At 40.6% G+C, this 1,153,433-nt stretch overlaps 7 protein-coding genes and 2 non-coding genes across 22 annotated transcripts; 5 read left to right on the forward strand and 4 right to left on the reverse strand.

Annotated features, from left to right (window-relative positions):
* Positions 1-5,532: 5,532 nt before the first annotated feature.
* On the forward strand, positions 5,533-210,504 carry PPP2R3A (protein phosphatase 2 regulatory subunit B''alpha). Of its 4 annotated transcripts, none has more exons than XM_010364830.2 (14): positions 5,533-5,705; positions 41,219-43,654; positions 73,012-73,278; positions 92,998-93,101; positions 101,335-101,437; positions 126,870-126,944; positions 134,316-134,402; positions 138,219-138,375; positions 143,884-143,932; positions 146,545-146,634; positions 158,109-158,284; positions 159,356-159,474; positions 162,326-162,432; positions 207,690-210,504. In XM_010364830.2, exons 2-14 carry the CDS (start codon positions 41,660-41,662, stop codon positions 207,811-207,813), a joined length of 3,453 nt encoding a protein of 1,150 aa, XP_010363132.1. In that variant the 5' UTR covers positions 5,533-5,705; positions 41,219-41,659; the 3' UTR covers positions 207,814-210,504. The 4 variants fall into 4 exon arrangements, with proteins under 4 accessions (XP_010363132.1, XP_030790203.1, XP_030790200.1 ...); XM_030934340.1 differs by lacking the exon at positions 5,533-5,705 and adding an exon at positions 5,897-6,263; XM_030934343.1 differs by lacking the exon at positions 207,690-210,504 and having other exon boundaries at positions 162,326-162,563.
* Positions 210,505-211,540: 1,036 nt separating this feature from the next.
* Positions 211,541-258,690, reverse strand: MSL2 (MSL complex subunit 2). 3 transcript variants are annotated; one of them, XM_030934365.1, is made up of 2 exons: positions 258,615-258,690; positions 211,541-215,374 (listed from the first exon to the last, which is right to left on the reverse strand). In XM_030934365.1, exon 2 carries the CDS (start codon positions 215,292-215,294, stop codon positions 213,783-213,785), a length of 1,512 nt encoding a protein of 503 aa, XP_030790225.1. In that variant the 5' UTR covers positions 215,295-215,374; positions 258,615-258,690; the 3' UTR covers positions 211,541-213,782. The 3 variants fall into 3 exon arrangements, with proteins under 3 accessions (XP_030790225.1, XP_030790221.1, XP_010363130.1); XM_030934361.1 differs by lacking the exon at positions 258,615-258,690 and adding an exon at positions 227,780-227,800; XM_010364828.2 differs by lacking the exon at positions 258,615-258,690 and adding an exon at positions 256,432-257,799 and having other exon boundaries at positions 211,547-215,374.
* A 49,662-nt stretch (positions 258,691-308,352) lies between these two features.
* PCCB (propionyl-CoA carboxylase subunit beta) lies at positions 308,353-394,338 on the forward strand. Its single transcript, XM_010364823.1, has 15 exons — positions 308,353-308,600; positions 311,855-311,974; positions 312,554-312,622; positions 316,522-316,578; positions 317,995-318,108; positions 350,168-350,278; positions 360,206-360,314; positions 364,383-364,503; positions 365,631-365,712; positions 381,605-381,728; positions 390,663-390,770; positions 391,011-391,111; positions 391,781-391,879; positions 392,929-393,028; positions 394,072-394,338. The coding sequence occupies exons 1-15, from the start codon at positions 308,418-308,420 to the stop codon at positions 394,191-394,193; spliced, it is 1,620 nt and encodes a 539-aa protein (XP_010363125.1). The 5' UTR covers positions 308,353-308,417; the 3' UTR covers positions 394,194-394,338.
* A 6,221-nt stretch (positions 394,339-400,559) lies between these two features.
* On the reverse strand, positions 400,560-819,027 carry STAG1 (stromal antigen 1). Of its 3 annotated transcripts, XM_010364825.2 has the most exons (34): positions 818,769-819,027; positions 692,692-692,804; positions 685,176-685,278; positions 664,772-664,936; positions 627,541-627,637; positions 600,029-600,105; positions 580,750-580,954; positions 561,824-561,975; positions 559,356-559,429; positions 542,491-542,614; positions 538,482-538,580; positions 537,358-537,437; positions 532,473-532,580; positions 519,091-519,205; positions 509,941-510,058; positions 499,807-499,910; positions 487,305-487,397; positions 487,118-487,207; positions 486,760-486,963; positions 485,428-485,498; positions 481,576-481,663; positions 462,387-462,467; positions 440,624-440,716; positions 434,547-434,721; positions 432,418-432,557; positions 428,473-428,574; positions 424,246-424,394; positions 422,811-422,939; positions 414,405-414,610; positions 408,509-408,683; positions 405,779-405,889; positions 404,824-404,938; positions 402,682-402,762; positions 401,702-402,589 (listed from the first exon to the last, which is right to left on the reverse strand). In XM_010364825.2, the coding sequence occupies exons 2-34, from the start codon at positions 692,718-692,720 to the stop codon at positions 402,566-402,568; spliced, it is 3,777 nt and encodes a 1,258-aa protein (XP_010363127.1). In that variant the 5' UTR covers positions 692,721-692,804; positions 818,769-819,027; the 3' UTR covers positions 401,702-402,565. The 3 variants fall into 3 exon arrangements, with proteins under 3 accessions (XP_030790253.1, XP_030790245.1, XP_010363127.1); XM_030934385.1 differs by lacking the exon at positions 405,779-405,889 and having other exon boundaries at positions 400,561-402,589; positions 818,769-818,952; XM_030934393.1 differs by lacking the exons at positions 580,750-580,954; positions 600,029-600,105; positions 627,541-627,637; ... (2 more) ...; positions 692,692-692,804; positions 818,769-819,027 and adding an exon at positions 577,808-577,950 and having other exon boundaries at positions 400,560-402,589.
* LOC115900831 lies at positions 495,339-495,445 on the reverse strand. Its single transcript, XR_004060482.1, has one exon. It is a non-coding gene; the product is annotated as a U6 spliceosomal RNA (small nuclear RNA).
* Positions 819,028-891,003: 71,976 nt separating the features above from the next.
* Positions 891,004-927,791, forward strand: SLC35G2 (solute carrier family 35 member G2). 3 transcript variants are annotated; one of them, XM_010364819.1, is made up of 2 exons: positions 891,004-891,618; positions 926,347-927,791. In XM_010364819.1, exon 2 carries the CDS (start codon positions 926,365-926,367, stop codon positions 927,601-927,603), a length of 1,239 nt encoding a protein of 412 aa, XP_010363121.1. In that variant the 5' UTR covers positions 891,004-891,618; positions 926,347-926,364; the 3' UTR covers positions 927,604-927,791. The 3 variants fall into 3 exon arrangements, with proteins under 3 accessions (XP_010363121.1, XP_010363123.1, XP_010363122.1); XM_010364821.1 differs by having other exon boundaries at positions 891,004-891,353; XM_010364820.1 differs by having other exon boundaries at positions 891,004-891,204.
* Positions 927,792-934,780: 6,989 nt separating this feature from the next.
* NCK1 (NCK adaptor protein 1) lies at positions 934,781-1,030,762 on the forward strand. Of its 5 annotated transcripts, none has more exons than XM_010364817.2 (4): positions 934,781-934,931; positions 1,009,222-1,009,465; positions 1,027,117-1,027,829; positions 1,029,786-1,030,762. In XM_010364817.2, the coding sequence occupies exons 2-4, from the start codon at positions 1,009,240-1,009,242 to the stop codon at positions 1,029,978-1,029,980; spliced, it is 1,134 nt and encodes a 377-aa protein (XP_010363119.2). In that variant the 5' UTR covers positions 934,781-934,931; positions 1,009,222-1,009,239; the 3' UTR covers positions 1,029,981-1,030,762. The 5 variants fall into 5 exon arrangements, with proteins under 5 accessions (XP_010363119.2, XP_010363118.2, XP_030790284.1 ...); XM_010364816.2 differs by having other exon boundaries at positions 934,784-934,897; XM_030934424.1 differs by lacking the exon at positions 934,781-934,931 and adding an exon at positions 935,078-935,328.
* On the reverse strand, positions 950,746-950,852 carry LOC115892059. Its single transcript, XR_004051952.1, has one exon. It is a non-coding gene; the product is annotated as a U6 spliceosomal RNA (small nuclear RNA).
* A 7,857-nt stretch (positions 1,030,763-1,038,619) lies between the features above and the next one.
* IL20RB (interleukin 20 receptor subunit beta) lies at positions 1,038,620-1,086,558 on the forward strand. The gene is made up of 7 exons (XM_010364814.2): positions 1,038,620-1,038,956; positions 1,056,493-1,056,619; positions 1,058,181-1,058,371; positions 1,064,346-1,064,470; positions 1,066,829-1,066,979; positions 1,070,349-1,070,491; positions 1,085,581-1,086,558. The coding sequence occupies exons 1-7, from the start codon at positions 1,038,869-1,038,871 to the stop codon at positions 1,085,689-1,085,691; spliced, it is 936 nt and encodes a 311-aa protein (XP_010363116.1). The 5' UTR covers positions 1,038,620-1,038,868; the 3' UTR covers positions 1,085,692-1,086,558.
* The last annotated feature ends 66,875 nt before the right edge of the window (positions 1,086,559-1,153,433 follow it).

The raw sequence follows: 1,153,433 nt of genomic DNA on the forward strand, positions 1-1,153,433 counted from the left end.
TTTGGAAAGTTTTCTATTATTATTTCTTTGGATAAGCTTTCTACCACTTGCTCTTGGTCAACTCTCTTTTGAACACCAGTAATTTTTAGATTTCGTCTTTTGAGGTAAACTTCTGTATCTTGTAGATGGTCTACATTTCTTTTCATTCTTTTTTCTCTTCTGATTGCATATGTTCACATAGCCTGTCTTCAAGCTCACTGATTCTTCCCCTGCTTGATCTGTTCTGCTCTTGACGGCCTCTAATGAAATTTTTAGTATAGCAAGTGTATTTCTCACTTCCAAAACATCTATTGCATTGTTTTAATTACTTCAATATTTTTGTTAAATTTCTCTGATAAATTTCTGAAATGGTTTTCTGTGTTATCTTGGAGATCACCGAGTTTCCTTAAAAGCACTATTTTGGAGGGTTTTTTTCTATTTTTGCTTTTTTTTTTATTTTTGAGACAAGGTCTCACTCTGTCACCCAGGCTGGAGTGCAGTGGCGCCAGCATAGTTCACTGCAGCCTCCAACTCCTGGACTCAAATGATCCTCCCACCCCAGTCTCCTGAGTAGCTGGAACTAGAGATGTGCACCACTATACCCAGCCATCGCTTTTTTAAATTTTTTATTCGTAGAGATGGAATCTTGCTATGTTGCCCAGGCTGGTCTCAAACTCCTGGCCTCAAGTGAACCTCCTGCTTCAGCCTCACAATATGCTGAGATTATAGGCATGAGCCACCATGCTCAGCCAAAATTGCTGTTTTGAACTATTAGTCATAGAGGTCACATACTGCCATCTCATTAAAGTCAGTTACTGGTCCCTTGCTTTGTCCATTTGGGGAATTTGTGGTTCCCTGTTTCTATTGTTTCTTGTGATGTATATCCATGTCTTTGCACTAAAGGGTAATTTATTCCAGTCTTCTCTGTCTGACTTGTTTTGGGTTTTATTGAATGTATTTGCTTAAAGATTCTTCACTGCTACGTTGCTGCCTCCTTTTCAGCTCTAGGTGGTGCCTTAAGCCCAGGTCCACCTCAGCTCTAGTAGATGGAAGGTATCCTGGGATATCCCAGCAATGTGGGAAGGCTGGCTAGGGGTTTGTGCCCAAACTATCTGCAGAATGTACCTCCCATATCATGTTGCTGCTGAACAGACACTCTAATTTGATGTCTCCTTTGGCTGAGTTACAGAGCAGAGTTTCCACTTCTGGGGATGGTAGTCCTGCCTCCCGACTTTGCCTTTGCCCATCCTCAGGGATATTTCTCCCTGAAGGGACTTGCAACATTTCTGTGGGCTAAAACAGGGACAAGTCTCCTGCCAAGGAACCCAAGATGGTGGGGAGCTGGTTGTCCACCTTGATCTCACTTTTTCCAGTGTATAAACTGTGATTTGGGAGGAAACTTTTTGAATGCTTGGTGCTGGACAGAATAGGGGGGAGGGGCACCCTGAACATGGAAGTTCTATTCTCTTACCACCTGCTTGGAGCTTTTGCACTTCTTTGTGACCCTGCAAACTGTCTCATCCTCATATTTCAGTTCTGCGATATTGTTGATAGTAATTTTGGTGTTGTGTATTTGGGTTTGGTCTTCTTTTTCTGGGGAAAAGGGGGAGCCAGCTTGCTTCTATGCTGCCATTTTGGAACCAGAAGTCTCACATTTAATATGACTATTGATATGCTTGGATTTAAGTCTATCATCTGTTGCACTGGAAATTGGAAGTCTGTTGCACTTCTTAGATCTGTGAGTACTATAGTTTTCATAAATTTTGGAAACTTTTGGCTAGTATTTCTTCAAATATATTTTGTCTTCACTCCTCTCCTTTGGAGATTCTACATATTAGGTCATCTGTGGTTGTTCTTTAGCTCACTGATGCTCTTTTCATTAACATTTTTTTTTCTGTGTGTTTCATTTTGGATAATTTCTATTGATGTGACGAATCTTTTCTTTGGTAATGTCTAATTTGCCATTAATCCAACCTAATGTATTTTTATTCCAGACATTATAGTCTTCAGCTATAGAAATACAAATTGTGTCTTTTTTTGCATCCTCCCTTTTTAATATGTACTTAACTTTTTTGACACTTGGAATATAGTTGCAGTAATTTTTTGTTTGTTTGTTTTTGTTTTTGTTTTGTTTTGAGACGGAGCCACTCTGTTGCCCAGGCTGGAGTACAGTGGCGTGATCTCAGCTCACCACAACCTCTGCCTCCAGAGTTCAAGTGATTCTCCTGCCTCAGCCTCCTGAGTAGCTGGGATTACAGGCACCTGCCACCACGGCTGGCTAATTTTTTTGTATTTTTTAGTAGAGACAGGGTGTCACCATGTTGGTCAAGCTGGTCTCAAACTCCTGACCTCAGGTAATCCACCCACCTCAGCCTCCCAAAGTGCTGGGCTTACAGGTGTGAGCCACCACGCCCAGCCATAGTAATTGTTTTAATGTATTTGTCTGCTAATTCTAACATCTGTGACAGTTTTGGTCTATTTTTGATTTGTTGATTTTTCTCTTCATTATGGGTTATAGTTTTCTAAATTGATCAAGCCTCTAGTAACTATCCTTTATGAGAAATACAAGTGTAGAGGAACATGTTGAACAACATCACAGCAATCAACAAAATGCAGAATGTGGGAAACTCCTTATAACAAACAATCTATTTATTCAACATAAAAGTACAAGGAAAGAAAAAGGTGTAAGACATTTTAACCAAATGCAAAGTGAGGACCTTGTTTGGATCATGACTGAAAGAAATAAACTACATAAAGCATTTATGAGAAAATTGGGAAATTTTGAACACTGTCTAATGTTAATAAATTATTACTTTAAAAGACAATTTAATGATTTTGTGGTTGTTTTTAAAAACAGACCTAGGCCGGGCACGGTGGCTCAAGCCTGTAATCCCAGCACTTTGGGAGGCCGAGACAGGCGGATCACGAGGTCAGGAGATCGAGACCATCCTGGCTAACACGGTGAAACCTCGTCTCTACTAAAAAATACAAAAAACTAGCCGGGCGAGGTGGTGGGCGTCTGTAGTCCCAGCTACTCGGGAGGCTGAGGCAGGAGAATGGCGTAAACCCGGGAGGCGGAGCTTGCAGTGAGCTGAGATCCGGCCACTGCACTCCAGCCCGGGCGACAGAGCGAGACTCCGTCTCAAAAAATAAATAAATAAATAAATAAATAAATAAATAAATAAAAATTAAAAAAAACAGACCTTATCATTTAGAGATGCATAGTGAAATATTTATGGATGAAAAAATAATGCTCCATGTGATTTGCCTCAAAATAACACAAGGAGGGAAAAAGAAGACGAGGGTACAGATGGAACAAATTGGTCATGGGATAATTGTTGAAGTCAAGTAATGGGCACATAGTAGTTCATTACATTATTCTGTTTCTGTTTTCAATATTTGATGTTTTTATGCTAAAAAAATTTCAGATGTTTTCTTGTCTGATAAGACTTGCCCCTACTCTCGTCCTACAACTCGTAGAATTAATTGTGCTCATGACTGTTCCCCTACCATCATATAACTTAAACATTTATTTTCAAATCTTTCTCCCTTACTTGGCCATAAGCTCCTTGAGAACAAAGATTGACGGGAGTTTCACTCTCATCACCCAGGCTAGAGTGCAATGGAGTGATCTTGGCTCACTGCAACCTCCACCTCCCAGGTTCAAATGATTCTCCTGCCTCAGCCTTCCGAGTAGCTGGGATTACAGAAGCGTGCCACCATGCCCAGCTACTTTTTGTATTTTTAGTAGAGATGGGTTTTCACCATGTTTGCCAGGCTGGTCTCAAACTCCTGACTTCAGGTGATCTGCCTGCCTAGGCCTCCCAAAGTGCTGGGATTACAGGCGTGAGCCACCATGCCCAGCCCCTGTATCTTCTTTATTTTATATAATTTGTATTCCTACCACCTAGTACAGTCTGGGTACTCAATACATTGTGGTGAATTGGCAAATCTCTAGCCCCAATTCACCATGGTCCTCATGACAGAGGGACTGACTCTATTGTATTGAATCAAATTTCCAGTCAGGTATTGTGTCCTTTATAAATTCAAGTTATAATGTGTATAAACATATGGCAAAAGGGCCAAAGGAGCCCTAATGTAAAAACACTGGCAATAAAACTGTCGAGACAAACCAAGAATCCAGGTTGGCAGAGTCAGCAGTTTTAACATTGTTTTATGGTACATTGTGTACTTCCCCTTCTTACAGATATGCATTGCACTGTGACCTTTGCAGAGTCCTGTCCTGCCCTGCCCTGCCTTTTTCACAGAATTGCTCTCAGTCTCAAATAAGATACCATATGCATGTGCAAGTGCTTTTGAAATGGAAAAACAGTAGAAAGTTGAAAGTAAAATGGTCTTTTTCTCTCTAGGGCATCAAGGCATCTCATAGAGCACATTTTAGCTACTGGGATGATTGACCTTGGGTGAAATTTCAGTATGTAAAGCTTGTTTAGGGTTATCTTATGTAATTTTTTCTTTCCTTGTGCTATATACATACACACACATATATATGTGCATATATGTACAATGCACATATACACACACACTCATATGGCACCTAGTATATGCCTGGTGCTATGCTAAGTGCTAGGGAGAAAGTGAGAACAACCCAGGTGCCCAGGACCTGTCCTCACAGCCCACCTAATTCTTTTAAATCTTTACATACCTCCCATCCCCCACCCCCATGCTCCTTACTCATGGTATTCAATTTCCCAGTTCATTGACTTATTTATTGTTATTTACATGCTTATATATTTATAAATTTATCTTTTTATCAAGATTTTTACGAAGCTACTCAATTGGAGGTTCCTAATTCTGGAGAAATTTCCATTTTACAAATATATTCTTGAAGAGGGCATGATTATGGACCTGTCACCTTTGAGTACTGTGGCAGTTAGAAGAAGGGCAATTTTGGGAGGCCCTTCCAGGCTGTGTCCTTCCAGCTATTAATGAGGTTCTGTTTCAGAGCAGGCTATATTACATGGTGTTATTAATAAATCTGGCGAGTGGTTATAAGGGTGTGTGTATTGGAATAATCCATTAAGTTGTACATTGGTTTTATATGGCTGTCTATATTTGTATTTTATTTAACAATAACAGTTAACAGTAAGTTAAAAATAAATATCACTTCTTTCAAAATTCACACAACTTCTTGGGCTGAGTGAAATGTGGCGCAGGTGCAGGACTCTGGGAAGACAGGAGTGCCAGGGAGTGTCTGGTCAGCAGCGCGCTGCCCTCAAGGGGCCTCCTTGAAGGCCCCTTGAAGAGGGCAACACAACTGATGACGATAACAATAACAACGATGACAATATTGACAATGATAATAACAGTAATAAATCCGAGCAAGAGACTCGAATCTGTCAAATAGCAGCGACCACTACGAATCGCTTCGGAGACTGCCCTGGCCGAGGCCACAGCGGCTCTCGCGGCGCCCCTGGAGGCCCCCTTCCTGCCTTGGCCAGAGGGGCGGGGCGGAGGTTGGGGGCGCGGCCGGACCGTGGGCGGGGCCTGCCGCGCGGGCGGGGCTCCGGGCCGGCCGCAGAGGGTGGGGCAGAGGAGGAGGAGGGGTAGGTGGGGGCCTGCGGGTGGCTGGGAGGGGCGGGCTCGGGCCTCCTCTTTTCACGCGCCGCATTCGCAGCCCGAGAGTCCGCGCCGCGGGGACGCTTGGAGGCAAGCGCTGCCCGCGAGCCGAGACAGCCGCCGGAGGAGGAGCTGCGGGCAACGAGGTAGGCGCGGGGACACCGCCGCGCGGCCTGGAACCTTCAGCCTCCTCGTCCCGGGCAGAGGGGGTGGCGAGGCTGGGGGGCGGCGCGCGGCGGCCGGGGCGGGCGGGGCCGGGACCTGGGGGCGGGGACCGGCCTGGCCAGAGGGGCCACACGGAGCTGACTGGGCTGTGGAAGTCGGAATTCCAGGCTGTGCGGTGCCTCTGCGCAGCCGGCTGGTCCCGGGACACGGCAGCCCGGGAGGTGTGGAAACTGCCTGCCCCTGGGGCGCCCGCGGAGGAGGGTAGGCGGGGGCGGCCTGGGCCCTCCCACTTTTCAGGGCTCCTGGGCCAGTTCGCCCGCACAGCCCTCGGGAACTTGTTAACAGGAAAGCCTGGCAGAGAAACAAATGCCAGCGTTTTGGAAGAACTGAGAGTCACGTCGTTAGGCGCTGAGGCTTTCTTTTCCTTCCCCGCCCCCTGCCCAACCTCGGCCCGACTTGGCCAAAGAAGGATGTGTCACCAGCTCCGGGCCGCGGGCGGGATTCCCGGCCCGCCAGCAGCTGGGGTACCTGAAACAAAGGTAAACGGAGGCCGGGCGGTCCCTGGCCCTGCACCGCGACCGCGCTGGAGCGCCTCGGTGGGTCTTTCCCGCGCCAACCCGGCTGCCGCCGCGGAGGGGCGTTCTCCTGGGGGACCTCTCGATGGGAACCAGCTGGCCAGGCTTGGAGTTGATGTTGCATCCGAACTCTGTTGTGCTCACGTTATCCCAGTCCTCCTACTCTGGTAGAGCTTAAGGAAATTTTATCCAGTCTTGGTGGTCAGCAAATGTAGGGGAAGACAAATTATTGTTTGTGAATTATAAGGTATTTTCTAATTAGGAAATGACCTGAAAAACATTAAATTCTTAACACGTAAGCAAAAAAAGAGTAATTCCTTCCAACATCTGAGGAGGTGTTCCTCCTCAAATCTTCATTTATGTACAAAACATCCCCCACACCTTTGGTGCCAGGCATTTGTCTTTGTTCTTCCTTAGTCTCAGGCCTTAGTTTCTTGTAAACAGAGAACCCAGCGCCTAGACCCTAAGAATTGCCATACTAGGTCAGAGCATGGGCGTCCAGTTCAGTAGGCAGCCGGCTTGTGTTGTAGTAAAACAGTTTTGTTTTGTTTTTTTCTTGGTGATTTTGTTAAAAATTATCTCAATTTCTTTCAGTAGTATCCATGAAAGCCTTTTAAAAAATTTCTAAGCCACTGCTAATTTACACACACAATTTATTTACTTTTATTGCATCCAAATGGCCCTTGTATCACCTCTGGCAGAAGAACTTAATGGCATGAGATACTTGTGGAAAAAAAACTTAAATCTTTTATACAATCTAGGAGCTCAGAAATCTAGGAGATTTCTAGGAGAACGGGGAAACAGATCAAAAAGGTGTTTTAAAAACAAAGCTTTGGGAAAGTGTTACTGGGGCCAATCTGGCTGTTGAGTTCAAAAATCTTTATCCACTGACAACCTGAACATTGAGCAGTTAAAGATTTATTTGTACTCATAAGTATTTGCATGTTTTAAAATGTAGCTTAACATTCTGGAGAGTGAAAGGCCTGAGTTTATCTTGGGCTGAATTAATTTGGCTTTAATGTTCAGCTGAAACCAGCTACTCTGAGAGAATGGAAGTTTTGTTTCAGCGAGAAAGGAGAAAAGGAGGTGAATAATTTTGGTGTATGGGGTACTTGAGGGGGGCACATGTTCAAATCATAACTTTGCTTTTAAACTCTTCAGAGACTCCTCATTGCCTCTGACAAACATAGTCCCCACTGATCTGTCCCTTGTTACCTTTCAACACACAGCTGAAGCTTTACCTCTGGCCTGAAGCTTTGCTTGACACCCCCCATCCCCCCAAAGTCACCATTTTAAAAAATCACCACCCTCAGAAGTGCAGTTGACAGCTGTTTTGAGTGTTATCGTCCTCTGAGTCACAGATTCTCATTTGTAGTTCTGTTGACATTTTAGGCCAGGTAATTTCTAGTTGTGGAGGGCTATCATGTGCAGCATAGGATGTTTAGCAGCATTTCTAACCTCTGCTGAGGAATGGATACCAGTAGCACTCTACACACAGTTGTGAAAATCAAAAATGCTTCCAGACATCACAAATGTCCCCCAGGACGACCAAAATCACCCTTAGTTGAGAACTACTGTTGTGTGCAGACTGCTGCCTTAGCACTAGTGACGCAGCATTGTCCTCTTTTGCTTAGGTGTTTACTATACTAAGCTTGAGGGCGGGAACAGTTACTCATTTATTTAACAGATTTCTGAAGGCCTGTTTTGCCAACTGGACACTAGGTTAGGTATGGAAATAAATTAGTAAAAGCAACTCTGCATGCCTGGACCTTATAGTCTAAAGAGGGTGACAGATGTATACATGTATAAATATACATTTATCTCATTACGATAGTGTTAATTTCTGGGAGAAGTACAGGCAGCTCTGAGTGCATAAAACAGATGTCCTGATGTAGTTTGGAAACTGGGGAGAGTTTCCATGGGGAAGTGACCTTTGAGGTGGACGGTGAAGGATAAATAGGAGTTACTAGGTGAAGCGCACAGGAACAATATTCCAGGCAGAAGAAACAGATGTGAATACCTTGAGGAAGAAAGGAACAGGGCCGCTTTTGGGAACCTAGAAGCCAGAAACACGGAGAGTGATGACACAAAATGAAGCTAGGAAAATAGGCAAAGGCAAAGTCCACTAGCAGTGGTTCTCAGTCCAACCCTCTCATCAGAACCACTAGAACTTAAACAAGATGGATGCCTGGGCCCTTCTCCATGCCTATTAAATCAGAGCATTTTTGGTGGGTTCTGCTCCCTCCCCCAGCCACCATTTTCCCTGTCTTCCAAAGGAATAACCACTGATACTAGTTTTGTATATCATTATAGACATTTTTTGTGGGCATTCAAGGAAATGCATATCTTTCCTCTTAGTGTTTTACACAAATGGTAGCATACTGTACACTCTGTTTTCTTAATGTCTTGGGAATCTTTCCACTTCAGTATGTTTCCTTATTTTTTTTTGAATGACTGTACAGTATTTCACTGTATGGATATACCACAGATTATTTAACCATTCCCCCACTGACAGACATTTAGATTGTTTCCAGTAATTTACCATGAATAGTACTGTGAATATGCCATTTCATTATGTGTATAAATATATTTATAGGCTAATTCCTAGAAATGAAATTGTTGGGTCAAATACACAAACACATATATTTACAAAAGTATATATTTATGTAATGTGTGTATATGTGTATATATTTGTAATTATTGGTGATTATAAAAGATCATTCTGGTCATATTAGAATGGTTTGGAAGGAAACAAGATTGAGTGTGGGAGACAGCTGCCCCTAATTAAGGTTACTGTGGATAACATTGGAGAGAAAATGTGGTGGCTGAGAGAAAAGAATGGTTGTATTGGAGATGAAGAGAAGTACATGTATTCATGAGATATATTTAGGAGGCATAATTGATAGGATTTGGTGGTTGATATGGTACAAGGGTTGAGAGGGAGAAATGAAATCCTAAGATGACTCCCAGGGTTCTAGCTTGCCCAACCAGTGAATGGTGGTGGTGTTACCTGAAATAAAGAACATTTAAGGATAAATAGTTTTGAGATGAGTTTAAATCACAGTTTACATTGGGACTGCTGAGATTTTTCAAGTGAGAAGTCACGTAAGCATTTGACAATTCTAATTCAGAGCCACGAGCAAAGGGCTAAACTGGAGGCACAAATTTTTAGGTGTAAATTAAAGGCTGTGGACGAAATTATCTAGGGCAGTGGTTGCAAAGCAGTAGTCCACAGCTGAATCTGACTCACAGATGTTTTGCCCATACAGTGGTTTTGTTATTGTTTAATGTTGAATTAGTTGCCAATATTTTAAAATTTGAAGATTTCTCATGAAGAAAATCCAGATTTGGGGTTTCTCTTTAAAAATGAGAAAATGTAGCACTACCGAGTTGGTTTTCCAATATGGCAGCAATAGTTGGAGCTAAGTCACAGATGATCACAGCTCTTCTATTTCACTACAGAGCCCACCACTCCCTAAAATTATGCCTGGCCCACTTTGCTCATTTGTTTCTCTGACTGTAGGCTTTTGAGCATGTGATCCCTGGTGTGGGAAGAGAGCATAGAACAGTGTTCTCATCTTGGTTGCACGTTGGAATCACTGAATGATTAAAAAATACTAATGCTGTGGTCAACCTAAGAAATTTCTTTTTCTGTTTACTTGATCTGATTTGCAGCCTTGGACGAATCTGAGGTGATTCCACTTAGCAGTGGAAGTTGAGAACCACTGACAGAAATTAAGAAAAGAGGGCTCAGGTCCAGCATTTTGAAGTTTAGTAGAGGAGGGTAGCCCAGGAAGAGGATGAGAAGTGGCCACAGAGGTACAGTGGAATGACACCTTGCTCAGAATTAAAGTGTGCAAACTTAACTGAATGCACTTTACCATGTTTTTGATTAAATGAGAGAGAGAGACAAGTCTTCTTTACTTGTATACAGGTGTGCAGTATTTAACGGGCCATTTAAAGAATTTTCAAGAGTAAGCAATATTTGGTTGTTGTCTTAGCTGTTTCCTTCACAATCTAATTCTAGTTTAAGATGCATCATAAAAGGTAGGAGAAGAATGTTTCAGATAGAGAGGTGTCATCAAGTAAAGATGTGGACCAAAAATGATCTGTTGAATTTAGCAAGATGGAGCCTTTGACCTCAGATTTAGATTGGAAGAGGCAGAAACCAAAATGAAGTGGGTAAAAAGTAAGGAAATGGGAGTGTCAAGTGTTGGAAATTCCTTTGAGAAGCTTGCCCAAAAAAAGGAAGTGGTGAGGGAGGATGATGTGTCTTACATGTCTGCATGGTAGGTGTTAGTCTGTTGGTTACTCAGACATTTCTCCTAACTTTTTAGGGATGCAGGTCAATGGTGTCTGATTACCCCTCTCCCACATTCTTAGGGGGTCTTGTTTTGGAGACTACTTTTTACTGAGAAGAAATTTTGCCGGGACTCTTGAGGCTTCTGAAGGGGCTGACTCAGATGTTGGTGATTAGGCCACAAGTTTCTTTCTCAACTGGAAAGCGGTAGAGCTCCTAAAGGCCAGCAGTGATCTGGGCTTCAGTGACCCTGACATCATCCTCCCATTGAACTGATGAACAAAGACTATATTGTTGGTATGCTGAAAATGGAATACTTGGCTATGTTAGGGAATGTGTATCTAACTGTGAGATTCCCAGGAATAGTTTTTGCAGCTGTATTTTTTCCAATTAACTTGATATTGTAGCTTGATTTTCCAGTTGCAGGCATGTAAAAACTCTCATACTTTGAAGTATTTATCATTGATGGTACCTGAGGGATATGGATGTAAATTGGAGATGTAGGCCCTCATTGAGCTCAGAAAGAAGAAAGCACTGAGCAGACTGGTTTCCAAAAAGTTATGTGAAGGCTTCTACCTTTAAGACTTGGGGTTAGAGTGACTGTTTAGGATGGATTGTAATGCAAATGGTCACAACCAGTTTGTCTTTTATCCATTTCTGCCATATTGGCAACCTTAACCTGGCAGAGAGGCTTTTAAGGTCAATTTTGTGCTTCATATTTCTAAGAGTTGTAGCCTGCCAACAGAACAGAAAATATAAGGGGTGGAAACGCCAAGAATTACCGGTAAAGAATGGTTTTGATTAATTGAAGGCATAAACCCCATTGCTATACTCTTTTGAAAACAGGAATATCATCTTGTGAGGGAGCAGACTTCATAGCTGTCATTGGTTTATCAGTTAGGTGGATGATGGTTAACTTCTATTTAAAGGATGACTTTGTGACATGGAGGCAGACCTTGGTCCAAGATGGTTTGTAATGGGAGTCCATTATAAGAAAGTTTTATTTAGAAACTTGTATATGCTTGGACAGCTGTGGAAATTCCATCATCACAAATATGGTTAGGTACTATGCCTGGATGGCAGTATATAGAGGCAAAGTCCATTACCAAGATGGTCCAGAGCTCCTTTGGTTTGTGGAGGAAACAGGATGGCTGAGTGGGGAGAGGACTTGGAGTCAGTTCCTTAGTACAGTGCCTGGATTTGTCAAGGGTGAACTGTGTGATTTTTTTTTTAATTGAGGTAAAATTAACCATTTTAAAGTGTACAAATCAGTTACTTCAATATGTACATTCACAATGTTGCACAACCATCACCGCTATCTAATTCTGGAACATTCTCATCACCCCAAAAGGAAACCCTGTACCCATTAAGCAGTCACTCGCCATTTCCCTTTACCGCTACCATCTGGCACCCACCAATTTGCTTTCTGTCTGTATGGATTTGCCTACTCCGAAGATTTCATGTAAATGGAATCGTGCAATATGTAACTTTTTGTGCCTGGCTTCTTTCATTCAGCACAATGTATATGAGGTTCACTCAGGTTGTAGCATGTATCAGTACTTCATTCCTTTCTTTGGCTGAATAATAATCTATTGTATGGATATACTACGTTTTGTTTATCAGGTGACGTTTAGGTTGTTTACACCTTTTGGCTCTTATAAATAGTACTGCTAAGAGCATTCTTTTACAAGTTTTTGTTTAAATACCTGTTTTCAATTCTTTTGTGCATCTGTCTAGGAATAGAATTGCTGGATTATGCAGTAATTCTATGTTTAAAAAGTTTTTGAGGAACTCCCAGACTGTTTTCCACAGATGCTGCACACTTTTACATTTCTTCCAGCAATTTCTGAGAATTCTAGTTTCTCCACATCCTCACCAACACTTGTTGTTTTCTGGTTATAGCCATCCTAGTGGGTGTGAAGTGGTGCCTCATTGTGGTTTTTATTTGTATTTCCCTAACGACTAGTGACGTTGAGTGTCTTTTCATGTGTTGGCCATTTGTGTATCTTTGGAGAAATGTCTGTTAAAGTCTTTTATCCATGTTTTAATTGGATTGTCTTTTGTTGTTGAGTTTAAGAGTTCTTTACATATTCTGGATACAAATCAGGTTTATGATTTCCAAATATTTTCTCTCTTACTGTGTGCTGTTTTTTCACTTTCTTGTTAGTGTTCTTTGCACAGAAATTTTTAATTCTTGTGAAGTTGAATTTGTTTTTTCTTTGATTGTATATGCTTTTGGCATCATATCTGAGAATCTATCACCAAATCCAAGGTCCTGCCAGTTTACGCCTGTGTTTTCTTCTGGGAATATATAGTTTTAGTTTTTAACATTCAGCTATTTGATGGATTTTGAGTTAATTATTGTATGTGAGGTAAGGATTCAACTTCATTCTTTTGCATGTGAATATCCAGTTATCCCAGCATAATTTGGTGAAAGAGCTGTGTGATTTTATGCAAGTCTGAGACTCTTATTTGTAAAATGAAAGTGATAAAAACACTTGCGTCACAAAGTTGTTGTAAGATTAAATAGGAGAGGATATATGTGTTACCGCTTTGAAAAGTATGTATCATTAAACAAATACTCATGATTATTATTGACATGCCACATAGAGCTTTCATTTGGTCAAGGCCCCATAGATTGACGTCCTTCAGAGACCACCAGGTGTCTTCCCTCTTAGTGCATAGTGAATCACGATGTGACTAAAGGACTGATATCCCTGTTGTATCCCTAGGTCCAAAGTCACAGGGTCCTAGATGCAAGAGGTAGTTGGAGAGATTGCAGCTGTCCAGAATTGAAAGTATATTTTCTTGTAGGGGATGTATTTGTTGAATTCTGTTGCTATTCCTCTGAAATTGAGGAATGTCTATTCTAGGTGTTTAAAGGCCCTAAAGAGTTTTCAGGCGTAGTAGGAAACTAAAAGGCAGTTTCTTATTGGACCAAGAATCCTCATGTTTCGCTCTATCAGCTTTTAAACTTCCAGAACTAAGACTGTTTCAATGGCTAGTGATCTCACTTAGTTCAGTCAACAAATATTTATTAATTTATCACTATGTGCCAGGCACTGTTGTAGATACTGGAGATACAGTGCCTTTTAATACAAGACCAAACTCTCTTGACTTTGCATTCCTCTCTTAATGTTTTCTACAATTATCTAACTCACTGACTCCAGTTCCTTTTCTACCAGTCTCTCGAGTCCACATTAATCAGGCCCCTTCCCCCACTGAAGCACTCTTATCAAGATCACCACTGCCCTTCACGTTACTAGCTCTAGTGAATCAGTTCTCAGTCTTCCTCTTACTTGACCTTTCAGCAGCATTTTACACAGTTGATTATTCCTGTTTCTTTGAAACGCTTCCTTCACTTAGCTTTGTTGCATTCTCTGCATTTCCCTCTCACCTTTTTGGAGGTTTAGTCTTTTTGCTAGTTCCTTATGATCTTCCTGACCCCTGAAAGTTGGAGCAATGCAAGGCTCATTAATACTCCATTCTTCCTTATTGACTCTTACTTCCTTGGCATTTCAGTCAGTCTCATGAGTTTAAATACCGTCTATACAATGACAACTACATCCTGACTACCAAATGGATATCTCCAAGTTAGGAAATAACTTGCAGTAACGTCTTTTCCTTGCTTATGTCCTTCTCTGACTGCCTTTTCCCAACACAGCAGCCAAGAGGAATCTTGTTAAAAGTAAGTTATCCACTTACAGGCTTTACGCTTTCCTACAAGGCCCTTTTATAATCCAAACTCCTCTTTGTCTTTCTGACCTCATCTCTTACTACTCTTCCCTGTGCTTGCTTCGTCCCAGTCAAAAAGGGGACTTTTTTCTTCTTCCAATAAGCCAAGTATGTTCCTTCCACAGGACCTTTGTTTCCCCTTATAAAGCCTCCTCCCTCATTCTCTGTCTCCCTTCCCTATCAAACTCAGCTTCTCAGCACTTTGGGATAAAAGGGAGGAGTATTCCTCTCACCCCAACCCCCTAGACTGAGCACTAAGGCTATCCCCTTCCTCTTGTTTGTTTATTCATCTTACACTTTCATTTGAACAGAGTTCCTCCAGTTGAAAAAGCAGCTTGAAAACTGCTTCTCTGTGAGATTAGAAATAAAAAGCAGAGATTAGTGGTTGTGAATGGAGATGTCACTGAGGGCTTAGGAATCCTAACAAGGGCCACTTATCCCTTCCATTTTGTAGATCATAGGCGTATTTCGTATTTTACAGCCTTGGGGATTGGGCCCTAGAATACTGCTGTTGTGAGTACTGATGTGCTTCTACCAATGCTGAGTCTTCCATCAAGCACTGTGGCCCAGTTGTTAGCATTTTGTCTTCTCATCTTGGCAATCTTGGTATTCTTCTAGTAGAAGGTAGAGACCCCTTTCCCATGGTGGGCCCTCCTCAATGAGAGAGGGCTCACTGGGTGCTGGCAGCAGTATTGAGATCCAAGTATTAAAGGCAATTGAGGGTTCTTTGTAATGAAGAGAGTGTGTTGATTCTACTGAGAAATGCCCCAGGCCTTAAAAGGGCAAACAGGCCACAGCTAGTGACAGTCTATCTAGATAGCAAGTTCAGACACTTCATCAGGGGCAGTGTTTCTCAGCTTGTCTGCAAACCTATAGGCCTTTATGTGGGCCCTCTGGTGGGTTCGTGTTATTAAAATCTAGAATGGTGTCTGTTCTGATTTGTTGTTTTAGAAGAAAAGGTATTATTTCTAAGAATTTTTAGCCAAACAAGTATTATGTAAATAATACAGTCTCTTTGCTTTCCTTTTCCTAGATGAGCTGATTTCCTAGATGATAAGTAGATAATATAATTTCAGATAGTAGTAATAGTGCTATGAAGAAAATAAAGTGGAGGGCTTTTCCCCTAATGATAAACACTTGGGTTGTTTCCAATTTTTCCTTGTTTTAAACATTACTGCAATGAACATCCTGGTACTTGTGCAAATGTGTGAATGTTTATATTGCATAGATTCTGAAAGGTGGAATTGCTGAGTCATATAATCATATAGCTAAAATTTTAATGAAAAACTGCCAAATTGGTCCCCAAGATATCTGTGCTAATATTACATATATAAGATATATGATATGTAATCTAATTAAAAGCACTAATAATATTGAATATATTCTCTTTGTAAGAGTAATTAACATACTGTTAGGCTAAAAATCTTCATACCCTCACCAATTTGTGAATTTTTGCCTCTCTTAAAAGTTGTACAAAGTAGTATTTCCTTGTTTTAATTTTTGTCTCCCTGGGGCTGAATGTCTTCTTTAAAGTTTTTGATTATTTGTATTTATTTTTCTGTCTGTTGGGTTGCATAGCAGAGACTGCTGGTTACATCCTATGATCCATTCTTTCTTCATCTTTGGTAATAGGAACCCCAGCTTTTAGCCAGGCCCATTGTTGCCCATCTAGAACACTTGACCTCCTTGGAGCTAAGTATAACCATATAAGTTTTAGCTAGTGATATATAAGCAGCAAGGGTTAGGTGTGAAGTCTCCTTAATATGAGAAAGCACTCCTTTCTTCATCCCTTTATGTGTCTTATGTGTTGGAACACAGATGTAATGACTGAAGCACTAATGGCCATCCTAGACCATCAGGACCATCATGGTAGGTCATTGAGCCAAAAAGGCTTGAGCATTTGGCAGAGTTGCTGCACTAAGAGGGAAGACTTTCTTTTGCATGAGAGGGAAATTTAACTTGTATTTTGTGTAAGCACTCTTACATTGCGTTTTTCTAGAACATACAATATAACAGGTGCTTGCCTTTTCTTGTTTATTTATGTTGTAGATAAATAAACTTAGATAAATAAACTCTAGATAAACTTAAATAAATAAACTCTACGTACTCATTCTTTATTATAAAAATGGTATATTTCCTCCACTCTGTTGGAGTCGTCTCCCTTTGTGGTATCTTTTGTTAAATAATCGTTTTTAATTTTGATGGCAAATTTCACTATCTTTGCCTTATAAGGCATTTGATTTTACTTACTTTTTTAATACTTCTTTTCTGCCCCAAAGATACACATAGAATCTTACTTTTTAATACTATTTTTAAGATTTAGATATTTAAGTGCATCTGGAATTTATTTCTGTGAATAGTGTAAGGGAAGAATCTTGTTCAGTTGGCCATTCATTTGGAATAATAATTTTAATAGGTGGCATGTCAAATTATCAGTTACTACATTCTTATATGTGAGTAATTGGTTTTAGGACTCTGATCCCATTGATCTTTGTTTCTACACCGTTAATACATTTTAAATTGCAATAGTTTTATAATATTTTTTCTTGGTAAGGCAAGATCCTCCTCCATTCTATTTAAAAAGTTAAATGTATTTAAAATTAAATATTAAATAGGTATAGCAGAATATTTGTAAAACATATGTATAAGGTGTAAAGCGTAGCAATACAATGAACTCTTGTTACCACTCAGTGTAAGGAAAAAACATTACCATTCCCTTTGTCCTCCCACTCCAAAGTTGTCTTGACTCTTCTGGCACGTTTTCTAATTGATGTGAAATTTTCTAATTAGATTATAAATTGCTCTTAGAATCAATTTATATCATTGATATTAATAGTTCTGTGTCAATAAAATATTTAAATATTTTTCCACTTAAAGATAACAATTTGAGTGGTGTGATGCAAACATACAGTCATTAGAAGATACTGGTTGAATGTAGTCACGATCTCTAATCATTGTTTATTGCCTGCTTTGGTAGTTTTTAACCATTACACTGTTTTTAATTGTTCTTAGTTGCATTTGTGGTTTAATTTGTACTCGTAATGGACTGTTGGTTAAAGATGGAGCATGTGTGCAACACATGTCAAAATACAAGTTAGAGCATAAAAATATAATTCTGCTAAATTATTTTAAGATGCTCTTTATTAAATACATAAGTTGCATTCATCTGATCAGAATTCTTTTTTTTTTTTTTTTTTTTTTTGAGAGAAAGTCTCACTGTCTTGTCCAGGCTGGAGTACAGTGGTGCAATCTCAGCTCACTGCAACCTTCGCCTCCCGGGCTCAAGCGATTCTCCCCAGCCTTGGCCTCCTGAGTAGCTGTGACTATAAGTGTGAGCCACCAGTGCCTGGCTAATGTTTGTATTTTTGTAGAGACAGGGTTTCGCCATGTTGCCCAGGCTGGTCTTGAATTCCTAAGCTAAAAGCTATCCACCTGCCTCAGCCTCCCAAAGTGCTGGGATTACAGGTGTGAGCCACAACACCTGGCTGATTAGCATTCTTATAAAACATCAAGATATATCTAATATTTTGAAAACTGTATGATTAAAAGAAGCCAGGCAAAGGGTGTTTCTGTACTATCTTTGCAACTTTTCTGGAAACTTAGTTATTTTACAATAAAAAGTTTTTAAAAATCATTATAAAATAGAAACATCAGCCAGGCATGCCTTATATTTCAAGTTATATGTTTATTTACATATGCTTGTAATTGGCAATTACTTCTTCCTATTCTTAAGCCTGTTCTAGAGAAAATAATTTCAGATTGGTGCACCAAATACAAATAGTAAGGTAAAGGTACTCTGTTGAATCTCCTGAAAGATAACATAGGCCTAATCAAATTAAGAGACTTTAATTTCTAAAATGAATTGCCAAATGAAAGACCCCATGTGGTATTAAATAATTAGGAAGTGGTTTTCTTGAAAAATAATTCATTTTTACCTTTCTATATGATTGGTGTTGTGAACAACTGGATTTTTTTTTTTTTTTTTTGGTAACTAATTGTACTCTTTAGGTAGTTAAAATTCTGAAAAAAAAATTTAAACACTTGAAAATGTGAAGAAAACATATGGGTGATTCTGTCCAATTTGACTTTTCATTTATTGGTAATAAAAATCTACAATGTGTTACAAAGAAATTCTCTCAAAGAACAGTATGAAACCATTTCTCCTACCTTGACATTTAAAAACTAAACCCCCAAATTATCAAAATAAGCAGCTGATCTTTAGAAGCTCAAAAATGTAAGTATGAGGTTATAGATGCAGTTTGTTATTTTGGATGCTATAATACAAACTAATTTTTAATCTACATTTCAATATACATTTGGAGCTTATCTTCTCATCAACCTGATTTTATTTACATGACAAAATAGTTCATCTACTGTAATAGAAGTCAGAATTTGTCCTTAAATATTATCAGTATTATTAAAGATTATGCCACATAAACTTTATAATACAATCTTTAATGATATACTGATTTAAGATAAAATATTTTTACCTGAAATTGTTTTATCATATGTCATAAAATTTTTTTAATGATTTAAAAAATTCCTAAGGAAGTTTGCAGTATTACTTTTAAAATATTTATTTGGCCCGGCACGGTGGCTCATGCCTGTAATCCCAACACTTTGGGAGGCTGAGTCAAGTGGGTCACCTGAGGTCCAGAGTTCAAGACCAGCCTGGCCAACATGGTGAAACCCTATCTCTACTAAAAATACAAAAATTAGCCGGGTGTGATGGCACTCACCTGCAATCCCAGCTACTCAGGAGGCTGAGGTAGGAGGATCACTTGAATCCAAGAGGCGGAGGTTGCAGTGAACCGAGATCGCACCATTGCACTCCAGTGACAGAAGGAGACTCCATCTCAAAAAAAAAAAAAAAAGATTTATTTGTCAAATAAAAGGTTGAGAAACATTGATCTGCATTAAAGGCCTGACCACTGAAATTGTACTGATTGACGTTTGATTGGATCTGGATCCAGATTGGCCAGCCTGGAAAAGACATACCATTATCAGAGTGTGAGAACACGATGTGTCATATGATGGGTCCCTTTGAAGTACACAGCATTGCTGCTTATTTTAAAAGGGTAACAAGTTTCCCCTCTCAATCCATGTTGTTGCTTTGGTTGTAAAAGTGGGCACATGGGCACATATATTGCTCATCCTGCCATCATTATAATAAAAGATTAGAATGTCCAAAACATACTGGGCAGACAAAAAAAATATGGTCAGTGTCCATTACATATGGTAAGCGTTTTTTAGCTGCAGATGAAATGAAGAGAGACACCAAGAGAGGGAAGGGGGTAGAGTATTATGATAGCAAGAGCTGAAAGAAAAATAGAGTATCAATGAAGATATATATTTGCATGTTGTAGAAATTGATTGGTTTTAAGGAATAAACATCCACTTAAGTAAATCCACTATAAGTAAAATATTGTTTATAGTTAAAATACACAGGGAACACGTTAGTTCATTCCAATTTTATTAAGTACAGCCATCATGGAAAATGAACATGCTTCTCTTTCTCTCTGTGTTATATCTGCTCTGTTTTCTTAACACCAGTGTCTCCTGCCATGTTGCTCCTCATGAATGCCCCAAAACAGTGGCCTCAGGCACAAAATGATAGGACCTTTAAGACTCAGAACTCTCACCTAATTGACAGTGTTTCAGTGCTTCAATTCCAAGTTCCCAGGACAGAAAATATAACTGGTCTGCCTTGAGTTAGTGTCCCAACCAAATTTTCCAGAGATTGGAAAGCATGTGACAGATAGTTTCGCCATCTTGCCTGTGGACAAGGCAGGTCTCTAAGAAGTGGGTATAAGTCAAGAGGAAATGAATGAAATATCTTGTTTAGTACATAAGACAGAAGACTTGTTTGAAAAGAAGTTAATTGCTGCCCCAAGCCTTGGGGGATAAAAAAGCATAAAATGTGCACATACCCCTTCCAAAAAAAAAAAAGTTGGTAAGTATATAATAGGAAAGGAAGGTTAAATTAGTTTATAACATGAACTACTTTTGCCCTGGGCAGCTTTATTGCCCCAGTAAAATTTATAGATAATTCTCACCCAATAGGAATGAGGGATTTTAGGAGGTGAGATGAAGTAGATGACTGGAACTTTAAGTATATAACCAAAAATTTCCATAAGATAGACTCCTATACATTGGTATAGACTATCTTGGGCCAAAATCTGTTTCCCCTTAAGAGCCAGTCGCCATCATGATAAAGCCTGTTTAGGCTGATGCCAAATCAACCTGGTGATTTCCATGAAGTTCCAGTCAGGTCAACTAGCTTGGTAACCACTGATGTTCAGGTGTCTTAGTTTTCCCACACCCACGTAGTGGAGTTTGGTTTGTCTTGAGCCATTCCTGCATAGCACAGGTGAGTGGTAGCAGGGCATTTACAAGGAGGAGCACCACCAGGTGTAGGTGTACTGAATGACAGTGGTAACATCAGAGGCTCTTAATGGTTTCCAGTCAAATGTGTGTCACTTTGCCTAAAGGACCAAGGCCTGGTTGACAGAATGTTCTAAAATGTTTGGATAACCAGATGCCTATACAGGAATGTGTTCTCTGGGGATTTGGACATAGGCTCTTTAAGTTTGGTGATCATGGTGATGTGGGTCCACCTTACTGGTGAGCCAGATGACTATTCAATAAGTAGACTTTTGTAAAGTAACTTGCTTAGCTGTAGTAGATTCATAATTGAGCATCTTGTTGGCAGTCTTTCTCGGTTTGTATGTTGGGGAGTTGTGCTGGGTCTTGGAGCTGTAGCGGATTGTCTTGTGTACTTTGCCTCTCAGTATTAGAGGATTTGGGATGGGGGCCAGGGTTGCTGGTCTTAGGTTCAAAGCAAATGCTATATTTTTTCATCAGGTAAAATGCCAAATGAAGCTGAGTAACTCTCAGAAATGGCCAGAAAGGCCACTTTATCCTAGATGGAGCCAGTTAGCCCTTCCTTAAAACTGATTACAAAAAATGACCTTTTTTTCTAGTCTAGGTCTTGACCAAGGAAACAGAAATGGTGGTATATTAGCAATTTGCCTTCCTCCTTTCTTCCTTCTCTTCCTTCATTGAGTGCTTATATATGCTAGGTACTGTTTTAGTGTTAGGATGCAGTGGTGACCACTGGCAAACAAAATCCTTGCCTTTGGAGTGTACGTTCTATTGCAGGGATAAAGTGTGTAAACAGTAAACGTGTAAACAGTAAATAAATCCAAAAAACTCATAAGTTTTATAAAGACATTAAACTACATAATAGGGCAGAGAGTAATGAGAAGGGGCCGGGGTCAAGGGAGAGGAAGAGGCCATTTGAAGAACTGAAAGAAGGCCAAGGGAGAATAGTACAAGATGAGATCAGGGAGGTGGTTAGCAGACTGAGCTATTACAGGCCATGGGAGAGGAGTTTAGACTTTGTTCAAAATCCTTTCAAACAGGAAAGCAATTCACTCTGATTTGTATTACTCTGGTTGTGCTGCTTGCAGAATGACTGGAGTTTGAAGAGGCAAGAGAGGAAGCAGGGACACCAGTTACAAGTCTATGACAGTACTTCAGGTGAGAGAGGATGATGGTTGGGATCATGATTCCCACAGTGGAAATTAGAAGTGGTCAAAATTAAAAGATATTTTTGAGATAGGGTTGACAGGTCTTACTGAATGAGTTTATATCCTGAGTCTGGGCTGCAAATATGGCAGTTGGCCGTTCCACTTTTATGAACTTGCAAACAAGTTCACAGCAAGACACCTGTAAAAAGTTCTGTTTCGCAGTAATGTACTCCAGTTGTGCATCTACTGGGTCATCGGGTTCTTTGTCTGTATAATGGGTAATTAATAACAAATTCTTGGGCCTCATCTGCAAAATACAGGGATTCCTGCAGTCCCACATGTAGGATGTCAGCTGAATGAAGAACTTTGAAAGTGTCTCAGGTTCTCATTATACCCTTCAGGGCACTTGAGGCTGAATGGCAGTCAAAGGTTGGTGAAGCAGGGTAGGTTCCTGTCCTGACCCTAGAGTTGGACCTGTCAGCTCAGCCTGACATACCACATATATGACCAGGAAATAAAAAGCAAATAATGAACAACCTTGCTGGCTCTCTTATAGCAGATGACTCTATTTATTCTCAACCCTCCCACTCTCAAATTACTGACTCTGAGGTCAACCTCTGTACCCCTTCTGGTCTTTTGGTTTGGACTCCCCTTTGGATTCTTGAAGTTGAACCTTGCTGTTAGTTCTGCTTTCCCATCTGATCTCAGTATCATCTTCCCCAACTCCAGCCACCCCTGCAACGCATACATACACACACCCCTTTCATAATATTGAATGAAAAATGTCCTGCTGAAATTGCGACCACAGAACTCCACTAGAGGTGGTAATTCAGACTTTGTGTCCTATGGGTGGTTTTGCTTAGTTACGTGGTACTATTGAGCCCACAGAATCATAACTTTTTACCTGCGTTTGTCTTATAGATGGATACGTACCTCATGCACTCTTTCAATTGGCAAGCTCAGTACAAAAATGAACTAATAACGTTAGATGTGATAAGATTTTATAGTCTTGGTTGGTTAAATACAGGGCATCAGTGGGGTCAAGAAATAAGATACCAAAGCCATATCCAGGGCAGGAGCTAAGCAATGGGTTCTGTCAAGGGACAGGTGAGGACTGTGAAGGCTCAGCTCAAAGTAATCTGCGTTTTCTTCTTACAGATACTTCCACAGGGCTTTTGTCCCATTTCTCTATCCCAGTTTAGTTTTGGGGTGTACTTCACAGAATCTGACCATTTATCCATTAAGAAAATATTATTGAATTTATATTTTATGCTATGTCTTGGCTATATGTTGGGGATATGAGGATGAGTAAATTGTGATGGTTTTCTGACTCATCTGTGTCTGCTTCACTGATTCATCACACTGCCACCTGAATCCCATCATCCCCCTTCCTGAAAAACTAAAACTAAAACCAAAGTGTTACAAATGCTTAATACTAAAAAGACAAGACTTTGCAAATAAATGGAAATTATTTCAGAAAGTTTCTTCTTTTCAGGGCATTTTTGCTTTTCTATTTATGTGTTTCCTCTAAATCAAATCCTATGTTTTACTCTTCTGTTAAGTTTCTTTAAATTGCTTTGTCTTGCCCTGATATTTGTGTTCTTCCACATTTAGAGCCTTCTGCGTCTTCCTGTTTGCCTCTTGTTGATTTATCTCACAGGTCATTTTTTTTTTTTAAGTCAAGTTTTATGCTTAGCCTTATGGCATGTTTTGTATGTAATTCTATTTCTGGATATGATGCCATTTGTGAACATGCTTTTAATTATGTCCCAGTCAGTTATATTGTTGAACAAGCTCATTGTTTTAATTTTACTTACAAAGTCTGACAATATACTTATAGCCCGAAGTTCAGAGAGAGGTAGCACTTAACATTATTCATTGGTTTTTAAGAGTCACCTGTAAATTTTACTCCATTGACTTTATCTGTTATGACTTTCTTTTTATAGCTATTTTATGTGTCACAGTTTATTAGTTTTCAAACTTTTTGAAAAACAAAATTGGAGTTTAACAGAAATCTACCTTTTTGTTCATCCTATCCAGGTTACTATAACAACTTCAGTATTCTATAGATTTTCCCTCCCTCCTTCCCCTTCTAACTACCCTTCCTTTCCCTTCCATCTCTTTCCTTCTTTTCTTTCCTATTTTGAGAGTTCCTTCCCTAGAAGTTGAGAAATCTGGAATTGTAGCAGGGATTTAGGAACTTACTACCCCAGCTCCTTTAGCCTTAATATAGACATAGTATAGGACATAGTATAGGACAAAAGAGCTTTGATCTTACAGAAACCTGGACTCAAATCACAGTTCTACTTTCTGAGTATGTAACATGAGTAAATTCTTTTTAACTTCTATAAGCCTCAGTTTCCTCATCTGTGAAATAGAGATGACACTTCATTGTTGACATAAGAATTAAATTAGATGATGCTTTTAAATACTCAGCACAATCCTAGTAGTATAGTTTGGCTTTGTGTCCCAACCAAATCTCACCTCGAATTGTAATCCCCAAGTGTTGAGGGAGGTACCTGCTGTAAGGTAGTTGGATCATGGGGGCAGTGTCCCCCATGCTGTTCTCACAATGGTGCGTCCTCATGAGATCTGATGGTTTTATAAGGGGCTCTTCCCACTTTGCTTCCTCTGTCTCGTGCTGCCATGTAAGATGTGCCTGTTTCCCCTTCCATCATGATTGTAAGTTTCCTGAGGCCTTCCCAACCATGCAGAACTGTGAGTCAGTTAAACCTCTGTGTTAGTCCATTTTCACGCTGCTGATAAAAACATATCCAAGACTGGGCAATATACAAAAGAAAGAGGTTTCATTGGACTTACAGTTCCACCTGGCTGGGGAGGCCTCACAATCATGGCAGAAGGCAAGGAGGAGCAAGTCACATCTTACGTGGATGGTGGCAGGCAAAGAGAGTTTGTGCAGAGAAACTCCCATTTTTAAAACCATCAGATCTCATGAGACCCATTCACTGTCATGAGAACAGGACGGGAAGGACCTGTCCCCATGATTCAATCATCTTCCACCATCTCCCTCCCACAACATGTGGGAATTATGGGAGCTACAAGATGAGATGTGGGTGGTAACACAAAGCCAAACCATATCAACCTCTCTGCTTTATAAATTACCCAGTCTCAGGTATTTCTTTATAGCAGTGTGAAAATGGACGAATACACCTACCATATATAAGTACTTTAAAATGATGATGTAATAATATTAATCTTCTCTTTCAGAGCCCAGTACAAGAAGGGTCAGCATAGCAGCACACCTCTGTCTCTAAGCCAGTCCTTCCCACTTTGTCTCTCTCTCTCTCTCCCCCTCTCTCCGTCTCTGTCTCTCCCTCTCTTTTCCTCCCTCCCTCCCTCTCTCTCACACACACATACTCTTCCCTACCTAAGGAATACAAGCCCAAGATCAGAGAATGCATGCCAAGTTCCCTACTCCTTGCTGTTTATCTGTTGATGAAGGTAGCATGAATTTCTGCAGAGAGTAGTCTTACACCTAATGTATACCCATTCCTTTGACCCTGCCAGTGGAGGCATACAGACGGATTGTCTTACTTGGAACTCACCAGTAAACTTTTTGGTAAATGATGCGTCTCCAGATGTGTGGTTATTAAGATGTACTCTTAGATGTTCTAAAGGCTTAGGATGTGACCATGGGATAAAGTGACTGAGACAGGGTAGAGAACAAGATCAGCATTATTATTGTTGTGGGAAAAAAGGTCAAGAAACTAAGAGGACAGAATATCACATGAATTATTTGTTTGGATGCTAAAATCAATAAGACTTATGACAGAAATAGTGTTGGAGTGACAGCCAGGAACTAAAATCAAGGAATGAAAGGGAGTGACCTTGGGGAGCCATAAATGACTGCAATAAGGAAGGATAGTAGGCAGTAGAGTCTGATGGCATGTGACTGAGAGCAGAGGATTTTTGGAGAGCACAAAGGGAGAATGATCTGGAAGCAGCGGTGAGAAACAAGAAGGGCAGTTACCAGGTCTCATGTTTTGAGGCATATGGAAGAGAAAACGAGTCATCATCTGAAAGGGATACAGGGAAGCAGCATTCTCAGGGGAGAGTTCAGTTTCCATTTAAATATGAAGGTAAAGGAAGTTGAAGAAAGCTGCAGAGATCAAGAATATGAGGATTTTGCTGATAAGCTGCTCATGAGTCCTACGGGGCTCAGTGGAAGGGTTGAGTTTTCAGGAGGTAGAAGGCGTAGAGGCTTAGATTTCATCATCAGTCACTGTCATCTCTCCCTTGCGTACATCCTCAATTCTTTTGACCCCTTTCACTTCAGCAACCTTGCCTGGCTAACCCCCAGAGCCAGTTAAATCCAGTTCTTTGCCTATTCCATGCCTGTAAAACCATGCTGCTGAACTTGCCTTATATTATCATATCCTCAAGTGGACCGTTAATGTTACCTGGCTATTATACTAGATTTCTCCAGCCATTTTCTCTCCTCTTTGGTGACTGTTTATTCAGTCTCCTTCATGTTGGATATCTCCTCCCTACTCTTCACTCTCAACTGATGGCCTTCCTATTTCACTAAGAAACTGAGTCAGGAAAGAGCTTTATCATCACAGCTACCCACTACCTACAGTAGTATCCATATACTCTGCTTTCTTTCCTGTTAGTGTGAAAGAACTACCCTAAGTGCTTTGTGATTCTTTCTCTTGTATCATCAGCTTTCCTTTCTACTGAACCATTCTCCTGTGCATGAACATATGCTTTTATTTCTTCCATGTTAAAAATAATCCTTCTTGACTCCACTTTCCCCTCTAACTTTTGCCTTATTTAACGTAAACATTGTAGTAAAAAAGAATTTTCTGTGTTCTGTTGCTTATTTTTCACTTCCTTTTCTTTTTTTAACTAAAGCCAGTCAGACTTCTTCCCCCTTAATTCCAATAAAACTGCTCTTTTCAGTTATCAGTGATGTCCACATCTGTCATTTCTCAACACCTATCTGACTTAACATTCAGGAACAGAGTTGATAGCTCACTTTTTCCTCCTTGAGACACCTTCACTTGGCTTCTGAGATACTTGTCAAGAACTATGAAGGATCTAAGAGTTTCCTGTATTTGTATACTAACAAGTTAGTATGCCACTGTTTCATGTATAATGGTAGAAGACACAAGACTTCTGGATCAGAGACAGAAGACAGTTTATTACTCACAGCAGTAACATAACCAGAGTATCAGTATTTTTGTGCTGGTTTCCTGATCCCCAGTTCTCCAAAGGCAGTATGAAGAGGCCAGATGACACCTGCACACACAGTAAGGCTGTGTTATTGGAAAGGAAACTTGATCTTAGGTGGAACCCAAATATTTTATAATGGGCCATAAGCATGCCTGCTCTTTGTTCCAGAGGGAAACATTATCTTTATTATGCTGAACAGTAACGTGTTGCTCTGGAGGGAGACATTACCAAGTCTTCCAAGGCTATTCAGTGTAAAAACGTCCTTGAAAGTATAGTCTGGAACTGTCATGTGTCACATCACCGACTATCAAGATAGTGCCTCACTTACAATAATTGCAGAAACATGAGACACCGATGGAGAATTGACTCACAGTAATTCTTCCCTCTCTGGCCATTTTTTTTCGTTCTCCTTTGCTGGTTCTTCTTCAGTTCCCCCATACCCTAGATCTACAGTGTCTGGTACTGTAGCCACTAGCTACATGTAGTTATTTCAGTTGACTGTATTTCAAGTGCTCAATAGCCATATGTAGGAAGTGGCTGCTGTTGCATGGTACAGATATAAAAATATTTCATCATCACAGAAAGTTCCATTGGACAGTGCCACTCTGCATGTTTGAAGTGCCCCATGGCTCAGCCTTTGGATATCTCCTCTTTACTTTCTGTATTCCATCCCTTGGTGATCTCATCTAGTTTCATGACTTTAAAATATGACTCCCAAATTTGTATCAACCCAGATCTGTCCCCTAAACTCCAGGCTTAGTTCTCTAGCAGCCATCTGGACACCAGTACCTGAATGTCTTAATAGGCATCTTAAAGTTAACATGTCCAAAACTGAACTACAGATCCTCCTTGCAACCACTCCTTCCTCTCCCACAAACAAATCTTTTCTTTCTGCAGTCTTTCCAGTCTCAATTAATGTGAGTTCTCATCTTCAGTTGTTCAAGGATTAAAAAAAAACAAAAAACAAAAAACCAGTTTTTTAAACCCTTAGATTTATTATTGACCTCCCTCTTTTCTATGAAACCCACTCGTGTATCCCATTGGCTCTACTTTCAAAATATATCCAGAATCTGACCACTTTTCACCCTGCTCCTGCTACCACCTAGTCCAAGCAGCATCATCTTTTGCCTGGATTGTTCTAATAGCCCTCCTTCTGGTCTCCCTCTTCTACTCCTGTCCCCTGTAGTCTGTTCTCATCCTAACAGCCAGATGATTTTGTGAAGAACATCAGGTCATGTCATTTCTCTGCTTAAAACTCCTCAGTAGCTTTCCATCTCACTTAGGTAAGAGCAAAGTCTAGTCATACTGGCATTCTCACTCTTGCTAAAACATTCAAGCCATGCTGCCACCTCAGAGCCTTTATATCTAGTGTTCCTTTTGCTTCCTTTTCCCCTAACCCACTGAAGACACCAGGCCAGTTGTCTTACAGAATGATCCATATCATGAATTTCTCTGCTTCTTCATGGTATTAACTTATTTCTCTGTAGCCTGTATTTTCTGGAATTGAACATTAGATCTAAAGGATTGATTAATTAAATATTTTTGGTGAGGAAATTCCATCAGTGTTGCTGCAGTCTTCACACTGAATCATTTTGGGAGGCACATATTAAGTGATTTTCCCACCATTAGTGATGCCAGGTTTGTCTGACGTGTTAAGGTGGGAATGTTCAGGTCTTTCCATTATATATTTACATTTTTCCCTTTGTGGTTAACAAATAAGCTGAAGGGTGAATGTTATTTTTCTTTTAACGCTGTTATTTTAAGAACACTTTTTAGCTGTTCTTAAAATAAAACCTTTTTGGAGATCCAGTATCTAAAACAGATAAAAGCAGAGCTGTTTTGTTGCAGTAGGAAATGCAGCTTCCAAGGGGACTTTGACAAGCACAGTTTTTAACCCACAGAGCCCACCCAAACACTTGAGAAAGAGGAGACCCAGAGGACACATGAAGTCTTAAAGCCACCTAGCATCTCATGAGAAAGGCTCAGTACACCTTCTATTAGAGCATAGTTTGGGAGCTCTGCCACTTCCTTGGAAAGCTGTGGTTGTGAATGATCATTAGAATGAGACTTGGTTTTTCCCTGGCAGTCCACCCACTGTTTTTAGTTGTCTCAGTGCTTTCTTGACATTCTATCTATCTGTTCTGCAGATGTGAAGATTTGAAATTACTTCACTTATAGTGTGTGTTGGGTTGCAGTCCCTTTTTGTTTCCCTTTTGGAAATTCTTCTTCATCCACAAAGAATTCCAGATTCAGACATTATTCATCTATGTCTGGAACACAAAAATCTCCTGAGCTTCCATATGTCTTACCTTCTTTCTACCTTTAAAATAGTCAGAATGCTGCCACAGCTGAAGTCAGTTCTCTCATTTGCTTGTTGCTTGCTTCCTTTCTGTACCTTTCTTACCATACAGCCTAACGTGCCTTACTAGAGAGTTAAATGAGTAAATTTACTGTGCCCATACAATGTGTGTAAGGTGTATACTATAGATTTTTATTTTCAGGGAAAGGAGTTTCTCTATATTAAGTGGAAAAAAACAGGCAATAAACTATAATCTCACTTTTGTTTAAAAAGTTATATGCACAAAAATCTCCATGACTATTTATGTGTATATGTATATTTAAAGCCGAAAAGGATATTTACAAAAATGTTCACATTGATACTACCTCTAGCTCTGATCTTTGCTTTCCTCTTTGTAATTTCTCTGGTATCACTCTCACTTTTGTTTACAGTGTGTCTAATTTCTGCAGTCGTTACTTTTATAAAGATTAGAACTATTGTTTAAAAAGACAAAAACAGTAACTTTGGTTTGTCAGATCCAAACTGCCTTGAAGGCAGGTCCAGGCTCCACCCCAGCTTACTGCCACCCATACCATTCCTTGGGATTCTTATCCCAAATGAGCAGCTTTTCCCTGATACCATTATTCTATTGCTTTTACAATAGGTTCTTGGCCATCATCTAGAATCCACTAGGCTCTGAAGACCCTCTCTGCTCACTTGTATCAAAATGAACTTGTCAGGGAAGGGAAGGAGGATGTAAAAATGATGTTCTAAAAGGAATTGTCACTAGAATGTGATCTCCATCAGGACCCAGGAGGAGCTCAATAAATACCTCTTAAATGAATTGACCTATTATTTTTTGTCTCATTTATTTTATCTCACAAATTCCTATAAACAAGCCTTGTTTGTTTTCTATAATGCCCTGAACATTTGGAGCACTTATAAATTAATGAATAAAGTCCTTTTAAAAATATATCCATACTCAATAAAAATAAATTTCAGATTTCTTGTTATCTTTAACCAGAATTCGTGCTTGTACAGGAAATTAGAAAGGGACAGGACTTAAAGATAAAAGTGTTATGTGCAGATCCTGCTCATAGTTTTGTGATCATGATTAGTCAACTTAAGCCCCTGAGCTGCCTTCATTTATAGCCTCACTGATGCTCTTCTAGACTCTTTTGAGGCCTTCTGCCTGGCCTACCTAGCTTCGTCTTGTGTCCTCAAGTCTGCCCTCCACAATGCTACAAAGAGTAATATCCCACAGTACACATTTGATCTTGTCTCTTTCCCTAACCACAATTTGTAACCTCTCAGGGGCTTTGTAGTGCTGTGTTGCCTTTGCCCCCACTCCTTCAACTTTGGCTCCTGGAAGCCTGTCTTCAAGCTTGACACTCAGATAATACCAAGTTCCTGCTAGCTCCCACACATCCCATGCTGCTTTCTGCTTTGCTCCCTTTTCTCACAGGACATTTTCCCTTCAGCCAACTACACTACTGTATTCCAGGACTGGGTTTGTCAGATCCCCTCTCTGGTATGTCTTCTTTTGCCTAAAGGTTGTGTATCCACTTTCCTGCCCACTCAGACTGTGAGCTGCTTGAGGCAAAACCATAGAGTTCATAGTTCTTTATGTTGAAGGGTACCTGGCCTGTAGTGGGACTCAAATGTTTATTAAACTGTGTTATAAAGTGCATGTGTTCTTCTAAATTGTCTAAATGATTTTTACCTATAGATCATTACCTGATTTTTATATGTTCTCCTGCAAAATAAGAACAATACTTAGAAAAGGAAATTGTGTGAACTAAAATAACTTATAATATAGCTAGACAGAGACAAAAACTAGTGGTGATATTTTGGAGTATATAATAAAGAATTTTTTAAAATTAGAAAATGGTAAAAGTTTAACCCCAAATATTCCTTTTGGAGATAGTTCTCAGAGAAATCAATAACTTTGCAGATTACATGCATTAAAAATTAATAGCCTATTCATCATACTTCCCGCATCAAATAATACAAAATAGTTCTCTGGTAAAATGTAGCCCTTTCCTAATTCAAACCAAGAAAAAACAAATTTTGTTTTTCTCGTGTTCCCTAGATCCCAGAGCCATCTTTCATCCTGTTTTTCCTGAAGAGAAGGTGAAATCCCTGTGAGGGAAGTGACTTGACCAAGTTACCGAGTTAGTCAGTGCAGAAGCTGAGACCAGGAGCTTCTGACTGCCCACCTGGTGCTTTTTACCTTCAGCCACATTTCCTGTTTCTCCACTGCGCTAAAAATAAAAGTAAATTTTTCCTAATTCCCATATGCGGTAAAAATAAAAGTAAGTGCTTCCTAGTTCCCATATGTTCAAATCAGGTCCACTGCTGAATGTTTTTATATTACCCTTAGCCTCATTCAGACATTAGCCCTAAACCTAAAGCATTAATTGTTCTTTCATACCCATGTAAACAGTTTCTTTGAGCATCAGAAAATCTTTTCTATAAGAGGTGTTTTATTTTCTCAACTATATTAATTTTATTTATTGTATTTTTTAAATTTCTCAACTATTTTTGAAGTGGACACAATAAAATATTCCAGGTCTCCTTTTTTATTCCACAAATAGGCCTTACTATATACTTTTGGTATTCTTTTAAACTGTTCTTTGGAAGCAGTTTCCACACTGAGTCATCCACCCAAGATTGCCTGTGTTTTCCAGGCAAAGTAATAGTTTTATTATTTCTAAATGACTCATTATTTCTGAATCATTACACCTTGTGTACTCTGTTAAATAAAAAGTTTTCAAGACAATTTTCTAGTTTTTTTCTACTCTTAGTCTTCAAGTGATCTACCTAGGTGTCATGGACATTCAGTCAACTCTGTCTTTTCTTTATGATTGATGTTGATCCTTTCTTCTTGAACCCTTTCATCAGCTGAGATAAGCAGTGGAATTTCTTTACCTCATACTCTGCTCCAGATGTTTCCTGAAGTGGAACAAATAAATAGCAACATAGTATGTGTAACACCATTCAATAATTTACATCATTACATTAATATTTAAGAATATATTAACTTCCCAAATTTCTCCGTGAAATCAGGGAGAGACATCCCAAAAAATGTAACTCTAATATTTGCAGGGAGATGAATTCAGCTTCAGGCATGGATTTCAATACACATTCAGGAGAAAATATTCCCCATGTAGTTAAATATACTTGGCAGTGAAGAGACCAGATTTAAAGATAAATATTTGAGAGGAAGTGCCAGATAAAGATTTTAAAGCCACAAAAGTAGACAAGATTTGAGCATACAAAGGACAAAACTCTAAGGAAGGCTGGCACATAAGGGACAAGAAGAGAGATGCAAGGAAGGAGACAGTGAATTTTCAAAGGGCAGGTGGAGAACCAGCCAAATATGTCCCAGGAGTCAAGTGAGAAAAGTGTTTCATTCTTTTCAACTATAAAACCATTGAAAATCCTTATGACCTTAGGATAAGCAAAGATCTTAAGGTAGTATATATAAATGTATTAACTATAAAAGAAAAAATGATTAATTGGATTGATGAAAATTAATTTACAGGATTAAAACCTCCTACTCTTCAAAAGCTACTGCTAAGAAAATGGAAAGAGAAGCCACAGACTAGGAGATAATATCTGTATTTAAAATATATATATAATGAACTCAGAATTTAGTAATAAAAGACCCAAAAGGTTCTGAATAGACACTTCACAAAAGAAGATATATATGGATTTTTAATAAGCATATGAAAAAATACTCAACATCATTAGTCAGCAGGAAAATGCAAATTAAAGCCACAGTGGGATGCCACTTAACACTCACTAAGATGGCTAAAATTCACAAGTATCTGAAAGGATGTAGAGCTACTAGAGCTCTCAAGTGCTGCTAAGGGTATAAAATGGTAGAACCACTTTGGAAAACAGTTTTGCAGGTTCTTATAAAGTAAAATGTACATTTATCATGACACAGTAATTCCATTGCTAATTACCTAAATGAACACATGTCCACAAAAAGACTTTTACTTGTTTAGTCATAATAACTTTAAATCATAATAGCCCAAACTAGAAACAGCTCAAATGTCCATCAGCTGTATGAATATACCAGAATTTGTTTTATCTGTTTGTTGAATAGCATCAGAACATTTGAATGGATAAAACAAATTCTGGTATATTCATACAGTGGAATACTACTCAGCAGTGTAAAGGAATGTACAATTGACAACATACAGTAAAATGGATAAATCTCAAAACTAAGTGCTAAATGAGAGAAGACAGAGAGAAAAGTACATATGTAATTATGCTAATATGAAGATCTAGAACTGGCGACACTTATCTACAGTATTAGAAATCAGATCAGTGGTTGTTGGATATTGTGGGTAAGGGAAATTGAGAGAAGGCCTAGGGATAATTTTTTGCGTTGATAAAAATGTTCCGTCTTTTTTAAGGCAATGGTTACTTGATTCTTGTCAAATCTCACTGGACTACACACTTAATATGTTTTTTATTGTATGTAAATTATCAATGAAGTTGATTTCAAAGTAAAAGTGAAGCTCTAAAAGCTGAAGGGAAGCTCTGTGTTTGTGGGCAGCATTTGTCAATTAGTGGGCTTCACTGTAAGGTGATCATGTAGCTAGATGAGATTTCTATTTCTCTAGAAAAAGATTCTTTAATCCACAGTGGAGACTAGGAGTTGGAGGTAGTAAGCCTGGTTTTTGGTGACCCGGGCCTCCTTTATTTTCAATCCTTTACCACCATCTTTGTTTGACGCGCCTTATGTTGGTACTTTTCCGTTTCAGCTTTTTCCTCCCAGCACGTCAACTTTCTGTCTTCAGCAGGATGAAAGAGGGATGATTTCTGAGTTTGTGGAGTGGGTGTAGGAAGACCTAATTATTCTCTTACAGACTTTCAAACAATCCCCCTATGTTCATTCCTCTTACCTTACTCCATTTTCTGTGGTATCAGCTACCGACAAACCTCGGCTTTCTTTGGGTTGTGCAGGGTGAATTGGTTTGCTTGTCATCAGTAAGCTAAGTCATTTACCATGCCTACTTCTCTTTTCTATCTTCATCTGGAGTTACAAGTATCTCTTAGGTTTTTGAAGATGCAGTTCGCGTTCCTGTTTCTCATTATTATTTGGAGGAGACCTTAAAACTGTGAAACCCATACTGCATGTTTTCAACGTTACCAATACCAGACTCCTTATACCTCTCCAAACACACAAGCTTTTCCTATCTCCGTGCCTTCATAGAATTCCTTTTTGCTTACAAGGCGCAGTCCAACCTGTTTTTACCTGATAAGGCTCTTATCTTTCAAAATCCAGTTCCTCTCCGTCCTAACTTTTCTTATCTGGTGCTTCTAAACCTTTGTTTCACAGCAGATCTTCTTCATTAGGAATTGTCATATAGCAGTTTATTGTGGAGCTTTCCAGAGGCACTGGAAAGTACATGTTAGAGTAATCGTAATCTGCTTAAAGTGATGGTAATAGTAAGTGCTTGATAACTGTTTGTTGAATGAACTCTAAACATGCATGTGAACCACTTGCCCAGAAATTAGGAAAACAGACTCTGCCCTTCGTGGAGATGAAAGGCCCAGCAGAGACCAAAAGCCTGGGGAGTGGGGCTGGCAGCATGCCACAGAACTGAGGTGGCATAAATGTACACATTTAGAACAATTATGAGTTCCCAAGTAATCTATTGTGTTAGGAGTATAGAGCAGACTATTACAGATGTTTAGACTGAAAATTTTTCTTGTATTTTAACTCATCTAAGATTATAAAACACTCATTTAATGTGCCATTAAGAAAGAAAAAAATCCTATTGATTACGATAGAATGCTTATCATCTAGAACTTTTTTAACTTACTGAAAGAGTTCTATGAGACTTGTGTTGACAGAGTTTTTCTTTTTTTCTTTTTTTCTTTGTTTTTGAGATGGAGTCTCGCTCTGTGGCCCAGACTGGAGTGCAGTGGCGCAATTTCGGCTCACTGCAGCCTTCGACTCACTGCAGCCTCTGCCTCCCGGGTTCCATTAATTCTCCTGCCTCAGCCTTCCGAGTTAGCTGGGATTACAGGCACACACCACCATGCCCAGCTAATTTTTGTATTTTTAGTAGAGATGGGGTCTCACCATGTTGGCCAGGCTGATTGTAAACTCCTGACCTCTGGCAGTCTGCCCACCCTGGCCTCCCAAAGTGCTAGGATTATAGGCATGAGCCACCGCACCAGGCCTGACAGATATTTTTAATTATATATCACACTTGTGCATATATAAATAAAATACAATGGAAATAATTGGCTAAAATATTTCTAGAATTTCTTCCATTCAGATTCAAACTCTTTAAAATCACTTTTCAGTTTAGAGCCACCTATATTTATACTTTCTTTCTCTGCCATCCAGAGTGTTTGCTGATGACGCATTTCTTAAAAGAGTGTTCTGCTATGATCTATGATCTTTGGGAATTTTCTGCCAAGTCATTCTGCATGTTTTTTTACAATAGTGTTTTCTTGACCTTACTGGAGTGTGTTCAATAAATGACAACCATGTCACAGTTCTGCCTAGCCAATAGGGATTTTAAGATGCTACCAACTGTAAGATGTATTTCCATTTCAGTGATGTTAAAATGTCCAAAAAAAAATGTATTTTAGAATTGAAAAATACTGTAGCTCAATAATTAATGTGATTCTGGCACCAGAAACTTTCTCTTTATTCCTATTATTTAAAGGCTGCTGCTTTTTAAAAATGTATTGATAACCAAACGTTTCTTCTAAACTGCCATTTTTGTGAAAATTTTTAAGGTTTTCTTTTCTACTTCGAAGTTTTCTTGTCTTCACATTTTTTTTGCTTAAAGTTAGCAGAGGCACATTTCTACCAACTTTAAAAGAAGCCTGATGAAAAAATAGACCTTCTACATCTCAAATGATTTAATGAAGTCTTCACTAATATGCAGAGAGAAATATTTGTTGGTTAATGTAACGGAGTCAAAGCTTATTGCAAAAACAGATGTCATCCTAGTGGAAGATTTTTAGTAAATTACTAAGAAACTTTTTCTCTCCTTTGCTCCTTCTTGATCAACATTATTTAATCAATAAACATATTACTTCATACTTCTTATGTGAGTGCTTACACCTACTTGAATCTCTTGCTGCTATTCTTTTTGTATTCTGGCCTTCATGAGAAGCCCTGAATCAATCCAGTCATTTGTACCATCTCTCCTTCTACATCAGTCCTGCTGAATGTTTCAGGATCTATCCTTACTTTTGCCTGTTGCTAATCAGATACCTCCTTATTTTCATTAACAGCTATTTCAGATTTTCACTATCTTCTCCAATTCCTCAGTACCTCTCCTTTCCCGTAAATTATTTAATCAATAATTTTGCTTTCGGTTTCACTGAGAAAAATTGAAGCTGTCATAGAAAAAAAATTCCTTATATTTTTCTTCTTCCATATATAAATTGGTTTATTTCCCCCTGCCTCACTAGGAAAGGTTTCCACCTTCCTCTGAGACTAATCCCCTCACCAGGGCTTTGGCTACTAGTTCCTGGGTCCCCAAAGCTGCTTCTGGATCTTTCCCTTCAGCCTGTACACAAGCTCAAATATTTTCTATCATTTAAGAAAAAATTCGTATCTTCATTCTCTTCTAGCTGTCATTTTATAGCCCTCCTTTTCTTAGCAAAAAAAAAAAAAAGGAAAATCTAGTCTACCTGCACCACTTTTTTTGACACCAAATCCCTGCAATTGCACATGATAAGGGTACCGGCAACCTTCATATTGGCAAATCCAGTTTTTTGTTTTTCCTGGACTGCTTAGTAGCATCCAGTGCTAGTGACCTCCATTTGGAAAGTCCCTTCTTCAGCCTCCATAAAACTACTTTCTCCTAGTTTTCTAGTTATCTTTTTCTCTTTCTTCTTAGACCCCCTCTAAGAATTCTGTCCCTCTCTTCAACCCGCAACTGTCATTGATCCTCAACTTTTCCTCAGTCTAGAGCTCTCCTCACTTTATGCACTCACCCTAAGTAACTTCTCAGAGCTGCATCTCCAACCCAGATCTTTCTGCTGACCTCCAGGTTTTTATGTTCACATTTCATTCAGTCATCTACCATTTAGATATTCCACAGGTACCTCCTCAAACAACACATTCAGAAAATAACTTTATCTGTCCTGTGGCCACCCCCTGTAAAACAAAAACAGAAAGTCTGTCTTGGGAGTAGCAAGACAAGTCTCCCAGTACTTAAGCCGGAAACCTAAGATTCTTCCCTGTCACTTTCCCCTCCTGCTGTTCTATGGATTCTTCCTCTTGGGCTGATCAGTGCCCTCCTCTTTGTTATTACTGTCACCTACTTGGTTTAGATTCTCATCACTTCTTGCATAGATTATTATCATAACCTCCTAATTGATTTCTAGGTCTTCAGTCTAGTTCCTATCTATCCTCCACTCAGGTGCTGCAGTAATCTTCCTAAAACAAATTTAATCATGTTACTTTGTAGCCTAGAAGTCTTTGTTTTTCTCATAGCTTTCAGAATAAAGTTCAGAATCGTTAGTTTAGCACACAAAGGCCAACTGTGGTTGGCTTTTGCTGCTGCTGCTCTTTTTTCCTGCCCTCTTGGTTGTTTCTATACGCCCCCCAGTGAAACTAGCTGGAACTACTTGTGCTTCAGGACTCACTGTGCAGTGTTCTGCCTCTCTGCCTTCACATATGTGTTTCCCTCTACCTGGAGTATTCTTCCCTTTCTTTTTGTCTAAGTAGCTTTCATTAATCCTTCAAAATTATGTACCTACATCTCTATAGTTTGGGAAGCTTTTCCTGACTCCTCAGTCTGATTCAGATGCTCCCTCTCAAAACAGACAAAGGACATGAAGAAAGGCTTCACAAGTGAACAATGACAGAATGTCTAATAGGTAAATGAAAAGATATTCAGACTTACCAGCCATCAAGGAAATGAAGATTAAAACAATGTACTTCCATTTTTTTCATCGATCAAATTACCAAAAATTTAAAGAAAGGAATCAGTCCAAGAAAACATGGAGAAACAGGCCCTTTTCTAGATTGGCCCTGTGTATCTAATGACCTTTTTTGAAAAAGTATATGTACACACACACACACACACACATCTTTTTTTTTTTTTTTTTTTTTTTGAGACGGAGTCTCGCTCTGTCACCCAGGCTGGAGTGCTGTGGCCGGATCTCAGCTCACTGCAAGCTCCACCTCCCGGGTTCATGCCAGCCTCCTGTCTCAGCCTCCCGGGTAGCTGGGACTACAGGCGCCGCCACCTCGCCCGGCTAGTTTTTTGTATTTTTTAGTAGAGACGGGGTTTCACCGTGTTAGCCAGGATGGTCTCGATCTCCTGACCTCGTGATCCGCCCGTCTCGGCCTCCCAAAGTGCTGGGATTACAGGCTTGAGCCACCACGCCCGGCCAACACACATCTTTTGACTCAACATTTTACTATTTGGAATATATTATACGCAAATAACTGAAGAGCTACGTAAAGTATATGTAAAAGAATGTTTATCACTGCTCATTTGAAAACAATTAGTAAATAACCTAAATGCTCAGCAATAACAAATGACTAATTTTATTTATATGATAGAATATTCATTAAAATGATCTGTGTCTGTTTTGACATGGAAGTACATTTATGAGATATTGTCAAAGTAAGTTATAGTATGGTCCAAATTTTATAAAAAATATATACATTTATAAATTTTCATAAGAGAAAGTTAAAGTATATCCATAAGAATATCAATAGTGTTTATTTCTGCTTGTGAATATTGTCCAACTTTTTTGAAAAGAACATTTATTAATTGTGGGAGCAAAATGGGAGAAACTTGATCTCACTCCTGATAGCTGCTGTGCTTGCTTGCTTCTGTCCCTGCCCTCATTAAACATTGAGCACTCTGAAGACCATCACTATATGTCATTTGGCAACATTCTCCCAGGGTCTGGCACAGAGTAGGGAATGTTTGATAAGTGAATTAGAGCAATAACAGCAATAACATTTATTGTGCATTTCCTGAGTCTCAGGTATTGTTGTAAGCATCTAACATATGTTAACTTAATCTTCATGAGATGGATGTTATTATTCTCTCCATTTTGCTGTTGAAACAGATTGACAGGGTTAACCAGCTTATATTAGGCCACACTGGCAGGATTGGGAATCAGCAGCCTAACTGTCTCTTAGATGCAGGATAGCATGGTGCTTCTGAGTTAGGTTGGATCTCTGATTGAAAATAGTGGATTAGATTCCATGTCTAAGATTCCATCCGGTTAACTGGGCATCAGTTGAATTATGGTCTGAATAAAAAGGCAGAATTTGACACCCATAGGTCTGAAATAAATAGCAGGGAAAGTAATCTTTGATGCTTTGGCATTTTTTTTTAACTCAAATTATTTTAGACTGTAAATTTCTCATTGGTAGTTGGTGCCACCCCTTGAGGTTTGATTTTCTGCTGTTGATGTCCTTTCAAAACATACTCAAAAACCTAAATTTGTGATTCGTTCTTTTAAGTCTTGCCCTATCCCCTTTTTCTTTCTCAGTAAGATGACTCATGAAAGGTTCATTAGATTTTTATTTATTTACTTATTTTTATGTATGTATGTATGTATGTATTTATTTTTTGACATGGAGTCTTGCTCTGTCACCCAGGCTGGAGTACAGTGGCATGATCTCAGCTCACTGCAACCTCCACCTCCTGGGTTCAAGAAATTCTCCTGCCCCAGCCTCCCGAGTAGCTGGGACTGCAGGCCATGTCATCTCCCATTGTCCCCTTGCTTTCTCTGCTCCACCCACTTTGGTCTCTTTGCCATTCTTTTAGTGAATCACGCATGCTCCACTCTAGGGCCTTTGTACTTGCCGTTATTCTGCCCTGGAGGATTTACCTCATAATACCTTCTTGGCCTGCTTCCTCTAGTCTTTCAGGTCTCTGCTCTTCAGATGTCAGTGAGGTCTTCTCTGACAACCCTTCATAAAACAGAACCCTCCCAACATTTCTAAACCCTTGCCCTGCATTGTTTTTCTCCCCAACACATGCCACCATGTAAGTTTATATGTTTAACTGGTATATTGGGTTTTTCCCCCGTGTTTTATTTCCTGCTTTATCCCTAGTGTATACAAAGAGCCTGGTACACACAGTAGGTAGCCAGTATTTGTTGACTGAATAAATACATTGACAGAACCTTCTTGGAAAGCAACTATAGTATATTTTAAAAGCCTTTTTTTTTTTTTTTTTTTTTTTAAGAGAATGATTAAGTCAATTCTGTCCACTTGATGCAGAGAGAGAGATATCCGCATGGGGCAGGATCTGGGAGATGGGATCAAGATCAGTAATGAAACTTGTTTTTTCTCTCAGTAAGCAAAGAGAAGATGATGGGAGAATAATTTCTAAGGATAGAGGAAATTTGAGACTCAAGAACAGGTACTAGTTGTTGGTAGTCTTTGAGAAGACTAGGTTGATGGAAGCGAAAGGTTGGTGCGGGGACATAGTAGAAAATATGATTATAGATGGATGGGAACAGATGTTGAGGGACTTAAAAGTGAGTCAAAAAGAGGTAGACTTGCTGTGATCCATGAGAAGATCAGAAATGTGAATTCTTAAGCTGTGAGGGATGACAATGCCATGTAAATCTAAGCTTAGTATCATATAAGGTGGCAAGGAGCGTGCAATAAGAAATTCATCTCAGAGGTAGATGTGACAAGGTACAGTTGAGGTAATATTACTCTAGGCAATAAGGAGTATAAGGTGTGATGAAACAAAGGCATGAGTTGAATATCAGCTGTAAGGGATATTGCAGATAATAAGGCTTGGTGGTTAACTGCATATGTGATGCAAAGAAAGAGGAAATTAAAAGTTCCAGCGTTAAAAATAATATTTCTTTTTAATTATTTTCTTTTTTATTACAGGTTTCTCTGTCATTCACAGAAAAATGGATCATTTAAACCCTTGGAGGACTCAGTTATCACAATACTTCTCCGCTACCAACTAAGATTTGATAGTAAATTTATGACAGCAAACTTCCATGTTATGGAACTGTTGAACTAAAAGAGGATATTCTTTCATCAAAATAATTCTGCAGTATCATATTACTAAATAAAATTTAAAAACACAATTATTAAAGTATTAAATTTGCCAGTACAAGCACACATGTGCAGCAGCTACTGTATCCTGATAGTTACCAAACCTCAAATATAAATGATTTCCCTTCATGGGAAAAGCCATTATATTTGGAAGAAACCACTGATCATTGTTATTAAATATATTTTCAGCTAATTGTCATTTAGGAGAATTTTCATGAAACAAGTTCTAGAAAGTTCCAAGTCCCACCAGTAAGTGGATTTGATATTATGGCAGCAACTTACAGACTTGTGGTTAGTACTGTGAACCACTACAGCAGTGTGGTGATAGACCGGCGTTTTGAACAAGCTATACATTATTGCACTGGAACCTGCCACACCTTCACACATGGAGTTGACTGCATTGTGGTACACCATAGTGTTTGTGCAGACCTCTTGCACATCCCTGTGTCTCAGTTCAAAAATGCAGATCTGAACTCTATGTTTCTACCCCACGAAAATGGGCTTTGCTCGACTGAAGGAGACTATCCCCAACAGGCCTTCACAGGCATACCCAGGGTCAAGAGAGGATCTACATTTCAGAATACCTGCAACTTAAAGGACATTGCAGGAGAAGCAATCAGTTTTGCCAGCGGGAAAATAAAAGAATTTTCCCTTGAAAAACTCAAAAACTCTAACCATGCAGCTTACAGAAAAGGAAGGAAAGTTAAGTCTGACTCATTTAATAGGAGGTCAGTTGATTTGGACTTGCTTTGTGGCCATTATAACAATGATGGGAACGCCCCATCCTTTGGTTTACTAAGGAGTTCTTCAGTTGAGGAAAAACCTTTATCTCATAGAAACTCACTTGATACGAACCTGACTTCCATGTTTCTTCAAAACTTCTCTGAAGAAGACTTGGTTACTCAGATTTTGGAAAAACATAAAATAGATAATTTTTCTTCTGGGACAGACATAAAGATGTGCTTGGACATCTTATTGAAATGCTCTGAGGATTTAAAAAAATGCACAGACATCATAAAACAATGCATAAAGAAAAAGTCAGGGAGTAGCATCAATGAAGGAAGTGGTAATGATACATTTTCTAGTTCTGAAACTGTCTATATGAATGTAATGACCAGGTTAGCATCCTATCTGAAGAAGTTACCATTTGAATTCATGCAGTCTGGGAATAATGAGGCTCTAGATTTAACAGAACTGATCAGTAATATGCCTAGCTTACAACTGACTCCCTTCTCTCCAGTGTTTGGCACTGAACAACCCCCTAAATATGAAGATGTTGTCCAGCTCTCAGCTTCTGACTGTGGACAATTTCAAACTATTGAATTGCAAGATGACAAGCCTAATTCTAGGAAGATGGACACTGTACAATCCATTCCAAACAACTCCACAAATTCCTTATATAACTTAGAGGTAAATGATCCTAGAACTCTAAAAGCTGTCCGGGTTCAAGCACAGTCATTAACCATGAACCCTTTAGAAAATGTTTCTTCTAGTGACTTAATGGAAACTCTTTATATCGAAGAAGAGTCAGATGGAAAGAAAGCATTAGATAAAGGACAAAAGACAGAGAATGGACCTAGTCATGAGTTATTAAAGATACATGAACATAGAGCAGAATTTCCAGAACATGCTACTCATCTTAAAAAATGCCCCGCCTCAATGCAAAATGAAATTGGTAAGATATTTGAGAAATCATTTGTTCATCTACCTAAGGAAGGCTGTAAATCAAAAGTTTCTAAAGTTGAAGAGGGAGACCAGAGAGATTTTACAAATTCCAGTAGCCAAGAAGAGATAGATAAATTGTTAATGGATTTGGAATCTTTTTCACAGAAGATGGAGACCTCTCTAAGAGAGCCACTTGCAAAGGGTAAAAACTCTAATTCTTTAAATAGTCACAGTCAGTTGACTGGTCAGACCCTTGTAGATGTTGAGCCTAAATCTAAAGTCTCTTCACCCATAGAAAAAGTCTCGCCTTCCTGTCTAACAAGGATTATTGAAACCAATGGACACAAAATAGAGGAAGAGGATCGAGCCCTCTTACTGCGAATTCTGGAAAGCATTGAAGATTTTGCTCAAGAACTAGTTGAATGCAAATCAAGCAGAGGGAGCCTATCACAAGAGAAGGAAATGATGCAAATTCTACAGGAAACCTTGACAACTTCCTCCCAGGCCAATTTATCAGTCTGTAGAAGTCCTGTTGGTGATAAAGCCAAAGATACTACTTCAGCAGTTTTGATTCAGCAGACTCCAGAGGTGATCAAGGTAAGCCCCAACAATTTTGAGTCCTAGGAACTCTTTAAAAAATGTTTTGGTGTTTGAAAATTTTATAAAGAAAAACTTTTTTATTAGCCATTTTTTGTTCTACTAAAGCTCCTGCCCTGCTCTAGGAATGATCTCACTCAGCTCAGAGTCAGTAAAAAGCAAAGATTATACAGGATAATATATAAAAAAAGAAAAAAGCAGACTTTAGACTCAGACTGGTTTCTACTACCCTCCCCATACCGTTCATCTTCTTTCCGGCTCTGTGACCAAAGGAAAATTACTTACCTTTAATATCCTCATCTTTATGGTGGAAATAAGGATCAAAATAGCTGGTGTAAAACATAAGCAAGGTTCCTTACACAAAGTAGGCATTTAATATTAGTCCTCACCCTCCCCAGCCAACCAAGAGACCGGTTGTTACATGCCTGTGTAGACCTGTGTAAGGTTAGTGTAGAGTACAAAAGAAGAGAAGACATGATTCTTAGAGATCTTAAAATCTACTTGTAGGGACAAAACTGACAGACAATTTTTGAAACAGTTTATAAACATGTGAACACCATTCTGAAAGCATTATCATAACAGTAGGCCTTCAAAGAAGGTAAAGACTAAAGGATAAGATTTGATTCTCTAGGCACCTGAGAATAAATATCAATCTAGAATCATAGAAGTATTTTCAAAAGTTTTTAATCCATCCCCCTACTGAAAGTACTGCTTTTGAATACTCCCAGAAAGGCTGTTATCTTCCCATTTTATTTACATATGTGTGTCGTAGCGCACCAAGATTATTCCTTGTTCATTTTGTAAGTCCAACATGGGTTAGCAAGAGGCTCTGCTCTACTTCACTCAAGGACCCAGTCTGATGGAGGCTCCATGTTCTCACTGCTGCCTATTGACTCATCTGGAATATGTGGCTTTTGAGTTCACTGAAGGAGGGGAACAAGGGGTGATGCTTTTAACTGCCTTGTCCCAAACTTAGACACACTTCATTTCTGCTCACAGTCCAGTGATTCCCAACCTAAAATCTGAGAAACATAGAAAAGCACATGGAATATTTGTTAAGCACTGCCCCTACTACATGAATGAGCTGTATGTATCAACATGTATGAATTCAGACATAAAGCCAAATCGACAAAAGCAAGTGGTAAAATAAGGATATGAATAATTTTGAGATATATACATTTTTACAAAAAGTATGAAGAAATACATGGATACACAAAATCCAGTGTTAATTGTTAATCCTGGAGGAAGGGAAATGCAACTGAGGAAGGGCATACAGGGGACCTGAATAGTATTAGTCATATTTTACTTCATAATCTGGGTAGTAGATCCATAAGTATTTTGTCATGTTATTCTTTATGCTTTTTATATTCTTAAATATTACATAGTAATTTTTTAAAAAACTAATTGGATATTTGACATGCCATTTATGTGACCAAGTTAAAATACAAGTTACTTATTAGGCTTCTCATTACAAGTTTCCTTTGAGCAGGGGAAAAACTAGGAAAAAAATCAGATGAATCTTTCTTTCCGTGGTACAGGTTGAGCATCCAAAATCCAAAGTGCTCTAAAATTTGAAACTTTTTGGGCACCAACATGATTCCACAAGTGGAAAATTCTGCACCTGACCTTGTGATAGGTCACAGTCAAAATGCTGTCAAAACCTTGTTTCACGTACAAAATTCTTTAAAATACTGTGTAAAATTACCTTCAAGCTATGTGTATATATGAAACAAATAAATTTCATGTTTAGACTTGGGCCCCATCCCCAAGGTATCTCATTATGTATATGCAGATATTCCAAAATCCAAAAAAAATTCTAAATCTAAACTAGTCCTGAGCATTTTGAATAAGGGATACTTAATCTGTATGTTTTGTGGCTGCTGTTCTTCTGTGGACTTTTTTAGTTACTAGCAACACTAAAGTTTAAAACAATACATACTTAATAAGGTTACTAAGTGATTATTTGGTTCTAAATATTGCAGATGTTCCCTGAGCATTTCTGTGAAATTACTTTGTGTGAATCTCCTCATTTGTTGGGTTCACAGGTGGTAATATCTTTAGTTTTGGGTCCACACTAGGGGAGAAACTTGGAATCAATCACAAAAGTAAGAAAAATCCCTTCATGTGGTTTTTTTCCCACATGACACATTGCAGGACACAGGCAATACTGTTGTGCTTAATAGTTTGTTATAAAGGAAAGAAAATACCTACATAGCAACTTCAAAATGATAATAATGTCGTAAAAGTGACTAGTTATTGTGAACTAAGGCATACTAAGATATTTAAAGGTATTATCTCGCTATTTTCCCTCACAATAACCTGTCTGCCCATTGAAGAACATCTCCTTTCTCTGATGACCTATTCCAATGTCTTAAAACCATTATAACCAGAAACTCTCACTGTGATACGGTGTTCTGAATTTTACTCAACCCTCTTCCCCCATTATCTTCTGTGACAAAAAGGAGACAAATTCTCTAAAAAGAGATGGACTGCATAAAGTAGAAAATGTCTGAGTATCACCTGTCCTGTGTCCCTGGCTAACACCCATGACCCACAATCTAGGTACAACTACCTTAAAATGTCACACTGGGCTCTAAATGTGCTCCCCAGTTTTTCGGCAAGTAATGGACTGAAATCAAAATCTTATTAAAAGACTGTCTCCTGCCATTCTTTTAAATAAGTTTCAATATCACAGAATATAAAATTTGATGAGATTTCTTCTTGATAGAAGTTGAAAAAGTAATTAATGAAAAGCTAATTTAAAGAGACAGATAATATAAAATGTTTAATTCAGGAAGATGCTTAATGCAAGAAGACAAACCATTCTTCCTTGACTCAGTTCCCTTCCTACTTGTCTTTTTTTTTAATCTTATGAAAAATTTAAGTGAGGAATTGGCAAACATTTCTGTGAAGGGCAAGATAGTAAATATTTTAGGCTTTATGGGTCAGAGTCTCTGTCATGTAGTCTTATTTGCTCTTTACAAGACAAACCAACAGCCAAACAACCCAATGCTTTAAAAATGTAAACCATTCTTAGCTCTAAGACTTAAAAAAACAGGCAGTGGGCCAGATTTGGTCAATAGACTGAAGTTTGTCAACCCATTTTAAGCAAATAGAAAAGTATGGTGAATGATATAAAAGCACTGTTATCACTCATCACTTAGCTTTGTCAAATCTTAACATTTTATTGTTTGCTTCAAAACTCCACCTTTTGTCCCAGGGGAATTCAGCAAGAGACTAAATAGATATGTCATGAATCCATTATTTCTCTCAAACCTAAGCTCTGTGATAGTTTTATCTTGATAATAAAGGGCAACAAAAATTGTTCTAACAGAACTTTCCTTCCTAGAGAATATAAAGGGAAATTTCAGGCTGCTGTGCTTGTATTGTTATGAATTCCAAGTTAGTAGAATCCACACCAATAAGGGATAGAGAGTAAGAAGCCTACCTGTCTTTCGGATGGTAACCTTTTCCCATCGGTTTTCTGGAGTTTCAAGTCAGAATTTAAGCAGGCAGTCTCCCTGACAACCTAATTCACATCTAATCTTCTCTTTTTCCATTCAGCCTCCAAAAATGTTATCTCAAGCTCTCAAATGTACCCGAGGTAAAAATGAAATATTGAAATAAGAATATGGAAGAAGATGTGTGAATCTCTCTTAAGTTTCCACATCTGGGCTACTAGCCTCTGTTGGCCTCTATTTAGCATTAAGTAGCTATTTTTTGAATGAATAAACGAATAAGTGGAGGAATAACCAAGTGAGGGGATTTTCACTCTCCTGCTTTGTCTCCTTCTCAAATGGAAACTGCTCCCTTGCCTGAGGACTGTCTCTTTCCCTGCTTTTTGCTTCTCAAGGATGGGTACAAGAAGACCTGAACTCAGGGTGCCCTTCACGGACTTCAGGGTAGTGCCTCAGCAAGACTCAAGTATCTTACCTAGACCTCTAAGTCTTTTAATTCCTCTAGCTTTTAACACCTAAAAAATGACAGCACCCTAGGAAGGGTCCGGTCACCTTTCCTGGCAAGAGGGGAAGACATCATGAGAGTGTAGATTGTTTTACTTTATTGCGGGGCAGAAATCCCTCGATAATACGCTGTAGCTATTTCGAGCAAGAGGGTGCTTTCTTGATCACCATTGTTCCCACAGACTTTCTTACAGTACACCATATATGAGCTCTTTGTTTACATTTTGAAAATTTTGTAACCATTTATTTTCTCTTTAAGGAATACCTATATATTGTCCTTTTGCCCATTCTTAGAAGTTGCCATCTTCCTCATGGATTTGGGTTGGAAAAGGATATTTCTGGCCATTTAATGTTGTACAATTGTTTGTTTTTTATTTATTTTTGGATGCCCGAGAGAGAAATCTTTGAAGGTGGGCGTGATTTCTGTTGTTACTGGAACTTACTTTGCTTTCTTCTAACCCTGAGCAGGAATATGTATTTGAAATTTCATTCCAGAGTAAATAAAGGATCTTCCTAGGTTAATGATCTAACATTTAGGTTTCCTCAATGTTTAGATAGTATAGTGTATAGTTTTGTATGCATATTTGAATGCAGAATAATTAGGAAAATACATTTAACATTTTAGCAAAGCACATTTTAGGAACTTTGTTAAACGTTCCTTCTGGAACATTAATAGACACTTTTCTCTCTTTACTTTCTAGGTTTATATCCATGCCTTCATTAACATTAGCCAGTCATGTCACTGAGGGAAAATGTTTGTTCTTCCCTAGCTTTGTAGGTATTCATGGTGCCTGGGTTCAGTGCTGGGAATACTTGAGTAGAAATCAAGACACTTAGCAATGAAATAGGAAACCATTCTCTCCTCCTCTCAATTACCACCAAGCTGATTAATAAAAGTAAACAGATCTGCCTGGTGGCAAATAGGAATTTGTGGAATGAGCCCAACCTGAATATCCCCCTCCACCTTTGGTGGCTTCTGACATCACGTCCCTTTGCATTAATACCTCCATTCTTTCTGATTAACATCAGGTATCTCAAATATGTCCCCACCTATATTCACAAGAGCCTGGTAGATACATGTGTACTGATGTAGAAAGGTCAAGATAAAGTTAAAAATGTAAATTGCAAGATGTACCATTATGATTCCTTTTTGTTATTAATATATTTTTATGCACACAGAAAGTTTGGGCTTCATATGCTCCATATTATTCATGTTCCTCCAGAAGTAGAAAGTGAATCTCATATCTAGGTGTTCCTGATAAGTCTGCCCTCTCCCAGCCTCCACTCCACCCTTGGCAGGAGTGAAGAGGAGCTCCCAGAACTCAACTTGCTCCATTAAGCCCACAGACCTGTCCAACCCTCACAGCTTCACCACCACTCTCTGAGTTAAGGTCATCAGGACTGATCTAATATATCCTTCATCCCTGTTTACATTAGTCACCACCAGAAGTCAAGGAATCCAGATCACCCCCCATCCCCCACCCGACTTTCCTTCTCACACTGCTCTTATGTATCTCCTAAGTCCACTTCCAACCCTCTCAACTCCTGAAATCCTTTCACCATGTCCTCTTGCACTGTGAACTCATGATCATTCACCAGCAAAGTTTCCTATGTCATCTCTCTTCTCTAAACATTTCCCTTCCTATTATAACTGAAACTCGTCTCTTCCTAAGGATACTGTAGCCAGTGAAATGGTGGCTCTGTTCTTTCTCATTCCCACCTGCTATCCCACTGGGCCTGGAGGGCAGTAAGTGTTCTTGCATTTCATTGCTGCTCTAGAATATTCTCCTGGCCGCCTCCCTGAAACCAGCCCCGCCCCACCTTTGAACTAATATCATTAGACTCTGCTATCCACTACCTCTTCTGATTGTAGTCATCTACCACCCCAGGTCACTTATTTCTTAGAGGTTTTATCTACTGGCTTTATGACACACTTTTCAGTATTACTGTTGCCACTGTTCAAGTGTTCAATAAATAAGGTATCCAGTACAGGAGCTTCTCAATTCCTTGATCTCTACTGAGTTTCTCCTTTGTCCTTCTTCGTTCATTTTCTGGCCTTATGTTTATGTCGGTGGTTTTAAGAATATGATTCCCAACTAATAGTGTTAGCATCACCTGGGCACTTGATAGAAGTGCATATTCTCATGCCCCAACCCAGACCTAGTAAATCAGAAACTCTGGGGGTAGGGCTCAACACTTTTTGGTTTAACAAGCCCTCCAGGTGATTCTGATGCATGATTATGCTTGAGAATCACTGCCATAATTTGTCACTAAAATCATTTCCTTGAATATACTCTCAGCTTCCTTGTTATCCCCTCATTTCTTGGTACCCACCTGGAACAGCTCCAACTCAGATTAAATTGTGTTCTCTGTCTACTCTGAGCTTTTATTTGTGCAGCTGAACTTGGCTAGAGAAGATCACACAACCATGCTGAGTGGTCTTGCTTTAAATTCATGACCACCGAAGTCCAGTGGGTCTTTAGTACTGTCTGGCAGTCCTACTGTGTTTCCTTAGTCCATTCACTTCCCCCCTCTGCAGGTGCCTTATTCCCTGTCCTCTAACTTCCAGCATCTTTCCCATCCTCACCCTCAGCTAATAATCTTGTTTCCTATTTTACTGAGAAAACTAAAGCAATCAGAAGAGACCTTTACCCATCTCCCACCCATATCAGTACTAAATATCTTCTCCCTTTCCTTCTATTTCTATTATTTCTATACATGAACCATCCAAACTCCTTTTTTTTTTTTTTTTTTTTTTTTTTTTTTGAGATAGAGTCTCACTCTGTCGCCCAGGCTGGTGTGCAGTGACATGATCTCAGCTCACTGCAACCTCTGCCTCCTGCGATTCTCCTGCCTCAGCCTCCCGAGCAGCTGGGACTACAGGCATATGCCACAACGCCTGGCTCATTTTTGTATTTTTAGTAGAGACGGAGTTTCACCATGTTGGTCAGGCTGGTCTTGAACTCCTGACCTCGTGATCTGCCCACCTCAGCCTCCCAAAGTGCTAGGATTACAGGCGTGAGCCACCGCGCCCATCCCCAACCTCCTATCTAAGGCCAGGCCTACACTGGGCTTTATTAATAGATCCCATCCCCTCCCATCAACTCACAAACACTCCTGCAGAGATTGACCCATTTCTCCCCTGCAGTCATCAGTTTTTCTCCTCTGCTCAATCACTCCTTCAGCAGATAAACATGCTGCAGTTCTCCCAGCTTTAAAACAAACAGACCCCTAGTGCTCCAGCATACCATTTGAGTTAACACTCATTTGTCTGCTCTTCTTCACTCCAGGACTCTTTGAAAGAGCTGTCTGTTATTATTGTTTCCAGTTCCTCCTCTAGCCCTCCTCTTTCTAAATATACCAGACATAATCCCATTTGCTGTTCCCTCTTCCTACGACGCCCTCATCCCATACCTGCAGGACTCATTCCATCACCACATCTGTCTTCTTAAAAATATCACTTCACTGAGGCCTTTTTGCCCTAAAAATTGCATGCACACATACAGTCTTTGGTATTCCCTTTCCCCCTTTATTTTTTTTTCCCTCTAACACCACCCCCTGATATATTATTTCAATTACTGTTTGTTTTTCTCCCCTGACTCCTACCACTAGAATGAAACCTCTATGAGAACAGGGAATTTTATCTGTTACATTCACTGCTATATCCCTGGTAGCTGGCACTCAGTTCGTGCTCAGTTGATATTTGTTAGTAATTGTCACTTTGTATAGGGACTTTTGTTTCTATGTTATATTTCTGTAGTATTTAAATTTTTCCTTACAACTAACCTTATCCTTTTGTAAGAAGAAAAAGATAATAAAGGTAATTTTTCTAAATTCTCTTAGATACCCTAAGAGATTCCACTATTTTAGCCAGGCTTGAGCCCCTGAAACCAGGCTTCCCAATATGATCATCTTCAGAAGTTGGATAAAATTACCTGTGTAAACTGATCACTTCAGAAGCTCTATTATACCATATCTTGCAGTCTACCTCCTTCATAAGAACTGAGAATTACATAGAGATCTTTGAATCAGAGTCATCTCCCTTGAGATTTGCCAGCAAACTGTAACTAATCTAGACTAGGTCTGAGGGGTTATTCTGTCATCCCCTCTCATGAATCTACTTTTGGAGACTACAGTTAAGGTGTTTACCCTGGGAAGTGCTTTGGCATCCAAGAGACATATTTGTTGTACTTCCAGCGTAATGCTCATTGTCACCGGGGTCCTTGACTGTCAGTTCCAAGCTTCTGTTTTGACATCTGTGAGTTCAACTGTCACCCACAATTACTGAGAAACCATACACACACACACACACACACAGTCTCTCTCTCTCTGTCTCTCTCCCCCTCTCCCCCTCCCTCTCCCTCTCTCCCCCCTCCCCCCTCCCCCCAAGGAAGACACTGGGGCAGAGTATTTTATAGCACCAGTCACCAGGCATTTATTTAACGTGGCAGTGTCAGTGAAATGGAATCCCTTCATTTCTTTTTTCTCCAACATATTTATAGGCCAAAAATGAATTATTATGGGTCTGTATTGAGCAATCTCTAATTGAATTAATTCCTCAAGGAGAAAGGGAAGAAAAAAGGCAGACTAAGAAGTACAGAGAACTTTAGACACTAGAAATTCTAGGGATCCCAGAATTATTATTCCTGATCATTTTAGACTCTAATTCTTTCTTGCTGTCCCAGATCCTAGAACAACATCTACCCCAAGTATTAAGAACACTGAAAAGCAAAAGTATCAGATTTTGTGGATTCTTTCTGTTATGAGTCATAGAATGTGTTCCCATAATTTGGAGGCAATTGAAGCAAGACACAAAAATGCTTATTAGGTCTCCTCTGTCATATACATGCCTTCCTATTTTGCTGCAGCCAGAGAAGTCAAGGCTAGAGAATGAGGCTGGGAACAAATAAACTATAGATAACTACCACTACCTGTCCTCCTTCCCCCAACCAGTGTTTCATTATTTAAGAGTTAAAAAAAAAAAGTTACACAGAATAAGCCACTAAACAATGAAGAAAACACCAAGTTAGAGCAGAAAGGTCATGAAATCTTAGTATTAACTAATTAGCTTATAACCAGTTGGCTCTCATAAAGCCTATTTACAGGGATATTTTAAGGAAAATCTGTGATTCCAAGCTGTTACCCCTTTTAATTTATTTTTTATTTATTTTTATTTCACTAGGTTTTGGGGGGATAGATGGTATTTTATTACATAGAAAAGTTTGTTAGTGGTGATTTCTGAGATTTTGGTGCACCCATCACCTGAGCAGTGTACACTGTGCCTAATGTATAATCTTTTATCCCTCACTCCCTTCCCACCTTTCCTCCCAAGTCCCCAGAGTCCGTTCTATCATTCTTATGCCTTTGCATCCTCATAGCTTAGCTCCAACTTATAAGTGAGAACATGTGAGTTTGGCTTTCCATTCCTGAGTTACTTCACCTACAGTAATAGTCTCCAGTTCCATCCAGGTTGCTGCAAATGCCATTATTTCGTTACTTTTTATGGCTAAGTAGTATTCCATGGTTGTGTGTGTGTGTGTGTGTGTGTGCGTGCGCGCACACGTATGTGTATGTATCACATCTTGTTTATCCATTCATTGATGACTGAGTGTTTGGGCTGGTTCCATAGTTTTGCTATTGCAAATTGTGCTGCTGTCAACATGAGTGTGCAAGCATCTTTTTTGTATAATGACTTCTTTTCCTCTGGGTAGATACCCAGTAGTGGGATTGCTGGATCAAATGGTAGATCTGCTTTCTGTTCTTTAAGGAATTTTCATACTGTTTTCGAGAGTGATTGTACTAGTTTACATTCCCACCAGCAGTGTAAAAGTGTTCCCTTTTCACCACCATGCCAATATCTACTCATTTTCGATTTTTTAAATTATGGCCATTCTTGCAGGAGTAAGGTGGTATCGCATTGTGGTGTTAATTTGCATTTCGCTGATCATTAGTGATGTTGAGCATTTTTTCATATATTTGTTGGCCATTTGTATGTCTTCTCTTAAGACTTGTTTTATTTATGTCCTTAGCCCACTTTCTGATGGGATTGTTTTTTTCTTGCTGATTTGTTTGAGTTCTGTGTAGATTCTGGATATTAGCCCTTTGTCAGATGCATAGTTTACAAAGATTTTCTCCCATGCTGTGGGTTGTCTGTTTACTCTGCTGATTATTTCTTTTGCTATGCAGAAGCTTTTTAGTTTAATTAAGTCCCATCTGTTTATCTCTTTTTCTGTTGCATTTGCTTTTGGGTCCTTGGTCATGAAGTCTTCACCTAAGCAAATGTCTGGAAGGCTTTTTCCAATGTTATCTTCTAGAGTTTTTATGGTTTCAGGTCTTAGATTTAAGTCCTTGATCCATCTTGAGTTGATTTTTGTGTAAGATGAGAAATGAGGATCCAGTTTCATTCTTCTACATGTAGTTTGCCAATTATTCCAGCACTATTTGTTGAATAGGGTGTCCTTTCTCCACTTTATATTTTTATTTGGCTTGTCAAAGATCAGTTGGTTGTAAGTATTTGGCTTTATTTCTGGGGTTCTCTATTCTGTTCCGTTGGTCTATGTGCCTATTTTTGTGACTATGGCAATATAGTGTAGTTTGAACTCAGGTAATGTGATGCCTCCAGATTTGTTCTTTTGCTTAGTCTTACTTTGGCTATGTGGGCTCTTTTTTGGTTCCATATAAATTTCAGGATTGTTTTTTCTAATTTTGTGAAGAGTGATGATGGTATTTTGATGGGGATTGCATTGAATATGTAGATTGCTTTTGGCAGAATGGTCATTTTCACAATATTGATCCTATCCATCCGTGAACATGGGATATGTTTTCATTTGTTTATGTCATCTGTGATTTCTTCAGCAGTGTTTTGTGGTTTTCCTTGCAGAGGTCTTTCACCTCCTTGATTAGGTATATTCCTATGTATTTTATTTATTTTATTTTTTTGCAGCTATTGTAAAAGGGATTGAGTTCTTGATTTGATTCTCAGCTTGGACTCGGTTGGTGTATAGGAGTGCTACTGATTTGTGTACTTTAATTTTATATCCTGAAACTTGACTGAATTCATTTATCAGATCTAGGACCTTTTGGATCAGTCTTTAGGGTTTTCCAGGTGTATGATCTATCATCAGCAAACAGCGACAGTTTGACTTCCTCCCTTTATTTCTTTCTCTTGCCTGATTGCTCTGACTAGGACTTCTAGTACTACGTTGAATAGAAGTGGTGAAAGTGGGCATCCTTATCTTGTTCCACTTCTCAGGGGCAGTCCTTTCAGCTTTTCCCTGTTCAGTATAATGTTGGCTGTGGGTTTGTCGTAGATAGCTTTTATTACCTTAAGGTATGTCCCTTCTATGCCAATTTTGCTGAGGTTTTAATCATAAGGGGATGCTGGATTTTGTCAAATACTTTTTCCGCATCTATTTGAAATGATCATGTGATTTTTGTTTTTAATTCTCTTTATGTGGTGTATCACATTTATTGAGTTGTGTATATTAAGTCATCCCTGCATCCCTGGTATGAAACCCACTTGATCATGGTGGATTATCTTTTTAATAGGCTGTTGGATTCAGTTAGCTAGTATTTTGTTGAAGATTTTTGCATTCAGACCAGAGATGTTGGTCTGTAGTTTTTTTATGTCCTTTCCTGGTTTTGATACTAGGGTGATATTGGCTTCATAGAATGATTTAGGGAGGATTCCCTCTTTCTCTGTTTTTTGGAATAGTTTCAATAGTATTGATACCAATTCTTTGAATGTCTGATAGAATTCAACTGTGAATCCATCTGGTCCTGGACTTTTTTTTGTTGGCAATTTTTTAAATTACTACTCTCTCTGCTTGTTATTGGTCTGTTGAGTTTGTTTCTTCGTAGTTTAATCTAGGAGGGTTGTATATTTCCAGGAATTTATCCATCTCTTCCGGGTTTTCCAGTTTGTGTGCATGAAGGTGTTCATAGTAGCCTTGAATGATCTTTTGTATTTTTGTGATATCGGTTGTAATATTTCCTGTTTCATTTCTAATTGAGCTTATTTGGATCGTCTCTCCTTTTCTCGTTTAATCTCTCTAATGGTCTGTCAATTTTCTTTATCTTTTCAAAGAACCAGCTTTTTGTTTCATTTGTCTTTTGTATTTTTTGTTGTTGTTTGAATTTCATTTAGTTCTGCTTTGATCTTTGTTATTTCTTTTCTTTTGCTAGGTTTGGGTTTGGTTTGTTCTTGTTTCTCTAGTTTCTTGTGGTATGACCTTAGATTGTCTGTTTGTCGTCTTTCAGACTTTTTGACGCAGGCATTTAATGCCATGAACTTTCCTCTTAGCACCACTTTTGCTGTATCCCAGAAGTTTTGATAGGTTGTGTCACTATTATTGTCCGGTTCAAAGAATTTTTTAATTTCCATCTTGATTTCATTGTTGACACAACAATCATTCAGAAACTGATTATTTAATTTCCATGTATTTGCATGGTTTTGAGGGTTCCTTTTGGAGTCGATTTCCAATTTTCTTCCACTTTGGTCTGAGACAGTACTTGATATAATTTCAGTTTTCTTAAGTTTACTGAGACTTGTTTTGTGGCCTATCATATGGTCTCTCTTGGAGAATGTTCCATGTGCTGATGAATGGAATGTATATTCTGCAGTTGTTGGGTAGACTGTTCTATAAATATCTGTTAAGTCCATTTGTTCTAGGGTATAGTTTAAGTCCACTGTTTCTTTGTTGACCTCCTGATGTGATGACCTGTCTAGTGCGTTCAGTGGAGTATTAAAGTCCCCACTATTATTGTGTTGCTGTCTGTCTCCTTTCTTAGGTCTAGTAGTAATTGTTTTATAAATTTGGGAGTCCCAGTGTTAGGTGCATATATATTTAGGATTGCGATATTTTCCACTAGTCCTTTTATCATTATATAATGTCCCTCTTTGTCTTTTTTGACTCTTGTTGCTTTGAAGTGTGTTTTATGTGATATAAGAATAGCTACTCCTCCTCACTTCTAGTGTCCGTTTGCGTGGAATATCTTTTTCCACCCCTTTACCTTAAGTTTATGTGAGTCCTTATACATAAGGTGAGTCTCTTAAAGACAGCAGATACTTGGTTGGTAAATTCTTATCCATTCTGCCATTCTGCATCTTTTAAGTGGAGCATTTAGGCCATTTAATATTGCCATATGAGGTACTCTTCTATTCATCATATTAGTTATTGCCTGAATACCTTGGGGGTTTTTTGTTGTGTTATTATTTTATATGCCCTGTGAAATGTATGCTTTAAGGAGGTTCTATTTTGGTGTATTTCGAGGTTTTGTTTCAAGATTTAGAACTCCTTTTAGCAGTTCTTGTATTGCTGGCTTGGTAGTGGTGAATTATCTCAGCACTGGTTTGTCTGAAAAAGACTTTATCTTTCCTTCATTTATGAGGCCTAGTTTAGTTGGATACAAAATTCTTGGTTGGTAATTGTTTGTTTAAGGAGGCTAAAGATATGACCCCAATCCCTTCTAGCTTGTAGGGTTTCTGCTGAGAAATCTGCTGTTAATCTGAGAGGTTTTCCTCTTAAAGTTATCTAATGCTTTTACTTCACAGCTCTTAAGATTTTTTCCTTCATTTTGACTTTAGATAACTTGATGACTATGTGCCTAGGTGATGATCTTTTTGCAATAAATTTCCCAGGTGATTTGGATATCTAGATCTCTAGCAATGCCAGGGAAGTTTTCCTTGATTATTCACTCTGTTACTACCTTTCTACGCTACTCAGCCTGTTAGAACTACAACATGAGAAGGCTTTTTAAAAATTGAGATAAAATTCATTTTCTGGACATTTGGGTTGTTTCCACTTTTTGGCTATTATGAATGATGCAGCTATGAACATATGTGTATAAGTTTTTGTGTGGACAAAGACAGGCTGTTAACATATTTAGATTTTTCCAAACAGCTGGCTGGCTTTTGTTAATCAGAAGCACCCTCATGATGTACCAGGACCTCCACTTCAATATGTAACTTTTTTTTTTTTTTTTTTTTGTAGCATCTTCTGAGCAAAATCCCTTGGTGTCACTTCAGAGTGACTCTCTATCTTTGGTGTCACTTCAGAGTGACTGTGCTGTCTTTCTGGACCTGCTTCTAACACTCACCTCAATACAGGTCCTCACTTAGCTGAGCTGATTTCCCAGCCTCACTGTGCTATGTGTTTCTGTCACTTAGATTTTTATGGTTTTGCTGCCTGCGTTATCCCAACTGCCCTTCCTACTCTAAGGCCTTAGCCGATGCTATCATCTGAGTCTCCATAACTACATTCAACTGAGGCTGTTGAATGATTTTACATGTTTATATATAAAATAAAGGGCTAGGCCAGGCACAGTGGCTCACACCTGTAATCCCAGCACTTTGAGAGGCTGAGGTGGGCAGATTGCTTGAGCCCAGGAGTTCAGGACCAGCCTGGGCAACATGGCGAAACCCTGTCTCTACTAAAAATACAAAAATTAGCTGGGCACAGTGCCATGCGCCTGTAGTCCCAGCTACTCAGGAGGCTGATGTGGGAGAATAGTTTGAGCCAGGGAGGCGGAGGTTGTGGTGAGCCAAGATCATGCCACTGCACTCCAGCCTGGACAACAGAGGAAGACCCTATCTCAAAAAAATAAAATAAAGGGCTAGACTTATTTTGGTACAACACATTGCATATATAATACTGTTTTTTAGCAGTTATACACAAATCAGAATAAGAGACTTCTTCAGACTAATGTTCAAAATTATTTTCTTTATCCTGTGTATTCAACCCATTTTTTCCTAAAACATCCCATGTAGCTGATTTCCCCAGAAAGAATTAATATTATAAATCACTATTGTCTTCGTTTTCAAAGGGGGAAGGGCAAGGAATAGTAAGGGGATTCAGAAAGTTCTAAGAAATCTGTCCTAAATTTCAAACTAAGCCTAACAGAATGAATTCTATAAATATAGAATGTGTCGTGTCTCACAGTTTTGTTCTCCTCTGTCTCCTACCCAATCTCACTTTCCTTCAGGGTACAGGCTCATTTTAAACTTATTCCTCAGTTTTGTAGGTCCTTTTAGTATAGGGTAAAGGAGCATCTTTTCTCGCTTGGGATGTTAGAGGTTATCCTAAAAAAGAAAAAAAAAAATTTAGTTTTTAGGGTCATAGTGGAGAGGCCAGCTTCTCTTCCATATAACTCTGCCAGAGGGAACCTGTAAAACTCATTCCTAGCAGCCTACCCTACCTGGTTCTTTTTGAGAAAGACTGTCTCCCTTGCCCAAGCATGCTTGTTCTGGAGAAAGATATGTGGAATGGTAAGGCAGGAAAGGAACCCCAGACCAAGACAGCTGGATCTCGAATTAACAACTGATGTGTTCCAGGCCCCCACAGCAGAGAGCACCAGTCTCTTGCCTACTGAAGCTCTCTTATCGTTGTCATCCTGAAGACTCAGATGGAGCACATGGTCCAGATAGGACTGCCTGTGTCTTCAGACAGGGAAAGTTCATGAGTGATCTGCAGGCCAAGAAGAGATGCAGACAGCTGTGCAGGAAGTGCCTACTGGTGGTAATCAGCTAGCTTGTTAGGACGGACTTAATTATATGCTGCAGGGAGCAGGAGAAAAGATTTTTTAGTTTATTCCAGAAAGACATTCAGAAAACTTTTACAATGGCTCTTTCCATTGTAACTGCACACAGCTCCTAATTTTCCATGTGCGCAAACAATTTATAACCTAAGTGTTTACGGGTCTCTATTTTTCCTCAATTCTGGTTAGTTCCTGCAGGAGAAACCTCTCACCCCAAAACAACTTTTCTCTTACAATTCCCAGCACCATGGATTGTACATTCCTTTGTGATCAAAGCGGAGAGAGAAGAGAGTAGATCACAGATCATTTATTTCTCTGTAGTGAAATTCCCCTATATTTGATCTTTTCCTAGAAAAGGTCACTCTAAAAACCATGTTCTTTGGTGCTATATTCCAGTTGTCATGAACTTCTTGAAACTAATTCGTGTTCTCAGATCCTTTCAAAAACCAAGCACATATATTAATACTTCCATTCAAACACAAGTAAATAAGTAAAAAGCAAATAAACCAACTTCATGCTAGTCTTCCTCTGTCAGTAACTCATTGCCACAGACCAGTCTTTTCTAAGCCCTTTAGTAGTCCTGGTCTTTTTGCCTCTCTGAATTTTTTGGAAAACATTTCGATATATCAAAACTTACAAATTATTTCTTCATCAAAAGACGTGAAGAAATGTTTTCTTGCTTAAGAGTATAATAACAGGGCAGGCTTTTAACCACTATTCTGACTTTGAAACTTAGCAGATTTATAGGAAGTCAATTAAATGAAAGTATTTCTTGTCCTTTGCTCCAAACCAACATTGTACTAGAAAGTGCAGTAAGAAAAAGAAGAGGCCACATCTTTATCATCTCTCTAGCTTCATATCCAGCAAAGTGTCTGGCATATACGTGATTATATATAAAAATATTTGTTGAGTAATTGAATGACTATAAAATTAAAATCTAAACTCTTGTCCTCAAGAGTTTAGACACTACTGGAAAATAATGATCAAGTTATAAAATATTACAGTAGAAGCCCCTTTACCTGAACATGATTGAGTTTGCTAGTAGGGAATCATAAACTATATGTATGTGTACTATAAAACGTGTATAGAAACATTTGAACTCAGGCATTAATTTATTCTGATGTCTTTTGATACAGGGTCAAAGCCTTTTCTCTGAGAATGAGTCTCATACATAATTAGAGTTCTGTGACATATTTCTTTGATAAATCACACTCATAATATGTTTGTTGTCTGATTTGTGGCTTTAGTTTCTTTAGAGAGAGAACGTAATAGTAAAGCAGTTTGAATGTAGACACCTTCTAAACTTTAGTGAGCTTTCTCTTTCATCCCACCCTTACCTAATTTTAACAGCAAAATCTTTTTAGTAGTTTACTTCTATTAAAACTTAGGATTTGGGGGCGGAGCAAGATGGCCAGGATTTGGGGGCGGAGCAAGATGGCCAAATAGGAACAGCTCCAGTCTCCAACTCCCAGTGCGAGCGACACAGAAGACCAGTGATTTCTGCATTTTCAACTGAGGTACTGGGGTCATCTCACTACGGAGTGCCGGACAATCGGTGCTGGTCAGCTGCTGCAGCCCGACCAGCGAGAGCTGAAGCAGGGTGAGGCATCGCCTCACCTGGGAAACTCAAGGGGGAAGGGAATCCCTTTTCCTAGCCAGGGGAACTGAGACACACAACACCTGGAAAATCGGGTAACTCCCACCTCAATACTGTGCTTTACGCAAACGGGCACACCAGGAGAATATATCCCACACCTGGCCAGGAGGGTCCCACGCCCACGGAGCCTCCCTCATTGCTAACACAGCAGTCTGTGATCTAACTGCAAGGCAGCAGCGAGGCTGGGGGAGGGGCGCCCGCCATTGCTGAGGCTTAAGTAGGTAAACAAAGCCGCTGGGAAGCTCGAACTGGGTGGAGCTCACAGCAGCTCAAGGAAACCTGCCTGTCTCTGTAGACTCCACCTCTGGGGACAGGGCACAGCTAAAGAACAACAAAAAAAAAGCAACAGAACCTCTGCAGACACAAACGACTGTGTCTGACAGCTTTGAAGAGAGCAGTGGATCTCCCAACACGGAGGTTGAGATCTGAGAAGGGACAGACTGCCTGCCTGAGTAGCCTAACTGGGAGACATCCCCCACTAGGGGCAGCTGACCAGTCTGACACTCCACACCTCACAGGGTGGAGTACACCCCTGAGAGGAAGCTTCCAAAGTAAGAATCAGACAGGTACACTCGCTGTTGAGCAATATTCTATCTTCCGCAACCTCTGCTGCTGATACCCAGGCAAACAGGGTCTGGAGTGGACCTCAAGCAATCTCCAGCAGACCTACAGCTCAGGGTCCTGACTGTCAGAAGGAAAACTATCAAACAGGAAGAACACCTATACCAAAACCCCATCAGTACGTCACCATCATCAAAGACCAGGGACAGATAAAACCACAAAGATGGGGAAGAAGCAGGGCAGAAAAGCTGGAAATTCAAAAAATAAGAGCGCATCTCCCCCTGCAAAGGAGCGCAGCCCATCGCCAGCAACGGATCAAAGCTGGTCAGAGAATGACTTTGACGAGATGAGAGAAGAAGGCTTCAGTCCATCAAACTTCTCAGAGCTAAAGGAGGAATTACGTACCCAGCGCAAAGAAACTAAAAATCTTGAAAAAAGAGTGGAAGAATTGACAGCTAGACTAATTAATGCAGAGAAGGTCATAAACGAAATGACAGAGATGAAAACCATGACACGAGAAATACGTGACAAATGCACAAGCTTCAGTAACCGACTCGATCAACTGGAAGAAAGAGTATCAGCGATTGAGGATCAAATGAATGAAATGAAGCGAGAAGAGAAACCAAAAGAAAAAAGAAGAAAAAGAAATGAACAAAGCCTGCAAGAAGTATGGGATTATGTAAAAAGACCAAATCTACATCTGATTGGGGTGCCTGAAAGTGAGGGGGAAAATGGAACCAAGTTGGCAAACACTCTTCAGGATATCATCCAGGAGAACTTCCCCAACCTAGTAGGGCAGGCCAACATTCAAATTCAGGAAATACAGAGAACACCACAAAGATACTCCTCGAGAAGAGCAACTCCAAGACACATAATTGCCAGATTCACCAAAGTTGAAATGAAGGAAAAAATCTTAAGGGCAGCCAGAGAGAAAGGTCGGGTTACCCACAAAGGGAAGCCCATCAGACTAACAACAGATCTCTCGGCAGAAACTCTACAAGCCAGAAGAGAGTGGGGGCCAATATTCAACGTTCTTAAAGAAAAGAATTTTCAACCCAGAATTTCATATCCAGCCAAACTAAGTTTCATAAGTGAAGGAGAAATAAAATCCTTTACAGATAAACAAATGCTTAGAGATTTTGTCACCACCAGGCCTGCCTTACAAGAGACCCTGAAGGAAGCCCTAAACATAGAAAGGAACAACCGGTACCAGCCATTGCAAAAACATGCCAAAATGTAAAGACCATCGAGGCTAGGAAGAAAGTGCATCAACTAACGAGCAAAATAACCAGTTAATATCATAATGGCAGGATCAGGTTCACACATAACAATATTAACCTTAAATGTAAATGGACTAAATGCTCCAATTAAAAGACACAGACTGGCAAAATGGATCAAGAGTCAAGACCCATCAGTCTGCTGTATTCAGGAGACCCATCTCACATGCAGAGACATACATAGGCTCAAAATAAAGGGATGGAGGAAGATCTACCAAGCAAATGGAGAACACAAAAAAGCAGGGGTTGCAATCCTAGTCTCTGATAAAACAGACTTTAAACCATCAAAGATCAAAAGAGACAAAGAAGGCCATTACATAATGGTAAAGGGATCAATTCAACAGGAAGAGCTAACTCTCCTAAATATATATGCACCCAATACAGGACCACCCAGATTCATAAAGCAAGTCCTTAGAGACTTACAAAGAGACTTAGACTCTCATACAATAATAATGGGAGACTTCAACACTCCACTGTCGACATTAGACAGATCAACGAGACAGAAAGTTAACAAGGATATCCAGGAATTGAACTCATCTCTGCACCAAGCGGACCTAATAGATATCTATAGAACTCTCCACCCCAAATCAACAGAATATACATTCTTCTCAGCACCACATCGCACTTATTCCAAAATTGACCACATAATTGGAAGTAAAGCACTCCTCAGCAAATGTAAAAGAACAGAAATTATAACAAACTGTCTCTCAGACCACAGTGCAATCAAACTAGAACTCAGGACTAAGAAACGCAATCAAAACCGCTCAACTACATGGAAACTGAACAACCTGCTCCTGAATGACTACTGGGTACATAACGAAATGAAAGCAGAAATAAAGATGTTCTTTGAAACCAATGAGAACAAAGATACAACATACCAGAATCTCTGGGACACATTTAAAGCAGTGTGTAGAGGGAAATTTATAGCACTAAAGGCCCACAAGAGAAAGCAGGAAAGATCTAAAATTGACACTCTAACATCACAATTAAAAGAACTAGAGAGGCAAGAGCAAACACATTCAAAAGCTAGCAGAAGGCAAGAAATAACTAAGATCAGAGCCGAACTGAAGGAGATAGAGACACAAAAAACCCTCCAAAAAATCAATGAATCCAGGAGTTGGTTTTTTGAAAAGATCAACAAAATTGACAGACCGCTAGCAAGACTAGTAAAGAAGAAAAGAGAGAGGAATCAAATAGATGCAATAAAAAATGATAAAGGGGATATCACCACCGACCCCACAGAAATACAAACTACCATCAGAGAATACTATAAACACCTCTACGCAAATCAACTAGAAAATCTAGAAGAAATGGATAATTTCCTGGACACTTACACTCTTCCAAGACTAAACCAGGAAGAAGTTGAATCCCTGAATAGACCAATAGCAGGCTCTGAAACTGAGGCAATAATTAATAGCCTACCCACCAAAAAAAGTCCAGGACCAGATGGATTCACAGCTGAATTCTACCAGAGGTACAAGGAGGAGCTGGTACCATTCCTTCTGAAACTATTCCAATCAATAGAAAAAGAGGGAATCCTCCCTAACTCATTTTATGAGGCCAACATCATCCTGATACCAAAGCCTGGCAGAGACACAACAAAAAAAGGGAATTTTAGACCAATATCCCTGATGAACATCGATGCAAAAGTCCTCAATAAAATACTGGCAAACCGGATTCAGCAGCACATCAAAAAGCTTATCCACCATGATCAAGTGGGCTTCATCCCTGGGATGCAGGGCTGGTTCAACATTCGCAAATCAATAAACGTAATCCAGCATATAAACAGAACCAAAGACAAGAACCACATGATTATCTCAATAGATGCAGAAAAGGCTTTTGACAAAATTCAACAGCCCTTCATGCTAAAAACTCTCAATAAATTCAGTATTGATGGAACGTACCTCAAAATAATAAGAGCTATTTATGACAAACCCACAGCTAATATCATACTGAATGGGCAAAAACTGGAAAAATTCCCTTTGAAAACTGGCACAAGACAGGGATGCCCTCTCTCACCACTCCTATTCAACATAGTGTTGGAAGTTCTGGCTAGGGCAATCAGGCAAGAGAAAGAAATCAAGGGTATTCAGTTAGGAAAAGAAGAAGTCAAATTGTCCCTGTTTGCAGATGACATGATTGTATATTTAGAAAACCCCATTGTCTCAGCCCAAAATCTCCTTAAGCTGATAAGCAACTTCAGCAAAGTCTCAGGATACAAAATTAATGTGCAAAAATCACAAGCATTCTTATACACCAGTAACAGACAAACAGAGCCAAATCATGAATGAACTTCCATTCACAATTGATTCAAAGAGAATAAAATACCTAGGAATCCAGCTTACAAGGGATGTAAAGGACCTCTTCAAGGAGAACTACAAACCACTGCTCAGTGAAATAAAAGAGGACACAAAACAAATGGAAGAACATACCATGCTCATGGATAGGAAGAATCAATATCATGAAAATGGCCATACTGCCCAAGGTTATTTATAGATTCATTGCCATCCCCATCAAGCTACCAATGACTTTCTTCACAGAATTGGAAAAAACTGCTTTAAAGTTCATATGGAACCAAAAAAGAGCCCGCATTGCCAAGACAATCCTAAGTCAAAAGGACAAAGCTGGAGGCGTCACGCTACCTGACTTCAAACTATACTACAAGGCTACAGTAACCAAAACAGCGTGGTACTGGTACCAAAACAGAGATATAGACCAATGGAACAGAACAGAGTCCTCAGAAATAATACCACACATCTACAGCCATCTGATCTTTGACAAACCTGAGGGAAACAAGAAATGGGGAAAGGATTCCCTATTTAATAAATGGTGCTGGGAAAATTGGCTAGCCATAAGTAGAAAGCTGAAACTGGATCCTTTCCTTACTCCTTATACGAAGATTAATTCAAGATGGATTAGAGACTTAAATGTTAGACCTAATACCATAAAAACCCTAGAAGAAAACCTAGGTAGTACCATTCAGGACATAGGCATGGGCAAGGACTTCATGTCTAAAACACCAAAAGCAACGGAAGCAAAAGCCAAAATTGACAAATGGGATCTAATTAAACTAAAGAGCTTCTGCACAGCAAAAGAAACTACCATCAGAGTGAACAGGCAACCTACAGAATGGGAGAACATTTTTGCAATTTACTCATCTGACAAAGGGCTAATATCCAGAATCTACAAAGAACTCACACAAATATACAAGAAAAAAACAACCCCATCAAAAAGTGGGGAAAGGATATGAACAGACATTTCTCAAAAGAAGACATTCATACAGCCAACAGACACATGAAAAAATGCTCATCATCACTCGCCATCAGAGAAATGCAAATCAAAACCACAATGAGATACCATCTCACACCAGTTAGAATGGCAATCATTAAAAAGTCAGGAAACAACAGGTGCTGGAGAGGATGTGGAGAAATAGGAACACTTTTACACTGTTGGTGGGATTGTAAACTAGTTCAACCATTATGGAAAACAGTATGGCAATTCCTCAAGGATCTAGAACTAGATGTACCATATGACCCAGCCATCCCACTACTGGGTATATACCCAAAGGATTATAAATCACGCTGCCATAAAGAGACATGTACACGTATGTTTATTGCGGCACTATTCACAATAGCAAAGACTTGGAATCAACCCAAATGTCCATCTGTGACAGACTGGATTAAGAAAATGTGGCACATATACACCATGGAATACTATGCAGCCATAAAAAAGGATGAGTTTGTGTCCTTTGTAGGGACATGGATGCAGCTGGAAACCATCATTCTTAGCAAACTATCACAAGAAGAGAAAACCAAACACCGCATGTTCTCACTCATAGGTGGGAACTGAGCAATGAGATCATTTGGACTCGGGAGGGGGAACATCACACACCGGGGCCTATCGGGGGGAGGGGGGAGGGATTACATTGGGAGTTATACATGATATAAATGATGAATTGATGGGTGCTGATGAGTTGATGGGTGCAGCACACCAACATGGCACAAGTATACATATGTAACAAACCTGCACGTTATGCACATGTACCCTAGAACTTAAAGTATAATAAAAAATAAAAATAAAAACTTAGGGTTTTTTTACATTTTAGAACAACTTTTCTTTTCCACACTTACATTTTGTTAGTTTATGTAATTGAATTGAGTAGTTACTGTGAAAAGTACAACCAGCATAAACAGACTGAGGACAAATGCAGCTGACTCTTAGCACACAACCCAACTAGTAAGGTAAGAAATATGAGAGTGTAAGAGAAGCTGTTAGCCACAAATCCATGTGTGATGGGCATTAGTTGCTCTGTTTCACAGGAGAAATGGAGAGCATTGGCTGAATACGATAATATGTTAAGTGGAGGTCATTTGAGAGAGGTTATATAGTATTTCACTAAGTGCTGTATATATAAAGTTAAGAATTACAGTAAGGGGACTTAAATAATCAGGAAGTCTTCATGAAATAGTTAAATTTTGAGTTGGATCTTGAAAGATGATTAGAATGTATAATTTGAGGAAAGGGAGCATTCTCAGGAAAGGAATGAACCTGCTCACCTAAAGCCACAGGTTGGTGTTGGGAAGGAGAGGAAATATAACTTAAAGTGTGGTTTAATAGAATAAGCATTAAATTGTAAGTCTAAAGGCCTAGTTGCATTCCTACATACCTTTTTGACATTTTATTTAGGAGATAAATAATGAGGGAGAAAAAGAGTATTCTAGTCGGGAGTGTAAGGGAAAAATTTGGGAAAGCCACCCGCCTCAAAGAATTAACATGGAAGCCCAGTGAGAGAGAAAATTGAGAAAATAAGGAAAGGCTCAGGATGAAGCATAAGACCAGTGGTTTTCAGTTGTAATCCTCTTTCAATCATAGTACATATCAAAAGCTTTCAGATAAAATTTGATGTGAACAGAAGACTCTGCCACTTAAAAGAAATTCTTGAAAACACAGCTTTAGACGTATAAGCCTAATGTATACATTATAAAGAGTTGTCAGTGTCTTGAAAAGAAATCAGTGGGAAAAAGCAGACTTATATTTGTAGGAAACAGTGGAAAACCAAATAATTTAATTTCCACTAAATTAGGCAAAGGTTCAGTAAAAAGAGGGTTGTAAGCTGTTTTTTTTTTGTTTTAATAATCTTTGGTGTATATTTTCTAGACATAGAAAATAAATGCTGATTGATGTGGTTGATTGAAAATAAATAATGAAATCTAAATATTAAATGTGAGAGAAAACAGTCAGCCCTCTGTATCAATGGGGTTTGCATCTAGTTGGAAAATATTTGGGGAAACAATATGGTTGCATTTGTATTGGATATGTATAGACTTTTTTTTCTTGTCATTATTTCCTAAACAATGGAGTATAACAGCTATTTACGTAAGACTTATATTGTATTAGGTATTACAAGTAATCTAGAGATGCTTTAAAGTATATGGGAGAATGTGAGTAGGTTGTATGCAAATATTACACGTTTTATATAAGAGACTTGAGCAGCCGTGGATTTTGGTCCATGGGGGGTCCTGGAACCAATCCCCCACAGATACCAAAGGATGACTTTATGATTCACTTACAAATAACTATATGAGGCAGATATTTAATATATGATAAAATAATAGATATTTTAAAAATCTTAACTGATTTCTTTAAAGCTTCTCAAAGGAAGAAATCTTACAAATTCAGTATGTACTATGTCATTGCTGTTTGATCATCTTTTCTGTCCTTTTTGTTTTAGCCACGTTTGACTTGCTTATATGTATCTAAAACTTATTTTCTATGGCATTCAGTTGTTCTACTTTCTTAACCAATACTTCTGAGAACAGATTTTCAGATATGTTCATAATCATAATCAGTTCAAGAAAATGTTTGATAACTAAGATAGTCTTTTGCTTTAAAAAATGTTAAATCTGAGATCAACAGATCTTTTTGTAAATTCCCATTTGAGAATGAAAGTTTCTGTTTTTCCTCTTATTTTGACTGGGAGAGATCTGGAGAGTTTTGGATATTTACTTTGCTTCAAATAAAAAATAAGAAACTATTCTTAAAATAATAGTTTTAAATTCAAAGTTCAGCATCCCGTTCTTTTTTTTTATAAAATATTAAAGAGAAGAAGCTGAAAATGTTCTACATGTTCTTTTTCTTCTAGTTTGAAAAGAAACTGCTTTATGCGGATTGACACCTTACATACTCTGAGTTTAAGAAGTTAGCATTATCTGAGAAGGTACTATTTTTAGGTCCAGCTGTAATGTTTCTAACTTTGGTACACAGAGTAGTGGGTGCTTCCTTTCCCAGAAGGCTCCATATTCTCAACATGTGCAGGTCAATTTGACATAAAGCTACCAACAAGGAGCAACAGGCCGGTTGCAGGCTGTGTTTATAACTTGAAAATTATGAACAGGTATTGGGAGCCACAGACTGTATTTGGGAACCAGCTGCATGTCAGGACAAGCATAGATTGTGGTCCGTGGAGGCTGGGAGAGCACAATGCTTGAATTTCATTTCTTTGGGAGATAAGAAGAAAAAAATCTTCCTACCTGACAAGATTGACAACTTGCTAAATCTGATTATCTTCAGAAGTGTGCTGGACAGTTGCGAAGTAAACATTCACTTTTCAAAGATGATGATCAAGGAAACATCTCTACGAAGGGACCCGGATTTAAGGGGAGAGCTAGCTTTCCTGGCAAGGGGCTGTGATTTTGTTCTCCCTTCACGGTTTAAGAAGCGGCTGAAGTCATTTCAGCAGACACAGGTTTGAAATTTGGGTGTTTGTTTTTTTTTTTAATATTTTTATTACTAATAAAACCATCCAGTGAACTAACTCACAAATAATTTTACAGCTCCCTTGTATCTTGATATTAGATCAAGGAATTAATGTGTGTCCTCTATTCAGCTATTTGCAGAAAGCTATTTGCAGAGGGATTCCAACAGGTTTAAAAATAGACCTTTTGGACCTGGAGTACAGTACTCACATTTTTCTCTTGTGGAGAAGGAATCCAGTTTTAGAGACAACAAATACAACTTAACGAACATTTTACAATTTAGCTAGAAAATTACTGGAATTTTTAATAGAAATATCCTTGAGAAACTAGAATTTCTGTATTAAAAGCCTTGTTTGCACTTTGAATCAATAGATTATATATTAGCATGCATACACATCTGTAACAAATGTTTGTTTAAAAAGTATGTTAATCCTGGTAATCTTTTTTAAAAACAAGACATTTGTGTCGATATAGACAATTGTGTATGTGTGTGTTGTAATGTATGTAGATAACAAAGAATGGTGGTTACTTCTAGATTGTGAAAAAATGTCTTCCCTGAGCAGGCTATGCAATTGAGTCATTTCTGCCTATGATGAGTACTTTGCAGAGTACCTACTTGCTTGCTTAAAATCTATGGCAGTGTTTCACCAAACAAGTGCCTAACGTTGACTACAATATAAATCAAGGACTGTACAAATGCTGGCCATCCAAAATCCGGCAAGAAACCATAGTTTTATGGTTAGTCTGACCCAGAATAATCTCAAATTGTTTGGGTAAATATGAAATTCCTTTTTTTGTAGGTCAAAAATGATCAAATATTGGAAATGCTACAGTGACATAATAGCACAAGGAAACTATTCTGAATGAAAATCTAAGTGATACTGTGTTTATAGCGAAAGACTGAAATGGAGAATTGAAATACTTTACCCAGCTAATTATACTCTAATGCTGCTCCTAGACTGGACTGAAACCACTGTATCCAAAGTGAGCAGATGCTAAACTTGCCAGTAAATTTGGCAGAATTTATATTACTAGGTTTTCTTCCATAATGTTTGTAAACAATCAGTTTTATTCAGCTACTTTAAGGTTTAAATTATATGTCTCCTGTAGAACTCAATGGAAAGTAAATTGAGTACCCAAAAGCTCAAAATAAATGCATTATTTTAGTGTTATTTTCCTTTTAAATATTAACATCAGTTTTATTAAATACGGAATTGACCAGTGAATTAATAGTTGCCTATCAGTGAATTGCTCTGTGTTAAGTACACTAAGAAAAGCAGAACAGAATATTTTATAATGAGATATTTTCCCGTTCAAATAAAATCTTTGGCAGCCAGTGTTCTGAGTATCACTTATTTCTGTCAAAGCAAAAACAGAGAGTTAACATTGAAGACCTTGCTCTAAACCTTTCCCACTAGTGTGTATTCATGAGACTCTCAGGTTTCATCCCTACTGGCACCAGTGGTCTTAATTCTATGGGCATAACTGCCCTAGATATCACACCACAGAAAACATTGGTGATTGTACACCTGAACCTCACAAATCTCTTTCAGCATAGAATAATGGAAAGGGATGACACTAATATAAATGGTCTAGGTAAAGCCCCTGAAGAATTCTGTGCCTTACTTTAGAATTTTAAGAACACTCTGAACAATAATAATAACTTATTGACTTCTGGGACTATGTAATATTTACAGATTTAGCATTGAGGCAGAGAGAAATGTTGACTTAAAATGGATTGTCAATTTGTTAACTCAAACCTGGTTTATAAACTTCAAATTGCTTTACATATGTAAATGATTATTTTATTTATTATTGAATCTGAAGGATTATGCCAAATTATGCTTCATCTCATTTTTTTGAGAATCTCATCCGTTGGTATTGTCATTCATTTTCTTACATGATAGATAGATCTCTGCCCAGCACTGTTCTGAACCTTTTACCTATATTACATCTTACAATTTGCTTTAATCCTCACAACAACCTTCTAAGAAGTAGACATTGTAATTTCTGTTTTATTATTGAAATTCCAAAAGGTTAAGTAACCATTTTGAGGTCACAGACTAGTAAGCCATCAGTGTTTTAAGTTTTTCATGTTTCATTGGCATCACTTCCCTTTGTTCTGTTTCTTCTTTGACTATTGCTTTATACGGGTAACATCCTGATAACTGTAGCAAAGACATGGTGTGACAACTGGCCTTCATATCCCTAATAGTCTTAAATATATGAGCAGACTCCATTCTGTGTATTAATGTCAGATATTAATACAGGGAAATTGGGCTATTATGACAAAAATAGGAGATTTAACCATTTTCATATATTTATATGAATAAATCTTATCTCTTTATAAAACTCACATTTTTAAGAGTAGCTAAGATTTTTATCCTGCAGTTTAAAATTATATTATAAACCTATATGTTAAGAAATATGATAGATCTACTTCTTACAGATATATCATTGTTCAAACTTTAGAGATGGCATTAGAGTAATTTAAGGAAGAACATTTGAATAATACTTTGTGTTCGTAATACCTATAAAATATATTTAGCTCGTCAACAGTTATATTCATCTTTCATACTTTATGTAACATCTAATACAGTACCATGCTCATGAGCCTTGATAGTCTGGCCATTAATTAAGAGTAGAAATTAGAACTATGAAAATTCTAATGGAATCTTTTTTGCTTTTTCTGATAAGAATCTCAGAAGTAAATTTAGTCTTTATTGGTAAGATAAATTTCTACCTGAATAATGATGTACCTCCCCTCCCTTTTTCCTACATCGTGGGCAATCTCAGTTGCCTCATTGCCTCCCCGCCACTCTTTACTGACCTTTCTAATGTCTTTTTATAGTATGCCACCTCAAATCATTTTTTTAAAAGAAGAAGAATATAAACTAAATGAGTTATTAAACTGTAAAGGGAGTTTGGTTGTGATGAAATTAATGAACATGGTTTTTGCCTATTGGAGCAAACCACAAATAAGATAAATGTGTATCTTGCAGAAAATGGCATGGCCCTAGTGGCAAATAAATCAGCCAGGTAGGGGACATTTCAGAACTAAAATGCTTTAATTTTCTTAACAGAGATTTTCTCAGCATCAGGGGCTGGCAGTGATTCTGCCTCAGCAAAGTCAAACTAGAGAAGGTAAAAGGAGCTCCTTCCCCAAATACTTTTTAGATATATATATTTAAAAGGAACTTGTTTTTGCCTGTTAAAGGAGAGGTAAAAGTCACAGAAAGACCAAGAACTGTCTTCAGAAAGAATGTATTAATCCAGTTCCAACAGAGTGAGAATACACCTCGAGATTCTTAATATATCATCTAACATTGCTCTTTGATTCTTTTGAAATGTCTGCCAAATAGCTGATGGAGAAACCTATGTATTTTTTAAACATAAATCTATGTAAACTTGAGTACTGGCAGATATTAATTAATTTATTTATTTAGTGCAGATAAGCATTCCCTAGAAACATGCTTACCACCCTGTAGAGTACATGAAGCCCTTAATCTCTCCTGTCTCTGATTGTGGTTTCTTACATTGCTCGTGAGGATTTTCAGTCAATGAATGCTGTTTAAATTTTTTGTGTCTCATAATCTTATTTTTCTTTTAGATTCAAAATAAACCAGAAAAGAAACCTGGAACACCACTCCCACCTCCGGCCACCTCTCCAAGTAGTCCCCAACCTCTCTCCCCGGTTCCCCATGTGAATAATGTTGTGAGTGCACCATTGTCCATAAACATTCCACGATTCTACTTCCCTGAAGGACTCCCAGATACCTGCAGTAATCATGAACAGACTCTAAGCAGAATTGAAACTGCTTTCATGGATATTGAAGATCAGAAAGCAGACATTTATGAAATGGGGAAAATTGCAAAGGTAATGTAACTTTATAATCTCCCCTTCTCTAGAAACCCTGATCTTCCACTCTTCACTGCCTCTTTGCCCTGTTTTGAAGCATGCATGGAGTTGTTTTTTTTTTTTCTTCTTCCATAGTGGTCTTCCATTTCAACCTCCTATTTAATATAAGAATCCCTTCCAAGACACCACCAATTCATAAATTCATTCTCTGCTTGAATGCTTTCAGACACTAAAAGCTCTACCTTGCCAGACAGCCTGGTCCATTGTTAAATACTTGGTTGTTAGAAAAGTTTTCCTTGTGCTGAATGGGAATCTGATTTTTAGTCCCACCCATTGATCATAACTGCCCTAATGCCAGACAAGGAAGCGGTAGACTATCTCAATACAGTCATTTTACCCAGAAATAAATGGATTTGACAACAGGAAGCAAGTCTTTGGAACTTTCAAATATATCCAACTGCTTCTGAGTTAAAATCTTACCCCTCTAATGTCAGGACTACTATGACTTGATTCTATGCCTCCAGCCAGAACAGTTAATACTTAGCATAACCATCAGATTATATTTGATTATACCATTTCCCAATTTAGCAATATTCAGGAATTCCCACCCTCTATAGCAGTGCTTTGTTTTGTTTGGGCTTTATTTTTATTATGCATGAATATTGAAGAGTCAGGTCACACTTCAGGCTTTAGCAGTAGTTTTAGGCTGTGCTTCAATAGGCAGAGGGGTTTAGTAGGCTAAGGGCTGCATGGAGGCAAGTAGGAGACCAAGTAGGAAAACCTAAGAGCCCATGCACACTTCCACTGAGAAGGGTTCCCCTGCTTTCAGGAGTAATGTTAAAAAGTTGGAAAACTATCATTCTTCAGAGTAAACCTCAAACTTCTCTTCTGGCATTCCATGGCTTCCACAGCCTGGCCCCAGAGTTTTTTTTTTTCCAAACCTGCCTAAAACTTTCCTGTATAATCGTGACCCTCTTGCTCTCTTATAGGCATTTGGGCTCTCAGAGTTCTCCCTCCAGAGTGGGCTTCCCCTCTTGCCAACCTCCTCAGCATCCACTTTGTTGAAGACCTATCTTCCATTGTGTATTATTGGAGAAGTCCCTGAACCCTCACTTATCATGCCCTGCCCTACCTCTGACCTCACAAAACATTTGTCATTGCTGTTAAATGACATGTAACTAGAGTGATTTTAAAGGAAATGAAAAGGAATTCTTTCTTCTCTTTCTTCGTCCCTCCTTAAAAATTGCTTGTTGACCCCCTAGATGCTTTTAATGAAAAACAAACTCATTCCAGAAATAAGAGCTTATCTGTTTCCATTCCATTTTACTTGTGAGAGAACTGCAGTTCTACAAATACTTATCTGAAGTCACAGAGCTAGTTCATGCCAGGAGGCAAGTTGTCTAACTTCTAGGGTGGTGCTGTTTCTACATATATCATCTCCCTGGACATGTGGTAACAGTAACTAATTTCCAGTTAATAGCCACACAAATATATTACAAGTTCTTTAAGGGCATTCAGGATTTTCTTACCCAATTCTTTTAGAGGTGGCTATTACGTTAGATGACAGAACCCTGATGATAAAATTTCTGAATGGGCTGGAACTATGGCTGTAAGTCCAAAAGATAAAATTTAGCAAGGGTGAATGAAATTTGCATTTGGAGGTAATATGGTAACTACATAAATGCCAACAGGGTATTTCTTTTTTTTTTTTTTTTTTTTTTTGAGACAGAGTTTCGCTCTTGTTGCCCAGGCTGGAGTGCAATGGCGCTATCTTGGCACACCACAACCTCTGCCTCCCAGGTTCAAGTGATTCTGCTGCCTCAACCTCCCGAGTAGCTGGGATTCCACAGGCATGCGCCACCACACCTGGCTAGTTTTTGTATTTTTAGTAGAGACAGGGTTTCTCCATGTTGGTCGGGCTGGTCCGAACTCCCGACCTCAGGTGATCCACCCACCTCGGCCTCCCAAAGTGCTGAGATTACACCAACAGGGTGTTTCTAACATGAGAGCAATTTGTGTGAAAGAGACAGAAAGTTTCATGGATTGCTTCAGGTAAACAGACAAAGAGAAACTTTCCAGATTAGAGCATAGTAATTCCCTGGTACAGTGCTGAGGTCACCATGTCTGGAGAGCCGTTCTTCCTCTGAATGTTCCCAACTACTGACTGAGGAGCCCATTCTCCTGTGTCTTTGTACTGACTGCTCTGTCTCCACATCCTTTATGGTCTGGCCTCCCATTCCTGTGCCATGGTAGCCCTGCCTTGCTCTGTGGCTCAGGGCCCCGCTAACACTCCACAGATTCAGTGAGAGGATAGCAGAAAGCCTAAAGACTCCACAGTACTCAAGGGAGGTGTCGAAAAGAATATAGTCAAGGCAGGGTAGAAGTCTCTGGAAGGTGGGGAGCCAGAGGAACAACTTTGCCATTTATGTGCAGTGAGAATCAGTCTGTATGTGGTATCAGAAAAAAACAGCAGTGTTGAAACTGACAGATAACATGGAGGAGTTTAAAAAGATAGAAAACTAATTTATTTAGCCATAGTAACAGTCGTTTACATAACAATTTGCTTCTTATACCTAATAATCATGTGGTGCAATAGCGATTATATATATATATGTCTGATTAACTTGTCTGAATTATACTTAATTATAGCCCTAAATTCTATTCATGGGCACCAAGCCTTTTTGTTCATTGCTGTTAGATCTTAATTGTCAGCTCAGGTAGCAAAGTAAACTGCACATACCTTTAAAAAGTTAAAATCAACGTTGCATTTTTATAAAATGAGGATGCGTGGGCAGGCACAGTAACTCATGCCTGTAATCCCAGGACTTTGGGAGGTCGAGGCAGGAGGATCGCTTGAGCCTGGGAGTTCAAGACCAGCCTGGGCAACATAGTGAGACCCCATCTCTACAGATAATAATTTTTTAAAATTACCTGGGTGTAGTGACATGTGCATGTGGTCCTAGCTGCTCAGGAGACTGAGGCAGGAGGATCGGAGACTGAGCCCAGGAGGTTGAGGCTGCAGTGAGCCATGATCACGCCACCACACTCCAGCCTGGGTGACAGAGTGAGACCCTGTCTCAATAAAAAGTTGGGGGCAGTGTTGTGTATATAATTACCTGGGAAGTTGAGGGGGATGCGTATATAATTACCTGAAAAGATAATCGTGTGTGTCAGTTTGTATATTTTTTTTGCCTCTTTATTCTTAAAACTTTATTTAAAAGTTGATTTAATCATGTCTTCTAGTTAGCTAATTCTCTTTTTTTCTAATGTTATTTCCATGGTTTGTTGGGAAACAGGTGGTGTTTGGTTACATGAGTAAGTTATTTAGTGATGATTTGTGAGATTATGGTGCACTCATCACCCAGGCAGTATACAATGCACCCTATTTGTAGTGTTTTATCCCTCACCCCTTCCTACCATTTCCCCCTTAGTCCCCAAGGTCCACTGTGTCATTCTTACGCCTTTGCATCCTCATAGCTTCACTCCCACTTTTGAGTGAGAACATATAATGTTTGGTTTTCCATTCCTGAGTTACTCCACATGAAATAGTCTCCAATCTCATCCTGGTCACTGTGAGTGCCATTAATTCATTCCTTTTTATGGCTGAGTAGTATTCCATCATACACACACACACACACACACACACACACACACACACACCACAGTTTGTTTATCCATTTGTTGATTGATGGGCATTGGATTGGTTCCACGTTTTTGCAATTGCGAATTGTGCTGCTATAAACATGCATGTACAAATATCTTTTTTTACAGTGACTTCTTTTCCTCTGAGTAGATACCCAGTAGTGGGATTGCTGGATCAAATGGTAGTTCTACTTTTAGTTCTTTAAAGAATCTCCACACTGTTTTCCGTTGTGGTTGTACTAGTTTACATTCCCACCAACAGTGTGGAAGTGTTCCCTTTTCACTGCAGCCGTGCCAACATCTACTGGTTTTTTTGTTTGTTTTTGGGTTTTTTTTTGTTTGTTTTTTTGGCAGGGGTAAGGTGGTATCGCATTGTGGTTTTGATTTGTGTTTCCCTGATCGTTAGTGACATTGAGCATTTTTTATATGTTTGTTGGCCGTTTGTATATCTTCCTTTGTGAATTGTCTATTCATGTCATTAGCCCACTTTTTGATGGGATTTTTTTTTCTTGTTGATATGAGTTCATTGTAGATTCTGGATATTAGTCCTTTGTCAGATGTATAGATCATGAAGACTTTTTCCCACTCTGTGGGTTGTCTGTTTACTTGCTGACTGTTCCTTTCACCATGCAAAACCTCTTTAAGTCCTAGCAGTTTTCTTTGTTTTTATTACATTTGCTTTTGGGTTCTTCGTCATGAAATCTTTGCCCAAGCCAATGTCTAGAAGGGTTTTCCCAGTGTTATCTTCTAGAATTTTTATAGTTTCAGGTCTTAGATTTAAGTCCTTAATCCATCCTGAGTTGATTTTTGTAAAAGGTGACAGATGAGGATCCAGTTTCATTCTCCTACATGTGACTAGCCAATTATCCCAGCACCATTTGGTGAAAAGGGTATGCTTTCCCTACTTTGTGTTTTTGTTTACTTTGTCAAAGATCAGTTGGCTGTATTTGGCTTTATCTCTGGGTTCTCTATTCTGTTCCATTGGTCTATGTGCCTATTTTTATAACAGTACCATACTGTTTTGATGACTGTGGCCTTATAGTATAGTTTGAAATCAGGTAATGTGATGCCTCCAGATTTATTCTTTTTTCCTAGTCTTGCATTGGCCATGCAGGCTCTTTTTTGGTTCCATATGAATTTTAGAATAGTTTTTTCTAATTCTGTGAAGAATGTTGGTGGTATTTTGATAGGAATTGTGATGTGAATTGCATTGAGTCTGTAGATTGCTTTTGGCAGAATGGTCATTTTCACAATATTGATTCTACCCATCCATGAGCATGGTATGTGTTTCCATTTGTTTGTGTCATCTGTGATTTCTTTCAGCAGTGGTTTGTAGTTATCCTTGTAGAGGTCTTTCACCCCCTTGGTTAGGTGTATTGCTAAGTATGTTTTTTTTGTTTGGTTGGTTGGTTTTTGTTTTTTTTGCAGCTGTTGTAAAAGGGGTCGAGTTTTTGATTTGATACTCAGCTTGCTCACTGTTGTTGTATAGAAGAGCTACTGATTTGTGTACATTAATTGTGTATTCGAAAACTTTGCTGAATTATTTTATCAGTTTCAGGAGTTTTCTGGAGGAGTTTTTAGGATCTTCTGGGTAAATAATCATATCATCAGCAAACAGCGAGAAATTGACTTCCTTTTTATTTTTGTTTTTTGTTGTTGTTGTTGTTGTTGTTTTATTTTTGAGACGGAGTCTTGCCCAGGCTGGAGTGCAGTGGCTCGCTCTCGGCTCACTGCAAACTGCAAGCTCCGCCTCCAGGGTTCACGCCATCTCCTGCCTCCGCCTCCCGAGTAGCTGGGACTACAGGCGCCTGCCACCATGCCAGCTAATTTTTTGTATTTTTGGTAGAGACAGGGTTTCACCGTGTTAGCCAGGATGGTCTTGATCTCCTGACCTCATGATCCACCTGCCTCATCCTCCCAAAGTGCTGGGGTTACAGGCGTGAACCACCACGCCCGGCCAACTTCCTCTTTATTGATATGGGTGCCCTTTATATCTTTCTCTTGATTGCTCTGACTAGGACTTCATAAAGGGATGCTGGATTTTGTCAAATGCTTTTTCTCCATTTATCGAGATGATCATGTGATTTTGGTTTTTAATTCTGTTTATGTGGTATATCACATTTATCGACTTGCATATGTTAAGTTATCCCTGCATCCCTGATATGAAACCCACTTGATCATGGTGGATTATCTTTTTGATATGTTGTTAGATTCAGTTAGCTAGTATTTAGTTAAGGATTTTAGCATGTATGTTCATCAGGGATATTGGTCTGTAAGTTTTGTTTGTTTGGTTGGTTGGTTATATCCTTTCCTGGTTTTGATATTAGGGTGATGCCGGCTTCATAGAATGAATTAGGGAGGGTTCCCTGTTTCTCTGTCTTGTGGAATAGTGTCAATAGGATTGGTACCAATTCTTCTTTGAATATCTGGTAGAATTCTGCTGTGAATCCGTCTGTCCTGGACTTCTTTTTGTTGGTAATTTTTAAGTTACCATTTCAGTATCACTGCTTGTTACTGGTCTGTTCACGGTATCTGATTCTTCCTGATTTCAGCTAGAAGGGTTGTATCTTTCCAGGAATTTATCCATGTCTTCTAGGTTTTCCAGTTTATGTGCATAAAGGTGTGTTCATAGTAACCTTGAATGATCTTTTGTATTTCTGTGGTGTCAGTTGTAATATCTCCTGTTTTGTTTCTTATTGAGATTATTTGGATTTTCTCTCTTCTTTTCTTGGTTAATCTTGCTAATGGTCTATCAATTTTATTTATCTTTTCAAAGAACTAGCTTTTTGTTTCATTTATCTTTTCTATTATTTTTTTCTTTTGTATTATTTTTTTCAATCTCATTTAGTTCTGCTCCGATCCTGGTCATTTTCTTTCTTCTGCTGGGTTTGGGTTTGGTTTCTTCCGTTCTTGTTTCTCTAATTCCTTGAGGTGTGACCTTGGATTGTCTGTTTGTGCTCTTTCAGGCTTTTTTTTTTTTTTTTTTTTTGAGACAGAATCTCTCTCTATCACCAGACGGGAGTGCAGTGGCGCAATCTTGGCTCACTGCAGCCACCACCTCCTGGGTTCAAGTGATTCTCCTGTGTCAGCCTCCTGAGTAGCTGGGACTACAGGTGCGCACCACCAAACCCAGCTAATTTTTGTATTTTTTAATAGAGACGGGGTTTCATCATGTTGGCCAGGATGGTCTCAATCTCTTGACCTCATGAACCGCCCACCTCGGCCTCCCAAAGTGCCGGGATGATGGGCGTGAGCCACTGTGCCCAGCCCAGACTTTTTGATGTAGGCATTTAGGGCTATGAACTTCTCTCTTAGCATTGCCTTTGCTGTGTCCCAGAGGGTTTGATAGGTTGTGTCACTGTTGTCATTCAGTTTGAATAATTTTTTAAATTTCCATCTTGATTTCACTTTTGACCCAGTGATCATTCAGAAGCAGGTTATTTAATTTCCATGTATTTGCATGGTTTTGAGGGTTCCTTTTGGAGTTGATTTCAGGTTTTATTCCACTGTGGTCTGAGAGAGTGCTTGATATAATTTCAGTTTTCTTAAATGTATTGAGGCTCGTTTTGTGGCCTCTTCTGTGGTCTATCTTGGAGAAAGTTCCATGTGCTGTTGAATAGAATGCATATTCTACAGTTGTTGGATGGAATGTTCTGTATATATCTATTAAGTCCATTTGTTCCAGGGTATAGTTTAAATCCATTGTTTCTTTATTGACTTTCTGTCTTGATGACCTGTCTAGTGCTGTCAGTGGAGTATTGAAGTCCCCCACTCTTGTTGTGTTACTGTCTATCTCATTTGTTAGGTCTATTAGTAATTGTTTTATAAACTTGGGAGCTCCAGTGTTAGTGCATATATGTTTAGGATTGTGATATTTTCCTGTTGGAAAAGGCCTTTTATCATTATATAATGTTCCTGTTTGTCTTTTTTAGCTGTTGTTGCTTTAAAGTTTGTTTTGTCTAAGAAGAGCTACTCCTGCTCACTTTTGGTGTCCATTTGCCTGAAATGTCTTTTTCCACCCTTAAGTTTGTGCAAGTCCTTATGTGTTAGGTGAGTCTCTTGAAGGCAGCAGGTAATTGGTTGGTGAATTCTTATCAATTCTACAATTCTTTATCTTTTAAGTGGAGTATTTAGGCCATTTATATTCAGTGTTAATATTGAGATATGAGGTACCATTCCATTCATCATGCTGTTTGTTTCCTGTATACCTTGGTTTTTTGATTTTGTTTTTTAAATTGCATTTTTGTTTTATAGGTCCTCTGGGATTTATGCTTTAAAGAGGTTCTGTGTTGATGTGTTTCCAGGATTTGTTTCAAGATTTAGAGCTCCTTTTAGCAGTTCTTGTAGTGGTGGTTTGGTAGTGGCAAATTCTCTTAGCATTTCTTTTTCTGAAAAAGACTCTTTTCTTCATATATGAAGTTTAGTTTCGCTGGATACAAAATTCTTGGCCTTTTTTTTTTTTTTTGATAACTGATAATTGTTTTGTTTGAGGAGGCTGAAGATAGGGCCGTAGTTCCTTCTAGCTTGTAGGGTTCTGCTGAGAAATCTGCTGTTAACCTGGTAGGTTTTCCTTTATAGGTTACCTGGTACTTCTGTGTCACCACTCTGAAGATTCTTTCCTTTATCTTAACTTTAGATTACCTGATGACAGTGTGCCTAGGCAGTGATCTTTTTGTGATTAATTTCCCAGGTGTTCTTTGTGCTTCTTGTATTTGGATGTCTAGGTCTCTAGCAAGACCAGGGAAGTTTTCCTCAATTATTCTCCCAAGTATGTTTTCCAAACTTAGATTTCTCTTCTTCCTCAGGAACACCAGTCAATCTTAGGTTTGGTCATTTAACATAATCCTTGACTCCTTGGAGGCTTTGTTCATATTTTCTTTTTTTTCTTTGTCTTTGTTGGATTGGGTTAATTTGAAGACCTTGTCTTTGAGCTCTGAATTTCTTCTTCTGCTTGTTCAATTCTATTGCTGAGACTTTCCAGAGCATTTTGCATTTCTGTAAGTGTGTCCATTGTTTCCTGAAGTTTTGGTTGTTTTTTATTTATGCTGTTTCCTTGAATATTTCTCCCTTCACTTTTATCGTTTTTTGGATTTCCTTACATTGGGCTTCGCCTTTCTCTGGTGCCTCCCTGATAAGCTTAATAACTAACCTCCTAAATTCTTTTTCAGGTAAATCAGGGATTTATTCTTGGTTTGGGTCTGTTGCTGGTGAGCTAGTGTGATTTTTGGAGGTATTAAAGAACCTTGTTTTGTCATATAACCAGAGTTGGTTTTCTGGTTCCTTCTCATATGGGTAGGCTCTGTCAGAGGGAAGGTCTAGGACTGAAGGCTGTTGGTCAGATTCGTTTGTCCCACGGGGTGTTCCCTTGATGTACTACTACTCTCCCTCTTTTCCTATGGATGTGGCTTCCTGAGAGCCAAGATGTAGTGATTGTTATCTCTCTTCTGGATCTAGCCACCCAGCAAGTCCAGGCTCTGGGCTGGTACTGGGGGTTGCCTGCACAGCGTCCTGTGTTGTGAACCCTCTGTGGGTCTCTCAGCCGTGGATACCAGCACAGTATTTGGAGTGTCTCTTGGGTCCTGCAGGAGCAGTCCACTTCCTTCAGGGGGTCTGTGGGTCCTCTCAGGTTTCCTGATTTGTTCCTGCAGTTGTTCTGGAGCAAAAATTCACAATGCAATCTTCCACACACTGCTCTCTCTGTCCCAAGTTGGAGCTGCAGTCTAGTCCTGCGTCCAGTCCACCATGGTCACCTCAGTCCTCAGAGACTTTTTGTTACTCCTAATTGTCTTTTTATTTAGCTTTTACTTGGCTATTGCAGTCTGTTAGTACTCACTAAGTCATCCTTATTTTCGACAGTTCTTTACTATGCATGCAAGTCTTTTTTGGTACCGGGCAGTGAGCTCTGTGTCTCCAGCACTTACTGTTCATATTCTTATGATAGGTTGGCATAGGAAAAGGAGAAGAGAGGCAACCTTTAAGGAGTAAGGAAGAGAGAGTTTGTTAGAGCAATAAATGAATGTTCTTATGGATTCTTGTAGTTTATAAAGTTATTTGGAAGACCAGCTTGAGTTTGCCGCCTACTTTTAGTGGCACTCAAGTGTAGCTATAAAGACTGGGATCTGTTTTAAAGTGCCTAGAAAACTCTGTTTATGAAATCTGCATCTGTTGGTGAAGTTTAGCTCATTCATCTTAGACCTCAAACAGCCCTGAAAAACTTAATGCTCACATCTGGTTAAATTCTCAGTGTGTAGTTTGTACGTTTTTCCACAGCTTTAAGTAATGATAGAGAAGAAGTGAATAGGGAATGAATCTCAGAGAAATGAAAGCAACATAGGAACAGAAACAGAGAAACAGTAAGAAATGCATTTTTCAGAGACTGGGCCAAAGGATTCATCATGGCGTTTTAAAAAGTTGAAAGTTGAGAAAGAAGAATAAGACTATTTTCTGAACCATACAAAGCCCTGCAGCTCCTGTCTTCTGGCTGACATAGCACCATTTTTACCCGTCACACCTATAGCCTGGAAGGTAGCCTCTCTGTGTCTGAATGTCTTCATCTGCAAAATGGGATTAAAAAAATAGGTCGGCGGAGCAAGATGGCTGAATAGGAACAGCTCCAGTCTCCAACTCCCAGCGCGAGCAACACAGAAGACCGGTGATTTCTGCATTTTCAACTGAGGTACTGGGGTCATCTCACTAGGGAGTGCCAGACAATTGGTGCTGGTCAGCTGCTGCAGCCCGACCAGTGAGAGCTGAAGCAGGGCGAGGCATCGCCTCACCTGGGAAGCGCAAGGGGGAAGGGAATCCCTTTTCCTAGCCAGGGGAACTGAGACACACAACACCTGGAAAATCGGGTAACTCCCACCCCAATACTGCGCTTTAAGCAAACGGGCACACCAGGAGAATATATCCCACACCTGGCCAGGAGGGTCCCACGCCCACGGAGCCTCCCTCGTTGCTAACACAGCAGTCTGCGATACAACCGCAAGGCAGCCGCGAGGCTAGGGGAGGGGCGCCCGCCATTGCTGAGGCTTAAGTAGGTAAACAAAGCCGCTGGGAAGCTCGAACTGGGTGGAGCTCACAGCAGCTCAAGGAAACCTGCCTGTCTCTGTAGACTCCACCTCTGGGGACAGGGCACAGCTAAAAAAAAACAACAACAAAAAGGCAGCAGAACCTCTGCAGACACAAACGACTGTGTCTGACAGCTTTGAAGAGAGCAGTGGATCTCCCAACACGGAGGTTGAGATCTGAGAAGGGACAGACTGCCTGCTCAAGTGGGTCCCTGACCTCTGAGTAGCCCAACTGGGAGACATCCCCCACTAGGGGCAGTCTGACACCCCACACCTCACAGGGTGGAGTACACCCCTGAGAGGAAGCTTCCAAAGTAAGAATCACACGGGTACACTCGCTGTTCAGCAATATTCTATCTTCTGCAACCTCTGCTGCTGATACCCAGGCAAACAGGGTCTGGAGTGGACCTCAAGCAATCCCCAACAGACCTACAGCGGAGGGTCCTGACTGTCAGAAGGAAAACTATCAAACAGGAAGAACACCTATACCAAAACCCCATCAGTACGTCACCATCATCAAAGACCAGGGACAGATAAAACCACAAAGATGGGGAAGAAGCAGGGCAGAAAAGCTGGAAATTCAAAAAATAAGAGCACATCTCCCCCTGCAAAGGAGCACAGCCCATCGCCAGCAACGGATCAAATCTGGTCAGAGAATGACTTTGACGAGATGAGAGAAGAAGGCTTCAGTCCATCAAACTTCTCAGAGCTAAAGGAGGAATTACGTACCCAGCGCAAAGAAACTAAAAATCTTGAAGAAAGAGTGGAAGAATTGACAGCTAGACTAATTAATAGCAGAGAAGGTCATAAACGAAATGACAGAGATGAAAACCATGACACGAGAAATACGTGACAAATGCACAAGCTTCAGTAACCAACTCGATCAACTGGAAGAAAGAGTATCAGCGATTGAGGATCAAATGAATGAAATGAAGCGAGAAGAGAAACCAAAAGAAAAAAGAAGAAAAAGAAATGAACAAAGCCTGCAAGAAGTATGGGATTATGTAAAAAGACCAAATCTACGTCTGATTGGGGTGCCTGAAAGTGAGGGGGAAAATGGAACCAAGTTGGCAAACACTCTTCAGGATATCATCCAGGAGAACTTCCCCAACCTAGTAGGGCAGGACAACATTCATATTCAGGAAATACAGAGAACGCCACAAAGATGCTCCTCGAGAAGAGCAACTCCAAGACACATAATTGCCAGATTCACCAAAGTTGAAATGAAGGAAAAAATCTTAAGGGCAGCCAGAGAGAAAGGTCGGGTTACCCACAAAGGGAAGCCCATCAGACTAACAGCAGATCTCTCGGCAGAAACTCTACAAGCCAGAAGAGAGTGGGGGCCAATATTCAACGTTCTTAAAGAAAAGAATTTTCAACCCAGAATTTCATATCCAGCCAAACTAAGTTTCATAAGTGAAGGAGAAATAAAATCCTTTACAGATAAGCAAATGCTTAGAGATTTTGTCACCACCAGGCCTGAAGGAAGCCCTAAACATGGAAAGGAACAACCGGTACCAGCCATTGCAAAAACATGCCAAAATGTAAAGACCATCGAGGCTAGGAAGAAAGTGCATCAACTAACGAGCAAAATAACCAGTTAATATCATAATGGCAGGATCAAGTTCACACATAACAATATTAACCTTAAATGTAAATGGACTAAATGCTCCAATTAAAAGACACAGACTGGCAAAATGGATCAAGAGTCAAGACCCATCAGTCTGCTGTATTCAGGAGATCCATCTCACATGCAGAGACATACATAGGCTCAAAATAAAGGGATGGAGGAAGATCTACCAAGCAAATGGAGAACACAAAAAAGCAGGGGTTGCAATCCTAGTCTCTGATAAAACAGACTTTAAACCATCAAAGATCAAAAGAGACAAAGAAGGCCATTACATAATGGTAAAGGGATCAATTCAACAGGAAGAGCTAACTCTCCTAAATATATATGCACCCAATACAGGAGCACCCAGATTCATAAAGCAAGTCCTTAGAGACTTACAAAGAGACTTAGACTCTCATACAATAATAATGGGAGACTTCAACACTCCACTGTCAACATTAGACAGATCAACGAGACAGAAAGTTAATAAGGATATCCAGGAATTGAACTCATCTCTGCACCAAGTGGACCTAATAGACATCTATAGAACTCTCCACCCCAAATGAACAGAATATACATTCTTCTCAACACCACATCGCACTTATTCCAAAATTGACCACATAATTGGAAGTAAAGCACTCCTCAGCAAATGTAAAAGAACAGAAATTATAACAAACTGTCTCTCAGACCACAGTGCAATCAAACTAGAACTCAGGACTAAGAAACGCAATCAAAACCGCTCAACTACATGGAAACTGAACAACCTGCTCCTGAATGACTACTGGGTACATAACGAAATGAAAGCAGAAATAAAGATGTTCTTTGAAACCAATGAGAACAAAGATACAACATACCAGAATCTCTGGGACACATTTAAAGCAGTGTGTAGAGGGAAATTTATAGCACTAAATGACCACAAGAGAAAGCAGGAAAGATCTAAAATTGACATTCTAACATCACAATTAAAAGAACTAGAGAGGCAAGAGCAAACACATTCAAAAGCTAGCAGAAGGCAAGAAATAACTAAGATCAGAGCCGAACTGAAGGAGATAGAGACACAAAAAACCCTCCAAAAAATCAATGAATCCAGGAGTTGGTTTTTTGAAAAGATCAACAAAATTGACAGACCACTAGCAAGACTAATAAAGAAGAAAAGAGAGAGGAATCAAATAGATGCAATAAAAAATGATAAAGGGGATATCACCACCGACCCCACAGAAATACAAACTACCATCAGAGAATACTATAAACACCTCTACGCAAATCAACTAGAAAATCTAGAAGAAATGGATAATTTCCTGGACACTTACACTCTACCAAGACTAAACCAGGAAGAAGTTGAATCCCTGAATAGACCAATAGCAGGCTCTGAAATTGAGGCAATAATTAATAGCCTACCCACCAAAAAAAGTCCAGGACCAAATGGATTCACAGCTGAATTCTACCAGAGGTACAAGGAGGAGCTGGTACCATTCCTTCTGAAACTATTCCAATCAATAGAAAAAGAGGGAATCCTCCCTATCTCATTTTATGAGGCCAACATCATCCTGATACCAAAGCCTGGCAGAGACACAACAAAAAAAGGGAATTTTAGACCAATATCCCTGATGAACATCGATGCAAAAATCCTCAATAAAATACTGGCAAACCGGATTCAGCAGCACATCAAAAAGCTTATCCACCATGATCAAGTGGGCTTCATCCCTGGGATGCAGGGCTGGTTCAACATTCGCAAATCAATAAACGTAATCCAGCATATAAACAGAACCAAAGACAAGAACCACATGATTATCTCAATAGATGCAGAAAAGGCTTTTGACAAAATTCAACAGCCCTTCATGCTAAAAACTCTCAATAAATTCAGTATTGATGGAACGTACCTCAAAATAATAAGAGCTATTTATGACAAACCCACAGCTAATATCATACTGAATGGGCAAAAACTGGAAAAATTCCCTTTGAAAACTGGCACAAGACAGGGATGCCCTCTCTCACCACTCCTATTCAACATAGTGTTGGAAGTTCTGGCTAGGGCAATCAGGCAAGAGAAAGAAATCAAGGGTATTCAGTTAGGAAAAGAAGAAGTCAAATTGTCCCTGTTTGCAGATGACATGATTGTATATTTAGAAAACCCCATTGTCTCAGCCCAAAATCTCCTTAAGCTGATAAGCAACTTCAGCAAAGTCTCAGGATACAAAATTAATGTGCAAAAATCACAAGCATTCTTATACACCAGTAACAGACAAACAGAGCCAAATCATGAGTGAACTTCCATTCACAATTGATTCAAAGAGAATAAAATACCTAGGAATCCAACTTACAAGGGATGTAAAGGACCTCTTCAAGGAGAACTACAAACCACTGCTCAGTGAAATAAAAGAGGACACAAAACAAATGGAAGAACATACCATGCTCATGGATAGGAAGAATCAATATCGTGAAAATGGCCATACTGCCCAAGGTTATTTATAGATTCATTGCCATCCCCATCAAGCTACCAATGACTTTCTTCACAGAATTGGAAAAAACTGCTTTAAAGTTCATATGGAACCAAAAAGCCTGCATTGCCAAGACAATCCTAAGTCAAAAGGACAAAGCTGGAGGCATCACGCTACCTGACTTCAAACTATACTACAAGGCTACAGTAACCAAAACAGCATGGTACTGGTACCAAAACAGAGATATAGACCAATGGAACAAAACAGAGTACTCAGAAATAATACCACACATCTACAGCCATCTGATCTTTGACAAACCTGAGAGAAACAAGAAATGGGGAAAGGATTCCCTATTTAATAAATGGTGCTGGGAAAATTGGCTAGCCATAAGTAGAAAGCTGAAACTGGATCCTTTCCTTACTCCTTATACGAAGATTAATTCAAGATGGATTAGAGACTTAAATGTTAGACCTAATACCATAAAAACCCTAGAAGAAAATCTAGATAGTACCATTCAGGACATAGGCATGGGCAAGGACTTCATGTCTAAAACACCAAAAGCAACGGCAGCAAAAGCAAAAATTGATAAACGGTATCTAATTAAACTAAAGAGCTTCTGCACAGCAAAAGAAACTACCACCAGAGTGAACAGGCAACCTACAGAATGGGAGAACATTTTTGCAATCTACTCATCTGACAAAGGGCTAATATCCAGAATCTACAAAGAACTCAAACAAATATACAAGAAAAAAACAACCCCATCAAAAAGTGGGCAAAGGATATGAACAGACATTTCTCAAAAGAAGACATTCATACAGCCAACAGACACATGAAAAAATGCTCATCATCACTCGCCATCAGAGAAATGCAAATCAAAACCACAATGAGATACCATCTCACACCAGTTAGAATGGTAATCATTAAAAAGTCAGGAAACAACAGATGTTGGAGAGGATGTGGAAAAATAGGAACACTTTTACACTGTTGGTGGGATTGTAAACTAGTTCAACCATTATGGAAAACAGTATGGCAATTCCTCAAGGATCTAGAACTAGATGTACCATATGACCCAGCCATCCCACTACTGGGTATATACCCAAAGGATTATAAATCACGCTGCCATAAAGAGACATGTACACGTATGTTTATTGCGGCACTATTCACAATAGCAAAGACTTGGAATCAACCCAAATGTCCATCTGTGACAGACTGGATTAAGAAAATGTGGCACATATACACCATGGAATACTATGCAGCCATAAAAAAGGATGAGTTTGCGTCCTTTGTAGGGACATGGATGCAGCTGGAAACCATCATTCTTAGCAAACTATCACAAGAAGAGAAAACCAAACACCGCATGTTCTCACTCATAGGTGGGAACTGAACAATGAGATCACTTGGACTCGGGAAGGGGAACATCACACACTGGGGCCTATCATGGGGAGGGGGGAGGAGGGAGGGATTGCATTGGGGAGTTATACATGACATAAATGATGAATTGATGGGTGCTGACGAGTTGATGGGTGCAGCACACCAACATGGCACAAGTATACATATGTAACCTGCACGTTATGCACATGTACCCTAGAACTTAAAGTATAATAAAAAAATTTAAAAAATAAAAAATAAAGAAGGTCAGAGAAGTAAAATAAATGAGGCCAGGGAAAAAAAATCAACATACCCTAGGGGATGTATCAGACTTAAAGAACAAATAATAAAAGCATTCTTTGAGAAAAAATAAATAAATAAAAAATAAAAATAAATAAAAATAAACTGCCCTCGTCTACATGAGGATCACGTGAGGGCCAGATGAAATTATAAACCTGAGACATCTTTAATTGTTAAAAGAAGATTACAGATACTGGGTAATGATCCTCTCCTGTGTGTATCATTAGACAACCTTGCTTTGGATTATTTGTTTTGTTGGCCATTCTTAGATCAAACCGTAGGAGTTAATCAAGTTTTCTTTGCTCCAGCAACTTTGATTACCACATATTGACTCTCACCTCCTCCTCTTAAAATAAGTTTCCTAAATCCATTTTCTGTATTTCTGTGTGTACCCACTTGCTATCCACGCTCTTTCTTTGTTTAAAAAAAAAAAGCTTGTTCTCTCTTCTGTTAATAAAAGTGCCATTCTCTTGCCTTCAGATTAATGCCATTTACTGTTTAAGTTCTTATTGATCTCTTGGCTTCTTTGATCTTAAATCTTTGATTTTTAAGCAGATGCAGGCTAGCGTAGTTTTTTTAATAGTCAGAGTGTAATGTCCACAGCCCTTACCATTCTGCCTTTCCCATTTTTTCCCTTTGTCATTTTTCCAAGGGCGTAATACCCTCCTGCTGTTTAACACTTGGCTACTCATTGTACCCCAGTATAAGAACAATAGGCTGACCTTTTCCAATCTACTTCAGAACATCTTTGTTCTGTACCCTGTCTCTGAGGATTTTGTGTTTGGGTCATAATAAGTTTATTAATCTTCGGAGACTTACTCCTCCTTTTGAGCTGATATATATCCATTTTAACAGGAGTCTTCTGGAGAAAAGACCATAAGAGAATGAAATTTGCTTAGTTAGTGGAAGTTACCCCACAGAAGATAGTAAGCACACAGCCCCTGGAAGTGTTTCTGATCAGGAAGTTAGAAGATTCCTGATCCCTCCAATTCTGAAAAATTCATGAGTGGCTCTAATGGTGGGAGTTTGAAGCACTTTGGTAAGCCGGTTCCAGCGTCTCCACACACCTTCTGTTTGTGGCTCGTTCACCCTGCCTCCATGATACAGATGATTCTTTCTCAGTGGTTGCCACTAGCCTATCACTGAGACTATCTAAGAGCATTTTCTTGGCAAACCACCATTCTGCATGAAAGGAGAGTCTGGGATTGGGGAAAGTGGATTCAACAGCTTATACAGCCAAAATACATTGTGAGCTTTGTACCTTGGCAATCATTATTTATACAATAAACAAAAATCACATGGTTGCTAAGCAACACCTTTCCCTCGTTCTTGACCCCAGTGGAGGTATGAGGTATTCGACCTCTGGACTTAAAAAGTCTTAAATTCTACTCTGTTTGCAGACATGCTTTAGTGGCCCTGGCAGCAGCAACCTCTTATTTCTGCCCTGTCCTTACCTCCTTTGTCTTGAATCTTGCCTTCCATATCTCCATGAACCCAGCAGCCTAGGTGTTCTTTCAGGGTAACTAATGTCAGACTAGGTACTCTTCAGGCTCCTGTGGGGGTCCCCTGTGCACTGAGGCCTCACACCAGGAGCGGCTTCACCTAAGCCTAATGTGGATGCACATCTAGTCTTCCTCCAGAGGAGAGGCTTTTCCTCTGTATAATGATGAGGGTGCAACAGATCCTGGGTCTAATGTGAATAATGATATATTTATCTCATAACAAAATGTGACTTGTTGAAGAGTTCCACATTTGGGAATATGTTTTCTGTGTATGTAGAAATTGAGATGATTTGGAGACTATCTTTGCTAGTAGTAAGGATAATATTGTTGCTTATAGGAGTGGTCCCCAACCTTTTTGGCACCAGGGACTAGTTTTGTGGAAGACAGTTTCTCCATGGATGCGGGTAGAGTGGGGGATAGTTTCAGGATGAAACTGTTCTGCCTCAGATCGTCAAGCGTGTCTTAGAGTGCACAACCTAGATCCCTTGCATGCACAGTTCACAATAGGGTTCACTCTCCTATAAGAATCTGATGCTGCCACTGATCTGACAGGTGATGGAGCTCAGGTGGTACTGCTCACTCATCCGCCCTTCACCTCCTGCTATCTGGCCCAGTTCCTAACAGGTCACGGACTGGTACCTGTCCATGTGTCCATGGCCTGGGGGATGGGGACCTCTTCCTTTCAATTAAAAAGAAATTGTCATTTTACTCTCATAAGAAAGAGAGTTCTTACTAAATTTACCTCCCTTTTTCCTAGAGAATTTTTTCTCCTTCAGTTTTTTTTAATTGAAAGGAAGAGCTTTATGTGGAGAAAAATCAATACCTTTTAGGGTACTAAATTGTTTTATATTCATTCCCATTCTTTCCTAAGGCTTTGTAATCATTTGTGGTAGCCTCTAATAAATAAATGATAGCATTTTACCTTTCATCTTTTACCTGAATTAGAACCGTTTAAATAGATATGATAGCTGTTTTCTTGAGCAGTCTAGGATTTTCTGGTTCTTCTTGAACCTAGGACTTAATAACATAATAGGCAAAGGAGAGAAAAGGAGATAGGTAGTGGAATATTAACACCAAGTGACCAAGTAATAAAGGTGGCTGTGTTTTTCTGCTTAAGGAATGAATGAAAGACATATATACAACTATGATATTCAGTCATTTCTTTTTCTTTCTAGAAGGTAGTAAATTTCTAAGAGTGATAAGCCAAGTGTGGTGGCTCATGCCTGTAATCCCAGCACTTTGGGAGGCTGAGGCAGGTGGATCATTTGAGATCAGAAGTTCAAGACCAGCCTGGCCAACATGGTGAAATTCCATCTGTACTAAAAATACGAAAATTTGCCAGGTGTGGTGGTGGGCACTTGTAATCCCAGCTATTCAGGAGGCTGAGGCAGGAGAATTGCTTAAACCTAGGAGGCGGAGGTTGCAGTGAGCTGAGATTGTGTTAACTGCACTCCAGCCTGGGCAACAGAGGCGTGACTCCGTCTCAAAAAAGAAAAAAAAATGGTGGGAAGGGATGCTGGTTGCTTTAACTGTCAGGTTGGAGGAAGGAATCACTTTAAATGAACTTGGAGAAAACGTAAATGGATTTCCATTTTCTTCATTAAATATGTTCTCTCCTCTTATTTTGTTTCCCCTCAGCCTCTCTCTGAATCTACCCTAGTTGATGTATTTGCCTATGCTCCAGTTTTGTTCTCCTGAGGGCTCTTCCATCCACTGTGGCATGAAGGGTAAAAGCCACAAAGACCTTTTCTTTGGCCATGTCATCTCTTCATTCCCTCTTGGCTTACCCTGTATGTGTTTTATATTTGCAGGTCTGTGGCTGTCCTCTCTATTGGAAAGCCCCCATGTTCAGGGCTGCAGGGGGAGAGAAGACAGGATTTGTGACATCACAGTCATTCATTGCCATGTGGAGAAAGTAAGTATGTGAACAGTCACTCTGCAGCTAGGCAAAGAATTGTGTGACCGTCATGACATGCTTTCTAAAGTCACTTATTTTACTCATTTATTCATTTTCCCTTTACCCTTTATATCAACAAAGAAAATTCAATGATTTATAACCATTTATACCCACACACAAGTTATTTGCCACAAGCTTTTATCTAACCTGTTTAAAAAACAGTAAAGCAGATCTGCAGAAATCTTTCTTTAAAAACTATTTGATAAGTTTTACTTGGGTTTTCTTGTTGTTTTTTATTTTTGTTTTTTTGAGACAGAGTGTCACTCTTTTGCCCAGGCTAGTGTGCAGAGACCCAGTCATAGCTCACTGCAGCCTCAAACTCCTGGACTCAAGTGATCATCCTACCTCAGCCTCCTAAGTAGCTGGGACTACAGGCATGTACCGCCACACCTGGCTAATTTTTTATAGCGACTGGATCTCACTCTGTTGCCCAGACTGGTCAGAAACTCCTGGCCTTGAGGAATCCTCCGAGCTCGGCTGCCCAAAGTGCTGAGATAACAGGTGTGAACCCCACACCCAGCCAATTTTACTTGTTAAATTTGGGTCTCGGGATTTGAATCCGGCAGCAGTGAAATAGAAGCAAATAAGAACTCCCCTTTAAGGTAGGGGCAAATCAGATGTGTCACATGAGAAATACATTTTCATTCCCATATGATCCAATTTAGAATTATATCTAGTTGATTTATTAGAAATACTGAATTCTAATAGATTTTAATCATTACTTTTTGAAAGCCCCAGTTAAGTAAACAAAGGACTAGTATATTTATCAAGCTTTTCCTGGATTCTAACATTCTGACAAATTTTCTTGAACTCAAACCCAACATCTTTCTTCTTTATCTCTTTTTTCTCCCTTCTTTCTTCTTTAGGAGTTATTTCTTGGTATATTTATACATCTTAGCTAAGTATCACAGCTTGCCCCTTCTGCCTCTTTTAACTGATCAGCACCCTTGTTATGCGTGTTCTTCTCGCCTTTTCTGAGCTAAATATCCTTCCTGGTAAACTATTGGGAAATGCTACTCACCTATTGTTATTATTATTTAACGTCAACCTACAATAGCAGCAGATTGAACAGACAGATTCTTTCTGATTTCTTCATTTCAGCTAAAAGCCCTTAATAGGGTAATGTTTGAGAATATAGTAGGTGATTAATAAATGTATTCTTTTTTTTTTTTTTTTTTTTTGAGACGGGGTCTCACTCTGTCGCCCAGGCTGGAGTGCAGTGGACGGATCTCAGCTCACTGCAAGCTCCGCCTCCCGGGTTTACGCCATTCTCCTGCCTCAGCCTCCCAAGTAGCTGGGACTACAGGCACCCGCCACCTCGCCCGGCTAGTTTTTTGTATTTTTTAGTAGAGACGGGGTTTCACCGTGTTAGCCAGGATGGTCTCGATCTCCTGACCTCATGATCCGCCCGTCTCAGTGTATTCTTATTTTTAAAAATCTAGCAGCAGGTCAAGTTCACCAAGTTCTTCATACATTACATTAGAACTAAAGAGTGTGTTGGTGGAACATGTTCTCGTAAATGAGAACTGAACAGTGAGAACACATGGACACAGGGAGGGGAACAGCACACACTGGGGCCTGTCAGGAGGTGGGGTGAGGGAAGGGAGAGCATTAGGAAAAATAACTGGTGCATACTGGGCTTAATACCTAGGTGATGGGTTGATAGGTGCAGCACACCACCACGACACATGTTTATGTAACAGATGTGCACATCCTGCACATGTACCTTGGAACTTAAAAATTTTTTTTAGATTTTAAAAAGAGTATATGTTGGTGGATAGATCAGCAGCCGCCACCACAACAGTTGTATTCTTTTATTCAGATGAATTGTTTAAATTTTATCTGTAAGGAAGACATTTCTGCAAAAAGCGGGGGAAAGACATGAAGTACAAGTCTCCATTTTGGTTAACTGCAGGAAAATTGCTTATGAAGTTATATAGCGCGAGCAACTATCCCTATCTTTTTTTTTTTCATCAGAAAAATTCTATGAATAGTTAAGTGTGTCTCTAAATTAAAGTGTTATTTTACAGTCAGATATTAAAATGGTTTGAGTGCCCTCTAGTGGAAACTCCTCTTTGAGTTATTAAAATGTCTTTTAAAAGCCAGGGTGCTTTAAGGGAGCCCCGAGTGTGGCTATTTTGGGAGACTAAGCAGCTAAGCGTGGTGGTGTGGGTTACCACATTGACCTTGGAGAAGACGTGTTTAGTTTTGAAATTTTTTTTTTCTACAAATTGCACCCTTTGTGTAAAGTAATGTGGGCTCAAGTATAGTGTATTATAATTTTTAAATACAAAAAAATCGCTAACAGGTAATGATACAGAATTAAAACATTTTGGAGAATACATATATATGCTGATGTGCTCCAGTAGCTCTCCATAATCTTTAAAAAAAAAGTCAAATATGGAAGTCATAAGAATATAGGGAAATAATTTCCCTCATGTCAGACTGCTCATGGGATGGAGGCCTCAGTATCTCTCCTCCAAAGGGTTCTATCCCACTTCCTTTCCCTGTGCCACTGCCCATTTCACGTGTATACTCTGACATACATTTTTTGTCAGGACATTTTTAGGAGAAAGACATTGCTCCATAGCATTTCTTTTTGAGGTCCTAGAATATCAGCTTTTGGACAGAACTCATCTCAAATGGAATCAATAATGTTGCTTCAGTTTTATTATGCTTTTCTTTCTTTTACCTTTTCATATAAATGTGTCATTTGTCCATTAACAAAATAATATTTTGTGCTAAAAGTTCTGAAAGATACTAGTTTAGAATAGCTATGCTTACATTCATTCTTTAGCTTTCATGACTTTTATCTTTTCTCCTGCCATAGAGTTGACCAGCCAATAACATTGATAGAAAATTATAATTCACCTTTTCTTTCTATTTCATAGCAAAAGACCATTTCTGATTTTACTTTGTCCTCTCAGAGTAGCTGTCATCTATCATGCTATTTCTGTATCTTACTATTCTGTTTTATATGTAAAAGTAGTTCTTTTGAAAGACCTCACTGTTTTTCTACTGTGATCATCCCACCCATTTTCTAATCCTGAGAGGTGTTCCTATTAGCATCTATTTCGGGAATCTTTTTCTGAAACACGTATTTATTTAACTTCAGGAGCCGTAAGCATGTTGAGGAATGGTAAGGAGAATAAGTATAAAAGTCATACTGTAGCTCTAATAAGCACAAATGAAGTATACATCTGTTTGATCAAAAACATTTTCTTACTTTTCTTCCTTAATCACTTGTTGAATGCTAACTATATGCCAGGTATTGTGTTCTGGCCTTGAGGGTGGTTGGGATACAAAGAAAGTAAGACACAGTTTTATACCCTGTAGAGAGCTTACAGTCTAGTGAAAGAGTTACACCAAGCCATGTGTGCTGGCTTGCACCTGTAATCCTAGCTACTTAGGAGGCTAAGGTGGGAGGATTGCTTGAGCCCAGGAGTTTGAGGCTGCAGTGAGCTATGATCATGAGACTGCACCGCAGCCTTGACAACAGAATGATACCCTGTCTCCAAAAAAAGAAAAAAAAAGACAAAGATGTGAAGATGGCCAAGAAGACACAGCCAGGAAGAGCTTCCCTTTCCTACCAAGAGAAACCAAAATATCGAGTAAACCAGCATACTTTGAACAGATTTTTTAATAGAAAGCACTGACAATCAGTGGAGAGATGATGCAGTCACTGGGGCTGAAGAGGGAGGAAACTGAGAACCCTGCATGGGTTCTGAATGGCTCCTAAGGAAGGGGTAAAAGAAGTAACTGCAGAGCAGGCCACCCTCACTGTGGACCTCTGGGATCCTAGCTGCAAGAGATCCCACAGCCACCATTGACATTTGAGTTGGCAGGGAAAACAGATTGGAGAGCTGGCAGAGACAGAGCTCAAGGCTGTACAGAGCCCACGGGGTGTTGCATGGGAATAGCTGCAACAAAACACAACCGTAGGCATCTATTCCCCAAGGCTCTCCATATTCCTCTAAGGTTCTAACCTTTGTTGACTACCAGTCCTGGAGAGCAGGGCTGTCTTTCCCACAGGACTAGGGCACATCTGATCCGTTCACTCCCATGTCCACCAGCCCCTCCCAGGGCCCCTGTCTGACTGCTCCCATAGGAGTGGGCACACAGCACAGCCTCCACTGCCCTGCAAGAGCGCTTTTGCCAGTGGCCCCCAATGGAGCGCTTTTGCTGGTGGCCTGGGAGCACCTTGGCTCACCCAGCACAGCTGGCGCTCCACCTCAAGGAGCCAGAGAACGAAGCTACAGGCCTGGTCCCAGGCCCCCAGGGTTAGAGCACACAGTCCAGAAGTGCCAAGCTGAGACTTGTGGTTGGAACTCAAGTGGAGGAAGAACCCTCACTCTCAGAATACTGGGAAGAGTGAGGCATGGGTTCATGGGCTGGCACAGGAACTGGGCCGCAGCCTCTCCCCAAGGGAACCTGACAGTCTGAAACACCTAATAGCCCAGTGATCTGGGTGCAGAAGTCTTGTGACAAACTAGCTGGTTGGGCCAAATTCTGGGCAGTAACCAGGAGACCCTGTCAAGGAAGTGCAAGCTGGGCAGTTCTCACTGCTGTCTGCTGGCCAAAAAAACCTAGGCTGTGGGCACCACACCAGTTGCACAGCCAAGGTAGCATCGCCCTACCCAGGGATCCCTCGCCATTGACCTACTGCATGAACAGACCACCCACAGACATACCCCTAACCTGCAGTCTACCTGGCAGCCCTTACTATTAAACGCTATCTCCTGGGTTACAGCTTGAATTACATCACCAAAAAATTCCAGCATGAATTGCCTGAGAAAACCCAGTATAGAATTCTGGCCACAAATAAAGATCCCATATAGGCCAGGCACAGTGACTCATACCTGTAATCCCAGCACTTTGGGAGGCCGAGGCAGTAAGATTGCATGAGCCTAGGAGTTCAAGACCAGCCTAGGCAACATGGCGAGACTCTGTCTCTACAAAAAAAATAGCCAGGCATGATGGTATGCACCTCTGGTCCCAGCTGCTTGGGAGGCTGAGGCAGGAGGATCACTTGAACCCAGAAGGTTGAGGCTGCAATGAGCTGTGTTCATGCCATTGTACTCCAGCCTTGGTGACAGAGCCAGACTCTGTCTCAAGAAAGAGAAAACTATAATCCCAGCACATTGGGAGGCCAAGGTGGGTGAATCACCTGAGGTCAAAGTTCAAGACCAGCCTGGCCAATATGGCAAACCCATCTCTACTAAAAATACTAAAAATTAGCCGGGAATGGTGGCAGGCACCTATAATCCCACCTACTCCAGAGGCTGAGGTGGGAAAATCGTTTGAGCCCGGGAGGCGAAAGTTGCAGTGAGCCAAGGTCATGCCATTGCACTCCAGCCTAGGCAACAAGAGCGAAACTCCGTCTCAAAAAAAAAAAAAAAAACAGAAAAGATCCCATACAGAGCCTTGGCCCTCTGAAAGCATCCAGAAATAAAGCCAATTGGCTGTACTCAGCTTACACCACAGTCAAACCCTCAAAGGAAATAAAGTAAAAAAAAAAAAAAAAAACTTCCATCCAAAGGACAGCAACATCAAAAGATAAAGGAATGCCTACCCTCACAGATGAGAAAGAACCAGCACAAGAACTCTGGCAATTCTAAAAACCAGAGTGTGTTATTACCTCCAAATGATCTCACTAACTCCCCAGCAATGGTTGTTAACCAAATTAAAGCAGCTGAAGTGACAGAATTCAGAATCTGAATGGTAAAAAAGCTCAATGAAATACAGGAGAAAGTTGAAACTCAACCCAGGGAAAACAGTAAAATGATCCAAGAGTTGAAAGATGACAGAGCCATTTTAAGAAAGAACCAAATTGAACTTCTAGAATTGAAAAATTTACTACGGGAATTCCATAATACAACTAGAAGCATTAATAATGGAGCAGATCAATCTGAGGAAAGAGTCTCAGAACTCAAAGACCACTCCTTTGAATCAGTGCAGCAGACAAAAATGAAAAAGAATTTTAAAAAATGAAAACTCTTAGAAATATGGGATTATGTAAAGAGACTAAACCTGTAACTCATTGGCATTCCTGAGAGAGAAGGAACAAGAGTATGCAACTTGGAAAACATACAAGGATATAATCCACAGAAATTTCCCCAGTCTCGCTAAAGAGGTGGACATGGCTGAACTCCATGGAGCAATGTGGAGATTTCTCAAAGAACTAAAAGTTTACCTTTCAATCCAATAGTTCCATTACTGGGTATATACCCAAAGAAAAATAAGTCATTCTACCAAAAAGACTTATGCACCCATATGTTCATGGAAGCACTGTTCACAATTGCAAAGACATGGAATGAACATACATGCCATGCCCATCAATGGTAGACTGGATAAAGAAATTGTGATACAGGTACACCATGGACTACTAAGCAGCCATAAAAAAGAATGAAATCATGTTCTTTGTAAGCAACACGGATGCAGCTGGAGACCATTATCCTAAGCAAATTCACAGAAACAGAAAACCAAATACCACATGTTCTCACTTATAAGTGGGAGCTAAACATCAAGTACACGTGGACGTAAAGATGAGAACAGGCCGGGCACGGTGGCTCACGCCTGTAGTCCCAGCACTTTGGGAGACTGAGGCAGGCAGATCACGAGGTCAGGAGATCTGGCTAACACAGTGAAACCCCATCTCTACTAAAAATACAAAAACAAAATTAGCTGAGCATGGTGGCAGGCGCCTGTAGTCCCAGCTACTGGGGAGGCTGAGGCAGGAGAATGGCGTGAACCCAGATGGCAGAGCTTGCAGTGAGCCAAGATCGTGCCACTGCACTCCAACCTAGGCAACAGAGCGAGACTCTGTCTCAAATTTAAAAAAAAAAAAAAAATGAGAACAGTAGACACTGGGGAATACAAGAAAGGGCAGTGATGGAGGGAGCAAGGGCTGAAAAACTACCTATTGGTATGTGCTCACTACCTGAGAGATGGATTCATTCATACTCCAAACCTCTACATCACTCAGTATACCTTCGTAACAAACCCTTACATGTACCCCTGAACCTATAATAAAAGTTGAAAAAAAAAAGAATTATTCTGATAAGGTTATGTTACTGTGGAACAGCCATGACAGAAATAGTAAGGACGTGGAAGGACACAGGAGGCTAGTGATATTTCCTGGAAAGTGAAGTAAGGGAAAAGGGTATTGTGATAGGACGGTAGCATTTACAAATACCTGGTGTGAGAAGGCATGGAACATTTGTGCAACCACAAGTGCAGGAATGGTTAAGAGAAGGGGACATGAGCAGGTAGGATCAGATTCTGGAGGCCCTTCTATGTCAGGTCAAGAAGCTGGGACTTTGGGCCAGACGCTATGGCTCACACCTATAATCCCAGCACTTTGGGAGGCCGAGGTGGGTGGATCACGAGGTCAGGAGATCAAGAACATCCTGGCCAACATGGTGAAACCCCCATCTCTACTAAAAATACAAAAACTAGCCAGGCGTGATGGCATGCACCTATAGTCCCAGCTACTCTGGAGGCTGAGGCAGGAGAATTGGTTGAACCCAGGAGGCGGAGGCTGCAGTGAGCTGAGATTGTGCCACTGCACTCCAGCCTGGGCGACGAACAAAAACTCCGTCTCAAAAAAAAAAAAATGCTGGGACTTTAGCCTACTTGACAGACGAATTTTAACTTGGACAGTGACGTGATCAAATGTGTGATTCAGAAATATCAAGCAACAAACAAGAGCCTAAGCATGGATATTGGCAGTGGGAGACAGAAAGGGGCAAATATGGTATAAATGAAACAACATGGTAGTTGATAGATGTGGGGGTAAAAGGAAGGGAGAAGTTCATGACGACTCCCAAGTTTCTAGCTTGAACCATTGGGATGCTTGGAATACTAGATGAGGTAACTGGAGTCCTGAGGAATGTTTCCTGAAAATGTTTTAGACAGCTGTTCCTTCCTTTCTCTTTCCATTGTACCATCAAGGTCAAGGCCTTATTACTTCATGCTGAGACCACTGGAAGGGAAGAGGGTCTGATAGGCTTCAGTACTCATCCAGCCTTATGTCATAGACAGCTCATCATTCTAAAACATCCTTTGATTATATAAATTCCTTACTTGATTATTGATCTAAGTGGCCTTCAGATCAAACTGAAATTACCTATTGATGTTATCGTCATTGTTCAGAGGAGCTAATCTTCCTAAGCAGTCGTTTCTTTTATAGGTTGCTGAATAACCATCATGATGATGCCTCTAAATTCATCTGTCTTCTAGCAAAACCCAACTGCAGCTCTCTAGAACAGGAGGATTTCATCCCTCTACTTCAGGTAATTTTCATTTCCTTTTGAAAATAGGTTCTAATTTTGGAGTTTCAGCAGTTTTGTTTAAAATTTACAACTATAACATGTCAATTGAGCTACACAAATCTAGAGATCAGATTTCTAAAAGAGTGGTTTTCAAACTTGTTTCAGCAGTAAGATCCTCTCGTTCAATGACATCTAAAACAGAACCCATGGTAGTAGAAGAGCTACTCCTTCAGGGCTACTCCCACTGAAGCAGAGGAGAGGGGTTACTCAGCCACCCCCTTGCCCACCCACAGCAATCACTGAGGCACCTTCTGAAATGATAGAATGCAAGAAGATAACTTCTCTGTTAGTGTAGAACATAGCTAAGAACCTGATAGAAAGAAAGAAAAGGTCATGATGTAACCACAATCACTCTCACAAACGCTGGGGTCTTCACTCACTGCCTCTTGACTCTTTATTTAAGTACAGTTTTTAAATGCTTGGTTTCCTGATTCTTCAACCCAAGATATATTTGAAACAGAAAATTAGAATAGGAGAAGGGAGAGAGGATAACTAGAATCAAGTGCACGGAGAGCTGCAAAGACATTTGCCACCAGACTACAAAGGTAGTGAGGAGAGTAAGAAACACACACACACACAAAAAAAGACACAAAAGCTCTAAATGTACTCTAGTCTGGGAGTAATTTAGGATAATGGCAGTAGTCCCAATCCCATTACCAGATTTCAGCTGACATTAGTAATTTATTTTAGTAGCATAGACTCTATATGTACTTACCTAGAAAACGCACAGGGAGCAGCTTTCACTGATGGAACCAGATAAAACAATAGCACTGTACTTCTCATTTTTCCTTTTCTGTGTATGAATTTTTAAACTCTGTGTGTTGTATATCCATATATTATACATGTAAAAAAAAGGATAAGTCTCAAGCCTGAATAAACCTCAGATCTATCAGAAGTGTAAGTTTCTGGATTTGAATTTCTCACATTAGCCCTCATTTACCAGGTTGGTGGATATTTTTAACCGCAGACCTTCCTGAGGTTTCTCAGCCTGGAGCTGTGCCACAGTTCTGAGGTATTACACGGTACCAAAGCGTTAGGGTTGGGAGTTACTGCTGAGACATCAGCCATCTTTGGCTAGAAGATTCCCTTCAGATCCAGAGATCTTTGCTGCTTCTGTGCCATGTGTCAAGCCCCAGAACCCTTTGGTGAAGATACCTATGGCCTGTCTGACTAGATGCACACACAGCTGTTTTCTTTTGAGGTTTTAGCCGCCTCCCTAGGGTGTTGCCAAACAGCAGGGTCCCTCTGCTCGTGTCACCCACAGACTTCTTTCTTTTTACAGACACTAAGAGGTCTTCTACTCTGCAGAAATCTCCTGCTGCCGTGTTCTTTTATGCTTCCCTATCTCTGCCTTCAATTCTCCTTTCTTGTGTTGTCTTCTTCCCTTTCAGGTAGGGGTGGGCTCCCTACTCACTACTTCAGGGCAGAGAAGAGAAGTGACCTCAAAATCTTCATGGCTTTTATGGCACTGTGTGTATTGTAGGCTTAAATGCAAGGTCCACAGTCATTTGGCCTAGTTGACCTTTGTTAAGGTTTTAGAGAGAAAGAGATGTCCAACAGAAAGAGCCCACTTGGGGAGTGTTTCTATCTAGGCCTTCCCATGGGAATCAGTTACATATCAGTATTGCACCTGTTTCTACTATAGCATTCTTCATAGCCTGAGATATTGCTTGTTAATATTCTTGTTTTCATATCTACATATTTGGTTTTTCTAAGCAGATTACAAATTCTTTGAAGCTAAGATAAGCTTTTCCTGCCTGTTGAATATGCATCATTGTTTTAGGTGTTACAGTAAATCCTTGTTAGTTCTTAGTATGTATACTAAAGAAGGGCATAAAATACATGGAAATAGTTGAGGTTTTTTTAAAGTTGTATTCATGGCTGCCATGTTTTTTTTGTTTTGTTTTGTTTTTTGTTTTTTTGGAGACAGAGTCTCGCTCTTGTCACCCAGGTTGGAGTGCATTGGTACAATCTCGGCTCACTGCAACCTCCACCTCCCGGGTTCAAGGGATTCTCCTGCCTCAGTCTCCCAAGTAGCTGGGATTACAGGCACCTGCCACCACACCCGGCTAATTTTTGTGTTTTTAGTAGAGACGGGATTTCACCATGTTGACCAGTCTGGCCTGGAACTCCTGACCTCCAGTGATCCGCCCACCTTGGCCTCCCAAACTGCTGGGATTACAGGCATGAGTCACAGCGCCTCACCACACCATGATTTTTTAAAAAGATTTTTGCTGAAATATACTCACACAAAACACCCAAATCACAAGTGTACTAGTCAATGAATTTTCACAACGTGGGCATATCCATATAACTAGCACACAGATCCAAAAATAGTATTAGCAGCACGTGCAAAGCCCATCATGCTCCATCTCAGTCACTGCCACCCAACAATAACCACTACCCTGACTAATAACACCATAGTACATAGATTTTTAATTATAGTAACAATTTTCCATGTTTAAAATACAAAGTTTGGTTCTGATTTTATTTTATGTTCAGGGCCCTTGGGCTTGTCTAATTTGCATCATGGCTTTGATTATCCTTAGACTCATCTGCTACATGGTTTTGTTCCCCTCAAAAAAATACTCATGAGAACGAAGATTCTTAATAGTTTTTGGCATTTAATTAACACCATTTTACCTGATAATATCCAACATTAAATATTCCTATGTTTTGTGAAATCTCAAATCTTCAATATTTGAACTACATTGTAATAAAACATTAGGTTTTATTACCAGTTCTTTATTTGCTCTCCATCCTCACTCTCTCAATCCATTCTTGGCCTTGCTGACCCTACAGACTGCGTCTGTGGGGCTCTCTTGCTGACTAGCTTCTGGTTGGATCTGGGCAATGGGAAGCATTGCCAGTAATTGGGAGGACAGAGGAAAGGAGAGCTGGCATTTCTTCCCTGCTGTCTGCCTTGGCACAGTAACTGTATTTCTCTGTAATACAGCTTCTGCTGGACAGCCCCTTGTCCATGGTCCTAGTGCCTACTAGGCATTCCTCCTTCCCTTGTTACTTTGGCGCTCAGGACTATAACAGTATCCTCCTATCAGTAGTCTCTGGGTGCCTCGTTATTCCCTTGTTTGCTCCCTTCATTCTGTCCACAACTCTACATGTAGTCTTTTCATGAAAGCTTCATACAGTGAATTCTTCTTCCTGTGGGGACCCTACCTTGACGATGCAATTCTGAATTTTATGAGAGCTTTAATAAAAGCTTTGACAGGAATGTAAATTAAGTTTAGACTAAGAAAATTAGAAACGGACAACAACAAAATCATAATTATGTGTTAATAGACATTTACTACTTAAATCTAAGAATAAATCTTATTTTCATTTAAGAAATGGACTTGTGGAGTCTTCTGGTAAAAGAGACAAACTAAATAGAGATATTACCCTCCCATTCTTTCCCAAGCCCTTCTGAAGTTAAAGTATACAAATTAAAAAAAGGATAGGCCGGGCGCGGTGGCTCAAGCCTGTAATCCCAGCACTTTGGGAGGCCGAGTCGGGCGGATCACGAGGTCAGGAGATCGAGACCATCCTGGCTAACACGGTGAAACCCCGTCTCTACTAAAAACTATAAAAAACTAGCCGGGCGACGTGGCGGCGCCTGTAGCTACCCGGGAGGCTGAGACAGGAGAATGGCGTGAACCCGGGAGGCGGAGCTTGCAGTGAGCTGAGATCCGGCCACAGCACTCCAGCCTGGGTGACAGAGCGAGACTCCGTCTCAAAAAAAAAAAAAAAAAAAAAAGGATAAACCCATGGAAGCCAATGGAATGGTAGAGAAAGTCAGTGTACAAGAAATCTTAACATATTTAAGGTAGAAAGTGACTGCATGTCTTTTGCGGGACTGTGGATGGAGCTGGAGGCCATTAACCTTAGCAAACTAATGCAGGAACAGAAAACCAAATACCACATGTTCTCACTTATAAGTGGAAGCTAAATGGTGAGAACCTACGAACACAAACAAGGAAACAACAGACACTGTGGTCTATTTGAGGGTGGAGGGTGGGAAGAGAGAGAGGAGCAGAAAAGATAACTATTGGGTACTGGGCTTAATACCTGTACCTGTGGTGAAATAATCTGTACCACAAAGTCCTGTGATACGAGTTTACCTATGTAACAGACCTTCACATTTACTCCCAAACCTAAAATAAAAGTTTAAAAAAGATTCTGTGATCTTAAAATTGTAAATAAATAGTTCAATAATAAGTGGATTTATATGGACTAAAAAAAAAGAAAAAAAAAAAGAAGTGACCAGAAGTAGGCTAAGAAAACCACAACTCAGAATCAGGAGCCATCTGTGGGCTCCAGTGGAGAAGTGAGCTCCTGTTCTCATCAAGGCCCAGAGCAGCTGTAAATTCAGGGCTGGCTGACCCAATGAGAGACATTGGAAATGGGGATTCACTGAAGGTCAATCACTAGTTGACTCCTTTCCTGGTTCACAAATGTAAAGGGCAGCCTGACATTTATTCGCAAGCATAAACATACTAACGAGACAATAAAGCATGGTAAGGCTTCTAATGTGACAGCCACAGTTTAAAGTTCTCCTTATTTCTCTTTATTCTAGCAGTTGGGGATCCAGGGAGATCTCACCAGTTTACTCTAAAATAATGCCTGTCAGTCAACACACCCACCCTAAATGCACAGAACTCTGAGGCAGATTTGGTACTCAAGAAAGATACCTGTTGAAAAATAGACCTACTTATATTTCCACAAAGGAAAATTATATCAACTACCTTGTCCTTCTTAAACATGAATGGACAACCAGGTATATGAGGAAAATGATCATCATTAAAGAAAAATAAAGGTTAAAAAAAACACATACACAGAAAAAGCAGCCCAGAAAAGAAACAAAACTAATTCAGGAAACAGAAGAACTGAGAATTTTTTTGGGGGGTGGGGGGAATAAACGTGGTGTTTTATTTTCTGGATTATAAAGTGAACAAATACTTAGATGCTATTATTTCTTTACCCAATGCTTTTGATTTCTAAGCACTTTTATTTTAAAAATGTGAATTATATAATTCCCCATACACACACACACACACATACACCTATAAGCACATTAAATACTACTTTGCCATGACAGCTCAGCATACTTGACAAATTTTTTTTTTTTTTTTTTTTTTTTTTGAGTTGGAGTCTCCCTCTGTCGCTAGGTTGGAGTGCAGTGGCACAGTCTTGGCTCACTGCAACCTCCGCATCCCGGGCTCAAGCAATTCTCCTGCCTCAGCCTCCCGAGTAGCTGGGATTACAGGCATGCGCCACCACGCCCAGCTAATTTTTGTATTTTTAGTAGAGATGGGGTTTCATCATGTTGGCCAGAATAGTCTGGATCTCTTGACCTCGTGATCCGCCCGCCTCGGCCTCCCAGAATGCTGGGAGTACAGGCATGAGCTACTGCGCCCAGCCTACTTCACAATTCTTAACACTATTCTATGTGGAATACAGAATGCCTTTTTATCTGAATTAACATGCATTTAAACAAATTTAGTATGTGTGAAAATAAAGGAATTATAAATCAGTAGGAAAGATATTTAGGTAAAGGCATCATCAGTCAGCTCAGTAGATGTTGTCTACATTTATTTTCTATCTTTATAAAACAAGAACCTGCCACAGTCTTAGGTAAAGGGTAAAGTAACACATTTTTGCCCTGATGCCATCAGTCACATTGCCATGAGATAACTGCTGTGTGTTTAGTCTCAATTTCCTGTTTGCAAAGAAATGCATTAATTCAGTTTTCTACTCACTATACAGTTAAGTTGTAGGGCTATAGATATCTCATTTGAGTTATTTGAGTTTTTTATCTTTATATCTAAAAATTTAATCCAAAAATAGTAAAAGTAGAAAACACTGATTTAAAACTTTAAATGCTACTGCTCAGTGCATGTTATAAAAGTTAATGTTTATAAACATTTCAGTATTTTAAAGTATATTTCTTTAACTTCAAGAATCTTGACTTTCCTTGCTACAAGGCTTTTTTTCTCAAAGATTCCTTTTAGGCTTACTTTGGTGTTCAGGATCTCCAGTTATAAATGTAGAAGAGATGAGTGTGCAAGATAAAATTAAAAAGCCAGACATACTTTCTATCAAGCTGCGTAAAGAGAAACATGAAGTACAAATGGATCACAGACCTGAGTCTGTTGTGTTGGTGAAAGGAATCAATATATTTACATTGCTTAATTTTTTGATCAACTAAGAGTTTAGTTGCTACCTCAGGTCCACAGGCAGGACTTCCTCCAACCCTCTTATCCCCTGTTGCTCTCCGAGGTGCCATAATGCAAATCTTAAGGCACAAAGTGTAAATGTGAAGACGCAGCTCTTTCTGGATACAGAGACCAGTTTAGTTTGGAGATTACAGGTCCTACCATGCCTCATTCTCGGTATTCACTGACCATGCTGCTCAAATCTTCACAGAGTGGGTCTTTCTCTGCAGTACTATATCCACACGAGCCAAATGCTGTATTTAACACCTGCCTGCCAATGGACAAAGTACTTGATAGAGAGGTTGTTCATAAGGAGCTTACTAACTGTGGTTTTTACCCTAAGACTCTGGAGCAACTTAGAGAAATACCACTACTTGGGAAATCATCTTTACGGAATGTGGTGATGAGAATGTTTTTAAAACAAATTACGCATACTGATATAAATAAATGATTGGGGAGGAGAAACAAATCTGTGCAGAAGAATTGCAAATAGTTTAGTAGACACTGCAGTCTTAAAGAGGGGAGCGTGAATCACCATTCCTTAAGAGTGGGTTATGCATACTGATTTCATGGTGTGGGGAGTAACTGCAGTGGAGGAGCCTGGCAGATACTACCTCAGCCTGATGATCAAGGCCAACATCAGCAGTCATCAATCATGTTGATAGTGTGTACCTTTGACAAGATATGCTGCAAAGGGCATGTTACTTCTGTGGCATTTCTCCCAAAAATCCATAAACCCAGTCTAATCGTGAGGAAAACATCAGGTAGATTCCAGTAATGAAACATCCTGTATAATACCTGACCAGTACTGATCAGAACCGTCAAGGTCATCAAAAGTAAGGAAAGTCTAAGAAACTGTCACAGCCAAAAGAAGTCTAAGGAGACATAACTAAATAGAATGTGATGCTCTGGATAGAACACTGGAACAGAAAGAAGACATCAGGTAAAAATTAAGGAAATGTGAATAAAGTATGGACTTCAATAATAATGTGTCAGTATCAGTTTATTAATTTTAACAAGTGGACCATATAGTAAATGTAAGGTGTTAATTATTGGGGAATCTGGGCGCAGGGTATATGGGAACTCTCAGTGCTGTTTTAATTTTTTTTATAAACCTAAAACTATTCTTAAAAAAAAATAGTTGGCGGGGGCGGAGCAAGATGGCCGAATAGGAACAGCTCCAGTCTCCAACTCCCAGCGCAAGCGACACAGAAGACCGGTGATTTCTGCATTTTCAACTGAGGTACTGGGGTCGTCTCACTAGGGAGTGCCGGACAATCGGTGCTGGTCAGCTGCTGCAGCCTGACCAGCGAGAGCTGAAGCAGGGCGAGGCATCGCCTCACCTGGAAGCGCAAGGGGGAAGGGGATCCGTTTTCCTAGCCAGGGGAACTGAGACACACAACACCTGGAAAATCGGGTAACTCCCACCCCAATACTGCGCTGTAAGCATACAGGCACACCAGGAGAATATATCCCAATCCTAGCCGGGAGGGTCCCACGCCCACGAAGCCTCCCTCACTGCTAACACAGCAGTCTGCCGCGATCTATCCGCAAGGCAGCAGCGAGGCTGGGGGAGGGGCGCCCGCCATTGCTGAGGCTTAAGTAGGTAAACAAAGCCGCTGGGAAGCTCGAACTGGGTGGAGCTCACAGCAGCTCAAGGAAGCCTGCCTGTCTCTGTAGTCTCCACCTCTGGGGACAGCGCACAGCTGAAGACCAACAGGGGAAGTAGCGGGAGCCGGTGCAGACGCGAACGACTCTGTCTGACAGCTTTGGGGAGAGCCGTGGATCTCCCAACGCTGAGGTTGAGATCTGAGAACGGACAGACTGCCTGCTCAGGTGTGTCTCTGACCCCTGAGTAGCCTAGCTGGGAGAAATCCCCCACTAGGGGCAGTCTGACACCCCACACCTCACAGGGTGGAGTACACCCCTGAGAGGAAACTTCCAAAGGAAGAATCAGACAGGTACACTCGCTGTTCAGCAATATTCTATCTTCGGCAACCTCTGCTGCTGTTACCCAGGCAAACAGGGTCTGGAGTGGACCTCAAGCAATCTCCAACAGACCAACAGACAGTCCTTCTGACTGTCAGAAGGAAAACTATCAAACAGGAAGGACACCTATACCAAAACCCCATCAGTACGTCACCACCATCAAAGACCAGAGACAGATAAAACCACAAAGATGGGGAAGAAGCAGGGCAGAAAAGCTGGAAATTCAAAAAATAAGAGCGCATCACCCCCTGCGAAGGAGCGCAGCCCATCGCCAGCAACGGATCAAAGCTGGTCAGAGAATGACTTGGATGAGAGGAGAGAAGAAGGCTTCAGTCCATCAAACTTCTCAGAGCTAAAGGAGGAATTACGTACCCAGCGCAAAGAAACTAAAAATCTTGAAAAAAGAGTGGAAGAATTGACAGCTAGACTCATTAATGCAGAGAAGATCATAAACGAAATGACAGAGATGAAAACCATGACACGAGAAATACGTGACAAATGCACAAGCTTCAGTAACCGACTCGATCAACTGGAAGAAAGAGTATCAGCGATTGAAGATCAAATGAATGAAATGAAGCGAGAAGAGAAACCAAAAGAAAAAAGAAGAAAAAGAAATGAACAAAGCCTGCAAGAAGTATGGGATTACGTAAAAAGACCAAATCTACGTCTGATTGGGGTGCCTGAAAGTGAGGGGGAAAATGGAACAAAGTTGGAAAACACTCTTCAGGATATCATCCAGGAGAACTTCCCCAACCTAGTAGGGCAGGACAACATTCAAATTCAGGAAATACAGAGAACGCCACAAAGATACTCCTCCAGAAGAGCAACTCCAAGACACATCATTGCCAGATTCACCAAAGTTGAAATGAAGGAAAAAATCTTAAGGGCAGCCAGAGAGAAAGGTCGGGTAACCCACAAAGGGAAGCCCATCAGAATAACAGCAGATCTCTCGGCAGAAACTCTACAAGCCAGAAGAGAGTGGGGGCCAATATTCAACGTTCTTAAAGAAAAGAATTTTAAACCTAGAATTTCATATCCAGCCAAACTAAGTTTCATAAGTGAAGGAGAAATAAAATCCTTTACAGATAAGCAAATGCTTAGAGATTTTGTCACCACCAGGCCTGCCTTACAAGAGACCCTGAAAGAAGCCCTAAACATGGAAACGAACAACCGGTACCAGCCATCACAAAAACATGCCAAAATGTAAAGACCATCGAGGCTAGGAAGAAACTGCATCGACTAACGAGCAAAATAACCAGTTAATATCATAATGGCAGGATCAAGTTCACACATAACAATATTAACCTTAAATGTTAATGGACTCAATGCTCCAATTAAAAGACACAGACTGGCAAACTGGATCAAGAGTCAAGACCCATCAGTCTGCTGTATTCAGGAGACCCATCTCACATGCAGAGACATACATAGGCTCAAAATAAAGGGATGGAGGAAGATCTACCAAGCAAATGGAGAACAAAAAAAAGCAGGGGTTGCAATCCTTGTCTCTGATAAAACAGACTTTAAACCATCAAAGATCAAAAGAGACAAAGAAGGCCATTACATAATGGTAAAGGGATCAATTCAACAGGAAGAGCTAACTCTCCTAAATATATATGCACCCAATACAGGACCACCCAGATTCATAAAGCAAGTCCTTAGAGACTTACAAAGAGACTTAGACTCCCATACAATAATAATGGGAGACTTCAACACTCCGCTGTCAACATTAGACAGATCAACGAGACAGAAAGTTAACAAGGATATCCAGGAATTGAACTCATCTCTGCACCAAGCGGACCTAATAGACATCTATAGAACTCTCCACCCCAAATCAACAGAATATACATTCTTCTCAGCACCACATCGCACTTATTCCAAAATTGACCACATAATTGGAAGTAAAGCACTCCTCAGCAAATGTAAAAGAACAGAAATTATAACAAACTGTCTCTCAGACCACAGTGCAATCAAACTAGAACTCAGGACTAAGAAACGCAATCAAAACCGCTCAACTACATGGAAACTGAACAACCTGCTCCTGAATGACTACTGGGTACATAACGAAATGAAAGCAGAAATAAAGATATTCTTTGAAACCAATGAGAACAAAGATACAACATACCAGAATCTCTGGGACACATTTAAAGCAGTGTGTAGAGGGAAATTTATAGCACTAAATGCCCACAAGAGAAAGCAGGAAAGATCTAAAATTGACACTCTAACATCACAATTAAAAGAACTAGAGAGGCAAGAGCAAACACATTCAAAAGCTAGCAGAAGGCAAGAAATAACTAAGATCAGAGCCGAACTGAAGGAGATAGAGACACAAAAAACCCTCCAAAAAATCAATGAATCCAGGAGTTGGTTTTTTGAAAAGATCAACAAAATTGACAGACCGCTAGCAAGGCTAATAAAGAAGAAAAGAGAGAGGAATCAAATAGATGCAATAAAAAATGATAAAGGGGATATCACCACTGACCCCACAGAAATACAAACTACCATCAGAGAATACTATAAACACCTCTACGCAAATCAACTAGAAAATCTAGAAGAAATGGATAATTTCCTGGACACTTACACTCTCCCAAGGCTAAACCAGGAAGAAGTTGAATCCCTGAATAGACCAATAGCAGGCTCTGAAATTGAGGCAACAATTAATAGCCTACCCACCAAAAAAAGTCCAGGACCAGATGGATTCACAGCTGAATTCTACCAGAGGTACAAGGAGGAGCTGGTACCATTCCTTCTGAAACTATTCCAATCAATAGAAAAAGAGGGAATCCTCCCTAACTCATTTTATGAGGCCAACATCATCCTGATACCAAAGCCTGGCAGAGACACATCAAAAAAAGAGAATTTTAGACCAATATCCCTGATGAACATTGATGCAAAAATTCTCAATAAAATACTGGCAAACCGGATTCAGCAGCACATCAAAAAGCTTATCCACCATGATCAAGTGGGCTTCATCCCTGGGATGCAAGGCTGGTTCAACATTCGCAAATCAATAAACGTAATCCAGCATATAAACAGAACCAAAGACAAGAACCACATGATTGTCTCAATAGATGCAGAAAAGGCTTTTGACAAAATTCAACAGCCCTTCATGCTAAAAACGCTCAATAAATTCGGTATTGATGGAACGTACCTCAAAATAATAAGAGCTATTTATGACAAACCCACAGCTAATATCATACTGAATGGGCAGAAACTGGAAAAATTCCCTTTGAAAACTGGCACAAGACAGGGATGCCCTCTCTCACCACTCCTATTCAACATAGTGTTGGAAGTTCTGGCTAGGGCAATCAGGCAAGAGAAAGAAATCAAGGGTATTCAGTTAGGAAAAGAAGAAGTCAAATTGTCCCTGTTTGCAGATGACATGATTGTATATTTAGACAACCCCATCGTCTCAGCCCAAAATCTCCTTAAGCTGATAAGCAACTTCAGCAAAGTCTCAGGATACAAAATTAATGTGCAAAAATCACAAGCATTCTTATACACCAGTAACAGACAAGCAGAGAGCCAAATCAGGAATGAACTTCCATTCACAGTTGCTTCAAAGAGAATAAAATACCTAGGAATCCAGCTTACAAGGGATGTAAAGGACCTCTTCAAGGAGAACTACAAACCACTGCTCAGTGAAATAAAAGAGGACACAAACAAATGGAAGAACATACCATGCTCATGGATAGGAAGAATCAATATCATGAAAATGGCCATACTGCCCAAGGTTATTTATAGATTCAATGCCATCCCCATCAAGCTACCAATGAGTTTCTTCACAGAATTGGAAAAAACTGCTTTAAAGTTCATATGGAACCAAAAAAGAGCCCACATTGCCAAGACAATCCTAAGTCAAAAGGACAAAGCTGGAGGCGTCACGCTACCTGACTTCAAACTATACTACAAGGCTACAGTCACCAAAACAGCATGGTACTGGTACCAAAACAGAGATATAGATCAATGGAACAGAACAGAGTCCTCAGAAATAATACCACACATCTACAGCCATCTGATCTTTGACAAACCTGAGAGAAACAAGAAATGGGGAAAGGATTCCCTATTTAATAAATGGTGCTGGGAAAATTGGCTAGCCATAAGTAGAAAGCTGAAACTGGATCCTTTCCTTACCCCTTATACGAAGATTAATTCAAGATGGATTAGAGACTTAAATGTTAGACCTAATACCATAAAAACCCTAGAAGAAAATCTAGGTAGTACCATTCAGGACATAGGCATGGGTAAGGACTTCATGTCTAAAACACCAAAAGCAACGGCAGCAAAAGCAAAAATTGACAAATGGGATCTAATTAAACTAAAGAGCTTTTGCACAGCAAAAGAAACTACCATCAGAGTGAACAGGCAACCTACAGAATGGGAGAAAATTTTTGCAACCTACTCATCTGACAAAGGGCTAATATCCAGAATCTACAAAGAACTCAAACAAATATACGAGAAAAAAACAAACAACCCCATCAAAAAGTGGGGAAAGGATATGAACAGACATTTCTCAAAAGAAGATATTCATACAGCCAACAGACACATGAAAAAATGCTCATCATCACTCGCCATCAGAGAAATGCAAATCAAAACCACAATGAGATACCATCTCACACCAGTTAGAATGGCAATCATTAAGAAGTCAGGAAACAACAGGTGTTGGAGAGGATGTGGAGAAATAGGAACACTTTTACACTGTTGGTGGGATTGTAAACTAGTTCAACCATTATGGAAAACAGTATGGCAATTCCTCAAGGATCTAGAACTAGATGTACCATATGACCCAGCCATCCCACTACTGGGTATATACCCAAAGGATTATAAATTATTCTACTACAAAGACACATGTACACGTATGTTTATTGCGGCACTATTCACAATAGCAAAGACTTGGAATCAACCCAAATGTCCATCTGTGACAGACTGGATTAAGAAAATGTGGCACATATACACCATGGAATACTATGCAGCCATAAAAAAGGATGAGTTTGCGTCCTTTGTAGGGACATGGATGCAGCTGGAAACCATCATTCTTAGCAAACTATCACAAGAAGAGAAAACCAAACACCGCATGTTCTCACTCATAGGTGGGAACTGAACAATGAGATCACTTGGACTCGGGAAGGGGAACATCACGCACAGGGGCCTATCATGGGGAGGGGGGAGGGGGGAGGAGGGAGGGCTTGCATTGGGGAGTTATACAAGATATAAATGATGAATTGATGGGTGCTGACGAGTTGATGGGTGCAGCACACCAACATGGCATAAGTATACATATGTAACAAACCTGCACGTTATGCACATGTACCCTAGAACTTAAAGTATAATAAAAAAAAAAAAAAAAAGAAACTCAGAAATTCTGAAGAAATACAAAAAAAAAAAAAATAGTTATTTTAAAAAGTACTATATTAAGGAAGGTTATATAAAATAAGAACCATAAAACAAAAATAACCTTTATCTTACACCATATATAAAAATCAACTGAAAATGGGTTAAAGACTTAAATGTAAGACCTGAAACTGTAAAGAAAACTTAGGGGTTTTCTTTGTGACACTGGTATTGGCATTGATTTTTTTTGTTTGTTTGATATGAACCCAAAAGCACAGGCAGTAAAAGAAAAAACAGACAAATGGAATTGCATCAAAGTAAAAAACTTCTGCACAGTCAAGGACATAATCAACAGAGTGAAAAGAAAACCTACAGAATGGTAGAAAATATTTGCAAACCATATATCTGGCAAGGTGTTAATATCCAAAATTTGTAAGGAACTCAAAACAACTCAATAGCAAGAAAATAACCTTATTTAAAAATGAGCAAAGGCAACAGGTATATGAAAAAACGCTCAGCATCACTAATCTTCAGAGAAATGCAAATTAAAGCCACAAAGTGATATCATTTCACCTTCTCCCTGGTTAAAATGGCTTGTATCAAAAAGACAGAAAATAACATGCTGGTGAGGATGCAGAGAAAGAGGACCTCTCCGTACACTGTTGTTGGGAGTGTAAATTAATACAGCTACTATGGAGAACAATGTGAAGGTTCCTCAAAAAAACTAAAACTAGAACTTCCATATGATCCAGAAATATCCAAAAGAAAGGAAATTAGTATATCTGCACTCTGTTTATTGCAGCACTGTTCACAATAGCCAAAATATGGAATCACCCTAAGTGCCAATCAGTGGAAGAAGAAAATATGGTGTATATATACACAATGGAATATTAGTCATAAAAAAGAATGAAATCCTGTCATTTGCAGCAATATGGTTGGAATGGGAGGCCATTATGTTAAATGAAATAAAGCACAGAAAGATAAATATCACACTTCTCATTCATATGCAGGAGCTTAAAAAGTGGATCTTGTGAAGATAGAAAGTAGATTGGTGGTTACCAGAGACCAGAAAGGGGAAAGGGGAGGGAGAAGATGAAGGGAAAAAGAGAATATAAATGTATTTATTACCACTGAACCTTACACTTAAAATGGTAAATATGGTAAATTTTATATTTATATTTTATCTCAATACATTTTTTAAATAGCAAAGAATCTGAATAGACATTGCATAAAAGGAGACAAACGATGGCCAACAGGTATATGAAAAATGCTCAAAATCACTATTAGAGAAAAGTAAATTAAAACCGCAATGAGAGATCATGTTACACCTGTTAGAATGGTTGTTATCAAAAAGACGAAAGATAACAAGTGTTGGAGAGGATATAGAGAAAAGGGAATCCTTGCACACCAATGGTGAGAATGTAAATTGGTATAGCCATTATGGAAAACAGTTTGGAGGTCCCTCAAAAAATTAAAAATAGAACTTCCATATGATCCTACAGTCCTACTGCTGGGTGTATATCCAAAGGAAATGAAATCAGTATGTAGAAGAGATATCTACCCTGCCAGGTTCATTGCAGCATTATTCACAGTAGTCAAGATACGGAATCAGCCTAAGTATCAGTGAATGGAGGCATAATGAAAATGTGAACTAGGTATTGAAGGATACCTCGAAATAATAAGAGCCATATATGACAAACATCGCACTGAATGAGCAACTACAGGTATGGTATTGGAAGTTCTAGTCAGGGCAGTCAGGCAAGAGAAAGAAATAAAGGGCATCAGGAAGTCAAGCTGTCCCTGTTGGGAGACGACATGATCCTAGATCTCAAAAACCTGCTAGTCTCAGCCCAAAAGCTTCTTAAGCTGATAAACAATGTCAGCAAAGTCTCAGGATACAAAATCAGTGTGTAGAAATCACTAGCATTCCTATATACCAAAAACAAGCCAAGAGCCAAATCAGGAATGAACTCCCATTCACAATTACCACAAAAAGAATAAAATGCCTAGGAATAGCTAACTAGGGAGGTAAAAGATCTCTACAAGGAGAACTACAAACCACTGCTCAAATAAATCAGAGATGATACAGACAAATGGAAAAACATTCCCTGCTCATGGATAGCAAGAATTAATATCGTTAAAATGGCCATATTGTCCAAAGCAAATTATAGATTCAGTGCTGTGCCTGTTAAACTACCATTGACATTCTTTACAGAAATAGGAAAGAAACTACTTTAAAATTAATATGGAACCAAAAAAGAGCCCTAATAGCCAAGGCAATCCTAAGCAAAAAGAACAAAGCTGGAGGCATCATGCTACCCATCTTCAAACTATACTACCAGGCTACGCAGTATAGTACCGGTACAAAAACAGATACATAGGCCAATGGAACAGAATAGAGAACCCAGAAATAAGACTGCACACTTTGACAAACCTGACAAAAGCAACTGGGAAAGGATTCCCTATTCAATAAATGGTGCTGGGATAACTAGCTGGCCACATGCAGATTAAAACTAGATGCCTTTCTTATATCATATATAAAAATTAACCCAAGATGGATTAAAATGTAAATGTAAAGCCCACAACTATAAAATCCCTGGAATACAACCTAGGAAATACTGTTCAGGACGTAGGCACAGGCAGAGCTTTCCTGACAAAGACACCAAGAACAATTGTAACAAGAGCAAAAATTGACAAATGGGATCTAATTAAACTAAAGAGCTTCTGCACAGCAAAAGAAACTATCAACAGAGTAAATAGCCTACAGAATGGGAGAAAAATTTTAGAAACGATGTATCCGACAAAGGTCTGATATCCAGCATCTATAAGGAACTTAAATACATTTACAGAAAAAAACCACCCCATAAAAAAGTGAGCAAAATACATGAAAAAATACTTTTCAAAAGAAGACACATGCATGTAGCCAGCAATCATATGAAAAAAAAACTCAGCATCACTGATCATTAGAGAAATGCAAGTCAAAATCACAATGAGATACCACCTCACACCAGTCAGAATGTCTGTTAGTAAAAAGTCAAAAAATAACAGATACTGGCAAGGTTGTGAACAAAAAGGAATGCTTATACATTGTTGGTGGGAGTGTAAGTTAGTTCAACCATTATGGAAGACAGTGTGGCAATTCCTCAGAGATCTAAAGATAGAAATACTGTTTGACCCAGCAGTCTCATTACTGGGTATGTATACAAAGGAATGTAAATCATTCTCTTATGAAGAGACATGCCACGTATGTTTATTGCAACACTGTTCACGATAGCAAAGACATGAAATCAACCTAAATGCCCATCAATGATAGACCAGATAAAGAAAATGTGATATATGTACCCAATGGAATACTATACAGCCATAAAAAAGAATGAGCTCATGCCCTTTGCAGGTACCTGGATGGAGCTGGAGGCTGTTACCCTTAGCAAACCTAACACAAAAACAGAAAACCAAATACCACATGTTCTCACTTATAAGTGGGAGCTGAATGATGAGAACACAGGGATACATAGAGGGAAGCAACAGACACTGGGTCCTATTGAAGGTTGGGCGGGGGTAGGAGGAGGGAGAGGATCAGCAAAAATAACTAATGGGTAATGGGCTTAATACCTGGGTGATGAAATAATCTCTACAACCAAACCCTCTTGATGCAAGTTTACCTATGTAACAAGTCAGCACATGAGCACCTGAACTTAAAACGTAAAAGGATAATATGGTATGTGTACGCAATGAAATACTAGTCAGCTTTAAACAAAGAAGGAAACTCTGTTATTTGCAACAACGTGGATGAATATGGAGGACATTATGTTAAGTAAAGGAAGCCAGGCACAGAAAGACAAATACTACGTGATCTCAGTTATAGGTAAACCTAAAAATGGTAAAGTCATAGAAGTAAAGAATATAATGGTAATTACCAAATAATATGGTTTAGCTCTGTGTCCCTACCCAAATCTCATGTTGAATTGTAATTCCCAGTGTTCAAGGTGGGGCCTGGTGGGAGGTGATTGGATTATGGGGGTGATTTCTAACAGTTTAGCACCATCCCCCTAGTGCTGTCTCATATAGTTCTCATGAGATCTGATTGTTTGAAAGAGTGTAGCACCTCCCCCTTGCTCTCTGTCTCTCCCCTGCTCACCATATGAAGACGCACTTGCTTCCCCTTTGCCTTTCACCATGATTGTAAGTTTCCCGAGGCCTCCCCAGGCATGCCTCCTGTACAGTCTGCAGAACTGTGGGTCAGTTGAACCTGTTTTCTTCATAAATTACCCAGTCTCAGGTAGTTCTTTATAGCAGTGTGAGAACGAACTAATAACCAAGGCTGGGAGGATGTTGGTCAAAGGACACAAAATTTCAGCTAAATAGGAATAATTTCAAGAGATCTATTATACAACATGGTTACTATTGTTAATAACAGTGTATCCTATTCTTGAAAATTGCTAAGACAGTAGATTTTGTGTTTTCACTACAAAATAGTGAGGTAATACATATGTTAATAATTCCATTTAGCCGTTCCACAATAAATACATATTTTGAAACAACACACTGTACATGATAAATATGTACAATTTTATTTGTCAATTTAAATAAATGTAAAAAAGAACAAAAAAAAAAAACAAGAATAAACTGTATGAAAACAATGCTGATACAAGAAAAAGCTGTTAGAATTTTAAAATGTAAGTACCAAAAGTGCAGCATAAGACCTGGAAACTAAAGTTGAGGATATCTTTTAGAGAGAAAGAGAGAGAAAAAGAAAAGGAACATAGAGGACCACTTCAGGAATTTTAATATCTAATTAATTGGAGTCTGGAGAAGAAAAAAAGGGGAAAAGTGGAGAGAAAAAATTCATCGAATAAAATAATACATAATTATTTTGCAGCGCTAAAATATATGATTCTTTGGTTAAAAAGAACCACTGAGGCCAGGCACAGTGGCTCACGCCTGTATTCCCAACACTTTGGGAGGCCAAGGCGGGCAGATCAGTTGAGGTCAGGAGTTTGAGACCAACCTGGCCAACATGGTGAAACCCCGTCTCTACGAAAAGTCCAAAAATTAGCTGGGCATGGTGGCATGCCGCTACAATCCCAGCTTATCAGGAGGCTGAGGCAGAAGAATTGCTTGAACTTGGGAGACAGAGGTTGCAGTGAGCTGAAATTGCACCACTGCACTCCACCCTGGGTGACAGAGCAAGACTGTCTCAAAAAACCACTGAGTACTGACAATTATGATTTTTTTTAAGACACATGCATAAACATGTCCTTAAAGTTTTAGAAAAATGTAGATGAAGAGTCTAGGATGGTATTAGATCCTCATTGGGATCCCTCAGGAAATGGATTTGAACTTAGATTTCTATATCTTGCCGACCTACTAGTTAGGAATGAGGTTCACATAAACCTGATTCCTGGACATTCATGAACTCAGAAAGTTTATCTCCTTTATAAGTTACCTCTGTATTTCTTAAACAGTTACTTGCATATACATTGCAGCAAAGTAAGTAAACCAAGAAAGAGGAATGCGTGAGATTTAAGACACAGTGGATTCAATCCAGAGAAGTAATGAAGGGCAGTGTCAGGATGATAACTGAAGAGCAGCCAGTTCAGAAGAGAGAAGGTAAAATTCCCCCAACCAGGTCTTGTCCATGATGTGGGAGAGGGAGGTGAGGAGCAACTCCACGCAATACAGTTACATTTGAGTAAAAGGAGGTTGGGTGCGGTGGCTCACGCCTGTAATCCCAACACTGTGGAAGGCCAAGGTGGGCGGATCACGAGGAGATTGAGACCATCCTGGCTAACACGGTGAAACCCCGTCTCCACTAAAAATACAAAAAATTAGCCGGGCGTGGTGGCAGGCACCTGTAGTCGCAGCTACACAGGAGGCTAAGGCAGGAGAATGTGTGAACCCAGGTGGAGGTGGAGCTTGCAGTGAGCCAAGATCACGCCACTGCGCTCCAGCCTGGGCGACAGAGTGAGACTCCCTCTCAAAAAAAAAAAAAGAGAGAGAATAAGGAAACAAGGCTATGATGAAGCCTGTGTCAATAAGTTAAACAATTAGAAACGCCAGGAAAAATGAAAAAACTATGTAAGACAGCCACGATCTAAACAAGAAGCAGACTAAAATATGGCATAATTATGAACAGCTGATGCAGTTAGAAAAGACAGTTTAACCTCAATGTCAGAAACAGTCTCCTTTGAACATTCCAAGACCCTGATGCTGGACCTATACACAATGAAATACGTTCCTCATAGATTGCCTGACCTAACATTCAACCATATTTATATAGTCAAAATATCACAAAAACGTTTTAGTTTATAGCATCTAAAAATCACTGTGTGGATAACCTATAGAAAATTTTATCGTGGTTGTGGAAAAGTATGAAAAAAACCTGCACAACATAAAAGTCAAAATATTGCCAATAAAATGTGAAGGTAAAACAGGGAGAAGAAGAGAAAATAAGGATGGAGTGCTATTATCCTATGTAAAAGGAAAGTAAGGAACTAAGATGAATGAAAATTAGATGGATAAATACAAGTTTTGCACCTTACAAAGATAGTCAACCGAAGATAGGGGAGTAAAGTAGGACAGTATAAATGAGCTAAATCCACATATTTCCCAGCAAAGAATAATTATTTTCTAAAGTTGATAAAGTAATAAAATAATTATTTATGGTTTTTAATTACATTTTTGTTAAATATATGTTTAGTTAGAGAGGTAACCAGCAAAAGACCTAAAAGTATAAATGATTGGAAAGAAGTGGGGCTAAAGAAGGTGGGAAGTTTAGTAGAATGTTTATTTATATAAATGCTTGTATATGCCTTGATTTTATACTATGTGTATATATATAAACTTTTTTAAGTTTTTAATATGGAGAATTTTGAAATGTATACATACTGGTATAGCAGAGCCTTATGTACCCCTCAGCTAGTCCCAGTAATGATCAGAAATTAAGAAGGCAGAGAATAAAAAACCAATAGCACTTTTAACAAATTGAAATTGTGGTTATGGGAAAATATTAATAAAAAACTAATTTGATTAAGAAAAAAGGGAGAATACACTAATATACAAAATAAGAAATAACAAGGAGGATCTCGCTCTATTGCCCAGACTGGAGTGCAGTAGCACCATCACAGCTCAGTGCAGCCTCAACTATGTGGGCTCAAGCAATTCTCCCACCTTAGCCTCCCGCATAGTTGGGATGACAGATGTGCACCACCACACCCAGCTAATTTTTTAATTTTTTATAGAGACAAGGTCTCGATGTGTTGTCCAGGCTGGTCTTGAACTCCTGGGCTCAAGTGACCCTCCTGCCTTGGCCTTGTAAGTGTTGGAATTACAGGTGAATCACTGTACCCAGCCAGAAGAAAGTTTTTTAAAATCAGAAAAGACTACTTTGCAGACGTCTAGGGAGATAAATTTGAAAATCTAGATGAAATGGACAGTTTTCTAGGAAAATACTTCTGACCCAAATTGACTCCATTTGATTTAGAAAGGTAAACAGACTTTTATAGAATAAATACAGATATTTATTACAAAACTGCACAAAAAAGCACAAGGCCCAGGTAGTTTTACAGGGGAATTCTACCAAACCTTCAGCAACTAGATAGTTCAAATGCTCCATAAATTATTTCAGGGTATTGAAAAGGAAGGAAAATTTCAAACACCTTTTATGAAGCAGGTAAAACACTGATACCTAAATCAGGAAAAGACAATCCAGAGAATAAAACTGCAAACAAATATAGCTTCAAGATTAATGATAAAAGATAATAAAATACTACCAAACAATATACCATGACCAAGTGGGATTTATTCCAGGAAGGCAAGATTGTTTTAATATTAGGATATTTATTGTGTTAAGCTGTTCTTGCATTGCTATAAAGAAATAACAGAGACTAGGTAATTTATAAAGAGAAGAGGTTTAATTGGCTCACAGTTCTGCAGGCTTTACAGGAAGTATGGTGCTGGCATCTGCTCAGCCTATGGTGAAGCCTCAGGGAGTTTTCAGTCATGGCAGAAGGACAAGGGGGAAGCCAGAATCTCACTTGGCAAGAGCAGGAGCAAGGTGTGGGGGAGTTGCTGCACACTTTTAAACAACCAGATCTCACGAGAACTCACTATCTCGAGGACTGCACCAAGAGGACGATGCTAGATCATTCAAGAGAAATCCACCCTATGATCCAGTCATCTCCCACCAGGCCCCCATTTGCAACACTGGGGATTACAATTCAACATAAGATTTGGCAGGGAAATAGATCCAAACCATATCGTTTATTAATGTCATATGTTATATCTAAGGAAAAAAAATTATCCATATTTTAGATACTTTCTTAACATGATGAAATACCTATACCTTAGTGTTAAAGCCAATATCTTATTTAATGGGAAAACACTAGAGGCACTTCAACAAAGATCAGGAACACGGCAAGGATGCCCACTGTCTCCACTACTATTCAGCATTTTACTGTAGTAATTGTATAAGAGAAAACAGAAGCATAAGATTGGTTAAAGAAGTAAAAGTATCTTGTTGCAGATGACAGTAAAGTTTGAAAATTCAGAAGAATTAGTAATAAAACTAACTCAATAAAATAGTAAAGTAGGAGGAAATAAAATTAACATAGAAAAATCAATAGATTTGCCACTTCTGACCAAGAAGGAGTAACAGGGACTGGATGTACCTTCCCACTTGAAACAACAGAAAATAACAGACAGGAAATATAAAACAATGGTTTTTCAAGATGCTGCACATCAGGCCACAAACGAGTGATTCATTCCTGAGAGACAGAAACAAGGTGAGTCTTATGATTGAGAGAGCGTACCACCTTGAGAGAGTTTTCAAGTCATAGTGCAAGAATGGGAAACCCAGGCTGAGGTAAGTGGACTCCTTGAGTTTAGGAGACAGAGCCTGAGGGTCTAAGAGAACCAAGATGACTAGAATTCTCAGGACAGAGTACCAAAGAAGAGAGAACTGCATGGAGAACAATCCTCAGAGATCTTCAGAAGTTCCTCCATGAGTATTCAGCAGAGTACTGATCAGCAAATAGATGAGGAAACTAACCAAAGCTGAACAATATATGGTATCAACCTTAGTATTAGTGAACGAAGGCATAAAGAAAATGTAGTGATGTACACAATGAAATACTATTCTAGTAGTAATGGACACCTTTCACACTCAGATTTGGTTTCAAATACCATTCTCCAGTGAAAGGAACCAGGGCTTCTTAGACAAAAGGTTGGTATACCAGAGCTACGGCAAGGAAGATACAAGATAAACATGGGTCATCTTATGCCAGAAAATATGAAAGTCCCCATAAAAACACAGGGGCTTATCAAGAGAACACAAGTGGCCGGGTGCAGTGGCTCACGCCTGTGATCCCAGCATTTTGGGAGGCCAAGGCAGGCAGATCGCTTGAGACCAGCCTGGGCAACATGGTGAAACCCCATCTCTACTAAAAAACAAAAGTTCGTCATGGTGGCGCATGCCTGTAATTCCAGCTCCTTGGGGCTGAGAAAGGAGGATCACTTAAACCTGGAAGGCAGAGGTTACAGTGAGCCAAGATCGAGCCACTACACTCCAGTCTGGGTGACAGAGCGAGACCCTGTCTCATTTATAAAAATAAAAAGAGAACACAGGAGCCAACCTGAAGGAGCTCCTAGTGGCCAAAGCTAGATCAATTTGAGCAACAAAATGATGATAGTATAGGATTATAACAGACAGAATGAAATAAATACCAGTGAGTCTGTGCTGTTCAAAAAAATTAATAGGCCGGGCATGGTGGCACACGCCTGTAATCCCAGCTACTCGGGAGGCTGAGGCAGGAGAATTGAATGAACCCAGGAGGTGGAGGTTGTAGTGAGCTGAGATCGCACCACTGCTCCCCTCCAGCTTGGATGACAGAGGAAGACTCTGTCTCAAAAAAATAGAGAAGAGACAGCTCTTCCTTGTAGAAGATTTCCAATTAAGAAATGTAGACAGAGTATAGACAAAATCACTGTTAAGTAAACACTACAGTGTAAATGTTGCAGGCATAATCTAACAATAGATGCTAAAATGAATGAGAGAAATTCTGGGGAGAAATAGGATATTGACACTCTCAAAAGTATCTGCCCCCATGATATTTATCAATTATGAAGGGAAAATTGCAATTTTACAGTGGAGAATGCAGCAGACACACTTGAACTAAGTGTGATCAAAGTTAACATCACCAAACAAAGACATACCAACATCACATACCCTCTGTATTATGTGTGCCCAGTGATGCACTGAAAAGGACGCATGACTTCCGTGGTTCTCCTGCCAAAAATGTGTAACCTTAATCTTGACCAGACATCAGACAAAACCAAATGGAGAGACATTCTACAGAATAACTGACCAGAACTCATTAAAAGCATCAAAATCATAAGGAAAGACTAACGAACTTTCACAGATTGGAAGAGACCAGTGAGACACAAAAGCTAAATGCAGTGTAAGATCCTGGAACAGAAAAAGACATTAAGGGAAAAACTAGTGAGATGTGATTAGTTTAATATCTTACCCATGTTCATTTTCTGGTTTTGATCATTATACTATTGTCTGTGACTTGTTACCATTAAGGGAAGCTGAGAGAGGAGCATAGGAAATTTTTCTATAATAATTTTTGTAAGTATAAGATTATTTCCAAATAAAAAGTTAGCCAGGTGCGGTGGCTCATGCCTGTAATCCCAGCATTTCGGGAGGCTGAGGCGGATGGATCACTTGAGGCCAGTAGTTCAAGACCAGCCTGGCCAACATGGTGAAACCCTGTCTCTACTAAAAATACAAAAATTAACCTGGTGTGGTACTACATACCTGTAGTCCCAGCTACTCAAGAGGCTAAGGCCTGAGACTCACTTGAACTCGGAGAGGCAGAGGTTGTCATAAGCCAAGATTGTAGCACAGTACTCCAGCCTGGGAAGCAGAGCAAGACTGTCTCAAAAAATGAAAATTATGTAATATGTATTATAATAAGTCTTTTAAAAGTTAAAGAAATAAGTTGATTTGTTTGAGACTATATATTGGTAAGTATTATAGCTAACTGCTCTGAAGAAACAAAGAAAAGAGATATACTTGATGTCTGTCTGTTGATGACAAGCCAATTAATAGATTATATCTGTAATGGCATAGCTGTTTCCTCTGGTTAATTAATACTGTGATTATCTCTATTAGATCCTCTGGGCTCATTCCAAATGCTTTAAAAATCTAATTAGGAAATAAAAACAGTATTTTAAGGTTTTAATATTCTAATAGTCTTCAATGAGAACAAGGTTAAAGATTTAAAAATAAATAAAATTCTAATTTGAGAAATTATTTATCCACACAATTATGATAAAATCTGATGGGCATTAACTGGCTTGCACAGCTTAACAAAGACACATTCAAACTACTTGACTACATGGCTGCTTTTTTTTTCCAAAAAGAATTTCCCATGTTTTTAGATTATGAAAGAGGATCATTTTCATTGGCTTGCATCTGCTGTCCACCACATCCTTTCTGTGTAAATACACTTTACATAATACCTCTACAATAATCTGTGGCATCAGATGAATTGCCTTGATGTGCTGTTGATGTGTTAGAATTACAGTACATACCTCGGAGACATTTGATTCACAAATTACCTAACATAGCTAAAATCAAACTTTAACTTTTTTGAAGTATACTGTGTATACAGAAAAGCATGCGTAAATATGCTTATAATGAAACCTTGAATTTAATAAAGAATGAAATTTTAAGTGCATTATTAATTATTCTAAAATAGCAAGTTTGCTCAACTTGCAACATATACGGAAAGGAAAAACTTCTATGGGCGTAATTTTTGTATGTTTGTTAATTTAGTTTTGGTTTTGATCTTTTTCAGGATGTGGTGGATACCCACCCTGGTCTCACGTTCCTGAAAGATGCTCCAGAATTCCACTCCCGCTACATCACCACGGTAGGCTGAGTCATCTTTTTGCTTAATATAACTCCATAAGTCACCTTTTTATTACCATCTGCTATCCAGAATTTCAAGTATCTATGCAAGAGGTAACATGGGTTATAATGATTATTTTAAGTGGAAGGAAGGTAAAATAAAAGTGAATTCATAATTTCTTCATTTTTATCTATTTTCCTTCTTGTTTGTGCCCAATACTTACAAAATTCAAGTAATATATTCCTTCTGTCTGGTCTTATGAGGCATATCTTTTTCTGTGTTATGAATATGATATTCATTTGATCTTTAGCATTTCCAAATAAGACTGAAAAGAATTTTCAACAGCCTGTCCCTGTTCCAGAAAAAGATTGATCTCTAGTACCTCAAACTTAGAACTGGAAATGATAATGAGAAAATAGCTTGTGTGTCATCAGAAAACAAACGATGTAAGAATTTAAAACAACATGATCACAATTTCATTTTGTGAGGAGCTCGCACTCCCTGTTTCTCAGGCACAGCCTCATTTGGTTAGTCCCAGATAGGTCAGGAATTATGAGTGAGCGCACACAGGCCCACAGGGCATGGAGTAGCCATTTCATGCACTCTGCCCTAGCTTCCACGTTATCTTTGGGGACATTCCACAGACCAGCCCCAGGGCCATTCACTGACACATTCTCAAGTGAGATGGCCCTGGCCTGTAGCTCAGATTCCTCAGCTAAACAGGGCAGTCTCCTCTGAGGACCACCCTCCTATGCTTAGGGTACAGTTTGTTAGCCAAAGATGTGTTAGGTCCTGCCGAGTTACAAAATACTACTGTTTTCTTTTCCTCCTATAGGAACCTTATTTTTCATTCAGTGCTTTTGCATTGGCTCTCATGTCAGTATAAAACTCTGTAAGATTTTATTTGAGCCAGAAGGTGTCACTGTTATCTAAGACAATCTGAGAAGTTTTTTTTTTTCCTGTTAACTGTGACACTCTACTAAATTACCTCTACCACAATTAACCTAGCCTGTCGCTCTCATTTCAAACTTGGTTTATTTTTAATTGGTCTCCCTGTTACCACCCTGATTGCCCTGTAGTCTAGCCTCCACAAAGCTAACAATTGTCCTTTTAAAAAGTCAGCCAGATCATATCACTCCTCTGCTCAAACCCTGCAGTAGTTTCCCAGCTTACGTAGAATAAAAGCCAAGTCCTTGCCAAGACTCTCCATAATCCTCCCATATCCTGGCAACCCCTATTCTCTCATCTTATCTCCTACCTCCCACTCCTTTGCTTACTCTGCTTCAGCCATCGTGAGCAAACCAAACCCATTTCTGCCTCACATGCTTTGTTCTTCCTCTTTGCTTGGAATGTTCTTCCTACAGATTTCCACATTGTCACTCCCTCACTTCATCCAGATGTCTGCTCGGTTCCCTTATTTAGTGAGGCCCTCCCTGATCACTCTCTGTTTTTGTAGCCCTTCTTCGTCTGCCCCCTCCCCCTACACTCTATTCCTTTGTCCTGCTTTATTTTTCTTCTTAGCTCCTATCATCTGATATTTAATTTTTTGTTTGTTTATTGTCCATCTCCGTCTCTATAATATAAGCTCCACACAAGCAGGAACTTTGTCTGTATCCTCAGTACCTAGAATACTATCTGGCATATAATAGACACACAGTCAATATGTACTGAGTGAATACATGAAATTATCCCTGTTTAAGAATTCTAGGCCAGGCACAGTGGTTCAGCCTGTAATCCCAGCACTTTGGGAGCCCGAGGCAGGCAGACCACTGGAGGCCAGACATTCAACACCAGCTTGGCCAACATGGTGAAACCCTGTCTCTACTAAAAATATAAAAATTAGCCATGTGTGGTGGTGCACACCTGTAGTTCCAGCTACTCACGAGGCTGAGGCACGGGAATCACTTGAACCCAAGAGGTGGAGGTTGCAGTGAGCCGAGATTCTCGCCTCTGCACTCCAGCCTGGGATGCAAAGCAAGACTCTGTCTCAAAAAAAAGAATTCTACACTAGCTCTGGCTGCAATCGCAAAAAGAATTATTGAGTTCTAAATATTGACTGTTCTGAAAACTCAGGGCATATTAACAGCATAATTTAGACTCTTAAGAGTTAGAAAAGATCTTAGAAATAAACTAGTCCAAACTGTTGGCATGTATTAGAGATATTAAAGAACAAAAGAGTGGAATGGAAATAAATTTTCTTTATGGTTTCCAGTTTGATATCTCTTTTTTTTCTTTCATGATCTTAATGAACACATAGTTTGATATTTTTTGAAGTAATTGGACATTCGATGGTATTTGGTCATCTACCAAGTAGTCCCCAGGAAATTTTTTGGTTTTTGTTTGTTTTTGAGATGGAGTCTCACTCTGTCGCCCAGGCTGGATTGCAGTGGTGCAATCTCGGCTCACTGTAAGCTCTGCCTCCCGGGTTCACGCCATTCTTCTGCCTCAGCCTCCTGAGAAGCTGGGACTACAGGCACCCACCAGCACGGCCGGCTAATTTTTTGTATTTTTAGTAGAGACAGGGTTTCACCGTGTTAGCTAGAATGGTCTCGATCTCCTGACCTCGTGATCCACCCACCACAGCCTCCAAAGTGCTGGGATTACAGGCATGAACCACCGCACTCAGCCATCACCAGGAATTTTTATGATTTTAGAGTGAAAAGCCATGAAACCATTTTGTTCACGTATAATTCACATTTTCTAAGAAATAGTGTCGTGTTAATAATAGTTGAATAAAATGAACTACACTGGTGAATTAATAGAGTACAATTAATTATCTCTGCTGTAATATTTTCATGGCATTTGTATATAACTTTACATTTGTTAAATTTCACTTTGTTGTTAGCATTATGCCGCTTTATCTCCAATGCACAAAAGTGAATCCATTACTCAGAACTAGTCATTTAAGTGTAAAATACTTGTGATAAAATAATATGGCAACTCAAAACAGCACCATAAATAAATAGTAAACAAGACCTAATTGGGAACATTTCATGTGAATATGTACTGAGATAAGTGAATAACTGCCATTGTGATAAACTCACAAAGAGGGCAAATAAAAATTTTAAAAATGATTATCTGGAAATGGAATTTTGTTAGACTGATTATCTGTTCTCCTCAGTGCCTTTTCTGTTATGAAACTTGGTCAAATAATGGCATGAAGTCATTGAAACCATTGCATTATTTCAGAGTACAGTGAGTTTTTCTAGAACAAATGTAAAATAAGGCCTTCTAGTATGAAGTTAATTTTGTTGTTAGACATATAAGTGACCAAACTAAAAAGGCATCATCCTCTACCCTGCTCACAGCAAAAACAGTTAAGATCACACTATTTCTAAGAAACATATAAAGATCAGCCTCAGAATTAATGACAGATATCTCAGAAAAAGCAAAATCAGTTATGTGACTTGAATGTTATATAATCTTCGGGGCATACAGTATAGAAAGAACAATTAATACGTTTGCATGCTAGTGTTAGTTATTTCGGTTTGCGTTTGGAAGAAACCACTGACATAGAGTATGATTCAAATATTAGCTTGTGTGTGGTACATATATGATGAAGGAAAGTTAGAAAACTTTTATTTTCTATGTATCATTGAAAATCTGTTACAGGAAAAGGCTATTTGTTTAGTTAATTATTTTGTTAGCTGTTTTTAGACTAGAAAGATAGACCACCAGCTATGTGTACAGCAAAGGACATCATTACCCAAAAAAAAGATTGAACCTATAGTCAGTCTGTCTTCTTGTTTATTTCCAAAAAGAGTTAGCAGTTGAGAAATAAGCCTTTGATGATAGTGAATGAAAATGAAAATTAGAAATACCAGCAAATGATAGCCCTTGAGTGCAGTTTTGCATGCTGTGCAAAAATTGCCAGTGAATGAAAGGTTTTGTTTATCCAAACCAACATATGCCAACTTTTGAGGAAAGAAGTGCTCTCTTGAGTTTTTAAAATTAGCGATGAGATTTAAAATACTTCTTTATGACACTGGTGCTGGCAGTAGAGATATTTCTGTGGCTTGCTTCGATGGTGTGTCTTAGTGATATATTCAGTATCTTGATTGGCCGGAATCCACCACTGTAGGCTGAAATGCCAGGATTTTCCTTGCGGAGGACAAGGTACTGATTTTCCCAAGATGACTAAGGTATAGTGGAGACTGCTCACACTAAGAGCTTACCAACTCTTCCCTCTTGAAAACTTTTCCTTTTCAGAGAAAAAAAATATATATTTTTATTAGATATATTTTTTAAAGTCCTAACTCTACAGAAGACCATGAAGAAATACTTTTCTGAGCCATGTTAACCAAAGAGTGAATTAGAAATCTGTTCACCACTCCTGCCAAGTAAGAGCCAGGCTTCCAGCATTGGAATTTGTTCTTCTGTACACATACATAGTAAAAATTATTTGCAACTTCTGTGTCTGTATTTAATTCATTTGTCAAAAACTATGTGACAGAGCCATCAAACATTTCCGTTCCTGGTGACCTATACTTGTGAATTAGAGGTTTTAATTCAATAGATACCAAGAGGAAAGGAAACTGACTTATGATTTAACTTATATGTCAAGTTGACTAAAGATCCTTTGGTGAAAAATGGCCAAATTTCATTTATTTCACTAGTAGCAAACAGTTATTCTAATTATGATTTATTTTAAAATTTTATTTGATATTTTAAATGATGATGAATTTTATTTACCTAGAAGACAGAGGTTACAAAAACAGTAACAATTAATGTAGAGTCGGCAGCTACATGCTTCACCACTAGATGGTGCTCCTACCTCAGCCATGTAAAGTGCTGAATCAGTGATGTGGAAACCAACAAATGTGCTGATAAGTGTGGCCACTGAATAAGGAGATTTAGGCTATGGAAAAATGGAATACAAATACATTGTTTTATAGTATTAGATACGTAGGTTAGCACAGGCTAAAAATAGGAAATGCCTAACAGTCAAACTGTTTGCAGATTTTAAAAATTCTGTCCAAAAGAAGAGGAGAAAAATAAAATAAGCATGAATGGGTACAGATTATAAAGTTTTATAATTTTTAACACAGTAATTTCATAAATAATATAAAGTATTTGAGTATATAAATATAAATTTTAGATAAAAACTCATACTTTAAGATAAATTTACATTCAGAATCAAGAAATAAGGACACAAATCTTCAACAAAAAAATGTGGTTTAATAATATGTATTGAAATTGACTTTAACTTGAGAGAGGGGCATGGAATTATGATAAATGAAATTCTTAATGTTTATTTTCATACATAAAATTTCTGAGCTAAATATCCTCCATCGTTTTTACATGAACTTCCGCCAAGCTGGTGCTAAGAATACAGTATTGAGTAAGACACGTTCTCTGTCCTCAGTGACCTCAGAGTCTGAGTGGTTGGGGCCAGTAGAGAAATTAGGCACTGGCTAGTCCTAGCTCCCACCTAATTCAGGAATCCTGTCAACTTCTTCCTAAATACTTGTGGTGAAAAGAAACCCAGTCACTTTATACAAACTCGTTGCTTTACAGGGCTAATTTTAGGAAAGTCTTCCTTATATTGAAGCATTTCAGTATAAATGCATTTCTGTCTCGCAGTTGTAATTCTTCCCTTTGGTGCAACACAGAGCAAGTCAGCTTCTTCTTCTACCCAATAGCCACTCAAATCTTGATCACATCTACACTCTAGTCTTATTTTTTTCTCAAGATTAAACATTACTACATTAGTAGCATCTTTCACAATTATTTTGAATATAGTTACACTTACCTGTTTTGTGGTTTTTGTGCATTATATGTGAGTCTATCTATAAATAATAGACAAAAATACTGATATACATGAAATACTAATTAGAGACCTTTCTTGGGTTGACATCCATCTGCTATGCAAAACTCTGAGTAGAGTTCTTCAAATACTTATGAAGCCAACCCATCTTTCTCTAACACAAAGATAATACAAAAATCTTTGTTATGAAACTTTCAAACCTCATTATTTTATCAAGCAGTTATAGACCACGTGATATATAGAAAGTACCATATAAGTTACTGGAATACAAGTCGAGAAAGACCTGGTCTCTTAGTGTTTAGAGGTGATGATGGTCAGGTGCACCAGTGTTTAGAATGTAACCACGGGGACAGCTAAAGGAGGCTCAGGTGGCAGTGGGAGCACAGAAGGCAGGGCTCTAGTCAGTCCCTGTTCTGGGGCCTCCCATGGAGTGTGACACTTGAGCTCAATTCTGTAGGATCAGAGGGGTTAGCACTGATAGCAGGGGTGGAGTGGTGAGTGCTGAACAGCTGAAATCTAGACGTTCATCCTGATGCTAGTTTTTCCATGTTCAGTTGAAGAATCACTCTCTGCTGAAGAATCCAGAAAGAAAGGTGGTTTAGTGTCTCATTAGGCCTGCTATTGAGAAAAATGTCCAAATATCTTGCCTTATTCGTCTTGCACCAAAATAGCTTGAAAAAGAGATCTAATCTCTTCCATGATAAAAACCACCAAAGATACAGGATTTCTGTATTATTAGGCTATCAAAATAAAAGCAGAATGCACCCCCTGCCCAAAAAAAATAAAGCTGCTTAAATTGCTCTTTTTACCACTGCCTTCTTTGGGAGAAGAAAAATAATCGGTGAAAAGGAAATGAAGTGGGTAGGAATTACTGCAGGTAAAATTGTTAAGAATGCACTGTGACCTCCTACGTCCAGGATTGCAGCTTCCGTCTTCCTTCTCTGATCCTCTCCTACACCACAGCACACACATTCTCAATTTAGACATATTTCTTATCTCCTCTTCTGCCATTCTATCCAAGGTTTTCTTCAGAGATACAATTCTGCTAAACCCATTAAAACACCAGCTAATAACAAAGATGTTCATGCCTAAATTAAAGTTAGGACATAAATTATCCCAGATGTATTTGAATGTCCATAGAGTCTAGAAGACCAAGAGTCTTCAAGACTCAAGTGAATAAGACTATGATAACCAGAATAAGACCCTCTTGAATCATACCACCTTGATAGCCATCCTTCTGACCAGTTAATCAGTCATTAGGCCAACCCAGCAGATACTTCTCACCTCATATGCCTTCCCAAAACATTGAGCCCAATAAGCATTACTTGAATCAGGCATCACTATATAACTTAGAGGTAAACAAAAGAAGTGATGTGAAGGCAGCTGGGAAGTGAAGACTTGTGAGCAGAGAATTTTTTTTATTCTTCTTGGAAGTACAGAGGCAAATTCAAAATATATGGATGTATATTTAAAAATATAGTGCTGATTTTTACTAGGAATTACACTTAACATAATCAAAAAGCTAAAAGTTAAATTGATCCCAAGTATGTTCATAAGATGGCCTTTGAGAAAGTAGTGGATATCTTTAATGTTTTTATTTGGTTTTATTTTCCTTTTGGAACCAGGTTATTCAGAGAATATTCTACACAGTCAACAGATCTTGGAGTGGAAAAATTACTTCAACAGAGATAAGAAAAAGCAACTTTTTGCAAGTATGCCTTTCATTAGAATTCATGTGTACTGAGCAATTTAAATAGTTTTCTTACCCTATTTAACAAATATTTGAATGCTTACTGTATTCAGAGCACTGTCACTACTTTCATTCATTAAGCATTTATCAAATACCTGTCGTGGGATGCTGGAATGTTTTGGGTGAGGGGGTAAAAATGAAGAGAATAATAAGGGATCTCTGCCTGAAAGCATTCACTCTGGAGCAAAAAAGTGAAGTGTACACACACTAAACCTGACTTGATAATTTCCATAGACATGGATAAAATGTACAGAGAAAGCTTCACAATAGATAAGCCTGGAGGGGTGGGCTGGGGCTAGGTTGGGAAGGGTCTTGGAAAGTCCTTGGAAGATTTTAAACTTGATCCTTTCAGCAGTGACTCTGTATCCAGCACCTGCTAGAGAAAAGTACTAAAAATTCCTTTTAAGAAAGAATACATTTCATTCAATTATTTTATTCATTTTACCAAATGAGAGAGAAAGTATTGACCACTAGTGGGAGCCTTTCACCGAAGTAATCTTCATGCCTGATTGTTTAAGCTTCTGTAAACATAAAGAAAGTGAAATTGTTCACACTTGGAAGAAAATTAAAGGTTTTATTTTTAAGAATCATACTAAATGGAATTTAGGCTAATAATACAACCTTATTTACTCTTTATTTTTTCCTATCTTCATCTGAGACAGAGTAATGAAGACTTGGCAAAATTAGCAGTCCATCATGGATATACAAACATTTTTTTATTCTAAAATGAACAATCATCATCACAGTCAGTGTTGATATTTATTGAACACCTGATGCCTGCCTGGGCTCTCAGTAGGTAATATGGGATGGGTTAAAATGGCAGTAATTCCATAATACCACAAGAGTAATTATAATAATCCCCCACTTTCCTGAAGCACATTATAGGTTGTAGTTTCTGAATCATTTTTATAGTCCATAGATTTATTTATTTTTTGTTTTTGAGACAAGGGTCTCACTCTGTTGCCCAGGCTGGAGTGCAGTGGTGTGATCTTGGTTCACCACAATGTCTACCTCCCGGATTCAAGCGATTCTTCTGCCTCAGTCTCCTGAGTAGCTGGGACTACAGGCGTGCGCCACCATGCCCAGCTCATTTTTGTATTTTTAGTAGAAATGGGATTTCACTGTGTTGGCCAGGCTGGTCTCGAACTCCCGACCTCGTGATCCATCTGCCTCGGCCTCCCAAAGTCCTGGGATTACAGGCGTGAGCCACCGTGCTTGGCCTAATCCATATTTTTTCTTTTTTGGCTTTTAAAATTAATCCATTTTTTTTTTTTAACCAGTGATAAAATTTGAGGCCCAAATATACTTAAATGATTTGTATAAGATCACACACAAGTAAGTTGCTGAACTGGAAAAAGAACTCAAGTGTTCTGCTTCTTAGAGCATGATTTATTTTCTCCTGCCTTTTCTTCCCTGCCCCTCTCCTTAGTCTTCCTCTTCGTACTTAAACAATACTCACAAAGCATTCAAATAATATGAGCACATCTAGAGTAATAAATAGAAGTCACTGTTCTTCACTCTACCATTTTACTCCCTTTCCCCAGTGGGGGACCCATATCATATGTGGTTTTATTCTCTTATAAATATATCTATGTAGTATACAGTTTTGTTTTGTATGGCTGCTATTTTGAGGGTTTTCAAAAAATAATGGGTTCACACTATTCTGTTAACTTTGTTTTTTCACTTAACAGTGTCTCAGGGTTTTGTTCATATGCGTTCATATAAGTCTATCTCATTCTTTCAACTACTGCACAATCGCATGGCTAAACTGTAATTAATTACATATTCCTCTATTGATATCCAAATCATTTTCACATTTCCTCTATTACAATGATGCAGTGAACATCCTTGTACCCTCCTCTTGTATGTGGTATGAGTAAGAATGTCTGTAGAATAGACCACTGGAGGGAAAATTCTGGATCAAATACTGTGCGCATTTTTAATTTGGTGGATTCTGTCAAGTTACCCTCCAAAAAGCCTGCACTACTTTCACTTACATGCTCACCAACAAAAGTTGCTGTCGTCTTCACTTTATGCCAATCCAGTCGGTAAAAATGATAGCTCTTTGCTTCTAAAATGTGCTTTATTGAAAGTGTTCTGCTTCTTACATATCAAAGGGCATTTTATAAAACAAAATATTATGAGCAAGTTTGGAAAACAGAAGAAAAACCATTATTTTATCACCCTTATACAACTAGTATCATTTTTGTCTGTATTCATTTAGTCTTACTCATATGTACATATGCATTTTTAGGATTTTACATAGTTCTTAGTGGGTACAATCTTGTATCCGGTATTTTGTACTTACTATATCATGGTTTTCAGTGTAAACTTTATAATTCTTACTGGCTGCATACTTTTCTATTGAGCAGATTTACCATAACTTAATAATAATTTATGTTGTTTTTAGTTTGCCAGAGCACTTTGGTTTTCCAGTGTTTATATTTTAAAAAATAATTTTTTGTCGAAATACTAACATTTGCCTTATGAAGTAGTCCTCTTTGTCCCTCATGTTTTTCTTTTTTTTTTTTTTTTTTTTTTTGAGACAGAATCTTGCTCTATCACCCGGGTTAGAGTGCCGTGGTGCAATCTCGGCTCACTGCAACCTCCACCTCCCGGTTTCAAGCAATTCTCTGCCTCAGCCTCCCAAGTAGCTGGGATTACAGGTGCCTGCCACCACACCCAGCTAATATTTGTATTTATAGTAGAGATGGGGTTTCACCATCTTGAGCTGGTCTTGAACTCCTGACCTCATGATCCACCTGCCTTGGCCTCCCAAAGTGCTGGATTATAGGCGTGAGCAACCGCACCCTGCCCCCTTATGTTTTTCACTTTGCAGTCCATATTAATATTGATACATGTTTATTTTAACGTTTAACCGTGTATATTTGTCCATCTTTTTTTTAACCTTCCATATTTTTTTAGATGTATCCCTTATAGATGCATACAGGTAGATCTATTTGGGGGGCATGGTTTTGATACTTAATCAAAAAAATTTTAATAGGGAGATATAATTCACTTATCTTTATTGTGACTATTCATATACCTGATTTTATTTCTGGCATTTCTTTTTTTATATATTTCTTACATTTTTTGTGCTTTAATTTTCTTTCTGAATCTTTCACTTCTGAAAATGTCTTTATTTATCTGCCCACTTATATAATAATTTGGCTGACAGTAGAATTGTGGGTTCAGTATCATTGATTCTGGAGTTTGCCGTAGGGGAGTACAGTGAGTCAGGGAAGACCCAGGTTTACTTCCACCTCAGGTCCCTGCATCTCTATCGGCCATGCCTATGCCAGGCCACCATGTATCATCACTATTGTATGAGTCACCTTTGTGATATAAACTTAATTTTTATTACAAAACCAAACCCTATATGTAGATGCCTACCCCTCTTAATATTGCTCACATAACTTTGAAAATTAAAAGCAGTATTTGTTTCTGGCAGAGTAATGAAGGCTATGATCTAATTGTTCTCTTTGTGCCAGTCTCTGACCTCTGACCAATTATACTCCCCAAGGTAATGGTACTTCCCTTTGCCTGCTTTTACATCCTCCACAGTATCCAACCCTTCACTGAGCATGTTATAGAGCTCAGTAAATGCTTATAGATTGATTGGTTGATTAAAGGTAGGATGAGGTTGCCTATTAAAGGGTTTCTTATTTGGTACCAGAAACAAAATTTTAAATTCAGTTTAAAACAGAAATTCACTAAACCTGCACAGTGGCCAAAGCTGCTTTTTCATAATGTTTAAATTCTTCTCATATCATTTCAGACCCTAGCACTTTTGGAAGAAGAGGAAGATATAAACCAAATTACAGATTACTTCTCCTATGAACATTTCTATGTTATTTATTGTAAATTCTGGGAACTAGATACTGATCACGACCTCTATATCAGCCAGGCCGATCTGTCTCGATACAATGACCAGGGTAAGTGATTCTGTAGATGCTAAGACTTAACCATTTTGAAGAGTTATATAAATCATCACTACTCATTATGAGAAATTCCCATTTGCTGAATTCTAAACCTAATCAAGTCCTCTTTACAGGCCAAGAATTTTTAAGAGGGGATGAGTGAAGATAATATAATTTTTTATTAAAATTAATAAAAGCCTTGATGTAGGAGAAGGAGTTTGGAAGTAAGTAACCAATCACAGTCTTAGTTTTGATAAAGCGATGAGTCTTTATGCTGGTATTTTCTGATGATGAATTGAATAAGATCCACACCTGTGTAAATCTATTTGAAAGAGAATATGTATACACCTTTATAAACCTTCCCACTTAACAATATTTCTATAAGAAACCAAGGATGAAAATAATGTTTCTAACTTGCCAAGTTTTCTTTTCAAGGATTCACAGAAATTTACTTTTGGAAATTTAGTTCCAGAAAGATATGTCTCTGCAGATGAATTTCGTGTGCTTTCTTTTGTCAGAAAACAAAAAATTACATATCACATGATAATACCCTTTTTGCTTCATTTTTGCCAGCGGTAAATCTAGAACCTATTGCCTACTAATTTAATATCCTTGTTTTTTTTTTTTTTTTTTGAGACAGTATCTCAAAAAAAAATACTGTTTTTTTTTTTGAGACAGTATCTCAAAAAAAATAGTATGTCACCTAGGCTGGAGTGCAGTAGCATGAACACGGCTCACTGTAGCCTCGACCTCCTGGGCTCAAGGCATCCTACCGTCTCAGCCCCTAAGTAGCTCGGACTACAGGCACATGCCACCACATCTGGCTAATTTTTTTTTGTAAGGACGGTGATACGGTTTGGCTATGTTCCCATCCAAATCTCATCTTGAACTGTAGCTCCCATAATCCCCACCTGTTGTGGCAGGGACCTGGTGGCTAGGTAATTAAATCATGGGGGCGGGTCTTTCCCATGTAGTTCTCATGATAGTGAATAAGTCTCATGAGATCTGACGGTTTTATAAAGGGGAGTTCCCCTGCACATGCTGTCTTGTCTGCCACCATGTAAGATGTACTGTTGCTTCTCATTTGCCTTCTGCCATGATTGTGAGGCCTTCTCAGCCATGTGGAACTGTGAGTCCATTAAATCTCTTTCCATTATAAATTACCCAGTCTCATGTATGTCTTTACTAGCAGCATGAGAGCAGACTAATACAGTAAATTGATACCAGTAGCATGGGGCACTGCTGTAAAGATACCCGAAAATGTGGAAGGGACTTTGGAACTAGGTAATAGGCAGAGGTTGGAACGGTTTGGAGGGCTCAGATAAAGACAGGAACATGTGGGAAAGTTTGGAACTTCCTAGAGACTTGAATGGCTTTTACTAAAATGCTGATAGTGATATGGACAATAAAATCCAGGCTGAAGTGGTCTCAGGTGGAGATGAGGAACTTGTTGGGAACTGGAGTAAAGGTCACTCTTGCTATGCAAAGAGACTTGGCATTTTGCCCCTGCCCTAGAGATCTGTGGAACTTTGAACTTAAGAGAGATGATTTGGGGTATGTGGTGGAAAAAATTCCTAAGCAGCAGAGCATTCAAGAGGTGACAGTGCATAAAAGTTTAGAAAATTTGCAGCCTGATAATGCAGTGGAAAGTAAAAACCCGTTTTCTGGGGAGAATTCAAGCCCACTACAGTAATTTGCATAAGTGATGGGGAGTCAAATGCTAATCACCAAAACAATGGGTAAAATGTCTCCAGGGCATGTCAGAGACCATCATGACAGCCCCTCCCATCACAGGCCTGGAGGCCTAGGAGGAAAAAATGGTTTTCTGGGCCAGGCCCAGGGCCCCCCTGCTCTGAACATGGTGCCCTGCATCCCAGCTGTTTCAGCTCCAGCCGTGGCTTAAAGGGGCCAAAATACAGCTCAGGCCATTGCTTCAGAGAATGCAAACCCCAAGTCTTGGTGGCTTCCATGTGGTGTTGGTTCTGTGGGTACACAGAAGTCAAGTACTGAGATTTGGGAACCTCCACCTAGATTTCAGAGGATATATAAAAACACCTGGATGTCCAGGCAGAAATTTGCTGCAGGGGCAGAGCCCTAATGGAGAACCTCTGCTAGCGCAGTGTGGCAGGGAAATGTGGGGTTGAAGCCCCCATACAGAGTCCCTGCTGGGACAATGCCTAGTGAAGCTGTGAGAAGAGGGCCACCATGCTCCAGGCTCCAGAATGGTAGATCCACCAATAGTTTGCACCATGCACCTGGAAAAGCCACAGATACTCAATGCCAGCCCATGAAAGCAGCAAGGAGCTATACCATGCAAAGCCACAGGGGTGGAGCTGCCCAAGGCCATGGGAACCTGCCTCTTGCATCAGTGTGCCCTGGATGTGAGACCAAGTCAGAGGAGATCATTTTGGAACTTTAAGGTTTAATGACTGCAGTATTGGATTTTGGATTGCATGGGGCCTGTAGCCCCTTTGTTTTGGCTGATTTCTCATTTGGAACAGGTGTATTTACCCAATGCCTGTATCCCCATTGTATCTAGGAAGTAACTACCTTGCTTTTGATTTTACAGGCTCATAGGTGGAAGGAACTTGGGTTGTCTCAGATGAGACTTTGGACTGTGGACTTTTGAGTTGATGCTGAAATGAGTTAAGACTGGAGGGACTGTTGCAAAGGCATGATTGGTTTTGAAATGTGGGGGACCTGAGATTTGGGAGGAGCCATGGTTGGAACAATATGGTTTGGCTGTGTCCCCACCCAAATCTCATATTGAATTGTAGCTCCCATAATCCCCATGTGTCATGGGAGGGACCCGGTAAGAGTTAACTGAGTCATGGGGGCGGGTCTTTCCTGTGCTGCTCTCGTGATAGTAAGTCTCATGAGAGCTCATGGTTTTATAAAGGGGAGTTCCCCCACACACACCCCTGCTGCCATGTAAGATGTGCCTTTGCTTCTCCTTTGCCTTCCACCATGATTGTGAGGCCTCCCCAGCCATGTGGAACTGTGAGTCCATTGAACCTCTTTCCTTTTTAAATTACCCAGTCTTGGGTATATCTTTATTAGCAGTGTGAGAACAGACTAATACAGGTGGGGTTTCGCCTTGTTGCCCAGGCTGGTCTCCAACTCCTGAGCTCAAGCAGTCCATCTACCTTGGCCTCCCAAAGTGCTAAGATTACAGGCATGATTCACCACGCCCGGCCTGGTTTAGTATTAACTAAGCACCAAGATACATTGATTCATTCTTCTCTCATAAGATTGTCCCTGTTCTGTCCTTTAATGCCTTCTCAGGCACTGTTGGTTTTTAAACAATACTTTAGCTTATTAGATATAACAGAGTATAAATCTTAAATAAATGCATTGAATTTTGTTTTTGTTTTTTGGTATGGCTGTTACTAATGTGTGCCTCTTAAGAAAAGGCTCATCAGGCCGGGGTCAGTGGCTCATGCCTGCAATACCAGCACTTTTGGAGGCCAAGGCGAGTGGATCGCTTGAACCCAAGAGTTCAAGACCAGCCTGGGCAACATGGTGAAACCCTGACTCTACAAAAAAAATACAAAAATTAAAAATTAAAAAATAATCTTTTAAATGACAAAGTAAATACAAAAATTAGTTGGGTGTGGTGGCATATGCCTGTAGTCCCAGCTACTCAGGAGGCTGAGATGGGAGGATCTCCTGAACCTGGGGAAGTTGAGGATGCAGTGAGCCATGATGCTGCTGCTACACTCCAGCCTGAGCAACAGGGAGACCCTGTCTCAAAGGAGAAAAAAAAAAAAAGGCTTGTTGTATATGGTGTCAGGTTTCATAGAGCTTTGCATATTTAAGAAATAAAGTTGGCCGGGCGCAGTGGCTCATGCCTGTAACCCCAGCACTTTGGGAAGCCGAGGCAGGTGGATCACGAGGTCAGGAGTTCAAGACCAGCCTGACCAACATGGTGAAACCCCATCTCTAGTAAAAATACAAAAATTAGCCGGGTGTGGTTGTGCATGCCTGTAATCCCAGCTACTCGGGAGGCTGAGGCAGGATAACCACTTGAACCCGGGAGGCGGAGGTTGTGGTGAGCCAAGATCATGCCACCGTACTGCAGCCTGGGCGATAGAGCAAGAAGGGGCCCCTGACTATAATTATCCACTCACCAGATTGTCCTTAATGAGACAACATGGAATAACATGATCTTCAATTTTAGGAAGCTCAACCTTCCCAAGCTAAAAAATGCCTTTAAAAAAAGATTTTGGCTTTGCAATTAAATATCCTTGCCTTTCCTATATAGGCCTCTTTTTTTTCTATTTAGTACAGATTAACCCCATAAACCAATGTTCAGCAGAATATGGAAGGTCTTTATATAAGCTTTGGTGTGTGACCAGGCGTGGCTGTACCAATACACGTATTCCCAGCTTTCTTTGGCCAAACCAATTTACCTTTATGCTAACTGTACCTAACTGTGTGCAGAAGAATTCGATGCTGATAGCTGCTATGTCCCTAATGACCTTCTTGCTGGTCCTGAAATTTTAGTGTGCGTGCCATTGCCTGAGGCACCTGTTAAAAGAAAGAACCGGCTAGGCATGGTGGCTCATGCCTATATTCCCAGCACTTTGTGAGGCTGAGGCGGGCAGATCACCTGAGGTTGGGAGTTCGAGACCAGCCTGACCAACCTGGAGAAACCCCATCTCTACTGAAAATACAAAAAAATTAGCCAGGTGTGGTGGCGCATGCCTGTAATCCCAGCTATTTGGGAAGCTGAGGCAGGAGAATCACTTGAATCTGGGAGATGGAGGTTGCAGTGAGCCGAGATTGCACCATTGCACTCCAGCCTGGGCAGCAAGAGCAAAATTCCGTCTCAAAAATAAATTAAATAAATAAATAAAAGAAAGAACAGGTCTCTAGTCGTGTGTGTGTGTCTCTCTCTCTCTCTCTCTTTTTCTCTCTTTCTCTCTCTCTCTCTCTCTCTCTCACTCACCAACATGCTAACTTAAGGTATGATTGTCTCTGTGAATAAAACTTCCTGATGGAATTTCTAAAAATCTTATATCATGTTAAACCCTGGACTTTTATAAAATGGGAATATAAGAAAAGTATGTTTGTAGTGTGTTTGAGGAGCTTTTAAGAAACTACTTGAAAGCATTCTCCATTGTTTTTAAGTTTGTTTTATTTTACGTTGTTTTAGGAGCTTACACAATCAGTTCCCCCTTGAATTTATTTAAGGATAAAATTTGTCTTGTTTATAGGAAAATTGGTCTCATTGGATAAAATCAATACAAATCCTATATATTTTTGTCTTAGTTGTCAGGATGTTCAGACCTAACTTAGCATTGAGCTATATTAATACTTCCCAGATGTCAGCCACATTCATTTGCCTGTTATTTTTTAAAATTATTTTAAAATTATGCATAAATAAAAATGTACTCACATTCTCATCATGGACGATGGTTATGGTTTAGCTTGTAGCTAATGAAAAATAAATTTGTAAAAAGTATTGCCTTTATGGAGCATATTTCTAACTAGCTTTGTAATTTTTTTATCTACATTTAGCTTCATCAAACAGGATTATTGAAAGGATATTCTCTGGGGCAGTAACAAGGTAAGAAAACGTTTAATGCTGCATTTAAAAATGAACAAGTAATACCATAACGATCTCATTTTAGCAAAGCTTCCTGAATAATTTGGCAGTGCTGTTGGAGCAAATAATATCCTATAAAACAGTTATGGCTTAATACAAGACAGTAATTCTTTTTTTAAAAAATAATTTCAACTTTTCTGATTCAGGGGGTACACCTGCAGGTCTGTCACATGGGAACTCAGTGTGATGATGAGGTTTGGTGTTTGGAGGATCCTGTCACACAGGCAGTGAGCACAACACCCAACAGGCAGTCCCTCAGCCCTCACTCTGCTCACTCCCTACCCTCTTCAGCAGTCCCCAGTGTCCATTGTGCCCATCTTTATGTCCATGTGTACTCAATATTAGCTTCCACTTACAAATGAGAACATAATGATGTTTGGTTTTCTGTTCCTGTGTTAATTAGCTTAGGATGATGGCCTTCAGCTGCCTCCATGTTGCTGCAGGGACATGATTTCATAATTTTTATGGCTGCATAGTATTCAATGGTATATATGTACCACATTTTCTTTATCCAGTCTACTGTTGGTAGGCATCTAGGTTGATTCCATGTCTCTGCTATTGTGAATAGTGCTGGATAAACATACAAGTACATGTATCTTTGTGGTAGAATGACTTATTTTCCTTTTGGTATATACCCAGTAATGGGATTGCTGGGTCGGACAGTAGTAGAAATCACCTGCTGTCCACCACAACTGAACCCATTTACATTCCCACTAACAGTATATAATCATTCCCTTTTCTCCACAGCCTCACCAGCATGTGTTATATTTTGACTTTTTAGTAGTTGACATTCTGACTGTTGTGAGATGGTATCTCATTGTGGTTTTGATTTGCATTTCTCTGATGATGAATAATGTTGAGGTTGTTTCATGTTTGTTGGCTGCCTGTATGTCTTCTTTTGAGAAGTGTCCGTTCATGTCCTTTGCCCATTTTTAAATGGGGTTGTTTTATGCTGGTTGATTTAAATTCGCTATAGAGTCTGGATATTAGACCTCTGTTGAATATATAGTTTGAGAATATTTTCTCCTATTCTGTAGGTAGTCTGTTAAGTCTGTCGATAGTTTCTTTTGCTGTGCAAAAGCTCTTTAGTTTCATTAGGTCCCAGTCATCAATTTTTGGTTGTGTTGCAATTGCTTTTGAGGACTTAGCCATAAATTATTTTGAGGACTTAGGCTGATGTCAAGAAGGGTATTTCCTAGGTTTTTTTCTAGGATTGTTATAGTTTGAGGTCTGACATTTAAGTCTTTAATCCATTGTGAATTAATTTTTTTATATGGTGAAAAGTAAGGGTCTGGTTTCATTCTTCTGCATATAGCTAATCAGTTATCCCAGCACTGTTTATTGAATAGGGAGTCTTTTTCCCATTGTTTGTTTTTATCGACTTTGTCAAATATCAGATGGTTGTAGGTGTGCAGCTTTATTTCTGGGCTCCCTATTCTGCTCCATTGGTCTATGTGTTGGTTTTTGTACCACTACCATGCTGTTTTGGTTACAGTAGCCTTATAGTGTAATTTGAAGTCAGGTACTATGATACCTCTGGCTTGGTTGTTTTTGCTTAAGATTGCTTTAGCTATTTGGGCTTTGTTTTTGGTTCCATATGAATTTTAGAATTTTTTTTTCTTAAAACTTGTCTGTGAGAAATGACGTTAGTTTAATAAGAATAACATTGAATCTGTAGATAGCTTTGGGGAGTATGGCTATTTTAACAATATTGATTCTCCTATCCATAACCATGGAATGTTTTTCCATTGGTTTGTGTTATCTCTGATTTCTTTCAGCAGAGTGTTGTAGTCCTCCCTGTAGAGATTTTTCACCTCCTTGGTTAGCTGTATTCCTAGGTATTTTATTTTGTGTGTGTGTGTGTGGCTCTTGTAAATGGGATTGCATTCTTGATTTGACTTTCAGCTTGAATGCTATTGGTGTATAGAAATGTTACTGATTTTTCTACATTGATTTTGTATCCTGAAACTTTAATGAAATTATTAGTTCTGAAAGCCTTTTGGCATACTTTTCAGGCTTTTCTATGTATAGAATCATGTTGTCAGCAAAGAGAGATAATTTGACTTTTCCTGTTTGGATGCATTTTATTTCTTTCTCTTGCCTGATTGCTCTGGCTAAGACTTCCAGTACTATGTTGAGTAGAGTGGTGAGAGTGGGCATCTTTGTCTTGTTCTTGTTCTTAAAGGGATTGCTTCTAGCTTTTGTCCATTCAGTGTAATGCTAGCTGTGTTTGTCATAGACGGCTCTTACTATTTTGAGGTGTCTTCCATTGATGCCTAACATGAGTATTAATCCTGTATGTAAATACAGGTAACAGTATTTTATCCCAGTGATTATTTGCATTCATGTGAAAAGCCAGATTTCTTTTCTTCATATTTGCAAATGCCTTCTGGTTTCATGCTCTAGGCCTTTGAAAATAAGATAGGCTGTGGAAGGGTTGCCCTTTATGAGGTATTTAGCATTATAAGTTTAAAAAATTTAACTGGCATATTACTTTATTTCTTAGCCTATCATCCTGATAAATGGTTATGAGTAATTGCTTAGGAAATTTTGTAACCATGTGTTTTCTTCAGGGGAAAAACAATACAGAAAGAGGGAAGAATGAGCTATGCAGATTTTGTTTGGTTTTTGATCTCTGAAGAAGACAAAAGGAATCCTACCAGGTATGATTTCTAAGTTTCCTTTGCCAAGATGTTAAACACATGCACAAAGCTTGAAAAAGTCATGGTGCATATTATACCTAGTGAAACCAACTCAACCTGGCCATACTAAGATGAATTAGACTTAGTTTCTGCCATCTCGGAGCTCTCCGTCTCAGGGGATTGGCACTGAATCCATGTTCATGGCATATCAAGAGAAGTGCTGTTACCCACAGAAACAAAGATTAAGTGACATGTAAGCTGATGACAAGTAGGGCTAGTAAGCATTCATGTGGAGTATGGGAATAGATGCTGTGAATTATTTGTTTTATCATCTTACTGGGTAAGTGGTAAACCATTACTATTAGAGAGGGAAAGCAAATTGTGGATGACTAGTGTATAAGAACACATCCTCATTCTGCCAGTTGAAATCATCTATGCTTTCCCTTTGCACTCTCAGACATACCTTGATTGGAGTTATTAATTTACACATTTCTTTTTTTCCATCTCTTGTTCAGGCAAAAAATCCAGATGGCTCACTTTTTATCCCTACTTTGTGTAACACAACGCACTGTAGTTTGTGCTCAGTACCAAGGGAGGGAGGGGTTATAGTCCTTGATGGTACCTGCAGGTATAACTAACTCAACTATCTTAATATTGGGTCGAAAAGTTATCTAATTGTTGAATATGTCCAGATGTGGTGGCTCACATCTGTAATGCCAGAACTTTGGTAGGTCAAGGCAGGAGGGATCGCTTGAAGCCTGGAATTTGAAACCAGCCTGTGCAACATAGCAAGACTCCATCTCTACAGATAAATTTTTTAAATAGCTGGGAATAGTGATGCACACCTGTAGTCCTAGCTGCTTGAGAGACTGAGGCAGGAGGATCGCTTGAGGGCAGGAGTTTGAGGCTGTAGTGAGCTAGGATCATGCCATTATACTCCATCCTGGGTATAATGAGCAGGACACCAACTCTAAAAATATAAATGTTGAATATATTGTTTAGAAGATGTTGAAATAAAAATAAGCCATTTCTTGGAGAGCTTGTTATTTTTAAATAACTTTGTTTTCCATTTCAAAAGTAATCATTTATTTAGAAAACATGAATGAGCAGAAGAAAAGTACATTTTAATACCAGTAATTTTAATACCCAGAAAAAAAAAATTAAAAGTTCGTATATATGCTACTCTTTTTCATATACAGGCAGAGTAGAGTATCTCTTACCTGAAATTCTTGAGATCAGAAGTGTTTCAGATTTTGGATTTTTTTCAGATTTTGAACTGTTTGTTATACTTACCAGTGAGCATCCCAAATCTGAAATCCAAAATGCTCCAGTGAGAATTTCCTATGAGTATGAGTTTTGAGTGTCTTGTTGGTACTCGAAAAGTTTTGGATTTTTAGCTGGGTTTCAGTGGCTCGTACCTGTAATTTCACACTTTGGGAGGCCAAGGTGGGCAGATCACCTGAGATCAGGAGTTCGAGACCAGCCTGGCCAACATGATGAAACCCCGTCTCTACTAAAAATATAAAAAATTAGCAAGGCGTGGTGATACATGCCTATAATCCCAGCTACATGGGAGGCTGAGGCAGGAGAATTGCTTGAACCCAGGAGGTGGAGGTAGCAGTGAGCTGAGATTGCACCATTGCACTCCAGCCTGGGTGACAAGAGCAAAACTCCATCACAAAAAAAAAAAAGAAGACATCCCATGTTCATGGATCATTGTTAAGATGGCAGTAGTTCCCAAACTGATCTACAGATTCCTAACAAAATGCTAATTACTTTGAGTCAAAAACTTTTTTTTTTGATGGTTTTTTTTTTCCAGAAATGGAAAAGCCAAATATTGAATTCCTATGGAAATACAAAGGGACCACAGTAACCCAAACAATGCTGAAAAAGTACAGAAAAAAGTAGGATTCACACTTTCCTATTCCAAAATATTTCACTACAAAGTGAAATTAAACAGGACTGTGTGGTACTTGTATCGTGATAGACATAAAAATAAAATTGAATTGAGAGTTCAGAAATATACCCTCACATTTATGGCTAATTAATTTTCAACAAGGATGCTGGATGCCAAGACAATCCAATGGGGGAAAAAACAGTTTTTAATAAATAGTGCCAGAACAACTGGGTATCATACAAAATAATATTAGATTGGTGCAAAAGTAATTGTGGTTTTTGCAATTTCTTTCGATGGCAAAAACTGCAGTTACTCTTGCACCAACCTTAATTTGGACCCCTAGTTCACATACTACAAAAATTCAGTCAAATGGATCACAGCACAAAATGTAAGAGCTAATACTATAAAAAATTTAGAAGAAAATAGAGGAGTCAATTTTCACGACCTTGGTTAGGCAGTTTCTTAGATGTGACACCAAAAGCATAAGTATCAAAAGAAAAAATTGATGAATTGGACTTCAAAATTTTAAACTTTTGGCTGGGTGCGGTGACTCACACCAGTATTCCCAGCACTTTGGAAGGCCAAGGCAGGTGGATTGCCTGAGCTCAGGAATTCAATACCAGCCTGGGCAACATGGTAAAACTCCATCTCTACCAGAAATAATGAAATTTAGCCAGGCACAGTGGCATGCGCCTGTCGTCCCAGCTACTTGGGAGGCTGAGGCGGGAGGATCTCTTAGGCCTGAGAGGCAGAGGTTGCAGTGAGTTGAGATGACGTCACTGTAGTCCAACCTGGGTGACAGAGTAAGACCCCATCTCAAAAAAAAGAAAAAATGCTTTTATGCTTCAAAAGATATGATCAAGAAAGTAAAAAGACAACCCACAGCATGGAAGAAGATACTTGCAGATGATATATCTGATAAGGAACTTGTATCTAGAATGTATAAACAACACTCACAACTCAATAATAGAAAGCCTGCCCAATTTAAAAAATGGACAAAGGATCTGAAATGACATTTCTCCAAAGAAGATATATGCATGGCCAATAAGCACGTGAAAAGATGCTTGACATCATTAGTCATCAGAGAAGTGCAAATCAAAACCACAATGAGATACCACTTCACACTAAGATAGTTACCAAAGAGTCAGATAATAACAGGTGCTGCCAAGCATGTGGAGAAATCGGAACACTCATACATTACAGTAGGAGTGTAAAATGGTGCAGCCGTTACCGAAAAGTCTGACATTTCCTCAAATGGTTAAATAATAGAGTTATCATATGGCCTAGCAATTCCACTCCTAGGTATATACCCAAGATATATGAAAACAGGTCCACACAAAAACTTGTACACCCATTTTCATAGCAGCATCATTCATAATAGCCAAAAGTTGGGATCAGCCCAAGATAAACAAATGTGATCTATTCATATAATCAAGTATTATACAGCAGTAAAGAAAAATGAAGTACTGATACATACTACACGTGATTGGATCTTGAAAACCTTTGGTGAAGTAAAAGATACCAGTCACAAAACACAACATATGAGTTGTCCAGAATAGACAAATGTATAGAAACAGGAAATAGGTTAATGGTTGCGTAATCTTTGGAGAGCCTGTGGTAAAATGAGGAATGAGTACTAACGGGTATGGAGTCTTTTTTAGGTAATGAAAGTGTCCCTATATTAATTGTAGTGATGGTTATACAACTCTATGTTAAAAACCCTTGAATTGTACATTTTTAAAGGAACAATCATATGATATGTGAAATATATTTCAGTAAGCCTGTTTAAAAAAAAAAAAGACTTAAAATACTACAAAGTATGTTCTGTAAACAAAATGGAATTAATGTAGAAATCAATACAAGGAAGACAACTGGAAAATCTCCACACACTTGGGTATTAAACAACACACTTCTAAATAATCAATGGATTAAAAAGGGTGACTCAAGGGGCATTAGATATTCACGAAGTAATAAAGGAATGCTACAGATAACATATACACACACAAATATGGTGACCTCAATGAAATGGACCAATTTCCTTTAAAGTCACAAATTAATAAAACTCACCTAAGAAGAAATACATAACCTGAATAGTCAGATGTCTATTAAAGAAAATTGAATTCACAGTTCAAAACCTCCTGAAAAAGAAATCTCCCAGCCCAGATAATTTAACTGTATTCTTGTAGTCATTTGAAGAAGAAATAATACCAAATTCTGCACCACCTTTTCCAGAAAACAGAAAGGGGAGGAATAATTCCCAACTCATTTTATAAACAAAACCAGACAAACACATACAAGAAAATAAAACTACAGACCTCCCACTTGATATAGACCCAAAATCAGTAACAAAATACTAGTAAGTCAAGGCTTAGTTCCTCAAACTTTCAGGTCCCTCTTCCAGAATCTGCACATGCCCCAAGGGAAAGATGGTCCCAAATGCTAGGTGCCCGTCTCTGGATTTTCTTCTTCTAGATCTGGATACCATAATTTTTCACTGCCCTGTTAATTCTCCAGCATCTTTGAACCGTTTTTTTTCTATGGCGGGGGGGTCCCCTCAGTTTCCTCAGTGGAAGGCTTGATCCCACTTAGGTAATCATTAGCAGAAGTGGAGCTCTTCAGATCAGTTTTTCACATCATGAGATCCATAACTGGATTCTCATAGAATATTACCAACAGGTTTTTTGAGTCAAAAGCTTTCTTAGACCTCCTTCTTTGGTGCTCCTTTTCTACCTTGCATGTTACCTTTCTCCTAACTAACGCTCACATATTGAGATTCCATTCTTTGCCGGTGACTAGTATTTTCTATGCAATGGCTTATTTAATCCTCGTATCACTATGAGTTGAGGTATCAGTGGTCCCATTTTTCAGTTGATGAAACAGAAGCTCTAAGAGACTGTGCACCTAGTAAGTGTCCTAGCTTGGATTCAAACTCAGGTTTGTATCTCTCCCAAACCTGGACTCTTTACCACTGTAATATATGGCCTGTCATACAGATGCCATTCGTTTGCATGTCTACCTTCTTTCCAACTAGGCTGTAGACTCCCTAAAAGAGAGTTCTTTTGGTGTCATGAAATTGCTTATTGCTTAAGAGAATCAATGTTAGGCCAATTATATAAGAAAGTAACTACTGATTTTGCCCATTGATACTTGTTTCCTTGGTTTCTAGTGGCACTTACTAGGTACCCTGTGTGTTATTCTCAGTGGTTCACATTGCTTTACTAAAGCAGAGTGTGAGCAGAAAATAGTGCCCACCATTTTGACAAAAATATCTGTACAGATGCTTCTCCACTCACAGTAGGGTTACATCCTGGTAAACCCAACATCACTTGAAAATAGAAGTCAAAAATTATTTAATACACCTAACCTACTGAACATTATAGCTTAGTCTAGCCAGCCTTAAATGTGCTCAGAACACATCTTAGCCTACATTTGGGCAAAATCATCCAGCACAAAGCCTACTTTATAATAAAGTATTAAATATCTCATATAATTTATTGAATACTGAAAGTGAAAACAGAATGATTGTATTGGTACTTAAAGTGCGGTTTCTAATGTATGCGGCTTTCACACCATTGTAAAGTCAAAAAATTCTAAGTCAAACCATCATAAGTAGGGACTGTCTATAGAACTAAAATCAAACTCTTATTTAAGAAAATGGAATAGGCATCACTTTGCAGAAATCAGGTTTCTGGCTTATGAATTACGTGGGTAGAAAAAATGAATTGTGTAAAAAAAGTAATACATTCACTAAGGTGTGATTAATCCTGTGTGAAACACTGCATACGAAATTAGGATCTAGAGTCTTTCCTATGCCTGGTAACAGAGGTATATATGGAAAGTATCTGGGTAGATTGTTTTCTGTGGACAAACTCTTGCAAACCCTCTTTCGGTATGTCTTTTAATCTCTCTGTCCTGGTTTTATCATATTCTGCTTCTACCCTAGTCATCTGGCTAGGTATCATCTCCAGGAGTTATTTCATTCACCTTTGTTATGCCTAAGGGCATTAGGCCAGTGCCTTTCACAGTATGTATATGTATACTGAATATGCAACAGAATATACATTTAGTTACTGCCTAAGCAATAATGGAGTTTCCAATAACTTTCTTCTTGAATAGCATACAGGAGTTTATATTAGGGGCAAGAATTCACTGGCTCAGCACTTAATTTCATTCAGTCCAAGGAAAGGACAAGAAGTAATCTTAGCTCATGTCTATAGTCCCATCTACTTGGGAGGCTGAGGCACGAGAATCACTTGAACTCAGGGTTTGCGGAGGAGGTGAGGAAGGTTGCAGTGAGCTGAGATCGTGCCACTACACTCCAGCCTGGGCAACAGAGCGAGACTTTTGTCTCACAAAAAATAAAAAATAAAAAAAAAGTAATTTTGTTTATGTCTACAATTTTAGAAATATAATTTGTCATTAATATCATTATGCTTTGAAAAAACAAATATTGGTGGTAAATATAGCAGATATTTAACACTAGTGCTCTCTGGTCAGTTATTCCTTCTGTGTTTTCTGTTTTCTAATTTTCCTACAATAAATAGTCAACACTTTATCAGGCTCCGAGAAGATCAGTTACCTTTGGTAAGAAGGAAAAAAAAAAAAAAAAACAGAAAATCTGCATTGAAAGAAACTTCAGAGAGTATCCAGTACTTTCAGTAGGAAAATACCCTCTGACCATGTCCTGCATGTATTATCCATCCAGCCCCTGCTGCTAAGCTTTTCAGGGACAGGTAACTATCCACTGAGGCAGCCTATTCATTTTTTCTCTTTCGTTCATCAATCCTTATGCTCTCCAATATTCAGAGAATTATATCTGATTAATCTACCACATCTTTCAGATATTTAAAAGCAGTTATGTGCCTTTGGCAAATATTCAGGCAGTATATCTATCTTTGCATTCTAGCTTTCTTTCTCTCTTATGGGTTATTAGCAAAGAACCGAAGGGTATGCTTTAGCTTTATTTATTGTAAAGAGAAGATTGTCTTAGTTCTTAATTGAAAATGCAAGTAACTAAAGTATTTTAGTTTCTATTTCACAGTAAAATAAGTTGCCTTTCATTTCAGTCCTATTACATCCTTGGTCAAAATCAAGATTTACTTTATTCCGTTTTGCCTGATTTTTGTTCTCTTAAGATAAGTAATGAGGAATTTCAAGACACCAAGAGATCTTAGAGGCCAGTCAGAGGACAGTCCCCTGCCCCCCTGCCCCTTTTGTACTAAAACCATTATTACTTTAAAAAAAAAAAAAAAAAAAAAAAAAAAAGGCTGGGCACAGAGGCTCACTCACGGCTGTAATCCCAGCACTTTGGGAGGCCAAGGTGGGCAGATCTTGCAGTCAGGAGATCAAGACCATCCTGGCTAACACGGTGAAACCCCGTCTCTACTAAAAAATAGAAAAAATTAGCCGGGCATGGTGGCAGGCACCTGTAGTCCCAGCTACTCGGGAGGCTGAGGCAAGAGAATGACGTGAACCCGGGAGGCGGAGCTTGCAGTGACACAACAGTGTAACAACCAGATATTATTACATGTATCGAAGCCCTCTACTTATGAGATGTAACTCTTCAAGGCTTTCCCCACAATCAGGAATAGTTTCACAGTGGGACAACATTCTGCCCCTTTTATATTCTAAGAGTAGATATGATATGACTGAACCTCACCATAACCATCCTGTTATCTCACATTCATTAGGTTCAATGAATGTCCCCTTTGTTCTTTAATAACATTGTTAAACATCAGGTTGGTACGATTTTTAAAATATATTTCTCAAAAAGACTTTGCCCAATCTAGGCAACATAGGAAAACCCAATCTCTGCAAAAAGTTTTTTAAACATTAGCCAAGTGTGGTGGTACATGCCTCTTGTCCCAGCTACTCTGGAGGCTGAGGCAAGAGTCTCACTTGAGCCCAAGACATTGAGGCTGCAGTGAGCCATGATTGCAGTACTGCACTCCAGCCTGGGTAACAGAATGAGAGCCTATCTCAAAAACAAAAAGTAAAAAACGTTTTCAAGTATTACATGTTCAGTTTTTTGCAATAATGTAAACTGTATCTTTCTCAAAAGGTACACACAGGTCTTAATGTGACTCACTTGAAAACAGTCAACAGTTACAACGTAGTTATTTTCACTTTTCTCTCCCCAAAGGAGATTTTGTTTAACCATTACAGGTGTGGTTCTTAATATGGTTTCAGGCCTACAAGTGGGAATTTGAACAGCGGTCTCCTAGAACCTTCTCTTGAAAAGTTTTACTTTGCTGTGAATTTGTGGTTCTTCAGAAAAATATTGTTCCCTATTACCAATTAATGTTGTTGGCTTCATAAAGGAAATAAGAGATAATAGCAAAGTGTTGGAAACTGGAAAGCAAATAAACATAGCAGACTGCCTGAATCCTAAGCCAGAGGGAAAAACCAAGAAGCAACCAGATATACCCAGCAAAACCTGCAGACATTCAGGATTTGGAGATGCTAGGAACCTTGCAAGGGGGGGTGAGGTAAAGGTAAGCCAAAAACAGGAGAGTTTATAGAAAGTTTGTTTAAATGAACAGTTGATCTTCAAGTCATGTCCTCTACCCTAGCATAAAACTGGTGCTTTATTCCCTGAAGAGTACAAAACAGAGGGGCTTCCGGACTGGGGAGCATTGAGCACAGTTGAGATGTGAATGTGATCTTGGAAACAGATAAAACGAGTGTATGCAAACTGAATGCTGAGATGCCCAGTCTTCATTCCTCACTCAGCTAACAGAATGCTGCCTACCTGCCCTGAATAAAGACCTGAAGATTTGACACTGGGTCATCCCCAAGGAAAAAACCCAGCCCATTCATTTTACAGTAAAGCCCAGAGTCAACAAACCCACAGATCAGAACCTCCGATCAGCTTTTTAGCACCTACTCTCAAATATGAGCAGAGAACAGAGGATCACTAGATACCTGAGTAAAGCCTCTTGCACAAAAGATAAAGGCCAGACAAATAGTGGGGGAAAGATAGCTTGGATGAAACAGAGACTTTCAGAGAAAATAAAACTTTAACAACAAGAAAAAAAACACAGTGATTTTATCCTCAGAGAGATATGAGAAGAAATTACAATCACAGGACATGAACAGAATGATACGTTTTATGAAAGGAACGTTCAGGAAACCGAAAAGCTCTGAGCAATCAAAACTATAATAGCAGAAATAAAAAGACAATGTTTAGAAGATAAAGCTGTGTAACCCTCCCAGAAAGAAACCCCTTCCCTCAAAAAAGATGAAGCAATAGGAAATAGAGACAAGATACAAAAATTGGAGAACCCGGTCAAAAAAATTTTAATGGAACTGGAAATTGAAATGTGGTACAGGCCTCATAAATAATTTTAAAATTTAGCCACAATGGAAAAATTTAAAAATAGGTAAAATTAATTTTGTTGTGTATCTGTTTTGTATTTGTACTGAGAAAACATCTCAAATTTGATTAGCCACATTCAGAGGCTCAAAAGGCCACATGTGGCTAGTAGCTGTACCATGCTGGGCTATGTAGATGTCAATAACTGTTCTTAAGAAAAAAAAAAAAAAGAAGGAGGAGGGAAAGGGCAGGGAAGAGAGATACAAACATTTTCAAGATCTGAAGGATTCAGTTTCTAAACTGAATAGGCTCTCAGAAAAGCCTAGCCAAATAGATGAGTTAGATCTCAACCAAGGCCATCATGATATTTCAAACTACTAAGGACTCAGAGAAACCTCTGCAGGCTTCTAAGGAAAAACACAAAATGAGTTACAGTCAAAGGAATAGATACCAATAAAGCTTTAGACTTCTTATCAATACTGGATAGACAATGGATCAATACTTTTTAAAGTATGAAGGAAAAGGCCAGGCACAGTAGCTCGCACCTAAAATTCCAGCACTTAGGGAGGTCAAGACAGGAGGATCCCTTGAGGCCAGGAGTTCGAGACCAGTGTGGGCAATATAGTGAGACCCTGACTCTACAAAAAAAAAAAAAAACTTTATTAGCCAGGCTGAATGCCGTGGCTCATGCCTGTAATCCCAGCACTTCAGGAGGCCTAGGCGGGCGGATCACCTGAGGTCAGAAATTTGAGACCAGCCTGGTCAATATGGTGAAACCCCGTCTCTCCTTAAAAAAAGTGGTTGGACGTGGCAGCAGGCATCAGTCATCCCAGCTACTTTGGAGGGTGAGGCAGGAGAATCACTTGAACCCGGGAGGCAGAGGTTGCAGTGCCGAGATCGGACCACTGCACTCCAGCCTGGGCAATAGAGTGATAGAGTAAGATGCCATCTGAAAAAAAAATAAAAATTTAGCCAGGCATGGTGGTGTGCACCTGTAGTTCCAGCTACTTGGGAAGATTGCTTGAGGCCAGGAGTTCAAGGCTGCAATGAGCCATGTTGTGCCTCTACTCCAGCCTGGGCAGCAGAGTGAGACCCCATCTCTAAAGTTAAAAAAAAAAAAAAATCTGAAGGCAAAACACCGCAAACCTCTAATTCTATAACTAGCCAAAATATCAACCATATTAGAGGGTAGAGGCATTTTCAAAGATCCAAGATCTCAAAAAATATACCTGCCATGCTCCTTCATTCAGGAAGCTGCTAGAGAATGCGCAGAGTAACAAAATAATGAAGAAACAAAATAAAGAATGAGGAAAATGCGAGAAACAAGAAATAGGAGAAAGGCGAAAGGAATCCCTGGATGAAACTGAGCAAGGCCTAGCAACCAAGCAGCCCAGATTAGAGTAGGTCAGAAGGAACCAAGGAAGACTTCATCAAGAACATGCCATTGACAGAGTACCTCATGGGACTAAGTGTGGATTTAGACAACTGACAGAGATTTGGGGTTGAATTAGTAGCAAGTACACAGAAAACTAAGCAAATAAGAGATTAAAGAAAAATATAAAATTATAAATTCTGAATGTTGAGTAAGTTAACTGTATTAAGAGGATGAGAAGGACATGTAGATAAAGTGGTGACAAATTATAAAAGAACTAAAGTTCAACTTTCACAGTGTGAAATCAATACTTTTTGTTTGTTTGGTTGGTTGGTTTTTTTTCTTGAGGCGGGCATCTCATTCTTTCACCCAGACTGGAGTGCAGTGGCGCAATCTTGGCTCACTGCACCCTCGACCTCCCAGGCTCAAACAATCCTCCCACCTCAGCCTCCCAAGTAGCTGGCACTACAGGCATGCACCACCATGCCCAGCTAGTTTTTTGTATTTTTAGTAGAGATGGGGTTTCACCATGTTGGCCAGGCTGATCTTGAACTCCTGACCTCAAGTGATCTGCCCGCCTCGGTCTCCCACAGTGCTGGAATTACAGGCATGAGCCACCGCACCCAGCCTCTAATAATAGTTCTGAAAAGAAATACAAGAAAGCGATATAGGCATGTTATCTGAAAATAGGAAGGTAAAAAGCAAAATAATCAGGGTTGAACATGGTTGGTTCTGGGTGGAAAAATAAAGGGAAGAAGGGGTCTGCCATTTTCTCTAGCAAACTTTGTAAAACTATATCTAAGCCTGAAGTGTGCGTAATATGTAACTTTTATTTTAAAAGAAACATTCTAAATCTGGATAAATAAAAGGCATTTACCAGGCCCATGATAATGATTGTCCTTATCGCCTAGCATTGAGTATTGGTTCCGCTGCATGGATGTGGATGGAGATGGTATACTCTCCATGTATGAGCTGGAGTACTTCTATGAGGAGCAGTGTGAGCGGATGGAAGCCATGGGAATTGAGCCCTTGCCATTCCATGATTTACTGTGCCAGATGCTTGACCTAGTGAAGCCAGCCGCTGATGGTGAGACCAAGCAATGGGACATTTGCACTGTTCACCTATGTATCAGAGGGGGGCACAGAATCCTAGATTGTCCTAAATTGTTTAACATATCAGAGTCTTGATAGAAGACTTCCCAGTACAGAAGTGTTTAAAGTTGCTCCTTGACTATTAGTGTAGCAACTTTTTTTTTTTTTTTTTGAGCTGCGGTCTCGCTTTGTCTGCCAGGCTGGAGTACAGTGGCGTAGTCTCGGCTCACTACAACCTCCACCTCCTTGATTCAAGCGATCCTCCTGCCTCAGCCTCCCAAGTAGCTGGGATTATAGGCGACCACCACCACGCCCAGCTATTTTTGTATTTTTAGTAGAGATGGGGTTATACCATGTTGGCCAGGCTGGTCTCAAACTCCTGACCTCAGGTGATCCACCCACCTTGGTCTCCCAAAGTGCTGGGGTTACAGGCGTGAGCCACCATGCCCAATCTTGGTGTAGCAATTGATGGCAAGTCTACTATTTAAGAAACAGGATTTTACACCAGGCACAGTGGTGTGTGCCTATAGTCCTGGCTACTAAGGAGGCTGAGGTGGGAGTATTGCAATATGATTGTTCCTGTGAGTAACCATTGCACTCCAGCCTGGGCAACACAGCGAGACCCTATCTCTTTTTTAAAAAGAAAATGAAAGCAGGGTTTGGGGGATGAAAGAAGATTTTTCCTTAGACACAGAAAGCACATGAGGAGAGATGGGGAAGGACTGCTTGATGGGCACAGAATTTCCTTTTGGGGTGATATTATTACAGAACTAGATAGTGGTAATGGTGGTGCAACATTGTGAGTGTACTAAAACACTGAATTGTGCACTTTAAAATTATTTAAATGGTGAACTTTGTTAGTGAATTTTACCTCAATTTAAAAAAAGAAATGGGTTTGAGAAATTGATACTCTTGAAAAAAGAAATGGGATTTAAATTTTTTTTATTCTGAAAATAGGACTTTTATAATAAACATATACCTATACTTTTAGATGTCAGTGAAAGTTTTTTTCTCTTGCCAAAACAGCTCTTCATGAGATTTACCAGATTTGTTTATTTTTATGTAGGCAAAATAACTCTAAGAGATCTGAAGAGGTGCAGAATGGCTCACATCTTCTACGACACTTTCTTTAATCTGGAGAAATACTTAGACCATGAACAGAGAGATCCCTTTGCAGTCCAGAAGGTACCAGTATAATTTTAACTTTTATTTGAGAGCTGCAGTATCAGGGGCTATGTGTGCTACATATTAAAATGGTCTCTGCATGCTGGAATTTCAGTAAAGAGGTAATATTTATAGCATTTCATTAAAGAGTAAAAAGAGACAATAAAGGACCTGTAGAGCACATGTCTCTCCACAGCTGATCGTCAGGTCTAGGTAACCTGCATCTGCGTAAGCACTTTCCACTGAGCAGACTCTATAGCTCATCTACTGATACACACACTGGAAACTAGTTACAAAAGAGTAGTTTTGAAAAAAAAAATTTTCCTTCTAACTTTTAAAAATGTATCAATAGGCACATCTGTATTAGAAACTATATTGGCCTTGATTCAGTTGTACCATTCATTTCCAGGATTCCATGGTAATTAGCTTTCCCTATCATGGTGAAAACTAAAGTTCTCCATGATAGAAAACCTTCAAATAATATAACGCTTTTTCACATGTTAATGATTGCTATACATGGCTATCAGTTTTGAATGCATTCTACATCTGAATAAAGATGAATACCCTTCCCCAGACACACAAACCTGTGAACCCTCAGAAAACCCTATACATACTGTCCATGTTAAAAACAATGTCACCTTTTGTTCTTACCATTCCTCTAAGAAGTAAAAATGATGTTAAGAACAGACTGTTGCAGTTGTGTAACAATAAACTATAAGAAGCTTTTGCAGTCTTTTTTCGTCTACATGTTCCATGACTGTTTGAGTTATGGAATAGTAATAAGAATATGATCAACTTCTAAATAAGATAAATAAGAATTTATCGCCTTCCAGAAACAAATATTCTGCAGCTGATCTCAGCATATCAAGTTGCGTTATTGCTGGTTTAAAGTCTGTTATATTTCATTGAATTTAACATGCTCCATAATTTTATATTTGTTTCTTTCTTTGTGTGTGTGTGTGTGTGTGTGCGCGCATGTGTGTGTGTGAGACGGAGTTTCACTCTTGTTGCCCAGGCTGGAGTGCAATGGTGTGATGTCAGCTCACCACAGCCTCCGCCTCCCGGATTCAAGTGATTCTCCTGCCTCAATCTCTCGAGTACTGGGATTACAGGCATGCACCACCACACCCAGCTAATTTTGAATCTTTAGTAGAGACAAGAGTTCTCCATATTGGTCAGGCTGGTCTCGAACTCCCCACCTTGGGTGATCTGCACACCTCAGCCTCCCAAAGTGCTGGGATTACAGGCGTGAGCTGCTGCGCCCGGCCTATTATATTTCTCTAAGCAAAAACAAAACCCCAGACATTGCCATTTGTAAGCCTATAATGCATTGCAATTTCATAAATGTTAGAAAGATAGCTATGGGTCTTAAAATGAATTAAATATAGTAATTAATAGTGGTCATTGTTTAGGAACTTAACATTATTCTTGGCATAACTAACTGTAGACCCTAGGGCAATACTGACTCATGTTCAGCTTGGAAAGACATTTTATCTGAAACATAAAATTTCAAGAAAATTCACAAAAGTGTGTGGTCTTTTCCCTCTTTACTTATTTTCTGTGTGTTACCATTTTTACTCTAAAAATTTTACCTTTAAATTTTACTTTTCTTTATAAATGGTATAATTATTGATATTTGTTCTGATCTACAAAGAACATGATCAGTCAGAAAGTGCTTAATAAATTCTGGGCACTGCATTGAAGAGATACTGGATATTTGGAGATGGCAGAGATACAAGAGCAAAAGGTGTCAACCAAAGTATCTACATTAGAAAAAAGGAAGTGATACGGAGAGAAGGACTGTTTCCAGGAAGATATCACAGACAACATGGTATCTGAGTTGGCTTTTAAAGAACAAAAATTTGCCAGCGAATGGGGGCTTGGGGAAGGTACATTTCAGGCGGGCCTGTGGCAAAACACAAGTCACTCCAGGTGACTGCTGTGCAAAGTGCCAGAGGAGAGGGGACCAGAGAAGTGTCTCTGATTACAAGGCTAAAGAATCTAGACTTACCAGGTGCTATGGCTTGTGCTTGTAATCCCAGCTACTTAGGAAGCTAAGATAGGAGGATCACTTGAGGCCAGGGGTTTGAGACCAGCCTGGGCAACATAGTGAGACCCTGTGTCTACAAAAAAACTTTAAAATTAGCAGGGCATGGTGGCATGCCTGCAGTCTCAGCTACTTAGTAGGTGGAATGCCTGTAGTCTGAGCTACTCAGTAGGCTGAGGTAGGAGAATCACTTCAGCCCAGATTTTGAGGCTGGCAGTAAGCTCTTATTGTACCACTGCACTCCAGACTGGGCAACAGAGTGGGACCCTGTCTCTCTAAAAAAAAAAGAGTTGGAATCAGCCAGGCATGGTGGCTCATGCCTGTAATCCCAGCACTTTGGGAGGCTGAGGCAGGCAGATCGCCTGAGGTCAGGAGTTCGAGACCAGCCTGGCCAACATGGCGAAACCCTGTCTCTACAAAATACAAAAATTAGCTGGACGTGGTGGCACTTGCCTGTAGTCCCAGCTACTTGGGAGCCTGAGGCCGATCTCCAGACATTGCTTGAACCCAGGAGACAGAGGCTGCAGTGAGCTGAGATCGTGCCACTGTACTCCAGCCTAGGTGACAGAATGAGACGCCATCTCAAAAAAAAAAAAAAAAAAAGAAAAAGAAAAAAATGGAATCTATACCTAAAAAACCTAGCTTCTAAACAGTTAAATTTTGCCATTTGAGGTGTAGAAAATTACCGTAGGACCTCTTTTAAACCTGTTGAAATGAAACATTTCAGGTAGGATTTTTTCACAGTATACATTTGTGTGATGATCTATCTCCAATTCTTTGTCTTTGATTATTTTTGTTTCTTGTGGCTGTCTTCTTTCCAATCAGGATGTTGAGAACGAGGGGCCTGAGCCCTCAGACTGGGACCGGTTTGCCGCTGAGGAGTATGAGACTCTTGTTGCAGAGGAATCTGCCCAAGCACAATTCCAGGAAGGGTGAGTGAGTTTCCCTGTGTCTTATAGAACTTTTTAACAGGAATGCGCATGTCCAGAATATTCAAACCCCCTTACAAAATCCTTTTCTATTTTTTCCATTTTTGAATAGCATAAAAATGTGATTTAACCAACTTTAGTTAAATGATTACTTTTTCCAGCAATCTTCACTCATTTCCTGATAGTCTTCTCATGTCCATTTCCTTTAACAAGTCTCATCTTTTCACTGGAAACCAAGATCAGTGAACAATCAAACTACTATTTTGCTGATATTGATAAACCCTGTACATAAAGGAGGAGGCTAAAAGAACTAAAGCTGTGGCCAGGCACGGTGGCTCATGCCTGTAATCCCAGCACTTTGGGAGGCCAAGGCGGGCGGATAACCGGAGGTCGGGAGTTTGAAACCAGCCTGACCAACATGGAGAAACCCTGTCTCTACTAAAAATACAAAATATTAGCCAGGCGTGGTGGCACAAGCCTGTAATCCCAGCTACTTGGAAGGCTGAGGCAGGAGAATCGCTTTAACCTGGGAGGCATGCCATTGCACTCCAGCTTGGGCAACAAGAGCAAAACTCCGTCTCCAAAAAAAAATACTAAACTAAAGCTCCTTCAATAATAAAGATGATCATGTTTAGAACAAATTATTATACATGGTTTTGTGCAGGAAGTAACTTCTACATGTATTTCTACTAGTCAGAGCATAATTCCATAAAGGGACCATGTTAAGAAATTTAATTATCCAAGAATTTGACTCCTTGGATCATTTCAGCAGCTTTAAAATTCGCTGGTTTTTTCCATCATCTTCTAGTAACTCCTTCTGTAATTCTTCTAATTCTTCCTTATTAAGTCATAGCTTCTGTAAAGGCCTCAATTAATCTTTCTCACTAATGTAGTGTACTTTTTGAACAGGCACTATTCATATGATATAATATTCAAAGAAACAAAAGAAATAGTAAGAAGTTTCCTCCTACTCAGTTCTCCTCCCCAGAAGCAACAAGTGCCATCATGTTCTTGCTTACCCTTCCAAAGAGCCTCTCTCTCCATCTATCTAAGTATATATAGAAAGATAGATGAATTCTTTTTTTTTTTTTTTTTTTTTTTTTTTTGAGACAGAGTCTCAAATGTGGTCTCTGATGTGGTCCATTCAGGTCAGCCACCTAAGGCATAGAGATCGGGGAAGAGCAGGTTTAGAGGGATAAACAGAAACTGTCCAGCCCCACAGATAAAGTCAAATAGTCCTCAATATAGATTGTACTATCTTATACCTCTACCATTAAATATTAGCTTTTTTGAGGGTGCTGAACCAAGCCATCACCAAAGCACTTGCTTTCGTTGAGAGATTTCTTTAACCTGCTTAGCCACACTAGGATTTCATTTTTATGGCGATGACCTGGAAACCCTTAAAATCATTCATTGTGCACTCAGTATCTTAAGCCTGACTGCATGAGAATATAGAGAAATGGATTCACAAGCATGATTTAAAGGTTTTTTTGGCATTGAGCTTCCATACTAGGAATTACGGTTAGCGTACCAATCTTAAGAGGCAACATTGCTGCAGTTAAGAATATGTGTGGATTAGACAGGCGCAGTCACTCATGCCTGTAATCCCAGCACTTTGGGAGACTGAGGCAAAGAGATCGCTTGAGCCTAGGAGTTTGAGACCAGCCTGGGCAATGTGATGAAACCCTATCTCTACAAAAAATACAAAAATTAGCCTGGTGTAGTGGTGTGTGCCTGTAGTCCCAGCTACTCAGGAGGCTGAGGTGGGAGGATCACTTGAGCATGGGAGGCAGAGGCTGCAGTGAGCTGAGATTGCACAGCTGCACTCCAGCCTGGCAGACAGAGCTAGACCCTGACACACACACACACACACACACACACCCCACCAAGTGTGGATGTTTATAATAGTGAAAATTTGGAGGCAATTTAGGTATCTAATGGGAAGATTAATAAAATTATACTGCATGTACCCAGTACAGTTCCATTAAGCATTAAAATCATTTTGTGGATGTGTACTTCTGGACTTTAATTAGGAAAAACTGGGGATGAGGAAGAAGACTATGAAAGATCAAGTAAAATGTAATAGAAAAGAACAAAAAAGTATCCAAAAGAAAATTAGGTATATGTAAGGAGAGCAAATGGGATCTTACTTATGTATTTTAGACAAAAGAATATATAAAATAGCAAAATATAGTAAAAGACAATAGAAAAGCTTTTTTGAAATAAAACCTGAATAGGAAAGGTCAGAAATCACGCCATATCCAGGAAATACTGATATTGAATAGTGATGGACCCGAGATTTGCATTGTGAATTTACTAGAACTCAAGGATGAATAAAGGTTTATCACTGGGTTTTTTTGTTTTTTTTTTTCCAATTTTAAAAATGCAAGTCACCAGACAACTGGTTAAAAAAAAAAAATCAGCATGCCTCTATAAAATTGAATACTGAAAGACCATGAAACAGTGTTTGCAACTTCCTCACAGAAAGAAACTCTATATCCAAGAATTTTATACCAAGCCAAGATGGTATTCAAGCATAAAGACACAGATAGATATTGTCAAACATAGGAGAACTAGAGATTATATAATACCCAGGAGCTCTTCCTTAAAAAGTACATAGTCTTAAAACCAAGAGACAAGCCAAAATAAAAGGCTCAGAAATGAGCAGCCATGGTAGAAAAGAAATAATAGTGAGCATTCAATCCATTTAAATGTAGAAATGAGGCTAAACAACTAAGGACATTAAAAGAGAGCAGAACATAATATTCCATAAAAAAAAATAGTGTAACTGAAGATGTAAAAAGGAGGAAGTGAATATATGTGTAAGTTTCATTAGCAGGGTCTCAACAGACGCTCTCAAAAGCTGATAATTTAGGGGTTTAAGAAAATTAAACTGTTACAAAACTAAAGCCAGACTAAATATTCTAATTAAATCAGAAAACATGTACACACAAAACAAAAACACAGACCATGCAGCATAAACTAAAGATGCCAGAACTTATGCAAATATTTCTAGAACATTGAATGTAAAAGGAATAAAGTCACTTACCAAAATAAAAAGATTCAATTATTGCATGACAACAAAGGTTGAATGTAAAAATAATTAAAACCCCCAAAAAACTATCTTGATAACATCAGATTTTTATTTTTTATTTTTTTTATTATACTTTAAGTTCTAGGGTACATGTGCACAACGTCAGGTTTGTTACATATGTATACATATGCCATGTTGGTGTGCTGCACCCATTAACTCATCATTTACATTAGATATATCTCCTAATGCTATCCCTCCCCTGTCCCCCAATCCCACAACAGGCCCCGGTGTGTGATGTTCCCCTTCGTGTGTCCAAGTGTTCTCATTGTTCAATTCCAACCTATGAGTGAGAACAAGCGGTGTTTGGTTTTCTGTTCTTGCAATATTTGCTGAGAATTATGGTTTCCAACTCCATCCACGTCCCTACAAAGGACATGAACTCATCCTGACTTTTTAATGATCACCATTCTAACTGGTGTGAGATGGTATCACATTGTGGTTTTGGTTTGCATTTCTCTGATGGTGAGTGGTGATGAGCATTTTTTCATGTGTCTGTTGGCTGTATGAATGTCTTCTTTTGAGAAGTGTCTGTTTATATCCTTTGTCCACTTTTTGATGGGGTTGTTAGTTTTTTTCTTGTAAATTTGATTGAGTTTTTTATAGGATCTGGATATTAGCGCTTTGTCGGATGAGTAGATTGCAAAAATTTTCTCCCATTCTGTAGGTTGCCTGTTCACTCTGATGGTAGTTTCTTTTGCTGTGCAGAAGCTCTTTAGTTTAATTAGATCCCATTTGTCAGTTTTGGCTTTTGTTGCCATTGCTGTTGGTGTTTTAGACATGAAGTCGTTGCCCATGCCTATGTCCTGAATGGTATTGCCTAGGATTTCTTCTAGGGTTTTTATGGTTTTATGTCTAACATTTAAGTCTCTAATCCATCTTGAATTAATTTTTGTATAAGGTATAAGGAAGGGATCCAGTTTCAGCTTTCTACATATGGCTAGCCAGTTTTCCCAACACCATTTATTAAATAGGGAATCCTTTCCCCATTTCTTCTTTTTGTCAGGTTTGTCAAAGATCAGATGGTTGTAGATGTGTGGTATTATTTCTGAGGGCTGTGTTCTGTTCCATTGGTCTGTATCTCTGTTTTGGTACCAGTACCATGCTGTTTTGGTTAGTGTAGTTTTTGTTAGTGTAGTACAGTTTGAAGTCAGGTAGCCGGATGCCTCCAACTTTGTTCTTTTGGCTTAGGACTGTCTTGGCAATGCAGGCTCTTTTTTGATTCCATATGAACTTTAAAGTAGTTTTTTCCAGTTCTGTGAAGAAAGTCATTGGTAGCTTAATGGAGATGGCATTGAATCTATAAATTACCTTGGGCAGTATGGCCATTTTCACGATGTTGATTCTTCCTATCCGTGAGCATGGAATGTTCTTCCATTTGTTAGTGTCCTCTCTTATTTCCTTGAGCAGTGGTTTGTAGTTCTCCTTGAAGAGGTCCTTCACATCCCTTGTAAGTTGGATTCTTAGGTATTTTATTCTCTTTGAATCAATTGTGAATGGGAGTTCATTCATGATTTGGCTCTCTGTTTATCTGTTATTAGTATATAAGAATGCTAGTGATTTTTGCACATTGGTTTGTATCCTGGGACTTTGCTGAAGTTGCTTATCAGCTTAAGGAGATTTTGGGCTGATACAATGGGGTTTTCTAACTATACAATCATGTCATCTGCAAACAGGGATAATTTGACTTTCTCTTTTCCTAATTGAATACCCTTTATTACTTTCTCTTGCCTGATTGCCCTGGCCAGAACTTCCAACACTATGTTGAATAGGAGTGGTGAGAGAGGACATCCCTGTCTTGTGCCAGTTTTCAAGGGGAATGCTTCCAGTTTTTGCCCATTCAGTATGATATTGGCTGTGGGTTTGTCATAAATAGCTCTTATTATTTTGAGATATACTCCATCAATACCGAATTTATTGAGAGTTTTTAGTATGAAGGGCTATTGAATTTTGTCAAAGGCCTTTTCTGCATCTATTGAGATAATCATGTGGTTTTTGTCTTTGGTTCTGTTTATATGCTGGATTATGTTTATTGATTTGTGCATGTTGAACCAGACTTGCATCCCAGGGATGAAGCCCATTTGATCATGGTGGATAAGCTTTTTGACATGCTGCTGGATTCGGTTTGTCAGTATTTTATTGAGGTTTTTTGCATCAATGTTCATGAGGGATATTGGTCTAAAATTCTTTTTTTGTTGTGTCTCTGCCAGGCTTTGGTATCAGGATGATGTTGGCCTCATAAAATAAGTTAGGGAGGATTCTCTCTTTTTCTATTCATTGGAATAGTTTCTGAAGGAATGGTACCATCTCCTCCTTGTACCTCTGGTAGAATTCGGCTGTGAATCTGTCTGGTCCTGGACTTTTTTTGGTTGGTAGGCTATTAATTATTGCCTCAATTTCAGAGCCCGTTATTGGTCTATTCAGGGATTCAACTTCTTCCTGGTTTAGTCTTGGGAGAGTGTAAGTGTCCAGGAATTTATCAGTTTCTTCTAGATTTTCTAGTTTATTTGCATAAAGTGTTTATAATATTCTGTGATGATAGTTTGTTTTTCTGTGGGGTCGGTGGTGATATCCCCTTTATCATTTTTTATTGCATCTATTTGATTCCTCTCTCTTAGTCTTGCTAGTGGTCTATCAGTTTTGTTGATCTTTTCAAAAAACCAGCTCCTGGATTCATTGATTTTTTTGAAGGGTTTTTTGTGTCTCTATCTCCTTTAGTTCTGCTCTGATCTTAGTTATTTCTTGCCTTCTGCTAGCTTTTGAATGTGTTTGCTCTTGCTTCTCTAGTTCTTTTAATTGTGATGTTAGGGTGTCAATTTTAGATCATTCCTGCTTTCTCTTGTTGGCATTTAGTGCTATAAATTTCCCCCCACACACTGCTTTAAATGTGTCCCAGAGATTCTGGTATGTTGTATCTTTGTTCTCATTGGTTTCAAATAACATCTTTATTTCTGCCTTCATTTCGTTATGTACCCAGTAGTCATTCAGGAGCAGATTGTTCAGTTTCCATGCAGTTGAGCGGTTTTGATTGAGTTTCTTAATCCTGAGTTCTAGTTTGATTGCACTGTGGTCTGAGAGACAGTTTGTTATAATTTCTGTTCTTTCACATTTGCTGAGGAGTGCTTTACTTCCAACTATGTGGTCAATTTTGGAATAAGTGTGATATGGTGCTGAGAAGAATGTATATTCTGTTGATTTGGGGTAGAGATTTCTGTAGATGTCTATTAGGTCCGCTTGGTGCAGAGATGAGTTCAATTCCTGGATATCCTTGTTAACTTTCTGTCTCATTGATCTGTCTAATGTTGACAGTAGGGTGTTAAAATCTCCCGTTATTATTTTTTGGGAGTTTAAGTCTCTTTGTAAGTCTCTAAGGACTTGCTTTATGAATCTGGGTGCTCCTGTATTGGGTGCATATATATTTAGGATAGTTAGCTCTTCCTGTTGAATTGATACCTTTACCATTATGTAATGGCCTTCTTTGTCTCTTTTGATCTTTGTTGGTTTAAAGTCTGTTTTATCAGAGACTAGGATTGCAACCCCTGCCTTTTTTTGTTTTCCATTTGCTTTGTAGATCTTCCTCCATCCCTTTATTTTGAGCCTATGTGTGTCTCTGCATGTGAGATGGGTCTCCTGAATATAGCAAACTAATGGTTCTTGACTCTTTATCCAATTTGCCAGTCTGTGTCTTTTAATTGGAGCATTTAGCCCATTTACATTTAAGGTTAATATTGTTATGTGTGAACTTGATCCTGTCATTATGATGTTAGCTGGTTATTTTGCTCGTTAGTTGATGCACTTTCTTCCTAGCATCAATAGTCTTTACATTTTGGCATGTTTTTGCAGTGGCTGGTACCGGTTGTTCCTTTCCATGTTTAGTGCTTCCTTCAGGAGCTCTTGTAGGGTAGGCCTCGTGGTAACAAGATCTCTCAGCATTTGCTTGTCTGTAAAGGATTTTTTTTCTCCTTCACTTATGAAACTTAGTTTGACTGGGTATGAAATTCTGGTTTGAAAATTCTTTAAGAATGTTGAATATTGGCCCCCACTCTCTTCTGGCTTGTTGAGTTTCTGCCAAGAGATCCACTGTTTAATCTGATGGGCCTCCCCTTTGTGGGTAACCCGACCTTTCTCTCTGGCTGCCCTTAACATTTTTTCGTTCATTTCAGCTTTGGTGAATCTGACAATTATGTGTCTCAGGGTTGCTCTTCTCGAGGAATATCTTTGTGGTGTTCTCTGTATTTCCTGAATTTGAACGTTGGCCTGCCTTGCTAGGTTGGGGAAGTTCTCCTGGATAATATCCTGCAGAGTGTTTTCCAGCTTGGTTCCATTCTCCCCATTACTTTCAGGTACACCAATCAGATGTAGATTTGGTCTTTTCACATAGTCCCATATTTCTTGGAGGCTTTGTTCATTTCTTTTTACTCTTTTTTCTCTAAACTTCTCTTCTTGTTCATTTCATTCATTTGATCTTCAATCACTGATACCCTTTCTTCCACTTGATTGAGTCGGTTACTGAAGCTTGTGCATTTGTCACATAGTTCTCGTGTCATGGTTTTCATCTCTATCAGGTCGTTTAAGGACTTCTCTACATTGGTTATTCTAGTTAGCCATTCGTCAAATCTTTTTTCAAGGTTTTTAGGTTCTTTGCCTTGGGTTTGTAATTCCTCCTTTAGCTCGGAGAAGTTTGATTGTCTGAAGTCTTCTTCTCTCACCTCGTCAAAGTTATTCTCCATCCAGCTTTGTTCCATTGCTGGCGAGGAGCTGCATTCCTTTGGAGGGGGAGAGGCGCTCTGATTTTTAGAATTTCCAGCTTTTCTGCACTGCTTTTTCCCCATCTTTGTGATTTTATCTCCCTTTGGTCTTTGATGATGGTGATGTACAGATGGGGTTTTGGTGTGGATGTCCTTTCTGTTTGTTATGTTTCCTTCTAACAGTCAGGACCCTCAGGTGCAGGTCTGTTGGAGTTTGCTCGAGGTCCACTCCAGACCCTGTTTGCCTGGATATCAGCAGCGGAGGCTGAAGAAGAGTGAATATTGCTGAACAGCAAATGTTGCTGTCTGATCATTCCTCTAGAAGCTTCGTCTCAGAGGGTTACCCGGCCGTGTGAGGTGTCAGTCTGCCCCTAGTTGGGGATGTCTCCCAGTTAGGCTACTTGGGAGTCAGGGACCCACTTGAGCAGGCAGTCTGTCCGTTCTCAGATCTCAGACTCTGTGCTGGGAGAACCACTACTCTCTTCAAAGCTGTCAGACAGGGACATTTACATCTGCAGAGGTTTCTGCTGCCTTTTGTTTGGCTATGCCCTGTCCGCATAAGTGGAGTCTACAGAGGCAGGCAAGCCTCCTTGAGCTGCGGTGGGCTCCCCCCAGTTCCAGCTTCCCAGCTGCTTTGTTTACCTACTTTGTTTACCTCAGCAATGGTGGACGTCCCTCCCCCAGCCTCGCTGCTGCCTTGCAGTTAGATCTCAGACTGCTGTGCTAGCAATGAGGGAGGCTCCATAGGCGTGGGACCCTCCGAGCCAGACGCTGGTATGCCGTTAGCTAAGACCCTTGGTAAAGCGCAGTATTAGTGGGGAGTGCCTGATTTCCCAGGTGTTGTGTGTCACAGTTTCCCTTGGCTAGGAAAGGGAATTCCCTTCCCCCTTGCACTTACCAGGTGAGGCAGTGCCTTGCCCTGCTTCAGCTCTCGCTCGTTAGGCTGTACCCACTCTTCTGCACACACTGTCCGACACACCACAGTGAGATGAACCTGGTATCTCAGTTGAAAATGCAGAAATCACCCGTCTTCTGTGTCAATCACACTGGGAGCTGGAGGCTGGAGCTGTTCCTATTCAGCCATCTTGGTGCCACCCCCTCAACATCAGATTTTTAAAGCAAAAACAAAAAAGGAAAAATTGAAACCTACTACTTGAAGACACAGTAAAGTATTACCTTAAAACAGATAAAAATATCTTTGTGGTTTATGTTCATAAACCATTTATAAAATACATATTAGACCACAAATAACACTTCAGTGGACTTCTAAAAACTAGCATTAATATAGTAATATAGACCAGCATTAGACTCAGCATCTGAGTTAAACTGAAAGCATGCTATAGTTTTCAGTCTCAAACCACATAAAAGATATACAGAACATCAGTTAAAGTAAGAAGAGAAACTTTCAGCGGGCCACTAAAAGGAGGAAAGCAGATGGGATCAGAACGAAGGAGCCGGCAGCTTAAGAGTCTTCGTAGTAGAACATATAAAACAATTAGACAGGTAATGGGAGTGGCACTTAATGATCCCCACCTGAATTTGACTGAAACCAATAGCAAGAATACCAGAAGATGCATCTAGTGAGGTCAACTCCTGTATATCCCACCCTACCCCTAAAGGAAAGACAAAAACCCTGACTATGGAGCTTGGAACAGAGAAAGCCCAGTCACTTAAATAGGTACACCTCAGCAACACATCCATACCCATCTCATTCTGTCCCCTACTCTTATCCCTGTTCTCATTAAAAAACCCCAACAACCCCACTGCCCCTTCCTAAGCAGCCAGTGAGAACAGAGGCAGCAGTCTGTTCTCAACTACTTAAAAGGTGCACAAATATCAAACAGTTAAGAAATATCAATGAAATACTCAACAGATGGAAGAACTTACACCCTTGGAAGGAGACACAATCAGAACAAGACATCAAAATGAACATATTTACTATTTTCAAAGGAATAAGAGAGAATATCACCCTCCTCAACCAAGAGTAGAACCAGTTTCTTAGAAATGAAAGTTTTTTAAATTGGAAAAATGCAGCCATTGAACTGAATAATAGAATGGAAAAAACTGAGAAGTTTTTGATTTGGGATACTGGCATAAGAAATCCTCTTTGTAAGCAATAGAAATAACAGCTTAATAATTCCCAGAGTTTTAGCTGTTTAAGCAAATAAAAAGATACATAGGAGAAGGAATCAGCAATTTTTTTCTAACCAGTTATAAATACTTTAGACTTTGTGGGTCTCTGCCACAATTAAGCAACCATTGATAATATGTAAGCAAGTGTATTTGGCTGTGTTCCAATAAAACTTTAATAATAGACACTGAGCTATTCATTTCTTATTATTTTCATGTCACGATATTCTTTTGTTTTTCAAATTTAAAAATGTAAAACTATTTTTAGCTCTCAGGCTGCACCAAAGCAAATGGCAAAATAGGTTTGGCCCACAGACTACAGTTGTCAGCCTCTGTACTAGAGTGAAATTTCAGAACACAAACGATAGGGAAGGTCTGAAGATCTACCAGAAAGAAAAAACTTTATCCATAAAGTGCACACAAAAAGAAATGGAACAAAATTATTCAAGTACTGCAAAGAAAATAACTATGAACCTAAAATTCTGTTCCTACTCAAATGTGAGGGACAAATAAAGACATTTTCAGACTTGTAAAAAGAGGTGCAAAAAGTATACCCACAGGCTATCTCTGAAACAAATATTAAATGATATTCTTCAGCAAGAAGGTAAATGGATCCTAGAGGAAACAGTGGGATGCAAGAAGCAATTGTGAGTAGTAAAAATTATTCTTAGGACTAAATAAGTATTGATCACAGATATATAAGAGAGAAAAAGGAATTGGAGTAATATACTATGATTCTTATCTGTATAAGAGTAGAGAAATATAGAGACTGATAAACTTGTGTTTCTCTAACAATGGTTAAAGTATATCTGTTAAAAATTTAAGATCTTTTCACTAGAAAAATAAAAATAAAATGGAAAACTTTCACATCAGTTTCAGAAAAAGGTTATTAACTGAAAAAAATTAAGTAAAAATTCAAACTACTTGAAAGTATGTTAATCAGCATTCTTCTGGTGGCAAGTGACCTAAACTTAGCTCAAATTAACAATAAGCCAAACTTCTTCTTACATACAAACTAGAAAACAGAAGAAATTAATAAATTCCTGAAAACATACAACCTCCTAAGACTGGAATAACCAGGAATAAACTGAAACACTGAACAGACCAATAATGAGTTCTGAACTTGATGAGTAATTACAAAAAAAAGAAAACTACCAACCAGATAAAGCCCTGGACTAGACGGATTCACAGCCAGATTCTTCCAGATGTATAAAGAAGAGCTGGTACCAATCCTGCTAAAATTATTTCAATAAATCAAGGAGGGACTCCTCCCTAACTCATTCTGTGAGGATAGCGTTGTTTTGATACCAAAACCTGGCAGACATAATAAAAAAAAACTGGAGGCCAATATCATTGATGAACATACACATAGAAACCCACAGCAAAATGCTAGCAAATTAAATTCAGCAGCACATCAAAAAGCTAATCCACCACAATTATGTAGGCTTTATTCCTGGGATACAAGGTTGGTTCAACATATGCAAACCAGCAAATGCAATCCATCACATGAATAGAACTAAGAACAAAATCCACATGATCATCTTAATGGACACAGAAAAGGCTTTTGATAAAATTCAACATCCCTTCATGTTAACCCTCAGCAAACTGGCATCTAAGGAACATACCTCAAAATAGTAAGGGCCATCTATGACAACCCTACAGCCAACGTCACACTGAATGGGCAAAAGCTGGAAGCATTTCCCCTGAGACCCAGAAGAAGATAAATATGCCCGTTCTCACCACTGCTATTCAACATAGTGATGGAAGTCCTATCCAGAGCAGTCAGGGAACAGAAAGAAATAAAAGGCATCAAAATGGGAAGAGAGGAAGTCAAGCTATCTCTCTTTGCAGACAATATGATTCTATTATACCTAGAAAACCCATAGTATCTACCCAAAGGCTCCTAGATCTGATAAACGACTTCAGTAAGGTTTCAGGATGCAAAATCAGTGTACAAAAATCAGCAACATTTCTGTACACCAACAGCATTCAAGCTGAGAGCCAAATGAAGAGCACAATCCCATTTTCAATAGCCACAAAAAGAATAAAATACCTGGGAATAAGGGACGTGAAAGATGTCTACAAGGGCCGGACGCGGTGGCTCAAGCCTGTAATCCCAGCACTTTGGGAGGCCGAGACGGGCGGCTCACGAGGTCAGGAGATCAAGACCATCCTGGCTAATACGGTGAAACCCCGTCTCTACTAAAAAATACAAAAAACTAGCCGGGCGAGGTGGCGGGCGCCTGTAGTCCCAGCTACTCGGGAGGCTGAGGCAGGAGAATGGCGTAAACCCGGGAGGCAGAGCTTGCAGTGAGCTGAGATCCGGCCACTGCACTCCAGCCTGGGCGACAGTGCGAGACTCCGTCTCAAAAAAAAAAAAAAAAAAAAAAAAAGATGTCTACAACAGTAATTACAAATCACTGCCAAAAGAAATCACAGACAACATTTAAAAATGGAAAACCAATCTATGCTCATGGATAGGAAGAATCAATACTGTTAAAATGACCATGCTGCCCATTGTGCTCATGGACAGGAAGAATCAATATTGTTAACATGGGCATACTACCCAAAGCAATCTACAGACTCAGTGCTATTCCTATCATACTACCAACATCATTTTTCACAGAATTTGAAAAAAACTTCCAAAATTCATATGAGGCCAGGCACAGTGGCTCATGCCTGTAATCCCAGCACTTTGGGAGGCTGAGGCAGGTGGATCACCTGAGGTCGGGAGTTCAAGGCCAGCCTGGCCAACATGGTAAAACCCCGTCTCTACTAAAAATACAAAAATTAGCCAGGGGTGGCAGGCACCTGTAATCCCAGCTACTTGGGAGGCTCAGGCAGGAGAATCGCTTGAGTGAGCCCAGGAGGTGGAGGTTGCAGTGAGCTGAGATCACACCACTGCACTCCAGCCTGGGCGACAGAGTGAGACTCCATCTCAAAAAAAAAAAAAAAAAAATCGTATGAAACAAAAAAGCCTGAATAGCCAAAGCAATCCTAAGCAAAGCCAGGAGCATCACACTACGCAACTTCAAACTATACTACAAGGCTGCAGTAACCAAAACAGCATGGTGCTGGTACAAAAACAGACACATAGACTGTGTGGAACAGGTTTGGGTGGAACACCAGTGGAACAGGTTAGAGAACCCAAAAATAAAGCACACCTACAACCATGTTTTTTGACAAAGTTGAATAAGCAATGAGGAAAGAACTCCCTATTCAATAAATGGTGCTGGCTAATCATACGCATTAGATTGAAACTGGACCCCCCCTTCCTTTCACCATATACAAAAGTCAGCTCAAGATAGAATAAAGACTTAAATGTAAGTCTGGCCATGGTGAGTCATGCCTGTAATCCCAGCACTTTGGGAGGCCGAGGCGGGAGGATCACTTGCGGCTAGGAATTCGAGACTAGCCTGACCAACATGGCAAAACCACGTCTCTGCTAAAAATACCAAACAAAAACAAAACAAAACAGTGTGGTAGCACTTGCCTGTAATCTCAGCTACTCGGGAGGCTGAGGCACAAAAAGCACCTGAACCTGGGAAGTGGAGGTTGCAGTGAGTCGAGATTACACCACTGCACTCCAGCCTGGGTGACAGAGCAAGACCCTGTGTCAGGAAAAAGAGGGAAAAAAAAAAAAAAGATTTAAATGTAAGACCTAAAACTAGAAGAAAACCTGGGAAATAACATTCTGGTCATAGGCCTTGGCAAAGATTTCATGATGAAGTCTCCAAAAGCATCTGCAACAAAAACAAAAATAGACAAGTAGGGCCTAATTAAAGAGCTTCTGGGATTGCTGGCAAGATGGCCGAATAGGAATAACTCCAGTCTGCAGCTCCCAGCCAGATCGACACAGAAGGTGGGTGATTTCTGCATTCCCAGCTGAGGTACCCTGTTGATCTCATTGGGACTGGTTGGACAGTGGGTGCAGCCCACAGAGAGTGACCCAAAGCAGGGTGGGGCATTGCCTCACCTTGGAAGCAGAAGGGGTCAGAGAATTCTCTCCCCTACCCAAGGGAAGCCGTGAGAGATTGTGCCTGAGGAATGGTACATTCCGGCCCAGATACTGTGCTTTTCCCACAGTCTTCGCAACCCACAGACCAGAAGATTCCCTCCGGTGCCTACGCCACCAGGGCCCTGAGTTTCAAGCACAAAACTGAGCAGCCATTCACGCAGACACTGATCTTCAGGAGGATTTTGTGTGTGTGTGTGTTTTTCTGCACCCCAGTGGCACTTGGAACGCCAGCGAGACAGAACCCTTCACTCCCCTGGAAAGGGGGCTCAACCCAGGGAGCCACGTGGTCTGGCTCGGCGGGTCCCACCCCCACGGAGCCCAGCAAACTAAGATCCACTGGCTTGAAATTCTCGCTGCAAGCACAACAGTCTGAGGTGGACCTGGAACACTCCAGCTTGATGCAAGGAGGGGTGTCCAGCATTGCTGAGGCTTGAGTATGCGGTTTTACCCTCACAGTGTAAAGAAAGCTGCTGGGAAGTTCAAATGGCACGGAGCCCACCACAGCTCACCAAGGCTGCTGTAGCCAGACTGCCTCTCTAGATTCCTCCTCTCTGGGCAGGGCATCTCTAGTAAAAAAGGCAGCAGCCACAGTCAGGGACTTATAGATAAAACTGCCATCTCCCTGGGACAGAGCATGTGGGGGAAGGGGCAGCTGTGGGCGCAGCTTCAGAAGACTTAAACGTCCCTTCCTGATGGCTCTGAAGAGAGCAGGGGACCTCCCAGCACAGCGTTTGAGCTCTGCTAAGGGTCAGACTGCCTCCTGAAGTGGGTCCCTGACCCCCGGGTATCCTGACTGGCAGACACCTCCCAGTAGGGGCCAACAGACACCTCATACAGGAGAGCTCTGGCTGGCATCTGGTGGGTGCCCATCTGGGATGAAGCTTCCAGAGGAAAGAACAGGCAGCAATCTTTGCTGTTCTACAGCCTTCGCTGGTGATACCCAGGCAAACAGTCTGGAGTAGACCTCCAGCAAACTCCAGCAGACCTACAGCAGAGGAGCCTGACTGTTAGAAGGAAAACTAAAACAGAAAAGAATAGCACATCCACTCAGAGATCCCATCCAAAGGTGACCAACATCAAAGACCAAAGGTAGATAAATTCACAAAGATGGGGGAGAAACCAGCACAAAAAAGCTGAGAATTCCAAAAACCAGAAGGCCTTTTCTCCACCAAAGGATGACAACAACTTGCCACCAAGGCAACAAAACTGGACAGAGAATGAGTTTGATGAACTGACAAAAGTAGGCTTCAGAAGGTGGTAATAACAAACTGCTCCAAACTAAAGGAGCATGTTCTAATCCAATGCAAGGAAGCTAAGAACCTTTAAAAAAGGGTAGACGAGGCCGGGCGCGGTGGCTCAAGCCTGTAATCCCAGCACTTTGGGAGGCCGAGACGGGTGGATCACGAGGTCAGGAGATCGAGACCATCCTGGCCTACACGGTGAAACCCCGTCTCTACTAAAAAATACAAAAAAAAAAACTAGCCGGGTGAGATGGTGGGCGCCTGTAGTCCCAGCTACTCGGGAGGCTGAGGCAGGAGAATGGCGTAAACCCGGGAGGCGGAGCTTGCAGTGAGCCGAGATTGCACCACTGCACTCCAGCCTGGGTGACAGAGCGAGACTCCGTCTCAAAAAAAAAAGGGGGTAGACGAATTGCTAACTAGAATAACCAGTTTAAAGAAGAACATAAATGACCTGATGGAGCTGAGAAACAGCATGAGAACTTCGTGAAGCATACACAAGTATCGATAGCCAAATCGACCAAGTGGAAGAAAGGGTATCAGACATTGAAAATCAACTTAATGTAAAACGAGAAGACAAGATTAGAGAAAAAAGAATGAAAAGGAATGAACAAAGCCTCCAAGAAATATGGGACTATGTGAAAAGACCAAATCTACGTTTGATTGCTGTACCTGACAGTGGCAGAGAGAATGGAACCAAGTTGGAAAACATTCTTCAGGATATTATCCAGGAGAACTTTACCAACCTAGCATGACAGGCCAACATTCAAATTGAAGGAATACAGAGAACACCACAAAGATAGCCCTCGAGAAGAGCAACCCCGAGACATGTAATTATCAGATTTACCAAAGTTGAAATGAAGGAAAAAATGTTAAGGGCAGCCAGAGAGAAAGGGCGAGTTACCCACAAAGGGAAGCCCATCAAACCAACAGCAGATCTCTCTGCAGAAACCCCACAAGCCAGAAGAAAGTGGGGACCGATATTCAACATTCTTAAAGAATTTTCAACCCAGAATTTCATATCCAGCAAAACTGAGCTTCATAAGCGAAGGAGAAATAAAATACAGACAAGCAAATGCTGAGAGATTGTGTCACCACCAGGCCTGCTTTACAAGAGCTCCTAAAAGAAGAACTAAACATGGAAAGGAATAACCGGTACCAGCCACTGCAAAAAACATACCAAATTGTAAAGACCATCAACACTGTGAAGAAACTGCATCAACTAACAGGCAAAATAATCAGCTAGCATCATAATGACAGGATCAGCTTCACACATAACAATATTAACGTTAAATGTAAACGGGCTAAATGCCCCAATTAAAAGACACAGACTGGCAAATTAACCTTAAAGGTAAATGGGCTAAATGCCCCAATTAAAAGACACAGACTGGCAAATTAGATGAAGAGTCAAGACCCATTGGTGTGCTATATTCAGGAGATCCATCTCATGTGCAAAGACACACATAGGCTCAAAGTAAAAGGATGGAGTAATATGTACCAAGCAAATGGAAACCAAAAAAAAAAACAAGAGTTCCAATCCTAGTCTCTGATAAAACAGACTTTAAACCAACAAAGATCAAAAGAGACAAAGAAGGTCATTACATGATGGTAAAGGGATCAGTGCAACAAGAAGAGCTAACTATCCTAAATATATATGCACCCAATACAGGAGCACCCACATTCATAAAGCAAGTTCTCAGAGACCTACAAAGAGACTTAGACTCCCACACAATAATAGTGGGACACTTTAATACCCCACTGTCAATATTAGATCAACGAGACCGAAAATTAACAAGGATATTCAGGACTTAAACTCAGCTCTGGACCAAGCAGACCTAATAGACATCTACAGAACTCTCCACCCCAAATCAACAGAATATACATCTTCTCAGCACTACATCGCACTTATTACAAAATTGACCACGTAATTGGAAGTAAAGCACTCCTGACCAAATGTAAAAGAACAGAAATCACAACAAACTGTCTCTCAAACCACAGTGCAAACAAATTAGAACTCAGGATTAAGAAACTCACTCAAAACCACACAAGTACATGCAAACTGGACAACTTGCTCCTGAATGACTGCTGGGTAGATAACAAAATGAAGACAGAAATAAAGATGTACTTTGAAACCAATGAGAACAAAGACACAACGTACCAAAATCTCTGGGACACATTTAAAGCAGTGTGTCTCAGAGGGAAATTTATAGCGCTAAATGCTCACAAGAGAAAGCAGGAAAGATCTAAAATTGACACCCTAACATCACAACTAAAAGAACTAGAGAAGCAAGAGCAAATACATTCAAAAGCTAGCAGAAGACAAGAAATAACTAAGATGAGAGCAGAAATGAAGGAGATAGAGACATGAAAAACCCTTCGAAAAATCAATGAATTCAGGAGCTGGTTTTTTGAAAACATCAACAAAATAGACCTCTAGCCAGACTAATACAGAAAAAAAGAGAAGAATCAAATAGACACAATAAAAAAATGATACAGGGGATATCACTACTGATCCCACAGAAATACAAACTACCATCAGAGAATACTATAAACACCTCTATGCAAATAAACTAGAAAATCTAGAAGAAATGAATAAATTCCTGGACACATACACCCTCCCAAGACTAAACCAGGAAGAAGCTGAATCCCTGAATAGACCAATAACAAGTTCTGAAATTGAGGCAGTAATTAATAGCCTACAAACCAAAAATAGTCCAGGACCAGACAGATTCACAGCCGAATTCTACCAGAGGTACAAAGAGGAGATGGTACCATTCCTTCTGAAACTATTCCAATCAATAGAAAAAGAGGGAATCCTCCCTAACTCATGTTATGAGCCCAGCATCATCCTGATACCAAAGCCTGGCAGAGACACAACAAAAAAAGAGAATTTCAGGCCAGTATTCCTGATGAACATCAATGCGAAAATCCTCAATAAAATGCTGGCAAACCGAATCCAGCAGCACATCAAAAAGCTTATCTACCACGATCAACTCGGCTTCATCCCTGTGATGCAAGGCTGGTTCGACATATGTAAATCAGTAAATGTAATCCATCACATAAAACCAATGACAAAAAACACATGATTATCTCAATAGATGCAGAAAAGTCCTTCAACAAAATTCAACACCCCTTCATGCTAAACACTCTCAATAAACTAGGTATTGATGGAACATAATCTCAAAATAATAAGAGCTATTTATGACAAACCCACAGCCAGTATCATACTGACTGGGCAAAAACTGGAAGCATTCCCTTTGAAAACTGGCATGAGACAAGGATGCCCTCTCTCACCACTCCTATTCAACATAGTATTGGAAGCTCTGGCCAGGGCAGTTAGGCGAGAGAAAGAAATAAAGGGTATTCAACTAGGAAAAGAGGAAGTCAAACTGTGTTTGCAGATGTCATGATTGTATATTTAGAAAAGCCCATCATCTCAGCCCAAAATCTCCTTAAGCTGATGAGCAACTTCAGCAAAGTCTCAGGATACAAAATCAGTGTGCAGAAATCACAAGCATTCCTAGACACCAATAACAGACAGAGAGCCAAATCATCAGTGAACTCCTATTCACAATTGCTTCAGAGAATAAAATTCCTAGGAATCCAACTTACCAGGGATGTGAAGGACCTCTTCAAGGAGAACTACAAGCCACTGCTCAAGGAAATAAGAGAGAACACAAATAAATGGAAAAACATTCCATGCCCATGGATACGAAGAATCAATATTGTGAAAATGGCCGTACTGCCCAAAGTAATTTATAGATTCAATGCTATCCCTATCAAGCTACCATTGACTTTCTTCACAGAATTGGAAAAAACTACTTTAAAATTCATATGGAATCAAAAAAGAGCCTGCATTGCCAAGACAGTCCTAAGCTAAAAGAACAAAGCTGTGGAGGCATCATGTTACCTGACTTCAAGCTATACTACAAGGCTACACTAACAAAAACAGCATGGTACTGGTACCAAAACAGCTATGTAAGCCAATGGAACAGAACAGAGGCCTCAGAAATAACACCACACATCTACAACCATCTATCTTTGACAAACCTGACAAAAACAAGCAATGGGGAAAGGATTCCCTATTTAATAAATGGTGTTGGGAAAACTGGCTAGCCATATGCAGAAAACTGAAAGTGGATCCCTTCCTTAGACCTTATACAAAAATTAAGACAGATTAAAGACTTAAACGTAAGACCTAAAACGTAAAAATCCTAGAAGAAAACCTAGACAATACCATTCAAGACATAGGCATGGGCAAAGACTTCATGTCTAAAACACCCAAAGCAATGGCAACAAAAGCCAAAATTGACAAATGGGATCTAATTAAACTAAAGCTTCTGCACAGCAAAAGAAACTATCAGAGTGAACAGGCAGTCTACAGAATGGGAGAAAATTATTGCAATCTATCCATCTGACAGAGGGCTAATATCCAAAATCTACAAAGAACTTAAATTAACAAGAAAAAAACCTCATCAAAAAGTGGGCAAAGGATATGAACAGACACTTCTCAAAAGAAGACATTTATGCAGCCAACAAACATATGAAAAAAAGCTCATCATCACTGGTCATTAGAAAAATGCAAATCAAAACCACAATGAGATACCATCTCATGCCAGTTAGAATGGCAATCATTAAAAAGTCAGGAAACAACAGATGCTGGAGAGGGTGTGGAGAATAGGAACACTTTTACACTGTTGGTGGGAGTGTAAGTTAGTTCAACCATTGTGGAAGACAGTGTGACAATTCCTCAAGGATCTAGAACTAGAAATACCATTTGACCCAGCCGTCCCATTACTGGGTATATACCCAAAAGATCATAAATCATTCTAAAAGACACATGCACACATACGTTTATTGCAGCACTATTCACAATAGCGAAGACTTGGAACCAACCCAAATGTCCATCAGTGACAGACTGGATAAAGAAAATGTGGCATATATATGCCGTGGAATACTATGCAGCCATAAAAAAGATGAGTTCATGTCCTTTGCAGGGACATGGAGGAAGCTGAAAACGATCATTCTCAGCAAACTAACATAGGAACAGAAAACCAAACCCCACATGTTCTCACTCAAGTGGGAATTGAACAATGAGAACACATGGACACAGGGAGGGGAACATCACATATTGGGACCTGTTGGTGGGGGGAAAGGGGCTAGGGGAGGGTTAGCATTGGGAGAAATACCTAATGTAGGTGACGGGTTGATGGGTGTAACAAACCGCCATGGCACATGTATAGCTATGTAACAAAACTGTACATTCTGTACATGTACCCCAGAACTTCAATTTAAAAAAAAAAAAAAAAGCCTCCAGTTGGGTGCAGTGGCTCACACTTGTAATCTCAGCACTTTGGGAGGCCGAGGCAGACGGATCACTTGAGGTCAGGGGTTCGAGACCAGCCTGAACAACATGGTAAAACCTCCTCTCTACTAAAAACACAAAAATTAGCCAGGCAGGGTGGTGTGTGCCAATAGTCCCAGCTATTCGGGAGGCTGAGGCAGGAGAATCACTTGAGCTTGAGAGGCGGAGGTTGCAGTGAGCCGATACCGTGCCACTGCACTCCAGCCTGGGAGACAGAGTGAGACTCTTGTCTCAAAAAAAAAGTGCTTCTGCACAATAGAAGAAATTATTAACAGGGTAAACAGATAACCTACAGAATGGGAGAAAATATTCTCAAACTGTGCATTTCACAGAGGGCTAATATCCTGTATCTGTAAGGAACTTAAAAAAATCAACAAGGGAAAAACAACCCCATTAAAAAATGCCCATAGGACATGAACAGACACTTCTCAAAAGTGAGACATACAAGCAGGCAACAAGTATATGAAAAAATGTTTAACATCACTAATCCTTAGAGAAGTGCAAATCAAAACCACAGTGAGATACTATCCCACACCAGTCAGAATGGCTTTTCTTAAAAAGTCAAAAAAATCACAGATGTTGGCAGGGTTCCAGAGAAAAGGGAATGTGCATACACTGCTGGTGGATGGGAATGTAAATTAGTTCAGCCACTGTGGGGAACAGTTTGGATATTTTTCAAGGAACTTAGAACTACCATTCAACCCAGCAGTCCCACTGCTGGGTATATATACCCAAAGGAAAATAAATCATTCTACCAAAAAGACACGTGCACTCATATGTCCATCATATTCACAATAGCAAAGACATGCAATCAATCTAGATGCCTATCAGTGGTGGACTGAATAAAGAAAACATGGTACATATACACCATGGAACACTATGCAGTCACTAAAAAAAAGAATGAAATCATGTCCTTTGCAGCAACATGGATGCAGCTGGAGGCCATTTTCCTAAGCAAATTAAAGCAGGAACAGAAAACCAAATACCATATGTTCTCACTTATAGGGGGGAGCTTAACATTGAGTACACATGCACACAAAGAAGGGAACAGTAGACACCAGGGCTTACTTGAAGGTACAGGATAGGAGGAGGGTGATAGTCAAAAAGCTACCTATCAAGTACTGTGCTACTACCTGGGTGGCGAAATCATTTGTACACCAAAAGCCAGCAACGTGCAATTTACCCATGTAACAAACCTGCATAGGTACCCCTTGAATCTAAAATAAAAGTTGAAAAAGAAAAAAGAGCTTCTTAGGAAAGAAAAAGAATTTCTAAGAGAAGAAAGCTTTAATAACTGAATTGTAACTGATACTCTCAGAAAGAGAAGAGATTATATTGTATTAATAAATTTTGAATGGTTTTTTTAATGAAAAGTCAGGGAATGAGAGCTTCTGAAAATTAAAAATATGTTAGTAAAAATGGAAACTCAGTGGAAGGGCTGAAAGATGAAATTGAGAATATTTTCAGTAAACTGTAATTCTAAATCTCAACGTGCTAGGTTTTCACTTGATTATCTAACAGAAGTCTAGTTGATTTTTTTGCCAATGTTCCCTTCCAATGCAATACCTGAGAATTCTCAAAACATAAAATTCTGAAAGTTTAAAAATATATTTTAAGATAGCTTTAAGCAAAAAAGGAAATCTTTTGCTTAAAAATAAAAAAATACAAATTACGATCTTTTTAGAACCAATGAAAGTGTTATATTTATTACAACCTGTGAGATATGGACAGATAGAAATTTGTAGCCTATATGCTGAAATAAATGAATTAGGCAGTCCATTCAAGATGCATGAAAAAGGATGACACAGCTGGGCACTGTGACTCACACCTGTAATCCCAACACTCTGGGAAGCCAAGGCGGAAGGATCACTTGAGCCCAGGAGTTTTTAAGGTTACAATGAACTATGATCACACCACTGCACTCCATCCTGGGTGACAAAGTGAGCCTCAGACTCTTGAAAAGAAAAAGGATGACAAAATAAAGTACAACTCTCCCTCCATATATGTGAAGGATTGGTTCCAGGACTGCCTGTGTATACCAAAATTTGCATATAGTCAAGTCCCACAGTCAGCCTTGCAAAACCCACCTATATATATATGAAAGTTTATTCTCCTGCAGTTAAATATATATGAGTTTTGCATCCTTTGAATACTGTATTTTTACCTGCATTTTATTGGAAATCCATGTATGTAAGAAGACCCATGAAGTTCAGACCCATATTATTCAATGGTCAACTGTATATATTAGGAAGACATTAAACACTTCTACATAAACAACAACAAAAAAATCTATTTATACATACACACAAAGAGCATACTATGTAACAAGCAGTGTTCTACATATTTTAATTCATTGTGCTCACAGAGTCCTACATATTGGATACTGTTATCTTACAGTTATGAAAACTGAACCACAGAAGATTATGTAAATTGTCAAATCTCCCAGTGTATAAAAGAATACATCAGAAGTAAATGGGTCTTATCCCAGGACTGCAACATTAGTTTATCCTTACAAAATCTGTCATTAACAATTAGACAAAATTATAAAAATTTAAATTGATTCTTTGAAGGCATCTCATAAAATTTAATATATTTTGTAGTTTGGGGGAAAAAATCTTAAAACTAAGTAAACTAAGATAAGTAACTCTTTAACGGATAGAGTGTTTTAATTCCATATCCCAGAAATAACCACTTAAAAATGACCAGTTGCTGTGTTAATTTATTAATTTAATATAATGTATCCCCCAAAATATGTTGTGGAACTTAGTAAGCTAGTTTGAAAGCTCCCATGGCATAATAAGGACACAGAATAGCAATGAGTTATGAAAAGAAACAAAGGTATGGTGGGGTACAGGGGAGGTGGACTATATAAAACCATAGTAATTAAAGCAAGTATATTATTCATGTCAAAACAGAAAAATTATACATAGCAATGGGTAGCATATGATAAAGATAGCATGTTAAATGTGTCAGGAAAAGGCTAGTCAGTAAAATGTTGGTTCTCCACAGTGGGGCGAAATAAATGCGTATTAAACTAATGTCTGCATGCAAATAAAGACTATAAAAGCATAAAAGTAATGGAAGAAATGTATAAGGAAATTATTTGTAGATTTGAGTAAATTTTAAAAGTAACCCAAAAAAGTGACAAAATTCTGTATCAGAATCAAAGGGCAAACTGGGTTGCATCATATGACCAATTTTTTTTTTACAAATAGGGTTCTTCAGAATCAATAGTAAGAACATAAATATTATCCAGTTCTAAAACAGTCAAAAGACAGAAATTTTACCCAGGAAACAAAACATAAATATTTCTGCTTCACCAATGTTAAAATGCAGTAGCCAGATGTAATCATTTTAAATGTGTATGTATCAAACAGCACAGCCACAAAATACATTAAATAAAAATTTCCAGACTTGAAAGGAGAAATAGACAACTCAACAATTACAGTTGGAGATTTCAGCACTTCTCATTCAGTAATTGATAGAACGATTGCAGACACTCAAGGATACAGAAGACTTAATAGTCAACACGTTTGATTTAATCATTATTAGGGCACACTCCACAAAACAACAAAAATACATATGCACTCTTTCATCCAGGTTCACACAGAACTTTTCCAGACCGTATCTTAGGCAGATAAAATAAGACTTGATAAATTCAAATGATTACAATAATATAAATATGTTTGATAAAAAGTTGAATCAGAAAACAGAAATCTGGGAACCCCAAAATATTTGGAAATTAAATGACACACTCTTAGATGCATAGGTCAAAGAAAAAAAAACAGGGAAATTCAAAATTATCTTTAAATGAATGAAAAGAACATGTGAAAATATACGGGATGGACTGGGCACAGTGGTTCATGCCAGTAATCTGAGCAGTCTGGGAGGCCAAGTTGGGAAGATTGCTTGGGACCAGGAGTTCAAGATGAGGCTGGGCAGCACAGTGAGACCCCATTTCTACAGAATTAGTCGGGCATGGGGATGGCACACACCTATAGTTCTAGCTGCATGAGAGGCTGAGGCAAGAGGATTGCTTGAGCCCTGAAGTTTGAGGTTACATTTGAGCTATGATCCTCTCCACTGCACTCCAAGCCCAAGTGACAAACTAAGACTTTGTCTCAAAAAAAGAAAGAAAACGTATGCAGTTAAAGCAGTGCTTAGAGGGGCAATTATCACTTAGAAAGATTTAATATCAATAATACAAGCTTCCACCTTCAGCTAGAAAAAAAAGAGCAAACAAGACCAAAGATAGAAGAAAGGATATGGTAACGATCAGAGTAGAAATCAATGAAATAGAAAACAGGAAAACAATATAAAAGTATCATTAATTAAACCAAAAGCTGGTTCCTTAGAAAGTTTTTTTAAAAGATGAATGTTCAGCTAAACCAACAAAAAAAGAGAAAAGGTATAAATTAACAGTATCAGGAATGAAAGAGGAGGCATCACAGTAGGAACTATAGAAGTTAAAAGAATTCTAAGGGAATATTATGAACAATTTTGTCCCAATAAATTTCACACCTTGGATGAAATGGGGGGGAAATGCTAGAAAAACTCAAATTACCAAAACTGACTCAAGAAGAAATGAAAAATCAGAATAGGCCTATATCAAATAAAGATACTGAATTCATTATTAAAAGTCTTCCCCATAAGAAAAGTCCAAGTCCAGGCCAGGCACAGTGGCTTATGCCTGTAATCCCAGCACTTTGGGAGGCCAAGGTGGGCAGATCACCAGAGGTCAGGAGTTCGAGACCAGCCTGACCAACATGGAGAAACCCTGTCTCTACTAAAAATACAAAATTAGCCGGGCATGGTGGCACATGCCTGTAGTCCCAACTACTTGGGAGGCTGAGGCAGGAGAGTCACTTGAACCCGAGAGACAGGAGGTTGTGGTGAGCCAAGATCGTGCCATTGCACTCCAGCCTGGGCAACAAAAGTAAAACTCTGTCTCAAAAAATAAAAAATTTAAAAAAGAAAAGTCTAAGTACAGATGACTTCACTGGTGAATTCTGTCCAATATTTAAGGGAAAAAAATACCAATCTTTCACAAGTACTTCCAGAAAATAATAGTAGGAGGGAATACTTCCAAAATCACTTTATAAAGCCAGTATCACCCTAATATCAAAGCCAGACAAAGACATCTTGTCTTATGCATTGAATATCATAAAGAATTAAAACTACAAATCAGTACCCCAGCTAGCTATGGTGGCCCACACCTGTAATCCTGGCACTTTGGGAGGCCAAGGTGGGAGGATCACTTGAACCCAGGAGTTTGAGACCACCCCGGGTAACATAGTGAGACCATATCCCTATTTAAAAAAGAAAGAAAACAAAGCAATGTCCCTTATGAACATCAATACAAAACTTCTTATAAAATATTAGCATTTCAAATCCAGTGACATAAAAAAGATTACCATAACTAAGTGCAGTTTATTCCAGAAATGTAAGGTTGGCTTATTCAAAAATCAATTAATGTAATACATCATATTAATAGAAGAAATGACAAAAAGCACATTATCATTGACAAAACCCAACATCCACTGACAATAATTCTCACCCAAGTAAGGATAAAAGGGAAATTGCTCAGCCTGATAAAGGACATCTATAGTTAACATCATAGTTATGGTTAAAAGAAAAAAAAAGAGAGGCGTTCCAAGATGGCCAAATAGGAACAGCTCTGTTCTGCAGTTCCCAGCATAATAGACGCAGAAGAAGGGTGATTTCTCCATTTCCAACTGAGGTACCTGGTTCATCTCACTGGGACTGGTTGGACAGTGGGTACAACCCATGGAGGGTGAGCTGAAGCAGGGCGGGGCATCGCCTCACCCAGGAAGCACAAGGGGTTGGGGGATTTCCATTTCCTAACCAAGGGAAGCCCTGACAGACTACCTGGAAAAATGGGACACACTCATCCAAATACTGTGCTTTTCCCAAGGTCTTAGCAACTGGCAGACAAGGAGATTCTCTCCCGTGCCTGGCTCACCGGGTCCCACGCCCACAGAGCCTTGCTCACTGCTAGCGCAGCAGTTTGAGATCAAACTGCGAGGAGGCAGCCTGGCTCGAGGAGGGGCATCCACCATTGCTGAGGCTTGACTAGGTAAAACAAAGCAGCCAGGAAGCTCGAACTGGGCAGAGCCCACTGCAGCTCAACAATGCCTACTGCCTCTAGACTCCACCTCTGTGGGCAGGGCATAGCTGAACAAAAGGCAGCAGACAACTTCTGCAGACTTAAACATCCGTGTCTGACAGCTCTGAAGAGAGCAGTGGTTCTCCCAGCACGGCATTTGAGCTCTGAGAACAGACAGACTGCTTCCTCAAGTGGGTCCCTGACCCCTGTGTAGCCTCACGGGGAGACACCTCACAGTAGGGGCCAACAAACACCTCATATAGGTAGGTGCCCCTCTTGGAATGAAGCTTTCAGAGAAAGGATCAGGCAGCAATATTTGCCGATCTGTAATACTTGCTGTTGTGCAGCCTCCGCTGGTGATATCCAGGCAAACAGGGTCTGGAGTGGACCTCCAGCAAACTCCAACAGATCTGCACCTGAGGGACCTGACTGTTAGAAGGAAAACTAACAAACAGAAAGGAATAGCATCAACATCAACAAAAAGGTCATCTACACCAAAACCCCATCTGTAGGTCACCAACATCAAAGACCAAAGGTAGATAAAACCACAAAGATGGGGAGAAACCAGAGCAGAAAAGCTGCAAATTCTAAAAACCAGAGTGCCTCTTCTCCTCCAAAGGATTGCAGCTCCTCGCCAGCAATGGAACAAAGCTGGACAGAGAATGACTTTGACAAGTTGACAGAAGTAGGCTTCAGAAGGTCGGTAATAACAAACTTCTCCAGGCTAAAGGAGGATGTTCGAACCCATTGCAAGGAAGCTAAAAACCTTGAAAAAAGATTAGACAAATGACTAGAATAAGGCCGGGCGTGGTGGCTCAAGCCTGTAATCCCAGCACTTTGGGAGGCCGAGACCATCCTGGCTAACCCGGTGAAACCCCGTCTCTACTAAAAAATACAAAAAATGAGCTGGGCGAGGTGGCGAGCGCCTGTAGTCCCAGCTACTCGGGAGGCTGAGGCAAGGAGAATGGCGTGAACCCAGGAGGCGGAGCTTGCAGTGAGCTGAGATCCGGCCACTGCACTCCAGCCTGGGCAACAGAGCAAGACTCTGTCTCAAAAAAAAAAAAAAAAAAAAATGACTAGAATAAACAATGTGGGGAAGACCTTAAATGACCTGATGGTGCTGAAAACCATGGCACAAGAACTTTGTGACGCACATGCTTCAACAGCCGATTCGATCAGGTGGAAGAAAGGATATCAGTGATTGAAGATCAAATTAATGAAATGAAGCGAGAAGACAAGGTTAGAGAAAAAAGGGTAAAAAGAAACGAACAAAGCCTCCAAGAAATATGGGACTATGTGAAAATACTAAATTGACGTCTGATTGGTGCACCTGAAAGTGATGGGGAGAATGGAGCCAAGTTGGAAAATACTCTTCAGGATATTATCCAAGAGAACTTCCCCAACCTAGCAAGGCAGGCCAACATTCAAATTCAGGAAATATAGAGAACACTACAAAGATACTCCTCAAGAAATATTACCCCAAGACATATAATTGTCAGATTAACCAAGGTCGAAATGAAGGAAATAAATGTTAAGGGCAGCCAGAGAGAAAGGTCAGGTTACCCACAAAGGGAAGCCCATCAAACTAAAAGCAGATCTCTTGGCAGAAACCCTACAAGCCAGAAGAGAGTGGGGGCCAATATTCAGCATTCTTAAAGAAAAGAATTTTCAACCCAGAATTTCATATCCAGCCAAACTGAGCTTCATAAGTGAAGGAGAAAGAAAATCCTTTACACACAAGCAAATGCTGAGAGATTTTGTCACCACCAGGCTTGCCTTACAAGAGCTCCTGAAGGAAGCACTAAACCTGGAAAGAAACCACCAGTACCATCCACTGCAAAAACATACCAAATGGTAAAGACCATGAAGAAACTGCATCAATTAACAGGCAAAATAACTAGCGAACATCATAATGACAGGATCAAATTCACACGTAACAGTATTAACCTTTAATATAAATGGGCTAAATGCCCCAATTAAAAGACACAGACTGGCAAATTGGATAAAGAGTCAAGACCCATTGGTATGCTGTATTCAGGAGACCCATATCATGTGCAAAGACACACATAGGCTCAAAATAAAGGGATGGAGGAAGATCTACCAAGCAAATGGAAAGCCAAAAACAACAACAACAACAAAAAAAACAGAGGTTGCATCCTAGTCTCTGATAAAACAGACTTTAAACCGGCAAAGATCAAAAGAGACAAAGAAGGCATAATGGTAAAGGGATCAATTCAACAAGAAGAGCTAACTGTTCTAAATGTATATGTACCCAATACAGGAGCACGCAGATTCTTGAAACAAGTTCTTAGAGACCTACAAAGAAACTTAGACTCCCACACAATAATAGTGGGATACTTTACACCCCACTGTCACTATTAGATCAACGAGACAGAAGGTTAACATGAATATCCAGGACTTGAACTCAGCTCTGCAACAGGCAGACCTAGTAGACATCTACAGAACTGTCCACCCAAAATCAACAGAATATACCTTCTTCTCAGCACCACATTGCACTTATTCTAAAATTGGCCACATAATTAGAAGTAAAGCACTCCTTACCAAATGTAAAAGAACAGAAATCACAACAAACTGTCTCTCAGACCACACTGCAAACAAATTGGAACTCGAGATTAAGAAACTCACTCAACTCTGCACAAGTACATGGAAACTGAACAACTTGCTCCTGAATGACTACTGGGTAAATAACAAAATGAAGGCAGAAATAAAGATGTTCTTTGAAACCAATGAGAACAAAGACACAACTTACCAGAATCTCGGGGACACATTTAAAGCGTGTGTGGAGAGAAATATATAGCACTAAATGCCCACAAGAGAAAGCAGGAAAGATCTAAAATCAATACCCTAACATCACAATTAAAAGAACTAGAGAAGCAAGAGCAAACACATTCAAAAGCTAGCAGAAGGCAAGAAATAAGATCAGAACAGAACTGAGAGAGATAAAAACACAAAAAAACTCTTCAAAAAATCAATGAATCCAGGAGCTGGTTTTTTGAAAAGATCAACAAAATTGATAGACCGCTAGCCAGACTAATAAAGAAGAAAGGAGAGAAGAATCAAACAGATGCAATAAAAAATGATAAAGCAGATATCACCACCGACCCCACAGAAATACAAACTACCATCACAGAATACTATGAACACCTCTACGCAAATAAACTAGAAAATCTAGAAGAAACTGATAAATTCCTGGACATATACACCCTCCCAAGACTAAACCAGGAAGAAGTTTAATCTCTGAATAGACCAATAACAGGCTCTGAAATTGAGGCAATAATTAATAGCCTACCAACCAAAAAAAGTCCAGGACCAGACAGATTCACAGCCGAATTCTACCAGAGGTACAAAGAGGAGCTGGTACCATTCCTTCTGAAACTATTCCAATCAATAGAAAAAGAGCGAATCCTCCCTAACTCATGTTATGAAGCCAACATCATTCTGATACAAAAGCCTGGCAGAGACACAACAATAAAGGAGAATTTCAGGCCAGTATCCCTGATGAACATCAGTGCAAAAATCCTCAGTAAAACACTAGCAAACCGAATCCAGCAGCACATCAAAAAGCTTATCCACCACGATGCAAGGCTGGTTCAACATATGCAAACCAATAAATGTAATCCATCACATAAACAGAACCAATGACAAAAACCACATGATTATCGCAATAGATGCAGAAAAGGCCCTTGACAAAATTCAACAGCCCTTCATGCTAAAAACTTTCAATAAAGTAGGTATTGATGGAATGTATCTCAAAATAATAAGAGCTGTTTATGACAAAACCACAGCCAATATACTGAATGGGGAAAACTGGAAGCATTCCCTTTGAAAACCGGCACGAGACAAGGATGCCCTCTCTCACCACTCCTATTCAACATAGTATTGGAAGTTCTGGCCAGGGCAATCCAGCAGGAGAAAGAAATAAAGGGTATTCAGATAGGAAAAGAGGAAGTCAAATTGTGTTTGCAGATGCCATGAAAACCCCATCGTCTCAGCCCAAAGTCTCCTTAAGCTCATAAGCAACTTAAGCAAAGTCTCAGGATACAAAATCAATGTGCAAAAATCACAAGCATTCCTATATACCAGTAACAGACAAACAGCCAAATCATGAGTGAACTCCCATTCACTGTTGCTACAAAGAGAATAAAATTCCTAGAAATCCAGCTTACAAGGGATGTGAAGGACCTCTTCAAGGAGAACGACAAACCACTGCTGAATAAAATAAAAGAAGACACAAACAAATGGAAGAATAGTCCATGCTCATGGATAGGAAGAATCAATATCATGGAAATGGCCATACTGCCCAAGGTGATTTATAGATTCAGTGCCATCCCCATCAAGCTACCAATGACTTTCTTCACAGAATTGGAAAAAAACTATTTTAAAGTTCATGTGGAACCAAAAAAGAGCCCGCATAGCCAAGACAATCCTAAGAAAAAAGAACAAAGCTGGAGGCATCCTGCTGCCTGACTTCAAACTATACTACAAGGCTACAGTATCAAAAACAGCATAGTACTAGTATCAAAACAGATATATAAGCCAATAGAACAGAACAGAGGCCTCAGAAATAACACCACACATCTACAACCATCTGATGTTTGACAAACCTGACAAAATCAAAAAATGGGGAAAGGATTCCCTATTTAATAAATGGTGCTGGGAAAACTGGCTAGCCATATGTAGAAAGCTGAAACTGGATCCCTTCCTTACACCTTATACAAAAGTTAATTCAAGATGGATTAAAGACTTAATTAAGTTAGACCTAAAACCATAAACACCCTAGAAGAAAACCTAGGCTATACCATTCAGGACATAGGCATGGGCAAGGACTTCATGATTAAAACATCAAAAGCAATGGCAACAAAAGCCAAAATTGACAAATGGGATCTAATTAAACTAAAGAGCTTCTGCATGGCAAAAGAAACTACCATCACCATTAGAGTGAACAGGCAACCTACAGAATGGGAGAAAATTTTTGCAATCTACCCATCTGACAAAGGGCTAATATCCGGAATCTACAAAGAACTCAAACAAATTTACAAGAAAAAAACAACCCCATCAAAAAGTGGGCAAAGGATATGAACAGACACTTCTCAAAAGAAGACATCTATGCACCCAACAGACACATGATAAAGTGGTCATCATCACTGTTCATCAGAGAAATGCAAATCAAAACCACAATGAGATACCATCTCATGCCAGTTAGAATGGCGATCATTAAAAAGTCAGGAAACAACAGATGCTGGAGAGGATGTGGAGAAATAGGAACACTTTTATGCTGTTGGTGGGAGCATAAATTAGTTGAACCACTGTTGGAGACAGTGTGGCAATTCCTCAACGATGTAGAACTAGAATTACCATTTGACCCAACAATCCCATTACTGGGTATATACCCAAAGGATTATAAATCATGCTACAATAAAGACACATACACACATACACATGTATGTTTATTGTGGCACTATTCATAATAGCAAAGACTTGGAACCAACCCAAATGTCCATCAATGATAGACTGGATTAAGAAAATGGAATACTATGCAGCCATAAAAAAGGATGAGTTCACGTCCTTTGCAGGGACATGGATGAAGCTGGAAACCATCATTCTCAGCATACTGCCACAAGGACAGAAAACCAAACACTGCATGTTCTCACTCATAGGTGGGAATTGAACAATGAGATCACTTGGACACAGGGCAGGGAACATCACACACAGGGCCTGTCAGGGGGTCGGGGGCTAGGGGAGGGATAGCATTAGGAGAAATACCTAATGTAAATGATGAGTTGATGGGTGTGGCAAACCAACATGGCACATGTATACCTATGTATCAGATCTGCACATTGTGCACATGTACCCTAGAACTTAAAGTATAATTTTAAAAAATGAATGCCTTTTCCCTAAGATCAAGAACCAGGCAGGGATGTTTCTATTCCTCACTGTTTCTACTCAACCATTGTAACTGGGGGGTCCTACCCAGTGCAGTAAGGCAAGAAAAAAACTTTAAAGGCATTCAGATTGGAAAGGAAGATGTAAAACTGTATATTCACAGATGATGTGACCTACAAATTGAAGACTAAGGAATCTACATAAAAGATACCAGCACTATTAAGTGAATTAGCACAATCTCAGAATACAAGCTCAGTATACAAAAAATCAGTAGTACAATATTTCCATATACTAGCAATGAGCACTCCAGTGATGAAATTGAAATAAAAGGTAATTCTATTCACAATCATATCAAAAAGAATATGAAAAACAGGAATAAAATATGAATAAATACAATAAAATAATACTTGTACAATGAAACTAAAAAAACAATGCTGAGAGAAATTAAAGAAGATCTAAATAAATGGAAAGATTAGAAAGCTCAGCATTGTTAAAATGTCAGTTATCCCCAAATCAGTGTATGGATTTAACCTAATGCCTGTCAAAATCCCAGCTGACTTTTGTTGTAGAAATTAGTAAATTCTAAAACTTATATGGAAAATGAAAAATATCTAGAATAGCCAAAACACTTTTTTAAAAGAACAAAGTTGAAGGATTAGATGTAATATACATCTAAGAAGGATATATATATATATACACACACACACACACATATCAATGTAACACTCCAACTAATTAACCAAAAGAGAAAAGATGGTCTTTTCAAAAATGATGCTAAAATAATTGGATATCCATGTGCCGAAAGGAACTCCAATCTATATACCTTGTGCTAAATATAAAAATAATTTAAAAAGGAATCATAGAACTAACTCTAAGAGCTAAAACTACAAAGCTCTGGAATAAAACATAGGAAAAACCTTTGTGACCTTGGGTTAGGCAAGATTAATTCTTAAAAATTGATACATTAGACTTCCTTCAAAATTAAAAACGATTGCTCTTCAGAAGACACCATTAAGAAAATGAAAACACAGACCAGGAGAAAATATTTCCAAAACATTCTGATAAAGAACTCATACCCAGAATATGTAAAGAACTCTAAATAACAAAAACACTAATAACCCAATTTTTAAAATAGACAAAACGTCTGAATACATACTAAAAAGGAGGTACAAATAGTAAATAGGTATATGAAAAGATGTTCAGTATTATTAGACATTAGGAGATTGCAAATTAAAACCTCAGTGAGATATACTGCATAGCCACTGGAACAACTAAAATCACCAGTTGGCAGTGATGTGGAGAAACCAGAACTCTCATACATTGGGCTGATGAGGATGTAAAACTATACAACTTCTTTAGAAAAGTTTGGCAGTTTCTTAAAAAGTTAAACATACATTTGGCATATGAATCAATAACTTCACTCCTAGAAATCTACCCAAGAGAAAAGCTCGCCCAGTGTTCATAACAGCATTATTCCCTAGTAGCTCCAAACTGGAAATAATCCACATGTCCATCAAACTGGTGAACTGATAAGCAAAATATATCTTTTCATGAGAGACTTTCAAGCAAGGACAAAAATATATATTTTAAATATATGTATTTTTATAACATTCCACCATATGATACATATGAGATATGTTATCTGTATACATATATACATCATATATATCAATCATATATATATGATATATATAAGATTTTACTATATATATATAAAATAAAGGAATGAACTATTGATAATCACAACATGGATGAATCTCAAAATAATCAAGCCAAGTGAAAGCAACCAGACCAGAAAAAAAGTATATGTAATGTATGATTCCCTTTACATAAAATTCTAAGAAATACATATTAACCTATAGTGACAGAAAGCAGATCAGTGGTTGCCTGGGAAGGGGAAATTATTATAAAAGAGCATGAGAAAATGTTTGAGGGGTGGGAGGTGATGGATATTTTCATTAGCTTGATTGTTGTAATTTCACAGGTATATACAACACCAAAAGTTGTTCATTACACATTCAATATGAGTAGTTTATTGTATATCAATTATACCTTGAGAATGAAAGAAAAAAATAAAAAGATAGAACTACTAATAGTTGTAACAACATGGATGAATCTTTCATAAATATTCTATATGAAAGAAGCCAGACACTAAAGACTACATATTATGATTCCATATATCTGAAACTTCTAGAAAAGGCAGACTTACAGCACCAGAAAGCAGATCAGTGGCTGCCTTTTTCTAGGAATGAGAGTGGAGACTATATGCCAACAAGCACCAGGAAGATAGGGAAATAACTGTTCTAAAATTGGATTGTGGTGATCATTACACAATTGTAAAAATTTACTAATTGTAAAATAAAGTTAGCAATTTTTAAAACATAATTTTTAAGGATAATATTAATTCAGTGTATGGTGGCTCATACCTGTAATCCCAGCACTTTGGGAGACTGAGGTGGGTGGATCACCTGAGGTCAAGAGTTCAAGACCAGCCTGGCCAAGATGGTGAAACCCCATCTCTACTGAAAATACAAAAATTAGCCGGGTGTGGTGGCAGATGCCTGCAATTCCAGCTACTAGGGAGGCTGAGGCAGGAAAATCACTTGAACCTGGGAGGCAGAGGTTGCAGTGAGCTGAGATTGCACCATTGCACTTCAGCCTGGGCAACAAGAGTGAAACTCCATCTCAAAAAAAAAAAAAAAAAAAATTTACTAAAATGCACTGAACACTTAAAATTGGTAAAATCTATGGTATGTAAATTATACCTAAATAAAGCTGTTTTTAAAAAAGCAAGAGCCAAAAAATTTTAGCTTATTAAATTGGCAACAATTTTTAAAACATAAATGTTAAGGATAATATTCAATAAATGTTTGCATTCCTACTGTATGTTAAGCATTATTGGATACTGGCGAATGCAAGACAGGATAGGAAGACATACAGACACAGTTAAAATATAGTGTCTTCACTGCTGTCTCACAGGAGAAGCAAATTGCAGAAATACTTCACTCTAGGCTTACTGCAGGAAGACACGCATTTTCAAACATTACTGGTAAAAGCATATTGCCCCAATGTCCCTGGAAAGTAATTTGACAATATAAAGCAACAACTTGAATTTATGCCCTTTGACTCCCTAATGATAATTCTGAGTATCTATTGTAAATAATCAGAAATTTGGATAGAATTGTGTCATCTAAACAGTTGGCATTGGTCACAGGTAATTCTAAAATAAATTCAAAGCAACACAGATGTTCAATAATAGAATGGTTAAATAAGTCATGGTATCTATGTGTCATAACATGCAGCTATTGAAATGTACTTGAAAATTTTTAATTTCATAGAAAAATCAAGATTACAAAATTGTGATATAATCTTTGTACTTAAAATGTGTGTATGTATATACACAAGCTAAAAGATAACACCCCAAAATATTAACAGTCATTAACTCTGGGCTGTGGGATTACAAGTAATTTGGTTTTTTATACTGTTCTATAATTTATAAAGGTTCATGTAACGAGCATGTACTGTATTACTTTAACAAACGGGAAAAAATTATTTTTCTCCTTTATGTTTATATAGGTAATACATGTTCATTGCAGAAGAGTTAGAATGTAAACAAAATCATCTACACCTAAAATTCACCACCCAGAGACAGGCTATCTTATCACTTTGGAGTATATTCTTCTAGACATTTCTGTGCAACTAGATCATTTATTTTACAAAAAATGTTACTATTGTTTTATAACCTGCTTTAAAGGAAGAAGAAATAGCAGATCTAAACAAATAGACATATGTTCATCTGAAAAGAAGAGAAACTAATGGCATCTAAAGAGAATAAATAACGGGCTCAAGCAAAAGTATTTTCAAGTTATGGTAGCACTGAGAGAACGTGCCAGTGTGCCTGGAAGGAAGAAAGAAGAGGCAGGGGGGTTGCAGACAGAAGCACAGGTGAAGGAGGGGTCACAAGAGGAGACGCAGAGACCAGCTGTAGTGAAATTCGACCTTTGTATATGAGAGACTCTTGCTGCTTGCTGGATACCCCACTTCTCATGTTGTGGGAGATGAGATAAGGCCTACACAGAACACATGTGGGTTATGAGGTCCCAAGGGGCAAGGAGGCTTACAGAAGCCACAGTCTATAGAGCAAGCACTAGAATGTGAACAAAGGGAAGGAAAAGGCCCGTTTACAGGAATAACAACTGACCAACTGGTGCAAAAGCAAGGCCAGACCTAAATTCCCAAGGCTAAATCAACTAGGGTTTCATCTCAAGAAAGAATCACAAATATGTTAGGGTGAGTCTAACTGTCAAACAGAAATTGCCAGACTCTGGTATCAGAAAGGGAAGAATGTTGGTACCACAGAAAGACCAGAGGCTTAGGAGCCAGACAGATCTAGTCCACTCACCAGCTGAGCAGGTTACTTGACTCCTGAGGCTCAGTTTCAGAAGGCATCAGCATCAGCTTCCTGAGGTGACTGTGAGAATCTAAGTTACTATATGTAAACACCTGGCACATGGCTCATGATAAATAGTAGCTATTACTACTCCATATAGGAGAAATACAATATAACATCATGGGCCTGGTGCAGTGGCTCAGGCCTGTGATCCCAACACTTTGGGAGGCTGAGGCAGGCAGATGAGGCCAGGAGTTCGAGATCTGCCTGGCCAACATGCAAAACCCCATCTTTACTAAAAATATAAAAGTTAGATGGGCGTGGTGATGTGTGCCTATAATCCCAGCTACTTGGGAGGCTGGGGTGGGAGGATCATTTCAATGAACCTAGGAAGGAGGTGGAGGTTGCAGTGAGCTGTGATCACACCATTGCACTTCAGCCTGGACAACAGAGCAAGACTCCGTCTCAAGAAAAAGATAGATAGATAGATAGATAGATAGATAGATAGATAGATAGATAGATAGATAGATAGATAGATAGATAGATAGATGGATGTAAAACATCGTGGTTAATAGCATGAAATTTGAAGTTAGACAAACCTAACTTCAAATCCTTGCTTTATCACAGAAGCTGTGGAATCTCAGGCATCCAAGCTTCAGCATCCCCTTTAAAAATAAGGGTACCACTTGCCACACTGAGCTGTTTTAAGGATTAAATAAGACAGTGTATATAATGCAAGGCCCTTAGGCATAGTGTCCGTGTAATCAATAAACAATGGCTGTTTATTACTACCACTTTTGTGATCACATTACCTAACCTCTCTGAAGTAGTTTATTCAGCTGTAACATTAGCATTCTATCACTTATCTTGCTCCCTTCACTCCTAGGGCACATTTTACTGCTTGACACAGTAAATATCTGTTGCATGAACAGCAAGATTGTACTGAGAATTAAGAGATAATATATATAATGAATCTAACAATGTCTGGTATATAAATGCTAAAAAAAAAAAAATGGAGCTATTTGTTTTACCATTAGATGGTGAGCTCCTCAGGGGGCAAGAACATTTTCTTAGTCTTGTAGTCCCAGCATCTGGCAGACTGTTAGATAGGAGGTCCTCAGCAAATGTTTACTGAAAGACACAGACCACAGCAATACAGCAGCCACCCTCACTACAAGGATATCTACAGTAGTCCAGACGATTTAGCCCTCCAAAAACAACTTAAAATCCTCCATCTAACAACAATCACAGGTAGCCATTGTGCTAAGCATCTGTACATCCTGATTTCAAGACTGGCAGTTATGTAATGTCTTCAGTAAGTAACCTAGTAATCACTACAGATCTCAGTGAGGTGAAGTAAGACCAAAGTTTCCATAAGTATGAGGCTGTAAACATTGCAAATTAACATGTCTAGCACACAAAGTGATCACAACATACAACAGCATTTATATAAATTCAACCCTCGTAAGAGAAGCCAGAAAGACAGGGTACCAGTTACTTAATCCAAGTCAACTAAATGTGTTACCTATATGAAGATAACAGGTTATGATACCATATTTATAATTAACATTCTTACAGTTTATGCAATGGAATACATTAAAAACGCCACAGAAATTATGTAAAGCAGGCTAAAGGGTCTTCCATGTTACTATCCTAAGAAACCAAGACCCTCAATAATCTGAAACAAGCTTTTCTGCCAATTTGACTAATACTTGAAAAAAATGGAAAATATAGAGATTAAAATCACTCTTGGTTCAGTGATCCAGGGATAACCATTATTTTATACTTGGTATATTTCTTTTTGACACTTGTTACTAATGTGTTGAAAAACAGGACTTGGAATGCTTCAGTGTTCTCTCAAGCAATAACTCACATCCATTTCCCTGTTATTAGACATTTGGGCAGTTTAGAACTGTTTCCTACTGAATGTTTTTAAAGGCAGCTTTTTCCTTTGTATTAAAAATATATGAATTACTCTGTCAGAGATCTACATGTACATCCATCAGCACTGGACATTAAGGCACTGTAGGTAAAGGAGGCCAGCCAGAAACCCATCAGAGCAATCGTCCAGGAATGTAACTAGTGAGAAGTATGAAGCCAAAGTGTCCTCAGTGAGACGGAAGAATGTAGGAGAGGAACAGGGAAACAGGGATAATGGAGGGTTGTGTGTATATATTAGGGTATAGAGAAAGAAAAAGAAGGAATGACATGAATTAATATTCCAAAACATGAGTTATAATATTACAGATATACTAGTTTAGAATTACTTTTTAATGCTTAATAAATGGAGCCTCTACATGGGCCTGAGATTAATGTTTTATTTTTTTCCACATTGAACAAACCATATCAAAGCCAATTTTAATTTATTTGAACAGATATTTACTGGTACCTACTCTGTGCCAGGCACTGTGCTTGGTAATAAACATGATTTGAGACCCTGTCCTTCCAGTTCATAATTACAATATATTTAGCCCACATTTTTATGCTGTCTACATCCACAGTGAGTAAGAATTAACAATTGATAGCTTATGATTCTGGGGAACTGCAAGAGTTCCTTTAACCATCAAAAATGAAGTGAAATCTACTTCCTGGGGCAGGAAAGCAAGTGGTACGTATTAGGAAACTTCAGCAAGAGTTGAAACTAAAGGTTTTCTGGTCACTGGATGGGTTAAGGAAAATCAGTGAACCAAATATCCAACTTCCAAATATTTCAGCTAGTCCATTTTATGTAAGTGGCTTAGGATATCTATTTTTAACTTAAAAGTATAAAGATAAATCACACACTTCTATTCCTGAAGCATTATCGACTTCAAACTAGAGAAATATGGAACTTTTATTTTATTTTTTGTTTGTTTGTTTTCAGATGGAGTTTCACTCTTGTCACCCAGGCTGGAGTACAGTGGCACGATCTCAGCTCACTGCAACCTCTGCCTCCTGAGTTCAAGCGATTCTCCGACCTCAGCCTCCCGAGTAGCTGGGATTACAGGGATGTGCCACCACGCCCAGCTAATTTTGTATTTTTAGTAGAGACAGGGTTTCTCCATGTTGGTCAGGCTGGTCTCGAACTCCCAGCCTCAGGTAATCTGCCCACATTGGCCTCCCCCAAAGTGCTGGGATTACAGGTGTGAGCCACCGCACCAGGCCAAAATATTGAACATTTTATTCTATGCCTATAGGTACCATATGTCTTAGATTTGCCCAGATAATCCCTGAATCAAATACTCTATTCCTTTGTCCCTGTAAATAGTCAGAATCCTGGAAATTGGAATCAAAACATAACTCCCAGACAACACTCTGAAACTGTATGCAATCCTTTGTCAAACCATGTATGTCCCAGTCATTATCTCTGCTCATTCCAGCTTTTCTGTTTCCATGCCAGGAATCTGCAGAGCCCGCCTGAATACTTTTGCCCAGAAACTGCTCATCTGAAAGGGAAAACTTACTTAGGGAAATAAGTTTCTAAAGACAGTGGTGTTGCTGGCCAAATTACATGAACCATCATATCCCCTCATGCTAACAATACTATGTTAAAGAATTTGTCCTCAGGCTGGGCACGGTGGCTCACACCTGTAATCCCAGCACTTTAGGAGGCCGGGGGGTGATCACGAGGTCAGGAGATTGAGGCCATCCTAGCCAACATGGTGAAACCCCGTCTCTACTAAAAATACAAAAATTAGCTGGCGTGGTGGCACGTGTCTGTAATCCCAACTACTCGGGAGGCTGAGGCAGGAGAATGGCTTGACCCTGGGAGGCGGAGGTTGCAGTGAGCCAAGATCACGCCATTGCCCTCCTGAGCGACAGAGCGAGATTCTATTTCAAAATGAATGAATGAATGAATGAAAATGAATGAATGAATTCTGCACTCTCACCATTTTACTGATTCCAATCCTGTCCCAGCAGCTCTACACACTGTTTCACAAGAGCATTAGGACATCACTTTTCATTCAGCCATTCATTTTGAGCACTTAGTGCCAATCACTGTACTATAGCCCAAGGAAATTAGTGAGCTACAAAACGGACACTTTACAGTCAAGTGGGGAACAGATTTAATTATGTAAATATGAAGGAGACAAATAAGATGAACCAATAATGGACAAGGAGTTGCAACTTACGGTGCTGAGGGAAGAACTTTTCTGAGTAGGTGACAAGACCTAAAAGGTTGAAAAACAGCAAAAATGTCCCAGGCAGGGAGTAAAATATGTGACTGTGTGCAGTGATTTTGAGGCAGGAAACAGTATGTTGGGGAGATTTTTAAAGCCTAGTGTGGCCAGAATATAGTGAGCAACAGAGGGAGATGTGATTACAAAGTCTAACGGGCCAGATCATGCAGGGCCTAGGAAAGCCACTGAAAATTGTTAAGCAAGGGAGTGATATAATCCCTACCCCTTAGGTTTTCTGAAGACCATTCTACCAGAGTAGTGGAAGTGCAAGAATAGAAGTAGGGAGACAAATAAGGAAGCCATTACATACATCTGAGTCAGATGTATGTGGTTAATTCAGGAGTCAAGAATCAGGAAACCTGCACGTGACATCTGATTAAAAGATGAACACAAGCTAGCCAAAGAGGAAAGGGCATTTCAGGCAATTGAAAAACATGTACAGTAGCATTAGGTCCCAAGACCATAACCTATTCCAACACCATAAACAGCCTGGTATGGCAGTAGCAAAGGATATGTGGCAAGAGTGTAATCCAGACAAGAAAGTATGGTACCCTGAACTGAAGCCGGTGGTGGTGGTAGGGAGGAAGAGGCAGGCTTGTATCCATATGGTCAACTGTAATGAGGTGAGGAAAGAGGAACTTGGGCTAACTGAGTTTCTGGCTTTGAGTGGGCAGGTGACAGTGCCATTGACTAAAATAGGGAGAACCAGGGCAGTGGGAAGCATGAGTTCAACAGCATGCTGCTGTTCTGAAAGAGCCATCTATATAGTAGGCAGCTGGATACATGGAGTTCTCCAGCTTAGAAAGAGGCTGAGGCTGGACATAGTTTAGAAACCATAGGTGAGTAAGTGGTGAGTAAAGCCATGGGAAAGACTAAGCTTACCAGGGAAGTACAAAATGACAAGAGCTTATTAGTCCAGAGCCTGGGACACACTAGCATTGAAGGAGCAAGAGTTCTAAGATGGGTAATTTTATTGTGAGATGTATGGCACATTGTAGGATGTTTAGCACCATCCCTGCACGCTACCCACTAGATGCCAGTAGGACCCACTCAGTTGTGACAAGCAAGATACAGACATGTCTCCAGACATTCCTAAATGTCCCCTGGTGGGGGAGAATCACCCTAGTTGAGAACCAGCAAAATTAAGAGGAGTCTCCAGGATGCTGACAAAGGAGGGTTATTGAATGAACTTCCTTTTGCAAATGTTTTCTTCAGAAATGACACACACAAAAATGTATAACCCCTCCCGCAATATAGGATTAGGTGTCACTCACCAACATGCCCAAAGTCACATTAAGTGATCAAACCAAGATTGGAACCTGACTTTTACAATCTGACTCCAAAGCCTATGCTTTAAGGCTAAATCACTTAATCCCTAACTCCATAAGGTCTCCATTAGGCTACAAGAGATGTGAGGAGAGGGCTGCTTCAGTCTTTTTCATCATTGTGATCCTAGCATTTGGCTCTTACACTTAGCAATAGGAGTTCAAATATTTACTGAATGAGTCTCACTTCACACTTAACTGAAAATATGCCTTATTCATAAACCTACATTGAGGTATTTAACACTGATAGCTTACAAACAGCAAGTTAGGGCACCAAGGGGAAGAAAATGCTCCCATCCTGACAAGAAATCAGCAGCAGTGGTTTTGAGAATTTTGTTCCCCCTAACAGAGGCTCTGCCATCAACCATTTCACTTGCGTTAGCGGAAAGTTCCTCTCCTGTTGCCTCCTTATCCAGCACATCCCATGCCACATTGAGGCCTCAAGGAGATGGGGGAAGAGGAGTGGAAACAAGAATAGAATGCAGTAGTTTTATTAAATGAACAAACTATAACTTTTGATAGTATCACAAACTGGTAGTGATAGGGAACAATTTTCTATCAAGTAAGCTTTTTAAAAAGTTTAAACCTCTAACCTCTATTCAAAAATGTTGGCTTAGGCTAGGCACAGTGGCTCACACCTGTAATCCCAGTACTTTGGGAGGCTTAGGGGGGTGGATCACCCGAGGTCAGGAGTTCAAGATCAGCCTGGCCAACGTGGTGAAACCCTGTCGCTACTGAAAAAATACGAAAACTAGCCAGGTGTGGTGGTATACATCCATAATCCCTGCTTCTTGGGAGGCTGAGGCAGGAGAATTGCTTGAACCCAGAAGGCAGAGGTTGCAGTGAACCAAGATCGTGCCACTGCACTCCAGCCTGGGCAACAGAGGGAGACTCCATCTCAAAAACAAAAAGATGTTGACTGGGCACAGTGGCTCATGCCTGTAATCCCAGCATTTTGGGAGGCCGAGACAGGTGGATCACTTGAGGTTAGGAGTTCAAGACCAGTCTGGTAAGCATGATGAAACCCCATCTCTACTAAATATACAAAAATTAGCCAGACATGGTGGCACATGCCTGTAAATCCCAGCTACTCGGGAGGCTGAGGCAGGAGAAATCGAACTTGGGAGGCAGAGGTTGCAGTGAGCCAAGATGGCCCCACTGCACTCCAGCCTGGGTGACAGAGCGATACTCCATCTCAGAAAAAAAACTTCACACACACACACACACACACACAGAATGCTTTAGGAACTTGAATAGGTGCCCCCTACTGTATATACCTTCCTCAGCAATTTTCCCTCACTAACTTGGCCTTGGTACCTTTTTGATGAAGGGACTGTATGTCCACAGATCCCTGCAAGGGCTAAGCCAGTGATGTCAAATACTATAATAAACATTGCTAACTGATGTACATTTTTCTGATGTACATATCTGCATATGAGGCTCAGAGAGAGAGCCTCAGAATATTTATCAGTATTTCAGGCAGCCACATCATTTCCAAGAGAAAGTATTTCATCTCTGCCTAAAGCCAACCTTAGGGGTAGCCTGGAGGATACAGTATTCAGGGGATACCAGCAACACCTAAAAGGTTTGGCAAGAGGACATCTTCCCAGGATGAATATCTAGGTCTAGGTATGCTGTAGAGGTCTACAAAGCAGAAAGATGGGAAATCTATAAACGGGCTTTAGTCAGTTCGACCTACACACTTGAACATCTATTTGTGTTACTTGGAAGCCACGGAGGGAAGCTATAAAGCAATCTGAGAGTTGAGAAAGTTGCCACTCTGACCGACCAGTGGCGCAAGCCTGTAATCCCAGCACTTTGGGAGGCCAAAGTGGGCAGATCACCTGAGGTCCGGAGTTCCAGACCAGCATGGCCAACATGGTGAAACCCCATCTCTACTAAAAATACAACACTTAGCCAGGTGTGGTGGCGCATGGATGTAGTCCCAGCTACTGGGGAGGCTGAGGCAGGAAAATCACTTGAACCCGGGAAGCAGAGGTTGCAGTGAGCCAAGATCGTGCCACTCCACTCCAGACTGGGTGACAGAGCAAGGCTCTGTCTCAAAAAAAAAAAAAAAAAGATTTGCCACTTTGAGTGGAAACCACTTTAATAAGGTCATGTAAAGCTCATACTTTATGGACCTCAAATTTTTCTTAACCTTGCACCATCTGTAATTCTCTCACTCCCACCAACAACCATAGGGAAAGCTTGATACGGAACATTTTCTTTTTTTTTTTTTTTTTGAGATGGAGTCTCGCTCTGTCGCCCGGGCTGGAGTGCAGTGGCCGGATCTCAGCTCACTGCAAGCTCCGCCTCCCGGGTTTACGCCATTCTCCTGCCTCAGCCTCCCGAGTAGCTGGGACTACAGACGCCCGCCACCTCGCCCAGCTAGCTTTTTTTTGTATTTTTTAGTAGAGACGGGGTTTCACCGTGTTAACCAGGATGGTCTCGATCTCCTGACCTCGTGATCTGCCCGTCTCGGCCTCCCAGAGTGCTGGGATTACAGGCTTGAGCCACCGCGCCCGGCCAGATATGGAACATTTTCAACAAATTCTGACATGGACTTAAGCTTTAAGGAACAGGGAGAAGAATGTGTTTTCTGCTCTGGAGTGTTGTCTCCTTCAGGGCAGTTCAGTTGCTCACAGCCTCCATTTAGCAACTAAAGATACCTTTGCGGGCTGGTCTTGAGGCTCGTGTTTGCCATATTGATTTCTACCCAACCATTAAAACTTTAATCAGTTAATTCATTTTTGCTTTATTTCAGTTTTGAAGATTATGAAACAGATGAACCTGCCTCTCCCTCTGAATTTGGAAACAAAGGCAGTAAAATACTAAGTGCAAGCCTTCCAGAGAAATGTGGAAAGCTTCAATCAGTGGATGAAGAATAGCTCCCAGTGTCTACAATGAAACGAAGATGTGTATTTTAAATGTTTCTTTCTTGTGAAGAGATGTTCTCGTTTGCATACTGCTTTTTAAAAGACTGATTTCTCCAAGTGTGTATCTGCACTAGGAACTTTGTTTTTAAGCAGTAGGTCTGGATACACATTTAACTTAGGAGACTCCTCCAATTTGCCTCAAACCTCTTACGGAGCTTTTCCTCAGAAGTGGTACCATCGCCTTCCAAAGTCAGCACTCTACACCCTTGAATGTACCAAGGATCTCTTGGGGACAGTGCCAAGCACAGTTCTCTACACAGGTGACTGAAGTTGCCTCTGTGTTGGCTGGCATCCGAGTCCCCTCCGGGCTCCTATGGAGCCTAGAAGAAACCTTCACTTGCAGAAAACTTGAGTCAAAAAATTCTGGAACTTGAAAAAGTAGTAAGGGCCTCCAGAATTGACTTAGCCCTAGTAATAAAAGCACTGCCAAAACATCTCAGAGACTTCTTTTAATTATATGTATACTGGAGTTCAAAGATCTTGAACTTACCTGGCTTAATGTAATTTCACAGTTACCTGCCAAACTACTAGTCACTTTACATCCTCAGGTATTATAACCACTGGGCCTTCCAACTTTGCTGGCAAGCTCTGGTAACCTCCCTGACTGTGGATCTTATATAAGATCTCAAGAAAAAAAAAAAAAAACTTCTTAAATGAAGTACAGAATTTGACTCATACTTGGAAAAATCCCTTTTAACTTATCTTTTATTCATTGAACTATTGAATGATGTATTTAATCTCCAAATTAGTTAATACTGTTTTCACTTCCTATCAGAAGGCCTGCTTGAAGACATAAAGGAGTAATGATACATTAAAATTCTTACCAGATATATTCCTTTCTCCCAGGAATATTAGACTAGCTAATAAAGTTAAGGCCTCAATGTTATTCCTTACTTCATGTTCAAAAAAATTACTACAGATACTTCATCCACCTCAATATCAAGGAAATGGAAAATGATACACCTGTAAAAGAAAGCTATTATTTACCATAAATGTGTTCACTACAGAATCCTACATTTTTCATCAGGCCACAGTCCAGCCAAATCCTGTAACATCCTTGAAAAGAAACTATTAAAAAGAATAGACATTTCTGATGTAAGAAAACCCCCAAGCAACTTAATATCCATCTGTCAGTCATCAGCTTTTCCCCTAGATTTTTTTTTTTTTTTAAACTAGTTCCTGAAAGTGTCAAGAATAGCTTCCCTTTCCACCCTACCTTGGTTCCCTCCTTGCTGGCATAAAAGCCAAACAGTGAAATGAACCTTGGGTTAGGGTTATGGTAGGCAAAAAGAAAAGGAGAATTTAGGAAATATGCCATAAACCAGGTACAGTACAGTAAGTTAACAATCCTAGGACTCCTGCCTGTCACAAGCTCCCAGTTTCCTGTCATTTTATCTTCATTAGAACTGATCTTCCATTTAACTGTTACAGAAAGCAGTAACTACTGCAGCTATTTAATAGTTCACACAAAATAATTAAAAGCTTAAAAATAATTTTTAGGAAACAATATTCAATAACCTAAACACACTGATTATTAAGATTATTTATGTGATAAATGAAATGTCCTACCAATCCCATCCAGCCTTTACCAGGGAAGAAATCATTTTACTTCAGATAGAAATACAAAAAAAAAAAAAATACTTTTCTTAGAAGCCAGATACGGTTTAAATGTTTTATTATCCATAATGATCTAAACTACTAGTAAGATTCACCAAAAAGTAAAAATAAAATTCAATTTTACAATATACTATTTGGCTTTTTTACCTTGGTTCTCCTTACTGAAGTCCTCCTGCTTTCACTTTCATCTGGTTTTTGAAGTCTCTAATTATTGGCTGGGCATGGTGACTCATGCCTATAATCCCAACACTTTGGGAGGCCAAAGGTGGTGATCACTTGAGCCCAGGAGTAAAGACCAGCCTGGGCGACACAGACTCCGTCTCTACAAAAAAATAAGCTTAGCTGGGCATGGTGATGCACACCTGTAGTCCTACCAACTTGGGAGGCTGAGGCAGGAGAATCGCTTGAACCCAGGGCTTCGAGGCTGCAGTGAGCTATGATTATGACACTGCACTCCAGCCTAGGCGACAGAGCAAGACCCCATTCTCTTACAAAGTCTATTATAAAAGTATATCTATCAATACCATTCCATTTAAGATGGGCTGTTGTAATAGTTTACCCACATTATTACATTTTCAGGAATTTTAAGAATGTGTTTGTTTTATTGTACTCCTTTCTTGGAGCTGAATGCAAGGAATATGAATTCTGAGGAATTAAGGTAGAATATATTTGACTTTCTGGTAAGAAAGTCAAATATAATCATTACTGCCAAACTGGAATTTTCAAGTTACAATATTCCAGGCCCCTTGATAAAAGCTGAGGGTTATTATCATGACCTTAATGCTAATTCAGTGAGAAATGAGTTTAATAACATCACATTACCAAGGTAATCAAACTAATAAAATTCCATATATCTTCCCTGCATCTTATCTATGTCACTGTATACCATTCAAAGTGTTTATAAAACTCTAGATTGATCAAATGAGATTTGCTCAGCTTTTTGAAATGTTAAGATGTGTTTGGAGAAGGCTGCATGACTTTTGTTTTTCCCTTTTAGCAAAACTAAATAAAGTTGTCAAATATGAATCATGTTCATTAAGGTAATTACTACACACTCGTGCTTTTAATCATACCTGCACCTCATTTTTATGTCTGTAACACTGTAAACAAGCTTGAATGTCAGAATAACTCTGAGCCCATGTGAAAACTACAAAGAAAGGTCTTTGTAGTAATGATAATATACTGAGAAATGATTTCCTCAGGGGATAGGGAAGAGGACCAGAGTTTGTGAATGAGGCGGAGTTCACAGGAATCAAGGTAGACTTTAGCCTCATCTATAATGCATTATTTTAAAAGAATATGTAACTGCGTGTTTTGGGGTACCTAAATTTTATTTAAGAGGCAAGGTCTCACTATGTTGCCCAGGCTGGATTCGAACTCCTGAGCTTAAGTGATTCTCCCACCTCAGCCTCCTAAGCAGCTGGGATTACAGGCACACACCACTATGCCCAGCTTTTAATTTTTTTTAAGTATAAAATACCATCCAAGTATTAGATTTGGTCAAAATACTATACTTTGAACTTAGTATTTTCTAAAGCACTTCTATTTGTTATCTATGATATGGTTATGGACAATTTATTTTTCATCTGATTGCCGTAAAACTTTTACTCTTCTTCAACAAGGTCACCATGAAATTGTTTTAACTAAGAATACAATGAAATAAAAGGAAATCTTTATCCCTAGGACCATACTACAACTCCTCATGGAAATGCAGACCTAATTAACCAAAAAGATAAAATGGTCAGCTCTAGAACTATTACCTAAGGTAAAAGATCATTTGATCATTTATATTAATAACAAGGACTCAACAATTCAGGATGTGTCATATTAAATGCTGCTATTCTTTGGTGGTTTCAAATCCTGTTGAATTCGTAAATCCAGTTACTTCAGTAATAATCTCTCAATCATCCCTCATTAGCCATTTGTCAGCATTCCTAAATAACTAGTGGTATAAAGAAAAATAATATAAAAATCAAGGCACTGTGATTACTCTTCCCCAGATGTATATAATACAGACCATTCAGAGCATGCTATCCCAAACTCCTCAGTATTCTACAACATAGAATTAGAAAACTATCATTTATTGATAGATTCAAGGTGTAATACAGGTTTCCAAAAATGTGGCAGTGAGAATACCAGCATAAAAAAGAGAAACTTGTGCTAAAAACAACCTGAATTCATCATTGGCAATATTACATAACAATCAAGTCCCTCACATACTAATGATTTCCACTTTGTCTATATTGCCAACCTCCCATGCATCAAAAAAAACACAAGATTATCAAACTTGGGAAGCAATAAAGTACTCTATGAATTTTTTAAGATCATAATATTAGGAAAGTTTGGTCAATTTGCAAAATATATCCTCATCCATGTGTACAATCTCATTTCTAATCATTTTTGCAGTGATCATTAGTGAATAAAGAACAGATTTACAACTTTATATAGCAGGGCATCTGGGTTCAACACAAAACTGTTACAAACGTTAGGTAAATACATGTTTCATAAGACACTGCTAATACTTAAAGCAATTAAATAAAATTCCAAATCTTGGAAAGCAAATAAAGACAAGACAACTAAGAAGCATTTTCCACCATTTACTCTTGTTATCAAAAATAGTTCAACTCTTCTTGCAAAACAAAAACAAAATAGTACATACTGGACACATACATCACATTTTTCTTCCTATGGCTTTAGCCCACCCCCACCCCACCAAAAAAAAAAAAACAAAAAACAAAACAAAACAAAAAAAAACCCAACAACAACAACAAAAACAACTCTACCTGACCACATTCACAGAAAATGACACCAGGATACACTACAAAACAGAAGGAGGTGTCATCTGCTCTGTGTCCAAAGGTTTCTTCTCCATGTCTTGTACTAGACGAGTAACCATCATTGAACATGCTGTGTGCCAAATCAAAACATAACTTCAACATATATCGGATCTTACTAGAGATGGTGAACGTAGTAGAAATTGGAAATTTTCCAGCAGTATTTTTCTTTAAGCACTGTCAAAGCTGCAGCTCTTCTTTTAAATCATAGATTATTTCATTACACCTCGTCAGTCCTTGTTTTATTTGGGCTGTGCTCTTTGAAGCAACTGACTAGATTTCCCTTCCACAGAATGTGTGTGACTCGTCTTCCCCATAAAAATTAACGGGAAGAAGTGCATTTAAACTGAAACATACTTTGTGCTTTATATGCAAGAGAGCATTCTAAAGAAAATCCTCCTAGCTTCAACCTACCTAAATGCACAGGTTTCATAAAAAGGCATTCTTATTAGGCCTCTATAAAAGACGCCTTCATAATGAACAGCACCCTTAAAAAAAAAAAAAAAAAAAAAAAACCTAGGAGCATATTCAAAATAAAGACTGTAGCAAATAAACTATTATAGAAAACAAAAGTCAAAGTGGCGGCCAGTAGCAATAAGTACAACACATAAATCTGGGCAAGTCTGGGGGCATTATTCCGATATTATTTTAAGTAAATCCCAATTACTAAATAAAATTTTTATAATTTTTAAAAAATTCTGTCACATACTAGTCTAAATTTAATTACCTTCAGAATAAAACTACTCTCCTTCACTTCATTTATCCAATTAGAACACTGCTCAAAATGGAGGGATTTAGAATTTTTTCCCTAGAAATGAGTGAGAAACAGCTAAACATTTGTAGTCTGACAGAATTTACTTTTTAAAAAGATTTCTTAAACATTCTAATGAGGGGGAATTTTTTATTTTCATAATACTGCTGATTTAAGAACTGCTACATACACCAGTAGCCAATATTTCATGATCAGAAATGGTATGATGTCAGCACAAAGGTTGAGCTGGACACATCGGCTTTCCAACAGGAGAAACGTCAATGGCATCTGAAGGCAGCACTGAGTTTCCTGAACTAATGGCTACTTTTCCACAAAAAAATTAGCACAATCTTTATGGACTGACTAGATACCACTTCCTTACATTTAATCATAAACTTTGATTATGCACAAAGCATGGCCATAAACAATGAGGTTAATGTTATTTTTCTTGCCAAAGTTCATTTTGTATAAATCAGTTGCATCAGCTTTGTTCTCAAACTATGAGGTTCTGTAAGAACTAAGGAAATATAGTTGTAGGGTTACTCCTCCATTATCTGCAAACTATTTCCCCGACACTAACACATATAACTTAGCAATGAAAACACTTGATACAAGTGATCTATATGCAGGAGCTCCGGCAAGTTAAACCAACAGAACCATAGCTGCCGTGAAACTGTAGCTATTTCCCTACCAGGAGTAGGTTTAAAAGACCCACTGATTTAACAGTCGAATCTCATGTCTATAGCTTCATCCAAACTTTTATCATCATGTGTACTGGCAGCTAAAAACGTCGTTACTGGGGACCCTGTGACATTTATTACACTGGTGCTGGTACTAGCGTTACGCACAGCAATGCTAGTCACGTTAATGCCCAAAGTGAGCCTGGTCTGCTCCAAGGCCTTTTCTGGCACGGCAAATGCCTCCAGCTTCTTCTCCCCATTGGCCATATAGGAGTTTTGGCAGCCACGACATATACAATCTAAGCAGGCTTTGCGGTTAGAGTAGCAAGGGCAGCGTTGGCCTCGGCATGTAAGAACACTTGGATTTTGAGTAGCACGCCCACATTTACACCCTTTCTTTTCCTGGGGTTTTTTGTACACAGTCTTGGTAGGACTTCCTGGCATAAAATGATGACTAGGAATCTTTTCCTTTACTGCTTTGTCTTTTTTAAGAATACCTGGCTTGGTTTTAGAGTGAGATTTCTTGGATCCATGTTCATGACTCTTTTTCATGCTTTTAGTAGATAAAAGTACAGTCTTGCTGATTTTAGGCGTTGTGCCTCCATTAGGAACAGTTGCTATAGGTTGAAGAGAAATTTTGCTCTCCCGTTTCACCGTCACAGGAGCAGATGCCCCCAGTGTTGGGCCTCGAATAATGGTAGAAATTGGAAGTGGCTGAACTTTCTCACTGTCGCTCTCTGATCTGGATCGTTTTCTATTCAATTTTGCTATCTTCGGAGTTGCTGCTGTACATGATAACCCATGAAGTGCAGGACTGGTGGACATAAAAACATTATGGCTAAGAGACTGGGAAGAAAGCTGCAGAAAAGGTCCATTGGATACAGTGGCTTCCAAGTTCGGCTGCAAATTAGGGCAACAGACCTCTGTATTTGAAACAGTTTCTAAGCTGCGGAGTACTTCCTCAACACTCAGTAACAGAGAGTCTCCAGGTTTTATATCTTCACTGAAACTGCAGATATCAATGCCTGTGGAACATAAGTCAGTGGCTACCGTGTCACAAACGGGTGGCAGGCTGTCAGACAGATCCTCAGTTTTTATGTCAACAGTGTTACATACGTCAATCGTATTTGAATGTTCAGGTGAAGGAATATTTATACCAAATCTATCTATTGAAAGCCCATTATAAGTAGGCAAACCATTGATAACAGAACTGCCAATAGCAATGCTGAGGGTGCTTTCAGACATTGGAGATAAACTAGCTTGAGGATCAGTTGTGGGTTCTGAGGTTGAAGGTAAAGGGGAATGTGTCAAACACAAAGTAAAGGATGAATCTGAGGGTTTTTCTGTCTCCTCACAAAACAATGATCCATCATTAAGCAAAGCCAAAATATCAGAAGAACAGTCAACTGCTTCTATTATATCCCGTGCCAGTGTAGTCTGTGTTATATACTCGCATAGTTTTTTGTAGCAGTTCACTAGGATGCTTAACTGCTTGTTTTCCTCAAACTGCTCATAGTCTTTGCACCAGCTACAGGAAGGTTTCATCATCATTTTCTTGCCTTTACAAGTTTTGCAGACATAATGTTGGCAGGTGGAGTTGGTGGGTGCAATAGGATCTTGTAGCAAATGTCCTAAGGGGGAGAAGGAGGAAAGCAAAGATTTTAGTAAAATAAATTTACCATTTCATAAACTGAAGTTTAGATGACATAAGTAATCTATCAAAATCGAGATGAATTAAACTCACTAGGCCAGATAACAAAAAATCTATCTTAGAAGAAACAGAAGAATCCTCAATTAGCTCGCTTTATTTCATGCCATATTCCCCATTCAGTTATCTCAAACCAAAATCATCCTTGATTCTGTCTCTCTCTCCCCAAGCAATATGTTCTGGTCCATCTTCTTATCCTCTTCCTCCAAAGGCTATAAAGTTAAAGATGTGAAGATCAGACACCAGAAGCACAAACTAGGGTTAAAACCCTTTGGATAGCCAGGTGTGGTGGCATGTGCCTGTAATCCCAGCTATTCAGGAGGCTGAGGTGATGGCTTCAGCCCTAGAGTTGAGGCTACGGTGAACTATGATCCTGCCACTGCATTCCAGCCTGGGTGACAAAGCGAGACCCTGTCTCAAAAACAAAACAAAACAAAACCCTTTGGACCTCAACCTAACAACATGGCAATGCTACAACATTCTGAACAAAATCATAATGATTATTTTGTGCTGGACACTGGGGAAAAATATATGAGTAAGAGAGATTTAGTCCCTGCCCTCATAAAAGATAGTCTTGAGGGCATTAATCAGTAGAAAAGCACCTTCACAAAAAAAAAAAAAAAAAAATTTTTTTCAACCAGTTTTTACCGCATGTATACTAATCATAAACTTTACAGAAAAAAGATCAAAATTAGTTTCAGGGCACAGAGGCTCATGCCTATAAGCCCAGCACTTTGGAAGGTTGAGGCGGGCGGATCACCTGAGGTCAGGAGTTCAAGGCCAGCCTGGCCAATATGGTGACACCCCATTTCTATTAAAAATACAAAAAAACTAACCGGGCATGGTGGTATGCACCTGTCGTCCTAGCTGCTAGGGAGCTGAGGCAGAAGCATCATCTGAACCCAGGAAACTGAGGTAGCATGAGCTGAGATCACACCACTGCACTTCAGCCTAACCAATAGAGCGAGACTTAGTCTCAAAAAAAGAAAAAAGAAAAAAAAGGCTAGGCATGGTGGCTCATGCCTGTAACCCCAGCACTTTGGGAGGCTGAGGTGGGCAGATCACCTGAGGTCAGGATTTTGAGACCAGCCTAGCCAACATGGCGAAACCCTGTCTCTACTAAAAATGCAAAAATTAGCCAGGCAGGGTGGTGGGCACCTGTAATCCCAGCTGTTCAGGAAGCTGAGGCAGGAGAATCCCTTGAACCCAGGCGACGAGGTTGCATTGAGCCGCGATTGTGTCACTGCACTCCAGCCTGGGCGACAAGAGCAAAACTCTGTCTCATTTTTTAAAAAAAAAGGAGTTACAGTAGGAAAGAACTATGTTCAACTACATTAAAACAAACAGAAAGGAGTACTACTCAACTCAAATTCTTCTAGAAAAAAATACAATAGGGAAAAAATTATATTTAAACTTATTAAAGAAAAAAAAATTAGGGTATAATACTGGGCTCAAATTCTTTTGACAGAATTCAAAACGACCATGGTTTAATTACAAACCACAGGTATCCTAACTGCGACAATACAGTAAATGAAGTAGTCCCCCGACTTGACGCAACTGTCAAATTATAAATAACATATACATATGAACCAAGAAGGGAAAGGAACTAGATCCAGTTCCTATCTCCACCCTTATTCTCCAAAGCTGCAACTGCTCCTTGGTTCCTAATTCAGACAAATAGTCAGCAACTACCCAAAGTAGTACCTCTTCTCATAAATCACACAAAGAGTACGTTCAACCACAAAAGAAATTAGAAATTACAGGGAAAAAAAAATCAGAAAAATCCCCAAGTATCTGGAAATTAAACATATACCAAAATAATTTATAAGCCAAAAAATCACAAGAGAAACTGAGGAAACATTTACCAAATGAAAACACCACATATCAAAATTTGGAGAATGCAACTAAAGCAGTGTTTCGTGGGAAACTTAATAGCTTTGAAAATCTGAATCAGAAAATAAGGTCTTGAGCTAGGCACAGTGGCACATGCCTGTTGTTCTAGCTCTCTGAGAGGCGGAGGTGGGACAATCATTTAAGCCCAGGAGTTCAAGACCAGCTTGGGCAAGACAGCAAGTCCCTGTCTCTAAAAAAATAATAATAAATTTTAAGAAAGAGGCTGGGCGGGGCGCGGTGGCTCACAACTGCAAATCCCAGCACTTTGGGAGGCCGAGGCGGGCAGATCACAAGGTCAAGAGATTGAGACCATCCTGGCCAACATGGTGAAACTCCGTCTCTACTAAAAATACAAAAATTAGCTGGGAGTGGTAACATGCACCTGTAGTCCCAGCTACTCGGGGGGCTGAGGCAGGACAAGTGCTTGAACCCGGGAGGCGGAGGTTGCAGTGAGCCAAGATGGTGCCTCTGCACTCCAGCCTGGTGAAAGAGCGAGACTCTGGAAAAAAAAAAAAAAAAGAAGAGGCTGGACGCAGTGGCTCACGCTTGTAATCCCAGCACCCCGGGAGGCCAAGGCAGATGGACCACCTGACATCAGGAGTTCAAGACCAGCCTGACCCACATGATGAAACCCTGTCTCTACTAAAATAACAAAATTAGCTGGGCGTGGTGGTGCATGCCTGTAATCCCAGCTACTTGGTAGACTGAGGCACAAGAATCATTTGAACCTGGGAGGCAGAGATTGCAGTGAGCCGAGATTGTGCCATTACACTCCAAGCCTGGGCAACAAGAGCGAAACTCCGTCTCAAAATAAATAAATAAATAAATTTTAAAAAAGAAGGGGGCATCCATCTCAGGGAGACCTGGCCTTCAGAAATGACAACATTGGACCCCAGGAGGAGCCTGCAATTTCCACTGCTTTCCTCAGGCATTTCTACCTGGCTGTGATGGATGAGCAGCTCATGGCTTCCAAGACTCCAGAACTACTACTGTCTACATGTACCACTCTTACACTTTAAAATAATGAATACATTTCCATAATGGTCTCTAACATTTCCTTACAGTACCAACTACTTCTTACCTCTTTGCCCTACCCTCCCCCAAAAAACTACCTTTTTCAAAAGAAAGCCATATTTCCATTGTGCTGGAGTCCAGTATTTCTTGATACATGTAATTCTACCTAGGTCTTCTTAATATGTTCTTTTAAACAACTGAATTATATCTTCAGATTATGAAAGATTAATCCTAATGTGAAACTTAGGATACAGTTTTGAGTACAGCTGATCAAAATCAAAGAAGTTTCTTTAAAAGGAAAAAAAGCCTCTTTAAGGGGAGGAACCGAAGTGCTGAAGTAATGGAAGTCCGTCTGCATGTGGAAGGAAATGGGAAGCAAATGGGAGAGAGAGACTAGAAAACATAAAATGGGTTACTTGACTGGTGATTAGGTGGGTGTAAAGAAGCAAGTTAAAAGGCTAAAGGGAAAGGCAACTTTCCATCATCTATAGAAAGCTATGTAAGACAAGGACTCCCCTTTTTTCCAAAAGCATTGTAAAAAGAATGAAGTCTCCTTGGAAAAAAAAAATTATACCTCAATGTCCCCAATAAGATTGCTTAATAAATTATGTTTCCGGCCAGGTGCAGTGGCTCACTACCTGTAATCCAGCACTTTGGGAGGCCAAGGTGGGCGGATCACAAGGTCAAGAGATTGAGACCATCCTGGCTAACACGGTGAAACCCCATCAACACAAAAAAGGAGCCAGACATGGTGGTGGGCGCCTGTAGTCCCAGCTACGTGGGAGGCTGAGGCAGGAGAATGGCGTGAACCCAGGAGGCAGAGCTTGCAGTGAGCCAAGATCGCACCACTGCACTCCAGCCTGGGCGACAGAGCCAGACTCCGTCTCAAAAGCAAACAAACAAAATAAATAAATAAATAATGTTTCCTCCAAGCTACGCAATTCTTTTAACTGTTGAAGAAGAGAAAATGTTCACAATATATTTAGTTGTAAACTGAGTGATAAAACTACATATTGTAAGGCCCATTTTAAAAATACACTGTCTATGTGTGTATGCACGTAAAAATAGAAAATATAAAAAATAAAAAAGCAAAGACTCAAGTCAATAACCAAAGCTTTCTTTCACCTTAATAGGAATCCCAAACTAAGCAGGTTAAAGCAAATAATGAAGATTAGAGCAGGCCACAGTGGCTCACACCTGTTATCCCATCATTTCGGGAGGCTGAGGCAGGCCGATCACCTGAGGTTAAGAGTTCAACACCAGTCTGGCCAACATGGTAAAACCTTGTCTCTACTAAAAATATAAAAATTATCCAAGGGTGGTGAACACCTGTAATCCCAGCAACTCAAGAGACTGAGGCAGGAGAACTGCTTGAACCTGGGAGGAGGTTGCAATGAGCCAAGATAGTGCCACTGAACTCCAGCCTGGGCGAGAAAGCCAGACTCCATCTCAAAAAAATGAAAATAAAGAAATGAATACAGATTAGGGCAGAAACCAATACAAGAGAAAGCAGAAAAACCAAAGAGAAAAAAAAAAAAAACACCAAAAGTTGGTCACTGTAAAAGATCAAAGAAAAAAAGAAAATACAAATTACCAAAATCAGGAATGAAAGGAGTCAGAGTATCACCAGTGCCCTACAAAACGTGAAGAATTAAGGAAGTCCTATGAACAACTTTATGCCAACAATTTTAGACTACTTCAATGAAATGGACACGTATCTCTAAAGACACAAATGACCAAAATTGACTGGAGAAAAAGTTTTAAAACGGAATAGACCTGTAATAAAAGTTTTAAATAGTTACTGAAGATTTTCCTCAAAAGGAGACTCCAGGGCTAAATGTCTTCACTGGTAAATGCTAACAAATAATTAAAAAGAAAAAACACTCAAACACAGAGGAGGAGAAAACACTTCCCAACTCATATTTAAAGGCCAGTAACTACCATTAAAGAAAACAAGGCCACCAGACTAAAGAAAATACAAACCGCCAGGCACAGTGGCTCACGCCTGTAATCCCAGCACTTTGGGAGGCCAAGGTGGGCGGATCACCTGAGGTGGGGAGTTCTAGGCGAGCCTGACCAATATGCAGAAACCCCATCTCTATTAAAAATACAAAAATCAGCCGGGCGTGGTGGCGCATGCCTGTAAATCCCAGCTACTTGGGAGACTGAGGCAGGAGAATCACTTCAACCCAGGAGGCGGAGGTTGCAGTGAGGCGAAATCGTGCCACTGCACTCCAGCCTGGGGAACAAAATCATCTCAAAAAAACTAAAAAGGAAAAAAAGAAAAGACAAACCAAAATCTCCCATAAATACGACAAAATCCTTAACAAAACATTCAAGAGAATCCCACAACATATAATACAATACCTATTCAAACACACACACACACAAATTCACAAACGAGAAATTGAACATCTTTAACTTGACGGTCGTGGGCATCAATAAAAAATCTAAGGCCAACTTTACTTAAAGGTAAAAACACTTTCCTTCCAAAGATCAGGATCAAAGAAAGGATAACTGCTTTTGCCACTGCTTTTCAAAATTGTACTTGTTCTAGCTGGTGCGGTAAGGTTCAAAAGAAAAAGAAAAAAAAAAAGGCATCACGACTAAAAAGAAACAAGTAAAATTGTTTTAGTAATGAATTACACAATTCTGCTTACAGAAAATCTCAAAAAACGCATACACACAAACTACTAGTACCAGTAAGCAAATTTAGCAAGGTCACAGCACAAACAATATATGCTAAAGTCCACTGTATTTTCCATTTCTATATGCTAGGAATGGACAAATTAATTTTTTAAAATTCCATTCACAATAGCATCAAGAATATACTTAAAATCCTTAGAAAAACTTTAACAAAGACTTCTACACGCAGCACTACAAAACACAGCTGAAAGAAATTAAAGAGGCCGGGCGCGGTGGCTCAAGCCTGTAATCCCAGCACTTTGGGAGGCCGAGACGGGCGGATCACGAGGTCAGGAGATCGAGACCATCCTGGCTAACATGGTGAAACCCCGTCTCTACTAAAAAAATACAAAAAACTAGCCGGGCGAGGTGGCGGGCGCCTGTAGTCCCAGCTACTCGGGAGGCTGAGGCAGGAGAATGGCGTAAACCCAGGAGGCGGAGTTTGCAGTGAGCTGAGATCTGGCCACTGCACTCCAGCCTGGGTGACAGAGCAAGACTCCTTCTCAAAAAAAAAAAAAAAAAAAAAGAAATTAAAGAGTATCTAAACAGACATTTCATGTTCACGGATTAGAAGACTATCAATATATTGTCAAGATGGCAATTTTCCCCAAAATTGATCTATCTCTAAGTTCAATGCAATCTTTATTCCCAGGCGGCTTTTTTTTCTTAAAGAAATTGACTGGGCCGGGCGCGGTGGCTCAAGCCTGTAATCCCAGCACTTTGGGAGGCCGAGACGGGCGGATCACGAGGTCAGGAGATCGAGACCATCCTGGCTAACACGGTGAAACCCCGTCTCTACTAAAAAGACAAAATCTAGCCGGGCGAGGTGGCGGCGCCTGTAGTCCCAGCTACTCGGGAGGCTGAGGCAGGAGAATGGCGTGAACCCGGGAGGCGGAGCTTGCAGTGAGCTGAGATCTGGCCACTGCACTCCAGTCTGGGTGACAGAGCGAGACTCCGTCTCAAAAAAAAAAAAAAAAAAAAAAAAAAAAAGAAATTGACTGGCTGATCCTAAAATTCATATAGAATCACAGAGGACTGGCAAAACAACTTTGAAAAACAACAAAATTACAGGACTTACACTACCAAATTCTGAATTTGACTATAAAGCCATAGTAATCAAGACAGCGCGGTAATGACAAAAGTATAGACACATGCATCAATGGAACAGAATTCAGAGTCCAGAAACAAATTATTACATTTATAGTCAACCAATTTGTGTGACAGGGGTACCCAGATGATTCAATGGGGAAAGGAGAGTATTTTCAACATACCATGTGAAACAATTTGATATCCAAATGCCAAAAGCAAAAAAAAAAACTTACACCCTTACCTCACAACATACACAAAAATTAAAATGATCACAAACCTAAATGTAAGAGCTAAAATATAGAAATTCTAGAAGAAAACAGAGGAGAAAATCTTTTTTCCTCCTTTCCTCCTACAAATACACTTTGTATTGGCCAAAGTGTTCTTAGATGTGACATCAAATGCACAATTCACAAAAAGGAAAAAAAAATAGTAACATGGATTTTCTCAAAATTAAAAACTTACTGTGCTTCAAAAGACACCATTAAGAAAATGAAAAAACAGTCAGGAGTGGTGGCTCACCCCTGTAATCCCAGCACTTTGGGAGGCTAAAGTGGGCAGATCACCTGAGGTCAGGAGTTCAAGACCAGCCTGGCCAATGTGGCAAAACCCCGTCTCTACTAAAAGTATAAAATAAAACTAGCCAGGCGTGGTGGTACACGCCTGTAGTCCTGGCTACTCAGGAGGCTGGGGCAGGAGAATCGCTTGAATCCGAGAAGCAGAGGTTGCAGTGAGCCAAGATCGTGCCAATGCACTCCAGGCCTGGGAGACAGAGAAAGACTCTGTCAAGAAAGAAAAGAAGAAAAGAAAGAGGAGAGTCAGAGGAGAGACAGAGGCCGAGTTGGAGGCAGAGGGGGAGGAGGAGGGGGAGGAGAGAAAGAGAATTAAAAATAAACCACAGACTGGGAGAAAATATTTGCAAATCACATTTTTTAAAAAAACTTAATGTAAACTGCCCATGGTAGTTCACACCTGTAATCCCAGCACTTTGGGAGGCTGTGACGGGCAGTTCAGGAGTTCAAGACCAGCCTGGCCAACACAGTGAAACCCCATCTCTACTAAAAATACAAAACTTAGCTGGCTGTGGTGGCACACGCCTGTAGTCCCAGCTACTCGGGAGGCTGAGGCAGGAGAATCACTTGAACCCAGGAGGCGGAGGTTGCAGCGAGCCGAGACCATGCCCTTGCACTCCAGCCTGGGAGACAGAGCAAGCCTCGGTCTCGATTAAAAAAAAAAAAATTCAGGCCGGGCGCGGTGGCTCAAGCCTGTAATCCCAGCACTTTGGGGGGCCGAGACGGGAGGATCACGAGGTCAGGAGATCGTGAAACCCCGTCTCTACTAAAAAATACAAAAAACTAGCCGGGCGAGGTGGGGGGCGCCTGTAGTCCCAGCTACTTGGGAGGCTGAGGCAGGAGAATGGCGTAAACTCGGGAGGCGGAGCTTGCAGTGAGCTGAGATCCGGCCACTGCACTCCAGCCCGGGCGGCAGAGCGAGACTCCGTCTCAAAAAAAAAATTCAAATGAGTAAAATGACAATATAATTTTAAAAGCAAAAATTTGAATAAACATTTCACCAAAGAAAATATATGAATGACTTGGCGGGCGCGGTGCCTCACACCCATAATCCCAGCACTTTAAGAGGACAAGGTGGGCGGATTATGAGGTCAGGAGATCGAGACCATTCTGGCCAACATGGTGAAACCACATCTCTACTAGAATACAAAAAACTAGCCAGGCATGGTAGTGCATGCCTGTAGTACCAGCTACTCGGGAGGCTGAGGCTGGAGAATGGCGGGAACCCGGGAAGCGGAGCTTGCAGTGAGCCGAGATGGCGCCACTGCGCTCCAGCCTGGGCGACAGAGGGAGACTCCGTCTCAAAAAAAAAAAAAAAAAAAAAAAAAAAAAAAATAGAATGGCTAAATTCAAAACGACAATGCCAAAAGTTGACAAAGATGTGAAGAAACTGGAATCCTTGTATACTGCTGGAAAAATGTAAAATGGTACAATCACATTGAAATAGTTTGGTGGTTTCTTAAAAAGTTAAAACCCAAATTTACCATAGAAATCAGTAAAATTCTACTCCTAGGAACCTACCTAAAGAGAAATAAAAACAAATCCACACAGAAAAATGTATGTGAATGTGCAAAGCAGCATGATTCCTAATGGCCAAAAATTAGACACAATCCAAATGTCCATTAAATTGGTGAGTAAACAAAATATATATTCATGAACTTCCAAAACATTTGCTAAGTGAAAGAAGCACATACAAAAGAGTACATTATTGCATAATCCCATTTATATAAAATGCCCAGAAATGACAGAAAAGCAGAAAATCAGTGGTTGCCTAGGGCTGAGAGTATGGAGCAGACATTAACTGTAAATGGGCAAAGTGGAACTTTTTAGGGGAATGAAAGTGTTCTAAAATCAGATAGTGGTGATGGTTACACAACTCTAAAATTTTAAAATAACACTTTAAGACAAGGCACCAATAGTTAGAGAATCCAACCTTCTACCTAATGCCTATGCAAGGATCCCTTAAAGAGTGCCCTTAACTTCATCTAAGGAAGGACACAAGGGATAGAAAGGGAAAAAAATACATATATATGCATTTTTTTTTCCAAGAAAGAGTCTTGCTCTGTTGCCCAGGCTAGAGTACAGTGGTGCGATCTCAGCTCACTACAACCTCTGCCTCCTGGGTTCAAGCAATTCTCCTGCCTCAGTATCCCGAGTAGCTGGGATTTACAAGTGTCCACCACCACACCCAGGTAATGTTTGTATTTTTAGTATAGACGGGGTTTCACCATGTTGGCCAGGCTGGTCTCGAACTCCTGGCCTCATGATCTACATGTCTAGGCCTCCCAAAGTGCTGGGATTACAGGCGTGAGCCACAGCACCCGGCCCTATATATACATTTGAAAGGATAAACCATAAGTTTAAAAAAAGAGAACTACCAGGCCAGGTGTGGTGGCTCACACCTGTAATCCCAGCAGTTTGAGAAGCTAACATAGGCAGATAGCTTGAGCTCAGGAGCTTGAAACCAGCCTGGGCAACACGGCAAAATCCCATCTCCACAAAAAAAAAAAAATATATATATATATATATATAGCCGTGGCATGCACCTGTAGTCCCAGCTACTCAGGAGGCTAAGTTGAGAGGATGGCTTGAGCCTGGACCAGAGGTTGCAGTGAGGAGAGATTGCACCACTGTGGTCCAGCCTGAGTGACAGAGCCTGCACCTGTCTCAAAAACAAAATAAAAGGGCTACCAATTGGGAGGGAGAGACAGAACAAAGTGAAATAGGAAAACATTACTCTGAGTTTAATCTGTCTTATAGATTTTATTTTCAAACCATGTAAATATTTTATATAATAGTATAACAAAACGAAAATGTTACACAAAATCTCTAAAAACCAAACTAAAACAACCTTAATTTTATATCAAATTGGTGGCATACAATCCAAAGAGTGACTATTTCAAATGACTATAACACACAAAATTGCCTCAATCCTTGGGATCCTCATTTTTCTTACTTTCAGTAACCACACTGTTGGCGGCAGTGCTGATAATAATTATAATAAAAGTGTTAGTGCATACCGTGGGATAAAAAGTCAATGTTAATGCCTTGAGGACTTGGTTTTTTTTTTTTTTTTTTTTTTTGTTTTGTTTTTTTTTTTCCAGTAGGAAGAAGGAGGAAAGTTGTAAAAGAGAAAAGGTTACATTAAAAATCCTGTAGCCCTAGAGTTCAAGACTAGCCTGGCAAACATCATGAAACCGTTGCTACTAAAAATACAAAAAATTAGCCAGGCATGGTGGTGGGCACCAGTAATCCCAGCTACTCGGAAGGCTGAGGCAGGAAAATTGCTTGAATCCAGGAGGTGGAGGTTGCAGTGTGCTGAGATTGCACCATTGCACTCCAGCCTGGGAAACAGAGCGAGACTCCGTCTCAAATAAATATAAATATAAACATAAATTATAAATATAAATCCTATGGCCCTAAAATGAAGTTCAACTGGACTTACCACTATGAACTCATGTTTTAATCTTATATGTGTATGTGCTTATTTCCCAGCACTATGTGTGTGTGTGTTTCCTAGCACTATCCATTGAAAAGGCCTGGAAACAAGAAACAACCCCAGCAGCAATGAATACAGACGACAGGATTGAAAAACAATTTCCTTTTGAAAAGAATCAGAGCTTCTTGGACAAATGGCTAATTTCAAGTGTGTGCCATGAATTGTACAAGAGGAGTTTTGATCACCTTGTTATGCCAGAAAGCATAGCAACTATCAAAATCAAGACTCAGGGGCAAACCTGAAGAGGTTCCCACTGACCAAAGACGAGAGAATCTAAACATGCATGATATAGTTAGGCTTTGTGTCCCCACCCAAATCTCATCTTGAATTGTAATCCCTATAATTCCCATGTGCCAAGGGACAGACCAGGTGGAGATAACTGAATCACGGGAGCAGTTTCCCTTGCTGTTCTTGTGAAAATCAGTTCTCACGAGATCTGATGGTTTTACAAGGGGCTCTTCCCCACTTCACTGGGCACTTCTCCTTCCTGCCACCATGTGAAAAAGGTGCCTTGCTTCCTCTCTTTGCCTTCCACCAAGATTGTAAGTTTCCTGAGGCCTCCCCAGCCATGCTGAACTGTGAGTCAATTAAGCCCCTTTCCTTTGTAAATTACCCAGTTTCAGGAAGTTCTTTATAGCAGTATGAAAACAGACTAATACAATACATAAACGCAATGAAATGAAGCATATCTAAAATGTTCAAATCTGAGTTTTTTTAAAAAAGAAAACAAAATCAGTTTCAGGATACTAGTGAAGCAGCTCATGAGTCTGAAAACTAGTAAATAAGAGCAAGAATCAAGTATTTGTCCTAATTTAACTTTAGGAAATATACCACCAAATAACCAAATCATGGAGAAGTTTCTCTTCACAGGAATAATCCAGCTAATATGTTAATCAAAACCTCCCCAAACCATGGAGTACCTTAAAGGACTCATACTCCACATGTCTTTAGTCTTCCATGAGGTTTTAGAAAAGTAACCATGCCAACTGTTGAGAAATGAAAATAAGTTAGAAGACACCAAAACTCACTTATTAGCTCCACAGATTGCCCACCATTCCCCACCACAAATATCTGAAACTTAAATATTAAAGATGCCCATTGGCAAACTTTCTTTATGCACTCAGATAACCATCCTAACTCTTAAAAGTTTCCCCAAGAGTTCTCTATACACCTCACAATGAAGGCAACTCCAATGATGTGAGAAATAGAAAAGAGTCATTCAGGGGTTTCTTAGCTGCGATCACGGTTAACCAAATATCTAACTATATGTCTCTAAGGAACCCCCCACCTCCAATTTAAGAAATACCAGACAACATACTTAAATTTGTTAACATACTTAAATTTGTTGAAAGAAAGAAATAAAAGGAAGGAAGGAAGGGAGGGAGGGAGGGAGGAAGGAAGGAAAGAAAGAATGCATCTTATCCTAGAAAATAAAATGGATGGGCAATATGCACCAAGGGGAAATACATCAGTCACTGGTAGATTCTCCTATAAAAACCATGAAGCGTTTAAGGAAAGGTTTGATTTAGCATAGATTGTGTTCCACAAGTACAAAAAAAGACTCGCTCAAAATACACACCTTCAGACTTCGTTCTGTTGCCCACTCTGGAGTGTAGTGGCATGATCTCGGCTCACCACAACCTCCATCTCCCAGGTTCAAGCAATTCTCCTGCCTCAGCCTCCCAAGCAGCTGGGACCACAGATGCGCACCACTGTGTCTGGCTAATTTTTTGTGTTTTTAGTAGAGACGGGGTTTCACCATGTTGGCCAGGCTGGTCTTGAACTCCTGGTCCTCAGGTGATCCGCCCGCCTTGGCCTCCCAAAGTGCTGGGATTACAGGCATGAGCCACCGCGCAAGTCCAGACTTCAAAAAAAAAAAAAAAAAAAAGTAAAGTCCATGACAAAAAAAAAAAAAAAAGTAAAGTCCATGACAAAAAAAAAAGTCTCACTGCATTGCCTTGAAACCTTATCTGCAATACTTCACAACTACCTTATCTGCAATACTTCACGATTACCTTCTTTTTCATCACATATAACTAAATGAATACTTATGTGCTCTGTCTAAACAAATAATGTGATATTGACCCTAAAAATACTCATTTTTGTGCCTCAACATTTTCATTTTTGTTTAGTTACCGATTTACTCTCCCTCTTCTTAACTGCTTTTCCCCAAGTCAGTCAATTTTAAATTTAAAGCTAAGACATAAGTTTTAGGATACCACAATGCTAATTTTTGTAATTTCTGGGAAAATATAACTGTTCGTAATTAATTTACTAAGATACTTAATATCAGATTTTTTTAAAGCTCTTAATAAGTGAATCTTTTTATTATGGAGACTTTCAAACAAAAGCAGAACACAAGCAACCTCCATATAACTCATAACCCAGAATAATTATCATGATTATGCCACATTTAATTCACCTACTCATCTTCTGTTATTTCAAAAAGCAAATCCAGACATCATAAATTTTTAAACCAGATTAAGATTTGTTAATGACTACAAAATAAATAGAAAAAATGAATAAGATCTAGTATTTGATAGCATAACAGGGTGACTATAGTCACTAATAACTGTACATTTAAAATTAAAAGAGTATATGGGATAACTAAAAAGAGTATAATTGTTCGTAACACAAACGATAAATACTCGAGGGGGTTTTACATGATTACGCATTGCATGCCTGTATCAAAACATTTCATGTACCCCACAAATACATACACCTACTATGTACCTATAAAAATTAAAATAAAATATTTAAATGTACATGCCAGCAAAAAAAAAAAAAAGAAGAAGAAGAAAAAAAAAAATTTACAAGAAAAACTGGGCCAGGCACAATGGCTCACACCTGTAATCCTGTAATCCCAGTACTTTGGGAGGCTGAGGTGGGCGGATCACTTGAGGTCAGGCGTTCGAAACCAGTCTGGACAACATGGTCCAGGCTGTCTCTACCAAAAATACAAAAATTAGCTGGGCATGGTGGCGGGCACCTATAATCCCAGCTACTCAGGAGGCAAGAGAACTGTCTGAGCCCAGGGCAGTGAGATGGTGAGGGCAGTGAGACAAGATCGCGCCATTGCACTCCAGCCTGGGCGACAGAGCAAGGCTCCATCTTAAAAAAAAGTAAGTTTTAAGGCCCCAGAAGGGGCTTTAATTCAGTCACCAAAAAAAAAAAAAAAAAAAAAAACACACACACATTTTAAGTAATTTTTTTTGAATCAACATGCTTTTTAGAGCAATAAACCTTCCCTCTTATTAAAACACATTTAACACAGATCATTCAAATAATTACAGCATTAACATGCCAAAACTAGAACCTGGATTGACTGGCATTTATCCTCATGCACACCCCTGACAAGAATCACTGCCAGCCAGCATCAAGATTTACAGAGCAGCGTAAAAGTTTGAAGCAACATAAGTTTAAGAGGCAAATAGCGCTAAAATAAATAAACCGTAACTAAGTCTCAGACTTATTGCCCCTGTCTCTACACAAGAGATGGGCACTCCTCCTTAGCATAGATAAACAAGGTTAATAGTACTCTTGGAAAATTCTTCTAAATACACAGTTGATCCCAATTTTCAATAAAGCAACTAGTAATTCACTCACTTCAAAATACTACTGGTAAAGGTGGCTGTACTACAAATTTTATGCTGATGTAGAGACCACCAAGTAAATTATGTCTTAATCACTTCTGAAGCAAGATTTTTTTTATTCTCCATTCTAACTGAACTATTTACTGTCACAAATATTTTGACCAGATTATGAGAGAAATTAAGTTTATGGAAATGAGGGAAAGGGGCACAAGAAAAAATAAAATTGATAATGGCTAATACTTAGCAAAATTTGTTAACAACTAAAAATAAACCTGTGAACACTGGACCTGGCAATAATAATGATCATAAAATGGCAAAAATTATCATAAAATGTAACATGGACAAATTAAACATGAGTAACAAGAGACTTTATCAATCAAATCCTCATTTTAAAGGTCACAAGCAAAAGAATTCCCAATGAAAATTTCAGTAAAATAAAAACTTGGTAAAAGTGAAAAATGGTTTAGTTGTTCTACAGAAAAAAAATTATCAAGGAATTAAACTACCTCAATGGCTTAACTTTGGCCTTTGACAAAAATGCATCATATAATTCTAATTTAAATGTCATATGCACAAAAAAATTTCTCAGAATCAAAACATTCTGTATTTACCACCAGCCTCTCTCCACAATTCTTTTTCATCTGGCCATGCTTCTATGACAGCAAGGACTAACTAATCAATAACCTCAAATAATGCAAATAATTTTACATAAACCTTTTGTTTAAGATTCATGAGGATGAAGGAAAATGAAGACTCACATGAACATCATGAAATGCCACTAACAGAAAGCAAAAAATGGACACATGCAGGCGATGATTTATAATTAAAACCATCATATCATTTGTCCAAGATGCATTCTCAGAAACCAGAATTTTAAATGGTCAAGGTATCCACAAGAAGACTCAAATCTTATAATACTTAAATATATGGGAAAATTTGAAATGGTAAAAAACCAGTTTTTGTAATACCCTCCACCAACTTTTCCAAACTAATGAAAGAGAAAATTAACAGTACAAACTCCAACAGCTATAAAATATGTGGCAACCTACAAAAAACAGGAAACAGTTTTCTGCTTTTGTTGATGAGAACCACATCACACATCAAACAGAAGAGATATCTACACAGTAACTCAATAAAATATGCTTTCCATCAGAGCCTAAATTTGCTTCCCAACAAATTGACCCACACCAAAAACAGGAATAAAAAGCAGCCAGAGAAACTCAATATTAAGTTCTCAAGAGGGCTGGGAGTGGTGGCTCACACCTGTAATCCCAGCACTTTGGGAGGCCAAGGCAGGAGTATCGCTTGAAGCCAGGAGGAATTCAAGATCAGCCTGGGTAACAAAATGAGTGAGACCCTGACTCTACCAAAAAAACAAACAAGCAAGCTCTTAAGGCAAAAGAAAAAGAATTAAAGGTGACAAAACTTCACTTGCTAAAATGGAATAATAACATTCATAAGACTTTAAAATTATTACTAAAGAAACAAGAATAAGAACACTAACCAGTTATCTTAAAATACTCAAAAAATTACTGGATAAAGAAAATGTGGCACACATAAACCATAGAATACTATGCAGTCATAAAAAAGGATGAGTTCAGGTCCTTTGCAGGGACATGGATGAAATTGGAAACCATCATTCTCAGCAAAAGAACAGAAAACCATGAAATTGGAAACCATCATTCTCAGCAAACTAACACAAGAACAGAAAACCAAACACCGCATGTTCTCACTCATAAGTGGGAGTTGAATAATGACAACACATGGACACAGGAAGGGGAACATCACACATCTGAGCCTGTCGGGAGGGTGGGGGGCTAAGGGAGGGACAGCACTAGGAAAAATACCTAGATGACTGGTTGATGGGTGCAGCAAACCACCATGGCATGTGTACACCTATGTAACAAACCTGCACGTTCTGCACATGTATCCCAGAACTTAAAGTGTAATAATGAAAAAAAAAAAAAACCTCAAAAAAGTTTTTAAATAGAAAGTTTTCTAAGTTCACTGATTCTACAACCAACTTCCTCAGCAATTACTACTAAATGAGATAACATCCTTTTCAACAGCAACTGCTTTCCAAATGGCCCAGATAACTTTACTGATCATCTAAGTATAGCTACAATCATATATACAGAAGAAAATACAGAAGAAAAAAAAGAAAACCTTTATTAACAGCAAAAAGAATTTTGTTGCCAGCCGAATCACACTGCTGTGAAGCTCTTGAACAAAAGACAACATGGTAACTTAGGCAATGACAAAACATTTGAATGGATGACAAGAGGCACACTTAATCTTGGAAAGGCACTCTGAAATGCTGCAAACAGAAAAATCTTCCACTATTTTGCACAGGAATGTAGTCTTGGATTCTGCCAGGCAAATCTTTCCTGCACCATGAGGGCATGGCTTGCTTTTTTGTTGTTGTTATTGTTGCTTGTGAGGGGTTGCTTATTTTATAAATGGTTATGGGTATATAATTTGTGCGCATATGTATGGGGTTACATGTGATATTCTCTTAAGCATATGACACGTAACAATCAAATGAGGCTAACTGGAATATCCATCACCTCAAACATTTATCATTTCTTTGTGTTGGGAACATTCCAAATCCACTCCTCTAGATATTATGGGTTTTGTTTTTGTTTTGTTTTCTGAGACGTAGTCTCACTCTGTCGCCTAGGCTGCAGTGCAGTGGCATAATCACTGCAACCTCTGCCTCCCTGGTTCAAGCGATTCTCCTGCCTCAGCCTCCTGAGTAATTGGGATTACAAGCGCGCACCACCACGCCCAGCTAATTTTTATATTTTTAGTAGAGATGGGGTTTCACCACGTTGGCCAGGGTGGTCTTGAACTCCTCCTGACCTCAGGTGATCCACCTGCCTCAGCCTCCCAAAGTGCTCGGATTACAGGCGTGAGCCACCGCGCCCAGCCTCTAGATGTTTTGAAACATACAATAAATCATGGTTAACTGGCCAGGCGCGGTCCAGCACTTTGGGAGGCCGAGGTGGGTAGATCACTTGAGGTCAGAAGTTCAAGACCAGCCTGGCCAACATGGTGAAACCTCATCTCTACTAAAATACAAAAAGTAGCCGGGTGTGGTGGTGGGTGCCTGTAATCCCAGTTACTCAGGCTGAGGCACGAATCATTTGAGCCCAGGAGACGGAAGATGCAGTGAGCCAGAATCACACCACCGCACTCCAGCCTGGGTGACAGAGCGAGACTCCACTAAAAAAAAAAAAAAAAAAAAAAAAAAAAAAAAAACAGTGGGGTGGTGGCTCTTGTCTATAATCCCAGCACTTTGGGAGGCTGAGGCAGGCGGGTCACCTGAGGTCAGAGGTTCAAGACCAGCCTGGCCAACATGGTGAAACCCAGTCTCTACTTAAAAATATACATATACAAAAGTTAGCTGGGTGTGGTGGCTGCCGCATGCCTGTAATCCCATCTACTCAGGAGGCTGAGGCAGGAGAATCATTTGAGCCCAGGAGGCAGAGGCTGCAGTGAGCCGACATCACAACACTGCACTCCGGCAGTGTTGGGAGACACTTGGGAGACAAGAGCGAAAAATCCCTCTCCAAAAAAAAAAAAATTGCTAACTATAGTCACTCTACTGTGTGACTGAAGTGCAAGGCCTTTCCATAAAGACTCAATCCAACCATATTTGTTTCAGATACACTTCACAGCTTTCCATTTTCTACAGGATGACCAAAAAGAAAAAAACGTCTCTTTTTTTTTTTTTTTTTTTTTGAGACGGGAGTCTCGCTCTGTTGAGTGCAGTGGCGTGATCTTGGCTCACCGCAACCTCGGCCTCCTGGGTTCAATCGATTCTCCTGCCTCAGCCTCCAGAGTAGCTGGGACTACAGGCGTGCACCACCACGCCCAGTTAAGTTTTGTATTTTTAGTAGAGACGGGGTTTCACCATCTTGGCCAAGATGGTCTCGATCTCTTGACCTCATGATCCGCCCACCTCGACCTCCCAAAGTGCTGGGATTACAGGAGTGAGCCACCGTGCCCAGCCTGTCCATATTTTTAAATAACCCAAATCAGGCCAAAAAAGAGTATAAGTCTGATCTCAAACTGGCAAGGGGATACCCTTTTAATTTATAAAAGGAGGTAAAATGAGACAACAGAACCCTAACAATGATGGGAGGGAAAAGAGGCCAATTATATGCCAAGATTTGTTCAATATGTTTGAGAAAGTATTCTACTTTTTGTTCCATCCCAAAACATGTCCTAATGATGAATGTTTTCTGTATGTTTGGCATTGTACAAAGTAATCATTTTCTTTCACTATATTATTACTCAACATTTACCTGGATATGTCTCACAAACATGAGAAAATGAGACATGCTAAATCTTCGAAAGTTTAGCAAGTCATTCCTCTGTCTCAAATCAAAAGAAGTCTAAGTTAGACACTGTTAGAAGTCAGATTCCTAGGCATGCAAACCTTAAGGACAGGTTAGTGTGCACAAAGCTCATCAAGGCTTTCTCTCAGGATTATCACTTGTAAAGGAAGGAAGGAAGGAAGGGGCTGGGATGTACTCACAAAAAAGACCTCAGATGACCCAACAGAAACTCTAAAGCTGAATGACTCCTTAGGGTTGTCCTATGCTGGGCCCAAGGAGCCAGGTACTTTAATGAACCAAAACCTGAATGCACGCTACTCACAGCAAAACCATGTGACCATGAATGAGTTGCTCTCTTCAGCCAAGGATGATTCCCAGACAGGTCTCACAGCCTCAGCAGCACACCCACTACCTAAGAGAATCAACTTCTTTAATCCTTAAGTGGGAATCTGGGTATTGCATCATGGTATCCACTACAATCAGTAATTCTATAACTGTCCAAGTCTGACAAATTTTGAGTAAAACAATGTCATATATAATAATAGTGTGCTTCTAAGTGATTTGGCTCTCAGTTTCTTAAAGCTATTAATGTCTACATTCTTTTCAAGCTGTAAAATTTGATGATTCCAAGACATATGGCTAGGTCTATAAAGGGTGTATCAAAAGCCTTGCATTTGGGTATCATTAATTTTCATTAGGTATCATGTAGAGGTGATAGGTATGTGAGAGTTTTATTCTACTTTTGTATGTTGAAATTTTTTCTTTTTTTTTTTCTTTTTTTGGAGACAGGGTCTCACTCTGTTGCCCAGTCGCTTAGGATGAAGTGCAGTGTCATGATCATGGCTCACTGCAGCCTCAACCTCCTGGGGCTCAAGCAATCCTCCTAACTCAGCCTTCGAGTAGTTGGGACCACAACTCCTGGCTCAAGTGATCCACGCTTCTTGGCCTCCCAAAGGGCTGGGATTACAGGCGTAAGTCACCACACCTGGCCTGTATGTTAAAATTTTCTATAAACATGATGAAATAAAGTCCAATGAAAGCTTGAATATTTCTATTTATGTCAATTTTTTCACGCTTCCAATTTTACCAGGAGGTTTACATATTTAAGTATTCTCCCTCTCTCCATCTCTCATCCTACTCATACTCACTCCCCCACAACACATACACACATACAATACCCTTTTCTTCTTCCCTCCTACGTAAACCCTCCTCTCCCTCCAATGCTTTGGCTCACATACCTCCCATACTCCCCACCCAGTTACCTATACCTAATGTTATTTATTCCTTTATTCCCTCCCTCCCTTCCTCCCTTCCTAGAGCAACTCCCCATCCAGTCATTCCTACATGGAAGCTTCTCACCAGAATCAGTCTTCCAACAAAAGGCAAAAATTGTTAATCCTAAATCTAGTGAGCACTTTGGTTCATTATTCTTCCTTGAAATGCTCTCCTCCCTTCTCCCCTAACACTGTCTCCCTCATCTCCTCTACATCCTCTTCTGTCCCCTCATTAATTTTAGTATTTCCCATGTTTCCTTAATAGGATCTACTCTCCTTATTCCCTTTCAGTAATCCTTAGTAATCCTTACTGACACAGACCCCTTTGAGAATCTGACTATACAAATGTGTACATCTTCAGTTCAAGCGCTAATAAAAAAAATGTACAAATTGCTGTTCAGAATCTTATGAGGATCATTAATCTTTCCCCTTTTGAAACACAGACATGACGCCATTCAAACTTTAAAACTGACCTACGGGGCCAGGCACAGTGGCTCACACCTGTAACCCCAGTACTTTGGGAGGCTGAGGCAGGAGGATCACTTGAGGTCAGGAGTTTGAGACCTGCCTGTCCAACATGGCAAAAAACTACCTCTACTAAAAATACAAAATCAGCCAGGTATGGTGGCGTGTGCCTGTAATCCCCCAGCTACTTGTGAGGCTGAGGCACAAAAATTGCTTGAACCCAGAAGGCAGAGGTTGCAGTGAGCTAAGATAACACCACTGCACTCCAGCCCGGGCGACAGAGTGAGACTCTGTCTAAAAAACACCTGACCTACATACTCCTTTCTAGAGTGATTGCCCATAAAGCTGTTTTAACTACTGTTCATAAACTGATGACTTCTGAATCTGCATCTCCAACTCAAATCTTTCTCTCCTGAACTTCAGACCCAATATCTAAGTGCCTACTAGGACTCTCATCTCTCTTTTGCCAACCCACAGATAACTCGAGCTTAACATAAGCAAATATAAATTTTATTTCCCATAAATCCCCACCTAAGAGTCTGGTCTTCCTCCTGCATCCCGTATTCTCTTGGTACTGACACTATCATTCATTCACAAACTAAATACCTTGAAACCACCCGGACTCTTCACCTCCATTCCATATCCAATTGTTCTCCCTGTATGTAGTCTATAAAAATCTGCTAATTCCACCCCTTCAGGTTTTATTTGCATGACTACTCCTGCCTTAGTTCAACCTTCATCATTGTTCATCCCGAATTCCGAATTTTCTAGCTTATCTCCATCCTTACCTAATCAATTAATCTTCCACGCTGCCACCATGTGATCTTTCTAAAACACAAGTCTGATTATATGCCTTTCTCTTGAAAACCCTTGAAGCAGGTTTAAAGTCCAAAGACTTTGGAATGACACATAAGGCCTTCCAGAATCTAGCCCCTACCTACCTGTCTCCCACCCCAAATCTCATTTCACTAAGCTTTCTCCAAGAACTCCATACTCCATTCTCATCCACCACTGACCATTCCCAAACATGCAATGCTTACTCATCCTCCATGATTTGCTGTTCCTAGAATGTCCTTCTTCCTGCCTTGCATGGTCAATTATTCTTCAAGAATCAATTCAAATATGACCTCCAAAAGGAAGCCTTTCTTAATTATCCTCCCTTAATCTGTTGAAAAAGCACTTTACACATTCTCCTATTATAGCACTTAATCACATTATATTGTCATTGTTCACTGGGTCTCAGTCAAGGCCAGAAACCTATTTATCTCTACATCTTCAAACTAGATGTTATGCTGGCACATAAGCCAGCACCTACTAAATGTAAAATGAATTAATCATAAAAAGAACATTAAATCTGGGAATGACTTTGGTAATCACTTGTTCTGTGACCTCATTTTAACCAAGATGGACTTTCATGGATTACACAGCTGGTTACTAGCAATGAAAAATAGAGGCTTAGTCTACTGATTCCCAGTCTAGAATTATTTTCACTTATCCAGCACTATCTTTACTTCTATTAAAATACTCCATGGCATACACAGAGACAGTTTTAGCTTCTTGCCCCTTCCCAAAAACAATGATTACAGAAACTGAGCTATAGGCAGAATAATAAGCCACAAGATATACAACCTTTTATTGGAAAGAAGAAACAGAACAGGTACTGACAATAATGGATAGTTACTAAGGCAGGAAGAGTGAAAGGAAAGGGATGATGGATTCTCAATAACAGGTTTGTGAGGGTCAGGAAATCCTTACTGCACAAAAACTGGACCAGCAAGAGCCCTGCCTAAATTCTCTACACACTAAAAAACTTCAATTTTTAAAGTTAGCCTTAAATGCTTCAAGTGGACATATATGCTACAAAGCATTTGTACCATCTTCTGTGCAAGAGAGATTCCAACAAAAACAAAGCTCAGCCTATATACCAGTCTAAAACTTACAGCATCAGAAACCTTAAATATGTATGTGTATATTAAATTTGTACGTATAATGTATTCATATGTAATATATATGTATAAAATAAGTAAATACATATATACTAAACTCATGATTAAACTAAGCTGGTTTTCATTCATTTATAAAATTTTCTGGGAATGTAATAGCAATAAACTGATGCTGATCAACCCAAATAAACACGTACACTCTATTTCTCTTGTGGTGTGAGAGTAACTATGCTGAATCTGAGTCACGGCTGGGCAAGGTGGCTCACGTCTGTAATCCCAGCACTTTAGGAGGCCAAGGCAGGTGGATCACAAGGTCAGGAGTTCGAGACCAGCCTGACCAACATGGTGAAACCCCGTCTCTACTAAAAATACAAAAAGTAGCCGGACGTGGTGGCACACGCCTGTAATCTCAGCTACTCAGGAGGATGAGGCAGAAGAATCGCTTCAACCCAGGAGGCGGAGGCTGCAGTGAGCTGAGATCACGCCACTGCACTCCAGCCTGGGTGACAGAGCGAGATTCCGTCTAAAAAAAAAAAAAAAAAGTGGGAGAATACACTTCCCTCACTGATGTCAAAAGTGTGAGATAGGCCAGGTTCAGTGGCTCACACATAATCTCAGCATTTTGGGAGGCTGGGGCAGGAGGACCACTCGAGCCCAGCAGTTCGAGACCAGCCTGAGCAGCATAGTGAGACCCTATCTCTATTAAAAAAAAAAAAAAAAAAAAATTAGCCAGGCATGGTGGCACATGCCTGTTGTCCCAGCTACTAAGGAGGCTGAAGTGGGAGGATCATTAAAGTCGAGGAGTTCGAAGCTGCAAGTGAGCCATGATTGGACCACTGCACCCTAGCCTGGGCGACAGAGGCCCCATCTCAAAAAACAACAACAACAACAACAACAACAACAACAAAGGTCCAGAACAATAATAGTTTCATAATCAATTTATCTAAATTTCCCCATTTTTCACCTTTTCCAAATGAAGAGTGAATTGTTTAGGCTATGTTCATTGAATAAAACATTTTTCCTTCCTCCATTACATATGTAAATAATCCCTGGGACCCAGCTATATGCCAAACACTGTGCTAAGCCTGCCACTCTGCTAAGCCTGCCATCACTTAGCAAGGCATTCTCAAACCTTTTTTAAATCTCTGAATTATAGCACCAAAATTAAACCCCAAAATTAAAGATGTCGAGTATGTTTCCAAACATTAACTAGGACATATTCTAGATACATATACATGCAAATAATCTCTGAATTCAGCCAAACAAAAATGACTATACCATAAAAAGATAGTATTTATCATTTCTAAATTGGCGCGAATTAATCAACTGTTCTTGGACAAGTAAAACTATATTCTTTGCCCAATATAGTTGTGTGCAGGCATATTTTAAAGTCTAAACTTCTTTCAAAACTTTTCAGCGGCTGGCCGGGTGTGGTGGCTCACGCCTGTAATCCCAACATTATGGGAGGCCACAGCAGGTGGACTGCTTGAGTCCAGGAGTTCAAGACCAGCCTGGGCAACACAGTGAAACCCTGTCTCTACTAAAAATACAAAAAATTAGCAGGACATGGGGGCGTGCACCTGCAATCCCAGCTACTCAGGAGGGTGAGGTGGGACAATCATCTGAGCCCAGGAGACTGAGGCTGTATTGAGCCGAGATCGTGTCACTGCACTTCAGCCTGGGCAACCAGATTGAGACCCTGTCTCAAAAAAAAAAAAAAAAAAAAAAAAAAAAACTTTTCGGCTGGGCACAATGGTTCATGCCTATCATCTCAGCATTGGGAGGCTGAGGCAGGAGGATCACTTGAGCCCAGGAATCTAAGACCAGCCTGGGCAACTGAGTGAGACCCTGTTACTACAAAAAAAAATTAAAAATTAACCAGGTGTGGTGGCACACACCTGGGGTCCCAGCTACTTAAAAGGCTGAGTTGGGAGAACTGCTTGAACCCTGAAGACAGAGTATCCAGTGAGCCATGATTGTACCACTACACTCCAACATGAGCAACAAAGTGACACTGTCTCAAAAAAAATTTATTTTTCCATCAGACAAAATTCATGTGTCATGAATGCTGCTTGATTTGGTTTTGATGTTTGTTCCTTCCAAACCTCATGTTGAAATGTAATCCTCAACATTACAAGTGAGGCCTGGTGGGAGGTGCTGGGTCACGGGTAGGTCCCACATGAATAGCTTGGCACCATCCCCTTGGTAATGAATGAGTATGAGTTCTCCCTCAGTTCACATGAGATCTGTTTAAGTCTGGGACCTCTCCCTTCTCTCTCTTGCTGCTTCTTTGACCATGTGATAGGCTTGCTCCTTCTGCCACAATTGGAAGCTTCTTGAGGCACTCACCAGAAGCAGATGCCAGCACCATACTTCCTGTACAGCCTGCAGAACCATGAACCAAAATAAGTATCTTTTCTTTATAAATTACCCAGTCTCAGGTATTCCTTAACAGGAACACAAATGGATTTACACACTGTCATAAAGAATAATAAGCTCAAGTCAAAGAGAAATTAATTTGAGAGCAGAAAACTCTCCTAAGACAGCACAAGTTTACTCTTTGTGAGGCTTCCTAACCCAGGTCTGTTTTTCTTCTTTAAATTTTTTATTGAGCAGCACTTAAAACCTGTTACTGTAAACCTCCATCCACTTTATTTTAGTATTAAACCAAAAAGCAAATACATGCCTCAAAAAAATCAGCAAATCTAAATAACTAAGGTTTTGAAGAAATTAGTTCTCTAATTAAATATTCAAGCAGCTATGCCCAAATCAGCATTAGCCCCTTTAAACATCCCTGATCAGCTGGATTCCAAAGACCAATAAACTACTTCTTTAAAATATCTAGCACAAATAATCATATGCCAGAAAAATACATATTTTAATTAAAAGCAAGAAATAATAATACGGCAGATGTGCCTTAGTCACTAAAAATGATGCTACAGAATGGGCGCGGTGGTTCACGCCTGTAATCCCAGCACTCTGGGAGGCCGAGGCAGGCGGATCATGAGGTCAGGAGATCGAGACCATCCTGGCTAACACGGTGAAACCCCGTCTCTACTAAAAATACAAAAAAACAAAATTAGCTGGGCATGGTGGCGGGCACCTGTAGTCCCAGCTACTCGGGAGGCTGAGGCAGGAGAATGGTGTGAACCCAGGAGGCAGAGCTTGCAGTGAGCCAAGATCGTGCCACTGCACTCCAGCCTGGGCAACAGAGCAAGACTCCGTCTCAAAAAAAGAAAAAAGAAAAAAAAAAACACAACGCTACAAAGTGGAATATTTTGACCACCTGACTGAGTAATTACTTTAAAGTTCACTATAGCACCTAAAATAACTAAATACCACTATACTGAGAGACCAGTGACAGCTAAACATATACTGCCAATTTTACAGGGAGTGGAGGTGAAGAAAAAGAACAGTTAAACACTGTAATTTTAAAAATATAAATGTTACTCAAGCCAAGCTGTTCACTGAAAACCTGAATGGTTAAACTTCAGAGTGTTTTTAATTTTGTATTGGATCATCTTTAGGTAAGTCAGTACTTTATACAAGCACTTTTGACTAGTAAGTTTCACTAGTCAACTACCATTAAACAAAGACTCATCATAGGTTATTAAATGGATGATGTATATGTACAACCACTCAGACCCACAACATATTCATATACTCAAGCCATGCCTCATTTCATATTCTAGTAAGAACTAAAAAAGAATGCCAGACATCGTTTATCTTAATAACTAAGTAGGGGAGGCTTTTATAGAATGTTTGTGGTTACAGAGCACTTTTATAATATTCCATTATTTTCCTATTTTGGCAAAGCAAGGATGCCCACTCACAAAATTATTACCGATAAGATAATGTAGGCTGATGAATTAGGCAAAATTAAGTTGATTCATACCCGAACAAACACTAATCAATAAACCAATATAAATCAAGATCCAAATTTCCCAAATTGGTGTTCCCTGGAACCAGAAGGTTTGCTTTATTACCCTCTTACAGAGTCATCCCAAAATACATTAGCATCTTAAAACTGAATATTCTATATTCAGTTCACCAACACAGTGAAACGTCTCTATTAAATAGAAAAAAAAAATTAGTCAGGCGTAGTGGCTCATGCCTGTAGTCCCAGCTACTTAAGAGTCTGAGGCAGGAGAATTGCTTGAACCCAGGAAGTGGTGGTTGCAGTGAGCTGAGATTGCGCCACTGCGCTCCAGCCTGGGAGACAGAGTGAAACTCCGTCTCAAAAAAAAAAAAAAGACAAAAGAGTAACAAAAATCATGAACCAAATATTTAGAATCATTTACATTTTTATGCTCATCATCTAGTATTCCATTATCAACTTAACCCTCTTAACGGTTCTTGTTTCTAACCGTTGATCTATTAAATGAATTATTGAAACAATATGAATAAGAGTTAACAAAACACATGACTAAGATTAAAACAAAATGAAACCTTCATGAATGGAAGGATTAAGCTGAATCATTAACTGGTTATGGTACCACTATTTGTCTCATGCTCATTTGACATCTCTTCAAATTACCTCAATTAAAATGTTTTCTCTTCTTCTAAAATAACAGAAGCCTTTTTACTACATGAACACCGTGGAACACCTTCTTGAGTCCAATTACTAAGGTGAAGAAATTGTTCTAGAGGTCTGTAAATGGTAAGCTCCAAAAATTTGTTCACAACCCCATCCAGCTCAATGTTTTAAAATCAAAACTTGGCGGGGTAAGGTGGCTCACACCTGTAATCCCAGCACTTTGGGAGGCTGAGGCAGGTGGATCACCTGAGATCAAGAGTTGAAGACTCCTGACCAACATGGTGAAACCCCGTATCTACTAAAAATATAAAAACTAGCTGGGCGTGGTGGTGGATACCTGTAACCCCAGCTACCTGGGTGGCTGAGGCAGGACAATCGCTTGAACCCAGGAGACAGAGGTTGCAGTGAGCTGATACAGTGCCATTGCACTCCAGTCTCAGCAACAGAGTAAGACTGTCTCAAAAAAATTAAATAAAAAAATAAAAATAAAATCAAAACTTATGTGATCTGAAGTAAAAGAAAAAAGTTCTAAATATAATTTTTTTAAAAAAATCAAAACTTAAAAAACAAGATGAGGCCGGGCACGGTGGCTCAAGCCTGTAATCCCAGCACTTTGGGAGGCCGAGGCGGGCAGATCACAAGGTCAGGAGATCGAGACCATCCTGGCTAACACGGTGAAACCCCGTCTCTACTAAAAAATACAAAAAACTAGCCGGGCGAGGTGGCGGGCACCTGTAGTCCCAGCTACTCGGGAGGCTGAGGCAGGAGAATGGCGTGAACCCGGGAGGCGGAGCTTGCAGTGAGCTGAGATCTGGCCAGTGCACTCCAGCTTGGGTGACAGAGCGAGACTCCGTCTCAAAAAAAAAAAAAAAAAAAAAAAAATGTTGCAACAAAAAACAAGATGAAACACTGAAGGTAAATTTCTCACACAGCTTTCAAGAACAAATCTAAGTTCTTTAAATGTTATAACACTGTCCAGTAGAACTTCATGCAACAATGGCAATGTTCTATATCTGCAATGTCCAATAAGGAAGCCATTACACTCACATGTGGCTACTGACCATTTACAATGTTAAGGATAAAAGAAGAACTGGATTTTAAATTGCATTTACTTTTAATTAAATAAAATTTACATTGTCACATATGGCCAGTAGCTTTGTATAAAACATAGGTTTAGAATGTGATATTACTCTGCTTCCAGACAAAAATGGAATAATCAGATTTACTCTCCTAACTGAAATAACTAAAAAACAGACTAGAACAATAGGTTTTCAAATACTGACCAACAGGCAGCACAGGACAGTAATCCCTGAAAGGGGGAACAAATATAAACCCTACAACCGTCCCAGCTTATTGCCTGGGGATACTTTTCAGGCCAAAAAGCACAGGGAGGGAGAATCCAAAGCCTGGATTAAGCAGGGGGAAAAAAAAGAAAAAAAAGCTCCCCTGAGTTGAGAAGACAGAGCTGGAAGCCAAGGCAGCTGAACTTCTCAGAGAGAAGCACAGAGATGACAGAGCTGCACAGAGAAAGAGGCCCAGAGTGGTATACCAGGTCCCTCTGAAGTCTTCAGCTGAGTACCGATTAATTAGCACATGTGTGTAAACTACCAGAGAAGCCCCAGAAAGAAGCAGTGGAAACAATCCCCATAACTCACAGAAGTAGCAGAGTAATTCCTCCTTCCACTACCCAAAGTGAGAAATCTCACAAGGCATCAGATGAGCAGTCAAAAGGTTCCTGCCCTCAGTAGCATGGAAAAACTAGTCTCTAAAGGCTGCTGTGACTCTGCTGAACAAAAGCTTAAAAACAAGGCTTGAAAGAATCAAACAATCTCCAAGTAACTTAGCCTCGTCCCAGAACAAAATTCAAGAATATTTGTAGTACAAAAATATCCAGCAACAAGGTAAAACTCACAATAGCTGGAATCCAATCAAAATTAACCAGCCCTAGAGAGAAGCAAGAAAATATAACCCATGATAAGAAGAAAAACCAGTGCGAACAACAAACCCAGAAAATGAAACAGATGATAGAATTAGTAAACAAAAACATTAAAAATGAAAATCATATTAAGCCAAATGTGGTGGCTCACTCCTGTAACCCCAGTACTTTCGGAGGCCAAGGTAGGAGGATTACTTGAGGCCAAGAGTTCAAGACCAGTCTGGGCAACACAGGGAGACCCCCCATCTCTACGAAAAATTTTTTAAATGAAATTTTTTTTTTTTTTTTTTTTTTGAGACAAGGTCTCAAGTCTGCCACCCAGGCTGGAGTGCAGTGGCATTACCTCAGATCACTGCAACCTCTGCCTCCTGGGCTCAAGCAATCCTCCCACCTCAGCCTCCCACCTCAGCCTCCCAAGTAGCTGTGACTACAGGCAAGTGCCAACCACGTCCAGATAATTTTTGTATTTTTTGTAGAGGCAGGGTTTTGCCATGATGCTCAGGCTAGAAAAATTAAAGTTATTGAAATGGTAGTTATTTTAACTATATCCTGTAAGTTCAGAAAGGTTTCATAAACCTACCAACAGAGCTTCAAAATACATGAAGCAAAAACTGATAAAACTGAAGAGAAACTGAAAACACATACAGTTGAGATTTCAACTCAATAATTGACAAAACTACTAAAAGTCTGTAAGGATAGAGAAAATAATGAACAATACTATCGACTAACCTGTGAAAATGTTTTAACTGACCAGAAACATTGTGAACCAACAACTGTTCTCTAACTGCCAAACAAGATAAGTAATCCTGACTCTTATCCAGGTAATAAGATTTCACAAAATAACTGAAGATCACAACATCATTAGAATTCTATGGTTCTGGCCAGGCATGGTGGCTCATGCCTGTAATCCCAGCACTTTGGGAGGCCAAGGCGGGCAGATCACGAAGTCAGGAGATCGAGACCATCCTAGCTAACACAGTGAAACCCCATCTCTACTAAAAATACAAAAAATTAGCCAGGCGTGATGGTGGGCACTTGTAGTCCCAGCTACTCGGGAGGCTGAGGCAGAAGAATCAGTCGAACCCAGGAGGCGGAGGGTGCAGTGAGCGGAGATGGTGCTACTGCACTTTAGCCTGGGCGACGGAACGAGACTCCGTCTGAAAAAAAGAATTCTATGGTTCTGGGCCGGGCGGGGTAGTTTACATCTGTAATCCCAGCACTTTGGGAGGCCAAGGCAGGCAGATCACCTCAGGTCAGGAGTTCCAAGACCAGCCTGGCCAACATGGTGAAATCCGTCTCTACAAAAACACACACAAAAAATTAGCTGGGCAAGATGGCAGGAGCCTGTAATCCCAGCTACTCCAGAGGCTGAGGCGGGAGAACCCCTTGAACCCAGGAGGCGGAGATTGCAGTGAGCCAAGATCGCACCATTGCACTCCAGCCTGGACGACAGAGTGAAACTGTCTCAAAAAAAGTAAGAATTCCATGGTTCTGAACAACCTCCAGCGTACAAGAAGGGGCCTTCATTCCTGAGAATTACAAACCCAAATTCTTACAAGAGGCAAGTAGATAAAGCTCTAAAAAAAAAAAAAAGAAAAGAAAAACAGTGGCAAAGGTTAGGTGTGACCAAGGGCAAACTGAAGAGGACATACTCCTACCACCAAAGAAAAAAGCCAATCTCTCAAGTCTAGCCAATGATGCTATGTCATAAGGGAATGCTTCCAATTCAGTGCTTCCACTGTTGCAAAACCTCATACTTTTCCAGGAAGTGCCTAAAATTTGGATTTTTATGTGAGGTCTAGGTTTGGAAACAGTAACCACCAATTCAGTTTTTTTTTTTTTTTTTTTTTGAGACTGAGTCTTGCTCTGTCGCCCAGGCTGGAATGCAGTGGCACGATCTCAGTTCACTGCAACCTCTGCCTCCCAGGTTCAAGCAATTCTCCCACCTCAGCTTCCCAAGTAGCTAAGTAGCTGGGACTACAGGCATGTGCCACCACACCCGACAAATTTTTTTGTATTTTTATTAGAGACAAGGTTTCAGCATGTTGGCCGGGATGATCTCAAACTCCTGACCTCAAAGGATCCGCCCGCCTTGGCCTCCCAAAGTGCTGGGATTACAGGTGTGAGCCACTGCGCTCGGCACTATTCAGTACATTTTTAACAAAACTAAAAAAAAAAAGGTCTGGAAACCAAATTCACAACCAAATTTAGGCTCTAATCCAACAACCTCATCTTACAAACGAAACAGAAAAATTATTCAAGTCATCAAAGAAGAGAACTTCATCTAACCATATCTAAAATACTATAGATATGGACACAAAAATCACCCTTTTAGAGGAAACTAAAACAAGGATGCTACCAGAATAACTTAGGACACGACTCTTTTTTTTTTTTTTTTGGCAGGGCGGAGGGAAGGGGAGGGGGAGACAGAGTCTCACTGTCGCCCAGGCTGGAGTGCAGTGGCGCAATCTTGGCTCAATGCAACCTTTGCCTCCTGGGTTCAAGCAATTCTGTGCGCACCACCACGCCAGGCTAATTGTTGTATTTTTAGTAGAGACAGTGTTTCGCCATGCTGGCCTCAAACTCCTGACCTCAGATGATCCACCTGCCTCAGCCTCCCAAAGTGCTGGGATCACAAGCGTGAGCCACCACGCCCGGCCAGGACACAACTTCTCAGGAATGCAAAGCTGTATTCCAACATCGAAGGGCAAAATTTTATCAAAGGCTTTCTGAATTATTCCAGAAGACAAAAATAAAATCAATGAAGACAATTACATACAGAGAAGGTGACTTGGGCAAAATGGAAGCAAAAAAAAAAAAAAAAAAAAAGTTGTTCTAAAAGAGGTTATCAAAACAATGGCAAGGCTATTTTGCTGAATATTCAGCTCAATTACCACAACCATATTGCTAAAATCCCCAAAGAATTCTTTAACTAGGCTATCCTTACATTACTTCAAACCTAAACTGCCCCAACTCTTCAGGTTCCCCAAAAATCAACATCCTTCCTTACTTCATTTCTGATATGAACTAAATCACCTTTCGACTCCTTCAATTTTTCCCATGTGTCTGTATCAAACTGCCAGGTTTTGTCAGTTCTTCAACGCCATTGTATAATTGTCCCTAGATATCCATGGGTGATTGGTTCCAGCATCTCGCTTGAATACCAAAATCTGCCGATACTCAAGTCCTTGATATAACATGACATAGTATTTGCACATAACCTAAGTATAGCCTCCTCTATTCTTCTAATCAGGGGTCCCCAAGCCTCCAGGCCATGGACAGGCACCGGTCCTTGGCCTGTTAGGAACCAGGCTGCACAGTAGAAAGTGAGCAGGGGCCGGGCGCGGTGGCTCAAGCCTGTAATCCCAGCACTTTGGGAGGCCGAGACGGGCGGATCACGAGGTCAGGAGATCGAGACCATCCTGGCTAACACGGTGAAACCCCGTCTCTACTAAAAATACAAAAACTAGCCGGGCGAGGTGGCAGGCGCCTGTAGTCCCAGCTACTCGGGAGGCTGAGGCAGGAGAATGGCGTAAACCCGGGAGGCGGAGCTTGCAGTGAGCTGAGATCAGGCCACTGCACTCCAGCCTGGGCGACAGAGCGAGACTCCGCCTCAAAAAAAAAAAAAAAAAAAAAAGAAAGTGAGCAGGAAGTGAACTGGGTCCAGCAAGCAAAGCTTCACGGCCACTCCCCACTGCTCACTAATATTACCACCTGAGCTCTGTCAGATCTGCAGCAGCATTAGATTCTCATAGGAGCACAAACCCTATTGTGAATTGTGCATGCAAGGGATCTAGGCTGCACTCTCATTACGAGAATAATGCTTGATGATCTGTCACTGTCTCCCACCACCCCTAGATGGGACCCTCGCAGGAAACAAGCTCAGGGCTCCCACTAATCCTACATTATAGTGAATTGTATAATTATTTCATTATATGTTACAATATAATAATAATAGAAATAAAGTGCACAATAAGTGTAACGTGCTTGAATCATCCTGAAACCATCCCCCGAACCTGTGGAAAAATAGTCTTCCATGAAATCAGTTCCTAGTGCCAAAAAGGTAGGGAACTGCTGCTTTAAATCATCTCCAGATTACTCATAATACCTAACAATGTAGTACTATGCAAGTAGTTGTTATACTGTAATGCTTAGGGAATCATGACCAAAAAAAAAGTCCATACATGTTCAGTACAGTCACAATTTTTTCTCAAATATTTTAGATTCAAGGTTGCTTGAATCCACAAATTCAGAACCCACAGATATGGAGGATTAGCTGTACATTTTATCAAGTATATGTTATGTGAAAGCACTGTGCTAGACATACGCACCAATGTAAGACTAGAAAACATCTTATTTAATCAATTCACAATGAGACAAGCCCAGCTATGACAAAGATGACATAACATATTTCAAATTAAAATGTTATGATAACCATAAGAATGATCAAATGTTCCCTTTTCATTTTATGTTGTTCCCTTTCTTTTCACTCCCACCACTCTATTCAGGCCTCATTAAAGAATCCTCTTATTAGAGACTCCAAACAAACCACATTTGGCCAGGCGCAGTGGCTCACGCCTGTAATCCTAGCACTTTGGGAGGTGGAGGTGGGAGGATGACCTGGGGTCAGGACTTCAAGACCAGCCTGGCCAACATGGTGAAACCCTGTCTCTACTAAAAATACAAAAAAAAAAAAAATTAGCCGGGTGTGGCAGGCGACTGTAGTCCCAGCTACTCGGGAGACTAAAGCAGGAGAATCGCTTGAACCAGGAGATGGAGGTTGCAGTGAGCCAACATCACACCATTGCACTCCAGCCTGGGTGACGGGGCAAGACTCCATCTCAAAAAAAAAAAAAAATTCACCTCTAAATTAATATTTTCTAAAACAATTTCAATCGTATCACTATCCTACTTAAATACTGTTTTTCAAATGCTTATAACAATGGTTTGCAAATCCTCATCCCAATCAAGATGGGCAGTTAAAATGCAGATTACAAGGGCCTGTCCACAGAGACTTCTAATTCAATCAGTCTGGTGTGATGATTAGGATATCTGGATTTTAATAAGCTTTTAAGTGATTTTGATTCAGGTGGCCTGTAGAATATATTTTTAAAAAAAGAAAGAAAGAAATAGGTCTACAGGGTGAATGTCACATTCCTTAGCCTGGGATCAAAACGCTCCACACAAAAGGCTCCTGAATAACCACTATAGGGCAAGGGCTCTCCTACAAGGGCTCTTCATTCCAGATAAACCCAATTTACTGCTGTTCACACAAGACAAAGGTTTTCTCCTTCAGGACTTACTTAAAACTGTCCACTAGGCCAGGTGCGGTGGCTCATGCCTGTAATCCCAGCACTTTGGGAGGCCAAGCTAGGGGATCAAGAGGTAGAGAGATCGAGACATCCTGCCCAACATGGTGAAACCCCGTGTTTACTAAAACTACAGTAATTAGCTAGGCATGGTGGGGCATGCCTGTAGTCCCAGTTACGCAGGAGAATCGCTTGAACCCATGAGGCGGAGGTTGCAGTGAGCCGAGATCGCACCACTGTAGTCCGGCCTGGCTACGGAGTAAGACTCCGTCTCAAAAAAAAAAAAAAATATCCACTAACAGGCTGGGTTCAGTGGCTCATGCTTATAATCCCAGTATTTTGGGAGGCGAAAGCGGAAGGACTGCCTGAGGTCAGGAATTCAAGACCAGCCTGGGCAATACAGCAAAACCCCATCTCTACAGAATATTTGAAAATTAGCAGGGCATTGATGGCATATGCCTGTAGTCTCAGCTACTCAGGACACTGAGGTGGGAGGATTGCTGGAGCCCACATCAAGCCACTGCACTCCAGCCTGGGCGACAGAGCAAGACTCTGTCTCAAAAAAAAAAAAAAAAAAAAAGGTATCCATTACACCATTTCTCTTGGCCCAACTCAAGTCCCACACCTACCAGATCTTAACAGAATGAAACAATCTCATCTGCCTAATTCTACAGTACCATACTGCCTGCCTTGAGCCATCATTTAAACTATTATTACCTTTTCAACTTATCGTAAGATGAAGGGCTGTGAATCAAACCTCTTTTCATCTCAGCACTAGGAACAATGCATTTAGGGAGTCCTTTCCCTAAGACAATGTCATCTTGCATAAACATACCCAAGTAGAAGCAAATATTTTAGAACTTTTATAGATTTTTCTTAGGAAAAGAGATCATACAAGCCTGGGCAACATGGCAAAACCGTCTCTACAAAAAAAAAAAAAACACAAAAATAAGGTGGGCATGGTGGCGCACACCTATAGTCCCAGCTAACTGGGAGGCTGAGGCAGGAGGACAGCTTAAGTCCAAGAGATCGAGCTGCAGTAAGCCATGATCATGCCACCACACTCCAGCCTGGGCAACAGAACAAGACCCTGTTCTCAAGAAAATTAAAAAAAAAAAAAAATCAAACAGTTAAAAAAAAAATAGATCTGATACATCTGCTATCTATAGCTGAATTGTACCTCCCAAGAAAATTACTAACTACACATAGTTCTTCCTTACCTGCATACTAGATGAATGTGCTCTAAAGAACTCTTCCCAGATCAGAAAAACAGGTAAACTAAGAAAAAAACTGTTAAAATAGACTTTGTTTTAACACCAATGATTAACCTCTGACCAAAGAGCTATTCAAAAACAAATTCTACAGAAATAAATACACTTTTATGGTTAATTTCTGAAACTTTACACGTACAAAAACGTTAATTGGTAAGTTTTCTACAAATATCAACCAGGAGCGGGGGTGCACTCCTGTAGTTCCTGCTACTTGGGAGGCTGAGGTGGGAGGATCACCTGGACTCGGGAGACAAAGGTTGCAGTAAGCCAAGATCATGCCACTGCACTCCAGCCTGGGCAACATAGCAAGACTCTGTCTCAAAAATAAAAAATTACCAACTTTTCTATCATGACACATGAGGTTTATTATAGCTTACATGCCTCTACTCAGTAGTTGGCCAATAATTGTTGGTTTACTTAAATGTCTTCCCTGTAACACTGACCAATATATATGGGCCTGTGCCATGTGTCTTATTCATCTTTCTATCCTAGCATCTAGAACATCACAGGTAACCAATAAAGATATGGTACAGGTTACTGGGACTCATGCCTGTAATCCCAGCATTTTGGGAGACCCAGGCCAGGTGAGTTCAAGACCAATCTAGACAATACAGCAAGGCCACATCTCTACAAAAAAAAATTTTTTTTTAAATTAGCCAACCACGTATGGTGGCGCACACCTGTAGTGTTAGCTACTCTGGAGGCTAAGGCCAGAGGACTGGAGTTTGAGGCTGCAGTGAGCTATGACTGCACCACTGCACTCCAGCCTGGGTGACAAAACAAGATCGTCTCCAAAAAAAAAAGGGAAATATTCATGTTCCTGGGTTTGACCATGATAATTTCCAAATATCTCCAAGAGTAATATTTTTCCATTTAACATGACCCTCCAATCCTAACACGATTTTTGATTGTATACATCAGACTTGTTACATCATTTGAAGAGTTACAAGTTTAATGAAAACCTAAAATCCTTAGGCCAAAATTTATCAAGTCTCATGTTATCAAAAGAAAAAAACAATTCTACTTTCTGATAAAGCAACTCCAACATTTAGAAGAGGAGCAAGAAATCGACACTTAAAAATAGTACCCATAGTGATTTTGTCTTGGTCACTTTCTGTGGCCTAGAAAGTACAGTAATTCTCTACAGCAAGGCTATCCCATTCACTAGAAGCTTCAGAAGGTTTAAAAATACAAACCAATTGAAAAACAAGCCGTGATAACTGGCTAATTAACATATCAAAGAACAATAATATCAAAACTGTAACTGCAATGAATAATCTATGTTTGACAATAATTGACCTGATAGTTTATAGTTTCTTCCCTCACCTCCTCCCACCTTTCTCTACTGTGCAAAGCTGGGATATTAAGTACCTAATACGTGCCAGACACTGAATCTGTAGACTTGTTCTCATGGGTTCAAAAACTTTTTTCAGGCCGAGCAGGGGTGGCTCCCACCTGTAATCCCAGCACTTTGGGAGGCCAAGGCGGGTGGATCACGAGGTCAGGAGTTCAAGACCAGCCTAGCCAACATGGGGAAACCCCATCTCTACAAAAAATACAAAAATTAACTGGGCGTGGTGGCGGGCGTCTGTAATCCCAAGCTACTCGGGAAGCTGAGGTAGGAGAATCGCTTGAACCCAGGAGGCGGAGGTTGCAGTGAGCCAAGATTGCGCCACTGCACTCCAGCCTGGAGGACAGAGCAAGACTCTGTCTCAAAAAAAAAATTTTTTTTTTTCAGGCCAGGAGCCACAGCGGCTTACATCTGTAATCCCTGCACTTTGGGAGGCCAAGGCGTGAGGACAGCCTGAGCCTAGGAGTTCAAGACCCCCCCAGGCAACATGGCAAGACCCTATCACCACAAAAACTTTAGCTGGGCATGATGGTGCATGCCTGCAGTTCTACCTAATGAGGAGGCTGAGGTGGAAGGATTGCATGAATCCAGGAGTTTAAGGCTGCAGTGAGCTAGGATCACACCAGGAGTTTAAGGCTGCAGTGAGCAAGGATTGCACCACTGCACTCCAACCTGAGCAACACAGCAAGATCCTGTCTCAATAAAAAGTTTTTTCAAACCACTTAAAAATAAGCCCACACATAACACAAATTTGGAGAAACAAACTTGAAGGAGATAAAGGAAACTGGCAAAAAGTTAAAGCAATGCGCCTACACAATAAGTAAAAGCCAAATTTCAACCTAATTGCAAAGTTTGAAGGGCTTTTTCCCTCCCTCACCTCTTCCTCTGAGGCTGTCATAAACACCTACATGTAAGTCACTAGGCAGGAGAGAGTGTGAAGCAGAAGAAATACAAAACTGTATAAGAAAAAAGTGTCGGCCGGGCGTGGTGGCTCAAGCCTGTAATCCCAGCACTTTGGGAGGCCGAGACGGGCGGATCACGAGGTCAGAAGATCAAGACCATCCTGGCTAACACGGTGAAACCCCGTCTCTACTAAAAAACACAAAAAAACTAGCCGGGCGACATGGCGGGCGCCTGTAGTCCCAGCTACTCGGGAGGCTGAGGCAGGAGAATGGCGTAAACCCAGGAGGCGGAGCTTGCAGTGAGTTGAGATCCGGCCACTGCACTCCAGCCTGGGCGACAGAGCAAGACTCCATCTCAAAAAAAAAAAAAAAGTGTCTTCCCTAAGAAGTTTACTATATATATCAGGAGAATCAGACTGATATAAAAACTGCACTGAAAGGAGTTGTAAGTATCTTACGAATGGAACAAGAGAACAAAGATAACTGTTTAATTTTTGAGCCAGAGTTTCACTCTGTGGGCCAGCCTGGAGTGCAGTGGCACGATCTCCACTCACTGCAACCTCTCTGCCTCCCAGGTTCAAGCAATGTCTGGCAATGGGCCTCAGCCTCCCGAGTAACTGGGATTACAGGCACCCGCCACCACACACAGCTAATTTTTGTATTTCTAGTAGAGATGGGGTTTCACTATGTTGGCCAGGCTGGTCTCCAACTCCTGACCTCAAGCGATCCGCCCACCTTGGCCTCCCAAAGTGCTGGGATTACAGGCACCTGACCAGAGGAAACTTTCCGCTGCAGTGAGCAAGGAAGACTTCACCAAGGAGGCAGAGTTGAGTTAGGCCTTTAGAAAAAAGGAGTGTATTAGGCAGAAGAAACTTAAGAAAGCAAAGATTTAAAAAAAAAAAAAAAAAAGGAAGATACAAAGCATGTCTGAAAGGGCAAAAACATCAATCCAGTTAAAACAGAAATTATGTAAAACCACAGTTGAATAAAAGAATGAAAAGGTAGTAGCGGGTCAAATCTACAGGACGTGTTGAAACAAATTCCCTAATTAAGCATTACGACAGAATTAAACTTCATTTTTACATGTGTATTGTCTTCATGAAATAAGACTGCATGCACATCCACATATTTATTTGAATGCACGTATGCTTTTCATCTAAGGAAAAAAAGTCTAGTACGCACCTGGTACAAAGGATATGTAAATGCTGGAGGTAAATTCAAATAACTGATTTTTTTTTTTCTCTCTCTTGATAACCACAGACTTATGTCCAAAGAGATGGGAAGGAAAAAACCTGAATCTACATCCCTATTACTGAAACCATGCCAGCTACTCAATTATAGGGAGAAGCAGACCTCACAGATATTTTCCACAGGATGATGTGAAATAAGAAAGCCCTGTCAGAAAAATTCCCCTTAGGATGATGTGAAATAAGAAAGCCCTGTCAGAAAAATTCCCCTTGTGTTGCCAAGACTGACAAAAAACAAAAATAAAAAAGGCTACAGTTGGACTTTTAAATGTAGTTTTATCTTTAATGCCATTATTTAAAGTCCAGGTTAGAACCTGGGAAAATGTTCAATTAGACCACCACTACTATCCGAAAGCTATTAATAAGAACTTAAAAACCTCTGAGGTTCTTAATAGTTTTAGGATAGTGGTGGTCTACACAACTCAAAACTACCATTTCCCCCTTAAATTAGAGAGCTAAGTCTCACCCATCTAGTAAACAGGGGACCTACCAGATTCTGCAAATGTTAACTGATAATGACATCACTCTCAAATGCTGTTTCAGCAGGACAGAGTGGGCCCTTCCTCTTCTCCCTACCTCACCATAGTAGCACCCAACGGCCGCCACCAAAGGAAAAGAAAAAAAAAGTGTATGGAGAAGGAAGTATTGCAGCTCCATTTCCTCAGTCCTCAAACCATCAAAATACGTGAGGACATTAAAAAAAAGCACTCCAAAAAAGCGGGAGTAGAGTGAGAGGTTACCAAGAAATCAAGCAAATTTTTTATACACCTATATTTGCAAAACTTAAACTGAAAGGAAACTCAATCTAGCAGAAAATTCTCATTTTACACATCAAGAAACTGAGGCCCAGGGCAGGTAGGTGATTTGCCCGGGGCGACTATTCTTCTATATAGGTGTTAAGTGTCTGTTGCCAGTCAGAGTAGCACTTAATGACTTACTCAGTTACTTAAATGTTTATGACATTAAGTACCTGTGTTGCAAAAAACCACCACCACCTCTTCTGCACCCATTCAGTGTCTTGCTTCAGGATCTATATAGAAAACGCTGGATAAACCTCAAATGAATATTATTTCTCCCTTCAGCCACAACTGTCCCAAATTACTCTTCTTCCTTTATCTAATAAAGCGGAAGCCTTAACGTGCCTGAATTTCCCAGGTTCCGACTAAACAAGTGGATCATCAAAACTTCAAAATTTGGGATAGAATATTAAGTAGAGCATACATATTACTGCTTTGCCAGTTGCCCTTTCCTTTGTATTAACGTTTCAGTCCAGGTTTTTCGAAAAGCAAGTAATTATTATACCTGCACAGTTAACACTCAAATTATCACTTTTGAGATATTTTCCTTAGACAATTTAGCATATCTCTTCTATCTTAAAAATAATTTAAAAGTATCCTACCTACCACGAGTTAATATTTTTTGAACAAAAACATCTAAAATAACCCTCGACAAAGCCAAAGTATGTTAAACCACAAAATGAAAACGTGGTAAGTAAAAATCCCACCAGCTAAAAAACACTTCGAGTACCACCAGCCTTCCCCGGCTTGCTGTTAACCGTCAAACCGTCAAAGCATTTGTGGAGGAACCCGGGGGAAAGTTCCGCGCCGGGTTCTCCAGCTGTGGGGCTCATCAGCTAAGCCCACCACTCCCACGTAACACCAGCTTGGGGAAATGCAAACACGCCACATGTGCCCACATGTGCATGTTTTCATCATGTTTAACCACTTTTAACCGCTGTAGGTACGGAATCTGCTCCCGTGGCAAAGTATTGTGCATGCATGTTACCCCCACTTAAACCACTACCATCAGATGAACCGAGGCGAATTAAACCATTTTGAACGTTAACGCCACTGCACAAAGCGATCTGAAAGGGTTCTCTGCCTTTCTGAAATGCCGGGCAAAAGTCCCTCGGCGAGTTTCAAAACTAATGACCGTACAGCGCGGCACAAATAACAAAAGCTTAATACCAACCACCAGGCCGTCGACCCGCTCACGTCACCACTGCCCAGAAGGCTTTTTAAAAACAAGCATTGAAAAGGGAACAATAAAAAGCGTCTCACCGCAAACACAGCACGAAAGGGACTGTCGGAAGTAAGGCAAGAGCCTGTTAATCTCAGTAAACGCCTTGGGGTCTCCGGGGTCGTAGTTGAGCACTAGGCGGCTCGCGGAAATGTAGAGAGCAGTAGCATTCACGGGGTTCATTGCAGACACTTCGACACCAATGGCTCCCGGTTGAAAAGAAATTCCGGATCCAACTTTGTAAGCAGCCAGGGAACGATGGCGAATTTGCAACAATTCGGAAGAAATCAGAGCCGAACCACTGGCCAAACAAGTAACCAAAATCCGTGCAAGTTTGTGGAGCTGAAGCAATCCTCCCACACATGGGGCCTTGGCGCCCCTCCGTCCCTGAGACTTCCAAAAATATGAGAGAGAAAAAAAAACCAGCGTTCGAGTTCGTCCGGAGCGACCACAGAGCGCAGAACGCGGCGGCTTGGGCGCTCGGGGCGGGACTCGGCGCTCAGTCTAGCCCCGCGGCTCGGCGGGCGGCCTGCACTCGAGCTCCATCTCCGGACACGGAGGCGCCTCCTCAGGTCGAGCTGGCGGGCGCGGGAGCAGGCCCCGGGCCCGTCTGAGGCGCGGCACGCTTCTCCCGGGCTGCAGAGCCTCTTACTCCATCCCAGTGCAGGGCGCGGAGGCGGCGGCGAAGGCAAGGACGACGGTCAGGCGGCGGATTCCCGGATCTAATGCAAGACACCGCGGCGGCGACGAAGGTTGCTGTTGCGGCTGGCGGACGCCGCCGCCGCACTCTCCATATCGGACGCGGGGCCCAGACTGCGCCCTGGCTCTCCGCCCCGTAGGTTGCAGCCCGCAGTTCCCCGAGGTGGCGAGGCGGGCGAGAGTCCTCAACCCGGAGGGGAGGGCCGGGGAGGAAGTGCGCGGGCCGCCGCCGGCGGGCGAGAGGGGGCGGGGAGCAGGCCCGGCCGGGCCGCGGCGGCGCCCCTCGCTCCTCAGTCGCACACTCCGGGGTCACCACACGCAAGCGCCGCCCCCTCACTGCCCGGCCATCTTTTCGGCGCCGCACACACAGACGACTCCTCCACCGAGCACGACGGCCGCCGCCGCCCTCAGCGCCTTCCCGGACGCGGGAGGCAAGCGCTCACACCGCCAGGCCCCGCCGCCGCCGCCCAGCGCACACAGCAAGGCCCCGCCGCAGGCCCCTCCCCCGTGCCTCGCCGCCCTCACCCCGACTCCACGCGCCACCCCAGCTCGGTAGGGCCCGGCTGCTGCGGCCTTAATGGATCCCGCGGGCTGTGCGGCGCCTCAGGCCTCTGCTGGCGGCGACGACGACCGTTACCCCAACGGGCAAAGCCACTGTCATCCCCGAGACTCCCCCGCCGCCGTCGTCGCTAGCGCTCGCACGCATGCGCAGAGCACACTCTCACCCCTCCCCCCTTTCCTCCCTTCGCTTCCCTTTTCCCTTGCTTCTCCTCTGACAACCCCCTCCACAGCCTCCCAGAGCTACCGGATCACTCCACGCATGCGCAAGCCGCTACCTAGCTCCGCCGCCTTTCGCCCTTACGCGTGCGCTTTGACCGCCCACCCAGAAAACCGGATAAACACATCAGCTCGCTCGCGCCAGTCCCTCACCGCTGCCAACCCACCCTGGGCTCACTGCGCATGCCTGGCTCTCCACTTCGGCTCTCAGAACGGAGCATGCTCTCTGCGAGCCGACAGCTCTCGCCGCCCCTCCCCCACGTGCTCTCAAATTCCCTCTCCCAGGCATGTGGGCTGTGGTGAAACATTCGTTAGCTGGCACATCCTTCCCCAGTGTGGGCTGCAGGCTTCCCGCATTACACTGCTTCTGTACCCGCCAACGCCGGGGCCCGACTTGGTAGCGCCATGTGGCGCTCTGCACCGGCCTGAATGCGGCCTCTCGTCCTGACTGACCGCGGTGTGAGGAAATAGCCTCGCCAGGCCCCAAGCCCCGCCCTCGCGGCCTTTCTCCTGGAACGGTTCATCCCGACCGCGGAAAGGGCGCAGCCTCGGCCGGTTGGCTGGCTCTCACGGAGCCGGAAAGGTTGCTGCAGTTAACGTGGCTGCGCGCCCAGCAGGCGTGCAGACGGTTTTTGCCGGGTCGGGGCCGCGGTCCGCGCCTCTCTGCGGTGGTTCGCCGTCGGAGGTCTCTAAGGCCCTGGCTGACGGTGTGTAAGCGTGGAGGCTCGAACCCACCCCCCGCGCGTACCCGTCGGACCCGGGCTGTTCCCACGGCCTCTGGTCCTTGGACTCGAGCAGCCTCGCCTTTGTGGGCGCCGATCAGGACTTCACTGAGCTCTCACCGGAAGAGTCGTGTTTTAAAAACAAAACGAACTGCTTTTTTTTTTTTTTTGAAAGATTTAGCTTTTTTAAAAGACCTAGCTCTTCTATGTGAACAGATGTCTTGAAGAATGCATGATCTTGCTCTAGAACAAACCCAAATCCTTGCGAATTTTTTTTAAAACAAGCTTTTGCCTTTTGTTTTTGCAGGAGATCAAGGGCACTGGGATATAAATAAACAAAAGCCTAACTTAATGGATGACTTCCCTCCCTTCTCAAAGTACAAAACCTTTTTGGAGTAGCACAAATAGTAACAGGCCATAGGAAGCATTTCTTATCTCTGTACACACCAAAGCTCCTCAGCACAATTTTTCATGCACAGTACTCTACACGTTTGCAAAGTGAAAATTATAATGTGTGTAAATCTTTTGTGGCACATGTTACATATGTACACAGACACGTATGACACATGTTAATGTGGTACATGTTAGTTACAAGCTGCCACTTGAGGTAAGTAGAAATAATTAAAGTATCAAGGGAACCCATGCAATCTCGATTTATAATTTCTATTACTGTTTGAAGGCAGGTTTTTTTTTTTACAAGACCTACCATATTATCAACACTTAAATATTAAGCAGTAAGAATCCAACTTCCTAATTTTGATTAGCTGTGCAAACTGTATTTGGTAGCCTTATACCTGGAAAATGACAAATACTCTAAAAGCCACTCTCATTTTTAAAAGCTCTTTTTTTTTTTCATAAGAGATCTTTTCTAAGCTCTCCTTCAAATAAAACTGTTACATGGTTCTATTTTTTACTCCAGATTCTAAGGTCTTCTCCCACAACACACAGGTTGTTCTCCCCAAGAGGAGCAACACAGAGAGTAAAATAATCAGCAGTGTTTTCCGTTAAGGCAGAATAAATTAGCAGTCACCCTAGGCAAGTGATTATTTGCAGGGCATTAACCTTGCTAATTTTCTCATAACTGGATTTTTACAAATCTCTTGAGATGTGTACATCCAAATTAAGATTAATTCTGTTTATCATTTGTGTGCATGTACGTGAGTGAGAAAGAGACAAAACGTGTGTTAAACCAGTTGTTTTTTAGCTTCTGAAATTGGTCGCAACTGGTAATAGACTATGGTAGCTGGAGGTAAAGAATCTTGACGTATATTCTCTTCTAATATTTATTGGCTTGATTGGGCCTTGCCTAAAAAGGAAACAAATGAATTGTTTATAGAAAATGAAGTGCTTCAGCAAAAGAAACTATCAACAGGGTAAACAGACAACCTACAGAATAGGAGAAAAAATCTGCAAATTACGCATTCAACAAAGGTCTAATACTCAGAATCTATAAGGAACTTTTTAAAAATGACCATCAAAAAACAACCCCATTAGGCCGGGCGCGGTGGCTCAAGCCTGTAATCCCAGCACTTTGGGAGGCCGAGACGGGCAGATCACGAGGTCAGGAGATCGAGACCATCCTGCCTAACCCAGTGAAACCCGGTTTCTACTAAAAAATACAAAAAACTAGCCGGGCGAGGTGACGGGTGCCTGTAGTCCCAGCTACTCCGTAGGCTGAGGCAGGAGAATGGCGTAAACCTAGGAGGCAGAGCTTGCAGTGAAGTGAGATCGGGTCACTGCACTCCAGCCTGGGGGACAGAGCGAGACTCCGTCTCAAAAAAAAAAAAGAAAGAAACCTCATTAAAAAATGGGCATAGGACATGAACAGACACTTCTCAAACGAAGACATAGGCCAGGTGAGGTGGCTTATGCCTGTAATCCCAACACTTTGGGAGGCCTAGAGGGGCGGATCACCTGAGGTCAAGAGGGCAAGACCAGCCTGATCAACATGGTGAAACCCCATCTCTACTAAAAATACAAAAAAATTAGCTGAGAGTGGTGGCAGGTGCCTGTAATCCCAGCTACTCCAGAGGCTGAGGCAAGAGAATTGCTTGAACCCATGAGGCAGAGGTTGCAGCCAGCCGGGATCCAGCCACTGCACTCTAGCGTGGGCAACAGAGCAAATGCCAAAAAAAAAAAAAAAAAAAAGGAGAGAGAGAGACATACAAGCAGCCAATTAATGTATTTTAAAAAATGCTTGGCTGGGCATGGTGGCTCACTCCTGTAATCACATCAATTTGGGAGGCTGAGGTGGGCGGATCACAAGGTCAGGAGATTCAGACCATCCTGGCTTACACGGTGAAACCCTTTCTCTACTAAAAAATACAAAAAAAAAAAAAAAATTAGCCGGGGGTGGTAGCATGTGCCTTCAGCTACTCAGGAGGCTAGGAGGCTGAAGCAGGAGAATCGCTTGAACCCCAGAGGCGGAGGTTTCAGTGAGCTGAGATCGTGCCATTGCACTCCAGCCTGGTGACAAAGCAATAATCCATCTCAAAATAAAAAGGGAAAGAAAGAAGAAGAAAAGAAAAAAAAAAAATGCTCAACATCACTAATCATCAGAGAAATTCAAATCCAAACCACAATGATATACCTTCTCACCACACAGTCATAATGCCAATTATTAAGTCAAAAAATAACAGATGTTGAGCATGTTCCAGAGACAAGGGAATGTTTATACACTGCCAGTAGGACTGTAAATTAGTTCAGCCACTGTGGAAAGCAGTTTGGAGAATTCTCAAAGAACTTAGAACTACCATTTGACCCAGCGATCTCATACTGGGTATACACCCAAAGGAATATAAGTCATTCTACCAAAAAGACATGCACTCATCTGCTCATCGCAGCACTGTTTACATAGCAAAGAAATGGAATCAACCTAAATGCCCATTGGCAATGGGCTGAATAAAGAAAATGTGGTACATATACATGACGGAATACTACACAGCCATAAAAAATTATGTCCTGGCCGGGCACTGTGGCTCACACCTGTAATCCCAACACTTTGGGAGGCTGAGGTGGGCAAATCACCTGTGATTGGAAGTTCGAGACCAGTCTGACCAACATGGAGAAACCCCGTCTCTACTAAAAATAAAAAATTAGCTGGACATGGTGGCACATGCCTGTAATCACAGCTACTTGGGAGGCTGAGGCAGGAGAATTGCTTGAACCTGAGAGGTGGAGGTTGCAGTGAGCTGAGATCACAGCGTTGCACTCCAGCCTGGGCAACAAGAGAGAAACTCCGTCTAAAAAAGAAAAATTATGTCCTTTGCAGCAACATGGATGCAACTGGAGGCCATTGTCCGAATTAACACAGGAACAGAAAACCAAATGCTGCATGTTCTCATTTATAAGTGGGAGCTAAACATTGAGTACACATGGACATAAAGATGGGAACAATAGACACTAGAGCCTACTTTCTGGGGAAGGGCGAGAGGAGGGTGAAAGTCAAAACCTACCAGGGTTGGGCACAGTGGCTCACACCTGTAATCCCAGCACTTTGGGAGGCAGAGGCAGGGGAATCATTTGAGGTCAGGAGTTCAAGACCAGCATGGCCAACATGGCGAAACCCCATCTCTAATAGTCTCTAATAGTAATACCAAAAATTAGCCAGGCCTGGTGGTGCATGCCTATAGTCCCAGCTACTGGGGAGGCTGAGGCAGGAGACTCACTTGAACCCAGGAGGCAGAGGTTGCAGTGAGTCGAGATTGCAACACTGCACTCCAACCTGGCCAACATAGTGAAACTCTGTCTCTACTAAAAATACAAAAATTAGCCAGGTGTGATGGCGCATGCCTATAATCCCAGCTACTCCAGCCTGGGCTACACAGCCAGACTCCCTCTCAAAAAACTTTTCAAATAAAAAGTTGAAAACAATGGTAAAGGTGGTAAATTATATATGCATATTTTACCTAAATAAAAAAATCACCGAAGGGAGGCTGAGGCAGGAGAATCGCTTGAACCTGGGAGGCAGAGGTTGTGGTGAGCCGTGATTGCGCTATTGCACTGCAGCCTGGGCAACAAGAGTGAAACTCCGACTCAAAAAAAAAAATTAAAATTAAAATTAAAAAACCACTGGAATAAATGCAGTTTGATTTTTTTAAAAAAATACATTAAAGTGCTTTATTTAGGAAAAATCATATATAACTCAAATTTCTTTTTTCTTTTTTCTTTTTTTGAGATAGTTTCACCTAGGCTGGAGTGCAGTACTTACTGCAGCCTCAGCCTCCTGGGCTCAAGCAATCTTCCCACTTCAACCTCCTGAGTAGGTGGAACTACAGGTGCACACCACCATGCCTGGTTAATTTTTTTTTTTTTTTTTTTGTATTTTTTGTAGAGACAGGAGTCTAGCCATGTGGCCTAAGCTAGAGGGATCTGACTCCAGCCTCAGCCTCCCAAAGTGCTGAGATTACAGGCATGAGCCACAGTGCCCGACCTATAACTCAAATTGCTTTTTATTTTTATTCTTTTATGTTTAGTTCTGGGGTACATGTGCAGCATCTGCAGGTTTGTTACGTAGGTAAATGTGTGCTATGGTGGTTTGCCACACCTGTCAACCCATCACCTAGGTCTTAAGTCCAGTATACATTAGCTATTTTTCCTAATACTCTCCCTTTCCCCACCCCCCCATCTGCGACATGCTCCATCCAGTGTGTGTTGTTCCCCTCCCTGTGTCCATGTGTTCTCATTGTTCAGCTCCCACTTATAAGTGAGAACATGTGGTGTTTGGTTTTGTGTACCTGTGTTAGTTTGCTGAGGATAATGGCTTCCAGTTTCATCCATGTCCCTGCAAAGGACATGACCTCATTCTTTTTTATGGCTGTCTAGTATTTCATAGTATATATGTACCACATTTTCTTTGTCTAGTCTGTGGGCATTTGATGGGCTTTTGGGTTGATTCCATGCCCTTGCTATTGTAAATAGAGCTGCAATGAACATACACATGCATGTATATTTGTAATAGAATGATTTATATTCCTTTGGGTATATACCCAGTAATGAGATTGCTGGGTCAAATGGTATTTCTGGTTCTAGATCTTTGAGGAATCACCACACGGTCTTCCACAATGGTTGAACTAATTTACATTCCCACCAACAGTGTAAAAGCACTCCTATTTCTCTGCAACCTTGCCAGCATCTATTGTTTCTTTACCTTTTAATAATGGTATTCTGACTGGTGTGAGATGGTGTCTCATTATGGTTTTGATTTGCATTTCTTTAATCAGTGATGCTGAGCTTTTCTTCATATGTTTGTCGGCTGCATGAATGTCTTCTTTTGAGAAGTGTGTTCATATCCTTTGACCACTTTTTAATTGGCTATTTTCTGGTAGATTTGTTTGAATTCCTTGTAGACTCTGGATATTAGAGCTTTGTCAGATGGATAGATTGTAAAAATATTCTCCCACTCTGTAGGGTGCCTGTAATTTTTTTTTTTTTTTTTTTTTTTTGTAGAGATGGGAGTCTAGCCATGTTGCCTAAGCTGAAGCTATCCGCCCCCAGCCTCAGCCTCCCGAAGTGCTGGGACATCAGGCATGAGCCACAAATTTCTTAAACTATCAATTTAAGACAATGTCTTCCTGTTTTTGGAGGGGGGGAGACAGGGTCTTGCTCTGTCACCCAGGCGGGAGTGTAGTGGCAAGATCTGTGCTCACTGCAGCCTCTACCTCCTGGGCTCAGGTAGCTCAGCCTCCCAAGTAGCTGGGACTACAGGCACACACCACCACAAATTTTTAGTACAGACGGGGTTTTGCTATGTTGCCCAGGCTGGTCTGAACTCCTTGTCTCAAGCTATCTGCCTGCCTCAGCCTCCCAGAGTTCTGGGATTACAGGCGTGAACCACTGTACCCAGCCTGAAATTTAAATTTAACAGCGTTCTGTATTCTATCTGGTAATCTGAAGTGTGTTTGCTTTCACTATAACCTTATGTTGTTTTCAGTCTTGCCTTGGAGACTCTTGTGAATGGAGTTCTTTTCATTTCATCAACATGTGTTCACTGAGCCCCTGCTCTAGCAAAGCCCTGTACCAGAGTCTAGGAAGGTAAAACAGGCTCTGCCTTTAAGGTCAGAGGTCCTTTCTAACTCCTTTTTGTATCAATTAGAGAACTCAGCAAAATTTTTCAGTCATGGTTTCTCATTCAAGTCAACCCCCCTGGACTCATTTAGTTCAAGGGTCACCATATGAAGTAAAAGAAAATTAACCTGCTACTGGGTGTATAAATTGATGGAATATTTCTGAAGGACAACTGGCAATATTAAAAGGTTGTAAAGTTTGCAGAGCCTCAAAGCTACCAGTTCCACATAAGTCTCTAATTGACCCTAAGTTACAGATTCCCAAACTTTCTTGGTTCATGGTGCCTTTAGCATCTCAGTAGTTTTTCACCACACTCTTAGGCCAAAAGAAATATGAAATATTTTGTGTTTTGTTTTGGGGTTTTTTACTTGTTTGTTTGTTTGTTTGTTTGTTTTTGAGATGGAGGCTAGTTCTGTCGCCTAGCCTGGAGTGCGATGGCGCGATCTCGGCTCACTGCAACCTCCACCTCTCGAGTTCAAGCGATTCTCCTGCCTCAGCCTCCCGATAGCTGGGATCACAAGCACCCGCCACCACACCCAGCTAATTTTGTATTTTTAGTACAGACGGGGTTTCATGTTGGCCAGGCTGGTCTCAAACTCCTGACCTCAGGTGATCTGCCCGCCTCGGCCTCCCAAAGTGCTGGGATTACAACCGTGAGCTACCATGCCTGGCCTGAAAGAGTTTTTTAAGTAGTTAGGTCCAAACAACTTAATGAGTATTTATGCCCTAACTTGGTAGCTATTTGAAAAAGTAGGCCAGGCACGGTGGCTCAAACCTGTAAAACAAACACCTAAAAATCTCTTCACAATCCTAGATTATTGTCTTAGATCTCTGGTTCTCAAAGAGTGCACCAGCGTGCCCCCAGGTGCCACAAAGAACTCATAGAGAAGCCGCAGGATATTTCAACCTTGTGAGGAAAATATTTGACATTTGTTGGGTACTGTAAAAATTACAGTTTCAACATTAGATCACCTTACATTCCTTTCAATGAGGTTATATCTTTGCAAAACTGGGTTTTTGCTGGTGCTGTGACAAAAATAAAGCATTCCACAAAAATCCATGTGATCTGGGAAATGAGGGTGATGATGTCCAATCTGATTTTTTTTTTTTTTTTTTTTTTTTTTGAGACAGAGTCTCGCTCTGTCACCAGGCTGGAGTGCAGCGGAGTGATCTATGCTCTCTGCGACCTTTGCCTCCCAGGTTCAAGCAATTCTGTCTCAGCCTCCCAAGTAGCTGTGACTACAGACGCCTGCCACCACGCCCGGCTAATTTTTTGTGTTTTTGGTAGAGACGGGGTTTCACAGTGTTAGCCAGGATGGTCTCGATCTGCTGACCTCGTGATCCGTCCATATTGGCCTCCCAAAGTGCTGGGATTATAGGCGTGAGCCACAGCGCCCGGTCAGAGATTTTTATATAATAGTCATTGCAGTTGTTTATACTGTTTTAAAAAGTAGACCCGATCCAAATTTCCAGATTGAAAACAACCTATGTTATGGATATATCTATGTAGTAGAATATTATATAGCTATTAGGAATGATGTAAAAAATTAAAATGATATAAAAATGTATTTATTGACAGGAGAAGATATTCATAATATATTAATTTTTTTAAACCCTGATTAACAGAACCATTTTGGAAAAACTAAATATCCATGTGTTATAAAAAGATGACTATTGCCGGGCGCGGTGGCTCAAGCTTGTAATCCCAGCACTTTGGGAGGCCGAGACGGGTGGATCACGAGGTCAGGAGATCAAGACCATCCTGGCTAACATGGTGAAACCCCGTCTCTACTAAAAAATACAAAAAACTAGCCAGTACCAGCTACTCGGGAGGCTGAGGCAGGAGAATGGCGTAAACCCGGGAGGCGGAGCTTGCAGTGAGCCCAGATCGCGCCACTGCACTCCAGCCTGGGCGACCGAGCAAGACTCCGTCTCAAAATAAATAAATAAATTAATTAATTAATTAAAAGATGACTATAAAGACATACACCAAAATATTTTTTTCTGTATAGTGGGATTGTAGAAAATACTTGTTTTTCTTATTGTCTGTATATCCATTTTGAATTAAAGCTTCCCTCTTCTGTTCTCCAATATTGCCAAATGCTTACCTTTTTTTCTTTTTTGAAGGCAGTTTTATAACTTTATTTGATGTATTTGACGATCAGCGATTAGTTCTCATCCACGTTGACAGTCTATAGATTTTTGAAGGTGGTAACAGGTACATAGGTAACCAAAGTATAGAAATTATTTGGTAAATCTTCACCCTCATTACGTTTTCTGGACAACAGCACACAGATTCAGTATGGGACATTCCTTGTTCCTTTGGCCCAGACAGCTTTGTTGAGCCTGGTATCAATGCACACATCTGGAGTTCCCGTCTCCTTCATGGCAAATTTCTGAATCTCTTTGAGTGCCCTAGGGGCACACTTCTGGAAGCCCACTCCATAGATGCGGTTGTGAATGTCGATGGTGTATGCTCAGGTCGTTACCACTTTGATGGCAGAACGGCCCTTTTTCTTCTCGCCACCCTTCTTTGCGGAAGCCATTCTGCCGGGTCCAAGTTGATAAAAGCGTGCTTACCTCTTTTGTTGCACTACCACACTATGTTGCAGTTGTTGGTTTAGCCCTGTTTCCTCCCCGTTATATTTCTATAACTCTTAGAAGGTCCGAGTTTTCTCCCTCTTTGCCTCTTATCCTCATTGCTAAGCATAAGGTCTGACATATAATAGGAATTCAATAATTGTTAAAATGATGATTAATGTGACAATATAAGTAAAGTCACTAGTATAGTGTGTGGTGCACAATAGGCATGGAGAAATGTTTGTGGTCCCAGCTACCTAGAAGGCTGAGGTGGGAGGATTGCTTGAGCCTGGGAGGAGGAGGTTGCGGTGAGCTGACATAGCACCACTACATTCCAACCCCGGTGAGAGTGAGACCCTACCTCAAAAGCAAAACAAAAGCCACAAATGCTTAATCTACTGTCATTGTGGAAACCATTAAATCTAATTAACCACGATCTATGGGAAAGTGAAAATAGCATAATCTAAACTCATGAAATATCTTCAGAGATTGGCCAGAGTAGTACTTCTTTATAGGGAGCAATAAACCAGATGAAATTAAACTGGGATCTAATTCAGACTGATACTTCTGTTCTTTCCTGATCATTCCTTTCTGACCATTACCAAACTTCCTCTTCCATCCTCTGCTCTTAGCTGTGGTCAGATTATTTTTTTCTGTATAGTGGGATTGTAGAAAATATATAGCTCTCCCCTCCTCAGTCCTAGAGCTCCCAAGAACCACTTCCCTTTCCCCTCCAAGCAATTCCTGCTGATATATTTTCCATAACATTTTCCAAATCAATGTATCTCTCCATTGATTTAATCCAAAAACATGTATTTAGCAAGTCAAGCACTCATTTATTTTACACCTCAAATATTAAAATTGTTTTTATCTTCTTCATCTCTAACTCCAGCCTTAACAAAGCAGCTTGCTTTATTGGTCATCTACCTAAGATAGCACCAAACACATTAAGGGACCTACTAAATGTTACTGTTTTTATTCCCCAAGACACTTTCAACACTATTCAAATGCCTATTAAGTTTGTCCATTCATTTATGCAACCAACGTTTATTGCCAGTTATATGCCAGGCATTCAGGATACAAAAATGAATAATTCAACAGTTTCTAGCCCTCAAAGAGTTCACAGTCTAGTTGGGGTGGCAGCTATGTACACGGCTAATTTATAATTCAGAATAGTAAGGATTTGGGGATCTACTTGACGCAAATCTAAAATGTCTTAGCAGATATTTCTGTTACATTATGAGTTAAACAAGCTTGTGTGGACTTTCTTGAGAAAAATAACTGCAATTATTCATGGCATTGTTTCTAAGAGAAAATGTGTTCTGCATTCCAAACAGTCAATTTAAAATTGAATTTTTGGAATATAGCCTATTTTCCCCTGGGGGTTGTCTATTTCTCCATTATCTAAGAATCCCTCTCTGTCTTAGGACAGTTTTCATACACAACTCCCACCTGTTTTACATAGCCTATGGTACTACCTGCAGGTTGCATAGTTTCATTGTCATCACCTTCCTCACCAGGGCTCTGCACTACATGTTTAAGATAGTCCTCTGGTCAAGCAGGTTGAGTTAAGCAGGTAGGACTAAAGAAGCCCTAAATTTGACTGTTTTAACATTTCACTATTAGAGAAGGTAGTGAGGAAGAGTCCGTGAAGTGAGTGATGAAAAGTTTGGAATTGCTGCTATGTCAAAGGAGAGAGGGAGTTGATTAAGGACATTAAAAAAGATAACTCATGCCTGTAATCCCAGCACTTTGGGAGGCCAAGGCGGGTGGATCATGAGGTCAGGAGATCGAGACCATCCTGGCTAACACAGTGAAACCCCGTCTCTACTAAAAATACAAAAAAAAAATTAGCCGGACGTGGTGGCAGGCGCCTGTAGTCCCAGCTACTCGGGAGGTTGAGGCAGAAGAATGGCGTGAACCCGGGAGCCAAGATTGTGCCACTGCACTCCACCCTGGATGACAGAGCGAGACTCCCTCTCAGGAAAAAAAAAAAAATGATCGCAGGAGTGTTTTCAAAAGGGTACATCTCTAAGATAAAACAGGATTTCCAAAGATATCTAACTATAGGGTCTTAGACAATAGAGGTTTAAAAATGGTCTTTGCAATTCCAAGACAGACTAAGCTAGGAATGAGGTGTTTGTTTGTTTGTTTTTGAGACAGGGTCTTGCTCTGTTTGTTTGTTTGTTTTTGAGACAGGGTCTTGTTTGTTTGTTTTTGAGACAGGGTCACCCAGGCTGGAGTGCAGTGGCACGATCAGTCTCACTGCAGCCTCAATCTCCCAGGTTCAATGGATCTTCCCCGCCTCAGCCTCTCAAGTAGCTGAGAACACAGGCACATGCCACCGTGACTAATTTTTGTATTTTTGGTAGACACAGAGTTTTGCCATGTTGCCCAGGCTGGTCTTGAAATCCTAGGCTCAAGCAATCTGCCCACTTTGGGCTCCCAAAGGGCTGGGATTATAGGTGTGAGCCACTGTGCCCAGCCAGAATGAAGATTTCTAACCTGAAGTTGAACAAGCTAGACTTTTTGAGCCCTTGTTATTCCTGAGCTTTAAGAGGTAGCATGGAGCAGTGGAATAGCATGAACAAAGCTTTATTTCGATATTTACTGTGTAGATTTGGGAAAAATTATTCAAGTTCTCTGAGCCTTAGTTTTCTTATCTATAAAATGGAGATAATAATACCTTGAAGCCAGGCACAGTGACTCATGCCTGTAATACTAGTACTTTGGGAAGCCGAGGTGAGCAGATCACTTGAGTCCAGGAGTTCAAGACCAGCCTGGGCAACATGGTGAAACCCTATCTCTACAAAAAAATACAAAAAAATTAGCCGGGGACTGGGCATAGTGGCTCATCCCTGTAATCCCAGCACTCTGGGAGGCCAAAGTGGGTGATCACTTGAGGTCAGAAGTTCGAGACCAGCCTGGCCAACATAGTGAAAACACATTTCTACTAAAAATAAAAAAATTGGCGAGGTGTGGTGGTGGGCACCTGTAATCCCAGCTACTTGGGAGGCTGAGGCAGGAAAATTGCTTGAACCTGGGAGGTGGAGGCTGCAGTGAGTTGAGATTGTGCCATTGCACTGACTCCAGCCTGGGCAACAAGAGCAAAACTCAGTCTCAAAAAAAAAAAAAATTATCTGGGCATAGTGGCACAAACTGGTAGTCCCAACTACTTAGGAGGCTGAGGTGGGAGGATCACCTAAGCCTGAAAGCTCAAGGCTGCAGTGAGCCATGATCATGCCACTGAGCTTCAGCCTGGGCAACAGAGTGAGATCCTGTCTAAAAAAAATTTATTAACTCATTTAATATGCTCAACAACCCTATGAAATAGGTACTATTATTATTATCCCCATTTCACACATGAGGAAACTGAGGCACATGGGTCTAATAATTTGTTCAAGTTCACACAGCTAATGTAAGAATTGAATCCAGGCAATGTGGTTTCAGAATCCCTACTCTTAACGCTATCCTATAAATTCACAAAGGGAGGGAATTCATTAGGAAAAATAGATTTGGAGGGAAATTATGAATATAGGTTTTGGACATGTACAGTCTGAAGTGGCTATGGGACATCCAAATTAAATGTCCAGTAGGCACTTGGATAAATGAATCTGGCACCCTCGGTATAGGGGAGAGGCATCTGGTTTGAAGGGATAGATATGGGAGTCAGCAGCATATGGCAATAGAAACTATGAGAGTGATAGAAATTACCCAGGAGGAGTAAGAAGATAAGAATGCTAAGAATGAAGTTTTGATGACCACCAATATTTAAACAAAGTACAGAGGGAAAGGATTCCACAAAAGAAAATCCGGAGAGGTAGACAGCAAACTGGAAAGATGTTTCATTTTCAGTGAGGTAATGTGTGTAAATAATTTAGCGTAATAACCAGCAGACAATAGGCATCCCAAATGGTTACTTCTTTTACCATTAAAGTCTCATTTGAAGATTATAGTCCTTAACTGTGCTGTGGGGCTTTCCTGAACCTTTTCCACATCCCCACATTTTTTTTTTTTTTTTTTTTTTTTAGATGAAGTCTTGCTCTATTGCCAGGCTGGAGTGAAGGGGCACAATCTCGGCTCACTCCAACCTCTACATCCCGGGCTCAAGCAATTCTCCTGCCTCAGCCTCCAGAGTAGCTGGGATTACAGGCACATGCCACCATGCTCAGCTAACTTTTGTATTTTTAGTAGAGACAGGGTTTCACCATGCTGGCCAGGATGGTCTTGATCTCCTGACCTCGTGATCCGCCCACCTTGGCCTCCCAAAGTGCTGGTGTGGTGCACTTTGGGAGTGGTGGCTTAGCCACCGCGCCTGGCCCATCCCCACGTCTTTGAACTCCCACCTCACCTTGTCTTCCAATTCTTTTTTTTTTTTTTTTTTTTTGAGACAGAGTCTTGGTCTGTCACCCAGGTTGGAGTACAGTGACACAATCTCGGCTTACTGCGCCTCTGCCTCCTGGGTTCCAGCAATTCTCCTACCTCAGCCTCCTGGGTAGCTGGGATTACAGGCACACGCCACCACCCCTGGCTAATTTTTTTGTAATTTTAGTAGAGATGGGGTTTCACCATGTTGGCCAGGCTGGTCTTGAGCTCCTGACCTCAGGTGATCTGCCCACCTTGGCCTCCCAAAGTGTTGGGATTACAGGGGTGAGCCACTGCACCCAGCTGCCTTCCAATTCTTAGCAGAGGACTTTACCTCTATCTTTACCTCCAAGGAGAAAATAAAGATCTTCTTTTCTACATCAAAATATTCCATAATTCCCCATCCTGTCATTCTTCTCTCTGTTTCTGGTTTCCTCCAGGAATTTGCTCCATGGTTTTCCCAAGTCCTACTTCTTCAGCATCGGTGGTGTAGTGGTGAGCATAGACACTTTCCAGGTCTTACTTCTTCAGGCTTCTGCCCCCCACTGCTATCATACCCAGTTCTGCCCAGCTATCCTGTATGCTTCCAAATCCATCTTTCAGTCCACATCTCTCTCGTTTTTTAATCTGTCAATCTTTTGGAAGAATTAAACCTTATTTTGATTTTTAATTAACTATTAGTCTCTTAAAATCAGATTTCTCTCCCCACAACTGTACTGAAACTATATTCTTCCACACTGCAGAGGAACTGGGATCAGTGGAGCTTGGCGAGTGGGTGACACAACCTCCCAGCACTTTGGGAGGTCTACATGGGTGGATCCCTTAAGCCCAGGAGTTCGAGATCAGATTGGGCCACATGGCAAAACCCCACCTCAGTCAAAAAAAAAAAAATACAAATAAACCACAGAGAGTCCCTAATGCTTGACTTTTTAAAATTATCCAATCACTATTTTCAACATTGCTATATGAAATTGCCCTTTCTTGTCCCTATGTTATATCTTGGGCAGATTCCATAACTTTGGTTATTTTTAGTTAATAAAATGTAGTCTAATTTAAAACTTTGAATCAGGATTGGATTTAGCTGAATTCAGAGAGAACCTAAAATAACAATGCTAAAGCAAAATAGAAATTGGCTTATTCTATGTAAAAAAGAAAGTCTGGAAGAAAGCCATGCACAGTTAGTATGGCAGTTCCACTGTCATCAGGGATCCAGGCTCTGTCTTCATACTCTACCATCCAAATATATACCTCCTACCTTCAAGGTTATCTAGTCCAAGATGGCTCCTGAAGCTTCAGTATTTCACATTTCAGCTAACAGCAAGGCAAAAGGGGAACACAAGGGCCCACCTCCCAACTGAGTCAGCACCTTCTAACCAGCCTCCAGTTTTAAACAGCCCACATAACACTTTTCTTACATTTCTTTGGCCACAATTTAGTCACATTGCCATGCCCAGTTGGAAGGGAATCAGAAAAGTAATCTTTTAGTGGATTTGTGAACATGACAAATTCACGTTTTGTTGTTGTTGTTTTGTTTTGTTTTTGAGACAGAGTCTTGCTCTGTTGCCCAGGCTGGAGTGCAGTGGCATGATCTGAGCTCACTGAAACCTCTGCCTCCCAGGTTCAAGCAATTCTCTCCCTCAGCCTCCCGAGTAGCTGGGACTACAGATGTCCGCCATGACGCCCGGCTAATTTTTGTGTTTTTAGTAGAGACAGGGTTTCATCATGTTGGCCAGGCTGGTCTCGAACTCCTGACCTCGTGATCGACCCACCTCGGCCTCCCAAAGTGCTGGGATTACAGGCGTGAGCCACCACACCCAGTCAGAAGTTCTGTTATTAAGGAACAAGAAGAGAATAGACTTTGGGTGGCAACTTGCAATTTCTGCCACAAACTAAATACTTTAAAATATTTAAAAATCTCGGCCGGGCGCAGTGGCTCAAGCCTGTAATCCCAGCACTTTGGGAGGCCGAGACGGGCAGATCACGAGGTCAGGAGATCAAGACCATCCTGGCTAACACTGTAAAACCCCGTCTCTACTAAAAAATACAAAAAACTAGCCGGGCGAGGTGGCGGGCACCTGTAGTCCCAGCTACTCGGGAGGCTGAGGCAGGAGAATGGCATAAACCCGGGAGGCGGAGCTTGCAGTGAGCTGAGATCTGGCCACTGCACTCCAGCCTGGGGGACAGAGCCAGACTCCGTCTCAAAAAAAAAAAAAAAAAAAAAAATCTCAACTCTTCCTTTCCCCTACACTCTTCAAGATCTAGCTTCTCTGGTGTGCTGGTGAAACAGAAGAGAAAACAGGAGAAGGGCAGTGGTGCTCTCAGACCCAGACTAGAAGAGGCAACTCTGGCCATGCTTCCCCATCTGCCAGGTAGAGGGGTTCACAGAGCTAAGGAAATTTGCCCCAGAGCCTAAGAAGGAACAGCACTGGTAATAGAGATTATATGTTTGGGTTGGGATGTACATGTTAGGATCCTTAACATATGAGAAAGAGCCAAGGGTAGGAAGAGAAAGGAGGTGGGCCAGCAGCCATGGTTGGGGGACCAATTCTACCTGTGCTGCTGCATTCTGGTGTGAAACTCCAAGAATCAGGCTGGGTGCGATGGTTCACGCCTATAATCCCAGCACTTTGGGAGGCCGAGGCAGGCGGATCATGAAGTCAGGAGTTCGAAACCAGCCTGGCCAACATGGTGAAACCTCTACTAAAAATACAAAATACTAAAAATACAAAAATTAGCCGGACATTGTGGCATGCACCTGTAGTCCCAGCTACTTGGGAGGCTGAGGCAGGGTTCTCTTGAACCCGGGAGGCAGAGGTTGCAGTGAGCTGAGATCTCACCACTGCACTCCAGCCCCTGGGGCAGCAGAGTGAGACACCATCAAAAAAAAAAGAAGGAAAGAAGGAAGGAGGGAAGGGAGGGAGGGAGGCAGGGAAGAAGAAAGAAAGAAAAGAAAGAAAAGAAAGAAAGAAGGAAAAGAAAGGAAGAAAGGAAGAAGAAAGAAAGAAAGAAAGAAAGAAAGAAAGAAAGAGAGAGAGAGAGAGAGAGAGAGAGAGAAGGAAGGAAGGAAGGAAGGAAGGAAGGAAGGAAGGAAGGAAGGAAGGAAGGAAGGAAGGAAAAAGGGAAAGAAGAAAAGAAAAGAGGGAAGGAGGGAAGGGAGGGAGGGAGGGAGGGAAAGAAACTCCAAGGATTTCTAAAATTCTAAATTCAAACTTGGCCTTCCATATTGTTTTGAAACTATATTTATTTGTTTGTGTTTTTTTGTTTTTGTTTTTGAGGCAGAGTCTTGCTCTGTCACCCTGGCTGGAGTGCAGTGGTGAAATCTCAGCTCACTGCAACCTCCGCCTCTGAGGCTCAAGCAAGTCTCCTGCCTCAGCCTCCCGAGTAGCTGGGATTACAGCTGTGCGCCACCATGCCCAACTAATTTTCACATTTTCAGTAGAGATGGGGGTTTCACCATATTGGCCAGGCTGGTCTCTAACTCTTGACCTCAAATGATCCATCCACCTCAGCCTCCAAAAGGGCTGGGATTACAGGCATGAGCCACCGTGCCTGGCCTTGAAAATATATTTGTCAAAGCAGGAGGATAAACCTATTTTATTTAAAAGTGTGTTAGTTTGATCAATAATGTGCAAATATTTAGACATATGGTATGTAGGTCACCATTTGTACTCATGCCCTGGGCCCTGCAAATGTTCAGAGTGGACCTGGACATGCATCTGTCCAACTGGGAAGGACTGCAGTTTTGTTTCTGATGGTTGCTACTGTTTGTCTGATCAACTGTCAACTGAAGTTCTGAGTAGAAGGCAACCAAGTGCAGGATCTCTCTCGGGGTGCATGTTTGCATTTTTCTAGACCACTTCCATGTGTCCACTCCACTGCAGTCCCATGATATGGAAGAATATCTCTGCCTTAACCACTTACAGAGACTCTTTCATTCATACTCCCAGCATTCAATCACAGCTTCTTGCTTCTAGAACCTCCTTGCCTGGTGATACCTCCCTATGAGGAGTATTGCCAAGATGGCTCAAATCCCAGCTATTTTTCTCAGGGCCCCCAGAACAGGACACACTCATCCTTGCTACAGTGGGAGTTTAGTTTTCTCCACAGCCCACCTCCAACCCCCATCTGCCATCTCCGGTTCCTTTTCCTTTGCTCAGATCAAGTTCTCAGCCCAATAATACATTCAATCAGAAAATCAGTTTTCCCTTCCTGCTCTCCTGCACCTCCAATCCCACTTGGCATTGGAAATAGAGGAAAAGCACAGTGTCCTTGGGAGGGGAACAGGAAGCCTCTGGTCATAAATGCACAACCAGAAGGCTGGACTCTGACGCTCCATTTCTCTGTTTTTCTATGAACGAGGAAGTGTGTTGAGGTGGTGGCAGGTAACGGCAGGGCTGGTTTTGTTGCCTCTTAGTCCTGAAGAAGGTGTCTGCAACAGTTGAGGATTCTTAGAGCTTAATTGTCTGCAGTTATAGGCCCAAAGCACCAATTGTGGAACAGAGGAAAGGTACCATTCAACAATATCAACTTACTTTACCAAATCTTAACCCTCATTCTTAACTGTTCTAAAAAAAACTTCCTATCATTCATCACATCTTTCTTTCTAAAATGTTCTTCCATTACAGGGTATGGTGGCTCATACCTGTAATCACAGTACTTTGGAAAGCCAAGGTGGGTGAATCACTTGAGGCCAGGAGTTTGAGACTACCCTGGCCAATGTGGCAAAATGCCGTATCTACAAAAAATACAAAAATTGGCTGGGTGCGGTGGCTCACGCCTGTAATCCCAACACTTTGGGAGACTGAGGCAGGCGGATCACGAAGTCAGGAGATCGAGACCATCCTGGCTAACACGGTGAAACCCCGTCTCTACTAAAAATGCAAAAAATTTAGCCAGGCATGATGGTGGGCGCCTGTAATCCCAGCTACTCAAGAGGCTGAGGCAGAAGGGCGTGAACCCAGGAGGTGGAGCTTGCAGTGAGCCAAGATTGCGCCACTGCACTCCTGTGAGACAGTGCAAGACTCCGTCTCAAAAAAAAAAAAAAAAGAAAGAAAGAAAATTAGGCCGAGCACGGTGGCTCACGTCTGTAATCCCAACACTTTGGGAGGCCGAGGCTGGGGAATCACTTGAGGTCAGGAGTTCGAGACCAGCCATGTTGAAATCCCATCTCTACTAAAAATACAAAAATTAGGCCAGGTGAGGTGGCTCACTCCTGTAATCCCAGCACTTTGGGAGGCCCAGGCGGGCGGGTCACGAGGTCAGCAGATCAAGGCCATCCTGGCTAACACGGTGAAACCTCGTCTCTACTAAAAATACAAAAAATTAGCCGGGCGAGGTGTCCGGCACCTGTAGTCCCAGCTACTCGGAGGCTGAGGCAGGAGAATGGCCTGAACCCGGGAGGCAGAGCTTGCAGTGAGTGGAGATCACGCCACTGCACTCCAGCCTGGGTGACAGAGTGAGACTCCGTCTCAAAAACAACAACAACAACAACAACAAATAAGCCGAGTGTGGTGGCACTGAGACAGGACTAGCTGAATTTCCTAGGCCGACTAAGATACCCTAAGCCTAGCTAGGATGGTGACTGCTTCCACCTTTAAACACAGGGCTTGCAACTTAGCTCACATCCGACCAATCAGATAGTAAAGAGAGCTCACTAAAATGCTAATTAGGCAAAAACAGGAGGTAAAGAAATAGCCAATGATCTGTTGCCTGAGAGCACAGCAGGAGGGACAATGATCGGGATATAAACCCAGGCATTGGACCCGACAAGGCAACCCCCTTTGGGTCCCCTCCCCTCATATGGGAGCTCTGTTTTCACACTATTAAATCTTGCAACTGCACTCTCTTCTGCTCCGTGTTTTGTTACGGCTTGCTGTTTGCCACCGTTGCAGACCCTCTGCTGATTTCCATCCCTCCGGATCCAGCAGGGTGTCCGCTGTGCTCCTGATCCAGTGAGGCGCCCATTACCACTCTCGATTGGGGTAAAGGTTTGCCATTGTTCCTGCACAGCTAAGTGTCCGGGTTCATCCTAATCGAGCTGAACACTAGTCACTGGGTTCCACAGTTCTCTTCCGTGACCCACAGCTTCTGATAGAGCTATAACACTCACTGCATGGCCCAAGATTCCATTCCTTGGAATCTGTGAGGCCAAGAACCCCAGGTCAGAGAACACGAGGCTTGCCACCATCTTGGAAGTGGCCCACCACAATTTTGGAAGCAGCCCCCCACCATCTTGGGAGCTCTGGGAGCAAGGACCCCCGGTAACAGCACAGGCCTGTAGTCCCAGCTACTCAGGAGGCTGAGGCAAGAGAATTTCTTGAACCCTGGAGGTAGAGGTTGCAGTGAACCGAGATCACGCCACTGCACTCCAACCTGGGTGACAGAGCGAGACTGCATCTAAAAAATAATAAAAATAAAACGTTCTTCCCCATTGTTCTGTGATTCTGTACCGTTCAAGTTATCCTATTTCTGTGTATTCTCTATCTCTCTTTCATTTGCTGCTTATTCCCTTTCATATCAATTTGATATTATTTTTAGTAGACAGGGGTCTCCCTGTGTTACCCACACTGGTCTCAAACTCCTGGGCTAAAATGATCCCCCAACCTTGGCCTCCCAAAGTCCTGAGATTACAGGCGTGAATCAACATGCCCAGACTTCAATTTGATTTTTTTTTTTTTTTTTTTTTGAGACGGAGTCTCCCTCTGCTGCCCAGGCTGGAATGTAGTGGCGAGATCTCAGCTTACTGCAACCTCTGCCTCCCAGGTTCAAGTGATTCTCCTGCCTCAGCCTCCCGAGTAGCTGGGACTATAGGCACACACCACCACGCCCGGCAAATTTTTGTATTTTTAGTAGAGACGGCATTTTGCCATGTTGGCCAGGCTGGTCTCAAACTCCTGACCTCAAGTGATCCATCTGCCCCCGCCTCCCAAAGTGCTGGGATTACAGGCGTGAACCAATGCGCCCAGCCTTCAATTTGATATTAATACTCCTAAATTGAAATCAGCTATTTACATCTGTCTGACTTATTAAGCTGTTAGTTTTTTTCGAAGGTCTGATATATTCATTCATTTAGTTTTGAAGGAATGAATGAGTGATTGTATGAATTCAGGCCACAGGGTTTTTTTGTTCATTTGTTTGTTTGTTTTTGAGACATAGTCTAGCTCTATCACCCAGGCTGGAGTGCAGTAGCATGATCTCGGCTCACTGCAATCTCCATCTCACGAGTTCAAGTGATTCTCCTGCCTCAGCCTCCTGAGTAACTGGGATTACAGGCACATGCCACCAAGCCTTGCTAATTTTTGTATTTTTATTTTATTTTATTTTATTTTGAGATAGAGTCTCACTCTGTCGCCTAGGCTGGAGTGCAGTGGCGTGATATCGGCTCACTGCAACCTCCACCTCCAGGGTTCAAACGATTCTCCTGCCTCAGCCTCATGAGTAGCTGGGACTATAGGCCCACACCACCACACTCAGCTAATTTTGTATTTTTAGTAGAGATGGGGTTTCACCGTGTTGGCCAGGCTGGTCTTGAACTCCTGACCTCAAGTGATCCACCCACCTCAGCCACCCAAAGTGCTGGGATTACAGTTGTGAGCCACCCTGCCCATCCCTGGCCACAGTTTTTAGCCTATCTGATTTCATATCTCCACTCTGGTAACTCCTACACTCTCATTAATGGCTTAAATTATCCCTTCTTGAAAAACGATTATATCAACTTCTCTACTTGATGCCTCTTCTGAGCTTCAAATTTGCATCTCAAGCTTCTTGCTTCTATCTTCAGCTAGATGTCCTCAAGTCACCTTAAAATTTATACATCTAAAGCCAAACTCATCATCTTTTCCCCAATATTCAAATCTCGCTTTCCTATTACTCTATTCTATCATTACATCATCATCTACCTTTCTCTCAAGTTTATAACCTTAGAGTTACTCTTTGACCATTCCTCCTCAATGTCTTGTCAATTCTTTTTCTTGAAAAGAGCAACAAATCACTTTATTACAAATGTTCACTGTAAACAACTTAAACAAGTACAAACAAAAAGACCACCTATAAATCTACCTGTTAATACAGTTGACCCTTGAACAACATGGGTTTGAACTGTAAGGGTCCACATGGATCTTTTCCAACCAAATGAAGATTAAAAATACAGTGTTCCAGCCGGGCATGATGGCTCACGCCTGTAATCCCAGCACTTTGGGAGGCCGAGGTGGGCAGATCACGAGGTCAGGAGATCAAGACCATCCTGGCTAACACAGTGAAACCCTGTCTCTACTACAAATACAAAAAGTTAGCCAGGCGTGGTGGTGGGCGCCTGTAGTCCCAACTACTAGGGAGGCTGAGGCAGGAGAACGGCATGAACCTGGGAGGCAGAGCTTGCAGTGAGCTGAGACCGGGCCACTGCATTGCAGCCTGGGTGATAGAGTGAGACTCCATCTTGGAAAAAAAAGAAAATACAGTGTTCCCGGGATGCAAAACCGGCATATACAGAGGAGGGAAGATTTTTGTACATGCAGTTCCACAAGACTAAATGCAGAACTTGAGCTTGCAGGAATTTTGGTACAGTCGGGTGTTCTGGAAACAACCCCCTGCATATACTGAGGGACGACTGTAATTTGTGGTCTTTACAGGCTTTGATTTATGTGTACACAAATATATGGGTTTTTTTCTATCAAAATGAGATCATGAATATAATTAATTTTAGAGCTTTTTTTTTCACTTGGCAACATGCCATAAACAGTTTCCCATGTCATTAAATTTTCTTCTACAATGATAGTGTCATGCAGATAGTGTCATGAAGAGACCACCAAACAGGCTTTGTGTGAGCAACAAGGTTGTTTATTTCACCTGGGTGCAGGTGGGCTGAGTCTGAAAAGAGAGTCAGCAAAAGGTGGTGGGATTATCATTAGTTCGTATAGGTTTTGGGATAGGCAGTGGAGTTAGGAGCAATGTTTCATGGGCAGGGGGTGGATCTCACAAAGTATATTCTCAAGGGTGGGGAGAGTTACAAAGAACCTTCTTAAGGGTGGGGGAGATTACAAAGAACCTTCTTAAGGGTGGGGGAGATTACAAAGTACATTGATCAGTTAGGGTGAGGCAGAAACAAATCACAGTGGTGGAATGTCATCAGTTAAGGCTATTTTCACTTCTTTTGTGGATCTTCAGTTGCTTTAGACCATCTGGATGTATACATGCAGGTCACGGCCAATATGATGGCTTAGCTTGGGCTCAGAGGCCTGACATTCCTGTCTTCTTATATTAATAAGAAAAGCAAAATAAAATAGTGGTGAAGTGTTGGAGCAGTGAAAAATTTTGGGGGTGGTATGGAGAGATAATGGGTGATGTTTCTCAGGGCTGCTTCGAGTGGGATTGGGGTGGTGTGGGAACCTACAGTGGGAGAGATTCAACTGAAGAAAGATTTTGGGTTAAGGGATGATATTGAGGGGTTGTTAGGAGCAATTGTCATATAGAATTATTGGTGATGGCCTGGATGTGGTTTTGTATGAATTGAGAAACTGAACAAAAGACACAAGGTCCGAATAAGAGAAGGAGAAAAACAGGTATTGAAGGACTAAGAATTGGGAGGACCCAGGACATCCAATTAGAGAGTGTCCAAGGGGGTTCAGTGTAATTACTCTTTGGTTGGTGAGTTTTTGGGCTCTATTCTTGACAGAGTCCTTTTTTTTTTTTTTTTTAAGTTGGAGGCTGAGCTTGGTGACATGTGTTTTTATTTATTTTTATTTATGTTAATTAATTTATTTTTTTTTGAGACAGAGTCTCGCTCTGTTGCCCAGGCTGGAGCGCAGTAGCATGATCTCGGCTCACTGCAAGCTCCGCCTCCCAGGTTCATGCCATTCTCCTGCCTCAGCCTCCCAAGTAGCTGGGATTACAGGCGCCCGCCACCACGCCTGGCTAATTTTTTGTATTTTTAGTAGCGACGAGGTTTCACCGTGTTAGCCAGGATGGTCTCAATCTCCTGATCTCGTGATCCGCCTGCCTCGGCCTCCCAAAGTGCTGGGATTACAGGCATGAGCCACTGCGCCTGGCCAAGGTGTGTTTTTAAAAGACCATTAGTCTGTTCTACCTTTCCTGAAGAATGAGTATGGTAAGGGGTATGATGCTTAACTGCTTGGTTGATTTGACTAGTAAAGGTCAATCCGTTATCAGACTGTATAGAGGTGGGAAGGTCAAACGGAGGAATTATGTCTGACAGAAGGGAAGAAATGACCGCAGTGGCCTTTTCAGACCCTGTGGAAAAGGCCTCTACCCATCCAGTGAAAGTGTCTACCCAGACCAAGAGGTATTTTAGTTTCCTGACTCGGGGCATGTGAGTAAAGTCAATTTGCCAGTCCTGGGCGGGGGGGCAAATCCCCAAGCTTGATGTGTAGGGAAGGGAGGGGGCCTGAACAATCCCTGAGGAGTAGTAGAATAGTAGATGGAACACTAAGAAGTGATTTCCTTGAGGATAGATTTCCACGATGGTAAAGGAAATGAGAGATTCTAAGAGGCGGGCTAGGGTCTTGCAACCTACATGGAAGCAGTTGTGAAATGACGACAGAATAGAATGGGCCTGTGAGGCTGGAAGGAGATGTTTTCTTTGGTCCAAGAACCATTTGCCTTGTATGGGAAGAGATTGATACGTGGAAGTTTCAGTGGGAGAGTAGGTGGAAGTGACCAATGAGAAGGAGAAAAACTGGCCGTGAGGGACAGAAGTTGGAATGCTAGCTGCTTCTTTAGATAACTTATCAGCATAAGCGTTGCCCTGAGTGATGGGATCTGATGCCTTTTGGTGGCCCCTGCAGTGTATGACTCCAGCTTCCTTTAATGATGGAGGATGCTTGCATAGTAAGGAAACCTCTTTCAGCCCATATAACAGCATGGTGGTGCAGGATATGGAAGGCATATTTAGAGTCCATATAAATATTGACATGTAATTCCTTTGCAAGAGTGAGGGCTCGAGTCAAGGCAATGAGTTCAGCTTGCTGAGAGGTAGTGGAGGGGGGCAGAGCAGTAGCCTCAATGATAGATGTGGAAGATACTATAGCATAGCCTGCCTTTTGCTGGTATATAGCAATTAGGCCTGGTGGAACTGCCATCAATAAACCAGGTGTGATCAGGGTGAGGAACAGGAAAGAAGGAAATATGAGGAAATGGAGTGAATGTATGGTGATCACAGAGATACAGTCATGCAGGTCAGGTGTGGTATCAGGAATAATGTGGGAGGCCGGATTGAAGTCCGGGCCAGGAACAATGGTAACTGTGGGAGACTCAACAGAGTGAGTACAGCTGAAGGAGCTGAGGAGCAGAAAGTATGTGTCAGATGTGAGGAAGAAAGTAGATTTTGGAAGTTATGAGAACTGTAGAGAGTGAGTTGAGCATAGTTTGTGATCTTGAGGGCCTCTAAAATTATTAAACCAGCAGCAGCCACCACACACAGACATGAGTGCTATGCTAAAACAGTAAGGTCAAGTTGTTTGGACAGAAAGGCTACAGGGCGCGGTCCCGGCTCTTGTGTAAGAATTCTGACCGCACAGCCCTGTACTTTGGCTGTGTGTAATGAAAAGTGTTGGGATGAGTTAGGGAGAGCCAGTGTGGGAGTAGCTTTTAGGGCTGTTTTTTGAGGAATGGAAAGGGGAGTGGGGAAAGGATTTAGGATTTATCGGGTCAGCTAGGTTTATCTAGAACAGAATGGGTTGCGGAGGGAAGTATTGAGGATAGGAGAGTATATGGGTTTGGCACCACAGGATGGATAGGCAAAACGATTTGGTTGATAAGGTCAGATCCTGAACTAACCTGTAAGACTTGTCTGGTTTTTGGACAGGTGAAATGGGGGAATTGTAAGAACAGTTTATAGGCTTTAAAAGGCCATGCTGTAAAAGGCAAGTGATAACAGGCTTTAATCCTTTAAAAGTGTGCTGTGGGATGGGATATTGGCGTTGAGCGGGGTAAGGGTGATTAGGTTTTAATGAGATGGTAAGGGGTGCATCATCTGTCACCAAGGAGGGAGTAGAGGTATCCTATACTTATGGATTAAGGTGGGGAGATACAAGGAGTGGATATGAAGGAGGCTTTGAACTGGGGGAAAAGGCAGCAATGAGGTGTGGCTATAGCCCAGGAATAGTCAGGGAAGCAGATAATTTAGTTAAAATGTCTTGACCTAATAAGGAAGCTGGGCAGGTGGGGATAACTAAAAAGAAATGCATTAAAGAATGTTGTGCAGCCGGGTGTGGTGGCTCACGCCTGTAATCCCAGCACTTTGGGAGGCCAAGGCAGGCGGATCACGAGGTCAGGAGATCAAGACCGTCCTGGCTAACATAGTGAAACCTCATCTCTACTAAAAATACAAAAAATTAGCCAGGCATGGTGGCAGGCACCTGTAGTCCCAGATATTCGGGAGGCTGAGGCAGGAGAACGGTGTGAACCCGGGAGGCAGAGCTTGCAGTGAGCTGAGATTGCACCACTGCACTCCAGCCTGTGTGACAGTGGGAGACTGTCTAAAAAAAAAAAAAAAAAAAAAAAAAAAGAAGGTTGTCCAAGTTGGCACCGGAGTTGGGGAGTTTTAAGAGGTTTAGCAGCCTGGCCGTCAATACCCACACGATTATGGAGGCAAGGAAAACAGGTCCTTGAAAAGAAGGTAATGAGGAGTGGGTAGCCTCCGTACTGATTAAGAAGGGGATGGACTTACCCTCCACTGTAAGGGTTACCCGAAGTTCTGCGTCCGTGATGGTCCAGGGGGCTTCCGAGGGGATTGGGCAGCATCAGTTTTTGCTGAGGAGATCTGGGAAGGAGTCGGCCAAAGAACGTTGGATTTGGGCTCCAGCGGCTTTAGGAGCGGCAGCAATGTGAGTCGGACAATCTGACCCCCAGTGGGGGCCCACACAGACAGGGCATGGCTTGGGAGGAATCCCGGGCTACAGGCATTCTGAGGCCCAGTGACCAGGCTTTTGGCATTTGAAGCAAGGCCCTCAAGGATGTTTTGAAGGAGTCCCTGGGGGCTGTGGCTTTGATGTTCTGAAGTTCTTGTATGCTGGAGATGTGGTTGTGGGTTGTCTTACAGTGGAGGCAAGTAGCTGTAATTCAGAAATGCGTTGTTGTCTGGTTACCTCCTCTCCACTATTGTACACCTTGAAGGCGAGGTTGATTAATTCCTGTTGTGGGGTTTGAGGGCTGGATTCCAATTTTTGAAGCTTTTTTCTAATGTCGGGAGCTGACTGGGTGAAAAAATGCATGTTAAGAATAAGGTGGCCGGGCACGGTGGCTCAAGCCTATAATCCCAGCACTTTGGGAGGCCGAGACGGGCGGATCACGAGGTCAGGAGATCAAGACCATCCTGGCTAACACTGTAAAACCCCGTCTCTACTGAAAAATACAAAAAACTAGCCGGGCGAGGTGGCGGGCGCCTGTAGTCCCAGCTACTCGGGAGGCTGAGGCAGGAGAATGGCATAAACCCGGGAGGCGGAGCTTGCAGTGAGCTGAGATCCGGCCACTGCACAGCCAGGGCGACAGAGCGAGACTCCGTCTCAAAAAAAAAAAAAAAAAAAAAAAGAATAAGGTGGCCTTCTCACCCCTCTGGGTCTAGGGCGGTAAAGTGTCTAAGGGTTGCTGCTAAGCGGGTCATGAACTGGGCTGGATTTTCATCTTTACCTTGGGTAGTTTCTTTAAGTTTGTCATAACAGCTTTGTAAGCTGCCTTTTTAAGCCCTCCAACTAGGCAGGAAACCATGTAATCTCACCTAGTTATACCTGGGGAATCTGCCTAATAGTTCCATTGGGGATCTTCTTGGGGAACTGCTCTAATGCCTTCCTGGAGGTCTGACTCATGAAGCCGGCGGTTATCAGCGTGAGATTGGGCTAGAGAAAAAACTCTTTCCCATTCATCTGGGGAGAGGATAGAAGTTAGGATGACATTTAAGTCACTCCAGGTTAAATTGTAGGACAGAGTTCGATATTGGAATTCCTGCATATACGTAGTGGGGTCTGATGAGAAAGAGCCTAAATGCTGGCTGATTTGGGAAAGGTCTGATAGAGAAAAAGGTATACGTACGCTGACTATGCCTTCAGCTCCAGCCATCTTTCTAAGAGGAAATTGTTGGGCAGATTCGGGAGAGCTAGTCGCAGAATGAAACTGTAAACCAGACCAGGTGTGGGGAGGGGAGGTAATAGAAGGGTTATAGGATGGGGGAGCAGAGGCCGAAGAAAAGTTGGAGACTGATTCAGCCTGGCAGGGAGCGACCTGAGGAAGAGCAATCTGGGGAGGAGGTGAGAGGTCAGATGTGTCAGTAGAAAAGGAATATTCACAAGACTCAGCGATGCTTGGGGTTGGGACTGAAGGGACAGATGGGAGGGAAAGAAGGAGGATTTGGGACGAGTCACATTGGGAACAGAGACTAGGGAGGGAATGAAGTGTGAAAAATGCCTGAATGTAAGGCACCTCAGACCATTTGCCCATTTTTCGACAAAAATTATCTAGGTCTTGTAGGATGGAGAAATCAAAAGTGCCGTTTTCTGGCCATTTAGAACCATTGTTGAGTTTGTACTGGGGCCAAGCGGTGTTGCAGAATAAAATAAGATGCTTAGATTTTAGGTCAGGCGAGAGTTGAAGAGGTTTTAAGTTCTTGAGAACACAGGCTAAGGGAGAAGAAGGAGGAATGGAGGGTGGAAGTTTGCCCATAGTGAAGGAGGCAAGTTTAAAGAGAAGGGTAGAGATATGGAGAAGGTGGGTGGGAAGCAGCCCCGGGCTGTAATGTGGGTGAGCAGCCAAAGCAGGCGTCCCTGCAATTGACTTGCCACCAAGCGAATGTGGGTGAATGACCAAGGCAGGCGTCCCTGCAGTGATCAGACACCAATGGAATGTGAGTGAATAATCAGGCAGGCATCCCCACAGTGATTAAACATCAAAGGAAGACTGTCTTCCTGAGTCCATGACCGGCGCTGGAGTTTTAGGTCCATAGATAAAATGTGTCTCCTTTGTCTCTACTAGAGAGGAAAAAGAACTGGAATTGGAAGGGCAGGGAGATTGAAAGGTAGCGAGAGAGGCTGGAGAAGAAAGTGAAAAGACCGCTTACCCAATTTGAAATTGGTGAGATGTTCCTTGGGCTGGTTGGTCTGGGGACCCGAGGTTGTAGGTGGATATCTTCATGGACTGAGGGTGAGGACAGGGGACCAGTCTTCCGAAGGAGTCCTCCTGTCCCGGGTCTTCAGCACCAAATGTCACACATGTCCGTGTGAAGAGAGGCCACCAACAGGCTTTGTGTGAGCAACAAGGCTGTTCATTTCACCTGGGTGCAGGTGAGCTGAGTCCAAAAAGAGAGTCAGCAAAGGGTGGTGGGATTATCATTAGTTCTTATAGGTTTTGGGATAGGCGGTGGAGTTAGGAGAAGTGTTTTGCAGGCAGGGGGTGGATCTCTTTTTTTTTTTTTTTTTTTTTTTTTTTGAGACGGAGTCTCGCTCTGTTGCCCAGGCTGGATGGAGTACAGTGGCTGGATCTCAGCTCACTGCAAGCTCCGCCTCCCGGGTTTACGCCCATTACTCCTGGCCTCAGCCTCCCGAGTAGCTGGGACTAACGGCGCCTGGCCACCTCGCCCGGCTTTAGTTTTTTGTATTTTTTAGTAGAGACGGGGTTTCCACCGTTGTAGCCAGGATCGGTCTCGAATCTCCTGAACCTCGTGATCCGCCCCGTCTCGGCCTTCCCAAGTGCTGGATTAACAGGCTTGAGCCACCGCGCCGGCCAGGGGGTGATCTCACAAAGCACATTCTCAAGAGTGGGGAGAGAGTTACAAGAACCTTCTTAAGGGTGGGGGAGATTACAAGTACATTGATCCAGTTAGGGTGAGGCAGAAACAAATCACAATGGTGGAATGTCATCAGTTAAGGCTATTTTCACTTCTTTTGTGGATCTTCAGTTGCTTCAGGCCATCTGGATGTACACATGCAGGTCACAGGGGGTATGATGGCTTAGCTTCAGCTCAGAGGCCTGACAGTTCTCAAATTGTGGTTCCAGTGGCATCAGCATCACCTAGGAGCTTGTAAATGCAAATTCCTGGACATCACCCAGACCCACTGAATCAGAAACACTGGAAGTGAGCCCAGCAAATTGTGCTTTAACAAGCCCTCTAGGTAATTCTGATGTACACAGAAGTTTGAGAACCACTGTTCTACCATATTTTGTTGTTGTTGCTGTTGTTGTTTTTGAGACAGAGTCTCACTCTGTTGCGCAGGCTGGGGTGCAGTGGCGCAATCTCGGCTCTTGCAGGCTCCACCTGCCAGGTTCATGCCATTCTCCTGCCTCAGCCTCTCGAGCAGCTGGGACTACAAGCGCCTGCCACCATGCCCAGCTAATTTTTTCTTTTTTTTGTATTTTTAGTAGAGACGGGGTTTCACTGTGTTAACCAGGATGGTCTCAATCTCCTGACATTGTGATCCGCCCGCCTCAGCCTCCCAAAGTGCTGGGATTACAGGCGTGAGCCACCACGCCGGGTCTACCATATGACTTTTTAACAGCTGATGCTATTCCATTGAATAGCAGTATCACAATCTACTTAACTACACTGCTACTGTTGGACACTGAGGCTATTACTTTTTCACTCTTTAAAAACACTACAGTGAAGTCGGGTGTGGTGGCTCATGCCTGTAATCCCAGCACTTTAGGAGGCCAAGACAGGCAGATCACCTGAGGTTGGGAGTTTGAGACCACCCTGACCAACATGGAGAAACCCCATCTCTACTAAAAATACAAAAAAATTAGCGGGGCCTGGTGGCACATGCCTATAATCCCTGCTACTCGGGAGGCTAAGGCAGGAGAATCACTTGAATCCAGGAGGTGGAGGTTGTGGTGAGCCGAGATCATGCCATTGCACTCCAGCCTGGGCAACAAGAGTGAAACTTCGTTTCAAAAAAAAAAAAAAAAAAAAAAAAACCAAGAAAAACAAAAAAAAAACAGTATGGTGAATACTATTGCACTTAAACTTTGATGACATCCATGGGAGGAAATAAACTTCTGTTTTATTTAGACTACTGTATTTATGTATTTTTATTTATTTTTTTGAGACAGAGTCTCTCTCTGTCACCCAGGCTGGAGAGCAGTGGCATGATCTTGCCTCACTCCAACCTCTGTCTCCTGGGTTCAAGTGATTCTTGTGCCTCAGCCTCCCGAGTAGCTGGGATTACAGGTGTGTGCCACCATGCCCAGATAATTTTTGTATTTTTAGTAGAGATGGTGTTTCACCATGTTGGTCAGTGTGGTCTTGAACTCCTGGCCTCAAGTGATCTGACTGCCTTTGCCTCCCACAATGCTGGGATTACAGGTGTGAGCCATTGTGTCTGGCCAGGCCATTGTATTTAGCCATTCTTTTATACAGCAACTTAATTTTTTTCCTAATATACCTTCTTCACCTCAGACTTACAGTAGACTTTTTGTTTTGTTTTTTAGACTAAATGCTGCAGTAAACTTTTAAAGCAGATCTCCTAATATATCTCCCAGACCTGTAATTTATCTTATTCAGTATTGACTTATTAAACTAAGAATCATTTTGCACAGACATCACCACCATCCTCTGCTCAAGAGCTACTGTTCATTCATTCATTCATGCAGTAGTTATTTCAGCTACTATGATAAGTATGTTTCAGTCACTGACCTAAGTGCTAGAAGCTAGAGATCCAACGTGATACAAGAAAAATGAAAATAATACTTATTTTGGAGTCCTTGCCATCATGTACCTTACAGTCTAATTGAAGACAATGACAAGATTGACCATCAAATATTCACACAAATAAATATAAAGTTACAACTTTGATAACTGTTACTAATAAAAGGAGAATGGTGCTAGGACACTTAGAAAGATTTGATTTAGTTGAAGAAGTCAGGGAAGGCTTCTCTAAGTAAGTATAAGGCTGAGACTGAAGGATGAGTAGACATTCTGAAGAGTAGACATTACTGAGAGATGAACCTTCCACCCAATGAAGGCAAAGACCCTGCAGAAGTAGAGAACATGTGCATTTGAAGAGTTGACAGGAGACAGAAGACCAGTGTGACTGGAGCAGAGAGACTGAGGGATAATACTGGATGAATTATAGAGATAGGTAGGGTCTAGGCCATGTAGGGTCTTATGGGCTATGTTAAGAATCTTGGCTGTGCGTGGTGGCTCAGGCCTATAATCCCAGCACTTTGGGAGGCTGAGGTGGGTGGATTACCTGAGGTCAGGAGTTTGAGACCTGCCTAACCAATATAGTGAAACCCCATCTCTACTAAAAATGCAAAGATTAGCCGGGTGTGGCAGCTTGTTCCTGTAGTCCCAGCTACTTGGGAGGTTGAGAAGGGAGAATTGCTTGAACCCGGGCGGCGGAGGTTGCAGTGAGCTGAGATTGTGCTGCAGCACTCTAGCTTGGGAGACAGAGCAAGACTCCGTCTCAAAAAAAAAAAAAAAAAAAAAAAAAAAACTTTGTCTTTGTCATATGAACATTGAGAAGTGGCTAAAGAGTTTCTATTTGAAAATCAGAGAAATTAGCTTGGCATGGTGTTGCACGGCTGTGGTTCTAGCTACTCCAGAGGTTAAGGCAGGAAGATCCCTTAAGCCCAGTAGGTCAAGACTGCAGTGAGCCATGTTCATGCCACTGTACTCCACCCTGGGTAACAGAGGGAGACCTTGTCTCAAAAAAAGTTTTAAAAAGGGGTTTAGGTTTGTGAGTGACATAATCATGAAATATTTGCCTGGACGGATTAATTAGTTTATTATTTATTTCTGCTCTTCTTTGTTTATAATCTCCACTGGGCAAGTCATCTACTTTCAAGTCATGAGGAACTGAACAAAGGAGACTAAGAATGAGTAGCCAAAGATATAGGAGGAAAAGTTGGAGTGTGAAAAGTTGAAGTGTGTTATGTCAAAGAAGCCAAGATAATGTTTTACGAAGGAGGAACCGAAAAAGAAGCCAGGTGTGGGGGCTCACATCTATAATCCCAGCACTTTGGGAGGCCAAGGTGGCAGGATTACTTGAGCCCAGAAGTTTGAGACTAGCCTGGGCAACACAGCAAGACCCTGTCTCTACCAAAAAAAATAAATAAATAAAAATAAAAAATTTAGCAGGGCATGGTGGCACAAACCTGTGGTCCCAGCTACTTGGGAGCCTGAAGTGGGAGGATCACTTGAGCCTGGGAGGTCGAGGCTGCAGTAGGCCATGATCATGCCACTACACTCCAGCCTGGGCAACACAGCAAGACCCTGTCTCTAAAAATAAAAATAAAAATAGAAAAGGAGAGAGTAGTCAATAGTATTCAATGCCACTGAGAGATTAGGTTAAATGTAGACTTAATATGTCCATGGCTTCCCAATGCCTACAGGATAGAGTCTAAATTTCTCATACTGGCATTCAAGTCCCACAATTCTATCTTTACCTACTTTTCTAACATATTTTCCCATCTCACTTCTAAAATTAGCCCTTTAATAAGGTGCCCTTTAGATAAGGTGCCCTGTTTATTTTACCTAGAACACATATTGCACTCTGCCTACATATCATCATTGGATATATTTTCTGTCCATCACCACTTATCTAAATTCTACTGATTTTCTAGGTCCTGTCCCTCTTTCACTTCTTCCATGCCTCATCCGTGAAGATTGCTGTGGTGGCCTTGAGAATGTACCTCTCAGATCTCTAATTGTAAAGAACATTATTGACTGAGAGCTCCAGCTACTGGCCTCTGAAATTGATCACTGTGTTTGCACCAAGTCTCTGCTTCTCACAGGATGTTTCCAGTCAATGACTGCACATGGCAGAGATACTAAGGCACCCATTCCAGAGAGATGCCAGGTTCCTCTGACAGGCAACTGACTTCAGAAATCCCAAACTGCCTTTTCAAACTTTCCTTAGAACTGCAATGGGGTATAAAATTCTTCAATCCAATCTTTCTTCCTTCACTCTGGGTCAGACTTGCATTGCAGTGTGATGGCTTTCCTTGCCTCCCCTATTTGCCTATTTGTCCCCCCATTTTATCTTTTTTTTTTTTTTTTTTTGAGATGGAGTCTTGCTCTGTCGCCCAGGCTGGAATGCTGTGGTGCAATCTGGGCTCACTGCAACCTCCACCTCCCAGCTTCAAGCGATTCTCCCTGCTGCAGCCTCTTGAGTAGCTGGGATTACAGGCGCCCACCACCACGCCCAGCTAATTTTTGCATTTTTTAGTAGAGATGGGGTTTCACCATGTTGGCCAGGTTGGTCTTGAACTCCTGACCTCAGGTGATCCACCTGCCTCGGCCTCCCAAAGTGCTGTGATTATAGGCATGAGCCACCGCACCTGGCCACCACCCCCCATTTTATCTTACAGGCATTTCCTCTAATAAATTTCTTACACAGTTAATCCTCAGGGTCCTAGACTAACATAAGTAGTACCAGGAGTGGTCCAAGAAAATAGGTGGTAAGATGGGAATTTGGATTAGCTCATCCACTGCCCAGCAGGCAAAAAGGATGCCATGCTGGTTAATAGGTGGGGCATGGACAGTCCCTGCCATAAGGTGGTAGCTCAACTGCCAAAGACTTCACTAGTGTTTACCTGGGAAAATGTTTCAGTGGAGGGTAATGCCCTGGCAGATGTGATGATGCAGTTATTCAAAAACAAGGGAGACAGGGAGGACAATTTCTACAGAGAGAGTAAAGTTGGGTGTTTACTACTAAGTTGTATTGATGCCCTGTTGAGAAATAATGAGATACTGAGGGCAGTTAACAAGCAGTTTTTAGTTAAGTGGGAAAGCCATAGGGCCTTTGGGATAGCCTATAAAGAGACCCTTATCTCTGGCAGAGGAGGGGTATGCATTGCTGAGTGGCAGGCTGAATACCTAATTGTTAGAGTAGCAGAGCTGCTGAGACATGAGAGTGCTCTGCCAAAGCAGGTCTGGAATTGCCTTCTAACAGTGCTGAAGTATCAGTAGGGAGGCAGCAGTCTGGATGGATGGGGTGCCATCCTTCAGGACACAGTGTATGTATTAAATCCGAGCCCTCTCTATGGTGCTATGTCTTCAGTGGGAAGAACACATGGGTCTGGAAAGCAAAGGATAGAAGCAGGGGTGACCCCACTTACACTCAATGTCCCACTGGGGACAAGGACAAGATTAGGTGCTTCTTGTCCCCGCAACTCTTGATCCTGCAGGGTTAGAGGTCCTGGTCCCCAAACAGGGTATACTCTTACCAAGGATACATCAAAAGTCCCATTAAGGCCAGGCATGGTGGCTCATGCCTATAGTCCCAGCACTTTGGAAGGCTGAGGTGGGCTGATGGCTTGAGGTCAGGAGTTTGACACCAGCCTGGGCAACATGGCGAAACCCTGTCTCTACAAAAAATATAAAAACTGGCCAGGCGTGATGGCTCACGCCTGTAATCCCAGCACTTTGGGAGGCCAAAGTGGGTGGATCATGAGGTCAGGAGTTTGAAACCAGCCTGACCAACATGGTGAAATCCATCTCTACTAAAAATGCAAAAATTACCCAGGCATGGTGGTGCGCACCTGTAATCCCAGCTACTCAGGAGGCTAAGGCAGGAGAATCGCTTGAACCTGGTAGATGGAGGTTGCAGTGAGCCGTGATTGCGCCAAGGCACTCCAGCCTGGGCGACAGAGTGAGACTCCGTCTCAAAAAAATAAGAAAACCAAAAAACAAAAATGAGCCAGGTGTGGTGCCTATAGTTCCAGCAACTTTGGAGGCTGAGGTGGGAGGACCACTTGAACCCAGGAGGTTGAGGCTGTGGTGAGCCGTGATTGCACTACTGCACTCCAGCCTGGGTAACAGTGTCTCAAAAAAAAGAAAAGAGAAAAAAAAAGATTCTATTGAACCACAATCTACAGCTGCTGCCAGGGCACTTTGGACTCCTTCTGTCCAGGAAGCAGTGGGCAAAAACAGGAATTACCATCCTGGCAGGAGTCATTGACCCTGCTGGGTAGAGGGCTGCTTTTACACAACAGGGACAAAGAAGAATACATGTGGAACCTAGGTGACCCACTTAAGTGCCTCCTGGTACTCTCTTGCTCTGTTGTAAACTGAATATGAAGTAACACTGGCTTGAGAAAGGTATAGTTACCTTTCTGGTTCAGATACTTCCAGAATGAAAGTTTGAGTCCCGTCACTAGGTAAGTCACCAAGATCTGCCAAGGTGAAGGGATTGAAGGGTGGATAGTGCAGGAAGGAGAGAATGAGATTGATTGCAGCAACAGAGGTTGCAGTTCTTTCCACTACCTTCCCTCGTCTGAGTTTCCCCTGTGAAAGGAAAATAAAATCTTGGGACCCCAAATTCATTATGTCAAAGGGAAAAACTTGGGAACTGAGTCATGCAAAAACTACCTTCATTTTGTTCCTAGATAGAGAGGTGTAACTTCACAGACTTACTTTATCTTATGTAAAATGTAGATCTACTGAGCCCTGCATAATGAACATTTCCCCTCAGTCTTCTCTTTTCACATGTAAAACATGGATTTGGTGAGCCTCACAAGAATGTGACCCCTTACCTCACTACCTACACTCCCTTTTTTTTTCTCTTGTCCTTCCCGTCCTGTCACTCTTTTCCCTTTAAATATTGAAGCCTTTCAAAACACTCTTTGGAAAAAGCACGGGCCACAGACCTGTGTCTCTTTTTCCTTGTCTCTTGTGACTTGTGTCTCTTTTTCCTTGGTGAATCCTTGGCAAAATAAACCTCTAAATTGATCAAGACCTGTTTCAGATGCTTTTTGGGTTATAGCTCTCAGGAAGAAAGGTCCACAGAAACCATAAAGGAGCTAGCTGCTCCCTAAACCTGAGGGAAAAAGTAGATCTGTGTGGTGCAAATGGTAGACTGTGGTGGACATAAGAATTCACCTCTCGGCCGGGTGTGGTGGCTCATGCCTGTAATCCTAGCACTTTGGGAGGCTGAGGCAGGTGGATCACGAGGTCAGGAGATCGAGACCATCCTGGCTAACACGGTGAAACCCCATCTCTACTAAAAATACAAAAAAAAAAAAAAAAAAAAAATACCACCAGGCATGGTGGTGGGCACCTGTAGTGCCAGCTACTCAGGAGGCTGAGGCAGGAGAATGGCATGAACCCAGGGGGCGGAGCTTGCAGTGACCTGAGATCACGCCACTGCACTCCAGCCTGGGTAACAGAGCGAGACTCCGTATCAAAAAAAAAAAAATTCACCTCTTAGGTCTTTAAATGCAAGGAACCTAATCGACCAAGGGCCCTAGCTGGGACCCTCTGCAATCCAGGGCTGATGTAGTATGAGGCCATGCTTCTTGAAGACTGCTCCCAGCCCGTGACTGTGTGGCAGGTCCATTCCTGGGAGATGAGGCTCATCTGGTGGGTGACTTTGCTCAAAGACTTCCTGATGCTCAACTTTCCTTGGTCTGATCTGCAGTCTAAGAGGCTTCCATTCAGCCTGCCTTCCATGTTTCCCTCTCTCTCTCTCACTCAGGGTCAGATTTACTTTACAATATTTACATAGCCCAAAGCTCTCCCAGACTTCCCTGGCTCCCTCACCATTTTTTCTCACAGGCATTTCCCTAATAAATTTCTCCCACATGTAATCCTGTCTTGGCATTAGCTTCTTGGCAGACCTGGACTAAGCACCTGTCCTAAGCCCCCACATGTCAGTGATAACCTACTTTGAACTGTTAGAGCACTTCCCCCGACCACTTACTTGACACTTCCCAAATGCTGCCTAGAAAATAAAATCTATCTTTCTATGTATACATCTTCCCCATTCATTTAGAAGACTCCTGGAGATAGTCACCATTATATCACCCTGGCCAACTCCTACATGTCATGCAGTGCTATACATAAAAGGAGCTTAGTTCAACCATCCTAGGAAAGAAGTCGTCACAAGCACTGTGCTGTTCAGACAATCCTGTGGCCCAGAATTGATATTTTCCACTTAAACTTCCCAGTGTACTATCTCTTTTCCCATTCCCCAAATCAATTACTCAAAACCGTTCTCCACTTTTCCAGGGTCCTTTAATCCTCAGTACCTTGCCCCACTTCATACATTTTACCATATACATTGGCCCAGTAGAGGGTGTGGCATACATACTGTCAACTAAAAATCTGTGATCCTTCTTCTGCTGTGTGGAGTTGCTACTGGAAAGTGGCTGGTCAGACAGGGAGTACATTGTTATCCTTGCTCTTGCGTCCAGGAGGAGGTGGGGTCTTTAACAAACAGGGCTTGCCTTCCACTTGTCTCCTTCCCCATTCTCCAGTTGAATACAGAAAACTCTAGGGATGATGAACCCACAAGACAGAAGCAGCCTGGGTCCTTAAATCACCGCATGGGAGAAAGCTGCCCACCATGTGGAAGAATAGCTACACTAGAATGTCAGGGTGAACAAGAAGCTTCTATTATGTTAAGTAACTTAAACCTTGGGGTTTGTTACAGTTCCTAGCGTTATTCTAAATAGTATAGAGATCATCTGTCCTTTTCTAAGATCTTTCTTATGCTGGGGTGTGAGCACGTTACTTTGTCTCTGCCAATTTGATGTTCCCACTTGATACTTTAAGTGGGGGAGCCCACTATGCAAAGATACGTGACATTATGAAAACTATTCACAGTGGCCTTGCAAATCCAGAAGCAGTCGCAGCAAGGTCTGTCAATAGTGGCATCTAGGTCAAAGTCCACTGTTCTTGTGGCATGAGCTTAGCTGTGTTTTTGTGCTTCTAGATTATCTTGCTTTTTGACTCTTTTCCATCCTCCTTGATAATTCCTTCCTTCCAATAATTCATTTTCTTCTTTAGGTATCCAGGATCAGTTCCCATGTATACTATCTTTCCCATCTACTCTGGATTCTTTCCCCAAACTAGAGTGGGATTATCACTTTTTTTTTTTTTTTTTGAGATGGAGTCTTGATCTGTCACCCAGGCTGGAGTGCAGTGGCACCATCTCGGCTCACTGCAACCTCTGCCTCCTGGGTTCAAGCAATTCCCCTGCCTCAGCCTCCCGAGTAGCTGGGACTACAGGTGCACGCCGTCACTCGCGGCTCATTTTTTCTTTTGTATTTTAGTAGAGACAGGGTTTCACCATATTGCCCAGGCTGGTCTCAAACTCCTGAGCTCAGGCAATCCACCCGCCTCTGCCTCCCAAAATGCTAGGATTACAGGTGTAAGCCACTGCGCCCTGTCGGGATTATCACTTATTAAACATCTGTCGCATACCCTGTACTCTATATATGTTTTCTCAATTTAATCCTTCCAACTATTCTATAGGGTTAATATTATTATCATGATTTTATAAGTGAAAAAACTGTTGCTCAAAGAGATTAATTGATTTGTGTAGTTACACTGCTTGTTAGTATCACTTGGAATCCAGTTTTTACGGCACCAAAGCATGCTTTCCATTCTACCAGAAACGCTTCACTAGTTCATAATGATGGCAATACTTCTCTCCAGGGCCCTTTCTAGCCTGTGACTGGTTCTGGAAGTGAGGAATGCATCAATATTTACTTAATCCTTTCCTACATACAAAAGGGGTTGTAAGGAAAGTTCTGTTGTTGCAGCTGTTTTCTAAGCCTTCAAACAATATTGTTTTTCTTTTCACTTTTTCTTTTCCTTCCCTCCCCTGCTTCTGTCTATCTTTCCAAAACAACAAACTAAGGGTAACTGCAGAAGGTACAGTGGTGCCACTGCAGTCTAAGAATGCTTCTTCCCAAACTTCCCTCTTTCTCTCATTCACTCAGGACCACACTGACATCAATCATAGGGTTGAAATTTTGGGCGAGTTGGATGGGAAGAACCATATCCTAATAAAAAGTAATGATCTTTATTACTTTTTTTTTTTGAGACGGAGTCTTGCTCTGTCGCCCAGGCTGGAGTGCAGTGCATGTTCTTGGCTCACTGCAACCTCTACCTCCCGGTTCAAGCCATTCTGCTTCAGCCTTCTGAGTAGCTGGGATTACAGGCGTGCACCATCACGCCCAGCTAATTTTTGTACTTTTAGTAGAGATGGAGTTTCACTGTGTTAGCTAGGCTGGTCTTGAACACCTGACCTCAAATGATCCATCCACCTCCGAAAGTGCTGGAATAACAGGCATGAACCACCGCACCCAACCTTGAAAATACATTTGTCAAGTAGGAAGATAAAACCTATTTTATTTAAAAGTTTGTATATCAAAAGATATGGTCAAAAGAGTGCAAAGGGCTGGGCGTGGTGGCAATCTTTATTACTTTTGATGTTCCCCAGTGAGTATATCTTAAATGTCAACACCACCCATGGGAAACTAGATAGGTTTCCCATGCTTCATGGGAAAGAAGCTGGCTCTAGTAATGGAGCTGAGTGTCAGATAATCCCCTCTTCACAGAGAAACTAGAGTTGCAAGAGAGAAAATTCTTTCAATGACTGAGTACCCCATGTATCTGGAACCACTGGGTACTGGAAACATAGAAATAGAAATGATAGAGTCCTTATCCAAAATAAGCTTATAATCCAGTGGGGAGTCATATATTAATAGCTAATTTGTTTCCAGTTTCTAGATGTCAACCTCAATTGCTTTAGAACAGTATAATTCATACCAAAAGCTCAAAATCACTCATTATAGGAAAAATAATTGTGAAAGTATCAGAACTCATATAGTGTTTTAGAAATGCAGGAGGAATTATAAAAGAAAAAGAAGAAGAGAGGCCACTAATTAAAAGAACCATTTCTTAATCTAGTGCCATGACTCTTGTCTTAGAATTTTCTAAGCAGCTAGAAGAGGGATAGGAAAAGCGAGGATGGAGAACGAGGGAAAAAGAAAGAGTATTTCTTATATCACGGCTGCACTTTGACTTGCCTGTAACCCAGTATCAGTATCCAGAAGGGAGAGAATCACTAAGGCTGTTTTGGTTGAAATAGGAAAGGGCATCCTCACGGTGTTAGAGTCAGTATATCCAGAAGGCAAGACTGGAGCTGTTCTTGTGAGTTCAGGGGCTCTTTGAATCTACCTCCGTTTCGTATCTTCTACCGTTCCAGCCAGGTGAATCTAGCATACCACGGTTCTCAAAACATACATCCCCATTCCATTACCAGGGATGCATTTTTTGTTTTGTGTTGTTTTGTTTTTGTTTTGAGATAAGGTCTCTCTAAGTTGCTCAGGCTGGAGTTCATAGGCATAATCATAACACACTGCAGCCTCAAACTCCTGGGCTCACACGACTCTTGGCCTCTCCAGTAGCTGGGACTACAGGTGTGTGCCACTGCCTGTGGCTAAGGTATAAATCTAAATGGAATTGGAGCATATTGTAGGTAGGAAGGGTGAGGTCATCAGCAAAATCTGAAGAAGTGGGCTGGGTGCGGTGGCTCACACCTATAATCCCAGCACTCTGGGAGTCCAAGGCAAGTGGATCGCTTGAGCTCAGGAGTTCGAGCAACACAGCAAACTCCCATCTCTACAAAAAATACAAAACTTAGCCAGGTGTGGTGGTGCGCACCTGTTCCAGCTACTTGGGGGCTGAGGTGGGAGGATTGCTTGTGCCTGGGAGGGTGGGGCTTCAGTGATCTGTCTTTGTGCCATTGTACTCTAGCCTGGGTGACAAAGTGAGACCCTGTCTCAAAAAAAAAAAAAAAAAAAAAATCTGAAGAAGTAATTTTTTTTTATTTTCAAGATGAGGGTCTTGCCATTCTGCAACAGATTCTCAAAGCCAGGAGTTACAGCACTATAATCCCAAAATGCTGGGATTGCAGGCATGAGCCACCAGGCCCCACCATGAAGTAATTTTAAAGCAACATATCAAGGTGGTACTGTCACAGAAATAGGAACAAACTATGGGAATACAAAAGAAGAATGCAGTAATTTTCTGGGATGGAAGGCACATTAGGTATTAGAAGGAAGGGAAGTAACGCCATCAGGAAAAGCAAGACAGCGAAAGGACTGTTCTTGGAGAAAGATACCTAGTGGGCTGGAGGGAAGGTAGGAGAAAGCCTCAAGCAAAGGACTTAACTGGGTGGAGAAGAAAATAAGGAGACAGTGGTGGCCTGAGGGCTCGTGTGCATGGGGCAGACTTGTGCTTCACAGGGCTCACCTTGATGGGAGACTGAGGGGTGGAAGTAGAGAATGGGCAGATTGTTAAGTTGAGAACAGGGGAAAAGGAAAAGCTAAGAGACAGGAAGACAGACAACTGGTTAGTGAAGAATAGAGAGACAGGAACCATAGAGTACAGAGGCCAGGGCTGCATATTCAGTGTCAGTAGGAACAACATAAATGATTCTAGCCAGACCAAGGATTTCCACATGAAGGTTGGTGACCAGACACCTGGGGGGCACTCAGGTAACCAGAGAAAGTGGAAGTCTCTCTCACAGAGACAGTACTGTTAAAATGTAGAACTTGATAAAAGCTATAAATGAGAAACAAAAAGCAGATGCGAGTTTAGAGGAAGAAGAGGTGCTTGTAACTGAGAAATTGTGGACATGCTTTGTAGAAGAAATGGTGTTTGGGACAGGATGCATGGGCTTTGGACGTGCAGAAATGGGGTTGGGGAGAACAGCAAGGAACAGCAAGAAACCGCGGTGACCTAGTATAGTGGGTTGAATTGTGTCCCCCTAAAAGATATGTCCAAGTCCTAAGACCTGGTATCTGTGAATGCGACCTTATTTGGGAATAGGGTCTTTGCAGATGTAATTAAATTTGGGATTTCTAAATGAGGTCATCTTAGATTTAGGATGGACCCTAAATTCAATGACTGGTGACTCATAAGAGAAAGGGGAAGCTGGGCATGGTGGCTCACACTTGTAATCCCAGCACTTTGGGAGGCCGGGCAGGCAGATCGCGAGGTCGGGAGTTCAAGACCATCCTGGCCAACATGGTGAAACCCCGTCTCTACTAAAAATACAAAAACTAACTGGGCCTGGTGGTGCGGGGCCTGTAATCGGGAGGCTGGGCAGGAGAATCACTTGAACTGGGGAGGCAGAGGTTGCAATGAGCCGAGTTCATGCCCCTGCACTCCTAGCCTGGTGACAGAGCGAGACTCCATCTCAAAAAAAAAAAGAAAAAAGAAAAAGGGAGAGAGGTCACAGATACCAGGATACAGGGAAGAAGGCCACACAAAGACGGAGTTAGAGATGGGTGTCAGGCTGCCACAAAACAAGGAACATCAGAGCTTCCAGAAGCTGGAAGAGGCAAGAAAGGATTCTGCCCTGGAGCCTTTGGAGAGAGCACAGCCCTCAAGACATCTTGATTTTGGACTCCTCGTTCCCCAAACTGTGAGAGAACACATTTCTGTTGTTTTACCACTAACTTTGTGGTAATTTGCTACAGCAGCCCAAGGAAATTAAAATACCTAGCATAATTTGTATGAGTTCTGCCAGCTACCATGGGCAGTCTGTTAGCAGAATCAGAATGATCCAAAAGAAGGCTTGGGCCAAGGCACGGTGATCTAAATGGAAATTCAAGGGCTTGAGGGAGGCCAGAGTGTACAGTAGGCAGAGTGAGGGAATTAAAAGGTTACACGGAAAAGATGGACCAGATTCAGTTTGAACAGCATGGGAAAGGTAGCAGAAAAGGAGGTGATAGAGAGAACTGCCAGGTTCCACTCCTAGACGTGAAGCAATTCTTAGTGATTACAAAGCCCAGTGTGTGGGTGGCTGGAGTGGAACAGAGTTGAAGGCCCTTGATGTTGAGGAGGCTGAGGAATTCCTAGGCCATAGAATCAGAGGATATCAGCATGAAGACTGAATGGAGTCTGAGAATGGCAGTGGAAAGCAGGGAAGGGGAAAAGTGAGCCTGATGTGGAAATCACAGGACAAGGGAGAGGAGGGCATGTGGTGGAGGTCAGGGGAATGCTGAAAGGGTGGTACCAACAGAGGGTAAAAACGGCAAGTGAAAAGCAGCTCAGCAAGAATGGAAATAGCGGACAGGCATGGTGGCTTATGCCTGTAATCCCAGCACTTTCGGAGGCTGAGGTGGGCGGATCATGAGGTCAGGGAGATTGAGATCATCCTGGCTAATAGGGTGAAACTCCGTCTTTACTAAAAATACAAAAAAATTAGCCAGGCATGGTGGTGGGCACCTGTAGTCCCAGCTACTCAGGAGGCTGAGGCAGGAGAATGGTGTGAACCCCGGAGGCTGAGTTTGCAGTGAGCTGAGATCGCTCCACTGCACTCCAACCTGGGCGACAGAGTGAGACTCTGTCTCAAAAAAATAAAAATAAAATAAATAAATGAATAAAAAGAATAGAAACAGCTAGAAGCAGCTCTGGAAAAAGGAACAAATCAGCTGTGCTCTTTTTTTTTTCTTTTCTCTCTTTCATTTTTTTGAGACAGAGCCTAGCTCTGTGGCCCAGGCTGGAGTGCAGTGGTGCAATCTCTGCTCACTGCAAGCTCCGCCTCCCAGGTTCACGCCATTCTCCTGCCTCAGCCTCCCGAGTAGCTGGGACTACAGGCATCTGCCACCATGCCTGGCCAATTTTTTTGTTTTTTAAATTTTTAGTCCAGACGGGTTTCACCGTGTTAGTCAGGATGGTCTTGATCTCCTGACCTCGTGATCCGCCTGCCTCCGCCTACCAAAGTGCTAGGATTACAGGCGTAAGCCACCGCGCAGGGCCTGCTCTTTCCCATAGAGCCCAGGGAGTCAGAAAAGATAAGGATTTCTCAAGGTGGCTTGGAAAATGTGTGTAGTCTGGGGACAACTGGGTTGGGTTCCATGTCTTTTAAAAATTTTTAAATTTTATTTCTTTTTAGAGACAGTCTTGCTCTGTCACCCAGGCTGGAATGCAGTAGCGCCATCATAGCTCACTGCAGCCTCAAACTCCAAGGCTCCAGGGATCCTCCTGCCCAAGCCTCTGGAATAGCTAGGACTACAAGTGTGTACCACCATTCCTGGCTAACATTTTAATTTTTTGTAGAGATAATGTCTTGCTATGCTGCCCAGGCTGGTCTCAAACTCTTGGCCTCAAGCAGTCCTCCTACTTCAGCCTCCCCAAGTGCTGGGATTACAGACGCGAGTTACTGCGCATGGCCTAGGCTCTAGGTCTTATTAAGAATTTTAAGTAGAATTTAAGCTAGGACTCTTGGGGTCTAATCTCGGCATCAAAGAAACACAGTTCAGCAATAACAATGTGAAATTTCAGCCTGGGCAACATAGAGAAACCATCGTCTCTACAAAAATTTAGAAAATTAGGGCCAGGTGTGGTGGCTAACACCTGTATGTAATCTTAGCACTTTGGGAGGACAAAGTGGGCGGATCTCTTGAGATCAGGAGTTCAAGGCCAGCCTGGCCAACATGGTGAAACCCCGTCTCTACGAAAAATACAAAAAAATTAGGCACAGTGGCATGCGCCTGTAGTCCCAGCTACTTGGGAGGCTGAGGCAGGAGAATCTCTTGAACCCGGCAGGTGGAGGTTGCAGTGAGCCAAGATGTGCACTCTAGCATTCCAGCCTGGGTGACAGAAGGAGACTCTGTCTCAAAAAATAAAAAAATAAAAAATTAGCCAGGCTTGGTGGCATATGCCTGTGGTCCCACCTATTTGGGAGGCTTAGGTGAAGAATTGCTTGAGCCCAGGAGGTCAAGGCTATAGTGAGTCATGATCACAACGCTGCACTCTAACCTGGAGAACAGAACAAGACCCTATCTCAAAAAAAGAAAAAATATAAATGTAAATTTTAAGCACTTCATTTTTTATTCAGTTAAAACACACACACACACACACACACACCAAGGAGAGAAGTACATAATTAATGCACAACAAAAATCTTAAAAATCTAGCTGGCATAGTAGCATATACCAGTAGTCTCAGCTACTCAAGAGGCTGAGGGCGGAGGATCACCTGAGCCCAGGAGTTTGAGGCTGCAGTGAGCTGTGATCCTGTCAATCCACTCCAGCCTGGGTGACAGCGTGAGATGCTGTCTCAAAAAATAAAAAAAATCTTTAAAATCTCTTCTCTCCACATGGATGACAGCTATTCTTACAAATTTCCTCTCTCTCACTCCCTTTACTCCTAACCACCCCAAACTCTATTGTGAGAAGACATCTGGACTGTACTGAATATAGTAACTGAGAGCCCCAGCTGTTGCTCTGAAATTCACTGCTGAAATTTGCGCTGAGGTCACACCTTCCATGGGCTGCTCCCAGCATAGCTGCGGCAAAAATACTTTGGCTCCTGTACTCCCCAACAACCTTGCTGAACTTTCCTTAAAACTGCACGGTATTCTGAGAAGCTCCCACCCACCTTCCTTCCTTCCCTCTCTTCCTGACTGGAGGTCAGATTTGCATTGCAATCTGATGGGCCTCCCAGCTTCTCCCACTGTCTCCCCACTTTCTCTCACAGGTGGTTTCTCTAACTGATTTCTTTCTTTTTTCTTTTTTTTTGAGATGGAATCTTGCTCTGTCACCCAGGCTGGAGTGCAGTGGTACGATCTCGGTTCACTGCATCCTCCACCTCTCAGGTTCAAGCGATTCTTCTGCCTCAGTCTCCCAAGTAGCTGGGATTATAGGTGTGCGTCACCATGCCCGGTTAATTTTTGTCTTTTTAGTAGAGATAGGGCTTCACCATCTCGGCCAGGCTGGTCTCAAACTCCTGACCTCAGGTGATCTGCCTGCCTTGGCCTCTCAAAGTGCTGGGATTACAGAAGTGAGCCACTGCACCTGGCCCCCTTAATTGATTTCTTGCATGTTAATTCCCCACTTGGCAGTTGCTTCTCTGAAGACCCAGACTAAAGTGTAACCTCTTCCATTTCCTCCTTCCTACCATTGCACTGATCTTTGCTGAAAGTTGTAACTGACTGGGCTAGAATGGCCAGAAAATGTTGGCACCTCACTGTCCCCCACCCATCCTCATTCCTTGTGGAAGGAAGTGAACAAATACTCTGAAATGTATCACTGTCCTTCACTCTAAGGAGAACTCATGAAAATTTCTGGTAAATAAGACCATCTCAGGATACTACTGGTAATCTAGTAGGTAACACTTAAAGAGTACTTCACATTTGCCAGGCATTATGTTAGGTGCTTTATGTGCATTCTCACATTTAAACCTTATGACTTGGCCAGTGTGGTGGCTCACATCTGTAATCCCAGCACTTTGGGAGGCCAAGGCGGGCGGATCACTTGAGGTCAGGAGGTTCGAGGCAAGCCTGGCCAACATGGTGAAACTCCATCTCCACCAAAAATACAAAAAAATTAGCTGGGCATGATGGCACATGCGTGTAATCCCAGCTACTTGGGAGGCTGAGGCAGGAGAATCGCTTGAACCTGGGATGGTGAGGTTGCAGTGAGCCAAGATTGCACCATTGCACTTGACCCTGAGTGACAGAGCAAGACCCTGTCTCAAAAAAAAAAATAAAAAATAAAAAATAAAATAAAATAAATAAATAGATAAATAAAAATAAACTTTACAACTCTGAGGTAGAACTATTATTATTCCAATTTTACATAAGTGGAAACTGAAGCTAAGTTGTCCAAGTCACACAGAGGTAACTGGCAGAGTTGGAACTAACCTCAGGATAGTCTAACACCAATGACTGGGCTCTTGTCATTATGTCATGGGTAAGAAACTCAGAACACAAGGGTTTCACAGATCACCCCCTCTCCACTTTTACTGAGGAAACTGAGATCCTTAGGTGAATGACCCTGTGTTTTCCAGGAAGTCAGGGCAGAAGTTAAGATTTGCACCCAGGTGTTGACTCCAGATTTTTAGCTCTACTGTCTCAGATAGTGAGAAAACTAAAAGATCAGGGTGACTCCTGTCTCACAATGGAGAAAAAAACTCAAACACAGCATCTAATTGGGGGACTAAGGACAGGAAAGCAGCCTAGAGCATAGTGGTATTAGAGGGCAATTACTGGATAGTTCAATCTCCTCCTACCCCCACCCACCTGCCCCAAGTTGGAGCTTGCACCTGAGGTCTGAGGAACAACATTACAGATCTATAGAACTATGGAGTGTCCATGGGCAGGGCATTAGGACAGTGAGGAAGAAGAAGTGGAGGGAAAGAGGACTAGCTGGAGGAAGCAGTTAGGTTCAGTGAGCCTCCCTATGTTGGGTTTTCTACTAAGCACTGGTTATCTAAAGTTAAATAAGAAAAACTTCCTTGCTTCTGAGGATCAGGATAGAGTGCATGGAGGAGATGATACCTGAGCAGGTTTCAGAGCCTGAAAAGACATAGAGGAGTGGGCAAAAACCTCTGGACTCACATGCAATTGCCTATTTGCTAGCTCAATTCAATTTCACAAATACATTCTAAAGGCCTTCTCTGCTTTGGGCCTTGTTCCAGGTGCTGGGACCACAGTGGTGAGTAAATCAGCTACAGTCCCTGCCCTCTGGCTGGAGAGTCTGTCTAGGAAGACAGCTAAACAATCTTAACACAGTGTGAGATGTGCTTTATGTAAGGAACCTACAGGGTACTGTGGGACAAGGGAGTCCAATTGTCCCCAGGCCAAAGCAAGTCCCAATTTCTGGACACGAAAAAACTCTTCACAATCTAATGCCATTCTCACTTTCCCGTCTCATTTACTACCATTTCCCCAAAAGCTGGGAATACAACCAAATATGTGTGTGTGTGTCTGTGTATGTGAATCTGAACATGCCAGGCCTTTGCTCACACTACTTCTGTTCCCTGGCATATGGATGCTATCTTGGAGATACTCTCCTCAACACACTCAGCCTTACTCAAATTCTCTCTTGTGCTCCCAAGGCCAGCCCTTTGTCCATCTGCCTCTCTAGGTTGGTGAAGTCTTTAAAGCAAGGACCCAAATGCAAGGTCAAGAGCACCCATTATGGAGTTATACAGATACGGGTGGCAGGAGGCTTTGGCATCTTAGCTGCCCTGTCTGTCTAGATGAACAGTTCTTACTCCAGGAAATGCAATCAGTACTGATGTTTAGTTCTTGGCACATGGTAGGTGCTCAAAAATGTTTTCTGAGTTGAATTGCTTTAACATTAAAGCGGTAGGTCAGAATTTGCACTTTAGGAAGGCCCTGGCTATGAGCTGGATCATGGAAGGGCTCATGATCAACTTTAGCAGTTTTCTGTGGCTAAAAATGAGAAATATAAAGCATGTTCTTTGTCTTGAAGACCTGCCTGTGAGTGGGAGAAACAGATGGTCAAGCTCTCAACAGTACAATTCCAAATTCTTAGAGCAGTGGTTCTTAAACTTTAGTAAGCAGATCAGATTTAGTAGCAAGCAGATCAGAATCACCTAAAGGTCATCTGCTAAAACAGGTGGCTAGCCCTAGCCCCAGAGTTTCTGATTTAAAGGTCTGGGGTAAACTCTGAGAATTCGAAGCTTGCAGTTCCAACTCACTCCCAGGTGATACTGAAGTTGCTGGATTGACAGGATTCCCTCCTTGACCAAATATTGGTCAGGCTCTTCTGAGCTCTCTCTTTGACTAGGCCTGAGCTTGGGCTTCCATGTCTTTCCTTGTGGAATTCCATTTTAGAAAGAATCTTGCCAAGTCAGTTTAGCCAGAATCCTCCATTCTTGATATCTGATCACTCTCCATATCTGGTTTTGATCCATACCGCCACCATCCCCCAGGTGATGTTCAGTTACCCTGACCTGCCTTTGGCAGGAATCCTGTTAGGTCAATTTAGCCAGATTCCCCGCCGATGTTTCCTCGTAGTAATTTTCCATTCCCTGACTTCCACACACTGCCCCTTAGCTATAAATTCTCACTTTGCTATATTCAGCCCAATCGCTCTTACTGCAAAACTCTATCCCTACCTCTGTCAGATTGGGCCTGAATAAGGTTTGCCTTACCATTCTTAAACATGAGTAACTGTCATGAATAATTTTTTCTTTAATGGGATTCACACTTTGAGAACTACTGATTAGAGGTTAAGGGTCCTGTGCTCATTATTTGGCACATATGGTGACAGCTCTCTGAGTTTAAATCCTGGCCAACCACATCATTAGTCTTGGCTTTTTTGTCAGTTTTGGCTTTTTTTTTTTTTTTTTTTTTTTTTTGAGACAGGGTTTTGCCCAGGCTGGAGTGCAGTGATGCAATCACGGCTCACTGCAGCCTCGACCTCCTGGGCTCAAGCAATCCTCCGGCCTTAGCCTCCCAAGTAGCTTGGGTCACAGGTGCAAGTTGCCATGCCCAGCTAATTTCCAATTGTTTTGTAGAGGTGGGGTCTCACTATATTGCTCAGGTTGGTTTTGGGCTCCTGGGCTCACCTACATCGGCCTCAATCTTGCCTCTTGATCAAATCACTCATCTCTTCATTTACCTCATCTGTGAAATCCAGATAATAAGCCAGTGCATGGGAAGTGCAAAAAGCAACACTTGGGCACAATGCTTAATAAATGTTGGTTAAATCTTATAATCCTGGCCGGGCGCGGTGGCTCAAGCCTGTAATCCCAGCACTTTGGGAGGCCGAGACGGGTGGATCACGAGGTCAGGAGTTCGAGACCATCCTGGCTAACATGGTGAAACCCCGTCTCTACTAAAAAATACAAAAAGCTAGCCGGGCGAGGTGGCTGGCGCCTGTAGTCCCAGCTACTTGGGAGGCTGAGGCAGGAGAATGGGGTAAACCCGGGAGGCGGAGCTTGCAGTGAGCTGAGATCCGGCCACTGACCTATAGCCTGGGCGACAGAGCCAGACTCCCTCTCAAAAAAAAAAAAAAAAAAACTTATAATCTTATTTTCTGTAGGAAGTGGGACGACAAAGTTAAGGGTCTAGGAGGTCAGAGAAGACTAAGGACTATGTCCCCTTCTTGTGCAGCCAGGCGGGCCCCGTACTTTTCGTCTGCGCGACCCTTCTTGGGCAGCATCGGGTCTCGAACTCTCACACCTTACTCCCAAGCAGGTTCTGTAGTCCAGTCCCCAGTTTCCCTACAGTCAGCCGATGCTGCGCAAGCGCCTTAACCACGCTTTACGCACATGCGTACTCAGGTGCGTCGATAGGGGACGCGCCGGCACAGCAAAAATGGCAGCGGCATTACGGGTGGCGGCGGCTGGGGCAAGGCTCGGCGTTCTGGCGAGCGGTCTCCGCGCCGCGACCCGCGGCCTTTGCAGCCAGGCCACCTCTGTTAACGAACGCATCGAGAACAAGCGCCGGAACGCGCTGCTGGGAGGAGGCCAACGCCGTATTGACGCGCAGCACAAGCGAGTGAGTCCTGAGGGGCCTAAGTGAGTCCCGCCCCTGGCGTCCGCGACCTATCACAGCGTGCCCGGCTTGCGGCGTCCGAGGCCTCCCTGCCAATCCGCACGGTGCTTGGAAGGGCGGGGGCGAGGGTGTTCACTTTGAAAACCTGTAGCGTTTCTCGTGGAGGCGGGATAACGAGCAGAAGTACCTGTGTGCTTCTTCACACTGTTTAACCCTTGGGATTTAGACAGAGCTGGCTGGAGCTGGCTGGTCTCCAGCCAGCTCACCACTTAACATAAACTTTTGGGCAACTTATTAAATCTCTGGGCAATTTTAATAATTCTTCCTTCACAAGCGTATCGTTAGACCATAGATAGCAAAACAATAGGCACTCGGTAAAAACGATGTGCTTTTTCTTCTCCTGCCCCATGAAAAAGTGATGGTAGATTCTTTCGTCTTTGTGGAAGCAGGAAAACTGAACTTGGGCATACTCCACTAACATGAAGTGGGGGATGTGCGCGTGCAGGGAACTTGTGGAACGTCTGCCCGCAGAATGCCTGGTCAAGCTCTTTAGGGCCTTAGCGTGCCTCACCTTGATGGGTAGCAAAGGCATGTGTCGGAAGCAGGTGACTTTCTGGGAGTGCGCAGGCTACTCTCGATGTTTGGCTGCACTGACCAGCTGAGGCTCTGCCACCTACCGCCTCGGTTTTGAGGCGAGAATCGCAGCTGGCCTTCAGAGATAACCTAGGTGGCCCATTTTGGAGAGGTGACCCCTGACTAGAAACCAGGCTTGCCCAGTGTGTCCATGACTCGTGGGTGAGTCTGGACTGTTGTGCTGAACGAATTAAAGAACCAACGGGAAGGTGCAGAAGTGAAACTCTTACAGGTGAAGAGTATTCAGGCACAACTCACAACCATGAGGGAGGCACTGGGGGAGGGATGGGGTCTTAAAGTGAGGAGATTTGAACAGCTCTATATTTGTCTAGTGTTGATTCAGGTGTCATAAATTTGACAAGGACCCGAAGGTGACAGTTCCTTTTGACACGAGAATAAAATGTAAATTTAGTGATGGTTTGTGGTACTAGGAGTGCTTTCTCTCTCTCCCCTGGGGCTGCTCTGTTAGGGCTGAGGGAGATGTTAGATCATCCTCTGGAAAGGCCTGTCAGTGTTCCTCTACAACTCTTTCTGTTGGGGCCTATTGCTCAATGCTTCTGTGGAACATCACCCAGCCCTTTCCCAGATAGATCCTACTGGGTTTAGATGAAGCCTCCAGAAGCTGTTTTTCTTTTGCCAAAGTTGACTTAGGAGGCAGATTTAATATGAACCCCCTCCTGCACCCCTTTTTATTTTTATTTTTTGATACGGAGTTTCGCTCTTGTTGCCCAGGCTGGAGTGCCATGGTGCGATCTTGGCTCATTGCAACCTCCGCCTCCCAGGTTCAAGCTATTCTCCTGCCTCAGCCTCCTGAGTAGCTGAGATTACAGGCGCCCACCACAATGCCTGGCAAATTTTTTTTTTGTATTTTTAGTAGAGACAGGGTTTCACCATGTTGGCCAGGCCGGTCTTGTACTCCTGACCTCAAGTGATCCACCCACTTTGGCGTCCCAAAGTGCTGGGATTACAGGTGTGGGCCACCGAGCCTGGCCTTTTTTTCTTTCTTTCTTTCTTTTTTTTGAGACGGAGTCTCGCTCTGTCACCCAGGCTGGAGTGCAGTGGCCGGATCTCAGCTCACTGCAAGCTCCGCCTCCCGGGTTCACGCCATTCTCCTGCCTCAGCCTCCCTGGTAGCTGGGACTACAGGCGCCGCCACCTCGCCCGGCTAGTTTTTTTGTAGTTTTTAGTAGAGACAGGGTTTCACCGTGTTAGCCAGGATGGTCTCGAACTCCTGACCTCGTGATCCGCCCGTCTCGGCCTCCCAAAGTGCTGGGATTACAGGCTTGAGCCACCGCGCCCGGCCTTCTTTCTTTCTTTCTTTCTTTTTTTTAAAGACAGGTTCTCCTTTGTTGCTCAGGCTGGAGTGTGGTGGAGTGATCAGGGCTCACTACAATCTCCACTTCCCAGGTTCAAGTGATTCTTCTGCCTCAGCCTCTTGAGTAGCTGGGATTACAGGCACGTGCCACCACTCCCAGCTAATTTTTTGTATTTTTCAGTAGAGACCAGGTTTCGCCATGTTGTCCAGTTGGTCTCAAGCTCCCGGGCTCAAGTGATGCTCGTCTCAGCCTCCCAAAGTGCTGGGACTACAGGTGTGAGCCACCGTGCCCAGCTGAGGCTCTTGGTAGATTGAGAGCTCCAACCTCATCTCCTCAAAGAAGCATTTTGTTTTTTTTGAGACGGAGTTTCGCTCTTGTTGCCCAGGCTGGAGTGCAATGGCTAGCAATCTCAGCTCACCGCAAGCTCCGCCCCCCAGGGGGTTCCAGCGATTCTCTTGCCTCAGCCTCCCGAGTTGCTGGGAATACAGGCACATGCCACTACACCCGGCTAATTTTGTATTTTTTGGTAGAGACGTGGTTTCTCCATGTTGGTCAGGCTGGTCTCAATCTGACCTTGTGATCCGCCCGCCTCAGCCTCCCAAAATGCTGGAATTACAGGCGTGAGCCACCGCGCCCGGCCCAAAGAAGCATTTTTAAACTCAAGTGAGCTCTTTAACATTTTGTGTCCCACTCCCCTTCTACTCAGCCACTCCGTGCTATGGGGTCATCTCTGTGTCACAGTGTCAGTCAGGTGTGGGGTCCCTAAGCAGGGGATAGGATAGTAGGAGAAGGAGAAATCCACAGAGGAGGCAGGAGAAGAACCAGGAAGTAGTGTGTCCTTGAGGTGGGAGCTGGGAGCAGCAGGGACCCTCGTGAGGTGAGATGTGCTTCTGTAGGTCTCCCTAGAAAAAACCTGCGTCAGATCCTTCACTAAGCCTGCTTTAGTTTCCACCACCTGCTTCTGCGTTCTTCTTTTTATGGCTCCTTAGATCTCCAGTAAGTACTTGTGGAACTAGTTAATTGTGTTCCAGGGTCAGGTTCTCCTTATCCCCACTTCTCTACCTTTTCCTCCCCCTATTTCCTTATTCATCTTCCACAGTTGGGTGGCTTCTGGTGCACACTGCCCTGATTTCCATGTCATCTAAAGTCTTATAACACCTATCTGCCTTGGGCAGGTTGGACAGAATGGAAGCATTTGCATTGAGATGAATGGGCAAATCTGCCCTTCCAGCTTTCCCATGAACAGCCCTTGCTTTGCTTACTAAATTGTCTGTGATGACATCACTGAGTGATCTTTGTTCCATTGTAGGGAAAGCTAACAGCCAGGGAGAGGATCAGTCTCTTGTTGGACCCTGGCAGCTTTGTTGAGAGCGACATGTTTGTGGAACACAGATGTGCAGATTTTGGAATGGCTGCTGATAAGAATAAGGTATTTGTTCAAATGGTGGTGTGAACACTTTTTAGGTGTGGCTCAGCTGGCCTACCCACTAGAATAATAATAAATCTATAAGGCTTTTATCTGAAGTCCTCTGCAGAGGCACTGCAGGCATCACGCCTGGCTAATTTTTGTATTTTTAGTAGAGATGGGCTTTTGCCATGTTGGTCAGGCTGGCCTGGAACTCCTGGCCTCAAGCAATCCACCCACCGTGGCCTCCCAAAGTGTTGGGACTACAGGGGTGAGCCACTGTACCCTGCCTTGTGTTTCTTTATACGTCCTCCTTCATGTAAGCATAGAGAAGTGGTGGACCTGGGTCTTGATTATTGTGCTTTTAGGAGGGTAGATAAGGCCTAAGATGACGGTGCCCTTCACTCCTATTGATGAAGTGGTAGCCCTGTGCTTGCTGTTGTAGAGCTGGGCAAGTGGGGTGGGATTCCTTCATGTTTCTTGTTCTTATTGACGTTTTAGGAATTTGGGTTTTGTTTTTGTCTTTCATTGAGGCATAGTGGCCAAATTCATTAAAAGAAGTATTTGGATTTTTTAACCTTTATTTTTGCATTTTTCTGGCAGTTTCCTGGAGACAGCGTGGTCACTGGACGGGGCCGAATCAATGGAAGATTGGTTTATATCTTCAGTCAGGTATTTCATAACTCTAATAGTCTGAACTTTCTTGGAGGGCAGAGCCAAGAGGAAAATATGTGAAAGAAGCCAATCTTGGGGAATGAAAACTTGCTTGCAGTTTGGAGAAAATGAGGGATTTGCTTTGTTTTTCAGTGCATATTTCCAGAATATTGTGCGTTTTTTTCTTAGGAAGAGTCCTTTGTTTTGGGGGAGGATCACAGGGCACTAGCCTTGTACAAAGGTATCCCAGGAACCAGGAATTTATTCCAAGTGAATGAGATTCCTCTTGGCAGGATTGGGTGTGTGCCTGCAGGGCATCTGTGTCCTGGGCAGTGTATGTGGATTGGAGAGAGTGCAGTGGGTGCAGCCTAGCAAAGGGGACTTGACTCTCAGAAGCAGCGTTCCCCTGAGCTTTGGGCTTTCATCAATATGTTCAGAAAACTTTTATCAGGGTGCCTCAAGACAGATACAGTTTGTTCACACACATAGCCGAAGCTATCAATATGTTATTTTACATGCAAAAGGGAATGAAGATTGTTAATCAGCTTGACCTTACAATAGGGAGAGTAGCCTGATTTATCCAGGTGGGTCCAATGTAATCACAGGGTCCTTAAAAGTGGAAGAGGGAGGTAGAAGAGGAGCTTAGAAGGATATGATAAGAGAAGGACATGATCTGCAGTACCTGGCTTTGAAGATGGGAAAAGGAGACCATTAGCAAAGGAGTGCCCATGGTCTCTAGGAGCTGGTAAAGGCAAGAAAACACATTTTCCCCTGGAGCCTCCAGAACGGAGCACAGCCCTGCCAACCTTAATTTAGTCCAGTCAATCCTGTGTAGCACTTCTAAATTATAGAACTCTAAGATAATTTGTGTTGTTTCAAGGCACTGAATTTACATTAATTTTTTATAGCAGTAATAGAAAACTAACACAGAATATTTTGTGTACTATTTTGGATTTGACTTTTTTCTCTCCAGAGGTGTAGATATATATATAATTTAAAATGCTTAGGTCTTTTTACAGACCTAAAATTTGATATTAAAATTGGCTGGGCGTGGTGGCTTATACCTGTAGTCCCAGTACTTTGGGAGGCTGAGACGGGTGTCCTGGGTAGTGTATGTGACCTCAGGGTGGATCACCTGAGGTCAGGAGTTTGAGACCAGCTGGCCAACATGGCAAAACTCTGTCTCTACTAAAAAAAAAAAAAAACACACAAAAATTAGCCAGGTGTAGTGGGTGCCTGTAATCCCAGCTACTTGGGAGGCTGAGGCAGGACAATCACTTGAACCTGGGAGGTGGAGGTTGCAGTGAGCTGTTTGCGCCACTGCACTCGAACCTGGGCGACAGAGTGAGACTCCATCTCAAAAATAAAAAATAAAATAGTTATACTTAATTAATTTAAAATCTGTCGTAGTTAGACAGTATGTATTTACCAATTAAATTACCTTTGAAATGTTTTAAAACTGTTATAAATTGGTCTACCAAATGCTGAAATAGAAGGAATCACATTTCTTTGTTTTGTGCAATTTATGAGAGCTGAGAAAAACTTGTACAGAAGGAACCACTGTAGAGAGAACTAAGAAAGTTGTTTTCTGGACATGGTATTCACTCACCACTATTAAGCAGATGGAAAAATTCACTGAATTCATACTTTCGAGCACCTCTTATGCTCATGTTAGGGTGGGAGTGAGGAGAAGGTGGAGATGACTGAGACAAGAGTTCCCACCCTGAAGAAGCGAATCATTTTATAGGCAGAATGGCACAGAACAGATGTGACTACAGAGCACATGGAGTGAGAGGTTCCAGGCAAATGTAGACCCAACACAAGGGAAAATCACATCCATGGTTGAGGAAAGCTTTAGTAACAATGGGGCAATTGAGACAGGCCTTGAAGGATACTGAGGGTAGGGAGTGATGAGCTATTTTTTTTTTTAATAGTGATCTCCAAGATGTTAATATCTTAAATATTTTTTCTGGGGAGCTTCCGTTCTTCTGGGGAGCCTCCTCAGTCCTTTGCCTGATAATTGGCTGTGTATTCTGGGGGGAGAGAAAAAAGGGGCCAGCACTCACTCATTCAGTGTATAGGCTCCTCCTAATCTTGTGTGTTTTCAGCCTCACCTTTTCCTCTTTTAGGTTAGCAATTGTGAGTTTAGAACCCTTCTGGTTAATTTCCTTTACAGAACAAACCTTCTCTTTCCTCTCAAGGTGAAGGAGAGGCTCTGTGGGGTCTGACTGGTTCTAACAGAGACTTCTGTTAGTCTCTGTTTTCAGCCCCCTTCTCACCTCCACTTTCCATGGTTCCTAGATGGTCCCCTCCTTGATTACCCCCACTGCAGGTGTATGAGCTTCCATTCTCTCCCTCTAAATCAGATATTTTCTTGTGCTTTCAGTTCCCCCAAATTTGTTTAATCTTTCGCATGCTATTGTCTCTTTGTTCTTATTCTCATGGCTGATTCTGTTCTTAATTCCCACATGTCTTTTTGAGGGGGCTGTAGGAGAGGTTATGCCCACAATAAGCCCTTTACATCTGAACATAATGAAGATTCATAAGCAGAAGTAGCAGTGAGAGCTCTGATTCTTGTTTTTTAACCTTCCTTTTTAAAACAACAAATATAGGCCGGGCGCAGTGGCTCACGCTTGTCATCTCAGCACTTCGGGAGGCTGAGGTGGGTGGATCACTTGAAGCCAGGAGTTTGAAACCAGCCTGGCCAACGTGGCAAAACTGTCTCTACTAAAAATACAAAAATTAGCTGGGCATGGTGGCACGAGCTTGTAATCCCAGCTACTCGGGAGGCTGAGGCAGGAGAATTGCTTGAACCTGGGAGGCAGAGGATACAGTGAGCCAAGATTATGCCACTGCACTCCAGCCTGGGTGACAGAGCAAGAGTCGGTCTCAAAATAATAAGTAAAATGAAATAGTAAATATTTCCTAAAAATAGAAGTGCTTGACTGTTTGATATCCATAGAATCTGGTATTAGAGTTAATTCTGTGTGATAGGTTTTCCTTCAGAGCTGCAAATCATTTTTTTCTTTTCTCTTTTTTCCTTTCAAATCATTTTTGTAGAGCAAAGACTAGCTCTTTTGCCTTGACAGTTCATGAACTTCCTTTAAGATATTTTATTCTATGGAATAATCTATAAGTCAGACTTTTTTCTAATTTTTTAAACTTCTGAAAATGCTTTAAAAACTATGTGTGTATTTTTTTTTTTTTTTTAAATATGGAGTCTCGCTCTGTCACCCATGCTGGAGTGCAGTCATGCAATCTCGGCCCACTGCAACCTCTGCCTCTTGGATTCAAGTGATTCTCCTGCCTCAGCCTCCCGAGTAGCTGGGATTATAGGCGCACACTACCATGCCCAGCTAATTTTTTTATTTTAGTAGAGATGGGGTTTCACCATGTTGGCCAGGCTGGTCTGGAACTCTTGACCTCAAGCGATTCACCCGCCTTGTCCTCTCAAAGTATTGGGATTACAGGTGTGAGCCACCGTGCCCAGGCAACGTTTTTTTTGTTTTTTTGTTTTTTTTTTTTTTTCGAGACAGGGTCTTGCTCTGTTGCCTAGGCTGGAATACAGTGGTGCTGTCTCAACTCACTAAACCCTCTGTCTCCTGGGCTCAAGTGATCCTCCTGCCTCAGCCTCCTGAGTAGCTGGGACTCCAGGCATATGCCACCATGCCCAGCTAACTTTTTAATGTATTTTTTTGTAGATACAGGTTTCTGCCATGTTGCCCTGGCTGGTCTCAGACTCCTGGATTCAAGCCATCCACCTGCCTTGGCCTCCCAAAGTGTTGAGATTACAGGCATGAGCCACCATGCCTGGCCTAAAAGCTTTTATCTGTGAATTTTCTATTTCTTCCTCCTACTGGATTTTCATCTCTAGCCAGTCACTATATTTGACTTGCTGATTTGTATTTTCTTTTTAGGATTTTACAGTTTTTGGAGGCAGTCTGTCAGGAGCACATGCCCAAAAGATCTGCAAAGTAAGTGTTTAATACTCAAATTCAATCCATTGCTTTCCTCAGTTACATAGTGCTTATTGGGTATCTTTGGGGTATAAAACACTGAGCTAGGTACTTGGGGTAGGGCAGAGGTATGCAAGATCTGCTACCCATCTGAAGGGGTGCATAACAATTTTTCTATAGTGGATCTCTTCCATGGGCTGGCAAAGCCTGGACCCTCCTGTTTTTACATACCTAAAATAAAATTTGTAGGATTTTAAATTATTAAAAATGTTTTTAAAAACCACATTTGTAATATATGTGCTCCCTTGTTAATGCATTTAATAACAAGATTTAGCAGTAGATCTAATAACTACCGTAATTTCAAAGTAGTCAAAGGTGAAATATTTCAGAGTATCTGCAACAACTTTAATGGGACGTAAAAATATCTGTGGCTTCTAATAATGACAAAGTCACAGGTATTTCTAATACTGAGGCTCATTGCCTATATTCATAATGAAAAGAAATGTTAACGATTGGCTAGAGTTAGTAAAGATAAAGATGTGAATTTTTTCCCGTTCGTGGACTCCCGTTCACAGACCCCTTGGGGGTTCTGAGGATTTCAGGTGAAGAACCTTTTGTCTAGGTGGAGGGGCCAGGTGCTAGAAGGTTAAAGAACAGTAGGAGCATTGTATGCTGATATTTAAAAACCACTGCTAGAGATTAGATGCTCTAGGAGAGGAATAAACTATAAATAATAGAGAATTTTGGAATTAAATTTGGAGCTACTGGTAACTGGAACATCGGGATTATAGACATGGTCCTGTCATGTATTGCTCCTGAGACCTTGGGCCAGTCAGTTAACTTTTGTACCTTCTTAATTTTTCTCTTTTTACTGCCTCTGTTATGAGGGCTAAATGAGGTAATGGAAGTGAAAGTGCTTTTTAAACTGTCAAGGGCTGTAGGAATGTTGCTTATTATGCTGTCAGAATTACTAACCCATGAGGAAAATCTGTCACATTAGAAGTAAAAGCAGGCCTGGGCCTGCCCTCAGATTAACAGATGGGTCAACATCTGCTTTCATGAAAGTACTGCTTTGCCATTCTGTCTACTGTAAGTTCTTTCAAAGCAGTACCTGGGAACAAAACTGGCTGCTGGAAGATGTTACAATGTGAGCCTGTGGTTCTAGAAATGGTTGCCATGAGTTGTTTTATCCCCTGCTAATGGGAAGTGCTTTTGCTCTTGCGTGTTTGGGGGCTTTAATCAGCCTTTTAAATATCTGGTCCTTTGTCTTCCATGAAGGTACCCAATCATGATGGGGAGTGAAACCAGTGTTACTGCCTCCTGTTTTGAAAAGTACACTCGGAACATTTTCCAGAAAACACTGTGGTACTTTGTGAATGTCGTTTTTTATATCAAGAATATTTGTCTCAATAAAAGATTTCTCCATTGTCTCAGATCATGGACCAGGCCATAACAGTGGGGGCTCCAGTGATTGGGCTGAATGACTCTGGGGGAGCACGGATCCAAGAGGGAGTGGAGTCTTTGGCTGGCTATGCAGACATCTTTCTGGTGAGAAACCTGTTAATAGAGAACAGAGAATAAAAAAATACAGGGCTGAAGTTCTCTAAGCCATGACCTGGCCAGAGCTTCTCCAACTCTCCTTATTGTTCTCTGCTGCATTGTGTCTGTTCTGTGGGTCCTTTCTGTGTCACTGGGGGTGGGATTGAAGGGTAGATGAAAAGCAAGAGAGAGTGGGAAGAGAGGGTTTTCATTTTTTTCTAACAGAGGGCCACACATAGGGGAATTTACAGTTAAAGATCGTTCATAAGAGAAAAGCACTTGAGATTTTTTTTTTTTTTTGAAAGCAAGGGAGAGGAAATATGAAAAGTTAAAATGAACTGATGTGCTAGAATTAGAATTTTTTAAAAGTCTCACTTTTAAAAAATTTTTTTGTTAAAACACTACAGGATTATTATATATATTCCAAGCCATAGTGCAAAGAAAAATGAAATCACCCCAGATCCTACCATTCAGAAACATTTGGCGAGCCTCATTACTGACATCTCTTTGCTTATTTACAGACTGAAATTACGAGAGAAAGAAATGAAAAGAAACAAAATAATGTGTTATGTGAAGTATAAAGTATATTTGTGAGAGATACAGTAAGAGAGATTGGGATGAGGGAGAGACATACTGCAGACAGAAACTGGCAACACTTCCAGGGAGGATAAAGGAAGGAGACAGGCAGACATTGTTTCTAATCAGGCCAGCCATTCTTGTCATCCCTGCTCTGCAGGCTTGCTTCTGTGGGTGGCTTGGCCTGAGCAGTTTAGGCCTGGAAGTCATTCCTGTATAGAAACAAAAGAGTGGCCCTCAGAGACGTGGTGATAAACCACCACATTTTAGAGCCTGACTGGATTTTAGTATATCATCTAGTTGAATACATCTTTATGGGTCTGGAGGAGTTTTTTAAAAAAAATATTGATTGATTTATTTATTTAGAGACAGAGTCTCGGTTGGCCAGGCTGGAATGCAGTGGCATGATCTCTGCTTACTGCAACCTCAGCCTCCTGGGCTCAAGCGATCGTCCCACCTCAGACTCCTGAATAGCTGGCACCACAGTCATGCACCACCACATCTGGCAAATTTTTTTGGTGTTTTTTTATAGAGGTGGGGTTTTGCCATGTTGCCCAGGCTTGTCTTGAACTCATGGACTCAAGCGATTGGCCTGCCTTTGCCTCCCGAAGTGCTGGGATTACAGGAGTGAGCCACCACGCCTGGCCTTTAATTTTTGTTTTCAAAGGCTAGTCTTTACTTTCAGATCTTCATTGCTTAATTAATTGCTTACTAATGCTGCTTTTCATATTGATACCTCCACTCACTTATTCCTACCTGTGTTATTTTTTGGTAACTTTTTATTTTGATAAAATTTCAAACTTCAGGCTGGGCACAGTGGCTCACGCCTGTAATCCCAGCACTTTGGGAGGCCAAGGCAGGTAGATCATTTGACGTTAGGAGTTCAAGACCAGCCTGGCTAACATGGTGAAATCCTGTCTCTATTAAAAATACAAAAATTAGCTGGGCGTAGTGGCGCATGCCTGTAATCCCAGCTACTCAGGAGGCTGAGGTGGGACAATTGCTTGAACCCAGGAGACAGAGGTTACAGTGAGCCAAGATTGTGCCATTGCACTCCAACCTGGGTGACAGAACAAGACTCCGTCTCAAAAAAGAAAAAAAAAATTCAAACTTTATGGAAAATGACAAGAATAGTACAGGAACTCCTATATGTGCTTTTCCCAGATTCACCAGTTGTTCACATTTTCTCCATTTGTTCTGTTATTCTCTCTCCATATATACATATTTGCATGTTACATTTTTCTGAAGTATTTGAGAATAAATTGGAGATACTATGTCTTCTTTACCTCCTAAGTTCTTCATTGGGTATTTCTGAAGAATGAGGATATTCTCTTAAATAACCAGAATATGTAGTAAAAATCAGGAAATTTAACATTGATCCATCTATGTTATTCTAATTCATTATCCTTATTCAGGACTTAAGTCCTTTATAGTGTGTGCTCTTGGTGTGTGTGTGCTTTCTCTCTGTGCACACGCTCTCGCTCTGTCTCTGTGTGTGTGTGTGTGTGTGTGTGTATACATATATTATACATATATGTGTGTGTGTGTGTGTGTTCCTGCTGGCCAGGATCCAATCCAGAATGAAGCATTGACTTTAGATGTTACCTCTCTTTAATCTTTTTTGATCTGGAGCAGTTCCTGTCTTTGTTCTCCATGATCTTGACATTTTAAGAAATAGCTTTATAGGGCCAGGCGCAGTGGCTCACACCTGTAATCCTAGCACTTTGGGAGGCCGAGGTGGGTGGATCACTAGGTCAGGAGTTCAAGACCAGCCTGGCCAAGATGGTGAAACCCTGTCTCTACTAAAAATACAAAAATTAGCTGGGTGTGATGGCAGGTGCCTGTAATTCCAGCTACTCAGGAGGCTGAGGCGGGGAATTGCTTGAACCTGGGAGGTGCAGGTTGCAGTGAGCCGAGACCATAAAATCCACCTATTATAAACATGTAATTCAAATTAATTTTTAGAGTTGTGCAGCCATAATCTAGTTTTCGAACCTGCCACTCCAAAAATACCCCCTTGCTTTTTTGCAGTCATTTCCCACCTAACCACAGTCAACTCCTCACCCAACTTTCTTCTTTTACAGATTTTTCCATCTGACTCCTTTCACTAAGCACCGTTTTTTGAGGTTCATTTATATTGTAATGTGTATCAATTCATTCCTTTTTATTGGTGAATAATATTCTATTGAATATTTTACATATTTTCATCATTTACCAATTGAGGGATATTTGGGTTGTTTCTAGTTTCTGGCTATCATGGATACATGCTACTGTGAACATTTGTGTATTACTCTGTGTGGACATGTGTTTTCATAACCCTTGAGTACATAAGTACCTAAGAGTGGGATTGTAGGTTTTATAAGCTTGTTTATAACTTTTTAAGAAACTGCCAGATTGTTTTCCAAAGCAACTAAACCATTTTATATTACCATGAGCAATGTATTCAGGGTTGCAGGTTCTCCACATCTTTGTTGATTACTTGGTATTGTCAGTCTTTTTTTTTTTTTTTTTTCTTTTGAGATGGAGTCTCGCTCTGTGGTCCAGGCTGGAGTGCTATGGTGCAGTCTTGGCTCACTGTAACCTCTGCCTCCCGGGTTCAAGTGATTCCCCTGCCTCTGCCTCCTGAGTAGCTGGGATTACAAGCATGCACCACCACGCCCAGCTAATTTTTGTATTTTTAGTAGAGACAGGGTTTCACCATGTTGGCTAGGCTGGTCTCGAACTCCTAACCTCAAGTGATCTGCCTGCCTTGGCCTCCCAAAGTGCTAGGATTACAGGTGTGAGCCACTGCACCCAACCACTCTTTTTTTTTTTTCTTTTTTTTTTTTTTTTGAGACAGGGTCTCACTGTGTTGTTTAGGCTGGAGTACAGTGGCATGATCACAGCTCACTGTAGCCTCGACTTCCTGGGGTCAAGTGATCCTCCTGCCTCAACCTCCCAAAGTGCTGGAATTACAGGCATGAGCCACTGCGCCTGGTCCAGTCTTTTTGACTATAGCCATTTTAGTGATGTGTAATGGTATCTCACTGTAGTTCTAGTTTGCATTTCCCAGATGACTAATCATGTTGAGCATCTTTATGTACATATTAGTCATTTGCAAACCTTCTTTGCTGAAATGTCTATTCAGATCTTTTGTCCATTTTGTAATTGGGTTTTTGAGTTGTAAGAGTTCTTCATATATTCTGGATACAAGTCCTTTATCAGATATATGATTTGTAAGTACTCCCAGTCTGTGGCTTGTCTTTTCTTTCTTAGTGGTAGCTTTATTTATTTTTATTTTTTATTTTTTGAGACAACCTCACCCTGTCCTCCAGGCTGGAGTGCAGTGGCATGATCTTGGCTCACTGCAACCTCTGCTTCCTGGGTTCAAGTGATTCTTGTGCCTCAGCCACCCAAGTAGCTGGGATTACAGGCGCGTGCTACCACACCCAGCTAATTTCCTTGCCTTTTTAGTAGAGACAGGGTTTCGCCATATTGTCCAGGGCTGGTCTTGAACTCCTGAGCTCAGGTGATCTGCCTGCCTTGGCCTCTCAAAGTGCTGGGATTACAGGCATGAGCCAGCACGCTCAGCCTATTTTTATTTTATATTTTCAAGACAGGGTCTTGCTCTGTTGCCTGGGCTGGAATACAGTGGTATAGTCACAGCTCACTGCAGCCTTGAACTTCTGGGCTCAAGCAATCCTCCTGCCTTAGCCTACCGAGTAGCTAGGACTATAGGGATACACTAGTACACCCAGCTAATTTAAAAAAAAATTCCTTTTGTGTAGAGATGGGGTCTTACTACATTGGCCAGCCTGGTCTTGAACTCCTGGTCTCAAGCGATCTGCCTCGGCATCCCAAAGTGCCGGGATTACAAGCCACTGCACCCAGCCTGTGGTGGCTTTCTTTTTCTTTTTTTGTACTAGGTTCTCACTCTGTCACCCAGGCTGAAGTGTAGGGGTGTGATCATGGCTCACTGAAGCTTGGACTTCCCGGGGTCAGGCAGTCCTCCTGTCGCATCCTCCTGAGTGGCTGAGACCACAGGCACATGCTACCATGTCTGGCAGTTTTTTTTCATTATTTGTTGAGGTGGGGTCCCACTATGTTGCCCAGGCTGGTCTCAAACTTCTGGACTTAAACCATCCTCCTATCTCGGCTTCCTAGAGGGCTGGTGTTACTGGCATGAGCTGATGTGCTCAGCCTCTGGTGGCTTTTGAGGTGGAGACATTTTTAATTTTGAAGTCCAGTTGATCAGGTTTTCTTTTGTGGGTCATGCTTTTATTGTCATATGTAAAAACTGTGTGATACAAAGTCATGAAGATTTTGTTTTCTTCATGGAGTTTTTTGGTAGGTTTGACTCTTTTTTTTTTTTTTTTTTTCTGAGACGGAGTCATGCTCAGTCGTCCAGGCTGGAGTGCAGTGGTGCGATCTCCGCTCACTGCAAGCTCCACCTCCTGGGTTCATGCTATTCTCCTGCCTCAGCCTCCCAAGTAGCTGGGACTACAGGCGCCCGCCACCACGCCTGGCTAATTTTTTTTTTGTATTTTTAGTAGAGATGGGGTTTCACCACGTTAGCCAGGATGGTCTCCATCTCCTGAACCCGTGATCCACCCGCCTCGGCCTCCCAAAGTGCTGGGATTACAGGTGTGAGCCACTGTGCCCGGCCTTTTTTTTTTTTTTTTAGACATGGTTTCGCTCTTGTTGCCCAGGCTGGAGTGCAATGGCACAATCTCAGGGATTACAGGTGCCTGCCACCAAACCTATCTAATTTGTGTGTTTATGTGTGTGTGTGCGTGCTTGAGCGTGGGTCTCGAACTCCTGACCTCAGGTGATCCGCCCACTTTGGCCTCCCAAAGTGCTGGGATTACAGGTGTGAGCTTCCACGCCCAGCCAGCTCTCTTATAGTAGGTCTGTGATCCATTTTGAGTTAATTTTTGTATATGGCGTGACGTGAGGGTCTAACATTCTTGTCTCCCACCATTAATTGACATAACTATTCTTTCCCCATTGAATTGTCTTGACACATCGATAAAAATATCAGTTGAGCATAAATGTAAGGGTTTGTTTCTGAACTCTCTTCTTCCATTGTTCTGTGTCTATCCTTAAAATAGAACCTGTCTTGATTACTGTAGTTTTATAGGAGTTTTGAAGTTGTGTAAAGTCCTCCAACTTGGTATTTCTTCTTCTTCTTTTTTTTTTTTTTTTTTTTTTTTTTCAGATGTGGTCTCGCTTTGTGGCCCAGGTTGGAGCACGGTGGCATGATCTCAGCTCACTGCAACCTCCACCTCCTGGGTTCAAGCGATTCTCCTGCCTCAGCCTCCCAAGTAGCTGGAATTACAGGCACATGCCAGCACACCCAGCTAATTTTTGTATTTTTAGTGGAAATGGGGTTTCACCGTATTGGTCAGGCTGGTCTCGAACTCCCTCAAGTGATCCACCCACCTCAGCCTCCCAAAGTGCTGGAATTACAGGCATGAGCCACCATGCCCGGTGGTAGTTCGTTCGTTTGTTCTTTGTGTCTTTCTGTCTTTTTGTCTGTCTTTCTGTCTTTCTTGTCTTTCTTTCTTGTCTTTCTTTCTTTGAGATGGATTCTCACTCTGTCGCCCAGGCTGGAGTGCAATGGTGCGAGCTTGGCTCACTACAGCCTCCACCTCCTGGGTTCAAGCGATTCCCTGCCTCAGCCAAGTAGCTGGAATTACAGGCGCCCACCCCAATGCCCAGCTAATTTTCTGTATTTTTAGTAGAGATAGGGTTTCACCATGTTGGACAAGTTGGTCTCCAACTCCTGACCTCAGGTGATCCACCTGCCTCGGCCTCTGAAAGTGCTGGGATTACAGGTGTGAGCCACCCTGCCTGGCCCAATCAGCTCTCAACTCTACAAAAATTCCTGCTGAGATTTGATAGGAACTGCATTGAATCTGTAGATGAATTTGGTGAGAATTTACATCTTAACATTTTGAGTCTTCAACTCCATATAGATGGAATGTTTCTCTGTTTATGTAGCTTTTTAATTTGTCTCAACTGTATTTTGTAATTTGCAGCATACCTGTCTTGCATTCTTTTGTTAACCTTATACTTAAAATATTTCACTCTGGCCAGGTGCAATGGCTCATGCCTATAATCCCAGTGCTTTGGGAGGCCGAGGCAGGGGGATCACCTGAGGTCACAAGTTTGAGACTAGCCTAGCCAACATAGTGAAACCCTGTGTCTACTAAAAATACAAAAATTAGCCACGTGTCGTGGTGCGCACCTGTAATCCCAGCTACTCAGGAGGCTGAGGCAGGAGAATTGCTTGAACCCAGGACGCAGAGGTTGTAGACTCCAGCCTGGGCAACAGAGCAAGACTCTGTCTCAAAACAAAACAAAACAAAATATTTTACTTTTTGTGATGCTATTCAGAATGGAATTGTCTTGTTAATTTCCTATTTGGATTCTTCTTTGCAAATGCATAGAGATACAATTGATTTTCATATGTTGATCTTGTATCCTGCAGCTTTGCTGAGGTTGTGTATTAGCTCGAATAAGGGGTGTGTGTGTGTGTGTATTTCTTTGGATTTTCTATATATATGATCATGTCTTCTGCAAATAGAGGCAGCTTTACTTATTCCTTTCTAATCTGGATACCTTTTATTTCTTTTTCTTGCTAATTGCTCTGCCTAGAACCTGTAGCACAATGTTAAGTAAAAGTAGTAAGGGTGGACATCCTTGTCTTGTTCCTCATCTTAAGGAGAAACATCCATTCTTCACCATTAAGCATGATGTTAACTGGTGTTTTTTTTTTTTTTTTTTTTTGTACATTCCCTTTCTCAGGTTGAGGAAGTGCCTTTCTACTTCTGATTTTTTGAGTATTTTTATCATGAAGGGTGTTTAATTTTGTCAAATGCTTTTTTATGCATCTATGAGATAATCATGTGTTTTTTGTTCTTTATTCTAATGATATGGTATATAACATTATTGGTTTTTAGAATGTTTAGAAACCAACCTTGTATTCCTGTGATAAATCCCACTTGGTCATGGTATATCATCCTTTTTTGGAAGGTGCTGAGCTCCGCTAGTATTTCCTTGAGTACTTTTGAATCAATATTAGTAAGAGACATTGGCTTACAGTTACCTTATGATGTTTTCTTTTGGTTTTGGTATTACAGTAATTCTCGCCCCATAGAATGAGTTGGAAGGGTTGCCTCTGGGATAAGTTCACTATGCACTGGTTACGAACTTTTCTGATTTCAGTAAGATAGAACACTCACACAAGTTACGTGAAGTGCCTGGCCCATCTATTGTTTTTTGACTTTTTTATTTTTTCTCCTCTAGACAGAGTCTTGCTCTGTTTCCAAGGCTGGAGTACAATGATGCAATCTCAGCTCACTGCAGTCTCCACCTCCTGGGTTAAAGCAGTTCTCCTGTCAGCCTCCCGAGTAGCTGGGACTACAGGCTCATGCCACTACGCCCAGCTAATTTTTGTATTTTTAGTAGAGACAGGATTTTACCATATTGGTCAGGCTGGTCTTGAACTCCTGACCTCAGGTGATCCACCTGCCTTGGCCTCCCAAAGTACTGGGATTATAGGCATGAGCCACTGCGCATGGCTGTTTTTTGACTTTTTAATTATGGCCATTTTTGCAGGAGTAAGGTGGTATCTCATTGTGGTTTTCATTTGCATTTTCCTGATAGTGATGTGAGCATTTTTTTCATATGTTTGTTGGCCATTTGTGTATCTTCTTTTGAGAAATGTCTATTCATGTCCTTTGCCTGCTTTTCGATGGGATTATTTTTTCTTGCTGATTTGAGTTCCTTGTAGATTCTGCATACTGGTCCTTTGTCAGGTGCATAGTTTGCAAATATTTTCTCCCATTCTGTGAGTTGTCTCTTTCTTGATTATTTCTTTTGCTGTGCAGAGGGCTTTTTAGTTTAATTAGGTCCCATTTATTTTTGTTTTTTGTTGCATTAGCTTTTGGGGTCTTAGTCATGAATTTTTTGCTTGGGCCAGTGTTCAGAAGAGTTTTTCCAATATTGTAGAATTTTTATGGTTTCAGGTCTTAGATTTAAGTCTTTGAAGTCTGGTAATGTGATGCCTTCAGATTTGTTCTTTTTGCTTGGTATTGCTTTGGCTATCTGGACTCATTTGGTTCCATATAAATTTTAGGAGTGTTTTTTCTAGTTCTGTGAAAAATGATGATGGTAATGGTAGTGTTTTGATGGGAACTGCATTGAATCTGTACATTGCTTTGGACCATATAATCATTTTCACTATATTGATTCTTACTTCCATGAGCACGAGATGTGTTTTCATTTGTTTGTGTCATGTGTAATTTGTTTCAGCAGCATTTTGTAGTTTTCCTTGTAGAGATCTTCACCTCCTTGGTTAGGTACATTCCTAGGTATTTTATTTTATTTTTTTGCAGCTGTTGTAAAAGGGATTGAGTTCTTGATTTGATTGTCACCTTGGTTATTGTTGGTGTATAGCAGTGCTATTGATTTGTGTACATTGATTTTGTAACCTAAGACTTCACTGAATTCCTTTATCAGATCTAGGAGTCTTTTGGATGAGTCTCTAGAGTTTTCCAGTTATATATGATCATATCACTGATAAACAGTACTTGTTTGACTTCCTGTTTTCTAATTTGGATGCCGTTTATTTCTTTCTCTTGCCCGATTGCTCTGGCCAGGACTTCCAGTACTATGTTGAATAAAAGTGGTGAAAGTGGACATCCTTGTCTTGTTCCAGTTTTCAGGGGGAGTGCTTTCAACTCTTACCCATTCATTATGATGTTGGCTGTGGGTTTATCATATATTGCTTTTATTATTTTGGGGTAAATCCCTCCTGTGCCTAGTTTGAGGTTTTTTTTTTTTTTTTGTCGTAAAGAGATGCTGGATTTTTTCATATGCTTTTTCTGCACCTACTGAGATGATCACATGGTTTTTGTTTTAAATTCTGTTTATGTGATGTATCACATTTATTGACTTGCATATGTTAAACCATCCCTGCATCTCTGGGATGAAACTCACTTGATCATGTTGTATTATCTTTTTGATGTGCTGTGGGATTTGGTTAGCTAGTATTTTGTTGAGGATTTTTCATCCATGTTTATCGGAGACACTGGTCTGTAGTTTTCTTTTTTTAATGTCATTTTCTGGTTTTGGTATTAGGGTGATACTGGTTTCATAGAATGATTTAGGAAGGATTCCCTCTTTCTCAATCTTTTGGAATAGTTTCAGTAGGATTGGTACCAATTCTTTGAATGTCTAGTGGAATTCAGCTGTGATCCATCTGGTCCTGGGCTTTTTGTTGTTGGCAGTTTAAAATTACTGATTCAGTCTCACTGCTTGTTTTTGGTCTGTTCAGGGTTTCTATTTCTTCCTGATTTAGAGGATTGTATGTTTCCACGAGTTTATCCATTTTCTCTAGATTTTCCAGTTTGTGTGTGTAAAGATGTTCATGTTAGTCTCGAGTGATCTTTTGTATTTCTATGATATTGGTTATGATATTTCCAGTTTGATTTTTAATTGAGCTTATTTGGATCTACTCTCTTCTTGGTTAGTCTCACTAATGGTCGACCAATTTTGTTTATTTTTTCAAGGAATCAAGTTTGTTTTATTTATTTTTTTGCTTCAATTTCCTTTAGTTCTGCTCTGATCTTTGTTATTTCTTCTACTGGCATTGGGTTTAGTTCGTACCTGTTTCTCTGGTTCATGGAAGTGTGACAGTAGGTTGTCAGTTTGTGTTCTTTCAGACTTTTTGATGTCTGTATTTAACACTGAACTTTCCTTTTAGCATTACTTTTGCTGTATCCCCAGAGGTTTTTATAACCCGTGTCACTACTATCATTCATTTCAAATTTGTAAATTTTCTTTTTTTTTTTTTTTGAGACGGAGTCTCGCTCTGTCACCCAGGCTGGAGTGCTGTGGCCGGATCTCAGCTCACTGCAAGCTCCGCCTCCCGGGTTCACTCCATTCTCCTGCCTCAGCCTCCTGGGTAGCTGGGACTACAGGCGCCGCCACCTCGCCAGGCTAGTTTTTTGTAGTTTTTAGTATAGACGGGGTTTCACTGTGTTAGCCAGGATGGTCTCGATCTCCTGACCTCGTGATCCGCCCGTCTCGGCCTCCCAAAGTGCTGGGATTACAGGCTTGAGCCACCGTGCCCGGCCTAAATTTTCATCTTGATTTATTGTTAACCCAGAAATCATTCAGGAGCAAATTATTTAATTTCCATGTATTTGTATAGTTTTGATCATTTCTTTTGGAGTTGATTTCTGGTTTTGTTCTACTATGGTCTGAGAAGATACTTGACATGATTTCAATTTTGTTAAAGTTATTGAGATTTGTTTTGTGGCCTGTCATACAGTCTGTCTTGGAGAATGTTCCATGTGTTGATGAGAAGGATGTATATTCTGCAATTGTTTGGTAGAATGTTCTGTAAATATCTGTTAAGTCCATTTGTTCTAGGGTATAGTTTAAGTCCATTGCTTTTTTGTTGAGTTTCTGTCTCAACAAAAACAGTCTAGTGCTGTCAGTGGAGTGTCGAAGTCCCCCATTTCACTGTGTTGCTATTTCATTTCCTAGGTCCAGTAGTAATTGTTTTATAAATCTGGGAGCTCCAGTATTAGGTGAATATAAATTCAGGATTATAATATCTTTTTGTTGGATTGTTCCTTTTATTATTATATAATGACCTTTTTCTTTTTCTTTTTCTTTTTTATTATACTTTAAGTTGTAGGGTACATGTGCACAACATGCAGCCTTGTTACATATGTATACATGTGCCATGTTGGTGTGCTGCACTCATTAACTCATCATTTACATTAGGTATATCTCCTAGTGCTATCCCTCCCTGCTCCCCCCACCCCACAACAGGCCCTGGTGTGTGATGTTCCCCTTCCTGTGTCCAAGTGTTCTCATTGTTCAATTCCTACCTATGAGTGAGAACATGTGGTGTTTGGTTTTCTGTTCTTGCGATAGTTTGCTGAGAATGATGGTTTCCAGCTGCATCCATGTCCCTACAAAGGACATGAACTCATCCTTTTTTATGGCTACATAGTATTCCATGGTGTATATGTGCCACATTTTCTTAATCCAGTCTGTCATTGATGGACATTTGGGTTGGTTCCAAGTCTTTGCTGTTGTGAATAGTGCTGCAATGAACATATGTGTGCACGTGTCTTTATAGCAGCATGACTTATAATTGTTTGGGTATATCCCCAGTAATGGAATGGCTGGGTCATATGGTATTTCTAGTTCTACATCCTTGAGGAATTGCCACACTGTCTTCCACAATGGTTGAATAGTTTACAGTCTCACCAACAGTGTAAAAGTATTCCTATTTCTCCACATCTTCTCCAGCACCTGTTGTTTCCTGACTTTTTAATGATTGCCATTCTAACTGGTGTGAGATGGTATCTCATTGTGATTTTGGTTTGCATTTCTCTGATGGCTAGTGATGATGAGCATTTTTTCATGTGTCTGTTGGCTGCATAAATCTTTTGAGAAGTGTCTGTTCATATCCTTTGCCCACTTTTTGATGAGGTTGTTTGTTTTTTTTTCTTGTAAATTTGTTTGAGTTCTTTGTAGGTTCTGGATATTAGCCCTTTTTGTCAGATGAATAGATTGCAAAAATTTTCTCCCATTCTGTAGGTTACCTGTTCACTCTGATGGTAGTTTCTTTTGCCAGGCAGAAGCTCTTTAGTTTAATTAGATCCCATTTGTCAATTTTGGCTTTTGTTGCTGTTGCTTTTGGTGTTTTAGACATGAAGTCCTTGCCCATGCCTATGTCCTGAATGATATTGCCTAGGTTTTCTTCGAGGGTTTTTATGGTTTTACGTCTAACATTTAAGTATCTAATCCATCTTGAATTAATTTTTGTATAAGATGAAGGGATACAGTTTCAGGTTTCTACTTATGGCTATCCAGTTTTCCCAGCACCATTTATTTAAAAGGGAATCCTTTCCCCATTTCTTGTTTTTGTCAGGTTTGTCAAAGATCAGATGGTTGTAGATGTGTGGTATTATTTCTGAGGGCTCTGTTCTGTTCCATTGGTCTATATCTCTGTTTTGGTACCAGTACCATGCTGTTTTTGTTAGTGTAGCCTTGTAGTATAGTTTGAAGTCAGGTAGTGTGATGCCTCCAGCTTTGTTCTTTTGGCTTAGGGCTGTCTTGGCAATGCGGGCTCTTTTTTGGTTCCATATGAATTTTAAAGTAGTTTTTCCCAATTCTGTGAAGAAAGTCATTGGTAGCTTGATGGGGATGGCATTGAATCTATAAATTACTTTTGGCGGTATGGCCATTTTCACAATATTGATTCTTCCTATCCATAGCATGGAATATTCTTCCATTTGTTTGTGTCCTCTTTTATTTCATTGAGCAGTGGTTTGTAGCTCTCCTTGAAGAGGTCCTTCACATCCCTTGTAAGTTGGATTCCTAGGTATTTTATTCCATTTGAAGCAATTGTGAATGGGAGTTCACTCATGATTTCGCTGTTTGTCTATTATTGGTGTGTAAGAATGCTAGTGACTTTTGCACATTGATTTTGTATCCTGAGACTTTGCTGAAGTTGCTTATCACCTTAAGGAGATTTTGGGCTGAGACGATGGGGTTTTCTAAATATACAATCATGCCATCTGCAAACAGGGACAATTTGACTTCCTCTTTTCCTAATTGATACCCTTGATTTCTTTCTCTTGCCTGATTGCCCTGGCCGGAACTTCCAACACTATGTTGAATAGGAGTGGTGAGAGAGGACATCCCTGTCTTGTGCCAGTTTTCAAGGGGAATGCTTCCAGTTTTTGCCCATTCAGTATGATATTGGCTGTGGGTTTGTCATAAATCGCCCTTATTATTTTGAGATATGTTCCATCAATACCGAATTTATTGAGAGTTTCTTTTTTTTTCTTTTCTCTCTCTCTCTTTTTTTTTTTTTTTTTTTTTACTGTTGTTGCTTTAAAGGTCTATTTTGTCTGATATGAGAATAGCTACTTCTGTTTGCTTTTGGTTCCCATTTGCATGGAATATCTCTTTCCCCCCTTTACCTTGAGGTTATACGAATCCTTATGTGTTAGATGAATCTCTTGAAGGCAGCAGATATTTTGTTTGTGATTTTTAAAAAATCCATTCTGCCATCTGTATCTTTAAGTGGAGCATTTAGGCCATTTACGTTCAACATTAATATTGAAATGTGAGGTACTGTTCTGTTTATCGTTTTAGTTGTTACCTACTTTGTTTTTTTTCATTGTGTTGTTTTATAGGCCCTGTGACTTTTATCTTTTAAGAGGTTTTATTTTGGTGCATATTGAACTTTTGTTTCAAGATCTAGAACTCCTTCTGAAGAGTAATGCTGGTTTGGTAGTGGCAAATTCCCTCAGCATTTGTTTATCTGAAAATGACTTTATTTCTCCTTCATTTAGGAAGCTTAGTTTTGCTGGATGCAAAATTCTTGGGTGACAGTTATTCTGTTTAAGGAGGCTAAAGATAGAACTCCAATCCCTTCTAGCTTGTAAGGTTTCTGCTGAGAAATCTGCTGTTAGTCTGATAGGTTTTCCTTTATAGGTTACCTGGTGCTTTTGTCTCACAGCTCTTAGGATTCTTTCCTTCATGTTGACTTTAGATAGCCTGATGACTATGTGCCTTGGTGATAATCTTTTTGCAATGAATTTCCCAGGAGTTCTTTGAGCTTCTTGCATTTGGATATTGAAATATCAGGCAAGGCCAGGGAAGTTTTCCTCAAGGGTTCTCTCAAATAAGTTTTCTAAACTTTTGGCCTTCTCTTCTCTCACAGGACCACCAAGTATTTTTAGGTGTGGTTGTTTTACATAATCCCATATTTGTTGGAAGCTTTGTTCATTTCCTTCTTTTTTTTTTTTTTTCTTTGAGATAGGGTCTTGCTCTGTCACCCAGGATGTAGTACAGTGGTGTGACCTCTGTCTTCTGGGGTCAAGCAATCCTCCAACCTCTGCCTCCTGAGTAGCTGGGACTACAGGCACATGCCATCACTCTTGGCTAATTTTTATATTTTTTGTAGAGGCGGGAATTTGCTATGTTGCTCAGGCTGGTCTCGAAGCCTGGACTCAAGCAGTCCACCTGCCTTGGCCTTCCAAAGTGCTAGGATTATAGGCATGAGACACTGTGCTCAGCCTATTTATTTCTTTTGATTCTTTTTTCTTTATTTTTGTCTGATTGGGTTAATTCGAAAGCCTTGTCTTGGAGCTCTGAAATTCTTTTACTTGTTCTAGTCTGTTGTTGAAACTTTCCATTGCATTTTGTATTTCCATAAGTGTGTCTTTCATTTCCGGAAATTCTGATTGTTTTTTCTTTATGATATCTATGTAGGACATTTTTCCTTTGTATTCTGAATTGTGTTTTAAGTTTTTTTTTATGTTGGTTTTCACCTTTCTATGGTGTCTCCTTGAGTAGCTTAATAATCAACCTACTTAATTATGTATATGATTATTTCAAAGATTTCATTTTGGTTTGGATCCATTGCTGGGGAGCTAGTGTGATCTTTTGGGGATATGACAGAACCCTGTTTTGCCTTATACCAAAATTACTTTTCTGGTTCCTTCTCGTTTGTGTAGAGTATTTCTTCTAATTGTTCTCAAATTTATTTTTGATTTGGCTGTGGTTTTTTTTTCTTTTTCCTCCCCACTAAAGATGCGACTTTAATGTTTTTTAGTTTATTATAGCCTAATGTGATTCTTAATGCTTTTAGGGTGAAGACTGTATGAGTTCCTTGGCTATAGAGAGTCTTTGTATGATGGCTTCTTTAGATACTGGTTGTATGTATGTATGTATTTATTTATTTTTTGTTGAGGTGGAGTCTTGCTCTGTCGCCCAGGCTGGAGTGCAGTGGCGCAATCTTGGCCCACTGCAACCTCCACTTCCTGGGTTCAAGCGATTCTCCTGCCTCAGCTTCCCAAGTAGCTGCGAGTATAGGCGTGCACCACTACGCCTGGCTAATTTTTGTATTTTCAGTAGAGACGGGGTTTCACGATGTTGGCCAGGCTGGTCACAAACTCCTGACCTCAGGTGATCCACCTGCCTTGGCCTCCCAAAGTGCTGGGATTACAGGCGTGAGCCACTGTACCTGGCCTGTGTTTAATAGATGCGTACTTGACGTGTGCGCGAGTTCACTGTCTCCTATGGGGTTGAGATGGAAAGGTCTCTTGAAGCTTATCTCATTCCCCTGTGGTGTGCACTTTTTAATTTAATTTTTCCCCTGTATTTTATTTACTAAGTTGATGGTTAAGGCTTCAGGCCAGTAGAGGAGGTGTCCCTGGATAGGAACCAGTTGTGGCTAAAGCTAATGGGCAAATGCAGTATTCAATAAGGCAGTGGTTCCAGCCTTGATGAAGGTGGCTGGGGGAACTCTCAATTAGATGTACTGAGGTCTTATCAGGGGGAAGGGTGGGAGCCACCGCAGCTCCCCTGCCAGGCCAGTAGGAAGGCTATTCATCTCCCAGACTCGATCCTGCCCTAGTGTTCCAGCTATTCGGATCAGACAGGCAATTCTTTTCATCTGTAGGACTGTTGTTGTTCCACATAGAGAGGAATTTGTGACTCTGCCTCTCTTGCAAGCCTGAACTTGGGCCAGTGTGGGGGTGGTGGTGAGGGGGTTCCTTCTGTGGGGATGCAGTCACTCTGAAGTGTTCCAGGAAGGCTGTCTATAGGTGCACCTATGCCACGTTCCTGTGGAGAAGCCCCAACTGTGTCTGTGTGGTGGTGGACAAGGTGGGAGAGAAGATACCTTCTCCAAGACCCTTCATGAGCAGCAAAGCTGCCTGATTGTTGGGGTAGAGCTGCAGACTTTCCCTTCTGAGCCCAGCACTGCAATTGTGTCTCTGCTGAGAGGAACTTCCCATCAGTGGAAAGATCTGGAACTCAAGGCCTGCCATCCGAATTCTTTTGTCCCACTGGGTATTCCCTTGGTATGGTGGTCTCCTCCTTCCCTTAGGAGTAGGACTTCCTGAGAGCCAGGTTACATTGATTGCTATTGTTCTTCTGGGTCTAGCCACCCAGTGGGGCTGCCCAACTCCAGGCTGGTGCTGGGGAATGTCTGCAAGGGATTGGTAAGGGGACCTGTCCTCAAATCTCCCAGCAAGGGATATACCAACACTAGCGCTGATGGGGGTGGCAGGGGAGTGAGGTAGACTCTTTGAGGTTCCTTGGTTACAGAAAGCCTTAGTGTGCTGGCTTTCTCAAATGCTGGTTATAATAGTAGTGAATTGGTCACGTGGACAGATGCAGGACCTCCTGGTTAACCAGGGTTTTGCAGGCAATGGTGATGTAGCAGGAAGTGCCACAGGCAAAATCCCTCAGACACCAAGTTAAAGAAGGAAGGGGTGTATTTGGCCGGGAGCATCGGCAAGACTCCTGTCTCAAGAGCCGAGCTCCCAGAGTGAGCAAGTCCTGTCCCTTTTAAGGGCTCACAACTCTAACAGGGTCTGTGTGAGAGGGCCGTGATCGATTGAGCAAGCAAGGGTACGTGACTGGGGGCTGTATGCACCGGTAATCAGAACAGAGTAGGACAGGGATTTTTACAATGCTTTTCCATACAATGTCTGGAATCTATAGATAACGTAATTGCTTAGGTCATGGGTAAGTCTTTAACTACCAGGCCCAGGGTGCGGCACCCAGCTGTCTGCCTGTGGATATCATTTCTGCCTTTTAGTTTTTACTTCTTCTTTCTTTGGAGGCAGAAATTGGGCATAAGACAATATGAGCGGTGGTCTCCTCCCTTGTTCCCCACCTTTGAGACTCTCACTCATTTTATTAGTGGGAGTTCTCACCTTCATCTTCACTACTCATGTCTGCCTGCATGACAGATTGATAGTGATTCATGTAGTACACTTGTGCTGAAGCATTCTGGTGAACTAGAGTAGCCGTGAAACCTTTTACCATTTGAATGAGTACAGGTAGTAAACAAGGGATTAGTAAGCAGGTTCCTGTTACTACTATAATTTCTATTATAAGAGTTTTAAATCCTCCTAGCACTGGGAACCATTTTCAAACATGGCCTCAGGGTCAGATCCGTGCCACACTTGTACAGGCATATGTGCCAGTTTTGTTATGTCTTTAACTATATCTTTGACTACTTGCCCCGATCATGTATGTGCAGGCAGCAATTGGTAAGGTTAAGTTTTCTACAGACTTCTCTTTCAGCTGCTAGCAAGTAGTTGAGAGTTAATCTATTTTGATATATAACATTTCTCATCTGAGTTTCTTGCTCGGCCAGAACAGTCAAGGCTTTACCGGCTTTATTAGTGATGATCTCCAAGACAGCTTGCAACCGTATGATTTGGTTGAGCATGTAAATGGGGGTCTGGTATCTTCATGAGCCATCTTGTGCCTAAGTTTCAGGTCCATAGTATTGTATAATTTTTTCTGGAGGCCATTCATCATCTTTTTAATTACCTATGGCTATGTTTCACGTTTTGTGGGAAGCATAGACAGGGAAGCCCAAGAGTTCACCTGTTTTTATGGACAGTAGGAAGAAAGATGATTTAATAGTGCCTATAACACAACTACCTGTCCACTGGTCAGGCAGCTTAGCATAGGCTCTATGTCCATATGTATCAGTATAGCCCAGTGGGGGCCGTCCAGTCCCGGTGGGATTCTGGGCGGGTCCAAACTGTCTGCAACTTTGGAAATTTACTGAATGGATTTTTCTTAGTGTGGTTTGAACCCCACTAGGTGGCTGTTTTTGTGGTCCTATTATACAGTTTCTGTCCAAGACAACTAAGTCGTCCTACAGGATGAATGAATTTTTTTCTTTCTTTAGCTATACAATACTGTCCAATAATTGAGACTTTTACAACTTAGAAATTATCAGGGTGATTTTTTGGGCTGGGAATTCATCAGGAACTGTGTCTGTAGGCCCTAATTCTCGGGCTTCTTCCTATGGCCATTGATCTTCCATTACAGTTCCTCCACAAACATAACATGAAATGACATTTAGAGACTGGGCTACATGCTCGGCTAATTGCAAAAACAAATTTCTGGTTTTTCCTGGAGTCTCTGGTACTGGCACATTTAGTTCATCATAGAAAGTCTGAAATACTGGTTCCGGAGAGAGTTTACGAACCTCCCCTTTTACTAAGATATTTACTCTGGCATCTAGTCCTTTTCCATCAATGCCCAGAGATGTGTGTTCTCCTTTTTCTCATCTTGGGTTTAAGGGATTTGTAATTATTAATTTCAAAAGGTTGCAGATTCCACTTGTACAGGAGGGCTGCCTTCTCCTTTTTGGAGCTAAATAGGATCTCTTTCATCCTTTTTTAAAGTAGTCTAGATGACACAAGACCAGTAATTACACACATTTGCAAATGAGCCTAATGCATGGCAGATAAACTTATTTCCTGCCATGTAACTTTTTTTTTTTTTCCCCAAGTTAAAGAACCGCATCCTATTCCATGCCAATTGCTGTTGATAGTGGCACAAACATTAAATTTTAGGGTTTTGTGCTTCAGGACCTCTCTTTCTTCTGTCCTAGCTATTACTTTACTTGTGTTGCCTAGAAAAGGACCAGTCTTTAGTTTTATTTTAAAAACTGTGATTATGGGAGGCTTAAAATGGGTCATAACACGCATCAGGTTGGTTATTTCCTGGGCTACATACCTTGGATAGAATAGCATTATATAAACAAGTTCCTGTTAGAGTCCCAGTACACTTATAATAACTGTAAAATAATAGGACTGTAGCAATCTTTTGTCCTACCTCAGTGACTATATGTATATACTGGGAGCAGTCCTTGGTCTGAGGAAGGTCAGTTGAAATCCTTCCTGTACAAGTCCAAATTTTAAGGAAAATGAATCCTGCGATGAGTTTCCTCATGCTTCAGGCCATGCATGGACCAGTTAGCTTCCGGGTGTGACTGGAGCAGGGCTTGTCGTCGTCTTCAAAGTCACTTTGCAGGGATTGGCGAAGCTGATCCCATCCACATACAGCTCACAGTGTGCTAATGTTTAAGGATGGTCTCGGAGGTTGGGCCCACTAGAATAAACTGAGTCTAATACCTCTACACAGTTATGTTCAACTGGGCTCTCTGATACCGGGAGCAAGGTGGCGGGGTTTAGGGTGTTGCAAACTTCAATGGTTATGCGGGGATTTTCACAGAGCAAGCTTTGGTATCTAGTTAGTCTAGCATTCGTTAGCTAATGATGTCCTTTGGTGTTTATTAAAGTCACCACAGCATGGGGGGACTTTAGGTTTTGCCTAAGAGTTAGTTTATCTGCTTCTTATGCTAACAGGGCTGTTGGTGCTAGGGCCCTTAGACATGGGGGCCAGCCTTTGGAAACCTTGTCTAGTTGTTTTGAGAGGCCACTGGCCTTGGCCAGGGCCCCACAGTCTGGGTTAAAACTCCAAGTGCCATTTTTTTTTTGACACATAGAGTGTAAAAAGTTTTATCAGGTCAGGTAGCCCCAGAGCTGGGGTCGACCTGAGTTTTTCATTTAACTCGTGAAAAGCTTGTTGCTGTTGGTTGTAATAGATGTAGTTTATCCAGTCTGTGTTTTTATTAATTGTCACCTACTAAAACATTGACTTAAATCCTGTAGTTATTTGATTTCAAGCTTTAAATTGATCTGGTATTCCTCGCGGGGATCCAGTTGCATCTAAATAGATGTGAGAGTCGAAAGACCCATAAGGGGCTTCTCTTGCTTTATGATGTCTTATTTTTTTCTCCCTCTGGTTGATGAAATGCCAGGGTGAAAGGGATAGCTAAATGGACTAAAGCACAAGTGCCACTCCAGTTATTTGGCAGAGTTCCCAGTAAAGGTCCATCACAATACCATCACACATCTGCTTGGGGATGAACAAAGGCTGACTGATTGATAAGCTCTTAAAAATTCTTAAGCTCATCACATCTCCAAAAAATGCTAAGTTCCCTCCCTGTCATGAGAGACACGAAGTGAAGTTAGTGTTGGGAGATGGAAGCTGGATGGCCCTTGGGGGCTGACCCGCAGGGTGCCGGACTTTGGGATATAGCAGAGAGAGCTTGGCATGACTTTTTTTTTTTTTTTTTTTTTTTTGAGACAGAGTCTTGCTCTGTCACCCAGGCTGGAGTGCAGTGGCCGGATCTCAGCTCACTGCAAGCTCCGCCTCCCGGGTTGCCGCCATTCTCCCGCCTCAGCCTCCCGAGTAGCTGGGACTACAGGCGCCCGCCACCTTGCCCGGCTAGTTTTTTGTATTTTTTAGTAGAGACGGGGTTTCACCGTGTTAGCCAGGATGGTCTCGATCTCCTGACCTCGTGATCCGCCCGTCTCGGCCTCCCAAAGTGCTGGGATTACAGGCTTGAGCCACCGCGCCCGGCGGCATGACTTATTACTCCAGTCTGTAGAGTCCTGGAAAAGAGCTACCATACAGCCTACGCCTGGTCAACTGGAGGACCACGTTAGTGGAAGAGGGAAAATCTGGGCCTCTGGCCTGCCATGTGCACAAGCATAACAATTGTTTTTAATGTGCAGATGGAATATTTGATCCATTTTAATCAGGCATTTGCATCTTGGTATCCTGTCTTAATTGCTAAAGTTTGTTTTAAGTCTTTAACTTCTATGATTCTCTAGTAAAATGAATGTATGGTTTTAGGAAATTATAGAAACAGGTTGGGGCAGTCCATCCTTGCTTTTTAGTGGTCCACAGAACGTTGGACCAACTATGGCATGAAAGCTATACATTGGGGGGCAAGACTCCTGGTTGGCACTGGGGTCTTTATCGAAATCTCCCCAGATTAAATGGTCCTAGTTTACTAATGCCCAGTCTGAGGAGAGTCAGGACGGACAGAAGTACTTTTCTGAAGTAGAAAGCTGTCTTTGACTTGGCAAGTCTCTACAGGGTATAACAAGGCAAGCATTAAATGCAGTCTTTTGAGGTGAAATTGACTTGGTTATGTTAATAACTAGATGGTCAGCAATAGAATGAGGAAAGAAGAAATAGTAATAAAATAGATGAAAAGAGTTAAGTTTTTCTTAGCTTTAGTTTGGTAGGGTTTTCCCCTGGGACTATGGTCCATGACTCTGGAGGGGGTGGCACTTTCTTGACTCAGGTGTGATGAGTCCATCCTTTTTTGCTGTACAAACAGCAGTCTTGGTGGTTAGCGGCACAAGGTAGGGTCCTTCCCAGGCTGGCTCGAGTTTTTCTTTCCACCCTTTGATGAGAACGTGATCTTCAGGCTGGTGCTGGTTTAACGGAAATTCTAAGGGTGGTACATGTGCTAAAAGACTTTTAGTTTTGAGGGAAAGGAAAGTGGAAGATAAACCAAATATATAATTTCTAAGAAATTGACCTTTTGTTTTAAATGTGCAGACATCAACAGTGGACTTTATAGTCTTTGGTGCCTTCTTACTGAGAAATTTCCTTTAGCACCTGTTTTTATTAGTTTTTAGACCAAAGAAAGCCAAACACCATTTTATATTTAATAATGCTTTTTATATGATTTTTATACCAGATAAGCTAAATTTTACCTTTATATTAGTGTGTCATTAATATTAAACCTAATTGTAATAAAACCTTATAGACATATTTATGTAATTTTTAATGTTTGACCATAAGGTAAGATTTTATAGACTCTTTTTAACCTTTTATAATTTTTGCTAAAGAGCAGGTTTGTGCTTTAAGAAAAACCTGTTATGCTTTTATTTTAATCTCCAGTTTGCAGAAAAACTGGATGATACCTCTTTAACTTTAGCTAATATGTTTACACACAGAATTTACACACAATTAACATTTTAAAACTTGCTTAAACCTTTAAAACAATTTTTTTAACCTTTTAATTTAGGTAAAAATCTGCAGTCTTATGCCTCCTTATAATCCTTTTACAAACGTATACTTTACTTTCCTTATACACCTTGCACATAAACTGTCTCTTCAATAGTTTTACATTCAGGAGACCTAATTACTTTTAAATTATACAGCATTTCTTGCATAAATTCTTTTTCTAACACACTTTTTTAATAACTTTTTTTTGTTTGTTTGTTTGTTTGTTTTTTTTTTTTTGAGACGGAGTCTTGCTCTGTCGCCCAGGCTGGAGTGTAGTGGCTGGATCTCAGCTCACTGCAAGCTCTGCCTCCCGGGTTGCCGCCATTCTCCTGCCTCAGCCTCCCGAGTAGCTGGGACTACAGGCGCCTGCCACCTCGCCCGGCTAGTTTTTTGTGTTTTTTAGTAGAGACGGGGTTTCACCATGTTAGCCAGGATGGTCTCGATCTCCTGACCTCGTGATCTGCCCGTCTCGGCCTCCCAAAGTGCTGGGATTACAGGCTTGAGCCACCGCGCCTGGCACTTTAATAACTTTTTTTCATGACTTTTACAAGCAATTTTTCGACATGCCTTAACTTTCTGACTTATTACAAACATTTCTTTCTTTAAACAACCAGTTGATTTATTTCAGGACAAGAATTTACCATATAACATTCTTTTTACATAAATTTTGCTCCCCCCCACTTTTTTTCCCTTTTTTTCCTGAAGATAACCATTCTTTTCCAAAGCGAACTTCCTTTATGTCTGTGAACTAGACTGTCTTAGGCCACAAGATTAGAAGTTACTATAATACATGTTACACTGCTAACTTTTAGCAAACTTTACTTTTGTTGAAAACCTTGTAAGTTTGGAATTTCAGTTATCCTTTGCTATTTTTTTTTTTTTTTGAGACAGAGTCTTGCTCTGTTGCCCAGGCTGGAGTGCAGTGGCACGATCTCGGCTCACTGCAAGCTCTGCCTCTCGGGTTCGCGCCATTCTGCTGCCTCAGCTTCCTGAGTAGCTGGGACTACAGGCGCCCGCCACCACGCCAGGCTAATTTTTTGTATTTTTAGTAGAGACGGGATTTCACCGTGTTAGCCAGGATGGTCTCGATCTCCTGACCTCGTGATCCACCCGCCTCAGCCTCCCAAACTGCTGAAATTACAGGCGTGAGCCACTGCACCCAGCCTATCCTTTGCTATTAATAAGACCTTATTTAGTCTAAATTAACTTAGAATTGGTATAGATGGCTCTCTCTCTCTTTTTTTTTGTTCCTTCAGTTACCTGGGAGGAACCATCTATATGTCCTGTCCTGAAGGGAGTTCTAGGTCTGGTCAGACCTTTGTATGGTAATTAAGATTTAGATCTCCTGTTAGGAAACCTGCTGGGTTAAGGGTATTTTCAGAGGTTAATGTTAAATCATCTTTTTTTTTCCCCCCTTAGGATACTTTTGAACTGGTGAGGTATGCTCACAATGAGGTTTCTTCTAAAAGTTATTTTTCTGCTTTGTTCTGTTAGCAAAGCAGTTGCTGCTACAGATTGAATGCATTTGGGCCATCTGCAGATAGGTTAAAGATTTTTTGATAGGAAGGCTACAGGTTGTCAGTGACCTCAGTGCTTTCCGACTACGCCCTTATTTACACTGGAAACAAAGTGGTATTGGAGTGTTATAGGGTTACGGAGAATATCTTTAATTATCAATTATAGGTTTTAAATTTACCCTGGCTTTTAAAGGAATAGGGTACACTTTATTTTTTTTAAACTACTTGTATATCTTTCTTTTTCTGTCTTTGTCTTTCTGTCTGTGTCTTTGACTTTCCTTTTGCATGTCTCTTTCTCTCTCTCTCTCTGCCCCTCTCTTTCTCCCTCTCTTTCTCTCCTTGACTCTGTCTCTGTCTCTTCCTCTCTCTCTTTGCCTCTTTTCCTCTCCATTTCCTTTCTCTCTCTCTACTGGTCTTGGCTTGCCTCTGCCAGCTGCTTATGCTGCTGTTCTCTCAACCACTATGTGGTGGGGGGTCTAAAACCAGCTGTAACCAAGTGTCTGTGTACGGGAACTGGTCTGGGTGCCCTGGCTTACAGGTGACCTTGTGCCATACCTTTGAAACAAAGGACCTGTCTAGACTTCCTTCTGATGGCCAACCTACCTCTAATGCTGGCTAGTCTATCTTACACAAAGTTTTAAGTTTTCCTGGTGTCATAGTACTCCATAGTCTCCCTTAAATCCTGTTTTGAAATTTTTCAACATAGCTCCTGGTGGGGTGGGCTTACTTTATGCCTGACCCATGCTTCTTCGAGAAAAAAACACCACGCTCACACCACATGCACACCACAAAACAAAGAATGGATAGAAAGGGCACACACACACTTTTACGGTTTATACCAAACCAGAATCAAAACCAACATCAGAGTATCAAGAAATCCAAGCCAGGTCAAAACCTAAAACCAAAGTATCAAGCAATCCAAGTCAAGTCAAAAACAAAAATCAGAGTGCCGGTACAGGCACGATGTGGGTGATCAGGCCATGCTTCCACTCAGATGGAGTAGGCAAGTTCCCGAGACCAGACCTGTCAAGCAATTCAAACCACTGGGGCAAATGCCTAGCTGGGAGTGCTCTCCGGATCTGCGCCGCTCGGGCTGGTTGGAGTACCCTGCAGGGATGTTCCACAGGGCAGGCTTAAGCTGCCTGAGGAGCTGCCTCAACCATCCACCAATCACCTCACTTCCTGGTCAGGGAACCAAGAAATGTAGCAGAAAGAGTCGCAGACAGAACCCCTCAGACACCAAGTTAAAGAAGGAAGGGGTTTATTCGGCCGGGAGCATCAACAAGACTCCTGTCTCAAGAGCCAAGCTCCCCCTGCGAGCAATTCCTGTCCCTTTTAAGGGCTCACAACAGTAAGAGGGTCTGTATGAGAGGGTCGTGATCGATTGAGCAAGCAGGGGGTATGTGACTGGGGGCTGCGTGCACCAGTAATCAGAACAGAGCAGGACAGGGATTTTTACAATGCTTTTCCATACAGTGTCTGGAATCTATAGATAACATAACCGGTTAGGTCAGGGGTAGATCTTTAACTACCAGGCCCAGGGCGTGGCGCCGGGCTGTCTGCCTGTGGATTTAATTTCTGCCTTTTAGTTTTCACTACTTCTTTCTTTGGAGGTAGAAATTGGACATAAGACAATACGAGTGGTGGTCTCCTCCCTTAGTGATAGCTTAGGTCATGCACCCCTTTCTGTTCACAGTGTTATTCTACCTAATGGACTGTGTTGGTTGGCGTCCAGCCAGGAGGTAGCGTTTGCAAAAGAGCACCAGCTGCAGTAGTAGCAGTGGGATTTGAGCTTGTCCTGTGTTGCCCAGGGGTGGTATTCTGGTTTCTCAGGTGACAACGGGGGCCATAAAGCTGCCAAAAGTTTCTGTCCTTTGTGTTAAGTAACCAGGGGTGGAGGGGTACAGTCAGGTGGGGGCTGGGTCAGGTGGGTCTACACTCTGTCTCTCCATGTGTGGGGAAAACCATGGCCCCTATAGGGGCTGAGGTGGGGCGGTTCTCAGGTCATTAGGGTAGTGTTCCAAAGAGGAATATAACTGCCTCTGCTGCACAGAAGCGTTTGCACAGGGCGTGGGGAGTAGCAGGTGGCACTAAGCCTCACCCAGATCCCACACAGTCAGAAAGGCAGATCTCACTCCCTCTGTGCTCTGCTAGCTGCACTGGGCTAAGTTCCAGGCAGCCTAGGCTCAGAACTCAAACCTGCCCCAGGCCATAAACTTTCCCTGTGGTAAAGCAGCTGTGACTTTCAGGCCATCCTCCTCCCAGGCCACCTGCAGGGCCAGGCAACTGGCTCATGGACTTGTGGCTGCAGTGCCCTTCTCCCTACCCCTGGGAGGTATGGGTTCTGGACAAAGGAGTTCATCCCCACTCAGTGTTATATCTTGAAATTGGGAGATTCTTTCAACCTGCAACCGCTGCCTGAGCTTGTTGGCTGACTTCCCCAAGGTTCCCTGTGAGGTACAATAAAGAATGGCTTACCTTGGTCTGCACTGGAGACTGGGAATGCCTGCAAAGCACTTCCTGCCACTGTTTCTACTTTTATTTCTTACTGCTCCCTAAATCAATCCCAGTCCTGGGTAAGGTTAAGGCCTTCCCCCGTGGCCTGGATTTTCAGGTTCCCCAGTGGGAACCTGAAGGCAGCCTCTCCCCATCTCACACTCTGGAGACTTACAGTTTTTCCCTTGTCTTATAGTGTAGACTGCAGACTGCCACTTCTTTAAAAGGTCTGGATTATTTCAGTTTTTCTGTTAAGTTCCTGTGTGGCTTCTTGGAAAAAGGGTCACCATATGGATCTCAATACACTATTCTGTTCTTCCAAGTGGGAGACGCACACTAACACTGCCTCTTATCCGCCATCTTGGTGGGGGTGGAAAAACCAAAACCTTTCAAAATATTTTCTAACTTCTCTTGTAGATTCTTCTTTTGCCTACTGCTTGTTTAGAAGTGTTTTGATTAATTTTTATGTATTTGTGAATTTTTCAGTTTTCTGATGCTATTGAATTATAGTTTTATTCCATTGTGATCAGAAAATATGTTTTTTATGATTCCAGTCCTTTTGAATTTAAGATTTGTGGATTAATGTATGGTCTCTCCTGGAGAATGTTGCATATGCATTTGACAAGAAATGTATACTCTGTTGTTGGGTGGAGTGTTTATAGGTCTTTTATATTAAGTATTAGTTTATAGTGTTGTTCAAGTGTACTGTTAACTAACTGATCTTCTGTCTGGTTGTTCTGTCTATTATTAGAAGTGAAATGTTAAGTCTGCAACTATTATTATGCACCTATTTCTCCCTATAATTCTGTTAAATTTTGCTTTGTGTATTTTGGGGCTCTTGTTGCTTCATAGATTTTGGGGCTCTGTTAGGTGTGTATATTTTTGTAATTGGAATATTTTCTAGATGTAGTGAACCTTTTATCAAGATGAAATATCTTTGTCTCTAGTAAGTTTTTGATTTAAAGTCTCTTTAGTCTGATAGTAATTAGCCACCTAGGCTCTATTTTGGTTACCCTTTGCATGGAATATTTTTTTCCATCCTTTACCTCTTCATGTCTTTATATCTAAAGTGAAGCTCTTGTAAATAACATACAGGTATATTCTGGTTTTTAAATCCAATCTGTCAATCCCTGTCTTTTAATAGAAGAGTTTAATCCATTTATACTTAGTGTGATTGCTGAAAAAGGAGGATTTACTTCTGCCATTTAGTATTGCTGTATGTGTTTTGGTTTTTTATGCCTCAGTTCCTCCATTATGGCATTGGGGTGGTGATATTTAGTTAAGTTGTTTGCCTTTTTGATTCACTTCTTTCATTTTAATCATATTTAGTTGTTTTCTTATTGGTTACCTTGGGGATTATAATTAATATCTTAAACTAGTTGGAAGAATACCAGGTTAGCTTTAGTAGTACGTAGACACACTGCTTTGTAACTCTCCATCCTTTTTTATGTTGTCATAGATTATATCTTTATACATGGTATACTCATTAACAGATTTATGATTGTTTCATACATTTGCCTTTTTTTAAAATTTATTTTTGTAAATTTTATTTTTTGTGCAGACTCCTCTGCTGGGGCTGCCACTGCTGAGAGGAGCCGTAAATTTGCCTTTTAAATCACATAGGAAAAAGACATTACAAACCAAAGTACAACACTACTTTTTATGTTTACCTAGGAAGTTACATTTATTAGTGTTCTTTATTTTTCTCCTGACTTCATGTTACTGTCTAATATTTTAGACTAAAGGACTCCCTGTAGCATTTCTTCCATGGCATATCTATTGCGAATGAATGCTCTTAGCTTTTGTTGACTTGGAAATGTCTTAATTTTCCCTTCTTTCTTGAAGGATAGTTTTGCTGGATGTAAAGTTATTGGTTGACCAGTTGTTTTGTTTCAATACTTCTTTTTTTCTTTTTGAGACAGAGTGTTGCTGTGTTGCCTAGGATGGAATGCAGTGGTGTGATCTTGGTGTACAGCAACTCCGCCTGCTGGGCTCAAGTGATTCTCCCTCCTCAGCCTCCTGTGTAGCTGGGACCATAGGCATGCACCACCATGCCTGAATAATTTTTGTGTATTTTGTAAAGGCAGGGTTTCACCATGTTGCTCATGTGGGCCTCAAACTCCTGGACTCAGTTCACCTTCCTTGACCTCTCAAAGAGCTGCGATTACAGGCGTGAGCCATCATGCCCAGCCTTCTTTCAATACTTTATTTTGTTTTTATTTTAGACACAGGGTCTTGCTCTGTCACACAGAATAAAGTGCAATGGCATGATCATGGCTTATTGCAGCATTGACCTTGTAGGGTCAAGCAGTCTTCCTACGTTGGCCTTCTGAGTAGCTAGTAAAACACCGCTATGCCTGACCAATTAAAAAAACTTTTTTTTTTTTTTTGTAGAGATCAGGGCTCACTATGTTGTCCAGGCTGGTCTCAAACTCCTGGCCTCAGGTGGTCCTCCTGCCTCATTCTCCCAAAGTGTTGGGATTACAGGTGTGAGCCAGTGCCCCTGACTTTTCAGTACTTTAAATATGTCCCACTGCCTTCCGGCCTCCATGGTTAATCTTACTGAGGATCCCTTGCATGGGATGAGTTGCTTCTATCTTGCTGCTTTCAGGTTTCTCTTCTTGCGTTTGTGTTTTGACAGTTTTTCTATAATGTGTCTCTGTGTGGATCTCTTTGAGTTCATACTGCTTGGAGTTTGTTGAGCTTCTTGGGTATGTATGTCTTTCATCAAATGTGGCAAGTTTTCAGTTATTATTTCTTCAAATCTTTTCTCTGACCCTTTCTGTTCTCCTGGGATTCCTATAATGTCTATACTGGTGTGTTTGTTGGTTTCCCACAGGTCCCTCAGGCTCTATTAATTTGTCTTTTTCTTTTTTCTGGTTCCTCATACTGGATAATTTTAATTGTTTTGTATTCCAGTTCCCTGGTCCTTTTTTTCTGCTTGCTTAAGTCTGCTGTTGAACCCCTGAAATGAATTTTTCATTTCAGTTATTGTACTTGTCAACTCCAGGCTTTCTGCTTGGTTCCTTTTTATAATTTCTATCTCTTTATGGTGTTCTCATTTTGTTCAGACATTGATTTCCTAATTTCCTGTAATTTTTTCCCCCACAGCTTTCTTCAGCTCATTGAACATATTTAAGACAGTTCGTGTGGCATCTTTGACTATTAAGTCCAATATCTGGGTTTCTTCAGAGATGGTTTTTGTTAAATTATTTTTTTCTTGTGAATGGACCATACTCATTTCTTTGTATGATTTGTAATTTTCTGTTGAGGATGCACAATTCTGAATATTATGTTTGGAAGTTTGGAAGTCTAGTTCTCCCACTCTTCAGGAATAGCTGATTTTTGCTTGTCAACTACTGGATCCATCTGCTTGAACTTTCCCAAGCTGTTTTTGCAAAGAGTATGTTCCTTATTGAATATGGTCATTGAAATTTTAGTTCTCTTGTCCCTGTGTTTAACCAGCAAACTTACAATAATTTCCTTAAATGTCTGTCTCCCAGAAGGGTGGAGGGGTGTGGACCAAACTACCTTTTTAAATCCCTTGTGGCTGGGACGCTGCTTGAGCCCATCGGGGTTGAAACAATGCCAGCCTCTATGCTTGGCCCCTCAGCCATCAAAAGCAGTGGTCAGCAATCAGAACACACAACCTTGAGTTTTCAAGATTGAAAAACCAAGATGCAAAGGTTCTCATTTCCCAATCTGGCACCAGCTGGCTACACTAGGAACATCTTCGTGGCTACCTGCCATGGTCTGTTGGCTGGGGGATTATAGCAGCCATGTTATTAATAAATGTGAAATTTATTGAAATTTACTTGCTGGTTTATCAAACTCTCCTCTGGGCCCTGAAGTGTTTGACTGGACTCCAGAGTTCAAAAATAGTTGCTTTGGACAGTTTCTATCAGTTGAATAGTTGTTTTGATCTCGGATTCCTGGAGCTTCCTATTCTCTCTTCTGTGATGTCACTCAGCTCTTTTATGGTAAGCATTTATTTTTAGTGTACTATTTTAATTTCTGGTGTTTTTTAGCTGTATTTTTTGATTTATTTTTTGTAGTTGCTTTAAGGGTTACTATATATCTTAATTTATCACAATCTGCTTCAAATTAATACTGACTTAATTCTGGTAAAACATAGGAGCTTTGCTCCAATGTAGCTCCATTTTCGCCCCCTTCATTTGTGCTTTTATTGTTATATAATACTCAAAACAGTGTTAATTATTGCTTTATACAGTCTTGTCTTTCAAAGTACTAAGAAAAGAGAACTATACTTATGCAGTATTTATAATCACATATTTATCATTTTCAGCACTCTTAATTGGTTCTTGTGGATTTGAATTACAGTCTGGTGTTATTTTCTTTCATCCAGTAGGACATTTTGAGCTGGTATGGGCAATGACGGCAGCCTTGGTTAAGAATGCCACAGGTGGGCCGGGTGCGGTGGCTCACGCCTGTAATCCCAGCACTTTGGGAGGCCGAGACGGGCGGATCACGAGGTCAGGAGATCGAGACCATCCTGGCTAACATGGTGAAACCCCCGTCTCTACTAAAAAACACAAAAAAATTAGCCGGGCATGGTGGTGGGCACCTGTAGTCCCAGCTACTCGGGAGGCTGAGGCAGGAGAATGGCATGAATCTGGGAGGCGGAGCTTGCAGTGAGCCGAGATCGCGCCACTGCTCTCCAGCCTGGGGGACAGAGAGAGACTCCATCTCAAAAAAAAAAAAAAAAAAAAAAAAAGAATGCCACAGGCTCTCACTGTTCTTATCTCAACTTCAGCAGTTTTTAATGAATAAACACTTATCAGTTTATTACATTTGGCTCATTTTTAGAACCCTGAAATACTTGTTTTTGACAATGTTGTCCGGTTGTTTTTGGGGAGAGAATTTTCTGAACTCTTCACTCTGCCACAGCTGGAAGTCTCCCCAACTACCTTGATATTTTTGCAGAAAGTACAGATTACATTTTGCACTGTCCTTAGCTGTGTAGAGATTGGGCTTAGAGCCAAGGCAGGCTGAAAAGTGAAACTACTTTTTCCTAAACTGATGGGACTTAGGAGAAGGAAAGGGGTTGGAAGTAGGGCAAAAGAGTAATTGGGCCTTTATCATCTTGCCTGGGTCTTTGAGCCACCACATCCTGTCTTTCCTAGGAGGTGGACTGAAGCTTAGTCCTTCACAACACAATGTCCTTATGGAGGCTTTCTGGCTCCTTCTACCTCCTTCTCTGCTGCATGCCTTTTCTGGGGATGGGCAGAGTAGACATTGGGTACTCAATGTCAAGAAGCACCTGCCTTGTACCCTTGCCAAGTGACTACTGTGTGCCTTCTGTGGAGGGTGTGGAGGGACTCAAAATAGAGGGCAGGGCACCAGGATAAGTGTTGGCTTTCCAAACTCTGCATGAGGTTTTCATTCTTCTTTCAGACAGCTTTACACAGACAGGGGGCTTTGTGTTTGGAACTGTGGTGTGGACGGTGGGACACACTCTGTACCTCATGCCCTTAGTGAAGGTTTTAGGGAACCTGCTGCGCAGGAGGGGAGGGGAGAGAAAATATTTGCCTCAGAAAGTAATATGCTGACCATCCCAGCAGTTACGGGGAGAAAATGCACATATAATTCTTCAAGAACTTTACTGATTAGGTCTGTTGCCTCCTGTATAGAATTTCTGTGGAAAAAAAGCCAAATGTTATCGTATTGTTGTCTTTATCTTTCTGCAGATAATGCCTCAGACATCTCTGTAACCAGATGCCTTTTCTTTTCTGTTTTGGCAGAGGAATGTTACGGCATCCGGAGTCATCCCTCAGATTTCTCTGATCATGGGCCCATGTGCTGGTGGGGCCGTCTACTCCCCAGCCCTAACAGACTTCACGTTCATGGTAAAGGTAAGAAAGAAGGGCCTGTTTCTGGTGCCCTTTGAGATTTGTGCAGTTCCTTACCTGCAATAAAAATAATTCCTGACCCAGATCTAGGTTATCTGCATTCTCATTGGTTTTCAGCATAGTGATGATAAGGTGTTAGTGGAGAGAGGGTTTTGGCATGGAATCTGTAGCTCGTGGGGGTTCAGTGGCAGGGGGTGCTTATGTACTTCATTGGTGGGTGATTTTACTTGTTGATCTGAATTGCAAATGATTTCCAGGTAATCAATGAAACCTGTCCTCTGAACAGATAGATAACTGTTTACTGAGTCCTATTCAAGAAGTTTCTCATGGATGGCTTTTCTGTAATCCGTTTATTGGAAAGTTGTTTCTGATGTTTCACCTGTATTTCTTCAGCTCCTTGTCATTTTATTACTTTGTGTCCATAATGGTAATGGATAAATCTGATCTCACACTTCATTTTGAGAGGTACATATCTTTATTACATGACTTTTAACGGACTTATATTTTAAAAATATTTTTAAATGAAGTCTATTTGAACTTATACATGAGTAATTACCATTAATCTCAAACGCTGCTTTAAAAAAATCAGCCTTTTCTTCTTAAAATATTAATAAAAGTGAACATTGGATGCTAAGACAGAACGGTTGGGGGGAAAAAGTAATGATAGCCATCCAACATGAGGAGAGGAGTTCTAGAGGGAGTGTAAATGGGAAACCCTTTATTCTCGAGGGAAGTTAGGCAGTAGGAGTTCAGAAGTTTCACAAAGTGCTTACCACTTTGACTCAACTATTCTGTTCTTAGTGACATACTGAAAGCAGTTTAAGTGTTCAACAATAGGAGTAACTTTTATTAATCAAATTTAAGATGGGCTATGCACAGTGGCTCACGCCTGTAATCCCAGCATTTTGGGAGGCTGATGCAGGCGGATCACTTGAGCTCAGGAGTTTGAGACCAGCCTGGGCAACATAGTGAAACCCCATCTCTACAAAAAAATACAAAAATTAGCTGGGCATGGTGGTGCATACCTGTGGTCTCAGCTACTTGGGAGGCTGAGGTGGGAGGATCACTTGAGTCCAGAATATCGAAGCAGCAGTGAGCCAAGATCGTGCCACTGCACTCTAGCTCTGGGGACAGAGGAAGACCCTGCCTCAAAAATAAAAAAATAAATAAATAAAGGTAAGATGACCACTTCTCTTACTTGGTGGACAATGCAGAATTTTCTGAATTTTGCTTACTAAATCTATATATACATACCTAAATGGTGCTACCCCCATTCTCTCCTCCTTCCTGCCTGTTATGAAGGGAGGTGTGGGATCAATTCCCCTGACTAAAGTCATCCTTTCCTCCTGCTACACATGTCCACATTACTGAATATAACTCTCCACCCCTCTTCAGGACCCTTATAGTGTCCCTTTGCTCCTCTCTTTAGTATCTTCAGTCTCTCCCTTGGTACTGGATCCTCCCATCAAAACTTAATCACGCTTAGGTCTTTCCTATCATCAAAACAAAAACTGTCCTCTAGTTGGCATACTCCTGTAGCTCTTGCTCTGTTTCTCTCTTGCCATCCCATTCTTCAACACATGTTAATTTAGCTTTGACCCCTAGACCACTAAATCATTTTTTTAAGGTCCTCAGTGACTTTTGCATCACCGTAAATGCAGTTTAACTCTCATCTTCATCAGTCTTTCAACAGTGTTCCCTTGGCTTCCATTATACCATATTCTGGCATTTCTTCTCACAACTCTGACCATACCTTCCTCGTTTCCATTGGCAATTTACATGATTCCATTCAGACTCTAGATGCTGGAGTCCATTCCAACTGCTTTCTCTTTTAATTCTGTGTTTTATTCTAAGCAATCTCATTTTCTGCTTACGAAACTTTAGTTAATAATTGCATATTAGTGAGACTTCCTTTCTTGTCCTCAGCAACATTATCAAGCTGTCGCCATTCTACATCTTAAATATTCTGTGTATTTAATAAGAGTACAGTGGAAAAGACTAAGTTTTTTTTAAAGGACTACACAAGGTAATTATAACATTCTTATGAGAGGAAGAAACATGCAAGAATAAACATTCTATGAAAGTAGTGTAATGAGGAGTTAGCCCTACCAGGTGCCAGGATTTAAAACTACAATAACTAAAACAGTCTAAAGAACTTGTAAGTAAATGGACAGAAAGACCAAGGGACATTACAGAATTGATAAATAGATCTACATCTATTTGGACATTATGATAAAAAGGGTATTGTTCTAAGCAAAGTCACTGATAATAACAATTTCTTATGTCAGAGATACCAGTGATTGCTGCATCACTTAATCCAGTTAACATTTCTCACCCTTTGTCTTACCTCTTCACAACATTTGCTCTAACTGATCACTCCAGTCTCATGACTTTAAATACTGATCCATATGCTGACAACTCTCAAATCTGTTTCTCCAGGATTATATGTTTAAGAGCCTACCACAATTTCCATTTGAACTTTAATGGGTATCTCACACGTAACAGGTTTTGATTTCTACCAAGCTCCTCCTGCATTGCTCTCCTACAGCCTTTGCCGTTTTAAATGGCAAGTCTAGTCTTCCAGTGGCTTAGGTAAAAGCTTTGACACTATTTGGACTCATCTTTTGCTATCACATCCTAAATTTAGTCAGAAGGTCCTGTTGGTTTTACTTTAGAATATAATCCACAATATAATCAAATTGCTTCTTAGCACTACTACTTACTTCTTACTACCAAAACTGCTACCACTTTGATTCAAGCACGTCATTTCCCATCTGATTATTACAGAATCCTCCTGACTGCTTCTGTCACTGACTCCTTTGAGAGTCAAATTTACAAATTTTAAAATTCGTAATCATTTTAAATTTTGTAATATAATACATATTCAGGAAAGTACATAAGTATAGTTTAGCAGTTATTACAAAGTGAAAATGTGTGTAAATAATACGCAGGTCAGGCTGGGTGGGGTGACTCACACCTCTAATCCCAGTGCTTTGGGAGGCTGAGGTGGGTGGATCACTTGAGGCTGGTAGTTTGAGACCAGCCTGGTCAACATGATGAAACCCTGTCTCTACTAAAAATATAAAAATTAGCCAAGTGTGGTGGTATGTGCTTGTAGTACCAGCTACTCGGGAGGCTGAGGCAGGAGAATCACTTGAACCTGAGAGGCGGAGGTTGCAGTGAGCCAAGCGCGCCTGGGTGGCAGAGCAAGACTCTGTCTTAAAAAAAAAAAAAAAAAAAAATTAATAATAACCCAGGTCAGGAAATAGCTCTTCAAGAGCCCTGTCATGATGATCCTTCCTAAGGATCACTGTAGCCTCCATCCTGCATAGAATTCTTTATTGTCTCAGCTTTTATGGTAGTGTTTTTATGTGCTTTGCTTCATAGTTGAAAATAAAAATTGCCTCACTAAACAATGTGGATTAGTGTTTCCTGTTTTGACCTTTATGTTAAGTGAAACCATATATTATGCTTTCTTTTGTGCATGGCTTCTGGCTGATTATGTTTTTATCTATGTTGTTCTTTGAAAACGTAGTTCATTCACTTTAATAGCTCTGTAGTAAGTGTGTGTGTCTGTGTGTATGTGTGTGTGTGTGTGTGTGTGTGTATATATATATATATGTATGGTTTTTTTTTTTTTTTTGAGATGGAGTCATGCTCTGTCACCCAGATTGGAGTGCAGTGACACGGATCTCGCCTCACTGCAACCTTTGCCTCCTGGGTTTATGTGATTCTCACACCTCAGCCTCCCAAGTAGCTGGGACTACAGGCATGTGCCACCACACATCTGGCTAATTTTTTGTATTTTTGGTAGAGATGGATTTTGCTATGTTGGCCAGGGTGGTCTCCAATACTTGGTCTCGAGTAATCCGCCTGCCTCAGCCTCCTAAAGTGCTGGGAGTACAGACGTGAGCCACCGTGCGCAGCCATAGTAAGTATTTCTTAACGTATTCATTCATTCCACTGCTGACGGACATTTAAATTATTTCAAGATATTTGCCATTGCAAATGATGCCGATGTAAACATTTTTCTACATGTATCTTGGCATGCACGTTTTAGTTTCTGATGCTGATGTAAGCATTTTACATTAGAGGCAATCTCAGGTCATAGGATATATATGTCTTCAGCTTCTCTAGATAGTGCCCGTCTGTTTACTAAAGAGGCTGCAGCCAGCAGTTTGAGAATTTCAGTTGTTTCACATCCTTGCCAGCATTTATATTAACATATTTTAATTGTGCCAGTTTGATGCTTGTGGTATAGTCTCTTATTGTGTTCTCAATTTGCTTTGACTCAATTTGCATTAGTCCATAACTAATAAGGCTGAGTGCCTTTTCGTATGATTCCTGTTCTTCTAAATTAAGGTATGTTTATGACTCAGAATGTAGTCTATCTTGGTGAATGTTCCATGGGAGCTTGAGAAGAAAGTGTATTCTGTTGTTAGAGGAAGTGTGTCCATCATATCCAGTTTATTGGTACCGTTTTTCTTTAATTTTAAAAATGATTTCTATTTATTTTACTTTTTAAAATGTTTTTTATTATTATTTTTTTTTATTTTTTGAGACGGAGTCTCCCCCTCTCACCCAGGCTGGAGTGCAGTGGTGTGATCTCGGCTCACTGCAAACTGCTTCAGTTCCCAGGTTCAAGTGCTCCTCCTGCCTCAGCCTCCTGTGTAGCTGGGACTACAGGTACACACTGCCATGCCTGCTTATTTTTTATTTTTATTTTTATTTTTTATGTAGACAACTGGTCTTACTGTGTTGCTTAGACTGGTCTTGAACTCCTGGACTCAAGCAATCCTCCTCCCTCCCAAAGTGCTGGGATTACAGGTATAAGCTACTGCACCTGGTCTTCTATAAAAAATTTTTAGAGACAGGGTCTCACTCTGTTGCCCAGGCTGGAGTACAGTGGTATGATCATAGCTTACCAAAGCCTCGACTTCCTGGGCGCAAGTGATCCTCCTGTGTAGCTGGGATGACAGGCACATGCCAACACACCTGGATAATTTTTTATTTAATTTATGTTTTTGAGACAAGAGTCTCGCTCTGTCGCCCAGGCTGAAGAGCAGTGGTGCGATCTCAGCTCACTGCATCCTTGACTTCCTGGGGTCAAGCAATCCTCTCACCTTAGCCTCCTGAGTAGCTGGGTAGACTATAGGTGTGTGCCACCATGTGTGGCCAATTTTTTAATTTTTGCAGAGACAGGGTTTCACCATGTTGACCAGGCTAATTTTTACTTATTTTAATTTTTATAGAGACGGGGTCTTGCCATATTGTCATAGGCTGGTCTTAACCCCTGGCCTCAAGTAATCCTCTCACCTAGGGCCCTTGAGTTCCTGGGATTATAGGCATGAGCCACTGTGCCCAGCTGATTGGTGTTACTGAGTTCATCTGTGTCTTTATTGTTTCTGCCTGCTGGATCTGTCTGCTTTTGATAGAGGAGTATTGAGATCTTCAACTGTAATCATGGATTCATCTATTTCTCCTTCCAGTGCTATCAGTATTTGCCTCATGTTATTTTGATGCTCTGTTGTTAGGTGCATACACATGAAGGACTGTTTGTCTCCTTGGAGAATTGACCCCTTTATCATTATTCAGAATTCCTCTGTATAATAACTTTCCTTGGTCTGAAGCCTTTTCTGTCTGAAATTAATATAGCTACTCCTGATTTCTTTTGATTAGTCTTAGCATGTAATGTATTTCTGCAGTCATTTACTTTTAATCTTTATGTGTCTATTTCAAGTGGGTTTTTTGTAGACATCCCATATAGTTGTGTCTTGACAGATTCTTGATCAAGTCTGACAATCTATCTTTTAATTGATACATTTAGACCATTGACATTCAGAGAGATTGTTGGTATAGTTGGATTAATATCTACCATATTTGTTACTGTTTTCTTTTTGTTGTGTTTGTTCTTATTTTTGTCTTCCACTCTTCTGCCTTTTGTGATTTTAATTGAGCATTCTATATGATTCCATTTTTCTCCTGTATTAGCATATTTTATATATATATATATATATATATATATAAATTTTTGTTTTTTACATTCTTTAGTGGTTGCCTTAGAGGTTGCAATATAATTTACAACTATTTTAAGTTCAATTTCAGATAACTTCTGCTTTCCCAGGTTGTATGAGTACCTTATAATAGCAAAATCATTCTAATTCCTTCCTCCTATCCCTCATATCATATATATAAAATATGTGTACATAATTGCAGTTGATCTTAGCCAAAAGGCTGAGAAGCAATGTGTGCATAATTGAATTGTACATAATTGAATGTGTACATAATTGAATTTTTGCTATTACTTTGAATCAAAAGTTTTCATTTTACCTTCATTTATTCCTTCTTGAATCCTCTTTCTTTATGTACATATATGTTTCTGATCTTTATCATTTACCTTTTCTGTAAGGAATTTTGCTGAACATTTTTTGCAAGGCAGGTCTACTGGCAAGAGATTACCTCAAGTTTTGTTTGTTTGAGAAGGTCTTTATTTTTCCTTCACTTTTGAAGAATAATTTTGCAGAGTGCAGAATTCTAGGTTGGTAGGATCTTTCCCCTCAACACTTTAAATATTTCATTCTACTCTCTTCTTTCTTGCCTGGTTTCTAAGAAAACTTGGATGTAATTATTATTTTTGGTCCTCTATAGGCAAAATGTTTTTTTCTTGTGGCTGCCTTTACGATTTTTTCTTTATCTTTGATTTTCTATAGTTTGGAAATAATGTCCTAAGTGTAGTTTTTTGTTTTTTGTTTTTTTAGAGGTGGGGTCTCCCTGTGTCTCCCAGGCTGGTTCAAACTCCTGGGCTCACATGTTCTTCCTGCCTTAGGCTCGTGAGTGGCTGGGACAACAGGTGTGCACCACTATGCCTAGCTTTCTCTGTGTAGTTTTTTTTTTTTTTTTTTTGGCATTCATCTTGCTTGATGGTCTCTGAGCTTCTTGGATCTATGGTTTGGTGTCTTACAGTTTGGGGAACTTTTCAGTCATTATTACTTCCTATATTTTGTTCTTTTTTCTCTTTCTGCTCCTTCTGGCATTCTCATTATGTATATGTTACATTGTTTGTAAGTTGTCCCACAGTTTTTAGATACTCCAGTTTTTTTTAATCTAATTTTTTTCTTTGCTTTTCAATTTGGGTGGTTTCTCTTGAGATATCCTCAAGCTCAGAGTTTCTTTCCTCAAGCAGGCCCAGTCTGCCAAAAAAACATATCAGATGCATTCTTTATTTCTGTTGCAGTGTTTCCAATCCCTGGCATATTTTAGTTATTTTTTTAGAATTTCCATTTCTCACCTTACATTGCTCATCTGTTCTTGCTTGCTGTCTACTCTATCCATGAGAGCCCTTAGCATTTTGTTTATTTTTGTTTTTTGAGATGGAGTCTTGCTGTCTTGGCCAGGCTGGCGTTGAAGGCCTGGGCTCAAGTGATCCTCCCTCCTCAGCCTCCTGAGTACCTGAGACTACAGACACGTGCCATTATACCTGGCAGACATCTTAATTGTTTAAAATTTCTGGTCTGATAATGCCAACATTTCTGCTATGTCTGATTCCGGTTCTAATGCTTATTCTGTCTCTTCAAACTTTGTTTTTTGTCTTTTAGTATGTCTTATGACTTATTCCTGGTAGCTGGACATGATATACTAGGTAAAATGAACTATTGTAAATAAGCCCTTAGTAATGGTAAGGAGCTGGGGAAGAGGAAGTGTTCTGTAGTCTTATGAGTAGGTGTCAGTCTTTTAGTGAGCCTGTGCCTCTGAACTATGAATGTCATGTATCTCTCATTCTCTTGCAGTTTTTTGGTGGGACAGGGTGGCTAGAGCGGGTTGGGGCTGGCCATTTCCCCTCTCACACAGGGAAGGCCAGAGCTGGCTTGAGTTTGGTATTTTTCTCCGGGTCAGCAGTTTCTGATAAAACTTCAGCAGGTTAGGCTCTGGTTATATAGTTTTGCCTGAGGGCAGACCCTGTTAAGAATTGTGCTCTGGTGCGTTTCAGAAGGGTCTCTTTTTTCTCCCTATGCATGTCAGAAGCGTAAGGGAGTTTTTCCCTGATAATCACTGTGAGAACCTTGTTGAGTTCCTAGAGGTAAAACTCACAAAAGTGTGGGAGCCCCAATGACTGGCCGCCCCTGGGGTCTTTATCTCTCAGACTTGTTCATGCTGGGCCTCCAGCAATTTGTTAGTTGTAGTTCTGGATTTCATACATCAGCCCTGGCTCTGGGGGAGATTTGTGCTTGTGGGTTTCTGCCCTGCAAGGCTCAATTTTCTGCATTTGCCAGTCGGTCTCCAGTTTTGGAGTGCTTTGTTCTGTGACCTTACCGCTCTGATGGATCTAAGAAAAGCTGTTGGTTTTTACCCTGCAACTTGTTCAGCTTTTTATTTCTAAGAAGGGAGTATCAACTTTCAGCTTCTTATGTGCTAGACTGGAAACCTGAAATTCTGTGTTTCTAGTTAAAAAAAAAATTTTTTTTTTAACAGTTTCAAATATGGCTGCTATAAACATTTGTTTAGAAGTCTGTGTGTGAAGTGGGGAAGACCTTTCTAGCTAGACCTTTCTAGCAAGATTTCAAATCAAGAAGCCATAAGATAAAAGACTGATATAATGCATATGATAGACTAAGGACTAATTTCCTTAGTATATAGAAAAGCCAGCAATGTATTAGAAATGGGCAAAGAACATGAATAGTGAGTTCAGAGAGCACTGTAGTAATATTGATTGCAGAATTGCTTATTATACTAAAGTTTTGGAAACAACCTTCATGACCATCAGTTGGTGAAAAGTTAAATTATGATACAAATCCTACTATACTGATAAGGAATAGAATGATCTTCAAGCTAGAAAAACAAATTTGAGAACAGTGTGTATAGAACACTGTGTTGGGAAGAAAATGTTTGCATTAGAAAGTGTTTGTGTTGATGTTTGTGTTAGAAAATAAGGGGGCAAATATATATATATATATATTAATGCTCATGGATTCATGGGTGTCTCTGTAGGGAGAGAGAAGAAACTGACAGGGGATGCCTTAGGGGAGGGGAATTGGAGGCCTGGAAGTAAGGGCTGGGCTGTAGACTTTCCACTGTATCTCCTATTCCTCTGCTTAAATTTTATGCAATATGCTTATATTATCTATATATTATAAACTAAACATTAAAAGCCTATCACTCTGTCATAATACCGAACCATTGATTTGTTAGTTTTTTGTTTTTGTTTTTGAGAGGTTTTCACTCTGTCACCCAGGCTGGAGTGTAGTGGTACAAGCAGTCATAGCTCACTGCGACTCCAGTAATTCTCCCACTTCACCCTCCTGAGTAGCTGGGGCTACAGGCACCTGCCACCAGGCCTACCTAATTGAAACGCATTTTTATGGAGACTGGGTCTGGCTATGTTGGCCAGGCTGGTCTTGAACTCCTGGCCTGAGGTGATCCTCCTGCCTTGGCTTCCCAAAGTGTTGGGATTACAGGTGTGAGCCACTGTGTCTCACTGATTTATCAGTATTTTTAAGTAGCTTCATTTAAAGTGACTGGTTGCATACAGTCTCCATATTTCAGTTTCCTTATATGTAAATGAGGGTGATAATAGTACTCAGGCTTTACCGACACAGTTTTGTGAAGTGCTTAAAAAACTTCTTGGTGCCCAGCAAGCTCTGAGTAAGAGCCACCTGTTACTGTGTTCTACAGATGAATGACCTTGAAATGTTAGCCACACTACAAGTTAACTTGCTGAGGTAGAACCATGCAACAGAGATTTTTAAAAAAATAGACATTGAGGCAGGGAAAACTTGGGTCTTCAGTTTGGATTTGTATCTTTAAGCTACATTCTATTCTCATTCGGCCACATCACTATCTTCTCTGCATTTGTCATCTTGGCTGAATCGACTCTAAGGCTGTGACCAGCTCTGGTGCTCTGAGGTTGACTGTTCTGGAAATCTTTTATTTCAGGACACCTCCTACCTGTTCATCACTGGCCCTGATGTTGTGAAGTCTGTCACCAATGAGGATGTTACCCAGGAGGAGCTTGGTGGTGCCAAGACCCACACCACCATGTCAGGTGAGAGGCCTTGAAGATGACCTTGTTGTTTTCAAACATTGAGAAGAGGGCATTGCCGAAGAGCCTGGTGGCAGGTTTTGAGAAATGTTACTTAATTGGCAGACCTTATTTGGGAAGACTGTCGTACAGTCTGTTGTACTACAATACAATACAGTGTATTGTTTACGGTCATAGTGATAAAGGTAGATTTAGTATAGAAAATTTATTAAATTAATAATGCCTGGTTATTCTTTAAAATGATTTAAAGCTCATTGCTGAAATGGTGATTTTAAGTAGGTATGATTTATATATGTACAGTTGAACCTTTGAAAAAAAATCTTATTGTGACATTTTTTATTCTAAGGTTAGTATATATCTTAGAGTACATAAGTGTTTTACAATCATTGGCCAGGTGCATGATGGTCATGTACCATGTGTTCACGAATTTGGTCATAGTTGTTCACTTCTTCTTTTTTGTTTTTTTTTTGAGACAGGATCCAACTCTGTGGCCCAGGCTGGAGTACAGTGCACAATCTTAGCTCATTGCAGCCTCCGCCTCCCAGGCTCAAGTAATCCTCCCACCACAGACTCTTGGGTAGCTGGGACTACAGGCATGCACCACCACGCCCAGCAAATTTTTGTATTTTTTTTTTTGTAGAGACGGGGTTTTACCATGTTACCAGGCTGGTGTCAAACTCTTGGCCTCAAGCAATCTGCCCGCCTTGGCTTCCCCAAGTGCTGGGATTACAGGCATGAGCCACCATACCTGGTGTTTTTGTTTTGTTTTGTTTTGTTTTTGAGATAGAGTCTCATGCTGTTGCCCAGGCTGGAGTGCAGGGGCACAATGATAGCTCACTGTAGCCTCAGTCTCCTGGGCTCAAGTGATTCTTCTGCCTCAGCCTCTCTAGTAGCTGGGACTACAGGTATGTGCCATCATGCCCAGGTAATTTTTATTTTTAATATTTTTTTGTAGAGGTGTGGTCTCACTGTGTTGCCCAGGTTGGTCTCGAACTCCTGGGCTCAAGCAATCCTCCCACCTCAGCCTCCCAAAGTGCTGGGATTACAGGCATGAGTCACCATGTCCTGCTAGTTGTTCACAACTTTAAGATTACATGCCAAGTTTAAAATGTATAAAGATTATTCTGTGCCTTAGCATTGAAACAAAAAGTTCTTGTTTAAACAGAAAGGCATGGAATTGGGAGTAGGGCATGATTCTGGTATTAGTGAAGACATGTTAGCTGTTGGAGTAATTATTGCAATTCCATGTTTTCTTGTAAAAGAAATCACCGAGCTGTGAATGGATTGCCTACCACACAGCAATGTAACTAAAGACAGGAGAAATTACTTCTTCAAGAGATTTTACAGTAGTAAGAGGCTAGCGTGCCTGATTTATGCACCTCATTATACTGTGGTTAAGGCATTGGGTCAGCATTTGTCAGCATTTCTTCCCAGTGTCCCTGAAGTAGAGATGGGTATTATCAGTGAAGTCTTAGATTAGATGAAATACAGTTTTAAAAAAGTCAGGGCTCTTGATTCCCCACCCACAAAAATTGTTTCTCCCCTTGTCAGGTTGGCATCGATCTTGACTCATTCCTTTCCCTTACCTATCAGCATCATTTAGCCCCATCTTTTAAGACATATCTAGAATCAGAACACTTCTCAGCATCAACTCCAGCACGGCCTGATGCCATGCTGTTGTCTCAGGGCTTTATTGGTAGCAGCCTGTTTTTCTTGCTGGGATATAATATAAAGCTGGGTCTTGATGGCATCTTAGATTTGATGAAATACGCTGTTTATTTTTCCCCGTTTTAATAGCATTATATGTTTGTAGTAGAAAACATACAAAACATAAAAACCACTAGATATTCCATCATCCACAGATAATCACTAGTGATTTTTTGGTTATACCCTTGCAGTCTTTTCACGCAGATGAGTGTGAATACACATACACTTACTCAAATGTAGGTATGGGCATACTCTTATGTAACTTGAGTTTTTTTTTTTTACTTGACAGCTTAAAGTAATGAATGTCTGCCATGACATTAAAGTTTCTTCTGTAGCACAATCTTAAGTGTGTTTTGTTTGTTTTTTGATTGTAGGGCAGTATGTGGTTTTCTTTCTGGGCCTGAGGCTCTTTGATGGGCTGTATCTGATGCGCTTGGCCTTGTATCCCCAGGGCAAGGCACAAAAAGATGCACTATACATATATTTTTCTCTTTTTTCTCTTTTGGTAACAGCTTTATTGAGATGTAATTCATATACCATACATTTTAAACACCTATTTATAGTGTACAATTCAGCGGTTTTTAAATATATTCAGAGTTGCGTGATGATAACCACAATTTGAGGACATTGTCATCACCCCAAGAAGAAACCCTGTGCTCATTAGCAGTCACTCTGCATTTCACCACAAATACTTCTGCTCTAGGCAATTACCAGGCTACTTTCTGTCTGTATGTGGATTTTTTCATTCTGGACATTTCCTAGAAATGGAATCATATAATATGTGATCTTTTGTTACTGGCTGCTTTTACTTAGCATAATGTTAAAGGTTCATCCATATTGTATCATGAATCAGTACTTTATTCATTTTTATGGCCGAATAATATTCCAGTATGTGGATATACCACATCTAGTTTATTCACTGACCAGTTAATAGACACTAAGTCATTTCCACTTTTTGGCTATCATAAATATGCCTCTATTAATATTTATATGCAAGTTTTTGGGTAGACATGTTTTCATTTTTCTTTGATTTCTGAGTTAAATGATAACTCAATGTCTAACTTTTAAGGAACTGACAGACTCTCTTCCAAAGTGGCTGTACCCATTTATAAATATATCTTGAATGAAAGAATTCTGTCATGCTGAAAATGCTTTTTATTCAACAAATACTCATTTAGAATATGTGGAAAAAGACAAATAGCAAAGGAATTAAAAATTTAAAATAGAATAAATAATAAAAATGTAGAAAAAGAAGCAAAGAAAATAAAACAAATATTCATTGAGTACCTATGTGTGAAGCATTGTTTTAGGTGCTAGGAATACATCTGTGGACAGAACGAAAGACTCCTGCCCATATGGGGCTCATATTCTAGTAGAGGAGATAGACAATAAACATTATAAATAAGTACACTATGTGGTATATTAGAAGGCAATAAGTGTTATGGAAAAAGTATAACAGGGTAAAGGGGACTGGGATTGTTGTAGTTTCAAATAGGGTAGTAATGGCAGGCCTCACTGAGGTTAGGAGCTGAGCAGATTTTAAGGAGTTGTTGCATTGATATGTAAGTTGGGAGCATTGCAGGCAGAGGGAATAGCTTATGCAAAGGCTCTCAGGTAGGAGAGTGACTGACCCGCTCAGTGAACAAGGAGGATCATTGGAGTAGAGACATGACACAATCTGACTTAAAAAGCTGTCTGGCAGCTTTGCGGACAAGAGTCTGTAGGGACAGTGGTGGAAAAAGGAGTCTGGTGGGATGAACCTGGGAGAGAGTTCCTGGCTCCACTTTCTCCATCATGTCTATGGCCTTGTTTGGCTGCTCTATGATTTCAGAGTGCTTTTCAAGAATTATGGCTTGATTCCTCACTAGGAGCAGGTGGCTCCCCTCCTTTCCTTCCACTGTTGCTGCGCACCTGTTTGCCAGGTGCATTATTCTTAATGGGGGCCAGGCCCGATCTTACCCTGTTGGAGCTGATATTCCAGGAGAGATACCGGGCAGTAAACAGGGAAATAGGTGATGCAGGGAAAAGTACAGGAGGAGAACCTCCCCCATGGTATAGGGATGGATAGTGAAGGGTCTGGGAGTGGATATGGAAGTGACATTAGAGCAAGGACCTGAATAAAGAAAGGTGTGACCCTGTAGAGGTGTGGTTGCAGAACGGAGGGAACCCATGCTGCATGAGTTGAAGGATCACCCGGAAGGTATGTATTAATGTGGCATTACATCCTCAGTGGAGAGTGCGGAGAACAGAGCTATCAGCACAGTCTGTTACAGACATGCCCTAGAAGGGTGTAGTCAGGCATGAAGCAGCAGCTTTGGGCTGGCTGGTACCCTGACTCATCATATATGCTCCCTGTTCTTTTAGGTGTGGCACACAGAGCTTTTGAAAATGATGTTGATGCCTTGTGTAATCTCCGAGATTTCTTCAACTATCTGCCCCTGAGCAGTCAGGACTCAGCTCCTGTCCGTGAGTGCCATGATCCCAGGTGGGTTGTAGGCCAGTGTGCCTTCTCTCATTTTGCAGTGTAGCTTGCCTTTCTCTACCCTGACAGGACCTTCAGGGTCTGCCCTGTTGGGCAGGTTGCAGCAGAGTGTGGTGGAGAGGCTCCCAGGTGTGGGGATGATGTCATGTTTGGCTATAGAAGCAACGAAAGGGCTGGGCGCGGTGGCTCAAGCCTGTAATCCCAGCACTTTGGGAGGCCGAGACAGGCGGATCACGAGGTTAGGAGATCGAGACCATCCTGGCTAACACGGTGAAACCCCGTCTCTACTAAAAAATACAAAAAGTAGCCGGGCGAGGTGGCAGTCGCCTGTAGTCCCAGCTACTCGGGAGGCTGAGGCAGGAGAATGGCGTAAACCCGGGAGGCGGAGCTTGCAGTGAGCTGAGATCCGGCCACAGCACTCCAGCCTGGGCAGCAGAGCGAGACTCTGACTCAAAAAAAAAAAAAAGCAAAGAAAGATGATTTTATTTACCTTTTTCCTCTGATGTTTATCTTGGGCGTGAAGAGTAGCCCAAAACATTTTTAAAGAAAAATTTTTTGATTTCTAAGAAACTCTTAAGTTAGCTAGAATTGGAGATTGAATTTTTTTTGGTCTGGCCTAGTCCCCATGAAGAGGTCTCTCATTTCCTTTCCTTCCCCTCACCCACAAAAGGAAGAGCCATGATTCTTCCTATGGTGACTATACCTGCCTTTTTTCTTCCTAAAGTGACTGATTCCTGGGCTCTATTTAGTTATCCTTTTGAAATAAATAAATGTAAAATGATGCAAACAGCATGCCCTTTAGGAGACATGTTTATGCATACTGCTTGTAGCCAGAGACTGGGACAGTCCTGGGGAAGGGTGTGTTGCTGGCCATCTGGTGAAGACCTTTCCTCTTGCTGTTGGAGTCTATACACATATATGTGTATGTGTGTATATACACATATGTATGTGTATATGCACGTATATGTGTATGTGTGTATATACAGGTGTGTGTGTGTCTATGTATGTGTGTATATATATATACACACACATATCTATATATATATGTATGGCAAGTTTCCCACTCCCTTCCCACAAAAGGTAACTGGCTCTTCCTATGTTGACTATACCTGCCTTTTTTCTGCCTAAAGTGACCGTCTGGTTCCTGAGCTCGACACAATTGTCCCTTTGGAATCAACCAAAGCCTACAACATGGTGGACATCATACACTCTGTAAGTGCCACATCTGCTTGTCTTGCCTGTCCTAGTCAGCCACTCTCATGGGTATTGTGCTTCGGCCTAGTGAGGAAGCACCGAACCACTTGGCCTTCATGTCAGACAACACAGGTCGGGAATGGGGTGGGCACAGGACCAGTGGCCACTGAGTAGTGTGTTCTGGAAAGACCTAGTGGCTATAGATACCCTAGTGGCACATATGGACTTCAGGGCTGGAGATAGGAGTAGTAAGGGCCAGCAGAGCTCAGGAGTCTTGAGAAGGCCCTCTGAGGAGCATAAATTAGGGACCATGTCCACAGAGTCTAGAGTGAGGCCAGAGTGATCACTGTTAAGTATCTTTGGGGCCCTCTGCTCAAAGGGGGTTTTGTTTTTGTAGAGAAGAGAGTACACAGGGCATCCTAGAAGGTTGGAGTGTGTGCGTGGAGGTCTGTGGGAGACAGGAGCAATTTGTACCTTTTTTTGGTACAGCAATTCCTGGGTCATTAAGTAAAGGGGACAGTGTTGGGCAAACTGAGGGCATCTGTAGATGGCCATTGCCTTCCTTATGGGTACACTGTGCTCTCAGTAGTCCTTGCATAACAACATGATGGCTCTCTGGTGACTCTAGAAATCAGATTCTCCCTCTTCCCTAGGGTTTGCTTTTTTCTGTTATTGTTTTTGTCTTTTTTATTCTTGTAGGCTCTTCCTGCACCAAGGATTAGCCTGAGGTGTAACCTTAAGGTCTTCCTTAGGTCTTTTCTGAGCCTTTGCAGGGGCATGTGCAATCATTCTAATTTTCCCTGTATATGCAGTTGTTTTTGAGTGTCCTAGTTAATGTCTGGCTCCCAAAAGTAGAAAAAGAGAAAAAAAATGAAGATGGTAAAAAGGTGTCAGCCCTTTAAATTCCTTGGAAGTCACTTCAGCTCAAAGCAGGAGAGCCTCTCGCAACAATGTGGGGAATTGTAGCAACAGTGACCACTCATCTCTTTGCACCTCTGTGATCAGAAGCAGCAGTCAGCAAGCACAGATTCTCAATATTTGGAGGACAGGGTGCTTTTATGCCCACCCCGGCTCCTGCAAGCTGTGTGCAAACTGCTCCAGGAACACTTGCGGAACTATCTGTCATGGAGCTGGGGTGGGGGATGGGTAGCTGCTACTGTGCTAAGAGCTGAAATTAACTCCAATTTTCAGTCCAGTCCTTCCTCTGGAAGTTGCAATCCTTCAACAGATGCCAGAGTCGGAATAGTTCCATCAGACAGATTCTGCCAGGCAATTGTTGCCTAGGTGGGAAGACAAATTCCTGATGCTTCCTACTCTGCCATCTTCTAACTTTTTCTTAAGGTATATATGATAGCTCTTGATTCTCATTATAAAGTTTTATATCCTGCTACCTATTACATACTCTTGTTTGTAATTTTTTTCTGTCATTTATTTAGGGTTTTTAAAATGTGGTTGTATACTGTCTACGTATAAATAAGAGTTTTGCTGGGTGCAGGGGCTCATGTCTGTAATCCCAATGCTTTGGGAGGCCAAGGCAGGAGGATCCTTTCATGCCAGGAGCTCAGAACGAGCCTGGGCAACATAGTGAGTCACCATCTCTACAAAAAGTAAAAAAATGTGCTGGGTGAGGTGGCTGTTGCCTTTAGTCCCGTTTACTTGGGAGGCTGAGATGGGAGGATTGCTTGAGCCCAGGTGTTTGAGGCTGTTCTGGGTTATGATCATGCCACAGCACTCCATCCTGGGTGATGGAACAACACTCCATCTCCAAAAATAAGTAAATAAATAAAGTTTTATCTTTCCAGTTATTTTACATGTCATTTCTTTCTTTGTTTTGCATTGGCTACAACTTCCTATATGTCAAATGTAATGGGGAATCATAGTTGTAATTCTGGGCATCTTTGTATTATTTCTAAGTTTAGCAAGACTGCTGTCAGTGTTTCCTGATTTTATCTTTTTTCATGTTGAAGCTACTACTGATTTCTGTTTTAAATATTTTTGTTGTTTATTTTGTCCTTAAAGTTCCGAATGAGTGTTGAATATTGTTGAATGCACTTTCAGTGTTTTTGGAGATGATCATGTGATTTTCTTCCTTAGATCTATTTATAAATCTATCCTAGTAGATTTCCTAATACTAAACTATTCCTTCATTCCTGAAGTTGTATATTCTGTTTGCTAATGTTTTGAGTTTTTGCATTAATATTACGTGATACTAGTGCGTATTTTTTTTTGGTATTTTAAAATCAGGTTTTGGTATCGATGTTGTATTTGCTTTACTTATTTATTAAAAAAAATTTTTTTTTTTTTGAGACAGAGTTTTGCTCTTGTCACCCAAGCTGGAATGCAGTGGCGCAGTCTTGACTCACTGCAACCCCCGTCTACTGGGTTCAACAGATTCTCATGCGTCAGCCTCCCAAGTAGCTGGGATTACAGGCGAGCACTACCATATCCGGCTAATTTTTGTACTTTTAGTAGAGACAGGGATTCACCACATTGGCCAGGCTGCTCTTGAACTCCTGACTTCAGGTGATCCACCTGCCTTGGCCCCACAAAGTGCTGGGATTATAGGTGTGAGCCACCATGCCTGACCTGTATTTGCTTTATGTATTAGTGTTCTAGGGCTGCCGTAAGAAAATACCATAAACTGCATAGCTTAAATAACAAACTCATTTTCTGTCAGTTCTGGAGGCTAGCAGTCCAAGATCATGGTGTTGGCAGGGTTGGCTTCATTCTGAGGTCTCTGTCTCCTTGGCTTCTGGACTACCCTCTTGCTGTGTCCTCACAAAGTCTTTGCTCTCTGTGCATGCAGAAAGAGAGAGATCTCTGGTGTCTCTTCCTCTTTTTTTTTTTTCCTCAGAGTGCAACGGTATGACCTTGACTCACTGCAGCCTTGACCTCTGGTGCTCAAGTGATCCTCCCACCTCAGCCTCCTTAGTAGCTGGGACTATAGCTGCATGCCACCACATCTGGCTAATTTTTAAATTTTTTGTAGAGATGGCATCTTACTATGTTGCCCAGGCTGGCTTTTCCATTCATTCATTCATTTCTTTATTTATTTTGAGGCAGAGTCTCGCTCTGTCGCCCAGGCTAGAGTGCAGTGGTGTGATCTCAACTGCAAACTCCACCTCCTGGGTACACGCAATTCTTCTGCCTCAGCTTCCCGAGTAGCTGGGACTACAGGCGCCCACCACCACACCTGGCTAATTTTTTATATTTTTAGTATTTTTAGTAGCGACGGAGTTTCACCGTGTTAGCCAGGATGGTCTCGATCTCCTGACCTCGTGATCTGCCTGCCTCGGACTCCCAAAGTGTTGGGATTACAGGTGTGAGCCACCGTGCCCGGCTGGCTTTTCAAATTCTTTTCTTTTCTTTTCTTTTTTTTTTTTTGAAATGGAGTCTCACTCTGTCACCAGACTGGAGTGCAGTGGCGTGATCTCAGCTCACTGCAACCTCCGCCTCCTGGATTCAAGTGATTCTCCTGCCTCAGCCTCCTGAATAGCTGGAATTAAAGGCGCCCGCCACCACGCTTAGCTAATTTTTGTATTTTTAGTAGAGACGGGGTTTCACCATGTTGGCCAGGATGGTCCCGATCTCCTGACCTCATGATCCACCTGTCTCGGTCTCCCAAAGTGCTGGGATTACAGGCATGAGCCACCGTGTCGGCCCAGCTTTTCCAATTCTTAAAAAAATTCAAGTCCTATCAGGTTAGGGTCCCCCTCTTATGACCCGATTTACTTTTAATTACCTCTGGAAAGTCTCTCTCCAAATTCGCTGTTTTTTTTTTTTTTTTTTTCTCTCTTTGAGACAGAATCTCACTCTGTTGCCCAGGCTGGTGTGCAGTGGCAAGATCTTGGCTCATTGCAACTTCCGCCTTCCAGGTTCAGGCGATTCTTCTGCCTCAGCCTCCTAAGTAGCTGGGATTACAGGCATGTGCCACCATGCCTGGCTAATTTTTGTATTTTAGAGATGGGGTTTCACCATGTTGGCCAGGCTGGTCTCGAATTTCTGGCTTCAAGTGATCCGCCTGCCTTGGCCTCCCAAAGTACTGACATTAGAGGTGTAGGTTACTGCACCTGGCCCATATATTTACTTTTAACTCAAAAAGTATTGTATTATTACACCTTTTACTTTGCTTTTTAAAAAAAGCTTCTTCTGGCCGGGTGTGGTGGCTCATGCCTATAATTCCAGCACTTTGGGAGGCTGAGGCAGATGGATCACTTGAGGTCAGGAGTTTGAGACCAGCTTGGCCAACATGGTGAAAACCCATCTCTACTAAAAATACAAAAATTAGCCAGGTGTGGTGGCGCGCCCCTGTAATCCCAGCTACTCGAGAGACTGAGGCAGGAGAATCACTTGAACTGGGGAGTCACAGGTTGCAATGAGCTGAGATCGCACCATTGCATTCCAGTCTGGGTGACGAGAGTGAAACGCTGTCTCTTAAAAAAAAAAAAAAAGAAAAAAAAAAGAAAAAAATGGAATATGCTAGGAACAAGAGCAGTGATTTTAGAGAGAAGGTACTTAAGAGTACACACACAAATCAATATGGTAGTCAGGGGAAGGCATTATTTCTGGGGAAGAAGAGTACAAAGGAAAGAGAGAGGTACCTTTGGAAATAGTGAAGGGAAAATGAAGCAAGGCGAGTAAATTTATGTATCTGCAAGACATACAAAATCCAAAAAACTGAAGGACATTATGCCTTTCCCCATCACCCTCCCTAAAATTAGTCACCCATGAACTAAACTGCACTTTGCTATGCTGACAGAAGAGGGTGCTCTTGAACTAAGATTTTTGTTCATTTGTTCATCTGCCAACTTTGGAGAATGCAGGTACAAATAGTTTTCATTTATCTAAAGCTACAATAAGAAAATAAAAAGTGAGAATGAAACATTTCAGTTGATGGAACTCCCTTCACTATAAAAGTCAATCATGAAGCAGCTGACCATGCTTCAGTCTGAGTGCAGTAGCCCCTGATAAGCATTTGAGGTTGTAAAAATAGAAAATTCAGAAACTAATGACAAAATGGAGGGAGAATAGTAAGAAGTGAAGTTAAAGCTGATTGAATTAAGAAAATGGGCAGGGGAGACAAAATCACATCAGAAATGATATCAGAATTTCAAGGTGCTCAAATGAGAATGTATTTGAATGAAAATTTAATAAGGAACATTGAAGAAAAGTAGATAAATAGCCTAAGGAATGAATGAAATAACATAAAAAGTAAAAGTAGATTTTGCATTCTCACCACAAAAAAGCGAGGTTGGTGGATATGTTAACTAGCTTGATTTAGTCATCCCACAGTGTATACATATATGAAAACATGTACATTGTACATATATGCAATTATAAAATTTTAAAATACAAATACCTTTAAAATTATTGGTTATACTGTCACATCTGGGATTAATTTTTTAAAGTTATTAGTTAAATGTATCAGAAAAAAAGTGACTACAATGAAAGGCAAAGAAGACTGAACATACATATAATTGGAGTGTCTGAAGAATAAAAACCAGTAGAACAGACTTAATATTTAAAACTGTAATCCAAGAAAATATTCCAGAAATAAAATAAGATTCAGATTTATATAATGAAAGAGCACACTGAGCACTTGGGAAAATTGACCCAGAATGGTCAAACTAGAGAAAATACGGATTAACTGTTGGATTCTTAAAATAAGGAGAAATCCTCAGGACGTTTGGGCAGAAATCAAATGATTTTACAAGGGCAAGAGAATAAAATGGCATCCAACCTCTCCAAAGCAACACAGAAAAGCAAGGAAACAACAGAAAAGCACTTTCAGGAGGCTGAAGGAAAGAATCTGTGACTAAGGATTTTATGTTTAGCAAAGCACACCTTCATGTATTAAGACTACAGAAAACCAGTTTTAAACACCCAAGAATCGAGGGAAGTTTGCATTAATGAGGCTTTCTTGAGGAATCTACTGGAGAATGAGTTTCATCCAATCAAGAGGTAGCTGAAGAGGTTTCAACAGAAGGATTGGTAGTGATTATCTAATATACTTAATTATAATTCTAAGACTAAAACAGAAGTGGGGATGAGGGTAGAGAACAATGTATAAGCGTTAATATGTTTAGTTTCAGAAAAAAACGCAACTGAAAAATGGGAGAAGAGAGGGAAAGAATATAGCAGAATCAGCTCACTGATTACTGTTAGCTAACAGATACCATTAAAAACAAACTAGTTAATGAAAGGTTAAGGAAATGAACTGAAGCCATCAAAAGGCATAATTACAAGGGTAACCACTAGACTAAAAATACAAACATTCTTTAACACTAAACTTCTCACATAAACAGTATATATCATTGTGGATAATGATAAAGGGGAAAAATATATAAGACAAACAGTAAATACAGAATACATAGTATTTATAAAAAATAAGACGACAGGCCAGGCATAGTGGCTCATGCCTGTAATCCCAGTACTTTGGGAGGCTGAGGCAGGCAGATCACCTGAGGTTGGGAGTCGAGACCAGCCTGACTAACATGGAGAAACCCCATCTCTACTGAAAATACAAAATTAGCCAAGCGTGGTGGCACATGCCTGTAATCCCAGCTACCTGGGAGGATGAGGCAGGAGAATTGCTTGAACCCAGGAGGCAGAGGTTGTGGTGGGCCAAGATCGTGCCGTTGCACTCCAACCTTGGCAACAAGAGTGAAACTCCATCTCAAAATAATAATAATATGGCAGTAAAAAAGTAAATCTCATACCAATAAATATGGATGGGTATAATTCCCTTGTTAAAAATGTCTAATTTATTATGGACCAACTATATTCAGTATATAAATGTGATTCAGAAAGGCTAAAAATAGGTAATGGGCAGAAATATACTGGGAGAATGGAAACAATAACATAGCAGTATTTGTGACGCTAATAATGAACAGAGTAAAGTTTAGGTATTAACCGTGATAAGGACTTTTTTTTTTTTTTTTTTTTTTTTTTGGTGACATGGAGTCTCACTCTGTAACCCAGGCTGGAGTGCTGTGCTACAATCTTGGCTCACTGCAACCTCCACCTCCCAGGTTCAAGTGATTCTCCCGCCTCAGCCTCCCAGGAAGGACATTTTTAACTGCTAAAAGCCATAGGTCACAATGATAATGTAAAGCATATCAAATATCTTTGCCACAAATAACCACCATCTTTATAAAGCTGAAACTATAGGAGATTCAACAGACTTAGGTAGAAACACTAGGAGATGTATACACATCTTTGTTAGTACAAGACAGGTCAAATGGACAAAAATAACAATTTAGGAGACCTAAATAACATAATAGGTAGATCTCAGGCATCTATTTTGGACTGTGCACCCTGATCATGAACAATAAATCTTATTCTGAAGTACACATGGAATATTCACAAAAGTTGACCATATGTATTAGGTCAGAAAGAAAACATCATTAAATCCCATAGAGCAAAAAATACTGTGAAACAGTATTGCTTAAAATTAGAAACTTACAACAACTGAAACAAAAGCAGCCTCCAGCCAGGACATAGATCTTCTAGTAAACAATTATTGGATGAAAGGGGAAAACAGAAACCAAATGACAGAATTCTAAAAGGAAAAAAAAGACAAAACGCTGTGTCAAAACCTACAGAATATGTTTAAAACAATGAACAGATGAAAATTTATTTCCTGAAACAGTAAAAATGGGAGAAGGAAAATAAGTGGGCCAGGCACGGTGGCTCACACATGTAATCCAGCACTTTGGGAGGCTGAGGCGGGTGGATTGGTTGACCTCGGGAGTTCGAGACCAGCCTGGGCAACATGGTGAAACCCCATCTCTACTAAAATACAAACAATTAGCTGGGCATGGTGGCGTGTGTCTGTAATCGCAGGTACTCAGGAGGCTGAGACAGGAGAATCACTTGAAACTGGGAGGCAGAGGTTGCAGTGAGCTGAGATCATGCCATTGCACTCCAGCCTGGGCAACAGAGCAAGACTCCATCTAAAAAAAAAAAAAAAAAAAAAAAAACAGATTCGCAGCTGGAAAAGCCAGGGAAAAAATCCCTATAAAATATTTCAGAATAAATCCATGAAATAATAAGGATAAGTGTAGAAATTTATAATTTATGATGGAAATAGAAGAATAGTTGCAATTAGTAAACACTGGCTAACTTCAAAAAAGAGACAGTAAAAGCAGAAGTATGAAGTGAAAACGGGAATAACCATTGAAAAAGAAGAAACTTAAGAATCGTTAAGAGGCCAGGTGTGGTGACTTATGCCTATGATCCAAGCACTTTGGGAGGCTGAGGTGGGAGGATTGCTTGAAGCCATGAGTTGAAGATCAACCTGGGCAACACAGTGAGACCCTGTCTCTAAAAAAATGTTTTAAGTTAACTGGGTGTGGTGGCGTGCACCTATGGTCCCAGCTACTTGAGAGGCTTCAGTGTAGGAGAATTGCTGGAACACGAGTTCAAGGCTGTAGTGAGCTGTGATTGCACTATCATACTCTAGCCTGGGCAACATAGTGAGACCCTGTTTCAAAAAAAAAAAAAAATCTGAGAGACAAGATATATTGGAAAATTTGTTTGGAAAACACAGTTTAACAGAAATTGATCCCATCAGAGGTAGGAAGCTTAAATGCACCACTAAATTCCGTGGAAGGAATTATTTCACCAAAAAGCACCAGGAACTGGATTCAGTGGCTCATGCCTATAATCCCAACATTTTGGGATGCTAAAATGGGAGGATTGTTTGAGCCCAGGAGTTTGAGACTAGCCTGGGCAACATGACGAAATTCTGTTGCTACAAAAAATAAATTAGGGCCAGGCAAGGTGGCTTACACCTGTAATCCTAGCACTTTGGGAGGCTGAGGTGGGCTGTTCACCTGAGGTCGGGAGTTTGAGACAAGCCTGACCAACACAGAGAAACCCCGTCTTTACTAATAATAGAAAATTAGGTGTGGTGGCACATGCCTGTAATCCCAGCTACTCGGGAGGCTGAGACAGGAGAACTGCTTGAACCTGGGAAGCGGAGGTTGCGGTGAGCCAAGATCGCGCCATTGCACTCCAGCCTGGGCAACAAGAGCGAAACTCCATCTCAAAAAAAAAAAAAAAATTAGCCAGGCATGGTGGTATGCACCTGTAGTCCCAGCTACTGGGGAGGCCGAGGTGGGTGGGTCGCTTGAGCCCAGGAAGTTGAGGGAGCAGTTAACCATGTCTGTGCCACGGCAGTCTACCCTGGGTGACAGAGCAAGATCTGTCTCAGACAAACACACACTAGGCCCAAATAGTTTCATGTGGAATTTCTGAGACCTTTAAAGTCCAAATAGTCCTCGTGCCACTAAATTCTTCCAAAGCATAGACAGTAAACAAAACACACAAGAACCTTCCACAGTTTTTTAAAGAAGCATGGTATCAATACCTGAACCTGATAAAGGTAGTACTTAAGATTTCAGTTTCATATTGCTTATCTCTTTAAAATTATATCTGTGGCCTAGTGGGATTTATTCTAGGAATGCAAGATTGGTTCTAGGAAGCCCAGTAATATACTGTATTAACACATATAGGGGAGAAAAATCACAATTATTTATATAGACACTGAAGAAAACCTTTAAGAAAGATCAATACCTATTCTTGATAGACTTCAGAAAATAGGAATTGATTAATACTTAGTGTGATAAAATTTGGTATAGACCTTTTTGAAAGCCAGCATCTCACCTAATAAAGACTAGCTTCTACTAGGATTAGGAACAAGTATAGGATACCCATTATTTCCATTATTATTTAACATTGTTCTGGAAATATTAACCAATGCAGTTAGCCAAGAAGAGGACCAATTAGAGACAAAAGCCTTGGAAAAGATGTCAAGCGGTAACATAGGTGATATAGTATTATAGTATTCAAGAAAACTCTAGAGAATGCATTATTATACTGAAACAGTACTTGAGGAACAGGATACAAAATTAACATACAGAAATCTTCGTATACACAAGCAGTAACCAATTATGGTAGAGTAAAAGCCTCTTTTACATAGCAACAAGAAGATAAAATAGTAATAATTTTAACAGGAAATGTACAGAAGCTGTTGTAGGGCAAATTTATTTTTTTAGACAGGGTTTCACTCTGTCACCCAGGATGGAGTGCAGTGGCCCAGTCACAACTCACTGCAGCTTCAACTTCCTGGTCAAGCAATCTTCTCACATTGCCAGGACTACAGGCATGCATCACCACACCCACCTGATTTAGTACTTTTTTTTTTTTTTTTTTTGGTAAGAAGTCCTGCTATGTTGCCCAGGCTGGTCTTGAACTCTTGGGCTCAAGCAATCCTTCCGCCTTGGCCTTCCAAAGTGCTGGGATTTTAGGTGTGAGCCCCCAAGCCCAGCCCAGGGTGATCTTAAAAACGCTTCTGAAAATCGAAAGTAGGCCAGGCATGGTGGCTCATACCTGTAATCCCAGCACTTTAGAAAACTGAGGAGGGAAGATTCCTTGAGCCCAGGAGTTTGAGACCGTCTTGGACAACATAGTGAGATCTTGTCTGTACAAAACAAAACATAAAAATAGACTTGAACAAATGGAAAGACATTCCTTGTTCCTGGGATTAATGTTATGAAAAAGTTGGTGGTTCTTAAGTTGTTTTATAAACTTAAGGCAATCCCAATAAACAGTTTTTAAAAAATAGAACTAGATAAGTTTATACAAAAGTGCACATGGAAAAATAAAAGTGCAAGAATACCTAAGAATATACTGCAAAAGAAAATCTGTAAGTGGGGACTAGCCATGTTTTGTATTACAGCATCCTATAGTTAAAACTGTGGTACAGGCACGTAAATAGACCAGTGGAATAGAATAAAAGAGCCAGAAATAGACTCAAGTACGTACAGAATTTTAGTACAGTTACGTGTTGCCTAACGATGGGGATATGTTCTGAGAAATGCATCATTAGGCATTTCTTTGTGCGGCCATCATAGAGTGGTCCATCACAAACCTAGATGGTATAGCCTATTACACATCTAGGATCTGTGGTATAGTCTGTTGCTCTTAGGCTGCAAACCTGTACAGCATGTTACTGTACCAGACACTGTATACAGTTGTAACACAATGGTAAGTATGTATCTAAACATAGAAAGGGTACAGTAAGAATAGGGTATTACAATAGGGCCACCTTCCTATAGGCAGTCCGTCATTGACCAAAAACCTCATTGTGCAGTGCCTGACTGTATATGATAATGATATTTTATCAAATCTCAGGGGCAAAAATTAGCTTTTAATAAATGATGCTGGGGCAACTGACTAGCCATTTAGGAAAACATAAAATTAGATTCATGCTTTACACCATGTACAAAAATAAACTACAAATGGGTCAGAGAACTAAATATAATCTGTGAATCCATACAAGCACTAAAAGGAAACACAGGATGAATTCCTCTGAAACCTTAGGGGAAGGTTTAGAAATGCTTTTGAACTGTAACTCAAAAACTAGTTTCAGTGAAAGATAGACAAAGCTGACTGTAAAAATTTTAAAACCCCACTCTTCATAACAAAAAACTATAAACAAAATCAAAAGACAACCAATATGCTAGAAGAAACTCTTTGCAACATGTATCCCAGAGTATGAATATTCTTAATAAGGAGCTCTTCTGCTGAAGGATTAACAACCAAAATTGATAGAAAAGTGGGCAAAAAGCCATGAATGGATAGCTCACAAAAAAGATATAAAATGGACCTTAAACATGTCAAAAGATTTTCAACTTTATAATGCTGGAAATACAAATTCAAATTACACTGAGTATTTTCTCGTATGTCAGATTGGCTAAAAATAAAAACCCTGAAAATACTTTCCATTGGAAAGTCAGTGGAGAAGCGGGCACTCTTGTGCATTGCTGGTAGGGGACTCTGGTGTTATCCAGGACTAAATTAGCATTTGCCCTTTGACTCAGCAATCCCATTCCTAGCAATTTACCCTGAAGATACACTTCCCACCATACAAAATTATAGATGTATGAAGTTACTACCATTACATTGTCATTTGTAATTGTGAGATACTCTAAATAACCTAAATGTAAATTTTAAAATAATGTAAGCCGCATGTAGATTGGTTGAATAAACTTTGGTACATCACACAGTACAGTACTGTGCAGAAGTGAAAAAGAATGAAGATCTCTATGAATTGATAGGAAGTGATTCCCAGCCGGGCGCGGTGGCTCACGTCTGTAATCCCAGCACTTTGGGAGGCCGAGGCGGGTGGATAACGAGGTCAGGAGATCCAGACCATCCTGGCTAACACGGTGAAACCCCGTCTCTACTAAAAATACAAAAAAATTAGCCGGGCGTGGTGGCGGGCGCCTGTAGTCCCAGCTACTTGGGAGGCTAAGGCAGGAGAATGGCATGAACCCAGGAGGCGGAGCTTGTAGTGAGCCAAGATCGTGCCACTGCACTCCAGCCTGGGCGACAGAGCCCGAATACGTCTCAAAAAAAAAAAAAAAAAAGGAAGTGATTCCCAGGACATATTAAGTGAAAAAATTCAAAGTGCAAGAGTGTCTACACTGTTACTTCCCGTGTAAGATAGAAGGGTAAATTAAAAGATACAAATGCAAACACACACATAATACATCAGAAAATAATGAGATTAATAACAGGGTAGGTGGGACTAGGGTGGAAGGGATGGGGAACACTATTAAACTATTAGTATTTTACATATTAAAAAATAAAATCAAGATGGGAAAACCTTTAAAATGAAATACAAACATGAACCTGTTTTAAATGAATGACTTTTGAACATATATTTTGACTATATACCTTTAATCTAAAGGCTGAAATAGCTGTAAAAAATTCTAGTTAGTAGGTCTGTTTTTTGTAGCTGTGTAAGTTAGCAGTTCTGAAACCATTTTCTCTGTATTTGAGGATCAAATAAATAAGTACATTTTGAGGGTAGTGGCAGCCAGATTCTGCTATTGGAGAAGGGAGTTGTGAATATGGCAAGAGAAAAAAATCTAGAAAGAACCCTACAGTTGCATTGGAGTAGAATTAGAATTATCAGCATGAACTCATGGTTTTTCATATAGCTGGACTTTGGACGTTTTAGAAGGAGTCACACACATCCCTAAAAGGAACCCAGGCTTTTTGGAGAAATGGCTGATTGTGGGACTGGGGCAGGAAAAAAACCAAGATGAACCAGAAAGTAAGATAATTCCAAACTGTAAGGTAGTGCTCAAAGAATGATGGGGACACTTTAGAAGGACACAGGAACCAGCATGAAGGAACTTTGGTACATATAGGACAATTTGAACATAAAATGATGGTGAAAGATTATAATCCATGGAATAAAACAAGAATCCATAAGTTCATACTAATACCATATAAGTAAATGGGAAAGGCAAAGATCTTTCTTGCGACAGATGCCAGCTAATAAATGGAGAAGTAAAGTGGAATTAGAAAACTCACCATTTGGGCTGGGTGAGGTGGTTCACACTTGTAAGGTGGGCAGATTGCTTGAGCTCTGTAATTTGAGACCAGCCTGGCCAACATGGTGAAATCCTGTCTCTACTAAAAATACAAAAATTAACCAGGTATGGTGGCATGAACCTGTGGTCCCAGCTGCTTGGGAGGCTAAGATGGGAAGATTGCTTGAGTTGGGAGATGGAGGTTGCAGTGAGCTGAGGTTGCTCCACTGCTCTCCCACCTGAGTGGCAGAGCAAGACCCTGTCTCAAGAAAAACAAAAAACAAAAAAAGCTCACCATTTGGCAGCTACCATGACAGTAATGAGTCAGGCAAGAATCGTGGCTGCTTTATGGCTGCTAGGATGCTAAACCTAGTGGATGAAGAACTAGATTAATGATTAAAGTTTGAAGAACAGGATTGTATGTAGTCTCAAAGTATTTCCTCACAAAATTCTTATTAAATTGGAGAAATAGTAACTTTACAAGGAAACCTGCAGATATCACCATCATTAATGGACAAATCAACACCTTGTGCCACTTGATGAGAATGTTCCTTCTGTGGTATTCCCGTGGAAAGGCTTAGCTCAAAATTACACATGAAGAAATATCAAAGGAACCCAAATAGAAGGCATGCTTTACAAATTAACTGGTCTGTTGTCTTCAAAGATGTCATGATTATGAAAGACAAAGATGGAGGGGGAAAGTTAAAGGAGCCTAAAGAGACACGACCACTAAAAGTGCCAGGTGATCCTGACTCAGGTTCTGTACCAGAATTTTGTTGCTTGTGCTGCTATAATGAATACTATTGGAACAACTGGCAAACTTGAATAATGTTATGTAATAAGAAATAGTGGCTGGGCGTGGTGGCTCACGTTTGTAATCCCAGCACTTTGGGAGGCCAAGGTGGGTGGATCACGAGGTCAGGAGATCAAGACTATTCTGACCAACATGGTGAAACCATCTCTACTAAAAATACAAAAAAATTAGCTGGGTGTGGTGGTGCGTGCCTGTAGTCCCAGCTACTCTGGAGGCTCAGTCAGGAGAATTGCTTGAACCCAGGGGGCAGAGGCTGCAGTGAGCCAAGATTGCACCATTGCACTCCAGCCTGGGCAGCTAAGTGAGACTCCATCTCAAACAAAATTGTGAACTGGGTACAGTGACTCATGCCTGTAATCTCAGCACTTTGGGAGGCTGAGGCGGATGGATTGCTTGAGCCCAGGACTTTGAGACCAGCCTGGGCAAGATAGCAAGATGCTGTCTCTACAAAAAATACAAAAATTAGCTGGACATGATGGCATGTACCTGTAGTCCTAGCTACTTGGGAGGCTGAGGCGGGAGGATTGCTTGAGCCCTGGAGGTCAAGGCTGCAGTGAGCTGTGATCATGCTATTGCACTCCAGCCTGGGTCACAGAGCAAGATCCTGTCTCAGAAAAAAAAAAAAAAATAATAATAATAGTATTGTGGTAATGTTTATTTCCTGATTTTGATAATATCACTGTAGTTGTAAAAAAAGAACATTCTTGTGTGTTTATGTATATAAAAGAGTGATGGTCGGGCACGGTGGCTCATGCCTGTAATTGCAGCACTTTGGAGGCCAAGGTGGGAGGATTGCTCAAGCCCAGGAATTGGAGACCAGTCTGGGCAACATAGCGAGACCTTATCTCTACTAAAAATTAACTGAGCATGGTGGTGCACAGCTGTGGTCTTAGCTGCTTGGGAGGCCGAGGGGGGAAGATCACTTGAGCCCAGGAGATCAAGGCTGCAGTGAGCCATGATTGTACCACTGCATTCCAGCCTGGGTGACAGGGGGAAACCCTGTCTCAAAAAAAGCAAAAAAAGCAAAATAGTTTGTAGTAAAATAATAAATGAAGAATCGGGGCAAAGGGTATATGTACTGTTCTTGAATTTTTAATTTTTATTTATTTTTGAGACAGAATCTCCCTCTGTTGCCCAGGCTAGAGTACAGTGGCACAATCTTGGCTCACTGTAACCTCTGCCTACCAGTTCAAGCTATTCTCCTGCCTCAGCCTCCCGAGAAGCTGGGATTACAGGTGCCTGCCACCACACTAGGCTAATTTTTTGTGTTTTTAGTAGAGATGGGGTTTTGCTACATTGGCCAGGCTGGTCTTGAACTCCTGGCCTCAGGTGATCCACCCGCCTCGACCTCCTAAAGTGCTAGGATTACAGGAGGGAGCCGCTGGGCCTGGCCTGACATTTTTATTTAGGTCGGAAATAATTTCAAAGTGAAAAGGTAAAGTTGTCTTAAAAAATTCCAAATTCAAATAGGACTTTTAAAACTTCATTGGTGTGTCCATCTTAACAGCAGTTGAGGTTTTCTGTACCATTTCTCCACAGCAGGGAGGAGGTGCCGCCTCTGCCTGTTGTCCTTCCTCCTTGGAGAACCTGTGATAGAGATGGAGCTGTCTACCTCTACCTCTGTAATAGAAATGTCGTTCTGTAGTGTCGTTACATCTTATACTTGCCTTTATCATTTTGAACTCAAGGAAATTTATTCCTGCAGGTTGTTGATGAGCGTGAATTTTTTGAGATCATGCCCAATTATGCCAAGAACATCATTGTTGGTTTTGCAAGAATGAATGGGAGGACTGTTGGAATTGTTGGCAACCAACCCAAGGTGGCCTCAGGTAGGATGGAGAAGCTCTTAGAAGCCTCGGTTGTGGGGTTGGAGGCCAGGGAAGCCTGGGTCCATGGTGTCCTTTCTGCCTTTTGCCTGTTCTTCAGACATATTACTAGAAGAAAAAAAAATCTAAATGGTTGTTATAAAAGCTCCTTTTTTTTTTTTTTTTTTTTTTTTTTTAAGACAGGGTCTTACTGTTGTCCAGGCTGGAGTGCAGTGGTGTGATCTTAGCTCACTGGAACCTCTGCCTCCCAGGGTCAAGCTGTCCTTCCACCTCAGCTTCCCGAGTAGCTGGGACTACAGGCACATACCACCATACGTGGCTAATTCTCTTTTTTTGTATTTTTCCTAGAGATGGGGTTTTGCCATGTTGCCTGTGCTGGTCTCGAACTCCTGAACTTAAGTGATGCCCCCACCTCAGCCTCTGAAAGCTCTGGGACTGCAGGCACCCGGCCTATAAAAGCTACTTTTAATATCTCAAAATGCTCCTTTCATACTCCTTTTCAAAGGTTTATAGGAAACTTACATTCTTAGTGTATAAGGTTTTTAATTTTTTAGGGGTCAGTTTTCTGTTACCCCCTACCCCCAGTTAAATATATGACTCACCCACTAATCAACGAGCTCCATGAGGACAGGGGTGGTGATGTCTTATTCACAGTAGTATCTCCAGTGCCTTCAACAGTGCCAGGTACATAGATGGTACGTGACAAGTTAATGGCATCTTACCATGTCTGTGCCCCACAACTTTCTGGTGATATGGGCAGACCTGAGTCACAGCCAAGTGAGGGAGACTTCCATGGCTATTCTCTGGGAGGGATTGGGAGTGCTGGGGTGGGGACTGTGAATACCAGTTCTCACTATTTTTCCTCTTAGATTTGTTTTGTATCCTTGTTTAGGAAGAATCTGCCTTTCTTCATGACCCAACCTCATCTTTTATTTCTGCCATGGAAATGTTTTATTGTCTTTAGAAAACTGTTTTGGCTGGGCGTGGTGACTCACGCCTGTAATCCCAGCACTTTGGGAGGCCAAAGCAGGTGGATCACAAGATCTGGAGTTAGAGAGCAGCCTGGCCAGCATGGCGAAACCCTGTCTCTGCTAAAACTACAAAATTGAGCCAGGCGTGGTGGCACAAGCCTGTAGTCCCAGCTACTCGGGAGGCTGGGGCAGGAAAATCACTTGAGCCACGGAGGCAGAGGTTGTTGCAGTGAGCCAAGGATTGCATCACTGCCCGGGAGGCAGAAGTTACAGTGAGTTGATCACGCCACTGCATGACAGAGCGAGACTCTGTCCCCACCCCCCCAAAAAAATTTTGTCATGGTAAAATATATATAACAAAATATGTCTGTTTGGCCCATTTAAAAATTGCAGCTGCAGTGATTACATTCACAGTGTATGCAACCATCACCACTATCTGTTTCCAAACATTTTCATCACCTCAGAGACTGTGAACCTGTTAAACAATAACTCACTATTTGTCTCAGCCTCCAGCCTCTGCTATCTACTTTCTCTTTCTTTCTTTCTTTCTTTTTTTTTTTTTTTTTTTTTTTTTCTGAGACGGAGTCTCGCTCTGCCGCCCAGGCTGGAGTGCAGTGGCCGGATCTCAGCTCACTGCAAGCTCCGCCTCCCGGGTTCACGCCATTCTCCTGCCTCAGCCTTCCGAGTAGCTGGGACTACAGGCACCCGCCACGTCGCCCGGCTAGTTTTTTGTATTTTTAGTAGAGACGGGGTTTCACCATGTTAGCCAGGATCCTCTCAATCTCCTGACCTCGTGATCTGCCCGTCTCGGCCTCCCAAAGTGCTGGGATTACAGGCTTGAGCCACCGCGCCCGGCGGCCGGCCTAATTTTTTGTATTTTTAGTTGAGACAGGGTTTTATCATGTTGGCCAGGGTGGTCTCAAACTCCTGACCTCAGGTGATCCATCCACCTCGGCCTCCTAAAGTGCTGGGATTACAGGTGTGAGCCACCATGCCTGACCAATATCTTTCCATTCTCCCCACTCCACAGCCCTTGGCAAATACTGTTTTACACTCTGCTTCTATGAATACGACTTTCTTAGATTCCACACATATGAAATCGTAACAGTATTCATCTTTCTATGGCTGGCTTATTTCACTTGGCTTAAGGTTCCTCAGATTCATCCATTTTGTCACAAATCGTATTTCCTTTCTTTCTTTCTTTCTTTTTTTTTTTTTGGAGACAGGGTCTTGCTCTGTTGCCCAGGCTGGAGTGCAGTGGTGTGATCGTGGCTCGCTGCAGCTATGATCTACCTCCTGGGTTCAAGCGACCCTTCTGAGCAGCTGGGACCACAGGCATGCACCACCATGCCCAGCTAATTTTTTGTATTTTTGGTAGAAATGGAGTCTCACTCTGTTGCTCAGCCTGGTCTCAAATTCCTGGGCTCAAGCAGTCCTCCCACCTTAGCCTCTCAAAGTGCTGGGATTACAGACATGAGTCAGCATACCTGGCTCCCTATTTTTTATGGTTGAATAACATTCCATTGTGTATGTGTCTGTCACATTTTCTTTATCCATTCATTTATCATTAGACACTTCGGTTGTTTCCATACCTTGGCTATTGTGAATAATAGCCAAGTGAACATGAATATTGCAGTGAACATGGATGGGGGTGCAGACATTTCCTTGAGATACTGACTTAAATTTCTTTGGGTATATATACCCATAGTGGAATTGTTGGAGCATATGGTAGTTCTCTTTTAATTTCTTGAGGAGCCTCCATTCTGTTTTCCATGATGGCTGTACCAGTTTTATCTAGTTACTTTTACATTTCTTATCTTTCTTTTTTATTTAAGAGAATGGATCTTGCTCTGTTGCCTGGGCTAGAATGCAGTGATACAATCTTAGCTCACTGCAGCCTCAGACTTCTGGGCTCAAGTGATCCTCCCACTTCAGCCTCCTGAGCAGCTGGGACTACTCGGGTGTGTACTACCATGCCTGGCTAATTTTATTTTATTTTATTTTTTGTTGAAACCAGATCTCATTATGTTGCTCAGGCTAGCCATGAACTTCTGGCTTTAAGTAACCCTCCCACCTCAGCCTCACAAAGCTCTGGGATCACAGGCATAAGCCACTGTGCCTGGCCTCTTTCTTTCTTCAGAATTTTATCATTTTCCAGCCAGGTGCAAGTGGCTCTTGCCTCTAATCCTAGCACTTTGGAAGACGGAGCAGGTGGGTCACTTGAGACCAAGAACTCTAGACCAGCCTGGCCAACATGGCGAAACCCTAACTCTATTAAAAATACAAAAATTAGCTGGGATTGTTGGTGTACTCCTGTAGTCCCTGCTACTTGGGAGGCTGAGGCACAAGAATCGCTTGAACCTGGGAGGCAGAGGTTGCATTGAGCTGAAATCACGCCACTGTACTCCAGCCTGGGCGACAGAGCAAGAGTCTATTTCAAAAAATCAAAAAAAATGGTTTTCCTCAGATACATATTATATTTGTTTTGTTAGGTTTATACCTAAGTATTTTGGAGTTTGGGTTTTTTGAAGTTAATGGTTATATTAATCTGTTTTCACATTGCTATAAAGATACTACCTGAGCCTGGGTATTCTGTAAAGGAAAGAGGTTTAATTGACTCACAGTTCCATATGGCTGGGGAGGCCTCAGGAAACTTAGAATCATGGTGAAAGGCAAAGTGGAAGCAAAGACCTTCTTCACATAGTAGCAAGAGAGAGAAGTACAGGCAGGGGAAATGCCAGATGTTTATAAAACCATCAGATCTTGTAAGAACTCACACACTATCACGAGAACAGCATGGGGAAAACCACCCCCATGATCCAGTCACCTCCCTCCCTTGACACGTGGTCCCTCCCTCAACACATGAGGATTGCAGGTTCCTCTCTCAACACATGGGGCTTAAAATTTGAGATGAGATTTGGGTGGGCACACAGAGCTAACCCTATCAATGGTATTTTGTTTTCAATTTCAAATTCTACTTGTTTATTGCCAGTATATAGGAAAGTAATTGATTTTTGTATATTAGCCTTTTATCCTGCAACCTTGCTGTGTTACTTATTAGTTCCAGCAGTTATTTTTCGGTTACTTTCAGATTTCCTGTATGGACACTTTTGTCATCTGTGAACAAAGAGTTTGATTTCTTCCTTCTCAATGTGTACACCTTTTATTTTCTTGTCTTCTTGCATTAGCCAGGACTTCCAGTACAATATTGAAAGATAGTGGTGAGGTGAGGGGACATTTGATCTTAGCTAGAAAACCTGTAGTTTCTTACAAGTAAGTGTGTTGTTAGTTGTAGGTTTTTCGTAGATGTTCTTTATATAGTTGAAGTTCCACTCTATACCTAGTTTATTGAGTGTTTTTGTCATGAATGTGTTTTGGATTTTGTTACATGCTTTTTTTGTATTCATATGATCATGTGATTTTTCTTCTTCAGACTGTTGATAGATTACATCAATTGATTTTTGACTGTTGAACTAAACTCACATACCTGAGATAAATCCCGCCTGGTTTTGGTGTATAATTCTTTTTATGCATTGTTGGATTTGATCTGCTAATATTTTGTTGAGGATTTTTTCATATAAGCTTATGAGCAATATTGAGATACAGTTTTCTTGCAATGTCTTTGATTTTGGTATCAGAGTGATGCTGGACTCATAGAATGAGTTAGAAAGTATTCTTTCTGCATCTGTCTTCTGGAAAAGATTGTAGAGAACTGGTATATTAATATCTTCCTTAAATGTATGGTAGAATTCACAAGTTGAAACCTGGGCTTTATTTGCTTTTTAAATTATGTAGGAAATACAAAGTGGAATTAGAAACCAAAATACTCAAATCCTGGTTTTTATATTTGCCCATGTAGTCATCTTTACTTGAGATATTTATTTCCTAATGTAGCTTTGTGATACTGTCTAGTGTTCTTTGCTTTTAACCTGAAGGGCTTCCTTTAGCGTTTTTCTGTGGAGGGGGCTTGTTGGTACCGAGGGCCTCAGCTTTTGTTTATCTGAAAATGTCTTAATTCTTAAATTTTCTCTCATTTTTGAAGGACAGTTTGCCAGATATGGAATTCTTGGTTGACACTTTTACTCTTTTAGCATTTTAAATATGTTATCCTACTGTCTCTGGCTTTCAGGGTTTCTGCTGAGAAATCACTGAATAATCTTAATGAGGATTCCTTGACATAATGAGTTACTTCTTTTTTGCTGCTTTTAAAATTCTCTTTTGTCTTTCAGTAATTTGACTGTAATATGTCTCAGTGTGGGTCTCTGAATGTATTCTTCTTATAGTTAGTTGAGTTTCTTGTATTTCTAGTTTCACATCTTGCATCAAACTTGGGAAGTTTTTGGACATTGTTTCATCAAATTATCTCCTTGCCACTTTCTCTCAGTCTTCTCCTCCTGGTGCTGTCATCCTGTGTATATTGGTTCACATGTTGGTGTCCCAGAGGTCCCTTAGGTTCTGCTCACTTATTTTTTTTATTTTCTCCTCAGAGTAATTTCAATTGTTTTATCTTCATATTCTCTGATCTTTCTTCTGCCTGCTCAAATCTCCTATTGAACCCTTGTATTGAATTTTTCATTTCATTTATTATACTTTTCAGCTCCAGAATTTTTCATTATTTTCCTGATTTCCTTTAGTTGTTTGTCCAGGTATTCCTTTACCTCTTTGAATATATTTAAGACTAGTAGTGTTTTAGGCCAGATGTGGTGGCTCCTGCCTGTAATCCCAGCACTTTGGGAGGCCAAGGTGGACAGATGACCTGAGATCAGGGTTCGAGACCAACCTAGCCAATGTGGTGAAACCCCATCTCTACTAAAAATACAAGAATGAGCCGGGCATGGCAGCGGGCGCCTGTAGTCCCAGCTACTTACGAGGCCAAGGCAGGAGAATCACATGAACCTAGGAGGCAGAGATTGCAGTGAGCTGAGATGGCGCCATTGTACTCCAGCCTGGGTGACAAGAAGCAAAATTCTGTCTCAAAAACAAAACAAAAAAAAAACCCACTAGTAGTGTTTTATAGTCTTTGTCTAGTAAGTTCAGTGTCTATGCTTACTTAGGGACAGTTTCTTAATTTTACACCTTGTGATTTTTTTAATTGAAAACAAGGTATTTGCACATTATAATGTGGTCACGCTGGCAGTCAAATTTTCTTCTTTTCCCAAGCTTTCTTTTTTTTTTTTTGTTACTGAATGTCATATATGTTTGTCTAGTGTCTTCTTGCAATTACTCTTCCAGAGACTGTATATTTCTTGTCATTTGTAGTCACTGAAGTCCCTGTTTCTTTTCTTGTTTCTTTCTTTCTTTTGAGACAGGGTCTTGCTCTGTTGCCTAGGCTGGTCTTGAACTCCTGGCTTTAAGAGATTCTCCCAAAGTGGCCTCCCACAGTGTTAGGATTACAGGCGTGAGCCACTGTGCCTAGCCTGTTTCTTAATTTGTGTCTTTGACAGAAATTTCCTTAAACACCAGGAACTAAAACCAAGAAACAACAAACAAGAAAACTCCTGGTGTTGAAATTGGCTCTGTGTTGGGGAGTTTAAAGTTTCTCCAGGTCTTTTGCTTTGTAATAGTGTTTTCATTTTCATTCAACTTATTTTCTAATTTCCCCTCTCAGATCTTTTCTGATCGTGTGTCTTGTCCTAGGCATACGTGTGTCTTTCTGAATTCCGCCTATTCAAAGGTGCTTTTGAATGCACTAATTTCCTAAAGACACTCTCTCCTTGTTTTTCTTTTTTTTTTTCTCTCCCATGTCTTAGGTGGTTTCAACAATAATCTTTTGGCCAGACATCTGCAGGCTGTTCCTCTGCCTTACCATGATTTTGAGAAATGCCTGCTACATTTCCAGCCTGTACAAGTTCTGAGTTAGGTGGAACAGAGATGTGTTCCTTGTGTCAGTCCTTCAGGCAGCCCACAGACAGGTTAGAGCAGACTTATGCAGAAATTTGTGAATGAGGTCTGCTCTGCTTCCTCCAGAACTAGGGAGGGAATGGTACAAGTATAATTAAAAAGCTACAAAGCTTTCATACCATTTTCTTTTCTTTTATTTTTTTGAGACAGAGTCTTACTCTGTCACCCAGGCTGGAGTGCAATGGCACGATCTTGGCTCGCTGCAACCTCCTTCTCCCAGATTCAAGCAATTCTCCTGCTCAGCCACTGAGTAGGTGGGATTACAGGTGTCCACCACTCTCGGATAATTTTTGTATTTTTAGTAGAGACAGGGTTTTGCCATGTTGGCCAGACTGGTCTTGAACTCCTGACCTCAGGTGATCCGCCCACCTTGGCCCCCCAAATTGATGGGATTACAGGTGTGAGCCACCACGTTTGGCCCCTTTTTTTGCTCTTTTAGAGACAGAGTGTCACTATGTTGCCCAGGCTGGTCTCAAACTCCTGGGCTTAAGCAGTCCTCCCACTTTGGCCTCCTGAGTAGCTGGGACTACATTGTTTGTCTTTTTATTGATTTCTAGGGCCTGGCTTGTGACTTGTGACTTGTGACTTGCCTATTTATTTCCTTTCCCTTTTCCTCTCCTTTCTCCTTTCTTTTTCTTTTTTTTTTTTGAGACAGAGTTTTACTCTTGTTGCCCACGCTGGAGTGCAATGATGTGATCTTGGCTCACCACAACCTCCATCTTCTGGATTCCAGTGATTCTCCTGCCTCAGCCTCCTGAGTAGCTGGGATTACAGGCGCACGCCACCATGACCAGCTAATTCTGTATTTTTAGTAGAGACAGGGTTTCTCCATGTTGGTCAGGCTGGTCTTGAACTCCTGACCTCAGGTGCTCCGCCTACCTTGGCATCCCAAAGTGCTGGGATTACAGGCATGAGCCACTGCACCCGGCCTCTCTCTCTCTTTTTTTTTTTGAGATGGAGTCTCACTCTGTTGCCTAGAGCAGTGGTGCAATCTTGGCTCACTGCAACTTCCGCCTCCTGGGTTCAAGTGATTCTCCTGCTGCAAGCCTTCCGAGTAGCTGGGAGTACAGGCGCCTGCCACCACGCCTGGCTAATTTTTGTATTTTTTAGTAGAGATGAGGTTTCACCATGTTGGCCAGGCCGGTCTTGAACTCTTGACCTCAAGTGGTCCGCCTGCTCAACCTCCCAAAGTGCTGGGATTACAGGTGTGAGCCACTGTGCCAGGTCACGTTTTTATTCATGAATGGATATTAGATTTTTTGAGGTGTTTTCTCTACATCTGTTGAGGTGTTCATATAGTTTTTTTCCTTTAATAATTTCACTGGTTTTCACATGCTGAAATCAACCTTGAATTCTTGGGATAAATCCCACTCGGACATGATGTATTATTGTTTTTATATATATTGCTGGACTTGATAATACGCCTTACTTAAAAAGTAAAAATTTTTCATTTTTGTTTTTGGTATTCTTTTCTGATGATGTCCTTGTCTTGCTTTGGTATCAGGGTAATACTGGTCACATGGGATTAAGTTGGAAACTCTTCTAGGAGGGGAGATTTACTAGTAATTGAGCTCCTCTCTGTGCTGCTTTACAGATTCCATTTCCTTCACTCCTTAGAACTATGCTAGGAGGCAGTACCATCCCTGCTTTGCAGATAGGAACCTTAGGTCAAAAGGCAAAGTAATTTCTCAAGGGCACATCGCCATCACCAGTGGAGCCAGAATCTGACTGGAAGCTCTGAGGATTCTCTAAGACCAGCCCCTGAATGCTGCCTTCCACTGATGGCTCTCTGCGGCAAGGCCAGCTGTGTCTCAGCTGGCGGCAGCCCTTCGGTCTGTCTACAGTTAAGTCTAGTCCTGGGCCTCTTTGGCCAGTGACAGACAGGTGGATTCTTCATCTTCCCTGTTTCCTGGAGTTTGAGGGATCCCTGTTATCATTCTGCAATGAAGAAACATTGGTGCCTCCACAGAAACCAGCTCTGGATGGCTGCTGAGGACAAATTCCCATTGTGGACAGAACTGGGAATTGCCTGGATACTCAGTATGGATAATCTCTCTCTTTCTAGGATGCTTGGATATTAATTCATCTGTGAAAGGGGCTCGTTTTGTCAGATTCTGTGATGCATTCAATATTCCACTCATCACTTTTGTTGATGTCCCTGGCTTTCTACCTGGTAAGTTATTGACAGAGTGGGGACTAGGAGAGTTGCCTTTCCCAGTGAGGCGCCCACTTTATTTGGAGATCTTGCAGAACTCCCCGAGCACCTGTGACTTCTCCATATATTCTGGGTGTCCAGAAGATAGGACTGTGTAAGGAATGCCCCTCTCCAGAGGTGGGAAAGACCTCACAGCTGAGAGCGGCAGGATAACCATGTGAGGACTTGTGGATATCTAGTAACTCTTCTCATGTCTAGGCACAGCACAGGAATACGGGGGCATCATCCGGCATGGCGCCAAGCTTCTCTACGCATTTGCTGAGGCAACTGTACCCAAAGTCACTGTCATCACGAGGAAGGTGAGGACCTCATGTTGGAGGCCATGACCCTGTTCACTTTCCTACAGCATAGCCATGGTGGGAGGTCTGGCAGAGTTTTACCAGGGCTGGAAGGAGTATACCTTGCTCATCCTTAAAAAGATGTCTTGAGGACGTTGTTCCCAGCCCCACAGAAATGTCTGTGGGGTTTTTTTTGTTTTTTTTTTTTATGAGATGGAGTCCAGTGGTGCGATCTCGGCTCACTGCAAGCTCCGCCTCTCGGGTTCACGCCATTCTCTTGCCTCAGCCTCCTGAGTGGCTGGGACTACAGGTGCCCGCCACCACGCCTGGCTAATTTTTTTGTATTTTTGGTAGAGACGGGGTTTCACTGTGTTAGCTGGGATGGTCTTGATCTCCCGACCTCGTGATCCGCCTGCCTCGGCCTCCCAAAGTGCTGGGATTACAGGCTTGAGTCACCGCACCCGGCCATGTCTGTGGTTTTTTAACACAAGGGAACTGAAAGCAGCAGTGGGAAAAAGCCAGAAAAGATAATGAGCATTAACTTTGAAAGGCCTTACAGACCATGGGCCTTCAGGACCCCAGGGGGCTACTCTTGTTCTTTGTCCCCGTTTTATCTGTTTTCCTGGGGTCTTTCAGGGACATGATCTGGCTGTCTCAGGCTCTAACATTCAGCATTTGGATCTGTTTTAGGCCTATGGAGGTGCCTATGATGTCATGAGCTCTAAGCACCTTTGTGGTGATACCAACTATGCCTGGCCCACCGCAGAGATTGCAGTCATGGGAGCAAAGGTGAGGGCCTCTAGCTTTTCCCTTTCTGGGTACAAGGACTCTACTCTACCAGCCAGAGCTCAAGGCATAGCTGGGAAGTATTGGAGACTGGCCAGGGCCCCTAGGGTGAGCCAGGACTGAGGCGAGTGAGACCTAGATCTTGGCAAGTCTCCTTCCTGGGGCTCCAGAGACATCTCTGCCTCCTGTCCTATACCCTTTCTTCAGGCCCACACTGGTGTCTTCATGCCAAGGTGGGTGGGGCAGGTGAAAGGAAAGTGAGAGGAGTCCAGAGTGGGTTTTGAGATTGAAAGTAAAGGGGGCAAAGGGTTGAATCAACTGAAGTCACCTTCAGAAGGATTGGACATTCTCCCAACTCCACCTCAGCTTCCAGGGAGGGCCCCAGAGCTACTCTTTCAAGCTCATAAGAAGCTAAACTGTAGGTCTGACCATAGTGACGCTGGACAAGGTACTTCCTGTTGCTTGACCTATTCCTCACTCCTCTGCTTTGAAGTAGCTATTGTGGTTGAATCAGATAACTTGCAGGTCCCCCTAGAGTTATAGATGCTCTATAAGTCTAGAGGACTTATAGGTGCTCTGACTTGAAGGCCAGTCCTTCTAATTTCCAGTTCTATCTGGCCACCTCTGGCCACCGAATTGTATACTCAGGTCTGAGGATACTGCAAAAGGGAAGTAGTGCTTTTAATTCCCCTCGATACAAGACTGTGGATTTAATAATGGAAAACAGGGCTAACATCTTTGGCTCAAAGAAGTATGATGAGTGCAAATGGAGATGGTAGAATGGGCTCTGGGGAGAGAAGCTACTGACTTTTGCCTGACTGCCCCTCATTGGGGCCACAGGGAAGCATCCCATCCCATCATGCAGCCCCCCCTGTGTCATGATGGTCACCCCCGGGCAGTGCCTCCCTCTATGCTATGGCCTTTAGAGATGGCACTTCCCCCAGTACACTGATTTACCAAGAAATTTGCAACCACACACAGTGATAATGAGTTGAAGGAGATCTGTCCAGGTTGGGACGACCAAAGACGTTCATGAACTCCTCTAATCACAGGGTGCTGTGGAGATCATCTTCAAAGGGCATGAGAATGTGGAAGCTGCTCAGGCAGAGTACATCGAGAAGTTTGCCAACCCTTTCCCTGCAGCAGTGAGAGGTAGGGGACTGTGGTGAAGAGGGCAGCTTTGTTTGGTCACTTGCTCACTCTCTTTCTCTACAGAAATTGTCACATAACTGCCTTTTTGACTTTGCAGTCTAATCTGTTGACTAGTGAGGGTTGGGACTGTCCCTGGGCAAGTCATCACTTAGGACTAAGGACAGCGGGACAGGTTGCTTTGGTACCACGATTAAAACATTGCTGAAGTGTGTTAAATTTCTAGGTGTTCCAGTTGTCTAGTGCCATACAGAAATTCACCCTATAACTCAGCTGCTTAAACCAACCACCATTTCCCCCACCTGCTTATGGTTCTGTGAGGTCCACAATTTGATCTGGGCCCAACTGAGGGGTTCTTGTGCTGGTCTTGCCTGGGGTCCCCCACACAGGTATAGTCATTCTGTGGCTTGACTGGGGCTTGACAGTCCAAAATGGCGTCACTTACTTGGTAGTTGGTGTTAGCTAGACTCACTCCCCACATGGCCTCTCACCCTTGAGGAGGCTAGTCCAGGCTTCCTTACATGGTGTCCCGAGAGTAGCAAGGGGGCAAAGGGAAACTGAGGCCTAGATTTGGAAGTTGCACAGTATCATTTTTGCCACATTTTTTAGGCCAAAGAAACTCACAAGGTTACGTGAAGGAATACAAATCCACCTTTTGATGAGAGAAGTGGTAAAGTCACATTGCAGGACTTGTGTACAAGGATGGAGGAATTGTTGTAGCCATTTTTGAAAATCTAGATGTATTTTCTTTATTTCCTATTGAATTCATTGTGGCAGGATGGAGGCATTGGAGCAAGCAGGGTATAGGGAGGGTGTCAAATTTTCCTTTTCTTGCCAAGTGCTCCTAGGCCAGAAGGTGGAGAGCTGTCAGAATAGGCCAGCTCTTGGGATACAAGGGAGGATTCGCAGGGCTTACCCTCTCTGTATCAGGTTGGGTGCTGCTTGTACTGCTGGCCCCAGGGATGATGCCCAGGCTGAGCAGAAAGTCGAAGGGTGGCATCATCTGGGGATGCAGATGATCCACTCCCTTTTCTGTGCTTCACCAGGGTTTGTGGATGACATCATCCAACCTTCTTCTACACGTGCCCGAATCTGCTGTGACCTGGATGTGTTGGCCAGCAAGAAGGTACAACGTCCTTGGAGAAAACATGCAAATATTCCATTGTAAACAATTCAAAGAAAAAGAAACCAAGAACGGAATTACTGTCTGCCCATTCACACCCCATTCCTGCCTTTTGAAATCATGAAACTTGGGAATTCAAATACTTGGATAACTTAGAATAACAAAGTTTATTAAATTCTAGAAAGATCTCTTTTGTGCCTTACTATAAAATTATCTACTTTATTAAAAATTTTAAGTTGTATTTTTTGAGCATAAATTCATTTTTTTTATGGTGGAAATCTGAAAAATCAATAGAACTAGAAGGAAAAATAGTACACAGTGTTATCACCTAGAGCTAATTTTTATTTCACACCTCTGGATATTGTTCTTTTTCTCTTAGGAATTAGTTTTTTTATCCATAGGTGAGATATATAATAAGCTTTTAAGGCACAGTATTTCTTAGACTTCAGTTTCCTTATTTTAAAAATAGGGATAATATAATATGCCCTTTCTATCTCCTAATTTCCCCATGAATTGAGGATTAAATGTGATGTTTGCAGTTGTGGAATATGTGTTTAGCAGTACAGATGCTCAATAAGACATAGCACCCTGTGTTGACTCAGGTTATTTCCAGAAATGTGTTCTTAAAATTTTTAAAAACTTTTTAATTGCGAAAATTTTCAAGCCTATAGATATGTTGCAAGAATTGTATTGTATCCACTTTACCTAGATTCTCCAGTTAGTAACATTTTCTACATTTGCTTTATTTCTTCCACACTTAGATATCTAATAATACATAATATGCATATAAGATATATCTAATTAATTATAATTATATAATATATTGATATAATGTATAATTAGATCTAACATATAATTATAATTTATATTATGTATTTTACATTATATAATTATATAATTGTGTAACATATACAATATAATTATTTAATTGACCCCTTTGAAAGTCAGTTGTAGATTCGTGACCTGTGTTCCCAAAAACTTGTGTGTATCTCCTAGGAACAAGGTCCTTTGTCTTACATAGTCTGTCGTTCATGACGTTGACATTTTTGAGGAAAGCTTACTTGCTGGTTATTTGGTAGGGTGTCCTTCAGTTTGGGGTGTCTGTTTCCTGAGGTTTAGATTCAGATAAGACTAACATATTCCTTTCAGTGGATCACATTAGTAAGCACATGATGTCAGTTTTTCCTGCTGTTGGTAACTGATTCTGATCACATGATTAAGGTCATGGCTGCAAAGGTTTTTCCATGGTAGTTACCATTTTCTCTTTGTAACTGATAACTAATTTGTGGGGACATTATTTAATCTTGTTTGTCAATAAACTTTCACCTGGGTCAGGCGCGGTGGCTCATGCCTGTAATCCCAGCACTTTGGGAGGCCGAAGCGGGCAGATCACCTTAGGTCAGGAGTTCGAGACCATCCTGGCCAACATGGTGAAACCCTATCTCTACTAAAAATACAAAAATTAGCCAGGTGTGGAGGCATGTGCCCAGCTACTCAGGAGGCTGAGGCAGGAGAATCACTTGAACCTGGGAGGAGAAGGTTGCAGTGAGCTGAGATCACCCCACTACGCTCTAGCCTGGGTGACAAAGCTAGATTCTGTCTCAAAAAATTAAATAAACTTTCACCAATAATTTTAGTACTCATTGATGATTCTTGCCTCAATCAATGATTCTGCATTGATTATAAAATGTTATTTCTAACTCTCATATCTATATTTATTAGTTGGAACTCTAGGTAAGGAAGAGCTTTCTTTTCTCCTGTTTTTGTTTTTTTAGTATCATTTTGGACTTGTTGATTTTTTTTTTTTTTTTTTTTTTTTTTTTTTGGAGACGGAGTCTCACTCTCTTGCCAGGCTGGAGTGCAGTGGCGCAATCTCGACTTACTGCAACCTCTGCCTCCCCTGCCTCCCGGGTTCAAGTGATTCTTCTGCCTCAGCCTCCTGAGTAGCTGGGACTATGGGCGTGCGCCACCATGCCCAGCTAATTTTTGTATTTTTAATAGAGACGGGGTTTCACCATGTTGGCCAGGATGGTCTTGATATCTTGATTTCATGATCTGAGCACCTCAGCCTCCCAAAGTGCTGGGATTACAGGCGTGAGCCACTTGGACTTGTTGGCGTGGCTTGCCTGGACTTGTTGATTTTTTTTTTATATTTAATGTTACTCATTTTGATGCTGAAAATGACCCAGTTTGGTTAGTGGGAGCTCCTTCAACCTGGCTCCCCAGGTCCTTTTAATATATCCCACTGATTTTTTTAGTATTTCCTTATTTTCTGACAAGATGATGCTCTAGGCTTATCTTATATTTTCCTTGCCCAACCCGGGAATCAGCAATTTCTCCAAGGAGTTTCTTTAATAGGTATGTAGTAGTATATAGTAGTAGTTTCTTAGTTTCTTTTAGTAGGTATGTCATTTAGAAGCTAAAATTGTCACTAAGTGTTCACATTGATACTGGAGTATCATTGCTTTGAGGCATTTCAGCAGAACGAACTAGGAAAATTTATGCAAATAAGTGTGTATATATATGTGCGACACATGTATATATGAATACATATTTGCGGTACTTTCAAATCATGAGTTCATACTGAAACTTCTAATCCAACACCATGGGTGCTTCTTTGCCTTCCTCCATTCGGTATTGTCTCTCTTACCACAGCAGTAATAACTCTGGCTCCCATTATTCTCAATATATTTCACTCATTTGCTCAGTGCTACCATAAATACAAGTTTCAGAATCACTACAGCTCTATCAACAATAAACCTTCTAAAGTTCAAGACTTCTTTGTAGTTCATTTTGTCTTTAAACTGAAGATATATGGTTAAGTTACCTCAATTAGTAACTGAGTGGTTATCAGTGTGAATTATCATTTTTGTTTGTAAACCACTTTAAAGCCTTTCCTCCTACACTGTTGACTTGATTTTACTAAGTAAAGCATTAATAGTTTTACCAGAACTGGAGATTAAGTTTGAGCATAAGGACCGACTATGGAGTGCTGATCCAAGATGCCCCCCGGGCATCCTCTGTGGTGAAAACCCAGGGCCCTCCCACTACTGATGGCTTTCCCTTGGCTCCAGAGATCTGTAAGCATTGCTTGGACAGTGAATCATTATTTCAAGGTCAACTTAATGTGTGACTGTTTATTCTCCATTTTTCCCATTTCAAAAATATTTTCCCCTACCCTCCATTCCCAGTAGCCCTTAAGAGTCATTCTTTATTTTTATTTTTGTTTTTTAAGTATCTTTTTGCTCTCCTTCAGTCACCAATCCTAGTTGGGCTCTGAGGACTTTTGCAGCAGTCTCTTCACTGATCTCTATGGCCTCCTACTAAGCTGTAAATCCTGTTCTCAGCTGCCATACTAACTCCAGATCCATATTTTGTTGCATTCCTCTGCTCCAGCACCACTTCCAGAGCTCCCTGTTCTCCAGACTCCTTAGCCCACGTAGGTGGTCCTGGACACTCTGTCCCTCCCTTGCTTCCCTAGTGAGTTTCTGAGCCAACAGTTCTTGTTTTCGTGATCTCTGCTATGGTCCATACAAAAGTATATACAAGCTTTTTTTTCTTTTTGGAGGGAAGAGTCCAAGAAGTGTTTCATCAGGTTGTGCAATCTGGATACTCAGATGGTAGAGGAGCTGTAAGATGGTAGAGGAACCAGCTCAGGAGAGCAACTGGGCTAGCAGCTTTACGGAAGCCTTGGATGGTGGGGGAACTCCCGTACAGAAACTCAGCTGGTCAAAGAAACTCGACGCTGCAAGACCTTGGAAGCTTTGTCAAGGGGACCAGCCTCCATGGACCATGGAATGCCTTGAGAGTAATGACAGTTGAGTATTGGCTGTTGTGTGGGAATGCCTTTCCCAGCTGGTGCCCTCACCTTAAAGGGAAAAAGAAAAAACACGGGATTGTATAAATGGGAAATACTTGGGTCCACTGAGCTGATAGCTGACAAGCGTCTGTCTTTAAACTGAGAGCAAATATGGTGAGCTGTGGTGTAGGAGGCACTGCTAGGGTCTTGCTGGTCCTGCCTCTGCCTTGTGTTAAGCCAGTTCATCCTGAGCTACACAGCTAACAAGTGGTGAAGCTGGGATTTGAACTCAGATGGGTTTGACCCCAAGCCTGTGTTCTAATCATTTCAAAGTACTGCCACTCAGCTGATGAGGAAGGTGAGATGGACTTCTAAGCGTTGGCAGAAGAGTAGGGGTCAGGGAGGTTGGTGGTCTGTTCCCCTGGGCTTGTGTCTCAAAGAACCCAAAAAGCTACTACATTAGACAGCTTTCCTATCTCCTGCATGAATCCCTTGCAAAGCAGTACCAACAGATGGCCGGTCATCTTTTTGAGTTGCTAGAGTAATGGGGAGCACATCCACAACACAGCCTTCTAATGCTTGTTAGAAAGTGCTTTTGTTGCAAAGTTCTTCTAGCTTCTTTTTTTGACCTTGCTTTGGTCTCCCCAGCCCAACTTTCTGCCTCTGGTTGCACTGATACTTTGTCCTGGTGCTGGTGCTTAAGATGTGGTCTGCCCCGCCAAAGAAACCTGTGAAGGGTACTCACCCACATGTGGACTTAACTCTTGATGGAGTTGATGAATCAGCCCATTTCACCTATTCAACAGATGTGACTGTTTTGTCTTTCTGGTTCCAAAGGATTTCTGGAGAGCTATGGCTTTACCCTTTTAGAATTATTGGTCCTCATACTCTGTGCACCTCTGATGTCAGCATGGGATTTCTATAATTCCAAGCAGGAGTTGCAGCCACTTGATAGGTAGTGCCTCAGTCTGGGGCCTCTGTGGAATCCAGCTGGCATATTCCAGCCAATGTAGCAGCCTCAATAGTTAAGTTTTGACCATGTCCCTACTGTCCTGGGTGGTGAAAATACCCCCTTTATGTGTCCTTGGGAGCAGAAAGATGCTCTTCAAAAAGTGGTGCCTGGTAAGAGATTTCCACAGAACAAGACACTCAGAAGGGCAGGGATAAAATCTTACCTGAGCTTGGTCTAATATGAAAAGCCTAAGGCTGGGTGCGGTGGCCCATGCCTGTAATCCCAGCACTTTGGGAGGCCAAGGCAGACAGATGGCTTGAGCTCAGGAGTTCATGACCAGCCTGGCCAACATGGTGAAAGTCTGTCTCTATTAAAAATACAAAACTTAGCTGGGTGTGGTGGTGGGTGCCTGTAATTCCAGCTACTTGAGAGCCTGAGGCAGGAGAATCACTTGAACCCCAGAGGCGGAGGTTGCTGTGAGCTGAGATCACACCACTGCCCTCCAGCCTGGGTGACAGACTGAGACCCTGTCTCCCCCACCCCCACCCCTGCAAAAAAAAGCCAAGCCTGAGTGGCATCACACCTTTGTTTCCCATGAAAATATTAGTCCCTGCTTGATGGACTTTTATCTGGGAACAAGGGCAAAAAAGGAGTTACAGTCAAGCCACAAATTGAAGATTTGCAAGCCTCACCCAAGGGAAAGTCCTCAGCTAGTCTCATACTCTTGTAACCATCAAGAGGAGCTGTTACAGACCATTCTTATATGACCTTCCTTCCCTGGCTGCCTGGAAAGCTTACTTGCCGATTTGTCTCCCACACCTTTGCCTTTTCTGCATAAGCATATTAGGCTGTTTAAGGAACTCACCCCATATTGCCAGACCCATGAAGTGTGTAGGGTATGACTTCTTAAGAGCGAGGAGGTCTGATGCCAAGAGAAAACTTTTTTTTTTTGAGACAGGGTCTGGTTCTGTTACCTAGATTGGAGTGCAGTAGTGGTGCAATCTCTGCTCACTGCAACAACCTCCGCCTTAAGGGCTCAAGCCATCCTCCTACCTCAGCCTCACAAGTAGCTGGGACTATAGGTGTGTGCCACCACATCCAGCTAATTTTTTATTTTTTGTAGAGATGGAGTTTCACCATGCTACCCAGGCTGGTCTCAAACTCTTGAGCTCAAGTGATCCACTCACCTTGGCCTTCCAAAGTGCTGGGATTACAGGCGTGAGCCACCATGCCTGGCTGAAAACAGTTCTGCAGCTGCACTGAATCTATGTGGTCTTCAAAAGGGCACTGCCAGGTGCAATTATGCATATAGGCCCAGAGTCTCAAGCCAGGAGGACCCATGCTACAGGCCACTGGATGTTCCCTGAATGCCTCATGCAAAACTCAGTTTGCAAGAGACTCATCCTTAAACCAAGATGACTTGGCCTACACACACTCTAGAGAAATCTAAGGAATGAAATAAAGTGAGCTAGTCCTAAATTCTGCTTTCTTAAAAAAAATTAAAAAGCCAAAACAACAAAACCACCACCTCACTAATACGGTTAACTTGTTGTCATTTAACAGATTATCAGAAACTGCAAACTCTCTCAAGAGCCACAGGATAGGAAATCATCTCTTTAAAGCCATACCTGGTAGGAACAATAGGATGACTACCACAAGCCTGATTTTGAATAGTTTATTAAAGGAAAGGTGAAGCATCAGTTTCAAATTGTACAAAAGGAAAAAAACCTCATATTGCAAATGTACAATTTACAGAATTACTAGCAAAACCAATCAAGGAGACACCGAAAATACAAAAATTTGATTGACTTCAAACTGAACTGGAAACCCATTGGAGTAGATATTTAGCCTTTTTGTGTGGCATGGTAGTCTACAATTCTGTCAGCATCTGTTTTCCATACAAGACTGTCACACAAAGGATCAGTTTGTGCATGTGCCAGGGCACCTCATGGCTTGCTCCCCGGCCAAAACCACAGGCAGGCAGGGCTGGGGTGGACAGTCCAGTCATTCCTGCGCCTTCACTTCCAGTGAAGCCCACAATTCTGGGAGAAAATGAGGCCCCAGCTCCCCTAACTGGAGCCCAAGAATTGCTGAATTAGCAGAGAAAACATTTTGGTGACCAGGTTTTTTCAGAACTGTACAAGTGTTGAGAAAAATCTGTTTTGTGTCTTTACTAAAAGGATGAATAAAATCATCCATCTTGCTTTCCCGCACAAAAGATGATCACTGGGTGTGCAGAATTTTTAAAAATGTTTTTTGTATTTGATAAAAAAGGGAAAGCCTCATGATTCTGTTGCAACTACTTTAAAAACCAGCCCAGAAACAGCTGTGGATGGATTGGTTTGGAAATTCTGAGGCTTACTTTAGAAATCTGAAAGGAAGAAACTAAGTGGGGTTTTTAAAACAATAGCAGCAAGTCATAAAAGTCTAGGCAGAATGCAACTCTAAACCATTGTAGACTGTCCTGAAGATTCATAATTTCTTTCCCCAAAAGAATTATTCTTAATATGCACATTTAACACTGAAATGTAGCTGTAATTCAAGGTAAGCTTAGGAACTTCACCCTCTAAGCACAGACTTCTATGCAGCACATACTTCTATAATCAGTAAACTTAATTCACAAAATTAGCGCATAAGGGTATTAAGTGCATGGGAAGTAGACACAGTTATGTTACACTTAAAATTACTTTCGAATGATAAAGGATTTCTTCATGATTATCTTAAGAAAATGGAAGTCTGTGTAACTTGAATTTGGCAGGGCATGAAATAAGTGGTAAAAACAGCAAACTGATAACTTGAGAATCATTTTCATTTTACTGAGAATACTTTATTTGCTGGTAGAAGTTGCTAAAAATGCACAGAACAAATACCAATAGAAAATGCACTGTATTTGAATCTCCCTAGTCTATATAAAATGAACGGTGTACAGCATCTGTTGGAAAAATGGCTGCATGGACATTTCTTATTTTATGCCCACTTATAAATAAAAATAAACCTTTTTATTCAAGAGTATATAAAATCTGGGAATTTCATATGCATATCCACAGAGGGAGTGTGGTTTTTGGCAGAGATGCACTATGTCAGAATTTCATCTTAGCTTGTCAATGTTCTGCTCCTCCATTATTTGTGTTCCACAAAGGTCAACCAAATCCAGTGAGCTCCAAAACACTCTTCGGCAATTAGGATGAGCTGCTTACTCATAGGTTTAATAAAAATGGTTAGCTTTTAAAACATAAAAAGGCAAAATGTTAAAACGGTTTTTAAATTGTACAACAGGAAAATAAAGTTAAAAATATTTTTTTTTTTTACTCAATGTTGAGTTTTCATAAAACAGGTGTATAACAGTGTTTATCTTGACAGCTGTTTTAAAAATTTAAAATTTCTTCCTCCCTCCAGAAAAACACACACATCTGTATTGGGATAAGTCCAATAGTAGGACACAAATGATTTGCAGGTCAGTCTTTCTGAGTTGACATTCACCAACATTCCCTTGGGTAATTTACATGCTCCTCTTGTGTCACTGCAAAAAGGGATTGACCTTAATCATTTGATTTAAAAAACAAATCAGATCACATCAAAAGTGTTTTTCCCCATACAAGCTATCACAGTATATAGGCCTCTAGCTCTAAATAATAGAGTTCCAGATTTGTAAATTTTCTTCAGACTTCAGAACATAGGCATTCCAAATCCCTAGAAAAATGATGAGAAACATAATTATTAATTTCATGCATAAACAGGACCCAGGAACCATAAATAAAAAGCAGTAATAATTTAACATTTACTGAATCATCTTCTATGATAGCTGCAGAGTCAAAGAAGTCTGGCCTTAGCTCAGCTCTCTCTCGCCGATTTCTTGATGGAGGCTGGAAAGAGAAGCGGGTTTCTTAATTTTTTTCTGAGATCGTTAAGACAATGAATTGTGATAATCAGCTAATATTTCTGACAGTATCATAAATATATAGAACAGCTAAGAGTCAATTTTGAAAGGAAGAAGAGAATCTGGCTTTTATATGAAATAGATTTTTTAAAAACCGTACTTTTGGCTTTTAATTATGTTGGCAAAAACAACGCACAAAACTTTCAAACTATAATGAATACACTGAACATGTAAATACATATAAATAACTTTGGGCCTACATGCCCAGGCCATATCTTCCCTTTCAAGTCACAGAAAAATTTACAAAATTGATTACTAGGTGATAAACCTCTGTGAATTCCCCAAAGCAGGCAGATGGAAAGTTATTGGACGGTGGGGGCAGGGAGGTTATAGATTGGAGTAATATGATCTCATTTATATTTACAAAACTTACAAAAACTTCTCATTATGGAAAATTCACAACATACAAAGCAAAATGTTACAGGCTGAATTATGTCCCTTCAAAATGTGCATGCTGAAGTCCTAATCCAGTACCTCAGAAGATGCCAGTATTTGGCGACAGGGCCTTTAAAGAGGTAATTAAGGTAAAATGAGGTCATATGGGTGGGCCCTAATTGAATATAGTAGGGGCCCTGATAAGAAGGAGCGACACATATAGGAAAGACCATCTAAAGACAAGGAAGAAGGCAGTCATCTATCTACAAGCCAAGGAGAGAAGCCTCAAAAGAAATCACCTACACCTCAGGACTTCTAGCTTCCAGAAATGTGATAAAAAAATAAATATCTGGGCCAGGCGTGGTTGCTTACGCCTGTAATCCCAGCACTTTGGAAGGCCGAGTCGGGCGGATCACGAGGTCAAGAGATCAAGACCATCCTGGCCAACATGGTGAAACCCCGTCTCTACTAAAAATATAAAAATTAACTGGGTGTGGTGGCATGCGCCTGTAGTCCCAGCTATTTGGGAGCCTGAGGCAGGAGAATCGCTTGAACCTGGGAGGCAGAGGTTGCAGTGAGTCAAGATCACAGCACTGCACTACAGCCTGGTGACACAGCGAGACTCCATCTATAAATAAATAAATAAATGAAATTTGCTTAAACCACTCAGTCTGTGGTATATATTATGGCAACCTTAGAAAATACACAGAAAAAGCAGCATGATGAATTTCTATGTACCCATCCACCCAGTTTCAAAAATTGTCAAACATGTGGCCAGTCTTGTTCCACTGAGTCTCACTGTTTTTCCTTCCCTATGTAATTTTGCCTATAACTACTTCAATGTGTCTATAACTGATGAGAACTTTTGAAAAAATCATAACCACCATGTATTACTATTCCTGAAAAAATAAGTTCTTAGTATCACCTATGGTTAGTCTGTATCTCAAACATGTCTTCTCATACTGAACAAATGAAGTCCCATATTCGGCATTTTGTTATGCTGAAGCACCGCAGATTTTTGTCAGGCTCAAATTTAAAGCACAAGAGGCCAGATACACATGTGATGCTGAAAGGCAGATCTAGTATGAGCTCTCTTCGAAGAAGGTAAAAAGAAAGAACCAGTTTCTGTTATTATCAGAATTTAAAATATGACTGCTTTGAAAGCAGGCTTGAAAAACACCCAAGCTCATCCAAATGCCCACTGTTTTTGGTCAATGTTACCTCCTCCTCACCTCACCCTTCCTCCCAGAATTCTGAGAATAAGAGGATAATTTTTGTTTGTTTGTTTCTCTGAGACGGAGTTTCGCTCTTGTTGCCCAGGCTAGAGTGCAACGGCACAATGTTGGCTCACTGCAACCTCAGCCTCCAAGTAGCTGGGATTACGGGCATGTGCCACCACGCCTGGCTAATTTTGTATTTTTAGTAGAGATGGGGGATTTCTCCATATTGGTCAGGCTGGTCTCGAACTCCCGACTTCAGATGATCCACCCACCTCAGTCTCCTAAAGTGCTGGGATTATAGGCGTGAGCCACCGTGCCCGACCTAAGAGGGTCATCTTACACCAATGCCCCCACATATTTTAACAAAAGAAAAATATAGTGAATTTCTCTACCAGATCAATAACCATGGTGTCCTCAAATTCTTCATTCATATCTTCTAACTGGCTTCGGGATGACATCATCACATCTTCAAAGATGGGCTCAGCATCTTCCTCCATTAGACCCCGACTGGTAAGAAAAAGGTCTTGTCAGAAAGCTCATCAGACTCCACCCCGGCTGTTTCTCAGATGAAAGTTACTCTAACCAATTGAAGTACACCTTCCAATCATGACCTACAGACTACACAAATTATAATGAACTCCAAGAGAATTAAGAATCATTCCTTTGGTTCATTCAAGATTTCATCTCACACATCAAAAGGAAGTACAATTCAATAATAATAGTTGTTAACATTTATTTAGCTATGTGTCAATTACCCTAAAATTCTTATTGGTACTATTATCCCAGTTTTACAAATGAGGAACCTGAAGCATAGATTTTTTTTTTTTTTTTGAGACACAGTGTTGCTCTGTTGCCCAGGTTGGAATGCAGTGGTGTGATCTCGACTCACTACAACCTCCACCTCCTGGATTTAAGCGATTCTCTTGCCTCAGCCTCCCGAGTAGCTGGGATTACAGGCGCCCGCCACTATGCTCGGCTAATTTTTTGTATTTGTAGTAGAGATGGGATTTCATCATGTTGGCCAGGCTGGTCTTGAACTCCTGACCTCAAGTGATCTGCCTGTCTCTGCCTCCCAAAGTGCTGGGATTACAGGCAGAGCCACCACGCCTAGCCAGCACAGATGTTTTAGAGCTTGCCCAAGGCCATGCAGCTGCCAAGTGGCAGAGCTAGGATTTAAATGCTGAAAGTGTGAAGAACTCACATCCTCCTTTCCTATCCTATGCTGCATAGCATATCACGAATTGTAATTTTAACTCCTAAGACCGAACATCAAAGATACCCAAGTCATTTCACAAAATGATGGGCATCACATAGTTATGTTCTTGTGACACTCAATGTAACACTTACACAGCATGCCTCACTCCAGTTCTCACTTTCATGTAGTTCATTCCTGTTCTGTCCTTCCGATTTAAGTCTTCTAACTTCGGCTGGCCTAACCAAGAGATCTGCATCTGAGGACTAAGAGAGGGTACTATTATTAATTTTGTAGCAGCAGATGATGAATTTAGCTAATGAGCCCCATGCTAAGAAAGCCAAGGTAGGTTTACTTAATCCCATGTAGTAGGAATTAGTTGGATTTATTCTGGTGCCTTTTTATTAAAAAGGCAGTAAGTTGCCCAAAGATATCTGTAAGTCTCCAAGAGAAGCTGGCTGAGGCTAATTGTTAGATGCTTAAACTATCAACCAAATCTCTGCCAAACAAGGGCTCTCGAGACCTCTGTCTTGGGCTGGTGCCCCACTCACAGGTGTACCTAGGTGGACAGCAGACCCCTAACTAACAAATTATGTTGGCTTGGCAGGTGAAAGTTCTCCAGAATTCAACAAGGAAGAATATAGCAGCTTTTCCTCAGTCTTTATGGAGTCAAATCTGCACTTGTACTCTAAACTTACTGGCACATGGAAGTGTGTGTAAATATGCCTCTGAGGATTTTTTCTTTTTTTTTTTTTTTTTTTGAGATGGAGTCTTGCTCTGTCATGCAGGCTGGCGTGCAGGGGCATAATCTTGGCTCACTGCAACCTCTGCCTCCCCGGTTCAAGGGATTCTTCTGACTCAGCCTCCAGAGTAGCTGGGACTACAGGTGCCCACCACCACACCCAGCTAATTTTTTGTATTTTTAGTAGAGACAGGGTTTCACCGTGTTAGCTAGGATGGTCTTTATCTCCTGACCTTGTGATCCACTCACCTTGGCCTCCCAAAGTGCTGGGATTACAGGCATGAGCCACCGCGCCCGGCCAGGAATTTTTTTTAAGACAGGGTCTCACTCTTGTCACCCAGGCTGGAGTGCAGTGGCATGATCTCGGCTCCCTACAACCTCTGGCTCCCAGTCTCCAGTGATGCTCTCATCTCAGCCTCCCAAGTAGCTGGGACCACAGGCATGCACCACCATAACTGGCTAATTTTCTTTTGTGGTGGTGTTGAGACAGAGTCTGTGTCACCCAGGCTGCAGTGCAGTGGCGCGATTTTGGCTCACTGCAATGTCTGCCTCCCGAGTTCAAGCAATTCTCATTCCTTAGTCTCCTGAATAGTTGGGATCACAGGCATGTGCCACCATGCCTAGCCAGGAAACTTTAGTGATTTTTTTTTTTTTTTTTTTTTTTTGAGACGGAGTCTCGCTGTCGCCCAGGCTGGAGTGCAGTGGCCGGATCTCAGCTCACTGCAAGCTCCGCCTCCCGGGTTTATGCCATTCTCCTGCCTCAGCCTCCCGAGTAGCTGGGACTACAGGCACCCGCCACCATGCCCGGCTAGTTTTTTGTATTTTTTTAGTAGAGACGGGGTTTCACCGTGTTAGCCAGGATGGTCTCGCTCTCCTGACCTCGTGATCCGCCCGTCTCGGCCTCCCAAAGTGCTGGGATTACAGGCTTGAGCCACTGCGACTGGCCTCACTTTAGTGACTTTTTAGCCAATACAAACTGTCACATGAACTTGTTTCCAAGCTGTCTTTATATCATGTGGGGCCACCACCTTGATTAAACCTATAAACCTGGAGCAGGGAAAAGAAGGCAGACCATGGCTACAGGGACTGACAAATGGTAAGGTCAGAGAGCAAAGGCAGGCTGCTAAAATAAGAAGAAACCCACCCTGTAGGAAGAGGGGTGGGGATATTGGTTAGCTCACCCATCTTGGGATGCTTGCCATAAGGCAAACCACCTTCTAGGATACTTGGCAGCACAAGAAAGCCCAGTTATACTATGGGTGACAGTGAGTATCCTCTTGGGTTTGAAGGCTGATCCCTTAGAGCAAAGAGGTCTTATGAAAATCCAGGATTTGATACTTCTAACACTGTCTTTTTCTATTTTCAACCTAACTAAATTTGTTGAGTACAAGTGAGAGTTCTCCCTCTTATCCATCAGAGTAATTCACAGCATTACCCCACCATACACAGAAACACAAGTTAGGAGCTCAGAGAATTTCAAAGTTGGATGGAAAACAATAAAAGATTTTTATAAACAAAACACACCATCACCCTCTGCTTTCTCTACAGTTTGCAGAGGCCTGTCTACTAGAAAACATTTTAATTACTAGCATGGAGAAAAGGTAAGACCTTGATTCTCTCTTTGAGGGCAAGGGCAACTATTCTCAGAATTTATCAAGTAAGATCTTAAAAATTCTTAATCCATGAGAAGTTTGAGTTTAAAATATAAATGTAACAAGACAAAAGATTAATTAAATGGATGATAAAGGTCATATAGTCTATTTGGTGTTCAGACTACTGACAACTTAACATAGGCTCTTACAGGTTTTCTTGCCTAGGAAGTAACGTGCATTTCTTGGCAAGTCCCTGAGAAGAAACAGACCTGCCCAATGAAAATGCAAATGCCAGCTGAAATTAGCACTTGGTGAGACACCATACATTTAAAGATCTGTGAATTTCCAGGAACTGGTATCTTCAATAATGTTTGCAGTCTTTGTATAGCTCTTCTCACATAAAGTGTTTACCCTCTGTTTGTGGCTTCTTTTACCATGAACTGACCAGCAATATGTTCCGATGAACAAATAAAGTTTTTCTTAAATAGTTTTACTTTCTTTATACTTTCTTTAAAGGTTTTTTGCCAAGAAGACAAATTTTTGCTACTTACTTGTGTAAAAAGTCTGGTTCAGAACCATGTTCAGACTCAGGTTCTTGAATCTGGTCTCCCATGGGCCGGCTGTTCTCCCGCAGTACAGTGGACGTGAGTTGTGGTGCTGGCAGGGGGCCAGGGGTCTGAATCATGGTGTCAGTCCTGTTTAGCCATGTGTTATCCAGACTCTCATCTGTAAAATTCCACTTAAGGTCACAGAATGTTGTGGGTGGAGTGAACTCTGGTGGCAGTTATAGCACAGACTTGTGAAGACTGTGGCTATGCAGTTAGACTATCTACTTCAAATCTCAGTTCCACCACTGACTTCTATGACTCTGTACAAGTCATTAAACTTCCAAAGTTGAGTTTTCTCATATATACAATGGGGACATCATTACCTAACCTCACGAAGTTGTAGGGACTAAATGAGGTAATGTATGTAACCACTGAATGTTAGCTATCATCACATCATCATCTCTTTAAGTCCCTCCATCTCTCAAGATTCATTCATCCTAGAAGGGGAAGATTGCAGCCAGCCAGAGTTTGCTCAAGCAATAAAGGGCCTATTTCCTGGGCCTCATAGGGGTCTCAGGCAGTAGCAATTAAAGTCTGACTGGCTTTTGTGGAGAAATAAGCAAATCCCCTTGTATAACTAGACACTGGTCAATAACTTCTTGCCAAGTTATATATGTGGAGATGGGTTGAGAGGTTCACCATTTTCATGCCTCTGTGTCCTTCAGGGATGCCTTCCCTGATTACCCCCACCCAATCCCCCACTTAACATTTTTTTTTCTCTTTTTTAAGATGGAGTCTCGCTCTGTCGCCCAGGCTGGAGTGCAGTGGCGTGATCTCGGCTCCCTGCAACCTCCGCCTCCTAGGTTCAAGCGGTTCTCCTGACTCAGCCTCTCGAGTAGCTGGGATTACAGGTGACTGCCACCACACCTGGCTCATTTTTGTATTTTTAGTAGAGATAGGGTATCACTATGTTGGCCAGGCTGGTCTTGAACTCCTGACCTCAGGTGATCCGCCTGCCTCGGCCTCCCAAACTGCTGAGATTACAGGCATAAGCCACCAAACCCAGCCTTCTCTTTTAATTTCTAGAGGAAATACATTCTTACTCACTTAGGACTTAATTATATACTATCCTGTATTAGCAGGTATGTAATTTGTCATGTGTATAAACTGTCTCTGTAAAACTTAAGTTTTCCAGGGGCTAGGAACTGTTTTTCCTTCAGAACTTATGAAAACAGTTTATAAAGATCTTTTCTTTTTTTTTTTTTTTTTTTGAGATGGAGTCTCGCTCTGTCGCCCAGGCTGGAGTGCAGTGGCCGGATCTCAGCTCACTGCAAGCTCCGCCTCCCGGGTTCACGCCATTCTCCTGCCTCAGCCTCCCGTGTAGCTGGGACTACAGGCGCCCGCCACCTCACCTGGCTAGTTTTTTGTATTTTTTAGTAGAGACGGGGTTTCGCCGTGTTAGCCAGGATGGTCTCGATCTCCTGACCTCGTGATCCACCCGTCTCGGCCTCCCAAAGTGCTGGGATTACAGGCTTGAGCCACCGCGCCCAGCCAAAGATCTTTTCTTTTGAGACAGACTCTCACTCTGTCGCATGCTGTAGTGCAGTGGCACGATCTGGGCTCACTTCAACCTCCACCTCCTAAGTTTAAGTGATTCTCCTGCCTCAGCCTCCCAAGTAGCTGAGATTACAGGCATCTGCTGTCACGCCCAGCTAATTTTTGTATTTTTAGTAGAGATGGGTTTCACCATGTTGGCCAGGCTGATCTGGAACTCCTGACCTCAAGTAATCAGCCCACCTCGACCTCCCAGAATGCTGGCATTATAGGCGTAAGCCACTGGCTAAGATGGTTTATAAAGATTTGAGCAGATTAAAGCATTATTTATAAACTATCCTGATAAAATATTACCTAAAGTTTTTTTTTTTTTTTTTTTTTTTTTTTTTTTTTTTTTTTGAGATGGGGCTTTGCTATGTTGCCTAGGCTGATCTCAAACTCCTGAGCTCAAGCAATCCACCCATCTCCCAAAGTGCTGGAATTAAGGGCATGACCTACTATGCCCGGCCAAGTTTCTACCTATAAAATTTCTAGGCCGGGCGCGGTGGCTCACACCTGTAATCCCAGCACTTTGGGAGGCCGAGACGGGCGGATCACGAGGTCAGGAGATCGAGACCATCCTGGCTAACACGGTGAAACCCTGTCTCTACCAAAAATACAAAAATGAGCCAGGCGAGGTGGCGGGCGCCTGTAGTCCCAGCTACACAGGAGGCTGAGGCAGGAGAATGGCGTGAACCTGGAGCTTGCAGTGAATGGAGATCGCGCCATTGCACTCCAGCCTGGGCGACAGAGCAAGACTCCATCTCAAAAAAAAAAAAAAAAAATCTAACTTACTCTAATATGATAAGGCTTCTTAAAAAGTATTACTGCTTTGGTTTTCCTTCTGAAGAATTTTAATCCCAATACATAGTATGAATCCCACTGTTTTTCCTCTCCTTAAGTCTCAGAGATGTGTGTGTTAGGCTCCTCCTTTGCCATCGAGCATCCTGTTTCTCCTTGAATTTCTCAGGTTTCTGATATTTTGTTAGATGTGTACATTCTAGACTGGCTTTTCTGTGCCTGGAAATACCTACCCATTGTCTTGGTTAAAGTAATTCCTATGATCTGAAGCTCACTACTCAATCTCTTCTTAGTTAACAAAGACACATTTCATGATCTTCTATTTATAACACATTTCATTCAACATTTAATTCAGAACTTTTATTCTCTACCACACTTAAAATTTTATGATAAAAAGATTATTATCACTTAGGTTCTGAAGCTGGTAAACTCAATTGTCAGCTGTCTACTACATGTCATCTTTTCCAGAAAATCTTCCTATATTCAAAAGTTTGGTCACTGCCTATATGTTCCCAGAACCTCCTGTGTTTGGCACATCAGAGCATTGACCACGGTGAAATCAAACAGCCTGTTTCTGTTCTCTCTCTTCCTATCTGCACTCACAGTATATTAACACCTAATCTGTAATACTTAGCGCAGTTCCTAGGAAGGCACTTGGTAGAAACTTACTGAATGAATTGATAACTCCAGGGAGAACTCATTCATCTTAAATAGAAATAGATTACTTCTAATCCTTTAAAGATTACTCAATGAAAATATTTCTTTTAATACTTTCTCATTTTCATCTCTGAAGGATGAAACTCTGCAGCCTACGGGTTCTGTGCATGCAACCCATCTTAGTCATTTTGTAAATCTCAAATTGACAAAAAAGTTTTCTTTTTTGTAATTTAAACAAATTAGGTTATCTGGTTCCATATAAGCTTCTCTTAATCTTGAAAATAATATTGACTGTACCATTAGTGAACATTATGGACAGTTAAAATCTCTAAGCTTTAGTTTCTTTTGTGAAAAATTTAGATAATAGTGTTGACTTATAAGACATTTATACACTTATACATCATTCACTATGTGCCAGAGACTGACTTAGGTGCTTTACAAATATAAGTCAAATAAATGATTAAATGATATAATGCATGTTAAAACATATTCCTAGTACATAGCAAAAATTTGATGAATGTTGGCTAACAAGAATATTACACTGAAGAATGACTAGACTCAATGGCTCATGCCTGTAATCCTAGCACTTTGGGACACTGAGGCATATGGATCGCTTGAGTCCAGGAGTTCAAGACCAGTCCGGGCAACAAGGTGAAACCCTGTCTCTACGAAAAATACAAAAATTAGCTGGGTGTGGTGGCACATGCCTGTAGTCCCAGCTACTTGGGGGCTGAAGTGGGAGGACTGCTTGAGCCAGGGACAAGACTCCAGCCTGGGTGACAGAGTGAGACCCTGTCTCATTAAAAAAAAAAAAAAGGCCAGGTGCAGTGGCTCCCACCTATAATCCCAACACTTTGAGAAGCCAGGGTGGGTGGATCACTTGAGGTCAGGAGTGGGAGAAACCCTGTCTCTACTAAAAATACAAAAATTAGCTGGGCATGGTGGTGGGCACCTGTAATCCCAGCTACTTGGGAGACTGAGGCAGGAGAATTGCTTGAACTTGGGAAGTGAAGGTTGCAGGGAACCAAGATCACACCACTGCATTCCAGCCTGGGTGACAGAGGGAGACCCTGTCTCAAAAAAAAAAAAAAAAAAAAAAAAAAAAAAAAAAAAAAAAGAAAATGCCTGTAGTCATTCTTTAGAGAAAAGTCCAGGATCCTACAGTACAAAGACAAGATTTTATATTTTCTTTCTCTGGACTTTTGAAAAAGAGTTTAAGTCCCAAAGTTGTAATTTGAAAGGAAATCTTAAACTTTGTGGAGATTTTGTTAAACTTGAACAGTAACATTTGTATTCATTCTTTTATTCCTTTTGAAATATAGATGCTTTGAGCTCAAAGGTTAAAAAAAGAAATACAGATGCTGCCTAATTTACTGATTGATGCTAGATATGAGGCATTACTATACAATGATAACGTTCAGATAATTTATTGAATGCTACCTATGTGCCAAGCACTGTGCCCAGTACTGTGTGTGTACTAAGTGGTTTATTTGTAGTTTCTAATATTCACGGGAACTGACAGAATAAATACTCTGCTCATCCTTCATTTGATGAATGATTGAAACTCAAAGGTTGCATAGCTGATAATGAGAAGGCCAGGTCTGAATTCTGGAACTCTGATGTTAGAATTTGTACTCCTCATCAATAGTCAACACTGTCTCCCCAGTAATGAAAAGAATCATTAGATTTAAATTCTAATTAATTTTGCCACAGAGTTTAGCAAAACCTTTATTAGTGAGTCATTTTTTTAGGCAGCACAGGTAAGATGCTGAAAGATAAGAAGTTATAAAAAGAACAAGAGAGAGGACTCAGATCACAGCCCTCCTCTTGGTTTGGAGAAAATTTATTACAAGCATGGAAAAGGGGGAAGATTATTTGAGAAAACAAGCATTTTTACTTTGAGGCTTCTCTTAGTAATTTTAACAGGAATGTTTTGTTTTAATCGAGCAATTTTTATTTATGTATTTATTTATTTATTTATTTATTTATTTATTTATTTATTTTTACATATAGGCATATCTACTACTGATCAGATTTTCGTGACAATTTAACTTCCCATTCCCCACAGTCCAAGAGGGTTATAAAACCAGATTTAGCCATTACTGCCTTTTAAAAAAATTAAATGATGGGAGTCTTGCTCTGTCACCCGGGCTGGAGTGCAGTAGCATGATCATAGCTCACTGCAACCTCAAACTTCTGGGCTCAAGTGATTCTCCCACCTCAGCCTCCCAAGTAGCTGGGATTACAGGTGCATGCCACCAATTTAAAAAATATTTTTTCTTACAGATGGGAGTCCTGCTATGTTTCCCAGGTTGGTCTCAAATTTCTGGCCTTAATTTCCTGATCCTCCTTCCTTCCCCTGAGTAACTGGGATTACAGGTGTGAGCCATCATACCTGGAGGCCATCACTGTCTTATTGTTCCAACCAAGTGGTAGAACTGGAAAACTATTCTAGTATATTCAATTTGCTGCAGAAATCTACCCTCAAATTACCTGTATCTCACCTATATTAGGAAGAATTTTAATAGAATAGCATTGTGACTATCTTACTTTATATTTTAATGTATTAGAGGCATATAGTATAGGGATTGATTTTATAGACCTAGCTAATTGTTTCCTCTTTTGGTCTCTCTTCCTTTATGCTCCATGCTTCCTCAACTTCTTTTTCCTTGACGTTTTTCTGTCTTACTTTGTCTGTTCCAATCTTTTTGCCTTAACATCTTATTGTGAATCAAATATACAAGGAAATCATGTGCCTGATACTATTATCTTGCTTCGAAAGATTATTTGCTACTTTTTCTCTTTAAAACCAGGCAAATTGTTTCTTACAGTGTAAAGGCAGACTTACCTTCTACTCGTTTTTTATGAAGTGGAGGTCGTCCTTTCTTATTCCTTACTGATGAGGTTTTGCTGCTGCTACTTCCACTGTTTACAGACATTCTATCATCTTCACCCCCAGTGACTAATGAATTTCTATAGGAGATGAGTGGAAGCCATACATCTTCCCTCCTTTCCATCATCTGCTCGGTAAGGAATTTCTCTAGGTATGAATGACTAGAAACACAATAGAAACAGCAGTGATTTTCATGGAAGCAGTTCATACATCACTTACTTTTTCTTAATCTGAGGCTCTCTTTCTGCAGCTTCTGAAGAATACCTAAGGACACACATTAAACTATTAACAGTGGTCACCTTTGGAAAGAGAGGGACTGAGAAGTTAAAGTTTTGTTTCACATATTATTGGGATACTTTAAAGCAAGAGAGTGTATTACCTAAGGGTATGTATGTATGTACGGTCTTTCCTATATTTCTTCCTTTGCTTTTAAGCACCAATGTTAAAAAAAAATCAGAATTTTAGCTCAAAATGATTATTGAGTTTTCTCATAAAGTGTTCAAGCCAAAGCAGGATTTCTAAGATGGTGGAGTAAGGAGGCTGGCATGCCCTCTTTCCAGGAAAACAACCTTTTAACTAGTAAAATTTACAAAATACAATAATTTAAAGTCTTTGCCAATTCTCTTAAGGGCATATAGCAAATGGAGAAAAATTTATTCAAGAAAATCTGGCCAGGCGCAGTGGCTCATGCCTGTAATCCCAGCACTCTGGTAGGCTGAGGTGGGTGGATCACTTGAGGTCAGGAGTTTGAGACCAACCTGGCCAACATGGCAAAACCCGTCCCTACAAAAAAAATTAGCTGGGCATGGTGGCATGCACCTGTAATCCCAGCTACTCAGGATGCTGAGGCAGGAGAATTGCTTGAACATGGGAGGCGGAGGTTGCAGTGAGCCAAGACCGCCCCACTGCACTCCAGCCTGGGTGACAGTCTGGAGACTCCATCTCAAAAAAAAAAAAAAAAAAAAAAAAAAAGAACAAGAGAATCTAATACATTTTGGTAAGCACAGCAAAAGTTTGTAGCATTTGATCCACAACCTGTTCCCTTCCCTTGTTTCCTTCTCCCTGCCACTACAACTCTATATTTTAGAAACTCTATGTAGTCCAGACAGGTGGCCAAGAAGATGGGGGTTCCCTCTCTCTCTAGTTCCCAGGCTACCCTGAAAGAAAGAAGCATACCATTTGTATTTCTCATCGCCTCCCAGCCCTGTGTTGTATAAGTTCTATTCTGAACAGCAACCAGGTAAAATGAAGCTCCTTTTATCCCACCTAGCCTCCACCCCTGGGGTAAAATGCTACTCCGGGCACAGCAGGCTGAGAACACTGGGGCCTTGAATGCCCCACCTCAAACTCCCTGTTGAGAGATTCCAAACCTTGGCAAGCTGAGAACCAGGGGCTACCTACCCTCTGCTCTTGATGGAGTGAAAATGAGAGGGTGCTGGTAGTTCTCTGACACTAGCAGCAACAAATGACAGAGCAAAGCACCCGGAAGTTCAACAGAGAAAACCAGAGAAAGAGACAGCCAAGAAGAACCTTCCTGGTGTCATAGTCTATCCTGGGAGGTGGATTTGTTAACTGACTGACTGTTGTAATCATTTTACAACCTATATGTATATCAAGACATCATATATACACCTTAAATCTATATTATTTTTTAAAGGATTTCCCCCCCCCTTTTTTTTAAACTAAAAAACAAGTGATTCTTCATTTCGGTAGCTCCCTTCGATTCATTTGAACATAGCCTACCAAATCCTCCACTGTGCTTATGTTTTTTTTTCATCACAGCACTGCAAGAATGTTTTATCACCAATCTTTGGTGGTTACTAATAGGTTGCTGAGCTAACCTGGCATTTCATATGTTTCTTCTTATATGGAAGAAGGACAACATTTTATTGTTATTGATCTGCTTAAGTAATTGCTATGCTTAACGTTTCTTTTGTTTATAGGTTTCAAATTTTGTGAGTTCATCTGTTTATCCATTAAGCATATTTGGAACAGGTTTAAAAAATAAAATAAAAAATTAAAGTCCTGGGAGTTGGGAAAGCTATGCACATATCCTACGCTGCCTTCACTCATGGGCAAACAAGGGAAGGGAATGAGGCAGACTTGAAACATTCCCCAAGCCACATACAGATCTATCGACATAGGGAGGAAGCTTCACTGGCAAAAGTGGTTTAAATACAACCTCTCACCAAACACTGGCTGAACAAACAGCTATTCTTACACCCAGGAGCAACTCCTAGGAGGCCAGGCTTTAAAATGATATAATATGCTTCTCTGGTCGTCTGAAGACTGTGCACAGCCAAGGCTGCCTTTCTTAGGAACAATCAGAGAGGTATCTTCCAAGCAGCTAGTCCCTGGCCTAAAATGTGGGTCAAAAAAGTAAATGCCCTGAATTATGAAAGCAGCCTGCAAGCGATACACATATCCAACAGTAAAGGGTAAACCTAACTGGCTAAGGGGCTTAAGCACCTTTGATCAGTAAGTGGCTTATGCTAACCCAAGGGTGACCTCCTCAGCAGCCAAGACAAATGATAAAAACAAAGGAAAAAAGATCTAAGCAAAGACATCAGAGGTTGCACAAGGCAGAGAAAACAGATTTCAGAGTTTGTTCATCCAAGTAACTAAACAAGTAAATGACCAAGGAAAAAATAGTATCAACCTCTAGGGGGCAGATAATTAGTAAAGAGTAGCTATATTATTATTTCACAATATATCATTTTTGCAACATTTGTTATTTTTATTATTTATTTTTTTGAGATAAGGTCTCACTCTGTCACCCAGGTTGGAGTGCAGTGGCACAACCTTGGCTCACTGCAACCTCCGCCTCTCAGGCTCCAGCCATCTTCCCACCTCAGCCTCCCAAGGAGCTGGGACTACAGGCATGCATCACCATGCCCAGCTAATTTTTGTATTTGTAGAGAAAGGGTTGTGCCATGTTGCCCAGGCTGGTCTTGAACTCGTGAGTTCAAGTGATCAGTCCGCCTCGGCCTCCCAAAGTGCTGGGATTACAGGTGTGAGCCACAGCGTCTGGCCAAATGTCCAGTTTTTAAGAAAAAATTATGAGACATACAAAGAAACAGGAAAATGTGATGGATACATTGATGAAAGAACAAGCAACAGCACCTTGGCCCACAAAGATTTCAAAGCAATGATTATAAATAAAGTCCCCAACTTAACAATGGTTTGATTACAATTTTTTAACTTTATGATAGTGTTTTTAGCTGTGTACTTTAATGGTGAGTACCCATGCAATCATTCTGTTTTATACTTTCAGTATAGTATTCAATAAATTTCATAGTATATTTGACATTTCATTATAAAACAGGCTTTGTGTTAGATGATATTATCAAACTATAGGCTAATGTAAGTATTCTGCATGTTAAAGGTAGGCTATATTATTCTGTGATGTTTGGTAGATTAGTTGTATTAAATGCATTTTTGACTTACAATATTTTAAACTTATGAGGGATTTATTAGGATGTAACCCCATCTTAAATCCAGGAGCATCTGTATGTTCGAAGAACTAAAGAAAATCTACTTAAAAGTCGGTATGGGCCGGGCACGGTGGCTCAAGCCTGTAATCCCAGCACTTTGGGAGGCCGAGTTGGGCGGATCACGAGGTCAGGAGATCGAGATCATCCTGGCTAACCCAGTGAAACCCCAACTCTACTAAAAAATACAAAAAACTAGCCAGGCGAGGTGGCGGATGACTGTAGTCCCAGCTACTCGGGAGGCTGAGGCAGGAGAATGGCGTAAACCCGGGAGGCGGAGCTTGCAGTGAGCTGAGATCTGGCCACTGCACTCCAGTCCGGGCGACAGAGCGAGACTCCGCCTCAAAAAAAAAAAAAGTCGGTATGATGACAATATCTCTCAGGAAATAAAGAATATGAATTAAAAAAAAAGAACCAAATGGAAATTCTGCAGTTGAAAGTATAATCGAAATTAAAAATGTACTACAGTGGCTTGACAGTAGATCTGAGCTGACAAAGGCAAGAAACACCACATTTGATGATATATCAAGAGGTTATGCCATCTGAAGAAGAGAGAGAAAAAAGAATAAACAAAAATGAACAGAGCCTGAGAGAAGTATGGGATACCATTAAATATACGGACATATGTGTAATGGGAGTAACCAAGATAGCAGACGAAAAAGCAGAAAAATTTAGGAGAAATAATGGCTAAAAACTTGCCCAGTTTGATGAAAAACTAATTTTATACATCCAAAAGTTCAATGAACTCCAAACAGGATAAATGCAAAGAGATTCACACATGGATTCATCATAGGAAAAATGCTGAAAGCCAAGGATAAAAAGAAAATCATGAAAGTAGTAAAAGAAAAGTAATTCACTACATACAAAGAAAATCCAATAAAATTAATGATTAATTCTTATCACCTGGCTCACAATGGAGGCCAGAAGGCAGTGGGATGACATGGTCAAAGTGTTGAAAGTAAAAAAACTATCAAACGAGAATCTTACATCGCTTACTGTAACCTCAATCTCCTGGACTCAAGCAATCTTCCCGCTTCAGCCTCCCAAAATGCTAGGTTTACAGGCATGAGCCACCCCTGAGAGAATTTGTTGCTATCAGACCTGCCTACTAAAGGAAGTTAGTCAAGCTGAAAGCAAATGTCATCACAGGGTAATTTGAATTTACATGAAAAAACAAAGAGTGCCAGTAAAGGTAATTTGTAGGTAGGTATAAAAGTATAATTACAAATTTTGTATCCCTTTTCTCTTAACTGATTTAAAAAGCAAATATATAAAACAATATGTATATTACTGTATTGTTGGGTCAATAACATAGAAATGTAATATATTTGACAATAAGCACAAAAGTGAGTGAAAGAGAAACTGTATTTGAATATAGGAATGATACTAGATGGCAATTCGAATCCACAGGAAGAAATGAAGAAAACCAGAAAAATGGTAAATAGGAAGATTAATATAACAAACTCTATAAACACATACTTGCTTTCCTTTCTTTTCTCAGTTTCTATAAAAGATTATCTAATGTATAATTATAACAGTTTATTATTGGGGTTCTAATATATATAGATGGACCATGTATAACAAGAATAGCCAAAAAAGGAGGAAGGAAATAGATTTATATAGAATTAAAGGTTCTGTATTTCCTTAGAATAAACCGGGATAGACCTTAGGTAAATTCTGTTTTATTGAGGTGGAATCTCACTGTATCATCCAGGGTGGAGTGCAGTGGCACGATATTGACTTACTGCAACCTCTGCCCCGTGAGGTTCAAGCAATTCTCCCACCTTAGCCTCCCAAGTAACTCGGATTAAAGGCATGTGCCAACATGCCCGGCTAATTTTTGTATTGTTAGTAGAGACAGGGTTTCACCATGTTGGCCAGGTTGGTCTTGAATTCTTGACCTCAAGTGATCTGCCCACCTCAGCCTCCCAAAGTGCTGGGATTACAGGCGTGAGCCACTGCACCCGGCCAGTAAATTTTGATAAGATGTATATTGTAAGGCCTGGTAAGACCACCAGGAACATAACTAAAAAAATACAATTAAAGATTAATTAAAGGAATTAGTATGATACACTAGAAAATATACATTTAATATAAAAGAAGGCAGTAAAGGAGAACCAAACCCCTACCCCCAAAAATCAAAAACAGAAACCAAAACCCCAGGAGACATACATAAAAAACAAAAAGTATAATAGTAGAGAATGTCAGGTTGAATTTAAAAACACATGATTCAATTTGCTGTCTACATGAAACACACTTTAGATTAAAAGCTACAAAGGCAGAAAGTGAAAGGATGGGAAAAAAAAGGTGTACCATGCAAAACAGTAGTCAAAATAAAGCTGGAGTGGTTATAGTAATATGACACAAAAATGTCTTAGAGACAGAGAATGACACTTTAGAATAAGACTCAATTGGTCAGGAAGACATAACAATTAAAAATGTATATACAGGCCAGGCGTGGTGGCTCACACCTGTAATCCCAGCACTTTGGAGGCCGAGGTGGGCAGATCACTTGAGGTCAAGAGTTCAAGACCAGCCTGGCCAACATGGTGAAACCCCATCTCTACTAAAAATACAAAATTAGCCAGGTGTGGTGGTACGCGCCTATAGTCCCAGCTACCCAGGAGGCTGAGGCAGGAGAATCACCGGAACCCAGGAGGTGGAGATTGCAGTGAGCCAAGACTGAGCCATTGCACTCCAGCCTGGGCATCAGAGTGAGACTCCGTCTTAAAAAAAAAAAAAGGATATATACTCAACAAGAGAGCCCGAAAATATATGAAGCAAAAACTGACAGAACTGAAGGGACAAATAGAAAATTCAACAGTAATATTTGGAGACTTCAATATCCCACTTTCAAAAATGAATAGGACAACTAAGCAAAAGATTAACAGGAACATTGAAGACCTGAAAAGCACTATAAACAAAACTATAAGCTAATTAGATGGAACACATATCTACAGAACAAAAACTCCAACCAAAAACAGAAGGGTAACACATTTTCTCAAGTGATATATGGAACAGTCTCTAAGACCATATGTTGGTCCATAAAACAAGTCTCAATAAATTTAAAAGGATTAAAATAATACAATGCATGTCTCTGACCACAATGAAGTGAAGAAACCAGTAACAGAAAAAAAATCTGGAAATATAGAAATACATAAAAATTAAACAAAATACTCCTGAATAACCAATAGGTTAAAGAAGAAATAAGTGAAAAGAGAAAATACTTTGAGATGGAAATGAAACATATCAAAACTTACAAGATGCAGCTAAGGTAATGTTCAGAGGAAAATGTATAGCTGTAAATGTCTGTATTGAAAATGTTTTCAAACCACTCCCTCTAATATTCAACACCTGTCTCTGTCTATCACATTACCCCATTTCAGTGCCTGAAACTCTCCTGTTTGTCTGCCTTTTTTTTTTTTTTTTTTTTTTAAGAGACAGTCTCACTATCTTGCCCAGGCTGCTCTCAAACTTTTGCCCTCAAACAATCCTCCCACCTCAGGTCCGGAATAGCTGGGATTCCAGGTGGGAACCACTGAGCCCAGCCAATCTGCCCGTTTATGCTCTGCCCCCCTGCATTAGAGCATAAGCTTTACAACAGGAGCTGACCATACTAGGCGCTTAATATTTTCTGATCAACATGACATCAACATCTTTACTTAGAACTATCACTTATATTCATATAAATATTAACTGTCTCTCCAAAATTCTATTTATTTAGAATCTTGTTATTTTTTAAAAAATCAATTGACTGAGACAGGCTCCCCAGACTGTCGCCCAGGCTGGAATGCAGTGGCATAATCATAGCTCATTGCAGCCTCAAACTCCTGGGTTCAAGTGATTCCCCCATCTCAGCCTCCCAAGTAGCTGGGACTACAGGTACATACCACACCTGGCTAATTTTAAAATTTTTTATAGAGATGGGATCTTGCTACGTTGCCAGCACTGGTCTTGAATTCCTGGACTCAAGCAGTCCTCCTGCTTCAGCCTCCTTACAGGCGTGAATCACTGCACGCAGCTAGAATATTATAAAGCACTCTCTGTCTTATCAGTTTATAAAATTTAGGATTCATTATAGTATTATCCTCTAAAAAAATTTTTTTTAAAAATTTTTATTGAGACAGAGTCTTGCTCTATTGCCCAGGCTGGAGTGGAGTGGCATGACCGCAGCTCACTGCAACCTCTGCCGCTTGGGTTCAAGCGGTTCTTGCGCATCAGCCTCCTGAGTAGTTGGGACTACAGGTGCGCGCCACCATGCCTAGCTAATGTTTTTTGTATTTTTAATAGAGATGGGGTTTTCCCATGTTGGCCAGGCTAGTCTTGAACTCCTGACCTCAGGTGATCCTCCTGCCTCAGCCTCCCAAAGTGCTGGGATTACAGGTGTGAGCCACTGTGCCCAGCCTAGAAAAGTTTTCTGGTTTGGTTTTAAATAAAACTTACCCAATCAAGATTTTCTTTTGAAATTACATATATATTTCTTTAAACTGTTATCAATAATCAAAAAAAGCAAATATGAAAAAAATCAGTCTTTGGAAACAAGTCAAATAGAATATAAAACTAAAATGAAATTAATATAAAAGGAAAGAAGGAAGAGTTACACAATGGCTAAGCCAATGTTCATACATCTTTGACTGCATAAGAAATAATTTCCACCTGCTTAATTTCATGTTGTAGATTCTAGGGTACTAAAAGATAAGCAGTGAAATTACTACTATATAAATGCTTAAAGGAAAACTATAATCCTTAAACTATCAGAGCCTAAATTGTCAAGAGTAAAGATATCCAAATGATTAAAAATTTTTCAAAAAATAAACATTTACAACAGTGTTATCATAAAAAACCACTTCTCTTGTAATGTGCAACTTACACCGTCTTTTTGTCCTGTCGAAGAAGTTTAGAAGAAAATTCACTTAGTACTTCAAGAAAAGCCAGATTAGGAGGTGGATACTCTTGTCCTTTCTGATTTTGGTATTTAAATGCAAATTCTATGCCATCCCTGAAGTAAAAGAAAATATCAACTTATTTTTCCAGATAGTGTAGTTCTCTCAATTGGTTAACATTACACAAATATTTGTGAAGGTAGTAAAATCATCACAAAAAGTAGTAAAATCTGATAAATTCAAATAAACTAATGTGAATACATAGGACATATTTGTGTATATTTATAGTACAAAACTGTAAGGTGGGAAAAACATACAAAAAATAGCTACAGAGCAACAAAGCTAAATTCCTATGTGTATTTTTTTTTTTTTTTTGAGACAAGGTCTCACTGTGTCGCCCAGGTTGGAGTGCAGTGGTGCTATCACGGCTCACTGCCTTGACTTCCTGGGCTCAGGTGGTTCTCCCACCTCAGCCTCCCGAGTAGCTGGGACTGCACGTGTGTGCCACCACACCTGGGTAATTTTTGCATTTTTTGTAGAGATGGGGTTTCGCCATGTTGCCCAGACTGGTCTCAAACTCCTGGGCTCAAGCAATTGGCCTCCCTTGGCCTCCCAAAGTGCTGGGATTACAGGCGTGAGCTACCGGCGCCCGGCCCCCTATGTGTAGTTTTTAGAGGTAACAAGATACCCTGGAAACAGAATTATTAATAGATTGCCGGAATATTTGCTTCTTGGAGCTGGTAATGGTACCAAGCTGTATGCGTTTACTAAAGGTTTTCTGTTACTTCTGTTTTCACAATAATGAACCCCGAACCAGTTTTGTATGGTCTTAACAAATAATTCTATAATTATTTTTTCAGAGACAGGGTCTCACTCTGTTTTCCAGGCTGGAGGGCAGTGGTACAATCATAGCTCACTATAACCTCAAACTCCCAGTCTCAAGTGATCCTCCTGGCTCAGCTTACCAAGTAGCTAGGACTGCAGGCACATGCCACTATGCCTGGCTCTTTTTTATTTTTTGTAGGAGACAGGGTCTTACTCTATTGCCCAGGCTAGTCTCGAACTCCAGGCCCCAAATGATCCTCCTGCTTTGGGCTCCCAAAGCATTGGGATTACAGGTGTGAACCACCACACCCAGCCTGTATAGTCTCTCAAACCCACTGTTTTCTTACTGACAGACCAGACAATAATATATTATTAAATTTTGCTTTCTATATTTTGTAAGATGAACAAATGGGTGGTTTAAGTTGTTTCAAATTAAAAACGTCCTCCCAGTTTAGAATCTCTAAACTAGATAATCTCTAAAGTTCTTGTAACTTAAAATTCTATCAATTGTCACTTTAAAAATGGGTCAAATAACAGTTATTTCATTAAAATTGAAGTAAACCAGATTCTGTATAACAAAGTGTTTATCTCACTCACTTGTGAAGTGTGGCAACTGCTTCTCGTGTCTTAATCTGGTCCAATCCAAATGTAAGGGCAAAGCGACGTGCCAGTTCTTTAATGCCACTGACATGGGCAGATGTCCTATCTAGGTTGGGACCTTGCTCTTGAACAAGTTCATTAAATAACTGGTAGAAAGAAAAAAAGAGGAAAAAACCTATAGCTCAGAATTTTAAAAATTTTATTTATTTTCAGAATGGGTAATTAAAAAATATGTAAAAGGTATAAGGTGAAAGGTTTCTCTCCTTGCATTGAACTTTAGCTACTCTGTTCCCTTTCTACAAATTGTCTATTATTAATAGCTTGAGTTAATTTTCATGCTAGTGGTGTGATTAAATGCAGACAGAAATTTGTTTCTAATAATAATTTAAAAAATACATTCTTTTTTAATTGAGAGAGCCTCGCTCTGTCACGGAGGCTGGAGTGCAGTGGTGCAATCTCAGTTCACTGCAACCTCCGCCTCCTGGGTTCAAGCGATTCTCATGCCTCAGCCTCCCGAGTAGCTGGGATAATTAGGTGTGTACCACCATGCCCATCTAACTTTTCTCATTTTTAGTAGAGATCTTGGCCAGGCTGGTCTCAAACTCCTGTCCTCAAGTGATCTGCCTGCCCTGGCCTCCCAAAGTACTGGGATTACAGGCGTGAGCCACCCCACCTGGCCAAAAGAACGTATTTTGAGATGGGAAAAAGAAATGTATTTATAGAAGTACACTATATATTTATAAACATCTATTCTTTTTGTTATTGTTTTTACAGGAATGACAATATATGACACACAGGGTTAAGAGGTTTTTTTTTCACTTATTATATTTCAAACAAGAACATTATATAAAAGAAGACCATTTGCATACATGGGGCTATGATTTTTCCCACACAGTAACAAAATACACCAAAAAGTTCTTAAGCTGGGTGGAGTTTTATAAATTGCATATCTGTTAGCTATTTTCTGTGAAAATAACAACAAAAACAGAACCCTGGAGGTAATATACAAGCAATCGTTATTCCACAAATCTAAAAACTTAATTGCATCTGTAGACATCTACCTTTCCTCCTGTTATGAAGGGTGAACTGTCCAGACTTTCATCTAAAGCCACTCCCTCCTATGTATTAGACAAGAAGGCAGTATATAAGGTTTCACCTGCTCAATAGTTTTGTTCTTATGTTTACGGCTCTCTCCTGCCTCCTAAACTATTCCTTCTGTACTAGATGCATACATCTTAAAAATACTCTTAACTTCTTGACCCCATTTCCTCTGCCAGCTACTAACCCATTTCTCTGATTCCCTCTATAGCAAAGATCCTGAAGAATATTGCTGACATTTCTTTTCTTCAGTTTCTCACCTCCCAATCTCTCAATTCTAATCACACTTGATTTACTGAAATAGCTCCTGGGTGCTAATATGTTCTGCACCTTTTTAGTTTTCTTCAGCAATAGACTGGCCTGAACTATTTGCTGTGTCATTACTGAAGGAATAGTTCTTCCAGGGACTTCAAATTTATTCACAGATAATTGTTTATAAATTTTTTTATTTTTTATTTTATTTTATTTTATTTTTGAGGAGTCTCGCTCTGTCACCCAGGCTGGAGTGCAGTGGCGTGATTTCGGCTCACTGCAAGCTCCACCTCCACGGTTCATGCCATTCTCCTGCCTCAGCCTCCTGAGTAGCTGGGATGACAGGCACCAACCACTACGTCCAGCTAATTTTTTGTATTTTTAGTAGAGATGGGGTTTCACCGTGTTAGCCAGGATGGTTTTTAGTAGAGACAGGGTTTCACCGTGTTAGCCAGGATGGTCTCGATCTCCTGATCTTGTGATCCGCCCACCTCGGCCTCCCAAAGTGCTGGCATTACAGGCTGTTTATAAATTCTTAAACTTTAAAATGTTTTCACATATTGGTATATACAATAGCTTTAAACTTTAAAACTTAAAGTATACATTTAAAGTGAATACAAAGAATACATTTTGTGAAAAATTCAAAGAATATCAAAGTAAAAGTTATTTCTCTCTTCTACCTAATACCATTATTCTCTCCAAAGGTAACTGGTGTTTAAAGTCTGAAAGTTTTCTAGATCAGTATAGATATATTACATTTACAGCTAAAGTTTTTATTTTTACATAAATAGTAGCATACTGCATTTGTCCTGAAACTTGTTATTTTTCACTCAATATTTTGTCTTAAAAATCCTTTACCTATCTCAGTTTATTTCCAGTTTGTTACTATTATAGAGACTGCTGCAATAAAACATCTTTTACATATATTTATTGGTACACACCTGTGCATATCCATGTACATACCTAGAAGCAAAATTACTGGTTTAAAGGGAATATATATCTTCAATTTTGGAATATACTACAAAACTGTCTTCTAAGAAGGCAGTTTTCAAAAGGGGTCTTTTCCTCTATATCTTTATCAATCATTTTAATTCATGCCAATCTGTTGAGCAATAAGTATCCATTTTAATTTGTATTTCATTAATAATAATTATTAGAAATAGGGTCTCACTCTGTCACCTAGGCTGGAATGCAGTGGTGCAATCATAACTCACTGCAGCTTTGACCTCCCAGGCTCAAGCCATCCTCTCACTTTACCCTCCCGAGTAGCTGGGACTACAGGGTGCGTGCCAACACATCTGGCTATTTTTGTTTTAGTTTTTAGATACGGGGGTCTTGCCATGTTGCCTAGGCTGGTCTTGAATTCAGGGGCTCAAGCGATTCGCCTGCCTTGGCTTCCCAAAGTGCTGGAATTACATGTGTGGGCCAATGTGCTTGGCTTTTATTAATTATTAATTATTTATGTTATATATAATTAATGCCTCTTTCCTCTTTTTCTTTGAGACACAGTTTCACTTCTGTTGCCCAGGCTGGAGTGCCACGGCATGATCTCGGTTCACTGCAACCTCCGCCTCCTGGGTTCAAATGATTCTTCTGCCTCAGCCTCCCGAGTAGCTGAGATTACAGGCACCCACCACAACGCTCAGCTAATTTTTTGTATTTTTAGTAGAGACGGGGTTTCACCATGTTGGCCAGGCTGGTCTTGAACTCCTGACCTCAGGTGATCTACCCGCCTCGGCCTCCCAAAGTGCTGGGATTACAGGTGTGAGACACTGCGCCAGCCTAATGCTTCTTTTCATGTTTACTGATTTGTAAGATTCTTCCTTGGAAAAGTGCCTTTTTCATATCCCTTGCTCAGTTTTCTATGGGATTTATTTATCTTTCTTACTGATCTGTAGGATTTGCTATGTAAGACTGAAAATATTTCCCCCATCTGTCATTTTTATTTTTTTAACTTTGCTCAAAGTGCAGATTGATGTATACATCTATTTAATCTATATAAATTTATACAGATTGGCTGGGGCAAGGTGGCTTATGTCTATAATCCCAGCACTTTGGGAGGCCAAGGCAGGTGGATCACTTGAGGCCAAGGAGTTTGAGATCAGCCTGGCCAACATGGCGAAACACATCTCTACAAAAAAAAAAAAAAAAAAAGAAGAAGAACAGATCATCAATTTTTAACTTTGTGACTTCTTTAGAAAGAGGATTTAAAAAATATCCTCTTATTTTCTCATAAACCCTTACTTTTGGCCTTTTATATATAAACCATCTAGTAGTTATTGTGGATACACATTAGGTAGGACCATAAACACCTATTTTTCCAAATACACAGTCAGCTGACCCATCACCATTTATTGAATAGTCCCAATCCTTTTGCCACTGATATGAGACTTTTATCATAAACTACATACAGACATATATATATATATTATGTATTTATAAATATGCACATATCACATATATATATCCACCAGGCCTCCTGAAATAATTTTAAATTACTAAGCATTTATTAGAAATCTTATTTACGCAATATGAAAAACATTTTATCTCCTGCTACCCTTCCTCATGAAATACTTTTTATATTTTTCTTCTTAAATTATTACTTTTTAAATTTCCAATTTCACATTTCATCTAGTCCAAGAATAAATCACCTTAGGATTACATCTTTTGAAATATGAACTCTAGGATTTTCTTCCAAAAGAAAAGACACCTAACCTATGTCTTTGCACCAGAAAATATCCACCATAATGCACTGACAAAACTATATAAAATGACCTAGTTTAAATGAGACAAGATACCTAGCAAATATTAAGCACAGAGAAGTGCAATTAATGTTATTTCTATTATTTGTCTCCCTCTCTCCAAATTTCTTACCTGTTGCAAACTGAGAATGAGAGTCTTGGCACACTGAATTTTATCAATCTGCCTGGTTTTACTCAGTGTTTCCTTAATAATATCACCATAGTCATTGTAATACTGTGAGGGAAAAAAAGAAAACATAGCTTTAAAATTATTGAAATTTCATGACATAAAGAATAGGTTGGTATCATCTCCTTTGAAAATGAAAAAAAAAAAAAAAAAGAACAGGTTGGTGAAAGAAAGGAAAGGTAAATAAACAAGTGTTTAATTTCTTCATCTTAAACATAATAGGAGTTAAATAACTATCTAAAGTTAAAGGAATGCACATTTGATGTTTAAGATTATGAACTAATATTAGTAAAACCAAAAAAGCTGGGAATTCCAGGAAGAGAGGTGGTGAGAAAAATTCCTCATTCTTGTTTTTTCATGTTTGATACAGGGTCTCACTCTGTTACCTTACCCAAGCTGGAGTGCAGTGGTGTGATTGTAGCTCACTGAAGCCTTCAACTCTGGGCTCTGGTGATCCTCCCACCTCAGCCTCCTAAATAGCTGGGACCACAGGCGTGTGCCACCACGCCTGGCTAATTTAAAAAAAAAAAAAATTTTTTTTGTAGAGATGGGGTTTTTGCCATGTTGCCCAGGTTGGTCTTGAACTCCTGACCTCAAGTGAGCTACCCACCTCAGCCTCCCAAAATGCTGGGTTTACAGGCGTGAGCCACTGCATCTCGCCTTGTCCATTCTTGTTTTTGTTTTTGTTTTTATTTGCTTTTGAGATGAAGTCTCACTCTGTTGCCCAGGCTGGAGTGCAATGGCATGACTCGGCTCACTGCAACCTCTGCCTCCTCGGTTCAAGCGATTCTCCCACCTCAGCCTCCCAAGTAGATGGGACAGCAGGTGTGTGCCACCACGCTTGGGTAATTTTTATATTTTCAGTAGAGATGGGGTTTCACCATGTTGGCCAGGTTGGTCTTGAACTCCTGACCTCAAGTGATCCACCAGCCTCATCCTCCCAAAGAGCTGGGATTACAGGCGTGAGCCACTGTGCCCAGACCCATTCTTTAAAACATGATTGAACAGACAACATCTAAAAGGTACAGATCAAGAAACAGAACTTTGGTAGAAGTCTCCTGAAGAACTAAAACCAAAACAATTAAAACTGCTTACTTCCGGGGGGTGGGCCTAAACAGGGGGAAGGGGGGATTAGGGTAACAGACTTAACTCTTCATTTAATACTTTGTGTACTATCTCATCCCCCAAACCCCTATCAACATGTCTATATTTTACTATCGAAATATAAAAAAGTAAAACACAGACATTTTCAGCAGTGACTGGGAAAAGTTATAATTCAGTTTTTTGACACAAGATTTAAAGAATTTTTTCTGTGAGTAAATAATCAAAAGGTTTCACTTAAAACCATTAAATCTGGATATTGTTTCCAAGCTAAAGTCTACAGCCTATGTGAAGAAGTGATTAATAACAGTTTGGCAATTAGATTTTCAAAATCTCAAAAACATAGGTATGTTTCCACGATGTGAAATGCTAAAAGGTGAACAGCTCAAAAGAATCATCCTTGTAGTGCAAAGAAGAATTATCTCAATGAAGAAAAAAAGAGAAATATCAAAATACTAAAGTACTGGAGCACGCAGATTTCTTTTAAGTTCAGATTGAACTAATTATGTACAAAAGTTGGAGGAAAAGCCACATAGCCATATATCAGAAGAGCAAATAGCTATTACAATACTCACAAAAAGGTTAGAGCCTATAATGAACAGAAGTGTCCCTGAAATGTTAAGGATGATAAAAATTCTGAATAAGACTTGCTTCTTGGGTTAAGGATGATAAAAATTCTGAATAAGACTCGCTTCTTGGAACCAATGAACTATTGTTAAAGGATTACCAGGAAAAACCAGAACTCAACACATGTTATGCCTCTTTATTTCCTGCTAAAGAGAAAACTATATAAAAAGGGGAGGATAAACACTTATAAAATGGAACTAACATCCAGGTTTAGTGAAGAGATAATGAAAGCATCAAGTTGTTCCGAACTGAATTAGTTTCCTAGGCCAGATGAATTGTGTCTTAACAAAACTTGTGGAGATTATGGAAACTTTCTGCTCTTTAAGAAATGGTGAAGAATAGGAAAGATGCTAGAGGACAGAGAAAGATAATCATAGTTCTGATTTTCCAAAGGGAAAGGTTATATGGAAAATTAACCCCTCCTCCACAAATGCCTGGGATCCACCCTAGATATTTCTTATTAGGTTGAGTGGGACCCAGGAACATGCAATTTGCAACAATGTTCCAGGTGACCGATGGAAAATCAGGATGAGGAATAACTATTCTGAACAATACCATCAGTGAGCTTGATGCTGAGCCTAAGATTACAGAATACATTATTAAATGTAATGCCTGCAAATATTTGGAAAGGAAATGGTCATTAGAAGCAAGCAGAAGTTTACTAACAGATCATGACATTTTCTTTTAGAAAGGTTCAACAAGCAAATATCACAGTCTATTTGGATATCAATAATTAGTTTGACAAGCTCTTTCATGATTTCTTTGTGGACTAAATAGAGAAAAAGGAGCTGAAACAGGTAGGTACATTTATGCTGCTGTCTTGGCAAGGGCTTGTCTTCCTTCCCATGCTCATCTAGTAAGCTCCTATTCATCTATGCAACTCTGTTTACATATTAGCTTTAGGAATTCTTCTCTTGCTCCTCTCACTTAAGTCTCTCTCTATATTTGGTGTTAGGTTAGTAATTTATACATCTATCACAACAATAATCATGCTGAAGCTTTGTGGTCCAGTGAAAAGAGCTAAGCTTTGAAGTTAGACAAGCCTAAAATAAAATCCCAGTTTCTGTTACTTTAATAGTTGTGTGTGACCTTGGAAGGTTTACCCCTTGATCCTTAGTTTCCTTATATGTAAATGATGATACTATTTCTTACATCACAGGGTTATTAGAAAGATCAATGATAATGTGAAAGTCTTAGAACAGTGTCTCAAATATAAATGGCATGAACACATGGCAGTCATTCATTATCAGTATGCTACATTGTGTTTACATATTAGTTAACTCTTTTTTTTTGAGACGGAGTCTCGCACTGTTGCCCAGACTGGAGTGCAGTGGCCGGATGTCAGCTCACTGCAAGCTCCGCCTCCCAGGTTTATGCCATTCTCCTGCCTCAGCCTCCCGAGCAGCTGCACCTACAGGTGCCCGCCACCTCGCCCGGCTAGTTTTTTGTATTTTTTAGTAGAGACGGGGTTTCACCGTGTTAGCCAGGATGGTCTAGATCTCCTGACCTAGTGATCCGCCCGCCTCGGCCTCCCAAAGTGCTGGGATTACAGGCTTGAGCCACCCCACCCAGCCTACATATTAGTTAACTCTTAATCTGTAAGCGCCTTAGTGCAGAAATCATGTCTTACTTAAACCTCTGGCTACCAGCACATTACTCATCACACTACAGCTGTTCAGCAAAATATGATAAATCAGCTACTATATCATAACTGGAATTTGACCATATCCAAACATGAAGACACAAGTAGATCAAATGGCACATACAAAATTCTAAATAGAGGCAAAAGAGAACATTCTCTGTGACACAAGAACAAGGCAAATACAGGAAAACTGAGAAGTATTTCCTCCCATCTGTGCCTGTTGGGCCACATCAAGAAGAGTTCTGAGCACTGCTTTTTCAGAGGGTCAGGAACAAAATGGAGCTTATGAAAGTAGCTAAAAAGTATGTTCTTTCATATAAATGCTCGAACTCCTACTCAGTGGAATGGATATAATAGTACAGACTGATAAAAAGCTTATATAAAAGAGAGAAACTTTATCATAAAATCATCCATATTACATAGGTGAAAAGCTGTCAATTTTAGCTTCTGTCTTCACCCTTTCAACTGCAAATTTCTCTGCCAGTTAGAGGAAGGAGAAAAATAAGAATATTTAACTATACCTTCATGTAGTGTTTGAAGATGTCTGCAGCTGCATGCATGTCAACAATGTCATAAATGATAAGTTTGCTGAAAGCAGCAAGTAGATTCCTTCTTTTATGTAAGGCCTCAATTTTATTAGCTTCATCTTCTTCATCACCCTCTAAACACAGATTATAAATTGGTTATGAATTCTGGTACTTTATCCACGTAAAACAATGCAGATAATCTGTATAATTGAAAATTAGCTTAATATTATAACTTCACAAATAGTACAAATCAGTTTTAGATGGGACAAAAACTGTTATATTAATTATTTTAGGGTGCTGTGTTTAGTTACTTATTTATCAAACACTAAATAGATACTAAGGTTCCTATCTTCTTAGGAGATTACCATAGTAAAGACTGAATAAGATAAGCAAAACATATGTAGTCTACCCTCCCTATCTGTGGATGCAGAAACCACAGATAGGGAGGGCTGACTATACTATACCATTTTATTTAAGAGATTTGGGCATCCATGGATTTTAGTATGAGTGGGAGTCCTCGAACCAATCCCCCACAATACTGAAGGACAGCTGTATAAAAAGATTGTTTTTCTGATACTTGTGTCAAAGCAATACTGTGAAATTATCTGTTTACCTTTAAAATGCTGTCTTCTCTTATTTCAATATTCCTTATGTGTTAATACATTCTCACAGAACACTTCTGAAAATTTTTAAGACACAGGGAAAAAGTTTTCTTTCAGAAAAATATTTAGGGAAGAAATGGAAATATGGATGAGTTAAATTTTCAGTGCTCATCCTAAACATGGTTACATTATCAACTGAGAAACAAAATATTTTGCAAACCATGTTATGCACATCGAAAAAAATTTAAAGCCCTATCAAATACTTTCAAAACAAGTGTGTTTCTTTCTTAAATTTATAAGTTTCAGACCCTACTGGGTTTTCTATTTCTAATCCTAGAAAAAACATGCCAACAACACTCCAGATGGTAACATTTGTTTCAGGCTCCGTACTGACCCTCTCCTGTCCTGGCCTGCCCTTATCTTCTTTTTTCTCTTCCTTATATGTATAGATTCATAAAAAGAATTTGCTGGCAGTCTCTCCTTTCTACTAAATAGTTTTATTGTGAAGCATCAGTGGTTTTCACAAGTGGACACTTTTTTGCTTAAGACAAGTAGCAGGTAAATTTGTCTCTTGAGATGAAAACAGACTCTAAATAAACACACTGTTTTACAGACTAGTATTTTCCAAAATGTTCTAAAAGAACAGCTGAACAGCATCAAATAGATTTGTCGATCAGATATACTTCTTACATTATTTTACAGAGCTTAAATAATCTATTTCACAAATAACCTATTCTAAGTGACACTTATTTACAACTAATCATTAACAATTCAGTCTAATATTGCTAAGTTATCACTCTGCAGGCATAGCACAATTTTCACTAGTGAGATTTGATAACACTTTTTCAGCATTTAATACCAAACAGTTATGTTTTGTTAAGTAATACATAATGACCACTTAGGAATAGAACGGAACCTGGATACTTTCCTTTAGAAAAAGTATGAACCAGGACGTAGCCAATTAGAAACAACATCTATCCTACATACACATTTGTACATGTGGGAAATGACAAATGTACACTACTATTCATTACACCATAGTTTGTAGTAGTTGATGACTGGAAACTAGCCATATGTCAATTTATGTGAGATGGATTATATGTATTATGCTATATCTACATAAAGAAATGCTGTAGAGCTGTTCGAGAAAGAGCTCTTTACATAACAACAGGAAAAGATCTGAGGTACAATGTTAAAGGAGGGAGACTTCACTATGTACATTTTTATTCTTGTTGGTTTCTGAACTACTATTAATTTTTAAAAAAATTTTTGTTTTTTCTGTTTTGTAGAGACAAGGTCTCGCCATATTGCCCAGGCTGCTCTTGAACTTCTGGGTTCGAGCAATCCTCCTGCCTCGGTCTCCCAAAGTGCTAGGATTACTGCTGCCAGCCACTGCACCCAGCCAACTTTTTTAAAAGAAAGAAATCTCGATAATTTTTAGAATTGAATTTGTTTCTTTTCTCCTATCTTTTGGGGTTGGTAAAACAAAATCAATATTGACAAGATGATAGCTACAAGTACCCATGCTCTGGTTCTCCTCGTCTTGGTCAATAAAAACGTGATCCATCACAAAACTGAGGAGTTCAGACTGGAGTCCAGTATCTGGATTAAACACCAAAGGCTGAAGGCCCTCTCTGCCACCTGTCATTAATTGATGGCTGAAAATCATCAGAAGATCACAGAGTAACATGAAAGCCTGGAATACAAAGGCAATTCATCAGCAAAATACTACACAAATGGAACTACAAGTCAACATTAATGAAAACATATGAAATTAAAACATAGTTTAACAGCAATACCATAATATAAATTTTAAGTATTTAAATTCCAAATATTTAGTTACAATTTCTAAATTTAATAAAATTACTTTTTTTCACTAAACACTTGTCTTATTTAAGACTTTTCCCAAATATAACCTATTTCTTTTACTTTGCTGTATCAACTCAAAAACAGCTCATTAAGATAGTTTGACTTGAACTTTTAAAAAATGAGTTTAAGCAAGGTGTTGATCACAGGTCAAAAGAACAAAATGAGTTTAATTTAACTCTGGAAAAAATTGATATAACAGATTATAACAAAGATTAGAAATCAATTGTATATTGCTTAATCAAATTAGCATAAAATTTGAAACTCTAATTCAACATAGTATAATGAATACTTCTAAAAATTCTAATGTTAAAAAATTCTGTCAGTGTACTACTGCACATTGATGTTTCCGTCAACAATGGACTGCATATACATGATGGTGGATCCCATAAGCTTGTAATGGAGCTGAAAAATTCCTATCACCTAGTGATGTAGTAGCTACATAACCCTGTGGTGCAACACATTACTCACAAGTTTGTTGTGATGTTGTTTGTGGTGATGCTGCTGTATTATGATGCCAGTCGTATAATAGCATAGCATATACAACTTGTGTACAGAACCTAATGCTTGAGGATAATGAATATGTTGTCAGCATATGTATTTACTATACTATACTGTACTGTACTATTCTACACTTTTAATCATGATTTTAGAGTGTACTCCTACTTATGAAAAAAGTTAACTGTGAAACATCCTCAGGCAGGTCCTTCAAGATACTCCAGAAGAATGCATTGTTATCACAGGATAGGACAGCTCCATGCAAAATAACTGCCACTGAAGACGTTCCAATGAGACATGTGGGAGGTGGAAGACACTGATAATGGTAATTATGACACTTTGTAGGCCTAGGCTAATGTGTGTGTTTCTTTTCTTTTCTTTTTAAAGACAGCGTCCTGCTCTGTCACCCAGGCTTGCTGGGAATGAAGTTTTTGGTGTCACACAAAAAAAATAATTAACACGGGAACAAATGATGAAACAAATGAACAATGAAAGTAAAGGCGAGCTTTACTTTCTGCAGAAAGGGTGCTACTCAATAACTGTCCAATCACGAGAGCACACTGAACAAAGGAGACTGACACGTCTACCCTACTGCTGTGTCCAGTTTCCATTGGCTGGAATAGGACCTCACATTTTACACTTTACCCGACTGGCTATTAGTTTAAAACTTTCTTAATTAGGTAAGGGGGATAGAACAAAGAAAGAAAAGGAAGTTGCCCAGGGATAGTTGAGGAAGCATCTCCAAATAAGGAATGGCATGCACTATGGGCTGGAGCTTGTCTAGTTCTGTCCAGGCATGCTGGAGCAAGCTAGGGCAGCTAATTGAGAACACACACACACACACACAAATAGTGGACAGCAATCTTATGGTAAGAAATTGTGACTTTTTATAATCTTTGAAGAATTTTCCCATTTCTCACAGGCTGGAGTGCAGTGACGCGATCTCAGCTTACTGCAACCTCCGCCTCCTGGGTTCAGGCCATTCTCCTGTCTTAGCCTTTCAAGTTGTTAGGACTACAGGTGCATGCCACAACACCCAGCTAATTTTTTTTGTATTTTTAGTAGAGATGGGGTTTCAACATATTGGTCAGTCTGGTCTCGAACTCCTGACCTCAGATGATCCACCCACTTCAGCCTCCCAAAGTGCTGGGATTACAGGCATAAGCCACCATGCCTGGCCTGTTTCTTATTTTTTAACAAAAATGTATTTTAAAAAAATTAAATAGGCTGGATGCAGTGGTTCACAGCTGTTAATACGAGCACTTTGGGAGGCTGAGGTAGGTGGATTTCTTGAGGCCAGGAGTTTGAGACTAGCTTGGCAACATGGTGAAACCCTGTCTCTACTAAAAAATACAAAAATTAGCCAGGCATGGTGGCCATACGCCTATAATCCCAATTATGTTCGGAGGCTGAGGCATGAGAATCATTTGAACCCAGGAGACAGAGGATGTGGTGAGCCAGGATCACACCACTGCCCTTCAGCCTGGGTGACAAAGTGAGACTCTGTCTTAATAAATAAATAAAAAAAGCTTCTAGAATAAGGATATACGAAAAAAATATTTTGGTCGGGCGCGATGGCTCACACCTGTAATCCTGGCATTTTGGGAGGCCAAAGTGGGCGGATCACCTGAGGTCAGGAGTTCGAGACCAGCCTGACCAAAATGGAGAAACCCCATCTCTACTAAAAATACAAAATTAACCAGGTGTGGTGGCTCACGTCTGTAATTCCAGCTACTAGGGAGGCTGAGGCAGGATAATCGCTTGAATCTGGGAGGTGGAGGCTGGGGTGAGCCAAGATTGTGCCACTGCACTCCAGCCTGGGCAACAAGAGCAAAACACTGTCTCAAAAAAAAAAAAAAAAATATATATATATATATTTTGTACAGCTGTTTAATGTGTGTGTGTGTTAGGTATTATTACAAAAGAGTTTAAAAGTTAAAAAAATTAAAAAGTTTATAAAGCAAAATAATTACAGTATGATAAGGTTAATTATTGAAGAAAGAAAAACATTTTTTTGTTGTTGTTGAGACGGAGTCTTCCTCTTTCGCCCAGGCTGGAGTGCAGTGGCTAGATCTCGGCTCACTGCAAGCTCCCTGCCTCCCGGGTTTACACCTCCTGCCTCAGCCTCCCGAGTAGCTGGGACTACAGGTGCCCGCCACCACACCCAGCTAATTTTGTTTTTGTATTTTTAGTAGAGACAGGGTTTCACCATGTTAACCAGGATTGTCTCGATCTCCTGACCTCGTGATCCGTCCGCCTCGGCCTCCCAAAGTACTGGGATTACAGGTATGAGCCACCACGCCCAGCCAAGAAAAACATTTTAATTAATTTAGTGTAGTCTAAGTGTATGGTACATATAGAGTCTACAGTGGTGTATAGTAATGTCTTGGGCTTTCCTCTTCATTCACCACTCACTCACTCACTCACTCACTCACTCACTCACTCACTCACTCAGAGCTACTTCCATTCCTATGGTAAGTGTACCATTTTTAAATCTTTTATACTGTATTTTAGATATGTTTAGATACATAAATACCCGTTGTATTATAATTATCTATAGTACTCAGTATAGTATTGTACAGTACAGGATTGTAGCCTAAGAGGAATAGGCTATACCATAGAGCAAAGGCATGTGGTAGGCAATACTATTTGTTTGTATAAATATACTCTTACGATGGTCATACAATGATGAAATTGCCTAACAACACATTTCTCAGAATGTATCCCTGTTGTTAAGTGGTGCATGACTGTATTAGAAAACCATTAATATAAAAACCAGTATCTAATAAGGCCTACAAATTTAATTATATAAAGAAACTTTGAATACATTTGTACACATTATAGGTATGGTGCCAAATTTGCCCTATTTAATGAATTGAGTGAAATAAATGGGTCTGATCAGTTTGTTACAATGGAAAGATTTTGTTGTGGGATAATTGAGGGCTCTGAAACCTCCCAACAATCCACTAACACTGCCCCCTCCAAAATTGATTTCTATGGGAAAACACAATTTTGGCATTTAGTTTGGGATGCCTGTATATCTGGTTGTCCAACTGCAGCAAGAGCCTTGGCAATTCACGCCCTGACAGCACAACCACGAAATATACTAAGGTATTTAGAAAGAGCCATTTGAAAAAAGGGGAGCATAAAGAGAATCCAGAGGAAATACTTTTTAACCAGAAGGCCATAGTTTTGGACATGACCAAGCAGGTATGATGCAGAAACACTGGATTTGGGGTTTAAATGGCAGAGCTAGGCCGGGTGCAGTGGCTCACACCTGTAATCCCAGTACTTTGGAAGGCCAAGGCAGGTGGATCATGAGGTCTGGAGTTTGAGACCAGTCTGGCCAATATAGTGAAACCCATCTCTACTAAAAATACAAAAAATTAGCCAGGTGTGGTGGTGGGCGCCTGTAATCCCAGCTACTTGGGAGGCTGAGACAGGAGAATTGCTTGAACTCGAGAGGTGGAGGTTGCAGTGAGCCAAGTTTGCACCACTGCACACCAGCCCAGGCGACAGTGGGAGACTCCGTCTCAAAATAAAATAAAATAAAATGAAATGAAATAAAATAAAATAAAATAAAATAACATAACATAACATAAAAAAATAAAATAAAATAAAATAAAAGGCAGACCTGGGTATTTCTCCACAGCATAAGTGGTCTTCTGAATATTTAAAGAATAAGGTTTAGGGAAGACCATCTCTGTTTCCATTTTAAGTTAAATGCTGATAACTCAATAAAGATACTTGTCACTATTTGTAAGAAGAGATAGCAAAGGATAAGTAATACTGTACTCTTTCACCAGATTAACTGACTCTAGCCCAAGATCAAAATAAGAAATAGTATGGAAAATACACATTCTGTTTTACACAAATGTACTCCCCAATACAACAGTCTATTTAAAAATCACATCATGGAAACAGTACTTCCCTGGCCCACCCTGACCCTCTTTGGGCAATGCCCCTCTGCAAGAGATGAGGAATCTATTGGACCAATGGGATATGTCCACCTGCTTACCAAACCCCACTTCTATGCCATTGTCCAAGTATAGAGACTCAGAGACTCCTTGCCCTAACAGTCCTGAGCCTGTTGTCTGAGCCTGCAAAGGCCTCTTCTTTAGGCATACTGCAGACCCAATGTACATATTACTAGGCTTCTGGGTGGTCAATGGGCAGCTGTTTGGGCAGGTGGTATGGAAAGAGTTTCAATGTGGGGCTAAAGTGTTGGCATGCATGTGTTAGAAACTCTAACTGGTGTGGGAAGGAGCTGAAGGTTAGATGATAAAAGGGTATGTCATATGTCAGCTACCCACTCAATATTCTGTGTAGAATTTTTTTTTTTTTTCTGAGACAGAGTTTCGCTCTTTTTGCCCAGGCTGGAGTGCAATGGCATGATCTCGGCTCACTGCAACCTCCGTCTCCCGGGTTCAAGAGATTCTCCTGCCTCAGTCTCCCAAGTAGCTGGGATTACAGGTGCCTGCCGCCATGCCTGGCTAATTTTTTTTGGTATTTTCAGTAGAGATGGGGTTTCACCATGTTGGCCAGGATAGTCTTGATCTCTTGACCTCATGATCCGCCCACCTTGGCCTCCCAAAGTGCTGGGATTACAGGCATGAGCCACTGCACTGGGCCATTCTGGTGTAGAATTCTTAGGAGTCAAAAAGTCTACATTTCAACCTGCTCTTCCAGCTGATGACAATATACTTGTGAAAGTAAAAGGAAAGAATGTATATTATATAATAAGTTTGTTAGCTTGCTTTACAACATAAATATTCACACATCTACAGTCTTGTTCTAGGTCCAGTAAATATTAGGAATGAACATGTGTACTAAGAACTGCCATAAAAAAAATTGTATCTTCTTTTTTTTTTTTTCTGAGACGGAGTCTCACTCTGTCGCCCAGGTTGGAGTGCAGTGGTGCAATCTCGGCTCACTGCAAGCTCTGCCTCCCAGGTTCACGCCATTCTCCTGCCTCAGCCTCCTGAGTAGCTAGGAAAACAGGCGCCCGCCACCTTGCCCAGCTAATTTTTTTTGTATATTTAGTAGAGACGGGGTTTCACCCTGTTAACCAGGATGATCTCTATCTCCTGACCTCATTATCCGCCCGCCTCGGCCTCTCAAAGTGCTGGGATTACAGGCGTGAGCCACCGAGCCCGGCAAAAATTGTATCTTCTTAATGTTCATTACTGTATTTGAGTTGATTTTATTGAGAGCTCTTACTGATAATTTCTTACCTGTTCTTTCACTGGAGTATTAACATTAGACAGGCACTGCTGGCAAACAGCCAAAAAGGATTTCACTGTTTTCCTCAATACCAACAAATCCTCCTGTAAGACACATTCAAATTTGCAAGAATGAATTACAGGATCACAGAAAACTGATCTAGAAGAAACAATAAGTGGAAAATAGCAAAACTGGTTTATTCTCAAGGAAATTCATATAACCAAATTTAATGTTGGGAACCATTTAATGTAGTCATTTCTTAGTTATCTGTCCTAACAGAAGGGGCAGTGACACTGACACTCTAAAACAGTTAAGAGTTAGCTATGGAATACTCAGTATAATTGCTTTCAACAAATTTCCTTTATAAATATGGTTTATAAATATAAATCCTTTATAAATATGATTAAGATTGTTAGTCATTCCTGTGACACACATTACTGCTAGTAAAGTGAGGCAGCAGAGCAGCACACTGAAAAAAACTCAATTAGGCAACAAATGTGTACTGAATTTATCTTATATTCTCTTATATCTCAGCACTCTGCAAAATGTCAGCGGAAGAAAGATAAATGTAAGACAGTGCCATGCCCTCAAATAGTTAACATTCTAGCAGACAGACCAATTACGGAGATGAAGTTATTGTATTAACTCTAACTGTAGCAAAGTTGGAGAAATCTTCATAGGAGGATGGGCTTTAATCTAAGGTTGGATGGGTAAACAGATTTAATTAGATGGCCACATAAGATTCCATAAGGAACATTTGAAAAGTCCAAAAGGAAATTTCAAGTCGGGTGCAGTGGCCCATGCCTGTAATCCCAGTGATTTGGGAGGCCCAGGTGAGAGGATTGCTTGAATCCAAGAGTTTGAGACCAGTGTGGGCAACACAGAAAATTAGCTGCTCATGGTGGAGAATGCCTGTAGTCCCAGCTACTGGGGAGGCTGAGGCAGGAAGATCACTTGAGCCCATGGGGTCAAGGCTGAAGTGAGACATAATTGTGCCACTGCATTCCAGCCTGGGTGACAGAGCAAGACCCTGTCTTAAAATTTTTTAAATTTATCGAGTGCCTACAACCCACCAGGCACTGGTTTAAGGGCTTACTATTATATAGTTTAGTATTTATATTGATCCTAACAAACAGTAATTATTAGCAAGGGGTTGAAACTAGGACTATCTGATATAAGAGCTCATATTCTTCTCACTGACTAATGAGTAAGACACATGCAGATACTAACATTTAAAACAGCAATGAAGACTAATTACCTGAGCAAAGGCTAATGTAGAAACACTTAAAAAGTACTCAACTAAAACTCTTTAAGCTACTCTATTTTATACAGATGACAGCACTGAGTCTTTTGGGGGATCTTTACATCTCAAATAATGACACTTCAAAAATTACATACATATTTCCTTTTGCTAACATGAGGGTAGTATGTGTAAGAAGGAGCGAGTTTATCTTGTGCACAGCAGTAAAAAGGACACCCTCTTGAGAACTTTTCATGTTTCTGCAGATAAATATCTAATAACTAAACTTCAACGTTCCTGAAACTTCTTTAATTTTAAACATTCAAAATACATTGAAGGAAACAGATGAGGGAACAGGCAACTGCAATATAGTGTAAGGAGTGCTATGGTAGGAGAAAACATGGGTCCCATGTTGGAAAACTTAAGTCAGAGTCAAAAGTAGTCATGAAAGAGTTCCCAAAGAAGATAACATGTAAGCTGAGTCCTGAAGGAGAAAAATAATCTAGCTACAGAAAAAGGTATTCCAGGTAACGCACAGATATTCAAAAGTGCAGAAGTGGCTAGGTGTGGTGGCTCACGCCTGTAATCCCAGCACTTTGGGAGGCTGAGATGGCCAGATCACCTGAGGTCAGGAGTTTGAGACCAGTCTGGCCAACACGGTGAAACCCCGTCTCAACTAAAAATAAAAAAAATTAGCCAGGTGTGGTGGCGCATGCCTGTAATCCCAGTTATTGGGGAGGCTGAGGCAGGAGAATGGCTTGAACCTGGGAAGTGGAGGTTGCAGTGAGCTGAGATTGTACCACTGCACTCCAGCCTGGGCAACAGAGCAAAACTCTATCTCAAAAATAAAAACAACAATAACAACAAAAAGTGCAGAGGTGCTTTTGAAGAACTGTTAATTTATTGTAGTGTAGCTGGGGTATAAATAGGGAAAACAGCAGCAAGAAAAAAAGCTAAAGAGGAATAAAACCATTTGCATTTACATAGAAGACCATTTAAAATATCAGTTAAGTCATTTGGATATTGTCCTGCTAGCAATAAGGAACTACTGAAGAAGGATTTTTAGCATGAGAGTGCTAAAATTTTGTGTAAATGACTCATTCTAAACACAATGGAGAATGATGTCCAATAGGTCAGTTAAAGTAGTCACATCTTTCGTTGAGAGCTTATATGCACCACATACTGTGTTCCCAGAACTATAAATTTACACTTCATCATCACTCTACAAAGTAAATTGCAATATTCCTGTTTTACAGACAAGAAAACTGATATTCACAGCACCCACAGATGCTAAGTGACAGAGCAAGGATCCAAACATGGGACTCCCTGACTCTAAAGTCCATGTTCTTAATCATTACTGTGTATTTTATTGCATATTAACAAAGGCCATATGAATTTTTTTTTTTTTTTTTTTTTTTTGAGATAGAGTCTCGCTCTGTCACCCAGATTGGAGTGCAGTGGTACGATCTCGGCTCACTGCAGCCTCCGCCTCCAGGGTTCGAGCAATTCTGCTGCCTCAGCCTCCCAAGTAGCTGGGACTACAGGTGCGTGCTGCCATGCCTGGCTAATTTTTATATTTTTAGTAGATAAGGGGTTTCACCATGTTGGCCAAATGGTCTTGATCTCCTGACCTCGTGATCAGCCAATCTCGGCCTCACAAAATGCTGGGATTACAGGCGTGAGCCACTGTGCCCAGCCAGGGATAATTTAGAATGAGGGCCTAAAAATAAAATATTGGCTCTAAAGATATGGATAGATGAAAGATAAAGCACTAGAACTGATAGAATTTAGGGAGCAATCGGGTAGAGGCTGCTGCTGATTACTCCTTAATTTCTAGGGAGCTGCCTACTAGATGAATTGTGGTATTAAGTCATCAAGATAAAAAACACAGGAACAGGCCAGGCATGGTGACTCATACCTGTAATCTGAGCACTTTGGGAGGCTGAGGCTGGCGGATCACCTGAGGTCAGGAGTTCAAGACCAGCCTGGGCAACATGGTGAAACCCAGTCTCTACTAAAAATACAAAAATGAGCCGGGCGTGGTGGCAGGCGCCTGTAATCCCAGCCACTCAGGAAGCTGAGACAGGAGAGTCGCATGAATCCAGGAGGCAGAGGTTGCAGTGAGCTGAGATTGTACCACTGCACTCCAGCCTGGGAGACAGAGTAAGACCCTGTCTCAAAACCAAAAAACAAACAAACAAAACAAAAAACAACAAAAAAAGGAACAAATGCAGTAATAGCTAAATGTTAGAGATGATGATTTTGAGATCCCGAATAGATATCTTGAAGATGTCTAGCAGGCAGCTGCATATGTGAGTTCAAAGCCCAAGAGAAAGAATATGACTCAGAATAAGGATTTGGAAGTCTTCAGCATTTAGATGGCAACAGATGTGACAGAAGTGGATGAGACTGCTCAAGGAGAATACACAGAGAAAGGTGACAGTGAGTATCCTGGGAAATACCAATATTTGAAAGATGAATGACAAAGAATTTATGAAGAAATCTAAGAAATTATCTGAGAAGCAGAAATAAAACCAGGAGAATACGGTATCCCGGAGGTAAGAAAACATTAAAAAAATGAATAATAAACAATGACAAATGCCACAGAGAGATAAAAGAGATAAGGATTAAAAGTGCCCCAGGAATATAGCAACTATGAAGCTGTGGATGACCTTGGGGAGAGCACTTTCAATAGAGTTATGAGTGCTGAGTCAGACTGCAGTGAGCTGAAAGGAAGATAAGGAAGAAGTTAGCTCTTTCAAAAAAGTATGATTATAAAAAGTCAGTGAAAAACAGGATGGGGCTGACAGAAGTCTGCAGGTTGATGATGGATTTTTTTGGTCACTCTTGACCTTTTTAATAGAAAAGATTTGAGAATGTTTGCTGAATGAATAGTAACTAAAAGAACAAAAAGCAAGCGATGCTATTAACCAGCTATGTGATCTCAGAAAAATTATTTTACATCTCAGGATTGAAGAGTTATAAAATCTATAAACAAGAGAGTTGAACTAGGTATTCTGAGGTTCTATGTTAACTCTGATTCTGCTAAATTAACTCTAGGAAACTCAAATGAGAACAGATAGTTGTCAACCTGTAAACCTTCCAGTATTCAAAGGAACACTGTTCCATTGTTAGTACCTAAAATAGTGCTTTGCATATACTAGGTATTTAATAAATAGTTACCAAATGAAATGTTGGTATACTTAATACGGATGTTTACCACAATCCTAGGGGCAACTTATAATGTGTTCACTTCATCAAACAATAAGTAATTATTGGGTTTTTAAGAAATGATGCTAGGAGTTACTAATGTTCCTTTACTCCCTCAGATTTCTTGATTAATATGTAAGAAAGTCTAGGGAATCAATCAGTCATCTTAGGAGTTGGAGGCAAAAGATTCCTTTAAAGGTTGAGTACAAAGCAAATGTGTCTTATGTAAAACGATTACTTCCCAAAACATCTAAAGAGTAGTACATTTAATACCACAAATAAGTAAGCAATCTACTGATGAACCGTAGTATTTTAAGAGACACTGGAAACTGGAAACGTGAAACAACCAAGGAAACAGAAGAAATTAAAGGCTTTTTTTTTTTTTTTTTTGAAACAGAGTTTTGCTCTTATCACCTAGGCTAGAGTGCAGTGGTGCTATCTCGGCTCACTGTAACCTCCGCCTCCTGGGTTCAAGTGATTCTCCTGCCTCAGCCTCCTGAAGAGCTAGGATTACAGGTGCCTGCCGCCATGCCCGGCTACTATTTTTTTTCTTGTATTTTTAGTAGAGACGGGGTTTCGCCATGTTGACCAGGCTGCTCTCGAACTCCTGACCTTAGTGATCCACCTGTCCTGACCTCCAAAAGTGCTAGAATTACAGGCATGAGCCACCGCGCCCAGTCAGGCTTTCTTTATTAATTTTTTCCTCTTGTTTCCAGTGGGGATGGACTAAAGACCTTCTTTAGCAATAAAGTTTGGCCTAGATTTGGATGCAACCTAAATATTGAGTGCTCAAGAAAGTTAATTTAATTGTAACTATATTCCAACTGAGAGAATTATACATACTGACAGATTTGGGTAAATGAACACAGATATTGTATACTTAACAAAGTTAGCTAATCTCTTACAGTAAATCCTTTGAACAGTTGGGAAGAGAATTTAGGTTCTTGAGAATTTCAGAACTCAGTGCTTTTATTCATCCACGTCATGATGTTGGCATGTTACTGCACTTCATTTGATTTAAGTAGTGGGAATTATGATTCCCAAGACTGTGTGATTTTGCTCAAGTTGAGGAAGGCTGCCATTCCTGGGTCATGTGGTAGTAAATATCTATAAATTTTCAGGGTGTTATATCAAGATTTTGAAATTAGTTCAGGATTTGCCAATTTAAGACTCCAGTATTAACAAAGCAAAGATGTCTCATAGAGTGAGCTTTCGTCTTAACACCCCTTAAAGAACAATAGATAATATTCAAGAGAAAAAGAAATATAAAAGGATTTGGAATAGGGCAAATTATAAGAGCTTGTTCTAAATAGGTGAAAATTAGCACATTTACTATGAATTATTTTAAAATATAAATCACTGGCTGCTTTTTAATTTGAAAAAAGTTACATTCCTTATATTATGGATACTGTCACTTCTCAACTGCTATAATAGCTGTAATTCATTATGAAAAAAAGTAAATATGCTTAACTTACTACATTGTATCTGGGCCAGAATGCAATAATAAAAAAAGTTAACATTTATCCACACTGACTACTTGCCAGGCACTAATCTAAATTTTTCACAGATTAACAACTGATCCTTACAACTGTGATAGGTATTGGTCTTAATCACCCCCATTTTACATATAAAGAAACAGGCATGGCCGGGCGCAGTGGCTCACGCCTGTAATCCCTGCACTTTGGGAGGCTGAGGCAGGTGGATCACGAGGTCAAGAGATCAAGACCATCCTGGCTAAAGTGGTGAAACCCTGTCTCTACTAAAAGTACAAAAAATTAGCTGGACATGGTGGCGGACGCCTGTAGTCCCAACTACTTGGGAGGCTGAGGCAGGAGAATGGCATGAACCTAGGAGGCGGAGCTTGCAGTGAGCCGAGATCATGCCACAGAACTCCAGCCTGGGCAACAGTGCAAGACTCCGTCTCAAAAAACAAAAACAAAAACACAGGCACAGAGATGTTAAGCGACAGGCCCAAAGACACACAGTCATTAAGTAGCAGAGTGAAATAACAAAAGCAGTCTGCCTCCAGACTGTGGTCTTAACCACTATGCTATAATGACTCTTTAACATGATAAAATTAATATGTGGCAACTCGCAGAGACAGGCAGCATTATGAAAGTAAGAAATTTGGCCAGGTGTGGTGGCTCATGCCTATAATCCCAGCACTTTGGGAGGCTGAGGTGAGTGTATCACCTGAGGTCAGGAGTTTGATAACAGACTGGCCAACATGGCAAAACCCTGTCTCTACTAAAAATACAAAAATAGCCAAGTGTGGTGGCACATGTCTGTAGTCCTAGCTACTCTGGAGGCTGAGACAGGAGAACCGCTTGAACCTGGGAGGCGTAGGTTGCAGTGAGTGAAGACTGCACCATTGCACTCCAGCCTGGGCAACAGAGCAAGACCCTGTCTCAACAAGAAAAAGAAAAAAGGAAATTTGAGGCCAGGCGTGGTGGCTCACACCTGTAATCTTAGCACTTTGGGAGGCCAAGGTGGGTGGATCACTTGAGGTCAGGAGTTTGATACCAGTCTGGCCAAAAAGGTGAAACCCCATCTCTACTAAAAATACAAAAAGTTAGCCAGACGTGGTGGCACACGCCTTTAATCCCATACTCTGGAGGCTGAGGCAGAAGGATCACTTGAGCCTGGGAGGCGGAGGTTGCAGTGAGCTGAGATTACACCACTGCACTCCAGCCTGGGCAACACAGTGAGACTCCATTTCAAAAAAAAAGTAAGAAATCTGAAAGCTGAATTACTCAAATATATTTATATATAAACAAAAAAGCCAGTTAACTCACTAGACATTGAAAAAGAATAATACAAGAACAAGTTATGCTGATTATACAGAATGTCATTTTAAGAAACTAGAATACAACAAATTTTACTTCCACAAATCCCCTTTCTAGCCAGATTACCTGGATTATAGGAGTGGGAACTGAAGCTAATGGGTGAATACAGAAGAGTAATCTATGCTATTTTATCTAACTTCTCTTAGTCCATATAAACTGTCCTTAAATTGGTGCTTCCTTTCAGATTTCTTTTTCCTAAATGAAACCACTATTTTATCTTATTTTTAGAAAGCAGCATGGCATCAAAAGCACTTTTTCTGGCTAGGTGGGGCAATTCACGCCTATAATCCCAGTACTTTGGGAGGGGGAGGCAGGAGGAAAGCTTGAGGCCAGGAGTTCAAGAACAGCCTGGGCAACAAAACAACATCTGTCTCTGCAATATATCAGCCCAGGCGTGGTGACATGCACCGATAGTCCCAGCTACTCAGGAGGCTGAGGCGGGAGGATCTCTTGAGCCTGGGAGATGAAGGCTGCAGTGAGCCATGACTGTGCCATTGCACTCTGGCCTGAACAACAAAGTGAGACCTGTCTCTGAAGAAAACCAACTTTTTCCTAGAGAAGCTGTGGAAAGGAATTCAGATGTCTTAAGTAGTAAGATCACACTGAGATGTAAATCATGATATCTTGGTTATATTTTGTATCCATTTTGCAAGTAGCTTTATTAGACTGGCTAAGGTTTTTTGCTTCCTGGTAGATCTAGTGAAACCGAGAACTAGAAGACTGAAACCTACATATACCCATATATAAAAGGCTAAAATAGTTTCAGTTTACCAATGATCTACTGACCAAGATAAGAGGAGAAACCTCTTGAAGAGACAGGGTCCCACTATGTCTCCCAGACTGGAGTGCAGTGGCAAAATCATAGCTCATTGAGGCCCTGACCTCCTGGGCTCAAGTGATCCTCTTCTCTCAGCCTCCCAAGTAGCTGGGAATATAGATGTGTGCTATCACACCTGGGCTAACTTTATATTTCTTGTAGAGACAAGGTCTTGATATGTTGCTCAAGTTGACTTTAAACTCCTGGGCTCCAATAATCCTCCCGCCTCAGCCTCTCAAAGTGCTGGGCTTACAGGCATTAGCCACCATGCTTGGCCAAGAAGAGAAATCTCTTCAACAAATTAAGCTGATGTTTTTAAAACCCAGACTTGGCCCGGCACAGTGGCTTATGCCTGTAATCCGAGCACTCTGGGAGGCCGAGGTGGGCGGATCACAAGGTCAGGAGTTTGAGACCAGCCTGGCCAATATGGTGAAACCCCGTCTCTACTAAAAACACACACAAAATTAGCCGGGCATGGTGGTACACACCTGTAATCCCAGCTACTCAGGAGGCTGAGGCAGGAGAATTGCTTGAACCTGGGAGGCAGAGGTTGTGGTGAGCCAAGATCGCACCACTGCACTCCAGCCTGGCGACAGAGTAAGACTCTGTCTCAAAAATAAATAAATAAAAATAAAAAATAAAATAAATAAAATAACAGTCTTGTCAGCAAGACACCAACAATGAAGAACCCTAAATATGGAAGGCACAATTAAGATGGTGAATTTATCATATAAGCTATGTTAGAAAGAAGCTTTTTCCTAAAGGCACAAAGGCTCAAATCTGACATCTTAGGGAAAAAAAATATCTTAAATGTAGACTGCCCCGTAACAGCAAACAATATTATAGTCAGCGAGGAAAGGTAAGGGAGTTTAATTCCTACACACACACACAAACAGAAGTATACAGATTTTAAATGTGTCATTCCTTTTAATTTTCTTCTACAATAGTAGCCAGCACTACAGGCACACACCACTATGCCTGGCTAATTTTTTTATTTTTTTATTTTTTTTTGTAGAGACCGGGTACCACCATGTTGCCCAGGCTTTGTTCCAAAATTTTACGTGCCTAGTGGAGGACCAAATTTAGTTGTGTTTTCATCCATAACTATGAAATACTGTTAAGATAATCACAGTCAGAAAATGAAGCCATGGAAAAACTAATTAGTAAACATAAACTTTAGCTCAAATAAACATAAACTTTATTTTAGTAAAAATAAAACTTTAGCTCAACATTATCTGACAAATAGAGATTTTTGGAATGGGCAGAAATAAAACAGTAAAGAAGCAAAACAAGGACCCAGACCAGATAAAAATTCTCAGAATACAAAAATAAAGCCTGCTAAAAATTTAGTGATCAATTTTCATGACGAAAAGGAGGCACAAAACTAAACTTCTGCTTACCCAGAATAGGCAAACACAGTTTTTTAACTGACAAAGTTTGGTAAACAAGGCCAAGAAGTTAACTTATTAGGCCACTGGTTGGCAAATTTTTTGTGTTAAGGATCAGATAGTAAATATTTTAGGCTTTGCAGGCCATATAGTCTGGATCCAACTACTTAACTGTCAGCGTAGCACGAAAGTAGTCCTAGATAGTACATAAATGAATGAGCATGGTTGTGTTCCAATAAAACATCATTTACAAAAACACATCAGGTCAGATTTGGCCCATGGTCTGAAGTTCGTTGAGCCTGTTCTGAGCTATAAAGATCTTTGGAGACAAACTGTATTATGTTTCTTTGTACCTACCACAGTGACTAATATACAACAAGGCTCATTAAGTTACTTTTCACCTGAAGTAAGTCATTATCCATACTATATATAAAAGAGAACTAAATTTATTCACTTGGAACAAGTGACAAAAAGAACAAGACACAAAAGGCCGCACCATTGTGGAAGGGTAAACACTATGCTGTATTTCCGAGATTGTTTTCTTGTAAGAGTAATTGCTACTGACATCTTTCTTCAGAAGAATAGGGGGAGAGTGTGCAACTTTTGTGAATATACAATAAAACGACTATTGGATATTTAAACCCCAAATGTAATACCTAGTTTTCAGTGTTGTTGCTGCTCTTGGCGATCTGAATCCCCACCTGCTGACTCCTGCCATTGCCTCAAAGGCTAATCCACTTATGATCCAGGAACCCTTAAGCTGCCTACTGTAGTTCCAAAACATCTTCTGATTTCTTTCCTGTAGTATACAAAGATGAAGGAAGCTAAAGAAGGAGTCAGAGGAACAGGGGAAAAGTAGTGACTGTTAGGACCAAAGTGAGAGACTTGAATTCCCAAATTATCCCAAAAATTCAGATGGAGGACTAAATCTATCACACTGTATCCCAAACCTACACTACCCATCAAGTATGTTTATATATGCCCATAGCCTCAGGCAAAAAGTTCAATAGTTCATTTTGGTTTGGGCAAGGGAGAAGATTACCAAAGCAAAGACTATGATTTAATGCCAACAAAATAACATTTACTGTTAATTCAAACACTTTTTTCAATTTAATCTTCTCAACAAACCTATCCAGCAGTGAGTATCATTCTCATTTTATATATCAGGAAAGTGAAGCTCAGGTGAAGTACCTTGCTTATCCTGCCACAGGTGGTAAAGAAGTGGAGTTAAAAATTCAAACTCAGTTTTAACTGCAAAGACCATGCTCCAACACACACAAAAATGCTGGAAACAGAAGAACTGGGAGTTGCTGCTTTTTTTTTTTTTTTGAGACGGAGTTTTGCTCTGTTGCCCAGGTTAGAGTGCAGTGGAGTGATCTTGGCTCATTGTAACCTCCGCCTCCTGGGTTCAAGCGATTCTCCTGCCTCAGCCTCCTGAGTAGCTGGGATTACAGGCATGCGCCACCACGCCTGGCTAATTTTTGTATTTTTAGTAGAGACAGGGTTTCAGGCTGGTCTTGAACTCCTGGCCTCCAGATCCACCCACTTTGGCCTCCCAAAGTGCTGAAACTACAGGCGTGAGCCACCACACCGGCAGGGAGCTACTTATATAGATAAATTGTGTAAGCAACAAGAAGTCATTTAACAAACAACCTAGTAACTGTTACTTATTAGGAAAAAAAATTTTTAATGAAAAACCTACTGTAGTAAGGAAAATGCATTACTGTACCACTTAGGGGATATTAAGCAGGATAAGAAACCTATTTCTTTTTTACTCAAATAAATAACCTGACAGGAAAGGAAACTTCTTTTATCAATTTTGGTGGAGGAAATCTCAAATCTCTGTATTAGAAAGTGTTATGTTGTCTAAATATTCTTTTTTTATACATAATAACTTTAAAAAACAGAGATGGGATCTCACTATGTTGTCCAAGTTGGTCTTGAACTCCTGGCCTCAACCAATCCTCCTGCCTCAGCCTCCCAAGTGTCTAAATATTCTTAATATTGTTTTAGGCTTCTGATAAGCTTAGTGAAAACATATTTTTACAATGTAATACTTGTTATTTAGAATTAATCTTCTTGGTCCTACCTTGTTACTTAGATCATGAAGTATTAAATGTCTTAAGGAGTTTGCGTATTTGTAAACTAGGCTACTGTCTCTTAATAGGTAAAAACAGCATTCATTGTGGACAGACTAGTGAGGCTGAGGGGGCCTTATACTTTATTTATTTATTTATTTGATTTTTTTTTTCAGACTGAGTCTCATTCTGTTGCCCAGGGTGGAGTGCAGTGGCGTGATCTCCGTCTCCCAGTTCAAGCAATTCTCCTGTCTCAGTCTCCTGAGTAGCTGGGACTACAAGCACACACCACCACGCTTGGCTAATTTTTTTGTATTTTTAGTAGAGATGGGGTTTCACCATATTGGTCAGGCTGGATTTATTTATTTTTATCATTATTCTTTTTTGAGATGGATTCTTGCTTTGTTGCCCAGGCTGGAGTGCAGTGGTGCCATCTCGGTTCACTGCAGCCTCCACATCCTGGGTTCTAGCAATTCTCCTGCCATGGACTCCCGAGTAACTGGAATTACAGGTGTGTGCCACCACACCTGGTTCATTTTTGTATTTTTAGTAGAGATGGGGTTTTACCATGTTGGCCAGGCTGGTCTCAAAACTCCTGACCTCAGGTGATCTGCCCGTCTTGGCCTCCCAAAGTGCTGGGATTACAGGTGTGAGTCACTGCGCCCGATCTTATGCTTTTTATTTTGAGACGGAGTCTCACTCTGACGCCCAGGCTGGAGTGCAGTTGCATGATCTTGGCTCACTGCAACCTCCGCCTCCCGGGTTCCAGTGATTCTACTGCCTCAGCCTCCTGAGTAGCTGGGACTACAAGTGCCCGCCACCAAGCCTGGCAAATTTTTTGTATTTTTGGTAGAGATGCAGTTTCACCATATTGGCCAGGTTGGTCTTGAACTCCTGACCTTGTGATCTGCCTGCCTTGGACACCCAAATTGCTGGGATTACAGGCATGAGTCACCGCGCCTGGCCCCTTATGCGATTTTTAAAGAGGGGATTCCCTACCAGGAAGCAAACCTCTATATCCAGAGGCCCAGGAATAGGGCTGCAAACACAATGTGATATACTTAATGGAATGGTGAAACCATGACTTGTAAGTTATTTTCTAAATTGAAGATATTTATTTCTGGTTTTCAGAGGATTTTAAAATATTGGGTTGAATATAATTTTGGAGAAGTTCTGAATTTGGTATAAAGAGACAACTACTTTTACATTCCAGATTCTTTTAAATGAATATTCTCAGAGCTGAATATGAAATGGATATTAAACAAGACCTGTATCTTTCTCCTCTTAACTTTTCTAGACCAGCCAATCAGGCACTTGTGATTGGACATAATATTAACAGGAACACATGTATTAAAGAACAACTTTGGAGTCATGGAATGACCGAAAGGAAAGGCTTAGAACTAACTAATGGAACAGAATTTCCACTAAATAAAAGGTGGGGGAAAAGATTCTCTAAGAAAAGAAGTGAAATAAAATGGTTACATGCGACCAAAAATTTGTTCCTACAAGGATCACTATTATTTCTCATGCTTGGTCCTACTCCCTTCCTCTCAAAGTAGTTAACTCTGCAGATAGGGAGTTGCTATCTGTATTTTGTTATTACAGGAATTCTGGGCCAGGACTCTAGTGAGCTATCTCTTACTCACTGCTATTCTGAAGGAATGGGTAGGGAAGAGGAAAGAAAAGAGCGACAGAAAGCAGCCTGTAGATTTTTACACATCTGAGCCTATTTCTAACACATTTGTAGGAATGCATGTTTGTGGGAAGGATAGCAAGGTTAAACACGTCTTCTCATGGGGTTTGGCCACTATCAGTCCCACCTTCACCCTTACTGCTCTTTTCTCCAGTGTGTTTGAAGGTCAACAAGTTGGAATTTTCAGAGGAGAACCTTCAGTCAAGACAGTGATGGAAGGACAAATTTTACAGCTAAACAACTCAATAATGATTGGACTTGTAGCTACCTAGGGTATACTGACTTTCTTTGACATAAAGGATTTGAAACAGGGTGAGGGTCCAGAGGTAGGGATGTTTGGCCCAGGTCCTCCCTACTGCAGTCTAGAATAGAAACATGCAGGGTAAGGCAGAGAGTAGCACAAATATAAGACTATAGAAAGCAGAACAGCTCCTCCCAGGAGAGAAAAAAAATAAGGATAAATTCTAGATCTGCAGGCCAAAGAAGGCAATAGGGGCATTACTTTAGCCTTTTTTTTTTTTTTTTTTTGAGACAGAGTCTTGCTCTGTTGCCAAGCTGGAGTGCAGCAGCACGATCTCAGCTCACTGCAACCTCCACCTCCTGGGTTCAAGCGATTCTCCTGCCTCAGTCTCCCATGTAGCTGGGACTGCAGGTGCATGCCACCATGCCCAGCTAACTTTTGTATTTTTAGTAGAGATGGGGTTTCACCGTGTTGGCCAGGATGGTCTTGATCTCTTCACCTCGTGATTCGCCCACCTCGGCCTCCCAAAGTGCTGGGATTACAGGCATGAGCCACCGCGCCCGGCCCATTTTAGCCCTAACTCTTATTAGCTTGGCTCTTCAAATGTCTTTGTATATGTCCAGAAGGAGCTGAAGGAAGAATGATGTTTTCTGCTACAAAGAAAAAATGAAGGTTGCTTCTACAGGACCAGCACTAGGGGGCACCGGAGCAAAGTATACTGAGCATGACCTGTAAGACTGCCCCAGAGCTTCCAACTCTGGGAATTAGGGGAACAGAGGAAATACCCATTGGTGAAACCTAGTGCACTTCCATTTCAAATAACGATCGAAGCTTTTTCTTAATACAGTCTTCTCATAAACTTCATTTAATAGTGTTTACTGTTAAATTATAACTTGAATTTAAACTTCAATTGTAACTACCACTCATAATCTCCTGAGTGACAGTGTTCATGACAATAGAAAAGAAAAAATTTTTTAGAAAAGTACACTTTAAAAAGCAATTTGGCAGTATGCATCAAGAATCTTAAAAGTATACACAATCATTGACCTAGCAATTCCATTTCTAAGAATATAATACAAGATGAAACAATGAAAAACATAGAACAAGCTTTTTGCACCAGAATGCCCATCACAGCATTAATTTTATTAGTAGAAATATTTAAACCCAAATATCTAAGAGAGGAGAGGTAAAATAAATTATGGTATAGCTACATAATAGATTATGCATGTATTAAAAATATTCTCTATAAACTTTTCTTAATAACTGAAGAAAATGTGTTAACTGAAGAGAAGATACAAATTGAAAGTACATTATAATCTCAATAAAATTACAAATATATTAAAGAAAAAGTACTAAAGAGAATACACCAGGCTGGGCGCAGTGGCTCATGCCTGTAATCCCAGCACTTTGGGAGGCTGAGGCGAGTGGATCACAAGGTCAGGAGATCGAGACCATCCTGGCTAACACGGTGAAACCCCACCTCTACTAAAAATACAAAAAATAAGCCAAGCATGGTGGCATGCGCCTGTAGTCCCAGTTACTGGGGAGGCTGAGGCAGGACAATCACTTGAACCTGGGAGGCGGAGGCTGCAGTGAGCCGAGATTGTGCAACTGCACTCCACCCTGGGTGACAGAGCGAGACTCCGTCTCAAAAAAAAAAAAAAAAAAAAAGAAAAAGAAAAAAGAAAATACACCAAAACATTAACAGTGGTTATCTACAAGTGGTAAGAGTCAGTTTTATTTTGTCTGTATTACTATTTATGTATTTCTTTTATAATGAACATACGCTCACAAAATAAAACAAAATTACTTTATGTAACAAACTTTCAAGTTGCTTCTAAATGACTGACATTACAAATATTAAATATATTTAACATATATAAGTATCCCAATATCGACCATATTACATTTAAACTTCAGGAAAAAAGGGGAAAAAATGGATAGAGTTTTAGGTGCATTATCACAGAAGTCCTCCATATACTGTTAGTCCTGGCATTACAAACTGAGCCAACTTCTGTAAAAATACAAAAATTAGTCAGACATGGTGGTAGGTGACTGTAATTTCAGCTACTCAGGAGAGGCTGAGGCAGGAGAATCCTTTGAACCTGGGAGGCGGAGCTTGCAGTGAGCTGAGATCATGCCACTGAGCTCCAGCCAGGGCAACAGAGCAAGATTCTGTCTCAAAACAAACAAACAAATGAAACAAACAAAAATGTAAAACAATAAGATAATGACAACAACAAAGTCCCCTGTTACGCTTCATCTTTTTTTTTTTTTTTTTTTTTTTTGAGACAGAGTCTCACTCTGTTGCCTAGGCTGGAGTGCAGTGGTGTCATCTTAGTCACTGCAATCTCCACCGCCTGTGGGTTCAGGCGATTCTCCTGCCTCAGCCTCCCGAGTAGCTAGGACTACAGGCATGCATCACTACACTTGGCTAATTTTTGTATTTTTAGTTGAGACAGTGTTTCACCATGTTGGTCAGGCTGTTCTCCAACTCCCGACCTCAACTGATCTGCCCACCTTGGCCTCCCAAAGTCCTAGGATTATAGGCATGAACCACCATGTCCAGCCTCAAACATGGATTTTTCTTTTTTTTGAGATGGGGTCTCGCTTTGTTGCCAGGCTGGAGTGCAGTGGTGCGATCTTGGCTCACTGCAACCTCCGCTTCCCAGGTTCAAGTGATTCTCCTGCCTCAGTCTCCCAAGTAGCTGGGACTACAGGGACAAGCCACCATGCCCAACAAATTTTTGTATTTTTAGTAGAGACAGGGGTTTCACCATGTTGATTAGGATAATCTCTATTTCTTGACCTCATGACCTGCCCGCCTTGGCCTCCCAAAGTGCTGGAATTACAGGCATGAGCCACTGCACCCAGCCGAAACATGAATTTTTAAAGTTTCCATGTGTCTTAAAAATTAATGCTTTTGAAGGTTATCACTTAGAGAAACATTTTAATATTATAGACAGAACTGATGTATGATGATTACAAAATACACCTTGGACTTTTAAAGAAACTACCAACAACTTCAAAATGAGAAGAAATAACTTGAGACAAATATCTAAGTAAGAAAAATGTCACATATGCTATAAATGCACACAAAACTATAAATGTAAATCAAATGAATAAAGCACATAAAAGACGCTGCAGCGTTCTTTCTGGCATAAAGAAAATCAGTGGGTCACACCTGTAATCCCAGCACTCTGGGAGGCCAAGGCGGGTGGACTGCTTGAGTCTAGGAGTTTGAGACCAGCCTGGGTAATATGGTGAAACCCCATCTCTACAAAAAATGTAAAAAAGTAGCCAGGCATGGCAGCTCATACCTGTAATCCCAGCACTTTGGGAGGCCAAGACAGGCGGAACACCTGAGGTCATGAGTTTGAGACCAGCCTGGCCAACATGGTGAAACTCTGTCTCTACTAAAAATACAAAGATTAGCCAGGCATGGTAGAAGACACCTGTAATCCCAGGTACTTGGGATGCTGAGGCAGGGGAATTGCTTGAATCTGGGAGGCGGAGGTTGCAGTGAGCCAAGATCACGACACTGCACTCTAGCGAGACTCTGTCTCAAAAAAAAAAAAAAAAAAAAAAAAAAAAGTAGCCAGGCATGGTGGCGCACACTTGTAGTCCCAGCTACTTCAGGGGCTGAGGTGAGAGGATCACATGAGCCCAGGAGGTTGAGGCCGCAGTGAGCCGTGACAGTGGGCAGCCAGGGTGAGACCCTGTCTCAAAAACAAAACAAAATCAGTTCTGGCAACAAAATCTGCATTGCTAAATATGTAATGTGACTAATAAAAAAAATAAAACTATCTTTTATTAGGAGAATATGTCAGGCAAAAATAGGCAAGGAATTTCAAAATAATTCTGCTGTAAAAAGATTAAAAAATAGAAAATATTCAAAGAAGTCGATTGAAGAACAGAGATTCTTATTCCAATTATGGAATATAGTTGTAAAAAGACAAAATTTAGGCTCGGCACAGTGGCACACACCTGTAATCCCAACACTTTGGGAGGCTGAGGTGGGCGGATCACTTGAGGTCAGGAGTTCGAGACCAGCCTGGCCAACATGGTGAAACCCAGTCCCTACTAAAAATACAAAACACCCAGGCATAGTGGCATGCGCCTGTAATCCCAGCTACTCAGGAGGCTGAGGCAGGAGAATCGCTTGAACCCGGGAGGTGGAGGTTGCAGTGAGCCAAGATTGTGCCACTGCACTCCAGCCTAGGTGACAGAGCGAGACTCCATCTCAAAAAAAAAAAAGAAAAAATTTAAAGTATTAATAGATTTACAAGGAGGAATTAGCCATCAATTATGCTAAATTTTTAGGGAATAACACATTCTAAATTTACTAAATTCAATATTTAGCCAAAATGCAAGTAACTCAACAAAAATGATGTCTGTGGGAAAAAATATCTAAAAATTCAATCAGAAGGATGAAAATAAAAGCAATTGTGTAAAATTATTAAACCTATCCTATCAAATTTTAATATATAAATTCAATCTCCTTTGACTTTACAATAAAGAACATTTCAAAAAAAGACAAGAGGCTTGTTCTGTCACCCAGGCTGCAATGCAGTGGCAAGAGCTTGGCTCACCGAAACCTCTGCCTCCCGGGTTCAAGCGAGTCTTGTGCTGGAATTACAGATGTGCGCCACGACGCCCAGCTAATTTTGTACTTTTAGTAGAGACAGGGTTTCACCACGCTAGCCAGGCTGGTCTGGAACTCCTGACCTCAGGTGATCCGCCCACCTTGGTCTCCCAAAGTGCTAGGATTACAGGCGTGAGCCACCATGCACAGTGTAACACAGTTTTGTTTTTTTTTTTGGAGACGGAGTCTTGCTCTATTGCCCAGGCGGGAGTGCAGCCCCGGCGATCTCTCCACTCACTGCAAGCTCCGCCTCCTAGGCTCACGCCATTCTCCTGCCTCAGCCTCCCGAGTAGCCGGGACTACAGGCGCCTGCCACCACGCCTGGCTAATTTTTTTGTATTTTTAGTAGAGATGGGGTTTCACTTTGTTAGCCAGGATGGTCTCTATCTCCTGACCTCGTGATCTGCCTGCCTCGGCCTCCCAAAGTGCTGGGATTATAGGTGTGAGCCACCACGCCTGGCCTTTTTTTTGGACAGTCTTACTCTATCGCCCAGGCTGGAGTGCAGTGACATGATCTTGGCTCACTGCAACCTCCGCCTCCTGGGTTCAAGCGATTCTCCTGCCTCAGCCTCCTGAGTAGCTGGGACTACAGGCGCCCGCCACCATACCCAACTAATTTTTGTATTTTTAGTAGAGACAGGGTTTCACCACGCTAGCCAGGCTGGTCTGGAACTCCTGACCTCAGGTGATCCGCCCACCTTGGTCTCCCAAAGTGCTAGGATTACAGGCGTGAGCCACCATGCACAGTGTAACACAGTTTTGTTTTTTTTTTTGGAGACGGAGTCTTGCTCTATTGCCCAGGCGGGAGTGCAGCCCCGGCGATCTCTCCACTCACTGCAAGCTCCGCCTCCTAGGCTCACGCCATTCTCCTGCCTCAGCCTCCCGAGTAGCCGGGACTACAGGCGCCTGCCACCACGCCTGGCTAATTTTTTTGTATTTTTAGTAGAGATGGGGTTTCACTTTGTTAGCCAGGATGGTCTCTATCTCCTGACCTCGTGATCTGCCTGCCTCGGCCTCCCAAAGTGCTGGGATTATAGGTGTGAGCCACCACGCCTGGCCTTTTTTTTGGACAGTCTTACTCTATCGCCCAGGCTGGAGTGCAGTGACATGATCTTGGCTCACTGCAACCTCCGCCTCCTGGGTTCAAGCGATTCTCCTGCCTCAGCCTCCTGAGTAGCTGGGACTACAGGCGCCCGCCACCATACCCAACTAATTTTTGTATTTTTAGTAGAGACAGGGTTTCACCATATTGGCCAGGCTGGTCTCGATCTCTTGACCTTGTGATCTGCCCGCCTTGGCCTCCCAAAGTGCTGGGATTACAGGCGCGAGCCACCGTGCCTGGCTGTAACAGTTTTAAAGTGGCTTTCATTACTAATAAAAGGTTAACTGTTATTTTTGCTTTTTAAGACTGAAATTACTAATAAAAGAGAAAAACCAAGAGGCTAACCCATATATTACCATGCTTCTAATTAGAAAGAATTTAAAAATCCTACTACTTTCTAAATGCAGAGATCCTCAAATTATTACTCAGAAAGGAAAAAACTTCTTACTCTGAAAAAATAACACTCCATATCAAGCTGCTGGTTCTAAATGCAAATGCATTAATCATCTTTACTGTTTAAAGAGCTTGTTTTGTTAACAGGAAGATATACAAACATACTAATATCTTTATTTGATTCTTTATCAAATGTTTGCTTCTTACGTTCAGGCCTCTCATCACGTGAAATAACTGAAACATTTATTTTATATTTGTGTCAGATAATTCCAATGTGAAGTATTTTTTGTCTGATTCTCTTCATGGTTGTTTTCATAAGTGATATTTTTGCTGTGAGCTCACTTTGCTTAAGATTTTACTTGTGGAAAATTCTTTAAGGCAAGTTCCTTCAGAAGAGACTTGGATTTGATTTTGTTAGGTGGTTGGGGATACCACCATTATAGAACACTTAATCAAAATCTCAACTTTTTTTCTTTCTTTTTTACCATCAAAATAGTATGAATTCAGGTGAAAACCTACGCAAAAGCTAAGTCATAGTTATAAACTTTCAGGGGAGATTTATTTTTCCCCATTTTAATCAATGACACATTTTAAGACAGACTCTTTTCCTTATAATCCCCCAGCCCCTGAAGGAAACTGGTGTGGGTTTATTTCTAGTTCACCACTGTGCTGAGAGTAGCTCGTTAGGATCCCAAAATAATCTGAGAGATGTGGCCACCTATGAGACATTCTATCCTGGACGCACCTTGGACAGTACATTAGAAAAGATCCTCAAGGTAAAGCAGTCTTCAGTGCTCTTTTTGGCTTTCTTGATCTTACTTTTCATTTAATCCCTAGCCCCCATTTTTTTCTGTTTTGCATGGTCATGGATACATTAAAATAAAATAAAAAAATTTACCCACATTTTAAGTTGTTTTTAACTTCAAGAGAGTTGTTCACTTTGTGTCTCTCGGTATCATACTGCCAGAATCAAAGGCTACATACTATTACCTTTCAATGATGTTATTCTTTTTTTTTTTTTTTTTTGAGACGGAGTCTCGCTCTGTTGCCCGGGCTGGAGTGCAGTGGCTGGATCTCAGCTCACTGCAGGCTCCGCCTCCCAGGTTTATGCCATTCTCCTGCCTCAGCCTCCCAAGTAGCTGGGACTACAGGCGCCCGCCACCTCGCCCGGCTAGTTTTTTGTATTTTTTAGTAGAGACGGGGTTTCACCATGTTAGCCAGGATGGTCTCGATCTCCTGACCTCGTGATCCACCCGTCTCGGCCTCCCAAAGTGCTGGGATTACAGGCTTGAGCCACCGTGCCCGGCCTCTTTTTTTGTGTGTGTGTGAGATGGAGTTTTGTTCTTGTTGCCCAGGCTGGAGTGCAATGGCGCAATCTTGGCTCACTGCAACCTCTGCCTCCTGGGTTCAAGCGATTCTCCTGCCTCAGCCTCCTCGGTAGCTGGGATTACAGGTGCCCAACACCACATCCGGCTAATGTTTGTGTTTTTTTTTTTTTTTTTTTTTTTTTGAGACAGTCTCTCACTCTGTCGCTCAGGCTGGAGGGCAGTGGTATGATCTGAGCTCACTGCAACCTCTACCTCCTCGGTTCAAATGATTCTCCTACCTCAGCCTCCTGAGTAGCTGGGACTACAGGTGTGCACCACCATGCCCAGCTAATTTTTGTATTCTTAGTAGGGACGCAGTTTCACCATGTTGGCCAGGCTGTTCTTGAACCCCTGATCTCAAGTGATCTGCCTGCCTTGGCCTCCCAAAGCTGGGATTATAGGCGTGAGCCACCAGGCACGGCCTCAATGTTATTCTTTTTAATAGCATGTTACCTATCAGAGCTCTTGTGTCTACTACAGTGATTTTATATAAGAAGTTTTAATCTGTGTGCGTGTGTACATATATATACACACACATAACTATGTGTCTTTTGCTTGAAGATTTTGGCTCTTCCCAAAGAGGTAAATGTATACTTACTCATAAGATAAACCAAGAACTGGTAATAATCATATATTTTATTAAATATTACAATAATTTATATTATACAATAACAGATAATAGTAAATTATTAAATAGTTAAGCAAGGTTATTATTTCAGTAATAACCCTTCTGCCTACAGAAACTCTTACTTACTTTGGAAGGAGAACCATCAGTAATTTTCACCAACTGCCAAAGAATCGAGTAATGGGAACACTGCAGTGCTTGCACGACTATCTGTATCAAATGAAAAAAAAATTTTTTTAATGAAAAATTCAAAAAAAATGAGATAATCTGTTTGCACCGTGCTAAGGTAATAATATTTATCACAGTTGTTATTTGATAGTATAGCTTCAAGTCCAAATTTTTGTATAATTAATGAGAATGTATAAAATATTTGGTTAAAAAGGACAAACCAATGTATCAGTCTAGAGAATAAAGACACAACATATGGGAATAAATATAGATTGAAATAGCACTATCTTTAAACAAAAATGTAGTGTCATGAATATTTTGCTTAGTCAAATTTTTAAAAGGAGACTGATGAAATAATTTTTATCCAAATTTTATAGTTGAAATAACTGAATCTAAAGTATTTCCCCACATTTTATAAGAAAATTTCTACTTGTTTTAAAGAATTTTAATGTGAAAATAATCATATCAAAAAGTACACTTATGAGTATAAAGCTTAATGAATATAAAGCAAAAAAATACCTGTGTAACCACCACCCACATCAGGAAATAAAACATTGCTAGCATCTCCTCCCAATATAGCATCTTTCTTCTCCCAAGGGCAACAGTTATTATGGATTATTTGGGAATTGGCATATTTTAATTACCTAAGTCTGCATTCCTCAAGATTTTTATGCATATCGTTGAACAATACATAAATGTAATCATACAATATGTATTACTTTGAGTCTGACGTTTTTCATTTAACATTTACGTTTCAGATTTATTGATGTTGCATGTACCTAGTTCATTCGTTTTTAGTTCTGTGTAATATTTAGAATACTCCCTATTCATCTATCATTGATAAACTTTTACACTGCTTTGAGTTTTAGGCCACTATGGATCATATTGCGATGAACATGCTTATACATGTCTCTTGGTGCACTCTGCATGCATTTTTCTAGGGCAGAGGTTTTCAGAGTTTTTAGTTCTCAGGATCTGTTTGTACTCTTAGAAGTCACCAAGAGTCCAAAAAAGTTTTTCCTTATGTGGGTTATCTCTCTCAATACTATTGTATTAGAAACTAAAACTAAGAAATGTTTATAAAATACTTAATTCACTTAAAAAATTTATTACATAACAAATAATAAAACTTTCTGAAAAGAAATAAACTTTTTTTTTTTTTTTTTGAGACAGGGTCTCACTTTGTCACTCAGGCTGGAGTGCAGTGGTGTGATCACGGCCCACTGTGGCCTCAGCCTTGCTGGCTCAGGTGGCCCTCCCACCTCAGCCTCCCAAGTAGCTGGGACTACAGGCATGCACCATTATGTCTAGTTAACTTTTCTATTTTGAGTAGAGGTGGGCTTTCACCATGATGCGCAGGCTGGTCTCGAACTCCCAGACTCAAGCAATCCACCCACCTTGGTGTCCCATACTGCTAGGACTACAGGTCTGAGCCATGGTACCCGATTATCAATAAATTTTCTTTTTTTTTGTTTTTGGAGACAGAGTCTTGCTCTGTCGCCCAGGCTGGAGTGCAGTGGCGTGATCTCGGCTCACTGCAAACTCCACCTCCCGGGTTCAAACAATTCTCCCACCTCAGCCTCCTGAGCAGCTGGGACTACAGGCGCACGCCCGACTAAGGTTTTGGATTTTAGTAGAGATGGGGTTTTGCCATGTTGCCCAGGCTGGTCTCGAACTTCTGAGATCAGGCGATCCTCCCACCTCTGCCTCCCAAAGTGCTAGGGACCACAGGTGTGAGCCACCGCAACCGGCCCCAAAACAAAATAATTTTTTTTTTTTTTTTTTTGAGACCAAGTCTCACTTTGTTGCCCAGGGTAGAGTGCAATGGTGCACTCTTGGCTCACTGCAACCTCCGCCTCCCGGGTTCAAGCGATTCTCCTGGCTCAGGTTCCCGAGTAGCTGGGGTTACAGGTGCCCACTACCATGCCTGGCTAATTTTTGTATTTTTAGTAGAGACAGGGTTTCACCATGTTGGCCAGGCTGGTCTGGAACTGCTGACTTCGTGATCTGCCCACCTCGGCCTCCCAAAATGTTGGGATTACAGGTGTGAGCCACTGCGCCTGGCCTCAAAATAAATTTTCTAAAGGAAAGAATATTTAATAAGAGTAGCACTGTTTTACATTTTTGCAAATCTCTTTAAGGTCTGTCTTAATAGAAAACAACTGAATTTTCCTGTTTTGGATTATGTTACAATATATTGTTTTCATTGAAGTATACGAAAAAATCCAGTCTCACAAAGTAGTTTGGGAAAAGAAGGTACAGTTTAATAACCTTTGTAGATAACATGAATATTCCTTGCTATGACACCAATACTCCACTTGTACACTTGCAAGAGAATGAGAGTGAAAAAAGGAAATAACATCTTGATCTTATTGTAAAAATAGTTTTGACTTCATGGACCTGTCCTGGAAACCCCCCATAGGTTCCCAGACTGCATTTTGAGAATATCGATATTAAGTATGCTTTATTGCAGTAAGATACATCAAGTATTCAAACAAAAATGTAGTAAAAAACATATCCAAATTGGAGTTCTCTTTTACATTGTAATCTTTAATCAATCTTACTTTCCTGAATTCTGATATCTGTCTCTCTGGAAAACAGAGACAAAATCCTATTCCTGACGCTCTAAGAATAGGACTCCTGGATCATACAGTATGTGTATGTATAACGTTATTAGATATTCCCAAACTGTTATCCAAAGTGTATCTACTAGTCATTGACAGTTGCTGTGTCTTCACATTTCTACCAACACTTGATATCAGATTACTTAAGTTTGGAAATTCTATTACATATGAGTAGTGGTTTTAATTTTACATTTCTCTAAATACAATGAGGATGAGCACCTTTTCAGTTTTTTTTTTTTGAGATGGAGTCTTGCACTGTCGCCCAGGCTTTGGGTAGGTCTTTTACTGCATTTTTGTACACAAAATGTTTACTACATTTTTTGAATAAATGATGTATCTTTTTGCAATAAAGCATACCTAATATTGATACTCCTTTATTTTATTTTTTGAGATTGAGTCTTGCTGTCCCCCAGGCTACAGTGCAGTGGCGGGTTAAGCAGTTCTCCTGCCTCAGCCTCCTGAGCAGCTGGGATTACAGGCAAGTGCCACCACGCCCAGCTAATTTTTGTATTTTTAGTAGAGACAGTGTTCACCATGTTGGTCAGGCTGGTCTCTAACTCCTGACCTCAGGTGATCCACCCGCCTCGACCTCCCAAAGTGCTGGGATTATAGGTGTGAGCCACCGCGCCCAGCCAGTATTCCATTATTTAATCAGTAAATTTATCTAGTGTCACTATTATCTTCTCCACTTGATAAACTACAAACCATAAAGGTAAATATATGTAGATAATAAGTTAAAAGGGAAATCAACAAGTAGAATGCTGCAGGAACTAGTTGCGAGTTACAGCTGATTTTACTTTTTTTTTATTTTTTGAGATGGAATCTCACTCTGTCACCCAGGCTGGAGTGCAATGACGTGGTCTTGGCTCACTGCAACCTCCTCCTCCCGGGTTCATGGGATTCTCCCGCCTCAGCCACCTGAGTAGCTGGGACTACAGGCGCATGCCACCATACCGGGCTAATTTTTTGTATTTTCAGTACAGATGGGGTTTCACTATGTTGGCCAGGCTGGTCTCGAACTCCTGAGCTTGTGATCCGCCCACCTCAGCCTCCCAAAGTGGGATTACAGGTGTGAGCCACCATGCCCGGCCTAGCTGATTTTACTTTAAAATTTTCAGGTTTCAGGCCAGGCGCAGTGGTTCATGTCTGTAATCCCAGCATTTTGGGAGGCCAAGGCGGGTGGATCACCTAAGGTCAGGAGTTCGACACCAGCCTGGCCAACATGGTAAAATCCCGTCTCTATTAAAAATACAAAAAATTACCGGGCGTGGTGGTACACACCTGTAGTCCAAGCTACTTGGGGGCTGAGACGTGAGAATCACTTTAACCCAGGAGGCGAAGGTTGCAGTGAGTTGAGATCATGCCACTGTACTTCAGCCTGGGTGACAGAGTGAGACTCTGTTTAAAAAAGAAAAAAAATAATAAATTTTAAGGTTTCAGATCACTCAAGCAAAAGATACTTCCAATGTGCCTACTTGAGACTGACAATAACTCTTAAGAATTGGAGGTATGAGGAATAACCTGGTCCTGGGTGCAGTGGCTCATGCCTGTAATCCCAGAACTTTGGGAGGCTGAGGTGGGTGGATCACCTGAGGTCAGGAGTTCTAGACCAGCCTGGTCAACATGGCAAAACCCTGTCTCTACTAAAAATACAAAAAATTAGCCAAGCGTGGTGGCACATGCCTGTATTCCTGGTTACTGGGGAGGCTGAGGCAGGAGAATGATTTGAACCTGGGAGGCAGAGGTTGTATGAGTCAAGATTATGCCAATGCACTCCAGCCTGGGCGACAGAGACTGACTTAAAAAAAAAAAAAAAAAAAAGGCAAAGAAAAAACGAAAAAGGAAAGAAAAAAAAGAATTAGAGGAATAAGTGGTGCTGCCTTTGGTGCAACATTAATGAGATCATGTCAGGATTTTATTAAACATAATTAAATGACTCATGTCAGAATGCAGAAAATAGACTACTGGAACACTGTCAAGTTATAAACATTAGTGCTAAACAAATCACCCTACTACACTAGAAGATGTTCAATGGTCCTGAGATACCTTAAGGTAAATTCTAAACTATAATATTAAGTACAATAACAATGAGGTCTGAATGGAAAAGACAAGATTTTAAAAATTCCCTTGAATTTGAAACCGTATTTGTTAAATTACTAGAAGAGTGATACATAAATTAATAGTAATCAATGAGAAATTAAGCTGGAAAAAAGTAATGTTGAAGAAGAATTGCTTTATTTTGGTTATGTCATTGTCCTACTCATTATAAATATCACTTCCTTTCCTTCTACTTTTCTATTATCCTACACTAGAAATATTTCAGGCTGTTTCATAGTTTTAAAGAAGTTTCTTGTCAGGGGTTATGAGGGAAGAGAGACATTTGGTCATCCCATTATCTGTTACAAATATAGAATTCCCATTCTAATCTGTTTCACACATTGGTATTCCTTTTAAGTTTACTTTTAAAGGGACTCCACTGCATTACCTTAAAATAAAAAGCTTGCTCTCATTGACTGGGAAACATTCTGCTTTCTCACAGACATAATTCCATAACAATATAGCTTATTGACACCAAAACAAAATTCAGAACTTCTCCTATCAAGCTTCACTCTTAGTCATTTTGATATTTTATCCTCCACACCAGCAATGTTATCCTAACTCATTCAGAAATCATTATTCAGTAACTTCGTCTTTCTGGAGGACAAATGAAACAAGAAACAAGGAATAGAAAATTGAAAAAGGCAAAAGCCACTGTTGCAACCTTGAGTACCCCTTCTGCCTTTGATTAACATTGCTCTGAGCCTGGAGAGGATCATCAAATGACAGCAAGTCATTATTAGTCTGATGACTAATAATTTTTTCCAACCCACCTTCTCCGTCCTCCTGTTTCCATGAGGAAATGCTGTTCCTAGGAGGAAACGCTAACGTGTATTGTACATTTCTAGGCAAATTAACAAGCAGGAGTGCCTTTTCTATCTTCTGTCTGCCAGGACACCAACACCCCAGGAAAACCTTGGTCCCTGAATGACTGGGGAGAGCAATAACACCCTACTTCCCCTAATGACACTTTATGGTTATGGGTGTTAGAAATAAATTCCTATGTGTTAAGCCATTGAGATTTTGAAATTAATTGATTATAGCAGCCAGCACTACTTGTGCTGGCTACACAGCTTGTGCTTGGCTACACAAGCCACAGCTTGTGGCTAATGACAGATATTGCACATCTTGAAGATTAATTTTATTATTAATGTAAAGCTTCTGGAATGTTTAAGTTTAGAAAACTGAGTTTACATGGAAAATAAACTCTGAATTAAGATTAGAGAATAACAGGAAAATAATTATGCATATATGTGTGTGTGTATACATGCATATTATCCACACCTATAGGATATGTTTAAAATCCTAAAAATCCACGTAATGACAGTGGAAAATCTCGGCTCTTCTATTTTTCTGTTGGCAAGATACCTTAAATAGAAGGAGGTTCAAACTTTTTAGTGGACAGGTGGATGATAAAAGAGTGAACTAAACTTAATTGTGTCTGACAGCCAATATTGGTCTATCATTTTTAGACTGGGTTCATAAGAGTGACAATTAACATCCTCTTCAAAATGAGCATTTAGATGCAAATAATCAATATGGTTTTCCCAAAGAGGATATAAGGCTGGCAAATAAATAAACACATGAAAAAATACCTTTTGTTTTGTTTTGTTTTTTCAGACAAAGTCTCACTCTGTTGCCCAGGCTGGAGTACAGTGGCATGATCTCGGTTCACTGCAACCTCTGCCTCCCAGGTTCAAGGAATTCTCATGCCTCAGCTTTCTGAGTAGCTAGGATTACAGATGTGTGCTAGCATGACCAGCTAATTTTTGTATTTTTAGTAGAGACGGGGTTTCACCATGGTGGCCAGGCTGATCTCAAACTCCTGGACTCAAATGATCCTCCTGTCTCGACCTTCCAAGGTGCTGGGATTATAGGCGTGGGACAGTGCATCCAGCCTCAACATCTTTAGTATGAGGAAAAACAGATGTTAGGCCCGGTGTGGTGGTTCATGCCTGTAATCCCAGCACTTTGGGAGGCCAAGGTGGACAGACAGCTTGAGCCCAGGAGTTCAAGACCAGCCTGGGTAATGTGGCAAATCCTGTTTCTACTAAAAATACAAAAATTAGCTGGGTGTGGTAGAAGGTGTCTGTAATCCCAGATCGTGCCACCGCACTCCAGCCTGGGCCACAGAATGAGACTCTGTCTCAAAAAAAAAAACTATATACTTAGAAGGATGGCTAAAGTAAAAATTATCAAGTACCAATGATGATACACAATAATGAAGCTCATACATTGTTGGCAGGAATGCAGAATGGTATAGCCACTCTGGAAAACGGTTTGACAGTTTCTAATAAATATATAATTACCATAAAACCTAGCAATTTTACTCCGGGCATTTACTTAATAGAAATGAGTACTTATCAATTCAGACAAAAATTTGCATACAAATTCATGACAAACTTAATTGTGACAGGCAAATGCTGGACACAACTCAATGTCCTTCAGTGGCCAGATGGATAAAGCAAACTGAAGTATCCACACAGTGGAATATTATTCAGCAATAAAAAGGAACCAACTTTGACTCACACAACTTGAATTAATTTCAAAAACATTACTTAACGGGAAGACATTATACTCAGTGAAAGACATTATGCTCTAAACAGTTACATGTTGTATGATTTCATTTATTTGGAAATCTTATAAAGATGAAACTATAGTAATGAAAAATAATCACTGATGTCCACGAGTTTTGGCTAGGGTGAGCATATGACTATAAAAGGATGGTATGAAGAAGTCTTCTGGGATGGTGAAACCGTTCTGTATCTTGATTATGGTGATGACTACAAAAATCTAAACACATTAAAATTCATAAGACTGTACATAAATAGAAAAATTAGTCAATTTTGCTGTACAACAATTCAAAATAATATGGCAGAGTAAAATTCACTGTAACATTTTTAAGGAAATGTTAAGAAATACACAAACACTGATGCAAATCCTCAGTGATACAAAGTAGCAAACAATTCAGTAAAGAGAGAAGATTCATAAATTCTAGGAAATGGGGGATTATCCAATCAATGTACTGTATTATTAGCAGGATACTAGATCCTAAGTTAAAAAACATATATCATTAGAAGCATGAAAAACTCAAGTAAAAAACTCATGCAGTAGAAGGTTAACTTCCGTGATTAAAGAATTAAAAGATTTCCCAAAGAATGGATTACGAAGCAGGCTAACGCACATTAATTCTTGGCAACTCAAGACTCTGAAATTGTACCGTCAAGCTTACACATAAATTCCAAATATCGGAAACAAGGAAGAGTAAAAAGAAAAATCATATGTCAACAGTGTGGTGTAGAGATTCTATTCTCTTTTTGCAATCTCTTTTTTTTTTTTTTGAGAGGGAGTTTTGCTCTTGTTGCCCAGGCTGGAGCACAGTTGTGCAATCTCAGTTCACTGTAACCTCGGCCTTCCGGGTTCGAGCGATTCTCCTGTCTCAGCCTTCCGAGTAGCTGGGATTACAGGCATGTGCCATCATGCCCGGCTAATTTTGTATTTTCAGTAGAGACAGCATTTTGCCATATTGGCCAGGCTGGTCTCGAACTCCTAACCTCAGGTGGTCCACGTGCCTCAGTCTCCTAAAGTGCTGGGATTACAGGTGTAAGCCACCGCACCCGGCCTCTTTCATTAATGTTTTATACTTTTCAGTATACGTATCTTGTACATACTTTGTTAGATTTATACCTAAGTGTTTCATGTTTTTGGCGCTATTGTAAATAATACATTTATACATTTCATAATATTTCACTTTTCAATTGTTCATTGCTAAATAATTATTTTTTATTTTGAGACAGTCTCACTATGTCACCTAGACTGGAGTGCAGTGGTGCGATCTTGGCTCACTGCAACCTCTACCTCCCGGGTTCAAGTCATTCTCATGCCTCAGCCTCTCAAGTATCTGGGATTACAGGTGTATGCCACCATGCTGAGCAATTTTTTGTATTTGTAGTAGAGACCGAGTTTCATCATGTTGGACGAGCTGGTCTCAAACTCCTGACCTCAGGTGATCTGCTCACCTAAGCCTCCCAAAGTGTTGGGATTACAAGTGTGAGTCACTGTGCCTGGACTGTATTTTAATTTAAAAAGCATTAGATGGGAGGCTGAGGCAGTGGATCGCTTGAACCCAGGAGCCAGAGGTTGCAGTGAGCCGAGATTGCGCCACTGCACTCCAGCCTGGGCGACAGAGCAAGACTCCATCTCAAAAAAATAAAATAAAATAAAAAGCATTAGATGTGCATGGTAAAATATCCAACAGTATAACTGGTGTACAATTCAAATTAACTTTCTTCCCCACTAAAGATCTCTAGTTTTCCACTGAGAAAGCCACCGTTAATAGTTTCTTATGAAACATCCAAAAATAAGTTTCAACTAAATGTATGTATATATAAATCTTCTCATCATCCTTTATCCTGCTGTATTTAACTGGTTCTCTGTAGATGAACATGTAGAATGTTTTAAATTTTAAATATTCATAAATGCTACAATGAACATATTTGTACCTATGCCTTTGTACACATATCCAAGTATATATTTATAATCTAAATTCCTGGAACCACAAATCCTTAAAGAAAGGTATGTCCACTTTCAATTTTGATAGAGATTTGGCAAAGTAATCCACGCATACAAACAGTATTTGAGAGTAGTCAGGTATTTTTTAAAAAACATTATCAGAGTTTCTCATGCATACACATAGTTGAGAGTTACTGTAACAGAACCTAGAACGGAGAGAGGGTGAAACTGAGGTTACTAAAACAGAAAGGTTCTGATGTGATCCTCAAAAGAAACTATTAGGTTGGTGCAAAAGTAACTGCGTTTTTTTTTTTTGCCATTAAAAGTAATGGCAAAAACTGCAATTACTTTTGCACCAACCTGTAAGGGATTAAACTAAGGATATGGTAGTAGGGCTAAAAGAGTATGGCAAGAAGCTATTCAGAGGGTAGAATTTATAAAAAACAACCAAGAGCCTCATGAGATTAAGGATTGCTTGTAGCACACCATTATATTCTCAGGACTTGGCACCCAAATGCATTTTTGGTAAATAATGACAAGGTAAACAGCAAGTAGGATGTACAGTGTGTGTGCTGATGAAGAAAAGGGAGGCATTAACCTAGATTCGTGTCTTTTTGACTTAGGAGTCTAGACAGATAAAAAATGGATAGAAGAATACTAAAAGGTTTTGATACAGTATGACCAAGGAATAATCAGAAGTATGTAACCAAAATAATTTATAAGCTCAGTCATGGAAATAAGTGTGTAGTCTTCTAAGAAAAGCATGACTCTATCAACATAAAAAAACATAAATAACAAGTCACAAGCCAGGCACGGTGCCTCACGCCTGTAATCCTAGCACTTTGGGAGGCTGAGGTGGGTGGATCACCTGAGGTCAGGAGTTTGAGACCAGCCTGGCCAACATGGTGAAACCCTGTTTCTACTAAAAATATAAAAATTGGCTGGCCATGGTAGTGGGCACTGTAGTCCCAGCTACTCGGGAGGCAGAGGCAGGAGAATTGGTTGAACCTGGGAGGCAGAGGTTGCAGTGAGCCAAGATCGCACCACTACTCTCCAGCCTGGGTGACAGAGCAAGACTCCGTTTCCAAAACACAAATTAAAATAAAAGTAAATAAATAATAAGTCACAATCTATCCAAAAACCAATAACCGCTATTGGCTTAAATGTGACTACTTTTTTTTCTTTGAGACAGTCTCACCCAGGCTGGAGTGCAGAGGCACGATCTCGGCTCACTGCAACCTCTGCCTCCCAGGTACAAGTGATTCTCCCACCTCAGTCTCCCGAGTAGCTGGGATTACAGGAGACGCCACTATGCTCAGCTAATTTTTTTATTTTTAGTATAGATGGGGTTTTGCCATGTTGCCCAGGCTGGTCTCAAACTCCTGGCCTGAAGTCATCCACCTGCCTTGGCCTCCCAACGTGCTAGGATTACAGCTGTGAGTCACTGTGCCCAGCCAAAATGTGACCACATTGAAACTCACCCCCTACATTACACTCAGTCTGAAGAATGTGTTCGTGTCTAGTTCATGATGAAGTATTAAATACTAGCATCTAATCTCTCCCCATAATTGCCACTAAAACACATAAAAAGATATCCGAAAAAAGATAAATACAGCTGGGTGTTGTGGCTCATGACTGTAATACCAATATTTGGGTTGGCAGTGGTGGGAGGATCCCATTTGAGCCCAGGAGTTCCAGACCAGCCTGGGCAACATAGTGAGACCCAACCTCTATGAAATATTTCTTTTAAAAAATGAGCTGGGGTGTGGTGGCTTAGACCTGTGGTCCCAGCTCCTTGGGAGGCTGAGGGCCTGGGAGGTAGAGGATGTAGTGAACTGTGATTGTGCCACTGCCCTCCAACCTGTGCAACAGGGCAAGTCCTTGTCTAAGAAAAAAAAAGTAAATAAATAAATACAAAAAGTAAGAGTTTGCTGGCCGAGCATGGTGGCTCACGCCTGGAATCCCAGAACTTTGGGAGGCCAAGGCAGGCAGATCACCTGAGGTCAGGAGTTCAAGACCAGCCTGGCCAACATGGTGAAACCTTCTCTCTCCCAAAAATACAAAAATTATCTGGGTGTGGTGGCAGGCTCCTGTAATCCCAGCTACTTGGGAAGCTGAGGCAGGAGAATTGCTTGAACCTGGGAAGTGGAGGTTGCCTGCAGTGAGCTGAGATCACACTACTACACTCCAGCCTGGGTGACAGAGCAAGACTCTGTTTCAAAATAAAAAGTTTGCCATAAGGCCAACATCAGAAGACATGGGTAAAGTGGACGAGTAGTGCAAGCTACCATAAACAACACATTAGTAGCAGAAAATGAGAAGAGACAATGAAAAAAATTTAAAAACCTGGATTTGAGTGGTGTGCCATAGCTGTGTGACCTAAGGCTATTTAATATCTTTGGTTTCATCATCAACAAAACGAAAATGGGGATATTTTGAAACAAATGTAAAGACTTAAAATGAAACAAATGTAAAGACTTAAAAAGACTTAAATGTAAAAGACTTGAAAGTCACCAGCCTGGTGGCTCCCTCCTGTAATCCCAGCACTTTGGGAGGCCAAGATGGGTGGATCACTTGAGGTCAGGAGCTTGAGACCAGCCTGGTCAACATAGTGAAATTTCATCTCTACTAAAAATGCAAAAATTAGCTGGGCACGGTGGCACATGCCTGTCATCCCAGCTATTTGGGGAGGCTGAGGCATGAGAATCTCTTGAAAATACAAAAATTAGCTGGGCACGGTGGCATATGCCTGTCATCCCAGCTACCTGGGAGGCTGAAGCATGGGAACTGTTTGAACTGTTTGAACCCAGGAGGTGGAGGTTGCAGTGAGCTGAGATCACTGCACTCCAGCTTGGGCAGGCAAAGGGGGAGTTTAAAATAGTACTTAGTATATAAAAAGAGCAAAATAAAAGTTTTCTATCCTGATGACTTGAGAGGCCCAAAGTTAGTGATATATGATTATACTTCATTTTCATGGGTGTAGTCACACAATTTTGTTCTATAGCAAATACTATTTACAAAAACACCTATAAATGCTTGATTGGTTTTCCATTTTTAGAATCTACTGAGGGTTGTAGAAACTATAAAGCATAAAATTAATATTTCATCTTCCAAATGGTTTCATGAAAAAAATAAAATAAAAAAATTATTTTTCTTAGAGGTTATCTGAGATGACATTTAAATTTAAAACTATACCAACAGAAAATAGGAACAAAATCACAAAACAGAATAGAAAGAATTTAAATATATCTTGACTTTATTCTACAAAAGCAGGCATAAGAGATATTACAATAAATTCTGAAATGTGTGCTTTTCACAAGCTAATGATTATTGTTGTTACAGAACTGCAATAACTTTCAGTACTTTTCACAGATTAAAAATAATTCATTAGCACAAAAAAGGTCAGGCTTGGTGGCTCACGCCTGTAATCCCAGCACTTTGGGAGGCCAAGGCGGGTGGATCACAAGGTCAGGAGTTCAAGACCAGCCTGTCCAAGATGGTGAAATCCCATCTCTACTAAAAACACAAAAATTAGCTGGGCGTGGTGGTGGGCGCCTATAATCCCAGCTACTTGGGAGGCTGAGGCAGAGAATTACTTGAATCTGGGAGGTGGAGGTTGCATGAGCAAAGATCACACCAGCCTCCTGAGTAGCTGGGATTACAGGCATGGGCCACCAAGCCTGACCTTTCTAAAGTACATAGGATCTGGACTGAAAGGAACTCCCACTGGCCAAATCTGCTACAATTTGATAACCAAAATAAAAAACAAGAGTACTGATTTACAACTTGTCAAATAAAACAGGTATCCATGAGTCTGCAGTGATACCAATGTTTCTTAAAGGAATTTAAAATTGTAAAAAGTGAATGAGTGAATGAATAAATGAAGGGAGAAAGGAAAGTTCTTCCTTACCGTACAGTGCCAACTAAGAAATACAAAATAAACAACAGAGTTAGAAAATCATCATTTTAGTCACTACTCTGTGACCACGAGAGTAATAACTGAGTCAGGCAAGGATCATAAATGGATACTAAAACTATTATGTCAGAGTCTGATAAGAAACAGGATTATTACATAGTTTTAAAGAATACTTCTACAGCTCCCTTCAGTAATTAAAAAGGACACTGGTAACTACACAGGAGAAACTTGGCAGACCTCACTTTAGTCAGTGATCAGAGTTAATAACATGAATAATGAACAAACTGACATCACATGCCTCCTGATGTGATGCATTGAGGACAAAATATCATTTATGTAGTAGTCCTGCCAAGAAAGTGAAACTAAAATTTAAACATGCAGATCAGGCAAAACTCAAGTAAGAACATTCTGTAAAATAACTAGTCTATTACTCTTCAAAATGCCATGAAACATAAAGGCTCAGAAACAATTCCAGATTAAAGGACACAAAAACAAATTAACAACTAAATGCAATGTATTATTCTGCATTGGGTCCTAGGCTGAAAAAAAGCTGTTCAAGGTTCAGGTGGTTGTGGCAATTTTTTTTTTTTGGACCGAATCTCGTTCTATCACCCAGGCTGGAGTCCAGTGGCACAATCTCGGCTCACTGCAAGGTCCTGTTCTTGGGTTTCTTGGGTTCAAGTGATTCGAGTGCCTCAGCCCCCTAAGTAGCTGGGATTACAGGGACATGCCACCACACCTGGCTAATTTTTGTAGTTTTAGTAGAGACGGGATTTCACCATGTAGGCTAGGCTGGTCTCAAACTCCTGACCTCAAGTGATCTACCCACCTTGGTCTACCAAAGTGCTGGGATTACAGGTATGAGCCACCATGCCTGGCCTAATATATATTTTGCATATGCATATTAACATATGTAACACACACATTATATTTATAATATACTATATATTTATAATATACATTATAATATAATGCATATTGTATATAAAAATATAATGTATATTATATAATACACATATATTATATAATGTATATATATTATATAATATATACATATATTATATCATATATACGTATAGATAGTGTAAAGTGCAGAAATGTGGGAAAATATTGAAAATGGATTAGGTGAATTTTCTGTAACATTTCTATAATTTGATTTTTAAAAAATTTATTTAAAAAATTATTAGAATAGGTAATTTCTTTTTGGTCTGCCACATATTTTTTACTTTTTAGATATTAAAAAAAATTTTTTTTTGAGATGAGAGTTTTGCTCGTTGCCCAGGCTGGAGTGTAATGGCATGATCTCAGCTCACTGCAACCTCTGCCTCCTGGGTTCAAGCGATTCTCCTGCCTCAGCCTCCCGAGTAGCTGGGATAACAGACACGTGCCACCATGCCCGGCTAATTTTGTATTTTTTGTAGAGACAGCATTTTGCCATATTGGCCAGGCTGGTCTCGAACTTCTGTCCTTATATGATCTGCGTGCCTCAGCCTCCCAAAAGGCTTGGATTACAGGCATGCGCCACCATGCCTGGCCAGTCTTCCACATATTCTAAAACTATAATGGTTAAAACAGTACTGGTATGATAAAAGATAAATCACTAGGAGGGGAAAAAAATAACACAAATATACAAGCGTACCCTGGATATAGCACAAGTTTACTCCCAGACATCACAAAAAAGCAAATTTTGTAATAAAGCAAGTCACAAAACCTTTGGTTTCGCAACGCATATAAAAGTGTGCAATAGCATTATGTCTGAAAAACCAATGTACATAGCTTAAGTAAACAATACAATAAATACTTCATGGCTACAAAATGCTAATGATCACCTGACTCTTCAGTGAGTCATAATTTTTTCAGTGGTGGAGGGTCTTGCTTCAAATGTTAATGGCTGCTGACTTAACAGGGTGGTTGTTGAAGGTTGGGGTGGCTATGGCAATTTCTCAAGATGGCAGTGAAGTTTGCTGTATCGATTGATTCTTCCTTTCATAAAAGATTTCTCTGCAGCACTGATGCTGTTTGACAACATTTTCTTCACAGACCTTCTTTCAAAACTGGAGACAACTCTCTCACACCCTTATCACTGCTTTATCAACTACATTTATGTAATATCCTAAATCCTTCGTTGTCATTTTAACAATGTTCACAGCACCTTCACTAGGAGTAAATGCCATCTCTTTCATTGCTCATCCATAAGAAGCAACTCCTCATCTCTTCAAGTTTGAGCAGGAGATTGCAGCAACTCAGGCTCATCTTCAGGCTCCACTCCTAATTCTAGTTCTCTTGCTATCTCCACTACATCTGAGTGACTTTCTGTACTTGTCTTAACCACTCAAAGTCATCCATGAACACTGATATCAACTTCTTCCAAACTCCTGTTAATGTTGATAGTTGGACCTCCTCCCATGGAATCACTAATTTCTTAATGGCGTCGAGAATGGTGAATCCTTCCCAAAAGTTTCTCAGACGCATCAGCGGAGTCACTTTCTATGGCAGCCGTAAGACTTAACGCAATGCTTTTTTCTTAAATAATTAAGGCTTGAAAGTAAAAATTACTTCTGCTGTGTCAGCAGTCACGAAAAATGAGAGAAGTGTGACTCTTCCACTTGAACATTAAGAAACACTGTAGAGTTATTAAGTGGCCTAATTTCAATATTGTTTTGTCTCAGGGAATAGGGAGCCTGCGAGGGAAAGGGATTAGGCAAGGGCCTGTCATAGAGCAGTCAAAACACACATAACATTGATGGATTAAGTCCACCATCTTATGTGGGAACAGTTCATAGTGCCCCAAAGCAATTACAACAGAAACATCAAAGATTACTGATCACCAATCACCATAACAGATTTAATACTAACAAAAAAGTCTGAAATAACCAAGATTTACCAAAATGTGACACAGAAACACTAAGTTGGCATATGCTTTTGGGAAAATGACACTGATAGCCTTGCTTGATGCAGGGTTGCCGCAAACCTTCAATTTGAAAAAAACCACGCAATAAAGCAAAGCACACTAAAATGAGGTATGCCTGTGTAACAATTCAGTGAAGGACGGCACTAGGAACTTCTAGTTGAACTGGCTATCATTACAAAAAAAAAAAAAAAGTCAAGCATATAGACAATGTAGTCTCCCCAAACAGCTAGAAAGTTTTAAGGTATCTTCAAAACATTAAGAACAACTGAGGGTCAACAGTAATAAACATTTTGGTAGCTCTTCAGTACCCCTGCTCTAAAAGGTATTTTCTCTGAGTTCTTATTGTAAGCACACAGTTGGAACCCTAAAAAGTGAGCTTGCATGGTTGTATTAAGAAGTGGTTGAGGGCCAGGTGCAGTGGCTCATGCCCGAAATCCCAACACTTTGTGAAGCCAAGGCAAGCAGGTCACTTGAGGTTGGTAGTTCAAGACCAGCCTGGCCAACATGGGGAAACCTCGTCTCCACTAAAACTACAAAAACTAGCCCAGCGTGGTGACGCAGGCCTATAACCCCAGCTACTCAGGAGGACAAGGCGGAAGAATCGCTTGAACCCAGGAGGTGGAGGTCACAGTGAGCAGAGACCACGCCACTGCACTCCAGCCTGTGTGACAGAGTGAGACTCCATCTCAAACAAACAAAAAAGAAGTGGTTAAATATAGAATTTCTGTATTTTCAACAGTATCTTAAGAGATATTTATCAGAGCTGCTAAAATGAACAAGAGTACAATCTAGTCATATTTGAGTCATGCACTCAAACTTCATACACATGGTTAAAAATATGTGTTTAAGAAATTAACGGCCGGGCGCGGTGGCTCAAGCCTGTAATCCCAGCACTTTGGGAGGCCGAGGCGGGCGGATCACAAGGTCAGGAGATCGAGACCATCCTGGCTAACACGGTGAAACCCCGTCTCTACTAAAAAATACAAAAACCTAGCCGGGCGAGGTGGTGGGCGCCTGTAATCCCAGCTACTCAGGAGGCTGAGGCAGGAGAATGGCATGAACCCGGGAGGCGGAGCTTGCAGTGAGCTGAGATCTGGCCAGTGCACTCCAGCTTGGGTGATAGAGCGAGACTCCGTCTCAAAAAAAAAAAAAAAAAAAAAAAAAAAAAGAAATTAACAAACTTAAAGCCACAAAACCTTTTTTTTTTTTTTTTTTTTTTGAGATGGAGTCTCTTGCTCTGTCACCCAGGCTGGAGTGCAGTGGTGCAATCTCGGCTCATTGCAACCTCTGCCTGCTGGGTTCAAGCGATTCTCCTGCCTCACCCTCCCGAGTAGCTGGGACTACAGGCGCCCGCCACCGTGCCCGGCTAAATTTTGTATTTTTAGTAGAGAGAGGGTTTCGCCATATTGGCCAGGCTGGTCTCGAACTCCTGGCCTTGTGATCTGCCCACCTTGGCCTCCCAAAGTGCTGGGATTACAGGTGTGAGCCACCGCGCCCAGCCCCTAAAGCCACAAAACTTTTAATGTCACATAAGTATGCTCTTTTATCCAACAATAAAAATGGAGGAAATAAGACATATGCAATGAACATAAGCAATAGAAAACAAAAATAACAATAGAAGACAACATTATGAAGCTGTCACGAGTCAGAACTAGGACAATAATGATGGTATGGTAAGTCTAAAAATTTTGACACAGTAGATGAAACAGAGATGTACACTTATTCTCTACCTGGAGAAAGAGAAAAGGATAAAAAGAATATCTTAACTCTCTCATTCACTTTCAAATTAGAAGCATGGCTTGAAAATATGAGTGAATTTTATTTAGGCTGCTGGTCTGAGATAAAGAGAGGATGGGAAGTTGGTGTCAGCAATACATTTTTAAAAAGACAGGGTAAAATATTTAGTGTCTTTTCACAAACTACAATAAGAACGTCTAACATAATCAGGGACATTTGTAGGGACCAAGAAAATGACTAATGTTATGCAATTCAAATGAATTAATCACAGCAATAATAAAGTACTGTTTTCATAATTAACTTTTTTTTTTTTTTTTTTTGAGACAGAGTCTCACTCTGTCGCCAAGGCTGAAGTGCAGTGGCATCATCTTGGCTCATTGCAACCTCTGCCTCCCAGGTTTAAGCGATTCTCCAGCTTCAGCCTCCCAAGTAGCTGGGGACTACAGGTGCATGCCACTGCATCTGGCTAATTTTTAAATTTTTAGTAGAGATGGGGTTTCACCATGTTGGCCAGGTTGGTCTTGAACTTCTGACCTCAGGTAATTCACCCTGCCTTGACCTCCCAAAGGGCTGGGATTATAGGCATGAACCACTGTGCTCCGCCCATGATTAACTTTTAATATAAGATTATTATTTTATCTGTTGAAATTCTTACTGCTTTAGAGTAATAAAGTATCATCCAAGCATTCTGTATTACCAAATGGAAATCAATGAGATAACCCCTAAATACTACCTACACTTAATGATGGGGTTGATATTTTGGTCTACATGAATGTCTACAGTGTACAAAATAACTCCTTCCTTTCTCATACTGAATCAAGTAATTATTCCACCGAAGTCTTTTTCAGATTAGGCAAAATTTGTTGAATTCCTGCCCCTTCTACTCTAACTTGTATATATGAGTGTACAAAGGTCTAAAGTCTATTAAAGGCTGCCATGTTAATTTATGATTCTAATATAAAAACTAAGCCATACTTAATGTGATTAATACCTAGAACAGGGCTGGAATATACCCATCATCAATTTTCATTACATAATGAATAAATTGAAAGTTTTAAAATTGTTGCCATAGATATTAATGGTATTTTTCCTAATAGAGCAAAGTCTACCTTAACATTAACATTTTTACGGTATGTTGTAGCAAAAGTTTTCTATTTTTTCTACTCTAACACATAAGCCGATATAATATACCTATCGGTAATATTCAATTACTATAGCAATAATTCTCTCAAAAGAGGCAGCCACCCTAAAGAATTATCAACTATTTTCTATAAAAGGCTTCTGATAATCATATGACTTCAGAAAAACTTAACTTTCTAGAGTCATACAGAAGGAATATCAATAAACTCCTACCTGTTCTGGCATGGCTCCATGTTCAATTCCAGTCTTCAATAATCTGTAGCAATTACCAAAGAGATCCCATTTTGTGAGATCATGTGCACTGAAATAAACAAAAATGCATTTGTTTTATTCTAGAACGGAAGGAAATTTAAATTTGAGCTCAGTTCAAGTGAGTGGAAAAATAAAATAATTTCATTTCGGTTGGGCATAGTGGCTCATGCCTGTAATTCCAGCACTTTGGGAGGCCACGGCTGGCAAATCACTTGAGGTCAGGAGTTTGAGACCAGCCTGGCCAACATGGTGAAACGCTGTCTCTACTAAAAATACACACACACAAATTAGTTCGGCATGGTGGCGCATGCCTGTAGTCCCAGCTACTTGGGAGGCCGAGGCAGGAGAATCACTTGAACCCTGGACACAGAGGTTGCAGTGAACCAAGACTGCACCACTGCACTCCAGTGTGGGTAACTGAGCAAGACTTTGTCTCAGAAAAAAAAAAAAATTTTTTTTCATTTCCTTGCAGAATTGAAAAAGATTCATAAAGGGAAAGCTCATTAAATGCTCAAATGTGAAAGAAAGGTAGAAAGGGAAAGAAAAAGCGATGATTCTAAGAATTTATTAAAGAAATCAACAAAAATAAAACCTCACATATTTAACTCAAAGTTTCTACCACGTGGTCAAGGTAAGCTCATATTCTATTCCATAAATGGATAAATTCCCTTTATTTTATATATAAAAGTACCTTTTTTGTTTTATTTTTATTTTTTTTAAGACAGGGTCTCGCTCTGTCGCCTAGGCTGGAGTGCAGTGGCAAGATCCCGGCTCACTGCAATCTCCGCCTCCTGGGTTCAAGAGATTCTCATGCCTCAGCCTCCTGAGTAGCTGGGACTACAGGCGTGTACCATGACACCTGGCTAATTTTTGTATTTTTGTAGAGATGGGGTTTCACCATGTTGGCCAGGCTGGTCTTGAACTCCTCAGCTCAAGAGATCCACCTGCCTTGGCCTCCCAAAATGCTGGGATTACAGGTGTGAGCCACCGTGTCAGGCCTATTTAAAAGTACATTTTAAAGAGCTCCATTTACAATTTAAAAATAAAACCACACGCATATTTTTGAAAGAGAGATCTATATTCCCAAAATGGAGATAAAGACAAAGGACAGGAAAAATGGGAAAGCTCAAAAACTGCACTATAGCTATTTACTTGGGCTGAGGACTTATGAATGTTATAATGGTAAATTTTTATATTCTCATGAGCTCTACTAGTAAAAATAGTCATTCTGACACTAGTAACTTCTGTTTTCAAATGACAGGTTTTTTTCTTTTAACAAAAGTTTGCTTTTCTAGGGAATAAAAAAATTTACTTGTATATAAAGACTTAGATTTTGGAAATCAATTTTTAATTTTGAAGTACTTATCAGTGTAAAAGCTATATTCAAACTCTCTTTGGACAAAAAAGTTCTTTTGTCCTTTCTTCATGGAGAAGACCGGCATATCTCATTACAAGGGAAGTGAAAATTACAATTTGACAACATAAATTTCAGTGATCTGAATCTTTCTTCCTTATTCAAATTCACTTGTTCTACTGATACAGTAACAACACAATAACCAAGCATATAGGAACAATTCAAGAAAAAAAGCTCACAAGAGTAACTCATGGCTTTCCCGAAAATCTTATGTATTTTTGTCCTTTATGTTAACAAATAAAAATTAGTATATACTTATTGTATACAGCATGTTGCTTTGAAATATGTATAAACTATGGAATGACTAAATTGAGCTAATTAACATATCCATTACTTCACACACTTATCATTTTTTTCTTGTGGTGAGAACACTTAAAATCTACTCTTAGTCGGGTGCGGTGGCTCATGCCTGTAATCCCAGCACTTTAGGAGGCCGAGGGAGGAAAACTGCTTAAGCCCAAGAATTCAAGACTAGCCTGGGCAACATGGTGAAACCCTGTCTCTAGAAAAAATAAAAAAAATTAGCCCAGTGTGGTGGCATGTTCCTGTAGTTCCAGTTACTTGGGAGACTGAGGTAAGAGGATCCCTTGTACACAGGAAGTTGAGGCTGTAGTGAGCCGTGATTGTGCCACTGCACTCCAGCCTGGGTGAGAGAGCAAGACTCTGTAACAAAAATTTTTTTTTAAAAAATAAAAATATTAAAATCTACTCTCTTGGCAATTTTCAAGAATATAACACATTGTTTTTAACTATAGTCACCATGTTGTACAATAGATGGGTTGAATTTATTCCTCCTAACTGAAATTTTATATCCTTTGACCAATATAAGCCCAACTGTCCTCCAGATTTTCTTTCTTTCTTTTTATTTTTTTCTGAGATGGAGTTTTGCTCTTGTTGCCCAGGCTGGAGTACAATGGTGCGATCTCTGCTCACTGCAACCTCTGCCTCCTGGGTTCATGCAATTCTCCTGCCTCAGACCTCCCGAGTAGCTGGGATTACAGGCGCACACCACCACACCCGGCTAATTTTTTGTATTTTTAGTAGAGACGGGGTTTCACCATGGCCAGGGTGGTCTTGAACTCCTGACCTCAGATGATCCACCTGCCTCGGCCTCCCAGAGTGCTGGGATTACCTGTAGCACTCTAGCTGATGAAATAAGCCTGTCTAATCTGTTAAATACTCATGGGCTTAAACTTTTACAGTATATATTCATTACATTAAATGACAGCTAAATCATTATAGTAAATACATTTTATACCTTAAGTAATTAAATGACAGGCCAGGCACAGTGACTTATATCTGTAATCCCTGTACTTTGGGAGGTCGAGTGCCAGTGGATTGCTTGAGGTCAGGAGTTCAAGACCAGCCTAGCCAACACGGTGAAACCCATCTCTATTAAAAATATAAAAATTAGCTGAGCATGGTGGCACACACCTGTGGTCCCAGCTACTTGAGAGGCTAAGGCATAAGAATCACTTAAACCTGGGAGGCAGAGGTTGCAGTGATCCGAGATGGCACCACTACATTCCAGTCTGGGCAACAGAGTAAGACTGTGTCAAAAAAAAAAAAAAAAAAGTAGTTCAGTGATAGCAAAACATAATCATATAATCATCAAGATAAATCCGAATAAAGGAAAAACATCTCAATATTCCTCTAAAATTTCCATTTTTAAAAAAACATCTATTTTGTTTTAATTGAGATAGGATCTGCCTACTGTCTAGGCTGGTCTCAAACTCATGGGGCTCAAGCAATCCACCTCCCTTGCCTTCCCAAAATGCTGGGATCATAGATGTGAGTCATCACACCAAGCCTAAAATTTCCATTGTTATTAATGTCAAACACAACAGTCACTCAGCTGGCTGTTACAAGTCATTCACTAAATCTATTTTATCTTTCTGTTGTTATTGAGATCAGATCTCACCATACTGCCCATGCTGAAGTGCAGTGGCTATTCACAGGTACTACCATGGGCCAGCGCCATGATCAAGTGCAGCCTTGAACTCCTGGGCTCAAGTGATCTTTCTTCCTCAACCTCCTCAGTGGCTAGGATCATAGCTCTGTGCCTGCACACCTGGGTTACTACATTTACTTTATTTATTTATTTTTTGAGACAGCCTGTTGTCCAGGCTGGAGTGCAGAGGCGCGATCGTGGCTCACTGCAACCCCCACCTCCTGGGTTCAAGCGATTCTCCTGTGTCTCCTGCCTCAGCCTCCTGAGCGGCTGGGACCACAGGTGCACACTCTCATGCCCGATTTTTGTGTTTTATGTACAGATGGGGTTTTGCCAGGCTGGTCTCCAATTCCTGGCTTCAAGCAATCTGCCCACCTCGGCCTCTCCAAGTGTTGGGGTTACAGGCATGAGCCACCTCGTTGCCTTTACTTTAAATAAAATAACGTACTTGTGAAAAGAAGTTAACCGCTTTAATGTAGAAAGAACATTGTAAATATCATCATCATCAGCTTCTTCTCCCTATAAAAAAAGGACACATCACATCATTACCACAACTTTACTCACATTATAGTATATTACTATTTACTGCCTATTCTTTTAAATTATATAAATAGTATATATTCATTGTAGATCCATAATACAAATAAGCAAAAAGGCAAAAAACACCCATAACTCTAACAACCTAGAAATAATTTCTGCATTTTAAATAATGTTGTGATAAACATGACTTTGAAAAGTTTTCTGATTAATACTATAAGATAAAACCCTTTAAAATTTCTAAGTGAAAAGTATGTACTTGAAAGACTTTCAATGATTATTTCCAATATTTTGTCAGTCACTTTTGTAGCTTGAAAATCACAATGAATGAAAAATCATAAATAATGGTTGAGTTCCAATAGTAGGAAAGAGTCTTTTATAAATCAGTTATGTGGTCATCAGAGCACACAGAACTACGGAAGTCCCAGATTGCCTTACACAGATTGATGAAAGAGAGGGAAAGAGGAAGAAGTCACAGAAATAATTAGAAAATAAGCAATTGGAAATGCTTGCCTGATATCTTGGGCATACCACTGATAAGCAGGCATCCTTAAAAGCAGACTTAATTTGCATGCTCTATTCATTAGCACATCACAATAATTCAGCAGTATTAAAATGTAAATAAGGTCCCAGAAATAGAAAATGAGTTAGGAAAAATTAGACTTTAAAGAGATTTTTTTGCCGGGTGTAGTGGTTCATGCCTGTAATCCCAGCACTTTGGGAGGCTGAGGTGGGCAGATAACTTGAAATCAGGGGTTCAACACCAGCCCGGCCAACATGGTGAAAGCCCGTTTCTACTAAAAATAAAAAAATTAGCTGAGCGTGGTGACAGGTGCCTGTAATCCCAGCTACTCCAGAGGTTGAGGCAGGAGAATCACTTGAACCTGGGAGGCAGAGGCTGTGGTGAGCAATGAGCTGAGATCGTGCCACTGCACTCTAGCCTCGGTGACAAAGCAAGACTCTGTCTCAAAAAAAAAAAAAAAAAAAAAAAAAAAAAAAAAAAAAAAAAAAAATTCTTGAAAGAGAAAAAAATTCTAGTTTTTATGACAGATTTTTAGAATAAAAATAAGGCATAACCAAGGCTGATCTTTATAGAATACACAATTATAATAAGGTTGCTAAGTTTTGGAAGGGGCAGAAAATTCTACTCGATTTCATTTTAAAATGAAAATGCTTTACACACTCAGCTATCTTAAATTCTTAGTCTATATTATTATATGTACACATTAACTTTAGAACAGACCTCTTGCAATAGGTCTTCCACAGAATGATTGAATCGATCTACAAACTCATCAATCAGCTGGCTTCGAGCTATGTCAACTCTGTTCTGGATGGTATATTCTTCACTGCATAAGATGCTATAGGTTTTACTGCAGGCTTCTAGAACATCTGATTCTACATGTTTCTCCACAACAAACTTAATCTGTTTTAATAAAGCATCCAGATGCTGAGAAGACAAAAAAAGAAAAACTGTAATATTTAGATTAATAATAAAAAATAAAAAATTAGCATCTGTCAAATAACAAGCCTATAAGAGTACATGAAAATAATTCAGTTAATAAAACTATAATAGCTGAATTTCAATTTCATAGTATCATTACCTTTTCCATTCTACCTGTGCTGTAGATTTCTAAATCAAAATACTGTGGGATTTGTAGCAAGTTTGCTACCTTCTCTGCATCTGCAGAATACTAGAAGGAGAAGAAGCAAAGAAAAAGACAGTAACTACTTTAATAGTACAATGAAAGCAAACTCAGTGACATAACAAAACTGTAAAGGAAACTGTACCTTTGACAGTAACATAGGAAGGGTAATAATAAAATGTTCAGTCAATTTGTTTCTATCATCAATTTGAGTTTTCCTTTCTTTGGCAGTTAGCACCTAGAAATAAAGTCGGAAAAGAATTAAAGGGTGTTGTGCTAAATTATAAATCCAAAATGTTACATATATTGATGAAGCACTGGCAAATAATATAACCAAATATTTAAGGGAGGCTTAATGACTGAAATAAATACATGAAAATTTATGCAAATTTTTACATAACATGCACTACTACTTTATCAAACAGCTAAAGTTTGGGCAAATTACTATCTGTTTATGTCAAATAAAAATATACACATTTTAATAAAACCATAGTTACCATTATTAAAATACTGAAACCAATCAAACCCAATTTTTCTAGGGTTTTAATCTCAACGTGTTAACAGTGATCTTCCTATGTTAAATATACACACACTTTTTAAAGTAATGCTTTTTAAATACCAACAGAAGTTAATATATTCTCACTTATTTTTAAAGCATATGCTAATAATATCTCTGGATTCATTTACATTTGAGTCTCCTTGTAACTAAGCTCATAAATCTGTTATACAGCAATCAACAAAAAAGAGTATAGTTTGTGCTCATGGAACAAATTTAAGCTGATAATGCTCATCACTTTAGCCTGTATCCAACTTGTGAAACCACAGGTGACTCCAAAAATAAAAGATTAAAATGCAAGCTCAGTTTAACATAATAATTTCCCCTAAGTATTCTGCATTTTATTATCTTGAAGGGATTTGCCATCATAATGTCGAATGGTTTTACAGAACAGGAACATTCCAATATAAACTGCCACTTTATAAATGTGAACCCCAATGCTTAAGAATATGTGCAAGAAGTAATAGCACTGCCTATTTGTTGTTCAGTCTTTTTAAAAAATTTTTATTTTTGAGACAGAGTCTTGCTCTGTCACCCAGGCTGGAGTGCAGTGGCATGATCTTGGCTCCCTGCAACCTCTTCCTCCTGGGCTGGAGTGATTCTCCTGCGTCAGCCTCCTGAGTAGATGGGACCATGGGTATGTGCCACTATGCCTGGCTAATTTTTGTATTTTTGTAGAGATGGAGTTTCACCATGTTGACGAGGCTGGTCTCAAACTCCTAACCTCAAGTGATCCACCACGCCCAGCCTTGTTGTTCAATCTTTTTTTTTTTTTTTTTTTTTTTTTTTTTTGAGACGGAGTCTCGCTCTGTCACCCAGACTGGAGTGCAGTGGCCAGATCTCAGCTCACTGCAAGCTCCGCCTCCCGGGTTCACGCCATTCTCCTGCCTCAGCCTCCCGAGTAGCTGGGACTACAGGCGCCGCCACCTCGCCCGGCTAGTTTTTTGTCTTTTTAGTAGAGACGGGGTTTCACCGTGTTAGCCAGGATGGTCTCGATCTCCTGACCTCGTGATCCGCCCGTCTCGGCCTCCCAAAGTGCTGGGATTACAGGCTTGAGCCACCGCGCCCGGCCTTGTTCAATCTTTTAAGCATATAAAATAATCACCTGTGAATGATCTACCAATCACTGTGTTTAGCTCTGCACAAAGCAATTAACGGAACTACATGTATGTCTAGGAATGTATTCAAGATATTGAAAAGTCTTGAAATTTATTTGACAATGTATGAAACGTCTAAGGATACGGATTTCAGGGAAATCGCTATTTTTGATGGCACGATCTTTTTATTTATTTATTTATTTTTGAGACGAAGTCTCATTGTGACACCCAGGCTGGACTGCAATGGTGCGATATTGGCTCACTGCAACCTCTGCTTTGCTTCCCGGGTTTGAGCGATTCTCCTGCCTTAGCCACCCAAGTAGCTGGGACTACAGGTGCATACCACTACGTCTGGCTAAGTTTTGTATTTTTGGTAGAGACGGGTTTTCCCCATATTGGCCAGGCTGGTCTAACTCCTGACCGCAAGTGATCCGCCCACCTCGGCCTCCCAAAATGCCAGGATTACAGGCGTGAGCCACTGCACCCAGCCTGAGTGATCATTTTGTTAGACACTCTACATACTTGAACTCATCTAGTCCTCAAAATACCTCTGAGGGGATAACAAAAATGGCAATGACACCTATGAAGAAGGAATTTGCCAATAATCTAACAAAATTGTACACATATTTTTCCTCTGACCTAGCAGTACCAATTCTATCTCACCAACACACCTGATAAAAGTAATGAGATATGCATACGATTATTCATTATTTCTTTTTTTTTTTTTCTGAGACGGAGTCTCGCTCTGTTGCCAGGCTGGAGTGCAGTGCTGCAATCTCAGCTCACCGCAACCTCTGACTCCCTGGTTCAAGAGATTCTCCTGTCTCAGCCTCCCGAGTAGCTGGGATTACAGGCACGCACCACCATACCCAGCTAATTTTTGTATTTTTAGTAGAGACAGGGTTTCATGTTGGCCAGGATGGTCTCAATCTCCCGACCTCGTGATCTGCCCACCTCGGCTTCCCAAAGTGTTGGGATTACAGGCGTGAGCCACCGTGTCCCGCTGATTATTCATTATTTCTAGTAGCAAAAGACTAGCAACAGTCCAAAAGACTGTGCATAGGTGAACTTTCAGTAGTGTATCCATCTAATAGACACTATACAGCCAGAAGAAAATGAAGACCTCCAAATAAAGATATGAACTGATTTCCAGGATACACTGCTAAAAAAAAAAAGATTAGGGGGTGAGTGGGTGGAATGGGAAATATGAATACATATATCTGTATGTGTACATGCCTTTACCTATTTGTGCAAAATGAAACACCTGAAGAATAAACCAGAAACGAATAAAAATGGTTACTAGTAAGAATGAGGTGTAGAGAAAGGTATATAAATAAGACTTCTCTGACTACATCTTTTCACATGTTTTTGACTTTTTAACTATGTAAATGTTTTACCTATTTCAAAAAAATAAATTTGGGGAAAAACTCATAAATTCGAAGAGGTAAAAACCCTGTCAGGCTAAATTTAGGTCAAATATCAAAATGAATGTATGATTTAAATGTATATACATATATATACATTTATTACTCTGTCTACTAAAAGTACCTAGCAGAAATCATAAGCAATTAACAGTAAGTACATCCTTTTAACTGAGTACCAGTATTTTAATCTTTAAATACTACTCTGTATTAAAAGGAACCATGGCTCATTGGAGAAATGGCTGATTCTTGTGCTAGTGTGGAATCTAAAATTCAAGTAAATCTCAATGATCCCTACCTTCCTTGTATTCATGCCCTTATACAACCTCTTCCTACAATGTATAAAGCTGACTTGTATAACCAATAGGATATTTTGAAAATGATATTGTGTAATTTTTGAGGTTATGTTATAAAAGATATGGCAGTGTCTACCTTATTCTTTTGGATCATTCACTCTAGGAAAAGTCAGCAGCCATGTCATGAAAACATTCAAACAGTCCTATAGAGAAACCCACATGGTGAAGCACTAAGATCTACCAATGGTCAGCACTAACTTGTAAGCCATTGTGGAAGTGGATTCTGCAATTCCAAGTCAAGTCTTCAGATGCTAAAGCCCAGGCTAACGTCTTGACTGCAACCCTATGGAAGACCCTAAGCCAAAAAGAATAGTTAAGCTCTTCCAAAATTTCTGATCTACAGAAACTGTATGAGATAATAAAGGCTTATTATTTCACACATCTTTAACTTTGGAGTAATTTGTTACACTGCAATAGATAACTACTCAAGCAGTAAAGGTAGAAAGTGAACCTGGGGCATCTTGTTTCCCAAGAAAGCAAGAAAGTAATTAAAAAAGAAGAAGATATGTAAAAAGAACAAGAAATTAGTATGAAGGGGCTTATCACTAGTCAAATGTGGGACAGCACATAATTTAAAGACTATTAAGGAAAATTTCAGAAACATTCAAAAGCAGAACAATAACCATTAGCCCTGTCATTCTTGTTTCATTAATTCTCCTGCAGTATTTTTTTTTTCCAAGGCATTTTAGGGCATATCCTTGCACATTTGCCCTTGAACAACACAGTTTGGAACTACATGGTTCATTTATATACAGATTTTTTTCAATAAACATACTGGAAAATTTTTTGGAGATCTGCAACAATTAAAAAAAAACTTGCAGACAAGCCATGTAGCCTATTGGAAAACCAAAGCAAATTTAGATTCATCATGATGTATAAAATATATGTAGATATTTAACATTCACTACTATAAAATATATACGAATCTATTGTAAGAACTTAACATTTATCAAAACTTACACACACACTTACAGGCTGTACATGGCACCATTCGCACATGACAGCAATGTGAATAAAGATACAGTATTATGGCTGGGAGTGGTGGCTCACGCCTGTAATCCCAGCACTTTGGGAGGCTGGGACAGACAGATCACTGGACATCAGGAGTTCAAGAGCAGTCTGGCCAACATAATGAAACCCCAACTCTAGTAAAAAATATAGGCCGAGCATGGTGGCTCACGTCTGTAACCCCAGCACTTTGGGAGGCTGAGGCGGGCAGATCATGAGATCAGGAGATGGAGACCATCCTGGCTAACACAGTGAAATCCTGCCTCTACTAAAAACACATGCCTCTACTAAAAATTAGCCGGGTGTAGTGGCAGGCACCTGTAGTCCCAGCTACTTGGGAGGCCGAGGCAGGAGAAGGGTGTGAACCTGGGAGGCGGAGCTTGCAGTAAGCCGAGATCACGCCACAGCACTCCAGCCTGGGCGACAGAGTGAGACTCCGTGTTTAAAAAAAAAAGAAAAAAGGCTGGGTGCAGTGACTTATGCCTGTAATTCCAGCACTTTGGGAGGCCGAGACGGGTGGATCACGAGGTCAGGAGATTGAGACCATCCTGGCTAACACGGTGAAACCCCGTCTCTACTAACAATACAAAAAATTAGCCAGGCGCAGTGGCCGGCGCCTGTAGTCCCAGCTACTCAGGAGGCTGAGGCAGGAGAATGGCCTGAACTCGAGAGGCGGAACTTGTAGTGAGCCGAGATCGCACCACTGCACTCCAGCCTGGAGGACAGAGTGAGACTCCGTCTCAAAAAAAAAAAAAAAAGAAAAAAAATACAAAAATTAGTGGGGTGTGGTGGCACGCGCATGTAATCCCACCTGCTCGGGAGGCTGAGGCAGGAGAATCGCTTGAACCCGGGAGGCAGAGGTTGAAGTGAGCAGAGATCACACGACTGCACTCCTGCCTGGGTAACAGAGCGAGACTCCATCTCAAAAAAAGAAAAAAAAGAAAAAAAAAGATACAGCATTAATCATTACTGTACAGAATCAACTATAGTAAACATTCCACTACAATAATATTGTACACATCTACTGTTGCTACTGCAGTGAGCTCAAGTATTGCCAAATATTTACTAAAAAAAGTCCCATGACACTAATCATCTTCGCATGAACAGTTGGTCTCTTCAGTGAATTGTGTATCGCAGTCAAAAGTGATCTTGTGGTTCTCACTTATCATGTTTAGTGCAATACCATAAACCCTGAATAACATCATGGGACCCATATGTGCTACTAGTGATGCTGGAAGTGTTCCCAAGAAGCAGAGAAAAGTTATTACAAGACAAAATCTAAAGAAAAAAATTAAATTGCTTGATATGTCTGCAGCTACAGTTGCCCACCATTTCAAGATAAATGAATCCAGTATAAGGACTACTGTAAAAAAAAAAAAAATTTCGTAAAGCCATCACTGCTATACTAGCAGGTGCAAAAACCATTGTACCTTTTGCAAAATACCTTTTTATTTCACATTAAAAGTACAGCTTATATATGGGCGCAGAATTGCTACAAAAAAGGCACACCTATACTCATATGATTCAAAAAGAGTAAAGTCATATAATGACAACTTAAAGCAAACGGAAGGTGAACGTTACAAAGCTGGAGAATTTAAAGCCAGCAAAGGATAGTTTGATAATTTTAGAAAGAGGTTTCACTTTAAAAATGTTAAGAGAACAGGAAAAACAGTTTCTGCTGACCAAGAGGCAGCTGACCAGTCTTCAAGATGCCATTAAGAAAATCGCTCAAGAGAAAGGATATCTGCCTGCACAGGTTTTTAATGCAGATCAAAGTGCCCTACTCTGGGGAAAAAAAAAAATGCCACAAAGGACACTTATTAGTAAGGAAGAGAAGTGAGCACCACTTTAAAGCAAGAAGAAATAACATTAATCTACTCATTTGTGCAAATGAAGCTGGGTTTATGATCAGGACTGCCCTTATCTGTAAAGCTGCTAACCCTCAAAAGCCTTGAAGGGAAACGATAAACACCAGCTGCCAGTCCTTTTGGCCAGTAATGTGTAACAAGGAGGCCTGGACAACAAGAACCCCTTTTCTGGACTGGTTTCCACTGACGCTTTGTCCCTGAAGCCAGCAAGTACCTTGCCAGTAAGGGATTGCCTTTTAAAGTTCTTCTGATAATGGACAATGTCCCTGACCAACCAGAATCCAGTAAGTTCAACGCCACAGGCATCAAAATGGTCTACTTGCTCCTAAACACAATATCTCTAAATCAGCCTACAGATCAGGGGTTCATAGAACCCTTAAAAGTCATTAAACATAGTACTCAATGGAAAAGACTGTCAACACTATTGAAAACAACCCTGCTAGAATATCATGAAAGTCTGGAAGAATTATACCACTGAAAATGCCATTGTTGTTCTAAAGTCATCAAGTCCCCCCAAAAATAAATACCTGTTGGAGAAAACTGTGTCCAGACATTATGTATGATTTCACAGAACTTATGACAGAACCAATCAACAAAAACATCAGAGATTATGGTTACAGTATAAAATGTGGGGAATGAAAGACTTCAAGATATAGATCTTAGAGAAATTAGAGAGCAAATAGACACCAGCCAGGAATGATGGCTCACGTCTGTAATCCCAGCACTTTGGGATGCCAAGGTGGGAGAATCACCTGAGGTCAGGAGTTCGAGACCAGCCTGGCCAACATGGTGAAACCCTGTATCTACTACAAACACAGAAAATTAGCTGGGCATGGTGGCACATGCCTGTAAAACCCAGCTACTCCAGAGGCTTAGGCAGGAGAATTGCTTGAAACCATGAGGCAGAGGATGCAGTGAGCCCAGAGAGCATCACTGCACTCCAGCCCGGGTAGCAGAGTGAGACTCTGTCTCCAAAAAAAGGCTGGGAGAGGTGGCTCACACCTGTGATCCCGGCACTTTGGGAGGCCGAGACGGGTGGATGACCTTAAGTCAGGAGTTCAAGAGACCAGCCTGGCCAACATGGCGAAATCCTGTGTCTACTAAAAATACAAAAATTAGCTGGGCGGGTGGCGAGCACATGTAATCCTTGTTACTTGGAAGTCTGAGACAGGAGAATCGCTTGAACCTGGGAGGCGGAGGTTGCCGTAAGCTGAGATCACGCCACTGCACTCCAGCCTGGACGACAAGAGTGAAACTCTGTCTCAAAAACAAAAAAGACACTACACCAGAGGAACTAATAGAGGATGACTTGATGGAGTGCTTCTGAAGTGGTGCCAGATGATGAGGAAGAAAATGCTGAAGAAGGGGTGCCTAAATTAACATTAGCTAATTTGGCAGAAGAGTTCCAATTATTCAAGACTGCTTTTGCTTCTTTGGTGACGCAGACCCTTGTATTACGAGGGCACTGAAATTAAAGCAAATAGTGGAAGGAGGATTGGTATCACACAGAAACATTGTTAGAGAAATGAAAAAAGCAAAAAGACAGAAATTACAATGTATTTCTGTAAACAGAGTGTACCTGCCTCTCCTTCCATCTCCATCTCTTCTGCCTCTGCAGAGAAGACTTTTATGTTGATCCAGTTAACAAATAGTAAATATATTTTCTCTTCCTTATGATTTTCTTAAAAACTTTTTTCTCCTCTGGCTTACTTTATTGTAAGAATACAGTGTATAACACATATTACATACAAAATGTGTTAATCCATTGTTTGTGCTAACAGCTTTAAGGCTTCTCATCATTTAGGCTACTAGTAGGCTACAGTAGTTAAGTTCTGGGGGAATCAAAAGTTACATGTGAATTTTTAAAGTTTTAAGATTCATAAAATGTTTCATAAATTTGCATGTCATCCTTGCACAGGGGCCATGCTCATCTTCTCTGTATTGTTCCAAATTCAGTATATCTGCTGCCGAAGTGAGCACACGTGGAGTTTTGACTGTGCAGGTCAGTGCCACTAACTCCTGCATTGTTCAAGGGTAAACAGTATATAATTTCATCCTTAAATATTTCAGCATATGTCTCTAACAGATGAGGACCACTATAATTCCTCTGCTTTTATTTTTAAGTATGAAGGATTACTGTAGGGATTATAATATACATTTTTAACTTATAACTGACTTCAGGTTGATATTGAATTAATTATAATAAAACAGAGCAATTTTGCTCCAATATAGTTCCATATCTTTTTCCCTTTTGTGTTACTCTTGTCAATATATTTATGTTATAATCTCAACACTATAGTGCTATAACTATTGATTTAAATAGGGGTATCCAATTTGTTGGCTTCCCTGGGCCACAATGGAAGAACAATTGTCTGGGGCCACACATAAAATACACTACCACTAACGACAGCTGAAGAGCTTAAAAAAAAAAAAAAAAAAAAAAACCAGCAAAAATATCTCATAATCTTTTAAGATAGTTTACAAATTTGTGTTGGGCTGCATTCAAAGCCGTCCTGGGCCACATGCAGCCTGTGGGCCATAGGTTAGACAAGCTTGATTTAAATAATTTCATGTTCTTTCAAAGAAATTAAGAGAAGGAAACAGACACACACACACACACACACACACACACACACACACACACACACACAGCCTTTTACCTTTTACATCCACTCACATACTTACCATTTCAGATTTACACTCTTCCTTTTTTTTGGAGACAGAGTCTTACTCTGTCACCCAGGCTAGAGTGCAGTGGGGTGATCTTGGCTCACTGAAACTTCTGCCTCCTGGGTTCAAGCAATTCTCCTGTCTCAGCCTCTTGAGTAGCTGGGATTACCACGATCAGTTAATTTTTGTAATTTTAGTAGAGATGGGGTTTCATCATGTTGGCCAGGCTGGTCTTGAACTCCTGACCTTAAGTAATCCACCTGCCTCGGCCTCCCAAAGTGATAGTTTACAGGTGTGAGCCACCGCATCCAGCCCATTCCTTCTTTTTTCATTCCTTCTTGTGGATTCGTTTTATCATCTTATGGTATTCCTTATGGCTTGAAGGACTCCTTTTTTTTTTTTTTTTTGAGTCGGAGTGTCGCTCTGTTGCCCAGGCTGGAGTGCAGCTGCACCATCTTGGCTCACCACAACCTCCGTTTCCCAGGTTCAAGAGATTCTCCTGCCTCAGCCTTCCGAGTAGCTGGCACTACAGGTATGTGCCACCATGCCTCGCTAATTTTTGTATTTTTAGTAGAGATGGGGTTTCACCATGTTGGCCAGGCTGGTCTCGAACTCCTGACTTTGTGATCCACCCGCCTCAGCCTCCCAAAGTGCTGGGATTACAGGCGTGAGCCACTGCACCGAGCTGAAGGACTTCTTCTAGTATTTCTGGTATGGCAGATCTAGCAACACATTCTCCAAATTTCTCCTTTCTGTTTCTCTGGTAATGGTTTTTTACTCTTCATCTTTGGAAGACAATCTTATTAAATTTATAATTCGTGGTTGGCCATTTTGTTGACTTTCATTGAATATGTCATTCCACTGTCTTCTGGGCTCCACTGTTTCTGACAAGCTAACTCTTAATCCTATTGCTACTGCTCTCTACATTAGTTGTTTATCTCTTGTTGCTTTCAAGATTTTTTGTCTTTGTCTTTCAACAACGTGACTATGTTGTGTCTACATGTGGAACTTTTGTGTTTGTTTTATTTGGGTTTTGTTAAGCTTCTTGAATCTGTAGATTGTCTCTCATTAAATTTGGGAGGTTTTCAGTGATTTCTTCAAGTATTTTTTCTGCCTCTATCCCTCTCTCCTTTCCTTCTGGGACTCCCATTATACATACTTCAGTGCACATGATGGTGTTCCACACATTTCTGAGGCTCTGATAATATTTCTTCAATCTTCTTTCTTCTCTGTTCTTCAGAATGGATTTCTATTAATCTTCATGTTTTTCTATTGTTTCTTTCATCATCTTAAATCTGCTAATTAACTTATTCAGTTAATTTTAAATTTTTGCATTGTACTTCTCACCAGAAATTCCATTTGGGTTTTCATAAACCCAATTCCATTTGGGTTTTCATTATTTCCATAATATGGAAAACCCAAATTCCATATTGGGTTTTCATATATATGAGATTCTCTACTTCTTGTTTTCATATTTTCTTGTAATTCTTTGAATATATTCATTAAAAGGCCTCTGAAGTCTTTGCCTGCTAAATCCAACATACAGGCCTACTGAGAAGCCATTTCTATTGTCTGCTTCTTTTCCCTGAGTATGGTCACATTTTACTGTTTCTTTGCTTGGTTGTAGTTTTTCTTGAAAGTAGACATTTTTGGATAATACAGTAACTAAGGATTTTAATTGTGTTTTGCTTTTTTTGGTTTTGTTTTGTTTTGTTTTGAGACAGAGCCTTGCTCTGTCAACCAGGCTGAAAGGCAGTGGCATGATCTCGGCTCCCTGCAACCTCTGCCTCCGGGTTCAAGTGATTCTCCTACTTCAGCCTCCAGAGTAACTGGGACTACAGGCCCTTGCCACCCTGCCCAGCTCATTTTTGTATTTTTAGTAGAGATGGGGTTTCATCATGTTGGCCACGCTGGTCTTGAACTCCTGACTTCAAGTGATCCCCCACCTCGGCCTCATAAGTGCTGGGATTACAGGCATGAGTCACCGAATCTGGCGGATTTCAATTTTTAACTATAGATTTTAATTTTTTGTAATTATAAAAGTTTCCAGTTTTTTAAAGGGAATCTTTAACGTAAACTGAATAATCTGTTTCCTCCATAGTGAGTTACTTCTGCTATCTCTGCTCAGAATTTTTATTTTATTTTATTTTTTGAGACAGAGTCTCGCTCTGTCGCCCAGGCTGGAGTGCAGTGGCCGGATCTCACCTCACTGCAAGCTCCGCCTCCCGGGTTTACGCCATTCTCCTGCCTCAGCCTCCCGAGTAGCTGGGACTACAGGCGCCCGCCAACTTGCCCGGCTAGTTTTTTTTTTTTGTATTTTTTAGTAGAGACGGGATTTTGCCGTGTTAGCTAGGTTGGTCTTGATCTCCTGACCTCAGCGATCCACCCGTCTCGGCCTCCCAAAGTGCTGGGATTATAGGCTTGAGCCACCGCGCCCGACCTATGAATTTTTATTCTTACTTTTGTTTTTTAGCCTGTCTTCCTAGGAGTCCTAGTTGTGTTTGAATAAATTAGTAGTCAACCAATCATTTGGGCAGAGGTTGTGTTCAAATATTGCAATATTTGTGGCTTCCATCAGGCTTCCACCCCTCTGAGAAATGATCTGTTGTTGGTTAGGGAGCATGTTCAAAGTTCACCCAGTTCTTAGATTTTGCTTGACTTTTACTTTCCATTAATGTCTCTATGTTTCCTAGTCAGCCAGGGATGTATGGAGAGCACAGCTAATCCTTTTATAGCATTCTCATTTCTAAGATTTGGCAGTTAAATTTTCGGCTGGTCCAGTACTCTTACCACAACCCCACATTATTGAAGCTGTAGGTTTTTCCTGTTTGTTTCCACCAAGTTCACTACTTCTAATTAACAAAAGCTGTGGGCTTTTATTACTTGTCCATGTTGAATCCATTCTCTCTGACAGGAAAGCTTAGGGTTTTTGCACCCAGTGCCACTCTGGTAACAAACTACAGATCTTACTGACCAAGCATGGGGGTACATGTGTATTGACAAGAAGGCCACAGACTTCCACTGCTTTTATCTGAAGCTCTATCAGTTTTTCAGGAAAAAATATTTCCCAATGTGTGTGTGTGTGTGTGTGTGTGTGTGTTTTAATCTTTGGTGAATTTCCAGAGCCCTGATGTAATGTTTTTGACAATATATTCCAGTTTTTTTATACTTGCTTTTTGCGGACAGATTTGCCTATCTCTTCAAACCAACAGAGCCAGGAGTCTCTTCATCTATGATTATCTCAACTAAACTCTAATATAAATACCTCTATTATTAGTCCCATATTACAGATAAGGAAACTAAGACATACAAAAATCATTAATCTATCTCAAGATTATGTAGCTGCTAAATAGAAGAACTTGCAAACTAGGCATTTTGCTTCCACAGCCTTTAGGTACTTTTTTTTTTTTTTTTAATGGATATAAAAATCCTTAAAATACCATATAAGTACAATAATAGAAGCAGGTATAGGTGCTACAGGAGCATGAAGGAAAGATTCTATTTTTGGAAACTGAGTATAGCAGATAGGATATAAAGACGAAGCACCATAGTCCATCATTTATAAAAATACCATGTTTTTAGGGATACAAATATCAGTAAAATTTCCAAATATTTAAGACAGTTAATTGCATTAAAAACCTTTTAGTAGATTTCTCACTAATTTAACTTACTCTCTTGCCAGTACCCCTTCCCACTGGAGGATGTGCCTCAGCAGCTTGACGAATTGTACAAACCATTAGTTCTATAAGAGCACTCTCTTGACGATCAGACATTGCTAAAGTAAAACAAAATACATGAGCATGAGTAGACAGTTTTACAATAACCATGTATTAAAAACAAACACATTATAAAAAAAATGAAAACATTCTATTACTGCTTATTTTAAAGACTAAAGCTCTGTACTTTGCTATTTCTTTTTTTTTTTTTTTTTTAAGTAATTATGTGCTTGCTGTCATAAGTCAAACAGGAAAGAGATACAAAGTAAAGAATAAGAGGATAAACTCTGGTCTCTTCTAATGCTACCTTTCTGAGTTAGGCAATTCTAAAATTTTACTGTGTTTCCTTCTACATAATTTCAAAACTCATATAATAGGACTTTTTTTTAATAAAAAAGGCTATGCGGTATGTTTTTAAAAACTTAACAGTTAATATTTTTCAAGTCAATATACACATATAATAATCTTAATAAATTACTATCTAATGTATGTACCATAATTTAGTCAGCCTTCTACTTATGGTCATTCAAATAATTTCCTGATTTTTGACACTGAACAATGGTTCAATAAACATCATTAATAGACATATATTTATGCAACTGATACATTTATTTCTGTACAATAATTCTCCAAAGAATAATGGATTCAAATGGCAAGATCTTGATACTGAGAAATCATAAGATTATTTATTATAATGTGTATCCCCAACTGCAATGTTATGAATGTTTGGTTCCTTATATCCCTGTGAACACTAGATGTTAATAAACCATTTTAATTTTTTCCAGTCCAGTTGTTGAAAAGGGGTATTTGGTTATCATTTTGCTCCTTCCTATCTACTAATTAGTTAAGTGGAATATATTTTCTATTTTTCCCTAAGATTTGTCTATGTTTATTCTTCACCCGTTTTTGTGCTACTATTCACCTTTCTTATCAATTTGAGAACTCTTGTATGGTAGGGGTAGTACTTTTTAACCTTTTGAATGATGCAAGTATTTTCTCCCGGTTTGTCATTTGTTATCAGACACTTTATGGTATCCTTTGTCAGACAGAAACTGTTATTTATTTATTTATTTATTTTGAGACGGTGTCTCACTGTCGCCTAGGCTGGAGTGCGGTGGCCGGATCTCAGCTCACTGAAACCTCCGCCTCCCGGGTTTATGCCATTCTCCTGCCTCAGCCTCCCGAGTAGCTGGGGCTACAGGTGCCCGCCACCATGCCCGGCTAGTTTTTTGTATTTTCTTAGTAGAGACGGGGGTTTCACGCTGTTAGCCAGGATGGTCTCGATCTCCTGACCTCGTGATCCGCCCGTCTCAGCCTCCCAAAGTGCTGGGATTACAGGCTTGAGCCATTGCGCCCGGCCAGAAATTATTAATTTTTAAAAAGTCACATCTGTCTCCTTTTGTTTTATGGCTTCCAGGTTTCTTGTACTGCCTTCAAAGATCTTTCTGTCCTGGAGGTTACACTAATATGTTCTTCATTTTCTTCTAATTTATTTCGTCTTTTGCTGTCTCATGTGCTCGCTTGCTCTTTTGCTCTTCCTTCCTTTCACTTTTCCCGTCTCTCTTGCTTTGGTATTTTTAACCTATTTGGCATTTATTTCTGACGATAGTAGGTGGGCCTGTTGATTCCCAGCAAATAGCCAGTTGTCTCCACCACTGTTAAACCAGATTTCCCTTTTTAATTTAAATGTCATTTTTAAACATGGTTCAGGTATTTTTGGATTCTTTAGTTTCACTAATCTATTTGTATATTTCTATGACAATACTTTACTGCTTTGATTATACTCGACCTATGGAGTAATTTGTTATAACTTAATATGTAACTTAATTCAACCAACTTGAATATATAAGCAAGTTTCCCCTATCTAGCCCTTTTTCTAAAATTTTGTGTAATTTCTATAATGCTAATAGAAATTACTTTATTAAGAATTTTCTATGTCTAAAGCACTGTCATAAGTGGCTTATATTTAATAACTTGTTTTATCCGCAAAACATTTCCAAGATATAGGAACTAATATTCTCACTTTACAGACAGGAGAATGAGCCACAGAGAGATGCACTTAGTTAGTAGTAGAGCTAATATATGAACTCAGGTAGTTTGACTCCAGAGTCAGTTCTCTTAAGCACTATGCTATACTGCCTTTTCAACATAAATTTAAAATTCTATATAAATTTTGAAATCATTTTGCTTAGTTAGTTCCTATTCACCATACCTCCCAGAACTCTCTCAAACCCACTGGAATTATGACTAGTACCATAAAAAAAAAAAAAAAAAAACAAACAAACAAACAAAAAAACACCTTTTCAGCTCAAAATACAATATAGCTTTTCACTTTTGAGATCTTAAGTCATTTAATTAAAACTATAGTTTCCTTCACATAGACTCTATACTTTTATGAATCCATTTTTAAAATTTTTATTTTTTTTTTTTTTGAGACGGAATTTCACTCTGTCACCCAGGCTGGAATGCAGTGGGGCGATCTTGGCTCACTGCAACCTCTGCCACCTAGGTTCAAGCGATTCTCCTGCCTCAGCCTCGAGTAGCTGGGATTACAGGCGGCTGCCACCGTGCCTGGCTGATTTTTATAGTTTTAGTAGAGATGGGGTTTCATCATCTTGGCCAGGCTGATCTTGAACCCCTGACCTTGTGATTCACCCGTCTTGACCTACCAAAGCACTGGGATTACAGGTGTGAGGCACTGCGCCCAGCCTGTTTTTTTGAGACAATCTTGCTCTGTCGCCCAGGCCAGAGGGCAGTAGCATGATCTCAGCTCACGGCAACCTCTGCCTCCCAGGTTCAAATGATTCTCCTGCTTTAGCCTCCTGAGTAGCTGGGATTACAGGTGTGCCACTACACCTGGCTAATTTTTGTATTTTTAGGAGAGTCGAGATTTTACCATGATGGCCAGGCTGGTCTCAAACTCTTGACCTCAAGTGATCCACCGGCCTCAGCCTCCCACAGTGCTGAGATTCCAAGCATGAGTCACCACACCTGTCCTCATTCTTATATATTTTTAAACGCAGGAATTTTTTTTGTTGTTGTTGTTTTTGGAGGTGGAGTCTCACTCTGTCACCCAGGCTGGAGCGCAGTGGCGTGATCTTGGCTTACTGCAACCTCTTACCTCCTGGGTTTAAGCAATTCTCCTGCCTCAGCTTCCCAAGTAGCTGGGATTACAGGCATGTGCCACCACACCCAGCTAAATTTTTGTATTTTTAGTAGAGACAGGGTTTCACCATGTTGGCGTGGCTGGTCTCGAACTCCTGACCTCAGGTGATCCACCCACCTCGGCCTCCCAAAGTGCCAGACTACAGGTGTGAGACACTGTGCCCAGCCTTAAACTCAGATTTTGATAATTCGAATAGTTTAGTTCTGTCTTTCTCCTTCCTTCTGTATACTTATTTATATTGAAGACCAGTAGATGCAGGTATTATAGACACAGAACGAGGTATAAATTTTTTAAGAATTCAATTAACTCACAAAGGTTTAAAAGTTTACATTGATTATTTTAAACTAAGTTGGAGCAAAATCAAGGAAAAGGCAAAAAAGATACAACGACATCTTGTTCTTTATTCTGTACCAAAATTATCCTATAAAAATATGTATGTACATCTTAATTCCGCGTTTTAACAATTGTCTTTAAAAAAAAAAAAAAAACACATGAACTTTAGCTTATCTTAGGAAAAACAAATGAAACATCGGCTTGTCCATCTGTACCCAAATGCCTAGTAATACAAAAAAAGCTTTTTGCTCAATAACAACTAAAGTTCTATTTTTATGATTTCAGAAATTCCTACCTTTTCACATTTGGTTGCAGCTAAAGGAAGTACAAGGCTGCCTATGAACTAAATGCATTGTCTGTTATTTAGGAAGAAAATATAGTCTTATGGAAAGTGAGGCAGGACAGAACAACTTATCTCAAGAATAGAAACATTCTCCCATTATCGTGGGAGTAAAATCCACAGTAGAGTTGAAGTATAACTCAATGTTGCACACTGTTCAATTCCATCAATTTTGTTACTTTATCATTTGAAGCCATCCATTTAGAAACTTTCTCTGAACGGGGAGATAAGGTAAACTGAAAAGCAGTTGAAATTTAATTGAAATTCCTTTTGGGATATGACAGCAAAACCACGTAATAAAATTGAAAGCAAATAAGTCTTTAGCCACGGACAAGAGCCAAACAGTTACACTGATTGAAACAAATGGGTAGCTGTTCACGGTACAAACTGTCATTTCAACTTTCTAACACAACATATAACTATATAACTTTCTACAACACAGCATCTCCATTTCCTCACTATTGATTTTAGTCTTATCACCTTGAACTGTGGCTTCTCTCTTTTAGTATCATTGAATATATATAGTATCATTGAATCATGCTTTAAAATCACCAATGACCTAAATCATCACAAAATGATTTGTGTAGCCTTTTTTTCTCCTCTGCAATATATATTATGAACTATGGCTCTCTTGAACATCCTCTTTACTGGGCTTGCAAAGGTTATAATTATCTCTTATCCTTTTTATAGTTAGGTAGAACTCTCATTCTTTCTCGCTCTTCCTGCTTTCATCTCCTATCGAATCTTTAACTCAGCCATGGGCTCTTTCCCTCTTTATAAGTCATCTCCTTCTTTTATATTTTTACCATCATTCCTCACAGAGACCACTGCAATGATTATGTATTCTTCCAAACAACGTCTATGAAAGGCATTTTTCTTAAAATATGAATTGGATCACATTATTCCCCTGTTTAAAATCTTCAAAAGCACCTTATTACATTTAGGATGAGATAAATTCACTTATAAACTAAAATGCTCTATATCATCTGACTTCTGCTTCTATTACATCTTGTATCATTGGTTCATTATGTTCCAGCTATTGCATCTCCTAGAACATAACATCATTCATGTTTCAGATACTTTGAAATTGTTATTTCCTCTATGTAGATAGCTCTTTTATGACACTTTCCCTGTCTGGTCCCTTATCGTTTAGTTTCTTTTCTTTTCTTTTCTTTTTTTTTTTTGAGATGGAGTCTCGCTCTGTTGTCCAGGCTGGAGTGCAGTGGCACGATCTTGCCTGCCGGGTTCCTGTGATTCTCCTGCCTCAGTCTCCTGAGTAGCTGGGATGACAAGGCGTGTGCCACCACACCCAGCTAATTTTTTGGATTTTTAGTAGAAATAGGGTTTCACCATGCTGGCCAGGCTGGTCTCGAATTCCTAACCGCAAGTGATCTGCCGGCCTTGGCTGCCCAAAGTGCTAGGATTAAAGGCATGAGCCACCGTGCCTGGCTGCCTTATCATTTAGTTTCTTGGCTCACAGGTGGCCTGCTCAGGAAGGTCTTCCATCAGGATTCAATCTAAAGATAGATTCCCTATAATTATCCACCAAAGCTAATAACTAACTCTTGAAATTATTTTGAATATTTACTCAATTTTGGTCTGCCTTTCCCAGGAGAATGTAAGTTCCATATTGGCAGTGAGCTTATCTAGTGTAACACTATACGCTCGGCACTTAGCATCATATTTGACTCATATAGTCAATAAATATTTTTAAATTATTAATGAATTAATAATTCCTGCTTTTAAGAATCTTATTATTTATAGCTATTTCATTCATCGACTGGATTACAGAATTTTAATACTAGAAATGACCAAAGAAGATTATCTAGTTAAAGTTTCTCAGCCGGGTGTGGTGGCTCATGCCTGTAATCCCAGCACTTTGGGAGGCCGAGGCAGGCAGATCACTTGAGGTCAGTAGTTCGTGACCAGCCTGGCCAACATGGTGAAACCCATGTCTACTAAAAATACAAAAATTAGCCAGGCGTGGTGGTGGGCGCCTGTAATCCCAGCTACTAGAGAGGCTGACACACGAGAATCGCTTGAACCTAGGAGGTGGAGGTTGCAGTGAGCTGAGATCCGCCACTGCACTACAGCCTGGGTGGGAAAGCAAGACTCAGTCTCAAAAAAAAAAGAAAAAAAAACCATAAAAAAATAAAAAAAGTTTCTCATTTTACAGTTTAAGAAGCTGAGATCCAGAAGTTACATGATTTGGTTATGATCTTGTTACCTGGTGGCAGAGCTGTTGACAAGAACCAGATCCTCACATTATACTAAAAATTTATTCAGCAACTTGATTTTTCTGTAAAACACTCCCACACACACCCCCACCCATAAAAACACTGTAAGACAGTCTTAAGGCCACTGTGATTTAAACTGATGTTGGTAGTCTGTCACAGTGTGTCTATTTTCCCAAAATTTAGTCCTACATCTTCAACTGCCAACTAGAGCCTTCTCCACTGGAATTCTAACACATTCCACCTATCTAAAAAATTACTTTAAAAAAAAGTTACTGGTAGCATTTTGTTATAAAATACAGCAAAATACTAGCACAGAAAATTAACTTAGATGCCACTCCATGCCAGAGCTTATATGTGGTATGCATGTGGTACAACATGCCTACAGATAAAATGTATTAAAAAAATCAAGCCATTATGTAGATAAAGTTTTGCAACTGTTATGCCTAATTTCCTAGACTCTGCCTACCTAGATTCAATCAGTAAAACTGTGGTTGACTTTTAAAACTGTTCCCATCTGGTAAGTTACTTTTCTACCTAAGACCAACCAACCAAACCCAAGCCGAGCCAAACCAACCTTTTGACCGGAAGTTTAAAAAACCCACTGTAAACAGAATTTAAACCACAATGAAACACCTAATAGTATATATTTTAACAAGTAAAATGCACCTAGAGCACCTTCATGACTAAAAGACTTAGTAATTATTATTTACTGACTTATACATCTTATTAACATGAAAGAAAGTTAACAATACCAAAGCATACTATCTTGTCTCTTCTTTTTATATATATATTTATTTATTTTTGGAGACCGAGTCTCACTCTGTTGCCCAGGCTGGAGTGCAGTGGCACGATCTTGGCTCACTGCAAGCTTCATCAACCGGGTTCACGCCATTCTCCTGCCTCAGCCTCCAGAGTAGCTGGGACTACCGGCAACCGCCACCAGGCCCAGCTAATTTTTTGTATTTTTAGTAAAGACGGGGTTTCACCATGTTAGCCAGGATGGTCTTGATCTCCTGACCTTGTGATCCACCCACCTTAGCCTCCCAAAGTGCTGGGATTATAGGCGTGAACCACCGCACCTGGCCCTTAATTTATATTATTTGCCTTCCTTCTCCTTGGAAATAACCTTATAGAACATGGGGTGATATACAGAAAATGAGTTGGAATAAGGAATGAGAAGCTCTACCTTATTCTGGCAATTTTATGACTACAAACAAGGTAAGGAAAATGAATGGAACCTACCAGTGAATACTAACCTGAGGCCCTTTACTCAAGTGTTAAGGCAGTAGACATTAGAGGGAAATTGATTTTTATCAGGGAGAATATTAAGGTTAGTTAGAAACAGAATGTGTAAGCTGGGGAGTAGTGGTGGCTCACGCCTGTAATCTCAGCACTTTGGGAGGCTGAGGCAGGAGGACTGCTTGAGCCCAGGAGTTTGAGACCAGCTTAGGCAACATGGCAAAACCCCATCTCTAATGAAAATACAAAAAATAAGGCATGGTGGTGCACGCCTGTAGTTCCAGCTACTTGGGAGGCTGAGGTCAGAGGGATGCTTAAGCTGAGGAGGCAGAAGTTGCAGTGAGCCGAGAATCACATCACTGCACTCCAACCTGGGCAACAGAGCGTATGTTCATGGTCCTGTGATCACAAAAGTGAAGGGAATTCAAAATACATTGGACAGTTTCACCTAGTGAGCAGAGGGCCCTGTCAACTTAACAACAGGACCATCTTCTTCTTTTTTTTTTGAGATGAAGTCTCACTCTGTTGCCCAGGGTGGAGTGAAGCAGCGAGATCTCAGCTCACTGCAATCTCTGCCTCTAGGGTTTAAGTGATCCTCCTGCCTCAGCCTCTCAAGTAGATGGGATTACAAGCGCCCGCCACCAAACCTAGCTAATTTTTGTATTTTTAGTAGAGACGGGGTTTTACCATGTTGGCCAGGCTGGTCTTAAACTCCTGACTTCAGGTGATCCACCTACCTCAGCCTCCCAAAGTGCTGGGATTACTGGCATGAGTCATCATGCCTGGTCTAGGGCCACTTTCTTACTAAGGATACATGGAGTGAAAAACCATGTGCAAATAAAGTAAATAACAATTACAGCTAGAGACAAATATAGCATAATAAGCTCTTCCTTGAAAGGTCTGAGAAAAGTCTGGGAAGAATTTGTATCATACATAGTAAATAAGAAAAATGTTTTTAGTTTAGAAGAGGCATTTTGGGCCAGTTTACCAGTGTGTATCTAGGTTTAACACAAACTTGTTTCTCTCACTGAATTATGTCAAAGCCAGAATAGATAATACAAATTAGTATCACTGCTTGGAAGGAACACTGGGGGATGCTCATTCTCCCAGTAATCTGTATGGGCAGTCTACTGCAGAGGATGGCTCATTATGCTCTTGTAATATTTCAAAAGGATGAACCACACAGAAGGGTACAAGAAGCAGAAAAGGGACTCAATAGAACATTATCTTTCTTAATCTTCACAGCTATATAAGGTACACAAGGAAATAATCTCTGTTATAGAAAAAGGCAAACTAAGGATCAGAAAATTTGAGGATATAAGTAACAAGAGACAGAGTTAAAAATCTGAATTAATATTTCTTTAGATTCTGGCCAGACGCGGTGGCTCACGCCTGTAATTCAAGCACTATGGTAGGCCAAGGTGGGAGGATCACCTGAGGTCAGGAGTTCAAGACCAACCTGGTCAACATGGTGAAATCCTGTCTCTAATAAAAGTACAAAAATTAGCTGGGCGTGGTGGCATGTGCCTGCAGTCCCAGCTACTCAGGAGCCTGAGGGAGAAGAATCGCATGAATCTGGGAGGCAGAGGTTGCACTGAGCCGAGAATGTGCCACTGCACTCCAGCCTGGGCGACAGAGCAAGACTCAATCACACACACAAAAATTTTCTTTTGATTCTGAAGATCATGTTCAATCTACTGTGGGCCTTACATCAAGGCATCACTCACCTTCTAAGGCTGTTGTATGAATTAAATGAGTTACCAGTCCTTTAAAGTACTACTGTGGGCTAGTTTGAAAACCTAACCATACAAAGGAAAAAGCATTTCTAGTTCTAACAAGCTAATATGCATATAAGCTTTTAGAACACGACCTTTTTATTAGGTATACATGTTCAATTTGCTGTGCATATTATTAAGTAGCATATAAAAAGATGCATACTACAAAAACTATCATGTTACTCTTATGTCCCCGTTTCTCGAACAGCCAGGTAAATAACCTTATCTCTGATTTCCTGATTTTCATCTTAAAGAAAATATAACAAAAGAGGGGATGGCTGTGGTCTAATTAAATCATTATGTATAAAAGGTTCTCCCCAAGTTCATATATAAATCAAGCAAAAAAAAAAAAAAAAAAAAAAAAAAAATTCCAGATGCACTTAAAAAAAAAAAAAAACATTAAGTTACATCAGTATTTTGTATCTCAAATCAGCATCGAGAAAACCTTTATGGCCAGGTGCAGTGGCTCATGCTGTAATCCCAGCACTTTGGAAGGCTGAGGCAGGAAGATTACTTGAGGCAGTCTGGGGACCATAGTAAGATCCCCTGTCTCCACAAAAAATTTAAAAATTAGCTGAGTGTGGTGGCATGTGCCCATAGTCTCAGGTGGGAGGATCCCTTGAGCCCAGTAGTTCAAGGCTGCAGTGAGCTATGATTGGGCCATTGCACTCCAGCCTGGGTGACAGAGCAAGAGCCTGTCACTTAAATTTAAAAAGGAAAAAGTAAAGAAAAACTTTTTTGACTATTACATGACGCATATGGATTTTTAAAAACTTATGTGGCATGGTGGCAGTGTTAATACAGAAAGATGTTAGAAACGATTCAGACATTCTTGTTATAGAAAACAAATTGTTCTCTTGGCAAAAAGACAGCATGTTTATATAAGAAACAGTCTATATACAACTGTATTGCTCGTTTTTAAGAAGCGATCTATATACAACTGTATTGCCATCAATGGAAATACAAAATCATGTAAATTAACTTGTCAAAATACTATACCTTCCTCTCCTTGAACAGGTTCTTCTAATAGCAACTCTGTCATACATTCCCAGTCTTTCAACAGTTCTTGAGAGCTCTCCCATAAACTGTCCACCAAGTAGGCTGCATGTTCATGTAACTAAAAAGAAGAAATCAAGTGTGACCAAAGAATATTTAACAAACTACTAATACTAATTTAAGAATCATTTTCTTCATAATTAAAATGGCTTGGTCTCCATGATTCTAAACACCACTTAGAGAACAATATACATATTCACATTCCACTGTCAATAGTGTGGATGCAGTATGCAGAATCGACTTTTTACCATTTACAGTAGTAAAAGTAAGGATCTCCTAGACCAATGACATCATTTATAGATGAGGAAACAGCATAGCTAGTTATAAAATTTTCTGAAGTTACATGTTAGATCTAGGTCACTTTTCACTATTCCTTGTGGTCTCTTCAACTATCTTTATTTTTATTTTTATTTTTTAAAGGAAATTAATAATTTTCTCTCAGAATTCCATTAGAAACTTTTGGACCAGCTGTACTTACTTCACATCTCTGTCATCTTAGTCAAAGTAAAAAATGTAAGTTACTCCATGTCTCCACTATTCTACTCTCATTTCCACTGGACTCATTTCATTCCTTACTCTACCCCCATTTTTTGTTGGTCATTATTCTCTTGATAATTTTCTTTGGAGCCCATATTCCCACAGTAAACAAACATAGTCAAGGTCTTCATCAAACACTTCACACCAAATTCTACCACTAGACAGTCATTAAGCCTTGAAGAATATTATCCTTTTTTTTTTTTGAGATGGAGTCTTGCTCTATTGCCCAGGCTGGAGTGCAGTGGTGTAACCTCAGCTCACTGCAACCTCCACCTCCTGCGTTCAAGTGATTCTCCTGCCTCAGTCTCCCGAGTAGCTGGGATTACAGGCCCACACCACCATGCCTGGCTAATTTTTGTATTTTTAGTAGAGACGGGGTTTCATCACGTTGGCCAGGCTGGCCTTCAACTCCTGACCTCAAGAGATCTGCCTGCCTTGGCCTGCCAAAGTGCTAGGATTACAGGTGTGTGCCACCGTGCTGGGCCCTGAGAATATTACTCTAATGAAGCACAAGTTGTTGGCATTGTTCTGATTTCTTCTACTTACAAGTAACTTCTCCACCCTAATATAAAAGATCTTCCACTTTTGAGGCTCATTACATTCAGATAAACAGTCCTGGTAATCAGTGTTAGTCGAACTACAGACTGCAACCCATTCTTGGGTTGTTAAACCAATTCAACGCATTGAGAACAAAGATTCCAAAAATGATGCACAGTAGAAACAGTGCATAGCACATAGAAAGGGTAAATACTATTTTATTAACTGTAATTTGTTATATGTGCTTGTACTTCTGAGAGGTAATGTTTTTCTCATCATGAGTAGTGGCCCAAAAGCATGAAAGTCACCCTTCCAGATCTACTATCGGTTATCTACTGTTATCTTGGCACATTCAGCACCTGAGTTGGATTTCTTCCTAATTTCTAACTCTATAATCACTCTTCAGTGTGACTTTCTTTCCCCCCTTTGGAGACAGGGTCTCACAGTATTGTTGCGCAGGCTGCAGTGCGCGGGTGCAAGCATGGCTCACTGCAGCCTTGACTTCCTGGGCTCAAGTGATCCTCTGACCTTAGCCCCTGAGTACCTGGGACTATAGGAGTGTGCAACCTCACCCTGCACTTTTTTTGTGTGTGTGTATGTAGAGATGAGTTTACCGTGTTACTAGGCTGGTTTCACTGTGAATTTTAATGACTTATGTAATGCTCTGCCTCTTCTGACACTAATTCAGTACTTCAATTGCATTTCAAATACACACAACATGTCCCAGTGAATTCCATCAAAGCAAGAGTAAATAATATTGATTAGTATCTTTGCTTGTAAATAATATAGGCAAAGTTTGAGGGAGGTATCTTCAAACTTTCCTAATTCACATGTTCTGAGAAACTATCCTTAGACCATCCATAACATTACTCCAACAGTGACAGGCATAAGAGGTGCACAACTCAAGAGTCAAAGATGAACAACTGCAGCAGAAAAAAGAAAAATAAATTGTTTCAAAACTGTTGCTATTAACCCATGCTAAATTAAAGAGTTATTGTTAAATGGGCAGAGTTTCAGTTTGGGAAGATTTGAAAAATTTCTGGAGATAAATGGCAGTGATGATTGCCTAGCAATATAAATGTACTTAATGCCAATGAACTGTATACTTAATAAGGTAAATTTTGTTTTATATATTTTACAATAAAAAAATCAGCTGAATATGCTTTTATGCTTGATTATGTGTATTTCTGTAGAATAGGTATATAAAGATTTGCAATTGTATATATTTGGCAGAGTATACCTTCAATAAATATAAAATATCCCCTCCCTTTCTATCCCTTTTAATGTTTTTGGTCTTTAATTCTGGTTTATCTTGTATTGATATTGCCCCCTCTGCTATCTTTGTGTAACCATTTATTAGTTATTTCCAGCCTTTATCCAGCCTATTATTTATAAACTTCCTCTAATTTATTTTAACATGTGTTTGTAAATAGCATATAGCTATTTTTCATTTATTTCAATACCAAATGATAATCTGCATTTTAATAAAACATGTTAATTTATTTACATTTATTGGGATTACTACTGAAAATATTGCTGGCATTTTATTCTCTGTGCTCTATTTGTGATGTTTCCTTGATTACTTTATCTGTCCTTCATTCATGGTTTTATTTTCCAACATTTCTCCATTACCAAAATCCTTAGCCTGTTTATCACTTCTCTTCATTTAATTTGAACATTATACTCCTACATTTAAAAAATTAATAGATATTTGCCTTAAACATCAATGTCATAGTTTTTAGGTTTAGCTCTAAGGTTTTTTTTTCAAATTTATTTGCTCACCAGTGTTTCTTACACTCTTTTCCTTTTATTGTATTGATTTTTCACTTCCCAAGAAAACATGTTCAAGTAATAATCTGCATTTAGAGTCTATTAGGCAGTAATCTGACTGCATGTCCTTCGATTTAGTTCTTTCCCTTCATTGTTTTTTTTTTTAATTATTTTATTTTCAGACCGAGTCTCACTCTGTCGCCCAGGCTGGAATGCTGTGGCGTGATCTTGGCTCACTGCAACCTCCACCTCCCGGGTTCAAGTGATTCTCCTGCCTCAGCCTCCCGAGTAGCTGGGATTACAGGCACCTGCTACCACGCCGGGCTAATTTTTATATTTTTAGTAGAGACAGGCTTTCACCATGTTGGCCAGGCTGGTCCTGAACTCCTGACCTCAAGTGATCTGCCCGCCTCATCCTCCCCAAGTGTTGGGATTACAGGCATGAGCCACCATGCCTGGCCCCCCTTCATTGTTTCTGTTATCTTACATAGCTCCTACTATGCAATATAATAAAATTTCTCAATCTATACTGTACCTTAATTTCTTTCATACTTTTGATACAGAGTCCCGCTCTGTCGCCCAGGATGCAGTGGTGTGATCTCGGCTCACTGCCACCTCCTGCCTCACGGGTTCAAGCAATTCTCCTGCCTCAGCCTCCTGAGTAGCTGGGACTATAGGTGCATGCCACCATGCCACCCTGCTAATTTTTGTATTTTTAGTAGAGACTAGGTTTTACTATGTTGGCCAGGCTGGTCTCGAACTCCTGACCTCAGGTAATCCACCCGCCTCAGGTGCCCAAATTGCTGGAATTACAGGCGTGAGCCATCATGCCTGGCTTCTTTGGGAAATGTCTTCAACACATCTATAATAAGCTGTCAATTTTCCTGTCTAAAATGACTGTCACAATTAGCTTCATCATTCATAAGAAGGGTCACTGGCCAGGAGTGGTGGCTCATGCTTGTAATCCCAGCATTTTGGGAGGCCACGGTGGGCAAATCACGAGGTCAAGAGATTGAGACCATCTGGCAAACATGGTAAAACCCCCACCTCTACTAAAAACACAAAAATTAGCTGGGCGTGGTGGCACGTGACTGCAGTCCCACCTACTCAGGAGGCTGAGGCAGGAGAATCACTTGAACCCAGGAGGCGGAGGTTGCAGTGGGCCAAGATTGCGCCACTGCACTCCAGTCTGGCAACAGAGCGAGATTTGGTCTCCCAAAAAAAAAAAAAAAGGGAGGAGGAGGAGAGGGAGGGGAGCGGGGGAGGAGGGGGAGGAGGAGGAGGAGGAGGAGGAAGAGGAAGGAAGAGGAAGAGGAAGGAAGAGGAAGAGGAAAGAAGAGGAAGAAGAAAGAAGAAGAAGAAGGAAGAAGGAAGAAGGAAGAAGAAGAAGGAGAAGGGTGACCATACTACCAGATTATCCAGAAATGTTCTGGGTTGTTCTTGTTGTTTTGAAATAATTACTAATAGCATCTAGCATCCTTATCCCTCTGAAAAGCAAAGCATCACACTTTTTATTTTTTTTTGAGCTGGAGTCTCACACTGTCACCCAGGCTGGAGGACAGTGGCACAATCTCGGCTCTCTGCAAGCTTGCCTCCTGGATTCATGTTATTCTCCTGCCTCAGCCTCCAGAGTAGCTGGGACTACACGTGCCCGCCACCAGGCCCGGCTAATTTTTTGCATTTTTAGTAGAGACGGGGTTTCACCATGTTAGCCAGGATGGTCTCGATCTCCTGACCTCGTGATTTGCCCGCCTTAGCCTCCCAAAGTGCTGGGATTACAGGCGTGAGCCACCGCACCTGGCTGCATCACACTTTTTATAATAAATTCTGGAGTCATACTACCTCTAGGGAAATCCGGACTCATTACATTCAAGTACGACTTATCCAACTATCTGGCATGCATCTAAAATACAAGGTATTTTGTCATCTGAAATCAATGTCACAGGTTGAAACATCTTAAAAAATCACCTTTTGGTACCAAAAGAAAAGAAAGTTACAGACTTGTTTAGGCAGATCTCTTAATCACATTTTACCTGCACTGTAAACTGATTTCAATTCAGCATTTTATAATTCTATTAAAATGTTACTACTTCTCATTTCGGTAAAATAATCAGTTCAGTTAATCCCAGGTAGATGTCTGTGTATTGGTCTGTTCTCATGCTGCTAATAAAGACATATCCGAGACTGGGAAATTTTTAAGGGAAAGAGGTTTAATGGACTCACAGATCCACATGACTGGGGACGCCTCACAATCATGGCAAAAGATGAAGGAAGAACAAAGGGACATCTTACATGGTGGCAGGCAAGAGAGCTTGTGCAGGGGAACTCCCATTGATAAAAACATCAGATCTCGTGAGACTTATTTACTACCATGAGAATCGTGTAAGAAAAACTGCCCTTATGATTCAATTATCTCCACCTGGTCCCATCCTTGACACATGGGGATTATTACAATTCAAGATGAGATGTGGGTGGGGACAGGACCAAATCGTATCAGTCTATAACTCATCTATAAAAGACTCCCTTGGCTGCAGACAATGCTTCATGCCTGTAGTCTCAGCACTTTGGGAAGCTGAGGAGGGTGGATCACTTGACGTCAGGAGTTCAAGTCCAGCCTGGCCAACATGGCGAAACCCCATCTCTACTAAAAATATAAAGATTAGCCAGGCGTGGTGGCACATGCCTGTAATCCCAGCTACTCAGGAGGCTGAGACGGGAGAATCCCTCGAACCCAGGAGGCAGAGGTTGCAGTGAGCTGAGATTGCACCACTGCACTCCAGCAAGACTCCATCTCCCCAAAAAGACTCCCTCTACTTTATTATTTCTAAAGTCTCTTTCAATTTAGTATTTCATAAGTTTATTACTAAATTTTACCAATTAAAGTGTGTGACAGTAAAACAAAGAGAAATTCAGAGTACAGCATAATTGGAATACCATCATACTATAAGAATATGGCTTCATTAAGCATTCACCCTGGGGGAACACAAGTATAAAAAGATAAGAGGAGAGATTTTCACAAAGAATATTTCTTGTGAAACACAGGAGACCATAAAAGTCAATATAAACACCATGAATCATAAGAATCAACCAGAAACCTTTCAATACTATTTGCAGTTGCTTTTGTAGCTGTCAAGAATGCAATACAGGGCCAGGTGTGGTGGCTCACGCCTATAATCCCAGCACTTTGGAAGGCCGAGGCAGGTGGACCACTTGAGGTTAGGAGTTCGAGACCAGCCAGACCAACATGGTGAAACCCTGTCTCTACCAAAAATACAAAAATTAGCCAGGCATGGTGGTACACACTTGGAGTCCCAGCTACTTGGAGACTAAGGTATGAGAATTACTTGAATCTGGGAGAGAGAGGTTGCAGTGAGCTGAGATCACGCCACTGCACTCCAGCCTGAGTGACAGAGCAAGACTCTGTCTCCAAAAAAAAAAGAAAAAAAGAAAAAAAAAAAAGGAATGCAATACAGGATAACTGGCAAATACATTCTAATACTGTTGTAAGACTTTAGAAAATGGTAGCAAACACAAGAATACAGTAAGACCATCTGAAAATTGTGCAGTAATAAACATTACAAATTACTTCTTTAAATAAACAACAAACCGCCTGAAACGAAGTATTCATGCCTTTTAATAAATCGAAAAGTTGCCGGGTGCGGTGGCTCAAGCCTGTAATCCCAGCACTTTGGGAGGCCGAGATGGGTGGATCACGAGGTCAGGAGATCGAGACCATCCTGGCTAACCCGGTGAAACCCTGTTTCTACTAAAAAATGCAAAAAACTAGCCAGGTGAGGTGGCAGGCGCCTGTAGTCCCAGCTACTCGGGAGGCTGAGGCAGGAGAATGGCGTAAAACCCGGGAGGCGGAGCTTGCAGTGAGCTGAGATCCGGCCACTGCACTCCAGCCTGGGCAACAGAGCGAGACTCCGTCTCAAAAAAAAAAAAAAAAAGAAAGAAAAGAAAAGTCCTTGAGCTTTCAGAGATAAAAAACATTTTCCTTTAATTAATAATCAAAGTCAGTTAGCGAAGATCATCATATTCCCTAAACTTTTCAGTAGTTATCTCATGCTTATCAATTTCTGAAACTGTTGTTGCTTTTTTGTTTTTTTTTTTTTTTAAGAGACTAGGTCTTGCACAGGCTGGAGTGCAAATGGTGCAATCATAGCTTACTGCAGCCTGTGCAACTCCTGGGCTCAAGGGATCCTCCCACCTTAGCCTCCCAAGCGGCCACCATGCCTGGCTACTTTTTATTCCATTCCTCTAAAACCTAAGGGAGATAAGAGTATAAGTTGAGATGGTTTACTAGACATGTGATATTTATGGGGTAGTTAGTGTTTTACTAAAAAAACTCACATTTTGCATTTTATTCTGTAATATATCTACCCTGGCTTGTTACGAAAATAATGCTTCAAATCATTAGTATGCAAAGTGTGATCCTTGGACGAGGAGCATAAGCACTATCTTGGAGACTGTTAGAAATGCAGAATCTCAGGCCCCGTTCTAGAGCTACTGAATCAGAACTGGCATTTTAACAAGATCCTCAGGTAATTTGTATACACATTTAAAACACTATTAAACACATTCTTTACTCAAATTCAACTCTGTAGCTAGTTTTGTTTCTGACTTTATTTCTTTATTCATTGGTAACTCTCTTAAAAAATGGCAGCAACTCCTTCACCACTTTCTGCTGTTCTGCCCTAACACCCTTCATTCCACTGACTGAGTTCTTACTTCTTCCATTTTAATTTTCATACAGGCTACCTGTTTGTGTCTCTCTTCCTTATTCCTACGAAGTTCCCCTCTTACTCTCAAACTTGAGCATTCATAGAATCGTTTCTCTTCTTCACTGACATTTTAGCACAAATCATAAACACTTTTTAACAAATAAAATTGAGAGTCCTAGGTTTCTAGATGTTCTCTACTTCTTTTGCAACTCTATTTTGTTTGCTTATTTATTTTAATTTTTTTGAGACATAATCTGGCTCTGTGGCAAAGGGTGGAGTGCAGTGGTACAAAATCTTGGCTCACTGCATGCAATCTCTGCCTCCTGGGTTCAAGCGATTCTTGTGCCTTGGCCTCTTAATTAGCTGTGATTAGGTGTGTGCCACCATGCCCAGCTAATTTTTTTCTATTTTTAGTAGAGACGAACTTTTGCTATACTAGCCAGGCTGATCTTAAACTCCTGGCCTCAATTGATCTGCCCACCTCGGCCTCCCAAAGTGCTGGGATTACAAGCGTGAGCCACTGCACCTGGCCTGTAACTCTATTTTCAACCATTTCTAAACGAAGAAGTTATTCAGGAGTTCTTCAGGTTTAATTTACCATTTCCCCAATGACACGGCAGTAGTAGGAAATACAGATTAAAAAACAAAAAACAAAACAAAACAAAACAAAAAAACCACACCATTTTGGTGGAAAAACCAAACCTTACTTGCAAAAACAGATCCTGACACATAGTGTTAATTACAAAATTGTTTAAGCAATAACTGAATATAGCACATAAAAACATTGCTATGAGGCTTGTACAAATATCAAAACATGAATTCATATTTTTCTTTCTCCTTACTAAATAATTTTCAAACAAGATAAAACTAGTGTTATTGACAGTCTGAAAATTTTCAAAAACTGTTTAATGTGATGTAACAGCTACAGGCATAAAAACAAGAGGGAACCATAAAAAAAAGCTATGCAGGCTGGGCACGGTGGCTCATGACCATAATCCCAGCACTTTGAGAGGACAAGGCAGGTGGACGACCTGAAGTCAGGAATTCAAGACCAGCCTGGCCAACATGGTGAAAACCCGTCTCTACTAAAGAAACAAAAATTAGCTGGGCGTGGTAGTGAGCACCTGTAGTCCCAGCTACTCAGGAGGCTGAGGTAGGACAATCCCTTGAACCTGGGAGGCAGAGGCTGCAGTGAGCCAAGATCGCACCCCTGTACTCCAGCCTGGGCGACAGAGTGAGACCCTGTCTCAAAAGAAAAAAAAAAAAGGTATGAAGTATTGCAATACTGTAGAAGTTTAACATTGCCAGTCTGTATTCAGTGTTGATCCACACCTACATGTATATTCAGAAATTCTTTCCACAAAAGGTAAAGGACTGCTTCTATATCATGCAATTCATGAAGGCAACTTTATAAGAAACAGACTTGTTTTTATTTGATTTTAAAAAAATTAAAATGAAATGATAATTTTATTTAACATGTAACATAATAAAAAGAAATAAGGAGTTATCTTAAAACATTTTTTACCTCACTTTCAAGAAAGAAAAGAACCAGCATCCTAATGAGGTTTCCATTCGGGCTATTTCTTCCCCTCCTCTTTGCTAATGCTTCTTCTGCTTGTGGGTCATGTCTGCTAAATAGCCTGGAAATAAATAACAGGGCATTGCAAAGTTACATGAATATGAACTTTAGTGTTCCCTCACCACACAAATCCTTTCAGTGTTTAACAGCAACAACAACAAAAAAATGGGGCGGGGCGGTGGGGGTGTGTGGAAAGAAAAGAGTATCAGAGATCAGGTCAGGTGCAGTGGTTCATGCCTATAACCCCAGCACTTTGGGAGGCCAAGGCAGGTGGATCATGAGGTAAGGAGATCAAGATCACCCTGGCTAACACAGTGAAATCCCGTCTCTACTAAACATACAAAAAATTAGCTGGGCATGGTGGCGGGTGCCTGTAGTTCCAGCTACTCAGGAGGTTGAGGCAGGAGAATGGCATGAACCCGAGAGGCAGAGCTTGCAGAGAGCTGAGATTGCACCACTGCACACCAGCCTGGGCGACAGAGACTCCGTCTCAAAAAAAAAAAAAAAAAAAGAATATCAGAGATCAGATTATTCATCTATTTCAATACAAAAATGTAACTGATGTCATTATAGGTCAGAAAATGGTGGAATCTGAACAATGTCATATAGGCTAAACTAGACATAAAATGTAAAGGGAAACTTTTACTGATGAACAATGTTCAAATATGTGTGAAAATGACAAGCACTGCCATTATCCTGTATGACTGATACTAGAATATGTAATTTTAAACTGGGTTCTATTTTCTTTCTTTTTTTTTTTTTTTGAGACGGTGTCTCGCTCTGTCACCCAGGCTGGAGTGCAGTGAGTGGCATGATCTTGGCTCACTGCAACCTCTGCCTCCCGGGTTCAAGCAATTCTCTTGCCTCAGCCTTCCAAGTAGCTGAAATTACAGGTGCCCACCACTACGCTGGGCTAACTTTTGTATTTTTAGTAGAGATGAGATGAGGTTTCACCATGTTGGCCAGGCTGGTCTCAAACTCCTGACCTCAAGTGATATGCCTGCCTTGGCCCTGAGTTCTATTTTTTTAAACATTGATTTCACAGTCATGTAATTATAACATATAACCAAATGTTTCAGCAATAATTACAAAAATTCACACCTTATTATCTAGAAACATCCACGAACCCAACAGTTTTTAGTAAAATGACATTAATGGTAAATTAATACAAATATCATGTAGTAGCAAAACATATGAAATATGGCAAAAAAATTTGAAATTTTTAATTTGTTTAGATTTATTCTAACAAAACTTAAAAACTGCTAAGTTGGCCGGGCACGGTAGCTCACGCCTGTAATCCTAGCACTTTGGAGGCCGAGGCAGGAAGATCACGAGGTCAGCAGATTGAGACCATCCTGGCTCACACGGTGAAACTCTGTCTCTACTAAAAATACAAAAAGTTAGCCGGGTGTGGTGGTGAGCGCCTGTAGTCCCAGCTACTCGGGAGGCTGAGGCAGAAGAATGGTGTGAACTCGGGAGGTGAAGCTTGCAGTGAGCCGTGATGGTGCCACTGCACTCCAGCCTGGGTGACACAGTGAGACTCCGTCTCAAAAAAAAAAAAAAAAAAAATTGCTAAGGTACCTTATTTCTAGGCATTGCTCTAGGTAAAAGGGATATTAGGAGCAAACAATGACAAAATCCCTGTTTTCTTGGAGCTCTCACTTTAGTGAATAAACAGTAGACAAATATATACTGTTGCTGGTTATAAAGTAAAAAAAAAAAAAAAAAGGTATATGTATATAGCATGTACTAGTTTATATGTAAAAGTCAGAGTAGGCCTCTCAAATGAGAGGTAATATAACTGAATAAAACGAGAATAATTTCATGTGATATTATAAGAAACCAATCTCTAGCAGAAAACGACTACACAGAAGCTGAGTTTTTCTGGGGGGTGAGTGAAGAGGAAGGCATATTAGCGGACTAGAGAACTTATCTTGAAGCTGTATCTATATAGCTATCATTTAAGAGAAGGTTCTGTTTAATGGGTGACTTTCAGGGGGTGGTAAACGGAAAATAGGAATATCCCTGATAACTGAAATATACCAATCTATTTATTTATTATTTTTTGAGACAGAGTCTCGCTCTGTCACCCAGGCTGGAGTGCAGTGGCACAATCTCTGCCTCCTAGATTCAAGCGATTCTTGTGCCTCTCAGCCTCCCAAGTTGCTGAGATTACAGGTGCCTGCCACCATACATGGCTAATTTTTTTTCTTTCTAGTAGAGATGGGGTTTCACCACGTTGGCCAGGCTGGTCTTGAACTCCTGACCTCAAGTAATCCACCCACCTTGGCCTCTCAAAGTGCCAGGATTACAGGCCTGAGCCACCGCGCTTGGCTTATTTTATGTTTTTTTGAGATGAAGTTTCACTCTGTCACCCCGGCGAGACGGCAATGGCATGATCTCTGCTCACTGCAACTTCCACCTCCTGGGCTCAAGAGATTCTCCTGTCTCAGCCTCTGGAGTGTTTAGGATTACAGGCGTGTGCCACCATGCCAGGCTAATTTTTTGTATTTTTAGTAGAGATAGGGTTTCACCATGTTGGTCAGGCTGATCTCGAACTGAAGTCATCCACCTGCCTCAGCTTCCCAAAGTGCTGGAGTTATGGGGATGCGCCACCATGCCCAGTTGTATCAATTTAAACAATTCCATTTAGTGCATATAAATGAGGCATTGAGGAATTTGCTTAAATTTTGAGTATTAAAATGTGGGATTTTTGATGATGTATTAAAATATTCATTTCAGACAGACCTTACTACTTTTTGGATGATTGGTTAATACTGTGAAAAGCTTATGACTAGACTACAAGACACTATATGTGTGTGGATGTGTACATTTAAGTATCTTTGAAAGCTGATCATGGAACTCCTGGGGATACTACATAGCTTATTTAAGATTTTCTAAGTCACCATATTAAATGATGGAAGAATGATAAAAGAGATCATTAATCAACTCATTAAACTGTAAGTTTCTCCAAGACAGGGACCTAAAACACACTTATGGAGTGAAGCTTTCATTTGCATAAGAATTGGCCTAATTTTCACAAAGAAACAAAAACTAATGGAGGCTCATCCTTCTGGATTTCTGTGGAAGATATTCTAACAAAAATTTTTTTGGTGTTCTGATATCAGCAGGATGGTGTAACAGAAGACTGGCCAGCATCACTCCCCCTACAAAAATACAACCAGAAACTATTCAAACACAAGAATACCACTTGAATATGCTAGAACTCTGAAGAGAAGTGGAGAAAACCTTTGGGCCCACAGAATCAAGAAACTATGATTAGTAAGAGAAATAGTCATTTCACACTGTGCCAACTGCCCCCTCCAACTGCCAGCAAACTCAAAGAGAATTGCCCTCAACCCATGATTGCTAAGATAAGAGGGAATTAGAAGTGGAGAATTGCTCTCCTTGCTAGTCTGGGAATCTTCACAAGAAGATCACTCCAGTTCCATCCCACAGGAACCACTGGGAGTGCCAGGAGGCCAGAAAAACCTGGGGTAAACTGGAGAGAAAGAACAGGGTGCTGATCACAGCAACTGGTGCACAGATCTTGGTGGCCACTTGGCACATTGACCAGTGGGGATGCCATGTTGAAGGGAGTGGCCAGTACAAAAGCACTGCAAGGGGCACAATCCACAGGAAGGATCAAATCCCTAGATGTATTTTCCACAAAGCCCAGGTGACTGTATAAAGTCTTTCCTTGGCCTGGAAACAACTTAAAGGCCAGGATTAAGTTGCAGTACCCACTTAAGTATTTCCCAGGTTGGGAAATAATGTAAGGTCAGCAATATAGTTCCAGAGCAGTGTTCTAGTACTGAGTCTTCACCAGACTGAGAAAGAACAGAAGTGCAGTGACTTGGTTCTGGAATACTGTTTAAATTCCAGCATTCACTATAAGTTCTTGCCAGACCAAGAAAAAAACAAGAGGCCATGGTTCAAATTCTGAAACTAAGAAGTAAAGATCTAGTACTACCAAAGAAAACCTGCAAAAAGTGGAAGCAGTAGCTATCTCTGCAAATACACAAGCATCAACTTAAGTCAGGGAAATATTACACTACCAAACAAAACCAGTAGAGCTCCAGCAACAGATCCAGAAAAATTGAAAATCTATGAAATGTCTGACAGGCAATTCAGGGTAATCCTCTTAAAGAATTTTAAGGATTTACACACACACAAAAAATCCAAATAGAAAACTAAATCAAATTTGAAAAACAAACTGAGAAATACGAATAGAAACAATTTTAAAAAATCAAATATAAATCCTAGAAATAAAGAATATAACTGAAGTGAAAAACTCACTAGAAAGCTTCAACAGCAAACTTGACTAAACAGAGGAAAGAATTAGTGAGCCTGAAGGCAGAACATATGAAATTACCTAGTCAGAAGAGCAAAAAGAAAAATTTTAAAAAGCCTATGAGAATTATGGGACACGTTCAAGCAAACTAACTTCTGCAAAATTAGCATTCCCAAAGGAGATGAGAGAGAAAAAGGGCCTAGAAAGCATATTAAAAGAGTAAGGCTGAAAATTCTCCAAATCTGGAGAAAGACAACAGCATCCAGGAACAGAAAGTTCAGATGTCATCAAACAAATTCAACCCAAAGAGGAATTTCCCAAGGCACATCATAATCAAATTAGCAAAAATCAAAGACAAAGAAGAAATATCCAAAGCATCAAAAGAAAATAATCGTATCATATTCAATGGAGCTCCTATATGGCTTTCAATAGATTTATCGGCAGAAACCTTGAAGGCCAGGATAGACTGGGATGCTATATTCAAAGTTCTGAAGAAAGAAAATCACTATCCAAGAACACTGTACCTAACAATATCCTTCAAACATGAAAGACAGATAAAGACTTTCCCAGACAAATAGAAGCTGAGGAAATTCATCAACACCAGACCTGCCTTATAAAAAATGCCAAAAGAAGTTCTTCAGTTTGAAAGAAATGAATGCTAATGTGTTGGTAGAAGAGCTCAGGCAGGACTGGCTTGTCTGTCATAATATAAAAGAGTCTTGGAAAATGTTTGGGGTCCAGGGTCTAAAACCTCTTGTGGCCTCTGGAACACCAAACTCTGTGCCAAAGTGGGGAAGGCTGCCCTACCGTACCACAAATATAAGCCCAGGGCATAAAACCCCTCATGGCTTGGATGGAATCCAGGGCTCGGGGCATAAAACCCCTCGTGGCCTCTGGAATGTGCGCAGACTTGTCGGTTGCTCTCCCAGGCTGGTAAACATGTTCTCCATTATCTCAAGCAGCAGAGCATATTCTATATGCGTCAAAGAAAACGCTAAACTGTCACAGATACACTTGATGCACCACTACCTATCTATCCTCATGTCCTCACATCCTCACCTGTTTACCCCCACATCCAAACATCCTCACCACCTGCTTCTTTGTTTGATCACCAATAAATAGTGTGGGCTCCCAGAGCTCGGGGCCTTCACAACCTCCATACTAGCGTTGGCCCCCTGGACCCACCTTATGCACTCACTCTTAACTTGTATTTTCTAATTCCTTTGACTCCGCTGGACTTCGTAGCCCCCATGGCCACTGGTGTTGGGTCTGATCACCCCAACACTAACGTGTAACAAGAAAACTTCAAGGTATAAAATTCACTGGCAAAAGTAAGAAAACTGAAAAAAATTCAGAGTACTCTAATACTATAAATGTGGTAAGTAAATGACTTATATCTTAAGTATGAAGACTACAAGAAAAAACTATTAAAAATAACAACTGGGGCCAGGCATGGTGACTCATGCCTGTAATCTCCAAACTTTGGAAGCCGGAGATGAGAGGATCATTTGAGCTTAGGAGACCAGCCTGGCAACATGGCAAAATCCTGTCTCTACAAAAACAAAAAACAAACAAACAAAAAAAACCCCAAAACAAACAACTGCAACAATTGCTGAGATAAACAAAATTTTTAAAATGTAAATTGAAACATCAAAAAGTCAAAATGTAAGAGGGGAGCAGTGTTAAAGTGTAAAGTTTATTTATGATATTTTGCAGTCAAAGTTAAGTCATTATAAGTTTAAAATAACCTGTATTTTTTTCTGCGTTTTTTTTTTTTTTTTTTTTTTTGGAGAGTGAGTCTCGCTCTATCACCTAGGCTGGTGTGCAGCAGCACGATCTTGGCTCACTGCAACCTCTGCCTCCTAGGTTCAAGTGATTCTCCTGCCTCCCAAGTAGCTGGAATTACAGGTACCTGCCATCACACCTGGCTGATTTTTGTATTTTTAGCAGAGATAGGCTTTCACCATGTTGGCCAGGCTAGTCTTGAACTCCTGACCCCAAGAGATCTGCCTGCCTTGGCCTCCCAAAGTGCTGTGATTACAGGTGTAAGCCACCGTGCCCTACATAAAATAATCTGTTTTAACTACAAGATATTTTTATAAGTCTCAGTGTAATCACAAAGCAATATCTATAATAGATACACCAGAAATAAACAGCACAGAATCAAAACCTACTACTAGATAACTAAAAGGAAGACAGTGTGAGAGACAGAAAAATCAATGGGATCTACAAAACAACCAGAAAACAGCAACAAAATGGCAATAGTAAACACATGCCCATCAATAATAATCCGGAAGGTAAATGGATTAAATTATCAAATTGAAAGACATAAAAAGTGACTGAATGGATTAAAAAAAAATGAAGCAACTATATTCTGCCATAAGAAACTCACTTCATCTATAAAGACACACACAGACTGAAAGTGAAGGTATGGAAAAAGATAATCCATGCACTTAGAAACCAAAAATGTAACAGGAGTGGCTATATTTGTTATCAAATAAAATAGACTTCAAGTCAAGAATGATTAAAAAAAGACAAAGGTCGGAGGAGTGGCACATGCCTGTAATTCCAGCACTTTGGGAGGCCGAGGCGGGCAGGTCACAAGGTCAAGAGATGGAGACCATCCTGGCCAACGTGGTGAAACCCCGCCTCTACTAAAAATATAAAAATTAGCCAGGTGTGGTGGCACATGCCTGTAGTCCCAGCTACTCGGGAGGCTGAGGCAGGAGAATTGCTTGAACCCAGGAGGTGGAGGCTGCAGTGAGACAAGATGGCACCACTGCACTCCGGCCTGGCGACAGAGCGAGACTCTGTCTCAAAAAAAAAAAAAAAAAAAAAAAAAAAGAAAAGAAAAGAAAAGAAAAAAGACAAAGAATACCATTTTACATGGTAAAGGGTCAATATGACAACAGGATATAACAATTGTAAATATCTGTACACTCAATATTGAACCTCCCAAATATATTTTAAAAATTAAGACGTAAGGAGAGACAGTAACTGCAATACAACAGTAGTAGAAGGGGACTTCAACATGCAACTTTCAGCAATGGGAAGATTATCCAGACAGAAAATGAATCAATGATTCCAAAAAAACACTGGAGTTAAGCTGCATTCTAGACCAAATGGACCTAACAGACATTTATAGAACACTCCATCTAACAGTTGCAGAATACTCATTTTTCTAGTAACAAATGAAACCTTCTCCAGGACAGGCTACAAGGTCACAAAAGAAGTCAACAGATTTTAAAATATTGAATGCATATTGAGTATCTCTTTTAACCATAATGGAATAAAACTAAAAATCAATTACAGAAGGAATGGAAATTATTAAAGTTCATGTAAATTAGACAACACGCTCCTGAACAACAAATAGGTTAAAGAAGAAATTTTAGAATTTCGTGAGAGAGAAGAAAATAGAAACACAACATACTAAAACCTATGAAGTACAGCCAAAGCAGTTCTAAAGCAGTTTATACCAATAAGTATCTATATCAAAACACTAGCAAAACTTCAAACAGACAACAATAACGAAACACATCAAGGAACTAGAAGACTCACAAAAACAAACAAAAAACCAAAATTAGCAGAAGGAAAGAAATAATAAAGATCAGAGAGTAAATGTAATTAAGACTAAATACAAAAGTCAAATGGAACCACAAATGAACAAACCTTTAGCTAAACTAAAAAAAAAACAGAAAGAAAGAATACTCAAATAAATAAAATCAGAGACAGAAAAAGAGACATTACAATGGTTACAAGAGAAATACAAAGGATCAGTAAAAACTATTATAAACGTCTGTATACCAACAAAATGTAAAACCTAAAAGAAATGAATAAATTCTTGGACACATGCAACCTATCACAAATTAACCATAAAGAAACTAGAAAACCTGCCAGGCATGGTGGCTCACGCCTTTAATCCCGGCACTCTGGGAGGCCAAGGCAGGTGAATCACCTGAGGTCAGGAGTTCGAGACCAGCCTGGCCAACATGGTGAAACCCCGTATTTACTAAAAATACAAATATTAGCTGGGCATGGTGGCAGGCACCTGTAATCCCAGCTACTTGGGAGGCTGAGACAGGAGAATCACTTGAACCCAGGAGGCGGAGGTTGCAGTGAGCCGAGACCGTGCCATTGGACTTCAGCCTAGACAACAAGAGCAAAACTCCGTCTCAAAAAAAAAAAAAAAAAAGAAAAAGAAAAAAGAAATAGAAAACCTGTTGAACAGACCAATAATGATATTGAAGCAGTAATAAAAATTAATGATACTGAAGCAGTAATAAAAAGTCTTCAAATAAACAAACAAAAAAAGCCCAGTACCTGAAGGCTTCACTGCAGAATTCTATCAAGCATTTAAAGAAGAACTAACACCAATTCTACTCAAAGTATTCCAGAAAATTGAAGACAAGGGAACACCTCCAAGCTCATTGTACAAGGTCAGCATCACTCTGATGCCAAAACCAGACAAAGACAAAATAACAACAACAACAACAAAAAACTATTAGACAATATCCCCAGTAAACATGCATGTAAAAATTCTCAACAATAACTAGCAAACCAAATTTAACAGCATATTAAAAAGATAATGTACCATAATCAAGCAGGATTTATATCAGGGACACAAAGATAGCTTAACCATATGCATTATCAGTAAATGTGACACATCACATCAACAGAATGAAAGACAAAACTCATATGACCCTCTCAATAGAGAAAAAGCATTTGAAAGAAATCAACATCCCTTCATGATAAAAACTCTCAACAAACTAGCAAAGATGAAACACATCTCAAAATAATAAAGTCCATATAAGACAAACCCACAGCTACAATCACATTAAATGGGGAAAAGATGAAAGTCTTTCCTATAAGAACTCAAGACCAGGATGCCAACTTTCACCACTTTTATACAACATAGTACTAAAAGTCCTAGTCAGAGCAACTAAGCAAGAGAATGAAATAAAAGACATCCAAATTGGAAAGAAAGAAGTCAAGTTATCTTTGTTTGTGAATGGCATAATCCTATATTTAGAAAAACAGACTCTGCCCAAAAAATTGTTAGAACTAATAAATTCTGAAAAGAATACAAAATCGACATAAAAATCAGTAGCATTCTTATACAGCAAAAGTGAACAATCTGAAAAAGAAGTCAAGAAGTCAATCTCATTTCCAACAGCTACCAAAAAAAAAAAAAAAAAAAAAAAAACTCAGGAATAAATTTAACCAAAGAAGTAAAAGATCTCTACAAACAAAACTATAAAACACAGATGAAAGAAATTGAAGAGGATATTTAAAATAAAAACAACAACAACAAAAAGACATCTCATGTTCTTGGATTGGAAGAATTAAGACTGTTTAAAATGTCCATACTACTCAAATTGATATACAGATTCTATGCAATCCCTGTATCAAAGACTTTTTTTATAGAAATAGAAAAAAAAAATCCTAAAATTCATATGGCCCCACAAATTACCCACAATAAGCAAAGCAATCTTGAGCAAAAGCTGGAGGCCTCACACCACCTGACTTTAGAATATAATACAAAGTCTTATTACCCCAAATGGCATAATCCTGGCATAAAAACAGACACATACACCAATGCAACAGAACAGATAACCTAGAAATAAGTGCACACAGTTACAGCTAACTGATTTTTGGCAAAGGCACCAAGAACATATCGTGGGGAAAGGACAGCTTCTTCTTCAATAAACGGTAGTGAATTAGCCAGGTGTGGTGACACACACCTGTAATCCCAGCTACTCGGGAGGCTTTGCTCCCGAATTCAAGAAGAATTGCTTGAACCCAGGAGGCGAAGGTTGCAGTGAGCTGAAATCGCACCACTGCACTCCATCCTGGGCGACAGAGTGAGACTCCGTCTTGGAAAAAAAAAAAGAGAAAGAAAACACTGGGGATTCTTAAGAATATTAGTCTGGGTAGAGTTTTGGGGCAAGACCTCAATAGCATGTGCAACAAAAGGAAAAACAGACAAATGAGATTATGTCAAGCAAAAAAGTTTCTATACAGCAAAGGGATCAATAAAGAGACAACCTGCAGAATAGGTGAAAATATTGGCCAACTATTCATCTGATAAGGGATATAAGGAACTCAAACAACTCCTTAGCAAAAACGAAAACAATCCAACTTACAAACGGGCAAATGATTTGAATAGACATTTCTCAAAGGAAGACATACCAGTGGCCAACTGGTATACAAAAAAGTGCTCTCATCATTTATTACAAAGAAAATGCAAATACGAAATCACAATGAGATATCATCTTACCTCATTTTCAACAGCTATTATCAAAAAGACAAAAGAATAGCATGTTGGCCAGGATGCAGAGAAAGGGGAATGCTAGTACACTGTTGGTAGGAAGGTAAACTAGTATAGCAACTGTGGAAAACAGTATGGAGGTTCCTCAAAAAACTAAAAACATCTACCATATGATAAAGCAACTCCACAGCTAAGTATATATCTACAAGAAAAAAAATCAGCATATCAAAGAGATATCTGCACTGCCATGTTTAGTACAGCACTATTGATAGTAGTGAGACATGGGATCAAGCTGTGTCCATCAACGTTTGAATGGATAAATAAATGTGGTAAATATACACAATGGAATATTATTTAGCCATAAAAAGGAAATCCTGTCATTTGCAATGACACAGATGGAACTAGATGACATTATGTTAAGCGAATTAAGCCAAGCACAGAAGGACAAATATCTCATGTTCTCGCTTATATGTGGGAGTTAAAAAAAGGTTGATCTCCTGGAGGCACAGTACAATGATCGCTACCAGAGGGCGGAATAAAGAGAGGTTGGTTAATGGGTCCAAAAATACAGTTAGAAGAAATAAGTTTTAGTGTTTGATAGCACAGCAGGGTGACTACAGTTAACAATAATTTATGGAACATTTCAAAATAGCTATAAATAGAAGATTTGGAAAGTTCCCAACACAAAGAAATAATACATATTTGAGGTGATGTATATCCTACTTACCTAATTTGACCATTACACATTAGATGCATGTATCAAAATATCACATGTACTCTATAAATGTCTATCAATCTTTAAAGTATTAAAAATTTAGCCAATATTTCAAACACAGAAAAATATAATACAGATATAAAATAAGTACATTCTAAGTAAGACTTTTTCTAACTCAAGAGTTACCAGTTTATGGCTTCTACTATAGAGAGAACCAATCTCAAATTTATTTTCTCTCTGAAACTACAGAAACAACAAATTATTTCTAAAAACACAAAGTTCTTTGACAAGTTAAGTGGAGAATAGAGACTAATTAGAATATAATAATCCTGAAAAAAGAAAGACTACAGTATCTCCTTGATATCGGTGACAGATAACATCCAAAGATAAATATAAAATCAGGATTATTCTCCTAGCCAGAGGTGTCAGAGTCACTAGGAAATTCAATATTATTTTAAGTAATGCCTGAAAACCTTGACTTTCTTCCTCTTCATTTTCATTGCCAGTATGCACAGTAAGTAGCTGGTTTCTTTCTTAACAGAGATTTCTTACACTCAAATAACTTTTCTCACTTTGAGCGGTACAAGTGAGTAGAGAACAATTTGTTATTGTAGCACTGAATGCAGATACTGGATAGAGGCCAGGCCTGCTCATTATCAAAGTTAGTCACTGATGCACAGCAGTTGCCTAGTCCATGATTTATATTTGTATTTCAGCATAATAAGAAGTTAGCATATATAATAAACTTTTGTAATCACCTGTGAATATTATTTAAAGCTAGTAATTTAAATCCATAAACAAAAAAACAAAACACAAAGCAAAGCAAAAGATATACACATATAACCAAGAATATGTTTACAGTTTAAAAATGAATTAATCAGCTAGGTGCAGTGGCTCATGCCTGTAATCCCAACACTTTGGGAGGATGAGGTGGGAGGATCACTTGAGGCCAGGAGTTCAAGGCCAGCCTGGGCAAGACAGCAAGAGCCCCTCTCTCAAAAAAAAAAAAAAAAAAAAAACACATACACACACATACACACACTTATATATACACACACATACACACACTTATATATAATATACATATTTTAAAATGTTTTACAGAATGAACTAATCTACTAATTATACAACATATACAGTAAATCACAATAAAAAATGTCCTTCCTAAGTGTTCACATGCATATACTCTCATTAGCTTTATGCTTTACCAAAAAATAAGTAAGGTTTAAAAATAAATTAAACTGCAACTATATATATATAAAACTTTCAGAATTACTATGAATTACTGATTAAAATAATCCTCATCATGCCCAAGTGTGGTGGCTCACGCCTGTAATCCCAGCACCCTGGGAGGCTGAGCCAGGCTGATTACCTGAGGTCGGGAGTTCAACTACCGGCCTGACCAACATGAAGAAACCCTGTCTCTAATAAAAATACAAAATTAGCTGGGCAGGATGGTGCATGACTGTAATCCCAGCTACTTGGGAGGCTGAGGTAGGATAATCGCTTGAACCTGGGAGGCAGAAGTTGTGGTGAGTCGAGATTGTGCCACTGTACTCTAGCCTGGGCAACAAGAGCGAAACTCCATCTCAAACAAATAAAAAATAAATAAATAATCAATCATCATAATGGAGAGAATGAAAAAAATTAAAACTTAGGAGGCATTTTAAAGGTGATACTGCTTCACATTTAGATTACAAATGTTGAGAAAGTAAGATCAGATCTCAGAATTTTAAAGAAAAAACTAGTGTGATGAATTACCAATTATGTTAGCTTTTGTAAGTTTCATGCACTCCTCCAATCTCCACTCACATCTAGCTGAGAATCATCCTCTCAGATTTCAGAAAAAAGGAGTATGTCACAAGGTACAACATCCTCAAGGGTGTGATTCATAATGTATACATAGGCTATGAGGCTGTTATAGCCCCCAGAGTATGAGATGGACATTTTCAGCACTGTGTTCAGTCACTATTACTCTCTTCTACAAACTCTAAAACAACAACAAAACAACATAGAAAAGGAGAATCTGTTTTTAAAGATAATCAGCTCACTTTTTGTGAAGGAACTCTCCAGCTGCCACAGCAACAGGGCGATGTGCTGAGTACACCAAGTGGTAAACATTTTCACAGTCTTCATTGGAAAGAGCTTCTTCACTTCCACTGAAAAATACAGAAAGTAACATCTGATCTAAAGCAAATGTTTGTTTTCGGTTCTACTTTTATTTAAACTTTGTAAAGTTCATTATGAAGTTTAAGGCTTAATAATTTTTGTCTCATCTTTTATCTTATTTTGAAAGTTATGTTTCTCCTTTTAGTATAAAAGACAATAACATAAAATTCAGAAAATAAAGATTCAACAAGAAGAAAATAAAATGCCCACAATTCTTCTACAGCTTTTTTTTTTTTTGAGACAGGATCTTGCTGTGTCACCCAGGCTGGAGTGTAACAGCATGATCTTGGCTCACCACAACTTCTGCCTCCCGGGTTCAAGTGATTCTCCTGCCTCAGCCACCCGAGCAGCTGAGATTATAGGCACTCAACACCACGCTCAGCTAATTTTTTGTATTTTTAGTAGAAACAAGGTTTCGTCATGTTGGCCAGACTGTTCTCTAACTCCTGACTTCAGGTAATCCACCTGCTTCATCCTCCCAAAGTGCTGGGGTTATAAGCGTGAGCCACTGCGCCTGGCCGCCTTCTACAGCTTAAAATCTGAAAGCCAGGCACGGTGGCTCATGCCTATAATCCCAGCACTTTGGGTGGCTAAGGACAGTGAATCACCTGAGGTCAGGAGTTAGAGACCAGCCTGGCCAACATAGCAAAACCCCATCTCTACTGAAAATACAAAAATTAGCCAGGCGTGTTGATGTGTACCTGTAGTCTCAGCTACTTGGGAGGCAGAGGCAGAAGAATTGCTTGAATCTGGGAGGCAGAGGTTGCAGTGAGTCAAGATTGTGCCACTGCACTCTAGTCTGGGCAACAGAGCCAGCCAGACTCAGTCTCAAAAAAAAAAAAAAAAAAAATACATTTGGGTAGAACAAAAACATACTTCCAAGTAACCTGCAATTACACTGGAAACCACAAAGGTAATTAAAGGTTTCACAGACATTTATTTATTATTGTCTATTAAAATACTACATGTCTAAATTTTTAGGACATACAGGAGTACTTAAAGGTGTATTTATTACTTTAGATATAGATACTAGAAAACAAAAAACAAATGAGCTAAAAGAACCTGGTTCTTCACAAACAGTAAGATGGACAAACCTGACATGACTTATGAAGAAAAAGAGAATACAAATAAAATAGAGGATGAAAAGAATTAAGAAAGAATGAGTCTTGGAAAGTAATAAGAAGATCATGAACTATAAAATTATAAAACTGTGATAAAACATTTTTAAAAGTTTGCAAAAATGTCAACAGTAACACAAAAGAAATAAAATTTAATTAATTAATTAATTAATTTTTTTTTTTTGAGACAGTTTCACTCTTTCGCGGAGGCTGAAGTGCAGTGGCCCCTATCTCGGCTCACAGCAACCTCCGTCTCCTGGGTTCAAGAGATTCTCCTGCCTCAGCCTCCTGAGTAGCTGGGATTACAGGTGCCTGCCACCACACCCGACTAATTTCTGTATTTTTAGTAGAGATGGGGTTTCACCATGTTGGCCAGGCTGCTCTCGAACTCCTGACCTCAAGTTATCTGCCCGGCTCAACCTCTTAAAGTGTTGGGATTACAAGCATGAGGTACTACGCTCAGCCAATAGAATTTAATTTAGATGGTTAATCATGGAGGAAATAGAAATGATACAGACCTCTTGCACAAAAGAAATTAAAAACTGGCTGGGCAGGGTGGCTCACGCCTGTTAATCCCAACACTTTGGGAGGCCGAGGAGGTGGATCACTTGAGGTCAGGAGTTCAAGACGGGCCTGGCCAACATGGTGAAGTCCCATCTCTACTAAAAATACAAAAATTAGGCGTGATGCCACGTGCCTGTAACCTCAGCTACCGGTAGGCTGCAGCGTAAGAATCACCTGAATCTGGGAGGCAGAGGTTGCAGTGAGCCGAGATTGCGCCAGTGTACTCTAGCCTGGGTGACTTAGTGAGACTCTGTATCCAAGAAAAAAAAAAGAAAAAAATTGACTGTCATAGCTTTAACAAGAGATTTCTCTTATAGTTTCAAGAAATAATTAATCTCTGTCTTAGGACACTTCTTTCAGAAGAGAAAAAAAAAAAAAAAGGCAAGAAACTATTGAAAGTATCTTACAGCCCGGCTCAGTGACTCACGCCTGAAATCCCAGCACTTTGGGAGGCTGAGGTGGGTAGATCACTTCAGGTCAGGAGTTCAACATCAACCTGGCCAACATGGCAAAACTGCATCTCTATTAAAATAAAAAAAGTAGCTGGGCATGGTGGTATGTGCCTATAATCCCAGCTACTCGGGAGGGTGAGATATGAGAATCCCTTAAACCTGGGAGGCGAAGGTTGCAGTGAACTGAGATCATACCACTGCACTCAAGTCTGGGTGACAGAGTAAGACTCTGTCTCCAAAAAAAAAAAAAAAGTATTTTACAAAGAGAATATAAGACTACAACCTTGATTTTGAAGTTGGAAAAGGACAAGAAAAAAATTATGTCAAATTTACTCATCAACACAAAGGTAAAATCCTAAGATATTAAATATAATACTGCATTTAAATAAAATAAAATATATCATGTTAAAAAAATTTATTCTAGCAATGCAATAGTGTTTACTATTAAACAAGTCTATTAATTTAACTTAGGCACGTTAATGAAAGAAAAACCCCAGAAAATTCAGAATGCAAAGGAACTTCTATCATACTAAAATCTATGACAGAAACAAATAATTTTAAATGATTTCCTAGGACAAGAACAGGAATAGCTATCAGTGACACTGTTACAGTGCTGAAGGTGCTGTCTATGCAATTAGAAAAGAGAATGAAACAAAAGTTACAAGGTTAGAAAAGGGAGAGACAGGTCAGGCATGGTGGCTCACATCTGTAATCCCAGCACTTTAGGAGGTCCAGGTGGGTGGATCACTTGAGGTCAGGGGTTCGAGACCAGCCTGGCCAACATGGTGAAACTCCGTCTCTACTAAAAATTAGCCGGGCTTGGTGGCATGTGCCTGTAATCCCGGCTACTTGGGAGGCTGAGGCAGGAGAATCGCTTGAACCAAGAGGTGGAGGTTGTAAGCTGAGACCACGCCACCGCACTCTAGCCTGCGCAACAGAGCAAGACTCTGTCTCAAAAAAAAAAAAAAAAAGGAAAAGGAAGAGACAAAACTGAACTGAAACTGTTTGCAGGTTATATAATAATCTACATACTAAAATCAACAAAATCAACAAACTACTAGAATGCATTCTGGAACTCAGAACCTAAGAGTTCAAATAGGGTCCACATACTAGACCAACACAAAAATGAAAGGTTCTCTTCCTCAGCAATAACCAAGCAGAAAATACTAAATACTATTCTAACAAAAATAGCATAAGGCATTTCAGAATTAACTTACTAAATAATGCACAACCTCTATGAGAAAATCAAACCCATTAAGACCTAATGATATTTAAAGAAAGAAATCCAGCTGGGCATGGAGGTACACGCCTGCCATCCCAGCTACTTGTGAGGCTAAGAAAAGAGGATCACCTCAGTTCAGGAGTTAGCAGTTTTAATGTGCCATGATCACATCTGTTAATATACTCCCGCACGGGCAATACAGTAAGAATTCTTCTCTTTAAAAAAGACGGAATTCCAGCATGTTCATGCATAAGTGATATAACATAACAAAGTACTTTAAACTCTCCTAAATTTATCATAAAAGTCAACGGAGTTCTAATACTCAAAATCCCACACAGGGTTTTTGAGGCACTTGACAAGTATGTTTTTAAAATTCAGATCAAACAAAAAGCAGCCACAAGAAGGTAAGTAGATTTTGAAAAAAAAAGACAAAGAGGAGAAAACAACCCCATATTTAGAACATGTATTATAAAGCCACAATAACAAAGAGCACGGTGTTAGAGCCAAAATGTAAGAGGATTTCAAACAACAGTAGATCCCTGCATAGACATTTAGTTAGTGATAGATGTACCATCACAAAATAGGGAGAGGAGGATTTGTTATGTATGACTTTGCTAGCATATATTCTCTCACATAGATTCTATCTAGGTTTTAGTCAAACCCGTAGAAATACAGCTACAACATTTCTATTTTGAAATCTCTATCATATTAGTGAGACAATTTAATTGCTTTATTTTTTTCTTCTACTTCTATATAATTCCAAAAAAAGCCTATTTGGGAAACTGTCCCTTTGAGGGTTCTTCCTTTTGCAGCCTTCTTTCTCTCTGAGTCATTCATTCATTCTTTCATTCATTTATTTTTGATACAAGGTCCTGCTATATCATCTACGCTGGAATGCAGTGGCTCCATCATGACTCACTGCAGCTTTGACCTCCTGGGCTCAAGCGACCCTCCCACCTTAGCCTCCTAAGTAGCTAGGACAACAGGCATGTGTCACCATGCCAGTTAATTTTTTTTATTATTTGTAGAGACAGGGTCTCTTCTATGTTGCCCAGGCTGTTCTTGAACCTCTGGGCTCAAGTGATCCTCCCGCCTCAGCCTCCCAAAATGCTGGGATTATAGGCAGAAGCCAACATACTGAGCCTGCTTTGTTTTAAATAGAAAGGTAAGTTACATCATTGACATTTTCTCTAGGTAATTTTTATGTGGAAGAAGTAAACAATAGTTAAAATAAAAAACAAAAATAGAAAAAAACAGAAAACACTGTTTTAAATCTAATCTTAAAACGTAAAAGTAGAACCTAAAATGATAAATATATACATAAGGACTATACATAGATAGGACATTAAAAATCCTGGGGAAAAGACATTAAAATATCAATAAAGTTAAAACAGTAATAGGTATTACTTACTGAAGTATCAGAGTAACCAATCGAATAGCTTCCACAGCAACATCATATTCTTTATCAAGTGTCATTGATACAATGCGATCCTGAAAAAAAAAGTTGTAAAACCAACTATGAACAGAAAATAAGCTTGGACAGACCTAATATAATGTATTCTGGGATATATATGCAATACTAATGATCGGTTAAATAAAAAGCTTTACTCTTGAAACTGCAGTATCGTAGTCCTACTCACACAAAGGGGATATTAGTATAAATGTTTATAATTTAAAATCTTTCTCAACAATTGCTATTTCCTAAACCCTGTATCAGGTAAGCCTTAACTTACAAAATTACTATCTTTATAAAAAGCTGTAAAGAAAATTTTAAGCAAGTGAGAGCCTTCTTCCAAAGGTAATAAATAAGAACTCATGGTAATATCTTTTGTAAAGCAGAGCTTCACTTATTTATTTCATATGGGTTTATTTAAAGAACATGTAGTAAAAGCAGGGGTCCCCAAGCCTGGTCTGTAGCCTGTTAGGAACTGGGCCACACAGCAAGGGGTGAGTAGCAGGTGAGCAAGTGAGCCAGCGAAGTTTCATCTGTATTTACAGCTATTCTCCATCACTCCCACTACTGCCTAAATTCCATCTCTTGTCACATTAGCAGTGGCATTAGATTCTCAATAGGAACAACAGGAACATGAACCCTATTGTGAACTGTGCATGCAAGGGATCTACATTGTGTGCTCCTTATGAGAATCTAATGCCTGATGATCTGTTACTGTCTCCCATTACCCCTAGATGGGACCATCTAGTTGCAGGAAAACAAGTTCAGGGCTGCAATGATCCTACATTGTGGTGAGTTGTATAACTGTTTCATTACATATTACAATGTAGTAGTAACAGAAATACAGTGCCCAATAAATGTAATGCACTTGAATCATCCCGAAACCATCCCCTCAACCCCCACCTCGGTCCACAGAAAAAACTGTCTTCCATGAAACTGGTCCCTGGTACCAAAAAGGCTGGGGACTGCTGTAATAAAGAATATGAACTAAACACTTATATGATAATGTAATTTGCTAAACTAGCTGTAACTAGCATTTGTAAAGAGAAAAATTAAATAAGCTTATCATTCTTGATGCTTACCTTGAATCGGTTAGTGAATAGTTCCAATTTGGGGAATAATTCTCTATTGGTATATAGACTCTGTAGAGCTTTCAAACACTTCAGCCTGACTTCCCCTTGCTTCAAAAATACAAATAAAAGCACAACATAAGGAGCCAATTCCATACCACAGTTTTCAAGTCTATATGAGGACTAAAATTTAGCTTAACTATTCAACTTACTGCATATTGTAACTCAACACAGGATGAGACTGAACAATTGTATAGTGTGTGTTGCCCTTATATGTAAAAAAAAAAAAAAAAAAAAAAAAAAGGCACTGAAAACACCTTAGTTACTTGAGAGTAAGTTATGCCTATTTCAAGTATTTATCAACTCTGATTCAACATGTAGTATATCCCACATCATCCAGAGGCACATAGAGAGAATTTTAAACCTATAATTAGGGAAAAGTATGTTTATTTGCCCTTTATGCAATTATTGAAAAAAACTTGATTTTTATACCAAAAGGTTATCAGGTATTCATGCAACAAATATTTACTGGATTCATTTTATATTCCAGGGACAGCAGTTAGGAAAACAGAAATAATACAATATTTAAAACAGAGGCAAAATGATACAGTGAAGAGTCCTAGGAGTGCTATTTATTGGTGGAATGTCTTTAATAAAGTCATTAACTTGGAGTACACGATGATGGTGACCAAAATGCATTCAGGATCACCTAGAAATCTAGACAAGTCTCTCAAAAGATTTAAAGGGGATTAGTTTCTATTCTCTAAAAGAAGCTATGTGCTGTAACAGTAGGAGTCCAAGTTCTGGAATCAGACACAACTAAATTTTAGTTCCAATTTATATAATTTATTAGTTACATGCAAGATAAGTATATTAAGTATATTATTAATCACTCTGATACCCAGGTTTCTCATTTATAAAATTACTGTAGGGATTAAGTGCAGAGATACGCTGGCAGAAGTTTTAACAATCAGCTCTGAGGAACAAGGTTCTGAATTGTTCTATTTGCAAATTTATTTAATGTAAATAGTGCCTTCATAGCCAATATTAAGTTATCAATGAGATGTCAATGAACTCATTTATGAAAAGAGATGCATAATCACTCTTTTGTAAGCTGACTGAAGCCTATACTAGCATACCATGAGATGTGCTATGTGATGATGTAATACTTGTTGGTAAGTCACTAGCACATAAGGGAAAGCTGAAGTGCCTGTGGCAGGTCCCCTTTACTGGGATAATTCTTCAGCGTCCGCCTGTGTTAATTGCTAATGGTTCAATATCTCTATCTTTCTCTGGAGAATGGACTACGGTTTACTAGAACCACCCAGCACATAGATCCCTAGGAGGTTATGCTCCATCTTTCCTCTCCCAACCACTCCCCTTCTCTTGCCCAGGTTGAGGCCCATAGCCAGTAAAGAAAGATATAAGTGTAAAACAGCCCAGCCTCCTTGCTTCTCGACAGGATACCCTCTAAGGTACAATTTACTCTCCAAACTTCCCTGTGAGATCAAGCTGAGATTAGACTTCTCCTGAAATCACATTTTCATTACTCTGTTTCCTGCTTTGTCATACTTTCCTCACTTTTTTATAGGTTACTTTTTTTTTTTTTTTTTGAGGCAGAGTCTTGCTGTGTCACCCAGGCTGGAGTACAGTGGTGCAATCTCGGCTCACTGCAATCTCTGCCTCCCTGGTTCAAGTGATTCTCTCATCTCAGCCTCCCGAGTAGCTGAAATTACAGGTGCCCACCACCATGCCTGGCTAAGTTTTCTATTTTTAGTAGAGACAGGGTTTTGCCATGCTGGTCTTGAACTCCTGACCTCAGGTGATCTGTCTCTCTCTGCCTCCCAAAGTGCTGAGATTACAGGTGTGAGCCATCATGCCCAGCCAATAGGTTACTCTTAAGAGTACAAACCTCGAAATATCATGAGCACAAAAGTCCTCAACTCAGGCTTGGCATCCAGGGAATGTGACTTATGATAGTTGGAACCAAGAGTGGTCCTGGGAATCAAGACTTCAATAATGGGATTCTGGGATTGGATTATTGAAGGCTGGATTGCTATGAGGTAAGACTCAATAGTAGTAGATGAAGTATTGATAGTTCCTGATGTAGGATAGCAGTTTGTTAGGATTTTCACTTTTACCTGAAAGGGGATGTGCATTAACTTGTGCAACATTTCTACACTGGAGGGAGGAGGGCAAACAGTAACTGCAAAAACTGTGAAATTGCGTGGCTATTGCTGAGTGTCACTGAAAGGCTAAAGAGAAAATCACAGGGCCAGGCTGCTTCATCATCAGTTCAAAGCCAAGTATTGCCTCTTTGGAAACATTTACCTCCTTTAGATAGAGAACTAATGCTACTAAAGACCAGGCCTAGCATTAAATTGTAAGTGTGACAGAATTTAAGAACTCTGAATCCCAGGCAAGTCTCTTATGTCTAAATAAGAGTTATGATATGAAAAAAGTGAAGTCTAAAGGATATCTGGGTAGATGCAGTGAGAATCTTGAACTCCCCATTTCCTCTAAATTTGTAGGCCTGAAAATATGGCTCATGCCCACTTGTTAGAGGACAATATGTTTTCTCCTTACTCCATCCTTTGTTGAAAGACTACGTGGAAGCCTCAAATAAGGCAAGTGCCTATAGGACAATGCTAGTAGCCCTTGTCTTGATATAATACACAGACCTTCCTCCTGGTCATCAGACTAAGGACAAATCTCAGCACAGACCAAATGGAGAATTTGGCTCCCAGCAGCAATGGAGATGTGAAGATCCCAGAATAGCAGAGATAACATAGCTTCTCCTGACCATCATAGTCAAGGGGGGTGGGAACAAAATAATTGCAATAGGCAGTAATTGAAGGGCAGCCCATAGGGATCTATAGAACTGGCTCACTGAATATGGTATTCCAGGAGGCAAGATAGGTGGAAAGCAAACAAAAGTATTATGTAACATATATAATGAAAGGATCAACAATGCATGAGCTAAAGGCTGATGACAGCTGTTCCTCTGTAAAGTCACCACAGGAACTTCTCAACAATTACATAAGGTAGTATCCATGAAAATACTTCAGAAAACTGTAAAATAACTTATAATGGAAATGAAAATTCCAGTTATGATAACTGCTCTACTTTGGGGCTCTAATAGTATTTCTATTACAGTACCTAAATGCCACACCTGACCAAATTCCAGTAACTTATCATTCCTACCTATGGTTATTCTAAGGATTACTTATTTAGGATTATTTATATGAGGGATTCCCTTTAAAGTCAGAAGGTAGAATTAGATTTTTAGATCAAATACTCTAAAATCCAACAAATCTATTCAAGTCTGATAAAGCACTCTACTATGATATGGTCCTAGAAAATAAAAAAAAAAAAAAAAAGCCTGGTTTTTATATATTAAGAAAAAAAGAATTCTCCTTTGATTCTGAATTAGAAAAAGAATATAACAATTTTCGGCCGGGCGCGGTGGCTCAAGCCTGTAATCCCAGCACTTTGGGAGGCCGAGACGGGCGGATCACGAGGTCAGGAGATCGAGACCATCCTGGCTAACCCGGTGAAACCCCGTCTCTACTAAAAAATACAAAAAACTAGCCGGGCGACATGGCGGGCGCCTGTAGTCCCAGCTACTCGGGAGGCTGAGGCAGGAGAATGGCAGTGAACCCGGGTGCCGGAGCTTGCAGTGAGCTGAGATCCGGCCACTGCACTCCAGCCTGGGTGACAGAGCGAGACTCCATCTCCAAAAAAAAAAAAAACAATTTTCTTTCTCCAAAAACTTGATATATACCAGGTTGTCAAACTTGGTTCAAGACAATATTGTAACTAAATAAGATAGGGTCTTCACCTGTGGGCAAATGCTTCAAGTTTCATCACAATTATCAAGTAAATAGTTATCCAGCCGCATCATCATAAAATTTCCACATGATTACAACTCCTGAAAAATCAACTACTGTCAATTTGATTCCTAGCATTTTAGTACTGAGACAAGCATAACTTCCATCAAAGTTAGAACAGAGTAACTTACCCTGTCATGAAGAGTCCAGCCAACATATTTTAGGTAACTGTCATTTAGGAAGGCATCACTATACATTTTCATCCACACTCCAATTTCTTCAATACAAATGGCTCTAATCTCAGCAATAGCATCACTAGAGAGAGAGACAGAGAGAGAGAGAGAGAGAGAGAGAGAGAGAGAGAGAGAGAAATAAGACAATCTCGAATTAATATACAAAGCTAGAATGCATTCATACTCACTTTCCATAAGCAATAAATATTTCTAATGCTGTTTGTATATATTTGCATTCTGAATGGCCTCCAACTTAAGTATCTTCTGTTTTTCATGTTTTCTATAAAATAAACACTACTAATACCAAACTGGGAAAAAAAGCTTCTATGAAGCTATTTTGGCCCGATTATTGTTTTCACTGGGCTAGACAATGACATTTGGAGCTTTCTGAGAGCCTCACAACTATTAGAGCCAAGAAACATGTTAAACTTTCTAAGAAAATCAGAGTAACAACATCCAAGTACAGAATAATGTTGCTCAAAAGAACTGTTAATCTTTTTTTAAAAAAAATATTATTAAATGGAGTCTCGCTCTGTTGCCCAGGCTGGAGTGCAGTGACGTGATTTTGGCTCACTGCAACTTTTGCCTCCTAGGTTGAAGTGATACTCCTGTCTCAGCCTCCCAAGTAGCTGGGACTACAGGTGCAAGCCACCACACCTGGGTAATTTTTGTAGTTTTAGTAGAGATGGGGTTTCATCATATTGACCAGGGTGGTCTCGAACTCCTGACCTCAAGTGATCCACCCATCCTGGTCCCCCAAAGTGCTGGAATTACAGGCATGAGCCACTGCGACCAGCCAGAATCGGGAATCTTTATAAGCTAGCACACATGTAATGAATTAAAAGAAAAAGCCCACTTTATTAAAGGCACAGGTCTTTCATCTGTAGAAATTTATTTTTTAGGCTGAGACAGAGGGAAGAATAATCCACCTCTAGTCACAATGGTAACCATCTTGGTGGCAATACTGTGAAGTCATGGCAGAACAACCCCAAAAGTCAGAATTCTGGCTCATTGCCTAGATGGCTTTTCACCTCACTATAAGTAAGCATCCAATATAACCCTCCTGGGATGACTTTCTTACTTTAATATCTGTGAATTGTAAACAAATACAATGTTAACACTTTTATAATCTTTCATCACAAGGTTATTTGCCTTAGCTTTAAGAAAATAGTAAGTATAATATCATAAATCCTAACTTTCTTTTGTAGATCAATCATCAAGGTTTCTGATTTACCATTCACAAATGTTAAAATTTTAAGTAATTTTTAATTATCCAATTTACAAAAGGCAATAATTTATCATTTTAGCTAAAATTTTAATGATAATTAAGGCACTTTTCTTAGTTTCTCTTTGGTGACAAAATTCCTTGCTCTAAGTCTCAGTTCTCTCTCGGCTCCTGTCGTTGCTTGAGGATAAAAATGGGGAAAACATTCTCTTCCCAAGCCATACTGCCAATTACAACCTTCAGTTTTCCTACATTTTTTGATAGTATCTCTTTCTCATGGAGAGGTTGTATAACATAGTAGCTAAAAGTACAGGCTCTGGAGAAAGACATCCTGAGTTCAAATCCTGGTTCTGCTATTTACTAGCTGTGTGACCTTGGGCAATTCCCTTTTTCTTAGGTTTCCTCATCACTAAAATAGTTGTAATAGTACCACCTAGCTCACAGTTACTATGAAAATAAAATCACTTAATACAAATAAAAGATTTAGAATTGTACTTGGCATCCATTAATCCTTCCATTAAATGTTGGCTATTATAATCTTTCACTTTAGTTTCATCAATCTAGACATTTATAATGAATACAGTGTAAAAAGTAGCTCTACTGGCCGGGCACAGTGGCTCACGCCTGTAATCCCAGCACTTTGGGAGGCTGAGGTGGGTGGGTCACGAGATCAAGACCATCCTGGCTAATATGGTGAAACTCCGTCTCTACTAAAAATACAAAAAATTAGCTGGCGTGGTGGTGCGCCCCTGTAGTCCCAGCTACTTGGGAGGCTGAGGCAGGAGAATCATTTGAACCCTAGGAGGTGGAGGCTGCAGTGAGCCGAGATCATGCCACTGCACTCCAGCCTGGGTGACAAAGCGAGATTCTGTTTCCCCCCCCCAAAAAAAAAACCCAAAAAGCAGCTCTACTATAAACTGTGAGGTGTTCCTAGACCTACATAATACTGAACACGTGTGGGACAAGAATATTTCTTTTTTCAGACAAAAAATTTCAGACATAAAACAAGGCACAGAGAACAATATAATGAATAACTGCATATCCACTGCTCAGCTAAGAAATGTAATACAGTTAAAAATTCCTATATACCTCTGATACACCTCCCTTCCCAAGAGTAAATGACCTCCCTTGATTCAGTGAATATCAATTCTATCTCTGTTTAATGTCATATGTATTGTTTTACATAAATATCCTGTAGGCATCCTTCTCTAACTTGCTTTTTTCACAAATCATATTCTGCAATTTATGCATACTGGTTTATAAAGCTCTGATGTTTTAATTTTAGCCAATGTCTACTCTTCCTTTCTATAAACATATTATAAATTATATATTATCTTACTAATAGAAATTTAAGTTGTTTCCAAGGTTTTGCTTTTACTAACAATGATTCCATGAATATTCTTGTATGTTTCTCCCTGTGCAGATATGTGGGAGTTTCCCTAGAGCAGTGTTTTTACTGCATTGGGACCCATTAGCACATTATAAAATTGATTCAGTGAGTGGCAACAAACACATAAAAGTATATGGGACAGAAAATACCAAAATGCTCCACATGTAGTAGGCAAGTAAGTATTCTTTCTTAAAGCTACTGTGTACCTAATGTAGGACATAGTCAACATCTGTGAGATACTGTTTTGATACCTACAAGTGAAATTATTGGGTGAGAAGCAATGTACATCTTCAACTTTATTAGATATTTAAAAATGTCTAAATCAGTGTTTCACATCCTTGCCTGACACTTGGTATTATCCTACTATTTAAAAATTTCCATCTCTGAGCTACAGCTTTGTACACTTTGTTTTCTATTGGGATGTCCAAACAAAAACAAGTTAACAGTAGCAAAAATAAAACTCCCCTCAAAAACCAAAACAACTATAAAATATATCTATAAAACACCCAAATCATATCATTTCAGCTCTTTCAGTCCTACCAAGTAGTATTTCTGCCAAGGATCCATTACATTTTTCTTCTGCTATACTAGCCTTGTAAAAGTCAATTATATAAAAACCAGGCTGAGTTTTATTACACAATTTCATGGAAGCAGGATGAGGACAAAACCAATAGGCACAGCATGCTGATTAAAACTTAGTGACTATCGCATGTGGTAACTGCACATATACACAATGAAATCATTCTTCCATCTAACTTTTCCATCTAACTCTTAGAGTTAGGTTAATTCTTAGAATTACCACTAATACTGAGATTATGAATGAATGTTTGCAACAGGCTAGAGAACATCAAGTCTTATCTTCACATCTTCAGCAGGGAAATCCTGTTCAAAACACTTTTTACACCCATCTCTACATCTATGCCTAATTTCTAACGTCTTTGTTGTTTCACCGACTATACTACTGAACAGCTTATGTTCTCAGAACACAGGTTCTCTGTATGCAATGCCGATTTTTTTTTTTTATTTCTGCTAAAAAAAAAAAAAAAAAAAGCAGGTTACAAGTGCAGAACGTGCAGGTTTGTTACACAGGTATACATGTGCCATGGTGGTTTGCTGCACCTACTGACCCATCCTCTAAGTTCCCTCCCCTCATCCCCAACTCCCAACAGGCCCTGGTGTGTGCTGTTCCCCTGTGTGTGTCCATGTGTTCTCAATGTTCAGCTCCCACTTATGAGTGAAAACATACGGTTTGGTTTTCTGTTCCTGTGTTAGTTTGCTGAGTATAATGGCTTCCAGCTTCATCCATGTCCTTGGAAAGGACATGATCTCACTCCTTTTTACAGCTGCGTCGTATTCCATGAACTATATATACCACATTTGCTTTATCTAGTCTATCACTGATGGACATCTGGGTTGGTTTCACATTGCCAGTATTTTCATACCACATGTTTTCTACGAATTCCAGTCCTTATCTACTTCAGATGCCAGTCCCATCCTTCCCATCTTAACTTTAACAATGTAAATATCCTTTTCTAGATTTGCAATTTGACCATGCGTGGCCAGGGAGCCTATTCTGTAGTTAGAAAAACTCCCTAGATGACTTCTCTCCTCTTTGGGTTCTAGCGCTCCAATCCACTTTGACTGCTGACACCACCCTAATAGATCATAATACATAATATATACACATGAATAATCACATACGACACAGTAAAATTACAACTCTCGTGGTAGTTTTGAAGGATGTCCATAAATTCTTTGCTCCTTTCATTCCCCTTTTATTGAGTGTGGGTATACTACGTGAAGTATCTCTGGTGAATATAATGTAGTAGAAATGAAGAATTCTGACTCCTGAGGCTAAGTGACTGTTTTGTTCTCTCTGTGATCACTCTCTCTGGGGAAGCCACCAGCTATGTCTTGATGCCATTCAAGGTGCTCTATGGAAAGCTCCATGTAATGAGTAACAGAGCTTTCTGCCATCAGCCATTAAGTCAGTCATTGTGGAAGCAGAACCTACAACCCCAGTCAAGTCCTCAGACGACTTGGAGGATGCTTTGATTGTAATCTTATGAGAGATCTAAGCTAGAATCAGCTAGCTGGGCTACTCCCAAATTCCTGACCCATAGAAATTATGAGATAAATGTTTTTTTGTTTATTTTTTGAGACAGAGTCTCACTCTGTCGCTCAGGCTGGAGTGCAGTGGTGTGATCTCGGCTCACTGCAACCTCCACCTCCTGGGTTCAAGTGATTCTCCTGCCTCAGCCTCCCAAGTAGCTGGGACTATAGGCATGCACCACTGTATCCGGCTAATTTTTGTATTTTCAATGGAGACAGGGTTTCGTCATGTTAGCCAGGCGGATCTCGAACTCCTGACCTCAGGTGATGCAACCGCCTCGGCCTTCCACACAGCTGGGATTACAGGCGTGAGCCACTGCTCCCAGCCTGAGATAAATGTTTGACACCACTAAGTTTGGGAGTAATTTGTTACACGGCAAAAGATAATTAAAATTTTTAGTTTTCATTATTATTAAAGGCTCTTACAAATATAATCATAACCAATCAACTTATAGAATTATTTAGTCCAAATAGCTCAAGTGCATCAGCACCTACACGTTTGTGGTTATCCCTATGCCTATAATACCCTGAATTCTACTCTGATTACCTACACTGATTATTCTTTCACGCTCTAGTGACGTCTCAGTTCTGTGATTGCTATTATTACTCGACATTTGTTTTTTTGCTCTCCAGGAACTAACAGTATATTCAAGGAGATGCAGTATAAAATAAAAGTGCAGTATAATTCTAAATATCCCTGATTTGATTACAACATATCTTTTGACATAAACATATTTCCTCATACATAAGAGTCCTCCAATTTTTATGTTTTCATATTAAATTTATTTTTAAACAACTAATCTCTATTTCCAATAGCCTCACCCCCTTTAAGAAAGATGTCTAACTGAGGCATCTGGGAGCATCCAAAGCAAAGAGTAATGCAAGGGGGCAAAAGATAGTAAGAGGAAAGGAATAAAGACAATCATAAGACAGACTAATTTTTACAACATCCTAGCATTCAGGCCTTGAAATGAAAAACTAAACATGAAGGCTTTACTTGGAAACTCAAAGAAAGAAAAGGAACTATAAAAGAATAATTCAGTTGCAATTCTATTAATCCTTTGTTGTATTTTTTTACAGCATACGCTTGTTGTATTATTCTGTATTTTGTATTATTGCATTTTATATTGTATTTTGTATTATTTTACAACATAAAAGAATGATCATGTTTGCTTCTATGAAAAACTTACCTAATATTGATCATTACAATGTATCCTTTTGGGGAGAACATAACCCTTTAATTTGGTATCTGGACTTAAGTTTTCATTGGATTACTTTCTCAGCAGATGGAAGTTTAATTATTTTCTGCATATAACAAAATGAAGTTGAACTCCAGTGAATTTTAATTAAATGTTTCTTGTACTACCCTTATGGATGCTTTTCCAGTAAGGATGCAGACTAAATTAAAATGACTATAATACAAATTTCAAAAACAATGCTTAGCTAATATGGATATTCTGACACTCACAATTATTGCTCATGTACAAGGAATCTCATGAGAGCTCCAGAGGGAGAAATAATTATGGGCCAAAAAAGGCACACTATCTAAATTGCAGCACCCAGTGAATTCAGGTCTCAACCAATTTTAACACTAAGATTAGGCTGGGAGGAAAAAAAAAAAAATCACATTTTCCAAAATAGAACAATTATAGAGAATTTTTTGGTATGAAATAGCCTAGTGAGAAAGAAATAGCTGAAAGAATTACAGAAAAGTCATACTGTTTCCTTTATTAGACTAAGAACTTAAGAACAGAGACCCTAACTTACAATAAGATGATTAAAATAAATACTACCTTAGTGAGTGCTGAATGTTAGTAAAGAGTGTTATAGAAAACACAGAAGCATGTAAAATGGAGAGGAGAGAAGGTGGTCAAGGAAGGCTTTTGAAAGGTAGTAAGGTGTAAGTGTAAACCTGAAGAGCTGAAACTGTCTTGTTTAAAAATTAAATACAAATATTTCATTTATTATTTCAGGCTGACTAGAGTTATTTAATTTTAGATTTAATTTAATTTAATTTTATTTTTTGAGATGGAATCTTACTACCGTCACCCAGGCTGGAATGCAGTGGCACAATCTTGGCTCACTGCAACCTCCACCTCCCGGGATCAAGCCATTCTCCTGTCTCAGCCTCCTGAGTAGCTGGGATTACAGGCACAGACCATCACACCCTGTTTTTTTGTATTATTAGTAGAGACAGGGTTTTGCCATGTTGGCCAGGCTGGTCTCGAACTCCTGACCTCAAGTGATCCTCCCAAAGTGCTACGATTACAGGTGTAAGCTACCGCACCTGACTGCTAGAGTTATTTTAGATGTATTGAAAATGCAGCAAGTTTATAAAACTATTTTTCATCTCATTTTTGTTGCTTATTAAGTAAAAACAGTGGCAAAATACACAGAAAGGCACTGCATCACTGAGTCTCATACAGAGAAGGTGATATGGCTATCTGTTACCCTGCATTACGCCTTAATATTTTACTATTAACACAATTTTAGGCTTTAATAAGATTAAAAATCAAACATCAAAGATACATTAGCTTTCAAAGAAAAATATCCTCTAATTAATATTTACATTTTAACTAGCAACCTGACCCCCACATTAGATCAAAGATGAAACATTAGGAAGAAGATTTAAATAATGGAATAACAGTTTGTTCAGAATAAATCCTACTATGGTATTGTATAAGAACAGCTCTGAAAGTATGATTCTGAAAGGTTTCATTGTAATATAAAACAATGAAAAGACTCAACTAGTCTTAAAGACATCTGTTTTTCATCTTCTCAAAAGTACTTAAATCTGTCCTCTGATTAAGTTTGTCCTTATGGCCTAATGACTTGGTTATTCTTTTACCATCACTGAAATAACAGTCTTTCTGGTTGCTTTTATAACTTTGCCTTCATCTTTGATGGTTTTCATTTTCACTATGGTATGTCTAGATGTATAACATATTTCTTAACATACTCAGCACTCATTAAGTTTTTTTTTTTTTTTTTTTTGAGACGGAGTCTTGCTGTATTGCCCAGGCTGGAGTGCAGTGGTTGGATCTCAGCTCACTGCAAGCTCCGCCTCCCGGGTTTACGCCATTCTCCTGCCTCAGCCTCCGGAGTGGCTGGGACTACAGGCGCCCGCCACCTCGCCCGGCTAGTTTTTGTATTTTTAGTAGAGACGGGGTTTCACCGTGTTAGCCAGGATGGTCTCGATCTCCTGACCTCGTGATCCACTCGTCTCGGCCTCCCAAAGTGCTGGGATTACAGGCTTGAGCCACCGCGCCCGGCCTCATTAAGTTTTTTTAATCTGAAGTTTCTGTTTAATTTTATAACACTGTACGCATTAGTACTACTTCTAATACATTTCTTTCTATGTATCTTTTTTTTAGACATGGGGTCTTGCTCTGTCATTCAGACTGGAGTGCAGTGGCTTGATCACAGCTCACGGCACCCTGGAACTCCTGGGCTCAAGTAGTCCTCCCATCTCATCCTCCTGTGTACCTAGTACTACAGGTGCACACCATCATGATCAAGGGCTTCTCTCATTTTCTGAAACTTGTTTTTAAAGGACCGACGAAGTGTCTGACACTACCCTTCCCATATCAGAAAGGTCCGTCCATATCTTTTTATCCCTTTATTACTGTGATCTGGGTAAATTCCTCAGTATTACATTCTAATTCACTGTCTCCTCAACATTCTAAAATATATCCTGTTTATTAAATATGAATTTGTGTCTTTTACATTCAGTATTTTGTGTTTTTACATTCCCTGGTTCTTATTATTTGCCATTTACTTGTTCAAGAAACTGATCATTTGGTCTGAGGTAGTTTCCCAAATTCTAGACTTAAGCAATACCACAAGGATTCAGTCAGAAAACACATTCTTCTGGCCTCCATACTTACTGTAAATGATTACTTAGATCTAGCAGCATACAGATTAAAATCCAATTTGTTGGCTGGGTGCGGTGGCTCACACTTGTAATCTTAGCACTTTGGGAGCTTGAGGCAGAAATATCACCTGAGGTCAGGAGTTCAAGACCAGCCAGGCCAACATGGTGAAACCCTGTCTCTATTAAAAATAGAAAATTAGCTGAGGAAGGTGGCGCACACCTGTAATCCCAGCTACTCAGGAGGCTGAAGCAGGAGAATCACCTGAACCCAGGAGGTGGGGGCTGCAATCAGCCAAGATCACGCCACTGCACTCCAGCCTGGGCGACAGAGCAAGACTCTGTCTCAAAAACAAAACAAAACAAAAAAACAAAAAAATCAAATTTGTTGGAAGTGGATGGCGGTAAGTGGGACACAAAGTGGTAACTTAAAGTGCCATCTCTGCATAGTACCTACTACTTCCAGTACGTGCAGTAATATCTCCCATTAATCAATAATGTAGACTGATACTTATGGTTCAATGATTAGTATCCATAGCATGCTGATCACTTTTGCTAAGTAGGTCACATTCTCAACTACACTCATATTCTAGTTTTGAATAGTTGCAGATCCAATACCAGTTTATGCAAGGTCTGATTAAATAAAATGCAAATCAACACTGTAACAGTAAGAAATTAAATAACTGTTGTTTCTACAAGGATAATAGGTTGAAAGCTTTGTCAAGACTCAACAAAGGTGAGTCATTAAAATAAATACTGGTGTTACAGACTGACAGAAAATCAAAAAATATGGATTCTGAATTCAAGACTGCATGACAGAGCCAAGATGGACAGAATTTATGCTCTCACCTGAAAAAAGTAAATGAAAACAAAAACCAAATTGCACAAAATGATTTTTAGATGTTGGATTATCAGAGTAGAACGGTAATCTCTGAGGGAGGAAAACATAAGGTGAGCCCTAAGACTGCCCCCAGATATATACATGCCATTTAACAGTGTAAGTATGGGAAAATTTACCTTACAAGGGGCACAAAATGAAGTCCTTCGAAATAACACGATACAATAACTAAATTCCACAGGAAAAAATGAAGAACATCAAAAATGTTAACAAGAAAGTAAATTAGAAGACAGTAAGTGTATTTTCTTCTCTTAATTTTGTTAAGAGATGACTGACACTGAAAAAATGATGTACAGGTGGGTTAGTGACTAATGTAGACAAAATATATACGACAATAATAGCACAAAGGAAGGACAAGAAAATGAAGCTAGGCTACAGTAGTGCTTTGTGGAATATTTAGAGCTAATAAGGGGAGTTCAGAAAGGAGCAAGGATATAAAATGAATTAGGCCAGGCATGATAGTTCACGCCTAATCACAGCACTTTGGGAGGCTGAGGCTGGTGGACCGTTTGAGCCCAGGAATTTGAGACCAGCCTGGACAACATGGTGAAAATTCGCCTCCACTAAAAATACAAAAAACTAACCAGGTATGGTAGTGTGTGCTTATAGTCCCAGGTACTCAGGAGACTGAGGTGGGAAGATCTCCTGAGCCCAGGACGTTGAGCCTGAAGTGAGCTCTGACTGTGCCACTGCACTCACACCTGGGTGACAGAGTAAAACCCTGTCTCAAAAAAACCAAACCAAACCAAAATGAAAAGATTAGCAAAGGATGGCTCACACCTGTAATCCCATCACTTTGGGAGGCTGAGGCGGGTGGATCACTTGAGTCCAGGAGTTGAAGACCAGCCTGGACAACAGGGCCAAACCCTGACTCTACAAAAATAACAAAAATTAGCCAGGCATAGTGATGTGTGCTTGTAGTCCCAACTACTCAGGGGGCTGAGGCGGGAGTACTGCTTGAGCCCAGGAGGTCGAGGCTGCAGTGAGCAATGATCATGACACTGCACTCCAGCTTGGACAACACAGCGAGATCCTGTCTCCAAAAAAGAAAAGCAAATTAAAACCAAAGCAACCAGACAGAAAGAAATAATAAATATTGAAACATAAATCAAGGAAATAAAAAAGAGAAAGCCAACAAAACTACAAGTCCATTATTATTTGAAAAGATCAACAAAACTGAAACTTACAGTGAGATGGAGAAAGACAAAAGAGAAGACACAAATCACACAAGAATAAATAAGGGGGCTGCCAACCCCCCAAAAATTAAAATGACTACAAAATATTATGAATAATATTATGCCATTAAATTTACAATTTGCATGAAATAGACATTGTCTGAGAAATACAAATTACCAAATCTGACTCAAAAACAAAAAATCTGGCAGTGTGCAGGGCACAGTGACTCATACCTATAATCCTAGTATTTTGGGAGGCCGAGGCACAAGGACTGCTTGAGGTCAAGAGTTCTCAACCATTCTGGGCAAAATAGAGAGCTCTAGTTTCTACAAAAAATAAAAAATTAGCCAGGTATGCTGGAGTTTGCCTGCAGTCCCAGCTACTTGGGAGCTGAGGCAGGAGAACTGCTCGAGCCCAGGAGAATGAGGCTCTAGGGATTTGTGATTGTGCCACTGCACTCTAGCCTGGGTGACAGAGAGAGACTCTGTCTCAAGAAAATAAATTGATAAAAAACAAAAAACAAAACAAAATAAAAAAAATTCAGGATAGATACATAAAGTAAATTGAATTAGTAATTAAAACTCTTTACACAAAGAAAAGCCTGGGATCAAGGGGCTTCTCTGCTGAATTGTACCAACATAGAAATATTACCAATCCTTCATAAATTCTTTCAGAAAACAGAGCAGGAAGAATGGCTCCCAGTGTATTCTATAAGGCTAGTATTGACACTGTTACTCCTTATGAAAGTAAATGCACAAATCCTTAACAAAATACTAGCAAACTGAATCCAGCAACATATAAAAAGGACTGTATATCAGGACCATGTGGAATTTCTCCTAGAATGCAAGGTTGGTATAATATCTGAAAATCGATGAACACAATACACCATATTAATAGAATAAAAGAAAAAACCTGCATGACCACCTCATTCAAACCAGAAAAAAATACAGAAAAATATCAATCCATCATGATAAAAACACCCAACAAATCAGACTAGAAGTAAATTTCCTCATCCTACTAAAGGGTATCTATACAAAACTTAACAGTTGATAACATCATGCCTAATTTCAAAGTCTGATTGTTTCCCCCTTAAGATAAGGAATAAATTAAATATTGTTAAGAGGTTAATTCTCCCCAAATTGGTTTAGAGAGTCATTACAATCCCTATGATAATTTCAGAAACTTTTGTTCAAAAATCGACAAGCTGATCCTAAGATTTATATAGAAATGCAAAGAATCTATACTAGTCAAAATTTTTTTGAAAACGAAGAATAAAGTAAGACAACTTTATCTAATTTTAAAAGCTCATCTAAAGCATACTCAACGCAGTTGGTATCAGTGTAAGGATATACAGAAAATCCAAAAATAAAACCTTGTTTTTATGGTCAATTCATCTTCAAGAGAGATGGCACAGTAATTCAATTGGGGAAGGATACTTTGTCATTAAATGGTGCTAGGAAAACTGAAAATTTGTATGCAGAAAGTAGACTTCTGCCCTTATATTACATCATGTACAAAAATTGAATTAAAAATGGTTCATATGCTTTAATAGAAGAGATAAAATGATTAAACTTCTAAAATAAAACACAGAAGAAATCTTAGGGTTAGGCAATGTTCACAGATACCAAAAGCATGACCACAGAAGAAAAACTAATGAATTGGGCCATATAAATTGAAAACATTTGCTCTGTAAAGGTCACCATTAAGAAAATGAAAGAAAGCTATACATCTGTTAACGAACTTGTATCAAGAATACCAGCCGGGTGTGGTGGCATGAATGGCACGGTGGCTCATGTCTATAATCCCAGCACTTTGGGAAGCCAAGGTGGGTGGATCACTTGAGGTCTGGGGTTTGAGACCAGCCTGACAACATGGTGAAACTCCGCCTCTATTAAAAATACAAAATTAGGGCCTGGTGCAGTGCCTCATGCCTATACTCCCAGCACTTTGGGAGGCCGAGGCAGGTGGATCACGAGGTCAGGAGATCGAGACCATCCTGGCTAACATGGTGAAACTCCGTCTCTACTAAAAATACAAAAAATTAGTCAGGCGTGGTGGCAGGCGCCTGTAGTCCCAGCTACTCGGGAGGCTGAGGCAGGAGAATGGTGTGAACCCAAGAGGCGGAGCTTGCAGTGAGCAGAGACTGCGTGACACTGTACTCTAGCCTGGGCGACACAGCGAGACTCTGTCTTTAAAAAAAAAAAAAAAAAAAACCCACAAAATTAGCTGGGTGTGGTGGTGCACACCTGTAATCCCAGCTACTTGGGAGGGTGAGGCAGGAGAACCACTTGGATCTGGGAGGCAGAGGTTGCAGTGAGCTGAGATTGTGCCACTGCACTCCAGCCTGGGCAACAAGAGCGAGACTCCTTCTCAACCAAACAAACAAACAAAAAAACACACAAAGTACTCCTATAAAACCCTTCTTAATAATTGTTAGAATAAAGAGACAGAAAAAGGAGAAAGGACTTGAATAACACTATTAACCAATTTGACCTAACTGGTATAAGACACTAGCCAACAAAAGCAGAATATACATTATCTTCTTGAGGAAATGAAACATTCACCAAGATAGAGTTTATTGTGGGTCTCATACAAATCTCAATAAATTCAGAGGCATTCAAATCACACAAACTATGTTCTTTGACTACAGTGAAATTAAATTAGAAATCAATAGCAGAAAGATATCTAGAAAATCCTCAAATATCTGCACACTAAATGTCATGCTTCAAAATAATCCATGGGTTAAACAAAAAATAAAAAAGGAAACTAGACAGTATTTTGAACTAAATAAAAAAGCAAATACAATATATCCAAATTTAGGACACATAGCTAAAGCAGTGCTTAAAAAAATTTATAGGAGTAAATTCCCTTATTAGAAAAACAAAGGGTCAAATCAATGACCTCGAAGTCTACCTTGAGAAACTAAGAACAGCTGAGGAAGTCAAACTCAAAGTAAGCAGATGAAAGGAAATAAAGGACAGAAATCAATGAAATAGAAAACAAAAATAATAGAAAAATCCAATATAAAATAAGATTAAAACAGCTCCACATACACTGAACAATGAAAAGAGAAAGGGGGGAAGAAAACAGGGGGAAAAGGAGTGGGAGAGAGATAGATGTTAAATTACCAATATTATGATCAACTTTATGCTGATAGTTTTTTAATATAACTCAACAACCTAGATGAATGTACCCGTATCTTATAAGACATAAACTACCAAAGGTTACTCAGGAACAATAGATAACCTCAATAGCCCTATAACTACTGGAGAAATTTCATAGTTAAAAATCTTTCTGCAACGAAAATTCTAGGCTCCAATGGTAGAACTCTTATCTGAAGAAGAAATAATACCAATTCTATCAAACTCATCGAGAAAATTAAAGAAGAGAGAATACACTGCAACTCAATCTACAAGGCCAGCATTACCCTGGTAACAAAGGCAGACAATGATATTCATTAAAATAAAGTTAGAGATATTTACCCCTCTTGAGCACAGATGCAGAAATTCTTAGAAAAAGCTCAGCAAATCACATCCAACAATATACAGATAACATATCACAAGCATATGGGCTTTACTCTATGTGTTCATGTTAACATCTGAACATAAACAAATTCATCACATTAAGTCTTTAAAAAATAAAACAACATACTGATCTCAATAGATGCAGAAAAATATTTGACAAAATCTAAGATATATTCCTAATAAAAACTCTAAGAAAACTAGGAATAAAAAGAAACTTCCTCAATCTGATAAGGGGCATCTATGAAAATATTACAGGTAGGCCAGGCATTGTGGCTCACGCCTGTAATCCCAGCACTTTGGGAGGCCAAGGCAGGCAGATCACCTGAGGTCGGGAGTTTGAGACCAGCCCGACCAACAGGAAGAAACCCTGTCTCTACTAAACATACAAAATTAGTCGGGCGTAGTGGAGCATGCCTGTAATCCCAGCTACTCAGTAGGCTGAGGCAGGAGAATCACTTCAACCTGGGAGGCGGAGGTTGCAGGGAGCCGAGATCGCACCATTGCACTCCAGCCTGGGCATCAAGAGCAAAACTCCATCTTAAAAAAAAAAAAAAATATATATATATATATACACACACACACACACACATATATACACACATATATATGTGTGTGTATATATATATAATGTGTATTACAGCTAGCAACACATTCAATGATTAAAAAAAACTCTGATTTTGTTCAGAGAAAGAAGCCAGATTCCCCCCCTCTGACAAAAAACCCCCAAGATATATTGTATAATTCCATTTGTATAAAATTTTAGAAAATGTAAACAAATCAGATAGCACATCAATGCTTGCTTGAGGATGATGGCAAGGCAGAACGACAGGAAGGGAGATAGAAAGGAGTTACAAAGTGCCATTAGAAAACTTGGCACTTGAATTACTTAAGGACAATGGAGAGATTCATTATCTCGGTTGTGGTGGTGGTATGTATACACAGGTGTATGTATGTCAAAATCTCATCAAATTATGAACGTAAATGTGCAGTTTATTTTATGTGAATTATACCTCCATAAAGTTGCAGTAAAAAAAAAAACAAAAAACAAAAAACAAAAACAAAGACTGCATGGCAGGTATATGGAAATTCTAGTTCTTTTTAAAACAAATATATTAGTAACATGTTATACATGCAGTATGTCCAAGAAAGCAAACATAAAACTCCAATCAGACAATCCATACTCAACATAAAAGCCTTGGACCTATTTCAAAAGAACATTTTGTTCTTTCGGTTAAAATGTTTAAGTTCCATTAAAATAAATTATCAAACAGATACACACACACACACACACACACGCGCGCGCGCGCGCGCACACACACACACAAACACACACACAAAGCTGCCCCTTGGTATACAAAGGGAATTGCTTCTAGGACTGCTCACATATAGCAAAATCCATGCATACTCAAAAATACCACAGCTGTCTCTGAGTAATCTGCATATTCAAGAAGTTAGCCCTCCACATAAACAGGTTTCATATCCCACAAATACTGTATTTTCAATCTGTGTTTAGTTGGAAACAAATGGTTTACAGGCAATTCTTGCAGTTCAAACCCATGTTGTTCAAAGGTCAGCTGTGTATGTGTGTATTTCTTTGTTTTGTTTTAGACAGGGTCTTGTTATGTCACCCAGGCTAAAGTGCAATGGCGCAATCAAGGCTCACTGCAGCCTTGACCTCCTGGGTTCAGGCAATCCTCCCACCTCAGCCTCCTGAGTAGCTGGGACTACAAGTGCACGCTACCACACCTGGCTGATTTTTAAATTTTCTGTAGAGACGCAGTCTTGAACTCCTGGTCTCAAGTGATCCCCCAACCTTAGCCTCCCAAAGTGTTAGGACTACAGGGATGAGCCACCACATCCCACCGCTCTATATTAATTAGCCAAATATACTCTCAAATGGGTATGAAAACAGTGCTTCTATTTATTGTCTGTCTACTTACATCACATCTAATCAACAGAAGGTAACAAGTATATGTATATGATTCATTCATTCAATGTAAAATATGCTCTTTTACAATATAGTTAGTGTTTTTCAGGTTCTTGGGCTTCACAGAAAGACAAACTAAAATCATTTGCAATGGAGGATGACAAAAATATTTTGCTAACAGCTTCTATTTCAATGTGTTTATCTGAAAGGAATTAAGAATGAAGATATAATTGTTGCATTAACTGCAGGGGGTGCCCTTCTCTGTCCTCTCTTCACCCAGCTTCACATAGGTTTTTTTTTTTTTTTTTAATTATTAATTTGCCCATGGAACAAAATGAGTACCACAGAGCAAGAAGCAGGGCATTTCATTTTTTAAATGTGAAAACAAGAATATCTTATTAAAGCCACATTAGTTTATGATTCTATTAATTAATATTCCATTAGTATAAATCCAAGTACATAAGCTACTTCCAACGGCCTATGTTCTGAATTTGGAAGAGTGTAACAGCGGTAGTGGCAGCAGTCATGCAATTTCTTCTATAGTTGTCGTGTGACATTGACAGCCAAAGTTGTTTTGCAGAAAACAAAACACAAGTCATAATTAGTGAGTTTTACAGTTAGCCTGGGCCACACACACAAACAAAAAAATCAATAAATATTTAATTGAAAAGCCTTCAAAATTATTTTTAAAATCTCTTACCGGTATCTATGAACAAATATACCCTTAAAAATAGAGTTCATCATATTTTCGATTTCATCCTGATTTTCTTGTAGCTGAAATGAAAAAATATATATAAATTGAAACATTGGTCACTTTATTTGGAAGGAACAGTTCCAATTGTTTTTAAATCCCGGTTATTCTCATTCTGGGTAGTTTTCAATCCTTTTTCTCACTTGTATGACAGATGTGTGAAATTACCAGTATATTTCCATTATTCCTATACATTTATATCATGTTGGTTTTAGAACTTTCCACTGTCTCTCTCTAGACACAAACTTCACAATGACAAACAAGGAGTGGTGGCATAGCTAAGTGTGGTCAGATTCCTCTCTCTGAAATATCATCTGCCTTAGGAACAGACCTCTTCTGTCCAAATCAGGTCCCTGGGCTTGGTTTTGCCTTTCTTGGTTAAAGAAACATCCCTAATTAACATATTTGGTGTTGTAAAAGAAACTTCCTACTCCATCTAATGTATCCAAACATTACTCTGCATCTCACTAGCCTGTAACAGAGAGCAGGTCACATTCCCAAAATAAGAGGTTAACAGAAGATAAAAAGGATCCTGGCTACTTATGGTGAAGTACAGTAACAAAATAAAAAATATCTATGGCAAAGATATGAATTTCAGGCAACAAAACTGATCAGAGTTAACATTTGTATTTATTATTACTCAAAAACAACAACAGCATTGAATTACATTCAAGGTGGTATTTATTATTCTAATTTATTCTATAATTTACTGTATAGTAATATTCAGTGAAATATTTGCTTTTACTACATACATGAATGTGACAATAAGATTCCCTCAGATTTATTCTTTTGCTGTATGCTTTGTTTCAGGTTTTACCAAAATAATTTTGGGAATAATTTTATAGCAAATCATTCAAATTTCTGCAACTTCCTCCAAGTGTTAAAAGTTACTTTTATTGCATTTATCATATAAAAACTAATTATTTTATAAAAGGCATATATTTCTGAGTCAGCAGTACTTACAAAAGCCCAGCTCTAGTACTTACTTCTATAATATTTCAAGTACGGTATGTGTGAAGGGTTAAACTACGCTCCTTAAAAATTTGTAAGTTGAAATTCTAACCCCGAGTACCTCAGAATGTGAAATTAGGAAAGAGGACTGTGGCAGATTTAATTCATTAAGATGGGGCCATACTGGAGTAGGGTAGGACCCTAATCCAATACGACTGATGTCCTAAAGAATAAATTTGGAGACAGACATACACACAGGAAGAATGTCATGCAAAGACTGGAATTATGCTGCCACCAGCCAAGCAACTACCAGACACTAGGAGAGAAGCCTGGAACACATCCTTCCTAACACCTTCCAAGGGAGGATGGCCCTGCCAGCACCTTGATCTTGGAATTCTAGCCTGCAAAACTGCGAGATAATAATATTATTTTTTTAAGTCATTCAGTTTGTGGTACTTTGTCATAGCAGCCCTATCAAACTAATACAGTATGGCTAATAATTTAATCAAAACAGTGCTGCTTTTTCTTGCCCGTTATGAACCCATTAAGTTATTATTCATACATAATTCCCTTGCAATAATGTGATAATCTTTTTTCAAGTTATAAGATAGACTAATAGTGCAGATCTAAGATTTTATGTAGCATTGGATAAATAAAAATGTTTCCTATTAAAAACCCAGTATAGGCCGGGCATGGTGGCTCACACCTGTAATCTCAGCACTTTGGGAGGCCGAGGTGGATGGATCACCTGAGGCTGGGAGTTTGGGACCAGCCTGACCAACACATGGAGAAACCCCGTCTCTACTAAAAATACAAAATTAGCCAGGTGTGGTGGCGCATGCCTGTACTCCCAGCTACTTGGGAGGCTGAGGCAGGAGAATCGCTTTTGGGGAGGCGGAGGTTGCAGTGAGTCAAGATCGCGCCATGGCACTCCAGCCTGGGCAAGAAGAGCGAAACTCCAACTCAAAAAAAAAAAAAAAAAAAAAAAAAAAAAAAAAAAAAGTATAAAATCATTTTTAACACATATATGAAAATGTCATTGTAAAACTGAGACCAATCTTATTCACAGGAGTCACTATAAAACTGGGACCAATCGTATGCATAGGAGTGCCTTATACATCAGCTAGTATGTAGCCTTTGGCTTTTTCCTGGAAATGTAGCTTTGCTGGCTCCCAGTTCTGACTTTAGTATTAATCATACTTTTTGAGCCTATAGCCTTACTTTTTTGAGTGGCCTAACTCCCAGATCAACTTCTTTCAAAAACAGACATGTTCTATGATTCCTTTCTGCCATCAGACGGCACTTACATGATCACCAATGAACACTCCAGTTTCACTTGGAAACCCTGACATCAAATAACCTAATTAAATATATGTATAAACTTTTTTACAGAAGATATAAAAAGTACTAATGTCATATATATTCCACACATTTACAGAACATAAAATCATCAGTTGCCAACTTACCTCTTTGCGTTTCTGAAGTAGTAACTCCAACCTTTCATTGGCTCTCTTCCCAATCATTTTATTTCTCTCAGCTTCATACTGTCTCTGGGTATTATCCTGATGAATACTGAGGTTTAAGGCAACATTCACCAGAGCAGTCATGAGCTTCATGGCTATGAAATGAAGAAATATTAAAATACCTATGAATCAAAACTTTATCCATATTAAGATTATAAATAAACCCAAAGGATGAAGAAATGAAACTAGTGAATTTCTGTTTTACAACTCAGGCATAATTTTAGTTTAAATAAAAGATAACTAATGTATAGAAATAAACTCATCTGCAACATAATTTTCTCTACCTCAGCTTGGCTTGTTAACACTTTCCATTTAAACACAGCCTCATCCTAACTAACAGAAGAAAGCAATTTAGTAGTATCATCTTCAACAACTCCTTTCCCCCACTCCTAAAAATATACACGTTAAGGGCACACTAATCAAGCCTAAACCTCTCTTCTGATAATCAAATATGAGTATATATAAATGCATCCTTAGTACCTTTACTTAAATGTGTCAAAGGTATCTTAGATGTTTTAAATGTTTACAATCAATTTGTGATCTTTACCCCCACATATGGTCCTCTCCCTTTGTTCCTCACCTCAGAGTTGCACAACCTCCAAACCCTGAAAAACATACTGATCCTACCAAACTCATAAAAGTACATTAAAAATGTACTTTGTGAATTTCCAATTGACCTATCCTCCCCAGCCACAGTGATAATGTACTTTTAAATGTTCACTTGTATTTGTAAATCTTACTACTTTCAAATTTGTTTCACATCCTCTGACAAACTTGTATGACACACACCTCAAACTTCCGTCTTTTCATATTTGTTTTCATTACTGAGATAGTGAGAATATAGGAAATACAGGCAGAGGAACAAGAGAGTTTGTAGTGGTAAATAATTTCCCCTTTTTGTTCCTTTTAGGCTATTCATGTGCAAATATGAGCATTCAGTTATTTAAAAAATTGAACTATTCAGTGTTTTAGAATAACTGATTCATTTATCTGCAAACATACCCATATAATTAAAAGCAAGCATACACTGTTTATAAACTTTCATTTTCTTTTTTTTTTTTGAAGTGGAGTTTCACTCTTGTTGACCAGGCTGGAGTGCAATGGTGCAATCTCGGTTCACTGCAACCTCCACCTCCTGGGTTCAAGTGATTCTCCTGCCACAGCCTCCCGAGTAGCTGGGATTACAGGCATGCACCACCACGCCCAGCTAATTATTGTATTTTTTAGTAGAGACAGGGTTTCACCATGTTGGCCAGGCTGGCCTCGAACTCCCAACCTCAGGTGATATGCTCACCTTGGCCTCCCAAAGTGCTGGGATTACAGGCATGAGCCACCATGCCTGGCCTATTTTTTTCTTAATTACGTATGTAAACATGTATGTTTTCTAAATACATGTATGTATGTATGTATGCTGTATGTGTATTTCTATCTACATGCACACTCAATTTGTTATTCGGAAACTCTACATTTTGATGAGTTCTGTGTTATTAAATAATTGCTGCTGTCTTTAAACCAAAATGTAAGATAAAAAATCTGAAAAACAAATGTTTAAGTTAGTGACTATTACATGTAAAAATTAAAATGCAAAAATCCTGAAAAACAAATTTATTTAAATTAGTGACCAGAAATGGATTTTTCAGGATTTTTGCATTAGAAATGCATTAAATTAAAATGTTTCTTTCCCTGTGATAGTGTCTCAAACACTAAATTGAGAAATAGTCTTGTGTTTCAAAATATAAGATAGTGATTTTGAGTTTTGTGTGTTGCCAGTAGTAGTATATTGGACTACACTATGGAAGTTTAAAAGAATTTGTAAAATTAAACTGTATAAGGAAAGAGAACAGCTCAAAGACAAGAGAAATCTGGAGCATTCAAACTATCAAGTTGATAATACTAGTTTATCAGTGTTTGTTCTGAGCATATGAAGTGACACCCAAAGGAACTTAATTTAGTATCTACCTTCAGATATCTAACGCAAAATGACTTGAAGATCCAGGAGCTGAAAAGCATTAAAATTAACACCAACTCTAGTTGCAATTCACCAGTGGAAACTGAGGCACGGCTTTTTAAAAACTTCATAGCTTTTACTTTCAGCTATATAACTTCTTGTGAACCCAGATCCCAAACTCCAAATGTCATTATTTAATGACTCTCCTTCCATCCCAGATACATAAACAGTAATCAACAAACTAAAACAGACAAGACATGTAAAAAATGATCAGTATATCTTCGGAAGCATATTAGGTATAATACAGCAGTGTTTACTGAGATAAAATATTTTTAAACCTGTAAAACTGAGACTTCACTGAATAACACATAAACAGCTATTAAAACAAACCTCAAACTAAACGATAGACATAAAATCAAGATTATGATGTTTTAATTGAGTCCACTGAAAAAGACTTATCCCTGCATAGAATTGGTATTATTAAATTTTCCTGGTACTACTAACAAAACCTTTTTATAAGTTAATAATCCTGCAGGAATTCAGCCATTATAATGTGACATCAGCTTTTAAGTGGCTTCTTTTTGTCTAGCAAGGAGAAGAATACGTCCTTCATTCAGCTTTCACATTTTAACTGCTGACTATAAAATGGTAAATATGTTCTAGTACAGCGGTACTGAGAGTGTGGTCTGCAAATAGGTGCTGACCACAACAAGTTTATTAGAAGTTCACTATAAGCAAACAACTGAAAACATTTAGAAATTTTTATAGCAATCTGACAATTTAATGCCTGTTGATTTTAATAACATGACACTAATACATACATATATACTATTTCCACTGCATTTTACAAAAGTACCAGGTTGCGACAGATTTGTAATTAAAAACTGGCCATTCATCATAGCTAAAGAAGCACTTATTTAAAATCCTTGTTCATTCATCTAACAATCCAGCACATACTGAGCACTGTTCTAGTATAAGGATACATAAGTGAACAAAACAAAGTACTTGCTTCTGTGATTTTTACATTCTAGTGAGGAAAAGAAGACAATAAATGAATAGATAATATGCAAATGAAAAAAACACGTCGGTTAAGGATTAGTGCTATAAAGAAAAAGTATGGTAAAAATATTAGAGAGTGAAGGGGGTGCTATTTTAGATGGTCTTTTGGGAAGGCCTCTCTGAGGCCTTGACATTTGAGCATGAAGTGAAGGAATGGTCACATGATTCCACAGCAAAACAGTTTTCCAGGAACAGTTATAAGGTAAACTGTTGGGAGGAGGGTATTCACTATAGAGCATAATATTTAGTCTGGTTGGAGCACACAGGCAGTCAGAGGCAGAAGAGGATACTTAAAAGGAAGGAAGAGGCCAGATTATAAGAGTGTTACTAGAATTCAGTTAACCTATCCTCTCCTTAGGGCTCGTGAATTAAATCTAACTGCGTAAGATCTCCTAGAGAATGTGGAGTGTGTGAAATAGCCTGAATTAGACTTTAAACTGATGTGTGACCAGAGTATAGGAGAGTAAAACTGGAAATAGGAGCAGTGAGGGAGAGCTGAAAATATTTTGCTCAAAGTTTGCAATGAGTCTTAAGTTTTTCGCCTTTGGCAACTCAGTTAAATGATGCTGGGTTAGATTAAGTTGGCAGCAATAGGTAGAGAGAAATTGTTAGATATGAAGTGTATTTTGAAAATACTAGGCTGGGCGAGGTGGCTCACGCCTATATTCCCAGCACTTTGGGAGGCTGAGGCAGGTGGATCACTGGAGGTCAGGAGTTCGAGACCAGCCGGGTCAACATGGTGAAACCCCGTTTCTATTAAAAATACAACAACAACAAAAAAAATTGCCAGATGTGTTGATGCACGCCAGTAATCCCAGCTACTTGGAAGGCTGAGGCAGGAGAATCGCTTGATTAGCGATTGAGGTAGAGACTGCAGTGAGCTGAGATTGCACCACTGCACTCCAGTCTTCCAGCCTGTGAGATACAGCAAGACTCCATCTCAAAAAAACAAAACAAAACAAAAGAAAGAATCAAACAAAGAAAAGGAAAAGGAAAGAAAATACCGCTGAGAGAATTTGTTAGATTACAATGAAGGAAATGAGATAAATAGAAAGGGCAAAGATAATTAGAAATATTTTTATTAGTTATGTAAGTGGAAATGTCTAGTAGATACACATTTGGAAGTCATTATCAAAGATACTGGTATTCAGAACCATAAAACTAGATGGAAATTAGAAAAAGGTGGTATTATTTGTGTGTTGTAAACAAACGATCACTAAGATATTTGTTGATGGAAAAATAACAGACAAAATAGCCTTACCGTGTGTACATGCTATCATTTGTGCAAAATAATGTATTATTTATTTTTACGTGCCAGTCACTCTTCCAAGCTGTATAAACATACTTATCCATATACAATTCACAAATCTACGAAGGAAGTACTATCATTATTAGTCCCTTTTTACATTAAGAGAAAACTGAGGCACAGATCAGCCAAAAGACTTGATGGTTACACAGTAACTGGCAGAGATAGAATTTGACCACAGGCAGTCTTGCTCCACAGTCCCAGCTCTTAAACACCACACCCTATTGCCTCTCACTGAATGTGTATTTGCTATTATTTGCATATAACATGTTTGCAAAAACGTAAGGAACTTTGGCAACTTTGGTTGTCTTCAAGGAGCTAATTTGAGGGTCGGGGACAGTGGTGAAAGAGTAACATTTCACCATATAAAATTTTACTTTTTTTTTTTTTTTTGAGACAAGGTCTTGCTCTGTCACCCAGAACAGGGCACAGTGGTGCAATCACAGCTCCCTGCAGCCTCGATCTCCCAGGCTCAAGTGATCCTCTCATCTCAGCCTCCTGAGTAGCTGGGACTACAACTACCACCATGCCCAGCTAATTAAAAAAAAAAAAATTTTTTTTTTTTTGGTACAGATGAGGGTCCCACTATATTGCCCAGGTTGGTCTTGAACTCCTGGCCTCAAGTGATCCTCCCACATCAGCCAAAGTGTTGGGATTACAGGGATGAACCATAGCGCCTGGCATACTCTGAATTTTAAATCATGTAACTATAATTTTCCTCCTCATCAATATTTTTAAATAAAAATAATGTCTATGAAATTGGTTTTCACTTTATTCAATTAGGAGTGAATGCATTAAAAAAACTGTCTGAAGATTGAGTCTCAAGATAATTCAGTATTTTCAGTTTAGCTTTCTAAAATCACCAGGACAATGTGGTACTCCAGAAAACAAGTGAAGACGGTGTTCCAAAAAGAAAAAAAGGTAGCTGTGTCTTTCCAAAGGAAAAAAAGATGACAACTGGAGCTGCTCACTGATTTGGGCAATAAGAAGGTAACTGCTGACCTCAACAGGAGAGGCAGTGAAGTGGTAGAGACAGAAACCTAATAGGAGAAGACTGAGTGGAGAGAGTGAATATAAATAATTCTGAGATTTGCTGTAAAGAAAAGGAGAAAAATGAGACTGGAGCTAGAGGGATGTGAGGAAACAAGGTACAGTGTAACGGTTAGTCTTATGTATCCAGGCGAGGCTAGACTATCATGGTCAATTACTTAATCAAACACTACTTAATCAAACACTAACGCAGGTATCACCTTGAAATAATTTTGTAGATATTTTGTATGATTAACATCTACAATCTCCTTTAAATAAAGGAGATTACCCTCAATAATGTGAGTGGGTCTCATGCAATCAGTTGAAAACTTAAGAGAAAAAACAGGTTTTCTAGAGAGGAAATGTTTGCCTCAAGGCTGCAACATCAAGTCCTAGGCTGAGCATAATGGCTCACGTCTGTAATCCCAGACCTTTGGGAGGCAGAGGTGAAAGGATTATTTGAGGTCAGGATTACTTGAGGTCAGGAGTTCAAGACCAGCCTGGGTAACATAGCAAGACTCCATCTCTATAAAAAATTTAAAAACTACCCGATCATGGAGACGTGCACCTGTAGTTTCAGCTACTGGGAAGGCCAAGGTGGGAGGATTACATAAACGCAGGAGTTGAAGATTGCAGTGAGCTATGGCTGTGCCACTGTACTTCAGCGTGGGTGACAGCGTGAGATCCTATCTCTAAAACAAATAAATACGTAAATAAAATCCTGAGCTTCTAGCCTACTCCACAGATCTCAGACTCAAGACTGCATGACTCCTGTCTGATTTCCAGCTTGTTGGACTACCCTACAAATCTCCAATTTGCAAGTTCCCACAATTGTGCTGAACCACATCAATGAAATGAAATGTGTGTGTGTGTGTGTGTGTGTGTGTGAGAGAGAGAGAGAGAGAGAGAAAGAGAGAGAGAGAGAGAGAGAAAGAGACAGAGAGACAAAGAGAGAGAGAGAGAGACAGAGAGAGACAGAGAGAGATGCAAGAATATCTCTTAGTTCTGTTTCTCTGGGGGAACCGAGAACACAAAGGCTTCCTAAAAGATGGGAGCTGTTAAGAGTATGTTAGCAAAATAGTAACAGTTATCTAATAAAAGGGGGAAATTTTTAAGTAACGAGAGTGAGAACAACTTGAGAGACAAAGGTCTTGAGAAGGTGAAAAGGGATCAGACTCACTGCACAAATACAAGGATTGGCCTTACAGGCCACTGTAGTAATAAAACGGATAGAGGATATTAGTATAAACTGCAGCTAGATAGGTAGGTTTAATCCCTGAAGGATTCTCTTTCGACTATCTCGATTAAACAGGCAAGATAATCAGCTAAATGTGAAGACTAGATAGGAAATGTAGCTTTGAGGAGAAAGTATAACAATTTTGTTAGGATGTGGAAATAACCCTGGAGTATAATACTCTAAGGGGATTGCTAGGCAGCATTAAGGTACCACTTGGGAAAAAAGGTAAAGCCCAGCCCTTATGGTATGTATTTTTCTCCAGCCATTTTCAGCTCTGGTGCAGGTATGGGACAGACAGTTATATGGGGTTTTCCTAGAGAATATGAAAGAGGAAGACTGAATCAAGGAAGTTGATGGTATGAAGGAGGATGTGATTATAATAAAGAATGATAAAATCTAAGTGGGAAAAATAAAGGCAGTGAGGACATGAAGAGTGTGAAGAACATTAAAAATATAGTGTCAAAGTATTTAAAATCACAATTAAAAAAATAGTAGAGTAGAAACACAGAAGAAAACACTGGAACAAAAGGAGAGTTCAACAGGAAATGGGATGCCTAAAACGAAGACTGAGGACATTGACCCTTTTAATCAATAACCCAACAATTCGCATTTCTGTCTTGCTAAACATAAAAAGTAAAAAACTGCATTTATATTTAGTGACACCTATTATACCTTTGAAAACTATTATTATACACCCTGGAAATATGTCTGATATAGTGGAACAAACTAGATTTTTAAGAGAGAGGTGATTATAGTACTTTATTTTAACAATGCTTATTTTTTTTAAAGGGATCTTATGACAAACTACCAGTTTCCAAATGATATAGATTTAACAAATCCATTTATCTCTTAAAAAACAATTTTTCTGGAAAGCAGTGTGGCAGTTCCACAAAGACCTAAAAACAGAACTACCATTCGACCCATCAATCCCAATACTGGGTATATACCTGATATGGTTTGGCTCTGTGTCTCCACCCAAATCTTACCTTGAATTGTAATCCCCATAATCACCCCACATGCCAAAGTGGGACCAGGTAGAGGTAACTGGGATCATGGGGGCAGTTTCCCAGATGCTGTTCTCATGATAGTGAGTTCTTTGAATTTTTTTTTTTACTTTTTGAGAAAGAGTCTCGTTCTGTTGCCTAGACGGGAGTGCAGTAGTGCAATTTTGGCTCACTGCAACCGCCGCCTCCCAGCCTCCCTAGTAGCTGAAATTACAGGCGCCCACCACCGGCCCAGCTAATTTTTGTATTTTTAGTAGAGATGGGCTTTCACCATGTTGGCCAGGCTGGTCTCGAATGGTCTGCCCTCCTTGGCCTCTAAAAGTGCTAGCATTACAGGCGCGAGCCATTGCACCCAGCCGATAGTGAGTTCTCACGAGATCTGATGGGGTGTGTGTGTGTGTGTGTGTGTGTGTTTTGAGATGGAGTCTCGCCGTGTCACTAAGGCTGTGAGTGCAATGGTGCGATCTCAGCTCACTGCAACCTCCACCTTCTGGGTTCAAGTGATTCTCCTGCCTCAGCCTCCAGAGTAGCTGGAATTACAGGTGCACGCCACCATGCCCAGCTAGGTTATTTTTATTTTTTCTTTTTGAGATGGAGTCTTGCTCTGTTGCCCAGGCTGGAGTGCAATGGTGCGATCTTGACTCACCGCAACCTCCAACTCCCAGGTTCAAGTGATTCTTCTGCCTCAGCCTTGTAGCTGGGATTACAGGACACACCACCACGCCTGGCTAATTTTGTATTTTTAGTAAAGATGGGTTTTATTATGTTGGCCAGGCTAGTCTCAAACTCCTGACCTGAAGTAATCCACCTGTCTCGGCCTCCCAAAGTGCTGGGATTGCAGGCATGAGCCACTGCACCTGGCCTGATGTCTGATGGTTTTATATGCCTCTGGCATTTCCCCTGCTTGTACTCATTCCCATCCTGCTGCCCTGTGAAGAATGTGCCTGCTTCTCCTTTGCCTTCCGCTATGATTCTAAGTTTCCTGAGGCTTCCCCAGCAATGCAGAACTGTGTGTCAATTAAATCTCTTGCCTTTATGAATTACCTAGTCTTGGGGAATTCTTTATAGCAGTATGAAAACAGACTAATACAATACTCAAAGGAATATAAATCATTCTATCATAAAGCCACATGCATGCATATGTTCACTGCAGCACTATGCAAAATAGTAAAGACATGGAATCAACCTTAATGCCCAGCAATGGTAGACTGGTTAAAGAAAATGTGGTCCATATACAACATGGAAGGCTCTGCAGCCATAAAAAAGAACAAGATCATGTCTTTTGCAGGGACATGGATGGAGCTGGAGGCCATTATCCTTAGCAAACTAATGCAGGAAAACCAAATACCTCATGTTCTCACTTGTAAGTGGAAGCTAAATGATGAGAACACATGAACACACAGACGGAAACAACAGACAGTGGGGTCTAACGGAGGTGGGAGGTCTGGAGGAGGGAGAGAATCAGGAAATGTAACTAATGGGTACTAGGCTTAATCCTGGGTGACAAAATAATCTGTACAAGTCCCTGTGACATGAGCTTACCTATATAACAAACCTGCACATGTACCCCTGAATATCAAATAACAGTTAAAAAAACACTTTTCATCCATATTCAATAAACTCAGAAAAAACATGCAATCCCTAGCCACAATATAAGAATATATGAATATGGACAGCAGGAGGATGAGCAGAGATCATTAAAAATCAAAGAAAGGGTAGAAAAAGCATGACAACCATATCTCTAAGAAAAATGAGCACTGGGCGTGGAGTGGGGGGCATACCTATAATCCTAGCACTTTGGGAGGCCAAGGTGGGAGGAAGGCTTGAGCCTAGGAATTTGAACCAGACTAGGCAACACACTAAGACCTCTTCTCTACAAAAAATAAAAAATAAAAAATAGAAAAAAATTTAAAAAAAAAAGAAAGAAAAGGAAAATTAGCCAGGTGTGGTGGCACATGCCTATAGTCCCAGCTTCAGGAGGCTAAGGCAGGAGGATTAATTTAGCCCAAGAGGTTGAGGCTGCAGTGAGTTGTAATTATGCAATTGCACTCCAGCCTGGGTGACAGAGCAAGACCCTGTCTCGAAAATAAAAATAAGCTATTTTGCTCAGTAGAAACCAGACACCATCAGGTATTAGTAGCAGGTTCCACAGAAGATGAAGTGTGTTATGGTCTGAAACTAGGAATATCATCTCAAAGTCTGTATAATAAGCAATTAAATCCCCAACTCTCTACTCCAAGCCAGGCAGTCAAGAAATTCCTTTATGACCATTCATTTTGGAAGTCCAGACATTTATCTTCTCAAGAAAATAAACCAGAAATCCAGAGTCATCAGACATATATGTGTGATTATGTTTGGCTTGTGTGAGTGCCCTGAGTGTTTCTTCGTTCTACCCAACTCCAAAAGAGCAGACAGCAGTCAAGCTTAAGTGGACTGGAAGATCCTTCTGCAGAGGCTGAACTTCTCCAGGGAAGACAATTATCACTACCAACATTTGAGGGTCTATAAAAAAATACTAACTGACCACCAGACTGCTCGATAGTGATGTCACCAATCTGGAAGCCAGAGTCAATGTCCCACCATGACAGGGGTGCACACACACACACCCCTCTGCTATTGAGCTTTTTAGTATCTCACTATCAACAATGACTACAGAGCCAAGAAACACATATTTGAGGAAAATGTCCAATATGAAAGACAGTTTAAAAAGCAGAGAAGAAGAAGAAAAAAGGTTAGGACTGACAGCAGAAGAAAACCTCAGAGAAATAATTAATATCATCAAAGAAAAGGTACCTATGAAACACAGAATGTTTAAAAAAGGGAGACTTCGGCCAGTGTTGTGGCTCACGCCTGTAATCCCAGCACTTTGGGGAGGCTGAGGCGGGCAGATCACCTGAGGTCAGGAGTTTGAGACCAACCTGGCCAAAATGGTGAAACCACATCTCTACTAAAACTACAAAAATTAGCCAGGCATGGTGACACATGCCTGTAATCTCAGCTACTCAGGAGGCTGAGGTGAGAGAATCCCTTGAATCCAGGAGGCGTAGGTCATAGTGAGCCGAGATCATGCCACCGTACTCCAGACTCCATCTCAAAAAAAAAGAGGAAGACTTGGAAAATAAGAAAGAACTCTTAGAAATGTAAAAGGATACTCAAAATTAAGTTTAATAAACATGAGATAATACAATGGACAGAAAGCACAAAGAAATGGAAAATAAACATACATAACAGTGTATCATTACAAAAGTTCAGGATATCATCATGAAATTTCAGTAACAAACAAACAAACAAACAAAAATCGCAAAGCTTCCAGAGACAAGAAACAGAATCACAACCACAAGTCTAAAATTAGCATTGGACTTCTCAATGGCAACGCTGGAAACTAGAAATAAATTCTTAGAAAAATAATTTTCAACTATGAAATTTATATTGGGTCAAACTATTAAGCAAGAAGCTACAATATATTTTTCAGGCATGTAAAGTCTCAAATACATATTTCCCGAATTCCCTTTTTCTCAAGAAACTATCAGAAAATATGCTACACAAAAAGAAGAGAACAAATTAAGAAGAAAGAAAACGAAAGATAGAGGATCTAAAAAAGAAAGACAAAAAATTCAAACGGCAGAAATAGAGTTAAAGAGTATATAAATTTTAGAAAATGAGGCACGATTTTAAAAAATTAAAATTAAAAAAATTAAAAATTTTTTTTGACAAAAAAAGTCAAAAAATTGATTAGAACACTTGTTTAAAAATAAAAAAGCTTCACAAGTACACATGACAGAGAAACTTAAAATAACAACAAATTATGGCATAGTCATAAGATGGGACCATTATAGAGAATTTTTATTTTTGTACTTTTCTCTTTTTTTGAATTCTCTATAAGTAGTATATGTAATTTTATATATACTGAAAATATTCTAGTGTACAATATGAAAACGAAAAATATGTTCAAAAATTTTTCAAGTTAACTGCCCTCTTTACAACCAAACCAAATAAGCTTTGCTGTTCTCTATATTAAAATCACAAGGATATGAAGAGACACTTCTCAAAGAAGACATTTATGCAGCCAACAGACACACATGAAAAAATGCTCATCATCACTGGCCATCAGAGAAATGCAAATCAAAACCACAATAAGATACCATCTCACACCAGTTAGAATGGCGATCATTAAAAAGTCAGGAAACAACAGATGCTAGAGAGGGGGTGTAGAGATAGGAATGCTTTTACACTGCTGGTGGGAGTGTAAACTAGTTCAATCATTGTGGAAGACAGTGTGGCGATTCCTCAAGGATCTACAACTAGAAATACCATTTGACCCAGCCATCCCATTACTGGGTATATACCCAAAGGATTATAAATCATGTTACTATAAAGACACATGCACACGTATGTTTACTGTGGCAATATTCACAATAGTAAAGACTTAGAACCAACCTAAATGTCCATCAATAATAGGCTGGATTAAGAAAATGTGGCACATATAAAGCATGGAATACTCTGCAGTCATAAAAAAGGATGAGTTCATGTCCTTTGCAGGGACATGGATGCAGCTGGAAACCATCATTCTGAGCAAACTACCACAAGGAGAGAAAACCAAACACCGCATGTTCTCACTCATAGTTGGGAAATGAATAATGAGAACACTTGGACACAGGGCGGGGAACATCACACCCCAGGGCCTGTCGTGGGGTCGGGGGTAGGGGGAGGAGAAATACCTAATGTAAATGATGAGTTAACAGGTGCAGCAAACCAACATGACACATGTATATCTATGTAACAAACCTGCACGTTTTACACAAGTACTCTGGAACTTAAAGTACAATTTTTTTTTTTTTTTGAGAAGGAGTCTCGCTCTGTCGCCCAGGCTGGAGTGCAGTGGCCGGATCTCAGCTCACTGCAAGCTCCGCCTCCCAGGTTCCCGCCATTCTCCTTCCTCAGCCTCCCGAGGCGCCTGCCACCTCGCCTGGCTAGTTTTTTTTTTTTTTTTTTTTTTTTGTATTTTTTAGTAGAGACGGGGTTTCACCGGGTTAGCCAGGGTGGTCTCGATCTCCCGACCTCGTGATCCGCCTGTCTCGGCCTCCCAAAGTGCTGGGATTACAGGCTTGAGCCACCGCGCCCGGCCAAAGTACAATTTAAAAAGTATAATTAAAAAAAAAAAATCACAACATTGGGCTGGACATGGTTGCTGAAGTCTGTAATCCCAACACTTTGAGAGGCTGAGGTGGGTGGATTGCCCGAGGTCAGGAGATCGAGACTAGCCTGGCTAACATGATGAAACCCCATCTCTCCTAAAAATACAAAAATTAGCTGGGTGTGGTAGCACACGCCTGTGGTCCCAGCTATCGGGAGGCTGAGGGAGGAGAATCGCTTGAACTCAGGAGAGGGAGGTTGCAGTGAGTCGAGATTGTGCCACTGCACTCCAGCCTGGGCAACAGAGCAAGACTGCATCTCGAAAACAGTAACAACAAAAAACAACATTAGACAATTACTGAGTGACTGATGTATGTTACATATTTAACATAAATTATTTCATCTATATGACTCAGGAAACAAAAGATAAATTATTTCATTTAAGCTTCTCAATACTACTGTGAGAAAGAACTATTAGTATCTATGCTATACAGATGAAAGGCAAAGGAGTTACATAATTTGTCCAAAGTCACCAAGTTAATAAATTCAAGATACGTAATGCTTATAAAGTAATTTTAAAAATCTTTGTTTCTTTACAAAAACTGGCTGCCAAAAGCAAGCTGATTTTCAGAACCAATGATAGAATGTAAAAGAGAATAATCTAAGAAAAATGATAGTTCTTCAGTTAGAAAATTTCAAAAGTTATTCTAGACCTAAACAGGCAGATTCAAAATAGTAATCACATTTTAAAGTTATACTTTATTTTATGGGTATAACTACATGATACAGTGGTATTTACAGATTTGGCCAATTATTGGGCATTAATCCCATGAGAACATCAGAGGTCTATTGTATACAAACCCTAGAAAATTGAATAAAGGTTTTATATCTGGAGGAGGGGTGAAAAACACAACGGTGAAAAAGTAAAGTAAGATAAAGTAAAAGTACAAAGCAATGAAAAGGTCAAACTCTAGAAGAATTTTGAAAAATGAATATAAAAAATGTAAATACAAAAAGAGCAATTATTTATACTACATGGTCTATTCTTTGATAATACCAGATTGCCCTAAAATTTTCACATCTTAACCATAGAAACCAGAAATAATCTGCGTGGTTAAAAATTATAAAATAATTATTGAATTTAATAAACAGAATACGGGTACTGAGAGCCAAAGATAAGTAAAATGAAAATGCAGGGTGGGTGTGGTGGTAATCCCAGCACTTTCAGAGGCCGTGGTATGCAAACTGCTTGAGTTCAGGAGTTCAAGACCGTGAACAACATGGCGAAATCCCAACTCTACAAAAACTACAAAAAAATTAGCCGAGTGTGGTGGCATGCGCCTGTGGTCCCAGCTACTCGGCATGCTGAGGTGGAAGGATCACTTGAGCCTGGGAAGTGGGGTTTGCAATGAAATAAAACGATGCCACTGCACTGCAGCCTGGGCAACAGAGTGAGAATCAGAAAATAAACATGCATTACAAAAAGCAAAAGATAAGAAAATGTATGCCGTTCATTTTCTTAACAGTGGTTCTTGAAAGTTTATCTACTTGTTTATTTCTGATTTCCCCATGTCTGCCATGTCTTATTACTTTTTATTAAAACAGAAAAAGCAAATCAATAAATTCTGAGTAAAACCATAAATGAAGGGAAATATTGGTAAATACTATTATCCTTTTTTGTCATTAAAGAATAATAGAATAATAGCAGCAGCTTACTAAATGCCAAGCATTGTCCCAAGCGCTCCTAATCTCTTCTTTCCCACTTTGCAAATAAAGAGAGTAAGACCAGCTATGTTAAGGACTTGTCCAAGGTTATCCAACTAGTAAAAGGCAGAGACAAATATGAATTCAGACAGTCACTCCAGAACCCATTCTATCAACCACAGTATTACATGGTTTTAGCAACTGAAGGCCAAATAAAAAGACTTCAATTTTCTGAGGCAAAATTATTTTCAGCCTCTGATTATAAATTAAAGCAATTTCATATGTCATTTCTTTCCTCTGAGGAAAAGTCCGGAGATGCTGATTCTGTAAGAAATGTTAATCAATAATGAACCATATGTCAATATAAAATCAACCATAAGGTATAAAGAAATGTTTATCCCTCAGGAGTCTGAGAGTGATTTACTGATAAGCACTGATGAAGACTGGCCTCGTGATGATCTTGACCACATTTTCTAATTTTTTCACAAATTCATTTTCGGAGGGAAAAAAGAGAATAGAATCAATCATCATGTCATCATTAATATAAATTTTGTATTTTAACTCCCCTTTGTTCAAATTAGAATTTTCTCTTTAGAAGTCAGAGGTAGCCAGCATTAATATATTTATAACATCACAGAAAATTATGTGAGAAAGTAACAAAAAATTAAAACATTACCCAATATTACTCATCCTGAATGTTGCCCTCTAACAAAAATTTGAAGTCAACAAGTTGTAAAGTATTGGTGTACATTTTAAAAGCAAATGCCTAAAAATAAACATAATCCTGAAAAGTGATTGAGAGTAATATTATCTTCATAATACCAAACAACAAAGTGGTAAAACAAAGAAAATCTTATCTATTTTTGACCTTAAAAAGAAAATATTCCCTCAAAAAATAAAAATGTCATCAAATTTGAAAAAAAAAGTTCCCAGTCTCAGATTGTAAATCCACCAAAATAATTATGACACAATGTTTCTTACGTAAATTAAATCCACAAACTGTACTACTATGTCCAACTGAGATAGCTATTTCAAATAAAAATAAGGGCACTTAGTTCTAAAGACCAATAGTTAATAAAAACTATACTTTAATGTAAAGCTTCTTTATTAAAATGGGTCAAATAACTAGGACAGTATGTTTGAAAATTCCAACGAAAGGATTAAAGAAAATATAAAATTTAATTGTTAACAGTCTCTTTAAATTTAATGGTAAAATGTATTCTAAAAAGAGAGTTTACCTCCAATGGAAAAATAAGAATATACTTATGTATGTGGAATAAACAGACATAAAGAACTACATAATGATAAAAAAAACTTTTAATAAAAATGTAGTGAAAGTATACAATTAAATGCAATGCATAAACACTGACAATAGGGACACATATTTAATTCATAACAAGAAAATGGGATATTTGGAAAACAGATTAAAAATACTACTGATAAGACCACTCTGATGACTTATGAAGCTCTGGAACTCATCACATCTGTACCCTACAAAATAACTAACCTGATGGTCTCTCTTCTCAGCTAAGATATAAGCAATGTCAAGGAGCATTTTATTCCAAAGCCGATAATCATATCTGGCCATAACTGCCTTGTAACTGTCCATGCACATAGTCTTTGAAGCAGAGGATTAAATGTTCCTGCCCATTTTATCTAGTCCCCAAGACTTGTCCTGCAAAGTGAATAAAAATGATTATCTTTTAATCTATTCCTCGTACATATATCATTAAAAATAAGAAGAGGGCACAGATGAGAACAAAATGTCCTTGAAAAGATGGATAACTGTTGTCCAGCCTGGAATTAAGTTCTCAGCAAGCCCTCTGTGCTTTGTTGAAGGGTAGGTGACTGCTATGTCTCACATTTTACACAAATGAGGCTTGGAAGATATGACCATCAATTAGCGTAGACACATGGGAATTACAGTAATACTTTAAAGTAAATTAAGAGAACTGAAAAGTCAGTTTTATCCTTTGAAAATTTGGTATAAACATATGTTGTTTACCTTGCTTTTTGATATCTGATTTTGAAAAATAATTTCAAATTTAAATAAGCTACATGATGATATTAATATAAAAAGAACATAGGTAAAAACAAAACCACATTCATCAAGTAGTTTTAAAAGTTATGATGAACACAGGTGGATTGTGGAAATGAGAGACACAGAAAGGCAATGGGGGGAGGCAGGAGACACTCAATTCAAAATGAATAGGAAGAAAGCCATAATGAAAATATATTTAAACATATATAAGATTAGCAGATGGAGATAACCAAAGGGATAAGTATAGAGAAAACAATACAATGAAAGTTACTAAAAATGAACAAATGAAAAGGAGAACTGAAATGGACCATCATAAAGGCAGTAAAATACAGTAATACTGCATTTACATGGCAGTGAAGGACAAATGCAAATGACTTAAAGTGCATTGTTCACAAAATTAAAACAATGTTTTAAGAGTCAAAATATTGTGCATATTTCTATAATATAGCACTCCTCTTGTGTTCTTAGAGTAAATGGCATACAATTAATCTTTTAAACAGAATGCACACAAGTTTCTAGATTAAAGAAAGGTAGCTTGCCCCTACAGAGAAGCCAAAGATTGTGCTCTATCTTGAGATCTGTAAACTAAGTTTTGTGTCTTCTTATTTTAAACGGTCATTTCACAATACTATCAGCCCTCAATTAACTTGTTGCTTCTCCTTCTCTCTTGGCCTTGGGAAACCCAGATAATAACTTCTGTATCAAAGTAAATTCGTTAATTTTTATGACAGCAAAATTGGTTATTTACAAGCAATTTCTACTTTATTTTTAAGCTTTGTTTTTTTCCAAATTGCTGAATTTCCTATGCATGTGACAACCAGGTAAATGGGCATTACTGTGCACAGAAAGAAGAAAGTAAGATAAAAAGGAATAGAAAACAGAAAGAAAAGAAAAAAAGCAAGGACCAAATGCAGAGGATACTACTAAAGGCTGTGGAATTAGAAAAAAAAAGTATAACATTATATAACTGTTTGAATAATAAACAGTATTTTTACAGTAACTTTTTAAGAAGATACTCTCAAAACAGTATAAACTGTATCTGATGTATGTTCTACATAAGTATTTTTCAACAAATTATATTTTTAATATTTTGAAAACAGATAAAATTGGGTAAAATATTTCCTTCTCTTCCTAATAATGAGAAAAGAATACTCTCAGAAAAAACAAACTGTGCTTCATGTTTATTTGGTTAGGACTGTAACTAACAGAATAATAAACACTAATATGAGTTAATATGAAGTAACTGAGTAAGGGAAAAATGAGAATTGGGAAAAAAGAATGTAAAAACATATAGATGACTCCAGTTATTATCTTATTGGCTTTGGACAACAGGTTAAGCCAAAAAAAAAAAAATAACAAAATTTTAAAGCAGACATCTGCAATGTGTAGTTCCCAAATCACCAGCATCAACATTGCCTGGGAACTTCTTGCCCAGCAATCTGTTTCAACAAGCTCTGTAGGTGATTCTGGTGTGTGCTAAAGTTTGAAGAACAGACCTTTAAATAAATTAGATAAATGAGAAATTAAAATTTACATGCAAAATAAAATGTAATTAATGAATCTAAATCTGGGTTGTCATGATAAGTAAGATGAATATAGGCAAAGTTACTGCTACTACAAAAGATGTAATTGATTATTTAAACATACAATTATGAACACCCAATGAGTATACACACACACTCCATTATGAATGAAAAAAAAATAGTCATTTTAGGTAGGCACAGTTAAAGCAGTGAAGGAAAAATAGAACAATTGCTAAAATAAGAAAATTACCTCATTACTGAAAGTCAAGAAAAAAACGAATATAGTTGGTTGACAAGTTGTCATAATACCTCTAAAATAAAGCAAAAGTGAATACTAATCTGTTAGTTCTTCAAATTATCTATAGCCTACCTTAAGAACTGATTTTAAATATGTTAATATTTGAGTATGTTTAAGTTATTATAGCACTAGGAATAGAAGAATGTTTGTTGCCCTAATGGATGGAATTGTTTCAAATATATAAACAAGTATTTACCCACTTATCTATAATGAGCAATGAAACAATGTAATTATGCAATTAAAAAACCAGACTAAATTTGGAATTTCAACTATTATTACTTGGGTTTTCCAAAGAATTTGGCCTAGTGGTCTCTTAAAATTTCTTCAGTTACAAATAAGGATGTACATTAGTAACTAAACATTCAGACAGACATTTGATGACACTGGCCAGAAAATTTCAATTTTCATTCTTGAGGTTATCAAATGCCAGTTATCAAAACAGGCATAAATTTTAACAAAAACTATTCAAATGAAAGTTTTATTGTAATTAAAGTTTTAATTACATCTTATTCTCATTAAGTTTTTAATCAGAATAAAACATATTCAACAAAACTAAATGAAAAGGAAATAAAATGTTGATTACTTACCAGCCAGGGTACTTGTATGCCTAAAAGCTCTGACCTGGGAGTCTGACAAACCCGTCAAAAGGGAGATTACTGTGTCCATCATATACTCATCATAAATTATGCTATACTGACACTGTCGAATCAGGACTCCAATAAATTCACAAAAGTTTGAACGAAATTTTTTCCACTGAGGTCCAGGCATAGTAAGAGGATAATCACCACTGTCCTAAAAAAGAGAAAAGGAACACATTAAGCATGTCATATTATAGCAGTTTGATCAAAGCTTTTTTTTTTCCTTCCTACCTACATAGGAACCCTTTTTTGCAAAGTCATTACAGAAAGAAATAGGTGACTTTCATAGTACATTTGATTGCTTTATCTTTATTTGGTTTTGATCTGCCACAACTAAGTAATTCTTAAAGTACTCAAAATTACTATTTTAGAAACAGCATCCACTTTATCATACTAAGCCTTTCGTTGAAAATAATAGTCTAGTTTGTTGTATTTGGATCTTAGTTGAGATAATTTGAAATAGTAAAAAAAAATTTTCGAAGTTTAGACCAGAAAGGATGATTGCCATTTGAATTTTGATCAAAGTAATAATGATACCTGTGTCATATCACATCTTTCAATGTTTTAAATTGAATTTTTAAGAAGTGATAATTTCAAAAGTATAAGCATTTCATTGGGAAGTCCAAAAATAATCTTATACATCCTAAACTCCAACCAAATTTCTTCAAATTTTACTACGAACTTGATTTTAATTCCTCTGCATACACTGGACTGATTAACTTTTCTAAGAAAACAATCTGAGTTTTTGATATCACCAGGTTGTGTCATCTTGTTTAAAACACAAAACTTAGAGTACAACCCAATTGGCTAGAAGTTTCCCTCTCCATCTTAAGACACTTTAGTACAGGAATGGAATTTAACAAGGCAGAGAATGAGGAATTCTGTGAACATGGTTGCCTGAATATTCTCAATGTGCAGCTTTTTGTCTTTTTTAGAACAAAGTGCTGCTAGGCAAATTTGTTTATAAGTGAGGCCTTGAGCGCTGCTGGAGTCATAGGAAAGAGAACTAGTATGATATACGGAATAGCAGATCCCAAGAACAGGTAACAAAAAGCAGACACTAGAAGAGACTGGATTCAGAGTCAAAACCCCAAAAGAAAGTTAATGTTGGTGTTAGATGAGTTGTAGGGAGCACTACATGACTAGGAGTGTGAGTATAGATTGGAGAAGTTACATAGACTAGAAAGCAAAGATGCTTCCTAAAGGTATCTCACCAGCCTACCTGCTGCTTTTATATCACAAAACCCCACTATAGTAGAGTTCCTCTTGTTTTATACCAACTGAGAATTAGCCATTTTGTTATCCACAACAACTGAACCTGGGCCTAAGGGAAGTTACAAAGAAAATAAACGACCTAAACAGGCCCAACATCAAGCAAGGAAGGGAAGGCAGAATAATCCGCACTTTGGAAAACCTGAAAAAGAAGCATACTTCAATAGATTCAAATGTAGTACAACAAACAAACAAAACCGCTAAGGAACTAAAATATTTGATTTCTTAATTAAACAATTCAGTTCATGAATTAAAGAGAAGAATAATTGACAGGAGATACATGAGTAGCCTGGAAAATATGTAAGAAATATCTGAGGGAAAAAAATGTAATTTGCTAGATGAGTCTTCTGGAAAAGCCTTCTAAAATGAATGACATAGGATATTATGATCTCTTTATTCCTTTGTTCCTGCTTTTCACTGATCTGAAATGCATACATGATGCGGGATGTTCAGTCATCTTGCAACCATGAAGGGACCAGTTTGAGGATAAAGAATGGTTGAAGAGAAAAATGGGAGAAGTCTAGGTCCTTGATGTCTACTCCCACATTTACTCTACATGACAAACTCCTTTGAGTTTTAAGCCACTATGGGTCAGCTTTTCTGTTACTCAGAGACAAATGCATTCCTACTGTTGGAGAAGAATTATAAGCAGTGAAGAAAGATGAATTATTTAGTAAATGATTCTGGTACAACTGGTGGTCACTAGTGAAGACTAGCCTAGGAGAGAGAGAGACCCTGTCTCAAAAACAAACACAAACAAACAAGCAAACAAACAAAAAACCACAAAAAACTATATTCCACAGGACTCAACCAGGTACCAGGTACTCACAACAAAGCCTGGGGACAGGGCAGAAAAACAAAGAACACCTCTCTTGTTAACGCAGGTCTACAGGGGGTAATCCTGAACTTCTCAGGGAAAAGGCAAAATGTCTGGCTCACTTCTCTAGACCCTTCTCTTCTATAAAGTAGCCTCAATCTGGTGGGAAGAGGATTAAGAAATGGAGTCATCCCCAACGCACAGCAAAGACCCACTGCAACTGAGAGAAGAGTAGAAGAAAACACCCACTACTTGGGGGGAAAGAAGGAGACAAAACAATGTCCTGAGACCTGAATCCTATACCAATACTGAGAGGTTTGCCAGTATTAAAAGAGGGGCAGAACCCTTCACTGTTGCTTAATTGGGAATAGCCAAAAACTGTATGTTATGGCTTACTGTGTGAAGGCAACTAAGTAAAAATGTTTCACGACTTCAGAGTATATCCGTGCAGAGCCCATTATTTGAGTTTTTGATGTTTAATAACTTTGCTAGAAAAATCTGTAAGAAAAGAAAAAAAGCATCCGCAAGTGATTAATGTAAGCCCTGTGTATGTTTGAGTGAAAGTACTACTTCAGGCACGCTGCCTCCTGGTAACAGCTATGCAGGGAGGAAGGGCCCACACTGCTACACTTCTGATCCCCTTTTGTTTTACTGCCCAAAGCTAAATATATATTTTTGATAACACATAACTTCTCTTTTACTAAAAGATAGTCTCTACCCATAGAAATGTATTTTGAAAACACTTACTTATTTTACACAGCAATTTTGCATCCATTTAAACTAACCTTTTATCAATAAAGCACTATTTATATATTTAAAAAGAAGAAAGAAGGGCAGAAGCCCCCACTGAACGCCAACCACAGACAACACAGAGGTTGGCTGCTACAGAAAGGAGAGACAGGAAAGCTGAGGAGGCCCCTTGGTGGCTCACAAAGCATAGTTAAACTGAGGGAGGATTAGGACAATAGATGCCCCCATCATAGCGCCAGGCAATAAGCAACACCAGTCTACCACTAGCGGAAGGGATAACAGTATGGAGAGAGATCCCCTCTGTAGCACTGGGGTGCAGACAGCAGAGGTATGTGAGGGTGAAGCCTGAACATTGAGAAAAATTTTGGTATCCTAAGCACTAGTCAATGGCACTTCATCACTAAAGAAATCTGAAACCTGTGATACATTAGTGATAGCAGCAACAAAACACAATTCGACTCAATTCCTGACTAGAATAAAAATGTATACCATTTGAAACTTTTAGTTTTTTTTATTTGTACCATGTGCAAATATCACTCTAAAAATTTTTTGGAAAAAGAAAAAATTTCCTGTATCCACTTCAAGAGCTTCCTAACTCTAATACAACTAGTTATAAACTTCTTCTTTATATACATACTTACACATGACATGTAAAAAGACGTATAAAGATGGGCAGTGGAGTAACCTCCTTATATTAAACAACTCTTCTCCCCACAATATCTTCTTTCTCTGCTTTATTTTTTTCTGCATAGCATTTATTGCCATCTATCATATCATAATATTTTGCTTAGATATTTTATTCATTGGTTTTTTTTCCCCCTAACTAAAATGTAAATTCCATGAGGGTAAAGATTATTTTTTGCCTGGTATATTCAGTGCTATATCCTCAATGTTTAGAAAGTAATAGACACTCAAATATTCCTTGATCAAATGAATGAATCATTAGGCCAGGCAAGGTGGCTCATGCCTGTAATTCCAGCACTTTAGAAGGCTGAGGCAGCCGGATAACCTGAGGTCAGGAGTTTGTGACCATCCTGGCCAACATGGTGAAACCCCATCTCTACTAAAAATGCAAACATTAGCCGGGCATGGTGGCATGAGCCTGTAATCCCAGCTATTTGGGAGGCTGAGGCATGAGAATCACATGAACCTGGGAGGTGAAGGCTGCAGTGAGCAGAGACTGAGTTTGTGCCACTGCACTCCAGCATGGGTGACCGAGTAAAACTCTGTCTTAAAAAACAAACAAACAAACAAAAAAACAAAAAACAATTGTTTGAAACTATCCACATAAATATCTGTGAGGACATACCATATTCCTGAAATCAACAGAAGAAACTCCAAATTCTACAGTGCCATTCTCTAACTTATCACAATGTTATAGTCAGTGCTTAAGATGTAAAACCACATCTGTGAACTTATATATCACCATAATGGGAACAACTTTTCATTAAAACTTTAAGGATACTGAAAACCCTGACTGAGATTCGCTCTCTCAGGTGATCCTATACATTCCCAAACTCCACTGAAAGATAGAGCTCCTTCCTGGTTTTTCTGGGGAACTTCTATTCATGTTTTAAAACTAATTCTAAGCATAAATATTTTGTGAAGCCCTCACACTTCAGATAATCAACTATCCTTTGGGTTTTCACTGAGTCTTGTATACTTCTCAGCTATTAAACTTGTCAAGGTATAATTGCAATTAGTTTACAAAGCTCTATCCCCCTTTAGGATGTGGGCTCATGATCTACAACTGTCTCTAAATATACAGTTCCCAACTAAAAGTTGGGCTACATTAAGTGTTCACTAAATGTTTATCAAACACAAAAATAAATTAATCTCATAAAAATAAAGTTTGAAAAACCAAATTGTTCGTTTATTCAACCCTTGTTAAAAAGTTATACCTGGGAGGGGCTTCAAGATAACTGGTTAGTGTCATTTCATACATCATCCACTAAGAAGAACAAAAATATTAAGTATACAGGCCAGATGTGGTGGCTCATGCCTGTAATCCCAGCACTTTGGGAGGCTGAGGTGGGTGGATCCATTGAGCCCAGGAGTTTGAGACCAGCCCGGATAACACAGTGAAACCCTATCTCTACTTAAAAAAAAAAAACAAAAAACAAAAAAAACAAAAAAACAAACAAAAAAAAACAACAGCTGGGCATGGTGTCACGCTGGTAATCCCAGCTACTTGGGAGGCCAAGGCATGAGAATCGCTTGAGCCTGGGAGACAGAGGTTGCAGTAAGCTGAGATGCACCACCGCACTCCAGCCTGGGCAACAGAGCTTGACTCCATCTGAAGAAAAACATACATATACCAAGCATAAAATCACAACCTGAATAGGTCATCCACTGGAATTCAACAGAAATGTGACAGGAAATAGTTAAAGGAAAAAAGGAGAAGAAAGCAAAGCAGCCTGCTTGGCCGGGATCACTTGAGAGCCAACAGAGACTCCTCAACATGGGGAGAAGAAAAGTAAGAGACCCTCAATTGTCTACATTCCCACAGTGGCCTCCTGCAATTCTAGCAATGGAAGAACCCCTTGATCCTCATGGGCCCTGAAACTATAATGAGCTGCCGAGAGACTGTACAACAGCACTGCTCCAGAGAGGAAGCGCATGCCGAGTCCCACAAATTCCCTGAGACCTGAACAGCAACAGCAAGGCACTATTTTAGAGCTCTAACCCCGACACACTCCATACTATCCTGGAGCCCAAGAGTGCTGGGCTGAGACACAAGAGACGATTGAGCTGCTGCCCCCAGGATATAAATGAGAAAGACCCTGGCCTACCACATCCGATCTCAGGCATAACTGAGACAAGGGCTACTACCACTAGCACAGTGGTGCGGAGGCAAGCGTGGTGCACATGTTCTCCACCTACCAGTCTAGGCTGTTTGCCACTGAAGGCAGCACTATCCTCACCAACAGCACGGTAGCAGCACAACTGCCACCACCCCCTACACAAGCATTCCACTGATAACCTGGGGATTACCTCGTCCCTGCCTACCACATCTGGCACCTGCACACACTATCAGAGGACCTGAGGACAACCCCACCCAGCCCTGGTTGCCCCAGCCCCATACCAGAGCACGGAACAGCCCAGAACACCAATGTTGGGACCAGAACACTCCTCTCAGGTACAGGATTAAGCCTACCTACCCAGCTACCACCACAGGTGGCACCTACCTGTATGCACCACTTGTGAGCCTGGAGACTGGCAGTCTAGCACACTGCAGCAACTGCCAACACCAGTGCCCACTTCCTGGGACACAGACGCCCTGCCACTTTCACAGCCCATGCCACACTGGCTGCCCAGTGTCCCAAGAACCCAAGAAATAATCCAGAGACTGCACGCATCCAAAATCAAAGCCAAAGAGTGCCACCCAAAGAACACTTCAGCTAACATCTTCAGGAGAAAGTCCTTCCATGCAAAAGCAAACAATTCAAAGAAGCAAACTGCTATAACAGATGTGCAGATATCAATTACAGACACAGGAAACATGAAAAAGCAAGGGAACCTGATATCTCCAAAGGAATACAATAATTCCCCAGCAACAGATGCCCCCCCCACCAAAAAAAAATCACTAAGTCCTGGAAAAGGAACCCAAATTATTTATTCTAAAGAAGCTCCGTGAGATATAAGAGAATTCTGAAAAACAATACAGAGGACTCAGCAAAACAATTCAGGATATAAACCAAAAATTTACCAAAGAAACAGGTATCATTAAAAAGAACCAGGTCAGGCGCTGTGGCTCGCACTTATAATCCTACCACTTTGGGAGGCTGAGGTGGGTGGATTCCCTGAGCTCAGGAGTTCGAGACCAGGTTGGGCAACATGGCAAAACCCCATCTCTACCAAAAATACAAAATATTAGTCAGGCATGGTGGTGTGTGCCTGTAGTCCCAGCTATTTGGGAGGCTGAAGTGGGAGAATCACGTGAGCCCAGGAGGCAGAGGTTGCAGTGAGCCGAGAGATCACGCCACTGCACTCCAGTCTGGGCGACAGAGAAAGACCCTGGCAAACAAAAGAAAACAAAAAAACTCCCACAAATTTTGGAACTGAATAATTCATTGAATGAAATAAAGAATACATTTGCAAGCTTCAACAAAAGACTGGATCAAGCAGAAAAGTGAGTATCAGAGCCTGAACACAGGTCTTCTGAGATAATTCAGTCAGACAAAAATAAAGAAAAATGAACACTGCCTTTGTGACATATGAAATACCACAGAGCACCCACATGTTCAAATCGTCCCAGAAGGCCAAGACAGAATGAAAGGAGTTTAAAACTTACTTAATAAAAGAATAGATGAAAACTTCCTAAGTCTAGCAAGAGATACAGACATTTAGATACAAGAAGCTAAGATCCAAAAAGGTCATCTTCATGGCACATTATAGTCAAACTGTTTAGAGTCAAAGAATTCTAAGAACAGCAAAAGTGTCTAGTCACATATAAAGAAACCTTCATCAGACTACCAGTAAACTTCTCAGCAGAAACCTTACAGGACCAGAGAGAATGGACGACATATTCACACTGCTAAAAGAAAACAACAACAACAACAACAACAACAAAAACCTGCTAGTCAACAGCACTATATTCAGCAAAACTATCTTTAATAAATGCAGAAATAAATTTTTTCCCAAACAAGCAAAAGCTAAGGAAATCCATCACCACCAGATCTGTTTTACACAAAAAAATTGCTCAAGGGAGTCCTAAAACTGGATGTGAATGAACAATGCTTACCATCAAGAAAACACACGAAAGTATAAATCTCACTGGTAAAGCAAACACACATATGAGGAAGATAAAATAATCAAATGACACTGCTACAGAAAATCACCAAACAATAAAGACAAACAATAGGAGAAAAAGAAACAAATAATATTACAAAACAACCAGAAAACAATTAACACTATGACAGGAACAAAGGGTCATATAGTAATATTAACTTTGAATGTAAATGGATTAAATACTCCACTAAAAAGACAAAGACCAGCTGAGTAGATAAAAGACAGTATCCAACTACATGCTGCCTACAAGAAATGCACTTTACCTGTAAAGACACAGACAGACTGAAACTAAAGGGATGGACAAAGATACTCCACACAAATAGAAATGAAAAGTGAGCAAGAACAGCTATACTTATGACGAGTGAAACAAACTTTACATCAAAAACAGTCATAAAGACAAAGGTTATTATATAATGATAAAGAGATTAACCCAACAAGAATATTTAATAATTTTTAGTATATATGCACCCAACGGGGGAGCGTCCAGATTTATAAAGCAAACATTACTAGATCTAAACAGACTCCCAGACTATAACAGAGAATTCAACACCTCACTCTCAGCATTCGATCATCTACACAGAAATTCATTAAAGTAACACTGGATTTAAACTAGACCTTAAACCAAATAGACTTGACATTTATAGGACATTTTATCCAACAACTGCAGAATACACATTATTCTCCGAGATCGGACAAGACCAGGTGCATTCAGGGTGGTATGGCCATAAACAGAATACACATCATTCTCATTAGCACATGGATAGACTATATGTTAAGCCATAAAACAAGTCTCATCAAATTTTAAAAATTCAAAATCATATGAAATATCTTCTCAGACCACAATGGAATAAAACCAGAAATCAATACAAAGAGAAACTTTGAAAACTTTACAAATATATAAAAATTTAAAAAAACACTCCTGAATAACCACTGGGTCAATGAAGAAATTAAGATGTAAATCAAAACATGCCTTGAAAGAAATGAAAGTGGAAACATGACATACCAAAACCTGTGGGATATAGCAAAAACTGTACTAGGATCAAAGTTGATAGCAATAAACACCTGCATCAAACGAGTAGTAAGGTTTCAGGCCAGGCACAGCAGCTCACACCTGTAATCTCAGCACTTTGGGAGGCTGATGTGGGTGGATCACCTGAGGTTAGGAGTTCAAGATCAGCCTGGCCAACATGGTGAAATTCCATCTCTACTAAAAATACAAAAATTAGCTGGGTGTGGTGGTGGGTGCCTGTAATCCCAGATACTCGGTTGGCTGAGGCAGGAGAATCACCTGAACTTGGGAGGCAGAGGTTGCAGTGAGCCGAGATCACGCCACTGCACCCTAGCCTGTGGGACAAGAGCGAAACTCTGTCTTTAAAAAAAAAAAGTAGTAAGGTTTCAAAGAAACAATTTAACGATGCACCTCAGGAACTAGAGTAGGAAGAACAAACCAAATACAAAATTAACAGCAGAAAATAAATAATACAGATCAGAACAAAAATAAATGAAGCTAAAACTAAAAAAAATCAATGGATCAATGAAATGAAAAGTTGATTCTTCAAAAAGATAAAACTGATGAACCACTAGCTAGACTAACAGAGACCCAAATTAAAAAAAAATAGAAATGAAAAATGAGACATTACATCTGATAACACAGAAAACAAAAGATCATCAGAGACTATTATGAACAACTATACACTAACAAACTGCTTGATCATAGTATATTACCTTTTTCATGCGCTGTTGACTTCGGTTTGCTAAAACTTTTGTATCTAACTTCATCAGGGATATTGGCCTGTAGTTTCCTTTATGATGTTGTTGTTGTTTTTGCTGTGTCCTTATGGGTAATGCTGGCCTTCTAAAATGACTTACTGAGAATTCCCTCCTCTTTAAGTTTTTTGGAATAGTTTGAGGAGGACTGGTACTATTTCTTCTATCTTTGGTAGAATTCAGCTGTGAATCCTTTTGGGCCTGGGCTTTTCTTGGGTGGGAGACTTTTTATTACTGATTTAATCTCACTACAAACTCACTAATACACCATGATCAAGCAAAATTTACATAAGGCATTCAAGGATGGCTTAACATATGCAAATCAACAAATGTGATACATAACACCAACAGAATGAAAGACAAAAACCCTCTGATCATCTCAACAGATGTAGAAAAAGCATTTGGTAAAATCCAACAACTATTCATGATAAAAATTCTCAATAAACTAGGCAAAAAAGGAATATACCTCAAAATAATGAAGTTCATATACGACAAACTCACAGGTAACATCATACTGAATGGGGAAAAGTTCAAACCTTTTCCTCTAAGAACTGAAACAAAACAAACATGCCTACTTTTACAAGTCTTATTCAACATGGTACTGGAAGTCCTAGACGGACCAATCAGTTAAGAGAAAAAAACAAAATGCACCCAAACTGGAAAAGAGGAAGTCCAACTGTCCCTCTCAGCAGATGACATGATCTTATATTTAGAAAAACCCAAAGCCTCTACCAAAAAATTCTCAGAGCTGATAGCAAATTCAGTAAAGTGCTTTACATTTTTTCAACACATAAAAATTGGTTTCTATATACCAATAATAAAACAGCTGTAAAAAATCAAGATGGTAATCCCATTTACAATAGCTACAAAAAATAAAAGATCTAGAAATAAAGCTAACTAAAGGGAAGGATCTCTATAAGGAAAACTATAAAAGGCTGATGAAAGAAATTGAAGAGGACACAAACGAATGGAAAGACATCCCACGCTCATGATTCGCAAGAATATTGGTAAAATGTTGGTACCAACTGAAATTTTTTTTTTAAAAAGGTTGGTAAAATGACTGTCGCCTTTTTTATTTTTATTTTTTGCATTACTATAAAGAAATACCTGAGACTGGGTAATTTATAAAGAAAAGAGGTTTATTGGCTCAGGTTCTAGAAGCTGTATATGAAGCACAGTACTGGAGTCTGCTCATCTTATGGTGAGGTCCTCAAGGATGCTTATAATCACACTTAATACCACATTTTCTCACTCATATCCATCAGCTAAAAAGAAGGTGAAGGTGAGCCAGTGAATCACACGGTGAGAGAAGGAGTAACGGGGCAGGGGTGCCACACTTTAAAAAATTATCAGATATCTTGTGAATTGAAAGTGAGAATTCACTCGTTACTGCAAGGAGGATACCAAGCCACTCACGAGGGATCTGTCCCCATGACCCAAACACTTCCCACCAGGCCCCACTTCCCACACTGGGGATTACATTTCAACATGAGATTTAAAGGGGACAAACATCCAAACCATATCAATGACCATACTGTCAAAAGCAATATATAGATTCAATGTAATCCCTATCAAAATACCAATGTCCGTTCTCACAGAAACAGAAAAAAAAAAAATCCTAAAATGTGTATGGAACCAAAAGAGAGCCAGAATAGCCAAAGTAAAGTTAAGCAAAACAAACAAACAAATGAAATGAAATAAAACAAAAAACAAAACAAAGCTAAAGGCATTACAGCTTGACTTCAAATTATATTATAAGGCTGTATTAGCCAAAAGAGCAAAGTATTGGTATGGAAATAACCACACATACCAATTGAATAGAACAGAGAATCCAGAAATAAATCCACATATTTATAGCCTACTGATTTTTGACAAAGGTGTTAAGAACATACACTGCAGAAAGTACACCTTCCTTCAATAAATGATACTGGAAAAAGTGGATATCCATATGCAGAAGAATGAATCTGAACCCCTATCTCTCACCTTATATAAAAAACTCAAGATAAATTAAAGACTTAAATGTAAGACCTGAACCTATAAAACTAGAAGAAAACCCAGGAAAAACAATTCAGAACACTGGTCTAGGCAAATAATTTATAGCCAAGACATCAAAAGCACAGACAACAAAAACAAAAAAGGCAAACAAGATACATTAAACTAAAAATAAAAAAGCACAGCAAAGAAAACAACAGAGTGAAGAGACAACCTCTTCAATGAGAGAAAATATTTGCAAACTATTCATCCAACAAAAGACTAATACCCAGAATACTTAAACAACTCAACAATAAATTAAAAAAAAAATAATCCCATTAAAAAGTGAGCAAAGCACATGAATAGTCAACTCTCAAAAGAAAACTTAAATGGTCAACAGGTATATGAAAAAGTGTTCAACATCCATAATCATCAAGAAAATACAAATTAAATGGGCAATGAGATATCATCTCAACCCCGTTAGAATGGCTATTATTAAAGAGAAGAAAAACAACAGATACTGGTGAGGAGTTGGAGAAAAGAGAACTTCTACACACTGTTGGTGGGAATGTAAATTAGTACAACCACCATGGAAAACAGTGCGGAGATTTTTCAAAAAACTAAAAATAGAACTACCATATGATCCAGCTACTATGTATTTATCCAAAGGAAAATAAATCGGTATATCAAAGGGATAACCACACTTGTAAGTTTATCACAGCACTATTTACAATAGCAAAGATATGGAATCAATCTAAGTGTCCATCAATAGATGAATGGATAAAGAAAATGTAGCATATACATGTGTATATGTATACATACACATACAGGAAACTATTTGGTTATAAAAAAATAAAGTCATTTGCAACAGTATGAATAGAATTGGAAATCATTATATTAAGTGAAATAACTTAGGAACAGAAAAACAAATACCACATTTTCTCACTCATATCCATCAGCTAAAAAACTTGATCTCATGGTGATAGGGAATATAATGATAGATGCCAGAGTGAGAAAGGCGTGTGAGGAGAAAACGGAGAGGTTGGGTAAATCATCAGATATCTTGTGAACTCAAAGTGAGAATTCACTCGTTACTGCAAGGAGGATACCAAGCCACACATGTAAATTCTATCTAACTTACAGTTATAATGTTCGATAGCAGGCCTGGGTGACTACAGTTAACATCAATATATTACATATTTCAAAATAGCTAGGAGAGAGCTGGGCACAGTGGCTCATGCCTGTGATCCCAGCTCTCAGGAAGGCCAAGGCAGGTGGATCACTTGAGGACAGGAGTTCAAGACCAGCCTGGCCAACATGGCAAAACTTTGTCTCTACTAAAAATACAAAACTTAGCTAGGAATGGTGGCACAAGCCTGTAATCCCAGCTACTTGGGTGGCTGAAGCAAGAGAATCACTTGAACTAGGGAGGTGGAGGTTGCAGTGAGCTGAGATGGTGCTACTGCACTCCAGCCTAGGCAACAGAGTGAGAGTCTGTCTCAAACAAATAAACAAAAGCTACGAAAGGACTTGAAATGGTACCAACACATAGAAATGATAAATACTCAAGGTAAGAGATACCCCAAATACCCTGACTTGATCATTACGCATTCTACGCATGTAAAAATATTCACATGTACTCCATAAAAATGTAAACTACTGGCCGGGTGTGGTGGCTCACACCTGTAATTCCAGCACTTTGGGAGGTTGAGGCGGGTGGATCACAAGGTCAGGAGATCGAGATCATGGTGATACCCCGTCTCTCCTAAAAAATACAAAAAAAATTAGCTGGGCACAGTGGCAGGAGCCTGTAGTCCCAGCTACTTGGGAGGCTGAGGCAGGAGAATGGCGTGAACCCGGGAGGCGGAGCTTGCAGTGAGTGCAGATCACGCCACTGCACTCCAGCATGAGTGACAGAGCAAGACTCTGTCTCAAAAAAAAAAAAAAAAAAAAAAAAAAAAGTAAACTACTATGTATCTATACAAGCAAAAAGTTATACCTCTAATAAATAAAAAACCGAATTCCTACTATCTGGCTTTAGCTGAAAAATCTAATACATCTTAATAATTGACAAATATAAATGTGATTTATTTCAATCACTGTAAAATCCAATTTTGTACAAGTTTTAAAACGGAAAGATAAAGATTTTCCAATTATCAGCATGTAAGTATATCCTCAATACATAGTTTATCATGACTAATCCAGATGGTAATTTAATCCAGTAGCCACTGACATAAATGTTATTGTTGGAATATACTTTGGCTTCACAAATATCTCATTTAAGCATCTTTCATAATGACTGGATGTCTCAGATAATGTAATAGAGAGGTCTGACTCAATCTAAAAAGATTATTTTAGATTAAGAGAGTATAACTGGCTCATTAAAAAAAACTAGTATAATTCTATAACTCACTGGATCAGCAGTAAGAAATTGATAGTAAAAATAGCCAGAAACGAATTATATGACCAGAGTTGTTCAAATTGAAAAAACGTTAACTGTTACTGAGTAATCTCTTCCCAGCCATTTCAGTATCATAAACTTCTGATTATATAAAACACAAAATAGGGTAGTAGTTAAGAGTATGGACTTAGGGCCAGGCACAGTGGCTCACCTGAGGCCAGGAGTTCAAAGACCAGCCTGTCCAATATGGTGAAACCTCGTCTCTACTAAAACTACAAAAATTGGCCAGGTGTGGTGGTGTGCGCCTGTAGTCCCAGCTACTCAGGAAGCTAAGGCATGAGAATCACTTGAACTCGGGAGGCAGAAGTTGCAGTGAACCAAGATCGCACCACTGCACTCCAGCCTGGGTGACAGAGCAAGACTCACTCTCCAAAAAAAAAAAAAAAAGGTACAGCTGTAGGAGCTAGATTGTTTGGGTTCAACTCCTGGCTTGCCATTTAGTAGTGGTGTGACCTCAGGTAAGTTTCTTAACCCTTTTGTGCCCCAATTTTCTCATCTGTCATACAGGGATAACAATATTATAAACTACCTACCTCACAAAAATGTTGTGAGGATTAAGTATATGTAAAGCACTTAACAGTGCTTGCAACTATTAAGCATGATTAGTAGCTATTATTATTACTATTCAACATGTTTGCTCTTGTCCCCAACAGTTTGAACTGCAGGGTTCAGTCATTATATATTTCCTTTGTTACACTTTTGCATATTACAAATTCATTACAATTTCTGGAGTCACTGCAATTTTTTAATTATTGATTTGTCTTTTGGCACTTGTCATTTCTATTTTCTTTCTTTAACATTCTGTTTACCTTTCTCATCTTGGAGCAGTTTCCACAGTGAAGTATGCAACACAAACAGAGTGGTGTATTGCAAGAAAATATTAGAACTTCTATTTCTATTTATTTTTATCTACAAAAAGAAAGAAATTAATTGTTGCTAATATTTAATATACAGAATAAGCCTGGTATGCCCTCACTTGGTCCATATTTCAGATTGCTTTGTGTCACAAAACAAATTTAAAAGAGTAGCAAAAAAGAGTTCAATACTCAAAGGAGTTGACAGTAGAAATGGCATTCATCACTGGTTTCTTAAGTTATTTTAAGTTACATATGACCAATTCAATGACTTTAAGCTTTACAGTGTCTTTTTTTTTTTTGAGGTGAAATCTCACTCCATTGCCCAGGCTGTAGTGTGGTGGCATGATCTTGGCTCACTGCAACCTCTGCCTCCTGGGTTCAAGCGATTCTCCTGCCTCAGCCTCCCCAGTAGCTGGGATTATAGGCGCGTACCACCATGCTAATTTTTGTATTTTAGTAGAGATGGGGTTTCACCATGTTGGCCAGGCTGGTCTCAAACTCCTAATCTCAAATGATCCACCCACCTCAGACTCCCAAAGTGCTGGGATTATAGGTGTGAGCCACTGCACCTGGCCAATAGTATCTATTTTTAACTCCCGGTAAAATGGAAAGGCACCAAGCACAGACTTTTCAAGAAAACTGAAACAACAAAAACCTGAGTATGTGATCATAAGCAAATAAGAAATGTGGTGGCACAGTCACTTCTTGCATGAGTTCATCTAAGTCCACTATAAAAGTAAAGCCATGAAAATCTAATAAGAAAATGACCTTGAAAAGTTTAAATTATTAAGAAGACTATTAAAAACAAGGATATAGACCCATTACCAACATTAGAACAATGTCTAAATACTGAGTCTTGAGTAATTAGCCTGTGATATCTGAAAACCACTTTGAGATCACGTATTTTAATCATAATAGTATGACACAGTCTTCTTTATCTGTCCGTTAAAGATTACTGACACAAATAATGATAGCGCAATACTATATACATTTAATTCTATCAATAAATATGCATATGCTGCAAAGTACACTTTAATACAATAAACAAACAAGGGTATATACTCAGTCTTCTGATTATCAAGGGTGGAAGGAAGAAATCTTTTCATATATTCATTATTTGTAAGATATTTAAGTTCAGAACTAAGGTGGTCTCAGATAATCACCACATACTCTTTTTTTTTTTTTTTTTTTTTTTTTTTTTTTTTTGAGAGAATCTCACTCTTTTCCCCAGGCTGGAATGCAGTGGTGTGATCTCAGCTCACTGCAACCTCCACCTCCCAGATTCAAGTGATTCTCCTGCGTCAACCACTCCAGTAACTGAAATTACAGGCATATGCCACCACTCCTGGCAAACGTTTGTATTTTTAGTAGAGATGGGGTTTCAGCATGTTGACCTGGCTGTTCTTGAACTCCTGACCTCGGGTGGCCCACCCACCTTGGCCTCCCAAAGTACTGGGATTACAGGCGTGAGCCACCATGCCTGGCCACCACGTAGTTACTTCTAAGCACTCCTCTCGTAAGTTAAAAACATTAGCCCTCTGAAAAGGAGCATAACGAAGAGAGAGGAGGCTTATCACAGGTTTTCACTATTAGGATGACAGTTTAAAAAATGTTTAGTGATGGGATATACAATTGAAACAATTTAGAGACTTTAATTTGGGACTAGAGACAATTTGAGCTTTCCCCTATCATATCTGTAATATTTCCTTTTCACAGTTTGTATACTATCTAACCCTTTTCATACTTATTAATAATGTTAATCCTTTGATTAGATAAATGCTGGAATGGATAAATTCAGAGAAATACATACAATTAGGAAAAGAGAAAAAATGTACAACATAAGTTATCACGGCAGAGAGCACAATACACAGAAATCGCACAATTTATCAATGTAATGCAAAAGAACAAGCAAGAATTAAAGGCACGAAATGAATACACTAAATGTGTTTTGTTACAAAAATTTCCCTACATAAAAGTTATACTTAAAACATATGAAAACTATGCAATCTGACCTTGGAAACATACCAAAGACTTTACATATGAATGTGCAATTCCAAAAATGTGGGGAAGAAATATCAATTTGCTTTAGCTTTCTACAGCTAGCTCTATCAAGAATCAAGTGTATGTACTGACTGAATAGCCCATAGACTGCTCTGGGAATTAATTTATTTTTAAATTAGGTTGATATTACAATCACAAAGCACTGCTGGCTGTGTACAGGTTTACAGGTATTTTAAAAAGATTATTAACAAATGTTATAATAATCTGTTTGTAATAAAGAATGGGAGCCAAAGTATACTTCTCAGGCAATAACTTACTTTTAGATCACTTTACTGAAAATCTAAACAGCTTCAAACTAGCTCATCTCACCTTTACCTTACTTTGCTGTAAATACAATGTATTAATTTCAATAAAATTTTAATGATTATTCCTTAAGAATTAGACATCGTTCTAGACCCTTGGAATCCAGTGGTTCTTGTTATCAGATCTTTTAGAATATTACAGAATACAATTTAACAAAACTAACCCCCTCAACTCCCAGAAAGCCAAATGACATATATAGTCTTTTGAAGAAAAAAACATAATAAATTTGTTAAAATAAGGTATATTTCACAATATACATGCATTTAAACCAAGTTTCTCAGGTGTATGCACAGTAACAAAAGGACTAATATCTTCCTCAAGTGACAGAAGATAAAATGGATAGCCTCAAATATCTAGTAAGTATTTTCACTTCAAATAAATACCTTCATATCATAATCAAACTGTGTTACTTTACTATCAAACAAAAAAACTTGAATGGTGCTTTTTAAAAAGTCGTCTTTGATTAAGTTGATCTTCTCAAATACTGCAAGAAAATATGTTTAGGTATATGAAATGCCTTTTCAGTCATTTCACTTGCAATGTAACTCATTCTTAGTTTTCTTAATAGTTTACTATTCCTTCAATATACCATAATAGTTAACAATATTTACAGGAGTATTTTTTTAAGTATATATTTGGCCGAGCGTGGTGGCTCATGTCTGTAATCCCAGCACTTTGGGAGGCTGAGGTGGTTGGATCACCTGAGGTCAGGCGTTTGAGATCAGCCTGGATACCATGGAGAAATCCTGTCTCTACTAATAATACAAAAATTAGCTGGGCGTGGTGGCACAGGCCTGTAATCCCAGCTACTTGGGAGGCTGAGGCATGAGAATTGCTTGAACCGGGGAGGTGGAGGTTGGAGTAAGCTGAGACAATGCCACTGAGCTCCAGGCTGGGCAACAGAGTGAAACTGTGTCTCCAAAAAAAAAAAAAGTATATATTTATTTTCCTGAATTTCTCAACTTCTAGTTATTTAATAATCCTAAAACAATAGTCATGCTTTCTTGTTATATGTGCCTTTTCACAGTGTCTTTATTTCTGTTTTTATCTCATTCTATTTTGATACGTGAAGAGTTTTACTAAGTTAATTCTTGGCTTTTTTTAATTTTCTTTAAACCAGTAGTTCCCAAGCTTTGGTATACATTAGAATCACCCGATGAACTTTCAAAAAACACAATACCAGGGTCACACACTGTTTGTCTTAATATGTGTGTTTGTATTACTTTTTCCAAGTTAAAATTAATAATAATAAAACCCTAAGCCCACTCCCTGTCAAAGAGTAGACCTAGAAAACAACCAATATTTTAGTGCTGAAAGTCAAGAAAAAGAAACACATACCAAAAATAGAAATGTTATTTAAATCAAAAGGCAGATTGTTAAAACTGGAATTAATGGTAGCCTAATACATAATATAAATTCATTTCACCATAAATACAATACAGAAATAAAACTGTGGAAATGTTTCAGCATTTACAATCAGTATAAAACTGCTCAAGAGAATATTTCTATGAAAATGGGAAAGGTGATTAATTTGTGAAGCTAAGCAAAGAAAACATGTATTCTAAATGAAAAGAATACTTTCAAGTAGAGTGTCCCAAATAGAAGCTTAACATTCACACACACACACACACACACACACACACCAGGGGTTTTGGGAGAAGTTCCATGTAAAATAATTTTGGGAAATTCTGGGTTAAATGAAGGCAAGCAGGGCTTTTCTTAATTAGGATATCTTGGAATCTTAAATAACATAACATGATTTTATAAACTGTGAGACAGGTATAATATGTGGTCCTGCTTAGAATTCACTGACCTCCAAACCATTTTCCCTTTAAAGCGTTTAATGCAATTAGCATTCCACAAACAGAAAACTGTTGGAGATGCATTTATAAATTTGGGAATTTGAGATGGTCTTCAAAATAAATGTCAAGAATCTACTTCTACCTCATACCACTAATTTTCTTATCCTGCCAGTAATTATTCAATACTCCACACAACATAATCAAACCTCGAAAGATCATTAATTTTGGAATTAGTACCATAGATTATCATATATAATTAAAAAACAGATCTTCAGTTACACTAAACATCAAATCAAAACAAAACCTGAGATAATCAACATATTCATCATGTGAAAGTATTAAGTAAGCAATTTGTACAAATACTGGAATGCTATACCTCATCAAATTCTTCAGTCATTTTTCTGATGATTTCTGCATTCTGCATATTTCGAAACATCTCTATTCTCACAGTACCTGTGGAACGACAGATTTTACAGTTAATCTTTCAGATCAACTTCCACTCTCTCAAGCATTAACAAGTTATCTCTGAGAATCCCAAAAGAATAACCTTCCAACATATACTTTATATTAAAACATAAAACGTTGTTTGATCAGGCTCTTCTGACAGGACAGTACTCCTAAGAAGGAAAAGGAAGAATTTTGAAATTGCCATTTTAAACCATAATTAGACATAACATCAGAAAGCTACCATAAAGTTCTAGATAATTTAAATTATGTTAAATTGTTGATAAAAGTATATACTTTGGTACAATCTCTACAGTATGCAGTTTGGTAAATGTCTGCCAAAACTACAAATTTACACACTCTGATCCATGGATTGTACTTGTAGTAAAACATCCACAGAGTAAAACATGTGCAAAGTAATGACTGTAAAAGGTTATCCCTGAAGCACTGTTTGTAATAAAAAAAAAAAAAAAAAAAAAAAAAAAAAAAAGGAAAGAAAGCCTATATGCTCATAAAGATCAGATGAAATACATAAAAAGGTGATATTAATGACAATGGTGGTGGCAGCTAACATTTGGGTGCTTACTATCTCCCGGGCACTTGATGTTTATACATTTAATCTTTACAACAGCCCTATGAAGAATGTACTATTATTTCTGAGACAAGAGGCATCTAGAGGTTTAGCAACTTGCAAAAAAAAGTTTCCCAGTATCAGACCCATGGTTTACATGCAGGCAGACTGTCTACTATGATAACCACTATTCTTTATTGACTCTCAAAGTCAATGGAATCTATCAAAACTATGGACGGAGCTTTCAAAAAAATAAGCTATCTATGACTGATATGGAAAGATCTATAGGATATATTCAAACACAAAAAAGAATGGATATTGAAATATATTTGATTGAACACATTAAAATATTTCTAGAAAGATACTCTAGTAAAACTGGTTGCCTCCAAGAAAGAGAAATGGGCAGTTGAGGTTTAGAAAAACAAAGGAGACTACATTCATGCTTTTTGCACTTTAAAAATTTGAACTACATGAGTATATTACTCAAACAAAATTATGAGTAAATACATTTCAAATAAAAAAATGAAATGTAAAAAACTAAACTGAAAGACACTGCTCTTAAACACTATCAGGCATTTGTATAATCCTTATCGATATGCACTCAGTAGAAGGCAAGAATAAGAATCCTCAACACAAGTTTGCCAGAAATACTGTGTTTTTGTTATCTGCTATCATAGGGCACAAAAGATGGAACATAAGGGTGGAAAACACATTCTTGTATAAATATCTATACAAACAACAATAAAAACAGACTGTAATTGTAGTTGCAGTGATTAAAAAATACATCAGAAGCTTCAGAAAATAAGTCATCCTAGAGTGGCTCAACGTCTTTAGAATAAGACATAGTAGGGTTTCTCAGCTCCACCAGTTACCAGATATGGGACACTAGAAAAGTCACTTAATCTCTATGAAACTAGGATTTCTAATCTTTTAAATGGTGAGAATATCACTGCAGAGCAGAAAAGTTTTCTTCAATGTTCTAACTGCTATTGCCTGGAACATTACTTAGCACATGGGAAACATTCAAACAAATAAATAAGGATGATAAGAGAATTAAATGAGGTAACAAATGTAAAGTATTTGGCATTGCGCCTGTAGCATAAAAGATACTCAGTATTAGACTCTCCTACTTGGGCATTCATTTTTTTTGATACATTATCGTGCCCATTTTGGGGTTTTCCCATCACCCAAACCTATAGCCTCCACCTCCAGAGTAGACATATCAGGTCCAACAGCACTAAACACCCCATTCGAAATGCCTAGTACCTATTCATGGGGGTAAGTTAAGACAATGAAGAGGTAAATTGTCAGAAAAGTCAAGAAGGACCCAGCAAACTTTCTTATCCTCATATTTATGAACCACAGTTTAGAGAAATGTCTCAATCCTGTTCCTCCTCAGTCATTTTCAATTCTCCTCCTTCTCTATTCTGTGAGATCAGCCAGGGCAGAAACCCCAAGCCTTCTATGCATCCCTTCTAGGTACACAAGTACATAGAAGACTGAAAGTAGACAGAACTCTACTCAGCAGCAAAACAATTTATCCAAATATAACAAAAGGCTCTTTTAAGTATATATTAATGGCTTTTGGCCATGCATGGTGGCTCACACCTATAATCCCAGCACTTTGGGAGGTTGAGGTGGGCAGATTGCTTAAGATCAGGAGTTTGAGATCAGCCTGGGCAATACGGCAAGACACCATCTCTACTAAAAATACAAAAAAATAGCCAGGTGTGGGTGGCACATGCCTGTAATCCCAGCTACTCAGGAGGCTGAGGCACAAGAATCTCTGGAACCTGGGAGGCTGAGGTTGCAGTGAGTTGAGATTGCGCCACTCTACTCCAGCTTGGATGACAGAGCAAGACTCCCCACAGCCACCCAAAAAAAGTTGATAGCTTTTACGACACACCATTCTTGCTTGCCATTCTTGCCCAAATTACTGAAGTCTAAGTGTGGTTGAAATACACTAACACTGTCTAACACACTTAGCAAAAGAGCCTTCCAAATAGTAGATGCTTTCAAAGTAATTGCTCCATGTATAAATCATTTTAAAGCTTTTCTTTTACAGAGTGGATTATAGACTCTAAATAAATAAAATGTAATCTAGTTATGTACTAGAGATAATCTAAGCAAATGACAGGATCGTTTTTATTGTTGTCTCACCTTTTCTTTTTTTCGAGACAGTGTCTCCCTCTGTTGTCCAAGCTGGAGTGCAATGGCTCGATGCTTAGCTCACTGCAACCTCCACCTCCCAGGTTCAAGCGATTCTCCTGCCTCAGCCTCCTGAGTAGCTGGGATTACAGGCACGCATAACCATGTGTAATTATTCTCTACTAAAAACACAATAAATTTTGTATTTTTAGTAGAGACAGGGTTTCACCATGTTGGCCAAGCTGGTCTCAAACTCCTGACCTCATGATCCACCCACCCTGGCCTCCCAAACTGCTGGGATTACAGGCATGAGCCAGCGTGCCTGGCCATTTTTTGTTTCATTTTTATATAACCTAGTCTGATAAAGAGCAAACTGTAAATCAAGATTAGATATAAATATGGGTGGATTGGTAGAAAAAATCTGAGTCAGGCAAGAAATGTTGAGCTTACTAAAACTGAGAAGGATTCACTAAATATCAGCATACCAGAAATGTAGAAATTAACAGCTACCTAGTAATGCAGTGACTACATTTAAGAGTCTTTTTCAAGACTTAAGGAGGGGGTCTGGGGGAAAGGCAAAGAAAGAGACACTTTGATAGCTTTTAAGCTTAATCATAAATATCTTGGGATGCATGGGATCTGTCTAGATAGTATGTGCAAAAATGAAAAAAAAACCTCACAAATTATGAATAAAGATACATTTTTGATACTTATAAATTTTTTAGAATGCCTTGAAAACAAATTGCTGTGATTACATCTCCAATGATGAGTCTGTCTCTAGATGGCAGCCTTCACTTTATAACAGTCCTTGTGGCGGGGGAGGGGGGGAAACTAATGTATTTTTTCCTTTCTAAATACAAAAGATAAGTAAAATATTAAAGTAAATGTATTTAAAAATCACGTATTGGCACATAACATGTGAATACCGATTATCTAATCTTTCAAGACTGCACAGGATGCAGTCCATCTACACCAAGAACAGAAACTTTACCAAATATTAGAATATCAAATTGTAGAGCTTGTTTGAGCCATGCTAGTATAGCCCAGGACCAAAAGTAAGCACTATCCTAGAGCTATAGAACTGTTCAAAGATATCCAAAGTATATTCACCATATTTTCAAGAACTATTAAAGTAAGTTCATCTTCAGTGCTAACATTGTTCACGTAAGACTTAGAAGAAATGACTGTAAGAAAAATAATGTCTGTCTGTCACCTCAGTTCTATTATTATTATTAAGATTCAAGATAGGCAGGGTTTCTTGACCTGTGGCACATGGATTCCAAAGTACCTATGAGCCATTTTAAAACATATGAAAATTGGTGTCTATGTATTTTTGTAGAGAAAGTCCCAAAATATTCAGGATATTACTAAAGAAAATTGAGAACTCAGGCAAAAAATATGCATTAGAGACAAGAGGTCAACCAAAAAATTTTAGTCATAGGTAACTAAAGGGAGAAATAAAATGATAACAATAAAAAATAACTCTAGAGAAGATTGTTACCTTTCATAGTATGGTATGGAAAAGCAAGGAGTAGAAAATGGGGAGTAGAAAAGGCTGAACTCTTCTCCTTTCTAATTAATGAGGCCATGAGTGAAATAATCTGATATAGGGAGAGCCAGATTTCATTTCTAAGTTCAGGCAGAAAAGCAGAGAAGCTGCCCACATGGTTATACAAATCCATGAAGTACAGAGCAAAAGGTTTTACCAAGTATCTTGTTTATAGATGACATTGTATAATTGGCTCCAGTTACACAATTTCAGATTTAAATATTTGAGACTATTAAGATTCTTTTTTTGTTGTTGTTGTTGTTGTTGTTGTTGAGATGGAGTCTTGCTCTGTCGCCCAGGCTGGAGTGCAGTGGCCGGATCTCAGCTCACTGCAAGCTCCGCCTCCCAGGTTTACGCCATTCTCCTGCCTCAGCCTCCGGAGTAGCTGGGACTACAGGCGTCCGCCACCTCGTCCGGCTAGTTTTTTGTATTTTTAGTAGAGACGGGGTTTCACCGTGTTAGCCAGGATGGTCTCGATCTCCTGACCTCGTGATCCGCCTGTCTCAGCCTCCCAAAGTGCTGGGATTACAGGCTTGAGCCACCGCGCCCGGATGACTATTAAGATTCTTAGGCAGTTTCTTACCAGATTGCATATAAACGACCAAGTTCTGTTTCTTCAACCTGTGCTTCAAAGCTATGTCACTAGGGGTCCCAAATAATCTCAAGTATACTTTGAAGTCTCTCACAACTTTTTTCAGGTGCCACTAAGACTTTCTTAACTCATCTTTTGCCTAGAATACCTATTTTTCATTTTATGAAACTTTTATGTATGTGATTAATGAGGAAAAGAACTGGTTGGGTTTAGTACTTTAGTTTCAAATTTTCAAGGAATTTTTCTTAACTGAACTCCTATAGCATTTAAAAAATACATGCTTTCTATTTTAGAATAGTTTTAGACTAACAGGAAAGGTACAAAGATAGTATAGAGATCCCATACACATCAGATCCAGTATCCTTTACTGTCAATACCTAACATTAGTATAGTACAACAGTCACAACTAATATGCCAATATTGATAAAATTAATAACTAAAGCCCATACTTTATTTAGATTTCCTTAGTTTTACCTAGTGTCATTTTTCTGTTCCAGAATACCACCAAAGGTGGTAGTTGTCATGTCTTCTTAGACTCCTCTATACTGTGACACTTTCTCAGACTGTTTATCTCTAGAACGAATTCATTTTGCATTACTGACACTTGATACACATTATTAGGAATTTCCCACTTCCTGCTTCCCCCTGCCCGTGGCAATCACCCTTCTGCTCTCTCCTTCCATGAGTTACATACCTCATGTAAGTGTAATGAAGCAGTTACTTGACTGATTTCTGTGTCTTTCTGTGGCTGGCTTATTTCACTTAGCATAATGACCTCCAGACTCATCCATGGCTGTTGCATATTGCAAAATTTTCTTACTTTTTAAGGTTCAATAATATTCTATTGTATGTATATACTACATTTGATTTATCCATTCATCCATCCACAGACACTTTTTGGTGTTATTCCCATGAATTCATTGCCAAGACCAATGTCATGATGCTCTCTCTCCCCTATGTTTTCTTCTAAGAGTTTGTAAGTTTCAGGTCTTACGTTTAATTATTTAATCCATTTTGAGTTGATTTTTGTGTAAAGGTGTAAGGTAAGGGTCCAAACCAATTTCATTCTTTTGCATGTGGATATCCAGTTTTCCCAAACACCATTTGTTGAAAAGACTATCCTTTCCCTACTGCATATTCTTGACACCCTTGTCAAAGGTTAAGTTGTCCATACGTACGTGAATTATTTCTGGGCTCTCTATTCTGTTACATGAGTTGCTATGTCTACCTTCATACTAGTGCCAAACTGTTTTGTTTTTGTTTTTGGAAACAGGGTCTCACTCTGTCACCCAGGCTGGAGTGTAGTGGCATGATCATGGCTCACTGCAGCCTTCACCTCCCCAGCTCAGGTGGTCCTCCCACCTCACCTCCCAAGTAGCTGGAACTACAAGCATGCCCCAGCACTGATTTTTTTCTATTTTTAGTAGAGATAGGATTTCACCATGTTGCCCAGGCTAGTCTCAAACTCATGGGCTCAAGTGATTTGCCTGCCTCAGCCTCCGCAAGTGCTGGGATTACGGGTGTAAGCCACTGAATCCAGCTAATGTTTTAACTACTGTACTTTTGTATCATATTTTGAAGTTTGGAAGTGTGGTACTTCCAGTTTTGTTCTTTCTTCTTCAGACTGTTTAGGGTATTAAGGGTTCTGTGATTCCACATGAATTTTAGAATTTTTCTATTTCTGCAAAAAATCCCATTGGAATTTTGACAGAAATTTCACTGAGTTGGTAAGATCAGTTTAGGTAGTACAGACACTTTAGCAATATTAAGTCTTCCAATCCATGAACACAAGATGTCTTTCCATTTGTTTCTGTCTCCTTTAACTTCTTTCATCAATGTTTTGTTGTTTTCACAGTCTTTTACCTGCTAATATATTTGGGTCTGTGTCCCCACTCAAATCTCATGTCAAATAATCTCCAGTGTTGGAGGTGGGGCCTGGTAGGAGGTGATTGGATCATGGGGATGGATTTCCCTTTTGGTCCTGTTTTCATGAGAGTGAGTGAATTATCATGAGATCTGGTTGTTTAAAAGTGTATATAGTACCTCTTCTCCCTCTCTTCCTCCTGCTCTGGCCATGTGAAGACATGCCAGCTTTCCCTTCTAATTCTGCCATGCTTGTACATTTCCCTGAGGCCTTCCTAGCATGCTTCCTCTACAGCCTGCAAAATTGTAAACATTAAACCTCTTTACTTTATAAATTACTTGGTCTCAGATATTTCTTTACAGCAGTGAGAACAGACTAATACACCTCTTTAGTTAAGTTTATTCCTAAGTATTTTATTCTTTCTTATGTTATTATAAATTGGAATGTTTCCCTAATTTTCCTTCAGAAAGTTCAGTGTTAATGTATAGAAATGCAACTAAATTTATACGTTGATGTTGCATCCTGTCACTTTGCTGAATTGATTGATGAATTCTAACATTTCTGTGGAATAATTACAGTTTTCCTTTTTTTTTTTTTTCCCTTGAGACAGAGCTTCACACTTGTCACCCAGGCTGGAGTGCAATGGTATGATCTCGGCTCACTCCAACCTCCGCCTCCCAGGTTCAAACGATTCTCCTGCCTCAGCCTTCTGAGTAGCTGAGATTACAGGCACCTGCCACCATTCTGGTTGATTTTTTGTAGAGATGGGGCTTCACCATGTTGGCCAGGCTGGTCTTGAACTCCTGACCTCAGGTGATCTGCCTGCCTCGGACTCCCAAAGTGCTGAGATTACAGGCGTGAGCCACCACGCCCGGCCTGGTTTTCTATATATAAGATTATGTCATCTGCTAACAGAAACAATTTCACTTATTCCGTTTTTTGTTTTTTTGCTTGCCTAATACCTCTGGGCATGCGCAGAATTTCTGATAATACACAGAATAAGCAGTGAGAGTGGACATCCTCACCTTGTTTCTGATCTTACAGAAAAAGCTTTTAGATTTTCACCATAGAATATGTTAGCAATACACTTTGTATATATGGCTATTATTATGTTCTATTTTCCTCTATTCCTAGTTTGGTGAGATTTTTCTTTTAACATGAACAGGGTGCTGGTTTTATAAAACTCTTTCTCTGGTATCTACTAAGATGACCAAGTGATTATTATCCTTCATTCTGTTAATGTGGCATACCACATTAATTGATTTTCATTTGGTGAACATTTTAATATGCTGTTAAATTTGGTTGCTAGTCTTTTGTTTAGGATTTTTTGCATATATACTCATCAGAAATCTATACTGGCCCTTTTCTTTTTGTGGTATCTTTTTTGGGATATCTTTGCCTGACTTTGGTATAAGAGTAATGCTGCCCACATAAAATGAGTTTACAAGTGTTCCATCCTCATCGATTCTTTGGAAGAGACTGAGAAGAACTGGCATTAATTCTTTAAATGTTTGGCAAAAGTCACCAGTCTGAAGCCAAATGATCCTGGGACTTTTCTATGTTCTCTCAATCTGATTATAGGTCTGTTCAGCTTTATTTATTTATTTATTTATTTTGAGACAGAGTCTCGGTCTGTCGCCCAGGTTGGAGGGCAGTGGCGCAATCTAGCTCACTGCAAGCTCCGCCTCCCGGGTTCACGCCATTCTCCTGCCTCAGCCTCCTGAGTAGCTGGGACTGCAGGCGCCTGCCACCACGCCCGGCTAATTGTTTGTATTTTTAGTAGAGACGGGTTTTCACCGTGTTAGCCAGGATGGTCTCGATCTCCTGACCTCACGATCTACCCACCTTGGCCTCCCAAAGGGCTGGGATTACAGTGCGAGCCATCGCACCCAGCCCAGCTTTTCTTTTTCTCTATGACTCACCCAGACTCCAAGTCTTGATAGGTTGTATGTTTCTACAAATTTAGTCATTTATTTTAGATTATCCAATTTATTGGTGTAGAGTTGTTCCTTGTAGTCTCTTATGATGTTTATTATTTCTGGGGCATCATCTGTAAAGTCTCCACTTCCATTTCTAAATTTCAAACTTGACTTGTTTTTGATGACCACAAAGGTTTTAAGCAGTGGTCAAGTATTTTACATAATGTCTTTCAATTTGTCTGATTCTTTTCTTATGGTTAGACAGGGTTTATGGATTTTTGGAGGGACGCTCAAGAGAGAAATTGCCATCCTCATCATATAAAATCAAGTCACTATCAATATGACTAAACACTACTGATTATTAACCATAACATCTACATGCAATAGTGTTTGTCAGTTTTCTCCTTGGTAAATTACACTTCTCCACCTCTTTCCACACTGTACTCCTTAGAAGTCACTATGTACAGCCCACACTTAATAGGTAAGAAGTTATGTTTCATTTCCTTTAAGATGATTTAGGTATCTACATAAACTTTTTTGAACTCCTTTTTTTATTTTTATTTTTTTGAGAGAGAGAGAGCAAGGAAGAGCGAGAGAGGGCACAATCCTGGCTCACTGTAGCCTTGACCTCCCAGAATCAAGCAATCCTCCCACCTGAACCTCTCCCACCTCCCACCTCTGTAAGCTAGGATTATAGGAAGGCATCACCACATCTGGCTAATTTTGTTTGTCTTTGGCAGGGGGAAGAGGGGAGAGAGAGAGGGTTTCTCTGTGTTACCCAGGCTAGTCTTGAACTCCTCAACTGAAGCAATGCCCCCACCTCAGGCTCCCACAGTGCTGGAATTACAGGCATGAGCCAGCGTGCTCTGCCTCTTTCGAATTTCTGAATAGTTCATGTGTCTATTCTCAGCAATATATTTTTTTTTGAGACAGGATTCTGCTCTGTTGCCCAAGCTGAAGTGCAGTGGCAAAATCATGGCTAAGTGCAGTGGCAAAATCATGGCTCACTGCAGCCTCAACCTCTTGGCCTCCTCCCCACCCAGCCTCCCAAGCAGCTGGGACTACAGGTGCACACCTGGCTAATTTTTCTATTTTTTGTAGAGACAGTGTCTCACTATGTTGCCCAGGGTAGTCTTAAACTCCTGGGCTCAACTGATCCTCCTGCCTTGGCCTCCCAAAGTGTTGGGATTATAGACGTAAGCCACTGTGCCTGGCCTATTTGAGAGACAGTCACACACAGAGAGAGGCTGAAACTGAAAAATATTAAGGCAAAATACTTAATATTCCAATCTCTTATTTTATAATTCTTATCCTGTTCTCTGCATACCCAACAGGTTTTCTGTAAGTATAAACCCATCAGGATTACTTGTGGTTTTTTTGTACACTCTACCTAAAACAGTACCTGCACATGTCAGCCTATATTTGAGAGCTTTTTCAAAACCATGACAATAATAAGCAATTGAAACCTTCAAGCAGGTCCAAGAAAATCAAAACCTATGAAAGTAGAAATTATATTACAACAATATACAAAGTAAATATGCAAATTATGCCAAAAGCATCAAAGTTTCAAAATTATTCATTTCCACAAAAAAATTTTTTGAAAAATTTCAGCATTACAAGTTACATTAACACACACATACATGTATCATCCGGGGGAGAAATCACTTTACATTTATATAAACAAGTTCAGTTTATGATAATGATATTATAAACAATATTATTTATACAAAACCTTTCCCTGAAATGGTAAATAAAATATAAGCAGCATTTTGAAAGCATCTGAAGCCATATGAAGCAGGAAGATAATAGGAGGAAAATAAATAAAAGCAGAAATTCAACATATAGAAGCAAGGCTGAAATCACCTTTTCTATGATGACCCTTGCTAAGCCTGTTTGCTTCAGTTGGGCGATCTGAGGTAGACGGTCTAGAAGACATAACTCTATAAAGTGGGGCTTCAAAGGATTACATCTTCAGGTTAAGGCTAACCCAGGGGTCAATTTATCACCTCATACTCTGGGGGAAATAAAGTTTTTCTGTTACTGCAAAGAGGGAGATAAACGTATCTAAGAAGTTATAATCAAAAACTGGTGTTCTCACAAATAATTGAAAGAAAATCTCAAACACTCCATTCAATTACAAACGGTCCTAGATTGGTAGCGCCCCTGGACACCTGTAAAGCAAATGCTAAATCCTCTCTTAGAGAAATGTAACTTAATCCTATGATTCAAATAAATTTGAGAGGAAATAAGGAGCTTGGAATAAAAAGCAACAAAATATACCAAGAAGAAAGGCAACATGCAAAAAATAAGCAAAAACAAGACCACAGAAACAGGCTCACAAAAACTTAAAATATTAGAATTATCAAATATAGATTGCAAAACAAATAAACTTACCATGTTAAAAAATAAAAATATAAGTTTGAATATCCACAGGGGAACAATTCCATGACCAAGTAGTTATAATTTACAGAAATGAACAATATAGTAACTGAAATAAGGCTTAAGGGATTGGCATAAATTAAAAGAGTTAAAGAAATCTAAGATGGGGAAATATTATTCAGAAAGCTGCACGGAAATTCAAAAATATGGAAAGATACACAGAAGAGAGTACAACAAATGTACACAAAGTTTCTGAAGAAGAGAAATAAAATGGAAAGAAAATTTAAAGAGATAATAACTAAGAAATTTTAGAAACGATGAAAAACAACACACCCTGCCTCTGTCAAAATATATTCTATACCTAGAGCATAACATAAACTCAGAAAACCAGAAATAAAGAGCAAAAATTAAATTTTGGGGCTGGGCATGGTGGCTCATGCCCATAATCCCAGCATTTTGGGAGGCCAAGGCAGGTGGATCACAAGGTCAAGAGATCAAAACCATCCTGGCCAACATGGTGAAACCTCGTCTCTACTAAAATACAAAAAAATTAGCTGAGTGTGGTGGTGCATGCCTGTAGTCCCAGCTACTCAGAGGAGGCTGAGGCAGGGGAATCGCTTGAACCTGGGAGGTGGAGGTTGCAGTGAGCCGAGATCGCGCCACTGCACTCAAGCCTGGCAAGAGAGCGAGACTCCATCTCAAAAAAAAGTTTTAAGAAGCAGACAAAAGAAAGACAAATTCTTTGATATTCAAGTAGTTTAAAAACAAGAAAGAAGAGAAAAAGAAAACATAGAACAGGAGGGGCAAAGAACAACCATTGGTTCAATATAAAACTAAATTACAGTGACTGTATTAAATGCAAAAGGGACTAACTGGTACAATTAAAAGACAGACTGAATTAAAAAACTACAATCCAGCTATAAGTTGTAACAAGAGGCATCTAAAAGACACAGGAACAATAAAAGGAAAAAAACAGTACACCAGAAAAACACGAAAAGTTGTTAAGTTTCATTAATATTCAAATGAAACAGACTTTTAGGGAAAAAAAAAAAAAGTATTGCCAGAGATAAAGAGGAACATTAAATACAAAATATTGAGTTATAAAAAAGCTGGATGTCTGTATACTTCTAATAACCTATCAGGGAGCGGAGTGAGAGACAGACACAGGAGGGAGGGTAAGGAAGGGGAAAGGCAGTTAAGAAGAAATCAAGGAAAAATACATAAATCTATAACCATGGTGTGGGATTTTAACATACATCCTTCTCAGTAATCTTCAGAACAAGCACAATAAATTAGAAGGATATAAAATATTTTAACAAAATTACTGAGCTAACAATGGACAAACTACAGCTAAAAAATGCATAATATGCATGAGTTTTAAGGGCACATGAAACATTAGCAAAAACTGACCATATAACCTTGAGATAAGTCTACACAAAAGGGGACTGCAACTGACAGACCATTTCCTTTGGCCTCAAATTCAAGGAAACTAAAGAAGAAAACAATACAAAAAGTTAACCAGAAAACTCTCATGCTTGAAAATCAAAAAATATGCTTCTGAACAGGCACAGGGGCTCATGCCTGTAATCCCAGCACATTGTGAGTTTGAGATGGGAGGATTGCTTGAGTCCAGGAGTTCAAAAGCAGCCATGGCAACAAAGTGACCCCATTCCTAACAAAGAAAAAAGAAAAATTAGCTGGTGTGGTGGCACACACTTGTGGTCGCAGCTACTTGGGAAGCTGAGGTGGGAGGAGGATCATTTGTGCCCAGGAATTCGGGCTGCAGTATGCTGTGATCACACATGACTCCACTCCAGCCTGGGTGAGACCCCATCTCAAAAAATAACCCAAAAAAAACACCACAAAACAAAAACCATTAAAAAAAAAAGAAGAAGAAATATGCTTCTAAATGATCCATGTGTCAAGAAAAAGCTATAATTAGGAAACAGAAAACATTTAAAATTAATGAAAAGGAACATCTGCAATACACAACTATATATATATATATATACACACACACACATATATGCGCGCATACGCTCAGGCACACACACCACACGTACACACTATATATATGGAATATTATAAACATATAAATAATATATATGGAATATTATAAACACCTTTATAAAATAAATTTTAAAATTTAGATAAAATGGAGAGTTTCCTAGAAAAATCTGGTTTATCAAAATAATAAAAACACCAGAAGCTGGGCATGGTCTTGCATGCCTATAGTCCTAGCTACCTGGGAGGCTGAGACAGGAGAATCTCTTGAAGTCTGGAGTTCAAGACCAGCCTGGGAAACACAGTGAGTCTCTAAATAATAATGATAGTAATAAAATACCTCAATAGTGCTAAATGAATTTTTTAAGTGAATCACGACTGGGTGCAGTGGCTCAAGCCTGTAATCCCAGCACTTTGGGAGGCTAAGGCGAGCAGATCACTGGAGGTCAGGAGGTTGAGACCAGCCTGGCCAATATGGTGAAACCCCATCTCTACTAAAAATACAAAAATAGCCAGGCATGGTGGCTCACACCTATAATTCTAGCTACACAGGAGGCTGAGGCAGTAGAATAGCTTGAACCCAGGAGGCAGGGGTTGCAGTGAGCCGAGTTTGCGGCACTGAACTCCAGCCTGGGTGACAGAGCTAGACTCCGTCTCAATCAATCAACCAATCAATCAAGTATACAATTTAATGGTTAAAAAAAGGAATCAGTAGCTTGAAATCATCCAACAAAACACTTCAGGTCCAGATGTCTTCAATTCTACCAAACATTCTGGAAAGAAATAATTCCAAAAAAAACAGAAAAAGAAGTCATTATTTGCCATTTATTCTGTGAAATTAGCAAAGTTTTCATAATAAAACTTGAAATGGAAATACAGATATAAAAACCCTAAACAAGATACTAGCAAACCAAACCTAGAAATAATTTAAAAAATATATCATGACCAAGTTGAATTTATTCTAGGAATGCGTATTAAATTTTACATTAAAATATCAGTGGTAGACACGCTTTTCTGCAAACCTAAAACTGCTCTAAAAAAAAAAAAAAAAAAAACGCTATTTTTAAAAAACCATTACTTATAATGAAATTTTTAAATGCTGAAAGTACAAAAATAAACTTAATAACGGATGTATAAGACCTTTTCACACATACATTCCCTTCAAAAAATCCCCTAAAATACTTGGTGGAGGGGATGAATATATGCAGAAATAAACACAATGATCACAAACTGAAAGATTCTATTTTATCAAAATGTAAATTCATCCCCACTGACGTATAGCAGTAGTTGTTCAAGTAGGAATGGCGTTCTACTGACATTTAGTGGGTAGAGGCCAGGGATGCTGCTAAATGTCCTACAATGCAAGAATGTTCCCCCCATGACAAAGACTTTCCAGTCCAAAAAGTCGATAGCGTCAAAATTGAGAAATGCTGACACACATACAGATTCAATGTAATTCCATTTAAAATGCCAACGAGTTTACTGATGGAACTTCACATTCTTTTTTTTTTTTTTTTTTTGAGACAGGGTCTCACTCTGTCACTCAGGTGACAGGAGTGCAGTGGTGTGATTATGGTTCACTACAACCTTCACCTCCTAGGCTCAAGTGATCCTCTCACCTCAGCTTCCTAAGTAACTGGGACGACAGGCACACACCACCACACCCTACTAATTTCTGCATTTTTTCGTTGTTGTTGTTGAGGCAGGGTTTCACCATGTTGCCCAGGCTGGACACCAACCCCTGGGCTCAAGAGATCCACCTGCCTCAACCTCCCAAAGTGCTGGGATTACAGGCACGAGTCACTGTGCTTGGCCCACAAACTAATTGTAAAATATATACAAAAATACAACAGTCAGTAAGTTTTTAGTCAAGAAATTTTTTGGCCAGGAGTGATGGCTGACACCTGTAATCCCAGCACTTTGGGAGGCTGAGGCGGGCAGAACTCTTGAATCCTGGGGTTCGAGACCAGCCTGGGCAGCATAGCATGTTGAAACCCTGACTCTGCAAAAATACCAAACAATTAGCCAGGTGCAGTAGTGGAGTGTGCCTGTAGTCCCAGACACGTGGGAAGCTAATGTGGTAGGATCACCTAAGCCCAGGGAGGTTGAGGCTGCAGTGAGCCAAGATCGTGCCACTGTACTCCAGCCTGGGTTACATTTTTAAAAAAGACACCTGAGACACGATTTTAAAAAAAGAAAAATAAAAAAAGAAAGTTAGTTTTCCATCTAAGAGACCAATTAGCCGAATAGAGAACCCAGAAAAAGACTCCAGAAAGGGATACTTGATATATGCTAATGGGGTCATTGTACAATCAAGAAAAACTAAAGGATTTTTCACACTTAAAAAACTGAAATCTAGATGACGTAAAAACCTAAATTTGAAGGAGTAACCTATACACAAGTAACTAAACTTCACATAAACTAGAAAGATTTTATAAGAAAACAGGAGAGTATCTTCATGACCATGGTGTAAATAATTTTTTTTTTCTTTTTTGAGACGGAGTCTCGCTCTGTCGCCCCGGCTGGAGTGCAGTGGCACGACCTCAGCTCACTGCAAGCTCCACCTCCTGGGCTCATGTCATTCTCCTGCCTCAGTCTCCCGAGTAGCTGGAACTACAGGTGCCCACCACCACGCCCGGCTAATTTTTTGTATTTTTAGTAGAGAAGGGGTTTCACTGTGTTAGCCAGGATGGTCTCGATCTCCTGACCTCGTGATCTGCCCGTCTCGGCCTCTCAAAGTGCTGGGATTACAGGCGTGAGCCACTGTGCCTGGCCATAATTTTTTAATTTTTATTTTTATTTGTATTTTCTTGAGACAGAGTCACTCTCTGTTGCCCAGACTGGGGTGCAGTGGTGCGAGTTCAGCTCACTGCAACCTCCACCTCCCAGGTTCAAGCGATTCTCCTGCCTCAGCCTCCTGAGTAGCCGGGATTATAGATGCCCACCACCACGCCCGATTACTTTTTGTATTTTTAGTTGAAATGGTGTTTCACCATGTTGGCAAGGCCAGTCTTGAACCACTTGACCTCAAGTAATCTGCCCGCCTTGGCCTCCCAAAGTGCTATTATTGCAGGCATGAGCCACAGGGTCTGATCAATAATTTCTTAAATATGACACAAAAAGCCCATAAAAGAGAAGACTAATAAATTTGGTTAGACTTAAAATTTTTAAACTCATGTTCATTCATTCTTTCAATAAATATTTATAGGTGCTAGAGATACAAAGAGAACAAAGACAAAAATCCCTGCCTTCAAGGGATAATGTATCAAAATAAAAGGGAAAAAGCAGACTGCAAAATGGAAGAAGAAAGTTGCAATATATATGATAACAGAGGAGATTAGTATTAACACTTTTTTAAAAATCCTGTCCAGGTGCAGTGGCTCATGCCTGTAATCCCATCACTTTGGGAGCCCAAGGTGGGCAGGTCACCTGAGGTCAGGAGTTTGAGACCAGCCTGGTCAACATAGAGAAAACCCGTCTCCATTAAAAATACAAAAATTAGCCAGGAGTGGTGGCACATGTCTGTAATCCCAGCTACTTGGGGGACTGAAATAGGAGAATCGCTTCAATCTGGGAAGTGGAGGTTGCAGAGAGCCGAGATTGCGCCACTGCACTCCAGCCTGGGAAACAGTAAAACTCATGTCTCAAATAAGATAAAATAAAAATCTTACAAAACAATAAACGAAAAAAACGAACATCCCAATACAGTAATTTGCAGAAGACTTTACGCAGTTCATGCAAGAGAAAATTCTATGGTTAACTGTTATGTGAAAAAGTAGTCCACCTCAATAGTAATCAAAGGAATATAAATTAAAACCACAATGTGATATTGGTAATCCTACTCAACAAGATAAAACTAAAAATACTGGTAATACTATCTATGAGCAAAATATGTGAAGCCATCAGAATTCTGTGACATCACTTGACTAAAGCATGAAAAGTCACAACTATACAAACATACCAGGACTATACAATATGCAACTATACAAAGTTGCATATTTTATAACCCAGCAATTCTACCCCTCAGTACACAAACTAGAGCATCCTGTGCATGAATACCAAATTAATATGTGCAAAAGATAGCTTTTAATAACACTGTCTACATTACCCAAAAACTTCCTTCAAGAATGGGAAGTATAAATAAACTAGTATATTCATATAAGGTATACTTTATAGCAGTTCTCAACATGGGGCAATTTTGTTTCCCAAAATTGAACATTGGGAAACTTTTGCAGACATTTTTGCTTGTTACAACTGGAGGAGAGGGGGAAAGAAATGTGCTACTGACATCTAACAGGTAGAGGCCAAAGGCACTATATATGCAGTCTTCTGTATATATAAGATGTCACAATGTAAAAGGATTTAGGAAAGATAACATTGAACTCTCTCTCTCTACACACACACACACACACACACACACACACACACACACACACACACTGTACAGGTGAGGAGATAAGACATAATTCATTAAAATAGATTGCTAAAGAGAATACTGATTAATATATAATAAAGCCACATAAGCACTTGTTAGTTTCTATCCCCCAGATGCAGATACTAAAACAAGGATGCCAGTGCAAGTAATTTATTTCGAAGGACAACCCATAAAATACCAGTAATGCAGCAGAGAAATGAAACAAGAAAAATAACAACAACAATAATTAAAAAAAGACAATAAAGAGTGTGTTATCTAGTCAATTACAATTGTAGGTAACTGGAGCCCAATTAAGCTTCTTGAGAAACTGCGAGTCAGAGTAGACCATGTACTTCAAAACGATTCCACTGATGCGCAAAGGAATTGGGGTACTTATACACTAACTCCCGTTCAGTCACTTGTTAAAGCCATGGTGCCCCAACTATGCACTGAGATGTCCCGAGGGACTTATGTAAAATGATATGGGCAATGTGGATATTTTAAATATTCAAAGGAAAACAATACAGTATTTGATATTTGTCAAGTACCACAGGAACTATTAGCATGAGGTAACTTACGATCTCAACATCTGGTCCTTTATTCCCTATTGATAATGCCCTATCTTTGAGAGGCTGAGTTTCAACAAGGGCTACCAGAAAACCCATATAAAACAGGAAATTAAGATAATTTCAAAATTTGAGAAGCTATACAATGCTCATCTGTACACACGTAAGTAACTGCAGTTATTTGAGAAATGAATACAATTTTTTTCAATTATGTATATCATTTTTCTAAACACCTACTAAATTGTGAGGGCCTAAATAAATAGTTTGGACATAACAACTTCCTGAAAGGAACTGGTAGGTATTTCTTCTGCCTTACAGGTGCCATGAAAAAATCACCGAGACCCTAATTAGTCAGTGAACTGGGTTAAGTTCAGGAAACTCTCAGATTAAGTGCTCCTAGGTGATTAATTCTCTGGCAATTCTGCACTCCTAGAAAGCTCTGAGGCATCTGGAACTTCTCTGTTAGGCACAAGCAGAGCAAAACAGAAACATAACTTGTTACATTCAACTAAGAAAGAAGGTTGCTTTTAACTATCAACTTTCAAGTTTGATCAACAACTCTTATTAAAAACAAGCACAACTGTCAATGAAAACTACTTTTCAATAACCAGACATATATTTCTGAAATTAGTTATGTTTAAATACATACCAAAGTAAATATATACCTGTATCAACAAGGTATATTTAACAATGGTAATACTTTGAATATATGGACAACTTATCTTCATTTTGCCATGCATAATTCCCTGAATACATCCTATAATTGTGTTAATTCTCAGTTCTCTCGTAACTTATTCCAATAAACACTTAAACGAATTTATATAGCTTTAGAATGCAACTCTAAGTCAACAGTGTTTAAATCAACTTTACCCTTGCATTTTTCTCACTTCATTGATACTGAATATATCTATTACTACTACACATTGAGTTAGTCAGCCTATTCTGAGGTTTCCAATGGCAAACAGGATTCACTCTAGCTGGTTCAAATGAATAGACTACAGACATTTCAGCAGAGTTAGAGAAACAACTATGGGTGCTAATGCAACTTGAGATAGCTAAATTAGAAAACCAATACCGCACCTTAGGGCTTGGCTCAAGAGCCAAGATCAGGAAATAGTGATAATAGGGATACTGGAGCCAATAATGGATGAGCTGTTCACACTATTCACTCAGGAAAAGATGTTCCACTTTGTTTTGTCATTGTTGGTGACATCACTTCTAGCCGGGAACTTGGGTGGGGACAGGGGGCGAATTGTGATTGTTTTTTTCCTCCGTTTCCTTGCTCTCTTCCCACTTTAGGTCAATTTTTAAAACACTCTTTTGGTCCTTGGTTCTTATGCAGCTTTAGGGGAAAATGGGCTCACACAGTAAAATGCCAATCTAGATTGTGGATATTAATATGCAAGACAAGGAGTACTTACAAAACTCAAATCTTATCTCAACATATATTAGAGATACCAGCCTTTGTAATAAAAAAAAAAATTTCCATTTGTCCCTTGTCGTTTGACTTTCCCTATAATGTGTCTCCATCTTATAAATTTTTTGTTTTATGTCATTTATGAATCTTTGCTAACTTATAGATTCTGAGTCAGTTAATTGTGAGTCCGTTAATAAAAAGGTCTTCCCCACTCCATGGTTATAAAGGAATTCTTAGTTTTCATTGAGTGCTTTTATTATTTTTCTTTGTATTTGTTGTTTGTTTTTGCCCTTAAACTCTTGATACACTGGAAATTTATCCTGGTTTACACTATCACAGTGAAATGTAAATCTGAAAGAATTTTTCCCCTCACTTTTGTCTTCAAAAGGGCGTCTTTAAATCTTCTAACTGGCTGTAAGATAGTAATTTTTGTCTATAAATTCTGTATCTCAATATATTATGGAATTATTTTATTGCTTTAGTTTTGCAAACTGATTCTCCTGAGTTTCCTAAACATGCAATATTGTTCTGAATAAGATCATTTTAAAAACAATGATCATAATTACTTCTTTTTATTGTCTAAATGTGTTAGCTTATATATCCAATATAATGCTAAGTAAGAGTTGTGAGGCTGGGTATCCTTGTCTTCTTTGACAGTGACAATGACTACTGGTTTCCCTTGAGGATGACACTGACTTTGGGGTTAAAACATTTTTTTTTTATTTTTGTACTCTGATATAATTTTAGATTTACAGAAAAGACAGCAAAGTAAAAAGAACTTCTGAATACCTTCCATCCAAATTCTTCAGATGTAAACATTTTACATCTGTTTTATCCTTCTTTCACTCTTCATATACACATGAATTTGTTCTGAATAAGTGTTTAGCTACAGACATGATATTCCTTTACTCTTTAATATTTATTTCAGTGTGTATTTCCCCCAAATAAACCTATTATACAACCACAGTATACTACAATGTCCCAAAGCATAAGATTAACAATCGATACTATATATATGTTCTAATCCACATAAGATTTAATCCACATAAGATCCACATAATCTAATCCACATAAGATCTAATATCTAATCCACATAAGATCATAATCTAATCCACATAAGATTAATCCACATAATCTAATCCACATAATCCACATAAGACTTCACACGTGTCTCAACAACGTCCTTTATGCCAAAAGAAATTCTAGGATCACGCACTGCAGCCACCTATCATGTTTCTTCAGTCTACTTTAAACAGTTTCTGAGTCATTTTTTTTTTTTCCCCACATGGAGTTTCACTCCTGTTGCCCAGGCTGGAGTGCAATGGTGCACCCTCCGCCTCCTGGGCTCAAGCAATTCTCCAGCCTCAGCCTCCCAAGTAGCTGGGATTACAGGCGCCCACCACCACACCCGGCTAATTTTTGTATTTTTAGTAGAGATGGTGTTTCACCATGTTGGCCAGGCTGGTCTTGAACTCCTGACCTCAGGTAATCCGCCCCAAAGAAATTCTAAGATCATGCACTGCAGCCACCTGTCATGTTTCTTTACTTTAAGCTAGAACAGTTTGAGTCATTTCTTTCCTTTTTTTCTTTTTTTGAGACAGAGTTTTGCTCCTGTTGCCCAGGCAGGAGTGCAATGGCGTGATCTTGCCTCACTGCAACCTCTGTCTCCCGGGTTCAAGTGATTCTCCTGCCTCAGTCTCCCAAGTAGCTGGGATTGCAGGTGCCTATCACCATGCCCGGCTAATTTTTGTATTCCTAGTATAGACAGGGTTTCACCACATTGGCCAGAGTGGTCTCGAACTCCTGGCCTCAGTTGATCTGTCTGCCTCAGTCTCACAATGTCCTGGGGTTACAGGTGTGAGTCACCACGCCCAGCATTTCTGACTATTTCATGACACTGACTTTTTTGCAGAGTACAGGACAGTTATTTTGAAGAATATAACTCAATTTGAGCTTGTCTTACGTTTCTTCATGAGCAGATTCAGACTATGCACTTCTGGCAAGAATACTACAGAAGTGATGTTGAGTTCTTCTAAGGGCATATCAGAAAGCACATAATAGCAATTAGCTCTGTAACTTGCAATATTTGCTTTTATCATTTGTTAAGGTGATATCTATCAAGTTTCTACACTGCAAAGTTTCTATTTTACCCTGTAAATAGTAGGTATCTTGAAAGGAGACATTTTGAGACTGGGTAAATACCGTACTCTTCATCAAACTTTTCTCTGACCCAACTAGTTTCATAGCCCACTTACTGAGTTCCGAAGTTACTTTGGTTAGTAATTTTACATCTTTCAGTGTGGTTGTTATTACGGTGTAAAGGTTATTTGTTTTGTTTGTATTCATTTTCAGGATATTCCCCCTCCATCTTTGCTGATTTTGTTTTCTTGAGGATTTGAAGTATTAAGATAGCTCCAAAAGTCAGGACTATTCAAAAACTATAAAATAATATTCAAATTCAGTATCATTCCCTCATTTCAATTCCCTCTAAACTTTCCAACACACACACACACACACACACACACACACACACACACACACACACACACACACACACATATATATATATACAGACACACTCTCTCTCTCTCGCTCTTTAGGTAACCAATCTCATTATTGTCAGGTTTATCTTTCCTGTACTTCTTTTTGGTGAAATGAACCATTGTTTTCCCTTTTTCTTACCCCCCCCCAAAAAAAAAAAAAAAAGTTGCATACTTTAGATATTATTCTGCACTTTGTATTTTGCCCTAAAAATATATCTAGGGAAAGGCCGGGCGCAGTGGCTCACGCCTGTAATCCCAACACTTTAGGAGGCCAAGGCGGGTGGATCATGAGGTCAGGAGTTCAAGACCAGCCTGACCAACACGGTGAAACCCCATCTCTACTAAAAATACAAAAAACATTAGCTGGGCATGGTGGCACGTGCCTGTAATCTCAGCTACTCAGGAGGCTGAGGCAGGAGATTTGCTTGAACTCGGGAGGCGGAGATTGCAGTGAGCCAAGATCGCACCACCGCACTGCAGCCTGGGTGACAGAACAAGACTTTGTCTCAAAAAAAAAAAAAAAAAAATACAGGGAAAATCCCTACATCCATTCACAGACATCTTCCTCATTCTTTTTTACAGCAGCACAAAACTCCAACATGTGGCTATACTACAGTTCATTCAATCACTGTCTTATATATGAACATTTGGATTGTTTCCAATATATTCCAATAACAAATAATATTGCATTAATTTTGTGTACCTAGTTTCTTACTGCTGAAGGCATATATTCAAGGTAAAATCCCAGAAGTAGGATGGTTGAGTCAACAGATAAAACATAAATATGGATTTGGTAGATATTCCTGGATACCTTTACAAAAGTTTATCAATTTATATTCTAAACAACAATGTAACAGTGTCTGCTTTCTCCCGCCACAGCCTGAACAACAGAATGTTCTTATGATTTTAAACTTGTGCCAATCTGATAGGTAAAAATAAATAGTAACTAAGTATAGTTTTAATTAGTAAATTCCTTTTGTAATAAGTAAAAAATGTTTTCTTTTCATATGTTCTAAGATAGGTTTACCAATGTCTCATAGGTACTTAGGTCTATATCAGGATTTTTATTATATTCTACTGACATAAAAGACAGTGTGCTTTCTTTGTAAATCATATTAAGATAATATGCATCTATGCCCCTTTAACAAAAATGTTTTAAGATCCATTTTGTAAAATGTCTTTTCAGGAACTATAAAGGCAGTCAAAAGATAAATGGGCAAAGGATAGGAACAGAGAATTCAAAGAAAAAACAGTAATGGTTCTCAACCCTCGTTCATCAGAGAAATACAAATTAAAACCATCCCATACACAAAAATTAACCATGGATTAACAGCCTAAATATAAAATATACAATCCAGCCTCCAGACTTGTGAGAAATAACCATTAGAAGCAATCATAGAGGTAAATCTTCATGATCTAGAATTTGGCAATGGATCCTTAAATTTGACACATGTATGGGGAGGGGAGGGGAGGGGAGGGAGGAGCAGGCAGAGAGAGAGGGAGGGAGGGACAAAGAAGGAAGGAAGGGGGGAGAGAGGGAGGGAGGAAGGAAGGAAGGGAGGGAGGGAGGGAGGGAGGGAGGAAGGAGAGGGAGGGAGGGAGGGAGGTTAGACTTAAGAAAATATAAACCTATTGTGCACCAAAGAACATCATTAAGAAAGTTAAAAAGACAACCTAGAGAGTGGGCAAAAACAGCTGAAGTTATATACTTGATAAAGGTTTGGTATCCACAATATATACAACTCATCAACAAAAAGACACATAACCTAATTTTAAAATGAGCAAAGGACTTGAACATATGTTTCTTCAAAGAAAATACAGACATGTCCAACAAGCACATGAAAAGAAGTTCAAGATCATTAGGCATTAAGTGCACACAAATTAAAACCACAGTTATACACCACTTTATACCCAGTAGGATGGCTATAATTTTTAAAACTACAAAATAACAAGTGTTGTTGAGGACGTAGAAAAATAGGAATCCTCATACATTTTTGGTGGGAATAGAAGATGATGCAGCCACTGTGAAAAACTGTTTGGTGGTTCCTCAAAAAGTTTAAACAGAATTATTATACGACCTAGCAATTCTAGTCCTAAGAATTTACACCTCAAAGACTCAAAAACGGTACTCAAACAAGTATTTGTTCACAAATATTCAAAGATGCCATATTCACAATAGTGAAACAACTCAAATGTCCTTCAACAGGTGAATGGATAAACAAATAGTGATATATACATACGAAGGATTATTGTTCAGCCCTAAACGGAATGAACCACTGATACATGCTACAACTTAAATGAACCTCAAAAACGTATGTTAAGTGAAAGAAGTCACACAGAGAAGGTGACATATTGTGTGGTTCCTTTTATATAAAATGACCAGAACTGGCAAATCCTCAGGGACAGAAAGTAGATTCATGATTGCCAAGGGATGGGGGAGAAAAGAACAGGTATAGGGTATTTTCCTGGGGAGATTTTTAAAGTTTTGAGAAAAGACAGAGGTGGCAACTGCTACAATGGACTGAATGCTGTGTCCTCCCAAAATTCCTATATGAAAATCCTAACCCCCAAAGTGATGGTATTAGAAGGTGGGACCTTTCGTATGCAATTAGGTGATGAGAGTGGAACCCTCATGAATGAGATAAGTGCCATTATAGAGGGGACCCCAGAAAATGCTCTCAACCCTCTTTTTTGCCATGGGAGGGTACAACTAGAAGTTAGTATTCTGCAATGTAGAAGAGGGCCTCACCAGAACCAGATGATACTGAGACCCTGATCTCAGACTTCCAGCCTCCAGACTTGTGAGAAATAAATTTCTATTATTTGTAAGCCATCCAGTCTATGGTCTTGTTACAGCAACCCAATGTAGGGCAGCTGCACATTTATGAATGCTCTAAATGCTACTGAATTGGTACACTTTAAAATGCTTACTTGTATATTACGTGAACTTCAAAGCACTTTTAAAAATCAGACTGGAATAGTATCTTCAAATCATTCTGAAGACTAATCCAAAAACTTGATAAATACACTTTGTTGAAAAGGCTAAGAAAAAGCAAACATTTTAATGTATCACTGATGAGAGTATAGAAGAATACAATTCCTATAGCTGACGATTTGGCAGTATCTAATATAACAAATACATTTACCTACAGACATTCTTTCATAAAGACCAAATAAGGTATACATAAAATTACTCATTACAGTAAGCATTCTCTGTAACAGCAAAAGACTACAAATAACACAATGGTCTTTTAATAGAAGCCTAGTTAAATAAATTATTGTACATATACACAAAGGAATGCAATGAGCCTGTGTTTTTAAAAATGAAGGAGAGGCTGGTAGCGGTGGCTCACACCTGTAATCCCAGCACTTTGGGAGACTGAGATGGGCAGATCACAAGGTCAGGAGATCGAGACCATCCTGGCTAACACGATGAAACCCCATCTCTACTAAAATACAAAAAATTAGCCGGGAGTGGTGGTAGGAGCCTGTAGTCCCAGCTACTCAGGAGGCTGAGGCAGGAGAATGGCGTGAACCCAGGAGGCAGAGCTTGCAGTGAGATGAGATCATGCCACTGCACTCCAGCCTGGGCAACAGAGAGACTCCGCCTCAAAAAAAAAAAAAAGAAGAAGAAGAAGAAGAAAGAAAAATGAAGGAGAAAGGTCTCTATACACCATTACCTTTTGTATAAGACAGGTGAGGTGGAGAAGGAAAGAATATACATTCCTCTCTTATAGGTATGAAAACTAGATAGAATGGACATTCAAGTTCAACAAACTAGTTGAGAGCTGTTAAGTATGCATAGATGGATGGGAAGGCAGGAAGGCAAAGACTTCTTATTATACAACTTTTAAACTTTTTTATTTTGAACCATGAAAACAAATTTCAAAAGGAAAAATTTTAAACACTATTAATTGCTTTCAAATTAAAACCCAATCCAACAGGTCTGTTAATAGGACTGTATGAGAAAATGTATATAAAGCACATCATCAGTGCTTGCCTCACCTACTTTAAGGCTGTAAAATGAGCAAACTCTCTTACTTTGTAATAGCCTAATCTCTTGTTAATCCTCACCCATTTCCATGCTCTACCATTCAGCTACAGAACCCTCTATGTTCGGGACTGAACCATACTTTCTTGTCTTAAGGTCTTTTTGCATAATATGTTACCTTTTGCCTTTCTCATCCTTCTAACTTCCTTTTACTCATCTTTAATCTCACCTCAGAGTTTGCTTTTTGTAGGATATACTTTTTTACAACCTCCCCACATTCACATATATACACAGAGACACACAGACTAGGCTGCATCAGCATCCCTTGCTCTTTCTTGTTACACCCACAGTGTCTTATGGTTGGGGAGACACACTCCAGGTGACACAGCTTGACTCTCAATTTTGAGTTTCACACTTGCTAACTGTATGATCTGGAATAAATTTACCTAAACCCTTTCATCTCAGTTTGCTGATCTACAAAATAAAGATCCCATCTGCCTGATGGAACTGTTAACAAAGATTAAATGAGCTAATGTATGTAAAGCACACAGCTTCCTACATATTGAACAGTCATTAAATAGTAACCAGTTTTATTATACTTATGGCACTGAGCCCTTCGCTGAACTATTAATGTATTTCCCTCTTTGTTCCTCACAATGAAGATGCCTTTAAAAATTACACATACTTTAACACTTTTTAGGGGCAGAGACTGCCTTGATAAATTCTGTATACCCTGGTGGCGTATCTCATACAAGGTTGGTGCTCCGTAAATATTTGATAAACTACTTATGTCAATATGGTAAGTGATAACTTGGATATAAATAAACAAGCTTTCAAGACATCAATTTGGTCAGTTATTTCAATAAAAGATTACTATTCCTTCTGTATTCACAAGCAGAGAATGGTGATTTAACAACTCATTTCCCCCCCATAATACAAATTAACCTGTTAAGATTTATCTAGAGGAGAAAAAAATCTAGCAGTTATCTCCTAAAATGATAAAAATAAAATTTCGCTTTAATCGCCTTACAATTGCAAACTTAAGACACCTGATTCTGCTACTTGTGTTACTTTAAGAAAATTATTTAAACTTAACTATAAAATGACTACCAAATACTGGCAGGGATATAAAAGAACGAATGCTAGCAACTAGCACACTTCCTAATATGGAGCATACGTACAAATAATATGAGTAAAAATTATAAAAGCCTATGATCTAAAAAATCAATTCATAAAACTACTAAACGAATTTAGATTTCCTCCCAAAATTTCAAAAACTATATAAATGTGTTACACTTTATAGGAGCAAAACTGAACAAGAAAATGGAACATCCTTAAACAACTTACCAATAATATTCTCTATCAGAAAAAGATCAGCATATGTTTTATTTTAGGGTAAATTATGTATGACTAGTGGCAGGTGAAGTAAAAGTCACACTGCTGAACTGACAGGCTCAATGTACATCATTTATTTCAACATTCTGTACCTCGACATCCTGAACACTGGATAAAAAAGTTGATTAAATCCAGAAGTGCGATGTCCCTGTCTTGTTTATATGATTCAATCCAGTCATCCACCACGGACTGTGGAAAAAAAAAATATAAAAATGAAAACTTCAAAAAAAATTGATATTATAGCAAATAAATTTTCAAAAAAGTTTGTGTGTTTGTATGTGTTTCTTTCTGAACAAGAAAATTACTTACCTGAAATTATTTCTCTGTAGCCTAATAAAATAGAGACTGCCTCATTTTTAAAGGCCAATAAAAAGTGACTTACTAGGTTTCAAAGATTTGTTTACAATAGAATCCAAAACAAACCTGACCTTACCAATCCCATTAAGTACAATAATTAAGCAAGCATAGATAATATTCAAACCATATTATGAAAATGATAAAAATTAAGTTCACTTCTACATAGACACAAACTTTCTGAGTTATCAAAAAGCATAATGCACGAGTAGTGCATACAAAGAATGCACATAATAAGAGGCATTTTTTTCAAGAATACAAGAATGGCTTAATATTAAGAAATCAAATAACTGAATTTATCAAGAAAGTGAAAAATTAAAACAACTATTTATCAAATTAGATCTCAAAAATGTATATAAAATTCTGCAGCCAATCCAAAAAGAAAAAAAACTTTCTAGGAAAATTAGGGTTCAAGAAAATCTACTCAAAGGATAAAAAGACTAAAATATATTTGTTGTTGAAATACTTAAGATATTTCAACTAATTAAAGAACAAGGCAAGGATGCCCCTCTAACCATTTAACACAGGGTTGAAGTCTTTAGTGAACGCAAAAGTTAGTAAAATTTGAGTAAAGACAATTCTCCTTTCCTACAGATGACAAGAAAATCCAGGAGTCTCTATTAAAGTGATTCAAGAGATTAATAACAGGAAAATTTGACAAGGTAGCTGACACGATAAATATACAAAATAACTTAGTGCAATAACTAGAAAATATAAATGGATTAGTAGCTTGTTCACAACAAAAAATACCTAAGAATACATCTTAGAGAATTTTTAATGAGGAAAATTATTAAAACTTACAGGATATAAAAAAAGACTTCAACAGGTATCACATTCTGAATTTTAAAAAAAGACTTAGTGCTGTATCAATGAAGTTTGAGAGTCTTGCCAACTTACAAGGCAAATTTAATGTAATTCCAGTTTGCATTCCAGTGGGCAGGATTCCTTGAGATTTTCTTGGGCAGAGGTAGGGATCAGAGGAAATGTATAAAAATGTGATTGTAAAAAAAATAAAATTTTGTGTACTAAGGTATATTCACATACAGTAAAATGCATTAATCTTGTTATATCTTAATTTTTATAAATAAACCCACCTGTGTAACCATAACCACGATAAAGATAGAAAACATTTCCAGAACTAAAACAGGCTCCCTTAGGTTGCCTTCCAAGCAGTAACCATTCCCAGCACAAAGGGTAATTATTATAGTGACACATATTACCATGGATTAGTTTGACATGATACTGAAACTCATATAAATGGTATCATCTTTTGTTTTTTATTTCTTTCAAACAAAGTTGTATCAGTAAGATTCAGCAGCATTGTTATGTGTATTAGTAATGCCTTTTTTGTATTGCTGAGTATTATTACATTGTATGAATATACCGCAATCTATCACACATTTTACTGTTGAGGAATATGAGTACTCAACATTACTCAGCTGCAGTTGCAGTTTAGAGCTATCACAAATAAAACTGTTACGGATACACATTTTGATGAATATAAACATTCTTTTCTGTATTACAGACCCAAGAGCAGATTTGTTAACACACATTATACACACACATCAAGGCTTAGTAGATATGCCAAACAATTTCTCAAAACAAGTTGTAATAAATCACGCTTCCACCAGCAATGTATGAAATCCAGCAAGATGTGAGATTTTCAGGTGCTCTACATCCTCACCCAAGACTAGGTATTGTCAGTTCTTTTAATTTAGCCCATTCTGATTGAGCATATCCCTTCTTCAATGACCTTCCATTGAGAAGAACCACTTTCCCTTGCTCCAAGTGAAAGAGAAGACTTTCTATACATAATACTGTTTCACTGTCTCATCACATTAGTGTCTGGGGGGGTTTGTTTTTAAAGTAAAGAGAAAACTAGAAAGAAGATTATGGTGGTAAGAGAGGGTCAAGAAGAAAATAATACCATGGTATCTGGGCAAGGTTCACCTCTGCTGAATAACATGTCAGGTCCTGTAAGCTCAGGACGATGGTGAAACTAAAAGTGAATAGAGCAGATCAAGAGCAACTTTTAGACTCAGGACTGAAGCAGAAATGCTTTGCAACCTAGGTAACAAAGTGTGGCATAAAACTGAAGAAGTTACTTCCTCACTTTTACAGGGGTCCAGTAACGTAAAGGCAGTCTGAGTAGAATTTTAATTCCCAAAGTAATTGTACTAACTTATACTCCCACCGGTAACATATGAAGAGCTCAAAACATTCTAAGACTGGTGCACAGGAACCTGCATTAGAAATATTAAAACTCTGGTCCGAGCATGGTGGCACACACTTGTAATCTCAGCACTTTGGGAGACCAAGGCAGGCAGATGATGTGAGCACAGGAGTTTGAGACAAGCCTGGGCAGCATGATGAAACCCTGTTTCTACAAAAATTAGCTAGAGTGGTGGTGCATGCCTGTAGTCCCAGCTACTTGGTAGGCTGAGAGGAGAGGATCACTTGAGCCTGAAAGGTCAAGGCTGTAGTGAGCAAAGATCACACCAATGCACACCAGTGTGAGCGACAGGGCGAGACCCTGTCAAAAAACAAACAAAAACTTGGGGCCAGGTACAGTGGCTTGCACCTGTATTTCTGACAACTTGGGAGGCCAAGGTAGGAGGATGACTTGAGGCCAGGAGTTCAAGACCAGCCCAGGCAACATACACAGACCCTCACCTCTACAAAAAGCAAAACAAAAAAATAGGCCGGGCACGGTGACTCACGCCTGTAATCCCAGCACTTTGGGAGACAGAGGCGGGTGGATCACGAGGTCAGGAGATCGAGACCATCCTGGCTAACACGGTGAAACCCCATCTTTACTAATACAAAAAATTAGCCAGGTGTGGTGGTGGGTGCCTGTAGTCCCAGCTACTTGGGAGACTGAGGCAGGAGAATGGTGTGAACCCAGGAGGCAGAGCTTGCAGCGAGCCAACATCGTGCCACTGCACTCCAGCCTGGGCAACAAAGCGAGACTCTGTCTCAAAAAAAAAAAAAAAATTAGTGAGGAATGGTGGCACGTGACCACAGTCCCAGCCACTTGGGAGGCTGAGGGAGGACGATTACTTGAGCCTAGGAGTTTGAGGCTACAGTGAACTATGATCATGCTATCACACTCTAGCCTGGGCGACAGAGTGAAACCCTGTCTCTAAAATGAATAAATAAGGCTGGGTGCGGTGGCTCACACCTGCAATCCCAAGACTTTGGGAGGCCGACATGGGTGGAACACTTGAGGTCAGGAGTTCCAGACCAGCCTGGCTAAATGGTGAGACTCCATCTCTTAACGAAAAAGACGAAAGAAAGAAAGAGAGAGAGAGAGAAAGAAGAAGGAGGAGGAGGAGCAGGGAAAGAAGGAAAGGAAGAAAGAAGAAAAGAAGGAAGTAAAGAAAGAAGAAGGAAGAAGAAGGAGGAAGAAGGAAGAAGAAAAGAAACGAAACGAAAAAGGGGGGAAAAAAAGTCAGGCATGGTGGCACACGCCTGTAATCCCAGTTACTTAGGAGGCTGAGCCACGAGAATCACTTGAATGTGGGAGGCAGAGGTTGCAGTGAGCCAAGATGGTGCCACTGCACTTCAGCCTAGGCAACAGAGCAAGACTCTGTTTCAATTAAATAAATACAAATAGAATGAATAAATAAAATAAACACTAAAACATACTACAAAGGAACTGAAAAACAATCATAAATAGTAAACAAGGCCAGGCATTGTGGTCCATTCCTGTAAATCCAGCAATTTCATAGGCCGAAGCAGGCAGATCGCTTGAGCTCAGGAGTTTGAGACCAGCTTGGGCAATGTAGCAAAATCTGCCTCTACCAAAAATCCACAAATTAGTCAGATGTGGTGCTGCACACCTGTGGTCCCAGTTACTTGGGAGGTTGAGGTGGGAGGATCACTTGAGCCCAGAAGGTGGAGGTGGAGGATGAAGCTGCAGTGAGCTGTGAGCGTGCCACTACACTGCAGCCTGGGTGACAGAGCAAGACTGACTCAAGGGAAAAAAAAAAAAAAAAGTAAGCAAGTAATATAAGAGAAGAAAACACAGAAATAAAAATAAAAAATAGCTCTTTGCATTAAGGGAAAAAATAAATGCAGAAGAAATAGATCCAGATATATATAACTTCCACTATGACAAAGGAGACATTTCAATTTTAGAGAGGAAAATTATTTATATAATAAATGATACTGACCCTGACATACTGGTTATTCATCCAGAAGTAAACGAAGTTGTACCTTTTATAAGCTCTCAGAGAGGTATGAAAACAAATGGATTTAAAGAACTGAACTCTAGGCCAGATGCAGTGGCTCACTCTTGTAATCTCGGAGCTTTGGAGGCCAATGAGGAAGGATCACTTGAGGCCAGGAATTCGAGAGCAGCCTAGGCAACACAGTGATACCCTGACTCTACAAAACATTTTTAAAATAATTAGTTGGGCACAGTGGCACATGCCTATAATCCCAGCTACTCAGTAGTCTGAGGTGGGAGGGTCACTTGAGTCCAGGAGTTTAAGGTTGGAATGAACTGTCATCTTCAACTGCATTCCAGCCTGGGAGACAGAGCAAGAAAAAGAATTAAAAAAAAAAAAAAAAAAAAAAAAAGAATTAAACTTCAGAGAGCCATGTATGAGCCTTTCTTGAGTTGGCAGAGAATGGCAACTGTTAGAAGCATTGCCAAGTATGGCCATAGGTGGTTGGATAATGCAGCCTGTCATAATACAGAGGATCACGACTAAGAATTTGTTTTAGAAATCACATGTGGCACATAATCAAATTGTGCTGAAAATTTTCAAGAAGAGAAAAAAAAAATTCAAGCAACCAAAGGCTACATATAGGGAAGCAAAGAATAGAATGACACACTTCCCATTAAAAACAAAGCAAGCCCATGGACAATACAGTAACATATTTAATGTCCTGAAAAAAGATGAAAAAGTCCATCCAGAATTTTTTATTTGGCCAAAAAAAAACCTTTCAAAAAATGGCAAATAAAAGATTTTCAGACTAAAAACTAAAACAAAAAATAAAAACAAAACCAACTTCATGAAAGAGAGATTGTCCAGGCTGGATAAAAAGACCCAACTGGCTGGGTGTGGTAGCTCACGCCTGTAATTCCAGCACTTTGAGAGGCCGAGGAGGGCGGATCACGAGGTCAGGAGATGGAGACCATCCTGGCTAACATGGTGAAACCTTGTCTCTACTAAAAATACAAAAAAATTAGCCGGGCGTAGTGGCGGGCGCCTGTAGTCCCAGCTACTCCGGAGGCTGAGGCAGGAGAAAGGCAGTGAACCTGGGAGGCGGAGCTTACAGCGACCCGAGATCACGCCACTGCACTCCAGCCTGGGCGACAGAGTGAGACGCAGGGTGCGGTGGCTCACACCCATAATCCCAGCACTTTGGGAACCGAGACAGGCGGATCACGAGGGCAGGAGACTGAGAACATCCTAGCTAACATGGTGAAACCCCATTCTACTAAAAATACCAAAAATTAGTTGGGTGTGGTGGCACGCGCCTATAGTCCCAGCTACTCGGGAGGCTGAGGCAAGAGAATTGGTTGAACCCGAGAGGCGGAGGTTGCAGTGAGCCAAGATCGCACCACTGCACTCCAGCCCGGGTGACATGAGCAAAAGTGTCTCAAAAAAAAAAAAAAAGACCCAACCACATAATATTTACAAGAGACACACTTTTAATATAACAGCACAGATAGGTAGCAATAAAAGGATATATATGTATGTGTGTATATACACATATATATACACTCGTGTGTGTATATACACATATATACATATACATACACACACATATACACACACCATGCAAACATGAACCATAAGAAACATGTTGTGGTTATATTCATGTCAAAGTAGAAATCAAGACAAGAACACTAACAAACAGAGAAATATTTTATAATAATAAAATGATAAATTCATTAGGAAGTTGTAACGACATCAAATTTTTACACCAAATAACAGGAGTCTCAAAATACATAAAGCAAAAACTGAACTAAAAGAAGAAAGAGGCAAATTCATAGCCATGGCTGAAATTTTTAACACACATCTTTTGGTAACAAACAAAAAAAAAAATGTATATAGAAGATAGGGATAAAATTACTAATAAATGTGATCTAACTAATGCATAAAACTTAATACCAACAATTACAGGATACACATTCTTTTCAATTGCACATAAGAATATTCACCAAAATAAATCATAAATCAAACTTCCATAAGTTTTTAAACACTGAAATAATACAGAGCAAGCTCTCTTGCAATAACAGATTTAAAAATCTGTCCCATCTGATTTAGAAATCAGTAACAAAAATATATATAAAATGTCCCCAAATGTTTGGTAATGAGAAAATTTTTTAAACTGAATAAAAGCATCTCAAAAACTGTAGAATCCACCTAAAGCAGTGTTTACAAGAAAATTTAGAGCTTTAAATATTTATAATTTATAGCTAAGTTATAGTTTATATAAAGAAGGGTTTAAATCAATGACCTAATAATCTACCTTTCTGGTGGTGGTTTTTTTTTTTCTTTGAGACAGGGTCTCACTCTGTCACCCAGGCTAGGGTCCAGTGGCACGACCACAGCTCACTGTAGCCTCAATCTCCCAGGCTCAAGCTATCCTTCCACCTCAGCCTCTCAAGTAGCTGCGAACAGAAGCATACGCAACTGCGCCTGGTTAATTTTTGTGTTTTTGGTAGAGACGGGATTTCACCATTTTGCCTAGGCTGGTCTCGAACACCTGGGCTCAAGAAATCCTCCCGCCTTGGCCTACCAAAGTGGCTTCTACCTTAATAAACAGAATATTCCGATGTAGATTGTCTTTATGTGGAGGATAAGGAAAAGTATGCAATATAATTCCAACAGAAAATTAACAGAAAGGCTATTTCTGATAACACAGCCACAGACCCAAAGAGAAGGCTATAGCTTTAGAGCATCTGAATCTGATAACAGACACACAGTCATTCTGGGACCTAAGGTGACAGAGGATCTTGTATCCTTAACAAGTGGCTTCCAAGGTCAACCATGAATATCAATAATAAAGACAGCATTTCATGGGAAATTTTTGTAAGTCATGTTTGGAAGTAGTCCATATCATTTCAGCTAATATTAATACTTCACAGGCAAGAACTTGTTAGCTAGCCATATCTGAATGCTATGGAAGTAGAGAAATGGAGTCTCTGTTTGCCAGCAGCCTCCTTGAACGTTCTTCACTATGAAAAAGGAAAAATAACTTTTGGTAGATAGCAAGTCACCTCTGCCAAAAACTGCCCCTCTGGCTACCAATATTTATATGCAGCCTTCCCCCGACTTAGAGAAAATATTTATTTGCATGGATATGAGTATTATAGTACTATTTACTATTAAAAAAGCCTCACTAAACAATTTAAATGTCTATAAAGGAACGTTTCACTAAATGATATATCCATACAGTAGAATGAAATGTAACTAGTAATACAAATGAGCTGAATCTATGTTAGCACTAATGATAGAAAAAGTTGTTTCTGACATTAAATGCACAAAGAAATGAGTATGATTCTATTTTTTAAGTACATAAATCTCTCTCTTTTTCTCACACACACATACACACAAACATGGGAAAAGGTATGGAAAAATTCAATCTGTGACACTAATAGGATTAAATGTCCTCAATTCATTACAGTTTAAGACTTCGCTACAAAGAAAACCTTGAGACCTGAGCCATAGATCCTCAATGAGAAAGCTACAACAAGCAGCATCTGAATCATAGATTACATTCATATGACAAAAATGATGACATCTGCTATAATTATGATTTTATTATATTGTACTAGCAGGCAGTATAAAAATTAATATTCTGTCTTGTTCCACAAGGCATATGAGGTAGTTTAAAAATAACTGTTTTAAATTGAGAAGAATAAAAAACCATTAAGATTACAAAGAGGAAATATAAATATATGGAAAAGAGCAGTCAATATCATAGTTAAAGATGAGTTTTAAATCTGCCTAAGCTCCCTATAAGGTAAATCTAAAAGATCAAGCAATTCAATCTAGATATCTACACAGTACAGAGTCCACATTCTTCAAATTCTATTAGGTAAGTATACTTTTCTCAGTAAGCCATTTGGTAGGACCTCGGGTAAGCAGACAAGGGCACAGAGAATTAGTATTCTATACTGCTGCTTAAGAGTAGATTCATTTGCTTTGGAGAAAGACAAGCAGACGGAAAAGATAATACAAATTACATTACTTTGTAAATTCAAGAACTTAATCAGGAATCTTGAATGAAAGACCTTCCCACTTCCAAACTGAGAATCACTGTATAATAAATGTTTAAGTAATCCTTTTCAACATAGCTTTTAGCAATATCACACACATTTTCTGTGAATGCATATATAAATACTATGTAGTTAGACAGAATTTTTTTTATTACTCCATGAGGTTAAACTGTTATTTTATCTTCAGGTATAAGCTAAAACATTACTGATTTTCAGAGCTCTCCAAAGCCTGTTTTTTTGCTTTTATTGTTTTACATTTTTTAAATGTAACTCTTCGGGGGCTGTGGAGAAAAACTGACACTATAGACATGATACTATTTCTTTCACTAGTTATTAACTAACTGCAGTTTCAGGCCAATGAGATCTAATCATATAGCCCTTCATGTGATAAGCCATATTTTCATTTTACCTTAGGAACAGAATTACAGCTTTCAGTATCACTTCAATATCACTTTTTAGAAAAATAAATATATAATGCCCCATGACAAGTATACTTTTCATACTTCATTTGATACCAATGTTTTGTGTTTTTTCTGCTTTGTATTATTCTGCTTTTGAAATAGAAAATTATTTTCAACAAATGTACATACTTTCAATTTAACCTGGTACGCAACCAGGTTAAAAGTTTAGTACTGTAACAGTGATTTCTAAATAAATATAGCACAAAAAGGAATGTCTTAAATATCAATTATCTTCAAGTTTTTATATTAATATTTCCTTCCAGTTTGTAGGCTATCTTTATAGTTACTATATTTATCTTGCAGAAGTTCTCATCAGAGAAATTTTAGCAAAACTTCCCTTTTTTTTTTTTTTGAGACAGGGTCTCACTCTGTCACCCAGGCTGGAATGCAGCAGTACGAACGGAACTCACTGCAGCCTTGATCCCCTAGGCTCAAGCAATCCCCCCACCTCAGCTTCCCGAGTAGCTGGGACCATAAGTGCACACCACCCATGTCTGGCTATGGGGGGGGGTTGTATTTTTTTAATACAGATGAGGTTTTGCCACGTTGCCTAGGCTGGTCTCGAACAAAAAACACAAAAATTAGTCAGGCATGGTGGTGCGTACCTGTAGTCTCAGCTACTTGGGAGGCTGACATGGGAGGATCATTTAAGCTCAGGATGAGCCCAGGATGCCAAGGTTGTGGTGAGCTGAGATTGTGCCACTGCACTCAGGACTAGGCAACAGAGCGAGACCCCATTTCAAAGGAAAAAGAACAAAGAAAAGAAAGGCAAGTAAACGTTATTTTTAAGAGGAAAATCCACCTAATCAGTAAAAGATTTAAATCTAGTGGTAGCCAGAATGGAAAAATGACACACATCTAAGTCCAGCTAGGTAAAATTCATGAATTCATAGAAAAAAGTAAAAATCTTGTAAATACTAGAACCAATAATAAAACAAGTCAGACATAATCGACCAACTCTATCCCTACACACGAAGCATCCAATCGGCTTTCAATGTCTTACTTCTTAAGCAATTAGCTAAGAAACTAGACACAAGGGGAAAACCTCTGTATCCATTATCAATGTATTGCCTCTTGGCCCCAAATTTAACCTTCAGTATCTGTTCTGGAATAATGGACGAGACTATATAAATATTTCTCCTTTACATTAAGAAGGATGTTAAGTTTTATCAGTACAGAGCTCTGAAAGGATACTGCAGGAGGAAGGGGTCTCCTCTTCCTAGTTCTGGTATGTTGAGTTTTCCTTTTTTTGCTCTTGCTGCATGGTTCATCATTGGTGAGTATATATAAGAAAATCCAGTAGTGGTCAGCCTCACAACAAAAGTATGCAGTCTTTTGTTGACCTTGTGCCCAAGCCTGGGACTGGTGATTACTCTCTTGATGCAGCCCTTCCAATATGGACACTGGCATGCTCCAGGACTCATACTGGGAGCAGTGCCCTGTCTCTCCCTATAAAACTGTCTATCATATTCAACACAACTACTCAGAGGGTTGTTTCCTGCTACCCAGCAACTGCTAACCAGTTCTGGCCAAGGCAAGAACTTACAGTGAACTTCTCTACATTCCAGTGGGCAGCAATCCAACTTATCAGACAAGGTCTGAACTCCAACCCGGGAAAGGGGACCTCTCCCTTTCCACCCCTTTCCAACTTTATCTTTTCTTGAGAAATCTCCTTAATCCCTAGGATATCCTCTAGAGTTACCTTTACATTTTTGTAGTTACTCCTCTATCATAGCTTAGTAATTACTTGTAATAAATTTTATCGACAATCTGGCTCTTGATTAAACCCAGATTGATTTAAAAAAAAAAAAAAAAAAAAAAAAAAACTGGTTCCAGGGGATAAATCAGAAAAGAAGAGATGAGGGAATTTGAATCATATCCTTGGGATTAAAGATAGAGCTTAGCTCCTTGCCAAGGAAATGGGATGCTAGTAATCGATGGCATATAGTAACTTGGGAAAATTAAGCTATCGCTGATGGCTGATTGTGATAAAGTGCCAATTCAAGCACATGCCTTGAAAGCTTACATGACTGATGAATTTGGGAATTATGGCAATAATTATGGCTGTAAAGGCAGCAGGGTTAAGAAAGATCCTTTTAAGTACACATGAGTATTTACAGAGATAAAACAAAAAGCTCAAGTTAATTAATGCTCAGCTTAAATGATAATCTGAGAAAGCTAGAGAATTTCCACGAAGAATCCTAGAATGTCTCATTTCTTATAGGTGAGGGGCTGATTTTGTTGAAAATCAAACCAGAAAATCTAATTGTGTCAGAGGCAGTAACAGTTTAATTCAGTCTCACCGAGTTTCTCATCTGGAAGTAAGAATCTTAACTGGCAAAGAATGGGATCCTAAAACTTGCAACAGAGAAATCTGGTTGGTCCCAGATCAAACTAGCAATTTTGAATAGCTCTCCTCCATCCTCCAAGTAATTCTGAGCCTCCTATACCAATGGAAGTAGCTTGCTTTCTAAGGTTTGAGAAGACTAGCCTTCTTAAGCTTGAAAGCCCTCTGGTAACTTTACATGGGTAGATGCCTTGAAGGGGGATGCTCATTCTCCTGAAGACTTACCAAAACCAGCCCCTGATGCCACTAGATCCATGACTAGGGTCAAATCTCAGCATGCTCCAAGAAGACAAATACACACTATAACCCAGAAGAAAATAGCTTATATACTCAACAGAAATCTGAGGCGCATGTATGATAGTAGATTCTAAAAGTATTTTACCAAAGGAGGTGGAATATAAAACCATAACAGGTCAAACTAATTGGTATCAGGTGCGCTTACTAGAGATTCCAGATTTCATACATTAGTTCATGTTGCTGAAAGTGACTACAATAGCTTATCTGGTTGGTGCACTGAAAGCTGGATTTAACAGCTGAGATACCACAGCTTCCCTGGCATTGACAGAGTCCAGTGATTTCGGGAGTTAGTAATGCTGGACTAGACTTACCATGTGAGAACTATAAACATGCAGCCCCACTCCTCAGCTATGCTCCACAAGAGGGCCCAGAGGCAATGAAAACTACAATAGTGAAGGGAGTAACTACATCTACACGCTTTTAAAGCTCTGTAAGCTTACTCTTTTTTGTAAGTCAGCTATGACTATGGGGAATGTGCTCATTAAGAGGTTTCTAAGAAGATGATGGGATCCCAAGGTAACACAGCCCAAGTGACCACACTTAATCATCAAAGACAAAGTGAGAAAACTGTCTATAAACGGCAGTAGGGACACACTGGTATTCACAACGTCTTGGCCTGCAGAGATCTTGGGCAGTAGATACTATTACCAGTGCCCCTAGGAACAAAATAGGTGGGCAGCCCACAAGAGTACTGTTTGATTTATGTAGAAGAAAAAACTTTAGGCCTGGTAGGCAGAAATCTAACTGGTGGAGAGTTATAGTCTCTCAGCAGTCTCCAGACCTGGGTCAGTTCACAGACCCAGAGCCCCTTGAGTGAAAGGGAAACCAGCTCGCTGCACAACTATTCCCAGTACATACAATAAACCTTTTAATCCTTTCCCAAAGGGACCTGCTCTGCAGCCATTAATTAGAGATACTGTGCATTGTTAAAAGGAAATATCCAGACCTTTCATGTATTAATAGACACTGTCTCTGAATTGACATTAATTCCTGGGGATTCAAAATGCCATTGTATTCCACCAGTTAAATCAGGGGCTTACAGTGGTCAGGTAACAGATGATGGAGTTGTAACTCATGTTTGTCTAAGAGTGGGACGACCAGTAACCCACTCTGTGGTTATTTCCCCACTTCCAGAATGTGTAATTGGAAAAGACATACTTGGCAACTGGCAGAATCCCCATATCAGCTTTCTAACCTACAGGATAAAGGTCATTAAGGTTAAGTATGGCTAAAGGGAAGCTCGTGGAACTTCCTCTCCCTATAGAGATAATAAACTAGAAGTAAACACTACACCCCTGGGGAATTGCAGAGTTTAATCAAAGACTTGAAAGAAGTGGGGGTGGCAAAATCTATTACATCTTCATTTAACTCACTAGTTTGGCCTATGCTGAAGTTAGAGAGATCTTGAAGAATGACTATGGACTATCATAAAGTTAATCAGGTGGTTAACATTAACTGTAGTGACAGCCCCTGAAACTTGATATGCAGCTACTGACCTCACTTACTCCTTTTTCTCCAATTAACAAGAACCACTCAAAGCAAGTTGTTACCTGAAATAGACAAAAGTATACCTTCGTACTCAACTAAGTATGAATGCTTTCGCACTATGCTAGTTCTCCTGTCTCTGCCATAAGGTAGTTGTATTGGTTATCTATTATCTCACAATTTCTGTGGATTCAGGAATCTGAACACAGCTCAGTTGAATCCTCTGTTTAGGGTCTCATTAGGCTGCAATCAAGGCACTCACTGTGCTGCATTCTAATCTGGATGATCAACTGGGAAAAAGCGATTTCTAAGCTCACTTACATTGATTTCCTTGTGGTTGTATAACTGAAGCCCTTGACGTCCTGCAGGCTAATGGCTAGAGATAGACCTCAGGGCCAAGAAGCTGCCCACAGTTACTTGCTACATGGGATTCTCCAATACGTCATTTTATTCCACAAAACCTCACATTCTGAAAACGTGTTCCAGACCACTGACTGCCGATACTTTATTGAGGTGTCCACAGGCCTCTGAATTTGAGAGGGTTGGAGAGGCAACTCCTACACTCTATTTTGCATGTTTTACTAAGGCTTTAGATGTACTCCCCGTTCATCGTACACAATTAGCACAATGCTGTCAGTGTGTATAAAATATCAGTAAATAATTATGTAAATGCCAGAGGAGAAAAAAGCTAAAAGAAATGAAAACATTCCTTAGAGGACCAGGTTGGAGGTGGAGAGGACGGAACAGGGGATCAGGGGATTGCTATTTTGGTCACAATACCATCTGAATTTTTTTTTTTTTTTTTTGAGATGGAGTCTCACTCTGTTGCCAGGCTGGAGTGTAGTGGCGCGATCTCGGCTCACTGCAACCTCCACCTCCCATGTTCAAGCAATCCTCCTGTCTCAGCCTCCCGAGCAGCTGGGACTACAGGCGCGCACCACCACGCACAGCTAATTTTTTGTATTTTTAGTAGAGATGAGGTTTCACTATGTTGGCCAGAATGGTCTTGATCTCTTGACCTTGTGATATGCCTGCCTTGGCCTCCCAAAGTGCTGGGATTACAGGTATGAGCCACCACGCCTGGCTCATTTGATTTTTTTTAAGTCATGTACACGTGTTACTTAGATAAAAATAAGGAAGAAAATAAAGATACGAATCAATAAATACTAAGTAAATAAAAAACAGAAAAACTGTGGTGACAATATTAACATCAAGTTAGTATTTAAGATTAGAAGCACTAAACACTAAACAGGTGGCTATTATATGGTAAAAGGCTAAATATACCAAGTAGGCAAACAAATCATTTGCTTTGAGTTTGCATTTATTCTTATATAATTCTTCAATCTAACAGTTTTTCACCAATTTTTTTCTCATTTAATTATTACTTTATTATTTACTACATCTAGATTCTATTTTGGTATACGGTATGAGGTAAAAATCTTGTGCTTTTCTGTTTTTCTTCAAGTTGTTAATCAACTGTCGGTCACAATTACAAGAGAAAGTGTCAGGAGAACAAACAAAATTTTTTTGTAGAGGTGAGGTCTCACTATGTTGTCCAAGCTAGTGAACTCCTGGGCTCAAGCAATCCTCCTGCCTCAGCCTCCCAAAGTGTTGGGATTATAAGTGTGTGCCACCAAGCCCAGATAAGAACATAATTTTTAACATTAGTTACGTTATTGTTACACTTAGGTCTATTTCTGCTCAAGTGATCCATCTGCCAGCTGTTGAGCCATGTTAATTTACATTACTATTTTCTGAAGTTTTATGATACAATCTACAAATCAGTAGAGCAAGTCCTTCATTACTCTTCATTTTCAGAATTTTCTTGGCCACTGACATGTACGTTCTACTCAATCATTCAGCAAGTTCAAAAACAATCCCTAATATTTTGCTGCTGCATTACATACATAAGTTATTTTTAAAAGATTTTTAAAGGAAACACAAATATTTCAGAAAAAAATTACCTGTCTTTTTATCAAAGAAACGCAAATAGACCATTTTAATCTTTCAAATAACAAATAATATATCTAAATGATGACCCTCAGTGTTGCCAGAGGTTTGCAAAATAAGTATTTACAATGCTGGTAGGGAGAGCTATTTGGTAATATTTATACAAAACCTTAAAAATATTAACATTTTGGACCCAGCAGCCCTAGTTAAATGAATCACATAAAAAATTACATGGTCATTAAGATTTTCTAAATGTTTACTTCTACTTAGGATAATGAAAAATTATAACACAATCAAAACGGAAATGAAAAAATTGAAATTACAGAATACCATATATTAAAAATTCACATATATTCAAGGAATACCAACAGTGGAAAAAATTAATCATTCCACTTTTATAAAACAAATATAACTTGAACATAAGCCTAGACCAAACACCAAACAAAACACCAGGAATCAAAATCTTAAAAATTATGACTATATGTGATATCTTCTCTTCCTTTTAAAGTTTTCTTCTAAATTTCTAACAAGAGTATGTATGAGTTAAATCAAAAAGTAATAAACGTTATTTTAAAAATCATACATCTAAAAGGAAATAATTTGTTAAATCATCTTAGTAAATCACTAAGTGCTGACTATACACATTTTACAGTGGAAGGTGCTAAGTGGCTACAAAAAGTGCTTAGCATAGTTCCTGATACAGGAAAACATTTAATCCTGCTTTGTTTTTTGTGTGGGGGTTGAAGAGGTGGGGGTGGGGGGTTAACAAAGAAATACAAATGTATCAAAGGTACATAGCCAATACCTGCAATGAGGGAAGTTCATATATTAAACACGACTGGAAGAGGCTCACCAGTTTTAAGGAGAGCTGAGGGAGTTTGTCTCACATGTAACAGATGCTTTTAAAGTTACAGTTAACATTAACCACCTGTTTCTCAGAGACCCATTAGCAAGAGCTGATAATGGAAAAAGTAAAGAAAAACTCCTTTGCTAGTTGCTAATGGTATAATGCCAGACTTTAAATTTGGATCATATAAATTAGCAATTCCAGGCCAGGCACGGTGGCTCATGCCTGTAATCAATCCCAGCACTCTGGGAGGCCGAGGTGGGTGGATCACCCGAGGTCAGGAGTTCGAGACCAGCCTGGCCAACGTGGTGAAACCCTGTCTCTACTAAAAACACAAAAATTAGTCGGGTGTGGTGGTGCACACCTGTGATCCCAGCTACCTGGGAGGCTGAGGCACAACAATTGCTTGAACCCAGGAGGCAAAGGCTGCGGTCAGCCAAGATCGTGCCATGGCACTACAGCCTCAGCAACAGAGTGAGACACAGTCTCAAGGAAAAACAGAAACAAAAAAAGCCTAATTAGAAAATCAATTACAAGGAAACTAGGGGAAGGAAGATGTTTAGCGACTTGCCCAAGACCATCCCAGCTAAATAATGACAACTTTCTATATTTGTCTTCTCATAATATTTTCCCCACTGGGTCAGCTACATGTCACTCAAAAGCAAAAAAAAAAAAAAAAAAAAAAAAAAAAAAAACTGCTGGAGAGCCTATACAATTGTTCAATTTTATTTTATTTTTTTTTTATTTTTTTTTTTGAGACGGAGTCTTGCTCTGTCGCCCAGGCTGGAGTGCAGTGGCCAGATCTCAGCTCACTGCAAGCTCCGCCTCCCGGGTTCACGCCATTCTCCTGCCTCAGCCTCCCGAGTAGCTGGGACTACAGGCGCCCGCCAGGTCGCCCAGCTAGTTTTTTGTATTTTTTTTTAGTAGAGACGGGGTTTCACCATGTTAGCCAGGATGGTCTCGATCTCCTGACCTCGTGATCCGCCCGTCTCGGCCTCCCAAAGTGCTGGGATTACAGGCTTGAGCCACCGCGCCCGGCCCAATTGTTCAATTTTAAAGCCAATGTATTCTAAACACCTAAGCCAATAAAACTTTTTAAATGACCATGTAATCTGTATTACCAACAATCATTAAAAGCACAATGCTGTCCTGTCCTGGTACTCTGATATACCATACCGCTCTTGGTTTCTTTCTCCTGTTTTATTCTTCCACTGATCTTCCTTCAAGACTATTTCCACTAAAAATATCTGGACTGAAAACAATAAACTAGTAGTTCACACTGTAAAATTCCTCTATACATTCAACCAGTTCACAAAACCTCCTTGGCCCTTATCTGAAACTAGGCTGTTCTCCCAGTAACCTTGGAATATTCCAGTACTTCCTTTTTAGGTACTTTATGATAACTGCTTTCTCCTAGCTACTAACTGTCACATGCAAGCCATCCTGTTTCTATCAGCATTCAAAAGACTGATCAGCCTTTAGGACCCTTGCAGGATTCCTACCACCACTCCTCCATCTTGTGATAAATCAGCCTCGTAAGTCACCCCTCCTTCCAGCTCAGTCACTGAAGCTTTGTTTTTTGGTTCACAGTGTTCTCTATCCTAATTCGAGCCATAATGCTGAGGCATTTTAATATTCTTATTGAAGATACATCCAATATCTTTCAATCCACAATTTCTACTTCTGTAGGTCTGAGGAGAAGCTAGCAAGGAACATACCAAGTCAAGCCTCTGAGTGACAGGTGAAGGATGAAGTTTTAATATGGGACATGGGGCTTTTAACTTCAAGTATGTTTTTTCAGGTCCTCTCTGCATCCAGTTAGGAGACATTCATATCCTAGCCTATTAATGCTGCAAACGGCATGACATCTATAAACATTTTCTAAGACTATACATGCCAGGTTATACTCTGTCTTGTTTCAAGTAACTCAGGACACTCAATGAACTACAAGTACTGAAAGGAATTCCTGGAACCAATCATAATTCACATTCTTGTTCTTTTTGCTGAACAGTAAATTTAGACTACTATCTGGGTTACAGAGCCTTAGGAGAAATATCAAATAATTATATAAACTGGAACAGCTACAAATTTCATCTTCAATGCCTTTAACAATTATTTTACCTGTCCTAGATCAGTTTTCTCACTTATGTCTTTTAAATCAATTCCAGGCAGGGAGCAGTGGCTGGGAGGCCAAGATGGGCAGCTCACCTGAGGTCAGGAGTTTGAGACCAGCCTGGCCAACATGGTAAAACCCTGTGTCTGCTAAAAATACAAAAATGAGCCAGGTGTGGTAGTGTGCACCTGTAATCCCAGCTACTGGGGAGGCTGAGGCAGGAGAATCGCTGGAACCAGGAAGGCGGAGGTTGCAGTGAGCCGAGATCACACCACCGCACTACAGCCTGGGCAACAGAGCAAGACTCCAACTCAAAACAAACAAACAAACAAAACACACAAAAATTATCTGGGCATGGTGGCCTGTAATCCCAGTCACTAAGGAGGTTGAGACAGGAGAATTACTTGAATACTGTGAGCTAAGATGGCACCACTGCACTCCAGCCTGGGTGAAAAAGTGAGACTCAAAAATAAATAAATAAATAAATAAATAATATAAAAAATAAAAAATAAAAATAAAATTAATCAATTCAAATTTTTTCTTTTTCTTTCTATCTGTGTTCATGTCCTCCAAGAATTCTAGCACTGACTCCAGATTAAGAATTCCTATACTGGCCAGGCACGGTGGCTCAAGCCTGTAATCCCAGCACTTTGGGAGGCCGAGACGGGCGGATCACGAGGTCAGGAGATCGAGACCATCCTGGCTAACACCGTGAAACCCCGTCTCTACTAAAAAATACAAAAAACTAGCCGGGCAAGGTGGCGGGCGCCTGTAGTCCCAGCTACTCGGGAGGCTGAGGCAGAAGAATGGCGCAAACCCCAGAGGTAGAGCTTGCAGTGAGCTGAGATCCGGCCACTGCACTCCAGCCTGGGCGATAGAGCGAGACTCCGTCTCAAAAAAAAAAAAAAAAAAAAAAAAAAAATCAAAGGTCCTCACTGGAAGGAAACAAATCTCTTTTGTCTTCCTATCTCAAAAGCTAATACTAAAACCTAGCAAATAGTGAGAAATTCTATCAACATACATTCAGTTTTCTTTAGTAGTTTGGAAACAAATTGTGAATTAGCTTTTTGCAAGGATTTTGCTTCATATATGATTCAAGTTAGTGTACAATGAGAAACTGCACAAGCATATTCAACCCAAATCTACTGAGAAAGAATTTTTAAGAAATCTCATTTATAGCTAGATATAGCTTTATTCATGCAATGTTTTCTGTATTTCAATTCTTACTGAGGGTACATGCAGGATAATTTGGCTAGAAGCATTAAAGTTAAGTTAGGTTCCCTCTTTGAAAATTCAACTAGTAGAAAGCACCATATTTCATATATTTAAACATCTATAAACACTAATATAAATGAAGTATTAAAGTCCATTTTTCCTAAACATCACTTAAATAAAACCAGTAAATGTATAATCCTTTATGTGTGTGTACACATACACACACACACGACTATCATAATCACTAACACTACAGTTATCTCTTTACTTACTTGATTTGTCCTAGATAATCTGTATAAAATTCTATATATATAGGGATAAAGCCTTTGGAAAATGATTTGGGGAAATCATGAAGATACTTAATATTATCTAAAACACCCATGTTAATTTAAAACCACACGTTTGAAATCAGCAAGTACAGAAAAATAATAACATCAATATATTTGCTAAAGGCTAAGCTCATGAGTAACAGTAGGTACTTTTGGATGTAACTGAACAGAGGCTAAGAAAATTCCTATTTAAAGTTTCTAACTTCCTTCAAGGCTCTAGCTCTAAGTAACTTGAAGGCAGTGAATGCTCTTATCTTACCACTAATCAGCAGCTTTTATAATCTACTGTGTTTTGGAGAAATTAAACAAAAGCAAAATATTTACTGCATGCCTTTGAATTACCTAAAAATAACTGCAGTGTGACTAATCTGTATGCACTAACATGGGAGAGCAAGCATCCAGCCATGAAATATATTACTTAGCTCACCTGAGTATGTGGTAAGTTCCCATAAATAGAGGGGCCAAAGGCTTCTAAGAAGTAGACACTGCTTCTCTTTCTCCCCTTCCAACCAAGTGAATGCAAACAACATGAAGGCTCTAGGGGTAAGAAGAGCCAGAAAATGGAGGGGCTTAGATTCCTGAATCATCCTATGAAGAAAAGATAGCTACCACTAACTCTGGTATTGGATGGTTACATAAATGAGAAATTGTCTATCATGATAAGCTACTGATTTAAAGTATACCTTTTAACAGCATGTGTACTATACATGAAGCTGCTAGACTCATTTAAGACAGGTTAAAATATCCAAAGTTAATTTCGGAGACTTTCTAATTATGTTACAAAAAAAAAAACCTCACCCTTAAGTAAATATTAATCTATCATCTGAGGATTTTCAAACAGCTATGAAATGAAAAAAGCAATTTGAGGCCGGGCGTGATGGCTCACACCTGTAATTCCAACACTTTGGGAGGCCGAGGCAGGTGGATCATCTGAGGTCAGGAGTATGAGACTAGCCTGGCCACCATGGTGAAACACTGTCTCTACTAAAAATACAAAAATTAGCCAGGCATGGTGGTGGGCATCTGGAATCCCAGCCACTAGGGAGGCTGAGGCAGGAAAATCGCTTGAACCTGGAAGATGGAGGTTGCAGGGAGCTGAGATCATATCATTTGCACTCTAGCCGGGGTAACAAGAATGAAACAACACCTCAAAAAAATAAAAAGGCAATTTATAGCTTTTGACCCAAACATTCTGTATATTCTATGTATTACTTTTCATTCTAGGAAAATAAAGAGAAAACAGAACTAAACTGCTTAAAAAGAAAAATTAGCCAGGCCAGGAGCAGTGGCTCACGCCTGTAATCCCAGCACTTTGGGAGGTCAAGGTGGCAAATCATCTGAGGTCAGGAGTTAGAGACCAGCCTGGCCAATGTGGTGAAACTCCGTCTCTACTGAAAATACAAAAATTAGCCAGCCAAAAATTAGCCAGGCAGGCCCCTGTAATCCCTGCTACTCGCGAGGCTGAGGCAGGAGAATAGCTTGAACCCGGGGGTGGAGGTTGCAGTGAGCCGAGATCACGCCATTGCGCTCCAGCCTGGACGACAAGAGCAAAAGTTTGTCTCAAAAAAAATTAGCCTACACTTAACACAATATTAGGTCAAAGTAAGAGTAAAGTAATCAAGTCCAAGGAAAATTTAGAAATTTGTCAAATACTTTTTATGTTAACATTTTCTCCTCATAAAAACATTCTTAATGCATTGCTCAACAAATAGCAAAACATGTATTCGCTCTTCACTTGTTCATTATCTACTGGGGAGAGTAATCAATCAGTAGATATATACAAATATACACACAGCTGGTCTGATGGTAGTGGGTTATCAGAACTTATTAACATTAGTGTCATTAAAGTTGGTATACAACCTGCCACCCGCCACTGTTATATTTGACTGGTTTTTTTGTTTTTGTTTTTGTTTTGGAGATGGAGTTTCGCTCTTGTTGCTCAGGCTATAGTGCAATGGTTGGCTCAATCTCGGCTCACTGCAACTTCTGCCTCCCGGATTCAAGCGATCCTCCTGCCTCAGCCTTCCAAGTAGCAGGGATTACTGATGCATACCACCATGCTGGCTAATTTTTGTATTTTTAGTAGAAACAGGGTTTCACTATGTTGGCTAGGTTGGTCTTGAACTCCTGACCTCAAGTGATCCACCCGCCTTGGCGTCCCAAAGTGCTAGGATTATAAGCGTGAGCCACCGCACCTGACCTTTTTTTTTTTTTTTTTTTTTTTTTTGGTCTCCCTCTGTTGCCCAGGCTGGAGTGCAGTGACACGATCTCCATTCACCACCTCTGCCTCCTGGGTTCAAGTGATTCTGCTGACCAGCCTATTTTCTGTTTTTTGTTTGTTTGTTTGGTTGGTTTCTTGAGATGGAGTCTCGCTCTGGCACCCAGGCTGGAGTGCAATGGCACAATCTCAGCTCACTACAACCTCTGCTTCCAGGTTCAAGCGATTCTCCCGCCTCAGCCTCCCAAGTAGCTTGGACGACAGGCACACGCCACCACACCCAGCTAACTTTTGTATTTTTAGTAGAGAAGGGGTTTCACTATGTTGGCCATGCTGGTCTCGAACTCTTGACCCTGTGATCTACCTGCCTTGGTCTCCCAAAGTGTTGGGATTAGAGGTATGAGCCACCACGCCCAGCCTTGTATTTTTAATAGACATGGGGTTTCACCACATTCGTCAAACTGGTCTGGAACTCTTTTTGTTTTTGTTTTTGAGATGGAGTCTTGCTCATCACCCAGGCTGGAGTGCAGTGGCGCGATCTCGGCTCACTGCAAGCTCCGCCTCCCGCGTTCACGCCATTCTCCTGTCTCAGCCTCCCGAGTAGCTGGGACTACAGGCACCTGCCAACGCGCTCGGCTAATTTTTTGTATTTTTAGCAGAGATGGGGTTTCACCGTGTTAGCCAAGATGGTCTCGATCTCCTGACCTTGTGATCCGCCCGCCTCAACCTCCCAAAGTGCTGGGATTACAGGCGTGAGCCACCGTGCCCGGCCTGGTCTGGAACTCTTAACCTCAGGTGATACACCCATCTCGGCCTCCCAAAGTGTTGGGATTACAGGTGTGAGCCACTGCTCCTGGCCTATTTTATATTTAAAAAGCCAGTCAAGGCCAGGTGTGGTGGCACACGCCTGTAATCCTAGCAGTCTGGGAGGCCGAGGCAGGCAGATGACTTGAGGTCAGGAGTTCGAGACCAGCCTGACCAACATGGTGAAACCCTGTCTCTACTTAAAAAAAAAAAAAAAGATTAGCCGGCCGGGCGCGGTGGCTCAGGCCTGTAATCCCAGCACTTTGGAAGGCTGAGACGGGCGGATCACGAGGTCAGGAGATCGAGACCATCCTGGCTAACACGGTGAAACCCCGTCTCTACTTAAAAAAAAAATACAAAAAACTAGCCGGGCGAGGTGGCGGGCGCCTGTAGTCCCAGCTACTCCGGAGGCTGAGGCAGGAGAATGGCGTGAACCCGGGAGGCGGAGCTTGCAGTGAGCTGAGATCAGGCCACTGCACTCCAGCCCGGGCGACAGGGCGAGACTCCGTCTAAAAAAAAAAAAAAAGATTAGCCAGGTGTGGTGGCATGTGCCTGTAATCGCAGCTACTTGGGAGGCTGAGGCAGGAGAATCACTTGAACACAGAGGCAGAGGTTGCAGTGAGAGGAGATCGTGCCATCACACTCCAGCCTGGGTGACAGAGTGAGACTCTATCTCAAAAAATCAAACAAACAACCAACAAAAAATAGGCCAGGCAGCAGAATCACTTGAACCCAGGAGGTGGAGGTTGCAGTGAGCCAAGATCGTGCCATTGCACTCCAGCGTGGGCAACAGAGTGAGACTTCATCTCTAAATAAATAAAATAAAAATGCATATTATCTCTGAGAAACAGAAGACAATTCAAACACTTCATGACTAAAAACTAAAAGACTGGGAGAAATGCAGTTTATATTTAGCACTTTGCTTTTATGCTCAAATAACCTAAAAGTTACTCATATGACCAGGACTTACTGTAAAATATCCTGGACCAGTTCCAAATATTGGTCTAAGACATGCACAAGATGATGAGCTGCAACTGTAGAGTATAAAAATGAATGGTATAAAGGTAATTCAGCTGAATCTCTAAAGGGGTTCAATGATGATGGCTTTATAAAAATACAATTATGGAAAATACCATGGGTTATTAAATCTGGTTTAATAGTTCACTGATGGATGTAAATGTTTCATTTATCCAATTAGTTATCTGTGAAGTTCCATTTATTTTATCTGATGACACACAACATCTCACCAGGACCCTCCGAAAAAGCTGTATTGGTTTTGGTTGTATGTTTTGTTTTGTTTTTTGCATAATCTGATTGAAATTCAAACTCCATTTTTCACTTTATGCTTTCCCCATATTTTATTATATTTCATTAGACTTGTTATATTAAGAAAGTCACTGCAAAATTATCAAAGACAAAATATGTGCAAATATTTTTACGTAATAAAATATTACTAATAGCTTTAATGAGTGACCTGCAGAATAAACACTGGCAGTTTGTGGAGTCTTTTTTCCCAAAAAAAAAAAACGAAGAAGAAAGAAAGAAAAAAACGTTTAAGCAAAAAAAAAATAAGATTCGCTCGGCTGGGCGTCGTGGCAATATGCACCTGTAGTCCCAGCTACTCGGGAGGCTCAGGCAGGGGAGGATCACTTGCGCCCAGAAGTTCGAGGTCAGCCTGGACAACACTGATACCCCATCTTTATTTGAAAAAAAAAATCTGTTAAGTGAGAAGCAAAGCGCATGCATTGGTGGTAAAACAGACAAGAAATATGGCTATTGTGCAAGTTCAAATAAAGCCAAAATTTTCTTTTCAACAAGATAACTATAAAGTAGAATTCAGGATGAAGATGCCAAATCTTTCCATTTGGAACCAGAGAGAGTTAATTAAAATAATTAAATGCAAGAAATAAAAGCACTGTTCCTCACGTAAACTCATTAAACCTTTAAAAGGTGTTCTATCACTTTGAAATGACCCTGGGGTATCATCTTAACCTTTTCCTTTACATACTATCAAAGACATCATTCAATGGAGACCTCTTACATCTACCTTTGCTGAATTCAAGAGTCATATTTCTTGACCCTGGACCAAAAGGAAGAAAGAATATTAGAAACAGCACTTCAAGAAAGGTTGGCACATGAAGCCAGAAAGAGAGGTAGTCCTGGGTCAAAATCATCAAACTGAAGAATGGAAGGAAAGGGAGGAAGGTAAGCTGGCGATGATGATGGTGGAAGTATCTGCCTTGGGCCAGGAATTAAGTTTCAATCTGAATTGATCCTGAACCCTTCCCTTATATCTTCCCTACTACAGACCCACACTTGCTGATATAGTTTGGCTCTGTCTCTATCCAAATCTCATTTTGAATTGTAATTCCCATAATCCCCATGTGTCATGGGACAGACCCGGTGGGAGGTAACTGAATCATGGGGGCGGTATCCCCTATACTGTTCTCATGACAGTGAGTGAGTCCTCATGAGATCTGATGGTTTTATAAGCATCTGGCATTTCCCCTGCTAGCACTCATTTTCTCTCCTGCTGCCCTATAAAGAGGTGCCTTCCACCATGATTATAAGTTTCCTGAGGCCTCCCCAGCCATGCAGAACTGTGAGTCAATGAAATCTCTTTTCTTTATAAATTACCCAGTCTCAGGTATTTCCGGATAGCCATGTGAGAACAAACTAATACACTTGCCCATATATTCAACTCCCTCAATCCTTGATCTCTATCTTCTTATATTTCCCCAACTTTCTCCTGATGGTGATCACCAGAACTACAATGCCAGCAACAATGGCCACCAGGACCACTACAATGACAATGCTAAGGTTAACTGCCAAATATTTCATGGTGGGTATAAGTAGGTGGCAATTTCTTATCCACAAAGAGATTATCAGCAGAAGGACTCTTTACACAACTGCATTCTGGGGCTGCCACAGGCCTAAGAGTAATTTATCCTTAGCCCTCCTCTCAAAATAGGCAGGGCCCAGCAATGTCCACTGCAGACAGTCTTCTGAAAGGTTTTCTGCTACAACCTGATATAGATGATGCACTGCTTGTAATGCACAACCACCATGTACTTAGAATGGAGCCAGTAGCAGTCACAAAAGAGCCACTGGCAGCTCAGCTTCTTTGTCTGAGTTCAAAGGCACAGACAACCTGGCAATAATAATTTGTGACAAAAGTGTTGTTATCATTGGCTCAGGTCTTCCTTTTCCAAATTGTGGATGCTCACTAGGTTCACCCACCAACACAATGATATCTGGCTGCACTAGTGGGCCTTTAAATATCCTTTCTGCCACAGCTGGGGTTAGGCAGGCAATTAACATCCAAAAAGGTATGTTCACTAAAGTTCACCATGCTCTGGTCACTCATGCATGTTCTTTCAGAAATAAGGGATATAAACTGGAACAGTTCCTCTCAAAAGCCCAGTGCCTGGGACCAGCCTGGGACCCACCCTGCTCCTCACCTCACCCCAACACGTAGCACATTAACTTGTTCATGGTATGCATTAGGTGCGATATATCTGGCCTTCACCACTAGGTAAGAAGCGTTAGGCCCAGATTACCCACCAGGGTCAGGCAAGAGGAATGAAAACAGCACAGGAGGATATCCAGAGGGGGCCTGGAATAAAGACCTAGAATCGGCTGCCTCCCATTGTGCTGCCTTAGCAGCTTCTTCCTTTTTAAAATGGAAAATCCAATTCTGAAAAACATCAAAAGGTATACTGCTAAAATTACAATAAAATATACTTTAATGATTATTAAAATATTAAGAATTTCAATTATTTCACAATCCACCACTTCCCATGGAAAAGACCACATATCTATTATCTTTTACATACGAGAGAAATAAACATCTATCTTGTTTAAACAACAGTTATTTTCAGTTTTCCTATTTTATCTTCAGGCAAAAACTCTAAATGTTTAGAATATTATATGATTTTAAATTCTATACCCAATATTTTGCACTGTAGCAGTCACAGCTATTAACACATTTCTTGTATTATACACTCAAGTATTAATTAATTCTATTCAAGTACTTATATTTGCTTAGTTCAACAAAATTTTACTCTTTAACTTCATTACAGTATTTCTGTCTTTCTTTTTTTTTTTTTTTTTTTTTTTTTTTTTTTTTTTTGAGGCAGAGTCTCGCTCTGTCGCCCAGGCTGGAGTGCAGTGGCCGGATCTCAGCTCACTGCAAGCTCCGCCTCCCGGGTTTACGCCATTCTCTTGCCTCAGCCTCCCGAGTAGCTGGGACTACAGGCGCCCGCCACTTCGCCCGGCTAGTTTTTTTTGTATTTTTAGTAGAGACGGGGTTTCACCGTGTTAGCCAGGATGGTCTCGATCTCCTGACCTCGTGATCCGCCCGTCTCGGCCTCCCAAAGTGCTGGGATTACAGGCTTGAGCCACCGCGCCCGGCCAGTATTTCTGTCTTTCAACGTGTTCTCCCCATCTTTGTCATAAAGTTTCATTTCAATCAATAGTATATGTGTCCTCTCATCTAATGTATCAGTATCATTTGTTTATAATTACAATCCTTATACATTCTTTGGCCATTTTAATACTTCTTGAAACTTTCAAGCTTCTCAATGAACATTAGAAAATTATTAAAACACTTTTATCCATTCTATTAATAGCTCAGAAATGCATACAAGCCCTATTACAGTTACTATATAACTGTCAGTTCTACAACTTAGAAGTTAACAGGTGGAATTTAAATAAACCCACAGCTGCTTTCCTCTTTCCTTGGTATAGTCATAGAGTAAAACTCAAGCCCAGCTAACTACTGGGGGAGAATTCCTCTCTGTTTGATGATACGAAGCGATTTGGCATGTATAACCCATCTATAATTCGGAAGTTGGAAGAAAACAATTTCACTATAAAAGTCCATACTTTTCTTTGACACTAGAACAAAGCTTACTAACTCTAAGGGAGAGAGAATGTCTGATCACAATCTCTAAGACACCTACCTCTTGCCCAATCATATTTAAATGGACAAAATTAGTTTCACCTTCAAAGTCAGTTGTCAAAAGCAAACAGAAGACCAAATTGTCTCACTAAGTATACTTAATTTATAGGCTAACAACAGTTCCTTATTCACATAAGCTGTTATCACTACACTAAAACCAAAGAAAGTTTGCTTAGTGTTAATCAACAGTTTGTAATTGTATATTAATAGATAATTTGATTGGTATAAACTATTTCTTCTTCCAAGACTGGAAAGTCCATGAAGATAAGGGTCAGGTGAGTTTAATTAATATTGTAGCCCTGCGCCTAACCCAATTAGCTTGGAATTTTTGTTGAATGAATAAACGACAGTCCAACTTTTTTTTTTTGAGACAGAATCTCACTCCCGTTGCCCAGGCTGGAGTGCAATGGTACAATCACAGCTCACTGCAGCCTTGAAATCACAGCTCAATGCAGCCTTGACTTCCCGGGCTCAGGTGATTCTCCCACCGCAGCCTCCTGAGTAGCTGGGACTACAGGCACATGCCACCATACCTGGCTAATTTTTGTATTTTGGTTGAAACAGGGTTTTGCCATGTTGCCCAGGCTGGTCTTGAACTCCTGGCTCAAGAGATCTGCCTGACTCAGTTTCCCAAAGTACTGGCGTTACAGGACTCAGCCATCATGCCAGGTCCTATAGTCCAACTTTTATAGTTGATATATAGATGTACAAAAGGAAAATGCCAATGGATTACAGAAATTCACTTAAGCTCTTATTAACTCATAACTACTAAAGCAAAAAGTATCACTTAGACTAAATATATAGCTTGAAAATTCCAAAATTCAACATATATTTAATGTCACAGATCTAAAAGTCAGAATGTACAAACTACTCTCATAGCCATCCTCCAATACCTATATTCACACAAACTTTCTTTCAGTCAACACTACCAAGTCAAACAACTAGCGACCACCTTAGATTTCTTCCTCTTTCTCATTTTTCATAATCATTCCAGAGCCTTAATATTTGCAGAATCTATCACTTCCTCTCCATTCTCATTGACCTTCTATAAATCTGAACTCTCTACTTCAGGAGACCGAGGCGGGCGGATCATGAGGTCAAGAGATCGAGACCATCCTGGCTAACACAGTGAAACCCTGTCTCTACTGAAAATACAAAAAAAAATTAGCTGGGCATGGTGGCGGGCACCTGTAGTCCCAGCTGCTCGGGAGGCTGAGGCAGGGGAATGGCATGAACCTGGGAGGCGGAGCTTGCAGTGATCCCAGATCACGCCACTGCACTCCAGCCTGGGCGACAGAGCGAGACTCCATCTCAATCAATCAATCAATCAATCAATCAATCAATTTGAACTTTCTTTAGTTCCCTAATGGATCAGTGTTTAAATTGAAAAAAAAAAAAAAAAAAAAAGCCTTTGATTGGTCTGATTCCAGTCTTACTTGCCCACCAAATCATCATCTAAATTGCTCCCAGAAAGGCATTTCTAAAAATGAAAATACAAACAAGTCATTTTCTTTCTAAAATACCATCAATTTTACAAAAAGTCAAAACATCCAATGCTCAGAATGTAGTTTCTCTCAGCTCTATTTTTACAAGGGCATCTTATGTCCTCTATGGTCGGTAATAGATTTTATCTTTGCATTTCCTGTTTCTAAATTAAGAAACGTCTTCTGCTACTGCCTACCAAACTCCTACTCCTTGTGAAGATGCTGTGAACACTGTTGAAATGGCAACAAAGGATTCTGAATATTACATAAATTTATATGATAAAGCAGTGACAGGGTTTTAGAGGACTTCCTCCAATTTTGAAAATAGTTCTACTGTGGTAAAATGCTATCAAACAGCATTGCATACTACAGAGAAATCTTTCATGAAAGGAAGACTTTCCACTAGCAAAAAGATTATGATTCACTGAAGGTTCAGATGTTCGTTAGCATTTTTAAATAGTATTCTTAATTAAGGTACATACATTCCTTTTTTTCAGACATAATGATACGGCACATACAATACACCATAGGGTAAATATAACTTTTATATGTACTAGGAAGCCAAAAAGTTTGTATGACTCACTGGAACCAAACCCACAATATCTCTGAGGTATACCTGCATATCATATAAACCTTTGTGGTCCTATCCTTTTTCTCCTATCTTTTCAGAAAGTAATCAATATAAAAAACATGATGTTAAATAACCTTAAGTATATATTCACACTTTATAAGTACTGTAGCATCATGTGTTATGCATCATTCTGCAATTTGCACTGAACCCTTAAAATCCATTTTTAAAATTTATTCGTACTGGTACCTAGAACTCTAGTTTACTCATTTTAAATACAGTGAAGAATTTCAGGCCAGGCATGGTGGCTCACATCTGTAATCCCAGCACACTTTGGGAGGCCAAGGCAGGCGGACTGCTTGAGGTCAGGAGTTCGAGACCAGCTTGGCCAACATTGGGAAACCTTGTCCCTACTGAAAACACAAAAAATTTAGCCAGGCACACTGGTGCACATCTGTAATCCCAGCTACTTAGGAGGCTGAGGCACAAGAATCACTTGAACCTGGGAGGCAGAGGTTGCAGTGAGTTGGGACCATGTCACTGGCACCCCAGTCTGCACAACAGAGTAAGACTGTGTCTTAAAAAAAAATAATAATTTTTTTTCAGAGTTTAAATATGCCACAGTTTATCAATTATCCTGTTTATTATAGAAATTTGGGATTTTTTTTGTTAGTATTAACAAAGCAATGAAAAAAATTCATTCCTATATATGCCTTTTATAAACATGTAAAAAAATTGTATCCAGAGGTTATATCTAAGAATTGAATTGGTTTTCTTTAATGTTATATTCTTAGTAAAGAAAAGAAGGAAAAAAGTGGTTTCCACAGTGTAGACACTCATTATATATTTACTGACTGAATGAAAACGGGATAGTCAGTCATTCAACTCTTCTTGATATTACCAAAATATTCTCTAAAGAAGAATCTGTACACAGATCTGTACTCTCACGAGTTGCTGTTCTACAACCTTACTGACTACTGGTATAGGCAGGCCTTTTTAATTACTCAATATGATGGGTTTTTAAAATAGTATTTTATTCTGTTCCACCCACATTTTTTATTAGATTTTTATTTTGTACTTCACTGATTTTACTTCTATCTTGAATATGCTCTTGTTTCTGATTACTTGTTCTAATTGGTTATTAATGCCATACAGAAGGCTATTGATTTTTTAAATTTTAATTTTCTATCCAAATTAAATTTGGATAGAGTGTTGCTGAACATTCTCATTAGTTCTAACAGTCTACGGTTTCTCTTGAAATTTCAACACAATTATATCCTCTTCCAATAGGGATACTTTTGCATCTTCCTCTTCAATTGCTATAGCTCTTCTTTCTTTTTTTCTTTTCTTTTTTAATGCATTGGCTAGGTGTTTCAGCACTGAACAGCAGTGATATATGCTTGTATCCTGGGAATACACCTAAATTTCACTGTTATTTAAAAACGACATAATCTGAGCTGTAGGTTTGGAGGAGATAACCTTTACAAGCTAAGGAAGTTTCCTCTTGTTCCTAATTTATCAAAAGTCTCTGTTTATAAAAACTATTAGCTATATTTTATCATATAATTTTTCCAAACATCCTACATCACTTCAGGTAAGTATAGGCTTTTTCCTCCTGTAATGAGATTATTTGGACATTATACCAAAAGATTTTCTAATATTAAACCATCTTGGTATTCCTAAGATAAAATCTCCTGGTCCTAAAGTTTTCTTAAACTCAAATATTTGGGTTTAGATGACTTTCTTTAACCTTTCTATTTAACTTCCATTTCTACTTTTATTATTCCTCTCTTCACAGTAATGTTAGGTTTGCTGTTTTTCTTTTTTCTGGTTTCTTCTGCTTTTGCTTAGCATTAATGCCCTTAAGATAACACATCTATCCAAGTAATGCTTTAGCTGGCTCCAACATTTTCACTAACATTTCTTTCACTAATATTCACGTTACAACTCTGTGTGTTTCCTCTTTAATACAAACTTTTAAAAAGCACATTTTTATTCTTCCAAGTATAATGCAATTTACCAGGAGAATTTATTTTACTGTGTATTTCAACATTAACTGCATTATAAAGAAAAGGATCAGACATTCCTTGACAAAATCTTCCAAAATTTCCTTAATACTTCAGTTATACTATACTATTTACAGTTATGTAATTATTTTCACTTATCTTGCTCACTCCTGAGAACAAACTTTGGATCAAAGGAAATTTGTCTGGAAATTTCTCCAAAATTATCTCTTCAAAAACTGTATCTAAGACCGTCTGGTAATTCCTCAAATAACTAAAGCCAGAAATACCACTTGAACCAGCAACCCCATTATCAGGTATACACCCAAAGGAATATAAATCATTCTATTATAAACATGCATGCACGTGTATGTTCACTGCAGCACTATTCATAATAGGAAAGACATAAAATCAACCCAAATGTCCAACAATAATAGACTAGAAAACGTGGTATGCATGCAGCCATTAAAAGGAAAGAGATTGGGCTGGGTGTGCTGGCTCAATCTTGTAATCCCAGCACTTTAGAAGGCTGAGGCAGGAGGATCACTCCAATTACAGGAGTTCAAGACCAGCACAGGGAAACACAGCAAAACCCTGTATCTACTAAAAATAAAAAAATTAGCTGGGCATGGTGGCATGTACCTGTAGTCCCAGCTACTTGGGAGGCTGAGGTGGGAGGATCGCTTGAACCCAGGAGGCGGAGGCTGCAGTGAGCTGAGATCATGCCAGTGCACTCCAGCCTGGGCAACAGAGTGAGACTCTGTCTTAAAAAAAAAAAAAAAAAGGAACAAGATTGTGTCGTTTGTGTAGATGGTGATGAAAGCCCTTATGCTCAGCAAACCTAAGCAGAAACAAAACCAAACACCTCATGTTGTCACTTATAAGTGGGAGCTGAATGATGAGAACACCTAAACACATTGGGGCAGTGGGGAAACAACAATGGGGCCCGCTGGAGGGTGGGGGATGGGAGGAGGGCTAGCATGAGGAAGAATAGCTAATGGATGCTGGGCTTAATACCTAGGTGATGCGATGATCTGTGCAGCAAACCACCATGCACACATTTACCTATGTAACAAACTTCCATACCCTGCACATGTACCCCTGAACTTAAAATAAATGTTGAAGGGGGGGAAAAAACACTTTATCTCTTTTCTTCCCTCTGATTTCTTCCCTTGGTATATTCTGGAACCCTTCAATCCATACCAAAGTCTTTAAATGGCTCTTTCATGTTTTCTTACCTCCTTATTTCTCTAGGCTACATTCTAACTGAATGTCTAATAAATGCCAATATTTGAATTCTCCCTCTCATGGCACCTAAAGCAGTATTTTTCCTCAATAACATAATGTACTGCTTTTTTTTACTTTAAGAATTTACTTTCAATTTTCAAGGCTGCTCCTTTTTCATATCTTGTTTCACCTGTTCCTTTATTTTGTATAAGACAGAATTTCTTCTTTCATCTCTCTAGCATCTTCGACATACTTATTTATTACTTTATTATTTATCCCTCCCCTCTTATGTTTCTGTCATTACCTCCACGGCAGAAACCAGATCACATAAAAGAGAACAGTGGGAATTTTCAGACTCTTCCCTAAGACAACATTGGGAATTTTCACAGACCCAGTCAACAACCAAAGGAAGACATTTCAATTCAGGTGTCAGTTATAAGAATTATGTCTGTCTTCTCCCTTTCCTCAGCTTTTGATTTCCTGTAAGTGATGTTTTAATATAAATTGCCATGCAAACTACTACCCTTCTGAATATTAAAGGAGCCTCTATTAATAAATACAGGGACAATAAGCACAAACTGGGCGTCTCAAGGGCAACTTGAGATACACGATTACTCTAAACATAAGCCTATGCAGTAGTTATTGGCACTTTCCTTCACCCTGCTTTACAAATGGGGAGACTCACATTAGGCATTGGCTTCACGGAATAAGCCCAATTCGATTCTCCTACTCTTCATGAAGCACTTTAACACTCAACAACCAAACTCCTGGCTCTAAGTATACGCTTCCCTGCCCTAAACCCAATCCTGTTCATCACTTTGTAGTTTTCTTCCATACAAACCACAGAAATACCTACTTTGTTTCTAAATCACTGATGTCTGCTTGTATTATCTTGCTCTTTATTTTTTTGTTTTTGAGACGGAGTCTCGCTCTGTCACACAGGCTGGCGTGCAGTGGCACAATCTTGGCTCACTGCAACCTCCACTTCCTGGGATAATTTTCGTATTTTTTGTAGAGATGGGGTTTCACCATGTTGGCCAGGCTGGTCTCAAACTCCTGACCTCAAGTGATCTACCCGCCTCAGCCTCCCAAACTGCTGAGATTACAAGCGTGAGCCACCGCACCCAGTCTAAAGAAGTACTATTTTTAATACAACAAAACTGCAAACAATTCAAATAAAATCTAGTTAAGTAACTCATAACCCAGCTATTTTAGGAAGTACTGCACAAATAATAAAAATCAGAAGGTAAATTCATAGAAAAAAAAGGGCCCAACAGACTGGCACATTAAAAAAAAATCACAAACGTTTATAAATTATTTTAAATACAGTTAGTAAAAAATATAATATTAATAACTAAAATTACAGTAAAGTAAAAATGAAGGAGATTTCAAGAAAGAAACAGTAAGAAGAAATTGAAAGGTGGGTTAAAACCAAATTATGGAAGGTACCAGAGTCCTGACTACTGATCATTATCTTTCAGAAAATGAGAAACAAAAAGTTTCAGCCAAAAACAGCTCATGCCTGTAATCCCAGCACTTTGGGAGGGTGAGGTGGGCAGATCACTTGGAAGTCAGGAGTTTGAGAGCAGCTTGGCCAACATGGTGAAAGCCCATCTCTACTAAAAATACCAAAAAAAAAAAAAAAAAAAAATTAGCCAGACGTGGTGGCAGGCACCTGTAACCCCAGCTACTCGGGAGGTTGAGACAGAAGAATCGCTTGAACCTGCGGTGCAGAAGTTGCAGTGAGCTGAGATCGTCCGCTGTACTTCAGCCTGGCTGATAGAGACCATTCGCCAAAAAAAAAAAGTTTCAGCAGAAGAGACACAGCACAAAAGAGCATAATTAGAAAACAGTAATACGGATGAAGAGTAGAATACCGTACATTAAAACTGAAAAGACTTCTATTGGTCAATGTTTTATTTTAAATATAGATGACAGTAAGAGTTTGTTCGTATTAAAAATAAGGACGGGCATTAAGCTTTAATACAATATGCATGAAAATTATTTTTACATAAATATCTGATAAAATAAAGTCTTACATTTAAAAAAAGCAAAGGAAGGCCAGGCATGGTGGCTCACATCTATAATCCCAGCACTTTGGGAGGCTGAGGTAGGTGGATCACGAGGTCAGGAGATCGAGACCATCCTGGCCAATGTAGTGAAGCCCTGTCTCTACTAAAAATTAAAAAATTAGCTAGGCATGGTGACGTGCGCCTGTAGTCCCAGCTACTTAGGAAGCTGAGGCAGGAGAATCACTTGAACCTGGGAGGCTGAGGTTGCAGTGATCAGGGATCACACCACTGCACTCCAGCCTGGTGACAGAGACTCCATCTCAAAAAAAAAAAAAAAAAAAAAAAAAAAGAGAGAGAGAAGCAAAATACCTGAAATGCAATTATTAAAATTTTACATAAAAATACATTTCTCTCATTTTTCTGCTTGTATTTCTACCTAAAGGAAGGAAACAACAGAAAACGTCTTTAAAATTAATGCTTCCGTAACTTGTTAACAATTCTTCTATTAAAGTATAATAAGGCCAGGCATAGTGACTCATGCCTGTAAGCCCAGCATCTTGGAAGGCAGAGGTGGGTGCAAGACTTGAGGTCAGGAGTTTGAGACCAGCCTGGCCAACGTGGTGAAACCCCATCTCTACTAAAAATACAAAAATTAGCTGGGAGTGCTGGCGCACACCTGTAATCCCAGCTATTCAGGAGGCTGAGGCACAAGAATCCCTTGAACCTGGGAGGTGGAGGTTGCAGTGAGCCAAGATCGTGCCACTGCACTCCAACCTGGGCAATGGAGCAAGAGTCTGTCTCAAAAACAGAAGTATAATGAATAAATTATCAAGCTTAATGGCAAAAGGTCACAAATCTATTTTTATATTAAACTTATGTAATTTACATATTGTCATCCATTGCTTTGGGTAACTGGAACTTCAATACGTGTTTTACCATTTAGCATCATCCCACTATTTCACCTCCTTCCCTGCTCACACAAATTCCAAGACTCTTGAACACAACATATCAAGCTGGTAACATACATAAAAAGAAAGAAACGCTAAACACCCTTAAGGGCTTTAAAAAGAAATATAGGTTAAAAAAAAAAAAAATAGAAAGTATACTAATGAAAAGTTGTCTGGTTTTAGTTCTAATAGTAATCCTGTTTCACAATTACCTTTTTTTTTTTTTCTTTGAGATGGAGTCTGGCTCTGTACCCCAGGCTAGAGTGCAGTGGCACAATCTTGGCTCACCGCAACCTCCACCTCCTGGGTCCAAGCAATTCTCCTGTACACTTCTTGTGAAAGGTGCAACAGTACAGTTTATGGGAGAGAAATATAGGGCTCATATATCTCACAGTTTAAAAATATCCTTTAGCCAAATAATTCCACCTCTATCGTTTTAAAATTTTTAAAAATGTAGAGACAAACATAAATAAACACATTTTATGATAGTGATAAAAATATACACACTAAAGAAAAACAATTATGGCTTATCCTTATAATGCATGAGTGAGAACAGTGCTCCTGCAGAATACTTAATATTTATGGACTAAATGAGAAGAGATAAAGGAGTAAGAAAGTTACAGCTGGGCACGGTGGCTCATGCCTGTAATGCCAGCACTTCGGGAGGCCGAGGTGGGTAGATCATAAGGTCAGGAGATCGAGATCATCCTGGCTAACATGGTGAAATGCCATCTCTGGCGCGGTGGCTCATGCCTGTAATCCCAGCACTTTGGGAGACCGAGGCGGGTGGATCAGGAGGTCAGGAGATCCAGATCATCCTGGCTAACATGGTGAAATGCCATCTCTACTAAAAAAAAAACACAAAAAATTAGCCAGGCGTGGTGGCGGGCACCTGTAGTCCCAGCTACTCAGGAGGCTGAGGCAGGAGAATGGCGTGAACCCGGGAGGCAGAGCTTGCAGTGAGCCCGGATCAGGCCACTGCACTCCAGTCTAGGCGACAGAGCCAGACACTGTCTCAAAAACAAAAAGAAAGGGGGGAAGAGAAAGGGAAACGGAAAGGGAGGCAGTTACAAATGATGTAGTTCTGATTATTCCTAATTCACTACTTAAGAATTTTTTTTTTATATCCTTTCTTCTTTCAAATACTCTAAAAGACACAAGTGTTACTTATACTAAATCAGATTCCAAAAAAATATATCAAGACTATAAAAATTCTCTTGGGCAGCTTCTAGTAGACCTTTTTACTTAGAACAATTTAAACAAAAGTACATCTTACTATTAAACAGCCATTCCTGACACTCTGCAAAACAAAGCAAAATAAAAACCTTTCAGGATAAACTGAAAGGTTGCTTACATAATCAACAGAAGTATATAAAGTGCCAATATATACACTAACTGATTCCACATAAGTTATTAACCGTATTGCTTTATACATGAAATAAAAACTTAAAATTTACCTGCATTGCACTTTTCCCCAGTTTCACCACCTCAAATAATGTGACAGGCTCCCCTTCACCATTCTGTTGAGGGTGCCCATTAGCTCTTCCACGGCCTGCTCCTCTAATTCCAGCTTCAATTCTGCTCTTCTCACCTGGAGATTTTCGAGGTTTCTTATTTGTAGACTGAATAAAAAGATAAAAAAAAATTAAACTCGATTTAGGTTTACTTTGCTTTATATAAAATGATCACTACTATAGAAGAAACATCATCCCTAACCAAAAAAACCTTTAAAATTTCTTCTCAGTGATTAAAAGTACAAAGAGCAAAACATAAGTTTATATATAAAAGGTATGAAGGTAACTTTGTTTTTTGAGAAGAGTTGTGCTCCGTCGCCCAGGATACAGTGCAGAGGCACTCTCTTAGCTCACTGCAGCATCCTCCTCCCAGGTTCAAGCGATTCAAGACCTTGCCGTTATTTAAAAAATATATACATATGTATACCTGTATATATAATTATATATATTTATATTATATATAAATATAGATTTACCTGCAGAAAACGGACGAAACAAAACCAAGAAGAGTCCAGCTTCTGGTGAAGCCGGAGAAAAAGAAGCCAAGTCTGATTAATATCATATACTATTATCAGTGGTGCCTCTATTCTAGTACAATCCAGAGGAATATTTTTATCAACTATTGTATAAATGCAAGTGGTTTAGTAACTCTAGAAACGTTTTTAAGAAGAAGGGAATCCCACCCACATCCCATTTTTAAACTGTGAATGCTTTTTGTTTTTAAGAAGTGAAATCATTCACTGGGTATTTTTTGGTACAACCAGAAAATAGTGTGGGATACTGAATTGCGGGAGGTTTTGACTGTCTTGGGTGTCAGCTTAACATACCATAGATGGGGGTTACTTTTCATATCCTAAAATACAAAGCATATAAAATGGCAATATGGAGTCATAGTCCTGAATCAAAAAAATTTGCCTTTTAATGTCTTGGATACTTTAAATTATTTCTATTCCATGTTGGTTTTTTAGCAGAATTTTCTTTCTTTCCTTTTTTTGAGACAGAGTCTTGCTCTGTCGCCCAGGCTGGAGTGCAGTGGTGCGATCTCGGCTCACCGCAACCTCCACCTTCCAGGTTGAAGCAATTCTCCTGCCTCAGCCTCCCGAGTAGCTGGGACTACAGGTGATCGCCAGCACTCCCAGCTAATTTTTGTATTTTTAGTAGAGATGGGGTTTCACCATATTGGCCAGGCTGGTCTCGAATTCCTGACCCTGTGATCTGCCCACCTCAGCCTCCCAAAGTGCCCTTTAGCAGGATTTTCTTTAAAAAAAAAAAAAACAGAAAAACAAACAAACAAACAAAAAATCACTCCTTGATAATGGCTCTCCCTGTCAGAATTATGTGTACTCTGACATCTTTGGTTGTGGTACTCCTGTTTTCCTAATAACTTTGTTAATGTGCGGTGAAAGACTGAAAAATTGAGTATGCCGTATGTATGCTTTTAGCTGAATTGGAGAAGTGTATTTAACAGCTTATCAACATGTGAAGATGCTGGTACTTGATAGACTCAAGGAAAATCTGCCTCCAAATTTTAAGCTAGAAAGTCACTGGAATAACTTTAAAAAAGAATTACAGATATTTTTTAAATTTTCGGTATGTATGTTAAGAAGTATGCACCAATTGAAATGTCTGTGTACTAATCCAGACAACCAACAAAATCTCAATTATGAAAGAAAAAAACTCATTCTTTGTTCTGTGAAGTTCTAAGGGTTTTGACCAAAGCTTGGTGTTGTTATTATGCACCATTAATGGTTATCACGTAAAATAGTTTACTTTAAAAATCCTGTGTACTGCCCACTGAACTTTCTGTCGTCCCCTTCTCAGGAAACCACTAGTTTTTACTTTTTAAATCATCATCATAGTTTCCTTTGTTCCACATATTAATACATGGGTTGAGTACCCCTTATCTGAAATGCTTGGAATAAGAAGTATGTCAGACGTTCAAGTTTTTTCAAATTTTAGAATATTTGCACATACATAATGAGACATCTTAGGGATGGAACCCAAGTGTAAACATAAAATCCATTTATGTTTCATATATACCTTACACACATAGCCTGAAAGGAATTTTACATACTTTTTTTTTTTGAGATGGAGTTTCACTCTTGTTGCCCAGGCTGGATTGCAATGGCACAATCTCGGCTCACTGCAACCTCTGCCTCCTGGGTTCAAGCGATTCCCCTGCCTCAGACTCCGAGTAGCTGGGATTACAAGTATGAGCCACCATGCCCAGCTAATTTTCTATTTTTAGTGGAGATAAGGTTTCTCCATGTTGGTCAGGCTGGTTTTGAACTGCTGACCTCAGGTGATCTGCCCACCTCAGCTTCCCAAAGTGCTGGGATTACAGGTGTGAGCCACCGTGCCCGGCCATAATATATTTAATAATTTTGTGTATGAAACAAAGTTTTGACCTTTTTTCTTTTTTTTTTTTTGAGACATAGTCTTACTCTGTCACCCAGGCTAGAGTACAGTGGCACGATCACAGCTCACTGCAACCTTCACCTCCCAAGCTTAGGCAATCCTCCAGCCTAAGCCACCTGAGTAACTGGGACTATAAGCACTAGCCACCACACTCAGCTATTTTTTTTTTGGTAGAGGGGTTTGCTATGTTGCCCACGCTGGTCGCGATCTCCTGAGCTCAAGCTATCTACCTGTCACACCTCCCAAAATGCTGGGATTACAGGGGTAGCCACTGCATCTCGCCTTGATCTTGGTTTTAACTGTGACCCATCACATAAGGTTATGTGTGGAATATTTTATGTGACTATATGTTGGGATTCAGAAAGTTTCGAACTTCCGAGCATTTCAGATTTCAGATTTTTGGATTAGGGACGCTCAATTTGTAACTGGAGTCAAACAACATGTAGGCCTTTCAGACTAACATCTTTCACTTTAATAATATGCATTTAAGATCCATGTCTGGCTGGGCACGGTGGCTCACACCTCTAATCCCCGTACATTGAGAGGAAGAGGCAGAAGGATTGCTGAGGCCAAGAGTTCAAGACCAGACTGGGAAACAAAGCAAGACTCCTTCTCTACAAAAAAATAAAAAATAAATAAATTTAACAATTAACAAGAAATAAAAATAAAAAATATCAAAAGATAAAATAAAGGAAAAAAAAAAAGAACAAAAAAATTAGCTGGACATGGTGGCTTGTGCCTGTAGTCCCAGCTATGCAGGAAGACGGCTTGAGCCTAGGAGGCTGAGGCTGCAGTGAGCCATGATCGTTCCACTGCACTCCCTGCAGCCTGAACAACAGAGCAAGATCCTGTCTTAAAACAAACAAAAACATTCATTCATGTCTTTTAGTGGCAACTTAAAAAAATTGTTCAATAGCATTCCATTCTATAGCTGTATCATATTTTGTTAGCCATTTACCAAATAATGGGCATCTGGGTCACCACTATTAGGCAATTACAAATAAAAAACATTGACAAACAGGTTTTTGTGTGGACTTAATTTTTAAAATCAGCTTTGTATATATACCTAGGGTATAACTGCTGCAACTTTGAGTAAGACTGTATTTAGCTTTGTATGAAATTGTCAAACTGTCTTTTAAAGTGGCTGTACCATTTTGCATTTCTACCAGCAAGAAATGAGAGTTTCTGGGTCGCGCGCAGTGGCCCATGCCTGTAATCCTACCACTTTGGGAGGCCAAGGCAGGCAGATCACGAGGTCAGGAGATTGAGACCATCGCGGCGAACATGTTGACACACCATCTCTACTAAAAATACAAAAAAAAAAAAAATTAACCAGGCATGGTGGCGAGCACCTATAATACCAGCTACTTGGAAGGCTGAGGCAGAAGAATGGCGTGAACACAGGAGGCGGAGCTTGCAGTGAGCCACAATCAGGCCACTGCACTCTAGCCTGGGCAACACAGCAAGACTCTGTCTCAAAAAAAAAAGCGGGGGGGGGTGGGAGCAAGATGGCCGAATAGGAACAGCTCCAGTCTCCAACTCCCAGCACGAGCCACACAGAAGACCGGTGATTTCTGCATTCTCAACTGAGGTACTGGGGTCATCTCGCTAGGGAGTGCCGGACAATCGGTGCTGGTCAGCTGCTGCAGCCCGACCAGCCAGAGCTGAAGCAGGGCGAGGCATCGCCTCACCTGGGAAGCACAAGGGGGAAGGGAGTCCCTTGTCCTAGCCAGGGGAACTGAGACACACAACACCTGGAAAATTGGGTGACTCCCACCCCAATACTGTGCTTTGAGCAAACGGGCACACCAGGACATTGTATCCCACACCTGGCCGGGAGGGTTCCATGGCCACGGAGCCTCCCTCATTGCTAGCACAGCAGTCTGCGATCTAACTGCAAGGCAGCAGCGAGGTTGGGGGAGGGGCGCCCGCCATTGCTGAGGCTTAAGTAGGTAAACAAAGCCGCTGGGAAGCTCGAACTGGGCGGAGCTCACAGCAGCGCAAGGAAACCTGCCTGTCTCTGTAGACTCCACCTCTGGGGACGGCACAGCTAAACAACAACAATAAAAAAAGCAGCAGGAACCTCTGCAGACGGCAAATGACTCTGACAGCTTTGAAGAGAGCAGTGGATCTCCCCACATGGAGGTTGAGATCTGAGAAGGGACAGACTGACTGCTCAAGTAGGTCCCTGACCCCTGAGTAGCCTAACTGGGAGATATCCCCCACTAGGGGCAGTCTGACACCCCACACCTCACAGGGTGGAGTACACCCCCGAGAGGAAGCTTCCAAAGTAAGAATCAGACAGGTACACTCGCTGTTCAGCAATATTCTATCTTCTGCAACCTCTGCTGCTGATACCCAGGCAAACAGGGTCTGGAGTGGACCACAAGCAATCTCCAACAGACCTGCAGCTGAGGGTCCTAACTGCTAGAAGGAAAACTATCAAACAGGAAGGACACCTATACCAAAACCCCATCAGTACGTCACCATCATCAAAGACCAGAGGCAGATAAAACCACAAAGATGGGGAAAAAGCAGGGAAGAAAAGCTGGAAATTCAAAAAATAAGAGTGCATCTCCCCCTGCAAAGGAGCGCAGCTCATCGCCAGCAACGGATCGAAGCTGGTCAGAGAAGGACTTTGACAAGATGAGAGAAGAAGGCTTCAGTCCATCAAACTTCTCAGAGCTAAAGGAGGAATTACGTACCCAGCGCAAAGAAACTAAAAATCTTGAGAAAAGAGTGGAAGAATTGACAGCTAGAATAATTAATGCAGAGAAGGTCATACACGAAATGACAGAGATGAAAACCATGATACGAGAAATACATGACAAATGCACAAGCTTCAGTAACCGACTCGATCAACTGGAAGAAAGAGTATCAGCGATTGAGGATCAAATGAATGAAATGAAGCGAGAAGAGAAACCAAAAGAAAAAAGAAGAAAAAGAAATGAACAAAGCCTGCAAGAAGTATGGGATTATGTAAAAAGAACAAATCTACGTCTGATTGGGGTGCCTGAAAGTGAGGAGGAAAATGGAACCAAGTTGGAAAACACTCTTGAGGATATCATCCAGGAGAACTTCCCCAACCTAGTAGGGCAGGCCAACATTCAAATTCAGGAAATACAGAGAACGCCACAAAGATACTCCTCCAGAAGAGCAACTCCAAGACACATAATTGCCAGATGCACCAAAGTTGAAATGAAGGAAAAAATCTTAAGGGCAGCCAGAGAGAAAGATCGGGTTATCCACAAAGGGAAGCCCATCAGACTAACAAGCGATCTCTCCCCAGAAACTCTACAAGTCAGAAGAGAGTGGGGGCCAATATTCAACGTTCTTAAAGAAAAGAATTTTCAACCCAGAATTTCATATCCAGCCAAACTAAGTTTCATAAGTGAAGGAGAAAGAAAATCCTTTACAGATAAGCAAATGCTTAGAGATTTTGTCACCACCAGGCCTGCCTTACAAGAGACCCTGAAGGAAGCCCTAAACATGGAAAGGAACAACCGGTACCAGCCATTGCAAAAACATGCCAAAATGTAAAGACCATTGAGGCTAGGAAGAAACTGTATCAATTAACAAGCAAAATAACCAGTTAATATCATAATGGCAGGATCAAGTTCACACATAACAATATTAACCTTAATGTAAATCGACTAAATGCTCCAATTAAAAGACACAGACTGGCAAACTGGATAAAGAGTCAAGACCCATCAGTCTGCTGTATTCAGGAGACCCATCTCACATGCAGAGACATACATAGGCTCAAAATAAAGGGATGGAGGAAGATCTACCAAGCAAATGGAGAATAAAAAAAAAGCAGGGGTTGCAATCCTAGTCTCTGATAAAATAGACTTTAAACCATCAAAGATCAAAAGAGACAAAGAAGGCCATTACATAATGGTAAAGGGATCAATTCAACAGGAAGAGCTAACTATCCTAAATATATATGCACCCAATACAGGAGCACCCACATTCATAAAGCAAGTCCTTAGAGACTTACAAAGAGACTTAGACGCCCATACAATAATAATGGGAGACTTCAACACTCCACTGTCAACATTAGACAGATCAACGAGACAGAAAGTTAACAAGGATATCCAGGAATTGAACTCATCTCTGCACCAAGCAGACCTAATAGACATCTATAGAACTCTCCACCCCAAATCAACAGAATATACATTCTTCTCAGCACCACATCGCACTTATTCCACAATTGACCACATAATTGGAAGTAAAGCACTCCTCAGCAAATGTAAAAGAACAGAAATTATAACAAACTGTCTCTCAGACCACAGTGCAATCAAACTAGAACTCAGGACTAAGAAACTCAATCAAAACTGCTCAACTACATGGAAACTGAACAACCTGCTCCTGAATGACTACTGGGTACATAACAAAATGAAAGCAGAAATAAAGATGTTCTTTGAAACCAATGAGAACAAAGATACAACATACAAGAATCTCTGGGACACATTTAAAGCAGTGTGTAGAGGGAAATTTATAGCACTAAATGCCCACAAGAGAAAGCTGGAAAGATCTAAAATTGACACTCTAACATTACAATTAAAAGAACTAGAGAGGCAAGAGCAAACACATTCAAAAGCTAGCAGAAGGCAAGAAATAACTAAGATCAGAGCAGAACTGAAGGAGATAGAGACACAAAAAACCCTCCAAAAAATCAATGAATCCAGGAGTTGATTTTTTGAAAAGATCAACAAAACTGACAGACCGCTAGCAAGATTAATAAAGAAGAAAAGAGAGAAGAATCAAATAGACGCAATAAAAAATGATAAAGGGGATATCACCACCAACCCCACAGAAAAACAAACTATCATCAGAGAATACTATGAACACCTCTACGCAAATCAACTAGAAAATCTAGAAGAAATGGATAATTTCCTGGACACTTACACTCTTCCAAGACTAAACCAGGAAGAAGTTGAATCCCTGAATAGACCAATAGCAGGCTCTGAAATTGAGGCAATAATTAATAGCCTACCAACCAAAAAAAGTCCAGGACCAGATGGATTCACAGCTGAATTCTACCAGAGGTACAAGGAGGAGCTGGTACCATTCCTTCTGAAACTATTCCAATCAATAGAAAAAGAGGGGAATCCTCCCTAACTCATTTTATGAGGCCAACATCATCCTGATACCAAAGCCTGGCAGAGACACAACAAAAAAAGAGAATTTTAGACCAATATCCCTGATGAACATTGATGCAAAAATCCTCAATAAAATACTGGCAAACCGGATTCAGCAGCACATCAAAAAGCTTATCCACCATGATCAAGTGGGCTTCATCCCTGGGATGCAAGGCTGGTTCAACATTAGCAAATCAATAAACGTAATCCAGCATATAAACAGAATCAAAGACAAGAACCACATGATTATCTCAATAGATGCAGAAAAGGCTTTTGACAAAATTCAACAGCCCTTCATGCAAAAAACGCTCAATACATTCGGTATTGATGGAACTTACCTCAAAATAATAAGAGCTATTTATGACAAACCCACAGCCAATATCATACTGAATGGGCAAAAACTGGGAAAATTCCCTTTGAAAACTGGCACAAGACAGGGGTGCCCTCTCTCACCACTCCTATTCAACATAGTGTTGGAAGTTCTGGCTAGGGCAATCAGGCAAGAGAAAGAAATCAAGGGTATTCAGTTAGGAAAAGAAGAAGTCAAATTGTCCCTGTTTGCAGATGACATGATTGTATATTTAGAAAACCCCATTGTCTCAGCCCAAAATCTCCGTAAGCTGATAAGCAATTTCAGCAAAGTCTCAGGATACAAAATTAATGTGCAAAAATCACAAGCATTCTTATACACCAGTAACAGACAAACAGAGAGCCAAATCAGGAATGAACTTCCATTCACAATTGCTTCAAAGAGAATAAAATACCTAGGAATCCAACTTACAAGGGATGTAAAGGACCTCTTCAAGGAGAATTACAAACCACTGCTCAGTGAAATAAGAGAGGACACAAACAAATGGAAGAACATACCATGCTCATGGATAGGAAGAATCAGTATCGTCAAAATGGCCATACTGCCCAAGGTTATTTATAGATTCAATGCCATCCCCATCAAGCTACCAATGACTTTCTTCACAGAATTGGAAAAAACTGCTTTAAAGTTCATATGGAACCAAAAAGAGCCCGCATTGCCAAGACAATCCTAAGTCAAAAGAACAAAGCTGTAGGCGTCACGCTACCTGACTTCAAACTATACTACAAGGCTACAGTAACCAAAACAGCATGGTCCTGGTACCAAAACAGAGATATAGACCAATGGAACAGAACAGAGTCCTCAGAAATAATACCACACAACTATAGCCATCTGATCTTTGACAAACCTGAGAGAAACAAGAAATGGGGAAAGGATTCCCTATTTAATAAATGGTGCTGGGAAAATTGGCTAGCCATAAGTAGAGAGCTGAAACTGGATCCTTTCCTTACTCCTTATATGAAAATTAATTCAAGGTGGATTAGAGACTTAAATGTTAGACCTAATATCATAAAAACCCTAGAAGAAAACCTAGGTAGTACCATTCAGGACATAGGCATGGGCAAGGACTTCATGTCTAAAACACCAAAAGCAACGGCAGCAAAAGCCAAAATTGACAAATGGGATCTAATTAAACTAAAGAGCTTCTGCACAGCAAAAGAAACTACCATCAGAGTGAACAGGCAACCTACAGAATGGGAGAAAATTTTTGCAATCTACCCATCTGACAAAGGGCTGATATCCAGAACCTACAAAGAACTCAAACAAATTTACAAGAAAAAACAAACAACCCCATCAAAAAGTGGGCAAAGGATATGAACAGACATTTCTCAAAAGAAGACATTCATACAGCCAACAGACACATGAAAAAATGCTCATCATCACTCTCCATCAGAGAAATGCAAATCAAAACCACAATGAGATACCATCTCACACCAGTTAGAATGGCAATCATTGAAAAGTCAGGAAACAACAGGTGCTGGAGAGGATGTGGAGAAATAGGAACACTTTTACACTGTTGGTGGGATTGTAAACTAGTTCAACCATTATGGAAAACAGTATGGCAATTCCTCAAGGATCTAGAACTAGATGTACCATATGACCCAGCCATCCCACTACTGGGTATATACCCAAAGGATTACAAATCATGCTGCTATAAAGACACATGCACACGTATGTTTATTGAGGCACTATTCACAATAGCAAAGACTTGGAATCAACCCAAATGTCCATCAGTGACAGACTGGATTAAGAAAATGTGGCACATATACACCATGGAATACTATGCAGCCATAAAAAAGGATGAGTTTGCATCCTTTGTAGGGACATGGATGCAGCTGGAAACCATCATTCTCAGCAAACTATCACAAGAACAGAAAACCAAACACCGCTTGTTCTCACTGTGGTGGGAACCGAACAATGAGATCACCTGGACTCGGGAAGGGGAACATCACACACCAGGGCCTATCATGGGGAGGGGGGAGGGGGGAGGGATTGCATTGGGAGTTATACCTGATATAAATGACGAATTGATGGGTGCTGACGAGTTGATGGGTGCAGCACACCAACATGGCACAAGTATACATATGTAACAAACCTGCACGTTATGCACATGTACCCTAGAACTTAAAGTATAATAAAAAATAAGTAAATAAAATAAATAAAATAAAAAAATTAAAAAAAAAAAAAAGAAATCAGAGTTCTGTTGCATCACATACCTCCCAGGAAACTGATATTGTCAGATTTTTAAATTTCAGCCATTCTAATAGGTATGTAGTAGGATCTCATTGTTGTCTTGATTTGCAATTCCCAAATGACAAATGATTTGAAGCCTTTAAATAGTTAATAATTATTTTTTAAAGACAGGGTCGGGGGGAGGGGAGAGGGATAGCATTAGGAGATATACCTAATGTAAATGACGAATTAATGGGTATAGCACACCATCATGGCACATGTATACATATGTAACAAACCTGCATGTTGTGCACATGTACCCTAGAACTTAAAGTATAATAATAATAACAAACAAAAAAAAGAGTCTTACTCTGTCACCCAGGCTGGAACGTAATGATGCAATTTCGGCTCACTGCAACCTCTGCTTCCCAGGTTCAGGCAATTGTCCTGTCTCAGCCTCCCAAGGAGATGGGATTACAGGTGTATGTCACCACACCCAGGTAATTTTTGTAGTTTTAGTAGAGATGGGGTTTAACCATGTTCGCCAGACTGGTCTCGAACTCCTGGACTCGAGTGATCCACCTGCCTTAGCTTCCCAAAGTGCCAGGATTACAGGTGTGAGCCACTGTGCCCGGCCAATTAATTCTTTACATTAATTCTTCTCCATTTGGATTACTGGCAACTATTCTCTCACCAGACTGGAACCACACTGATTCTTTATATCTACACTGTCCATACATGGTAACCACTATCTCCAAACATGGCTTTCAAAGAACTTATACTGGCTGGGTGTCGTGGTTCATGCCTGTAATCCCAGCACTTTGGGAGGCTGATGTGGATGGATTAGCTGAGGTCAGGAGTTTGAGACCAGCCTGGCCAATCTGGTGAAACCCCATCTCCACTAAGTACAAAATATTAGCTAGGCGTGGTGGTACGCGCCTGTAGTCCTAGCTACTCAGGAGACTAAGACAGGAGAACTGCTTGAACCCAGGAGGTGGAGGTTGCAGCGAGCCAAGATTGTGCCACTGGACTCCAGTGTGGGCAACAAATAAAGACTCTGCCTCAAAAAATAAGTAAATAAAATAAAAAAGATCTTATATTATTTAAGATGTATTTTTCAACATCCTAACATAATCTTGTACATTGGTAGCAATGAAGGAACAATAGTGCTTTATATCCCATAAATAACAGTAGAAGTGAAATATCTATAGTCCATAGGGTTATGAATACAGAAATTAGAGTGCATTACTGCAGTTAATTCAAGGGATATAGTGATTTTAAAATATTTTAATGAGTATGTGTACGAAAGCAAACCCAAAATACCTGAAGGAAAGCCTGCAGCAACACAGTAAGTAATGAATTTCATGGAAAACATGTTACATATATGTAGGAAGTCATTAACCTTCACTGTTCCTATACAAAAATGATGCAATCTAATCTCAGAATTTACAGCAATCTTTAGGACGACTATACACTATTCAATTTATATGTGTATCTACATTTCTAGTAAAGTGTTTTAAATACACAAATTAGCCCTGCTGTGTAGGAAAATAACTTATCCCAAACACTCTATTCCAAAAGCTCTAGAATAGGTTAAGTTGCAGTCTGAATGTGCAATGACTTTCCTAAAAGTTTTAAGAAACAAAGATACAAAAACGTTCTTTAACCTTTGTGCTTTATCTGGCATAATAAGCTGTGAATGTGAAATAATCCACACTGTATCACAAATAATATATATTAACTTTTTTGGGGATTGCATAATGCAAAAATTTTATACATATACAATTAAAAGATAGAGAGATAAAACAAATACCTACAATATAAAATAAACTGTAGTATATAAAAACACTTTTCATGGAATTTTGGTTTACGATAAATGCTAAAAAGTTTCTAAGAGAAAGATTATTTTTAGAATCGAGAAGCAGATGAAGTTTCACAAAAAAATTATCCTGCAAGTAATGGGCTCATAAAATTAGTAAGAATTAGTATTAGTAAGATTACCATATGCAGAATTTAGAAAACAAGGGTTCCAGAATGAAAAAACACTATGAGCAATGGTGTGAATGTGGGAAAGCAAAATACATCAAAAAACAAGAGACAGATATCTGACTCAAAAGTTGTGAACAGGGAAATACAATAAAATATTAGGTGTGATATTAGGTTAGCTGAAAGTACCCCACACCTTTTCATAAAACGGCATTGCTTGTGAGCTGAGATCGTGCCACTGCACTCCAGCCTGGGTGACAGAGCAAGACTTTGTCCCCATCCCACCCCCCATGAAAAAAAAAAGGAGTAGGGGCACTGCCTGTTTTTTGAATAAGAAAAAACATATTCCTGGCCAGTCGGTGGCTCACAGCTATAATCCCAGCACTTTGGGAGGCCAAGGCGGGTGGATCACGAGGTCAGGAGATTGAGACCATACTGGCTAACACAGTGAAAACCCATCTCTACTAAAAACACAAAAAATTAGCCGGGCGTGATGGTGGGCACCTGTAGCCCCAGCCACTCGGGAGGCTGAGGCAGGGGAATGGTGTGAACCTGGGAGGCAGAGTTTGTAGTAAGCCGAGATCATGCCACTGTACTCCAGCGTGGGCGACAGAGTGAGACTCCATCTCAAAAAAAAAAAAAAAAAAACAAACAACAACAACAAAAAAACCCACATATTCCCACCTGGCACTATTACAAAGGATGAAACAGAAAAAGGCAAAGACCAAAGGTAGGAAGCTAACGGTACAGCTGCCAATAAAGTGAGCCCTAAAGATAGAAACTTGGGGAATGTAAAATAAAGGACAGATGTGGAAGACACAGCAAGATTATAAAGTAAAAGTCATCAGACGCCGGGCACAGTGGCTCATGCTTGTAATCCCAGCACTTTGGGAGGCCGAGGCAGGCAGATCACGAGGTCAGGAGATCACGACCATCCTGGCTAACACGGTGAAACCCCGTCTCTACTACAAATACAAAAAAAGTTGCCAGGTGTGGTGGTAGGTGCCTGTAGTCCCAGCTATTCGGGAGGCTGAGGCAGGAGAATGGCGTGAACCCGGGAGGCGGAGCTTGCAGTGAGCTGAGATCGCGCCACTGCACTCCAGCCTGGATGACAGAGCAAGACTCCGTCTCAAAAAAAAAAAAAAAGTCATCACACCTGAGATTTAAATAGATAAAGGAGACAGGACAAGAGACTTGGAGATGAGGAAATTTAACAATGACTCAGGTTTTAATTCTGTGTTCTTGGAATTGTGGTAGTCTTTAACATAATTAAGGAAGTCAGAACTAAAAACTAGTCAGTAGAAGAAAATTCTAAATGAAAACTTAAGAAAACAACAAAGACAGCTTAAAAAGAAGTTCAACTAATAAATATACTTTCTAAAGTGATTACAAATGTGTGCACATTTAAGCTCCAAAAAATTCTTTCATAGAGATCTTTGTTTCTCAGAAAAATAAAAAAAGAAAAAGAAGTACAGAAAATTATAAATAGGCTGGGCACAGTGCCTCACGCCTGTAATCCAGCACTTTGAGAGTCCTACTGGGCAGAATGCTTGAGCCCAGGAGTTTGAGACCAGCCTGGGCAACATGACGAAATCTTGCCTCTACAAAAACTTGGCCAGTGTGGTGATGCACGCCTGTAGTCCCACTCCAAAGGCTGAGGTGGGAGAATCACTTGAGCCCGGGAAATCAAGTCTGTGGTGAGCTGTGATCATACCACCTTTATTCACAAATAATGAACAATATAGAAAGTATTGACTTAAACCTTCACCACTTAAAAATCAGAAAAGACTTAACCATTATAAGCAATAACATATCTTATACCCATATATTTTGTTATGTGAAAGGCAATAATACATGTCAAAAGATTTCAAAACAAAGAGCATATACTAACAAACTCTACTTTTAGAAATTTAGGATTAAAAAAAACAATGACTCTACAGCAAAACTTACTTGCAAAACAGTTCATGTCAGCATGGTTTAGAATAGTTAAGAATTTTTAACATAAATATTCAACATGACACCAACTCTGCAATTGGTTTGTCAGTGCCCCACATTAACCCCCTGGGGCTGGTCACTCAGTTTCTAGCTTCTCATGAGTCCCTCATACTACTCCAAGTGTAGCAGGGGAAACTGAAAGGCCCTTCCTCAAGCTCTGGTGATAATGGAGGTACAAGGGAGACATCTACAGGGAACTATGAGATCAGTGGTATTGGAACTGCTAAGTCAGTCCTTCTTTAGGCTGGATGTTGGTAGTGGTTATCACGAAGTCCATATATTTTATATCTAGGCCTTCACCTGGCCTATGGACTTATACCCATGTGCCTGGTTTATCAGTTCAACGGTTCTTCAGCCCATTACAGATGAGAAGGAGCTATACTGAAGATCAAGGAGAAACCATTGGAGTCTGAATGTTCCTGACAGATTGACTTAGTCCTGGATTAGTCCTCATAAAACCTCGTAACAATGGGGTTGGTACTTTTAGTTTCTATTTTACAGGAGTTATAATAGATTGTTAAAGGACAACCAAGAAAGGACAGAAGAAGTGACAGTCAGAGGTTGAGAGGAGTCAGAAAAACATAAAATCTAGCAGACACCTGCCACCACATTGTAACATGGTGGTTCCTATCACAATGCTGGGTCAAAAAGAGATTGATTTGGTTTATAATGTTAAACCAAGAGGGTGGGCAAATAAAACTTTTGGTATTTAAAAGAAAAAAAATTTTTTGGAATCTGAATATTACGAAATTCACAACAGTCTACACTAAACTACCAAATAATTAAAAAGATCCAATTTTTATAAGTGACCTGTTAACCTAACCTTCTGATACTCATTATTAATTTTTGGTTGTGCATTCTCCATCTTCTATGTATGAACAGACATTTAAAAATAAAAATTGTATCTTTTTATTGTTAGATATGAGTTCTAAATATCTTTTCAAAGAATCAATACGTCAGTATGTTCAATTCTTTGCCTTCTACTTTTAAACTTACTTCCTCATAAAGCAACCGTTTTTGATTACCTGCTCCACCGACTCATTTCAATCACGTGCTCCACCCTGACTCATTCAGATTACATACTTCACCCTGACTCATTCCAATCACCTGCTCTGTCATAACCATTTTTCCCACCAAACCACTCACCCCGTCACTCTCTTTAAATTACCCAAGCAGAATTAGTTTAGCCTGTGTGGTCTAACCCTAGCCAATAGGGGAATGACACAGCAGCAGGCGTCACGTGCGTCAGGGATAAGAACACCTTCCCCTCCCTTGTCCAAGTGTGCACTCATCATTGCTCCATCTGTAAGGGCACACCCTTCTATAGAAGTACCTTGCCTTGCTGAGAATTAAAAGAAAATTTTATATTCGAGTGCTACTTCTTTTGTGGCACTGAAACTTGATATATAACATTATTTACCTCACCTACTCAGCCTATGCAAATATGAAAGTTATATAATGCTGAGAATACAGAAGTGCTGGCTCTCACTTAAACAGAACTAAGAGAAAAAAATCCTTAATAAAACGTGAGAGACTAAAGAGGGGTTAAGGTTAGACAGGTGCCGATTTGCCGATTTACATGACAACTACAAGAAACATAAAATCCTGAACTGGATCCTGATTCAGGAAAAGAATAGTTTTTCTTTTCTTTAAGGTATTAGATTATGACAACTGGCAAAATATAAATGAGATGTATAGATATAATTATATTCATATTTTCATAACTGTACTGTGGTTATGTAGGAAAAAATGTCCTTGACTGCAAAGAAATACACACTAAAGTATTAGAAATAAAGTGCTGCAAAGAGATATTCTACAAAACACTAATTTAAAAAAGTAACATCATGTCTGCAACTTACTGTAAAACAGTTCAAAACTAGTAGATACCAAAATATTTATCTTTGCATATGCCATAAAAAAAACCATATTTACACGTGTATATGTGTGTACATATACAGAGAGAAGACAGAGAGAAGGAAAGAGGGAGAATATGATAAAGCAAATGTAGTAAAATAAAACATTAGGACAATGTGCATGAAGGACAGCTGACAATTCTTCACAGAATTCTTAAAATCCTGTGTTAGAAATGATTTCAAAATGAAAAGTTTTTTAAACACCAAAGGGCAGGGGTTGGGGCAGTGCTTATTTAACAAAATTAAAACACCATTCATTCATTAAACATTTATTGAACACTTACTGCAGGTCAGACACTAGTAAATAGCAGAAGACACACTAGATAAAAATTCCTGCATTCACACAACTTACATTCCAGTTAGGGAAGACAGACAATAAGCAAGTAAGTAAAATGTATGTTACGTTAGCGGAAGGGGAAAACAGTTAAGTCATATTGGGTAGGGGCGGCGATTTGCAATGTTAAACACTATCTTTAGGCCTGGCGCTGTGGCTCATACCGGTAATCCCAATACTTTGTGAGGCTGAGGTGGGCGGATGGATCACTTCAGGTCAGGAGTTCAAGACCAGCCTGGCCAGCATGGTGAAACCCTGTCTCTACTAAAAATACGAAGATTAGCCAGGCGTGGTGGCGCATACCTGCAATCCCAGCAACTTGGAAGGCTGAGGTGGGAGAATCGCTTGAACCCGGGAGGCAGAGGTTGCACCAAGCCGCGATCATGCTGCTGTACTCCAGATTAGGTGACAGAGCGAGACTCTGTCTCAAAAAAAAAAAAAAAAAAAAAAGAGGCCAGGGGTAGTGGTTCAAGCCTGTAATCCCAGCACTTTGGGAGGTTGAGGTGGGACAATCAGTTGAGCCCAAGAGTTTGAGACCAGCCTGGACAACATACTGAGATCCCATCTTCACACAAAAATAAATCAGCCATGCGTGGTGGCGTGCACCTGTAGTCCCAACAGGAGGTGGGAGAACTGTTTGAGCCCAGGAGTTTGAGGATGCAGTGAGCCACAGCTGTGCCACTGCACTCCAGCTTGGGTGACAGAGTGAGATCCTGTCTCAAAAATAAAATAAAATAAAGTAAAACATAAAATCAAAATAAGGGAAACAATACTGCCTATAATAGAAACTCCTTGTATTATTTGTTTTTGACTGGCTAAATGAAAAACCAAAGATACAAGAAATGCCCTTTTTTAAAAGGATTAAACTTGCAAAAAAAAAAAGTGATGAACAGTATTACTACAGCTAAACAAAGAATGCTATCAGTTAAACTTGACTTATTGTTCAAAATGTAGCTAGTTGACAGAAAATGTCCAATATTTCTTCATAAAAGCTACCTGAGGCAGGACTCCAATCTGATCATTCTAACAATCATAACTCTCAAGATTAATGAACAGGTTGGCATTCTGACTTCCTTAAGAGAAACAGTGTGGGAGTTAGCATATAAATTCAAATCCTAGCTTTCCCACTTACTTGCTGTGTGACCTTAGGCAAATTACCACTTTTTCTTTTTTTTTTTTTTTCCCCTGAGATGGAGTCTCACTGTTGCCCAGGGAGTGCAGCAGCACAATCTCAGCTCACTGCAAGCTCGACCTCCCGGGTTCACGCCATTCTCCTGTCTCAGCCTCCCGAGAAGCTGGGATGACAGGCGCCCACCACCACACCCAGTTAATTTTTGTATTTTTAGTAGAGACAGGGTTTCACCGTGTTAGCCAGGATGGTCTCGATCTTCTGACCTCGTGATCCGCCCGCCTTGCCCTCCTAAAGTGCAAATTAGCAATTTTTAACTTCGTATTCTACTCCGTAAATTGCATCTAAGATCTATTTCATAATACTAGTGTGAGGATTAAATAACATAAAAAGTCAAAACAAAATTCTAAGTAGAAATTCAGGAAGTTGTATTATGTTACATTGTTTGCATAATCAAGAAACGGACCTGATTGACTTAGGGGGAAGTACGGATAGTCATGTGAACTAATTTGTGTAAATGTATAGACTGAAATATAAATAAAACAAGTTTCTAGAATGCTACCTTTTTATACTGGTTGACATTTTTTCAATACTGTAAATATGGCATGAACATGCACCATTTACTTATTGTGTAGTAGTAACTTCAGTAAACATCAAGTATTTCCTGCCACAAAAGGACTAAGCATTTGGGTACACAGACTTCATCAAAAAAGCACAACATTGGTGAAACCTGGTCTCTACTAAAAAATACAAAAAATTAGCTGGGCATGGTGGCGCATGCCTGTAGTCCCAGCTACTCAGGTGGCTGAGGCAGGAGAATTCCATGAACCCAGGAGGCGGAGGTGGCAGTGAGCGGAGATCACGCCACTGCACTACAGCCTGGGCGACAAGAGTGAGATTCTGTCTCCAAAAAAAAAAAAAAAAAAAGGGCACAACATTACAAGGATTCAGCTGTACACACATAAAACTTAAACAGGTTCTAAGGAATAATACAATAGCCTCCTGAATGGGATGGTAAATTCTTTTTAGGAAAAATAAAAAAGTTTCTTCAAGGAGACAGTACTTAATCTGAATCATGTAAGCGAAGAATTTCAAGTGGGGGAGAACAAATTCAAGTAAGCAATCATGTGGGCAATTCATTCTCCTACCTTTAAGCACGTCTAGTCTTATTCCCAATTTTGCAGTTACAACCTGAGATTTTCAGGATAGCAATGAAACTTGCCTATAGTCTCAGAAAAATCACATGGTAGTAACGGGAGCTAGAATAGTTGCCAGCTTCCAAGTGCAAAATGCTTTCACTTTTCCCAAAATATGTTTGTAAGGAACACTGTACCACCAAATACTTCTACAAATGAATACAAAAGGTTACTATACTGCATGTCTTCCCCCATTATTTTTTTCCTTTAAATAAAAGTAGAGGATAAAAGCAAGTGTATAGCAAAATACAAGAAGTCTTTCATCTTTTTTTACTTTAAGGTTGGCCTGGAGGAGTAATTAATTAAAAATTCTGGCAAACAGGAGGGAAAAATGACTTAACTATATCAAAAAATCAGTCTTGTATAACTCACTATAAAAGACATAGACAATAACTGGTTAAGCAACATAAACATCAATTGCACAGGGTGGATCATTCCTGTGTCATGACTCTAACCACCAAATTAGATTTTAAATGTTCATAAGATGATTACAAACTATAAAACTGGCTATTTTATATTGGGACTTCAAAATGATATTGTGGTAGTGTAAAGAAAAAAAAAGGGCCAGGTGCGGTGGCCCACATCTGTAATCCTAGCACTTTGGGAGGCTGAGGCAGGTGGATAACCTGAGGTCAGGAGTTCAAGACCAGCCTGGCCAACATGATGAAACTCCATCTCTACTAAAAAACAAATAGAAAATATTAGCCGGGCGTGGTGGTGGGTGCCTATAATCCCAGCTACTCAGAAGGCTGAGGCGGGAGAATCACTGAACCCAGGAGGCGGAGGTTGCGGTGAGCCAAGATCGTGCCATTGCACTCCAGCCTGGGCAATAGAGTGAGACTCCATCTCGGAGGGGGGGAGAAAAACAAAAGAAACAGGCCCTTATTTTTAACAATACACACTAAAATATTTACAGATGGAACGATGTCTAGAATGACCTTAAAAATAACACAGGATGGAAAAAAAGGAGGATGGGTGAAGAGATGAAACAAGATTGGCCATGATTTGATAACTGCTAAAGCTGGGTAATGGCTATACGGGAGGTCCATTATATGATGTTCTCCTATTAAAAGAAGGCTAAGAGTTTCCATTAGAAGAACTTTCATAAAATAGAAAAAAAAATTACTAATAGCAAATCACATCATAAAAGAAAACGTAGAACAGTATAACCCTTAAACCCTTGACAAGTAGATAAAAGTATCTTCTAGGGGGTTTATGCACGCTTAAATTATGACTGATGCTCTTACAATACATTAAGCTATCTCTCAAAGTAGGATTATCTAGAGCTCTTCTAAACTTCCCAATCAGGTTATCAGTGAGAATATACTCTGAGACTGGCCCCAAACTCCAAAATAGTACTTGGAAGCTCATAAGGAATCAGAGTTGCATTCGAAAAGCATGAAGTCTTAACTAACTAAACCTCATTCATTGTTAGTGACCTTCTCTATGCCTTCACATGGACTACCATTTATTTACAAAGAGAAGGAGGGCAACAAAATCATAGGACAATCATTTCCTTTTCCTGATCACTGCCAAGACAATTTATGTGAAACAAAGTTTCCAATCTCTATTGTGTTACCGAATTTTTTTTTTTAAGTATTAGCCATACTAGCACTAGAATTAACAACTCATAAAAACTCATTAACACAGTCACTATTAAAGGAATAAAGAAGACAAGCATAATACATACTGGAGGCCGGCCAGGACGACCCCTTTTTCTTTTTCCTTTGACCTCTGTTTCTTCAAGTTCGCTGCCAGCATCGGAATGGGCAGTAGTTTCATTAGTTGAATCCCTAGAAAATGTTATTATATTATTTTAGTGAACAAATTAGTAAGTATAATGCATTTCTGTTTCACCACCTTCCTTACCTCCTGCTGTATGGCTGATGAGAAGTGGTTTATACTTCTACTTTCAAAAAAACTCTTTAGCAAACTAAAAATGTTACCCTCCCTTCCTAATTTCACATGACAGTGAGTGAAATGAATCCCCCAACTAAAGAGGGAAATGAAGAGGAAGAAATAACTGTGGAAATGATAGCTGCTATACAAAAATAAATGCAAAATATCATTGCAAAAGACTTAATTCTTCAGTATAAAAATATGAAGGCTTAGGAAGATTTTTATTTATCTTATAAAGTCATGAAGGTCAGTGTTGTGCCAGTTAATGTTTAGCCACTGGCTCTTCCAAAAAAAAAAAAAAAACACCTAAGTTATAAGTATTAAGACATATGGCCGGACACAGTGGCTCATGCCTATAATCTCAGCACTTTGGGAAGCTGAGGCGGATGGATCACCTGAGATCAGGAATTTGGGACCAGCCTGGCCAACACAGTAAAACCACATTAGTACTAAAAATACAAAAATTAGCCGGGCATGGTGACGCGTGCCTGTAATCCCATCTACTCAGGAGGCTGAGGCAGGGGAATCACTTGAACCCACGGAGGTTGCAGTGAGCTGAGATTATGCCACTGCACTCCAGCCTGGGTGACAGGGCAATACTCTGAATAAAAACAAAACAAAACAAAAAAGACATAAAGGATGCTTAGCACATAATTTACAAACAATATTAAAACACAAAATACTTTATTGTAAATTCTTTATTGTAAATTCCACGTAACCAACTGATTCTCACAAAATAATTTTAAAGATAATTTTTGCCCAACTCTTATACTGGAATCTAACCTACAGCTGCAACTGATGAATGAATAGGAATTTTAACATGAAAGGTGGTTTCTATTTTTGTTCACTTTAATGAGTAGGATGCAAGTAAAATGATAAAGACATTTGTTGAAACTTCACTCATTAGTCAATGGTGTGAGCAACTTCTCTGCTGACTCAGATAACGGAGGAAAAATGCTTCCTCAATTTTTTGTTCATTGGTATTGTAACGGGTATAGACCATCCGATATACCTTTAAGTTGAATCTGCATTGTTAACAATTTCTCTATCACTTTCTTAAGTCCATAATCAACAAAACAATAAACTAAGCGTTGATTTTTATCATTTGCTGATTTCATGGTGTATATATTCCTACCATAGCCGATGTCAAATGCCCAAAGCGGTATAACCAAAGTGAGGTAGGAAGTGATAAACAGTAGCACAGCATTAAAACATATTTCTACCACAAAGACACAACAGGTTTAAATAACAACTTCAAGAGCATAAATAATAACATGAAATACTTAGGAAGTGATGAGTTTTGAATATTTAGTATTTTTATTTTTCATATGACATTTAATTTAAGCTTATATAAGTTAACTTTTTAAAACAGGTATGTTGTGTTTAGCTAGCTTGTAAAATTCCTGAAAATTTAATTTTTCTTTAATTTGACTGTGAGAGTCAAAAAATATTTGACTCTCACAGGCCAATACAAGCTGACTTCAACACAGCATTGAAAAGGTTTAGACAGCATGAACAAGAATCTCTTCACTGAATTCTACGTTACTGCATAAAACTGTAAAGAGTAGGAAAAGTATATAGCAAATGGTAAGTCCAACTCACAATCTACTATTTCTCAATCTCCTTCACCAAATGCTCTTTTAGGCTCATTCCCTCTTTCTTAAAGCTCAACTGTTAGGTCTGCTCTTCTCCATTTATATTACACTACCTTGGAGATTTCATCCAGTTAACATGTACCTTCTACGCAAATGACTTCAACACCTTATCAGTACACCTGACCACATTCCAGATCTCTGACTCAAGATTTTTATCTTGCATGCATGACATGCTTACTTGAATGCCACCTCAAATTCACCAAATGCCACATCTAAAATTAAGTCCAATCCTGACTTACTTCTGGCTTTCTACTCAGAGAGATACAATTAATTAACTGATTTAAGTTATGCATAAGATTTAAGTTACTATACAAATTTATTGTCACCATTATCCTATCTATAAATTCGAATTGATAGAATGGTATCAGTCTTCTTGTGCCTCCTGCTAATATAATCCTACCTCAGCCATCCTTCTCAGCACAATATAATTTGTTTCTCACTCTTTCCAGGATTACTACCACAATCACCACTCCGCATTATATGATCTCAATTTATCTCCCTACTTCTGCTTATTCAAGCCATTCTACACACCACTGCCAGTAACACTCTCACATCATATTACTTACCCACTTGTAAATCTTCAAAGTTATCATGTTACTCCACCACTTACAAATCTTTAAAGTTAATCTGGTATTTAAAACCGTAAATAAGACCGGACATAGTGGTTCACGCCTGTAATCCCAACACTTTTGGAGGCAGAGGCTGAGGCATGAGAATCGCTTGAATCTGGGAGGTGGAGGTTGCAGTGAGCAGAGATAGCACCACTGCACTCCAGCCTGGGCAACAGAGTAGAACTCTGTCTCAAAAACAAACAAACAAAACAACAACAAAAAACTATAAATAATATTGTAAATGATGTCCAGGGTCAGCAAGCTTTTTCATAAAGAACCATACAGCTGGGCCTGGTGGCTCACACCTGTAATCCCAGGACTTTAGGAGGCCAAGGTGGGCAGATTATAACGTCAGGAGTTTGAGACCTATCTGGCCAACATAGTGAAACCCTGTCTCTACCAAAAATACAGAAATTATCCGGGCATGGTGGTGTGCACCTGTAGTCCCAGTTACCTGGGACACTGAGGCAGGAGAATCGCTTGAACCCAGGAGGCACAGGTTGGCCAAGCCAAGATCACACCACTGCACTCCAGCCTGAGCAACATAGCGAGACTACATTTCAAAACACACACACACACACACACACACACACACACACACACACACACGCAAAAAAAACACAAAATCATACTGTATATATTTTAGGCTTATAGGTCTTAAGTTCTCTATAGCTACTACCCAACCCTGGTGACATACCATAAATGCAGCCATAGGCAATATGCAAATTAATGGGTGTGGCTATGTTTCAACATTTTATTTAAAAGACGCATCTGAACCACTAGCAGTATTTGCCAACCCAGATCCAGTCAATCTTATTTGTCTCTACTAAAAACAATAAATCATATTGCTTTTTCTCCTCACTACAATCCGAACAGGCCATGTTCAGTATAGACTGTGTGTCAGTTTACATATGTTATCTAGAATACATGTGCACAAAAACCTTGTAAGAAGCAAGTTATCTTCCTGATTTTTTGAATGAGGAAATGAAAGATCTGAAAACCTGATAAAGTTGTCCACAGTTGCATACTTAGTAACTGGCAGAGTCCAGTCAGATCTCAAGATAAACCTGAATTTTCTATTTTCATGTTAAGATACAGTGCAAATATTACGTTTTGTATTTATCTTGTGTGGACAAAATCTCCAAGTGCTTTTGATGCTTATAAGTCTCCAGGCAACTACAGGAGCAGGTTGGTTCTAGAATATAATAAGAGACCTATTAGTGAAACTAACCTATTCTTCAGCAGTATAGGTATTGATGCCCCTACAAGAGTCAGAAAAGTACAATTTGTTTAATAATGCTTCCAATTACAGTCAGCTTAAACAGTGAGAACTATTGCCAACAAACAGCTAAGGCACTGTTACGTATTAGTATGTGTATGTTTAATTATTAAGACATATGAAAATAAATTCTAGGCTTTTGAAAAAAAAAATTCGAGCAATAGAAAAGATACAAGAATGCAAGGAAAAGTTTCACTTTATCTCATCCTAACTCTGAATCTCATCTGCAGAATACCACTGTTAATAGTTTGACATTTCCATAAATATTTAGGCTTTTGCATCTCTCTGTCTCTGTCTCTCTCAAAATATAAATACCAATATTTCATTCTGTAAGTGTTAAATACATGCAAATCTTCCATATAAATACATTAGATTGCTGAATGGCACTCCATAATATGCACAGAACTTATTTAACCGCTTCCCGATCAATGAGCACTTAGTTTGTCTCTAGTTTTCCACTATTACGAACAGGGCTGAAATGACTGTTCTTATACATAAATAAATCTTATTACACAATCAAGTTTTTCTCTAGGACATATGCAGTGAAAATGACACGTCAAGGGGTATGGAAATTCAAACTTTGACCAACTGCTCTTCAAAACTCCTGCAAATGGCTAATGTTCACATTTGTAACACTACCAGACATAAATTAAGAGCATGGAAGAATAACATCAAATCTTATTTAAAAAATGATTCTGCTCCCTAGAACTCTCTAAATTCTGTCTAACTCTCTCTATCTCCAGGGTAACTCGTTTAAGTTATCATCTTTTCCCTAGATACTGCAATATCCTTCTCCTGATAGGTGTCCTTGTTTCTAGTGTTGGCCTTTCCCATCTAATATTATACTACACTAAGTAATTTTCTAAGTATGTATCTTATTATATCTCTATCATGCTGATATGGTTTGGCTGTGTGTCCTCACCAAAATCCCATCTCGAATTGTAATCCCCACCTGTCGAGGGGGGACCTGCTAGGAGGTGACTGGATCACAGGAGCAGTTTCCTCTATGCTGTTCTTGTGATAGCAAGTTCTCATGAGATCTGAAGGTTTAAAAGTGTGGCACTTCCTTCCACTTCCCTTCTCTCTCCCCTGCTGTGTTGTGAAGAAGGTGTTTGCTTCCCCTTTACCTTTTGCCATGATTTTAAGTTTCCTGAGGCCTCCCCAGCCATGCCATGAGTCAACTAAACCTCTTATCTTTATAAATTACCCAGTTCCTGGTAGTTCTTTATAGCAGTGTGAACATGGAATAATACACATAGTGAAGAGAAAAAAACCTAATTCTGAACATGATTTAACAGGTACTGATATGATATTGTTCCTCCCTACTCACAGTTTATCTCATGTCACTCTCCATCCCCAGTGCTGGAGAAAAAAAAGGCCAGGGACAGTGCGGGGAGGCTTTATTTCAGGCCTTCAAACATATCTCAGGGTCCTTGCATGACATAATCTCATCTGGTCTCCCTTCTTCTTCCCCTAAACCCCACTAGAGACCTCAGTTCAACTGTCTCTTCCTCAGAAAACTAGACTAAACAAAGGCATGTATTAAAATTCTCATAATACCTACTTTTTCTTCACAGCACCAATGATAGTTCAGAACTATGTATTTGTGATTATTTTATTTATATCTATCTTTACAAGCTTCATGGCAAAAAGAACTAAGTCTGTTCTACATGTTGTATCTACCCAGAACCTAGTATACTTCCAGGAATATAAAAATGTAGTAAATGATAATGTTTTGACAATGCTTAACAGTAAACAGCACTAAGGTGACAAATCCATCAGCAATTATAATATCTAAGTAAGCCAAGAAATAATAAGGATAAGCACTAGAATGGTCTTTATAGTGTCTACATGTTAAAAACCAAAATTGGACATCTCAGTTTAACGAAGAGTACTGTCTTTGGCTGACAGATCTAAACCAGAGCTCGTTTACTCAGCTCCCAGATCACCACTGTCCAGTACCCACAAACATATTACAGATTTACATTTTTCTGAAAAAAATTCACTTACAAAGCATGATACATTAGATATCATAATGTTAATACAAACTCATGTAATAAAACTTCAATTTAAATATGACCTCTATTTCATATTTTATCAAAGAGCTATTAAAGGCCTCACTAATACCCAATAGTGTCCTAGCAGCAGGACATACAAAAAATAAGGCACACAATGCAGTTTAGGAGATGGGTCAGAAAAAAAAAAGAGACAGTTATAAAATGTTACATTAAGTACTTTGCTGGAGGCATAAGACCTGAGCTAAGACTTAAATAATAGATAGTGGCTTGGCCAGGTAAGGGCAGAAGTGCGTAAGTACAAAGAAAAGAAAGAAAATACTATAGGGGGAACTCCAAACTTAAATATCATATAAATATGGTATTTATACCATATTAATATTTGTATATATATATATAAGATATCAAGCTCAGGTTCAGGGGTAAAAAAGAAATAAGTAGGCAGAAATAAATTTTATCTCCCATATGTCGGGGAAAGGACAGGAGGACAGTATTGACGGTTTTTCAAGCAGTTTAAAGAAATATGGATAGCTTTTTGTCTTACAACGTTGGAAGGGAAAAAAGAAGACCAAGAGATCAAACAGAGGTTCTCTCTTGAAAATAAGGTAAGTAAATGAATTGAGCAGCAATTATATATATAAATAACTGCTTAAAGTGCTCATCACTTTTATTATATCTAAACCATTGCTATCATACAGAATCAAAGTATGCAGATATCCAATTTGCATCATGATAAAAGCTATGAAAGGAATAATATCTGCCATTCCTGCGATATTTCCCAAAATAGTCCCAATTCTAAATCTGGCCAGTCACACTGACTCATGCATGTAATCCCGGCACTTTGGGAGGCTGAGGCGGGCAGACCACCTGAGGTCATGAGTTCAAGACAAGCCTGGCCAACATAGTGAAACCTCGTCTCTACTAAAAATACAAAAATTAGCCGGGCATGGTGGCACGTGCCTGTAATCCCACTCACTCAGGAGGATGAGGCAGGAGAATCGCTTGAACCTGGAAGGTGGAGGTAGCAGTAAGCCGAGATCGCACCACTGCGCTCCAGCATGGGCAACAGTGGGAAATTCCATCTCAAAAGAAAATAAAAATAAAAATAAGTTCCAATTCTAAATCTTTCCTATAACTCCAACAAATCTAATGGGATGCCATCAAAAATGTCAACTGGTATATCCCTTAGACTTATTCTGGTAGCCAGAACACCTCAACAATCTCAATCTAAGGAAAAAGAAAGAATCATAATAAAGGAGCTAGAAGCAAGCAGGGAGCAGATAGAGAAAGGGTACGGTATAAGATAGGGGACACCAAACTATTTTTTGTAAATGGTCAGACTAAATATTTTCGGCTTTCCTGACAATACTATCACTGTCACAATTTGTAATACAAAGTAGTCATAAACAGTATGTAAAGGAATGAGTGCGGCTCTCATCCAAAATTTTATTTTGCAAAAAGAGACAACATGCCAGATTTGGCCCATGGGCCACAGTCTGCTGACTCCTGATACAGGACATTAACATTTTTTTGTTGACTATCAGAAAACACGTTGACAGTTCAATAGCAAAAGCTACGAATGGATATGGTAATTACACACGCTACTACTACTTAGACTGCAAACATATTGTCCCAATATCAAAGAACATATTTGAAATGTCTCATCAAAGATAGCATTTTCATAAAGAAATAAGTGGCCCAAAATTTTCCTTAAAAAATAAAAAAGAAAGAAAATTACAATACTTACTGTAACACTGGTAATTCTGAAGTAATCATTGCTGGAGAGGTCCTTTCACAATGCAGCAAAATAATCAAGTGCTGTACAACTCAAAAACTTTTAAAACAACCTCAAAGGCAATCCTGTCAATTAAAAAAAAAGAAATTACTTTAAAATAAAATGGGGATGACAGAATTCATAAACTACAATCAATCCACACCATTACCAGTGATCACATTACTTAGCATTAACCCAAATGAACTTAAAACTAATGTCCACAGATGTTTATAGCAGTTTTATTCATAACTGCCAAACCTTGGAAGCAACCAAGATGTTCTCACTAAGTAAATGAATAAACTATGCACATCCTCACAATGAAATATTATTTGGCATTAAAATTAGCTTGAAAGCCTTAAAAAGGCATGAAGGAACCTTAAATACATATTATTAAGTAAAGAAGCCAATCTGAAAAGGATACATACTGCATGATTCCAACCATATGACATTTTGGAAAAGGCAAAACTATGGAGACAGTAAACGAATCGGTGGGCCAGGCGTGGCGGCTCACGCCTGTAATCGCAGCACTTTGGGAGGCCAAGGTGTATGGATTATGAGGTCAGGAGATCGAGATCAGCCTGGCTAACATGATGAAACCCCGTCTCTACTAAAAATACAAAAAATTAGCCAGGTGCGGTGATGGGCGCCTGTAGTCCCAGCTACTCAGAAGGCTGAGGCAGGAGAATGGCGTGAACCCGGGAGGCAGAGTTTGCAGTGAGCCGAGATCACACCACTGCACTCCAGTCTGGGCGATAGAGCAAGACTCCGACTCCCTCTCAAAAAAACAAAAAGAATCAGTGGTTACCAGGTATTTAGTGGGTGGAAGGGATAAACAGGCATATCACAGAGGATTTTTAGGAGAGTGAAACATGTATAATGACGGATGTGTCATTACAGATTTGTAAAAACAGTAAGAGTCCAAAATCAGCAAGACACTAACAGCAATAGTCAACCCTAATTTATTTTTCTTATTTTTAAAATTTTTTACTTTAAGTTCTAGGGTACATGTGCACAATGTGCAGGTTTGTTACATATGTATACATGTGTCATGTTGGTGTACTGCACCCATTAACTCATCATTTACATTAGGTATATCTCCTAATGCTATCACTCCCCTTCCCCCAACCCCACGGCAGGCACTGGTGTGTGATGTTCCCCTTCCTGTGTCCAAGTATTTTCATTGTTCAACTCCCACCTATGAGTGAGAACATGCGGTGTTTGGTTTTCTGTTCTTGCGATAGTTTGCTGAGAATGATGGTTTCCAGCTGCATCCATGTCCCCACAAAGGACATGAACGCATCCTTTTTTATGACTGCATAGTATTCCATGGTGTATATGTGCCACTTTTTCTTAATTCAGTCTGTCAGTGATGGACATTTGGGTTGTTTCCAAGTCTTTGCTATTTGTGAACATTGCCGCAATAAACATACGTGTGCATGTGTCATTATAGCAGCGTGATTTATAATCCTGTGGGTATATAACCAGTAACGGGATGACTGGGACAAATGATATTTCTAGTTCTAGATCCTTGAGAAATCGCCACATGGTCTTCCACAATGGTTGAAGTAGATTACAGTCCCACCAACAGTGTAAAAGTGTTCCTATTTCTCCACATACTCTCTAGCACCTGTTGTTTCCTGACTTTTTAATGATCGCCATTCTAACTGGTGTGAGATGGTATCTCATTGTGGTTTTGATTTGCATTTCTCTGTTGGCGAGTGATGATGAGCATTTTTTCATGTGTCTGATGGCTGCATAAATGTCTTGTTTGGAGAAGGGTCCGTTCGTATCATTCATCTACTTTGTGATGGGGTTTCTTCTTGTAAATTTGTTTGAGTTCTTTGCAGATGCTGGATATCAGCCCTTTGTCAGATAAGTACATTGCAAAAATTTTCTCCCATTCTGTAGGTTGCCTGTTCACTCTGATGGTAGTTTCTTTTGCTGTGCAGAAGCTCTTTAGTTTAATTAGATCCCATTTGTCAATTCTGGCTTTTGTTGCCATTGCTTTTGGTGTTTCAGTCATGAAGTCCTTGCCCATGCCTATGTCCTGAATGATATTGCCTAGGTTTTCTTCTAGGTTTTTTTATGGTTTCAGGTCTAACATTTAAGTCTCTAATCCATTCTGAATTAATTTTCATATAAGGTGTAAGGAAGGGATCCAGTTTCAGCTTTCTATTTATGGCTAGCCAGTTTTCCCAGCACCATTTATTAAATAGGGAATCCTTTCCCCATTTCTTGTTTTTGTCAGGTTTCTCAAAGATCAGATGGTTGCAGATGTGTGGTATTATTTCTGAGGGCTCTCTTTTGTTCCATAGGTCTATATCTCCATTTTGGTAAAAAGTACCATGCTGTTTTGGTTACTGTAGCCTTGTAGTACAGTTTGAAGTCAGGTAGCATGATGCCTCCAGCTTTTTCTTTTGGCTGAAGATTGTTATGGCAATGAGGGCTCCCTGTGGGCTCCATATGAACTTTAAAGTAGCTTTTTTCCAATTCTGTGAAGAAAGTCATTGGAGCTTAATGGGAATGGCATTGAATCTACAAATTACTTTGGGCACTACGGCCATTTTCACAATATCGATTCTTCCCATCCATGAGCATGGAATGTTCTTCCATTTATTTGTGTCCTCTTTTATTTCATTAAGCAGTGGTTTGTAGCTCTCCTTGAAGAGGTCCTTCACTTCCTTTATAAGTTGGATTCTAGGTATTTTATTCTCTTTGAAGCAATTGTGAATGGGAGTTCACTCATGATTTGGCTCTCTGTTTGTCTGTTGCTGGTGTATAAGAACGCTTGTGATTTCTGCACATTGATTTTGTATCCTGAGACTTTGCTGAAGTTGCTTATCAGCTTAAGGAGATTTTGGGATGAGACGATGGGGTTTTCTAAACAGACAATCATGTCATCTGCAAACAGGGACAATTTGACTTCTTCTTTTCCTAATTAAACACCCTTGATTTCTTTCTCCCACCTGATTGCCCTGGCCAGAAATTCCAACACTATGTTGAATAGCAGTGGTGAGAGAGGGTATCCCTTTCTTGTGTCAGTTTTCAAAGGGAATGCTTCCAGTTTTTACCCATTCGGTATGATACTGGCTGTGGGTTTGTCATACATAGCTCTTGTTATTTTGAGATACGTTCCATCAATACCAAATTTATTGAGAGTTTTTAGCATGAAGGGCTGCTGAATTTTGTCAAAGGCCTTTTCTGCATCTATTGAGATAATCATGTGGTTTTTGTTTTTGGTTCTGTGTATATGCTGGATTACATTTATTGATCTGAGTACGTTGAACCAGCCTTGCTGATTCCACCGCTTGATCATGGTGGATAAGCTTTTTGAAGTGCTGCTGGATTCGGTTTGACAGTATTTTACTGATTTTTACATCGATGTTCATCAGGGATGTTGATCAAAAATTTCTTTTTTTCTTGTGACTCTGCCAGGCTTTGGTATTACGATGATGTTGGCCTCATAAAACGAGTTAGGGAGGATTCCCTCTTTTTCAATTGATTGGAATAGTTTCAGAAGGAATAGTACTAGCTCCTCTTTGTACCTCTGGTAGAATTCGACTGTGAATCTGTCTGGTCCCGGACTATTTTTGGTTTGTAGGCTATTAATTACTGCCTCAATTTCAGAACTTGTTATTCGTCTATTCAGGGATTCAACTGGTTTAGTCTTCCTGGTTGAGTCTTGGGAAAGTGTATGTGTCCATGAATTTATCCATTTCTTCTAGGTTTTCTAGTTTATTTGTGTAGAGGTGTTCATAATATTCTCTGATGGTAGTTTTAGGCAGTTCCAAGATGGCCAAATAGAAACAGCTCCAGGCTACAGCTCCCAGCGTGAGTGACACAGAAGACGGGTGATTTCTGCATTTCCAACTGACGTACCACGTTCATCTCACAGGGGCGTGTTGGACAGTGGGTACAGTACAGTGAGTGCAGCCCACCGAGCGATTGCCGAAGCAGGGCGAGGAATCGCCTCACCCGGGAAGTGCAAGGGGTAAGGGAATTACCTTTCCTAGCCAAGGGAAACTGTGACTCACAGCACCTGGAAAATCGGGTCACTCCCACCCTAATACTGCGCTTTTCCAAGGGTCTTAGCAAAGAGCACACCAGGAGATTATATCTCACAACTGGCTCGGAGGGTCCCATGCCCATGGGGCCTCCCTCATTGCTAGCACAGCAGACTGAGATCTAACTGCAAAGTGGCAGCAAGGCTGGGGGAGGGGCGTCCGCCATTGCTGAGGCTTGACTAGGTAAACAAAGTGGCCAGGAAGCTCGACCTGAGTGGAGCCCACCACAGCTCAAAGAGGCCTGCCTGACTCTGTAGACTCCACCTCCGGGGACAGGGCAGAGCCAAACAAACGGCAGCAGAAACCACTACAGATTTAAATGTCCCTGTCTGACAGCTTCGAAGAGAGTAGTGGTTCTCCCAGTACCAAGTTTGAGATTTGAGAACTGACAGACTGCCTCCTCAAGTGGATCCCTGACCCCTGAGTAGCCTAACCAGGAGGCACCCCCCAGTAAGGGCAGAGTGACACCTCACACGGCCAGGTACCCCTCTAAGACAAAGCTTCCAGAGGAACAATCAGGCAGCAACACTTGCTGTTCAGTAATATTCACTCTTCTGCAGCCTCCGCTGCTGATACCCAGCCAAAGGGTATCTGGAGTAGACCTCCAGCAAACTCCAACAGACCTGCAGCTGAGAGGGTCGTGACTGTTAGAAGGAAAACTAACAAACAGAAAGGACATCCACACCAAAACCCCATCTGTACGTCACCATCATCAAAGACCAAAGATAGATAAAACCACAAAGATGGGGGAAAAACAGAGAAGAAAAGCTGAAAATTCTAAAAATCAGAGCGCCTCTCCCCCTCCACAGGAATGCAGCTCCTCATCAGCAATGGAACAAAGCTGGACGGCGAATGACTTTGACAAGTTGAGAGAAGAAGGCTTCAGTTGATCAAACTTCTCCAAGCTAAAGGAGGAAGTTCAAACCCATCGCAAAGAAGCTGAAAACCTTGAAAAAATATTTGACGAAGGGCTAACTAGAATAATCAATGTAGAGAAGTCCTTAAATGACCTGATAGAGCTGAAAACCATGGCATGAGGACTACGTGACGAATGCACAAGCTTCAGTAACCGATTAAATAACCTGGAAGAAAGGGTATCAGTGATTGAAGATCAAATTAATGAAGTGAGAAGAGAAGTTTAGAGAAAAAAGAGTAAAAAGAAATGAACAAAGCCTCCAAGAAATATGGGACTATGTGAAAAGACCAAATCTACGTCTGATTGGTGTACCTGAAAGTGATGCGGAGAGTGGAACCAAGCTGGAAAACACTCTGCAGGATATGATCCAGGAGAACTTCCCCAACCTAGCAAGGCAGGCCAACATTCAAATTCAGGAAATACAGAGAACACCACAAAGATACTCCTCAAGAAGAGCAACTCCAAAACACATAATTGTCAGATTCACCAAGGTTGAAATTCAGGAAAAAATGTTAAGGGCAGCCAGAGAGAAAGGTCGGGTTACCCACAAAGGGAAGCTCATCAGACTAAGAAGCGGATCTCTCGGCAGAAACTCTACAATCCAGAAGAGAGTGGGGTCCAATATTCAACATTCTTAAAGAAAAGAATTTTCAACCCAGAATTTCATATCCACCAAACTAAGTTTCATAAGTGAAGGAGAAAGAAAATCCTTTACAAACAAACAAACTCTGAGAGATTCCGTCACCACCAGGCCTGCCCTATTAGAGCTCCTGAAGGAAGCACTAAACATGGAAAGGAACAACCGGTACCAGCCACTGAAAAAACATGCCAAAATGTAAAGTCCATAGATGCTAGGAAGAAACTACAAACAAAGATACAACACACCTGAATCTCTGGGACACATTTAAAGCAGTGTGTAGAGGGAAATTTATAGCACTAAATGCCCACGAGAGAAAGCAGGAAAGATCTAAAATTGACACCCTAACATCACAATTAAAAGAATTAGAGAAGCAAGAGCAAACACATTCAAAAGCTAGCAGAAGGCAAGAAATAACTAACATCAGAGCAGAACTGAAGGAGACAGAGACACAAAAAACTCTTCAAAAAATCAATGAATCCAAGACCTGGTTTTTTGAAAAGATCAACAAAATTGATAGACCGCTAGCAAGACTAACAAAGAAGAGAAGAATCAAATAGACACAATAAAAAAAATAATAAAGGGGATATCACAACCCTAATTTAAAGTAGCATATTCTTTTAGTGGCCGGACGCGGTGGCTCAAGCCTGTAATCCCAGCACTTTGGGAGGCCAAGGTGGGTGGATCATGAGGTCAGGAGATCGAGACCATCCTGGCTAACATGGTGAAACTCCGTCTCTACTAAAAATACAAGAAAAAAACTAGCTGGGCGTGGTGGCGGGCGCCTGTAGTCCCAGCTACTCAGAGGCTGAGGCGGGAGAATGGCATGAACCCGGGAGGCGGAGCTTGCAGTGAGCCGAGATCGCGACACTGCACTCCAGCCTGGGAGACACAGCGAGACTCCTTCTCAAAAAAAAGAAAAAAAAAGTAGCATCTTGGGGTGATAATGACTTCTCATTATAGGTTGATCAGCTGTTAAACAATGTTCTACTCTAGTGCAGGATGTTGATAGTATGGTAGGCTGAGCAAGTGTAGGGACAGAGAATGTAAGCAAACACTCTATACTCTTCCTTCAAATTTGCTCTGAACCTACAATGGCTCTAAAAAACATAAAGTCTCATTTTTTAAAAGCAGGGATACTAGGACCTAACAGTCCACAATAGACCATTATACACTATCAAAATGAAATAACATAGGTATAGTTAGAATTACAGACAGAAACACAAAGTACAAGGCAGAACAAATATTTGATGAGATAATGGGGAAGAATGTTCAAAAAATCATGTAAGATGTCAAAACAAATGTAAGATCAGAGAATTCCCAAGCAGAATACAACAAAATACACAAACTGCTAAAAACCAGAGTTAAAAGGAAACTTCAAAAGGAAGCTAAAGAAATAGGATACAGAAAGATACAGAAAGACAAACATTAGTATCAGACTTCCTATTGGAAACCATGTAAGTTCAAAGACAATGGACTAACAGCTTTAAAGTGCTGAGAGAAGGCGGGGGCGGAGCAAGATGGCTGAATACGAACAGCTCCAGTCTCCAACTCCCAGCACGAGCGACACAGAAGACCGGTGATTTCTGCATTCTCAACTGAGGTACTGGGGTCATCTCACTAGGGAGTGCCGGACAATCAGTGCTGGTCAGCTGCTGCAGCCCGACCAGCAAGAGCTGAAGCAGGGCGAGGCATCGCCTCACCTGGGAAGCGCAAGGGGGAAGGGAATCCCTTTTCCTAGCCAGGGGAACGGAGACACACAACACCTGGAAAATCGGGTAACCCCCACCCCAATATTGCGCTTTCAGCAAACAGGCACACCAGGAGAATATATCCCACACCTGGCCAGGAGGGTCCCATGCCCACGGAGCCTCCCTCATTGCTAACACAGCAGTCTGCGATCTAACCGCAAGGCAGCAGCGAGGCCGGGGGAGGGGCGCCGGCCATTGCTGAGGCTTAAGTAGGTAAACAAAGCCGCTGGGAAGCTCAAACTGGGTGAAGCTCACAGCAGCTCAAGGAAACCTGCCTGTCTCTGTAGACTCCACCTCTGGGGACAGGGCACAGATAAAAAACAACAACAAAAAAGCAGCAGAACCTCTGCAGACGCAAACGACTCTGACAGCTTTGAAGAGAGCAGTGGATCTCCCAACACGGAGGTTGAGATCTGAGAAGGGACAGACTGACTGCTCAAGTGGGTCCCTGACCCCTGAGTAGCGTAAGTGGGAGACATCCCCCACTAGGGGCAGTCTGACACCCCACACCTCACACTGTGGAGTACACCCCCGAGAGGAAGCTTCCAAAGTAAGAATCAGACGGGTACACTCGCTGTTCAGCAACATTCTATCTTCCGCAACCTCTGCTGCTGATACCCAGGCAAACAGGGTCTGGAGTGGACCTCAAGCAATCTCCAACAGACCTACAGCTGAGGGTCCTGACTGTCAGAAGGAAAACTATCAAACAGGAAGGACACCTATACCAAAACCCCATCAGTACGTCACCATCATCAAAGACCAGAGACAGATAAAACCACAAAGATGGGGAAAAAGCAGGGCAGAAAAGCTGGAAATTCAAAACATAAGAGCGCATCTCCCCCTGCAAAGGAGCGCAGCCCATCGCCAGCAACGGATCAAAGCTGGTCAGAGAATGACTTTGACGAGATGAGAGAAGAAGGCTTCAGTCCATCAAACTTCTCAGAGCTAAAAGAGGAATTACGTACCCAGCACAAAGAAACTAAAAATCTTGAAAAAAGAGTGGAAAAATTGACAGCTAGACTAATTAATGCAGAGAAGGTCATAAACGAAATGACAGAGATGAAAACCATGACACGAGAAATATGTGACAAATGCACAAGCTTCAGTAACCGACTCGATCAACTGGAAGAAAGAGTATCAGCGATTGAGGATCAAATGAATGAAATGAAGCGAGAAGAAACCAAAAGAAAAAAGAAGAAAAAGAAATGAACAAAGCCTGCAAGAAGTATGGGATTACGTAAAAAGACCAAATCTACGTCTGATTGGGGTGCCTGAAAGTGAGGGGGAAAATGGAACCAAGTTGGAAAACACTCATCAGGATATCATCCAGGAGAACTTCCCCAACATAGTAGGGCAGGCCAACATTCAAATTCAGGAAATACAGAGAACGCCACAAAGATACTCCTCCAGAAGAGCAACTCCAAGACACATAATTGCCAGATTCACCAAAGTTGAAATGAAGGAAAAAATCTTAAGGGCAGCCAGAGAGAAAGATCGGGTTACCCACAAAGGGAAGCCCATCAGACTAACAGCAGATCTCTCGGCAGAAACTCTACAAGCCAGAAGAGAGTGGGGGCCAATATTCAACGTTCTTTTTTTTTTTTTTTTTTTTTTTTTTCCCAGACGGAGTCTCGCTCTGTCGCCCAGGCTGGAGTGCAGTGGCCGGATCTCAGCTCACTGCAAGCTTCGCCTCCCGGGTTTACGCCATTCTCTCGCCTCAGTCTCCCGAGTAGCTGGGACTACAGGCGCCCGCCATCTCGCCCGGCTAACTTTTTGTATTTTTTTAGTAGAAACGGGGTTTCACCGTGTTAGCCAGGATGGTCTCAATCTCCTGACCTCGTGATCCGCCCGTCTCGGCCTCCCAAAGTGCTGGGATTACAGGCTTGAGCCACCGCGCCCGGCCTATTCAACGTTCTTAAAGAAAACAATTTCCAACCCAGAATTTCATATCCAGCCAAACTAAGTTTCATAAGTGAAGGAGAAAGAAAATCCTTTACAGATAAGCAAATGCTTAGAGATTTTGTCACCACCAGGCCTGCCTTACAAGAGACCCTGAAGGAAGCCCTAAACATGGAAAGGAACAACCGGTACCAGCCATTGCAAAAACATGCCAAAATGTAAAGACCATTGAGGCTAGGAAGAAACTGTATCAATTAACGAGCAAAATAACCAGTTAATATCATAATGGCAGGATCAAGTTCACACATAACAATATTAACCTTAAATGTAAATGGACTAAATGCTCCAATTAAAACACACAGACTGACAAACTGGATAAAGAGTCAAGACCCATCAGTCTGCTGTATTCAGGACACCCATCTCACATGCAGAGACATACATAGGCTCAAAATAAAGGGATGGAGGAAGATCTACCAAGCAAATGGAGAACACAAAAAAGCAGGGGGTGCAATCCTAGTCTCTGATAAAATAGACTTTAAACCATCAAAGATCAAAAGAGACAAGGCCATTACATAATGGTAAAGGGATCAATTCAACAGGAAGAGCTAACTATCCTAAATATATATGCACCCAATACAGGAGCACCCACATTCATAAAGCAAGTCCTTAGAGACATACAAAGAGACTTAGACTCCCATACAATAATAATGGGAGACTTCAAAACTCCACTGTCAACATTAGACAGATCAACGAGACAGAAAGTTAACAAGGATATCCAGGAATTGAACTCATCTCTGCACCAAGCAGACCTAATAGATATCTATAGAACTCTCCACCCCAAATCAACAGAATATACATTCTTCTCAGCACCACATCGCACTTATTCCAAAATTGACCACATAATTGGAAGTAAAGCACTCCTCAGCAAATGTAAAAGAACAGAAATTATAACAAACTGTCTCTCAGACCACAGTGCAATCAAACTAGAACTCAGGACTAAGAAACTCAATCAAAACTGCTCAACTACATGGAAACTGAACAACCTGCTCCTGAATGACTACTGGGTACATAACGAAATGAAAGCAGAAATAAAGATGTTCTTTGAAACCAATGAGAACAAAGATACAACATACCAGAATCTCTGGGACACATTTAAAGCAGTGTGTAGAGGGAAATTTATAGCACTAAATGCCCACAAGAGAAAGCTGGAAAGATCTAAAATTGACACTCTAACATCACAATTAAAAGAACTAGAGAGGCAAGAGCAAACACATTCAAAAGCTAGCAGAAGGCAAGAAATAACTAAGATCAGAGCAGAACTGAAGGAGATAGAGACACAAAAAACTCTCCAAAAAAATCAATGAATCCAGGAGTTGGTTTTTTGAAAAGATCAACAAAATTGACAGACCACTAGCAAGACTAATAAAGAAGAAAAGAGAGAGGAATCAAATAGACGCAATAAAAAATGATAAAGGGGATATCACCACCAACCCATAGAAAAACAAACTACCATCAGAGAATACTATAAGCACCTCTACGCAAATCAACTAGAAAATCTAGAAGAAATGGATAATTTCCTGGACACTTACACTCTTCCAAGACTAAACCAGGAAGAAGTTGAATCCCTGAATAGACCAATAGCAGGCTCTGAAATTGAGGCAATAATTAATAACCTACCCACCTAAAAAAGTCCAGGACCAGATGGATTCACAGCTGAATTCTACCAGAGGTACAAGGGGAGCTGGTACCATTCCTTCTGAAACTATTCCAATCAATAGAAAAAGAGGGAATCCTCCCTAATTCATTTTATGAGGCCAACATCATCCTGATACCAAAGCCTGGCAGAGACACAACAAAAACAGAGAATTTTAGACCAATATCCCTGATGAACATCGAGGCAAAAATCCTCAATAAAATACTGGCAAACCGGATTCAGCAGCACATCAAAAAGCTTATCCACCATGATCAAGTGGGCTTCATCCCTGGGATGCAGGGCTGGTTCAACATTCGCAAATCAATAAACGTAATCCAGCATATAAACAGAATCAAAGACAAGAACCACATGATTATCTCAATAGATGCAGAAAAGGCTTTTGACAAAATTCAACAGCCCTTCATGCTAAAAACGCTCAATACATTCGGTATTGATGGAACGTACCTCAAAATAATAAGAGCTATTTATGACAAACCCACAGCCAATATCATACTGAATGGGCAAAAACTGGGAAAATTCCCTTTGCAAACTGGCACAAGACAGGGGTGCCCTCTCTCACCGCTCCTATTCAACGTAGTGTTGGAAGTTCTGGCTAGGGCAATCAGGCAAGAGAAAGAAATCAAGGGTATTCAGTTAGGAAAAGAAGAAGTCAAATTGTCCCTGTTTGCAGATGACATGATTGTATATTTAGAAAACCCCATTGTCTCAGCCCAAAATCTCCGTAAGCTGATAAGCAATTTCAGCAAAGTCTCAGGATACAAAATTAATGTGCAAAAATCACAAGCATTCTTATACACCAGTAACAGACAAACAGAGAGCCAAATCAGGAATGAACTTCCATTCACAATTGCTTCAAAGAGAATAAAATACCTAGGAATCCAACTTACAAGGGATGTAAAGGACCTCTTCAAGGAGAATTACAAACCACTGCTCAGTGAAATAAGAGAGGACACAAACAAATGGAAGAACATACCATACTCATGGATAGGAACAATCAGTATCGTCAAAATGGCCATACTCCCCAAGGTTATTTATAGATTCAATGCCATCCCCATCAAGCTACCAATGAGTTTCTTCACAGAATTGGAAAAAACTGCTTTAAAGTTCATATGGAACCAAAAAAGAGCCCGCATTGCCAAGACAATCCTAAGTCAAAAGGACAAAGCTGGAGGCATCACGCTACCTGACTTCAAACTATACTACAAGGCTACAGTAACCAAAACAGCATGGTCCTGGTACCAAAACAGAGATATAGACCAATGGAACAGAACAGAGTCCTCTGAAATAATACCACACATCTACAGCCATCTGATCTTTGACAAACCTGAGAGAAACAAGAAATGGGGAAAGGATTCCCTATTTAATAAATGGTGCTGGGAAAATTGGCTAGCCGTAAGTAGAAAGCTGAAACTGGATCCTTTCCTTACTCCTTATACGAAGATTAATTCAAGATGGATTAGAGACTTAAATGTTAGACCTAATACCATAAAAACCCTAGAAGAAAATCTAGGTAGTACCATTCAGGACATAGGCATGGGCAAGGACTTCATGTCTAAAACACCAAAAGCAACGGCAGCAAAAGCCAAAATTGACAAATGGGATCTAATTAAACTAAAGAGCTTCTGCACAGCAAAAGAAACTACCACCAGAGTGAACAGGCAACCTACAGAATGGGAGAAAATTTTTGCAATCTACTCATCTGACAAAGGGCTAATATCCAGAATCTACAAAGAACTCAAACAAATATACAAGAAAAAAACAAACAACCCCATCAAAAAGTGGGCAAAGGATATGAACAGACATTTCTCAAAAGAAGACATTCATACAGCCAACAGACACATGAAAAAATGCTCATCATCACTCTCCATCAGAGAAATGCAAATCAAAACCACAATGAGATACCATCTCACACCAGTTAGAATGGCAACCATTAAAAAGTCAGGAAACAACAGGTGTTGGAGAGGATGTGGAGAAATAGGAACACTTTTACACTGTTGGTGGGACTGTAAACTAGTTCAACCATTATGGAAAACAGTATGGCAATTCCTCAAGGATCTAGAACTAGATGTACCATATGACCCAGCCATCCCACTACTGGGTATATACCCAAAGGATTATAAATTATTCTACTACAAAGACACATGCACACGTATGTTTATTGTGGCTCTATTCACAATAGCAAAGACTTGGAATCAACCCAAACGTCCATCTGTGACAGACTGGATTAAGAAAATGTGGCACATATACACCATGGAATACTATGCAGCCACTAAAAAGGATGAGTCTGCGTCCTTTGTAGGGACATGGATGCAGCTGGAAACCATCATTCTTAGCAAACTATCACAAGAACAGAAAACCAAACACCGCATGTTCTCACTCATAGGTGGGAACTGAACAATGAGATCACTTGGACTCGGGAAGGGGAACGTCACACACTGGGGCCTACCATGGCGGGGCGGGGAAGGCGGAGGGATTGCACTGGGAGTTATACATGATATAAATGATGAATTGATGGGTGCTGACGAGTTGATGGGTGCATCACACCAACATGGCACAAGTATACGTATGTAACAAAGCTGCACGTTATGCACATGTACCCCAGAACTTAAAGTATAATTAAAAATAAAAAAAGAAAAAAAAAAAGAAAAGAAAGTGCTGAGAGGAAAAAAAAAGTAAACCCTGAATTACATACCAAGTGATAACCTTTTGAGAAAATGAAAGGAGTGATATCATGGGAAATCGTTTATTAGAAACTTCAAGAATAGGCCGGGCGCGGTGGCTCAAGCCTGTAATCCCAGCACTTTGGGAGGCCGAGACGGGCGGATCATGAGGTCAGGAGATCGAGACCATCCTGGCTAATACGGTGAAACCCCGTCTCTACTAAAAAATACAAAAAACTAGCCGGGCGACGAGGCGGGCGCCTGTAGTCCCAGCTACTCGGGAGGCTGAGACAGGAGAATGGCGTGAACCCGGGAGGCGGAGCTTGCAGTGAGCTGAGAGCCGGCCACTGCACTCCAGCCTGGGCGGCAGAGCAAGACTCCGTCTCCAAAAAAAAAAAAAAAAAAAAAAAAAAAAAAAAGAAACTTCAAGAATAAGCCTCTCCAATGAAACAACACTTGGATTGACAAAAACTGACCAAAATCAACTTTTACAGAACTCCTGAATCTAATAAAACTCACAAAGGGAGGGGTGCTTAACAAAGAAGCTGCAAAATTCAGTGAGAAGGTACTATAGTGTCTTTTGCTTACTTGACTATCATCACCCATTCCCCAACTCAACAGTGTCAATGGGGACAGCAGATTAAACTCTTGCTGCAGCTTGCTGCAGCTTGCTGGTACCTGTGGAAGCAATATCAACCTCCGTCTCAAAAATGATAGCTGTGCATTTTGAAGAGATTCCCAGCTGGCATCTGTTGAGAGGATTTAAATATATATACTACAAATAAGCTCTCTGGGATAAGAGACAGCATACAAGACAAGCAGCAATGTGTAAAGCCTCAGAATAAAGAGTCTAAGGAGGAAGATATGTTAGGGACTAAGGGCTTTGAAAGACTCCCATATATTCCGGGGCATTCAAGGTCCTACACGCATGCCCAGGGCTAAAAGCATGGTCAGAGGAGACCTGAGAGAAGCATAGGCTTGCACCTCTAATTTATCTTAGAGCTCTGTGCAACCAGAAGATGAAGACTAAGGCCAAACTGCAAACGGTCAGACTATTTATTGCAAAAATATTTCAATAAAGAACCTATCTTCAAATATCCACAGAGGGTTTTTCCTCCCTTTTTGGTGCCAATTCTTTAGGTAAATCTGTCAGGTTACTGGTTTGATCACCAAGATGAAAAATGTCAGTGTCCACACATGACAGGAAAGAAGTCTTGGCAAAAGTAGTTTAGAGGGGGAAAAATCACTAAATAAACAGATGATGATAGCTTTTAACAGTCAGTAAAATCAAACAGGGCATGGAAGAGGTGAAAGGATGATTCCCAGAGTGAAAACATTTTAATATTCAAAATGTCCATTTTTTTAATGTTAATTTTAGAGTTTGTTCAGCAGGCTTTCCAGTTTTTGCCAGAAAGTATCCCTTGCCCGAAAATAAAAATTTAAAAATGTGATCGTTGAAGTAAAAAAGGCAGTAGGATGACATAACTAAAGTGCTGAAAGAAAAAACCATCAAAAAAGAACTTTATAACCAGTAAAACTATCCCTCAATGGAGAAATTAAGACATTCATAGAAAAATAAGAGCAAAAGGAATTTGTCCCTACATATGCCCTACAAGAAATGCTAAAGGGAAGCCAGACATGGTGGCTCACGCCTGTAATCCCAGCACTTTGGGAGGCTGAGGAGATCACTTGAGGTCAGGAGCTCCAGACCACCCTGGTCATCGTGGTGAAACCCCATCTCCACTAAAAATACAAAAATTAGGAGACGGGCGCGGTGGCTCAAGCCTGTAATCCCAGCACTTTCGGAGGCCGAGACGGGCGGATCACGAGGTCAGGAGATCGAGACCATCCTGGCTAACACGGTGAAACCCCGTCTCTACTAAAAATACAAAAACTAGCCGGGCGAGGTGGCGTGGGCCTGTAGTCCCAGCTACTCGGGAGGCTGAGGCAGGAGAATGGCGTAAACCCGGGAGGCGGAGCTTGCAGTAAGCTGAGTTCCGGCCACTGCACTCCAGTCCGGGCGACAGAGCGAGACCCTGCCTCAAAAAAAACAACAACAACAACAACAACAACAACAAATTGGCCAGGTGTGGTGGCGGATGCCTGTAATTCCAGCTACATGGGAGGCTGGGACAGGACAATCACTTGAACTCAGAAATCAGAGGTTGCAGTGAGCCGAGATCTGTGCCACTGCACTCCAACCTAGGCAACAGAGCAAAAGACTCCGTATCAAAAAAAAAAAAAAAAGTTGGGGGCGGGGAGCAGTGGATATTACAGGCCTAGGCAAGAGGATCACTGGAGGTCAGGAGTTTGAGACCAGCCCCGGCAGAATATAGAGAGACTCTATCTCTACAAAAAAATTTAAAAACTGGCCAGGCACATTAGCCCACACTTATAATCCCAGTACTCTGGGAGGCTGAGGTGGGCGAAATCACTTGAGGTCAAGGGCTTAAGACCAGACTGGCCAACATGGTGAAATCCTATCTCTACTAACAACAAAAAAAAATTGGCCAGACATGGTGGTGGGAACCTGAAGTCCCAGCTACTCAGGAGGCTGAAGCAGGAGAATCACTTGAACCCAGGAGGCGGAGGTTGCATAAGCCAAGATCGTACCACTACACTACAGCCTGAGTGACAGAGTAAGATCCTGTTTCAAAAAATAATAAATAAATAAATATTAAAACATTTTTAAAAAGGAACAAATTTTAAAGCTAACCAGGTGTGGTGGCATACACCCGTGGTTCCAGCTACTCTATTTGAGAGGCTGAGGTGGGAGGATCACTTGAGCCCAGGAGGTTGAGGCTACAGTGAGCCATGATTGGGCCACTACACTCCAGCCTGGGTGACAGAGACCCTGTTTCAGCCCCCAAAACAAACAAACAAATAAAAAACCAGGGCACCATATAATGGCGGGGGATCCCCAATTCATTTCATTAAAAAGATATAAAAAATCATAACGTTATATACCCTTAACAGAATCTCAAAATATGTATTTTTAAAAAACAGAGAAATTACAATACTTTGAGATAAATGAAACAAAAACACAATATATCAAAATGTATGGGATGCTCAAAGGAAAATACAGTTGTAAAAATCAACATCTTAGAAAAAAAAAAAGCTCAAATAAATGACCTAATTCTACAACTGAAGAAAAAAAATACAAAGAGCAAACTAAGCCAAAAGGCAGCAAACTGAAGGAATTAATCAAAATTAGTGCACAGAAAAACTATATTGAGATTAGAAAAACAATACAATCAATAAAGCCACAAGTTTGTTGTCGGAAAAGGCAAACAAAATTGACATATCTTTAGATAAAATGACTTTCTAAAAAAGGGAGAAGGGGCAAGAGAATAAGGTAAACAACATATGCCCACAAATTTAGTAACATACTAAATGGACAAACCATCAAAACTGGCTCAAAAAACACAAAAAATATGAAAAGAACTATAACAGGACACTGAATCGGTTATCAAAAATCTCCCCACAAAGAAAAGCCCAGGACCAGATGGCCTTACTGCTTAATTACACCAAACATGGTTTAAAAAGAATTAACATCAATCTTCCAAAAAACAGACAAGAAGGAACTACTCTCTAATTCATTCTATGAGGCATTTCTGTAATACCGAACTATACAAAAACATTACAAGAAAATTACACATCAATATCTCTAGTAAACATATATGCAAAAATCCTCAACAGAGACGTCAGCAAATCAAAACACACAATGTGTACAAAGAATTCTACATGAGGACCAAGTGGGATTTATCTCAGTCATGCAAGGCTGGTTCAGCATTCAAAAATCAATTAATGTAATACATCACATCAAGAGCTAAAAAAGAAAAACTATATGATCATATCAAAAGACAAAGGAAAAGCACTTCACAAAATCCAACACCCATTCATAATAAATACTCTCACTAAATGAGAAATACAGGGGAACATTCTCAACTTGACAAAGAACATCTCCAAAATGCTGCAGCTAACATCACATGTAATGGAGAGAAACTCAAAGCTTTTCCAGTTAAACCAAGAAAAAGGCTAGGATGCTATTCTCAACCACTCCTTTTTCACATCATACTGGAAATCCTGGCTAATGCGATAAGAGAAAAAAAATAAAAGGTACATAGCTTAGGAAAGAAGAAATAAAACTTTTTTTATTTTCAGATGACAAAACTGTCTATATAGAAAATTTGGAAGAACTGACGAAGGCAAAATAAAACAGCTCTTGGAACGAATAAGCTGTTATATAGCAAGGTTTAAAGATACAATGCTATTACATAAAAGTCAATCACTTGCTTGTAGACTAGCAATGAACAAATAGAATTTTAAATGAAAAACATACTATCGTTTGCATTCACATCAATGAATTAAATTATTAGGTGTAAATCCAACAAAATATGTAGAATCTATATAAGAAAAACAATAAAACTGTAATATAAGAAATCCAGAGGCCGGGCACTTGTAATCCCAGCACTCTGGGAGGCTGAGGCAGATAGATCACCTGAGGTCCTCAGGAGTTCAAGACCAGACTGGCCAACATGGTGAAACCCCATCTCTACTAAAAATACAAAAAATAGCCAGCCGTGGTGGTACGCGCCTGTAGTCTCAGCTACTCGGGAGGCTGAGGCAGGAGAATTGCTTGAATCTGGGAGGTGGAGGTTGCAGTGAGCCGAAATTGTGCCACTGCACTCCAGCCTGGGCGACAGAGCAAGACTCCATCTCAAAAAAAAAGAAATCCAGAAACAACAAAACAAACAAGAAAAGAGAGATTCTATGTTTGCGGTTAAAAATATTTAATTTTTTTTTCTCCTGCCTTGGCCTCCTGAGTAACTGGGATTACAGGCGTGTGCCACCATGCCTGGCAAATTTTTGCATTTTTTGTAGAGACTGAGTTTTCGCCATTCACAGCTTCTTTCAACTAATCTTTGACAAAGCAGCAAAAGCAATACGCTGGAGAAAAGCCTTTTCAACAAATGATGTCAGAATAACTGCACAGCTAAAAGAAAACTATATAGTTTTATCTAATATATATATATAAAATCTAACATATATATAGTAGATTCAAATATATGTATACAAATATACATACAGTATGTATATTTAATATACATGCAGACCTCATACCTTTCACTAAAATTAACTCAAAATGGATCAAAGCCCTAAATGCCAAAGAGAAAACCATAAAACTTTTAAGGGTAACATAGTAGAAACTCCGAGGCCAGGTGCAGTGGCTCATGCCTGTAATCCCAGCACTTTGAGAGGCCGAGATGGGGGCATCACTTGAGGCCAGGAGTCAATATAGTGAGACCCTATCTCTTAAAAAAAAAAAAAAAAAAAAAAAAAAAACACACACACACAAAAAACTGCTCTGCAAAAGACACTGTGGCAAATAAGCATATAAAAAGATATTCTACATCATGTGTCATTAGGAAACTGCACATTAAAATGAGATACTACTGCACACCTAAAAGCCAAAATACTACCACCACCAAATGCTGGCAAGGATGTGGAGTAACAGGAACTCTCATTCATTTCTGGTGAAAAAGGAAAATGGTATAGGCACTTTGGAAGCCATTTTTTGTATTCTTACAAAATAAACATACTCTTACTATACAATCCAGCAACTGTTCTCCTTGTTATTTACCCAAAGGAGTTGAAAACTTGAAAACCTGCACACAAATGCTTATAGCAGTTTTATTCATAACTGCTAAAACCTGGAGGCAACCATGATGTCCTTCAGTGGGTGAATGGATAAACTGAGATATATCCAGACAACATAATATTCTTTAGCACTAAAAAGAAATGAGCTGTCAAGCCATAAAAAGACATGGAGGAATCTTTAAGTGCATATTAATACGTAAAAGAAAAATCTGAAAAAGATACATACTGTATGATTCCAACACTATGGCATTCTAGAAAAGGCAAAACTATGAAGATCAGTGGTTGCCAGCCAGGGCTAGGGGGGATAAACAGGCAGAGTACAAAAGATTTTAAGGGCAGTGAAATTATTAATACTATAATGGTGGATATATATGCTACAAACAATGAGAGGAAGGAAAAATGATGCAAATAGAACTGCTAGCCTGATCATTACATAGCACAACACTGTTTCATAAATGCTTATTAACTGAATCAAAATATGGGCTTAAGGGGCAGTAGTACCTGAAGCAGTTTATTTCTAATTACATGCAGTTTTATTTGTGAAGTACAAGGTCCTATTCTTTAATCACAGGAATTCGCTGTTCAGGTAAAGATTAATATGTCATTAATTCAAGCCTTCTATCATTCCTAAAATTTTACCTGACCTTTCTTAAATAATCTCTTAGTAGGCCAGGTGCAGTGGCTCACGCCTGTAATCCCAGCACTTTGGGAGGCCAAGGCAGGAGGATCACCTGAGGTCAGGAGTTTGAGACCAGCCTGGGCAACATAGTAAAACCCCGTCTCTACTAAAAACACAAAAAAATTAGCTGGGCGTGGTGACAGGCGCCTGTAATCCGAGCTACTCGGGAGGCTGAGGCAGGAGAATCACTTGAACCCAGAAGGCAGAGATTGCAGTGAGCCGAGACCACGCTATTGCACTCCAGCCTGGGTACCAAGAAACTCTGTCTCAAAATATATATATATACATATATATATATACACACATATGTGTATATATATACGTATATGTATACACACATATGTGTATATATATATACACATATGTGTATACATATACGTATATGTATATATATACACGTATATATATATGTATATGTATATATATACACACATATATATATATATCTTAGTCACGTATACACACACAGACATACAATGCAGGTGGCGTAGTAGGGTACCACATGATTTGCTAGGCAAATCAAAAATTATAACTATGACAATGTTATTTCTGAAGCCACTTTTCAACAGTTTCTGTAAGTGGTACTCCATCTACACAGAAGAGATAGACTCATTTACTATTGTTAATGGAATTTAACTATTTTACTCATGTTTACATCAAATTAAGCACATTAATGGAAAACGTTTTGTCCAATATAACATAAATGAATACACGTTAAGTCTTAACGTCAACCATGGGTTCTTGGAAACTGAGAGTTAAAGCCAAATGACATGTAACAAAACCAATTTTAGCACAGGCTAATTGATATAAACAATAATTAAGTTCCTATAGCATACTCTGGTCACAAAAAATTCAGCAAACTTCCAAATACACACCAAAACGTTTAAAATATTAAACACTAAAATAAATGTAAGCTTTGCATATATTTAAGAAAGATTAATTTTAACAAGTCAGATAGTTGTTTACCCAATTATTCCAGTTCAGAATCACAGGTGGCCAGAGCCTATCCCAGCAGCTCAGGGAGCAAGGCAAGAACAAACCCTGGACAGGTCACCATTCCATCACACAGGGCACTCACATACATACCCAAACTACTCATACTAGGGCAATTTAGACATGTCAATTAACATAACATGCACATGTCTGGTATGTGAGAGAAAACCAGAGTACCCATAGAAAAAAAAACCCACATGGACACGGGGAAAATGTGCAAACTCCACACAATGGCTCCAGCAAGGAATCTATTTTTCGTTCCCTCATCAACATTATAACAAAATGCTATTTAACAGCCTACTACATACTTAAATTCTCTGTAGTATAAAGATTTAAGTAGCAATCAAAAGTTCCAAACTCTTTTCCCAGTAAAATTTAGCCTATAGGCCGGGCGTGGTGGCTCAAGCCTGTAATTCCAGCACTTCGGGAGGCCGAGACGGGCGGATCACGAGGTCAGGAGATCAAGACCATCCTGGCTAACACGGTGAAACCCCGTCTCTACTAAAAAATACAAAAAACTAGCTGGGCGTAGTGGCGGGCTCCTGTAGTCCCAGGTACTCAGGAGGCTGAGGCAGGAGAATGGCGTAAACCCGGGAGGCGGAGCTTGCAGTGAGCTGAGATCACACCACGGCACTCCAGCCTGGGCGACAGAGCGAGACTCCGTCTCAAAAAAAAAAAAAAAAAAAATTAGCCTATAAGTGAGACAGATTTTGTAGCTCTTTTAGCGAACAAAAAGAATGCCAAAAATAAAATTGGATTTTCCAAGTTGCAGAGCAATTCACACTAAAAGATAAATAAGTAGACAACATTAAGACTCAAGAAAGAGAGGAGTAATAAATCTTTTGAAAATATCAATCTAGAAACTCTCGAATATTAAGCAAACAGAAGGATATTTTAAGCCAAAACTGAATGTGCTCAATAGGACAGCGATAAAGACCACTGGCAACAGCAGGTTAGATCATTATTCTGCTCTTTCTCTCTGAATGTTATACTGTAAAAGACTATTTTTAAAATATCTTGGTAACATAAACCTTAAAATCAGAAGGAAATGTAAGAGTAATTCAAGAGTCTGGGTTCTGGGGCTCAATCACCTGAGATCTTATACCAGGTATTCTACTTTCTAGATTTGTAACTCACTATGTCTAAGTATTCTCATACATCAAACAGGAATTTTAAAAAGAAGCCATATAGCATACAGTTAATGTGGTAACTGGAAGAGTACCTGCAACTCTTGAATTAATATTAATTCATAGCTACAGAAGGAAGACAAAAGCATAAAGGAATGTAAGTTCCATGAGGGAAGGTATTCTTTGTCCTTTGTGTTCACTTCTATATATGTGTGAACACATTTTTTTTTTTTTTTTTTTTTTTTTTAAAGATGGGAGGTCTTGCTCTGTAATCCAGGTTGGAGTGCAGTGGGGCAATTCATAGCTCCCTGCAGCCTCCAACTCCTGGGCCCAAGTGATCCTGGCCTCAGCCTCCCAAGTAGCTGGGACCAAGTACACGCCACTATGCCTGGCTGATTTTTTTAAAACTTTTCGTAGAAACAGGGTCTCCCTTTGTTACCCAGGCTGCATTTCTTTTTTTTTTTTTTTCTTTTTCTTTCTTTCTTTTTTTTTTTTTTTTTTTGAGACACAGTTTTGCTCTTGTTGCCCAAGCTGGAGTACAATGGTGTGATCTTGGCTCACTGCAACCTCTGCCTCCCAGATTCAAGCAATTCTCCTGCCCCAGCCTCTCAAATAGCTGAGATTACAATCACCCACCACCACGCCCAGCTAATTTTTTGTATTTTTAGTAGAGAAAGGGTTTCACCATGTTTGCCAGACTGTTCTCGAACTCCTGACCTCAGGTGATCCACCTCCCTCAGCCTTCCAAAGTGCTGGGATTATAGGTGTAAGCCACCATGCCCAGCCTCATTTCTATATTCTTAATTCTTGAAATCTAGTAAACAATTGTTGAATTAAAAATGTGTGTGTGTGTATGTGCTTACGGATATATTTATTTTTAAGGAGAATACACAAAATTAAAAACAAGGAAAGCTCTTAGAGTTAGCAAATTAATCAAAATTAGCAGCTTTCCATTAAAAAACAAAAAAACATGGCTGGGCGCAGTAGCCAGCGCCTGAAATCCCAGCACTTTGGGAGGCCTAGGCAGGCAGATCACCTGAGGTCAGGAGTTCAAGACTAGCCTGGCCAACAGGATGAAATCCTGTCTCTGCTACAAGTACAAAATTAACTGGGCATGGTGGCATGCGCCTGTAATCCTAACTACTCGGGAAGCTGAGGTGGGAGAATTACTTGAACCCAGGAGGCGGAGGCTGCAGTGAACCGGGATCACTCCACTGAACTCCAGCCTGGGCGACAGAGGGAGACTCCATCCGTTTCTAAATAAATAAATCTATGTTATTGATTGGATTGCTCTAAATTTAAAGAGCAGTAAGAATGTCAAACAGTCTTTAAAACAGCTAACAAGTAAAAATGAACCTCAAGACAGTTAACTTGCCTTATCCTAAATCACCCTGCACTAAATACATGAGAGAATGCTCACACACACACACACCTTTCTGTCAAAATTACAAGAATTTATGTTCCCATGTATAATATAAGAAAAGTGAGTCTGGGCAACATAAGTAAGACCCTCATCTCAAAAAAAGACAAAAAAAAAAAAAGGCTTTGTAGTCCCAGCTACTCTATTCCAGAAGCTGAGGTGGGAAGATCACTTGAGGCAAGGAGGTCAAGGATGCAGTGAGCCATGATTGGGCCACTACCTTCCAGCCTGGATAACACAGCAAGACCCCATCACCAAAAAGAAAAAAGGAAAGTAAATTATTTATGATTTTTTAAAACTACAATTTTCCCCAAATTCAAATAACCACTATCACTCAACCTCTTTCCAGTTAAAAATTACATGCTTTTAAATATTTTACAAATCAATCTACATACTCATACAAATAAGAATTGGGTGACAACTAATAGCTTCATTAGGAAAAGCATATCACTAGTTTAGTGGCTGTACATAAGGAACAATAAAAATATTCCGAAAATGTCCTCTGGCTTAAGAAAACAAACATCAACTATTGAAGAGATCCTAAAAGAATTAACAGTACTTATGAGAAAGTCGTCTTTTATAAATACAATAAAACCTTACCAAAATAAGTCTGTATAGCCCCATGATTTTCATACAGAAATCATTTCAAGCGTTCATATACACAAACATTGGCACTACCACAGTCCTAAAAAAAAAGTTACAAAATTTAACAAAAACACACATGGTGTTTTTAATACGGTAAAGAAAACATCACTGAAGACCAACCTTTCTATTTTCAATTTCCTTTAAACTATGTATGTGTGTGAAAAGTATACATGTATATATTAAACCCACTGAACAAAACGTTCCATAAACACTAAAATTTCTCCCACAATTTATAACTCAAGCTTAAAGACCTTCCTTATCTGATCAACCCCCTTTCCACATCATTACTACAAAAATCACTCACAAAAACCTTTAAGTTTTTGAAGAAAGAATATGTACCTATTGAGTATCTATTGAGTTTGATGATGAAGTGAAAAATTCTCTGGGACCACAATGCAGAAGAAATGAGTTCTTAAATTCTATGGCTAAATGAATGTTTTAAAATGAGGTCCAAATCAAATAAAAGATATAAAGTTGTAGTAGTTCATTATTTTGTTGATTCATTTAGGAAAAGTTATAACAAAAAATTCTGAACAAATATTGTTTATTGAAAAATAAAGTGTCTAATTTTGTGTGGTTACTTTAAATCCAAAGGGAGCTACTTGTGAGTTCTTCTCAAAACCACTGTTCCACCATTAGATAACTTTTTTTATTTTTTAATTTTTTTATGAGACGGAGTCTTGCTCTGTCCCCAGGCTGGAGTGCAAGGGCATGATCTCGACTCACTGCAACCTCCACCTCCTGGGCTCAAGCAATTCTCCTGCCTCAGCCTCCTGAGTAGTTGGGATTACAGGGGCCCGCCACCATGCCCAGCTAATTTTTGTATTTTTAGTAGAGACAGGGTTTTGCCATGTTGGTCAGGCTGGTCTCCAACTCCTGACCTCAGGCGAACCGCCCACCTCAGCCTCCCAAAGTGCTGGGATTACACGTGTGAGCCTCTGTGCCTGTCCTGTTTTGTTGTTTTTCTTGAGACAGAGTCTTGCTCTGTCACCCAGGTTGGAGTGCAGTGGTGAGATCTTGGCTCGCTGCAACCTGTGCCTCCCAGGTTCAAGCAATTCTCCTGCCTCAGCCTCCCAAGTAGTTGGGATTACAGGCGCCCGCCCCACCATGCCCAGTTAATTTTTATATTTTTAGTAGAGACGGGGTTTTGTCATGTTGGTCAGGCTTGTCTCAAACTCCTGACCTCAAACTCTGCCCGCCTTGGCCTCCCAAAGTGCTGGGATTACAGGTGTGAGACACCGCACCCGGCATCATTAAATAACATTTTATCTGAAAACCTGAAAGATCTTCCACATCTTGAACACTGCTATAATTAGAGAAACCTCATGATTTTCATATAAATATGAAACTATAATGGATCGTAACATAATACAAGAGTTGTCTAAGAGTTTTTACAGATACAAATAACTGAATGAAAAATGGGGGAGAAGAGAAAGATTCTTCTTCAAGTAGAATAAATAAATGTAGACAAAATGACAGAAATAAGAAAATAACCATTTGAGGAACATCACAATATTTTTTCAGATGAGAATCAATAATGAATACTAATGGGCGAAAGCACAGTAACTCCAGGAAATCCTTTTCTAAAAACCTATTGAAAGAACTTATGCAGAATATCAAAGATCTCCCCACAGGAAACTAATTATAAAGAGGAAAATGGTAATGTTATAGTGAAGAAACCCAGCAGATCCCTCCATAACCAACTGATTACAGTTAACACTAATAGTGAGACATATTAACAGGGGCCTCCTAATACAATAAACAAAGGACACTACTATATTTCTTTAGCATTCTTGCCAAAAATGCATAACCTGAATTTAATCATATGTATAATCAGATAAACCCAAACTGAGGGATATTCTACAAAATAACTGGCCAGTATTCTTCAAAAGTGTCAAGATCATGAAACAGTAAGGCCAAGGAACTGTCCCTGATTAGAGGAGAGGCATAAAAACTAAACTCAATGTGTGATCATACACTGGATCGTGCACCAGAGAAAGGGACTTTAGTAGGACAATTGATGACATTTGAGTAAGGTCTACATTTTAATTAATAGCATATCAGTGATTTTTCAGGTTTTGACAACTACTATGGTTATGTAAGATATTGGCAGTTGGGGAAGCTAGGTGAGGGGTACAGGGTTGAAAACCTCTGTGCTATTTTTACAACTTTATTTCAGAAGAGAGGGAATAGAACCCAAACTAACACCCAACTCTACACTAAAATATAACTCAATAAAAGATCTAAGGACATGAAGAAAAAGAGGTGAGGTACTTTATCAAATGACCTTCCAACTTTCTCCCCAAGGTTCAAAACATTTCTTTACTCTTAGTAATTCACTTACAAAAGTTTGGCATTAGTGCTATGTAAGTTCCCCTTCCAACTCCTAGTCCATGGAACTCTATGGAACACGTACTGTGCAACAGACAGAATTTCTTTTTTGTTTTGTTTTGTTTTTTGAGACAGAGTCTTGCTCTGTCACCCAGACTGGAGTACTGTAGCACAATCTTGGCTCACTACAACCTCTGCCTCCTGGGTTCATGCAATTCTCCTGCCTCAGACTCCCAAATAGTTGGGATTACAGACATGCACCACCACTCCCAGATAATTTTTATATTTTTAGTAGAGACGGGGTTTCACCATGTTGGTCAGGCCGGTCTCAAAGTCCTGACCTCAAGTGATCCACCCAGCTTGGCCTCCCAACATGCTGTGATCCCAAGCGTGAGCCACTGCACCCGGCCCAGAATTTCAAACAATCCTTGATGGGCGAAAAAAGAAACTGTCTGATAAAACCAGATAATTCTGTATGGGAATAATTTCTCCCTTTATCTTTTATTCTATACCTTGCACTTCCAAGGCTCTTCCCTTGTATTAGTTTCCTAGGGCTGCTGTAACAAAATACAAAAAACTGGATGGCTTTGAACAACAGAAATTCATTCTCACGGTTCTGGAAGCTAGAAGTCCACAATCAAGGTGTTGGTAGGGCCATGCTCTCCCTGAAGCCTCTAGGGGAGGATCCTCTCTGGACTTGTTCCAGCTTCTGGTAACCCCAGATGTTCCTTGGCTTGTTGGAGCATTAAATCTAATCTCTGCCTCCATCTTCACATGGCCATCTTCCCTCTGTGTGTCTCTGTGTCATCACATTGTATTCTCTTCCCTGTGTCTCTATTTTCTCTTCTTATAAGGACACCAGTCATATTGGATTAGGGCCCACACTAACTGCCTATGAGCTTGTGTTAACTTAATTACATCTGCAAATATTCTACTTCCAAATAAGGTTGCATTCATAGGCATAGGAATTAAGATTTCAACGTATCTATTCGGGCGACACAAATCACAAATACAACACCTCTCTATTATATAAAAGCATTGTTTTGAAATTATTTATTCAACATCATTTTAAGAAGTGTTTATGAAGCAACTCCTCTATGCTAGGCACCATTCTAATTAGCTACAAACAATGGTAAATAAATTAGATGAAATTCCTGTACTAAGAAGTTGCTATTTCTAGTTCATAGAATCAGACAATAAAGAAATAAACATGAGAGTTTCCAGATGAGAAGTTCTATGAGGTGATAAATTACTTCAAAAGGATGGTCTTATACTTTCTAAGGAGGTGACACTTCAGCTAAGATTTGAGGGACATGCAAGTGTAATGACCAAGGTAGGAGGCTGGAGTAGAACAACTATTCCTTTTGTTTGTTTGTTTTGAGAAAGAGTCTGGTTCTGTCGCCCAGGCTGGAGTGCAACAGCGCAATCTCAGCTCACTGCAACCTCTGCCTCCTAGGCTCAAGCAATCCTCCCAACCTCAGCCTCCCAAGTAGCTGGGACTACAGGGGCACACCATCACACCTGGCTACTTTTTGTATTTTTTGTAGAGATGGGGTTTTGCCATGTTGCCCAAGCTGGTCTCAAACTCCTGAGCTCAAGCGATCCGCCTGCCTCAGCCTCCCAAAGTGCTGGAATTATAGGTATGAGCCACTGCGCCCAGCCTGAATGATATTCTTTTTTTTTTTTTTTTTTTGAGACTGAGTCTTGCTCTGCCGCCCAGGCTGGAGTGCAGTGGCCGGATCTCAGCTCACTGCAAGCTCCGCCTCCCGGGTTCACGCCATTCTCCTGTCTCAGCCTCCCGAGTAGCTGGGACTACAGGCGCCCGCCTCGTCGCCCGGCTAGTTTTTTGTATTTTTTAGTAGAGACGGGGTTTCACCGTATTAGCCAGGATGGTCTCGATCTCCTGACCTCGTGATCCGCCCGTCTCGGCCTCCCAAAGTGCTGGGATTACAGGCTTGAGCCACCGCGCCCGGCCAATGATATTCTTGACAATGGAGGAAAGATGTTTGTTTACTTAAGTAATATGACCATGTAGCAAAGGTATAGACAGTTTACAATTTACTAGACCTACCAACCTTATGTGATTTGTAAACAATAATTTTCAAAGAATCATCAATTTTGCACATCAAAGTTCGACACTTATTTAATATTACACCATTTCAATTGTGGCTAAATTTGTAGACGACAATCATGTTGTGAGCATCTGCTTATCACAAACCTTGAGTTCTGAAGGATATAGTAAAACAGACCATTAACTTAGTGTAGGCTAAGTCATGACAATGTACTTCTATAATATGAAACTGTGGTAGTTATTATGCAGTAGCATATTTACTATTAAATAAATATTATGCTCCACCATTATGAGAAAATTAATTTCTAGGTGGCGAAAAACTTTGAGGATGGTTCAAGAACCCAGAGTATTCCTCCAACAGAAGGTTTTTCAGAATCCCATAGACTGTAAAATTTGGGGAAGAACAAGTTAAGCGAAGTATAAAAGTCTCAGAATAATCGTAACCATACACTTTTATCACTGCTCACTGGAGCACCATGCCTGCCAGCTGCCCAAGGCAATCATCTTGATTAAATATACTCCAGGGATGCCTCTGATCAGGTTTCTCCTCTTTATTTCTCTAGTGTTTCCCACTGATAAGCTCACTGTCATCAACGAGATACAAAAAATCCAGGGAATTAGCGAGGATGCAAAAACTGTTGTACTAAGTACAAAATTCTGGGATATGATTATTGATGTAACTTAGTGTAGCATAACACAATGATCAGATTTAATGCAGGCTGTTATGTGGAATTAACAGTTTACTAGACTTGTTTCCTACATCTCAATTCCTACAGACATGTAGTATTTCTGTCATGTACTCTTTTTACTTTTATTTTTTGAGACAGGTTTTCACTCTGTCACCAGGCTGGAGTGTGCTGGCACGATCTCAGCACACTGGAATCCCCTCTTCGCGGGCTCAAGCCATCCTCCTACCTCAGCCTCCCCAGTAGCTGGGACTATAGGCACTTCCCACCATGCCCAGCTAATTTTTGTATTTTTGGTAGAAACATGGTTTGGATTTCGTCATGCTGCCCAGGCTGGGGTCGAACTGCTGAATTCAAGCAATCCTCCTACCTCGACGTCCTGAAGTGCTGGGATTACAGGTGTGAGTCACCATGCCTGGCCTGTCATGTACTCTTATTAAACACTAGGCTCTCCAGAGAAACAGCAACACTTCTACTGACTAAGCTCTATAGCGTATGAGTGATTCTGTATGTAGTTATCTGGGACAATTGATATTTTGCTCTTTAACTCCCAAAACACTATAACATATTGAATGGCAAACCTAAATTATACTCCCCTGATTTCACTACTCAGAGCTACTCCTTCTATCTCTGCACCCCAAAAACAGCTATAAGGGGTATCCTTACGTGAGAACTGTGGTTTGAGAGAATTGGGTGAAATGCCTGAATACGTGAGAGGTAGGTTTCCTGGTGCTAAACCTGCTTCCTTTCTTCTCCAACTACTCCTTCCCCCATGTTCTATTCTAGGTAAAACGGTAAGTTTCATTGACTTCAGTCCCAACTGCCTCTGCTCATACCACTCTCCATCTCCATTTCACCTCCATCACATCGCTCTTCTTCTTCTTCCATACTTCTAGATCTCAACATTTCAAATGTTACTGGATGAAGTAATACATCTTTTCTTCAAAAGTATCCTAAAAATTTACTGTCTATGCTGTTCATAGCAAGTAACTGCCTTGTTTTAATTTGCACATGAAAATATTAAGCTTTATGGGTAAACCCAAGGTCTTAGACACCTGTTTACAGAAACATCTCAACTATCTGGAGCATGACTGAAAACTCAGAGAAATAATAGTCCCCCACACTGAATTCTCTTCATTACCCATGGTGTCTCTCCCAAACCATTTTCTCTCCTCCATTTGACATATATACCACCCTTTAATCTTCCTCATCAGTGCCATCTACTCACTTTCTGACCAACTATCACTGCTCCTCACATTCACTGAAGGTATCTGCATCTTGGTCTTATTTCTGCCCTGCCCTACCATATGTCCCACAACCATAGGCAATGTCCAACAAAAACCCAAGTCTCAAGATTCCTAGACATTTTCAGTTCCAAAGACCTACTTCATCTGCTACACTCCACAGTCAAACACTTTAACCAAAATGATCCAATCTTCCAACATTCACAGCTTTCTCATGCTTACACTACCATAGCATCTGCTCCTCAATTTCATACACACAGTCTAGGGCTTACTCCTTTCACTGTCTACCTGTCTCTTCTTCATCTCATTTCCTTAGTCAATCTACACATGAATGATTACCTAAACCACCTTCTCACAAACACTCCTCCTAGGCTCAAGCCATCCTCCTGCTTCCGCCTCCCAAAGTGCTGGTATTACAGGCATGAGCCACCATGCCTGGCTCAGGTGCAATCTTAATCCCACTAGGCAATCTTTGTATTTGTCCATGGCTCCCTTTCTGATTCTCTTCAACAACTATTACAAAGTTTTACTAATATTTTTAGAGAACCCATCCTAGGGCCAACCTCAATACTCTCCAAAGTTCATCCAAAAATAATTAAGTCATTAGTTATGAATTATCTGTTCAACTTTTTGTTTCTCCCTCAATCACTCTTTATCCTTCAATACTATCTCAGAAAAAAAGGTATCCTTGTGGGATAGATTTTTTAAAGGATACAAAATTACAGCCAGGCAGGAGGAATAATCTCTAGTGTTCCATAGCACTATAGGATGACAATAGTTAAAAATAATATAGTTTCCTAATGCCTATAATCCCAGCACTTTGAGAGGCCGAGGCGGGCAGATCACAAGGTCAGGAGTTCAAGACCAGCCTGGCCAACATGGTGAAACTCCATCTCCACTAAAAATACAAAAATTAGCCGGGCATGGTGGTGCATACCTGTAATCCCAGCTATTCGGGAGGCTGAGGCAGAAGAATTGCTTGAACTGGGCCCCAGGAGGTGGAGGTTGCAGTGAGCTGAGATCATGCCACTGCACTCCAGCCTGAGCAACAGAGCGAGACTCCATGTCAAAAATATATATAATAATAAAGTGTCAAATAGCTAGGAGGAAGACACTGAATGTTCCCAACACAAAGAAATAATGAATGTTTGAGATGACAGACATGCTAATTACTCTGATCTGATCATTACACATTATGTATACTGCAACACCACTATGTACACCTAAATAAGTACAACTGAGTCAATTTTTTTAAAAAATTTAAATCAACTTAAATTTAACCTGTTTTTTAAAAAATAAATACCATGCATAAATAATTGTGGCACAGAAAATGAGGTAATGGTGTTCAATATGATTCCAGGGTCTGAGAAGTCATGCAGTGCCCAACATACATCCCATTAGTAAATAGTTGTGGTTATTTAAAAATGAAATAAAAATATCTTTCCTGGCCGGGCATGGTGATTCACATCTGTAATCCCAGCACTTTGGGAGGCCGAGGCAGGACGATCACCTGAGGTCAGGAGTTCAAGACCAGCCTGACTAACATGGAAAAACCCCATCTCTACTAAAAACACAAAATTAGCCGGGTGTGGTGGCGCAAGCCTGTAATCCCAGCTACTCTGGAGCCTGAGGCAGGAGAATCGCTTGAACCTGGGAGGCAGAGGTTGCGGTGAGCCAAGATCATGCCATTGCACTCCAGCCTAGGCAACAAGAGCAAAATTCAGTCTCCAAGAAGAAAAAGAAAAATATTTTTCCTTCAAAACAAAACAAAAAAGGAAAAAAAGATATTCTTCTTGTTCTTGCTCCAAGTCCCCATGTCAACATTTCATGTCCCTATTAGCTCTTTCACTAAGTCTACAAACCACTCAACTATCCCCTGTCACTTAAAACATACAGCCTGTAACTTCCTATCCTTGTTAGGCACTATACACCTTGTTTTCCTTTGAAGAAAGGCAGTTTATATTCATTGCTTCTACCTTCTCATTTTTCATTCCCTATCATTTAATAAAGAAAAAAAACCTTATTATAATCCCAATTCTCCACTGAAAATACTCTTTGGAAAAAAAATCACTAGAAAGTACTATATGATATGAAGAAATTATTGTTGATGTTTATAGTTCTTCCTAGTTATTATCTTTTATAGATATATACTACAGTATTTACAGAAGAAAACAGGTTGTCACAGATTTTCTTCAAATAAATATAGAATGAGTGGTATACAGATTAAATAATATTAGAGGCATGAGTTGATAACTATTGAAGCTGGACAGTAAGTATCTAGGGAGTTCATAGAATTCCATCTACTTTTGTATATGTTTTGAATTTCCATTAACAAAAGATAATAATCCCACAGATTTCCACATTATCCTAGTCTTTTCAACCAGAACATGGTCGTTAACCAGAACAGAAATCATTGAGTCACCTGGGTTGGGGGAATATTCCCTTCTCTCAACTTCCTCAAACACTCCCCGATCCTTGCTCCTTAAGCACCAGTAAACTGCTTTTACTGATGAAATGTGATGCATCCTTTAGTTATGTTAGGTAGTAAAAAGATTAACACTAATTTTCAAAGCACCTGACGACTACAACATCTTTATTTCAGATCCTAATTTTGCTACTGCTTCCTGTAAAAATAATTTTTTTTTTTTTTTTGTAAAGATTTTCTTAGATGTAACACCATGACCTTGGTTGTGACATCCCAGAAATTGAGCTTCTTTTCTAACAATCCTCTACCCTCTCTGTCCTCCAAAACAGGAACCTAATTAAATTTTAAGATTGTGTGTTTTATCCAAATTGCTCATTTTGTGTAATGAAATCATGCAAGTCATCCAAGCTAGAAAATAAAAAAATCTGAAACCAGTCTTGACTTCCCCTTCTACCTCCCCTTCTTCTCCCCTTGTACCATATCCTGACGATTTTACCGGTAAAATGTATGCTACATCCATCCCTTCCTCTCTAATCTTATACTGTCCTAATAAATAAAGGCCCCTGCTGTCCTGTTGAATATTTCAATAGTCTCCTAGTCTTCTTGCTTGCTGCAATTCAATTCTCCACCGTAGAGCCAGATTGATTTATTTAAAATAGTCATTTAATCACACCAGCTCCCTACTCAAAATCCTTCAAATAACTCTCAATCACTTCTAGGATAATATTCCAATTCCTAAACATAGCAAGCAAAACTTATAAGTTCTAGGTTCTCCCCGGTCTCACCTCCAACCGCTCTGTAATTTACATCTGTGTAATATCAAATTATATACTTGTACTTCATCCCAAATACCTTTATGGTTCAGATCTCCATGCCTTTGCTTATACGATTTCCTCCCTGAAACATTCTATTCACTATTTTGTTTATTAATTGAAAGGGTTATTAATTCAAAGGCCGGGGTGGTGGCTCATGCCTGTAATCCCAGCACTTTGGGAGGCTAAGGTGGGCCGATCACCTGAGGTCAGAAGCTTGAGACCAGCCTGGCCAACATGGCAAAACCCCATCTCTACTAAAAATACAAAAATTAGCAGGGCATGGTGGCACGTGCCTGTAATCCCAGCTACTCTGGAGGCTGAGGCATGAGAATTGCTTGAACCCGGGAGGCGGAGGTTGCAGTGAGTGAAGATGGAGCCACTGTACTCCAGCCTGGGTGAAAGAGAGAGACTCCATCTTAAAAAAAAGAAAAGAAAGAAAAGAGAAGAGAAGAGAAGAGAAGAGAAGAGAAGGGAAGAGAAGAGAAAAGGTCCAGTTTGACTTAATAAAGATTTCAATAGGGCAGTCAATGAAATAAATACAGAAAAATGAGTAACTTTTGTCTGTATATTTAAAAAACTAATATAAAATAACAGGCCAAGTGCAGTGGCTCATGCCTGTAATCCCAGCACTTTGGGAGAACGTGGCAGGAGGATTACTCCAGCCCAGGAATTTGAGAGCAGCTTGGACAACATAGTGAGACCTCGTTTCTGTAGCAAAAAAAAAAAAAAAAAAAAAAAAATATTTTGAGACAGAGTCTCGCTCTGTCACCCGGGCTGGAGTGAAGTGGCACAATCTCGGTTCACTGCAAACCTCCACCTCCCAGATTCAAGCAATTCTCCTGCCTCAGAATCCTGAGTAGCTAGGACTACAGGCGTGTGCCACCAAGCCTGGCTAATTTTTTGTATTTTTAGTAGAGAGGGAGTTTCACCGTGTTAGCCAGAATGGTCATGATCCAACCACCGAGGCCTCTCAAAGTGCTGGGATTACAGGCGTAGCCACCGTGCCTGGCCAAAAATAATTTATGTAAAGTTAGTTAGGCATGGTGGCATGTGCCTGTAGCCCCAACTACTCTGGAGGCTGAGGTGGGAGGATGGCTGAAGCCTAGGCAGTCGAGGCTGCAGTGAGCTATGGTTGCACAACTGTACTCCAGCCTGGGTGACAAAGTGAGACCCTGTCAAAAAAAAAAAAAAAAAGAGAGAGAGAGAGAGACAGGAAAAATAATCATAGAAATAAATATTCCATACATAACAATACAAAAATAAAAATGTATCAACTTATCAAAATATACAGATAAATATGAAGAAAATAGACATTTTTAAAGACTTGACTAATGATTATCTCTAAACAGTGAAATTAAGGGCAACTATTATTCTTTGCTTTTGCATCTCCATTCATACTACAAGTATTACATATCCAATAAAAAAGAAAGGTTTTAAAATCTGCATAGATCTAAGTAACCAGTTAGTAACACACTGCTAAAAAGTTACAAACGCCTATTCCTACACATACATACCTCCCAGGGCCTACTCAAATTGTAAAAGGCCTTCAACGTTAGTCCAGGGAACTTAAGATTTCATTTTGTCTAATGAAGCTATCTATATAAATGTTAATTTGAGGCACAGTGGTGAAAAGGACAGAGGGATTACAGCCTAGTTATAAGGCAAACAAGTATAAAGCTCTTATGATAGTAATGTCAGGAGATATTATGGAACTTAATCATGATTCTAGCAGCAGGTAAGCAACAATGAGCTCAAGAAAAATTAAATTGGTAGCCCTTAGCAGTTGAACTGAATGTGGTGGACTAAAAAAGAGTCATCAAGAGAGATTTATCTCAAATTTTACACACAAGAGAATGGTGGTAGAATTAAAAAAAAAAAAAAAAAAAAAAAACAAAACAACAACAACAACAACAACAACAAAAAAAAAACAAACAAGGAAGATGCAGCACTGGGGGAGAAAAGCACTCTCCACAGGGATAAAGGGTAAAGATAATGGGCTCAGTTTTAGAAGAAAGAGATGAAAATGGATCGTTTTGTCAGAAATATCCAATGCAGAGATATAATATTAAAGTATCATGTGCTGGGCACTGTGGCTCACACCTGTAATCCTAGCACTTTGGGAGGCCAAGGCAGGAGGATTGCTTGAGGTCAGAAGTTCAAGACCAGCATGCACAACGCAGTGAGATCTCATCTCTACAAAAAATAAAATTATCCCGGTGTAGTGGTGCCTGCCTGTAGTTTCCTGATACTTGAGAGGCTGAGGTGGGAGGACTGCTTGAGCCTGGGAAATCAAGGCTGCAGAGAGCTAAGATTATGTCACTGCACTCCAACCTCAGCGAAAGAGCAGGACCCTATCCCACCAAAAATTTTTTAAAAATTAAAAAAAGATTCATGTAAAGTAGATCAGATTCAAGAGAAACAAACTCTGATCTTGGCTTTGATATTTACTAACTTGTGACCTGGCAATGAAACTCTTATTTCTCATGCTAGATCAGGATATATTTCCAACTTTCTCTCTCTCATGGCAGAAGATTTAAACCAATAGTCTTATGCAGACCACCTATACAGAGATGATCATATGTAGACTACCAACAGAAAAGAGCTCAATGTACCTTAAGAAGGGTAGGAAACTTGGAGTCCTGCCCAATTATCAAGCCTACACCTCAGTGCCATATCTCCAACAGCCCCTGAGATACTTCCATGACATCCTAAGCTCTGAGAAAACCAAGGCAGGGGGTGGGGAAGCACACACACAGTGAATAATATCCATCATCACCTACAATTTTAGTATGTCAGGGGAAGAGGTAACACCTGAAATCAGGTGAGTGATTCAGAACGAAGGAAAAAGGATAAGAGTACCCTTGGTTTAACCAGGAAAACATCACAGCAGAAAGCAGAAAGATCACAGGAAAGTCTCAGACGAAGTTTCAGGAACAAAGGCCTTCTTGCGCATAAAAGCAATAAAAGATTTTACAAAGGAAAAAAGTAAATATGCTTCATAAAAATTAAAATCTTTCATATCAAAACAAACAAGTTAAGAGTACACCACAAAAAACAGATACAAGTCATAACATAAAATTCTGAGAGGAGGAAAACTTGTTAAAAGACAAATATACTCACAAAGGAAAAAGGGCTAACACACTTGTAGAAAAATTCTCAATATAACTAGGAAATACAAAATCATTGCTGATTTAAATTGCATCTCTTTGATCAACAATGAAGTTAAGCATTTTTGCCTCAAGAACACATTTTAAGTGATAATACTCAGGCAGGATAAACTAAGACTGACATCCTCCTATATTGTTTGGTGTTACCTCCATCTTAAGAAACTTGAAACTCATTCCATAAAGTTCAGAACACTACAAAGATGCCTATTATCACTGCTGCTGTTTAATAAAATAGTAAAGGGTCTGGCCAATGTTATAAGACAGGGAGAGACAGACACATAAAAAAGGGAAAAGACCAGATCATCTATAAGGAAAAACAAGCAGAATCTACAGATAAATTATTAGACTCAAGTTCTAATAAGTTTAGTTGGGCACAACTGCCAGACACAAGGTAACAGAAAAAATCTGTTAACATTTCCCTCCAATAGCAATAATCAATCAGAAAGTAAAATAAATAAAGTACATTCAAAATGGCAACAAAAACAATACAATCTAGAACAGGGTTTCTTAACCTCGGCATTGTTGACATTTTTAGCCAGATAACTATTTGTTGTGGAGACTAGCCGGTGGATGTTTAGCAGCATCCCTAGCCTATACCCACTAGATGAAGTAGCATCCCCCTAAACTGTGACAACCAAAAATGTCTCCAGACATTGCCAAATGTCCCACGGAGGATGTAAGGGTGGGAGACACTGCCCCTAGTTAAGAACTAGCAGCCGGGTGTGGTGGTTCACACCTGTAATCCTAGCACTTTGGAAGGCCGAGGCAGGCGATCACCTGAGGTCAGGAGTTTGAGACCAGCCTGAACAACATGGAGAAACCCCGTCTCTACTAAAAATACAAAATTAGCCGGGCGTGGTAGTGCATGTTTGTAATCCCAGCTACTCGGGAGGCTGAGGCAGGAGAATCCCTTGAACCCAGGAGGCAGAGGTTGTGGTGAGCCAAGATCATGCCATTGCACTCCAGCCTGGGCAACACCCCTGCATAACGAGAACACTAAGCAAACTAGCAACATAAGGGAATTTTCTCAATATAATAAAGATGATATATGAAAAACGCACAGCACACATCAAACTGAATTCTGAAAGACTGAAAGCTCTTCCTCTAAGATCAGGAACACAAGAAGAGTAATGCCTGCTTTCACCACTTCTATTTAAAATAGTACTGAAGTCCTGATCAGAGCAATTAGGCAAGAAAAAAGAAATTAAAATGAAAGCATCCAAACTGAAATGAAAGAAGTAAAATTGTTTCTGTTCAGACAATATAATTCTGTATGTAGAAAACCCTAGAGTCCACACATAAAAGCTTTAGAATAAACAAATAAAGCCAAGTAGCAGGATACAAAGTCAACACACACAAGAAAAAAATCAGTTGCATTCCTATACACTAACAATGAACAATCTGAAAAAAAATTACAAAACCGGTACCATTTACAATAGCATCTAAAGGAGGAAAATGTTAATGAATAACTTAACCAATAAGGTGAAAGACTTGTAGTACACTGAAAACATGGGTGAAAGAAATTAAAGACACAAATAAGTAAAACACATCCCATGTTTATGGATTGGGAGACAATCTTTTTAAATACATCAATACTACCAAAAGCAATCTACAGATTCAATGCATTCCCTTTCAAAATAACAACATTTTTTGCAGAAATAGAAAAACTCATCCTAAAATTCATATGGTATCTCAGGGGATCCAAATAGCCAAAACAATCTTGAATTTGAGGAACAAGATACTGAATCTTGAAGAACAAAGCTGGAAGACTCATACTTCCTACTTTCAAAACTTACCTCAAAACTACAGTAATTAAAACTGTGTGGCACTGCCATACAGGTATATTGACCAATGGAACAGAAAAGAGAGCCCACAAATTAGCCCTTGCATGCATGGTAACATGATCTACAAGAAACGGGCAAAGAGCTTGAATAGACTTGAATAGTCTAGCTTGGCAGGACTATTAACGGGGAAAGGACAGTCGTTTCAACACACAATAATGGAAAAACTGGATCCACATGCAAAAGAATGAATTTGGACCCTTATTTAACACTAAATACAAAAGTTAACTCAAATGGATCAAATACCTAAATGTATGACCTAAAATTACAAAATTCTTACAGAAAACACATAAGACAAAAGTTTCACAGCATTAGGTTTGGCAATGATTTCTCAGAAAACCAACGGCACAGACAACAAAACAAAAACAGGCAAACTGGACTTCATACAAATTTTAAAACTTTGTGTATCAAGAAACAATACCAAAAGGGTAAAAAGTCAACCCCACAGAACAGGAGAAAACATTTGCAAAGTACACATATGACAGGGGATTAATATCTAGAACAAATAACTTCTACAACTCAACAACATAAAAACAAATAACCTGATTCACAAATGGGCAAAGAGCTTGAATAGACTTTCTCCAAAGAAAATAACACTAATGTCCAGTAAGCACGTGAAAAGATGCTCATTATCATTAGTCATTAGATAAATGCAAATCAAAACCACAGTAAGTTATCACTGATCATCCATTAGGATAGCTACTATTAAAAAGTCCAGAAAGTAGGCTGGTGCAGTGACTCATGTCTGTATCCCAGCACACTGGAGGCCAAGGCAGGTGGATCGACTGAGGTCAGGAGTTCCAGGCCAGCCTGGCCAACATGGTGACACACCATTTCTACTAAAAATATAAAAATTAGCCAGACACGGTGGTGCACACTGGTAGTCCCAGCTACTCAGGAGGCTGAGGCAGGAGAATCACTTGAACCCAGGAGGCAGAGGTCACAGTGAGCCAAGATCACACCACCTGCACTACAGCCTGGGTGACAGAGTAAGACTCCATCCAAAAAAAAAAAAAAGAAAAAAAAAAAAACCAAAAAATTAACAAGAAGAGAGAAATCAGAACCCTTATACACTGTTGGTGGGGATGTAAAATGGTATAGCCACAGTGTAAAACAATATGGTGGTTCCTCAGAAAATTAAGAATAGAATTACCATATGATCCAGCAATTTCACTTATGGGTATGCAGTCAAAAGAACTGAAAACGAGGTCTTGAAGAGATATTTATACACTCATGTTCATAGTAACACTATTCACAATACCTAAATCAAGGAAGCAACTCAAACTGACGAATGGATAAACACAATGTGGTAAACACAAACAATGGAATATTACTCAGCCTTAAAAAAAGATAATTCTGACATATGTTATACATGAATGAAGCTTGCTTTCACTATGCTAAGTGAAATTAGTGAGTTACAAAAAAAAAAAAACCACCAAATACTGTATGATTCCAATTACATAAGATACTTAGAGTAATTAAATTCATAGGAACAGAAAGTACAATGGTAGTTGCCTGAAGTTGGGATTGTGGGTATTGAAGAGTTTTTATTTAATGGGTATAGAAGTTCCATTTTGCAAGATGAAAAGAGTACTGGAGACGTACAGTGGTGATGGCTGCAAAACAGTATGCACATACTTATTACCACTAAACTATACACTTAAAAATGGTTCCGATAGTAATTTATGTTTTGTGTATTTTACCATTTTTTTTTTACAACATTAGCAGTGGGAGTAGAAACAGTGGTGGTAGGGGGGGTCCCAAGAACAAAGCAATGCGAATCCACTTTATGTTTGACTTCAAATATAACCACACGAAACAACAATATATATAAGAACACATACAAATCAACATGTGCTCTCTGTATTTATTTGTATATATACGGTGTGTGTGTGTGTGTGTGTGTGTGTGTGTGTGTTGTATCAAATCTATGGAGAAAAGGAGAATGAGTGAATAATACACATAAAGGAAATAAATAAAATGAAAGCAAGGCTTTGAATGAGTTAATTACTGCATGCCATGAACTGAGGTCAGGATTAATTCAGCCCTCTGCATCCGAGGTCCTACAAGTAAATTTAAAGTAATTTACACGTCAAAAAAAAATATAAAAGCTCTTCCAGAAAGCATCTAATATTAATATGTATCAAGACCTTTAAAACTCAATAATCTTTAGGTTCAACAATTCCTCTTCTAAAAATCTTTCCTAAAGCAAATATAAATACACAAATGAAAATATATTTACACTTAAGTGTATTATCCACTCTGAAATACTTTACAACAGCAAAAAAAAAAAAAAGAAGAAACAATGTCCTATAAATGGAGGGCAATTACTTGTGAATATTTTTATATACTATTAAGAACTATGAGAAGAATTGCTTATGATATGCAATACTTCTATGGAAAAAAAAGTGGCCAATGTATAGACTCAAATATAAAGAATGTCCTCTCCTATATGTTTCTTTTGAGATGAAGTTTTGCTCTTGTCATCCAGGCTGCAGTGCAATGACACGATCTTGGCTCACCAAAACCTCACCTCCTGGGTTCAAGCAATTCTTGTCCCTCAGCCTCCCAATTAGCTGGGATTATAGGTGCATCCCACCATGCCTAGCTAATTTTTGTATTTTTGGTAGAGACAGGGTTTCACCATGTTGGTCTCGAACTCCTGATCTCAAGTAATCCGTGTGCCTCAGCCTCCCAAAGTGCTGGGATTACAGGCATAAGCCACCACGCCCAGCCATCCTACACACTTCATATATACCCACAAGCACATAAAAAGACTGAAAAGGAGGCAGGCAGGGTGGCTCACGCCTGTAATCCCAACATTTTGGGAGGCTAAGGACAGTGGATTGCTTAAACCCAGGAGTTTTGAGACCAGCCTGGGCAGGGCAAAAACCTGTCTCTACCAGAAACACAAAAATGAGCCAGGCATGGTGGTACATGCCTGCAGTCCCAGTTACTCCAGAAGCTGAAGTGGGAGGACTACTTGAGCCTGGGAGGCAGAGATTGCAGTGAGCCAAGATGGCACCACTGCACTCCAGCCTAGGCAACATAGCAAGTACTTGTCTCAAAAAAAAAAAAAAAAAAAGGGCTGAAAAGGAATGAAATGCAATAGTAGCTATGAGTTGTGGATTTCCCTGTTGATTTATTGTACTTTTCTTTTACCTCCTCGTATTAAATATAAAAAGGTAACACTACTAAGAATAATCCACTACTACCAGAACTAGCAGACCAGGTATGGTCACCTGCACACTATCATTTAGAAACAAAATGAGGCTGGGTGCATCGGCTCACACCTGTAATCCCAACACTTTGGGGACGCTGAGGTGGGACAATCACTGGAGACCAGTAGTTCCAGGTTACAGTGAGCTATGATCATGCCACTGCACTCCAGCCTAGGTGACAGAGCCAGGTCCTGTATCTTCCACAAAAAAGAAAAAAAAAAAAAATATTTCCAAGGGGTAAAACTGATTAATGAGCTTACAGATTTTGGTGTTTAGAAGAACATTTATTGGACTTTAAGGTGTTTTCTCAAAAAAAAGTAATGAGGGCATCACACATATCTAGGTAGGTCTATTAAGAAAAGTTTTTCTGGCCAGGCGCAGTGGCTCATGCCTGTAATCCCAGCACTTTTGAGAGGCCGAGGCAGGCAGATCACGAGGTCTGAAGATCGAGACCATCCTGGCTAACACAGTGAAACCCCGTCTCTACTAAAAATACAAAAAATAAGCTGGGCGTGGTGGCGGGTGCCTGTAGTTCCAGCTACTCGGGAGGCTGAGGCAGGAGAATGGCGTGAACCCGGGAGGTGGAGCTTGCAGTGAGCCGAGATGGCGCCACTGCACTCCAACCTGGGCGACAGAGCGAGACTCCGTCTCAAAAAACAAAAGAAAGAAAGAAAGAAAGAAAAAAAAAAAAGTGTTTCTGTAATATTCCTGAGTGTTACTTGAATAGGAATTTTTTTTTTAAAAAAAGGTAATTTAGGGTGTTGGTAGATACTGATTTGTATCACCAATTTTTGCTTGCAAAACCAAAATACCAAATATAACTATACACCAGCATAGTTGTAACATAATTAGTTCAACAATTTCAACACTAGCACTATAATCAATAATTTTTTTAAGACCCTAAGTAGAAATAGCAGATACGTAAAGTAAGCTACATGCCTTAGTACTATTTTCTAAGTACATATGGCTGAACTAACCAACTGAATTTTTTACAAAGTGAAATCATTTCTGAGGTGATGTTAAATTATTAATTAGTAAATTTCACCTGAATTTTAAATTCTAATAATTATATTTTACTTATATTTATTATTTAACTGTGAAAATTAGCAAAATATCCCTCAATCTAACACCATAGTTGCAAAAGTAGTAATAAGTGGAGACTGATGAAAATTCTGTCATTTAACAAGACATATGTTACTGTGCCATTTTCCATGGCTCTATTAATTTTTATTATGGCAGTTGATTATGCTTAATTTTACTTACTTTACTGGCCTCAAAATCCACAGTACACACCACCACTGCCCTTCTCAAACCATCCAAATACCCCTAAGAAAGAGGCAGGTATTCATGGGGCTATCTTAAGAATCAAGTAAGAGGCAATTCTAATCTAATTCATGTAACCAGAGTAAAATTTAGACACTATTCCTAGTTTTACCACTCTTTTTGACCCTGCACAATTAACAATCTTCTCACGCCTCATTCTAATTAACTCCTCTGATAGGTACTTCAGAGAATAGAGCACAGAATGTGAGTGATAGCTGTGAAAATGTTTCTTTAAACAACAGTAAAATAAGGAAAAGTGACAAGATTACAACATTCTTAAAAGGATTCTGAAAATTATTTTTTCCAAAAATCTGTCCTGTCTCACTGTCATTATTAATAAAACTACTTCCAACAAAATTGTTTTTACAGTAATATAAGTGTTAAATTTTTGTGCTGCTGTTCTGTTAACTTCAAGAGCTTTAACAGGATTCCTTCAAAACCCTCTTTCATTTGCTCAAATCTCTTCTCAAGCATATTAGACTCCATTAACAGCCAATCATGTAAGCTGAGCTGCAAGTGACCCGAGAGTTGCCATAGCAACAGCTGCTTTCTGAAATACGTGTTATGCATTTTAAAAGCTCTCACAGAGAGCATACCACATTTATCAATTAACAACCAAAGCTCAACATAGCACATTACCCAAATGAAATGGAAAACAACTACCTTAACAGGACAACTACTTTATAATAAAAGGAATGTTTGGTATTCTTGAACCAAAATGCTATCATGGTTTGTAAATTACTAAATGAAGTCTATAATTAATGACAGAATAGTTGAATACTATGTTTAGTAATGTGCAAAGCTGATACAGTAAAGGAAAGAATAATCAGGACTAAATTTAGCAATGGACCATCAAGGGTAATGAATGAACATATGCTGTAATATACCTAGGAAAATTGTCATGAAATCTTACTAATGAAAAGGTTGGCCCAAATGTGGTATACTGAATATTTTCTTGGCTGGCATGATAGTTCACATCTGTAATCCCAGAACTTTGGAAGGCCAACTCGGGAGAATTGCTTAAGGCCAGGAGTTTCAGAACAGCCTGGACAACAAAGCAAAACCCCACCTCTATAAAATTTTTTAAATTTTTAAAAATTAATGTTTTTCAACATACATATGGCATGTGCGTGTGTGTGCACATGTGTGTCTGTAAACATACTTCATAGATACACGAAAAATGTGGGAGCAAACAGTAGATACAAAAGATGTTCTATTATTTTCAGGAAAAATCATTCTTTTGGCAATTCATTGGAGATAGCTGTCTCTTCCTATAAAACTCTTTCTCACAGAGATGTACAGCTACCCAGGGTTTACCAGTAAAGTCATTTCCACAGTGTGCAATTCTGCAGTTAACAAAATTCAAAAACTTGTCTCTGCAAAATAACATCAAAGCTGTTACTTAATGAACGGCCCACAATTGAAGAAAAAAGATAATAAAATTTAGCAATCTTAAAAAATGAATTTCTAAAACTATATTCAAACAATTAATTCAAGTGAATAAGCAGAATGTTCAAAAAGTACTACTCAAGGTATTGTTCACCAGAAAAAAAAAGGCTACAAATAGGATAATTAGACAAAATATACTGAAAACACTAATGATTATACTATAACACTCAAATACAGGAAAGGAAAATACGTTGGGTAACATACTCTAAAGATAGACTTTAAATTAATGTGATAGAAAATCCTGTTTCATAATACATTCTAAGTTTAAGTTTCCTACAACTTCAAAGGGATAATTTTTTTTAAACCTGGGGACTGGCCAGTCACGGTGACTCACACCTGTAATCCCAGCACTTTGGGAGGCTAAGGCGGGAAAACCACTTGAGCCCAGCAGTTAGAGACCAGTCTGGGTACATGATGAGACCCAATCTCTACAAAAAATAAAAAATTAGCCAGGTATAGTGGTACACGCCTGTAGTCCCAGCTACTCAGGAGGCTGAGATGGGAGGACTGCTTGAGACTGGGAGGTCAAGGCTGGAGTAAGCCATGATTATGTCACTGCACTCCAGCCTGGGCAACAAGCAAGACCCTGTATCAAGAAGAAAAAATAAATAAAACTAATAAAAATAAAACCTGGGGACTACTGTTAACTATTAAAGCAGAAATTCAGAAAATAATGTATAACAGGGACGAAAAGATAAATTGTTTTAATGGCTAAGTGAAAAGGCCAGCAGCAAACCACCATAGCAATGCCGAGGTAAGGCCCCAAATATCTTAGAATAACTCTAGAAGGCCCAATGTTTGAAGTATTGTTGTATTCATAAAGTATTTATTAATCTCCCAACTAATTCCTGTGTCCTAAATATTATTCCACCTCTAGATGGTAGAAAATATAGTACATTTCTATCAATATGAAAATCTCACCCTTTACTTCAATGCTGTATTCTTTATAAAGGTTGAACATTCCTAACCCAAAAATCCAAAATTCAAAGTGCTCCAAAATCCAAAACGTTTTGAGCACCTATATGATGTCATAAGCGGAAATGTCTACACCTGACCTTAGGTGGTGGGTTGCAGTCAAAACAAAAGTGCACAACAGTTTATTCAGTGTCAATAAGGGAAAAATAATACTGCCTTCAGGCTATGTGTATAAAATATGTATATGTATACGAAATATAAATAATGTTGCGTTTAGACTTGGGTTCCAACCCCAACATATCTCATTATGTATATGCAAATATACCAAACCCCCGGCCCTCCCCAAAAAATCCAAAATCCAAAACACTTCTGGTGCCAAGCATTTTACACAAGGGAGACTCAACAAACTCTGAACAAAATCAAATCCTGAATTCAAATCGAAGCAAAATGAATTCAAAATCCAAATAGGTACACAGAAATGAGGCAATTTGCCCAAGAGCACATAGATTATAAGTGGCAGAATTTAATAAGTGAGATTCAGAAACCTGACAGTTTGATCAGAAACAGATTCACTCTTAACCATGACCCAATCAGTTAGCACCAGAGAAAGGAGAATGAAAGATTTCACAGGTAGGCTTCAGACAAGCAATCATCATTCCTAAAAATAAGCATGGCTCCTCATGTAGATTTAGCAATAATAAACTCTTAGAAAAAGAAGAAAACACCAAAATATAACACTAACTTAGGACTGTTAAGTAAACTATAGGGTTTCCAATTGAACACGGTGGACTGAGCATACAAATGTACTTTTTGTTCTACCCTTGATCTTCAGGTAATAACAGCAAGCTGTTTTATTTTGTTTTTAAACTCAGAAATCAAATATAAACATATGGAAGGAAAAAAACTCCACTCACAGATCAGAAAATGTGGGTGATACCTAGAAAATATAAAACAACTGAGATCCAACTAAGAAAAAGCAAGCAGGCCGGGCGCGGTGGCTCAAGCCTGTAATCCTAGCACTTTGGGAGGCCGAGACGGGTGGATCACGAGGTCAGGAGATCGAGACCATCCTGGCTAATACGGTGAAACCCCGTCTCTACTAAAAAATACAAAAAACTAGCCGGGCGACGAAGCGGGCGTCTGTAGTCCCAGCTACTCGGGAGGCTGAGGCAGGAGAACGGCGTAAACCTGGGAGGCGGAGCTTGCAGTGAGCTGAGATCCGGCCACTGCACTCCAGCCTGGGCGGCAGAGCAAGACTCCGTCCCAAAAAAAAAAAGAAAAAGCAAGCAAAGGAAACTGCAGCAAAGATAGTGGTTTATGTCTTCCCAAAGGAGATAAAGAGAGGATCCAAGCTTAAAATGCAAGGAGCAGGGGTTAGGGTGGGGTATTATCAATTTTATCATGTAAAATTTGAATTCCAAATGACTAAGCCAACTAGGCCTCTCCTCCCCTCCTTGCTTAAAAAGAAAGAGTTGACAGCAAGGCTGTCAGCTTCAGGATTAAGCTCCGGTACTGGTCTAAAACATTCTTCAAACTATGGGGTTTCAAACAATTTGGTGGGTTACTAGTAATTTTTAATGATCTAGAATGCATAGAACAGAAATACAAAGTGAAGCTACATCCTATTTCATGGAATTTTTCTTTAGTTATATATTTACAAGTTAATATACATATGTGTACTAAGTTGCAACGTAAAATGTATTTTGAACTATGGAACATAGTGTATAAAAGTTTGGAAGCTACTGCTCTAAATAAAATGTGCAGGTCTCTGGAGAGCTCTTAAGGTAGATGTTGAGACCTAAAAGTAAACAAGAGCAGCACTTGAAACACTAAAGCATGCCACTCCCAAAATAAGGCATGATTATTTTAGCAATTGTGGGTACCTACAAGCGCGCCACCTAGTCAACCATATACCTTAGAGCACTATTTCTCAACCTTTCTTTCTATTACTAACACCAATGGAGTTTTAGATGTTTATTCCCTAATCACCTGCTCCATGAAAGTTTAGAACCACAGATATACTACATATTTGTGTATTGTATGCGTATCTGTGCCTACATACAAAAAGAGCAACTTTTGTTTTTTGCCCCCAAAACCAATTTTTTGAGAAATGCATGCCTTTGAGAAGGCATTAAAGAAGACTACCACATGCCACAGCCAATAGAAAGACCTGTGGATGAAATAAACCTGCAATAGAGAATCTCATTCCAGTTACTTAAACCAGTTACTTAAACTGACCAACTTAATCCTCCTTTCATGAATATGGATGAGCAACCAAGAACCACCAAACCTGAGGAAAAAGAAAAGATATTTTTTAAAAAACTAACAAAAATATCTAAGAGAACAGGCAGAGCTGCAAGCCCAGAGGGTGAAACTGCAAACCACAAAGGATTATTTCCAGGCCTTGAAATGTAGTGGAGTTTCTCCAGCTGGTTTTTGAAATTGCTTGGGACTTCTGACTCTTTTTTTATATCTTCTCCCTTTCTGAACCAGAATGTCTATTACTGTCCCAATGCTGTATTTTGGAAGAAATAAACTTGTTTCTTTAGTTTCACAGGTCTACCAATAAAGAGCACCACCCATATTTTTATTTAGATGATCTAGATGTGAGATTAAGGACTTCTGAGCTGATAAGCTTGAGATGAGATACTGAACTATAATACAATGAGATCTTTGAGGACCTTGGAATGGGGTGAATGTATTTTGTATGTGAGGTAGAGGAAGGACTGTGGCTAAGATTTAGGCCCTTTATGATTTTTGTCCCCCTGTTACTCTTCTGTATATTGTACTACATAGCATTAGGGTTACAGACTTTAAAATAGGGCAGTTATCCTAGATTATCCAGGTAGGTTCAATATAATCACACAGGCCTTTAGAAGTGAAAGAAGGCCAGGCGCTGTGGCTCACACCTGTAATCCCAGCACTTTGGGAGGCCAAGGCGGGCAGATGACGAGGTCAGGAGATCGAGACCATCCGGGATAACACCAGGGAAACCCGTCGTCTACTAAAAACACAAAATTTAGCAGGGTGAGGTGGCAGGCACCGGTGGTCCCAGCTACGGGAGGCTGAGGAGGAGATGGTGTGAACCTGGAGGCGGAGCTTGCAGTGAGCCAAGACTGCCACTGCACTCCAGCCAGGGCGACAGAGCAAGACTTTGTCTCAAAAGGAAAAAAAAAAGTGAAAGAAGAGGGCAGAAGAAAGCAAAGAGGAGCAGCAAGAAGAAATTAAATGGGGAGAAACGACCGCCCACTGCGGGTCTGAGAAAAGGGACCAGAAGCAAGAAAGCAAGGGTCAAGAAGGGAGTGTGTGTTGAGACAACGGCACTCACCAAGCCAACAGCCAACAAGGAAATGGGACTTAGTCCTACAAGCCGTAGAAATGTAAAGTGTCACTAACGGAAAACAAGGAAGCGATGCTCTCCCTAGAGCCTCTGAAAGAAAACCAGGCTGCCAACATCTTGATTTTTGGTCGTATGGACGGGATGAAATCAACCCTACCGGCCCCACCCCCCACCTCCTCCCCCACCTACCCCACCCCCCCGCCTCCCCCCCACACCCCCCGCCCCCACCGCACCTAGCACTCTCCCACCCCCTCCCCCTGCCTAACCCTCTGAACTTTGGACCTATGGAAACTCTGAGATTATAAATGGATGTTTTAAGCTTCTAAATTTGTGGTAATTTGTTACTGTAGCAATAAAATCTAATATAAGAACTGTTACACTAATTTTGCAGATTATAAATGTTAAGCACAGACAGCATAAGTAACTTGCTACAGATCACATGATGAATAACTGTTTGATATGACCGGGCATGGTGGCTCATGCCTGTAATCCTAGGACTTTGGGAGGCTGAGGCAGGTGGATCACCTGAGGTCAGGAGTTCAAGACCAGCCTGGCCAACATAGCAAAACCCCCAATCTTACTAAAAACAAAAAAATTGCAGGGCATGGTGTGGACGAACGTAAATCCCAGCTACTCAGAGAAGACTGAGGTAGGAGACATCACTAGAACCCTGGGGGTGCAGAGGTGCATTGACGCCTAGATACGCCATGTTTCACGCGCCGGCTGACACGCACCAAAACTCTGTCTTTTAAAAAAAAAACAAAAAAAAAGAGCGGGGCGCGCGTGGCTCAAGCCTGTAATCCCCAGCCACTTGGAAGGCCGAGACAGGCGCATCCACGAGGTCAGGAGATTCAAAGACCATCACTGGCTAACACGGTGAAACCCCCGTCTCCTACTAAAAATAATTAAAAAAAAAAAAAAAAACCTTTTAGACGGGCGGGTGGTGCGGGCGCACGTAGTCCCGCTACTCGGGGAGGCCTGGGGCAAAGAAATGGTGTAACTACCGAAGGCGGAGCTTGCAGTGAGCCGAGAATCCGGCCATCTTGCACTCCGATCCTGGGCGACACAAGCGAGACTCCGTCTCAAGAAAAAAAAACTTAAAAACTGTTGATGCTCCAGAATATTCCACTCCAAGTAGTGTGCTTGTCGCTTCTACATGACGAAGACAATATAAGGCAACAGGAACAGATAGAAGTGAGCATCTAAAAGGAAAAACTAACCTGGCAAACTGCAAATATGTGATTACATTCCACCTATATAGTTTCAACCAAATCACTCAGTTCTGGACTAAGTTATATTTATGTCATTACAGCAAATAAAATTACTGATTTTTAATTTTTAAAATCAATTTTTACTCAATAGGCAGTCTAAATAATATATACAACTAAGTATAAATATAAGCTTTAACAAGGTAAAAATAACATCAGTAAGTAAACAAAAATTTAAAAATGGAGGAGAAAAGGTAAAGAATGTTAGATATACTAATTGCCTTATCTTTCAGAACACACGTGATAATAATAGATACTATCTAAAGTTGACAATTTCAGGCTGGATGTGGTGACTCACGCCTGTAATACCCAAACCTTCTGGTGGCGAAGGAGGAGGCATGACGTGAGCTAGGGTTATGTCACAGCCTAGACAGCAAGCCCATCTCCTTACAAAAAAAAGGAAAGGAAGGAGGAACGCAGACGGAAAGGAAGGAAGGAAGGAAGGGAGGACGGAAGAGAAGGAAGGAAGGGAAGGAAGGAGGAGAAGATGATCTCTCCGTGTCACCAGGAGGCCGGGTTCGGGACATCTCTCGGAGAGGGCGGGGGAGGGGTGGAGCAAGGGGTCAGGGTCGTCAGTCTGGACCTGAGAGGCAGGTAGGAGGTTCCAGTGCAGGGGGAAGGGCGTCCGGGATGTGCGGACGAGGTGAAGCTGCGTGTCAGACCGTCAGGATACGGACCCCGGGAGCCCGCGACATCCCCCCGTCAGGCTCGTCATGCGTTGTCGAGACAAGAGGCGAGGAGGCTTTATTGCGACACGGACAGGTATCTATGCGTTACAACAGTCGCGACCGACCGCTCGGCAAGCAGGCATCGCGATGCCGAATGGAGGGCGGGCCTGGGCACTCTGCGCCAGATGGTAGCCGTCTGGGGTGAGCTGAGGAAAGAAAAGAAAGAAGAAGCAAGGAGAGAAAAGAGGAGATGAGTTTCGACGAGAAAGGGAACGAAATTGGAGGCGAGCCCAGAGGAAAAAAGAAAGTGCCAGAGAGAGAACGAGAAAAAGAAAGAAAGAAAGAAAGAAGAAAGAAAGAAACGAAGACAAGAAAGAGAAGAAAGAACAGAAAAGAAAGAAAGAAAGAAAGAAAAGAAACGAAGAAAAGAAAAAAAGCAAGAAAGAAAGAAAAAGAAAGAAAGGAAAGGAGGGAGGGCGGGCGGGCAGGAAGTAAAGGAAGGAAAGGAAGGACAAGAAAGGGAAGAGGGAGCGGGGGGATAAAAGAGAGAAAAAAAAAGAGAGAAAGAAAGAGCATAAAGAAAGAAAGAAAGAAAAAAGACAAGAAAATACAAGAAAGAAAGACATAACGAAAGAAGAAAGAAAGAAACGACGAAGAAGAAGGAAGGAAGAAGGAGGAAAGAAAGCAAAGAAAGAATAAAAGCAAAGAAAGAAAGAAAGAAAGAAAGAAAGAAAGAAAGAAAGAAAGAAAGAAAGAAAGAAAGAAAGAGAGAGACAAAGAGAAAAGAAAGAAAGATATATCAGTGAGATTATAATATAGGCATGATTACGAACATATGAAAATGGTTTTCTTGGAGTCTGGAGAAGGGGTGGATTGTTTATTTTGTGCATTTCTGTGTTTTTGTGCTGCCATCTTGGCTCACTGTAACCTCTGCCTCCCGAGCTCCAGTGATTCTCCTGCCTCGGCCTCCCAGTAGCTAGAGTTACAGGCACATGCCACCATGCCCAGCTAAGTTTTGTATTTTTAGTAGAGACAGGGTTTCATCATGTTGGCCAGGGTGGTCTCAAATTCCTGACCTCAAGTGATCAGCCCGCCTCGGCCTCCTGAAGTGCTGGGATTACAGGTGTAAGCTACTGCACCTGGCCCCATTTCTGTGTTTCTTAAACCATAAGAATGAATGATAATGTCTTTAAATACTTATTTTTTAAAAACCACCTGGATGTGTGTCAGTTCAGGTTCTCTAGAAAGTAGACCTGGCCGGGCATGGTGGCTCATGCCTGTAATCCTAGCACTTTGGGAAGCTGAGGCGGGCAGATTGCTTAAGGCCAGGAGTTCAAGATCATCCTGGCCAACTGGTAGAGAACAGTAGATAACTGGCCAATTGGTTCTCTTTAGTAGGGAACTAAACCTTGTCTCTACTAATATTACAAAAATTACCCAAGTATGGTGGCATGCGCCTGTAATCCCGGCTATGTCGGGAGGCTGAAGCACGAGAATTGCCTGAACCCAGAAGATGGAGGTTGCAATGAGGCGAGATCATGCCACACTGCATTCCAGCCTAGGCAACAGAGTGAGGCTGTCTCAAATATATATATAGATCATATTTATATATAATATATACATTTATATATCTATAAAAAAATAAAGTAGACCCAAGATGGAGTTAAAACTGTTAGAAACATTTTGTGAGAAATGCCTATGAAGAATGAAAGGAGAAAGCAAGAGGAGTAAGCAGAGAAAGCCTTCAGGTTGCAATGCAGGCTGCCAACTGTGAAAGCAGAAGAGGAAGGATGGGAAACCAGGCAAGGACACAGAACAGTACAGTTCTGATCTGCCAGCCCAGCAGAGTTCGAGAAAAGCACTGGGCAGAAATGGCCAGACCCTGATATCTACTGTGCTCAGTCACTGGGAGGGAGCCGTCTGAGGAGAATGTGGCTCAATGATGTAGCCAATCCCAAAGGCTCTGTAGCTGGAAGCCATCAGCTAACACTCCTCAACAGAGACTTCCTTCAAGGGAGATCTAAGCAGAACACTTCCAGAACTATAGCAGATGTCATAGAATGGAATATGACGCAGCCATTAAAAATATTAGAGGGCAGTAATTTTACAACTATGCTTGCTTTCTACATGAAGCCCTATACTTCTTCAGTGGTACCTCCAAGGCAGAAAGTTAAGACTGGTGAAGAAAGTCAAATACTGAAGTTTTCTATTACAATCCCCCCTTCAACTGCAACAGCTGTAGTTTTGTTTTATTTACTTCATTTCTCTGTAAAATCTGTTTGAACAAAAAGTTGCAATGCTAGTAACAGTTGTAATATTACCTCCGTCACAAAAAGGAACTTCCAATTGAAAAAGGCAACACATAGTATTTAGAATCAACTTGCCTGCTTGTAACACACAAAAAACGCTGAAAAGATCAACATGGAAATGTTAACAGAGGTTACCTATTGGGTGGTGAGATTAATTAGATTAATAGTTGTTGTTGTTTCTGCTTACCTGAATTTTCTTTCTTCTTTCTTTTTTGAGACAATGTCTTGCTCTGTCACCCAGGCTAGAGTGTGGTGGTGCAATCATGGCTCACTGCAGCCTTGAACCCCTGGGCTCAAGCAATCCTCCCACCTCAGCCTCCCAAGTAGCTAGGATTACAGGCACAGAACCACCATGCCTAATTAAATTTTTATTTTTATTTTTGTAGAGACAGGGTCTCACTATGTTGCCCAGGCTGGTCTCCAACTCCTAGATTCAAGTGATCTGCCTGCCTCAGCCTCCCAACGTGCTGGAATTACAGGCATGAGCCACCACACTCATGGCATGAGCCACCACACTCAGACATATTTTCTGTAAAACAAATGTTTTACAATTGACATTACAAGACTTTGGTGATAAAAATAAAAAGAAGCAATTTTTAAATGTTATGTTTAAAAAAAGAAAGCTCTAATCTAACAAACTGGCTTCTCACAACTTCAGAGTTGCTGCAGAAAATGATGTGGCTTTCTATTAACTAGTAGGAAAAACCGTATTTACAAGTTATAACATTCACTTCAAAGACTATTCATCCGATATATGAATTTATTCCATATAATACTTAAAGAACATTCAACTAATTATGTACTACTAATTGGTAGCACACAAGTAACTAAAATATATCACATACTTTTCAGGAAATTTTCAATGACTTCAATATATAAATTTCAGGACCTGGCACAGTGGCTCACACCTGTAATCCCAACATTTTGGGAGGCTGAGGCAGGAGGATTGCTTGAGCCCAGGAGTCTACAGTGAAGTTATTCACTAATCACTCTGATTTTATAGAATCATCCAATATTAGCAGCAATGCCTGTGGTAAAAAGCACATAGGTATATGTAATTCCCTTGGTTTTCCCAACCCTACAGTCAAGAAACTTTCCAGTACTCCCATTTAATAAATGCAGAATTTGATGTATGAAGCCAAGGTCACAAGTAAGTGACAATGCCATGGAAAAACAGTGATTCATAATTAAGTGATTTTAAAACTACACTGGCAGAGCTGCTGCAGAACTCATGCATTTCCAACAAAACCTTAATTTAATTTACCAGAAAGTACAATTATAAGAAAAGAACCAAAAAACTAGTATTTTTCATTTTGGTTTTTTAGTTTTTTGGGGCTGGATGGAGCAGAGAAGGAGAGAATCTCGCTCTGCCACCCAGGCTGGAGTGCAGCGGCACAATCTCAGCTCACTGCAACCTCTACATCTTGGATTCAAGCGATTCTTGTGCCTCAGCCTCCGAGGAGTAGGGATTACAGGCACCACTCCCAGCTTATTTTTTGTATTTTTAGTAGAGGCAGGGTTTTGCTATGGTGACAGGGGCTGGTCTTGAATTACTGACCTCAAATGATCCATTTGCCTCGGCCTCCCAAAATGCTGGGATTATAGGTCTGAGCTATCACACCCAGACTTGTTTTTTCTTTTTAATCAACTTATATTTTCAAGTACAATCATCTATATCAATACATGTTGAAATGTTAGCTGACACCACCTGAGATTTCAATAATGGATGTATTTTCCAGATGTTAGTGGAATTTTGTTTTCTTTTTGTTTTGCATCTATATATGCCCGAAATGACTCAAAAGTGAAGAGGCTCTTAATATTTTAATGAGATTTTCTCTTTAAAAGGAAAGTACCAGCCGGGTGTGGTGGCTCATGCCTGTAACCCCAGGCATGGGAGGCCGAGGTAGGTGGATCCACTTGAGGTCAGGAGTTCAAGACCAGCCTGGTCAACATGGTGAAATCTCGTCTCTACTAAAAAACACAAAAATTAGCTGGGCATGGTGGCACAGCCTGTAATCACAGCTACTTGGGAGGCTAGGGCAGAAGAATCACTTGAACTCAGGAGGTGGAAGTTGCAGTGAGCCAAGACTGTGCCACCGTACAATAGCCTAGGCAGCAGAGTGAAACTCTATCTCAAAAATAAAAGGAAAGCACACACACACACAAATCATACATGCCATATCGCTCGCATTTTTTCTCTTCTAGATGCTTTGTATACCTATGACAGGCAGTATTCTCATACTCTATTTGGGTCTCAACAGAGCCTATCATCTTCACAAATGCAGAGGAATAGGAAGAAAAGGCTAAAAGCTACTAGCATAGGGATGCAACATTATCTCTAGATAATGCCTTTGATAGTACTAATAAAAATATATAAGTAAACTGAGAAGAAAAGTCTCTAAAAATAGGACTCTTGAAGAAGGAGTTTAATGAAAAAGCAATGTATTACACTGGTAAACAGGGACCTGGTGCAGTGGCACACACCTGTAATCCCAGCACTGTGGGAGGTGGGTGGATGACTTGAGCCCAGAAGTTCGAGACTAGCCTGGGCAACATGGTGAAACCCCATTTCTACAAAAAAATACAAACATTAGCTGGGCATGGTGGTGTGCACCTGTAGTTCGAGTTACTTTGAAGGCTGAGGTGGGCAGGTCACTTGAGCCCAGGACACCGAGGCTGCAGTGAGCCAAGATGGCATTACTGAACTCCAGCCTGGGTGACAGAATGAGACCATTATCTCGAGGGGGAAAAAAAAAAAAAAAGAAAAGAAAAAAGAAAAAGAAAAAGAAAAGTAAACAGACCATAATTCACTAATGTAAGTGTAGAACCAAAAAGATACACTAATATTTTCATCATCAGTGACAAAGGGGATGGTAGAAAGTTTCGTTGCTGCAGTATAAAATGACTCACATAACCAATCCACCAATAAATTTCTGGAGTTTCACTCAAATAAATATCCAGAAACATTTTTCTTTTCCTTGGTTACTGTCTACCAAAGCAAGGATTCCATTCCCTTAACCTGTAGCTGGCAGTCTGGCCAATACACATGCATCTGACGACAAGAACAGAAATGTCATGAGAATTCAGACTACCCACAAAAATGAGGCCTACAAAATGAAAATTACCACTCTTGTTAAACACATCGGTTAAGATGGAAACAGCATTTTCAATAGAGGTATATGTGCACACAGATGTGTGTTTCAACACAAAACCTTAAATTGAAAAAGTGAGGGTTAAATAACAAAAATACATAGTGAGAAGTATAACTTCTACATCCCCTGACCCCAAAGGCAAACAAACCCACTGTGACCAATTTTGTCTGTATATTTCCAGATATATTATATTCCTAAACAAGCATCTAGAGATATGCAATTTAGAGAGAGAAAAAGACTATCACAAAGTTTGGCTATTTTATATCTTTAGCATTCACACATTTCCATTAAAAGTTTACCACAACAAAAAAGATGCCACAAAACACAAAAATTAAAAAAGCTTGTCATCAAAGTGTAAAAGTCAACAACTAGAGTACTTAGAACGTGATAAGCATTTAGCCAATGTTTTAACCACTCCACTCTACCCCCCAACACACACACATAGAGAAACAGGAAGACTCAAGATACGTGCTAGTTACGTGTGCCAGTCAAAAGAAGATACAGAGAATTCATATAGCAGGTAAAGTTCATATTTTTAAAATATAACAGTATTGTTAGACAAAGACCATGATGAAAATAATAATAATGTGGACAAAAAAAATTAATAGATTATGCAGCACACACTGACATGGAACATTCAAGCTCACTAAAGCAGAAGAAAGAAAATGGAAGAACACATGACTCCCAAAGCAAGACTAGATGTTATCTAGTTTGGAAAGTAACTTTCCAAAGTTATTATACGTGGAACATTAACATAAGAGATGGGACATCCCAATGAAGAGATCATTCTTTTCTACTAGACTGAAAAAGGGAGTAAGAATTCGTTTGAATATGAAAACAACATAGAGAGTTACTTTAAAGAAATAGGGTAAACCTGTTTAGTTTTAAATTTCTAGAAGCAGCAAAATTGAATTTGGGCCACTTAAATCTGTAAACTGTGTTTTCAAAAATGAGGAAGAATATATAGCAAAAGGTTAGACAACAGATGGCTAATACTAGCTTAAAAATGTACTGAATGAGTCTGCTGACAATTCTTAGTTATAGTTTGTACCTTAAAATCTCTTCACTCTATGATACGATTGAGTATGTACTGAGCCTAGGATGAACAGTATTTCATTTCTTATTTTATTTTTGGAGAAAAAATGAGTACTAGTTGTAATACAACTAGAAAATATGCATGGTAAGATCCTAAAGGAGTTGAAGGTTTAAAAAATAAATTTAGTCATGAGAAATGACTGCCTGATGTACAGTTTGAAAAACTGTAATAAACTAGGCCCAACATCTCTATTACATGTTGTATGTATGTACATGCCACAATCCCTCTACCTCAATTATGTCAACTTGTTACCATAACCATTATCTAAAGGGAAACAGGAAAAAATTTTCACCTCAAAGTCTGCCCATGATGATAATGCTTTTGTCTCCAACTTTGCTGTCTCTATGCATGAAAGACATGGTTATGGCATACTTGCTAAATGTGGAACAATCTGAACATCAAATACAATAACTATACTTGATTATAGAAAATATAAAAATACAGGCCAGGCGCAGTAGCTCACACCTGTAATCCCAGCACTGTGGGAGGCCGAGGCAGGTGTATTCTTTGAGCTCGTGCGTTCAAGGCTAGCCTGGGTAACATGGCAAAACCCCAGTCTCTACTAAAAATACAACAATTGGCCAGGTGTGGTGATGCATGCCTGTAGTCCCAGTTACTCGGAAAGAAAGGAAAAGGAAAAGGAAAAGGGAAAGGGGGAAGGGGAAGGGGAAGGGGAAGGGGAAGGGGAAGGGGAAGGGGAAGGGGAAGGGGAAGGGGAAGGGGAAGGGGAAGGGAAGGGAAGGGAAGGAAAGGGAGAAAAGAGAGAAAAGAGAAAAGAGAAGGGAGGGGAAGGGGAAGGGGAAGGGAGGGGAGGGGAGGGGAGGGGAGGGGAGGGAGGGGAGGGGAGGGGAGGGGAGGGGAGGGGAGGGGGAAAATAAAAGAAATTCAAGAGCCCAAAACTGAAAACAATCCAAATGTCCAAAAAGTAAATGAATAAAACAGACTGGAATATATCCATACAATGAATGCTACTCACCAACGAAAAAAGAATAAACTACTAATAAATGCAAAAACATGAATGACTCTGAAAAGACGTTTGGCTTACCTTAAGAAGCCAGACAAAACAGTACATATTGTATGATTCCAACTATATGAAATTCTATAGAAAAATTCTGTCACTTATATAGTGATAGAAGCACAACTGTGGTTGCCTGAGAGGAGAGCAGTGGTGGGGATGACTGACTGAGAAGGGGCACAAGGGAACTTTTCTCCAGTGCTAGAAACATTTTCATCTTGACTGTGGTGGTGGTAGTTACAAAAATCTATACATTTGTCAAAACTGAAAATGTACACTTACAATGGACACATTATCAGTATAGTAATCCTAAATAAAGTTGTTTTTTAAAATAAGTATCCTGATTGTGGTGACTGATGTTTTCACAATGTATACGTTTGTCAAAACTTAACAAATTGTATGCTTTAAATATATACCATTTATTGCATGTCAATTCTAACTCAATAAAGCTGTTTTCTTTAAAAAGCTAAATGAAGACTTGCATAATTAGTTCTGTCTTCCTGTTTCCTTAAAAAACGAAATTCTACAGCCAGCCCTGAACATGTAGAGAACTTAAAGAGGGAAAAAAAAAAAAAAAAAAAAACTCAACTAAAAACAGTAAATTGTGAAACTTATTTAAACATAATTGAGACTATTGAAATGTTCAACTAGAAAGTAGTCAAGTTGATTTCATAATTGAAACCAACAGTAGATGTCCTTCTAAACTGTGAATATCAAGTGACAACAGTTAAAATAAGGATCTAGCCAGGAAAACTCATTTGGCAGAAACTTTCTGGCCAAACTCTAATTCCCTTACCACTATCTTGTCCCCAGTCAACTTCCAAAAAAGAGTGACTATTTGGCATTGTCCAACCATTAAGATGTGAAGACTGCTTTGGAGTTCCTGGTACAGTCAATGTTGCTTCCCTGTCCTCTTTCTTCCAATGCTTGGAGCCACAACAGCCATATGCAAACATGAGTGATAGGCCAAGAATTAATCATGGAGACATCTGTCCTGATACCACCACACCAGTGAATCAATACTAGCAACACTGCAACTCTGCTTATTATGAAGGAAAAATAAAGCTCTGTTTTATAAAGCAAGTGCAGTCTGGTTTTCTGTTATCTAATGCCAAATTCAACCCTAACTGATAGAACCACTGTTACCATTTTTTTTTTAAGTTGAGATATATAAATCACATGCTATAAAATTCACCCTTTCAAACTATACAATATAGTAAGTTTACTATATTCACCAGTTTGCATAACCATTACCACTGTCTAATTTCAGAACACTTTCATCATACCAAAGAGACATCCCATATCCATGAAATCACTCATTATCCTCCCCACCCCTACTCCCTGACGATCACTACTATTTGGATTTGCTTAAACATTTTCATATACATGAAATCATATATTAACATTTGTGTCCAGTTAAACGTTGCTTGACTGTATCTCTCTTTTCTCCATTAACTGATTAAATAAACACTCCACAATGTTTGCGCAATGAAGAATCTATCTATGACGCATTTTCTCAGAAAAATTTCTCTATGATGTGCAAACATTATAGAACGTATTTACACAAATGTAGATGGTGTAGCCTGCTACACACCTAAGCTATATAGTATAGCCTATTGCTCCTAAGCTACGAACCTGTACATCATGTTACTGGACTGAATACTGTAGGCAACTGTAACACAATAGTAAGCATTTATGTATCTAAACACAGAAATGGTACAGTAAAAATATGGTACAGAAGATTTAAAATGGCACATCTATATGGGGCACTTACCATGAATGAAGCTTGCAGAACTGTAAGTTGCTCTAGGTGAGTGAATGAGTAGTGAGTGAATGTGAAGGCCTAAGACATTACTGTCCATTACTGTAGACTTTACAGACACTAAACATTTAAGCTACACTAAATTTATAAAATAATTTTACTTTTCTTTCAAAAATGTTTTAACCTTAACTTACTGTAACATTTTTACTGTATGAACTTCTTACATTTTAAACTTTTTGACTCTTTGGTAATAACACTCAGCTTAAAACAAACACATTGTCTGGATATACAAAAATATTTTCTTTCTTTTTGAGACAGGGTCTTGCTCTGTCACCCAGCTAAAGTGAAGTGACTCAATCATAGCTCACTGTAGCCTCAACCTCTTGGGCTCAAGTGATCCTCAAACCTCAACCTACTGAATAGCTAAGACTAAAGGCATGTGCCACCATACCCAGCTAATTTTGTAATTTTGTATTTGTGGAGATAGTGTTTCACTATGTCTCCTAGGCTCGTCTCAAACTTCTGGCCTCAACTGATTTTTTGAACTAAACCTCCCAAAGGGCTGAGATTACAAGTTGTTGTTTTTTGGGTTTTTTTGTTTGTTTGTTTGTTTTGTTTTGTTTTACATCCTTGTTCTATAATTTTTTCTATGTTTAAGCTTTTTTCTGATTTTTATTTCTTAGACTTTTTTGCTTTTTATTTTTTAAACTTTTTAAGTTAAGTTATAAAAACTTAAAGTTTTTTATTAAACTGTGCCTTAAAAACTAAGGCACAAGCATACACATTAGCCTAGACCTACCCAGGGTAAGGATCATCAATATCACTGCCTTTCACCTCCACACGCTGTCCCACTGGAAATTCTTCAGGGACAGTAACACCCATGAAGCTGTCATCTCTTATGATAACAATACCTTCCCTCTGCAATATCTCCTTAAAGACCTGTCAGAGACTGTTTTACAGTTAACATTTTTTTATAAATAGCACTCTCTAAAATAACAAAAGTATAGTAAATTAAATATACAAACCAGCGACACAGTCATTTATTATCAAGTATTATGTACTATACATACTTTTATTATCAAGTATTATGTACTATACATTATTATCAAGTATTATGTACTATACATAATACTTTTAATATGTATACATAATACTATACATAATACTATACATCCCATACTTTTAAGACTGGCAGCCCAATAGGTTTACACCAGCATCACCACCAATGTTGAATATTTTGTAGTTCTACGACATTAGGAAGGTTACCAGATCACAAGGGCTAAAACACTACTAGGTCATAGGAATTTTTCAGCTCCATGATAATCTTACGGAATAACCACCACACACAAGGTCACTGTTGACTGAAACGTCATTATATGACATATGACTATATTTAAAAATCAACAGCATTTTCTACTGGAGAAACGGGAATTGCTGTGGTCTGAAGGTTGGTATCCTGCTAGCATTCAGGTTAGAACCTAATACCCAATGTGAAATTATTAAGAGGTGAAGTCCTTGTGTGAAGTAATTAAGGCATGAGGACTCTACCAACATGAATGGAATTAGTGCCCTTATTTAAAAGGTTGATGGAAGTTGCCTTGCCCTTTCTAACATGTGAAAACACAATCTTTGCAGCAGAGTGAGCCCTCACCAGACACTGAATTTACTGGCACCTTCATCTTAGACATCCCAGCCTCTAGAATCAAAATAAATTTTTGTTGTTTATAAATTACCCAGTATACGGTATTTTGTTACAGCAGTCTGAATAGACTAAGACAATAACCTTAGAAAAGGAAGTGAGATTAAAATATTCTCAAAATATTCTCAGGTCATTTGAGAGAAAGTACTATATATACATATATATATATATTCTCTACAGCAACAGTACCTATATATGACTTCTGAAGAAATTTAGTATAAGTTGGCACTAGTATGAAGAAAATACACATTCTTAGTGAAGGTCATAAACATTATCATGTATTTGTAAAGCACTCATAGAAGTATCAATTGCCCCCATATTAATTTATTAATTTTATGTAATTCAAATTAGAATCAAAAGAATTTCTATTTTAAGAAAAAAGTCAAGTTTATATATAAGAACAAATGCTAGAGAACAGCTAATGCTAAAAAAGGGAGTAAACTTGAAACTGCTTCAAATAACAGCATATATTAGACTGTCACAGATAATAAATCAATATAGTATATATATAGAAACACATCAATATATAAACAAAATAGTACCCAATGATGAAAAAAATCCATAAATATAAAAAAATTTTTTAATGAAATAGGGCAATCACCTAAGTCAGTGGGAAATAGCTTAATTTTTTTAAGTGCTGAGAATCTTCAAGCAGAAAAAGTAGATGCCCTTATGTTATCCAACATACAAAAATAAACAAGATAAATATGAATTGTAAAAAACAAAAATCTTATAGGAAAACACTATGAGAAACATTCATTACTCAAAAATAGAACTATTAAAAAACATTAAAAATTAAGTTTTTGTATCTAGGGAAAAATAAAAATATTTCAACACTGGTGACGAAGAACTAATGCTTTTAACACACATTGAGCTTCTGCAATTTGAAAAAGATAAACAACTCAAAATTAGGTGCCACATGTGGTGGTTCATGCCTGTAATCCCAGCACTTTGGAAGGTCAAGGTGGGAGAATCGCTTGAGGCCAGGAGTTTGAGACCAGCATGGACAACATAGCAAGATCTCCATGCTCACCAAAAAAAAAAAACAAACAAAACAAAAAGGAAAAAAAAAAAAAAAAATCAGGCATGGTGGCATGTGCCTGCTGTAGTACTAGCTACTTGGCAGTGGGGAAAGGAGGACAAATTCTACTTCGACAAAGAATATCAAAAATAATTCACAAAAAACAAAAAACAAAAAAACAAATGTCTACAAACATAAAAAAGATTTTCAAACTTATGCCTGCCCAAGAAATTCAAAGTAACAGAAACTAGGAGACATAATGTTACACCTATTGGGCTGGCAAACTTGAAAAGCTATACCCCTACTGCTGGCAAGGATGTAGGAGAAAGAATTCTCCAACATTGCTGGTGGCAAATTTTTGTGGAAAGCAATTTGGCAACATCAAGTGAAACAAGAAATATAGAAATTCTTTAACCCAGCAATTTTACTCATGGAAATCTATCCCACAGAAACAAAAGCAGCATGGGCCAGGCACGGTGGCTCACGCCTGTAATCTCAGTACTTTGGGAGGCCAAGACGGGTAGATTGCTTGAGGTCAGGAGTTCGAGACCAGCCTGTCCAACATGGTGAAACTCCATCTCTACTAAAAAAAAAATACAAAAATTAGCCAGGCATGGTGGTGCATGCCTGTAATCCCAGCTACTCAGGTGGCTGAGGCATGAGAATTGCTAGATCCTGGGAGGCGGAGGTTGCAGTGACCCGAGGCACCAGAGTGAGACTCTGTCTCAAAAATAAATAAAAGCATCATGAAGTCAGGACATATATTCAAAGATATAGCAGTATTTAAAATGACAAAGAACTAGAAATGAAATATATTCCCATAAATGTGGGAATGGCTAAAAAAAATTTATACAACACAACATGAAGCATTCATTATACAGCCATGAAAATAACAAACTACAGTCTGGCCAACATGGCGAAACCTGTCTCTACTAAAAATACAAAAATCAGCCAGGTGAGCGACTGTAATCCCAGCTACTCAGGAGTCTGAGGCACGAGAATCGCTTGAACCCAGGAGGCAGAGGATGCAGTGAGCCAAGATCGTGCCACTGCACTCCAGCCTGGGCATCAGAGCGAGACCCTGTCTCAAAAAAAGAGTTATACCTAAGGTGGGGGAATTCCCCTCAAGCTGTTATTAGTGAAAAACCAAGTTACAGAAAAGTGTGCAAAATAATCCCTTTAAAAAAAATCATCACAAAAAGGCCTATGTATCTAAGTAAAAATACAAATAACTAAAAGATTACATGAGTAGGGAGAAAGTAATTATTTTTAGTAATACAGTAAAACGGAGTAATGTGGAATACTATTTACAAGAATTTTGGGGGGGCGTGGGGGCAGGGATAAGGGAAGGGACACAATGGGAAGAAAGTTGAAAACAAAGTCAAAAAGAATGGCATGAATGATAAATCCTCTTTTATTATTTCATGTAAAATTATAAATAAAATATTTTTAATTTTAAGCAGACACGTCAAGATATAAACTTTGTCCAAGATAAGGATGAAAGATACTTACATACAACAAGATAAAGAAACCTAAAGTAACCATTGAATAACACAAAAAAATTCTAACTAGTGGTAAATATATATATAAAGAAATATATATATTACATATACCTATATATGTATAAAAGTATACATTTATATATACAGTCATCCCTCAATATCCATGGGGGATTGGTTCCAGGACCCCACCTCCACCCCACCCTTGTGAATACCAAAATCCACAGATGCTCAAGTGCCTTATATAAAATGATGCTGTATTTGCATATATCCTACAAACATCTTTCCATACATTTTAAAACCATTCTTGCAACATTTAAAAATTTCTTATGATACCTAATAAAACATAAATGCTTTATTAATAATTGTTATATTGTATTGTTTAGGAAATAATAAGAAAAGGTCTATACACACGCAGTACAGACAGAACCATTCTTTTTTCCGCAAAATATTTTCTACCCACAGTTGGCTGAATCCACAGATACAGAACTCATGTATGAAGTTATGTATATGATATGCAGGACTGACTGTACACAAAGTATCAAAATTCACTGAGGAAAATATAATCAATCTGTGAATTACATTTCAGAAAGCCACAAAAGGCAATTTACTATACCCTAATTGAAGAATGTGAATCTTTATATTAGAATTGAAAACTGTATTAATCACAAATATTTAATTGCATGATTTAAATGAACAGCTTTGATATGTGAAATTAAGCCTTCCTTATATGACAGATCTGCCTCTAGCCTTGAGGAAAAATATACTCCCTTAACTCAGGCATAATCCAAACAAGGTAGTATACAAAGCATGAGGTCATAAATAAGAGCTGAAATACCAGGCTATATAAAGTATCTATAAAATGAACACAGTCACTGCCATTTACACCAAAAATTGGCATTACGTTTTTTTAAAAAAGGTAACTTCATTTTTCAAATGTTTCAAGATTAAACAAAACACTAGCAAACTGAACTCAACCTCATATTAAAAAGATTATATACCCTAACCAAGTGAGATTCATTACTAGAATGAAAGGATGATCCAACGTAGGAAAATCAATACACTACATTAACAGAAAGGGGGTGAGTCACATGATCATCTCAATGCAGGAAAAAAACATGACAAAATTCAACAGCCTTGCATGATAAAAACAATCAGCAAATTAGGAATACAGGAAATTTTTTTTAACATAACAAAGGTGGCATATGAATTACTCACAGCTAATATCATACTCAATGCTTAAAGATAAAAATCTTTTCCTCTATGACCTGAAAAAGGGCAAGGATGGCCATATTCACCCTTTCTATTCAACATGGTACTGGAAGTCCTAGCCAGAACAACTAGGCAGGAAAATGAAATTTAAAACACCCAAATTTTAAAAAACAGAAAACTCTATTTGCAGAAGACATGATCTTACATGTGAAAATATAAGATATCTAAAGATTTCTCTAAAATATATATACAGAAAACTCATGCCTGTAATACCAGCACTTTGGGAGGCTGAAGTGGGTGGATCACTTGAGTTCAAGATCAGCCTGGCCAACATGGTGAAACCCTGTCTCTACTAAAAATACAAAAATTAGCCGGGCATGGTGGCCGGTGTCTGTAATCCCAGCTACTCCAAAGGCTGAAGGAGGAGGTTCACTTGACCCCGGCTGGCAGAGGTTATAGTGAGCCAAGATCATACTACTGCATTCCAGCCTGGGCAACAGAGTGGAACTCTGTTTCAAAAATTTAAAAAAGTTATATATACATATATACACACACACACACACACAGAGAGAGAGAGAGAGAGAGAGAGAAATTAAATATTTCACACAAAAAAACACTTTCTGTAACTAATAAATTCAGTGAAGATGTAGGATGCAAAATTACCACAAATTTAAATTTTGATACACTTAATAGAAACAATTTGAAAATGAAATTAAGAATTCCATTTACAATACCATGAAAAGAAATAAAATACTTCAGAATAAACTTACTGAAAAAGGCAAAAGACTTAAACACTGAAAACTATAAATGTTGCCAAAAGACATTAAAGAAGGCACCAATGATCCAGCAATTCCACTTCTGAATATATACCCAAAAGATTTAAAAGAAGGCTCTCCAAGAGATATTTATACACCCAAGTTCACAGCAGCATTATTCACAATAGCCAAAAGGCAGAAGCAACCCAAGTGTCTACTAACAGATAAATGTATAAAAATGCAGCATATACATAACATGGAATATTATTCAGCCTTAAAAAAGGAAATTCTGACACATGCTACAGTTGGGTGAACCTTGAGGACATTATGTTAAGTAAGATAAGTCAGACACAAATATACAAATACTATATGGTTCTGTTTATATGAGGTGCCCAGAGCCATCAACATTCAGAGAGACAAAAAATAGAATGGAGGATTGCCAGGGGCTACAAAGAGAGAGAGTTAGTGTTTAACAGGTACGTTTCACTTCTGCAAAATCACGAGTTCTAGAGATTGGTCGCGTAACAATGGGAATATATTTAAATATCACCAATTATATATTTAAAAATAACTACAATAGTAAATTTGTGTATTTCAACAAAATCTTTTTTCTTTTTTTTTTTTTTTTTTGAGATGGAGTCTAGTTCTGCCTCCCAGACTGGAGTCCAGTGGTATGATCTAGGTTCACTGCCACCTCTTCCTCCTGGGTTCAAGTGATTCTCCTGCCTCAGTCTCCCAAGTAGCTAGGACCACAGGTACACACCAACACATCCAGCTAATTTTTGTATTTTTAGTAGAGATGGGGTTTTGCCATGTTGGCCAGGCTAGTCTCAAACTCTTGGCCTCAGGTGATCCACCAGCCTCAGACTCCCAAAGTGCTAGGATTACTGGCACGAGCCACCGTGCCCAGCCTTCAACATGATTTTTTTTTTTTAAACTACAGATAACGTTGTACTGGTGAGAAACTAGAAACTTTCCTACTAAGATGAGGAACAAGCAAGGATGCCCTCACCTTTTCAACAATGTAATGCAAGTCTAAGCTAATGCAGTAAGATATGAAAAGGAAATAAAAGGCATACAGAATGGTTAGAAAAAAGTCAAACTGTCTCTGTTTCCAGGAGACACAATCATCTTGCAGAAAATCCACTTAAGAGCTGACCAAAAAACTCTTGGAACTAAAAAGTGATTACAGCAAAGTTAATATACAAAAGTCAATCGCTTTCCTATATGCCAGGAATGAACAATTTGACATTTAAAACTCAGTACCATTTACGTTAGCACCCCAAAACATAAAATGCTAAGGTATAAATCTAGCTCATTGGTGCTAGTGAGATTTCTCAAGTGTTGGCAAGCTATGATTGTTGAGTGACAGCAGTAGGTAAAGCTAGCTGCAGACTAAGGCAGGCGGTTTTAGCAGCTACTAGGCAAAACTGGCCTTAAGATTACGGCAGGTTGTTTTGGCAGCTGGGTTTGGGAGATAATTCCTGGCACTAATTCCTGGCACAGGCACAGGCACTTTTATGCCCAGAGTTTTGTATATTTTCTCATATATATCTTGTATATGTTTTGCTAGATTTATGCCCTGAGTGTTTTTCCCCCACCTGGTGCCTCAACTCCAAATTAGTTGTGTATCACAGTAACTCCAATTCACATAATCAATTTTCACCTTTTTCCCTTTTCCTCAAACTCTTTCTCTGAAAGCATCAACTATCCTGAATTTAAGCTTTAACTGTCGCTCGGTGTGGAAACAGAGGTATCCTTATTGTCTCTGGTCCCACATCAGGGAGAAAATATGAGAGTCAATCTCAGGGATCCAAGTTACAAGCGAGTTACAAAGAGGACAAAAGGAAAAACTTCCTCATGGCAGGTTTGCCTGGAGTTCAGAATTGAATTCCATCTTACTAGAGCCACAGGCATTAGCAATAATCTCAAACCATTAGGCTAACATCATCTTGTTGGGAGAACTGGCTTTACAAAGGTCAGGCAACAAGAACAGAGCTTAAAGATCATAATGTAAAGAATAGTAACATAATAAATCTAGTTTGAAAAACAGCTCTAAACCATGAACCCAATTTTGAAAGTAACCAACTGAACAGATCAAAAAGTCCAGATGTATTTGGTGACCTTGTTGGAACCAGGTGACTTGTTTTTTTTTTTTTTAATCTTCTATAACTGTGTTTTTACTTTTCCAGAGGAATTTATCCATGTGTAGTAAGTAGAGGTAGCAAATGCATAAATGTCTCCTTGTTCAGCTAGTTAAGTAATGCAGAGCAATACCAATTCACTTCAGCAAGAGAATCTAGTGAAGTCTGCTGAGATGCAATGGCTAAAGCTGTGAATTCAGCTATAGACCGAACTGGTCATGAATTTTTGACCACTATTTATAAGAGGCTAACTGATTCAAGGGAAAAATGATCTAACAACTGGGACCATCCAGTTGGATGGGTGCATGTTTCTTGGTAAAGTATCTCTTTTAATATGATGGTGTAAGTTAAGAGGTGACAATGTTCAGATTTTGCTAATTTAAATTAAATCCACAAATATCTCAAACCACACTGATGTTTTTTTTTTTTTAATTGACTGAGATATTATGCTGTCCATGCATATGGTTGACTACTGAATCCCCCTCAAATGAAATTGTATCTTGATAGAGTACAACAGGTAATTCCATCTAGAGTCTGTGTGTATTCAGTTACTTGTAGGAAGGTGACAGCAGTACTTATTCAAGGTTCTATTTTATTAAACTACTATATTGTTGGAAGACATCAAAAATTAGAGGAACAGGGTCATAAATGCTTTTGTAAACTGTTATTTTTTTTTCTTGAATTCTATTACCGTATTTTTCTTTACATAATCTGAATTTAATTTTAAGGTCTTTTGTGTAGACCATAGGTATTACAATGAAGCAGCGAATCTGCCTAAGTGGGTCCAAGGTCCAAAAACTTGACTTTGTAAAAACAGGTCATACACAAAATTTGAATAGTTACACTGGGAACATTAGTAAAAACTTGTTATAAAGTAAACTAAAGGTTCATTTGGATCATGGATAGATGAAGGTTTTGGGTGACAAATCTAAGACTCAGTTGTGTTTTCCCCTTTGGCAAGAGACTGGGAAATGTGAATTATACACTGTTCTTCTAGAAAAATGAAGGTATCTAAGAAGAGACCAATTTTTTTTTTTTTTTTTTTGAGGCGGAGTCTCCCTTTGTTGCCCAGGCTAGACTGCCATGGCATGATATTGGCTCACTGCAACCTCCACTTCTGAGTTCAAGCGATTCCCCTGCCTCAGCCTTCCGAGTAAGTAGCTGGGACTACTGACATCCACCACCACGCCCAGCTAATTTTTGCATTTTTAATAGAGATGGAATTTCACCATGTTGGCCAGGATGGTCTCGAACTCATGACCTCATGTGATCCAGCCACTTCAGAGGCCTCCCAAAGTGCTGGGATTACAGGCGTGAGCCACAGCGCCTGGCCAGAGGAGATTAATTTATACTGGCCTGGTCCAAGCATCTTGGGATGACAGTATACTACAGATGTCTGTTTTGATTCCAGGTTAACTTCAGTTTTAAGTCACCTGTTGAGGTGCTGTTTCAGTCAGGAGTGAGGGGTTTTTTTAAAAAATGAAATGTGGATCCAGGAGTCCATGCCTTTGAGCATGTCGGCATAGGGACTGGCGACAGGGAGCAATATGAACACTTTCAATGAGGCTGACAAGACTTCTTACGTAAGTGTCTTCTCCAGTAGACAAAGTCAACAGATTGCACACTGTGGTGTTTTAGATCTTCATCTACCAGAAGTGCACTGAACAAGGATAGTTCTACCAAAGTACAAAAGATATAATTGTTTCTTTTTTTTCTTTCTTTTTTTTTGAGACAGAGTCTCACTCTGTTGCCGAGGCTGCAGTGCAGTGGCACAATAACGACTCACTAAAACCTCCGCCTCAAGCAATCCTCCCACCTCAGCCTCCCATCTAGCTGGGATTACAGGTGCATGTCACCGTGCTAATTTTTATATTTTTAGGAGAGATGGGGTTTTGCCATGTTAGTTAGGCTAGTCTCAAACTCCTGACATCAAGTGATTCGCCTGCCTCGGCCTCCCAAAGTGCTGAGATTACAGGCAGGAGCCACCATGCCTGGCCAAGAGTATGATTTTTATACGTTATTTTGACAATGTCCTTACGATATTGGAGTATATCTCCTTTTATCAACTCTGACTAAAAAGTAGAGGAACCTATATGTACAAAACAGCCTGTGAGCCTGTGATTGTTTTCAAAGATGAAAGTTTGTGAGCCCCAAAGGATGAATGGCTTTAAAATTTATTAACACCAAAGGAGGAACCTAAGGCCAAAAAAGCTGTTAGGTTTCCATAAAGTTTGCCAACTGGGTTTTTATAGTTGCATTTGTTTGTTCTGCCAGGAATAAGATGGGGGATGATATAAGCACAATGAAAATGCTGTAAAATTTGCCAAATTACGTACCTGCTTAATTCCATGGACAGAAAAGCAGATTCTTTATGGTGTTCTTTACAAAACTTTACAAAACACTGTGAAGTTCAAGGGGAGTTCCCTAAATGGGAATAATTTTCTCAAGAAGAATTTTGGCCATGGCTGAAGCAATGGCTTGTCTATAAAGAAAAATTTCCACTTGATAAAAAAACATACAGATCACAACCAATACATATTGCACACCCATGGGAAGGAGGTAATTGGATAAAATTCAAATTGCCAAACCTAGAATGGATATTACATAAATTACAGTGTCCAGGAAGAATGTGTACATATAGCTTTTCCTGGATTAAACTCAGAATAAATGGCATAATAAGCCAAATAAGCAATCTTGACAGTTTTTGTTTTATGTTGCTTCTTTTATGTATGCATTATGTATAAACAATACTGTTTTATAAAAGAAACCAATTTGTCAGTTATCAAAGGAATCAAATTATGTACTACAGTTAACAGTGGATATTTTATTGAATTTGGGAGAACAGGTTTATTACCAGGTCCAAATCATAGTTTTCTTTTATCATCAAACCAGTAGCCATGGTTTTTCTGATTTTGTTTTTCAGCTTCTGGAGCCAAATTTTGTACACCTTAGCTAATCACTCTTAAATTATCTTCTGAAACCTCTTTCAGTGGGACCAAGACAGAGATCTGACTGACTGAAGCTTTAATAGCAGCATTTCTTACAGCATTATCAGCAAGGTGGTTTCCCTGTAGCCTCAGGAGTCTAACCATGGCCATGCACAATGGCTCATACCTGTAATCCCAGCACGTTAGGATGCCAAGGTGGGTGGATTATTTGAGGTCAGAAGTTCCAAGACCAGCCTAGCCAAGGTAGCAAAATCCCATCTCTACTAAAAATAAAAAAATTAGCCAGGCATGGTGGCGCATGCCTATAATCCCAGCTACTCAGGAGGCAGAGACAGGAGAATCAGTTGAACCTGGGAGGCAGAGGCTGCAGTGAGCCAAGATCGCACCACTGCACTCTAGCCTAAGCAACAGGGCGAGACTCTGCATCAAAAAAAAGAAAAGAAAGAAAAAAGTCTAAGAGTCTAACCCTGAATGTCCAGGAATTCTTTTAATAGTTAACGCAGCTGGTGGCTGGATGACATCCAGTAAGTCTCGTACAAGGGTCAACTCCTCCAGTGCAAATAAGGAAACTTTTTTTTTTTTTTGAGACGGAGTCTCGCTCAGTTGTCCAGGCTGGAGTGCAGTGGCGCGATCTCGGCTCACTGCAAGCTCTGCCTCCCGGGTTCACGCCATTCTCCTGCCTCAGCCTCCCAAGTAGCTGGGACTACAGGCACCCACCGCCACGCCCGGCTAGTTTTTTGTATTTTTAGTAGAGACGGGGTTTCACTGTGTTAGCCAGCCAGGATGGTCTCGATCTCCTGACCTCATGATCCGCCTGCCTTGGCCTCCCAAAGTGCTGGGATTACAGGCGTGAGCCACCGCGCCCGGCCCTTTTTTTTTTTTTTTTTTTTTTTTTTGAGAGGTAGTCTCACTCTGCTGCCCAGGCTGGATTGCAGTGGCACGATGTCAGTGCTCTGTAACCTCCACGTCCCGTGCTCAAGTGATTCTCCTGCCTCAGCCTCCTGAGTAGCTGGGACTACAGGCCCATGCCCCCATGCCCGGCTAATTTTTATATTTTTGGTAGAGATGAGGTTTCACCATGTTGGGCAGGCTGGCCTCGAACTCCTGACCTCACATGATCTGCCCACCTCAGACTCCCAAAGTGCTGGGATTACAGGCATGAGCCACCGTACCTAGCCAAAACCTATCTGTTTCTATAACATTTTACAATAATGAGCAACCCCAAAGGCATACCTGCTATCTGTGTGTGTATATCAGATATATACACATGATCATTAAGGTGGAGGAGTGTCTCATCAGAAGGAAGGGGTAAAAGAGTCACAGGAGTAAGACTGTTACATCCATCGAGAAGAGTTCTGTGAGGAGGAAGAGTTAGTAAGAAGTTCGTAAGAGGTAAGACAACTGGCAAAGATGTGTTGGTATGATGTAAATTTAGAAGAGTTTTGATAGTATGGGAAACAAAGGTGGTTAAGGGAGATACCACGATAATTTCTTTGTGGATTTGACTAGCAGGGCAGTGGCTGGTATAGTTCTCGAATGGGGTATAATCTTTGAGCTACTGGGTCTAGTTTCTGACGGCAATATCCAATGGGGCAATGTTGATCTCAATTTTTCTGAGTTAGGACACGCATTTTCTTTTTTTCCCACAAACAAAAAGACAGACAGTTGGCTGGGCATGGTGGCTCAAGCCTGTAATCCTAAAACTTTGGAAAGCCAAGGCAGGTGGAACGCTTGAAGCCCAGGAGTACGAGACCAGCCTGGGACACATGGCAAAACATCATCTCCACAAAACATACAAAAAAATTGGCCAGGCACGGTGACTCACGCCTGTTAATACCTGCACTTTGGTTGGCCGAGGCGGGCAGATCACGCCGTCAGGAGATTGAGACGATCCTGGCTAACATGGTGAAACCCTGTCTCTACTAAAAATACAAAAAATTAGCCAGGCGTGGTGGCGGGCGCCTGTAGTCCCAGCTACTCAGGAGGCTGAGGCAGAATGGCATGAACCCAGGAGGTGGAGTTTGCAGTGAGCCGAGATCATGCCATTGCACTCAGGCCTGGGAGACAGAGCAAGACTCTCTCTCAAAGAAAAAAACAAAACAAAACAAAACAATTAGCTGGGCACAAAGGCACATTCCTACAGTCCCAGCCACTGGGGAGGCTGAGGTAAGAGGCTCACTTGAGTCTTAAGTAGGGCATGTAGAGGTTAAGCAATCAAAGAAAAGTCTGGTGTCCAGTAGTAGCTAGTGAATCTGAGAAACCCTCAAAGCTGCCATTTAATTTCGGGTTTAGGGAACTGCAGGATGTCCTGAATCCATTCAGGATCCAAATGGAGTCTTGTTTCAAGAAATCAGATGGCCAGACATTTAACTTGTGTCTTACTACTTGTAACTTTTCTTTAGAAATCTTACGACATTTTGCAGCTGGGTATTTTAATAAATCAACAACATCTTCCTTACAAACTAGTTACAAAAAGCAACGAAATAGATCATCTACATATCACAGTAAGAACAAGTCCTGGGGAGAACTTCCATCACCTAAATCAGGCTTCAGAACTTGAGAGAAATAGAAAGGACTTTCAGTACAGTCCTGAGGCATAAGTCTAAGTGAACTGTTGTCCTTCCCCAGTGAAGCAAATAGTTACTCACTGGTTTGAACAACAAGGATAATGAAAAAGGCACTAGAGAAGTCAACAACAGCCAGGGGCAGTGGCTCATGCCTGTAATCCCAGTACTTTGGGAGGCTGAGGCAGACACATCACCTAAGGTCAGGAGTTCGAGACCAGCCTGGCCAACATGGTGAAACCCTGTCCCTACAAAAATAGAAAAGTAAGCCAGGCATGATGGCAGGTGCCTGTAATACCAGCTACTCAGGAGGCTGAGGCAGGAGAATCGTTTAGAACCAGGAGGCAGCGGTTGCAGTGAGCCGAGATCACGCCATTGCACTCTAGTCTGGGCAACTAAGCAAGGCTCCGTCTCAAAAAAAAAAAAGTCATTTACAGTGGGCCAGGCATGGTGGCTCATGCCTGTATTCCCGGCACTTTGGGAGGCCGAGGTGGGCAGATCACCTGAGGTCAGGAGCTGGAGACCAGCCTGGTTAACACGGTGAAACCCTGCCTCTACTAAAAATACAAAAATTAACCAGGCATAGTGGCAAATGCCTGTAATCCCAGCTACTCAGGAGGCTGAGGCAGGAGAATCGCTTGAACCCAAGAGACGGAAGTTGCAGCAAGCCAAGATCATGCCACTGCACTCCAGCCAGGGGGACAAAGCAAGATTCTGTCTTAAAAAAAAAAAAAAAATTGCAATTCCAGTGAAAAATGTACTATCAGTTGATATGAAAGTAAGGTGTTCTAAACAAATCTCTACCCTGAACCATTAAGTTTTTAATTGGGAGAATAGAAGTATTACAGGGGCTGGTACAAGGAATTATTAAACCTTGAGCTTTGTATTCCTTAATGATAGGTTTCCCAACTTGTAAGGCAGATTGGCTCAAGGGATATTGTTTAATATTAGGCAAAAGCTTGGCTGGATCAATTTGGATTTCAATTAGGGGTGTATTATACAAGCATCTGATGACGATGTGGCCCATAAAGAGACAAGTGTATGTTTCAACAGGGAATTTTGGGAGCCAGCAGAGATGTCTTCGGTGTGTGACACCATAATAGAAAAGCAGGGCATCACTGGAAGAGTCCAGTAAACTATCCAGTTTATCAAACTCTAAAATTATGTCTCCCTTTTAAGGAGAAAGAGATGTCATCATGACTCTATTTTTTAAGCCTTGTCCCAATAAATGAGCTGCAGCAGATTTCACCAGTAAAAAGGGATAAGTATCCTGTAAACGTTCAACGCAAAAAGTAATGGGCTGGGACAGAAAGGTTGTCAATGGTTTATTAGAAACTCCCACTATTTGAATATTTTTATTATTCCAACACCATGGCTGATTGAGACTGGTGGGTCTGAGGACAAATACGGTCGCTCTGTGTCTACAAGAATAGTCACTTCACTGCCAATCTGAAGAAAGTTTTCTCTGAGATGATTAAAAGAAAGGACTGGGAAAAACCCCAATGTGTCCTCAGAATCCCTTCATTCTAAAGGAGAAGCCAAAGAGATAAATGAAGAAGGCCATTTAGATAGCTTAAGTTTATGGCAACATTTTTTGCAGTGGGATGGCTGTCTACAACAAGGACAGATTTCAGGAGGTTTCTTTTGTGAACTACAGTTGTGCCACGTAGAATCCTAACTGTTTTCTGTGGGTGAATTTACCTGTTTTAACTGGAGGTATGTTCACCACTCACTGCAGCCTTGACCTCTCAGGCTCAACTGATCCTCCCATCTCAGCCTCCCAGCAGCTAGGACCACAGGTGCACACCACCATACTCAGCTAATTTTTTTTTTTTTTTTTTTAAGAGATGGGGTCTCATTATGTTGCCAGGCTTGTATAAAATTCTCAGGCTCAAGCAATTGATCCTCCTACCTCAGGCTTCCAAAGTGCTGAGATTACAGGCAGTAGCCACCACGCCTAGCCTTTGCTGATATTTTTCAGAGTGAGACAATTAATTAACCAAATTAACAAGGTCAGGGGTTTGCACAGTCTCCCATTCTGTTACCTCCTTCAACTGAGAAATTCTATGTTAGCTCTTCTTGGGACACCATTGACAAAATTAAGACCAATTCTAGTAGAGTCAACATCCATGGGAAAGCCAGAATTTTCTCTGAATACCACCTGGAGTTTGTTATAATGGTTATGAAATGGTTCATTTGGCTCTAGGGTACGAGCTTGAATTTTATTGCAATCAATGGCTTTAAGAAACGCTTTGAGGATAACCCTATGTAAATTCTTTGCAAGTTGAGACTTATCCCAATATTGTAGGCCAGAATCTGAGGAAGTGGAGACAGGTCTCACAGATCTCACAGGGTATGGGTGCAAATGACCATCAAGTGTTGGGCTGCTCTTCTCCCAGAGGCACATGAGTACAATGACACAGATTGGAATATGGCTGGGTACAATAACTCATGCCTGTAATCTCAACATTCTGGGAGGTTGAGGCAGAAGGATCACTTGAGGCCAGGAGTCTGAGCCTAGCCTGGGCAACATAGTGAGACCTTGTCTTGACAAAAATTAAAAAAAAAAAAATTAGCTAGGTGTGATGGCACATCTCTGTGGTCCCAGCTACTCAGGAAGCTGAGGTGGAAGAATCAGTTCAGTCCAGGAGGTTGGGGCTACAGGGAGCTATGATCATGCCACTGCCTAGGCTGCAGAGTGAGATGCTCCCATCTCCTAAAAAAAAAAAAAGAAGTTTGGAGAAGACAGTCTGGTAAACTTGAAATGCAATGTTAAATTAGTCCCCCAAATGACAAGGGAACTCAATAACCTACGAAATTCCTTGGTGAGAGCACAGAGTTCAGCTTTACCCCAAGCGACATAGGAAATCTGGGGAACCTCACGATTGTTAAAGGGCCTAATAATAAGGGGAAAAGTTTTTGTAGGCAGAGGCTGGGAAGCAGAGGGAGGAAGAATAGTTGGGTAAGAAATATCATGGAAGAAGAAAAGTTTTGAAAAGTGAGTAAATATCACAAAAGATGGGAAGTTTGAAAAGGTGGCACCTGAGAAACAGAAAAAGTTTGAGTTTCTAAGTCATTTTTCTCTGTCTCAGATCACTCAGAGACAGTATTTTGGAGCAAGGCAAATTCTGACTCTTAAATGCATTTGGATGCCTGAAGATACCAAGTAAGGCATATGTCCAATTTAGACCGTTTTCTGGTCTTGGCCTTCTAATTTATTTCTGAGGAAAACAAATTTAGGAAGGTCAAAAGAACCCAATGAAGGCCACTGTAATCTCAAATTATCTTTAGTAAAATCAGTTTATCAAGATAAGAAGGTATGTGATAACACATCATAATGTTTCAGCCTGGCCAACATAGTGAAACCCCGTCTCTACTGAAAGTACAAAAATAATCAGCTATGTATGGTGGTGCATGCCTGTAGTCCCAGCTACTCAGGAGGTTGAGGCAGAAGAATCACTCGAACCTGGGAGGTGGAGGTTGCAGTAAGCTGAAATTGCACCACTGCACTCCAGCCTGGGCAAGAGTGACACTTTGTCTCAAAAAAAAAAAAAAAAAAAGAGAGAGAGAGACCATAATGTTTAAGCATATAACCAGCTGGAGTCCTCAATGGGGGGGGTTACTTTCACATGCCTTTGAACCCTGAAAGCCCATTTTGTAAATAAATTTAGGTGACTTGGTTTAACATCAAACACACAAAAGTTGAAATAAAAACCAAGTGCACAAAGAGTAAAGTACCCACTAGAAAAAAAAAAAAATGACAAAACCTTCTTTAACAGGACAATGAAAATCCCCATCAACAGGAAGGGGAAAATCCCTCATAAACAAGAGGAAAAAGATGCCTCAAAAAAATAAAACTGGAAAATTCAAACCACAAGAAATGGGAGTTCAATCTGAGAGAGACTTACCAAGTGGGGAAAAAAAGCAACACACCGAAGCAGGAGAATCAAAGAGTACATATGCAGGGGGGCACTAAACCCCTCCAGGTGAGCTCACTTTGGATCCCACTTCTGACACCAGGTATGTCAAAAGCAAACAAAGCATAGAAACACATCTCTAAGCAAGACATTTTATTTGGGAATATATAAAAACAGAATTGCAATTCAGGACATACACACAGAGCAGGATAATCTTTGGTATGTCTCAAGAACAAACAAAACATTGGGGTTTTATTAGGAAAGAGAAATGCTGCATTAATTGCTTTGATAAAAAGCCTGTTAACATTAGTAAAGTTTTTCTGGAACCACCAAGCTATAACTGGTAAGCGACGGCAGTAGGTAAAAGTTGTCTTAGAGTTAAGGCAGATGGTTTTAGCAGCTACTAGGTAAAACTGGGTTTAAGTTTATATAAGTTTACTTTGGTGGCTGGGCTTGTGAGACAATCCCCAGAGCAGATGCTTTGTACCATGAATGCTTTTTCCTCGTTGGCCCCTTGACTCCAGTTTAGTTAGGTGTGACAATTAACCTCAATTTGTATAATCGATTTTCATTAGAGCATGGAGGATTTTTAGGGCAGTGAGACAACAGTGTACGATTCTATAATGGTGGGTGCATGCTATATTTGTCAAAACCTGTAGAATGTACACCACCAACAGTAAATCCTAATGTAAACTATGGACTTTGATAATGAGTCAGTGTAGGTTCATCAACTATAACAAATGAATGTACCAATCTGTTGACAGTGGGGGAAGTTGAGAATGTTGGGGGAGCGAAGAGGGGTTTTTTGTGAACCCTCTATATTTACTGCTCAATTTTGCTGTAAATCTTAAACTTATTTTTAATAAAAGGAATGAAGTATTAATAAACAACATTTATGAATCTCAAATGCATTATGCTTAATAAAAGAAGCCAGGCTAAAAAGGTTACATATCAAATGATTCAGTTTGTATGACATTCTGGGAAAAGCAGAACCACGAATAAGAAAACAGATCACTGTTGCTAGGACCTGAGGTTCATTAAAGGAATGATCAAAAAGGGCATGAGGGAATTGTTAAAACTCTTTTATATTTTGATTCTGTTGATGGTTGCACAACGGATGCACTTGTCAAAACTCATGAAACTGAACACTAGAAAAAAGTTTTGAATTTTACTTTATGTAAAAATTATATACTCAGGGTGGAGGAAAGTTTGTTGTCTTTAACATCTCTGATGATATTCTTTCTGCTAAGTTAATATTTATGATGCTTGAGACTTTTCATTGTAAATGAAATTTTAAAGTTTATTTCTGACTTACAATGAATAAGACCTTTCCACTTTATAAATTAAAATTTTCCATACTTAACACTTTTTACCTTGAAATCTATTACACTTCCTATGTTGCTTATGAACTTAGTTGTCTCACTTAACATTGCATATCTTCCAAATTAAGCAGGTGGCTCCCAATCCCAGTCAGGGTACAGTTCTCAAAGTGTGAGACTAAAAGCATCTGCATCAAGTGGAAGTTGTTCGAAATGCAAAATCTCAGTCCCCACCCAACCAACTGAATCACACTCAGTTTGGGATCTTCCACATGATTCTAAAAATGGTTTAAGAATCACTATCTTTACCCTCTAACCAATTAAATCAGGTTCTCTGGGGATGAGATCCAGCCATCAGCAATTTTTTTAACTCCCTAGATGATTCTAACTGCAGTCACAGTTGATTTTGATTCAGTAAATCTTGGGAGGGCATCAGACATCAGATTTTTAACAATTCCAATTGTTTCTAATGTCAACAGCCTAAAGGAGAAAATAAAACATTCCCTCACAAATACTGACTACCATCTTCTACTATAATGCAATGTACTTTTTTTCCACTGGAAAACTTCATTTAGTTGAACTCCCTGGAATTAGACACAACCCAGGCATTTTGAAATCTGGAATTATCCAACTAAAGGGAACAGAATATAAAGAGATTAAAACATCCTCAGCCTGACTACATTCCCAGGAAGTGTATCTTGTTTTAATAGAGGAATTAGAAGATATATTTATAGAAATGGGACTGCACCACAAATGTTTCAATAAATAAACATCAGGTACATTTAGCAGAAGTCAGATGTCCACAGTCATATTTTACTCTTTTCTTATGAAATACACATTATACTATATAGACAGAGCAAGATTACGTCTCAGGAAAAAAAAAAAAGAAAGAAACCTAAGACCTGAAACCATAAAAATTCTAGAATATCAGAAAAACTCTTCTAGACATTGGCTTAGGCAAAGAATTCATGACTAAGACCTCAAAAGCAAATGCAACAAAAATAAAAATAAATAGGACCTAATTAAACTAAAAAGCTTCTGCACAGCAAAATAATCAGCAAGTAGGCAACCCACAGAATGGGAGAAAATATTCACAAGCTGTGTATCTGACAAAGGACTAGTATCCTGAATCTACAAGGAACTCAAATCAGCAAGAAAAAAAAATCCCATCAAAAAGTGGGCAAAAGACATGAAGAGACATTTCTCAAAAGAAGATATACAGCTAGCAAGCATGAAAAAATGCTCAACATCACTAATCATCAGGGAAATGCAAATTAAAACCACAATGAGATACCACCTTACTCCAGAAAAAACAGTCATAATTAAAAAGTCAAAAAAAAAACAAAACAAAACAAAACAAACAAACAAACAAACAATAGAGGAGCATGGATGTGGTAAAAAGAGAACACTTTTACACTGCTGGTGGGAATGTAAACTAGTACAACCACTATGGAAAACAGTATGGAGATTATTTAAACTAAAAATAGAACTACCATTTGATCAAACAATCCCACTGCTGGGTATCTAAGCAAAGGAAAAGTCATTATCTACATAGCAGCGCAATTCACAATTGCAAAGATATGAATCCAACCTAAGTGCCCATCAACCAATGGGTGGATAATGAAATAAAGAAAATGTAGTATTTATACACCATAAAATACTACTCAGCCACAAAAAGGAATGAAATAATGTCTTTCACAGCTACTTGGATGGAGGTAGAAGCCACTGTTGTAAGTGAAGTAACTCAGGAATGGAAAACCAAATATTGTTACGCTCTCACTTCTAAGTGGGAGCTAAGCTATGAGGACACAAAGGCATAAGAATGATACAATGAACTTTGGGGATTTGGGCGGTGGGGGAAGGTTTGGAAGGGTGTAAGGGTTAAAAGACTACATATTGGGTACAGTGTACGCCGCTTGGGTGACGGGTACACTAAAATTTCAGAAATCACCACTAAGGAATTTATCCATGTAACCAAAAATCACCTGTACTCCCAAAACTATTGAAATAAAAAAGAATGACTTCCTTTAATGTCTCAATAGCCTACTTAATTTTATAGGAAGAAAATGTCTTTGCTGAGACCACAGCTTTATTCAAATACTTAAGAATTTCTGGTCTGTTTATCCACACCATCAAATATTATTACTATCTCTAGAATTAGTCAACTGCATTTTCTTTACTTTTTTTAAAGACAGGGTCTTGCTCTGTCACCCAGGCTGGAACGCAATGGCACAATCATGGCTCACTGCAACCTCTGACTCCCGAGCTCAGACGATCCTCCCACCTCAGACTCGCAAGTAGCTGGGACTAAGCGCCACCACATGTAATTTTTTGGGGGGTGGGGGGGTTGATGGAGTTTCGTCACATTTTGGATTACCAGGGTGAGACATAAATGGACATACCCTTTCAGAAAAAAAAATCCTAGATGATACTGATGTAATACACAATCCAAATCACTAGGTTGATGACAACCACTAAATTAAAATATACAAAATGATCACTTCCACATTCCAAGTTTTTCTAAAAGAAAAATACTTTCAGAGGAAGCGGTAAGAAATTAATAGCAAGCAGGTTTGATGCATCCGAGGAAATACAAAGAACCCTCCCAAGGAGCCATATCACATGTACATATGCTTTAAATGCTATGCCTATTACTATTCACAGCCCTCTGTTCTTCTTCTTGCCTGTAAGTTTACTTTAAAATATCCAAAACTGCCCTATGTTGAAGAGAAACCATTTATTCTTCCCCTGCTTCTCTGTGCTGTTCTACATGCCTATAGTGTGACAGTCCTACCAGTTCCTAATTTTCGTATACCTCCCAAATTGTTTCTTCTTCTCTATCTAGGATGCTTTGCCTAGAAGACTGTGTTCAGAAAAAATTATTTCTGGATGCTCATGCTATCCTCCATTCCTAATTTTGAGCAATAAAGAACAAAGAAAGACTTGAAGATAAAGGATCACTAAATTAGGTTTTGAATCTCAGTCTGCTGAATAACTAGAAGTATTTAACCTTTCAAACTCATTCAATTTTCTCATCTGTTAAATGAACATATACAACTAAATTACTTCTTTTTTTTTTTTTTTTTTTTTTTTTATTTGAGACGGAGTCGCGCTCTGTCACCCAGGCTGGAGTGCAGTGGCGTGATCTTGGCTCACTGCAACCTCAGCCTCCCAAGTTCAAGTGATTCTCCTGCCTCAGCCTTCCGAGTAGCTGTGACTACAGGCACATGTCACCACACTCGGTTAATTTTTGTATTTTTAGTAGAGACAGGGTTTTACCATGTTGGCCAGGCTGGTCTCAAACTCCTGACCTCAGGTGATCCACCCGCTTCGGCCTCCCAAAGTGCTTGGATTACAGGTGTGAGCCACTGCGCCCAGCCTGCTCTCAACTATTTTAAGTCGACATGACAATCCCTACCTTGATTTAGTGCATCTTCAGAAAACTTTAAATATTGTCCTTATTTTTAATATCCAACTTATCAGGAAAAACATATTAAAATACTCTATTTTTGTAAAAACTGAATTTCATCCTTGACCTTTTTGCTTCTTGATTAAAACTTAACCTCTGACACAACATCACCACCACTCCCATCCTCGTGTGTGTGTGTGTGTGTGTGTGTGTGTGTGTGTGTGTGTGTGTGTGTGTGTGTGTGTATAAAATCCTAACAGGAAAATAATCTCTATAGAATAACCCTACACATTTTCAGATACATCCTAGAAGTTATTGTATCCTATAATCAAAAGCAGCTCAGTAACATACAAAATAAGACAGAAATATCTGAACTTGCTTCCTACCTCTACCACTTAACAGTCGGTATGTCCCCTGGATGTAAATATACTGAATGCCTCTAAGCATCAATTTTCTCAACTGGAAAAATAAAGATAACACCTATCTTACAGGAATTCTGTGGGGATTAAAATAGATCATCTAATAAATCTTTCAGTATCCCTGGAATACAGCAATCACTCAATAAAGGCTTTTGAGAGAATCATTCTACAAACTGCTTCTTTTTTAGTCACTGCAACTTCAAATGAAAACTGTTAACACAAAATTATCAAGAGCTTCAACAGGATACAGACTAGAAAAAAAATTATCAAGAGCTACTTCTACTTCTTTGCCCCCATAGTTTTACTGTGCAGGATAAATTAGATTTTTAACTGCTAAGTCAAACTTAATAGGTATTCTTTTACTCTTTTTTTTTTTTTTTTTTGAGGTAAGCTCACAGCAGTCTCCAACTCCCGGGCTCAACTGAGCCTCCTCCCAAGTATCTAGGACTACAGGCATGTACCACCATGCCAAGAGACAGAGACAGAGAGAGAGAGAGAGAGAGAGAGAGAGAGAGAGAGAGAGAGAGAGAGAGAGAGAGAGAGAGAGACACTCAAGAATCTGACAGGTCACTAGCTGACCACAAAGATAACAGAACATAGGCTTCAGTGACCACACACAAATAGCAAAGTGGCAAGAGTTCTTCCTTATCAGCAATCACTTTAAATGTAAACAACTTAAAATCGACAATTAAAAAACATAGATTGGGGCTCAGTTCAATGGCTTATGCCTGGAATCCCAGCACTTTGGGAGGCTGAAGCAGGTGGATCACCTGAGGGCAGGAGTTCAAGACCAGCCTGGCCAACATGGTGAAACCCTGTCTCTACTAAAAATACAAAATAATTAGCTGGACATGGTGGTGCACACCTACATTCCCAGCTACTCAGGAAGCTGAAGCAGGAGAATTGCTTGAACCTGGGAGGTGGAGGTTGCAATGGGCTTAGACTGTGTCACTGCACTTCAGGCTGGGTGACAGAGCAAGATTCCATCTCAAAAACTAATAAACAAAAAACACAGATTGGCATAAATGATTTTTTTTTTTTTTTTTTTTTGAGATGGAGTCTCACTCTCTCACCCAGGATGGATTGCAGTGGTGTAATCTCGGCTCACTGCAACCTCTGCCTCCCAGGTTCAAGTGATTCTCCTGCCTCAGCCTCCCAAGTAGCTGCGATTACAGGAGTGCACCACGACGCTGGACTAATTTTTGTATTTTTAGTAGAGACAGGATTTCACCATGTTGGCCAGGCTAGTCTCGAACTCCTGATCTCAGGTGATCCACCTGACTTGGCCTCCCAAAGTGCTGGGATTACAGGTGTGAGCCAACAAGCCCGGCCATGATTTTTTAAAAATGCAACTATATACTAGTTAAAAGAGATTCACTTTAGCCTCAAAGACACAAATAACTTAAAAATAAAAGGATGGAATAATTTATATCATGCAAACAGTAACCAAAAGAGAGGAAGGGTAGCAAAACTGATCGTAGACAAAACAGATTATAAATCAAAAGTTGTTACAAAAGACAAAGAACGGCCGGGAGTAGTGGCTCATGCCTGTAATCCCAGCACTTAGGGAGGCCCAGGCAGGCGGATCACTTGAGCTCAGGGGTTCCAGACCAACCTGGGAAACAGCAAAACCCCGTCTCTACCAAAAATACAAAAAATTAGCCAGGTGTGGTGGCATGCATCTGTAGTCCCAACTACTGGCATGCACCTGTAGTCCCAACTACTCAGAAGGCTGAGGTGAGAGACACGATTGAGCCTGGGAGGTTGCAGTGGGCTGAGATCGTGCCACTGCACTCCAGCCTGGGTGAAGAGTAAGACCCTGTCCCAAAAAAAAAAAAAAAAAAAAGACAAAGAAGAATGCATAGTGATAAAAGGATTAATTCACAAGAAGATATAACAATTACACACAAAACAATGGAGCCCCAAAATTGTGTGCAAACACTGAGGGAACTAAAAGTGGAAATAGTTCAACAATAATAAACTTCGATACATACTAAACTTCAATATAACAATAAAACTTCACTTTCAATAATGGCTAAAACATCTAGACAGATGATCATCAAGAAAATAAAAATTCTGGCCGGGCGCAGTGGCTCACGCCTGTAATCCCAGCACTTTGGGAGGCCAAGGCGGGCGGATCACAAGGTCAGGAGTTCGAGACCAGCCTGGTCAACACAGTGAAATCCCATCTCTACTAAAAAATACCAAAAAAAAATAGCCGGCCGTGGTGGCAGGCGCCTGTAATCCCAGCTATACACCATGAACAAGTGAGATTTAGCCCAAGAATGAAGGATGGTTTATCATAAGAAAATCAATCAATGTAATACACAATATAAACAGAATGAAGGAAAAATACATGATCATCACACACACACACACACACATATATTTAACAAAGTTCAACATATGATATGGTTTGGCTGTGTCCCCACCCAGATCTTGAATTGTAGTTCCCATAATTCCCACGTATTGTGGGAGGGAATGATGGGAGATAATTGAATCACGGGGGTGGGTCTTGCTCATGCTGTTCTCGTGATAATGAACATAAGTCTCATGAGATCTCATGGTTTTATAAAGAAGACCTCCTCTGCACATGCTCTCTTTGCCTGTTGCCATGTAAGATGTGACTTTACTCCTCCTTTGTATTCTGCCATAATTGTGAAGCATCCCCAGCCATTTGGAATTGAGTCAATTAAACTTCTTTCCTTTATAAAGTGCTCAGTCTCGGATATGTCTTTATTAGCAGTGTGAGAATGAACTAATACAACACACTATCATGCTAAAAAACAAACAAATGGCAGGCCCAATGGCTCATGCCTGTAATCTCAGCACACGGGGAGGCCAAGGTGGGAAGATCACTTGAGCCCAGGAGTTCAACAACAGCCTCGGCAAGATAGCAAGACCATGTCTCTACAAAAAAAAAAAAAATAGCCAGGGATGGTTGTGCATACTTGTGGTCCCAGTTACTCCAGAGGCTGACGGGGGAGGATCACTTGGGCTCAGGAAGTCAAGGCTACAGTGAGCCATGATCATGCCACTGCACTCCAGTCTGGACGACAGAGTGAGAAATAAACAAACAAACAAAAAACTTAGGAAACTAGAACAGAAGGGAGTTTTACATGATAAGATGCATTTATGAAACACCTACAGTTAACATCATACTCAATGGTGAGTAACTAAAAGCTGTCCCTCTAACAGAAAAAAAGACAAGAATGCCCACTTTCAACACTGCTAGCCGGGTGAGGAAAGAATTTAAAGGCATCCATACTGGAAAGGCGATGTGTAACTATCTCTAGTCGCACACGACACGATCTTATATATAAAATATTCCAAAGAATCAATAAAAAATCCCCACTAAACTGATAAAAAATTGAGCAAAGTTGCAGGGTATAAGAACAATATACAAAAATCAGTTGTGTTCCTACACAAAATGAACAATCCAAAAAGGAAAGATAACAAATTTACAATAACATCCAAAAATTAAAATATCTAAAAATAAATTTAACCAAGAAAGTGAAAGATTTGTAAAGTGAGAACTACAAAACACTGTTAAAAGAAATTAAGAATTAATTAAATGGAAAGACATATAACATTCCCAGATTAGAAGATCATTTAATATTGCTAAAATGACAATACTCTCCAAAACAATGTACAGATTCGGTTCAACCCCTATCAAAATTCCAATGGCCTTTTTTGCAAAAATGGAAAGTCCAATCCTCAAACTCATACAGAACTGCAGAGGGTCCCAAACAGTCAAAATAATATTGAAAAAGCACAATAAAATTTGAGACTAAAACCTTCTGATTTCAAACTTGCTACAAAGCCAAGGGAGTAAAAACAGTGTGGTATTGGCGTAAGAACAGAAATATAGACCAATGGAACAGAATAAGAGTTCAGAAATACACTCAACGCATCTATGGTCAACTGATTTTTTACAAGGGTACAAGGCAATTCAATAGGGAAGAAACAGTCTCTTCAACAAATGGTATTGGGATAATGTGATACCCACATGCAAAAGAATGAAGTTGGACCCTTATCTCACACCATACTAAAAGTTAAATCAAAATGGATCAGTGGCCTAAATATAAAGGCTAAAATTATAAGCTCTTAAGAAGAAACATACAAGTAACCTAATCCACTGGATTTGGAAATGGTTTCTTACATGACACCAAAAGCCATGTACCTAAAGAAAAATTATATAAACTGGACCTCATCAAACTTAAAAGCTTTGTACATCAAAGGACATCATCAAGAAAGTTAAAAGACAACTCACAAAATGAGAGAAAATACTTACGGGTCCAGTATCCAGACTACATAAAGAACTCGTACAACTCAACAACAAAAGACAAACGAGCCAATTTACAAATGGGCAAAGGACTTGAAAAGATATTTTTCCAAAAAAGATATACGAATGGCCAACAAGCACATGAAAAAATGTACAGCTTCATCGGTCATTAAAAGAATGCAAGTCAAAACCACAGAGATAATACTTTATAACTTTAGAATGAGGTATTAGTCCATTTTGTGCTGCTTATAACAGAATACCTGACTAGTAATTTATAACAAAAAGAGGTTTATTTCGTTCAAGGTTCTGCAGCCTGAGAAGTTCAAGGGTTCAAGGGCATGGATCCCTAGCTTCTGGCAACAGCTTCTGTGCTATTTTATAACATGGCAGAGAAGGTCAATGGAAAGTGGACACATGCAAAGAGGGGAAAGCCTGAGGGATGTCATGGCTTTACAACAACACACTCTTGCAGGAATTAATCCATTCTCTCAAGAATTAATACAGTCTCTAGAAAGCAACAATTCACTCACTACAGTGAGAACAGCACCAGCAATTCATGAAGTATCTGCCCTCATAACCCAAATACTGCCCAATAGGCCCCACCTCCCAATATCACCACACTGGGGATCAAATTTCAACATGAGTTTCGGCGGTACAAACAAATCATATTCAAACAATAGCAGGCGGCTACATTTTTTTGAAAAAGTAAAATAGCAAGTGTTGGCAAGGATGTAAAGCAATAGGAACTCTCATATATTGCCGGTGGAAATGTAAAATGATGCCAGCCACTGTCAAGAACAATTTGGCAATTTCTCAAAAAGATAAAAAGAATTACCACGTGATCCAGAAATTCCACTCCTAGGTATACACCCAAGAAAATTAAAATATATATCCACACAGCTATTTGTACATAAATGTTAACAGTAGCATTATTCATTACAGACAAAAGGTACATTAACAGATAAACTAAGAAATAAATGTGGTATATACATACAATTGAATGTTATTTAGCCATAAAAATTAAGTACTAATATATGCTATAACTTCGATAAGCATTGAAAACATTATGCTAAGTAAAAGCCACATATTATATAATTTTATTTATAAGAAATATAATAAGCAAGTCCATAGAGACAGAAAGCATATTAGTGACTGCCAGGAGATTGGGGGGAGGGTATCAAGGAAATAGGAAGTGATTACTTAATGGATATGAGACACTCTTTTGGTATAATGAAAACATTTTGAAACTAGAGATAATAATTGCACAACAACATAATTGCACTAAACGTCACTAAATGGTATACTTCAAAATAGTTAAATATATGTTATGTGAATTTCATCTCAACAAAAAAAGGCTCAATACTGGAAAGCCAATATGAAATATCAAACAGTAATATGAAATAAACAGTTTCATGGCTTACTATATTGGTATTACTATTATATAGCTACTTACAGTTGTTAGGTGCTTAGTTTCACCCCTCCCATTCCATTGGCCAATAAGTTATTTATAGTTAAAAGTCATGGAATTTTTGTAACATGTAGTAAATCATGACAATTATTTAAGTTGGGGTACAATGGCACAATCATGGCTCACTGCAGCCTCAACCTTCGATGCTGACCCCCACTGCAGCCTCAACCTTCGATGTTGAATCAACCCTCCCACCTCAGCCTCCCAAGTAGTTGAACCACAGGCATGTACTACCGCACTTGGCTTTTTTTTTTTTTTTTTTTAAAGACAGGATCTCGGCCAGGTGCGGTGGTTCACATCTGTAATCTCATCACTCTGGGAGGCTGAGATGGGATCACATGAGGTCAGGGGTTCAAGACCAGCCTGGCCAAGATGGTGAAACCCTGTCTCTACTAAAAATAAAAGAATTAGCTGGGTGTGCTGGCACATGCCTGTAGTCCCAGCTACTCAGGAGGCTGAGGCAGGAGATTCACATGAACCTGAGAGGCGGACGTTACAGTGAGCCAAGATCATGCCACCGCACTCCAGCCTGGGCAACACAGCGAGACTCTGTCTCAAAAAAAAAAAAAAAGAAAAAAAATAGAAGACAGGGTGTCATTATGTTGCCCAGGCTGCCTAATTTATAACTAACTTAAATGAAGTCAAATTTCTTATATAGGAAAGCAGGTTACCATATCATTTACATAGAAGAACTCCAGTTATTTCTGAGTTTCAGTGAATTTTTCTCTAATCAATGAAGGGGCCTGGCTCACTCCTATAATCACAGCAATTTGGGAAGTTGAGGCAGGAGGACCGCTTGAGGTCAGGAGTTCAAGACCAGGCTGGGCAACATCATGAGACCTATCTCTAAAAAAAATAAAATAAAATTAGCTAGGGATGGTGGCATACACCTGCTGTCCCAGCTACTAGGGAGACTGAGGTAGGAAGATCACTTGATCCCAGAAGTTCAAGGCTATAGTAAGTTATACTCAAGCCACCTCATTCCAGCCTGGGCAACAGAACAAGACCCTCTCTCTTAAGAAAAAAGGTGGGGGGCCGGGCATGGTGGCTCACACCTCTAATCCCAACACTTTGGGAGGCCAAAGCGTGTGGATCACCTGAGGTCAAGAGCTGGAGACCAGCCTGGCCAACATGGTGAAACCCCATCTCTACTAAAAATACAAAAATTAGCTGGGCATGGTGGCACACACCTGTAATCCCGCAACTAGGAAGGCTAAGGCATGAGAACTGCTTGAACCCAGGAGGCAGAGGTTTCAGTCAGTCAAAATTGCAACACTGCACTCCAGCCTGGGCAACAGAGTGAGACTCCATCTCAAAAGATAACATAACATAACATAACATAACATAACATAACATAACATAACATAACATAACATAACATAATTAAAAGGTGGGGAGGAGGGATTGGGAACTCCAGATAAGTATCAGACTTTATTCATAAAACAATACAACAGCATTTTGGCGGGGCTACATATACCCCTGGAAACAAGCTGGGGTTTTGGTTCTTTTTCCTTCCTTTCTGGATAATCTGTCCTTAAGACCCAGAAAAGTTCACCCAAACACAATTCCAACATTAAGTTTTTGTAAAAATGCTTATTGACTTTCACACAGTAATACAGTCTGTTATTATAATGGTTTTCCAGGAACGAAGCTGCTAAAATTTTGTTTTATCATTCTCTTCTCCATGCTATTTCATTTTCCTTGTATTCTGATCCTTTTCTTCCTCTCTATTATAGTGCTCCAATTCCAGAGCTCCGGTTCAAGAATTCAGAAATAAGCATTTTTCTGTCTCTCTCACAAACAACACTATGCACTATTAAGCCTACCCCATACTTTGCTTCTTCTCAATAATACCAGAATTTCAAGTCTTTTAACTTTACTTCAACTGAAACAAGATTGCAATGTGCATACTGTATTTCACTTCAATGTTGGTTTAATTATAGCCCCTCCCCCATTCCAACCATGGAGCAGAAGAAACTACCTAACCCAAAACAAAGTTTGCCAAGAAGAAACATCTAAAACTCAAAAAAAGTAAATAAACCATTTTATTTAACCAACTACTTTCATGAATAGATTAAAACCATAAATGAAACAAAATGCCAAAGTCCCCCTATCAAAAAAAAAATGATATAAGTGAAATGGTCATGTTATGGTTTTATTTCAATATATGATACTTTACCCAGTCTTGCTTGAAAACAAAAAGGAAAATGATATCATCAGAAGCAGTTATTTGTGTACCATCCTGGACTCCCTCTGGCTTTATAAATACTGAAGACGCTTTAGGCAATGACTTAAACTTATTATAGAATATAATTTTTCACAAAAATCTTTGCTATAAAACTCCTGGTTAAAGTACGACAATTTCTGAAATCCCACTTACAAAAAGAAAAAATATATATATACTTACTATGGCATACATAAATCAAGTAAGAATAAATCTAACAAAAGATATGCAAGACTTTTAACTAGAAAACCACAAAGGATGTCAATTCTGACCATCCCAAAATTGATCTAAGGCAACAGTATAATTCCAACCAAAAGCCCGAAAGGGTCTGTGGTTTGGAGGTTTAATTGGTTTCTCTGTTTACTTAGGGGGAGAAATTAATGCAGTGATTCTAAAATGTACATGGAAATTCAAAAGAACAGACTAGCAAATCTTTAAAAAGAACAAGCTGGGCAGCCTGAGTAACATAGGGAGATCTCATCTCTACAGATAATTTTGAAAATAAGGCAGGCATGGTGGCTCATACCTATGGTCCCAGCTACTCCGGAGGCTGAGATAGGAAGATCGTGTAAGCCCAGGAGGTCAAGGCTACAGTACACTGTTATCACATTACTGCACTCTAGCCTGGGAAACAGAGTGAGACCATATTTCAAGGAAAAAAATAAAAAGGAGACTTATTCTACAGAATATTTAGACTTATTATTAAGCTCACTAAGTAAGGCAGTGATACTGGTACAAGGCTAGACAGACTCATGTAACAGGATAAAGGCCCAGATACATAGCATGCATCTGTGGACATGACTTATGAATACACAACAATGCAGAGTGATAGCAATTTTTTTGTTTGTTTATTCATAAATGGTGCTGGAACAATTAGATATCCATTTGAAAAAAAATAAAACTTGACCTAAAAACTACACACACACACACACACAAATCTATTCCAGGTGAAGTACACATTACATATATAAAAGAGAGAAGTAAATAAAAGTTTATAGATGATGTGAATAACTCTACGACCTACAAGGAAAAAAGAAAATTTTTAAACAGGACACAAAAAAGCACTGTCTAATGGAAAAAAATTGACATATGTACCTATGCAGATAATTTTTTTTTTTTTTTTTTGAGATGGACTCTTGCTCTGTCGCCAGGCTGGAGTGCAGCGGCACGATCTCGGATCACTGCAACCTCCGCCTCCCCAGTTCAAGCAATTCCCCTGTCTCAGCCTCCTGAGTAAATGGGACTACAGGTGCGCACCACCACACCCTGCTAACTTTTTCTATTTTACTAGAGACAGAGTTTCATCACGTTAGCCAGGATGGTCTCGATCTCCTGACCTCACGATCCACCCGCCTCAGCCTCCCAAACTGCTGCAATTACAGGTGTGAGCCACTGCGCCCAGCCTACAGAGAACTTTTCTGCACCAAAAGACACCATATAAAAAGGCACCACAGGCAAACTACAGAATGTGAGAAGACATAAGTAACCTACTTAAAACTGACAAATGCCTTATATTAAGAATATATTAAAAAGCTGCTATGAATCAAAATATACATAATTAAAAATAAAAACAGATAAGCGATGAGAGCAATCACTTTACAGAACAGGACATCAAAATGGTCAGCACTGAGATGCTCAAACTCATTAGTAGCCAGAGAAAGTGCAAATTAGAGCCATCAAAAACGGCTACAATTTTAAGACTGGCAATAATGTGCACTCAGGAGAACATAAAAGGGAATTCTCATATGCTGCTGGAAGAAAAGTGTGGTAAAACCACTCTGGAAAACAATTTGGCCTTTTCTACTTACAACGTATCTTATGACCGAGAGGTTTCTATCTTAGATATGTATCCAATAGAAATGGCTTCACATGTGCATTAAAAAACACATATGAGGCCGGGCACGGTGGCTCACGTCTGCAATTCCAGCACTCTGGGAGGCTGAGGCGGGTGAATCACCTGAGGTTAGGAGTTCGAGACCAGTGTGGCCAACATGGCAAAATCCCATCTCTACTAAAAATACAAAAATTAGCCGGGCGTGGTGGCAGGTGCCTGTAATTCCAGCTACTCAGGAGACTGAGGCAGGAGAATCACTTGAACCCAGGAGGTGGAGGTTGCAGTGAGTCAAGATTACACCACTGCACTCCAGGCTGGGCAACAAAAGCGAAACTCCGTCTCAAACCAAAACAAAACAAAACAAAACCACAAGAGTGTTCTCAGCAGTAATACTTACAATGGTCCCAAACTAAAAATAATCTAATATCCATCAAGAATAGAATGGATAAATGTGGCATAATTACACAAGCATATAGTTCATAAAAATGAACTACGGGTCCCACCACATGAATGAATCTCACAAACAATACTGAGCCAAGGAAGCAAGACACAAAAACTAGTGCGCAGCCAGGCATGATGGCTCACTCCTGTAATCCCAGCACTTTGGGAGGCCAAGGTGGGAGAATCACTTGAGGTCAGGAGTTCAAGACCAGTCTGGCCAACATGGTAAAATGCTGACTCTACTAAAAATGCAACTATCAGCCAGGCATGGTGGCACATACCTGTAATCCCAGCTACTCAGGAGGCTGAGGCAGGAGCATCGCTTGAACCCAGGAGGTGGAAGTTGCACTGAGCCGAGATCATGCCACAGCACCCTAGCCTGGGCAACAGAGCGAAACTTCCCTCAAAAAAAAAAAAAAAAAAAAATACACTGTGGGGAAGCACGGTGACTCGCATTTGTAATCCCAACACTTTAGGAGACTGAGGCAGGAGAATCACTTGGGGCCAGGAGAGACCAGTCTGGGCAACACAGCAAGATCCCATCTCTACAAAAAATTTACAAATTGGCTGGGTGTGGTGGCTCAAGCCTTTAATCCCAGCACTTTGGGAGGCCGAGGTGGGTGGATTACCTGAGGTCAGGAATTTAAGACGAGCCTGGCCAACATGGCGAAATCTTGCAGTGGCAGGCATCTATAATCCCAGCTACTTGGGTGCCTGAGGTAGGGAGAATCACTTAAACTCAGGAGGCAGAGGTTGCAATGAGCCAAGATCATGCCATTGCACTCCAGCCTGGGCGACAGAGCAAGACTCTGTCTCAAAAAAAAAAAAAAATTAAAAATTAGCAGGGCATGGTGGCTCGTGCTCAGGAAGGACCACTTCAACCCAGGAGGTGGAGGCTGCCCAGAGCCATGATCAGATCACTACACTCCACCCTGGGAAACAGAGCCTGCACTCCAGTCTGGGCAACAAAGCAAGATCCTACCCTCCAAAAAAGTGTAATTTCATCTATGTGAAGCTCAAAAACAGGACATCAAACCACAGCATTTAGCAATAATGACTTAAGGTGTGAAAATGTTTTTTAAGAACAAAAGAACTTGCCAAGCACAATAGCTCAAACTTGTAATATCAGCACTTTGGGTCACCAAGGCAGGAAGACTGTTTAAACCTAGGAGTTTGAGAATCCTGGCAACGTACTGAGACCTTGTCTCTACGAAAAATAAAAAAATTAGGCCGTGTGTGGTGGCTCACGCCTGTAATCCCTGCACTGTGGGAGGCCAAGGCGGGCGGATCATGAGGTCAGGAGATCAAGACCATCCTGGCTAACACGATGAAACCCCGTCTCTACTAAAAATACAAAAAAATCAGCCATGCGTGGTAGCGGGCACCTGTAGTCCCAGCTACTCAGGAGGCTGAGGCAGGAGAATGGTGTGAACCCAGAAGGCGGGGCTTGCAGTGAGCTGAGATCAAGCCACTGCACTCCAGCCTGGGCAACACAGCGAGACTCCGTCTCAAAAATAAAAAATAAAAATAAATTAGCTGGGCATGGTGGCACACGCCTATATTCTCAGCTACCTGGGAAACTTAAATGGGAAGATCACTTGAACTTGGGAGGTCAAGGCTGCAGTGAGCCATGATTATGCCACTGCACTCCAGCCTGGGCAAACGAGCAAGCCCCATCTCAACAAAAACATATATATATATATACACACACACACACACACACACACATATATATAGATATAGATACAGATGATAAAAGTCAAGATAATTGTTCTTTTAAAGGAAAGGCAGGGTACTGTATGAAATACAAAGGGGCACACAGTAAGAGAGTTCTGTGGTGCTGACATTCTAGTTCTTGACCCAGATAAAATTTGTGTGTGTAGGTTTTTTTCACTTTTTTTTTTTCTTTAAATAGAGACAGGGTCTCACTATGTTAGTCAAGCTAGTCTTGAACTCCAGGGCTCAAGTAATCCTTTCGCCACAGCCTCCCAAAGTGCTGGGATGACAGGTATGAGCCACTGCACCAGGCCTAGTTTGTGTTTATAGTAATTATTTAGGCCGGGCGCAGTGGTTCACGCCTGTTATCCCAGCACTTTGGGAGGCCAAGGCGGGTAGATCATGAGATCAGGACATGGAGACCATCCTGGCTAACATGCTGAAACCACGTCTCTACTAAAAATACAAAAAATTAGCAAGACGTGGTGGTATACGCCTATAGTCCCAACTACTCAGGAGGCTGAGGCAGGAGAATTTCTTGAACCGGGGAGGTGGAGGTTGCAGTGAGCGGAGATCATGCCACTGCTCTCCAGCCTGGTGATAGAATGAGACTCCGTTTCAAAAAAAAAAAAAATTTAAGTAGTGTATTTATATCTAATGAACTTTATGTGTTTTATTTCACAACAAAAGGGAATTATGAAAAACGTTTTTACAAAAGGCAAATAAATGGGAAAAACCTACCAGACATTATCAATAACTACTGTAGTTTAAAAAAAAAAGTATGTGTAAAACATATATAGAAACTGAGATGATGGCCGGGCACAGTGGCTCATGCCTGTAATCCCACTACTTTGGGAGGCTGAGGCAGGCAGATCACCTTGAGGTCACGAGTTCGAAACCAGTCTGGCCAGCGTGGCAAAATGTTGTTTCTACTAAAAATAAAAAAATTAGCTGGGTGTAGTGGTGCATGCCAGCAGTCCCAGCTACTCAGCAGGCTGAAGCAAGAGACTCGCTTGAACCTGGGAGGTGGAGGTTGCAATGAGCCGTGATCGCACCACTGCACTCCAGTCTGAGAAACAGAAGGAGACTTCATCTCAAAAAAATAATAATAAAAATTAAAAACATAAATTGATTTGAGTTTTCATGGTTCACTTTTCATGGTTCATCTCACTTAAGTCATTGCAGGTGCGGTGGCTCACACCTGTAATCCCAGCACTTTGGGAGGTTGAGATGGGTGGATCACCTGAGGTTACGAGTTCAAACCAGCCTGACTAACATATAGTGAAACTCCACCTCTGCCAAAAAAAAAAAAAAATACAGGCCAGGCGCGGTGGCTCAAGCCTGTAATCCCAGCACTTTGGGAGGCCGAGACGGGTGGATCACGAGGTCAGGAGATCGAGATCATCCTGGTTAACACGGTGAAACCCCATCTCTACTAAAAAAAATACAAAAAACTAGCCAGGCGAGGTGGCGGGCGCCTGTAGTCCCAGCTACTTGGGAGGCTGAGGCAGAAGAATGGCATAAACCCGGGAAGCGGAGCTTGCAGTGAGCTGAGATCCGGCCACTGCACTCCAGCCTGGGCAACAGAGTGAGACTGCGTCTCAAAAAAAAAAAAAATACAAAAAGTAGCCCAGCATGGTGGCGGGTACCTGTAGTGCCAGCTACTCAGGAGGCTGAGACAGTAGAATTATTTGAACCCTGGAGGGGCAGGTTGCCGTGAGCCAAGATCACGCCACTGTACTCCAGTCTGGGCGACAGAGCGAAACTCCGTCTCGGAAAAAAAAAAAAAAAAAAAAAACTATATTCCTGCCAGGCATTGCAGCTCATGCTTGTAATGCCAACACTTTGGGAAGCTGAGGCAGGAGGAGCTCTTCAGGCCAGGAGGTTGAACTGCAGTGAGCCATGATGGCACCAATACACTTCAGCCTGGACAACTAAAGGGAGACCCTGTCTCTTTAAACAAACAAAAAACCCTATATTCTAATTAGCCAACCAATCAAATTATCAAAGTAACCTCTAACATTTCAGTGCTTTCAAAAAGGAGAGCAAAAACAACTGCATTCCCTCCCTGATAAGACAACTGCCCACGGTGGAAAGTATACCACGGTGGTAGAAAGAAGCATAAACTTTCCAATTAAAGCTGCACTAACTAGTTGTAAGACTTTCTGAAAATTACTATATTTTTTCAAGACCAGTCTCCTCATATATGAAGTGAGGGTAACAATACATATCTTCCGTAAATTACTTCACAGTTACAAGTCGTGGTTTGGAATGATAATAACAACATATACCACCATCATTGTCATAGGGATCAAATGGGAATTTACATAAATGGTTTATAACAGCAATGTGTACACAGCAACACTTAATCGTTTTTGTTCTCCTCTCTTTGCTCTTCTTTGTAAATGCATCCGGCATAAAACCACAAGGTATTGTTAACCCTGCCTCAACACCTACTCCCACCACCAAAAGAAATCTACATGCACTTAAACTTCTCATTATCTTATGATACTATAATATCCCTATTTTATATGTGGACTGAGTCTCAAAAAAGCACAGCTGCCTATATAGATGAGACAGAACAAAATCAAACCCCAGATTTACTATAAAGTTATTGATTTTGGTATTAAAACATTTTGTTACTAATGAGAAATCAATTCTAAATAATATGGAAGTTGGGCATGGTAGCTCATGCTTATAATCCCAGCACTTTGGGAGGCTGAGGCAGGTGGATCACTTGAGACCAGGAGTTTGAGAACAGCCTGGCCAACATGGTGGAATCCCATTTCTACTAAAAATACAAAAATTACCCAAGTGTGGTGACAGGCACCTGTAGTCTCAGCTACATGGGAGGCTGAGGCAGAAGAATCACTTGAACCCAGAAGGCAGAGGCTGCAGTGAGAGGAGATCGTGCCATTGCACTCCAGCCTGGGCGACAAGAGCGAAACTCTGTCTCAATAAATTAATTAATTAATATGGAAAACAATTGTGGTTTTCAGAAAACAAAAGAGAAAAGAGATGATGGATCTCAAACTATCCAGTGAGATCCATAATCCAAACAAAGAATCATGTATAGAAAGTAAAATTTAGAATTTAATTTTAAAGCAATTGGATTTCTAATGCAAATGATAGAAATAATTCCTCTAAAGCAGTAATAAAATGAATTCAAATTGGACCTCATCCCATGTTCTGAAGCTATTTATTCTCACATAAATGGACCAAATGAAAACATCCTCTCAGCCTCCACACCCTCAAAATTTTGTTATAATTTTTTTCTGATAGAAGGGGAGAAAAGCACAGGACCTAAAATCCCTAAAGAGATATAATTTCTGTCAAACATATACACACACAGACTTGTGTATTTACTGTAAAAAACCACTCCAAAATATCTCCATTTTAAACAAAGGTAAAAAGAAACTGAAATTTCTATTTCTGTATCTCACTCATCAAAAGTAACCAATTCTTAGTAAAAAAAAATTATTATGGAAGGCTTTAGATGTGATAATGGGAATATATTTATCTTTATAATATGGGGGAGAAGAGTCTAGGTATGAGTAATAGATGAAACAAAACTAGAATGAGTGAATTTTGAAGCTGGGTGAAAAGTATGTGAGGAGAACTAAACTATTTTCTCTTCATCTGTATTGTATGAAATTTTCCATAATTAAAAGTTTTTCTAATAAAGTATTAATAATAAATGCTTACACTGTTCTATGGAGTGGCCTTAAGTGAAACTTTCAAGCAATCATATTCACCTGGTAGAAATCTAGGTTTTAATCATTAAGCATTACATTTTTGCCTGTGACATACTTCTATTTTATTATTTTTTACTAGCTGGAATAGAATCCTGTGATGCTATGACTCTTCTTCCATGGTAACAGCTAATGTCATTTGTGATACTGAATTCTAATCAAATCGTCATCTTAAATATTCAGATCAATAAAGGCAGCCAGGCGTGATGGCTCATGCCTGTAATCCCAGCACTTTGGGAGGCTAAGGTGGGTGGATCACCTGAGGTCAGGAGTTTGAGACCAGCCTGGCCAACATGGCAAAACCCCGTTTCTACTAAGAATACAAAACAATTAGCCAAGTGTGGTGGTGGGTGCCTGTAATCCCAGCTACTCAGGAGGCTGATGCAAGAGAATCACTTGAACCTGGGAGACGGAGGTTGCAGTGAGCCAAGATCACGCCACTGCACTCCACTCTACTCTAGGCGACAGAGCAGGACACCGTTTCAAAAAAAAAAAAAAACTTTTGGAGGCCGAAGCAGGTGGATCACGAGGTCAGGAGATCGAGACCATCCTGGCTAACACAGTGAAACCGCGTCTCTACTAAAAATAGAAAAAAAATTAGCCTGGCGTGGTGGCCGGCGCCTGTAATCCCAGCTATTCAGGAGACGGAAGCAGGAGAATGGCATGAACCCGAAAGGCGGAGCTTGCGGTGAGCCGAGATTGCACCACTGCACTTCAGTTGGGCAACAGAGAGAGACTCCGTCTCAAAAACAAAAACAAAAAAAAAAGTGGGAGTGGGAGCAAAACAGTACAACCATTTTGGAAAACAATTTAGCAGTTTCTTAAAATACTAAACATAAATTTACTACATGACCCAGCAATTCCAATCCTAGGTATCTACCAAAGAGGAATGAAAACATGTCTACGCCAAGACTTGTAAATCAATGTTCATAGCATTATTCACAACAGCCAAATGTCTGAAACTCAAATGTCCATTAACTTAACAAATTAATAAAATGAAGTACTCTTCAAAATACAAGAATGTATTGTAACATGCCTTAACATGGATCATCCTTAAAAACACTATTAAATAAAACCCAAACATAAAAGAGCATATAAATGATTCCAGTTTTATGAAATGTCCCGAAAAAACTTATCTATGGAGACAGAAAATAGATTAATAGTACCCTAAGATTAGAAAATGAGAAATGACTACAAATGGGCACAGATTTTCTTCTTTGGAGGGTGACAGAAGTATTCTGAAATTAGATAGTGTTGGCTACGTAGTTTTCCAAATTAAAAATCACTGAACTGTACACTTAAAATGGGAGACATTTATATTATGTAAATTATACCTCAAGGTATCTGTCAAGGAAAAACAGAAAACAAGGAGCAGCAGCACTACAGTGCCTCTGGGATGATGGGTGGGTGGGTGGATGGATGGATGGATGGATGGATCTCAAAAAAGCAACTTGCTCCAAAGTTTCAGCTAAATACATGACAGAGCGATCTAGGATGGACTGCAAAATCCATACTCTTCCTAGATGCAAGAGCAACAATGCACTAGAAGCAATATATATCTCACTCAACTTTGTAAGGATAAATCCAATCCACAAGTGGCTCTTTCAAAACTGAAGTGAGGCCGGGAGCGGTAGCTCACACCTGTAATCCCAGCACTTTGGGAAGCTGAGGCAGGCCAATCACCCGAGGTCGGGAGTTCAAGACCAGCCTGACCAACATGGAGAAACCCCATCTCTAGTAAAAATACAAAATTAACTGGGCATGGTAGCGCATGCTTGTAATCCCAGCTACTCGGAAGGCTGAGGTAGGAGAACTGCTTGAACTTGGGAGGCGGAGGTTGTGGTAAGCTGAGATCGCGCCCCTGCACTCCAGCCTGGGCAACAAGAGTGAAACTCCGTCTCACACACACACACACACAAAAAAAAACTTGAAGTGAACACTGAGCATTAAATTAAGAAGAGTGAAGCAAGATAAACCATCTATGTGGAATGAACAAAGTAAACACATAAAATCCAAAATAGGTGGCATGGGAAGCAGAACCCAGATCTTGTAAATGATTATACGAAGCTGAAACCAAATTAACTGAATGGTGAGAAGTATTCAAACAAATTAAATTTGGCAGTCTGTCTCCAACACAGTCGCAGGAGAATGTGTCCTGACCCAGATCTGCTATAGTGAAGACAGATTTATCAAGCTATTCAAGCTCAATAACAGTCCCAACTAAAATGAACCAACGTGGGCCAAGCACGGTGGCTCACACCTGTAATACCAGCACTTTGGGAGGCCGAGGCAGGCAGATCACCTGAGGTCAGGAGTTCAAATCCAGCCTGGCCAACATGGCAAAACCCTGTCTCTACTAAAAATACAAAAATTAGCTGGGCATGATAGCAGGTGCTGTAATCCCAGCTACTCAGGAGGCTGAGAGGCAGGAGAATCGCTAGAACTCAGGAGACAGAGCTTGCAGTGAGCCGAGACTGTGCCACTGCACTTCAGCCCGGGTGACAGAATGAGACTCCACCTCAGAAAAAAAAAAAAATTACACTATGGGGCTAGGTGCGGTGGCTCATGCCTGTAATCCCAGCACTTTGGGAGGCCAAGGAGGACAGATCTCTTGAGCTTCGAAGTTTGAGACCAGCCAAGACAACATGGTGAGACCTCATCTCTAAAAATACAAAAAAAATAGCCAGGCATGGTGGTGCAAACCTGTGGTAACAGCTACTTAGGAGGCTGAGGTGGGAAGATCACCTGAGCCCAGGAGCATGAGGCTGCAGTAAGCCATGATTGCATTCCAGCCTGGGCAACAGAGCAAGACCCTGTCTCAAAAAAAAAAAAAAGTGATGTTGTACTAAAATTACCTCATAGTAGACTCATTAAAATTACCACAAAGAAATATCTGTTTTTGTCCTAAAATTTATACTTTAGTTTTCTGTATGCCTCCAGGCAACACGCATCGTAAATGTTAAGGTGATCTCTATGTGGTCTCATTTCAAACTTTTTCAACATCTCCCAGAAATAAAATAATAATTAAATTCAAGTTTCACAGTGAACAGATGAGGTCATCTACTGAAAAAGAGAAGGAAAGTGGTAAAGTAAGGGGGCTACAGGAGATTACAAGTTTTTAAATAACTGTATGAGGAATGAGAAAAAACTAGGAACAAAGGAGAATTACTGAGTAATGCTGAGGGTTCAATTAAGATTGGAGAGCATGAATACTTAGTGGCTCCAGTCTGCAAGGTTGTTATTTTCTCCAGCTGTGCTCAGCAGCTCAGCACCAGGTACACAGAAGTCAGAAAAATGAAGTGATGTGGTTGGGTTTTAGACAAATGCAATGAAAAGAGAAAAATGCAAAGCAGATGAACATGTTTTGAAGGTAAATAAGGTTGTCAGCTAGTTAAGAAAATAAAGGCAGGAGGGGATGATACACTGGGACAAAAGAGTAATACTACAGAGCTCTATAAGGCTGAAAAGAGACTGTCAATGTCTGTTAAAAAAAAATTAAACATATGTAAAAAATCATGAATAGGTCTTCTATAGCAAAGTAACATTTCTTCTCATTTTAGAAAATGAAATGCTCCTGTCTGACAACTCAAATTGTCTTTTTAAAGTGAACTAGAAAGGTTCCAAATGGAAACAGTCTAATACTTAAAGTATTATAATTGCAAATCTAGATGTTCCTCAACATTTCGGTGGAAATCCAATATTTTTTCCAGTATTTTAAATCAACTAAGGAAGCTTCCAAATTTCTTAATGAACTTTTACCGAAAATCTTACCCTAAGCAAATGAGTCACTCTATATATCAGTATTACCACCCTTCAATAGGCAAGAACTAGAAAACAAAATTATAGGGGTGTGTGTGTATATGTTTAAAATAAAGTCTTATGACAAAAGAATTACTTCCTATTGCTAAAATCTGACTAGTTTGACCAATTATCATCAGTTGAGCTATTTACATTGCTGGCTCCATGCATGTTGTGTTTGACTGCTTTCAAAATACTACTCTACAATTTGGCACTGAACGCTTAGTAAGTATGCAGAAAGGCACAAAAAAATCGATATTAGCAAGTATTAATTATTGCTAGTAATAATGCCAATTCTGTTTTCTTGCAAAGCAACAGTAAAGTGATGACTTACGGGGTATGAGAACAGCCACAAGTAGAGGAAGCTGCATTATGTTTTGTTACTGAGATACATGCAAAAGGACAGCCTATCATATGCCACACAATACAAATGAAGGTAGAAGAAACTGCCATATCCCTGAGAATAGGTAAGATTTCAAAGCAATGAGTGGCTGGTGTGACCAAGTATACACAGCATGAGGTTACTGTTTCCTTCCTATTGTACCCTAAAATAGTGTTGTGTCTTCTATTAATAGCAACTAAAATTTAATGAAATAAAAATTTAAAAATCAGAATACTTCATTCCCAGTCTTCCCCACTTTAGCACTATATCACAAATCACTCAATTATTAGTTAGAAACCTGGAGATCATCCTTGATTTATCCCTTTCCTTACTTATCTACTCTATCTCCAATACACATACAGAGTAAGAACACTTCTCAGTATTATCTCTATTACAACCATCGTCCAAGGCACTGTATCTGTCACCTATACACTGTAACAACCTAACCCTCCCCCTTGCATTCCCCACACCCCACCCACCACTCCAATATTCATACAATAGCAAAAGCAGGGGTTCTCAACCTTGCCACTATTGACATTTTGGGCCAATAGTTGTTTACTATTCTGTGCATTATAGAAGGTTTAGCAGCATCCCTGATCTCTATCCACTGACCAGTAGCATACACCATCATCCCCACGTCTCTATTCACTGATGCCAGTAGCATACACCATAATCACCAGGTTTCCATTCGCTGATGCCAGCAGCATAAACCATTATTCCCAGTTGTGACAATCAAAAATATCTAGACATTGCCAAACGTCCCCCAGAAAACAAAATCCCCCTCAGTTGAGAACCACTAAGCTAGAAGAATGTGTTTTGTTTTGAGACACAGTCTTGTTCTGTCACCTGGCCTGGAGTGTAGTAGCACAATCTCGGCTCACTGCAACCTCTGCCTCCCACGTTCAAGCGATTCTCCTGCCTCAGCCTCCCAAGTAGCTGGGATCACAGGCACATGCCACCTTGCCTGGCTAATTTTTGTATTTTTAGTAGAGACGGGGTTTTGCCATGTTGGCCAGGTTGGTGGCAAAGTCCTGGCCTCAAGTAATCAATCTGTCTTGGCCTCCAAAAGTGCTGAGATTACAGGTATGAGCCACTGCACCCGTCCTAGAAGAATGTGTTTTAAACAATTCTCTTCTTAAAACTCTCTAACAGCTTCTCATTTCACTTATAATAAAATCTGTAAGAATCCTCACTATCCCAAATCACCCTACATAATCCAGACTCTGCTTACCTCTCTGACCTCATGCAACGCCACTGTATTCTTCCTGCATTATCCTCCCTCCGGTCACTATGGCCTTCTCTAAATTCCTAGCGACATTTCTGCTAAAGAGATTTATCCTTGCTCTTCCCTGTATCTGGGCCATTCTTGCCTAGGTTCTGTACACACCCTCAGGTTAAATTTCACACCATCAGAGATGGCATTCCTGGCCTTTTTTAATGTTAAGTACCTCATCATTACCCATCATAACACCTTATTTATTCCCTTCACAGACAGCATTTATCATAATATATTATTTTGTTTACATGATTACTGCCTCTCACAAAAGAATAAATACTCTGTCTTCTTTTCCAGTATATAAATGAAATGAACAAATGTATAACTTGGACAGTCTTAAGTAATAGGTGAGGTGGCAGCAGTGATAATCCCAGCACCACCCCAATCTCATTCCCCATCTACGTATATGATCATTTCCCCTTGAAGTGAAGGGGAGGGAAGGGGAGAAGAGGGAAGAAAAAGAGCCTAACAAAGCCCTCATCTGTAAAAACATCTTTGTCGTGTTCTCTGAAGGGTTATATGTGAAGTAAATGGCATGTAATGAATCTAACGCACTTGAAGGGCTTAATAAAAAGCTTGTATTCAATAAATGATGGCTATGTATTTAAAGCACCAAAAATAATGCCTATTAACAAATACTTGAGAAATGACAGTTCTCTTGCCCCTTTAATCTCATTCTACCACCAGGTTGGCCTGAATATAGTTAAGGATGGAATTCTGTCTGAGAGATACTTTCCCCCTTTTGGGTCTCTAGGAACACAACATGCTAGGTGTGAACAGGTTAGGTATTCAAATATGTTCTCTAGGGAAAGGCAAATATCCATTAACCAAAGCCAACTCATCACAAAAGGACCTCAGAATTACATTTTAATTTGTTTCAGTAAGGAAAATAATCATGTTATTACTCAATTTTAGAACTTAACTTTAACCTTTGGGAGGAAAACCAACTAAATTATTAACAGTATCAGTGTTGGTTATTAAAAATACCCACAACGGCCGGGCACGGTGGCACACACCTATAATTCTAGCACTTTGGGAGGCCAAGGCGGGTAGATCACCTGAGGTCAGGAGTTTGAGACCAGCCTGGCCAACATGGTGAAACCCCATCTCTACTAAAAATACAAAAAAAATTAGCCGAGTGTGGTGGCAGGTGGCTGTAATCCCGGCTACTTGGGAGGCTGAGACAGGGGAGCTGCTTGAACCCGGGAGGCAGAGGTTGCAGTGAGCCGAGATTGCGCTACTGCACTCAAGCCTGGGCAACAAGAGCGAAAGTCCATCTCAAAAAACAAAAACAAAAACAAAAAAACACCACACTGAATACAAGTTTACTTACACTAAATAGTAAATTGAGTCCATGATTAGAATCAAGTAACGAAGGGGAAATAAACCATAAAGTGCCACGATACTTTTAGTTAATAATTAGAACAAAATTATTTATCTTAAATTCCTTTTAATGTCTTGTTTCTGAAAGGAGCATGTAAATGCATTTGTAGGTATGGGGGAAATGATAAAGAAGTATAAAGGGAGCACAAAGGAAGCCAGACTGCCAGAATCTGAATCCCAGATCTTCTAATTACTAGCTATATAACTTTTGGAAAGCCAATTAACTTCTCCGTGCCTCAGTTGTTTCATCTGTAAAGAAACTTAACCCTACCTATGGGGCTATTTTAAGGATTACATGAGTCAATATATACAGTATGCTAAGAACAGTAGCTGGCATCTAAGATGTACTGTTAACTATTATTATATAATGTTATTACGTTCCTGTTAACTATTACTGTATTACTTTCTCTTTCTGCATCATTGTGGTTAACAACTACCATACTGGATAGCACAAATAAAAAAATTTCCATCACTGCAGAAAGTTACATTAAACAGCGCTATATCAAACTACAGGATAGTTAAAATGAAGTGCTTAGTAAAAAGCACTCCTAAACCCTAAGTGTTTTTTAATCTAATACCTTGACATGTAACAAAGAACTTACGTTTCATTTCTATTTAACAAAACAAATAAAGGAGGGATATAGGGAAGCCAAGAGAGACTGTCTCTTCTGTAAAGATCCTTTTTTTTTTTTTTTTTTTTTTTTTTGAGATAGGATTTCACTTCTGTAGCCCAGGCTAGAGTGAAATGCACGATCTCGGCTCACTGCAGCCTCTGCCTCCCTGGCTCAAGGGATTCTCCTGCCTCAGCTTCCAGAATGGCTGGGACCACAGATGCATGCCATTGCACCTGGCTAATTTGCGTGTCTGGTTTCTTTGTTTTTGTTTTTCTTTCTTGTTTTGAGACAGGGTTTCACCATGTTGCCCAGGTTGGTCTCGAACTCCTGAGGTCAAGTGATCTGCCAACCTCGGCCTCCCAAAGTGTTGGGATTACAAGAGTGAGTCACCACGCTCAACCCAGACAAAAGGATTTATGAATTTAAAATTTCTTATCTACCCTACATCAAGCTATCCACTAAACTCTCCCTCTTTGTGAATAGTACCACGCTTACAAGAGAATTATATTCAATTATCAATATATTAAAAAAGCAACTTAAAATATTGTAATATGATTCTTTAACACAGTAAGTAAGATCTAGAGGTTAATCTAACAATTACCCTCATTTTGAAGTATTGAAATTGTACTTTGAAATATCTACATCTGTAGTTTCCTCTTATTTTTGAGACAGAGCTGTGCTATCACCCAGGCTGGAGTGCAATGGCATGATCTCGGCTCACTGAAACCTCCGCCTCCCAGGTTCAAGTGATTCTCCTGCCTCAGCCTCCCAAGCAGCTGGAATTTCAGTCATGTGCCTCCACACCTGGCAAATTTTTGTGTTAATATTTTTAGTAGAGACGGTATCTTGCTATGTTGGCCAGGTTGGTCTTGAACTCTTGGCCTCAAGTGATCCACCCACCTCGCCCTCCCAAAGTGCTGAGATTACAGGCATCAGCCACCACGCCTGGCATCTTTTTTTTTTTTTTTTTTTTTTTTTGAGACGGAGTCTCAGTCTCTTGCCCAGGCTGGAGTACAGTAGCGTGATCTCAGCTCACTGCAACCTCTGCCTCCTGGGTTCAAGCAATTCTCCTGCCCTGGCCTCCTGAGTAGCCGTGACTACAGGCAAGTGCCACCATGCCTGGCTAATTTTGGTTAAGAGACAGAGTCGCCCTCTGTCACCCAGGCCCTCTGTCGCTGCAACCTCAAGTTCCTGGACTCAGGCAATCCTCCCACCATAGCCTCTCAAGTAGCTGGGACTACAGGCCCACACCACCACACCCAACTAACCATCTGTAATTTAATATGAAAATATTTCTAATTTCTGTTGGTGACAAAATAAGTATTGCTAATACACCTGTGATTTGTTGCCAACAATTGAAATTGAAGGAACTGCTAAATTTCAGTTATAAGTTAGTAAAAATAAAGATGTGATTATTTTGCCATCCAAATTCATGAACCCAAGATTTTTTGTTTTAATTGCTTAAGAGATTAGACTTTAGAGTCACAAAAACCTGGACTCAACCACTTTCTAGCTATGTAACACTGGGAAAAAGTACTTAACCTTTCTACCTTGCCTGTGAAATAGGAAGAATATCTACATAAAATTGCTGTGTTGTTTAATTATCATGCATGTAAGCAAATTGACACCATGTTTGATACATTTTCAATAAATATGTACACTATTATAATCAGAACCAAGTCCTGTCTATATATAGTTCACAATCCTCACTGTGCCTCAGAAACTCAGACTTGGGTTCAGCTGGTCTGGGACAAATCCCAGACACTGCTATAGTTTTAAAGCTCTCAGGTAATTCTAAGGTACAGTCACTGGCCTAAGGACCAAATTCAAACACTTTCCCTTGGCACACTAGGCACTCTGCTCACGGCTTACACTCTGTATTTTAATCCCTCTTCCCTAGTCACCCCATGCTCCAGGTGATAACCTTCATCTCTCAATTAACCAGAGTACCTTATCATCTGACCATTCTCATTAATGAATTTTTTGTTTTTGAGACAGAGTCTTGCTCTGTCACCCAGGCTAGAGTGCAACGGCGCAATCTCGGCTTACTGCAACCTCCACCTCCCAGGTTCAAGCGATTTGCCTGCCTCAGCCTCTTGGGTAGCTGGGATTACAGGTGCCCGCCACCGCGCCCAGCTAATCTTTGTATTTTTAGTAGAGACGGGGTTTCGTCATCTTAGCCAGGCTGGTCTCAAACTCCTGACCTCGTGATCCACCCACCTCGGCCTCACAAACTGCTGGGATTACAGGTGTGAGCCACCGCTCGGCCTCATTAAAAAAGTTTTAACCTATTGCTAGCCCTACCTGCTACTGAGAACCAATTAACTAAAATTCTTTGCTTACAGAAAGTAACCTCACCATTTACCTAGATTACGATGTTATTCATCTTTTAAGATTAATGATCTTTGGATCTATTCACAACACAATATAGTCTAGTGGTTAAAAACTAACTTTTTTTTTTTTTTTTTTGAGACAGTCTCACTGTCACCCAGGCTGGAGCGCAATGGCATGATCTCAGTTCACTGCAACCTCTGCCTCCTGGGCTCAAGCAATCCTCCCACCTCAGCCTCCAGAGTAGCTGGGACTACAAATGCGAGCCACCATGACTGGCTAATTTTTGTATTTTTTTGTAGAGACAGCGTTTGGCTATGTTGCCCAGGCTGGTCTCAAACTTCTGAGCTCAAATGATCCACTCACCTCAGTGTCCCAAAGTGCTGGGATTACAGGCATGAGCTACCGCGCCTGGCCAAAGGCTAACTTTTTAACACCTACAGCAACCCACAACAGTGGAATACTTTTATTATTATTCCCATTTTACAGATGAGAAAACTGAGACTTAGAAAGGTTAAAGAAGTTAACATAGACGGAAACATGCAATTAGAATTTGACACAGTGTGATTCTGGCACCAGGAACTCTCCCAAACAATGAACAATAGCTTTCTTAGCCATCTGTCATGTGACAGTGCTTCCTTCATCTGTGAACACATGAGATTTTTAACTGTAACCAGCAGCACATGGCATAAATTAAGGCATTGGTTTCCCAAAAGTTAATTTAGGCTATAAGAATAAAATAGGGCCGCACGCGGTGGCTCACGCCTGTAATCCCAGTACTCCGAGAGGCCAAAGCAGGCAGATCTCGAGGTCAGGAGATCAAGGCTATCCTGGCTAACATGGTGAAACCCTATCTCTGCTAAAAATACAAAAAATTAGCCGGGCGTGGTGGCAGGCACCTGTAGTCCCAGGTACTCGGGAAGCTGAGGCAAGACAATGGCGTGAACCTGGGAGGCAGAGCTTGCAGTGAGCCGAGATCACGCCATTGCACTCCAGCCTGGGCAACGAGTGAGACTCCGTCTCAAAAAAAAAAAAAAAAAAAAAAAATTTGCTGACTCTTAACTGAAGCATATCCTGCCATTCCTGACAATATGAAAAAACCTGGACATTATGTTAAGTGAAATAAGTCAGGCAAATACCTCATGATCTCACTTACATGTGGAATCTAAAAACGCTGAACTCGTCCTCTCCACCAGGCCTTCACAGTTTCTGGTCAGAACTCTTGACACTAACCTAGTAACCAAACTCCCCTCAATTATTATTACACTCTCCAATTCTAGTTTCCATGCTAGGGCAGCCAACTTCCCTTCATCCTTCCTTCTAACCCTCTCTTTCCCTCCCTACTCCTTTTTTTTTTTTTTTTTTTTTTGAGATGGACTTCGCTCTTGTTGCCCAGGCTGCAGTGCAGTAGCGGGACCTCGGCTAACTACAACCTTGCAATCTTGACCTCCCGGGCTCAAGTCATCCTCCCACCTCAGCCTCCTGAGTAGCTAGTTCTACAGGTGGCCATCATGATGCCCAGCAAATTTTCACATTTTCTGTAGAGACACGGTATTGCTTGCTATGACGCCCAGGCTGGTCTCAAACTCACGAGTCTAAGCAATCCTCCCGCGTTGGCCTCCAGAAGTGCTGGGATTACATGCATGAGCCACTGTGCCCAGCCTTGCCTCTGCATTTTTTTTTTTCCTTTTTTGAGACAGGGTCTCACTTTGTCGCCCAGGCTAGAGTGCATTGGCGTGATCTCAGCTCAATGGAACCTCCACCTCCTGGGTTCAAGCGATTCTCGTGCCAAAGCCACCAAAAATAGCTGGGATTACAGGCATACGCCACCACATTCAGCTAATTTTTGTGTTTTTTTATTTTTTATTTTGAGACAGAATTTCACTTTTGTCAACCAGGCTGCAATGCAATCGTGTAATTTCTACTACCTGCAACCCCGCCTCCCAGGTTCAAGCGATTCCCCTGACTCAGCCTCCTGAGTAGCTGGAATTACAGGTGCCTGCCACCACACCCAGCTAATTTTTTGTATTCTTAGTAGAGACGGGGTTTCCCTATGTTGGCTAGGCTGGTCTCGAACTCCTGACCTCGTGATCCACCCGCCTCAGCCTCCCAAAGTGCTGGGATTCCAAGCGTGAGCCATCGCGCCAGGCCAATTTTTGCATTTTTTTTTTTTTTTTTTTTTTTGAGGCGGAGTCTCACTCTGTCGCCCGGACTGGAGTGCAGTGGCCAGATCTCAGCTCACTGCAAGCTCCGCCTCCCGGGTTTACGCCATTCTCCTGCCTCAGCCTCCCGAATAGCTGGGACTACAGGCGCCCGCCACTTCGCCCAGCTAGTTTTTGTATTTTTAGTAGAGACGGGGTTTCACCGTGTTAGCCAGGATGGTCTCGATCTCCTGACCTCATGATCCACCCGTCTCGGCCTCCCAAAGTGCTGGGATTACAGGCTTAAGCCACCGCGCCCGGCCAATTTTTGCGTTTTTAGTAGAGACAGGGGTTTCACCATGTTGGCCAGACTGGTCTCAAACTCCTGACCTCATGTGATCCTCCTGCCTCGGCCTCCCGAAGTGTTGTGATTACAGGCATGAGCCATCATGCCAGGCCTTGCCTCTGCATTTTATGTTCACATTTTCAACTTCTACTAGTCTGCCTTTTTCACCTACGCTACCTCTTGCTTCCTGGCTTTCAGTTAATGATACCGCTTACTATATTCAACAAATATGTGTTAGCCCCTACAGTGTCAGAATCTTTTCTAGATAGTAATACAAAGGAGGCGGATAAGGTCTCTCATCACAGAGCTAACATTCCAGAGGCAAGAAACAGACAATAAACAAGCACTTTAAAAAATAAGGCCAGGCACAGTGGCTCACGCCTGTAATCCCAGCACTTTGGGAGGCCAAGGCGGGCGGATCTCAAGATCAGGGGTTCAAGACCAGCCTGACTAACATGGTGAAACCCCATCTCTACTAAAAATACAAAAATTAGCCGGGCGTGGTGCTGTGTACCAGTAATCCCAGCTACTCAGGAAGCTGAGGCAGGAGAATCGCTTGAACCCAGGAGGCGGAGGGTGCAGTGAGCTGAGATTGTGCCACTGCACTCCAGCCTAAGCAACAGAGTGAGACTCCGTCTCAAAATAATAACATGACATGACATAACATAAAATAAAACAGAACGCTGAATTCATAGAAGCACAGAGAAGAATGAATGGTGGTTACCAGGAATGAGAGTAGAGATGAGATTAAGAAGACATTGTTCAAACGGATACAAATTTTCACAAGGCCCAGTGGATCAGTCCTGTAATCCCAGCACTCTGGGAGACCAAGGCAGGCAGATTACCTGAAGTCAGGAGTTCGAGACCAGCCTGGCCAACAGGGTGAAACTCCATCTCTACTAAACATACAAAAATTAGCAGGGCATGGTGGCACTCATCTGTAATCCCAGCTACTTAGGAGGCTGACACAGGAGAACCACTTGAACTCCAGAGGCAGAGGCTACAGTGAGCTGAAATCGCACCACTGCCTTCCAGCCTGGGAGACAGAGGAAGACTCCATATCAAACATAATAACTAGGTGGGCACGGTGGCACACGTCTGAGGTCCCTGCTACTTAGGAGGCTGAGGCATGAGAATCACTTGAACCCAGGAGGGGGAGGCTGCAGTGAGCAGAGATCGCACCACTGCCATCCAGCCTAGGCAATAGAGCAAGACCCTGCTTTCCTCTTCCCCTCCAAAAAAAGGATACAAATTTTCATTAGACAGGAGGAATGAGTTCAAGAGATCTATTGCACAGCATGGTGGCTATAGTTAATAACAATGTATACTGGATACTTGAAAATGCTGAGAATAGATTTTAAGTGTTTTCACCACACCAAATAAGTATGTGAAGAAAAGTATATATTAATTAGCATGATTTAGCCATTCCATAATGTACACATGTATCAAAACGTTATTCACCACAAACATAATTATTTGTCCATTTAAAAATAAGTAAGGCCGGGCGCGGTGGCTCAAGCCTGTATTCCCAGCACTTTGGGAGGCCAAGACGAGCGGATCACGAGGTCAGGAGATCGAGACCATCCTGGCTAACACGGTGAAACCCCGTCTCTACTAAAAATACAAAAAAAAAAAAAAAAAAAAAACTAGCCAGGCGAGGTGGCAGGCGCCTGTAGTCCCAGCTACTCCAGAGGCTGAGGCAGGAGAATGGCGTAAACCCGGGAGGCGGAGCTTGCAGTGAGCTGAGATCCCGCCACTGCACTCCAGCCCGGGCGACAGAGCAAGACTCCGTCTCAAAAAAAAAAAAAAAAAGTAGATTTTTCTAAAACTAAAAGACTCTAAACCGTATTCCCATCTTAAAAATGAGAAAATTGAGGACTCCAGAAAATAAACGTCCTACCCAAGATAATTATTACATAATAGAATAGGGAAGAAAATCAAATCTCCCCAAAATAAACTTCAAAATACAAAATATTTCAACATGCAGAAATGAGGCTGACAGAAAAATGGCCTTTTAAGAGATTTAGAGAGTGGGTTCTGAAACAACCTAAGTTCAAATTCTGGCACTATATTTACTAGCTGGTTGGCCTTGGAAAATTAGTTTAAAACATTACACACTGCGTGAGGCTTGGTGGCTCACAACAATAAGCCCAGCATTTTGGAAGCCAAGGTGGGGGGATTGCTTGAGCCCAGGAGTTCAAGACCAATCTTGGCAACACGGTGAGACCCTATCTCCACACACAAAAAAAATTATTTTAATTAGCTGGGCCTGGTGGCACACACCTGTGGTCCCAGGTACTCCCAGCTAGTTGGCAGGTTGAGGTGAGAGGTTGAGGCTGCAGTGAGCCATGATCATGCCACAGCACTCCAGCCTGGGGCAACAAAAAAACCCTGACAGAAAAGAAAAAAAAAAAAAAAGGCCAGGCGCGGCGGCTGACACCCATAATCCCAGCACTTCTGGTAGGCCAAGGCAGGCGGATCGTCTGAGGTCAGGAGTTTGAGACCAGCCTGCCCAACATAGTGAAACCCTGTCTCTACTAAAAATATTTTTTAAAAAATTAGCCAGATGTGGTGGCATGAACCTGTAGTCCCAGCTACTCGAGAGGCTGAGGCAGCAGAATCACTTGAACCTGGGAGGCAGAGGTTACAGTGAGCCAAGATCACGTCACTGCAGTCCATGCTGGGCAACAAGAGCTAGACTTCAACTCAAAAAAATAATAATAATTATATATATATACACACACACACACACACATTACACAGGACACTGTGCCTTATGAACACTGCCACTTACTAAACATTATGACGCCAACAATAAATGCAAACGGGACAGACACAGAGGATAAAGATTGGCTGAAGTTATCAGTAAAGATTTCACACAGATTCCACATCTTATTCTGTGTTTGCTTTTTCTTTTCTTTGTGAACTATATCAATTATACAGTACATTATGTAAAATTCTAAATAACAGTTTAAAGAATTTTAAAGCACGGTGGCAGGCACCTGTAATCTCAGCTACTCAGGAGGCTGAAGCACAAGAATCGCTTGAGGCGGAGGTTTCAGTGAGCTGAGATCGCACCACTGCACTCCAGCCTGGGCGACAAAGCAAGATTCCATCTCAAAAAAAAAAAAAAAAGAGAGAGAGAATTTTAACGCAAACACTCCATGTAATTACTGCTAAGGTCAAGAAATAGACTACTACAAAAGCTTCTCCATAATGTGTCCCTCCCTAATTACAAACTTGGGAAATTTAATCCAAGCCTCAGTTCCTCACCAGTAAAAGGGAGATAATACCAACATAACAATAACTACCCCACAGGTTATTGTAAAATGTTTACTGGCATATAGTAAATGCTCAATGAGTGTTTTCTTCTGTTCTTTTATTGGGACAGAGTCTCACAGGCTGGAGTGCAGTGTCGCGATCGCAGCTCACTGAAACCTCAACCTCCTGGGCTCAAACTATCCTTTGCCTCAGTCCCCCAAGTAGCTGGGACTACAGGTGTGCACTACCACACCTAGCTTATTTTTTGTAGACACGGGGTTTCACTATGTTGCGCAGGCTTGTTTGAAACTCCAGAACTCAAATGATTGCCCGCCCCAGCCTCCCAAAGAGCCAGGATTACAGGCAGGAGTCACCATGCCCGGCCAAGTATTCTCTTACACACACATCTATTCACCAGAACAAAGACCTCGGGAAAGACAGGATACAAGTATGTAATCTAATTTGGTGATAACATAAAACCATAGAGAAGTACAATGAAGAAATAGAGCTGAAAAGCTAAGTTGTAGCCATGTAAGAAACAAAAGAAAAATTTAAACAAATAACAAAAGGGAAACTGGAGAAAATTCACTAGGCATTTTTGGAAGACAATTCTCCACGGGGTCTCTTGATTTTCTGCCTGTCTTGAGAAGCAGTGAAAGCCTTCGTTCCAATCTTTTCAGGATACTTATATAGTGAAGAATCCTGGAAGAGAGACATATCCCAGAGCAAAAAGCATATTTATGACCCATTATAAAAGATCTGAGTTTCTCTAAGCTTGGGATTCCACTACTTGTGCAGGTATCACCTGGACTTCTTCCCAATGCCCTACACAAACTGAAGCTCAGAAATCTGATGCAAATGCTGTCTGGCTACTGATACAGTGCATCATTCTTCATCTCTGACCAAGCCATTTCAATGGCTTCTACCATAAGCCATTGAACTATGCCAAGTTAACTTGTCAGCCTATAAATACGGTAAAACTTCAAACTCTTCATCGTTCTTGACAAACATTGGCATAAAATCAATGTTTATTACAACTTAAAGATTCCACCTTCCATGTTCTTGGAAGGAATGTTGTTTTTTTTTTTTTGGAGACAGAGTTTTGCTCCTGTTGCCCTGGTTGGAGTGCAATGGCGCAATCTCAGCTCACCATAACCTCCGCCTCCTGGGTTCAAGCAATTGTTCTGCCTCAGTCGCCCAAGTAGCTGGGATTACAGGTGCCCACCACCATGCCCAGCTAATTTTGTATTTTTAGTAGAGATGGGGGGGGGGGTTCTCCATGTTGGTCACGCTGGTCTCGAACTCCTGACCTCAGATGATCCACCTTGCCTCGGCCTCCGAAAGTGCTGGGATTACAGGCATGAGTTACTGTGCCTGGCCAGGAATTTTTTAAAAAGCAATATTCAACTATATACTATCATCAAAAGCACTTTAAATATAATGAAGAGTTTTGGGTAAATAGGTAGAAAAAGATATATTATGGAAATAGTAAGCTCAAGATGGCTGGAGTGGCTATATTAACACCAGATAAAGCAGACTTCAAGAAAAAGATTATTAACAGAGACAGAGAAACATTTCATAATAATAAAAAGGTCAATTTGTCAAAACGACATAATAATTACAAGTTGTACATGTCTTACAACAGAGCTTCAAAATGAGTGAGCAAAACTTGACAGAACTAAGGGAGAAATAGATAATTCCACAGTCACAGTTGGATATTTTAATTTTCTTCTCAGCAGTTGACAGAATGAGACAAAAAATAAATAAAGACATAGATTATTTGAAAAGTGCTATTAAAACATCTTAATCTAATTGATAGTTACAGAATACTACACCCAACAACTGCAAAACATACTTTCAAGTATGAAAGATATATTAACCAAGATGGACCACATGCTGGCCCATAAAATAAGTTTCAATAAATTTTAAAGGATTAAAATCATCAAGACTATGACCTCAAAATGACACTAGCTTAGAAATCATTAATAAGATATCTAGAAAAAAAAATAATAGAATAATCCCAAATATTGAAAATTAAACAATAAGGCCGGGCATGCTGGCTCATGCCTATAATCCAAGCTCGGGCATGGTGGCTCATGCCTATAATCCAAGCACGTTGGGAGGCTCAGGCAGGCGGATCCTTGAGGTCAGGAGTTTGAGACTAGCCTGGCTAACATGGCAAAACCCCGTCTCTACTAAAAAAATACGAAAATTAGCTGGGCGTGGTGGTGCGCGCCTGTAATCCCAGCTACTATGGAGACTAAGACAGGAGAATCACCTAAACCTAGGAGGCGGAGGTTGCAGTGAGCGGAGATTGTGCCATTGCACTCCAGCCTGGATGACAGAGGGAGACTCCGTCTCAAAAAAAAAAGAGAAAATTAAACAACACACTTTTAAGTAATCCATGGGTAAAAGATATCACAAATTTAAAACAATGTCAAAATAAATTATAAACATATAACACATCGAAGTCTGAGTGATGCAGCAGTGCTTAAAGAAAAATATAGCTTTAAATGCTTTTATTAGAAAACAAAGTGCCTAAAATCTATAACCTAAAGTTTCACTGTTAAGAAAGAAAGCAAAACAGAAGAAAATTTTAAAGAGCAGAAACCAATGAGATACTAAAGACAAATACTGACAATTATCAAAGTTGGTTACTTGAAAAGATAACCAATAAATCACTAGACTGGTCAAAATAAAAAGAACATATTGGCCTGACGCAGTGGCTCACACTTCTAATCCTAGCACTTTGGGAGGCCGAGACAGGTGAACTGCTTGAGGCCAGAAGTTCAAAACCAGTCTGGTCAACATAGTGAAACCCTGTCTCTATTAAAAATACAAAAAATTAGTCAGGCGTAGTGGAGGGCACCTGTAATCCCAGCTACTTGGGAGGCTGAGGCAGGAGAATCGGTTGAACCCAGGAGGCGGAGGTTACAGTGAGCTAAGATTGCACCACCGCACTCTAACCTGGGCAACAAGAATGAAACTCCCTCACCAAAAAAAAGATATATTAACAATACCAGTATTAAAGAAGAGATATCACTACAGATCCTATAGACATTAGAAGGATAGCAAGGAAATCTTATAAACTCCTGCCAATCAATTAAGTAAAATGAACAAATTTTCCTAAACTGACACAAGATGAAACAGACCAAAACTGACACAAGATGAAACAGAAAATTTGAATAGCCCTGTATCTACTATAGAAACTAAATTTGATTGTTACCAAAACCATCCCAAAAAGAAAATTTCAAGTCCAAATGGTATCACTGGTACATTCTAAAATTCCAGGAATAAGAACACCATTATACAAACTATTTCAGTAAATAGAGGGAACACTTCCCAACCTTTTTTATGAAACCATCATAACCCTAATACCAAAACCTGACAAAGACATTACAATAAAACTACAAAGCAATATGCCTAATGAAGAAATAGGCCAAAACTCCTATCAAAATAATAGTAAATACAAAAGGGATACACGATACACTGTGACCAAGTTGGCTTATCCCAGTAACCAAAATTATTTTAACTTTCGAAAACCATTATTAATTTAACCATTCTACCACTAAAGACATTCAGTTTATTTCTGAATTTTGGCTACTGCAAATAAGGCTACTATGAACATTCTGTTCACACATCCTGGTACAAAAACATAAGGACTTTGGCCGGCCACAGTGGCTCACGCCTGTAATCCCAGCACTTTGGGAGGCCGAGGCGGGCAGATCACCTGAGGTCAGGAGTTCAAGACCAGCCTGACCAACATAGAGAAACCCCGTCTCTACTAAAAGTACAAAATTAGCCAGATATAGTGGTGCATGCCTGTAATCCCAGCTACTCAGGAGGCTGAGGCAGAAGAATCGCTCGAACCAGGGAAGTGGAGGATGCGGTAAGCCGAGATTGCACTATTGCACTCCAGCCTGGGCAACAAGGGTGAAACTCGGTCTCAAAAATAAAAATGTGGCCGGGCGCGGTGGCTCAAGCCTGTAATCCCAGCACTTTGGGAGGCCGAGACGGGCGGATCACGAGGTCAGGAGATCAAGACCATCCTGGCTAACATGGTGAAACCCCGTCTCTACTAAAAATACAAAAAATTAACCAGGCATGGTGGTGGGCGCCTGTAGTCCCAGCTACTCGGGAGGCTGAGGCAGGAGAATGGCGTGAACCCGGGAGGCGGAGCTTGCAGTGAGCTGAGATCCGGCCACTGCACTCCAGCCTGGGCGACAGAGCGAGACTCCGTCTCAAAAAAAAAAAAATAATAAAAAAATAAAAATAAATAAATAAATAAATAAATAAATAAATAAATAAAAATGTAAGGATTTCATTCATCAGGAATATAAAGACAGGAGTGTAACTCCTAGGGTTAAAATACATGAATCTTGAATTTACTAAATACTCTTACTAACATCTTTCCGAAAATGACTGTATCAATTTACACTGCTGTCAAAAGTGAGAAAGTAATTTCTCTACATTCTCACCAATACTTGATATTATCAGACTTTTTAATGTTTGTCAATCTGATGGAAGTGAAATGGTTTCTTCTCATGGCTCTACTTTGCACTTTCCTTTTTACCAATGATATTACAATTCAATACGTTTCCAAGTGTTAGTTGCTGTGAGTCATGATATTGCTTAGGTGAACTACAATCTTTTTTTTTTTCTTTTGAGATAGAGTCTCACTCTGTCGCCTAAGCTGGAGTGCAGTGGTGCAATCTCAACTCACTGCAACCTCCGCCTCCAGAGTTCAAGCGATTCTTGTGTCTCAGCCTCCCGAGCAGCTGGGACTACATGCACATGCCAGCACTCCCAGCTAATTTTTGTATTTTTAGTAGAGACGGGGTTTCGCCATGTTGGCCACACTGGTCTCCAACTCCTGACCTCAAGTGATCCATCTGTCTCAGTCTGCCAAAGTGCTAGGATTATAGGCATGGACCACCGTTCTTAATAGCATTCTTAATAGAAAAGATCAGAAAATATCAGAGTGTGCTGCATAAAGATTAAGTATTATTTCATGAAATTTTTATTTTCATTGTGTGTGTATGTGTGTGTACTGTGCCACAACGTAAAATGTTTTTGTAACTGCTAGCAAAAGCTAGAAAACAAGTTAAAAGCCGTTGCTATTGTGTTTACAGCAAAATTCCATTGAAATTCTTGGACAACTAAATGGTACATCATTTTGGCCCATAGCACAAAGGAACGTATTTCATAAAGAAGGTAAGACATTCTCACATGACCCATAAATACATACACCCACTATGGACCCACAAAATTAAAAATAAAATAAAATAAACTGGGGGGGGGGGAAGAAGGCAAGATTTACAACATCCTTCACTACTGACTGACAAAAAAAGAGCAGCCATCCCCAACCTTTTTGGTACCAGGGACCAGGTTCGTGGAAAAAAATTTTTCCACAGATGAGGTGGGGAATCAGAAGGGTTCAGGATAAAACTGTTCCACCTCAGATCATCAAGTATTAGATAAAGCATGCGACCTACATCCCCTGTATGCACAGTTCACAGTAGAGTTTGCACTCATGACAATCTAACGCTCCCACTGATCTGACAGGAGGTGGATGGAGCACGGGTGGTAAAGCTAGCTCACCTGCCTCTCACCTCCTGCTGTGTAGCCCAGTTTCTACCAGGCCACAGACCAGTATGGGTCCACAGCCCAGGGGCTGGGGACCCTTGATTTAGAACACAGGTGTCCAATCTTTTGGCTTCCCTGGGCCACACTGGAAGAGGAATTGTTGTAGGCCTTACATAAAATACACTAATGATACCTAATAAGGTGAAAAACAAAACAAACCTCATAATGTTTTTAAAGAGTTTATGAGATTTGTGTTGAGCCACATTCAAAGTCATTCTGGGCTGCATGCAGCCCATGCGCCACAGGTTGGACAAGCTTGATTTAGAAGAGGAGGAGAAAAGTCTGAGGGAAGCAATAAGGGGTATGTTACATAAAGAAAAGATTCTATAAAACCAACTGAATTACAAGACACTTTCAGCACTAAAAGCCAGGAAGCTGACTGTCCTCTTAACCACCAAAATAACAGAAAATTTCCTATAGACACAATTCTAATTCCTTCCTCAAGAATCATCTCATTCTGTGACTTATGCAAGAACATCATTTTAGCTCTCTGCTTCCTAATTTTTCTCTACCACCCTAGCAAGAATCACCTAAATTCTAAAGATTTATATTTTTATTCAGTAAACAAAGATTTACCAAGCCCCTATTATATCATTTCTGTATTAAAATATATCTCCCTAGTAATTTTAATTCACAGTTATATCCTTTAAAGGAAGGGTGTCTAATCTTTTAGCTTCCCTGGGCCACACTGGAAGAACTGTCTTGGGTCACCCGTAAAATTAACTATAACTGATGAGCTCAAAAAACAAAAAACAAAAAATGCAAAAAAAAAACTCACAATGTTTTAAGAAAGCTTATAAATTTGTGTTGGGCCACGGGTTGGATAAGCTTGCTTTAAAGCTTGATTATCCTTGGATAACCTGTCTTAATTCCCTTTGCGTGAAAATATTTTGCTTCTTGGACTGCTAAACCACATGCCATGACTAAACTTCTGCTGCCTTCTTTGTTCCACCAATAATACCCTTACTCTGAGACTTGCAAATAACTATTCTCTTCATAAGGATTCTCTCCTCAGCCAGGTGCGGTGGCTCACTTTGGGAGACCAAGACAGGCGGATTGCCTGAGGTCAGGAGTTCGAGACTAGCCTGGCCTCAGGCGGGTGGTAAAACCCCATCTCTACTAAAAATACAAAAATTAACCAGGCAGCCAGGCGCAGTGTCTCATACCTGTAATCCCAGCACTTTGGGAGGCCGAGACAGGCGAATCACCTGTGGTCAGGAGTTCAAGACCAGCCTGACGAACATGGAAAAAACACTGTCTCTACTAAAAACACAAAATTAGCCAGGTGTGGTGGTGCGTGCCTGTAATCCCAGCTACTCAGGAGGCTAAGGCAGGAGAATCACTTGGACCTGGGAGGCGGAGGTTGCAGAGAGCCAAGATTGCACCACTGCACTTCAGCCTGGGGCAACAAGAGTGAAACTCTGTCTCAAGAAAAAAATAATAATAATTAGCTGGGCATGGTGGTGCATGCCTGTAATCCCAGCTACTCAGGAGGCTGGGGCAGGAAAATCACTTGAACCTGGGAGGCGGAGGTTGCAATGAGCTGAGATCGCACCACCACACTCCAGCCTGGGCAACAGAGCAAGACTCGTCTAAAAAAAAAAAAGAATTATCTCCTCACAAGCTGCTAGACCAATCACACCACAGCAACTGTCTGATGCAATGACTGCATGAATCTGCCACTTAACAAGAGTGTGATCCAAGGCATTTAAATTCCTTAACTTCGGCCACACACAGTGGCTCACGCCTGTAATCCCAACACCTTGGCCAAGGCAAGCTGATTACTTGAGGCCAGGAGTTTCAGACCAGCCTAGGCAACATGGCAAAACCTCATCTCTACACAAAATACAAAAATTAGCCGGGCGTAGTGGTACGTGCCTATAGTCTCAGCTACTGCAGGCCCCACCTGAGCCTGGGGAGGTTGAGGCTGTAGTGAACTGTGACTGCACAACTGCACTCCAGCCTGAGCAACAGAGAAAACCTGTCTCGAAAAATAAAAAATAAATTCCTTAACTTTTCTGAGATTTAATATCATAACAAAAACAGGTAAAACAAAAGGCATTAAGGAATGGCAATAATTACATAATATTTAAAAATAAAAATAACTGACCGGGTGTGGTGGCTCATGCCTGTAATCCCAGCACTTTGGGAGGCCAAGGTGGACAGACGGTTTCAGGTCAAGAGTTTGAGACCAGCCTAGCCAACATGGTGAAACCCTGTCTCTACCAATTATACAAAAAATTAGTCAGGCTACAGTCCCAGCTATTCGGGAGGCTAAGGCACGTGAATCGCTTGAACCCAGGGGTGGAGGACGCAGTGAGCCTAGATCATGCCACTGTACTCTGGTCAGGGAACACTCAAAAAATAATAATTTTTTTTTTTCCTGAGACGGAGTCTCGCTCTGTCACCCAGGCTGGAGTGCAGTGGCATGATCTCAGCTCACTGTAAGCTCCGCCTCCCAGGTTCAAGCAATTCTCCTGCCTTGGCCTCCTGAGTAGCTAGGATTACAAGCAAGTGCTACCATGCCTAGCTAATTTTTGTATTTTTAGTATAGACGGGTTTCACCATGTTGGTCAAGCTGGTCTCAAACTCCTGACCTCAGGTGATCCACCCACCTCAACCTCCCAAAGTGCTGGGATTATAGGCATTAGCCACCACACCGGACCAATAATAGTAATTTTTAAAAATTTTTTTTAAAAAAGTGTTCTTACTGGCAGAAACGAAAGAAAAAATAATTATATAAACTCCCTTCTCCCATTGCCTTCCTTCTTTATAACTTTTTTAATTTTCATTTTTATTTTAATTTCCTCTCAACGCAATAAAATTATTTTATAGAGGAAGGCATGTAAACTAAGGTAACAGGAAATAGGGGAAAGAAAAAAGGTGAGGAAAAGTCAATATAAGTAAGAGTAAGCTGATGAAGTGGGGTTACTGCTCTGCCTATGTCCTCTCCTTGTATGTCCAGAATCTGAAGAGGTAAATGTGAAGATACTTATTTTGCCAGGCAGGCAAAATTCTTAAGAGCCGCCACTAACCCACACCCTTGTATCATCCCCTCCCCTTGAGTGTGGGAGAGACCTGTAGATATAACAGGATATCATTACTGTGGTTATGTTATATGACAAATATATGTTGCATATGTAATTAAGGTCCTTAATCAGTTAAGTTACCACAAAGGGCCTGACCTAATCTTTTAAGAGCTTTTAAAAGAGATCTTAAAGGGGAGTCAGAGGTCAGACACAGAGGAAATAGGGAGGCTGATTCCTGTTAGCCTGGATAAAAGCTAACAGCCATGTTGTGAACTATGTGGCCACAAGGCAAGGAACTGAGAGCAGTCCTTGGCCAACAGCTAACAAGAAGATGGGGACTTCAGTCATACTATCACAAGGAAATTAATTGTGCCAACAAGTAGTGACCTTGAAAGACAACTCTGGCCGGGTACAGTGGCTCACACCTGTAATCCCAGCATTTTGGGAGGCTTAGGTGGGCAGATCACGAGTTGAAGAGATGTAGAACATCCTGGCCAACATGGTGAAACCCCATCTCTACTAAAAATACAAAAATTAGCTGGGCATGGTGGCACACACCTATAGTCCCAGCTACTTGGGAGGCTGAGGCAGGAGAATCGCTTGAACCTGGGAGGCGGAGGTTGCAGTGAGCCGAGATTGCGCCACTGCACTCCAGCCTGGCGACAGAATGAGACTCCATCTCAAATACATTCAAAAATAAACAAACTAATACACCCCCCCTCAATAAGGATATAAAGATACAGGACAAAACAACAAATAAAACGGGAAACAAGTATCTTTCCCAGAGTACATTATTTCTTCTCACAGCACTGAGATTATGAACATATATAGAGTCAGAATCAAGGCAAAAATATTAAAACTGTATAAAATTCTGTAAATTTTAAGTTATAGCAATTAAATGTGTGTTTTTCACAGACATCTTGTTACACAACCACCATAAGATACTATCCCCATTCTATTTTTTTTAAAGAGATGGGGTCTTGTATGCTGCCCAGGCAGGCCTCAAACTCTTGGGTTTAAGGGTTCCTCCTGCCTCACTACAGAGTAGCTGGAACTACATACAGGAGTGCACCACCAGGCCCGGCTCCCCATTTTTAGACATAAAGAAAGTAAGGTTCAAAGAGGTAACATCCTTAACATCACAAACCCAGCGGATGTTCAAAGTAACTTCGGTCCAGGACCCACTCCTCCCCTACACCATAGTGCCCTTAAGGCTTTAAAAGAGTCAATCAAATATAGCCATTTTATTAGTCTCTTCAAAGGAGGCAATCCTAGTAACACAACAAACTTCCATATTTTGCATCTATTCAAATATTCCTTAACTTTATCAGAACATCAAAACTGAAATGGATACAGAAAAATTTCCACTCAAAAGTAGTTCGTTTGTGACAAATGACCACTGGTAGATCACTTGAATTCATTTAGTTTACTCCAAGTACGTTTTAAATATGTAAAGGAAAAAAAACGTGGCAAAACACCTGTAGATCTTCTACAACTTTATTTAGGTAACAATTTGTCTTATAAGTATTCTTAATCATCAAAAGCAAGGAAATAACATTCTGCTTCTTTCCATTCCATATTTCCCTGCTTGGTTAAAATGTTTTAGTCTGAATTCTTCATACATTATGAATATAACAACAAGGTACATTATATTACCATAAAATAAACAAGTTATTTTTATTTTCACTGTTCTGTATATTTCCCTAACTGCTTCACCATCAGAACGTGCAATTTTCTTAAAGCACGAGGAAAACTAAAATGTAGAGTCACATTCAAATTCCACATAAGTTACAAATCACACAACTTTGTGCCAATTCAGATATTTCCTCGTGTAAACTATTTTTGCAAAGATGCAAAATAGTCTTTCTAGTCAGAACCACGAGAAAAAAACTCTATCCATCTTAACACCAACTTTAACAGCAAAAAAAAATTTTTTTTTTTTTAATCACAAATTGCATTGGTTTTTGTAAGTGTACAAAACCATCCCATGACTTATACGCCCGGAGCACGATTCCTGCAATGTGAAGAGAATCGATAACATTTCAAATGTGGGTAGATGGGGGTGATATGACAATCCTAAAACCTGAAAATTTCTTAGTACCCATACCACACAAGAAGCACCCAGTTCGGACCCTGCAAACGAGGCTCAGGTCCAACTCCAAGCACTCTAGTTTCCCACCCCTCCCCCACCTCGAGAAAGGAGGGAAAACAACTTTTATTGGCCTCGTCTCTCAGGGGACTGGCAAACTAGCGGGGTAGTGCTTGGGCCTGGACACGTTTCACAAGGAGGCCCCCGTCGGGGGCTGAGAGGGCAGATAGCTGGAAAGCCCAGCATGGACGCCCCATCTTCCCCAGCCGCCACCCCCCTGCCCCACCCCGCCAACAAGAAGCCTAGGCCAGCCGACCCGCCGAGCGACCCCCCAGGCCTCTCCGCTGAGATGAACTCGTTGTCATGTGACGCCGCCGCCGCTAAAACACCGCAGAAACGCAAGTCGGCGGGCGGCGGAAGGCATTCGCGCCAGCCCGCCTCGACCCGGCCCCGCTGGGCGCGGGCGAGTCCCGAGAGCCCGGGCGCGGGGGGGAGGGCGGGCTTGGCGGCGGGCCCGAGCGCGCCACAAAGGCTTCCGCGCCTGTCGCCGTAGTGCCCGGGCGGGCGGGGGCAAAATTTTCGGTGCCCGCGGGGGGGTAGCAAGCGACGAAGACGCCGGGGTGCCCCGCGCCCACAGACGCCTCTCCGGGCACTCGGACGGCCCACGACCGCCGCACCCCGCACAGGCCCGCGCGGCCTCCCTCCCCCGCACGGGGCCCGCGCCCAGCCCGCCCGCTCCCCGCTCGCGCTCTCTCGCTCTCGCCCGGCCTCCATCTTGGATCGGCGCTTCCAGCCCCCGCGCCGCTGCCGCCGCATTCCCCCTCTTTCCCGCCCCCCGCCGCCGTCGCCGCCGCCCGCACTCACCTCAGCTGCCCATCCGGGCGCCGCCGGCCGTCGACCTAGTTTCCCCCCAAAAGTCTCCGGTGTGTTATTCCCGATGTGGGGGGGTTGTTACGGGGTGGTCGCCGGGGGTTCGGGAGCGGGGGCCGCGCCTTCAACGGAGCTGCAATCCTAACCCGCCATCTGGTGGCATTTTCCACACGCCAATGGCGCCGCTGCAGACTTGGGTCCGGACCGCCCTCTGCTGGCCGCAGTGCTCACTGCCTTGCTGACGGGACGGGCCTGCCCGGAAAGGGGAGGGAGCTGAGGCGCGAGCTAGGGGCCGCGACAGGGGCGCGCGCAAACGCTTTCCTGTGGGGATTGCGCGCACGCGCACCTGCGGGGCGGGAAACGTGGCCGCTGCGTGGCGGCCCCGCCCCCACACGGAGCGCTCGCGCAGTTCAGCCAATCGCGAGCAGCGTAGGCTTCTGGATAAGGGCGCTATGGTCGGTTCTTGGGCCGCCCGAGGCGGGCGGAAGAACGGCCACGGTGGCGCCTGCGCGTGCGGCTCTCGAGTTGCCGCCCGCCATTTTTGGAGCTTCTTGGAGACCTAGGCAGGAACCCACCCCGGGTTCCTTCACCGAGGCTCCTCCCTAGGTCTCAGGGCCGGCGCTTTCCTCAGTCCCCGCCCGGCTCCTCATGCCCCCACCCACAGCTCTCGAGACGCCCTGCGGAAACCCGAGGGTGAGGCAGCTCAGATCTTTGCTCCCACTTGGATTTAGCAAGGGCCTCAGAGCTTAGCATTATATTTGCGATTTACAGTTGACAAGCGCTTTCACCAGGCGAGAGTGAAAAGGTTTCAAAGGAACTGTTGGGGACTTCCCTCGCCATTAATCTAGACGAAACACTGCCCGCCGCAGGCCGATTGGCGTCATCCTGCCTCTGTAAAGCACATCCTCTCCGTGGTGCCGGCTTTGCATAAGGCGGCAGCATTGGCTAGTTTGTGAGAAGAGAATATAACTAGACTGAGAAAATAGACTCAGCTGTGAAATTGGATTTCTCCTTCCGCAACCTAGGACTACTTTCAGTAGCTCTGAGATAAACATGAGAATCTTAGCCTTCTAGATGCCAAAAGAGAAATAATCACTAAGGTGAAATAATTAACAAACTATTTATGTTGAACGTCACCTCTTCCCTGATCTCCACCTGCCCCTCTGTGGTTATGGATCCCTACCTTTCACCTGCTTACAACTTTTTACCACAAAAGTGAATCCTTACTCTACTGGATCATTAGCCCCATATCTGACTAACTGCTCTATCGCTATAGCCAGCTCTATTTCAGTATAGTATCGCCCAACTACTTTATAGTCTTCAGGGCCTATTTCCAATAGGTTACCCCTATTTGCGGTTTCTCAAGGGTTTGCAAGATGTGTGGCTTTTCGCTGGAGGAAGTCATAACTGTCCAAATTGGATATAACTTCGTGACTGGACTCCTACTTAGAATTTTCTTGGGTTTTTTTCTAATCTCTGGCTGATTTCCTATCCTATTTTCCACAAAGACTGTTGCAAGCTTTCCATGTTATTAAATATGCCAGTCCCAGCCCATACTAATAGATAAATTCATCTAGTTTCCTGGGCTCAAAGCTATGGGACTCCAATTCCGATTTGACATTCCCTCCATAATAAAATATCTGTGACCACCTTCTGTTCGTGATCTCAAAACGTCTAACCAAATTAACCCAGAACCCTTTTCCTTCTCTCCAAAGCCACTCCCTCTGCCTGAAACTATGCCATCCCTTCCCACCTCTTTCTTCAACCACTACTTTTCTAGCGCCTTATATCTTTGTATCCACTGTCTTCTTCCTTTCTGTTTCTCAGAAGTTTCTGTTGTCTTGGCTGGGTGCAGTGGCTCACGTCTGTAATCCCAGCACTTTGTGAGGCCGAGGCGGGCAGATAACATGAGGTCAGGAGTTTGAGACCACCCTGGCCAACATGGTGAAACCCTGTCTCTACTGAAAATACAATAGCCAGGCGTGGTGGTGTGCTCCTGTAATGCCAGCTACTCTGGAGGCTGAGGCAGGAGAATCTCTCGAACCCGGGAGGTGGAGGTTGCAGTGAGCCGAGATCACGCCACTGCACTCCAGCCTGGGCGACAAGGCGACAAGAGTGAGACACTGTATCCAAAAAAAAAAAAAGTTTCTTTTTTTTTTTTTAATTCAGTGATGTTACTCCCTTCGGTTGCTATACTATCAACCTTCCTTTCATTGATACATTTCTCAAAAGAAACAGTTACGGTTTTCACCAATCCCCATCCCCTACTTGAAACGCTTTTTCCCTTTCTTTTAAGACACTTCCCTGGATCTACACCTACCTAGTTTGCTGGTCTTCTGATTTCTTTGCTAGCACCTCCTCTTTCCTCAATCTGTTCTCTACTACATGCCTTCACTTAGGTCTCCCAAAATTAGTCTGTTCTTGATTTTTCCTTAACTGAGGTTCCTCGTGTTCAGCTACTTGCCAGAAAGCTGCAGCTCAAAACACTTAAAATAATTCATCTCTCTTATTTGAATTTCCTAATTTATCCTAACATTGTAATTTCAGCATAGTATAGTGATTAAGAACACGAACTGTGAAACCAGACTGCTCTGGAAAGCTTTGTAACCTTAGGCAAATCTATCTCTGTCTCAGTTTCCTCAGCTGCAAAATGGAAATAACAACAATACCAACCTCATAGGGTTGTTATGGGTATTAAACTATTTAATATTTATATATTATAGAAATGCCATCAGCGTTATTACATTTATTGTTTTCAATCTTACTAAGAACTTTGTAGCATTTTTTTTAAGTCCGAGGGCATGGGTAATCAACTTTCTAAGTTTATACAAGTCTAAAATTGTATTTTGCCCTCACACTTAATAATTGAGCTGGTGTTTATAAATAATTACATAGCGCCCTAGGCTCTACATTGTAGGGCCAGACTTGATTCTTTTCTTTCAAAAAAGCCTATGTCCCATCATACCTCATTCAAATGGCTTGCTTTTTCTTCTACTGCTGCCATCCTTATTCAGACCCCTCTCCCCTCCCATTGCCTTACACCAGAACTATTGTAATAGCCTTCTAAACACTCTCCCTTCATTCACCTCCCTTGTGTTTATTTGTGTTTGTTTGTTTGTTTTTGAGACAGGGTCTTGCCGTGTTGCCAAGGCTGAAGTGCAGTGGTGCAGTCATAGCTCACTGCAGCCTCTAATTCTTGGACTCATGTGATTCTCACACCTCGGCCTCACTAGGTCTAGAGGTAGATGCCATTGACCCACCTTCCCTCTACTGCCCACTCCTGCTTCACTTCCCTTTTAAAAATGCAACATTGTATACCTACACAAAAGCGTTCTGTGATTCCCATGGCTTAAAAGATATCATCTAAAATAGTTAATAACATTCAAGGCATGCCTTGGTATTTTTTCTTTTTTTTTTTTCTCTATTTCATTACAAATTATTCACACTAGCTGACCTGTCTGATCATAAATGTAAGTGAAAGGCAGATGTATTCATCCTTTATCTATCTGGTAAGATAAAGTAATAAAGGTCCCACAACATGTTGACTTTGTTACAGAATTACATATAAAAGCAGAGGCTGCTTTTTATGAAATTCTTTTTTTTTTTTTTCTGGACAGAGTTTTGATCTTGTTGCCCAGGCTGGAGTGCAATGGAGCAATCTCGGCTCACTACAGCCTCCGCCTCCCAGGTTCAGGCAATTCTCCTGCCTCAGCCTCCTGAGTAGCTGGGATTACAGGCATACGCCACCACACCCGGCTAATTTTGTATTTTTAGTAGAGACGGGGTTTCTCCATGTTGGTCAGGCTGGTTGCGAACTCCCGACCTCGGGTGATCGCCCCGCCTCAGCTTCCCAAAGTGCTGGGCTTACAGGCCTGAGCCACCGCGCCTGGCCAACAAAATTCTTAAGATTCCAGTTATCTTGGCAAGGATTTTCAAACACCACAACTTTTATTAACAGCTTCAAGTCATACATATTATCAAAATATTATCGAGGCACAGAAAAATGATTCCCCAAAATATAGCACTTCAGCATGCTGAATGCTTTGAAAACTGAACGCCCTCAGAATCAAGGTCTGTTTCTGACCTTTCCCTGTCTCCCTGATCCTCTTTCCCGAAGCACCAAGGGTACAGTTTCTTTGGAATTTCCTTATCTGACCAAGAAAGCTTTTTTACAAAAGAAATGCAGTGTTGGCAGGGCATGGTGGCTCACGCCTGTAATCCTAGCATTTGGGGAGGTCGAGGCGGGTAGATCACCCGGGGTCAGGAGTTTGAGACATGCCTGGCCAACATGGTGAAACCCTGTCTCTACTAAAAAAACAAAAATCAGTCAAGCATGGGCATGGTGGTGCGTGCCTGTAGTCCAGCTACCGCAGAGGCTGAGGCAAGAGAATCGCTTGAACCTGGGAGGCAGAAGTTGCAGTGAGCCAAAATTGCACCACTGCACTGCAGCCTGGGTGACAGAACAAGACTCTGTCTCAAAAAAAATAAATAAATAACAAATAAAAAGAAGAAATGCAATGTTGTAAAACTCCTTCCCTAGTAATCTCATCAAATAACCAGGAAATATCAACCACTAGAGAAGAGATTGAGAGTCACCATGACTTTTCATCTGTTCTTCTGAGGGCAGCTCCAAGGGATTACCTGGAGGACTTTATCTGTATAATAAGACAATCCTTGTTCCTGTGCAGCTCTACACCTCACCTTCCCATTAATGTCTGCCTTCCACCTCCAAGGTCCATTTGTTCTCCCTAATGACTTGCTGTCACTCAAAAGAATTGTCTACATTCTCCATCTCTCCCTTCCCTTATGAAAAAGGGTATGTAAGTTTCTTTACCACACTAAATAATGGGTAATCACTCTGGATTATTCACACACACACACACGTTAATTTAAAATTTCTGGTTTTTTTGAAACAGGATCTCACTCTGCCACCCAGACTAGAGTGCAGTGGCACTATCACAGCTCACTGAAGCCTAAAAGTCCTGGGCTCAAGCGATCTGCCTCAGTTTCCCAAGTAGCTGGGACTACAGGCACACACCACCATGCCCACTAATTAAAAAAAAAAAAAAAATCTTTGTAGAGACAAAGTCTCACTGTGTTGTCCAGGCTGGTCTCAAACTACTGGACTCAAGCAATTCTCCCTACTTGGCCTCCCAAGATGCTGAGATTACAGGTGTGAGCCACTGCGCCCAACCTAATGTGACTGTCATCAGTTGATTTTTCAGCAAACCTTCAGCAGAGGGAAAACTTCCCTTTGTTATTACATATAAAAGTTTTCCGCCGGGCGCGGTGGCTCAAGCCTGTAAGCCCAGCACTTTGGGAGGCCGAGACGGGTGGATCACGAGGTCAGGAGATCGAGACCATCCTGGCTAACACGGTGAAACCCCGTCTCTACTAAAAAATACAAAAAAAAAAAAAAAACTAGCCAGGCAAGGTGGCAAGCGCCTGTTGTCCCAGCTATTCGGGAGGCTGAGGCAGGAGAATGGCATAAACCCGGGAGGCGGAGCTTGCAGTGAGCCGAGATCCGGCCACTGCACTCCAGCCTGGGTGACAGAGCGAGACTCCGTCTCAAAAAAAAAAAAAAAAGTTTTCCCTTCACCCCTCAGTATGAATAAGAATGTACTTCAGACACATGGCCATCAGAACTTTTCAACTCAATCTCTTAGCCAACTTGGTCCAAAAGTAGGTATTTAATGTTATAAACAGAAAAAAAATGCACTCTATAGCCTATGAAATGGGAAGACATTGCACAGGGATTGCGATAGTTTATTTTAAAAGATTTTTATATAGTGTTGTTTTACCAGGAACTTTAGATTGCTTTTCTTGTTTTCCTTGCAAATATGCCAAATTGTGTTTCTGAAAATGCATTAGTTATAATTAACATTTATTAAACAACATGAAAAACTTTGCCTTATTACCCAAAGAATTAGTTTCTGATTGTGTAGATTGCAGTTTCTTTAAAATCTGAGCCAGACTTATGTATTTTTTCTCTCTGGATAATTTTAGCACACAAAAGATTTCAGTTATTCTATGGCCTTCCAGTTAGAGTAAGACACATTAAATCAACTTTTTTTGCATGAGGATAATGGTGATATTTCTTGCACAGAAAAGATTTTTAAAGTAAAATTTGGGCTGGGTGCAGTGGCTCATGCCTGTAATCCCAGCACTCTGGGAGGCCAAGGTGGGCAGATCACCTGAAGTCAGGAGTTCGAGACCTGGCCAACATGGTGAAACTCCATCTCTACTAAAACCCAAAAATTAGCCGGGCATGGTGGTACACACCTGTAATCCCAGCTACTCGAGAGGCTGAGGCAGGTGGCAGGAGAATAGGTTAAATCCATGAGGCAGAGGTTGCAGTGAGCCGAGATCATGCCACTGCACTCTAGCCTGGCAGACAAAGTGAGACTACATCTCAAAAAAAAAAAAGTAAAATTTGATTTGTCATTCTTCCCTTTCCTTCCCCTTTTTCAGAGTTCCAAGTGCAATTGCTTGATATCTAGAGCAAAGACAAGTCTTCTGATCAAGGTTCCTCACCCTTCATTTTTACCACCTTCACAAACCCTGTGTTTCAAGGATCGTGGCCACTGTCTCATCTTAATCGCCCCCAAATCAAGTATTCCTTTGCATTTTTCAATTGGTCACAAGGCATTTGTTCTTTCTTACATTGGTAGACCTTTGCAAATATCAGAAATAATTTTCCCTTCTTTTCTATTCTTGCAATTAAGGTGTGCTGCCAATTGGCATCAGTAATATGCCATGGTGTCCTCCCTACAGGATTTAAACCATTATTTTTCCTTTTTTTTTTTTTTTTGGACACAGAGCCTCGCTCTATTGCCCATGCTGGAGTGCAATGGCGCGATCTCAGCAAACTGCAACCTCCGCCTCCTCGCCTCCTGGGTTCAAGCAGTTCTCCTGCTTCAGCCTCCCAAATAGCTGGGATTACAGGTGCCCGCCACCACGCCTGGCTAATTTTTGTATTTTTAGTAGAGACAGGGTTTCACCATGTTGGCCAGGCTGGTCTCAAACTTCTGGCCTCAGGTGATCCGCCCACCTCGGCCTCCCAAAGTGCTTGAATTACAGGCATGAGCCACTGCGCCCAGCCTAAAAACACTATTCTTTCTAAAACTGAGTAAGCAGCCAGGCACAGTGACTCACACCTGTAATCACAGCACTGTAGGAGGTGGAGACAGGCAGATCTCTTGAGGCCAGAAGTTCAAGACCAATCTGGGCAATATATGGAGACCCCATCTGTATAAAAAATAAAAAATTATCTGGGCAGGATGGGGCACACCTGTAGTCCCAGCTACTTGTGAGACTGAGGTGGGAAGATCACTTAAGTGAGTCATGATGATGCCACTGCACTCTGGGTGACACAGCAAGACCCTATGTCAGATAGACAGACAAATGTATAACTAAATCAATAAATTCTGCCCCATTGTTGGTAATAATATGGTAAGAGGGATCCAGAATACTTTCCCTTTCAGAATCAATTACCTGGTTATAGGCAAAACTCTATTCCCAAAAAGCAGAGGATCGGAATTGCTCAGATTTTTTTTTTAAATAAATCTCAGCCGGGTACGTTTGGTTCACGCCTGTAATCCCAGCACTTTGGGAGGCGGAGGCGGGCGGATCACAAGGTCAGGAGATCAAGACCATCCTGGCTAACACAGTGAAAACCCCTCTCTACTAAAAATACAGAAAATTAGCCGGGCGTGGTGGTGGGCACCTGTAGTCCCAGCTACTCAGGAGGCTGAGGCAGGAGAATGGCGAGAACCCAGGAGGTGAAGCTTGCAGTGAGCCGAGATCGCGCCACAGCATTCCAGCCTGAGCGACAGAGCAAGGCTCCATCTCAAAGAAAAAAAAAAGGAAATCTCACGGGCAGAGGGCTGGAACTAGCGTGGGTAGGAGCTAAGAGTTCTTACTATTTAGAGACTCAAGTGCCAGTAGAACAACCATTTTCTTAGTCCAAATTTCTTGGTGTCCTCGGGATTCCACTTCATGGCTTATTTCAAAAGACCTGTATGAGGCCTGGACTACTTTGAGGAATCACCCCTCTTTTTTTTTTTTTTTTTTTTTAAGTCGGAGTCTTGCTGGGTTGCCCAGACTGGAGTTCAGTGGCGTGATCTTGGCTCACTGCAACCTCCACCTCCCGGGTTCAAGCAATTATCCTGTCTCAGCCTCCTGAGTAGCTGGGATTACAGGCACACACCACCATGCATAGCTAATTTTTGTATTTTTAGTAGAAACAGGGTTTCACCATTTTGGCCAGATTGGTCTCAAACTCCTGACCTCAGGTGATCCGCCGGCCTCGGCCTCTCAAAAAAAGTGTTGGGATTACAGGCGTAAGCCACTGCACCAGGCCTGGGAATCATTCTTGATAGAATAGCTATCTAAAACATTGTTTCCATATAGGCAGGAAAAGCAGCCTCTAATTTTATTTTCAGTAAAAGAAATGCACAATGGCAACAAATAAAAGGATACAAAATAAATTGTAACATATCAAACAGGACAAAAGAACTTACCTTGAAAAGCAACCAAGCTTCATCCTAACTCCACCTCCAGGGCCACTGCCCAAGGATAACATCTTTTACATGTTTTTATTTGTTTGGAATTACTTCAGTATTTCTAAATACACTCATATCAAATTTAGACAAAATCTAATGACTCCCTGCTATAAAGGATAAAAATTATGTTAATACCCACTGGTCCAATATTTAACAGTTACATTAAATTTGCATCTGTTGTTGGTTTTCTTTGTAACTTTTTTTTTCTTTTTTCCTTTTGGAGACAGAGTCTCCCTCTTGTCCAGGCTAGAGTGCAGTGGCCTGATCTTGGCTCACTGCAACTTCTGCCTCCCAGGTTCAAGCAATTCTCCTGCCTCAGCCTCCTGAGTAGCTGGGATTACAGATGTGCGCCACCATGACCAGCTAATTTTTGTATTTTTTTTCTTTTTTTTTTTTTTTTTTTTTTGATACGGACTCTTGCTCAGTCATCCAGGCTGGAGAGTGGTGGTGCGATCTCGGCTCACTGCAAGCTCCGCCTCCCGGGTTCACGCCATTCTCCTGCCTCAGCCTCCCGAGTAGCTGGGACTACAGGCGCCCGCCACCACACCCAGCTAGTTTTTTTGTATTTTTAGTAGAGATGGGGTTTCACCGTGTTAGCCAGGATGGTCTCGATCTCCTGACCTCCTGATCCGCCCGTCTCGGCCTCCCAAAGTGCTGGGATTACAGGGTGAGCCACCATGCCCGGACAATTTTTGTATTTTTAGTGAAGACTGGGGTTTCACCATGTTGATCAGGCTTCTCTCAAACTGACCTCAGGTGGTCTGCCCGCCTCAGCCTCCCAAAGTGCTGGGATTACAGGTGTGAGCCACCATGCTTCTTTATAACTTTGAATAATACAAGATAAAACACTAGATAACATTTCAACTTTAGATAGTATTACAACTCTCCACTATTAACACCACCATTCTTCCTTCACACCTTCTCACCTCCCTTAAACCCAAGAAGTCTTTTGTGTTTTGTCCATAGGTCGACACAGTTAATAGCCAACTTCCAGACTAAGGAGTGTGCTAGGATTATATTTTCTGTTTTACACAACCACCAAACCACTAGAAAACCACTCAAAGGAAAATGTAGAGAGCATCAGGATCAAATGGATTATCTTCCCTTATTAACAATTGCCCAAATATCTTTGCTTCATATTTAGATCACAAACGGGCTGGGCACAGTGGCTCACACCTATAATCCTAGCACTTTGGGAGGCCAAGGATAGCAGATCACTTGAGCCTGGGAGTTCAAGACCAGCCTGAAAAACATGGTGAAATCCTGGCTCTACAAAAAATACAAAAAATTAGCTGGGCGTGGTGGCACACACCTGTTGTCCCAGCTGCTCAGGAGGCCTGAGTTGGGAGGATCTCTTGAGCCTGGGAATTCAAGGCTACAGTAAGCCATGATAGCATCACTGTACTCCAGCCTGGGTGACAGAGAGACACCATCTCAAAAGCAAAACAACAACAACAACAAAAAGCAAACTTCCCCGTCTCTACTAAAAATACAAAAATCAGCTGGGCATGGTGGCAGGTGCCTGTAATCCCAGCTACTCAGGAGGCTGAGGCAGGACAATCACTTGAATCCAGGAGGCGGAGGTTGCAGTAAGCCAAGATTGCACAGTTGCACTCCAGCCTGGGTGACAAGAGCAAGACTACATCTCAAAAAAATAAAAAAGCAAACTTGCATGGCTTTGTTTTTCCTGGAATTTTAAATTGCCCTTTTGCCTCCTGAATATTTTACCTAATTTATCATATCAAGTTTTTCCATTTACAGAGATACTTTCTCTTTTGCCCCCTGGTACATACCCCTGAAGAACGTTTGGCCTTCTGCCTCCATTTAATCTAATTGTTCTTTAATCCTGCTGTACCACTGAGGACTTCCCTTTACTGCACTCCAAAGTTAGTTAGAGCCACTCTTTTCTAGTGTCTATGTTTGCGATATGGTTTGGCTGTGTCCCCACTCAAATCTCATCTTGAATTGTAGCTCTCACAATTCCCATGTGTTGTGGGAGGGACCTCGTGGGAGGTAACTGAATCAAGAGGGGTGAATCTTTCCCATGCTATTCTTGAGACAGTGAATAAGTCTCATGAGATCTGATGGTTTTGTAAGGGGGAGTTTCTCTGCACAAACTCTCTTCTCTTGTCTGCCACCATATAAGATGTGCCTTTCACTTCTGCCATGATTGTGAGGCCTCCCCTGCTGCATGAAACTATGAGTCCATTAAATCTCTTTCTTTTGTAAATTTCCCAGTCGCTGGTATGTCTTTTATCAGCAGGGTGAAAATGGACCAATACAGTAAATTGGTACCAGAAGAGTGGGGCACTGCTGAAAAGAGACCTGAAAATGTGGAAGCAACTTTGGAACTGGGAAACAGGCAGAGGTTGGAACAGTTTGGAGGGCTCAGAAGAAGACAGGAAAATGTGGGAAAGTTTGGAACTCCCTAGAGACTTGTTTGAATGGCTTTGGCCAAAATGCTGATAATGATATGGACAATGAAATTCAGGCTGAGGTGGTCTCAGATGGAGATGAGGAATTTGTGGGAACTACAGCAAAGGTGACTCTTGTTATGTTTAAGCAAAGAGACTGGTAGCATTTTGTACCTGCCCTAGAGATTTGTGGAACTTTGACTTGAGAGAGATGATCTCAGGTATCTGGCAGAAGAAATTTCTAAGCAGCAAAGCATTCAAGAGGTGACTTGGGTGCTGTTAAAGGCATTCAGTTTTCAAAGGGAAGCAGAGCATAAAACTTCAGAAAACTTGCAGCCTGGTGATGAGATAGAAAAGAAAATACCATTTTCTAAAGAGAAATTCAAGCAGGCTGCAGAAATTTGCATAAGTAACAAAGAGCCAAATGTTAGTCACCAAGACAATGGGGAAAATGTCTCCAAAGGCCGGACACAGTGGCTCACACCTGTAATCCCAGCACTTTGGGAGGCTGAGGCAAGTTAATCACCTGAGGTCAGGAGTTAGAGACCAGCCTGGCCAACATGGTGAAACTCTGTCTCCACTAAAAATACAAAAAACAAAAAAAAATAGCTGGGCGTGGTGGCACACGCCTGTAGTTCCAGCTACTTGGGAGGCTGAGGAGGGAGAACTGCTTGAGCACAGGAGGCAGAGGTTGCAGTGAGCCAAGATTGCACCATTGCACTCCAGGGCAACAGAGAGAGACTTCATCTCAAAAAAGAAAAAAAAAGGCACGTCAGAGACCTTTGCAGCAGCCACTCCCATCACAGGCCTGGAGGCCTAGGAGGAAAAAATGGTTTCATGAACCAGTCCAGGGTCCCTCTGCTCTGTGCAGTCTAGGGACTTGATACGCTGCATCCCAGCCACTCCAGCCACGACTAAAAGGGGCCAAGGTACAGCTCAGGCTATGGCTTCAGAGGGTTCAAGCCCCAAGCATTGGTAGCTTCCAGATGCTGTTGAGCCTGTGGGTGCACAGAAGTCAAGAATTGAATAATCTCTGCCTAGATTTCAGAGGATGTATAGAAACGCCTGGATGTCCAGGTAGCAGTTTGTTGCAGGGGTGGGGCACTCAGGGAGAACCTCTGCTAGGGCAGTGCAGAAGGGAAATGTTGGGTGGGAACCCCCACACAGAGTCCCCACTGGTGCACTGCCTAGAGGAGCTGTGAGAAGAAGATGGCCACCATCCTCCAGACCCCAGAATGCACCATGTGCCTGGAAAAGCCGCAGACACTCAACACCATCCTGTGAAAGCAGCCAGGAGGAAGGCTGTACCCTGCAAAGCCACAGGGGCAGAGACCAAGACCATGGGAACCCACTTCTTGCATCGACGTGACCTGGATGTGAGACATGGAGTCAGAGAAGATCATTTGGAGCTTTAAGATTTGACTGCCCTGCTGGATTTCAGACTTGCATGGGGCCTTAGCCCCTTTGTTTTGGCCAATTTCTTTCATTTGGAATGGCTGTGTTTACCCCCATTTTATCTAGGAAGTAACTAACTTGCATTTGATTTTGCTGCCTCATAGGCAGAAGGGATTTGCCCTGTTTCAGATGCGACTTTGCACTGTGAACTTTTGAGTTAATGCTGAAATGAGCTGAGACTTCAGGGGACTGTTGGGAAGGCATGATTGGCTTTGAAATGTGAGGATATGTGATTTGGGAGAGGCTGGGGCAGAATGATATGGTTTGGCTGTGTCCCCACCCAATTCTTATTTTGAATTGTAGCTCCCACAATTCCCATGTGCTGTGGGAGGACCCAGTGGGAGGTAATTGAATCTTGGGGGTGGGTCTTTCCCATGCTATTTTCATGACAGTGAATAAGTCTCAAGAGATCTGACGGCTGGCCGGGCGCATTGGCTCACGCCTATAATTCCAGCACTTTGGGAGGCTGAGGTGGGAGGATCACAAGGTCAAGAGATCAAGACCATCCTGGTTAACATGGTGAAGCCCTGTGTCTACTAAAAATACAAAAAATTAGCCAGGTGTGGTGGCGGGCACCTGTAGTCCCAGCTACTCAGGAGGCTGAGGCAGGAGAATGGTGTGAACTCAGGAGGCAGAGCTTGCAGTAAGCCAAGATCATGCCACTGTACTCCATCCAGCCTGGATGACAGAGCGAGACTCTGTCTCAAAAAAAAAAGAAAAAAAAGAGATCTGATGGTTTTATAAAGGGAGTTTCCCTGCATAAGCTCTCTTCTCTTGTCTGCTGCCATGTTAGACATGCCTTTCACCTTCTGCCTTGATTGTGAGGCCTCCCCAGCCATGTGGAAATGTGAGTCCATTAAACCTCTTTCTTTTGTAAATTGTCCAGTCTCAGGTATGTCTTTATCAGCAGTGTGAAAATGGACTAATACAGTCTTCTTAGTTTATCTTCTTATTTGCTGGAGAACATCCCCAGCTACTTATTAAAGAATGGGAGATAAACTTCCAGTTTTTGGATATTTGAAAATATCTTCCTTCTGCTGGTCACTGTGACTTAGTTTGAATTTACAGTCCCTCAAAATCTCAAGGCGTTATGTAGTATAACACGTTCTAGTTTTCAGTGATAGTGATACATTAGATAGAAGTGTGGTCTTCATAGATAATTAATTAATTTTTTTTTTTTAAGATGGAGTTTTACTCTGTCACCCAGGCTGGAGTGCAGTGGCACAATCTCTGCTCACTGTAGCCTCCACCTCCCAGGTTCAAGCAATTCTGCCTCAGTCTCCCGAGTAGCTGGGATTACGGGCATGCACCACCATGCCTGGCCAATTTTGTAGTTTTTAATAGATATGGAGTTTCACCATATTGGCCAGGCTGGTCTTGAACTCCTTACCTCAAGTGATCTGCCTGCCTCGGCCTCCCAAAATGCTAGGATTACAGGCATGAGCCACTGTGCCCGGCCAATAATTAACTTTTTAATCCCCTCATTACCACCAGAAACTTACCCTTCATGTTTAATTAATTTAGTTAGCTATAAATCATCTCTGGGTTAAAATATATTATGGAAACATATTCAGATCACTTTTGCAATCTTTCATTACATATAGGTCATAATCAAGTTATTTCTTCTCCCCCAAGCCCCACCCTCCCCAATCAAGTTATTTCTGAAAAAAGAACTTTTTTTTTCTTTTTGAGATGGAGTCTCACTCTATTGCCCGACTGGAGTGCAGTGGTGCGATCTCAGTTCACTGCAAGCTCCGCCTCCCGGGTTCACGCCGTTCTCCTGCCTCAGCCTCCCAAGTAGCTGGGACTACAGGTGCCCACCACCATGCCTGGTTAATTTTTTGTATTTTTAGTAGAGACGGGGTTTCACCCTATTAGCCAGGATGGTCTTGATCTCCTGACATCGTGATCCGCCTGCCTTGGCCTCCCAAAGTGCTGGGATTACAGGTGTGAGCCACCACACCTGACCAAAAAGAACTTTTTCATATAAATATTATACACATGTTACCAATTCAAACAGTAAAAAGTTACTTGCCTATTTCTCACACACTAGAATCTTAGTGTTCTTCCTAGAGGTAGACACTATTACTCATTTCCAGAAGCTTTTAGGCTTTCTCTTTAATTTTAGTGATATAACATTTTAGAAATAAAAATTTAATAACAACTTTTCAGGATCAGAATTGCAATTTTTTTCTGAATTAACATAAGCAATCAATAAACTAAAGATGAATATAAATATACTTTGTCAGTGACACCTAGGCAGACATGTTGAGTATATCTTACTATATATATAGATGTTTGATACAGTTCTGTTGAGATTAGATTGACATATAACAAAAATGCACATATTTAAACTTTATAATTTGATGAACTATGACATATATGTATGCCCATGGAACTATCACCACAATCAACATAATGAATATAGGCCAGGCATGGTAGCTCATGTCTGTTTGTAATCCCAGCACTTTGGGAGGCCGAGGCGGGAAAATTGCATGAACTCAGGAATTCAAGACCAGCCTGGGCAATATAGTGAGACCTGGATTCTAGAAAAAATAAACAAAAAATAGCTAGGTTCAGTGGCACATGCTTTTAGTCCCCATTACTTGGGAGGCTGAGGTGAGAGGATCCCTTGAGCCAGGGGGATCAAGACTGCAGTTAGCTGTGATCACACCACTGCACTCCAACCTGGGTGACAGAGAGACCCTGCCTCAAAAAATAAATAAATAAATAAATAATGACTATATCCATCAACTCCAAAATTTGCCTCTTCATCCTTTGTAAACTATCTTCCCCAAACTTCCTTTATTTATCTTATCCCCAGGTAACCACTGATCTGCTTTCTGTCACTACAGATTAATTGCATCTTCTAGAATTTTATATAAAGGTAATAATACATCATGTACTTTTTTGTCTTATTTCTTTATTCAACAAAATTATTTTGAGATTCATCCATGTGGTGTGAATTAATTGTTCATTCCTTTTCAGTACTGCTATAGTAGTCCATTGCATGATTATACTACAATTTGTTTCATTTACTTTCTAATGGACATCCATACATAGTTTTTTCTTTTTTTTTTTTTAAGATATTTATTCGGTGTCGCAATCAGACTATTACATTTAGCAATCAACAGCAACTTTATGTAAACTTTCCTGATGTTTTTATTTTATTTTATTTTTGAGACAAGGTTTCACTCTGTCACCCAGGCTGGAGTGCAGTGGCACGATCTCGGCTCTCTGCAGCCTCAATCTTCGAGACTCAAAAGATCCACCTGCCATTCCAAGTAGCTGGGACTACAGGTATGTGCTACCACAACTGGCTAATTTTTTTTTTTTTTTTTTTTTTTTTTTTTGTAGAGACAAGGGTTTCACCATGTTGGCCAGGCTGGTCTTGAACTCCTGACCTCAAGTGATCTGCCTGTCTCAGCCTCCCAAAGTACTGGGGTTACAGATGTTAGCCACTGTGCCCTGCCTCAAGCTCTCCTTTTAATTAAGGACTTTTTCTAGCTACTGAGTTCACTGTTGGCTAAGTCTTTAGTATCTTCAGAATTGCTACATTTGCACAGAGCCACCTTGTTCAAGGTTAGGTTCCTTCCCAGGTGGCCCACATACAATTGTTGATCAAAGTGAAGGTATAAGAGGCCAGGCATGGTGGCTCACGCCTGTAATCCTAGTACTTCGGGAGGCCAAGGTGGGTGGATGGCTTGAACTCAGGAGTTTGAGACCAGCCTGGGCAATATGGCAAAACCCCATCTCTAAAAAAATAGAAAAATTGGCCAGGTATGGTGGCATGAGCCTGTAGTCCCAGCTACATGGGAGGGTGAAGTGGGAGGATGATTTGAGCCCAGGAGGCAGAGGTTGCAGAGAGCCAAGATTGCGCCACTGCATTCTGGCCTGGACAACAGAACCAAATGCTGTCATGAAAAAAAAAGAAAAGAAAAGAAAAAAAAACCTCTAAGTAAAGGAATAAGAACTTGACCATCTTAGCCCAACTTGGGACAACTCTAACAGTCAACTGTAACATCCCAGACTCCCTATGTAATCTGCATAATCTCTCTCTGCCCAGTCCTGCTTCCTTCCCCCTCTGTTCCACAAGTGCTAATCCCAAGGGCACTCCTTAATAAATAACCTGCCTGTTAAATTCTGTATCATAGTTTGCTTTCCAGGGACCCAACCTATGACAGTTGGTGGCAGGAGTGAGGTATGAGAAAGCAGACACTAAGATGGGGCTTTGGAGCGTGATCATTAGCTGCCCACCTGACAACGAGGACCGCATCACAAGATTACAGTCCAATTGTTAAAACTTCCATGCATGGTCAATTGAGTTGGCATACTGGTAAAAGAGTATATATTTACAGATATGATGTATTAGGCATTTGAGAAATATGGGGGAAATAGCAACTATAAGGGTGATGGAATTGGGTGGTACTATGGACTGAAATATATCCCCCAAAATATCCATGTTGAAACCCTAGTCCCCAATGTGATTATATTTGGAGATAGGACTTTTTTTTTTTTTTTTGAGACAGAGTCTCGCTCTGTTGCCCAGGCTGGAGTGCAGTGGCCGGATCTCAGCTCACTGCAAGCTCCCCCTCCCAGGTTTACGCCATTCTCCTGCCTCAGCCTCCCGAGTAGCTGGACTACAGGCGCCTGCCACCTCGCCTGACTAGTTTTTTGTATTTTTTTTTTTTTAGTAGAGACGGGGTTTCACCGTGTTAGCCAGGATGGTCTCGATCTCCTGACCTCGTGATCCGCCCGTCTCGGCCTCCCAAAGTGCTGGGATTACAGGTTTGAGCCACCGCGCCCGGCCGGAGATAGGACTTTTAAGAGATAATTAAGGTTAAATTAGGTCGTATGGGTGGGGTTCTACTCTGATAGTACTAGTGGTCTTTTAAGAAGAGGAAGAGAGATCTCTCTCTTTCTCTGTCTCTGTACACATGCACCAATGGAGTTCTACTCTGATAGGACTAGTGGTCTTTTAAGAAAAGGAAGATAGATCTCTCTCTCACTTTCTCTATCTCTGCATGCATGCACCAAGGAAAGACCATGTGAGGACAAAGCAAGAAAGCAACTATCTTCAAGACAGGAAGAGAGCCCTCACTAGGAACCAAGTCAGCTGGCACTTTGAAGTTGGACTTCCTAGCCCCCAAAACAGTGATAAATAAATTACTGTTGTTTAAACCTCCTGATGTATTTTGTTATAATAGCCCAAGCTGACTAAAACAGACTAAGACTTTTGTTTAATCAGATTGATGCACTAGAAAAAAGATAATGAAAAGTTGAAAATGATTAATCACCAATTGCTTCGTTGAGAATGATTAATCTCCAAGTGAAAATTAGAGAGTCTGCTTAGTAGCTCACAAAGTGGCTCTCATCTCCAGCAGTGGGGGTACAGAATAAGCTAAAAAATAAACTTAGAGTAGCTAAGCTCCAAAGAAGATTAACTTTCCAGTCAATGCAGGTATATCAAGTTAAAGTCAGGGCCCTAGTTGGGACAGAATGGGGCTTGACACATTAGATGAGGACATTCCTAGAAGTGGCCCACCCTTTCTGCACCATTGCTCAGAGATGGTGCAGAGACCTCTCTCCATCAAGACAACAAGTGTTGTCTGGGTGTGGTGGCTCATATCTGTAATCTCAGCACTTTGGAGGCTAAGGTGGGAGGATCACCTGAGACCATGAGTTTGAGAACAGCCTGGGAAACATGGAGACCTTGTCTCTACAAAAAAAAAAAAAAAAAAAATTAGCCAGGCATGGTTGCCCACATCTGTGGTCCTAGCTATACAGCAGGCTGAGGCAGGAGGATTGCTTAAGTCCAGGAAGTCAAGGATGCAGTGAGCTGTGCTTGCACCACTGCACTCTAGCCTGGGCAACAGAGTGAGACCCTGTCTCCAAAATAAATACATAAATAAATAAGCCAGATGTGGTGGCTTATCCCTGTAATCCCAGAACTTTGGGAGGCTGAGACAGGCGAATCTGAGGTCAGGAGTTCAAGACCAGCCTGACCAACATGTGAAACCCTGTCTCTACTAAAAAAAAAAAAAAAAAAAAAAAAAATACAAAAATTAGCTGGGTGTGGTGGTGGGCGCCTGTAAACCCAGCAACTTGGGAGGCTGAGGCAGGAGAATCGCTTGAACCTGGGAGGCGGAGGTTGCAGTGAGACAAGATCATGCCACTGCACTCCAGCCTGGGCAACAAAGCAAGACTCCATCTCAAAAAAAAAAAAAAAGCCCAGGTTCAGTGGCTAATGCGTGTAATCCCAACACTTTAGGAGGCCAAGGCGGCAAGATCACTTGAGGCCAGGAGTTCGAGACCAGCCTGGCCAACATGCTGAAACACCATCTCTACTAAAAATATAAAAATTAGCTGGGTATGGTGGAGCATACCTGTAGTCTCAGCTACTTCGGAGGCTGAGACAGGAGAATCCCTTGAACTCAGGAGGCGGAGGTTGCAGTGAGCCAAGATGGTGCCATTGCACTCCAGCCTGGGTGACAGAGTGAGACTCCATCTAAAAAATAATAATAGGTTGGGTACAGTGGCTCACACCTGTAATCCCAGCACTTTGGGAGGCTGAGGCAGGTGGATCATGAGGTCAGGAAATGGAGACCATCCTGACTAACACGGTGAAACCCTGCCTCTACTAAAAATACAAAAAATTAGCTGGGCGTGGTTGCACATGCCTGTAGTCCCAGCTACTCAGGAGGCTGAGGTAGGAGAATCGCTTGAACCCGGGAGGCAGAGGTTGCAGTTAGCTGAGATCCCTCCACTGCACTCCAGCCTGTGCGACAGAGCAAGACTCCATCTCAAAAAATAAATAAATAAATAAATGTCTAATTGGACAGTTATCATAAGATCAGAGAGACAGTCAGGGGGAGGTGGCCCTCATAGGATTATTATGGAGATAATTAGTATGGTGTCCTTAGGGAAAAAAATAGATGGGCAACCAATAAGGGTATTCAGTTTGTTTTTTAAAAATTTATGATCAGGAGGCTGAATCACTAACCTCAATTGAAATGTAATTCCTTGACAAGTTTCCAAACATGAACTCATGTTTTAGACATGAAATCCATTAACTCAAGAAGAGATTAGGTCCCCAGGAAAAAATAACCTGTAACACCATGGTGAAAGTACACAGGAATAATTTTCTCTGTCCTTCCCCAATGGTTGTTCCAGAACTTTTGGACCTATGGCTTTACTCAAATAATCATGCACTGGGAAAATGGTAGTACCTAAACATTTCAAGGACTTTTGGTTCCAGGTTCTGAATTAATGTGGATACATAGAGACCCAAAGAATCATTTATGGTCCCCCCATTAGGGTAGGTACATGTGGGAGCCAGGTAATAAATGAAGTCCTACTCAAGATGCCATAGTCTGAATGTTTATGTTCACCCAAAATTCATATGTTGAAACCTAATTCCCAATGTGATAATATTAAGAGTGGGGCCCTTGGGAAACGATAGATCTAGAGGGCAGAACTGTCATGAATGGGATAAGTACTCTTATAAAAGAAGCCTGAGGGCCGGGCATGGTGGCTCAAGCCTGTAATCCTGGCACTTTGGGAGGCCGAGGTGGGCAGATCACATGAGGTCAGGAGTTCCAGACCAGCCTGGCCAACAAAGCAAAACCCCATCTCTACTAAAACACAAAAATTAGCCAGATGTGGTGGCACATGCCTGTAATCCCAGCTACTCAGGAGGCTGAGGCAGGAGAATCACTTGAACCCGGGAGTTGGAGGTTGCAGTGAGCCAATACTCTGCCATTGCACTCCAGCCTGGATAACAAGAGCGAAACTCTGTCTCAAAAAAAAAGAAAAAGAAAAGAAAAAAGAAGCCTGAGGAAGCTGCCTTACCCCTTCTTCCATATGAGGACACAGGGAGAAAGTGCTATCTATGAAGAACAGGACCTTAGCAGACACTGAATCTGCTGGCAACTTGTCTTGAACTTTCCAGCCTCCAGAACTGTAAGAATTAAATGTTCATCACTTATACGCTACCCAGTTTTGGGTATTTTGTTATAGTAGTCTGAATTCACTAAGAAACAAAGTCCAGATCACAGTGGGTCTACTCTTCTACAGACCCATAAATTGGTAATTTCCCCATTTCCCAAATACATAATCAGAATAGATATACTTCATAGTTGGCACAACTCCCTCATTGGGTCCTTGGCCTATTAAATAACAACTATAATGATATAAATCAAAAATAGTGCTGTAGACTGGACGCCATGGCTCACACTTATAATCCCAGCACTTTGGGAGGCCGAGGCAGGCAGATCACTTGAGGCCAGGAGTTCGAGACCAGCCTGGCCAACATGGCAAAACCCCATCTCTACTAAAAATACAAAAATTAGCCAGGCTTGGTGGCGGGTGCCTGTATTCCCAGCTACTTGGGAGGCTGAGGCAGGAGAATCGCTTGAACCCGGGAGGCGGAGGTTGCAGTGAGCCAAGATTGCACCACTGCACTCCAGCTTGGGCGACAGAGCAAGACTCTGTCTCAAAAAAACAAAAAAAAACAAAAAAACAAAAAACAGTACTCTTGGAGGAATGGTGGAAATTTGTGCCACTCTGCTATGGTTTGAATGTGTCCCCCAAAAAGTATATGTTGAAAACTTAATCCCCAATGCAATGGTGTTGGGAGGTGAAGCCTAATGAGAAGTGATTAGGCCATTAGGGCAGAGTGCTGTTATCTTGGTAGTGGGTTTGTTATGAAAGGAGGAGTTTGGACCCTTTTTACTCTCTCTCTTGCACTTCCACCTTTCACCATGGAATGAGGAGCAAGAAGGCCTTGCCATATGCCAGCCTCTTGATCTTGGACTTTTCAGCTTCTAGAACTCTAAGAAATAAATTTTCATTCATTATAAAATCACCCATTCTGGCTAGGCTCAGTGACTCACACCTATAATCATAATTCCAGTTCTTAGGGAGGCTAATAAGGCAGAAAAATAGTCTCCCAAGTCTGAGCTCTTCAACGTTGGAGGTACAGGTCCCCAAAAGGAGTGCAATTTTACCAGAGAATATAGTAAGACTCCCACTGAGTTCCAAGCTATGGCTATCAACCTAGGCCCTTTGTGTTCTTTGTGTCCAGGGATAGCAGGCAAAAAGAAGAGTCAACATTCTGGCATCAAGGAAAGGTTAGATAGCAGAAGCATGGAATGTTTGGCATTTAGGTAATCTAACTGTGTACCTCCTGGTGTATGATTTTTCCCATTTTTGACCATAAATAGACAAGTATAGCAACCTCAGCTTGAGAAAGGAATAGAAACTAGGGGAAACCCTTCAAAGATGAGGGTCTGGGTCATGCCACTAGGTAAGCCACTGAGGTAATAGCTGAGGTAAGAGGAATCTAAACTGGATAGAGGACAAGGGAGATAATAAGTATCAGTCGCAGCCCAGAGACTAATGGCAATAATAAGGGCTATAGTTTGTTCCATTAATCTTACTTTTCTAAATGTCCCACAGAAAAAGAGAGGTCCATCCTAATGCTGGTATTGCTGCTCCTAGAACATATATGAAGATGTAGATCTGAACAGAACAAGACTATGGTGGACACTGTGATATGCTGCTCAGATTCTCCTTCAATTAAGGATTGCCCCAACTTCTGGGAATGCTATTAGCTTCTTCAGGGATTGCCTCAGCTGCAGAGAGACAGGTCCCTTCCCAAGATGACTCATATCCAGTGATCAATGCCAGGGTAAAAAGGCCTGACTGACAGGGTACAGACGGGGTATAGGGGCTCATGCCTGTAATCCCAGCACTTTTGGAGGCCAAGGCGGGCAGATTACATGAGGCCAGGAGTTTGAGACCAGCCTGGCCAATATGACAAACCCTGTCTCTACTAAAAACACAAAAATTAGCTGGGTGTGGTGGCACATATCTGTAATCCCTGCTACTCAGGAGGCTGAGGCACAAGAATTGCTTGAACTGGGGAGGCAGAGGTTGTAGTAAGCCAAGATCACACCACTGCACCCCAACCTGTGTGACAGAGCAAGACTGTCTCAAAAAATAAAAATAAAAATAAAAAAGGCCTGACCATCCCCAGTTTGGGATAACTCTGAGGGATCATTTCAGTTCGAGAACTTCCTGTGAGGTCAGCTGAGGTTACCATTGGGTTTAAAATCCAACATAACTTCTCTGTCTGTTCAATTCTGCTTCCTTCCCCTTTTCTCCACAGATGTTGATACGAAGGGCACTTCATCTCAGAATGTGCCTTCCCCAGAACCCAACCCGAGATATCCATTTTATATCCTTATAATAGATTACTATGTATCTATTAAAAAGATAACAATACTTCCATATTACCTATTGGCTTAGAAAGAAACCCAAAGTACATTAAGTTCAACAAAATCAGGTTAATATAAACTAGGAAAAAGTTTGGATACATAGTTTAGTGTTAACAGTGAGTATCTGCTGGGTGAGGTGGCTCACTCCTGTAATCCCAACACTTTGGGAAGCCAACGTGGATAGATTGCTTGAGCCCAGGAGTTCGAGACCAGCCTGGGCAACATAGCAAAACCCCGTCCCTATAAAAAACACGAAAAATTAGCTGGGCATGCTAGGGTGCTCTGTAACCTGTGATCTCATCTACCTACCTGGAAGGTTGAGGCGGGAGGATTACCTGAGCCCAGGAGGTCTAGGTTTCAGTGAGCCATGATTGTGTTACTGCACTCCAGCCTGGGTGATGAATGGAAACCCTGTTTCAAAAAAACAAAACAAAACAAAACAACAGTGAGTATCTGTGGATAATGTTTTTTATTTTTCTTTCTTTTTTTTTAGACGGAGTCTTGCTCTATCACTCAGGCTGAAGTGCAGTGCTGCCATCTCTGCTCACTGCAACCTTCGCCTCCTAGGTTCAAGTGATTCTCCTGCCTTAGCCTCCCAAATAGCTGGGATTACAGGTGCCCGCCACCATGCCTGGTTAATTTTTGTATTTTTAGTAGAGTCAGAGTTTCACCATGTTGGCCAGGCTGGCCTCAAACTCCTGACCTCAAATGATCCACCCACCTCAGCCTCCCAAAGTGCTTGGATTACAGGTGTGAACCACCACACCCGGCCTTTTTATTTTCCTTTCTACAAATTTCCTATTTTGCTTTTCAGACAGGGTCTCACTCTGTCACCCAGGTTGAAGTGCAATGGCACCATCTCGGCTCACTGAAGCTTCTGCCTCCCAGGCTCAAGCAATCCTCCCACTGCAGCCTCCCAAGTAGCTGGGACCACAGGTGTGCACCATCACGCCAAGCTAATTCTTCTATTTTTGGTTGAGATGGGGTTTTGCCATGCTGCCCAGGCTGATCTTGAACTCCTGGGCTCAAGTAATTCACCCACCTCAGCCTCCCAAAGTGCTGGGATTGAAGGTATGAGTCACCTCAACAGACCTAAATTTCCTGTGTTTTCTGAACCTACATATTTAGCTTTTTTTTTTTTTTTCTTTTAACAGAGTCTCGCTCTGTCACCTAGGCTGGGGTGCAGTGGTGCTATCTCAGCTCACTGCAACCTCTGCCTCTCGGGTTTAAGCGATTCTTCTGCCTCACCCTCCCGAGTAGCTGGGACTACAGGTGTGTGCCACCATGCCCGGCTAATTTTTTGTATTTTTAGTAGAGATGGGGTTTCACCATGTTCGCCAGGATGGTCTCGATCTCTTGAACTCGTGATCTGCCCATCTCAACCTCCAAAAGTGAGCCACTGTGCCCAGCCACACGAGTTATTTTTATATTCAAAAAGTGCAGCAAAGATATTTTCATTTTGGAAAATAAACCTTATAGTGAATAGATAATCTCTTAAACAACTGGGATAGTAAATTGGTATAAAGATTCTGGAAAATAATTTTATCACATATGAAGATTCTTAATTCCCAGTAATCCTACTTTAAGGAAATTATCCTGATAAAATAACTAAAATAGAATTAAATATTTTTTTTTTAAGATGGAGTCTTGCTCTGTTGCCCAGGATGAAGTGTAGTGGCACAATCTCTGCTCACTGCAACCTCCACCTCCTAGGTTCTAGCAATCCTCCTGCCTTAGTCTCCTGAGTAGCTGGGACTACAGGTGCACACCACCGCACCCAACCAATTTTTTGTATTTTTATCAGAGATGGGGTCTCACCAGGTTGGCCAGCCTGGTCTCTAACTCCTGACCTCAGGTGATCCACCCGCCTCAGTCTCCCGAAGTACTAGGCTTATAGGTGTGAGATACCATGCCCAGCCTGCAATTAAATAAATTAATAGAATTGAAATTATACAAAATACATATTACAACTTTATTTCTTTTCTTTGTGTTTGTTTGTTTGTTTGTTATTGATGGAGTCTCACTCTGTCGCCCAGGCTGGAGTGCAGTGACACGATCTCGGCTCACTGCAACCTTCGTCTCCCAAGTTGAAGTGATTCTCCTGCCTCAGTTTCCTGAGCAGCCAGGATTACAGGCGTGCACCACCATGCCCAGCTCTTTTTTTTTTTTTTCGAGATGGAGTCTTGCTGTGTCGCCAGGCTGGAGTGCAGTGGCGCAATGTCAGCTCACTGGAACCTCTGCATTCCAGGTTCAAGCAATTTCCCTGCGTCAGCCTCCCGAGTAGCTGGGACTACAGGCACGTGCCACCACTCCCAGCTAATTTTTTGTATTTTAGTAGAGACGGGGTTTCACCATATTAGTCAGGATGGTCTCCATCTCCTGACCTCATTATCCACTCACCTCAGCCTCCCAAAGTGCTAGGATTACAGGCGTAAGCCACCGCACCTGACCGATTTTTTGTATTTTTAGTAGAGACAAGGTTTCACCATGTTGGCTAGGCTGGTCTCGAACTCCTCAGATGATCTGCCTCGGCCTCCCAAAGTGCTGGGATTACTGGTGTGAGTCATTGCACCTGGCGTACAGCTTTATTTGTAGTAGCCAAAAAGAAAAAAAGTAAAGAAACAACATAATGATGCACACACATACACATATGTGTGTGTAAATATTTATAGCTATTCGAAATACGATTTTAGGTTGGGCACAGTGGCTCACGCCTGTAATCCCAGCACTTTGGGGGGCCCAGGCAGGTGGATCACCTGACGTCAGGAGTTTGAGACCAGCCTGACCAATATGGTGAAACCCCATCTCTATAAAAAATACAAAAGTTAGCCAGGCGTGGTGGCATACACCTGCAGTCCCGGCTACTCAGGAGGCTGAGACAGGAGAATTGCTTGAACCTGGGAGGTGGAGGATGCAGTGAGCCGAGATCGTGCCACTGCACTCCAACTTGGGTGACAGAGTGAGACTCTGTCCAAAAAAAAAAAAAATCATATATATATATATATACACACACACACATATATACACACATATATATACATATATGTGTGTTTGTATATATAAAAATGTTTTTTGTTTCTTTGTTTTTGGTTTTGTTTTTTTTTTGAGACAGAGTCTAGCTCTGTCTCCAGGCTGAAGTGCAATGGCATGATCTCAGCTCACTGCAACCTCTGCCTTCCGGGTTCAAGCAATTCTCCTGCCTCAGCCTCCCGAGTAGCTGGGACTACAGGTGTCCGCCACCGCTGCCTGGCTAATTTTTGTATTTTTAGTAGAGATGGGGTTTCACCAACCTAACTAGGCTGGTCTTGAACTCCTGACCTCGTGATTCACCTGCCTCAGCCTCCCCAAAGTGCTGGGATAACAGGCGTGAGCCACCGCGCCCGACTTATATATGGTTTTAAAAGAATGTTCATTGGCATGAAAAAATGCCAAAGGAAAACACTGGTAGAACATATATCAAAATGTTAACAGTGTATATTTCTGAATATTAGAATTGCAAGTCATTAAAAATATTAATCTTTTCTAATTAAAAAAAGTAATATACATACACATGGTTAAAAAAGAAAAACTACATTGCAAAAGGATATATGCAGGGGAAGCTAAGCCTTCCTCACATTCCAGACCCCTATATACTTCACCAGATGAACCATTTCTACAAATTTCTTATGTCTGATTTCAGAAATATATTGCACCCATATTGTTACAAAGGTATATAAGCTCTATTTTATAACCCTCTCCCTTCTTTTTTATACACAGGTGAGAGCCTACTATTAACATTGTGTTACTCCTTCCTTTTCTTTTGAGACGGAGTCTCGTTCTGTTGCCTAGGCAGGAGTGAAGTGGCATCATCTTGGCTCACTGCAAGTTCCACCTCCCAGGTTCTTGCCATTCTCCTGCCTCAGCCTCCCAAGTAGCTGGGACTACAGGCGCCCACCACCATGCCCGGCTGATTTTTTTGTGTTTTTAGTAGAGACGGGGTTTCACCGTGTTAGCCAGGATGGTCTCGATCTCCTGACCTTGTGATCCACCCACCTAGGCCTCTCAAAGTGTTGGGATTACAGGCGTGAGCCACCATGCCCGGCTAAAACATTCTTTTTTTTTTTTTTTTTTTTTTTTTTTTTGAGGCAGAGTCTCGCTCTGTCACCCGGACTGGAGTGCAGTGGCCGGATCTAAGCTCACTGCAAGCTCCGCCTCCCGGGTTTATGCCAATTCGCCTGCCGCAGCCTCCCGAGTAGCTGGGACTACAGGCGCCCGCCACCTCGCCCGGCTAGTTTTTTTTTTGTATTTTTAGTAGAGATGGGGTTTCACCGTGTTAGTCAGGATGGTCTCGATCTCCTGACCTCGTGATCCACCCGTCTCGGCCTCCCAAAGTGCTGGGATTACAGGCTTGAGCCACCGCGCCCGGCCTAAAACATTCTTTTTTTATGTAAAATTTTGATAATTGCATTTCAAGTATTTTGCTTCCTTTTCTTTCCTTTTTTTTTTTTTTTTTTTTTTTTTTTTTTGAGATGGAGTCTCACTCTGTCAGGCTGGAGTGCAGTGGCGCGATCTCAGTTCACTGCAAGCTCTGCCTCCAGGATTCAAGCAATTCTCCTGCCTCAGCCTCCCGAGTAGCTGGGACTACAGGTGCCTGCCACCACGCCCAGCTAGTGTGTGTGTGTGTGTGTGTGTGTGTGTGTGTGTATGTGTGTGTGTGTGTGTTTTTAGTAGAGACGAGATTTAACCATGGTAGCCAAGATGGTCTCAATTTCCTGACCCTGTGTTCCGCCCTCCTTGGCCTCCCAGAGTGCTGGGAATACAGGCGTGAGCCAGAGCACCCAGCCTAAAATATTGTTATACATCCACCTTTTCATGCACATGGATGTACACATGGAGAATAAATGGAATCTCTGGGTCAAAGGATTTTTAAATTTGTATCAATTTAAAATTTGTATCAATATTTTCAATTGCTTTTCAAAGAGACAGTATGTATGTATGTATGTATGTATGTAAGTATGTATTTTTGAGATGGAGTCTCACTCTGTCCCCCAGGCTGGAGTGCAGTGGCATGATCTTGGCTCACTGCAACCTCCACCTCCTGGGTTCAAGCGATTCTCCTGCCTCAGCCTCCCAAGTAGCTGGGACTACAGGCACCCGCCACCACACCCAGCTAATTTTTGTATTTTTAGTAGAGACTGGGTTTCACCATATTGGCCAGGCTGGTCTCAAACTCCTGACCTTGTGATCCACCCGCCTCAGCCTCCCAAAGTGCTAGGATTACAGGTATGAGCCACAGCGCCCAGCTGAGATTGTACCAATGTATACCCTCAATCTACAAAAAAACAAAGCAGGTTACAAAACTATAAATGTATATGATTTTATTTTTTCTAAAAAATTAGATTATATGGGCCAAGCATGGTGGCTCACACCTGTAATCCCAGCACTTTGGGAGCCTGAGGCAGGTGGATCACTTGAGGTCAGGAGTTGGAGACCAGCCTGGCCAACATGGTGAAACCCCATCTCTACTAAAAATACAAAAAAAAAGTACCTGGGCATGGTGTGCACCCGTAATCCCAGCTACTCAGGAGGCTGAGGCATGAGAATCATTTGAACCCAGGAGGTGGAAGTTGCAGTGAGCTGAGATCATACCACTGCACTCCAGCCTGGGCAACACAGTGAAACTCTGTTTAAGAAAAAAATAAATAAATTATATAATATGGATAACAAAAACACCAGAAGAAACTATACAAAAATGTTAACAGTAGGTTTCTTAAGGTGTTAGAATTATAGATGATTTTTATTCTCTTCTTTATATTTTTGTGTGTGTTCCAACTTTTTTATCATAAACGTATATTATGATAATCAGAAAAAAAAAAAAAGCTGGGTACTATGACTTCATGCCTGTAATGCTAGAACTGTGGGAGGCCGAGATAGCAGGATGGTTTGAGCCCAGAAGTTCAAGACCAGCCTAAGCAACATGACAAGGCTCTATTTCTATAATATATATATATTTTTTAATTAGCCAGGTGTGGTGGCATATACCTGTAGGATGTTTCTCAGGAGTAAGAGGGTGCAGTGAGCTGTGGTCACACCACTGCACTTCAGTCTGGATGACAGAGCAAGACCCTGTCTCTTAATAACATTAGGCTGGGCAGGATGGCTCATGCCTGTAATCCCAGCACTTTGGAAGGCTGAGGTGAGTGGATCATCCGAGGTCAGGAGTTCAAGATCAGCCTGGCCAACATGGAGAAACCCCATCTTTATTAAAAATACAAAAAATTAGCTGGGTGTGGTGGTGGGCACCTCTAATCCCAGCTACTTGGGAGGCCGAGGCAGGAGAATCACTTGAACCTGGGAGGCAGAGGTTGCAGTGAGCTGATATCACACCATTGCACTCCAGCTTAGGCCACAGAGCAAGACTCCCTCTCAAAAATAATAATAATCATCATCATCATCAGAGGAAAAAAATGTTTCTAAAGCTAAACAATAGTATGTTATATATTTTCACATATTTATTTCTAGAAACTGAATAGAATTGCAAATATCATTTTTATATTTTACCTCTGAGGCTATAAAATAATTGCATTTAATTAATTACAACGTACCATATATAGTGACATAAAAACACTAATCTTGATATTTAAATAATGAAAGAGGTATAAAAATAACTGCATCAGCTGATTACTGGTGGCTCACACCTGTAATCCCAGCACTTTGGGAGGCCAAGGCAGGTGGATCACGAGGTCAGGAGTTCGAGACCAGCCTGACCAACATGGTGAAACCGTCTCTACTAAAAATACAAAAAATATGTATATATATTAGCCAGTCATGGTGGGGGGCACCTGTAATCCCAGCCACTCAGGAGGCTGAGTCAGGAGAATCACTTGAACCCAGGAGACGGAGGTTGCAATGAGCTGAGATCGTACCACTGCACTCCAGCCTGGGCAACAGAGCGAGACTCTGTCTCAAATAACAACAACAATAATAATAATAATAATAATAAATAATAATTGCATCTAGGTTGGGCGCAATGGCTCATGCCTGTAATCTCAGCACTTTGGGAGTCTGAGGTGGGCAGATCACTTGAGCCTAGGAGTTTGAGATCAGCCTGGGCACCATGGCAAGATTCCATCTCCACAAAAAATTAGCTGGGTGTGGTGGTATGCACCTGTAGTCCCAGCTACCTGGGAGGTTGAGGTGGGAGGATCACCTGAGTCCAGGAAGTTGAGGCTGCAGTGAGCTGTGATTGAGCCACTGAACTACAGTCTGGGTGACAAAGTGAGACCCTGTCTCAATAATAGTAATAGTAATAATAATTGCATCTGATTTTCACATCTGAGAAGATTCTTTTAACTTAGGGCTAAAGCAAGTCAATGATCCTTTTAACTGAGTGGTTCCTAAGCATATATGCCATCATCAGACATCTAGAACTGGAAATGGACCATCAGATCAAAGTCCATGAGGACTCCCACTAGCATCAGTCTCCAAGAATCTGTACGTGGCTCCCAGAGACTGAGACCAAGATACATTGTGAGTTCTAAAAGGAATTTCCCTTCTAGTAGAAGTCAGGGAGAACCTGAGAATGGAGGAGTGCCCATAAGTCATGCTTTCATTCATGTAACAAATATATTTAAGTGCCTATTATATGTAAAGTACCATGTTAGGCGCTAGGAAGACAAAGATTCACAAGAGATAGTCCTTGCCCTCTTAGAAATTTATATTCTAGCAGAAGATAAACACACTAAACAGCTAATTATATAACTTCTTATAGATAAGTGACTAATTATATAAATACTAGGTATATAGTAACTATTCTGTTATATTAATAATTGTTATAAGTACTATGAAAAGTACAGGATTCTATGAAGCTACATAATTGGGGCACCTGACTAACGTGAGAATTATCAGAAAGGCAACTTCAAAGACAAAATGCTTTAGCTGACATCTGAAGAAGATGGGTTGCTGAAGTGGGGAACCCCTTGTACAAAGGCCCTTATCAGTAAGGACCTGAAGCATTCAAGGAATTAAAAGAAGGCCAGTATGAAGAAAAGGCAGAAAGCTGTGGGAGAATGCACAAAGCACTGCGTCCACTCTGGCCCTTCTCCAGCCACTCCCTTGCTATGGGGTGAGGAATTCACAGAAGTCAAGAGGACGTGCCCATCTGAAACCTGCATCACCCTTCTTTCTAGAATACACTCTGGGTTCTCTGAAATTCCTAGCCCAAATGTCTCTGAACCTGCTTCCAGGGCCTGTGCAACCCTCTTCCCCGGTCTGTTCTTTTGAGTGTGGACCTGGTCACTGATATGCACACTGCTGGTCCTAAAAATTGTCTAAAGGGCAGCTCTTTATCAGGGATGTGGAACATGCAGACTTGGGTGAACACACATGTGCAAGTGAGGTCCCTGTGATGCTGAATGGAACCTGGCGTGGTAAGAAACATAAGAGCCAGGGCTTGGGGCTCACCTCTCCCTGAGCCAGAAACTTCATGTCTGAGAATTATAAATGTAAATCTGGTCTTACAGGGAGTCATGAAGATATATTTGTCAAAATAGGAGGATATTACATATTTTTAAAATTTCTTCATCAGCTTGTTTTATAACTTTTAAATATCTGAAAATTTAGTATGTCGGCCTCTATTTGTGTTCTTGTTTCAGCCTGGTAGATGTTAGGGATGAGCCTGACCATGTTTCTAAGTCTCATTTTGATCTTTATTCTAAGAACAATAGGAGACAATTAAAGGGTTGTAAACAGAAGAGTGATTTGATCAGATTTACAAAGATCACTAGTTGCTGTGAGGACAATGGATTAGAGATGGACCAGAGGAGATGTACAAAGGTCTCCTGAGTAGTTCAGGCTAGAATGGAAAGCAACTTAGACAAGTACAGTAGTGGCAGAGACATCAAAAATCTCTTTAAGTGATGATTTGGCAGTGACAAAATCCAAGAGACAAGATAATTGATAATCACATCCAAGAGTTAAGATAATTGATTGAATATAAATGACTCTGGAATTTCTGACTGGTGCAACTTGATGGAGAGTCGTACCATTTACTGAGATAAACAAGAAGAGGACCAGACCTTTCTTGTCTTTTCTTTTCTTTTTTTGGTTGGGGGTGGATAGAGTCATGTTTTAGCTAGAACCATGGCAATTACTTCTTTAAATAATATTCGATCATGTGTTTTACAATTACAAGTAATGATTTTCGCTAATCAAATGGAGCTCTTCTTTTTTCTCTCAATCAAATAACTAATAGAGGGGGAGGCAACTTATTTAAGGAGGCACCAGAGCCAGTGCCCACAGGAAGAATGGTCGACAGGTGCACTGGGGTCAGCACAAATGACTGCAGCTATGGGTCATGAGCAGTGGCAGGACAACTCAGCAGTCAAGAACCCAGCTCCAGTGGAACAGTAAGTCTATGCTGGGGTGGGAATAGGGTAGGTGGGCACCTCTGCTTTGCGCCTTGACAGGAACTGCACAGGTGAGAGAGTTACCAGATTCACTGATATGTGTTGATAGGCTCATTGTCTGTGGGAAGCCTCCTGTACTGTGGAGAATGACATGGACAAGGCCAGAGGAGGAAGACGGATGGTTGCTTCTCTGGCCTAGGCGTTAAGGATGCTTAGAGAGGAGACAGCTCCATCTTCATTGGATTTCCAGTCTACACCAGATGCCAAACCAACATGAAGTAGAAACGGGGAAATTTTGTCACAATTATCTGCCATAACGATTTCTCTTCTTACCACCCTGTCTTTTTACACTTTGACTATGTGTTGCATTAAATATTTGAATTTTGCAGTGAAAAAAGGTTGCTAAGCAGGATTTACACGATAAATTTAAAGGTAGAAACTGGAAAAGATTTCCATTCACATTTTTTAAAAAAAAATAAGGAGAGAGATATAAGGAAGACAGAGTGAACAGAATGTTTGTGTTACTCAACTGTCAATAGGCAATTAGAATAAAACTGATGTGTGAAAAACATGACCCCATCATCAGATGGAGGACAAGGCTGCAAGGGCCAGCAGCCAATGTAATTGGTGAAACAGTTGTTGCGAGTACAACTTTACAATGTTACTTTAACATAACACACATTGTCTTTTTAAACAAAATTCATAGTTCTTCCATAAGAAATGAATCCTGCGGCCGTGGGGCATGCTGTGTCTCATGCCTGTAATCCCAGTACTTTGGGAGGCCGAGGTGGTGAATCACAAGGTCGGGTGTTCAAGAGCAACCTGGCAAACAGAGTGAAACCCCCGTCTCTACTAAAAATACAAAAAATTACCCAGGCGTGGTGGTGGGCACCTGTAATCCCAGCTACTCGGGAGGCTGAGGCAGGAGAATCTCTTGAACCTGGGAGGCAAAGGTTACAGTGAGTCAAGATCATGCCACTGTACTCCAGCCCTGTCGACAGTGCAAGACTGTGTCTCAAAAAAAAAAAAAAAAGAAATGAATTGCCTGGCTGGGTGCGATGGCTCAGGCCTGTTATTCCAGCACTTTGGGAGGCCAAGGTAGGCAGATCACTTTAGGTCAGGAGTTCGAGACCAGCCTGACCAACATGGTGAAACCCTGTCCCTACAAAAAATACAAAAATTAGCCAGGCGTGGTGGCAGGTGCCTGTTATCCCAGCTACTGGGGAGGTTGAGGCAGGAGAACTGCTTGAACCTGGAAGGTGGAGGTTGCAGTGAGCCGGGATTATGCCACTGTATGCCAGTCTGGGCATGAGACTTTGTCTCAAAAAAAAAAAAAAAAAAGAATCTCCTATGACATTGCTTATCAATCAGTACTTAGGGTTGGTTAGTGCCAGCTAATTACGCACCTCTTCCAGCAGTGAGAGAGACTCTTGCCCCTCTTCACCTATAAGCAGGAACAAAGGAAGAAAGGGGGCTGAACCAAGTGATGGCATGTCAACACAAACACTGTTTGGGGGAATGTACATTATCTAGCACGGTGTTTTTGCAAATCTGGGATGTGGAATGACCTCAGGTGTTACAAAAACAAGCCATGGAATTACACTGAATCAGAGAGAGAAAAATATTCCTCTTTAAAATAACTTTCAATTCTCCTAATTATAGAGAGAAAATTGTAGTTTGCTGATAGGTTATTGTTGATACTTGTTGACTTCCTTTTTAACCAAAAATAAGTTTTGACTGAGAGGTTAAAGGGACCTTATTTAGCTAGAATTTTTTAATTTTTTAAATTTATTTTTTATTTTTTGAGATGGGGTCTCCCTCCATGTTGCCCAGGCTGGAGGGCAGTGGTGCGATCTCAGCTCACTGCAACCTCCACCTCCCAGGTTCAAGCGATTCTCCTGTCTCAGCCTTTCTCGAGTAGCTGAGATTACAGGCACATGCCACCACATCTGGCTAATTTTGTATTTTTGGTAGAGACAGGGTTTCACCATATTGGCCAGACTGGTCTCAAACTCCTGACCTCAGGTGATCTGCCCACCTTGGCCTCCAAAATGTTGGGATTACAGGGGTGAGCCACCATGCCCAGACAAGACTGTAACTTTGAGAGAGGATAATCTCTTTAAATGAGAAAATCTCTGAAGGGGTTGATGATTGAAGACTATCTCTGCCAATACCACTCCCAGCAGTTGGGGCAATAATCCTTCATTGAAGAGGATTTGAGTGACATATCACCATGTCTATGACAGTCACAAAGAAGAAAATCACCTGAGCTGGACAGCCTAGCTGTCTAGATGCAAGGAGATAGCCTTTGGCATTGTATTTACGAAAAATGAAAATTCAGTTGGAAATCATAACTTTAAAAATTTTAAGTTCTATTCTATTTTCTAATGCATCACTAAATATTCTCACAAAAATATCACCAATATTTGGAGGATATTTCTCAGAAATAACAGTTTCAAACTTTGGGGTATGGAGAAGTGAGAGAGGGGTCACTCAAAAGTAGCCAGCTGACTGAGAGCCTGAAATTTTATAGTTACTTCAAATTTGGACTCTGTAATTAAAAAAAAAAATTGGTTGTTTCTGACCAGGCATAGTGGCTCATGCCTGTAATGCTAGTGCTTTGAGTGGTCAAGGTGGCAGGATTGATTTGAGGCCAGGAGTTCAAGACCAGCCTGGAAAACACAGTGAGACCCTGTCTCTACAAAAAAATTAGAAAATTAGCCAGGCATGTTGGTGCAACCCTGTAGTCCCAACTACTCTGGAGGCTGAAGTGGAAGGATCTCTTGAGTCCCTGAGTTCAAGGCTGCAGTGAGCTATGATGACACCACTACACTCCAACCTGGGAGACAGAGCAAGACCCTGTCTCAAAAATAATAAATAAATAAATAACTGATTGTTTCCCTTCTACCTTTGATTCTGGCACAATGCTTGTCCACTTCTTGAAATTCACTGATGTCTGGGTGTGGTGGCTCACACCTGTAATCCCAGCACTGTAGGAGGCTGAGGCAGGTAGATTGCTTAAGCTTAGGAGTTTGAGTGACCAGCCTGGGCAACATGGCAAAACCCCATCTCTACTAAAAATACAAAAAAATTAGCCAGGTGTGATGGTGCATGCCTGTAGTACCAGCTACTCAGGAGACTGAGACACTAGAATCGTTGAACTCAGGAGGCAGAGGTTGCAGTGAACTGAGATCGCACCACTGCACTCCAGCCTGGGTAACAGAGCAAGACTCTGTTTCAAAAAAAAAGGAAAGAAAAAGAAATTCATTGACGGTTAATTATTTGATCTTTTTGACAGCAGCAAAGGAGCAGTGAGGCATATGTTTCATATTTCTTGATGGGATCTTCTCTGGCCCCTAGCCTGCTGGCTTCTTGAAATGAAAGAAATATAGTGCCAACAAGGGCCCTGAGTGAATGCATCCCAACCTGCACTCACCACGTGCAGCTGCAGCCTCTGGAAAGGGCTGATTTCAGCTTGCATGTGGCCAGGAGGCAGAGCTGAGAGGCTCAGCACAGAAGCTGGCCCACATCCTGTCCTAATTCTGCTTTGAATGGAACATGTAATCACTCTGGCATCCTAAAGAGAAGTAGCAGAGGGCACAGGACTTAGTACCTCCAAAGCTGATAGGAGTCTTGAAGGACATCCCAGATGTGAAAATGCTCCATTAACTGCGATGCATTGGACAATCACCAGGCGAGATTTCTGTTTGTGTTTCTTTTACAGTATGGCTGACCTTATAAAATAAATACTGTTTCCTTGGCAAAAGAATTTAAGTTCTCTCCAAGAGCTAGGGCACCCTGATGCCCTGGAATATGCCTTTGGCTTGACTCACAAGTTAACACGAGGTTTGGATTCTAATCCTCGATCTTCTGTCACCTTAATCTCACTTAATCTCTCCTCCAAAGCAAGAGAATTGGATTCCATGAATACTGAGTTCAGGCCAGTTAGGTTAAACTGATGGGTTCTAAAGGGAATTGGACACATTGAGGTGCAGGACAAACTGGAATGCAGAGAAAAGAACACTAATTAGAATCCCTGTCACCAGGACTCTGCCTCTCTATATTACTCTTTTTTCTTCTCAGTTGGCTGTTCCCAAAAAGGGCTCAAGCAGCTGCAGGCAGGCATTCTACTAATTTCACGGTGAGCAAAAGGAAAGATTATTTTCCCTCATGGTTCTAGAAGAAGTTACAGAATTAAATCTCATTGTCTAAGATTAGCTTGGTTGGGACACATGCAGTAGTGGATGTTTTGGCACTCCACTCAGATCCCTTTTAACAGCTGATGCATCCCTTCCATTCCTTACCCTCTCCCACACTCTCTGCAGTTATTTTGAGGCCGTGGCCAGCAGTTTAAACCCGTGATCTTGGTTTATGAGAGGGGTTTTTGGTTGTCAAAAGCCTCCCAGCCTAGGGATGCCGGGGAAGTTACACTGTCTCAATATATAGACTAATAACTGATAGATACGGAGTTTCTTAACAGGCTAACTTCCTTGCATCAAGGCAGAAACAACTCTGTAGTGCAATTTGTGTTGCAGAGGCAAGCTTTCCCCTCCACATACAAAACCAGATCAAGACTAGATTTTACCTGACACCAGGTTGTTACTTGGCTCCTTCCCCTTCTCTATCTTGCTCCCTTAGAGGTTTCTTTAACAGCATTCCCTGTCTTTCTTACATCTGAATCCTTGCCTCAGGCTCTGCTTCTAGGGAACCTCATCCCAGACACATTTCTGAACCAGTCATTGAAGGAGTGGCTAAGTGTTGTTTAGGGACAAGCCGGGTCATAGGCCCACCTACACCTATGAATAAACCTGAATTCCTGAATGTTTCATAGAGGACTTTGATTTGTTTACTACCATAATCCCAATATTCAGAATAATTCATTTACTTGTATTACTAAAATAAATCAAGGAAAGAATGTACTGAGTGTGTGTGTGTTTGAATCCTTGAAATGGAAGAAACATAGTGCCAACAAGGGCCCTGAGTGAGTGCAGCCCAGCCTGAATTTACCATGTGCAGTCAAAACAGCTGCTCTCAGCTTGCACGTGGCCAGAAGGCAGAGCTGATAGGTCAGCACAGAAGCTGACCCTTGTCCTGTCTCAATTTTTTTTCCTTTCTCTTCTTCTCTTTCTCCTTCTCCTTCTCCTTCTTCTTCTTCATTTTTTGAGATGGAGTCTCACTCTGTCACCCAGGTTGAAGTGCAGTGGCATGATCTCGACTCACTGCAACCTCCACCTCCCGGTTTCAAGTGATTCTCCTGCTTTAGCCTCCCTAGTTAGTAGCTGGAATTACAGGTGCCCGCCACCATGCTGAACTAATTTTTGTATTTTTAGTGGAGACAGGGTTTCACCATGTTGGCCAGGTTGATCTTGAACTCCTGACCTCAAGTGATCTGCCTGCCTGGGCTTCCCAATGTGCTGGGATTACAGGCATGATAAACTTTTGTGTGTGTGTGTGTGTGTGTGTGTGCGCGCGCACGCGCGCGTGTGTGTGTGACAGAGTTTTGCTCTGTTGCCCAAGCTGGAGTGCAGTGGCGTGGTCTTGGCCCACTGCAACCTCTGCCTCCCAGGTTCAAGCAATTCTCCTGCCTCAGCCTCCTGAATAACTGGGACTACAGACGCGTGCCACCACACCCAGCTAATTTTTGTAGTTTTTCAGATACAAAAAAAGAGACGGGTTTCACCATGTTAGCCAGGCTGGTCTCAAACGCCTGACCTCAAGTGATCCACCTGCCTCAGCCTCCCAAAGTGCTGGGAATTACAGGAATGAGCCACTGCGCCCTGCCCAATTTTGTTTTGAATGGAACATGAGATCACTCTGATACTCAAAGGAGTAGTAGCAGAGAGCACAGGACTTGTTGCCCTCCAAAGATGATGGGAGTCTTGAAGGATATTCCAAATGTGGAAAAAAATATATTTTTTCACAAGAAAATTTGTTTGTGTGAATGCAGGTGTGTGTGTATGACTGTTACTAGAAGAAAAGGGATTGAATGTAGGAATGTGAAATGATAACTATGCACTACAATGACAAACAAACAAGCGGAACTGAATGTAAAAACCAAAGCTTTCACTCCACCAAAGACCAAATTCTTGTCAACGACCATATATGCCAAGCATTTGTGATTCTAAGCACTGCTTTCACTTTAGGATTTAAAAAATATTCTAGGAAGTGTGTTTGTTGCTTATTTGTTATCTGGTGAGTAATGGAATTACTTCCAGTAGATAATGAAAATCTGCTTTCTATTTAATATAAGAATTGCAGAAAGCAGTTACTAAAATCCTGTAAACAATTTCTTGCTGAGTCATTCACCCTTGCTCAAGACAAGCTTTCACTTTGCTTTGAATTTTAATGTGATGTTTCTTCATCTTCCTCCACCTTCTCTACCATAGTCAGCTAGTCAGTAATTTATCTTTGGCGGGAGTAATACTGCCCTCCCAGAATGGTCAGGCAGACTGCTGAGACATTTCTAGGGATCTCCACACCTTTTCACTTCCAAGGATCCATTCATGAGCTTTCTCCCAAGGGTCCATGGGTGTAAGACCATGTTGCAACACAAACTATGCATCTGGAAAATAATTCATTTGTGTCCTCAAAATTTATTAATTGTAGTAACCATGCTCGTATAATTCCAGCACAAACTAAAGTAGTTTTTTAGTTACTTTTAAAAGCACTGTCATGAGTTAAAGTGGGATTTTTATCGAGCTTTCTGAAATAACAAAAATGTTGGAAGTCATTGAATAATTTTATTCCAGGGAGATATATGTTTGAAAAGATAATTCTGGTTTGGGTAGGAGAAAAGCCAAGTCAGGGAGATCTGCCAGAAGACTGTTTTGGTAGTCCAAAGAGGGACAGATTTGTTAATAAAGAGAAGCATGAGAAATGCCTTTTGGAGTAAAATTGACTACTTCAGAGTGTCTGGCTTCACTGTGCTAAATAAGGTAGGACCTGCTGTGTGGAGACCAAAACTAACAAGTCTCTCAGAACCACTGTACTCAGTATCTCCCATGAACAGTCTGCGTAGCTGTCACCAGGTGGCAGGTGGTAGGAATCTGGGTCATGATCATGGTGTGTAACCTTCCTGGTTAGGCCATGAAGAAGTGAGAGAAGTGCAGTCCTTATGATTTGGTCCATAAATACAAAACTTATCCTTGATATGAATTAACCAACTACTAACAGGGCCAAATTATAACATTCATGAGCTTTGAGCAGTTTTTTGTTTTTGTTTTGCTTTTTTTTTTGAGACGGAGTCTCGCTCTGTCGCCCGGGCTAGAGTGCAGTGGCCGGATCCCAGCTCACTGCAACCTCCACCTCCCAGGTTTACGCCATTCTCCTGCCTCAGCCTCCCAAGTAGCTGGGACTACAGGCGCCTGCCACCTCACCCGGCTAGTTTTTTTGTATTTTTTAGTAGAGACGGGGTTTCACCATGTTAGCCAGGATGGACTCGATCTCCTGACCTCGTGATCTGCCCGTCTCGGCCTCCCAAAGTGCTGGGAATACAGGCTTGAGCCACCGTGCCCGGCCCATTTTAACCATTTTTTAACTGTACAGTTCAGTGGCTTTAAGTACACTGGATTCTTTTTATATATTTATTATTGTCTATTTTTATTTATTCTGATTTTAAAAGAAATTAAAATTAAAACATTTCTGCAGGCCCTTAGAAGTATCTCGGTCCCTAGATACTGTGCTAACTGCAGCTAATGGATGAGTTGGCCGTGACTATTAGATGGCAAAAAAAAAAGGGCAACAAAGAGCAAATTTGAAATGTAACCAAACTCATTTTACAGTTCACACACACAAAATGACATTCAAACTTGCTTTTCCTTTCTGCAAGGAGACACTAATCCTAGGAAGCAGTGTGTTTACTGGATGGAACATAGGACTATGGCACACTGAGATCAAGCATTATTTTTGTCCCATAGTAGCTATGTATCATACTCAGCACAATGTGCAGTTCAGACAGGCCCACGCGAGGAGCCCAAGGGAGTCAGTGCCAGCAGACTCAGAAACAGCACCAGCTGCAGGGTAAGAGGTTGGGGCAGAGACTCCAGATGAAGGCCAGGACAGCTCCCAAGGGGTCCAATAGGAATAATCCAAAGTTTAGTAGGGGACACACGTACCAATCATAGCCACAAACTAGAGGATGGAAACAAATAAGCAAAGGAGGAAACTGAGGTGAGAAGACCAAATGCCAGTCAGGCCCACTTGAGCCTCTTTTATTTTATTTTAAAAATTTTGAGGAGACAGAGTCTTGCTATATTGCCCAGGCTGGGCTTGAACTCCTGGCCTCAAGTGATCCTCCCACCTTGGTCTCCTAAAGTCTTGAGATTACAGGCATGAGCTACCATGCCTGGCCGGAGTCTCCTTATTCTTTTTCTTTTTCTTTTTTTTTTTTTTTTTTTTTGAGACAAAGTCTCACTCTTGTTGCCCAGGCTAGAGTACGATGGTGTGATCTCTGCTTACTGCAACCTCGGTCTCCTGGGTTCAAGCGATTCTCATGCCTCAGCCTCCTGAGTAGCTGGGATTACAGGCACCTGCCACCATGCCCAGTTAATTTTTGTATTTTTAGTAGAGACGGAGTTTTACCATATTGGCCAGGCTGGTCTCAAATTCTTGACCTCAGGCGATCTGCCTGCCTCAGCCTCCCAAAGGGCTGGGGTTACAGGCGTGAGCCACCGTGCCCGACTGAGTCTCCTTGTTCTTATTGCAAATGCTACTGTTGCCTGGAACTGTGTGCCCTCGGGCATTTCTTCTCTCCAAGCCTCAGTTTCCCCATCTATGCAATTAGAAATTGGACTAATGACCCCTCAGATCCTATAAACCTCTTTGCCTGTTTCCAGCTTCTTAGTAGTCCCACCCTTTTTCCTGTTCTAGCACTAGATGATTGAAATTCAGAGATTAATGCTCAAGTTTTAGAGTAGAGGTTGCAAATTGATAGCTGCAAGGCCAAATCCAGCCACAGGAGAACTTTGTTTGGCTTGCTCAACATCTTAAAACTTCGTCACACCTGTGATCCCAGAGCTTTGGGAGGCCAAGGCGGGTGGATCACAAGGTCAGAAGATCGAGACCATCCTGGCTAACGCAGTGAAACCCTGTCTCTACTAAAACTACAAAAAAAAAAAAAAAAAAAAAAAATTAGCTGGGCTTGGTAGCATGCACCTGTAGTCCCAGCTAGTCAGGAACTGAGGCAGGAAAATTGCTTGAACCTGGGAGGCAGAGGTTGCAGTGAGCCGAGACTGCATCACTGCACTCCAGCCTGGGCAACAGAGTGAGACTCTGTCTCAAACAAACAAACAAACAAACAAAAACTTTGAATTAATTCCCAACATCCCAAAAATCAGGACATGACTCATAAAAACCTGAATTTCTGCCTTCTCTTGAAACGTTGTCAGCTCTCCCATCCTTGGCTTTGTGTTCCCACATGACCTTTGCTGGAACTGAGTAGAATCTATTCCTTCTAGATGAGGCACAAATTCCCCAGGGTGCCACAATCTCCCCCAACCTACTTCACTGTTGCCTTGTCCCTGTAGGCAGTTGGATGTGCTCCCTCTGCAGTCAAAGGATCAAAGTTTTTCTGACCTTACTCACCTCTCCAGGGCCCAAGTACTGTCCATCATGAGGCTGCTTGAAGTTGAACTTCAGGCCTCCCAAGCCATCCCCTTGTGGCTAAGTCTGAACAAAGCCTTTGAGCACTAAGTCATCCACAGCACATCTCCCCAGGGTGACCATGATCCAATGAGTAGTTTTCCCTGTTACTCATCTGCCTCCTGATAGATGTACTGCATCTGGAGATGTGGAATTCCTCTGCCAAGATGTGCTTCCATCCTTTTGGGACATTGACTAGATGGTCCAGAGGTGCCTGTCTCCAAAGATCCAGTCATTTAGAGGCTGAAAGGCTGAAGAGGGGAAGCATCAGCTGGAAGTTCTTGCCAAGAATGAGGAACCAAGAGAGCACGGGAATCGGAAACCTGGAAATTTTGGAAACACTCCTAAGGGTTATTAGAATCAACCTTCTGGCTCAGTGAGGTGGCTCATGCCTGTAATCCCAGCACTTCAGGAGGCTGAGGTGGGCATATCATGAGGTCAAGAAATCGAGACCATGGTAAAACCCTGTCTCTAGGTCTCTATCTCTGTGGAGATAGCACAGACTGTGTGCCCACCTGCCACAGGAAACCCCCTATAAAATCTACCTCCTGTGTCTCTTCATAAATGGGCTCTGTGGCTGGGAGCAGTGGCTCACATCTGTAGTCTCAGCACTTTGGGAGGCCAAGCCGGGTGGATCATGAGGTCGGGAGTTCAAGACCAGCCTGGCCAAGATGGTGAAACCCCATTTCTACTAAAATAAATAAATAAATAAATAAGCCAGGTGTGTTGACAGCTGCCTGTAATCCCAGTTACTTGGAAGGCTAAGGCAGAGAATTGCTTGAACCTGGGAGGCGGAGGTTGCAGTGAGCCAAGATCGTGCCACTGCACTCCAGCCTGGGTGATGGAGCAAGACTCTGTCTCCAAAAAAAAAAAATAATAATAATAAAGAGAAAGAAAAAAGAAATGGGCTGTGTTTCCTGTATAAGACATCTCGAATACAACTGGTATAGAATAGAATGAGCTCTTAAAACAGCTCTACATGGTTTTGCTTACAGTAGGTTGAAACAATTCCACCAAAATGATATATAAATGGAATGAGGAATTAAAGAGCAGTGCCATTTTCTGGATTATTTTCCTGAGTCAGTTCTAATATTGCCTACTCTGCAATATCTTTTCCTCTTCCCCTCCCCTATCACTAAACACTGTCATTCCTACCAGCGAAATATCCCTGGGACCTCTGCATTCATTCCCAGGGCCTCTGCTTTGGTTCAAGCAGGTTGGCCCGCCCACAGTTCCCCAGTGTCTCTGACCATCTCCTCACAGCTGTCAGGGCAAAGTTCTAAACACAAATCAGCGCATCTTACTTTCCAGCTTAAAATCTCTCAGGGGTTCTCACTGCTTCCAAAGTAAAAGCTACGTTTCCTCACTTGATGCCAGAGTCCTGCTGACACTTGGCCCTGCTCCCTCTCCAGCCTCATCTTGTCCTCATACTCCCATCACATACAATTACCCATAGAGCCTCAAAAGCTCACTTATGTTTTCTGCCTCTCAATTTTGGCTCTTGCTATTTCTCTGTACCTGGAATCCACTTTTCCCCCTTGTGAAACTCCCCTCAGCAAACTCCTACTCATCCTTCAAGACCCTATCCAAGTGATTCCAGATCAATGAAGCCTCCTCTGTCTACCCTGCAAGGGAATAGCATGGGGCAGAATGACTACATGCCAGTTCCTTGTAGGCTGAGTACCAAAAAGAGATGGGGCTCTGGCCATGGGTAGGGATCAAAGGAATAGATCAGAAGTTGCAAACTCAGAACTTGTCCAGTCCTTATTCTGTCTCCAGAAGTGTTTTCTTTGTCAGGCATGAGTTTCAATTTTTTAATTTTGAGCAGCTGTTCTTCAGATCTCAATTTATGTTACATGGTTGGTCCCGGAAGGCCTCTGGGTAAATGGGTGAAGGGGTTGTGGGAGGGGAACTGTTAAGAAGGGATATATAGGGCCATACGTGGTGGCTCATGCCTGTAATCCCAGCAATTTAGGAGGCCGAGGTGGGCGGATTATGAGATCAGGAGTTCGAGACCAGCCTGACTAACATGGTGAAACCCCGTCTCTACTGAAAATACAAAAAATTAGCCTGGCTTGGTGGTGTGTGCCTATAATCCCAGCTACTTGGGAAGCTGAGGCAGGAGAATTGCTTGAACACAGGAGGCGGAGGCTGCAGTGAGCTGAGATCATGACACTGCACTCCAGCCTGGGCAACAGAGCGAGACTCCGTCTCAAAAAAAAGAAGAAGGGCTATATAAGTATTTGCTATTTTTGGTTTTTGGACAGTAACATCCCTCCGATACACAAGGAAGAGTGTGGTGCTCTACTACTTGGTATGTGTATGGCTCCAACCATAAGACTTCTTATAAGTTCAGTTAGAGGCACCCATGAGAGTAGCCGTGCTCAAAGCTAATGGTACAAACAGAGCCTCCTCAACAAGATCTGCCCCTTGCTGCCTGGGTATGTAGCTGGAAGGGCTAGGGCTGAGTGCTCACAAACTGGCAATCAGTGGTACAAGCCTGGCCACCATCAAGCCCTGTTCTACCTCTCTGTCATCTTTGTGTCACAAGCTGAAATTGGAGTGCCATGTTTACTTAATTGAGAAAGAAAGAAGGCAATTTGATTTTCATCCTGCTGGTAGAGTCCTATATCTTTTACTGTATCCAAATAAGTCAGAACCAAGGTAGAAGCTTGCAAAAAGCTTCCCAGGGAGCTCAAATACTCTCATGCTGCTTCCCCCTCCCCTCATTGCTTGGCCCCTTCCGTTCTTTGTATGTGCTTCTGTCATAGCACGTGGCACACTAGTATACCAAATGTTTTCCATTCCAAAACGCTATAGGTTGTAAGACATCTTTTAATCTATTAATTTACTAATAGAGAATTTAATAATAGATATTTGTGTCAGGGGAATTCAAAAGATTAAATGAACTCATCTATTCATGCATCTGACTTTGGAAGCTTTAAAATGTTTTTTAAAAAGCATCTTTAAATTGAGGAACTAAATCAATGATTTTTTACACCGTTTCTCTTCAACAGAATGTGAACTTGGTAAAGTCAGGGACAGCATATTTTTGTCCCTCTTCTCCCCAACTCCCCACCTCCAGGCCATGCCTGTTGGCATCCTGAATGAATGTTTCATTTGGAAATTTTTCTAGAGGCTCCCTTGGTTACTATGGTAACCCAAAATTTGTTTCAAAGCCCTGTGTACCAAGGGAAGCCCTGCTGAGGATGGCTGCCTGCTGACCTGGACTCTGAACCAGGCTGCATATGCTGACCTCCCTTCCTGGGCAAACAGAAAAATGATAGAAAAAAACCACTTTTTTTTTTTTTTTTTTTTTTTTTTTTTTTTTTTGAGACAGAGTCTCGCTCTGCTGCCCAGGCTGGAGTGCAGTGGCCGGATCTCAGCTCACTGCAAGCTCCGCCTCCCGGGTTCACGCCATTCTCCTGCCTCAGCCTCCCAAGTAGCTGGGACTACAGGCGCCCGCCACCTCGCCCTGCTAGTTTTTTGTATTTTTAGTAGAGACGGGGTTTCACCATGTTAGCCAGGATGGTCTCGATCTCCTGACCTCGTGATCCGCCCGTCTCGGCCTCCCAAAGTGCTGGGATTACAGGCTTGAGAAAAACCACTTTCGATAAAAACTGCAGAGATGGCAGCTTTGCTAATATAAAAATTTTTAAAAAATAATTCTGTTGACATTTTTCGAACTTTTTTACCAATGCAAAAAAAAAAAAAAAAATCTGACCTCTCAAAGTCTTTTCTCTGTGACCCCCTAGACAATTTGAACAAAGGACTCTTAGTGGAGAGTTGGAAAATCTGTTCTTATGGTTCAGTAATTTGTTGAACTTCTGTTGAATCCATTTATTCTCTGAAAATATAAAGATTCCAGCTAAGAAAGACTGCATATAAATACAATAATAGCGCCATTTCCCAGGTGCCTATTCATGCTCCAGGTACTTCACATAGACTTACTTGACAAACACTGGTATATCATTTACTGTGTACTAAGCCCCTTTCTATATTCCTTACACATATTAATTAATTTGATTCTTATAACAAGCCTATGAAGCAGCTTATATTGTTATTCACATTTTAGAGATCAGAAAATTGAGGCATAGAATTGAGGCATAGAGGTTAAGTAACTTGCTCAAGGTCACATAGCTAATAAGCTCTAGAGACCAAATTAAATCCCAGGGTGCCTGGCTCCAGAATCTGTGCTCCTCACCAAGTTGCTACACTGCCTCTTTCAATCTTTTCAATAATCCAATAAAATAGTGACATCTATTCACTGAATTGTACCAATTGAACAGATTTGATACTCAAGCTCAGTCAGGTAACATGTCTCCATAGCTTCTCTGCATCTGACCATATTCTGCCCTGGGAAAATTCTGGAAACACTCCCAAGGGTTATTAGAATCAGCCTTCTGGCTGGGTGTGGTGGCTCACACCTGTAATCCCAGCACTTTGGGAGGCTGAGGTGGGCAGATCACAAGGTCAAGAAATTGAGACCATCCTGGCCAACATGGTAAAACCCCGTCTCTATTACAAATACAAAAATTGGCTGGGCGCGGTGGCTCAAGCCTGTAATCCCAGCACTTTGGGAGGCCGAGACGGGCGGATCACGAGGTCAGGAGATCGAGACCATCCTGGCTAACACGGTGAAACCCCGTCTCTACTAAAAATACAAAAAACTAGCTGGGCGAAGTGGCGGACGCCTGTAGTCCCAGCTACTCGGGAGGCTGAGGCAGGAGAATGGCGTAAACCCGGGAAGCAGAGCTTGCAGTGAGCTGAGATCCGGCCACTGCACTCCAGCCCGGGCGACAGAGCAAGACTCTGTCTCCAAAAAAAAAAAAAAAATTAGCTAGGCACGGTGGCGCACGCCTATAGTCCCAGCTACTCAGGAGGCTAAGTCAGGAGAATCACTTGAACCTGGGAGGTGGAGGTTGCAGTGAGCTGAGATCGCACCACTGGACTCCAGCGTAGCAACAGAGCAAGACTCTGTCTCCAAAAAAAAAAAAAAATTAGCTAGGCACGGTGGCGCAAGCCTATAGTCCCAGCTACTCAGGAGGCTAAGTCAGGAGAATCACTTGAACCTGGGAGGTGGAGGTTGCAGTGAGCTGAGATCGCACCACTGGACTCCAGCGTAGCAACAGAGCAAGACTCTGTATCAAAACAAAAAAAAAAAAGAAAAGAAAAAAAATCAACCTTCCATCTCCCACTTCCCCAAACACATACATTCATAGGAAATGCATAATGTTTCTCTCAAAGTTATTTTTAGGAGTCTAGGCGCCCCAAATGCACAGAGACAAATTATTTTGAAGTGATGCTCTAAGGCATGCACTGGCAGGAATTGAATATGCAAACATAATGAGTTCAATTAATTAGAAGAGAGTGTTTCTTTTAAGACCACAAAATAACTGCTGTTTGAAGTGTGAGCTCATAATCAGGAATACTGTAACTTAAATGCCTAAGGTGTTTGAACTGTATTAGCCTAAGAAAATGCTCTTGGGATATGGAAGAGCATTGTCTTCCACAGACCTGTCAGCTGGGAGAAGATATAATACCCTAAGGCTGGTTCCATTCCCCCAGGTGAAATTTTGAGTCGCTTGAACATACAATAGTAGGGTAACCAGCCATCCTGATTGGCCTGGGACTATCCAGGTTTTAGCACAGAAAGTCCCTCATACCAATGAAACCCCTTAGTCCTGGAAAAATTGGGATGGTTAGTCACCCTCAATTAAGAACCAGTTATGGTCCGGCAAGGTGGTTCATGCCTGTGATCCCAGCACTTTGGGAGGCTGAAGAGAGTGGATCACCTGAAGTCAGGAGTTCGAGACCAGGCTGGCCAACCTGGTGAAATCCTGTCTCTACTAAAAATACAAAAAATCAGTCTGGCATGGTGGTGCACACCTGTAATCCCAGCTACTCGGGAAGCTGAGGCAGAAGAATCACTTGAACTCAGGAGGTGGAGGTTGCAGTGAGCCGAGATCGTGTCACTGCACTCCAGCCTGGGCAACAGAGTGAGACTCAGTCTCAAAACAAACAAGCAAAGAAACAAACAAAACAGTTATGAGTGACAATTTCTGGTAGAAATTCCCTTTTGGCTGGAGAAGAGGAACTGAGGGTAGTGAGAGGTAAAGTTCATGCCAGGCAGAGAGAGCAGCTTGAGCAAAGGCCCAGAGGTGTGAAATGTTAGGGGGGTTTTGGGAAGTTGCAAGCCTCCCTCATGGCTCTAGTTTAGAGTTGAGGAGGAATGCAGAGCAGAAAGTGAGGGGAAAGGGAGGTGACTGGCCAGATATTAAACTAATGGAATTTGAAATTCCTGGGTAGAGCTTTATGAGCCTGGTTCAATATTAAGGAGCTGTCACCAGGACCAAGAGCACTTTTCTGGTGATGATGGTCTTTTTGAGTCTTGGTTAAATTAAAAACAAAAGTAAACACAACAAAATGGGCTTGGGGCCAGGAGCAGTGGCTCATGCTTATAATCCTAGCACTTTGGGAGGCCAAGGCAGGCATGTCGCTTGAGCTCAGGAGTTCGAGACCAGCCTGAGCAACATAGGAAACCCTGTCTCTACAAAAAACACAAAAATTAGCCAGGTCTGGTGGTGCATTCCTGTAGTACCAGTTACTTGGGAGGCTGAGGCAAGAGAATCACTTTAACCTGGGAAGCAGAGGTTGCAGTGAGCTGAAGTCACACTGCTGTACTCCAGACTGGGTGACAGAGTGAGACCCTGTCTCAAAAAAAGAAAACAAAAAAAGTAAAACAACAAAAAAAGGGCTTGGCTTATAGAATTTTAAATCAGTGGTCATCAAACATTTTGACTTACATATTCCCTAAAATAATTTGAAAATTATGTATCTCCTTGTATATTTTTAAGTTGACATTTAACATTTTTATCATAAGTTTAATCATTGCAAACTATATAGCTTCTGACACTTTAAAAACATAGACATTTAAAAATAAGTCATTATATAACTTTAAAATAAATCCAGTGGAATCTAAATAATAAAGCAATTCAATATTTGATATCCTCCCCATCAACATTATTATTATTACTGTTTATTTATTTATTTATTTATTTATTTTTTGGAGACAGAGTCTCGCTCTGTGGCCCAGGCTGGAGTGCAATGGTGCGATCTTGGGTCACTGCAACCTCTGCCTCCTGGGTTCCAGTGATTCTCCTGCCTCAGCCTACCAAGTAGCTGGGATTACCAGGTGCCCACCACCATGCCGGCTATTTTTTGCATTTTTAGTAGAGATGGGGTGTTGCAGGAAGTCAGGCACCCCAAACAGAGGGACTAGCTGGAGCCATGGCAGAGAAATATGAATTGTGAAGATTTCATGGACATTTATCACTTCCCTAATAATACTCTTATAATTTCTTATGCCTGTCTTACTTTAATTTCTTAATCCCGCTTTCTTTGTAAGCTGAGGATGTACGCCACCTCAGGACCCTGTGATGATTGTGTTAACTGTACAAATTGATTGTAAAACTTGTGTATTTGAACAATATGAAATCAGTGCACCTTGAAAAAGAACAGAATAACAGCGATTTTCAGGGAAACAAGGGAAGACAACCATAAGGTCTGACTGCCTGCAGGGTTGGGCAGAATAGAGCCATATTTTTCTTCTTGCAGAGAGCCTCTAAATGGACGTGCAAGTAGGAGAGATATCACTAAACTCTTTTCCTAGCAAGGAATGTAATTTTAAGACCCTAGGAAAAGAATTGCATTCCTGGGGAGAGGTCTATAAATGGCCACTCTGGGAGTGTCTGTTGTCCTTGTCCTGTTTCCTCAGAAGCATGTGATCTTTGTTCTCTTTTCGCCCTTTGAAGCATGTGATCTTTGTGACCTACTCCCTGTTCATACACTCCCTCCCCTTTTGAAGTCCTTAATAAAAATCTGCTGGTTTTGTGGCTCAGGTGGGCATCACGGACCTACGGATACGTGATGTCTCCCCCAGTGGCCCAGCTGTAAAATTCCTCTCTTTGTACTCCCTCTCTTTATTTCTCAGACTGGCCGATGCTTAGGAAAGATAGAAAGAACCTATGTTCAAATATTGGGGGTGTGTTCCCCCGATAATAGTGTTTCACCATGTTGGCCAGGTTGGTCTGAAACTCCTGACCTCAGGTGATCCACCCATCTTGGCCTCCCAAAGTGCTGGGATTATAGGCATGAGCCACCATGCCCAGCCAACATTCTTTTTTTTTTTTTTTTTTTTTTTTTGAGACTGAGTCTTGCTCTGTCACCCAGGCTGAAGTGCAGTGGCAAAATCTTGGCTCACTGTAACTTCCACCTGCGGGGTTCAAGTGATTCTCCTGCCTCAGCCTCCCAAGTAGCTGGGATTACAGGCATATGCCACCATGCCTGGCTAATTTTTATATTTTTAGTAGAGATGGGATTTCACCATGTTGGCCAGGCTGGTCTTGAACTCCTGACCTCAGGTGATCAGTCCACTTGGGCCACCCAAAGTGCTGGGATTGCAGGTGTGATCCATCACGCCTCCCAAAGTGCTGGTGACAGAGTGAGACTCTGTCTCAAAAACAAAACAAGGCCGGGCGCGGTGGCTCAAGCCTGTAATCCCGGTACTTTGGGAGGCTGAGGCGGGCGGATCACGAGGTCAGGGGATCGAGACCATACTGGCTAACCCGGTGAATACCCATCTCCACTAAAAAATACAAAAAACTAGCTGGGCGAGGTGGTGGGCGCCTGTAGTCCCAGCTGCTCGGGAGGCTGAGGCAGGAGAATGGCGTGAACCTGGGAGGCGGAGCTTGCAGTGAGCTGAGATCCGGCCACTGCACTCCAGCCTGGGCGACAGAGTGAGACTCCGTCTCAAAAACAAAACAAAACAAAACAAAACATGAACAACCTCTTTTTCAGCAGAAAATTTTACATTCGTCTTTTTTTCTCCTTGAACTTATATTTCCATTCCACTTTCTCCACAGATTTTTTTTTTGAGACAGAATGTCATGCCTATTGCCCAGGCTGAATTGCAGTGGCACAATCTCGGCTCACTGCAACCTCCACCTCCCGGGTTCAAGTGATTCTCCTGCCTCAGCCTCCCAAGTAGCTGGGATTACAGGTGCCTACCAGCATGCCCGGCTAATTTTTGTATTGTAGAGATGGGGTTTCACCACATTGGCCAGGCCGGTCTTGAACTCCTGACCTCGTGATCTGCCCACCTTGGCCTCCCAAAGTGCTAGGATTACAGGCATGAGCCACTGCACCCAGCCCACAGAATTTTTTTAGACTTGAAAGTCTTTTATTGATCACACCATCATACTTCTTGGCAACAAAAATTATGCATGTAAATTAAAATGGAATTAATTAGAAATAAGTTTATTAATGAGATGGAAGGCTATTTTAAAAAATTGTTTCATGAATGCATGGGTGAAAATTCTTTATTGCTGAAATGAGATTGCATTTAGAATCATTCATATTTCTTTTTTGTTTATGTTTGTATATATATACGCATTATATATGACTCTGAGAAATCTTTGTATAAATAAGATGACGGGAATAGAATAATGGAAGACATTTTGTTATAACCAAATGTCACTCAAGCTTCAAACTCCTCCTAAGTTATATGCCAAAAAAGGATATATAATAAAAAATTATTTTTGTTGAACTATCAGCTGACAACTTGATTAGATCCTCCTTTGATTTTGTTGAAATTAAAGAATAGGAAACACCAGGCTTACAAATAATCTTGTTATCCAATGATTCACTTTCTCAACACTAAGATCAAAATATCAAACCTCCCCCAACACACATGGACGCATGCATGCACACGCATGCACACACACACACTACACACACCACAGACACACACCACCCACACACCCTTTCACTCTTTCTTGGTGCACTAGAGTGAGATACAGGATGGGTGGGAGCTGTGTGCTTTCTTTAGTACAGAGGGGGAAGGATAACTGTAAAAATGGTATATAGGAAATGAGAACCTGAGAGAAAAATCAGTACCAAACATTTAGAAAAAAAGAAACAAGAAAGTTGAGGCTCTGAAATTTGATTTTCTTTTCTTCTATCCTTTCTTTCTCTCTTTTTTTTGATATGGAGCCTCGCTCTGTTGCCAGGGTGGAGTGCAGTGGCGCGATCTCGGCTCACTGCAGCCTCTGCCTTCCAAGTTTAAGCAATTCTCCTGCCTCAGCCTCCCCAGTAGCTGGGACTACAGGCATACACCACTATGCCGGGCTGATTTTTGTATTTTTAGTAGAGATGGGGTTTCATCACGTTGGCCTAGAACTTCTGACCTCAAATGATCTGTCTGCCTTGTCCTCCCAAAATCCTGGGATTATAGGCATGAGTGGCTGCATCTGGCCTGAAGTTTGGTTTTCTTAGAACTATCTTGCACTTGAATCCTTTGGAAAGTCTTCACATGCTTCTAAGGCTACACACATTCCTCAGGTGGAGGATCATTGTATTAGAAGATATTATTGCTGTCCTGTGTGGGAGCAAGAGTGGGAATGTCTACCTCTCAGGTCCAGAATAAACTTTCTAAACAAGAATTTTCTAAGAAAAGGAAATCCCCTTCTTGTATCTTGCCATATTGGCCTTGCCTTAACCTTGAAATGCTTGTCTTGGGGGTATTCCTTCTGCATCTTGAGTTTTTCTCTCTGTACATGATCCTTTTTCAGCTTCATTTCTTAGCCTTGGGTCCTTCCTTGGTGGTGTCCCCATAGATGAAAAATACTAGGGGATGTCTTTTCTGTCTCTATCCTGATTCACAGGGATTGACCCCAGGAAAAGATTCTAAGAGAGTCATTATCTTTGGTGGAGGAGGGAGGATATGAGAATGGATCCGTAAGTCTGATCCAGTAAGTCTTCAAGCTGGGTTCATGACACAAATTTCCCCAATTCTGACTATCCACACGCCTCTAAATGCTCCCTCCACACCAACTCTCCCAGAAACCTGGAAATGTTTTAAATAGCAGAGAATCTATTTGGCAGAAGCGTGGAAAAATGTATTGAAAGAGTCAAGACTAAAAGCAGTGAGATCATTTAGGATAACTTTGGGACCACCTAAAAGACCTTTATGGTCTGTGCAAGAGATTATGATGGCCTAAATTCAGGCAGGAGCAGTGGGGATGGAAGGAATGTGTTAACTTGGGAGATGTTAAAGAAGTGGAAAGAACTTACTCAACTTAATGACTGATTGGATGAAGGTGATGACAGAGGGTATTGTTTAGGATGAGTTCCATTTTTCTGATATGGGCAACTAGATAAATTGTAGTACAGGTATGGTTTGGATCTGTGTCTCCATCCAAACCTCATGTTGAATTGTAATCCCCAGTATTGAAGGTGGAAGGTGATTGGATCACGGGGGTAGTTTCTCATGGTTTAACATCATCCCCCTTGGTGCTGTCATGGCAATAGTGAGTTGTCATGAGATCTGGTTGTTTAAAAGTGTCTTGCTCCTGCTCCAGCCATGTAAGAGAAGCCTGCATCCCCTTCGCCTTCTGCCATGATTGTTAAGTTTCCTGAGGCCTTCCCAGAAGCCAAGGAGGTGGCCAGCATCATGTCTCCTGTACAGCCTGCAGAACTGTGAGCCAATTAAACATCTTTTCTTTATAAATTACCCAGTCTTAGGTATTCCTCTATAGTAGTGTGAGAATGGACTAATACAAGTACCATTCACCCATTAGCACAAAGAAAAAATGAATTTGAGGAGAAGATGGCAAGTTCAATTTTTGCATGATTAATTTGAGGGAGCTGCTGGATAGACAGGAATACTTATAAAGTAGGTGGTTCAATACATGGGTCTGGAGCTCAGGAAAGGGCTCTGAGTTAAAGATACAAATTTAGGAATCAGTAGTGTATAGGTGCAAATTCAAACCATGAGAGAGGATTAAATTACCCAGAGAGAGGGTATAGAAAGGGATGAGAAGAGTGCTAAGTGCAGAATGCTTAGAAAAACAAACACAAGTCTGGGTAAAGAAGAGACACCAGCCAAAGAGGTGTTTAAAACAGTAGAGAGGGAGGAGAGCTTCCAGGAACACATACATTGTCCTAGAGTCATATGTCTCAAAATATGAGTGGATTTTTCTTTCTTTTTCTTTCTCTCTCTCTCTTTTTTTTTTTTTCTCTTTTTCTGAGACGGAGTCTCACTCTGTCCCCCAGGCTGGAGTGCAGTGGCATGATCTTGGCTCACTGCAACCTCTGCCTCCTGGGTTCAAGTGATTCTCCTGCCTCAGCCTCCCAAGTAGCTGGGATTAGAGGTACCCGCCACCACGGCCAGCTAATTTTTGTATTTTTAGTAGAGATGGGGTTTCACCATGTTGGCCAGGTTGGTCTGGAACTCCTGACCTTAGGTGATCCACCCACCTTAGCCTCCCAAAGTGTTGGGATACAGGCATGAGCCACCACGCCTGGCCTCTTTTTTTTTTTTTTGAGATGGAGTTTCTCTCTGTCACCTGGGCTGAAGTGCAATGGTGCAATCTCAGCTCACTGGAACCTCCGCCTCCTGGGTTCAAGTGATTCTCCTGCCTCAGCCTCCTGAGTAGCTGGGATTACAGGTGTGTGCCACCATGCCCGGCTAAGTTTTGTATTTTTAGTAGAGACGGGGATTCACCATGTTGGTCAGGCTGATTTCGAACTCCTGACCTCGTGATCTGCCCACCTCAGACTCCCAAAGTGCTGGGATTACAAGCATGAGTCACCACGCCCAGCCAAGTGGATCTTTCCTAGACAAATGCAAATAAAATTAAAACGTTATTCAATCCTATTGCCCCATTAGTGATTCCCCCTTTTCTTTCTTTCATCTACATGCTAAACTTCTTGAAAGAATTGTTTTCCGTTTCTGTCTCCAATTCCTCATCTCCAACTCTTCTCTTAGAATCCAGCCATGTAGTTTCTGCCTTTTCCATTCTACTGATCTTGACCTCTCGAGGATCTTCAGAATATATTATCAATGGCTTTTTCTCATCCCAGACTTTTGGAGATGATGCAAAGAAGCACCAGTAGGGGTGTAGGGAAATGAGAAAAAAAAGAGAAGGGAGATAATAAATGGTGTATTTTCAAGTCAGTTACCACTGTGGGTAACTGGAACTTAATTCTGCTGGGGAACTCTCAGAGTCAGTGTATAGCATAGGCTCAGAGTTATTCTAAGGGGTAAGGAATCTGGTGTACCAACTCTAGTCAGTCCTTGATTGAGGGTTACTGCATTGGGATGAGGATGAGGAAGCATTAATTCCCCTATACTTCTGGCTTGACAGTGCTGAGGCAGAATAGGATCCAGCAACTAAAGGTCCTAAGACATTAGGAGTCAGGAGTCCTGCCCTGTGCAATAAGACCTGAGAAGATATGGACAGGACACTAAATGGGTCTGCCACATCCCTTCTTGGTCTCCCCAACATATTTTACTCTGCCATACACTCTTTTTTGAAGTATTCTCTTTCTTTGATTCCTGTCCTGGTACCCTAACCTGGTTCCTATTCCCATCTTTGCCCTCTCTTCATCTTGAATAGTTACTTTTTTCTTTCTTCTACCTCTTGAACAGGAGCAAACTGGAAGATAGAACTCCAGTTGTCAGTCTTCTGTTCTTTGTTTCTTTATAGGCTCACTTGATTATTTTTCTAACTTCACTACCTCAACTCTTGCTTTTATGCAGATTACTTCCAGTGTGTTGTATATAATTATGTTCAATGACTTAGCTGTTGAGATCAAGATTTATTTGAAGGTCTTCGGAAAAAAAAAAAAAAGACTTTGGCTATCTTTTATAACTCAACAGACTGAAAAATCTATAAATGTCTGCTGGGAGTCATTCAAGAATTACACTTCCAGCTGACAGTGTGAGAAGCAGGCTCAATAAATGACTCAGCTTGCAATCAATAGAGCATTATGCTTCAAGGAAATGGGAAAGTCTCATACCAATTTAGAATTTGTCACTAAATTTAGTCTGACTCTTTGTCCAGAAAGAAGTGCAGCTCTCTACTGTCAAAAGCTGAGCTCTTGGGATTTTTTTGCCTGTTTCCTGGGCAGAGCCATAATTAACAATGTTTGCTCTCAAGAAAAGCAGCATGACGCATGTCCTTAAATCAAGCCTGTGTGAGTGAGTGAGTGTGTGTGTGTCTGTGTGTGTGTGGGTGGATGTGGGTGTGAGAGGGAGGGAGAGAGAGAGAGAGAGAGACAAGGAGATGATCATGTGGTGATCAGGGAAAGGTAGAGTGAAGGAATTGGAGCCTAAGGGAAGAATAAAGGGACGGCTTCTGGCTCCATCCATCTCACTGGCTTCTAGGAAGTAGCGTGGAAAGGAGGGCATTTTAGATTTTTAGACTGTGCTCAATCTTTTTTCATGATCATTTACAAATTTCTTTGGGCCTCTGTCTGATACATAAGAGGGGAACACTGAAAATTTTACTGGAAGCTCTGGGCACATAGGAGGGGCTTGGTAAGAAACCCAAGAATTCTGATTCCTGATTTTTTACTGTGGCCAATTTTAAGCATTTTGGGGGTTTTGTTTGTTTTCTTTCTAGATCTTGAAGATCTGTGTGTCCCCAAGGTTCTGAAATTTCACAAAGCTATGCTCTGGTGTGGGCAGACTTTAGAGTGCTATACTGGCACTCCATAGGCCCTTTCAATCTGCAAACTCTAGGATATTGTCCTGAATTATTTTGAGGATTATTTCCTTCCCTCTTTTTTCTCTTCGCTTTTTCTAGACTCTGTATTTGGATGTTGGACTTCCTGACAGGTCTTCTAATTTTCTTACCTTTTCTGTCCTTTATTTCATCATTTTGTCCTTTTGTCCTATGTTATAGGAGACTCTCTTTCAACCCATTTACTGTGTATTTGTTTTTTAAATTTTTACTGTCTAACTTTAAATTTTCAAGGCTTTCTTCATGTTCTCTGGGTATTCCTTTTCGTAAACACACCATTTTCCTCTTTCATTGATATAATATTCATCTCTCTGAAGATTTTTGGTGATTTATTTTCTGTTTTCTTTCTTTCTTTTTTTTTTTTTAGAGACAGGGTCTTGCTCTGTCACCCAGGCTAGAGTACAGTGGCATGATCATAGCTCACTATAACCCTGAACTACTGGGCTCAAGTAATCTCCTCAGCCTCTGAAGTACCTGGGATTACAGGTATGCACTACCACACTTGGCTAATTTAAAAAAAATAAAAATAAAAAATAAGCTTTTTGTAGAGATAGAGTCTTGCTATGCTGCCTATGCTGGTCTCAAACTCTTGGCCTCATTCAACACTCCTGCCTTGGCCTTCCAAAGTGGTGGGATCACAGACATGAGCCACTGTGCCTGGACTAGTTCATTCTTTCTATTTGTCATCTTAATTTAGGTGTCCTGAGACAAAACTTTGGATGGTCCACCCTACTTAGGGCCCTCTTCTAGGAAACACAGGTAGTGAGGGAAAGGTGTGAGTCCCTGGAGGTGCCCCTGAAGAAGGGAATTCTGTGAAACTAGAAAATTTAATCTTTCCCCCAGACCAAAAAGAGTGGGGATTCCTGCAGTTCAGTCCATATTGCCTCCTGGGGTATCTGCTGAGGTTCGCTGGAGATTCTGTAGGGGAGGGTCAGGACTGACAAAGATTATTTGCTTGGTCAAACTTTAGCCAAGCTCCTAACACTTCTCTTAGGCCCATTTGTACACTACTTTGTAATATCCAATTTTAGCAAAGAACCTGTTAAGTTGGTTTACCAAGACCCTCCCACACTTGATATGTGATCACCCTCAAGATCTGACTAGGTTCTACATCCTCCACCATCCGCTAGGTGATGTCTGATCACCCTGGCCTATCTTCAGCAAGAATCTTGTTAGGTTGTTTAGCCAGAATATTCCTCTTGTCCCTGATGTTTACTCTATTTATTTATTTATTTATTTATTTATTTATTTATTTAGATTTTCTTTCTTTCTCTCTCTCTCTCTCTCTCTCTCTCTTTCTTTCTTTCTTTCTTTTTTTGATGGCGTCTTGCTCTGTCGCCCAGGTTGGAGTGCAGTGGCGTGATCTCGGCTCACTGCAACCTCCACCTCCCGGGTTCAGATGATTCTGCTGCCTAAGTCTCCCAAGCAGCTGGGATTACAGGTGCACACCACCACACTCAGCTAATTTTTATATTTTTAGTAGAGACAGAGTTTTTCCATGTCTCTGAGGAACTTGTAGGTCCGGAGGGGTTAATTGGTTTGCTCAAGGTCACACAGCTACTGAGCAGCAGAGCTAACAATAGAACTCAAACCTTCCATCCCTCCTCAGGAGCCTGTGCCTAACACCACCTGCTGTGTGGGCAGGCTGCCAGTCTGCATGTCCGCATCTCCTTAAAGATCATTAACGTGGTTCATAAACCACCTTACCGCTGAAGATTTCACTCTAATTTTATCACATTTGTTATTATTACATATAACATTAAATACCCACAGTGAGCAGTCACATCTTTTATTTTATTTATTTATTTATTTATTTATTTATTTATTTATTTATTTATTTTTGAGACAGAGTCTTGCTCTGTCTCACAGGCTGGAGTGCAGCGTCGCGATCTTGGCTCACTGCAAGCTCCGCCTCCCGGGTTCACGCCATTCTCCTGCCTCAGCCTCCGGAGTAGCTGGGACTAGAGGCTCCCGCCACCACGCCCGGCTAATTTTTTGTATTTTTTGTAGAGACGGGGTTTCACCATGTTAGCCAGGATCGTCTCTTATCTCCTGACTTCGTGATCCGGCCGCCTAGGCCTCCCAAAGTGCTGGGATTACAGGCATGAGCCACTGTGCCCGGCCCCGAGCACTCACATCTTGAGTTTTAATATGAAAGACTCTTTCTGGATTAATGGACAGATAAGTTACTCTGCATTTAGGAAATTTGGTGGCAGCCTGATTGTTCTTCACCATTAGGCCCCTAATACTTCCACTGGGCTTAGCTCTGCTGATTCCTCAGGGCAGATTCCCTCCCCACTGCCTTGCCTTTTGTTTGTATTTTCACAGTCAAATCTGAGCAGAGGACTCCTAGGTAGTAGATTTTAGTGTATCAGGTGCAACTACTGGATATTATTTAAACATTTTTTTTTTTCTAGAGCACAGATCAGGAGTCAGAAAGGATCTTGATGCGGAAGTACTGACCACAAGAAAGAGTTGCCAAGATTAAGTTGTTTCTGTTTTGCATTTATTTTTTATTTTAATTTTTTTTTAGTATTCTGTCCAATAAATGCTTGTTGAGCAGTAAGTCAAATCAGATTTCGTAGATATCGGAGGTGGTGAATATTTGCTGTTCTGGGCCACTCAACACAAATTTCCTCTTTTTTTGGAACTGGTATCTAATATTTATTCCCAGGGTCCAAGTACCTCAGGGAAATCTGATGCTACTCCTCTTCTGCTTTAGAAATGGGATATTGATATGGGATATGAAGCTATCTTAAGCTAATAAACACCACCCTTATAACCACAGTGATTGGACAGGGAAGAGAAAGTCCAACCAGACTCAGCTCTGGACTTCGGTTCATCACTGGGAGTGGAGAAGTGCTCGTCTTCCTTTCATGTGAACAAAGAAGCCTGTGGATCCAGGAGCCTTTGATAATCATCTTAGAACGACAGTGAGAGAAGCCTGCCAAGAATGAAACCAACAATGAAGACGTAGAATTGAGAAACAGAGACAAACTGGGTCTTGATCTTGTCATTTTAGGAGCTAAATAAAGCCTGGCCTGGAGCTCTGGACTGTTCAATTACATGAACACTTATATTCCCCTATTGCTCAAAACAGCCTGTTTTACTTAATTTAAAAGAATATATCAAGGTCAGGCTCATGCCTGTAATCCCTTTGGGAGGCCGAGGTGGGCAGATCACGTGAAGTCAGGAGTTCAAGACCACCCTGACCAACATGGCAAAACATACAAAATACAAAAAATACAAAAAATTACCCCGATGTGGTGGTAGATGCTGTAATCCCAGCTACTCAGGAGGCTGAGTCAGGAGAATCGCTTGAACCTGGGAGGCGGAGGTTGCAGTGAGCCAAGATAATGCCACTGCACTCCAGCCTGTGTGACAGAACATGACTCTGTCTAAAAAAAAAAAAAAAAATTTACGTATTCTTCTCTTTTCCATTTCCGTGTATGTGACCTTCTCTATAGTCAGACACAAGTATCTACCAACCACTGGGGATGGGAGTGGAGATTAGTACTCCTAAAAAAATAGAATTAATTTAGGAAACAGAAGAGTCAAAGTTCAGCTTTTTACTTGGGTGCAGAAAGGATAAAAAGGGGAGATAGTGGTGTAAGTAGCCAGACCCTTGTATCACAATTTTAACCTTCAGGCGGAAATTCCATGAAGGCTATTAAATTGTGAAGAAAGCTGAAAGTAGAGGGTCTTGGATTCCACTCCCTGTTTGGAAATACGACAGGAGAAAGCCTCACAGGGTGGCTCTGCACCAATACAGGATGGCTAAAGCAGAGTGAAAGGGCACATGGCACAGACAAACAGAGTGAGGCCTGAGTTGACAGTCCTGATTCTATTCAGGCTTTAGCATGGTATGGAAGGGACTCAGAGGTTGCACTGTTAGGTACTTAGAAAGTAGCTGATGGTGCTAGCTAGTCTGGCAGAAGGTTATCCTGGTGGCAACAAAGTGACCTTGTAGCCAAACCTACAGGCAAATTACCTGGGTTGGGAATTCTCTGGGAGTCACAGGCAGACATCAGGGGGATCAACATTGCCAGTGTCAACCAAGCAGGGACAGAGATAATCTGCCCTGTTGCATTGACTTGAGTTTCCCTATCAATGATTCCTCATGTGATTTAAAATGTTTTAAATGTACTCATGTTTTTCTCTGAGAGTACCATGTACTATGGGTGGTGACACACTTGACATTTGTATTTGCATTTTTCAGCCAAAAAAAAATTTTTTTTTAAAGACAAGGTTTTGGTCTGTGGTCCAGTCTGGAATGCACTGGCATGATCCTAGCTCATTGCATCCTTGAACTCCTGTGCTCAAGTGATCCTCCCACTTCAACCTCCTAAGTAGCTAGGACTACAGGTGTGTGCCATTGCACACCTGACTGTTTTTAACTGTTTTATTTTTTGTAGTGATCAGGTCTTGCTATGTTGCCCAGGCCAGTCTTGAATTTCTGGTCTCAAGTGATCCTCCTGCCTCAGTCTCCCAAAGTGCTGGGATTACAGGTGTGAGTCACCGCACCTGGCCCAAGTTAACATTTTTTTATTGTGGTGAAATACGCATAACATAAATTTATGACATAAAATTTACCATTTTCACCATTTAAAAATTTGTAAACTTCATTTTATTATTTAATTTGTAAGACTAATAAAAATACCATGAAAAGCAATTAAAATCATAAAGATAGTATTGTGGGTTTTTTTTTTTTTTTTTAGATGATGTCTTGCTCTGTTGCCCAGGCTGGAGTGCAATGGCATGGTCTCGGCTTATTGCAACCTCTGCCTGCCGGTTCAAGTGATTCTCCTGCATCAGCCTCCCAAGTAGCTGGGGACTATAGGTGTGTGCCACCACACCTGGCTAATTTTTGTATTTCTAGTAGAGACGGGGTTTCATTATGTTGGCGAAGGAGATTCAAACTCCTGACCTTGTGATCCACCTGCCTTGACCTCCCAAAGTGCTGGGATTATAGGTGTGAGCCACAGCACCCGGCCTGTATTGGTTTTATCTATGTAGACTTTGGAATTCTTTGATTATTGTATTATAAACCATTAATCTGAGTAATTAAGGAAACATCACTAGAGAATTTTCTTTCACTAAACGTTTAAAGGAATTTCTTTTCTTTTCTTTCTTTTTTTTTTTTTTTGAGACGGAGTTTCACTCTGTTGCCCAGGCTGGAGTGCAGTGGCCGGATCTCAGCTCACTGCAAGCTCCGCCTCCCGGGTTTACGCCATTCTCCTGCCTCAGCCTCCCGAGTAGCTGGGACTACAGGCGCCCGCCACCTCGCCCGGCTAGTTTTGTGTATTTTTTAGTAGAGACGGGGTTTCACCGTGTTAGCCAGGATGGTCTCGATCTCCTGACCCCGTGATCCGACCGTCTCGGCCTCCCAAAGTGCTGGGATTACAGGCTTAAGCCACCGCGCCCGGCCTCTTTTCTTTTAATTTAGATGCTAGTTAAAAGAGATGGAGAAAGAGCAGGTCCTTTTTTTTTTTTTTTCCCCCTTTGAGACAGTTTCGCTCTTGTTGCCCAGGCTGGAGTGCAATGGCGCTATCTCGGCTCACTGCAACCTCTGCCTCCTGGATTCAAGCGATTACCCTGCCTCAGCCTTCTGAGTAGCTGAGATTACAGGCTCCCACCACCATGGCTGGCTAATTTTGGTATTTTTAGTAGAGACAGGATTTCACCACGTTGGCCAGGCCAGCCTTGAACTCCTGACCTCAGGTGATTCACCTGCCTCAGCCTCTCAAAGTGCTGGGATTACAGGCATGAGCCACTGTACCTGGTGAGCAGGTCCTTTTTAGATTTCTGACTGAAACTGCAGTGTAGACCCTTTTGTTTTCTTTTCATAATCTTCAAATTTCTCATACTAAGCGACAGAGAATTGATTCTTCCAGTCTGCAGAAATATCCTTTCTTATGAAGGGAGACAGAATGGTCCATCTGATTATTTTCCATAGTGGTATAATTTCCACTAGGATTCTGCTTTATCACATCAGAAGAGCTATACTAGAAGATTTTTCCCACAGTTTCTTCTGGCATTTCTTTCTCTATTTAACAGCTTCTGAATTCCACACTTTGAATTCTCTTTCATGTCTTCATAAAAATAGGTAAAAGATACAAAACCCTTTCCTCTTCTCCCAGCAGTTTCATACCATAAAAGATACATCATAAAAGATACATCAAAAAGATACAAAACTCTTTTCCTCTTCTCCTAGCAGTATAGTCATACCAGAAACCAAAACACACCTTTACAGCCATGAATTTATCCAGGAACTCCTCCCAGCTTCCAGGCTCTGGGTGCATTTTTGCCAACCGGTAGAAATAATAAGACACAGCCACATCTTTGGCATTCCATGCCATGTAGATTATCCTGTAGTCATTCTTCTGAAATAAAGAATGGAGAAGTTGAATGTGTAGGTATGTTTTCACCAATCAAGGAGATTGCATGTTTTTATTTCATTTATTTTTATTTTTTATATATTTTTTGAGATGGAATCTCACTCTGTCACCCAGCCTGGAGTCCAGTGGCACGATCTCGGCTCACTGCAAGCTCTGCCTCCCAGGTTCACGCCATTCTCTTGCCTCAGCCTCCCAAGTAGCTGGGACTACGGGTGCCCGCCACCACGCCTGGCTAATTTTTAAATATTTTTTTTAGTACAGACAGGGTTTCACCATGTTAGCCAGGATGGTCTCGATCTCCTGACCTCGTGATCCACCCGCCTCGGCCTCCCAAAGTGCTGGGATTACAGGCATGAGCTACTGCGCCCGACCAGCGATTGCATGTTTTTCAACTGCTCAATACCACTTGTGAGTCTGGGAATTATAAATTCCATGAAAGGCACTTGGTTTGTATATTGCAACCCATTTAAATTTCTCTGGGTCTCTATTGTTACAGACCAAATCCAGTGTTTCACAGATCCGGTTTTGGGATAGGTGGATGTCAGAAGGTCATTTGGTTGCGCCTCAAGCAACCCCACCTGGGACCACTCCTTAGCAATGCTCCAGAGGAGGAGAATACTCTGAACATTCACTCATTCTCTCCTGAAGCTATTCTGCTTCTTGTCAATTTGAGGAGATTTTTCTGAAGTGCAATTTTTTATCTTCCTTTGTTTCAAGCTTTTTCAACTCCACCCCTGCCTTATCTCATTCAAACTGATTGATTGATTGATTGATTGATTGAGATGGAGTCTCACTCTGTTGTCCAGGCTGGAGTGCCAATGGCATGATCCTGGCTCACTGCAACCTCTGCCTCCCAGGCTCAAGTGATTCTCCCGCATCCGGCCTCATTCAAGTATTTTTTATTTAAAAAGATTACAGGGTGGGCTCAGTGGCTCATGTCTGTAATCTCAGGACTTCGGGAGGGCAAGGCAGGTGGATCACTTGAGAGCAGGAGTTTGAGACCAGCCTGGCCAACGTGGTGAAACCCCCATCTCCACTAAAAATACAAAAAAGTAGCTGGGCATGGTGGCACAGGCCTGTACTCCTAGCTACTCAAAGAACCTCTTGAACCTGGAGGTTGCAGTGAGCTGAGATCAAGTCACTGCACTCTAGTCTGGGTTACAGAGTGACTCTGTCTCAAAAAAAAAAGAAAAATACAAGACAAGGAAAGGAAAGGAAAGGGAGGGGAGGGAAGGGGACGGGAGGGGAGGAGAGGGGAGGGGAGGGAACGGAAAGGAGAGGAGAGGAGAGGAGAGGAGAGGAAAGGAAAGGAAAGGAAAGGAAAGGAAAGGAAAAAAGATTATGGTTATGGCTCAAACTATTTGGCAAAAGACAACGACAAAATTATAGGCTGTGCATGGTGGCTCACGCCTGTAATCCCAGCACTTTGAGAGGCCAAGGCAGGCCTCCCAATCACTGATCAACTGAGGTCAGGAGTTTGAGACCAGCCTGACCAACGTGGTGAAACTCTGTCTCTACTAAAAATACAAAAATTAGCCAGGCATAGTGGCAGGCGCTTGTAACCCAAGCTACTTAGGAGGCTGAAGCACAAGAATCACTTGAACCCAGGAGGTAGAGGCTGCAGTGAGCCGAGATAGCACCACTGCACTCCAGCCTGGGCAATAGAGTAAGACTCTTTCTCAAAAAAAAAAAAAAGTTATAATAAATTTAGCTTAAATATTTCAGTTGGCTTTATTTGTGATTCTAGAATCAAGACAACACTTTATTCCTTAAAATAGAGTAAGTGTTCCCCCATTTTTGTTATTTTTAAGTGAATAGTTCTATGGCATTAAACACATTCACATTGTTGTTCAACCATCACCACCACCCATCTGCAGAACTCTTCTGTCTTTCCCAATGGAAACTTTGTACCATTAAACACTAAGTCCCCATTCTCCACCCCAGCCTCAGTACCACCATTCTACTTTCTGTCTGTATGAATTTGACTACTCTAGGTACCTCATATAAATGGAATCATAAAGTATTTGTCCTTTTGGCCTATTTCACTTAGTATAATATTATTAAGGTTCATGCATGTAATAGCATGTGTCAGAATGTCCTTCCTTTTCAAGGCTGAATTATATTTCATTGTCTGTGTATACCATACTTTTTAAATTCATTCATCCATTGACAAACACTTGAGTTACTTCCACATTTTAGCTATTGTGATTAATGCTGCTATGAACACAGGTATACAAATATCTGTTCAAGTCTCTGGTTTCACTTCTTTTGTTTGTGTATCATAAGTAAAATGACTGGATCAGGCTGGGCACAGTGGCTCATGCCTGTAATCCCAGCACTTTGGGAGGCTAAGGTGGGCAGATCATCTGAGGTCAGGAGTTCGATACCAGGCTGGCCAACATGCTGAACTCCATCTCTACAAAAATTAGCTGGCATGGTGGCACATGCCTGTGGTCCTAACTACTCTGGAGGCTGAGGTGGGAAGATCACTTGAACCTGGGAAGCGGAGGTTGTAGTGAGCTAAGATCATGCCACTGCACTCCAGCCTAGATGACAGAGTGAGACTCTGTCTCAAATTAAGCAAAAAGAAAAAAAGGAAAGGAAGTAAAATTACTGGATCATATGGTAAATCTGTTTTTAATTTTTTGAGGAATCATTACACCAGTTTCCCAGTGGCTATGATGCACGATTTTTTACTCCTTAGTTCAGTTAAAATCCAGAGTATTGTCTCAGGACCAGGAAAAATTAGGCATGCAGACACATTGAGGTAAGGAGGGCAGATTTATTGCGTGAAAAGAAAACTCAGCAAAGAAAGGGGGTCCTGCCAACAGGATCTCACCTCACAGATTGAATACCAGGCCACCACACATGTGCTGAAGAGGCCAGGCTCCTCCCCTTGCGTAAGGTGTGAATTCCCGGTGGCTCCACCCCACTCTCTCAGGGCACAGGCATTGCAGGCATGCCCAGAGAAGACTCTGGGCAGGTTCCCTCATCTGCACAAAGGCATCTGATATTTGGGATGGTGAGAGATTCTCTGGGAACCCTCGCTTATCTGCCTCCTGTATCTATCAGCTATAGCATTTTACAGTTCCCATCAGCAATGCAACAATGCCAATTTCTCCACATATCCTTGCCAAGAATTGTTAATTTTTGGTGTTTTGATAATACTTTTCCTCATGAATATGAAGGGGTATCTCATTGTGGTTTTTAATTTGCATTTCCCTAATAATTAGTGATGTTGAGCATCTTTTCATCTTTTCATGTGCTTATGTGCTTATCGGCCATTTGTATATCTATCTATCTTTTTTTTTTTTTTTTTTTTTTTTTTTTTGAGACAGAGCCTCCCTCTGTCACCCAGGTTGGAGTGCAGTGGCATGATCTTGGCTCACTGCAACCTCTGCTTCCTGGGTTCAAGGGATTCTCCTGCCTGTAGTCCCTCCCTAGTAGCTGGGACTACAGGAGCATGCCATCACACCTGGCTAATTTTTTGTATTTTTAGTAGACATGGGGTTTCACTTTGTTAGTTAGGATGGTCTCGATCTCCCAACCTTGTGATCTGCCTGCCTTGGCCTGCCAAAGTGCTGGGATTACAGGCGTGAGCCACCTCGCCTGGCCAATTTTTTTTTTGTTGTTTTTTTTTTTGAGACGGAGTCTTGCTCTGTCACCCAGGCTAGAGTGCAGTAGCATGATCTCGGCTCACTGCAACCTCTGCCTCCTGGGTTCAAGTGACTCTCCTGCCTCAGCCTCCCAAGTAGCTGGGATTACAGGCACCTGTCACCATGGCTGGCTAATTTTTGTATTTTTAGTAGAGACAGTGTTTCACCATGTTGGCCAGGCTGGTCTCAAACTCCGACCTTAAGTGATCCGCCCGCTTCAGCCTCCCAAAGTGTTGGGATTACAGGCGTGAGCCACCACACTCAGCCCATTTATATATCTTCTTTAGGGAAATGTCTATGCAAATCCTTTGCCTGCCCTTCCACTCCGGCTTTTTTTTTTTTTTTTTGAGACAGGGTCTCACTCTGTTGCCCAGGCTGGAGTGTACTGGCTCTATCTTGTCTCACTGCAACCTCCTATTTCTGGATTCAAGTGATCCTCCCACCTTAGCATCCCAAGTAGCTGGGAACTACAGGGACATCCAGCTAATTTTTTTTATTTTGTGGGGTAGAGATGCCCAGCTAATTTTGTATCTTTAGTAGAGACGGGGTTTCACCATGTTGGTCAGGCTTGTCTCGAACTCCTGATCTCAGGTGATCCGCCCGCTTAGGCCTCCCAAAGTGCTGGTATTACAGGTGTGGGCCACTGCACCCAGCCTATCCTATGTTTTCTTCTAAGAGTTTTATAGTTTATACTCTTATATTCGGGTCTTTGATCCATTTTGAAACTCCACACAGTCAATAATCCACATATAACTTTTGACTCCCCCAAACTTAACTATTAATAGCCTACTGTTGACTGAAAGTCTTACTGATAACAGAACAGTTGATTATCACACATTTTATATGTTATATGTATTTGGTATGTATTCTTACAATAAAGTCAGTTAGAGAAAAGAAAATGTTAGTAAGAAAGGTAATCCACCTGCGTTGGCCTCCCCAAATGCTGATATTACAGGCATGAGCCACTGTGCCTGGCTGCAGTTATGATTTAATACTGCATCTTCATGTTTGTTTATATTTCTCTCGACTGCTAATGGTGCTATATACAGTCTGCGTATGCGTAAGTTTTGATAAGTTTTTTTTTTTTTTTTTGAGATGGAGTTCTGCTGTTTCACCCAGGCTGGAGTGCAGTGGTGTGATCTTGGCTTACTGCAACCTCTGTCTTCCAGTTTCAAGTGATTCTCCTGCCACAGCCTCCCGAGTAGTTGGGATTACAGCCACTTGCCACCACGCCTGGCAAATTTTTATATTTTTAGTAGAGACGGGGTTTCACCATGTTGACCAGGCTGGTCTCAAACTCCTGATCTTGTGATCTGCCCACCTCGGTCTCCCAAAGTGCTGGGATTACAGGTGTGAGCCATGGCGCCCGGCCCAGTTTTGATAAATTTTGACTTTTTTTTTGAGAGAGAGTCTCACTCTGTCACACAAGCTGGAGTGCAGTGGCGCAATCTGGGCTCACTGCAACCTCCACCTCCTGGGTTCAAGTGATTCTCCTGCCTCAACCTCCTGAGTAGCTGAGATTACAGATGTGCACCACCAAGCCCAGCTAATTTTTATATTTTTAGTAGAGATAGGGTTTCACCATGTTGGCCAGGTTGGTCTCGAGTAATCCACCCACCTCAGCCTCCCAAAGTGCTGGGATTACAGGTGTGAGCCACCACAACTGGCCTGATAAATTTTAATGTTTTATAATAGATCTGTATATATTTTATGATAGTAAATGATAGAATGGACTAGTATCTACATATATTTTATGCATTCATGACGTACCTAACTGTTTCTTTTTTTTTTTTTCTATATTTCTAGGCTATATGGTTTGCAAATTTTTTCAAATGGTCACAAATCTTCAAAAACTTTTCCAATGTATTTACTGAAAAAAAAAAAGGCCCACATGTAAGTGGATCTGTCTAGTTCAAACCAATATTGTTTAAGAGTCAACTGTATTGAGCTTTGTATCTGATTATAAGAGTGAAGTCAATGGTGCTGCTAAGAGGAAATAAGTATCTCCAGAATGGTAACGAGGAACTCTGGTAACTTATTCAGGGCTTTGAGGATTCTAGTTCTTTTCTGGGATCAGAAAAGGGGACTTTTTACTTAAATAAAAATTGTGAGTATATGAAAACTCAGACTAAAATACATTTTAAGAATATTTTCTGGTATCTCTTTGTATAGGAACAGCAAGACATTTCACTTTATTTTTTGTTTTGTTTTTATTTTTATTTTTATTTTTTTTAGACAGAGTCTTGCTGCAATGCCCAGGCTGGAATGCAATGGTGTGATCTCAGCTCACTGCAACCTCTGCTTCCTGGGTTCAAGCGACTCTCCTGCTTCAGCCTCCCGAATAGCTGGGATTACAGGCACATGCCACCACGCCCAGCTAATTTTTGTATTTTTACTACAGACGAGGTTTCACCATATTGGCCAGGCTGGTCTCGAACTCCTGACCTCAAGTGATCTGCCCACCTTGGCCTCCCAAAGTGCTGGGATTACAGGCATGAACCACTGTGCCGGCCGACATTTCACTTTATTTTTTAAGTTAAAGAAACATTTCAGCTGCCTTGCTGTCATTTTCAAAAGAAACACTAGTTTGGTGTCCACAAAAAATACTGGAAAGCAATATATATCTTAACCGAAGTTGTTTTGAGAGGTACCTGTAGTGGATATTTTCTTTTTTCACCTGCCCATCACTATATGGTTTCTTCTGGTAAAACGAATCTTGATTTTCTTGGAGGATGTGCTCTCCCCTATTCTCTGTCTCTAGATTTTTTTTTTTTTGAAATGGAGTTTTGCTCTTGTTGCCCAGGCTGGAGTGCAATGGCACGATCTGGGCTCACCACAACCTCCACCTCCTGAGTTCAAGCGATTCTCATGCCTCCACCTCCTGAGTAGCTGGGATTACAGGCATGTGGCACCATGCCTGGCTAATTTCTTTCTTTCTTTTTTTTTTTGAGACAGAGTCTTGCTCTGTCGTCCAGGCTAGAGTGTAGTGGCGCGATCTTGGCTCACTGCAAGCTCCAACTTCTGGGGTCACGCCATTCTCCTGCCTCAGTCTCCCGAGTACCTGGGACTACAGGCGCCTGACACCATGCCTGGCTAATTTTGTTTTGTATTTTTTGGTAGAGACAGGGTTTCACCGTGTTAGCCAGGATGGTCTCCATCTCCTGACCTCATGATCCGCCCGCCGCGGCCTCCGAAAGTGCTAGGATTACAGGCGTGAGCCACCGCGCCTGGCCCTAATGAGACGGGGTTTCTTCATGTTAGTCAGGCTGGTCTTGAACTCCTGACCTCAGATGATCCGCCTGCCTTGGCCTCCCAAAGTGCTGGGATTACAGTCATGAGCTACTAAGCCCGGCCCTGTCTCTAGATTAAGGTATATGAATTTGCCAATGAGACATAAGCTTAAGATTTTATTGGAACTACTGGGAGATAAGTGCTCTGCTTATTTTGGAATGGTTAGCTATAAAGATGATATAAGTTGAACATTGGGGAAAGGTGGGGAGGTGGCAAGAAATCACTATGTGAGAACAAACTCTTTGAAGTCAACAAAGAGGAAAGGAGAGATCATGTCCTGATGTCAATGTTTGCATTCACGAATCTAGTCATATCTGAAGTTTACCTATCTATGGATTTTTCAGTTATTAAGCCAAATATACTCCTTTTTAAAAATCAGTCTAAGTTTTTGACACTTGTAAGGAAAAGCCCTATGTATCATAGCACAAAATAATTTCATTTATTAAACATCACAAAAAGTCTAAAAATCCTCTTTCATATCTTTCTATACCTTGGTGTCACTCAGAATGTCAGCTGTGCTAAATCCCTAGTCTCACTCTCTCAAAACTCCCAGAAACCATCTCTCCTAAAGTCAGCTCATTCTAGGTCTTTTTTTCTTACGCCCTTACTCAAACTTTGCTGGTCGTCTTCCTTATCCCCACCCCATCCCACCTTCTCCAAAACAAAAAATCTAACTGAGCCTTGCAGATCAGCCTAGCCTTCTGAAGCTCCTTTTGCTTCTTTACCTCTATTCCTTATTGAAATCAGCACAATTAATGCCTGTCTGAACAACAAATGATCCTTTCTCTTTGGAAGGGTGAAAGTATGGAAATATTTACATGTTAAATATGTTCTGTTCTGGTCTCATTTGTATTCAGTACAAATAGTGTGTTTGCTTGGACATTAATTTTATTTGCAAATAGCTACAGCTGGGGGTCCCTTTGGGTAAGTCTTGCTAAGATACTGCATTGGTGGATTTTTTGTTTGTCTGTTCATTTTGTTTTTGTTTTGTTTTTTAAGGGGATGGGGAAGGAATCAAAGTAGTCAAATCAGTTTGGTTGTTTTTACAAGCCTGAGAAATGGTCAAATTCTGGATTCAGACCAAGCACACCATAGTGTGCTAGAGGCAATTTAATGACTTCCTGCCCTCTTGCCTTTTTCCCCCTCTTTGGGAACATTCTTGGATTTTCTACAGAAACAGCCAGAGGCTCTCAATTGACAATTGCCTCACTCAGCAGTTTTCTTGTTAAGCACATTTATCAGCCACTGTTCCCAGGACTCTCTTAAGTAAGAATATTGACTCATTCAAAAGCAGCCCAGTTGTAGTTGGGAGAGCACCAGCACTTGCTCTATAAAGATCTAGATTGTCTCTCTACCTCAAGAGGAATCCAAAATCCTATTATGCTGGACTCTCAAATGATCCCCAGCCCTTTGGTGATCACACTGTTTATGAGCAGTCTGAATTCCATTCTTGGGTCTACCTAAACCGGCACCCTCGGGCTATGGGGCCCAGTGGGGAGACCACCTAACATGCTGGCTGCCTGGAGCCCAGGGAACTGTCAAGATGGCTCTGGAAGACTTCTCACCTTTTAAAAGCCTCATATTTCTTTTACATATCTTTTTGTCCTCATGAATTTTGCCAACCACAATGGACTAAAATCTATTATAGTGTCCTGGAAAGGTGGAGAAAAGATGGGATAGTTGAGTAGAGTTTAATGAAGGGACTATTTAAAAAGGTGTGGATGGGGTTAAAGGAAACCTCTGGGCGTCATTACCCACCCCAGGCCTGAAGGGGCAAGGGTAGTTAGTGGTAACCAGAACCTGGAGAAAACTGCAGGAGAGGGCCACAGGATGGGAGTGATGGCTTTCAGATAAAGAACATAGCCACTGCTAACAGGGTGGCCCGCTGGGGATGCAGGGGAGGTCCTGAATCACATTCTGCCTTCAGATCTGCTGGTGCCTCCCACTTGCCCAAGATTATAGTTGACGTAGCCCATAAAGGTCAGTCCTGAGTCACAGAGCGGAGTGGACAGTGGGTCTGAAGGGACAGAGGAAAAAGCAACAGGCAGCTCCTGTTTTTGCCCACAGTCAGCACCTTGGTTCAGCCCTCACCTTTCTTGTCTGTTCCCTGGACCCATCAAATCCACTGCTTTTGATGACCAGTCTGTTTCCAAGAGGCTATATTCATTCCACTTGGGACTGGGGCATATGGACCTGGGTAGAAAAATCAGGTGTGCAGTGTCAAGACCCTTCCTTCAGAGACCTCATCAGTAAAATGTCGGGTGGACTCGGGATGCCCGAAGACTTTTCCGGACCACGATTTTCCGATGCTGGACACATATTTAAACATCAAGGAATCGACTTGCGACTTTTAAGCGCAAACAATGGGTGGAAATGGACAGAAACTGCCTCCCTGCCCACTTGCAGCGGACTACATAGCCCTGGCAGGCAATTGCTTCAAACAGGCGCCCTCCAAGGGCGTAAGCTAGAGGGGCCCGGGCGGGCGCTTTCCCGTACTTTGACCCTCCCACTTCGTGGGTAGAGGGAGTCCTTCAGTTCAGTCACAACCCTGGGCGCCCCCGGCAGTCTCCGACTCCGGCGCCAGTCAGGTTGTGGGGCGGGCGGCGGGGGTGGCGGCGGAGAGCGCAGGCGCAGAGTCTGCGCCGGCGGCGCCCCTCTCCCTCCGCACCCCTCCGGGCAGCGCCCGCCTTGATTTTCCCAGGCGAGTGCACGCCCTCCTCAGTCGCCTCTGGGGGCACCTTCCTCGCCGCGACACGCAGGTAACTGGGCCCCGGGAGCCGGTCGGCGGCGGCGGACTGGGACCTTGACCCTGCCTGCCCGGCCGCGCCACAGGGGAGTGAGAGCGGACCCCGAACTCCACACACCCGCGTTTAGCAGCCACACCTAAGGGGCAGAACAGTCTTTTTGGGTAAGGGCCGGGTTGGGGGCGACGCGCCCCGCCCGCTTTGCAGACCTCGGGGTGCTCTGCACGACGCCTGAAAGGCCGCGGGGCCGGCATTTCTCTGCGCTCACCTCCTGGAGAACCGGGACACGGGGACGGCAGGGCCAGCATCGGCTACGGCCCGGTTTCCCGTTTCTTTCCGCTGTCGCGTGTCTGGGCCCTCCTGCAGCGTCCATGATGAAAGCCAGGGGCTGTTGCTTTCCTCTCGCCCAGTAGCCCACCCAAGCAAGGGGTGAGTCCCTGTGGCGTCATGGAATCAATTTCAAATACAAGTTTTAAAAAAGGCTGGATGATTTTAGAAATATGGTCAAGAATTTGTATTTTCCATTACTCTCTTGTCTCATGTCCATGACTATTGAACGCCAGTCTATGGGCGCTGAGATTTTCGTGGTACATCGACGGTTTGTAGAAGTATTTTCCCAAGGGAAGACGAGGGCAAGGGTTAGTGGAGGAAGGGCCTGGTCACGGCCGAGAGTGGCGGAGGAGGCTCAGGGAAAGTCAGCTCAGCCTCCAGCAGCCACGGGGAGGAAAAGGCGAATCTTTCCTGACGGTGCTCTGGGCGCTGTAGAATTTCTACGCCACGTGCACCCATTTGGCCTCATTTGAGAGGAGGAGAGGGTAAAAGGGTCGCGCAGACCGGCAGGAAGTCGTGTTGCGGCGTATGAGGGCTCAGCGCGGACCTGCATCTCGGGCCAGGTTTTCTCCCGGCTCCGCGAGGAGCGAGGCGGAAAGCTCGCGGCCGAGTGACGATCGAGGGCCCAGAGATAGTAACGCCCAGGGTCCAGAGGGCTGGGGGCAGCTCCCGAGGAACGATCTTCCTCGGCGGGAAAGGACTTGGATCAGGCTTGCCTGTGTCCGTGGTGCTGAAGTGCCTCGCGCGCCCTCGTCGACTGACTTCCTGGGCCGCCGCCTGCGTTGCCCTTCTACTCTGCACCTTTGCCAAAAATAGCCCATCTCCACGGCAGGTGGCCAGAGTGGAGCAGGCCCAACACTGAAACCCTTTTCAGACAAGTTGAGGCTGGTTTCCTGAACATAACATGAAAGCAAATGTGGCTTGCCTTGGAGGTACAGATAAGCATATGCATAACAGATTTTATTACCTATGAGAAAGTACACACCATGAACATAAACAGGAATTCTCACATATACTTATGAAAGATACAGGGATGTGTATTTACACACAAACCTAACACACATGCAAATACACTCATCCCTTTTGAAAACCATCATACACTACAAGCCACACATTTTTTAGAGCTTTTGTAATCCATCTTTATTTTTTGACACTTCTAGTAAATGTGAACTCTGCGGCACCATTTATTTTCATAATCATCTGTTCCAAAGGCACAGAGCCTGTGGATTGAAGTGTTTAGTATTTGGCTGAGCGATTAAGTATTTACACTCATTTAAGTTCCAGAACAAAGTCTAGGAAGATGTAAAATTGATATTGATAGCAAAAAAATTCCTTAAAGCTTAAGGAAAATGAATTAATGTAAATTTTAATAAGAACAACGTATAAATAATCTTATAGAAATTTATAATCTGAAGAACATATGACTAAAATGTATCATAATGCAGACAATTTTAAATATATTGGTGGTATGTGGTTTGTGAAGTTCTTAAAGTTTACATTTGTATTTTTCAAAAACATTGGTATTGTTTTTTCCTCAAAAAAATATATGCTCATTGTAAGAAATTTAGGTAATAGAGAAATGCATAAACATAGAAAACCATTGTAAACAGATTTTCATTTGGATGAACATACATACATTTTAAATGGACCAATCCTCTATTGGTTGCATTTTTGCTATATAATTTATAATTAATGTCTTTCAAACCAATACATATAAAACTAGGTCATCATTAACAGTTGCATAATATTGATCTGTGTGGACAGAATGTAAGTAATTTAAACAATCCCATAATAATGAACATTTATGTCCAATTTTTGGACTTTAAAACAATTATTGTGGAAAGAATATGTAACATGAGATCTGTCCTCTGAACAAAAAAATTTTTTCTTTTCTTTGAGACATTGTCTTACTTGTTGCCCAGGCTGGAGTACAGTGGCGTGATCTCCGCTCATTGCAACCTCTGCCTCCCGGGTTCAAGGGATTCTCCTGCCTCAGCCTCTTGAGTAGCTGGCCACCACACCCAGCTAGTTTTTGTATTTTTAGTAGAGAGAGGGTTTTACCATGTTGGCCAGGCTGGCCTTGAACTCCTGTCCTCAGGTGATCTGTCTGCCTCGGCCTCCCAAAGTGCCAGGATTACAGGCGTGTGCCACTGCACCTGGGCCTATCTTTTTAATAAAATTTTAAGTGTACAATACATCATTGTTGATATATATTGTTGATAGATGCAATGCTGTATAGCAGATCTTTAGAGCTTATGCGTTTTGCTTAACTGAGTCTTTATGCCTGTTGATTAGTAACTCCTGATTTTCCCCTGCCCTCCAGTCCCTGGAAACCACCATTCTACTCCTTGATTCTATGACTTGTGACCACTTCCTTTTTATTTTTATTTATTTTAATTTTTAATTTTTGTGGGTACATAGGTATATATATTTATGGGGTACATGAGATATTTTGATATAGGGATGCAACATGTTTAATAATCACATCGTGGTAAATGGGGTATCCATCCATCCCCTCGAGCATGTATCCTTTGTTTTTATAAACAATCCAACTATAATGATTTTAAAATGTACAATTAAATTATTATTGACCATAGTCATCCTGTTGTGGTATCAAATACTAGGTCTTATTCATCCTTTCTACTTTTTGTATCCATTAACCATCCCCAGTTTTACCCACACCGCCAACTCTCTCCCACTACCCTTGCCAGCTGTGGTAACCACCATCCTTCTACTCTTTTTTCTATTTTTTTTTTTTTTTTGAAATTGAGTCTTGCTCTTGTTACCCAGGCTGGAAGCTGGAGTGCAGTGGCATGATCTTGGCTCACTGCGACCTCTGCCTTACGGGTTCAAGCGATTCTCCTGCCTTAGCCTCCCAAGTAGCGGGGCTTACAGGCACCTGCCACCACACCTGGCTAATTTTTGTATTTTTAGTAGAGATGGGGTTTTACCATGTTGGCCAGACTGGTCTTGAACTCCTGACCTCAGGTGATTCAGCTGCCTCGGCCTCCCAAAGTGCTGGGATTACAGGTGTGAGCCACTGCGCCCAGCCTACTCTCTATCTCCGTGAGTTCAATTGTTTTGATTTTTAGATCCCACAGATAAGTGAAAACACATGAAATTTGTCTTTCTGTGCCTGGCTTATTTCACTTAACATGATGACCTTCGGTTCCATCCATGTTGTTGCACATAACAGGATCTCATTCTTTTTTATGCCTAAATAATACTCCATTGTATATAAGTATTTGTTGATGAACACTCAGGTTGCTTCCAAATCTTGGCTATTGTGAACAGTACTGCAACAAACATGGGAATGCAGATAACTCTTCGATATACTGATTTCCTTTCTTTTGGTTATATATCCAGCAGTGGGATTGCTGGATTGTATGGTTGCTCTATTTTTAGTTTTTTGAGGCACCTCCAAACTGTTCTTCATAGTAGTTGTACTAATTAGTATTCTCACCAACAATGTGTGAGAGTTCCCTTTCTCCACATCCTTGCCAGCATTTATTATTGCCTGGATTTTGGATAAAAGCCATTTTTACTGGAGTGAAATGATATCTCATTGTAGTTTTGATTTGCATTTCTCTGATGATCAACAATGTTGAGCACCTTTTCATATATCTGTTTGCTATTTGTATGTCTTCTTTTGAGAAATGTCTATTCAGATCTTTTGCCACTTAAAAATTGGATTATTAGATTTGTTCTGATAGTTATTTGCCATTCCTTATATATTCCGGTTATTAATCCCTTGTCAGATGGGTAGTTTGCAAATATTTTCTCCCATTCTGTGGGTTGTCTTTTCCCTTTGTTGACTGTTTCCTTTGCTGTGCAGAAGCTTTTAAACTTGATGTGACCCCATTTATTCATTTTTGCTTTGGTTGGCTGTGCTGGTGGGGCATTACTCAAGAAATTTTTGCCCAGAACAATGTCCTGGAGAGTTTTCCCAAGTTTTCTTGTAGTAGTTTTATAGTTTGAAGACTTATATTTAAGTCATTATTCCATTTTTATTTGATTTTTCTTTTTCTTTTTTCTTTTTTTTTCTTTGAGATGGAGTCTCCCTCTGTCGCCCAGGCTGGAGTGCAATGAGTGCCGTGGCTCAATCTCTGCTCACTGCAACTGCCGCCTCCCAGGTTCAAGCAATTCTCCTTCCTCAGCCTCCTAAGTAGCTGGGGTTACAGGCATGTGCCACCATGCCCAGCTATTTTTTTTTTTTTTTGTATTTTTAGTAGAGATGGGGTTTCAGCATGTTGGTCAGGCTGGTCTGGAACTCCTGACCTTGTGATCCACCTGCCTCGGCCTCCAAAAGTGCTGGGATTACAGGTTGATTTGGTTTTTCTATGTGGTGAGTGATAGGGGTCTAATTTCATTATTCTGCATATGGTTATTGTTTTCCCAGTATCATTTATTGAAGAGACTGTCCTTTCTCCAGTGTATGTCCCCAGCACCTTTGTGGAAAATGAGTTTACTGTAGCTGTATGGATATGTTTCTGGGTTCTCTATTCTGTTTCATGGGTCTATGTATCTGTTTTTATGCCAGTACCATGCAGTTTTGGTTACTATAGCTCTGTAGTATAATTTGAAGTCAGGTAATGTGATTCTTCCAGTTTTGTTCTTTTTGTTCAGGATAACTTTGGCTATTCTGGGTCTTTTGTGGTTCCATATAAATTTTAAGATTTTTTTTTTCTATTTCTGTGAAGAATGTCATTGCTATTTTAACAGGAATTTCATTGAATCTATAGATTGCTTTGGGTAGTATAGACAGTTTAACAATATTGATTCTTCCAATCCATGAACATGAAATATTTTTCCATTTTTTGGTGTCCTTTTAAATTTCTTTCACAAATGTTTTATAGTTTTCTTTGTAGAGATCTTTCACGTCTTTGGTTAATTCTTAGGTGTTTAAGTTGATTTGTGGGTATTGTAAATGGGTTACTTTTTTGATTTCCTTTTCAGATTGTTCACTTTTGGCATATAGAAATGCTGCTGACTTTTGTATGTTGATTTTGTATCCTGCAACTTTACTGAATTTGTTTATCTGTAAATAATAGTTTACTAATAAATGCTAAAGTTCTAACAGTTTTTCAGCGGAGTCTTTAGGTTTTTCCAAATATAAGATCACATCATTTGTAAACAAGGATGATTTGTCATCTTTTCCAGTTTAGATGTCCTTTATTTCTTGCTTTATTATTATTATTATTATACTTTATGTTCTAGGGTACATATGCACAACGTGCAGGTTTGTTACATAGGTATGCATATGCCAGGTTTGTTTGCTGCACCCACCAACTCGTCATTCACATTAGGTATTTCTCCTAATGTTATCCCTCCCCCAGCCCCTGACCCCCCACAGACAGGTGTGTGATGTTCCCCCCCACCCCGTGTCCATGTGTTCTCATTGTTCAACTCCCACCTATGAGTGAAAACACGTGGTGTTTGGTTTTCTGTCCTTGTGGTAGTTTGCTTAGAATGATGGTTTCCAGCTTCATCCATGTCTCTGCAAAGGTGGATGTCCTTTATTTCTTTATGTTATCTGATTGCTGTAGCTAGGACTTCCAGTGCTGTCTTGAGTAACAGTGGTGAAAGTGGCCATCCTTTTTCTAGATCTTATAGGAAAGGCTTTCAGTTTTTTCCCATTCAATACAATACTAACTGTGGGTCTATCGTATGACTCTTTTTTTTTTTTTTTTTGAGACAGAGTCTTGCTCTACTGTTCGGGCTGGAGTGCAGTGGTGCCATCTTGGCTCACAGTAACCTCTGCCCCCCAGGTTCAAGCAATTCTCATGCTTCAGCTTCCCAAGCAGCTGGGACTACAGGCATGCGCCACCATGCCAGGCTAATTTTTTGTATTTTAGTAGAGACAAGGTTCTGCCATGTTGGCCAGGCTGGTCTCAAACTCCTGGCCTCAAGTGATCTGCCCCCTCAGTCACCCAAAGTGCTGGGATTACAGGCATGAGCCACCATGCCCAGCCACATATGGCTTTTATTATGTTGGGATATGTTCCTTCTATGCCCAGTTTTTTGAGGATTTTTATCATGAAGGGATGATGAATTTTATCAAGTGCTTTTCCAGCATTAATTGAAATGATTATATGGTTTTTGTTCTTCATTCTGTTGATATAATTTATCACATCGATTGCTTCACACATGTTGAACCATCCTTGCATCCCTGGGATAAATCCCACTAGGTCATGATGAATGACTGTTTTAATGTATTGTTGAATTTGCTTTACTAGTATTTTGTTGATGATTTTTGCATCAATATTCATTAGAGATATTGGCCTATAGTTTTCTTTCTTTGATGTGTCTTTGTCTAGTTTTGGTATCAGAGTAACACTGGCCTCATAGAGTGAGTTCAGAAGTATTCTCTCCTCCTCTATTTTTGGGAACAGTTTGAGCAGATTAGTATTAATGCTTCCTTAAATGTTTGGTAGAATTCAGCCATCAGGTCCTGGGCTTTTCTTTTCTTTTCTTTTTTCTTTTTTTTTTGAGACGGAGTCTCGCAGTGTCACCCAGCCTGGAGTGCAGTGGCACAATCTCTGCTCACTTCAAGCTCCACCTCCTGGGTTCATGCCATTCTCCTGCCTCAGTCTCCCAAGTAGCTGGGACTACAGATGCCCGCCACAATGCCTGGCTAATTTTTTGTATTTTTAGTAGATACAGGGTTTCACCACATTAGTCAGGATGGTCTCAATCTCCTGACCTTGTGATCCACCCGTCTCAGCCTTCCAAAGTGCTGGGATTACTGGCGTGAGCCATCGCGAGATCCTGGGCTTTTCTTTATGGGGAGGAAAAGAACTTTAGGATTCAGTAAAGTTGCAGGATACAAAATCAACATACAAAAATCAGTAGCATTTTATTATAACTTTGATCTTGTTACTTGTTATTGGTCTGTCTAGGTTTCAAATTTCTTCATGGTTCAATCTTGGTAGGTTATATATGTCTAGGAATTTATCCATTTCCTCTAGATTTTCCAATTTATTGGCATATAGTTGCTCATAGTAGCCACAAATGATCCTTTGAATTTCTGTGGTATCAGTTGTAATGTCTCCTTTTTCATCTCTAATTTTATTTTATTTTTTAGAGATACGGTCTGTCACCCAGGCTGGAGTGCAGTGGTGCAATCTTGGCTCACTGCAACCTCTGCCTCCCCTGGCTCAAACAATCCTCTCACCTCAGCCTCCCAAGTAGCTGGGACCACAGGCATGCACCACCACACCTGGCTAATTTTTTATATTTTTGGTAGAGATGAGGTTTCACCATGTTGCCCAGGCTGGTCTCAAACTCCTGAGCTCAAGTGCCTACCTCACCCTCCCAAAGTGCTAGGATTATAGGCATGAGCCACCTTGTCCAGCTGCCTCTGATTTTATTTATTTGGGTCTTCTCTCTTTTTCTTAGTCTGACTAAAGGTTTGTCAATTGTGTGTATCTTTTTAAAAAACCAACTGTTTGTTTCAGTGACCTTTTGTATTGTTTTCCTCATTTCACTTTCATTTATTTTTGCTGTAATCTTTATTATTTATTTTCTTCTACTAAGTTTTTTCTTTTGAACAGAGTCTTGCTCTGTCATGCAGGCCAAAGCGCAGGGGCATGATTATAGCTCACCATAGCCTCAACCTACTGGTGCCCAAGTGATCCTCCTACCTCAGACTCCCGAGTAGCTGGGACTACAGGTTTGCACCACCACGCCCAGCTAATTTTTGTATTTTTTGTAAGGATGGGGTTTTGCAATGTTGCCCAGGCTGGTCTCAAATTCCTGGGCTCAAGCAATCTGCTGGCCTCAGCCTCTCAAATTGCTGGCCTCTTCTGCTAACTTTGGGTTTGGTTTGCTCTTGCTTTTCTAATTCTTTAAGATGTGTTATTAGGTTACGTATTTGAAGTTTTTCCTTTTTTTTGATGTAGGCACTTACAGCCATAAGTTTCCATCTTAGTACTGCTCTCACTGTATCTCATAGCTTTTGGTATGTTGTGTTTCCATTATCATTTGTTTCACGAAATGTCTCAATTTCCTTAATTTCTTCATTGACCTCTTGGTCATTCAGGAGCATATTGCTTAATTTCCATGTTTAATTTCCATTGCTTAATTTCCAATTTTTTTTTTTTGAGACAGGGTCTTGCTCTGTCTCCCAGTCTGGAGTGCAGTGGCAAGATCTTGGCTCACTGCAACCTCCACCTCCTGGGTTCAAGCGATTCTCCTGCCTCAGCCTCCCGAGTAGCTGGGATTACAGGTGCGCACCACCATGCCCATCTAATTTTTACATTTTCAGTAAAGACGGGGTTTTGCTATGTTTGCCAGGCCGATCTCGAACTCCTGACCTCAGGTGATCTGCCCACCTCAGCCTCCCAAAGGGTTGGGATTACAGGCGTGAGCCACCGCACCTGGCCTTTTTAATGTTTTAAGACTTGTTTTGTGACCTAATGTATTCCATTCTTGAGAATGATCCATGTGATGAGGAGAATATGTATTCTACAGTAGTTGGATGAAATGTTCTGTAAATATCTATTAGGTCCATTTGTTCTATATTACAGATTAAGTTCAACGTTTCTTTGTTTATTTTCTGTCTGGATGATCTGTCCAATGCTGAAAGTGGGGTGTTGAAGTCTCCAGTTATTATTGTATTGAGGTCTGTCTCTTTCGCTCTAATGTTTAATTTATATATCTGGGTGCTTCAACACTGGATACGTATTTATTTATAGTTGTTATAGCCTCTTGAAGAGTTGACCCTTGTATTATTATATAATGACCTTCTTTGTCTCTTCTTAGAGTTTTTGTCTTGAAATCTATCTTGTCTGATATTAGTATAGCTACTCTTGTCCTTTTTTGGTTTTCATTGGCATGGAATATCTTTTTCCATCCCTTTATTTTCAGTCTATGTGTATCTTTATAGGTGAAGTGTGTTTCTTGTAGGAAACAGATTCACTGGGTCTGGCTTTTTAATCCATTCAGCCAGTCTATGTCTTTTGATTGGAGAATTTAGTCTGTTTACATTCAATGTTACCAATAAGTAAGGACTTCTGCCATTTTGTTAATTTGTTTTCTGGTTGTTTTGTGGTCTTCTCTTCCTTTTTACCTTCCTTCTTGTCTTTTAGTGAAGGTGATTTTCTCTTGTGGCATGATTTAATTTCTTGCTTTGTGTGTATCTGTTGTATGTTTTTTGACTTGAGGTTACCATGAGGCTTGCAAATACTGTCTTTTAACTCATTATTTTAAACTGATGACAACAAAGATTGCATAAACATGCAAAAAGAAAACTAATAAAAACTCTACACTTTAACTTTATCCTTCTGCTTTTTAACTTTTTGTTGTTTCTCTTTACATCTGTTGTACTGTCTATGTCTTGAAGTTATTTTTGATTGGTTTATCATTTAGTCTTTCTACATAAGAGTAGTTTACACACCACAATTATAGTGTTATAATGTTCTATGTTTTTCTGTGTGCTTACTATTACTAGTGAGTTTTGTACCTTTAGATGACTTTTTTTTTTTTTTTTTTTTTAGATGGATTCTTACTCTGTCACCAGGCTGGAGTGCAGTGGTGCCATCTCGGCTAACTGCAACCTCTGCCTCCTGGGTTCAGGTGATTCTCCTGCCTCAGCCTCCTGAGTAGCTGGGACTATAGGCGGCCACCACTATGCCCGGCTAATTTTTGTATTTTTAGTAGAGATGGGGTTTCACTATATTGGTCAGGCTGGTCTTGAACTCCTGACCTTGTGATCCGCCTGCCTCAACCTCCCAAAGTGCTGGTGTGAGCCACTGTGCCTGGCCTCCTTTAGATTATTTTTTATTGCTGATTAATGTTCTTTTCTTTCAGATTGAAGAGCTCCCTCTAGCATTTTTTGTAGAAAAGGTCTGGTGTTGATGAAATCCCTCAACTTTTATTTGTCCAGGAAACTATTTCTCCTTCATGCTTGAAGGATATTTTCACCAGCTATACTACTCTAGGGTAAATTTTTTTTCCCCCTTGGCACTTTAAGTATGTCATGCCACTATCTCCTGGCTTGTAAGGTTTCCATTGAAAAGTCTACTGGGGCACACATATGGGAGCTTCATTATATGTTGTTTCTCTTCTCTTGCTGCTTTTAGGATCCTTTCTTTATCCTTGATCTTTGGGAGTTTGATTATTAAGTGCCTTGAGGTAGTCTTCTTTGGGTTAAACCTATTTGGTGTTCTATAGCCTTCTTGTACTTGAACGTTGATCTCTTTCTCTAGGTTTGGGAAGTTCTCATATTATTTCTTTGAATAAACTTTCTGTCTCTATCTCTTTCTCCATCTCCTCTTTAAGGCCAATAACTCTGAGATTTGCCCTTTTGAGGCTGTTTTCTAGATTTGTAGACATACAGTATTTCTTTTTTTTCTTTTTCTTTTTTTTTTTTTTTTTTGACAGAGTCTCACTCTGTCGCCAGGCTGGGGTGTAGTAGCCCGATCTCAGCTCACTGCAACCTTTGCCTCCTGGGTTCAAGTGATTCTCCTGCCTCAGCCTCCTGAGTAGCTGGGATTACAGGCATGCACCACCATGTCCAGCTTTTTGTATTTTTTTTTTTTTTTTTTGAGACAGAGTCTTGCTCTGTCGCCCAGGCTGAAGTGCAGTGGCGCAATCTTGGCTCACTGCAAGCTCCACCTCCCGGGTTCACACCATTCTCCTGCCTCAGTCTCCCGAGTAGCTGGGACTATAGGCACCCGCCACCATGCCCAGCTAATGCTTTTGTATTTTTAGTAGAGATGGGGTTTCACTGTGTTAGCCAGGATGGTTTCGATCTCCTGACCTTGTGATCCGCCTGCCTCGGCCTCCCAAAGTGCTGGGATTACAGGCGTGAGCCACCGTGCCTGGCCTACTTTTTGTATTTTTAGTAGAGGCTGGGTTTCACCACGCTAGCCAGGATGGTCTCGGTCTCCTGACCTGCTGATCCGCCCACGTCAGCCTCCCAAAGTGCTGGGATTACAGGCATGAGCCACCGTACCCAGCCCACATCATTTCTTTTTATTTTTTTTTCTTTTCGCTCTTCTGACAGTGTATGTTCAAATAGCCTGTCTTTAATCTCATTAATTTTTTCTTCTATTTTAAGAGTTCTGCTGTTAAGAGACTCTCATGCATTCTTCAGTATGTCAATTGCATTTTTCAACTTAACACTATTTTATAGTTATAACTATATATGAACTCAATCCACATGCCTGCCATCTTTACTAAAGTGTGTTTAATCATTTTCTAACTGTATAAAATCACTTGCTTTGTATCTCTCTTTTATTTAGGACCCCAAAGTATCAGCAGCTTTACTGAACTCTTTTACTTTAGGAACTCAATGAAGGAAAGGAGAAATATTAGTTGATCTCATTTCCCATTTATTTTGCCTCTGGTTTCTGTGTAACTCTGGCCACTGTTGTAAATGGGAGTGAAGACCCTGACAAATGAATGAGGCTGCTGAAGAGGATGATGGACAACAGCCAGATACTCACATTGCTTATTGGATTCCCTCACTTCAGAGTTAGGAGATACAAGACAGAGTTAGGTTGCACAATTGTGACAATCAAAGCTCTGCACTACAACTAATTAGATCCAGAATTAGAGGTGCTTGGTTAAGAAGGTGACTTTCTCCAAAGCATATCAGCTAAGCCAGAGGACTCATTCACTCTCCCAGCATTTGTTGAGTCTTACACTGAGCTAGGAGTTGGAGATACTAAGAAGAAAGATAAAGACATAATGCCTTTTCTTGGAGTGGTAACACTTTATCAGGGGATACTGGTATATAGGCACCTCACAATGATACAGTATGTCAAGGATGAATGTAGAGCCCTGTAGAAAGTGTTCTAGAATCCAGAGAATGAACAGATTGTTCAGTGAGGGGTTTTACAAGTAGGTCACCAGGAAAGTTTTAGACACGTGGGTGGGAATTTGCCGGAGATTGCTTTGTTGGGCATTAAGTAGCTGATAATCTCAAGTTGTAAGAGTGGCCTGGAAGGTGACAGCCTGGGTTTGAAGCCTGACTGCACTATTTAGCACCTTGGTAAGCTTGGGCAAGTCAACAAACCTTGCTGAGCTTCATTTAAGTTTTTTTTTTTTTTTAAAAAGAGTAATATTAGTACCTACCTTGTTGAACTTGTGGGTTTAAGTGAGATAACACATGTAAAGTGCTTGAGTCTAGTCTTTTTTTTTTGCCTATTTAAAGAATTGCATGTAAATCACTCTGCACAAATAATTATTATTCCTGTTGTCAGAGCTCTCAAGGGTTAAAACACTGTATAAACTCTTTGTGTCTTCTGCATTTGTGTGATCATTCTTTTAATCTAGAAGTTTTTCTTTTAGTGTATTTTAAATCTCAAACTGCTCCTTTTTACCAATTCTCATGCTATCCCAAAACAAATTAGTTCTAGGCTGAAATTGTCATTACTTTTGCTTTGTTCTCCCATATTCTGATGTTAAAGCAAATCTATAGTTAATTGTATAATTTCCTTCCTTTAATGTGCATAGTACTTGTTGTGTCTGTTTTGTGGCACTTATTACCATACATCTTTTCTCACCCATTAACATGTATGTTCCTTAAGAGAAAGCTTATGTCTTCTTGGTCTTGTCTCTTCTAATGTCTTAGCATGGTGCCTTCCACATCACAGGCACTCATAAATACTGACTGAAGGAATAATCATGAATGCATGAGATTGCAAGATAGCTGATGTGATCTCAGACTGCCTTCATAGAAACAAAATCCCCCTGAACAGGACAAAGTATAGAAACTGAGGAGAGTGGTTAAGATGGTGAGAGGACTGAAAGCCATGATTATACATGGAATAATTGAAAACCCGGGGGATATTCAGTTTGGAGAAGAGGAAACTTACAGTGGGAGAACTTAGTTGAGGAGGGTAGGGAATAGTAGTTTCTGTTATCGAAATGTCATGTGGAAGAGGGAATCAGTTTGTGACCTCAGAAGACATGTATAGTAGCAGCCTCTGGAAATTACATGGAGAAAGATTTTGACTCACTGTTAAAAAGTAACTTTCTAACAATCAGGAATGACTTCCAATTGGCTGTTCTGAGGAGGAGTGTTTCCTGTCATTGTAGGCGGTCAATCAGAAACTACTATTTGATGGGGATGCTATAGAGCAGTGATCCCCAACCTTTTTGACACCAGGGACTGGTTTCATGGAAGATAGTTTTTCCATGGAAGGAGTCAGCGGGGTGCGGGGTGTGCTCACTAATGGTTTCAGAATGAAACGGTTCCACCTCAGATCATCAGGCATTAGTCTCATAAGGAACATGCAATCTAGATCCTTCACATGCACAGTTCACAATAGGGTTTGTGCTCCTATGAGAATATAATGCCACTGCTGATCTGACAGGGGGCGGAACTCCGGCGGTAATGCTCACTTGCTCTCCACTCACCTCCTGTTGTGTGTCCTAGTTCCTAACAGGCCATGGACCAGTACTAGTTCATGCCCTGAGAGTTGGGACCCCTGCTGTAGAGAGAGGTACAGTTACTCTCACAGGAATTGGAGTAGATGATCCCCCAAAGACTTTTAAACTCTCATGGTCTTTAATTCTATGTATTGTAATATATATTAACATACATATTTAATAAAGGTTAATCATATACAATGCTATTGTATTGTATATAGTATTGTATAGTTACCATATACAGTAGCATTGTATATATGTATACATTGTATATATGTATACATTGTATATATATGTATATACATATATGTTAATATATGTATATATTTATGTATTGCATATTCTCATTATCACCATATTCCCTAAATTAATGAAAGGTGAAAATAGATTTTTAAAAATTTGATCTTGGATTATTTAAAAAATATTACTAACATGTCTTTTGCTTGGGGACACTAGTATATAAAACATTATATGAACAGTGTTTAAATTGCAATAAACAAATTTACATTGTTGTTAGTATGTCAAATGCAAGTAAATACTATTTTAATTTCTTTGTTAAATCTAAAAGGAGAAAAGTGAGCCAGAGTCAACTCATCCCAATTCAGATGAATTGTGTGTTTATTGTTTATTTATTTTTGAGACGGAGTTCCACTCTTGTGACTGAGGCTGCACTGCGATGGCATGATCTCTGCTCACTGCAACCTTAGCCTCCCGGATTCAAGCGATTCTCATGCCTCAGCCTCCTGAGTAGCTGGGATTACAGGCACCTGCCACCATAGCCAACTGATTTTTGTATTTTTAGTAGAGACAGGGTTTCACCATGTTGGCCAGGCTGGTCTTGAACTCCTGACCTCAGGTGATCAGATTGCCTTGGCCTCCCAAAGTTTGGGATTACAGGTATGAGCCACTGCGCCTGGCCAAATTGTGTGTTTAAAATTCAGGACTTCACCACCACCACCACCACCACCACTGTCTATCACCATCATTGCTAACATATATCTAGCATTTATTATGTATCTAGCTCTATTATAAACATACCACAAATATTAATTCATGTACTTTTCTCCAAAATCGAAAGAATTAAATACTGTTATTGCCATTTTCTTAACTTTTTATTTTGAAATAATTTCAAACGTACGTAAAAGTTGCAAATATAGTACAACAAACTCCTGAGTAAAAGATAACTCTTTTATTATTCTTCACCCAAGTTCTCCAATTGTAAACATTTTACATTTGTTTTGCCATTCATTCTCTTTTTCTGAACCAATTGAAGTAAGTTGCAGAGGTGATATTCAATTATCCCTAACTACTTAAGTGTTTTCCTTTAAGACAAGGACCCTCTCCTGCATAACCACAGTATTATCACCAAAATCGGAAATTTAACATTGATATAATTCCTCTAATCCACAGACCACATTCAAAATTTGTCATTTGGCCTAACAGTTTCCTCTTTGAAAAAATATTTCTTACTTTTGGTCTAGAATCAAAGTCAGGATTATGAATTGCATTTAGTTGTTATGTCTCTTTAATCTTTAATTTGTGACATTTCCTCAATCCTTCCTTGTTTTTAGTGATCTTGACATTTTTGAGTTCAGGCCTTTTTCTTTTTTTCTCTCTCTTTCCTTCCTTCCTTCCTGCCTGCCTGCCTGCCTGCCTGCCTGCCTGCCTGCCTGTCTGCCTTCCTTCCTTCCTTTCTTTCCTTTCAGGCCTTTTTCTTTTTCTCTCTCTTTCTTTCTCTCTCTTCTTTCTTTCTTTCTTTCTTTCTTTCTTTCTTTCTTTCTTTCTTTCTTTCTTTCTTTCTTTCTTTCTTTTTTCTTTCTCTCTCTCTCTCTCTTTTTCTTTCTTTTTTTTTGTAGAGTTCCTCATTTTAGGTTTGTGTGATGTTTCTTCATGATTAGATTCAGGTGATACATTTTTTGGCAGGAATGTGATATAAGTGAAATTGTATTCTTCCAAGTGTATCCTATTAAAAGGCACATAATATTGACTTGTCTTTTTGCTGGTGATGTTAACTTTGATGGCTTAAGGTGATAATTTCTCCACTGTTAAGTTATTCGCTTTCCCTTTGAATTAATAAGTATTTTGTAGGAGGACACTTTAAGGCTATGTAAACATCCGGTTTCTTAAACTTTCACTTGCTTATTTTATGATTCTTGCATAAATTGTTACTAGGATGATTGCCAAATTGTAGTTTTTCCAATTACAACATTTGTTTTCCATTTACTAGTTGGGATTATATTGTACAGAAGTTTTTTCCTCTCCATTCTTATTTGCTTATTTCCATCAGCATGGACTTGTGGATTTCTATTTTACCCAATAGATTATAAGCCATTACTATCACCATTGGTTTTGATGCTGAAAATGCTCCAGTTCCAGCCATTGGGATACCCTTCAAGCCAGTTCCTGTGTCCTTTTGACATCTCTATATCATTCTGAGAGTACTTTCTTTGGGGTGCAAGACATTTCAGGCTCTTCTGGTATTTTTTCTGCCACAATCATTGCAGTTATTTCATCAGCTGTTTCTCCACCGAGCTCTGGTTCCTTTTACTTGAGAATGCATTTTTAGAACCAAGATCTGGATGCTAGGTGTGGTCATTGCTACTGGTGTGTTACTGGTTTTAGGTCATTTTAGCAGAGCTAGGAAATTCACACACACACACACACACACACACACACACACCCCTATATGTATTTATATATTTGTCTATTTATATTAAAACTCATGAATTTACTTCAATAGCTCTAGCTCTACTCCAACACTACAGGGTTCATTCTAGTCTTCACCCTTATTGTATTTGTAACTTCCTTCTCTCTTGGTAAAAAAAAATCTGACTTCCATTATCCTCGATATATTTAACTATTTACTCATTCTTCTTTTATGTAACCAATCTCCTGACCTCACAGGCCAACTCCTTAATTGTTCCTCAGACTCAGGCCTGCTTATCCCACCAGTCTCTTCCCAACATAAATCAAACAACTAGAAAATTGTGGAGCAGAAATTCAAACCTCAGTGCTGTAATTACTTGATAGAGAGCCCTTTATTAGGTCTTCAACACCAATGGAGTTGATTTGTGAAACAGCTTCTATGAAAATGCTCATGGAAAAAAAGGCCCTTGGGCTAATGAGAAGATTTATCCAGGCAGAATGTCAGCCCCAGAGATGTGCCTTCCATGAGAAGCTTGGGAGCATCAAGCCAAATGCTACTACCTGCCAAGAACCACAGCAAGGGGATTCTCCAAAATTGGTGAGGTTCAGGGACCAGATAGCCAGCACTACCAGTGCCATAAATATCCCACTGTGTTTTATCATATCAAGAGTACATTTCATTAAGATGTAAATATATTACTTTGCTATATTTCTATAGAGGGAAATATTGCTTTTATTACAGATTCTTAGATTAAAATTCTAGGAGATGGATGATGGTGTCTCCTGTTTTAGTGCTGACTTCATTTCCTGGTCCAGAAGATCAGAAATCTGTTCATGTTTTAGAGAACAGCATGAGGTCCATCTGTTCAGGTCAGATTTTTCCACATTAACATAAAGATTTATGGGGTGGTAACTTATGTAAGAAAAGCCAAAGGTAATTATATGCTTTGCTGCCATTTGGAACCTACATTATGTTTTTGGTTAGTAATGAAAATATACTAGTATATATCTACAGCACACACACACACACACATATACAGAATTATTTCAAACACTATGATAAAGTCATCCTCTTCAGTTTGTATAATATTTCACCTCTGTTTTGGTTTACGCACCAGACACCATTCATTCAAATTTTCTCTGTAATATAGTCTGTTTATGTACAGTTTTCCTTCCAACAGAAGGCACAGAAATAAAAGAGCTACAATTGGCTTCTTGGGTGACTATTTTAGTGTGACTGAAATACAGAGTAATGATTTTTTTCCTCTGATGAAAATAGCTTGATTTTTTTTTTCAGATTTTAAAGGAAATATATACTTATATGAAAAATAAACAGAAAAGAGAGAAAATACCATATAATTGAATTTCCACCATTTGCAAGGATAAATAGAATCACATCATGAATACTCAATGACATCTTTCTTTTTACTCAGCAATATGACATGAGGGTTTTCTTATATCAATATATATATACATATAAATTACCCTTTTAGATGGCTGCATATTACATTAATGATTTTCTTTAACCAGCATCCCATTAATGAGCAGTTCATTTCCAATTTTTCATTGTATAAAGAAAGCCATGATGAATATTCTTGCATGCACATCTTTATATACTTTACTGGTGATGATCTTAAGATATATCCCTGAAAATAGCATTGCTGGGTCAAAGAGTTCACATAATTTTACATTTTGACACATGTTCCTGGTAAAATTAACTTTTTTTTTTTTTTTTTTGAGACAAAGTCTTGCTCTGTCACCCAGGCTGGAGTGCAGTGGTACAATTTTGGCTCACTGCAACCTCTGTTACCTGGCTCAAGCAATCCTCCAGCCTCAGCCTCCCATGTAGCTGGGACTACAGGTGGGAGTCATCATGCCCAGATCATTTTTGTTTTTTGTAGAGTTGGGTTTTTGCCATGTTGCCCAGGCTGGTCCCAATCTCCTGAGCTCAAAGTGATCTGCCTCCCAAAGTGTTAGGATTACAGGCATGAGCCACTGTGCCCGGCCATAAAATTAACTCTTGATGAGGTGAATTACAGTATGTATAGTCTTATATATAATGTCCCTGTCAATGACAGAACTTGGTAAAGTCTCTTTTTAACTTTGCAGTAGTATTTATATATACATATATATATAATGCACACACACGTGTGTGCTTGTGCATGCATGTTCTCCTATAGACATTAAAGGAGTGCAGTGATTTTAATAAATCTAGGTGTGCTACTTAACCAATCAGGTATTGTTAGGTTTATTCAAAATTTGACCTATGGTTTGGTCTGAAATGATGGCATCTGGTAACCATTTCTTATCTTTACGTTGATTTTAATGAAATATGGTATATGGGAAGAGGTGACCGAGTTGTAATTTTAGTGAGTGGTATCTATGGTGTGAAGAATCAATGGTGTCAATAGTATGAAGAATCAGTTATGATTAAGCCAAACCAAATTTGTAAACTTTTGAATTGATTCATGTGGTATATTTTAAAGTTTTCACCACAAGGAGGAGTTCAGGGTTGGCTTTTTTGTGGATAAATAGTAGCAAAAACAAGACAAATGTGAGCATGTGGCGCATGTGTTTGAAGGATTTGATAGTAGCTTCTGTTGATCCTGGGGTGTTCTTTTTTAGTTCAGGAACTGATGCGTATCCTGGGCAGTTGGAAGCCTTCTTTGAACTCAGCTGGGCTGCCCTGATGATCTCTCAAGAGTTAGGTAAATTACAAACAACCAAGAAGTACAACTTTAACATGCATATTGGAACAGCCCAGTAATTTTACATTTAATTAGCATCTAACCTAAATGGGTATTTAACTATTTAAATAGAAACATAAAAAATCATGGAAATAGAAAAGGATCATTTTATTCCTGCTTCTCCCCCTTCTAGTGATGGCTCCTTCCTACCCTTAACAGCTTCACCCAGTACAGCTGAATTTAAAGCTGCTGACTCACAGCAAGGTGATTCTGCTTTTTTTTTTTTTTAAACAGAAGGAAAGTTAAGCAGTAGATGATAAATATGTGTTCATTGAGGATGGCATATTTTATGCAAATTGATAAGTCCATTGATTCGAAGATTAGAAAGGCTCTTTCCTGGAAAGGGAAGTGTCGATTATAAATGCTGAAAGACTTGCATACTTGCATTCTAGCAAGTTCTTAGCTGCCAGTCGACACATTCATCACCGTGTGCCAAAATGGATTTTAAAATGTCACAACACAAATTGCTCTGCTCCAAATCAAGCACCATCACAGTCACACAAGCCAAACCAACCTGCTTGTTTAAAAGTGCCACATAAAGCTTTTTTTTCAATCTCAGTTAACCTTTTCCTTTCCTGGTATGCATGGTTCATTACAGTCTCCTAAAGTCATGAACCATGACTGAGTAAAGCGAGGCCAGGCTTCTCCCTTTGACTTTGCCTATACAGCAACTAACTGGTCCAGGTGCTTTCAAACTAATGATAAGACTAAATGTTTAGCCCAGCTCTAACCAGCCTGATAACTCTCACCCCTACTTTTTGCCTCATACCTTCTGCTCTCATTTGTTTCTTTTGTTTTTCTCAATCTTTTCCCTCCCAGAGCCAGCTGTTGATTTCTAGAAGCTACTGCATAGCCCAATAGCCCCTGACTATTCCTTCCCTAATTTTCTGCTTTAGAACTGTCAGTGGAGTATCCAGCTCAAACCTGGGCTAGCCCACCTGTTTGATGCTTCTCTTTCCAGCCCCTACCTCAATACCATCACATCTGTTTTCTTACCTTCCCTCATCTCCAAGTCCCTTAGCTGTAATTTCCACCCCCTCCTATAACCCAGACTGACACAGCTCGGCAAAATCCTCAGGTCTGTCTACCATTCTCCTACAGTCTAGCTCAGCCCAAAATTTCTTAGTCCCCTTAGATCACATTCTACCGTGCTCCTCCCAACATGGCCCACTCTGGAATCCAGTATCCACTACTTTTCCTAGTCCAACTAAGCAGCCTTCATCCCCAGCCTAATTGGTTGGGGGGACTGCCACACCTTCAGCTTCAGTGTATCCTCCCTCTTGGGAAGCTTCTGCTTTTCAACCCAAAATAAGGGTTCTCTTGTACCCAGGTAGCCCTCTTTTAAGCTGATTTTGGCTAGCATGCCAAGGAGCTTATCATTCAGCCTAGTGTGCCCAGAATTTTTTCTAGGCTGAAATGAGTGAGCTGTCATCCAGTTCTGGCACTCTTATGCCTCCGTTAGTACTGCAGGGAGTCATCCTCAAAGAGGATATCACCACTGACCTGTCACCAGAAAGGCACAGTGATGATGAAAATTTGGACTGATTCATCCATATTCTTCCCCTGGTTGTTGCCCTTCTTTTCTTTCTTCTTCTTCCTCCTCCTCCCCTCCCTCCCTCCCTCCCTCCCTCTCTCTCTCTCTCCCTCCCTTCCTTCCTTCTCCTCCTTCTTTTTTTCTCTCTTTCTCTTTTCTTTCTGTCTCCCTCTCCCTCTCTCTCTTTTTTCTTTCTTTTTTTTTCTTTTGGCAGAGTCTCACTCTGTCATCCAGGCTGGAGTACAGTGCGTGATCTCGGCTCACTGCGACCTCTGCCTCCCTGGTTCAAGCGATTCTCCTGCCTCAGCCTCCCTGGTAGCTGGGACTATAGGCGCATTCCACCATGCCTGGCTAATTTTTTTTATTTTTAGTAGAAATGGGGTTTCACCATGTTGGCCAGGCTGGTCTCGAACTCCCGTCTCAGCCTCCCAAAGTGCTGGGATTACAGATGTGAGCCACTGTGCCTGGCCTTTTTTTTTCTTTTCTTTTCTTTTTCTTTTTTTTTTTTTGAGATAGGGTCTCAGTCTGTTGCCTAGGCTGTAGTATAGTGGTGTGATTTTTTTTTTTTTTTTTTTTTTTTGAGGCGGAGTCTCGCTCTGTCGCCCGGGCTGGAGTGCAGTGGCCGGATCTCAGCTCACTGCAAGCTCCGCCTCCCGGATTTACGCCATTCTCCTGCCTCAGCCTCCTGAGTAGCTGGGACTACAGGCGCCCGCCACCTCGCCCGGCTAGTTTTTTTTTTGTATTTTTAGTGGAGACGAGATTTCACCGTGTTAGCCAGGATGGTCTCGATCTCCTGACCTCGTGATCCGCCCGTCTTGGCCTCCCAAAGTGCTGGGATTACAGGCTTGAGTCACTGCGCCCGGCCTTTTTTTTTTTTTTAAGAGACAGTTTCACCATTTTGCCCAGGCTGGTCTCGAACTCCTGAGCTCAAAGTGATCTGCCTGCTTCAGCTTCCCAAAGTGCTGGGATTGCAGGCATAAGCCACCATGCCCCACCCCTCCCCTGGTTCTTCTAAGCAAGAGGATGCATTTGCAAGATGGTTGGCAGGGTCAGGAGTGCAGTCAGTGGCTATGGAAACAAAAGTTAGTTGTTGCTATGGTAATACAGAGCTGCACTCTATCTAAAGGATGGACACAGCACCAAAACTAGATTCCAGAATGTAACAAACTTACCATTCCTCAGACTCTCAAACTAAATTTTTTTCTCAAGAACAACGAGCTCATGGATAGAATGAAAGACTTCATATCCTACTAATTTTTGAGTCAGGTATCAGTTCCCTACTGGCCAATAATGTGAATATAAATATCAGAGTTGATCCCCAAAAGAACATTTTTAGCATAAATACCTAAGTCACCATCAGACAGTCATGTCCACAAATTGTGTGGAAAAACCCCAGTTTATAGTCAAAGTCTAAAATTATATCCTTTTTACTCTGAAAAATCTAAAATGTAGAAGAGAATCACTTCTGACTAGTATAAACAAAAAGTAATAAGCAATCATTTTAATACAGGATTTAATAAGTTGTCTTAATATTTCTGATAAATATTCAGATGACTACTTTGAAGTATTTTGAAATAAAGATACTTTTCATATGTCATAAAGCTACTTTTAATATATTAACATTTATTGCTCTTGAGTTCAAAGTATATCTTATTCTAGCCACCAAAACATTTAGAAAATAGAAAAAAAGGTAAAAACTAATTTTTTTGTTTCTTACATTCCAGACACTTAATACCCTTACCCCATTCACTGAATGCAATTCATTGCTATTTCCTTGTTTTGTCCTTTTGAGTGGTTCGGGATCTGCTTCAAATGACTAAGAGATGTGAGTAATAGGGTTCAACGTCTTTCTTATTTTCAGATTTAAAGCTCTTCAATGATGTAGCTCAAAATGAAAGTTCTTTCAATCCAACAACTTTGCAGAGCTGCTGATCCCCCTCCCAGGTGAATCCTGGCCAGGCCTTTCTGACAATCCTGGGATACCCTGGGGCCAGTATAGAGTTCAAGGGCAGACCAGACTGGCAGAGGGGTTCCTGAGGGACCTGGAACCAGCATCACCAGCATAATCAGAATTGCAACCTAGTGGCAAAGATAACTGTGAGAACAATCTCAAAGGTGGGGCCAGGACAGAAATGGTAGAATAAATAGCAGAGCTTGTGATGGCTATTATAGGATAGGACAAAGCTCAAGGAGCAGTTGTAGAATGCAGTTCAGGACAAAGTCATTATTTTTGTTTAATCAACTTTTATTAAATGTGCTCTGTGTGCCAGGAATGCAAATATGAATGAGAGCTCTCTTGCCATCATGGAATTCACAAAGGAGACTGTGACTTGGCATGCCCCCTTCAGATGGCGCCTGGATTTGTTGGAGGAGTGGACATGGCAGCTTAAATGAGCCATCTTGGGCTGTGCACAACCCAGAAATTTCGAAGTGTGCCAATGTGTCTGTCTAGTATCATTGTGGGAGGATGTAGAGTCATTCTATGATTGTTTCTGATGTCTCTATGGCTCTGAGTCTTTTTAGAAGGAGTACTTTAAAAATCAGAGTTCTGGGTCGGGCGCGGTGGCTCAGGTGTGTAATCCCAGCACTTAGGGAGGTTGAGGCGGGCGGTTCACTTGAGGCCAGGAGTTCGAGACCAGCTTGGCCAATGTGGCAGAACCCTGTCTCTACTAAAAAAAAAAAATACAAAAATTAGCCGGGTGTGGTGGCACACACCTATAATCCCAGCTGCGTGGGAGGTTGAGGCAGGAGAATCCCTTGAGCCCAGTAGGTAGAGGTTGCAGTGAGCTGAAATTGCTCCACTGCACTCCAGCCTGGGCGACAGAGTGAGATCCCATCTTAGAAAGGCCAGGCGCAGTGGCTCAAGGTTGTAATCCCAGCACTTTGGGAGGCCGAGGCGGGCGGATCACCTGAGTTCAGAAGTTCGAGACCAGCTTGGCCAACATGGTGAAACCCTCTCTCTACTTAAAAATACAAAAATTAGCTGGGCATGGTGGTGCATGCCTGTAGTCCCTGCTACTGAGGAAGCTGAGGCAGGAGAATCCCTTGAACCCAAGAGGTGGAGGTTGAGGTGAGCTGAGATTGCCCCACTGCACTCTAACCTGGGTGGCAGAGTGGGACTCTGTCTCAAAACAAAACGAAAAAATCAGAGTTCTGAGTGAATTTTACTATGTACATGTTGACACTTACCCTTTGCCCTGAGCCTAGCTGAGCCTAGATGAAGGTTTGAATAGAAGTTATTGGGAGGTGGATAGGAAGTGCAAGTTATAAGAAAACAAATTTGCTGGCCGGGCACGGAGAGAATCAAGGAGAATCGCTTGAACCCGGGAGGCAGAGGTTGCAGTGAGCCGAGATTTTGCCACTGCACTCCAGCCTGGCGATAGAGTGAGACTCCGTCTCGAAAAAAGAAGAAAAAGAAAACAGCCGGGCGCGGTGGCTCATGCTGGTAATCCCAGCACTTTGGGAGGCCGAGGTGGGTGATCATGAGGTAAGGAGATGGAGACCATCCTGGCTAACATGGTGAAACCCCATCTCTACTGAAAATACAAAAAACTAGTCGGGTATGGCGGCAGGCGCCTGTAGTCCCAGCTACTTGGGAGGCTGAGGCAGGAGAATTGCTTGAACCTGGGAGGTGGAGGTTGCAGTGAGCCAAGATTGCGCCACTGCACTCCAGCCTGGGACTGGGCGTGGTGGCTCACACATGTAATCCCAGCACTTTGGGAGGCCCAGGCTGACTGATCGCATGAGACCGCGAGTTTGAGACCAGCCTGGCCAACACGGCAAAAATCCTGTCTCTATAAAAAATGGCTACTCCTGAGGCTCAGCTACTCCTGAGGCTGAGGCAGGAGAATTGCTTGAACCTGGGAGGTGGAAGTTGCAGTGAGCAGAGATTGGGCCACTGCATTCCAGCCTGGGTGACAAAGCAAGACTCCATCTCAAAAAAAATAAAAAAAAGAAAAGGAAAAAACAAGACAAAACATTCCTTCATGTACATTCAATGGAAAAACTTCAAAATTGTGATCTGTTTATTTTCACATATGTGGCATTTCCTGTTATTGCTATGAATCTAGCCCTGCATAAGGGTAGTTTGTCATCCCATTTGCCTTTCAGCTTTAGGAGGGCTGAAGTTTATATGTTCAAAGCCCTTCTTGGCTCCATATTAACTAGCCATTAAAAGTGATATTATGTAATTTTTAATGACACGGAAAATGTTTACAATGTATTGTAAAATGGGGAAGTTATAAAATAGGATATGACGTTTGATACCATTTTTGCAAGAAAAATCTTTCTAGAAGGGTCTGTAGTTGTCTCTGGTAGGATTATGAGTGATTTTTATTTTCTTTGCTTTCCCACATTTCTAAATGTTCTATAGTAAACACATATTGCTTTTGTAATGGGAATAAACAAAATGTTATTTATTTAGATATCTGATGGTGGTAAATAGAATAAGCTCTCGGGTGAGAAGCTTATTCTGAACAAGCTCAGATATGGAACCACTGGGAAGCTCCTGATGTGGAATCACTGTGGATTTGCTGGTGCTGGAACTCACTTGACTGGGCCAAAATATGAGGCATACACTGGGAAACTATCAGGAAACTAGCAGTTGAAACTCAGCCTGAAGATGCTGAAACACATGTATTTCCAGCACCCTTTAGAATAGACTGAGAATAGTTTAATTCTCTAGTGGTTTAAAGCAGATACAAATTACTTAAGGAACAGCTGCAGTTATGCCCTAAAAATTTAATTCTTTTTTTTTTTTTTCCAATGCGGAGTCTTGCTCTATTGCCAGGCTGGAGTCAGTGGCATGATCTTGGCTCACTGTAATCTCCACCTCCCAGGTTCAGGCAATTATCCTGCCTCAGCCTCTCGAGTAGCTGGGACTACAGGTGCGCGCCATCATGCCCAACTAATTTTTGTATTTTTAGTAGAGACGGGGTTTCACCATGCTGGCCAGGATGGTCTTGATCTCTTGACCTTGTGATCCGCCCGCCTTGGCCTCCCAAAGTGCTGGGATTACAGGCGTGAGCCACCGTGCCTGGCCCCTAAAAATTTAATATTAAAGGAAATTTGGGAGACCTAGCAGCAGAAATAGTGCCAGAGGTAGAGAATCTGAATACACAAATTCTCTTAATAGCCAAACTGTATACTGTGATGTTTTATTCTTGAAATATTAGGAACTTTAAAGTGTTTTAATGGATAAGGCTTCCTATTTGAGTTGCTAGCCATTTAAATCCATTTATTTATATTATTTATATTTGGTTGGTACTAAATTTTGCTTCATTAAAAAAATGGTTATTCTTCATTTGACACTTACTGAATTCTCATCTCATGCTGAGTACTATATTAGATGTGGTCTCTGTAATTGAGACCATCACAGGTTCAGTGGAAGAGAAAGACAAACATTTGTAATTCAATAAGGTAAATTCTGTGACTAAAGGTATAATGAAAGTTATATCCCCCACTCGGGTGCAGGTATCTAACTCAGATTGGATTGGGAGGTAGGCCTAGGGAAGTTTTTGAGAGAAGGTGATATTTAATCTGGGCCTTGAATAATGAGCAGGTATTACCAGGTGAAAAAGCAGGAAAAGAATATTCCATAAAGAAGGAACAGCATATTAGACAACCTAGAGACATGAAAGCATGATGTGTTCAAAGAATTCCCAGTAGTTGGGAATAGTCAGAAGCTTTGTGCATATGGTAGACAAGCAGGAGATAAGACTGATGGTTACTTTTCTTTTTTTTCTTTAAAACAATCTTTTTTTGTTGCTTTTTAATGTTTTCTTTTTTTTTTTTTTTGGTCTTCTATTATTTTGAGACAGTCTTGCTCTGTCACCCAGGCTGGAGTGCAGTGGTGCCATCTGCCTCCTCTGCAACCTCTGCCTCCTGGGTTCCACCGATTCTCCTGCCTCAGCCTCCTGAGTAGCTAGGATTATAGGTATGTGCTGCGACGTCCAGCTAATTTTTGTATTTTTACTAGAGATGGGTTTTGCCATGTTGGCCAGGCTGGTCTCGAACTCCTGGTCTTGTATGAGCCGCCACACCTGGCCTCTTTAAAAAAAAAAAAAAATTCTATGGTTACTTTTATATGTCAACTTGGCTGGTCAAACGTTATTCTGGATGTTTCTGTGAGAGTTTTTGGATGAGATTTACATTTGAAAGGGTGGACTTTGGGGAAAGCAAATTGCCTTCCATAATGTGGGTGGGCATCGTCCAATCAGTTGAAAGCCTGAAGAGCACAAAAGACTGACCTCCCCCAAGCAAGAGGGAATTCTTTAGCTGACAGACTTTGGACTTAAACCGCAATATTGGCACTTCTCTGGACTGGCCTGCTACCCACTCTGCAAATTTTGGACATGCCGACGTGCCAGCCTCCAAAATTGTGTATTACTTTTCTCAACCATAGGAATGAGGTGGTCTCAGGCCTCATGTTCTGGGATCTAGCTTGGAAAACAGTTCCTCTTTTGGATAAAAATAGTGGTTTTAAGCTCGCCACACTCAATGTGCCCATTGTTCAAGCAGACACCAAACTGCATACTTTTAATCCATTTGTATCCAGTATTTTTGGTGGAAACATTTGTAGCTAAGCAGACTAGACTTCTGGTTCTATTTCATATTCCCTCTAATTAGCTAGGTTGCTCTGCACTGCTGAAGTAGAAACGTCTGCCTTAGTGGTCACTTTCCCCATGTGAATCCTTGTCAGAGGAACTAAAGCCACGATACTGGTTTAGAGCACTTGTCTCTGAGGAAGGAGGAAAAGTTGAGTTGGCACTTTGATCAGAACAATTTAGAGTAGATTGCAGAAAGTTACAGTGGCTAAAGTACATAGTGGTCTTGCATTGGGAGAAATATCAAAACACTAGAAGTATGAAGTCATTAAAAAGACAAACTGATTGTGAAGACATGTCAAAGATCCCAACAGTTATCATCCAAAACACTTTCTCTTAAGACAGACAATATTACTCTTGTTGGTGGCCAAACCAGAACTCAAAATTTCTGAGTCTTAAATTTCTTATCTCTAAAATAAAATTTCTGGCTGGGCATGGTAGCTCACACCTGTAATCCCAGTACTTTGGGAGGCTAAGGCAGGTGGATCACCTGAGGTCAGGAGTTTGAGACCAGCCTAGCCAACATGGTGAAACCCCATCTCTACTAAAAATACAAAAACTAGCTGGGCGTGGTGGTGCATGCCTGTAATCCCAGTTACTCTGGAGGCTGAGGGAGGCTGAGGCAGGAGAATCACTTGAACTTGGGAGGTGGAGGTTGCAGTGAGCTAAGATCATGCCACTACATTCTAGCCTGGGTGACAGAGTGAGACTCTGTCAATAAATAAATAAATAAATAAAATTTCCTAGTTTCCTGGGGCCAAGTGAATACTGTTGGTTCCTGCCAAGGACAGCTGCCTACTAGGCAAGAAGACCAAACAGCAAAAATCTGTGGACTCTAAGTCTCAAAATGTAAGGCTCTCCCACATCAGGGATTTGTGTACTGAGGAGGCCCTCTAGAATTTACCTGAGATAAGCTACATTTGGATACTTGCAACCAAGAGAATATTGGTGGCCTATTGGAGTTAGCAGAAGACAACAAGCAAGGAGAGAATTCTAACGTATATCAGAGTTAGGAGTTAATTTGAAACACAGAACCAGTAGGGGATTTATTATAAAGGATTGGCTTCATTGCACTCCAGCCTGGGCTACAAGAGCGAAACTCCATCTCAAAAAAAAAAAAAAATGGCTTATGTTCTTATGGGGGCTGGATAAGCAAGTCTGAAGTCTGTAGGCAGTCATTCAGGAAGGGGAGATTAAGGGCCAGTTAGGGCTGGGAGCAGTGGCTCATGCCTGTAATCCCAGCACTTTGGAAGGCCGAGGCAGATGGATCACTTGAGGTCAGGAGTTGGAGACCAGCCTGGCTAATAGGGCGAAACCCCACCTCTACTAAAATACAAAAATTAGCTGGATGTAGTGGTGGCGGCGGTGGGTGCCTGTAATCCCAGGTACTCAGGAGGCTGAGGCAGGAGAATCGCTTGAACCTGGAAGGCAGAGGTTGCAGTGAGCCGGGATTGTATCACTACACTCTAGTCTGGGTGACAAAGCAAGACTCTGTCTCAAAACAAAGGAGAAAAAACTGGTTAGAAACCCATGAGCACAGGATACTTGTTGTCCACAGGCAGTAAAGAAAAAATCATGAACAGGCTGGAACCCCAAGGGCATAAGCTGTTTGGAAACTCTGAATTTAAGGAAGGCCTAAGCCCCCACCTTTAAAGGGCTCCCCTTATTAAGTCAGGCCTACCCAGGATAAAGTCAACAGATTAGGGGCTATTTATTTATCAACATATTTACAACAAACAAAAGGGACTTTTATTACATCTGTAAAATCTCTTCACAACAGCAACTTAGATAGTGTTTGATTAAATAAATTGGAAAGTGTAGTTCAGCATAGCCAAGTTTACACACCAAGAAGCCATCAGAGGCTGGGTGTGGTGGCTCATGCTTATAATCCCAGCACTTTGGGAGGGTGAGGTTGGTGGATCACTTGAGCCCAGGAGTTTGAGACCAGCCTGGGCAACATGGCAAAAACCCATCTCTACAAAAAATACAAAAATTATTAGGTGGGCGTGATGGCAGGCGTCTGACGCCCCAGCTACTTAGGAGACTGAGGTGGGAGGATCACTTGAGCCAGCCATATTCACTGAGTGACAAAGTGAATCTGGAGTGACAAAAAGCTATCATAGTCATAAAAAAGAATGAAATTATGTCCTTTGCAGCAACATGGATAGAGCCAGAGGCTATTATCCTAAGTGAAATAACTCAGAAACATAAAATCAAATACAGCATGTTCTGTATTATAAGCTCTTATTAAGTGGGAGTTAAACAATGGATACACATGAAGATGGAAATAATAGACACTGGAGACTCCAAAATGGGGTAGAGCAGGTGGGAAGAGAGGGTTAAAAAATTACCTATTGGGTACAGTGCTCACTATCTGGGTGATGGATACACCAGAATCCTAAATCTTACCATTACATAATATATACATGTAACGGACCAGGCATGGTGGCTTATGCCTGTAATCCCAGCACTTTGGGAGGCCGAGGCAGGCAGATCACCTGAGGTAGGGAGTTCAAGACTAGCCTGACCAACATGGAGAAATCCCGTCTCTACTAAAAATACAAAATTAGCTGGGCGTGGTGGCACATGCCTGTAATCCCAGCAACTCGGGAGGCTGAGGCAGAAGAATCGCTTGAATCCGGGAGGTGGGGGTTGTAGTGAGCCAAGATCGTGCCATTGCACTCCAGCCTGGGCAATAAGAGCGAAACTCTGCCTCAAAAAAAAAAAAAAATATATATATATATATATATATATATATGTGTGTGTGTAATGAATCTGCACATGTACTCCCTGAACCTAAAAAAAATTATGTATTATAGTACCTAATTTTTATTGTGTGCTAAATACACCACAAGTTATGCCATTTAATTTACATATATTTTATCATTATACTTCGTAATAATCATAGGTAATAAGTATTATTATCTCTTTTATACATGTAGAAACTAAAGTTTATGAAAACAAAATCACGTACCCAAAGTCATGATTAATAAGGGGTAAAGTTGAACCCAACTTTTTTTTTTTTACTTTAAATCCTGTGCTTTTATTTATTTTTATTTTTTATTTTTGACACAAGTTCTCACTGTGTCTCCCAGGCTGAAGTGCAGTGGTGCGATCTTGGCTCACTGCAACCTCTGCCTCCTGGGTTCAAGTTAATCTGGTGTCTCAGCCTCCCAAGTAGCTGGGACTACAGGCATGTGGCACCACACCCAGCTAATTTTCTGTATTTTTAGTAGAGATGAGGTTTCACCATGTTGGTTAGGCTGGTCTCAAACCCCTGACCTCAAGTGATCTGCCCGCCTCAGCCTCCCAAAAGTGCTGGAAAATGATATTGATGGACCCAAGTGACACAGTTTGTGCCAGCATATTGAGAGATTGGATCCTTCTAAATTCTTCGTTCTGCTCATGACCAGTTGCCATACACCACAGAATGTCAACTGCCTACAAGGTAAATTTCACATTGGTCGACTCACCCTTCCTATCACTCCTGATAATGCACTCATGGTTTATGGGTTGTTTTAGTAGTATGTGGTGAACTATAAGCTGTTACAATGGGAGAAGTTTTTTTTTTAAACCTCTTAAAAGTTGATGTATATATATATCCTTACCACTAAGCATAACTTTTGAATTAGGCATGTGGCAATTCCTTTCTTGATGTTTTTAGGGAAAATGAGCCAAATAATATTTTAAAAAATGTATAAGCCAGGCTAGTTTCTATCCTTTCTTCTATTAAACTCAGGATCACACAAGTAGGCATGAGTGTGCACAAATGTTTATGCCTTGCATTGTTCTGAGAATTAGTAAAAGAATATCTTGAAAGCATGATATAACTTTGTATTTGTGTCCAATAATATAACACACAAAGTTGTTGAATTAAAAAATAATAATAATGCCGCGGGGCATGGTAGCTCACGCCTGTAATTCCAGCATTTTGAGAGGCCGAGGTGTGCTTATTGCTTGAACCCAGGAGTTTGAGATCATCGTGGGCAACATGGCAAAACCCTGTCTCTATAGAAAGTGTAAAAAATAGCCAGGAGGGATGGTGTGCAAGTGTCTCAGCTGAGGCTGAGCTGGGAGGATTGCTTGAGCCCTAGAGGTTGAAGCTGCAGTGAGCAGTGATCACACCACTGCACTCCAGCCTGGGCAACAGAGTGAGACCCTGTCTCAAAATAATTATTATTTGACATATCAAATTTGGGCACAGTTGACTAGAAACAAAATTCCACTGAGTTGAGACAGCTAGATCACAAAATTATTAGATTACAAAATATTAGGTTAGAAGTACTACTGCAGATGTTTAAACAAGGAAGAAAAACCTACAAGTGGCTAGAGGTCAGGAAAGGCTTGTTTCTAAAAGATAGAATTTGTACTGGGCCTTTAAAGATGAACAGTGTTGGCTGGGCATGGTGGCTCACACCTGTAATCCCAGCACTTTGGGAGGCTGAGGCGGGCGGATCACGAGGTCAGGAGATCGAGACCATCTTGGCTAACACGGTGAAACCCCGTCTCCACTAAAAATACAAAAAATTAGCCGGGCGTGGTGGGCGCCTGTAGTCCCAGCTACTCGGGAGGCTGAGGCAGGAGAATGGCATGAACCCGGGAGGTGGAGCTTGCAGTGAGCCGAGATCGCACTACTGCACTCCAGCCTGGGTGAAGAGTGAGACTCCGTCGCAAAGGGAGATGAACAGTGTTTACAAAGTTGGAGCAGAAGGGAAACTAGTGAGAATAAAAGCTTAGGCTACATATGGAGAATGAGGACGGGGAAGACACTGGACTGACTGCTCAGAGCAAAGTAGGCATGTTGAAGAGCTAAGTACTGATAGGAGCTAGATTAGCCAGGGTATTGAGAGCCTGGCAGAGTCGCTGAAATTTGATAAGGTAGAGATTAGCAAATCACTGTAGGTTCTTGAATGGGGAAAGCTTGAGAAAAGTTTTTTTTTGTTTTGTTTTGAGTCTTTTAAAGGCAGATCAATGTGACAATGGGATAATATAGATAAATTTTAGAGAAGGACTGGGATTCAAGGGAGGCTAGTTAGGATGCTGTTGCAATATTCTAGATAGGAATTCCCAATAACCCAAACCACAATTATAAAAGTTACATAGAATTGGAGGAGAAAGGGAAAAACAGGAATATTTCAAAGACAAAAACACTAAGATTAGTGACCAAATGCAAGTAAGATGGGAGAAAAGATAATTCACAGTATTCCCTAATCTCTAGCTTGGGGAACTGGAGAAATTGTGGTATCACAAACATAAATGAGGACATTAGGAAAAAAATCTATTTGGGAGAACAAGACTATTCAGTTTGGGATTATTGAAGCTGAAGCTATGATTTGACATGTCCTGGCAAAAGTTGGAAATAAAGAACAATCAGATTAGCCTGATAGTGGTGTGCAGGAAGAAGGACTGCAAATGGGACATCCAGGCTAGGAAACAGAAGGGTTTGGAGGCACAGGTGATACTTTTTTCATGACTTCTTCCAGCTGAAGGTGGTGCCTTTTCAAAAAGAAAGGAGTAAATAGGAATACAACAGTTGGCTCCCTAGATGGTGTCAAAGAACAAAATGAGATTTTATTTCTGGGCCATTGTTTAAGATCTTGGAACTGATGAGTTTTTGGCAAGAAATCAGGGGAGTCACGAGGAAGAAAAAAATATTTTCTTTTTTTTTTTTTGAGATGGAGTCTTGCTCTGTTGCTGACGCTGGAGTGCAGTGGCACAATCTCGGCTCACTGCAACCTCCGTCTCCTGGGTTCAGGCAATTATCCTACCTCAGCCTCCTGAGTAGCTGGGATTACAGGTGCACGCCAGCACACCCAGCTAGTTTTTGTATTTCTAGTAGAGACGAGGTTTTACCATGTTGGCCAGGCAGGTCTCGAACTCCTGACCTCAGGCGATCCGCCTATCTCGGCCTCCCAAAATGCTCGGATTACAGGCATGAGCCAGAGTGCTTGGCCTCTTTTTTGTTTTTTAAGTGGGAGGAGAGGAATTATTGGGAAAGAAATAGGAAATTGCTGAAAGGAAAGAAAGAACCAAGTGAAAAAATAAAGGTCTAAAAGAAATAATAATATTGTAGAAGATACCCAGTGTTTCATAAAGTTGTTATAGGTAAAAGGAAGCCACATTTATTGCTAACATTTATTGAGAGTTTACTATATGCCAGCACTGTGGCAGATTGTTTATGTGCATTATTTTATTTAACTCTTATAGTAAGTTCAACTTTTTTTTCCCCACTTGACATTATATAGTGGACATCGTGTTTTTTTTTTCTTTTTTGAGACAGAGTCTCTGTCACCCAGGCTGGAGTGCAGTAGCACAATCTTGGCTCACTGCAACCTCTGCTTCCTGGATTCATGTGATTCTCATGCCTCAGTCTCCTGAGTAGCTGGGATTACAGACACATACCACCAGGCCTGGCTAAATTTTGTATTTTTAGTAGAGATGGCGTTTCACCATGTTGGCCAGGCTGGCCTAACTCCTCTCAAACTCCTGGCCTCAAGTGATCCGCCCGCCTCAGCCTCCCAAAGTGCTGGGACTACAGGCATGAGCCACCGTGCATTTTTAATAGATAGATAGCATAGTATTGTCATTTTTAATAGATAGATAGCATAGTATTCCATTGTATGAACATTCATTATAGTAAGCTACAATGAACTCTCCTGTATGTATATTTTTGCCACATTTTTTGGTATATTCTTTTTCTTAAGTAACAGATAAACATTTTAATTCTAATTTTTTTGGATAATATCACAATTCAAAAATAAAAATGTAAAAAAAAAAAAAACCAAAAAGGTTTTCTTCCATTTGTGTTCCTCCTGTCACCTGAACCACTATTAGTTTTCTTGGTATCTTTATATAATTTGTTATGTAAGCAAATATAAATATGTATTATTATTCCCCCCCTTTTTTTATTCAGAATGTAAAAAGCATATTGTGATCATCTCTTTAGCATAAAATCTTAAAAGTGGTATTGCTGAGTAGAGGGTAGTTAAAATCTTTTTTTTTTTTTTTTTTGAGACGGAGTCTTGCTCTGCCGCCCAGGCTGGAGTGCAGTGGCCGGCTCTCAGCTCACTGCAAGCTCCGCCTCCCGGGTTCACGCCATTCTCCTGTCTCAGCCTCCCGAGTAGCTGGGACTACAGGCGCCCGCCTCGTCGCCCGGCTAGTTTTTTGTATTTTTTAGTAGAGACGGGGTTTCACCGTATTAGCCAGGATGGTCTCGATCTCCTGACCTCATGATCCGCCCGTCTCGGCCTCCCAAAGTGCTAGGATTACAGGCTTGAGCCACCGCGCCCGGCCTTTAAAATCTTAATACATATGGCCCAGTTGCTCATGAGAGAGGTTGTACAATTTAACCTTTCTACCAACAATGCGTGAGTGTTACTAAATTCATGTTATTTATGTTCTAATTTCAGTGTATTTTTATATCTCAAAACTTATGGGGAGTCCAGAATAAATATTTAAAAATCACTATAATTTATAAGGTGAATTCTGGTATTATACAGAATTGATTATACAAAATACTTTGGACTTATAACAGACAAATGCACCCAATGAGAAGGAAAGGTTTGACCTAAGTTATTATTTATCTTTCTGTGTTTTGCTTGTTGGATAGGTAAACAGGTAGGAAAGATGGAAAAATCCATTTGTAGTATAAAGATAGAAAATAGAGCTGAATGAAACAAGTAAGCAAAGAGAAATGGGGACAGACTTCAGATGAGAGTGAAAAAAGGGTAAACAATTCCAGTAGGTACCATAATCTGATAAGGCATATTGCCAGATCATCTTTTTTTTTTTTTTTTTTTCTGGACTACTGTTACAGCCTCTACTTTCTATCATTGAACTGGTGCATATGATTATAATAGGAATTAAATTTTCAATGAAATGAATGTCTTTTTGTCATTTTTTTTTCTTTAAATAGAATTGATTATCTGAAGAAATGGATACTTCTCCCTCCAAAAAATATCCAGTTAAAAAACGGGTGAAAATACATCCCAACACAGTGATGGTGAAATATACTTCTCATTATCCCCAGCCTGGGGATGATGGATATGAAGAAATCAATGAAGACTATGGAAATTTTATGGAAGAAAATCCAAAGAAAGGTCTGCTGAGTGAAATGAAAAAAAAAGGAAGAACTTTCTTTGGAACCATGGATACCCTACCTCCACCAACAGAAGACCCAATGATCAATGAGATTGGACAATTCCAGAGCTTTGCAGAAAAAAACATTTTTCAGTCCCGAAAAATGTGGATAGTGCTGTTTGGATCTGCTTTGGCTCATGGATGTGTAGCTCTTATCACTAGGCTTGTTTCTGACCGGTCTAAAGTTCCATCTCTAGAACTGATTTTTATCCGTTCTGTTTTGCAGGTCTTATCTGTGTTAGTTGTGTGTTACTATCAGGAGGCCCCCTTTGGACCCAGTGGATACAGATTACGACTCTTCTTTTATGGTATATGCAATGTCATTTCTATCACTTGTGCTTATACATCATTTTCAATAGTCCCTCCCAGCAATGGGACCACTATGTGGAGAGCCACAACTACAGTCTTCAGTGCCATTTTGGCTTTTTTACTCGTAGATGAGAAAATGGCTTATGTTGACATGGCTACAGTTGTTTGCAGCATCTTAGGTGTTTGTCTTGTCATGATCCCCAACATTGTTGATGAAGATAATTCTTTGTTAAATGCCTGGAAAGAAGCCTTTGGGTACACCATGACTGTGATGGCTGGACTGACCACTGCTCTTTCAATGATAGTATATAGATCCATCAAGGAGAAGATCAGCATGTGGACTGCACTGTTTACCTTTGGTTGGACAGGGACAATTTGGGGAATATCTACTATGTTCATTCTTCAAGAACCCATCATCCCATTAGATGGAGAAACCTGGAGTTATCTCATTGCTATATGTGTCTGTTCTACTGCAGCATTCTTAGGAGTTTATTATGCCTTGGACAAATTCCATCCAGCTTTGGTTAGCACAGTACAACATTTGGAGATTGTGGTAGCTATGGTCTTGCAGCTTCTCGTGCTGCACATATTTCCTAGTATCTATGATGTTTTTGGAGGGGTGATCATTATGATTAGTGTTTTTGTCCTTGCTGGCTATAAACTTTACTGGAGGAATTTAAGAAGGCAGGACTACCAGGAAATACTAGACTCTCCCATTAAATGAATACCTGATTATGATTATCTCCTTAATGTTCAATTAATACGTATACTGCCATTTTAATGTTTACCTATGAATGTCTTTTGTGTTATATAATTGACAGAGTGCTATATAATATATATACAAATGCAGAAAATTTATTCTAGTCTAATATATTCAAATACAAATATTAAATATATAAAATACGTTATGAATCTGGTATCTTTATTGGTATTTATCGGTGTCTTTCCAGGTAAATTGTAGTAGAAGGAGAATGTTAACTGCTATTACTAAATAATAGAAGACTCAAAGAAATGACTCCTTTCAGATGGAACTGAAGTTCAGAAATTAGAAATTTGTTAATGTTCAACAAAACTCCTTCATTTGTGAAAAATACACTATAAGGTGAAATGTTGAACACCAAACCCTGTTTTGTCATCTACTTGCATTAGAAAACTAGAAGTCATAGGGCTGGGTAAGGGAGCCTGAGTTGAGGCAGGAAAAGAGGAAACAAGGGAAAAGAAGTGGCTTTTTAATGACAATGGGTGGTTGTCCAAAGTTAGAACAGGAAATTGGTCTTCCCCTTATTATGGCCACATTAGGTGATACATAGGAAACAGAAATAGGGAGAAGTGTGGATTCTCGCCAGTCCCACCTAGTCCATGCCATTTTGTCCCCGATGTTCGGAGACTTAACGTTGGGGTAGGGTCTGCTTATCCTCAGTTATGTAGATCTCTTCCAAGGCTGCCCTTGTTTATGATTTTGTGGCTAATGTATGTGTGAACTGCAGTAAAGGTACTCCTTACTCCTGAAAAAGGCACCAACAGTAATCACAGTATAGCAGAAAATTGACATGGTATCCTGAGATTCTTTTCAAAAAGGTCTAAAAGTCTGTAAAAGGATATGTGATGGCATTAAGTCTAATTTTGGCCATTCTTACCAATTTAGCACAAATAAATGATATGGTGCTGGTTATTAAACTATTGTCTCAGGTGCACATTCCCCCTTCTATACTTTCCTCTGTAATGCTATGGCTCAAACCCTGCAAACTACATTTTTTCTATGCCAGCTGGTGTCTCACTAGGTTCCATCAATAAAGGGCATTAGAGGGAGTCTGGAAGGCAAAAGGCAGGAAAGGACTTCCTCCTTTCCATTTGTTTGCAGTTTCTGTCACTGTTATCCTAGCAACAAGCAAGAGCCCTTTGCCCCAGCAGCAGCAATTGATTTCAGCCTTAAGCTTCTTTTGACATCCTCCCCACCCACAACTAGTCTCATCATATCCTTCCCCGAAGTAGAAGGATCAGCCAGACAGCATCCTCTCGGGGGTCTGAGCAATACTCAGCCAGGTCATTTGTCTCGAGTTTCTGAGACCTCATAGTCCACCTTGATTCCCCCTTCTCATTAGATCTAACATTGATAGCTGCTCCCTGCAGCTATCACCTCTGGGTGACCTCAGTGTTCCCTTTTTGCTTTTTCAGTCAATGAAAACTCAATACTAAATCCTCTCTGTAGTAATACCATCTAACTTCTGATTTCCTAACATATCTCTAAACCTTCCCCAAAGGAAACTACAGCCATCAGCAGGGTACTGTGCTTTGAGAAAATGTCAACATTTAGGGATTACTAGACAGTGGCTCTCAATAGAAATTATGCAAACTGAAACACAGAAAAAGATTTGGAAAAAAAGGAATGAACAGAGCCTGAATGACCTGTACTAAGTACTGAGAAGTCTAGCATGAGTTTAATTGTAGTCCCAGAAGAAGAAGAGAAACAGAATGGGATAGAAAAAAAAAATTTGAAGAAATACTGGATAAAAGTCTTCCAAATTTGATAAAAGAATTAAAAAAGGGCCGGGCACGGTGGCTCAAGCGTGTAATCCCAGCACTTTGGGAGGCTGACACGGGCGGATCACGAGGTCAGGAGATCGAGACCATCCTGGCTAACACAGTGAAACCCCGTCTCTACTAAAAAATACAAAAAAACTAGCCGGGCGAGGTGGCAGGCGCCTGTAGTCCCAGCTACTCAGGAGGCTGAGGCAGGAGAATGGCGTAAACCCGGGAGGCGGAGCTGGCAGTGAGCTGAGATCCGGCCACTGCACTCCAGCCTGGGCGTCAGCGCGAGACTCCATCTCAAAAAAAAGAATTAAAAAAGAAAGAAAGAAAATGAGAAAACAGCAACCCACAGATCTACAGAATGAAATGAACCCCAAGCAGGATAAATAGAAAACCAAAACAAACATCACAGTGTAATGAAACATCACAGTGTAACTTTTGATAAATATAATGAAAATCTTAAAAGCATTCATAGAAAAAGACACCTAGAAACATCAGTATAACTTTTGATAAACAAATATAAACAAAATCTTAAAAACATTCATAGAAAAAGACATAAGACATACAAGAAAACAATGATAAGAATTACAACTAGTTTCTCACAGAAACAATGGAGGCTGGAAGACAAGAATGACATCTTTAAAGTGCTGAAAACCAAAACAAAAACACCCTATGATGGCTTCTCATTGCCTATAGAATAAACTGTAACGTGCTTGACTTCCATAACCTGGTTATTGATTGTATTTCTAGCTATCTTTTGCTCTAGCAATATTCTACTGTTGTTTAATGCCTTTTTATTATGCAGGCTCCTCTATGTGGACAGCTTTTTTCTAGTTAATTGCCTGACTAACCTGACCACACAACTCCTTTCCCCTGTGGCTTAATATCCTCTTTGCACCTATCTATTTTTGTATTTACTAAACTAATAATAAATATCTGTTTACATGTCATTCTCTGACACTGGTTTGAGCACTTTTTTTTTTTTTTTTGAGATGGAGTCTTGCTCTGTTGCCCAGGCTGGAGTGCAATGGCTCGATCTTGGCTTACTGCAATCTCTGCCTTTCGGGTTCAAGCTATTCTGCCTCAGCCTCCCAAGTAGCTGGGATTACAGGCGCACACCACCACGCCAGTCTAATTTTTTTTGTATTTTTAGTAGAGATGGAGTTTCACCATCTTGGCCAGGCTGGTTTTGAACTCCTGACCTTATGATCCACCAGTTTCAGCCTCCCAAAGTACTGGGATTACAAGCGTAAGCCACCACACCTGGACTCTCTGTAACAATTTCTAACTATAAGCTATCAGGTTTCTGGGAAAGGTCTTGACATGGAGGCTCATTTTTCCCTTTCTTGTGTTCCCAAATTCTTTTATTTGGGATTAATAAAGTAAGCCACCTGCGTGTTTTTAATCGTAGACAGATTAGCTGCCCATATCCAAAGCGCCACCTGTAGTCCCTAGATAAGTTTTGTTTTTGTTTTGAGACGTGGTGTGATCATAGCTCATTGCAGCCTGAAATTCCTGGGCTCAAGCCATCCTCCCACCTCAGCCTCCAGAGTGGCTGGGACTACTGGCTGGGACTACAGGCACATGCCACTATGCCCAGCTGATTAAAAAAAATGTTGTAGAGACAAGGTCTAGCTCTGTTGCCAGGGCTGATCATAAGTTTTGACTTACATTTTCTTGTTGCCTGATTCTGGTTAGTCCCTGATCCACTCAGCACTAATTAGCAAGGCTGATTCCTGTTTTTTGGTTTGAGTTCCCCTGAAAGAGAGGAAGCAGCAGCCATGTGCATGTTTATATTTGGAAGTTGGGGAGACAGACTGTGAAAGGAAGTCTCTGGGACAGCTCCCACCCCATGAAAACATGTACTGCATCCCTTCTAAGTGCAATTTCATAAATGCCTTTCTGCCTATCTGCCCTTCCAGTCTATGCTTTCCTTTTTCATTGCTGTTTCCTTATTCTTCTTCTTTGACTCCTCTTTTGCATATATTTTTGGAGGTTTCTTAAATTTTTTTTTCAGAGTTCCTGGTAAGAATGAGTGATGAGAAAGATTAAAGAAGGAAAATTAAGATAAAGTGGCTGGGTGCTGTGGCTCACGCCTGTAATCCCAACACTTTGGGAGGCTGAGGTGGGTGGATCACCTGAGGTCAGGAGTTTGAGACCAGCCTGACCAACATTGTGAAACCCATCTCTACTAAAATTACAAAAAATTAGCCAGGTGTGGTGGTGTGTGCCTGTAGTCCCAGCAACTTGGGAGGCTGATGCAGGAGAATTGCTTGAACCCGGGAGGTGGAGGCTGCAGTGAGCTGAGGTGGGGCCACTGTACTCCAGCCTGGGCAAAAAAGCAAGACTCCATCTCAAAAAAAAAAAAAAAAAAAAACTGAATGTATGACTTAAGCATATTTCTTTCTGGGTTAATTTTCCCCACTTAAGGTGGTGGTAAGCTACATGAAGGCAAGAACTGTATTTCTGTCTTTTACCTGTTGTATTTGATTTCACACCTTCTGCCTCCATCAGATGTTAAGTATGTAATTAGAATTAAAATTGAGCCAGGCTGTGCTAACAATTTGATGGGTGATTTTGCGGCAATAGTTTTAACTCTGGACAAGTTTCTTCAAAAATGAATATAATATTAATATCTCAGTCTGTAAACTTTATAAAATGTATCAACAAATAAAACCATTGTATTTGCTTGGGCTGCCAAAACAAAATACTAGATTGGGTGGCTTACACAACAGAAGTTTATTTTTTCAAAGTTCTGTAGGTTGGGAGGTCCAAAAGAGGGTGCCGGCATGGTCAGTTTTGGGTGAGGGCTCTCTCACTGGCTTGCAGATGTCTGTTTTGCTGTGTTCTCAAATGGAGAGAGCTCTCTGGTGCCACTTTCTATAAAGACATTAATCTTATGGGATTAGGGCCCCACCTTTATGACCTAAGTTAATTTTTATTACCTCCCTAAAGGCCTAGCCCCAAATAGAGATGGTCCCTGACTTAAGATTTTTTTGACTTTATGATGGTGCAAAAGCCATATACACTCTAGAATCTGTACTTTGAGTACCCATAAAACCATCCAGTTTTTCATTCAGTATTTAGATTACATGAAATAATACTTTATTAAAAAATAAGCTTTCTGTTAGATGATTTTGCCTAACTGAAGGCTAATGTAGGTATTCTGAGCACGTTTTAGGTAGGCTACACTAAGCTATGATGTTTGGTAGGTTAGAAGCATTAAATGCATTTTTGACTTACGATCTTTTCAACTTATGGTATTTTCAATTTATGGTGGGTTTATTGGAACCTAACTCCTTTGTAAGTTGAGGAACATTTATATAGTCACATTAGGAGTGAGGGCTTCAGCATATGAATTTTTTGGGGGGATGCAATTCAGTCCATACCAGTCATGATAAAACATGCAAAGCTATTTAAACCCTTAGAATAAACTCAAAATCCACCGCCAATATTCACTTTGGATGCCAATAATAGAATGTAGACATAGAGTAGCTGTTGCCCAGTTTCATGGTCTACTTGTCTCAGCCAACCTGAGGATAGTACAGCATAGACAGATAGATAAATTTGTGCTTGACCTTGTGATCCTACATATGGCAGGTTGTCTTAGTCCCTTTAGTGCTGCTAGAAAGGAATAGCCAAGGCTGGATAATTTATAAATAAAAAAGGTTTATTTGGCTTATGGTTCTGATGTCTGGAAAAGTTCAAGACTGAGCATCTGCATCTGATGGGAGCTTAAGACTGCTTATACTCACAGCAGAAGGCAAACGAGAGCTGGTGTGTGCAGAGATTACATGGCCAGAGAGGAAGAAAAAGAAGGGAAGTGCGACGTTCTTTTTAACCAGCTCTCGCGGAAATAAAGAGTTACCCCCTTCCCAGGGAGGACGTTAATCTATTCATGAAGGAACCACCTCCATGACCCAACACTGCCCATTAGTCCCTACCTCCAACATTGGGGATCAAGTTTCAACAGGAAGTTTAGGGGGACAAACATCTAAATTACAGCACAGGCTAACCACATGCATGCATTACCAATCAAATAATTTTTAAGTTAAATGCAGAAAACTGCAAACTTTTGAGACTTATAGCCAGGGCCAGGATTAAAATAAGTATTAATGCCTTAAACAGTATTTACTGACCATCTACCCTACTACAAGGCCCTAAGGAGAAACTGAACAGACATGGTTCCTGATTCAGTGGAGTTTACAATCTAGGTAGGGATACAGGCAAACCATTTCAATAGCTCGGATGGAGAAAATACCTATGCTCCAAAGAAGGTACCTAACTCAGCAAACTTCCTGAGGAGCGACCCTAAACTGAGCCACAAAGATGGTTAAGAAGAAACGAGGCGGCTGAGCGTGGTGGCTCACGCCTGTAATCCCAGCACTTTGGGAGGCCGAGGCTGGCGGATCACGAGGACAAGAGATCGAGACTATCCTGGCCAACATGGTGAAACCCCCGTCTCTACTAAAAATACAAAACAAAACAAAACAAAACAAACAAACAAAAAAAGCTGGGCGTGGTGGTACACGCCTGTAGTCCCAGCTACTCGGGAGGCTGAGGCAGGATAATCTCGAACCCGGAGGCGGAGGTTGCAGTGAGCCGAGATCGCGCCACTGCACTTCAACCTGGCGACAGAGCGAAACTCGTCTCAAAAAAAAAAAAAAAAAAAAAAAAAAAAAAAAAAAAAAAAAAAGAAAAGAAATGAGGCAGGTACTGGCAAGGGTAAGAACCAACTTACTGATACCTCAGTCAGTGGCTGGAGCCCTAAGAATGGGCAGACCTGGCTCCAAAGGTCCTCTTCATAACACTACTGCCGCCAAGAATGTAATGTAAGTAAGCTGCCCAAGCACGAGGACACTTTTAGCGGGCCCTCAGTTTCTTTTGGTCTGTGCCTCAAATTAAGCACATGTCTTACATTTCTCCCAGGTCCCAATTTTCAGGTCTGCTTTTCTTTGTTTTTCTTTGTCGCTCCCCGTTCCTAAGAACCTTTCGCTGGGAAGACATTCTTCAAGTGCAGAAACCGGGGGAAGCTCCCAGAGCAGTGGGGGCTGAACTCAGGACACAGTCATTCTCGCTGTGGAGTCTCTCCTGCGGCGCTGAGGAGGAAGGCTCAAAGTAACCAGCCAGAGCAATCGCAGAGGGAAAAGCCAAAACGGTTCTGGTCGGCCCGGCACTTCTCACCCTCCAGCTCGCTTCGCTCCGCGGCGCAGCCTCCGCTCCCTCCACACCACGCACGGCGCTTGATTGACATGTGGGCCGGCCCAATCCCAGTGCGGCACAGACCGCTGTCGCATCAGGGACCGGGAAAGGGGGCGATTGAACCTATCAGATTGGGCCGAGAGTGGGTTTCCTGCCCGCGCGGATCCGCCTGCCCACCGCGCGTGCCCCGCCCCTCTCCCGAGAGCTACGCGTCGGCGGCGGAGCGCAGGCCTCGTGCCGTTACGGCCATCACCGCGGCCGCGGTGGCGTCCTGGAGCCCTCCTCAGGTGAGCTGGAGCTGCCCGGCTCGGCAGCAGGAAGGTGAGACGGCCTTGCTGGCAGGCAGACACACACCCACCCCCCTTAAGTCCGCTGTCCATCCACACAGCCTGTTACTCGCTGCGTTGCTTCCTCTTCCCAGCTGAGTTAGCCCGGGGGCGCAGTCTGCAGGCTCGGAGCTGAGCCGGAGGGGGCGCGGAGGCTGCTCAGAGGGTCCGAACTTATGCACCGGGATTCCCCGAGGCCCTCGGGCCATTGCCCCGGGGAGGGCTACCCCGCGGCCTCCTTGTCAGCCCCTGGAGCGCTGCGTCGGGGTGAGAGCCCGGGCGGACGCCCCTGCGAGGCTGGGAGGTCGAGTGTGCAGGCGCGCTGGCTGACTTGTCTGTTTTCTCCTGAAAAAGACCTTTTGCCAGCTGTGGCGTAATCCGAGGCCGGGAAGGTAGGGACGTGGTAGGAGGAAGGGCGCTCTCACCTCCAGCGCGAGAAGAGGGGAGGCGGCAGGCTGCGCGGTGCTGCGGGTGGACATCTTCGGGACGCGACCTCGCCCCTCCCCCCACCCGCCGACCGTTTTCTAGTCCGGGGCTGTGACTTTAATCGTCTGGACCTGCTTCAGATTCGTACGCGAGTTGCTGGGGCTGTGAACTTTTGACTTGAGTTGTAATATGTTTGGTTAAAAAAAAACCATTTCGATAGGTTTTGTAACTTTTCTTCTAAATTAACATACAAGTTAAATTCGCCGTTAGAAGCTCAGGAAGCTGAGTTTTGTTCAGGACTGAGGACGTAGAAACCTGTAGAAAGGCTCTCGGAGTCAAACTGATGAACTTGGAGTCACCTGAACATAATTATACACGTTAGATTAGGTAAGAAGCCCTAGAAATTAGGAAAGAATGAGGTTAAGGAGAATTTCCTAACCCTTCTTTGGGTGGGGAGCAAAGCAGCTCCATGTCCCCCCAAAACGGGTAAGTGTTGCTAGGAGGTACTCATTTTTAAAATCTTACTTTGTTAGACTTATGACAAACCATCTATAACGATTTCTTCAGCACCTGGAAACCAGTGTGCCTAAACTCTCAGCCTTCAGCGAGGTCACACAGTAAACGGAGAAATAACCTAGGAAGAAAGTTTTGTTCGGTAATTGTCAATAATATTCAGTTCTTTTCTTTTTAAAACACTTTATTTTCTTGTGGTAGTGAAGTCAGTGATGTTCTTCAATAGGCATCCCATTCACAACTTGATAGTAATATGCACTGGTTGATAAATGATACTTTCTTTTCATCTTGACCACAAACTCTGAGACGTCTTTGGGAAAATTGTGATCTGTGGGAATTGTCTTTAATATCCATAACCATAGTTTGCAGAGTGTTCAGATCTACTCAGCTGTTGGCTCATGTATTAAATTTTAAAATGTGTACTTATTTTTCCAGGCATTATCTTTTGTCCAGGTTTCTGCAGTGCTTTCAGGTCTAACTAAATAAAATTTGAAACCTACGTGTAATGTTGGCCCGGCGCGGTGGCTCACGCCTGTAATCCCAGCACTTTGGGAGGCCGAGGCAGGCGGATCACGAGGTCAGGAGATCGAGACCAGCCTGGCCAACATGGTGAAACTCCGTCTCTACTAAAAATACAAAAATTAGCCGGGCGTGGTGGCACGCGCCTGTAATCCCAGTTGATTGGTAGTCTGAGGCAGGAGAATTGCATGAACCCGGGGGTCGGAGGTTGCAGTGAGCCAAGATCGCCACTGTACTCCAGCCTGGCAACAGAACAAGACTCCGTCTCAAAAAAAAAAAAAAAAAAAAAAAATTACGTGTAATGTTTTGTTAGATACTGAAGGAGACCCAGGCAGGGTAGTTCAAGCCTGTAATCCCAGCACTTTGGGAGGCCAAGATGGGAGGATAGCTGGAGGCCAGGAGTTTGAGATCAGCCTAGGCAATACAGTGAAACTCTGTCTCTAAATTAAGAAAATTAAAAAAAAAAATCAAAAAGGAAAATAATAAAAGAGATATTATGTGATACTTCATGGTTCTGGGTTTTTTTCTTTGCTTTTTTTTTTTTTTGTTTTGAGACAGAGTCTCACTCTGTTGCCCAGGCTGGAGTGCAGTGGCACCGTCTTGGCTCACTGCAACCTCTGCCTCCCAGATTCAAGTGATTCTTGTGCCTCAGCCTCCCCGAGTAGCTGGGACTACAGTGTGTGCCACCATGCCCAGCTAATTTTTGTGTATATATATATATATTTTTTTCTTTTTTTGTTGAGACGAAGTCTCGCCCTCTCGCCCAGGCTGGAGTGCAGTGGCACGATCTTGACTCACTGCAACCTCTGCCTGCCGGGTTCAAGCAATTCTCTGTCTCAGCCTCCCTAGTAGCTGGGATTACAGGCGCCCGCCACCACGCCCGCCTACTCTTTGTATTTTTAGTAGAGGCAGGGTTTCATCATCTTGTCCGGGTTGGTCTTGAACTCCTGACATTGTGATCCACCCACCTCGGCCTCCCAAAGTGCTGGGATTACAGGCATGAGCCACCGCGCCCGGCCTGTATTTTTAGTAGAGACGGAGTTTCACCATGTTGACCAGGCTGGTGTCAAACTCCTGACCTCAAGTGATTCACCTGCCTCGGCCTCCCAAAGTGCTGGAATTACAAGTGTGAGCCACCGCACCCGGCCTATATTCATTTTTCAAAATTCTTCTAGAGTTTTACCTTTTTATTGCTTTGTACTTTTACTTTGTCTTATTTTACTTTTTCACCATTGTGTTTTTCAAAGCTGAAGGTATATATGATGTGATTATTATAAATCACTTGTCAGGAAGACTTAGTGAATACAGATACAGTTCATTTTTAAAATCATGGTTTAATAATTTTTAGAATTTATAATATAGAAAAATACCAAATATTCTTTATCTGCACTAGAAAATTAAATGATTATTTCATTGATAAGTAAAATTGAAGGGAACTTTTAAAATCACTGAGCCTTTAACAAATTCTCTATAAATACTGTGATGTTAGGAAGATGGCAAGGCTAAATATGACATTTAAAGATTTAAGACAACTTTATGTCTTGCTGATCCTCACCTTAAACTCTAGTGAAGATAGAACTGATAGTCTTCCCATCAAAACTGATTCCATATGCTGACTTTGTTTTGGTGACATTACCATGCTTTCAATTGCCCAGACACAAACTTCGGTGTTATCTCTATGCACATAACAACATTGGCTGATTTTTGCCAGCCATTTTTGTCTTTGAACTACTCACGGGCCTTTAATTGGATTTTCTGCTTGGTTTTTCTCTCTAGTTAATATGGCTTCCTAAACCTTAGAATTATGCTTCAAACATCCTTCACTTTTCAGAAACCAGTGATAACTCTGTTATCTTCAGAGTATAGTTCAGAATTCATAGCCTTCTAACAGTCTGCTCAAATCTGTTTTTCTGGGGCCAGCACTATTTCTTTATAGGAGCTGTCCACTCTCACCAAACCAATCTCTAATTCTTATTTACCCTTTGTATTTTTCTACCTTCATATCATTCCTTTTTCTTTCTTTCTTTATTTCCTTCCTTCCTTCCGTCCTTCCTTCCGTCCGTCCGTCCGTCCTTTTTTTTGGTCTCGCTCTGTTGCCCAGGCTGGAGTGCAGTGGTGTGATCTCGGCTCACCGCAACCTCTGCCTCCTGGGTTCAAGCGATTCTCCTACCTCAGCCTTCCTAGTAGCTGGGAGTACAGGCATGCGCCACCACGCCTGGCTAATTTTGTATTTTTAGGAGAGACGGGGTTTCTCCATGTTGGTCACGCTGGTCTCAAACTCCCGACCTCGGGTGATCCACCCTCCTTGGCCTCCCAAAGTACTGGGATTACAGGTGTGAGCCATTGTGCCCGGCCTCTTTCCTTTTTTTTTTTTTTTTTTTTTTTTGAGACGGAGTCTCGCTCTGTTGCCCAGGCTGGAGTGCAGTGGCTTGATCTCAGCTCACTGCAAACTCCGCCTCCCGGGTTTACGCCATTCTCCTGCCTCAGCCTCCCGAGTAGCTGGGACTACAGGCGCCCACCACCTCGCCCGGCTAGTTTTTGTTTTTGTATTTTTTAGTAGAGACGGGGTTTCACTGTGTTAGCCGGGATGGTTTCAACCTCCTGACCTCGTGATCCACCCGTCTCGGCCTCCCAAAGTGCTGGGATTACAGGCTTGAGCCACCGCGCCTGGCCATTTTTTTTTTTTTTTTTTTTTTTTAATTTGAGGCATCTCACTCTGTCACCCAGGCTGGACTGCAGTGGCACCATCTTGGCTCACTGCAACCTCTGCTTCCTTGGTTCAAGTGATTCTCCTTTGTCAGTCTTCTGAGTAGCTAGGATTACAGGTGCATGCCACCACGCCTGGATCATTTTGTATTTTTAGTAGAGATGGCTTTTCACCATGTTGGCCAGGCTGGTCTTGAACTCCTGACCTCAGGTGATCCACATGCCTCGGCCTCCCAAAGTATTGGGATTACAAGCGTGAGCCACTGCGCCTGGCCAGGTTGCCTAGTCTTGAAACAATTTTTGTTTCTCCTAAATTACCAAGTAGCAAATGAAGTAAAATTTTGTTGAAGTTTCGCTTTTGGTCCTTTGGTGCAGCCTTCCAAATGTTTTTCCTGTTCCCCATGTTGCTTGCTTATTCTCTTTTCTTTTTCTTTTCTTTTTTTTTTTTTTTTTTAACAGGGTCTTGCTCTGTTGCCCAGGCTGGAGTACAGTGGCCTGATCACAGCTCCTTATTGTAACTTGAACCTCCCAAAGGCCAGGGTTATAGGTGTGCATCAGTGCCTGGCAATTTTTTTTTTTTTTTTTTTTTTGTTGCAGAAATAGGGTCTCACTCTGTTGTTCAGGCTGGTTTTGAGTTCCTGGCCTCAAACGATCCTCCCACCTTGGCTTCCCAAGGTGCTGGGATTATAGGGGTGAGCCACTGTGCCTGTCCTGTTGCTTTCCTTACCCCTTGTTATTTTAGTATTCCCTTGGTTTTTGATCTTATGTGGACTTGTATCATAGAATCATAGAATTATTGCTAGAATGTTGGAATCCAACCTTGTGTATTATAGATAAGGAAACTGAAATACAAATAGACTAGATGCACCAAAATTCAAACATTTAGTGATGGGGTCAGAACAAAGACTCTAACCTTAATCTTCTAATGTAAATTCTGTGTATTTATGAAACCGTACTACTACTCATCTGTTGTAATTTTGCATTATTTGCCTCACATTATTTTGCATTTTGTGTATTTATGCCTTCTCATAGATTGAAAACTTCAGGGCAGGGGAACCTTCATATTTACATTGTGAATTTTTATTTATTTATTTTTTTAAGACAGTTTCACACTTTGCCCAGGCTGGAGTGCAGCGGCGCTGTCTCGGCTCACTGCATCCTCCGCCTCCCGGGTTCAAGCGATTCTCCTGCCTCAGCCGCCTGAGGAGCTGGGATCACAGGTGCCCGCCACCACACCTGGCTAATTTTGTATTTTTAGTAGAGACGGGGTTTCACCATGTTGGCCAGGCTGGTCTCAAACTCCTGACCTCAAGTGATCCGCTCACCTCGGCTTCCCAAAGTGCTAGGATTATAGGTGTGAGCCACCGCGCCGAGCCTTACATTGAAAGTTATTTAAACAATGATTTAAAGTCTGTATACAGTTTTTTTCCCCCATGCTTGTTAGATGTATTAACATCATTAACAAAAATAATATTGTCATGTTTACCGTTGAGTTTTTTTTTTCTTGAGACGGAGTCTTGCTCTGTCACCCAGGATGGAGTGCAGTGGCGCAATCTCGGATCACTGTACCCTCTGCTTCCCAGGTTCAAGGGATTCTCCTGCCTCAGCTTCCCAAGTAGCTGGGATTACAGATGCCTGCCACCATGCCTGGCAAATTTTTGTATTTTTAGTAGAGACGGGGTTTCACCATGTTGGCCAAGCTAATCTCCAATTCCTAATCTCAGGTGATCTGCCTGCGTTGGCCTCCCAAAGTGCTGGGATTACAGGGATGAGCCACCGCACCTGGCCAGTGTTTACCATTGAGTTCTGTCATCTACTAAAAAATGAATCTCGTACAGGTTTTACTACTGAAATTTAGTTTGTCTTTTCAAATCTCTTGATAATGCAAATTAAATCTTTGGAGGCCTTGAATGTGGATACAGAACAATGTAATGGTTTAGAGGAAACCTGGAGGGCTTATCATATAACTAAATGCAATGATCTAGCTGTAATGTTCTTTCTCTCTTTTTTGAGTATTAGAACTGTAACACTTTCACATTTTGCTACTTGTCCTCTTGTTCATCTGTCAGGAACCATCAGTTCTTGTTGAGCAAGACAAGACAAAATGTCTTGTTGAGGCCGGGCGCGGTGGCTCATATAATCCCAGCACTTTGGGAGGCTGAGGCATGTGGAGCACTTGAGTCTAGGAGTTTGAGACCAGCCCAGCCGGCATGGTGAAACCCCATCTCTACTAAAAATATAAAAAAATTAGCCCACTCTGGTGGCGCATGGCTGTAGTCCCAGCTACCTGGGAGACTGAGGCAGGAGAATGGCTTGAACCTGGGAAGCGGAGGTTACAGCGAGCCAAGATCACGCCATTCCACTCTGGCGTGGGTAACAGAGCAAGACTCCGTCTCAAAAAAAAAAATTTATTTGTTCCGCCAGGCCTGATGGCTCACTCCTATAATCCCAGCGCTTTGGGAGGCTGAGATGGGCGGATAACTTGAGCCCAGGAGTTCGAGACCAGCTTGGCCAACATGGTGAAACTCTGTCTCTACTAAATACAAACATTAGCTGAGCGTGATGGCGAATGCCCGTAATCTCAGCTACTCAAGAGCTTGAGGCAGGAGAATCACTTAAACCGGGAGGCGGGGGTTGTGAGGTCGTGCCACTGCCCTCTGGCCTGGGTGACAGAGTGAGATTGTCTCAGAAAAAAAAAGAAAAATCATTTGTTCCATTTAGTGAGGTAGAGTGCTTTTATATGTTTGTTACTTCATGTTTATTTTTCCTCTTAACTGTATAAAGTTTCTGTAACAAACAATGTAGGGTTGCCTTGGTATTTTTCTTATGTATATGTAACGATAGTAGAATGCTGTAAGACAGCATAGAAAACTCTCTCTCTGAAGGTAAAATCTCTCTGAAGGGAAAGGAATGCTTACTCTTTTGGTCTGTTTTTCATTTATTTTTTGATTGTTAATAGTTGCTTTTTCTATTTGTTTAAATTATCAGCTAAAAAAAAACTGTTAAAACACTGATTCTCTTGTTTCTTATTCCTGAAATTGTAAGTAATGATTGCTGAATTGGACATGAATATGGTATGGATAATTTTTACTTTTGTTCGAACAGCCAGTTGAATAAAACAAGCAGTGAAAATATGTGGAAATGTTTAAAAGAATGGATGTTTCTCAAAACATTTTTTTTTTAGAAGAATCATCCTGGCCGGGCGCAGTGGCTCACGCCTGTAATCCCAGCACTTTGGGAGGCCAAGGCAGGTGGATTGCTTGAGGTCAGGAGTTCGAGACCAGCCTGGCCAACATGGTGAAACCCCGTCTCTACTAAAAATACAAAATTTAGCCGGGCGTGGTAGTGCATGCCTGTAATCCCAGCTACTTGGGAGGCTGAGGCAGGAATCATTTGAACCCGGGAGCCAAAGGTTGCAGTGAGCCGAGATTGTGCTGCTGCACTCCAGCCTGGATGACAAGGAGAGACTTCATCTCAAAAATAAATAAATAAATAAATAAATAAATAAATAAATAAATAAATCATCCTTTTCTTCCAAAAACTTTAGCACATATTTTCATATCATGTTAGTATGTAGATCAACTCAAATAATAGATACAACAAAGATTGTAATATGCTATGTACCTTTTAATTATTCCAGCTGTATTGCAGAAATACTTTATTAATAGGGCTGGACAGTTTTCTTTGGAAATGTTTGATCATTTGCAAGTACTACATGCTCTTGAATAATGTATTTCTATTTTTAGAAACATTTAGAATATTTAGTGTACAACCCCTGTCTCCCAGTAATTCTGCTGCCCAAGGAAATCAGTTACTTTTATTTTTTATTTCTTTTCATTTCTTAGCTATATTGTTTAAAAAAAAAAAGAAAAGGCCTGTGAGGTCTTGCATGATTTGGCTTTTGCCTGCTTCTCACTTCATCTCTTGCTTTTGTGTCTTTCCTCTTTTTTTTTTTTTTTGAGACGGAGTCTTGCTCCGTCGCCCAGGCTGGAATGTAGTGGCCAGATCTCAGCTCACTGCAAGCTCTGCCTCCCGGGTTTACGCCATTCTCCTGCCTCAGCCTCCGGAGTAGCTGGGACTACAGGCGCCCGCCACCTCGCCCGGCTAGTTTTTTGTATTTTTAGTAGAGACGGGGTTTCACCGTGTTAGCCAGGATGGTCTCGATCTCCTGACCTCGTGATCCACCCGTCTCGGCCTCCCAAAGTGCTGGGATTACAGGCTTGAGCCACCGCGCCCGGCGTGTCTTTCCTCTTTTAGCCTTGAATACTTTAGCCCTTTTTTGCTTTGGTGTCTGTGATCATGCTCTTCCCTCAAGGCAGATGGCTTCTTTAGGTTAATTAATCAGCATTAAGTTTGGCTGCTAGTATCAGACAGATGCCAAATATTCATTTCTCTCACATTACAGAAATCCAGGGTTGGCATGGCATTCATTTATTAAATGTTATTTCCAGGTGTGTGTATGTGTTCTGCTCTTGTAAATTCTGCAGTAAAGATCTTTGTATATAAGACTTTACTTTTTTTTTTCCTTTTGATTAATTCCTGTTGTGGATCCAACGAAAAAGCTTACCAATTTTTTTAAAAAAAATTGTTTAGTCTGGGCATGGTGGTTCATGCTTGTAATCCTGCACTTTGGGAGGCTAAGGTGGGAGGACGGCTTGAGGGTAGGAGTTAGAGAGCAGCCTGGGCAATATAGCAAGAGACGGCCTCTACAAAAGTAAGAAAAAAATTTAGCCAGGTTTGGGTGTGAGCATCTGTAGTCCTAGCTACTTGCAAGGCTGGTGGGAGGATTGCTTGAGCCCAAGAGGTAAAGGCTGCAGTGAGCTGTGATTGCGCCACTGTACTCTAGCTTGGGGGACAGAGTGCGACACTGTCTAAAAAAAAAAACATACAAATTTGTTTAGAGAAGGTATCTTTAAATTTTTATTGAAAACTGAAAAATTTAAATGTATTGAATTTTGATATTTGTAGATATATATGTAGTCATCACTCAAATCCAGATGTAGAACATTTTTAGTGTTCGAAAAGGCTCTCTTGTGTCAGTGTCTCTTATCCTCTCAAAGGTAATCACTATTCTGTCCTCTTATCAGCATAAATTATTTTTGCCTGTTTTTGAACTTTATATAAACGTAACTGATACGGTTTGGCTGTGTCCCCACTCAGATCTCATCTTGAATTGTAACTCCCACAATTCCCATGTGTGGTTGGAGGAACCTGGTGGGAGGTCATTGAACCATGGGGGTGGGCCTTTCTCATGCTATTCTTGTGATAGTGAATAAGTGTTGTGGGATATGATGGTTTTTAAAATGGGAGTTTCTCTGCACAAACTCTCTTCTCTTGTCTGCTGTCATGTGAGAAGACATGCCTTTCACCTCGTGCCATGATTGTGAGGCCTCCCCTGCCATGTGGAACTGTAAGCCCATTAAAACTCTTTATTTTGTAAATTGTCCAGTCTCAGGTATGTCTTTATCAGCAGCATGAAAATGGACTAATACAGTAAATTGATACCAGTAGACTAGAGCGCTCCTGAAAAGATACCCAAAAATGTGGAAGCAGCTTTGGAACTGGGTAACTGGCAGAGGTTGGAACAGTTTGAAGGGATCAGAAGAGGACAGGAAAATGTGGGAAAGTTTGGAACTTTCTAGACTTGTCGAATGAGTTTGCCCAAAATGCTGATTGCTGTATTGACAATAAAGTCCAGGCTGAGGTGGTCTCAGATGGAGATGGGGAACTTGTTGGGAACCGGAGCAAAGGTGACTTGTTACGTTTTAGCAGAGAGACTGGTGACATTTTGCCCCTGCCCTAGAGATCTGTGGAACTTTGAACTTGAGAGAGATGATTTAGGGTATCTGGTAGAAAAAACGTCTAAGCAGCAAAGCATTCAAGAAGTGACTTGGGTGCTGTTAAAGGCATTCAGTTTTACAAGAGAGGCAGAGCATAGAAGTTCGGAAAATTTGCAGCTTGATAGCACAATAGAAAAGAAAATCCCATTTTCTGAGGAGAAACTCAAGCTATCTACAGAAATTTGCATAAGTAATGAGGAGCTGAATGGTAATCCCCAAGACAATGGGGAAGATGTCTGCAGGGCATGTCAGAGGTCTTCATGGCAGCCCCTCCCATCAGAGACCTGGAGGCCTTGGAGGAAAAAATTGTTTTGTGGGCCAGACCCAATGTCCCTGTGCTATGTGCAACCTAGGGACTTGGTGCCCAGCATTCCAGCTGCTCCAGCCATGACTGAAAGGGGCCAGCATAGAGCTTGGGCTGTGGCTTCAGAGGGTGCAAGCCCCAAGCCTCGGTGGCTTCCATGTGGTGGTGATGCTGCAAGTGCATAGAAGTCAAGAATTGGGGTTTGGGAACCTCTACCTGTGTTTCTGAAGATGTATGGAAATGCTTCAATGCCCAGGCAGAAGTTTGCTACAGGGGTGGAGCATTCATGGAGAACTTCTCCTAGGGTAGTGCGGAAGGGAAATGTGGGGTCAGAGCCCCCACACAGAGTCCCTACTGGGGCACCACCTAGTGGAGCTGTGAGAAGAGGGCCACCATCCTCCAGATTCCAGAATGATAGATCCACTGACAGCTTGCACCACGTGCCTAGAAAAGCTGCAGACACTCACTGCAAGCCTGTGAAAGCAGCTGGGAGAGAGACTGTACTCTGCAAAGCCACAGGGTCGGAGGTGCTCAAGACCATGGAAACCCACCTCTTGGATCAGCGTGACCTGGATGTGAGACATGGAGTCAAAGGAGATCATTCTGGAGCTTTTAAGATTTGACTGCCCTGCTGGATTTCGGATTTGCAAGGGGCCTTTAGCCCCTTTGTTGTGGGCAATTTCTCCCATTTGGAATGGCTGTATTTACCCAATGCCTGTACCCCTATCTTATCTAGGAAGTAACTACCTTCCTTTGGATTTTACAGGCTCATAGGCAGAGAAGGGGCTTGCCTTGTTTCGGATGAGACTTTGGACTGTGAACTTCTGAGTTAATGCTGAAATGAGTTCAGACTTTGGGAGACTATTGGGAAGGCATGATTGGTTATGAAATGTGAAGACATAATATTCGGGCAGGGCAGGGGGTGAAATGATATGGTTTGGCTGTGTCCCCACCCACATTTCATCCTGAATTGTAGCTCCCACAATTCCCATGTGTGGTGGGAGGAACCTGGTGGGAGGTAATCGAATTGTGGGGGTGGGCCTTTCTTGTGCTTTTCTTGTGATAGTAAGTCTCACGAGATCTGATGATTTTTAAAAACGGGAGTTTCCCTGCACAAGCGCTCTTGTCTGCCGCTACGTGAGACATGCTTTTCACTTGTGAGGCCTCTCCAGCCACATGGAACTGTGAGTCCGTTAAACCTCTTTCTTTTGTAAATTGTTCAGTCTTCATCAGCAGCATGAAAGTGGACTAATACAGTAACCATACAGCATGTATACCTTCTTGTGGATGGCTACTTTTGCTTAACGTTGTATTTGTGAGATTCATTTATGATGTAGGGTGCAGCCATAGTTCCTTTTCAATGATGGTAGTATTCCATTGGATGAATATAATGTAATTTAAAAAAAATTGGACATTTGGTTTTCAGTTTTTGGCTATTGTGAATAAAGCTGTTGTCAACATTCATTTAAAGTTTAAAAAAAATTTTTTTAAATTTTTTTGAGATGGAGTCTTGCTCTGTCACCCAGGCTGGAGTGCAGTGGCGCGATCTCAGCTCACTGCAACTTCCACCTCCCAGGTTCAAGTGATTCTCCTGCCTCAGCCTCCCAAGTAGTTGGGATTACAGGCACTACACCTGGCTAATTTTTGTATTTTTAGTAGAGCTGGGGTTTCACTGTGTTGGCCAGGCAGGCTGGTCTTGAAGTCCTGACCTCAGGTGATCCATCCGCCTCGGCCTCCCAAAGTGCTGGGATTACAGGCGTGAGTCACCGTGCGTGGCCCATTTACAGGTCTTTAATGAACATACACACTCATTTCTTCTGGCTGGTATTGTATATGCATTGGAGTATAATTGTGCTGTCTTTAGCAGTTTTTGAACTTGCTTGATCTGGCCCTCTATGGCTGATACATAGTAGTTTCCTGGCATTTCTTCCTTTCTGATAAAACTAGCGACTCCCTTTGTCTTTCTGCTGTGTTAAATCTTTTTTTTCCCTTTCCATGAATCATGTAGTGTTTTTGTTTGTTTTTTTGTTTAACTCCTCCATTTGATGGAGTATATCATACAATAGATTCCTATGGAAGACTGAGATCTTGCATTAATGAAAACTTTTTTTTTTTGTTTTCATGCTTGATTTGGTTGGCTAAGGATTCTAGGCTGGAAATAATTTGCCTTCAGAATTCTGAAGGCCTTGCTTCATTGTTTTCTAGCATGTCATCCTTTTGAGAAGTCTGAAGATACTCTAATTCTTGAGTATAAAAATGTTTTGCTTTTCTGGAATTTTGTGTTTCCTATATTCTGAAATTTCATAAGGTTGTAGCTTGGCGTTACGTCTGTTTTTAACATTTTTTTCTGGATATTTGTGTACCTTCTGAATCTGTAAAATTCATTAGTTCTGTGACATTTTCTTTAATTATTTTGCTGACAGATGTATTAGTCTTTGAGCACTGTCATAACAATACCACAGACTGGGTTTTTTAAACAACAAATATATTTTCTCACAGTTCTGAAGAGTAGAGTTCAAGAATAAGATGTGGCTGAGTGTGGTGACTCACGCCTGTAATCCCAGTGCTTTCGGAGCCTGAGACGGGGAGATCACTTGAGGCCAGGAGTTTGAGACCAGCCTGGCCAACTTGGTGAAATCGCATCTCTACTGAAAATACAAAAACAGCTAGGCTTGGTGTGAGTGCCTGTAGTCACAGCTACTTGGGACGCTGAGGCAGGAGAATCACTTGAACCTGGGAGGCAGAGGTTGCAGTGAGCCAAGATCATGCCACTGCACTCCGGCCTGGGCGACAGAAGGAAATTCCATTTCAAACAAATAAACAAAAAAGAATAATTGGCTATCAGGATTAGTTTCTGATGAGGCTTCTCTTTCTGACTTGTAAACCACTGTCTTCTTGCTGTGTCCTTACATGGGTTTTCAGTGGAGAGAGATCTTTTTTTAATTGGATTAGGGCCCCACCCTATGACCTCATTTAGTCTTAATTATCTCCTAAAAGACCTTATTTCCAAATACAGTCACATTAGGTGTTAGGGCTTCAACATAAGGATTTGGAAGGGAGGGGAGAACAGACACAGTTCAGTCCATAACAATGGTTTTCTCCCTGTTCTTTTTCCTGAAACTTTTGTCATTTATTTGGGTCTCTTAGGCTAGTTTTCTAATTTTTTTTTCTCCTATTTTCTACCTCCTAGTCTTTTCCTCTGTTTTATTTGGGACATTGCTTTATTTCCCAAGCCTTCTGTTGAATTTTTTATTTTTGTTGTCAAGATTTTGATTTCCCAAGAGATTTTTTGTTTTCTTAAATATTTCTTTTTATATAGCATCTGGTGTTTTTTCATGTTTCATGGATGAGATCTCATCTCTAATTTCTGAGCCTATAAATGACTTTTTAAGTTTTTTTGAGACAGAGTCTTGCTCTGTTGCCCACGTCCGAGTGCAGTGGTGTGATTGGGGCTCACTGCACCTCGACCTTCCAGGCTCAAGTGATCCTTCTGCCTTGACTTCCTGAGTAGCTGGGACCATGGGTGCACTACCACACCTGGCTATTTTTTTTTTTTTTTTTTCCAAGTAGAGACAAGGTCTTGCTATGTTGCCCAGGCTGGTCTCAAACTCTTGAGCCCAAGTGATCCTCCTGCCTTGGCCTCCCAAAGTGTTGGGATTACAGGTGTGTGCCACCACCACATCTGGCCTAAGTGACTTCTGTAAAAATATTTTTTCTCCTTGCAGATTGTCTTCTTTTTTTTTTTTTTTTTTGAGAGAAGGTTTCACTCTGTCACCCAGGCTGGAGTGCAGTGGTGCAATCATGGCTCACTGCAGTCTTAGCCTCTCTAGTTTCAGCCTCCCAGCCTCAACCTCCCCAGGGGAGATAATCCTCCCACCTCACCTTCCTTAGTAGCTGCGACCACAGGCAAGCACTGCCATGCCCAGCTAAGTTTCGTATTTTTTGTAGAGACAAGGTTTTGCCATGTTGCCCAGGCTGGTCTCAAACTCCTGGGCTCAAGTGAACCTCTCGCCTTGGCTTCCCAAAGTGTTGGGATTACCGGTGTGAACCACTGTGCCTGGCCGCAGACTGTTTTTTCTAAGTTGACTTTTCTCCATTTGTTTTGGTCTCTAACTTGTATGTCAGTCTTACTTCAGGTATCAGTAATGCTTGGGTGATTGATAGCTGAAAACCCTGAATTGATTGGGATTTACAGATTTTGAATTTCATTATCCAAGTGAGCATTTTTTTATTTTGAGAAAACTCTGATGTCCAAATATTTCCTATCAGGTCACGTTCATGAGGGAAAACTCAGTTTGCTTGAAGGTTGAAGGATGGCCACTAGTTTTTTGTTTCATTTTGGTGTGCAGGATCAGACTGTCATTCCCCTATTTTTGATAGAGTACTTAGACCTTTAATTATACCTGGTGATTCCTAGTTCAGGGACTCTGAACAAAACAAAAACAAGGCTGGGCATGGTTGTTCACACCTGTTAATCCCAGCACTTTGGGAGGCTGAGGCGGGCAGATTGTCCGGACCCTAGTCATTCGAGACCAGCCTGAGCCACATGGTGAAACCCCATCTCTATAACAAATACAAAATTTAGCTGGATATGGTGGTGTTCGCCTGCGTAGCCCAGATACTTGAGAGCCTGAGGTGGGAGGATTGCTTGATCCCAGGAGGCGGAGATTGCAGTGAACCAAGATGGAGATTGTGCCATTGCACTCCAGCCTGGGTGACAGAGTGAGACCCTGTCTCAAAAAACAAAACAAAAACCAAAAAAGCCTTTCTGGAGAATAAACCAACAGACTTCTGTTACTGAGAGTGGGTAGCCAACCATCAGGTAGATTTGGGTAGCTTCTAAGGCAGCTTTCACCCAGTCTTCCTTAATTTCTTCTTCCATCCAGTTCAGGCAGTACCACCTGGTGCTGCCAATTCCTGTATGTTTTGAGGATTCCAAGATATAAATTGGGGTTTTCAACTCAGGGTTTAGGCTTCACCTTTCTAGAATTTACTAAGTGAGTTAGTTACCAGTTGTCCATCTTTTAGCTTCTAAAATTTTGTTGCTACTGTTTGCTTGTCTGTATATTTTGCTCTTGTGGGTTAGTTTCTTTAAAGAAAACATTAATGTATTAAATCCACTGTTTTAATAATCACCTCTCCAAAACAGTTATTTTTACTGCCCTAAGATAAGAATGGTTTTTACATTTTTAAAGGGCTGGAAAAAAAATGGATATATGACAGAGACTCAAGCCCACAGAGACTAAAATATTTACTTTTCTTTTTAACAGAATGAGTTTGTTTACTCTGTCCGTGTTATAAAGTTCCTGATTTCCTTTAATAAAGCTGTTTTTAAACTACTACTACGTTTATTCCTATAAAGAAGCTTCAATTTGTAATACTGAAACTTCCTGAAGCTTTTTTTCTGATTTAGTCTAATGAATATGATGGAAGTTACAAGTAAAAATTGCTAGGATATACTCTGCCCTCCAAGGGATGAGATACATTTTTTTTTTTAATTTAAAAATATGGAACACTTCACGAATTTGTGTGTACTCCTCCCGCAGGGGCCATGCTAATGTTCTCTGTATCATTCTGGTTTTAGTATATGCGCTGCTGAAGTGAGCACAAGATACTTCTTTAATAGAAAATCTTAAAGAGTAGGAAAAGCAAAATGTTGAAGAAAGAAATCACAGAACACATAATGTGTATACGCATGCATTGTTCTTGTCATCTAAGTGCAGGGCATAGGAGGCTCATATACTTTAAAGAGGGCTGATTTTAAAAAAAAGGCTCATTTAAAATATGATTTGAACCTATTCTTTTGGGCCTACAACTGCCCGTTTCCCCATTCTTCATAGTTTGCAAATCATAGCTGCGGGAATAAATTGGCTTTAGGTAAGAAGCTGAGGCAGTAATGTACATATATTTATATATACATATATGTGTGTGTTGTCTATTTGTATATTTTCCCGTGATGTCAGAGATGAGAGGGATAATTAATGTGGGTCATGTGTTATACTCAATTACATTGTTCAGGAAATAGAGTAAAATGTGTTTTTAAGTCTTGGCTTCCAGAAGGCTCAGGTATGTTTCATCTTAATAGTATAAGCAATCTAATTTCTAGTAATTATAAAAGCCTTGTTGTATAATTTTGTTTTTCTTTCCTCTAAATGATGTCTTTGTCATTTATTGTTATTTTTAGACTTTTGTTGGTTTTTGAGACAGGTTATGGCTCTGTCACTCAGTTGGAATACAGTGGCATGATCTTGGCTCGCTGCAACCTCCACCTCCTGGGCTCAAGCAATCCTTCCACCTTAGCCTCCCAAGTAGCTGGACTATAGTCAGGTGCCATCATGACTGGCCAAGTTTTGTAATATTTGTAGAGACGGGGTTTCACCATGTTGCCCAGGCTGGCCTCTAACTTCTGGGCTCAATTGATTCACCAGCCTTGGTCTCCCAAAGTGCTGGGATTTACAGGTGTGAGCCAGTGTGCCTGGCCAGTTTCTGTGAACATGTAAATTCATGCACAATTGAAAAACAATGGGATCGCATGCCATACTTTGTTTTCTAGCTTGGCTTTTATAAACATCCTTCCGCATCAGCGTATGTATAAATCTAAAGGTTTTTTTTTTTTTAATCCAAAAATCTTTGCCTATTTTGTTTCTGTTATAAAGTTCCTGATTTTCTTTAATAAAGCTGTTTCTCCTTTTATTCCTACAAAGAATATGCTTTTTTTTTTTTTTTTTTTTTGAGATGGAGTCTTGCTCTGTCTCCCATGCTGGAGTACAGTGGCGCGATCTTGGCTCACTGCAAGCTCCTCCTCCCAGGTTCACGCCATTCTCCTGCCTCAGCCTCCCGAGTAACTGGGACTACAGGCGCCCGCCACCTCGCCCGGCTAATTTTTTGTATTTTTAGTAGAGACGGAATTTCACCATGTTAGCCAGGATGGTCTTGATCTCCTGACCTCGTGATCCGCCGGCCTCGGCCTCCCAAAGTGCTGGGATTACAGGTGTGAGCCACCGCGCCAGCCACGCTTTTTTTTTTTTTTTTTACGTGGCTAAAAACTTCATTTTTTTCTCATCTCTAGTATGGGAATAATGCTTAAAGGATAGCTGTAAGGCTTCAGTTAGAATTTACGAATCAGTGTAACTGCTAAGCAGTGTTTGGTACCCATGAAGAGCCTGTCTGGATCTCCCTTCCTGCCTAAGATCAATTTCTAAATGTAAAATAACTGGTTTCGAAGATACAGATGTTTATTTAAAATGTTGCTGACTGTTGCTAAACTGCAATCTGGAAAAGATTCCAATTTATACCTTTACCACAGGGTTTCTTTTTTTTTTTTTTTTTTTTGAGACGGAATCTCGCTCTGTCTCCCAGGCTGGAGTGCAGTGAAGCGATCTCGGCTCACTGCAAGCTCCGCCTTCTGGGTTTTACGCCATTCCCCTGTCTCAGCCTCCCGAGTAGCTGGGACTAGAGGCGCCTGCCACCACGCCCAGCTAATTTTTTGTATTTTTCAGTAGAGACGGGGTTTCACCATGTTAGCCAGGATGGTCTCCATCTCCTGACCTCGTGATCTGCCCGCCTCGGCCTCCCAAAGTGCTGGGATTACAGGCGTGAGCCACTGCGCCCGGCCACCACAGGGTTTCTTAACTGTGTTACCATTCTTTCTAATCTTTGCCAGTGTGGTAGGCAAAAAATGGACAAAACTAAAAGGAGAATTAGGCAAATCCGTAAGCATAACATGAGATATTTCAGCGTGCCTCTCTAATTAGAATAATGAGACAAAAATATATGAAAGATTTAAACACTGATTATCAAATGAATCTGATTGACATGCATTAAACGTTTCACCTAATACCTACAGAATGCAATTTTTTTTAAGTGCCTATGAAAGTTTTTCCCACATTGACACATGCTGGACAATAAAAAAGATCAAAATGATCAATTCTTGAGTATTTTCTGACATGTTGGAATTAAGCCAGAAATGGGTTACAAATAAAACTAGAAAATTGTTAGCTTTTTGAAAATAAGCAATATATTCCTGAGTAATTCGGGTATTAGAGAAGAAATAACATTAAACTATTTTGAAAAGAACCATGAAAAGAAAAAATGAAAATATAGTATAGCTTAAAGAATGTGTATAGATGGCCGGGCTCGGTGGCTCAAGCCTGTAATCCCAGCACTTTGGGAGGCCGAGACGGGCGGATCACGAGGTCAGGAGATTGAGAGGATCCTGGCTAACATGGTGAAACCCCGTCTCTACTAAAAATACAAAAAACTAGCCGGGCGACGTGGCGGGCGCCTGTAGTCCCAGCTACTCGGAAGGCTGAGGCAGGAGAATGGCGTGAACCCGGGAGGCGGAGCTTGCAGTGAGCTGAGATCCGGCCACTGCACTCCAGCCCGGGCGACAGAGCAAGACTCCGTCTCAAAAAAAAAAAAAAAAAAAAAAAAGAGTATAGAGCCATGCTTAGAGGAAGAGTTACAGCCTTCAAATCTATACATGAGAAAGAATGAAGGCTAAAAATAATTGAAAGGACTTCTAAGTAAAGGTGTCTCAGTGAAAGACGCATTTACAGCCGGGTACGGTGGCTCACACCTGTAATCCCAGCACTTTGGGAGACCGAGGCGGGCGGGTCACGAGGTCAGGAGATCCAGACCATCCTGGCTAACATGGTGAAACCCCGTCTCTACTAAAAATACAAAAAATTAGCCAGGTGAAACCCCGTCTCTACTAAAAATACAAAAAATTAGCCAGGTGTGGTGGCAGGTGCCTGTAGTCCCAGCTACTCTGCAGGCTGAGCCAGGAGAATGGCGTGAACCTGGGAGGTGGAGCTTGCAATGAGCCGAGATTGCTCCACTGCACTCCAGCCTGGGCGACAGAGCGAAAAAAAAAAAAAAAGACATATTTACTTTTACTCCCTTTGATAGCCCAGCAAGGTGACAGTAAAGGATACTTTTAGAAGATTTGAACTACACAAGTAGAGAGAATGAAAGAAGAGACAGTAACAATAAAATTTGGAAATTGGAAAGCAAGTGAACTGATGATAAACTTCTTAGTAGACTTAAAAATGTTAAATCCTGGCCGGGCGCGGTGGCTCAAGCCTGTAATCCCAGCACTTTGGGAGGCCGAGACTGGCAGATCACGAGGTCAGGAGATCGAGACCATCCTGGCTAATACGGTGAAACCCCGTCTCTACTAAAAAATACAAAAAACTAGCCGGGCGAGGAGGCGGGCGCCTGTAGTCCCAGCTACGCGGGAGGCTGAGACTGGAGCATGGCATGAACCCAGGAGGCGGAGCTTGCAGTGAGCTGAGATCCGGCCACTGCACTCCAGCGTGGGCGACAGAGCGAGACTCAGTCTCAAAAAAAAAAAAAAGCAGCAGCTCAATCATAATAGCCCCAAAGTAGAAGCAACTCAGTTGTCCATCAGCTGATATAATGGTTACATATAATGTATATCTGCACAATTGAATACTATTTGGCAGTAAAAAGGAATACAGAACTGATACATGTTATAACATGATGAACCTTGAAAGTATTATGCTGTCAAAGAAGCCAGTCACAGACAACCACAGAATTGTATGATACATGCTATAACACAGATGAACCTTTAAAACATGCTAATTGGGCGAGACACGGTGGCTCACACCTGTAATCCCAGCACTTTGGGAGGCCAAGGCGGGCAGATCACTTGAGGTTAGGAGTTTGAGACCAGCCTGGCCAACATGGTGAAACCCCGTCTTGACTATAAACACACAAATTAGCTGGATGTGGTGGCGGGCACCTATAATCCCAGTTACACGGGAGGGTGAAGCAGGAGAATCATTTGAACCAGGGAGGTGGAGGTTGCATTGAGCCAAGATAGCAACACAGTACTCTAGCCAGGGTGACAGAGTGGGACTCTGTCTCAAAAACAAACAAACAAACATGCTAAGTATACTAAAGACCACATTGTAAGATTCCATTTGTGTGAAGTGTCCAGAAATTGTGTATTTGTAGAGATACAGTGGTTGCGTAGGACTGGGAGTAGGGGAGGTTAGAGGGAAATGGGAAGTGACTCTAGGATATGGAGTTTCTTTTTAGGGTGAGAAAAATGTTCTAAAATTCATTGTGGTAATAGTTGCACAACTCTGAATAGACTAAAACATTGAATTGTACTCTTTAAATGAGTGAATTTTATGATATCTGAGTTATATCTCAATAAAGCTTTTTTGTTTTTTTTAAGAAAGCTTGAATCTAGATTCCTTCGTTAGTTTGTATTGCCGAATGACTGCCTTCTTGAATACCCCAGCAGAAGACTGACGATTGTTTCTGACACTGAGGGTGGGCAATAGACACAATTGGAGGTCAAGCGTTCTACAGAAAACACTGAATTAAGTTAAAGTGCTCAGTGTTGAGACCCTTACTGAGGCCTCTTCTTTTTGACTTCCAGAATTCTGACAATCAAGTAGGAATTTGGAGGATGGTTCTCTTACTAGCTCAAGAAGAGAATCTATGTTATTTACAATAGCTTTTATGACCCTCCTTTTAAATATGAGAAGATAATCAAGTATCACCAGGCGTATGAAGAAAACTTCTCATATGAGAAACCAAAAGAAATAGAAAAAAAAACTGGGAACGATCAGAACAACAAAAAAAGGCTCAATAGAACACTCAATAGAAAGGTTGAAGTTAGAGTAAAGGAGTCCTTTCATAAAGTACAGGAAAAGATGGAAAATAAGTGAGAAAAGAAAATTAAATAGTCAGAGGTCAACTTCCAAATAACAGAAGTACTAGTAGGCATCAGAGAAAAGAAGGAATTATCAGTAAAATATTCAAGAAAAATTCCCAGAATCAAGGAACATGATTTTGCAGAATGAGAGGCTCTCTGGGTACCCTGGAAAAATGAAAGAAAATAGATATACACTTTCAATTAAAGCCTAGTCAGGAAAATGGAGACCACACCAATTACTGTAGCAGAATCTAAAGTGAAGAGTTGTTTAGCCAGATATGGGTTGAGTTACATCTCCCTCAAAAAAATATGTTGAATTCCTAATCCCTAGTACTTAAGAATGTGACCTTATATGCACTATTCACAATAGCAAATACTTGGAAACAACCCAGATGTCCATCAATAATAGACTGGATAAAGAAAATGTGGCGCATATACACCATGGAATACTATGCAGCCATAAAGAAGGATGAGTTCATGTCCTTTGCAGGGACGTGGATGAAGCTGGAAACCACCATTCTCAGCTAAATACCACAAGGACAGAAAACCAACCACTGCATATTCTCACTCATAAGTGGGAGTTGAACAATGAGAACACATGGACCCAGGGAGGGGAACATCGCACATTGGGGCATGTTGGAGGGTGGGGGCTGGGGGAGGGATAGCATTAGGAGAAATACCTAATGTAAATGATGAGTTGATGGGTGCAGCGAACCAACATGGCACATGTATACCTATGTAGCAAACCTGCACGTTGTGTACATGTACCCTAGAACTTATATATATGTGTGTGTATATATTTATGTGTATATATATATATGTGTGTGTGTATATATGTGTGTGTGTATGTGTGTGTGTGTGTATATATATATATATATATATATGGCCGGGCGCGGTGACTTACACCTGTAATCCCAGCACTTTAGGAGACCGAGGCAGGCAGATCACGAGGTCAGAAGATCGAGACCATCCTGGCTAACATGGTGAAACCCTGTCTCTACTAAAAATACAAAAAAATTAGCCGAGCGTCGTGGTGGGCGCCTATGGTCCCAGCTACTCGGGAGGCTGAGGCAGGAGAATGGTGTGAACCCGGGAGGCGGAGCTTGCAGTGAGCTGAGATCACTTCACTGCACTCCAGCCTAGGCAACACAGTGAGACTCCGTCTCAAAAAAAAACCAAAAACAAACACACACCTTATTTCAAAATGGGATCTTTACAGAGGTAAACAAGAGGTTATTAGGGTGGACCCTAATCCAGCACATCTTCAGGCCTTTTACAAAAGGGAGAGATTTTGACACAGAGACAGAACACCAGGGAGAAGATGACTAACCACAAGCCAACCAGAAGGGAGCCTAGAGCAGATTCTTCCTAGCATCTTCAGAAAGAACATGTTCCTGCCTGAAATACCTTGATTTCAAACTTCTGGCCTCCAGAACAGTGAGAATGTGTTTCCTTGATGCTGCCACTTGATATCTCATGGATATCTTGAACTTAAGATAATCAACAAACTTTTTTTTTTTTTTTTTGAGGTAGCGTCTTGCTCTGTGACCTATGCTAGAATCCAGTGGTACAAACATGGCTCAGTGCAGCCTCAACCTCCTAAGTTCAAGGGATCCTCATGTTTCAGCTTCCCATGTAGCCAGGACCACCTAGGTGTGTGTGCCACCATACTAGCTAATTTTTTGACCCTTTGTGGAGATGGGGTTCTTACTTCTTTGCCCTAGCTGGTCTTGAACTCCTGGGCTCAAGCAGTCTTTCCACCCCAGCCTCCCAAAGTGTGGGGATTACGGGTGTCAGGCTACCACACCCAGCCAACAGACTGTTGATCCCTTCATTCTTTTTTTTTTTTTTTTTTTTTTTTGGGACGGAGTCTTGCTCTATCGCCCTGGCTGGAGTGCAGTGGCAGTCTCGGCTCACTGCAAGTTCTGCCTCCCAGTTTCATGCCATTCTCTTGCCTCAGCCTCCTGAGTAGCTGGGACTACAGGTGCCCGCCACCACACCTGGCTAATTTTTTATATTTTTAGTAGAGACGGGGTTTCACTGTGTTAGCCAGGATGGTCTCGATCTCCTGACCTTGTGATCCACCCGCCTCAGCCTCCCAAAGTGCTGGGATTACAGGCGTGAGCCACTGCGCCCAGGCCGATCCCTTCATTCTTAAACTGCACTCCAGGTCTGCTTTCTGCCCTCCACCCTACATTTGTTCATTCCTGTCTTTCTCATTTCATTAAATGGTATTGGCATCCACTCAGTAGCTAGAAGCCAGGTGTCATACTTGATACTTTTCTCTTCCTCATTCTAACTCTCACATACTTCCAGTCCATCAGCAAATCCTGTCTTTTCTACCTGCAAATACATCTTGAATTTTTCTGTTCTCTATCTGCATCACCACACCACTCAAGGAACCATCATCTCTTCACTTACACTGTTGGCCTCTTATTTTGTTTTATTTTATTTTTTGAGACAGAATCTCACTCTGTCACCCAGGCTGGAGTACAGTGGTGCAATCTTGGCTCACTGCAACCTCTGCCTCCTGGGTTCAAGCAGTTCTTCTGCCTCAGCCTCCTGAGTAGCTGGGACTACAGGTGCTCACCACTATGCCCGGCTGATTTTTGTATTTTTAGTAGAGATGGGATTTCACCATATTGGCAGGCTGGTCTTGAACTCCTGACCTCATGATCTGCCCGCCTTGGCCTCCCAAAGTGCTGGGATTACAGGCGTGAGTCACCATCCCCAGCTTCTATTTTTTATTGTGGTAAACTGTGTAAGCGTAAAGTTGAACTTCTTAACCATTTTCAGTAAACAATTCAGTATTGTTAGGTATAATCACATTGTTATACAACCAGTCCCCAGAATTTTTTCATTTGTAAAACTGAAACTGTGTGCATACTAACAACTCCCCAAGTCTCCCCTCCTCCTAGCCCCTGGTAACCACTATTCTTTATGTTTCTCCTTTATGTTTGTATAAATTTGTTTGCTCTAGGTACCTCATATAAATGCAATCATATATTGTCTTTTCATGACTGGCTTATTTCACTTAATGTCCTGAAGGTTCATCCATTTTGTAGCACATGTCAAAAATTTTCTTCCTTGTTAAAGCTGAATAATATTCCATTGCTTATATATACCACATGTTGTTTATCCATTCATTTGTTGATTGAGCAGCTTGGGTTGCTTCCACATTTTAGCTGCTAAGAATAATGTTGCTATGAACATGGGTGTAGAAATACCTGTTCAGGTTCCTGCTTTCAGTTTTTCGATATACACCCAGAAGTTGAATTGCTGGATTATATGGTAAACTATTTTTTATTTTTTGAGGAATCACCATACCGTTTTCCATTGCAGCTGCACCATTTTACATTACCACCAACAGTGCACAAGAGTTCTAATATCATCACATTTTCACTAACACTTGTTTTCTGTGTTTTTTTTTAAATAGTAGCTATCTTAATGGCGGTATCTCTGTGGTTTTCAGTTTGCGTTTCCATCATGGCTAGTGATGATGAGCATCTTTTCATATGCTTGTTGGGTATTTGCATATATTTTGAGAAATGTCTATTTAGTTCGTTTGCCCATTTTTCATTTGGATTATGTTTTTGTTGAGTCTGAACTGGTCTTTTTATTTTTACTTTTGTCTGTCCATTTAACTCGTTCTTCACATAGCAGCACACAACAGCCAGAGAAATGTTTTTAAGATTTCTGCATTAACGATATAACAGTAAATCTTACTTGGCAGCATAATACAATGAAAGTTTACATTGCTTTCTCATATCACAGTGTGTGTGTGTGTGTGTGTGTGTGTGTGTGTGTTGAGGGGCACTTTTGCTTCATGCAGTCACTTGGAGCACAGGTACCTGTATCTTATGTCGCCACCATAATCAGCTTTGGCTTCTCAGATTGTTTTGGAAGGGGTAGTGTGTGTGGAGAAAGATTTTAGGGTCGAGACTACAAGTGGCTTATATCACTTTTACCCACTCAGTTCCATTGGTCAGAACTGAGTCATGTGATCTTACCTAATTGCAGGGTTGGCTGGGAAATGTAGTATAGCAGTGTTCTAATGAAGAGAACACAGTCATTAGTGAATACTTGCAGTCTCTGTCACAGCGTATATTGGATTATAATTTCCTTGCTTAAAACCCTTCTTGTTACATGACTTTTTTAAAGACAGAGTCTCATTCTGTTGCCCAGGCTGGAGTGCAGTGGTGGGATCTCAGGGATCTCAGCTCACTGCAACCTCTGCCTCCTGGGTTCAAGCAATTCTTGTGCCTCAGCCTCCCAAGTAGCTGGGATTACAGGCATGCGTCACCGCGCCCAACTAATTTTTTGTGTTTTTCAGTAGATACAGGGTTTACCATGTTGGCCAAGGCTGGTCTCGTACTTCTGGCGTCAGGTGATCTGTCCACTTTGGCCTCCCAAAGCGCTGGGATTACAGGCATTAGCCCCCATGCCCGGCCTACTTCTTATTACTTCTTATTACATGTAGAATAAAATTGGCTCTCTCCCAACCTCACATTGTACCACTTTTGCCCTTGTTCTCTAGCCGTGTTAGACTCAGTCATTTTCTATAATGTGAGGTTTTTTTTTCCCACTCCTGGAACCTATGTGCTTCGCAGTTTCTTTCGCTTGGAGCACTCTACTTTAAATATTTACATGACTGCCTTGTCATCCTTAAAATTTCCTCTTAAATTTTTTATCTCTAACTAAAAGCTCTAATGAAAGTAGCACTCATATTCTCTGTCCTTTATGATAGCACTGCGTTAATCTTTGTCATAGCATTTTTTGCAACCTATAATTATTTTATTTGAAAATATTTCCTCTGCTAGAAAGAGGTGTCTGTCTTGCTCACCTTTGTATCCCTGCATTAACTGGCCAATGCTTAGGATACATTAGTCATTCAGTAGATATGTTGTTGAAGGGAATATGTTATATAGAACAGACTGAAATGGAGATAGTTGAATTTTAACCAAGGGCTCTTATGATAATTTAGTTGAGTTGCTGAAGGCTTGAGTTTTAGTGGTGTCAGTGTAAATGGAACAGAAACGGATGGATGAGAGACATTTCAAGAGAAAAACCAACACAAATTGATGTGTGACTTAAGGGGAGCCTGGGTGAATTGGAAGATAATGATTTATAATTAACAGATTGGTAAAGAGGATAGAAGAGCTGGATTTTTGGAGATGATGCATATTCAATTTGAGGTGATGGCAAGATATTTAAGTAGAAATGTTGAGGAACAGTATCGTGGATTAGAGAACACAATTGAAATTACAGAGCCTAGGCCAGAGGTGATACGATGAAGTTGTCATAAAAATGAACAAGCTATCTAGAGAGAGGGTATATGTGAGAAGAGCAGATGGCTCAGTGGAAGGAAAATGAGGAGCCAGAAATGGAAACCAGAAGCAGGTGGCGTGGAGGGAGGGAAATCAATTTAATATAGGGGTAAGGAAACCAGCAGTTTCAGGAGAGAGGGATGGTTAGGTTGGCTGCCTCCAGTATAGCTATTCCTTGTCATATGCATTTGAAAGTTCTGAAATGTTACCTTTTATTAAGTAGTTTGAGATCAGAGGGTACCATGGGTTTTATTTATTCTGTAAGAAAGTATAGCTTAACGAGAGTGATAGAGTACAGCTTTGAGTTATTGTCTTGTCTTTTTTGAAACAGGGTCCTTGCTCTGTGGCCCAAGCTGGAGTGCAGTGGCACAGCCTTGCTCACTGCAACCTCCATCTCCCTGGTTCAAGTGATTCTTGTGCCTCAGCCTCCAAAGTAGCTGGGATTACAGGCGTGTGGCACTATGCCTGGCTAATTTCTGTATTTTTAGCAGAGATGGAGTTTCATCATGTTGGCCAGGCTGGTCTTGAACTCCTGACCTCAGGTGATCCTTCTGCCTCGGCCTCCCAAAGTACTGGGATTACAGACTTGAGCCACCACGCCTGACCTTTGGTTTTTTTTTTTTTTTTTTTCTTTTTTTTGAGAGGGAGTCTCACTCTATTGCCCAGGTTGGAGTGCAGTGGCTAGATCTCGGCTCACCGCAACCTCCGCCTCCTGGGTTCAAGGGATTCTCTTGCCTCAGCCTCCCAAGTAGCTGGGATTACAGGCACCTGCCACAATGCCTGGCTAATTTTAGTATTTTTAGTAGAGACAGGTTTTCACCATGTTGGCCAGGATGATCTCGAACTCCTGACCTCAAGTGATCTGCCCACCTCGGCCTCCCAAAGTATTGAGATTATAGGTATGAGCCACTGCACCTGCCGAAGTTCTTATGTTTTAGAGATATTTACTTAAATATTTATGGATGAAAATGTTTATTTTTTAGAGATATACACTGAAATATTTACAGACAAATTTTTAGAGTTATACACTGAAATATTTACAGAAAAAAGTTTTTTGCTTCAAAATACTTCAGCAAGGAAACAGGAGTGGGTGAAAATATGGATATTGAGGCCATGGACAAGTGACCATGAGTTGATGATTTTAGCTACATGGTGGGTTTAAGGGGGGGTTTGTTCTCTTCTTTAATCTGTGTTTGAAATTTTGCATAATAGAAATTATGAAAGGAAGGAATTGTCTTTTCCAGCTATAACCTTGGGCACATTACTTAAACTTTTTTGAGACAGGGTCTTGCTCTGTCACCTAGGCTGGAGTGCAGTGGCTCCATACTCTTCAGCTCCTTAAGTAGCTGGGACTACAGGTGCGTCCCACCATGACTGGTTAATTTTTGAGTTTTTTGTAGAGACGGGATTTTGTCATGTTGCTCAGGCTGGCCTCGAACTCCTGGGCTCAAGTGATTTCGCCTGCCTCGACCTCCGAAAGTGCTGGGATTACAAGTGTGAGCCACTGCGCCCAGCGTAGTTAAACCTTTGAGGCCTTAGTTTCTTCAGTTAAAAATGGTGATATTAATACTGATTTTATCAGTTTGCTGTGGTGATTAATGACAATGTATTAAAACCACTTAGCATGCTTACTCGGTGCACTCATTGTCCAGTAAATATTTCTGAAGTGAAATACAGTGAGATAATACAGTTAGGCATCAAGGTTAAGGGGTTTGTAACAGGAGAAAAGGTTCTGCGCTCTTTATAGCAACCTTTCTTAAGAGATAACGTTCTTTTTAGAATGCTGTAAAGTTGGAATGACTAACTTAAAAGCTTCCATAGACATTTATTTATTTTGGCATGTTTTTAGTAGGAGTTTTCTGATCTGAACATGTATAAAAGCAGCAGTACAGTGGTATTTCATCTGTTCTAAACCACATCCTTTTACTGAATCTTATTCCGGAAGCATTTATAAGGCAGGTGTCCCTTTGAAAGACATTGTCCTTTAAAGTAGTTTGAAGGTAAATTTTCAATTAACATTAAAATCAAACGAGGGAATACTTAAAATGGAAGCATGGGTTAATAAAATTGTATTAACACTAACTTCTTAGAGCACCTGACTTAAAGTGTATGTTTTTTGGTAGTAACTTGGCTATAGGTAGTATATAGTTATCCTTTTTTTTTTCTTTTGTGGTAAAACTTGGTTATGGATAGACTATACTTGTCCTTTGGTATCCATGAGGTATTGGTTCCAAGACTCCTTGCAGAGACCAAAATTTGAGGATGCTTGAGTGTCTTGTGTAAAATGGGGTAGTGTTTACATATAACCTATGCACATTCTCCTGTATACTTGGAACTCATCTTTAGATTACCTAATACATTATAAGTGGTATTTAGGTAGTTAATACTGTATTGTTTAGGGAATAATGACAAGGAAAACAAGCCTGTATATGTTTAGTACAGGTCCTTTTTTTCCCCTGAATGTTTTAAATCCACAGCTGATTGAATTCGTGGATGTGGAACCCATGGATACAGAGAGCCAGCTGTACTAAGAAATTGCTGTCAGAGTCTGTAGATGTCATACAATTTTGTCTCCAGATAAATAAGAGACCTGTGAACACAAAAGAAACTTTCCTGTATGCCTTTTCATTCTCATGTTTTTAAAGTTTGTTCATTTTTTGTTTAGGGAACTTTAATGAGTCACTTAAGCAGAGTTTGGAACTGTCCTGTAGCTACATGATCAGTCATTTTTCCCCCTATCTTTCTTTTTCTTTTTTTCTGACGTGGAGTTTTGCTCTTATTACCCAGGCTGGAATGCAATGGCACAATCTCAGCTCACTGCAACCTCCACCTCCCGGATTCAAGCGATTCTTGTTCTTCAGCCTCCCAAGTAGCTGGGACTACAGGCGTGTGCCACCACACCCGGCTATTTTTGTGTTATTAGTAGAGATGGGGTTTTACTATGTTGGTCAGGCTGGTCTCGAACTCCTGACCTCAGGTGATCCACCTGCCTCGGCCTCCCAAAGTGCTGAGATTACAAGCATGAGCCGCTGTGCCCAGCCGCTATCTTTTATATTGTATTTTATTTCTATAGAAATAAGGTTTCACTGTGTTTTCCGGACTGGAGTGCAGTGGCTATTCACAGGCACCATCATAGTGCACTGCGGCCTCCTACTCTTGGCCTCAAGTGATCTTCCCACCTTATCCTCTTGAGTAGCTGGGACTATAGGAGTGCACCACTATGCTCAGCATTTTTTTTCTATCTTAACATAAAATGGAAAAAAGTTACTGTTGCCTTTTCTTCTGATAAATAGCAGCCTAAGTAAGACTGGTAGTTTGGAATAAAGGATAAGTTAAAAAGGCAGGAAGATGAGGAAAGAATTGTTTAAAAATGACGGTAAGAAGGAGAAAAAGAAGTTGAGAGATAAAGTGTTTATTTTCGTGTGCCTTAATATCAACTTGCAGTGAATTAGTTGAAAATTGCTTTGCCAGTTACATATAATAGGTGACTTTTAAGTTATTTGCCACCTGGAACAGACATAACTTCTTTAACATAAAACTCAGATAACAACTGTCATTGAATTTATGTTTCCATAAAATTGGTGGTGGAATTTTTAGCATTAGGCAGGAGAATAGGACAGGGAAAGACAGCTATGTCTCAGACACTGTACTGTTTTACCTATTAAGTCCTCACAGCAATCCTGTAGGTAGGTGTTACTGAGGCACAGAGGTTTGATAACTTCATCAGTGTTACACAGATAATAAATGACAGAGCAAGAATTCAAACTGTAATGTTTCTGTTCTCGTTATCTTTTATTCATTGCCTTTGTTATTCTTTCCTTTTCTACTGCTTCTTCTCCTCCTTCTTCTCCTCTTCCTCCTCCTCCTCCTTCTTCTCCTTCTCCTCTTTCTCCTCCTCCTCCTTCTCCTCTTTCTCCTTCTTCTCCTCCTCCTCCTTCTTCTTCTTCTCCTCCTTCTCCTTCTCCTCCTCCTCCTTCTCCTCCTCCTCCTTCTCCTCCTCCTTCTCCTTCTCCTCCTTCTTCCTTGTCCTCCCTCCCCCTTCCTCCCCCCCTTCTCCTCCTCCCACTCCTCCCCCTCCTCCTCCCACTCCTGCTCCGATGGAGTCTTGCTCTTGTCGTCCAGGCTGCAGTGCAATGGCATAATCTCTGCTCACTGCAACCTCCTCCTCCTAGGTTCAAGCTATTCTCCTGCCTGAGCCTCCCAGGTTGCTGGAATTACAGGCACCTGCCACCACTCCCAGCTAATTTTTGTATTTTTAGTAGAGACGGGGTTTTGCCATGTTGGCCAGGCTGGTCACGAACTCCTGACCTCGTGATCTGCCTGCCTCGGCCTCCCAAAGTGCTGAGATTACAGGCGTGAGCCACCGCGCCCGGCCCCCCTTGCTTTATTTTATGATTCCGTTCAGTTATTAGTCTTGTTGGTTTTTAAAAAAAGTTTTATTGAGATATGATTCACATACTATAGTGTGATTCACATACATACAGTTCACTTATTAAAAGTATACAATTCAGCTTTTAGTATATTCAGAGTTGTGCAACCATCACCACAATATTAGAACTTTTTTTTTTTTTTGAGACGGCGTCTCGCTGTGTCACCAGCCTGGAGTGCAGGGGTGAAATCTTGGCTCACTGCAATCTCTGCCTCCTGGGTTCAAGTGATTCTCCTGCCTCAGCCTCCTGAGTAACCAGAACTCCAGACACCTGCCACCATGCCCAGCTAATTTTTTGTATTTTTAGTAGGGACGGGGTTTTACCATGTTGGCCAGGATGGTGTCGATCACTTGACCTTGTGAGCCACCGCACCCGGCCTTATTAGAACATTTTAATCACCTCCCAAAACAATGCCATACTCATTAGTTGTCACCCCTAACCTTCCCTCTCTGTGTCCTAGGAAACCATTAATCTGCCTTCTGTCTCTATACATTTGCTCATTCTGAACCTTACATATAAGTGGCATCCTATAATATATGGTCCTTTGTGACTGCTTTCTTTCACTTAGATCAATGGTTTTTTTTTGTTTGTTTGTTTTGTTTTTATCTTTTTTGAGGCAAGGTCTTGCTCTGTCGCTCAGACTGTAATGCATTGCTTGATCACGGCTCACTGCAACCTCTGCCATCTAGGCACAAGTGATCCTCCTGCCACAGTCTCCTGAGTAGCTGGGACTGCAGGCATGTGCCACCATGCCAGGCTAATTTTTTTTTTTTTGTAGAGATAGTCTCACTATGTTGCTCAGGCTGGTCTTGAACTCCTGGGCTCAAGTGATCCTCTCACCTCTGCCTCCCAAAGAGCTAGGATTATAGGCATGAGCCACTGCACCCAGCAACTTGATGTTTTTAGGGTTCATCCATGTTATAGCACATACTGTTACTTCATTCCTTTTTATTGCTGAATAATACGTAATTTTACAGTTAATACCACATTTTATCCATTCATCAGTTTACAGGCATTTGAGTTTTTTCTCCCTTATGGCTATTACAAATAATATGGCTACTGGCATTCGTGTACATGTTTTTAAAAAGTTATTGTGGTAAGATATGTGTAACATAAAATTTACCATTTTAACCATTTTTAAGTGTACAGTATTAAGTATATTCACATTGTTACACAACCATCACCACCACCTGTTTGCATAACTTTTTCATTTTGGCCACCTGAAACTCTGTACCTGTTAAACAACTCCTCCCAAGTCTGCCATCCCCCCACCCTCTGGCAACCACCATTCTACTTTCTGTCTCTATGAATTTGACAAGTCTTGGAACCGTGTATAAGTGAAATAAATCATACAATGTTTGTCCTTTATGACTGGCTTATTTCACCGAGTACAGTGTCTTCAAGGTTTATTCACATTGTAGCATGTGTCAAAGTTCCTCTTCCACCAAAGGCTGGTACTGTTCCATTGAATCTATATTTACCACATGTTGTTTACTCATTCAACTGATGACGGACACTAAGGTGGAGTTTTGCTCTTGTTGCTCAGGCTGGAGTGCAGTGGCACGATCTCTGCTCATTTGCAACCTGCGCCTCCTGGGTTCAAGTAATTCTCCTGCCTCAGCCTCCCAAGTATCTGGGATTACAGGCATGGGCCACCACGCCTGGTTAATTTTGTATTTTTAATAGAGATGGGGGTTTTGCCATGTTGGTCAGGCTGGTCTTGAACTCTTGACCTCAGGTGATCCAGCCGCCTCAGCCTTCCAAAGTGCTGGGATTACAGGCATGAGCCATCACGCCTGGCCTGATGATGGACACTTCGGTTGCTTCCACTTTTTGGCTATTGTGAATAATGCTGTTACAGACATGGGTGTACAAATATCTATTTGAGTTCTCACTTTTACTTTTTTGGGTTTATATCCAGAAGTGAAATTGCCTGGATCATATGGTAATTCTGTTTCTTATTTTTTGAAGAACTGCCATATGGGTTTCCACGGTGGCTGTACCATCTTATCTTCCCACCAGCAATGCACAAGGGTTCTAATTTTCTACATCTTTACCAACAATTGTTATTTTCTGTCATCGTCATCTTTTTTTTAAATAGCCATGGTGATGGTTGTGAGGTGGTATTATCTCATTGTGGTTTTGATTTGGATTTTTCTAATGGCTAGTGATATGATCATCTTTTCATGTGCTTATTCACTGTTTGCATATCTTCTTTGGAGGACTGTCTATTCAGTTCCTTCCCCATTTTTGTGCTGGACTTTTATTTTATTTTTTTTAGAGACAAAGTCTTACTGTATCACTCAGGCTGGAATGCAGTGACATAATCATGGCTCATTGCAATCTCATCCTTCTGGGCTCAAATGATCCTCCTGTCTCAGCCTCCTGAGTAGCTGGGACTATAGGTGTATGCCACTGCATGGCACATTTATTTATTTTTTGTAGAGATGGGGGTCTCACTGTGTTGCCCAGGCAGGTCTTGAACTTTTTAGCCTCAAGGGATCCTCCTGTCTTAGCCTCCCAAAGTGCTGGGATTGTAGGTGTGAGTCACCACACCCAGCTGGATTGTTTGTTGTTGTTGACTTGTAAGAGTTCTTTATATATTCTGAATTTCAGTGTCCTGTCAGATTTGATTCCAAATATTCCTTTCTGTAGGTTGCCTTTTCACTGTATTAATTTAGTGTCCTTTCATATACAAAGTATGTTAAAAGATCTTAATTTTGATGAAGTCCAGTTTCACTCTTTTCGGTCACTTGTGCTACTGATGTCCTGGATTATCTGAGTGGGCCCTGGTAATCACATGAGTCCTTATCAGAGGGAATCAATTAGTCCAAGAAAGGGATGTGATGATGAAAGCAGAAATCTTGATGATGCGACCAAGAGCAAAGGAATGTAAGCAGCTTCTAGGAGCTGGAATAGACAAAGAACAGATTTCTTCTCTAGAGCCTCCTGAAGGAATGCAGGCTTTGATTGTAGCTTTGTAATCTACTCCATCCAGGCTGCTGCAAATGCCAAACATGCCTGTAAGACCTGTTTTAGACTTAATGACCTGTAGAACTGTAATGACCTCTAGAACTGAGTAAGTTCTTTAGTGGTGATTTCTGAGATGGGTACAACTATCACCCAACAGCAATGTACACTGTACCCAATGTGTGGTCTTTTATCCCTCACACTACCACCCTTATTCATATGCTTTTGCGTCCTCATAGCTTAGCTCCCACTTATGAATGGAGACTATACGACGTTTGGTTTTCCATTCCTGAGTTACTTCAGTTAGAATAATGGTCTCCAGTTCCATCCAGGTTGCTGCAATTGCCATTATTTTATTTCTTTTTGTGGTTGAGTAATAGTCCATGGTATATATACACACCATATTTTCTTTACCCACTCGTTAATTGATGGACATTTGGGCTGGTTCCATATTTTTGCAGTTGTGAATTGTGCTGCTGTAAACATGCATGTGCAAGTATCTTTTTCGTATAATGACTTCTTTTCTTCTGGATAGATACACAGGAGTGAGATTGCTGAATCTACTTTCAGTTCTTTAAGGAATCTCCATACAAATTTACATTCCCACAAACATTGTAAAAGTGTTCCCTTTTCACCACATCCATGCCAACATCTATTTTCTGATTTCTTTGATTGTGGCCATTCTTGCAGGAGTAAGGTAGTACTGCATTGTGGTTTTGATTTGCACATCCCTGATAATTAGTGATGTTGAACATTTTTTCATATGTTTGTTGGCCATTTGTGTATCTTCGTTTGAAAACTGTCTATTCATGTCCTGAGTCTGTTTTTTGATGGGATTGTTCTTTTTTTGCAGATTTGAATTCCTTGTAGATTCTGGATGTTAGTCCTTTGTCAGATGTATAGATGGTGAAGATTTTCTCCCACTCTGTGGGCTGTTTACTCTGCTGATTGTGTCTTTTGCTGTGCAGAAGCTTTTTATTTTAATTAAGTCCCATCTCTTTATCTTTGTTTTTGAGGCATGAGACTTTTAATAGAATCTACATCTTGCTTTGCTCAGATTGGCTTAAACCCTATATAGATTCTAATCCATCACCAAGTCTTGATATCTTCCATGGAAATTTGAGAAGGGTTAGTGATACAAGCCAGTGGTACCTGTTGCTTCTACTGGTATTGAGGCAGGAATTTCTATTCATCATTACCTTCTTTTACTACCTATTCTAGATTTCCTTTATGCTGGGCCAGCATTTAAGCTGGTTTAAGTTGCTTGTGTCCTTTAGGCTTCCATGCTTGTGGGACTTGAGCCTTTAGTTGCCTTGCCTGTTTTGAGCCATGGTTGCTGTAATTTCCTGTTTACCCTATTACCAAGCATGGAAATACCCTGCATTCCAGACAGATTGCTTCCTAATCCCGTTGTTTACAACAGGTCCTAATAATCAGGGTCTCTTATCACTGCTAGTATATTTATTCCTTTCTTTGCCTGTGTGTTCATCAGTATGAGAAGCCCATAGTGACCAAGTGGTGGTTGTGGCTTTAGGCTCTGTGAACCCCTACTGTGGAAACATTACCCTCAGGATCTCTAATACAGCAGAGATTTTAAATTGTGGGGATGGGAAATCCACATGCTGTAAGTACGTTACTGGGAGTGATGGTGAAGAGTCAATCTAACTTCTCTACACCTTGGTTTTGAACCCGTGCATCTTAGGTAGTAGGGATATAATAGCCTAGCCATTGGTTCAGTGCATATGCTGCATCTCAAATGACCAGCAGAATGACTTCTTAATCGAGCTTTTAATTTAATGCACTACTTTATGATTTTGTTAGCCTCACAGTTTCTAGGTGATGTGGTATGTGGTGTAGGACCAGTGGATGCCATGGTCATGTGCTTAATGTTGTATCTTCTTCCCCATTAAACGAATTCTTTGGTTTGAGGTGATGTTAAAGTGAATCCCAGATTGGCAAAGCAAACATTTTGAAGCCATTGAGGTACTGTAAATGTCCAGAGACACTCAGGGCTGGAAAGGGAAACTCATTTCTACAGTAAGTGTATATCCTACTTCCCCTAGAATGCAAAGGTTCCAGTTCCATCCTGTCACCTTGTCAGTTCTGTTCTGGTAAGGTGTTTCCTACATTTTGCTGTGTTCCTAATTTTGCTAGATTTTCTTCTCTTATTAGTACTTTTAATTATATTTTTCAGAAATAAGCTGATGTTTTTGTTTTGTTTTTTTGAGATGGAGTTTTACTCTTGTTGCTCAGGCTGGAGTGCAGTGGCGCTACTATCTCGGCTCACCACAGCCTCCACCTCCCGGGTTCAGGCAATTCTCCTGCCTCAGCCTCCCAAGTAGCTGAGGTTACAGGCATATGCCACCATGCCCAGCTAATTTTGTATTTTTAGTAGAGACGGAGTTTCTCCATCTTGGTCAGGCTGGTCTTGAACTACTGACCTCAGGTGATCTGCCTGCCTCGGCCTCCCAAAGTGCTAGGATTATAGGCATGAGCTGCTGCGCCCGGCAAGCTGATTTTTTTGATAATGGAGATGTGCTGAACAGTTTTCAATTTAACATAGTCAACTATATGATTCCATTTGTATGGAATTCAAGAAAAGGCAAACTGATGACAGCCTATCAGTGCTTGCCAGTCTGGAGAGAAATGACTGTAAAGGGGCATAATATAACTTTTTTGGGTGATACAAGTGTTTTAGATCTTGATTGTGGTGTGGGTTACACTGACTGTATACATTTGTCATAACTCATTAAACTGTACACTTAAAATTAGTTTTGTAGGTGAATTATATCTCAAAGCTGATTTTGAAGAAATAAGAGGAAATTAATGTACTTATCCTTTTCCATACTATCTTTTCCTTTGTGGTTTATGCTTTTTGATTCTTAAGTTTGAGAAACTTCTCTACTCTGGGTTTTTTTTTTTTCTTCCTATTTTCCAATTCATTAATTACTGCTATTTATTTCCCTTCTTGTCTCAAAATAAGATATGGTAAGACATACAGAGACCAAAAAGACTGTCATGGAAGAAGAGTTTTGTACTCACTGTTACCTAGAAACAGGAGACAGACATGTCATCGAAGGCCCCATGGGAAAGCACCAAGGTTGGTCAAGAAGCAGAAGGAGTAGAAAAACATAGGCCAGAGCTTGTATTGTGGTTTCTGTGGAAAAGAATAGGCGACTGGGTGCGGTGGCTCATGCCTGTAATCCCAGCACTTTGGGAGGCTGAGGTGGGTGGATCACAAGGGCTAGATACCAAGACCATCCTGGCCAACATAGTGAAACCCCATCTCTACTGAAAATACAAAAATTAACTGGGTGTGGTGGAGTGTGCCTGTAGTTCCAGCTACTGGGGAGGCTGAGGCAGGAGAATCACTTGAACCCGGGAGAAGTGGCGGTTGCAGTGAGCAGGGATTGTGCCATTGCCCTCCAGCCTGGCGACAGAGCGAGACTCCGTCTCAAAAAAAAAAAATGGACAAGACAGGGTAGGCAAACTTGAGTAAAGTTGGATAATTTGCATAATTTTGGTGGGTTCTGGGTGATAGGTATGGTCCCTGGTTGGCCGGTATCTGGCCCTGGGGTATGTTAGGGCAGAAGGAATACTGGCCTGGTGTGTGAGAGTTATTTAAAGAAGATGATTGTGGTATAGACTCTAGATTGCTTGGTTGCATATCAAAGGTGTTCAGAGGCAAGTTGCTTGCTATCTCTAGGAATTAACCCTGGGAGGTACAGTCGCTCCTGGGTTTGTAGGACCCAAGATGTCAAAACATCATAAAATACAGAGAAAATTTAAGAAGATTAACATACTTATGTTTTCTTTAGGTTTACTCTTTTTTTTTTCCTCCTAGTTTCTTGATTGAGTATATTAGTTAAGCATATTCAGTCTTATTGTTTTGTTTCAAGAGCATTAAGACTAATTTTAGCTGAGCTGCACATTTTGATGGCATGGTACATTTATTGTCATTCAGTTCTGATTTTTATAGTTTATCATTTTAAATTTAGAAGTTCATTTCTAAGTTAATAAATATTTGAAAATGTTGATTTCAACATTATATCGTGGTTAAAGGTGGTCTTAGATAAAAGTTCCTTGAACATTTTTTTGTTTTTCATTGTGACTTTATTTTGAAAATGTTTCACATGTACTTGAAAATAATTACATTTTTATTTTTTTTTTTTTTGGTGGAGGGTTCTTTATATAACTTAGATCAAATTTACTAACTTTGTAGATCTAGTATTATATCTACTTACTGGTGTTCAGATATTCTGATCTATCTGTTTCTAATGTAAGTAAATTAGAGGCTCATGCAGTGATTGAAGATTAATTTTTTTCTTGGAACTTTCTTTTTGCCTTATTTTGATAGCTGTGTATAAGGCTTTGGTATGTTTTTAGTTTATTTTATTATTTTATATATATATATATATCATGTTTCCATACTTTCTAATGTTGCAATAAAATTGTTTTGTCTGATGTTAAAATTGCTATAACACCTTTTTAAAAAAATGGCCATACCACTTTTTTAAAAAAAAGGTTTGCCAGAATTTAGTTTTTTTCATCTTTTTTTGGTTAATGTTTTAGTTCACTTTTATAAACAGCTTTAGTTGAATTTGTATGTTGTTTTATTTTATTTTCTATTACTTTATTTTATTTTATTTATTTTTTGAGACCGAGTCCCGCTCTGTTGCCCAGGCTGGAGTACAGTGGCGCAATCTCGACTCACTGCAACCTCTGCCTCCTGGGTTCAGGTGATTCTTGTGCCGCAGCCTCCCGAGTAGCTGGGATTACAGGCGCACACTCCCACACCCCGTTAATTTTTGCATTTTTGGTAGAGACGGGGTTTTGCCATGTTGACCAGTCTGGTCTCTTAATTCCTGACCTCAGGTGATCCTCCCACCTTGGCCTCCCAAAGTGCTGGGACTACAGGCATGAGCCACCGTGCCCAGCCTGTATGTTATTTTTGTTATGTTCTGTTACAAATGAGTTAAATTCATTCACATCTATTTTGATTATGATATATCTAGATTTTTGTCGTCTTGCTTTGTTTGCCATCCTTTTTCTTTGCTTCTCTTCTCCTTTCCTGTTTTTTTGTTTTTTATTGATACATAATATTTTACATACTTATGAGGCACATGTGACATTTTGTTACATAGGATGTGTAGTGATCAAGTCAGGGTATTTGGGATATCTGTCACCTTGAGTATTTATAATTTCTATGTTTTAGGAACATTTAAAGTTCTCTCTTCTATCTACTTTGAAATACACAGTTTTGCTAACTGTAGTCACCCTACTCTGCTATAGAATATTAGAATTTTTATACTTTAACAATATGTTTGTGTACATTGACCAACCTGTCTTCATTACCTACCACCCATGCACCCTTCTCAGACTTTGGTGTCTGTCATTCTACTGTCTACCTCTATGAGATCAATCTTTTAAACCCACTGAATGAGTGAGAACATAATTGTCTTTCTAGTCCTGGCTTATTTCACTTAACATAATGACCTCCAGGTCCATCTATGTTGCTGCAGATGACATGATTTCATTCTTTTTTAATGATCAAATAGTATTCCATTGTGTATATATGCTGCCTATATCCATTAATCTGTTTTTTGTTTGTTTGTTTGTTTGTTTTTAAAGACAGGGTCTCACTCTGTCGCCCAGGCTGGAATGCAGTGGTGCAATCATGGCTCACTGCAGTGGGTAGCTGGGACCACAAGCATACCCCACCACACCTGGCTAATTAAAAAAACCATTTTTTTGTAGAAATGGGGATTTCACTATGTTGCCCAAATTGGTCTCAAATTCCTGGGTTCAAGCAGTCCTCCTGCCTTGGCCTCCCAGAGTGCTAGGATTATAGACCTAGCACTGTGCCTGGCCCTGTGTATCTGTTGATGAACACTTAGCTTAATTACATGTATTTGCTATTGTGTGAATAGTGCTACAGTAAACATGCAAGTGCACTTATCCCTTTAATACACTGATTTCTTTTCCTTTGGATAACTACCCAGTAGTGGGATGGCTGGATCATGTAGTAGTTCTGTTTTTAGTTTTTTGAGAAATTTTCATACTGTTTTCCAGAAAGTATGTACTAATTTACATTCTTACTAACACTGTGTAAGAGTTCCCTTTTTTCTATCCTTACCACTGTCTTTTTTGTCTTTTGTTTTCTTTTTATTTATTATTTTGAGACGGAATCTCACTCACTGTTGCCCAGGCTGGAGTGCAGTGGTGCAATCTCAGCTCACTGCAACCTCTGCCTCCCAGGTTCAAGTGATTTTCCTGTCTCAGCCTCCCAGGTAGCTGGGACTACGGTACGTGCCACCATGCCTGGCTAATTTTTTGTGTTTTTAGTAGAGATGGGATTTTGCCATGTGTTGGCCAGGCTGGTCTCAAACTGCTGACCTCAAGTGATCTGCCTGCCTTGGCCTCCCAGAGTGCTGAGATTATAGACGTGAGCCACCACACCTGGCCTTTTTTGTTATTTAAATAATAGCCACTTTAACTTGGGTGAAATGATATTTCATGTGGTTTTCATTTGCATTTCCCTAATGATTAGTGATGTTGAGCATTTTTTCATATACTTGTTTGCCATTTGTATGTCATTTTTTGAAAAATATCTATTCATGTCCTTAGCCTACTTTTAAATGGGATTATTGGTGGGGATTTTGTTTTTGTTGTTAGAGTTCCTTGTATATTCTAGGTATTAGTCACTTGTTGAATAGTTTGCACATATTTTCTCCCATTCAGCAGATGTCTCTTCACCCTTTTTTTTAGACAAATGCTCACTTTAATCACAATTCTAAATTAATTATTTTCACATTAACACAGATGTTCCCATAAACTGAGAAGAACTGAGTTAAGTATTATACATTTTTAAATGGTTAATATGATTTGAAAATTTTTTATAAAAATTGATCAGAAGCTAGTTGAAATTCTCACCGTAAATCTAAAATATTGATTACAATTGTTTTTCACAGTAAACTGAGATCTAAGCTTCCTAAGAAGCTGTATTATCTAATATAATAGGGATGGCTAAATACTTGACAACTACTTTCTGAAGAACTGGCTTAACAAAAAGTTAATATTTGAAGAAACAGCTTTTCCCTTGTTTATATTTATAAGAAAAAGGCTAACATTTTGGCAGAGCTCTCATTTTATAGTGTGGACAGTCAGAAGCAGGTGGATGTTGGCGGGGTGCAGTGGCTCATGCCTGTAATACCAGCACTTTGGGAGGCCAAGGCAGGCAGATCACTTGAGGCCAGGAGTTCAAGACCAGCCTGGCTGTCTCTACTAAAAATACAAAAATTAGCTGGGTGTGGTGGTGGTTGCCTGTAATCCCACCTATTCGGGAGGCTGAGGTGTGAGAATCACTTGAACGTGGGAGGCAGAGGTTCCAGTGAGCCGAGATCGCGCCAGCCTGGGTGAGAGAGCAAGACTCCCCCTCAAAAAAAAAAAAAAAAGGTGGCTGCAATGGTATCAAGAAAAAAACATTTCAGAACATTTCCACTTTTATTAAAGGTTTTGACAATGAAGGTGTCATTAAATGTCTTTAAATTCTATTTGCTATAGAATAACCATCTAAACAGGAGACACATGCCATAATACACCAACCATTTTAGTATGTAAAATACTTCTGAACTCTTACTATAAAAAGATTTGGCTAAAATACAAAGCATCTTTGCAATAAAACTGATAATGTAGCTTAAGTAGCTTATGAGATTTCAGAAATGTCTTATGAAAGAAATGAGAGTGTTTCCCTGTGTGAGATAAAACTGAACAGTTAACGTTAAGGTGCTATAAACTAGACAAAGCTAGAAAGGCACATCATGTAACCAGAAAAGAACAGCATGTGATGTGGACTTCCTCCATGTCAAACTGACAGGAAAATAGAATATGCTCTCCAGAAGTAAAGGCATGAGAAGATAATTCTTACAAACAAAGCTCTCATTGAGATATTGAAGAGCTTTACAGAGAACATAATCATAAAATGGCTAGAGATCATTTATAGGACATGGTAATGGAATCCTTTATATTACAATACCTGCCTCAGATATAAACACAAATCAAATACAAACACCCTTGTGAAGCTGTGCTGCTTTCAGCCAAACATTTCGCAGGTACCACAGTCAGCGTCTAGTAGCATTTGGATGCAAAGGTTTAACTTGTGCTGCTGTGGACAAGCCACAGCAGAGACTGATTCGGAGACTTCATGGACACTCCTGCCAGTGGGCTGCTGCTATTGCTGCTACTTCCAGATGCTGGTAGAATCATTTAGGTCTCTTGCTTTCAGCTGAAAGGACTGCATATTTATAATGGTTTCCTAGTAGCATCTGAAGAAAGATAAATCTCTTTTGGCAAGGACTGAGATTCTTACATCTCACAGGCTGCAGTATGGTCCCTTTCAAGGCTTGATTTTTATACTTCCCAAGTTCTTGTTGGCTGTAGTGGTTGTTTCAGTTCCCGCCCAAAACCAGACATTGGTGCTCTCCCTTCATCTCGATTGTTTCCTTTGTTGTGCAGAAGCTTTTTGTTTGTTTATTTAATATAATCAGTTGACTTTAAATACGTGGATTTATTTCTGAATTTTCTGTTTTATTCTATTAGTCTGTGTGTCTGTTTCCAAATGTAATGCTTTAGTGACTTTGGTAGACTGCTCCGGCTGTCGTCAAATCAGAATCCAGTGTTGGATGCCTTATATGTTTGGAATTGTTATATCCTCCTCCTGAATTTTTCCCTATACCGTTATCTAATGACCTTGTCTCTTTTTACAGTTTTTGACTTAGTTTGTTTTGTTCAATACTCGCGTATAGCTACTTCTAGTCACTTTTTGCGTGGAATATCTTTTTCCACCGCTTAATTTTAGCCTATATGTCTTTACAGGTGAGATGAGTTTCTTGTAGGTAGTATATAGTTGGGTCATGCTTTAAAAACATTTTTAAAAATCTATTCAATCAGTATCTGTCTATCTATATTATTTATTTATTTGAGATGGAGTTTCGCTCTTGTTGCCCAGACTGGAGTACAATGGTATGGTCTTGGCTCATTGCAACCTCTGTCTCCTGGGTTCGAGCGATTCTCCTGCCTCAGCCTCCCGAGTAGCTGGGATTACAGGCACCCGCCCCCACGCCTGGCTAATTTTTGTATTTTTAGTGGAGATGGGGTTTCACCATGTTGACCAGGCTGGTCTTGAACCCCTGACCTTAGGTGATCCACCTGCCTCAGCCTCTCAAAGTGCTGGGATTATAGGTATAAGCCACACCGCGCCCGGCCAAATTAGTCTATATCTTTTAAGTGGAAAGTTTGATCAGTTTACATTCAGAGTTATTGATATGTGAAGGCTTATTTCTGTCATTTTATTAATTGATTTATGGCTGTTTTGTATATCATCTGTTCCCTCTTTGTCTCTCATTAATTATTATTTTGGTTTGGTGGTTTTCTGTAGTTGTAAGTCTCTTCCTTGTTTGTGTTGCTCTGTCAGTGGTTTTTATATTTTTTTGTGTTTTCATTATGATAGACAGTGTTCTTTTGCTTCTGGATGTAGGATTTTCTTAAGCATTTCTTTTAGGGCCAGTCTAGTGGTGATATATTCCCTCAGCTTTTGCTTGTTTGTGAAATACTTTATTTCTTACTCATTTATGAAGGATAACTTTGCTGGGTATAATATCCTTGACTGACAGTTTCTTTTATTCAGCACTTTAAAAAAAAACTATTTATTTTTTTAGATGGAGTCTTGCTCTGCCACCTAGACTGGAGTGCAGTGGTGCAATCTCAGCTCACTGCAGCCTCTGCCTCCAGGGTTCAAGTGATTCTCCTGCTTTGGCTTCCTGAATAGCTGGGATTACAGGCATGTATCACCGTGCCCAGCTAATTTTTGTATTTTTAGTAGAGATAGGGTTTCACCATGTTGGCCAGGCTGGTCTCGAACTCCTGGCCTCAAATGATCCACTTGCCTCAGTCTCCTGAAGTGCTGAGATTACAGGCGTGAGCCACCGTACCTGGCCTTCTTTCAGCACTTTGAATATATCATTTCATTCTCTACTGACCTGTAAGGTTTCTGCTGAGAATTCCACTGTTAGTTTGATGGGCGTTCCTTTATAAGCGACTAGATGCTTTTCTTGCCATTTTTAGAATTCTATGTATTTGATTTTTTGACAGTTTGAATATAATGTGCTGTGGAGAAGACCTTTTTGATTTGCATTTACTTATAGATCCCTGAACTTGGTGTATCTGATGTGTAAATCTCTTGCTAGACTTGGAAAATTTTTACCTATTATTTTATTAAACAGGTTTTCTAACATTTTTGTTTTCTATTCTCCTAAGACACTGAAAATTTGAATATTTGGTTACTTAATGGTGTTCCATATGTCACATAGGCTTTTCTCATTCTTTTTTTAAAAAATTATTACTTTTTGTCTCACTGGCTTATTTCCAATTCCAAGGGCCTTCCTTAATGGTCTGAGAATCTTTCGTGTGCTTAATCTAGTCTGTTGTTGACACGTTCGAATGCATTTTGTATTTCATTCAGTGAAATCTTCAGTCCCAGAATTCCTGTTTGGTTTTCCTTTTTTTTTTTTTTTTTTGAGATGGAGTCTTGCTCTGTTTCCCAGGCTAGAGTGCTATGGCGCGATCTCAGTTAACTGCAGCCTTCACCTCCCAGGTTCAAGTGATTCTTCTGCCTCAGCCTCCTGAGTAGCTGGGACTACAGGTGCCTGCCACCACACCTGGCTAATTTTTTTGTATTTTTTGTAGAGACAGGGTTTCACCATGTTAGCCAGGCTTGTCTTGAACTCCTGACCTCAAGTGATTGGCCTGCCTTGGTCTCCCTAAGTGCTGGGATTGATTACAGGCGTTAACCACTGTGCCCAACCTGGTTTGCCTTTGTGGTATCTAGTTTCTTTAGTAAATTTCTCCCTCATATCCTGAATTGTTTTTCCGAAGTTTTTGTATTGTTTTTCAGAATTCTCTTGTATCTTTTTTTTTTTTTTTTTTTTGAGACAGAGATCGGGTTCTGCTAAGTTGGTCTTCAACTCCTGGCCTCAAGTGATCTGCCTGCCTCAGCCTTCCAAAGTGCTAGGATTACAGATGAGGACCACAGTGCCTGGCCTCAGAATTCTCTTGTATCTTACTGGACTTCTTTAAAATCAGTATTTTGAGTTATTTTTCTGGGATTTCATAGATTTCTTTTTTCCCCCCGAGACAGGGTCTCACCCTGTTGCCCAGACTGGAGTGCAGTGGTGTGATCATGGCTCAGTGCAGCCTTGACCTCCCTGGGCTCAGGTAATCCCCCCACCTCAGCCTCTGAGTAGCTGGGACTTTAGGTTCATGCCACCACACCTGGCTAATTTTTGTATTTTTTGAGAGATGGGGTCTCACTATGTTGCCCTGGCTGGTCTTGAATCCCTAGGCTCAAGCAGTCTGCCTGCCTCAATCTCTCAAAGTGCTAGAATTACAAGTCTGAGCTACCGCGCTGGGCCAGATTTTTTTCGATTGGGATGTATTGCCCGTGAATTATTGTGGTCTTTTGGAGGTCGTATTTCCTTGCTTTTTCATGTTTCCTGTGTCCTTACACTGGTATCTGTGCCTCTGATGTGACAATTGCTCCTTCTAGTTTTTTGAATTTTCTTTCATAGGGGGAGGACATTTTCCTGAAGATGTATCTGTGGTGTTGGTTGAGTATGGCACTTTGGCTTTGATTCTAGGTTTGTGTCGTAGTGTAGTCTCTGTGTGATTTCTTTCATTGTGAATGGTGTCAGTGGTGTCTGTGATTTCTTAGGTGGCTTAGATTGTGGTTGTTAGTGGAGGCTGTGATAAAGTTTTTTTATGAAAGAAATTTTAACTTTCAATAAAAGAGGTCTCACTCTGTTGCCCAGGCTGGTCTTGAACTCCTGAGCTCAAGTGATCCTCACATCTCAGCCTCCCAAAGTGCTAGGATTACAGGTGTGAGCCACCATGCCTGGCCTGTGATAAAGTTTTACTGAGTTCTGGGTTGCCAAGTAGGCCAGCCGTCAGACCCCAATGGTGGCACCAGTGGGTTGAAATTGCCTGTCCTTGGGCTTCAGGGCAGTGTATGCTGGCACCAGTGTTAGCAGGTTCAGGTAAGCCAATTCTTGAGCCTCCAGGTATCTTGCTTGGGTACCAGGAATGGCACAGGTGAGCCAGACAGGTTGACAGGTTTTTAAGCCTCTGTGTAGTGGGCAGGGTGTGGATGATGGCATTAGCGATGGTGGGATAACCTTTAGGACCCAAGCTGTCTGTGCTGGTGTAGGCAGTGGCTGTGATGGACTGGACAGGCCATTCCCCCAGGCTTGCAGGTGGCACTTGTGGTTAGTTGCCAGCTGTGGTGGTAGAGGCAGGTTGAATAGGTTCAATCTCAGACTCTGGGAGGAGTGCTTAGGTGCCAACAGTGGTGATCTAGGCTAGGTGATCCCCAGGCCCACAGATTGCATGCTTGGGTACTGAGGGGGATGGAGCCAGGTTGTACGAGCCTGTCCTTAGGCTCCCCACTGGTACCCACAGGTACTGGCTGTGGTAGGCAGGGGAGAGTGATCCTCATACTGCCATCAGAATGCTCTGGTGGCAACAGCAGGGCTTGTGCTGTGGCCTTTGACCGGGAAGGAGGGGGTTGCTGTCAGTGGGAGCATTCATAGGCAGGTGGCTTGCGGGGTCACATACTTTACTTGTGCCTTGCTCCTGCTGCTGCAGCAGCTATTGCAGGCAGTGGAATTTTTCCTCAGTGCATGAAAATGCATGGGTCCCCCTCTGCTACTGTGTAGGGAAACAGTTGCTGCCAGTGGCTGTGGTCTTGGACCCTGTGGAGCAGCTATAGGTGGAGAATGTCAGTGGGGGCTCCAGGGATGTGGAGATGCAGGGTCTGTTGGGTTCCTGGGTATGACAAATTCTGGTGGGGGCTGGGCTTTCTTTTTTTTTTTTTTTTTTTTTTTTTTTGAGACGGAGTCTCGCTCTGCCACCCAGGCTGGAGTACAGTGGCCGGATCTCAGCTCACTGCAAGCTCCGCCTCCCGGGTTCACGCCATTCTCCTGCCTCAGCCTCCCGAGTAGCTGGGACTACAGGCGCCCGCCTCGTCGCCCGGCTAGTTTTTTTTGTATTTTTAAGTAGAGACAGGGTTTCACCATATTAGCCAGGATGGTCTCGATCTCCTGACCTCGTGATCCGCCCGTCTCGGCCTCCCAGAGTGCTGGGATTACAGGCTTGAGCCACCGCGCCCGACCAATTAAAGTATTTTTAATTAGTTTTTTAAAATATTAGAATGGATAATGTATACCTGCTTTAAATACAAAGGAATGATAGGGAGTTTTAAAAGATAAAGCCTCGTTCAAAAATGAGGTAAATTTATCTGTAGAATCAGTGGACTAGATGTACAGCTTGCAAAGTGAGGGTGAGGCCACAATGCTAGCATTTGGTTATGGAAACCGGGTTGAGGTGGTTCTGAATTCATGTCCTTACAAGATCATCAGAGCAGAAAAAGTCACACATGAAACTGGAGACCAAATCTGTAGATACTGAGTAAAACAAGAAACAGGGATAGGTTGTCCCACCTGTTAAAGGAGGCAAACTGCAACTGATTACTGCCAGCGTGGTGACATCTAACTCCAAAGGAGACTGATAATATATATTTTTATTGTAGTTGCCACGTCCCTTACTCAAACTTGGTAGCGCTTAGGAAGAAGAGAACAGATAATAAAAGTAGACAGCTAATGGTTTCTGCATATGAAGGTACAAAAATTATAAGAACATTACAAGAGAATTTCAGATTCAGTGGGATATATATAGTGTAGTGCTGTGGTTTGAATGTGTTCCCCAAAGTTAATGTGTTGGAAAGTTGATGCAGTTGTGTTGGGAGGTGGGGCATAAAGGGAGGTGTTTGGTCTTGGGGACACTGCACTCATAAATGAATTAATGCTGTTATCTTTTTTTTAAAAATTATTATTATACTTTAAGTTCTAGGGTACATGTGCATAACGTGCAAGTTTGTTACATATGTATACTTGTGCCATGTTGGTGTGCTGCACCCATCAACTCATCAGCACCCATCAGCTCGTCATTTACATCAGGTATCCAACTCCCAATGCAATCCCTCCCCCCTCCCCCCTCCCCATGATAGGCCCCGGTGTGTGATGTTCCCCTTCCAGAGTCCAAGTGATCTCATTGTTCAGTTCCCACCTATGAGTGAGAACATGCGGTGTTTGGTTTTCTGTTCTTGTGATAGTTTACTGAGAATGGTGGTTTCCAGCTGCATCCATGTCCCTACAAAGGACACAAACTCATCCTTTTTTACGGCTGCATAGTATTCCATGGTGTATATGTGCCACATTTTCTTAATCCAGTCTGTCACTGATGGAAATTTGGGTTGATTCCAAGTCTTTGCTATTGTGAATAGTGCCGCAATAAACATATGTGTACATGTGTCTTTATAGCAGCATGACTTACAATCCTTTGGGTATATACCCAGTAATGGGATGGCTGGGTCATATGGTATTTCTAGTTCTAGATCCTTGAGCAATCGCCATACTGTTTTCCATAATGGTTGAACTAGTTTACAGTCCCACCAACAGTGTAAAAGTGTTCCTATTTCTCCACATCCTCTCCAGCACCTGTTGTTTCCTGACTTTTTAATGATTGCCATTCTAACTGGTGTGAGATGATATCTCATTGTGGTTTTGATTTGCATTTCTCTGATGGCGAGTGATGATGAGCATTTTTTCATGTGTCTGTTGGCTGTATGAATGTCTTCTTTTGAGAAATGTCTGTTCATATCCTTTCCCCACTTTTTGATGGGGTTGTTTTTTTCTTGTAAATTTGTTTGAGTTCTTTGTAGGTTCTGGATATCAGCCCTTTGTCAGATGAGTAGATTGCAAAAATTTTCTCCCATTCTGTAGGTTGCCTGTTCACTCTGGTGGTAGTTTCTTTTGCTGTGCAGAAGCTCTTTAGTTTAATGAGATCCCATTTGTCAATTTTGGCTTTTGTTGCCGTTGCTTTTGGTGTTTTAGACATGAAGTCCTTGCCCATGCCTATGTCCTGAATGGTATTACCTAGATTTTCTTCTAGGGTTTTTATGGTATTAGGTCTAACGTTTAAGTCTCTAATCCATCTTGAATTAATTTTCGTATAAGGAGTAAGGAAAGGATCCAGTTTCAGCTTTCTACTTATGGCTAGCCAGTTTTCCCAGCACCATTTATTAAATAGGGAATCCTTTCCCCATTTCTTGTTTTTCTCAGGTTTGTCAAAGATCAGATGGCTGTAGATGTGTGGTATTATTTCTGAGGACTCTGTTCTGTTCCATTGGTCTATATCTCTGTTTTGGTACCAGTACCATGCTGTTTTGGTTACTGTAGCCTTGTAGCATAGTTTGAAGTCAGGTAGCGTGATGCCTCCAGCTTTGTTCTTTTGACTTAGGATTGTCTTGGCAATGCGGGCTCTTTTTGGTTCCATATGAACTTTAAAGCAGTTTTTTCCAATTCTGTGAAGAAACTCATTGGTAGCTTGATGGGGATGGCATTGAATCTGTAAATTATCTTGGGCAGTATGGCCATTTTTACGATACTGATACTTCCTATCCATGAGCATGGTATATTCTTCCATTTGTTTGTGTCCTCTTTTATTTCACTGAGCAGTGGTTTGTAGTTCTCCTTGAAGAGGTCCTTTACATCCCTTGTAAGTTGGATTCCTAGGTATTTTATTCTCTTTGAAACAATTGTGAATGGAAGTTCATTCCTGATTTGGCTCTCTGTTTGTCTGTTACTGGTGTATAAGAATGCTTGTGATTTTTGCACATTAATTTTGTATCCTGAGACTTTGCTGAAGTTTCTTATCAGCTTAAGGAGATTTTGGGCTGAAACAATGGGGTTTTCTAAATACGCAATCATGTCATCTGCAAACAGGGACAATTTGACTTCTTTTCCTAACTGAATACCCTTGATTTCTGTCTCTTGCCTGATTGCCCTAGCCAGAACTTCCAACACTATGTTGAATAGGAGTGGTGAGAGAGGACATCCCTGTCTTGTGCCAGTTTTCAAAGGGAATTTTTCCAGTTTTTGCCCATTCTGTATGATACTGGCTGTGGGTTTGTCATAAATAGCTCTTATTATTTTGAGGTACGTTCCATCAATACTGAATTTATTGAGCGTTTTTAGCATGAAGGGCTGTTGAATTTTGTCAAAGGCCTTTTCTGCATTTATTGAGATAATCATGTGGTTTTTGTCTTTGGTTCTGTTTGTATGCTGGATTATGTTTATTGATTTGCATATGTTGAACCAGCCTTGCATCCCAGGGATGAAGCCCACTTGATCATGGTGGATAAGCTTTTTGATGTGCTGCTGGATCTGGTTTGCCAGTATTTTATTGAGGATTTTTGCATCGATGTTCCTCAGGGATATTGGTCTAAAATTCTCTGTTTTTGTTGTGTCTCTGCCAGGCTTTGGTATCAGGATGATGTTGGCCTCATAAAATGAGTTAGGGAGGATTCCCTCTTTTTCTGTTGATTGGAATAGTTTCAGAAGGAATGGTACCAGCTCCTCCTTGTACCTCTGGTAGAAGTCAGCTGTGAATCCATCTGGTCCTGGACTTTTTTAGGTGGGTAGGCTATTAATTATTGCCTCAATTTCAGAGCGTGCTATTGGTCTATTCAGGGATTCAACTTCTTCCTGGTTTAGTCTTGGGAGAGTGTAAGTGTCCAGGAAATTATCCGTTTCTTCTAGATTCAGTATTCTCTGATGGTAGTTTGTATTTCTGTGGGGTCGGTGGTGATATCCCCTTTATCATTTTTTATTGCGTCTATTTGATTCTTCTCTCTTTTCTTCTTTATTAGTCTTGCTAGCGGTCTATCAATTTTGTTGATCTTTTCAAAAAACCAACTCCTGGATTCATTGAGGTTTTTTTTGTCTCTGTCTCCTTCAGTTCTGCTCTGATCTTAGTTATTTCTTGCCTTCTGCTAGCTTTTGAATGTGTTTGCTCTTGCTTCTCTAGTTCTTTTAATTGTGATGTTAGAGTGTCCATTTTAGATCTTTCCTGCTTTCTCTTGTGGGCATTTAGTGCTATAAATTTCCCTCTACACATTGCTTTAAATGTGTCCCAGAGATTCTGGTATGTTGTATCTTTGTTCTCATTGGTTTCAAAGAACATCTTTATTTCTGCTTTCATTTCGTTATGTACCCAGTAGTCATTCAGGAGCAGGTTGTTCAGTTTCCATGTAGTTGAGCAGTTTTGATTGAGTTTCTTAGTCCTGAGTTCTAGTTTGATTGCACTGTGGTCTGAGAGACAGTTTGTTATAATTTCTGTTCTTTTACATTTGCTGAGGAGTGCTTTACTTCCAATTATGTGGTCAATTGTGGAATAAGTGCGATGTGGTGCTGAGAAGAATGTATATTCTGTTGATTTGGGGTGGAGAGTTCTATAGATGTCTATTAGGTCTGCTTGGTGCAGAGATGAGTTCAATTCCTGGATATCCGTGTTAACTTTCTGTCTCGTTGATCTGTCTAATGTTGACAGTGGAGTGTTGAAGTCTCCCATTATTATTGTATGGGAATCTAAGTCTCTTTTTAGCCTCTAAGGACTTGCTTTATGAATCTAGGTGCTCCTGTATTGGGTGCATATATATTTAGGATCTTTAGCTCTTCCTTTTGAATTGATCCCTTTACCATTATGTAATGGCCTTCTTTGTCTCTTTTGATCTTTGTTGGTTTAAAGTCTGTTTTATCAGAGACTAGGATTGCAACCCCTGCTTTTTTGTGTTCTCCATTTGCTTGGTAGATCTTCCTCCATCCCTTTATTTTGAGCCTATGTATGTCTCTGCATGTGAGATGGGTCTCTTGAATACAGCAAACTGATGGGTCTTGACGCTTTATCCAGTTTGCCAGTCTGTGCCTTTTAATTGGAGCATTTAGTCCATTTACATTTAAGGTTAATATTGTTATGTGTGAACTTGATCCTGCCATTATGATATTAACTGGTTATTTTGCTCATTAGTTGATGCAGTTTCTTCCTAGCCTCGATGGTCTTTACATTTTGGCATGTTTTTGCAACGGCTGGTAACAGTTGTTCCTTTCCATGTTTAGGGCTTCCTTCAGGGTCTCTTGTAAGGCAGGCCTGGTGGTGACAAAATCTCTAAGCATTTGCTTATCTGTAAAGGATTTTATTTCTCCTTCACTTATGAAACTTAGTTTGGCTGGATATGAAATTCTGGGTTGAAAATTGTTTTCTTTAAGAACGTTTAATATTGGCCCCCACTCTCTTCTGGCTTGTAGAGTTTGTGCCGAGAGATCTGCTGTTAGTCTGATGGGCTTCCCTTTGTGGGTAACCCGACCTTTCTCTCTGGCTGCCCTTAAGATTTTTTCCTTCATTTCAACTTTGGTGAATCTGGCAATTATGTGTCTTGGAGTTGCTCTTCTCGAGGTGTATCTTTGTGGAGTTTTCTGTATTTCCTGAATTTGAATGTTGGCCTGCCCTACTAGGTTGGGGAAGTTCTCCTAGATGATATCCTGAAGAGTGTTTTCCAACTTGGTTCCATTTTCCCCCTCACTTTCGGGCACCCCAATCAGATGTAGATTTGTTCTTTTTACATAATCCCATACTTCTTGCAGGCTTTGTTCATTTCTTTTTCTTCTTTTTTCTTTAGATTTCTCTTCTCGCTTCATTTCATTCATTTGATCCTCAATCGCTGATACTCTTAATGCTGTTTTCTTAGGAATGGGATCCATGACTTCCCCCGCCCCAGATGTTTGATGCCTTCGTCCTTGTTATCATGTAGCAGGAAGGCCTTCACCAGATGCTGGTGTCTTGATCTTGAACTTCCCACCCTTCAGAACTATGAGGAAATAAATTCTATCCTTTATAAGTCACCCAATCTCAGATACTCTGTTATAGCAGCACAAAATGGACTAAGACAGTTAAGAGAGAGGTAGAAGTTAGGTAGAATCACAGAGAAGGGAGTGACTGACTGCTCAGAGATATCTAGGCAAATGATGCAAAGAAAACATGTGAATTGGGTCTTAAAAATACGTAGAAGTTTGCTGAGAGGGGAGGGGCATGCTAGACTGAGGAATGAAACACTATGTGAAAGGAGCTGAAACTCATAATTTTTTAAATGCTAAAAACCACATGCATGATATTCTGTTGAGATGCCAGGGATACAAAATGAAACAAGGCTGTTTCCTCTAAGAGCTTGCTATATTATAAATAAGAGAGACAATTATTTAAACAGCCAGTGTCAATGGCAAGATGTCGAGTGCTGTAGTAATCTAAATGTCCCATGTGCACTTGAGAAGAATATGATTTCTGCTGTTAGATGATATTCTCTGTTACAGCTAATTGGTTTATAGTGTTAAGTCCTCTTTCCTCTTTTGTCTGATTATTCTACCCATTATTGAGAATCAGGTATTGACGTTTCCAGTGATCATTGTAGAACTGTCTTGTTTCTCCCTTAAATTCTGTTAGTTTTTGCTTTATATATTTTGATGGGCTGTCATTACATGTTAAATGTTTATCATAGTATCTTCTTGCTATATTAAACTTTTTATTAATGTATAGTATCCTTCCTTGTCTCTTATACCTTCTTGTTTTATAGTCTATGTTGTCTGATGTTAATACAGCCCACCTCACTTCTCTTATGGTTCCTATGTGCATGGACTAGCCTTTCCCTCCTTACATGTTTTACCTATTTGTGTCTTTGGATCTAAAGTGAGTCTTTTACGGATAGCATATATTTAGAATATTTTTTTTATTCATCTTGCCAATCTCTGTCTTTTAATTGGAGAGTTTATTTACGTTAGAGTAATTACTGGTAAGGAGAGACTGCTGTTATTTTGCTATTTGTTTTCTTTATGCCTTACAGCTTTCTTGTCACTCATTTGCTGCATTACTGTCTTTTGTGCTGTATTTAATAGAATAATTCCATTCTAATTTCCTTTTGTGTCTCTTCATTAGGCTATTTTTTGTAGTTACCATGGGGATTGCATTTAACATTCTGAAGATAACACACTCCAGTTTAAATCTATACCAGCTTAACTTCAATAACATACAGTAACTTCCTGTACAGCTCAGTCCCTACCCCCTTTTGGTTGTTTTATGCATTTGTCTCTTATGTAGACAATAAAATGTGGAGTAACAAACTAAAGTTACAATTATACTAGCTTTTAGAATAGTGTTTTTGTTGTGTAGTAAAGTTGTGTTTAAAAAATTACAAACCGAATAAACCTCAGAGTTACAAACCGAAGTTACAGTAATGCTAGCTTTTATACTTGCCCATGCATTTACTTTTACTGTTTATAGCTTCAGATTACTATCATCCTTTTATTTCAACCTGTTTGACTTCTCTTAGCATTTCATTATTCCAGTTTTAAATTTAATATTGTTAATTGGCAAATCATAATTTTATACTTTTCTGGAGTACAATGGGATGTTCTGATGCATGTATACAATGTGAAATAACATTTCCATCACCTTGTTTACATATCATTTTCATAACGAGACATCTAAAATGTACTCTTAGTTATTTTGAAATATATGATACATTAATATGGCCTCAAAACTTAGTCCTCCTCTCTGAAACTTGATATCCTTTGATCAACAACTTCCCATCCTGGCTTCTCCCGCGTCTCTGGTAACCATCATTCTACTCTCTACTTCTATGAGTTCAGCTTTTTTAGATTCCACATATGCATGAGACCATGTCTTTCTGTGCTGGCTTATTAAATTTAGCATAAAGTTCTCCAGGTTCATTTATGTTATTGCAAATGAAAGAATTTCCTTCTTTTTTAAGGCTGAATTTCACTGTGTGTATACACCACATTTTTTGTTCATTAATCCACTGATGGACACTTAAGTTGATTCCATATCCTGGCTATTGTGAATAATGCTGCAATGAACATGGGGATATAGATAGCCCTTTGCCATACTGATTTAATTCCTTTGGATATATACCCAGAAGTGGAATTGCTGGATCATATTGTAACTCTGATTTAGTTTTTTGAGGACCCTCCATACTCTTTCATAATGGCTGTACTAATTCACATCCCCACCAGCAGTGTGCAAGTGTTCCCTCTTCTCTGCATCCTCATCAACCCTTTTATTGTTCTTTTTGATAAAAGCCATTCTAATGGATCTTAGTGTTTTGAATTGCATTTCCCTAATGATTAGTGATGCTGAGCATTTTCTTATGTATCTGTTGCCATTTGCACATCTTTTTTTGAGAAACGTTTGTTCAGGTCTTTTGCCTATTCTAAAACCAGGTTGTTTTCTTGCACTGAGTTGTCTGGGGTTCCTTGTATATTTTGGATATAACCACTTATCAGTTGTATGGTTTGCAAATATTTTCTCCCATTCTGTGTGCTATCTCTTCGCTTTTTTTTTTAGACGGAGTCTCACTCTCACTCTGTTGGCCAGGCTGGAGTGCAGTGGTGCAATCTTGGCTCACTGCAAACTCCACCTCCCGGGTTCACGGCCATTCTTCTGCCTCAGCCTCCTGAGTAGCTGGGACTACAGGCGCCCGCCACCGCGCCCGGCTAATTTTTTGTATTTTTAGTAGAGACAGGGTTTCGCCGTGGTAGCCAGGATGGTCTTGATCTCCTGACCTTGTTATCTGCCCGCCTCCGCCTCCCAAAGTGCTGGGATTACAGGCGTGAGCCACTGTACCCGGCCTGTCTCTTTGCTATGCAGTTCTTTTTAGTTTGCACCTTTAGGATTTCTTGCACAGAAGGTCTGATGGTAATGAATTTCCTTAACTGTTGTTTATTTTGGAAAGTCATTATTTTTTCCTCACTTTTGAAGGACAGTTTTGCCAGTATAGGATTCTTAGCTGACAGATTATTTTTTTTTCTTCTTCTCCCCTTTAGTAGATAATTAGACCATTAGACTATATTAGCCCACTGTGTTTTGGCCTTCAGAGTTGCTGATGAGAAATCTGCTTATAATGTCATTGAGGATCCCTCATATGTGACAGATTACTCTTACTCCTTTCAAGAGTCTGTTTGTTTTTGGATAGATTCTAATGTGTCTTGCTATGTGTTTCCTTGCATTCATGCTACTTGGAGTCTGTTAAGCTTATTGAATATGTATATTCATGTCCTTCATCAAATTTGGGAAGTTTTTAGCCGTTATTTTTTCTTTTCTTTTTTTTTTTTTTGAGACCAAATCTCGCTCTGTCACCCAGGCTGGAGTGCAGTGGTGTGATCTCAGCTCACTGCAACTTCCGCCTCCCAGGTTCAAGCAATTCTCCTGCCTCAGCCTCCCAAGTAGCTGGGACTACAGGCATGTGCTACCACGCCTGGCTAATTTTTCTTTTTAGTAGAGATGGCGTTTCACCATGTTTGGCCAGGCTGGTAGCCATTAGTTTTTCAAATAATCTCTTTGCCTCTCTTCTTTTGGCACTCCCATAATGTATATGTTGGTTCTCTTAATAGTGTCTGTTTGCCTCTGTTCACTTTTCTTCAGTCTTTTTTTTTTTTTTATGTTGCCCTATCATCACACTTGCTGATTCTTTCTTCTGCCTGCTCAAATCTTTATTTGAATCCCTGCAGTGAATTTTCCATTTTAGTTATTGCCTTCAGGAGCTCCACAGTTTCTTTTTAGTTTCCTTTGAGATTTTTTCCCTCCTCTCTCTTTTTTTTTTTTTTTTAAGACAGGGTCTCAGTTTGTCACCCAGGTTGGAGTTTGGTTGTGTTATCATGGTTCATGGGCTCACTGCAGCCTCAAACCCCTGGGCTTAAGCAGTCTCCTTACTTGAGCTTCGTGAGTAGCTGGAAATACTTTTGCTGCTATGCTTGGCTAATTTTTATTTTTATTTTTATTTTTTGTAGAAGCAGGGTCTTGCTGTTTACCACACTGGTCTTGAACTCCTGGGCTCAAGTGATCCTTCTGCCTCAGCCTCCCAAAATACAAGGATTACAGGTGTGAGCCACTGCACCCAGCCTCCTTTGAGGTTTTCTATCTCTACTCATCTTCCTACTTTCTTTGTACATTGTTTTCTTGCCTTTCTCCGTGTCTTCTTTTAGTTCTTTGCACACCTTTAAGGTAGCTTTTTTAAAGTCTTTGTCTGTTAGGCCCATCTTCTGATCTTTCTCTGGGAAGTTTTCTGTTGCTTTATTTTTTTCCTTCATATAGGCCATACTTTCCCATTTCTTTGTGTCCCTTTTTGTTGTTGAAAACTGGACATTTGAATCTGCTAACGTGGTAACTCTGGAAATCAGGTTGTCTCCTTTCCTCAGGATTTGCTGTTTTTTTTTTTTTTTTTTTTTTTTTTTTTGGTGCGCTTGTTTTTGTTTTTTGGGAGTCTCATTTTGTCACCCTGGCTGGAGTGCAGTGGTATAATCATGGCTCACTGTAGCCTTGACCTCCTGGGCTCAAAGGATCCTCCTGCCTCAGCTTCCTGAGTAGCTGGAACTACAAGTATGTGCCACTATGCCTGCCTAAGTTTTTATTTTTTGTAGAGACAGGGTCTCATTATGTTGCCCAAGCTTGTCTAGAACTCCTAGGCTCAAGCAGTCCTCCCCCTTTGGCCTCTCAAAGTCTTGCAATTACAAGTTTGAGCAACTGCACCCAGCCCTTTTTGTTTTTTGATTGTTGTAGGCTATCTCAGATCTTTTCTGAGCCTTTGGTTTTTCCTGGACAGGCACAGTGATTTTCTAAATTCCCCTGTTTATATGGCTGCTTCTGAATGTCCTAGTCCTTTAATGTCTGGCTTCCAAAAAGGGAGAAAGAGAAAAATGAAGAAAGAAAAATAAAAGGCACTGGTCTTTTAAATCTCCTTCAGCCTGGCTGCGGGGGGCAGTGGCCTCTAGCTATTGGGAGGGAGGTGAATCAATAGTTGCCTGCTTCTGTGTATGTATCTCAGTAATCAGAAAGCACAATTAGCTGTCAGAGCATAGATACCTGATAGTTGGAGGACAGGCCTTATTGCCCTAAAGCTGTGGAACACATGCATGTCTGCCTGGGGATTGGGGGATGGGTAGTCACTGCTGAACTAAGAGGTGAAATTGACTAAAAGTAACAGCAGTTTATTTCTAACCCTTTCCCTGGAAATTGCGAGCCTTAGAATGTGCTCCAGAGTTCCAAAATATTTACATAAGACAGATTATACTAGTACAATTGTTGTCTAGGTGGAGAGGAGATTCTTGTTGCTTCCTACTCTGCTTTCTCCCTAGAATCCTCTTTAATACATTTAAAAAAAGTTTCATTAGAGTTAGAAGAGTTTTCTCCTTAATTTTGAGGAAGTCAAGAATAATAAGTTCATTATCACTCAAAATCCGTTTGAGACCTTTTATTTAGCTTTCATCTTCAGTTAGCAAACATTTATAGGAGGAATTTGTGTTTCAGATCTTTTTTGCCCCCTAATGTGACAACTAAATGCTTCCAGCTAGAAGATACTGGGACTTGAAACTGGGAGATCACTTGCTATGGTTTGAATGTTCTCTCCAAATCTCATGTTGAAATTTGATCCCCATGTTGGAAGTAGTGCCTAATGGGAGGTGTTTGGGTCGTGGGAGTGGATCCCTCATGAATACATTACTGCCATCCCTCTTAAGTAGGTGAGTTCTCACTATGTTAGTTCCTCCGGGAGCCAGTTGTTAAAAAGAGCCTGACACCTCCCTGTTCTCTCTCTTGCTTCATCTCTCATCATGTGATCTGTGTACATGCTGGCTTGTCTTTGCCATCTCTCATGAGTGCAAGCCTTCTGAGGTCCTCATCAGATGAAGATGCCCAATCTTGAACTTTCTAGCCATGATAACTGTGAGCCAAATAAGCCTTTTTTCTTTGTAGATTAGCCTCAGGCATTCCTTTGTAGCAACACAAACGGACTAATACACACCTTAAGGAGGCTTCATCAAGTAGGTCGCATTACTACTAAGGTGTAGTAGTAGTGAGAATGGAGGTACATGGATTCATTTGAGTCCTATTAAGAAGATAAAAGGGACATGATTGGGTCTGTGGGGGGTTGACGTAGTAGCATTAACTAATCCAGACTGCTGGATTTATGGTGGTACTTTTTCTTGAATTATAGATCACAGAAGCAGAAAGTATCGTAGGGAAAGGTGTATGAAGGTGTGCCTATGCAATAATATTGTAGAAGTTGCAAAGTTCTTTTATACCCAGGATTTTTAAGTAAGAATGTACGGAGTATACTGGTTCCCTGTAACTCCAGTAGGTCTTATGGCATGCATAGGCCAAAATGACAATGGGAGGCATGATAAACTTTTATAGGGCTGTATTAGTCTACTCTTATGTTGCTATAAAGAACTACATGAGACTGGGTAATTTATAAAGAAAAGAGGTTTAAAAGGCTCACAGTTTTCTCAGGCTGTATAGGAAGCATGGCCAGAGCAGCAGGAAGAGAGTGAAGGTGAAGGTGCCAAACACTTACTTTTTTTTTGTTTGAGATGGAGTCTCACTCTGTCATCCAGGCTGGAGTGTAGTGGAGCCATCTTGGCTCACTGCAACCTCCACCTCCCAGGTTCAAGCAATTCTCCTGCTTCAGCCTCCCGAGTAGCTGGGATTACAGGTGTGCACCACCACGCCTGGCTAACTTTTATATTATTAGTAGAGACAGGGTTTCACCGCATTGCCCATGCTGGTCTTGAACTCCTGACCCGAGGTGATCTGCCTGCCTCAGCCTCCCAAAGTGCTGGGATTACAGGCGTGAGCCACTGCGCCCGGCCTAGCCAAACACTTTTAAACAACCAGGTCTCATGATAACTCATCATGGAACAACAACTATCACGGAACAACAAGGGGAGAAATCTGCCCCCATGATCCAGTCATCTCACAGTCATCTCCAGTCACCTGGAGATTACAATTTGACATGAGATTTGGATGGAGACACAAATCCAAACAGTATCTAGGGCTAAGTGGTAGAGTCCTAAAACCATTTTATGATAAAAATGACATAAACTCATGGAAGGCATGAGGGGGACTTGGAATTAAGTGCAGCAATTAATATGAAAAATACTCAAATGTTATGATTAGTCATAAGTTAAATATGTCTGATATTTCAGGTTAACACAGGTTTTATGTATGTGAACTCACTCAAGAGGGATGGCAGTAATGTATTCATGAGGGATCCACTCCCACGACCCAGACACCTTCCATTGGGCCCCACTTCCAACATGGAGATCAAATTTCAACATGAGATTTGGAGAGAACATTCAAGTAAGCATATACAGGTTTTAGGAATATGCTTACTAGAAGAGATGACAACAATCTAAACCTTAATAATAATGTAAAGCATGGGGAAATTATAGTCTTAGGGTCCTCTGTGTTAGTTTGTGTATGTTCTTTTGGAAATATATATAACTTGGAATGACACCAAAATATGATAATTAGAAGAGTAAGGATCAGAATAATGAGGGTTTAATGTAATGAAAAACTTAGAAAACAAAACTGTGAGTTTGTTTAGTTCAAAACATTGAAATTGTAATTTTAACAGTAAAAGAGACTTTTTTTATATTATCCAGTTCAATTCCCTTGTTTTGTAGATAAGGAAATGGAGTTTCTGGGAGGTTGGTATGACAGGCCCTGAGTGATAACTAATGGCAGAGCAGTGGCTACAACCCGAGTGTGTGGCTAGGAGGGAAACTGAATTTATTATAAGCATATTTTGCTTATAGGGGCAGCCAAACAGGGCTGAAAACTAGGGTAAGATAAACAAGTTGCCTAAGGTGAAAAATTGTACATTTGTAATTTCTTATGTAATTTCAAATGTAAATTCATATGTAATATGTAAACATAGTATAAAATGTCAAATAATACTGAGACATTTAGGGATAGTCTGAAGGAGCTAGATGGGGTGTTACAGAAGAATTTTCCCTTATGAATTAGTCCCTGTGTGTGCAGTAATCAACAGTTTGCAGGCACCTGTGGAGCATTGCTTCAGTTTATGTGAGAACAATGTGACATGTTCTATGTGAAGCTTGTACAACCTATGGGCTGCATGCGGCCCACGACAGCTTTGAATGTGGCCCAACACAAATTTGTAAACTTTCTTAAAATATTATGAGCCTTCCCCCCCCACCCCCGAATCAGCTATCATTAGTGTATTTTATGTGTGGCCCAAGATAATTCTTCTTCCAGTGTGATCCAGGGAAACCAAAAGATTGGACACCCCTGTCTATGTTAAGCCTCATAGATCTTTCTCAGGCCTGGCCTGGTTCCTATTCTCATTTTTTCCTTGAATCATATCTCAGAGACTATATTTTACTTTGGTCTTTAAAGTTGTTTTAACCTTCACAATCCTTTGGGGAGTTTTCTCCAGCTTTTGGAAAATTGGAGAATCTAGACAGTCTTCCTAGCGCCTTCTACCTTACAGCCCATGTAACCAAATATGGAAGCAATTTAGAGATAATAGTAAAAGGGAAATAAAGGATAGCTCATCTCTTACACTTTTCCTGTCATGCCTCTGGTTTCTAGTTTGTGACTCCTGTTTTATTTTTGAGGGTCGAGTTACTTAGGTCAGTTCTCTCTCCTTAGGTAAATGGTCATGTTTCTTTATTTATAAAACAGTTCTTTCCCACAGCACTTACGAGTTAGAGGTGGTTTAGGTTGAATAAAATCTCTGCTTCCATGCCTCAGGAAGGTAATTCCCAGAACCTTCACAATGGATGACAAATACATCAGTAAGCTCTCCCCAAATATTAGTGCTTCCCTTTTTGGCATCACCCTTTGTGAGGAGAATAAAACCAGAATCCATAGTCTGTATCTTACAACCAGTGGGTATACATTTCTTATGCTGCTTCTCTGGATCTGTCCTGTTTTATACCTGACACCTGGCCTGTCCCCGGGATCATTATTCTTTTTGTTCTTTACACCTTTAGAGTTCAAGGCAGGCCATTTGTTTTTACATTACATTTAAAAATAAATTGTTTATGTGGAGGATTCTGGGAGCTAAGAGTTTATAAAGTGAAAAGATGGGTGGTTTTATTGATCCAGCCAGAGTTGGCTAAATGTATAAGCAGGTAGCTGCACATTGGACCTAATTTACAAATGTGCAGTTGGCATAGTTTGTGATGCTGATGGAATCAGGATAAGTTTAAAGTCAGTCAGCAGTATAGATAAAATAATATTAACAAGGAATACAGAACTTTTCCCACAAGTCTGAAAGCTTTTCCAGGATAGACACTATACTTGATTTAGCTTTGTAAGCTATATAGCTCATACTGTACCTGGCACATAGTAGTAGGACCTCAAAAATAACTGGTAAATATGGTAAAATCAGTAGTTTGGTTGTTTATAAGCTCCATATAGCATTCATTCTTAGCTTTCATTAAGCCCAATCCAAAATGTAGACATACATGTTGTAAAACTGGGAATGTCTGTTATTGCTAGTGTTAGGGTTTCCTTAATTCTTCCTCTGATGTTTTTATCCTTTGGTTCATTTTTCTCCATCTGGAATCTTTCATACAGAGTTTTTTTTTTTTTTTTTTTTTTTCCTCTTTTAAATTTGATACTCTTCAGTCCAGGTGCCTATTGTTCTGTATATTTTCCTTATTTGTTTTGTTTTAGCAGGCAGGTAATTTTTGGTTTACATAGTGAAAACTTCACATATCTTCTGGATTGAGAATTTACTAGACTCGGGGCTCAAAAAATGGAATTTAATCCTCTCTGCTTCATTGTCAGGTTTTACATGGTGACATCTACTCTGCAGTTTTCATGCTGTCAAGTTAAGGCCATTGGGAAAAGAGAGTATCTTTCCAGTAGCTCCTACAGACATCTCAAGAGTCTTTCTGAGTGAATAACTTGGGTTTTAAGTTCATTCTTGAATTAGTCACAAGAATAAGGGAATTTAACATTCTGATTGATCATGAGGTGAGTTGCATATTCTACTCCTGAGTTGATGGAACTCTACCTGAATAATTTAGAAATAGAATTGGGGGATGGGGTTGTGGGGAATAGTTAATCAGAAGAAAGTTGAGATATGGTTACAAAAAGAAGAGAGAATGGATGCTGGTATAGCTTAAGAGTAGCTTAATTTCCATTGACTTAATTTTGATTTTTAAGGAGTCATTGAGATTTTCTACATTATTTTTTAAAATTATCAAAGTAGTATATGAACATAAAGTCCCAACTAGTGCCACAGACATAGCTCTAACAAAAATAGCGTTTCTTTGTTCTCCCCCTTGTTTATCCTCTGCCTTGACTCAATGGGTAATCGCTTTCAAATTTTTAAAGCTGTTTCTTCTGATATTCTTTACTGATATGAGAGGTGACAATGTGCTAGCAGCCCTCACTCTCAGCACCTCCACAACCTCGGCGTCCACTCTGGAGGCGCTTGAGGAGCCCTTCAGACCGCCACGGCACTGTGGAAGCCGTTCTCTGGGCTGGCGGAGGCAGAGCTGCCTCCCTCTGCTTGCCGGGAGGTGTGGAGGAAGAGGCGCGGGCGGGAATCCGGGCTGTGCGCGCCGCGCTCACAGGCCAGGGCGAATTCTGGCGGGCGCGGGCTCAGCGGGCCCCTCACTCGGAGCAGCCGGCTCCGCCGGCCCAGGGCAGTAAGGGGCTTAGCACCCGGGCCAGCAGCTGCAGAGGTTGAGCCGCATTCCCCAGCAGTGCCGCCTGCCCGTGCTGCACTCAAATTCTTGCTGGGCCTTAGCTTCCTCCCCAGGGGGCAGGGCCCGGGACTTGCATCCCGCCCTGTCTGAGCTCCGCCCCTGCTGTGGGCTCCCCCTAGGCCAGAGCATCCTCGAAGGGCACCGCCCCCAGCTCCGTGGAGCCCAGTCCCATGGACAGCCCAAGGGCTGAGGAGTGCAGGCACGGCTTGGGACTGGCGGGCAGCTCCGCCTGCAGTCCCAGTGCAGGATCCACTAGGTGAAGCCAGCTGGGCTCCTGAGCCGGTTGGGGACTTGGAGGACTTTTGTATCTAGCGGGAGGATTGTATGTGCACCAGTCAGCACTCTGTATCTAGCTAATCTACTGGGGACTTGGAGAGCTTCTACGTCTAGCTAGAGGATCATAAATACACCAATCAGCACTCTGTGTCTAGCTCAAGGATTGTAAACGCACCAATCAGCACTCTGTGTCTAGCTCAGGGTTTTTAAATACACCAATTGGTACTCTGTGTCTAACTCAAGGTTTGTAAATACACCAATTGGTACTCTGTATCTAGCTAACTCTGGGTCTGGCTAACCTAGTGGGGACTTGGGGAACTTTTCTGTCTAGCACTCTGTGTCTAGTTCAAGGATTGTAAATGCACCAATCAGCACTCTGTCAAAACGGACCAATCAACTCTCTGTAAAATGGACCAATCAGCAGGATGTGGTTGGGGTCAGATGAGGGAATAAAAGCAGGCTGCGGGAGCCAGCAGGGGGAACCCGGTTCTCTTCCACATTGCCTAAGCTTTGTTCTTTTGCTCTTTGCAATAAATCTTGCTGCTGCTCACTCTTTGGGTCCATGCTGCTTTTATGAGCTGTGACACTCACCAGGAAGGTCTGCAGCTTCACTGCTGTCAGCAAGACCACAAAACCACCAGAAGGAAGAAGCTCCAGACACGTCTGAACGTCTGAAGGAACAAACTCCGGACATACCACCTTTAAGAACTGTAACACTTGGGAGGCTGAGGTGGGCGGATCATGAGATTAGGAGATCCAGACCATCCTGGTTAACACGGTGAAACCCCATCTCTACTGAAAATACAAAAAATTAGCCAGGTGTGATAGCAGGTGCCTGTGGTCCCAGATACTCAGGAGGCTGAGGCAGGAGAATGGCGTGAATCCAGGAGGCGGAGCTTGCAGTGAGCCGAGATTGTGCCACTGCACTCCAGCCTGGGTGAGAGCAAGACTCCATCTCAAAATAATAATAATAATAATAATAACACTCACCGTGAGGGTCCGTCACTTCATTCTTGAAGTCAGTGAGACCAAGAACCCACCAATTCCGGACACAGATACGTGTCTAAATAATATATATATATTATCTTTTAGTTCATTTCTATTAAGATAAATGAAGATGCAGTCAGCCCTCCACATCTCTGGGTTCTGCATCCACAGATTCAACCAACCACAAGTAAAAAACATTCTGGAAAAATAAGAAATGCTAATTAAAATATACAAACAAAAAACCCAATACAGTGAAACAATTCACATTTTATTATATTAGGTATTATAAGTAATCTAGAGATGACAACGTATACAGGAGGTTGTGCATAGGTTATGTACAAGTACTAGGCCATTTTCATATAAGAGACTTAAGCGTCTCTGGATTTTGGTATTGAAGAGGAGGAAACTGTAACTGATTTCTCTTAGATTAAGCTTACCCAACCTGTGGCCTGTGGGCTGCATGCAGCCCCGGATGGCTTTGAATGCAGCCCAACACAAAGTCATAAACGTTCTTAAAACATGATGAGATTTTTTGGTGATTATTTTAAGCTCATCAGCTATTGTTTAGTGTATGTTTTGTGTGACCCAAGACAGTTCTTCCATTGTGGCCCAGGAAAGCCAAAATATTGGACACTCCTGCCTTAGATACTGAGGGCCAGCTGTGTTAATTCATGTAACCTTTCTTGGCCTCATTGTCTTGATAAAATGATATATATTCAGTGTTTTCATTAATGACCATGTAACCATGTGAGTATTGTTTATTACTGGCTTACCTCATATGATTAAATTTCTTTTCTTGTTTAACTTAGTTTTTCTTGAAATTTATAAAGTTCTCATTAAATAAATGATGGTTGATCCATACAAGGGACTACTCAGTGCTAAAAAGAATGAACTACTGATTTACACAACAACACAAATGAAGCAAATGCATTATGTTAACTGGAAAAGCCAGACTCAGCAGCTACATATAACATTCTGGAAAAGGCAAAACTACATAGGGACAGAAAATAGATCAATAGTTGTCACAAACTAATGGTTGGGGATGGGTTTGAATACAAAGCAAGAAGCAATTTCTTTTTTTTTCTTGAGAGGGAGTGATAGAACTGTACTTACTTAGATTATGGCAGTGATTACATAACTCTTAAGTGTTTGTCAAATTTTATTCACACCAAACAGTATAAATGTCACTGTATGTAAAATAAACAGCAAAAAAAATATGGCCCTATTTTTATCCATCTATTATGTATCATTCCTCAATATATATTGACAGAGTTTTGCAGATCTTACAAATACTGACAATGTAATTGAATTTCATGTAGCCTCTGGAATCTCCAGTGAAAAAGGAAATTAACATCCTAGTATTATGAAAATAGTTTTGGCTCCATAGACCCCTTAAGAGATCCACTTTAGTAACCCTTTCTTAGAGTACTGCTAATGTAAATACATGAATAATGCTAGACAAAACATGTTCTTTCCCAAGCTACTTTTATAAATTCTGTAGGTATAGCTATATATTAATGACACCAAGTTTGTCAAATCATTTAGTCATATTGTGTTGTAAACTCTGAGGAAGGATACTGTTTGCTGTGTATATAGGTCATGATAAATAGGACCTTTTTTGGCAAGTCAGTAGTTATACTCTAAGGAAAATGTAAGGAACCAGCTAGCAATAAAATAAAATTCTAAAGGGAAATCTCTTGTTCAGTTTTGGATTCTGTTGTACTTTAACACATAACTTGACAATTTCCTGCTTCTGATAAGAATCAGCTAAGTAACAATACCCAAGTGACTAAGTCCGGAAGTTTGGTTGGGGTACAGATCTTGCAGTAAACAATGAAGGGGGAAAAAGTCCCCAATTAACTAACTTGGATATGCTGTAGGTAATGCAAAAAGACAAGGCAATTCATAAGATGATTTTATTCTCTTCAACTTTTTAAACCTTAGTATCTCATCAAGTAATTTTTATTGGTAAATACTCTTACTAATGAAACAACTGATGAAACAGATCCCTCCACTGGGAAAACAAAAAATTACAGGCTAGTCAGAAATAAAGGCTACTTAAAAATTAGGGTTTTTTTTTTTTCTAAAACAGTGTATGTCAAATAAAATTCCATCTAATTCTGTCGACTTTTGGAAATACCACTTTGAAATCATCCCCAATATGAGAAGGCGCAAAACAATGACAAAGGCAAAAGTACTGTGCATAGCACAATTCATTCACTTATTCACTCAACAAATGTTTATTGAGTGGTTAGTAGAGACTAGGAGACAGAGCCAAGGAATGAGAATAAAGAAAGATAGGCAAAAAGTTTGCTCTTAAAAAAACCTCAACTATAATTCTGTTTCTTCAACAAACTTTTAAATGTCTTAGATATATGACATTACTCTCTTTATGATTATTTTGTTAGACATTACAAAATATTACTTTTATTACTCCTCTGAACTATAATAAACTGATCCAAGATCAGTATCATTATCCTATAATCTGAAGATTACGTTTTATCTAAAGAAAGAAGCCATTATGTGACTACAAAAGTAAGAGCAATAAATAATCTTGCTAAATTATGAGCAAATTAGATATAAACCACCAATTATGGAAACATATAATGAATTTAATGTCATAATTAACACAACAAACATGTAAGTACATTAATCTAATTCTTACTGTACCATATGGGAATTACGCATAAATGGCCTTATAGTTTATTGTAATCATATTTTTAAATTTCTAAAAAATTGTGGTAAAAACAAAGGTTATGAACTGAATTTTGTCCCTTCAAAAATTCACACATTGAAGTCCTAACCCCTAGTAGTTCATAATGTGACTATATTTGGATATAGTGTCTTTAAAGAGGTAACTGAAGTAAAATGATGTCGTTAGGATGGACCTTAATCCATTATGACTCCTCTTCCTGGTTCACCTGGCGGAAAATACTGGCATTAAGTACATTCACATTGTTGTACAACCATCTATTTCCAGAATAATCTTCATCTTGCAGAACTTAAACTCTGTACCCATTAAACAGTAAGTCCCTGTATATAGATAGCCAAACTACCAATCATGTATGAGAGAACAAAATCATTTTCAGATACTCATTCTAAAAAAATTTAATTCCAATATATTCTTAACTCAGGAAACAACTAGAGGACGTGCTCCAGCAAAACGAAGGGTAAAGCAAGAAAAAGTAAGACATAGGATCTAGGAAGCAGAGGAACTGTGGGCAGTAGTTCCAATAGTGGTTTCATTTTCTAAACTTTTGCTGTGGTGTTTGCGTCTTTGCTTTATGGAGGGATGCGTGGGGCTTCAGTGGTGTTTATATTGTACTTCATTTCTTAATGCCTTTGTGATGCTTCTTTGGATATTCCATGCATTTCCAATTTGGGAGAGCCAGTACTTATGTTGGTCCATAACTAGAATTATAGACGTCAAAGATAAACCAGACACTAGTTAAAATGGTAAGGATAGATTTTATTAAGTAACTATTGCAGTAGGGAAGAGAGTCCAGTGTGAACTCAACTCACTTTGGCCAAAACAAAAGGGGAAGAGACTTTTTAAAGGTTGAGTGTACTAAGGGAAAGACACTGCTAAGGAAAAGAAAGGTGATTTTTTTGTTTTGTTTTTGTTTTTGTTTTGATACAGAGTCTGTCTCTGTCGCTAGGCTGGAGTGCAGCAGCGTGATCTCAGCTCACTGCAATCTCTGCCTCCCAGGCTCAAGCGATTCCCCTGCCTCAGCCTCCTGAGTAGCTGGGACTACAGGCACACACCACCACGCCCAGCTAATTTTTTTGTATTTTAATAGAGACTGGGTTTCACCATGTTGGCCAGGATGGTCTCAATCTCCTGACCTCATGATCCGCCCGCCTCGGCCTCCCAAAGTGCTGGGATTACAGGAGTGAGCCACCATGCCCGGCCAGTGAGTGGTTTTTAAGGTGAGTAGGTGGTCCATGTGAGTAGGCAATCTGGGTTTGTTATTGGCATTTATCTGGAAGAGAAACAAACTTGTATTTATGACAGGAGGCAGTGATGCAGATTAGGCCCACCAATGTTTGGCCCTTACCCACTCACCACCAGGGACTGGGAACGAAAGTGAAAGTTATCTTTTTGATTGTTTGCATTTCAAAGAGATAGTTCACAGGTCCTTGAGAAGATAATTCTCGATGGTAGGAGATTTATGTCACAAAGGGGCAGAGAAAGGATTTATAATTTCAAGCTTTCTAAGGTAACTGCTCTAAATGGGGGTTCAGGCAACCATCTGCCTATCACCAGATTTTGGCTGGAACAAATGGTAAATTCTGGCTATGTGGAACCTTTTCAGGTAAGGAACTTTATGGAGTTGGAGTCATTATTCTAGGATATGGGGAAAAGATATGAACAAGTAGTTCACACAGACAAATGTAAATATCCCTTAAATATGGGAAAACATATCACTGTAATACGAGAAATACAAATTACAACTCTGAAATACTATTTCTCCCCTATTAGATTGCCAAAAATCCAAAAGATTGACAACATAGTTTGTTGGCAAGGCTGTGGAGAAATAATCACTGATATATTGTATTAGGAATTTTTTTTTTTTTTTTTTGAGACGGAGTCTCGCTGTGTCGCCCAGGCTGGAGTGCAGTGGCACAATCTCGGCTCACTGCAAGCTCCGCCTCCCGGGTTCACGCCATTCTCCTGCCTCAGCCTCCCGAGGAGCTGGGCCTATAGGCGCCCACCACCATGCCCGGCTAATTTTTTGTATTTTTAATAGAGACGGGGTTTCACCGTGTTTGCCAGGATGGTCTCGATCTCCTGAACTCGTGATCCGCCTGCCTCGGCCTCCCAAAGTGCTGGGATTACAGGCGTGAGCCACCGCACCCGGCAGGAATTTTTTAAAATAGTTTATGAATACAGAATTTAGCAATATCTCACAAAACTATACAAACCTTAGCTAAAACTCAGCATTCTTCTATGATTCCAACCCAAAGGTACACTAACAGAAACTCAAAATGACACGTATATGAGGCTGTTCATTGAAGCACTATTTAATCCCAGAAAATTAGAAACAACCCATTAACCTTCAGTAAGGTCTAGTTGAAGAAAGTGCTATTTACATAATGATGAAGCACTCTGCAATTGTTCGAAGTAGTAGATATATTAGTAAAGGAAGTCTTATATGCTGCTGTGGAATGATCTTAAGGATATATAGTTAAACTAAAAATGAAAAGATTCAGACAATATAGTCTGTGCCTGTGTGTATGCGTGTGCGTGCGCACCTGTGTGCGTGTGTGTGTGTGTGTTTTGTTGTGGGGGTAGATAAAAATTAGAATTTTTAATTTTCTTATATATTTTTCTTGAATACTTTCCTTAAAATATTAAAATAAAAAGTAGAAACATAAACCAAAACAAATAAATGACTGTCCAGTTGGGTGGATGGGAGAGGGGAGAGAAAAGAGAAGGTATGGAAGAAGACCTCTAAGTGTTTTAAATATGTTTGATATTTAAACATATTTAATGTTTAAACATTAATATAAACACTATTAAATATAATGTTGAAACATGTTTGATATTTAAACGTCTACCTTGCTTGATAGTTTAGCTTTTAGAACCATCCAAATGTTTTACATAATTACGAAACAATTACATTTTAAAAAGGGAAAATAAAGTGATCTTCAAAAAATGGAAACAAGTGAGCTTAACTCTACGTCCCATTGGTGTCGTAACCACACAGAAGTATGTATTCTACCTTTTCTGTAAGGTTTTATGTCTTAGGGTAATAGAACAATTAGGCAAAATTTTTCTTTGCGAATAATCACAGTTTCTGAAAGCAGGTAAAGCTAGCGTATCATCATTTTTGAAATAGTTGATCTAGGCAGTGATCATCAGTGGTAGGTAAAACCATTGGGTAGAGGTTTGATGGGGGAACTTTATAATGGATAAATCAGTTCAGTGCTACAAATCTGCCATTCAGTCTTAACATCACAGAAAATGGTTCAGGCAGACATAATGTGCCTACTAATAAATGGCAGTAAGAAGTACACAAGAATACTTAACGAATTCTTGCAACAATGACAAAACGACCTAGAAAAAGTAAAGCCTCTGGAAATAATTACCAGTTTATAGGGGATAGAGGAACATATGAAAATACACATTAGCCAAATTCACGATGTGGGAAATGCTACAGGACAAATAAAGCCAGCTTCTTAAATAAATGACATAGAGTGGGGAAAGAGAATGGTGTCAGAGACTTAAAACATATCAGCTTAAGTATAATATATCGACTTAGTTTAGATCCCAGTTCACACCAACTGTAAGAAATGTTTAAAAAAATACATTCAGCAAAAATTGAATATTAGCATTAGATGAAGTAAGTGTTGCCGGAGTTCTTAATAAAGAAACACCTTTTCAAAATGAGCTTTGGAAAATATACTGATAATTTAATTTTAGTATAATTGACTTATTTGCAATCTTGTGTATTTTAATGCATCAAAAACATTGTGAGTAGAGGTTCTATGTTTCACTACACTGCTGGAAGGCAGGAGGAGGGGAGGTCCATGGCTTAACCCATTTATGCCTAGTGTTCCATTATTGGAACGCTAAGCTTGTGAGAGTTATTTATATCCCACTCAAAGTCATTACCAAGGTCTGATTTTTCACACACACACACACAGAAGTTGCAATCTCCGGCATAAATGGGTTAGAAAGGGGAAAAGGTCAAGAGCCCTTGATTTGTTCATTTTCAAGGGATATGGGTTTTTAATCTGTTAGTACTTAATGAAATCATGGGATTCCAGTTCCCCTACCAAAAATTAGGGGGATAGCTGAACCACAAGTCATAATATTGATAAAGTTGGGTGATAGGTATAGGGTTCATTATACTGTTGTTCTCTTGTGTATATGTTGAAAAGTGCCATAACTAAAAAACTTAAAAGCATTATATAAATTTTTAGTTATTATACCAGTAATATAGTAGAATGCTATTTTTGTACATTCTGGGGGAGCACTAGATAATATTGGTGATACTTTTGTCACCCTGATAAAGTATGGTATTTCAGTTTAGTTTTCATTTCTTTAATTCTAAAGATATTCAGGATCTTTTGAATACTTTTTGACTATTTGTGTTTTCTTTTTCAGTTTTTACTTTAATAAAACTTTTTATTTTGAGATCATTATAGATCCACATGCAATTCTGAAAAACTTTAGAACTTATTGCGAGATCCAGTGTATGTTTTCTTCTAGTGGTAATACATCTGGCAGGAGTCTAGTACAATATCACAAGAATGTTACAAAATTTCTTCATGTTGCCCTTTTATAGCCGTACTTACTTCCCTCCTGTTCCCGCTACCCCGTTAACCCTGGCAACTACTAATCTGTTTCTAATTTCCATATTTTGTCATTTTGAGGGTTTTATATAAATGGAGTCATATAGTTAACCTTTGAGATTGGCTTTTTTCACTGAGCAATTATAATTCCCTGGAGATTCATTCAGGTTTTGTGCATCAGTTGTTCCTTTTTGGTATGAACGTACCAATTTAATTATTTGCCTGTTGAAGGACATCTAGGTGGTTTCTGGTGTTTGACTGTTAGAAATAAAGTTGCTGTTAACATTCATATAAAATGTAAACATAAGTCTTCATTTCTCTGGGATAAATACCCAGGAGTACAGTTGCTGGGTTATATGGTAGTTGCATGTTTAGTTTCACGAGAAACTGTTAGACAATTTTGCAGGGTGTCTGTACCATTTTACATTCTCATCGGCAGTGTATGAGTGATCCAATTTCAGCTTACCCGTGTCAGCATTTGGTATTACCACTCTTAGCCATTCTGACAAGTGTGTGTAGTGACATCTCAATATGGTTTTAATTTGCATTTCCTTAATACCTAATGATGAACACCTTTTCATCTGCTTATTTGCCATCTGTAAATATTCAGTGAATGGCTCTTTGTGTTTTTTTGCTCATTTTCTAGTTGGATTTGTTTTTCTAATGTTTCTTTAACTTTTCTAACTGCTTAAGATAGATACTCAGTTCATTAATTTATTTTTAGCTCTTTTTAAATTTTGTTTTTTTATTTTATTTTTATTATTATTTTTTGAGACGGAGTCTCGCTCTGCTGCCCAGGCTGGAGTGCAGTGGCGTGATCTCGGCTCACTGCAAGCCCCACCTCCTGGGTTCAAACCTATTCTCCTGCCTCAGCCTCCCAAGTAGCTGGGTCTACAGGCACCTGCCATCACGCCCGGCTAATTTTTTTGTATTTTTAGAGACAGGGTTTCACCGTGTTAGCCAGGATGGTGTCAGTCTCCTCACCTCGTGATCCACCCACCGTGGCCTCCCAAAGTGCTGGGATTACAGGCATGAGCCACTGCGCCCGGCCACTCTTTTTATTTTTTAATGTTACTATTTAAAACTGAAAATCTGTCTATATACACTCCTCTTGCTGCATACCACAAGGTTAGATGTATAGTTTTTAAAATTATTTACTTCTAAGTATTTTTAAAATTCAATATGATTTCTTCTTAGATTCATTAGTTTTTAGAAGTTTCCAAACGTGGTATTTCAAAAGTTATCTTTTTGTTATGGTTGTTGGAGAATGTGGTTGTAGGATACCAGTTACATGAACGTTGAGACATTCTTTATGGCCTGGCATTTGATTGATTTTTGTTTGTGTTTCATTTGTATTGTTTAGAAGCAATATTCTGTATATTAACCAGTAAGTCTGTAATATCGGTTTTTCTCTAGCCTTAATAGTGTATTTAGTTAGTTAGTTAGTTAGTTAGTTAGTTAGTTTTTTCAGACCGAGTCTGGCTCTGTCGCCCAGGCCTGGAGTGCAGTGGCTAACTGCAACCTCTGCCTCCTGGGTTCAAGGGATTCTCCTGCCTCAGCCTCCCGAGTAGCTGAGATTACAGGTGCCTGCCACCACGCCCAGCTAATTTTTTGTATTTTTGGTAGAGATGGGGTTTCACTGTGTTGCCCAGGCTAGTCTTGAATTCCTGACCTCAAGTGATCCAACCCCCTTGGCCTCCCAAAGTGCTGGGATTACAGGCATGAGCCACCAGGCCCAGCTGTTTTTATTTTTTTGATTGTTTTATTACTCTGATAATATGTTAAAAATTGTCGTCTGTGGTAATGGGTTTGTCAATTTCTCCTTGTGTTTCTCTCAACATATTTTGGAACTATCTTGTTAGGTACATAAAAGTGTAGATATTACATACATTGAGTAGAATATTTTTCATTGGGTAGTGAACTTTTTTGCTAGTAATAGTTTTTGCCCTTAAAGTTTTGTTTGATACTAATAGAAAAACACCAGTCTCTTTATTGATTGGTTGATTGATTGATTGAGACAGATTCTCCCTCTGCTGCCAGGCTGGAGTGCAGTGGTGTGATCTCGACTCACTGCAACCTTTGCCTCCCAGGTTCAAGCGATTCCCATGCCTCAGCCTCCTGAGTAGCTGGGACTGTGGGCGTGCACCATCACACTCAGCTAATTTTTGTATTTTAGTACAGATGAGATTTCACCATGTTGGCCAAGCTGGTCTCAAACTCAACCTCAAGTGATCTGCCTGCTTTGGCCTCCCAAAGTGCTGGGATTACGGGCATGAGCCATCGTGCACGGCCATACCAGTCTCTTTAAGTTAGTATTTGCCTCATGTATTTTATTCCATGTTTTTTACTTTTCATCTTTATGTCTTTAGATTTTTAGGTGTGTCTCTTTTGAAAAGCATGTGAATTAATACTACTTCAACCTTACATAAAAATATTTTCCGTGTGTTTACAGTGCTGAAGCTGCTGAAAGATGGCAGAAGAAGTGGTGGTAGTAGCCAAATTTGATTATGTGGCCCAACAAGAACAAGAGTTGGATATCAAGAAAAATGAGAGATTATGGCTTCTGGATGATTCTAAGTCCTGGTGGCGAGTTCGAAATTCCATGAATAAAACAGGTTTTGTGCCTTCTAACTATGTGGAAAGGAAAAACAGTGCTCGGAAAGCATCTATTGTAAAAAACCTAAAGGATACCTTAGGTAAGATATTTTTTATTAAAAGAAAAGCAACTTTGTTTTAAATGAAACCTGGAACTTAGTTCTTTGTACATAATTCTGGCAGTGGTGTGCATAATTGACTTGAAAAGGCAAGGACTAGGTAAGTTTGACTCATAGCAGGTGTTCAATGCAGAAGACCAGTGAAGGTCATGAGTGTTAACATGCAGTTTCTGTAAATCTAGGCCCACGTTCCAAGTCAAGGCAGAGTAGTGCCAATGAGTAGAACTAACTCTCACCTTCTAGCAGGGGCTCTTTGGACCATGAATGACTGTTGGAGTTTAGACTTATAGGCAGAATTGCCTCTTTGGCACCAAGGCAACTTATGTACGTGGCACATAATGAATTTTAACATCTAATGACTTTATATTTTGAACTTCACTTAAAACCCACCATTTTGTTTTTCCATTTGATAAGAGAACTGTGGATCATTACTGTACATTAGCATCTACAGAGCTCTTTTCTATTTTGTTTCTCTTTTTCCCTGTCTTTATTTCTCCACAGTTTTTGTTTTTTATCTTTACTGGCCCTCCCTTAGGGCCTGAGACAGTGGAACCCACTTCACACTGAACTTGGCTAAGCTGATAGGAAGGAAATATGCATGGGCAAGGAATGGCCTCTTCTTTAAAAAAATAAAATAAAAAATTAAACTCTCCTTAGCTGACAGGAAGGAATTGGGAGGGACAGAATTTCATTTTTGGTGTTCAGGCAAACATGCTATTTGTGTAATGGTTCTTTGTCTATATGTAGAAGAAAAGTACAATTTCTCCTTGTGCAGGCAGTTTGGGAGAAATATAGCATGACTGACAAATATGAAATACTGTTGACTCACTACTTTACATTAGTTTTTTTTTTTTTGTTTTATGGTTTTTGTAGAAATGGAGTCTTGCTCTGTTGTACAGGCCAAACTTGAACTCCTGGGCTCAAGCAACCCTCCCACCTCAGCCTCCTGAGTAGCTGGGACTACAGATGCTCACTACCACGCCCAACTTAGTTTTTATTCTTATTCAACATTATTGTTATTCTTGAATGTTCTTCTAATAATAAAATACAAATATTTAATGTTTTTAACCATTGTAAAACTGCAAAAACTAAAATATAGTACAATTTGGAGTAAGGTATAAAGTAATAGATTATCAGTTTCTGAGATAAAAATATTTCCAGTGTTCTGAAGGTAATTAAGTAGATATAATAATGGTGATGTTTAACTGCTGAGGTAACTTTTTTAATACTTTCAAGTTTTGCAGTTAAGACTATTATTTTTAGTTTCTCGATGGAAGACAAATCAGAAAGAGATTTTCCTTCAGTAGCAGAGGAGAACAGGGTTAGAATCAAGAATACTGGTTTTGTAAATACTGGCCATTTATTTAAAGCATGATGAATAGAGATATTGGGAGAAATTAAGGTAATTTCTTTCAAGAAACTGTGCCTCATAGTGGTAAGTGCCCAGGGTACTAACACATACCCAGATAGACTTTTTTTGTTCCTTTTTTTTCTTTTTCTTTTTTTTTTTTTTTTTTTTGAGACGGAGTCTCGCTCTGTCGCCCAGGCTGGAGTGCAGTGGCCGGATCTCAGCTCACTGCAAGCTCCGCCTCCTGGGTTCACGCCATTCTCCTGCCTCAGCCTCCCGAGTAGCTGGGACTGCAGGCGTCCGCCACCTCGCCCGGCTAGATTTTTGTATTTTTTAGTAGAGATGGGGTTTCACCGTGTTAGCCAGGATGGTCTTGATCTCCTGACCTCGTGATCCGCCCGTCTCAGCCTCCCAAAGTGCTGGGATTACAGGCTTGAGCCACCGCGCCCGGCCTTTTGTTCCATTTTAAAAGGACACTGGTATCTTGGGATTAGAGTGAATGTGACAGTAATTAACAAAACATAGTGAAAAAACTAAGAGCAAAGGGGGGAAGTATTCCAGTATTAGATATTACTGTATATAAATCTAAAAGCCCATTTAGATATAATTTTTATTATTTGTTAATACTCCAGGGATGCCTTCCATACTACATTTTGATGTTACTGAGACAGTTTTATCAAGGTTTTATCTCTTAAGTCTTAGGAAATCTCTGTTAACTTTATTACTGTATTACAGTTATTACTACCTATATTCCAGGGTGCTTGGAAACATTGTTTTGAGTTAGTAATCTGTAGTTAGCCTGTAAAGAGATATAAGTCCAGCTTTTGCATTAGGTAGCCTTTTCCCTTTTCTCATAATTTCTGTGCCCCTTTTTGGTAACTTAAATGTCCAGTGTAATTAATGGATTTGTTTCACAATGGTTGTGCTGGTGGAGACATTGTTTGAAAGTGGAGAAGGAAAAGGAGAAAACAAAGATTAAAGGATTAATGCATGAATGTATTTTAACTATAAAAAATACATGTGCTTTAAAGCTTCTTCCAAAATAAGTCTGAATAATAAGGTCGTAATTTTGGCCGTGATTATTTGCTTGTTATACAGGCTGTGTTATAATTTAGAGGAAAAAAAGGTTTGTAAAGAGAAGCCTCAAATTTTCTATTGCCTGGGTGTGGGCCAGGTCACATGGATTGGGTGTGGGAAGTTTCAGTGTTGCAGAACAGACCAGGAAGCTCACTGAGAATTATCCTGAGCTGTGTTAAGAGACTGACAAAAGAGAACACGGAATTTTTACTCAAAATGGATTGGTTAAACGTCTTTAAAGATTTTTTCAGTAAGTTAATCTGTTTATTAAATCCATTGTTTTCTTGAAGTTGTGAATTAGATTTTCTGCTTTTGTAAATTTAAAGGAAAACTCTTATTTGGTGAGTTTATGTAAGCTACTACATTATGTTTATGTAATATAAACCAAGTGATTGGTGATATATCCAGAAATTGTAGTTTGGACTTGGTAAGTAAAATAATTTTAAAATGTTTTAGCATGAATGTTTTAACAAGTAGAGAAAGGATATAAACCTTTGGTTTGAGTTTGATGCAGTTCTAATTCAGTAATTTTCAACTTAGCATAGACATTTGAAATGAATTAAATAAATTGTAAACATTAAAATCATTAGAAAAAAAGGATTAGGTGAACAAATTTCTTCATCCTCAACTTTCGAATTCACTTTTTTTAAACTACTTTTTACTTACTTTTTTTAGAGGAACAGTGTAAAGATAATCTTTAATTAAAACACTAGTAAACAGAATATTTTTATTTAATGTAGTATTGCTAGAAATTGATGTTTTGATGAATGTGAGATTTGATATTTTGATATGAGTTACGAGAACAGCTGTACAACAAAGAGGAAAATACGTAGTGAATTACTGACTGTTACTGAGTTTGGGTCATGAAGTAGTACTAATAATAATTTATAAGAGCCTAATTCTGCTGGTTCTGCTGGTAGCCTCCTTATGATCTTATAGTGAACTTGATTTGATCTCCTTGAACATTTGCTTGGTGTTTCTAGAAAAATGAACAGAGAAATTATTATAGAAGTCTCTTATGCACAACAAGCCTAAGGAAACAAAGAGTAACCTGACAAGACATTCCAGAGAAAAGGGCAAAGGAGAAAAGGAATAAGCACTTTGTTGAAAAAGAATGTTGTAATTGTAATGTGAAGACTCATTTGTTAGCTTTAATGACTCCCTCTGGAATATGTCTCTTCTGTTTACTTAATTGGGGAGTTACTAAAATTTTAGATCTTTGCATTTTCATTTTTTGAGTAAGTTTTACCTTGGAAGAACTTACTTATTTGCTCATTAGTTTATCAACACCTTCTTATTGAGAGCCTACTCCAAGCCAGGCAGAAATCATAGGGTGAAAAACTAATCACTAACTCAAGCAGATCTTACATTCTGGTGGAGAGGTATATGATGATTGTTTTTAATAATACAGTGGATTTCATATCTAGGTTTAGTCATAAGTGTTGTTGACCATAAATCAACCAGAAATGACATAAAAATAATCCATTGTGGCCAGGCGTGGCAGCTCACGCCTGCAATCCCAGCACTTTGGGAGGCCGAGATAGGTGGATCACTTGAGGTCAGAAGTTTGAGACCAGCCTGGTCAACATGGTGAAACACTGTCTCTACTAAAAATGCAAAAATTAGCTGGGCATGGTGGCGGGCGCCTGTAATCCCAGCTACTTGGGAAGCTGATGCAGGAGAATCGGTTGAACTCAGAGATGGAGGCTGCAGTGAGCCAAGATTGTGCCTCTGCACTCCAGTGTGGGCGACAGAGCAAGACTACATTGCAAAAAAAAAAAAAAGAATCCATTGTATCATTGATACAGTGATTCAATATATATCATCAATACAGTGGTAAAATTATTCTTTCTACTGAGTCTTAGGAAGTTGATAGTTAATGCATTTGCAGACTGAGAGTCAGTCAGGATTTGAAATCTGTAACCAAAATGTTTCTTTGCTCAATCCCTGCAACAACCCCAGATTTTTATTTATTTTGCCAGGCAGTTTGTCACAGTAGAGACAGGCTATTCATCTACTTCCTCCCTGAATGGGCTTACAAAGTAGAAGAAACAGAGCATTATGTGCTTCTTGTGTGGCAGCCAGAATATCTTTGAAAACAAAAATTGCACAATGTTTTAAATAAAACAGAATAAAAAATAATTTTTTTCATGTAGATGAAATGAGCAGATGAACATATAAAAATTTAAATGAAAACCTGTAATGGAAAGAATACCATATATTTATATTTAGTATTTCTTAGTTCTGTTCCCAGACATATCATTTATATGCCATGTGGCCTGCAAAATATAACTGAACTTTTCTGATTTTCTGTTCCTTGTAAAGGAGAGAGTTGGGCAAGACTAAATGATCCTGGAAAGTCCCTTCTAACTCAAAAAGTCTTACATCCTTGTAAACAACTAAGCAGTCTTAGGTGTCTCATAGGAATTGAGGGAAAGCAATGAGGGAGAAATTGGTTTTGAAGAAGTAGAAACATGGGAATGGAATTGTAGTTCACTAAGGAATTAGAAGAAGCAGGAAAACTTTCTTTGGCCCAATTCTCAACACTTACTCAGTGATACAGATGAAGGAAAAACGACATGCTTAAACTAAGGAATACTGCAATCACTAACTAATAAGTACACTGGGTTCAGAAGGATATTTGGAAACTAAAATCAAGATAGAAATAAACAAGATGAATAAGAACAGACAGTAATGTAAAACTCTACATTAAAATTTTAAAAGGAATTGTATAGATTGGTGAGAATCTAGCCTGGCAGCAGCTTACATGAGTAAAAATCTTAGTAAGAGCTGCTGTGGTAATGTAGGTACTAAAAGTCTCAATACAGTCCATGGTGACATTGATATGAGTATGAGAGGTGCTTAGGTGGAGGTATACTCCCTTATGTGTGTGTTGGCCATATAAAACATGATGTAATTAATCCACTTTTGATAGATGTTCTTTAACAATGGTATTGAGAAACTTGGATGCTTCCAAATACTGGCATCCAGTATATCAAGGATTTGGAAACCAGGTCACATAAGGAATAGTTATGGATACAGAGACTTGCCTCAGGGAGCACAGCTGTCATATGAAGAAGGAATATTCACAGTGCTTAACCAGGTTCTTAACCAGGTTCTTAAAAATTCTTGGGGAGTTTATAATGCATTGTTTTGGTTAAGAAACAGTGCTATAGGAAGAGAGAAGTAAAGACCAGTGGGTAGTAGTGAGGGAAAGGTCAGAAATTATCCTTAAACTTTTTTTTTTTTTAAATTTAAGCAAAGCTAACAATAAAAAACTGCCTCAGAATTGTACACTTCCTCAGTGCTTAGATCTGAGCAGTTTCCTTCCAACTACAGCCAGGTCCAGCTATATAATGCAAGAATAAAGATTTAAGTAATTTTTTTTTTTCTTGAGGTGGTCTCACTCTGCCACCCAGGCTGGAGTGCACCAGTGCCATCTCAGCTCACTGCCACCTCTGCCTCTCAGGTTCAAACGATTCTCGTCCCTCAGCCTCCCAAGCAGCTGGGGCTACAGGCATACGCCACCATGCCTGGCTAATTTTTTGTATTTTTAGTAGAGATGGGATTTCCCCATGTTGACCAGGCTGGTCTCGAACTCCTGGCCTCAAGTGATCTGCCTGCCTCAGCCTCCCAAAGTGCTGGGATTACAAGCCTGAGCCACCTTGCCTGACCAAGTTTAAGTAATTTTGAAAATTAAACACCAGAAGCACTAGGAGGTAGGAAAATAGTAACCACCATTGATGGAGTTCCTGCTATGTACTGTAAGTGCTTTACATATAGATTTAAAAAATTTTTTACAAGCATTTTATGAATTTATTTTTTTACACACCACCATTGTACAAACAAGGAGACTGGAGTTTTCTTTTTTAAACTTTTAGGATTGGGGGTACATGTGAAGGTTTGTTACATAGGTAAATACATGTCATGGGGGTTTGTTGTTCATATTATTTCTTTCTTTCTTTTTTTCCCCTCCACCCCGAGACCGAGTCTCACTCTGTTGCCCAGGTTGGAGTGCAGTGGCGTGATCTCAGCTCACTGCAACCTCCGCCTCCCAGGTTCAAATGATTCTCCTGCCTCAGCCTCCCGAGTAGCTGGGATTACAGGTGCCCACCACCACGCCTGGCTAATTTTTGTATTTTTAGTAGAGATGGGGTTTCACCATGTTGGCCAGGCTGGTCTCGAACTCCCAGCATCACACAATCCATCCACCTCGGTCTCCCAAAGTGCTGGGATTACAGGCATGCACGACCACGCCTGTCCTGTTGTACATATTATTTCATCACCCAGGTATCAAGCCTAGTACCCAATCATTATCTTTTCTCTTACTCTCCTTTGCCCACCATTCCCCCTCAAGGGGGAAGTATTTGGTTTTCTGTTCTTGTGTTAGAAACTGGAGTTTAAAAAAGATTAAATAATTTGACCAAGATCACAGAGCCAGGAGCAGAACTAAAATTTAAACTTGTATCTCCTATTAAAGTTCTCATAGTGGATCTTTTATTACTAAAGAGTAGAGAATTGGAGTCAGTTAAGCAGTGGGTTAGAAAGGTTTGATGCAAAAAGGACTAGTCAAGGTTAAGAGAATTGTGGTGAACTGTGAGGTCAGGAATTGCTATGACCTGAGTGTTTGTGTCCCCCAAAACTCGGCACCATCTCAGCTCACTGTAGCCTCCGCCTCCTGGGTTCAAATGATTCTCATGCCACAGCCACCCGAGTAGCTGGAATTACAGTTGTGCGCCACCATGACTGGCTAATTTTTGTATTTTTAGTAGTGACGGAGTTTCACCATGTTGGTCAGGCTGGTCTTGAACTGCTGGCCTCCAAGTGATCTGCCTGCTCGGCCTCCCAAAGTGCTGGGATTACAGGTGTGAGCCCCCGCACTGGGCCGTTCTTTTTTTGACAATGTGTAATTAGTCTTAGACATAATGTTTTTAAATATAAGCTTCCAGAGAGGATCATTCTAGGTTTTACTGATCTTTTGCACTTCTTATACCATACAAAACTGTGCAAATTCTGAATTTTCAAAAAAATCATTTGAAACTTAATCTGTATTTTCAGGTTTAACATTTTTTAAAAATTTTTCCTCATATCATTATTCAGTTTTACTCAGTTTAACATTTATTGAGAATCTGCTATGTGAAACAGCCACTGTTGGCTTTTGAATAGTGATGTCATGTGATTGCAGCTTTATAGGACGATTAGACTGGTTGATATGAACAATGGGTTGACTGAGGGAGAAATTGAATTAATAAGGAAACTAGTTTAGTGGGGTCACGAAAGCTCTGGTACAACATAATAGGCCTGAAGAAAAGTGACCATAGTGTGAAGGGAAATTGTTGATAGTAAGGAGATACGATTGTGAAGATTTGATGTAAAACTCTTAAAACTTTTTTATGAGGTAAAATTTATATAACATAAAATTAACCATTTTAAAGTATGTAATTCAGTAGTATTGAGTACATTAGCAATGTTGTGCAGCCATCACTTCTGCTTCCAAAATGTTTCCATCACCCCAAAAATAGTCACTCTCAATCAGTCCCTGGCAATTACTAATCTGCTTTCTGTCTCTATGGATTTACCTTTTCTGGATAATTTATATAAATGGAATCATACAGTATGTGACCTTTTGTGTCTGACTTCTTTCATTTAGTATAATACTTTCAAGGTTTATCCACGTTGTAGCATATATCAGTAATTCATCCCTTTTATGGCCGAATAACTTTTTTTTTTTTTTTTTTCCTGAGACAAGAGTCTCGCCCTGTCACTCAGGCTGGAGTGCAGTGGCACGATCTCAGCTCACTGCACCCTTTGCCAGCTTGGATTCAAGTGATTCTCCTGCCTCAGCCTCCTAAGTAGCTGGGATTACAGACACATGCCACCACACCTGGCTAATTTGTGTTTTTTTAGTAGAGACGGGATTTCACCATATTGGCCAGGCTGGTCATGAACTCCTGACCTCAAGTCGTCTGCCCACCTTGGCCTCCCAAAGTGCTGGGATTACAGACATGAGCCACTGCGCCCGGCTGGCTGAATAACTGTTACATGTATATATCACATTTTGGTTATTGTGAACAGCGTTGTGATAAACATTCATGTACAGTTATTATTTGAATATGTATTTTCAGTTCAACCTAAAATTGGAATTGCTGGATCATATGGTAATTCTGTTCTGCTTTTTGAGAAACCATCTGTTTTTCACATGGTGGCACCGTTTTACATTCCAACCAGTATTGTGAGGGAGATTCCAGTTTCTCCATATCCTTGCCAACACCTATTTTCTTTTTTTGTTTGCTTATAGCCATTGTAGTAGGTGTGAGGTAGGGTCATTGTGGTTTTGATTTACATTTCTCTAATGACTAATGATATTGAGGATCTTTCCTTGTGCCTGTTGGCCATTTGTATACCTTAGTTGGAACAATGTTTATTCAAGTCCTTTGCCCATTTTTGAAGTAGTTGTTTTTGTTGTTGGGTTCTAAGAGTTGTTTATATGTTCTGGATACTAGACCATTTTCAGAATTATGATTTGCACATATTCTCTTCTAATTCTGTAGATTGTCTTTTCACTTTCTTGATAGTGTCTTATACACAAATGTTTTTAATTTTAATGAAGTATAATGGATCTTGTTTTTTTGGTTGCTTATGCTTTTAGTGTCAGTATCTAAGAATCCATTGCTAAATCCAAGGTCACATATATTTACTCCTGTGTTTTCTTCTAAGAGTTTTATAGTTTTAGCTCTGACATTTGGTCATTTTGAGTTAATTTTTATATATGATGGGAAGTTGGAGTCCAGTTTCATTCTTTTGTTTATGGATATCCGTTTGTTCCAGTACCCTTTGTTGAAGAAACTATTCTTTCTTCCCATTGAGTGGTCTTGGCACCATTGATGAAAATCAGTTGACCATAGATGCATGGGTTTATTTGAGGACTCCCAATTCTGTTTCATTGCTGTATATGTCTGTCCTTATTCCAATACCACACTGTTTTGATTACTGTGGCTTTGTAGTAAGTTTTGAAATCAGAAAGGGAGAGTCCTCCCACTTGATTTTCCTTTTTCAAGATTGTTTTGGCTGCTTAGGGTCCACCTTGCAGTTTTGTGTGAATATTAGAATCAACCTTTTCATTTCTTTGGAAGAAAAACAAAACACAATCGTTGAACTTTAGTAAGAATTGCATTGAATCTGTGGATTGCTTTGGATACTATTGCCATCTTATACAGAATATCTTTCCATTTATTTAGGTCTTCTTTAATTTCTTTCAGCGGTGTTTTGCAGTGTTTAGTTTATGAGTCTGATACTTGGTTAAAATTATTCCTATGTATCTTATTCTTCTTAATGCTATTATAAATGGATTATTTTCTTAATTTTGTCTTTGAATTGTTCATTGCTAACATATAGAAATACAACTGATTTTGTGTGTTACCTTGCAACTTTGCTGAATTTGTTTATTCTCACTCTGTGTGAGTGTGTGTGTGTGTGTATTCTTTCAGATTTTCTGTTTATAAGATCATGTCATCTGTGGATACTTTTTCCCCTCCCTAATTGCTTTGACTAGCACTTCCAATACAATGTTAAATAGAAGTAGTGGAAGAGAACATCCTTGTTCTTGTCTTGTTCCTGTTCTTAGGGTGGAAAACTTTGTCTTTCACCATTGAGTGTGATGTCAGCTCCACAGTTTTTTGCAGATGCCCTTTATTATATTGAGGAAATTGCCTTCTAATCCTAGTTTGCTGAGCATTGTTATCATGAAATGGTTTTGGATTTTGTCCAATGCTTTTTCTACATCAATTGAGATAATCGTTTGTTTTTTCCCCTTTATTTTACTAGTATGAAGTGTATTATATTGATTTTCATATGTTGAACCACCCTTGCATAAATCCCACTTACTCATATACAGTCCTTTTAATATGCTTGCTGGATTTGGTTTTCCTAGTACAAATGATCCTTATTTTTCACAGATTCTGTATTTGTGAATTCACTTATTAGCTAAAATTTATTTATAAGCCCAAAGTTGATACTTGCAGTGTTTTGTGGACATGTGCAGTGTGGCAAAAATGTGAGTCATTTGATGTGCACATTCCGAGTCGAGGCGATATTCCGCCTTCTTATTTCAACTTTCATACTATACACAAGTGTCCTTTGCGCAGTCTATTTAGTGCCATATTTTTTGCATTTTTGTGCTTGTTGATGATTTTGCTGTTTAAAATGGCCCCCAAGCATAGTGATAAAGTGTTGTCTAGAGTTCATAAACACAAGAAAGCTGTGAATTTGCCTTATGGAAAAAATGTGTGTTAGATAAGCTTCATTTAGGCGTGAGTTAGAGTGATGTTGTGAATTCAGTGTTAATCACAATTTATATTAAACAAAGTGTCTTTAAAAAGAAACACACATAAAACAAGGTAAAACAAGGTTATGTAGTGATTGGTTAGCAAAAACATGACTGGAGCCTAACCCTGTTTTTCCCTTAGGAGCGGTGGTTCAGTATTTGCTAATTCAGTATTTATGGTAACTTTATAGAATGTAACTACTGCAAATAATGAAAATCAACTGAATTTTGTTGAGGATTTTTGCATCTATATTTCTAAGTGACATTAACCTGTTTTCTTGTGATAGCTTTGGTATTCTGGGTAATGTTGGCCTCACAGAATGAGTTAATAAGTATTCTTTCCCTTTTTCTTTTTAGAGATGTTTTAGAAGTATTGATGTTAATTCTTCTTTAAACATTTGGTAAAATCCACTAGTGAAACCATCCGGTCCAGAGCACATTATGTGCGAGATGTTTTGTTACTGATTGAATATTTTACTTGTTACATGTCTGTTCAGATATTTTATTTTTTCCTGAGTCAGCTTTGTGGTAGTTTGTGTGTCTCTTGGAATTGATCTTGTTTTCTAGGTTTATTAATTTATTGGCATACAGTTGTTCATAGTATTCGTTTATAATCCTTTTAAAAATATCTGTAAGGCCTGTAGAAATGTTATTATTTTATTTATTTGAGTGTCTCTCGTTGGTCTAGCTAAAGAGTTTTTAATTTTGCTGATACTTTCAAATAACCACATTTTGGTTTTGTTGATTTCCTCTCTTTTTCTGTTCTCTTTTGTGTATATCTCTGCTGTAATTTTTATTATTTCCTTCTTTCAGCTTTGAGTTTAGTTTTCCTTTTCCAGTTCCTTAAGATTAAATTTAAGTTGGTAATTCGAGATCTTTCTTCTTTTTTATGCAAGCTTCTAGGGCTATAAATTTCCCTCTGAGCATTGCTTTTGCTGCCTCCCATAGGTTTTCGTATGTTGTGTTTTCATTTTCATTTGTCTCGCAGTAATGTCTAATCTTGTGAAATTTCTTGGTGACCTATTGGTTTAAGAGAGTGTTAGTTGCCACACACTTGTTAATTTTCCAGTTTTCCTTTCTGTTATCGATTTATAGGTTCATTCCATTGTGGTCAGAAAAGATTCAGAAAAGATATTTTGTATGACTTCAATCTCCGATTTATTGAGGCTCTTTTTTTTTTTTTAAATAGAGACAGGGTCTCTCTTTGTTACCTGGGCTGGAGTGCAGTAGCATGATCATGGCTCACTGTAGCCTTTGAACTCCTGGGCTCAAGCAATCCTCCCAACTCAGCCTCCTGAGTAGCTGGAACTACAGGTATGCACCACCACACCTGGCTCATTATTTTATTTTATTTTTTATTTTTGTAGAGACAAATTCTCACCATCTTGCCCAGGCTGCTCTCAGGCTCCTGGGCTCAAGTGATTCCCCCCACCTTGGCCTCCCAAAGCATTGGAATTACAGCCTTGAGCCACTGTGCCTGGCCTACTGAGCCTTGTTTTGTGTCCTAACATATGGATATGTTCTAACATATTCTGTCTTGCAGAATATTCAATGTACACCTGAGAAAAATGTGTACTATATTCTGCTTTTGTTTGATGGAATATTCTCTCTATGTCTGTTAGGCCTCTATTTCCTTAAAGATCTTTCATTTAGTTCTGTCCCTTACAGAAAGTGGGGTATTGATGTCTCCAAGTATATTGAACTATTTTTCTCCCTCAATTCTGTCATTTTTTGCTTTATATGCCTTGAGGCTCTCTTGTTAGGTATGCATATATTTGTAACTGTTACAATTCTTGATGGACTGATTCTTTTATCAATATTTACTGTCCTTTGTCTCTAAGTCTATGTTGTGTGATATATATTTATTTATTTTTAGACAGAGTCTTGCTCTGTTGCACAGGCTGGAGTGCAGTGGCATGACCTCGGCTCACTGCAACCTCTGCCTCCCGGTTCAAGCGATTCTTCTGTCTCAGCCTCCCGAGTAGCTGGGATTACAGGCACCCGCCATCATGCCCGACTAATTTTTGTATTTTTGGTAGAGACAGGGTTTCACCATGTTGGCCAGGCTGGTCTTGAACTCCTGACCTCAAGTGATCCACCCGCCTCGGCTTCCTAAAGTGCTGGGATTACAGGCATGAGCCACCGTACCCGGCCTATGCTGTGTGATACTTATATAGCCACCCCACTCTCTTAGTTACCTTTTATATGGGATATCTTCTTTCATCCTTTCATTTTCAGACCTATTTGCATCTTTGTTTGGATCTAAAGTGAGTGTCTTGCAGATAACAGAGTTGCATCATGTTATTTTTAATATATTTATATTTAATATCGGATAAGGAAAGATTTCTGCTATTTTGCTGTTTTCATTTGCTTTTTTTTTCTTTCAATTCTTCTATTACTGTCTTCTTTGGTGATTTCTTTTTCTTTTTTTTTTTGGAGGGTGGGGGTTAGGGTCTTACTCTGTCACCCAGGCTGGAGTGCAGTGGTGTAATCTCTGCTCACTGCAACCTCTGCCTCCCAGGTTCAAGCAACACTTATGCCTCAGCCTCTCAAGTAGCTGGGACTACAGATGCATGCCATGATGCCTGGCTAATTTTTTGGTATTTTTTGGTAGAGACGAGGTCTCAGCATGTTGGCCAGGCTGATCTTGAACTTCTGACCTCAAGTGATCTGCCCACCTCTGCCTCCCAAAGTGCTGGGATTACAGGTGTGAGCCACTGTGACTGGCCTATTTTTTCTGATGTATTGTTTTATTATCCTTCTCGTTTCTTTCTGTATTGTTTTTGTTTTTGTTTTTCCTTAGTGGTTACCCTGGGGATTAACATCTTAGGTTTGTAACAATCATGTTTGAATTAATACCAATTTAGTTTCAGTACTATGCATAACTCTGCTCCTTTGCAGCTACATCTTTGTATGTTACATCTTTACACATTAAAATATATATCCATTAACCTAGAATTGAAATTTTTGTTTTATGCATTTGTATTTTAAAGTATGTAGGAAAGAAAAGGAGAATTTACAAACAAAAACTGCAATACTACTGACTTTCATATTTACCTATGTAGCTACCTTTACCGTTGCTCTTTATTTCTTCATATGACTTCAAATTACTGTCTATGTTTTTAAATTTTAGCCTGGAGGATTCTCTTTAGCATTTCTTTTCTTTTTTTTTGTTTTGAGACAGAGTCTTGCTCTGTCTCCTAGGCTGGAGTGCAGTGGTGCAGTCTCAGCTCACTACAACCTCTGCCTCCTGGGTTCAAGCAATTATCCTGCCTCAGCCTCCCGAGTAGCTGGGACTATAGGCGCGTGCCACCACGCCCGGCTAATTTTTTGTATTTTTAGTAGAGACAGGGTTTCGCCATGTTGGCCAGGCTGGTCTCAATCTCCTGACCTTGTGATCCGCCCACCTCGGCCTCCCAAAGTGTTGGGATTACAGGTGTGAGCCACTGCGCCCAGCCTCTCTTTAGCATTTTTTAGCACAGGTCTGGTAGTGATGAATTCCTTTAGTTTTTGTTTATCTGGGAATGTCTTATGTTCTCCTTCATTTTTGAAGGACAGTTTTGCTAAATGTAGAATTCTTGGTTGGCTCTTTTGCTTTCAGCATCAGATTCTATCCCCTCCTCAGGGCTTATTATTGCTGCTTATTGTGAGTGGTTTTTGTTTGCTTGTTTAGTGACTTTTCTAAGCTATTTTTATAGTCTATAGTTCTGGTCATGTGGGGCCACTGAAGTTGATTCCATTTGCTTGGTAATCAGCTAGTGTTTTGACAGTTTCATTAAAACACCTGGAGCCAAAAGAAAACAAAACAAAAAAAACCTCTCCCCATCTTTACAGATGGATTTATGTTGGGGCACTATTTGACCACTTAGTGATGCCATTTATAATTCTGCCTTAGCCTTTCGCTTACTGTTTGCTCAAGGCCTGAAGATCAGCCAGGGTGAAAGCTTAGGGTCTTCTTGGGTCTTTCCTGGGCCTTTCCTGAGTGTGCGTCCAGCCCTGGCCATGTGCACGTCCTTCTTGATTGGCAAACACACCCCTTATTACCCATGAATATCCTTTCCCATTCCCTTTCTGTCCAGGCTTTTCCATCTGTCTGTTTCTTGTCCCAGTTATTGTCCCTTGCCCCAGGCTGCTGCATCAATTAAATGATTTTTGCAAAAACCACCCAGGAAGACTTCCCTATACCTGGGAATGATGCAAGTCAGGCAAAGCCAAGGCAAGCCATTGCTCAGGTCCTTCAGGGAGCTGCCAGACAAGTTGAAACCCACAATCACAGTTGTTTAAAAATGAGATCGGTATTGCTTCCTCTGGCATTAGGAGTGCAGGTTACTATCCACATAGCCATCAATGACTTGGGGTGTGGGGGATAGCGGGCAGGCAACTTAGGATGCTGTAGCACTCTCTTTACCACAGAGCGGCAACTTCTTTCTTCACCAAGCCTTGCCCTAGATTTTATACGTTTTTTTTTTTTTTTTTTACTAGATTCCAGAATTCTGCAAAAGTTGAGTCTGACAGTATTTACCAGCTCATTAATTGCATTCATTGCTTTTTGCAGTGACAGTGCCATTTTTGGTGGTATCACCCCAAATGTAGGGATTTCTCAGAAGGTTATCATTAACCAGAAGTAAGAAAATTAGAAAGGAAGAAGTTGATTTATGGGTACAGACTGGATTATTTGTATTTGGACATGAATGTTGGGTTTGAGGTACTGATGGCACAATCTGTGGGTGTCTAGTGACAGTTAGAATTGTAGTGCCTGAATTCCAGAAAGGTCTTAGAGCTGCAAAGAGATCTGGAAACCTTCTGCACAGAAATTATAGAAAATGAAAGTGTATGATTTCCTTGGAATAGAGAGGAAGGTCAGGTATGGATGGCATCTTGTGAAACACTTTCAGCTAAGAAATTCTTCATTTATTCATTCAGCATGTTTGCTGACTGCTGAATAAATAATTTTGTTTTTCCTTTGTTCCTACTACTGATGTATGTACTGCTAAGCATTGGAGATAGAAAGGAGTAAGATCTAGTTTTCTGCCCTCAGGAAGTTCACTCATATTGAGGAAGACAGACAAGTAAACAAGTACAATGCAATGTGATGATAACAAGGTTAGAGGAGCCCAGACAGAGGTAAACAAGAATACGTAAACAGGTCGGGAGGGAAAATAAGAAATTCAGGGAAGTCAAAGAAGGAGAAAACATAATGGAGAGAGTGGGCTATGATCTTGGTTGCTGCATATAGAGTTTGAGAAGGCTGAGGACTTTAAAAGTTACTGATTTGACAGTAAGGAGAGATGACATAATGTATTCATAAGAATGGTTTTAATTGAGTAGTTTTGTTAGAATGCTGGAGACAAAGGATCAGATAATAAAGAGTTGGGAGTGTGAGTAGTGAAAAAGTTGAGAGAAAAGGAAAAGGCAACTTTTTTTTTTTTTTTTTTTTGAGATAGTCTCTCTCTGTCACCAGGCTGGAGTGTAGTGGCATGATCTTGGTTCACTGCAACCTCCACCTTCCAGGTTCAAACAATTCTCCTGCCTCAGCCTCCTGAGTAGCTGGGACTACAGGCGTGCACCACCACGTCCAGCTAATTTTTGTATTTTTAGTAGAGACGGGGTTTCACCATGTTTGGCCAGGATGGTCTTGATCTCTTGACCTTGTGATCAGCCCACCTTGGCCTCCCAAAATGCTGGAATTACTGGCGTGAGCCACCATGCTCAACTGGGAAAGACAACTTTTAAAAGAGTGGTATAAGTTTATTCTATGGGAAAATTGGACCAGTTAGAGAAAAAAAAATTAGCAAAATGTTACAGTTTAAAAATTGTAGCAGAGTTAAAAATAACTTCATTTTGGAGTAGAAAAGATTTGAGTGTGTTTTTAGACAATTGAAGGGACTGAATAGGAAGGAAAACAAGGATGTCGAGTCCCAAGAGAGTCCGTAAAGATAGTATTAAGATCCTAGAAGGATCAGGATTTGGAGACTTGAGTGAAGAAAGAGAGTGAGAATAATGAGAGTTTTGAGAATTTGAGAAAGGAATTTGAGAAGTTTTACCTAGGGAAGCCTATTTTCTAGGTAAAGTAGAACATAAAATCACACACTAAGAAATGGGCAGCAGTGAAAATGCCTGACTGAAGTTGATGTAGCGTACATTTGTATTGATAGTACCATTTGGTGATTTTCTCATTGCTTTCAACACATAAGTAAATGTATTTATTAAGCATTTACTGTGTACTAAGCACTGTACAAGATCCTTGGGATTCTATCTGTAAACAAACAAAACTCCCTGCTCTTGTGGTGGTTACAGGTGACTGGGGTAAGGGGAGAAAAACAAGTAAATAATATTTTAAAATAAACATATGAGGTAAATAAAGCTACCTGGTCTGGGAACCAAGAAAGCAAATGGGAAGATTAGCCAGACGTAACTGCAATTTTATATTGCATATCATATTCTAATTTAAGATAGAAATAATTTTATTTTTATACAGCTCATTGTAGAATCTAGCTTGCTTAAACTAAGACAAGAAGAGTATGGGTATGGTGGAGCCTTTGTGTACCTAGATTGTAGCTATGAAAGAAATCTATATTTACATTTAAGAGTGAATTCATCAATTTAGGACAACTTTATAATTATGTTATAAAGTTATTTCAGGGCCTTTGACAAGAGAAAAGATGGTGAACTGTCATATAATAACTGAAATTAAATATTTGGTTAGAAAAAGATAATTTGCATCTTATTTCCAAAAAAGATGATTTTTAAGTACATAGAAATTTGTTATGTTTAAAGGCTTTAAAGATCTATATAGAGTTGAAGATCCCTTTTTAATAATAAATTGGTTCTTTTGGTAATCATTTTTTTATATTCTACTCTCATGGCCCTTTTTAATTTCAACAGGCATTGGAAAAGTGAAAAGAAAACCTAGTGTGCCAGATTCTGCATCTCCTGCTGATGATAGTTTTGTTGACCCAGGGGAACGTCTCTATGACCTCAACATGCCCGCTTATGTGAAATTTAACTACATGGCTGAGAGAGAGGATGAATTGTCATTGATAAAGGGGACAAAGGTGATCGTCATGGAAAAATGCAGTGATGGGTGGTGGCGTGGTAGCTACAATGGACAAGTTGGATGGTTCCCTTCAAACTATGTAACTGAAGAAGGTGACAGTCCTTTGGGTGACCATGTGGGTTCTCTGTCAGAGAAATTAGCAGCAGTCGTCAATAACCTAAATACCGGGCAAGTGTTGCATGTGGTACAGGCTCTTTACCCATTCAGCTCATCTAACGATGAAGAACTTAATTTCGAGAAAGGAGATGTAATGGATGTTATTGAAAAACCTGAAAATGACCCAGAATGGTGGAAATGCAGGAAGATCAATGGTATGGTTGGTCTAGTACCAAAGAACTATGTTACCGTTATGCAGAATAATCCATTAACCTCAGGTTTGGAACCATCACCTCCACAGTGTGATTACATTAGGCCTTCACTCACGGGAAGGTTTGCTGGCAATCCTTGGTATTATGGCAAAGTCACCAGGCATCAAGCAGAAATGGCATTAAACGAAAGAGGACACGAAGGGGATTTCCTCATTCGAGATAGTGAATCTTCGGTAAGTTGATTTTCAGAGGTAAATACAAATAGAGCTCTGTATATTAAAAAAAAGAGAGAGAGAAATGGAGAGGTTAAGTGGCTTCCCTAAAGTTAACCAGGTAACAAGCTGGGACATAACATAAGCATAAATGTTCCAAAGCTAAAGTCAGCATTCTTTCTAGCTATCTATTTTGAATGAAAGAGAGTTGTGGCAGTGATGCTACAACTGAATTATTTGGTCTTCTCTAGTTCTGTTGATTTTGCATTCCTGATATATTTTCTGTTGCATTAAACTAAATGGAAAAAATGGAACATTAACTTCTTCATTGAATATAGAATAATACTATAGATTAAATTGGGTAGCATCTAAAAAATTGCTATTGGATGCAATGTGTAAGAAGATAGTCACTGTAGTCCTTATGACATAGGAAATCCCTGAATTTAAAAAATTGATACTAAGTTTCTTCATAAATTGGTTACTTGGAAATTGGAATACATTTTTATTGTAATCTCAAAAAACCTATTTTAACACTGTGTTTGAAATGCGTTTGCAATAAAAGGTAAATTATATTGCAATACTAGTAAACAATAAAACTATAAAACCATAAAAGTTGAAAAATAATATGGTTTCATGGTCTCTTTTAGATACTGTTTAGGATATTAGAATTTGATGACACTCATTTTCCTTAAAAATGCCCTTTTTCTTGATAAAAGATATCATTACTTTTCCATTTATTAAATCATGATTAATCTTGGCTTTGCGTGAGTATATTTGTACAAAAGGGAATGTGTAATTGCACAAAATTTTGAAAGAAAATGTGTGGAAGTGGAGTGTGGTAGGGAGAGAGATTAATTGAACTTCTGATATGAAGTTCAGGAAAATGGGGCCTGTGCCTAATCCCTCAGAAAAGCAGTTGGTTGGCAGTAGGGAAGAGTGATGACATCCATTTTCTGTTAGTTGCCTGATCTGGCTCACTGTTTGAAACTTTGGGAGTAACTGTAGAAAAAGAGGCTTTTGGGGGTTGATATAGACTGTAACAACAACAACAACAACAACAACAAAAACTAATTAAAAAGAAAATAGCTTGAATGCAGAATTGTGTGTATTTTCTTGTGGGTAATTGGGCATAGGTATAAGACAAAATACAATATATACCATTATTTTTAGCAGTATACTTTTTAAGGTTAGGTCTCAAGTAGGCATATTTTGTTTAGCCTTCACAGTGTTTTTTAAACATTTAAATTCATTGCCCATATTTAAATATTAGGATATTTATTATAAAAATTCAGACTTTAGACCATTTAAAATTGGAAGAACTGCCAACATTGAGACCCTATTCCTGCGGGGCAACAATCACAGCTGAGAAGTCACCACTTCTTTAGATTGGTGATACACTGTCATTTTCTCTGCCCATCTACCCTTCCACTCTGACACTTGTTTACGTTATTCTTCTGGCTCTTGTAGGCATTTGAGTTTGTGGCCTTTCCTTAAAGTTTAGATTAATTCTCATTTGTGTGTTCTTCATTTTTGGGAATTCAGCATGTTATCCCTAAGACAGCTACTGTTAGCTACACATTGAAAAGGGGTTGGGTGGGTATCTTAGACTTTCTCATGTGTTTCTCTGACTGGAGAGAAGATAGCTCTTGTTCTTCAGATATGTAAAGGATTTGCTGTGGGTGTCTACTGGTGGAGCTGTGGGTGTTAAGAGACTTTTGATTACGCAGGTTTGAATCCTGGCTCTGTTGTTAACTAGATGGATGATACTGGCCAAGTTATTAATAGCTTCCCTGAGACTCAGTTTTCACATCTGTAAAAAGGGTTTTGTTTTGAGGAGTAAAGAAGATAAATCTATGTAAATAATTTACCATGGTGCCTAGGACTTAGTGCTTAAATTTTAGCTTTTAGTTTAATATAAATATACTGATAGAGGGCTTTCAAAATGTTTACTGTATGTATTTTTTTTTTCCCTTTTAGCCAAATGATTTCTCAGTATCACTAAAAGCACAAGGGAAAAACAAGCATTTTAAAGTCCAACTAAAAGAGACTGTCTACTGCATTGGGCAGCGTAAATTCAGCACCATGGAAGAACTTGTGGAACATTACAAAAAGGCACCAATTTTTACAAGTGAACAAGGAGAAAAATTATATCTTGTCAAGCATTTATCATGATACTGCTGACCAGAAGTGACTGCTGCGTAGCTGTAATTTGTCATGTAATTGAAGACTGAGAAAATGTTGGGTCCATCGTGCTTGATTGGAAATTGCTGTTTCTAAATCTTTATGAGAATTGACAATAAGTATTTTTATTATAATTCAGCCCATACATATGTACTATGTATGCAGTGCATCTGCATAGAACAGTTCCTTATCCTTGGCCTTCTATTTTATTTTATTTTTTCTTTGCTGTTTTCCCTTTGCTTCTAATATTACAGTTTTGTATTTTGAAAAAAAAAAATCAAATAATGCTTATCAGAATCTTTATATGGAAGACATCCTTTATTGCCTATCCTTTGTTTCCTTGTAAAGGCACCCTGTTCTATTATGGTTTTTCATTATATAAAATTATTATATCTATATATGACATATGCTAAAATAAATTTCTTGGAGAGTGTTAATCTTTTCTGTGACTAAATAGCAATAATAAATGGAAAATTAGAAATTATTTCCAGGTATTGTATTTGTCACAGGCCATTGTAAATACCCTGTAGGCTATAGAAGAAAACCAGTTGTATTTTATGGTCATAATTTGTCCCCCTATTATTCTGGAGATTTAAATTTAAGTAAAGTAGCTGTCAATATTTTAATTGAAAAATACTAAAGCCACATAACTGAGTAGGATGTCATATGATACTTTCATCAAATTCCCTAATGCTGCCTAAGCATATGGATGTTTTAATTCTTTGCTATGTTATAAACAGATATCTAATACACCAGAATTATTGATGGTAAAATGGAAGTTGTGTAACTTGTGAATTTTTTTATCAATGTTTTAAATATTTTATTATTTAAATCTTAAAATCATTTAAAGACTTATGTTGCCACTGGGTGGCAGCCATGGCTTCTCCCACTAAGCAACAGAAGTGACCAAATATAATAAGACAAATTTTCATCTCTATTACATCTGCTTTTAAAATATTTTAGTTCATATTCTATTATTTTTCTAACTCAGTACTCCTTTGTTAAGGTAATTATTAGTAGTTAAGTTTTTAATGGGAGTAAAACTCATGTATACTTATCTTCTTTGCTGTAAAATCACATGAATATAAATTGAGGAAAACTTTAAATGGTTGTAGGATGACTAGTAGTAAACATCATCTTAATTTTTAGCATATATATGTGATGATGCTTTCCTTTTATTTGCTGTACGTTTCTGGGTTTTTCCCCAGTCTTCCTTATGAAAAAAGTGTATGTTTGTAAAAAGGGAACAATTAATGCTTTGCATCACAGACATAAACTACTCACAGTAAACTGCACTGAGCTGACATTAATAGAGCAGACTTTTGAGAAAGTAGGAATGTAGTAGCACTGGAAACAGAATGCAAATTTCTGTTCCATATTTAGGTTTATTGTAGCTATGGAGCCCCCAGATAACCCACGTGTGCCAGTAATACCTATTGTGTGCTCTTAATATGGTATAAAAACCTTGCTGGAAGCTACTTATTTTGTACTTACACATTTTACCAGTTTTTAAAAAGTCTTAACACAATGCTTACACCAGTGACTGTTTTTATAATACTTGAAGTAACTTTAAGAACTGAAACAACCCTGGAAAACATCTACATAGCTAGATAGTAACAATACTTGTATTAGAAACCAAGTTTCCTTATTCCCAGCCTGGTGTGTGTATCATGACACACTACGCTGTGTATACTTGGTTTTAGACCAGGAGGAGAGTCCTGGGAAGAGCAATATGACAGAAGTTTTCTTCCACATGAGGAGAATGCTTAGTTTCAAATTTAAATACACGTAACAGATGGAACCCTGCCTAATTCCTACAAATGACTTCCCCAAAATCTTGGTAGAAGGTTTTTTAGAACATTATATAAGCTTTGTAACAAAAACAATTGCCATTGTGTCCCTTATTTAGTCATAAATCCGTAGGATTCAGCTGAATATATATTCACACATGTATATTACACATATATCACTATACAGTTAACACATGCACCCTGCACTATTTAGTGACAAATAATATTGCTAAACAAAATAGGAAGGCTTCATGCAATCTATTGCCATTGCTAGAAGAATAAATAGGCCTAGAAGATGAGCAACTTGGGTTGTTAAAATAAGGTCATTCTTGCAGAATATGGCACTTAAATTACCTCCAGCCGTAATGTCCTACCTTATAATCCAAAGGTTGCATAGAAGCAGGGTTGTCACAGTCTATGTAGTACCTTTGTGAGAATTAGGAAAAGGCATCTTTTTCTCTAGGCAGGCCCAGCCCTTCTCTAGAAGTTTGAATTTCACTCCCACCTTGTTGCTGGGGTACCTTCCTCAGGGTACATCTGAACGCAGTGGCCTTATACAGAAATGTTCAACCCACACAGTGCTTTAAAAACTTAATTGCCAGCATTTAAAAATTAGGGAGTTTCACATAAAATTTTGAATTTAAAAATATGGAGATGAATCTCTGACGATTTATTTGGGAAGCAAGAATTGTAATTCAGGGCATATACACAGATAGTAGTTTTTGGTATGTCCAAAGAACAGAGAAGATTGGGAGTTTTATTATAAAGAGAAATGTTACATATGTTTTGAAAGAAAACTGGCTCTAGAGAAGTTTTTGGGAGCTGGCAAACTCTGGTGTGTGATAGTGATAGGTAAAACCAGTCTTGGAGTCACAGCAGGTCATTTCAGCAGCTACTAGGTAAAACTGATCTGAGGCCTTGCAGTTGGCTGTTTCAGTAGCTGGGCTTGTGGAAAACAGTTCGTGGAGCAGCTGCTATGCCCTTCGAGTACTTTTTCCCCTTAGCACATTGAATCTGATTTTGTTGGGTATGACAAGAATTACCCAATTTGTATAATTAACTTTCACACTCCCAACCCTTTTCCCCCTAGTTGAGATCTCCACATGCAGTTTACTCTCCCTGTTTTTACTGTAACATGGGAAGTTTTGGGTTTGGAATCTGGAAATTACCATTTTTTTCAGAAACACTCAGTTACATTGTCCAAGAAATTAGGAGTGTGGCATTACAGTACTCCCTAAGTTTTCCATTTTAACACTTTGCTAGAAGATAAGAAGAGGTCCTTTATAATCTTGCATTTATAGAACTTTTAACTTTCCAAATGGCTTCACAATCAAGGTCACTTTTTTCTTAAAGGACTTTTGATATGGAATAGATGCTATCTTAATTTTATGTTTTGAACACTACCCTTTTTAAAAAAATGACAAATTACTGCTTCTGGAGAAACATTATTAGAAGCATTGGCTTGCTACTCGATTCTGATAGGCTGGTTCTGTTAGTGTTTAGCAAGTTTTTGTGACTCAATTCTCTGCTATCTTTTTAACACTTGACAGACCAGCATGATATGCATGCCCCACACCCTAATTTCTTGCTGTAACATGACCTAAACTAAATGACTTAGGAACTGAAATGTTTATTTCTACTCTACTAATGATGTGCACCTTTTATCTGAAAGTATACATAGCTTGCTGAGATTTAATGAGTAGAACCAGGGTTAGGCTTGGTGGGGTTTTGAACAGAGGAGGAGTTTGAGCTGTCAGCCGCCATGTTCACAGAGGGAAATGTTTTAAATTAGTGTCTTTGAGAATATTTCCTGGTGAGTTAAAGTAGATTTCTAAGGTAGTTGTTTTAAATAAATTTCTGTGCTCAGATAATTTATATCTTAGACTATGGAGAAACTTTTCAGATAGCCTTCATGAAATTACTGAGACGAAAAGGTGAATTCCAGAATGAGACTGTTAAGTGTTGTCTATTTTAGGCTAAACACAGGAATGGTTATTAAACTGATATTTTTGAGTCCTTTTGAAGGAAACTTAGTAATCGAGTAAGGATGGCTTATCTAAGAGAAGTAATGTCAAACTTGACATTTTCTAGACTTAATAGTCAAGGGGGATGTTATAGAGAACAAATTCATCAGGGCATATGATGATGTCAAGATGAAAATTTTTTTAAATTGTTACCTCTCTCTATATGTGATTTTATGTTTAAATACCTTTTGGAGTTACTCATAATTAATTTATCCAACCAGCTCACCTCAAATATTGCTGAGCTGAGACTGTTCTAGGAATGTAATAGTGAAGAAAATGGACAAAGTTTTTATAAAACTTATATTTTAGTGATGTCATACATAATGGAGAAGAGCTCTGAATTAAAATAGAGCAGGTTGAGGGTTGAGTGAGGGTGAGGGTGTTAATTTATATAGGATGATAAAAAGAGGCCTCTGATAAAATTGACCTTTGAGTATACTGTGTGCTCCACTTAATAGAATCACTGATGACTACGAACAACCAGTGACTGAATAAAATACAGCAACCAAAATCATTTGAAAATTATGTAGAACTTCACTATTACAGAGCATTGTTTCTGGTTTTCAGATTTTAAATTTGACCAAAATGGTATTTTATTGAAATGTGGAGCATTTAACTACAGAAGGCTATTCTGAATAAACCCTGATTCTCCATTTTAAGAGGAGTTTTTTGGGGGGATGTCAGAAAAAGCTAACTACAGAAAGGACAGTTTGGCCAACTTCAGGGTTCTAATTGAGCACACTCTAAGGAAACCGTGGAGGTTAAATTCCTGATGACCAGACGATAAACATTTGGGAGGAAATTGAAAAATGGAAGTGTTTCAGAAGAAGTGAAAAAGGAATGCAGGAGCCCTTGAAAATTAGATTCTAATAAGTGTGTAGAAATTCTACCTGGGGCCGGGCACAGTGACTCACACCTGTAATCCCAGCACTTTGGGAGGCCGAGGCGGGCGGATCACTTGAGGTCGGGAGTTCAAGACCAGCCTGACCAATGTGGAGAAACAGAGTCTCTACTAAAAATACAAAATCAGCTAGGCATGGTGGCACATGCTTGTAATCTCAGCTACTGGGAGGCTGAGGCAGGAGAATTGCTTGAACCTGGGAGGCAGAGGTTGTGGTGAACTGAGATCATGCCGTTGCACTCCAGCCTGGGCAACAAGAGTGAAACTCCACCTGGAACAGACTTGGTGGAAGCATGAATTAGAAGAGTCTAAGACAAATGGAATTCCGCTATTTAAAGTCCCTGTGTTCCTTCTAGAAAGAAAAAATTGAGACAGTGAGTTCCAACTAAATGTCAGAAGTGCTAAAACACAGTATGTAGATATCTAAGAATCTTAGTGCAAAGGGAAGGAACTATTCTGTGTTAAGTAGGGGAAAGGAAGATTACTGGAAAGTAGTAATTGACCACATAGTTCATTGAAGGACATAGGGCCTATCCTGGACTTGCATAACCCTAAAAGTGAGTGCCTCCGATTTTGCACCCTAGGTGCTTCCCTTAATTTTAGTCCTGGCCCTGCAGGGCACAGAGAGCTTAGGGTTCTCTTCCTTGGCCACAGAACTTCCCATCCCTCCCCACTGCCTCAACCTTTTCATAAAAACCTTTTCTCTGCTGCTTTTCCTTCCATAATTAAATATCAGAGATTTAAGTGGCAAATAGTGTAATAGAAAAAAAAATCCTATTTCTGAATTGTACCTACTTACAGGAAATAGGTCTATTCTTCCAGCAGTTTATCTTCTGACATGGATGATCCTCCATGGAAGGCACCAGAAACTAACCTGAGAAGTGCAGGAAACAGGATAGAGAATAGTTTCGTTGTGCATGTTGCATAGACAAGACATTACAACTTCTCTTTCTATAGAGGGGCACCCCAAAGCCAGAAGAGAAAGGCAAAATCAGGGTCAGGGATCATCCATGAATGTTAGGGGTTAGCAGGTGAGGCACAGCCCTCCAGAAGTCCCCACCCAGTGATATAGCCCAGGTAGAGGTGGGTGGTCTGAGTTACTTGTTGGGTCATGACCCAGGCTTGAAACGGATTATTGTTCAAAAAATATGACAGGCAGATGGCATTATCTCTCAGTGCCCCTTGAGGTGTGCTGAGCCCAGGGCAGACTCTGTGCAATGGCTTACGAACGATTGGCAGGCAGTACTGTCTTGCCAGAGCATGGTAGTGCTGGACAGGAGTGTCTTAACAGGGACCCATGAGCAGGTGGAGCTAACTATCCATCGTAACACTTCAAAGTTTGGTGAACAACTCTTCTTCTCTGACAGCATAGCTACATGATTCTTATTCTTTCTTCCATTTTCTCTGTTTACTTCCCTTTTCATCCTCTTAATTCAGTCATATTCCCCTCTACCTTTCCATCCTTGCTCATATCATTCTCCCAAAAGGAATGATGAACAGTGTGCCTCTCTTCCCCTCTACCCATATCTAATTGGTACATCCGGAACCTCATATTGAGGTCTGCCTATTCCCTAAAGCCTTTGCTGATCTCTTGGATCACTCCTCTGTCCCGCAGACACATTGAAGCATTCCTTTGATGCTAACTGGGAGGCAGTTAAGGTGAGTGAAAAAAGCTTGGAGTTACACAGACCTCAGTTGGAATTCCTGTTTCCATCCCTGACGAGCTGTGATCTACAGTAAGTTAATTTCCCTGAGCCCTGTATTCTCACCTGAAAAGTGGAGAATCAAATCATATCTTACCTTGCAAGTCTGTTGTATAATATATGGACATGTATATAGTGTGTAGAAACCCTTTAGGACAAATCCTGGCAGATAATAGATATCCAGTACACATTGGCTTATATTGTTAACTTTTGACATGCTGGAACTGTGAGCAGAAGTGAATTTAGGAGAGAGGAATCAGGAAGCCAAGATGGACAACAAAGGTAAGATTGGGGACAGACGTTGAGGCCACGTATGAAGCACTCTTAAGAGGAGCAGTGAGAGACTGTACAAGCAGCTAGTGACCAGAGGTCAAAGCACAGATGTGACCACTGACTCACAGTGCTGGGATCAAGGAAAATATGCACCAAGTTTTCTTGGCTATGGTGTGGTAAAAAGATATTCAGCAACGTTTATTGTATACTTTTTTTGTGCCAGATCCCGTTCTAAGTCTCACTTAGTCCTCACAACAGCCCTGAGTTGGATACTAATAATTGTTCCCAATTTTCAGATGAGAACCATAAAGCAGATAGTTTAAATGACTTGCGTAAAGAAACACAACGAAAAAGTTCACACCAATCAACTGGAAACAAAGATGATTTGTATAGTGGAGACTCCCCTGCCCATATAAGCATCTAAGTTCAAATTTCTCAAGCTGAACATTTGCAGCCTTTTTCTATAGCACCCCCAATCCTGCCTGTCCTGACCACACTCCACCCACTTCATTATTTCACTTGAGGTGCTGCCATCCACCCAGTTACCCAAACTCAGAACCTGAAAGTCGTGTTTGGCTCCTCCTCCCCAGCCCTCTTAATCCACTCAATATCCAGGAGCTTTCAGTTCTACCTTCTTTATCTTTTGAATTTGGTCATTTCTCTCTACAGACATGAGAAATCTAGTGGAAGCCAACAATGTCTGTCGCCTAGATCACTACCATAGCTCCCTCATGGCCCTCCTGCCTTCAATCTGGCCCCCTGTGCTGTTTTCTCCACCCTAGTTACAAACTTTTTAAAGCTCAAATGCAGGGAATGACATAGTCATATTTGAGCTTTGAACCCTTCCTTTGGCATTCATTCCTCTCAGGATAAATTCCAAGCTCCTCAGTAAGGCATTCAAAACTCTCTAGAATCCTGTTTCTGTCTGCCATTAAGCCCCATTTCTCGCTGTTTCAACCTTGTTCTCGTGTTGCACCAAACTTCTTCTTATTTCCTAAAAACAACATTCCTGGCTGATTTTTTTTTTTTCCGGAGTTTAACACCCAGTCCTGGAGTCACCTCCTTCAGGAAACTTTCTGTGATCCTACAAACTGGGTTAGATATTTCTTTTTAGTGATCCTATATTCCCTTATGAATATTGTTGTCACTTCATTTTAAAAATGAACTTATGATTATTCCTGCGTCCATCTTCTCCACTAGTTGGGAAATTCTTGTTGAGGGAATGGACTGTTGAATTCCTAAGAACTAGCACATAGTAGGCCTTCAGTGAATGCTTCTTGAATGAATAAATAAATGACCAATTTTCCCAAGGTTACATTATAAGTTCTGAAACTTGAACCAAAATACATTGTACTCTAGAACCCATGTTTATTCCACTATTGTATTTGCACATTAGGGTGGTTAAAGTCCTTCAAGGGCTAAATTTTAAGGGGCTAAATACTATCATAAGGTTTTTCTTCCACCTCTTGAAATTGGTTTTAATTTTTCAGTACATTCACATGACTCAGTAATCAAACGATATACAAAGATATTCAGTCAGAAGTCTTGTTCCCATTTTTCTCTTCCACCTTTCCAATTCCCACTTTCTCTGCCTCAAGGTAACCAATCTTGTTCATTTCTTATATCTTCTTTCAGTTTTTCTTTTTGCAAATGCATGCACATATGAAGCTATATATTCTTCTTTACCTTCCTGACTTTTAGAAAGGTATTTTAAATTTTTTCAAATATCTCTAGTTTTTCTGAAGTGGGCATGTATTAGAAAAAAGAGCTGCTCAGTACCCAGCTTGAATGAATTCACAGAGAAACTTGGAAGAGGACAGCTATTTAATGAGGGAGGGAGATAATCCTGCCGGCTCACTGGCTTCTAGGGATGTGCAGGGTCCTCTAGGACAGAGCCTGTGGTGCGGGTATCGCTCATAGGCAGATTCTCAAGCTCCCCAAAGTTACATTTTCTCTGGAACTCTCCTAGGCCACTCCCCGCTGATGCAATATCTGGGTTTGGACAGAAAGGAGGGTGCTTCCGAGCCCGCCCTCTCTGAGTTTCCTGGGCCGGCTCTAGAACAATTCAGGCTTCGCTGCAACTCAGACCTCAGCTCCAACATATGCATTCTGAAGAAAGATGGCTGAGATGGACAGAATGCTTCATTCAGGAAAGAAACAATGTTCTAGGTTAAACTGAGTCTACCAAATGCAGACTTTCACAATGGTTCTAGAAGAAATCTGGACAAGTCTTTTCATGTGGTTTTTCTACGCATTGATTCCATGTTTGCTCACAGGTAAGTATAAATTAGAATACATCCAATAGTTTGGTCCTTGAATATTGGTTAAGAAGGCAAAAAATACTTTCCCAGGGCCTGGGGTTGAAATATGTGTATAGAATATCTTATGTCTGTTTTATAAAAGATTTATCACCTCCTAAACCTCTATTCCCACATCCCAAGAAAAAGCCGTTCATTCTGTTTGGAAATCTCTCTTCTTAATGTCCACAGAACAATCTAATTTCTTTCTAATTTCTAATCTTTCTAATTTCACAGAAAGAGAAATCATCAAAATAAATAAAAGCAGAGCTCTGTGCACTTTGTTATTTATCTTATCGTATGGTTTTAAAGAGTGCAATATAGTTCTGTCAGACTTTCTGTGTGTGTCTTGGAGATGTTAACTATAAGAACAGATTAAAACAAAGATTCTAGCAAAATACACATGAATAAAAAGACAATTTGTGAGCTTAACATTGGATACAAGACTTAAAAAAATTGGATTTCTCTCCTGGTCATTGAAGAAAAGGTACTCCATAGCATTCTAAAAAATATTTGGTTTGGGACATTTTCCCTGCCCAGTGAGATTACATGATTTTCTCTGCTCCGCTCCTGGTTGCTTGTATCTACCTGCTTTATTGTGTTAAACTTGGAACTCCTTAGCCTTTGATGTTTGTTCATGTCAAATCATGTTTAAGAAAAACTTCTAATTTTGATACTCCAAGACACTAGGCACTTTGCAGTGTTGATGGGAGCCTTGAGTACTTTCTCTCTCTCTCTCTCTCTCTCTCTCTCTCTCTCTCTCTCTCTCTCTGTGTGTGTGTTTTACACAGAACTAATTTAATTATTCTAGTTAGTTTAAATCAGGCAACAAATCTGTACTAAGACAATTTGCAAAGGTGTAAAACTGGCTTAAACATCAAATTTATGGTGTTTTTTCTTAGTTTAAAAACCTTCACAGCTCCCAGTTGTTCAGCACATGGTGTCCAAATTCTGTTGTTTGTCTCTCATCACCCAGCATATTCAGGCCCCACCCTATATTTATTTAACCCTATTTCTCACTACTCCTTGAAAACAAATATGGACTACAAGCAGCTGCTGGTTTAACAGTCAGCATATTATACCTTCATTTCCTCTTTCTGGCCTTTATTGTTATAATTTCCCACCAGAAGCACCATCTTCAGTTTTTCCTTCTATGTCTTTTCAAGACTTCTCTCTTCTTTGACCCCAGGTACTTTAGCTTCGGGTGGTTACTGCTCTTTCCAGCACTGGCCTGGAGGGCCAGGGCCTGGGCATCTTTTCTGGTGTCCCCACATCCCCTAGCACAGGCTAAGCATGCTGGTTGTTTGGTTAGTTAGTTGGTTATTTAGTTGTTGGAACAAAACTGTTGCCAATAAAACATCCCTCCACTAAGCTGAAATGAGAAGATGGGAGGGTGAATGAGAGGAGGAAAGCCCAGCATTTTTTGACTTGACCTTTTCTTCAGTGACGCCAGTCTTATAAGTCTTTTCTTGAAAACTCCTGTTTTAAACAGATCTGGAGGTGAGTGTGCACTTCTGACACTTATAAACTTACATAGAAAACACACACACCAAAAAACCTCAGTGGTGAAATCACAAGGATGTCAGAGCCAGAGAGACCTGTGTGTGAGTTTTGGCTCTGTCACTCACTAGCTCAGGATTGAATCATGTAACGTCAGTTTCCCTACCTGTGAAATGGTCGTAATAGCCACTTTGAGGTTATGAGGGGTTAAATAAGATGACACAAACAAAAGCACTTTGAAGACTTCAACATTTCCCCACTCCCAAATGTTAGTTATTGTTATCTGTTGGTTATACAGATGATGGTATCAGTAGATAATTGCTTTAGCTGAGGTTGCCTTTATGCAGTTTTGACCATTTCCTCTGGATTGTGTAGGTGCCTGTGATGAATTCTGCAAATTCTGAATGAACTTCTATTGGTTACTAGATCACTGGACAGATGGGTAGAGTTGTGGCTGTGTTTTTTGTTTGTTTGTTTGTTTGTTTGTTTTGTTTTGTTTTTGAGATGGAGTCTCACTCTGTTGCCAGGCTGGAGTGCAGTGGTACGATCTTGGCTCACTGCAACCTCCACCTCCCGGGTTCAAGCGATTATCCTACCTCAGCCTCCCAAGTAGCTGGGACTACAGGCACATGCCACCACGCCCAGCTAATTTTTGTATTTTTAGTAAAGACAAGGTTTCAGCGTGTTGGCCAGCATGGTCTCAATCTCTTGACCTCGTGATTTGCCTGCCTTGGCCTCCCAAAATGCTGGGATTACAGGCGTGAGCCACCGCACCCGGCCATGGCTGTCTTTCATAGAAATCATTTGCCTTGTCCTGTCCCTCCCAAATAATAGTGTGTGATTCAGAAAGCTGATTCTGCTACCAATAGTAATAATAACAATGACAATCACAACTGCTATTTCTGAGTACACATTTTGCCTTAGGTTAGCAAAAATGTTCTCTTGACTTCTCACATGAATCCTGCAAGGTGGGTGTTATCCCCATTCCACACATTAGGGATACAGATTAAGAGAGGTTCAGTTATTTGTCCAAGTACATATATCTAGTAAGTGGGGGAATTGGGATTTGATGATGGTTTGGTCTGCTCCAGAGCCTGTGCCCTTTATACTTCTCTGCAGAAGAAGCTGAGACATTAAAACAAGGTAGAAGAAGGGAGGAGGGACAAAGGAAAGGAAATAAAGAAAATGGTGCTACCTTTTCTAATGCATTAGCCTTAAAGGCTGTTAGAGGTAAAGGCTGACAGAAGATAGAGGTAAAGGTGGCAGAAGAAGAAGATAAAGGGAGTGGACGTCAGACCCACTGAGCGAGCTTCAGAGAAGAGATGCAAAGATTTTTGCCTGGAAAGGTTGCCCCAGGGCTTTATGGTGGGTAGGCTTCACGCTACTTCCCTTGGACTGACTCACTCAAGGTTTTATGAAATAGGTGTTCAGCAGCAAAAAGGGTCTGATTTAAAGACGAATGAGGGTTAAAAGAGTTAGACCTAGGCTAATTTCCCCAAGGAAGCCAAAGTTTAGTTTACTTGTTCAACTTTCATTCTTTTAACACCATTTATGTACCAGGTTCTGGGATGTGTGCTGATTGCAGAGATTTTAAAAATTTGTCTTCAGGGAGCCTAAGAGCCTGCTGGGAAGTACACTAAAGTCTTTGACATTTGGGAATTTAACAAAATTTTAACTATTCTTTAGTCACCAGAAGTAAAGTGTAGATCTGTGGTTCCCAATCTCAAATGCACATTGGAATTACCTGGGGAACTTTTTAAAAGCTAAATTCCGTGACTTCACAGCTAGAGATTCTGAGTTAATCTAGGGTGCTATCTGGATGTTGGGACTTTTTCAAAACTCCATGGATGGGGCTCCTTAGAGAAGTGATTGATTCCAGGACTGGGCAGGGAAAAAACAAGATGAGACAAGAGCATTTTGTGGTAAGTAATGAAGTGATTATAAAAAGATGAGGGCCTAAGTTTAACAGTTAACATAGTATCCTGGATTGGATCCTGGGATAGAAGAAAGACCTTAGTGGAAAAACTAGTGAAACTGAAATAAACTCTGGAGTTTAGTCAACAATAATGTGCCAATATTGGCTTTTTAGTTTTGACAAATGTTTTATGGTTACATAAGATGTTAGCATTCAGGAAGTTGGGTGAAGGATATATAGGAACACTGTGTACTATCTCTGCAATTATTCTGTAAATCTAAAAGTATTCCAAAAATTTAAATATCTATTAATAAAAATAACATGAGTAAAAGGGGTGGGAACAAGTTAAAAGGACACAGGCAACTTGAAAGTATTCCCATTGGCCAAAAGCTAGAACAATTTGAATAACAAAATAACAATAGTGTTGGACTTTACAGAATAAATTAAAATATCCATGAGTCCATACTGGTAAAAATAAATAATTGAATAAATAAATAAATGGTGGAGAAGGAACAGCTCTTCTTCACAAAAGAATACAATTAAATAAAATATCACTACTAGAACATCACAGCAATAATTGTTACAAGAAATATCCATCAGTAGATGTTAAAATTAATAGGTGAAAGTTTGAGGAGAAATGGAATATTTGCACAGTCTCAAAGTATCTCCCCCGAGGTATTTATTAACTATACAGGGGAAAATGGTAGCTTTACAGTAGAGACACTTTCTTAACCAAGTGATCAGGGCAGTTAACATCACCGGTAATAAAATGTATTGATATCATGTACTCCCTGTGAGTGTCTGGAAAAAATGTGTAACCTCAATCAAATCATGTGAAAATATCAGACAAAACCAAACTGAGATATGTTCTACAGAACAACTGATGAGTACTCCTAAAAAATGTCAAGGTTGGCCAGGTGTGACTATAATCCCAGCACTTTGGAAGGCCAAGGCAGGCGGATCACAAGGTCAGGAGATCGAGACCATCCTGGCCAACATGGTGAAACCCTGTCTTTACTAAAAATACAAAAATTAGCCAAGTGTGGTGACATGTGCCTGTAGTCCCGGCTACTTGGGAGGCTGAGGCAGGAGAATCACTTGAACCTGGGAGGCAGAGGTTGCAGTGAGACAAGATTGCACCACTGCACTCCAGTCTGGCAACAGAACAAGACTTTGTTTCAAAAAAAAAAAAAAAAAAAAGTCAAGATCATTAAAAAAGACAAAGACAGACTGAGAACAGGTTGGAGGAGACTAACTAGACATGACAGTTAAATGAAAATCCTGAATTGGATTTTGGCAAAAAAAAAGAAAGAAAGAAAGAAAGAAAGAAAAGCATTAGGGAAAAAACTGATGAAATTTGATTAAATACTGAAGCTTAGTTAATAATATTACATTAATATTAATATCTTAATTTTCTATAATTGTGCTATGGTTATGTACATACGGAGGGCTGAGTGAAGAGTATATGAGAGCTGTCTGTATTATTTTGCAACTCTTCTGAAAGTCTGAAATTATTTCAAAATACAGTTAATCTGTTCATTATTTCACTGGGCTGACATCAGGGTATGGGCAGGACTACATTCCTTCTGGAGGTTTTAGAGAATCTGTTTCCCTCTTCCATGGTATGAATGTACTACAGTTTGTCTAACCATTCACCTGTTGAAGGACATCTGGGCCGATTCTAGCTTGACTATGAATATTTGTGTGCAGGTCTTATGTGATGTAAAGTTTTCATTTCTCTGAGATAAATGCCGAAGAGTGTAATTGCTAGATCATATAGTAACTACATGTTTAGTTTTACAAGAAACTGCCAAACTATTTTGAAAAAGAGTATCATTTTACATTCCTACCAACAATGTATAAGTGATCCACTTGCTCTGCATCCTTGACAGCATTTGATTTTGTAACTTTAAGAACTTTTAGCCATTCTGATAACTGTGTAATGCTATCTCATTGTGATTTTAATTTGGATTTCCCTAATAACTAATAGCGTGCTTATTTGCCATCTGTATATCCCCTTTGGTGAAATGTCTATTCATATCCTTTGCCCATTTTTAAATTGGATTGATTTTTCTACTGCTGAATTTTGAGAATTTTTTATGTGTCTAGTTACTAGTTCTTTGTGAGATAGTGGTTTGCAATTTTTTTTTCCACTTTGCAAATTGTCATCTCATCCTCTTATCATGGGCTTTTGCATAGCAAAAGTTTTTTAATTTTGATAAAATAAAATCATGTTTTTTTCTTTTTCTTTTTTTTTTTTTTTTGAGACGGAGTCTGGCTCTGTCTCCCAGTCTGGAGTGCAGTGGCCGGATCTCAGCTCACTGCAAGCTCCGCCTCCCGGGTTTACGCCATTCTCCTGCCTCAGCCTCCCGAGTAGCTGGGACTACAAGGCGCCCGCCACCTCGCCCGGCTAGTTTTTTGTATCTTTTAGTAGAGACGGGGTTTCACCGTGTTAGCCAGGATGGTCTCGATCTCCTGACCTTGTGATCCGCCCGTCTCGGCCTCCCAAAGTGCTGGGATTACAGGCTTGAGCCACCGCGCCCGGCCATGTTTTTTCTTTTATGGATTTTGCTTTTGGTGTCAGGTCTAAGAACTTTTTGCCCAGCCCTGAAGATTTTCTCCTGTTTTTTTCCTAAAAGTTTTAGAGTTTTGTATTTTACATTTTTGTGCATAAGGTGTGAGGTTTAGATTGAGGTTCTTTTTTTTTTTTTCCTGCAGATATCCAGTTGTTCCAGTATTACTTGTTTAAAGCCTTTTTTTTTTTTTTTTTTTTTTTTTTTGAGACATGGTCACACTCTGTCACCCACGCTAGAGTGTAATGCCTCAATCACAGCTCACTATGGTCTCAACCTCCTGGATTCAGGTGACCTTCCACCTTAGCCTCCGAAGTAGCTGGGATTGTATTAGCTGGGACCACCATACCTGGCTAATTTTTGTATTTTTTTATAGAGATGGGGTTTTGCCATATTGCCCAGGCTGGTCTCTAACTCCTGAGCTCAAGTGATTCACCTGCCTCGGCCTCCCAAAGTTCTGGGATTACAGGTGTGAGCTGCCATGCCGGGCCTAAAATCCTGTTGGATTTTAGGATTACTTTTGTCTGGAATTATCAAAAAGCAGTTGAGCACATTTGTGTGGATTTATTTCTGGAATCTCTATTCTGTTCCATTTATCTTGGGTCTATTCCTTTGCCAATACTACATAGCTTTAATTACTGTAAGTCTTGGAATTGGGTAGATTGATTCCTCTCACTTTATAATTAAAATGGTTTTAGTTATTCTAGTTTCTTTGTTTTCTTTCTTTCTTTCTTTCTTTCTTTCTTTCTTTCTTTCTTTCTTTCTTTCTTTCTTTCTTTCTTTCTTTCTTTCTTTCTTTCTTTCCTTCCTTCCTTCCTTCCTTCCTTCCTTCCTTCCTTCCTTCCTTCTCTTTCTTCTTCTTTCTTTCTTTCTTTCTTCTTTCTTTCTTTCTTCTTTCTTTCTTTCTTTTCTTCTTTCTTCTTTCTTTTTCTCTTTCTTTCTGTCTCTCTCTCTCTCTCTCTCTCTTTCTCTCTCTCTCTCTCTCTTTTTTTTTTTTTTTTTTTTTTGAGATGGAGTCTTGCTCTGTCATCCAGGCTGGAGTGCAGTGGTGCAATCTCAGCTCACTGCAACCTCTGCCTTCCAGGTTCAAGTGATTCTCCTGCCTCAGCCTCCCCCGTAGCTGGGACTACAGGCACGTGCCACCACATTCAGCTAATTTTTTGTATTTTTAGTAGAGATGGGGTTTCACCGTGATTAGCCAGGATAGTCTCGATCTCCTGACCTCATGATCCGCCCCGCCTTGGCCTCCCAAAGTGATGGGATTACAGGCGTGAGACACTGCGCCCAGCTTTGTTTTCTATTTTCTTTATTTCACACGGGGTAAATGTGAAATATTGTTACATGTATATAATGTGTAGTGATAAAGTCAGGGTACTTAGGAGAGTCATCACCTGAGTACAATACATTTTTGTTGACTATAGATAGCCCTACTTTTGGCTGGGCACGGTGGCTCACACCTGTAATCCCAGTACTTTGGGAGGCTGAGGCGGGTGGATCACGAGGTCAGGAGATCAAGACCATCCTGGCTAACACGGTGAAAACCCATCTCTACTAAAAATATAAAAAATTAACCAGGCGTGGTGGCGGGCACCTGTAGTCCCAGCTACTCAGGAGGCTGAGGCAAGAGAATGGCATGAACCTGGGAGGTGGAACTTGCAGTGAACCAAGATTGCGCCACTGTTCTCCAGCCTGGGTGACAGAGCGAGACTCTGTCTCAAACAAAACAAAACAAAACAAAAAAACCCCTACTCTGCAATCAGGCATTGAATTTATTCCTTCTAACTATATGTTTTGTTTTATTTTTTTGAGACGGAATCTCACTCTGTTGCCCAGGCTGTAGTGCAATTGCACCATCTCAGCTCACTGCAACCTCTGCCTCCCAGATTCAGGTGACTCTCCTGCCTCAGCCTCCCAAGTAGCTGGGACTATGGGCTTGTGCCACCATGCCCAGCTAATTTTTGTATTTTTAGGAGAAACGGGATTTCACCATGTTGGTCAGGCTGGTCTTGAACTCCTGACCTCAAGTGATCTGCCCCCTTGGCCTTCCAAAGTGCTGGGATTACAGGTGCGAGCCACCACGCCCGGCCACTTCTATCTAACTGTATGTTTTTACCATTTAACCTACTTCTCTTCTTCCTTCCCCACTCCCACCCACTCACTCTTCCCAGTTTCTGTTATCTGTCTTTTCACTCTCTACCTCTGTATGATAAAATCGTTTAGCTCCCACATATAAGTGAGAACATATGATATTTGTCTTTTTGTGTCTGGCTTGTTTCACTTAAGATACAGTTCAATTCACATTGCTGCCAATGACATGATTCCTTTCTTTTTATGAGGGAATACATAGTACTCCATTGTGTATATGTACCACATTTTCTTTATCCATTCATCCATTATGGATGCTTAGGTTGATTCCTTATCTTTGCTATTGTGAATAGTGCTGCAATAAACATGAAAGGGGAGGTTTCCCTTTGACATATTGATTTATTTTCCTTTGGGTAGATACCCAGTAGTGGGATGGCTGAATGGAATGTTAATTCTATTTTTAGTTTTTTGAGAGATCTCCATACTGTTTTACATAGTGGCTGTAATAGTTTACATTCCCACCAACAGTGTGTAAGAGTTCCCTTTTCTCTGCATCCTCATCAACATTTGTTATTTTTTGTCTTTTTAGAAATAGCCTTTCTGACCTGGGGTAAGATGACATCTCACTGAGGTTTCAATTTGCATTTCTCTGATGGTTAGTGATATTGGGCATTTTTTCATATATCTGTCAGCCATTTGTGTGTGTGTGTGTGTGTGTGTGTGTGTGTGTGTGTATATGTATTTTTTTTTTTTTTTTGAGACGGAGTCTCGCTCTGTTGCCCAGGGTGGAGTGTGGAGTGCAGTGGCGTGATCTTGGCTCACTGCAAGCTCTACCTCCCAGATTCATGCCATTCTCCTGCCTCAGCCTCCTGAGTAGCTGGGACTACAGGCATGTGCCACCACGCCCGGCTAATTGTTTTTGTATTTTTAGTAAAGACAGGGTTCACCATGTTATCCAGGATGGTCTCGATCTCCTGACCTCGTGATCTGCCTGCCTCGGCCTCCCAAAGTGCTGGGATTACAGGCATGAGCCACCGCGCCCGGCCTGTATATCTTCTTTTGAGAAATGTCTACTCATGTCCTTAGCCCACTTTTGGGGTTTTGTTTTTTTAGTGTTATTTGAGTTTTTTGTATAGTCTGGATATTACTCTGTTGTTGGATGAATAGTTTGCAAATATTTCCTCCCATTCAATGGATTGTCTCTTTACTCTGCTGATTGTTTCCTTTGGTGTGCAGAAGCTTTTTAGTTTAATACAGTCCCGTTTGTCTCTGATTTTTGCAACAGTCTCAGGAGGATTGATATTAGTTCTTCTTTATATTTTTGGTAGAATTCAGCTGTTAATCCATCTGATCCTGGGATTTTTTTGGTGGGAGACTTCTTATTAATGATTCAATCTTGCTACTCATTATCCATCATTAAGGTTTTCTTTTTCTTCCTGATTCAATCTTGGTAGGTTGTATGTGTCCAGGAGTTATCCATTTCTTCTAGGTTTTCCAGTTTGTCAGCCTATAGTTGTTCATAACAGTCTCTGATGATTTTATGTGGTATCAGTTGTAACATTTCCTTTTTAATTTCTGATATTCTTTATTTGGGTTTCCTCTCTTCTTGTTTAGTCTAGCTAGTGGTTTTAAGATCAACTTTGTTAATCTTTTTGAATAATTTTTTTTTCATTTTCTTGACCCTTTGTATTTTTTTAGTCTCTATTCTGCTCTGATCTTTATTATTTCCTTTTTTCTTCTAATTTTAGGTTTGCTTTGTTCTTGCTTTTCCAGTTCCTTGAGGTGCATTTTTAGATTATTAATTTTAATCTTTCTATTTCTTCAATGTAAGCATTTATTGATATAAATGTCCCTCTTATTACTGCTTTTGATGTATCCCACAGATTTTGCTATGTTGTGTTCGATTTTTATTTGTTTCAAGAAATTTTAAAATTTCCATGTTAGTTTCTTTGTTGACCCAATGGCCATTTAAGATTATGTTGTTTAATTTTCATGTACTTAAACTGGACTTTAGACCGGTTTACGTTTTTCTGGATATTTATTTCTAGTTTTATTCCATTGTGGTCTGAGAAGATACTTGATAGGATTTTGATTTTTAAAAATTTGTTGGCCGGGCACAGTGTCTCACGCCTGTAATCCCAGCACTTTGGGAAGCCAGAACGGGTGGATCATGAGGTCAGGAGATTGAGACCATCCTGGTTAACACGATGAAACCCTGAAACCCCATCTCTACTAAAAATCCAAAAAAAAAAAAAAAAAAAAAAAAATTAGCCAGGCAAGGTGGCACGTGGCTGTAATCCCAGCTACTCAGGAGGCTGAGGCAGGAGAATTGCTTGAACCCGGGAGGCGGAGTTTGCAGTAAGCTGAGATCATGCCACTGCACTCCAGCCTGGGTGACAAGAGCTAGATTCTGTTTCAAAAAAAAAAAAAAAAAAATTATTAACACTTGTTTTGTGACCTAACATATGGTTTATTTTGGAGAATATTCCATAGGCTGATGAAAAGAATATATATTCTGCAGTTGTTGGATATAATATTCTGTAAATATCTTTTAGGTCCATTTGGTCTAAAGTCCAGTTTAACTACAATGTTTCTTTGTTGATTTTCTGTCCAGATGATCTGTCTAATGCTGAGAGTGGAGTGTTAAAGTCCCCCGTCCCCAATCATTATATTGCAGTCTTTCTCTTTAGCGGTAGTAGTATTTGCTTTAAGACTCTGGGTGCTCCAGTATGGGCTGCATATATATTTAGAATTGTTGTATCTTCTTGCTGGATTGATCCATTTATCACTATATAGTAACCTTCTTTGTCTCTTTTTAATTGCTTTTAACTTGAAGTGTCTATCTTATTTGATATAAGTATAGCTACTCCTCCTTGCTTTTGGTTTTCATTTGTGTGGAATATATTTTTCCATCCCTTTAACCCCATATATGTCTTTACTGGTAAGGTGAATTTCATGTAGGCAGCATATAGCTGGAACTTTTTTTTCCATTTATTCAGTCGTTTTATATCTTTTAAATGGAGAATTTAATCCATTTATATTCAAGGTTATTCATGATATGTGAGGTTTTTTTTCCTGTCATATTGTTAAATTTTTTTCTGTTTGTTTTACATATTATTTAGTTTTTTCTTTTTCTCCTATTGTTCATTGTGTTTTGGTGGATTTCTGTAGCGGTACCATTTGAGTCCTTTCTCTTCCTCCTTTGTGTGACTGCTTTACCAGTGAGTTTTATACTTTCATGTGATTTCATAATGGTAAATGTTATTCTTTCACTTCCAGGTTTAGGACTCCCTTGAACATTTCTTGTAGGTCTGGTCTAGTGGTAACAAATTCCCTCAACATTTGTTTGTCTGGTAAAGACTATTTCACCTTGATTTATGAAGGATGATTTTGCCAGATATAATATTCTTGGCTAGCGGGTTTTTCTTTTTTTCCTTTCAGCACTTTGAATATATCATTCTATTCTCTTCTGGCCTGTGCAATTTCTGCTGAGAAATCCACTGATGGGGTTTCCATCAGACTGGATGCTTTTTTTCTGGCTGTTTTTAGGATTTGCTCTTTATCTTTGACTTCAGTCTAACTATAATGTCCATTTTACATTGTATCTCTCTGGACATCATGAGCCTCCTGTAACTAGATGTGTAAATATCTTGCTAGACATAGGATGTTTTAATATATTATTTGGTTAAATAGGCTTTTTAGTCCTTTTGTTCTTTCTTTCCCCTTAGGGACACTGACACTAAATAAATTCAATTGCTTTGTGTTATCTCAAATGTTACGAAGCTTTTGCTCATTCTTTTCAAAAACTTTTGAGTGGATTATTTCAAAAGACCTGTCTTCAAGTTCTGGGATTCTTTCTCCTGCTTGATCTAGTCTATTGTTGAAGCTTTCAAATGTATTTTGTATTTCTTTCAATGAGTGTTCAGTTTCAGAATTTCTATTTGGTTCTTTTAAAAAATATCTCTCTCTTTGGAAATTTCTCATTTATATTCTGAATTGTTTTTCTGATTTCTTTTTATTGTTTTTCCAAATTCTCTTGTATCCCACTGAGCTTCTTAAATATCAATATTTTTAATTCCTTCTCTGGGATTTCAAAAATTTCTTTTTGATTAAGGTCTATTGCTGGAGAATTGTGTTCCTTTGGAGATGTCATATGTCCTTACTTTTTCATGTTTCTTGTGTTCTTATATTGGTATCTGTACATCTGTTATAACAGTTTCTTCTTCCCAGTTTTGAGTTTACTTCCATAGGGAGGACGTTTTCCTGAAGATGTACATGCAGTGTTCATTGGCTATAGCATTTGGCTTTTATTTATTTATTTTTATTTATTTATTTTTTTGAAATGGAGTCTTGCTTTCTTGCCAGGCTGAAGTGCAATGGTACAATCTCAGCTCACTGCAACCTCCGCCTTCCGGGTTCAAGCAATTCTCCAGCCTCAGCCTCCTGAGTGGCTGGGACTACAGGCACACGCTACCATGCCCAGCTAATGGTTGTATTTTTAGTAGAGATGGGGTTTCACCATGTTAGCCAGGATGGTCTTGATCTCTTGACCTTGTGATCCGCCCACTTCTGCCTCCCAAAGTGCTGGAATTACAGGTGTGAGCCGCTGTGCCTGGCCCATTTTTGCTTTTATTCTGGGTACTTTGGCTGCAGCATTAGTAGTATCTGTGATTTCATCAGTGGGTTAGGGTACAGTTATTGGAGTCTGTGGTGAAGTTGTGCTGTGGGATGCCAGGTGGGCCAGTCTACAGGCCCCAATTTTGGCACTGGTGGTCTGAGTATGCCTATCCTTGTGTCCCAGGGTTGGGTATGCTGGCGCTGGTGTTGGTGGTTACCAGCACGTTGATTCTTGGGCCTCCACATGACTTGCTTGCTGGCAGTGGTAGTGGTGGACTGGGCAGGCAAGAGGGTTCTTGGGGCCCTAGACAGCTAGCATGGCACAAGTGATGGCAGTAGCAGTGGCAGGATAATTATCTGAGTTCTAAGAGTTGTCCTTTTATGATGGCAGTGGGTGTGATGGGCTGTGTAGGCCAGTCTCCAGGACTGCAGGTGGTACTTGCCAGCTGACGTGATGGCAGCTGAGAGTTTAGACCCAACCTCAGGACCCCAGAAGGAGTACTCAGGTACCCAAGGTGCCCTTGTCACCCTCCAAGGCCGTGGGCTATGTGCTGTGTCTCAGAGAAGGGAGTGAAGCTGGGTTGGGTGAGCTTGTACTCAGGCCCTTCAAAGTGGGAGCAGGCACCAGTCATGGTGGGTAGGGGTCAGGGCAATCCTCAGGTCTCAGGTGGAATGCATGGGTGAGGAGTTGTAGTAGCCATGCTGAGGTCCTCCCACTGGAGAGGGTGGGGCTGACCTCTGTGGCTACAGCCTGGGCCAGTAGGTGGGGAACATGTACCTGTCTCATGCTTCGGCCCTGGCGGGGCTTACCCCCCAGCCCTGGCAGCAGCCGGCCACACCTAGCTTGAGCCCTTACCTTGCTGCAGGAGCCCCCAACCAGCTTGTGACTAAGCCCCAGTGGCAGCTTGTGCCTGTTTTCATCCCAGTCTCAGTTCTGGCAGCACTCACTTCCCAGCATTGAGAGCTGCAGCCCATGCCTCACTTGATTCTGAGTCTCAGCTGTGGGAGTTCATTCCCCATTTGTGCCCTAGTCTCAGCAGCAATAGCTTGAGTTTCTCTAATGGTGCTGCTGGCCACCAGAATAGCATGTGCATCTGCCAAAGACTAGGATTTAAAATGGTGCCTTGCTGTAACTGTTTGGGTCTCAGAAAAAGTATGGGACCCAGCATGAGTTCCCTTCTTGGGACAATTTTGTTCCCCATTCTCCTGGCAGCTCCCTATGTATGTTTTCAGGACTTAGGAGGGTTGAGGAACTCTCTCGCGGCCAGGATTGCATGATTCCGTGGTGGGAATGAGGGCCACTGGAAGTCTCTCACTTACTCTTTCCCTATGTTGAGAAGTCATTCTTGGCTGCCAGCTGATCCTAGCCAAGCAGTCTGCCTCTCCTCCTCCTTCCTTGCTTTTGGTGTTTCCTGTAACTTTTCTGTTGAGTTCCAGTGTTCTCTTTTGGATAATGTATTCAAAGTGTGACTGTATATACATGATTCCGGTTCTTCTAAGTGGAGGAGGTAAGCATGACATGCTTCTGGTAAGCTATCTTGAAACCCCTCCCCCTCCTTTTAGGTATTCTAGTTCCTTTGACTTTTCTTATAAAATTTAGGAAAAACTTATCTATGTTAACAAAAAACTTGCTGGACTATCGATAGGAATTGCATTAAACCTATATATCAATTTGGGGGAGAACTGGCATCTTAACTGTTGAATCTTCTAATGCATGAACACAGTATGTCTCTCCATTTATTTAAATCTTCTTTGACTTCATTTAGCATTGTGGAGTTTTCCCTGTACAAACCTGAATATATTTTGTTAGATTTACACCTATTTTTTTCAGTGATTATAATTTTAATGTCTGTATATGTGTTTGTTGCTGGTATATAGAAATATAATTTTGTTGTTGAGACGGAGTCTTGCTCTGTTGCCCAGGCTAGAGTGCAGTGGTGCAATCTCAACTCTCTGCGACCTCCACCTCCTGGGTTCAAGCGATTCTTCTGCCCCAGCCTCATGAATAGCCGAGATTACAGGCGTGCACCACCACGCCCAGCTAATTTTTGTATTTTTAGTAGAGATGGGGTTTTGCCATGTTGGTCAGGCTGGTCTCGAACTCCTTAGCTCAGGTGATCCGCCTGCCTCGGCCTCCCAGAGTGCTGGGATTACAGGCGTGAGCCACCGTGCCTGGCCTAGTTTTAGATTTTTTTTTTAAGATTCTGTGGGATTTTTCTACATAGCGTATCATGTCATTTGCATATAGGGCAAGTTTTACTACTTCCTTTATAATCTGTATTTCTTTTACTTTTTTTGCTTGCCTTATTACAGTGGCTAGAACTTTCAGTAGTATGTTGAATAGGAGTGATAAGAGTGTACATTTTTGCCTGTTCCTGATCTTGGAGAGGAAGCATTCAGTCCTTCACCATTAAGTAAGATGTTAGCTGTAGGTTTTTTGTAGATGGTCTTTATGAAGTTGTGGTAACTCCCTGCTGCTCTTAACTTGCAGAGAGTTTTTGGTTCTGTCTTGGTTTTTCTTTTTCTTTTCTTTTTTTTTTTTTCTGAGATGGAGTCTTGCTTTGTTGCCCAGGCTGGAGTGCAATGGCGTGATCTCGGCTCACTGCAACCTCCGTCTCCCAGGTTCAAGCAAGTCTCCTGCCTCAGCCTCCCAAGTAGCTGGGATTACAGGCATGCATCACCACACCCAGCTAATTTTTCTATTTTTAGTAGAGACTGGGTTTCACCATGTTGGTCAGGCTGATCTCGAACTCCTGACCTCAGGTGATCCACCTGCCTCACCCTCCCAAAGTGCTGGGATTACAGGCATAAGCCACTGCACCAGGCCTGTTTTGTCCTATTTTTCATAATGAATGGATGTGGTAAATCCTTTTTCTGTGTCAATTGATATGATTTATGATTTTATTCTTTACTTTATTGACATGGTAAATTACATTAACTGATTTTCAAATGTTGAACCAGCCCTGCATACCTAGAACAAATCCCACTTGGTCATAGTATACAGTTCTTTTTGTACATTATTGAATTTGGATTGCTAATATTTTGTTGAAGATTTTTGTCTAAGTTTATGAGATATATTTTTATGTAGTTTATGTATATATTTTCCTTGTTTGATTTTGGTATCACAGTAATACTGGCCTCATAAAGTAAGCTGAAAACTGTTCTTTCCTATTCTGTTTTAGAGGAAATTGCATTTTGTTGATGTTATCTTCTTTAAATGTTTGGTAGCATTTTCCATTAAAACCATATGTGCCTGGAGATTTCATTTCTGAGAGCTTTAAGTTATATAATTAAATTATGTTAATTAATAAATGGATTTGTTGACAAAATTTAATTATGTAATTACATTAACTAGTTTTATAAAATGTAGCTTTATATTTATATAGCTTTATATTCCCCAAATAGCTGGCTAGAGAATTTTTTTTTTTTTTATTTACCAGAGGAAGGTGTCAGAGGGGACCATTCCCTGTCCTCCTGTACCACTCCACCCCTTTTCCTTTCCATCCCTTGGGTGATTTCAAGCTTGGGGGTGGGTGGGGTCAGGAAGCCTGCCCTGTGGGTGCTCCCGGTGTTTCCCCACAGAACAGACCATGGATGCTGAGGGTAAGATGGAGGTGCATCACTAGAGCCCTACATCAGCGAAGGAGCAGGGAAACCAGGTGGGGTGTCCCCAGCAGCCTTCCATCCCTTTGTGGTCACAGGGCTTGATAACGAACAGCAGGTGCCAATCTGGAGATAGGCACAGAGATGAAAAGTCCCGAATGAGGACTCCAGCCCCACCCCTACTGTGCTGTAGATGTTATCACTGTACTATAACAGCAAAGGGAGGCAGGTGTTGGGCATTTAAAGAGGAACACAGCAGAGAGTTCAGACTGTACCTTGGGGTGACATGTGAGGATGAAGTTTTTGGTTTTGTGACTGCCCAAAGTCCTTATGAGCAGGTTCACCTTCATAGGGCTCTTTCATTCTCTACAAATCATAGTCCCACTGTGTGCATACTCTGGGCACACTGTGTCTGGGCACACTCTAGGCATACTGGTGTCCCAGACTGACTCAGGGGCCTGCAGTCTTTCTGGGGTGGAGTCGCAGAGCTGGCTTGGTGTCCCACTTGAATGGACTCTCTCCACAGCAGATCTGAGCCTGTACTTCCCACCTGGCAGCTGATGCCCCATTTGGCCTTGCTGAGGGACATGAAAGGATGTGCTTTGGCATCTGAGGATGGCAGTGGCAGGAGAGGGAGGTGATGAGAATGTTGTGGTAGTCTGCATGGGTTTTCCATGAATGATTAAGAGGCTCATGTTTATGCAACTTGCTTAAAGCCACATAGTAAGTGGCAGAGTCGCTGGATCCTGGTCAGTCTAACAGAAGAGTCATAAATAATGTGACTTAGTTTTCTCATTTGTACAATGGAAAAACTAATGGTCTTTACCTCCCAGTATGGTCATGAGAATTCAATGAGACAATCATGTAAAAATCCAGCACATGGCCTAGACAGAACATGGTAAGTATTAGATAAATATTAGTCATTATTAATATTGATATGTCATTTATCAACAAAATCAGAATTACAATGATGGTACCAAAAATTTAGCATTAACATAAGTATGATAAAATTAGAGTTGTTTCTGGTTTATAAACATGTGAGTCCTTTTTTTTTTTTCTGGAGACAGAGTCTCATTCTGTCATCCAGTCTGGAGTGCAGTGGCACAATCTTGGCTCACTGCAACCTCCGCAGGTGAGGCCCTTCATTAGACATTAATTTGAAGCTGTGGCATTCTCCCACTATGAGCCCACCTGTCAGCCAGGCTATCTGCCTTGATCCTAGATGAAGTGGCCATTCTGCCTGCCCCTCAGAACCTCTCTGTACTCTCAACCAACATGAAGCATCTCTTGATGTGGAGCCCAGTGATCGTGCCTGGAGAAACAGTGTACTATTCTGTCGAATACCAGGGGTGAGTTTTGTTTTATTTTAATCTTATTTTTAATAGTTCTTCTCCTTTAGGCAGAAGTTGGTTCCTGAAGGCATAGCCTTTCCTCCTGAGCCCAAGGTGGCTTTTTGAGTCCGGGGATAGATTATCCCCAATGATCTACCCCCTCTGTCTTCATAGGCATTGAAAGAGTTGAAGAAGCAAGGGAAATTGTTCCATGGATTTGACAGTGAACTCTCTGGGAAGACGAACGTGCCTAACACATTTTGTTGGAGTTCTTTTAAAAAGTGAATCAACTGTTCAACGGGTTTGACTCTGACTTGAGATGGATAAATCACTGGAGACTCAGATGCTTTAAGGGTGGAGAAGTCCTTACTTTTCCTGACTATAAGCTTATACCTAGAGCCAAAACAAACTATAACCCTAAAGGTCAGCTGGCCCTGGGGCCAAGCAGGCTCTAGTCTTCTCCAGGTGACCAGGTACTTGCAGCTATTGAAGATTGATAAGGACACAGAAATTGCTCCATATATTTCATTAACAATGAGTACAGGCTGAGCACCTACATGTGTAGATATTCTTCTAGGCTCAGGGATACAGTTGACAAGGTTTCTGGATTTTGAGAGCTTACATCTAGAGGAGGATACAGATGGTAAATATATTAGGCCAGCATTCCTTAGTATGGTAGTCACCAGCCACAGCTGGTTATTTAAATTTAAACTAAATTAAATTAAAATGTCTTTTTCCTGCCACACTGGTCACATTTTAGGTGTTTAATAGCCACATGCGGCCAGTGGCTACCATATTGAACAACGTCGATTTAGAATATTTGCATCATCACAGAAAGTTTATTTTTGGAAAGCACTGCTCTGGGGAATTTTGGACAGTAATCAGTGCTAGGAGGAACCTAAAAGGCTGATGCCATAGAGAGTTGACGCTGAGTCTCCTTTATATTAGATGGCCTGGGATAGCCTCTCTGAGGAGGTGATATTTATGCCATGTCTGAAGGACAAGAGGAGCTGGCCATGCGAACAGCAGAGGCAGAGCGTTTGAGATGGAGTGAATAGCTAATCAAAGGTCCTAAGGCAAAAAGTGCTCAGCATTTCGGAGAAATGACCAGTGTGGCAAGAATATCATACTTAGGAGCTGAGTGAGAGAGAAGGCCAAAGCATCTTGTAGGCCACTGGCAAGAGTTTGGATCCCATTCTAAGTCTTGTAGGAAGCCAGTAAGGAGAGAAATGTCATGATCTGCTGAGTGGTGAATGGTTTCGAGAATGGCAGGTGTGCAAGCTGGGAGACCACGGCAAGGCAAGGAATGACAGTGGCTGAGATTAGGGTGACGACCCTGGAGATGACGAGATAAGAGATACAGACACATTGATGTTTATGCCTAGCTTTCCCCATCTGGCGATAAAAGGAGTAAGGGAGAACAGATGGTTGGTAGGGAGGAGAGTGGAGGAGCTGGGATAATGAGCAAGTACTTACTTTACTTACCTGTACAAAGTAGAATGAAGGCAGTTACTTGCAACCATAACAGAGCATGTGTCAGAGGGGCTGGTGTAACTCTGTGCCCTCCTCTCTTTAACAGGGAGTATGAGAGCCTGTATGCGAGCCACATCTGGATCCCCAGCAGCTGGTGCTCACTCACTGAAGGTCCTGAGTGTGATGTTACTGATGACATCACGGCCACTGTGCCATACAACCTCCGTGTCAGGGCCACACTGGGCTCACAGACCTCAGCCTGGAGCATCCTGAAGCATCCCTTTAATAGAAACTCAAGTAAGGCCCTTCTCTCCTTACACTCCCACCCCCACCAGCTACTCCTTTGGGAACCATGTTCACCTAGACTTTCTAGACTTTTTTTTTAACATCAAAATAGTCCTGCAAAGCCAGGGTATTGTGAACACAAACAACCCTTACTGGTACATTTGAAAAATTGCCAAGTGCTTTCTACATGCTACTCTCTGTCATGCCCTTTAACTTTACAAGTCATTCCTGATTGTCAGGGAGTGCAGGTGTTGGGGATGCTGACACTGGGAACCTGGAAGGAAAGCTGCTCTGGAAGTGAAGAGATGGCACCAGGACTGCTGCTCCCTACCCTGATTGTGCCTCCATAAATCTTACACTGCCTCCCACTTGATGCCTCATTAACTGCATATTTACTGCCCATGTAATCAGCTTTGTTGTGCAAGAGGATTTATAGATTTGTTAAATCTATAAATTTAACAAATTTATAGAGCCACCGGAAAATTGCCCGTCTATAATGACTTCTGTGGGAAATAAATAAATTTTCTTTTGGAGTGGTACCTGGAAAAGGATTGAGAAAGAAGTAATAGAGGAATCCAGATAGGTGGCCAAATATAGCTGAGTACAAGCACCGGCCATTGTGTAAAAGGACGTGTGTGTTTGGGGAACAGAGGAGGCAAGGGCTGATGGGCAGGGGGTAAGGAAGCAGCTGATCATGTAGTGAAGGGCTCTGACATGAAGCTTGACCAAGTCAGTAGAGGGGAGCCATGAAAGATGAGAGGATCTAGACCAGGTATATCTTTTTTTTTTTTTTTTTTTTTTGATAGGGAGTCTCACTCTGTCACCCAGGCTGGAGTGCAGTGGCGCGATCTCGGCTCACTGCAACCTCCACCTCCTGGGTTCATGCCATTCTCCTGCCTCAGCCTCCCAAGTAGCTGGGACTACAGACACGCAACACCATTTTGGCCAGGCTGTTCTTGAACTCCTGACCTCAAGTCATCTGCCTGCTTCGGCCTCCCAAAGTGCTGGGATAACAGGCGTGAGCCACCGCACCCAGCCGACCAGGTCTATCTTACAAAGCAACCACTCTGACTGCTGTGTGGAAAGGGAACCAGAGTAGGGCAAGCCTGCAGGGCAGGGGAAGAGCAAGGAGGGGGTTGTAATACTCCTACTGATCCCAAGAGTTTGGAAGGGGATGGGAAGGAGATGATGAATCCAAGAAACACGACTGATTTAGAAAGGACAGAGCTTAGGGACCAAGTTTGTGGGGATGGAGAAGAGAGAGAGAATGATGGTGTCCAGCTGCCGACTGGAGTTGGTGAGAACACCAACTAAGGCCACTGGTCTTGAAGAATAGGAGACACCCCAGGTTTTGAGAATGAGATTTCTGCAGGATGTCATGTCATGGATGTCTGATTGGCAGCCGGAAATCAGTCTCTGAGGCTCAGAAAGCTTAAAGCCAGATACATAACACAAAGTGGTTTTGTTCGTTTGTTCGTTTTATTTTGTTTTTGAGGTGGGGTCTTGTTCTGTTGCCCAGGCTGGAGTGCAGTGCCGCCAACACAGCTCACTGCAGCCTTGACCTCCTGGGCTCAAGTGATCCTCCTGCCTCAGGCCCCCAAGAAGCTGGGACTACAGGCACACGCCACCACACCTGACTAATTTGTTTTTGTATTTTTGGTAGAGATGGGGTTTCACCATGCTGCCCAGGCTGGCCACAGACTCCTGAGCTCAAGTGATCCTCTTGCCTCAGGCTCACGAAATGCTGGGATTATAGGAATGAACCATCACAAGAGGCCATCACAAAGTTAACAGCTAAAGGTTTGGAAGTAGATGAGACTGTCTAGGGACAAGGTATTGAAGACAGACAGAGGGCAAGGTCCTGGAAAACCTCAGACTTTAAAATGTGGGTGGAGGGAAGGGCACTAGGGTAGAGAATCATGGTAGGGAGAACAGAACAGCTCCTGAGAGGCTGAAGGAAGCCCCTGGATGGGCCCTTGAGAAAGTAACTTCATGGAGTGGAGAGGATGACCATCTGGCTGCTGCGGTGGAGGACTGCATGGAGGTAGGAAGGGGCAAGGAATGGGTGGGAATGTAACCAGTTTAGAGCTGCAGGAAAGGCAAAATAAGGGTCTTCCTCGGCCTCTGTTTTTGTGATGTGGCAGAAGAGCTTCTGTTGTGAGTGATGGTGGAGGAAGGTTTGGGGCAGAATTTGCAGCATTTGGATGAGTCAAAGGTTACTGAGGAGTGTATGATATTAGATGGAAATTAGGAAGGTTTAGAAGAAGGCGAGCCCAAGCTGAAGAGCAGAGGAGGGAAGGGATGGGGCAGGAATAGGACCATTGGAATGGGATAACAAAAGGAATTTTGGTGCAGATCACGGGCTCCTTGGCCCAGGCCTCCTTCCCAGGCACCAGGACTGAAATGGAATGGAATGGAGTGACTTCATAGAATGGAGAGGATGATCATCTAGCTGAATTTGTTCCAGGAGGAGTTGGTTGAAGTGGCAGGATCTGGGGGAGATTAAGGGGCCCTGGAGGGCACTGCAAAACTGCCACTACCTGCAGTGCCCAGGCAGCACCCAGCACCACCTCCCTCGGGCTCCTAAGAGCATGGGGATCCAGCCAAGACCATTGCTGGGGGCTGGCAGCTGTTGTTGGAAAGCAGACATGGGTCACATAAAGATAAGGGAGTGCCTGCAAAACTATGTGGGTGGGGATGTGCTGTAACACCTTGTACTTAAGGAGGCCAGTATAAACAGGAAAAGAGCTTGCTGCAGGGGGAGCTGAGGTACAGGAGTCTGTACTTGCATCAGAAGATGGAAGATAACGGTTCTATGAGATCCCTCTGTGATCCAAGCAAATGAACTGGGGTGGCATCATGATCTCTTAAAGGTATTAAGTTTGTCCTCTTCCATTTGAAAAAGGCCACTCAGACTTCTCCGTAGGAATATGAAAAATCTTGATTTAAGGCTCTCCTGAAAAGGATCCCTACTCTCTCTCTCTCTCTCTTTTTTTTTTTTTTTTTGAGGCAGAGTTTTGCTCTTGTTGCCCAGGCTGGAGTGTAATGGCACGATCTTAGCTCACTGCAACCTCCGCCTCCTGGGTTCTAGCGTTTCTCCTGCCTCAGCCTCCCAAGTAGCTGGGATTACAGGAATGTGCCACCATGCTTGGCTAATTTTGTATTTTTAGTAGAGACAGAGTTTCACCATGTTGGCCAGGCTGGTCTCCAACTCCTGGCCTCAGGTGATCCACCCACCTCAGCCTCCCAAAGTGTTGGGATTACAGTGGGATTACAGGCATGAGCCGCTACGCCTAGCTGAGGGTCCACACTCTTAAAGGGAAGCTTTATTGAGAGCAAAGATTTTTTTTTTTTTTTTTTTTTTGAGACAGAGTCTCACTCTGTCGCCCAGGCTGGAGTGCAGTGGTGCCATCTCGGCTCACTGCAAGCTCCGCCTCCTAGGTTCACGCCACTCTCCTGCCTCGGCCTCCTGAGTGGCTGGGACAACAGGTGCTCGCCACCTCGCCCGGCTAATTTTTTGTATTTTTAGTAGAGACGGGATTTCACTGTGTTAGGGTCTCGATCTCCTGACCTCATGACCCGCCCACCTCGGCCTCCCAAAGTGCTGGGATTACAGGCGTGAGCCACCGCGCCCGGCCTGGGAGCAGAGGCTTTTAACTTTGCACATTCAAGTCACAGGGGAGCTTTAGAATCACTTATGCCTGGGGCCCTTCCACAGAGAGTCTGGTTTGAATGATCTGCATGCATCTTGTTCACTGGGAGTTTAAAATTCTTCCCAGATTATTTTTATGTACAGCCAGGGTTGAGATCCACTAGTAAAGAGACTAAACACCCCACACGAGGGAGGTAGAAATGTAGAAAGAAATGGGCTCACATTCTGTAGACTAACTCTGTGACTCTGGGCATGTCCCTTAATCTCTCTGTAAAACAGGAACAATGTTAGGCTGGGCGCGGTGGTTCACTTTGGGCGCGGCACTTTAGGAGGCCGAAGTGGGTGGATCACGAGGTCAGGAGATCCAGACCATCCTGGCTAACACAGGGAAACCCCATCGCCTGTAGTCCCAGCTACTTGGGAGGCTGAGGCAGGAGAATGGCATGAACCTGGGAGGCGGAGCTTGCAGTGAGGCGAGATCGTGTCACTGCACTCCAGCCTGGGTGACAGAGAGAGACTCCGTCACAAAAAACCGCCCCCACCTGCCCCCCCCCCATAAAAAAACAGGAACAATGTTTACCTTCTAAAGCTTCCTGGGCAGATTAAATGAGATAAGCATGCAGAAGGCATAGGACAGAGGTTCCTGCCCTAACGCTGTCGAACAACTCTCCTCTGAATTGAAACTTCAGATTATTTTCTCTAATTCTGGTCTCAATAAAGATGGAGATCAGAAGACCCAATTCTAATCATATCTGACAGAAAAGTCGAGGAGTGAAATATCTGTTTCCCTTCTGGAGGTGTTTCAGAGGTAGTGCTAGTGGTGCTGAGTGGTCATATGAATCTCAGCACTGAATGTGTTTTGTACAGTCGGCCCTGACTTCCCAAGTCCTCCTGACCCCCATCCAGGTAGCTCTCCAACAGCCAAGCATATACACTTCTCTGATGAGGGAGGCTAGGGGGAAAGGCTTTGTTCTCTGAAAACTCCCTCTAGGCACTGCCTTTCTTCTGAGTGTCCACTGACCCCAGGGAAGGCAGATTTAGCCCAGAGCATGCCCCAGCCCACTTTCCAATCCAAGACCAGTGATCAGGGTGGCCCTTCTGGTCCTGCAGTATCTGGGTCTGAGAGGCAGGTATAACTCCATCACCAGTAACCAGGGTGTAGAGACTATCTGTGTGGGCCTTCTGCTCTTGGTCTGCTGATGGTAAGGTATTCACAAGGGCTGTGGGCCTCTCTGCTGGGGACCTTACAATACGAAAGATAATGTTTGTGCTTATGCTGTAATTTCTAGAGTTGATTATTGGAATCTGTAAAAAGCCTGTGGGCTGGGGGCATTGGCTCACTCCTGTAATCCCAGCACTTTGGGAGCTCGAGGTGGGCAAACTGCTTGAGCCCGGGAATTAGAGACCAGTCTGGGCAATGTGGTGAAACCCCATCTCTACAAAAAATGCAAACAAAATTAGCTGAGTGTGGTGATGTGTGCCTGTAGTTCCAGCTACTTGAGAGCCTAAGATGGGAGGATTACCCAAGCCTGAGAGTTCAAGGCTGCAGTGAACCATGCTAGTGCCATTGCACACTTCAGCCTAGGTGACAGTGAGACCCTGTCTGAAAAGAAAAAAAAAGAAAAGCCAGTAACTTGCCAGCATCCCTTACTCAGGATATGAGATGAAAAATAGAATTGGGCTGAGAATAGAATGGCCAGCCGTATTCATGGTCTGCTCATCTGCTGATACGGGAAAGTTGTCAGTAGCCAGTACATGCCACAGATCTATGTGAGTTGTGGGAATGCACGTGGTCCTTCCAGATATGCTCATTCCTAAGGGGCAAAGACCGGGCCTGGCTGTTCAGTATAGACCTGAGCTCACATAGGCATTTGGCAAGCATTAAAATATAGCATCTGCTCACTTAGTGAGCCAAAGTGAGGAGCGATTTTTGCTGAAAAAGTGGTGACAGGAGGGGGCATGGATCATAAAATTTTAAAAGAGCAAGAGATAATGTTTACTGGAGTTTTTAATCACTTTTCTTGTGTATATGTGCCTCCTGGAGAAGGAACAGTGGACTTTATTAAAGGATTAAAAAAGAAGAGAATTATAGTATTTGTCATTTGTTTTTTCATTCATTCATCACTCAAAAAGCACCTGAGCATACAGCACCTGAGCACCTGCTGCATACAGGAGAGTATTTGTGTACATGTTTCCATGAGCTTGAAGCTACAGCTGACTCCCTCCCTTCCCTACAGAGACTGAAATATTTCCATAGATGTCACGGTCATTGTGTTCCAGGGAAATCAGCCCTGTCTGGGGCTGGCTTTGACTCTCCTGTTGTCTTGCCAACAGCCATCCTTACCCCACCTGGGATGGAGATCACCAAAGATGGCTTCCACCTGGTTATTGAGCTGGATGACCTGGGGCCCCAGTTTGAGTTCCTTGTGGCCTACTGGAGGAGGGAGCCTGGTGCCGAGGTGAGACTCCAGCCTTGGCCTTTGGGTCAGGCTTCGGGAAAGAAGGCACAGATCTCTGAGGGTGAGCAAAGGAAGGCGGCCCCTGCAGTGCTCACTGGGTGACATGGGGATGAGCAGTTCTGGGTGAAGTGTGCAAAAGATGGGTATGCTGACCACCCCATCAGTCTCTTCTCCAAAGAACTGCCTTGGTCCATTCAATCATTCCTTGGCTGGGAGCCTTTCCAGGCCACATCTGCTGAAGTGTGGGGCTGCCCCCTTACCCTAAACTCTAACCTAGCTGGATGCACAATATCTTTTCAATGCCTTTTTTCTCCCTCATCAGCTCATCTCCTCAGCCACTTAGGGGCAGCAGTCAGGATTTCTAGATCAACAGGATCGTTTCAAAAGCACACAAGGCTGGTACAAACCTCCTGAGGGTGTGTATCTTGGCAGGATGAAGAGGTAGAGGCAGGGATCCAGGAGCTGGCTTATGAGTAAACCCATCTAACTATGAGCAGGTGGGCCACGCAGAATGCCCAGGTGGGGTGCTGCCTTCCCCATGGGAAGGGTCCTACAGCCTGGGATGGCTGGGAGGCCAGCCCTCACAGAGGGAATAGCCAGACAAGCAGCAGCAGTTCAAGGAGTGAAGCATGAGCAGGAACTAGAGGACACTCAGACCTGTGGAGACTCTGTCCAAGCATATGGACAGTGGGCTTAGAGGCCCACTCCAGGCAGCACAAGCAAAGATAGGCTTTATCACAGGGATTAATACGGTGCAATAAGGAGCTCTCACAGATCTATGAACAGAGCTGGCACAGGGCCAGGCTACAGCCTCGCTTACCCAGAGCCCTTGCTCCCCTGTGGTGGGTCCCTGCTCTTGCACACTTTCTGTGGCCCTTTCCTAGCTTATTCCAGGCTGTGATCCCTCATCAATGCTTCCTACTCATGCCTATGATGTGCCCCCGTGCCCCTCTAGGCCTCTTAGGCCTGACTCCTCCTCACTGTGTCCTCTCTCCTTTGTCCCTGCTTCTAGTTCTCGGTATTCAGTTTCCCAAGACCAAATCCTCAGAAGAAGAATCCAATTGGTCTTGCTCGTCTTATCAGGCCAAGCTTCAGGGGTTGCTGGTAGCCAGCTCGCCCCTGATTGGACCTTTCTCAGGCCAAGGGTACCCTTGATCTTATAGCAGTATCTGGACTCAGAGCACGTGCCTCACCACCCATTCAAAGAGGGCTGTAGGTTGGGTAGGTTCCCATGAAAGGTGGTGTGGGCAGGTACAACACTGAGTTTCAGTATTTACCCCTGCTAGGCAAGAGCCCACTGTAGGATATGGCATTGCCAGCCAGGCAGATGGAGTAGTGTTGGGGACAGGGCAGAGCCTGTGCAGGAGGAAGCATGCAGCTCCCTCAGATTCACTGGGATGGAGCCCCCTACCCACCCTAGGTAACTGGCAGTGCCAGGGCTAAGAGGGGAGCATGTACCCTGAGTCATCTAGGCTTGGTTCAGGCAAGCCTCCACAGGTTCAGATGAGGAGCACAGCCTTAGGGAGGGGCATGGAGGTGGAAGGGTGAACAGATGGATGGACAGATGGGTGGATGAGTGAGGAGGTGCTGCTCATGGCTCCACTGCACTGACTCCCTGGCAGCAGTGGCCATGCCAAGCCCCCGCTCAAGTCAGGGTCTCTGCACAAATGTTACCCTATCAGAGAAGCCTTCTCTAACCACTCTGTTTAAAATGGTGCCTCCTCGTTACCATCTCTTTGCTCTGCTTTTTCCTTCACGGTCCTTATCACCACCTGATGTGTACTTTTTCATCGTCTGTCTCACCCCATGTAAGCTCTATGAGAGCAAGGACTTTGTCCATTTTGTTCAATGCTAGGTCCCTGTGCTTAGAGCAGCGCCTAGCACATAGTAGGTACTTAATAAATATGATTGAATGAATGTATGCATAAGTGAGAGGGAACATTCTGTGTGCATCCGGAAAGGAAGTATCTGCAACTTTCCTTCCTTGGCACTTTTTGCCCTTTCCAGTCCTGCTGCCTTCTGGGAATAACTTTTCTTTTTCCTTTTTTTGAGATAGAGTCTCGCTCTGTCGCCCAAGCTGGAGTGCCGCGGCATGATCTTGGCTCATGGCAACATCTGCCTCCTAGGTTCAAGCAATTCTCCTGCCTCAGCCTCCTGAGTAGCTGGGATTACAGGCACCTGCTACCACGCCCAGCTAATTTTGTATTTGTAATAGAGACGGGGTTTCACCGTATTGGCCAGGCTGGTCTTGAACTCCTGACCTCAGGTGATCTGTCCACCTCAGCCTCCCAAAGTGCTGGGATTACAGGTGTGAGCCACTGCACTTGACCAATAACTGTGTTTTCTGGTCTCTCAAAGGAACATGTCAAAATGGTGAGGAGCGGGGGTATTCCAGTGCACCTAGAAACCATGGAGCCAGGGGCTGCATACTGTGTGAAGGCCCAGACATTCGTGAAGGCCATTGGGAGGTACAGTGCCTTCAGCCAGACAGAATGTGTGGAGGTGCAAGGTAAGGCTGGCCTCTCTGTCCCTGGAGCCCTGCACAGGTGATAGCCCCTCCTGGTCATATCTCAGAGGCCTGCTGGGTTCCTTTGGTTCTGAGTTTTCCCTTAATTTCACTGACCTCCCTCATGGACTGGGTGGGTTCCCATGGTGAAAGTATGTTTGTCACTCTGATTCCCTAGAGGTAGGAGTCCACCCTGGAGCTGGGTGGGGTTAGGAGCAGCTGTCTGAAACACTTTCCCCCTTAAAGCTTCCTAGGCCTGGGGGCCAGGTGTTGCAAGACTAGTTTACCAGATAGTCACTGCCTGAGAATCAGAGCGGGCTGCAGAGGGTTCAGAGGGTTCACAGCGGGCTGCAGAGGGTTCAGAACAGGCTTCAGAGGGTCAGACCTTGGAAGGAGGCACTACATTGTATAATGCCACAGCCTTCTTCATCTGAAAGGGACGTTATGGAAAGTCTAGAGAATCCTCGTTTGAATTACTCTTTTCCCTTGAATATTTTAAGGTCAGAAAACCTACAATGTTTAATAACCCTTTGAAAAGAACCAAAACCAAATAAGAGCCTACATCCCATGATCCGTCACTCAAACGTCACTAGTTACATTTTTGTGTATAGCCTTTTAGTCTTTTTTTTTTTTTTTTTTGCCTTTTAGTCTTTAAAAAAAAAAAAACTATTATCTTTTTTAAAAGACTAATTATTACCTTAATTTTGTAGTACATTTATTTATTTATTTTTCTAAAAAAATTTATTTTATTTCATATGTAGAGACAAGGTCTTGCTCTGTTGCCTGGGCCTTGGCCTCCCAAAGAGCTGAGATTCCAGGTGTGAGCCACCACACCCGGCTCATTGAGGGCATCATCCTTCAGTCATTCCCATGTGTAGGCACATGCTGTAGTCCTATAACATATACATTATGTGCCTGCTTTTTCACAAATGTCATATGCATAACATTTTTCATGCAGATTTCCTGATTACTATTTTATACTACTTTATAAAATCATACAAGTCAAGCTTGCTTAACAATCCAAACAACACCAAAACATATAAAGTAAGGGGCAGGACCAGGCATGATGGCTCACAGCTGTAATCCTAGCACTTTGGGAGGCTGAGGCAGAAGGATTGCTTGAGCCCAGGAGTTGAACACCAGCCTGGGCAACATAGCGAGACCTCGTCTCATTTTAATAAATAAATAAATGAAGAGATGAGTGTGCCCCATTCTTCCGCATATTACTCAGGAGGTTTCCGTCAGTGAGTTTGGCGTTTAATCTTCCAGGCGTTTTCTGTGTGGTACCAATGCTCACACACATAGAAGGGATGATATTGTACCTACTACTCTGTACTTGGCTTGTCTTCACTCAGTAGTATATTGTGAACATCTTTTCATGTCAATACATATGGATCTACCTCATTTTTAAAAATTACACTTTAAGTCCTAGGGTACATGTGCACAACGTGCAGGTTTGTTGCATATGTATACATGTGCCATGTTGGTGTGCTGCACCCATTAACTCATCATTTACATTAGGTATATCTCCTAATGCTATCCCTCCCCCCTCCACCCACCCCACGGCAGACCCCGGTATGTGATGTTCCCCACCCTGTGTCCAAGTGTTCTCATTGTTCAATTCCCACCTATGAGTGAGAACATGCGGTGTTTGGTTTTCTGTCCTTGGCGATAGTTTGCTCAGAATGGTGGTTCTACCTCATTTTTAAAGGTCTGAGTGTGGTGGCTCATGCCTGTAATCCCAGCACTTTGGGAGGCTGAGGCAGGTGGATCAACTGAGGTCAGAAATTTGAGACCAGCCTGACCAATGTGGTAAAACCCCATCTCTACTAATACTACAAAAATTAGCCAGGCATGGTGGCACACGCCTGTAATCCCAGCTACTGGGAAGGCTGAGGCAAGAAAATCGCTTGAACCCAGGAGTCAGAGGTTGCAGTGAGCCAAGACTGCACCACTGCACTCTAGCCTGGGTGACAGAGCAAGACTGTCTTTAAAAAAAAGCATATGTATATGTCAATATATGTAAATGAAAGGCTGTTGCTCTAGCTCAGATGTTGCTAAGAACTGACTTATGTATATAGCTGTTTCCTTCCTTGGGATTAGTTTTTGGAATTAAAATTTCAGGAGTTGGGGAGAAGTGAGGATATGGGCACAAAGAAAACAGAAAGAATGAATAAGACCTATTATTTGATAGCACAATAGGGTGACTATAGTCAACAATAATTGAATTGTATATTTTTACATAAGTTAAAGAGTGTAATTGTATTGCTTGTAACACTAATGATAAATGTTTGAGAGGATGGCTACCTATTCTCCATGATGTGCTTATTTCACATTGCATGCCTGTATCAAAACATCTCATGTACCCCATATACACCCACTATATACTACAAAAATTAAAAATTAAAAATTGCAGGAGTGGATGAAAGGCTATGAACATTTGTGTATCTCTTGATGCGTACCACCAAAATATTTTCCAAAATCATTGAAACAATGTACAATGCCCCCAGCCACAAGTCCACCAGCTTCTCCAGTCTCATTGACTGGGCTACCCTTCACATTGCAGGTGAGTAGCCAGGCCCAAAGAGGCTAATTGTGTTGCTCAAGAGAGATGGGAAAATAACCTGTACCCTCTTCCACATCTCCAGATGCTCAAATCTGGCCTTTTCTGCTACAATTATTTGGTAGAATGACTGTGAGCTTAGGAGCCAGTCCTATCTGGGTAACCTGGGGTAGGCCACTTAACCATTCTGAGCATAGATTCCTCTTCTATAAAAGCAGGGGTACTCACACTCATTGTGAAGAACAAGCAACTACACATCCAGCCCCTAGCATAGTTCTGGAAAGCAACAGTAGCCCTAGCACACAAAATAGGGGCTTGATATATTGTAGTTATTTTCTGACTGTTTTCTGAACCATTTCCTCCATAACATGAATCAATGCCAAGAGTGAATTGTGAAACATACTTTGTTTTCAGTTACCGCCCAGCCCCATTCTGTGCTGTTTCTTTCAATACCTCTCCCTCATCCTGCCCAGGGCTTGGCACTCTGCCTTCCTCCTGGCAGTGGTGCCAAGGTACGTGCTAACACAGCAATTGGCTTAACACATGATACTCCTCCCTTTTGTGTCACAAGAAAAAGATTTTAATCTTCCCTGGGGCTTTCTGGAAACCATGCCTTAATCTGGATTCTAGAAAAATGCTTTTAATGGTGGTAATTTTGGTCACTAAGGCACACATCAAATCTCAGGATGATGGTGTCTGCCGTCTTAGCCAATGTGCAGAGTCAACTCCAGGAAACTGGGGGAGGCTCAGGATTGAAGATTTAATCTTCACTGTTGTTTTCTAAGCCTGTTTTTATCTTTTGTTTTCAGGAGAGGCCATTCCCCTGGTACTGGCCCTGTTTGCCTTTGTTGGCTTCATGCTGATCCTTGTGGTCGTGCCACTGTTCGTCTGGAAAATGGGCCGGCTGCTCCAGTACTCCTGTTGCCCCGTGGTGGTCCTCCCAGACACCTTGGTAATAGAGTAGTTCTTTATTCCTTTCAGTTTAACACTGACCAGATGTAGCTTGGACCTTAGCTGGGCATGGACACATGTTTCCATGTTTCCATCATGAGATTATAGGCACTTGCACAGAGAGGGGAGAGAAATACTTACAAAAGACTTCATTTCTAACTAGAGATACTGGAAGAAATCTCCCTTCTCCAGGGCGTGGTGACCTTCCTGAGGCAGGCCACCTCTGCTCTCTCCCAGGGCCTGGGATGGCAAAGAGAGAAGATGTGTTGCCCAGCCCAGGATGCTCAGCATTGCAGGAGTCACTCATGGTCTTCCCCTCCCAGATTGGCTTGCTGAGCATTCTTGGCCTCTTCCCACAATTGTAACAGCAACTACACCCAATAACATGTTCCAACCCAACTTATTCAATTCACATGCCAAAAGCCTCATTGTTCTCAGAGTGAAGATGTACATAGGAGGCATGGACTGTGCTTTGATTTTGGTGGGATAGGGTGGGGTGAAGAGACAATAATCTGGACCTTCATAGTGAGTGCCTGAGTTTAGGAGACCCTACCTGTATTCTCAGATCCTCATGAGGCCAGAATTCTTATCTTACTCCTGAGGGCCCTGGACCACAGGTTTGGGGCTCTCCAGTGGGTATAGGACCCATGCACCCATACAATGGTGGGGGAAACCCAAAAGCAGGCCTCCAACAGCTCCCCCATGTTCTCTGGCTGCCTCTGCAGATGTTTCACCCCAACCCTCAGACCTCAACCACACAAAGTAGTGCAACAAAGCAAAGCAAAACCAAACAAAAACAACAAAAACGAAATCAAAAAGCCCCATCCCTGTCACCCTAGGGAATTCTCACAGTTCTCTCCTGGGAGAAGGGAGCCAGTGTCAGCTTCTAGAAAGCAACTAAAGCCAGAACTGTCTGCAACTTATACATGCCCATAGCTCCTTATCAGCCTGGAGTCACTGTTTCTGAAAGGAGTCATCCTTGTGACATCTCTGTGGCCCTGCTTTCTCGCCCTACACAGGAGGAATAATTCTCACTATAAATCAGTCTTCAGGACACTCCTCCACTCTGTTATCCTAATGCCAGATCTCCCTTCTCTCCCATACTTGCGGGTAGTCATAACGACAGAGCTAAGTGCCAGATACTGTTCGAAGACTTTATATTTATTGAATCATTTGTTGTCATAAAGCTTGGCAGTGTCCTTTTTATCAGTTCTCCATCCTTCTCTGAATCACTGAATGACTTACTGCTATGCATAAAGGCAATGGGATATATCAAACCCCGGGAAAGAGGGTGGGCCTTTCTTACCCTTCAGCAAGAACGTGAGGGTCTCAAAGTACCTTGAAGCATGAAAGGATATGTATTCTGCAGTTACTGGGGAAGTGTTTTATAAATATCGATTAGGTCAAAATGTTTCATGGTATTGTTCAGATCATCTTTGTCTTTTTTTTTTTGTATAGTTGTTTTAATATTGAGAGTAGTATATCAAAATGCCACTATGAGTGCGGGCGTGTCTGTTTCTCTCTCTCTCTTTTTTTTTTTTTTTTTTCCGAGACGGAGTTTCACTGTTGTCGCCCAGGCTGGAGTATAGTGGCGCAATCTTGGCTCACTGCAACCTCTGCCTCCTGAGTTCAAGCAATTCTCCTGCCTCAGCCTCCTGAGTAACTGGGATTACAGACGCCTGCCACCACACCCGGCTAATTTTTGTATTTTTAATAGAGACAGGAGTTTCACCATGTTGGACAGGCTGGTCTCAAACTCCTGACCTCGTGATCCACCTGCCTTGGCTTCTCAAAGTGTTGGAATTACAGGCATGATTCACCACACCTGGCCTGTTTCTCTATGTCAAATTTTCCTTAACGTATTTTGAGGCTCTGTTTTAAGTTTATTCACATTTTGACATTTAAGTGTATTCAAATTTTGTTATGATTTCCCAAGTAATGGAGTCTTTTATCATTATGATATGCTCTTCTTTACCTCTGGTAATATTTCTTAGTGTCGTATCAGTATATCCTTTTTTTTAAATATATATTTTTACTTTAAATCTATCTGTATATTTATATTTAAGGTGTGTCTCTTATAGACAGCATATAGTCATTCTTTTCTATTAGTATTTTTTGGTATAAATCCATTCTGATAACCTCTGCCTTTAAACTGGTATTTTTAGTCCACTAACTTTTTTTTTTTTTTTTTTTTTTTTTTTTTTTTTTTGAGATGGAGTCCCGCTCTGTCACCCAGGCTGGAGTACAGTGGCGTGATCTTGGCTCACTGCAACCTCTGCCTCCCGGGTTTAAGGAATTCTCCTGTCTCAGCCTCCCGAGTTGCTTGGACTACAGGTGCATGCCACCACACCTGGCTAATTTTTGTATTTTAGTAGAGACGGGGTTTCACCGTATTGGTCAGGTTGGTCTTGAGTTCCTGATCTCAGGTGATCCACCCGCCTTGGCCTCCCAAAGTGTTGGGATTACAGGTGTGAGCCACTGCGCCCGGCCTCCATTAAGTTTAATCTAATGATTGATATGGTTGAATTTAGGTCTATGATTTTATTTTCTGTTTTTTTCCCCCCTTCTGTTCTTCTTTTTCTGCCTCTTTTTGGGTTAATTAAAATTTTTTTTTTGAATTTCACTTTAGTGGCTTTTTAGTTATTCTTCTTCACATTACCTTTTCATGGTTGTCCTAGGAGTTACAATATACATATTCTTAACTTTTCACAGTCTACTTAGAATTAATACTATATCATTTCACATGAAATGTAAGAATCTTGGAAGAACCTTGGAATAATTTTTGCTTTACATAGTCATATATATTTTTAAGGTATTTAAAATAATCTTTTATATTTACCCACATATTTACCATTTCTGGAACTCTTTCCTCTTTTCTGAGATCTGCATTTCCATCTGGTATGGGCTTCCTGTCATTTTATAAAACTTCTTGTCTTTTTTCTGTCATAGGTTTAGTAATGTAGATCTGCTAGTAACAAATTCTCTTAGATTTCTTTTATCTGAAAATGTCTTTATTTTGCTTTCATTCTTGAAGGATATTTTTGCTGGATTCTTGGTTGACAATTTTTTCTTACTATATTTTTATTTTAAATATTAATTATAATATTTCAAAAATAATAACATTTTATTTTAATAGAGATGGCATCTTGCTATGTTGCCCAGGCTAGTCTGGAACTCCTGGGCTTAAACAATCCGCTTTCTCAGCCTCCCAAAGTGCTGGGATGACATGTGCAAGAGCCACTGCACCCAGCTCTTACTACTTTAAAAGTGTCAATTGTCTTCTAGCTTACATTGTTTCTGATAAGTAAACAGCCATGATTTTTTTAACATCATTCTCCTATGTGAAATGGGTTCTCTTTCTCTTGCTGATTTTAAATTACCATTGGTTTTCACCGGTTAAATTATAACATGCCTAGATGGGGTTTGCATTATATTTATCTTGCTTATAGTATATTGAGCTTCTTGAATCTGTAAATGTGTATATTTTTAAGCTACAATTTGGAAAAATATCAGCCATTTTTTTCTTCTTTTTGTTTTTTAGAGAGAGGGCCTCACTCTGCCACTCAGGCTGGAGTGCAGTGGTGTGATCATGGCTCACTGCAGCCTCGACCTTCTGGGTTCAAGTGATCCTCCCACTTCAGCCTCTTGAGTAGTTTGGACTACAGGCATGTGACAGAGTAACCAGCTAATTTTTAAATTTTTTGTAGAGACAGGGTCCTGCCATGTTGTCCAGGTTGGTCTTGAACTCCTGGGCTCAAGCAATCCTCCCGCTTTGGCCTCCCAAAGTGCTGGGATTATAGGCATGAGCCACTGCGCCTGGTCACAGCTAATTATTTTATTTTTTGCAGCAATGGGGTTCTCCCTATGTTGCCCAGGCTCGTCTGGATCTCCTGGGCTCAAGTGATATCCTACTGCCTTGGCCTCCCAAAGTGTTGGGCTTAATAGACATGAACCACTGCTCCCAGCCCATATTTCTTCAGGTTTTCTTTTTTTCTCATTCTCTTCTCTGCTTCTGTGAGTCCAATCTTATTTATATTAGACCTTCAGATATTGTCTCCGTAGATCCCTGAGGCTCCATTTGTTTTTATAAAAAACTTCTTTTCCTCTTCTTTATTCTTCAGATTGAATAGTTTTATTAACCTATCTTCTTGTTCCCTGACTCTTCTGTTATCACCAGTCTGATTTTAGGCACGTCTAGTGAATTTTGTATTTAAATTTCAGTTACTGTATTTTTCAATTCTAGAATTTCCATTTGTTTCCTTTTTATAGTAAATATTCTCTGCTGAGATTTTCTATTTGGTCATTTATTATAAGAATATTTTCTTCTGTCTTTGAGGATCATTATAATACCTTTGTCTGCTTTACTTTAAAATCTTTGCTAATTTCACTAGGTGGGTCATGTCAAGGTTGGCCTTTATTGATTGTTTTGTATTTGGTATAGGTCACATTTTCCTATATTTTGTATGTCTAGTGATTTTGGATTATAGTCTGGATACTGCCAAAAATATGTTATAGAGATTTTGGATTCTGTCATGTTCCTCTGAAAACTATTGTTTGTTTTTGTTTGTTTGTTTGTTTGCTTGCTTTAGTAAGCAGTTAGTTTGGAAGACAGACTCAACTCTGGTCTCCTATGCAGTAGGCAGTTGGTATCTTTTAGACTGTTTAGCCTTAGACAGACTGGTAGGAGCTTTCCCCACACCTGCACCTCACACAGTTCGAAGGTCAATCAGATATTTGGGCAGAATTTATGTACAGAATTATAGCTCACCTTTTCTGGCTCTCTCCTTTTTGGGATTTTTCCTCTTACTTTATAACTTCTGTGTTTGCACCAATCTCTGTTTTTTGGCTTTTCAAAAACAATAAGACTTTTTTTTGAGACGGAGTCTCACTCTGTCGCCCAGGCTGGAGTGCAATGGCCGGATCTCAGCTCACTGCAAGCTCCACCTCCTGAGTTCACGCCATTCTCCTGCCTCAGCCTCCCGAGTAGCTGGGACTACAGGCGCCGCCACCTCGCCCGGCTAGTTTTTTGTATTTTTTAGTAGAGACGGGGTTTCACAGTGTTAGCCAGGATGGTCTCGATCTCCTGACTTTGTGATCCGCCCGTCTCGGCCTCCCAAAGTGCTGGGATTACAGGCTTGAGCCACCGCGCCTGGCCCAAAAACAATAAAACTTTTTATGGCACCAAGTGGGACCTGCTTTCAGGCAAGGAGCTGTGAAAAATGGGAAACTCACCCAGTGACATTCCCTTCTTCCAAGCATGAACTTTCAGTTGCTCTACCATGATTTAAGAATCTGTTTTTAACATTTGGGTCAGTTTTAAAAGTTGTTATCTGAGGAGTGTTGGTCTGATTGGCACTCCTCTGACATAAGTGGAAGTAGAAACCTGCAATAAAAGAGGAATTCCCTGACCTAATCCAAAGCGATGGTAGTGGTAGGGTGCATTTCTGGCTGAGGCATATCAATAGCTCTTCTTTCTCATACACGGTAAAAAGCTCAGCCTTCCTCAGCCTTCCTCAGCTGGGCTCCACCAGGTGGTTTTCTGTTGTGATTTCTCTCTGAACTCTGCTGTCCATGCTTATTCTTACAGGCAACTACACTCTTAACACTTTCTCTTATGTTTTCTCTTCTAGTTCTATCAGGGGGCCAGAAGAGTTTTTCTCTCTACCTCAAGATCAGGGGAATGAAGATCTTCCCAAGACCCAGTGCCTTGTTAGTGAGGAACAGGGTAAAGAGACAGGGAAAGAACCATGTAAAGGGTTAATAACTTATAGGATTTCAGGTACACAAGAAGAGTCCTCAACTGGTAAGATCTCCTAGGAATCCTGATGCATCGCGAGCCACACCCTAAAATCAGCTTTTGGAGAAAACGAAATAGCTCAGATGAAACCAGAGACTGGAAGACTCTATGACAGTATGACCAATTTCATCCATGGCAGATAGACGTCACTACCCTTGACTACCTTTTGCTTCCCTGTTCTCTGTTACCATTCTTCCTACATCATTCTGATGTCTGTTCCTACAGACATTCCCTTTCGTAAGGCTTTTAACTTTTATTCTTATTTCAAGCCAAGATTTTTAAAGTGGGCAGATTATCTGAGTCTATGCATTTCCCCACAGTGCTGTGTGAGAAGCAGATCACTAATGTCCATTGAATCCCATATACATTCTTGAGCTGTGAATCAATACTGCCACCTCCCCTCTCTCCGCTATGACTTTAGCATAGCCTAGCTGCATTTCTACATTTGTGTTACTTACAGATAATACTCCAAACTATTAAAAAGTGATATCTAGCCATCCTTGCAAAGTCGACTCATCTTTCCAACTAAACCATGGAAAATTACCAATCAGAAATCCTTGACAATTCTTCAAAAGGGTCCACTGAGTTTGTGTTTAATTTATCTGTATGGATGAAACATTTCATGTCTACGTCTAAAATTTTATAGTAGGTGATGGTTGCACTCTGAAATATGACATTAAGAATTTTTTCCATGAAAGTTTATATCACCAAGTAACAATCTTTTAAAAAATTGTTATTATACTTTAAGTTCTAGGGTACATGTATACAACCTGCAGGTTTGATACATAGGTATACATGTGCCATGTTGGTTTGCTGCACCCATCAACTCATCATTTACATTAAGTATTTCTCCTAATGCTATCCCTCCCCCAAGCCCACCCCCTGACAGGCCCCAGTATGTGATGTTCCCCACACTGTGTCCAAGTGATCTCATTGTTCAGTTCCCACCTATGAGTGAGAACATGTGGTGTTTGGTTTTCTGTCCTTGTGATAGTTTGCTGAGAGTGATGATTTCCAGCTTCATCCATGTCCCTGCAAAGGACATGAACTCATCCTTTTTTATGGCTGCATAGTATTCCATGGTATATATGTTGATGGATATTTGGGTTGGTTCCAAGTCTTTGCTATTGTGAATAGTGGCACAGAAAACATACGTGTGCATGTGTCTTTATAGCAGCATGATTTACAATCCTTTGGGTATGTACCAGGTAATGGGATTGCTGGGTCAAATGGTAATTCTAATTCTAGATCCTTGAGGAATCGCCACACTGTCTTCCACAATGGTTGAACTAATTTACACTCCCACCAACAGTGTAAAAGCATTCCTATTTCTCCATATCCTCTAGCATCTGTTGTTTCCTGACTTTTTAGTGATTACCATTCTAACTGGCGTGAGATGGTATCTCATTGTGATTTTGATCTGCATTTCTCTGATGACCAGTGATGATGAGCATTTTTTTCATGTGTCTGTTGGCCGCATGGATGTCTTCTTTTGAGAAGTTTCTGTTCATATCTTTTGCCCACTTTTTGATGGGGTTGTTTGTTTTTTACTTGTAAATTTGTTTGAGTTCTTTGTAGATTCTGGATATTAGTCCTTTGTCAGATGGTAGATTGCAAAATTTTTCTCCCATTCTGTAGGTTGCCTATTCACTCTGATGGTAGTTTCTTTTGCTGTGCAGAAACTCTTTAGGTTAATTAGATCCCATTTATCTATTTTGACTTTTGTTGCCATTGCTTTTGGTGTTTTAGTCATGAAGTCCTTGCCCATGCCTATGTCCTGAATGGTATTGCCTAGGTTTTCTTCTAGGATTTTTATGGTTTTAGGTCTAACATTTAAGTCTTTAATCCATCTTGAATTAATTTTTGTATAAGGTATAAGGAAGGGATCCAGTTTCAGCTTTCTACTTATGGCTAACCAGTTTTCCCAGCACCATTTATTAAATAGGGAATCCTTTCCCAATTCTTGTTTTTGTCAGTTTTGTCAAAGATCAGGTGGTTGTAGATGTGTGGTGTTGTTTCTGAGGGCTCTGTTCTGTTCCATTGGTCTATATATCTGTTTTGGTACCAGTACCATGCTGTTTTGGCTACTGTAGACTTGTTTGAAGACTAGTTTGAAGTCAGGTAGTATGATGCCTCCAGCTTTGTTCTTTTGGCTTAAGATTGTCTTGGCAATGCGGGGTCTTTTTTTGTTTCATATGAATTTTACAGTAGTTTTTCCCAATTCTATGAAGAAAGTCATTGGTAGCTTGATGGGGATGGCATTGAATCTATAAATTACTTTTGACAGTATGGCCATTTTCATGATATTGATTCTTCCTATCCATGAGCATGGAATATTCTTCCATTTGTTTGTGTCCTCTTTTATTTCATTGAGCAGAGGTTTGTAGTTCTTGTTGAAGAGGTCCTTCACGTCCCTTGTAAGTTGGATTCCTAGGTATTTTATTCTCTTTGTAGCAATTGTGAATGGGAGTTCACTCATGATTTGGCTCTCTGTTTGTCTGTTAATGGTGTATAGGAATGCTTGTGATTATTGCACATTGATTTTATATCCTGAGACTTTGCTTAAGTTGCTTATCAGCTTCAGGAGATTTTGGACCGAGATGATGGGGTTTTCTAAATATACAATCATGTCATCTGCAAACAGGGACAATTTGACTTCCTCATTTCCTAATCGAATACCCTTTATTTCCTTCTCTTGTCTGATTGCCCTGGCCAGAACTTCCAACACTATGTTGAATAGAAGTGATGAGAGAGGGCATCCTTGTCTTGTGCCGGTTTTCAAATGGAATGCTTCCAGTTTTTGCCCACTCAGTATTATATCGGTTGTGGGTTTGTCATAAATAGCTCTTATTATTTTGAGATACGTTCCATCAATACCTAGTTTATTGAGAGTTTTTAGCATGAAGGACTGTTGAATTTTGTCGAGGGCCTTTTCTGTATCTATTGAGATAATCATGTGGTTTTTGTCTTTGGTTCTGTTTATTTGCTGGATTACATTTATTGATTTGCATGTGTTGAACCAGCCTTGCATAGCCAGGGATGAAGCCGAGTTGATTGTAGTGGATAAGCTTTTTGATGTGCTGCTGGATTCGGTTTGCCAGTATTTTATTGAGGATTTTCGCATTGATGTTAATCAGGGATATTGGTTTAAAATTCTCTTTTTTTGTTGTGTCTCTGCCAGGCTTTGGTATCAGGATGATGCTGGCCCCATAAAATGAGTTAGAGAGGAATTCCCTCTTTTTCTATTGATTGGAATAGTTTCAGAAGGAAAGGTACCAGCTCCTCTTTGTACCTCTGGTAGAATTCAGCTGTGAATCCATCTGGTCCTGGACTTTTTTTGGTTGGTATGCTAACAATTCTTGCCTCAATTTCAGAGCCTGTTATTGGTTTATTCAGAGACTGAACTTCTTCCTGGTTTAGTCTTGAGAGGGCATATGTGTCCAGGAATTTATCCATTTCTTCTAGATTTTCTAGTTTATTTGCGTAGAGGTGTTTATAGTTTTCTCTCATGGTAGTTTGTATTTCTGTGGGGTTGGTGGTGATATCCCCTTTATCATTTTTTATTGTGTCTATTTGATTCTTTTCTCTTTTCTTCTTTGTTAGTCTTACTAGTGGTCTATCACTTTTGTTGATCTTTTCAAAAAACCATCTCCTGGATTCATTTATTTTTTGAAGGGTTTTTTGTGTGTCTATCTCTTTCAGTTCTGCTCTGAACTTAGTTATTTCTTGTCTTCTGCTAGCTTTTGAATGTGTTTGCTCTTCTCTAGTTCTTTTAATTGTGATGTTAGGGTGTCAATTTTAGATCTTTCCTGTTTTCTCTTGTGGGCATCTAGTGTTATAAATTTCCCTCTACACACTGCTTTAAATGTGTCCCAGAGATTCTGGTACGTTGTGTCTTTGTTCTCATTGGTTTCAAAGAACATCTTTTTTTTTTTTTTTTTTTTTTTTGAGACGGAGTCTCGCTCTGTCGCCCAGGCTGGAGTGCAGTGGCCGGATCTCAGCTCACTGCAAGCTCCGCCTCCCGGGTTTACGCCATTCTCCTGCCTCAGCCTCCCAAGTAGCTGGGACTACAGGCACCCGCCAACTCGCCCGGCTAGTTTTTTTTTTGTATTTTTTAGTAGAGACGGGGTTTCGCCGTGTTAGCCAGGATGGTCTCGATCTCCTGACCTCGCGATCCACCCGTCTCGGCCTCCCAAAGTGCTGGGATTACAGGCTTGAGCCACCGCGCCCGGCCTCAAAGAACATCTTTATTTCTGCTTTCATTTCGTTATTTACTCAGTAGTCATTCAGGAGCAAGTTGTTCAGTTTCCATGTAGTAAAGCGGTTTTGAGTGAGTTTCTTAATCCTGAGTTCTAATTTGATTGCACTGTGGTCTGAGAGACAGTTTGTTGTGATTTCTTTTCTTTTACATTTGCTGAGGAGTGCTTTACTTCCAATTATGTGGTCAATTTTAGAACAAGTGCAATGTGGTGTTGAGAAGAATGTGTATTCTACTGATTTGGGGTGGAGAGTTCTGTAGATGTCTATTAGGTCTGCTTGTTTTAGAGCTGAGTTCAGGTCCTGGATATCCTTGTTAACCTTCTGTCTCGTTGATCTGTCTAATATTGACAGTGGGGTGTTAAAGTCTCCCATTATTATTGTGTGGGAGTCTAAGTGTCTTTGTAAGTCTCTAAGGACTTGTTATGAATCTGGGTGCTCCTGTATTGGGTGCATACATATTTAGGATCGTTAACTCTTCTTGTTGAATTGATCCCTTTACCATTATGTAATGCCTTTCTTTGTCTCTTTTGATCTTTGTTCGTTTAAAGTCTGTTTTATCAGAGACTAGGATTGAAACCTCTGCTGCTTTTTTTCTGCTTTCCATTTGCTTGGTAGATCTTCCTCCTTCCCTTTATTTTGAGCCTGTGTGCGTCTTTGCACATCAGATGGGTCTCCTGGATACAGCACACTGATGGGTCTTGACTCTATCCAATTTGTCAGTCTGTGTCTTTTAATTGCGGCATTTAGCCCATTTACCTTTAAGGTTAATATTGTTATGTATGAATTTGATCCTGTCATTATGATGTTAGCTGGTTATTTTGCCCATTAGTTGATGCAGTTTCTTCCTAGCATCGATGGTCTTTGCTATTTGGCATGTTTTTGCAGTGGCTGGTACCGGTTGTTTCTTTCCATGTTTAGTGCTTCCTTCAGCTCTTGTAAGGCAGGCCTGGTGGTGACAAAATCTCTCAGCATTTGCTTATCTGTAAAGGATTTTATTTCTCCTTCACTTATGAAACTTAGTTTGACTGGATATGAAATTCTGGGTTGAAAATTCTTTTCTTTAAGAATTTTGAATATTGGCCCCCACTCTCTTCTGGCTTGTACATTTTCTGCCGAGAGATTCGCTGTTAGTCTGATGGGCTTCCCTTTGTGAGTAACTCGACCTTTCTCTCTGGCTGCCCTTAACACTTTTTCCTTCATTTCAACCTTGGTGAAGCTGACAATTATATGTCTTGGGGTTGCTCTTCTCAAGTAGTGTATTTGTGGTGGTCTCTGTATTTCCTGAATTTGAATGTTGTCCTGCCTTGCTAGGTTGGGGAAGTTCTCCTGGATAATACCCTGAAGAGTGTTTTCCAACTTGGTTCCATTCTCCCCATCACTTTCAGGCACACCAGTCAAACATAGATTTGGTCTTTTCCCATAGTCCCATATTTCTTGGAGGCTTTGTTCATTTTTTTTAACTCTTTTTTCTCTAACCTTGTTTTCTCACTTTATTTCATTAATTTGATCTTCAATCACTGATACCCTCTCTTCCACTTAATCTAATCAGCTATTGAAGCTTGTGCATGTGTCACAAAATTCTCGTGCCATGGTTTTCAGCTCCATCAGGTCATTTAAGGTTTTCTCTACATTGTTTATTCTAGTTAGCATTCGTCTAATCTTTTTTCAAGGTTTTTAGCTTCCTTGCGATAGGTTTCAACATCTTCCTTTAGCTTGGAGAAGTTTGTAATTACTGACCTTCTGAAGCCTACTTCTGTCAGCTCGTCAAAGTCATTCTCCATGCAGCTTTATTCCATTGCTGCCGAGGAGCTGTGATCCTTTGGAGGAGAAGAGGTGCTCTGATTTTTAAAATTTTCAGCTTTTCTGCTCTGGTTTCTCCCCATCTTTGTGGTTTTATCTACCTTTGGTCTTTGATGTTGGTGACCTACAGATGGGGTTTTGGTGTGGATGACCTTTTTGTTGATGTTGATGCTATTCCTTTCTGTTTGCTAGTTTTCCTTCTAACAGTCAGGTCCCTCAGGTGCAGGTCTGTTGGAGTTTGCTGGAGGTCCACTCCAGACCATTTGCCTGGGTATCACCAGCAGAGGCTGTTGCTGAACAGCAAATATTGCTTCCTGATCCTTCCTTTGGAAGCTTTATCCCAGAGAGGCAGCTGCCTATATGAGGTGTCTGTCAGCCCCTACTGGGAGGTGTCTCCCAGTTAGGCTACACGGGAGTCAGGGACCTACTTGAGGAGGCAGTCTGTCCGTTCTCAGAGCTCAAATGCCATGCTGGGAGAACAACTGCTCTCTTCACATCTGCAGAAGTTGTCTGCTGCCTTTTGTTCAGCTATGCCCTGCCCACAAAGGTGGAGTCTAGAAGCAGTAGGCATTCTTGAGCTGTGGTGGGCTCCGCCCAGTTCGAGCTTCCTGGCTCTGTTTACCTACTCAAGCATCAGCAATGACAGACGCTCCTCCCCCAGCCAGGCTGCCACCTCACAGATTGATCTCAGACTGCTGTGCTAGCAGTGAGCAAGGCTCCAGGAGCATGAGACTTGCTGAGCCAGGCACAGGAGAGAATCACCTTGTCTGCTGGTTGTTAAGACCTTGGGAAAAGTGCGGTATTTGGTCGGGAGTGCCCCATTTTTCCAGGTAGTCTGTCACGCCTTCCCTTGGCTAGGAAAGGGAAATCCCACGGTCCCTTGTGCTTCCCGAGTGAGGCGATGCCCTGCCCTGCTTCAACTCGCTCTGTGTGGGCTGCGCCCACTGTCAGTTGGAAATGCAGAAATCACCCATCTTCTGCATTGATCACGCTGGGGGCTGCTGATCATAGTGTTCCTATTCAGCCATCTTGGAATGCTACCCCACCAAGTAACAATCTAAAACAAAACTATATATGCAAGGCAAATTATATTAATTCTGCCCAGTATACATTCTCTGTTTAAAAATATAATTTATTTTCTTTGTCTTTCATCCATAATTGCTTCATGGGAATGGGTGCTTTGGTGCTAAAGGGTCTCCGTTTCCTTTCTGTGACTCACTTTATTCTTTCTCTTCTTGCTGTCACATTCTGCTGTAATGTAGGTAGCAAGTATAAAGATGGCCCCAGATTAGTAATTCTTCAATGACCCATCCAAGTATGACCTTGCATGCTTCATAGAAAGTGGAGTTTGTGTGAGCTTACATGCCTCTGAGTCCACACAGGCACTGGAAAGAAGAAAAAAAAAAAAAAAAGGAAAGAACTTGCAGTGTAATGAATGTAACTCAAGAGGGAGGGGGATGGGGATCATGGCAAATATGTTTCATCTTCTCAGTGACAGCAGGTTGCTACCAAGAGGAATTGTGAGCCAGTGCTGCCAGATCTCCAAGTTTTAAATGAGAAGCCCAGAAACCTAGATTTTTATGAGAAATCTCTCCATTTTCAAATGTTGAAAACTGATTCCAGTTTTACAAAATATGCTGAGCTTTGCTTGAAAATTAGTACTAAACTGTGGGACCACAGTTTTGCACCTTCCAAAATTCTGAGATTATGCTGTTTGTTTTACTTTAATGTGCTAGAACTGCACTGTCTAGTACAGTAGCCACTAGTCATATGTGACTGTTAGACACTAGAAATGTGGCTCGTCCAAATTGAGATGTATTGTAAATATAAAATACAGAATGGATTTTGAAGACAGAATGAAATAAGTTTATAAAATATTTCAGTCATTTTTTAAGTGACATGTTAAATTGATAATATTTTGGATATATTTGTTAAATAAATTATTAAAATTAGTTCCACCTGTTTCTTTTTACTTTTAAAATGTGCCACTAGATTTTAAAAATTGCACATGTGGCTCACATTATATTTCTATTAGACAGCACTGTTCTGGAATTTAAAAAATAATCATGTATGACCACTGCAGATGTAGGGAGTTAGTGTCCTGAGAATCTGACTGCACCGGCAGCAGTGAGTCGAAGGCCTTCACACTAACACCCCTGCTTAGTGAGCACTGCTTGTGCATTGTCTCTTCCTGTTGGCATTTGCCCATGGACACCAGGAGTGAGTCTCTATAGCTGCCATTTTGCCAACAAAGATGAAGGGAGACTGGCTCAATGAAGCTGATGTCTCCTGAGGAACTGAGGTGGAGGAAACCGTTGTGCCTATTTGTGCCCAGGTGGTACCCTTGGGAGTCATGAGGGGAAGGGCCGAGAGATATAACTGTAGAAGAACTTAGAGATTTTGGCAGAGGTGAGCAGGCGAGTAATAGGTGGGAGAGTCCACCTGAAAAGTTGATGTCTGTATGTTTATAACTAGTAATGATTGTCTCCTGGGGCCACTGGGAGAAGATGGCGGGAACCTGATATATGAGCAAGGAAGGGACTTCCATTTATGGAACATCCTCTCTGTACTGGGCACCATGTTAGGTGCTGTTCATAAAGCATCTCAGACCAGGTCATAATTCTCAGAGCTCTCTGGTGGAAGAAGGTTAGGGTTTTGTTGTTGTTGTTTTTGTTGTTGTTGAGACAGGGTCTTGCTCTGTTACCTAGGCTGGAGTGCAGTGGTGTGATCAGCGCTTACTGCAGCCTTGACCTCCCAGGCTCAATTGATCCTCCTGTCTCAGCCTCATGAGTAGCTGAGACCACAGATGTGTGCCACCATGCCTGGCCAGTTTATTTTTTGTGGAGAGGGAGCCTTGCTATGTTGCCCAGGCTGGTCTCTAAGCCCTGGGCTCAAGCGATCTGCCTGTTTCAGCCTCCCAAGGCAGGTGTGAGCCATTGCACCTCCCTTTAAATTTTTTTCTAAGAACGAGAATTACATTCTGGGTTTTTGTGGGGCAGGGTCTTAGAATGAGGAACTCTGACCAAGCAGGGCTTCAAGGGAACTTCAGGGTAGTGAACTGGGAGATAATCTTAGCAGATGTTGGAAGCCCCTCATCTAGGGGTTGAAATTGTTTTTTGGTTTTTGTTTTTGCTTCTTGGAAATTAATTGATCAAATAGTTAAACTTTTAATAATATTCTTTACTATTACTACTACTATCCTCTAATGAATATCAATGAAAATTATTTTTCAGAAAATAACCAATTCACCCCAGAAGTTAATCAGCTGCAGAAGGGAGGAGGTGGATGCCTGTGCCACAGCTGTGATGTCTCCTGAGGAACTCCTCAGGGCCTGGATCTCATAGGCTTGCAGAAGGGCCCAGTTGAAGCCGAGAAGCTGGTCTACATGACGTGGAAACCATGAGGGGACAAGTCGTGTTTCTGTTTTCCGACACGGACAAGGGATGAGAGAAGTAGGAAGAGCCTGTTGTCTACAAGTCTAGAAGCAACCACCAGAGGCAGGGTGGTTTGTCTCACAGAACACGGACTGGGACTTAGGAGATGTGACCTCTAGACTGGGGGCTGCCATTTGCTGGCTGAGCAACCCTGGGAGAAGTGACTTTATCCCTTTGGTCCTAAATTTTCTCATCTGTAATGGGGGAATTACCTACACACCTGCTAAACACACAGACACAGAGTCTCTTTCTATACACACACGTACAGATATATACACTCAGCACTTGCAAGGCTAGAGGGAAACTGGCGACACTCTAAAGTCTGACTGATTCAGTGTTTCTGGAGAGCAGGACATAAATGTATGATAAGAATGATCAAGGACTCTACACACTGGGTGGCTTGGAGAGCCCACTTTCCCAGAAGAATCCTTGAGAGAAAAGGAAGCATGGGAGCAATGGTGTTGAGTTCACTTCAAGCCCAATGCTGGTACAGAGGGGAATAGCTCAGTGAGCTCTATAGTAGGTGACCTGGAGGAAGGTCACAGCCGCACTGAAAACGGGATGTGCATGAACACAGAGGATCCATGAACTACTGTAAAGTGTTGACAGTGTGTGCACACTGCAGACAGCAGGAGAAATGTATGTGTGCGATGCGACAAGAATGCAGAAGTCAGTAACATGTGCATGTTTGTTGTGCTCCTTTTTTCCTGTAGAGTTGCTAAAATACAGAATTTAGCAAATAAAAAGGGGCCACCCTGGCCAAAAGTGATCTTTAAAGTTCTAGTTACATTGTCAACCTCAAGTCCAGAGAGACTCCAATGGGCACATTTGGTCAAGAGGACTGGGGGTGGGGGTGGGGCAGGGGAGGAGCAGCCCCAGGAATCCAGAGTCCAGGGCTGCCTGGTTGGGGGCAGCCTCTGGCTGCATGAAAACCCCAGCTGAGGCAGCTGGCCTAAGCCTCACCTGGTCAGGGTTCTCCTAGGCCATCCCTGGAGGCCCCACCCCACGGGAAATCCCTGGGGAACCTTCTTTTCCTTGACAGCTTCCTCAGGGTATCCCCAGTCCCTCTTAGTCCGCTCATTTAGGACCTACCTCTGGATGCCTCTCCCCACCCCTTTTCCCCACCAGGTGAAGAAAGAGCCAACCGCAGAGAAGGAATGAGGGGAGGAAACTTCTTGAGGGGTGAAGGGATTGATGGGCAGGGCCTGCGCTTTGCTTTCTAAGCCCCTTGAAGCTCTGGAGCCTCTGAGTTGGTTTATCTTCACTCCTACGTCCTGGGCCCTTTCCAGCCAGCCCAGTGATGGGACAGTCTAACTGCATCAGCGGGGTGTTTCACCAGAAGTCCACAGCCCTTCACCACCTGGAGGGGTCTCTCCAAGAGCATGAGATCGCTGAAGACCTGTTCCTTCTTTTCCTTTGTATTATTTTGTATGCTTCTCTGTGTTGTTTGTTAGACAGTGTGTGCTAATTTTATATTTGACCCAAACTGGAAACACACTTTCAGTTTGCAAAAACAAAGACCATATTACTATATCAGTCATCACCCTCCCTCCTCTTTCTTCCTGCCCCCTTATGGTGGGGTGGTGGTGGGGCACTATCCTTCTGTCCCAGCCCAGGCCCAGAACTGAGAAAGGGCCGTGACCTCCCTCTGCTTGAGTCTCTCACAACTAGTCCTAGTGCCCATCCATTTTTTGGCATCTATAGGTACACAGAAATTTATTTTGATTCTTCTGTTTTCTCCCCTTACCCTGAACATACATTTATGGAGCCCCAGCCATGCACCAGACCTGCCAGCCCCCAGTGGTGGAGGGGCTGCGTCCTCTACAGCTGGCTGTTCCCTCTCCCCTGGAGCACTTCTATCCCAAGTCCCCAGGCCTCCTCCCTGCCCCTCCAATGCATTTATCCCTACACCTGGACACTTACATGAGTGAAAAGGAATGTGATTAGCTATTGCAGGACCACAGCTATAAACCAGGACTTCTCTGGGCAAACCAGGAGCTGGGTCACTCATCATAAGGCACAGCTTCCTGCCACACTCTTTTTTTTCTAGAAGCGCCAACCCTCCAGATGCCCAGTCACTGAGTCCAGGGGCTCAAGCTCAGCACTATTGGTTCGCTTTGTTTTCCCAGCCTCTCAATGAGTCCTGCAGGAATTGGGGAAATACTTGTGTGTGTGTGTGTGTGTGTGTGTGTGTGTGTGTGTGTGTGTGTGCTGGGGGGGAATGAGTATCTGGGAGCAGCCTACAGCAGCTTTTGCTGTTTCAGTGAAGACTGTCTCTTGCAGCCCAACGCAGTAGAGTCCACTGAGCCCCCAGAATCAAGCCCAGCTTTCTTAGTCCTGCCTTTAGGGTGCAACTGCCAGGGTCCAGTGAATAAAATCCCTGCTCCATGAGGCTTACACTCCAATGGGGTAAGGGAGAAATAATAATAACACAATAACAAAGTATTATTATTAAGTGAATTATTTAGTATATTGGGAGTTTGTAAGTCACGATAAAATGAAAAGGTAGAGCAGGAAACAGGGGCTGAGGGCAGGTTGCAGCCTCTTCAAAATGAAAGTGGATGGAAAAAATGCACCCAGAACTACCTGTCAGATAAGTCCCTGCACAGTCACATGGTGTGAGATATTATGAGAGATTCTAGAACAAAGTAATTTGGCAACAAATCTTTAGGTGTATGTAGTCTAAAACAAAAACTTTATTCAGTATCTATACTGTTTGTATTGATAGCGTATTTTTTGCAACAATTATCAGATAAAGCAAGTAAATAATATATATTTTGCATATTTTGGTAAGAATCTAGACTTCAGGATTAGTCACAAGGCTAATTGTAGGTTTCAAATTTGACTAAGAACAGGGTACTGTTGGTACTGAATCAAACATATTAATATGAAGTCATGTCTTTACAAAACATTACATTAAAAATATTTTGACTTTTTTCCACTGAAATGGCCCAGGAGAAATGTCACCTCCGCAATGCATGTTAATGCTAAGATTTTGGTTTCTAGTGTTAGTTTTCTCCCAAAGGAGCCAAAGTTTCTTGGAACAGTAGTGGATGCCATCTCAGTTTGGAGCTGAAAGGTACAAGGTAATCCTAGAATGCCTATACCTTTTTGGGACAGAAAGCAAAGCGTTAAATAAGGGTCATTCAAAATTACAAAAGGAACAATCTATACAGGGCCCCTCCTGGCCAAAGTTGGGACAATATAAGCACCAGAAGGAGAATATTGGCTGCCACAATTGATACCATATATTTGAAAAGTCATCAGTCCATGACACCCAAGAAGAGCAAAGCTACCGTAATGCATTCTCAGAGAAGATGAATCTAATAGAATGCATTTCTACTTGTTATTCAGTCGTGTTGGTCTTGTCGACTTGTTTATCGTGTCAATGAAAAATACCAGTAAATGCAAATCAATCAGTCAGAGGGCATTTTTTCTCCTCTAAAGGCTCCTCTCTACCCCTTAACGTCCAGTCTTTCCCCGCTTGGCTCTCCCTGTCCTGTCAAGGGGTTCGGTGGAAAAGTCTTTTAAGTTCCCTTCACAGAAGGACTGCAGACCCTGCCGGTCTAGTCTCTGGGCCAACCTTCCCGGTCTCTTTAATAAAGATGTTTTTTATTATTTTCCCTGTGCAGTATATTATCCTTAGGCTAGAGTAACTTTCCGGGCGTGCAGACCTCTTGGTTTCCTTTGAATCTGGAGGACTTGATCCCATCGCCAGCTTCCGGAGCTCACCAGGAGGGGAAGACCCCATTACATCCACGGGCGTCTGGCGCCACCTTGTGGTCAGTACTGAAAATTTTTTCTCTTCCCTCTCGCAATGAAGCTCTCTGGGCTTCCCGGATGAAGAAAGGAAAGCTCAGGCCGGTTTCCCAGAATAATAACTCAGTTACACAGTTTCCACGGGCTTGGTCCTTCACAAACCTCCACTGTCACTGGTGGAGTTAGAATTTAGCAGCCACCTTCTCCTCGCTCTGTGTATCTGTCCCGAGCTCATGGTTTGGGGCTTCACGCTATACCCACGGCTCTCCGTCCTTGCTGGGACCTTGGCCTCTCTCTCTCTCCTGTCTGTTGATCTTTCCTCCACGCTGCCATTCCCTACCTCTCGGAAATAGACTTTTTTTGGATGTCTTTTTGTTTTCCTTCTGTGTGTCCTATTTCTAGGATCCCTTTACTAGACGGACTTTACAGGAGTGTTCCTCAACCCCCGCAGAGATCAGTGGGGAGGAGCCTGCTTGCTGCTTGCTCATGTTAAACCAGCGTGCTGCCCAGCCTGTCAAGTTTGGAACTGGAACACTACAGTTGGCCCCAAATTACAGCTTTCTCTTGTGGCTCCTGGGACTCCCAGTTTCTTCAGCAACAACAACAAAACCTGGAAAAACGTATGCTTGCCAGAGGTGGGAGAATGAGGCTCACAAAAGGAAAACACGGACCTTTCTTGTCTCCCCCAGTGAGAGATTGCAAGACCAGGTTGTAAAACCCCATTAAGGACCTTAGAGGAAGAATTGAGCAAGGAGCCTTCTCAGGTGCCTGCAAACATCTCCAAGAGCAAAAGTATAAATCCTCATATTGTGGAGGAGATACATGTTCCTGGTTCCTTCACTGGACCTCATTGAGAAAATTAAACAACAACAACAACAACAACAACAACAAAACTATGTTAAAAACCAAAAACCAAAACAAACAAAAAAACCCTGGCGGCAGGGTGCGGTGGCTCATGCCTGTAATCCTGGCACTTTGGGAGGCCGAGGCGGGCGGATCACCTTAGGTCAGGAGTTCGAGACCAGTCTAACATGGTGAAACCCCATCTCTACTAAAAATACAGAAATCAGCCGGACGTAGTGGCGGGCGCCTGTAATCCCAGCTACTTGGGAGGCTGCGGCAGGACAATCTCTTGAACCCCGGAGGCATTGCAGTGAGCTGAGATCCCGCCATTGCACTCCAGCCTGGGCAATAGAGCGAGACTCCCTCTCAAACAAACAAACAAAAAACCAGCCCTGGCTTTTGGAGAAATGAGTGCCTGAACAAACCTCAGTAACTTCTAAATTTTGCGTCTGTACTTAAAACAGCTCCTCTAGGAAGTGGCCACGTGCCTCCAAATTTCCTGGAGATACCAGCCAGTCTTCTATGAAATTGCCTTAGTATAAGATTAGGTCTACAAAACATCATCTTGAGTTTCTGGACCTAGGAGATTACAGCCCAGAAAGTAGGCTCCTCTGATGTTATCCCACCTGCATTAATCACAGGTAAGCTTTCCCAGGTGAAATCATTTCATTGCCATTAACTGCTCACTGTCTCACCTGAACTTTTTTTCTTTTTTTTGAGATGGAGTCTTGCTCTGTCTCCCAGGCTGGAGTGCAGTGGTGAGATCCCGGCTTCAAGTGATTCTCCTGTCTCAGCCTCCTAAGTAGCTGGGATTATAGGCACCTGGCACTATTCCCAGCTAATTTTTGTATTTTTAGTAGAGACTGGGTTTTGCCATGTTGGCCAGGCTGGTCTTGAATTCAGGTGATCTGCCCGCTTCAGCCTCCCAAAATGCTGGGAGTACAGGCATGAGCCACTGCGCCCTGTCTTACTTGAACTTTTGAGTCTTGCAGTTGGAAATAGATCAAAATGGAATGGATTTCCCCTTTTCTTGGCCTCACCCCGGATCAGGCCTAGATTATGGAGGGCCAGTGAGTTGGAACACTTACTGTGTGTTTTTGTTTTTGTTTTTAGACAGTGGTCTTGCTCTGTCACCCAGGCTGGAGTGCAGTGGCGTGATCTTAGCTCACTGTAACCTCCACCTCCTGGGTTCAAGTGATTCTCCTGCCTCAGCCTCCCAAGTAGCTGGGATTGCAGGCGCCTGCCACCACACATGGCTAGTTTTGGTATTTTTAGTAGAGATAGCGTTTCACTATGTTGCCCAGGCTGGTCTCGAACTCCTGGCTTCAAGTGATCTGCACGCCTCGGCCTCCCAAAGTGCTGGGATTGCAGGCGTGAACCACCGCCTGTGTTTTAAATGAAGAGTTTCAGTTTAGCTGATGGCAGCAAATAGATGCTGAAATTTAAATACAAGTAACATTAAGTAACGTCTTGCTCTGTTGCAACTTTGGGTTGACAAAGGCAAGCCTCAGGTTAAGGAACTGATAAAAAGCTTGGGCATGAGGTGTGGGTCTCAGCATGTTGCTTAAAAACAAAAAGCCCAGCTTCCAGAGATGTACATGGTGTTGATTGTGGCAGAGTGTATAAGAAAGTGGGGCCCACTCTTTTCTTTGGCTAATGACTCATTTAAAAACTCATTTGTCACCTACATTTATTCCAAAATTGGAATTTTTGTATTAAATGCTATTTAAAACTTCAGAAAGGCATTAAAAACTTGATAATTGAAACAGGTGATATGTCAATTCACCTTTTAAATTCAAAGAATATAATTCAGAATAAATCATAAAATTTGGGAAGAATTTGGAATTTTTCACCAACACTAAATAGCTTTGCATAAATGTGTGCTATAATTGTAAACACTAGTGTGTTTTACTAACTGGTTTTATTGGACTCCACATAGTCTGAAAATTGTATGATTCTGTAAAAACTTTCCGCTTGAACTTTCTGAGAATGGTTTAAAGGTGAAATAATCTGATACACTTCTCTGTCAATAAGAAATAAATCATGATATGATTGGACATATCTGCTTATGTGGTTTTTTTTTTTTTTTTTGAGACAGAATCTTGCTCTGTTTCACAGGCTGGAGTACGGTGGCACCATCTTGGCTCACTGCAACCTCCGTCTCCCAGGTTCAAGCGATTCTCCTGCCTCAGCATCCAGCATAGCTGGGATCACAGGTGCTTATGTATTTTTAATTTAAACTTTGTTGAAGTATATCTGATTGTATTGTTATGGCATTCTCATTTGGCTTTGGGAAGTTCGAATTTTCTATAGCGTTAATGTAGTTGGTAATTGTGTTTTCCAAAGACTTCTGAGAATTTGGAAATCTGCAGTCTATTGGTCTGTAATTAAAATAAGGACAACAATAATATATATGAAGCAAAGTCTGAATTTTTATTCATAAGTCAAGAGAGTTCCCACGAAAATCTTAAGATACTGCATTTATAGCTACTATTCTTGGCTAATCATAAAGATTCTGATCCTCCTGTGAGAAAATAAAAAATTTTGACTGGTTCTGGGTCAAGAAACTACTAATTGGGAGAACCACTTTGATTTTTCACTGAAAATGTTGGTGTAACAACACATACCTGATATATTAGGTTGGTAAGGGGGTGTTGAATATTATAAAGGGAGGGAGAGCCTATAGCTCATAAAAAGGAGCAAGATGAATTAAAAGCTTGGAAGATAAGAGCAGAATTAAAAAGAAAACAAGCAAACAAACTCCTAAACCTGTGAAAGTAACATGGGTTTGATAGATTACATGTCAGGGGTAGAACTGGCTAATTCAGCCAGAAATCATGTGTGTCAATCTGGATTATATCCATGGATTAAAGCATTGTAGATGGAGAAACGCAACCATCATGCAGAATGTTGGCCACTGTGCTGCTGGAGGCTCCTCTATCACCTCACGGTGGGGAGGATCCCCTGTGTTCCTGGTGGCTGCCAGTCACCCCCCTCTAGAGCTTTGGTCTGTCAGCTGTTCTGATGCCAGGGCTCTCAAATTGCAAACAAAGGAGAACAGATGAGCCAAAGCTCTATACAGAGCCAAAGAGTCAGAGATTATGAATGAGTTTGGAGCAAAGAGATTTTTAGCAAATCCTTAGTGGAATGCCATCTAAAAATCAACAAAAAAGAAGTATTAGAAAAGTTGAGCTTTATTTAATAATTGAAAAATTTGCATTAATGTTGTAATACTATTTTTAGAACTACTTTTTCCAGACAAATAAGTGATCATTTGTTTTGTCAGAAATCTAGACTTCTTAGCATAAGAGAAAAGGAACTACAATTGTAGAATCAAGAATTTGAGTAGGTGATGAATATTTCAATTACACTGATTTAATCTTTACCAGTTAGGTGAATGTATTAAATTATCACATGTACCCTGAAAATGTGTGCATCTATGACTTATCAATAATAATAATAATAATAATAATAATAATAATAATAAAAAACCCCAGAATGGCACTGATGTTTCAAATTAGGCAAAAGATACCTTAATGGAATTCATAAAACTAAAATTTCTAAAGAAAAACACTCTCTATCCCATAAATATGTACAATTACTATGTGTCAGCTAAAAATGAAAGGATAAAAAGCAAAAAAAGACTTTGATTAGGAACACTTTATTGTTAGAACTGGACTGAAAAAAATCAAGATAAATTCAAGCTTTTACAAGAACAAAAATAGTAAATTAAAAATATGTATCCTTTGTCTCTCTGTCTATTGAAATGACCAGGAGTCATGTCACCTCACAATGCACTTTGGCGCCTACATTCTGGTCTCTAACGCTCTTCTTACCAAAAGCATCTTGGGAGGAATGACATATTCCATACTTTGAGCTAGAAGTTCAAGGAAAACCTACACACTGAACAACAAGGCCAGAAATCAAGAAAGTTTAATAAATCAATAGAATCAAAAGGACAGAGGAGCCCATCTAAAAGGGGTTCTGCTGGCGAAAGTTGAGGCAACTTGAATGTCAAAAAGACAGTATTGGCTGAAGCCAATGGGCATATGGTGGATTGGAAAAGCCATGAGTCCAAGAAGATACATAAAAGGAGCAAAAGACTACAAGTGGTGTAAGAGAAAATGGAGAAAAAAAGAGAGAATTTGCCGGCCTGGCACGGTGGCTCACGCCTGTAATCCCAGCACTTTGGGAGGCTGATATGGGCGGATCACGAGGTCATGAGATCAAGACCATCCTGGCTAACATGGTGAAACCCCATCTTTAATAAAAGTATAAAAAAATTAGCCGGGCGTGGGGTGGGCGCCTGTAGTCCCAGCTACTCCAGAGGCTGAGGCGGGAGAACGGCGTGAACCCGGGAGGCGGAGCTTGCAGTGAGCCGAGATCATGCCATTGCACTCCAGCCTGGGCGACAGAGCCAGGCTCCGTCTCACAAAACAAAACAAAACAAACAAACAAAAAAACGATCTGCTAAGTCATTTACATGTTGGTATTATGTTGGTGTTACTGATTTGTCTGTTGTGTAGATGAAGAAAACAAAAACTAGGAAACACAAATATATCAGTCAGAAGAAGTTGTAAAGCTCAAGAGGAATATGAGTGCAATGACCCTGTAAGTTGCGACTTGGAGTCACATAATGCCACATAAAATATCACAGTTAAATTGGGATACTTTGATTATACTCTTGCTCTAGAAGGACCCATAACACTGATGCTTAGGAATTGAAGTTGGATGGATTCTAGCTGCTGCCTGGTGGTCAGTCCCCCTCATTTCTTGCTGCATGGAGGTTGTAAGTTAATAGTAAAAGTCCTACTGAAAAAAAATTTTTTAAATCTGTGTTTAATTTCCACAACATTGATCAAAAATAAAATTCTCTTTTAAGAAATAAATTAACTCAAACTTCGTAATAAGCCCATACAAAGATGACAAACTAGGCAATGCGTGTCATTAATTCAAAGAGTATTTAAGTATTTAACTTCAGTCACAGCATGAACACACTCACACATATTTATACACACATATGTATACACACATATGTATACACACATACACATACACACATACATATACACACATCACATATACACACATTCACACTCATACATAAATACACACATATATAAATGTATACTTGTATAAACACACTTATATGTCAATACACACATATACACACATGCAAGTATACACACACACAAACACACACACACACACACTTTGAAATGCTCTGAAAACTTACAGTTCATATTGTTAACTTATTTTAAAAATGTCAAAATTTATAAATTTAGAAAAGGAGAGATCTTTTGGATCAACATGTGGAAACGAGATTCAGACTCAGAAAAAAGCTTTTCAATAGAACTTTTCTAAATTTCTTATAAAGGGTTACAGCTTGCAAGGTGGCCATCCCACAGGCTGGAAAACCTACCTCTGGCCAAGACCAGAGACAGGACTCTGCAAATTCTCTCTCTCTGTCTCTCTCTCTCTTTTTTTTTTTTTTTTTGTGAGACGGACTCTCGCTGTGTCGCCCAGGCTGGAGTGCAGTGGCACGATCTCGCCACTTTGAAGGAGGAGGGGTTGGGGTAGGAGCTTTATGCTGAAAGGGTTGGCTAATCACACATGTTCAACAGGTTACAGGAGGAGCCTCCTGGGTTCAAGTGATTCTCCTGCATCAGCCTCCTGAGTAGCTGGGATTACAGGTGTCCACGACCACACCTGGCTAATTTTTTTTTGTATTTTTAGTAGAGCCTGGGTTTCACCATGTTGGCCAGGCTGGTCTCAAACTCAAACTCCTGGCTTCAAGTGATCCGCCCGCCTCAGCCTATCACAGTGCTGGGATTACAGGCTGCCCTGCATTCTTACTGCTGTGCTGTTCCCTGTTCTTTCTCAGGGAAGAAGGTCCTCACTGACCCCCTCCCAGCCCAGCCCCCGAGCTTCATGACCTTCCCAGCTCCAGGTTTCCACCGGTAACCAGTTTCTGGATCTAGGCCCCTTGGTTCAAATTCTTTTGAAAGAGAATCTGCTTGAGCCAGCTCATGAGTTGATGTCTGTCCTGGGTCTAGATAATTTTGGCTTAGGGGCAGGGCCAAAAGCAAAGGAGTGATCTGAGGAAGGGAGAAAAGCCTGGTGGCTGCCACTATCCAGGTGAGGACTCCCAGAGGGAGCATGGACAGACCCATAGTCAGGGCCAGCTTCATGGCATATGGCCAGTGCAGTTGCGCTGTGAGCTCAAAAGGCTCCCGCCTCCTTGGAGTTTAGTGCTCTGTCATTGCTGTTTCGAAATTCTTAATTTTACCTTTGAATGTGTGTTTTGTAAGTGAAGTCCAATGGGACAATACAGTGTGCCAGGGGCTTGGAGGCTCAGCTTACATGTGGGCCCACCTTGTACTGCCTCCTTGGCACGGGTTCTCAGCCACCCGCTTCCCTGCCCCTGGCTCCATGTCTGACGGACCTCCTCTTCCCTGCCTCCACCCCGGGACTATTGCTGCTCTCCACCTCTGCAGGGGCCTAGGTGGGGGCTCAGGGACGGACTGTTGGGTGCTCATACTTTGTGATGTCTTGGGGCATGGCATGGTGGTGGCTGTCTTCAGGCTGGCATTGCCATGATGTGTCTGAGCCTCTCACTACCCTCTATCCATGTACCAAGTGCATCCCAGCATGGAGGTTTAGAGATCCTTGGGAATCACCCCTATGCTGTGGGTTGGGGCTGTGAGTCTGTGGGAAGTGGAGGCACCCGCTTGAGTTTCCCAGGCCCTACCCTCAGGTGAGGCTGGGGGCACTGGATGGCTGGTGGGAGGTGGAACCCACAGGCAGGCAGTGTGCATATGCATGTGCGCTGTGTCACAGGGTGCCTGGAGAATCCTCCCTTCCTCCTTCTTTTTATTTATTTTTATTTTTATTTATTTATTTTTGAGACGGAGTCTCACTGTGTCACCCAGGCTGGAGTGTAGTGGCATGATCTTGGCTCACTGCAACCTCTGCCTCCTGGGTTCATGCAATTCTCTTGCCTCAGCCTCCAGAGTAGCTGGGACTACAGGCACCTGCCACCACGTTCGGCTAAATTTTGTATTTGTAGTAGAGACAATGTTTCATCATGTTGGCCAAGCTGGTCTCGAACTCCTGACCTCAGGTGATCCACTGGCCTTCGCTTCCCAAAGTGCTGGGATTACAGGAGTGAGCCACCGCGCTCAGCCCTCCCTTCCTCTTTCTATACTTCCCTGAGTCTGCCTTAGGTTTGCCTCTTCTGGCCAGCTCATGGCACCCTCTGGGGACAAGCCATGAAGGAAGAATTCTGTAATTTCGGTGATTCTGCACCAAGTAAATGCTCTGGTATTTGCATTTAAAATTGTCATTGCACACTATAAAGATGAGCAGTGAAGAGATTGTACTCATAATTTTAAATTTTTGACTTTTTTTTCCACTTAGAATACCATTAAACAGCAAATAATAATAATAAAAAAAGCCCACCATGACAATCCTAGAAAGAGATCACAAAAGAAAGGAAAAAGTTTTCCACGCACCTTTAATGACACTTTTTCTACTTCATGCACGAGGGCTCTCAAAATGTATGTAGTGGATACTGCTTGTGTTCAATGTGTGCAGCCAATGAAGGAAACAGAGGAGTCCAGGGCCATAGGGCAAGGATGGCGAGTTTGTGTTGGGATGTGTTGGGTTTGGGGTGCTGGATGTCTGGAAGGCTGTAAGAGTGGCAATCCCAGCACAGGTGATAGGCAGCATGTTATGCTGCTCAGAGAGGAGGCCCCTGGGTTTGGTAGGAGAGCTGTGTCAATAGTGGGCAGCTGCGTGTCCCACGGAGGAGTGGAGGGGTGGCAATCCACTCCTTCCAAAAGCATGAATGCAGGAGGAAAGTACCAAGGAGAGCAAGTCAAAGGTGACTGGAGTAGGGGGTCTCAGCATGCTAGAGTCACCCGGGGAACAATTACAAAGGGCAGATGCCTGTGCCTCACTCCAGATCATTTGAAGAAAAATCTCCTGGGGTGGGTGTGGTCATCTGCCAGTCAAAAAAATCACAAACACATACACAAACAAAAAGGCAATAAGAAATGGAAAACAGCTCTGGGTTATGCAGAAGGATGGCGGGTTCCGAATCATCAGGACGAGGCTGCTCTTGTTTAGAGATGCATTTTGGTCCTGGTGTAGCTGGTTTCTAGCTGTGTGACCTTGGACAGGTCACTGTCACTTTTCTCACTCTCATTTTCTGTCCCAGTGAACAAGGAGCTTGGACCAGATGGTCGTGGAGGGGCACTGGGCTCTGACTGTCTGTGGGGACAAGGGTCTCTTTCCCCGTCCACGCTGCAGACCTTCCTTACTCCCCACAGCCCTGGTCTGCTGTGGGCCCAGCACTGGCCCTTCTCATCCTGCCCAGAAAAAAGGAAATTTCTCCATAAGAGCTAATGTAGTGGGGACCAGCTCAACACTCTGGAGATTTATAGTGCCAGAGGAAGCGGAGCAGAGGGACAGGGAATGTGGCTTCCACACTCAAACTACCCATGTTCTGACTCGATCACTTAATAGTTATGTGACCTTGGACAAATTCCTTGGCCTCTCTGAGCTTTGATTCCTCACCTGGAAAGTGGAGCGAATAACAACATTTCCCACAGTAGGACGGGGAGAGGATTAAATGAGATAAGCGTGCAATGTTCTTAGTGTGGTGGCGGGGATACAGTCAGCACTCAGTGATTCCAGCCCACTGGAATTGACTGTAATCCAGCCTTGCTGCTTGGCCACTTGCTCTGCTTTCAGACAGGGTGATCTGCGGGTTCTGAGGCTTGTGGGGTACGCTAGATGGGCTGCTTCCGTGCCAGGCTAATACAGTTCCTGAAACATCCCGGTTACCTCCCTGGGTGTAGACTCCCCACCTGCCCCAGTGAGCTGTGCCCAGGCCCCTCTTCTTGCCCCTCTTACCTGAATTGGTTGTTGGAGTTTCCAGACTTGGGAAGCTCAAGCCAGGCTGGGCTGGTGGTGTAGCCATAGGAGAGAACAGGAGCTTGTGAGCAGCACCGCTGAGGCCCAGAGCCTTCTGAGCCCTTTGGGGCAGAAGGGAGAGTCTCGTCTATGTGATACCAGCATTTGCACCTGAGATTCTTATACAAAAATCCTGTGTCCCCACTCAACCCTCTGGGATAGAAAGAGGGCTTGGGGAGGCCTCTAGCACTGTGGCTTCTTAGAATATTGAGCCAGTCTCTCCTACATCAGCTCTCTTGGAGAGGCATCCACTCTCGCGGGCAGGACGGGCGAGAGAGGGAGGGATTCCTGCCAAAGCCACTAATAAACAAATTCCTCCCATCACTGAGTGAAGATGTTGCTACTTTGGAAATGGGCTTGTCCACTCTGTTGGAAGGCGGAAATGTCCTGTGGCTGGGTCCTACATCTTGCTCAATAGTGTCTGAGACATGACTGGAAGACATCTGCTCAAGACGGTGGAGTGAGCACACATAAAACCCTCTCTGTGACCACCTCCAAACCTGGAGGAATTATGGGGACATACACATACTCTCTCTCTCTCTCTCTCTCTCTCTCTCTCTCTCTGTACTAAGAATGAAGAGTAAAACTACAGGAGAAGCTGGTGAAGAGCAGCCCAAGGGTAGAAGGAGTTGGGTATACATAGGCTGGCTTTAAAGCTCTTGTGAGAATGGAGATGAACATGCCTATGCTTGACAGGAGACCCGACCCATGCTCCCTGCATGTAGCTGGAGCTGAAAACACTCCAGAAATGTGCTGCTTGCTCACGGTGCAGGAAGAAAAGGGCACTCACATAAACATGAGAACCAGGCTGGTGCTGCACAGGGGTGCTGCATCAGGAATGTTTTTGACTGACAGCCAACACCCCAAACTCTGTAACATAAGACCTGTTCCTGGGTGTGCAGATCAGGAAGAATGGGCTCAGGCAACTGCAAAAGCACCTAACATGGAAGCGCCTGTCCATCGAAAAAGAATTTCCACGCAGAATGAACTATAAAACAAAAATTGCAAAGAACATGTCAAAATTTATCATGAGGCGTACTTCTCAGGCTTAAGAAGCAAAATTAATAACAGTAGAGGTGGAAATTATGAACCATTTGAAAGGATGATAATTAGTCTCACAGAAAGTCTCTCATCCTCCCTTAAAATTTGTCTAGTTGGGGGCAGTATTTCCCCTACCAATGGATGACTTTCTGATCATTCCTGGGTAATAAAATGCTTGGTAGTCACATGAAATCATGGCTTTAATTCACAGTTAAAATAGTCTATTCCCAGATAGAAAAACAGTCTGAACTCCTTTTTTTTTTTTTTTTTTTTTTTTTTGAGATAGGGTCTTACTCTGTTGCCCAGACTGGAGTGCTGTGGCAGGATCATGACTCACTGCAGCCTTGACCTCCTGGGCTCAAGTGATTTATCCCGCCTCAACCTTCCCGTAGTTGGGACTACAGGCACGAGCCACTGTGCCAGCTAAATTTTGTATTTCTTATAGAGACAGGGTTTGCCATGTTACCCAGGCTGGTCTTGAACTCCTGAGCTCAGGTGATCCACCTGCCTCAGCCTCCCAACGTGCTAGGATTACAGACATGAGCCATCGCGCCCCATCCACTTTAAACTCTTATAAAATATAAAGCCTCTTTTGTCTCTAGCAAGGGGCTTTCTTACTTCAGGGAGGGGTGTGGTCGGCTTCTCTTTTTTTCCTCCTCTCCTTTACCTGCTGCCGTTGTGCACCCACCTGGGATTGGAGTTCCAGAAGGGGAGAGGGATTGCAGCACTGTTCACAATAGCCAAGATTCGGGAGCAACCTGAGTGTCCATGCACAGACAAATGGATGAAGAAAATGTGGCGCGTATACACAACGGAGCACTATTCAGCCATAAAAACGAGTGAGAGCCTGTCATTTGCAACAACATGGATAGAGTTGGAGGTCATTATGTTAAGTGAAAGAAGCCAGACACAGAAAGACAAACTTTGCATGTTCTCACTTGTCTGTGGGGACTAAAAATTAAAACAACTGAAGTCATAGAAATAGAGAGTAGAAGGATGGTTACCGGGGCTGAGGAGGGCAGTGAGGATAAGTGGGGATGCTTAATGGGTACAAAAATAGAGTCAGACAGAATTAATAAGATCTAGTATGTGATAGCACATTGAGGTGACTACAAGTCAACAATAGTTTATTGAATGTTTTAAAATAACCAAAAGAGTATAACTGGAATGTTCATAACACAAAGAAATGATACATGCTTGAGGTGATGGAAACCCCATTGACCCTAATGTGGTTATTATACATTGTATGCTTGTATCAAAACATCTCATGTACCCCACAAACATACACACCTACTATGTGTCCATAAAAATTAAAAGAAAAAAGAAAGGAAGAAGGGAACTGGGCTCAGGAAGGTCTTACTTGATTGGAAGAGTTGAAGGCTGGTTGTGGCTCTCTGGGCCCTGTTGAGGTTTCAAGCTGATTCTTTCTCCTATGGGCACTTTTGTGAGTTTTTTGTAGGCATGCCTGCTGAAACTCAGATTGTCACTCCCATGATGTAGGCAACACATCTTTTTTTAAAGCTTTATTCCTTAGCCTCTGGTTTTCCCAGATGCCGCCTTCCACTCTGCAGCTGCAGGCTGTTTGGCTTCCTCAAGGTGAGCCAGGCTCCCACCTTCTTTCTTCCTCAGTGGTGGGGACACAAACCAAGCTCCCTGCATGGGACCCTAAGCTTGGGGCTAAGCGGCCATCTGCTCCATTCCACCCTTTCCCTGGGGCGATGACACTTGGGGCGCTTCAACAGCGCTCTCCTAAGACATCCTCTTCACATGCCCTTGGAAATGTCCAACAACTCAATGCTTTCCATATGCTTTCAAAAGGTGGAAGGCATGACTTTTAAATATTACTTTTTTTTTTTTTGAGACAGAGTTTGGCTCTGTCGCCCATGCTGGAGTGCAGTGGCGTGATCTCGGCTTACTGCAAGATCTGCCTCCTGGGTTCATGCCATTCTCCTGCCTCAGCCTCCCAAATAGCTGGGACTACAGGTGCCTGCCACCAGGCCGGCTAATTTTTTGTAGTTTTAGTAGAGATGGGATTTCACCATGTTAGCCAGGATGGTCTCGATCTCCTGACCTCGTGATCTGCCCACCTTGGCCTCCCAAAGTGCTGGGATTATAGGTGTGAGCCACTGCGCCAGGCCTAAATATTACTTTTAGTCTGGGTGTGGTGGCCCACACCTGTAATCCCAGCACTTTTGGAAGCTGAGGCAGATGGATTGCTTGAGCCCATGAGTTCGAGACCACCCTGGGCAACATGGCAGAACCTCATCTCTACAAAAAATTCAAAAATTAGCCAGGTTTGGTGACATTTGCCTATAGTCCTAGCTACTTGGGTGGCTGAGTGGGGAGGATCACCTGAGCCTGGGAGGTCGAGGCTACAATAAGCTGTAATCACACACTGCACTCCAGCCTGGGAGACAGAGTGAGACCCTGTCTTAAAATAATTGGTTTTAAGATTAACATTATGTTACATACTGAAGTGGTAAGGAGGGAATAGTGTCCTTGCAATGAGAGCAGGATATTATTAAACAAAAATAGGCAGTCATGAAATATATTGCTATTGGAAATAAAAAAAAGACTGCAACAGGCAGGATAGACAACAGGTGAAAATAGCTGGTAAGAAAATCACTGATAAGTGAATTAAAAGATAGAAATGCTGGTTGCATTGGCGCCCGTCTGTAATTGATTCACAGTGCGTTGGAAGGCCAGAAGTTTGAGACCAATCTGAGCAACGTAGTGACACCCCATCTCTTTAAAAAAAAAAAATTAGCTGAGTGATGACATGTACCTGTAGTCCCAGCTACTTGGGAGGCTAAAGTAAGAGGATTTACTTGGGCCCAGGAGTTCAAAGTTGCAATGAGCTATGATCGTACCACAGCACTCCAGCCTAGGTGACAGAGTAAGTCAGTCTTTCTTTCTTTCTTTCTTTTTTTCTTTCTTCCTTTCTTTCTTTTTTTAGTTGATTTTTCAGAGGGAAGGAAGGAAGGAAGGAAGGAAGGACGGAAGAAAAGGACGGAAGGAAGGTAATGGAAGGAGGAAGGGAGGGAGAGAGGTGAGGGGTGGGACGGATGTGATTTATTCCTTCAGGCTGAAGGACTTCATACTTAATTGACTTCCTTCCGTAATCATTCATTACTTATTTCCGTTCTCTCTCCTTATCTCTCTCTCTCTCTCTTTCTTCTTTCTTTCTTTCTTTCTTTCTTTCTTTCTTTCTTTCTTTCTTTTCTTCTTCTTTCTTTCAGATGGAGTTTCGCTCTTGTCGCCCAGGCTGGAGTCCAATGGTGCGATCTTGGCTCTCCACAACCTCTGCCTCCCGGGTTCAAGTGATTTTCCTGCTTCAGCCTCCTGAGTAGCTGGGATTACAGGCATGCACCACCATGCACAGCTAATTTTGTATTTTTAGTAGAGATGGGGTTTCTCCATGTTGGTCAGGCTAGTCTCAAACCCCTGACCTCAGGTGATCTGCCTGCCTCAGCCTCCCAAAGTGCTGGGACCACAGACATGAGCCATTGCGCCCAGCCCTGTTTCAGAGAGAGAGAGAGAGAGCGAGAGAGAGAGAGAGAGAGAGAAAATGTATATATAACATAGCATCAAAAGATGAAGAAATGGAAAATATGAATAAGAAGTTGAGAGCCATGGGAGATAGACTGAGGAATTCTGACACACATCCAAGAAGATTTTCTGAATAAGAAAAATAGTGAGAACAGGGGAATGAAAATGGAATGTTTGCAGAGGTTATGGCTGAAAATTTCCATAATCAAAATAAAATTCCAGTTCAGGAAAGTGCACTGATTGTGATGGGGTAAAGTAAGTAAAGTAATAAAATGCCCAAATAAGCCCTTCTGAACACTACCATGACTCAGAGGGAACAGAAAAAAAGATCCAGCCTCAGTGCGGCTGTGAGCCCATGTCATACCTGAGCACATTCCCATCGAGGGAAACACCTGGCTCTGAGTGTCTCCTGACTGACTTTGGGCCCAGGGTAGGAGAGTGGAGGACGTGTGATTGGAGTCTCCACAAATTTCTACTATTTCCTTCTTTCTCCATTAAGGTTATTTAGCTGACCTTTTCTTCCATTAAATTAAAAACAAAAGAAAGAAAAGACTTTCTGCTGCTTCTGGTCCTCAGGCAGCTTCAGATGATCACAAGACACTTGTTATTTAGGGCTGAGACACATGGCGCAGCACACCGCAGGCACTTATTTCAGGATTTGCCAAGCACTGGCACCTGGCTCCATGACTGAGGCCCTGCTGACTCCAGTCTTCTAGAAGAGGCAATGATGGGGACAGGGTGATGAGTGTGGAGACAGCAGTGCCTTGTCTCCTGGGACACAGTCTACTTGCTATTCTGTGGCACAGCTTTCACAGGCTATGATTGCAAGAAGAGGAGGGAAAATAAGGTGTGGCTAATCTCCCAACCTCTAATATATCTATCTATATATTTTTTTCCTGAGACAGGGTCTTGATCTGTCAGACTGAAGGCTGAAGTATAGTGGCACAATCACGGCTCACTTCAGCCTTGACCTCCCAGCTCAGCTTCCAGGTAGCTGGGACTATAGGTGTGCACCACCATGCCTGTCTAATTTTTAAATTTTAAATTTATTGTAGAGGTGGGATCTCACTATATTGCCCAGGCTGGTCTCAAACTCCGGGGCTCAAGCAATCCTCCTGCCTTAGCCTTCCAAAGTACTGGGATTACAGATGTTAGCCACTGCATTCAGCCTTAACCTCAAATCTTTAGATCAATTAAATTCATTTCCAAAAAAATACATGTTTATTGTAAAAACAATGTAAGTAATACGGAAAGATGTAAAACCAAAAGCTTCTCCCTTCTTTCTCTTGGTCTTATGCCCTGGATGTGAACTCTGTTAATATTTGGTTTGTGTCCTTCACATCCTCTGTCTCTTATAGCTGGGATAATATGTGAGGTTCCACCAGTTATGGTTCCCCCATTCCACACTCCCTTTTCTCTGGATTCCTCCTCCAACCACCATTTGGGGAAGTAGATGCAAGATATCCATTGGTTATGGAAGCCGTCACAGTGGAATCAGTGAAGAATATGCCAAATTCTTGAGTTTTAAGATTAAAGTTCTCAACCCAGATGTAAGATAGAAAAAAACTGAGCAAATTGTATATTGGCTCAATCAGTGTTTTTTCCCTCTTCCCAACCCCAGATTAGATAAAGCTGAGTTGAGGGAAGAGGTGAAAAGGGGAGGAAGTAATGAGAAAAGCAGTCATGGTTTCCAAGAAGGGATATCCCTGTGTCTTCCTCTGGGGATTAGATGTAAAAAAGTATGGGAGAATATTATTGAATTCTCCAGATAAAGTTTGGGGACTCAGGTGCAGGAGTGTCAGTGACAAACTTCCACTTGGAGTTCTGGGGAGCAGACACCTCTCCCTGAGACTGAGATATGAGGTAGATCTCTAAGCTTAGGAGCCAGAGTAAGAAAAAGAACACTTGTTAATTAACTAAAGTTAAATATAAAACGCCTGAATTTACCCGGAAATGACCATGACTAATTTTCTGCCATTACGAGGGTTGCAGATTCCAAATAAAGGCAAAATTGTATAATGGAACAATAAAAAAGTTATATTATGTACACCCTACACTGCTTGAAAAATTTGTGTATCTATATATTTTGTATATCTACGCTATTCTAGCTCTTTTCCTTTTCTTCATGACCTGGCTTTATCCTGAGATGGATGAAAGAGCTATGATTTCAATTTCTTCTTCTCTTTGCTGAGTTAAGATATTTGAACACGAATTGTTGGTTTGTTTATCACCAAAGATCTGGTGAAAGCAAAAATTTGTTTCCCACTCCGTCCTCTTTCCGGATACTTGCAGACAGCAGCGTCAGTGGTATTGTTTGGCTTCTCTGAACCTGGCTTCAGCAGAGCCCTCTGGAGCCAGCTGTAGTTCCCGGAGACGCCACTAGGTGTCAATGTAGGTCTTGGTTGGCCAACTGCCGGCTACGGTTGATTTGGTTGGGTCCCTGCGGAGCCTTAGCGTCCTCTCCGGCAAAATAACAAATGTCCGTCGTGCAGGGCACTTTCTTCGGGAAGGACTCATGGGAGCTCAGAAGTTTGCATACGAAGCCGAGGGAGCGAGGAGCTTCTGATAATGATATTCAGCGTCGAACGGAGTCGCTCATAGGCAGAGCCAGAGTCTCTCCTAGCTTTGATGTATGAGATTATTATGGAGAGTAATGCAGGCCGAGTGATGCTTGCTTGGCAGGCTGTGGATATGGATTCCTATGTGGACTGCGAGACCGGGCGCAACAGGGATGTCGCTTCCTAGGGACAAAGAGGGGTGAGGGGAGAGATGGGGAACCGAGGACTGTCATGGGAGGGCCAGGCATCTCTGTCTATTCTCAGCAACAATGGATTGGTCCTTTTCCCGGAGGTGCAAGGGAGGCCAGTGGATGGGCGGATTAGCATTTGTCCTCAGTCCTGTGGTGGAAGGCAGTGCACTCCCAGGCAGAGCCACCCCTTGGTGAGATGGCCACAGGGCTGCTCTTTTGGACTCTTTATGCAGAGGAGCTTGTCACTCCAGGGCTTTACAAAGATGACTGAAGAGGAAAGGGAGACTGGGCGGGCACTGGAATGAGATCTCATTGGAGAGTCCTCTGTGGGCAGTTGGGGGCGGTCCTGGTAGACACCCTAGAGAGGGTTGTTAACAGAATAGCCTTTCCTGTCTTCCTGGAGGTTCTGCCAAACTCTCCCATTGCTCATTCTAGTTTAGACTGAAATGTTGTTTTCTTTTTTGTTTCAAGATTCTTTTTTTAAACCACACCTTCAGTTTGGAATAAAAATTCTGTCCTGTTGGTTTAGTGTTTCTACTCACTTGCATGAGTCCTGACGAGCTCCTACTGCCAGTGTCATGAGAATTGCCCCTCAATACACTGTTGTGCCATGACAGAGGGTTTACCTCTGGTTACCTCTGGACACCAAGCTGTGATCACTGCCACAGCACATCCTGTCAAAGTCTGGTCCTGGACAGATAGATGCTTGCCCTCTGCAGTGTGAATTCTCACGCTTGCATTAAAGTGATTGACTCAGTTTATTCCCATCTGCTCAGCTGTTACCCTCAGAACCAGGCACAGGCTCTAGCCAAGGGCCCTGCTAGGTCCAGTTCTTCCCTCACAAACCCTCAGGCCCCAGACCTCAGATATTTGGTTACAGCTCGAGTCCACACCCTCAATTAGGCTTCCCTGCCCACAGACCTGTCTTCCCTGACAACTTTCTTGGCCCCAAGTCTGGATGTTAGACCCTTTGCTCCCAGAGACCCCAGCTCCTACCGCAAACTGTCCAACCTTTTTCCAGGTTCTGCAGATGTGGGGGCCTCAGGCAGGAGCATGCATTCACGGCACCACAAAATCCTGTTACACTCCTCCAGGGCATCAGCAATAAGGTTTTAAATACCTTATACCCCTGGGGGCCTTAACATCCTCTGCCAGTGTGTGTATATGTAAAAATAATATAGGCCAGGTGTGGTGGCTCATGCCTGTAATCCCAGCACTTTGGGAGGCTGAGGCGGGAGGATTGCTTGAGGTCAGGAGTTTGAGACCAGCCTGGCGAACATGGCGAAACCTCATCTCCATTAAAAATACAGAAATTAGCCAGGTGTGATGGCACACGCTTGTAGTCCCAGCTACTTGAGAGGCTGAAGCAGGAGAATCCCTTGAACCAGTGAGGTGGAGATTGCAGTGAGCCAAGATCGTGCTACTGCACTACAGCCTGGGTGACATAGTGAGACTCTGTCCCCCCCCCCAAAAAAAAAAATATATAGCCTTAATTTGCATAATTAATAAGGTTTCCCCAAGGACTCCAAGGTGACTTGCTATCCTTAGCCAATGGACTAAGAGGCAGCCAGTGTAATTTGTATGATTTTGGACTCCTTTTGTATCTAGTTATTTTGATTTTTGATAATTAGCTCATTATCTTTGTATTTGCAGATGTTCAAAGTAAAATCTCTAAATATCGACTTTCATTCATTGATTTTATGGGGATGCACACAGTAGGCAGTCATGTCTGTTTTTTGTTTTGAGACAGAGTGTCACTCTGTTGCCCAGGCTGGAGTGCAGTGGCATGATCTCAGCTCACTGCAACCTCCACCTCCCAAGTTCAAGTGATTCTCTTGCCTCAGGCTCCTGAGTAGCTAGGATTACAGGCATGTGCCACCATGCCTGGCTAATTTTTGTATTTTTAGTAGAGATGGGGTTTCACCATGTTGGCCAGGCTGGTCTAGAACTCCTGACTTCAGGTGATCCGCCCACCTTGGTCTCCCACAGTGCTGGGATTACAGACATGAGCCACCGCGCCCGACCCATCATGTTGGTGTTTGAATGAAGGCACGCAGGGTTGCTGGCATGAGTGCTCTGTGGAAGACTGATTGCCAGCATGGAGGGATGGGAGGCTGGAGGGGCTGCGTGGCCTGTGCTCATTCTCCCTCTGGCTCTCCGGCTCTATCTCCTCTCATTTTCTCACCCGCTCTCATTCCCTGGCCTCTCCTCCCTGAGCCTGAGCCTTCAGCCTGTTTCTGGGGTCTTGATGTTGGGTCCCTTGCCCTGCTCCGTGTTCTTTGCCGCTACGATCTATAATGACTGGTGCACTTAAAACAACGTTGGGTAGGAGAGGCTTCTTTCTGGGTCTGGGGCAAAACGTAGGCCTGATGGCACTGTCTGTGTGATACCACTGAATGTGCCTCCAGGCTCTAGCAGTTGAGGGCAAGGAGGAGGGTGTGTGAGGGGGGCATTGGGTTCCTGGTTTAACTATTTTGTGCCCATTGTCACGTGGAAGGCAACATACATGTGGTTCACTGATTGGCAGATAGGCAGTTGGGGGATGGGATCAGAAGAAAGGAGGGGGCCAGAGAGATGATGGGCCACAGAGAATTCTGGAGGTTTAGCTCAAGCTCTGGGAAATGGCCAAGACTCTTTTCTAGTGTTCAGTACTGTCCAGGACCATTAATTGACCCCCCTGTGAAGGGTCTGAAGTCCAGAAGTGAAAAACATGCCAGTCATTAGGGTGAAAGCACAGTGAAGCCAGGAGAGGGGCACATAGCTAGGTGACAGAGCCAGGGGGATCTGAGCGCAGCACCCACCCGAGTCCTCCCTCAGCCTTAGTGCGTGTGGTTTGAAACTGGAGCTGTCAAGGTGCACCCTCTTGAGGCACATGATGGGACAAAACCCAGCCAGCCCTGACTGAGGACTCACTCCTTTGGAGGCTTACTCTTCCTGTGCTGAGACCCGCCTGTTGTGGCCTCCCGACAGGTGCCTTTCTACACCTTGTGAGGTCCCCTCCTCTCAGTACCAATTCTAGTCTGGGCTATTCTCAGGCATGGGGGCTCAGGCAGAGCTCAAGTGAGGTCCCTGGCCTGCGCCTCAGCTGCTGTCAGGAGGAAGAAGCCCTGAAATGCGTGGAGCGGGCCGACTAGAGTGCATTGTGCACACACCATCAGAGTGCGAAGGGTGTCACTGCCGGTTAGTCATCCCGGGTCTCTCACAGATGAGGACACTGAGGCCCAGAGAGATGGGAGCTCTCAACTTGCCTGGAGTTCTTCAGCCCCATGGGCTCCTGGGGCTGACCCTGGCTGCCCTGACTGATTTCATCACTGTCCATCATCTAAGTGTCTGCCTTCCTGGATCCAGAAAAATGGGAAACAATGTATTGTTCCACTGGTTTCTGAACACCTCCAAAACAGTTTCCCATGACTCTGAACTCCCCAGGGAGGGGAGGGTCTTCACAGGAGGATAGGAACTGTTTCCCACCAATGTAGCTGGGGCTCACTCTGTGGCACAGTAGGCTTCTGTTGAAGCAAGCACTAGGTGGGACTGCCTGGGTTTCCCTAGACTGATCAGTTTCTGGATGTTAAAGAAGAAACAGCCCAGGGATGATGATGGCACTTTCTGTCCCCACTTCCCCCCTCCCTACCCTCTGCTAAGAGGGCTTATAAATCATTCTTTCTTTTTAGGGGGGCAAAAATGCCCGCACACTTCCATACATTTAAAAACAGCAATGATGACGCAGAATCATAACAGACGGTATTTAACTAGTTCATTTGGCTCAGGCATGATGGCCTGGAAGTGCTGCAGAATCATCCGGAACTATTGAAAACTCCATTCTGAAAAGCCCACACATTTGACTAACGCATAGTTGATGTTCCAGTTTTACACATCAAGGATAATATGTAGTATGGGTTGAATCTGTGAATATTCCCCCCCCCCTTTTTTTAAATAACAGATGACATCCTGTGGTCTCTTTTCCATTTTTATTTTTTTTTACTACAAGTACAATGCACACCGATAAAAAAGATGTACGTCGCATGTATCCGTGATAATAGCCATGGCAAAGGCAGTCTGAGGCATATTAACAACAGACTTATCTATGGAGCAGCACCTTATGTAAGATGCATTTTCCTCTAGAGCCAAGCGGCAAAGAATTTACCTACACAGTAGATAAAGTGGCCCCTGGGCCCACATGTAGTCCCGTGCCAGGCCCTGTGGCCAGGGGAGTTTTCTCACCTACATAATTGACATAACAACGGTAAGGTTTCCACTTAGCACAACAGAAGCTAACATGTAAATTGGCACCTGATGCTCGGCAGTCTGACTGTACTAATGTCACCTGTGGAACCCAAGATAATTTCAGTGACATCTTTCTTTTCTCTTGGGGAGAAGTGTGTTGTCTGCCAGTGTCCATCTGACAAGCCTGAATAAACATTTTCTTGGCAAGTGGAGACACATGTTTAGGGTTTACTTGAATTTAGCCATTCAAGATGTTTTCATAAAATCTCTCTCATCCCCTTAAAAAACCCTATAGGGCTAAATAGTGACAGAAAACTAGGTTGAAGCTGATAGGATGACCCTGAGTCCTCTCCCTCCTTATGGCTAGGTGCTCACCAGGCTACAGTAAGCAAACAGAACATCCAAGAAAAGCCTGTAACTTTCATCTGTGCAACCCTGTGCCAAGGGATGTGACGTGGTCAGGGATGCGATGCTGTTTACCTCTTGCCTCCCTCATCTGGTCACAGTTTTCTCTTCTGCAGCCCCACACCCTTCCTCTCATGCAGTGGACCAGCAGTGCTGTGACCATAGATTGGCTCTCCATTCTTCCATGCAGGCAATCATTGAGCTAGTGGTGGTGGGGACCCTTACCTAGTTCCTTATCGAGGCTGCTATCTGCCATCCCGTCTTCCGTTCTTGCTGCCCAGCCTTCCCTGGCTTGTCCGCCAGCTCCGCTTTTCTGCTGTCACTCTCTCTAACAGCTCAGCATTGCTCCCCTCCCAGAGCCTCCATTCAGCCATCCTGTTAAGCCTCTGATCCAACCATCTCCAACGCTTGCTGTGTCTGTTCCTTATCCAGGCCCCTGAGCCTGCTCAGGGAAGTCATGCAGGTTGAGTCAACACCTAACCTCAACAGGACACCCTGAGCCGTGTTGAACTCCTCTTCCTCTTGGGGCCCCTTCATGGCATATCTACCAAGGTGCCTTCAAGCCCAAGCCCCTCAAGGCCTGGCCTGTTTCTGCCTCCCTATGCTCAGGGTGTTTGTCACCTCCAACTTTCATATTTCAATGACTCTGTCATTCCTCATTCTCCTGTGGCCTGATCACCCCTTGGATAGCAGGCCTTTCCTCGTCTTCCATGGCTGGACTTTTCCAAGGAGTGGTCAACATTTCTGCCTCCTTTTCTTTAACATCTGTACATCCCTAATCTCTTGACATTTAACTTCCACCCCTTCTACTTTATGAAAATAAGTTTTTGAAGAACACAGATGAGACTATAATGCCTAGACCTCAGGGGCTTTTCCTCAAGACTAGTGGTAGCGTTTGACCTGTATGAACATACTATTGCTCTTGTGGTAAGACAGAATAATGATCCACCAAAGATGACCATGTCCCAACCTACTGGAACCTGTGAATATATGACCTTATGTGACAAAAGAGACTTTGCAGATGTGATAAAGTTAAGGACCTTGAGATGGTGATCCTAATGCAACCACAAGATTCCTCGTAAGGGAGAGACAGGAGAGTGAGTTTTAGAGAAGGAGATGGCATGATGGAAGCAGAGATGGTGGTAATGCGAGGCTGTGAGCCAAAGAATGCTGGCAGCCTCTGGATACTGGAAAAGGCAAAAATTGATTTTCCCCTGGAGCCTCTAAGAAGAACACAGCTCTGTTGATACCTTACTTTTAGTCCCGTAAGACCCATTTCAGACTCCTGACCTTTAGGACTGTAAGAAAATTAGTTTGCATTGTTTTAAACCACTCAGTTTGTGGTAATTTGCAGCAATGGAAGCAGCAATAGGAAGCTAATACACTTTTCACAACTCTCTTCTTCCAAAATTGTCATATCTAAAACGATGGGAACTCCTGCTTCTTCTGCTCGTCCTTTTTATTCTTTTCCCTCCAAGTTAGGGTGTTTAAGCCTCAACCCATTTCACTTGCGTTGTATTATCATTTTCACAATGAATGTTTGTAGAATACGTTTGTATGTCTGTTTAAGAATTCTGCCACAGGCTGGGCACGGTGGCTCCCGCCTGTAATCCCGGCACTTTGGGAGGCCGAGGCGGGTGGATCACGAGGTCAGGAGATCGAGACTACCCTGGCTAACACGGTGAAACCCTGTCTCTATTAAAAGTACAAAAAAATTAGCCGGGCATGGTGGTGGGCGCCTGTAGTCCCAGCTACTCAGGAGGCTGAGGTAGGAGAATGGCGTGAACCCGGGAGGCAGAGCTTGCAGTGAGCTGAGATTGCACCACTGCACTCCAGCCTGGGTGACAGAGCGAGACTCTGCCTCACAAAAAAAAAAAAAAAAAAAAAAAAAAAAAAAAAAAAAAAAAAAATTCTGCTGTATTTGGCACATTTGGAGACACCCACCTCACTCACATTCCCTTCTTAGAGAGTCTTCCTCCACTCACAGCCCCTGCTGAGTAGACACCAGGCCATGTGACCTTACTCTTAGTCATATCTGGTAAGTGTTGGTGTATGTACCTCTTCTAAGGAGAGATCATGGGTAAGCTGACCTGGCTCAGAAAAGATCCGCTGGGCTGATCAGATCTCCACTCTGAGGAATCTGTCCTAGGTAACCAAGACAATTTTCAGTTCGTGGTAGGCGCTGGAGTAGAAAGGCTGTGGTAGAGTTTTGTCTGGGGTGGAAATAAGGGCCAGATGAAGTTACAGAAGAGGGAACACTCAACGATGGCTCACTGGGAGGATGAGAAGAGAGCAGAGGTAATCAGAGAAGCTGAGAAGCCACTCAAGGGTGAGGAGCTGAGAGTCTGTTTCTTAGAGCAGCCTTCATTTTGTCTTTTTCTAGGCCGAGTGATTTTTGCATTTCTCTGAGATGGCTTTGTGTGCTCCCAAAACCCCTCTTTCACTTAAGCTAGCTTGCACGCATTTTTGTTCCTTGCATCCAAAGATGGCAACTAGAATGATCTTTATTTGCCCAGTTGCTCAGTCCAGGAAGTTGGGAGTGAGTCAGCTTTGATACTCCTTGCCTGCTCTGTTGTTCTAGAACCTAGGTCTGTGAGAAGAACTCAGGACAGACACTGATAAGTACCAACAGTTAAAGACAGGACGAAGAATCTTCAAAAGAGGATGAGAAGGATCAGGTGGGGCGCAGTGTCTCACACCTGTAATCCCAGCACTTTGGGAGGCTGAGGTGGGCAGATCACCTGAGGTCAGGAGTTCTAGACCAGCCTGGCCAACATGATGAAACCCTGTCTCTACTACAAATCAAAAATTAGCTGGGCATGGTGGCACGTGCCTATAATCCCAGCTAGTTGGGAGGGTGAGGCAGGAGAATCACTTGAACCTGGGAAGTGGAGGTTGCAGTGAGCAGAGATTGCACCACTGCACTCTCGACTGGGTGACAGAGGAAGACTCTGTCTCAAAAAAAAAAAAAAAAAGAAAAAAAAAAGAGAAAAAGAAGAAAAAAAAAAGAGGATGAGAAGGATCAGCCCAGGAAGTTGGAGGGAAACTAGAAATGCATACTGAAGCATCCTCGGAACGAAGGGAGGCCATGGTCAGAAGTGTTACACACCATCAGACCCTAAACCACGTAGCTTTTGTTTGGATGTCAAGAAGTTTGGGATGATGAAAAAATAAATATCTTTTTGGAAATTCAGTAACTCAAAATCAAGAGCTTGAAGAGCATTTGAGTGGGGGGACATGTAAATCATCCTCCAGGGGAAGCTAAGGAGACTTGTTGAGTAATACCAACTACAAAATACATACTGGGACAAGAAATTACAAGTGAGGCATTTCAGCTAGATCTGACCCAGAGCTTCTCAAGGTCCAGGTATTGTCTTATTCGGCAATCTATTTGCAGCTTAGGGTCTAGCATTCATTCATTCTATTCACCTATCTTTGTTGCACATGTAGGTACCAGGCACATAGTAGGTAGTCAGTAAATACGTTGGGTGAATTAAGCTATTTATATACACACACCATGCTCTGAAAAGTGTGCATCTAAAAAACTCCAGATTTGCCTGCCTTACAATTTTAGCTCTTAGAATGCATGGGAAGAAGAGACTTTACAAGTAAAAATATTTTTCAGTTGCCAGTGAAGGAATCTAGATTTTCAGCAAGTCTTGAGTTGTATGATAATGAAAATACTTAATGAAAAAAATTGTTATTGGATGAATCCATACACCTCCAATTTTTTATCTGTGAGCAATTAAAAAATAAAGTATAGGAATATCCCTTACAAAAATGTTACGGACAAAGGCCACCTGGGCATTGGGTTGAGTGTGACCCTGAATGAAGGTGATGTCCTGAATCTTCCAGGGAACTGCTCTGAAGTCACAGCGATCCATATGGATTTCTTTGTCCTAGCATAGGAGATTTAACATGGACCCTGGATCTTTGACAGGGGAAAATAAACTCCCTCCCTTTGTGATTCATTTTGGAAAAAAAGAGAAGAGGAACTATATAATAAAATTTGCTCTTGAAGATTCTGGGAGCAACAGGACAGAAATCTTGCAGATAGCACGCTTTGGTTGGGTTGAAAACATGCTGTTTCTATGTCCATAGGAAGCCCTCCAGTTGGCCACAGCCTGTCTTTATCAAAGCTGATTAGGATGCAAAGCAGTAATGCAGGCTTGTTCATGGAGCTTGTCTCACCTTTGTCCCCTCAACTCTGCCTAGGCCCATTCCTAAGTGTGAAAGTTCTGATTGTTATCTTGGTTACAGAATCTCATTCCTTGTCTGTTTTCTTTTGCCCTTATCCTCACATTTCTTTGAATGTCCTTTCATGGGACGCCTTGATCTGCTCCCAAAGAAATGCAATTATCAGAAATCAACCTCTCTCACCCATTTCTGCCCTAAGCAGCTTTTGCCCACTGGTGAATTTCACATTGTACTGAGAAAGTCAGCAACTAATACTAATAACAATAAAATATGTTTGTATTTTTAGATGACTTTTTCCACTGGGGACTCCCTGGTGAGAGCTAGGCGCTGAGCAGAGTGAGGGTGTATATGAGCCAGAAATAGAGAGCGAGAAAGAGACCTGGCCGGTTGAAGCCTTTTCTTGACAGCTAATTTCCATTTTTTGGTATCAAGGGGTCTGTGCCAGTAATTGGCATGCAGATTGTGTCTGATGGGCCTGTTATACAGAATAAAGGAATCTGCTAGTTAGAATAAGCCAACCCCAGGCTGATGGATGGGGCATAAGGAGGTCATTGCAAAAGAGAAATTGTGTGTGTATGTGTGTGTGTCCCTTGCGTGTGTGTGTTTCACAAGAATTCCTACCCCCTCCCTTCTCCCTCTTTATCCAGCAAACTCTAATCTTTCATATTGCATTGAGACAAATGCTGCTCCGTTTCTCTCCCACTCTCTGTTTTTTCCTTGAAGGGATATTTGATGGAACCCACTGTAGGTTTTAATAAAGTGTGGGGGCAAAGGAGAAATTAAAGCAGTGTCATGGTTTGTTAACAGCCCAGGATCGTCCAGGATGGGCCCAGGCTACAAATTATGCTCTGGAATTAATTGGCAGAAGGTAGTTCTCCTGTCCATCATTCTTAATCCAGCAGCTATGGGATATCGACAGGAAAACGTGTGCTGTTATCCATTTCCCCTTTACTTTGTTTAAGTCATTGGTCTGATCAGTCATTTTCTTGATCCCCACCCCATGCATTGATTAGATAGGAGTTGTGCTATTTGCTGCTACCTCTTAGGTGAGCTACGCAATTCTAGGCATCCTCTTAAGGAGGCTGCTTTCAGTTCAGGTACCCGCCATGGGTCACAGGAGCTGACAGCTAGGCTTCCCATAGCTGTGGGAAGCTGAAAGAGAATTTAGCTTCCGTGTTCAAAGCTCTACTGAAACCAAAACCATTACAGGTTTAACTGTTATAAATATATTTGTTTTAGAAAGACTATGTTTGGATTTAAAGAAATATGAAAACATAGAACCAAGCAGCTTCTGCTCACCTATCCTTGGTACCACTCTCAGACTGCAGTGGCAGTCTCTTAACTCTTCCTTGGCTTGATATTAACTCTTTTATCCAACATTCTGGGATGAACTAGAAAGTTGATCCCAACAGCACTTAGACAGCGTGGGAAATTTGATACCATTAGGCCACACATAGCTTTCCCTAAGAGCCCAAATCCTTAACTTGTATGAGGGAGAAAATGACTTTATATGCTCAGAAGACCTGACTTTGTCTTTCCTGGCTACAAAAGGGAAACATTTTTGTGTGTCCGACTCTAGGAATTCTTAGGATAGACTTTTCCCAATTACAAAGAAGTAATCTCCTGTCTAGCTTTTTCTCTTTGTATATAAAACTGAAGTTTATCTCATTTGCGGAGATGAATTTTTAAACTCCTGTTTACAGTGTTTGTGGTCCTCTTTATAGTTTCAGGCCTTGTATCTGACAGGACTTTTGTCAATAAAGTATGTGAAGCTTTTAAAAAGGCTTTTCTATAAAAACATAATCAAATAGAACATTATAATATTCAAAACAGAAATAGATGAGTCCCTCATAGAAAATTCTTTGCTTTCTTATTTTTTATTAGATAACTTCAGTTGTGTCACTGAGGTTGCAAAACCCTTCTTTCGTCTTCCATACTGATCCAGAAGACCCCATAGAGTGATCTCCTCAAGGAATGTCTTCCCCCAAGAGTGCCTTAATGCCTTAGTAGGTGACTGCAGAAGAAACATTTGGGAGGGGTCAAAGCCATTTTTGACTCAGTCCTATTCCTTTGCTTGGCTCAGGCACTGCTTCTTCTCTCACTGACTCCCTAGGGGTGGGGCCACTGTCTGACCTTTCTGTTTTCACCTCCAGCAGCATGTGGAAAAGTGCTGGAGAGAAAGGGGAACTAGAAGGGAAGGAGAGGAAGAACTGGAACCTGGAGGCTGGGAGTGGGAGGGAGAGGCAGGTGAAGATGAAGAGAAAGGGATATAGAAAGGATAAGGGGAGGAATGAGGAGATCAGACAGGGGAGGGAGCTGGATGGCCATCTGCGCACCCCGTCCTCCAAACAGAGGCCCCATCAGACCTGCCAGGAAGTCCTCAAGGTTCCAGGGCAAGGCTGCTGTGCCACCTATGGGCCTGGAGATCCTGCAGGAGGCAGTCATCATCTCTGCCAGGATTTCTTTTAACTATGCTCAGTCCTTCCTTTTATGCCCTCTCCTGCCAAGGTGAGACCACCCTCCTTCTGCCAAGTATACCAGAGGGTCTTTTGTTGGCTGCAGATGTAGATAAGTTCTCTCTGCTTCTCTCTGTCAGACATATCAGAATCTGGGAGTGTTCACTTTGAAATTGGAAGAGCAGAGGGAATTTTTTTTCTTTTCTTTTCTTCTTCTTTTTTTTTTAATGGTAAGAGAGGGTAGAAAAGGAGAAGAGGAGAATAGGTGAATGGAGTCCATGGTATTGCTCAAGGTTCAGCTGAGTGGACTGGGTGTGAGGCCCTGTGAGCAGGGGCTGGGGGATGCTCTGGGAGACACAGAGGTCCCTGCAGGCGCTCAGATTTCTCCAGGTTGCCCAGGCCCAGAGGGTGAGGGCCGGGTGTTCTAGGAGTTGGCAGAGCTGCTTGGTGAGACTCTGGGGACAGTCAAAGCTGTTTTGGGGTCAGGTGAGGCAAGGTCCAGAGCTGGAGGTCATTTCCCCCTTCTGCACGGGGCACAGCACGAGGGAGCATCTGATGATGGTGGCTTTGGGAGCAGCCATCAATGTCTGGGGCATGGATAGAGGCATTCCCTGGAGGGGCTAGAATGGGTGAAACTCCTGCAGATGGCTTTTTGGGTAGGGGATATGGACAAATGAGATGTGGAATAAAGAGGAAGGAGGGGCTGATACTTGATGGCAGTTGCATAGACCAACTTGTGAGTACACAGCGGGCTCCCTGCTGAGGTCTTTCAGAAATACCTTTGTGTACTTTATGTTTATCTGGGAATCTGGAGTCTTGCTGTTTTTTGTGTGTGTGGGGGTTATTGAGCTCATTAGAGGTTACATTTGACATTCTAAGTCCCATGACCACCCTCCCCAATGATAGAAAAAATAAAAGGATAGAAAAGAAAAGAAGGCTGCAGCTATGATGTCTTAGTCTGTTCAGGCTGCTGTAACAAAAACCGTAAACTGGATGGCTTATAAACAACAGAACTATATTTCTCATGGCTTGGGAGGCTGGGAAGTCCAAGATGAAGGTGCTGGCAGATGCAGCATCTTGTGAGGTTCCATTTCCTGATTCACAGATGAAGGCTTCTCCCTGTGTCCTCACATGGGGAAGGGGTGAAGGAGCTCCCTTGGACCTCTTTTACAGGGGCACTAATTCCGTGCGTGAGGGCGTCTCCTTCATGACCTAATCACCTTCCATGAGGTCCACCTCCTAATACCATCCCTGTGGGGTTAGAATTTCAACATAGGAATTTTGGGGGCATACACATACAGACCAGAGCACATGAGGAACATGCCACTTGTCAAAAGTGTGGGAATTGCCTTCTAATTAGGCATCTTCCAGCAGGACTGATGCGGGCACTGCCTCTCTCTGCTTCTCCAGAGGATGGGCTGGCTACATTTTATGCTCCTTGTCAGGGAGCCTCCTTCTTAAAAGTCCCTTCCTCTGTGTTCTTGGGACGTTAAAAATGTTGAACAGGCCGGGCGTGATGGCTTATGCCTGTAATCCCAGCACTTTAGGAGGCTGAGGTGGGTGGATCACTTGAGTACGGAGTTTGAGACCATCCTGGGCAACATGGTGAAACCCTGTCTCTACAAAAATTAGCTGGGCATGGCAGTGCATGCCTGTAGTCCCTGCTGCGTGGGAGGTTGAGGAGGGAGGATTGCATCAGCCGGAAAGGTGAATGTTGCAGCGGGCCAAGATTGCGCCACTGCACGCCAGCCTCAATGACAGACCAAGACCCTGTCTCCAAAACAAACGAACAACCCCCCCCCCAAAATCCCCAAACAAACAAAGGAACCAAAAAACCTTTAACAAAGTTCTTAAGCCTCCGAGTTGGCTTCATATTATGCTCTATTTCTCTTTCTTCATGTTCCCCTTTATTTTCCTACTGCCTGGGATGAATTTTGGTGACTGTATACAGAGCCAATGCTGGTCTATTGGAATTGGAGAAAACTTTGGGTAACATTTGTGCAAGTTATATACAGGCAACCCTTCCTTGGGGGAATAGACTCATGCAGCGTGCATAGAGTGAAGCATAGGCTGCTCTTGTCCCCCCGTGGCCCCCTTGGCCGATGCCCTTGAACAGAACAAACTTAAAGGGGTGCTGTGTCTTCTACCTTCTCACCTGTCAAAGGTACTAGCATTTTCATAGGATCATTATGTCTCATTTTCAATATCTTTTTCTCATTACATACTTTGAGTTTTAAAAATTTCTACCAAAAATTATCTTCATATCCCCCTTAGGTCTGTGCTTTTAAAGCATTGCTCCCTAAGGATATGAGCTTGTTCTTGCTTGAGCCATGTGGCCTGTTAGGTATTAACTGAGAAAACAAAACCACTTCAGTTATTGCAGCAGAAGGAATTTAATGTAAGAAATTGATTAAGCAGGTGATAGAAGAGCTGAGAAGACAAATGGTGCATGAGGCAACCCAGAAGTTAGCACTCAAGGGAAGTTGCTCCCACCCCTAGGATGAAGAGACAAAGGGAGGAGGTGGTGCTATCAGGGACAGCTGTCTTGCAACTGTGAGGTTGCAGGCATAAGGACCAAAAGTCAACAAGTGGAGGACAGGAGCATAGAAAGATAGGAAATATAGCATCATTAGGCTGTGAAGCCAACTCTGAGATCGCCTTTCTCTTGTCTTCTTGTTACCAAATAATAAATGCCAGCATTTGTTAGAATCTGTTAGTTAGATTTTCTGTTACTTATAGCTGAATACATCTGATGCAATATTTTTCCAAGTCCTAACCTATTTCCAAGTAACAGTAGTAACTGCATTACATTAAATAACGGCATTTATATTCAACAAACCCTTTGAAAGCTGAGGCCACAGTGACCTTTTGGCCCAGCCTATGGGTACACATGCTGCCCCAGGTCTGCAGGCAAATTGGAGGTGCTGGTCAGTGATCAGGAGCTGAGCTGGGGATGAAGCACACTGGAATTAAGTTCCAGGGTCTCCCGCTGGATGCCACAATTGTGAAGTTCATTCAGCAAACCTAGCCTTTGCATTCCTGCCAGGGGTCCCAGAGGAAGTCATTTCCATTTTCTTTTGGCCATCAGCGGACACAGGACTTCCTGATTGGCTCATGCAATATAAACACACAATTTAGTATTTATCCTGGAAGCTCCCCTGAGCCTTAAATTCAACAATGCATTGAAAGATCTCCTCTCCTTTCTCTCAGGTTCTGTGATCTTAGAGCCCTGAGTTAATGAAAAGAAGAGATTCCTTGAGGCAAGGCCCCATTTTCTCTCTTTGCTGATGATTTTCAGATGGGTTGGTTTCACTTGCTTGTCATGAACTGCAGTCTGGTATATCTGTGGGAAACTGTACCTTGCAGATGTGATAGTAGCAACATTTGTTAAAATAATTGTTCAATTTGTTAAAACAATTGAACTATGTTTAGTTTTGCTTTGTTAGCTCAAATACTTCATAAATTGGTGGAGATTGGTCTTGCAAGAATCAGAGAGTAAATGCTTTTAGATGGGTTTTGTCTTTTCTTTTCTTTTATATTTTTATTTATTTTTGAGACGGAGTCTTGCACTGTTGCCCAGGCTGGAGTGGAGTGATGTGATCTTGGCTCACTGCAACCTCTGCTCCTGGGTTCAAGCATTTCTCCTGCCTCAGCCTCCCAAGCAGCTAGGATTACAGGTGCCCACCACCACACTCAGCTAATTGGATTTTGTCTTTTCTTTCACCTTTTGTGTATTGTAAGGCTTTTTATATTTTGTCTTACAAGCGCTTTGCAGTCATTTTTAATTCTTAGTACAAGACACAAAAGTTATGAAGTTGATATAATTAATCATCATCGTTACCATCACAGCAGAATATTTATAGGGCTTACTATATGTCAGGTATATGATATAAGCAGTTTACAAAAACTAACTCATTTTAGTAACCATAAAACCCTATAAATAATTGTTAAGAGTTGGATTGTGTCCCTGTCCCTGTCCTAGCCCGCAGTACTTCAGAATGTGACCTTATTTGGAGACAAGGTCTTTACTGAAGTAATCAAGTTCAAGTGAGGCCATTAGGGTGGGCCATGATCCAATATCACTGGTGTCTTTATGAAAAAGGAAAATTTGGACACATATCCATACAAAGAAGACAATGTGAAGAGACGGGGAGAGAAGATGACCATTTGCAAGCCAAGGAGAGGCCTGAAACAGATCCTTCCCTCATGGCCCTCAGAAGAAACCAACGCTGCCAATGCCTTGGTCTCAGACTTCTAGCCTCCAGCACAGTGAGACAATAAGAATCTGCCATTTAAGCCACCCAGTTTGTGGTATTTTGTTATGGCAGCCCTAGCAAAGAAATACAGTATGTATATACTTATTACCTAATAATACTATTATTATCTCCATTTTCAAATGAAAAAGTAGAGACACAGAGAGGAGAAGCAACTTGCCTACGTTTATAAAACTAAGTAGAAGATTATATCCCTAGTCCTCTGCGTAGGAGCTGCGGTGTTACTTCCCAGGCACCCAGGCGTGCCGGAAGTAGTCAAATGGAGAGGGTGCCTTCAGTCCAGGTGGCCAGGCTTCATTTACCCCAGGCTTTCCTTCTTAAATCTTCCATTTAGGTGTCAGTGTGGAAGTGGATCTGATGTTTGCTTAGCTGAGAAATGGGGCCATGTTTATAATGAAATGTCATTTCATGTGACCCAGGATCCAGCTGTTCCCTGGACTATCAGAAGGTTGTGCGTTCTGCTGACTGCAGAGATGTTATGATGCCTCAAGTTACCTCTGCCCTTGACCCCCAAGTAGTGGCGCTAGACACAAGCATGTGTGCATGTGCACACACACCCACCACTTCCTCCATGCACACATAGTAGTACACACACACCCCTCACCTACATCCACATTTACAAACAGAAATGCCTAAACAATCTGGACACATGTACACATACAAACACACTAGTCCCTGAGAATATGCATGTACTCATTCTCAAGCAACACACCTATACACTTATAAACTTACACACCAATACACCTGTTCTCACACTCCCTTTCATACAAATGTGCATGGGCTTACACACAACTGAGATCACACACATGGTTAAGCGGGCTCCACCAGTGGACCTCTGTTTCATCAGAGTGTGTGACAAGCTAGTGTAGTGTCTCAGGTCAGGTTGCCCAGAAGCAGATCCTGAGATGAGAGAGAGTGTGCAAGAGATTTGCTAAGGAAGTCCCCTAGGGGAGGCCAGTGAGGGAGAAAGACAAGCAGGACAAGAAAGAAGAGGAAGAATGCGATTGTAGGTGAAGTTGCAGCCTTGGTCTGTGGAGCCACTGGAGCACTCTGGTACATTCTTTTGTCTTTCATCAAGGCAAAGGAGCTGGCTTTCATACCCTTGCACCAGTCATGCATTAACTTTGGACAGCCCCAGGGACATAAACTCCTAGGGACTTCTGTCTATCACTGTTTCTGGTTAAAGAAGACTGCAAGGTAAGATCCCTTAGAAGCAAAGCACACTTCGGGAGAGGAATCTGGGGAGTGGCACACAGAACTGGTGAAGGGGATGTGGGCAAGATACAGTGTATGTATGTATGTGTGTTAGGGGAGTGCAGGCGCCTCTGGGAGCAGGGGGATTTCTTTGGAGGAGCAGAGGGATGATCCAGGGATGTGGGGGAAGAGCAGAGCCCATGGGTGTTGGTCTTGGCCCAAGAAGGCTAACTAAGCAAGGGCTTGAACAGAAAACTCAGTGATGGTGGCCCATGGGGCAAAAGCTATTTGCTCTCCAGCCATTTTCATGCTTCTTTGGCCAGGATATGAGGAAGACTAAGGTCAGCCTTGGCACCAGCTGCAACTCTGTGCCCTTGAGGGGAGGGGTGGATCAGAAGGAAGATTTCCCATATAATTTGGGGGATCCAGGTACACAGCAATATCCCCAGCCCACATCTTTATACCCAGGGTGTGGGGCCAGGCCCTCCCCACGCTTGTTAGCCTCTAGAAGGCTGCTGGAGAGAACTGCTTCTGCAGGCATATCCATTGGAGGGGTGGTTGGGGTTTTCTCTACCACTTGTCAGCCACTTTGACTGACTAGAGGTCAGTTTGCATGTACAGGATGGCAAAGTCCCAGGGTGGGGACAGGGGAGGAAACTCACGTTTTCCTAGCATCCTTCTGGTAGGTATTATCATCCCTATTTTGCAGATGAGAAACTGAGACAGGAGACGTAAAGTGAGTTGCCCAAGTTCATACAGGGGTACGGTGGTGAGATTGGAGTTCAAACTTACACTTGTTCTCTTAATGGTTGGACTGTTTCAGGGTCCTGGGACTGCCAAGATAGAGGTGACAATGGCAGCAGAAGCAGAGCCTTGAGTGTGGGGTTCCAACTGGCCAGGCCAGGAAGCACCTGCCAAGCCCAGCCCAGGTTCTTTTACTTCCCCGTGAGCAGATAATCAGGCCTCATGTTTCACCCGGCATAGGCTGGTCTGGCAATCTACTGGGAATAAGCAAATATCTCTCATGAACAAGCAATAATTTTCAGGGACTGGACAATTTAAATTTGTATTTTAAAATAATTTAATTGCAAGGGCACAATCCTGATGCAACAGAAACCAAATTTTCATTACTGAACAGAATACTTAACATCTCAGTCAGAAGTATAGACTGATTCATGGTTGTTCTCAGAAAAAGGAGTAAGAATTGCTTTATCTCTGTCTGCATGACTAAAAAGGTCATCATAGTGGGCCCTCCCTGAAGAAAGAGAAGACCTGACTAAGAACAAATTCCTGCTTAAACTCTAGGAAGTAAAATCCTCTTGGTTGCCAAAGTGACAGTTTTCCAGCTTCAAAAATTAAATTTCACCTAAGCAATGGGGAGGAGTTTTTAGCTTAAAAATATTAATTTTCTCTGTTATGAGTTGTTTCCTTGACAGCTGGTGCGCTACCTTCAAGCAAGATTCCTTGTGGTCCTTAAAAATATTTAGTAATATGGCTAAAAACCAGCACCTAGGAACCTGCCTTGGGCCTTAACATTGCAGTGTTTGAAGACTGATTCCTCAAATAATGGGAGGTTGAGGATAAAGACTTCACAACTTGGTGGCCCTTGCATTAAGTAGCAGGGAATTGATGATAAAGCATAGCCATCCTCCAAGCTTCTAGACTTTAATTGGGAGTCTAGACTTTTATTGGAAGTCTTATATTAAAAAGAAAATATTGGCCAGGCACAGTGGCTCACGCCTGTAATCCCAGCACTTTGGGAGGCCGAGGTGGGCAGATCACGAGGTCAGGAGATCGAGACCATCCTGGCCAAACGGTGAAACCCCGTCTCTAATAAAAATACAAAAAATTAGCGGTGTGGTGGCGGGTGCCTGCAGTTCTAGCTACTCAGGAGGCTGAGGCAGGAGAATGGCATGAACCCAGGAGGCGGAGCTTGTGGTGCACTGAGATCATGCCACTGCACTCCAGCCTAGGCGACAGAGTGAGACTCTGTCTCAAAAAAAAAAAAAAAAGTTTTTCTATTAAATTTATTTTGAATTAATTTAGATTCATACACAGTTGTAAGAAATAATACAGAAATACATGCATTAAAAGTGTGTGTGTGCATTGGGGCCTATTGGAGAGTGGAGGGTAGGAGGAGGGAGAGAATCAGGGAAAATAAGTAATGGGTCTAGGCTTAATACCTGGGTGATGAAATAATTATACAACAACCCCATGACACAGGTTTACCTGTATAACAAACTTGCGCTTATACCCCTGAGCTTATTAAAGTTTAAAAAAGTGTGTGTGTATGTGCGCATTTTCTTCATCTCATGATGCTTATGAAATTTTTCTACTTGGTCTTTCTGATTAGTAGAAAGTCATGCATACGGCACTGTGGCACCCTGACCTCCGAGCTGCTCTGCATCAACAGCCCAATCACAGAACTAAATGGCTGTATGTTTTTGTCTTCAGTTAATGTTATAAGGGAAGAATTGAGCCACGTATTTCAGAAATCCAGGCAGTATGGTTTGAATACTGCCTGCAAACTCAGGTTTGCACCTCATAAATGGCCATAAAACAAACCATAATAAAATCAAAAGAGAATGAAATAGCATATTTACAACTACAATGGAGGAGAAATATATTTGTGATATTTAAAGTAAAAGAGGATATCAGCCGGGCGTGGTGGCTCACACCTGTAATCCCAGCATTTTGGAAGGCTGAGATGGGTGGATCACTTGAGGCCAGGAGTTTGAGTCCAGGCTGGCCAACATGGTGAAATCCCATCTCTACTAAAAATACAAAATTAGCTGGGTATGGTGGCACATGCGTGTAATCTCAACTACTTGGGAGACTGAGGCAGGAGAACTGTTTGAACCTGGGAGGTGGAGGTTGCCGTGAGCCGAGATGGTGCCATTGCACTCCAACCTGGGTGACAGAGCAAGACTCTGTCTCAAAAAAAAAAAAAAAAAAAAAGGAAGATATCATTAGAAACAAGGTGAATGAAATCAATTATCAGGGGGATTGTAAGAGCAGCAGCATCATGTTGTTACTCATATAAAGTGCTTAGGACAACACTGGCATTTAGGAGCTCAATAAATGCTTTTTTGCTATATTATAGAATTCTGAATTAGAAATAGGAAAACCTGAGCTCTAAGCCTGACTCATCTGTGTAGCACAGACTCAATTATTGCTCAGAGCCTCAGTTTCTTCACAGATACACAGTTGATTTCACTCAAAACTACAGATCCGGAAGGCGGAGCAAGATGGCCGAATAGGAACAGCTCCAGTCTCCAACTCCCAGCGCGAGCGACACAGAAGACCGGTGATTTCTGCATTCTCAACTGAGGTACTGGGGTCATCTCACTAGGGAGTGCCGGACAATCGGTGCTGGTCAGCTGCTGCAGCCCGACCAGTGAGAGCTGAAGCAGGGTGAGGCATCGCCTCACCTGGGAAGCGCAAGGGGGAAGGGAATCCCTTTTCCTAGCCAGGGGAACTGAGACACACAACACCTGGAAAATCGGGTAACTCCCACCTCAATACTGCGCTTTAAGCAAACGGGCACACCAGGAGAATATATCCCACACCTGGCCGGGAGGGTCCCACGCCCACGGAGCCTCCCTCATTGCTAACACAGCAGTCTGTGATCTAACCGAAACGGCAGCAGCAAGGCTGGGGGAGGGGCGCCCGCCATTGCTGAGGCTTAAGTAGGTAAACAAAGCCGCTGGGAAGCTCAAACTGGGTGGAGCTCACAGCAGCTCAAGGAAATCTGCCTGTCTCTGTAGACTCCACCTCTGGGGACAGGGCACAGATAAAAAACAACAACAAAAAGGCAGCAGAACCTCTGCAGACGCAAACGACTCTGTCTGACAGCTTTGAAGAGAGCAGTGGATCTCCCCACATGGAGGTTGAGATCTGAGAAGGGACAGACTGCCTGCTCAAGTGGGTCCCTGACCCCTGAGTAGCCTAACTGGGAGACATCCCCCACTAGGGGCAGTCTGACACCCCACACCTCACAGGGTGGAGTACACCCCTGAGAGGAAGCTTCCAAAGTAAGAATCAGACAGGTACACTCACTGTTCAGCAATATTCTATCTTCCGCAACCTCTGCTGCTGATACCCAGGCAAACAGGGTCTGGAGTGGACCTCAAGCAATCTCCAACAGACCTACAGCTGAGGGTCCTGACTGTCAGAAGGAAAACTATCAAACAGGAAGGACACCTATACCAAAACCCCATCAGTACGTCACCATCATCAAAGACCAAAGACAGACAAAACCACAAAGATGGGGAAAAAGCAGGGCAGAAAAGCTGGAAATTTAAAAAATAAGAGTGCATCTCCCCCTGCAAAGGAGCGCAGCCCATCGCCAGCAACGGATCAAAGCTGGTCAGAGAATGACTTTGACGAGATGAGAGAAGAAGGCTTCAGTCCATCAAACTTCTCAGAGCTGAAGGAGGAATTACGTACCCAGCGCAAAGAAACTAAAAATCTTGAAAAAAGAGTGGAAGAATTGACAGCTAGACTAATTAATGCAGAGAAGGTCATAAACGAAATGACAGAGATGAAAACCATGACACGAGAAATACGTGACAAATGCACAAGCTTCAGTAACTGACTCGATCAACTGGAAGAAAGAGTATCAGCAATTGAGGATCAAATGAATGAAGTGAAGCGAGAAGAGAAACCAAAAGAAAAAAGAAGAAAAAGAAATGAACAAAGCCTGCAAGAAGTATGGGATTATGTAAAGAGACCAAATCTACGTCTGATTGGGGTGCCTGAAAGTGAGGGGGAAAATGGAACCAAGTTGGAAAACACTCATCAGGATATCATCCAGGAGAACTTCCCCAACCTAGTAGGGCAGGCCAACATTCAAATTCAGGAAATACAGAGAACCCCACAAAGATACTCCTCCAGAAGAGCAACTCCAAGACACATAATTGCCAGATTCATCAAAGTTGAAATGAAGGAAAAAATCTTAAGGGCAGCCAGAGAGAAAGGTCGGGTTACCCACAAAGGGAAGCCCATCAGACTAGCAGCAGATCTCTTGGCAGAAACTCTACAAGTCAGAAGGGAGTGGGGGCCAGTATTCAACGTTCTTAAAGAAAAGAATTTTCAACCCAGAATTTCATATCCAGCCAAACTAAGTTTGATAAGTGAAGGAGAAAGAAAATCCTTTACAGATAAGCAAATGCTTAGAGATTTTGTCACCACCAGGCCTGCCTTACAAGAGACCCTGAAGGAAGCACTAAACGTGGAAAGGAACAACCGGTACCAGCCATTGCAAAAACATGCCGAAATGTAAAGACCATCGAGGCTAGGAAGAAACTGCATCAACTAACGAGCAAAATAACCAGTTAATATTATAATGGCAGGATCAAGTTCACACATAACAATATTAACCTTAAATGTAAATGGACTAAATCCTCCAGTTAAAAGACACAGACTGGCAAACTGGATCGAGAGTCAAGACCCATCAGTCTGCTGTATTCAGGAGACCCATCTCACATGCAGAGACATACATAGGCTCAAAATAAAGGGATGGAGGAAGATCTACCAAGCAAATGGAGAACACAAAAAAGCAGGGGTTGCAATCCTAGTCTCTGATAAAACAGACTTTAAACCATCAAAGATCAAAAGAGACAAAGAAGGCCATTACATAATGGTAAAGGGATCAATTCAACAGGAAGAGCTAACTCTCCTAAATATATATGCACCCAATGCAGGAGCACCCAGATTCATAAAGCAAGTCCTTAGAGACTTACAAAGAGACTTAGACTCCCATACAATAATAATGGGAGACTTCAACACTCCACTGTCAACATTAGACAGATCAACGAGACAGAAAGTTAACAAGGATATCCAAGAATTGAACTCATCTCTGCACCAAGCGGACCTAATAGACATCTATAGAACTCTCCACCCCAAATCAACAGAATATACATTCTTCTCAGCACCACATCACACTTAATTCCAAAATTGACCACATAATTGGAAGTAAAGCACTCCTCAGCAAATGTAAAGGAACAGAAATTATAACAAACTGTCTCTCAGACCACAGTGCAATCAAACTAGAACTCAGGACTAAGAAACTCAATCAAAACCGCTCAACTACATGGAAACTGAACAACCTGCTCCTGAATGACTACTGGGTACATAACGAAATGAAAGCAGAAATAAAGATGTTCTTTGAAACCAATGAGAACAAAGATACAACATACCAGAATCTCTGGGACACATTTAAAGCAGTGTGTAGCGGGAAATTTATAGCACCAAATGCCCACAAGAGAAAGCAGGAAAGATCTAAAATTGACACTCTAACATCACAATTAAAAGAACTAGAGAGGCAAGAGCAAACACATTCAAAAGCTAGCAGAAGGCAAGAAATAACTAAGATCAGAGCAGAACCGAAGGAGATAGAGACACAAAAAACCCTCCAAAAAATCAATGAATCCAGGAGTTGGTTTTTTGAAAAGATCAACAAAATTGACAGACCGCTAGCAAGACTAATAAAGAAGAAAAGAGAGAGGAATCAAATAGATGCAATAAAAAATGATAAAGGGGATATCACCACCGACCCCACAGAAATACAAACTACCATCAGAGAATACTATAAACACCTCTATGCAAATCAACTAGAAAATCTAGAAGAAATGGATAATTTCCTGGACACTTACACTCTTCCAAGACTAAACCAGGAAGAAGTTGAATCCCTGAATAGACCAATAGCAGGCTCTGAAATTGAGGCAACAATCAATAGCCTACCCATCAAAAAAAGTCCAGGACCAGATGGATTCACAGCTGAATTCTACCAGAGATAAAAGGAGGAGCTGGTACCATACCTTCTGAAACTATTCCAATCAATAGAAAAAGAGGGAATCCTCCCTAACTCATTTTATGAGGCCAACATCATCCTGATACCAAAGCCTGGCAGAGACACAACAAAAAAAGAGAATTTTAGACCAATATCCCTGATGAACATTGATGCAAAAATCCTCAATAAAATACTGGCAAACTGGATTCAGCAGCACATCAAAAAGCTTATCCACCATGATCAAGTGGGCTTCATCCCTGGGATGCAAGGCTGGTTCAACATTAGCAAATCAATAAACGTAATCCAGCATATAAACAGAACCAAAGACAAGAACCACATGATTATCTCAATAGATGCAGAAAAGGCTTTTGACAAAATTCAACAGCCCTTCATGCTAAAAACGCTCAATAAATTCGGTATTGATGGAACGTACCTCAAAATCATAAGAGCTATTTATGACAAACCCACAGCTAATATCATACTGAATGGGCAAAAACTGGAAAAATTCCCTTTGAAAACTGGTACAAGACAGGGATGCCCTCTCTCACCACTCCTATTCAACATAGTGTTGGAAGTTCTGGCTAGGGCAATCAGGCAAGAGAAAGAAATCAAGGGTATTCAGTTAGGAAAAGAAGAAGTCAAATTGTCCCTGTTTGCAGATGACATGATTGTATATTTAGAAAACCCCATTGTCTCAGCCCAAAATCTCGTTAAGCTGATAAGCAACTTCAGCAAAGTCTCAGGATACAAAATTAATGTGCAAAAATCACAAGCATTCTTATACACCAGTAACAGACAAGCAGAGAGCCAAGTCAGGAATGAACTTCCATTCACAATTGCTTCAAAGAGAATAAAATACCTAGGAATCCAGCTTACAAGGGATGTAAAGGACCTCTTCAAGGAGAACTACAAACCACTGCTCAGTGAAATCAAAGAGGACACAAACAAATGGAAGAACATGCCATGCTCATGGATAGGAAGAATCAATATCATGAAAATGGCCATACTGCCCAAGGTTATTTATAGATTCAATGCCATCCCCATCAAGCTACCAATGAGTTTCTTCACAGAATTGGAAAAAACTGCTTTAAAGTTCATATGGAACCAAGAAAGAGCCCACATTGCCAAGTCAATCCTAAGTCAAAAGGACAAAGCTGGAGGCATCACGCTACCTGACTTCAAACTATACTACAAGGCTACAGTAACCAAAACAGCATGGTCCTGGTACCAAAACAGAGATATAGACCAATGGAACAGAACAGAGTCCTCAGAAATAATACCACACATCCACAGCCATCTGATCTTTGATAAACCTGAGAGAAACAAGAAATGGGGAAAGGATTCCCTATTTAATAAATGGTGCCGGGAAAATTGGCTAGCCACAAGTAGAAAGCTGAAACTGGATCCTTTCCTTACTCCTTATACAAAGATTAATTCAAGATGGATTAGAGACTTAAATGTTAGACCTAATACCATAAAAACCCTAGAAGAAAATCTAGGTAGTACCATTCAGGACATAGGCATGGGCAAGGACTTCATGTCTAAAACACCAAAAGCAACAGCAGCAAAAGCCAAAATTGACAAATGGGATCTAATTAAACTGAAGAACTTCTGCACAGCAAAAGAAACTACCATCAGAGTGAAGAGGCAACCTACAGAATGGGAGAAAATTTTTGCAATCTACTCATCTGACAAAGGGCTAATATCCAGAATCTACAAAGAACTCAAACAAATATACAAGAAAAAAACAACCCCATCAAAAAGTGGGCAAAGGATATGAACAGACATTTCTCAAAAGAAGACATTCATACAGCCAACAGACACATGAAAAAATGCTCATCATCACTCGCCATCAGAGAAATGCAAATCAAAACCACAATGAGATGCCATCTCACACCAGTTAGAATGGCAATCATTAAAAAGTCAGGAAACAACAGGTGTTGGAGAGGATGTGGAGAAATAGGAAGACTTTTACACTGTTGGTGGGATTGTAAACTAGTTCAACCATTATGGAAAACAGTATGGGAATTCCTCAAGGATCTAGAACTAAATGTACCATATGACCCAGCCATCCCACTACTGGGTGTATACCCAAAGGATTATAAATTATTCTACTACAAAGACACATGCACACGTATGTTTATTGTGGCACTATTCACAATAGCAAAGACTTGGAATCAACCCTAATGTCCATCTGTGACAGACTGGATTAAGAAAATGTGGCACATATACACCATGGAATACTATGCAGCCATAAAAAAGGATGAGTTTGCGTCCTTTGTAGGGACATGGATGCAGCTGGAAACCATCATTCTTAGCAAACTGTCACAAGAAGTGAAAACCAAACACCGCATGTTCTCACTCATAGGTGGGAATTGAACAATGAGATCACTTGGACTCGGGAAGGGGAACATCACACACTGGGGCCTATCATGGGGAGGGGGGAGGGGGGAGGGATTGCATTGGGAGTTATACATGATATAAATAATGAATTGATGGGTGCTGACGAGTTGATGGGTGCAGCACACCAACATGGCACAAGTATACATATGTAACAAACCTGCACGTTATGCACATGTACCCTAGAACTTAAAGTATAATAAAAAAAAAATCAGTTATCAAAGAGTTATGACTTTTGGTCATGAGAAAAGAGACTAAATGACATAAAAATCAGCAAATTATTTTAATTATTATGAATAAAGATTACAGTCCAAAATAGATAAGGAATCAACCATAAAGAGACCTGAATTCTACCTGATCATTTATCAAATGAAATGAAGATATTGTTTATCTATAAAGAAAAGAAGCTATCTTCATTAGTATCACCTTTACAATTAGTGTCATCATATTGTCATAATGGATAGATTTGCCCTATTAAAATGTCTTTTTAAATTTTAATTAGTTAACTGGTTAATTAATTAATTGACCAATGGGGTCTTGGTCTGTTGCCCAGGCTGGAGTGCAGTGGCATGATCATAGCTCACTGTAACCTTGACCTCTTAGACTCACTAATCCTTCTGCTTCAGCCTCCAGAGTAGCTGGAACCACAGGTGTCCACATTAGCATTCTTGGCTAATATTCAAAATTTCTTGTAGAGATGGGGTCTCACTATGTTGACCAGGCTGGTCTTGAATACCTGGGCTCAAGCAATCCTCCTGCCTCAGCCTCCCGAAGTGCTGAGATTACAGGCATGAGCCACCATGCCCAGACTTTATTTTTTTTACAAATAGTAATTAACATGAAAAAATGTTCAGTCTGAATAACAAAGAAATACAAAGTTGAACAGCTATGGGGTGTCAACTTTAAATTAATGAAAATAAATAAGATCAATAAAACCCATTGTATTATATCTGCACATAAAATCCACATGCAGGGCTGCCTGTTCTGCAAGTTGTTACTGTTTTCTGGAAGTGCAAGCTGGCAGTTTGTAATAAGGAATATGAAAACATTCATCCCCTTGGACTGTATAATCCCACTTTTGGGAACATACCCTAAGGTAATAATCTAAATTTAAAAAAAGCCATTATAGAGAGCTATGTATGGTAGCATGTTCGTAATAGGGGAAGATGGAAAGTGACCAAAATGCCCAGTGAGTGGGAATGGTTAAGTGAACCATAGTGTATCAGAATTCTCTGTGACCACTAAAATGAACAAATATGTGAATTGTGCTCATATGTAAAAATGTGTATACATCACAATGCTAAATGCAAAGCAAAGCAGAATGCAGAATAAAATACCACTCTTAAAACTTTATATAAATGATGTATGTGCTTTGATAAGTCTGGAAAAAATGTAGATGGATATAAATAGATGAGAATTTTAAATTCATGGGCTATTTTTCCTATGAAATTATTTATTTATACATTTATCAAATATCTATTTGATGAAAATGAAACAGTGGGTAAAGCCTCATTACTTGAGTAATCCACGTAGTAAGTTGTTTTCTTTTTAGCACATGGGGTGTCTCTAGCTTCCCTTAGCGAGCTGACCTCGCAGTTTCAGAGCCAGGGTCAGCCCCGGTGGTAGGGCCTGTTGCCTGCCCAGGAGGACATTATAAGGATGCTGCAAATATCTGTGATTGGTCATGGAAGAGAGGGTTCCCCTTCATTCCTTGTTCCAGATACTGTCTTTGTTCTTTCCCCTGAAGTGAATGCATCCTCTGAACCTTGAGAAAGACTTCCCACACTCCCCGGCTCAGAGGCGGAACCTAAAACAATATCAAGTGAGATCAGGTTTGGGTTGGGCAGGTGAGGATCTGACCTTGTGTTCCTGCTCTAGCAACCTTTTTACCTCACATGTACCTTAGCAGGTGTTATTCTTAGGTAACTTCTGATTGCAAGTTCTAGAAAATCCTGCCTCAATTGGCTCGAAAACAAAACAAAACAAAACAAAAAACAGAACAAATATTTTGTCTCTCATAACAAAAAGGTCACGATTAGGCAGCTCCAGGCTGGTTAACTCTGTGGCTCCAGGTTCTGTTTGTTTTTCCATTCTGCCAGTCTCAGAGGGTCAGCTTGGTCCTTTGCTAGTTCTGATCGTGGTCCCAGCATGGCTGCTGTGGCTCCAGTCCACAAACATGATGCATACTATCAGGACTGTCTTTTCCCTCTCCTTTCCAAAGCAGAAACATATTTACCTAAATCTGCCTTATGTCCCACTCCTCCACACCCCAGCAGCCTTTCTTTCATTTCTCATTGGCCAGAACTGCATTCCCTGTTCATACCTAAAGAAACTGCTGTTAGGCCCAGTGAGACTTCAGTGAATTGCTATAGTTAGACTTATCAGGACTTGCTCCTGTAGCTGAGGATTGCGTCTTCTGTCCCTGACATTTATCAGTTCCCAAGGTCTTCCCCTCCTGGTCTTGCTAGGAAGTTGGGGCTTTAGTTTCCCTACTCTGCCATGTGTTTCCTGCGACTGTACCTGCATCCAGAGCCATGAGGCGAGCGACCACATAGAGAAAAAAAGCAATGGGAATTCTCTCCATGCTATGCAGACCCCAGTTTCTGTGGTCAGAGAGAAGGCTTCCCTACTCTTGGAGTTTAGGTGCCTGCCTGGTGACTGCTCCCATTGCTCATGTTGTAAGGGAAGAATATTGCCTGGGGGCTAGAAACTGAATGAAAAGCAACCCACCCAGGGTATTTCTCCCACTCTCTCTGACCGATAGGGACTTTCTTTCTTAGGCCTCAGCTTGGAGTTAGACATTTCTCTTGGAGTTCTTTCTATCCTCATCTAGTATACAGCTCAGGTTTCAGATTGCCTTTGAATCTAGGCTCAGAGGTATTGAGGGATAAAACCAGGAAACTCACCTTTTTTTGTTTTTTGTTTTTGCTACTTCTTCGAGTTCTGGTTTCGTTCCCCAATCTATTTGCTAGCATTTTACTTTTAGAATCCTTAGCTACTTCATGCATTCTGTCCAGGTAGAAGTTAGCCACAGTCCTGGGGGACGATAAGATTGACTCCCAAGTTAGATTTCCAAAGGAATAATTAATATTTGTTTCCCCTGATTCATGTGACTGGGAAGTGGCAGAAACAGGAGTCATCCTTGGTCTGTGGGACCAAATCTGCATTTTTCACCACTGCATCGTTCTACCTCTGGACAGGGAGCACAGGTGAACCAGAGTTCAAGTTAGGCTTGGTTCCTCCTCATGGCTGTCTTGGAGGCTCCAGTCTTCCTTTCTTTAGGCTTGTGTTGCCATGTGGTATAATTCTACAAAGACAAGGTGCTCCTCTTGTGCCTCTCATAATCTCTTTGGGATTTGCTATTGGTTAGAAAGTATGTTCTTACAGAACTGTGAGAGGGAGAGAGTCTTACAGGCTATTAACTCATCTGCATTTCATCAGGTCTGTCTCAAAGAAGATATTTATAAAACTGTGTTAGGGTTACACAGTGCCTCAGGATAAAAACACAGCATCTTCTCCCAGAGAATTAAAGATACACTAAGGCAAGTTATTTGAAGTTTTATTTGAGCATTAAAACAAATAAGCACATATTATGAGGTAGAATGCAAAAATCACATGAATTTTTGGAAACATCAAGAAAGGTCAAACTTGAGGTAAGGTAGGATGCTACTCAGACCATCAAGTTTCCTGACCCCAAACCAGGGTTCCTAACATCAACAATAATCACTGTAAATGGACTGACTTATTTGTCTGACAAATATCTAGTGAATTACAGAGCTTCCCTGTTCTGGGAGTCAGTGTCCTCACATCAGATATGAGGAACCCAGATAGAGACCCTCTGAGGCCATCGATGTTAGCACTGCTCCCGACTTGCTTGCCATCCGTTCCATACAATGCTGCAATTTTCAAATACATCGACTTCCTAGAGAGACCAATATTTACTTCAGTGGCTGAGGTTTTCACAGCAGACACATGTAAGCAGGTGGCACTTCTGTACTGGGAATCATCTTGAATGTGAAGAAAGAAGGGTAAGTTGGTTCCGTTATGGGTTGAATTGTGCTCTTCAATAAAGATACATTGAAGTCCTAATCCCCAATACTTCATAATGTGATTTCATTTGGAAATAGGTCCATTATAGGATAATGAAGTTAAAATGAGGTCATTATCAGGGCCCTAATCCAATATGACTGGTGTCCTGATAAAAAGGAGAAATGTGAACCCAGAGACAGACAAGGACAGAGGGAAGACGATGTGAAGAGAGAGGTGCAGGGAGAATACCATATGAAGATGAAGGCAGAGATTGTAGTGATGCATCTATAAGCCAAAGGTTCCCAGCAAACCACCAGAAACTAGGAGAGAGGCACGGAATAGACTCCCCCGCACAGCCTTCAGAAGGAACTGAACCTGCTGACACTGGGTTTTGGACTTCTAATCCCTCAGACTGTGAGACAATACATTTATGTTATTTTAAGTCACCCAGTTTTTGGTACTTTGTTATGATAGCCCTGGGAAACTAATCCAGCTTCTGAAGGCTCAAGAGAAGGAAGGCTTAGTCAGATACAGTCTAGTTTGAAGGATTAAAATGCCTCAGAGGACTTCCAGATAGAGTTGGTAGATTGAATGAAAACACACCTATTTCACCTTGCTTTTTCCTTGTGAGCTCATGAATAAAAGGGTTTTTGAAATTTATAAATTCACAAAGACAAAGAAAGGGAATCAACCAAGTCAACCAAATATCAGGGGTGGAAAGCAGGTGGGCAAGTGGCAATGGCCTTGACTGACTTGAAAGAGCTACATCCTAACCTAGCAATGGGTAAATCCAAGAAGCAACTCAACTGATACCAGAACCCTCATGTCCACTTAGGAGACAGGAAGAAATGTCTCCTAGGAGTCTCATCAGGCTGAAAGGAAACACTTAAAGACACTGACACCCAGAGATGGATGACAAATAGCCTAGCTAGATTACTTGACTGTGAAGATGAGAGTTGATGAACTCCCACCACATGCTTTGCACTTCCAATGACACTTTTAGGGTCACACTCTTGGAAGTAGATAGTCTAGGATCTCCGTGTCATGAAGAAATCTTCTTACATGTAAGAGAGGGTGCTATGGTTTGACTGTTTGTTCCCTCCAAAACTCATGTGACAGTACTCACAGGTGGGGCCCTTAAGAGATGGTTGGGTCACAAGGGCTCTGCCTTCATGAATGGGTTAATCCATTCATGATTAGTGGAGTAATGGAAATGGGTTAATGGATTTATGGGTTATCATGAGAATAGGATTAGTGGCTTTACAAGAAGAGAAAGAGAGATCTGAGCTAGCACACTCAGCTCCCCTGCTATGTGAAGACTTACACTGCCTCAGGACTCTGTGGAGTGTCCTCACCAGCAAGAAGGTCCTCACCAGATGTAGAAGAAAAGACCTTGGACTTAGCCTCCAGAACTGTAAGAAATAAATGCCTTTTTTTTTTTTTTTTTTTTTTTTTGAGATGGAGTCTCACTCCGTCCCCTGGGCTGGAGTGCAGTGACGTGATCTTGGCTCACTGCCACCTCTGTCTCTTGGGTTCAAGTGATTCTCCTGCCTCAGCCTCCTGAGTAGTTGGGATTACAGATGCCCACCACCACACCCAGCTAATTTTTGTATTTTTAGTGAGGATGGGGTTTCACCATGTTGACCAAGCTAGTCTCGAACTCCTGGCCTCATGTGATGCGCCTGTCTTGGCTTCCCAAAGTGCTGGGATTACAGGTGTGAGCCACTGTGCCTGGCCTAAATGCCTTTTCTTTATAAATTACTCAGTCTCAGGTATTCTGTTACAAGCAACAGAAAGTTGGCCAAGACAGAGAGACTAAAACAGATGCAAATGTTTTGAAATAAATAATTCTGTACTAGGAAGAAGTATGAAAAACAACTATCAATAATATTCTCGGAGAGATAAAAGAAGATATTGCAGGCCAGGCATGGTGGCTCATGACTGTAATCCCAACACTTTGGGAGGTTGAGGCAGGAAGTTAGCTGAAGGCCAGGAGTTTGAGACCAACTGGGCAATGTAGTGAGATCTCTACAAAAAATACAAAAATTAGTGGTGTGCCCTTGTAGTCTCAGCTATTTGGGAGGCTGAGGTAGGAGGATCACCTGAGCCCAGGTGTTGGAGGCTGCAGTGAGCTGTGATCATGCCACTGCACTCCAGCCTGAGTGACAGAGTAAGACCTTGCCTAAAAAAAAAAAAAAATCAGTCATGAAACAAACAAACAACAACAAAAAAAAGGATTGCTATTAAACAGAGAACTGTTGGAATTTAAAAACATGTGAGATAAAAGTAAACATTCAATAGAAGGGTTAGAAGAAAAATCCGATGAAATCTTTCAAATAGTAGAAGAAAAATTCTAGTGATAGAAAATTGAAGTGACAATATAAGAAAGTTATAGGATCAGTATAGGAGGTCCAACATCCAAATAATAAAAGTCAAAGTAAGAGAGGATAGAGATAGCAAAGAAGGATACATTGTTAAATAAATAACTCAAGAGAATTTTTCAGAATTAAAAACATGATTATCCAGATTGAAAGGTCCCACTGAGTGTCAAACACAATGACAGAAAATCAGCCAACTCTAAGACACATTATAAAATTTTAGAACACTGGGGATGAGGAAAGATGTCAAAAGCCTTTAGAGAGAAAAAGCAGGTTATGTTGTGAGGATCAGGAATCAAATAGTATTGGAAATCTCAACAGTGACACTGGAAGTTAGTGTAGGATATAAAATAAACCATCAAAATATTGAGTTGAGATGACTTTGATGCCCAGCTCTGTCAGTCACGGGTCTCCAGAGAAACCAATAAGATATGTCCAATGGGATATATAGTCAGGCCTCCGTATCTGTGGTTCTACAGCTGCAGATTCAACCAACCTTGGATCAAAAATGTTTAAAAAATTCCCCAAAACCAAAATAACCCCTCACAACAATGAAAAGATACAAATTAAAAATAATACAGTATAACAGCTATTTATATTGCATTAGGCATTATATGTAGTCCAGAGATGATTTAAAGTACAGTCATGCATTGCTTAAAGCTTGGGATATGTTCTGAGAAGTGTATAACTAGGCCATTTTGTTGTTGTGTGAACATCACAGAATGTACTTCCACAAATCTAGATAGTATAGTTTACTACTAGGCTCTATGGTATAGCCTATTGCTCCTAAGCTACAAACCTGTACAGTATGTTATTGTACTGAATACCGTAAATAATCATAACCCAATGGTATTTGTGTATCTTTTTTTTTTTTTTTTGAGATGGACTTCTGCTCTTGTTGCCCAGGCTGGAGTGCAGTGGCGCGATCTTGGCTCACTGCAACCTTCACCTCCCAGGTTCAAGGGATTCTCCTGTCTCAGTCTCCTGAGTAGCTGGGATTACAGGTGCCTGGCACCACACCCAGCTAATTTTTTGTATGGTATTTGTGTATATAAACATAGAAAAGGTATAGTAAGGACGTGGTATTATAATATTTTGTATAAGCGGTCCATTGTTGACCAAAATGTCATTATGTGGTGATGTGCTTAGGTTATAAGCAAATACTATGCCATTTTATATAAGGGACTTAAGCATTCTCAGGTTTTGGTATCCCAGGACGTCCTGGAACCAATCTCACATGGATACTGAGGATGACTGTATATGTAACATTATGTATGTAGAATATATACAAATAGATTTATTTCAAGGAATTGGCTCATGATTGTGGGGGCAGGCAAGTCTGAAATCTGTAGGGCGGACTGGAGATGCAGGCAGGAATTATTGTTGTAGTCTTGAGGAAGAATTTCTTCTTTTTCAGGAAATCTCAGTTTTTGCTTTCAAAGCCTTTCAATGGATTTGATGAAGTCCACTCACATTACCGAAGGTAATCTTAATCTCTTTTGCTTAAAGTCGATTGATTGTAGATGTTAAGCACATTTACAAAATACTTTCAAAGCAACATCTAGATTTGTGTTTGATTAAGTAAGTGGGTAGTATAGCTCAGCCAAGCCGACACATGAAACTAACCGTCACAAAACCTGAACTATCAATTAAGTGTGCCAGTAGAATAAGATGTTTTCAAGGATAGAAAGTCTAAACAATTTTATATGCCATACACCCTTTCTCAGGAAGCTACTGGAGGACATGTTCCAACAAACCAAGAAATTAAACTGAGCGAAAGGAAGACATGTGTCTCAGATGGTCTCCCTCGAAGACTTTGAGACATTGATTCTTGCACAAGTGATTTATTAAAAAGACCTATAAAGGAGTGGAGGAAGCAGAACAAAAGAGAGAGGAAGCCAAGCAACGTGATTCCAGGCAGCGTTTCATGGAGAGTGACTTTTATCTGATCCTGGAGAATTCTGTGGTATAAATGACTTCAGAGTTGTCCCGATCTGAGGCAAGGGAGCTGGCTTGCATATTCCCAAGCTAGTGTAAGAATCAATTGTACTAGTCAATGTTCTGGAGGATGGGGGCTGGGAGATAAAAATTCCTGGGCACTTGGTTCTCTGGCTTTAGACAAAGCACCTCCAGTAGCCGAGAGCAGTCTTCTGAAGGGCTGTAGGTGCTGGCTCTTGGAAGCAAAAGCACTCTGAAGCTAGGAAGTGCATGTGTGTCTCTCTCTCTCTGTGTGTGTGTGTGTGTGTGTGTGCGCCTGCACACAAAAAATGGTGAAAGGGAGTGTAATACTACAAACTGGGATACAGGAAACAGAAGATCTAAAACAGGAAACAAAGATATCCCTAGGATGATGGTGAAGGGAAACCCAAAAACAATAGCTGTGCAAACAGTTCAGATTGCCATAATGGATCAGAAGACCAGCAGATAATTATTCAAGAAGGTAAAAATGATTAGATGCTGAATGAGTTTGAACACAGTAAGAAGACGTTAACATATATGGAGAAGACTTTGAGGCTGAATTAATGATAAGGATATAGAAAATTGAACAAATGAAAAACCAAGACAAGCGTAAACTCAAGGGAAAGCAAAATGTATTATAAAGTAAAGTAATCATAGCTCACAAGCCTCACGAGTAAGTTGTGAATAGCATTTACATAATCATAATAATGTAGACACTGAATGTTTTGAATTTAACTAAAATTATGAATCAACTCCATTGGGAGGATCAGGATAGGAAGTAGGTGTGTGTGGTGTGGTTGCAAAGAATGGTGAAAAAGTTGCATCTTTCATATTGGGAAGCCAGTGGATGGTGCAATAAAAAAAATCAAGAAGTAGCAGTATCAGCACGTTACTTATAGATAGGGGCAAAAAAGTCCAAAGCATTTTCTAGAAGTTGAAACTTGTTTCCTCTGGGTGGTGAAACTGGGGGTGGGATGGGGCAGTGTATGAAACTGCTATTTTTCATGGAAGTCGTACAAAATGGTCTGACTCTTGAAACTGTGTGCATGCAGAACGTTTATTAAAAATAAAAAAAAATTAAAAAAGAAAGCAAGCCCTGAAGGCAGAGATGACAGAGATGTCGGAAATTAGGAAGAATAGGAGGCTGATTCAGATATATTTTAGCTGTACTAGTTTGTGGTCTCCCACTTCCAAGCAGGGCCCCAGTAGATAACAATGTCAGCAAGGAGGCTTTGATCTTCAGACTTTAGGAACAAAGAATCTTAGAATTTGAAAAGTTAAACTCATAGGGTCATAAAAGTTTGCAGTTTTATATGGACTGAATCTCATTATAACTAATTTTCTAAAACTCTGCTCTGGCTGTAGTGTGCCATGATTGTACCTGTGAATAGTCACTGCACCGCAGTCTGGGTAACATAGTGAGACCTTGTCTCTAAAAAAAAAAAAACACAAAAATAACCCTCCGCTCAGGTTTTACTTCCTCTAAGAAAACTTTACTGATCCCTCCCTACATTCCCAAGATGCCTGGGTTTCTTGCTGTCTAGGACTCATCAGTTTATAGTAGCAGGTTGTTTACTTGCCTTCTCCCTCCACTGATGGCAGAACATGTGCTTGCAATCACTTCCAGGTAAATGCAGTCATTTCCAGATTGAACACCATTGTTCAGGATCCTGCCCTGAACTCCCATTCTTTCCCTGGAGCAGCATCAATTTACCTCAGCTTTGTGGAGAGCTCCTGGAGTCCGGTAACAGCAAAGTCCCTGTTAGCATCTGAGATGTGTAACTGTCTTCCTCTGGTTTGGTTCCTGGCATCCATCCTATTGACACCTGCTGAGATGTCTGTACCATTCGTCAGTGCCTTTCTTGTCTTGACCACAGGGATCCTCCTTATCTTCCGTCCTCCTAAGCCACATCCTTGAGCCCCGTGGCTGTACTCCTGAGCCTCTGGAGGGCTGAGGAAGACTCAGAGTTGGCTATGCCAGGCTCTGCTCAAACATATCCTGCTACCATTTTGCTCCACTACATCTGTACCATATTTGGGGCTATGAAACTCTTAGGAACCTCACTTACCCTGCTGGGTCTTTCCTGGGAATGACAAACATCCCTTTTCCCACAGATCCCTGAATGAATCTGTGTTAGTTTCTATTGCTCTACAACTGTGTTATCACAAACTAGAACAACATATATTTATTATCTCATGATTTCTGTGAAGTCTGACCACTGCTTAGCTGGGTCCTTTGCAAGGCTGCAATCAAGGTGTTGGCCAGGACTGAGTTCTCATCTGAGGCTCAACTGGGGAAAAATCTGCTTCCAAGCTCACATGGTTTTTAGCAGCATTCAGTTCCTTGCAGGCTGCCAGACTGGGAGGGGAGTCTCAGTTTCTTGCTGGTTGTTCATTGGAGGCTGCTCTCAGTTCCTTGCCACATGGTCCTCTCCATAGGTAATGCACACAGCAGCTGGCTATTTACAGCCAGCAAGGAAGAGTGTCTCTTTGCATGATGGGCACTATAATTGTATGTAGCATAATCACATGCACATAATCACGTACCTCTGTTACTTTTGCTGTATTCTATTGGTTAGAAGCAAGTCATAGGGTCCACCTACACTCAGGAGAGGGATTCAGGCAAGGATGTGAATTCCAGGAGGTGGAGATCATGGAGGAATACCTTAAGGTCTGCCCCCTGCAAGTTGTGGCTTCTGGGCCTAGAACGCTCACTCCAGGGTGCAGAGCCCCACTTCGGTATTAATCTCTGACTCTCCCTGCATATCTTTGTCTCCTCTTGGCCTGTGGAGTATTGGGTGGCAAAATTAACTTTCTCTTTTCTCAGGCATGTCTTCTAAGTTCTACTGTTTGTAGAAGCCTGGATTTTTGTACTCAGAAGCAAGGATTTTGAGATTTTTAAGCTGTGTTCTCTGCCAGAAATGTCACAACTTAAAAGCTAGAAACTCGGCCAGGCGCGGTGGCTCAAGCCTGTAATCCCAGCACTTTGGGAGGCCGAGACGGGCGGATCACGAGGTCAGGAGATCGAGACCATCCTGGCTAACCCGGTGAAACCCCGTCTCTACTAAAAAATACAAAAAACTAGCCGGGTGAGGTGGCGTGAGCCTGTAGTCCCAGCTACTCGGGAGGCTGAGGCAGGAGAATGGCGTCAACCTGGGAGGCGGAGCTTGCAGTGAGCTGAGATCCGGCCACTGCACTCCAGCCTGGGCGACAGAGCAAGACTCCATCAAAAAAAAAAAAAAAAAAAAAGCTAGAAACTTATTTTTGTTCTTTATTTTTTATGCCTTTCCTTTCCAATTCAGTAAGCCCAGACTGCCCTAGCTATTGCCTGAGAGGTGGGGAAAGGTCATGGGCAAAAGTGAATAACTGGGAACAATATCGCTTTGCCCCAAATAATACACAGGGTCTGCTGGAATGAACACAGACACAACACCAGAGACCTGGGTACAAATCTTAGCTCTACCACTTACTAGCTTTGTGATCGTGGGCAAGTCATTAATTTTCTATGAGTCTCAGTTTCCTCACCTGTGAAACAGTGATAATGACACCTACTCTTATAATGTTGAAAGAATTATAGTAAAGTTGGTAAGACCCCTTTGTAAATTATAAAGTGTCATATATGTATGCATTACTATTATAGTTGTTGATTCTCTGATGGGTGGTTAAAATTGACACAAGTATGCAAGAGACCCTCTAACAGTGATTGCAGATCAAACTCAATTATGAAAAGGCTGCTTTGTAGTTCTGGAGTTGGCAGAGAGGCTAATGCCTTTGATAGAGGTGAAATGTGTGATAGCAGATGCTGACTACACACTTGTCACGATGTCTTGGGCAAGCTCTGGTTTGACTTGAGATTTTACCAAATCAGCATCATTATACCAGATGGTAATATTATGTGTGTGGATGCCTCAGGTAAGTTATAGAGATGGAGTGAATGAACACTCAGATTCCTAAACCCAGGCGTATCCACTCCTGGGAATGTTATTCCAAATTCCATTTGGAACAGTTTATTTATTCTCTGCTCAATGTTCTTTCCATCACATCCATCATATTCTTCATTCCAGGCTCTGTGTGGGAGAGAGTTATATTATGCATAGATATGCAGAAGTATTTTCTTCTCCTTTGACTTGCTCAAACAATATTAATTTTAATAAGCATTTATGGAGGCCCTGCTGTCAATGGGTGGTATGGAAGGCACAAACAGGCTATAAAATTCTTTTAACTTTTTCCCAAAAATCTCATCTTCTGTTGCCTGGTAGCTCATCTTTTTCTTGAAGGAAGAAATTGATACCTCACATTGCAGACTCAGCTGAAGTCCTGTAAAATGAGGGAATCAGCCTGTTACATGGCTACGAAATTAGAGCCCCACTGATGGTAGAAGAAACTTCTTGAGAAGTCTGTCACGATCTGGCCATAGAGGTTTTGAATTTGTCTTTCTGGACTCAATCTGAAGATCTTTGTCCCCTTGTTGGGGTCTTTCTGCATTATCTGTCTTTAGGCAAGCTGAATTGAACATGCAATGTCTGAGTAATGACATTATTATTTAATATTCATAGCAGAGTGAATGTAATTTCACTTTGACATGGGATAAAGAAAGAGAGAAGGTGATTTAGTGATCTTAAATGCTGGTGTTTTGGGCCAAGTGAGACAAAAGGTGTGATTAACAAAGGGACTCCCTGTGGGTGTCAGAGTGAGAGGCCAAGCTTGCCTGACTGTACAGAGAGGAGATACAAGAGTGGGGTGTCAGTGTCTGGGAGGCTTCACCAGCCTTAGGGCTACCAGGGCATTAAGCACTGCTCCAAGATTGAGAGTGAGTGTTTGTTTCCTGCATTCTTTCACTTTCCTTGCTCTAGCCCACAGGTATTAACTCTGGAAGGAGTAGACAAAGGCAGGTGGGGATTATTAACATTTGTGAGTTCTTACTATGCTCCAAGTCCAGGGTTAAGGACCTTACAGAAGGAGCCTGATTTAATCACAATACGAACTGTGAAGCAAGTACAATGACTATAGTACAATAAGACTCAGATGAGGAGAAATGAAACTAAAAATTTCTCAGACATTGAATTCAGTTTGCAAATTCTTATTTTTGATTCTAGAAGAACGTGTAATCTAGCAATGTTTCAAGATTTTTAGCCCAACGTATCCATTTTTTTTGGTATTTCTAGTTCAAAATGTAACCATTTTAAGGTCTCTGCCCCTCATGCACATGCATTTTATTCAAGGGAATCTTCAGAATCCAGTGGTCTTGGGGTAGTGGGTGTCTGGCCTGTGGTTGTCTCATCAATGTAGCATCTGCTGCAGATGCTTCTCTTTGTCTCTTGTCCCATCTCAGACTGGGCACGCTGCTTATTCTGGGAGCAGGGAAATCTTCCTTTGTTGACTTGGCTCAACTTTTGCTCTTGTGTTGCTACTGACACCCTGAGTTCAGTTGCAGAGACTTTCGTCTGATCTGGTTGGGCAAGCATTGCCAGCCTCAGCTTTCAGGTTCACTTGCTTTGTGCTATGGTTACCTCCAGGTTGGCTCATGGGTGCTCATTCTCAATGACTTTCTTCTGCTCTCCATTTAGGCTCACACAGAATCCTAGGGCTCCTCCATCCAGGCCCATTACCTTTCACGGTCATATCTCCAAGGCTGCTGGCTCATCTCAGAACTCAAGAATGAGCAACCAGTCCCCTCCACTCTCAGATCCTCTCTGCCCAGCCTGGGCTTGGCCCAGAGGGGAGAGGCAGGGAGTTGGGATTCTCCAGAGTATATTCTTACTTCTTCTCTCAAAACTCTCTTACTTCTCCTCTAGCTTTGAAGTCTTCCATTTTCTGTGGAGTACAAGGATATACCTGCTCTCTCTATGGGCATCCCCATTTCAAATTTTTCCTGTCTCACACCTAGAAAGTGTCATTTGACCTTAAAAGATTAAGAATGCAGCACATTTGTTCTCAAAGTTAACTGTTTGTTACCACATCAGGATGTCTTTCCCTTTAGTTGCAGAGCCTGGGTAGGACAGCGCCTATATAGCATCACATCGACTAATGCTATGGAATATAATTTTGCTGTACTAGTGTTATCCCCATTTCACACATGAAGAAAATCCAGAATTGCCTTAAAGCAGATGATTTCCCCCTGAAATCATGCTACTCCCCAGAGAAGTCAGTGCTAGATTCTCGGTGGGTAAAAGAAATGCCTTATAAGGCACTATAGACCCCAACGTCACACTGGAATTGTTGGTCTTGAAGTGAAAGACACAAGAGTCATCATTGGAAGACTGGCTCTGCTAGATGGGGCTATGAGAACTATGTCAAGTATATAGGTAACAGGCAGATTCTGGCAAACAGGCCCCTTACTTTTGGCCAAAGCAAGAAGAAGGAAGTGGTTGAGTGCATTCCCAGTATGCTGACTTTGCTATGCATTCAAGGAATCACAGAAACCAATAAGAACCCCCAAGTAGGTTCTATCCAGTAAAGATGACTTTGGAGATAAAAGAGTTAAAAAATCAGGAGACATTCTTGACTTCTGAGGGCTGATTCACCAGTAGGCATAAACACAGTGTTGGGGAGACATAGAAGACACATGAATCCCCAACTTCCCAGAAAGAAATACTAATTTTCAGAAATGCAATAGAGGACCTCTAACTGAAGATGGCAGACTGAACTATGCACTTATTTCTACTTCTTACCAGATCTCACTGAAATGACAGAAGAAATAATAAAAATACAAACTCTCCAGACAAGGAATACAAGACAGGCTATACCTTCGGACATGCATTTTTGAAAGTTCCTCACAAAGTGCCTGGGTCACCACATGATCCCATGCTGTAAAGCCCACCAGCCAATAAGGCCCACCGAGGCACAGACAGCTTTTAAGACTTCATTTTTAGATAGAAAACCAAACCAACCAACAAACCAACAAACCAACAAACCAACCAACCAACCAACAAACAACCAAAAACAACAACCCTACCCAAACCCAAACAGAGAAATCCCAAAGATCATCAGGCATTTGAAAAACATCTCCCACAGGAAAGACAGTGAATAAAACAAGCAAATCAGACAAAATATCTCTGAGGAAACACAAGAAGGGGAGAAGAAACAAAACAAAACAAAATATGATCTATAAAATAGGATCTATAGAGATCCTCATAGAGAGATAAGAGATAATATCATATGGGTATTTTCAGAGATAAAAGGTGATTTCACATGGAAGTGCTCCTGATAATTTAAAATATGATAAAATAATACATTCAATAAATGAGTTGGAAGTTAACATTGAGGAAGATAATGTGGAAGATAATCTCTCAAAAACAGAACAAAAAGCCAAAGAGATGGAAAACAGGAAAAATAAAACTGGAGAATCAGTTCAGGATGGCAACATTGAGAAATAGGAGCCTCAAGGAGAACACTGAGGAGAGGAAACAATCACAGAAATAATACAGGAGGAATTTCCAATGCTGCAGGACAGGAACCTCTGAATTTAAAAGCCCAGCACAGTGAATTAACATAATTTGACTATGAAGCTCATCTTCATGTAATTTCAAAATACCAGGAATATGCAGAAGAATCTACAATCTTCTAAGGAGAATAAGCAGATTACATGCAACTTACCAGAAATCAGAATAACATGGAATTTGTTAATAGAAACCCTGGAATCTGGAAGACAAGGAGTAATGCTTTCAAAATTCTAGGAAAATACATTTCAATCTAGAATTCCATACCATCAATCATGTGTGACAGTAGAATGAATTTGCAGATGTGTAAGTTCCTAAACATGTATCTTCTTTGCGTAATGTTCAGAAGGCTGCTGAGCGTGTGCTCCACAAAATAAGATTGCAAACCAAGAAAGAGAACATCAAGTCAGTGCAGGGAAAGGCAACACAGAAGAGAGGCAAAGGGAATTCCCAGGATAATGGGAAGAGAAGTTTCAGGATTGCAACTACTTACTAGGTCTGGAGAGTACCAGTTAAGACTGAACAGAAGAATGGAAGGCTCCACTAGGAATGTGAAGAAAACCACCGGAATTGATAGATTAACCAATATGTTTGATGGTATTTAAATGGTCCATATCTTCCACAGGAGGAAGTTGACATATAAAGTATAAAATGGAAAACTTAAGATTTCTATTAATATGGCTTAAAAATACGCAACCAGAAGCAGAATTTAAAAAATAATCCTGAAAATGATTGGCTTTGAGGAAGGAGATTCAGGGGTAAAGAAGGAGTGATCCTAAAGGCTGATGTTTTCATTTTAAGTCTGTAGTTCTTTTTAAAAGTATATATATGGGCCAGGAGCAGTGGCTCACATCTGTAATCCCAGCACTTTGGTAGGCCAAGGTGGGTGAATTGCTTGAGTTCAGGAGTTTGAGACCAGCCTGGGCAACATGATGAAACCCTGTCTCTACAAAAAAATAGGAAAATTAGCTGGGCATGATGGCATGTGCATGTAGCCCAGCTACTTGGGAGACTGAGGTGGGAGAATTGAGCCTGGGAGGTTGAGGCTGCACCGAGCCAAGATTGTGCCACTGCACTCCATCCTGGGCAACACAGCAAGACCCTGTCTCAAAAAAAGGTGTGTATATGTATTATTTTGAAAAAGTTTATTTGGAAATTTGCTGATATTTGGCAGTTTTGGCCCATGAAAATTGTAATTTCACATGGTTCAACCTAAAATTAAATTAAATAGATATATGGAAGAATCTTTAAGAGTAATGCTATATACAGAAGGACATATACTACATGGTCTCACTTAGATGTGGAATCTAAGAAAGTTAAACTCATAGAAGCAGAGGGTAGAATGGTGGTTACCAGGGCCTAGGGGTTGAGGAGGCTGGTTGGGAAGATGTTGATTAAAGGATACAAAATTTCAGTTAGATATAGGAGAAATAAGTTTGAGAGAACTATTATACAACATGGTGATTATGGTTAATAACAACATATTGTGTTCTTGAAAATTGCTAAGAGAGTGAATTTTAAGTGTTATCACCACAAAATGATAAATATGTGAGGAAATGCCTAAGTTAATTAACTCATTTAGCCATTCCACAATGTATATATGTTTTATTTGTCAATTATATAAAAAATAAAGTTGAGAAAGAAAAAGGGCGATGATATACATATCACTATTGATTAATTCTATGGCATTATAAAAACCAAGAATTTTTAATCAGCATAGAAAAAGGAAAACAAAGAAAATTATATGCACTTTAGTGTAACTTGGTGGATGAGAATATTTTAGCTGTGTCATCTCTGCCCTTCTGGTGTCCTATATGTTTGCATGTGAATTTTTTCTTTTTACTGCAAGTGTTGCATCCCCCTTCTTTAGCTGTCTACAATTTCAGCCACGGTTGTAGCTTCTTTCTTGATAAATGCTTATTTGAAAACAATTCATTGGCAATCCCTTGATGCTCATGCTTCCTATCTATCTAACAATTTATCTCTATCCTTTGCACCTCTTTCTCCCAACACCTTCTCCTTCCTCACTTGGATCAGATTTCCTGGGAGAGGTTGCACAGTACTCAACATTGTACTAGGGTGCATGCAGTGTTGGTTTAGGACCTCGGACAGCAGTCGAATACACTCTGACCTGGGAACTGCTTGCAAACTCTGCACTGCAGGATGTATCTATCCCCTTAGCAATGGCTGATTGTGATTGAGATAATACTTTTCCCAAGTTGGAACAGTCAGATTCCCTCCTCTAGGATTTTCTATTGAACTTGAGGGACAACCAGTTATTTAGCTTCCTTGTGTAGCTGCAAAGTCATGCCTCAGGAACTGTGGGGTGTGCAGTCTGTTCCATGAGCTGAGGACCAGTCGACAGAGACAGACAGTAAAGCAGATGCATAGAGAGGATCAGAAATGAGAGATGGAACTGAAATCATGATGACTTTTCAGTTCTTTCTTGAGAAAGGCTGCATTATTCCCATTGGGTTCTGTTAGACACTGTAGCGGACTTAAATAAACTTCTCTCTTTCTCTGCTTGGGCTAGACTGAGTGGGTTTTGGATGCTTGCAACCATGAGAATACTAATGCGTACATGTTAATCTCCAGAATTCTATAATTCAATGACCTCTAGGACTGCTTATGTTTTCAGGGGATGGGGAAAACGGGAACCAGAAGTTCTGGGCAACTCGGAAGCTTTGATGGGTATTTGGAGGAGTTCTGTGTGGGTGAATTATACCGAACTTAGTGAGTATGTTAAGAAATTTCCCTACTTCATAAGTATACCTAGGAGAGAGCCTGACTAGACTAGCTAAATATTATTTTCCTTCAAGTTTTGATGTTAGTATTTGAAGTGTAGCAGATAGTTTAAAAGCTTAAATGAGTCCTGCTTGTATTTAACTGTGGTAAGGGGAGACGTCTTCTTTTGATGAAGATTTTCCTTCCTGATCTTCAGTGGGTGCAGTGTGGAATCCATTTTAGATAGCTCCTGTCTGTATTAATTTCTTCTCACGCTCAGTATTTTTCTTCCTTCCTCTTCTCTGTCTGACCTGATATGATGTCATTTGGGCTGTATTAAACATTTTTTGAAAAAGAGCGAACATTATACATTTCATCCAAAAAATGCTATTTCTGGGTCTACAATTCATCTCTGCCACGGCATTTTCCTGGTTCCTAAAGGACTTTGGTACAGACGTACCCTCTCCCCCTCCTCCCTTTCACCTTGGATTCAGCACTAAAAAATGTAAAAGACGTTAATAAGGCAGGAGGTGCTTTATGCCACAGGGTATAGATGATACTATTGGAAATGAGGAATCTTCTTCCTGAATGTTGTCAATTTGTTACTTTTCTGAGTCCGCTGGTGGCAGCTCAGCGTGGGGCCCCGTTATCTCCCAGCCCAAGCAGCTGGCTTTGGGCGCAAGTCTGGACTAGGAGAGATTGCTTTGTGGCCCCAGTGGGTTATTTCACAATTTTCTTTTCCTTGAGAAACTTTAAAAAGCCATCTAGGCTTCACTACCTGTGTACTTCATTTAGAGCTTCTACCATGTGACTCAGTTCAGAAAATGTAGCAGCCTGATCTGATCCCCTGCTGTGAAGAGGGTGAAATACATTGCCCTGCTGTGGGCTGGTGCCTCGGACCCAGGGTGCAGTGGGTCTGCGAATCAGGCCAGTTTGGCTCAACAAACACTTATTTGATACCTACTGTGTGGGAGCAATTATGCTAGGACTCAGGGTACAAAGGTCAATCAAAGGTGGTCTGTGCTTTCAAAGAGCTCAGAGTTTAGTGATGAAGATGGAAAAATAAACAAATATTATATAATGGGTGAAGTACAGGGAGAGAAGAAATGTATAAGCAAGAGGATGGGGTATGTTATGCTGGAAGTTGTGGAAGGGTGAGGAATGGATTATGGAGGGAGGTGGCCATCTCATTTGAGTCTCAAAGAATAAGTCAGTTGGGAGTAAAAGCTGGGAAAAAACACTTGAGGAAGATGGAGCAGCATGAACAAAACATGGAGGTATAAAATTGCTTGGCCTATCTGGGGGACAAGTAGATTTCTAGAGTGTTCAGGAGAGGAAGGGGGATGTAAAAGACAAGTCTGGAGAGGTAAGCAGGGCCAGGCAATTGTGTACCATGTTGTGGGGGAGGGCGATTGGACTTTCTCTTGTAGGTGCTAGAGAACCACCACAGCTAGGGTGTGCCTTGCACAGGCTTAGGGATTGCATTTCAGGAGTAACCTGATGGGGAAGGCACAGGGCCAGGAACCCTGGGAGGGATCTGGTGGTAGAGGCAGAATGGAAGGGCTGGCAGCAACAGAGTTGGACACCTTCAGATGCTGAGGGTCTGAGCAGGACTAGGGCAATAGGGGACAGCCAGGTGGGCAGACAGGCAAGGGAGAGCCACGCTGAGTACAGAGTCCTTGAGGGCTGGATCTGAAGTTTGCACAGTGAGAGACTGAGGAAGGTATGGAGCGTCAGAATAAGCCTAAATAGAGCAGAGTAGGTCAGAAGTTAGAGGCCAACACAGCAGCTGACACAGGAAGGACCTGTCAGGAGTTGTGACCCCTGCCTCTTCACTGCCTGCCCCTAACCATCGCCCCCCACCCAATATGCTGGAGGGGACTAATAAGAACCATGCCTGTCTATTAGATGGGGCTGATAGGGTTCCAGTTGATAGATGTGGTGGCTTGGGCCAGGCAGTGGCAGTGGAAGGAGAGGAAGGGGTCAGACTGAGATGTATTTTGTAGTTTGAAGCAAGAAGGTAACTTAGGACTGACTTTAGATTTCTGACTTTTAGCTACCAGAGGTTGGGAGAGTGGTACCAATGGTTTATATGGTGTACTAGTTTGCTAGGGCTGCTGTAACAGTTTTTGTGGTTTAAACAACAAAAATTAATTCTCTTACAGTTCTGAGAAATCTGAGATTAAGATATCAGGGTTGATTCCTGCTGAAGGCCCGAATGGAATAATCTGTTCCATGCCTCTCTGTTGCTTTGTAAATG

This window comes from Rhinopithecus roxellana, chromosome 1, assembly GCF_007565055.1.
Source record: "Rhinopithecus roxellana isolate Shanxi Qingling chromosome 1, ASM756505v1, whole genome shotgun sequence".
In the NCBI taxonomy this organism is placed as follows: Eukaryota; Metazoa; Chordata; class Mammalia; order Primates; family Cercopithecidae; genus Rhinopithecus; species Rhinopithecus roxellana.

Bases quoted from the DNA above. Each gene is read 5' to 3' on its own strand.
- PCCB (XM_010364823.1), top strand. From the start codon at position 308,418: ATGGCAGCGGCATTACGGGTGGCGGCGGCTGGGGCAAGGCTCGGCGTT. The intron at 360,315-364,382 runs GTGAGAGGCCTT...CTGTTCTTTTAG, and splicing joins GACCCACACCACCATGTCAG to GTGTGGCACACAGAGCTTTT. The intron at 393,029-394,071 runs GTAGGGGACTGT...GTGCTTCACCAG, and splicing joins TTTCCCTGCAGCAGTGAGAG to GGTTTGTGGATGACATCATC.
- NCK1 (XM_010364817.2), top strand. From the start codon at position 1,009,240: ATGGCAGAAGAAGTGGTGGTAGTAGCCAAATTTGATTATGTGGCCCAA. The intron at 1,009,466-1,027,116 runs GTAAGATATTTT...TAATTTCAACAG, and splicing joins AAACCTAAAGGATACCTTAG to GCATTGGAAAAGTGAAAAGA. The intron at 1,027,830-1,029,785 runs GTAAGTTGATTT...TTTCCCTTTTAG, and splicing joins TTCGAGATAGTGAATCTTCG to CCAAATGATTTCTCAGTATC.
- PPP2R3A (XM_010364830.2), top strand. From the start codon at position 41,660: ATGGCAGCAACTTACAGACTTGTGGTTAGTACTGTGAACCACTACAGC. The intron at 73,279-92,997 runs GTAATGTAACTT...TTATATTTGCAG, and splicing joins AAATGGGGAAAATTGCAAAG to GTCTGTGGCTGTCCTCTCTA. The intron at 126,945-134,315 runs GTAGGCTGAGTC...TTTTGGAACCAG, and splicing joins ACTCCCGCTACATCACCACG to GTTATTCAGAGAATATTCTA.
- SLC35G2 (XM_010364819.1), top strand. From the start codon at position 926,365: ATGGATACTTCTCCCTCCAAAAAATATCCAGTTAAAAAACGGGTGAAA.
- MSL2 (XM_010364828.2), bottom strand. From the start codon at position 256,573: ATGAACCCCGTGAATGCTACTGCTCTCTACATTTCCGCGAGCCGCCTA. The intron at 215,375-256,431 runs GTGAGACGCTTT...TCTCCCCCTTAG, and splicing joins CCTTTCGTGCTGTGTTTGCG to GACATTTGCTACAAGATCCT.
- IL20RB (XM_010364814.2), top strand. From the start codon at position 1,038,869: ATGCAGACTTTCACAATGGTTCTAGAAGAAATCTGGACAAGTCTTTTC. The intron at 1,038,957-1,056,492 runs GTAAGTATAAAT...CCTTGATCCTAG, and splicing joins GATTCCATGTTTGCTCACAG to ATGAAGTGGCCATTCTGCCT. The intron at 1,056,620-1,058,180 runs GTGAGTTTTGTT...TCTCTTTAACAG, and splicing joins TATTCTGTCGAATACCAGGG to GGAGTATGAGAGCCTGTATG.
- STAG1 (XM_010364825.2), bottom strand. From the start codon at position 692,720: ATGATTACTTCAGAATTACCAGTGTTACA. The intron at 600,106-627,540 runs GTACAGAATGTT...GTCGTTCCACAG, and splicing joins CCAGTGTTCAGGATGTCGAG to GTACTGTGAGAATAGAGATG. The intron at 510,059-519,090 runs GTAAAAAATGTT...TCTTCTTTTTAG, and splicing joins TTTTCTTTCTTGAAAGTGAG to TTACATGAACATGCAGCCTA.